We start from the raw sequence: 1,153,433 nt of genomic DNA on the forward strand, positions 1-1,153,433 counted from the left end.
GCTAGCTTACCTACACGACTTAATCTTGTTTCACCAAGACAAATAAACGTTTTTGTTCCCATAGCATGCTCGGTCGCGGAGACCTTGCGTACATAGGGAAGTCAAATGTTAACGTACCTACGCGACTTTCTCTTGGTCCTTGAAGACAAATACACCTTTTTGCTTCCGTAGCATGCTCGGTCGCGGAGGCATTGCGTGCAAAATCGAAAGTGCTAGCTTACCTACACGACTTGATCTTATTTCACCAAAACAAATAAACGTTTTTGCTCCCATACCATGCTCGGTCGCGAAGACCTTACGTACATAGGGAAGTCAAATGTTAACCTACCTACGCGACTTTTTTGGTCCATGAAGACAAATACACCTTTTTTGCTTGCATAGCATGCTCTGTCGCGGAGACATTGCGTGCAAAGGGATGTTGAGTGTTATCCCACCTACGCAAATTCCACCTGGTCCATCAAAAGAAGTCCAAGTTGAGTCTTCAGGCCACATAAGCTGTAAAGCTCTTGGATTATTTGGGCTGCCAAGTCAGCCTTACAAAAAATAAATTAGTACACTGGTTCAAGAGATGACATGTTTAGGGATTCGATGGAAAATTGCGAGAAGTAAAGTGGCCACTCAACAACATCCTAGCTCAAACTCTGACGGAATTACATCAATCTATGCTAACTTGCAAATTGCGAACTTGAAAATTCTTGCGAAGTTTCAAGAAAAAACACCCCCGTAAAAACGGGCCATCCTACATGTGTTAACAATTAAATGCAGCGCTGACGCGGAGCCCCATCTCAGACATTGCCGATACACAAAACCAACCATTTCCTGGCAACGGAAGCTTCGGACATGTGTAGGGGTTACAAATGCAGTGCTGACACGGAGTCACATGTCAAACATTGCCGAGACACAAAACCAACCATTTCCTGGCAACGGAAGCTTCGGACATGGGTAGGGGTTACAATTAGACAAAATATTAACGTCCTGTCTATGGTCAGCTCAACAACTGAAACGGCTCAGCCACAAAAGAGCTATTTGCAATGGTAGTGACAATCAAAATGAATCTGAAAGTATTTAACTAGCGTTGACCTTTCGATCTTTAAACCTAAGCGATAAGTTCAAGATAACTGTCAGCTTATAATCTCTCGGGGAGATACAACATCGTAACCGACAGGCTATTACGAGGAAATCAACCTGCGAAATGGCACTTTTTACCACAAGTGACCACAAGTTTTTCGAAAGTGGGGTCATCCGGATATAAACCCATTCGCCGACCAAGATTGGATACCTTCAGCAGACTGTAGAGGATGCAACTAGCATGGAGAATTCCTCCTCTCAACCTTCTCCCCAGAGTACTGACTCACTTCAAATGTCTAGGGAACCTACCTGGTAGAGTTCCCAGACTGAGCGAAAGCATTTGGGGTCCAAGCCCTCAGATCCCGAACGCTAGATAACGCGCACGAAATCCAAAACCTGCCTCCTCCACAGGGTAAACATTAACCCTGAAAGCTTAGAAAGGGGGGGGGCGGGAGGTTGTACAAATAATAGACTGGTCTACACAGGAGAAGATTTATTGAAAATTAGCTGGTGTCAATCCACTTTGCCAGCATACTTACCAGCGACTAGAAGATGGTGCATATGGTGCTACAGATTTAAAATTGATCCTAAGTCTGCAGATGTTGCCAAATTCTTTTTTCTTTTCCAAAAAGAAAATTTTGCCTATAAAACAATCCTTCTGCATAAAACAGCGCTGTCGACTTTCTGTGGGCAACATACATGTAGGACAGCAAACATTCTCAAGCTCTCTAATAAAAATTGCTATTCTAAAAAAGCCATCGGAATAACTAAACAAAATTCAACTACTTATTACAACTTTACTAAGTATAGTCCCATTCACATGAGATCCGAGAATAGTTCTAAATTGGTTTTCTTCAAACCCAGCCACCACCAGATCACGCCTCAAGGTAGCTTGAAGGACACCAACAACCATGTTGCTGGCTACTGGACGCAGAGTTAATGACCTTACTTTGCTCAACATTTAACAGAGAAAAACATCTTTCTGATACCAGTCTTTGGGTCTAAAATTAAAATCCATTTTCGTCAATAATCTGCATAAGTGCTTTCTAAACATGAAACTAAAGACATGCCCAGTAAGATTCGTAAGGACTTTTTTCTAACTATGTGTGTTGTCACAAAAGCGGCATACCGTACTGTAATTGGAAACTGGTCTTCGTTCAACCTTACGAGGTAGTGGCATCAACCCATATCTAAGAAGTTGTAGATCAGCAGTAGCCTCTGAGATGGATTGGTAATGAACCAATAGACGAAATACTTTCTAGAGGCAAATGCAAATCATCCAAACGTTTACAATAATTATTGCCGAATAATAGAGCTTCCTAAAGATCCTCACGATTCTTTTTTTCAAAACATTTACACCTACATGATGTATATACATCATTTATACAATTTATACATTTTCTTGTATATACAAGATAAAATGTTTATTACAAACTTATAAATATTTTTTAATTATTGAATTAACATGGAAGTTAACAACTGTGTTTTTTCGATTTAATAATTATATAAATTATGAACATTATCATTGCGCTTCATAATTTTATTATAGCTTACCTATTTCATCATAGCGTTGTGCTTAATAATTTCACCAGCAGATAACAAACACGTCTTCATAATACAATGCTGTATGTTTTCCAAAGGCACATCAATATTACGGTTTTACATAACAATAAAACCGATATTATGTGCCGAGAAGGAAAACATACAGCATTGCAGGAAGTTCTTCCTGGTGAAGACTATGAAGATCAAAGATGGCTGCGCTTCCTTTATACTTGCTGGCAGCACCTAGCGGCTAAAGATGGAACTAAATTGACTGTCTATGGTTGGACATAGACAAGGAATTTAAGCTAAGTACACACTGCTTCTTCATAATACAATGCTGTATGTTTTCCTTCTCGGCACATAATATCGGTTTTATTGTTATGTAAAACCGTAATATTATCACCGGTCCTAGATGCGTGAGCAAATTTTCATGTTAATCTGGACGTCTTTAGTCGGTAACAATGACGTTCAAAGGTTTGTGAAAGGATATTTGCTTTCAGCGGCATTTTTGTAACTTTACAGGAGAGCTATTTAAAGTTTAAAATTTTGAAAGAATATCACGACAAAAAAACTCCTTCAGTTACATGAATGGAGTTAAACTTAATTAAAGTTCAATTAAAAATATCGTTAGTCTCGCTAAAACTCGAGAACGGCTGGACCGATTTGTCTAATTTTGGTCTTAAATTATTTGTAGAAGTCCAGAGAAGGTTTAAAAGGTAAATAAATATGAAAATGCTCGGAATTAAATAAAAATGTTAATTTTGTTTTTCCTTTGATGTGTCCCCCGTCGGACGGATTCTTTTTGTTTGTTTTAAGTTTATTTTATACAAAAGTTTAAGTCTTTTATTTATTGATTGAGGCACTACGAAGCCTGCCGGGTTCTAGTGCCAAATAAAACTTTAAATTACAAAGACCAAACCTAAGATACAAAAGGTGTTAGAAATGTGTACTCACTCGAAGTTGGAAGGCAGTAGAAACAGTTTGCAGTGGTACGCGATGTACAAGGGAACATTGTACGTGTCTTGCGGCGCGATTACGCATAGCCTCATCTTGTCGTCGAATGGATTCTTCAGGGACCCAATGAGGTCCACAGCGACAGCCTCAAGATCTGTTTTCTTGTAAAACAATTCCAGAGCGTAGGCTGTTTCATTTCGAATCTAAAACAATACGATTTATTTTATCTTTATGTTCCCTTACCAGCATCTTTTAAAATGTCAATTAAAGCTTAGTACGTGTTTCTTTCGGAGAAGTCACAATGATCAGGCACCAGTGTTGTTCAATTACTAATCTTATCTTGTATTAATATGGTACGCGGTGTTATATTGTAACTCGCACGGGCAGGCACCACTGTCTAATTCTAACAGCGAAACAAACGAGCTTATAAGTTCGTAGGAGAATGTAGGGACTACATCATTATCCTGCCCTTCTCCCAGTCACCTGGGGTCGGCGCAACATGTTTTCTCCTTCCATACTCTTCTATCATATACCATTTCTTCGCTCACACCCATATCATCTTTCACGCAGTCCATACATTTCTTCTTAGGTCTACCTCTTCCTCTATATCCTTCCACGTTCATAGTTAACATTCTCTTACCAACCTCATTTTCATTTCGTCTCATGACATGTCCATACCATCCCAAACGCGCACTTCTCAGTTTCTCTGTCACAAGAGCCACTTTCAGACTTCCTCTAACATATTCATTCCGTATTATACTCTTCTATTCCGTAATATAGGGACCCATATTATCTACCAATGTATATTATATAAGGGATAATTATATTACAGCGATGCTAGTTTTGGGATTGTCGGGCTGACAACTGACCAATGTGTCTCATTAACTTTACCCGACCACGAGACTCAAAAACAATATTAGAACAAATGAAAGATAACGAAAGGGCTTATTTGAATTGAATGTTCATTCTTTGGTATAAAAGACAAGAGATGCGGACTTACCTGTAGAGGTGACCGGACCACTATCTTTCGAATGTTGTACTTCGATGACCTCTCCACGACCACGTAGTACCGGGTGCTGTTCTTGCTCGGATGGAGCACGTGCAGCTTGGTGGCCGTTCTTTGAGGGCAGAGGATCTAACAGAAACAATCACATTTATTACACAGCCTTATTAGTGGAAGAAAAATCCTACACAGTGTCCGATATACAGATAGATGATTTTTCCATTCGAATTGATCGAATTGCATCCGCAAATAAACTAATTTCACACAATCTATACTAATATATCATAAATCTACAGTGGTTTTTACGGATGTTCCGTTATAACTACTAAACCGTGCATCCGATTAACTTGAAACTTGGTATCCATATAGAAAATACATGTACTTAATGGATAGACTAATATTTAGATGAGTGTTGGACTTCCGAATAATAATGATAATAATTAATAATATTAATTTTAAATACCAAGCGAAGCGGGCGAGTGCGTTTAGTATTATCATATACTCGTCTGACAACTTGTCAATCATATACTCGTCTAAGATATTTCAATAATTTGGATGGTCATTGTTAGCTGCTCTAGAATACTACTTTTTTTTTTATTTTTTATTGCGTAGATGGGTGGACGAGCTCACAGCCCACCTGATGTTAAGTGGTTACTGGAGCCCATAGACATCTATAACGTAGACGCGCCACCCACCTTGAGATACAAGTTCTAAAATCTCAGTATAGTTACAACGGCTACCCCACCCTTCAAACCGAAACGCATTACTGCTTCACGGCAGAAATAAGCAGGGCGGTGGTACCTATCCGCGCGGACTCACAAGAGGTCCTACCACCAGTAATTACGCAAATTATAATTTTGCGGGTTTGATTTTTATTACACGATGTTATTCCTTCACCGTGGAAGTCAATCGTGAACATTTGTTGAGTACATATTTCATTAGAAAAATTGGTACCCGCCTGCGGGATTCGAACACCGGTGCATCGCTTCAACACGAATGCACCGGACGTCTTATCCTTTAGGCCACGACGACTTTTTAAACTACTTTACTATGTTTATCGGGATCTGCATTGCTTTTAACTAGGAATCGTGCATTTTAAAAGGACAACAGAAAATGCGTTTTTATTAAACAAAACCCAAATCCTGCATATTGGAATACTCACAGTCAAGTTATCGAAGTCATGCATCTTGATTGTAAGTGTGAGGTCTGTGAGTTTGGTGTGCAGTGTGTGCGGCGAAGCGGGGGGCGGCGGGGAGAGCGGGGGGGCGCCCGTCCCGCACAGCTCACCGCCCGGGAAGCCGCCTTCGAAGCTGAAGAATACAGTATACCGTGACGTCCGGTGTTTTCTATGGGCTGAAAACCCTACCACCAATTTTAAAATACGCACATAATATAATATTTTTGTTTTTACGAACGATTCCGTTATTTTTACTATAACAGTTTATTAGGCACACGGATATACGCTCCCCTTACAGTGAGCAGTTGCCATCGCCCATGGACATCCGGAACGCCATGCGCAACCAAGCCGCAGCCTACTTGCAACAACACACTTCCAATACTCAATAGAGAAAGAACATAATATCATCATATTTTTCAACGCATGCTTCCAGTGCCCCTCAGTTTGTCCTATGTTATTGGTGCCTATGGTATTACAAGTGTTTCACGTATTCCATTCAACCCGGTCCGTTACCATTATCAACTACCATTTCGAACTACCATTTCGAAAGTGTGATGCCGATGGCTAATCCACCAGTATGCTTAGTGCGAGTTTTTTAACGTTCTCGAAGATGGAACAGCGCCCCTAGTGGCAAACTTAAGCAAACGTATTTGTTAGCGAGAGTTAGAGTTAACTTTTACGCTATCGAGAACCTTAAGAACTTGGCACTAAGCACACAGAAGAGCTCCGAGCTTCGCGCTTGTTTATCTATAGATAAAGTTCGAACAGAAAGTCACCAATTCCATTCGTCGGTTATTCCGTTGTTGTCAGGCTTCGATGTTAGTGGAGCCTCGTTCAGTAGCTCAGCTGCTGACGTATCACAACCTGAACAAAAATATCACTGAAGTGACGTCTAGTACTTACAAGAGAAAGCTCCATATCTAACAGAAAATGGTAAAAACAAAAGATGGCAGGAAATAACGGTATGAATATTAATAACGCAGGCAAATTCACAGAAGAAGCTTGATGGCGAATACAGTTATGAAGTCCAATCAGATGTAAGCTCGACCTTCCGTTTCAGATTCTCTTGCTTACTAAATAATATTTTGGATTTTAATATAGGAATTTCAGTTATTATCCCAATCATACCTGGCGTGCTGGGTCGACTTGTGTCTACGTCATAATCCGCTATGGCTATAAGCCTGTCGTTGCCAGCCAGATCTGTTTCGGACCGTGTCTTCAAGTGCACTGTTGACCCTGGACCTAACAACGATTAGGTAATTTTGGAATCACTAATCAAATTTCGTTAAATTTGTCAATTTAAGTTATTCCATTTAATCTAATTTCCACAGATTAGATACAGTTAAACTGCTATATATGATAGGAAACATCCCTAGTTTCCATGAGAATTGTATCGTGAGCCTAACCCACAAATCTAATTATTTCTGCTATGAAGCAGTCAGATAATCCAGTTTGCTGGATAATGACAGCCGTTTTATTATTGAGATTTCGACCTTATACCAAAAGGTTTGTGGTGGCATTCACGTGTATGGGCTTCAGTTATCACTTAACAACAGGCTGAGTCAGTATGCACCAATTGGCGTTCCTACTCGGTCGACTCTACGCTATGATCTGAAAGTGAAGTTAATTGTACCTTCATAACAAGACGACACTCTACAAAACTTGCATACTTTCCGTCATGACATGCAAGTGTAGTGTTCACTCACGCGGCCCGTACACACATAAGCTCTCTCCAGGTCATCCAATACTATTTCTGCAGGATAGGACTTCTACTGTTGGTAGGACCTCTTGTGAGTCCACGCGGGTAGGTACCACCATCCTGCCTATTTCTGCGTGAAGCAATAAGGCGTTTCGGTTTGAGGGTGGGGCAGCCGTTGTTACTATACTTGAGAACTTATACCTCAAGGTTGGTGGTGCTTTTACGTTGTAGATGTCTATGGCACACCGACCTAAGCAAAAAAAAGCGTGGTTAAGCCCGCGAGCTCATCTACTGCGTAGCTGGAATAGCCCCTTAAGCTACCAGCGAAGAGGCAGGGAACCTAAGCACGTCTTACGAAATAGAACTAGCAAAAGTTTTTAATGAACTTCACTAAAGAATGGAAGACTCTTTCTCACCTATATCATTACACAGCACAGTCCCACTATCGGCGACGATGGCAGTGACCACAGCGGTGCGGTCGGTGCACGCGCTGCCGAGGGCCACCAAGGCTCGCGCTCCGGCTGGACTGATCGTGATGTTCAGCATGTCTTTGGCTTCAAATGTGATGTAAGTGCAGGTCTTCTCGGCGAAACTCTCAGCTTCGAGACCGGAATCCACGCTGTTCTCTCGGACCGGGTCCTGAATGAATTAGGGGAATCTAAAACGGCAGCACGCGGTTCCGTTTAAGTTCCCAGATAGTCATTATGTTTGTAAATATATTTAAGATTCGGGGTGTCTAGCTTGGTTCTTTAAATGTTGAAGATTAGTTAATTTAATTTAGAACTTTTATTCTGTTATATTAGATAGATTAGATATTTTTTGAAACGGACCTGTAGGGTAACACTTTTTCTCTCGGCCTCCTTTTTAACCTTGACCTCGCCATCAATGAAGGTCACAGGCTTGTCTTCATCATCGTGATCACTGACTTCCACTTCGCTCTGCTCGTGAGCTGAAGAATCCTCTTCATTACTGAACTCTTCAGCACTGGAATCACTGTGAGACAAAAAAGAAAATAGTTTCGATAGATTATAGCTTCGAACTAGAATGAAGACTAACATAAAATACTTTGCGATTTATTCTTGCATTATTGGAAACTTTACATTTTTTGTAGTCATTCGCCCGTGTCTATGAAAACTGTAGTGTTCGAAACTTCGGAAACATTAAAATGAAAACATAATTACAACTAGTTGACAGTTTATCTCGCGTTTCAAGCACTGAAATAATGGTTTCAAGACACTACCATAATGCTTTTAACGTTATGGACCGTAACAACAAAACTAGTGCGCATCAACGGCGGATCCAGGGGGGGGTCATGGGGGTCATGGGGGTCATTACCCCCCTTGAGCTAGTTCCAGGACTTGAACTAACTTGGACTAATTAAAGAACATCATGATTTATTTATTATCTATTGTTATCAAAATTAAATTATAAGTTCTTAACTTGCCCACGACTATGTGACCCCCTCCTGGCGCCAAAGCTGGATCCGCCCTTGGTGCGCATATTATATTTTAATACAAAAATATTATATATGTTGATTCTTAGGAATGTTTCTTCTGAGGTACCTTCTAGAAAAAAACTTTCACGCATAAAATAACGATTATTTGGTACCAATCAAAATTGTCATTTTAAAGACTAAGAGAATTTGTATTCTATATCAGCGACTCTGATATCGGTCAGTAATTATTTATTAAGTCATAATATGGTCGTATATATTTTATTTTATTTTTTTATAAATTGACCTGTTTTATATGTACACTCGTATATACTAGAGTTCGATCATATTCGCTGACACCTCAATATTTAGATTAATTCTATGTATTTTTTGAACAAACATAAATTTACAAGATTAAGGCTGTTAGTTAATCCTATCCTATCAGCCCATGGACGTCCACTGCTGGACATAGGCCTCCCCTAAGCCTCGCCACAAAGACCGGTCCTGCGCTGCCTGCATCCAGCGGATCCCCGCGAACCTCAACAGGTCGTCGGCCCACCTTGTGGGAGGCCTACCCACGCTACGTCTTCCAGTACGCGGTCGCCACTCAAGAACTTTCTGGCCCCAACGGCCATCCGTTCTGCGAGCAATGTTAATACTTATACTTAATTGTTTCGTACATTATTTACCTCTGGAAAAAGACAAAAATTTACACACGGATTCATACAAAAGTGATATTTGAAATTATTATTGATCCGAGCTTTTTCTCTTGACACCAAGATTTAAAATTAAAACAATTTAGTACCGCAGCCACTTACTCAGTAAACAAATGTCCGAACGCCGTGGTCAACTTGTCCATCAAGCCACCCTCGTTATCCGAATCCGATTCATCTCTGTCCAGAACTCCCAAGAACGACAAATTCCCGGCGTTGAAATCCACATTGTAGTGCTTACTCTCTCTCCCTTGAGGATTCCTGATGAAGGTCATCTCATTGTCCGTGTCGCATTCGTCAGCTGAGGTCTCGGATTCGAAACCTGATCTTTTCTTGGTTTTCTGGGGTTTGGTGGCGAACGGGGAGTCGCATTCTGTTTCCGTTTCCGAGGCCTCCAGCCGCGAGGACATTGGGTAAGCTTTTGACTGGAAATTGAAGGTTTTTATAACAATTATTTTTAACTACCAAGTACTTGAATTTTCTTTGTCTGTTAAATAATAACAGTCTTAATTTTGTTGCATAACGCCTACCCTCGAAACCATAAATTTGGCTTTGGTCATAAATAATAGGCGGCACTGAAGATTTATGACATTCGTAGCAAAGTATTCATTCTTTTATAAAATAGCCATGAACTATAATGTTTTTCCGACGTCCTAAACTGTAAAACGCACAAGGTACAATAAGAAAAGAAACTTTATTAACGCTTTGGTCACCTGTGACTAGTAGGAACATAATAGTTACATAAATATAAACTCTCTTTAATAAACTTTTTACTGGTGGTAGGTCTTCTTGTGAGTCCGCGCGGTTAAGTACCACGCCTATTTCTGCCGTGAAGCAGTAATGCGTTTCGGTTTGAAGGGCGGGGCAACCGTTGTAACTATACTGAGACCTTAGAACTTATATCTCAAGGTGGGTGGCGCATTACCAACCACTTAACAGCAGGTGGGCTGTGAGCTCGTCAAGCAATAAAAAATAACATTAATAATAATAATAATACCTGAAACAGAGTGGCTCTGATCTCCCAGGGTCTATAGACATTCTCGTCCACGACCACGGGTTCGATCAGCGGCTCCCAGACGTCAAGTCGCTCGTTGTAGCAGGTCGCGTGTATAGACGCCGCGGCCGTGCCGTGAAACTGATGTGACCAGTTATACAGCGACACGTCTGTTGTGAGCTGGATGGAGATAAATGTTTATGTGGTTACGGTGCTATGGACCTTACTATTCTGGTCAAAGCCATTCATTAGAATAATAAGATGGTTTTAAAAATGTCACCGAAAAAGCAAATATTAAACTGATATGTGTTACCAGTCTCACGTCGCCTCAACTTGAATGAAAGACAACATTTACAAAAAACCTTTATCCAGCGGATTCACGAGATAATGATTACGAATGAGTTCGACGAAGAAATAACATCGCGTAATAGAACCTTCCGTTAGAACCGTAATCAACCTTCAAAAATCGATAAATTTACATAATTACTGGTAATAGGGCTTATGAATAATAAGCCTGCACCGTTTAATAATATTCCGCCTACCTGTGCCACAAAGCACGTTAATTCCAATTAGAAAGATGGGACGGAATTAAAATAGGGTAGACTAACTTCAACCTTATGACTCCATGACGCACGTGTGATGTCTACGGGCTTCGGTAACTACTTATCACCAGATGAACAATCAGATGGTTCACAACATGTTCACTCTTTAACTAAAAAACTCAAAATACTTCCTCAGATTAGTGACGGAGCTAATATTATAGTATCTATAGTCTTCGGTAACATTCACACCAAAAAAAAAAGCAATGGACCGCCCACTTAGCCTTAGATATGTTTATTAACTTAGACTGTTAACGGCTTTCAATCTGCACGACTAGTTTCAATTCACAAGGACGAATGTGGCTTCAAAACCTCACCTTAACCATAATGACGGGCAGTCTCACGCTGTGTTCCATCTCAAACAAGATCCTTACGGAAGAAACAGTCATTTGGAAAGTTTCCGTGGGCTTGGTTCCGGTATATTGTGGCTGGGCGTAACTATCGTCAGATTGTAAGGTCAAGTATGGAGTCAACTTCTTTGGAGACCAGAGGTCTTCGTCTTGCTTCTCTATCTTAGAATTATAGGTCGCAAAGTTGAAGAGTTCCTTCTCGTCAGGCACGGTCAGTTCTGTTGTAACTTCTTCAATAATGTCTAAAAACGTTAAAGTAATTAATACGATCTACTTTTTAATAGCTCACATGAATTATTTATATAGAAAAAATTAAAAGGGCGAAAGATTTAAATTTGTGTAAAATGTGCCCTGTTTTAATAGATTCTGTACCATTAATAGGAGCAGAAGGTAGGACCTAGCAAGAGAAATACGTGCCAAGGTCGCAAACTGCCCAGGCATGCAGCAACAAATAATAATGAGCAGCAATATGTAACAGCGATTAATGATTTTTAGAGGTGTAATTTCGGTATCCCTTTTTGTTCTCGTGTAAGTTTTTACTGGAGCAGCCCAACTACCGTAGTACCGTAGTATACCGTAGTTCTATTACCTAGAACCAATGCGCTCATCCACAATGTTTCTAAATGCCTTGCTCTCGCGTACCATTATTATGCTCTGGATAAGCTTTAATCCAGTGTTTCCTGAATTACGACATTACGTATTTTTGTAATGTAATGAGGTGTATGTTATAGAGGGCTGCTGGCACCCTTGAATTTTATGAACGTCGTCGACAACTCATCAGGAGAATTGTATAAGTGACTATGTTCAAAAACAATAAAATAACTAATCCCGATGAGCTATAGCACTGAGAAGAAATAAACTTACCAACAACGGTATGAACTGTGGTAGCAGCCACGTGTAATTCTATCTCCGACATCTTAAGCTGAACCATGACGCCCTCTTCTGGATTCTTGAAGATCTTGGAAAACTCCACATCGCAAGGTTTCAACACCATTTGTGGGGGGAGATTCTTTAATTTGGACTGGAGTTTTGACATCATCTGATAACGACCAAGTGGATGAAAAGAAAAAAAACAACCAATATTAAAGACTTTTTAGAAAGATTTTTTTTTTAAATATTCTGGATTGAACTGAAGTATATCCATTTGAATTTTGGAAATTATGATCCACTACAAGTACATCTTTACTTACTAAAAACGTCTTCTTCCAATTTCGATACCACTTAGACAAGCTTACGTTCTATTCTTAGTAAAATGTATGTGCACGTTGTCTATATCCTTATCTATCTATATGCACTCCATATAATTTATCTATTTGTTATTTATCTATTTCTTATAACTCTATTTCTATATACGTATCTATATAAATCTATTATAAATTCTATTCAACTTATTCTATAAGGGAATCTTACTAGCCTAAAAAGCTTTTACCTGCAACCCAGCTAGCGACACGACCAGACTTTCAGAGTTCGAATGGCAAGAGTAGTCGATTAGGAGTTCGGTCCTCAACAGCAAGGCATGCCCTTCGGTCTTCGTGAGGTCTGTGAAGAACATCACTTCTGGCTGCCTCAACTGAATGGAGATAGACAAGCCTGGTGCTTCCTCTGTCACCGAATTTGCTGCAAACCGATAAGAAACAATTATGATAATAATTTCAATTACCTAAAATACCCCATGAAAACGTCCCTACAATAATATCATTAAAGAAGTCGTAAAAACAATATGTTACATTTTAACAAAAAATCCTGAGAACTTAAATTCATATCATCTAGTTTTTGTCTTGATTGTTAATGTACTGTAAAAATTGAGACATTAGAACTCATGTCTCAAGGTGGGTGGCGGCATTTACGTTGTAGATATCTATGGGCCCTGGTAAGTTACTGTGCTTAACATCAAATGGGCCGTGAGCTCGTCCACCGACCTAAGCAATAAAAAAAAATTACGGTAGCACTATACGTATATAAGTTGTTTACCTGTAGAAAAGTATCCGCTAGTGGAGTCACTGGAACTCGGGAACCTGGTCTTATTGTTATTTCCTGGCTTCGAGGGGTGAGAGTCAGCGACGTAGCCGTGGTTCACGACCCCGCCATCCATCGTTTTTTCACCTGGCAATATTAAGATTTTAGACAACATACATCTCTATTGCATTAAAAATTCAGCGATTACAGGCTTTTTATTATTTTTATTGCCCTTACAGGCAGACGAGAATGCGGCCCATCTGATGATGAGTAATTACGGTCGCCCGTGGAAGTCAGCAATGCTAGCCAAGTCGCTGCCTACTGTTAAAGAATCAGATCGCACAACTGTTCACAGAAATATCACAGGTACACAACGGTGCCAACCCTGGTTTGCACCAAGACTTAGTCAATTTATCGTTTATGGAATTAAACTAAAAAAGGGCAAAATCAAACATTTGTAAAGGGTAATTAATTATTAGCAAGAAAATTGTCCAGTACAGTATCAGCTGGTTTGCAATAGCACTAGCTATACCTTTGGACACATCCACTTGACCCTATTTTTCATCCAATTTGCGTAGGAAGCTGGACTCTCGTTACTGTATATACGTCTGCAATTGCATCTCAAGATTATCAGCTGCTTTGCCTATGGCCCCTAGGAAAGTAAGGCATACACACCTGGCAGGGCAAGAAGCAAGGCACGTGCCAACGTGAGCAGGAAGGGTGCCGCCAAGTTGAGTCTGATGCGATCGAGGCGCAGGTCGAGATGGCGAGCCCCGCCCGCCGCCCGCGCGCACACCTCCGCCAGCGCCGCGCGACGCACCACCACCCCCGCGCCGCCCTCCCCGCACCCTCCCTCACACTCGAAGATCCTGCAAACCGCTCGACTAACTTACCTCATATCCCAAGATCCCCCTATAGGTCGGGATACTTCGATTTAGTTTTGAAAAATATAGATGAGTAGCAGTGTTAGAATTTTGTTTTGTAATTACTTTTCCTTGTATACTATTTCCTCGCTCCAGAGCGATCGATTGAGGTTCCTACGTACCATCAGATCCAGCCCGCGGGTAAACCCAATCCTTTATTATATCTCTAATACTTTGCCACATTGATTTCATGAAAAATTATTAGTTAACTAAATTTAGTAGTATTTATTACATTTAACACTCCGAACCTTGAAAATAAAACAATTAACTCCTTAGAGTTTTTTATTTTATTTTTATTGCTTAGATAGGTGGAAGAGCTCACAGCCCACCTGGTGTTAAGTGGTTACTGGAGCCCAAAGACATTTACAACGTAAATGCGCCACCCACCTTGAGATATAAGTTGTAAGGTCTCAAGTATAGTTACAACGGCTGTCACCCTTCAAACCGAATACCGAAGTACTATAGATTGTTTGTTTATGGAGATAACATTCCAGCAAGAATGAATCTACCAACGACCGAAGTGAACTGGGTTGCAGACCAAGAGCTACTTACTCTAAGTTAGTTTAGCTTGGCTGGCACAGGTGAAGTAGAGGAAACTAAGCTATGTGAATAAGCTAAGAGAACTATATGAAGCCAAGTTAGTCATAGAAACCAACCCTTCATATGGCGCACCCCTTTGTCTCCTTTTATAGTCAAACTGAACGATTTGCTCAACATTTAACGTAGCTCTTAATTTGTAACTGATTATAGAACTTATACTTGTCTACGCAATTACTTCTCTGAGACGGAATATTTTGTGCTATTTCGGGGATCTCACTATTTAAATTGTAAACCTAATACATGTAAAATTTTGAGTCAAAAGCCCACCTTTTAATAAGTACTGGTTCCGGTCTAATATCCTCAAGAAGTAGGCTCTGAAGGCTGGCATTCAACTCCAGACTTCCATCAGAAGAGTACTCTAGCTGCAGAGTCGCCTCACCGGCCGTCAGCTTGGCTAGACCGTGGTTCATATCACGTACCGGAGAACTCAGCACTTCATCCATATCAGAGAAAAGTTTTAGTTCTATACCTTCAAGAATGAATCTGTAAGATGCACATAAAATTATAGTCTCGTTTTGTTATGAATTCATAAATTATAATAGTAAATAAAGTACAGTGGCTTTATGAACAAATAATTTTAGAGGCTTAGACTTGATAAAGCCCTTGAGGCAATACAGCGATGCACAATAGCTCTAATGACACCTAAACATCATAGCTACTCGACCAGATTTTTTATCGTAACATATACAAACGTAATTATTAAGTCTGAGTTATTGAAATCAACGAATTTTCCGCCATTAGTTCGAATTAAATTTAACACCTTTCGTTATGCGAGTTAAAAACGACTATCACCTGCTATGTTATGCTATGCTATGCTATACTATGAGTATGTTCATAAACGAACTTTTGCCAGGCCCATGTTGTCTCAGGTACACTATAAAGAAGTCCAACCTTGCCTCAAAAGAACTCATACGCGCTGCCTGAAAGTCCCTCAAAAACTATCCCACAGCCAGCGTGTTAACTAACAGACGACGAAACTTGTATTGGAACAGTTTTGATAAACATGAATATTATCGAAACAATTTTATACCTGACGACAGCTTCCTTCCTCACAGGTTCTCCCTGTGCGAAAAATTCTTGAAGTTTTTTGACGGATGCGTCAGTTGAAGAAGGATCCATCGGTGAACTGGGTATTAAACTTCCTGCATATGGAGAAAAGACAGTACCTTAACCTAAGTCAAAATAAGTTTTATCTATTGCTTTGATGTGTATAGTATCTGACGAGCTCCCTGGTGTTAAGTTGTTACTGGGTCTCGTAGACACCCACCTTGAGACATAAGACTAAGTCTCAGTTGGACAGTATAACGGGTCTATAATAGCTTCACGGCAGAAATAGACCGGAAGGTAGTACCTACCCGTATGGACTTTCAATGCCACATACTACGAATAAACGATTGCTGTTGTTTTTATTAAAATGGTATCACATAGCATCGTACATATCAAGACTACAGCGGAAGGACCCCTAAACAAGTTCATAATTATGAACTCGAGCAGGAGATTTGAGACATAGAAAGAAGGATACATAACGATCATGACCACTCTGTTAAAAGTGAAACGACTAAGAAGAAAAAAATGAAGTATTGTATTCCAACCTTCAAACGAAGAAGCATTTTGGTAAAAAAAACTCGGGTCTGATGCTATTACATGAATTTGTTCCGACTTGTAACGACTTCCACGGCTTCTTCATGGAAATCGTTAGTTAGTTGTTGTCGAAGAGCACGTTTTCAATATTACGAATCCGAAATACATGTCTTCGTATCTTAAAATGATGTTTATGCTCCTATTTAGTTACAAATCGGGTACAACCTTTGGGGGATCAGCTGTGGGCGTGTTTTGCTTACCAATATACCGTCCTTCGCTAAGGTTGTCGGTCCAGACAGCTAGGATTGTGGCAAGGTCATTCTGTCCTAGGTTGAGGCTGAGGGCATGCGTGGTGACGTGCGCGTTTAGAGCAAGCTGATCCCGCGGCGCGCTCGCCACGCACCGCTCGATGTCACAGCTCACGCGGACCGGCTCCAAGATCGGTTCCTGCACCCCCAAAACCATCAAGGCATCACGCAGTCGCTTGCCATTACTTACCGAATATTCAAAGCGGTAATTTTTATTTTGACAAGTAAAATAGAAGATTCTCAATTTCAAATTAAACAACGATGCAACATATTGTCATCAATCAATCATTTAACCTAAAAACAAAAAATAATTAAATGTTCACAATTCGGTATCTATTTTTATTTACGTTTAAAAAATGACGATATTTATTATTTGAATTTGTCTGTTAAAGCGTGAAATTATTTGTAGATATTTAATAGGACTACATCCTGGAAACTTGACGCATCTCAGCTTATGAAAGAAAACAATATTCTAATTTCGTACACATCATTTTAAAGTGGTAAATAGAAGAGTATGTACTCTTAGTTTGGCCATTACAACCATTCTGCTCAACGCTATGATTTCCAAAATCTGCCAATTTACTACGGTGGATGGACCAACGCTCTAATTGTTGTAAGAAAAATTACCTGAAACTATTGCTGTCGCAATCCAGATTTTTGCAAACGGATACAACTGAAGTTCCTTGATTACAAAATGTTAAATAGACGTTACTTGGATTTTGGGAGTATCTAGACGTTTTTTATATTAGCATACCTGATCGAGCTTTTTTTCATATATCATATCACATGTGGCTCATTGCACTGACCTGAACTTCCAAGGTTCCAGCCAGTGTCATGACAGCCCTGGAGATAGTGACGTTCACCAGTTTCATCAAAATATTGTCGATGACCGGCTGTTGCATGGGACTGCTCGCGTCTTGCACTGTCTTCATCTTCTTGAAGAAGTTCTCGATTTGAAGGTCACCTGCGCAAAATAAATAATTTTCTAAGTTTGCCAAATAAATTAATAAATAAGTTCAAGGCAAATACAAAACGAAATTCATCTCATCGAAGTTCGATAACAAAAACATTGCCCATGACGATCAAGTGACTAAAAAACTAGTTTGTAAAATGGAATCATCTGGAATCATAATGTTTGTCTTCTCACCTAAATTGAGTACAAGGAGGTTTGGCGATGACGGCTTTTGTGGTAGTAGCAGTACTGGCGCGTGAATCTGTGAAATGACATGTTAATTGGTGGCCGTACCAAGAGAAAATAACAAACTATTTAAACGTTTTAAATGTAGAGTAAGCATCCTGAATGAGTAACAACAAATCAGCTAATATTGTCATGGAAATTGCATACCCATCGTGAGCTATCTGGTTGAACAAATTGAACACTCATAAACGTATTTTCAACAACTAATCGTCGGGTATGTTCCTCGTGTGATATTCATGACGACATGGACCTAAGAGATACACTGCTAACGAAGAGGAAGTTAAACTTTAGCGTCACTTAAAAAGAGATATATTATTCACTATCGCACATATGTACGTTGAGGGAGCACTACCCTCACGGATTGTACGCTAAAATTACGCTTACGCAGCTCTACTTCGTCCACTCTGGATTTAATCAAGTTTGCAATAGCCCCGTAAATTGAAACAGTTCGATATACCTCAATAACCAAGTTGAGTCTTGTTGGAGCTGATCTCAGTTCCTGTACGTGTTTCTCCGCTGCTCGCTCCGCTGCATGAGCGACTTCAGAAGCCACCGAATTTGGTACTAACGGCTCCATGAATTGCTAGAATGAGTAAACAAATCCTTTGCACTTTATCGTTATCTGTTTTTATCTTCATCGCGTTACTCGATACTGCTTTATTTCAGAGGAATTGATATTGACATCAGAAATTCTAGATGCACCAACGCTACTGCACCATTAAGTGTGCTAGCAAATGCTATTATATGTCTAGGAAGCTATAATGTGGCCAAACCAAGAATATAGAAAGGTAATGATGAAGTTTTTTACCCGACCCGAATACCCCGACCCTCCCAGTTTCTGAGCATGCTACCATATAATTCAGACATCGCTTTAATAACGATGTGAAGAAAATTATCATAACATAGATCTATCTTTCCGCCCACAGACGTTCTCGGCTGGACACAGGTGTCCCCAAGCCTTGCCACAGCGACCGGTTGTGCGCTGCCTATATCTAGTGGATCCCGCGACCTTATAATAATAAATCAATTAGTCTGGTAAGAGCGAACCTGCAGCTGATATATCAAACAGCAGAACACCACAACATGGAGCCTGCCCACGTACATGCGCAGCTCTCCGTGAGCCTTGATGTCATCATGACTCCCATAGACTCGCGGGGCGCAACGTACGTACTTCACTTCCAGAACTTTATCCTCATCAGGCCACACCAACTAAAATAATTTTCATATATCAGGATAATAGAATGTAAAAAAGTATTCGGTTTCTTAGAAGTAATTAAAAGTAATTGTAACCTGCCGAACTGATGGTTAAGTTGAGAACCTTTTCTAGAATAAGTGAAATGTGACAGCATCCTTCGCCAGATGATATCTGTTAGTCTCGATGCGACACCCTGCCTATTTCAGGTGAAATTTCTAGCATACCTTGGCTACATACAAGCCTCGTTTGACAAAATAAATTATATAATGTCCGAAAATACTCAGCAGATGAATACGAGTCCTTGTTTAACTTACCTTCGGGTACAACGTGGATTCAGACAAGTCGTCAAGCTGCAGTGAGCTCAAGAAGAGCTTGAAGATCATCCGGTCGTTGGCTCGGAATACACAGTCGCTGTCGAAGCCAGTCAGTTTGATTTCCAACAACGAGCAGTCCAAGTGGCACAGCTTAATGGATACTGATGTGGCTCTGTTGGAAAAAAAAACACTAAATGATAAATCGTCCATTCTACTTTAATCCTCCTCCTCCGTGCGTCATGTTCCTCAATGCTGAAGGTTGTGACCTTTAAGGAGGACTTTTGTTAGGACTATGTTCTTCCATTGCTTCCTGTCCTCCGCGCAGTGGATAGCGACATTGATGCTGGAGTCCGAAGTTGTCTTAATCTGATCGGACCTGCGCAAAGAACTACGCCCCCTAGGCCTCTTTCCTACCACTTTACCGGTGATGACTAGTCTTTGGAGATCGTCACTTTTTCCTCGCAATATGACCGAAAAACTCGAAAATCCTACGTAGGCAAGTGGTGGAGAACATTGTGGAGACGCCTAGTTCTTCCAGGATTGATGCGTTTTTCCGATGTTCTGTCCAGAGAATCCGTAGCATTTTCCTCCAGCACCACATCTCAAACGCGTCGACCCGACTTTGATCAGGCGTACTTTAATCAGGTAATGCCATTTTAACGTGGTTCCACTTACGTTATAAAAAACAGAGTATATGGTATCAATGGGCAAAGATAATTTAATACTAAACCTGACTGAATAGCTGAACTTAGTGGCTCCAGGTGGCACGGGCGGATCCGTCTCCGAGCTCAGTAGGTACTTCCACAAGGACATTGTTTGCGGAACCATCATCTTCTTCAAGTTTATTGCATGTCTAGTTTGAATTCTGCGGAAGTATTGAGATGAATTGAATATTTTACGTATTTATGTAAAATTTTACTGCATTGGCAGGGCATTACTATATTGGCAGGGCATATTGCGAGCTCATGAGTGGGTACCGTTAACCTGTCTTCTGCTGGAAAGCAATCATACGTTCTGTGTGAAGGATGGCCCAATCGACACGATCTAAAAATTCCCAATACCTACTCGGGGAACCGAAAACTGAATAATTATACCTATATACTTTAAAATGTTTTACATATATAGTTCCTAAAAACCATACAAAGACTAAGATCTATAGGTCTGGTTACATCTGAATGAATGGATAGAATGTGAATGAGAAGCCTTGATGAAAGATATGAAACTACCCGCACTGATTTTACTATGTGTCAATAATTGTATACTCATACGTACTTGTCGTAGATGTAGAGCAGATACTTGGATAAAGTTCGTAGAGCATCAGCGTGCAACAAAAACGAGATCGGTCCAGTATCGGCGACCAGAGCCTGCTCTACTCCGTGGAACTGGGACTTGAACTCTGGACAGTCGGCTCGGACCTAAAGTGAATAAATATATTTAGGAAACTCCAGAAAGACTCCAGTAGAGCTACAAAACATTGAAATGGACAAAACGGACGGATAATAACAATTTTTAATACGCTTTTATTAGCTTCAGACGTATGTATGTTAGTATGTAACGGAATCTTTGAACATGATTTTGACCCCCTTCAAAACGTCGGATTGACTCGCAATTTTTTAGTTGGATTTTCTAAAAAAGCGTATTTTGATAGTTTTTTTAAACTGTTATTTATTTTTCATTTTTTAGTTAAATTTAAATTTTTCCAATATTTTTTTAAATATTGAATTGTCATCGGTCCTTAATAAGTATACCTTTGAATTAAAACATTTGTAAAAAAAAAAAAATGTAAAAAAAGCGTGGGGTGCATGGTATCAGTAGTTGAAGGCGATGCTCGACTCGAGATGGTGGACTCGCAGAAGGAGGCGGCGGAGCGAGAGAGGGAGAGCTCTTCCCTTTCCGCACCGATCCGTCGCCGTCGAGCCGGGGGCCGGAGGCGGGAATACGCCCGTACGTCCCGGCCCCTGTAGGTAGCGGCCTCCCCCCGGTGAAGGTCAAGGGGCGACCTGAGGGGGTGAGGCCGCGCGGCGCGCTACCAGCACTCTAACGCGCTGCCGTGGAGTGAATAGAGCGACCGGTCGACGGTGTATCGCGTCCCGACCCGGCAGGCTGGTTCTGGTCCAGCGGGGTATTCCGGGACACCAGCGGCACCGTCTGGGCGGCCCGACGGGCTGCCGTACCGAGACGGCCGACGTTTCAGAGCCTTCGATTCGCCTCGAAGGGTCCATCGGCTGGGCGTCCTTGGGGTGAGCCGCGCCGTCTGGTTGTAGTGTTGACCGCGGTAGCCCCCCTACCTCATCCGGGTTCTGACCTCGGAGGGGATCGGACGTCGGGTGTAAAAGTGCAGGGGAGTCGTTTAGTGGGTGGGTCCTAAAATCCTTGGGCCTGCGGTCTGCTCACAACACCATGCAGATCGTTGAGTCTCACATACCCCGCGCGCCCCTTTTGCGCGGGGACCTCGTAGGAGGTTCGGCCCTATACCCGAAAAAAAAAAAAAAATGGTATCAGTAGTTATAAATATGTTATGAACAGATATGAGTAGAAGAGTTATTTTGATAATATCCTGAAAAGCACCCCACACTTTTTTACAATAAGAAAATTTTTCTTACACTATTTTTAATTCTAATTTAATAAATTTAATTTTCTATTTTTAGTTGAATTTTCTATAAAAGCGTATTTTGTTAGTTTTTTTAAACTATTATATTTATTTTTGGTATTTTTGGTACTGCCCTAACTTCATCTGAGTATTCGCAAGTCATTTATCGAGTTAAGTACAGACTGTGTCATATACACGATAATGCGTAGTACACAAAACTATCGTTGGTCTTATGTAAAAGTTTCTAATGTTCAACATACGATGACGCGGGCGAATTGTTCCAACAAATATGTATGTACTTATTACGTCACACACAGCGAAAGTCTCGAAGGAGATATTTAATAAGTTTTGAAACTATTGGACAATAGTGAACGCTTCAATCTATATTGAACAACATTGATCTTTACTCGTTGGATACTGTATTTTACAATTAAAGTTTCAAATTCTGAAATATCCAACAATGATATTGGCTACAACCAGGACTCAAAGCTGTAACGACGTGGTATAGTAAGCCAACAACAATACAAGTGCAGTAAAACTACTTAGAATCTAGCCTCTAATGAAAATTTTACCTTTCTGTAAATCAAATTCAAGAGTTCCCCAGAACTGGTGATCAGCTCCAAGTATTGGCCAGTAGCACTGTGATGCTGTTTGTCGGTGAGCAGCATCTGCCCGACAGAGAGCTGGACTGCGGGGCCGTACTGCATCAGAGCCACGTCCAGGCACACCTTGCCGATACTCAGCATCACGTATGGACGCTCGGACTGATCGCTTGACCGAGACAAGTTAATAACTATTTCACCTGATCAGAGAGAAACGAACATCATAAGCCGTATTCTTAAATTCTCACCCCGATTTTTATTTTTAATGAGCTCCCGAAATTTTTGCAACATATTCTAAGGACACGGCTTATTAGATAGCAACTGGTTACTATCCGGAGTAAAGACATGAGTTGCATTGAAACAATGGCTACTATTCACCATTATTACAACAGGTATATCAGTGCCCTTAATCCGTGTGGGCAAAGACATCAATGAAGTACTTTTAAATATCTCCCCATACTTTTTTGTTATTGCCCTTGTAGGCAGACGAGCACACGGCCCACCTGATAGTGAGTGGTTACCGTCGCCCATAGACTTCAGCAATGCCAGGGGCAGAGCCAAGCCGCTGCCTACCGCTTAATACTCTCCACAAGCCTCGTTTGAAGAAGGACATGACATATCGCTCGGGAAACACCGTGGACGGGAGCTCATTCCATATCCGGATGGTACGTGGCAAAAAAGACCTCTGGAAACGCACTGTGGATGACCGCAGTGGCTCCAGGTAGTATGGATGAACTCTACTCCGGTGGCGGGCGGTGCGACGGTAAAAACAAGATGACATACCGTCATCTTGTTTTTACCGACTTACTTGTTTTTACTTACCAATAATAAATCTCATAAGAGTGTTAATGTTATTTGAAGGAGACACATTGTCGTCGAAACCAGGAAGGTCCACGTATCTCGCGAACAGCTCCATATCCTCTTCGCTCTGCTCTGTGGAGCTGAAAAGTGGCTCTGACTCCTGGAAGCCAAGTTTTGCGCTTGCCTTGTCAAAACTCGGATCTGATACCCTAGAAATAAATATTGGGCATAACTATGTGAGTTCCCTTGCTGAGGCCGAAGGCCTATTCTTCGAACCGGAATGAACATATGCTTCATCGCAGATATCGGCAAGTTGATTGGCGACATCTTGGCGTGCGAGCTCAGAATACCACCGTTAATTACAGTATCTTTATTCAATAATTCAGGTTTAACTTTTATTACATTTATTTTATTGCTTAAGTGGATGGGCGAGCTCGCGGTCCACCTGGTGTTTAGTGGTAATCGCAGTCAATAGACATCAGCAACATAAAGGCTACCAACCAACCTGAGATCTCCATCTCTTTGCAACTAAATTTCCATGTAACATACCTATTCCTTCTCAAATAAGCAGCAACAATCTTCTGCCTTAGTTTAACCAGATCACTGTACCCAGGGTCTGCCATAACACGGTCCGACTCCAATATTTCCATTAGTTCAGGATCCACCACATCCTCGGCATAGTCGCCAGAGTCCATGAATGAAACAGGGACTGTGTTAGGCACCGGTATCGGCAGATTATCACAGAAATCCAGCAGGTAGCCAATTATTCGATCGGATAAATTCAATTTGAAACTAGATAGTGATATGTTTAGTTTGTATCTGGAAAGGAAAAAGTAATTGTCCACAAGTAAAAAACTGTGTTGCATCGCTCGTTTAGTAGGTACTATCACATGAATAGAGGTTAAGAAATCAATCACTCAGACAAACAACAAAAAGTCCAAATCCCTGTGGGTCGCGTTGTACTTTCATTTAGTTTACATTTATTTATGTACAGAATACTTCCAACTACTATCTCTTTTGTTCTATTACTCTTGTCAGAGCGGTCGTGGACGTCATTCAGTATCACTGCTGTGGGCAGATGTTATGCGCCTCACGAGCGGTCGCCACTTCTCCCGGTTGAAAAATAAGATATATAATATATATACTTAATATATCTCTACTGTAAGGTCTTCTTATATTTTCTCTATAAACCACAGAGTCGCGGAGCTTATTGCGCTAGCCCCGCGCCGTCTTAGTTACTTCTTAACCCTTTGACTACAGTGTAGGTCACCGGTGCCCTACGCGACGCACTGAAGTAATGATGTCTATTTGTACTACTAAAGGCCTGGATTGCCTAGCTTTGCATTCTTTTGTTTGGTAATTGTTTTTTTAGTCTCTAAGGTCTCTTAAAAGTAGATTCATTCTCAGTATCTTCGGATTCATCGTTCGCAGTCTTAAGGTACTCCGGCGCCTTAGTAAGAAGATCGAAGAGAGAAATCGACATCATTATTTCACGTAGGACACCGTGGCAGTCAAAAGATGAAGTATGCCAACCGGCTTAAAGCGCACCTGATGCCAGGTGATTGCGGGAGCTCACAAATATTATAACGTATATTCAGTTACCCTTGAAACTTCGGGTTTGTATAGTACATATTTACGCAAATAAACTTTTAAGCTGTGAAAGTAATTCATAAGCACGTATTAGACACGTATTTCGTTACAACAATATGGATGGTTGGATCTGTTCACCCGACTGCGTTATCACGTCCTCCTAGGTGCCTTATTATCCTTTAGGCCGCGACCACTTCACGTATTTTATGTTTAGGCCCGGTTTTATGACCAGAAATTTGTCTAACATTAACCCTCTTTCGAAGTTTCAAAGCTCTCATTAGCGTACGACAAAAACTAATTGCTATCAAAACCCCTACCTCGGCAACAACCTGTAGTCCTTCTTGATGCTGTTCGAGAAAACTATTTGCATTTTGATCCTCGGAATCAGATGCAGCTCGGAGTCACCGTGTTTTCTTTGCTCCCTCCACTGATCGTCCCAATCACAAAAGAGGACCTTGATAACATCACAATTTCATATAAATACTAAAAGAATGTATCGCAGAAAAACAATACTTTTAGTGGTATCAAGAGATTTTTTTCTTAAACTTAATGTTCCCTTTCTCCACAGAAATTATCACTAACTCTTGTCATTTTTGATTCCGATAAATCGTATCGTCTGGCTTCGTGAGCAATTATATTTAGACTGCTTCTAGTCTTATAAGTTTTGGTGAAACGTTCATGAATTAAAAATATTGCATATAGGACGATATCTAAATATTTACTGGTGGTAGGACCTCTTGTGAGTCCGCACGGGCAGGTACCGCCACCCTGTCTATTTCTGCCGTGGAGCAGTAATGCGTTTCGGTTTGAAGGGCGGGGTAGCCGTTGGGTACTGTACTTGAGATCTTAGAACTTATATCTCAAGGTGGGTGGCGCATTTACGTTGTAGATTTATATGGGCTCCAGTAACCACTTAACACTAGGTGGGCTGTGAGCTCGTCCATGCATCTAAGCAATAAAAAATAATGTCTGCAATTAGCTAAACTGGCCTTGGACAACCTGCTTTCTGAGCAAATCTAAGATGTTCTCTTGCCCTGTTGAATTCACATGTCTAATAAGCTAACTGCTATGGCTCATTCTACCAACCTGGCACGTGCATTCAGCATGCAGTCTATCATACAGTCGTTCTTCGAGCTCCATGCAGGTGGCATCTTCTAACGTTAAGTTTGAAGGTTGCAAATCTGACTTTATTATTATCCTACTAACGTCCATTATCATCACTCGACCGGACCTGGCAAGAACGATCTCACTATTTGGTACGAACTGGTTAAAAGGAATAGAATAGTTATCGAGTAGAAGTCTCTTACTTATGTATGCATCCATGCTCCGGAAGCACGATACACGGTCCTTTGATGTCCATATTCAAGTGGAATACCTTTCTCCGGCTGACGGCATATGCCAGTACGGACCTGCTAATGACTCCGGCTTCGATGACCGCATGCGAAAACTCCTCCGCCAGCTCATCGGAAGTCATGGAGTGGGTTTGGAAGAAATTTATCAGCTCTGTAAAGGCATGCTGGAAAAATTGTTATATTTTGAATTTAAGAAAAACATGTAGTTCACGCTGACGTGCTCACAAACTTCCAGTTAACCTCAGGTGTGTCGTTGTGAGCTTCAAAATAGCTGCTGAATCTCGAAATATAATCTATCAAGATTCATTTTTAAAACTGTCAATATAATCAGAACTTTTTAAATTTACTATTTATACTAATATTATAAAGCTGAAGAGTTTGTTTGTTTGAACGACCTAATCTCAGGAACTACTTACTAGTCCGATTTGAAAAAATCTTTCAGTGTTAGATAGCCTATTTATTGAGAAAGGCTATAGGCTATATAACATCACGGTAAGGCCAATGCAAGTGGAGCACCAATAAATAATTTTTCAAAATAGGGGTTTAAATAGCTCCTTATATAATTCAAAAATATTTTCACTTTCTACGCAAATGAAGTATGGGTAAAATTTAGCGTTATGCCAAGGTAACTATTCCACGCGGATGGAGTCGCGGGCAAAAGCTAGTTATTATTTATAATTAATTGAACTTTCAGACTTCTGGTGAAGGGCTTTAAGTGGATACCACTAACGTCATGGCTTCTGTGGGCTTCAATAACCTCGGAACATATGGGAAGTGGGCTCTTACACCAGTGCAAAGAAAATATACATTACTAGCGTACCTCAATATACAATAACTCGACCGGTTCTAACAAACAGCACAGCGCATAATCAGCTTCCACATTACTCGGGTTCTTCTCAAAATCAACAGCCAGAAGATTTGTGCCGGTCAGCGCGGTCCCTTTCTCAGCCGTCAGCAGCGGTACTAAATCTCCATCTGATGTTACGCCTTCAATCACCAGGCTTTCAGCACGTGCGGACAGCTGGAAGGTTCATAGCCGATAATAGCAGAAAGCACATAGATATCTTCCAATCTTGTTTATTATCTATGTATAGGACTTTTTTTTAAATTTTCGACAATTTATGATAACGGGACCCTATGCAACAAAACGACTTGTACCAGTCGAGTTTCAGACTCCATTATCCATTATCCTCCATCAGCCTAGCCATGGGGCGTGAAGTCTCCATATCTGGACGTTTACCCTAAACTTCAAACCCAATAGTATATATGCATTTAAGGCCGCACCAGTTCATGCTTCGTTACTTAGTGACCTTTGCTTGTTCGTCCAAAATTTGACATTACACTAAAATGTAGACTGGTGAAACAACATACCTTATACGCTTTAGCCGAAGGTCGAGTTTCTAACGAGGCTAAGAACTGGGTAAGAGTCACAACCAGCACTTCTTTACTTCTGTTCATGAGCGTAAATGAACAATTCGCTAGTGTTAAATTTATTTTGTGTTCTGTAAAGATTGATAAGCAACATCAAGTACAAAGCTGGGATTGCTTAATTTGTTTGGTTTCCATCACGGGTGTTTCATTGACAAAACAATGCTTTCAAAGCTATCCATTATCACAAGAAACACTTAACCGTCAGAAAAGTTTCTAAATGAAGATGAGACATGAGCATTGTGAGTACCTACTAGCTCTCGTTATCTTTTTTGTATGACAGTAAATTAAGCACGCGTTAGGTTTACAATTCAGAAAACAGAAGCACGTCTTCCCTGAGTAAATGGTTGTTTGAAACACTCTCTGGTCCATTAACCACCGATCAATTTGTAAATCCGTTAGTACGTAAAATCAACCAGCGACCACATATCTTATTTAGTATAGCAGTAATACCTACGCGGCATTGCTTGTTGGGTCATATCGTTTGCTTTATCAAAGCTATAAACTATCTCTCTGGGGTTTTAGAACCAAATCCCATCAATCATTTTACGTGGTTGAGCAAGAAACATACTAATGTTCATATTTAATATATATGCCGTGTGTTATGGCTTTAATCAAAGGATATGTATGCTTAGTACGAGTTTTCTAACGTTCTCGGTAGCGTAAAAGTTAACCCAAATTTGTATGCATTTGGAACAGCGCCCCTAGCAACAAACGTAGGCAAACGTTCCAACTCCATACAAATTTAGTTAACTTTTACGCTATTGAGAAAGTTAAAAAACTCGCACTAAGCTCATCGGTCCTCGGCCAGGTTTAGCATAAAATAATTAACATATCTTTCTTCTCTTAAAATTCATATAAATCGTATACTTGCCTATATACTGTTTCGATTTATCTTTACTAGGTGTCCCTTCAACATAACCAATCAGTTCACAGACTTTCTTCTTTTCAGGGCTGGAGAGATGGCTCCAGAGAGTCTTACTCCTCTCTGTTTTGACACATAGTTCCACATGAGCTCTGGATTCTTCTGGCTCGGTATCGGTTGGAGACGAGGGCTTCCACCAATCAAATTCAGTCTCCACTACTTCTATGCGATCTGGTTCTTGTGACAGAAGCTGCGATAAATTGTAATTAAATTCTTAAATCAATAATTATACTATGCCTTGTGCTAAATTCGGTGTTAAATACATTATAAAATGGTATCGGTGACTAAGAACAATTTCGGGAACATTAACTAATATTGAAAAGACAATTGAACGATGTTGGATTAAAATGATTCTTGTTGATATGTCATGTTACAAATACAGATCAGCTAACAGATCAATTAGTGTAAGGGGATTACCTTATCGAACCCTCCTCAATACACGATTTTTTTGGGCTGGAGGGCTGATTTCATTTATGCGGTTTCCGCGCCTAGGGAACGTGCAGGGTATATGGGTCCTGATAGTCCAATGATGTTGGGAGCGGACCACGGGCCCAATGATGTTTTAGGGCTCTACCCACCAAACGACCCCTTGCACTCGCCCGACGTCCGATCTCCGCCTGGGGTTAGAACCCAGGCAGGGTAGAAGGTTTCCCGCCATCAACAAGGCAGACCAAGGACGCCCAACTGACTAGCCATCTAGGCAATCGTCGATGACCAACAACGGCGATCTAGCAGTACGGCGCCGGGAGGGAAGAAGAAGTGGAAGAAGTGCTATTCCTCGCCCGTTCCACTGCCTCTTTCTGCGTAACGGTGTACTCGCAGAAGTCGAACATCACCTGTCAGAGCTCGTCGCTGCCGAGCATGGTAGCTACGACGGTCGGCAGCGATAGGTTAGGTCCTATCTTTACAACGAGGACGCGGCGTTGCTCCGCGAAAATGACCGAGGCCATCTCCTCGAGACACAAATTATCTTAAGACTTTTAACCTGTTTTTTCATTTTTATTAGTTGCGGCACATACCTCAAATTTAGCCTGTTCTCTCGCAATCACAACAGATATAATGGGAAGACTGTCTTCACATTTCTGCAGATCCAACTTCAGTTCGGTATCGTTAGGACTTCTCAAAGTGCTCTTGTACGTTTGTTTGTATATATTATAATTATCGCGGTGTTTCTTTATCGCTCCCCAAGTGTAAGGTCTGACGCGTTGCTCTACTACCACATTGAAAGCGTAACGCCACCACTTTTTAATGTCATTTGAGAGTGGTACACCAGGGTGAAGATGACGATATTTTCTGAAAATTTTGAGTTACTTAGTAACTCATAAATTGATGAGATATCACAAAATCTACAGCTATTTCAGGCTCGATTTTCAATATAAAAGCGCTACTGTCAGAAAGTATTCTATTAACTTCTTTTGTTTAACAATTCAAAGACAGCTAAAGATCTATACAGTAACAGAAAATTATTCAAGATAAGCGTTTGTCCGTTTGCTTGAAAGCTCTGCATCTCGGTAATCTTACCTATTCAATTTGATTCTGGCGAAAGAATCAATCAAATTCTCTATAGATAGATACTGTCGCCGCGACAGTTGTAATGCACTATCCTGCAGTACAGCATCCAGCAAGAGACGTGGAACACGAGCTTCTCCCGACCGGTTAATTAAAACCTTAACTTTACAGGTCACAGGTTTGATTACTGGAACGAATATACCTTATTTATTTTATTTTGATTCCTCTTTTTCAATTAAAGTGACTAAGTAAGTTTACTTACTCCTTTAGTAAGCATTTGTCGCAAAGGCAGCGACTTACCTCACACTGCCGAAATCCACGAGTAACCCTGTTCACTTTTTATCAGATGAGGCAGCTCCTCGTTATCATTCGTAACAGTAAAATACGAGCTGATACCGACTACGTAAAAGTAGTAGCACGCATGAAATGACGACTTATTTACGAAAATGCAAGAAATACTTTATGAGCTCTAAGTAACAAATATCCAAATTTTACATATTACTATCATTTTCTGGCGATTCTGAGAATGTGGTAGTGTCTATGGATCAATTCAACTTTGAAGTCGTCGTGGCCTAAAGGATAAGAAGATGTCCGGAGCATTCATATCGAGCGATGCAACGGTGTTCGAATCTCGCCGGCGGGTACCAATTTTTCTAATGAAATACGTCGTGTACTTAACAAATGTTCAGGATTGACTTCCACGGTGAAGGATTAACATCGTGTAATAAAAACCAAACCCGCAAAACCGTATCGTCTCAGTTTATTATAATCTGAAGTCCTAGTTTGACCATTGGCTACTAAAATCATTATAACTATACTTTCAATTTTCCGTAGTCCTGTAAACGGTATCTACGGATCTGTCTGTCAATTTTGCTGAGATCTATTTAAAAGCTCCCCTAAAATCTACAAAGAACTTACAGAACTCGAAATCTTCCCGATGCATGGAGAATTTGTCAAGACCCGTTATCATGTAGTGCTTCCACGTATAGTACTGGACAGGAGTAATGTTGGCTGTCTCGTTGTCGTCCAGGGTAGTGGCTGTCGGATTCCAGTATAGCGAAAGTGACTCCACGCGCATCATTTGGTAAACTGTTGACGCATTTTGAGCTGTCACAGATGGCTTCCATTTGCTGAGAGTAAAATAATCCTTTAGTTTCTCTATTTGGGAAAACCAATCGAGACTATACTATTTAATATAAATTACGATTTTATATGCTACTAGCTGACCCGGCAGACTTCGTAGTGCCTCAATCGATAAATAAAAGACCTAAACTTTTATATAGAATAAACTTAAAACAAACAAAAGGAATCCGTCCGACGGGGGACACGTCAAAGGGAAAACAAAATTGTTATTTTTATTTAATTCCGAGAATTTTCATATTTTTATACCTTTTAAACCTTCTCTGGACTTCCACAAATAATTCAAGACCAAAATTAGCCAAATCGGTCAAGCCGTTTTCATGTTATGTCGTGACAACGGAAAACGGGTTTCATTTTTATATATATAGATAATATTTATGTAACTATCGATTCCTAAAATTACCTGAAACTAGATAAGGTGAAAAGCAAACATTAAAATGGCCTTATCAATTACGCCTTGATAATGCTTGACCTTAGTTGGAAGAGACCTTAAGACAGACCTTAGTTCTTGGTATTGGTATTGCTATCTCTTAACATAATAAACAATAGTGTAAATAAACTAAAAAAATACTCTTTTATAGAAAAAAATTGAAAAAATTGAAATTCAACTAAAAAATAGAAAATAAATTTTAATAAACTGGAATTAAAAATAGTGCACGAAAAAATGATTTTATTGTAAAAAAAAGCGTGAGGTGCTTTTTCTATTTTTTAGTTGGATTTTCTATTTAAAAAAGCGTATTTTTTTTAGTTTTTTTTTATACTATTATTTATTTTTCATTTTGTAGTTGAATTTAAATTTTTTCAATGTTTTTTAAATATTGAATTGTTATCGGTCCTAAATAAGTATGCCAAATTTCGAGTTAATCCGACGTTTTGAAGGGGGTCAAAATCATGTTCAAAGATTCCGTTACATACTAACATACACACGTCTGAAGCTAATAAAAGCGTATTAAAAAGGCTGCCTAGCTTCCAATTACTAAACACCTTAAAACTCACCTATTTGTTGTTTCTATAGACAAACTCTGGAGACACAGTCCACATGCCAGCGGTCCATCCTTCGAGCTGATCGAGTCCTCATATCTCACGTGTACATTTCTTACATAAATTTGTATGTTATTCACGATAGCAGTGAACAAATGCTCGAAGAAATTCCTGGGGCCTTTCAGAACCTCACTCTCCGCTTCTAAGTCCTGGAGTATTTTTCTTTTTGCGGCTCTTGTAAGCCTTCTTTCTCGTTCAGGGTCGAAGTAGCTGTTGGATATCGCTGGACCTACGAGCAGCAGGACGTCCTCGACGTGGACGACGACAGGCTGAGAGTAAAGCCCAGTCCACGGGATCTGCAGGCTGATGCGACCGATCGTACCAATTTTCACGTCAATCGGGAGATCGAGTTCGTACTATAAGAAGATAGATTAGTAGTCAACATGAAAACTTCTCCTAATCTATCCACACTAACTTCTTTTTTATCTACATTTTTATAACCGAAGTATACATAGCATTATAATATTATCGTTCTTCATTCAGAGTCACTTCTGAATTGGTTCAGGCGCCCACCGAAATATAGACACAAATGATCTTATTCAGAAACAAAATCTTATATATGGTATGAATCGATAGCATTAAACATTTATGAATAACACTTTTTGATTATATTTTTATAACGAGCTTATTAAACTCCGATAACTCATTATGAATACGACCACAAGTTACTGATAGTACCTATGTGTGGTGAAGCAACCATATATGGTAGGATGTAATTACATTTTAAGCTCTCCCTTTCTCATTCTCTGCTGTTACAGACAATGTAAGCTTTGAACTAATTGTTTAACATCACCTGTCAATGTCATCAATGTCATCACCCACCATGCAACATGAAGTCGAATGGTACTGGTTATTGTAAATAAATAAGTCAATTGTGTAACTGTCTCAGCTCTCACATCCGAATGCGTGATTACTTCGCGGCAGAAATAGGCAAGCTGGTGGTACCTACCCGGACGAGCATACTATACGGCCTACCACCAGTAAAAAACTAACTTGTTGTCGCTCCTTTTGGGATGATCAATTATCGTTCTCATGGGTTTTATTTCATTATCAACTCACCAATGCCTCGGGTTTGAGTTTCAGGTCAGTCAAATTTACATTCCCCGAGAAGATGCCGACGTTAAGGTTCTCCGTATCCAAGTCCTGAACGTATTTCCCGAGGAGCCGGTTCAGGAAACCGGCCACAGCGCCTTCAAACATGGTGCCTGTCTCTTATAAACCTAAATGAAATGATACAGAACTTTAGTCAGGTTTACCCTTTAATATATGTGTTTATTTAGTAAATGCGTAATATTTCGCGTCTATCTTCATGGTCAGGGATGACCAGGGATTACGAGTTAACTAATATTGAAACTTTGAAGAAAAAATGTTATCAGAATTAAAAATAAATATAATAAATTCACTTATAGTACTTTCATCGGTTACATTATTCTTTATTATTGCGATATCAATACTAATATGTAAATCTACAGTGGTTTTTACGGATGTTCCGTTATAACTACTGAACCATGCATCCGATTGACTTGAAACTTGGTATCCATGTAGAAAATACATGTACTTAATGGATAAGCTAATATTTATATGAGTGTAGTCTCCCTAATAATAATGACAATAATTAATAATGTTTATTTTAAATGCCAAGCGAAGCGGGCGAGTACGGCTAGACATCTTATAAGAATAATGGATAATTGTATTTACCAGACAGCTTGTATTAAGTCCAAAAACATTATCATATTATTCAATACAAACAAAAAAGACAACATAAATATTTTAATAATATAATCAATATCAAAAAATATTTATATAATATATGATTTAACATACCCTACCCAAGTCAAAGCATTTTAAATCATAATTTTGTGTAAAAAATTCTAATATTCGTAATAACAAGCACTGAGTTAATGTTAGCAACGTGTCAAACGTATCTAGTTCAAATAAAGTGTGTGGGTGATACGTAAACATTGTTTATTAAATTGTTATCACTGATAACGCACAGACATATATACATACCTACTGATATGATTAATATTACTTAATGTAAAGTTTTACAGCACGTAGACTCACACCAGACCAATTCGCGTTGGGCAACTTTGTTTTTTTGGCAGGCGAGGAAACGAACTTAAATTAGCTGCCAACCGTGAACATTCGTGAGCATACGTAAATCTATGAGTTTTAGAAAATGATAACCCTGCAACACAGTCTTTTGTACGGGACTTTTGCTGAGTTCTTTTGAAATGGAACTAGAAAACCCAATTCCCATTGAGTATCCGATTTCATGACTGCTGACGAAGCATGTGCGTGTATGACGTCAGGGATGTCGCTTAACGAGCTCCCAACATCATGTTGTTTGATAGCTCGAAATGAATTATGTAATGCAATGGAAACAACTTCAACCTCATATCTCAGGGCTATGCCTATGGGCTGCGGTGTCCACTTAACAGGAGGTGGCCTATGAGCTCGTTCACATTTGAAGTGGTCGCGGTATAAAGGATAAGATGACTCCAGTGCATTCGTATCGAGCGACATGAGTGTGTCGGTGTTCGAATCCCGCAGACCGGTACCAATTCTCCTAATGAAATACTTACTTAACAAATAGTCACGAATAACTTCCACCATGAACGAATAACATCACGTAATAAATCATCAATTATCAATCAAACCCGAAAAATTTTATTTTTGCGTAGCTACTCGCGATTGGGCGTCTTTTGAGCCCACACGGGTAGGTAGCATCTACCTGCCTATTTCTGCCGTGAAGCAGTAATGCGTTTCGGTTTGAAGGGTGGGGCGCAACCGTTGTAACTATACTTGAGACCTTAGAACTTATATCTCAAGGTTGGTGGCGCATTTACGTTGTAGATGGCTATGGGCTCCAGTAACCACTTAATACCAGGTGGGCTGTGAACTCGTCCACCCATCTAAACATTAAAAAAAATATATATATAGAATAATTTTTAAAATCCAAAACCTATCCAAACACAAGTAGAAACATTGAATAATGTGAATAATACCTAGAGTACTGACAGAAGCATTTCGATTCGCGATCTTCATTTTATTTTAGTCTCTTATCGATCGACCTCCATTAATTAGTAAGTAGCTGCTTACTTCTTTACCCGTCGCTTACGTCATCTTAAGTTCAGCTGTGTACAAATCTGCTAACAAAACGCTTGTAAAGGCTGCCATTTTGATTTGGAACAAACGATTGAATTTTAAAATTGGAACAGGATTATTTTGTAAAGTAGAAGTCAATAATAACGCAGAAAACTACCATTTCGCTATAGTGCTACTAGACTAACGTTCAAAATAAGACATCTGATTCAATCATAAAACGGAAATTGGAATAAAATGAGAACGAACCCTTTGAAGTACGAGATCTTTGGAAACTAACAAACTATTGTCTACGAAAATACTAAGGTTGCTAACATAGCTAAAGCTATAATCGCATTGTAAATGACAAGATATAAGGTAATAAATTATGTTCTTTTAGGCAGTGTCTTTGCCAAAATATAAATGTCAGTTATACCTAACTGCTACGTAATGCGATTCTCGATTCGATTCTCTCAACACTTTTTGAACCAGACTGCATGAATACTACAACAACACCAACTGGTCCGAAACATGTTTAATTATAATTGATTTGGGGTTTTTATTATTATTTAATTATTATTTTTAATAGTTTTTCTACCACGTTGACTTCGAAAACTTGTTAGACAATGATTTCTAGAGATTACAACACATATAATAAAATCAATACACCACTCTTACTTCTTACTATGAACTTAAACATTATGTTTTAATTAATTAATGCAAAGGATTAGGTTACTACCGTAACATTCTTAACATGAAACCAAAATATTATTTTAAATTTTCTGCATTGACATGCCCCTTATTTGGTTGACGGGGTATACCTACTATTGGGTAATAAAGAAATAGGTCGTAGCTAGCGATACGACTTGACCTTTCCCGCTAGTATATCTATCTACACTATGTGTGGATATGGACACCGAGGGAACTTGAGGAAAGTATGAACCTCATTACGGTAATTCAATTTCGATTGCTGCTCTTCATTTTTTCGTTCGGGAACCTTCATAAAATTCGTAGTAATATTAACAGTAAAAATAAGCAAACTAACCCTGCAATATAATAAATAAATATAAATATTTACTAACAATCACGCCAGGTTAACTGGTCCCGTGATAAGTTCGTAAAGAACTTGTGTTACAGGTACCAGATAACGGAAATAAATGTAAGATTTTTATTATACACATACATATATTTAATATACATAATAATATATATAATATATCTGAAGCTATATAACACAGCAGTATCTAAGTTATTTTGATTCGGCCGTACATCAAGTCCGCCGATTTAATTATTCCAACAGACAGCCGAGACGCAATAAAGTCAGCGCCATCACACAATTACTGCGTTGTACCCTCTCGGATCAATGAAGTTAACGTTAATCGCTGGCTCAATCAAGATAAATAGAAAGTCTCACTGAAACACAAATATATAACTCGATTTAATTATTTCGATACTTAAGGTTAAGACTCTAACTATCGTTATTCAATAATTATTCGGTTCGCTTCGGTGATCAACTGTTTATTATGTTCTTTGATGTCGTTTTTGCAAACGATTTCATAGTCTACACTACATGTCAAAAATGAAACCCGCAAAATTATAATTTGCGTAATTACTGGTGGTAGGACCTCTCGTGAGTCCGCGCGGGTAGGTACCACCACCCTGCCTATTTCTGCAGTGAAGCAGTAATGTGTTTCGGCTTGAAGGGTAGGGCAGCCGTTGTAACTATACTTGAGACCTTAGAACTTATATCTCAAGATGGGTGGCGCATTTACGTTGTAGATGTCTATGGGCTCCAGTAACCACTTAACACCAGGTGGGCTGTGAGCTCGTCCACCCATCAAAGCAATAAAAAAAAATTTAAAAAAATGTCTACGATTTTCCAAATATTAATAGTAGTTTTGTTATCCTGCTTGATATCTATTCCTGCTCTTTGACGACAGATAGCGTTATTCGTACCTGCATAACGTTAATATTAGAGTGTCTCATATGCATATGAATACTAATTTATTTATTTATTTTATTTACATCAGATTTTGCATCCATATTACATTAATTAACAAAGCCATTTCACATTTCTATGTTATGTATGTATAAGTTGTTGCAAAAGCAATAACTTCGGAATAATATAAAAATAATACAACAAAAAAAAAAGAATGTCAAAACTACCGTAACTTAAAAGTGGTTTTGGATCCAGAGTGCTCAACATGCGCAGGTGTCCAGTGTTGCATTATTGGGCAGTCCAGACCTTCGCTAGAAGTAATAGTGTTCTGTGGTCCAGACCCATCTGCGAGGCGAACAGCCGCAGGTAGCTGCTGCGACTGACTAATACTATTTAATGTTAATTTACAGAGACCGGAAGACCAGAGAATTATAAAAAATAATAACTCCGGGTTTAAATTTGATTAGACAAGTTAACCTTTCATCTTCGAAGCCGTTCATGAACTCGCCTTACGTAGGGTCGTTGACGATCATAAAACACATTTCAACTCGGGTAATAATAGAGTTGTGGATGTCGGCGAGTCGATGACTGGTAATTAAATAATTACAAAGAAACATTAAACTATCAACTTTAACTAGTTCGTTCCTCGTTTTAAACGGTACAACGGTTCGGTAAGTTATGTTTCCGACCGCAACATTACTGCGTATTCGGTTTTATTGTCCGGCGGCCGGACGTGCGCCCTACCTGGTCTGCGATTTCGTAACGCCGAAAAATAAATATAAAGATACTAGCTGACCCGGCAGACTTGGTAGTGCGTCAATCGATAAATAAAAGACCTAAACTTTTGTTTAAAATAAACTAAAAACAAACAAAAGGAATCCGTCCTACGGGGGACAAATCAAAGGAAAAATAAATTTGTTATTTTTATTTATCTAGGTACCTTTTTAACCTTCTCTGGACTTCTACAGATAATTCTAGACCAAAATTAGCCAAATCGGTCCGGCGCACAGTGGGTCGATACTATGATTTTAGTGACTTAGGCACCAACTTTGTTTTTTTACATTTTTCTTTATGTAGATAGATAGAGCTCGTTAATCTAAATAATAATTGTTTTAGGCAAAAATTACAAAAACTTTATAGTTTGGTCAGAAAAATGTGTTTTGTGATTTTTTTGTATGGAGCGGGTCACATTAAATTAAATTCCTGCTAAGTACCGCGAGGTCCCGCTTTGAAACTTTATTTTCCTTACACCTTGTCTAGTCTACTATCATTTGATGCTATGAACATGTGCATAAAGTTGCAACTCTGCCAAATAAAAGGATCGAAAAAAATGAATAAATACGTAGAATAAAAACCTTTATATTTTTTTTCGTAAGTGCTTTTAAGTTAAATTTGATATGGATTAGTAAGTAAAAGCACGTAATTATACCCATAATCACATAATACCTAACAACAATACATTTAGTAGGTCTCTAATTAAGCAATCTCTCTAATTATTAGGATAGTTAACATTATTTAATGAGGATAACTAGTTAAGCAGCCATTACTGGGTAGTAAAAAATATAGTAAATATTTGTTTGTCTCTGGAAGTATAAAGCGACCATGTTTATTATATACTAACTAGTGTTCGTTTATTCGTACTACTACTACTACTACTAACATCTCGTGATTGTCGTTGTGATCTTCCTTTTTCCGTTATAATGAGTAATTTTGTTAACAATTTAGAATTATTTATGATTTTAAGAGAGCAACTACAGTCGCTTTCTGATAATAAAAATCTCTTTCAATTCCTACAAAATCAAATAAACGTGACCGAAGAGAAAAGTATTGAGCTCCAAAAATTCTGGACGCACTTTTGTTCAAATATAAGTGCAATATGAAAACGAAGTAGTCGCATGTTAGCACAGTTTATAAGAAAAAAAAGTGATTGGTTAGAAGGTGCAATAAACTGGCCCGAAGGAATGATACCTGAAGCTATCAACACTGCACAGGAAAGGCTCGAGATTTCTAATACTGAAGATGTTGGAAATGTACCACCCTCAAATGTACTACAGAAGCCTCGACATCTACTTTTACACCACGAAAACCTTTTGAAGAATTGGGATCCAGGCAAAAACGAAGACGCATTGAACAAATTTACCAATCGCTTTCGTTATCCCCGGATGAAATGAAAGCTACTACAATTGCTAGTTTAAGAAACACTGGAAATGAAGATATCGGAGAAATAATGAACCACTTGTCAAATCACCCCGAAGATTTAGCAAAAAGTTAAGGAGTGTTTAAGTACAAGTAAAGTGAAAAGTAGTACATATTCTCCCGATAAGGCACTATTAGTTTCACTTAAATTAAGTAAGTGGCAGTATATAAACCTAAGAGAAGCAGCAAGTGAAAATGGGTCTGATTTATACCCTTCTTAATATAAAATTAAGCAAGAAAAGACCAAATGTTATCCAGGGAAAGACGAGGTAATTATTACTGAAGAAGGAGCTGCTATTAAAATGCAAGCATTACTAAACTTGGCGCTATATAGGCTTTTAGATGTGATTACTTCGGATTTGGACTCTGCAAGAGAGCTACTGCTTATAAGCAAATAGGCTTTGATAGAGCCCCAGGTCAAAGTAATTGTAAAGAAAAAACTGAAACAGAGTTTGATGATTCATCTATTTTCATGGTCAGTCTAGTTCCTATAAGGCTTCAGAAATTTGATGGAACAATTGTTTGGGAAAACGACCTACCCTCATCAACTTTTTATTGCCATCCAATAATGTTTAAATTTACAAAAGAAACGCAGTCAACAGTGACAATTATAAAAGCTAGCATAACAGAAGAAATAGAAAGACTTCAGCCATCAAAAATCAAACAAGTTGAAGTTAAGCATCAATTGCACATGATGATGATAGACGGACAAATAACCTCATATTTGTCAGAAACATTTTCTGCTGTCTGTGATATTTGCAAAGCAAAACCGTCAGAGCTTTTTGGAGTGACTTGCTTATCAAAGAGAAAATAATGAAGAAATATTCCAGTATGGAATGCCATCTTTACCTGCCTGGATAAGATGCATGGAGTGCTTACTTCATATCGGTAAATATAATTTTATTACTTCACAATTTTTTCATCGTATGTAGTTTCCTGTGAGATAATTTTTTAAATGACACTTTTTTTACGTCTTATCGTTTGGACTTCAAGAAATGGAGTTGCAAGGGGCGATGACAAAGAAAAAATAACAACCAGAAAAAGTGCTATACAGCAAGCGTTTAAAAAGGAATGCGGTTTACTTATAGATGCTGTCAAGCAAGGAGTAGGAACAACCAATAATGGCAATACTGCCAGAAGATTTTTCAGGGATGCAGAAGAAACAGCCCGCATAACAGGAATACGTAAAGATTTAATAGAGAGGTTTCACGTGATTCTTCACTTTGTTGCATCTGGAGAGCGCGTTTCCAATTTTTCGGAATTTTTTAGATATACTGCAGAATTGTATGTTAATTTATATCCCTGGTATTATAATATATGCTTTCCAGTATCCATAAATTGTTGGCATATGGCAGTGATATACAATAATGAAGAACTTTGGTGCCATTCGTATAGGTAAACTCTCCGAAGAGGCAGTGGAAGCTCGCAATAAAGATTTTCGGAAATATACAGAGAGTTGTTATTCAAGAATGAGAAGTAGAACGTCGACTAATGAGGATATTTTACACAATCTTCTTTCGTCTTCTGACCCAAAGATCGAAAGGTGAAACAAAATATATAATATTTAGAGAGATTGCATAATTAGAGACCTACTAAATGTATTGTTGTTAGGTATTATATAATTATGGGTATCATTACGTGCTTTTACGTACTAATCCATATCAAATTTAACTTAAAAGCACTTACGAAAAAAAATATAAAGGTTTTTATTCTATGTATTTATTAATTTTTTTCGATCCATTTATTTGGCAGAGTTGCAACTTTATGCACATGCTTATAGCATCAAATGATAGTAGACTAGACAAGGTATAAGGAAAATAAAGTTTCAAAGCGGGACCTCGCGGTACTTAGCAGGAATTTAATTTTATGTGACCCGCTCCATACAAAAAAATCACAAAACACATTTTTCTGACCAAACTATAAAGTTTTTGTAATTTTTGCCCAAAACAATTATTATTGAGATTAACGAGCTCTATCTATCTACATAAAAAAAATTATAAAAAAACAAAGTTGGTCCCTAAGTCACTAAAATCATAGAATCGACCCACTGTGCGGCGGTTCTCGAATTTTAGCGAGACTAACGAACAGTACCCAATTCATTTTTATAAATATATAATATTATATATAGAATATAGATTTTCGGAAATCAAAATGAGTTGGCTACCGTTCGTAGTACCAAAATATAAATGTCACGGGCCAGGGTGAGACATCCGATTGTGGTTATATCACGGCTGTCATGCTGCACCAGTCTTAAAGTCGAGAGCTATGGTACCGGTTCCCTTACACTTTCAGACAACTACTGCCAAAATGAAAACGTGAACACTGATTCTCGATCTGAAATGATATGTTTGTATCTTGTTCTCTCAAATACTAAGGACTATTTCGTTAAGTCCTTAAAAAACTAAATAAGTAATTACGTAGTCATTGATGAAATTGATTGAGTAGCATGAAAATAAAAGATGAAATAAAATAATTTATACATTTTTGGGTCGTGGTAAAAAAAAAAGACAAGACATACGAACTCCAAGTATTTTGTTAAACAATGACGGACAGAATTCAATGGCACATTTCTTGACGCGTTTCAATAAATCTATTAATAATAAGCAAGAAAACACGTAAATGTTTGACGTGTGACTATTATTTTTTGACATTCACACTTAACGACCTTTTGCAGTTCAGGTTATTTATTACTCGTAGAAGTATTATAAATTGTATTCGTACTGACCTTATAATTACATGTTATTCCCAATATAGATGATGGCTGTTATACTGGTGATGACGTCAAAGGGACCGCACCGCGGCCGGGACCAACAGGACTGACTTTGACAGATGTCAACGCGAGTCCCGAGCATGCGTGTTGGGAATGGAAAATTATGGGGAAAACCGAGTGAGTGGGTGGCGTTCGATAATCTGCGCGCTGAGACAACTCCCGAAAATGTCTATAATCTCATCTATAAAATCAATGTTTGTTTGTTCGTGTTTGATGCGCTGCCTTAATTAATATTTAATTGCGATCAAATTTTGTCAACCAATAGCTTGTTTTGGCGCGAAAGCATAATAATATAAACGGGCGACAGGTAGCGCGCGAGTAGCTTATACATATTTGTTTTGAATACATTTAGTGATATTCACAGGGGAACGCGAGCGGATTTCACTAGTATAGTAAAACATGTTGCTTCACTCTCGGAACCTGTTAAGCTTTTAGTTTGTAATCAGGACAAGGAGGTAACATTTGAACGATCTCTTTGCATTCGTTACTTGATTTCTTTTCCTTAAATAATCCTGAATGCTGTAAAAACAATGACATATCGCAGCTTTAGAATGATGTGGGAGGAGCTATTACAGACTGCCCTAGACCGATGTAAATGGAAGAATTTTATTCGAGCTCTACACTTCAGCAGAGGGTAATAAGAAAGAAAGAAAAAGAAGACCTTTAGAATTGAGGTGGCTTAACTAAAAATTTTAAGAAAATGCGTTTTATACTTCGAACGACTTATAAGCATTTGTATTCAATCGGTTTATAAAATTAAAGTCTCTTTTAGTCCAGAATAGGACAAACGTACTATTTCGCCTTTTTTAAACAAACACACACCTTAAAGTGTCAAAATCGAAAAACTAAAAAATTACAATTTTTCAATTACTTTTTTGGAGTTTACAAAAAAATAAGAATTTTGGATTAAGCAGCTTTAATTCTAAAGGAATGGTTTTTTATTTTTTCTTCGCTTAGACGGATGGACGAGGTCACAGCCCACCTGGTGTTAAGTGGTTACCGGAGCCCATAGACATCTACAACGTAAATGCGCCACCCACCTTGAGATATAAATTCTAAGGTCTCAAGTATAGTTACAACGGCTGCCCCACCCTTCAAACTGAAACGCATTACTGCTTCACGGCGGAAATAGGCAGGGTGGTGGTACCTACCCGTGCGGACTCATAAGAGGTCCTACCACCAGGAAATTTAGGATAGGAAGGAAAGGATATGTCCCTTAATCAGTGTCACTGCTTGATTAGTTTCCAATGTTTGTGGATTTGTTAATTTTGTGTAATTTAGGGTCTATGTTTGATATATATACCGCAGATCGTAGAACGACATGTACGACTCAGCAAGAATATTTCTATTTGTCAACGGGCACAGATCACGACACACTTATCAAAACGGTACTCACTACATAATACTCTTTACAGTTGAATACTGGTTACTGGTGGTATGACGTATTGTGAGGCAGCACGGGTAGGTAGGTACCACCACCCTGCCTATTTTTGCCGTGAATGCCAGTAATACGTTTCGATTTGAAGGGTGGGGCAGCCGTTGTACTGTTAAAACTGAGACCTTACAACTCTTTTCTATATCTCAAGGTAAGTGGTAGCATTTACGTTGTAGATGTCTATGGGCTCCGGTAATCACTTAACATCAGGTGGGCCGTGAGCTCGTCCACCTACCTAAGCAATAAAATATATAAACCTAGTTGAATAGTCATAGTTTTAATTGCTCAAGAAATCCGATATGTGAGTTATATGTTTTTATACCAAGCCTTCTCTAGTAGGGACATGTTAAGTAGGCACTCATTAAAGATGAACACATTAAGTAGGTACACAACACCTAATGGACACTGGACAGTAGCCGGATGTAAATAAAACATTATGTTTAAGTCAATATTTTATTTAAACACTGTTATCGAAATTGATTGCTGCATTTATGCATTGTTCTGAAAGGTGTTCTGACGTCTGGACATGATCACGGCGTGCGGGGCAGGGCGAGGCACGCGTTACACGAACCATTCGGTACTGATGGGGCGAAGCACCGTTCAGGGCAGACGGGACAGGCGCCCGCGTACTGCCTCGGATACACGCACTGCTCCGAAGTCGACCATTGGGACGGAGATGCGAACTAAACCAAACAGCTTATTGCATATTTGTTCTTTAAGCGACTACAAAAATTATCAATTTATACAGTAATCGTTAGAAATTTTAAAACGAAAAAAATATTATTAAACAAATTATTAATGTTAATTTAATTCATGCGAATCAAATCATTGTATTTTTAATTAATTTATTTAAAAATAAATTACGTTGTTATGTTATGTTTTAACGGTAGGCAACGGCTTGACTATTCCCCTGGCATTGCTCACGTCCATGAGCGACGGTAACCACGCACCATCAGGTGGGCCATATGCTCGTCTGCCTACGGGTGCAATAAAAAAATTGTTTGTTTCATTATAATGTGTGTGTCAATACAAAAGAACAAAAAAATACCGCAAAAACTGCGTAAGACAATGCTGATTATTAAAACCAAAACTATGAATTGAACACTTCTCCTCCCACAAACCAGATAGACTAGAATTAAGACTATGATTTGTTTAATTGAACGATTTTTACGCTAAATCGCGGTTTCCATTCACAAAATCGAATTTAACAGTTGAACTTTTTATAGAAAATCAACCAGATATTGATTTTTGCCCATTTCTCGCAGTTCCGTAATTATCCGAGCATGCCCAGTCAATTTACATACCACACTACTTACTTTGATAAAGCTGGTCAGAGCACAGTGTATAATGTCGTACGCAGGACAGTTCGTATCAACGCCCTGCGGCTGCAAACTGTCGGATAAACAAGTTGTCTTGAAGTTCTGAACCGCTGCAGACCAATCGGGATTATCCTTGGCGAACTGTTCGAAATAATCAGAAACCTTCTTCTTGTCTATAACGTTGTTCTTAGCCCAGCCGGATTCCTTGAAGATACATCTCGTTTTGTCGCACTAAATAGAAAGAAGCATATTATTATTTTTACTCTAAATCACATTTGTGCTTTGCACGTGTGGTTATTAACATCGTTCCAAATTCTGTCGTCATACAGTAAGTAATACGTGTCGGTTTGAAGGACAAATCAACTGTTGTATTAACTTTGTTGATACTTTAGTATTGGGAAGAAACCTACATTCAACATTAAGTCCTTCACAGATAATTTTGTCGGATACTTAAAGCAGTAGGTACATATCTACAGCAAATAAATATAATCAATTTTGTTCAAACTAAGCACGTGAACAGGAAAAGTGAGCCAACTTACCTCGGAAATAGGTTTGTTACATTTTTCCGATACTTCGGGTTGAATTATCTTAGGGTTGCCGAGACACGAGTATATCTGTAAATTTAGGATGTGTTTAGGATGGAGAGTGTATATTACCACAGTTCACGGTAAAGAGCAGATTCTGATCGCTGCCACAATTGCATTAAGGGATGCGAGTTGAAATATCATTAATTCTTTTTGAACCTGTTTTGGTGTGACATAATTTGGGGGTAGCCTCTACTGGTGTAATTTCTTTGACAATTAAAGTGTAATAAGCGACTTAAGTGACTGTTTCTATGATACACTGCCTTTATTAATCAGGGCAGCCAGTGTGCAACAGGGCTGAGTTTAGACCATACTTTGTGTTTTTAAAAAGCGCAGTTATAAAGTCTCTTCCCGTTGCTTTTGTGACAATAAGAATACTTAACAGACGCCTTACAACAAGAGTTTGCGTAGAAATAATGCCACCATAGCGCTAAACCATAGAATAAAACAATTCAGACTAAACATTTTTGGATGCTTTAAACAAATCTTGATACTACTTCTCGCTACTCACCGTGTTTGGCAATTCCCCACAATAAACTCTAGGCTGTTCCGGGATGTTGCCGCTTAATACCTGATAACGAATGTTCCTTTTATATATATCTAGAAATTATAATAGGTTTTTTTATTGTTTAGTTGGGTGGACGAGCTCACGGCCCTCCTGATCTTAAATGGCTACCGGAGCCCATAGACATCTACAACGTAAATGACGCAGTAATGCGTTTCGGTTTGAAGGATAGGGCGGCCGTTGTACTATAAAAACGGAGACTTAACAACTCATAACTCAAGGTAGGTGGCGGCATTTACATTGTAGATGTCTGGGCTCCGGTAATTACTGAACACCAGGTGGGCAAGCCATTAAAAAACCTGCCTATTCTGTAGTTAAAATAATGCATCCCGTTGATAAGTGCGGTATGGTTGTTATTACAATTAAAACTTTGACCTCGTGTGTCAAGGTGGGTGGCCAAATACGTATTCTATTGTAGTGTAGTACATATCAGTTACGTAATTTGTAATAATAAAGGAGTATTAAACCAACACTTGATCAAGACAGTTGTTCTCATTCGAACTAGAAACTCCCTTAATGGCGACCCTGTCTTGTTTTCATTCGAACTAGAAACTCCCTTCTATCCCTTATAATCGTAGTTATAACTTACAATCTCATAACAAGAGGCCAGCCGTCCCCTAGAAACTGCACTTAATTCTTAGAAACATTTTAACAGACCAAAACTTATTTACATACACCAACAACTTCTATTTGAACCTATTTGGAATTGAAGTAAAACGACCTTACTTATCAACAAAATTAATTGTTCCATATCTGGGCAATGTTTTGTTTACTATTTACTTTTATGCTCTTTCGCTGGTTCCTGTAGAAATTCGCTTTAGAAACCACTCGATGCGTACCTACCTAATATAGTTCAAATAGTACTCACCCCGACAACGATGGGTAATAAAAACAAAATTGTCAGCATCTTGAGCGCGCAACGGTCTCGATATAACTAAATTATCATGCGACGTGATATCACGAGTCGAGCGTCGGGGCACCGGGTCGTGAGGTCCGATTAGTAAATTGGCTGTCAACAAACTTGACGGCCTTCACACAAGCGAACAGTTTTTAGTTTTTTATTGCCTTCGAAGGCACCCACTGAGTTTCATGCCGGTTCTTCTCAGTGGGTCGCGATTCTGATGCGGCGGTAGATTCTGCGAAGCACTGCTCTTGTTAGGGCTAGTGTTAGCAAATTCTCTTAGGTTAGGCCAGTGAGCTCACATACCCGTCCGGTTACGTAGCTATAATAGCCGCTTAGGCTACCAGCGAATAATAATGATAAAGCCCTTTAATTCCGAATTACGTGATCATGATGCAATTTAACATTTTTGTGTTTATACATTTTATTTCTTATATTCTATGAATATATTAATATATCTCGCAGTTCGGCGTGCCACGTGGCATAGGCCTCCTCCAACTCTCTCCATTGAGCTCGGTCCCCTGCAACTCTGGTCCAGTATGGTCCTAGGGTTAGACGTATATCGTCACTCCATCTTGTTTTCGGACGCCCCTGTCTTCTGATGTCCCCTCTTGGATACCACAAAGTTACTTGTCCACTTTTTTTTTGCAACGTAGCATATTTCCTGTCCAACTCCATTTTAGATTATTTAAACGAGTTATTATGTCCGCTACTTTTGTTTTCCTTCTTATTCCCAAATTTCGGATTCTATCACTAAGTCTGATACTCAACATAGTTCTTTCCATTGCTCTCTCTGTTTTAGCAAATTTTTCTCTATGTTTGTCCATTAATTCCGCGAACAGGTAGGGTAAAAAAGTTCCCCCTGGTAGATTCCAGAAGCACAGTAAAGCAGTCGTCTATTGTTGGTGTCGAATACGCACGTACGACCACGTATCCGGCGGAAATTATCTTAAGTCTTCGCTATTTGATTAGTACGTCAATTACCGGTTTATCAAAACATAATTACATTTTGCATAAATGCGTATTCTGGAACTTAACTGTAACCATTTACATCTTGAACAAAATCATAAAATAAGTAAGGGTCATAAGAATATTTTTTTATCTTTGTCGGAGGCAAATAAGGAGATTGCCCGCCATATGGCAGGTGCACACCAAGGCCATAGTCATCAGGGGTCAACAAGAGCGCGGAGGCATAAGGAACTGTCGTAGTGATGACGGAACTTGGAGTTTATCAATGACGTTGCAAAGGCCGGACCAATCTTAAAACCGGAACGGGTGCGTGCAATACGCGTCGCCACCGATAATAACACAAAAACATGTTTTTGGGATAAAATTTTATTACACGATATTATATCTTAATTATTGTATTTCATCTGTCATTCATGGACACATCCTAGGTACTTAGAGATTTGAGCTCTGCATATCCACGATACGAGCACACTGGACGTCTTATAGACAACGGACGCTGAGTGACACAAGAAGCAAAACAAACACACATTACATTAATGTATCAATGTATGCACTAGTCACTAGTGACTACCTAGTGTAATCGCTACAGCTCGAATACGCTCAGTCCACACACACACACACCATAACCTTACAGAACTAACGACGCCTATCTTCAGGGTTCATATTTATAAAAATAACAAAAATAAATATTTTATTTATCACAAAACTAAAAGAAATCTCCTTCTTTGATCGCGAAGAAATCCTTCTTGAGCATCGGCACGACCTCGTCGTCCTCCGTGCACGTTGGCGTCTTGTTATCAAAATGTGGGTATTTGGGGTGCCACCAGTCGTAAACGTGCATGTTCAGAACTGTGTCCAAAACCACCGTGCACTCCGGCAGGATGTCCTTGCCGACGTTGTAGCTGCCGGTGTTGAAGTCGAGGTACAGGCGCTGGTGGATGGCCTTGTGCGAGTGGACCATGGTCACCGAGGACAGAATCATGCCCATCAATGGTGGGACTTCGTGGAAGTTGCGGCAGGTTACCTACGATACAATAAAACGAGGTCAATACAGTTTGAAACTTAGTGGAAGGGTAGCTTGACTGAACCGTGTAGCGGAGTATGCGTTCAGAAGACGCAGTGTGAAACTAAACGGCGCCATTTCGTATGAGCGTCATGAGCGATACAATAGGCGCTTTGCCAACATAAATCTATCTATTTTTTTTTTTACAAAATCTTTCTCAATTCATGGACTGCTGAAAGAGCTCGCAGATGGTGTTCAGTGGGCGTAATACTTTCAGACGTGTGGTCTATGTATCAAATGTATAGCTGCCCCACCCTTCAAACTAACACACACAACTGCGTCGCAGCAAACAGAACAACTTAGTAGTACCTTCCCGTGCGAGCTCACAAGACGTCCTACCACCAGTAATTATGCTAATTACAAATTTAGTTTGATTTTTGTTACACGATGTTGTTCCTTCACTGAAGAAGTCGTTCGTGAACATGAGTTAAGTACGTGTTTCGTACTTACCGGCTTAACGGCTATTTCATTTTTTTGTATATTTTATTCATTAAATAATTTAAAGTGACCTTAAGTCCACCATACCTGCAGAACTTGGATGTCTTGGTCAGGATTAGCGTCGATCCTGCCCAGCTCCGTGATAAAATCCTGTGTTTTAGTACGCTCTTTTATTTGGAGCTTCTTAAATTTGAAATAAACTGCCCAAGACACTGAAGATCCCTTATAAAACCATACGCTGACGCACCTCCTGCGGGCCAGTTGATACGCCCGACCTTCAGCTGTCATCGTTTGAACTTTCTTCACGAACACGTCATATGTGTGATACAAAGCCCGTATCACCCTCTGGCGCAGTCCGTACGTTTGGTAACTGTTCTCTATGCGCAATCTATCTGGTAAATTTGGGTGAATTTTACAGTACCTGTTGTATATGGATCTCCAAAACGACTCACGCTTCGTCAGAGCGTAGGTCGTTTTGTTTATACCGGCAAAGTTGCCAATATCTTCCGGCTTGATGTACTGGGATAACCAGTACCAGACGATTTCGGGATAAACATTTCCCGGTCTTTCGTTAAATTTATCTTCACATTGTGAATGGTTACGTTTCTTTCTGCTCACTACGTTCTTTGAGCCATCTTCGCCCAGTTCCTCTATGATGTCATCAACAGCGTCTAATTCGTCCCAAGTTAAATCAGCGGTCACTTTCTCCGCTTTCGTTAACTTTAACGGGTCGGTGGGCTTGGCATCTTTTGGCTTGACATTTACTGGAAAATCTGTAAAAATCAAACTGACGTTGAATTTATTAGACTGCTTCGTCCCTTGCTAAAACATTTTAGCTACACCGATTTTGTATTACAAACAGTATGTTCATGTTAGGCATGTTAGCTGTCTGAAATAGTGTACATCATCCAGCTTACGTGTTTTCTTAACGGCGGAAACTTGATTTGATTTTTCTTGTGCATATATTTAACATATTATACGGTTATTTGGTACTATTTCCCAAACAATGAATCAAAAAGGTTCGTCGAACATCACACACAGCAGTGTGAAGTTCAATTACGAATATCGTGCAGCAATATTGGCTAAGAATCGATTAGCGAACCGAGGTTATATCTCTTGAAGTTTCACCATCATGTCTTAGGATTTATGTAAAAAAATTACGTTGTCAAGTGCAATCTGCAACATAAATGCGCCGCCCACATCGAGTTAAGTTCTAAGGTCTGAAGTATAGTTACAACGGCTGCCCCACCCTTCAAACCGAAACGCATTACTGCTTCACGGCTGAAATAGGCAGAGTGGTGGTACCTACCCGTGCGGATTCACAAGAGGTCCTACCACCAGTAAAAAAAGAAATAAATAAAAAGGTCTTTGACTTTTTGATAATGGCCGTAGAACCATTTCTTATTATGATTTTCTTTCGTTCTAGGGTTGGATACATAGCATAGCCCAAATATTTTACACCATAAATACCACCACCCAATTTGAAATATGAGATCAAAGTCTCAATTATTTTATTCAATAAGAGTGACTGTCCCATTTCTCAAAAGGACAGAATAAACAGGTCTTCAGTCCCACGACTAGCGGTCCTCTTAGTTGGCGTTCTATCTAAAGCAACACCACCAACTCATATCATTAGGACACTTTTAAAAATGTAGAGCAACAACTATGTTTTGTTTAATTTAAGCTCAAATGACTTTTCTTAAACAAAATTAAGTTATTATAATTTTGTGCAAAAGTATTTTGTTATAGAGTTTTTTTGGATACGTATTTTCCATTAATATAAATTCAAATACTTAAATTTCCATAATCTGTTCCGTAAACAATAATTTTTTATTATTATTATTGTTGTTGTCCAGCCAGTATTTGCTGCAATTTTAGGATTATGGTATTTTAAATATTATCTGATTTTTTTTTGACGATATATTTGATATCACATCTCTGCTTTTTCATTAATCATATTGATTCAGAGACAATGTTTTATTGCACAAACAGTTCTTTCAAAAAGTTCAGTTTTCAAATAGGTATGTCTGGTTAATAGTTAAATCTTTTGTGGAATTTATTACAATGAAATTCTTTAATGCAAAAAACATATTATTAGAGATCTTTGTAAAGAACAGCCATGATGAAAAATGTATAACTTCAAGAGGAAACATTTTTTATATACCTAATAATTTATATATTTTTTTAAATCTATGACTAATATGATCTGGCTGACATTGACCTCCAATGCCTATAGATAAATCTTCTCAAAATCACCGAACTAATTTGAGATAGGGGTATAGATATTTTTGTGTTCTGTCGATCTATGATCAGACCTATGAACAGAGGTTGGCATATTCAGGCAACAGAGTAACTGAAAAATTTTTAAATTTTTCATGTCTAATATTAATTACATCAACTTCAATAACTACTATAGATAGTAACTGATATTTCTAACAATGAAGTAAGATGTAGTTTTATATGATAAAAACAAATATTAGTTATGTTTATACTTACATGAATAAAAATAAATGCATTAAATATATAATAATAATTTGAAAACAATAGTAGTAGGAGAATGGGACTTGAACAGATCTACCTTCAAGAACTTTCTTCTTTTGAGACTTTTTCTTCCTCATTTATTCCACTACAATTGGAGTTTTCTGTTTATAAAACTATTCGATTAAATTTTTCATTCAAATGAAACACAGTTAACGAATAGTTTCAAGACATCTGGTAAAGCGAAACAAGCAACATCAACTTTACTTAATTTGGTGAAAATAGATAAAAACATCAAACTTTTTTTTCACTTGCAATATGTAAAACGATCATTTAAAAGAATATATACCTATTTATAATCATATTGGATATATTGAATATTGATAATAATAATCTAATAATTCGATCTTAAATTTATCGACTGATTCAATGACCCATCTCAGAGTTTGATCTCAGAGCATCTCTAATATATTAAGTGTATAATCTATGTCTCAGAGTATGAAGTTACTGACCTCTAATCTATTAAACTAGTACTAATTACTGAAATATTAAATAATTCATCTTAAATCATTTAGAGTACCGACTAAAATTTACATATTGTTGTATTATTCCAACCTGGAAATTAAGTATTCGAGGCAATGTTTAAAAGAAGTTTTATGTGGATAAATTGCTATTAGCGGTTGCCATGATATTAGTTTTTTCATACCTATTTAACTTACATAACGTACTTATTTAATTTATTTAACGGTAGGAAGCGGCTTGGCTCTGCCCCTGGCATTGCTGAAGTCCATTGGTGACGGTAACCACTCACCATCAGGTGGGCAGTATGCTCGTCTGTCTACAAGGACAATACCTGCTAGTATAGAAATTGTCTTATGTAGTTTTTTTACTTGTATTTTTTAGACTAGTAAGTCTAATATATCAAGGACGCTCTGGACTAATATCATTTGGCTCGTGGACTTGCGCATCTTTCAGTGAATGCAGATGCTTATGGGGTCAGGCAGGCTATGTGGGACTTGATGGTGTGCAGACGTTGGAAGTATACCGCGGGCCCGAGGATATTTTAGGGCTCTACCCATCAAATAATTCCCCTTGTATTTTCTCACTCGATGTTCGTTCTCTGCCCAGCGTCCAGAACCCGGAAAGATTATGGGGTTCCCGCGCTAAACATTACAACCAGAATCGCAAGGCAGAAACCCAAGGAAGCTCGATCGATGGATGGTCTAGGCGATGGTCGATTAATCTACGTAGGCCATCTCGGTACATCACTCCGTCAGGCCCCCCTAGGGCCCAAGTGGTCCCAGTGGTGTCCCGGGATACCCTACTTGGTCTCCCTACCCTCCCATTTAGATTAAGTTGAACATAGATGGAAGGATTTCGTCAAGATTTTGCTACTTTTCGCGTAAAGGGCTATATGCTCGCATTTCAAATTGCACGAAACAATTCTAAGCCGCACCAAAACCTTAAATCAGTGGTTCCGCAAATGGCGCATAGAATTGAACCCTACGAAAAGCAAAGCCGTGGCATTTCAAAGAAGGAACTCGACGCATTTTGTCTTCTAATTTTGAAATTTCTCTAAAGTTTTGAAGTTTTTTAAAATAATTAAATGATTTTGATTAATTTTGGTTAATTTTGATTAATAGATTTCAGTCTTTTTAATAAATTTAAAAATAATTAAAGCTTTTTAAACTTAGTTAGACTATACTTTTGAAACCGAGACTAGCTTCGTCTTTTTACTACTAAGCTGTTGATTGTATAAGTTTTATTCCCTTTGCCGATCTAATCGGAAAAGTCAAATAAAAAACTCCCTGAATTTGACGGATTGACGTTCCATTCCAAGATGGCAGACATGCCGCTTGTTCCATGATCGAACAGAATCGTAAGAATACGATATTTAGGTGTGTCTGTTTAAATATCGAACTAGAATGTCTCCCGAACTCTTGATTAATATTTTATACGAATATTCCGAGTATGTGAAACCGCTTCCCCGCGTTACGTGCGCTAGATTTAGGTAACGTTTGTGCCGGAACATATGCACTAAAACTGATCGAAATCGTGTTTTCTGTGTGTCGTGTACCATAGGTCTTCTGGTTTAATGTTAAATTAAAATGTGGAATATGATGTGCGACGTGATGCCTACGATATCGGAGGACAGTATCAGCCAGCGGAGTTCGCAGGTCTCCGGGGAGGATGCGAACTTTGAGCAACTGATGGTGTCTATGTTAGACGAACGCGATAAGTTGGTTGAGAGTTTGCGAGAGACTCAGGAGCGGCTCGGTGACTCGGAACTGCGCCTCAAGGAAGTGGAAAAGGAGAGAGATGCCCTTCATAGACAGATCGCCGCCAACCTACCACAGGTTAGTGTCTCCTTCCTAACTTTAGAATGTCAATATGAGTTTCAGCTCTAAAATTTATATCCTGTTTTAATAAAATAGCGAAGAACCACTTATCTTAAAAAGTCTCAGTTCAAATAGCCCTTCACCTAAACATTGTCCAACTCCATTTTCCAATATTTAAAATCATCAAGAGATTATAAGTAAGTTAAGAAAGTTAGGATCTAATTATAATTTTTGAAATATATTTCAAACAGGCTTTAGTTATTTATTCTAATTAAAATTAATACTGAATAACTTATCTAAGAAAAAAAACTAAAACAGGATGGAAAATGTCAAATTTAATTTTGTTGTTTTTTTTAAAACATTTTTGTTCAATAACAATTTGAGTATCAAATCAACTTAATTACTTACTATATTTAGTGAATTAGAAATCTTAATAAATAAAAAAAAATCGGAAAGTTTTTTTTTAATTTGCTATTTCATATAAAATCAGAACAACAAATCAGTACTTTATTACTGATACTTAGAAAACATGTTTCACTGTTTTGCAAAAATGGTACTTGTATGGTATTGTAGGGAACATCTAGTACACTATAAGAGTATGAAATAGATGTAAAAAAACTAAACAAAAAAATCATTTTATTCCCCATAAACAAGACAGAGTGAATTGATAAGCCATTTTGCTCTTCAAACCATTCATAATGCAAGAAAGCTTTATGCCCAAAATAGGTGGGAAAGTGTAATTTTTTATATTCCAGGAACGGTTACTGTTATGGTTCCATTGAATTAATGTATGTGGCATGTAACTAGAAGTTGATCTTCTTCACAATGCAGTCACGGCAGGGTGTAATCAGGTTCTATTAGTTAAGATATAAAAAATTTAACATCCTTCTTTATGTACAATTAAACATAGTTTTGATAAAACTTTTCTACATTAAGCAAATCAAAGTGAAACAGAACCACTAGGTCAAGGATGAAGTTATAATCGTTGCTCATCCACTGAAACATTATGATCTGATATGTTACTCTACAAGAACATTAATGAAATCTTAGAATTAAAAGATAAATATCCATGATTTAGCTTTATATTAAATTACCTTAACACACATTGTGACCTTGAGTGGTATAGTACTTTCACACTTGTCAGAAGTCATCTTAAGATGCAATTAGGATCTTATGTTTAAAGTGAGTATTCACAGTACCTATAGTCTTGGATGAAAACTTATCTAGTGGGCTATGTGTATTTAAAGAAACCATCAAATTATACCTCTAACACTGACATTTTCCAACTTTGAAGATTATCAATCACCATATATTAATAATTGGCCTACATTAGTTTCTCCTTAAAACCCCTTTTGCTTAAAGAAAATCTGGTGGTAGATTAGCAGATGTTAGCAAAGTCACTCAAGCAGATCTGTGTGGGCTTGTACACACACTTATAAATTACACTTGTATTTTTTTTTACTTATTGTACTTGTCAAGAAAAGGGAAGACTAGTGGTATACTAGAATGAATGTATTTTCCGCATGTTTCCCCATTTCTAATTGGAACCACCTAATTGTCCTACTCCAGAAGTATCGGTCCTTATTGGCATTAGTAGTTTTTTTTTATATAACAAACATCTTAATTGTCGTGTCTTTACCAATTTGAGCTAAAACACATTTATATGTATGCCTTAATTAGATCTTCACTTGACAGATCACAGACACAGTCCTGTGATTTGCAACAAAAATTATTAAATTAAAAATCTTAGAATATTTCGTTTACCACACCCTAGTTTTCGTTAAACAAAAATGTTATGTACTGGTGTGTGTTGCTAATTTCGCGCAGCGGATGATAAAACTGTTATCAGTAAGGACGTTCTCATACGAAATTAAGCTTATCAACGGTCTTGGTTGAAACATGCAATGTGCATTAAGGACAGAATCGCTCTGGCGCCTGGCGTGTATGGGTCGAGTGCTCTGGGGAATTGTTTGAAATGATCTTGTCATCTCCATTTCACCATCGGACCACGCGTCGTCGGAAAGTTTACCTCCGGTAATTAAATCCGCTGTACATTTGAGAAGAGACACCAACGGCGAGCTGCGACTTAGGTTTTTTGTTATAAGTAATAAAATTGCGTTTGACACGGGATGAGAGCTTCAGCTCGAATTGCCCTAGCGCCTTTGAAATCTCCATTGTTTCTCTACAGAGAAAGCTCTAAACTTTAAAGCCACTCATTAAAACATTCTTCATTTTGCATTGTTAGCGGAAAATGTAATAAGGTTGTATTTACTAACCAGTTTCTAATAAATTGCTTGAAGGTGTAGTAACTGTATGTTCCCGCCACACATTAGATCGACTAGTTGGTCAGGCCATTAGTAACGCTGAATTCTTTGCCCACTGAATTCATCGCCGAATCTTCTCAGTGGATCGCGATTTCGATCCGGTGATAGATTCTGCGAAGCACTGCTCTTGCTAGGGCTAGTGTTACGAATTGTCTCAGGTTGAGCTCGTGAGCTCACCTTCCCGTCCGGCCGTAGCTGGAATAGCCTCTTAGGCTACCAGCGAATAGGTAGAAAAAAAAAGTTGATTTGTGTACTGTGAGCCCGGCGATAGCCGTTGGCAATCTATTTTTGCTAAATATACTTTGTATTTAGGTGACATTAACGGCATGGGGCCGTTTAATATGTAAGGTTCATATTAATTATTACAAAAACGAAACATTCAGTAGCACATTCGTCGAGTAGCGAATATGTTTGCATTTATAAGGCAAATCGTTATCTGCATTATGTCATAGTCGCACGTTCCACTTACCGCTGATACGTCTGACACAGTAACTAAGTCGCTTTATAAACACAATCGTAACGTTCGTGAACTTGAAAAGTATTGTTGATGACCTAAACATTAATACATTCATTATTGTTATTTGTGAATGGAATCTAATTCAATCGCTGTTCGAAAAATATTTTAAATTTTGGCGCGAAAGTTTCGTTTTATGGCTTAGTAAAATGTCATTAGATCTGTCATTTTAGAACTACATTGAGGTTGTTCAATATACAAGAAAAATGTTTTATGATGATACAAAACTTAGAAATGCGTGAATATTTGATTCAGGGATTTCATTTTATAATACATGAACCTGCGTGTGAACCCAATAGAAAGCGCGTAGTGATGGACATTGTCAAGATTGGTTCGTTGTGCAAAAACCCGTAAACATCAATAAAACTATATTCGAATTACAATTTTCGACGTGTAACATTCTAGAAGTCAGTGACCGCGGAAACTGATCAATTTTAAAACTATATTAAACTGTAAAAGTGTTTTAAATCGTATCACTGATTGAAAAGCTGTGAAAATAATTCTATTTATGTCTGCGACTCGCGAAAACCAAAGAAACTAATAAACCATAAAATTCTCCGCAAACATTTTAAAATTTAATTAAACCTATCTCCATTCTCTTGAAACGTCGGATATTGTGTAAGGTTCCTTCAGAGTAATATTTAACTCGATGATGTTTTCCGTTTTTTATTAGCCTACGCTAACGGCCGTGTCATTAACAAAGTTATTGCTAAGCTGCCAACCGTGAACTGTGGAGAATAAACGTAATTATTATTTTTAAATTCTACGTGGGTCACTGCGGCCTAAATGAGTATTTTTGTCTAGTGAGGATCTGTCACTCAAAACTATTCCGTAATTTTTCATGGTTTACGGTTAAAGACAGTTACTCCCACGGCCTTATACTAGCGGAATTCTTCTACTTTGTCTTCACTTTATACCACTAGGCAGGGTCGACACAGCGATTTTTTCTATTCCATCCTCTTCTATCAACCGTCATATCAACACTCACTCCCCTCTCTCTCATATCGTCATTCACATATTCCATCCATGTCTTCTTCGGTCCCTGCACTACTATTTCCATACATCTCCTAGTCACATAGTCATACTAGCGAGAATCATAACGCATAAATATTAATAACGCCAGGAGGTTTTAACTAGTCCCATATCGTCCGCTCTCTAGCTCGGAGGTATTGTTACGTTTGTGAAAGGTGAAATCATCCAAAAGGTCTTATATTTCCACAGGTGCACGTTTTTGAACTGTTAGCACTGCATAGTCGCATTTTCATTGGTCGTCATTAGAGCTGGACAGACTCCTGAAACGTATGATATAAAATTATTCTTACATTACCTGACTAATAAATTTTCTGTTATCGTTGCGAAATTTCCAACGATTGTACTGTATGATTAGTTGCGGATCCCGGCTACTTGTTGGATTCATTAGGGCGGCCTCGACTGCGTCAAAAATAAAATGACGATTTCTTTTCCGTGGAAAAATTTAATATTATTTCTTTGTACAAAAACTCGGGGTTGTCTCGCAGCAGTCTGTAAACTTTGTTATACATGATATAAGTACATATATTTGTTTGATTTTAGCTATTCGTTCACCTATGAGCGTGAAGAATGGTACTTTCCGAATAAATAGGCGGCGGTTCTAGAATCGGTAAGAATGTAAGCTGCAAATCGCCTGAAAAAACCAACACGCCCATCACAACATAATGCCTAATGTTATCTATTAGTTGAAGTTGACTGATGATAAGCAAATTTATACACAACGGTCTAACGTGCCCTGTAATTACCAGAACTCATGAACTCAGAAGATTTAGTACTCTCAGACAGATTTGAAACAATCTAGCTCCGAAACAGCACATAGACAAACTCCGCTCGATAGAAAAACACAACGCGACCAGTTCACTAGCGCATTTCGATCTCTCTACGTCCATACGAAAGTAGAAAACCTCACTTGTGTGCAATGTCCCGTGCAGGAATATTATGTAAATATTCACAGACGAATGTAAAAATTAACGAATGGTTCACAAACAGTCTGTCGTTCACGAGTTTAATTCGTCGTCTCTGTCTTTAGCACCAACTTAAATAAGGATGCAAAGTGCTTACCGAACTAGAAAGTTGTGATCGTACTTGCAAATTGTCATTTCTACGAAAGCCACGGAAGTCGTCGATGTCGAAAAAATTGTCAGGTTGCGCTCAAGGATTGACAAGTCTTTCAACTGATCCTTAATCTTTATTAAAGGCTACGGTGTAACCTGAAAACACTTATTGGCGGTATCATCAACTTAAAATACCACCACATAATTTCCTCGCATGTATATCACGGGGAGCCGGAAAGACGACCCGGAGATTTACCGGAGAATAAACATTGTTGTATATGAGTCGACTATTATCAAAGCCGGCAATGTGACTTTTGGACAATTATTGGTAAATCAGAAAAACTAATTATTGACTTTGTATTCCATTGGCAGTCACAAAACTCTTCTGAACGACATCTTAGATAAATAATAGGTTAAGTATTAACCTTTATTTAATTCAGGTTTTGAACCGTATTCTTTGAAGGAGACTATTATATTCAAATCAATCTGTATTGACATATCAATAACATTTTTTTGTCCAAATGCACAGATTGCCACCTTTGATAATAGACGACTCATATCAGCTTACTGTGAGAGCATTAACTCAGAGCGCATTTTGACTCTACACTGATACCCGTTTATTTGATCTCCTTATATTAATGGAATACTAAAAAGAAGCACATATTATTATTATGTAAAAAAAATTACTGGACCCAAAATTTACTACCGGTATCGTCACATCACTACACCGAGCGTCTTATTTATTTAAGACGCGTGCTCAAATTAAATTGGATTCAAGATATTTTTATTCATTCACTCAATCTTAGACTCTTAAGTACATCGTAACGCCAGGTAATGATCGTTAACTTTATTAAGGCTCCGCACTCGATGCGTTTGTTGTGCGGTCTGACTTTGATTCGAGAACTTTGATTCGGGGCAGAGCTATTTCGTATTTTTTAACTAGGTAGATTCGTATATTTTAACTCGATTTCGTATTTCATCTTATATTATTAAAATCTACAGGATTCAACATCCTGAAGAGGTCGCTTAGTATGCCCGAAAATACATTTTAATTGCAATCCAGAATAATCAGTTTTTCAAACAAAATGAAACAAAAATCCGTGTACATCGTTGCACAATTAAAACAGTTTTCCAATAAAAGAACTTTAAAATCGTCGATTCTGGACTACCCTGACCTTAACATTGAGTCACTGCATGTTTAAATAGCCCTGCATGTGCACTGACTGGTCAGATTTAAAACATCCACGGTCGCTTTTTATAGCGATTAATAAATGTACTTTATGAATTTATTTGAGTGAAGATAATTTAATTCATTAGATTATTTTCGGTCAAAATAAATTATTGGAATGGGTTTATAAATAAAAACGATAGATTCTTTAAGTATGATGAAAACCAACCAATGTTCCATAATTGTCTTCGCGATACGCAAACATAATTTAAACTTGCACACAATATTCAAATGTGAAAGATTAACACCGCAGTCGTTCCGTGACCACGAAAATAGTTAAGACGAGATTAAACCCTAAAACTATTACTCATTATGGTCCATAATTCAAGCCAAAAGTTACATCACTAAAAAAATCTCCATAGCATCCAAGGAATTATGTTTATTAAGATCTAATAAATTTTATATCCATGGCGACTGTACAGAATGACGCAAATTTACCGAAATACGATATGCTCCTTAGGAGTTGTAAGGGAACTTGTAAAGTAAAGATGCACATATTTCTAAAATCATAACCTTCCTTTGACTTCCTCGTGCTCCAAATAAGTCTTGAAAACTTGATACTTCTGTGAAATAACCAGTTTTATTATATTTTACTCACCACCCAGCGAGATAGTTGGTAGATGTTGTATAAAGCGTCGGTGAGTTACATAAATTAGCAATGCCTACAGCTATGTCACTTAATGTTTTGGTTGATTGTTTTTTTTATTGCTTTGATGGGTGCACGAGCTCACAGCCCACCTGGTGTTAAGTGGTTACCGGAGCCCATAGACATCTACAACGTAAATGCGCCACCCACCTCGAGATACAAGTTCTAAGGTCTCAAGTATAGTTACAACGGCTACCCCACCCTTCGAACCGAAACGCATTGCTGCTTCACGGCGGAAATAGGCGGGGTGGTGGTACCTACCCGTGCGGGCTCACAAGAGATCCTCATCATCATCTCAGCCTGTCCACTGCCCACTGCTGAACATAGGCCTCTCCAAGAGATCCTACCACCATTACACAAATTATAATGTTGCGGGTTTGATTTTTACACAATGTTATTCCTTCACCGTGGAAGTCAACCATGAACATTGGTTGAGTACGTATTTCATTAGAAATTTGGTACCCGCCTGCGGGATTCGAACACCGTTGCATCGCCACATACTAATGCACCGGACGTCTTCTCCTTTAGGCCACGACGACTTATTGTATCAGTATTTCTTGAATAATATGCAATATTCACAATACTGAAAGTGACCTGCGAGTCAAGGGCTACCAGTTTACGACGATTGTATCCTTTATGTCTAGGTTCTAGGTAATTGCAAATACTCGTTGTACAGACACTGATTATGCAATCGCATTAGCTCGCTGTAGTCAACCTCGACTCATTGACAGATCCGTATTTTTTAACGATGTCATTGTTTCGTTTGCTTGAATAGGTCGAAGATCATAATAACAACGTAATGTCATACGGTGCAATAATGAATATGTAAATGCAGTACAGAGAGATATTGAGAGAGGCCACACCCCAATGGTATCGTGACGTGATTAGCTTGTTTTATCCACACTATTTATCATTTTCACTTTTTTACTGGTGGTTTGGCCTAATATGAGCCCGCATGGGTAGGGTCACTATTCAGCCTATTTCTGCCGTGAACAGTTTTACGTTCCGATTTGAGGGATAGACTAACCGTTGTACGATACGATCTAGAATTTGACCTTATCACTTAAGACAGCAAACCAATTATCATGCCTATAGTCTCCGATAATCACTTAAAGACATTTGGGCCGCGGTCTCTCATTTATAAATGCCATAAAAATTAAACAAAATTGTAAAATCGCTAAAGCTTATGACTTGCTACGGGTGATAGGCCGGGCGCAATGTCTGAGACTAATCAGGGCAAGACGCCTTTACAACATACAAGTTTTGCGACATGTTCTGTTAGGTTTGGTTGGACACGTTGTGACATATTAAATCTCAGAATTAAAATATGTAGTTTAATATCTACGTCGAGAAATCTTGATTTAATAAGTAAATCGGTCGCTGTGTATATTCTTGACTCTATTTTGTTTGATACCATATATTACTTTCTTACAAGCACTTAGCGAACGTGCTTAACGTCTTTAAAGACGTTATTCATCAAAAATTATTCATCATATGAATAATTTGATAATAATGATTGTTGACGACCAGAAACTAATTCTAAATAGGACTTTACCAATTAATGTCCTGTCTATTAAATTTAAATTGGTAAAGTGGCGATTATAACATCTGCCCAGAATGATACTGAATGACCACGACCGCTCTGAAAAGAGTGGTACGACAAGGAGAGAAATTAAAAGTACTACTATCGGGTCGTCGCGTCCCCTTACGGGGGCGCGGGACGGGCCTTGGGGCTTAAAATTACTGAGCGGACAATATATATTTATCGGAGACGGTCATTACTTTAGTAACTAAACAAAACGCAGCACGATTCCCAAGAAGTGGCAGCACGATTGCGGTATCGTCGGAACTCGGCTAACTTCGTGCTACGACAGAGCCTAGCCGATGGAGGCGCGTAGACGCCATCACACTTACCAACTAGCCTTCTTGAAGAGCGGTGCCACCGTCTTACGTTTGTACCGAACTGTCACCGAACTGTCATACGTTTCGTCTGCTAAGCTCGATCACCCTATTCGTTCCTATGACGTTTGACGATGGTGTTAATAATTGTGGCTTCTCTGACATATTTTTATTATGAGGCTGCGGGATACCACTGCTTTGTCGACAATGCTATTTAAATTATTACATTTTGTTAATACGTACTAGATTTTATAGATATTTAACGTGTTCTTCGACGAACGATGGACTCCGGAATTAATTGAAATTCGGCTATATTCTGCGTAATTCATGGTAAAAAGCCGGAGGAGTCGTAGTGCGCGAAAAGTGCGTACTCCGAAGAGGAAGTTAAACTATAATACACGTTTCTCTATCTGGTAGAAGGTATTGTGAGCTTTCACAGGTAGCCCACCCAGTGTGTTTCTGACACCTAGTTTAGTTTTCGGTTTAAAGCGGGATGTGGCAGCTGTTAAAAAATCGGGAATTTGATCTCATACCCGGATTTTTTCTTGAAATTTATCGCTAAACGTCTACTTAAAAAAAAAACCCATCGGTCTAGAGTTCTTCATTCCGTTTACAGCAATCAAAATCAAATACGGTGTTAGCATTTCATAAGTGGCATGGTGGTATAATTTTTGAACTGGTGGTCGTATAGCTATGGTTAGTTTATCATTACGGCATTGGACAAACGTCACACAGCAGTCGAATGTAAAATGATCCGTCTCGAAAGGAACCCGTGCTGTGCACTGATTATTAACACTTCGTGACGCAAGGCAGAGGCGGGGGTCGGAATCATTTTTAACAATTAAAGAAATAATTAATAGCACTCACTTTGTGTGGGAGGTTAATTCTACTAGATAGGTACAAAGACGCCTACCATTTTGGGTTCACACTGCGGCCTATCAGCCACACAAATTATAGACTTTGTCGTGAGACGATATAATTGCTTCGTCGTTAAAATCATTGGCGTTAGGTAAAACATATTTATGTATAGAAACAGGGTAATAATATACAACTGTTTTTTTTTCCTCTGTTTGTCTATAGTTTTCTTTTTTTGTTTGTTTAGTAGCTCCATGAACTTGTCATTGTCACCGACTGATTTTGGAAATTCATTTACCAAAGACGAAACTAGTAAATTAATAATGAAAACCTAAAAAAAATACATCTGTAGAATGTTTGATCCCGCATAATCGTGTCAAGCGATAAGAGTAAATATGGTGTCTCGCTCATTAGGCCACGCGCTCAACAACCACAAAAATAACATTAGCGCCAATAAAATATTTAATTACGCGGATAATTTTGATTCCCATAACAATACATAATTAAATTGCATAACTCGGTCGACCATAGTATGTTATGTTTTGTTATCGTCTGTAACGTGGTAGCAAAATTTCGGTCGGTGCTCTTATCGTAAACCAAACATTGACGTGGAGGCCTTTTTGGTTTGAGAATGCTTCTAGATAAGGTCAGGATGACCTAGGTATGAACAGCATATGATAATCATGAGAAATTCGCATTTTTTTAATGAGTTAGTTTGTGTCAATGATGAATTGTGTTGGTATGTTTAATTGTAGTTTTTTTTATTTTAATTTTTTTATTCCATAGATGGGTGGACGAACTCACAGCCCACCTGGTGTTAAGTGGTTGCTGAAGCCTATAGATATCTACAACGTATATGCGCCACCCACCTTCAGATATAAGTTCTAAGATCTCAAGTATAGTTACAACGGCTGCCCCACCCTTCAAACCGGAACGCATTACTGCTTCACGGCAGAAATAGGCAGGGTGGTGGTACCTAACCGTGCGGACTCATAAGGAGTCCTACCACCAGTAAAAAAATAAAAATATTTCCGGTAGGCAGCGCCCTGACTGTCATGAGCACGGAATTGCTGATGTCCATTGGCGTCGATGACTACTTACCACCAAGTGGAGTGGAGTTAGTTACAAAGCAAAATAATACAAAATGTATGTTAACAATGCTTTTTTTATTGTTTAGATGGGTCACAACAGCCTACCTGGTGTTAAGCGGTTACTGGAGCCCATAAACATCTACAATGTAAATGCGCCACCCACCTTGAAACCACCACCAACAAATAAAAACAAACGCGTCAATTTCTATGACGACACTCAAAGACACTCACGATTTTATTCTTTTCAACATTTCCTCAGCTTTGATAATTACATGCAATGTTCGCCTCAGACATAATGATTGAACATCAAATATCGATCATCGTTCACGCATTGCTCGTTACATTGGGGCGGTGCAAGGTCGTTTGGCTATTAAAAAAAAAAGACTTGCGCGAAAACCTCATACGATTCTCGACCGTAGTGCAAAGCGATAACATTTATTTTTGATATTTCATGTAGAACATTTAATAACTAATTTGGACTCAAAAGGTGGGTAATATGCAGCTCCTTCAGATGATTTGATTTAAAGATAAACCGTGGTTTTCTGGAATTATCTATTCCTCCTCTATAATGCTAATGGTGTCTCTGCCCTCACCCTAAGATGCATTGAAAACTGTGCTCTTAAGTACTGGCAGAAAGTTCTTGTGATTCGTCCTACCACTGGTTCTCAATTCTAATGAAACCAATACATTGCGGTGTCTAACATCTTGTCATACGGTGAGATGAAAATTTATTTGCCCGTCTAAGTTCACAAAGAAAAGTACAAAAAAAAATTTTTGAAGCTTCCAAGCTGCGTTAGTAAGAGAGAGTAAGAGGCTTCGACGAAATCGCGATATTCTTAAGTTTATTTTCTTCAATCGCCCATAATCCCTAATGACGTAGATATTGAGTGTGTACTTGATTATAACTCGAGCCAACCTCGTAATAACATATCACACTGAAAGGAGTCGATGCTTGGACCTAATTGGAGGCTAATTTATGTGTTTGTAAACATGAACATCAATGTAATTTAGTACAACGCTTGATAGTACATCTGTACTCTATACTAATATTATAAAGAGGAAAGATTTGTTTGTTTGTTTGTTTCGAATAGGCTCCGAAACTACTGGACCGTTTTGAAAAATTCTTTTTCCATTAGAAGCCGACATTGTCCCTGATGAACATAGGCTACTTTTTTTAAAAAAAAAATTATTTTATTTTTTGGTTTCATGTGTGTTTTAATGTTTCCGAAGCGAAGCGAGGGCGGGTCGCTAGTAATATATAAATCTACAGTGTTTTTTATGGATGTTCCATTATAACTACTGAACCATGCATTTGATTGACTTGAAACTTGGTATCCATGTAGAAATAAATGTACTTAATGGATAGGATATATGAGTTGGACTCCCTAATAATAATGACAATAAATTATAATGTTAATTTTAAATGTCCAGCGAATCGGGCGAGTACGCCTAGTCTTGTATATGTACAAAAGACTGCTGGCCTTAGGTACGACGGATCTGCGTAACTGATTTTTACTGATGGTAGGGCGTGATGTTAGTCCGTACCACTATCACCACTCCGCCGTTCTGGTCTGTAGAGTGGGGCAGCCGTTGTACTATAGAACTGAGACGCGGAACTCATGTTTCAAGCTAAGGATTTTGTGAAATATATGGACCATGGTGGATACCGGATGGATCTGAGCTATTTAATTTATCCATTTAAACAATTAAAATAACTTAGCACGGTATTTTGCATTACTCCCATGTTGTAGGTGGCGTTAAAACAGTTTGCTTGTTTGTAATGAGTAAATAAAAAAGTTATGCCTATTAGGAAAACACGCTGTAAACATTAAACGCCTATAAGAAGTCAGTTAACATGTAGATTTAACAATGTACATCACGGTCGACGTTCTGTTGACGTCGCAAATTTTTGTTTTATTGTCGCTAAATACCTGTAGTATTTCCGTTTTGTGGTACGGTAAAAGTTAAGGCTAAACGATGCTAAATACGGCCGCGAGTTAAAGGCTGAAGCGTCTCACTTTTATCACTCTGTGTAATTCTGAGTTTTTTTTCCTACCTATTCGCTTGTAGCCTATGGGGCTCAATCTGAGAGATTGTGCTAAGATTAGCCCTAGAAAGAGCAGTGCTTCGCAGAGTACCATCGGATCGAAATCGCGACCCACTGAGAAGATCCGGCGAGAAACTCAGTGGGTTGTCTATGGGTTAGTGCACTCGTCGAACTCTTGCTCCGTCGCCTGGATCAACTTCCGAATCTGTCGCGATAACGACCGGTGACCTGTGCTACTTTTTTATTAATTTAGTGAACTTATCGAGATCAGGAGCATGAGGTATTTATTGCAGATTTGCTTTCAATTCTAACTAAATTTTGTAGAAAAAAGGTTATTTTGCTTGTGCATAGAGCTGTGAAAAAATACTAAAATCATGTCAAGGTGAACGATGGGGATGTTTCGACGCTAGATACAAAACACCATCACAATCTATCGTGACTACTCATGATGAGGGAGAGGGTTATGGGGAAGGGCAGGGTAATGGGAGAGATGTGCTCCGCACTAAACGCTTCACATTCACCCCTTTGCCTTTTCATGAGTTCTGTCTCATGCGAGGTTCGAACTTAGGCTGTTGAGCGACAGGTTTTAGTCGGTTCGACTCCGCCCTGCCCCTCCATCTTCAGTGGAGGGCGGAAGTCCGGCAATTTCCTCCTGACCAAAAAAAAACAGACTCATGTTAAGTTTTATTGTGATATGCACTACAGGTTTTAATTGATTTCAGAATAGACTAGTGTTCTGTAAATATTAAAGCGTTGTAAATTGATTTTTTTTATTCTAAATGAATATTTGTTAAATGATTATTATTATTGTGAATGTTTTGCCAGTACTGTGTACTCCGTGTACCTGCTTTTATAAGTTTCCCGATTCCATTCTATTTCTTCCAGTTCGATTAGTCTACGTTTAGACTCGATATCTCTTATGACTTGGGGCACACGATGTGGTTCCCAGAGCTGTTTACACAAACCTCAACGCTCTGTATTATTCAAAGGAACGCTCAACGCTCCCTCGTTTATATTTTCCACAGTTTCATTTTTAACTTGTGTGATGCGCATCTAAAAGCACATAATATATGTTGCCGTAATCTGTGTAGTCGTAATAAAATAAAATAAAATAAAAACCTTTTATTTCAAGACATCAGTCTCATATTGTGTTAGTATTACAAAGAACTTACGAACTATGTTAGTATTTAAATAAACAAATCAATAAATCAACTAAATCAACTCCGGCCCTGGCAACCCCATCAAGCAGCATGTAGAACATGCAACTTGATGAACCTACCCAGGGTCGGGCCATCCAATCTTCCAGCTAGTACCCTCAAGACGTTGTTGGTGCTTCCTCCTACTCTACGAATAATGGATGCCACCTTTTTGCGCATTATCGCGAAGTAGTCATCTGTGTGCGCATCGGCGAACATGCCTGATGCACTACAATAAGGTGGAAGCCTCAACAACGCCCTGAAGGCATTATTATATTGTATACGCAGTATATACGCAGTAATCCGTCGCCTGTTCAGCTACGAATTTTCAAGTTCTTTGGTCACATCTCCAGAAAGGAAGATACCATGGAGAGACTTGTCGCACAGGGCCGTGGGCCGTGGAGAAGGCAGAAGACGTCGAGTTCGATCCCCCACGCACTGGATAGACCTAATCAGCGGCACTACGAAAGCCACCGCAGTACAATGTGTTCGCAATGCTAACAGCCGCCTCCGATGGAGGAACATCGTTCGACGTGCGGCTGCCTTGAAAGCGAGTGGTGACGATGAGACGCAACTCTGTCCATCGACAACCACAACTATTCGGCCAAGAATATCCGACTAGGAAGAAGGAACAAGAAGAATCTGTCTGAATGTAGGCATGTTCTGCACATGATACTATTGGAGGTTTCCACGATTCAAGCGCAGACATTACTTAAATTTAACTTCGACAAGGCTTTTTTTGTGAACACACAGGTTGACTAGCTGCACCTATCTGATGCTATGCGAACTACCCGACCTATCAGATAACCTGTAATTACGGGATTTTCGGTAACACTAATTGCTAATGTAATAAAAGTGCACTCGCGGATCAATCATTATAATCTAGTAGTGCTTAATGTATTATAGGTAGTCGTAAAAAAAACCAGGATTACGAAATAACGTACAGTAGATTGGGGGGAATAGAGACTATAATTAATATAGTGACCAATCTGGGATTTCACAATACTTTTGTTGAGTTGTTAGATTTAACTTTGTAGAACTGAAAATGACTTTTATTTAGTGCTTAAGATTTTTTTTTAATCTCAAATTTATTGGTTTTACCCTAAAAAAAACCATTGAAAATTTGTGTTGGAGTTGGCAAGTGTCACGTTTCCCCCCAGTCTACCTTAATGTGTAAATACGTTATTGTACGGTACATCGTACCATGTAAATAGTATAACATTCGATTTATTTCGAAAAACAAATAATGGCGATGATGATCGGCGGTTAGGAGTCGCGCGGTCGGCGCCGTATATAAATAGCTCGGTCGATATGAACTTACCTGGAGCGTACATTGCGACACTGACTATATCCACGGCACAAGCTCTGACTATTGGTAACGAAGAACAGCAGAAGACAAGCTGGTGATGAGGAGTTCCATTTTACTAAAGACGATGACAGCTTTTAGCTTCCACAATCCCAACCAGACCGGAATTCATTGATATTTAAACTTATTGACAGATACAATGTCGTATCTATCACTTACCATAAAGCTCTGGAATGAACGTTTTTTACCTGAGCGCTCTGACATATTCCCCCTTCAAACCTTGACAGAGTCCACGGGAATGATCAGCGATCATATCTCACGGATTGCTGATATCTGTGAGCGATCGAAACCATTTTCCATGTTATAGGTCATAGGATAGTCTGCTATCGTTGATCGACACGCAAAAATGTTGTGAGAGTTTGTGAATGCCAAGATTTTGTATAAATCTCCAAATGTAATTTAAAAAAAAATTAAAAAGTATTGCGTGAGAGAATTACACAGTTATGGACAGATGATGGTAAAATAGTGGTAGCGAGCATATTTTTAAGTCAAATAATCTATTGTTAGCTAAACTGATTTGACAAATTGTTATTTGAAAATTATGATCCAGCATAAACTACACAGCAATATCACCAGGGTACTATAAGTCAGTCAATCCGTTTAATGATAACTGTCGTCCTGAGACACCGTCGGTTTTAACTAAAACTAATCACACAAAAAATAAAATTTAACCTAATAAAAGTAGATAAAATTAAAAACACAATTTCTTATTTTTTTGTTCAAACTATTAAAAAACTGGCAGTAAAGGTCACGTGTCACGGTGAGGTCTTAGCCGAAATATTCTGGTCACAGGCTCGATTGAATTTTCGCTGGCGTTGTTAAGTCACTCATAGAGCCAAAATGGTCGACCATGAATATTTACTAGGCAATTTTTTATTCTATCACAACTGGTATCTGTTGTGTCAATACTTGTGAATTTATTTTCTCAAAATCGATCATTTCTTTATTTTATTTGTATTAGATATCCATCGATTAATTATAGAAATTAGTTAAATAATGACGTCAACCTCATGTCTCAAGCTGAGTAGCGGAATTCACGTTGTGATGTCTATATGCACCGGCAACCACTTAACATCAGGTGGAACGTGAGCTTCTTCACTCATCTACGCAACTAAATAGACATAACATTAATATTAGATTTATTGAATGATGGCAACCGCAGTGAAGCTGTTCGCTAATAAACACCGCCAAATATGACAAAAATAAAAAAACACTAATAACTTAACAATTGTAATTTCGTTTGTCTTTAATTTATTTTATAATTTCCGGAAATTTCGATCATTTGAAAATATTCGTGGTCACGGCCGACCGACTTCGTCCACGAGATTAAACCGTGAAATCGTATTTTAAAGAAGTCCACCGCTCGCGCGATAACCTCACAACACAGCTATAGTTATGAATGAACGGGCTCTGTGGGAGTGGTGACCGGTTTCCGTGCTCACGCGCCGACCTTGACAAGGCCGACCACGCCCGGCCGCTCGAGCGAGTCAACTGTTCAATACAAAACGTAATCAGGAACGATGCGTTGCCACGACAACGAGTTCAAATCGTTTTAAATTTACGCCGGTAAAGTGTAACGTCATCTATCGCCGAATAGTCGAACGAATATCGAAGGATCTAGTAGCGCCCAGAACGCTCGAGAAGTACAACGCCATCTATTGACAGATAGCGGAAACTACTATTAGAGATGTGTAGAATATTCTCGATAATTCTAGAGATGAGGTTTCGAGTCAGTAATCGGAACTACTCGAAGCGAAACAGCGAACGGATCACCTGAAGCGAAGCGGAACAAACGAATTGAGAGTTTTAAAGTGTTTGTTGAGTGTTTTTGAAGTGTTTAAGTGTTTTAAGTGTTGAATACAGTTTTTAACTTTGGTGAAATTTTATCCCGAACCCCAGCGCGTAACAGTATTGTGTCCGGCTGTCAATGTGGACATGTGAACCAAACGACTTTCACATAGGGCTGTTAGTTCCCCAGCATTGGTGCCTAGTGTCAATATTTTCATCTGGTCACATACGGATACTATAGTACAAGGCTATACTGACATCTCGCTACAAGATAAATGTACCGTATTGCTCAGAAAACGTCCCAAGGGTGTGTATGTTCTAAAATGAGAAGGGGACATCAGATTTCTAAAAATAAACTGAAATATAGATATAATTCTAGTAACTCAGACGTGACCTCTCGTTATGCTCAACTATTGCAAACCTTCGTGAAACATTAAGATAAATCGGACTACAATGTAATGGCTCGTGGGTTCAGTGGTCAATGACCCTTATGTCCTTCGGTATCCTGGCTCGGTTCCCAGTCGGAGTCATGCTTCTTCTTTTTTTGTTAAATACCGTTGAGTGAGTATGTATGTATATTTCTGAAACGCAGCAAACAAATCACAGCGGGTAGCTGTTGAAAAACTAAATTAAGGGCATGGCGAATGTCTTATAACAGCATCCCGAAGGCATTAACAGACCGCTATGACTGTCAGTACTTGAACCATTGTAGCATGGTTCACTTGCGGACCAAATAATAATAATAATGGTTGGTTCGAAGTAAGTATCAGTTGAATGGAATATTTTGAATGTATTCAACTGTTAATTATTTTTAATAAATGTATCTTTTTTATTTGATTGGTTTTGGTCATTACAAGTATGTTTCAATGATACTATGTACACATGTGGAGTTGTTGTTGTTTTCTGAAATACAATAAGTCATTCATTCATTCATTCGTTCATAATTAAAGCATGCTAATATTATAAATACAAAAATTTCACTCGGTTACGTTTTCACGCGCAAACCACATAACCAATCTTGACGAAATTCAGTAATGAAGTAGTTTGAAGCCAGCAAAATAATATAGCCTAACTTTGATCTTACTATTCAGCAACGATATCAAGTGTAGTCGGCGCGGACAGAACTGCGACTGGAAAGATAGTTAATCAAAAAGCCGAAATACAAGTAATACAAACACAATCAAAAAACAAACCGATATACTAGACTCAATAAATATTAAAATACGTTGGCAGCCTCCATCCTATACCGCCTACGGAGTTTCTATAAACAGAGCTTCCTCCGGGAGGATTGTTGCTCTGTTCTGATAAATGTCATCGGGCGAGAGGGTACGACTCGTCCGAATGTATTTTATGTTTTATTTATGCGATGTGAACTTTAGCTTTTTTCATTCATAACGAACGAGCTTGTGTTTTTTTTTCCCTACCTATGCTTATAGCCTTGAGAGGCTATTTCAGCTTCACTTTAAGGTGTAGATGAGCTCACGGGGCTCAAACCAGGTGTGTTGCTAACACTGGCCCTAGCAAGAGCATTGTTTCGCAGAATCTACCACCGGAAGTTGTTTATTGTTAGGTACTGTTTTAGATCATCGTTGTCTGTCTAAATTTGCTTGGTGTCGATATCCTTCTTTACTGTCGGCGATGGCACACTACTATACTCACGACCTTACGGATCCATCAGGTCCAATAAACCTTTGCATTAGACGCGTTCAGCTCTAACACTAGGAGCAGGCTTAGGGATCCCGGTAACCGTACTCGTCGAACTCGACAAAGAGGTCGACATGCAACCTAACTCATGCATCAGCCCGCTGAGTTTCTCGCCGGATCTTCTCAGCGGGTCGCGATTCCGATTCGGTAGTACATTTATTCGCGAAGCAGTTGCTCTTATGTTGTTAGGTTTCCTTTGGAGGTGCTCGGGCAGATGTTAGCAAATCCCACTCCTCCTGGATGAGCCTTTGCTTGCCCACCTGTCCTGGTGAAACTGGAAAGACCACCGGGCCAACAGTAATACTTCAATCATTAAAAAAAAACTACTAAAGCAAAGGACTCTCTCAAATCTTTCATGAAAAAGAAAACATCGTATCGTTCAGGAAAAATTAAAGAATATGTATTTTTTATTGCCTTTGAAAGCAGACGAGCATACGAGCCACTTGATAGTGAGTGGTTACCGTCTCTAGTGCACGTCCGCAATGCCAGGGGCGCGGCCAGGTCGCTTCCTTATTCCGGATTGGAGTTGAGTTTTAGCCTGTAGCAAAGGCGATCCCAGTACTGAATTTGTACTGAATTACTACGTATTTCTGCCACTAACGAGAGAGAAGAGAAGATTGACATTTATTACCACAATAGCTATAATATTAGCGCAAAGTATTAAAATCAAACACTAAACAGAAATAATAATCTACAATTTTTTATTACAAACACAAAGAAAATATACTTAACATAATCCTGGAATTGTCAACAATCCTCATTTTTTTAAGTATCAAAAGAACAAAAGCACATAAAGCATTACACAAGTATATAATTATTTAACAAAAGTTGAATATAACTCTAAAACATTATATTTTTACGTTGAACCGCTCTCTGCCTTCTGACAACTCGCTTTGGTCGACTAAAACGGGGTCACACTTGAAGCGTTTAAAGGAAACGCTTCCGCTGTTGAGACTACGGGCTCACTTTTTATAATAAACCATCGGATTTATTTTGTTTACCAGACAAATTTGTCGTGACCAAAAAGATAAGGCACTCGGTTTTTTTTTCCTCAACAACCAACGTCCAAACCTCGCATGAGACAGAACTCATGAAAAGGCAAAGGGAAAAGGCGCCCGGTGTATGCGATTATTTCAGCGTTGAAATTCCCCAGTTATATTTAAGAGTTTTTGTAATTACCGGTGGAAATTGGAACTTTTGATTTGACGCCTTTGCAGTAGAAATGGGAAGGATGTTGGTACATACCAGTGGAGGTTCAATTCACTTTACCACCAGTATATACTAGTTGGTAAGTATGCTAGTATAAAATTAATAAAATACTGCAAATTCTCTAGTGAACGCCTGAGGCCGCAGGTAACTACATTCCCGATCCTACGGGCCGAATGGTAAACAGTCGACGTCGCCCAAAACACGTCATTTCGGATCCTCCCGTTCCACTAACGGTACTTTTAGGCACCACAACCGTCGAACCCGTCGCTTGCGACGAAGGGCTCGGCGACTAAACCCACAGACACAGCCCCCTGATTTTCTTGCCGGATCTTCTCAGTGGGTGGCGTTTCCGATCCGGTGGTAGATTCTGCGAAACACTTTTTTTGCTAGGGTTAGCAACGTCGTCAGGTTTGAGCCCCGTTAGCTCACCTACTTGTTAAGTTACACTGACATAGCCTCTCAAGGCTTAGATAGGAAAAAAAAGGAACGCCTGAGCCGCATTTTAATGCATTCACAGATGAGATAGTCTGATGCTATTCTAGGCCGCAAGGCATCACAGACAAATAAACAAAAACATATTTGTTGACGTATCTATATCCAGTATGTGAGATTTAAATTTTAATCCAGCCGTTAGCTAAAAGTCAGCAACAGAAATAGATTGATCATGATGCTACTTATTGAACAACACAAAACTGAAATAATTTAATCGTTTTTCTTTATTTCTTGGAAGGCAGTCGAGAGCATACGCCCACCAATACTAAGTGGGGACCGATGATGATGTACCAATACCAGCCGTAAAATCAAGCCACTAACTATCACTAGGCACTCCTAAACTTGAAGAAGAACTCAAAGTACTCAAAAACACCAAGAGGGAATTACATTCCACAGCCAGAGGATATGCAACTTTCCATATTTTATAAATTGCATTTGAATAAATAATAACATACATACATTGCTTGTTCGCTTTCAGTAAAACATAGACTTGATTCGAAAGCAGAAAGCTTAAGGCAGAAGCTGCGGTCGTCAACCTCAAAACTTTATCTTGAGTCTCCTAATTTCGAAACACACTTCGAGAGCTTGTGACAACGTTCTTATAAGCATACTAGATAAACATGTTAGTGTATATTAATAGCGAGATAGTCCTTTTCATTTACTCTTTCGTTTTTTGTTCTTGCTATTAAAAAAATAATATATTATATTTATAAAAAAAATTATGAACACGATCTCGTCAATAAACACTTAACAAAAATAAATAGGATGATGACAAACAGAAGAGAAAATGGCACTTGACTGTTCTGTGTTTGCTGGCTTATAGATTTGAATGTATTCTTTAGGAAGCAGAATTTGACGCAAATTTGTTTTGTGTCATTTTGCCAAGTCATCGTATGTGTTTTCATATACATACTAGTGGACCCAGCGAACTTTGTTCCGCCACACGATTTGTTTCAAACACATTAACCGGTCAACTTCAAAATTCTACTATAATTAACCATAGAATATAATGTTTAGCTGTCAGTTGCGTATTTTTATTCCATATCAGTTGCGTTTTGTTATGCCACGTTTTATGTCACGTCCCATGGGAACGTGATAAAAAGTATCCTATGTCCTTCTCCTGGTTCTAAGCTACCTCCTCACCAATTTTCAGCCAAATCAGTTCAGCCGTTCTTGAGTTATAAATAGTGTAACTAACACGACTTTCTTTTATATATATATAGATGTATTTACATCTTTATTAAAACAGTACCCGTGAACCGTGTGTGAATCGTGAGCTCACCTATTCGTTCAGTGAATCTAGTGTGACTCCTCGAGGTTACTAGAATAGGTAGGGAAAAAAGTGAAACAGAATGGTGGGAAATTACTGGTGGTAGGATCTCTTGTGAGTTCCCGCGGGTAGGTACCACCACTCTGTCTATTTCTGCCGTAAAGCAGTAATGCGTTTCGGTTTGAAGGGTAGGGCAGCCGTTGTAACTATACTGAGATCTTAGTACTTATATCTCAAGGTGAGTGGCGCATTTACGTTGTAAATGTCTTTGGGCTCCAGTAACCACTTAACACCAGGTGGGTTGTGAGCTCGTCCAACCATCTTAGTTAAAAAAAAAATACATCGCTACTTTCATTAGATTCACTTAAGGAGGACCGGACCATTCATTTTTACTTCATAAACACAATTACTTAAAACTATCTCAGAAACACTAAAACTTGAATATCGACATTGAAATTTTTTGATTTCGTTATAGGTACTACTAAAAAGTTACAAAACAGATAAATTTTAAAGCAGCGCCACTAGTGACAAAACTTGGAAATATTACCGATACCGCCTACACACGTGTAATGTTCGTCTACGTAGGTAACCTTTGTAGCTAGTAGTTTCAGCGCCCCGCCAGAGATGGCGTTAGTGGTCGCATTAAAAGTGGAGGCTTTAAGATAAAATATCCTAATTTTAAAAATCTCTGATTTTTTTAATCGATTCTGATGTATTATGGAGATACGTTATTTTACTGTAAGAATTCTCATTGGAAATTTTTCGCGTTGAATTAACGGGTAAAAATATTTTATTGTTATTTGCCCTACTAACGAAAACATTCTGATGAGAATATAATTATAATAATATCACTGTTTTAAATAAACTAAAGAAGTGAGGTATTAATATCATTTGTTTCTTTTTTTATTTATTAGTTGTGTAGATGTGTGGCGAGCTCACAGCCCACCTAGTGTTAAGTGGTTACCGGAGCCCATAAACATCTATAACGTAAATGCCGTCACTAATCTTGAAATATGAGTTCTATGGTCTCGGTATAGTTACAACGGCTGCTCTACCCTCCAAACCGAAACGCATTACTGCTTCACGGTAGAAATAGGCAGGGCGGTGGTACTTACCCGTGCGAACTCACAAGAGGTCCTACCACCAGTAATTACGCAAATTATAATTTTGCGGGTTTGATTTTTATTACACGATGTTATTCCTTCACCGTGGAAGTCAATCGTGAACTTTTGATAAGTACGTATTTCATTAGAAAAATTTGTACCCGCCTACAGGATTCGAACACCGGTGCATCGCTAGATACGAATGCATCGGATATCTTATCCTTTAGGCAACGACGACTTCTAAATAGATTTAATCTGAATAGCCTATCGAGGCAAATCGCTGGTCTTCGCATAGGAAATCTAAAGACTAGCGCTGTTTATTTCAAATGCCGCGAATTGTTGCTCACGTGCAGTAAATCATGAAACCTTAACTAAATTTATTATGTTTCTCATCCCTAATTGTGTTTTTATTCGAAGACAGTTACGTCCGCATGCGTCAATGTGACTATTAGAAGATCTGATATATCATTACGTCACATATACAATATAGACATGATGACAACGTTTTTTCCTTTCGTAAAAACGTTTTTCTTATGTGCGTAGTTTTTATAGTTTATCACGTTTTTTAATTAAGAAGATCTCGCCTGGTAGTTCGAAGTGTTATATGATATGTAATGTAGTCAGGAATGCTCACTAGCTTGTTGGTACAAGGCATGAGCGATAATGATCGTAGGATTCTACATGCTAAGAACAATTGTAATCTGTACGACCGATAATAGATACCAGTGTTCCTTGGCCACTTTAAGCTCGCACTAGCCACTCACTCGCAATGATATCCTAAATTTTGTTTCGAACTTAAACGGACTTTCCGATCAATAATAAATTGACAGCTTTCCTACTGTCAATTATAACAAAAAAAAATATTTTTTTAAATTTTTTTTTTCTTAGATGCTTGGACGAGCTCACTGCCCACCTGGTGTTAAGTGGTTACTGGAGCCCATAGACATCCACAACGCAAATGCGCCACTCACCTTGAGATATAAGTTCCAAAGTCTCAATTATAGTTACAGTTCTGTATATATATAAATAAAAGAACACAACTTACAAAATTAATGCTAAATTCATCAGAGCGTAGCGTACGTCCTACTTCGCTTCAAGACTGTTCATTTATAACCAACGTGAACATCTAGGTTACACTTTATCCGGGTCGCGATTCGAAACATTCTTGAGCGCTGAAACTTTGGATCTTAGAAAGGGCTGAGTAATTACACAATGTTAACGGGAGAACATTTTCATGTCCTTTAAAAAATATGAATGACTTTAGATAGGAAAATTTTAATGCCACAGACCAAATTGTGCCCCATATACGAGTACTTCAGCAATTAAAAGTAGTCTTCTTGTGTGTGGTCTGAAAGAAGAGATGTCGGCGAAGCTGGAAGTAACTTTTACCTTTTTTTTTTTTGAAAGATGACAAATGATATAATCTCTTGTCAGACTCATGAGTTTCATAACTGAGAACCGGTGTACCCTGAGTCAGGGGTAAACTCATGATAAAGCGCTCCAAACGTAATCATTACCAAAATAAAGTAGGCATTGCTGACGTCCATGGGCGACGGTAACCACTCACCATCAGGTGGGCCGTATGCCTACGTCTCCAATCATAATTCGATAATTGAATTCCTACACTTATTCCAACGAACAAAATGAAGCTCAATATTAAAAATGTAGATACACTGAACTGGTTTCATAATTAATTTCGACAAAGAATTCTTAATGAATTTCGGGATTCGTGTTTGATCACGACTAATTATAATAGGATAATGTGTCTGTCATGAAACTTTTACAAACCTATTTTATTATGATATTCTATTATACAGATACCAATATAATTGAAATATAATATGTAATTTGAAAACTAACGAAGCGTACAAATGACCCTGTGACGTCGGGCACGCACGGATACTCCGCGACAATAATAAGTGGAATGACCTACCAATAGAGGTCCGCTACAATGCGTTTCAATTCAATACTACACAACCATACGCTAATAACAATAGATTACCGATGAAGTTGCAGTTTTACAATACTCGACATTTGAAACGTAATTTAAGTATGGCTGCCAATCTATATATTAATACGTGAAGCAAAAACTTTGTATCCCTTTTTACAAAAATTGCGCGGACGGAGAAGTATGAAATTTTCCACACTTATAGAGAATATAGAGAAGAAGTGTACAATGCTAATATTTTTTTTAAATAATGCATGAAAGATACATTAAATCAATAAAGAAAACATTACACACTCTACATACCATGTATTTGACGCACACACGCATGCATACTATTTATTTATTGTCAAACTTTTGTTCTTGACGTCTGTTGTCAAATTAAGAATAGATTAAATATTGTTTGTCTTTCGGTTTGAAGGGTGGGGCAGGCGTAACTATACTGAGACCTTAGAACTTATATCTCAAGGCGGGTGGTGCATTTACGTTGTAGACGTCTATTGGCTCCAGTAACCACTTAACACCAGATGTGCTGTGAGCTCGTTCTACCCACCTAAGCAATAAAAAAAACTGAGTTTGTAACAAATATCTTTCATATAATATTGTCAACATCAACGGTTTATTAAAGTAATGAAATAAAATAAAATAAAATTTAGTTAACGTTTCGAATTTGAAATGTCTAACAAAAAGGTTAAGTCAATTGTCGAATATCTTACGAAAACATATTACCATGTACATACAAAATCTCACTAGTTTCACGCATACAGTTTTTTCAGGCACGGCGGCACGAAGTACTCTGCAATAAATTGACTTAAGTGGCCTTCTCCTCCAAATTAATGTACTGTGAAATAAATCTATAAAAACCTACCGCTGTTTTACTGAACCAACATTGCCTTATTCCAGGGTCTATAAAGTAGCCAATTTATGTACCTATGCCTTTACAAAGAAGGTCTTGAATTATTAAAAAAGTACCTATATTTTCTATAAGAATAGCAGAGAGGATTTTAAGTGCATTAGACGAGGACCAGAATGCACGAATGATTCGCAACAAAAATAGGTAGGTTGTGGTACCTAACCGGAGTAGAATACATCCATACTACCTGGAGCTACTGCGTTCATCCACAGTGCGTTTCCAGAGATCTTTTTTGCCACGTATCATCCGGCTTTGGAATGAGCTCCCCTCCACGGTGTTTCCGAGCGCTATGACATGTCCTTCTTCAAACGAGGGTTGTGGAGAGTACTTAATGGTAGGCAGCGGCTTGGCTTTGCCCCTGGCAACTCGTAACTACTTACCATCAGGTGGGCCGTGAGCTCGTCCACCTAACTAAGCAATAAAAAAATTAAAACATAGTTAACAGTAATAGTCCTAAAGGAGTAAAAAATATTTCAATTTGCTAGACCTCCATGCTTCTTGCTTCAGACCTTCTTACGTTTATTAATTAAATTTTATAATTTTCAACATGTGTTAGTTAGATAAAGGCCATGTAGTATCCTCTTTTCGTTAAATTGAAACCCCGGGGTGAAACAGTTTCAGACCTCAAGCTACTCACAGCTCTGTGGCAGTGCGTTATAATCTGACAAATTCGATTATACCGCCTTGCAAAACGTTAGTCGGATTACCGAGGGTCAGCTGTATAAGAAAAGCAGAAGTTAAAATTATAAGGAAGAATTTCTAAATCGCAGTGAAGTAAAACAAATTAGGATAGGAAAGGGTCGAGGGTCGCAGCGGCCAATCAGAACAACTGCCGCGGTGCCGATTCAATTAGAAGTAGGCTTTGGGATTTGTGGTACATGATATCAGAGAAAGCGGTTTTGTGCGAAATTCCAAACTAAACAAACCAATCTGAATGTTGGACTTCATTATGTCTGGCATTCTTTGCACTCAAAATTACAAGCTAATCATAGATCCTACACCCTAAATCACTATGGCGTTTCAATTATCACTATCTATCAGGCTGTCCACGTTTGAGAAGGAGGAAAAGCAGCAAATTGAACTTTTTTTCTGAACCTCATGTCTGCATATTATAACGTAAACTTTTTTTTATTGCCTTTGTAGGCAGACGAGCGTACGGCCCACCTGATGGTTACCTTCACTCATGGACTTCAGCAATGCCAGGGGCAGAGCCAAGCCGCTGCCTACCATTAATTACTCTCCGCAAGCCCCGTTTGTAGGAGGACATGTCATAGTGCTCGGAAAACACCGTGGAGGGGAGTTCATTCAAAGCCGGATGGTACGTGGCAAAAAAGATATCTGGAAACGCACTGTCGATGAACGCAACGGTTTCAGATAATATAGATGAACTCTGCTCCGATGACGGGAGGTGCGATGATAAAAAGGAGATGAGGGGATCAAATTTATATCCATTAACTGGATTCACTGATAACACAACTAAGAGTGCGTACAAACGTAGCACCAGGCGCTACGGTAACTATCGTACATGAAATGAAGCTACGAAAATAATCCGATATTCCTTTTAATACTGTATAAACTATTATATAATTGAGTCGTCTATTATCAAAGGCGGCAATCTGACTTTTGGACAATGATTGGTAAATCAGAAAAACGAATTATTGACTTTGTATTCCATTGGCAGTCACAAAACTCTTCGGAACGACATCTTAGATAAATAACAGGTTAACTATTAACCTTTATTTAATGCAGGTTTTGAACCGTATTCTTTGAAGGAGACGATTATATTCAAATAAATCTGTATTGACATATCAATAAAAATTTTTTGTCCAAATGTACAGATTGCCGCCTTTGATAATAGACGACTCATATGTATGTATGTGTGTGTGTGTATATGTTATGTATGTATGTATATATGATTGTGATTGTGTATATGTGTATTTACATACTATTACATACTTTTTTGTGTATGTATTCGTACCTTAATATAAATTTCATCGCACCTACCACTATTTACTCTGCACTGCCTTTGGCTGACTGATAGAGAATGCCTTAGGCATTAAGTCCGCCACTGTAAATTTTACATGAAGTGTAATAAATAAATAAATAATATATTGATATTTTTTAAACGCTACAGGATTAAATTTTAATTGATAAACAGAATCAGCGATGTTTAGGTGTACCGGGCGGACATGTTAAGAAGTGATGTTTTAAACGAAATGATTTTGTTGGTTTTTGCCGATTTTTAACTCTAGACATAATGAATATGTAAAGGAAAACCTTCATAGTCTAAAACTCTTTAGTTTTATAAAAAGGATTTTTCCTATATGTCATTCACTGAAGTTTGAAATTCAGTAAAAAGAAAGTTCAGTTTATTAAAAATAATAATTTTATTAAAATAAGGGCTTTAAATGTTGTTTTATAAGGATATTGGGTACTTCAGAATAAATAAACAATAAAAGACTTAATTGCGTTTTCTGTTATGTGTATGTGTATAATGAGACTATGAAGGTTTTCCTTTACAAATATAATTTCTAGTCAATAAATATTCTTTATGATTATTTTTTTCATATAATTCTGATTCATATTAGAGATGAGTAAAGTTGCTCATTCAAATAATAATAATAATAATTTCAGTAAAATTAATCCCACTATGTGGTGAAGCAATTTCTTTATTTGGGAAGCTCCGATCCGATGTACAAAACTGACAGACTAAACTGTTTATTTATAGCTTGTTTTTATTTTTGCGCTAAACATCCTGGTCAGAGAGCTTGTTATGCAATCAATCAAAAGTTCTGAACGTTTTTCGAAACAGATCGCTTTTAAAGTTTGTTTTACGTTCAGAAAAAAAAAATCCGTTTTAAGGTTTCGTTCCAAGATAAAAAGTAACCTCTTTTACAAAGTTTTTAAGAACTATCTGCACGCTCAGTGGGAAAAAAGGTTGAGCCTTAGTGCAATGATCTCTTCAAGTTTTAATCTGATTGTTATCGTGGATCTTCGCTGTGCTAACGGCTTTACTAAACCTTACTCTGTTAAGTACTTAAGTTGTTAAGTTTCTGTTAAGTTTACTGGTGGTAGGACTTCTTGTGAGTCCGCACGGGTAGGTACTACCACCCTGCCTTTTTCTGCCGTGAAGCAGTAATGCGTTTCGGTTTGAAGGGTGGGGCAGCAGTTGTAACTATACTTGAGACCTTAGAACATATATCTCAAAGTGGGTGGCGCATTTACGTTGTAGATGTCTATGGGCTTCAGTAACCACTTAACAGCAGGTGGGATGTGAGCCCGTCCACCCATATAAGAAAAAAAAAAACAAAAAAAAAAAGTAAGTGTTGTAAATGCTTCTTCTTCTTCTTTATTTCCTACTACCCTCTGCTGGGCTGTAAGGCTCAAATCAAATTCTTCCATTTTCATCGGTCTCGGGCTGTCTGTTCTAGCTCCTCCCACGTCATACCCAAGACGCCCAGGTCCTGCTCTACTGAGCCAAGTTGTTCTGGGACGGCTTTTCTTCCTTTTGTCAGACATTTTCCAGGTCAGTGCTCCCTTAGATAGGTGGGTATTGTTAAACACCAACTGACAAAATTTTTCGATACTTTTGGATTTGTACCCCAGCAGAGTTGCATCACTCGATGCGAGTACGTTTTACCTGTTGAACCATAGACGGGTCAGTTATCACACGGTATCTGACCATAAATGGGTCAGTTAAACACGGTATCTAACCTCAAGAAATCTAACGCAATCGATAAATACTTATTGAGTCTATTTTAAAATCACTTTTGATAACTGCACAGAAAAACTCAAAAAAGGTCTCAGATTGACTCTTAGAAAAACCTAAGGCGACAAATACTCTTACGTTTTTATCTTCTTATATGAATGTATAAAAGATATAGGCATAGTATTGGAAAGCCTTCGAAGCGGATTGATGTGTGATTGATTGCTCCTCCGGGGATCAGGACCTGACGATATCGCTGACTTGAAGGGGTCAAGAGATGTGATGGACCGTGGAGAATTCGTTTGTTCTAAGCCAATAATAATAATTGAAGTGTGATAAATTAAAAATTGAGATTTGAAGGGAACACGTGACATTTTAAGTATCCGTCCGTTTCGTTAATCCTGAACATTCTGATCGGCATAATTGGACTATTTTATCAAATTATTCTATTGTCGTCGGTCCTTGATGAGTGTGCGAAGTTTCAATTCGATTCGTCACTTTAAAATGTGTGAAGATCAAGCTAAAAAAATCCGGTGCATATCTATATACACACCAAACTAATAAAAGTGTGCTAAAAATACGAAAAGAAATAATAACAATATCATTGTGTATTTATAAATAATACATATTTATAAAACGCATTTAAGATAAATTACGTCTGGTGGGGCAGATATCATTTTTATTAAAATAATCTTTTCATCATTTTTGACTCCGGTATGAGTTTAATACTAAGCGAACTTTGATATTTATTTGCCGATTTTTGCTACAAACCTATCAAGATTTTCGTCCAAGCTCAAATCTAAACGAGCCAAATAAAGAACAGGAATCGATAAAACCAGCCGGTAATAAAGACCAACCTTTTGTTTCATGATCTGTAAACTTCGGCGTAAGGCACCACTGTAACCACTAAGCACATGTTTATAGAAAAAGGAGCAGGTAACATTAGGCACTTAGCGTCGTTTCAAGGATTACTTTTTCTATTCTCTAGAGAAAGATTTTTATCGTGTCCTTTCATTAGTGTAGATAAGCAGACGAGGAGTCCGTGAATTGGAAAATTTTCCAAATTACGTTCTTTTTTACTGGTGGCAGGACCTCTTGTGAGTCCGCGCGGGTGGGTACCACCACCCTGCCTATTTCTGCCGTGAAGCAGTAATGCGTTTCGGTTTGAAGGGTTGGGCAGCCGTTGTAACTATACGTGAGACCTTAGAACTTATATCTCAAGGTGGGTGGCGCATTTACGTTGTGGATGTCTATGAGTTCCAGTAACCACTTAACACCAGGTGGACTGTGAGCTCGTCCAGCCATCTAAGCAATAAAAAAAACTCCAACTTTGAAAACTTCCACATTCTTTTTTTATAGCTTAGATGGGTGGACGAGCTCACTGCTCACCTAGTGCTAAGTGGTAACCGGAGTCCATAGATATCTACAACGTAAATGCCGCCACCCACTTCGAGACATGATTTATAAGGTCTCAGTTTCAACAACGGCTGCCACCCTTCAAACCAAAACGCATTACTGCTTCACGGCAGAAATAAGCAGGGCGGTGGTATCTACCCGTGCGGACTCATAAGACGTCCTACCACCAGTAAAGTACCAAAGTAAAGTAACCATATATCTAATATGTAAACTTTTGGGCCACAGACAGTTTTATATTCAACAAATTCTCGTAGTAGATTGCAAGTCGACAATGCATGGCAACGTCACGTTTGTGTCAACATCGAAAGCTAACGTCGGGATCTCCCGTCACGAGTGCTGAGCTCACTCGAGTGATGAATGGGTTCCGATCTGTTGTGATTCATTACGTCACATGATCCAGTACATTTAGCGGCAATCATACACTGAGCGAATATCGCGATTCTAAGGGAAAAAAACGCTTTTTTATAATAGGAAAAGAATCGAATTAGTGCACGATCTTATAATGCTTCTTGTTAAGTAGTTAAACAAGTTAATTCATGTCTTGTTTTTCAAACAGAACCGCATGTCTGTTTTCTATGAGAAACTGAGAGAATCTATATATTAATACGTGAAGCAAAAACTTTGTATCCCTTTTTACGAAAATTGCGCGGACGGAGGAGTATGAAATTTTCCACACTTATAGAGAATATAGAGAAGAAGTGCACAATGCTAAAATATTTTTAAAATGACATAAATTAAAATTAAAATATTTATAAAATTAATATTATTAAATAAAATTAAAAATATTAAAATATTTTTTTAAAATTGCATAAAATATACATTAAATCAATAAAGAAAACATTACACACACTACATACCATGTATTTGACGCACACACGCATGCATACTATTTATTGTCAAACTTTTGTTCTTGACGTCTGTTGTCAAATTGAAATTAAATATTGTTTGTCTTTGTTAAGATTTTTTATAGTGTAGTCTTGGCGAAATTTGTGAATATAGAAGTATAAAATACAATCATAATAGTGTACAAACTTATAATTCCAATTAATTATAGTCAAATTTCGACTACTGGGGGACCTCTAGTAACCAGTAATTTTGTAGCGTCCACATAAAACTTATGAGTAAATGTTTAATGTTTAGTTCGTTCTTATTTTGGAACTGAAATACCTCCTTAGCATGGCTTGCTAATTCTCTAAGATTTATATTCAGTGATTTTTCACTAAGAGAAAAGCCTTTAGGATTTATGTATCTTTCCTCTTGTGACTCGTTCCCGAGTTAACTTGCATCGGTCTTTACGAACGATATAGATTTTTCTGAAGTATGGCTAGGAAATCTTGAAACTAATAATTTCCAGCTAGATGGATTCTAATATAATAAAATCTTCGATCTAATAAATGTCAAGATAGGTTGTGGTTTATTCGTCGTTGTAGTATGGATTCTAGTAACAGCTTAGTATCACGTGAGTTCTAAGCTCGTCTGCTCATCGTAAGGTAATAATAATAATAAATAATAACATTTTTAAATTAATTAAAAATCACATAAACTTAAACGACTCGTAAGTTTCAATACCGTCGAACTACATACGAGCAGCACTTACTATCTGAAGTGCTTCTCGGAAACCGATCACCAATTTATACTCCAACAAGGAGGTTCGGATCCTTTTATCGAAATTCTCATCTACTTAAGAAATCAAAAGAGTTCCGTATTTCAATAAAAATATATGTCATAGAAAAGGTCGCTATGAATCGACTATGGGACTCGATCACGGTCAAACTGTCAAAAGGATCCCTCGTAGGGTGTAGCCGTAGCTCGACGTAGCCGAGACTAGCAGTGGCTACAGGCTCGCCGCCCGCGTAGGCTGAGCGCTACGGTGCTACGGGAATATTGAAACAATGTGTGTTGCTTTATAATGATTCTTTTTAATTAAAAAAAAAAATACAGTAACGAAACAGTTTGGAATTTTAGTGTATTGTTAATTGTTTTTTTAAAACGTAATGTAAAATGGGAGAAGGACCCGGACCTAGCGTGTTCTTTGCCGGGAGCGGAAACGGTTACCGCCTTTCCGCTCAAGGATTGCGGACTCTCCAGGCCTTCCTTAGGGAGCACGGGGCTGACTGCGTAAGGCAGTTCATGCAGGTATGCTTAGGAAGTCCTATAGTTTTGGAAGTCCGCGGCGTGATTAGTATTGAGCTGATTAGCTCGAGCGTCTCAACTGGAATATTATGTAGGATCTATCTTTACGCGTATTATTTGCTATTCTATAACCCTGAACTCATACCGTGTACGTCATCACTCGGACGCGTTACTTAATGTATGTTGAACGTTGCACATTAAACAGCCTAAACTAGCGTGTTCTTTTGTATTATTAATATATATATAAAAAATATAAATATGTCATTTGGTCCGAATTTATCAGAAATATGTACAAATATGAACTAAAAGCGTTAATGATACCCAAACTTGGAATATTAAATATATTTAACAAACAAAGACACTGAATTCACACTGGAATCAAATCCGTACTAAGCGATATTGGGACCGAGCCCCAAAAAAATTATTGACAATTCCTGCATTATAAGAAACGGGCATGTTTCCGCCTACATCTCAAGAATACGCCGAAAGGATACGATACTCCCATAGATAATACACATTAATTAGTTAGATTATTATTAGATTATAAAGAATATATAAAAATTAGTTAAATTAACTAACTAATAACTAAATAAGCAACTCAAGCACTCAACAAAAATGTTTACGGGCGTCGGCCACTAGATGGCTTCGCTTCGATTAATTTCTCATTGTTCCTGTTGATGGCAGTAACAAATTACCTATCATATATTTCATTTTCAATGAAGGATTTATTGTTTATAACAAATAAAGACTTGTATGATTTATAGTTTTTTTTATTTTATGTGTTTAGGTACACAGTAATTAAATACCTTAACTTTAACAACATAAGTTTAGGGGCATCCGCTACAAGATGATTGTTTCCATACAAAAAAAAAATATTTGTCCTAAAGTATCACAGTTTCAGGGCCCCGGATACTCCCGGATAGTGATTGCTTGAAATCAACCGCAACGTGACATTCAATTCTGCGATAGATGGCGCTGCACGGATAATAAAGGAATCCTGCAATTATCAATTAATAGATTGTCCATTTGATGTATAAACGTTTATTTATATATTTTCTAACTGTGAGTTGTCACGTATGACGCGACACATCCATTTGGATCGACATTATAACGTGGCTACATGCAGAATTTAAATGACTATTATAAAATAGATAATGTATTGTGACTATTATTTAGTGTGCGCCGCAGCTTAATTGAAACAGGACATGAATGTTAACAATAAAATCGGGTCAGGCAAATGCGTTTATATGCCTTTTAACAGCAGTAGCAATAAAGGAATAATTTTCGCCTATCGGTTATACTAATGATTAAATAACAAATTGACAAAATGTCCCAAAATTGTCGTTAGCGCAATTCAGAATTTTAGATACATAACACGTATAAACAATACATACGTATAAACACAAATCTCACTGTCAATTATTAAGAAATCATTTGTTGACAAAACTTAATGAGTTTCCTTACGGTTGTTAATCCTTGCATCTCGCTATCGTTATGACTAAGTATAAATCATAATCATAATTTCATCATTTCTGATATCTTCCCAAAACATAATTTACGAAACCGCATAGTTTTTTGGCCTTTAACTTGTGGTCTCAGTATGTTTTGTATTAATATAGGCTTTAATTTTTAGATCGACTATTCAAAGATATATATAACTCACATAGATCATCTGTAATACATTTAGGACGAATTACGATATGTAATCGTTATTTTGAACTGTGTGTGAATCTGAATTTGTGCTTTAGTTGTCGCATGCCTAAAACTAAAAACTAGACTAGAAACCAGTCGTCGTTGCTTAAAAGATAAGACGCCCGGTTCATTCGTATCAAGCAATGCGACTATGTCAGTGTTCGAATCCCACAGGCAGGTACCAATTTTTCTAATGAAATACATACTCAATACAACACGATGAAGGAATAACATGGTGTTATAAAAATCAAACACGCAAAAAAAATTATCGGCGTAATTAATGGTAATAGAACGTCTTGTGAACCCACACGGGTAGGAACTACCATGTGTATACAATGTTTTGCCGTGAAGCAGTAAATGCCTTCCGGTCGGAATGGTGCAACAGCCGTTGTACAGTTCAATTAAAACTGCGACCTAATGTCCAAGACAATGTGGTAGTTTTCACGTTGCGATATAAAACAAACTATACAACAAATAAATGTGCAATATTCATTTCAATAACACTACCATCACTTGTGGAGATAAGGTACCTTCTATTTATATTTTTTTAAATTATCCGCGTCTTGTCTAATAATTAATTTTGTATTTGTTGCAGGTAAAAATCGCCCGGTCGTACTAAATGCTAAAGTTAAATAGAAGCAAAACGTATCGAAAAATGTAAGTAGTTATTGTAAAACTGTAAAATACATTCAATGGTTTCGACATTACTGGAAGACTTTTTATCTGAAAAATCAAATCTTCATGAAGATAGCAAATGATAATAGACACAAAAATCGGATGCGCATTATTTTTAAAAAGTAGATTAGAAAATACAATGTAGTGAATAAACAATATATGTTTATGATTCATGTTGGATCGCACCATTGCCCCACCCGGCACAGAATCTGAGTTTATCTCTACTACATACTACCTACTTCAATTCACACGTACGTTTCTAGAAAATGTATTTTGGATGTTGTTTGAGAACTACTTTCAACGGTGCTACTCTAGTTCTGTAACATGTCCTTCATCAGTAGAGGCTTGAACAAAGTTCTGTGTCTTGGCTCGATTCCCGGTATTAGTGACACTCACCATCAAGTCAACTTTAAACTCTACGGCATTCAAAGATAATAATGATTTAAAACTAACTACCCGCTTCTACATTTTAAACATTAGCAGTATGTTCTAAGCTAAAACATCAAGTTAAAAAAAATTGTAATACAAAGAACATAAAAGTTCTTAAAGTTATGTTTCAAGCTTACCTAACTATGTTTCATAAGGCCGGCGTTCCGCATACAAATTGTAAACACGTAACAATAAGAACTTTAATAATGAGGCTGTGACTACCGTCGGTGCGAAATTGAATTAAATTTAAAAAGCATGCCAGCGTCTCGTTTTCGCTTGCTTGAAGCGGTGTTACCGTTCAAATTATTTCTGCAACAAATACGTTTTAATTTGAGATATTGATAAAAGATCACCCCAATTGAGATCCTGCCTTTTTTTTTTTGCTTAGATGCGTGAACAAGCTCACATCCTTCCTGGCCGCCCCACCCTTCAAACCAAAGCGCATGACTGCTTCACGGCACAAATAGGCATGGTGGTAGAACCTACCCGTGCGCGCTCACAAGAGGTCCTACCACCAGTAAAAAATCCTCATATTTGAATACGTCTACGGGAAGTTGCTAACTTTTTAGTGGAGTAATTTACCCTTTTCTGTACCTATATTTAAGATTTCCTAATTGTTCTTCCCTCTTCAAACAGGATTTTGTTATGCCCCAGGCGGTGTTGACGCCCATCAGTGACCGTAACCACGACCCATCAGGTGGACTTTATAATCTACTGTCTACAATAAAACTAACATGCTCATCAGAACAATTGTCTCGTGTGACCTTCAACCTTTTATGGTTGGAAAGGTAGACTTTACTGCGAACATATCTCTGTATACAGTGTTGTCTTAGAAATAGGTATTTATCGAAATTTTATATACGTAGCCTCAAAAGATAAGCCGAACTGAAGAGAGTTCTCAAAAGAAAAGGACTGACTTTTTTACAATAGCAGCGGAATTGAATATCCTCCCGTCCGCGTCTTGGGAAATAACGAGTGAAAATAATAAACCAGTAATTTTCAGTTCAATTTATCTCACGCTTATAGGCTTGCGATTGAAGAATAAGGTGCTATGTTTAGTTGTTACGTACCACTTCTGCACCTTTCTTGCGAAAGATCGCCGATACAAAACTCAGAATCAAATGACGTGCAATAAAAATGAACACTTATAAAACTTTGGAAATACTATTCTTCTTCACTTTTAAAAATAATTCCGCTACCTTTCGAAAGTGGTCCAATCGCAACTGATGATAGCCGACATGTCATTGTCAGTGTAAATGCGCTGCAACCAAGATGTACTCACATCATAAAAAGTATATTAGAAAAAATAGTATATTAGTGATTGCATCGTCAAATCACCCGTGACCCTGGATTAGTGCTGCTGCTACTAGCGCTATGTCCGAATTAGATTCCTGGTTAATGTTAACCTTTGTAAAGAAGATAGCGTAGAAGCTCTATTCCAAAAAACATTCACTTCGACAACTAGAGACATCTTAAAAGTGGCTTCCTGTAACGTTCTTAGCAATAATGTATATTGATAAGTTAATAATATACAACATATATTGATATTTGTATCCTCGAATCCAGTTCCTCATAGTGCACCTCAAGGTAAATCTTTCCGAAAACTTGTAAGAGATCTAATAATTAAGTAATTTAGTCTTTCATTGGATTCGCGCTTCCAAAATTTACTTAATGGGAAATTATATTTCAGTAATCAGAGATATAAAGTGAGTCAGTTTAGAGGTTTTTGTAAATACCGCACGGTGATAGGCGAACGAATCGATTAACTTTTTTTTCAGGAAGGATGTGGTCTGTGCCGGTGATAGAGTAGTGAATCCAGATCGAATAGTATCGCCTTCCTACCTTCAGGCTTAGAGAGTAAGCGTTAGTCCAATATAATTATGACTTCAAGTTCAGGACTCGCGGAACAGCTGATTAAATGTTTTCCCTCTCAAATTTGGCGGCCATTTTGGCATCGTCCGCCATTTCCAATGCGTCCAACAGATACAATACGTTTCGAATTCACGAACATTTGTCACAATAGACATTAAATATGTTGATTTATTCGTTCCTAACACGAACGGTTGAATAGTTTTGTGTTTGGTTGCGATTAATTCTTATTGTTTCATGCAACACGAAGCAATGCTCTGATTTATGTTTGTTTCAGTGGTATATTGTATTCGTTGAAGAATAATGATTGAATTTCAATGTGTTGATTATGCATTTTATTACAATAGTGAAATGTAATAGATGACCAAAAACTCGTTTATAAACATCCGCATTATTTTTAATCTAGCTAAAATTGGCACTCTATTGAACTATTGTTTTTTGTTTCATATTTCCATTAGTTGTTCACCCTTGACAGGGTGGTCGTGTTTAATGACGATGCATATTCATTGCCAAAAGCAACCTCCGCGATTTTCATCTACTTGTTGCGGTCTTCAGTGTCTCTGGAACTTTGCACCAAAGACTTTGCTTGCTTTGATGAGGTCTTTCTGTCTGTGAACCGGATGGCCCACGTTTCGATGCGACTGTGCCGGTGTTCGAATCCCGCAGGCAGGTACCAATTTTTCTGATGAAATACTTAATGTTCACGATTTATTCCCACTTTAAAAGAACAACATCGTGTAATGAAAATTAAACCTTTAAAAATTTAGGTAATTACTGCCAGTAGAGCGACCTGTAAACCTGTACACGGGTAGATTCCGGTTACCTCTTGAGACCAACTGGGTCATGAGCTCATCTGACTGTCTACAAACTCTACAAAAAGCCGACTCACAGTCAACAAGTTTGAATGAATTCTTAAAAATATCATGAAAGTCTCGATCTTGTATCGGAACATCGTGTTCTGAGCGCCCGAAGGCTACAGATGACATAATTTTCTAAACGATCATTTTATTATTTGCGCATGAAAATACCCTAAAGGTATTGATAATAAAGTTTTATTTTATCATCATCGCCTTTGAGTTTCATCGTTTGGCGTGGTTCCACTTTTGTGACGATAACTGAAATTTTATGAATTTAAAAAACTTTGTTAAGCGACGATTTCGAACGAATCCACTTTGTTACTCTCGAACACTGCCCGTTAAATTGTTTCGTAATGTATCGAAGACCGACTTAGTCTCGAAATAAAGCTTTTCAAAATTTTAGGTCAAGCTCATAACTTTACTACATACCTACATGGTGAGTAAAAGTAGACGCCTCTGATCGTGCCCTGTTGAACCCTGTAAGTGCAGGCACGGCTTGAAAGGTGCCAAAGGGGCTTTAAGGCAAATGGGCTTTGCGCACCTCCTCCGTGAATTGTTACGAGCGCGTGCCGTGTTATGAATTAGTCTAGTTTTTTTTCTACAAAGAGACGGGCAAAAATTATTACTCTTCTAGCGTAGATGACGCTACGACAAGGGAATAAACTTGGGGAATAAACCACTCGCTTTGGAAAAGTTTATGGTACAAAAGCTCGCTTGCTTGAGTTTCTTCTGCAGTGCTTCGGGAGAGAAATGGCTTTATAATTACCAAAGAAGGCTGAAGATGAAAATGAAATGATGAATGAAAAATGTTGATGATAGTATATAATGTTATTGAACTAGTTATTAAACATCTGGACTTTACAATGTCGGAGCACAGCTGTCTATGGAAAGTCTCCCATGGATTTACAGAACCCCGACCCGGCTCTGTAGCAAAATTACAGTTAAAATTTGCCACGCCAAGCATGAACCTCTATTAACAATCGGAAACCTGATTCCTCCGGTCCACCACGCCAAATAATACTGCAAATTATAGTGGCCAGCTTTTATTAATAGATGTGATTAATTGTTATTCATTTCTCAAATTTTTGCCATCCATTACTGCTTCGAAAGTTTTTCCAAACTACAAAGAGATCCGTTCAGAAACGAGTGCGACGATTGAATTACGGTACGTTTTTAATTAATTCAAGATTCCGAGATCAGGATGAATAGGAACTACATCGTTAGCAGACGAGAGTCGTATTCAGTGTAGTTCGTTCAAATATCGATGTGAAAATCAAGTGAGTGCTAGTGCTAAGTGGAGGATATGTTCAAAGATATTTTGCATTTCTGGATCTTATATTATATTCCTATTAGTTGTGTGGTGTAGTCAAATGAGTTTGAGGCTATATGTGACCCATGAAGTTAGCTTATCACTTGCTACATGAGTAAGGTTGCAACGTATCGATCATTACGAAGTAAGAGAGTCGCACATAACTCTTGTATTTGTAACTTCTACAATATATAATGCGTCTGTATTTGTTGGCGAGTTAATGCGCTAAACTATAGTTGGCTGCTTTGGTTGTCTTTCATCAATACCAGGTAATGACTACCTCTCCTCCTTGCGTCGATAATCCTTAAGGCTGAGGGTCGTGCCATCCTCTAATAACTTTCTCCCGGATTATCCTGCGCCATTCCTGCCTATCCTCGGCTGTGTGGATAACGATGGTAATGACATCCATGTAACAGTAATTTCCAGGTAAATTGGACTAAAATATAAATTGTCCACTATTAAATAATACTTGTCATGCAACACATAAAAACAGTATCAGTAGGTATTAAACAGAATTATTACATTTAACTGGTTCTTTTCACGATTTTTTAATTTATTGAATAAGGGTAGACACATGTATACTGAAGACAGTAAGATGTTAGGAGCAGACAATCCGCCACGCTTTCTAGATCATTGATGTATCGGAAATTGACTAATATCTCTGAAATCATAGATATAGATAATAGTATTGATATTTATTCAATTTATTTGTGTTCCATGATTTATTTATCTGCATTAGTTGCAGCTTTGTACAGCTGTTGGCACTTTGCAGAAGATTCTAAATTACAAAACTTTCGGTTGTATTTAAATATTAAATGTTGGTTATAATTAAGTGTAATTGGAATTCACTATAATCTATCTATCTATATATATATATAAAAATGAATTGCTGTTCGCTAGTCTTGCTAAAACTCGAGAACGGCTGGATCGATTTGGCTAATTTTGGTCTTGAATATTTGTGGAAGTCCAGGGAAGGTTTAAAAGGGAGATAAATATGAAAATGCTCGGATATAATAAAAATAAAAATTGATTTTTCCTTTGATGTGCTCCCCGTCGGACGGATTCCTTTTGTTTGTTTGAAATTTATTTTATACAAAAATGTAGGTCTTTTATTTATCGATTGAGGCACTACGAAGTCTGCTGGGTCAGCTAGTTAATTATATATATTCAAACAGAAATGTTTAAGTTCGATATGAAGATTTCTTTTAAGAGCGTATTCTTCTGAAATTGATCATCTTCAAGTGTTAGTTGTGTCTCTTACCCAGTGGGTTTATTTCCGTTTACATGAGAGTCTGTGTTCTCCTATTCCTTTAAACCTATGCGGAGCCGGGCAATATCGGCATATTGCCCGGCTCGCCTTTGCAGAGATCGTATAGTTTTCCAAGTGCATGGTTTCTGCGAATCTCCCCTAAATTTTTAGGTGAATTACATACCTACATATGTATATACGTGTTGGTTAAAAATATTTTTATGGTGTTCACTAGAGGTAGAGCGTTTTTTGAGCCGGGATAGGCACCACCGTCTATTCCGCCATATATTGCAGATGCGAAATTGTGTTCCAATTTGAACCATAGGACTTACAATACCATTGAGAAATAAACTCATGTTTCAAGATAGGCGACGCTGGTCGTGTATATTATGGTTATCGGTAAACAAAATAAAACATCCGGAAGCTTGCTTAGAATGTCTCAGCAGATATTAATAGTCCGCCAGCTTAGAGGTATATATATACTAATACGAGTATATACATAATGGTGTGCTGATAAAACGCGCGGCAAAAGGTATGCGAGTACCGCGGAGCGTGGCCGTGACACCGATCATGCTTGTAGCGATCAGGGTTGACACTGACGATACTCAAACAGCAATATACTGTTTCTATTGTAAATACTATATTTTGGTATCTAACGATAAAATGTGCAGGTGCCTCTATATTATTTTCATCTATGTTAGTTTCGTACCAAAAATAGACTGGATGTTGGTACATTGCCCTGTGAACGTACAATATGCCCATCTTAAGATGTCTAAGCCCTTATTCTGCTAATAAGGACTTTTTCTACTGGAGATTTCTGATTAACAATCTAATTGTAACCTTGTCCGTCACATCTTTTGACTAGTAGATCACCTAGTATAATATTAATTAAAAAAATCTGTTTTTTTTTTTAATGTATCATTCATTATTTAAAAAAAAAACATGCAAACGTTCATCGCTACTTGAAATGTCCCTGGAAATATACCGTACTAGCTGTACCCGTCCGCTTCGCTATGCATTTAAAATAAAAATTATTATTTCCTACCCCCACCAAGATTCTCATCATTAACGTTCCCGCAACTGGTGTAGGGAGTCCAACACTCGTATAAATATTAGCCTATCCATTAAGTACATGTATTTCCTACATGGATACCAAGTTTCAAGTCAATCGAATGCATGGTCCAGTAGTTATAACGGAACATCGTAAAAACCACTGTAGATTTATATATTAGTATAGACTAGTGTTAAAAGAGTTTGCTGTCAGCCCTAAGCTTACTACCCGTTAGTGTGGAATGCATTGATCAGGCGACCGCTGAACTATGCAATCTACACAACCTATCTTGTAGAATACTCTGCGATATTAAACTATATTAATTAAAACATTCACGAATAATTATTGCGGTTATTAGTAGCAATTTCTCTGGACGCTATTAAAAGATATATACCCAATAGAGCGACCGCAATTTTTGCTTACCATTCTGCTGTGTATCATGTGTTACGGTTTGAAGTATGGAAAAATGGAGACCTGGATCTCATATTTCAAGGTCTGTTTCACGTTGCCAAGCAGTCACCACTTAATCAGTAAAATCAATTATATTGTTCCCACTACCTCCTACCTGATACGTCAATTCAAAAGCTTCATTCCATGTAAGTCGTGAAATTTTATGCTAAATCAAACTGAACTGAATATTACGATAAGAATATGACATTGGTATAAAATAATATCTATTTTTAGCAACGGCTTAATAATTTAAATAAATAAAAAAAAATACAAAAGTGGGTAGGAACGATCGACACAGAATATTAAATCTAAGACAAGTGAACGCTGCGCGCGCTGCTAGCAAAAGTGATCCGAGGTGGCGTGATGTCCCCGCTTGTCGGTCGGTTGCCCCTCCAGATGTCGTCACGAGTCCACGTGAGTGCTCGTCATCAATGGCTTCGCCCATCGACTTTGACTTAAGAGGAAGTCGCCTCTAATACGGCCTCTCCTGACTGGTGGACGTCCACGTTCACCTCGATGTCATGACCGTCTTCAATCTCTGACGATGCAGGACTCACTGTGTGCACAGCGTTTCTATCGGGGTGTTCTATGATATCGTCATAGAAATAGATTGTTCGCATTACAATCATGATTTTTGTACCATGAACCATTCGTAAAAGTTAGTAGTTTTTGTGAGCATTTTACATCACATTTCAGTGTGTTCATGTATAGTAGGCTCTTGTTGAGTTACGTTAGATGTACTGACGACATGGCACTGTTACCATATCAGGTGTATAAATATACTGTGAGAGTAAAGTCTGGTTGACATGGCCAAGTTAACATGTCAAGCCATACACTCGTAACGTGAACTGCGTTACCACGTCACACCTTTACGTGAACTTTGTTACCACGTCACAACATATACGTGAACTATGTTACCACGTTACAACATCTACGTGAACTATGTTACCACGTAAATCTCTGCGTGAACTATGTTACCACGGTACAACATCTACGTGAACTATGTTACCACGTAAATCTCTGCGTGAACTATGTTACCACGTAAATCTCTGCGTGAACTATGTTACCACGTAAATCTCTGCGTGAACTATGTTACCACGGTACAACATCTACGTGAACTATGTTACCACGTAAATCTCTGGAAGCATGCAGTCAACCCCAAGAATGTTTGACATTACGCGTCACTGGTGACTCAACTAGTGCCTGAACCCTACGAGGACTCGGCCTTACCTGACCTCCACCAAAAATTAAATCAAATCGTGAATCTGTAGACTAGCGTTCGCGAGTCAACCAGAGGGCCCATTATGCCCCGTATCATTATTAAAGTTCCGAGTTTGTCAGTCAGACCTCTGACCATCTTAAGACAGAGCAACGATCTCCTGGCCCACTCGACGTATGATGCAAATCAATCTGATGCTAATTGCATAGCATTATAAAGAATATTGGCATAGTCTAACTTTTGCGGACCCAACAGCTTAAAGTCTTTTACGAAGTTACCCCACGTCCGGTCACTAGACAATCACACGTGTAACCAAGTACGCTCATCACTCTTAATACAGCCCAAAACTCGTGACAAATACTCGGTGCCTTCCCAGTTAAGGATCTAGCCCGTTTTACTTCCTTACACAATGTGTCTATGTATTGCACGGCAGGGTAAAACTTAGAAATAAGGTAACCATGAGTTCGATCTGAATTTACGAATCTAATGGATTCGGTTAACATCCGTGCTGATGTGGTAGTTGCCTCTTTATTGTCACAACGCGTGGTGGAACTATTTTACATCTATTCTCAAACGCGGGTATAATCGACACGGCGATGGAACAAGACGGCGTGCCGTTTACATGATCACCGACTTGGACAGTCGGACTGTTGTCTAATTGACGTATTGATGGAGTGTGTTGCCGACTAGTAACATTTTGAACCCTTCGAATGTTATTTCCACCCATCGAAACTGAGCATTCAGTCTCGAGCATGTTCTATCGCGTCAATAAAAATAGACTGTAAGGTCGGTTGTGATAAAGTCGTTGGCCTAGTTACTTGGTGATTTATTACATTTGATAAGAGGGTATCCGACAAAAAATCTACTTCGCACCAAGAATCGATATCATTAACGCTGGGATCAAAATTAGAAATATAAAAATGTTTCGACCTTACTTTGGATAGTGCACTTAATGCTCCGATGATCCTGTCTGTAGCGTCGTACGCGCGGGACTCTGACGGCGGCGGTGATGTGATTCCCAACGCCACCACCGTCCGCGGTCGAGGGACGTGCGTCTTCTATCTGCGACCCTAGCGGGCTCGACTCACGCGCAACGTTCACATTTGAGTTTTAAGCAATTAAACACGCCAATATTATTCCTAATTGGTCTCGAACATTCGGCGAAAGCGAGCGTCCTCCTACCCTGCTTCCAGTTACACGTATATCGGTCATTACGTTGTTAATTTAATGCAAATTTTAAAAACAAACTGTACGCCAGGATAATCCAAAAGCGGATAGGGCACAAGCCCTATCCCACTTCTGATTTTAGCAACGGCTTAATAATTTAAATAAATAAAAAAAAATACAAAAGTGGGTAGGAACGATCGACACAGAATATTAAATCTAAGACAAGTGAACGCTGCGCGCGCTGCTAGCAAAAGTGATCCGAGGTGGCGTGATGTCCCCGCTTGTCGGTCGGTTGCCCCTCCAGATGTCGTCACGAGTCCACGTGAGTGCTCGTCATCAATGGCTCCGCCCATCGACTTTGACTTAAGAGGAAGTCGCCTCTAATACTATAGTAATTAAAATTTACTTTACCCTGTAAAACATTTGAAGACTTGAACATACTGAAAGTGTAATTAATACTCGTAATATGTAAGGCGTCGTGCGCCCTTCTCGTGCCAGATTACTGTCCGGATTGATAACACGACAGGTACCTGCACATGTTTTTTTTTATTTACTTAGATGGGTGAACGAACTCACAGCCCACCTGAAGTTAAGTAGTTACTGGAGCCTATAGACATCTACGAAGTAAATGCGCCACCCACCTTGAGTTGTAAATTCTAAGGTCTCAAGTATAGTTACAACGACTGCCCCACCCTTCAAAACAAAACGCTTCACGGCAGAAATGGGCAGGGTGGTGGTACCTATCCGAGCGAACTCACAAGAGGTCCTACCACCAGTAAACATATCAGCCGAGACAGACCTCAAACGAGATTGGTTTTATGAAACAAATCTATTTCCATAATATCGGATCTTGATAATCATGTGGCGGGTAGCCATCATACATCCCAAAATCATCGTAACCTTGGCTAGTAGTAATCAGACTGGTAACGACCCTGACTTAATCGAGCCATTCTTACTTCCCGATCTTTGATTCGTCATAAAGTCTTCTCACTTATCTTCCTAGTTCTTATTTGAAATACCACCTACTTAATATTAACTTAATGCTTCCTACTTTGCTCGTCTACTCGAACTAATTAAGCGTGATAGTTTTGAAAATAACATAGCTGTTGTATCGACTCTATTTTGTAGTGTACCGACGCCTCTGAACCGCAGGTGGGCTCTGATCGTTTTCTCTGGTCAGCCAGGACTGTCACTGTCCATGTTAATATTAGTTCGAGCGAACGCGCTATTTCAACCCGTCTGATCTTCCAGACGTTACTATCGACTCTTTGCGGTTTACAAAATCCGTTCAGCCTCAACCCTACGATTAAATAACACTGAAAAAACAACTGGAATCCACCTTGTAAATTACGTCACAACTAAAGCGATCCTTTCGAGACGTTAACTACGTATAAGTCCTCGAACCGGATCTAAGATAAAGGACACCGGGTCCTTATCGAGCCTGGATCGTAACATGACTACGGCCTCTAGTAGCCAACCTTAATTTGATGGAACCACTTGATTTTACACGCGATTTCCTCGAATCAATTTTTATTGGCCTAGATTGGTAGATTAGCGCGACCGTCGTCCATAAGTTTTATTACGTAAAACAGAATCAATTCTGCAATACCTACGCACTCCTGAACAATTCACGCTGCGTACTTATTATAATTGAGAAAAAGCTGATAATTGTGAGACACGTGCTCAATTTAGAATGAAGAATGAGAGGCACGCACGAGGTTTATCGCGGACAAAATACTACGAGGAAAACAAATCAATTATCTTTGACAATTGAACGAGATATTTAATCCTAAACTAATCAGAGTTTTAAATGGAAAATTCTCAAACTTTCAATTTGATTTAATTTCCAAACAAAAACGTTCCTTATTTTAAGTTGATTTTTTTCGAAATATTAGTCGGTAACGTGGTTTTCCCATGCGACGACGCAACCAACGTTCTTTCCGAACTGTATTCCGTGTTACACATCATTACTACATATATCACGCACAACGTTCTAAGTTAAGGGAGACCTCCATATGACTATCAGTATCAGGTCGACGAAAGCGTTTGAAACGTCTTACACGTATCGCGCATTTTACGCTGGTCGCCAATTAAGTAAGAACTCTGTTATTGGTTATTAATTTGTTCTATCTAAGAGTAAAACATAAAATACTTTTCATATTGGTCGAGCCATCCAGGGACCAGTGCGTCCGACGTCTAAGACACTGCGCACACGATACATGCGTTGGTTATCTTCGACGGAGCATTACGTGGCATGGCGTGGACCCAATGTAGCTCCACAAAACAAATTCCATGTCAGCGAACTTGACCCACGTCAGTATAATATGTTCGTGTTCTACCGTATCTCACAAATTTGGATGTAGAAAAAACTCAGTTATGTATTTGTATCTCTGATTTTAGATACGGCAATTTTGAGCCTGGTTCTGTGTGAATGCGGATGAGATGTCATCAATTTGCTTTGCTGTTATACATTTACGATGCTATTCTGAAAATCTTAATTGGGTGGCTCAGACTTTTCAGAGCAGAGTTAATCCAAATTATCCGGAACCGCTGCGTTCATCGACAGTGCTTTTTCAAAGATTTTTCTGCCACGTACCATCCGGCTTTGGAATGAGCTCCCCTCCACCGTGTTTCCCGAGCGCTATGACATGTGTTATAGTTTTCCGTCTTAAGTCTGGAGGTGGAAAGTGCATGGATGTCATGGAGTCTGCCAATGAACGCCATTTAAAAAAAAAACGAAAAACTGAACTGAAAAAAAACATAATCTTTATTTGAAGACACTAAATCGCTGAACCACGACACTTACTGAATTAGATTCACAAAAATTTCCATTTCCAATCGGGAATACACTTGAATTATCTTACACTAATTGAAGTTTGTGAGGCTTCGTATCAATCAGTAAGACCCGTGAGTTGCCGCGTCCAACAGCCCGAGCACAAAATCTTTTATTAAGCGAGGGCGGCTAGCGCGTCAGATGGGCGGAATTAGCGCAGTGAACGGTCGTCTTTACTGCTGCTCCAGACAAGGAAAGGAAAATAACTACGGATCTTTCAGTTGTAACAATTCGGGGTTTTTTTTAAACTGTGAATGTATGTGTGAAGTGTTACTTCTCTGTGTAAATTTTGCGTCGGTCCGAGAGACTTAACATAGTAAAAGTGAAACTTTAAACCAGATTATTGAGAGAAGTGCTTAATTTTTCATATTTCAAATTCGGGTGTGAGAGCCTTCTTTAGATATCATTGGCGATATGAATGAAAGTCTTATAATTCAAGATAAAACTGTTGTTTTTGTGTTTAGGTGATTTTTAGTGTAATATGTTTGGGTACTTAGTGGCTTCGGTTATGGGTAGCGACCATCGTCCTACATATTTTATTGGGAATAAATAATGCTTTGCGGTTTGAAGCTTTATTATCATTCAATTTATTTTAATGCTAATCACAAGTGCTCTTTTCTCCGCAATTTAGGATTCCCTGTACTATGAGAAGCGGTTACCGATATGCATCTATTATATATATATCTATGCTTAAATACGTGTATATATATACACAAAACACCCAGATTACTGGTGGTAGGACCTCTTGTGAGTCCGCGCGGGTAGGTACCACCGCTCTGCCTATTTCTGCCGTGAAGCAGTAATGCGTTTCGGTCTGAAGGGTATAGGCAGCCGTTCTAACTATACTGAGATCTTACAACTGATATCTCAAGGTGGGTAGTGCATTTTCGTTGTAGATGTCTATGGGCTCCAGTAACCACTTAACACCAGGTGGGCTGTGAGATCGTCCACCCATCTAAGCAATAAAAAAAAAAAGATAAAAGCAAACGAACGTGTTTACCTGATGCGGGAGTTGAACCCTTGATCCTCGATCCATGAGTCAAGTGCGCTAACTACTACGCCACCGAGTCAATCAGTCAATTGACACGCTTGTTGTCTGTGCGTCCCAGTGGCCTTAACACCAAAGGGTCTTGAGCTCTTTTCGACTTCGAGTTCTTAGGTGAGTGTGTGCATCTACTTTAACATGGTGTGAGCCGTGTTTTCGTGTTGACCTGGGCACGTACATATATGTCTAGCGCATCCCTAATCCGCAAACTTTTATTAGTCATGTATCGGTCTGCTATTACTGAACCTCATTCTGTTTTTTGCATTATTTTCTTCATCTTCTTGTTGATGGCCTAGGTCTAGCACGGAAACCACCTTTTATGAGAAACAACCTTCTATCCATTCGATAGAAGTTCGGAGTCTTTACAAAAAACAATATATTATTTGGTAGATTTCGTCTTAGATACGCTTGTTTTAGTGTTTTTTGGTATCATAATCATAAATTGGAGCCATTGAAATTGTTCACCGATTGGTCAATGTTGATGTCAAAACCATTGATTCGAATGAAGAAGTTAAAACCTCTCAAAAAAGAAAACTAAATAAATCTCCTCGAGGCAATCAAGCGGTATTTTACAACTAAGGATCAGATGCGTGGTATGATCGCCTCGACAAAGTAATAAATAATATCTTTTCACAATGAATTTCTCCTCGCAATACAAGGATAATGCTAAATTGTGCCTATTTACTTGAGAACAGAGCCGGAGGCGATATTATATTTGTTTTATATCAGATTTGGATACCCTCCGAGGGGTCTTGTGATTAGCGACACGGACTACTGTATGATGGAGTCCGGATTCGACTCTGATGGGTGTCAATGTATTTGTAAGCTATTTAAGCTATTTCCTGTTCGCGGACTCTTGGTGAACATGTTCTTGTAACGTATAGTGTCGTCAGTGCTAAAGGTAGATGAGTGTGAAAAGTATAAAAAATATATATGTTAAATCTGGCCACGTTTAGCTGAGACTATCGCAAAATTAATATAAAATATATGAAATATATATGAAAATTACCGTTGATGATACTATGCCAGAAATCTTTTCAGATCACTACAAAATTCCAGCTCAATTCTACATAATAATATATTATTATATGTGTTAACCATTTACTAACGATGTTAATGGCATGTGCGACAGTTGTATTTAGGCTGCTTGCTCGTTAAGGAAACGTCAAAGTTTTATTTGAAAATGGAAAAATGGGTCGAGAGCAGAAATGAATTTCGGGGGTCCTCAAGTTATCCTCGACCCCCCGTTAATATTTCTCGAGTGGGTACTGTAACAAGCAAATTATCTGAGGGGACCATCTGTGTCCCGTGCCGCCCGTGCTCCTAAACTTTTCCCCTATATAACCTTCGTACTAATCTAATTGAGATGTTCTATAAAAATGTATTATTGAGTTTTCATTGAATAATCAAACAAAATTATTTAAAAAAAAGTTAAACTACCATTACACCTCAGTCAATTTTATGTCGTTGCGGGTTTGATTATATTATAGCTTTGTGTAATATAAATAACTACAATAAATAAAATTGGCTACTATAGAAAAGACAGTGTATCCATTTCGAGAAAGCGACACAAGAATCCTCTCATTGGGCCGCCGGTAACTACATTCCCGATCCTGCAGACCGAATGGTAAATAGTCGACGTCGCCCAAAACACGTCATCTCGGATCCTCCCGATCCACTAACGATGCTTTTAAGTACCGCAAGCATCGGTCATAGTACCCGTGGAACCCGTCGCTTGCGACGAAGTGTTCTGCCAGTGAATTAACTTGCAGACACTGCCCACCGAGTTTCTCGCCGGATTTTTTCAGTGGGTCGCATTTCTGATCCGGTTGCTAGGGTTAGCAAAGACGTCAGGTTTGAGCCCCGTGAGCTCACCAATAAAAAAAAAGACAAAAAAATATGCATCCCGTAAATACACTCGTTAGGTTTAAAAAAGTCCGTTAAATGACGGTATACTTTATACTAGTTATACTTGATCTTGACTAAAGTTTCATCATTATCAAAACGTTAAGAAAAAACAACACGCCATATCGTAGTCTTATGTTAGGAGATGTTTTCAACGGGCAGACATACAGCACTACAGTTTTACGATATGATTACTTTATAGTCATAAACTGTTCGAAGTATTGATGTATGCAAATTTCATTTAGGTGCAGATGTTTCAGTCGTTATAGAGAAAATGTGGTAAAAAGAGGTAATAATTTCCAATATTCTACATAGTGCGTTGGTGTTGAAGACTTTTACGAGATTAGTTAAACGGTTTAATCGTGGCTCTGGTAGCTACTGCATTAATTCAAGCTTGGGATATGAGTTCAAACGTTTCAGTTTTTTTTTACTGTACAACGGCTGCTCCTCCCTTCAAACCGAAACGCATTATGTGAGCTCCATTCATATAGGCAGGTTAATTTAAGCTTAATTTAAGGTTAATTTAAGCTCTATTGCTATAGTACGAATGATCTACAGGCTTGCTTATTTAATACCGGTATGAAACAAATTCGCATTCAGCAATACGTCTTCCGGCATAAATTCATGTTTTATTGTATTAAACATTTGGAAGGTTGTATTACGGTGTAAGAAGGCGTCGTAAAACGGCCCGGCATCCCCGTAGCGATTTTTATTACTATCGTCCGATATTGATATTTAACAACGCTCCGGGGATTCCTTTGTTTCCACTCTTGTAGGTACTCGTGTGTCATGTTTTGTGATTGAACTATACCGTAACGATGCTTGCTTTGTCTCGTCACGATTACTGCGATGTGTGGCTCGATCGGAGTCGTTATCTTAAAGGAACAAATGTTTATTTTGTATACAGCATTAGTGGGATGAAGACTTGTGTGTCAACTTATGTGTGATCAAAACGTACTTGTTGAATGTCAAAACTCTAGCACCAGTCTTGTCTAAACTTCGCTTGCAACAGTCAGGATAAATACTCTTCTTCTTCTTCTTTCTCTCCAATTACCCTCTGCTGGGGTGTAGGGCTCGAATCAAATCCTTCTGTTTACTTCGATTTATGGCAGTCTGTTCTAGCTCCTCCCATGTCATGCCCAAGACGGCTTGTTGTAGGCTTTAAATGTTCGTTTCCTAGCTGATTATATTAATAGATATCGAAGCGACGATACTATGATCTGTAGTAAAAAAATAAGCAACGCCATTAGAACTAAGAATTGTGGAATTCGGAACACGAGAACTGACTCGTTTTTTATATGCAAATTGTACTACTATTCGTATCCTTCGTGCGTAGGGTCACCATGCCACAAATTATATACAGGACATTCTTTTCCCTTTTTTTAAATCTGGTTTAAACTTGGATATCACACTGTAAATACCACTACATATCCAGTTTGAGACATGACACGGAAGTCTCAATTTCATTATTTAATATCTACCCTATCCTTCGAACCAGATAGCAAAATAGCATCGCTGCAATATGGGCGAAATGTTTATCCTAAAACCACTATGAGGTCAGAATCTGGTCCTACTTCAACGATTTGATTTGGTTTCAAAATACTCTTTCGGTAGTATCGGTGCTTGGTGCTCTTTCCGAATGTTCTTGAATTCCGAGCTCTTCATACTTCAACCTTTAAGCATGAGCATCAATAGATCGATTCTTTATTAAGGCGTATAAAATGCGGAGCGTCAGAATACCGACTATTTTCACAGTTTGATTAAAGGTATTAGGTATAAAACTGTACGGACGTGTCTTAGCGCGTGCACGTATGTATAACGTTTTTAATAAATTAATAAAATTTATAAATAAGCTATATTTTTATTTAATTCAATTTAATTATTTTAATTAAATATAATTAGTTTTTATAAGGTACCTTTTTTTTAAAAACCTTTAACTATTTCTACAAAATAGGTGAAAATAAGCTCAGCACTATTAATATTTTTTTTATTAAGTGTAGAATTCTTTGTCCCAAGTGAATAAATACGACATGGTGTCCTTACAATTATGGGTTTAGTTGAAACGTGCTGAAAATATAAGTTCTTTTTTTTGTAAATTCAGTTACACGATGAGAGAAATGTTTTTATTTGCAAGAGTTAAAATGTTCTACAAACTTACAGCTCTTTTTTAGGCAGATACGACCCACGTGGCTTAATATGGTCAGACAGCTCCCACAGATATGAGGTCATTTCTGATATATTTTATCGACTGTCCTACTCACTGAATAAATAATTGTTTTGCGGCACGAATAATCAGATATATAAATTCTAGCACTTTTGACTAGCTTCTAGGCTTAAAATATTCCTATTTGATTTTTAATACAAAATGACATTCCATCAAAAATTCCCTACCCATTCTTTACCCTTTACTGGAGGTAGGACCTCTTGTGAGTCCGCGCGGGTAGGTACCACCACCCTGCCTATTTCTGCCGTGAAGCAGTAATGCGTTTCGGTTTGAAGGGTGGGGCAGCCGTTGTAACTATACTGAGACCTTAGAACCCATATCTCAAGGTGGGTGGCGCATTTACGTTGTAGATGTCTATGGGCTCCAGTAACCACTTAACACCAGGTGGGCTGTGAGCTCGTCCACCCATCTCAGCAATAAATAAATAAAACATTTCGCTGGTAGCCTAGGAGTATTCCTGTTCCTCCTACGCTGTGACTGGTAACACTCTTCATAGTATTCGGCCGTTAGCTCACCATGGGCACGCTAATTATCTATAGAAGTCTGTATTTATCGCCTGGATTTAAATCCCAGACCTAACTAATCGCGACTAAACCGTCGCGTCTTATTCATTAGTCCACGGATATTTTGCAGCTCCAACGGGTGTAACCTTTGAGACGTGTCACGTACTTAGTGTGTTTTTGTAAAAGTGACGTTAAGCGTGCAAGTACGTGCGCTGTCGGAGCTTGCAACCTTCCAGTTCTTCGTTATTATTATCAAACGTTTCGAGAAATGGATAACTGTTTTCTATATATGAGGCTCGTGGAGATTATGAAACGGTAGGCAGCCGCTTGACTCTGCCCCTAGCATTGTTGACGTCCATGAGCGATAACCACTCACCATCAGGTGGGCCACATGCCTAACTGCTTACAAGGGCAATAAATCTTTTGAGAGGCACATGGCTGTTTCTACCCAGGCAAGTTCACAATTAACTGGGTGGGCAGTTTCGAACCTATGACGTCACGGGGCGACACCTACACGCTGTAACCAAAGGTAGATCGAGAGATAGTCTCATCTACTGTAAAAAATAGAATCTAAAAATTCCTAGAAAGGATTTGTTAAGTAAGCCTATTTTATGTATAGCTTTATATTTATTTTAATATAAGATAGATAGGTTAATTTAACGCGCAGCGCGGGGATGTTATCTGGTACATTATTAAAGTTTGATATTGTAGTGCTATACAGTAAGCTTTAACTAACCGGACTTGTGAGATACGCGCGCCGAAGCAAGTAACCGAGCTGTTTATATTTCAAGATAATGCTAAGTAGCGCGTTGAGAGCGTGATTTGCAGTTTCTCCCTCTCTTAATCGTAATTAATTAGGGATCATAATATTGTGACTCCCCTTAAGCAGATACAGCAGCCCAACATGGAAAGTGAAGTCAAAGTATTTATTTTTATTGCACTGCATTAGTGAACAGGCTAACAGGGCGCCTGTTGTTAAATTGTTATCAGAATATATACACGGATATGTGACTACCGCCACTCACCCCCCGAAACTTGAGTTTAAAGTCTTATTTGTAATCCCACTCTTCAAAACGGAGCGTTTTTTTTTTATTGCTTAGATGGATGGACGAGCTCACAGCCCACCTGGTTAAGTGGATACTGGAGCCCATAGACATCTACAACGTAAATGCGCCACCCACCTTGAGATATAAGTTCTAAGGTCTCAGTATAATTACAACGGCTGCCCCACCCTTCAAACCGAAACGCATTACTGCTTCACGGCAGAAATAGGCAGGATGGTGGTACCTACCCCGGTCACAATACTCCCTGCCACCAAATTCGAATATTGTGGATGACAAACCCAAAGCGTCCAAAAAGAATAATTCCAAAGCTTACAGTTCAAAGCTCGCATGAAACTTTCTGTGAACGAAACCTCAGAACACTAACAAGGTAAAAGTGTAGTTACTTTTTGTTAAAATACATTTCGCGCGATGCCTTTGAGTCCGAGCTCGCGATAAATGAATGAAGACCTCCGCTGAAAGCTCTGCGATATTAGCTTTAAATTACTTTCAAATTAAATTTCATTTTGTTAAACTAGAAATTCAATTTTATTTCTGTCGCGAGAGCTGGGTGGTTGGTTGGAAATAAATTCATTTCACTACAGCAGTTCCATTGATGGGTTGTAGTAAAATAGAAATGAAAAGAAGTCTTTTTACTACGCCCGTTAACGGATTTAATTATAACTAAGTATTTGAATTTTGAAACTATTACGTGATAACTATTGAGTTTCTCTAACAACAGCCGACTGGAAATTAGATTTCTTGAAATGCTCTTTAATGTGATTTATGACTTGCTGTTATAGAGGACACGGATGTACCCAGATTACTTATAAAATCAAAATTTTAATTGTTTAATTTTCTATATATTAATACGTGAAGCAAAAACTTTGTATCCCTTTTTACGAAAATTGCGCGGACGGAGGAGTATGAAATTTTCCACACTTATAGAGAATATAGAGAAGAAGTGCACAATGCCAATTTTTTTTAAATAATGCATAAAATATACTTTAAATCAATAAAGAAAACATTAGACACACTGCATACCATGTATTTGATGCACACACGCATGCATACTACTTATTGTCAAACTTTTGTTCTTGACGTCTGTGGTCAAATTGAGAATAGATTAAATATTGTTTGTCTTTATTAATATTTTTTTATAGAGTAGCCTTGGCGAAATTTATGAGAAGTATAAAATACAAACATAATAGTGTACAAACTTACAATTCCAATTAATTATAGTCGAATTTCGACTACTGCGGGACCTCTAGTAATAATTAAATCAAACACTTCGTAATTATAAACGCCATTTTCGTGCTAAATTACTGGTGCGTGCGAGAGGACATTTTGCGAGTTACTTAAACAGCGAACAAGACTGCCGCATACAACGTAATAGTATGTCACTTGGACGCGGGTATCCCAAAAGAGATTTGGACTCTGGTCCAAAAAACAACTCCAAAAGAAAAAAGTATACATCTCAATTGCAAGTCGTACTAAAAAAACCTAGAAATCCTGCTCAGGATATTAAGCCAAAGTAATCAAAGTATCATCTTTTATTTATTATATATTAACATATTTGTATGTATGTACGTGTACACATTTTTAAATCGTCGGACATCTTGACAATTGTAGAATTTATAAATATAGAAAGATAAATAAATAATATAAATAAATAAATATCAAGCTTATAAAGGAGCCTTTTTTTTTTTTTTTTTCCACAGGAGAAAATCGCCGGATCCCCCCCCACCCGCGCGGCAGGTGGGGTATGTGGGAGTTGAACCTCACTAAAAACTCCTGCCGCTCACAACCGGCGCCCTTCCTCGGACCGGGCCGGAGCCCAGTCGGGGCTATTGAAACGGCGGGACAGGGTTGACGCAGAGCACATTGCATCCATCCCACCGTCCCACGGACGCCGGACCGGTGGCCGCCAGCGACACGACCACCGGTTCCCTCGTTCAGCGGGCCGAGAGCCCGCTTTGATGGCGCCGCGTTACACCTTCCCCCAGAGCGGTCGGGGGAACGCGGTCTACCATCACCCGGCTTCCTATTGCGGGTGAGCGTGCAGAGCACGCCACCCCACGTCTGGGTCCCTCCCCGCACAAAACGGGTAGGACCCCTAGCTCTTAGGGGGCCAGGTCACGGATACGACCCCGGTCCCGACCCCCTGCTCGGCGGCGGCGGGTTTCTGCTTAGTGAGGAGAGCTTTCCCTCACTCGCCCCGCCGCCTCCTTCTGCGAGATGGTGCACTCGCAGAAGTCGAGCATAGCCTTCCATGACTCATCGCTGCCAAGCATCGACGCCACGACGCCAGGCAGCGACAAGTCAGGTCCTATCTTTGCGACCAGGACACGGCGCTGCACCTCCCAAGCGGGGCAGACAGCGAGCGTATGCTCCGCCGTGTCCAGGTCGTGTCCACAATGGTGACACCTCGTCGTCGGCTCAGCCCCTATCCGGCGCAGGTACTTCCCGAAGCATCCGTGCCCGGTCAGCACCTGCACCAGACGAAAGGTGAGACGTCCTTCGCCACGATTCACCCAGTCATCAAAGACCGGGTAAACCGCCTCGACGGTCCGTAGCCCCCACGTGGGATTGGCCAATCGCCTCGACCACGACTCGAGCACGGACCGCCGAGAATGGGCCTTCCGCGCCCGCAGCTCACTTTCGGGGAGACGCGCCACGCCCCGATCACGAAGCTCGCTGCGCCACCGATAGTCGGCAGCGAGCGACTCCGCCTCCAGCTCCCATGGCGGCGTCCCCGCCAAAACACACGCCGCCTCGAAGGAGGCGGTGCGATATCCGCGGATGACCCTGATGGCAACGATGCGCTGCGGCCGGCGCAGGAACCGAGCCATAGTGGCCCGGTTGCGCGGCTCAGCCCACACAGGTGCACCGTACAGGGCCATCGATCGCACCACCCCCGCGTAGAGGCGGCGCATATAAAGGACCCTTAGTTTCTTTTCTACGTAAAACAGAATTTCAGTGTTTTACGTAGAAAAGAAATGGTTAACGTTGTACTGCAATTTGTTTTACGGTTTCCATGACTTTATGGCTGAACTTAGTGTAGCTACTTTTGACCATGTCACTATCAATACCAATACGAAGTTACCAAACACCAAATTATGACTAGAAAAACTGATATGGTACGTGTTCTGTCTCGACCGAAAGATGTTTATAAAATTTAATTTTTGGTAAATTTTAAACTATTTATTTCGACTGATAACATCGCAGTTACTAACTGTTAATGAAATGACGTCATGCGGGTAATTGCAGTGATTACATTTAACAGAGCGTCGATTATAGAGTCACGGCTTCCGGCTCGAGTCGCGGATCTGATGTCATGTCTGCGGGCTCCGGTAACCACTTAACGCTAGTTGGATTTGTGCCAGCTAATGTGATTTAATAATAGTTTAATTAATTGGCAGAATCGTCTCAAAAAACCATTTAACTATGCAACTCATATATTTGACCATGCATTAAGGAAAGACCCTAGTTTATGTTATATAATTGTGTACATGATCATCGCCCCGAAAGGCAACCGAAATTCCTTAGTTTTATTAAATCTGATCGTTGATCTCAATAACTTTTTAATCTATATATATCAAAATGAATTGCCGTTCGTTAGTCTCGCTAAAACTCGAGAACAGCTGGACCGATTTGGCTAATTTTGGTCTTGAATTATTTGTAGAATTCCAGAGAAGGTTTAAAAGGTAGATAAATATGAAAATGCTCGGAATTAAATAAAAATAACCGTTTTCCGGACGGATTCCTTTTGTTTGCCTTAAGTTTATTTTATACAAAACCTTAGGTCTTTTATATATTGATTGAGGCACTACGAAGTCTGCCGAGTCAGCTAGTCAATTATAAACGTTTGTGAAAGAATAAATAGAAAATGCAAAAAACGAACGACAATAATATAAATTTGAATGTTTTAGAAAAGCAATTACGGATTCGATTCTCGCTAAAGCTCGTTTTAAAGTTTTCCTGGAACGTCGCTCCAGCGAATACAAATTTAGTTCCCTCTTCGATTCGACTATAGGATTTAACTCTGTTTACTTACTATGTAAACTTTACATTGTCAATTGACTGTGTAATATTATATTTATACGTGAAGTAAAAACTTTGTACCCCTTTATACGAAAATTCCGCGGACGGAGGAGTATGAAATTTCCTACACTTATAGGGAATATAGAGAGGGAGTGCAGAATGGTAATTTTTTTTATTAAGTATGCCTAAATAATACTTTAAATCAATAAAAGAAACATGACACACACTACCATGTATTTGACACACACACGCATATATACACGCATATATACTCTCCGTTCATTGTCAAACTTAAGGTATTATTTAAAGTCTGTGGTCAAATTGAGAATAGATTAATATTGTTTATCTATAATATAGCCTTGGCGAAATCTGTGATTATAGGAAGTAAAATAATAGTCTTTATAACTTATAATTTCAATTAATTATAGTCGAAATTCGACTACCGGGGACCGCTAGTAAATATTAAAACATCTAAAGGTTTTGCGAATTAACGGCCAATGAAATAGATGCGCAGTAAACTCGTAAAAGTGAAATATGATTTTATTTTCCAATGAAAACCAGTGTTCTTCTCTGTGACTACCGCTGTTTGTGTAAAATTTATCGATTTCTTAAAATTAATTACGCGCCACCTGTAGTACCTTGATGGTACTGTAACAGTAACGTTCCCTAGAATGCTAAAAATAACTGTACCAATTTTAATTATGGATAAATAGCTTAGGAACAGATAGAGATCAAACATAAGTGCATTTTTATATTTATGTAGGATTAGTAAGAACGGAACGTATGAAAAGAGTGTGTAACGGAGTATTAAGATGTGAATGAGAGAAAACGGTAAGAAAAGGAAAAGAGAATGACAGAGAAAAGCAAGATGGCGGAAAAAGCAGTAAATTTTTTTTTGTTTTTTTTCAAAGAAGATTTTGGAAGAGAACTATAAAAGTGCAACAGTGAAATAGTTTTATTTTATATGCCACGATCCCAATTCTACATTTATGCAGATTTTATTCGTCTTAAAAAAAATGTTAACAGGGTGTTTATTTAATTGACAAAATTGATAACGAAAATTATTAAAGTGGGAATTTGTGCTTTGTCTTTTATACTCAATCTACACTAATATTATAAAACTGAAGAGATTGTTTGTTTGGTTGAACGCGCTAATCTCAGGAACTAATGGTTCGATTCGAAAAATTCTTTTAGTATTAAATAGCTTATTTATTGAGAAAGGCTATAATAGGCTATATAGACCAATAAGAGCGGAGCACTAATAACTTCTTCTTTTGAAGTCGGTTAAAAAGCCTGATATTGGTACCTTAAATCAAAACATATAACCTTATAACCGTTAAAACATATAACCTTAACATTAAAAAATATTTTCACCTTCTACGTAGATGAAGTCGCGGGCAAAATTTAGCGTTATACCAAAGTAACTATTCCACGCGGACAAAGTCGCGGGCGAATGCTAATTTTATTTATAAAGGCGTTCGTTACATTGCACATAACAACACAGAATTAACGCTTTCTTACTTTTTTCAATTCACAATGAGTTCTTGTATGTCGAATCTGGTTAGTACTGAGAATAAACATAAAGCCTCAATCGAGAATTTCCTCATTTGGCTAAATATCACAATATTTCACTTAAGTAATTGGTTGACGTCTAAATATAAATGTACATATGTCTACACAACAAACACGCTGTAAAAGCTTATCTTAATTGTCATTAAAGTTAATACTCTAATACGAATTGTTTGCAATGTAACCCGTTCGATCGATGATCGTCCCTTCGTACAAGGAAACACTACTATCACATTCCTCTGCCACGCTGTCAAATCATTTAACCTTGTTAATGACATGTTCATAATTAAGCTTACTGCCGGTAAGTTTATGTATGTGCTTGTAATTAGTTGAGCGAATGAATTTCTTATATCATTTACACGATAGCTTACTGATGATGGAGCGCACTGTGAGCCCCTACTGGTAGGTATCACCATTATGTCGGTTTTTACCATGAATAAAGTCGTACATTCTCGTCTTTGAAAATCACTTAACACTAGGCGAGCCGTGAAGTCGTCTAACCTTTAATTTTCAAATATGTCCACTGTTGTTCTAAAGGTTATTGTTACTCTGGTAACATAAAGCTTTAACGTAAGTTTTTTTTTCTCTACCCGTTCGCTGATAGCTTAAGAGGCTAGTCCAGCTACACTTGGACGGGTAGGTGAGCTCACGGATTGAACCTAAGAAAATTTGCTAATACTATCGGAAGCAAGAGTCTACCACCGGATCGGAATCGCGATCCACTGAGAAGATCCGGCGAGAAACTCAGTGAGCTAACGCAACTATACCATTATAGGTTGTTGATTATAACCGGTGAATCACATATAGAATGAAAACTAAAAACTGAAAACTAAAGTGTGACGTGTTCAACGTGGAACCGAGCCACGGACGCGATTATAATTTCCCGAGGGACCCGAAGTTTCCTTCCTCGATCGAGGTATAAACCTAGCTAGGTTGGCTGCGACCACGCCAAACAAAAAGTAACCCCAAAACATTATATTTGCAAAACGAACTTTAAACTCAAGATAAACAGTAATGTATTCAAACTTGGTTACTTTCGAAAGGCCTAGAGGGACTTATGCTTTATAGAACTACTAGATGATGATTTTTTTTGATAACGCCATCTTGTTGTGTCTTTAAAGCGGTTAGTTGCCCTCAATTAAGAAAAATAGTATTATTATTCGCCAATAGATGTCGGGAAGAGTTGATTATTGAAAACACGAATAAAACAACATTTCCTGAAAATCAATCGTAGCTAGATCGATTTATCGCACCCGAAATCCCCTGTATACTAAAATTTATGAAAATCGTTGGAGCCGTTTTCGAGATTCAGATTATATACATATATATTAATATACAAGAATTGCTCGTTTAAAGGTATAAGATAATGTGAACGAATATAGCTTTAAATGCATTTCCCGGACGCTTGTTTCCCCGTATTGCCTTGTAGTCAGTAGCTGTGAACGCAATTTTATGCTCAACGTGATGGGTAGTGCGGCTGGACGCGCCCAACTTTATGCAATCTAGTTTCGTTTTAAAATCATCCCTGTAGCTACGAGAAAAAATATAGAACTTCTTTGTTTAACGCTGCGTTGCACTTAAGTCTTCATAGAGGTGCAGTGGTTTTTTATTTTAACAGAACCATACGCTTCGATGACCAGATTTAACAAGTTTCTTTTTTAAAATGGATTACTGCTCCCTACAAATTTGGACGTTTTAGGCATTAATCTGTAATTAAAATATTAGGCTATTTTCGAAAGTAATAAAGCTGTTAACGGTTGAAAAGAATCACCACTAAAGGCAAGAGATACGTACCTGTTAGCGCAAAATCGAAAGGATCTCACGAATGTACCAGACAAACTGACATTTGACGCACTTCGGTCTTTTACAGTCAAAACGTGAGGTTTTACACATACGACTTCTTTTTTATAACCAACGACACGATCTTCACGGCTACGTTTAAATAAACATCTTTACCAGATTGCGAACCGTGAGCAAAAAGTTTAATTTTTTATTTTTATTGCATAGATGGTTGTACGAGCTCACAGCCCACCTGATATTAAGTTGGTTACGGGATCCCATAGACATCTACAACCTAAATGTCGCCCTACACCTTGGATATGGGTTCTAAGGTCTCAGTAGTGTTACAAATTAGCCAATTTTTTTTATTGCTTAGATGGGTGGACTAGCGCACAGCCCACCCGGTGTTAAGTGGTTACTGGAGCCCATAGACATCTAATACGTAAATGCGCCACCCACCTTGAGATATAAGTTCTAAGGTCTCAGTATAGTTACGACGGCTGCCCCACCCTTCAAACCGAAACGCATTACTGCTTCACGGCAGAAATAGGCAGGGTGGTTGTACCTACCCGTGCGGACTCACAAGAGGTCCTACCATCAGTTAGGCCATTACGTGCAAATGGCTTCGAATAACTGAAAGGAAAGTGACATGATCAATTTGTCCGAACCTGGAATCATCATAACGTGATCCTTTAAAAAAACCAGCGCGCAAAACTGATGTTAATGATAAATCGAGAATAAGCGATTCTAACAATGAAAACATCACTAAATAGGAATCTCGTGAAACCCCGATATAACTAACCGCTGCCCGTGTTCGGTCAGACCACGCTCGAAGTTTCCAGAAATGTGGAATATGTGAAATGTTACAAAATCAAATTCGAATGAGCGTTGTATGTTACATAATTACTGTAGCGGTAATAGATATTGCGTACTTGACTTTTGATTAACTTTTGGACTTTAGGACTGTATTCGGTTAAATTAAAAGATGTTTATTTTTTGAGATACCAGTTGGCGTGTGTATTCTGAATTAGCAATCTTACAGTTTTATAGGCTAGTGGGGATAGTCAGGGAATAATCTTCTTATCCAATAGCAACCGTACAGGTTTCTAGCGTCACACACAGCTCGATTATAATTGGTCGCGAAAATGTATACAATAACTAGCTGACCCGGCAGACTTCGTAGTGCCTCAATCGAATAAATAAAAGACCTAAGCTTTTGTCTATATCTATACTAATATTATAAAGAGGAAAGATTTGTTTGTTTGTTTGTTTCGAATAGGCTCCGAAACTACTGGACCGATTTGAAAAATTCTTTTTCCATTAGAAGCCGACATTGTCCCTGATGAACATAGGCTACTTCTAAAAAAAAAAAAAAAAATTATTTTTTTGGTTTCATGTGTGTTTTAATGTTTCCGAAGCGAAGCGAGGGCGGGTCGCTAGTATAAAATAAACTTAAAACAAACAAAAGGAATCCGTCCGACGTGGGACACATCAAAGAAAAAAAAATTGTTATTTTTATTTAATTCCCAGCATTTACATATTTATCTACCTTTTAAACCTTCTCTGGACTTCCACGAATAATTCAAGACCAAAATTAGACAAATCCGTTCAGCCGTTCTCGAGTTTTAGCGAGACTAACGAACAGCAGTTCATTTTTATATATATAGATACCAATATAATAATGCTAATAACAAAATACAGATACAATAATTTCACGGATCGACATCCTCAGCATTGCATGTGCGTGAACAATTACATACGGACATTAATCACATTCATTTGGTATATTATGGTAAATAGTTATGCGCGATATGCCAACATGCCTGTTTATTTGGTTATAATTCGACATTTAATTTCAGTTTTGTATCCTGAATATTTTATAGAGGGTAATTATTATACAAAAAGTTTTTGGTTTATGAAAATAATGATGTCTTATATTAAATAAGAAAAGTGTACCGTCCTCAAAGGTGGATGAAAATAAAAAAAATCCAAAAAATTTGGGTATATGCATTGTAATGTTCTGTAGACATCTATATATACATAAAATTATAGTTATCTTAATAATGGAAATACATAAAAATAGTTTACAATTTTATAATTATAATAATAATAATAAAATAATCATAAAATAATAAAATAAAATAAAATAAAAATAATCATCCACGTTCGTCTGTAATGAGGTTGTATATTCCTCGGAAATGTGGGGGTCGTGGTATTTTGAATGCCAAGGATCTACATAACCGAGAGATATACAACCTTAGGGAATATTTCCTTAAGATGAACGTGAATATGTATCGGGATGTCGTTGCAGTCGATAAGGGGCTAACTCCGCTATCCTTAGCTAACGGGAATTGGAAGAGGCTGAAGGTAGAGGGTATTTCAGATCGCATAACCGTATGGAGGAGCAAGGAGTTACACGGTAGGTTCTACCGGGCTCTCACAGGGCCTGATGTAGACCAATTAGCTTCCGTGACCTGGTTACGATTCAGTAACCTCTTTGGGGAAACTGAAGGTTTTATCTTTACAATTATGGACGAAGTTATCATGACGAACAACTACCGGAAATATATACTAAAGGATGGGACGGTCGACATTTGTCGGGCATGCCACCGTCCGGGAGAGTCTATTAGACATATTGTTTCTGGCTGTTCTCGGTTTGCTAACGGCGAGTACTTGCATAGATATAACCAAGTGGCTAGGATTATCCATCAACAACTTGCTCTGAAATATGGTTTTCTTGATTCTGCTGTACCTTATTACCAATATCAACCTCAACCAGTTCTTGATAATGGTCATGTTACGCTCTACTGGGACCGATCTATTATCACGGATAGGTATATTGTTGCCAATAAACCTGATATTGTGATAATAGATCGATCTGCGCGTCGAGCAGTGTTGGTTGATGTCACCATTCCTCATGACGAGAACCTCGTGAAGGCAGAAAAGGACAAATTAATAAAATATTTAGACCTGGCCCACGAGACTACCGCCATGTGGCATGTTGATTCAACCATCATTGTTCCAATAGTTGTATCGGTACACGGCTTGATAGCGAAAAGTTTCGATCAACATCTTAAGAAACTTTCGTTATCCAGCTGGGTTAAGGGCCTAATACAGAAAGCAGTTATCCTCGATACTGCACGCATTGTGAGGAGGTTTCTCACTCTGGAGTCCTAACCACTGGTGGCTTGTGTCGTAGACACCGCCATCAGCGGCAATCTATTATTATATAGTGTTTTTTAAAACTTCTATTTTTAATATCTTTTTTAAAAAATATTATGTAATTAATAAGATTTTAAATAAATATAAATAAATAATAAAATAAATATTTACTAACAATCACACCACGTTAACTGGTGCCGTGATAAGTTCGTAAAGAACTCGTGTTACAGGTACCAGATAACGGAAATAAATGTAAGATTTTTATTTTATTTAAGATACATCCATAACCCTGGAAAAGACATTTATATTTATCATACAAATACCTTCCCTTGGCGGGATTCAAACCCGCGACCCCCTTGTGTAGTGACCATGTCACTTACCACTACACCAGACGGAATTATTGATTTATATAGAACGCAGAAACTATTTAGGTAAGTGCAAATCGAATGTGCGAGAAAAATAGTGATGAAGTAAGGTATTGCCATAGACATACTAAGCACAGAACACGCCAGTCAAGGCGCGATACTCGTAGAAAATTCGCTGCATACGTATGCTGTGACGGTAGAATCCGCCAAATTTTCCGCTGCCGCTTTTTTCCTTTTTTCCTCCCAGCAGATAAGCGTACAACGATAGTAAAAAAGCTTATCTAAAATGTAGATTTTTGGAAAAATGATATCGGCTATTAGCGAACCATTAAAATATCAAAACATGCATTCTCCATTAGATGAGTATAACATACGCAAATGGGCTGACAAGATTACAGTGTGTCCGGCGATATTGTCCTATACCCGATTTTCAATAGTAAATATCGTAACATAGGGTATATAAATTAAATACCACTACTACTGTACTAAACTTACAAAAAATACAGTTAAAAAATTATGTTTTATAATATTCAAATTAAAGTATACGGCAAATTATATTGCATACAGTGCCCCAAAATTCAAGGAAAATCGGGCACCAGACAATGTGCCTGGTCGTAACTACTCGAGAAAGAATTAATTCTCATACAAATATTATAGTGTCTATTTGATGCCGCCATAAAATAACTCAATCGGTAATTATTAATTGAAGTCGTCGTGGCCTAAAGGATAAAACTTCCGGTGCATTCGTCTTGTAGCAATGCACCGGTGTTCGAATCCCACGCGAGTACCAATTTTTCTAATTGAAATATGTACTCAACACATGCTCGCGATTGACTTCCACGGTGAAGGAATAACATCGTGTAATAAAAATCAAACCCGCAAAAATATAATTTGCGTAATTACTGGTGGTAGGACCTCTTGTGAGTCCGCGAGGATAAGTACCACCACCGACCCATCTAAGCAATAAAAATAATAATAATAATACCATATTAATATCAAATGGTAAATAGTTGTACTTTTGCAGCCCACTGTACCCATTGATAATTTGGAAGTCCATAGCTTTTAGAGAGATAACATGATACTTTAGTATTAGTTCAGTTTATAATCGGCTCGCTTTGATCGTTAATCGTTATTTCACAATTGTATTAGATATTTAATATATTATTACGTCTATAATGTATCTAATGCCTATTAGTTCGAATTTACCCTTTTTATTATTATTTTAAATCATGTTTTAGATAATAATTTAATATTTTCGTTACAACGAGCAACACGTTCAACAACTAAATGACGTTCAAAGTCCGTTTTCACTGTAATTTAGGTGAATTTATATGAATTTCACAACACTTTGTATTATTTATTTAACAACATATTTTTTATTTCAGTCACCACTGCTTTATTCCACATCACTAACGAATATCACTGGTGGTAGGACCTCTTGGGAGTCCGCACGGGTAGGTGCCACCACCCCGCCTATTTCCGCCGTGAAGCAGTAATGCGTTTCGGTTCGAAGGATGGGGCAGCCGTTGTAACTATACTGAGACCTTATAACTTATATCTCAAAGTGGGTGGCGCATTTACGTTGTAGATGTCTATGGGCTCCAGTAACCGCTTAACACCAGGTGGGCTGTGAGCTCGTCCACCCATCTTCTTTTCTCAACAGTGCACGCGATGCAAATTAGTCTAAGTCCATTTTTATTACAAATATACATACGTATACAGTAAGAAGTACATTAGGCCATCACCTCGAAACACTTTGTCTTTAATACAATGCATTACTCATATCAATAAAACATCACTAAACGCTTCACGAAACGCTTCATGCCTCGCTCCTAACATGAATACAACAGTGGATGCTGTGCTACACCTGAATATAAATGATCTCGTGGTTTATTGTTCGTCCGAAGATGAAATATTACACGAGACGGGATTGTTTATAGCGATCGGTCTGCTATCGCTACCGATGTACGTTTAATTATTTATCATGCTTTGTTTTAGTTGTAACCTTCGCCTTGGTCCGTCCTTATCTTTTTTTTATTTTTTTTTATTGCTTACATGGGTGGACGACCTCACAGCTCACCTGGTGTTAAGTGTTTACTAGAGTACACCCTGAGATATAAGTTCTAAGGTCTCAGTATAGTTACAAAGGCTGCCCAACCATTCAAACCAAAACGCATTGCTTCATGGTGGCAGAAATAGGATTTTTAACGTTTCTCTCGGTGTGCGCTCGCTTAATTCAAATTCAGGACTAGATCCCATTTTTATATAAGTGTCCAGGTACATAGGTAGGTCATAAGGTCGCAGTCAGACCCGCCCGAATTTCCGTGCGAAAGAATTTCTAGTAAGTTCTCGATCGTTGGTAAATTTAGTTATTACTGTTATTAGAGAAGAGATCACTTTTGATGTCATTATGTACAATTATAATTTTAAAAGTTGAAATCGTTACTGCAACTGTTAAATACCACAATAAATTATAAATGTGCATAATTGAAACGAAAACGTTATAGATCGCGAACTGTTTATCCATTACGTGATTTTTCTCTCAAACGTAAGCTTTTAAGCAAATTCCGAGCTTTAAAGCTCTGGATTGACGCTGAACAATTATAGTAGTAATGGATCGGCACGAGTAGAGCGTTATTTAGAGAGTAGATTTAATTAAATTCAGAAGCGTCGTCTATGGCATTTGATGCGTAGCAAAAAAGGGGGTATATTAGACGAAGTTAACTTCGTCTAGACAGAATATTATTAATTATATATAGATGTTTCTCACTGAAAGCCTTCAGAGAACCTTATATGACAATTTCTGGTTTAGCTCCCTTGCGCTGCTAAAGCTGCTAATATTCCGTTCATAACCAAACGGGATTTCGAACCACCTAATGGTAAATTGTTGGTGGTTAAAATCGCTCATGGACAATATCAATGCTAATAACACAGCTAGTCAGTATCCCATCTCTGCTATGAAGATATTCTCATATACAAGAAAGCGAGAATATTTAAAATGGTCGACTGGAAGAGAATGCCCATGGCATTAAGTCCGCCTGTGTACAAGTTTTGTTTTATGCATAAAGTATAAATAAATAAATAAATAAAACGAAACTTCTTGTCTAGTGTAAAAAAACGTTGTAACAGTCACTATATTCGTACATATAACTCACAAAAAGCTTCAAGACAACGAGTTGCCCGCTTTTAAAATAAATAAAGACAGACACCAGAGGTCGATGACTCCTTTACAGCATGTAGAAGTCGTCCCAGGCTCGGTACCGGCTCGTAAACCAAGCCAATTACTATATACTGCCCCGCTGAGATGCCGCTACCTACCTACCTACCCACCCCTACCTACCGCGTCAAGTCTAAAAAACTAAGAGATACGACTGTTTTATTCCCTTGACTTCGAAGTTAAAGATGCCAATTTAGGTTACGCATTTTCCTTACTCTGGAAACCATATTAATGTCAGATTACGTAATATTAATGTAATTCTTGAATGCATTAAGTAAATTTATTTTTATGTAGAGAATTATTTATATTTTTAAATTTTTAATATCTAAGTGTGAATAGGCAAAGATAAAAAACACTTAAATAACAAATATAAATAACACCTCTTTGTCAACTGATTTTCTTATTATTATGGCGTCTATTTGAAAATATTTCCTGTTATCAATCACAGTTTTCTCATCGCCATTACAAGAAAACAGGTCTCAATACAAAATGTTATACACAGAATGAGTTATTTTTTTTTAGATAGAATTGATTTTGATCGAATTTCGAATCATTGGGCGAATACTAGTTAGTATAAAAGAGACAAACAGAGTTCACAGCCCACTAATTGTTTATACCTAAGTACATGCCGAAGACGATAGTGAAATGTCGCTTAAACAAAATAGCTTTTCACTAGTCGCATTTGGTATTAGCATCAACAATTCGATGTTTTTAATTGAACTTCAATTAAGTGTACCGCATTCAAACAGCTGAATAAGTTTTGTTTGTTATGATAAAAAAAAATTCTATTGCTTAGATTGGTGGACGAGCTCACAGCCCACCTGGTGTTAACTGGTTACTGGAGCCCATAGACATTTATAACGTAAATACGCCACCCACCTTGAGATATAAGCTCTAAGGTCTAGTGTAGTTACAACGGCTGTCCCGCCTTTCAAACCGAAACGCATTACTGCTTCACGGCAGAAATAGGCACGGTGATGGTACCTACTCGTGAGTGTGACTCCGACGCACAAGAGGTCCTACCATCAGTGATATATTTTCAAAATTTTAAACTTTAAATGCCTCTCCTGTGAAGTTACAAAAATGGCGCTTATACCAAATAACTTTTCACCCCTCGATATTGTTATGTATGTACATATCTAAGACTACATCGCAGCGCTACCCAACCGAAGCATAAGTCTGAATCCTCAATTGTATTTGTGCAAATGTTGTTCTGTGGCTGTTTATATTTGAACACATGTTTGCTTCGCAATATCACAATGGTGAAACCCACTCGTGCGGGATTATAAAATGCCGTCAGCACTTCAGACATGAACTTTGAGGGTCACGGTTTCGGAGGGTCAGGTTTCTTGGTATTCTAATGCTGATAATTGGAATTTCGATCTTAAAATACGAGTAAGCGATGAGTGACAGTTTCTACCGCTGTAAGAAGTACTATGAACAATTTTCGATAATGACTCCGGATGTGGAATCGATCAATGAATCACTAATGTAATTCTATTCTCACTGGCTGCTGCATTTGTAAAATTAGATTCGGATACCGTTGACTTATTCCAGGCTGCGAACTCGGTCAGGGATGTTGACCGTAATCCAGAACAGAAATAACTTTAAATGGACCTAGCAATGTCATTTGATGCTTTAATAGGAAACATTGGTGTTTCTTCACATCCACGTTACCAAAAATGGCTGTAAATTACTTATTAATCATCTTTTGTCGCGATTAGCAATATTTATTGGCCATATAATAAATAAACTATGTTTTAATTTAACAATCACTTACAAACTCAAATATTCATACACGACATAGTCGGCTCTCATACCCGAGATTTTATTAAATTTATAACCCGAAGGCTACTAAGCCTTGTGTGAAGAATCATGTGAAGAATGACGAAGTGTTAATACTGTGAGTAAGAAAAACAAAAGTGCGCGTGGTGGAAGAAGGTGGTGGTGTTTCGTTACCGAAGCGATGGTGTAGGGGGGTGTCGTCGCGCCGAGCGATGATCGCGCGAGATGCAACGCGGTGGCGCGTGCGCGTTGCTGGGCACGCCGTGCACGCGCAAGAACGGAGCCGTGTGCACGTGTCGAGTACACACGGCGCTTCTACAGGTATACAGAATAATAAAGAAAAGCATAATACTACACATCGAAAAAGAAGTTTCACTTCATTAATATGCACCGTTTTTTTTTTATTACCATTACGAGTGGATGGATGAGCTACAATCTACCTGAATGGTTTCCATCGCTCACAGACGTCAGCAATGCGAAGGGCAGAGTCAAGCCGAAGCCTATTGTTAAATACTATCGTCTCGCATAGCGCTCGGGTATCACCGTAATGGGGAGCTCATTCCAAAGCCAGAGGGTACGTAGCAAAAAAGATCTCTAAATGTGCATCGGGATGAGTTAATGTTCATTAGGACCGGTCTTTGTGGTGAGGGTGGGGGAGGCCTATGTCCATTAGTGGACGTCTGTGGGCTGATAAGAAGAAAAAGAAGAAGACATCATCAACAGAGTCAGGTCGCGTAGACTCCGGTGGCAGTGCGATTGTAAAAACGAGATGATCGAATCATCTCGAACAATTCATAAGAGCACTCCCAGTAGTTAATGTGCCGTTCTCGAAGTCGAACAAGCGGTGTTTTTAGCAGAACCAGAAACTCAGTACAGATTGTAGTCAGTGGCCTGGCTATTTATTGGTCATGAGCAATGGCGACCACTACCAAAAGGCGAATCGTGTGATCGTCTACCTTCAAATTCAATAAAAAAAGCAATACTTGTCATTTTAATAAGTGAAACGTAAACCGACAATCTTAAAGCGAATAATGTTATACATTACTTGCTGTACAAAATATGTCACATAGTAAGTAAGTCACAAATTTCATATATCCTGTGTCGTTTCGTTTCCCGGAACGATGGCCTTCTAGATATATGTTTTGTATTTATTATGTAACGTAACTCCTCTAGTACTACTTTATTTTCTATTTCTCCTATTTCTTTCTACAATTTCTACTTTTTGTTACTTTATTTTGTTCGATGGGGGCGTCGGTCCTCCTTGTAATAAAAAAATAAAAAAACGTGTGGCACTCGGGAACTGCCGCGGTAAAGCTATTGCATAGCATTTTTTATAAACTTATTCAATTATAACTAAACAATGATAATTTAATATTAAAAAAAGAATAAAACAAGACCATCACAAACACAACACAAGCGCAACGTGTAAATGTGTTGAACGCGAGCTACATGGTAGGCGGAGTGAGGGGTGTAAGGTTTTTTTCGTTATGGAATTTCATGATTCGGTCGCCGCGCTCAAGGCCCGCTATAAAATCTATGCAATAGCTTAAAATAAATTCTGTTTTCAAATTTACGATTGGTTATTTAATATCAGGATTCTTTAGTAGAAACGCTCTGTAGTCACGCATATACAAGGAATGCATGGAATGACATGGCGTCAGCCCCAACTTGTCTCCCGTCTAGGACAACGTAAGTATTTGGTGTAGTCATGCGACTAAGCATTTGGTCGATCCTGGGGCAGATGTGAGCTGTCTTGACACGTTCGTGGCCTAATCAGTGGAACGTCCGGTGTATTTAATCGATAAAAGCGACTATGCAATGCACGTCTTCAAATATTGAATTGAATTTTCTATGCAAATGAAGGGATAATGTTGTGTAACCGCACAAAATTTCACCGAAGGATAATAAATGTAGCAAATGTTGGCGGAACAACTACTATACAAAGTTATTTATATTACTTTTTATTTCAAAATATATTACTTTAGCACACATCATGGTTGTTCACCTTATAATCCATTTCTCCTCCATAATTTTCTTACCCAATACATTCATCCCTTTCACTCTAAAAGTTTTGTTTCCCACATTAATCTTTTATAATGACATCTTCGATGAAGATCTTGTATCTTCGTAATGGTTGTTTTCAAAGCGTATATTATCAGTTGAAGTTGTAGCTGAAGTTGCAGCAGCCCCAAGACGAACGATGACAAATAAATTTGGTTATCTGCTAGCTTCGGCAACAGTCTAACAAAGCCATTCGAGTAGTTCGATAGTACGCGAATCTGCATTCCTCAAGACTCATCTTTTTTTTTCATTGCTTAGATGGGTTGGTGGACGAGCTCGCATCCCACCTGGTGTTAAGTAGTTATTGGAGCCCATATACATCTTCAACACAAATGCGCCACCCACCTTGAGATATAAGTTCTAAGGTCTCAAGGTATAGTTACAACGGGTGCCCCACCCTTCAAACCGAAACGCATTACTGCTTCACGGCAGCCATAGGCAGGGCGGTTGTACCTACCCGCGCGGACTCACAAAAGGTCCTACAAACACCAGTAATCATTTTTGTGTCTTTAGTAATGGTACATGTACAACGCAAAATGTGTGAGTGTAAAATATAAATTGGCAAGCGTTATTCCTTTATTAACATTACCGTTGTCATTTTTGATTCCAATACACACCCTATATTGTAATTGAAGGCCTACACACAACACAGAATACGGACGTAGGATATTTTCCGGTGCGTAGCGGTCGCGACATCGAAAAACTGTCTTTTATTATTTCACTTGTTTCCCCAGTTTACGTGACTCGCTCGTAAAAACTGCGGAATCGTAGCGGTCGTGATGGAAAGGATCGAACACGGAAACGATATTTGTATTTTCTTAATAAAATTCGGTTTTTTTTTTATGTTTTCCTAAGCTTTAGACGAAACTATTGCACTTTTAGAACTTGACCTATGCATTCGTAGTTTTGTAATTTACACTATCCGACACTAACGATTTCGATTCTATCCGATTAGTAGTTTTTTTTTTCTTTTCCCACCTATGCTGATAGCCTTGAGAGGCTATTTAATTTTCAGCTTCGCCCTAACGTGTGTAGGTGAGCTCACGAGACTCAAACCGGAGTGTTGCTAACACTATCCCTAGCAAGAGCAGTGCTTCGCAGAATCTACCACCGGATCTAAAACGCAACCCACTGAGAAGATCCGACGAGAAACTCAGTAGGCTGTATCTATGGGTTAATTCGCTCGTCGAGCCCTTCGTCACAAGCGACGGGTTTGACGAGGACGGTGACCGGAGACAGATTAGTAGTGCTCACAACAGACTAAGCTTTTAGTTGTTACCGAATTCGTGCTGTAGCTGTAGAAACTGTCTGACCGAATACTAATGCAATTATTCGGGCCGCGAAAGTGTAGAATCGGATCCAGAATAATTGGATTGGAATCCGAAGCATAGCATAATAATAGTAAGCTAGTAGTTTAATTTCCAAACTAAAGTATAACAAATTAACGATATGCAGCGATTTGGCTCTGTCCCTGGCATTGCTGACGTCCATGGACGACGGTAACCACTCACTATCAGGTGGGCCGTATGCCCACCTACAAGAGTAATTAAAAAAAGACTATTTAATTTAATTGTAAAATCATATGGCTTGATATTACAAGTGAAATGAAATCTAAGTGTCGCTTATTATATACAGATATTGATTTCTTGAATCTACGCGCCAAATGTCGTACTTTGATGGTAGTATGCCAGAAAGCTTCCTTACAGTGCCTACAAGAACTGTACCAAGTTTCATCACAATCAGATGAATGGCTCAGGAAGACATAATAGAACAAACATTAGTTTCTACTTATTGTACTCTGTCAAGTGAATTTCAACAACACTAAACGACAAATTAGCGAGCATAATAATGTATTTGTGGTTTTTTTTGTACATAAAATCATGTTGTAATTTAGTGTAATCTCGTGTTTTTTATTATCTTTATATAATTTTCAACGTATCTAATATTGTACAGTTTTCGTGATCACAAACCACTAAGGTATCCTTCTTCGGTATTACAATGCTATATTAACAAACGTCTATTTTTCTTTAAAAAATATCACTTTACTTTTACTTTTGACTTTCACACCAACAAAAAACGAGATAAACCGTAAAAGTAGTTTTAATTATGCCTACGATTACCGGACAATACAAAAAAAAAACTATGATTCAATGTTTCCCATTGCATACATCTATCGCGTTAACACATTTCTCTCGCAACACTGGCAACACTGATCTCAAACACAGTGCTACCACACGAACGACCGACAGGAAATTGATTGGAATCGTGACCGCCTTCCGTGCTAATTGAAATGATCCAATACAAGCAAGCTCATTATTAATACAAGCAAACCGTGTTTACACAGCGTTGGTCTTGTAACACAGCGCCGCGATGTGTTCCCTCTTGGAAATGTAATTAATTATACGATAGTTTTACGAGAAACTCTTTAACGATGTATTGAGTTTACTGAATGAGAGTTCATTTTTAATACGCTTTTATTAGCTTCAGACGTATGTATGTTAGTATGTATGTAACGGTATCTTTGAACATGATTTTGACCCCCCTTCAAAACGTCGGATTAACTCGAAATTTGGCATACTTATTAAGGACAGGTGACAATTCAATATTTAAAAAAAAAAGATTGATAAACTGAAATTCAACTAAAAAACAGAAAATAAATTTTAATAAATTTGAATTGAAAATAGTGTAAGAAAAAATTATTTTATTGTGAAATTACTACATGAAATAAATGTTCCCTTAGATACTGCCTGATCATCAGGATCAATCTAAATTGTACGAAACTAATATTGTATGCATATGTATAATATGACTTATGTCTGCCTACAAAGGCAATAAAAAAAATAAAAAAAAAACTTATGTGACAAACTGGTGGTAGGACCTCAGGTGAGTCCGCACGGGTAGGTACCACCACCCTGCCTATTCTGCCGTGAAGCAGCAATGCGTTTCGGTTTGAAGGCTGGGGCAGCCGTTGTAACTATACTGAGACCTTAGAACTTATATCTCAAGGTGGGTGGCGCTTTTACGTTGTAGATGTCTATGGGCTCCAGTGACTACTTAACATCAGGTGGGCTGAGAGCTCGTCCACCCATTTAAGTAATAATATTTTTTTATATATCTCCTATACCTAAACGTATCGTTTCTCCTGTTAACATTTGTGCACTTTCAGTCGATGAAGATTTTTTTTGGTATTAAATAGTGCACGAATTTGTTTACCGAGGTACCCTTCAAGTTTAGCTATCCTTAATAATTTACATCTGATTGGCCTCGACTACATTAATGATATCCTTATTTTATTTTATTTTGTTGATGTTGTATTTTTTTATTATAAAATATTGTATTTTATTCAACCTCATTTAATTTTACTAGGTCAGAGCTGCTTCCCGCTAGCGAGATCAATATCATGCAGCCTTCCGCTTATGTCCTGGCAATACAGATACAATACGTATAGTATATGTTGTCACGTTTTTTTTTGTCTTAGTTTAATTGTTACTGAACCCCGTAAATAAGACATAATAATTACTATCCATCACCGGTAAAACTTAACAATATCCTATATTGATAACGATATATCCTATTAATTTTAAAGAGAACAGGTAGGCGAGTTCTGTAACCTCTAGTTGCTGTTAGTATATTACTATATTATATATAGTATACTTTATCTCATCAATAGTAACATTGATAGTCACATTAATTAACTGTGTCTTACCCTTTTCCTATGTTCACTATAGTTTCGTTCGTAGTAGAGCAAATTGATAGCTCACACCATGAAGCACTTGTGCGTTCTAATCTAAACGTCTTATTCTGGTGGGACTTACACTTCATATATCAAGGTGCGCAATCAACCTTATGTCTATGGACTTCAGCAAATTGAATTTAAAATTAATACAACTGCTCTTTTCTATATTGGAAGAAAGCTAAGACCACGCACGGTTTATATATCAACTAAACCTTGAGTCTAGATAATGGACTTTTATTGCTCTTGTAGATAGACCAGCATACAGCCCACCTGATGGTGAGTGGCGACCGTCGCCCATGGACGTCAGCAATGTCAGGGGAGGAGCCAAGCCGCTGTCTACCCGTTCTGATACAAGTGTGTCCTGAGAAATGTGTCGTATTAATTATGTTACATATGAAACGGAAGTGCGCGTTGTACCGCGGAAACGATCATACATTTTATTGCCTAACAAAGGGACGATACAACAACACAGTCGAGAGAATTGTCGATACCGCACCCCCTCTCGGCTCGGCGCCCCGCCGCGTGGCAGGGCTGGCGATAGGGTAATTAATATATCGAAAGGCTTATTAGTATTACTAGAGGTCCCGCAGTAGTCGAAATACGACTATAATTAATTGGAATTGTAAGTTTTTACACTATTATGATTGTATTTTATACTTCTATAATCACAAATTTCGCCAAGACTACATTATAAAAAATATTAACAAAGACATACAATATTTAATCTATTCTCAATTTGACAACAGACGTCAAGAATAAAAGTTTGACAATAAATAGTATGCATGCGTGTGTGCGTCAAATACATGGTATGTAGTGTGTGTAATGTTTTCTTTGTTGATTTAATGTATCTTTTATGCATTATTTAAAAAAAATATTAGCATTGTGCACTCCTTCTCTATATTCTCTATAAGTGTGGAAAATTTCATACTCCTCCGTCCGCGCAATTTTCGTAAAAAGGGATACAAAGTTTTAGCTTCACGTATTAATATATAGATGAGACGTATCGTTAACAATGTTGCAGATATATTTTAAAGCTACTACCAAGTTTTAAGTGGTCTTGACCGATGGAAGCGACTATTTCTATGTTTTATACTCGCAGGTGTGTTGTAAATAAATATGTTAAATGGCATAGGTTCATAAACTACTTGTTAGGTGAAGGAAAACTTTGATATTCTTCATAACATTAGTGTCCATTGATTTTTATGTGTGTTTGTGGATTGATTGGAGGCGCTGGCGGGACATTTCATGCAAAATCCTGTCGACATATAATGGTCACGACCCTCAGCAGTGAGGAAACGACGCGAGGAGTAGATTTACCTTAGATTTTTTTTTCTGGTTGAACCAATTTTGATGATTTTTATTTGAAAGTCAATGCTTCTGCACCACCGAATAGACCACAATGACATGTCCTATATTATCAAAATGACCAGTAGCTTTTTTAATTTGTTGAAGTCGATTTTCATTTTTGTAAAAAATTGTATTATCCAAGTAAACCCATTGTTTACCCATCCCTAGTCGTAAGGATGGGGTGCAATTTACCCGCTCGATTCAAAACCTGACCAATAAACTCAAATGGAATTAGGACAATAACAGATATCGGGTATCAGTTTACGTTGCCACCCTGTTATTTTTATTTGTAGGCGGGCGAATGAATATACGTCCTCCCGGTAATGGACGGTAGTCCGCAGACACCATAATGCTAATTCCGCTGCCCTAAATTAAAATAACGACTATCCCACCCTGTAAACATATTGCCTGTCATGTGCAGGTGGGTAGTACAATCCCAGACAGACTTGTAAGTATACACGATAATCGGTTAATCAGTACCAATTTTTCTAATGAAATACGTTTTCAACAAATGCTCACGATTGACTTCCATGGTGAAGGAATAACTTCGTGTAATTAAAATGAAATCCACAAAATTATAATTTTCGTAATTATTGGTGGTAGGACCTCTTGTGAGCCCGCGCGAGTAGGTACCACCACCCTGCCTATTTCTGCCGTGAAGCAGTAATGCGTTTCGGTTTGAAGGGTGGGGCAGCCGTTGTAACTATACTTGACTACTTGTAACTAGACCTTGGAACTTATATCTCAAGGTGGGTGGCGCATTTACGTTTTAGATGTCTATGGACTCCAGTAACCACTTAACACCAGGTGGGCTGTGAGCTCGTCCACCCATCTACGCAATAAAAATAAAATAAAATAAAAGTGAATCCGAGGTTATTAAAGCTAGAAAAATTGTTAGCGATATTGATATGAACACAATATGCAATACATAAAAGGAATATTATTAGGTTGAGAAGGCTGCTGTTGCATACCCATTGTTCTGTTTATAGCGACGTGTGTATGTAGTATGTAGCCGCCTGCTGAACAAACCATAACATTCATTATCTTCGATTTTTTTTTTTTTTTATTGCCCTTGTAGGCAGACGAGCGTATGGCCCACCTGATGGTGAGTGGTTACCGTCGCCCATGGACTTCAGCAATGCCAGGGGCAGAACCAAGCCGCTGCCTACCGCTTAATACTCTCCACAAGCCTCGTTTGAAGAAGGACATGTCATAGCGCTCGGGAAACACCGTGGAGGGGAGCTCATTCCATAGCCGGATGGTACGTGGCAAAAAAGACCTCTGGAAACGCACTGTGGATGACCGCAGTGGCTCCAGGTAGTATGGATGAACTCTACTCCGGTGGCGGGCGGTGCGATGGTAAAAACGAGATGCCGGTATCATCTCGAACAATTCCTCAGAGCACTCCCCATGGAACATACGGTACAAAATACAGAGGGAACCGAAGTCCCTCCGCAGACCCAGAGGTTCCAAACGATCCGTGAGACCGGGATTATCGACAATCCGAACGGCCCTTCTCTGTATGGAGTCAAATGGAAGAAGCTGGTATTTGGGAGCCCCGGCCCAGAGATGCGAGCAGTACTCCACGCGAGGCCGGACTTGTGCTTTATAAAGCAAAAGCCTTTGTCCAGGCGTGAAGTACCGCTTCGCTCTGTTGAGGACTCCCAGCATTTTGGACGCCAACTTGGCTTTGCCTTCCAAATGACTCCGAAACTGGATATCGCTCGAAATGTCGACCCCAAGTATCCCAATACTCTCGGAAGGTTGCAGGGATACTCCTTGGAATTGCGGCACCTGTGAGTAAGGTATACAAGAAGATCGCCAGCTGAGCGACCGTGACGAAAACCGTACTGTCGGTCACTGATCAGCTGGCGATCCTCTAGATACTTCAGGAGTTGTATATTAATTATTCGCTCCATCACCTTGGAAAGCAAGGAAGTTATCGCGATAGGCCTATAGCTCGATGGGTCCGACCGGTCACCCTTCTTGGGGATAGGGTGAACGTGGGCAGTCTTCCATGAAGACGGAACCCTGTTAGTGCAATAAGAGAGGCGATACAAACGCGATTTTCGCGATCCTTAGATATTATTATAACTAGCTATACAGTACAATCTCCCGTTTTGATTGTCATTATATTAATTGCAAACTGTTTGCATACAAAATGCTGGGAGCTTAGTGCTCACCAACATGTCGGCATGCAGTATAAGAGATTCAAGTCCAAACTGTATTGTATAATAACTGTCCTAACTTTCCAAACTTCAATCCGAACGCACATCAATATACAAACGATCTGATCGCTTAGTTCTCAGGACTTGTTTCAGCTAATAGGTACGGTATTTGTTTCTAAGTTTTAACATAACTTTAATGCTTCAATAGCATAGTCGTAGGATTTTTTTTGTTTTTTTTTTTTTATTGCTTATATGAGTGGACGAGCTCACAGACCACCTGGTGTTAAGTGGTTACTGGAGCCCATAGACATCTACAACGTAAATGCGCCACCCACCTTCAGATATAAGTTCTAAGGTCTCATGTTTTAGTTACAACGGCTACCCCACCCTTCAAACCGAAACGCATTACTGCTTCACGGCAGAAATAGGCAGGGCGGTGGTACCCCCCGCGCGGACTCACCAGAGGTCCTACCACCAGTAATTACGCAAATTATAATTTTGCGGGTTTGATTTTTATTACACGATGTTATTCCTTCACCGTGGAAGTCAATCGTGAACATTTGTTGAGTACGTATTTCATTAGAAAAATTGGTACCCGCCTGAGATTCGAACACCGGTGCATCGCTCAGCACGAATGCATCGGAGGTCTTATCCGTTAGGCCACGACGACTTCCAATGATGAACAATGAAACACATTCGTTCAAACTATATTTATCTTCTGTATTTCTTAGCAACATCTCATAAAAAAGAGCAACCTAAAGTACATTTTTGAGGTATAGGATCACTTCCTGGCACATTCGCAGAACTGTACCGGGGCTGTTATTGACTAAGTCACAAATAGATTAAAATACAAATAAAAACCTTTGCAGAATATACTTCAAAGTGACCATTTAACGTAGAACCTTAAAGCGGATACGGAAGGCTGTGAATCAGAATGCAGAACTCTGAACAGACGTCACAAAACCTAGAGAATAATCCTTTGAAAAGAGATTTTCATAATGCTTTAACCTCTTAACGCAGACGCTTTTAGAGAAACGCTTTAACAACTTTCAAAGCTTGAGGAGGATATTCATAATGCGGTTCGGATTTAAGGCTGACTTATTGATTTTTTATCTCGCTTAACGCCGTCTAGACATTGCTAATGTTGAAGTTTAAGTTAAACTTCCAATAGTGAGAGTACCTCCGCTTGATCATAAATCAAGTTACGCTCACAAAGGCTGAAATAATACATTTGCAACTTATTAATAGATACATAAATATGTATACACATTGTGCTCTTAAATGTATTTGGTTTTTTTTATTGCTTAGATGTTTGGACGAGCTCACGGCCGACCTGGTGTTAAGTGGTTGCCGGAGCCCATAGACTTCTACAACGTAAATTCACCACCCACCTTGAGATATAAAGTTATAAGGTCTCAGTATAGTTACAACGGCTGCCCCACAAACCGAAACGCATTACTGCTTTACTTACCATCATGTGGGCCATGCTCATTTGTCTACAAAGGCAATAAAAAAAGATAAAAAAAAATCTACAACATAAATGCCGCCACCCACCTTGAGATAATTATCGGGTTTCAAATCGAAATCTACATCATTACGAAGGCCTCTCAAAAAGCAATGCGTGCATTTTCAATGTTATCCGAGTCTCGTTACTGATAATTTAATAATGATTTTGTTTTGTTATGATTTTTCGGACCCGCATTTCACGCATGACAAAATGTGAGCAGATTTCGTTGTTTCATTTTGCGGCAATGCGCTGACCTCTTCCGGTGCCAACTTTGCTGACAGCTCCAGCTCTGTGCATCGAAACTGTATTTAAGCCAATAAGTTTTGTCTGCATTGTGCCGATTCCTAGATATGATTAAAACTTCTTATATGAATAAGTTGTTCGTTGACAATAATCAGTCGCCTTTGCAGTATCCGTAGGCACTGACAACAAACATGCTAGTTGCTTTGTCGCAAGTTGTAAATGAAAAGAAAAAGTGGAGATTTAACCATAAAATGCGATTTTAATCACAAAATACCTTCATGACAATGTTGTCTAAATTATTAAGATACCAATAATCTTGATATATCGGTCGAGGTAATCTTTAGACTGACAAAGTTATGGTATTAAGGTGCAATAAATAGAAAATATATATTTTGAGTTGGCAATGAACTGGCCGTAGTCCTGATATGGCTGCTTTCCATATACTATGCTAAACATTCTAACTTCTTTGTTCTGTTGTCACCAGGAGTTCGCGGCCCTCACGAAGGAGTTGAATCAAGCGCGAGAACAGCTCCTAGAGAGGGAAGAAGAGATCTCCGAGCTCAAAGCGGAGAGAAACAATACCAGGGTGAGTACGGACTAGCGAATAAATAGACTTTTTCGTGAATTTCACGTTATTCATTACAATTTTCGTAAACTTCCGAATTTTACATTCTACGTGGACAAGGTTTGTAGCGGTAGCTATCTAGAACATTGGATATTTGACAGATAACTGAATCGCGTTGTGTCATTCAAGATAAGCTTGCACAAATACAAGTTGCGAACATTCATTGTCACAATTGTCGATTAGGTACCTCCTTAATCGAGCAACAAAAGTGATCATAAACTTCGATTTGAGGGCTAGAGAATCCAATCCGAGATTGAGAGACTCCGATCAAAAGACTCAAAGGACATCATTTGCGTTGATTTATATTTAGGCAGTCTCGACTGACCACCTCATCACCATATCCAATGCTGGCGACAAATCGCGCCAAAGTTCGCTATATTGAATGCTCCGCGTCCCCTACATTTAGCGTTACTACCATTACAACATACATTAGAAACATTCTTATATATGAGGCCATCGGCGCAAAAGTGGCCTAACCCACAATTTTTTTTATATTCAAGCTTATATGTATATTGGAATTTATTTAAAATATAATAAATTTTGATGCAAAAACGGCCTATCCATAGTTTCGCCCATAGATAACAGATAGCTTTGTAAACATTATTTTTGCAAAACAATATTTTTGTATTGTTTTTTTGCCTATTCAAATTCAAATTGATGAAAATTCAAACCTAATTGCCTCTATACTAACTAGGGTAAGTTTAAGCCACTTTTGCGCTGACGGCCTCATATGTACTTACATTATGTAGATTACTATACATTAATAGCATTTCCGCGCATCTAGCCAACTACAGCGTTAAAAAAGTCCATCAAACTGATTAGTATCGTATCATTGTTATTTCCAGTTACTGCTAGAGCATCTAGAATGTCTGGTGTCGCGGCACGAGCGCTCGTTGCGCATGACGGTGGTGAAGAGGCAGGCGGCGGCACAGTCCGGGGTCTCGTCAGAGGTGGAGGTGCTCAAAGCTCTCAAGAGCTTATTCGAACATCACAAAGCTTTGGACGAAAAGGTTAGATTTCTTATCAATTCAATTTATAACTGAATCCGTATCCCATAGGTTCCATTTCGTTCGTAAGGATACCGCGTTAAAAGCCGAAACGATGAGATAATCTTAAAATGGAAAACGATATTTATTTGTTCAGCTGAACACACTAAGACTCGTGCAAGTACCAAACTGTATTGAGCACAATGTAGGAGTACATTCGCAATGATAACAGAAGTAATTCGATTAGCAGATGGAGTATATCTCCGTTTTTTGTATGCAACTTCACTTTCAGCAAATGCGTGTTTGGCTCGTACCTTATTTAAAATAATGAATGGAGGCTGGTGGCTGAATGGATGATTTATAAAAATTCCAGGTTCGAGAACGACTACGCGTCGCGTTAGAGAGGAATACAGCCTTAGAGGAAGAATTGGCTTTAACCAAAGAAGAAGTAAGATATTAAACGGTATTTATTATAGTACTTAACTATAGGCAGCGGCTTGGCTTTGCCCCTGGCGTTGCTAATGTCCATGAGCGATGGTAACCACTCACCATCAGGTGGGCCTTATGATCGTCTGCCTATACGGCAAATATATGTATACTCAACCGCCTGCTTTAGTACCGCCGGAGCGCTGTTGTTTCTGAAACTGAATCCCGTCCCCCCGACTTCCGACGCGATGTTCTAGCACTTCGAAGCAGCACATCACGCAGTGTGACATGTACTTAGGTCTCTCCAATTATGATGCTGCAACAGCGAGGAACTTACCAACTAAGTTTCTTCTTTCCTGTTATATGACGGGACAGTCGGAAAACAGAACGAACCAGTATCTCTTCTCATACTTAGAAGTTCCAAAGGAATAGCGAGGATTGAATGAAAAATGCACTCTTAAAAGAGAGCGTTTATTAAAATGCCACGATTAAAACAAAAAATAGTACAGAGTTCTGTCTTGTGTCGCGCCCTCAATAGTTGCAGCAGTACAAGTCATCGAGTGCACAGGACAGCGAGAAGCCGAAGGAGAACGGGACCGCGCCGACCGGCTCCCCCGACCAGAATGGCGAGCAGCCGCAGACTAAGGTGAGAGTGCCCGCGGGCAAAACGAGCGCCGGGGTCTACCGCGGCTCAGACGCTGACAGATCAGTTGTCACGAGGAATTCCGTTGTATAATGTAACGAAATCACGCAACAATAAGATTAGCTTGAGGAACATGAGCGGTAGGCAGCGGCTTGGCTATGCCCCTGGTATTGCTGAAGTCCATGGGCGACGATAGCCACTCACCATCAGGTGGGCCGTATGCTCGTCTCGTCTGCCTACAAGGGCAATAAAAATAAATAAACAAATTAATGATTTCGAATCAATTATACAGTAATATTGTGCTTAAATATATTGTAATGTATGTATTTTTTAAAGCAGCTTCGTTAAAGTACTAAAAAAAATTCAGTGACAATGTCGTTATCACGAATTAAACTGAGAGATTAAATGCTTTTCTATTAGTTACATTCTATTTTATTGATGTTCAGTGTAATATCCTTCTGTTGGCCGTCGAGCACAGATCGGCTGAGGGGGAAATGTGCTAAGCTATACCTACACTACGATACACTATTTGTGTGATAAATTAATCTGATAGCATCATAGAATGCGTTAGAAAACGTTTTATAAAATAATCATTCGATCTAAATTACGTATTACACTTGTTCGAAACAGTAACAGTAAACACTAACGAAAGGTAAATGTAAATAATTTGAATTGAACAACACTTGTAACGCGTCTGTTGTGTTATCACTTTGCCAAGTGCGAGTACGTTAACGTTCTCGATGACGTAAAAGTTAACTCACATTTGTATGGAGCTGGAACAGCTTCCCTTCGTTTTCCGCTAGGGACGCGAACTTTTACGCGATCGAGAAGCTAAAAAAAACTCGCACTAAGCACACTGTTCGAACTATACAAACGTAATATAATATTTGTTGTTGATTATTACCATCTTGATCCCTATCGTTTCGTGGGTCTCGTTCAAGAGGTAACAGGCTCGATACGGGGAACGTTTCACTATGTTCTCCTTTATTGTAACGCGTATCGGAACTTTTGTTAATGATAGTTACAGACTGACAGTAATGTGGACAATGTTAGTGACATGGACGACACAAACTGCTTTTAATGTGTTACAAGTGTATATGTGCGTTTTAAAATGAATGTAGTTTCTTGAAGTTTGTACTTTGACAACTTATTATCGTCGGGTTGGCTTATCAGATGCTCCTATTGAGTCCTTGACATATTTAGTTGTCACTGGTGTTTGGCCGGTCTTCGAACGAGTATATCCATAATCACCGAAGAATTTATCGAGGGGTTGAAAGGCTATTTAGTTTAAGCGACATTTTTGCAACTTTACAGGAGAGCCTTTTAAAATTTAAATTTGTGAAAAAAAAAAATTAACAAAAAAAAATCTTATTTGAATGGAGTAAACACTTAACTGTTGATGCTAATCTATCTATCTATCTATCTATATATATATATAAATGAATTGCTGTTCGTTAGTCTCGCTAAAACTCGAGAACGGCTGGACCGATTTGGCTAATTTTGGTCTTGAATTATTTGTGGAAGTCCAGAGAAGGTTTAAAAGGTAGATAAATATGAAAATGCTCGGAATTAAATGAAAATAACAATTTTGTTTTTCCTTTGAAGTGTCCCCCGTCGGACGGATTCCTTTTGTTTGTTTTAAGTTTATTTTATATTATACAAAACTAGGTCTTTTATTTATTGATTGAGGCACTATGAAGTCTGCCGGATCAGCTAGTTTTAATAAATAAAACGCACCTTTAATTACAAAAATAAATATTCCACAGTAAACGGAATGTCGCTTAATTTAAGTAATCTTGCACCCCTCGATATGATGTTCAAATGTCGTAGACATTTAAACATCACTTAATCGACTTTTTCTTATAAAAAAAATTACGGTATAACTGTTTTCTTGTAAACATTAAAGCTCGCCGAAAGATACTAAACAAAAAAAAAACGATAATCTGTTGTCAAATAAAACACCTTTTTAAATATTAAAATAGGCAGAGCTTTTTTAATCGTAATTTTAAAGCGCACATTTAGATGTATAGTGATCGGTGTTAGCTAGAGATAAAGGATGTTCCGTCATTTGAGACCGTAAAAATGTTAAGATGCTCATTTCGAGGAGGTCGGCTGAGATCGCCTTGAGATCAAATGATCACCGGGGGGGGGGGGCGCAAAGCAATGTGCTCCAAATCACAAGTATTGAATGATTAACCTTATTTGACTTAGAATATTCTTGTCTCCAAATGATGGTATGTTCTATATTATTGTGATGGATTTTACTCAATTACGCTTATTTTAATTGGCTATAGATTTAATTTAATCAAAATCTACTACAAAGACAGACACAATATGACTACAATGATATGATTGAGTAAAACCAAAAAAAAAGAATCTATATTAAACTATCTCTGAATCATTTGATGGTCGACGCAGGAACAAACAGTGAACGGCGAAACGGAAAGCTGCCGGAAAATCACTGATCTACAAAACACGGTCGCCAAACAGGTTAGACTGACACAAGCAAGCTGAGAATGTGTAACTTATACTGTATCTAACTTGCCTCGGTTACGTGTCGCGATAGCGATCTCTATGACTATGAATTAAATAAGTTATATCATCTGCCCTGGTTACAATAGAGCTTGGAGCTCGGCGACTTATGACTTAAGATTAACTTCAATATAATGAAGTTTTGCTATATGGCCATTTTAAATAGTAAAACTCAATAATGACTTTGTAGATAACATCTAATGTATAAATGATTTTAAATCTGTTGAAAAAAATGATGTTTTTTTTTTTCTGTTAGTGTTCAAATAGTTTCTTTAAAGATAAACTCTTTATCACAACACTACTTAAATTACCAATATGTTCCATAACAGTTTTTTTTTCTAGAAGTATGTTCTTTGTCCATCGAGATTACGTTCGCTATCAAGATACGTAACTAAGCCATTAACAATAATTTCGAGCTGCTAACATCCTGTCGCCGTCTTATGAAATGTTATTAAATATCGCTGCTTCGATTATGCAAACGTATATAATCCAAAATTGTGATCATCAACATTTAACCGTCAAACTTTTATTTTGACATTCTGTAATGTCATCTAGCGAACGCCATTTTATAGCGGGATATAAATCGTTAGTTGCTAACTGCTTTTAGCTAATTATTCAATGGTTTCGGATGTTTAATGAAGAATATTATATAAATAGTTCCCAAATTCTATAGTTAAACTGTTCTATTCATTAAATTTCGACGAAATCATGTGTGCTTAGTGCGAGTTTTTTAACGTTCTCGATAGCGTAAAAGTTAAGTCAATTTTTATGGAAATAATTTGTATGGAGTTGGAGCGTTTGCCTATGTTTGCCGCTAGGGGCGCTGTTCCAGTTGCATACAAATTTCAGGTAACTTTTACGCTATCGAGAACGTTAAAAAACTCGCACTAAACACACTGGTCGGTTAGTTGTAGTCGTTAATGGCTTGCGTTTCAAATTGAAGACACGCATTTTTTACTGCAATTCTGTGGGTGTTCGTATATAAAATAAAATGTTCACGTTCCCTTAGACTAGATCTAAACTTAGCGCTTTGTAAGCATAACAGTAGTAACCGCTTCACAACTCTCAACTCACATACTAACACTCACATTTAAAGTAACAAAAAAACAACCATAGACTGTCTATCCATTATCCAATTTATACAAAAAAAAACTGTATTATTCGAGTATTGCAGCAGTTATCTCGACCGCGTTCACTGTGGCTTCCAAAGAAAATCTGGTTCATTAACAACCAGGCGAGATTTTTTAAGATAATGAATGGAAATTATATGGACTAATGATTTATGTAATTAAATTAAATTCACTTCAAGATGGGATACAATCGTGAACTTGTTTTGTTTAAAAAGATTTTCTTGATAATTTTTTTACAAACTAATCACCGGGTATTTGTGCCAAATAAAATGTTAATAACATTTTCAGATCAATGGTTTTTTTTTTCGATATAAATTAATTTTTCATATTAGTTCATCTGTCAACTTCCGTAATGTTCCAGTCCGCCGAACTCAGTTCGTGGCAGCGTCGCGTCGCGGAGCTGAACAACAAAGTGTCTGAGCTCGAGGAGAGACTGTCCAAAGGGGAGAAGGAGCTCGTCAAGAAACAGGAGGAGTGCGTGAAGCTGCAGCGCGACCTGCGCGAGAACGTCGCCCAGAAAGAGGACCAGGTAACCTTGATGTGAAACCTTCTTACTGGTGGTAGGACCTCCTGTGACTCCGAGCGCGTAGGTACCACCGCCCTGCCTATTTCTGCCCTGAAGCAGTAATGCGTTTCGGTTTGAAGGGTAGGGCAGCCGTTGTAACTATACTGAGACCTTAGAAGTGGGTGGCGCATTTACGTTGTAGATGTCTATGGGCTCCTGTAACCACTTAACACCAGGTGGGCTGTGAGCTCGTCTACCTATCTAAGCAATAAAAAAAAACAAGTACTCCAGGAACTGTGTGCTTAGTGCGAGTTTTTTAACGTTCTCGATAGCGTAAAAGTTAAGTCAAATTTGTATGGAGTTGGAACAGCGCCCCTAGCGGCAAACGTCGTAATTCCGTAACAAACTTTAGTTAACTTTTACGCTATCGAGAACGTTAAAAAACACACTGTTCATACGTAGCAACTACAGAAATGTAAACAAGTGATTTTATAGTCAAAAAAAAAGGATAATTTTGATGCCTCCTTGCCTATTTAATGCTTTAACTTGTGGAACGCTCTATCCAGGAGGAGCGAATAACAACTTTAGAGAAGAGGTACCTTAACGCCCAACGCGAGTCGACCTCACTGCACGACCTCAACGAAAAGCTGGAGCAAGAGCTGCAGCACAAACAAGCGCAGCTTAAGGTACTTGGAGATGAAATCGTCTTGATGAGCTATAATGTTGTTGAGGTTAAGGAGAGTGAACTAGAGATTACTTTTATATTAGGAACTTGGATTTATTACTTGGATTTATTACTTGGATTTATTACTAGGATATATTACTTGGATATTTGAGAGTGGCATTTTTATTAGAAACTAGCTGTATCCGTCCGCTTCGCTGGCCATTTAAAATTAACATTATTATTTCTCACCTCCACAAAGATTCTCATCATTAACGCCCCCGCAACTGATGTAGGGAGTCCAACACTCATATAAATATGAGCCTATCCATTAAGTACATGTATTTTCTACATGGATACCAAGTTTCAAGTCAATCGGATGCATGGTTCAGAAGTTATAATGGAACATCCGTAAAAACCACTGTAGATTTATATATTAGTATAGATTGTACTAAACAGGTTGGCTGTCGGATAATTATAATTTGATTTTCGTCACCGCGATTGGATTTTTCGTATTTATAAAAGTCATCACTCACAATGTTTTACCCGACACTGAAAACGTCGGGAGGCAATGTGGTGAGTAACTTCCACAAGAGAAAGTCGTATCATATGTGACAAACATCTCCCGCATAACCAGTAACAGCAGACATGTAGTGCCTCACTTGAACCGCGCTCACGGGTCCCTACCGTCCACAGCTCCAGGAGGAGAAGATAGCCGCCATCGAGGAGAAACTGGAGTTGTCGACCCAGAAGCTCGCCCAGATGTCCTCGCTGCCAGAAATGGAAGAGCAGCTCAAAGCCAGAATGGAAGCCCTGAGCCAGGTTTGTCGTGACCTCTGCTGCCCTTGACCTTCGAGCCGTCCTGTGGAGGCGGTTCAAGGGTTCCGTTATAGAAATTTCTACTTATACGAAAGCTCCTTGTTTTGTCACAGAATAAATAATAGTTTAAAAAAACTAAAAAAAAAATACGCTTTTATAGAAAAGACAACTAAAAAAATAGAAAATAAATTTTACAAAAATTTCAATTAAAAATAGTGTAAGAGAATATGCTTTATTGTAAAAAAAACCGTGGGGTGCTTGCTATCAATAGTTATAAATATTTGATGAACAGAAATGAGTAGAAGGGTTATTTTGATAATATCCTGAAAAGCACCCCACGCTTTTTTACAATAAAATCATTTTTTTTACACTATTTTTAAATTAAATTTATTAAAATTTATTTTCTATTTTATAGTTGGATTTTCTATAAAAGCGTTTTTTTTGTTTTTTTAAACAATTATTTATTTTTCATTTTTATTTGTATTTCAATATTTACAAATGCTTTTTCCAATTTTTCAAAACTTATCCGAGAAATAGGTGATCGGCGCGCCTAGTAGAGAGTAGTTTCCTTTTTTGGTCTTGACGCAGACACTCCGGTTCTCAGGAAAACAAAAAATCGCTAATCCTGATTATCCTAGTAAGGATAGCGGATCAAGCTGTTTAAAATATTGAATTGTCATCAGTCCTTAATATGCCAAAATTCGAATTAATCCGACGTTTTGAAGGGGTCAAAATCATGTTCAAAGATTCTGTTACATACTAACATACGTATGAAGCTAACAAAAACGTATTAAAAACATGAGTATTCTCATTCTCAATACCGGCATTTTGTAACAACTGATGAAGTATTGAGTATATCTGAAACCTCAACAAGTGTATTGAGCATTTGAGTGAAATAAACTTGGTCTCGATGAGTGGACGGTCTCGCGACTCGTCTGCTGTTAGCAGCGGGGCCCGCAGACACAACGTGGGGTCGTGAGGTCGGGGGACCCTAATTTATTCGATAAATTATATGATCAACTGCACGTCACCATTGACAATAACGAACAGCAATTTGCTTCTTCAAATGTAATTACTAATTAATACGACACTTCATGATTGGACAAACGTCAAAATGGCCATCATAGCGTGCCGGTACAGTAGATAGTTTAGACTGACTCAATAGCGCAGTAAACAGAGACCCTGACTATTGCGCCGTGGGTGGTGGGTTCGATTCCCTCCCACATCGGACAAACATTCGTATTACGAACAGGTTTGTCTGCTCATTTCTGTCTGGATATTTATTATTTATATATTTAAACGTATCAATGTCAGTCTCTGGTACCCATAACATAAAGTAGTCCTAAATTGGGTCGGACGATCTTGCGTGATTTGTGAAATGTCCAAACTAATTGAGGAAATAATTTTATATGGGTTTTTAAATTGTAAGTAGAATTTGTTTTGTTGTAGTTCTAAATTACAGTGAAAGAACGTATTCACAGCTCTGTCACAGCGCACGACTCGCCTTATCGATTTAGTTTTGATTTGACAAAACTAAATCGATAAGGCGAGTCGTGCGCTCGTACAGCCGGGACTCGGCAAATGGTAAATTTTTTACTGGTGGTAGGACACTCTTGTGAGTCTGCACGGGTAGGTACCACCACCCTGCCTATTTCTGCCGTGAAGCAGTAATGCGTTTCGGTTTGAAGGGTAGTGCAGCCGTTGTAACTATACTGAGACCTTAGAACTTATATCTCAAGGTTGGTGGCGCATTTACGTTGTAGATGTCTATGGGCTCCAGTGACCAGTTAACACCAGGTGGGCTGTGAGCTCGTCCACCTATTTAAGCAATAAAAAAAATCAATACGTTAGTTTCTAGAAACTAGCGAAGTTGCTTCTTTCAGTAAGACTAGCTCTATAAGTTCCAAAATGTACCGCTACCTCACGTAACCAAGGGACGTCCTGATGTGCCGGGTTTGTCAAATGCCGATATTTCTTCTTGTGCCATGATGCTTTTTTTATTGCTCGTGTAGGCATACGAGCATATGGCCCACCTCATGGTGAGCGGTTACCGTCGCCCATGGACGTCAGCAGTGCCAGAGGCAGAGTCAAGCCGCTGCCTGCCTATACTTATATTGGCGCCGACAAATGGCTAAGTTTTCTCGTAGCCATGGAGAACTTTATTTGCTTTAGTTTTGCGGGTCGGCTTTCGTTGACGCTGAACGAGCAAATGAGAACCCTGCGGATCTGGACGCTGCCCGAGTCAATAAACTCTCATAGATTCGCTAACAATACAAACAAATCACGAATTCGGAATGGCAAGTACAGCTTACGAAATAATTTAAAGAAACTTCCCTCGCAGGCGCAGGAGCGCCACGGCTCGGCCGAGGACAGGATCCAGCGGCTGGAGGCCAGCGTCGAGGAGAAGAACGCGGAGCTGGTGCGGCTCAACCAGCGCCTCCGCATGAACGAGGAGCACAACACCAGGCTGTCTGCTACGGTCGACAAGCTGCTCTCCGAGTCCAACGACAGGTACCGCGCCCCGCACCCCTCACCGCACACAGCCAGGAGTACATCAAAATAAATATACTACATACGTCTTCTCGCATTAAAACTGTATACTCTCAAAAAAGCATCGGTATCGCAGGATCCAACTGATGCATGACCACGGCCACTCTGTCAATAGTGTACGAATAAGAACAAAGAAGAAGAAATCTCAAAACTTACTAATTTTACAGGATAATGTTTTAAAGTACTAAAACATGTGATATTTTCAATATTAATCATCTTTGCAACATTAATTTTTAATTTTTTACCAGTTACATTATCTGTCTTTTAAAGTAAGATAAAATTATGTATTAATTTTGTTAATAGTAGTCAAAACATGGTAAACAAAAAAAAAACAAAAAACTAAACTACGCTCTTTTGACAGTATTTATGAGAAAAATACTGGTGATACCAAATGTATCCGCATATTAACTCAATTTCAAATATTTTTAGACTGTACACTTTTATTTGAATTGTACACTTTTAATGCGAAAAGACGATATTATTGTTTTGTGACCCAAAACGTGTATATTATTTTGTTATATTGTTGTTTCTGCCGTGAAGCAGTAATGCGTTTCGGTTTGAAGGGTGGGGCAACCGTTGTAACTATACTGAGACCTTAGAATTTATATCTCAAGGTAGGTGGCGCATTTACGTTGTAGATGTCTATGGGCTCCAGTAACCATTTAACATCAGGGGGACTGTGAGCTCGTCTACCCATCTAAGCTATAAAAAAAATATGAGGGATCGCAGCGCATCAAACAATATTTCCACTGTTCAAAATCTTCTTTATTATATATTTTTTTAAATCTAACACTTTTTTATGCCTTAATTATCTTCGCCATCTTGCTACTCCGTCATTCTCTTTCCCTTTCTTACTATTTTATTTCACTCACGCTCCGTTCCACACTTTTTTCAAACGTTCCGTTCTCACCAATCCCACATTTATCTTCCAGATTACAAGTCCACTTGAAAGAACGGATGCATGCGTTGGACGAGAAGAACGCCCTCACACAGGAGCTGGAGAAGACTAGAAAGTACGCTGACGAGCTGATGGCGGAGAAGCAGGAGATCCTCAAGGAACTCGCCAAGTGGAGAATGGAGACTGAACAAGTAATGAGAACATATATTTCAGGCAATTCAAGCCGTTATTTTAGCTATGTGAGTAGATGTGGTGTAGAACATGTGACCCTGGCCCTAGGGCTGCCATCCTGCACATTTCTGCCGCGAAGCAGTCATTCATCAGTCATGCCGGCTTGAAGGGTGGGACAGCCGTTACTTGAATTTAGTTGAATTTCGACCTCACGTCCCTGGGTAGAGCCAAGTGACCCGTGATGCAATGAAAGCTTACACGGTCTTGGGCACTGTCTGCTTGTACATCTGTAGTGGGCTCCGGTATCCCTCGCCGGCCGCGAACTCCTCGACTTTTGTTGTGTTCATTTCCACACTCCTAGTTCGATTTCGAAGATAAGTTTTTTTTTATTTTTTATTGCTTAGATGTGTGGACGAGCTCACAGCCCACCTGGTGTTAAGTGGTTACTGGAGCCCATGGACATCTACAACGTAAATGCGCCACACATCTTGAGATATAGTTCTAAGGTCTCAGTATAGTCACAACGGCTGCCCCACCCTTCAAACCGAAACGCGTTACTGCTTCACGGCAGAAATAGGCGGGGCGGTGGTACCTACCCGTGCGGACTCACAAGAGGTCCTACCACCAGTAATTACGCAAATTATAATTTTGCTGGTTTGATTTTTACTGCACGATGTTATTCCTTCACCGTGGAAGTCGATCGTGAACATTTGTTAAGTACGTATTTCATTAGAAAAATTGGTACCCGCCGGCGAGATTCGAACACCGGTGCATCGCTCGATACGAATGCACCGGACGTCTTATCCTTTAGGCCACGACGACTTCAAGTAGACTTATATATGGTGTTTCAAGGTGTCAGCGTCGCTCACGGCCTTGCTTATAAGTTTGAAGCTCTCTGAGCTTGCACGTGCTCGAGTGAACTGTAGTTTGGCGACCTCATTTGATCCTCGACACGGAATGTTAATTCCAGTTGAAGCGGCAAATGCTGGAACAAGAGATAGCGTTTAACATACAGCAGACGGACGCGCTCACCCGCTCCCTGTCCCCCGGGGCTCCGCAGCCGCCCCAGGGACTCTTCGGAACCAAGGTAACGAACGATCATAGTTAATTAGGTCTATAGTAGAATTATTTTGTCGGTGCAGTTTGGGTTATAAAACATAGCCCGGTTAGGGCGCTGAGCATGTTGCACGGGCGCAACGTCATTATCAATAAAAACAAATGAGTCATCGAAGGCTAGTACACGGCGGCGGGGCGGTATACCAAGGGTGGTGAAACATTGTTATGTTATGAGTAATTTGTTGTACTTACCTGCAAATTATAGTACATATGTCGAAGAGAAATGTGTTTTTATGCATTTGCTCTCTGAATTTCTTTAGTGACACAATGGCTACTCCTTTGTTTTGTACCAAAACGGTAGAATTTGTTCAAAGTAATATTTGCACGTGTTGTTATCAACAATGTGTTAAATATTTTCACTGAAATGAAAATTGATTCCGAAAAGTTACAAAGTGTTAATTTCTGCCGTTCTCGTTAACTTGCTGCGGCGATATGTGGTGTAAGTGTTCGATTAGTGATTTTTAGTTTCATTTTTATCACTAACGCACAAAATGACAAAACTAAATGAAATATCGATAACGCTTATCGAAAATAATAATGCGCATCACTATGCCCGTCCATAAGGCTCGTGAGTGGAAGAGAGAGCGAAATATTCGCTTCACCGCTCCGATTATTTATGACCCAAACCGCACGGACAAAATAATTCTACTATAGTATAATTAGCCAGTTGAATAAGGTCGTGTTTATTAAAACTAATTCTAAAAAACTTAGGATATAAGGTAAATAAATAGATAGATGCGCGGCTTGCACTCTTTAGGATTATAGTTTTTCGTGAGTATATGGCAGAGTATATGATGAGTTATACGACTAAGGGAAGATCTTCCACCGAGCGGGTGTTATTGCTCGGTAGACCGACGGTCCGAACGTTGTTGTTCGGAACTTGTATATATCGTCGTTGTCAAATCAAAATCTGCTATGTGCACTCTTTGAGTTTTTTACTTTTTGACCTTTTCGTATAGTTCACAGCCCTATCTACTGTATAAAAAAAACTGTTATGTGTATATAGCTTTAATATTTATCTATAGCATTCATTTGAATGCTATTCTTATGCTGTTCTTAAAAATATACTTTCATATAAAATTTTATACGAAAATGTTTTTACTCGTTAATTCAAAATAGAGTCTTTGCACATGGAGATTTTAGTTTGACAGCGACGATATGCAAGCTTATCTTGAAATTGTCGTGAGCGAGATTCAGGCATCTGTCAAATATCTTATGTTCTGTGATGGCTACCCGCCAAATAACGAAAGATTATAATAACTTAGCTCTAGTATAATTGGCAGTTGAATAAAGTCTAAACTAATTCAAAAACTGAACACTTCGGATATAATGTAAATAAATACATTGGTTCGGCTTGCAGTCTTAGGGATTATAGCTTTTCTGTAGTTTTTAGAGCGTATGTTTTGTCTCGTTTCCGCCAAAGAAAGTTTTATATCGACGCTTGAAAGGCAAAAGTGACTAAACGACAATAACTGATATGTACATAAATGATAGGCAATAACCATATTCGATGCGCAAAAAATATATATTTCTAGGTCTATTAAAATCATTTCAATCCTACACCTACTAGCTAGGGATTCCTTAAAATAAATTTTGTTTTCAGGTATTTCAACTTTAAATTAGTCTACTGTAAAGTTCACGCATTGTCGCTTAGTCACGTTTGCCTTTCAAGCGTCGAATTATGTTTGTATGTCATGAATAATGACGTCATTGTTTATTATGATATCAATCAAACTGTATTATATTACTAACGATTACATTGTATCTAAGTATAATATTAATTTCTAAACACATATTTTGTTTGAATGACTCTACGAATCGCTTATTTGAAATTTTAATCAATAAACGTATTTCAATTATAATTAATTAGGAAATCAGAATTGACATCAATCATACAATCGATGAATGGTGCAAAATAGCATCAACCTCTTTGTCGGTGGTCATGAATGCGAGTAGGGTTGCCACTCGGCCGGCTCGGCTGTACGTATTGCTTGGCTTCCAGCTGGACGGCTCCTGGGAGAAGCTGCAGCAGGCGCACGTGCTGGCCAACGTACAGCAACAGTTCGACGTCTCCAGCGACGCGGAGGTAGGTCCCAGTGTCTCGTGGTAATCTGTAATTGTTCTTAAGTGTGGTGGATGACCTCATATCCCTTCTAATGTTGAGTGGTCAGCGGCTTGAGATATGCGATCGAAGTTTCACAGCTTGTAATACAAAGGCGGCTAATCACGAGTAATTACGCAAATTATAATTTTTCGGGTTTGATTTTTGTTCCTTCTTCGTAGAAGTCATTCGTAAACAATTGTTAAGTATGTAGTTACGGCGGCACCGGCCCCTAAGGACTTGAAGAATGAGTTGTGATGGTCGATAAGTACTGAAATGGCTACTGATTTACCCATAGAACATTTGGTTCATGAGTAAGGCTTCATTATCAGGCGACAGCGATGCACTATGATTCCGAAGCTCGTGAGCAAAGCAAAGTAAAGCTGTGGTCACTTCTCGGTATAATTCAATATATTCGATGATTGTCAGAACGACGAATCCGACGGTGGCGTGGAGGGCGGACACACGGACGCCGCGGCCCTGGCGCTCATGCTGCAGGAGCAGCTCGACGCCATCAACACCGAAATAAGGCTCATACAGGAAGAGAAGCAAAGCACTGAAGCGCGCGCTGAAGAGCTGGAGTCCAGGGTGAGAACTCTCTTCTGTATCTCCCACTTTAATATCGTTGTAGCGACGCAGCAGTCGGAGTCGATCTGACGCTTGTATCTTCTCATCGATAGACAGACCATCAAAATGTTAGTTAAAAGTCGGACTTCCCGCGCCCCCCGCAGGTCGGCAGCTACGAGCACATGAACGTGGTGTCGCGCCGCAGCGACTCCCCCCCGCCCGCTGCCTCCCCCTCGCGCCCCCACCTCGCGCCGCACCACAAGTTCCACACCGTGAGTACCCGGACCTCGGGCCCTCTTACACTGAACATTCAAACCAACGTTGGACGCGTTCCAGAATAAAACAGAAACTAGTAAATTAATAACTTCATTATACAATATGTTGAAGTGGCTTGACCTCGTTTGAACTTGATCTACCAAGTTCTTGTTTATTGAACAGAGAGTGGTCATCGCATCACAGTCGGCGTATATTGACCTGCAGACTTATATACACGTTTAGGTTTTGTGTTTACAAACCGGTCACCGTCCTCGTCGAACCCGTCGCTTGCGACGAAGGGCTCGACGAGTAAATTAACCCATAGGCACAGCCCACTGAGTTTCTCGCCGGATCTTCTCAGTGGGTCGCGTTTACGATCCGGTGGTAGATTCTGCGAAGCACGGCTCTTGCTGGGGCCAGTGTTAACAACAATCCCGGTTAGAGCCCCGAGCTCACCTACATGTCAAGGAGAGGTTGAAATAGCCTCTCAAGGCTATCAGAATAGGTAGAAAAAAAAAGTTTACAATTACGGACATTAAAGAACACAACAGTTGGCACATGTTGGCCAGCTCATGACTCAGTCGACAATGTAACGCACGTCACGTGTGCGAGCTGTCCATTGCGTGTCGGCCCGCGCCGCGCCCGCAATGGTGCCCGCAGCGGTAGTGCAGTCTGTCCCCCTCCCCCCGCAGGCGCCGGCGGCGATGTCCCCCGCGCACTACCGCGCGCCGCCCCCTCCCCCCGCCGCCGACAGCCTGCCCGCCAGCCAGGTGCGTCGGGACCACACCCCGCTCTACGTACTGACATTACTACTTACCGCTTACTGCTGTGTGTGTGTGTGTGTGCGTGTGTCGTAGCCAGTGCACTGTATGTCAGCTTACCCTCAGATTGACCGTACACGTACCTCTGTTTGCAATAAAGAACGCGTGCGTGTTCCGCCGCGTGAAGCACTGCACTGCCTTTTGTCGAACCCCCTGTAGCTAGCTTGTGTGCGGCCACGTACAAGTAACATAGTGTAGAAGTAGCATTGTATATTATATTGTTTCTAACCCGATGAGGTCTCTCGGTGGGAGTCGCTTAACACAATATACAGCCCCGCGCTCACTAGCCAGTCACACGGACATTTCAAATTGCATATTTAAGTACATAAACTGTCTCTGATAAGGATTGCTACAGTTCTGTGCCGACATGACATAAGTACGAGATCGATCGATGCTCACTTGTGGTACCGCGGCCGTTCCAGTTGCAGCTGTGCGAGGAGAGCGCGGTGTCGCTGGGCGGGGTGGCCGCGGGGTCTGAAGGGGCGGAGTCTCCGCTGACGGCGCGCTCCCTGCGCCTGGAGCGGGCGGCGCGGGCGCTGCACGCCGAGCGGGATCGTCTGCGTGCACATTATCAACCGCCCTATGATTCGTAAGTATCTAATACTGACGCTCGTGACCGGTCGTAAACAACTGTGAGCATTCAGTATTAATTGCGAACTTTTATCAGATATTAAGATACTGAGTGAGTGTGTTTACATTTGCACGCGGCCCAGGAGCGCGATGATGTCGACGAGCCTCGCCCGGATCCCCATGCACAGGTGTCCCCCCGCGCCCCCGCGCCGCCCCCCCGAGGCACGGCTGGGCCGGTGCGACTGTCCGGACAGCCGCATCAGCTACGTCCCGCACCCTCTGTGCCCCAAGTCCAGTCTGTACCGCGTCCTGGACAACTACCTGCTCCACCACCCGGGCCCGGGCCGTTCGGCCAGCTACATGTGACGCAGCGTACTGGCTAAAACCTGTCAGTGGTCACGGGAGACTCGTTTTGTCCAAAGAAATATTTCTGACTTGAGCTTTTTCTGCCGCAAAACGGCACCGGGATCGGAGCGGGGCCGCGCGGCACTCCATCCCCCGTGCCTCGGAGGGGTACTCTCGGTTTGCACGCCGACGTGTCCGTAACCTAAGATACACAGTTCTACTATAAATTTAGAAGTTGTTTTTTAAGCAAAGCAATACATTTTGTCAGTGTAACCCCGTTAACAAATCAATAAAATAATTTTAAAATGGAATTACTAATGTTTTGTCGTCGACTGAACCCACAGCTTTGTGTCGGTGACCGCTTGGTCGCGCTGGTACGTCTTTATTGTTCCTACGTGTGTCCCCGCCCGCACCGGCTGCTTGGTAATTCCATTTTAGACGAAGCTATTGAAGTCAAGCTGTATAAGCTAGAAGTGTTTAGTAGATCGCCCTACGTATCGACGCCAGTCGCATGTAGTTTATTAATTTCTATGATAACACAACGCAATGGTGTTATGTCAATGTTGTGACCAAATTCTCCATTCGATAGCGCTAAAAGTAATGTTTAATATTCAGCTTTACCAAACTTAATGATGTTTGTTTTTATGTAAGTACTATATAAGTGTGATATACCTCTATTATCAAACGTTAAACATGGATTATATGTTACATATTTTACATAACGACGGATAAAAAGTTATTTTGTTTAAGCGACATTTTTACAACGTTACAGAAGAGAAAATTAAAATTTGGAAAAAATATCATGACAAAAAAAACTTCATCGGCTATTTGAATGGCGTAGACTTAATTGGAGTTCAATTAAAAACATCGAACTGTTGATTTATGATATAAAATAAACCACATGCTTAATTACAAAGATGGATGTTGCATATTAGGCGAAATGTCGCCTAAATAGTATTTCACCCGTCGATATACAATGTGTTACAAAACTACCCGTAAAGTCAAAAGGAGGTTAAATGGGGCATTGTAATGAGTCCATTCACAATATTTAAGAACCGTAGTAACGCTATATTACATACCCCAAAAAAATAAAAATAAAATATTATTTTAACTGATGTGCAAATCCTATTTCAGTAAAATTAAAGAGTAAACTACGCAAAATGTACCTACATTTCTACTTTATACATGGAACGACAAAAAATTTGACAAGTACGACAAGTACTTGAGTATAATGACATCCTTGTATTGAGGTAGCAAAAATATATGAATGAAAAATAGAAAAACTATTAAAGTAGACAACTATTAGGTAAAATAGGTACTTAGGCCATTCTGTTAAATAATATTTAACATGACAGCTTGGGGTAGGGTTGACAAAATTCTTATCTTCGATAATTAATTATATTTTTTACGGGGTATTTTGTAACACGTTGTATAGATTACAGCCGCACCCCTACGTAGACCCCGCGTCATGTCGCCGCACGTACAACCCCCGCGCAGCTCCTACACGGTCCCCCACTTCGTGACGCGCCAACAATAAAACGGTCCCCTTATACACGTGTGTCGTGGTCGCAGCTCGAGCCAGGAGTCCCTGGGGGCCGCCGCGGGACCGTGGGGCGGAGCGCCGCGCGGCGTCACGTCCGCCTCCTCCGCCGTCTCCATCGCCTCCATGCACCAGCAGAAGAAACGCGGCATCAAGAGCTCACTCGGGAGGTTGTTCAGTAAAAAGGAGAAGGGGGGATTACCGGTACGCCTCTCCATCATCTCTTCTCAAGTCTCATACGTCGCGAATATTTCTTCAATGTTGGTCTATGTTAACAAAATCACACCCTATATATAGTCATAAATATATCTGCTGAGTGTTGTATGTATGTAGAACCGATTATAATTTGAAATATAATTTGAATATTGGAACAAATAACAGGGTATTTGTCGTCGAATAATCAAAGCAACTGCACTCAGTATATCTGCACTTTGACGAGATTTACAGTACAAAACAAATTATAATCAGTACATTTTAGCTAAATCGTAGAAGTAGTACCTAGATCTAATCTGGAATGCAATCTAAATGGTATATGCACTCAGCAAACCCATATTAATAATGTACATAGCTTTGGAGAACAAAATTACAAATTAGAAATAAAAATAAAAAATATTATTGTCAATTGTATTGTCCCTCCTGATCTCCCGTATCTCTTTCCCGCACGGTACCGACGAGCGAGATGGCGATACTGATGCATATATATAACAACTGTAAACAAAATAATGTTGGCCCCGGTCACCGTCCTCGTCGAACCCGTCGCTTGCGACGAAGGGCTCGACGAGCGAATTAACCCACAGACATACACAGTCCACTGAGTTTCTCGCCGGATCTTCTCAATGGGTCGCGTTTCTCATAGGTAGGGAAATAAAATAAAGTTGGATTAGCAAGGAACTGAATGGCACTACACCGGTCCAGTGTCCGCAGGGGCAGGGGTCGCGCTCGCTGTCGTCCGCGTCGTCGCTGGGGCTGTCCTCCCTGGCCGACGACGCGCCCCCCTCCGACCTCGCCCACGTGCCGCTCCAGCACCAGGAGTACACCAGGTCTAAGTCAAAGTCAGTTTTAGATCATAGTTTTTTTTTTTGTTCAAGTTTCCGTTTACAGTTTCAATGACTTTGATTCAATTTTGAATTCGTTTTTACAATTGTTTTAATAACAACATTTGTTAATGCACAGAGCAATATATAACGTAGATGACATGCTACGTATCGAAGCGTGAAAGTTTATTTGCTTTAAACGACATTATTGAAATTTTACAGGAGAGTCAGTTAAACTTTGAAAGGACAATGCCCAAAAGTGGGCCAACTTTATGTTAAAACTATTTGTACTTGAAAAACTATGCCTTATTTTTTCACGTTGTTTAGTTTATGTATCAACATATCTTTCAACCTGGCATTGTTTTCCAAAAAAAGAAATTACTTTTTTTATTATTAATTTTTTTATTATAAACTTTATTAATATTTGATAACATCCCAAAACTATCCATGCCATAGTTTTTAAATTCGCCAATAGGCAAAGGGCTTAGCCCATACAGCCAACCTATATGCTGTCAAACGAAAGAGTTGTTTGTGACTTGAACAACAAATAAAAAAATATCTAATGCTTATAATTCACAGGCTTCTTAGTTAATTTTTGTTCAATTCAATATTTATATATTGTAATAATAATAATTATTACTTAAAACCATGAATTATTTAATATTTTTAGATATTAATGATTCCATTAGTAAAAATATCAATGGCCTACCATTACTCTATTCTTATTATATATGATCAGAGAGTTTTGGCAGCAACCCAAGTGAAGCGTCACTTGAATTTTTATTTTAATGTTTTTTTAATAGTTTATTGTGTAATTTGTATTATTTGTATTTGTAATATTGTGTATAAAAGGTCTGCGTAAGCTCATGCTCAGTCAATGTGGTATTCGTCGAGTTGACGTCAAAACTCCCAAAAAGCAATAAAAAGAGATACACCGGCTTTTTATTGACATAAAAAATATATAACTTCGACAGACTAGGCTGTATAGGCTACGCTCTTTGCCTGCTTATTGGTGAATTTAAAAACAACAACAACAATATCGTTGCCGGCTTCCGGATTTTCATTTCATTTTATTATTATTATGAGGATATAATAATAATAAAATGTACGTAAGGGCTTATTTCTAGCAACATTAACCACAATTAACTTATTTAATACTGTAAATAATTATGAGAGCGATTATTGATTTCGAAGAAAACAATTAACAACTTAATTTTAGCTGCAGAAAAAAACAGATTTCTCTTAAACCTGGGTGAGAATATAAAAATCGTTTTCTGAATATGAAACGATATTTCTTTGTCTATCAAATTAAGTTAAAACCATCATGACAGGACAACTTTTTTTAGGGGCCCAAATGCCCATAGAAAATGGGCATTGTCCTTTGGAAAGAATATTATAACAAAAAAACTTCTTTAGCTTTTTGAATGAAGTAAACTTAATTGAAATTCAATTAAAAATATCGAACTGTTAATGCTATAATACCAAGTAAAATGCATTGTTAATTACCAATATAAATATCGCTTAAACCAAATAGCCAAATAATCTTTAGACAAATAATTGACCCGCCGATACAATGTGAATATGTTGTGACTGCATCACACTGAACTCTCTGGTGGCGCAGGGACCGCGACTACCGCCACGAGCTGCTGGGCGAGGCCATGCGGGCCGGCACGCCCTTCGCGCTGTGGAACGGGCCCACCGTGGTGGCGTGGCTGGAGCTGTGGGTGGGCATGCCGGCCTGGTACGTGGCCGCCTGCCGCGCCAACGTCAAGTCCGGCGCCATCATGTCCGCGCTCTCCGACCAGGAGATACAGCGGGAGATCGGTACGCCGCGCCCACCTCACTACCCTGGCCTCATTACTCTTTGTCTCCACTTTATCCCACTATCAGCTGTCATCTCAACACTCACTCCCCCCTCTCATTCACACACTCCATCCATGTCTTCTTCGGTCGACCTCTTCCCCCTCTACCTTGCATTAGTCACATGCATCTCCTCTCTACGCATCAAATATCCACACCACGCTAACCGTCCGCACTTTAATTTGTCAATCACCGGGGCTACTGTCACACTTCCTCTGATATACTGAGCCATCTGGGCTTGCAACAACATAACGCGGATATCATCCAGTACCGCGAGTGAAGGCGCTGTGTAGTGCACTAGTGACGCAGCTCGTGTGGCTCCAGGCATCAGCAACCCGCTGCACCGGCTGAAGCTGCGCTTGGCCATCCAGGAGATGGTGTCGCTGACGTCACCGTCGGCGCCCCGGGGCACGGCCTGCGCCGCGCTCGCCTTCGGGGACATGAACCACGAGTGGATCGGGAACGTGTGGCTGCCCTCGCTAGGTACTGTAGCGTAGTAACTTGTACGGAGCTGTGTGCTCCCGCGCTCGTCCCCCGGGCTGCGGGCGCTGCTACTCGTGTTCGTTCCAGGTCTACCGCAGTACAGAACGACCTTCATGGAGTGCCTGGTCGACGCCCGCATGCTGGAGCACCTCACCAAGCGCGACCTGCGGACGCAGCTCAAGATGGTCGACAGCTTCCACAGGTAAGTGTCGCGGCAGCGAGGCAGGGCAGAGGCGGTTGGGGGCGGGGGGAGCGTGTCGTGACGCTGTGTGTGCCGCAGGACGTCGCTGCACTTCGGCGTGGCGTGCCTGAAGCGCGTGGGGTACAGCGTGCGCGCGCTGGAGGAGCGGCGCCGGGCGGCCGAGGGGGGGCGGCGCGCGGGACGTGCTGGTGTGGACCAACGAGCGCCTGCAGCGGTGGCTGCACCACATCAACCTCAAGGTACGTGCGACGGACGAGCTCACTGGAGCCCATGGACATCTACAACGTTAATGCCGACACCCACCTTGAGATATGAGTTCTAAGATCTCAGTATAGTTACAACGGATGCCCCACCCTTCAAATCGAAACGCAATACTGTTTCATGGCAGAAATAGGCGGGATGGTGGTACCTACCCGTGCGGACTCACAAGACGTCCTACCACCAGTAAAGTTAATGAGGGATCAACAATGAAAATTTATAAATAACAAAACCCGAAAAAACTGTATTAAAATAAGAATGGAGAGCTTAGAAATACTTGCATTGTATATGTGTTTCGCTCCGTCCTGAGAGTGCGCACATCCCCCGTCGTGTGTAGGAAAGTTTTGTGGCGAGTGATTATAGTCACTAATAATAGCGACAGGCTTAATTTAAATCAGAATCTGTAACAACGGATATTTCCCATAACGGATACCAACTGTCTTCCTATCCTCGAGGGGGGGGGGGGGAGTGAGGGTGCCCACACCTTGCAAGGCCTCACCCGTGTGTGTCTGCAGGAGTACGCGAACAACCTGTCGGAGAGCGGGGTGCACGGCGCCCTCATCGCGCTCGACGACAGCTTCGACGCCAACAGCATGGCGCTGGCGCTGCAGATCCCCACGCAGAACACGCAGGTACGACCACCGTGCACACACCCTCAGACACAGCCCACTGAGTGTCTCACCGGATCTTCTCAGTGGGTCGCGTTTCCGATCCGGTGGTAGATTCTGCGAAGCACGGCTCTTGCTAGGGTTCGTGTTAGCAACATTGTCAGGTTTGAGCCCCGTGAGCTCACCTACTAGTTAAGGTTACGCTGAAATGGCCTCTCAAGGCTTAAGTAGGAAAAAAAACGCGCGCTCTGGTCTAGTCCACCTCCTCTGGATTACTGTTTCACGGCAGAAATAGGCAGGGCGGTGCTACCTACCCGTGCGGATTCACAAGACGTCCTGCCACCAGTAACCCGTGTAGCTAAGAGCCTAAGGGTTACTACAGCCGTGTCCGCTCCCCAGGCGCGGCAGATCCTGGAGGTGGAGTTCGCAAATCTACTGACCACCGGCACCGACCGCGCCGCCCGCGTGCACCACGACCACGCTGCCTCCTGACACAACGTCATCAACTAGGCCGCGTCGCCCGGGGACATCTGCAGACCGACTGTACATACTCGAGGACCCTGAGGGCCGTGCCGTACTGGACAACGACATCTACCGACGAATGTAGATACTACAAGACCAGAACGGCTGTACAACGCCCTCTATCGATATAGTGTGAACACTCGAGGAAACTACGGCGGGACTATTGAACAACGCCATCTACCGATCGACTTAACGTATTTCAAGACATTGACAACAGCGGCAATGTACATCTACCAGCCTAGTGCAGAAACTTTAGGAAACAATACTAGATAGGGATGGGCTATTTGTTTTAAAATACAATAATGTTTGTTATTAATGTACTTTTAATTTTTGTGATGATCTAGACCGCGGCCCGGCATAACTTTACCCTTTGGACATGACCTGAATTGTCACACCGTGGCTGGGGCGAACTGGATGGCAGCTCAGTACATTATAACTATTTTGTTTTCTCTTCATTATTTCAAGCATATTATGCGATTACTCTATACATTTCATTTACCTCTACTTTGATTACTGTCTCACCATCATCCAATCTCAATTTAAAAAACCGTTCAGATTCCAAACTAACCACGATTTTATCTTGAAATCCTCTTCCCTCTGTAAACTAGAAGTAATTGTTTTAACGAATTTCATTCTAAACGTTTACGCCCTAAATATTTTTCGATGATTTTAGTGAAATAATTTTAAAATAATTGATTTATTTATACAAACTTATCATAAAACAAGTAGCCCTTACAAATTTGATTAAGAATTATAAAAAAATCGACGCGTGTTAATTAAATTTATATTCTGTAAACAAAAGTAATGTGTTTTAAAAGCTCATTAAGAAAATGTTGATATTGTAGACAATTGATAAAAGATCTTAGTTCGCACAAACTGGCCGCCCCGACCCGCCACGCCACGCCACGCCACGCCACGCCCCGCCGCGCTCGGTCGGCTTGTGGCGTTAGCAAACGGAATCTTAACAATATAGTTAGTGGTCAACGGGCAGACTAAACTTTACACTGTAAAGTTTACAGTGTTTGTGATAGCTCAAACCTTTTCACTGTGAAGTCGCTGAAATGTAGTCTTTGTGAAAGTACCTTAATGATTTTGGAATCAGCAGCGCGCCTTTATCATTATAAATACATTTAAATATAGTATTTCTGTTAAGCAATCTGACGCCAACTATATTAATCTGAAATCAATCTTATAAAGTACAATCAACTGAAATTATTGTTGTATTTTTGTTCACAAACAATCTAATTTTAACGAACCATATGCATTTAATATTATATAAATTAACCGTTCTTGGTAGAAATCATTTCAGGCTATGGGCTTAATCTATTAAAACGACTCATTAAAGCTCATTAACAGATAACCCAGTAATTAAAATATTTGCACCATTAAAATGGCAGTATAAAATAATTAAATAAAAATAAATGTATTCCTATTTTAATTACATTTTATTTAGCAAATGTATTGGTTATCAAATAATATTTAATTCCAACTGTGTTGCCATATTCACGATCGATCTGGTAGCACTGATGGCATATGAGAAAAACAGTAATTAAGTTTTAAGTAACTTTTAAGGAATTGTCTCGCTTATATCACACATATTGCATCACTATTATGTTATGTTAAAACAACAGTACTCTTTCCTGATATTACCTGTATACTTAATCAAATCTACAATTTATATCGTTACAAAAGCATATACATATATACAAAAATAGTGTATAGAACAATGGTCATAATATGTTTTTATACAATAGGGCGCGATGAACCTATAAATTTTATATTAAATGTTCATTCAAAGGAAGGAAATGTTGTTTTCAAAGAACTCTGTAGGTCGTTGTTGCGCTCAGCTGCCAAATATTAGTCACGCAAAATACCTAAGACTATTGTACTGACGCGAGTCAGCATGACATGTGTCAGTGTGACAGATGTCAACCGCCTAATGATCGACCCAGGTGGAAGTGTGTCGGGAGAGATTATGTACTTTTGAGGTTTGTGAACTGGTGTAAAGCTATTTGAAATCATATTCCATCGTTGTAGTTTCGCCTGTTTAGTAACGTGTAAGAGTATAATATTATAGATCATTTTTAATGGTTTTTTGTACGCGGTCATTTATCGAGCTGTAAACAATACGCGCTTTTTGAAGTTGGCTTTTTGTAAGAATTAAGTCATTTATTTTTAATTTCAACTTTTATGTAAATTTCTCATAGTGATATATCAAACCTCGCCGTGTCTGGGTGGGTGTTTACAGACTCCGCGATGGATTTAACTACTCGCAACGAGTAGTTTTGAAAAAGCATGAAACACTACTTTTATTCCTACCGCTAGCGATTAAGTTGAAGCTAACTGAAAGCGCGTTTATTGTCAGTTGGAATGTATTCTGTGTACCAAGTGCCTCCCCAAGGCGTGTATATATAGCTTTACGTAGAAGTGTGCCTCCGGTTAGTCGGCTCGCGTGTCGGCTCGTGTGTCGGCTCGCGAGTCCACGCGCGTCGCGTGCGCTTGTTCCGGGCAACGTTACACAAGAGCAAACAATACTAGTCTCGTGTACAGTTTTATGACATTTAAATATATATATATATATATACGAATCGATCAGCTGATATAGTGCATAGTAATTTATATTTTTGTTAAACTTGTACACGTACGCAGCTGTCTCGTTTGACAGTGACAATTGTGACAGCTGTCATCGTAAGTGGAACGCCTAGCTTTTATTAATCGCATTCGTTTTACGACAGTTATGTTTATTGAAAAATTTTAATATATTAAATGACAAAAGCCTAGATGGTTTCAACTATTCTATAGATTATTTTTATTTACATATTATTAAATGATTTTATTTAAGTTTTGTTAATTTATGATATGTAATTATTTAAGAGGAGCCTGTCGTGTGCAACGCTTGCGACTTAATAAATAACAGTTGTATAGCTAACTTAATTGATAAACAAATAATTCGATGGAATCTATAATAATAATTAGCGTACGATATAAAATGTAAATATGTTTCTATAAAATAGCGTTTCTACTGTAATACGATGTAGCAATATGTAGCTAGAATGTGTTCAAACTGTTAGATGTTTTTTTTTTTAATATAAAATAATAACGATTTATTTATGAAACTTAGGACATATTATTTAAGTGTACATGGTCGTTGCAAGTGGAGCTGCCCGCGGGCCGAACTTGCGAACAGTATTAGTAAAATTTAGGTGAAATTGATCGTGTGGCCGCCCGGCATTCTCGTAGGATTAAAATTTATACGCGTTTTTACTTTAATAATAATAATGAAATGTTATCCGATAGTCAATGTGTGTACAGGGAGCTTCGTGCTTCGCGTCTTCGATAGTTAACTATTGTCTTGAAAACATCTATGTATTTATTATTCCTAACAATTTCACATACTTAATGTAACCAGTTAATATTTGGCAAGTACTACTTAAAAATTCCATTGAGCATTTTTCGTGAAGGAATATTGTAATGTTACGCCCGGGCGTCCTCTGCGGGCGTTGGCTTCAGCTATGTTACTTGTTTTGGTTTCGTTGATAAAAAAAAAACGAGATGTAAATCTCTCATATCATACACACGTCGTCTGTTCCGTAGAGTGAATGCAGTGCGGCGCCGCGCGGGCCCGCTCGTGACGTCACCACTGCACTGCAACTATGTACATACACGAGTTCAATTACCGAGGGACTGCAATTAGCATCCCTGCAACTTGTATTTTTAGTGTCGGGATGTCCGTATTGTAAACAAACCTCCACAAGTGCCAACGAATCGATAGCTGTGTGTGTGCCACGGCTGTAACTCTGTAACATTCCGACGTGCCGTCTCGCGGCGCTTCAGAACAATATTCATTCTGTCTCATTCCCGCGCAGGCTTAATCCAATATGTCTGTCTCTTTTTAGTGTCGTTTTTTCGTTTCGTCAAATTTAATAACACAACGGTGCTAAAGATATATATATAAAATTTGTAGATGCTTTTTTTTTGACAAATCAATGAAATGGTTTATCTTGTAGGCTCACAAGATATCGTTATGAAGATTGTTCTGGAAGACGCGGAGACGCGCGCGCGTGCACCCGGTCGTTCCCCAACAGCTCCTCGCGGCTCGCGCTACCAAAGATAGAGTTACCTTCACGTTAAATTGTAAAATAATAGTTAAGAAAAGTTTTTTTTAATGTTCAAATGTATATAATTTCGTGTTAATGTGTTGATAGATTGAGTATAAATCCTACGCGGTGACATTCCAAGCTTCCCTCGTCGATATAGCTTCGCCCTCGAGTTGCGGTGTTTAGTGATTATGTTATCACGTTCAGCGAGAGTGAGGACGGATATCTGTGTCTCGTTTTTTGAAAAATTAAATTGTTAATGTAGTCTGTGTTTATTTTGACCAATGTAATCTGTACCACTGTGTAACCTTTGTAAAAATATTTATCAAAACATGCAATGACTAAACAAGTTATGCATTGATAAGAGGTAAATACAATTTACACCAAATCTTTTTGTTTTATTTACACTTGAAACTTCTGGGAAGCAGCCACCGTGGGTGCCCTCCCCTGTGCCACCCCGCTCCAGATAGCCCTGGACGCCGTGACGTGCCCTTCCTCTAACCAGGCTTAACGTCTTCAGCAGAGGACAGTGATTTAACTGTGCCTTTGGCTTACCGAAGTCTACGGGCGATGGAGACCAGTGAACATCCAATGAGCTCTATGTTCGTAAGCCTCAACAATTAGTTCTGGTAGTCCCGAGCATCGGCAAGTGCTTCCTCAGGCGAGGTTTGCGAGAGTCGTCAGCAGCGGCACAGTGAATTACAATGACACTGTTTAGTGAGACTGCTCTTATACAATACCGTTTCTCAAGGCGGATGATGACGAGTGGGGGCTCTGCTGGAGCGCTACCTACCATGTGGGTCAATAAATAAAATACATAATCACATTTGTGCTTTCTTTTTATTGCCCATTTTACTGATCTGCCTACAAATTTTCTTCTTGAGTTCCTTCTGTCGCTTGATCTTCTTCCACTCCTCGGCTTCTTGTAGTTTCTTGTGCGCGCGGAGTCGGTCTACGGTCGCCGCTCGTTGGGTCGCTTTCTTCTTCTGATAATTGGTCTTCAGCATTTTCATGACGTTGGCCACTTGCTGCTCGTGGGGGCTCTTCACGACGGCCACCCGGCCCTTAAACTTATCTTTTGGATTATTCCCGGAAAGTGTTGTGGCTTTCTCTTTTGGTTTGAATCGGTACGGTAGACCTTTTTGGAGGGCTTTTGGTATAACTAATGGCTTGAACACTTTGGGACCTCTCTGTATTTCTGTGTACATGGAGTCTCTGGTAGCGTCACTCTTAATGTTTCTTTCTCGTTTGAGCTGTCCTTTAGTTTTCATGCCCTGCCACGCGTTCTTGTCGCCAGGCGGCAGCAGGAGGTTCACGACTGGCGCATAGAATCTGGTTACGTCCACTTTGAACCAGGTCCTGCAGAATACGATGTCGCTCATGAGTATTTTGTCTTCGAACGTCGCCCGGAACGCGCCTTCGGGTTTGCTTAACGCCTTCTTGATCTGTCCTCTGATACCGGATACCGTTTTGATCCTGGCTCCCTCGAACTTCGCAACTTCCAGTGTACTAGTGAACATGTCCTTGATGAATGCAGTTTTCTTATATATCTTCAATGGAGTACCGACTAACTTAAGTTTCTTTACAATTTGAGTTGATTTATTGATCTCGTTAACGCTTCCCGTAGCTGCTATTCTGAATCCCACTTGTTTTATCTCGTCTGTGTTATTGTTAACACTTTGTAACGCTAGGAATCCAGTGTTCTGTGGAGTGATGGGACCATAAAAATGCATGTTACATGTGACATGCTCCGGTGTGTATTTTAAATACCTAAGCTTCAAGTCGTCTTCAATTTTAGAATAGATTGGCAGAGTCTGGAATCTTCTCCAACCCAAAGATATAATAAGAGGATCATTTGTTTTTAAAATTTTCTTGAACCATCGATGTTTTTTTACTTTGCAGGACACGAAACCTATGTTTTGTTCTGCCATGTTCAGAGATCCTATTAATATTGGATAGCTTGCATCGAAATTCGTCACAAACTCTGATGGCGTGTTTTTAAATAGCATCCTGACGTACAGTCCTGGTCTAAACCCTTCCACTTCTACTCTGAGACCATGCTCCAAATTTTCAAAGACAGATTTGTTTAATTCTGACTGCTTAAGTGCTTCTGCTTTTAAATTTTCGTAGTAAGAATGATCGCCTTTAATTCTATGGTCGTCTGGGTTATCATATTCCGAGTCAAATTTGGCTTTCAATTTGAGTTTCTTTTCCAAAATTTCTGTTTTAGTTGGTTCACCTTTACGTTTTCCACTGGCTTCTTTCGTCTCTTTATCAGCTTGGTGTTTCTCTCCAGTTTCTAAATCTTCAAAATCTCCATACACTTCTTCATCTTCTTCAGCATCACTAGCATCATCTAACTTCAATAACTCTGATGCATCCTCATCAGCTGATCTTTTTCCAGTTACAAAGCTATTAATCAAGAATGTCTTATTTGAGTCTGCTGTCCAATCTTTTAAGTTTGGTTTATTTGTAGCATAGAAAAATGAACATTCATCTAGATCCAAGTGTTCTTTTTCTTTATGTTTTTTCTTCTGAGTATCTGTAACTTTCTTGAATAAGCCTCCGATCTCCTCGTCATCAGTACTGTTATCCTTTTCTTCATTCTGATCTATAGTTTTGTGACCAATCTCAAAACCTCCATACACAAGTTTCATAATATTTTTTGAAGTTTTTTGTCTCTCAAAGTATGCTTCAGTGGCTTTTTCACTTAACTTCTCTTTCCATTTAGTATCAAATTTTTCATCATTATCCACTTCTTCATCGGATTCCAAACTTTCATCGCCATCCTTGTTTTCTGCATCTATACCTTGAATGTCTTCCTCTTCAGACTGAGATTCATTATCCCAGGGCAGCTTGGTTTTTTCGTGTTTCGCACTCTGTTCTATCCCACTATCATTATCTGAATCACTTAAATCAGCTTCTGATTCAGACTCATCATTCTTCTTGTTATGCTGTAAATATTCATCGTCCTTCATCATATCAGGATAAATAACAGCCCCTCCACTGAATAGTTTAAGCCCAGATTCCTGCATCTGTTCATCCACAGTTTCCTTAGTTTCAACAACATTTTTCAGCAACTCCTTCTTCTCATTTGTCTCTTCATCTTCATGTTTATGTGAATGGGAGCCCTTCAGTTCTATATATACTGCATCCTTGTCGTATACGATGCCGCCAACTCCTGCGAATGGCGCATAGATTTGTCTTTCTCTCTCCATTAAGTGCCGTTTTTTTTCACTGCCTGGTAGAGGGCAAGGATCAGGTAAATATGACAATTCACTGATCTTCATGTCACCAACACCTGAAATGAACACATTATAATACAATTGAGTTTTTATTTCTAATAATTTAAATTAATTCGAACTAGATTGATTAAAAAAAATCACTAAATCTAGAGTTGGAAGGGTTCTCTTGACCTTTCAATAGACCTGTTGCAAGGTTAAAAGAATAGTAGTACTACTTCATTTAGTAAATTATAGCTTTTATTAAGCAATGTTAATATTATAATGTAATTTTTACAATCAAAATGTGATATTTTGTATATTACAACCTAATCACAAGATAATTTTCAGTTTTATGTTTTTTTTAAATCTTCCTAAATTGTTTTAGTGGGGTTTTTTAAATGTATTTAAAAGATAAACGATCACCTATCAACAAAATAAAAATGATGAATAAGATTAAACCATATAATAGTTTCATAGTGATTTGTCAAGATAATTTCACATCATGATCACGATCGTGAACATTGTTTTTATATCTCAAAAATCTTAACGTTTCAAAATACAGTTTAGAATTTTGAAATTTAAGAAAACATTACATGTAAAAACACATTTTTAAATTAAATTAATGACCATAGCACCTACACAACAATAGAAATAAATAGTTTTGTGTATTGATGCAAAACACTGGACCATTTTGCAGAATAAAGTCCCAATAGACATACACAAATACAACTGTAATAGTGTTGTACATAATAATAAATAAGTAAACTAATGGATATAAGTCGTAACAGAATGGTTTATTTATATTTCTTAGGCTTTTTTTAATAATTTCATATAAGATGAGTTTAATTTATACAAACTTACCAGCAATATGTACCATGCTTTCTTTCATCAAGGGAACACCCCGTACGTAGCCATACAGCACCACATCTCTATTCACTTTTGGATCTTTTCTTATTGCCTCCTGACTTGTTATATCTTCTAATCTATCAGCTAATACATATGAATGGGTCATTCTCCAGCTTAAAGGCCTGAACTTCATTACCGAGATAAATCTTGAAAGATTTTTTATTTCATTCCTCAGATATTCTCCATGGATTATACCAGAGAGGTAAAACAGCTTGGCTCCAGGATGGACTTCTGTCCAAAACCTGTGTTTTAGAGTTTTCTTTGTTGTTTTTAATGTCTTTGCGTTCTTTATCATGTCGAGATGTGTCAACACACCCATTATCTTGGGCATTCCATGCACCTGACATATGTTTAAGAACTCGAATATCTCCATCTCGAAACCAAAACTAGCATCGCATAGGAGCAGCACTAGATCAGCGCATTTGGCTATGTCTATCATTGAATTTACATCATTATTGCATTCTATCAACGTTATCCTGCGCTTTTTAGACGTGACGATAGTAATGGGACCGTCGGTGTTGGTTACATTTGTTTTTATGAAGCTTTTAATCAAGTTGTTTATGAGTGTAGTCTTACCGACGCGCGGTGGCCCTACGATAGCGACCACAACTGGAGGCGGTTCCAGCGGCGTCTTGTCTACTTGGGGGATGTGCTGTTTTTTGGAGATAACGTCTTCACGCCGACGGAATTGTCTTTCAGCTCGTACAGCATTTTGGATGGCGAAAGCTTTAGGATTTCGCTGACGAGCGCTTAGGTTAGATTGGTCTATTTTATTCTTGTTCTTCTTCTTCTCGACTTTACGCCCAGCGCGTTTTGCATGATGCGATTTTTTCTTATCGAAAACTGTTTCGTCTGCCATTTCTGTTGGTACTTTTATTTACATTTAAGAATACCGATTTTATTCCCATGCTCTTTCCAAGTGCATTTGTAGCCAAATATTAGACATGTTTTCGAAAAATGAAGTTATGGTTCACGTGTTAAAAGTCAACGTCAAACTTTTTTTTTTTGAGACATTGCTTTCAACCACTGTTTACCTACTCAACTTTATATCTCCCTAATTGTTTCTCGCACCTGTAAAAATAAACTTCAGTTAAATTGGCTGAGACTTTAATGGTTCTTGATTAAACCTGTAAAACTATGTCATTTTCAGTAATAATGAACCATTATTAGATTTTAACACTTACTTTAAAACCCAAATGGCTAAAGTGCACAAATGTGGGAAAATAAAACAAAGACGCTAGACGTAGCTTCTCCTCCTCCGAAAAGTCTCAGTAAATGGTCATTATTTTACTGGGATTATATTTCATCCCATATCATCTCATCTCATCTCATTTCACGTCAAAATCATTTTTTATATATAAAAAATATAACATAAAAGATTAGGGTGTATGATATGACATCTTTGCCTTTTAGTTCGAAAAATAAAACAACTACTCCTATACACAGCTGTCATATGTCATGCTGAAGTTTCACTTTTCAGTCTTGGTTTTCAATTTCGTGTTTTTGTGCAAAAAAGCTCAATAGGCGGATGATGAAAGCAAAAAACCTTTTAGTTAACAAACGTTCGCTTGTCGCGAGTCCGTAAGTGGAAACAGGACTGTGTCTAAACATGTCTTCCTCGGAGGTAGAAAGTCGAAATATAACAATACAAATGTTAGTACTTTTGACGTATTTTCACTAATTATAGACACAGCACGTAGTTATGCTGGTGGGCTTGTTAGATTGTCTTGTTTATTTTTCATTGCAACCTTTGTATTGTGTCGCGAACTGGTTTCTAACTCAAGTTCACTGATCTCCGGCGTCTAACCGAAACTGATGTGATCTCGAAAATTCGCCACTCTTCACATGCGTGCAGCAATATATTGAATCCATAACAATCATCATAGCTAATTAATGTGGAAAATGTTGATATGAAAGAAAAAAACTCGCAAAAAATTATATATATGTTGTTGTAATTCTAGATTTACAAATGGTTGATTTAATAGCTGAATGTCTTAACATAATCTGCGCTTTTTTATTGTAGTCGCATGTTTAATTAAAACTAGAATTGTTTTTTTTATTGTGATATGTTGCTTTAGTTAATAAATGTTAGGAAGAAAAATATTTTGGAATGAAAATAAGCTGATATTTAGATAATAGCAATTGTAAAAATTTGAAAACTTATTGTTTGAATGTTCTTTCTTCTTCCAATATTATTTTTGAAGTTATACTACAGTACATATTCAAGAATCTTTCCTTTTATTACTGAAAGTCAAGTTCTTCATTCTGATTGGTTACACTGATATCTAAGTGGAACTTTTCCCAAAAAATGTCACAATTAGAATTTTTGAGACGGTATTGACTTGGTCTGTCTTGTTAGTAATTCTTCAAGATGCATTGTATTGTTGACTTTTTTATATTTTTAAAATCTCATTTTTTGCATCTCATAGGCTCAAACTGTTTTTTACTTTGGTGGGAAAGCTAACAAGGAAAGAGACTATCTCAACTCATCTAAAATCTTTCTGGTGTCTTCAAGATGGTAACCCCAGTAACTTGAGGGCCTGAGAACCTGTAGCCCCTATGATGTTCTTCAATAGCAGATGTGATCAGATGTGTTGCCATTGCTGGCCATACATAGAGGGAAATTTATGATAGTTATTATAAAATAGTGTTCATGATGTACCTCATGACTATGATTGCACCAATAATTATTGTCATCACTCACCAATCGAAAAAGTAAAGCGAACTCATCATCAACATCACCTTGAAGAAAATTATAAATTGCTATCTATCCCAAGTTTTTGAGGACAAAAAGAAAATATTAATTAAAGGAAAGTGATGATTTATGTAGTTTCCCTTACTTATTTATTAATAAGGATAATTTTAAAATTGGATATTTTTTGAAACTACACTACGTATGCCATCATGTAAATCATGTTATGATATCTCTGAGTTTTAGTAACCAAAATAGCTTCATTAATTATTTTTGTTGTAATTCAGGCGAAAATCTGTGGAAAACCTGGTTCTATCTTCACAAGACGCAATAGGGCAGAGTATCAGTCAAGCTCTGAACTTTTCTGGAGTGATATCGCAGCACACGTCCCAACTCATACAGGACAGCAAGTGAGTTTAATAATAATTATAATTATAAATTAATAAAGTTTACTCAAGGACACAACTAAGTCTCGGCACTAATAACGGGCTTAGTGAATTTTTACTATTGGGAAGCACTTTTATCAATGGAAAAATTAATCCTTTTATCAATGATGTATACTTTGTGTATTGATTGTTTGTATTACCGTCCGACGGTAGCACCATCTGGCTTTGTTAAAACGCATCGCATAATCAACATCATTGTGGCTTAAAGGATCAGACACCCGGTGCATCATAGCCCACAATTTTTTTTCTACCGAATCTTATACCCTTGAGAGGCTCAAGATTTTAACAACAGATCATGCGTCTCACAAATAAGATTCAATTAACATTCGGCAATCTATGACGCAGTTTCCCAACGAAACATAACGATCTTCTTTTACTTAATATACTATGCCTTAACAAACTTAAAATTATATATTACATTATACACACAATTATTTAACAGGTTATTTAACAGGTTCTACGGTATTCACAATTAATTACTTTCCGATATCATGTTCATATAGATTACAGAATCGTGATGATATATTTTAGTTGAAATGAAATTCAACCTATGTATGTATATACAATTGTTTGCGAATTAGGTTCCAGCTGGACACCACCCTGTCTATTAATGTTAATGGATACAAGCGACTCTACCTCTCGCCTATCGAATAAGTAATGTTCATCTCCATAGTTTCATACCATATCACCTACATAAAGCATTTTACGTGCAATGTATTTAATTGCACACTTAATCAATTAAAACTGAGAAATGTGACAAAGGAACTCAAATAAAGAACCATGAATAGTGATGTGCAATAGCGAATCGGTTGATAACAGGTCCGATTGCATCGATATTTATGATCGGTTACTAAAATAGATAAACCTATCTAAAATAGATGACTTTTTTTTTATTGCATAGATGGTGCACGATCTCACAGCTCACCTGGTGTTAAGTGGTTATCGGAGCCATAAACATCTACAACGTAAACCCACCTTGAGATATGAGTTCAAAGGTCTCAGCATAGTTACAGCGGCTGCCCCACCCATCAAACCGAAACGCATTACTGCTTCACGGGAGAAATAGGCAGGATGGTGGTACCTATCCGTGCGGACTCACAACACGTCCTACCAAAAGTAAAGACTACAAATTGTTTTTTGCCTTTCATTATGATTGATCATTTGATTGGTCTTGATCCATTTACCGTATCGTATGTACGGTACATGTTCTATACAAGTACGTGAGAAAATAAATAACAACGTGATTTTATATTACAGTATATTTAAAAACATTAATTACGTTACAAGGTGCTTGAGATTCCTGAAAAGGTTGATGTAACATAACTTAATATTTAGGTTCTTAATTGACGAATCAGCAATGTACAGCGTACGATAGCTCATTGGCTGATTCCGAGATTCAGTTAATTCTACATGTTTCCACTTATAGTTATTTATACTAGGCCAAAATCTACGATGCTTAATATAGTAGAGCACTCCATTAGACAGATACAACACGTTGCGTACGACTGGCCTCACTCGAACGTAATAAGTATTAAACAAACGCAAGTTGATTTTCATTGTAAAAATCGTTCTTACGAAACTAGCTTTGTTACAGTTTCAAATAGCCAATTAAATTTAATAGAAGTCTGCTGTGCGATTGTAGCTATAAAGCAGATATGTGAACACTCTGTGCAGTGTGCGCTCAATTAATAATTATAATATTTCGTGATTCCTAGAATTATATCAGATCAGCTCATGGCCCCTCTGGCCTCTGATGTTAGATGACTACGGTCTGTATACGTCACAACTTCAATGCCATCTTTGTGTTTACTTTATTTCGACAAAATAAAGAAAACATAAAATCGAGCTAATTTAGGTCCGTTTTTATTTTTCGAATGATTTAGCCTTGCAAAGCAAAGCCACCTTTGTTGTTCGAAGGATTTATATATAAGGTGATATAGTACAGCAGTGCTCTAAGGAATTGTTTGAGATGATTCCATCACCTCGTTTTTACCATCGCACTGGAGTAGAATTCATCCATACTACTTGGAGCCACTGCGTTCATCCACAGTGCGTTTTCAGAGATCTCTTTTGCCACGTACCATCCAGATTTGGAATGAGCTCCCTCCACGGTGTTTCCCGAGCGCTATGACATGTCCTTCTTCAAACGAGGCTTGTGGAAAGTACTTAACGGTAGGTAGCGGCTTGGCTCTGCCCCTGGTATTGCTGCAGTCCATGGGCGACGGTAACAACTCACTATCAGGTAGACCTAGTGCTTGTCTACAAAAATCTAATCGCGAAAAATAATATTCCAAAATAAATTATGTATTTTAGATTAAAAAAGAATTAAAAATAAACCTAATAAAAAATTTGCCGACATCTCTATTATTAAAATCTTATCGAACATATTATCAATGTGGTATCAATAATTCAGTTAGTTGGCAAACGGTTTCTGTGGTCAACAGACATGACTCAAACGTGTAATTATCGGGTGCATTATTCACACGCGGAGGATACAGGAAAAGTAATTTTGAGGTAAATAAATTTACTTAAATTACCGTTTGTGGGACGCGTTATGAATTCGTTAGTGTTGGGTTGATATTGTTATTGGCATTGTGAAGCGCTTCGATTTGATTATATCCGTATTGTTGGTAATTGTTGTCTATACATAACTGTTAACAATAAGAAAGTGCTTTATTGTTCTGTCTTAAGAGTCTCTTTGTTGGGATTTGCGATGATTTGGGATATTAATGATTACTATGTAGTTTAAGAATAAGTTTTTTTTTTGCTTAGATGTGTGGACGAGCTCACAGCCCTACCTAGTGTTAAGTGGTTACTGGAGCCCATAGATATCTACAACGCAAATGCGCCACCCATCTTGGCGGATCTTGATATAAATTAGGCGGCGGCTTGGCTCTGCCCCTGGCATTTCTGAAGTCCATGGGCGACGGTAACCACCATCAGGTGGGTCGTATGCTTGTCTGCCTACAAAGGCAATAAAAAAAAAGTTCTAAGCTCTCAATATAGTTACAACGGCTGCCCCACCCTTCAAACCGAAACGCATTACTGCTTCACGGCATAAATAGGCAGGGTGGTGGTACCTACTACCTACGTGCGGACTCGCAAGAGTTCCTACCACCATATGGGTTATGTGGGTTATCTTTTCTAGAAACATGCACGTAACAATGAGTATAAAAATTAAGTAGTGTTTTTTTTTGTTCTTGTAAATTTATATTTTCATCTAATTCCACAAGCTCACCAGAGCTATTTATTGTAAACGATGGATAAATGAGCTCGAAACCCAGCTGATGTTAAGTGCTCGAACCCATAAATACCACAACGTGAATGTCGCGACCCACTTGAATACTTGAGGTCTACGGTTCAATTCTAGAGTAATCATTATTATGTACATGTGGTGGTCCGTGTAGCGGGAGATGCGGAGTTGTCCCGGGATGTTCCAGAAATATCCCAAATTAAAACACTCCACCAACAGTTTAACAGTTTGTGTTGTATAAGAAGGCACACAACAAGCACAGGAAAGCACTGAAAGAAGAAGCGGATAATTTTGAAAGTTCAAGAGGAAGAAAATATGTTACTGGCGCTAGAACAATGTTGATAGTCTTTATATCTTTACAAATCTCAGTAAATGACCACCATTTTACTAAGATTATATATATTTCATCCCATATCATCTCATCTCATTTCATTTGATTTCATCCGAGTTAATCAATCATCTTCATTTCATTTTATTTCATTTCACTCCATATCCTTGTATTATCATTTTTCATAAAAATAAGACGTGACTTAAAGGTCTTAGTTACCAGGTCATAACATACCTTAAAAAATTGTATCTTTATATAATAATATATCTTATATTTCTTGCGGGTTGATTTTAATAACACGATTGGGGAAGTCATTAGTCAAATGAAGTCAATTATGCAGTTGCCTGCAGGATTTGAACAGTGAACTGGCTCAGTAGCAACGCCCGATACGAATGTACCGGGCGTCTCATTCTTTAGGCCACGATGACTTTGTGATGTCATATTTCCTAGCCACTCACCAACAAGCCCTTAAAAAGCATTATTTTATAGCATAGTTAATAACTATCGGTAGAACGCCTTATGAGCGCGGTCATAGGGACCACCAGCCTGCCTATTTCTGCCCTAAAGCAGTAATGCGTTACGGTTTTAAAGGTAAAATAACCGTTGTACTATAGAACTGAAAATCAGAACTCATGTCGCAAGGTGATTGGCGAAATTTACTTCCTTGATGTCTAACGACTCTGTTAACATCATGTGGGCCGTGAGCTCGTCCACCCGTATAAGCAATAAAGAAAACGTGATAACAGCTGTTTTTTAAATGTAAAAACAACTGTATCAGTTACCTTGAAGTCGAAGGCCGTGTTGAAGTCTTCGTGGCCTAAGGGATAAGACGTTCGGTGCATTCGTATGTGGCGATGCACCGGTGTTCGAATCCCGCAGGCGGGTACCAATTTCTCTAATGAAATACGTACTTAACAAATGTTCACGATTGACTTCCACGGTGAAGGAATAGCATCATGTAATAAAAATCAAACCCGCAAAATTATAATTTTCGTAATTGCTGGTGGTAGGACCTCTTATGAGTCCGCACGGGTAGGTACCACTGCCCTGCCTATTTCTGCCTTGAAGCAGTAATGCGTTTCGGTTTGAAGGGTGGGGCAGCCGTTGTAACTATACTGAGACCTTAGAACTTATATCTCAAGGTGGGTGGCGCATTTACATTGCACATGTCTATGGGCTCCAGTAACCACTTAACACCAGGTGGGCTGTGAGCTCGTCCGCCCATATAAGCAATAAAAAAAAATACCTATACGGTTCATACATAATTCATCGTAGTACGTAAACATTGTTTATTGTTTGAGGTGTAAATCTCAAGGTAATAATTTTTTTTTTAAACATTGTGCCTCTCGCGTCTCTTCTAATTTCAGTTATTTTACTTATCTTTCGACGCCGACACTTACACAGTGTATTTAAAATTTGTATGTAGTTGGAACAGCTTCCCTTTCGTTTGCCGCTAGGGGCGCTGTTCCAACTCCATGCTTTGAGTTAACTTTCACGCGATCGAGAAGTTAAAAAAACTCGCACTACAACATACTGTTAACGCACTATTAGATGTTACACGTGAGAGGTAATGGTTGACCTAAGTGAAACGACATCAACTTGAATGCTTAAAACGAACGTAAACATTAATAATACGAGATATTCTCGTGCCAAGGTCACAGACTCGCATTGTGTTGAAATAATCTAACATATAAGTGCTGTTCTACTCGTGGTTACTCTGCGCTAGAAAAACGAAAGATGACGAAGACTGCAACATTTTTTAAGACGCTTTCATTAATTTGGCATGTATGTTTGTTTGTAACGGAATCATTTTTTTATGGCAGGACTTCTTGTGAGCCCACAATACAAAGATATTTGAAATTCGATACTGCATAAATATCAGTCCATGGACGTGATGGAGCTGTGTGCTTAGTGCGGGTTTTTTAATGTTCTCGATAGCGGCAAACGTTCCAACTGTTGAGGTTGGAGTTGGAACGTTTGCCGCTAGAGGCGCTGTTCCGACTGCATATAAATTTTGAGTTAACTTTTACGCTATCGAGAAAGTTAAAAACTCGTATTCAAATTAAAAAATTCGTGATTATTCTAGACGAGAGCCGCCACGTAACAGAATCGTTTATTGTGTTAATGCCACTGTCAAATGTCGTAAGTTAGTTTTTTCATCAGTGACTCAGTGGACCGTGACCACCGCGGCTTGCGTGCGCTTTGTGCTACTTTTTGTTACGTTAAACCTAAAACATTTGGCGCTGTAAGATAAAGAGTAATCTGGCAATTTCGACAGTAGTTCAGTGTTATTATATTTTTGACGTATGTTATTTAGCGTCGTAAACAGCTCGTAAACACCGGTCACCGTCCTCGTCGAACCCGTCGCTTGCGACGAAGATCTCGACAGTGAATTAACCCATAGACACAGCTCAGTGGGTCGCGTTTCCGATCCGGTGGTAGATTCTGCGAAGCACTGCTCTTGCTAGGGCCAGTGTTAGCAACTCTCCCGGTTTGAGCCCCGTAAGCTTACCTACACGTTAGGGTGAAGCTGATGAATAAAAAAAAACAGCTCGCTGTGTGTTATCGAACACTGGAGCGGAGTCCTAAGCGTCCGGCATGATCTGTCATGCGTGTCTCCAAGCGCAATATTCTCTGTAACGTACCTGTGGCGGTAGCCATCATAGAACAAGATATTTGACAGATGCCTGAATCTCGCTTACGACAATTTCAAGACAAGCTTGCATATATACAAGTTCCGAACAACAACATACGGACCGTCGGTCTACCGAGCAATATGACCCGCTCGGTGGAAGATCCTCCCTTTCCCCCGCCGTTATATATCTCCACATACCTATTTGGCGGTGGTGAACTGATCTAGCAGGAACTCGATGTGGTGACACGTTACCGAGACGATACGAAAGCGAACTTCCATTATTAATTATGTTGTTTAAGACAGGTTTTCAAATTAGGACTCTAGAACTGAACTAATTTAAAAAAAAACTAGTTTTAGTGGCGTGGTGTTGAATGGAACAAGAAATATGAAAAAATGTTTGACAATTTTTTTTTGCTTTCCTACCTTGTTTCTTGGTTCTTGGAACTCGATTAAATATTCAATAGAGATATACAACAAAATCTGATTATTTTTAACGCTGCGGTTCCTATAGTGGCTCAAATGGCCAGTTTAGTAGGTACTACGGAATAAAAGAAATTTTGTTCCGTCTTAATCACCGTTGACGTAATACCAACTGGGATTTTGGAGAGTGATTAGAATGCTAGCCTGTAACAGTTTAAAACGAAAAGAAAAGTGATTTAACGAGTCGAAAAAGATCAAACGAACAGATCGCTCTCCATTACACATCCAGCTAGACCTCTCTAAGCAATGCATAGTTTACATAATATTAATGTCATTAAACAATGCGTGTTTTGGTTTAAAGTGCGTACAATGACTATTGCATCTATTAGACATCGCTTATGTTCGAAGGTCGACGTGTGACTATTGTCTGTCAGATAGCGGCCAACACACACTATTGACCCGAGTACAGATTTGTACTGATAAATAGCACATTGCAAGCAAGCATATTGTTAAAGGAGTAGTATTGCTGGCGGCTCGAAGGTCTTTCCAGTTTCACCAGCACAGGTGAACGAGCAAAGGCTTAGTTAGGAGGGGTAGGATTTGCTAACAATTACCCGAGCGCCTCCAAAGGAGATCTAACTACTCAAGAGCAGCTGTTTCGCGAATGAACCTACTACCGGATCGGAATCACGACCCGCTGAGAAGATTCGGCAAGAAATTCAGCGGGCTGATGTATGGGTTAGGTTGCACGTCGAACTCTTTGCCCAGTTCGACGAGCTTGTCTAAACGTATGCATGGAAACTTCAAGGTACGTCTGGTATTAGACAGTTATTGAAGAACATGGCAATCGCAAATGTCTCACTGTCTCATATCTACTTCCTACTTGTGTCGTAAAGGAATGATGCGGTCCGGTTCGAAGGTCGTTACACAATACAACTCAGAATTCTACCTATTTTTTTTTTTATTGCCATTGTAGGCAGACGGGCATACGGCCCACCTGATGGTGAGTGGTTACCGTCGCCCATGGACTTCAGCAATGCCAGGGGCAGAGCCAAGCCGCTGCCTACCGCATATTTAAAGTGTCCATGTTATGATATTTATTCGTTCCGGTATGTGATTAAATCCTCATATACCTGGGGCTCATTCACCCACTTAATCCCCCTTGACGTAACCCACTAAGTTCCTCGCCGGATCTTCTCAATAGGTCGCAATTCCGATCCATTCTCTCAGGTTGAGCCCGTGAGTTCACCTACCCGTCCGCGAGAAACTAGAATAGCCCCTTAGACTACCAGCGATGAAGCAAGGAAAATACCCCTTAAGCATTGAGAAAAAATCAAACAACTAATGAAAATCGATTTTCCAACGCGTATATGAGTTTTAATCGTAAATGTAATGTAGTATGAAATAAGAAAACAAATTTGAGCTGCGATAAGAATGTCAATCGCGTGTTTCTTCTCAAGGTCTACTAAGGTTGTGAAAAATTTTTAAATTTGTGTTTCTATTGTCTTCTCTTATATTATATTTTATTTAAGGTCAGAAATAAAGGGATACTCTTTTCTTCCGTTGACACTTATTTGGGCCGCGCGCCGTTCTTTTAATCATTGTCAGCGGTAGAACATCATTGTTTTCTAACATTTTTATTTAGTAACTCAATAATTTTTGGTGAATTTGTTCGTGATTTTCTTCTCAAGGTCTACTAAGGTTGTGAAAAATTTTTAAATTTGTGTTTCTATTGTCTTCTCTTATATTATATTTTATTTAAGGTCAGAAATAAAGGGATACTCTTTTCTTCCGTTGACACTTATTTGGGCCGCGCGCCGTTCTTTTAATCATTGTCAGCGGTAGAACATCATTGTTTTCTAACATTTTTATTTAGTAACTCAATAATTTTTGGTGAATTTGTTCGTGATTAATTTATATTTAGAACGAAAAAATATTAGACCATGACTTCCATGCCCATTCTACGCAATGGTGAAACTGGACACTCCGAATCGGCGGTAAAGCTGTGACGATTTAAATCGGTTGTGAATGCCTACTCGAATTAAAAAACTTTTTGATTTTCCGTGTTTATTGAACTTTGGGAATCGCTCAACGCCAGTTGGTCCGTCGGGAACACCGAATTATTACAATAAAATTATCGTCATCGTCCTATTGGTCCAAAGTAGTTACCGCAATGCAGTATCTTATAAATTTAGCTGATAAATGCCGTTACATCAATAATATCCTTCTGCTGTCGAGACAAGGTTAAGGTTTCGTACAGTCATGTACAAAAGGAAACGTTAAGTCAATCGAAACTCAATTTTATTTTCAACTAGCGACCCGCCCTCGCTTCGCTTCGGAAACATTAAATTCTATTATTGATAGCTGAGCCGCGCGATATTAGCCGCTGTTATGTCGTACCGCGGGTGAAGCCGCGGGGCGAAGCTAGTCTAAAAAAAGTAACCTAAGTTACTCCTTATATCATCAGCTACCTATCAGTGAAAGTCCCGTCAAAATCGGTTTAGCCGTTCCAGAGATTAGCCGGAACAAACAGACAGACAGACAAAAATTGTACAAAATGTTATTTTGGTGTATGTACCATATATTCATATGCATGTAGTGAAAAGAGGCTATTTCAATATTACAAACAGACACTCCAATTTTATTTATATGTATAGATTAAATATAAGGCTATCAACGTGACGAATAACGTATCACGAAATGTGGTCTATGACAATAGCAAAGATCCCCGACCATGGAACGTAGGTACTGACTTGTAGTCTAACAAGAAATTTAATTAGAATGCGAGCTATTAAAACCTAATAAACTTGATTGTGATATTTCAGAAACGTGTCCCGCGCGCCGTCGCCCTCCCCTCGCAACTTTGAAAGCGCCACAGAAGCTCTGGACAATGACAAGGTAAACTAAAAGAACATAATGCGTTATCAGCATAACCGCCTCCCCCTCGCTGTCTGTGCCACTTTCTGCAGCGCCTCGTAATAAGCCTTACTGGCGGTAAGACCTCTTGTGAATCTGCACGAGTAGGTAACACTACCCCGCCTATTTCTGCGTGAAGCAGTAACGCGTTTCGGTTTGAAGGGTGGGGCAGCCGTTGTAACTATACTGAGACGTTAGAACTCATAACTCAAGATGGGTAGCGGGTTTACGTTGTAGATGTCTATGGGCTCCGGTAACCACTTGACACCAGTTGGGCTGTGAACTGGTCTACCCGTCTAAGCAATAAAAATAAAAAAGCCAGCTTCCGGTTTCCGCGGAATTTGCGTCTCTTGCGTCTGCTGTTCGTGTGTCAAACCATCTTCATTATTTATCAGACCAAAACATTAAAACACTGGAGGCCGATGTCCTAATGTTTGATTTCTTCGACAACGCTAAGCTCTACGAAATGTGGTCAAATTTTATTTCATGAAGAATTAAATTAGACGTAACGATAATATTTTGTATAGGTAATTCTGTTTTAAAAGTGACTTATCCAGTCGAAGTCCGCTCCAAATCCTATCGAAATAAAGCTCACATTAACTTGATTATTGGAAGCTTCAATTTTTTTGCTCTATTTCTTGTCATTAGGTTTGAGGTCACAGAAATGTCGGTTTCTTTCGATTTGTGTAATGTCCCGAAATGTAATATAGTAAATGCTATTTTATATTCGTTCACCGGCAAATAAGCACGTTGTTTGAACCCAATCGTTGTCAATGCTGTTAACAATATCATCGCTGACAGGTGACACTACTGACTCCCAAACACATTTGGTTTTGTATCAATATGAACCTCAGAATACGCCTTTTTTTGTTAAAATGCTGTGACCATCCTTTTCTATTGTGCTTAACATCAAAATAGATGAGCGTTAGGCTTCTCTGATGATCATTGGTCGCCATCGTTTATTGAAATCAACGATACTAGAACTCTCACGTAAGAGCGTACGATTATCGATGTTCTATAAGACAAAGACTTAGTGGTCTGCTAAGTCTTTATCTTAACTTCATGAGTCTTTCGTGACCACAATAACTATATTGTATTCAGAATATTCGATCATACAATTTTCTGTCTTCTGAATCTATCGAGCAAGATCGTGGGACGACTAATTAATAGTCTTTGCAGCAGGCACTTGAGAAAGTAATTATAATAAATAGTCAAATAGCTAAGTGCTAGATTTTTAAGTTTACTAACATCGATTATAAGTAAGGCTTTAGAGGAAGAAGTAGACCTAAGAAAAAATGGATGGATTGCGTGAAAGACGATATGTGTAAGAGGGGAGTGAGCGAAGAAATAGTGTATGGTTGAGGAGTATGGAAGGAGAAAACATGTTGCGCCGACCCCAGGTGACTGGGAGAAGGGCAGGAGAATGATGATGATGATAGATTATAAGTAACACTTACTAACAAAATGCATGATTTCTTTACTGAAATAAAAATACATAACATACCATAATAATGATGTTGAACTGTATAGCATATTATCTAATTACTTGTATAATAATAACAGACCAGCGACTCCTCCCTCAACTTGCCGAGCCTCACAGGTGGAGATAATATCTCTGTCTCAAGCAATGAGGCGGTCACCGTTATCAGTTCGCCCTCACTCAAAACTGACAACTCCAAGGTAATAAAAACAATTACTATGTTGCAATTAAGATTCCGATACCTCAGGTCTCCAGGTGGCGTTTGTAGGTCTGGTCTGGTCTAGTCGTGGTCCCCCAACTGACGATGATTTGATGAAATGATTCAGACATGGGTTTCGTAGATTTGACGTTAATCACCTATTCGCTTAAGTAAATCATTCATATAACTGTATGTAAGGTCATACCACACAACGCAAAAAATTATAGCAAATTTCATCATTGACTTTGCGCGTTAATTGATTTAAGCTTTAAAAAACGTTATGCTTTAAACGTCTATTCAACTTTATCTCTATCTTTCTTCCCTTCTCTTTCTTCCTTTCTCTTTCTCCCTTTTTGTTTCTTTCTCTCTGTCTAAAGTTTAAAATTTTAATGACACATTACTGTTAATAAGGAACTTTATTCCTGACGAGTACCACCTGATCACACACGTTTTTTCATCGTTCCTTCACACCCTGATTTGCTGTTGTAATACAGACATCAGGAACTGAATTATGGACAGCACCTTCCTACGTTTATCACGTACTAGTCATAATCTCGAAATTGTCCAATGAAAAGAACCGAATGCCATTGACTGGACTCGATACGTCTGCAATATTTAAGAGTTTTAAACTTGACGGACAAGATAGTCTCTTCATTGATCTGGCGACGAAGGTAACCTTGAGATATAAGTTCGATCTCCATAATTTACATCTTATACGAATGTAACAATTCAATGTTCATAGTAATGAGCATTTCCGTAGTTCGCTCGCGTTTTAATTCACAATCTAACCTTGAACCGATAGTGAGTCTTGTCGTTTGGACAATGATTATGACATCCGTTCAGTAGGATCATCGTAACTCTAGATTGGCAGCAAAATTTGATGCGTTTATTTTTCTGCACTAAGTACTGCTCGCGGCTCCAGATACGAGTTATACGAGCTATGATATTGATTTTAAAATGCTACCGAGAATCAGTAGCTTTTTGCAAAAGACCGCATCGATTCCTTGTTCCCCTGTCGCGTGGAGCAAAGGCAAATCAACAGACACGACACCTCCTCCTTTCTGAGTCGCATTCCTATGTCAGAGGGTCGTGACCGTCTCCTCCCATTATCCTTCTCTGGATGACGTTTCGCCATGTTAGACTGTGGTATCCAGAGTGAGCGGATTTGATCGGATAAGCGCATTAGATTTCGCTCACTAGATCTTTTGCCTGCAATCTAGCCAATCACCACAAATTTTTCAAGATTATTCATTTATTTATTTATTTATTTATTACACTTCATGTAAAATTTACATTGGCGGACTTAATGCCTAAGGCATTCTCTACCAGTCAACCAAAGGTAGTGCAGAGTGAATAGATTATCACCGCTCTTTCTATTTTTCTTATATTCACGACACCTATAATCTGGTAAAATGTTATCTGTAATATTTCAGACGTCGACGCCGAATCCTCGCGGCCCCGATGCCACCAGGACCAAGAAGAAGAGCTGGTACAACTCTCTGTACCCCACGTACAAGAACAAGCTGGACGACTTCAAGAGACTGTTCAAGGACTTGCCCGACGACGAGAGACTTATTGTGGGTTCGTATCCTGTGACGAGCCGTGCTGAGTTTTTTGCTAGTTCTTGGTGAAGTCATCACTGTCTCTCCTCTCCGGCAGCTCTGTATTGTTAAATGGGCAAACGAGCTAACTTCGTATGTTGTCACCGGATTCAACCCTGGAGACAGCTGGAAGTCTCAATGGCGACTGGTTTGGGGTCAAAATAGATAAGATGGTGGTATAAATTCGTTATAGCTCACAATACACCTTACTGCCAGAAATATCATTCTCCTGCCCTTCTCCCAGTCACCTGGGGTCGGCGTAACATGTTTTATCCGTCCATACTCTTCTATCATATACCATTTCTTTGCTCTCTCCACTCTTACACATATCGTCTTTCGCGCAATCCATCCATTTCTTCTTAGGTCTACCTCTTCCTCTATATCCTTCTACATTCATAGTTAACACTCTCTTACCAACCACATTTCATCACACTCCTCACTGCGCACTTCTCAACTCTCTGTCGCCGGTGCCACTTTCAGACTTCCTCTAACATATTCTTTTTTTTTTTTTTTTTTTTTTTTTTTTTTTTTTTTTTTTTTTTTTTTTTTTTTTTTTTTTTTTTTTTTTTTTTTTTTTTTTATTGCTTAGATGGATGGACGAGGTCACAGCCCACCTGGTGTTAAGTGGTTACTGGAGCCCATAGACATCTACAACGTAAATGCGCCATCCACCTCGAGATATAAGTTCTAAGATCTCAGTATAGTTACAACGGCTACCCCACCCTTCGAACCGAAACGCATTACGGCTTCACGGCGGAAATAGGCGGGGTGGTGGTACCTACCCGTGCGGACTCCCAAGAGGTCCTACCACCAGTGATAGTGATATTCATTTCGTATTCTATCCATTCTCATTACTCCACACATCCATCGCAACATTCGCATCTCTACTGCATGCAATCGCCTTTCATCCGCCATTTTACCTCCTGACCGCCAGACATACGCCGATATTAAGTACATGAGGTTGGTTACCTAGCTTGCTATCCCTGAAGTCGTGACCAGTGTGCTCCTCGCCGGCCCCCCCCATGACCAAAGCGAACTGTCCGCAGACTACTCGTGCGCGCTACAGAAGGACATCCTGGCGCAGGGGCGGCTGTACGCGTCGCAGAACTACCTGTGCTTCTACGCGTACATCCTGGGCTGGGAGACCAGCCTCACTCTGCGGTGGAAGGACGTCACCGCCATCACCAAGGAGAAGACTGCTCTCGTGCGTATTTGTGGGGGGACGATTTGCACGCGAGGCTGATGTCTCCGTTATAAAATGATTAATGCAGTTTAAAAAACTACGCGATTGAATAGTATACCGAAGTAATATAATTGAAAACATGAGTGGATGAGTACAATTTTTAAGATTTTTGAGTCTTTACATTGAATGTAGGTTATGTGCCTATAAACCATATTAGACCTTAAAAGTTAAGGCTATTTTTAGAAAGAAATTGCATGTGATGAAGGAGTTATGTCCAAAGAAAAGGACAAGTAGCAAAAGTTTGTTGTTCGTTTTCTCAAAATTAACAAATTGTATCATATCCCCTTCAACCAGTCATGTCTTCAATTGTGTTGTCATAAGCTCCTGATGCGTGGAACTTGTCAAGTCAATCGAATGTTCTGAAACTGGTTAAAATTACGTTAAAAGAGTCTAATGCATCTTCACTGGTGAAGCTGGTAGACGTGCTGTAGAAATAGACCGGATAGTGGTACAGGACCCTCTTAGCTCACGGCGGCATTCGTGGCAGTGGTGGGGCATCGGAGCCCGCACGGGAGGCACCATCATCCTGGATGTTTCTGCCGCAGAACATTAATGCGTTTCGGTTTAAACAGTGGCGCGGCCGTTGTATCACAGAACTCATGTCTCAAGGTGGGTGACGGTATTAACGTTGTTGATGTCCGTGGACTGCAAAACCACTCGGCACCAGATGTAGAAGATATAAATTAGATTAATACGTACAAAGATATGGTTAAACTGAATTGTGGCCGAATATTTTATTGCCCTTTTAGGCAGACGAGAATACGGCCCAGTTGATTGAGAGTGGTTACCGTCGCTCATGGAGGACAGCAGTGCCACTACCCTGTGTCTTTCTGCCGTCAAGCAGTAATGCGTTTCGGTTTGAAGGGTGGGGCAGCCGTTGTAACTATACTGAGACCTTAGAACTTATATCTCAGGTGGGTAGCGCATTTACGTCGTAGATGTCTATGGGCTCCAGTAACCATTTAACACCAGGTGAGCTCGTCTACCCATCTGAGCAATAAAAAAAGAAGTTTGTGTGTTGCAGGTCATACCCAACGCCATCCTGGTGTGCACGGACAAGGACAAGCACTTCCTCACGTCCATCTCCAGCAGGGACAAGGCCTACCTGATGCTGTTCCGGATCTGGCAGAACGCGCTCATGGACCAGCCGCTCACCAGCCACAAGATCTGGCAGTGGGTCAGTGACTACTAGCGTAACAATACCACCACTCTATGGGTCTAGTTAGTGGTGTAGTGTCCTAGAGGGAGACGCGGGGTCTGCGCGTGTGAGGTGTCGAAGTATAATACAATCAATGAGAGAGAACAGTGCCGGCGGAACGGAGCTCGGTAATGCTCAATGTATCCGTTAATGATATCTATGTATGCATTATTTACTAGCCTCAATAAGGCTACACTTTAATAAGAACAACCTGTAAGTAAGTACAATTAGATTAGGTCGAAGCTTCAATAGGAATTACATCGGTTGAATGTAGAAAGTTCATGTATTTATTTATTAAAATGAATACATCTTTGGCACTGTTGTAATTTGAAATGATATTAAAAAAATGAAACGAAGATGAATCTATAGGATTCTGAGTTAGAACATTGAACGACAACACCTAAGTCGCGTTGACATGACAATAACCCGACCAACCGCACACCGCGTACCGTGCCGTAACCGAAAGGGCTCAAGTGCAATCCTCTCGATACGCGATAACGAACCTTGAGTGTCCTGCACGCTCCCTCCGACATTAGACTTTCAAAATAATACGAGGCACTTTAAATTCAAATCTAAATTCATACGGCTCGAGCGGGACCGGCCCCCCTAATGGCCTTAAAGATATTCATTGTTTTTTGTGATCTTATTTCGACGTCGTAACTAGGGTTGCCACCTTTCTTTGCAGATAAATTACACTGGCTTATAAAGATGGGAAAAAAGTACACAGTATTAAAATAAAGTACATTTTATTATTTATTATTATTTATGTTTAAATACTACTACTACTACTACTTTCACGGTAGGCAGCGGCTATTTTCAGCTATTTTTTAGCTATTTTCACAATTTGAAAAACCAATGCTTATGTGATTTGGGGTTGGCGTGTGACGACATCGATTAAGCAATCGATGTATTTCGTTATAACGAAACAATACATATTATGAACAAACTTTTCAAAATACCATAGAAACCAAATCATGCCAAATAAAGTATTTTCATGTACTTTATTGTTCACGTAAAGTATAGAGTACAATTACCTGAAATAACGTACAATACTTTATTACAAAGTACGGGTGGCAACCCTAGTTGCAACTATCGTGTTGTGAACTCGCAGTATCACGACCGCAGCGGGTGCGTATTGTCAATTTCGGTCGATGTGTTAAGGTAATTTTTCTAGTTAGTTTATAATTTATTATTTTTTAACCCTTTGAGCGGGAACCGTCGATAGATCGACTCTATTAACGCGTATAAAGTGCGCAACGTCGCAATATCGACTATTGCGCAGTTTGATTATAATTGCGCAGTTATAGGTATTAGGTATCGATCTGTACGGACTTTTCCTATCACGTGTGTGTGTAACGTTTTGAATAAATTAATAACATTTATAAATACCCATTTATAATTATTTTGCTGTGAATTTAGTAGCATTGATTTTTGTATATATTTTTTGAAGCTAGTTTTTTATAAGTTTTTTTTTAGTTTTCGAAAAATTAGTAATTTATGCAAAATATGAAAATATAAGCACTAAAAGGGTTAATTATTTTGCTGTTATTAGTGGGCGTTCGTAATTGCTTACGTTGGTATTTGCAAATGTAATTGAAGTAGCATTTGTCGATTATATATGTGTTCAGTTGCAAGAGTTCCCATAAATCATTCTCATCAATAATATAGTTTATTAAATCTTACTAAATCGATTTCAATGTCAAGAAATGTAAAGTCAATACACGACGAGATTGAATCGTCCCATACCCGATCCTGTGGACCGAATGGTAAACAGTCGACGTCGCCCAGCGCCCTAAACACGTCATTCCGGATCTTCCCGAGCCATTAGCTGTGCTTTTAGGTACCACAAGCACCGGTCACCGTCCTCGCCGAGCCCGTCGCTTGCGACGAAGGGCTCGACGAGTGAATTAACCCATAGACACAGCCCATTGAGTTTCTCGCCGGATCTTCTCAGTGGGTCGCGTTTCCGATCCGGCGGTAGATTCTGCGAAGCACTGCTCCTGCTAGGACCAGTGTTAGCAACACTCCCGGTTTGAGCCCCGTGAGCTCACCTACACGTCAAGGAGAAGCTGAAATAGCCTCTCAAGGCTACCAGCATAAGTAGGCAAAAAAGAAAAAAAATTGAATTGTAAATGTCGTTTTATTTATTTATGCCGAAGTCGAAGGAATGATATAAATATGTCATTATTTATTCTTTGTTAATAAAAGCAACTAGGTTAGGACACTTGCTACATACATTCGACAAATACACCGGATCGGGTGTTGTCCTTCATAACAAGTTAGGTGTATGGAAGTATACGACGGCGGGAAGAGAAGTGGAAGATTCCCCCGAGCGGGTGATAGTGCTCTGTAGACCGACGGTCCGAATGTTGTTGTTCGGAACTTGTATATATGCAAGCTTATCTTGAAAATGTCGTAAGCGAGATTCAGGCATCTGCCACATATCTTGTGCTGTATGATGGGTACAGGTGCTACGAGCGATCCCACTCCCTCCCGGCCGCCGAGGTCAGGCGCGCCCCGCACACTGCGCATTATAATCGGACGCGCGTCGCACAACGTGCGCGTCGACTTATGCGCTGTGACCACCATAAACGCCCAATTTCCGAAAACTAAACCGAATCGAATAGATGCGCTGTGTCGTGCTGTGTCGCGCTGTGTGCTGAGCTGTGTCGTGCTGTGTGCAGGTGCACAGCTGCTACGGCGAGGAGCTGGGCTTCAACTCCGACGAGGAGTACATGAGGGAGGGCGCCGACGACGCGGCAGCACCGCCCGACCTCGCCGATAAGGTATTTGTTTATGTACGCTTTTTTATTAGCTCTAACTTTGGTTAGTAGATTTTAACAGATTGAATCCGGGCCCGCAGTTAAGTAACCTGGGTCAGACAGCTAATGAGGGGGAATCTTGAAGGTATGTTAAATGCTTAATGTCAGATGACGAGCGCGCTTTGGCATTGACATTGTCGTCGTCCAGCAACATTCGGTCCCGATTTCGCGACCTTCCGAGATACTCTGTGCAAATACCGAGCCTTATCTAATCTACAGAAAACTAATATTAGTACTCACACGTACATGTCGACTGATTATATATTATATTCATTTAGATTTTGCTAATTAAGCGTAAACTATAATTAGGCAGTTTCTGAAGAATGAAAGTCGCGAGCGGACCTCCAGTGAGGAAGGTTTGACGATACCAAGTATACCACCACGCCTCTGTCACACTCACAATGCACTGGTTCGATTATTACTTAACTCTTTGACTGTCCTACGCGACGCACCGAAGTAATTATGTCTATTTCTGTTAATAAACGCCTGGATTGCGGTCTTTCCCAGAATCTACTAAATATTCCGGCTCCAAAATAAAGCGCTATAATATTTAGTAGACTGGGAAAAACAAATCCGAAGATACTGAAAATGAATCGTATTTCTAGGGGACCTAAAAAAAATCGGTTGTTTGTAAAGTCAGTTTACTGACGATAGTTGAACGTGACAACGTCATAAGAAAATACTGATGGAATTGTATCATTTTTCAAAAGAAAATTTTAATTTTATTTGTTTGATAGATTTTTTGTATGGACAATTGACACCGCATTCACTTTTCACTGTACTTCATACTTGACGAAAACATTTAAATGTATTATTGTATAGCAGCTGTCCACGCGGATGCATCGCTCACTCAAGTAGGAGATAGACAGATGTCGAACGCTGCCGAACGCGGAGGCCGATTGTGCCTCTTTGTCGCTCGTTGCGCGATTACGCCTCAGAGCGAGGTAACGCCGCATGAGTCATGTTTTTTCGTGCAGGCGTATGCCGGCTCCATCGAATTATAAGACGTTGTCACGTCAAAAACTAAAACATTAATTAACGAACAAAGGAAGGCCAAGCTAGGCAATCCATGCGCTTATTAACAGAAATCGACATAATTACATCACTGCGTCGCGTAGGGCACCGGTTACACGTACACGGCAGTCAAAGGATTAACAAAATAAATAGTTTCACGCAACAGTTATCTTTATTGAAACTACGCAGCACAGGAGTGGAATAGCCCTTACGTGTAGATCTTCTGTTTCGCCTTTAGCCTATGCCTCATTAGCCTAAGAGATGCTAAGTAAAAAATTAAAACAAGAAATTTAAATTCTATAAACATATTGAAAATGGTCTTCAAGAAAATTATATATAGATAAAGATAAAGAAGCCTTTATTAACAACCTTAATTTATATTTAGGTACATTTTTCTTTTCATTTGACATCGGCTAAGATTGTTTTGCTTTCGCATAGGCCTCCCCCAAATCCTGCCATAAGTTCCGGTCGTGGCATTTCCTCTTCCACGTAGAGAGCCTGCAACAGCTTTTATATCGTCTACCCATCTTTGGAACGGTCGTCCTTTTAATCTTTTCCCCTCTCGAGGGTACCATTCAGTTCAGAAAATTATATATAACGATATATAAATTACAAATTATGGAATACAACAAACATTACAATGTGATCACCTCAAGTATCACCATCCTTTCCAAGAATACAAAATTTTATAATAATAAAAGAAAAACAATTATCACTACAAAAATACTCTACGTACAAAACATGCTTAAATATTCACGATTGACTTCCACGGTGAAGGAATAACATCATGTAATAAAAATAAAAACCCGCAAAATTATAATTTGCGTAATTATTAGTGGTAGGACCTCTTGTGAGTCCGCACGGGAGGTACCACCACCCTGCCGATTTCGGCCGTGAAGCAGTAATGCATTTCGGTTCGAAGGGCGGGGCAGCCGTTGTAACTATACTGAGACCTTAGAACTTATATCTCAAGGTGGGTGGTGGGTAAGCGCTTAATAACGTCTGTGAGCTCGTCCAACCCAAGATGGGTTGTTGGGAATTGGAACGTTTGCCTACGTTTGCCGCTAGAGGCGCTGTTTTAACTCCATACAAATTGGAGTTAACTTTTACGCTATCGAGAACGTTAAAAAACTCTCATCAAGCACACAGGTAATGTTTTTTAATTTACTAAAAACTAATCGTGTACTATGTAAATAGTCATTTGTGATTTGGCGCGGTCGGAACAGCGCGGATGTAGAATTGTAACAGCGCGCTGCGATTCAAGATAACGTTGTGTTTGATGAGCCAAGTCAACTGTCTCCCCACGCCGATTTATTGGCGGCCCGGCGTGCAGACACAAGAGTGATACCGGTGTGTGTCAACAATGTTCTGTGTGCTTAGTGCGAGTTTTTTAACGTTCTCGATAACGTAAAAGTTAACTCAAATTTGTATGGAGTTGGAACGTTTGCGTATGTTTGCCGCTAGGGGCACTGTTCCAGCTGCATAGTAATTTCAGGTAACTCTTACGCTATCGAGAACGTTAAAAACTCGCACTAAGCACACTGGTCCCTAGGAGCTCGGACAGTGGTCAGACAGTGCATTCTCGTCTAACAGCGATTTATCCGCGTTCTTCGCCGAAATGACGTGAGGTCCGGGGGCCTCCGACGCGGGAAAGGACGCGGGGCGGGTGGGTCGTGTGTGGCGATGAACATCTCTGTCGCCTGTAATGTCCATTTGCGCTAAGGTTCGACACCTATGACGATATTTGCTGCAAATTGTTCGGTTTTCGCGGCTAATGATCGGTAACGCTGGAAGGACAATAAAAAAAAAAAAATCCTGTCCAAATGTTATGGTCATTATCCTCAGCAGAGAGAAAACGACGCGAGGAGAGACGTAACAAACTTATCAACGCCTTTCTGTCTGCGGCGGCGCCATCATCCGTAGCGGGTCAAACTGCGCGGTCGCCCCCGACCCGATCCTCAAAGTAATACAGTTTTTTTATATAAAAAAAAAAGAATCACCTTGACTATTAAACTTCCTCTTGTCTTCCCTATAAAATCTATCTCGATTGTTAATAGAAATGAGTTATAGGCCGGCACAAATCGGTATCGTCGTTCAGCTTAATTCAGCTATTGCGCCACTAGGTGGTAGGACCTCTTGTGAGTCCGCACGGGTAGGTACCACCGCCCTGCCTATTTCTGCCGTGAAGCAGTAATGCGTTTCGGTTTGAAGGGTGGGGCAGCCGTTGTAACTATACTGAGATCTTGAAACTTATATCTCAAGATGGGTTGCGCATTTTCGTTGTAGATGTCTATGGACTCCAATAACCACTTAACAGCCGGAGGGCTGTGAGCTCGAACAACCATCTAAGCAATAAAAAAATAAAAAAAATAACCCAAAGCCATGATTGCTTTCTAGTAATACCCCGAGACCCTTAATACCAAATGTCTTTTACAAAAACATTGAATTCGAACAAGGATCAAACTCGGATCCAATGCTGCCGTGGTCAACGTGCAGTTGACCAACGAAGACGATGCCGTAGCGTCTTATGGTGAGCGGCGTTTGCGATGTTGTCTATGGGCCCTAAGCTGATAACCTAAGAGGGTTAAACCAGCTAAACCGGGCGTGTAGGTGAGCTCACGGGGCTCTAACCAGAGGACGTTGCTAACACTGGTCCTAGCAAGAGCAATGCTCCGCAGAATCTACCTCCGAATCGGAAACGCGACCCACTGCGAAGAACCAGCGAGAAACTTAGTGGGCTGTGTCTGTGGACTAATTTACTCGCCGAGCTCTTCGTCACAGCGACGGGTTCGACGAGAACGGTGCCCGGTATACTCTCAATGATCACTCAACATCATGTCAGTTCTAATATCGTCTCACCACATACACTGGCAACAAAACAATGCAAACTCCACATACGTATGTTGTTTATCAATTACCTCGTTCTATTTGTAGTTTGACTAATCTATGAACAATTGTAACCTTCGTATCGTATAAAATGTCATATTGAGTATTTGCTCAGCGCGGTGGCGTGCGCGGCGACGCACTGAGCGCAGCCGAAAACAAATTTAAATACATTTTACTTGACAACAAGAATATTGTAACGATTGTGCGATTGAATATTTGAATTACAGTCTCCCAAGATCCGCTTCATCAGACGTGTTTGCGTTTGTTCGCAGTTACATAAAAAAATATTAAAAAGAATGCAGGTTTTTGAAAACAATCAGTGGTGCGACGCGGTTCTGCTCGTGTTAATCTTTAAATTAAATTCGGTTTTAAAGTCTACGATTTAAAAACGTTTACAAGAGGGTAAATTTGAAAGGGAAAAAAGACCTATTGTTTTTCATAATGAGAGTACAATTTATATCGATCGTCCAGACTTTTATTTGTATACCTAATTATAGTAAATTACTAAAAAATGCACTTTGATCGCAATCCAAGCGGTCGTTTCTCGATCGTTTGTTGAAGTTCTCTGGTTTTCCAATTGTATTTATACAAATGAAGATTATTTACTTATACTCGCGTCGCAATACGCTGAAGACTACAAACGTATTGTTATCGAGTCCGTGTGATATGATAAGTGCGTTATCAATTTATCGGCTGCATTTCGTGTAAGTAAGCATGGTTATAATCAAACGAAAATCGAAGAAAAATGTAAGTTTACGTTGGAATTATAAACCTTTAATTGTTACAATTTAATGTATAGCCCATTGTGTATTTCGCCGGATATTCTCAGTGGGTCGCGATTTCGATCCGGTGGTAGATTCTTCGAAGCACTGCTCTTGCTAGGACTAATGTTAGCAAATTCTCTCAGGTTGAGCCCGTGAGCTCACCTACCCGACTGCGCGTGTCTGTTATAGTCCTTTAGGCTACCAGTTACTTTTATACTGATGGTAAGATGTCTTGTGGGTCCGCACGGGTAGGCACCACCACCCCGCCTATTTCTGCCGTAAAGCAGTAATGCGTTTCGGTTTGAAGGGTCGAGCAGCCGTTGTACTGTTAAAACTGAGGCTTTACAACACATGTCTCGAGGTGGGTGGCGGCATTAACGTTGTAGATGTCTATGGGCTCCGGTAACCACTTAACTAGCCACAGTACCGTGAGCTCGTCCACCCATCAAAGCGATAAATAAATAAAGTGAACTAGTGTTTCCGCAGTAGTCGAAATTCGACTAAAAATTAATTAAAATTATAAATTTGGACATTATTATGGTTCTATTGTCAAAGACTATTATAATATTTCTATAGTCACAGATTTCGCCAAGACTACACTGTAGACAAATACTCGTAATATTAAAGATAAGAATATTAACCTATTCTCAATTTGACTACAGACTATAAGCAATAACAAAAGTTTGACAATAAATAAAGAGTATATGTGTGTGTGTCAAATACATGGTAGTGTGTGTGATGTTTTCTTTATTGATTTAATGTATTTTTAATGCATAATTTAAAAAAACTATTAGCATTGTGCACTTCTTCTCTATATTTTCCATAAGTGTGGAAAATTTAATACTCCTCCGTCCACGCAATTTTCGCAAAAAGGGATACAAAGTTTTTGCTTCACGTATTAATATATAGATAGTACAAAACATATGGAATATATTAACGTTCCCGGTATAGGGACGCTCGCGTTATATTTCCATAAAATTGTTTTGTCGTAATTTTATACGTCTGTCCAACGTTGTCGTGTTTGTAAAATGCATGACGTACTTATGTAATGTAATTAATAAATGAGAAATGTGGGTCGATTCTGGGTGAATAAAATAATTGTACAGTACAAGAGTAGCTACTTCTAATATATTGAGATTAGGAAAAAATATTCACGCGGTAAAGACATGATACCCCCACTATTTTACCCAATTTACTTGAAATCTATATATGTATATAAAAATGAATTGCTGTTCGTTAGTCTCGCTAAAACTCGAGAACGGCTGGACCGATTTGGCTAATTTTTGTCTTGAAGTATTTGTGGAAGTCCAGAGAAGGTTTAAAAGGTAGATAAATATGAAAATACTCGGAATTAAGTAAAAATAACAATTTTGTTTGTCCTTTGATGTGTCCCCCATCGGACGGATTCCTTTTGTCTTTTATTTATCGATTGAGGCACTAGGGAGTCTGCCGGGTCAGCTAGTTAAATAAATAAAAATAAATGTAGTATTATTATTAAGTGTACTGTGTAATAAATCATTATATAAAAAGTGGAGGCTAATGTCTTAGTCGATTTAGGAACCGCTTCGATGCGTCAACGTAAATCGGCAATCTTCAAACAAAATGCGGGCTCCGATCTCCCAGTATCGAGAACAAACCGCCCTGTTATGAAACGGAAGCGATAATGACCAAAACGTAATCACACCGCAGCGCGTACTACAACCGCCAAACAATGTTGCTATTGATTTATCTAAATAGTATATGTATGAATGGTCGTTGTGTTCAGTCACGGTAGACGTGCGCTAATCATGTTCGGAAAAGGATTGAACATGACATCGTTCTTTAGAGTGTCGGAACTAGTTCCAGTAAACATGTTCGCGGAACTGTTTAGTTCCGCGGACATGTTAAGTCTAGTAGCTGTTTGTAACTGCTTAGTTCCGCGGACATATTAAGTCTGGTAGCTGTTTGTAGCCGTTTAGTTCCGCGGACATGTTAAGTCTAGTAGCTGTTTGTAGTGTAGCAAATCACGTATTAAATTATTATTGATTACACAATATTATTCAAAAAAGGTATTAAAAATACAATTTTTTTAAAACACTATATAAAAATAGATTGCCGCTGATGGCAATTATTATTATAATTATTATTTTGTAAGGTTTTTAGTTTTAGGTTCATTGTTACAGTTTGTTTCATAATTTATTAATGTACTATTCCACTTTGTCATAATTTCAATTACTCTACTACTTTCATTATTTTTCAATGTATTGTACGATGCACCGTAAACTATAAGCTATCAATTGTCAATTAAAATACCACGTTATTCTGATATACAACATATTGAGCTCGTTTTAGCTTTACAACCCTTTTCCCATAACCGAGATAACAATATATTTTATTTTCATTACGTAATGTAGCTAACAAAACTAGCGAAAGTGGTGAATGTTTTAAAATTCTCTAATTTTTTATTATGATTTTCTAAGAAATGATCTACAAACACTTAAGGTTAAGTGCTCGTAGGAATGATGCATGGTCAAGGTCAAAATCCTAAGCAAAACATTTTAATTCATTCAACTATCGACTGTAACACGTAGGTCGTAGAACATAACTTCAATATTCATAAAAATGTAATGTGAAAGAACTCCACACGCAGTTGCATGCACTCGCTCCATCTCACTCCCTCTTATTAGCGCCATATTTCGCCTTATCTCTTTACGTGGACTCGTGTCGGTTCGGGACTCGTTCGGGTGGACTCGCCGCGCCACGCCTCCGCGCCGCGCTATACCTATGCTCTAATCATGTCCGCATGTCCGTCATGTTCAACGCGTTCGTAGTTCCTGCATAACAGTACACTTGGAATGGAAATGGAACTGTCTGAACATGTTAATTTTGACAACTCGGATTGAATGATATAGTTCCATATGAGGACATAGTTCCAGGAACTATTTCGGTCCGGAACTACGCATGTCAGTTCAGTGGTGAATTTACACTAGGGACAGTCGAGGCAAGTGCCCAGGGCGGCAAATTTTTGAAAGTGATTTTTTTTTCTTATCAAGATTGCTCTATGTAATTAATTAATTCTAAAATTAATCATATTCTGTGTAATTGATAGTTCAAGAAATTCAATGCATCCATTATTTGTGAATTATAATTTTGGCACTTTTTGATAAAATTATTATAATAATCAAAATGATTAAATCAATTTATTTCCTTGGAGACTTAAAATAATAAACGATTTTTTTATTTACCAGAATTAGACTTGAGTCAGCCCTAGTGTCAAAAGTTATAATTGTTAAAAAAACACATATATAATTATCTATGTTTTTGGAATATATAACATATATTTAATAAAGTTTCTAGTAAAGTTGAAGAAGAAAATATATAAACTATATAGTATTGGGGCGGATTTTCTTCCGGTGCCCAGGAGCGGCAATAAGTTTAAATCCGGCCCTGGTTGTGTTTGTACACAGGAGTTGTTGGACTCGTCTTCCATGGACGCGAGCGGAGGCGGAGACGGCAGAGGAGACAACAAGAGCAGCAGGTCGGCGTCGCGCGGACGGGACTCCTCACCGCCGCTGGGTGAGTTCCCTGCGCTAGCTGCACGAGTGGGAGGACGTGTCGTGTACAGCGTCCTTATCTCGTATAGATATTGCAGAGCTAGGCCCGACGGCGGCAGCTTGCAACATGCCCTACCACCCGTAACATATTAATTTTATATATTATTCATTTATACTGGTGGTAGGACGTCTTGTGAGTCTGCACGAGTAGGTACCACCACCCCGCCTATTTCTCCCGTGAAGCAGTAATGCGTTTCGGTTTGAAGGGCAGCTGTTGTAACTATACTGAGACTAGAACTCATATCTCAAAGTGGGTGGCGCATTTATGTTGTAGATGTGTGGGCTCCGGTAACCACTTAAAACTAGGTGTGCCGTGAACTCGTCCACCTATCTATGCAGTAAAATATAAATAAATAAAAAACATACTAGTGGTCCCCCATTAGTCGAAAGTCGACTATAATTAATTAAAATTATGTATGCGTAAGTGTACAATGTAACGTGTGTGTGTTTTGTTTTAATTGATTTAATGTATTTTTTATGCATAATTAAAAAAAATTAACATTCTGCACTCCTTCTCTATATTCTCTATTGGGAAATCTCCATCCGCGCAATTTTTGTAAAAAGGGGTACAAAGTTTTTGCTTCACGTATTAATATATAGATATAAGGATACCAATGTGGAATATCAATAACTTCTCGACAAAGATCTCCCACTGAGCCGGTGTTCCAGCGTGGTCCAACACGAGCCGGGCTCGTTCACTTGCAAATTGTAGTCCAATCTTATCCGCTTCCGGCAAGCGATAAATTATACTTAATTACTCGAAACAATAAATTGTTGTCTTCGAAGGGATCTTGTGCCCAAATGCTCCTAGTTGTCGGTAGCACGGGACATGTGACGCTCGTGTCGCAACAGTTGGGCGCTCTGATGTCCCCGGGCAGCTCTGCCAGTGCGAGACATGACATTCTGAGCTTCTACCAAAAGCTCGGGAAGCGAACGAAAGATTATAATCTGTGCTGTAACAAAGTTGGGACCATTATACCAGAGAAGCATAAGTTTCATTTGCATACGTTGTCGGAGGCGCTTGTGGTCTCTGCCCTCGCAGGCCAAGTGAAGTGAAGTAGCTTCACATCACGACTTGAGAAGCACCAGGTCGGAGCGGGATTGTGCAAGAATCGCTTCTATACTTTATATATAGGACGATTCGAACGTGAAAATATCAAATCATTAGTTTACCAGTTCGTGTGCCTATTGTCGATAAATCACCGAAGAATGTAATGATTATGTGTTGGAAACTATTAGAAATGGATTTTATTTATGGGGATTTCGTCGTTGAGGGAATAGAAGAAGCCATTCCCGCTCTTTACGGTAATAGATGTGGCTCCCTGCCATCGCTATACAATGCTGATTTGACACCAGTAACGATATAATTTGTAACTCCACGTGGTCAAGTCTATGGGGCGTGAGGTTTTCTCCTCATCTGAAGCAGTAAAAAGATCTCATGGATTTAACGGGGTTTTCGAATAAAATTTACTAGTAGACGTTGTTTGTAATTTAGAAATATTGGAACACGTTGCTCACCCCGGATAAATAGGCGCTTGTGTCGCTCTATGTCCACACATAAACTACCAGATTTACAGATCCATTTAGTATGTAAGATCGTGAAGCAGTAATGCGTTTAGCATTGCAATGCCGCACAAACTACCAAGATGCCCAGTTCCTGCTCTACTGAGCGACGCCAAGTTGTTCTGAGACGGCCTCTCTTCCTTTTTCCTGCTTTTGCTTTGCCGGGTTACATATAGTATAGATTAATAAAGTGTAAGTTTTTAATACTTGGCTAAACGTGGTCGACGTCGGGAATTGTTGCAGTGACGAACGGGGACGCGGAGGAGAGGGACGAGGGGGACGCCCTCCCCACGGACATGTCGGACACCAGCGAGAGCGAGCCCGACAAACCCAACAAGTGCGTACACAGACCCGTAATGTAATCGGCCGCTTTGTGAAACTCTTCCAGTTGTCCCCTCCTTAACGAACCAGTGGGGCCACTCCGAAGAGAAACACCTAGGCTTATATAGACCGAATGAAGTCTCAATGGGAAGTGTCTATACAGCTAATCTGGCACAAGAACAATCAAAAACTTGAATATTGATGTGCCTTTGGAAAACATACAGCATTGTATTATGAAGAAGCAGTGTGTACTTAGCTTAAATTCCTTGTCTATGTCCAACCATAGACAGTCAATTTAGTTCCATCTTTAGCCGCTAGGTGCTGCCAGCAAGTATAAAGGAAGCGCAGCCATCTTTGATCTTCATAGCGTTGTGTACTTTCGTACTGTGAAGTCGCAAATCCACAAATATTTATTCGACTTCTTATTAATTGCAAAAAATATTTATTTTGTGTTTCTATGAGTGTTATTTTGCAATCATTACGAGTGTTATTTACCAATCCTATCATCGGACGCCATGAATCACGCGTCATCTGTTGGAGGTGATGTTGAGTCAAGCTCCATAATTTCCGAGAGGGAAGATGTCCAGGCGAGACGCGATGGAGACGCCTTGCGTTCGAACAGCTCGTCAAGCGAAAAAGAACAAAAGGAGTCTCTGCGTAAGAAACGACGGGATTCAAAGGTAACGGTCGATCTTCGAATCGGCTCGTTATCCCACCAGGTCAGTGACGTTGTAAATCTAATAATGCATCAATTGTGTGTAACAATTGAATGTAACGAAAATTGTTGTAAACAAATTGATCTCGTCAATACGGAAATTTTTACAAAAACACAACAGATTTAAACTAATAATCTTTGTAACATAATTACTGAAAACTTTGGCAAATCGTCTCCGTCGTACAAGTTACCCGTAAAAGCGTTTTAAATTGTATACGGAAAAAAGGGCTGTATGGATAAAAATAAGACGTCAAAGCTTAATTTCCGTGGTCTCTAACAAAGTATCCTGTTGCCAACGCACTACTCATTGAGGAATCTTTTGTTTGATAATACTAAATTGAAATCTATTCAGTCCCTCGGAGGGCTACAATCCTATTTGTCACGACCTCGTACAAAAGGCAAGCCAAACATTATAAACAATCATAGTCCGTAACATCTGGCACAATCCAGAGGGGGGCAATTGAAGACACCGACGGGAGGCACTGAGTGCCACCAAAATTGTAATAATTTGTAAACCATGTATGGTTACCAAATACCAAAAAAAATCTGCGTAAGAAAAGCGACGGATCAATGCGTCCAATTTTCGATCTTCGAGAGTTGAACAAGGGCGTAAAGATAAAACACGTAACTGTTTTCGGACACCTCGGTACCAAACTTTCTCCACCCAGGGGACTGGATGATAGAATTAAACATTTCTCAGGAATATTTTTCTAGTATCAGTCGCAAAATTTCGTCGATACTTCTTGAGGATCAGTACCAAGGTACCAGTATCAGTACCTTCAGGAAGGAATCGGTACCTTCTTATGAGTTAGTATGAAATGACATGCCTACCCTTCGGTCTGGCTTCAGAGCCACACCTTTTTTGCTTCTATAACATGCGGGTCGCAGAGACCTTGCGTGCAAAGGGAACTCGAGTGCTAGTGTCTTCCTAGACGACTTCCTTTTGGTCGACCAAGACAAATCCAAGTTGAAACTTCAGGCTGCAGAAGCTGTGAAGCTTTTGGATTAACCTTTTTTGCTTCCATAACATGCTGGGTCGCAGAGACCTTGCGTGCAAAAGGAACTCGAGTGCTAGTCTACCTAGACGACTTCCTTTTGGTCGACCAAAACAAATCCAAGTTGAAACTTCAGGCTGCAGAAGCTGAGAAGCTTTTGGATTATCTGGGCTGGCATGTCAATTTCCATTATATAGGGTGCTCGGTCGCTCGGTCGCGGAGATATTGCGTGCAAAGTCGAGTGCTAGCTTACCTACACGACTTAATCTTGTTTCACCAAGACAAATAAACGTTTTTGTTCCCATAGCATGCTCGGTCGCGGAGACCTTGCGTACATAGGGAAGTCAAATGTTAACGTACCTACGCGACTTTCTCTTGGTCCTTGAAGACAAATACACCTTTTTGCTTCCGTAGCATGCTCGGTCGCGGAGGCATTGCGTGCAAAATCGAAAGTGCTAGCTTACCTACACGACTTGATCTTGTTTCACCAAAACAAATAAACGTTTTTGCTCCCATACCATGCTCGGTCGCGAAGACCTTACGTACATAGGGAAGTCAAATGTTAACCTACCTACGCGACTTTTTTGGTCCATGAAGACAAATACACCTTTTTTGCTTGCATAGCATGCTCTGTCGCGGAGACATTGCGTGCAAAGGGATGTTGAGTGTTATCCCACCTACGCAAATTCCACCTGGCCCATCAAAAGAAGTCCAAGTTGAGTCTTCAGGCCACATAAGCTGTAAAGCTCTTGGATTATTTGAGCTGCCAAGTCAGCCTTACAAAAAATCAATTAGTACACTGGTTCAAGAGATGACATGTTTAGGGATTCGATGGAAAATTGCGAGAAATAAAGTGGCCACTCAACAACATCCTAGCTCAAACTCTGACGGAATTACATCAATCTATGCTAACTTGCAAATTGCGAACTTGAAAATTCTTGCGAAGTTTCAAGAAAAAACACCCCCGTAAAAACGGGCCATCCTACATGTGTTAACAATTAAATGCAGCGCTGACGCGGAGCCCCATCTCAGACATTGCCGATACACAAAACCAACCATTTCCTGGCAACGGAAGCTTCGGACATGTGTAGGGGTTACAAATGCAGTGCTGACACGGAGTCACATGTCAAACATTGCCGAGACACAAAACCAACCATTTCCTGGCAACGGAAGCTTCGGACATGGGTAGGGGTTACAATTAGACAAAATATTAACGTCCTGTCTATGGTCAGCTCAACAACTGAAACGGCTCAGCCACAAAAGAGCTATTTGCAATGGTAGTGACAATCAAAATGAATCTGAAAGTATTTCACTAGCGTTGACCTTTCGATCTTTAAACCTAAGCGATAAGTTCAAGATAACTGTCAGCTTATAATCTCTCGGGGAGATACAACATCGTAACCGACAGGCTATCACGAGGAAATCAACCTGCGAAATGGCACTTTTTACCACAAGTGACCACAAAAGTTTTTCTAAAGTGGGGTCATCCGGATATAAACCCATTCGCCGACCAAGATTGGATACCTTCAGCAGACCGTAGAGGATGCAACTAGCATGGAGAATTCCTCCTCTCAACCTTCTCCCCAGAGTACTGACTCACTTCAAGTGTCTAGGGAACCTACCTGGTAGAGTTCCCAGACTGAGCGAAAGCATTTGGGTTCCAAGCCCTCAGATCCCGAACGCTAGATAACGCGCACGAAATCCAAAACCTGCCTCCTCCACAGGGTAAACATTAACCCTGAAAGCTTAGAAAGGGGGGGGGGAGGTTGTACAAATAATAGACTGGTCTACACAGGAGATTTATTGAAAATTAGCTGGTGTCAATCCACTTTGCCAGCATACTTACCAGCGACTAGAAGATGGTGCATATGGTGCTACAGATTTAAAATTGATCCTAAGTCTGCAGATGTTGCCAAATTCTTTTTTCTTTTCCAAAAAGAAAATTTTGCCTATAAAACATTCCTTCTGCATAAAGCAGCGCTGTCGACTTTCTGTGGGCAACATACATGTAGGACAGCAAACATTCTCAAGCTCTCTAATAAAAATTGCTATTCTAAAAAAGCCATCGGAATAACTAAACAAAATTCAACTACTTATTACAACTTTACTAAGTATAGTCCCATTCACATGAGATCCGAGAATAGTTCTAAATTGGTATTCTTCAAACCCAGCCACCACCAGATCACGCCTCAAGGTAGCTTGAAGGACACCAACAACCATGTTGCTGGCTACTGGACGCAGAGTTAATGACCTTACTTTGCTCAACATTTAACAGAGAAAAACATCTTTCTGATACCAGTCTTTGGGTCTAAAATTAAAATCCATTTTCGTCAATAATCTGCATAAGTGCTTTCTAAACATGAAACTAAAGACATGCCCAGTAAGATTCGTAAGGACTTTTTTCTAACTATGTGTGTTGTCACAAAAGCGGCATACCGTACTGTAATTGGAAACTGGTCTTTGTTCAACCTTACGACGTAGTGGCATCAACCCATATCTAAGAAGTTGTAGATCAGCAGTAGCCTCTGAGATGGATTGGTAATGAACCAATTGACGAAATACTTTCTAGAGGCAAATGCAAATCATCCAAACGTTTACAATAATTATTGCCGAATAATAGAGCTTCCTAAAGATCCTCACGATTCTTTTTTTCAAAACATTTACACCTACATGATGTATATACATCATTTATACAATTTATACATTTTCTTGTATATACAAGATAAAATGTTTATTACAAACTTATAAATATTTTTTAATTATTGAATTAACATGGAAGTTAACTGTGTTTTTTCGATTTAATAATTATATAAATTATGAACATTATCATTGCGCTTCATAATTTTATTATAGCTTACCTATTTCATCATAGCGTTGTGCTTAATAATTTCACCAGCAGATAACAAACACGTCTTCATAATACAATGCTGTATGTTTTCCAAAGGCACATCAATATTACGGTTTTACATAACAATAAAACCGATATTATGTGCCGAGAAGGAAAACATACAGCATTGCAGGAAGTTCTTCCTGGTGAAGACTATGAAGATCAAAGATGGCTGCGCTTCCTTTATACTTGCTGGCAGCACCTAGCGGCTAAAGATGGAACTAAATTGACTGTCTATGGTTGGACATAGACAAGGAATTTAAGCTAAGTACACACTGCTTCTTCATAATACAATGCTGTATGTTTTCCTTCTCGGCACATAATATCGGTTTTATTGTTATGTAAAACCGTAATAATAAGGTTTTTCTTAAACTCGTATGGGATACTACCTCACTGTTCACCTAATTTTAAGTGGTTATTGGAGCACATGGGCAACCGAACGTGAAAGCCGCCACCCATTTTGAAATCGAAGTCTTAATTGAATTGTACAATGCGGGTGAGAACTCCAGTTAAGATTGCCACAGAGTCTCTAAGGGCTGATGGGTGGCGAGTAATTCTTTGTTGAGTTCGCTGCAATAAATTCGCACCCCTTCAATGGGAACGAAGCCCGCGCGGGGAGTCCTGCCGCCATCTACCACGATGCGGTGTAGGGGGCGGACGTTATTACAACGAAACCGAGGCTTGGGAAACGAATACAAGGGGGGGGGGGCTCGAGGGGTCAGCCCCATTTCTGCCTATACACCAAAGCTTGTAACACCATGCGATGGTACAAGTGAACATTTCCACAGCGGCGCGGAAATGGAACAGTGCACGGATCCCCATGACGGTAAGCTGATCCTGAGCGGCAAGTTCCCCTTTAACATCGACACGCTGTTCACCATGATCTTCACAAACTCCAAGTTTCAACTGGAGCTACTCGCCGAGAGAGGGACGTCGGACTACGTCGAGGTAACCACTGATTCGCTAGATATTAATGTTCGACTGTCGACCCTGTCTTTGATTCTGCGAGCATCCGTGAACATATTTAGCATTACGTATTTTTTTAATATTGAGAATACTGAAAATAGCACATGACATCGCTTCAGTGATGTTTTAGAATGCTCCGCTCTGGATCCACTTCTGGTTCTGGTGGTTCGCCTCTGGACCTACCATGCAATTATATTGTGCAGTAAGATCCGAGGCTTGGAGGAGTCTTCTGAAACGATTCTAACATTCTCACGTCCTCCCGTACCGGAACCACGTCCTCCCCCCGGTGCGGTGACTCTGATATTAACATCCCCCCACTATGATATGTCCTGCATAAAGTTTGAAGAGAGTCCTCCTCGGCAAGTGGTGGGTAGCTGGTGTCTTTGAACAATAGTAGCCGCTGACAGGATCAGAAGAGCTGAATGCTTGTCCATAATCAAAGTGAATAAGAAACAGATAATAGTATGTTCGCTTCGTTCCGCAGTCTCCGTGGCAAGTGCAGAACGGGCGCAAGTTCCGACAGACCAGCTACAAGCTGAGCCTGTCCACCGGACCCATTGGGCCCAAGGAGGTGCAGGTCACGGAGACCCAGGTAAGCATTCCGCTGTTGCGGCCCTTCGCCCTGAGGTTGCATTTATTGTGTACTTTGGTGTGGTCTTAGGGATGTTTACGTGGAGAACTCAACACTTATGCTCTCCATCACTGAAAGTTTCATAGATTAACTTAAAACATAAATAAAATAGCAAAGTTTCGTATATTTGTGCAAAGTCATATATAAAACTCACTCTCAAAACGTAAAGAAAATATTTCCAAACCTTAGAAAGAGTATAACTAAAAGTACTTTAACGGCTACATCGGCTTAACATTAGACTAATTGTTTCTTAGTTGACAATAAATTGTGATCGGAAAGAGATTTTTATTTATTTATTTATTTATTTATTTATTACACTTCATGTAAAATTTACATTGGCGGACTTAATGCCTAAGGCATTCTCTACCAGTCAACCAAAGGTAGTGCAGAGTAAATAGTGGTAGGTGCAATGAAATTTATATTAGGTAACGAATACATACAAAAAAAGTATATCTACATATATACAAAATCACATATACATATACATACATACATAAATACATCCATATATACACAAATACATACATATAATAGTTTATACAGTATTAAAAGGAATATATTAATAAATTTCCTTAACAAATAACTTCATCAAGTTCATGACGATTCCGCTAACTTTTCCAACAGCATTCGCCGAACCCTTAACTTGAACGTGCAGCGGTTAGTAATAGTCCTGATCTCGAGAGGAAGCGCATTCCATAGCAGAACAGATTGCACAACGAAAGAGTTACGAACATAACTAGAACTATGTGTGGGACAACGAATTAATAGGCTATTGAGAGAACGTAGGGCCCGCTCATGGCTGGAGTGAAGATATTGAAAATAGGAAGTTAGATAGGAAGGAGGTTCGGGAGACATAAGTAAGGAATGAAGAGTCGTCAGTGCACGTAAATTACGACGCTGGCGAATCGGTAGAAGTTTGAGCTGAGCACGATAGGAAGATATATGATCATATTTACGAAGATTAAAAATAAATCGAATGCAGTTATTAAGAAGACGATCAAGTTTATTAAGAAGGTCTGCATTCAGGTCAAAATAACACACATCACCATAATCAATTATAGGGAAGATCAAGGCTTGTACTAGCATAGTCTTGGTCGCTGATGGTAAGAAATTCTTGAAGCGATACAGAGCACGAAGAATTCCAGAGGTTCTTTGTCCAACGTAAGATACTTGAGCTTTCCAGTCGAGTGTGGAGTCTATGTAAAGGCCTAGGTTCTTAACCACGGAACTTAGGGGAATTGCTGTACAATTATAGAATATAGGTGGGAGTGACATAGTAGTTAAGCGTTGGATCATACGAGGACTGCCCACAATAATGGCTTGGCATTTCGTTGGATTCACAGTTAAGCCAAACTTAGTTGACCAACTGCATATGTAGTCCAGATCCTTATTTAGCTGGTTTATTGCCTGAGAAATAGACTCCACAGTCGTCTGTCTATAAAGCTGCAAGTCATCAGCATACAGATGATACGCACACTGAAGATTATGTGTTAAGAAATTTATAAAAATAGAAAATAATAATGGAGACAAAATACCGCCCTGGGGCACGCCAGAGTTGACACTACACCAACTTGAAGAGGTGTCATCAATACGAGTACACTGCTGGCGTCCCCGAAGATATGATGAAAACCATTCCAGTGCTGTAGGAGAGATCATAATATAGGACAAAATAGATAGGAGGATATCGTGATTGACGGCATTGAACGCATTTGAAAAATCAATTAGTACCAGTACTGTGACTTTAGTGTCTTGCATACCTGTCCTAATGTCGCCAACCACTTTAAGGAGAGCGGAAACGGTGGAGTGACCTGGTCGGAAGCCAGACTGGTAAGGGCTCAATAGGTTGTTCCGGAAAATAAACTGCGACAATTGTTTGTGTACGCAGGCCTCGATCACCTTGGATAGAAAGGGAAGAATAGATATGGGCCTGAAGTGATTTGGAAGGGAAGGGTTAGGAATTTTAGGTAAAGGAAGAACATAAGCCTTACGCCACAATGAAGGAAAAGAGCCTGATGATAGGGAAAAATTTGTGATGTGCCATATAGCTGGCAGAAGATGATCCAGGATTGTGACGATCATACGGCGACTTATATTGTCACAACCCACTGCGTTCGATTTTATGGACAGGATAATATTTTTGATCTCATCCACAGCAACCGAAGATAATTCAAAGGAGTCAACATTAAGTCGAGACAAACCATTCAGGTAGTTCAAGGTGCGACATTTCGTTTGATTATTTAGTGGTGTAGCAGAGGAGAAATGAAAGTTGATGTCATGCAAACTTATCGTCGCCTGAAAATCAGAGTGACGCTGTCTGCCAATACCCAGAGTTCCAAGGAATTTCCAAATATCGGCAGGCGAAGCGGAATTTATGTTTTCTAGAATGTGGCGTCGTTTAGCGTTACGTATCATCTGATTGCACCGGTTCCTCGACACTTTAAATTTAGTCCAGTTATCATTACACCGATTCCTCCTAAATTTTCGAAAAGCCCGATCCCGGCGCCTCATAGCCATCCGAATACCTTCAGTCATCCAAGGAGCTGGTGGGCGTTTCAGTTTAATTTTTCTGATAGGCGCATGAGTGTTGTAAAGCCCAAGGACAACCTCATTGAATATGTGAACCTTTTCATCTACCGAGGGTGAAGATATTAGTTGGTCCCAGTCCACTTTAGAAGCGTCTTTGCATAGATTTTCCTTATTCATACGACCAAAACTACGCATGGACAAAACCCTGGGCTGTGGTTTAGGAGGTTTAATCATATAGGATAAAAAGATGAGGTCGTGATGGGAAAAACCAGGAGCAGGATATTGACCGTGAGTGGGTACAGAGGTAGGAGTGGAGGTCAGCATTAGGTCTAGCCAAGTATCATCGCCATTAATGTTGTGGTGAGTAGCCTGTAGAGGCAAGACATGAAGCCCAGTAGACCTAATGATTTCCTGAAGTTTACGGGAACGAGAGGATAAAGGAGCTATGAAGTTGGTGTTGAAATCACCCATGATAATGTGATGTGAATAATCTGACCCTAAAGATTCCAGAATCGGCTCGAGACTGGAGAAGTAGTCGACGTTGGGGGGACAGTATACGACACCGAGAACAATTTTTGCTCCCTTCATAGAAATTTCAAGAAAGAGATATTCCACAGGTGTAGAAGAATCAGCAGACGAGCAAGCTATTGTTTTATAAGAAATGTTACTGCGGAGATATATAGCAACGCCGCCCCCTCGGGCATCGATACGATCATTCCGTATTAAAGTAAAGCCATCGAGAGGGTAGATAGCAGAAGGTAAATGAGGCTTAAGCCAACTCTCAGAAATCAAGACAGCATGAACGTTAGTGTTAGTGAAAGTAATGAATAAGTCATTGTAGTGACTTGGTATACTTTGAGCATTAATGTGACATACATTTAAAAGGCAGTCAGATGATTTATCAAACGTCTGCCGTATACAGTCTCCAAGGGAATCGGGAAGTGAACAATAACTATCGTTATCAGATGACAGCATAGAATCATTAGCAGAAAGAAACGAATCATCAATACATTCCATTGTATACAAATTAAATATAACAGAATAATATAACTATAACTATACTATGATAATAAAATAAATAAATAAATATATAAAATAAACTAAAATAAATATAACTATACTACCATAAAATAAAAATAAGGATTAAGTTTAAAAGTAATGCACGCGCAATGTCTCTGCACCACCCGCCAGCTGATATACACAGGATGATGAAACAAAACAAAAAAAAAAAAATTACAATACCTTATAAAACAGAAACAGAAAATAAAGAATATTAATAACGAAAAACATAATAAAGGCCATAATTTACAATAAAAAAAAACAATTAATTAGAATAATGAAGAACAAATCTCCACAACAATATTCTGATTAAAACTTCAAAAAAGTAAACTACAAGGCAAATTTTATCTGTGAACGCAGTCTATTAAAACAGTCTGTCAAGTGTCAAATTTACAGAATTAATTATTTTAACAAGACTACCCACAAAACATTAACATTATACTCCGTGATGCCACTAATCTACCCACGAAACATATCAACATCAACAATTCGTGAATAAAAGTAAGAGTGAAAAATAATAAATCCAATGATAAACATTTAAATCATCAAATCATAAATTGTGAAATGAAAATAATGATATACATACGTTGTGAAGTCATAAGACTAAATATATTAGTGAAAGTCGATTAATCTTAAGTAATTAAAGTGAAAAAAAAAAAAAAAAACACAAACACAGGCCACTAGGTCTTCCGCAATTTCGAGTTCACAGTGATAGCCGGTGCCGCCTTACAGACGCTGCCCTTAGCTGATGTTGGCTTACCATCCACAATAGGATATTTAACTGCGAGGTCGCTAAACTCATCCATAGTGGTCAATCTGTGACGATTTCCATCCGCAGCCTTGATAATAATGACCCCGTCTTGCGTCCAACATTGACGCACACCAAAATATTGACGGCTCTTGCCGAACACCGCCTGTCGAGATTTTGTAAGGAATTCCTTGATGGACACAGGAGAACCTTTAAGTTTGGACTTCGTCCTCCAAATCGACATCCGTGTATCTAAGCATTTCAATCTGACCAGGATTGGGCGGTGATGATCCTTATTAGTAGCTCCTATACGGTGACACACATTGAAGTCAGCAGCAGAGGTATTCAGAAGCATTTTTTTATGCAAAATATCCAAGATGGCAGCGGTGCAGTCTTCGTTTTGAACTTCAGGGACTCCCAGAAAGATGAGGTTTTTTCGACGATGTCTGGTCTCGATCGCATCAACCAGTCGAGTGCACTCACCAATCTGCTGTCGAAGAAGTTTCAACATAGAGAATATAAGTTCCCGGAATGTTCGGAATTCCTCCGCAACCTTGGAGACTGTATCCTTCGCAGGCCCTCCAGCATGAAGCTGTGCCTCAAGATCGGCCATTCTTTTCGTGAAGCACTCTTCCAAGTTTCTTTGAGCAACCTCAATCGCAGATAATTGCGACATAGTTATGTTTCTGTTTCAAGGGGTGCTGGCAGGTGGTATTTTTATTGGCTTAAATCATGTAAATATTGCCAAAATGCATATATATACTTAATGACACACAAAAGGATCACAAAATCTTTATAATGTAAATAAAATGAATAAATTTTAATTTTCAAACTTAAAGCACTTGTTTCACTTTTGACACCTACCCCCAAAAAAAAAAAAAGATTTTATAGCGCCCTGCTGTAGAATCGACAAAGAATTGGACCGTATGCTCTGGTACGTATTGCAGGTGATGAACAAGTGCTCGAAGCCGGGCGTGGTGTACTCCATCGAGTGCCAGAGCGAGAACTCCGGCATCCCGTACGCCGACCACGTGACGGTGATCGTGCACTACTGCCTGCGCCGCGCCGCCGACTGCGCCACGCACCTCGCGCTCTACGCCACGCTGCGCTACCGCCGCTCCATGTGGCCCCTCGTCAAGGGTACGATCCCCCCCCTCCCCTCATGCGCTGCTTGCACGTGTCCCCCTCTAATGCTGCGCCTTGCTGTCTGCAGCGGTCATGGAGAAGAGCACCATGGCGGGCCTGGACGAATTTAGTAGGCTGCTCGAGGCGCGACTCAACGCTGAGGCGGAGAACGCGGCCCCCGCCACCAGGAAGGCCAGGAGACACCGGCGGGCCACCGGGAGCTATGCAGGTAACTCCACAATATATAGTGGTAAATCTGATAATCGGGCAGGTGAAAAAATGTAGGAACATAACAGCTTAATAATTCCTTAGTTCCTAAGACTTCTTCGACGAGAGGTAACAGTATTGATAAAAGCCAAGTAGTTAATATAAAACTTAACGTGGGCGCTGCCACTGTCCCCCCTACTTCTGCAAAGCTTTAAAACTTATAAAGATATGGCAGATCTCACAACTAAACGTTCTGTGCCACGGCCCCGGCGCTGGTGGTAACCTAAAACTAATTTGGTGTGTAATGTTAATGGCCCTCTCTTGGTCCCGCAGTATCGGTTCCCCCCGCATTGTCGGTCCCCCCTCGGGCGCCGTCTCCTCCCCGCGCCCCGCCTGCCCCCCGCTGGCCGCTGGTGGCCCTGCTGCTGCTGCTGCTCCTCAATGCATTGCTGTACTGGAGACTCTACCACACCGATACTACACAAACCATCGGCGTTCATCACTTCCAAGACAGGTACAACTTATTAAGACTAATACTAAAGTAACAATAATAATAGTCGTAAAATAGTATGTCACCATACGTCTAAAACAGGATAGCATCGGGAGAGTTTAACACATAAGAAGGCTATGACCATTGACATAAGGATCTACGTTGCCGTTTCTGACATCATCTTTAGTAAAAAAGCCACTGCGCAAGACAGATGGCGATATGTGTCCATTATACGCCAGTCTAATATATACATTCTGTAATGAACACGATAAGGTAAACTTATGTCGACATACAACTTTAAGCCACGAACATGTCATGGTCGCGCCGAATAGGACCTGTCGCCAAGCTACCGTACAGCCATCGGGGCATGTGCCAGGGTCAGAACGCCGTAAGAGTGGCGTCAGGCAGGGAGGATACCTTGTTGAACTTACAGCCTGTGTCTCAAAGCTGCGTTTACCTGACAACCCATAGTAGTACTACTTGCTGGCCTGCACTTCGACTCTTCGGACCTTCTTCGATGGGTTAGGTGATCGGTACACCCGAATGAGGGGCTGCGGGTAATGTTGCAGAGCGGAGGGGGCAGCGGAGCGCCAGGCGGCGGCGCAGCGCCACCAGCTGCGGGCCTGGGCGCGCGCGCTGCACCGTGCCGCACACTCTCTCGCGCAGGTACGCCTCACCCGCATAATGTCCTCGAACGCCTCGAACGGTGCCCAACCCGCACTATGTCCTCGCACGATACCCCACTCACACTATATCTACGCACGGTACCCCACCCGCACGATATCCTCGCACGGTCCCCCGCGCGCTGCTCATAGCGCTTCATTCAATTGCTTTAATATCATAACACATTCCCGCCTAGTAACTATCGACTTAGAATATCACTGATATCATTCAAATTAATTTACACTCGAGCAATTTTATTCTAAATCTCATATTTATTTTTATTTATTACATTTTGTGTATACCTTGACGGACTTCATGCTTCAGCCATTCTTTACCAGTCAACCAATTACTTATGCAGAGAAAATAACAGTAGATTTATATTGAAACATAAATGAAATACAAACACATACAAAAACAAGCATAAAACACGTGAATGTGTGTGTGCGTGTAGTAACTGTGTTTCCTCGCCAACAGACCGAGCAAGCACTGATGAAGGTTTTGGAAACTATCAAGCCCACTCTAGAAAAGGTGCGACAGGAGTCACAAGACAAAACCGAACTTTAAAAGCGACGGGCATGAAATTAGGTAACAAATGGATTCAACAAGCGTGTCTGTCCTGCTCTGTGGAGGTGACTGGCGCTACCGCGTTCTGCCGCGAACTGCCGCCATCCGTGTGTTGGTGCTGTACCATCACTAATAGAACTGCTCTTGTCGCTTCAAGATATACTTTCCACATAACCAGTATGATATGAGTTATATATTTTTTTTTCTGTTGATTGCACAATCCACGCAATAATTAGTACTACGGCCAACTTATTAGAATCATCTACCGGACAACATAGAGTATACGACTGTATAAACACAAGCAGGATTGACATCAGGTGGTATCTCTAAACTTCGTTTTTATCGAATTTCTAAACGCTCATAAAACCATCCCTTTTACGTTTGTGAGATTTCAACAGGAGTGAAAGGGATGCAATTATGGTTATATTTTAGTTACCAAAAAGAATTTTTCATCTTGTCCATGAAGATAAACACGAATATCCCATAGAAGAAACGCAATAATAAAGTAGTTCAGGAATTAAAACTGTATCACAGAAATATTTTTAACTCACTTACGTTTTTTCATGCAAACCGAGTTTCATTATAGAACTAGTGGGGCGAATATGTACAGTGACGTCATTGTTCAATACACTGTCGTCTGACGTGAGATTTCGAAGCTAAACTTCCTTACTTGTGAACAGTTCCTGTCTTCGTTTTCATTGATCATTTAATTTGTTTTTTCTTTTATTTGTCTTTTATAAGACAAAACCAGTCGGACTGCGATGGTCCTTGGGCAGCTACATAGGTTCCGCCAACGGCATAGACCCTGAAAGTCTGTTACTCACGAGCCTATTTAGAGTCACGGAATTTTTTGAACAGTAAACAATTTGTTACCAATTCTACGTGATCTGTTCATTTATCGTGGTCATTAAAAACTAGATGTGTACCGGCTAAATGCGTGACGGTGTAGGTAGGGTAATTATCATTCCGTCACGAGTGAGGCTGCTAAGTGTAGACACTAAACAGATTAACCCAAAATCCGGTTACATCTAGTCTTTGTGACGTCTACTCGTTAGTTGGGCGGACGTCACCAGCACTAAACAGAACTCGGTGCTAACGAAACCGCGGTGACGTGTCTCTCTTGGACCCGTTAATGCGATTTTATATTCCTTTTGCCTTACATAATGTAGTTTCAAGATTCACCGATCCTCTCGGGAATTTAACTTCCTATATTAAATTAGACGGCATTTATTTTATATCAATGCTACGAGGAGAGGATGGACAACGGCAATTAAAACTTACAATTACCATTAGAATTCGTATCTATATTGATGTCTTGTATTTTATAATATATTCATAATTGCATAATTATTTAGATTTAAATCGTTATTGACGTTCAGTCGCTGTAAACAATTACATTTTCCTCTCTCGTTAATTATATAGATAGGCTCGTTATGAATCCTCGTAGGTAATTTCCCACTGTGATAAAAAAAAACTGTATTATATAAAAATAAATTTCTATAATAGTACTATGACGGACACGACGCATAGCGTTGTGGCGCAGTGGCTGTATTGTCTGACAGCTGACATTGCTCTGACAGCTCACATTTATAAGCGTTAAATCACATTTAGTTTTCTTTATATTGTGTGCGTCTTATTTGTTTTAGGTAAATCAACAGAGATCCTGTCATCAAACATTCTTAGCTACTCGCTTAATTCTTAGTGAATATCTGTGACCTTGCTCGTTCACGAAGCCCGCTATAGAAAGTAGAGTATTATATACACTTGACATTGGCGAAATCTAAAAAGAAACGCCATAAACCTAAGAGATAGATAGATAGATAGTTTTCTTTACGTTTGGCATATTGCCTAAATATCATCATTCGATCGTAGCAATTATTCTTGGTAGGTACTTAATAATACATAACCTAAGTAACTTACTCGATAGGGAATCAAAATTGTTTGCCAGCAAAATCTATAAATGTGATTTGATGTTTAAATGATGTTAGCTGTCTCTGTTTTTCGCAATGGGATGCTGTGGACCTTGTGAAATGTAGACAATACGGTAACAGCTGTTTGTCAATATATTCTGCTTTGTGAATGTGAGCTGCTGTATGATACACCCTTACCGACGATATTTGTGGCCGCTGGATGTCTATAGGGTGGGGGGTACTTAGTTAATCATTAAGTTGCAGTGCTGCCAGCTTTCTTAAAAGAACTTCTAAAATTTTGTGTGTAGTATAATGTTGCCAAGTTAAATTAAATTAAATCTTAAGTAATTTTAGTAGGTTTAGAAGATAACTTTCAGTGTTAGACTGTATCTGATAGTTGTAGTTCAGGAATCTAACATTGTTCAAAATCATTGCACTATAAGCTTCAAAATAATAGATAGATCACTACCGTTTTAGCCTAAACTTTTATTTTCAATGAAGACGATGCGCGATCGTATATGAATTCCTACCTAGTTAGTGTGTATTAATTTTAATTTCGTACATTTTACGTTAAGCTCATTGACATTGAAAGGAATTTAATAGATTTTATAATTTTATTAAAACTTGAAGTTTCCGCTGTGGATGTATTACTTGTTTGATTTTCGTGATATCGGCGCACGGCAGCTTTCTTTGGGAGTGGTAAGAGTAGCGGCGTGCGAATCGAACCACACTAAATACCTCATCGCACGTAACTCTCGTCCGGTTCCCATGGGGACACAATACGGCCCGAAATGAGAGGGATTTTTTAGAGTTCTAGGCATTCTAAACTTAACGGAAGTTTAATAAAAATATTTTATTAAAACACTAGAATGCCAAACATTGTGGGGAACAAACAAAGAACCAGTAAAAATACTGTCTAGATATCACAAAACTCGACTGTCAGGAGGTAAAGACAGTTTTATTACTTGATTTAACTTTACTAAAAGTCCAAAGTGTTGAAACGTCAAGCGAACTTCAAATGTAAAATCGTGATTCCCGCCAATATGTCAAAGAATAGGTACATAATTCCTAAGATTTTAGTATTAAATCGAAAGCTGTTTTCGAAATTTTCTTTCATATTTACAATTAATATTAAGTTCAAGTCTAAACGTACAATAAGCGTGTTAATATAACATTTGATCGGATGCATTTTTAAAACAATATTTGTAAACAAAAATGTTGGCGCCAATAGTTTGAATGTTTCCTATTAATAATATTAAATACGTCACGTATCGACATCGGCTTTAGATAAACGACTAGTTTGTCAAATCTTTGCGGTACTATTATAGTTCCGTACGGTTCTAGTTTGTTCATCAACTAATATTGAGCCCATCATTAAGCTTATAATTTATATTATTTATATGTAATTATAAACGGGAACTGAAATGCAGTAACGTCGATAGCATAATTTTATTATGGTTCAAGGTTTTTCCATGGGGGTCAAAAACTTATCTCGATATTTCGATAGTGATGAGCGGAGCCCCGTTTTAATATTCGCCCAAAAAGTAACAGGGCGTCACCTATGCTGTAAATAATGTTTTTTTTTCACAATTAGATTTTATTATTATTTTTCATTTTAATAGTTAGGTACGCTCTTCGAAATGCGTAAGTTAGTTATTATTTAATAGAATCATCTACAAAAACCCGACGAACTACGAGAAAGTTCTTTTCTAACCAAAAACATTAATCATAACGAGTTTAAAATTATAATCGTATAGTAAACCGGGATAGGGTAGACGAATCGTCGATTTCAAGAGCAAAAAAGCAGAAGGATTGCTCTTGTACCCAATACAGTGGCGGTTGTCTTCTAGAAAGAAATCATCATCAATCGGTTCTTCAGAAATGCGGGTGCGGTTATTGGCCCTCGACGTTTTGTTCACTTTACGTTACAGGCTCGGGAAACATTTACATGGCAAATGTCGTGAATATATATTTTAGTTTAATGTCGAGATATTTTGCTAATACTGCTTTGACTTCAAGATCATTCTCTTCAGCTCTGTTTAGAAAAAAAAAGCAAATATTAAATGGTAAAATAGATAGAAAGTGTTAAATGATGTTATTTGAATATAGAAACGTAGGTAAATCATGAATTAATTTTTCATGATTTTTTTATTAATTACGTTGTAGTTTTGATCTCTGTATAAAGTATAATAGTTTAATTTTTAGGTTATTTTTTTACTTCGGTGCTTTAGTGTTGTACATATATGTATATTATTATAATACTTAATTTAAAAATGTATTATTATTATTATTATTATTCGTCAATTATTATGATTTCGTATTTAATTAATTTCGTATTAAATCCGACATTTCAATTTTTTATTGTGAAGAAAATATGATGTATTAAAAATACTTTATACATACGTAAATGTTTTCTATTATGGTTTAAAATTATCTGATCATTTTTATGAATAAAGGGATAAGTACCTATCCATATTTAATTAAGTTTTCTTTTTTGAAATCTTTAACCAATTTAAATATTGATAGATGTAACTTACCCATGTAATGTAGCAAGCAACACCACTTATAAGTTTATATAGATTAGACACAAATTGAAGAAATATACAGAAATAGAAATAAAAATGTACTAGTTAAATTTTGGATAGAATAAATATTATGTACTTTGTCTTTTCATTATATATTTATACATTTGTCTGATCATGGAAAATTGATTTTGTCACAAGCTGGCACACATATTTTATAAAATTTCTTTCGATATCTATACACTATAAGTACATTCATTGTTGTATCATAGTTCAACATGCGTAACTATCAACTAAAATATATTAACAAAACTGTGGTAGACTTGAAATTATAAAATATATTTACAAAAAGTATATATACAGTAAGTACGTCATTCCAAATTATATAGTAGGTATGTTTAGAAATGAAATGGTATATTAATATATTATATAAATTTGATAAGTTCCCAGAAGAGCATAAATATAGTTGAAGTAATAATTATAATGGGTTTTATTTCATTGAATTTTAGTGTCTTCATTTGATTTTCCCCTATCTAATCGGTGGTAACCTATTCCGATTACGCGCGGACCGGTGAGCTCACGGGCTCAAACCGAGAGAATTGCTAATACTAGCTCTAGTAAGAGCAATGCTTCATTGAATCTACCGTCGATCACTGAGAAGATTCGGCTTTTTTTTCCTACCTTTGCTGATACCATTGAGAGGCTATATCAGCTTCGCCCTAACGTGTAGGTGAGCTCACGGGGCTCAAACCGGAGTGTTTCTAACACTGGCCCTAGCAAGAACAGTGCAGAATCTACCACCGGATCGGAAACGCGACCCACTGAGAAAATCCGGTGAGAAACTCAGTGGGCTGTGTTTGTGGGTTAATTCGCTCGTCGAGCCCTTCGTCGCAAGCGACGGGTTCGACGAGAGGGTGACTATCAAAGTGGCGTGACGCTTCGCCCGCGACCGGTTGTGTCTTTAATTAATAAGCTAAAAGGTTGTGGGACGAAAGAGCAGAGCAGGACGCGTCTCCAGCCGGGATCTGATGCAGGAGAAAGCCCGAAGAAATACCGAAACGAACGGTTCGAGAAGTCTCGCAAAACTTTGCCGAACGCCTTCGCGATATCGAAGGGGGCTTCCGTGGGAATTGGTCTATTTCTATTTAGTACAGTAGAAGTTCTTTAATCGCGGGGTATAAGTTCCGTGAAAATGGAGAAGCGTGTTTACATAGGATATTTGGTTGGATACCTACATATTGGAATCCTTTTTATCAATGTGTACATACCGATGCACCAATTAAATCTGCGAATAAGTAAATCTTTAGCAACGAACATAGGAATGGGGTAGCATTTCTCTAAACGACGAATGAAAGAAGTGTGAATAAGCTTTTACTATACTAGTAAGATGTGTTCCGTGTGGCGGTGCACTTGTTGGATGCAAGGGTGTTTAGTGCAGAATCCGAACTGTTCGACTACAGGTTTGTACAGGCCTTTAACTTCCGCTTCTTTCCACACCGCGGGAAAGACACCGTTTGTCATGGCGGCGTTTAAAATAGAGGCCAACATGATTATCTCTTGAACGGGTAACATTTTTAATCGGCACTTGGTTGCGGATACCTTCGGAGCCGGAGAGGTAGGTTTTCGATTGCTTCTTTGCCTTCGGTAACGGTAATGTGGCAACATTAGAATTTGAACCGGTATAAATATCTTAGTTTTTGTTGAATTATAATACAAGACTGCTTATCTACAAATTTATGTGTATTATCTATGGATTTACCACCAGCCTATCCTAACTACACATTATGGCATGGCGTTTAATTAAGATTAAGGGTCACGTCAAACTCTTCGGCGAATTCGACGAGTACCTACTGTAACCTGTGCTATAATTGCTGTCAATGTTAGAGCTGGTAGCGTACCGTGGTACTTAGTGGATCAATAGAAACCTCCAAGGCCACAGAGGTGTAGTTTGCGGCATCCACGATATGTGGTTATCATGTCGAGTCGCTGACGGAATAGTTGTCAGGGGTTTTTAAAACATTATCCGATGAGTTGGGAGACTCATAAACAAAACAAATAAAAGACAATAGTTTTGTTTGCAAATCCTTTATTCCTTCAAAAGCCTATATTTAATCAATATTGTAGGGGCACAAAATTTACTTACCAAAAACTTCATTTCTCGTCGAGCCCCACTCAGATTAATCCAACCTTTTACTATAGATTTTTTTATTGTATGAAAAATGAGACCACCTCTGGAAACTTCCTATTATTTTAATTGCTGCTGTAAATGTTACTTAAAAATTCATTCGTTTTTATTTCGATTTCGTTATTCCAACAAAGTAAACACGACTTAGAATGTTTTTTTTTATTGTTTAAAAGGGTGGACGAGCTAACAGCCCACATGGTGTTAAGTAGTTACTGAAGCCCATAGACATCTACAACGTAAATGCGCCACCCACCTTGAGATATAAGTTCTAAGGTCTCAGTATAGTTACATCGGCTGCTCCGCTCTTCAAACCGAGACTCATTACGGTTTCACGGCAGAAATAGGCAGGGTGGTGATACCTACCCGCGCGGACTCACAAGAGGTCCTACCACCAGTAAAGTTATCTATCAATTGAAAGTCATACAAGTGTACTTGCCGGTAACTGCATTTATTTTCCCCTACCTACCTATTCGCTGGTAGACTAACGGGCTACTCCAACTACCCGTCCGCACGTAGCTGAAGTAACCCGTAACCTGAGAGAATTTTTGAACACTAGCCCTAACAGAGAAACTCAGAGCGGTTAATAACTTTATGAAGGTTTGTGCTATCCATAGGGGGGGCCAAGAGAAACAATTTACCTCCACATTCTAATCGTATTTTTTTTCCTCTCGCAGCCAGATGAGTTTACAGCCAATCTAAGAGGTTACCGCTCAGGAACATAATACTAGTTTCCAAATACTGTTCAATGAACAAAATAAATAAATAAATGTAGGTGTATAAGCTAAGGTCCAGAAGAGGATAAGGGGAGGAGAGGAGCTCGCAGCACAAAGCGCAAACTCAGCTTGAGTTTATACTTAAAAATCAAAAACTTTTTCATCAGTCACCTTCCATTCATTTTACCTTTTGATCTCCGCCAGTACTGACAGCGGCGGCCATGTGCGAGAACACACTCCACAGTGTCTATGACGGTGGAAATGGAAATGAATCTGAGCAGACAGCCAAGAGTCCTCCTGAATGCAGCCTCCTATCACTGTAGAGGCTCAAACATACGATTATGTCCGCAACTACTTGTAGTTCGATTTTGTTTTCTTATTTTTTATATATATTCTATTGTTATATTATTATTTTATAAATAAAAGTCAGCCTCTGACGACTTTTAACACAATTAACCAACAACTTTGCGAGTTGTGTTTACACCCAAATGGGTGAATTCAATAGTGTGTTCATTTTTTCTGTTTAAGTTAGATGTTAATGTGGGTAGATTTTATCCAGTTGTGTGAACCTAATAAGTAAATAAATATATAAAAATTTAAAAAGTTGTGAGAGTAGAGTAGGTGCCCGTGACAAGTGAAACTTCCTTGACAGTGGGCAGACCAATTTCCATATTCATAAGAACAGAAGCTGCACAAGTTCGATGTACAATTGTTTTCTCATCAAAGAAGTTTCCCTTCAATAAATAAAACCAACGTGTGAGCTCCGACACTGTGTCAAGATTTTATTTAAAATCCATCATACACAGCAGTCGCGAGCGTTCCTTACAGGCTAGAGGGGACTTATTTATTTGTCGTCGTCTTTGAAGACCATCGTGCTGTGACACTTCCCGCAGTAGTGACGGTCCTCCATCACCGCCATGAACACTCCGGCGCCGCACTGCTCGCCTGTGCACTCGCGCCGCAGACGGTGGATCTTACCGTTCTCGTCGACCTGGAGACAGACCGGAGTGAGGAGAACTTTGCGATTGTTTGGTCTTTAAACCACATAGATTCCATGAGAGCGCTGCTGCGCGCTCCTTTGAGCCAGAAACTTAACAAAAATATTTTTAATTTTTGTATTTTGTATTTTTTTTTAAATCTAATTCTAAGGGCAGCCTCCATGTTAATAGTAGGTTGTGTAGAGTAATTGTATAATGTATATTGTGAGTAAAATTATTTCCTTACATTATAAGTTAGATTGGTTTTCGTTATCGTGTTTTTGTCGTATAGTAGTTGTAAAGAACATTGTGTACAAACTCAGCACATTTGTCTTGCTTAGTCGTGCGCACATGGCTTAAGTTGCATGCAAGCCAGATTTTATTTTTATTTGTTGTGTATATTTTAGCTTGTAATGTGTATTGTGTGCCTAATAAATAAATAAATAATTTGTGTCGATCCTAAATTGCCCATAACCATTAAACTAGATCATAAAGATTCGTTCACGAGTGGCAATCAACATTGTTCGAGTCGTGACGCGTCCGTGTGTCACGCTCTGGACATGTTCAAACTTGTACTTGTTGTCTTTAGAAATCAGTTTAGTGACACACGATGCTTCAAACATGTTAACATGTGAAACATTGTGAAATCTGAACATAAAATTGAAAAGAATAATCTTGGATGAATTTCAGTTATTAGGTTAACATAGGTAGTTTTGATATTCATTTTTTTCTAGTAAAATGTAGTTTAAATGACATCTATTGTAATTTTATTCCGAAATTATTGTTTGCCTTTTTTTTGTATTCTAGGTATGTGAAATGTTATTTTTAATAATTGTTATATTGATGTAATATCCGAATGAATATAAATAATAGACACGAGCGTGCGGCTAGACAGACTGTATTCTTATGTCTAGCATCCGTGAACTCATTTCACATTACATACGTCATACAAAGATTTAAAAAAAACGCAGTCTCAAACCTGAGACCTTTCATGTGCCTCAAAATTAATTGTTATTGAACACTCCCCTAATTATCAATGTAGTGAACAAAAACCTAAAATCGTTCAAATGATTTAGCTGCTCTGTTAATACTCTTCTGTGTTACAACATATGCTTGCTCTATAAAATTCTGTAAGAAAATCTAATTTTTCGATATTCGAAAATTCAGTGACCAACCACCGATCTCCAAGCAGTTGTTTTACTACCATTTAAAATGAACACCACAATATCTAGAAATAGCCTCTTAGTACCAATCTTGTATGAGTTTATAGTTATGTTATTGCCTGGACGCCAAAAAATGTACAGAGCTGACAATCATGACAAGTCCCAACGAACCTTGTAAAACCTGAGGACGGCTAGTTTGACCTTCTTCTTCTTGTGCTTGATCTTCTTGGGTGTGGAGTAATTCTTCTTCTTGCGTTTCTTAGCGCCACCACGAAGCCTCAACACCAGGTGGAGGGTGGATTCCTTCTGGATATTGTAGTCCGAGAGGGTACGTCCATCTTCCAGCTGCTTTCCAGCAAAGATCAACCTGTTACAACAAATGCTATTAAGTTTTCACAAGGCTAAAATAATTTCCAAAAAAAGTACTTCTAACCACCAAGCAAAACTATACAAGAAGACATTTCAAAATATGAGATTTAAAGGAACGAAAACTACTTATTTTTCAATTACGTAGATGCCTAGCGGATGCCGCTGTGCCCCTGTCATTGTAAATGTCCATGACCGGGACTACTCCGGCGGCGGCAACCGGTACGTCAAGGCGGGTATTTTTAGAAGTTTGTCTTGATTTACTAAAATTTCGTTGTTTTTTCTTACCTCTGTTGATTGGGAGGGATTCCCTCTTTGTCTTGAATTTTAGCTTTCACATTCTCGATGGTATCTGACGGCTCGACCTCAAGGGTGATGGTCTTGCCCGTGAGGGTCTTTACGAAAATTTGCATCTTCACTCTCCTGTGTAACAGTATAAAAATTCAGATATTTATCACTACTGGTTGTAGGAGAGCTCCACCCTCCTAAAATACTATCATGTATACTAATTCAGTGGTTTTTAACTTAGGTGGTAGTTAGTAAAGTCCTTGCAAGTCTTTCATAATACAAGTTTTAAGTAGTTTTTCCATTATTAGTATTAACCCCAGTGATGGTGGGTTGGGCCCAGTATCTGCCGCAAAGCATTTGTTCAGGTCTAAATGGTAAGACAGCCCGGTATGGTACCTACTGATGAGACTATCAAGTCACAAACTGAGGCAAGCATGTCCGGCACCCACTTAAAACTAGGTAGGCCACAATCTGATCAGCCCACCTAAAATTAACAAATAGGTAGTTTAAGATGATCATGTATCTATTAAAATCTAATAATGGCAGCCTTGATAAATTGAATGAATTATTTTGTTGCATCACTATGATTGGATCATAAAAATGTGAAGATGTTACAATGACGATTTTTCAATTCACTTTACTTAAAACTTAACTTTTACATTTTGTGTAATTTTAGACTACAATTATCATTACATTTTTGACTCAGTTTTGTTTTCATAATTAGACAAATTTCAAACATTAAGCATAAAGGGATAAGACAAGACATAAAATAGGGATTTAAAAGCCTTTAGCTTCTGGAAATGTAAACAAACATTTTAATAACACTTACAGAATATCATTCATTAGTAATCGTGATTGATTTTATTGTTACTGTAATTTTATTATAAAATCCAACAGTAAATACAACATTAAATAAAGGCAGCATGGAGACAAGGGTTGTCCCCAAGCTGCTGTTAATGTTTAGTCATGCTAACCCTTGTATTAAATTGTAATTTTATTGATCTCAGAAATTCACATTTCTTAACAATTGTAATGAAAAAATTTTTCATGGTAATATTTTAGGTTTGATAAAAATCAAACAAGTTCATGTACTTCATGGCAGACTTTTATTGTTATACAATTAGTAAAACAAATATTCTTCATTACATGGTACGAACAGTCCATAAAGATTGCAACCAATATAAATTGTATGTATTGCGATATACATGTTCATCATTAAAAGTATAATTATCACAATTCAAGAGATGTAATTGAAGCATCTTGATTTTCCCTTGACTCAACAATAAATTAGATCAACAGCACAGCATTAATGCAGCCATCATTCTCTGGATTATTCGTGACTTGAGCGTATTTACCCCATACAACTTTACCAGCCTGCGTGACAAGACCCAGCTCAGAAATATTAACTTCAATCACTGTACCCTTAGTTATGACACCTAAGCTTGTATACATTTGTGAACTTGGGTTCTTCTTGACTCCTATTATAGGTAAACAGAAAGTAGCTTTTAGTTCAGGATGTGTGACATGGGCCTTCTTGAACCTCAGTGCCATAGGTCTGATGAATCGTTCAAATTTAGGAGGTTTACGAGTAAAGTTCTCTCCTACAAATGTTACTTTGGTGACCATGCGTTTCCAAGCTTTTCTTTTAGATTTACCAGATTTTAGGACTTTGAATACTTCTGCGTCCGCTTGGGCTCTCACTTTAGGGATGGGGACATCCCATTTTCCAGCTTTCTCTTTACGCTTTTGTTTTATCATGTTAGATAATACTTTAGCCCGAGATTGAACATCTCTGTCCAGTAGATAAACAGGCAGGGCACCTTCGGCGACCTTCTCTGTGTTCTGTTTGACATTCTTCTCTTCGTGCGCTTTGATTTTCTTTTTCATCTGAATCTTTTCATTGCGGCGTTCCTTATTGAATATTTTAGCTTTGATACCGCGGAGTTTGCGCGCCTTTTCAGCGCGTTTATGAGGCTCACGAGCTTCACGCTTCCGTTTTCTCTCCTCATAATCTAGCCGTCTACCGTAAAGCTTTTGATGGCGCTCAATATATTCGTTCTGCGGCATGTTGGTTGCTTATTCGGCAACTACAACAAAATTATTTTTATCAAAACTGTTTTGACGTGGTTTGACACATAACCTCTCACGGACTTAGGAGGAACTGCAAGGAACACCGCAACTTATGATTTAGTCGGATGAAGTCGTATTTTAATTCACACCTTCTACACTATATGCTGAAGTACGTAGTAAAAGTTTGATATCTCAACATCCACAACTCCCCGATACATTAACCACCATGGCAGCAATCAAAACACGTGCTATGTTTCTAGACCAGTTTGTACGTTATTTTAGGCCTAAATCTTTTAATTATAATAAGTACGATTATTAATGATAAAACACGCGAACTTAATGTGCTAATTTAAAATAAAAGTGCATTTTTTTACGAAATATCATACAGAATTAATAAACTCACCTTACGCTGTCACCATACCACAAGGAAAAGGAACATAGATTATACACGAAAATTGAAAGATTATAATTACAACAGGAAACAGTTCAATTAGAAAAGGGTTGCCCGCTTATATTTTAGTTTCAAAGGTAAGGAAGTACCTAATCGACTAATTTTAAAAGAAAAGAAGCCTTCATTCAGCTGTAAAGAGATACAATCTGATGATGAACATAAAAAAGCATATTTATTTTCAATCTTGAAAGACTAATGGAATAATACTTGTTGTATTTAGTTTTTTTAAAGCATGTACAATATTTTAGTATTTCGACGTGCTAAGAAAATAAACAAGGAAAATGTTTGTATAACAATGCACTGCAATTTGGATAGTTGTAGGATTTTTATTAATGAAACTTGCATACAAATAGTACCACCGTATTTTCATTATCAACGTGAAGTAATCAAGCATTCCGTTTTGAAAGGTTGTGCAAAATATTATAATTGTCCAGTAGCTACGGAATCCCATTAGGGCAAACTTTTTTTCTTTTTAGTCAGAATCCTGGAAAAGATATCTTATAGATTTTTATGTGGTCGTCGTGAAGAATTCCGTGAAGTCGTCATGGCCTAAAAGATAAGATGCCCGATGTACACGTATCAAGCGATGCAACAGTATTCGAATCTCGCTGGCAGATATCAAATTTTCTAATGAAATACGTACTGTGAAAAATTATAACTTGCATAATTACTGGTGGTAGGACGTTGTGGTGAGTCCGCACGGGTAGGTAACACCACCCTACCTATTTCTGCTGTAAAACAGTAATGCGTTTTAGTTTGAAGGGTGGGGCAGTCGTTGTACTGTTAAGACGAGACCTTAGAGCTCTTGTCTAAAGGTGTGTGGCGGCATTTACGTTGTAGATATCTGTGGGTTCCGGTAATAGCTCAACATCAGGTGGACCGTGAGTTCGTCCACACATATGAGCAGTAAATAAAAAATGTATAAGATACATTATTATAATAAGGTTAATTTATGTGAAACAGTTTCTTTTTTTCGAGTTGTTCGAAATGTTAATTGTCTGGAAAACAGAAAAGACAACCGAATCAATCCATTATGTCTCATAAGAGGTATTTTCGGAACGCTACAACATCTCTGTTTGATTTTCTTGCAGAGGAAAATAATAATAACTTCTTTTTCTGTCGGCAGGATCTATTGATTGGTAAATTGCGATAAAAAAATCGATCATTTTGGTAAAAAATCGATTCAGTAATCAACGGATTCCACATCGACATCCCTACTACAAACAAGTTATAACTGGCAAAACTACTGCCATATTAACATAGTTTGACTCCGAGATTTGGCATCTCCTATTTGTGCCTGATTGTAATATGAACACAACATTTTGTTCAGGTATGTGGCTGAAACTCATAAAATAAGTGTTGTGTGCTATTGTATATTTTAGAAATCTTCATTTAGTTAACAGTGCCGCGCAAGTAAATTTGGTTCATTTTTAGCAAACAAAAAACTGGATTTATCATTTAACCTTTCCATGATTTAGCTAGACAGGTCATATCATACCCAGATACGGGTACTTTCATGAATGTTTTACCCTTTAGCTAAAAACAAAACAAATCTGACTTGCTAGCTTAGCGATGAATAACTTTTTGTGGTTAAAGCCTAAATAACAAAGTGTTCCATGAATGAATATAGTGCCTGACAAAGCATTCATCATTTATTGTTAGTAAAATTGTCAAAAAAATACTGCCCAGTGACGACAAATTCAAGTGTTTTATTGTTGAATGTAGACATTCAATCTGTCAAGCCACTTGCTGTGACGTTTATGTTGTACTAGTGTACAGCAATAAAATGATTTGAATCTGATATGTAGGTATAATAGCCGGCAAACTTCTTGAGCATTTGTTGACGTAGTGGGGGTAAGTTTGCGCATGGTACACTCACGTGCAAAAATATTATTTACTCTGCGTCATAATGCAATTAAATTATTAAAATCAACATATGTATTTATTTATATATTTATTAGAACATCAACAAAAAATATAGATTAATAATTGTAATAATTTAATCTTGGGGTAAAATAGATATTCCTTCTATTAAGTCAAAACTAGAGCTGTTGCCAGGTCTTCGTTCAGTTGAAGCGAAGCTGGTATTTGTAATTTTTTTTTCGTTATCATAATCTTGACCATTATCATCATCACTGTTTTCATCACCCGAGTCGCCATCATCGTGTTAAGTCGACATAGGGCTCATCGGTGTAGTTTACGACTCGGTCGGTTCGATCTTCTTTTTTGTCTATAATTAATTATTTTTTGAAGATATTCGATTCGTAGTAATGGAATGTTACTTTTTTAAATTACCAGTTTCCGATTATTTTCTGTTTTTTTTTTCCATCTGAAGCCTAGCTCTTTCATAATTCGTCGTAAACTTCATTCCGAGCCATTAAAATGTATATCTTCTTTAAAATTTTCGAAGCCTTTTTATTACAGATTGAACGAAACTATCCATTCCGGTAACTTTCTTCTTCCCTGATCTTTTCTTACCCGGAGTCCCAAGCACGATGAGCAAGCCAGAGCCTTTAGCTTCGTTAATAATGCACCTAACAGTACTCACTGATGTTTTTGTTGCTTCCGAAGTCTGTTTTACTTTTTCCATAATATCATTCTTCCCCTGTTTTATAATGAAGCAATATACGTCGTACACAATTTTTCTACCCTTTCTTTTGAATACTCCACCAGTTTGTCGCGGCATAGTGTATTTTTTATAAAAAATCAACAAACACAACAAATAGCAATGGCAACAAAGTCAACAAGCAATTATAATAAAATATAACTTAACGATTAATAACGATAGATTTTTCACTGTACGCAAGCGTACTTTACGCAAGGTTCGACTGATCTACCAATAACGCGCTCGATACGATTTCCCCTGCCGTCGCGCCTCACCCTCACCACCAAAGTGATCTAAAATTCGGTTCTGCGCAGCCAAGGTCATTTGCTCACGATGTTTGCCGGTTACTATACTTATGTAGAATAAATTAATTAGAACACATTCATATTCCTAATATTATTATAAAATTTTGATTATTATGATGATTATTATATAGGTTAACTATAATACATTCAAGTTATTGTTTACTTTTGACTTTGTAAAGCTTAGCAGCTGGCCTATTTGTTTTGAAATTTGCAATGACAGATGAGAATGCGAGATAATATTAATTAAAAAATATGTATTCAAATTTCGAAAATGGAAAGTTACGGTAAGGCATTAAAAATGATGTAAAAAAAAATTCAACGCTATTTATAATAATACTGTTGAAAATCCCCATAGAATTACCAACAGACAGGAATTGTAGATTATTAGTGGATGTGAAATGTTGTATCTTAATAAAGTAGATCTATACTAATATTATAAAGAGGAAAGATTTGTTTGTTTGTTTGTTTCGAATAGGCTCCGAAACTACTGGACCGATTTGAAAAATTCTTTTTCCATTAGAAGCCGACATTGTCCCTGATGAACATAGGCTACTTTTTTTAATTTTTTTTAATTTTTTTTTTTGGTTTCATGTGTGTTTTAATGTTTCCGAAGCGAAGCGAGGGCGGGTCGCTAGTATAGTAATAAAATAAATACAAAATAAAAAATTGTTAGTGAACCTGAACAGCATGAATCATCTCCAGTGCAAGTTCCATCTAGTCCTGTTTTGTCACTGTTTGTCATAACTTGGTAAAAACCATTTTGACCAATTGTACCTGATATATACCAGTGTGCTGTTCTGGACTGTTAAAAAATTTACAAGAGGCTGCTGGTTATCCAAAATCTCAACATTATTAGTTAAGTATGTGAAATAATACAGTGATTTTAAAAATGAGAATAATCAGAATAGTTGACTTCTCCAAGCAATATTTTATTAATAAGATATTCTATAATGTATGCACAGTATTTTGAAAATGATAAAATATGTAAGATATTGTAAACAATCTAAATTGTGTGAGCATTCATTTTGATATTTAATCACTATGTAATAATTTGATTATTTATTATCTATTAAATAATATGTTAGTTTAATAATTTATTATATTAATTAATTTATTAAAAATGGATCAATATTATTGCATATATATCGCACCTTTAGAATTCAAGTGACTTAATCTAAAATTCTTGGTTTTTGGTAAACTCCAAAAATGTAATTGAAGAATTGTAAATGTTCAGTTTTGATTTTAATAGTTTAAGCCTTCTTGTGCATATAGTTAAAAGTATGCACTTGATTTAAAAGAGATGAAAACTGTAATCTGCCCTATTTGGATTTACAATACATACATTACATACATATTTCCAGTAATAACAATAACGAAACAAAAAACGTTTCACTTTGACATGCATACAGAATTATTACGAATTTGTCTTAAATAAAATATGTTTTACAGAAACTTCAGTAAGCCGACGATGTTCGACTGAGACAATCTACAGCATACAAGGAAAAGAAACAGGTAAACGTTAAGATGTTATAAAGTATGAAATAGAAAAAAAGCCTCCGAATTCAATAATGTAAGGTAGAAGCCCCATATATCTACCTATTTAAATACTTCCTACCTTTCTGCATTATTTATCAATGTCACCATCTTGAATATTATCAAGACTTACACAATGTTAAGTTCAAAATTATCACACAAGCAAATTTAAAAATACAAAACTACAGAAAACTAGATATAAGCAATTTGCTTATGAAAAACTATAGTGTCAAGGATAATTTTTAAATTATTTAATATGTAATAATATGTAGTAATGTGATTTTATATCAAAATATATTTATTTTGTGAATGTTGCCCCTTCCATCTAGCATGACTTTTGATTTATTGTAAAACTTATTAATCTTGCACATGCGTTGAAAGTAGTTATAAGTATTATAAGCATTGTAATAAGTATTTCTATCTAAAGTTATGTTTTTCTCTAGTCTAATATATGTATCCTCAACTATGTATTGCTTATAATATGAATGTATGTGTATGTTTATTTAAATATATTTTTTATGTTTGTGTATCATATAGTGTTTGTCTCGTTGATACTAAAATTATGCTTTCTATCTTGCTGATTTGTATAATAAATTGGTATGTCCCAGTGTTAGTCCCTAAGTGTTATAGAAAGCCCTGCTCCGTTAAAAGGAAACAATACTATGCTTTTTGAATTGAATTATTTCGCTTTTTGTTTGCCTTTACCAAGAGGAGTACCGCAATCAATAAACGCAAAAAGTTGCACATGAAACTTATAGTTTAGTTAAAACGGTCATTGACAGGGTATCGAAGCGGCCGTCTGGCGTCTATACTAATATTGGCTAATATTCCAGCAGCATACAAAATCAGGCCGTTATTTTATTGTCTTACTCCCAAAATTCCTGCATGCATTGTTACCTTTACACGTGATATCAATAAATACAATATTAAGGAAATATATCAGTTTTAATGTGCTCAGGATATTGAAATTACATATAACACGAAATATCTCTGAAACGGTAGGTTACAGCTCAGGGAAACTGCTGCAAACATAACTTATTGATTGTATCTACCCTATAGATAATAATGTAGTACCTATCTACCCTCCATTTGACCAAGCTCCATACATTTGTGCCCTTCTCATTTACATAAAGATCATGGGACTCTCGCTATTAGACGTGAAAATGATAGTGGTTTAATCGACTTTTTGGAAATCAATTTGATATTTTTTACGATTGTAGAAAAAATAAATGTTTTAGTGGTAGTATTTGTTTTCGCGAAAAAGTATCTTTGGTTAGCCCTATTTGAGTAGAAGTACAATAATGCCAATAATAAAATGGAGATATAAATTTGATACACAACTTTTATTTTCATATTTGTCTTATGTGTCCGGTATGACGAAGGAATCTAACCGCCGGATCTTCTCAGTGGGTCGTGTTTCCGATCCGGTGGTAGATTCTGCGAAGCATTGCTATGGCTAGTGTTAGCAGCCTCTCCAGGTTCGAGCCCCGTGAGCTCATCAAACTTGCTCGGTTACGGCTGGTTACGGCCTTGTAAGGCTACCAGCATAGGTAGCGAAATAAAAAAAATATTTTGCTTATAAAACTTACCGCGTAGGTGAAAGATTAATTCAACATTAATGCGATCATGAAACGCCAATCAGATCCTGAAAAGAAAGAGTAATAATGATTCCCCTGATCTTTAAAATTTACTATGTACCTATCGTGTAGGGGCTTGTTAATTCCACTTCCAGTCTTGCATTATGAAGTTGAAACTTCGGTTCATTAAGTGATTATCATCGTTACAGCGACTAGTTTCTGGGCTCTAATGTATTTTACATAACATCAAGAATGATGCGCGTCGTATGTTTGTGCAACTATTCCGCGTGTCTGAGTCATATTATCTGCAATCTGCATACATTTTACTTGTCCGAACATGTCCGTGCATTCTTTGAACTGTAGCCGTTTGTATGTTCACGCTCTGTGAGTGATCACGGAGGTGGGTACGGATCTTCGAGTTTAGGGTGGTCGGAAATTTTATTTTATGACTTCGTCGAAGCATTAACGTGTCGTCACGGGTTTTTTTTTGTTTTGAAGCTTGCAATGTTATATTATTAACAATTTATTTTTTACGTAATTACGTGTTCCGAACAATTAGTTTTGGTTCAAGGTTTTCCTGCCTTTGGTTCCCTTGTAAACTAAAGTACCTACACAAAACAAACTTTATTTCTCTACTATTCCTTTCGACTCGTATGATCTTGTCTCGACTCGTATCTGTCCAAAGTTAATGAATGCGTTTTGATAACTTATCGAAATCATTATAAATACTCATTGTGATAAGTATATGTACTGAACATATGTATTGGTATTACAATAACGAAAATACAGAGAATGGTGAAATAATTGTAATAAAAAGACAAACAAGATTACTTTTTTTTGTCAGGAATATGACTTTTTGGAAATTGTGGTAGAGTGAGGGGATATTTTGATATTCAACAAAATGTCGTGATGATAATTCGTTGTCTCTCTATATGTCAAATATTGAACGTGAAAGTTGAGTTGATTTAATTTGATTTCTCTTGTAAATATGCTTATATAAGGTAGCACATGATGGGGATCGGAGCGATGGTAATCAATAACAGTCGGAGTCGTGCGCCTTTGAATAAAAAATTGCAATCCTAAGTTTCATGTTTCGACCTGCTCGTGAACGGGGTTAATGTCCAAAGCGTTCAGCCCTCTCACTTGACGATCGACGCTCTGCGTGCTTTGTGCCAGTTTTTTAACGTTCTCCTAGGGCAAAAGTTAACTCAAATTTGTATGCCTTTGGAACGGCGCCCCTAACGGCAACGTTCCAACTCAATACAAATATGAGTTAACTTTTACGCTATCGAGAACGTTAAAAACTCGCGGTAAACACACTGTATACTACAAAGTAATTCGCTGCCATACAGCAGCGACGTTTTATTAGAAACACTTTCTTTTCGTCGATATTTCTATTCACTTTACAACTTTCCACGTGCACTATTCTGGTATCACGGGAAAGGCGTATATATGTCCTGCAGTGGAGAGACTGATCGATGCTATGAACCGACGCAGATCAGGTCGCTTCCTGCCTATTTCTGAGATGAAGCAGCGACAGTTGTAAAGTGAGGCCTGTTATTATTCCAATAAAATTGGGACTTTGATCTCATATCTCAAGATACACGGCGACATTACTCGTTTGCCCATATTCAACAATAAAAAAAAAACATTCAGTTTGTAAACTCCACATATTCACATTAGCATTTGCATGCGTGTCATTGAATTAAAAGTATGAATAACATATTTTTTTCACCTGCTATTGTCAGGACAGTGATATGACAAGTGGTGGCCCTGGTCTCATCTGCCCCAAGGTCCTGAGAAGAGAAACAGCTGATCCATTAAATCTATGTGTGTGTGTGCTTTGACACGTGAAATGACATTATTGTATTTCGTTTTTTGTGTGCTTAGATTAATAATGATAGCTTTTTTGTGGTAATTTAAAGAAAAGTTGAATGATGATGCTAATTTTTTGCCTCTAATGAAGATTTGAGTGTACACTAAAAAGAATAAAAGTCTATTAATTGCTAAAAACTTTCTCTATGTGCAGGATTTAAATATCGAGCTACCGAGTTCGAAACGGAAATAAACCAAAAGCTTAAAAATTAGTCGCTCGCTTAGATGAAAAAAATAATAATTACTTTACTTAATTCAAATGCAAAATAGGCAAACTAAAATACAATTACGAATCTTTCTTTCTTTCTTAGGCGTATGTTTATCACGCGGTATTATTTATATTTTCGTTTTCTTTAATTGTAACATTGGTAACCGTTGGCAAGCTTTCATATTATCAACAAAGAAACAAGAAAGGTTTTTTCTTTCGAAGAAAAAACCTTCGAAAGAAGAAAAAACCTATTTTGAATATTTGAAAAAATATTCAATTAAAATAAAGGGAAATTTAATGTATAAAATGAATCTAAATTTTGATTTTAGTTCATGTGGTTATGGTCGAATTTCGATAGTCATACTGTTAACAAAACAAGAATAAATACTTGTTTAAAAAAAGTTATGAGCTGCGGAGCTGCAATATGAATAAATACGCACTGCATATAAAATAAAGTGAGCTCTTTATTTACGCAGACAACAGTAGTTAAATCATTTTTCATTAGAGGCAAATTTTATATTCTATTAGTTAATATTAAATATTGTTTTATAGAAGAGTTTCTAAATCTGCATATAAGTTATGTCGTTGAACTTTTCACTGATTGCTCTTAAGTTTAATAATTAAATGTTTCACTAAATATGTCCGTGTAAAGGTTAATGTGATTCAAGTTGCTTCATAGAATCGTTTATATTTAATTCAAATTACACAACTATATCGCTCATCGCTCGAGAAGATCGCTCAAATGTATTCACAATACATGAAATAAAAATTAAGAAAGCTTTCACTCCGGGTCACCGAACTGGCGGTCAGTCAAAATTATAGTAGATCAGCTTGAATCCTATTAATTACTTCACTTGTTAAATATAAATAGACCATGAGAAAACATACAAATGACAATAAAAACAATGGTAAATTATACATTAGTAAATTTATGAATTTCATTGTAATTTTAAGTTAAATTTAATATTGGTTTTATGTTAAATACTAAATATTGATAGTACTTTTATAAATTACAATCTAAGGCATTTAAAAAGAAAAGAAAAAAAGAAAAAAGTTATTCCCAGAATTTTACAAATAAAAAAAATATGAAAAAATTAAAGGAAAAAAGAACCAAAACAAAATAAAAAAATTAAAACCAAAGGAGGGTGTGTAAGCCGGTGTGTGTTGTAGATTTCGCGCGAGACACCAGCGACACAGATGCAAGTATATTCGATACAGACGCCGAGATCGAGTTCGAGCCGGCCTCTGACGATGAAGAGGACCAGGCGCCTGTGGACGAGGACACGTCGGCGTCTTTCACTGACGTAAGCATGATAAAGATTTTTTTCAAGATTGCCTGCAGATTCAGGTGTCGCAAAGCCTCGATTTTTTTTTATTGCGTAGATGTGTGGTCGAGCTCACCTGGTGTTAAGTGGTTACTGGAGCTCATAGACGTCTACAACGTAAATGCCGCCACCCACCTTGAGATATGAGTTCTAAGGTCTCAAGTATAGTTACAACGGCTGCCCCACCCTTCACACCGAAACGCATTACTGCTTCACGGCAGAAATAGGTAGGATTTTGGTACCTATCCGTGCGGACTCACAAGAGGTCCTACCACCAGTGGTATCGCCATTCCAGCCCTTCGTGCCGCAAAGCAATCGGTCGTGAGGTGCTCGTAAGCAGCTGGAAGTAGCCTCGTGTTTCATCCGGGTTCGCTGGTACCAAGCCATGTTTGTGTTCGCGACGGTGATGCCGGTGGGGCGGCTGATCGACTGAGTTGTCTCTATTCATCATTCTCCCGCCCTTTTCCCAGTCACCTGAGGTCGGCGTAACATGTTTTCACCTTCCATACTCCTCTATCATATCTTCGCTCACTCTCTTACACATATCGTCTCTCACGCAATCCATCCATTGGTTGTCAGGTCTACCTCTTCCTCTAAAGCAGGGGCTCTCAACCTTATTTTGACTACCGGACACTTTTAAGATAAATTATTTTTTAGCGCCCCCATTTTTTCACCTATTTAAAAACCACTTTAGAGAAAGTTCAATCTCTAAAGCCTTTCACATTCATAGTTAAAACTCTCTCACCGACCTCATTGTCATTTTGTCTGATCATATGTCCATACTATCCAGAGTTGCCTACATGATTATTGTTATTTCCAGGGCGAAATAATAAAGACCAAAGTGCTAGAGGTGAGCGTGGGCGACGACGGCGACCTGCAGCTCGCGGACTCTGAGCAGACTGACTCGCAGGACAGCGACAGCGAGATCGACCTGTACGACTTCTGGCACTGCATCAAGTGCAGAGCCGAGAACAACGTTCCGTTTTATAGATATTGTCAGAAGTGCTTTCAGGTAACTACAGACAGTAGCTGAAATAAATAATTTAAAATTATATAAGATTATAGGGAGTTCTGAACTATATAATAGTTTTATTATTAGCTATAATAAGTCTATTCGCCTTGAGATTATCAAGGATTGACGTGGTGTGAACGGACGAGGCTAGACTAACTAAGTGAAGGCCGGAGGGCCACAGAAGTAGAGGCAGGCCCAAACTGAAATACAAACGGCGCTGAACAGAACTCCAAGAACTTAGGAGTGATCATTTTAAGAAGGAAAGCCGAATGTATGAGAACGTAAAGTTTTATTCTCAATTTCCAGGTCCGCAAAAACTTCTTTCCTCCGCGGCCGAAACGTAAACGCAAACGCGGCACGACGGTCACCCCGGAGCTGGACGCGGTGCCCAGGACTCTGTCACAGGACTCCGGCATCCAGTCCGTGCACAGTCAAGAACTGTTTAACAGCCAGGACGCGACCCACGGTGAGGGCACTTCGCGAGACGTTGACAGTAGCGCTGAGTTCACAGGTCGAGCGAGGAAGAGACGCGCCCGGTCGGTCGACGGCGGCTCCAAGCGAACGAAGCTCGGCTCCGCCTCCGGATCCGGATCCGGATCCGACTCCGAGTCTGGAGGCAACTTGGAGTCCCTGACCAAGTCCGTCAGCGATCCGTCCGTGGCGATCGACGAGCCGCTGAAAATGACGAAAAAAGTAATATCGGATAGGATCAAACAAAAGCTAGACAAGGAGCTGTGCATCGTGTGCGACTCCGAACCCAAGACCGGCGTGTTCGTGCACGGGCACCTCGCGCACATCTGCTGCTGCTACAAGTGCGCCGTCAAGGTGTGGGCGCGCGCCCGCCGCTGCCCCGTCTGCAACCGCAGGGTCAGCAACGTGCTGCGCGCCGTCGTGCTGTAGTCCGCGGCCGCGAGCTCACGCCATTTCTCTAAAACTTTAACATACATTGCTGCTCAGCGCCAGTCGGTGGCGCCCGCGAAATGATTACCGTTATCTTTCCTCGACCACGTGACGTTCTAATGATAGGCCTACACACGCGACTCGATGTTTGAGAATTATTGAAACTTAGACGTGGTCGGGCTTCTGACATGATGAGCTCTCGATGAGCGACGGCTTGTGAGCCTTGTACCCTCCGGCTCGCACCAACGGCGGCAGGGTTGTCAGCCTCCGCTGGCGATGACTTACGTGTGTTATTGACATTGTCCTTGTACATCCTAAAGCCATCCGTTGATTTGGCAAGCACAATAATGTTTTGTATACATTGCGCGCGACTGGTTGTTAGTGACATTATCGTCCGCCGTCAAGTCAGTCGCTTGTTGCTGAGAGCGTGATGATTAAGGACTCAGCGTTGTATAGAAGTATCAGGAAGTGCAGGGTTCAAATAGTTAGATTCATCGTATTCCACATTCCGATCTATCTATATACTGTCAAGTTAGTAACATTTGTTTGGCAGTAAATTAATTTGGTCAACTTGTCTGTTGATGAAGTCCACAGACAACACGACCCACGTAGTCACCGGTGCACTCCACCATGAGCTTCTGGATTATCATTCGTTAATGGAATTGAAATTGGAAAACGCCGTTCGCTAAGTTAGGACGTTTTGTAAACGAAACACCTTCGGTGTGTCTAGTGCGAGCTATTTAACGTTGTCGATAGCGTAAAAGTTAACTCTTGTATGCAGTTGAAACAGCGCCCCTAGCGGCAAACTTAGGCAAATGTTCCAACTCCATACAAATTTAGTAAACTTTTACGCTATCGAGAACGTTAAAAAACTCGAACTAAGCACACGGGTCTGTGACGACTGCCCCGTACTGGCCGTGACTTTTGCATAAAAGCTCTATAATACAATTAATTTGAGACATCGAACTCATATTAAAGATGGCTATAACAATTTAAAAAACAATTAGACCATCTACCTATCTACGCGAAAATGAAACAACAGAACAAGGTTAATGTTGCCAATGATTATTTTGGATTCAGAGTTGCCAGGCAACCTTTAGTTTTTAAATATAGCATCGATAAGGTTTAATGTGTAGACTACGCGAAAATTGCATATATGTACGTAGGTAGAAGTGTAAATAATTATGTACATAAAAACTTTCCACCGAAGAAACAAAAAAGAGATAAGTTTAATATATTGTTTTCTTTTTAACTTCATAAATAAATACTTTAGTTAGGTAGGGCCATAATAAATAGATTTTAACGGAAACGCAACAGTCGCCAATCTTTTTTCGTGATTTGAAACGTTATTGCGTTGTACTCGTTTTTAAAAGCTTGTCTCATCACGAGCTTACCGTAAAAATATTTGAGCTTTATGGCAAGCTTTACAAGTTCGAGGTAAATTTTCGATAAATTGCGAAATTCGTTCGGGACGTTACAAGCTTAGTTAATGTTGAACCAGATATAAATTTCTTATTCATCTGGTTACGTAGATTCATTTGTTGGGAAACAAAGATAATCTGTAAAAAGTACAATGCGCGTTCCTTACTTTCCTCTTTTTAGGAGCCCGTAATGTTTAATTTATTATTCGTGTATTGTGTAATTATTTTTAATGTAGAAATTTTTTCGTGATATTTTTTACTATTTAATTTCATGAAAAAATACGACTCAAGTTGATAGTCTTTCAATACTATGTAAATAAATATGTGTTTTTTTTTAAGTACTTCCGAAAATGCACGGAAAATTCACGAACTATTATTTATTTCAAGAAAATTGAATCTAACATTAAGAGCATTAAAAACTATACTAGGATTAGCGATATGAAACGATCTCAATATTTCTGAGTCGTTCTTTGTTATCCCCGCGGTCGTAGGTACGGTTCGCATTGTGTTCCTCGCTCTGCATCTCAGTCCATCGTCTTCAATGCGGTACCCTCTCTGACGGCTTGAGGCGTGACGAGAGCACAACACCGTGGTGGTCCCCTGGGGGGCAGCGCTGGCGAGATCCAAAAGTCGTCGTCATGAGATCGCCACAGAACGCACAACTTTGTGCACTGTGTTACGTTTAACTAATATAGTTGTAAATTTCAGAAACAGTCAATAGAATATCATTTTAAATTGTAAATAACGTAAATGTCTCTTTAGGTATTTAAAATGTGTTGTATCTTCGAACGTATCTCGAGATAGCACATCACTACACGAAGAGTATATCGCGTTAAATGTAAATAATTAGTATAGAATATTTTTTTATCGAGAAACGCTTCAATCATTTTGATCTTTATTAAAAATATAACCCACCATCTCTCCTACCGCTCAGAGGATCTATCATTTGTTTTCTTGTTATGTATTAGAGATTTTATATTTAAAAAATTGTCTATAAGCGTGCAAAAATGTAGAATTTAGATCTCCAGTTAATAGGGTATTTTACTATTTTTTTTAAATGTGGCACAATTCAACTATGCAATCAATAACTATTCACTGTTTTTTTTTTCCTTCTAAAATCGAACTTAAATTTTCGCGCGAAAACCTTAGCCGCCATTTTGTTTTGTTTATATAATCACCATTTGCTTAACGCTAAAGTGAAGTCCAAAACGGGATTCGGTAAAAATTGTGAGTCGCTGAATCTGAGAATACGTTTCAAAAAAAAAAAAAAATCTAAATTAACGTGTCGGTTTCTAAGACAGTTTTGGGTTTTTTTTTGTAACCTCAGACCGGCATGTAGACTCGGGGCCGATCTGATGTGTCGTCCTAGATACCGCAACATGATTGGCATTATTTCTTTTAAAGGCAGTGTGCTTAGTGCGAGTTTTTTAACGTTCTCGATAGCGTAAAATTTAACTCAAATTTGTATGGAGTTGGAGCAGCGCCCCTAGCGGCAAACGTTCCAACTCGATACACATTTGAGATAACTTTGACGCTATCGAGAACGTTAAAAACTCGCACTAAGTACACAGATGAATCTGCGGCTCGATAACGGTGAGCGGTCACGTGATTTAAGGACGAGCCGTTAAATAGCCGTTGCATATCTTCCGTTGTAAGGTCTTAACAAAATATATGACATGCGAGTTCCATAAGCGAGTAATATTATAATTAAAAAAAATATCGATGTTTGAAACGGTCGTATAAATTATCGTCACGAAAAGATTTGGCGGCTACAGTTTATCTACAGAGTATCTACTGAACAGATAAAATATAAATTTATCTGTAAAATCAATGTATAAAATATTTTGTGTATTTTTAATAATAATTGGTGTATTTCAATAGCTCGCGGCCATATTATTATGTTAACATCCGTATTTTATATTGCCGACCGTAAAATACCCTATTGTTATCTATATCCCTTTAAGTATATTTTGTTTCGTTGTGGTTTAACTATTTTCATGTAATTGTTATATTTTATTTAAAAAAAAAGATAATATGAAAGAAAGAAAGAAAGAACAAAAGATAAAATCGAAAAAGATTATTCGATTTAAAATAAAAAAAAGATTATTAATAAAACTTTTTTCTTTTTCAGCATAAACGATTTTCATTTTGAAACCTTTTCCTTACAACTAACTTTAATAACTACAAAGTTTGTATGTGCAAGCCGCGTCGCATATACCTACGCATTGTTGACATGGCATTGACAATGCTGACACTGACATCACAAGCTTCATCGTACTGTTACATTACTATGGTGCCTATACAAAACTAGTATTCTTTGCTCATACTCTGGGCCGTTATGACTTACGCGAGTGTGGTGTCCGCTCACGCGGCCCACACCCGCAGGTAGTTTTCCAATTACAGCACAAGAGCGCATTATGCGGCATAATGCTCAACGTTGAATGTTCCAACTACAGCAACTCGAAGCACAATCGAGCACTCTCAAAAGTACTGCTCTCGCGCGATACTCGCAATCGATACCGACTCAGTGACAGAAAATTGACAAGTGTTTTTTCTTTAAGTTTGCATTGATCGAAATTTTGTTTATATTATCGTTAGTAATATTATTTAATGTTGAAAAAAAATTGTAAGGCTTTCGTTTCGTCGTAGTTTCTTAGAAATAATCAATGCTAATTAAAACTGTGCTAACTTAGCGCACTCTGCTGATGCATTTGAAAACTAATTCACGTTCCAATTAAGCTTCAGCATAATTCGGCATTGTACGTCACTGAGTCGCATTATGCTCTGTAATTGGAAAACTACCACAGACACCCTCCAATTTCTAATCCCGCATTTGCAGGTTAGCCGTCGGAGCTCCGTAGTTTTTGAGGAACGTTGACCTACACGATGACCTGGGCCTCGAATCAATATGGAAATACATGAAGTCAGTGTCGGAACGGTACTTCGATAAGCTATGCGTCAATCGCCTTATCATTGCCGCCGCTGACTACTCCCCCAAATCCTGATCACGCAGGAGCCAGTCACCATCGACGCCCTAGACATGTCCTTACGGATCCCTCAGATCCAATAACCTTTGCCTTAGACGCCTTCAGCTCTAACACTAGGAGCAGGTTTTTGTTTAGGGACCGCCGGATCTTCTAAGAGGGTCGCGATACCGATTCGGTAGTAGATTCATTCGCGAAGCAGCTGCTCTTGAGTTGTTAGGTCTCCTTCGGTGGCGCTCGGGCAGCTGTTAGCAACATCCCACCCCTCTTGGCTGAGCCTTTGCTCGCCCACCTGTCTTGGTGAAACTGGAAAGGCCTCCGGGCCACCAGTAATCGTTCAAACCTAAAAAAACAGGCAGCTGTTTCTGTCGCGAAGCAGCCCTGCTTTCCGATTTGAAAAACACTTCTAAGTCTTCTTGTTCTTCATGGCTTTGGACTGAAACTCCTAATGAACACCAGGAGAACCATGAGCTCGCTTGCCAAATAGCTCTGCCAGACGGGCGTAACGAAATTTCAATGATTCTATTTTTTGTCAGTTCCTTACTGAATTCTAAGTATCAGTCTGCTTTCATGCGTGCAAATTAAACAATCTAATAAATAATTAAGTCTTATTTTAATTAACAAAATACATATAAATGTTGGATCTGAATAAATATGAAATCGTTAAATTTTACAAGTTTATGCATTTTCATATCATCGTTACCGTAAAAGTAAGCTATAAAAGTTTGCCGCAATAACGATAAACTTGCAAAAAAAATTCACATAGAAACTCATAGCAATGATCATTGGTTAAATAAAAAACACGAAAATGACAAACGATTTGAATTTAAATGAATGCTTTCTTATCGCCAATATCATAAAACATTCGAATTACGGTTTACAGTTTCAGTTCAGGGTTGAATAAAATTTGAAAATTAAAATAAAAGAAATTAGCAAAAACTTACTTGGTGTATTTAAATTTTAATCATGTTATGTCCATAACTCTAACTCTTTGAGTGTACAAAATGTTTTTGGGAACACTGCCTGCTTAATTAGTATTCGGCTTACTACAGTTCTTTATCAACTTTCTAGACTATTCATCCCTATTAGGTAGGTATCATTAATACTATTCTGTTTAGTTTGGTCTAGTCTTGTAGCGTTTTCTAAGTTTTTCCATCTCGTCACCCTTGCAAATAGCTGAGACTGATTCAGATCTACGGTGCGTCTGTGTCCGGTAATTTTGATATCGGGGATCGTTTTTTTGTGGACAGTGTGCTTAGTGCGAGTTTCTTAAAGTTCTCGATAGCGTAAAAGTTAACCCAATTTTGTATGCAGTTGGAACAGCGTCCATAACGGCAAACGTAGGCAAACGATCCCATTCCATACAGATATGAGCTAACTTTTACGCTATCGAGAACGTAAGAAACTCGCACTAAGAAGCAAACAGGTTTCGGTCCTCGTGTTTTGCAACGTAGGCGTTCCACGGTGTGCTCAAAGAATCATTTATAATTTTTTTTAAGAGATTTTATGACCTGGTAACTAAGACCTTTAAGTCATGTCTTATTTTACTTTATTTTCTTAATTCTATGAAAAATGATAATATGGAGTGAAATGAAATGAAGATGATTAATTTGAGACATTAATCAACTGGGATGAAATTTAATGAAATGAGATGATATGGGATGAAATATAATCGCAGTAAAATGGTGGTCATTTACTGAGATTTTTTCAGTGGACTTTTTGGAGGAACCCGAGAAGTTACGTCCAGCAGCTTTATTTCATTTTCCCACATTTGTGCACTTTCACAGATATTAAACAGTTAATAAACCACCATTATTACACATTTAAACCTGAAGAAACACTAAATAGACAAAATAAAACAAATCACACAACTTCACTCCTCGCGTTCCCGCCAAAAAGTCTGAATCATTTATAATAATCGTTTTACATGAGTTACCTACATGACAAAATAAAAAAAATCTGTTTTAAAGTTGAATCTCAAAAAAATTCAAATCCTTTTAAATCAACTATAATCATCATATATGCCTCAATCATAAGTGTTTGTAAAAGTTGAAAAAATTTGCGCAGACAAAACATTCAGAAATCTCCCGAAAAAATCTCATATCAACCGTCGAATTCTGTGCCACGTGCGTACATTTATTCGCGTATATTTATTTCTTCGATCTTTTCATGTAGGTATGTAGATGCCGGAGGGATAATAATAATTTTACCTCCCCTCCGCAGTGTGACTCACAGAGTGTCGTCACACTTACCTACAGCCCGTTGGTTTTATTTTTATTAAGTACTCTGAGGACATTCCAATTTAGCAATTGAAAGATGTACCTACTTGAAACTTATATAAAGAATATGTAAGGATTTGTTTTTTTTTTTATCAGAAGAATGAGTATTTTTTTATTTTTTTTATTACTTAGATGAGTGGACGAGCTCTCCTGGTGTTAAGTGGTTACTGGAGCCCGTGGACATCTACTGCTGCTGGGTGGGCTGCCCCACCCTTCAAACCGAAATGCATTACTGCTGCACGGCAAAAATAGGCGGGATAGTGGTACCTACCCGTGCAGAATCACAACAGGTCCTACCGCCAGTAAAAAAATTCTCAGTCCCAACAATCCTGTTCATATAAAAACGCTTCATTTATTACTTACTTTAATTTGCGGAATTACTGTTGGTAGAACGTATGGATGGCCGCAAACGTGGTACCACCACCCTTCTTATTTATGCCGTAAATAAGTTATAAATTCAGGTTTGCATCGCTTGATTCGAGTTCACACCTCGAAACTTCATCAGCATTCACATTGTAGTCTTTGAGGGCTGGTATCCGCCTAAAATCAAATAGGACGTATGTCAGCCCTTTAATCTAAGAAAATCCAATCACGAGACTTCGTGGAATCTTGCTTACTCTTATCAGATAGTATCAACCTAATAAGTAATGAAATACTAACACAAGATTAAAACAATGCCACAATAATAATTATTCATAACGCACGTACAATTACTGTTGTTGTGATAAGGGCAATAACCTCTATATTGTCAGCAGAGGTATTATAAGGATAACAATAAAGCAAAATTAATAAATGTTATTAAAGTCAATGCTAAAGCTTACTTGAAGACATAGTCGAATTTCTCCATCGCATTGGAATAACCGGAATTCTTTTCAGGCAGAAGTCTCTTCTTCTCTTCCGTCCACAGCTCTCTTCCGTCCACAGCTCTCTTCCGTCCACAGCTCTCTTCCGTCCACAGCTTCCAACTCTTCTTTCAGGAAGAACTCTTTGTCGCGTTCGACGAGTACGATAACAGGGTTCCCTATGCCTGCTCATAGTACTAGAGCTACATGCATCTAATAATTATGTCAATGAATCTGGTGGAATGCGTCACTTATTGTGCGTTTATAGTGCTACTCGGAAATATATTCGAAGTGCAAAAACAACTACGCATGGAATCGGACCAACTAAAAACAAAAACTTATTTTTCTGCTTCTACTGTTTAAATAAAAAATTGTATCAGTGAAATCTTATTTCATTTGTCAATCAATTTAGGCTATGTTGAAAATAAGGTAATTAAAGGTAAATATATAATTATTCATTTAAAATTAGTAAAAGGCCACTAAATTTTTATAATGATGTCATGTATTTTTTTTCCTGTATCATACATTAAGCTTCAAAACGTTAATCCGAATGAATCATGACCAAATCAATCTTAATTTAAATAAAAAATGTTTGTCTGTACGCAAAATTAGGTGCGGGCCGACCTACACACTAGTGTTCCGTAGTTAATAGTAAATTATTATGTATAATGTTAAAAATTCAGTAAATTCTATATAATAGCAACAAGAGACCTTGATATTATTCGGTAATTGAGTGTACTAAGCGAGTCGTGCGCACAATTATAGTTATTTTTGCGGTTCAATCTCACATTTATAGTTTTTAATTTATTATTTCCGAAATTTCCAATACTTTATAGCTTTCGTGGGCATCGCTGACTAAGATTTATTCGCGTTTGAATATTGTGCTAATATCGACTGTTAATTTTCTATAAAAATATGTGGTCTAATACTGCGGCCTAAGCAGTGACTCAGTTACAGATAACTGATTCAGGATTGATCAACCCTACTGCATTTTCAGATTTTGTTACATAGTGTACCGCTGACATTCTATATAGTTCAACCGCCTGGTTACGAGGGATGCACTAAAAGTATCGGGAATGGAATATTTCCACTGTTCCCGTCATATTAAAATCTTTTTAATTGAAAACTCCTTGGTTTTAAAAATCGAATACCATTTATTTATTTTAAAAAAGATTCTCGGTCTTGTCACGAGGTTTTGTCAAACTTGTTTAGTCGTTGAGAAATGGAATTGACTCGAGAAAATTCAAGACCGATGATTTATTATGACTTTCGAAGTGGTTTAACACAAAAACAGTGTGCTGACCGGATGATTTCTGCATTTGGTGATGAAGCCCCATCCAAAACCACAATTTATCGCTGGTTTGCTGAGTTTCAACGTGGACGTGTCAAGCTCAGTGATGATCCCCGTCAAGGTCGTCCAAAAACTACAGTCACTCAAGGAAACGTTGATGCTGTGCGTAAGCTGATTGAGGAAGATATACATGTGACATACCGCGAAATTCAGGCAACTTTAGACATTGGCATGAGTCAAATACAAATAATCTTGCATGAACAATTAGGTGTAAAAAAGTTGTTTTCCCGATGGATACCGCATTCGCTCTGTGAAGAGCAAAAAGCGGCTCGCGTTACTCGGTGCGTCAGAACTCTCGAAAGATTCCACGCAGGATCCTCAAATGCTGTATACAACATTGTATCAGGTGACGAATCCTGGATATATGCGTACGAACCCGAAACAAAAAACCAGTCACGAGTTTAGGTGTTCGAAAATGAGTTAAAGCCAACAAAAATTGTTCATTCACGGAGTGTTGCAAAAAAAAATGGTGGCCTATTTGTCTCCAAAACCGGCCATGTTACGACTATTCCTCTTGAGGGACAAAGAACGGTTAATGCAGAATGGTATGCTAGCATTTGTTTGCCACAGGTCGTTTCTGAACTCCGTAAAGAGAACTGCAACCGCCGCATCATCTTCCATCACGACAATGCGAGTTCTCACACCGCGCACAGAACAAAAGAGTTTTTAGAGCAAGAAAACATAGAATTATTAGACCATCCGCCGTACAGCCCCGACCTAAGCCCTAATGATTTCTATACTTTCCCTAAAATAAAGAATAAATTGCGTGGACAGAGATTTTCATCACCTGAAGAAGCTGTGGACGCCTACAAAACGGCCATTTTGGAGACCCCAACTTCCGAATGGAATGGTTGCTTCAATGATTGGTTCCATCGTATGGAAAAATGTGTCAAATTTCGCGGAGAATACTTCGAAAAGCAATAAATACATTTTTAAATAGTAATGTTGTGTCACTTCGTTAATTCCCGAAATTTTCAGTGCCGCCTAGGTACCTCTTAACCCAAATAAAAACAATATACTCGTATTTGGTCTCATGATTCAAGAGCTGCCCAATAATGAGCGACAGCATCATTCACGTTAATTAAGAAGTTATGGTAACCGCTGAACAATCCTTCCCGACACCACTCCAAGTATCTCCTCCCATATTAGGCGCGGTAACTGCACAGCATCCACACGGCAAGTCAGTCCGCGTTCGAGCCGACTGGGTGACAAGGTGACACTCTACAAAACTTGCATGTGTTTTTGAAGGATAGCCGTTGGTGCCCTGCCGTATGTGAGGAATGTAGATCTTCACAGTGACCTCAAACTAGAATGCATAGGTAAATTCTCTGAAGACAGCGTCGGAATGCTTCTTCAAGGAAGCAGCGTGTCACGATAACCGTATTGTGTCATATCGGATCTTCTCGATTCACTGTCGGTGATCTTAGATACTACAAGCATCCGTCACTGTTCCCGTCGAACTCCTCGAATCCGATGAAGAGTTCAACGTGCAACCTAGCCCATAGAAAACCCACTGAGTTTCTTGTCGGATCTTCTCAATGGCACACAATTACGATCTGGTGTTGTGTTTAGCGAAGCATGCTCATGCAAGGACTAGTGTTAGCAAGTCCTCTCCAGGTTGTGCCGCTTACTAGGCAATCCGTGCGTATTTGGAATATTCCCTTAGGCTACCAAAGGTAGGTAGGGGAAAAAAAGAAGCTGGACAACAAAAATAGTATTCTGGGGGTATATAATATATTGCTCAAATGGCACAAAATTTGTGATATTATCGACGAAAGAAAGCGAAGAAATAGTAACTACACAGTCTTAGTCGAATAAGCCCCCTCATTTAGGACTGGTCCTTGTAACCAAAAACAAGTAAAGTCGTGTTAAAAGGATAGTGAATCAAATTATAATTCTGCCGTAGTACGCGATTACCACGTCCGCACCCCCGGCTGTGAGCTGTGCTGTGACGCCCGCCCGCACTCTCGCCCGCGCTCTCAGTATTCAGTCGCAGTCCGACAGAGTCGCTGAGTGCACGAATCTTCTATCCCCTTCCTCATCAAAAATATATTGGTAAGTCTTTAAAGTTTAAGTCCTCCCATATAGAATTAACAATGAAGCTCAGAAGCAAAGATCTTTGTCGTGAAAATTTCAAATACGACTAATTATTGTGTTCACTACTGATTTTAATGATTTATGCAAAGAATATATTGATCAGGAATGCCGGGCATAATTGATTTTTGTATTATTTTGTTTGCATTTTATGTGGTAAGTGCATCATAGGTAATTATTTATTAAGCTTCCGTTGTATAAGGTGCACGCAAGTTACGGTTTTCACTTGGTTTATTTAACATTACCGGTTATGAACAATGTTAGCAGCCGGCAAATATTATGTCGGGGCGAGGATGTTTTCGACGTTTTCGTGTTGTGTTTCAATATGACGCGTTTAAACGCGTTTACCTACCTACCCAATAACATTATTAAGACAAAGAAAATAAAAGTTGAATTATTTCTATTACAATTATTATAAAAAAAATTGAGGACTATAGTACATACCTGCCTATATCGATGATGTTTGGTTAGCTACTTACAGTGAAAATAATTGATTTCACACTAAACATGTACTTACGTATATGCAAAGAAAAGCATCATAGAAACCGTACATTAGTTCTTTATTATCCTATTTTCACGTTTTTCTGCATTTCTATAAAATTAACTCTACGACTACAACTACATAAAGTAAAAAATCATTCGAACTTCGTGGGGTGAACTAAAAAGAGAGGGGACACAAATGTCAATGTCTGAGTCAAGAGTCGAATCGTGCGCTAAATTCTTTAATACATGACACGTTACCAAAAGAGTCAAAATGAATCATTTCGAGTTACCTACGTATGCTTTGAACGGCATCTAAATCTGAAAATGGCGTTGAAAAAAATCGGTATAACGGTTAGTCCACGGTTCGGTTGTTAACATGCAACAGATTATGTTAATAAATACAATTACTCGTCTCGGCTAACGAACGGTGTCGTTCAACTTTATATTAGGATGTTTTCGCTCACAGAAATCGTACGATGTTATAACCTAGTTATATTATATTCTTATCAATAAAATGCAATTTTGGTATGAACAACCATCGTAATACCTCGAACTGGACGATACTCTGTAACATATTTTCGGTTTTCGATTCATAAGAGGGGAATCATGATATCATATATTGTATACTGTTTAAGGTGGTGGTATTTCCCATAGATATGAAATAATATTTCTTATATAATTGCAATTGGTTTAGTTTAATCAACGCAGCAATTTGAAACATAACCTAAATCATTTCTAAGGGACCGAAAACATTCACGAGTTTTTTCTAAACGCATTTGACATTGTTAATGGCATGAGTGACATTAACAGCATCCTCCGTCGTAAGCTACTTTAACAACTAATCAGTTAATGGCTTCAAAAGCAGATAAAATTCTCAGACGATGAGTGTTTGAAGGGCTCAAAAGAGTCCCTTTTGTACGCAACAGATGCTCATTGATGGTAATGAACTAATGTTCAGTATCAACAGACTATAAATAGAACATGAGCGACATATGGTCGACACGATAAATAACGCTTACTAATTAATATAGTTATTCACAACAAGTTCAATAAAGATTTTGTAGTTCAATAATGAAAGATTTTGATTAGCACAGTTGTTACCGGTGGCTTTTTTATTTCTGCCACATAATGATATTCTGTCACACTTTGAACAGTTAAGGTAGACTTCATAATCCAATCGAAACTTCATTGTGAAATGAATTACACATTTAAATAATAAAATGTGGTTACCTTTAAGAGTTTGACTTTGTAAATTGTCATTTGGGTGATTAATATTTACAAAATATACGTATTTAAGATTGGGCACGTATCACTGTGTTTTCAGATATACCATAAAACGTTCGTACGTGTCAGATGTGAAATGTATTCGTATAAACGCACGGTTGGCAGCTTGTGTTTACTAGTCAATGTCAATGACAAAGGTTAAGTTTAACACTGTCTGCACGTTTAAGAGTATAATAACAAACGCGAATCGGTCATGCCGATAACTCACACGCGGACCACAAAAGATTCTCATAAACCGGTCGTGTCTTAATTAAGGACTTTCTCCGCTTTCACGGTACAATACATTTATTATTGCAATCGTACACGAAAATCCATAATTGGATACATGATCTTCAATCTTATTTTATTGCAAATGGCCAGCTTGGACTAGAGAGGCGCTTCTGAAACTGTCATCGATGACATTTTGCCACTAGTACAAGTGTGTTTAGTGTATTTCTCCGCGGGGGTCCCCTCAGACCAATATCGACCTTAGTCTTCGGGTTTTTTTAATCTACTTTTTGCTTACGCTCTAACTGGCGAAACACCACATACTGCTATTGTTGGTTCTCGCTTTCCATTTAAATACCTTTGTATCTCAGTGGATCACAAGCATTCCTCAAGTAATAAGTAGCACAGGGCTATCCAAATCGCGGTATGGGTACGCATGTGGTCCGCGATTCAGATTTGTATGTTCGACCTGCAAAACTATTTAAAATGCGCCGTGATAAATAAAAGAAGAGCATGTAGACACTATGCTTGTATGAAATTTGATTTTCAATGAAATTGACAAAAGACCGAAAAAGTCCTGTGATTTTTTATCTTTCTTTAGACGACGGCTATATTTGCTTTACTAGTTACGTGTAGTTTATTTCGCTCGCTAATTAATACCGATTTGGCCCGGAAATATGACTAATACTAGCTTGGATAGTTCTGTCGTACTGCGTGCCTACCATTGATTAAACTATCACTCGATTGACTCACGACACTGCTGCTCTCACTTACGCAACATTACTAAGAAGTTTCGAAGATCAATCATGGACGATATTAATTTGATTTAGAATTCGGTACTGTTACTCATACAGTCAGTGTTTTGTTTGATGTCATCAAATACAATTTATACAATTTTCCGTGAAACTTGTTTTCCTGTTCCTTTGACTGTATATTATAATAATTATTGAATTGATTTGAAGTATATTATAGCAACAAACTCATTTACCCGGGAATTTGTAAAGTGGAATTTCATTAAGAAAATCCTCAATATAATATTAGTTGTTCGGACTCAGCCTGGCATCGACAAGTTTAACTTGAGCTTCGAAATGCAGTTGTACTTGTAAGTGGTCAAACAGGACGAGATTATTTGTTATCTGAGCATTGCTTGATGTCCATTACGGCAATACAGTGCCCACAGTAAATATGATAGTAACCGCTAAGTTTATGCTTTTAATTCGGGTTTTTTTGTGTTACCATAAAGTTTCTATTTCCTACACGGAAGTGTGGCTTGAATCACGAATTGACTTTACAGTGTTTGAAATTACCCATTAATTTGACAGAATTTTCATGAATCCCTTCCAGTCTTATTATACTTTGAAGCTATTTTAAGGTACACATTTAATTAGGTTGTAGTTACTGATAATATTTTATATTTTCCGTAAACATCTCTCAGAATAAGCACGTAAATAAAGCGATAATCCGACACACAACGGCACATACCCACTCAGACAGTATTTCGTTCGAGTTGAAAAGAGACGGATTTCCAGACGAATCAGTGAAACAAGGACGGGTAACTTCCTGAATATAGTATCGATTGGGGCGCATCGCACCCTTAACGTTGGGTCGTCTGCGGATGTTTAATAAAATTACTACTCCACAAGGGATGAACGTACACATTTTTTATTTATTTAATACTCGCAGCCATCATGGACACACATCATTATAACGGTGATAATTATATTTATATTAATACGTGAAGCAAAAAGTTTGTACCAATTTTTACGAAAATTGCGCGGAAGAAGGAGTATGAAATTTCCCGCACTTATAGAGAATATAGAGAAGAAGTGCAGAACGTTAATATTGTTTTTAAATTATGCTTAGAAAATATATACATTAAATCAATAAATAAAAACATTACGCACACTACCACGTATTTGACAGACACACGCATGCATACTACATATTTGTTTAATGTCAACCTTTTCTTATTCCATAAAGTCTATGGTCAAATTGAGAATAGATTAAATATTGTTTGTCTTTATTAATATTTGCCTAAAGTGTAGTGTTGGCAAATCTGTGGCTATAGAAGTATTAGTCTTTGACAATAGAATCACAATAGGTTAAAAACTCATAATTTCAAATAATTATAGTCGAATTTCGACTACTGCGGGACCACTAGTTATATTTATTTTTTGAAATGAGCAGAAAAGTACGTGCCCAGTTTCGAACCTGCGCTCATTTATATGGAGCACACAATATAAGACTGCCAAGACACCAGTAAATGACCGTAAATTGTCTTGTCGTTACTTTTGAAGTCGTCGTGGCCTAAAGGATAAGACGTCCGGTGCATTCGTATCGAGCGATGCACCGGTGTTCGAATCTCGCTGGCGGGTACCAATTTTTCTAATGAAATACGTACTCAACAAATGTTCACGATTGACTTCCACGGTGAAGGAATAGCATCGTGCAGTAAAAATCAAACCCGCAAAATTATAATTTGCGTAATTACTGGTGGTAGGACCTCTGGTGAGTCCGCACGGGTAGGTACCACCGCCCCGCTTATTTCTGCCGTGAAGCAGTAATGCGTTTCGGTTTGAAGGGTGGGGCAGCCGTTGTGACTATACTGAGACCTTAGAACTATATCTCAAGGTGTGTGGCGCATTTACGTTGTAGATGTCTATGGGCTCCAGTAACCACTTAACACCAGGTGGGCTGTGACCTCGTCCACACATCTAAGCAATAAAAAAAAAACTTTTTTTAAATTACGTGTTGATTCAATATAAAACAAATATCATATTTTCCCCGAAACGTGTAAATATAGATACGTATTTTTTTTGTTATATTACCTTTGTACCTTGTAAATTGAATTTATATGATACGGTAAAACTAACTCGATTTGTAATTATTTATCCATTGAAACATTTCCTTAGTTGAGTCATTCGATAAAATACATTTTATCGGCTTTAAACTACTTACAAAAAATGGGTTTTAGTTGCAATCGTCATATATGTAAGTATTTGAAATCATGAATTCTGTGAAAAATATTACGAAAAACGATTAAAAAAATTGCACATAAGTAAAATAACTGTTCTTTTATCCTGTCCGGCCAATATTAAGCCGAAGTATTAAAAATATTTGTATTAGCTTCAGTCATTTACATCTGAGCCAATTCTCGTGTTAATCAGACGTTGGTGAAAATTATGTTGTAAGATTCCGTTACATAGATGGACAAATACAGATCAGCCTAATAAATTGTTTAAGAGAAGGAGTCATTTTAGCAGTACTATATTAACTGAACTAATAAGGATTTCTGTGCCATGTTGCTGATATTCACGCTAATTGTGGCGAACCTCTAAGAGACATGTCTTATGGTGAACATCTGTAGGGTGATAATGAGGATGAGCAACGGACTATTGAAATCTATACTAATAAATAAATCTACAGTTGTTTTTACGGATGTTCCATTATAACTACTGAACCACGCATCCGATTGACTTGAAACTTGATATCCATGTAGAAAATACATGTACTTAATGGATAGGATAATATTTATGTGAGTGTTGGACTCCCTAATAATAATGTTAATTTTAAACGCCCAGCGAAGCGGGTGAGTAAGGCTGGCTAGTCTTATTATGAAATTACTTTCATATCTAGTCGGCTCGTTTCCAAAAATACTGTTTAAAGAAACAAATATTAAAAGTTTGCCTACACATCGGCGCGACAACCATTGGTGTATGACTTATGTATAGGATCCCTAGGCATTCTATGTAGAGTATACATGGATCGATCATGTCGGCGTGGGGTACCCACGTTCGAAACATAAGGTCACCGAGAGCGCAGTAACAAAACGTTGCTCGCCATTGATGTAGTTTCGGAACTTACAACTTAATGCTGCTGTAGCGTTTAGTTATTTCGCCAGTTCTAAAACAAAATAGTAAAAAGGTTTTATTTTTCTGCAATCATTTTTCCGATAAAATTTCTGCAGAAGTCAATTAAAAAAAAGTAACAGAACATTATGGTAAATGTAAATAATACTGTTATTAAACTGTTAAACTACTCCCCAATTAAGAACGTTTTTTTTTTCATCTAACTAGCTTATGAGAGATATGGATCGTTAAAAAAGCTAGCGTTAAGCGAAAAATGTGCATTTATCGTGCGCGAGGCTGTTTGAAAAATGCGATGCCTTTCGCTCCATAAAATTCGAGATGTATCTTTTTGAAGTAACGTTTTATCGCGTTTGCAAGGTCGTTGACACCGGCGGACGCACGAAAATAACATAATTATTCTTAAATAAAAATTTATAGGTTTGCACTTCTATTATATTAGTTGTTGTCCGAATATTTGTTCTATAATAAACATCTAATGTTTATATTAATGAATTATCATTAATCAGTTAATGAACATTAGATGTTTATTACCTAACCTGTAACCTATACATTAGTACAGGTTTCATAAGATATACCAGAAAGGAACTTCTATACATTAGTACAGGTTTCATAAGATATACCAGAAAGGAACTTCTAGAATATTATCTACCTATTAAAACATTTTGATTCATGAGAAGCTATGACTCAGGTGATTCAGTTATAGTAATTATGGATCCTAAAAATTTCAACACGAGATTGTAGAAGACACGCTGATAGTTTTGTCTTAAAAAAATCTTGTTTGTTCTATACTAATAACAGCGAAGCGGACGAGATTTAGCACATCTTTCTTGTAGATGATGTACATACAAGTCGAATTGCATTTGAGTATCACCTATTTATTTTTAAAACGGGAAAGCATGACTGCGTCAGTCTGAAATAGGCTTCAGGACTGATCCATGCGAATTAACTACATTCCTTACCAGTAAATACGCCAAAATAAAATTTTGCAATTTTTTGTTTGACGACGACCTCCTAGCGACATAAATAGGCAAGATGGTGATTGATACTTGTGCACGTTGGCTCGTAAGTCCTTAAACACCAGAATTTCCCAAATACCGATACAAAATCTGGGTTTCACTTTAATTATATATTATGTTTCGAGTAGGTTGTACATAATTATGTACCGTGACGGACATTAAGCTTGCTCCAAAACCATAGAGCAGCTCAAACTATTCATAACATAAATCAATTGGTTGGCCAAAAAGCTGCGTGGGCACTCGCGAATAATTCACATTACATTACGTTTGTACATGAGTCAGTTTTCAATGTTCCATAACCCAAATAATAAGCCTACATTTAGCGCGGCATTGTCTGCCCTTGTCAAGGTGAAGGGCTCCCCTACTGCTCACGGCCGCGTCGCCCCATGCAATGTCGAGGGTGAGAGGTTACATTACTAGTCACCATTTTCTTCTGTTGAATACATTGTGTACAGATAGACTCGCGTGGGCAACATTCTGTTGATTTAGTTCTGTGCATGTTATTTTGGGCAGCTGTGTGTTTAGTGCGAGTTTTTTAACGTTCTCGATAGCGTAAAAGTTAACTCAAATTTGTATGGAGTTGGAGCGTTTGCCTACGTTTGCTGCTAGGTGCGCTATTCCAACTGCATTTAGTTTCTTCTGTTCAGTTTCTGAACGAGAAAACGCCAGCGAGCGACGTCCGCCATGACACCAATACCTTTTCAAATCTAACCGCTATATTTCTTTGATATTAAGTCTTTAATTTGTCATATAAAGGTACAATAAATATCTCAAAACAAAAAAATACAGTCCACGCCTAATTACTTACCACAACGCAACATCACCCGACTCGAGTTTGGTAGGAAAATATGTAAAAGATGCCACTGCGAACGGGAATGTATTAGCAGCCGAAAGCTTATTAAATAGAAATGTATCATAGCCCGACCTTACATTATCCTTCTACTGAGACAGTGGGTGTGCGTAAACAACTCCGCTAGCCGACTGACTCATCACGTTCCTACAATCGATGTATTGTATTCACTGATTAGTTCCATTAGAGACGCAGCGATATAGTCACAAAAAAAATACCAAAACTTTTCAAACTTCTATAAAAACAAAAAAAATACGTCATGTTCCCGGTAACTAGAATTTTTTTTTAGTTTGATGGGTGAACTACTAACCCAACTATTGTTAAGTGAGTACAGAAAATCGCACATATCGTCATCTCGCATTAAAACTGTATAGTCTCAAAACTTACTAATTTTACAGGAGAGTGTTTTAATTAAAGGTGATATTTTTAATATTAATCATCTTTGCAACATTATTTTTTTTATTTTTTACCAGTTAAATTATCTGCATTTTAAAGTAAGAAAGCTAAAACTAAACCGCGCTCTTTTGACAGTATTTGATTATGTGATTATGTGATTTGATTAATAATGAAAAAAATACTGGTGATACCAAAAGAATCTGCATATTAACTCAATTTCTAATATTTTTGGAAATTGTACACTTTTAATGCGAAAAGACGATATCTCACTGTGAACATCGCCACTTCGCTACCCAACCTGCCTCAATTGTATACCTGTCTAACTGAAGCAGATGAGTGCTTCGCGGCAGAAATTGCCGCTGGTCCTTGTCGACAAAGAAGCGAACTTCACTTTTTGGTATGCTTATAGGCTCCGTTGACTGCTTAACATTATGGATCAAGGTAAACATGGGTCTCTGTCTACGCTATTGAAAAAAGTCAGAGAGAGAGAAAGTGTACATCGTAAATTATTTCGTACTTTCGAATCTAAATGCACTTGAACATTCTCCGTGTAAGAATGTCAGATAAAATAGGATAATCTATTTAAAGAAGTTTTGGCAAACAGTCTTACAGTCGTGATGCAAACTATAAATTCGAGAAGCATCGTTCCAGAACAATTTTCTTTCCAGTAAATTTTAAAATGGCATTGTAATAGTTGCCAAATATTGTCTCTTATTTACGGTATGCCATATGTGCGACATGAATTATTATATGATAATTAGTGCTTTTGGGTTTACCTTAAATTCGAAATACCTCCGTGTGGGTATTTTTTGTGATAGATCATAATTTAATTTATCCATTTCTTTTTTTTAATTGTTAACATGAGTTTACGAGCTCACCACCCATCTGGTGTTAAGTGGCTACCGGAGCCCATAGACATCAACAACATAAATGCCGCCACCCACCTTGAGACTAGTTCTAATGAGTTCTAACGAGAGATCTAAGAGCGATAAGTCTCCAGTTTTGCAGTACAACAACAGTTTTTTTTGTTTACGCGCCTTTGACATTTCAACATAGGCCTAAAAACTCATTACCTAATGCTTCTTAATAAAAGAATGTACGACAGCGCCATCAATCTTATTTTGAATCCAGACGAATTCATTGCCCATAAAACAAATTATGTATAATAAGACCAATGTAGCTCTGCAAATAAATTGGTATTTCTTGTTTTTCTTTGTGCTATGTTCGTAAGCATTTCTAAATATAACATGTCCATTTCTTTGTTTGATTTAGAAACTTTTATTTTGGATCTGTTTGTTTAGGATTCTTCGGGCTGGCTTAACCATTTTGGATCCCTATTGAAGATAGAAATACAGTTTATATGGGTTTTTTTCTCACACGAGCGACTGTGTTCAACAAAGTAAATCATTGAGAACACAATCGAGTCATGTAATTATCTTATTCAGAATTAATTAGTGTTTTGGAGCGAATGAATGATTCAATAAGTACTTTTTATAATGTTTTTGATTTTTGTTGCTAATTTTAATGGCCCCCTTTTTTTAAATGTATTTTACAATTAGTTCTGCCGTTGTATTCTTGATCAAAAGATATATAGTTGTGTAGTTTTTGTTTCTTGTAATTTAAACTATAAAATGATTTCCATTTTAAACAGAGGCAAGTGGCATCGACTTATGCAATCTAAGTCGTGATTATTGCACCCTAAGTACAGATAACTAGAAGAGGGCATGCATTAATTGATCATTTTCAAAATTGCTACTTTAATACATTAATTTTTAGTTATTGTAAATTATTATTCGGACTTGTACATTAAAAAAAAAGATTTATCTAATTAACGAAGACTGTAAAGCATTAATGCGTCAATAAGTTTGTTTATGTTTTCTGTTGTTGTCCACTACCAGCATTTATCGGAATTTGATAAAGTAATCAAAACACGTCATCCTACTAGAACGATGTCAATGACTTCATTATAAGTAAATGCTTTAAAGATATTTTGTTCACAAATGGATCCGCCTTGCGGCTTAACTTGTGGTGTTATTTAGATCTATCTAAGGGATACCAGAAATAATAGTCCCATTTATAGTAACGAAATAACTTATATTTACAAATTGTATGTTAGACCTCGCTCGGAGTACTGGGTGCGCTACGCAGGGTTGGGGCTCCCAAATACCAGTTCCATTTGACTTCCATTAGAGATAAGATTAGCAGTCGTGATAAACAAACGGACAGTCAGATAAATATTGAGAAATCATCGATTTTGGCTTAATAAAGTTCAATTAAAAAGCCGTTATTCCGGTATCACACACGGTAATTTTAATTTTTAGATATACGTAGATGGGTGATTAATAAAACCTACACAGTTACGTGATTTATAAACTCTTCAAATCAGCTATCGCGGGTGACATTATTTACGTAGAATTGTAACAGCAAAAAATATCAAATTTTGAACATGAATAATGTAATGTAGATAAGACTTGACGAAAACTTTATCGCTGTTCTGATAAAGTTTCATAAATACACACACCTTTTTATACCTGTCGAAAATATTTCTAAATTGCAACACCTGCGTATGATAAAAATTCAAATAAACAAAAAAAAATATAGACAAATTTATAAGACACCCTTTATTTATTGTTTATTGTACTACACGGCATTATATCACCCCGTGCAATGTACTTTCCTAACTAACAAACCATAATTTCCTCTGAGTTTACATTCCTTGGTCTTACGACCCCCAGCGAAGTGGTCTTGGATATGTTGGATGCGGACTTTGTGGGACTTATCCATCTCGCACTTTACAAGATACAAGGTACATCTAGTAAGGAAAAACTTCGTAGTCGAATTAATGAGATTTGTCCATCTTGTGGGAGAGACACCACGAGAACGCTGAACTTCGATTCTTCTAACACTAAATGTTCCAATGGCTGTTTTTTTTTGCGAATTTAATGGCCACAAAATCTTAAGAATTTGCACTTGTACAGACTTTCATGGCCATTGACTTTTTGGTGGAAATTATAGTATCGGGAGCAGCCGGTACCTATATCTTTTATTGGTCGTCCACATTCCAGGACTTACAGGCTGCTTTTTAGCTAATAATTGAAACCTACTTCCCACTAAACTATTAGTCATTCTTAAAACAAATTGGTACACATAACACAACCTACTAGTGCGTTCTTAGTGCGAGTTTTAAACGTTCTCGATAGCGTAATAGTTAACTCAAATTTGTATGCAGTTGGAACAGCGCCCCTAGCGGCAAACGTAGACAAACGTTTTAACTCCATACAAACTTGAGTTAACTTTTACGCTATCGAGAACGTTAATAACTCACACTAAGCACACTGATCTAGCCGAATACGCAAGTTAGATTAGTGTTGGTATCTGTTACAAACGTTTAAATGACAAACATGCGAGTCGTTCTAAAATAGTTTGCTTGAAGTTCAAACCGTCTGACATTATATACACGAGTATGTGTTTTGTAAATAGCTACATACATATATATACGAAACGGGGTTGTGTTTTACGACTGTGACGAGTGATACGTTCCAGACAAGTCTCTGTTTAGGAATTTTAAGGTCATTTAACGTTTGATGAGGTGTAGTGTTCGTGTTGCCGTTTCTAAACGAAGTCAGGCCGATTTGTGTCGACTAGACACAGAGTATTAGTTTGTAACATTCATACATTAATTTTTCTATACTAATATAATAAAGAGGAAACATTTCTTTGTTTGTATTGAATATGCTCCGAAACTACTGAACCGATTGGAAAAATTCTTTGACTGTTTGGAAGCTACACTTTTCCCGAGTGACATAGGATATAATCTTTTCTGAAAAAAAAATTGGGATCCTTACTAAAACTCCAATAATGTAATCCAAGGTGTAAAAAAATTACCTAAAATATTCTTTACATGGCCTGCCCTGCGAAAACTATTGATGAATAAATAATGTACTACGACTTTGTAGAACACATTATTCTTTATAAAACGAGTCGCGACAGCATATGTCTGACTATTATAGTTTTGCCGTAATAAGTGTCCTTTTATTTTAAAAAATAAAACAACGTCAAATATCGTTGAAAATTTTGTTAAAGACCCGGGCGGAGCCGGAGCGGGCCGCTAGTAATTAATAAAGAGGTTAAGAAAAAAATCATTTTGTTTGTTTGTTGTGCGAACTTTATACAGTTGGTGGTTGCACTCAGACAGTCAACCTGATACCGAGTGGATACCGTTGCTCGTGTATGTTAGGAAAGCCTCAGTCGCTCCCAATCGAAATCCTCGTTTGAAGAAGCATGAGTAGGATAAAGCGGGACATGACATTGCGAGTCCTTTTAGTTCAGTGTATTTCGTATTACCGGCCATAATATCGCGGCTTCACTTATTTAATAAAATAATACCGCTAAGATGTATATTTTTTTAAATAAAATGTACAGTGACAACATAACTGTTGTGAAATAGCCATAAAGGGCTGGTTACATTAAAAGCGAGTGCAAGTATGGTAGTTTAAGGTTGCAGCGATCCTATGATATAGGTATAAAAATGCCGACAAGGTTGAGTCCTATAATTTCATTGTCATCATTTATATGACCAATAGTTGCGTTTACATTTGTATCACGAATTCTTGGGCCGTTCTTCCAGTTTATCTTTTAAACGAAACAACAATTTTCTTGAAATAAACATATCTATAAACAAAAATAGAAAGAGTAATTTGAAACTTATTAGAACTAAAAACACGAAAATTATTTAATATTATAATCTTGTTTCATTAAGTATTGAATTTTGTAACAGCTTGAGACCTAAACAGCAAATAGGTCCTTTTTGTTAGATTAATAATAATTAGCCTCGACGTTCACTGAGTTGTCCTTTCGTCTTCCTAAACAGCAAATAGGTACTTTTTGTTAGAAACTTATATTTATACATAATATAGTAGGGATTCAGTAGCTACATAATTAGCCTCGACGTTTACTGAGTCGTCCTTTCGTCTTCCTGTTTTACATGGAAGGAAGTTCGCGGTCTTAATTATTTCCTTTGGGGCTCTACTTCCTTAGGAAGGTTCTCAAAGGATTGAAAAGTTTTTCGAAAGTAACTTAAATAAAGTAATCTAAAAGATGGCCGCTTGCGTCTAAAGAATTACATATTAAGTTTCTCGGTAATTATATCAGTAAGTTTTACCGCAGATATGGTCAGAATCTATGATACGGGGCAACCAATTCAACGTTGAATTTGAAAATTTGAAGCCGATATCCATCGCCGTAGATCAGGCTGCTTCGTGGCAGTACTGACGGTAACCAAGTGGGCCGGGTGATAGTCTGCTTACAGTGCCAATAAATAAATAAAAAAACATAAATGCAATCTCATCATAATATAACCGACCTATTATGTTCGTTACAGAGCCGTCAGTTTTATTTCTCTAAGGCAAAACTACCATTCGTCACACTCTTATTAGAACAATGGAAAAATGTTCGTTGTAAATCAAATGATTCATAACATATTTTTCAAAGCGCTATTTGTTATTTCGTTCTTTTATCAAACCACAAAGTCAGTAACTAGTGTAGGTGCCCATAGCTATATACCATTTAACAATAGATAGGCAATTGAAAACTTACAGCAGTCTTTTTTTTTAATAATACACTAGAGATAGAAACAAACACATTAGCGACCACGTGCGTAGTAGTTTTTTTTAATAACGTATGTATATAACCCAAGCTCAGTGTTGTCGTCCATGTAACACTTGTAACAAAGGTTGAAGTGCTGATTGTAGTGTGTAATTACTTTCCCGTGTGCTTAGTGCGAGTTTTTTAACGTTCTCGATAGCGTGTAAGTTAACTAAAGTTTGTATGGAGTTAAAACGTTTGCCTACGTTTGCCGCCAGGGGTGCTGTTTCAACTCCATACAAACTTGAGTTAACTTTGTAAGTTCTCTAACTGCACCGTGTCACAGCTGGGCGCCAGAAACAAGAAGAATTGTGGTGTCAAAGGTGAGGGCTTTTCACAAGTCCTACACCACGTTCGGGGTTATTTATTTCTTAAGTTGCAAAGCATTGCAAGCATGCACAACTTCATTGATGGTGCATCACTAACAGAAACGTCTGGAGACGTTTACCCATTCGAATTTCTCGTCCACGTATTTGATTTGTTGTACGAGTTGACACAATCACGAAACACATACCGCCGTTTAAGAGTTAAATTGATAAATGTTTGAACATGTGTTGCGGACTTACGGCTTAAATCAACGACCTATTGTAGGGACATAGCGGTGTGTCATGGCTGTCTTGTAGCCCCTAAAAGGAGAGTCGACATCGAGTGGAACCGGCGCCATAAAAACGTCAACACGCATGCGCACCATATGGTCGACTCCACCGAAATGTCAGACGTTTCATCCCCATTTATAAAGTTGATCTCGAACATAGACATCGATTGTACTCAAGTATTATATAATTTTATAAATTTTAATCGAGATACCTAACTTTCATTTATTTTTGTATATATGGTTGAACTGAGTGAATGCTTAGTACATTTGTCTACAGATAAAGAAGTCGACTTATTTATTTCTAAACAGGGTCACAAACGATATAGGTATTAGAAAATTTACGTCAAAACTAAAGCATAAATAGTTAATTTAGACTGACGCATAGGCGTGATTTTTCTTAAATGAAATCGACCTTAATGTTCTCGGAATTATTAACTACCTATCAGAATTCGCAGTTAACGCTAAAAGTAATGATTTAATACATAACCAGTCAGTGACACATACCTAGATCGCGTGGACATTAAAATCAACTTTACCTAGCAGCCTTACATTTATTTCTCCCTTTTTTATTACGCAATTTCTTATATAAGTACTAAAGTAAGAAATAAAATTTACTGTCCGCATTAAAGCATAGAGTTTTCGCATTTATATTGCCCGTCATATCAATTTCGTATTACACAATTCGTCTCACGATGGGGTAATAATGTTGTCGGGCGGAATTAGGCACAGATCGATACTGTCTGTGCGAAGGGGACTCGCGGACAGGACACTGAACTTGAATGACTCATACACAAACGAGTTGCCATCGCATCGCACTGTAGAAAGTTATAATAAGTACGTGTACATTAAAAATTCACCGTAAGCCTATACGTAAGCCGTGTACCGTTTGCACAAATATCAAAGTTGCTAATTTGATTTTTTCTATAGTTTTTACTATAACCTTGGTCTATATTGTTGCTAATTATTACGACAAGCTAACCAGATAAAAATATATGAGAAACTTATATCATTATCTTTTGAACTCATTTAGAAACATTAAAGGTAGTTTAACGTTTCTTTTATTTATTTATTACTTAGGTAGGTAGGACGCGCTCACGGCCTATCTAGTGTTAAGTGGTTACTGGAGCCCATAGACATCTACAACGCAAATGCCGCCACCCATCTTGAGATATGAGTTCTAAGGTCTCAGTATAGTTACAACGGCTGGTTGTTGAACCCCACCCTTCAAACCGAAACGCATTACTGCTTCACAACAGAAATAGGCAGTGATGGTATCTACTCGTGCGGACTCATAATACGTCCTACCACCAGTAAATGTTTATCTCAATCTGGTCGGCGTGGAAAATAATTATTTTTCAGTCTCGGTGTTTCTCACTCGTGTGGCGCGATCTCTCTGAAACACTACATTTCAAAGTTAAGTGTCTTAATTCCTTTATTAATTTTACAACGACTGTCTAATTGGATAGCAACGCAGACTTGTTAATGAAAAAATAGCTATGATTCTTTATTAAAAACTGAATAAATTAAGTGATTAAACTGACGCGCCTGGTTGGTCCGTAACACTGTTGTGTATTACCGTGAACAAATACATATTAGTTATGTTAGTAGAATGCTTAAGATTACACTTTTAATCTATTGATGTAAGACAAAACGATTCGGTTTTCTGTACCTATTCGCTAATAAGCTAGGGTGCTATTCGAGCTACGCCAGGACGGGTAGGTGAGCTCACATGCTCTAGCAAGAGAAGTGCTTCGCAGAATCTACGTCCACCGTGCGTCGCGTTCCTCAGTGCTAAGGATCGTGACCTTTACGGAATACATACGTAAAGGTTTTCTTGGGAAAATTGGTAGTGGTGGGTTCCCACGTCCTTCCACAGCAGAATTTCAGAGGCGATTTAGTTCCTCTGGGCTACTGAAGCCCTAGTTCGGGTTAGTTGACCGCCGCCCGTTGCTCGGCGTTATATTTTTACGGTCGGGTACGTGGCATACCGACGCTAACCATCCTCTTTTCTCATCCGGGCTTGGAACCGGCAATGGCAGAGTTAAATGAAGCAATGAGCAGAATCTACCACTGGATCGGAATCGTGTACCCACTGAGAAGATCCGGTGGTTGCACGATTCGTGTCTGTTTGTTAAAACAGTTTACTGATTTCCTGTAACTTCAACAAAGAATTCCTAAATTATTAAAATAATAATTTCTTCTTTTTGAATTATTTGTTCATTTCTATTACTTTTATTGCGAATATTGAATTGTGTCAAGGAAAGTAATTCTTATGTTTTAATTGTCAACTCAAGTATGTTCTTATCTGTACCAGTTTCTTATGTTAGAAAGTACGCGACTCACATTAAAATGTCTCAAAAATAGTTAATGGAATAGAATTTTGTGAAATCAATTTAAGCCATATTGAACAAACAATCAACTTTTTTTTATTATTTAACACACTAATCACTCATTTTTTGAAAATAAACAAATCATAAGCCTTTTTATATATTTATATACTCTATTCATAATAAATTATTTTAAGCAATTTCATTATCTATTTAAAGTCACATGATAGGTACCCAAAGATGCCAGTTTTGTAATATCAGCGCAAGTACACCTTTCAATAGTTTCGTCGGGACGCGACGTGATGATAAAACAATATTTTTCTGGTTTAATTTAGACAGATGAGCTTCCAGTTTTGTGATTGAAATAGAATAAGATACAGATCCCCTTTGCACCCTTATATCTAAGTCCTAACTATGTTATACGAATATACTTTACTGAAATAAGAGATAGTACATCTCAGGTCCAACAAGTGGGCAGGCAGTACAACCTATAATGACTAGCGCTTACCCCAACATAAGCTATCCAAAAAACATACATTTCTTGTTAGTTATATTTAAAATTGGCTCCGCAGATGACTCTGTCGATGATTGGAGCAAACACTCAATTAGTAGAACCAGAATGCGAAGAGTATTCAGCTCATACCGTCCATGTCAGAGTAACAAAAGTGCATTGAGTACATTAATGTAAATATGAATATAATTTTCATTATTTTTCTGTTCCTATTCGAATTAGTTTATTTTTGTTGTTCATAGAGGAATGTACCTTAGCATGCCTCTCGGCAAAGCTTCTACTTCCATTCCTCCAATACTAGAACTAAAAATAAACAAAAAGTTTTATGAGCGTCCAAAACATACCTGAAATGCCGTTACAAACACATAATCAGTAACTATTAGAGCAAGACAACATTAATTGGAACAAAGAAATCGGATATCAGATATAATACCGCAACGTAACATTTTAAGTGGTCCAGTAAATGTGGGTTGAGTTTGTGACAGGTAGCGAAAGAGACAGATACTTGTGTCTCTCGACATCATTATCACCATAGTTGGTTACTCTTGGCAGAGCAGTCGTGGTCATGTAGAATCCTTGTTTATTAAATCCTTGACAGTTGTTCTCCATAGTTCGCGAATTGGCGCTTGGGGCACGCACTCGTTAAGTGGGGTTTTGGTAAGGATTTTCAACTATATGTACCCTTCTTCTTTTTCTCCACCTTAGCCCACTAGGTGGGGTCGGCACGCGAATTTTTCTATTCCATTCTCTTTTATCAGACGTCATCTCAACACTCACTCCTCTATCGTCAGTCACACACTCCATCCAGGTCTTCTTCGGTCGACTTCTTCCCTATATATACCCATAAACAATAAAACACGAAAACGCAAAATTAAGATATGTTTCACTAAAAGACCTAAAGGTCATCGGATTAGCCACTTCGTGTAGCCTGAATGGGACCACTTCATGAAAATGTGGCATTTCTTGAAATACCCACCGTGCTTGTTGTCTATATTAAGAAGTGCATGGTAAATATAAATTGTTTACGGATATAGATGAACACGTGTGAAGCTTTCATGATCTGGACAAACAAAGATCATGCTGTAAAATCGTTAGGCTTCGTTAGACGTACCGACACTGTTTTGTTTGTTAAGCATCATGGCAGTTTTGTATAGATCTTGCTTCAAAAGCGAGACATGTTGTGTTAATTAAAGAAGAAATTGTAGTTAAATATAATTATGATAACGGGCATCGACATTAGTCATAACCTTCCTTGGGCATTTCACCAGCCTTTTGTTCGTTCCAATACGGACGCTGAATGTAGCGATGTATTGTGTTGACATATAGCTTGGCTCGAACAAAGGATACATGGAATTCCGATAAGAACGACGTATTCAGTAAAAAAAAAAACATTTATTCTTCGTCGACGTTATCAGCCATTAGTGCATTGGAAACTACGCCGTTAAGTGCGTTTTATTTGGTATCAGCATCAACAATTCGATGTTTTTTAATTGAACTTCAATTGAATTTACTCCATTCAAATAGCTAAAGAAGTTTTTTTTGTTACTACATTTTTTCCAAATTTTAAATTATAAAAGGCTCTCCTGTAAAGTTGCAAAAATGTAGCTTATACCAAATAAATAGCCTCTCAGGCCTGATATATAAAAAATAAATAGCAACCTAATAAATAAATAGCATCCCTCGATGTGTTTGTGTCTTAGAAAGTATTTTATTAACATTACTGGAATGGAGGCACAACAAAATATTCTCTCTACTAAAATAAAAAAATACGTGTACCTATGTATCTTGTAGCGCACGGTACGAAAACCTCAAGTTCCTAAACATTACATTCTTTCATTTAATACTGTTAGACACTGCGTCTTTCCCTTTTATTGTTGTCGCCTCATTCGCATCTACGTTCCGTTACACTCAACTTTTTATTATTTTTTATATTACGTTTCATTGTTAACATTATATACACATATATACCTGCATGCGTAACCTAAACCTCCTTAAGAATCATATTAACCGACTTCACAATAGGAGATGTAAGTACAATTTGACAATATTTTCTTTTTATGTCAGAAGTTTTTTCTAGATCACCTTGATTGTATAAAGCTGGTGTTTCTCATGGGTTCTCATTTAAATTTTTATCAAGATCTGAATCTAGTTTTTGAGTTATCTTTAATAATGCATAACTATTTAATTGACTTCGACTTTAATGAGGTTATTTTCATTTTATTTCATTGGAGTCCAATTTTTACTTAAAAATTTTGTATTATTTGAAAACAGCACTGAAATCGTTAGTAAAATTACACAGATATTCATACATTTTTACCGCAATCATTTCTCGACTGATTTCTTTCTTATATTTTAAATGACTAAAAAGTAAACATAGAATAAGTATTACGGAGATAGTCCAAGAGGAACATAAAGTAAGATTATACTGGGAACTTGAAGTCTTGAGTCTTGAAGTACCTAACTAGTCTCGGCAACTCAATGGTCTACACTTTTATGTTTTAGTCAATAACCGGAAGTGCTACCGTGTGATTTTGTGACCACTACGTTCGGAATACCTTCGAACCGGAATGCATCATTTCTTTTAGATTCATTACAAATAACTCCTATACGAAGACTGCTTTCCGACACAGGATGTAGTCTAGTTAAGTACTCTGTCTGAGTTCTCGACAACAATGACGCGTAATTTTTATATTCAACCCGCGTTTCCCGAGCGCCGTGTTGATTCATCGAGTTTGTTTATCTATGGCCGTAAAAATATATATTTTATTGTAATATTGTTACTGTATTTATTGTAATGTTCCGAATGCCCTGGGACCTGCGGTTTCGACCCATTTCAATAAGGCCGACTGCGAGTTTATCTGCTCATTGAAGCGCTAAAACTTATCCTACTTTAGTTGAGCATGAGTACTCAATGCTCACCTGTTAAGTACATCACGATGCGATAGTCGCCATGCACTTTGGGACATGAAATCAATGTCTCATTGGTATAACGTAATGGATGTCTAAGTACACTTTTCATTACGGAATTTCATTCGATTATGAGTTCGTGATGATATCATCGTGTTATCATAACAAGGAAATATAATCGGATAAGCTCACCAGGCTCAAGGCGCTGTTTACATAATAAGAAAGAGTAAAAATTACTAACAGGCCCAGTGGCTTTGGACCTCATTAGAACCTACATGGATTGTATTTGAGCTATTATTTCAAAACATGTCTGCAGCGGGTAGTTATCATAGAAAAGAAAATATTTGACACATGCCTGAATCTCATTAACGAAATCTTTACAATAATATTTGGATCTACCGAACAATTTCACTCGCTGCTCGGTGGAAGATATACCCTTTTCATTTCCTCCAAATATCCTTCAACTCGTTTACCTTCGAATGAGGTTTCATCACCATCATGTTTAAACATCACTTAGAATCATATTTAGATAAGCTATTCGTTTTGATATTCCTCATTTCATTATACCGCAGTTAGGTGATAACGCTCTTGAGGTTAGCGAATTGACAGAATAAGGACGGTCTCAATGTAGGCAGCGTCGTGAGATAAAGACGTCGAAAGATGAATCACGTAGTTCGTTCTGTTTGCTTTGTCTCACTTCACATGCCACGTATTGACAAGTAATGTTTTATTGGAATGCATATACATACTTTACTTTACGCTTTTACTGGTGGTAGGACGTCTTGTGAGTCCGCACGGGTAGGTACACAGAAATAATATCAAGATTTCTTTCTGTGGGTAGGTACTACCACCCTGCCTATTTCTGGCGTGAAGCAATAGTGCATTTCGGTTTGTAGGGCGGGGCAGCCGTTGTACTGTTAAAAGTGAGACCTTACAACTCATGTCTCAAGGTGGGTGGCGGCATTTATGTTGTAGATTTTGTGACAAACCGTGTAGGTATTTTTTAGTATATTTCACGTTTGGTGCTTGAAACTAAAATAATAACCCAAAATGTATCAACTTTATGTTTATAATGATAAATTTTGTAGCTTGAAAATCACAATCGATTATCTGGCACAAACTTTTTTGTCACTCGAATATCTGCCCAATGTGGTAATCGAACCTACGATTTTGGGCCAGCAGTGGGGACGTTGACTATTGTGCCATCGAGTCGGTCATTGTGATATTACAATGTCATTATAACTCTTTAATATGCCATTAACAATTTCATTGTTTACTGAAACCCTAAAAATAATTCAGAAACCACATGGGGGAACCATTAGACATTTTTAAAGAAACAAACAAAGTAGATGTATTTATATAATTTGTATTTTCTTTGACTATAACAATAAATCGATTTTTTTGTTGTTGTTTATAGATTCAGAATGGCCTGCTCCGTGAGTGACACTCCCTCCCTGAAAGACCTCCCCAAGGTCGCCACAGACCTGAAGAGTCAGCTCGAAGGCTTCAACACCAGCTGTCTCCGTGACGTCGACACCAATGAGAAGATTGTGCTTCCTTCTGCTGAAGGTAGGAATAAGAGTACCCTGCATATGTTTTTCACGCGGAAATCTGAACTACATATTCACAACTAAGTTCTATAGATATACTATATTAAGATTATTTTTGGTTTTTTAATTACAGTTCTCGCACGCACACTTAGAATATAGCTCCGAGTTCAAACTCAAATTAAATTAAATAAAAAAAAATATCATACGACAGTCAAATATAATAGCTAATAAAATTAAGTATACCTATAAAATATTACAGCCAATAAAACTATATTTCAGCTAAAAGGAACACCATAAACAAGAACCATCGAAAGAGATTTTTTACTTTTTCTATTATTTTTTTTTTAATTCCACCACAGACGTGGCAAAAGAGAAGCAACACAACGCTTTACTACAAGGCGTTGAACAATTCCAACCTTCTTCATTAAGGAAAACCGAGACAATAGAAAAAAACATTCTCCCTAACGCAATAGGTATTCAGTCGCTAGGTTGAAATAACAACTAACGCGAAGATGCCGTGTACTTACTTACATGAGCTTTGTTTTATTTCGTTGTCCAATAGAAAACTTTTTTAACAAATTTAATCAAGCGTAAGATTTATCTTCTGTACACTAAGAATGTTTAAAGTCATCAATAATTTTAACTATTACTGTGCACATACGAAATAACTCTGCCATTCTGACTGAACAATCCATACTTCACGCATGTGTTGTGAATAGTTTTAATGTAGATCTATGCGGATTTTAAGTTTATATTTAATTGAGTGATGTCATTATTATTAACTAGCGGCCCGTATCGGCTTCGCTCGGGTCTTTAACAAAATTTTTAACGATATGTTGTATTATGTAATTAAAAAATAAAACAAGGACAAGTTTTATTTTTTAAAATAAAAGAACACTTATTGCGGCATAACTATAATAGTTAGTTATATGCTGTCGCGACGCTTTTTGTAAATAATAATGCGTTCTACAAAGTTGTAGTATATTATTTTATTCTATCATTTTTTCAGTCAGTCAGTCAGTCAATCAGTTTTAGTAAGGATCCCAAATTTTTTTCAAATAAAATTATAGCCTATGTCACTCGGGAATAGTGTAGTTTCCAAACAGTGAAAGAATTTTTCAAATCGGTTCAGTAGTTTCGGAGCCTATTCAATACAAACAAACAAACAAATCTTTCCTCTTTATAATATTAGTATAGATATCAACATGCTTCGACGCGCGCGACCACTTGCGCGGATTCACCGCTGTCAAATCAGCCCGCGAAAAATTACTGAAAGCACGCATTTGGCGCTATATAGAAAACTTTCTAAAACCATAAACTTTCGATTTCAAACGTAAACTTCAAACTTGTTTACTTTACTCTGAACTCCAAGAACTAGCAATAAACTTTATACTGGTTTTTAAGTCAGCGTTACTATTACATAATAACAAAATTTGTTTACGCTACGTATTTTATAACAACGAGCATGTTTTGTAAATGTTGTATAATACATGTATGTGTGTTTGATAAAGAAATAATAACGATTTGAACGGGGGCAAGCAGACGGGCTCGCGGTGAACGGCGCCACCCGTCCTAAAGAGACGAACATTAAATTATAACGGAACGAAACACAATGGCTTCGAATCCGAACGCATGACTGCTTCTCAGCATATTCACGATTGACTTCCACGGTGAAGGAATAACATCGTGTAATAAAAATCAAACCCGCAAAATTATAATTTGATAAATACAATTATAGTATACTAATTACTGGTGGTAGGACCTCTTGTGAGTCCCCGCGGGTAGGTAACACCACCCTGCCTATTTCGGCCGTGAAGCAGTAATGCGTTTCGGTTTGAAGGGTGGGGCAGCCGTTGTAACTATACTTGAGACCTTAGAACTTATATCTCAAGGTGGGTGGCGTCTTAACGTTGTAGATGTCTATGGGCTCCAGTAACCACTTAACACCAGGTGGGTTGTGAGCCACCCATCTAAGCAATAAAATATATATATATATATGACTAGCTGACCCGGCAGACTTCGTAGTGCCTCAATCGATAAATAAAAGACCCTAAACTTTTATATAAAATAAACTTAAAACAAACAAAAGGAATCCATCCGACGGGGGACAAATCAAAATACATAGTTTCTTTTATTTAATTCCGAGCATTTTCATATTTATCTTTTTTTTTTATTGCCTTTGTAGGCAGACGAGCATACGGCCCACCTGATGGTGAGTGGTTACCGTCGCCCATGGACTTCAGCAATGCCAGGGGCAGAGCTAAGCCTCTGCCTACCGGAATCTACTTTTTCTGCTACTAATCGGAAATTATCTACTTTTTAAACCTTCTCTGGACTTCCACAAATAATTCAAGACCAAAATTAGTCAAATCGGTCCAGCCGCTCTCGAGTTTTAGCGAGACTAACGAACAGCAATTCATTTTTATATATATAGATATAGTTTTTAATTTTGTTCGTCGTTGATTTTTGCAGACGTTGCCACTGAGAAGACCCAGAAGTCTTTATTCGACGGTATCGAGAAGTTTGATTCGAGCCAGCTGAAGCACACCGAGACTCAGGAGAAGAACCCGCTTCCGGACAAAGACGGTACGTTTGTGTCTCCACGCTGCTCCGTATATTTGCTGAACGCGCGCATGCAGTTTGCATTTTGTTGTTTCAATCATAAACGTTGTGTATGCAGTGCTTTGAATGAAATGGGAATTGATTTAGAAATACTATGGCTGCGAGCGAACATTCGTCTTGTAATTAACGGATTCTCGTCAATAGAGAGTCCATTGGTCATCGCATTCCGTGACTTGAGCTTAAACAAATCTACAATCGACTAAATCGCAATATTAGTCGATTAATTATCGTCTGAAAGACGAATCGATTCCCTTTTTGTTTTGAAAGAATGCATACACAGAATGTACTTGAAACACTTATACATAGCATTTTACTGTTTGTCTCTTTCTAGTATTTTTAAAATAGTAATTCCGCATATTCGAGTCATCGCAATAATAACTAAGGTAATAATAGAAGCTATCTTTTAGTCACCACACGTAGTCTTCCCGCAAGGCATGTGTTTAAATAGACTGTTTGATTAGCTAGAGTAGTTTTAACTTAATAAAGGAATTATGTACGCCAACTTACTTATATATTTTTGGTCAAATAGATAAGCGTCCACGAAACACTTAATGTTAAGTGATTACCGAAATCCACAGACCTTCCATAAATGACCCCACACGCTTTGCAAGACGAGAGTTTTCTTAGGTTATTTGAAGCACCCTTTTCCAATCACGTTCTTTGTAATTCATGACTAAAGAAATGTAATACCAAATTTATAAAAGTGTTTTAAGTACGTTAATTCCTTTGTAATACTCACAGTCCTAGAAAGAGATGAACGATTAGTTTCGTAGCGTTAGAAACATACTGAAATATTATACCCTTTCGCTTCACACATTTCTTCACGCTACCAATATTGTCACAAAACATGTTTGTGTTGCACGCTGTACTTGCAGCAGAATCATCAGAATCTGACTTGTTTTGTAGGTCACCTTCTTTTTCGTCTCCAAACTTAGTTAAAGTTTATGTTGACATCATCAGACCTACAGAGCCATATCTGTTAGCCGATTTTTTCTTAACCTACCCACACTTATGGATGCGAGCTTTTACGCATGTACCTATTTATATTAAATTAAAGACGGGGGTGGCGATCTGAATTTCATCATCAAAGGAACTATTCGACAGATGACACATGGCAGTTTTATTAAACTATTTCAGAATATTTTTTGTAGTTTATTTTTTAGTCAAAACGTTGAATATTCTGATTCATGGTCCCGGTCATCGTTCTCGTCGAACCCGTTGCTTGCGACGAAGGGCTCAACGAGTAAATTAACCCTCAGACACAGCCCACTGAGTTTCTCGCCGGATCTTCTCAGTGGGTCGCGTTTCCGATCCTGTGGTAGATTCTGCGAACCACGGCTCTTGCTAGGGTTCGTGTTAGCAGCGTCAACAGGTTTGAGCCCCGTGCGCTCACCTACTAGTTAAAAAAAACTGATTCATTGTTCAATTCCCGTGATTGATTCGTAAAGTAATAGAGTGAATATTTTCAAACAAAAGAGCGGCTGTTTTGTTTCCCTCATGTGTGTCTATTATTTATTCGAAACAGCACGATCAGTTTTTAAGAATATTTCAATATTTAAAAAGAGACATAATAACATAGTCAAACGAAGGCGCTATGCTTTAAGAAGCTCTTCGAATATTTAGTTCTAGTTCATAAAAACTTATTCAGTATCTTTACTCGCCTCGTCGCCATCCCCGGATTCGATTGTTACAATATAATGCCTGCTTTATATGCCGTTTGCACGATTCTGCTTTGCACCAGTTGTCGCAGCGGAGAAAGCCCACCAGAACCTCTTGGACGGAGTAGAACACTTCGACAAGACTCAGATGAAGCACACGACGACGGAAGAAAAGAATCCACTGCCCCCGATCGAAGGTTCCTTCTTTTATGCTACGGCTTTTGAGCGTTTTAGTTTTTGCACTTTTATAGTATTTTATAGCTTTTTGTAAAATGGCATGTTGTAGCTTAACCGTTGCCTTAAGATGATAATAATGAAATCGAGATAATATTCACAGAATCTGTGTCGTACAAACTGTTCCCTTCAAAATAGGAACGTTGTAACATTTTGTTAAGAAAAGAGATTGAAAAAAGTTATTTCAATCTGTTAATTCATTTGAATTATTCAAACTAGATTACAACAGACTTTCTGCCACGAAGTAATATCGCGTTCCGCTTTGGAGGTTGAGACGACGGTTGTACAACACAATTGAGACTTGACCTCATGTCTCAAGGAGGATAGAGCATTGAAAAAAACTTAGATCCAATTAAGTACACTCCCGATTAAAAATGTTTGCATCCAATCCTATATGTCTGGATCTAGTTATATCTGCTTATATCCAGATACATCCAAATTACTGATCTTCTTGATTCTTAACATGCACGGGCTGGTACCACTCTCCTAATTACTACTTTACTCAAATAGGTTGAGTTGGTCCAGTTTGAAATGGTTTGGTTGATCGCGATCATGGACGATGAATCTGAACCGTGCGTAACGCACAGGGCAGAGGTAACAACTTGGGTATTTCGTAAAACAAAATCGTTAATAATTGCTTTCGTCGCAGCTATCGAAGCGGAGAAGGAAAAGAACAAATTCCTGAACGGCATCGAGAACTTCGATCCCACTAAGCTGAAGCACACGGAAACGTGCGAAAAGAACCCGCTCCCCACAAAGGACGTCATTGAGCAAGAGAAATCAGCTTGAACCACTACTTTATAACAGTTACTCGCAAATGTATCTCGCTAGTATCGCCGTATTTTAATATTGATGTAAGTCAGATCGATTTGCGTCGTCCATTACAAGTTTTATTTTTGTTTTTGTACAATGGCAACCCTGCCTGGGCAACGGCGGCGTACAGCAACCCCGGATTTTATTCAAATTCTAACGATAAGTCGCGCCTTACGCCAATGAACAGCGAGTGGACGCCGTAAACCGATCGAATACAGATAATTAGTGTATAGTAACCAAATTTTCTATGTCACTTTTTAAACGTGTATTTTATAAGTATTTTACGAAAATATTTTACTTTTTAATTTTGATTAATATAATTTATGTGAAGGAAAAAAGAATTGATTTTTTTCTAAAGTACTGATCTTCAAATATAAGTCTTTACTTAACCTGTACTCCTATTATGAAGTGAGGAAGAACAGACGTGATCGAAGTAACCAGACAAAATGAAGCATGAAGCACCGTGGAATGTGCTAGAACTAAAACTCGACTAAACTTGAGTATTATTAAAGATCACGTCCGTTCTATTGAACAATAAGTCCGTGGTACCGGGTGTGTAATCTGAATCTAAGCGAGCGACTGATATTTTACTCAAAATAAGATGTGGTTACCGAAATATTCATTACACTACTAAATATGCTTTTTATAAATTTTCATTAGTAATTTACATCATCATTTCTTAGAAATAACTGGAAATCATACGTTCAATACGAAAATGACTGCAAAATAAATAAAAACAGAAACGCGAAAAAAACAGTAGTTAATGAAGCACAAATATTTTGTCATAATACAAATATGGCGGTCAAATATGACAATATATAATCTACAGATGCTGGATAAAGATAGCTGTCAAGTCTTTTTGCCATCTTAACACCTTTTTCATGAGATGAGTCGTTTTCGTAACAACGTCTTGTTTAATTAGTCATCAACTGTGTGGTTAAAACAAATGCTCAACCAACGAATATCTGACTAAGATACAATAAAACGTATTGGTATGTAAGACTATACTAAATATAAATACTTTTTAAGACCTCCACAAAATAACAGTTTTCCATTTTTATAAGTACGTATTATATTAATTATACTATTATGCTGAGAATGCCAATTATAACATTTTTAACAGGTTTTTGTATGATTTACAGACTGCTTTTATATAAATGAAATATATATAAAAAAAGACTTTTATTTTGAAACTCTTTTTACATTTAGAAATTACAGCTGACGCTTTATGATACTGAATATACAATACAATATTTCAATACAATACAATACTGGTGGTCGGGCGTCTTCAAGCTCGTACTGCGAGTACCACCACTCGCCTTATTGCTTAGAGGGGTGGACGAGCTCACAGCCCACCTGGTGTTAGGTGGTTACTGGAGCCCATAGACATCTACAACGTAAATGCGACACCCATCTTGAGATATAAGTTCTAAGATCTCAGTATAGTTACAACGGCTGCCCCACCCTTCAAACCGAAACGCATTACTGCTTCACGACAGAAATAGGCAGGGCGGTAGTACTTACCCGCGTGGACTCACAAGAGGTCCTACCACCAGTAATAAACATGAAACAGTAATGGTCCTGTTTGAAGGCTTGGAATTGCTATTATTCGATATAGCTGGGATTTAGACTTCATGTGCCGAAAGTGGATGGCTGCATTCACATTGATGATATCTATGGGCTGCGATAAACATTTATCGTCAGGCGGGCCGTCAACTTCTAACAATTATAACATCTACGCAACAAGAAAAAAGAGAAGGTAAAATAGCTATGATTTTTAAATTATTGTACACGAACGTACCGTGAAGTTAGCAATTAATACAAAATAATATTAAAGTGCTGTAAAAATAATGAAACGAGGCAGCCAAATCCACGAACACTCGCCCCAAGGAGTTGCGCCTCGTACAGCGGACTGCCGAAGCGACTGCCCGGTCCGAACCCTCGACCCGGGACAGAATTAATAGAGGTGACCACCGTCGATCAGTGTAAGACCTAACTTAATCGACACGATTAGTTATGCTACACTCTTCTCTGGAATTTCCAGTGATATAACATTGTAATCCTTATAGTCTTACGATAGGCCTTCAGGACCATCTTGCTCCCAATTAGAAAACTGGTCAAATCCTTAATTTGTATAGAATTATTTGCCCTTATTCCTTTGTCGCTTTGTATTTGCGCTTAAGCTGGTGCAAAAATTTGACCAAGGTGGTCTCGACCCTCAGTAATGAGGAAGCGACGAAGAAGAAGAAGAAGAATTTGTGCTTATTCCTTGGTTATTTGTCTGTCGACACTCTGAGAGACATAAGATAAGGAGGGTAGAGGTAAGGAGTACCACCTTGTATAGGGGACAAGTTGAAAATTTGTTCACCTGTAAACAATAAATTGTTGTTGGAAGACTCATCGAAATAGCGCTAGTATAGGATGTGGAAATGATATGTGTAGAGTTTAAAAAAAATGTAGAGTGCTGGATTGAAGTGAACTGTGGTAGTTTATGGCGCTGTTTTTGAAATATTTCCACTTGCTACTAAGGCGCCACTTTAATTTGCTTCATTTCAGTGAACACTTTTTAATACATTGAGATGGCACTTCTTACTTCTATCCTCCATAACATAAGTTAACGCGCAGAAAGTTCAGAATATAAAAACTAAACAAAAAAGGCACAGATTTCTTATTTTATTCAGAGACACTCGAAGCACCACGGGCCCCTAAAATGTACTGTTGTAACTTCTGTACATAAATAACTATATTCCCCAAAGGTAATGTATAGTAACCGGCAAACATCGTGAGCAAATGACCTTGACTGCGCAGAACCGAATTTTAGATCACTTTGGTGGTGAGGGTGAGGCGCGACGGCAGGGGAAATCGTATCGAGCGCGTTATTGGTAGATCAGTCGAACCTTGCGTCCCGCACCGCGCCTTCGTTCCGCTTGCTCCCAAAAGTACGCTTGCGTACAGTGAAAAATCTATCGTTATTAATCGTTAAGTTATATTTTGTTATAATTGCTTGTTGACTTTGTTGCCATTGCTATTAGTTGAGTGTTTGTTGATTTTTTATAAAAAATACACTATGCCGCGACAAACTGGTGTAGTATTCAAAAGAAAGGATAGAAAAATTGTGTACGACGTATATTGCTTCATTATAAAACAGAGGAAGAATGATATTATGGAAAAAGTAAAACGGACTTCGGAAGCAACAAAAACATCAGTGAGTACTGTTGGGTGCATTATTAACGAAGTTAAAGGCTCTGGCTTGCTCATCGTGCTTGGGACTCCGGGTAAGAAAAGATCAGGGAAGAAGAAAGTTACCGGAATGGATAGTTTCGTTCAATCTGTAATAAAAAGATGTAATCATAATAACTACATAACAAGCAGCGAAACTCCGTACCGTAGAAAGGCTTCGAAAATTTTAAAGAAGATATACATTTTAATGGCTCGGAATGAAGTTTAAGACGAATTATGAAAGAGCTAGGCTTCAGATGGAAAAAAAAAACAGAAAATAATCGGAAGCTGGTAATTGAAAAAAGTAACATTCGATTACTACGAATCGAATATCTTCAAAAAATAATTAATTATAGACAAAAAAGAAGATCGAACCGACCGAGTCGTAATAGTTTACATTATAGGGCTCATCGGTATAGTTACCGATGAGCCCTATGTCGACTTATCACGATGATGGCGACTCGGGTGATGAAAACAGTGATGATGATAATGGTCAAGATTATGATAACGAAAAAAAAATTACAAATACCAGCTTCGCTTCAACTGAACGAAGACCTGGCAACAGCTCTAGTTTTGACTTAATAGAAGGAATATCTATTTTACCCCAAGATTAAATTATTACAATTATTAACCTATATTTTTTGTTGATGTTCTAATAAATATATAAATAAATACATATGTTGATTTTAATAATTTAATTGCATTATGACGCAGAGTAAATAATGTTTTTGCACGTGAGTGTACCATGCGCAAACTTACCCCCACTACGTCAACAAATGCTCAAGAAGTTTGCCGGCTATTATAACACACTATGGAAGTATACATTATCTATCTGTACAAATTAAATGACAAAGATAGGTCGTTAAGCGCATCGCACAAAAATTGACTAATTGTTTTCTTATTTAAGATTAACAAAAAATTGTCATGCACCTACGTCATGCAATCTTCTTGAAGTATGTGCTGGATTATTATTATATGTTATAATTCCTGTAACTACAGCCAGAGCCAGGGCCAGATTTAGAGGTGTGGAGGCCTCGGGGCAACAGAGCAGTGGAGGACGTTCCTGGACGCCATCAAACCAATAAAATGATAATCTCACGACAATAACGACACTAGAATAAGTTTGAAAAGCTTTTGTAGTACAGTGTGCCTTCCCGTTTATGCTTTTTTGGATTTTTTTAGATACTTACATGAGTTCGGTGCAAATAATATACAAACACTACGACTCGTTGCCTATCACTAGTTTTATACCTACATTCACATTCCATTAGCATGAACATCAAATTGGTTGGCTAATAGGCCCGGTGCCAAAGCCCCAATTAAAAAGAAACTTGAAACTTGAACTTAGCTTTGCAAAAATTTGCATAGCTGTCTCTTTCATAATTTTAATTTTGCTTCCCGCCCGCCGGCTTGACGGTTTGCTTTTGGCACGTGCAATTTATTAGTTTTACAAAAAAAGAAAACTTTCAATTTCCAAAACAGTTGAATACTGATGGTGGCAGTGGGATAAATTGTTCCGGTGAGTGTTTTGACGATTTTTGATACACTAATACCATAAAATAACGTTTCGCACGTGTTGTTTTGCTGATGCAGCCAAACAACCATTTGCATCCGCCAAGCGTTTTGTAGCTATGATATGGATTTATGAAAATTATGTTTACGGTTAGTTAAATAACTTTGTGGTGTTTTCCGTCAAGAAACCAGTCAAAAACTTCTTCGGTCATGTTATTGACCGTAGGGCCGCGTCATTTGTTTTTGTTTACCAGCAGATTAACCGTGCGTGATGTCGTCTCCAATTCGTTGTCGCGGTTCATGGAAAATACAAAAACGAGCGTCTGATCCAGACAGATGGCTTGACGAGATGGGCTTCTTTCGTAAACACACCGCTAGGGACTCGAGTTGCCTTTTCAGAGCGGTGTCTGAGAGCGTGTATAACAGCCAGCGATACTTTCACAAGGTTCGACTGGAATGCGTGCGTTTCATGGCTGCTAATAGACACCTCATCGAAGGGGTAGGACGCTCTTCAGTTGTTTTGTATCATACTTTCATATTCCCCAAAGAAACTTTATTAATATTTGTTATAGTCGTTGAATTGCCCATTTGAGACTTATTTGAAAGAGATGTCGAACCCGTCGGAGTCTGGAGGTCTCATTGAGATCTCGGCCATGAGCCACTTGTATAGGTAAGAACTGTTTTGTGGTTTCTTTGGCTATATATTTTAAACTACCCACTACAACAATTTTTATTGCAAATTCCAGACGCGACTTTGTAATATTTGAGGATAATAAAGGTCCACAAATAAAAATAACTAATGGCTACAATAAAACAATTTATTTGTATTACTCAACTGAAATGAAACATTTTGATGTGATTTATACCAAAGATTTCATTAACAATTCTTCATTTTGTCAATGTAAGTTTTATTTCCATAGCTATCTTGTTTAGAATTTAATTATAATACTTTTGCTTCAATAAACTTAAACAACAGAAACAAATATATTTAAAATGTACATTAATATAACAGTAAATTGAAACGACTTGATGAACTTCCAGCATTAGTATATGAAATTCTATATAGTGGTGTATACCAGCTGCAAGATCTAGCTTATGCAGTCGACAAAATGCTCCATGACAAAACCCCGATGAACCACATTGAGTATTTCATGTCGGAGAATGTAGAACGCAGACGTAAGCAAAAAGAGAGGGCTAAAATTTATATTGAAGCCGATGTCGATGAGAAAGATAATAACAACAACACTCTCTCATTAAAATGCAAGCATCATACAAAGGATGCAGAACAAGCAGGTTTATTAAAGGATTCACTAAGCATATTTGTTTTTAATCGAAGTCTCATACAGTTGGAGAATGTTTGCCTAAACTGTTTGAACATAAATAGTGCTAAAGATCTCTTTGATAATGGAATAACACCCTTTCCTTACAAAGTTGCCAAGGCATTAGATCCTGATATCTATAGGAATATTGAGTTTGATGTTTGGAGCGAGATGAGAAGAGGTACCTTAATATTTCATATAATATTGTATATATACTAATCAATCTATTTTTTTTTTAATCCAAATCGCAATTAGAGTTTTCACTATCTTGAAAATCTTTTGGATAATAATTTACAATTCATATTTTTGACAACAGTTTGAGAATAATGCTTATTACATAATTAAACATTGCCACAAAAGAAAGCTAATCTCAAATTTAAATGAATAATAATATTTAATATAAAATAAATAAATAAACACAACCTTATTTTGCTCTACCTCAAATTTTATAACATGGATTCCAGAGTTACGTTATGGTCCTAGATATTCTGATGGAACAACTCTACAAGTTGGAGTTAAGTGTTTATGTAAATTGGAATCCGAACAGCCTGTTCCCTTCCACTGTCACATCCAAGAAATGAGACCTGATGGTGGCCCGTGCCTTGTCTTCATTGAAGAATTGGGGGAAAAAAGACTAGTAAATTATGAGCAACTAGAGCCCCTGCCTTTGGAGCAAGTTAGACCATGGGCTCCTCCATACAGATATTGCCGGGCCAACTCTCAATTGATGAACATAAGCCAAATGTTGCAGCAAATAGGTCTGAATTGAAGTATTTTATAACCCAACAGTATTTTTATATAATATGGATGCATTATGAGCAGATTATATTATATTTAATGGAACTTCTACATCTTTTGTTAAATAATAATAAGCATTGTTTGAGATTAGCTGTAGGAAAAGTTTTATTTTGATTGAATCTCAAAACACCAGATTTGCCAATAATAAATATAGGAATTAAAACTACTTTTACAGTTAAATATCACGTTTTACTGTCTGCTTACCACAACCTCACTTCCAAATCCTTGTAATTACAGACTGGTCAAGATGAATGTAATAAAAACTAATTAATGAATTTAATTAGATTTAACTATAAAAGTAGACTTCATTACATTTGAGTTGCTGTTGACTTTTACAATATTAAAAACCAAAAATTAAATAACTTAAATGCAATGTGGAAAAGTGTTTTAAATTATAAATGGTTAATATAGTCCAATGACAATTCAGGCAACATGAAACGAAAAAATGGCATCGGTAAGCCAAGGAAGTCTAAAGATGATGTCAAAAGCCCTGATAAAGGTTCCAAATCTCCCAAAACCTGGACTGTGACAGAGGAAACGGACATTACTGAGTATCTGAAAACAAGCCATACTCCATATATGGATTATTACAGTTTTCAACCTATACCTGTTAGTTTTAGAGATTTTAAGGTAAAAGTTTATAAGCATTTCACTCTTAATATTGCAAAGTTATGAAAGAACAAAATATACTTCTCAACCTAATGTGTTACAGCTAGCTGTGTTGTAGTTTGTGTTATTGCCTAGCATAGGAGTGAAATTTTTCTTCATTAACTTCTTATATAAAAAAAAGAACTGATATTATATAAATAGATAATACTTTACCAAATAGAATCACAGACCTGCTGTCTGCCTTTACCTCACAGTCCTGCAAATAGAACATTGATTGATGTTTTCCACAATTCTCTTTAGAAGACACTCTTACATTAACTCTTAATTTTATTGAGTTTGCTTACAAAGATCTCTTCACAATCATGGTTGTTTGTGATTTTTTTTTTCAATTTGAATTCATAAATAGTAGAAGGCTAATATAATTTGAAACTAAGTATTCCATAGATTCTGGCCAGTTCAGATCCAATTGCTTGTCAGAGACTCTGTGGTGGTACTGGGACCCTTATATTGAGCAATAATAAAAAAGAACAAACTTTATGAGCTCTAATCTAGAACTTGGTTGGTTATTGTGGAAATTGGATACAAGAACATGTACACACTCTGAATACCAAATACTTTAACGGATACTGATTCTGAACAAATCCAGTGGTGCAGTTATCAAGGCCACTAACCATCAGACAACCCCAATGAGGCATCATCAAAATCAATATCGATTGATCAAAAGCAACATGAACGGAAAACATTATTGGTTATAATTAAATATTTATAAATAATAAACGTTCAAGAGGTTTGAAATTTCGCAAACACATTATCTAACGCGAAGGTTGTTTTTTCGGTCACCTCAGGTCGTTGACCCTGCGCTAGCTAATTCTAAATTGTGTTCATTGCGTGCAATGCGAAAAGCGTTATATTATTATCGTCCTAGAAACTGATTATTACCCTACCTCCCTTTTTGGTCCTCACTAGTGGTCGGAACCAAAGAGTTCCCACGTTTAAACACAAGTTTAAGCTAATGCAAGGTAGTATTTTATCGCTTCACTTCATACGCTAATTACGAATAATTCATATTATATTCTATACAAGTTTAAGAATAATGTTCTGATGTGTTAATGCTTGTAAACATTACTTTTTCATACAACCATATCGTAGCTATATATAAATAGAGGTATTTTTAGTATAGTTTTAGTGTTGGTTGATAATAATTAATAGCAGAGTTTTAATTATTCTTTAAGCTCTTTGTTTATCAAATTTTTGTAATAATTTCATGAAACATGATTCGTTTTGAGCAAAGTTTTTTCAACTTTACTGGAGATTTATAAAAAAAAACATGCAAAAAGGAAATCATTCATTTCCATATTTAAAGTTGCCTTTTATTTAAAGAACTCCATCAAAACTAGTATACACGTCTGCTCAGCGTGAATGACTAGAAATTTGATAAAGTTTTGCTTAAAACATCCAGCGACATTATTTCTCTATTTTATGTCAACTTATTTTGGAATACAACTTAATATGTTATAGTTAATGTCCCAAGAAACTCTGAAATTAATTTTTAGTCAAATCAGTGTTAGTATTTAATTTTAATCTAGCAATAATTTAAGTAGTAATGGTACATTGAAGCACATTACAAGTTATAAAAATATTTTGTTTGCGTGAAAACGATTTGAAAACGAGTATAGATGTATATGTTGTTAGGACTTAAATAAGGATATATTATAGCGCCGTTCATTTGATAAAATGTCACGTCGATTTCTTCTCTCGTTTCGTCTTGTCGCGTTCTGCTTCTAAAACACGTTTCAATACATCCCTAAAACTCATTTTTAACTGCCGCGACCACTGTTGTAGAAGAGCGATGATGTAGGGTTGCGCAAACAATTTTTTTTTAATTTATTGCTTAGATGGTTGGACGAGGTCACAGCCCATCTAGTGTTAAGTGGTTACTGGAGCCCATAGACATCTACAACGTAAATGCGCCACCCACTTTGAGATATAAGTTCTAAGGTCTCAGTATAGTTACAACGGCTTCCTCACCGTTCCAACTGAAACGCATTACTGCTTCACGGCAGAAATAGGAAGGACGGTACCTATCCATGACGTTCTACCACCAGAGAATTTCAAAAGAGATTTGATAATAAACTCAATATCCGATTCCAAAAAAAATCTGTACTCGAAAGAATTTATTTAAAGTAAAAATGTAATGTGCTCTAATGTTTCTTTAGTAAATATATTTATTAGTTCAACTAATGGCGGTATTTAAGGATTTTTCGTTTTATAAATAGTCTAATTAGGGAACATCGTTATCTAAAAGAGCACAATTAACTGATGGGAGTATATGAGTGAAATAGTTTCATGCGGTGCTTCCAGTATGTCTGTGTCCCTTGGACGATTGAACTTTTAACGTTTTCAATCATCGTTTATTGATTTAATTTGGTTGTCGGTGCTTGAGAGCCATGAGTGATATTTCAGTGAATTATCAAGAGTCTGTAATCATGACTGAGGTAGGTTGTTTAATTTGGTATTTTGTAACTGGCGTGAGTTTTCTTTCTAGCACCGGACTAATTTGGGCTATCGATAATTATATTGATTTTATTGTAACAAATACTAGGTCATATGTAAGGACCTAATATACGGTTTGATGTTCACTCTTAATAGTAGAAACTGTTAAAGAATGCCTACACTTAGCTATTGAAAAAAAACGCTGTAGCCTCTACGTTCTGTTGGTCTTGGGTCTAAAAAGTAATTTTATATCATTTTACTATATATTATTATGTTAATACATGTAGTGATAAGGAAGTATAAATAGTTTAAAGTAACATTTCAACAGTAATTACCCGTAAGCAGGGCGCACTGTGTTAGGGAATCGTTTTACCACAACTTGAATAGGAAACAGTGTCAATTTGCTAAGCAAAAAGAATATTTCTTGAATCCGCAATCAGAAGGTACCTCAGGTACTGCGCGTCTTACGAGGGCGTTGACCCCGCGTGTCGTCTGACTTAATTGTGATACATTGCGTGCACTACCGCGTGTTCGTTTTCCGGAACGCTTCCCTAGCACCACTCCTGAAATCAATTAACAATTATTAGTTATAATTATATTCTAACACAAGTAACTGTAGAAAAGTTTTTCAGTAGTTTGGTTTGTGCTGATTGCGTTGTTGATGAATGATTAATGTTTTTATTTTATTTTACAGGTCGAAGTACAAGCATATCCGCTAATGGTGGACTGCAGGCCGGGAGCGGGCGCTCCGCCTCACGAGCTCCCGCACCCTGCTCCGAACGGTGCTCCTCCTGACAATCACCACAACCAGGTCTGTAGCGGACTGATTGTAATGATTTATTTATTTTATTACTAGCTTAGTCCCGCGATGTAACCCGCGGGTATTGTCGTGCCGCCGGTGACGCCGCGGGGCGAAGCTAGTCTAAAAAAAGTAGCCTAAGTTATAATAACCGGCAAACTTCTTGAGCATTTGTTGACGTAGTGGGGGTAAGTTTGCGCATGGTACACTCACGTGCAAAAACATTACTTACTCTGCGTCATAATGCTATTAAATTATTAAAATCAACATATGTATTTATTTATATATTTATTAGAACATCAACAAAACATATAGGTTAATAATTGTAATAATTTAATCTTGGGGTAAAATAGATATTCCTTCTATTAAGTCAAAACTAGAGCTGTTGCCAGGTCTTGGTTCAGTTGAAGCGAAGCTGGTATTTGTAATTTTTTTTTCGTTATCATAATCTTGACCATCATCATCATCACCCGAGTCGCTATCATCGTGATGAGTCGACATAGGACTCATCGGCGTAGTTTACAACTCGGTCGATTCGGTCTTCTTTTTTGTCTATAATTAATTATTTTTTGAAGATATTCGATTCGTAGTAATCGAATGTTACTTTTTTCATTTACCAGCTTCCGATTATTTTCTGTTCTTTTTTTCCATCTGAAGCCTAGCTCTTTCATAATCCGTCGTAAGCTTCATTCCGAGCCATTAAAATTTATATCTTCTTTAAATTTTTCGAAGCCTTTCTACGGTACGGAGTTTCGCTGCTTGTTATGTAGTTATTATGATTACATCTTTTTATTACAGATTGAACGAAACTATCCATTCCGGTAACTTTCTTCTTCCCTGATCTTTTCTTACCCGGAGTCCGAAACACGGCGAGCAAGCCAGAGCCTTTAGCTTCGTTAATAATGCACCTAACAGTACTCACTGATGTTTTTGTTGCTTCCGAAGTCTGTTTTAATTTTTCCATATCATTCTTCCCCTGTTTTATAAAGAAGCAATATACGTCGTACACAAATTTTCTACCCTTTCTTTTAAGTACTACACCAGTTTGTCACGGCATAGTGTATGTTTTATAAAAAATCAACAAACACTCAACAAATAGCAATGGCAACAAAGTCCACAAGCAATTATAACAAATAACTTAACGATTAATAACGATAGACTTTTCACTGTACGCAAGCGTACTTTTGGGAGCAAGCGGAATGAGGGCGCGGTGCGGGACGCAAGGTTCGACTGATCTACCAATAACGCGCTCGATACGATTTCCCCTGCCGTCGCGCCTCACCCTCACCACCAAAGTGATCTAAAATTCGGTTCTGCGCAGTCAAGGTCATTTGCTCAAGAAGTTTGCCGATTACTATACTTCTTATATTACTTCAGCTACCTATCAGTGAAAATGCAGTTAAAATCGGTCCAGCCGTTCCAGAGATTAGCCGGAACAAATAGACAACAAACAAACACCAAATTTTAAAAATATGTTATTTTGGTATTTGTACTGTGTATAAATACTTATGCATTTAGTAAAATTGATTATTTTATTATTACAAACAGACACTCCAATTTTATTTATTTGTATAGCTTCGTAATTATTTATTAAAAAGTAATTTTGTCCAGATAGATTTTTGTTTTAAAAATGAACCATAGCTATAACAAGTCTAAATAATTTTCCTGAAAAACGCATTTTTACATTTGTTGTCCATTAATCCTAACTTAAAATTGATATTTTATTATTATAGCAACAACAGCCACCGCAGCAACCACAGCAGCAGGCAGGGGGCAGCGGGGACATGGGAACTCACAACGTCAGCTCTCCGGCCATCAGAGTGTCCACACCTGCTACCAATACTACTGCTCTTGCTACTTATGCGGGTTAGTGATTTGTTTGTTTTATGTTAATTTAAGGTTGGAACTACTTTTTGTAAAAATTAATAATATACAGATTTGTAGTTTTCATTTATATTTCACTAGCTTCGCTTCGGAAACATTAAGTTTTATTATTGATAGGCGAAGCCCGCCATGTTGCGCGGGGTATGACAATAACTGCGGGTGACGCCGCGGGGTGAAGCTAGTCTAAAAAAAGTAGCCTAAGTTACTCCTTATATCATCAGCTACCTATTAGTGAAAGTCTCATCAAAATCGGTCCAGCCGTTCCAGAGATTAGCCGGAGTAAACAGACAGACAACAATTATAAAAAATGTTATTTTAGTGTATCGTATATACCGTATATACTGTGGTGTACCGTATATATATTCATATGCATGAAGTAAAAAGCTGTTATTTCAATATTACAAACAGACACTCCAATTTTATTTATATGTATAGATTATATTCATTTATATTTCAATTGTATTGTTTAATGTCCACCTCACTTTTGAAGCTGGAATGGCTCGAACGTCAGTTGACGTGCAGTAAAGGTGTCATAACAACAATATTGTTTGAAGGGGCGACATGAGCAGTGAGTGCTATAGGGTTGTGTGTGTGCAGGCGGCATGGGCACGGGCGGGTACGGCATGTGCGCGCCCTACATGTGCGGCGTGAAGCCCGTCATGTGGTCCCCAGCGCCCCCCGCCGCCGCCGCGCCCCTTGCGCCCCCCGGACCTCTCGCCCCCCTGGCGCCTCCGCCGCCGCCCCTCAATCCGCACGTCTACAAGAGCGTGCAGCCCAACGGATCTGATTTACCTATGAACGGTTAGTCCCACATTTACAACACAACCGCGAAACAAGTCTAACATCTTTGCCATTTCCTGCAGACGCAGTACAACAATAATTGTGTAGTTTTAAATTAATTCATTTAATTACTTCCTTATACGCTTAAGAAACTTGTCAGTTACTTACTATGAAAACAACTTGATGTAACCTATTAGCTTTGTAAACTTATGTGATGTTTATAAAAACAAATGTAGGTAGAGAATAGGGTTAAAATTATGAGAAACTAGCTGTAATCGCCCGTTTCGCTGGGCATTTAAAATTAACTTTATTATTTATTGCCATTATTATTAGGGAGTCCAACACTCATATAAATATTAGCCTATCCATTAAGTACATGTATTTTCTACATAGATACAAGTTTCAAGTCAATCGGATGCATGGTTCAGTAGTTATAATGGAACATCCGTAAAAACCACTGTAGATTTATATATTAGTATAGATAAGAAATTAAGTTTTTCGGAACATGAGTACCTTGGAAGAAATAAAATGTTTTTCACTCCACCAGACATCCCGACGTTGCGTTACTACTACAACCTGGGCGTGGAGTGCATGTGGGCCGCCTACGGGCCGCCGCCCCCGCCGCCGCCGCGCCACTACTCGCCGCGGGACCTCGCCCACGTAAGTACACTGTGCGGCGCTCTTACTGACAAAACCCGCCGTGTTACATTACTGCCGAGGGTCACATGCGCAAATATAATATTCTATATTTGAATACAGGATATGCAGCAAATGTCGATGCACGACCGGGGAATGAACCACAACGCTGACCAGAACCACAAGCACAAGGGCGGCCAGGGCAACGAAAAGCCCCCCATGAACAACCAGGGCAAGGGGAACGGACAGAGACCACTGCTCGGCCCGAGGTGAGACATAAAATAAGAGTAATTAAAAATTATCTTCATTTTGATCGTATTAGTGACTCGCAAAACCTCGGAGAATATTAATTATTTTAATAACAACATTACAACAGGTATCATCTAAATTCATCTCTCACGTGCATGATAATGTAACCTATTTGAGGAAACTTCTTGTAAATTGTGTTGAAGGTAAAAATATAAGCAGATTTACCATATGTACCTGCAGAATCCGATACACAAAGACTTTAATAAATCAAGTTTAGCTAAAATAATAACGTAAATTTGACAGACTGGCTTTTCTAATGACTTTCATATAATTCTACAAAAAGTTTACGCTACAATCCATCAAAATTATGGATGGGGCGTCCTTCAGTAGCAAGCTATAAGTCACTGTGATGTATCCTGTGATTCTGTCTGTACAATTCACACACATATGTTTGATCAAGTTCTGGTAGGCCACTGACTCTTCTTGATTAGATTTTGGTGCTTCTAAGAATATTTAGGATTAATAACAGAGAGTATTTTCTGAATACTAAAAATAGGTATTAGATTACTATTATGTAATAACATGAAACTAACAAAACGCATACTGTGTGAAACATGCAATATAAGTAATATTGCTGATTATTTAAAAAAAGACTTCGCAATGCAATAGTCAGTTGACCCCCGGGACCCACGTCAAGCGCCCAGGCTGTGAATGGGTGTGATCGTATATGAAAAGTGTTATTTAATACAACAGATTCAAGCGCGGCGGTAACAATCACGATGGTAATCAGAACTCTAACCATCAGAACAAGGGCCACAACAACAATATGGGCAAGGGACCCAACAATCGGTGAGTTCATTTGTATATATTGGTGAGGCAATGAGGCACTACTAACCAGTGCTTCTACAAGAGTCAATCTGTAAAACATATTACTAAATTTTATATTAATGATGTTCACAAGTGTTAGTAAATTATCGTTGTTTACCGAGAAAATTATTGAGCATGATTAATTAATTATAATAAATTGATCTTGGACTTCCGACTACCACGTTGAAAAATAGAGAAGGATAAATTTTGGATTGTTATTTGTAAAGTCAACTGGAATCGAACTATAACAACGAAGAATAAAAGTTAATCCATCTAGTCTTAAATGATACCGTCTTATGTCACTATTTTTTAAAGATAAAAGAAAATCTTTCGCTAATTTGGATGTCATTGTTTACCTTTTTAAAACAAACTATGTATTTTTTTAACATTATACTGTATCTCTAGATATATTTAACCACATAGAAAAATAATCATACACCTATATTAGACTACGCTACGAATAATTTGACAATGTTATTCGAGGTTTTGTGGAGTCGTAGTAGTACATAGTAGTTGGAGTCTCGTTCATTGCTCATTATACAATTGAATCTCATCATTCGAGTAATAAGTAAGGTAAATTTAATAAGTTCTCGAGACTGATTGTGAGAGTATACAAACCTGTTCTTTGATAAAAACAATACTATCATAATAAAAATTTGACCAAAAATCTCGTATTACAACTGAAAGACCTTCCAAGTAGATTGAAGTGTTTGTAACTCTAAGGTCATGCCAAGTACATCAGGGTGTCGAAAATTCTAAGGTCATGCCAAGTATATTGGGGTGTCCATAATTCCAAGGTCATCCCAAGTACACTGGGGTGTCTATAATGCTATCCAATATTTCTGTAAATTAATTTTTTAGATACATATTGTTCCCGACGCAAATTTTACTTATTTATTTCTAAAGCAATTGTTTCCGTTTGTTTCAGGCGCAATTCTCAAGCCGAAGTCCGCGGTCCGACCTACAGCGAGGAGTGCGGCTCGCCCCTCCCCTACTCCGCGCTGCCCCTCCCCTACCCCGCCCCGGCTCTCTACCCGCTGCACTACTACCCCGTCGAACATGATCCCGGTAAATCAAAGTTATTATATATTAATTGTAAAACATACTGAACAAGAAGACGAGCCCACTGAGCTTCTCGCCAGACCTTCTCAGTGAATCGCGATTCCGATCCGGTAGTGTGAAACCATACCACCAATTATAATTTTATATTTAATTAAAGAGCTATCATAACGATATTATTATTAGTACATACGATAATAGCGGAGCACTCAGCATATGTCTGCTCTGAACTCAACCAAACAAAAGCACTCGCGAGTACCGTCGATTATTCTCGCCGCACCCTCGAAAGAAATGCACGGCTGTAAGAAATTGCTTTAGGAAGCGAAGTGCCCTTACTCATGTTGCGTTCGTTGCGTATTGTACTAGACAGGTTTCATAACAAGTTTATTTTAAAATTCCAGCCATGATGGGAATGATGGGAGTCGGCTACATGGGCTACGAGGAAACGGTGGAGTACTCGGGGATGCCGTACTACCAGCCGCCCTACCCGCACCCGCCGCCGCCCCCCCACATGGAGCACAAGTAGGCGCCCCCCCCTCCCTACTAGCTGCTCCACATCAACAGCTACTGTCTAGCGAAGAATAAAGTGCTGTTAGTTTTTTTAAAGAAGTTACAACATTTTCCGATTTGCTTAGTGGGAGTTATTTAACGTTCTCGATAGCGTTAAAGTTAACTCATATTTGTATGGAGCTGGAAAATTTGTCTACGTTTGTCACTAGGGGCGCTGTTTCAATTCCATAACAATTTGACTTAACTTTTACGCTATCGAGAACGTTAAAAAACTCGCACTAAGCACACTGGTAATCACGCTATTGTTATTTACGAACAAACACCCGTTTAAAATCACTCAGTAGTTTAATATTTCATAAATATAAACATTATAATTATAATAATATAGGAACCTCGCCATCCTTATAAAACATTGAACGGTTGACATCATATGAAATTACTAGTTTGGAAGTACTTTTAGTCAGTTGCCTCAACGAGTCGCGGGCCTCGCGTGCCTGGTGATGTCCAGGACCACACACTCACTGATACTGTATTTAAACATTCTCATTTTTAAATTAAAATCGAGTTCAATCTCTGTAAAATCTTTATTTGTCCGTGTCGAGAATAACATTTAGAATACGCAACATAAAAAATGAGTAATATTCATTTAGTTTGGAATTCAAAGTGTCGGCGCACATTGCGTAGCTTCAGAGGTGACGCACCTAGGCCGTGGTCCCGGGACAGCACTGTGGCACGACACTGATGAGCTGCTGCCCCGAAGCCCGCGCCTGTCTTTATCAGTGTCATTAACATAAGACCGTACAGCAAAACTGTACTCTGTCTAACGCAGACTGTGAGATAATTACCAAGAATAATATATTAGTTTTGAGAAAACGCATCACGGGGTCCCGACCTGATGGCGATAGTCAACCGATGAGTCAAACCATTCAGTTTTGCTGATTTCTTTTCTAGTTTTTGAACGCGAATGTGTTTTGTGTCGGCGCGGGTAACGCTTGCTTTTATTTTTGGTAAATTGTCAACATTGCGGAGTCACTTGTGTCATAACTTGAAGTTTTGAATTTAAAAGAAAAAAAAAAGAAAAATGTTATCAAAAACAAAACAAAAAAAACGTACTATGCAAAAAAGAATTTAATAATTTCCTAAGGTTTAAATTTAATTTTTAAGATTCCAAAAATACGTAATAGTATTATAAAAAAAAAAAAACAATAAAAAAAGATTGAAACTGTTTACAGTTATTATATAAGAGATTTAAAATGAAAAATCCGAAGTAGGTCGTCGTCGTCCCAGGAGACAGCCGGCTTCACATAATGCAGCCAATAAAATGTGTGCGACAAAGTGAATGAAATATCGGTGTAGGTTTGTCATCTTGGAAATGAGCGTCGATTTAAGACAATCTGGCTCTCAACGTAGCGATCTTCGCGTTAGAAAACCGGCGGTCCCTATTTTAAACTGTAGGGTGCGTCCAGTGGCGTGGCGGTCTTAACTCACTCCGGAGCGCAATACCTTTTTAGCGTAATATTTTCCAGAAAGCAAAATTAAAATTATCCAACATTTTTTGTTTTGTGTATCATTTGGCACCCCTTTGTGAGTACCGCCCCCCCTTTGTCCCCCCTTGACCCCCCTCGCTACGCCGCTGAATGCGTCCAACTTCGGAAATTGGGTTTTCGAGACGATTGGAGTCGATATCGAGACTAGCGGTGCACGCGGACGAGCCGCGCGTAAAAATGAAGTCATGTTTTTAAATTTAAAATAAGTCAATTAATTACCTTTAGTGATTAGGTTTTTGTAATTATTTTTTTTTTTTAATATTCGCGCGGGCGTTGAGTTCGTCAATTTTGACAATTAGGATATTTCTAAATTGTTATTAAATTACGAAAGGTTTAGAGTGTTTGACAATATTTCGATTACAGAACCTAGTCCAGTAAGGTTCAGTCGGGCCACTAGGGACAGACTGATCGAAAAACAAATTAACATTTGAATTTATGAACATGAGTATCCTTGAACAAGTCCGCGCCGGGACCGCGCCGTGCAGCATTTGATGCGTTTTTGAAAATCATTTTTCGCGCGGCTCTATCTCTCTCTCTCTCTTTCTCTCTTTCTCATATAATTATATAGTAATTTGATGTCTAAATGTAACGGTTTGTTGTAGTCGTGTTTGTAAATTTTTATACGTAATAAGTATGTACTTAGGTTTAATTGATGTGAAATATAATATCGGCCACGGAATTCGACTGACCCTTCAATTCTTCGCAGTTCAAAAGACAGAATCTCTTTTATTAACCCGTTTACGGTTTTCGGTCTGAGATTGCGACATCCGATGTAATTAACGTAAACGGTCGTCAATTAAATCGATTAATTAATGTAGTGCCAAATATTTACTACTGTAAAGCTGCTTTCAGACTACGCTATAGCGTATACTTAGCCAATAATATATAGTACAGTACAGTGTGAACGTGTCCGTCCATAACAATGTATGGTGCCCGATATCGTTGTGCTATGAGCTATATACTATATGCATAGCGTAGTCTGAAAGCGACTTTATGGACTTGCATACTCTCTCAGCGCAGATTATTTTTAAAGCCATAAAGTGGGTTGGACGTTATCGTGCCGTAACGTCACTCATACATTATTATGTCGTCAAAGCGAGATTAGCATCAACATATCCCGTGGCGTTGTCTGATGTTTGATGATCGGATGATCACGATACCTTTGAAAGGTTTTAGATTCTCTCTGAACACGACACGAGCGACCTCCGCCGGTCCCCCGGGCACCAGGCTGCCCCCACCCCTACCCCCGCTCGTATGTCAACACAGAAATGTGATTCAATAAACACCAAGGGTGTACTGGACGGTCGGATCTACGAATTTAAATTAATTATTATTCTTCGACTGTCAAAATGTCAAATGTCATGTTGTTGTCAAAATTACGAGATAAATCCCCGTTTCTTTTTGGTTGTTGTTTTTAATTTGTTTACTCTTATGGTTTTCGTGGCCGAAAAGTATGAAGCACGCGTGATTTGACGTTTGCCGGTAACGAGGAGTGGAATTCTACTAAAAGTGACTGTTAAGTTGATTTGACCTATTTATGTGTCGTTAAGTGTAGGTACGTTTTAGTCAAAAGTTCGTTGACTGAACAGTTTGAACATGATTCTTTTGCTTCTGATTGTTTATGAACAGTAAATTGACATTAATAATAACATATTTGAAACGCATTTTCGTTATTCCTCAAAGCAGAATTGCTCTAAAGCTCTAAATTTTTTAAGTATTTGTTTGGACGTCTATCTATACACGTTCAAGTTAAAACAAGTAATTTTACGCATACCTTAACTGTCACTTTCAGTATTATGTTTAAGGAGTTTGACTGATGAATTTGCTTAGCACAATATGAAGGATTCCAATAAAGTTATATTTCGAAATTTTCACACACACACGGTCCCCCGCGCACTGCGCACCTTCTGTGATCATTAAACGACTGATATTAGATCTAAAATTTTATATACTTTGTGCCCGAGGGTCGCCTGTACAGGCTTGGTAAATTGTTACCCTTCGAATGACATGTTTTTTTGTTATTGCCCTCACCAGACATCTCTCTTCAACAGCATTTTCAAACATTTATTACAATTACGACTATATCAACTGACGATTAGAAATTCTTGAATATAAATTCTCAAAATTATCCTCGGCCATCGGTATTGTCACTGTTCGTAACATCGGTAGCCGTTGACGATAAGTTGGCGTGAGCAGCGCGACCCTCGGGCGCGGGGCGTCAGATGTTGTATGTTTTCGAAAACGGTTTTTGTCCGTCGTCCCCCGGTGTTCATTGGTGCTGCAAAATTGTCGGGTTGACAGGGTCCATGATGATATTTTTGTAACGAAGCGTCGGCTTTTATACACGAGCGAACTATTTGTACTTTGTTTCTCTTAGCATTCCTTTTAATTCTAGGTACTAATGTAAATTTTTAAGATGATCAAGCAAATATTATTATGTAGGCGTTATTTTGTAGTGTCGACGTAACGACTGTTGCGGGAGTCGACTTTTAGCTTTTACACCGAAGCTACATGGAGGTAACTTAATTCTCTCAATGTGGCAATAGGCTTCTTTGGCGATGCCACAGACACGCTGCTAAGTAGTACGCAAAAGATCTCAAGCCTGGCTGTCACAATAATTGAATCTCTCGTTAAAAAATCTGCCATAGATGCATTTATAATACGAAACACTAAGCTCTATCATTATTTTAATTTTGATCTCAAAAACTTGGCTTGTTGGTGCTTCTTGATTTCGTTTTGAGATCATAACGCGCAACGTTTATACTCATGTATCTTAAGTCTGGTTGTGCAGAAAGTTTGAAAAGTAATTTTTTTTTCGTGTGGCAACTTTCTTGTGTTGCAAGAATGATATTTTCGTTTCCGGTTGTGATTTTATTGGAATTTAATATCTAATTCATTAAATTTCGTAAGTCGATAATTAATCTTGAGGTCCACTTTTCACACAAATACTGTAGTTATCACGTATATACATAAATATTATTGTAAAGTATTGAGCACTCTCGTATTCATTGTATTTGACTGTTTGTACAGGATGTTTAAAATATCAAAAAAAAAATACAAAAAAATATTGTACACTATTATTAATAAGTATGTGTGATGTCTTCGTCTGTAGAAAAAAGTGTATTTTTTTTCAGTATTAGTTTTTAAAAAATCACCTAGTAGTTCATAGATTAATTTTATTTGTTAATTATTTTTTTACGTACCATAGTCTAAAATGAATACTGTCAGCTGCAAAAATGATTGTCATTTTGTTTGTCACGGTAACAGTGTTGCCATGTCAGTTTGTAGTACAGCAGTAGTTTGTTATACATGTTAAGAAACCGCCTTTGGTTGTGTCAATTTTTTTTTTCAAAATTTTGTCAAATAAAGTTTAACTGATTTTTTTCAATTTCTGTTTTATTTAAGGATCGCATTTTCACCCACTCTCAAACTCTGCACTTTCAGTATTTCTCAATGCCCCATTAAACAAATTACACAAATACAGCTGATCATAAGACTCAAAGAGTGACCTGGAGATGTCACAATGTCCTTGTGCAATCGTATCGAAATTAGGACACCTTCCTCGATGAACAGTCGTCGCTTTTTTGAGTAGCGACATGGCAGAATCATAATTTTTCAATTTCAAGTTTTTGCCACCTGCCTACAGACCCTAAAAGCAGTCTAACCTTAACCCTCAATTGATACCACTTTTTCATCATTCAATGTAAGTAATTTAGAGCATATTTTATTTAAACCTAGTGATCAGTTCATTCACATAATTTTAATTTTATTTGTTTGATAGATATTTTGTATGGACAATTGACACCACATTCACTTTTCACTGAACTTCATATGTGATGAAAACATGTAAATGTATTATTGTATAGCAGCTGTCCACGCGGATGCCTCGCTCACTCAAGTAGGAGAGAGACGATGTCGAACGCTGCCGAACGCAGAGGCCGATTGTGCCTCTTTGTCGCTCGTCGCGCGCTCTCGCTTGCACTTCAAGCCTTAAATGGAACGACTCAGAGCGAGGTAACGCCGCATGAGTCATGTTTTTTCGTGCGTGCAGCCGGCTCCGTCGAATTATGAGACGTTGTCACGTCAAAAGTTAAATTAGTTTTTTTTCATAACATATTTGCTTAATCAAAATATCCACCATTATTATCTATAAGAAGGTCATTTATGCCTTTGCGATAGAATTCTGATAATCTAGATTCTACAAACTGTGTGAAAGCATTTTACTGCCTCTTGGGAAGAAAACTTTATATTACATAGAAAATTGTCCAAATCACGAAACCAATGGTGGTCCGTTGGAGCAAGGTCTGACGAATACGGAGGGCGACGAATGGTTTCTAATTGCAGTTCCTGTAGAGTTAAAACGGTTTCTATTTCTATATGAGGTCAACAAGGTAACACACGCTTCTTTCTGCAGATCAGTCAAATCATGAGATACCCAGTTTTCATATTTTTTTATTTTATTGATTTGACACAAAAAAAATATTGCTTAGATGGGTGGACGAGCTCACAGCCCACCTGGTGTTAAGTGGTTACTGGAGCCCATAGACATCTACAACGTAAATGCGCCACCCACCTTGAGATATAAGTTCTAAGGTCTCAAATATAGTTATAACGGCTGCCCCACCCTTCAAACCAAAACGCATTACTTCTTCACGGCAGAAATAGGCAGGGTGATGGTACCTACCCGCGCGGACTCACAAGAGGTCCTTCCACCAGTAAAAAAATGAGTCATTAATGTTGGTAAGGTACCTAACGTTTAACCATGCCGCTAATTCCTGCAGCGTTAGTTCTGCGTCGGAACTCGTATTCAAGAATCACTCGAATTTTCGAATTATCTGTCTTTCTTGTCTAAGCTGAATAAAAGAGAAAACAACTGAAAGTCGATAATCGAATGTTGCACATTTTATAAAAGAAGAACCTCATGGGTACCATTTGAAAAAAGTTTCACTCAAAAATCTCAAACCATGAAGGTTCTAATGTCAATTCGAAGTACATACAAAATAGCATAAAACCTTTGATAAAACGGCAATTTCATACTTTAACTCCTATCATAAATATTAAGTGCATTATCTATGCTTAATATTTAAGACTAGCGGCCCGCTCCGGCTCCGCTCGGGCTCAGTGAATTTAGGTTTTTTTTATTTTTTATTATGTGTTCGTCGTTTGTTCGTTAATGTTCGAAAAATTGTTTGTTCGTCTTTTATTTATTTATAATTAATTAAACAAATGATCACCCTTAAGTTGGCTTCTCTTACTAGATTTCTTTATTTTTATCGCTCAGATAAATTAATTTTGATCAATTATCGTTTGTTCGACGACTATTGGTGATTGTTCGATCATAAAAACAATTAAATTCCCAATTATTAATTATTTGCAAACCATCACCTCACGCCTACATTGCGCATGCACCGGTTTTGTCGGTCAGCTGGCAATGGCCGTATTTACTAGCGTTTTGTTAACAAGTGCGGTTATACTGTCTAATTATTAAATTAATTAATAAAGAATCTATATTACTTGAATAGCAATGTGAAAATAATAAAGGTAAGTCATACAATTATAAATTCAAATAATTTGTAGTTTATATTTAAAAAAAAAAAAGTTTAATTTTTTTTAAATTTAAAAGACAAAAAGTAATAGTGTTCTGTGGCCATAACAATGGGGCCATCCTTTTACGCACACGACACGTCTTACTTCGTCGCGCTTAAACTGACAATTGATTCAGTAACTGAATTTAGAACAGTGTAATGAGGAGCTTCTAAAGCTTCTGAATTCAGTCGACTAAATTCAGCAAAGTGTAATAAGCCTTTTAACCATATACGGTAATAATTAAAATGCACAATTCACAATATTGCGCAATATTATATTATGTCTAATCTATGATTTAATTGACCGTTTAGACTAGCTTAGAGGCCGCCTTAGCAGTTTTAATGTGTTAATTACATAGAGTTAGTATTTTAACTTTAAATAATTTAGTTGTAGGTACTTATTAACTCCATGGTTATTTATTATTAAGTCAGTTGCTCAAGTCCTCAAGTCATTAAGCTGTTTTCAGCCTTTCTGTTCTGACCTTACATTAGAAACACGAACGCTTTAATATTTAAATAATAGCTAATTCTAAACTAAATCTAAAATAATCAAACCAAATCCAAAGGTCAAATCATTAATAATTAGTTATCAAATAATTATCAGATGTCGGTGAGAATTGAAAAAATCACGGAGCCCCTAACACTGGGGGAAGGGCCCCACTGGGATGAACGTCAGCAAGCGCTATACTTTGTGAGCATCCAAGATAAAACTATACACAAATATGTACCAACTACTGAAAAACATACAAAAACCAGTTTAGGTGAGTGTTTTTTCTACTTGACACAATTTTATTGTTAGTCAAGTCAACATAGAAATAAAAATGTGTACGGGACTGACTTTTAACCATTATGTTCATAATACAGATGGGAGGGTTGGCTTCATATTACCAGTGGAAGGTACAACAGACCAATTTGTAGTGGGAGTCGAACGCAAGTTCCTTTTGATACAGTGGGATGGAGAGGATGGCAGTAAAGTTGCTGTATTAAAGGAATTAGGAGAAGTAGACAAAGACAGACCTAATAACAGGATTAATGATGGCAAAGCAGATCCTCGTGGGAGGTTGTTTGCTGGTGAGAATAATTTCTTATCTTTTTAGTAACAATTGTTCACTTATATGGACATTTGCAAGCCCAAGGATGCAACCTACAATGAAGGGCCTAAGTGTTAATAATGAAAGTACTATCTGAAACCACTGGCATTCTTTGACCTAGGGATCTCACAAGATAATGTAGTTTTCAAGAGACTATGAGACAAGCTACATTCTCCTCATTCCTCCATAGATACCTTGCAGTTAAATCTCATTATATCTTAGTACTGATGGCAGGGCATCTATCACAAGAGCTATATCTAGCACAAGAGTCAATTTAATATAGAGGAATATTACTATTCCACAAAGGGCCAATCAAGCCCTTTGTGGGTGGGATAGCACTAAGGACTTAACCCGTCGATTCTGCTTGGAAGAAGTAGAAACTATAAATCAAATATCTATGAGTGTAGTCCCATCGAGGATTAGAATGGATATCTTATGCAACACAATAACATCTTGGAATGGTTTGTCACAAGTTTATTTCACTGTTGGTAATGGTTTTATGCCGTCTTTGAATTCTGAAAAATTTGTACAGTGAAATAATTGGGTGAGCTAACTAATCATATACTTGAATTAGCTTAAATAGGCTTGTTGGAGCATACTAATTTTGTGGTTACACTAAAGCAGTCAGGATGCAACTTATGCACACGAACAATCAAATCAGAAAAACTTAGTAAAACTTGTTTCTACTTTAAGAACTTGTTTCTAATTTAAGAACTACTTTAAATTTTTGTTTTTATCAACATTAGAAAAACATTGTGTATTTATCATGATTTTCAATTTTATAATAAGTAATGTAACAACCACATTCTAGATAAATTTGTCTACTCCTAACATTGTACCTGCAGTGCAGGCTCTCTGTGATCATGGTGCTTACAATAGCATCACAATATAGAGAAATAAAACAAAAATTAATAATGTTAAGAACCCATCTAAAATTATTTGTTTAAATCAATTCTTGTTTACTTGTTTGGTGAGGAGTGCAACCCAGATTTTCTTACTACTGAAGAGTGTATGTTTATTTATTTATTTATTTTATTTTATTTATTTATTTATTAACCTTGAAAACATTTACACATAACAGTTTTTATTAGTATTTTATTTTTATTTATGAGTTTTTTATTTTAATATTAAGAGAGTATATGCTTTTATTGAACGAAGTGTTGTTTACAGGAACTATGGGTCATGAAGATCCTCCAGGTAACTTTGAGAGAAACAAAGCCTCTCTTTACAAATTGGATTCAGCTAAAGATGGGAAACTAGAGAAGATTATTGAAACTGTGTCATTATCAAACGGACTTGCTTGGGACTTGAAGGAAAAGGCATTTTATTACACAGATTCCATGCAGTTTTCGATAACGAAATTTGATTATGATGTAGATACTGGAGAAATATGTGAGTTGGGATTATTTCAGGGTTAATTGAGGTTTTTTTCTTTAGTAGATAGCGCCGCTAGACATTACCGTGCGAATTACACGTAGACATCACGTCTATAGGCTCTCGTGACCACTTAACACCATGTGAGTCGCGATCTGGTTTCCTCATTTATGCTAAGTTTTAATTAGATCAGTATTGTATCATTGTATGCAATTTAAATCTGTTGTCCTTAATAAAATTTTAATAATATTATTTCAGCCAACCCCAGAAACATATTTGACTTTAAACAGCGCGGTCTACAAGGCATTCCGGACGGTACAACCATCGACACCGACGGCAACCTTTGGGTGGCCGTGTTTGGAGGCTCATGCGTGCTCAAGATCAATCCTAAAAACGGAGAAATCCTACAAAAATTAGCAATTCCCGCCGAACAAGTAACTTCGGCGACTTTCGGGGGCCCAAATCTGGATATTTTATTTGTAACTTCTGCTTGTTGTAATGTTGGTAAGGAGCAGCTCCCACCCTCCGGAGCTACTTTTATGGTCACCGGACTGGGAGTGAAAGGGCTTCCCAATGTCAGTGTCAGATTGTGAACAACATGATTGACATTGCAAAGATAAATAACAAAGATTACATACATCATAAAGATAAAAAATAATATATTGAAGTTGTAGGTATTTATTATGAAATTTTAGTGTTTTGGAAAAAATTGTATTGAAATATTTTTGTACACTTTATTTTGATATGTTTGATATTTTAATATGCATAAGCAAATGTTATATTTTATATATTTTAAGTACAATTAAAAGAGATTAGAAAAAAAAGCGTTTATTTTTTTATTAATACGTTATTTATAGCCACTTATAAATAGTTCATCATTAAACATACATAGTTATAAAACAAATTATCATATTATAATAGCACATGACTTTTAGCCGATGCAGGTCTACCAAGCTGGTGAATAATTAAGCGTGATGAGTGGACACTATTGTCAGACCGGTACCTTCTGTTTTTTTCATTTATTACATAGTTGGGTGGATGAGCTCACAGCCAACCTGGTGTTAAGTTTACCGGAGTCCATAGACATCGACAACGTAAATAACGCTACCCAACTTGAGATATGAATTTTAAGGTCTCAGTATAGTTACACTGGATGCCCCACCCTTTAAGCCGAACCACATGACTGCTTCACGGCAGAAATAGGCAGGGTGGTGGTACCTACCCGTGCCGACTCGCAAGAGGTCCTACCACCAGTAAATGCGAGGAGCGCCCGACCACACTACTTAATATGAATATCTCGTTTAGATTTAGTCTGCTCAAAAACAGTTTTACAAAAAATGACTATCGATATTCGATTTGTAGTTTTTTTTTTTACATCACTGAAGACGCACGTTCACATTAGGATGTCCTTTGACCTCGAGTCCGTCCAGTCTAAAGGTAGAGCCGCAGGGCGGGAGTTGTTCTTCGCCGCGGTTCATAGAGGCGGAGGTCACGTACAACTGGTCCAGGTCCGGACCCCCGAATGTCACTGACGTGACTTGGAGCGCCGGTATCGGGATCTTCTGCAGAAGTTTGCCGCCACGAGGATCGATCTTTAACACCTGGGAACAATAAAGGCGATTCGTTTTAAACTAGGGTCACCAACTGTATATTTGTAAATATACATAATATGTTGTATGTATATATATATGTATTTGAATGTGCCTTTTTTATTGCCCGTGGCAGACCAGCATACGTCCCACTTGATGGTAAGTGGTTACTCGTGTTTCACCCAGTGGTTCGCTCATGGACGTCAGCGATGTCAGGGGCAGAGTCATGCCGCTGCAGTTAAAATATATAATATGTATGTGTGTGTATTTCCTAATGATTCTGCTCCACCTGATGGTTGTCTGGAAGAGATCACTCTTAGCGATAAGACCGCCAATTGTACTTTTTTGTATTTACTGTTTCCCATTTATTTATTTTGTGTACAATAAAGCTTACTTTCTCTTTCAATAACGCTACTGTTCTTTGCACTAGCATTTGACAAAACTAGGTATTTGGTAAACAAGATACAAGAAGCACGGACGAGCAGCTCGCGGGGAGGACCCGGCGTGCTCGACACATTACGACACATTCTGGTAGACTCCTATTTTTGAGATCTAAATAATGTAGATTATCATGTATTTTTCTAGAAATTTCCAGTTGGACAAGCGGCAACCAGTGGCCTTTAAGTTATACACAGGTAGGTAGCAAGACCCAACGATCTTCTCGGTGGGTCGTGTTTCCGATCCGGTGGTAAATTCTACGAAGCACTGCTCTTGCTGGTGTCAGTGTTAGCAACTTGGCCAGGTTCGAACCCCGTGAGCTCATCTAATCGTCCGGTAACGCTGATATAGCCTATCAAAGCTATCAGGTTAGGTATGAAAAAAAAAGGTATCACAGCACTGCGGACACAGGGCCGCTACTCAACCTTTAGCTCCTGACTCGGGGAAATTAATTAAAATTCCAAGCACTAATAAGTATAGTCTCACCGCCCCGCGCGTCGGCACATCATAATGCACTCACCTGTCGTCCATCAAAGTTGGCCACCCAGAGGTTACCGTCCGTGTCTATGGTCATGCCGTCTACGATACCTTCCAGTCCGTGGTCGCTGTACTTAAACACGGTCTTTGCGTTCGCTGCCAAAATGAAAGAAGAAACTGCCTTAGTCAAAATAAAACAAGGGGGGAGGGGGGTTTGAGATGATCCCAAATGGATGCGTCCCGCGTGCGACTATTAGCGAGGGGGGACCGCCGGGGACCCACCCTCGCCGGCCGAGGCGACGTGAGCTGGGTATACTCACCGATGCTCCCGGTCTCCACGTCGTAGTCGTATCTTCTGATGGTGTACTCGAAGGAGTCCGCGAAGTAAAAGGCGCTCCGCTGCAGGTCCCAGCAGAGGCCGTTGGAGATGTCGATGTTGGACTCGAGGCGGCGCACGGAGCCGTCCGGGTCGATGCGGTACAGGGACCCCTTCTTCAGGTCGAACTTTCCCGGTTCGTATTCGTGACCCATCGTTCCTGGGATGTGACACGTGATGGTTAATGCTGTTTCCACTCTTCCCTTTTCATTTAATTATTCAAGTATTATTATATTTTAGCCTACTGAGTTTCTCGCCGGATCTTCTCAATGGGTCGCGTTTCCGATCCGGTGGTAGATTCTGCGAAGCACTACTCAGGGTCAGTGCTAGCAACACTCCGGTTTGAGCCCAGTGAACTCACCTACAAACGTTAGGGCAAAGCTGAAATAGCCTCCCAAGGCTATCAGCAAAGGTAGGAAAAAAAATGTTTGCATTCAATACGTGATTCGATTGTAGATCAACAAAAGGAAAGAAGTGATTAGCAGTACGGGCAGGAGTTACTCCTCACCGGCAAACAGCCTGCCCCTGGGGTCAGCTTTAGCGTCGTTGAATCGATTGTTGGGGTTGTCCTGGTCCACCTCCGCGACGGTCCTGACGAGCCTGGCCGTCTGGTCTTCTCCTGTCCATTGTATCTCCACGACCAGCCTGTCCAGACCCACCACGAAATGGTGTTTCTTCCCTTCTATGGGTATAATGAAGGTTGGCTTCCCGTCTGCAGGAAACAAACGTTTTTATTAATAGCTTCCTTGTCTTCTTCAGTCGGGGTTCCAGAAAGACTAGGTTTCAACCAAAGTGCTGTTTGTTATTGAATATGGTCGGTAGATAAAGTCAAAAGGCCACCTGGTGTTAAATGACACAGAGAAGTAGATATCAGGCCGTATCACCATCCACCTTGAGGCATGAGGTCGTCATCTCAATTGTGTAGCATCTAGAAATAAGCAAGATAGTTAATGGATAGGTGTTCGTATGTAGTTCCTTATAAGAATCAGTACCTTGGACTACCAGCGCCGCTGCATCCCGCTCCCTGCCCGTGTCCTAGACCAGGACGTGAAGGGAATTTCCAGAAAAAGCCTCTTAAATGAACTAACCTAGTTTAGACCTCGTATGTTTCCCCGTTTCTGGCACGTACTTATGTATGGTCTCGTCGAAGATGCTGACAAAGTATAGGGCCTGCTCGTTGTGGTCCCAGTGTGGGCCCTCGCCGAGCCACACCGGCTCCGTCACAGCTTGTAACTGCGGCGCCATCTGTCTTGTGCACAGAAAAAAATCCATTGAAGCCACTTTGCAAGCTAGTTCGGCCGGTTGGTTGACATAAAAATAGAAGTGTTACATCATAAGGTCTATATCGATTTCATTCAAATCAAAATCGTTCACGCTTTTTAATTTTTATTAAAATCCCTAATTTACATTTTGAAGACGGAACACAACAATATCACTGTTTGCTTTTATAAATATCGTACACGTAATATACACAGACAATCGTATTAGATTCTCAACGATAGAAGTGGAAAGTATTTAACAGAGGATTGAGAGGATCACACGGGGCCCGTCGGGGTCAAAGCCCATTAGCAGTAATTCCATAAACTTCATTAATTCCATTAGTACCCTAAAGGTCTGGAGGCTTCAGTTGGAGCACGATACTGACAGGCCCCGCCTGTCTAACAACCCCATAGAACACTCATAGAACTGGGTTAAATCTATAAAATTAACTACATTATTGTACCTACTTGTTTTTGAGGACACATTTACAGGACATTTTTGTTTCTCCGATAGCGCACTATACACGCTAAATAAGAACAACTGTATTGAAGGAGCTATTAAGTCTCTGGTGTCAGTTTGACAGTTGCCAAATTAAAATTGAAGGTCATTTTCTGTCCGCTTTGATTGCAGTTTACTGGACTGGGATCAAAGAGGAATTACATACCAATTTTTTTTAAACTATCGTTACTTCATTTTTAATGCGTACCTACCTCAAAATCGCATATATTCGTTATACAATAAAACCACAAATAAAATTTTAAACCGAAATCTAAGATATAATATATCCCAAAGTTCATTGTTAATGTTTTATTAATAAAATTAATAAATTTCGTGACTAAAATTGCTATTATTGTTTGACTACGCAACGGTATAATTAAAAGGAAATACGTCTAAACTTCAACAGTCAATAACCAGACTGGACCTCTGTATTTCCCAACAGAATTAGTTTCCTTAAAACGGGACAATCCTTATACCGGTCACTCACATTCGCACGAATACGCAAACCCGCAAGTGTAGGACGACATTTGCAAATGATTATGCAAAGTTTTCGCTGCATTCGTGGTTTTCCAAGCTGTGTCGGTTTTTTAACAGACATCAAAGCGCGCGAACCGTGATCCTTCGCGTAGTCTCCCACACATTCGTGTGACCAGTTGCGCCCAGGATTGCGAAGGCAACGGACGTTTCGCTATTTTCATAGATCTTGACATCTACTGTGTAGCGTATCTTCATCAAAAGAAATCCCATAAAAACGGCATGGCTGTTAATGATGTCTGGGAAAGAATTCAAAACTCTTTTTCTCTTCAATGTTCTATTGACGAATTAAAAAGGAGGAGAAATTCGTGAGACATTCGTAAACAAGTGTAGGAGGAAGCGCAAACGGGTTCGCAAATTGAGTACCGAACCCATTTGCACAGCCGCTAAGTTCGCGAATGAATGTTTGACGGCCCTTCACATGCGCGCAAAAATTGTACATTGTACGAATGTTTGCGTGCATGTGAGTGGCCGGCATTAGGATACGTCCATAGTTATATTTATCAATTCTGTCACGCCGTGATGCAGCTAGTACGTTCGAGGGTTGGCACTTGCGGTCGTTACAAAAGTAGGGTTGCGAAAACAATCCGACGTTTCAAGATGTAAGACCCAAGACTCCATGTTGTATGAATACCGCGTCAATTAACACAAGGCACGGCCGTTCGTCTCATGCCGGTAACGGCAGCTAGTGTAACCACGACCCTGTCCCGTCTTGTTGTAGACAAGGCTTTATAATGTTCTGAAGAAATTCAAGTGTTCAATTTTTACTCGTGCTAGAATCTCTTGTGAGTCTGCGCAGGTAGGTACCACCACCCCACCTATTTCTGCGGCGAAGCAGTAATGTGTTTCGGTTTGAAGGGCGGGGCAGCCGTTGTAACTATACTCGAGACCTTAGAACTTATATCTCAAGGTGGGTGGCGCATTTACGTTGTAGATGTCTATGGGCTCCAGTAACCACTTAACAGCAGGTGGGCTGTGAGCTCGTCCACCCATCAAAGCAATAAATAAAAGACAATCGAATTGTTTGAAGTCAGTGAATTGAGAAGTCGTCGTGGCCTAAAGGATAAGACGTCCGGTGCATTCGTATGAAGCGATGCACTAGTGCTCGAACCCCGCAGGCGGGTACCAATTTTTCTAATGAAATACATACTCAACAAATGTTCGCGATTTACTTCCACGGTGAAGGAATAACATCGTGTAATAAAAATCAAACCCGCAAAATTATAATTTGCGTAATCACTGGTGGTAGGACCTCTTGGGAGTCCGCACGGGTAGGTACCACCACCCTACCTATTTCCGCCGTGAAGCAGTAATGCGTTTCGGTTCGAGGGATGGGGTAGCCGTTGTAACTATATTGAGACCTTAGAACTTATATCTCGAGGTGGATGGCGCATTTACGTTGTAGATGTCTATGGGCTCCAGTAACCACTTAACATCAGGTGGGCTGTGAGCTCGTCCATCCATCTAAGCAATAAAAAAAAAAACCCGGTACATTCCTATCGAGCCATGCCATTGTGGCGATGTTCGAATTCCCCCTAGCGGAATAAATTTTTAAATGAAATATGTACTTCACATAAAGTGGCGGCTTTACGTTGTTGATGTTTATCGGCTTCACTTCGCACTAGATGTGCCGTGAGCTCGCTTATTGCTTGATGCAATAAATACCAAAAAACCCAAACGTAATCTAGTCTTTACTGACCTCATATTCATTACAATCACAACTAGTCATTACCGGGTAACGTAAATGAGGTAATCTTAATTACTGTTTACTTTTGTTATTTTAACATTCAGTTAAAAAACAATTACAATTTTGTTCATTACTATAGATTCGTTACGTTCTTGTCATTTGTCGGGCGAGTAAGTTAATCCATAGACACAGCCCACTAAGTTTCTCGCCGGATCTTCTTAGTGGGTCGCGTTTCCGATCCGGTGGTAGATTCTGCGAAGCGCTGCTCTTGCTAGGGTTCGTGTTAGCAACAATGTCAGGTTTGAGCCCCGTGAGCTCACCTACTCGCCCGGTTACGCTGACATAGCCTCTCAAAGTAATTTGTAAAGATCTTAAATCATTTATAACGGTTCGGAATTGGCAAAGTAGATTGAGCACAAAAAACGTATGCGAATAAAGAACTTCCGTTAATTTTATCTAGCGTTTAAAGAATATATTTTGTAGGAATAGTATGTCGACACGCCATACTGAGTGTCATTTTCGTAGCTTTTGAACCAGCAATAGTATGTACAATGAAACCGACAAGATATACAAAATGCTACATTAGTTTGATTCAACTCACATTAGATTACGCTCGAGCGCTTCTAGAAGTAGACTGCAACGCGGGTTCGGTTTAATCTAACCACTGAGCCTAGAGATACGCGTTTATTATATTTATTATATCTGTAATCTAATCTTAAGCTTACAGTCGGTGAAACAGATAGCTGGCCTCCCGTAACGCGGTTAACGTATTTTATGTTATAGCTCCTCACGATTATATCTTGAGTCCTTATACGACATTCAGAAGCTTACTTGAAAGACGCGAATTTTAAATTTTTCCTAAAAGAATAATTTCGAGGGACGAAAAGGTATTTGGTTTGTAATAAAAGGTCCGTTTTATTTGCAGTATTAGCATCTATAGTTCGATGTTTTTAATTTTTTTTTTCCTACCTATGCTGATAGCCTGAGAGGCTATTTCAGCTTCGCCCTAACATGTAGGTGAGCTCAAACCGGAGTGGTGCTAACACGGTTGAGCAGTGCTTCGCAGAATCTACCACTGGATCGGAAGCGCGACCCACTGAGAAGATCCGGCGAGAAACTCAGTGGGCTGTATCTGTGGGTTAATTTACTCGTTGAGCCCTTCGTCGCAAGCGACACGTTCGGCGAGGACGATGACCGGTGTTTTTAATCGAACTTCAACTATGATTACACCATTCAAATAGTTGAAGAAGTTTCTTTTTATTATATTTTTTTCAAAGTTTAAACTTTAAATGACTCTCTTTTAAAGTTTCAAAATTATCGCTTAAACTCAATAACCGTTCTCCCGTCAATTATTATAATACTATATTGTTAGATGTACCCTCACTAGCTGTGTTAGACGTACCCCGACTAGCTAAACGCACTATACCGAGTACGCCTATAAAAGCACCGTATTTGGCGCGGCTACGGCACTTGAGCATTGACCGGCGGCGCTTAGTACGGACGTCTGCGGACTACTGTCGACCTATTTGCTTAACATTCTGTCGTGATTCCTAAAATCAGAAGTGGGATAAAGGACTCAAATAGCCCACAGTAGCGTAAAAACTCGGAACTTTGTTTTGTTTTACAATTACGGCTTACTTTGATGCTTTCATACTTTATTAGTTATTTTTCTTGTGTGATTGCAAATTTTGAAAACGACATGCTTTCGCGATCACAGAGATGATAGACAGAATCGCGATACGAACTGTTATATCTTCCCCTTTGTATGACTATATTGCACTAACAATTACTAAATCTTATACTAAATCAGTTTAATAGTGTTTTACAATTCAAATAGTTGGTGGCAGCGTGAAAGGGATCAAAAAACCTGGTCCTCGGTTCGTCTCCGTACCTGAAGTCATCACCGTGATTCTGGAAAACAGCCATACCTAGAAGGTAAGCTTTGAAAGAAGAAAAAGAAGAAAATAACCACTGTATCCTGGAAAGAATAGAGGAGAAAATTGTCAAGACACTGCGAATTCCACCGTCTCCGGTGAAAAAACAACTCATTAGATTCCACCGTCTCCTGTGAAAAACAACTCATCAAGTTCCACTGTCTCCTGTGAAAAAGAACTCTTCAGATTCCACCGTCTCCTGCGAAAAACAACTCATCAAATTTCACTGTCTCCTGTGAAAAACGACTCTTCAAATTCCACCGTCTCCTGTGAAAAACGACTCTTTAGATTCCACCGTCTCCTGCGAAAAACAACTCATCAAATTCCACTGTCTCCTGTAAAAAACGACTCTTCAAATCCCACCGTCTCCTGTGAAAAACGACTCTTCAAATTCCACTGTTTCCTGTGAGAAAACTACCCATCAAATTCCACTGTCTCCTGTAAAAAACGACTCTTCAAATCCCACCGTCTCCTGTGAAAAACGACTCTTCAAATTCCACTGTTTCCTGTGAGAAAACTACCCATCAAATTCCACTGTTTCCTGTGGGAAAACTACATATCAAATTCCTCTGTTTCCTGTGAGAAGAAAAGCAAGGCGCAAATTGTATCACATATTCAAACTCATCGCGTGAAGGAAGAGAATCAAGAATCAAATCATCATCATCCCGTCTCCCAGTTCTTCGTGCTCCAACTTCGAGATACTCCTCGTACTGTAAGTCCTAAGATAAGGAACTTTATAATTCACCGACTTAATTGTAACTAGTCAGGTCATAAGTATTGTCACACAGTAAAAACTTTTCTTTTAGAATGCTGGCCACAAAAAAGTTTATTGAATTCGAATTTCGAATTGTTCATGACAATAAAAATGTATACTTTTAGAATTTTACTCATTTTTAAATATGGAGTGGACGCTTAAAGAAGACAGTGTTGCAGTTATTGCGTTGCATCGTTGCGGTTACGCACCAATTCAAATTTTTAACATACTGAAAAATTTGAATATAACCAAAAGATTCGTTTATCGTACCATCAAACGATACAATGAAGACTCTAGTGTAGATGACAGGTCAAGAAGTGGTCGCCCTCGGTCTGTTAGGACTCCAGCAGTGATAAAAGCTGTGAAGGCGCGAATTCAAAGAAATCCCAAACGTAAGCAGAAACTGTTGGCCCTTCAGATGGGGTTAAGTAGAACCACGGTGAAAAGGGTGTTAAATGAAGACTTAGGGCTTCGGGCATATCGAAGAAAAACAGGACATCGTTTGAATGCTCGTCTAATGGACCTGAGACTGAAGAGATGCCGCGCTTTGTTGAAGCGGTACGCGGGAAAAAAATATCGGGAAATTCTTTTTTCGGATGAAAAAATTTTTACCGTAGAAGAGAGCTACAACAAACAAAATGATAAGGTGTACGCACACAGTAGTGAAGAAGCGAGCAACCCTATTCCACGTGGACACGTGGCACAGATTGAAGGCCTGTATTCAAAATCACGGAGGTCATTTTGAATAAACTTTAGTGTCATAAGAATCTATGTTTTGTTAAGTTCATTTTGGTATATGAATGGTTACATAATGAATAAACTTGTTTCAATTATTTTACATTAAACATGTGACAGAATTTATGACCTGACTAGGTATAATCACTAATTCGTTTTATAAATTTATTAATAATTAATTATCCTGCGATTTAAAATAAAATATCATATTACAAATATTCAAACCACGCGTCTAAAATTTCTTAGAAGCGATTAGGACCGCCCGCAAGCGAGTCATTGTGCACCTTTTAGATAATTTTAATAGCCGAAGTTTTAACCTTGTAATAATCTCACCACTATAAGTTATATATACATCGTGCTTTTTCAATTTCAAATTTTATTAAGAATATTATTATTATTTTTTCTCTTTTTTTTTCTTCCTGTTTGTTTGTTTTAATCATTTTAAGTCACATAAATATAAATAAATATTTGAATAACATATACATAAATCATATCTTGAATGACGAAACAGTGAGAGGTTAAAGAAGAAGAATCTGTTACAATGTCGGAATTTGCTCTAAACGTTCTTATCAAATTCATCGGTACTTTCGATGGTTCACGAGATAAACTAACACCGTTCTTAAATAATTGTCGCAACGCCATAAATCTAGCATCAGCTTCTCAAGCAGAAGTTCTCTTAAAATATATACTCAGCCGCCTAGAGGGCAAAGCGGAAACGGCATGTGCCGTCAAAGAATTTACTAAATGGTCACAGTTAGAAGAATTCTTATAAACTCAATTTGGAGACGTTAAACATTATGCATACTTATTATCAGACCTTCAAGAATGCAAACAAGGCCGAAACGAATCCGTAAGCCAATACTCATTCAGGGTTGAATCTTGTCTCGCTAAATTATTAACTGAGATAAATATTTCAATACCGACCAAGAAAAAGGACGAGTTAGCCGGACGGCTGGCTGCTATGCAAGACCTAGCTCTGAACGTTTTCATAATAGGATTACAACCCCCATTAGCTACAGTAGTCAGATGTAGGGATTAATTTTGCGACGGCGGAAGAAAAATTTATAGGGATGACAGTTAAAAGACAGTTTGGCCCGTCTACTAGCACACATGCGGAGCGTAGGCAAACCAATAATCAACCTTTTCCGAGTCCTCAGTTTGAAACTCAGTCCAATTTCAGAACAAACACCGCTGTCTGCAGATACTGCAAAAATGTAGGCCATACCATAGAAAACTGCCGCAAGCGACAATTCAACAACGATAGACGACTGAATCTACTAAATCTGTTAAACCTACTAAATCAACTAAATTTACTAAATCTTCTAAACCTATCAAATCCACTGAATCAAATGTTTCCATTACACCTGTTGCTTCATCAACTCAAGTCACGACTACTATTCCCGTTGTTTCTACCGTATCTCCTATACATCCTAGTTGCTCAGAGTCAAAATTTTACGAAATAAAATCCAATCAATCAAAACGTTATTTACGACACATAAAAATTGCAACTAAACTTAATAATCATGACCTTGCCTTCTTAATCGATACTGGCTCCTGTGTTAGTCTTATAAAAGCAAAATCAATTTAAACATTGCCCACGTTCCAAAATGAAATCATCTATTTTCATCGCCGGATCATCATGCCATTGTCTTTAGTGACTGTGGTCGTAATCATCATGGATTGGATCGGAAAACCCCCGAGATTCCCACCCTCCCGATCGTGGACGTACGCCGGCGAGGTTGGATCAGTAGATGTTTAATGTCTGTTTCTGATGTTAAATATAAGGGAAGCCAAGGGAGCGAGCTCCGGGCAGTCCTGCAGTGTCGGTTCCCGAAGCCCGATTATGGTCCTCAACTCCTTGAAAGAAGCCAGGCTCCATACTCCCCTCCAATATATCGTGCACGAAGTGGCTCGCACGCACTCAGCTTTCGGAAGTCCTAGTCTACCTGCGACCAACTCAACCACCTCTCCGTGATTCCCGTATTTATTACGTTTCTCACGGTGGAGCTCATCAAGCGATCGCTGGCCCGAGACCACCTTTTTTTTTATTGCTTAGATGTGTGGACGAGCTCACAGCCCACCTGGTGTTAAGTGGTTACTGGAGCCCATAGACATCTACAACGTAAATGCGCCACACACCTTGAGATAAGGTCTCAGTATAGTCACAACGGCTGCTCCACCCTTCAAACCGAAACGCATCACTACTTCACGGCAGAAATAGGCGGGGTGGTGGTACCTTTTTTTTTTTTTTTCGGGTAGAGGGCCGAACCTCCTACGAGGTCCCCGCGCAAAAGTGGTGGTACCTACCCGTGCGGACTCACAAGAGGTCCTATCACCAGTGATTACGCAAATTATAATTTTGCGGGTTTGATTTTTATTGCACGATGTCTCGGAATTAGATGAGCTCTCAAGATCTCCAACCTCTGTTGGGGTTTGAGAGGTGCCCTTGATATGTTATTCAGAGCACTACTGATACTATGCTCTAACGTCACACATCCAGAGGCCTCAAAATCGACACCAAGATATCGCCACCGCTCAACACAACTCACCTACCTGAGCGGCTTACCTCCAATATTGAAGGTTCGCTTAGTCAGGTAGTGATGCTTCTTGCGGTGGCCATCTGGTATCATAGACAAGACAGCGCTTTTTCTGCAGTTCAGGCGAAGGCCCATCTGCCTACCGACACAGTCCACAGCAGAGATGGACTCCTGCATCCCTACCTTCGACCCCGCAAGCAGGACTAGGTCGTCAGCATAAGCCAGAGCGGACACAAGTTCCATCCACAGCTAGGATGAGGTCCATCACCACGTTGAAGAATATCACCACGTTAAAGTATAGAAGAAAAACCAAGTTAACTATGGAAGTACTAAATATGAGTTAAGTTGGTCCCAAAAATTCATCAAATTAAATTGAAAATAGTGGTTGAAAAGTGCGTTTTAAAACAGCTTAAAGAACTTTTAAAAAAGTAATATTATCGTTGTTAAACGGTTTTTTTTTTCAATAAAATCACAGTTTATATAAGATTTTAATACACCTGGAAATACCAAAACTATGTAAGTATTCTGGGGAAATTCTAGTCACATAAATGGAGTGTTCATTGCACAAAAGCAATGTGTTCGTGCCATGTGCAATATTCATCCTCTGACTTCTTGTAAACCATTCTTCCAAAAACATAATATTTTAACTGTACCATCCATATATATACAATAATGTTGTTTGTTTGTTAAAAAGCACCCACAATTATATAAATCGTGTGGCGAGTACTGTCAATTTAATACAAGATACCCTACTAAACTAATGTTACCAAGTATAAATACTCGTTACTACCATACAAACTGTTATCCTATGACTATCAGAATATTTAATAAAATACCAAACAGCATAAGAGATCTTCCACTAACTCAATTTAAAAGAAAATTATATTTATGGCTAATAGACAAGGCTTATTATAGTGTGCAAGAATTTTTAAATGATAAGTGTTGTACATAATAAAATATTAGAATAAGAAGTGATAGAATGTAAAAATTAGATAGATTTAGTAAATTTTGTGTTATAATTAATATAAAAATAAATTAAATTTTCGCATGCCTAAACAGGCGACATATATGAAGCTATGTCCTATATCTTGTAAACTATATTTCTGGCGAATAAAGATTTTCTTTCTTTCTTTCTTTCTATTATAGGTAAAAGAAAAGTATATATATAATTACTTTTTTTTCGCGACATTTACCTTGTAATATCTGCCCGGTCGTATGTCCTTTACAGCAATAAAAAAAAATTAAAAAGAACTCAAACGAATCAAAACTTTTGTTATTTCAGAATCTATTCACGCGTCGAATCATGATTTTTTTAATATTCACAACGCACACACAAATAAAAACAGGCCTCAGATTTTAAATGTAACATTAATTAAAAATCTGAGATATCTAGGTACCAATTATGAGTGAGTAAATTAATTGAGTTTGGTTATTTAGCTTAGAAAGAATTTCTTTTATGTTTGTTATTATTGGCAGTAATCAGATAAAGCTGCTTTTTTATCTTATTCACCTGATATCTTACTCTCTTGCTCAAAGATTATTTTGAAAATGTTGATTAAATAAAATTGTATTATTGCATTTCCAGTCCCTTTGTTTTCTATTTTTTATTCTATTTTATGATTTTGTTTCAGAGTTGTGATTTTTAAGGAAATTAAATAATAATTTTCTAAAATATAACATGCACATACTTTTTTGATCATTGTATTGTTGATTATCATTCACGTCACATCGCTTCGGAATAGAAACCAGCTTAATTTACACTATGTTGTGTATAATTTGTGCTTAAATTATGGATTGTATTCATAATTTCGGTCCATATAAATAATTGTATGGCACCTACCTACCTATATATCGCAGTACTGCGAGCTGACAACCCTTACAAATATCCCAATTTAACCCTTACCCGTGTCAATTTACACCGGACGCGGGGTAAATTGGGACGGCCATTATTTTACCGATTATTTCTTTAAAATTAATAATTAAAATAATATAACGGTTTTTATCACCTAGGTACGTTCAAGACTCAACTTATTTCTTTGGTTGAGCAGTGACTATTTAATTGGAACTGTTTTAAAATTCAACCTGAAGGTCGATTTTGTCCCTATTTACCCCATTTTACGGTACTATGCTTTATGACACAGACCTAATTCTAAATATTCTTAAATATAATAAGCAGGTATAATAATATCCAGGTAGGCAGGCAGGCAGGTAAAATAATATAAGAGTAAAATAAATAATAATATAATAATATAAACATTAAACAAGCGTAGTTTTGTTTTTGCTTATGATCAATTTAATGACCTACCGATTTAAAATTATAATAATAGATTTTTGTTTAGATATAATATTTTATATGAATTTTAAAATCCATTAATTAAATATGTTAATATATTTTGCTAAAACTACCTCCTGAAAATAAATATATGCTAATATCTTTTTTTTAGATTTATAATAAAATGCAAACAGAAACTTAGGTTTTTTTAAGATTGACGCGTAATAAAGTGAAATATTGAGATATGCACATGGGAATTTTTGCTGAGTATAGGTATTCAAAATAACTTTCATAATATAAGAAAACATCATTTTGGCCCAAAATGTCAGATAGGAGATTTTAAATTTGCAACGATAAACTGCATATTCAAACGCAAGTCATGCTTGTTATCTCATACAACACGACCCGCGGATATGCACCGACAGATTATTATCTTATCTGCTGACAGGCGCTGGAGCAGGCGAGGTCGTGCGACTGTGAGTTTCTTTTTCTTTATATGATTGAGGATTTACTCGTGGCCTTTCCAGTTTCACAAGGACAGGTGGGCGAGCAAGGGATCAGCCAGAAGGGGCGGGATTTGCTAACGGCTACCCGAGCGCCTCCAAGGGCTCAAGAGTAGCTGCTTCGCGAATGAACCTACTACAGGATCGGAAGCGGCTGCAAGCTGCGATTCTTGGCTCGCACCGTGACCTTAATATACTTTGGCTTCCTACACTTGAGTACAGGAGAGTCGAGACAAGTTTTAGCGGCGGGTGTACCGGCAACTTATACGTTACGTCACAATGAATGTAGTTCAGTTTGCGTTTTAATAATTTACTGTAAAATAATGATGGAGATACGGACGACCCTGCTGGTCTCTGGGGGAGGCCCATGGATGTCACCACTTCATGGCATGGAATTGATATGTATGTAGAATAGGGATCGCAGCGTATAAAGGAAAAGTTACACAATTCAAAAATCTTCTGTTAAAATAATAATTTAAAAATTGCCGCCTTGCATTTTTTTGCCGTCTTCGCCATCTTCCTTTTCTCTCTCATTCTGTCTGTCATTCTCTTTTCCCTTTCTTTCGGTTCTCTCTCATTCACATCTTAACGCTTCATTCCACACTCTTTTCATAAGTTCCGTTCTTACCAATCCTACATGTATGTATGTCCCACCCTTTAAACCTAAACGATAGCTGATTTGCAACGGTTATGGATCAAATTGCAGTACCATCCTGGATAGGCTCATAATGCAACATACCGCTGGGTATATTTTCAGATTTTTTGTTTCTAAAAGTAGTTTTATTTTTAATTTCGGACGCAATTAGCCTGATCTCAGTTCACAGAAAGATCGTGACACTCAGTTTTATCAGACCACGTCATTTATTAATTTATCAATGTTTTATCTGACTTGTGTATTCAATCTTATTTTTATAAGCACTATATATAATAATATTTTTATTTAAATCTGAATTATTTATTAAATTTACAATTATAGTTGGATGTGATGATGGGTTTTTCTCTTCTTACATAAAGGACAATTATGTGGACAAAAATACTACTATTAACGCCAGGCTACTTTGGGAGCATTAGTTGTATTGATGAGCTTAATAATTACTTTAAAACTAACACGTATTTATTAAGCATTGCAGTGGTTGGGATGACACTGCACTTGTCATCTCAGACGAGAAGGCTAACTCTGCCTATTATACGACCATGTTTTATTTTTATTTTTTTATTGCATAGATGGGTGAACAAGCTCTCCGCTCACCTGGTATTAAGTGGTTACTGGAGCCCATAGACATCTACAACGTAAATGCGCCACCCACCTTGAGATATAAGTTCTAAGGTCTCAAGTATAGTTACAACGGTTGCCCCACCCTTCAAACCGAAAAGCATTACTGCTTCACGGCAGAAATAGGCAGGGTAGTGGTACCTACCCGTGCGGGCTCAAAAGACGCCCAATCGCGATTAGTCATATATAATTTATAATTTTGCGCGTTTGATTTTTATTACACGATATTATTCCTTCACCGTGGCTGTCAATCGTGAACAATTTTGTTAAGTACGTATTTCATTAGAATAATTGGTACCCGACTGCGGGATTCGAACATAGCTAGATACAAATGCACCGGGCGCCTTATCCTTTAGGCCACGACGACTTTGATTTCCTACTTCAACATATATATCGCAGGTATATTAATGAACAAGTCCCCGTCTTGCTTTCTACAGTTTTCATTATCGTTTTCATGTCAATAGACCGAATTTGAGGTCGGAATGAAATCGCGGGTTATGGTTAGGTCATGTTACCCCCCACCGCGTCTCCAAAACAAACCGATAGGTACAACACGTTTAACGATCGTTTCGCGTTGATAACGGTAAAATTTCCCAAATGTTGTTCCGGTGACAGAGTGACAGCTGTCAAAACTTAGATTACGCGCGCGTCCACTCGACAGTAAGAACGATAACAAAATATACATTTTACCAAGAAAAAAAAATGATAATATTTCGTCCAATATTTATAACCCGGTGGAATTTATATTTAAAAAAATATCTATACATATATATAGGTGCCGCGTGGCGCGCTACCTACAGTGTAGAACGCTGCATGAAAGTAGTTCCACGCAACTATGTAAGAGCAACCGGTTGACGGTGTAACGCGTTATGACGTGGCAGGCGAGCCAGCTGACGAGCTGTCTTACCGAGACGGCTGACGTGGAATTGTCGTCGACCAGTCGGTCAGGCGCCCTAGGGGTTGCGCAGCGAGTCCGGTTGTAGTGTTGACTGAGGAAAACCTCTACTTAGACCGGATTCTGACTCGGAGATCAGGCAAAGTCGTGTGTGGGTAGGGCCTTAAAACATCCTAGGGTCCGCGGTCTGCTCCTAACATTATGCAGGCCGTCAAGTCTTACATACTCCGCCCGCCATACCTTGTATGAGGTTCATCCACGTACACGTAAAAATATGGCTTCCAATACATTGAAAAAATTTAGATCGAAAAACTGTATAACATTTTACTAGTTTGATTCTGACCAGCCTTACTCGTGATTTCATCCACATGTCCAAATTATGTAGTGGCTTGGAAATGCATATTTGTTAAACACAATATCGCACCTCCCGTCATCGGAGCAGAGTTCATCCACATTCTTTGGAACCGCTGCGTTCATCGACATAGGGTGTCCGACCCGCTAGACAACACACGGTTCCTAGTCCGGCGGTGCTCAACGTGTTAAGAACAAAAGATGGAGCATGCCTGGTATGTTGGCTGACATGACAAGGTCGACACGGTCCTGCACTCGGGGCGAGCGACCGGGACACATGTTGCAACGAAATACGTATACCTGGTCCAATCTTAGTAGATTAATGTAGTAAACAACAATGGCCGACGAGTAACCAAAGACAATGTAGTGTTGGGAAATCATAGAATGGCCAAATAAATAGTTCCCATTATGAAATATATCTCTCTTTAGCTCAGTAAGTAAATTATTATCTTAACCAAAAACGACAATGCCATAAATCTGTTGATAAAAGTAAAAATGTTCGCTAAGTAATAAAATTATTATAAATTGCGTCATTACTGGTGGTAGGGCATTTTGGGATCCCACACGGATAGGAACTACCACCCTGCCCGTTTCTATCGCGAATTAGCTACGCATTCCGGTTTGAAGGCTGATATAGTCGTTATACAATTGAAGTTTCAACCTAACTTTTGTTCCTAGTTTACACATTTTTAATAAGGTTATTTTACCCTAACCTCATTTAGGATTATAACTAATTTGAGTCGGACATAACGAACTGACCCATGTGTTTTTTATTAGACTTAGCCCTCATTACTCAAATTGGGACATTCACATTGTCATATCTATTGTCAATGGTAATCGTTTAACGTTAGGTGAGGCGAGATTTCATTGAACAATTCAGAGCAACCCTAAAATTGGGGCATTACATTTCTGAATGTATCTCCAGAGTGTACAGCCTTCGTCTGATAATAATTGGTTTAACTTACCATTATAAGCACTAGTTGTTCATTCCCAGACAACTGGAGTGTTAAGGACTCTCATAACATTAAGTGTTTGTACGATGCAGCTGAAGTACTTCCATTCCTTTGCCGAAGACACACAGCTTTATGTGATCACTGAAAAAGAATATGTATACTCTGATATTATAACTTGCATCATATGTGAACGTCTTAACAATGATCTATATATTAAAACGTGAAGCAAAAGCTTTGTACCCTTATTTACAAATATTGCGCAGATGGAGGAGTATGAAATTTCCCACACTTATAAGGAATATAGAGCAGGAGTGCAGAATGTTTTTTTTTTTAATTGTGCAAAAAAATATCTTTAAATCAATTAAAAAATATATTACATACACCATGTATTTGACACACACATGCATATATATTCTTTTGTTTATTGTCAAACTTTTGTTATTGTTTAAAGTCTATGGTCAAATTGTGAATAGATCAATATTGTTTGTCTTTAAATTTTTTTTGTCTATTATAGTGTAGTCTTGGCTAAATCACTGTTTTTTTTTTTTTTAATTGCCTTTGTAGGCAGACGGGCGTACGGCCCACCTGATGGTGAGTGGTTACCGTCGCCCATGGACTTCAGCAATGCAAGGGGCAGAGCCAAGTCGCTACCTACCGCTTAATACTCTCCACAAGCCTCGTTTGAAGAAGGACATGTCATAGCGCTCGGGAAACACCGTGGAGGGGAGCTCATTCCATAGCCGGATGGTACGTGGCAAAAAAGATCTGTGGAAACGCACTGTGGATGACCGCAGCGGCTCCAGGTAGTATGGATGAACTCTACTCCGGTGGCGGGCGGTGCGATGGTAAAAACGAGATGCTGGTATCATCTCGAACAATTCCTCAGAGCACTCCCCATGGAACATACGGTATAAAATACAGAGGGAACCGAAGTCCCTCCGCGGACCCAGAGGCTCCAAACGATCCGAGAGAATGGGATTATCGACAATCCGAACGGCCCTCCTCTGTATGGAGTCAAATGGAAGAAGCTGGTATTTGGGAGCTCCGGCCCAGAGATGGGAGCAGTACTCCATGCGAGGCCGGACTTGTGCTTTATAAAGCAAAAGTCTTTGTCCAGGCGTGAAGTACCGCTTCGCTCTGTTGAGGACTCCCAGCATTTTGGACGCCAACTTGGCTTTGCCTTCCAAATGACTCCGAAACTGGACATCGCTCGAAATGTCGACCCCAAGTATCCCGATACTCTCGGAAGGTTGCAGGGATACTCCTTGGAATTGCGGCGCCATGACAAAGGGGTCCTTCTTCGCAGTGAACGCGCAAACTTGTGTCTTTATCGGGTTGAATTGAACCAAGTTCAATTCACCCCATTCGGAGACTCGCCCCAGAGAGTATAGAAATATAATAATCTTTGACAATAGAACTATCATAATGTTCAGACTTATAATTTCAATTATTTATAGTCGAATTTCGACTACTGGGGGACCATTAGTAGTAAGAAAAAACCTACACAGGGTGAGACGTGATATCGATATCTGGAACGCCAGAGTAGCAACACGAATCTCCAAGTCAAAATGTACAATAGTAGTTCGTAGTGAATCCATTCAACACTAAGCCCAACAAGTATTTCATTGATTGGTTTTGGTCACTTACCTCGTACATTCCAGCACTTCCATTCCTTGTATGTCAGCCACGTCGCTAACACCTTGCCGTAGACAGCAGCAGTGTAAACCGTCATCAACAGTCCAACTGTACATAGTTACCCTCTGGTCGATCGATGTACTGAGTAGCAAGCCATTGCCCAACCATAAACCAGTTATCTGGGAGCTGTGAAACTGATCAGAGCTCCAAGAATATTTAACGACCGCCGAGGGCAACTTATCTTGGATGTTTATCTCTATTGATGTCATATAGATGGTATTATCATCACCTGCCGTGGCTAGTAAAACTTCGTTTGTTGATATATTATAACAACTTATACTATTTATCCCGGATTTGTTCGTTTTTATTGAGAAAAACGGCGCAGGGTTCTCTTTCAGCAGGTCAGAAGCTAGCCATATCGAGAACAGACCTCTTGTTGTGGCTGTCACCAAGAAGTCTCTGTCCAACAGCCGGAAACAAAGGGTTTTTAAAATACATGTTTCATGGTGACTAATTGTATTGATTAATGTTATTTTATTGATTAGTAATTCATATTTCAAAACTCGCAGACAAGCGTCGGAACATCCGGTAAAAATGAAGTATTCAGTATTCTTTAAAACTGCAATATCCATGATCCTTGTCTCTGGATCGCAATCTATTGTGCAATTCCGCCACGTCTGATTACCTTTCCTCTCCTTATCTGTACCCTTTATCATGTACTCAATTAAATCTTGGGTCTTAATTTCATTTTCTTTTATAGTACATTTTTTTATACATATTTGTGCACGGCCTCCAGCTGTAAAAATCAAACTATTGTTGTAATCTACGGGTTGCAATTTAAGAGTTCTGACGTTTGACAGCTGTTTAAATGTTAAGACATCTTTAAAATTGAGTTGATTGTCTGTGGTCGATATTCTTACAGTTGTGTCTTCTCCCCCTGATACGTAAATTGTTTTCGATCTATCACTAACTAAGACTTTTAAGCAGTTTATGTTGTTAGAATGTGATCCATTCACTAAATTCTTTGCCACAATTTTACTCAGTTGAAACTTCAATAGATGTATTTCAGAATTTTTCAAATAAATGAAATTAACAAATTGTTCGTAGTCATCATTGACTTTCTCTATGAAACGCACTGCGTCCCACGACCTGTGACCTCCTCCACATGTCACTTCAAGTACTTTGGAGTTGTCTGTCAGGTCATAAATCACAAAAAGTCTTTCTTGAAAACCACATATTAATGTTTCATCGGTATTCAAGAATTCCTCAACCCACGGAAACTCTAAGACCCTACTCCTCATAAATATAATTTCGTTGTGAATATCAATTTTGAAATATTTGATTGTCCCATCTCTTCCGGTTGACACAAGTTCATTGCTGTTAAATTTAATTGATGTTGGACCATATCTTCCGTGTACTTTCTTAAAGCTTTTGATTGGATTACATTTTCCTTTAACATAAATATGGATACTACCACACCTGTCTCCTAAAGCAAATACATCATTTTTATTGTTTAAAGCTGTGGCCGTAAGCCATCTTTCTTTGCAAGAAGGCAAAATGAAATTGGCATAAACTTCTGTATTTTCCCCATTTGCAGCTAACACTGTTATTGCACCATTTTCAGAACAAATAATTACATGTCTGTTGCCAGCCCATTGCATTGATAATATCTTTCCTAATTGCAATTTTGTGTCAATTATTTTTGTTAAGTGTCCATTCTTACAGTTTTCAACAAAGACATCAAGTTTTCCTTTCATATCGGCAACGGCAATAATTTGCTTGCATGATGATAAACTCAGCATTTTGTATGTGGACTCGTGACTTAATTCATAAACCTTAGATGATTTCTCGTTTGTGTTATAGTGCAACAAATTTTTATCATCCAACATTATTAAATTTCTTTTCGCAGTGAACATAACTTTTCTCTGAGTTCCAAAGTTTAAAATGTTGTGAACAATGCCATTATTCGTTGTTAGTGGATGCAGTATAACTGCACAATCACCTCCACCAGTCACCAGGTGATTCTTATCGGCATCTATTGACCATATACCAGAATACTGATGTGAATTATTCTTTTTTATTAGTTCTCCATTCAAATTCCAAAAGCATATCGCAGAATCTTCTCCTACTGATATAACTATATTATCTGCGATGCAGTTTCTCATGACTCGTGCCGAATGCCCGTACAGTTCATATTTGCATGTTATTTCATGGTCCTTCCAATATTGTAGCATATGCGCATTTGCTGTTATGATATTTGTGCTCCAAATCCTGACTGATCTGTCATCTGAAGTTGTTACTATTAAACCTTTATCTGTATCACACGATATGGAGAATATGACACCCTGTAATAAAATAAAACAATTTTATTTGAGATATGTTTTTCTCAAGATGGCATTTTTTTAATAGCGTCTGTGCATTTTTTGCATGACTTTGATATCCGATGTACTAGTGTAGAATAATGCAACTATGTTATGGTAGGTGCCAAACTTTCGAGATACCTAGTTGTCAAATAGTTTATTATACAAAATGGTCCATTTTATAAAGCAATAAAAATGTAAATGAATACAGTGAGCTACCATTATTCTGTACATTTTGTCACAAAGCAAATTATTATTATAATTGAAGATTAATTGCATAATAGATGAAATCTCCATTTTCATGTCTAAAAGCAGGTTATGTCTATTCAGTTTATAAAAACAAACTCAAAAACATAAGAGGAATAAGCTTTTTTTTGAAATAACTTTGGAGCAGAAATATTGGACATATTTAATTGGTTTATTGTATCAGCAACTGGTTGATAGTAAAAAAACTTGAGAGATACAAATCTCTGTTGAACTAGATTTGTTACCTATAAACCTTATATATTTTATAAACAAGCAGGTATGCATTTTAATGGAAGCACTGTGAATGTGTTAATGAAGAGTGGTATCAAACCTTGTGTCCTCTCAAATAATGTAGAGGTTCCTTAACAGTATTACTATGCACAATGACATCTGAGAACACAGTCCCAGCTAGGACCATAATTGCATCTTGCAGCATTACAAGAAGTCCGCTGTATAATATTGAGTTTTCTTTGCCTGTTTCTTGAGATATGAGGGACTGTGTTGATAAGTTCCATTTCTGAAATGAAAATGGAATAGAATTTCATAGAAAAAAAAACAAACAAGTGAGTAGTTTGATCTTATGTTAATTAAATTATGAATTATAGTATGAAACAGAAGAATCAACATGTATGCTGGTTTGGGTGAACAACTGTTATTAATTTCATTGAGATTTTGATCTCATGTTTAATAGTTGGATAGCAGCATTCAAAGTATACTGTCTATGAGCCTGTTCACAATTTGCTGTGACCCCTCTACCAAAGTCAAACAGGACTCCTTTACAGACCTCCTTTAACCTAGTTGGAATCAAGATTAATGAGTTTATTTGGAGTGCCTGGTGGCACAAAACAAAGGTTGATCACAGGGATCCCACTGTGAATCTGAAGCAGTCCAGATAGTGGGGTTTAAATTGTATTAAACTCTCACAGATATCTACATTACATTTAACTACTATTCAATCTAACAGGCTCTTCTTCTTCATCATCATTCCCTCACTGCTGAGGATCATGACCATGTGTGATTTTCCTCCACAGTGTTTGATCATGGGTGGCTTGGACCGCCAAAGGTTAGATGTATAGTAATAATAAAATATAGATGAATAACACCTTAATCATCTTTTTTCCCTTGTGGGCAGGTGAACATACAGCCCACCTGATGGTGAGTGGTTACTGTCACTCATGGACGCCAGTAATGACAGGCACAGAGTAATTGCAACATCATCAATATTGGGACCAATTCTGCCTAGGTGGTAGGTTAGGTTAGTTAGATAAAAAAAGATAACAGGATTAGGTATCACAAAAAGATTTTATCATTTCAAACAACTTAAGTTGTTGCAATCGACAGTCAGACTGTAGCTTAATGTTAACTAAAACACACTTCAATGAAAATGTCATTGAGCATGGCAATAACATTAGTGACCGTTTACTATTGAGCTGAAGCAATAGCTCATCATAGATTGAAGCATGAGAAATACATTTGGTTTACCTGAGTAACATTATGAGCAGTTAATAAAATAACAATATCTTCTTTCAGCCAAACACCGGAATGAAGCCAATCATCGCATATTATAGGTTCGAAGTTTTTCTTAAATGTCTCTTCATAATGCGAGTGCGTAAAAGATAAAACTGTGAACTGTTTTCCGCCAAACACGAGTAAATTATTACCACAATTTGATACTACAAAACCATATATTTTTTGGCTTTTTAAACATTGAAACTTCGTAATTAATCTCGCCGAAGCTTTATCGAATACATTTATAGTGCTTCCAATACCTGAAATGATAAATTTTCGTCCTCTTTGTGAGTAGTGTAATTTGAAATATAATTCGAAATGTTATATAAATTTTTTACCGGCAAGAACGTAGTTTTTGAAAATTTTAACAGCCGTAGCATCTGTACGTATTAATAAAGACATGATTAATGATTTGTTTATTTAAGTTTGACAACTGAATTAAGAATTATTTTCAGAGTAGCTATTTCTTTTTGTTATTGAATTTGAAAAAACGTGTTCACGTCTTCACGAATCACAATTTTTATTGTCAAAATCGTCAATGTCAAAATTGACAAATGTTGGAGACAATCAAGATTATTACCTACCAACCACATGATCTGGATAAGGGCAAATGCTACAAAACATTAATTTGGTTGTGTACATACTGTATGACGTGGATCAAAGTATACAACCTACGTAATGTTTTGTCTGCAGAAACCAGAAAAATAAATAAGCCAATTAAAAAATACCATATGATTGGACATTGTAGATGTTCTAATTTTTAATTTGGTAGGACCTCTTGTGAGTCTGCCCGGGTAGATACCACCGTCCTGCTTATTTCTGTCGTGGAGCAGTAATGCGTTTTGGTTTGATGGGTGGGGCAGCCATTGCCGCGTTGAGCGTGATACTTGAGACCTTAGAACTTATATCTCAAGGTGGGTGGTGCATTTAAGTTGTAGATGTCTATGGGCTCCAGTAACCACTTAACACTTGTGAGTTGTGAGCTCGTCCACCCATCCGAGCAATAAAAAAAAAAACATGTGGATTGCACTAATTCGTGGTGTGTTTGGTTTTCAAGTGATTTTCATGTTTTTTTATTGGAAGTAATGAACGAATGTGAACACTAATCTAGTGCAGAGTGGTTATTGGAACCCATAGATGCAAAGGAACGCTGCCGTTTATCTTGAAAATTGTAACGGTGGTATTAGTGCGTATTTTGTCCCCGTACAGGTAGTATCACCAATCTACTTATTTCCATTGTATAGCAATCAAGGGTTCGGTTCGATGGATTGGAGAGCCGAAAACAAGTAAAGTAATCGCGAATTCGACATCATGTCTCAATGAAGGAGTCAATTCCGCATATTTAGAAATTTATATTTATGGGCTCCGGAAGTCACTCAATAACAGGGTAGTCCAGAGTAACCAACACGATACGACGAAACCGTACGAAAAGAGAAATAAAAGAATTTTCAAAAGCCCTAATTTTTGTCTTGTATTCGTTTTAATTAGTTTTTTTTTTCTAAAACCAACACAACTCAAGAATTATAATATGCGATCCGATAACATGAAGGAAGGGATGTACAATTAAAATGTCGATAAAATCAACAATAACAATTTATTCCAAAAACCAAAACAGATCATTAAGAATAAGTAGTGTTTATTTATTTCTTAAATTACTTTTGCGGTTTATCTCGAGTTGAAACTGAAGAATATTCAAACAGTAAATAGAATAAAAAGACCGAAAAGATAGTAAACCATAAAAATAATTTTAACAATGTAAATATTGGCAGTAGTTATTCAATCGCTCTCGTGTTGATTGAGCGGGTAATGCTCTGGATACTTCTTTAGATGTTCCTCCATTTGCTTCATTTGTTTTCTGCAAAAGAAGTGGATACTGTTTTATATTTATGAGCTGGCTGTTACTCGTATGTTCTCGTTTGAGATAAAAGAGTAAGACTTTGAACTTATTAAGTATTATGATGTAGGTATGTGAACTTATGAAGTATGATTTAGGTAACAGGTTACTAAATTTGTCGAATCAGTATATGTAGTTCGTTTGTCAACGCCAGAGGCCATCAAGAAGTTTTGTTTTAAACAAAAAAATATATTATAGAAACAATTAAAAAAGTCGTTAGAGAAACTGCCTATTTATAGACACTACAAATGTTTTTTTTAAATAGATTTGCGCTGTCTTTGCTGAAAAGCTGTAATGTGAGCCCGCACGGATATGCACAAATAGCCTGTCTATTTGTTCCGATTTGTAGAACGAAACAGGGTATCCCAGGGTTGCCTTGTTGGTGTTGTTGTGTCCATGGGCTCCGGTTATCTCTTAACATAAGATGAGGAGCTACTTCGCTCGTCTAGACAGATGGAACATTTTGTTTACTCATACATAACATCAATGGCGTAATTATTGTATTGATACTGACTGAAGCCTGGGTGGCATTTCATAGTAGACATCTTCTAGCATCTCTTTCCAGTTTGGTTTCTTTTTCTTTTCCGCTTCCTGCATGGTTCTAACCACCGTATCCCTTGCTTCCTTACTCCAGGCCTTCTCAGTCTCCGCGTCCCAGTAACCTGGACACCAAATAAACATGCTGTTTTCTTCGAAAAAGCGACGCGATATGATAACCCTTTTTTCCTGGCTGCCTCGAGTTATATCTCCGATTAAGGCAACGCTAAGCTGCCATTGCCCTAAGCATGTCCTATTAGTCCCCCATGCCCAGAAATTTCACAAAGTGAGTACTAACAACAAGCAAAGGCTATACTGATGACGATTTGAATATTAAAACACTAAATTTCAGTAGGTAGCTGAATAGTTTTGTGCAATCGGTATACAACTAAGTTATAATGGTGATTCCTTTCACAATGACGAAACAAGCTATAGGCAACAAATAATCTAATGTTATCACTATTACCAATCATGTAATATATAAAAACACACAAAATTAGTACATTAAAAGAAAAATATAATTTAATGCAATTTGAATTATTGAATTAACTTTCTCAAGACTGGCTTCTTTGAAATTTTAATTTGAAATAAACAAATTTTTATTTCGATTTACCTTTATGTTCGAGATAAAGCTTGAACTTCTGCAAAGGACTTTCATCTTTGGTCCACTTTTGTATCTCCTCCACCGACCTGTACGCGCTGCTATCGTCAGACGTTGAATGATGCCCGACACTAAAATGTGACAAATAAATTTCATGTGTTGCAATTTTGACGGGATATACTGTAATTGGATTAACTGTAGTCTATAGTCTATACGTCACAAAATCAAAATTAACCTAGTTCAAATTATCTGGTTTGATTATTGGTGACAATGAGCAAAAGTGTTTTACCGATAGGCCATAGCTTCAATGAGTACTGGCTTGTTGTTGGCTACGGTAAAGTCTCTAGCTCTCTTCACAGCATTGTGTACCGCAAGAGTGTCGGTCCCGTCGACTCTGAGCGTGTGAAGCCCCAGGGCTGGTCCCCGAGAAGCGATGCCGTCTCCGCGGTATTGTTCGCTTGTGGGTGTTGATATCGCGTAGCCGTTGTTTCTGCTGCAAGCGGAAACTATAGTTGAGATTTGAATTTCACATATTTTATTGGTTTGGTTTTATGCACGGCTTGAAGTGATTAAGAGAGCCCACTGATATAGCCACGTGAATACCGTCACTTCGGACTCATATGTTGGGACATCAGCCGATGACTTAATTGCGTTAAAATAATTTTGTGAAGATTTTTTTTATTGCCGGTGTGGGCGGACGAGCATACGACCTGATGGTGAGTGGTTACCGTCGCTCCTGGACGTCAGCAATACCAAGGGCAGAGCCAAGCCGCTGCCTAAAGCTTAAAGTAAGACTGGCAGTAGCATCATGGTTGACCTGTTATTCGTACGGACTCACAAGAGGTCCTACCACCAGTAAAAATAATAAAATAGTACAGTAAAAAGAAAAGAATGATGGCTAAAGAAATTTCAACAATTTTACGTATTTTACGACAAGCTGTAGTTTGGTAATAAGTTGTGGTATCGCTGTACCGCCAAGTTCCGTGCGTGTGGCCGTGCGAAAGGCCACGAGTAGGATGTCCATGAGTGATTTCTTCTTTTGGATCACGACTACTTCTTGAAAAAATTCGGTGACAAGTCATTGAAATTGTAACGATACGTAGACGTTTTCACACAAGTTTCAGAACATAGCGTAGGTACAGTCTCGAATGACTCGTATGATGAAATAATGACGTTTTCTAAAGACACCTATGATTAAATTTCGCAATACTGACCACAGCATAATAACAGGACAATCTAACGTAGCGGCAAAGTTGAAAGCCGCATGAGCATCGCCCTCCGAGGCAGCGCCGTCACCGAAGTAGCAGATCACGCAGCGGTCGTTATTCGGAACTCTTTTGTAGGCATAAGCGGCTCCAACAGCCTGGGGCATTTGTGTTCCTGATAAAAAACATTTCATGTACATACTGAGAAGAACTTCTTAGCAATCCATGGACGTACTAATTGCTAAACTAATATCTTATCTAATACGTGAATAGTTAAGTTGTACCTAAAAGTGCACCTATCTTTACAAATCTGCTGTCAAATGATGCCGTTAGATTTTAAAGGCAAAATGAACTTCCCCTACGTACTCACAATACAATATACAGTGGACTATAATTATCGCTCAACGCTAAGTCAAGTACGTCTGTCGAACGAAACCACTTAGAACTAACCACTATTTAGAATTTATTACCTAATGGACTAGATATTGTGACCATGTTGTAGTGCTTGCTTCCGTAATGGACTGGCATCTGTCTCCCTTTCCCGGGATCCTCGCAGTTTCCGTAGCACTGGTTCACAAGTTCCGTCACAGTCATCCCTCGGTATAAAAACACTCCTACTTCTCTGTATTGACTGAAGACCAAATCTTTCGGTGAGAGTGCCGAGGCGCTGCCTATGTGGATGCCCTCCTCGCCGTAGTTGGTCATATAAAATGAAATGCGGCCTTGTCTGTGAAATAATCAATACAAATCATCATGTCAGCTATAAGATCCACCGCTGAAGATCTTTTCTATAAAATATCCATAGCAATGTGACGGGTTGAAGCGGCCTGCGTTCACCGCGGTTCTGAGGCCTTTGTTAATTGAGTGCAAAGTAATAATTTTTTTATTGCCGTTATGGGCAAAAGAGCATACGACCCACTTGATGGTAAATTATCACCGGTACCCGTGGACTTCAATAATTCCGGAATGAACCAGATTCAATCGAGCAATCAAAATAACTATACTATACAGCTGGGTTTTGGCCAGTATCTAAAAATGTGTTTTATAAAACTAAAAGCGAATGAAATTACCTTTGTGATTCATATAGAATTTTATCCATATGGCTCAGTTGTACCATGGTTTTGTACATGTTAATCAGCGTAGCCTTATCCAAGTTCGGTTCTTGATTTTTGTCGATGATCTGTCCGTTGTTATCCATAACTCGATAAATCGGAATTGGCTCGTAACTAGTTTCGTTGAAGAATTTCATTTCACTCACGTACGGTGCTCTTGCGCCAGGAAATTCTGCTATCTTACCACCGCCATTCTGTGCCGTTTCGGGCCTCGTACGCGTCGACAAAAGCTAAAATGGAATTGAGTCTTAAAAACACATGGTGGAATTCATGCAAATACAAATTTGTTGCGCCCTAATAATGAACTCACCCATTTCACGATATTTGTTATCGATCTTTTTCTCACATCACTACTTTTGACATCGATAGCCTGTTTTCAAAAATCCAATACAAAAGTTTACGATTGCACTGATTCTCGAAAATATTGTTGTTCATACAAATTCAACTTTATGTTCATCTGGGTAGGGAGCATTTTAACTTGTAAATAAACTTTGTGATGAAATGTAAAACAACATGGTTATCAGGCAAAAAATACAGATTAAATCAAAATCATCAACATTTCTTATCGTTTTGTTGTCAAGGGCATGTTTTTATACTTAAAATACTGTTGTAATTCATTTTGTTAATAATTTTAAAATAACTCACCCTAGCAGCCCGTCGAAAAGCATTTAATTTGACAAAACTTGCTCCGGTCTTCAACGCCATCTTGAGACTGACTTAAACTTAAAAGTAATAATGAAGCACAATCGCTGTTTTATTTAACATAACATTACCAATTATCAAGATAAGAAACTTATGTACGTGTTTTTTTTTTCAATTAATAACGTCATTGGATGTTTCGTACCCTTTTACCTACGTACGATATGTAGCAATTAAAATTACAAAATGTCAAAAATATTAAAGTTTATTTTATTTCTACATGTTGATGATGGAGAACCATTATGGATATGTTTTGCTGATCATGCATCATTTATGACTGCATAACACCATTTGCGAGTCGTAAAAAAATCAATAAATATTCTTGTTTTTTATCAACCATTAATTAAGTAGATACCTATTTTTTATTTTTATAAATCCACAAGATATACCTTTTTTCTTGTAAATCCGTATGGGTAGGTACCACCACTCTGCCTATTTCAGCCGTGAAGCAGTAATGCGTTTCGGTTTGAAGAGTGGGACAGCCGTTGTAACTATGCTGAGACCTTAGAACTCATATCCGAAGGTGGATGGCGGCATTTACGTTATAGATGTCTATGGGCTCTGGTAACCACTTCACACCAGGTGGGCCATGAGGTCATCCACCCATTTTTTTGCGTCGGTCTCCTCATTACTGAGGGTCATGGTCATGAACTTGAAACAGTTTGTTTTTTATAGTGCACCGCCATCTGTTCCTATCTGCAGCTGAGTGCAGTCCACTCATCTAAGCAATAAAAAAAAAATTAACATCAAATCGGAAAATATAGAAACGTGCGTAATTACTGGTGGTATTTTATTTATTTCTTTATATATCGTGTACCAACATGATGTACACCAGCACAAAACATTACAAGAGTACGTGAACACAAAAAGAAACGCTTCAGAGTTCTAAAAAAAAAAACATTAAAACTTTATTACACATTACTACATTTACCACCAAATACATTATTACGCATCAGAAATAAGCTCATTGTGTAAGATTAAGGTTGCAGACGTCTCGTATAAAACTTTCGACAGTGCCAATAAGCTCCGACTACCGAGTTGTCGTCATGCAACCCCGTCGTCCTTACACCAGTCACGAGGCTCACGGTGGATTGGCAGAAACTGAGCACCAGCCTAGCAGAAGCCTCCCAACCAATCCTCTCTTATAGCCTGGATTTCACCCCGTCCCCTCAGGACATCGTCGAATTTATAGACATCCTGACAAACCATCTGTCCACCACGATGGGCAATGCATCCCATCAAGTCAATGAGGAATACTTCTTCCATCGCATCAGATTGTCCCCCAGGACATCCCAGGAATCTCCTAAAAGTTAGAAACGCATCAATCGGGGCTTATGATCGTCATCCCACCGAATCAAACCGGATTCGGATGTATCGTCTACAGTGGGACGTCAAATCTCGCGTAGACGAAGCCCGAAATACAAGGTAGGAAAGTTATTTAGAAAGACTCGCGCCCTCTTCCCAAAGGTACTGGCGACTAGCTAGGACACTCAAATCGGAAACTATAGTCATAGGAACAAGAACAGGATATAGTCACAGGAAACATATATATCGCCAGTTTGCCCCTCAGGACATCCCCCGGCTTTCGATGATAATGAAAAGGTAGAGTCATTAACCGATGCACTGCTAGAGCAGTGTACCACCAATGCTTGAACTGCGGACCCCGAACTCACCGTGACGGGGAAGTCGAACGCAGAGCTTTCTTGCCACCCTCCGACGCGTTACGACCCATTACCTATACCGAAGTCAAAGAAGCAATCAAAAGCCTACAACTACGGAAAGCCGCCGGCTTTGACGGCATCTACAAGCATGTATTAAAAATTTTACTCGCCCAATCAATCATAATATTAGCCTCTATATTTTATGCCGCTATCACGAACTGCATCTTTTCTGCCATGTGGTGGAAAGAAGCGGACGTTATCAGCATACACAAACCTGGAAAACCTAAAAACGAACCCACAAAATACCGCCCGATTAACTTTCTCCCAGCGATAGGCAATCTTATGATGTATGAACCACTGATTCGTAAACGCCTCTGGGACTTCATCACCTCGAAAGGCATCCTGATCGACGAACAGTTTGGATTCCGAGCGAAACACTTGTGAATTCAGCAAGTGCACTGCCTCAGGGAGCGCTTAGTAGGACTAAATAGACACAGACCCGTCCCCACGGGAGCCCTCTTCTTCGATACTACGAAGGTGTTCGACAAAGTCTGGCACAACGGTTTAATTTACAAACTGTACAACATGGAAGTTCCGAGCAGACTCGTGCTCATCATACGAGACTTCTTGTCGAACTGTTCGTTTCGGTATCGAGTAGAGGGAACACGCTCTCTCTCGCGTCAGATCTCGGCCGGATTTCCGCAAGGCACCGCTCTCTCTCCAGCTCCATTGACGAAATATCCCGGTCGCTGGCGACCCAGCCTCTTTGCCGATAATATGGCTATCTAATGCTCGAGTAGGAAGATGTCGGTCATCCAGAGTAAACTCCAGATCGTAGCCACCAATTTAGGACAGTTATTCCGAAAGTGACATATCGATATCAACCCTACGAAAAGCACAGCCATGCTATTCAAAAGGGGTCGCCCTCCCGACATCATTGTAAGTATCTCGCCACGAATTCGGCGTGGTAACTCTATTCCCGCCATTAAAATCCTTGGCCAGTCCATACCGTGGGCTTCAAAGACTAAGTACCTAGGCGTCACCCTCAACAGCGGGATGACATTCAAGCCCCACATTAAGTCAGTACCGATCGACCGAGCCGCGTTCCTACTCGGTCAACCCTACAGCATGATCTGCAAACGAAGTAAATTGTCTCTTCATAACAAGGTAAAACTACAAAATTTGCATACGTTCCGTCATGACCTATGCAAGTGTAGTAGCCGCTGACGCGACCCGTACGCACATTAACTCGCTCCAGGTCATCCAATCCCGTATCTACAGGATAGCCGTCTGAGCTCCGTGATACGCGAGGAATGATCTACACGACGACCTAAATCTAGAACTGATACGTACATAAGTATCTAGAGAAACGTCAGAACGCTACTTTGAAAAAGCAGTTGTGTTGAATTTTAGTTTTTTCTTCTGCAGAAATGAATAACAATTGGCCGGATTGAGGTCCGTACTGTTGCTTAAGCACCATGAAAGCAGACGATCAATATTAGAATAAAATTTTGGTCAAGGTCAGATTAAATGATGGCTACACTACTTTGATGGTATGCATCTAGGGGCCTCCCAATATCCAATACCACCAGAAAAAGTAAAGTTATTAAATAGTAAGAGAGGGTGATAGGGTAGTAATATTAGAAGCTAGTGTTTCAGCTTTAGACACCCAGGTACGTAAAACAGCCGCTGAGGCTAAAAAGTTCTCTAGTGGCGACCGTGTACCGGAAGACATAGCGTAGGTAGATCTCCCACAAGAATAGACGACCTGATGAATCTTGCAGTAATCCGCTGAATGCAGGCAGTGTAGGACTGGTTGCTGTGGCGAGGTTAGGGGAAGGCCTATGTTCAAGAGTGGATGTCTGTAGTCTGCTACGTACATATTTTGATCTGGAAATACTGATAGCAAGCAAATATCTAAAATAGACTAGATTAAAAGCTTTTGCATTGCAAATTCATTTTTGAAGTCTTGTGGATTTTTAAATGTCCCCAAGCCGTAGGTATTAATACGATCAACCGTCAAATTGTTATTTAAAAAAAGGTGTCATTAATTTGTGGTGTCATTTACGAATGGCAATGGCAACAGATTGCAGAGGCTACATTCCTGAGCCCTGAGTCCTGAGTGTTTAAAATACTTTATATTGTCTATGGAGCTTACTTATCTAGTGACGATATCAGACAATATCAGTGTTATTTTAAATAAAACGAGTGCTTCCAAAATGCCTTATTGGTATTATGACAAAAAGGATTTGTTGAATACGCCTTCCTTCCGTGATGGGATAAACAACGATGCTGAGAATCGTTACAGAAAGGAAGGAGCGAGATTCATAATCGACACAGGATCTAAAATGGACTTAGGTTATAATACTGTTGCCACAGGGGTTGTTTATTTTCATCGTTTTTACATGTTTCATTCGTTCAGGACGTTTCCGAGGTACATAACCGCTTGCTGCTGTTTGTTTCTGGCGGGTAAAGTCGAAGAGACACCAAAGAAATGCAAAGATATAATTAAAGTTGCCAAGTCTTTGTTGACGGAACTAAAGTTTGCTAGTTTCGGTGAAAATCCTAAAGAGGAAGTAATGACACTCGAAAGAATTTTGCTGCAGACAATCAAGTTTGACTTTCAGGTCGAACATCCCTATGGGTATCTGCTTAAGTATGCTAAATGTTTGAAGGGCGACAAGACAAAACTGCAGAAGATGGTGCAAATGGCTTGGACATTTGTAAATGATAGGTAAGTGTATAACTACTATAGTTTAGAGCCATTTGACTATTATTAGAAGAAATATGATACCTCTAAATTGAATCAATCCCTTGAATTCACTTTTTCATGGTTTTTTTACCACCTGACCTGCTCCTGCAGTGATAAATATAAAATGAATTAAATTAAATAAGAAGTTCAGTAATCGTACCTATAACACAGCGGATTGATTTTGTGTTCTAGCAGTATTCTCATATAAAGCACCCAAATAACCACATATAATACATTAAATACAAATGATTCACATTTAATTATCTTACCATTTGTACACCTTTTAGTACACATATGGTAGCCCTCAAAAACATTTGATAAATTAATAATTTGATTAATTAGAAGAAAATATGAACAGTTTTTTTTATATTGGTGTAAATTAAACTTTCCACGAAATAGTGATTAAGTAACCCTTGTTCACAATGTAATAGAGTGTAATTTGTTTTTAAAAGTATTTTATATTAAGATTTCTGTTGCATTTTATAATAGCCTCACACTACACCAGCATTGCTTGACTAACATTTGTATTCAATCTATCGAAGTTTTATGACACCCATTTTCAGTGCTTCATAAAAAGCATCTTTGTCAGAATAATATGTTCTTGTTCAACTAGAGTTAACTCCTCTCATAGATGTCCCGTAGAATTCAAATCTGGAGTTTGACTTGGCAACTCTAAAATGTTGTAGTTTTGTATTTAAAAAAAATATTGATTTCCTTAGAGTTGTGTTTGGGGTTATTATCTTGCTGAAATTGTCAAATAGTTGGTGTGTGGTGTTTAGTGTATGTAAAATCCTTGGACCAAAAAAACCTGTATATTTTGAAAATCTCAAAAAATATTATTTTGCTCTTGCAGTTTATGTACAACACTCTGTCTGCAATGGGAGCCTGAAGTGATAGCTGTAGCTCTCATGTTTCTAGCTGGGAAACTCAGTAAATTCGAGGTGGCAGACTGGAATGGACGGCAACCTAAACACAAAGTGTGGTGGGACATGTTTGTTGAGGATATCACTACAGAGCTATTGGAGGATATATGTCATCAGGTATGTTAAGCTAAGGATTCAGTAAAATCTGAAAGTCAATTATGAACAGACATGTATTCAGTTTGAAAGCTAAAATATGTATTTGAGACCATGTGTGTTCATAAGTGTTCACAGTTGGTAGATAGCAGTATGTTTATAATGTCAGTGGAACTGAAATAATTAAGCCGCCAGTGTACATTTATTTAAAAAACACAACACATGTTGGTTTAAAAGACACACTAGTTAATCCAGTATGTTTTAATATATATTTTTTATTGCTTTGATGGCTGGAAAAGCTCACAGCCTACCTATTTTTAGGAGGTTACCAGACCCCATAGATATGTATAACATAAATGACACCACCCACCTTGAGGTATGAGTTCTAAAGTCTCAGTATAGTTACAATGGTTGCCCCACTCTTCAAACCGAAATGCATTACTGCTTCATGGCAGAAATAGACAGAGTTGTAGTACCCGTGCAGGCTCGCAAGACGTCCTACCACCAGTAATTACGCAAATTATTATTTTGCGGGCTTGATTTCTATTACAAGATATTATTCTTTCACTGTGGAAATCAATCGTAAATATTATTTCCAGGTATTAGATTTATATTCACCACAGACACAAGCGTCGGGGAACGACTCCCCTCCTTCTGTTCCTCAGCCTCCAAAAAACGAGAAGAAGCCACCCTCCGTTACACCGCCAGCTTCCGTATCACCTGTCGCCGTTACCACAGCCACTAAGCCGGTGGTCACGCCCATTAAGAACGGAGGGGAGGTTAAAATTGAACCCCCCAAAGTTGGTATCACCGAGCCTATTCGGTACACGTATCCGTTTACACCATTACCGCATTATCCTCCAGTATATACGGCTCCGCCTCCTACAATCCCTCCTCCTCCCAGGCTCCCTTTGGTGCCGCCTCCCATGGTATACCCGGATCCACCCCCGGCACCGAACAGGTTCCCTCCCGTCAACGTCCCACCCCCGAACTATTTCACCCCCCTGCCAAACCGAGGACCTCCTCCAGGGCCACCCCCTCGGCCCTACTATCCGCCACCCTAGCACCTAAGTTATAGATACTATAATTTTTTACTAAAATATAATAATATAGACAGTATTTGTTTTTTTTTTTGTGGGACGAAGATGTGCATTTCATTCGTGCTTTAAAATTGAAATATAAAACCTCTTAGAGGAATGCAAAGAATGGTTCAGTTTTTTTGTGATCATCGTAAATACTGACTACAAACATAAGTAAATCCTATTTTAAAAAAAGGTGACCTCACAGACTCAACCTGAGAGAATTTGCTAACGCTGGCCGTTGCAAGAGCAGTGCTTTGCTGAATCTACTACCGGATCGTAATTGCGACCCACTGAGAAGATCCGGCGAAAATTCAGTGGGTTAGGTTGCACGTCGAACTCTTAACAAATTGCGTAATATTCTTTCATATTCCGAACCATTTTACCGATTTTATAAATCTTGGGCCATTTATCTTTTGGGCTTTGAGGCTTTGACTGCCTTATTCATCATGTAAAGTATAGAGATTATTACTGCAAATAAATTGAGAACACAGGATTTAAACACCACTGAAGTTGATAATGCTGCTACTTTGATTGAAACTGGGCATATCTAACGCCGAGTTGTGAAGGGATATATCAGATGGTATGGCAGACCGGGTGTATACGATAGATATAATCAGAAATATAGGGTAAATTCCGGTTGTTTCGCAGAATAAATTCCATATTTAAGATATGTATTTCCAATACTTTTTTAAAGTATAATCATCATTTAATATATAAACCTATGAAGTTGCCGTTTTACAGTACTGGCGATTTTAAACTTAATTTAGGTGCTAATAGTTTCTAAATTAAAATCATTTTTATTTAAAAAATATGAAATTCTATTTTCTTTTCATTACATTTGTATACTTTTCACAATATGGACACGATAAAAATATCAAATCAGGTCATGTCGGTTAGAGCCTGGTTTAGCATCCAGGCAAATCACTAAATGAAGCAATACCCCTAAAATCATGTTTACTGTTTGCTGGTCTAGTGCCAAACAATTCAGCTTTACAGCTTCTTACCAAATTGCACCAGCATTACTTCGGATGCTTACTGTGAGGAACTGGACTCAATGATGGAGAAGCTCCCAAAACTCCAGCTGGCCTTGGTTAGTCGACGACCCTCGACCTCATACGCCTAACAGACGAACTCTAAGCTACTAGGGCTGGAAGTTTTGGATACGCGAAAGAGTTTAAAATGCCCCCAAGTTTGTTGGCTCCCGTACATCAGACGTCTTTATGAAGAATTTGCCACCACTGCGCTGACAGAAATACAAACTTTCTGTGTACTAAACGACAATTTCGTAAATAAACTCTTATTATGTAGATTGAAAGTACATAATATTATGTAGTAGTTGTTTATATAATATAAACAAGTCTATTTATTTTGCTGTATTTTACACTTATTAGTGGAATGCACTTATTTATAATTTTTGAACAAGTCATTTACAACCATCTGTCCTCTGGTCAGAGCCACCTGACTCTCACCTTAGCTCACCTACTCGCCCGGTTACGCCAGCTTTTTATTTATTTATTGTTTAGATGGATAGACGAGCTCACAAACCACCTGGTGTTAAGTGGTTACTGGAGCCCAAAGACATCTACAAAGAAAATGCGCCACCCACTTTGAAATATAAGTTCTAAGGTCTCAGTATGGTTACAACGGCTGCCCCGCCCTTCAAACCGAAACGCATTACTGTTTCACGGCAGAAATAGGCAGGGTGGTGGTACTTACCCATGCGGACTCACAAGAGGTCCTACCACCAGTAAAAAAAAAACCTCTGCAGGTAACCAAGAACCAGTCCCCAGAAACATTAGTTAAACTCTAAACAACTTTCGCATAACTTTAATTCCGAACACATTTCATAAACACAACACGGGTAAAAAAAAAATACATATTTTATACACATTCCATTAAAAAAAAATACTAAGAAATACTGATATAAATTAATAATAATTAAAAATAACGTTTTAGTACGAAGCTAATCTCATACATCATAATATATAATCTGACTATAAACACTTGTGCGTAAATCGATTTACAATTAAGAGCTGCCGTTTTTTCGACTAGACAGTCACCGAAATTCATTTTAATAATTATATGTAATTCACGATACTTTATAAATAAACATTAATTAATATACGTAGTTAATGTTTGTATAGAATTTCATTAAAGTTTATCAAAGACGATTGACGATAGGTACGCAATCGGTTATGCAAGATCTAATAAAATTTATATTGAATCAATATTAATGTTTGAACAAAATTCAGCCGTGGGTAAATGAAACTTTTCGAGCTCAGCCCGCCTGGTGTTAAATGGTTACCGGAGCCCATAGACATCTACAACGTAAATGCCGCCACCCGCCTTGAGATATGAGTTCTAAGGTCTCAGTATAGTTACAACGACTGCCCCACCCTTTGAACCGAAAAGCATTACTGCTTCACGGCAGAAATAGGCGGGGTGGTGATACCTAGCCGTGCGGACTCACAAAAGGTCCTACTACCAGTGAACTGTAACAAGTGGCATCTTGTTTGCGTCCTGCACTTGTTGCTGTGGTCCAGTTACACTAAATAATTGATCAAAGGCAACAATCGTAACAGAACATTTACAAATAGAATGAACTTTTCATTGACAAACCGTCAGTCAACATACAAAAATTACCACGAGTATATACAGATCAATGATCTCAAAATGTATCATCTCTCTTGAGCTTTTAGAAAAATCGCTTAGTGTGTGGAGTAACCGAATGCGTACAGTCGGTCGGTATGGGCGGGGGCGGTGAGCACCCGTGAGTACTCGTGAGCACGTCACGCATTTTAGGAGCAGAGGGTCCGGTCCACGCCTGGGACCGTCAAATTACGCGCGAAATAAACATTCAAATAACCTTATAGAAAAATGTTTTACAAATATTTAAGTAGTAAAAGTTTGTATAAAAATGCATTTCAGTTTGATAAAAATTCAAACGAATACTTCTGACGTTCAGCTCTGACTCGCTTCACTTCAAATATTCATGTTGATTGAATTCATTAGTGACGACAGAATCGTAATAGCGATCTTAGTCGACTTAAAACGATTTTCACATTCATGCACTCACTACACACTGTTTATGTGAAACAATTATTTTTAATCACTAAATAAAATATAGAAGCTAAATAAGAAATACGACGCATGACGTCACACGTGGCTAGTCGTTACGTAATGGAACATGATCTATTTATTACTATTACTTGGTTTTGGCTCCGTGAGCCATCGTGATCCTGCCTGTCGTACACGAAGAATTGTTATGCCTATACAATGAATTCAATCAACCATTTATAAACATCAAAACTCATTAAAATAACATACAAATATTGTAGTAGCCTAAACATTATAAATGTGTACTTAAATTGTATATTTCGTATAAAAAATCTTATAAAAGGCACTCGATTCATCAGATCCCGAACGAATTTCAATAAGGCACATGATCTCACTTATGTTTTAACAAAATAACTAAAACGATAAATAAACACGTGAATTATAATATATTATCTCAACGAAGTGAAACTTCGACCATGAAACTGCCCACTGTTTATAAATAATATAAGCGTATTGCTACTAAGGGAACTAAGAGTGTGATATGTTTATAATAAAAATAAAATGGCCTGACAAAAAATTACAGTAAAAACAGTAAAGTCGATTAATATATGAAATACCACAGCGACGACACAGAAGTTTCACTTCGGTTAATTATTAGGTTGTTGACATTCGAAATGAATATAGAAACATTTTCAAAGATTTACAGTACTTTATAGAATGTTTGTAACAATATAGTAACACAATCTAATATATTGGTATCACGCATGTCGTTCCTTTACATCTGCTAGGATACTAATCATTCAACGAGATAAATACAAAATAATTTATTTTGAGGTGACGAATATCAATGAAGTTAGCAAAAATAAATTGCTACGAGACTACATTTATACAGATACGAATCGTTACACAGCGCGCCGAGGCCCTTCAGTCGCACTATCGTTCACCGTGCTTAGTGCGAGTTATTTAACGTTCTCGATAGCGTAAAAGTTAACACAAATTTGTATGGAGCGTTTGCCTACGTTTGCCGCTAGGGGCGCTGCTCCAACTGCATACAAATTAGTTAACTTTAACGCTATCGAAAGCGCTATGATGTGGCACAAGTGTTCGCCACGCAAATGTTAATTGAACAAAGGAATCTCATCATGAATCAGATAACCTAAGGGTTTTTAAGTTCTTGCAGTATCCGCATCCCTTATTTTCCTGATCCGTCACTACTAGTATATTGTATTTACGATTTGAATTATAAAATGCGCCTTAGGTAGACTTCAAAATTGAGTTAGGGACTTATTGTAAATTATTAGCGACTACTATATACATACATCACTAGACGAATGGTGGTATTTCTTGACAAAAGAAAATAATAATGAATTTTTCAATTGAGCACTTAACGATGGCAGTTGTTTGAACAAACATCAGACACATTTTAGTTTGATATTCAACAGTTACCATTTTCTTTGCATTATATTGATACAGACTGTGTCATTAATGTTGTTTGAAAAGAATATATTCCATTAAACTCGGATGCTATCAACAATACCAAAAGACTTAGAAAGATTGACTGTACTAGTGAACACACTTCAGGGCACATATTTACAAAACATTATCTTACTAATCGGACAAGGTTCCGAGTGAGCACCGGTGAGCATGCGTATAAACGAACTTCCATTTAACGTTCGTCGCGTTAATCCAAAATCTAAATGAGTCTAGAATGTTTTAGATATTGTAGCAGAACTTGGTGGAGGAACTTGTATTGGTGAACGTTCTGTATGAGATTCGCTCTCTGCTGGTGCAGCATGCTTATTGTGCGGGGGATGTCCAGCTCCTACGGACAGGGAGGGGACTCATTCAGTACAATTATTAAACAGCAATTTATTTTCCGAAGTCAAACTTCTTCATTAAAAGAGTGAGCAAGAATTTTAAATGAAGATATTCGATTGTAAAATAAATCGGAAATAGCTCTCTCTCTCTCTCTTTCTCTAAAGTCAAAGAAGTTTTACTTCTACAACACAACGATACGCTACAACATACCGCCTTTTCGTTCGACCAAAATGATAATTACAATTTTATTTTTATCCAAGTACGTGTATCTGATTTTACATTTTATGTATTTTTTTTAAATTTACATTACCCTATTGTTGTCATAACACACTCGTAACCGGAGATGCTCTGTGGCCTCTACAGTTCTCCGTACTGGTATTTTGTTTTTGGCGATATTTTCTAGTTCATCTTTCATACTAAATCCTGTTCCGTTTCGAAACACGGTCTAGGTGAAGGGTTCGACTGCGCGACGGCGGTTACCTGGTTGTGGTCCAGTATGTCGGTGAGCAGGTCGGCAGCCAGCGCCGTGCCGCTGCGGCCGGCTCCCTCCCCGCAACAGTACCACGCGGGGCAGGCGCCGCCCACCAGCGGACTGCCCTCCGCTTCCCCCGCCAGACGGAGGGCTTTGATCTCTGACAGGAAATCTAAGAAGTCGTGCAGGTGCTCGGGCACGTGCTGCGCGGTCCAGGCCCGGTAGTGCACGTGCCACAGGTGCCGGGGGGGCCGCCCGCCCGTGGCGCCCACCCGCACGCGAGCCGAGCCCCCCCACGCCGTGCGGGACCAGCGGCCGCACCACACCTCCAGCTGGGGGGAATAAGTAGGGCGTCATGTTAGGTGCCATTACACAGCGAGGGGTTTTTGTTTAAATGATCTGGATGAGATAAGTTAGTGACAGTTGCGGTTACCTTTCCGTACTCCCTGGAGGAGTTCTCGGGCGGCAGACAGGCGTCGGGGTGGTCAAGCACGACCAGCAGTCGCGCCCCCACGCGCCACACCGCCTCCCACAGCGCCGGACCGCAGCCTGGGCTCAGGGCTCCCACCACGTAGAAACGTTGGCTGCTGCCCACTGTCATCTGCCAGATGTCATTCAAGTATTATCAAGAAATCAATGTAACTTTGAAATTACCTAAATGGGTGAATTGGCTCATGGCCCACCTGGCTTTAAATGGGAGTCTGTAGACGTTACAATGAGACACGTGAGGTCCGAGTCTCAACAGTGTCACACGGCAGCCACACTGTTTCCACTGGGAACAAGGAGGCTACAGTACGCCCTGCCTATTGTCGGTCGCTCTGTGCTGATTAATACTCAGTAAACGTTCTGTAGTCGGGTGGAGACACCGCGGGGCCCAAGGACCGCACCGACGCACTGACCGTCACGTGCGACGCGTTGACGTAGCCCAGTGGGTTGCCGGGAGAAGGCTGCAGCTTGACCCTGTTGTCCTCGTAAGGCAGGGTCTCGGCTCGCGAGTTGAGACTGTAGTTGTTCGCCAGGAGGGCCGTGTCGCACTCCGCGCCGGCCTCCCGCCCCTTCGGGATCTGTTCGTATGCGAACGCGAGCTGCTCATCAGACATTTTCCGTTCTAAGATTTGGCACTGCGAAGTCAAAATGGGTCATCGTCAATTGGTTATTTGCAGTTAAGCTTCAGTCGAATGTAAATATTCCCGCGTGACGTATCTAACCGTCATCGAGGAGTCATAGTTACGAGCAATAGAGAGCAATTGTCTAGTTGGCACGGACCAACTGACGTCGACCCTTCATTTAATGTTAGAATGAATCTTTAGGTTTTTTTTTCAAAGTACTTATGTATTTGATAGTATTCAAGGTGAAAGACGAAGCATTGGTTCTATAATAGTTATTTTAAAAGTCAATAAGGCGAAGCTGTTAGTTTGTTAAATTAAGTCACTGGGGAGGTTTGACAGTTCAAGGCACTGACCATAGTTTCTTTGGTGATGCTGGGCGGCAAGGGCTGACACTTGGGCAGCCCCGTGGACCAGCGGTGCTTGTTGGCGGGGTGCGGCCCCTTGGCGCGGTCGCGGCCCAACGTCGCGCTCTTCACGTCCGCGGCCTTGCTCGCCCGGCCCATGAATACTCCCCATCTCCTCCTCTTCTTCTCTTTGCTGCTGACGCTGCTGTTCTTCTCAGTATCCACAGTGCTGTAGGTCGAGTTCATGATGGAACTGGAGCCAGCACTGGCGTGCGAGAGTGCGGTGTCGTCTGGCCGCACGTCGGGCACGGATATCGAGGTGACGTTGTCGTTCGGTTTGCTGCTCGTGTTGTTGTTGGACAGCTTGTGCGTGGACAGACTTTGGTAGGGCGTCTCGTCGTAGGGCTGGTCGTGCTGGAGCGACAGCCGGTCCACCGACCCTGTGACGTTCTCCAATTCGTCGGCTTTTGTCAACGTGTCGATTTCTTTGGAGCCGCTCGTTTCTTTGACCCGACTTATGATCTGAGCGTTGACGTAGTGGCCGTCCGGGTTGTCCACGTTCACGGGTACGTATTTGGGCACGTTGGGGGCGTTCTTGGACAAGTTCCCGTGGTTCAGCGTCGGACGTCTGCTGTTGCGTTCGTTGAGACGCGCTATCTCGTCCGTAGTGGTCAGACTCTGGGCCCTGTCCCGGACGACTTGGCCATCGCTCTGCCAGGGCAGGGGGACGTTTTCGTAGATCGGTTCCTGGGCGTTGCTGCTGACTTGCTGCTGAGGTAAAACTAAATGTCTCTGGTAGGGCAGTCTGTGCATCGGCATGGAGTACATGATGTTCCCTCTTTCGTCATAAACTTTTTGGATATTATCTGAAATGTGGTGCGGGTCCATGATGATGTGGGGTTTGGGGTCTAGCACCGACGTCAAGTTGTTGTAAGTGCCGTGGGCCCCGGGCAGCACCCTGCCGTAGTTCACGTGGGTGTTGTTCAGATACCCTAAATACTGCCTGTTTAACGCCGTTCTGGTGGACACCAGATCAGGACTAGAACCAGAAACGTGGGAGTTGATGTACCCCCGGTGGTAATTTAAGGCTTGACTTGCGGCCGCCAGGTCCGGAGTGGAATTGGAAGCCAAGCCGTTGGAAGGGTAAGGAGGGGGCGGTTTGTAAACGTTGACGAAATGTAATTGATTTAAATCCGTCTGCACGTTAGGATTGACTGCGAAGGGGTAGTTCGGGCCGACGAATTTCAAGCCGTAGGCATAGTCGTCAGTGGCAGCCACCCCCTGCGTGAGGGTGTGCCTGGTGACGTCAGGGTAGTGTACCCGGTGTATGTCGGGGTGCGATCCGTATATGAGCGGTTTGGCGGTGGCGGTGACTAGCTGCGTGTGCGCGTGGTGGTTTTGGTATCGGAGCTGTGCTTCGGCCCTTTGCTGGGCGTATTTTTGTTGAATGGCCGTCTCGTAGTCTGGAGCCGGCCGGTACGACGGTAAGAGCGCTCTGGAAATTGTAATATAACTGCCTTTCAGCATCTCTTTTGGATCAAACAAATAAGCATTTTTTTAAAGTGAAACTTTTATTACATCGTCTCAAGCTTTTTCATCTGTGTGTTGCATGTCGCGTGACGGTCGGCCGCGGAGTAGGGATAAAGTGAAAGGCCCTCGTCAGAGCAGCCAAGGCCAATATGGCAGCGCCTATAGTTCGCAGCAGCTGACCGTGTAGTGTATAGATTATTACTCATTTGTGCCAGTGCTCCACTCTATTTTATTTTTGTTTTTGTCAGTGTTTAATGCAAATGTTATTTGTCAGAGTTAAATATCTATAATGTGAAAAAAAGTTTCACTTTTACCGTGGTTTCATAAAACCACACAATCCTTTTTTAGATTTATTAAAATATTTGAAACAAATCGATCGTCGTGTAAATTTGTACTGCAGTCAGAGCTTACAGCCACGCTAAAGGTATTCATGTCCCATACATCCCCCAATTCTTACCTGTTCCTCTGCAGGGGGTGGGGCTGAGGGTGGTTTTCTGCCAGCTCGAGGCAGGAGGTGGAGTGCGCTCGGTGTGCGTTCGTCAGCGGCTCCAGGCGGGACACGCTGCCCGCTTCTCGAACGTCCAACTCCTCGCGGCTCTCTGACAGACCGTGCTCCTTTATGAAGATGACGGAAATTTAGTTTAACTAGTGGTCGAAATTCGACTATAATTAATTGAAATTATAAGTTTGTACACTATTATGATTCTATTGACTTTTTTTTTATTGCTTAGACGGGTGGATGAGTTCACAGCCCACCTCGTGTTAAGTGGTTACTGGAGCCCATAGACATCTACAACGTAAATGCGCCACCCACCTTGAGATATAAGTTCTAAGGTCTCAGTATAGTTACAACGGCTGCCCCGCTGTTCAAACCGAAACGCATTACTGCTTCACGGCTGAAATAGTCAGGGTGGTGGTACCTACCCGTGCGGCCTCACAAGAGGTCCTACCACCAGTAAAAAAAAAAGTAAGAAAAATACTTAAATAGGAACTTAGATGTGGTTACTAACAATCGTGGCGGAGAAAGATGAGGACTAATAAAGTTGTAATTAACAAACCAGTCACCGGTGGGTCATCATAATATTGTACTGTGATTCGGCTCACAAGAGGAGCAGTAAATTTAAAATCTTCCAGAGCATTATCTATATATACGTGAAGCAAAAACTTTGTACTCCTTTTTACGAAAATTTCGCGGTCGGGGAAGTATGAAGTTTCCCACACTTATAGAGAAAATAGAGAAGGGGTGCAAAATGTTGATACTTTTCTTTTCTTTTTTTCCTACCTTGAGAGGCTATATAAGCGTCGCCTTAACCAGTAGGTGAGCTCACGGGGCTCAAACCTGATGACGTTGCTAGTACGACTATTCTGAGACCTAAGAACTTATATCTCAAGGTGGGTAGCGGCATTTACGTTGTAGATGTCTATGGGCTTCGGTTACCACACCAGGTGGGCCGTGAGCTCGTCCACCGAAATAAGCAATAAATAAAATAGTACTAGTAAAAAGAATTTCCAATAAATTGGATGTGTGAAGCAACGAAATAGTTTTTCCTACGATATGTTTCGCTGACTCACCACGTCACAGCAAGATTCCGCCGAGGAAAATGCTTTCACCGCACGAACGTCGTGTTCACACCAGAACGCGGTAACGACTGAATCGCATTTATTGATGTAAAGACGCAATCGTTAATCGAGAAAGGATTTTTATAAATTCGGAAAGCGTTATTATTTTGTATCTATTCAAATCAAATCAAATAAAAAAAAATGTATTCAACATAAATGAAAGTATATACTTGTTGAACGTCAAAAGAACTACCGCCATTATGTTATAGAAATCGTCTCGATATCGACTAGAGTACTAGAGGGAACTGGCTTTCGCCCCCCCCCCCCCCCCCATCTGACGGCCGGAGTTCCACAAGGCTCCGCGCTCTCCCCGTTATTATTTAGTTAGTTTTAAAATACCAATTCGAGCAGCCCACTCCCTAATAGGCGCGTTAAGACCTCCGCCACGGTCCGCCGGACCGAATGGTAAACAGTCGACGTCGCCCTAAGCACGTCATTGCGGATCCTCTCGATCCATTAACGGTACTTTTAGGTATCTCAAGCACCGGTCATCGTTCTCGCCGAACCAGTCGCTTGTGACGAAGGGCTCGGTGAGTAAATTGACCCATAGACACAGCCCACTGAGTTTCTCGCCGGATCTTTTCAGTGGGTCGCGTTTCCGATCCTGTGGTAGATTCTGCGAAGCACTGTTCTTGCTAGGGCCAGTGTTAACAACACCTCCGGTTTGAGCTCACCTATATGCTAGGGTAACGCTGATATAGCCTCTCAAGGCTATCAGTATATGTTGATGCACGGACATCGACGATCGCGCGGCGCAGGCGCAGGGAGGAGGACAGCGGCGCGGGGTCGCGGTTTTACACCTTCTTCGACACTGGTTTTACTCTTTTTATAAATTTACCAATCAACATTACATCTATCGTATTATTACAGTCCACTCTTTTATTTCATATCACCGGTCTACCCCAGAGCAGTCGAAAACAGTATAGGTATGAAAAAAAATGTGTGTGTGTGCAAGTCACACACGGTAGAAGAGAAACTTATAAAATATAAAAATAATCGCAAGGGTCAACCACTCCGCAGTGCAATGGAACCGCCTGCATGATCACGGTATCCCGGTATCCCGACGCCAGGTAGATATGATTTAGCAAGAGAAATACGAGAACGTCTATCAACTGTGTAACATCTCGTCACCGCGATTCAGGAATTGTCGAATTTACATGCAGCGACAGCTGTTGATAACAAACTAAATAGAAATAAAATGAACATGGCGCGTAACGGAAGAAATTAAGATGGCGCGTAACCGAAAAACGTTATAGTAAGCGGCACGTAAGTTGGCAAGGTTTTGGTGTAGTGGGGGTAATGTCGCGCATAGTGCACATTGCAACAAAAAAATGGTCACTTTTATTGCCCGCATATAATTTAATTTAATTTTATTGTTTATTTGCCATAACTTATTTTTAAGCCTGTGTGTTTTGAAGAAAGTTAAAGAAAAGAGAGGAATTCGTGAAGTGTATTAGGTGTCATAAATAAAATACAATTAAAAGTTAAGAAGTTTATTTAAAAAAATATACTTAACATTAAAAATTATGTTTCGCCATCGTCACTATCATTTTCTAATAGTGCTACTCCTTGGATTAAATTTATGGTAGCACCTGAGCTGGTGGAAGGAGTTGGCTCCTCATCGTCGACATAACGAAGAGTCGCTGTCGTCACTGGCGTAAATAATAAAACGCTCAGTGACTGAATCTACTACTATATGGTCATTGGTATTTGCTCCTGGCATTGCAAACAAATTTAAAACAATAACACTCGTAACAAAAACTTAATATAAACAAAGGGTTCCTACAACTTAGTAGGCGCATGTGTAGCTGGGAGCGAACGGAACGTGGACACGGTGCGGGAGGGGAGGGTCGACTGACTCACCAATCGCGCGCTCGGAACGGTGCTACGTCTTTCCCCGCGTCCCGCTTGACAACCAAAGAGACCTAAAAAACTACTTCTGCGCATCTAACGACTCTTGCCAAGTTACGTGCCGGGGACTATACATACGTATTTTCCTCGCTACGTCGATAAAGAAGTTTCACTTCAAAAAAAAGAGTAATAGAAACGTTTCGACGCTTGAAAGGCAAACGTGACTAAGCGACAATAACTGCTTTGTACATAAATGATAGGCAATAACCATATTCGATGCGGAAAAAAAATATATTTCTAGGTCTATTAAAATCATTTTAATCCTACAGCTAGATTCGTTAAAATAGAATTATTTTCAAGTATTTCAACTTTAAATTAGTCTACTGTAAAGTTCACGCATTGTCGCTTAGTCACGTTTGCCTTTCAAGCGTCGGTTTGAATATTAAACCGATTTACCTGGAAATGAATGCGGTGGTCGGGTCGCGGCGGCTTGTGGTCGCTGAGCGCGGCGCGGTGCTGCATGTAGAAGGTGTGCTGCAGCACGCACATGCGCCACACGTACTTCCCGTCCTCGGGGCTGGCGAGGGTGAAGGTCGCGCTCTCCGTCTGCCGCTGGCACTCGATGCTGAACGTCCGCTTGTGGTTGATCACGTTCGTTATGTCCATCCACCTGGAGAATACGACTGTATGTGGAGAATCTCCGCTTCTACTCCAACTCCGAGAACAAAAACCCGTTTTATCATTATATCTTCTTCTTCTTCTTATCAGCCCACAGACGTCCACTACTGGACATAGGCCTCCCCCGAGCCTCGCCAAAAAGACCGGTCTTGCACTGCCCTCATCCAGCGGATCCCCGCAAACCTCAATAGATCGTCGGTCCATCTTGGGGGAGGCCCAACCACGCTACGTCTTCCGGTACACGATCGCCACTCAAGAACTTTCATTCATTTTATCTATCAAAGATTAAAAGAAGTATGCAGAAAAGAAAACTGTCCTTTTTTCCTTTCGTTTTATCGTCTAAGTTCTAGATTAAATACCTTAATCATTTGAAAGTAGTCTTTAGACATTTGTAGAGTAACAAGGGGGAAAAATAAATAAATAATGATTGAAGAGAAATATCCCAAGTACTAATAATATTATGATTTCAAAAGTTTTTGTTTAAATATGTGAAAATTACAATTGTTTATTTTACTAGATATAGACAGCCCTATTTATGAAGTAGAGTATAAATTATTGAGAACAGGGGGAGTAGGGAAAAGCCTCCCGCCTATTTTTTTTAATGTTGTTGTAGGGTTGTTCTATACATTTTAAATTTTTAAGTAACTTAAGAAGATATTACCTGTAAAAATGAGGTGTATCAGAATTATCGACCAGCACAGTGATACCGGTCAAAGATATGGCAACGGTGACCTCCTTCTGTCCAAGTGGATCCTTCGCTGTGTACAACTCTTGGCCGTAGCCCCGTAGCTGTTGGCACGTCGTGATGAACCCCTCTTCGGCTTGAGCCTGGAGTAGATGTAACTTATATGGGTTTGTGAAAACAAAAAACCATAGGATCTATGTGGTCTTAGTTATGTTTCTATTTCTCCACACTTCTCTCAGCCCGTCCATCGCCGAGCTCGTGACAGCTAGGCGCCTTTAAATTTCATTCATGCATCCTCACAGTATTTGAGATTAAAGAAAACCCTATCTTTGTCTAGATTTGTAATGGCCCAAGTTCTATCATATTTACGTACAGGAAATTAGTGATTTATACGGCTTTTAAGATATCTGGTAGCCTTCAATAGCGTTTTTTTTTTGGTCAGGAGGAAATCGCCGGACTTCCGCCCTCCACTGGGGATAGAGGGCGGGGCATGTCGGAGTCGAACTGACTAAAACCTCCTGTCGCTCAACAACCAACGTCCAAACCTCGCATGAGACAGAACTCATGAAAAGGCAAAGGGGGGAAAGTGAAGCGTTTAGTGAAGCGTTTAGTGCAGAGCACATCTCTCCCATCACCCTCCCCCTCGGGACGCCGGACCGGCAGTCGTCGACGCTACGACCACCAGTCCTCTCGGTTGGCAGGCTATCCGAAGCCCGCCTAGATGGCGCCGGTTAGAGTGAGTAGCCTTCTATAGCGTAAGGTATTCTGAATATTTTTTTTACCTCTAAGGTGTTAGACAGGCAATTGTGGCGTTCCATAAAACATGCATCATACATAGTTTTTTGTTCATTTAAAATAATAACAACAAATAATAAAAATAATAACAATTATATATTATAATAATACATAACAATAACAAATACATAATTTTTTACCGGTGGTAGGACCTCTTGTGAGTCCGCACGGGTAGGTATCACCACCCTGCCTATTTCAGTCGTGAAGCAGTAATGCATTTCGATTTGAAGGGCGGGGCAGCCGTTAACTATACTGAGACCTTAGAACTCATATCTCAAGGTGGATGGCGGCATTTACGTTAAGATGTCTATGAGCTCCGGTAACCACTTAACACCAGGTGGGATATAAGCTCGTCCACACATCTACGCAATAAAAAAAATTAAGTATTACTAACAATTGCAACATGGGACCTTCATAATATATTCTGATTCTAAACAATCACGATTTTCTTCATTATCAACTAGTCTTATGACCCGACCCTTATGATGCCTGTCTACCCGAAAAAAATATTCAGAATTATAAAACATATACAGTTTGAATTTTATGAACAAAAAATCTGAAATTGTATAGGTATCTTCACTAAAACCAGGTGGGCCCTGCTTATCTATGCAGTATTACAGCCATTAAAAACTGTGTCACATCTTGATTGGCCTAACTCATAATGTGTTATCAGTACGTTAAAATAACACCACTGATAGCAGTCTGTTTGTTCTAATTTAACCAAATTTAAAATTTCGTACGAATTAGGAGTGCAAGAGTGGGTTTTATTTTGATGACGCCATAAATGGCTTGAAATACTTTTTAGAAAATTTTTATTGTATGCAGTAACGATAGGTATCATCCCCTATGATTAGGTATCATGATCCTGTTTATTTCTCCAGTTGCGGTCCGCTTCAAAGGATGGTACATCCTTTATATAGAAAACAATCGAGACTAAGAGTTCAGGTGTCTAGGCTGATGGTGATACCTCCATTCTGATACTTATGGTTTCCGCTAAACACATAACATAAGGTGGTCTGTGAGCTCATTCAACTTCATGCGGCTCGTTGGGCTCTGATCGTCACATAATATGTCATGTCTATACATATAATACGTCACATACAACATGGCACAGTCCTACCTATCTTAGTGAATTATTTGTCCGGCCTGTTAAGTGCAGTGATTCTAAAAATATACAAAAATTAAAAATGAATGCCAATCCAACTTACAGAATTCAAGACAGCTATATAAGATTGTTAAATTTGAATAAATAACGGTACACATACTGTGGAATGTCTAAAGTTAAAATACTTGTGAAGACAAAAAATGGTATATCATTATGTATTCTGCCTGTGTGTTCAAATAATACTGTGCCTGCTTATTTAGCTTATCATGAGCAAATAATGTTCTGGGGTTGGAGGTAGACTGTGGTTGTAATTTTTTTTATTTATTTACTTACATAGTTCATTTTATATTTTTTAATAGTTCATTTTATACTTTATGTTATGTATCTCTCAATTGAATTGAACACTTGAATTCATATTGTGGTGTTTATAAACTCCTATAGGCCTTTGACATCAAGAGCCTGAGAGTTTATCAGATTTCCAGCCTGTCCCAAATAAAAGAAGGACTTTTAAGGTTGTTTAATATTTAATGGTTGTGTAATTTTACTATTCAATTTTTAGTGGCTTGGCTCTGCCCTTATCATTGCCAACGTTCATGACCGACGGTAACTTCTCACCAAAAGGTGGGCCCTGTGCCTACAAGGGCAGTAAAAAAAACTTCAGACACAGAGAAGTTGCATTATTATAAATTATCCTAACAGATAATGGTGGTGTGAAAATGCTCAGACAGCAGGCTCACTATTCATCTATATTTATTTTTAAAGTACGAAATAATGTACGAATTATCACAGGTGATCATGTGTTAAACACATGCATTAATTGCACAATGATAAAAAGTTTTTGATAAGATTTTTTGGTAATACTGCCATTTGAATTTCGGAATAAAACACTTTATTTTTTGTTTTATTACTATTTGCCTCTTTACCAATTATAGTTTGTAATCAAACTTTCCAGTCCTTGCCTAATTTGAGACATGAGGTCAGAGTCACTTTTGAATATACGGGCAAACATTTTTTTTTAAATAAAAATTCCAACAATCTAATCTAAGACTAATCATTTTAGTCTTTCTTAATTATTTCTGGCAACAGCATGGTTGTGCAGGATCCATAATTTTTCAAAATGACAACAACTACACTTGTGCAATGAATTTTGTACGATTGTTGAATGTACAGGCATATTTTTCATTATTATTTTCTATAATTTGAATGAAATATTAATTTCAAGAGATAATAATGATAATTTTCACTGTGCACCCATTAAAGTTGATTAATGACTGAATCAGAATTATTTAATATAGCAGTAGTAGTAAGTTTTCTATTCTACTTATTATATAAAATACAGATAACATGACTACATAATACATATTGTAGTTTATTTCTAAACTAGATTCTAAACGTGTCTGTGATCACAAATGGTGTGAGTCACAACATAAAAAATATTAAAATAGAAAAGTAACAGTCAATCTTTTTGTGCTGTGATATGTCAAATTATAATTGTATATATTTATATTATAAATTCTTGATTATCTTAAGTTTACATCATAAGCTTTCACTTTCACTTGCACAATTAAATTTCAGGGTAACTTATTTCATGAAGTTGAGGAAAAATAATTATGTACTACTCTATAAGAGAGCTCTGTAAATTTTACTAACTCTAAAAATAAATTGAACTGTTTGGATTTAAAAATGATCTGATATTAGTTAAAATACTGTTGAAATGTTTTTCAGTTTTAAATGATAGCACTTGTAACTATTATCATCATAGCACTTACTTGGGACATATTATGTAGGGCTATATGTTGTTGAATTACAGCTTCTGTTAGCCACTCTAACCTTCCCGTCTCAGCTAGAGTGCTGCCGTCAATAATCTGCCCTCCATCGACAATTTGCTTTGGAAATGTTAACAGATTCTTTAAATACTCCACTGTATGCCTCTCTCTATCATGATTGCCATACTCAGCTTGTCTACTATACGATGCTAATATAACGGCTTGCTGACAGTCGCAGATCAAACGTCCTTCAATCAGATCATTTTTCAACTGTAAAAAATAGTGGTACCGAGTAACTTCATCTGTGATTAAATTGGTCCCATTGATCACATAGTACATGACGCGTAGGTATAGTTGGTGGGAGGACGCATGTTTCTCTAGCTGACGTTTGAGGGGCCTGTCTAGCTGTACCCATCGAGCCTGCTGATTCCTGTTGACATACCGAAGACCAAAAAATTCAGGCTGGTTTATCGCCTGTCGCTGACACACGTTATCCAAGCACTCCTGTCCAGAGCTGTCCACGGACAGCGTACAGTCCGCCACACCTCCATCTAGAAGTTCGACGCTGATCACGAATAAACTCTTCGAAGCGACGTTATATTGCCGAGTTTTCTTCAACTTCAACTTAAAAGGCATCTTCCTCGCTTATCCAGCGCCGATTTGCAATAACATCACATAGGGAATAAACGTTAGATTACATTTATGGTGAAAGAATGTAGAAAACGTATATATGCATCCGTTACGCGCGCCACATATTTTAATATATCGCCAATTACATTTGTATATGTTTTCCGATTTTTATTTTATAAAAAGAGTTGCAAGGAGGGTAACGTGTTAGTTTAAAGTATTTACAATAATTTTTGTCGGGAAAACAAATAAAAACGTAAACGAAAATAAAATCCACATTCACAACATTGCGGCCATAGATTATACACTTAATATAGACATAGATTATACACTTAATATATTTGAGAATAGATTGCGGCCATCGCATTTTAATGACACAATCTGTGTTGCCCGTAATCTCGCACGAATGGCTACTAATTAACAATATTAATTTGCAGTATTTGGAAGTCGCCGTGGTTTAAAGGATGAGATGTCCGGTGCATTCGAGTGATGTGATTGCACCAGTGTTTGCGAATGCGAATTTCGTAGGCAGGTACTATTGTTTAAAAGATACGAACAATGTATTAACAAATGTCCATCCTGTGATCTCGCTCTGGTAGATACCAAAACCCTGCCTATTTCTTTCGTAAATTAGTAATGCTATTCTAAAGATATGTCTCAAAGTGGGTGGCGTTTACGTTGTTGATTTCTATGAGCTCTGGTAACCACTTAACACCAGCAAGTCAAATCATTTTTTTTATATATAAGTATATTTTAAATTTTATTATTATTTGCACCCTTGGTATCGATAGATCTTTACCAGCGCAGTAGTAATTTTTCAATGCTCTTTTTGCAGAAGTCAGGGGGCGGGAACCAACAAACTCTTCAAGACTTTTGTACTAGCTCTCAGATATTCAATTTTTTCCCTGCCTTGAAGTTGCTCAAGCTTTGGAAAAGTAGAAGAAAGTAAGGTCTGGTGAGTAGGGTGGATGACGCAAAACTTCCAAACCTAGCTATAAGTATGTTGTGTCGTATGAAATCCAACGCTGTCGTTAATGCGGCATTACTGCAGCGACGGAACTCTTATTTTTATCCATATTGATGTCCATTGATATCCATGTTGTCCATATTGATGAATAATATACAAATGTAGAGAAAAAAAAACTAATCCATACAAATAGGTTTTGAAAATAGAATTCATATTTTTAAAATAAAATTTCATACATTACGTTTCAAGTACCAAAACCTCAACTTCATAGGTAAAAATCGATTATTTTTATTGTCCATGTAGATAGAAAACTTGATAATAAGTAGTCACTCGTCACTCATGAACATCACCAATGCCAGAAGTACAGCTAATCTGCTGCCTATCGCTAAATGTTTTGTTATACTGATTGCTATAACAAGAGTCACAAAACTTCGTAAGTTATATCAAAATGAAAGGATTACAATAAATAAGACATGTCTCCCCAAAGAACCAAGTTTATTTACAGCCAGTAAAAAAAATATTTGATTTTGACATGATTCCAAGTTTCTAATTTTATCCCGTAACCAACTAGCAAATATTTAACTATCCATCTAAATAAACATTCTTAATTAACGGTTGTTTTTGTAAAGCTATGAAAAGTTTACGACAAGTTTTATGAACCGATACAGTCCTCCAAAATAGTATACTTTTATATTTCGTGAGCATTACAAATCCTTCAAGGGCCTCTGTGTTGCCACATTAAAAATGCCGACTTGGTCGGAAGTGTAATTTAAGCAGTATTGTATATTCCAAATATGTCTTACATCTTCTTTGTTAGTCTTCAAAATCGATACTGATATTTACAATAATACTATTTGCTCTATGCATTAGACCGCTTTTTATCATCTATTTGAAGCCAATCTTTAGGTTCTTTTAGGATTTTCAACAGTTTTTCTTCTTCAGAGTTCGGTTGGACTTGGTGCATATATTCCCATTTCTAAAAATATAAAACAGATTATTTTTACATTTTACTTAATAACTTCAAATGAGTAATTGCCTATTTGTTTATCTAAATAAATACATTTTGTGCTTCTCGGCATGCCACTTTCAAACGTTATGCGACAGCATTACAACTTTACCTATAATAATACTTTTATGTTTAATATTACGTTTTTTGAGAGATGTCTTAAACATCATAATGATAATTTGAAATTAAAATGTTAGTGAAGTTCGGCCGTATATGTACATTTATTAAATGTTCTAATTTACGACATTCATAAACATACGTCCTCGCGATAGGGGCTCAGAGATTGTCGGAGATTGTTGTAGGTCAAGAGGAAGACGCCTACACGTTGGGGGTGGTAGGGAGGGTATGTCAGAGATAGACAAATTAAACCCCCAGTCGCACAACCCACATTCGAGCCATAGATGAGACAGAGCCATACTGAGTCGAGAAGTGCGGTCATTCATCAATCGGTTGCTCTTTCGTAAGATACGTGTGGAGCAGTTTACACGGAGTCTTTCGACGGAGAGGACCCGAAACACTTTGGGTGCTAGGATTTGGTAATCCTTAGTTTCATTATAATCTTTAATTACCTTTTCAGCAAAGTTGCTAAAATGTACTGAACTGTTTGGAAGAGGTCGAGAAGCAATATCTAACGATTTTTCAACACTCATGCCCTTACAGACATTGAACTATTTATGATTCATCATTAATATATGTTCAACCCCTAAGAACTAAATTTGAAAAATAAAAATATTCATTTGTAAGTATGTCATTCTACCAATATAAACGTTCTGAATCACGGGTGTTATCAGCACACGGAAAAACGACCAGTTTAGCAGTTCAGACTTCTGTTGCACAAATATTACTATTCGAAATACTCACAGCGTTAAGCGGAAGCGACATCAGTATTGATTCGTATCTAGCTTCAGGAGTGTGCAGCCCAAACTTTGTTCCTCTGTCGTATATGAGATTGAACTCCACATATCTCCCTCGTCTGAGCAACTGCCATTGACGCTCGTGGTAGCCGTAGGCGTCGTCTTTGTGCTTCTTAACTGGTATGAAGAATAGTATATTATATTTTCTATTTTCACATAATAATATATTTTATTCATAAAGTTTGATATTTGATAATTCAACAGGATATTTCAAAAAGATCAATGAAATCTTGCACCTGACTTTAAAAAAAAACTCAAGATTAGTTTTTGGGGTTCAACTCAAGTCGGCGATTAGTTTTTCTATATAATACTGACCAGGCTACTCCGCATCTATACCAGCAAGTTCGTCTAGTTTCAGAAGTGTGGCGGGTAGCCATCATACAAACAAGATAATTGACAGATGCCTGAATCTCGCTTACAACATTTTCAACATAAGCGTACATATATACAAGTTCCGAACAACAACATACGGACCGTCGGTCTACCGAGCAATATCACCCACTCGGTGGAAGGTCTTCCCTTTGTCTTATACCTACAAGAAGTGTTTTTTTTTAAATATACTGTGATTGATGGTTGATGACAACTTCTTAAGTAGTATAGTTAAGATCGAAGTCTTCATTTATAAAATAAATACACATTCCATAGTCGGTGTCTGATCTACATTTTCTAGTTAGGTTACATGCCCTAGATGAGTCTGGATGTATATATCGATCGAGACTATATTAAGTAGAATTAGACTCTGATTAAAATGGCTTCAAGTAAGCCGGAACATATTTGGCTGAAATATGAATACAGCGTGCTTAGGTCTTCCAAGCGAACTCTAAGCTCTCACCTAGAGGCACGTAGCTGGGTATGACTGCTTCAGCGCAGGAGGTGACGAAGGCGAAGGCAGCTTGCTGGTTGGGAGTGTCCAGGTCATCAAAGAATATCCCTCCGACCCCTCGCCTTTCGCCGCGGTGGGGAATGTAGAAGTAATCATCGCACCATTTCTTGAATCTGAAGATTATTTAAATATGTTACAGGAGTTAATAAAATATAAATAAAGATTTACATTAAAGTAACACTTACTTCATCCAGACTTTACTTGCTTTTATAAAAAAAAAAATATTTTTTTAAAATTATGACTAGTATACTAGGTAACTGCAAATCCGCACCAGATTTGACAAATAATTAAATATCCTGAACTAATTAAAGCAAAAATTTGTGGAAGTTAAATAATGGTGTTTATAAAAATTAAACTAAAGGAATACCAAACAATTTTTTTTTTAGCATCATCGAGTGGGAATTGGAGCCACCGTTGAGTGAAGAAATGGTTGATCTTACTACCTAGCATAATACGATGAATCGTGATCGTCACACGCGTGCTTCAAGGTTAGATGGAAGTGAAGAGCGTCGTCCTCGTTCAGATAATACGGGGTCAGATCGGTGCCGCCTCCGAACCACCACTGGACCCCTGATCGTGAAATAGAATTTTGTTAAAAGAGTGCCCTTATTTTAGCCAGTATTCCGCGTACGAGTTTTTTTAAATTTTTATTGCTGGTTGGACGAGCTCACAGCCCACCTGGTGTTAAGTGGAAGTAAATCGCGAACATTTGTTGAGTATGTATTTCATTAGAAAAATTGGTACCCGCCTACGGGGTTCGAACACTGGTGCATCGCTTCATACGAATGCACCGGACGTCTTATCCTTTAGGCCACGACGACTTCTCAATTCACTGACTTCAAACATCGATTGTCTTTTATTTACTGCTTTGATGGGTGGACGAGCTCACAGCCCACCTGCTGTTAAGTGGTTACTGGAGCCCATAGACATCTACAACGTAAATGTGCCACCCACCTTGAGATATAAGTTCTAAGGTCTCAAGTATAGTTACAACGGCTGCCCCACCCTTCAAACCGAAACGCATTTATGCTTCACGGCAGAAATAGGCAGGTTGGTGGTACCCACCCGCGCGGACTCGCAAGAGGTCCTACCACCAGTAAAGTTTTGCGTTTTCTGAGGATTTTACTTACACAAATGGATTGAGTAAGAGTACGAATTGGAAATTAAACGTGAAATTTTAATTTCAACTTTAAGCCACAACCAGTTCAGAGGCACTCTGACTTTGCAACTCAGAAAATAAAGAGTGTGCAATATTTTTTTTTATTTTTTTATTGCTTAGATTTCTAGTTGATTTTATTATTTTCGGTGTCATCAAGTTTTGGATAGAACTGTGAACGCTATTTGGTAGCTGGGTAGAACGCTCGTTGTGTGTGATTTAAACTATGATCGCTTACCATCCTTATCCTGGACCTCAAAGTATCTGTAGTTGAAGTGGATGGTGGGGACCATGGGGTTCCTTGGGTGGATGACGGCACTCACACCGGCTGCAAAAAACGGGAGCTCCGCGTTTTGTAAATTCTTGCCTCTGGTAAAAAGTGAATTTATTTAAATAATTTTCTATATTAGGTTATGCTGATAGACCGGCTATTCTATCATTAACTATTTGTATATATTATTAAGAAGCTGATAGTTGTGAGCAATTGTCAACACAATTCCTGTTATAAATCGTATTAGACAGATTAATGTACACGATGAATAATGATGTTATGAATCATTCAATGACTTTTTATGATGATTTTAAATTATAGTATGATCCTGATATTTTTGCTGATACTGTTGCAAGCATCATGATCATAGTTAGTGTAACTGTGAAAATCATTAAATAATAGTAATTACAATGAATGTTATAAAGATTTAGCTGAAATATTTCCTACCTAAAAGGCAGGATCAACAGTTCTTATTGTTCTAATCTTGTAGCAAACATTTTAAAAACTATAAGTATATACCTGCTCCGCATCTGCTGAATGGCAGCTGGAGGAAGTTTCCCGGAGACAACTGATATATTCACTCCTGCTTTCTCAAAGACTCTGCCGTCTTGTAGAACACAAGTGATTCCACCACCTCCTTCTTTACGGGTCCATCTGTCTACTGTAAACTTTGCTTCCTGTAAGATACATTGACAAACGGATTTATAACTTTCACTATTAGTTATTAATAGTTATTTCAAATCAGAGGATGACATTGAGGGGTGGAATACAATGTGTGTTTATAATGAGTGACTGCATACTGAAACATTTGCAACAACATTTATTACTTGACTACTAGCTAATATGTTTAATTTGTTTCAGATAATAACTGTCTTATGATATATATATATTCTTCTTTCTTTCCTATTACCCTCTGCTGGGGTCTAATAGTTTATATTATACCCAGGTACATAATTAATGTCAAAGGGATCACCAGATTATTACTAGACTCATTAATGAAAGGCGAGTCACAGTATTGCAGCAATATTGAGGAAAGCAGTGTGAGGCCAGTATAGCTAGGGTCATCTGGGAGGAAAGAGGAGTTCACTAATAAACAACAATTAAAACTACTCCATACCGGCCATGTCATGTAAACATCATTGTCAAAATCATAATCTTCCACAGATTTTTCATCTTCCCATGCCTACAAAAAATAATATGTCAAACACTTTTTTGTGAATTTTAGAGCTCTGCCACACATTGGCATGCACACAATATTATAAATGATGAAGCATTTTGAAATATTTTTTTTGGATGGCAAACTCTGGCGTTGAAGAAATCCAGTGCTGAGTGGTTACCAGACATTATGGATACCACAAAAGTTGAGACATGAGGTAAGGGTAACTTACCCTTTAATTCTGACAACATGATTCCCCAAAAGATCCAGCAACATACATTTATTTTTATTTTTATATTTAAAATTAATAATGAAGTTTACCTTGTCTTCCTCTTTCTCCAAAGCCCTGCAGAATTCTGCTTGAATCCTCATGATGAGTAATTCCATTTGTGTCTTCATATCATCTTTGTTTTGCTCTAATTGTTCAACTGGTGTGATTGGGTTTGCCATATAGTTCTTAAGTTGCATTATTTCTTTCATTTCTGCTTTACTTTGGTATTGATTGTAAGCTACAATACCTGTGCCAAGGACAGCAGCACAGTATAATCTGTGGGAATTACAGAACATAATCACAAACTTTTGCTGTTCCTTCAGATATAGACATAAAATAATGCTACATTATATACTATTGTATAGTGCTGGCTTTAAGCTAGTCAGCCATTTAGAATGTGGATAATTTTTTTGGAAATAGAGCTAAATAATGCTTATCTGCTTCTTTCAAAAGCACATTAAAGTTTCTTTAAATTCCCAGCACTTAACTGATGATTATTTTTGAAATTCATTAAACAACTAAGTGCAGCTAAAGAGTCAAGTGATAAAAGCAAAACAATCAAAATAACATTTTTAGACCAAAAACAAAGACTTTCATTTAAACAACACATTTTGTTCATTGGCTCCCTTGATTCTGTTAATATCAATCGTATGTGCACATAATGCTTTATGTTAAACTAATGTAAAATATCTAAGAATCTTTAATAAATCTTTTTTCAACTACAAATGTGTTATAATGATATTGAACACATTACTTTTTTGTGAATTACAGATAATATCGCTTGTATTGGGTGTCAATTGGGTGGTATTATATTATGGTAATTTGGCAATTTTGGTATGTTGTCAAGCAATTATATTTGATTTGTAATTTTTTTTGCGATATATTCTTACAGCGTATTACATTACAGTAAGTATATGTTATTTTTATTAGCCTATTTAAGGTTTATGTGCTTATTGCGGAACCAAGTGTATTGAAGTGTATTGCCGGTGATGTTTACATTTATCTGATGGTCTTTTATGGCAGCTAATATAGAAAACTTACCTTAATGGTCGATTTTTAATCTTCTTATAAGTTCCTACATAACTTAGCGTTTGAAAACTTCGAAAAAGTATATTGAATGTCATTTTCTCAAGGAATTAAAAGTAAAAAAATATTCCGGAATCATTAACAATCATAAAACGTAGGTTACCTATTTTTGATCTTTTGTTTTGACAGGTCAAGAACCTGGTGACAGCTGAAAGGTGGCTCACGTCAGGCGTGTTGACATAGTGAGCGCCTCCTGGTGGGCGCACGTGTTGCACTCGGTTATCAGCTGTGTATTTAAGTTCCGCAAGTTCACGTATACAAAGTATACTCGCAATATTTGTTCATCTCTTTTCGCATCGAGGCCGGGCGCATCGATTACGAGCCGCTAGCTCTTTCCGGCCAGTCGAGACCGGTCTTTGAACGACGACGTATCGTGAGTGCGCGTGTGCATCGTTGGCTCCGGTATCGATCCCTCGGCGGAGCCGCATTGCCGTACATTCCGGAGGCGGTGCCTCGCCTAGTTTTCGTCGATCGTCGGCGTGGCGGGCGCGTGTCGGCGTCGGCGACGGCCCGGGCGGCCTGCGCAGTGGAGACGACGCGTGCCATCACTCGACTATCCTTTCTTCCGCCAAAACCGGCTCGCTGTCCGCGGCGGACGGCTGTGATGTAGCCGCGGCCGGCGCGAGCGGCTCTCGGACAAAGGATCCGCGACTCGAAACTTCACGATGAAGAAGTTCACGTTTAAGGGGGTTCTGGACGGGTTCCGCAGCTCCATGCAGGCGGCTCCGCGGGGCACCGAGCAAGAGATCCAGGAGACGCTGCGTCCCGAACACTTCCAAGTTAAAAAGGTGAGTGGTATCGTTTCGGCCGGCGGTTCCGCGGATAATGCGAGATACGGCCGCGGTTTACGACTAGCGCTCGGGAGAGGGGCACCACGCTCCGCCTGTCCCTTATTTATAAAATCAACTCTCAACGCCGCCGCTTGCGTGCAGCCTCTGTTGTGTAAACTACAGTGACACATCGCACGCCTGCCGACTAGAGACCAAACAATGTCTTTCCGCCTTATCGGAATGCAATAATATTTACATTTTTATCAGGGAAAAGGCAACGTTTGTGGCGCAGTGAACATAGTTAGATGGACATTAGCCGATGGTACTGCGACGGATCGTGGTCGCCGTGGCTTACGTCAGCGTGTGACCCTGACCATCTAATCTGTTGCCGTTATGCCACAACAAATGTAATCTGGTTATTATGCTGCCTACACGTTGCGGCGACCTTCTGTCGTTTTGCCTTGTGATTGCTGTTTCAAGACTGATTGTTTCAGAATTTTTAATATTATTTTTTCAAATTAATACAACCCGTGGGCGGCAGAATACTGATCATAATATTGAACTGATAACAGATTAGATAACAGCTGCACTCAATAATGCTTTTGCCACAAAACTTGTTTGTGGAAAATTGCAGGGTAATTGTTTCGTTTTCGTTATCCTCTTATGCCGCATCGGAAAGCCTTATTTTGTTTATTCTGTAATACTCAATACCTGATTTGCTATATGTATAATTATTAAACGTTAATAAAATTCGTATTGTCGCTGTATGAAGCAAAGGGTACTATGTTTCTTCATATTACGGTCGATTGCCCTATTTAACGCGATTCAAATATATTTTTCAACATGAAATGCGAGGCAAAACTGTAATGTAATTATAAAGTAGTTTTGTTTTAATGGCGTAATCCATAGTTCCAATTTGAATTTAGCCCATTGTTTTGGTCGGAAGTTGATGGTGGCATTGCGGGCAGCTATCTGCCCATATAAACTGACCACCTCAAGAATATATTGAAATATCAACTTAAATTGGAAAATTGAACACAATTTTTGGTAAACTAAAACAAAACACATCTACATTTTTTTTGAATAAAATACGATAGGTAAGTAGTTTGTTTTCTAGTATTGTGTGTTTATTGAGAGCACTACTTTCCCACGTCCTTACGAATCCATCAGATCCAATCCAATCCAAACTCTTGCATTAGATACCTTCAGCTCTAACACTAGGAGCAGGCTGAGGAACCCCGCAAGCGTACTCGTCGAACTCGACAAAGAGGTCGACGTGCAACCTAACCCATGCATCAGCTCGTTTAGTTTTTCGCCGGATATTTTCAGCGGGTCGCGATTCCGATCCGGTAGTAGATTAATTCGCAAAACAGTTGCTCTTGAGTTGTTAGGTCTCCTTCGGAGGCGCTCGGGCAGCTGTTAGCAAATTCCACCCCTTCTGGCTGAGCCTTTGCTCGCCCTCCTATCCTGGTGAAACTGGAAAGGCCTCCGGGCCACCAGTAAATATTCATCATAATAAAAAGAAGCATTACTTTAACATACGCAAGACACGCACACACCACTTATAAATACCTAAAATTATAATCACCGAAAGTAGTAGTCGGCTAAAAGAGTGATTATCGAAAAAGGAACATATTTAGCATTGAATGGAGACACCGTGCCGGCGGTCCATATTATTGCAGAGGGGTATACAAAGCAGTATCCGTATTAAGGATCCACTCCCACTTAGTTTCACTCATTTCACTGTCCGCTATATTGTAAGCAAATTTGATTAGCTTCTCCTAATACTGTGGTATCTATACTTACATATAAATCTACAGTGGTTTTTACGGATGTTCCGTTATAACTACTGAATCATGCATCCAATTGACTTGAAACTTGGTATCCATATAGAAAATACATGTACTTAATGGATAGGCTAATATTTATATGAGTGTTAGATTCCCTACACTAGTTGCGGGAGCGTTAATGATGAAAATCTTTGTGGGGGTGAGAAATAATAATGATAATTTTAAATGCCCATCGAAACGGACGGGATAGCTAGTCTCGTTATAAAACAGAATTAAGTATAAGGCGAAAATGAAGTAGTAATATAAAAATTTATTTTGTTTATATCGTAATTTAACGTGTATAGTAAATACAGTACGTGCTATTATTCAAGGTTAGATGAACGTGTCAGCAATTTGTTACGCGCAAACAACAACTCACCTTGCATTTTCTATAATCCGCTTTAATTATTTGTGCTTTATATGTGATATCTTTGGCTCTTCTGATAGGAAGATTAGATCCTATTGCAGAGTCTCTCACCGAAACATTTACGAATGCTTACCTCTACAGAGTTATTGCTCTGTTATTGCATTAAAAGTGTAGATGATGGTGAGACCTTAGAACTTATGTCTCAAGGTGGGTGGCGCATTGACGTTGTAGATGTCTATGGGCTCCAGTAACCACTTAACACCAGGTGGGCTGTGAGCTCGTCGACTCATATAAGCAAAAAAAAATTTTTTTTTTATTGTCCTTGTAGGCAGACGAACATACGGCCCACCTGATGGTGAGTGGTTAACGTCGCCCATGGTCTCCAGCAATGCCAGGGGCAGAGCCAAGCCGCTGCCTACTGAAAATGAAGCAACGAAACTATGAACTAATGAATAATGAAATATTTCCACAATCTATGATTACAATTACATATAACAATTAAATCAGTATATGTAGTATCATCATCATCATCATCATCATAATCGGTTGCTCTTGGCAGAGCAGTCGTGGTCATGTGGAATTTTTGCTTATTAAAGCCTTGACAGATGTTTTCCACAGTTTGCGAATCGAGGCCCGGCGCACACACTCGTTAAGTGGGGTTTCAGTAAGGTCTTTCACCTGATCAGTCCAACGCATGGGGATTCGTCCACGAGATCTCTTATCATTGACCCTACCCTGAACAACAAGTTTCTCGATAGACTCTGCTGGCCGTCGCGATACGTGTCCAAAATATCGAAGAATCCTGGATTGCACTGTTGACGATAACCTGTGAGAGATATTTAGTTCTTTTAGGATTGAGGCGTTGGTGCGATGCTCAGTCCAAGATATACGGAGCATCCTTCTCCAGCACCACATTTCTAATGCATCGATCCTTCTTTTTTCTCTTTATTGTAGTATACATGATATTAGTTCCCATGTCTATATTCTATGTTTTTTACCTTGATATCCTACTAACGGAATTCAGGTTCAGGAAAATATGGTCGGAGTCATATAAATGTCAGAATCCAGTCTTAATGACACATACTTATGTATGTATCTAAGCATTAAATAAAATGTATGTTCTAATAATGTAGGTATTCACGCGACTGTCCCGCCTACCCCCGGCTATCAGTAACGTGTGATAACGTAGGAATTTTAAACGCTGCATAGAGACCTGAACATACCAGTCATTCTATTATATCTGAATTGGTATTTTTGTTGTAGAAAGCTTATGATTATTTTAATCAATAAATGTTTAGATTTTAAAGCAAATCCTTTGGTTTTGATACTGGCACTGTAATGCATCTATTACTGCCGCAAAGAAGCCATTTTTTTCCAGTTGACGAAACGGACAACCTTTGTAAAAAAAAATTAGATTTCTGCCCCATGTCTCAATGTTCTGATGGTTAATATTTAAAACCAGGTGGTTAGTTAGGTTTTCTGCTTTTCGAGAACAAATAAAACAACAAAGAGTACGGCGCACGTCGTCTATTTGCACGTACATACATCTTGGCCAAGAATTTTGGAGTAGCACTGTATTTCAATACTGATTAACCTTTATTTCATTTTCAATAACATGGCTGATGGTTGCGTGTCGACCGACAGCGTATTCCTCGTAGGCTTCTACAACAAAATGTGTACGAAATAAATAGTCCCTCTTAAAATAAGGACATTTATAGAAACTTCCAGTATAACAGTGGAAAGCTCTCGCAACTTTATCGTTTCAATCTTAATTTTCTAAATTAGGTGAGGAAACTAATTTACGGCGGGTCTTACTTTCTTCTGCAAAAACGTCCGCTCAAATGTAACGAGTCTTATTTGAAAACATTTTAATCCCCTCATTTCCATTTAAAACTTTATTTATATTGTTCGTAACTTGTTTTTGAGTTTGGTGTCGGGACCCAAATGTAACAAAAGAAGTTCTTATTTTATTGGAAGACAGACATAGATGCCCATTGGTGTTAATACCGCCGCCTTAGCAGGCTGAAGCCTTGATTGCATTGTAATTGTAGTTTTATCTTTCAAACCAGAACCCGGCGGTAATGGGACAGTTATACGGGCTTGCAACACGCTCTAAAATTTGCTAGCGAAACTTCTATGTCGTTTAGCATAAAGCTGTGGCGTAATTTTACGAATTCGACTACCGTAAATACTATCTACGTATTGCGTTATTTTTAGGAAAAAACTGATAATGCGAGAGATATGAGGCTGATAAATGTTTCGACCAGTCGACTGCCGGTTATAGATGAAGTTTATAGCAAGGTTAATTCTCGTAATGGAGTAGTTTTTTTTTGGTAAGTGGTAATGGTTAAAGTTTTCAGTAAGGCGTTTGAGTACAAACATGGTGGCAGACGTGAGGTGTAACTACATTCCGCGTTACACGTACATTATTATGTCTTACAGAACCACAGAAAATATGGTCCATGTACATACATACATACATACATACATACATACATACATATGTTCCAAGTCAGGAATTTTTTAATTTTATCGCTGTAGTTGCATTGCTGATGATCTCAAGGGTTTTGATCCCTTAGATATTACAACCTGAGTCACATCACCTTGAGGTACGATGACGCAAACTTTAATGTTTGGGTACCAAGTTAAATTTAGTGGCTGTCAGCTCGTCTAAGTATTAAGCGCAAACCCATTAAATTAAATATATTGAATATGCAATATTTATTTAAAATACACATTGTTTGAGATAATTCCTTTTCTTCTACCATCGCACTGCCGCTCCCAGAGTGGAGTTCATCCATACTGTCTGGAACCGCTGCGTTCATCCACAGTGCGGTTCCAAATATCTTTTCAGCCACGGACTGTGCGGATTTGGAACGAAATCCAAGCTACAAGCTGTGTCTCGATGCCTATGACATGTCCTTCTTCAGACAAGGTTTGAGAAAAGTCCTTAGCGCCGGGCAGTGGCTTGGTTGTGTCATCGGTATCGCTTATGTCCATGAGCGATGGTGACTACTCATCATCGTTTTGACCATTTGGCAAATGTAATAAAAACAAATTATGTGTGCGTGTGTGTTAATTATTTTTTACTTTTATCGGTATTTTGGTAGGTGAAGCCAGTTTGTGTTAGCCAATCGACGGGTAGTCGAGCCTAGGCACTCCACTATAGTTTGTTAGATCAATAATAGGTAACACATAGTATTTTGATGTTCAGCAAGGGCCGTAAAAGCGAAGTAATGTCGTTAGAGTCATAACGTTTGTGTTAATGCGTTCTGATGTAACCGGTGACATCATCGATCGTTAACACTGCTTAACATGTGAATTGATGAATTTATGATTTACGAAGTCATGAGAGTACATTAATGGTTTTCCATTAATTTTAGGGTGTTCGATCGCAGAAGTATGTCGGCTATTATTGATGGGTTAGTTTGTCTGCGATGATGTTGACTGGTGTTCAGCTGGGTATGTCGTGCGGCTGACAATTCATAAGCACTGTAAACCTTTTTGACTCATACTCTACTTGTGACATAAGGCTTGCGGTTCGCTCATGATTTTTTATTTGTTGATGATTGATTGTTCCTGAGTGAAATTTGAATAAAAATGGAAAATCATTCACCAAAATCTTGTAGTTCCACTAGAGGCTAGCTGTCGCAATCTTAATTTAAGTTGCAATGGAACTTTAGATTTCTACGAGTAGTAGTACATATATATGTTGGCACACGTCAGGGATGGCTGAGCGGTAGTTTCGTCATCACTCGTATTCGATTGAACTCAGTTTAGTCAATAAAACTTTTCAATAATAATTATTGAAACTCAACACACACAACTTTCACAATGACAGGATAAACCGACAGTTTCGTTCCACATACCGACAGACCGACTAACTGACTGACTGACTGTCAGAGACTCACTGCTGAGACGGGCGGAATCCCTGTCTGACACGAATGCCACGACTCTATCCACGTACCGCCATTTTATACTGTAGCGTTACGGAGTCTACCCTTCATTTTGTGATATTTATCAAAACAACATTTCATCATTTAAAAATAATAATCAAAACCACCGTCTTAATATCACTAAAAGTCGTTATCCACGACAACTAAAAGTCGTTATCCACGACATATATATGACGTTGGTGGCACTTGACACCTTTCTACAAAACGAAGTGTTTCAATTCTACATTTAAGAATAGTCACAGCCAATCATTTGAATGTTCCTAGTGATGACATCATGTCTGAGAGATATATCACCCAATTATTATATTGTCATCTACTGTATTATCACGTCTGTGATTTTTAGACTTATTGGACTTCGCGTTTCGTAGTGAGTGGAATGTAATCTGTCAGTCACCGACAAAAACACGTTGTTCAGGATTTCAGAAACTTGTTTTATAAAAATAATGATTCCGTATAGAGCATTAACTAACGTATACGGTATGTCCTTTCCGTGCATGATAGGTGTGTGCCAATTCCTGATGTGGAAATGGAATGTTCCTTATGGGACGATGCGGAGGGGTACCCTAACCGGGAAAAAACGTCCGTAACATAAGATTTTATGTTTGTTACCTCATAACTTTTGACTAGGTGAATCGATTTTGATGATTCTTTTTTTATTAGAAAGCTGACGCTTTCCGTATGGTCTCATTTCAATTTAATCCAGTTCTGATAATGGTATCCATGAGAAAACCATATAAGCCTTAAATTTGCATTAAGTACGTGCGCGACAAATAGATAAATAACTCAATATCACGTCAACCGATTCCGATGATTATTGTTTGTAGTGATACCCGAATAATTATTTTCTTTATACCTCGAATAGAACTTAAAACTAATATTTTTATAATTAGGAACTTCGTTCCTATCCGGTTTCTCACGACACCACACATCTTTTTTTTTAGGTCAGCTGATAAAACATCTATTTGGCACTCTCGTCTTATTAGTAAAACGATGTCATCATTTAACATATTTAGTTATAATTCAATCAATTATGTTAAAAGCATCGATGTGCCGCTTGATTCAATAGGCCGACAATGCATATACTCAAATTACGTCGATCAATGCAGGACGAAACGTCAATAGAATTTGCCGTTTGTGTTTTTGTATAATGAAATTGCAACATGGAGTATTTGTAGACCTATCACAAAAATTATTTACACTTAGTTAATGAAGTATTAGGAATGGTAAAACCTTGGTGTCTTATTCAATCATGTTCGAAAGTAGCTGCTAATGGGAACTACAAGATACTTTGTAACTATTAGTAGGCGACAATTAGTATAGTTTAGATATTTCTTACTCTTCATACTCTTTAGTTTTTTAATGATCAGTAGCGAATCAATCATGTTATTTTATTTCAAGAATGTCAATGTAATATAACGTTATCTTTATGTTGATATTTTTAATGTTTAGCATAGTCGAACACGCGATAAAGTTTATTTTATTCTTTTTTTCTACATATGTATATGGCTAGCTAGCTATAACACCGCACATAAGCCTGTGTATTCTTATAAAACATTTCAATAAATATAAAAGTCTTATAAAAAGTCGCAACAACTACATAACATAGAATGAATTTCCCGAAATGTTGCGTAGTTCATGGAAAAAAGTTGAAAAGAGTTTTTGTGGCAAACGCTTGTACGACGATCAAGTGACAACACGTTGTTAAGAAACACGAGCTTTATTGGCACGATAAGCCGTGCAATTCTGCAAACATTCCAATTGGCTGTCGAAGCACTCGGCTATTACGATACGATATTATCTACGCACAGAGTAAGTAAGTACTGGGCAGAGGCTTTTCAGTCGTATGTAGGTAAAACATAGGTATTTGAAATTATATGTAGGTATAACTTGGCATCGGGAATTAGCGCTACAATTACCCGACTGCGGCAGTATCAAAGAAGGCGATTTAAGCATGTAGTATAGGTTATTTATAGTATTAGCACCCACTGCCATCCATTTTCAGACAAAATTGAAGTCACAATTTTGGTACAAAGGCTGCCCTACCGCTCAAACATGAATCTTTAATTGGTTAGCGGCTGAAAGATAGTCAGTTAAGTGGACTTGTAACTTGCCTAACCACTAACAATTAAGTGAGAGACTAGGGTTCATCATTCCTACTCCCTAGAGTTTGGTAGGAAAACATTTCAGTACATTGCTATAAAGGACGGATGATAAAGGAGTAGTGAGTAGCTAGAGGACGCTAGGGCTCCGGGGACTACACCTAATGAGATGTAAATAATTATCATAAATCATTGTCAGTTTTATAATAATAATAATAATAATAAACATTTATTTCAAACATAAATTTACAAAAATTAAAAGAAAAATAACTAGGCTTAACTTAGGCTTGGAAAGGGTTACAGGCTCAGCAATGCCTCACAGTATCGAGACAATCCGTACTGGGGCGTTGATTTACCGTCGGCACCTGTGGAGAAACGTGCACACCAGCATCAGACCGACCAATCAATATCTGAGCTTAGAATAACAACAATAAACTGCAACAACAACAATAAAAACAATGAAATACATATATCTATTAATAATAAAAAAATACACAAGCACGGAATAGTTTTTTGATAGCAGCGTGTTCGCAACGCGTCTCAAATTAACGAATTCTCAAACAAATTCACGCGCTACGTACGAGTATCAATGAAAGTCATTATCTCGGGCTCGCTCGGCCAGAGATAAGTAATTACAGAGAGAATTGGATTTGTCTATTGTTATCTCGTCTGCTTTGTGCGGTGACTCATTTAATTAAGTAAACACGCTGTCTCTCCGCACGGTTTTCGTATTTGCACTTCAAAATTTGTATTTCTAGTCCAAGGCCTGAAGAACCTTCATTCATGGATGTTCTAATTTCATTAATGAATTGTTTGATGTTTTTACGGGTTTGTCATGTTATGAGAAAATGCGGGCTAGCATCGTGAGCACTGACAGTCCTGTCCAGTTATAATAACTGCTTCTAGCCCACAAACCGCATTCCAAAACTGCTTCTCTGCAGACACGGGATGGCGGAACTCGTTCACGCTCACGATATGCCCTACGTCCAGGTCTGGGTGTGGTTCGCGAAGCCAAATTCCGTTTTATCTACTGCAGCCGTGTGATGTGCTCTATTTGGTGGGGTTTGGTAAGTAGCAACGTAATTAAGACACATGCTTTTGTGATATAAGTGGACACATGACGCTCGCGATCTCGTGTCTCCAATATCGACTGATTTGCAAAGTTCAATATAAATTCAAAGAAAAAATTTAACCTCTAAATTGAAAGCTGTAAAATGTTAACCGTAAGATAAACAAATGAAACATTAAAATTGTCGTTATAAATAAATTAATGTAAAATTTTATTTCGTTCAATAAAATTTACAAGTAGGTATTTATTTTATCTACCATAATATTCAGTACGAATAATGCTATGAGCTAAACGTCGATAAGACGACTTAGTAAACTAGAATAGTACATATATTATGTATATCGTATAATGAAATTCACTTATTTGTCCGATGCTAACATAATTATTCAATTTGAGGCATCGATAAAGTAGGTCAATTTGTTCGACAAATTAATCTCTGTCAGTGGACGGGCTGTAGGGGGGTGGTTGTCGTCGGTCCGCAAAGAGATTTGGCAGGACTTAACTAGAATATTCTAGCGTTTGTAACTTCAAAGGAATTAATCTATTCTTTATTAGGAGATTAACTGACTTTGAATCGACGTATTAGGTACGACGCTCGGTCTAAGCTTGTAATTATGAACATCGATTTAGGGCAGTAGTGTCTTCTATGCATATTTATCTATTTAGGAAAAGAAAAGAGAAGAAAGCATTATGCGCTTAAGACTCAATTGTACAATAGCCGTGATTACAATGAAACTGCGATTTCAAGAACATGGCTTGTCGAGATATACCGATAAAAAAATGTAGGTAGTGTAACTTTTATCTTTTCTTTGATATATTTCGTCTTTCTTTGGCATCCTTACAGTCCTTGGCTTCCACAGTTGATTATCCCGAAATCATATTTTCTCGTTTTCTTAAAGAAGCCGACAGAGGTTAGTATTTTCCTCTTACAACAAACGGGAATAAGGAATTACTTTCTTTGCCAGAACGTCGATTGTAATCGAAATGATATCACGAATTCTATAAAGAAATTTGGTTTGTTTTGTTAACTCGTATTTTTCGTAAATAGAATATTGAACAAGCTGAATTTTATATAAATATTTGTTTGCGGTTGCTAGACGAGCTCTTGGCCCATTTGGAGTTAAGTGGTTAGCGCAACCTGGGACGTCACAACGTGACTGAAACTAGCTACTTTGAGTGGCGCAAATCGCAATTGTAATGTATAACGATTCTCTTTGAATCGAAATGCAGGACTGTGCCGCATAAGAAACCGACAGGATTGTGGTAGCTATTCGTGTGTGATTCACAAATAATTGAGATGAAAGAATCCGTCACTTATCTTTACAATTATCAATATTGTAAAGGCAAATGTGGGTTTTATCTGTGAACGATATTGTTCAGAATTATTGGGTCAGCGGCGTCATAGTCTTGCATTAAATATCGATTAGGTAGGTATGTAAAGTAGGTGATTTACTAACAGCAACTTATTGTTTCTTTAGGACAATCACGTCTGATCGCGCAACCTAGTGACAAACTTCAGATAAATTATTATCGATTAAATCGCAAGCGTGTCTCAATCGTTTGCCTCTCAATACAAATACGATACGATACGACAAGTGATTTTTAAATTCAATTATTGGTAACACTGTTAGTACATTAGAAAGAATGAACTTTTTTTTTACGTGATAGAAATAGACAGTGACGGCGGTACCAACTCGTGAAGGTTTCCATCAAACTTCAACGGAATTGATTACGCAAATTATTTGGTCATTTAAACGAAACGCATTCTTTTGAGCCTTAATGCGATAATAAAAATTACAGTTACAATGTAAATTACAGTTAGAAACCGGTATTCGTGCGTATAATGTGTTATCTAATTAGCAGATACTGATGAAAGATTTCGGGCGAAGATAAATAGCGTAACTGAATTTTTATAAAACTTATTTTTAATCACATTCTAGATTACGAATAAGTCAGAAATATACAATAGAAAAAATATGATTAAGGAACAACAGGGGAAAACAAAAAGCAGATAATTGTATCAGATGAGATGCATAGATTATGTTAATTCAGTCGTATTTTCCCGCGCGATGACATCATACTGTCTTTGCCGCGTCCGCGCGCGCCATGCATCGCATGTAGCTTCCGATTGATATTAATTAACGTTGCCCGATAAGTGTTAATGAAATAACTGCTAATTTGATTTAACGGCCAATGATCTACGCTTCTGAGTCGTTCATTACTATCTAGTTGTACTCCGGTCGGTGCTACCTGGGTATATAACGTTACTAAGAAATCGCGTGGTGTGGTGTCCTTACAGTTTATATTGTCGATGTGAGTGCACCAGCGTCGGGTAGACTGTCAATAAAACTGCTTCGAACTTACTAAATTAGCATATCTAATAGCATTATTAAAACGTTTTTATAGAGTACAAAATTATTTTTTGTTTTATGTTGTCAAAAGCAAAGGTTTCCTACAAATTTAAACGGCTAAATTCTATTATTTTACAAACTAGATTAATGATAATAAACATAACCTACAAACGAAATTACATTCAGAAAACAATAAAATGAAATATCCGTCGCTTATATTCATAATTAATAGGAAGTGCGTGCCTGGAATACAATTATCTATGTTGATTCTCTCATCTCACTTGTGTCTGTAAACGGGTCATATATTGCGTATTGTCTCTGCCGCTCCGGACAATGCAGCCAACGTACGATTTATGAATACTAATTTGTAAACGGAATCGCTATAAACTAAACGTTAGTTTAATAAAATATATTGAAGGCTCTTTATATTCAATACAAGATTGATCGCTCCCGTAACTTGATTATCCGACTATGGCAAAGGAAACTTTTGCAGGATATTTGATGGGTAGATATAGTTTAAGTAAATATGTAAACTTAAAATATAAAATAGGACCTTTTTCCTCAAATCTGTTTGTAGTGTTAATGTATCTAACTATGCCAAACATTTTTCTATTGATAATTATTTTTCTGTTTTCCACGTAGGTATGTGTTGGTTCCGGTAATAATAATAATAATAATAATAAAAGAAATATAAAATAAAATCGTTTCTTGGAATCATATTATTTGCCAACGTAATATTTAAGAATCGATGATACCTTTACTCAAGCGACACGTGGGCGGATAGGTCTTGGCATTTCGTAAGAAGGGAGCTCAAGCTATCTGTGATATATCGTGAGAGGGTGTGGCCCACTGGCATGACCTTTCTACTTTTAGTGACATATGGGCAAACGGCTGACGAGCTCAGGGCGTATCTAGTATTAAAAGATTTCCTTCCATATACATGACATATGTATATATCCGTCCAATAAGGTCGGCATCGCCTAATAATCTTGCTAGATTTCATTTCACAAAAAGTCGTTGCTAAGCACGCAACACGAAGGAATTTCACAAATTAATTTTTTGTAGGATAACTAGTTTTTGTTATTGTAAATTTTGCAATTCCTCCTCCTCGCGTCGTGACTCCCCCGCTGCATCAGTTTCTTCCGTACGATTTCCCTCCATCTGCTGCGATCCTTAGCTTCATGAAGGGCATTGTGGAAGTTCATGCTTAGAGAAGATCGTATTTTGTCCGACCATCTCGTGGGACTGCGTCGTCTGGGACGTTTGCTATCTACCTTTCCTGTCACCATCAGCTGTTCTAGATTGTGACCCTCTTTACGAGCAATATGTCCGAAGAATTCCAGCACCCTTCGAAGGCATATAGTGGAAAGTCTAGTTTTGATATGAAGCTCTCTCAGAATTGACACGTTGGTGCGAAAGGCCGTCCATGGAATCTCTAGCATTTTTCTCCAGAATCACGTTTCAAAGGCGAAATTCAAATTTTACAATTAAATGTAGTTAATTCTATACAGATATTATTACAGAGTAATCGCAAATTTGAAGTGAGATTTCAAGCGCCGCCCTAAACAGCAAATGAGCGGACGTTTCTCGAAGATCATTAATCCAGAGAGTTCCTCTTCACTTAGGTACTGTAGGTACTTTGAATTTCGATAATAATATAATCACTTGAGGCACCTTCGGATTGAAAGGCAATCTTTCAGTGTTGAATATCGTATATCCATATTTTTTTGTATTATTTCGATAAAGTATTACGCATATAAATACCTAATGTTACAGATTGTGCGTCTGGCTATCTATCCCATGGAATATTGTAGAATTTGGAAATATTCTACTTTGATAGCACAGAATATATAATACAATAGTTAAATAGATGACCTAATTATTAATGCGATTCTGTATTTTTGTATGTGTGTCGTATATGTGAATATAATTATTGTAGACATATTTAAAGCAATTGTTACGGCTTAATCTCTCTTTTATTATTTCCATCGTCTCAATTACTTTCCAGTTTTGAAGTTCACAGTTCACAGACGGGCCAAGTGCTATTAATTTCTAAGACTAAGACCATAGATTATACACTTAATATATTACTTGTTGTTATTGTCGACAATCGAACATTATGAAATGACATTTATTGACATTAGGTTTCTTGCAATGTATGATATTGGATCGCTGTATGATATGGATGAAGCATATTATATATATGTAACCTCTATACAATTAATCCTTAAAGAGGTTAATATGTTATTTATATCATTCTTGTATAGATGACATAAAATAGTATTTCGATTATTGAAACATTAGAACATTAGACATATAAAGAGCATTTTTGCAATATTAAAATATAAAAATAATGGTGAAGCAATAGCTTTAAATGTTGTTTCTCTTTATAAGAACAACTCAATTGCTATAGTTTTACAAAGCTAAACTGTATTTTGACTTAAATAAATAAATACATTATAAAACAACATTTCTACAACTAGTTACCAAGAAAAATGGATAAATTGAAATTCGAGTTCATGGTTAAAGCCAGTGAAGATGTAAAAACAAATACTATTTGTATAACGACAATCACGGATTTCGATGGCCGCACCTTTACGATTCCAGATAAGTTACAACCTGTAAAATTACATGATAAAATAGTACAGACCGAAATCTTTCAGAAAGTAAAGGCTACATTACAAAAACGGCATGAGAAACGAAAGGTTAAACCAAACGTTAGTTAATAAAATTCGTTGCAAGGTTAATGAAAGAAGGGACAAAATTGCTTGGACAACTATTGCTCACGAATGCACGGAAAGATATAACGAAACTGAACATAGTGTAACAGGGTTCTCTCCAAAATATTTACTGCAGGGAAAAAACGTTGATATTCTACCAGATGAACTGAAACAGAATATAACAGATAGTTATATATTGCGAGACAGAAAAATTGCTTTAGAAAATAGTATAAAATCTCATAATTATAATAAACAAAGGTTTGATAAAAATAGAAAACCTTGTGAACTAAAAGTTGGTGATTTGGTATTTGTTGAAAACGGAAACCGATTAAACCGAAAAAAACTAGATGAATTGAAAATAGGACCTTATCAAATTGTAGACAAACTATCCAACACAATTTATAAAGTAAACACAGGTCATAGAAAGTCTGAGTCAAATCTCTTTCATATTACCAAACTTATTCCAGTAATGGAGTAGTATATTAAATAAGACTTTACAATTTTAAGGGGGGGAGATGTAACCTCTATACAATTAATCCTTAAAGAGGTTAATATGTTATTTATATCATTCTTCTATAGATGACATAAAATAGAATTACGATTATTGAAACATTAGAACATTAGACATATAAAGAGCATTTTTGCAATATTAAAATATAAAAAGATATAAAAATAATGGTGAAGCAATAGCTTTAAATGTTGTTTCTCTTTATAAGAGCAACTCAATTGCTATAGTTTTACAAAGCTAAACTGTATTTTGATTTAAATAAATAAATACATTATATATATTATATTATTTTTTATCTTCCTCCTTTCCTGTAAATTTCAAAAATACAATCGTTTTGGGAAAGGGTTCATCTTTATGTACTTGTGTCTCAGTAATGTTATCTATATCTGTATATACTAATACGTGAAGCTAAAAATTTGTACTCTTTTTACCAAAATTGCGGAGGAGTAGTAGGAGTGCTGATTGTCAATATTTTTTAAATTATACATAAAAAATACATGAAGTCAATAAAAAAAAATACACACTACTATATATTTTTACACAACACACACACACACATATATTTTATATACTTTTTCTAACTATTGTTATTGCTTCTTCTGAGAGACCACTAGTACTCTTTAAAGTACTCATCATAATCATTATCCTGCCCTTCTCCCAGCTACCTGGGGTCGGCGCAACTTGTTTTCTCCTTCCATACTCTTCTATCATAAACCATTTCTTCGCTCACTCCCCTCTTACCCATATCGTCTTTCACTCAATCCATCCATTTTTTCTTAGGTCTACCTCTTCCTCTATATTCATAGTTAACATTTTCTTACCAACCTCATTTTCATTTCGTCTCATCACATACCATCCCAAACGCGCACTTCTCAGCTTCTCTGTCACAGGTGCCACTTTCAGACTTCCTCTAACATATTCATTCCGTATTCTATCCATTCTCGTTACTCCACGCATCCATCGCAACATTCGCATCTCTGCTGCATGCAATCGCCTTCCATCTCTTTAAAGTACTATTTTCCGCAAATCTGTTGGAGTTTTAATAAATATTTTAAAAAACAAATAAAAATATTCTACAAATCTGAGCAACGTAACGTGCGTGTTGTACCGCATTAACCTATATTCAGCTCAGCACGGTAACACATTCGGCTAAGTTAAAGATAACGCGTCACTTCTAACTAACTAACTAGGAAATTTTGAAATAGCTTTGAGCAAGATTATAAGTATTGCCCAATGAATCCGTGCCTTGAAGGTCGAGATCGTACTAATGTGTAATCAGATGTTGTGGGGCGTCGTCAAAAATAAAATGTGTTTTTAATACACCCAAACCTCGCGGTACCATATGCGAATTAAGCCTCACCATTTAAAAACATTATTTGAAAGATCCTTCCTTAGCCCTAAGCATCCGTGAACACTGTAAATTACTCAAAATATTCCTGGTATATTACTGGTGGTAGAATGTCTTGAGTCCGCACGTGTAAGTACCACTGGTTGAAATCGCGCTTTTCACTTTATCCACTTTTGTAAGTCGAGGCTATAATTAAATTGAAATCTCCAGCACCCTCTCGAATGGAAGAGCAGAATTATTTGATATAATAGAATAGAATTACTTAAAAGAGTAGAGTTACTTAATACTCTTTTACTGGTGGTAGGACCTCTTGTGAGTCCGCACGGGTAGGTACCACCACACTGCTTACTTCTGCCGTGAAGCAGTAATGCGTTTCAGTTTGAAGGGTAGAGCAGCCGTTGTATTGTTAAAACGGAGAGAAAGTTACTTTACTAACTTCTACTAGTACTAGTTAGGTTTAGAAGTAGGTGAGGGTATTTACGTCGTAGATGTCTATGGGCTCTGGTGACCACTTAACACTAGGTAGCCCATGAGCTCGTCCACTCATCTGAGCAATAAATAAAAAATAAATTAACAAAAAGCTGCCCAACGCTTGCAGATGATTACTTCGTAGGCCTACTTTCGGCCCACCATGACCACTGCTGGACTACAAGCGCTGACGTCATCATCTGCAAGCAACTTATCGCAGTATTAATGATCAGTAGTAATGTCTTCATTTAGTCGTTTGGGTCACGGCCGGGTCGCTGGCACCGGTCCACGCACGCCTGCCAACTAGAGCACTCTACTTTATCTACGACCTTCCGTTTAAAGAGCTATCCGTTATTAATCATGGCGACATTCTGTTGTTTTTAATATGGCAACATTAGAGAACCTGAATTTCTATTTCGGCCTATGGAATTTTATTCGGATTAATTTATTTAAAACTAAACATGTTGTACTGTGGTTTTTTTAATTGGCAAGTGCCCGGCGTGTAGTTTAATCAGAACACTACAATCTTGTGAAGCGAGTCGAAATATTTTATCGATTTGGTAAAAGCACCATGCTTAATGAGCAGCGGCGTATTTTAGGATTCAGTGCCTTGGGCCTACAAGGTTTGCAACCCTGTAAATTTATGGAAAAAAATTCAACTTTTCATTACTAAATGAAGTCCTGCAGTGTCCTGTTGTAGGCTGGAAATTAGAGTGATAAATGAATAAACTAAAGTTAATTTGATCTTACAAGCAAACGAGTTTTAGTTGAATAGGTAGATTTTTATTTATTTGAACTTCAGGCTCGTAAAGTCAAAACAAAACTGAACTCGAGGTGGTACGGTCTGCTCCGCCTCTCGGGGCCAGCTAATGAGTCGTTACGAATCAAAATCCCTGCCTATCTTATTGGTGATCAGGGCATATCAGCGGAGATAGATCCAGGAGCTACCTAGGTAAACCTCATTCTTGTTTGCTAAAAATAATTTGAACTAAACCTTGTAAATAATAATACCCAGTAGTTAAATATGTCTAGGTTCAGTTAATTACTAAAATAAGGGAAATGACTCTATGAAAGAAGATGTTCAAAAGTCTGAGGACGTGTTTGAGCCTGAGTACAAGGTCTGCAGATGTCTGTTCCGCGCAGCTGTGGCCCGAGGCCTTCTGTAGGACGATGGCACCTCAAGAAGATGAAATTATTTAACTAAATCCAAACCACACACGAGTTTTTTTTTTTATTGCTTAGATGGGTGGACGAGCTCGCAGCCTACCTGGTGTTAAGTGGTTACTGGAGCCCATAGACATCAACAACGTAAATGCCGCCACCCACCTTGAGATATTATAAGTTCTAAGGTCTCAGTATAGTTACAACGTCTGCCCCACCCTTCAAGCCGAAACGCATTACTGCTTCACGGCAGAAATAGGCAGGATGGTGGTACCTACACGTGCAGACTCAAGACATTAAGTAATATACCAGTAATATTTTGAGTAATATACAGTGCTCACGGATGCTTAGGGCTAAGGATCTTTCAAATGTTTTTAAACGGTAGGGCTTAATTTGCATATTGTACCGCGAGGCGTGGGAGTATTAAAACACATTTTATTTTACCTACCTACCTACTACCTAAGTGATACCTACCCGTACGGACTCACAAGAGGTCCTACCACTGGTAATTACGTAAACTATAATTTTGCGGGTTTGATTTTTATTACACTATGTTATTCCTTCACCGTGGAAGTCAATCGTGAACATTTGTTAAGTACGTATTTCATTGGAAAAATTGGTACCCGGCTGCGATATTCGAACACCGGTTGCATCGCCAAATACGAATGCACCGGACGTCTTATCCTTTAGGGCACGACGACTTCAAACTCTTTCTACTTCCCTACTACCCTGTCTATTTCTACCGCGGGATAATTATGCGGCCTGGTTCGAACAGACTATAATAATAATAAAGCCTTTTATTCAGACAGCAGATATACAATTATGTTCCTGGACTTATACTGATACAATATATGCATTTTACAAAATTAAAATAGTTCACGTATTTGGTATTTCCAGTTGGTAAAGGCCTCCTCTAATGTACTCCATTCCGATCTCTCTCTTAGATATCTTACTCCATGTTATGCCTGCAACCTGCCTGATATAACCGTTCCATCTTTTTTGTTATCTGCGTCTTTTCCTCTTGCCCTCCCTTGGGTACCGACGTGTAGTTATTTTGCTCCATTTTTCCTTTACTCTGACCATGTGTATCACCCATTTCCATTTTAGCCTTTTTTTTAGGGCTACGTCTTGTATCTTAGTTTTTTCCTAATGTTAATGTTTCTTATTCTATCCTCCTTTTGTACTATCATGCTTCTATCTATTGTTCGTTGGCAAATAGCACTTTATTCATTATGTTTTTTGAAATGAATGGAATTGAATTTTACTAGTAATGTTTTTTGGTTCGAACAGACTGCAGCTCTAAAAAAAAAAGAAACAAAAAATACCCAATCTTTTTGTGGAAAACTAACTAACCTTCCCGGTCCAATTTTCCCACAAAGCGACTGCTAAGTTGACCGTGTTATCGGTTTTGACATTGTGGGCTCCAATTAGATGTTTCCTTTGATCCGACGTTCCCCTGACTCCGGCTGACATGTATTCAGTTTCGTTATAACTTTATCTCGTTCTGCGGCACCATTCAATGTATACAGTAGAATATGTTCTTTCTTTTAAATTCTATCCATTTATCTTGTTATTAAATAAGATACCACTTGAATAATAATTATGGGACAAATACCACAGGTTTTTTTTCCTTTTTTCTTTCTCTTTTTGTTAGTGTTAAGTGGTCATTGGAGCCTATAGACATCTACAACGTAAATGCGCCACCCACCTTGAGATATAAGTTCTAAGGTCTCAAGTATAGTTACAACGGCTGCCCCACCCTTCAAACCGAAACGCATTACTGCTTCACGGCAGAAATAGGCAGGGTTGTGGTACCTACTCGCGCGGACTCACAAGAGGTCCTACCAGTAAATATTAACATAAAGTAATTTGTAACATAAAGTAGATAAGTTTTTTATCATCTGTTTTTGAACAACGTACAATTCAATTCAATGCTAGTGCGGCGAAAGACGGTCACACAATTTTCGTTAATACTGTGTTCTGGCTTTGCTTTATTTCAAATTGAAATCACGTAAATTGGAATGTGTTTTCACTAACGAGATTCTCCCTATATTGTCATTCTCATTGATATCAATTATGGCGGCCTCAAAAGACCCCCTCCCTGTATGTCAAGGTAAGTTAGTAAATATTGGCAATACAAAGAAGGTCCCATTAGTTAAGTGCACACTTTCCACTTATTTGCACGCGATTCTTAAACTATGCAATGATTCATATTCAATGCTGTTGCGTCACACACGACAATAATATACAGATACCTAACTGATTACTATTGTAAGTAGACAATTCGGCTGATGATACACAGGGCCCATAGAAGACGAAAAGCTCATGTCTATTTTGAGACGTCGCAGGGCTCGTGATGTATCTTTAATTTTTTCAAGACACGAAATAAATAAAAGGAAAAGTAACATCTCTGCACCTGGTCGTTTGGTGTTGTGTCGCGGCCATTTTATAAAATGGCGTCGCGTTTTAACAGCTGTTTGTATTTTTTGAAGGATCCGTACTAGAATACTAACTAAAGCATTTATTTGTTAGTCACAAGCGGGAAAAAGTTGGAATGCTCAAGATTATCTCTTGATTAACCCTTTAACCATCATCTAGTTGATTGTTTTCAATAGGTTATTTTATTGTTCCTAATGTTTCCAAGCTTGCAAGCAAGCAAGCAATGCCTTGTGATTGAATTTCATGAAATTTACAATTTTCGAGGCTTACAACGCTTGACTTTACAATGAAATAATCATAGATTTATTTAAATAATATTGCAATTCGATAAATTCTTGTCTCGATAAATTATTTTTTAATTTATTTCCAAACTTTCCTTCCTTGCACATTAACAAATTGCTGCTCTAAAATCACAGTTTAATATCGTTTTAATACATAATGTAATCCATTTATATTTAACGCTTAAAAGCGCACTCGCGTGTTAATTCAGACCTTGAAGTTGAATGTTGTCAGAGCACACTGTGACTGTGTGAGCTCGTGAGGATTTATACCACGAGGCTATCGTATGGCTATCGTCTCATAGTGCAATTAATGATTTATATGCGCTGATATAGGCTGGCCTATGGCTTAACGAAAACGAATATGTAGGATACACAAATAGGGATTAAGATCTGGAGCACATAATGAGTTGGATGGATGTATTCGTGTCGTCTCGTGCATGAGCTCCCGTAAACTACTCAGCCGATAAGTAAAAATTCCTAATTACTATGAACAGAACTGAAAAAAACTTACTCAACCGTCGGACTGTAACATTCGTGACATAATAACCCCATCGATTCAAGGCCTTAAACCGTCCTTGACACAAAAGACAAATTTGGCGTAACTCCAGTGACAATTCGTGAAGCATCGCCAAGACATTCCTTTCTTCGATATTGAGATTTTTTGAGGCGAATGACCTCATATCGGAAGTATTTCGGCCGTGACCTCGGCTGATAGATGTTTACGTTTGTTTTGTTCTTTGTGTGATCTTTAAATTTACTCTTGTTTACTTTTGCGTATTATTGTACGTATTTCATAGAATTTTGTTAACGTGTTGTGAGGCCGAACGGGTTGAAACCTCAGCACAAAATATTCCTTTGGGACAAAAATATTCAGTCTTTACTGGTGGTAGGAGGTGTTGGGAGTCCGCACGGGTAGGTACCACCACCCTGCCTGTTTCTGCCGTGAAATAGTAATCCGTTTCGGTTTGAAGATGGAGCAGCCGTTGTACTGTAAAGAAATTACTTAAAAGTGATGTCAGGGGATGGGTGGCGGCATTTACATTGTACATGTATATGGACTCCGGTAACCACTTAAGACGGGGTAGGCCGTGAGCTCATCCACGTATTAAAGCAAAAAAAAAATTAAGAGTACAAGAAACATAGTAGTTTACCACCCAGGTTATGATATGAGCTCGTCATAGTAGGTGAAAGTAAACAACCGTATTGCTGCTGTCCACGGGCAACAGTAATATTTATCTAATCGGTCCTATTACCGTCCGTCTCTAATGTGTATATAAAAAGTATGAATGAACTATTTATATTAATAATCCGAGTACGATAAATGTTAACATTGTTTTAATTAAGTCTAATTAATTTAATAGAACCGTTAACTTTTATCTTCATAACAATAGCGATAGTGTTTTTGTATTATTTAAATTAAATACATTTAACGAAATGGAATTCGACAAACAAGCCCATCACTGTTAAATCACTTTAGCCACGGACATTCACCGTTTAACTTGAGTGTGGACTATTTTATAACAAAATCACACACATACACACAAATTCTGATATGGCCGCACTAGTGATAGGTCTCTGGTGCGGTTGGCGGCTGATACTCCGGGTGTGGAAGGAAATAAGTGATTACGGCCAACCAGAAAAAAATGTTGGCAAGAGCCATATACATCTTCATAACACCTAGAACATCGAAAACCACATAGAAACCACATAGAAAAATTGTGGAGATTTTTCTTTCATCGTACCACCGTACTGTCGAGCCAGCGACGCCAGGTGGGGGAGGAAAGTCCTCGAATGGAGGCCACGGATGGGGACAAGGAGCGTGGGGCGTCCTCCAACCAGGTGGACTGACTTAGTGCGCACGGCGGGAAGTCGTTGGATGCGGAAGGCGGAGGACCGCATTATGTGGAAGGCATTGGGGAAGGCCTATGTCCAGCAGTGGGCAGATAAAGGCTGATGATGATGATGATGATGATGATGTACCACCGATTCTTGTCTTTGGATTTTAGTGACATTTAAATTTACCCAATGTGAATGGAAGAGTGTTCACAAATCGTTCATTAAAAGCGATGTTATGCTGGTATGGAACTTTGATTTTGTAGGTGTAGATGCATTATGTAAATATTAATATGCGCGCATATTTGTAGGGTACTGTACTGACTACACACATCGGGAGAAGTGTTGGAAGAGTGTTTTGCTTAACGATCAAAATGTAGGAAACTTATGAGATGAATGACCAATAGTCTTCATAAGTCAAAGATCCTTAAACAAATCAGACACGATAAAATCTGAAGGGCTAATCGCTCTCAATTAGTTTTGGGCATTAGTTAAATTTTGGCCTTTCAAAATGGAAACAGTTTAATAGCGACGCTGTTAGCTAAACCGCCGACCATTTGTATCAGTCATCTGACAGATGTTAGATAAAATAGTAATTTGGACATTAAAATTCAAGTCCATTTCAAAATGATCTTAAATAATTCTTAAAGAAAAATGAATAATATCAGTTGGGTCTTTTCTTCTTGACTGTACCTTACAATTCTTCTTTTTCATCGTTTCCTCACTGCTGAGGATCGCGACCACATGTGACTTTCCTCCATAGTATTCGATCATGGGTGGCACGGACCACACGGACTAAGTACCATCAACCGCTCCTTTAACCATATGGGTATCATAATTATAAAAGTTTATTTTGTCTGAGATCTTCGAGAGAACGATAATTCTTGAATTTCCAAATAATGATATGAAGTATATGTGTAATATGAGTCGTCTGCTTCGAGTAAAGGACGAGGGAGGTGGTACCAGCAACACTAAGAGCTACACGTATTTTCTGATCAATAGATCGGGCAAACTATCATCGTGTAAGAACGTCTGGCCTGACATACGTTATCGAATTAACCCCACTCAAACTCAGAGCGGTTGCAGACTAATTGAACAAGCTCTAGACCGTTAATTTAATAAATCAAACTATTATCGCGCGGTGTAATAAAGTAACTACATTTTTATGTGGGTAGATAGCGGGAATGACATTGACATGCTTCACTATAGAGTAAACTTGTAATGTGTAGGTAGGGTGTGAGAATGAATGAATGATCATCAGGACGGGTACCGGCAAAGGCGAACTTCCGGCGCGCACTGCGGTACCGTAGGTCTGGTGTAGCCGGTGTGGTGGAGCTCGATGGGGTTTAGTCGGTAGTTGGTATTGCGGGCGAGCGCCTCGCGCGCCTTTTTCAAGGCGTAGTTTCCTGCGAGGAATTCGGGGAGGTGGAGGACCTTGGCCCTCCTCGTCCCCCTCTTCCTCTCAGGAGGCGCTGGAGTCCGACATAACCCGGTTCGTTACCCCCCCGGACTGGGTATCCGTAAAGGGATTCCCCAGAGGGTGTGTGAATGACATTAAAAATATAATTCAGGTACTCCTCCTCCGTGCGTCGTATTCCTCAGTGCTGAGGGTCGTGACCTTTACGGAGCACTTTTTTTAGGACTGTGTTCCTCCATTTAGTCCTGTCCTCCGCGCAGGGGATAACGACATTGATGCTGGATTCTAAAGTCGTCTTAATCTGATCGGACCAGCGCATGGGACTACGCCCCCTTGGGCTTCTTTCCTTCCACTTTGCCGGTGATGAGAAGTCTTTCGAGATTTTCACCCTTTTTCGTTACCGAAAAACTAAAATCCTACGTAGGCAAATGGTGGAGAGTCTTGAGGAGACGCCTAGTTCTTCCAAGATTGACGCGTTTTTCCGATACGCCGTCCAGGGAATCCGCAGAATTTTCCTCCAGCACCTCATCTCAAACGCGTCGACCCGACTTCGATCAGCCTTCTTCAGGTACTGTATCAGGTATAATTCAAGACGCAGAACTAAGTTTTTTGAGCGGCTTAGATACATGTTGACAAACAAAAAAATTATATCACCATTAACTAAACGTTCTAATCCCTGTTATCATCGCGCGACCTTCCCACTTATCGGCTGGCTCTGACACTGTTGCAATGAGTGGGTACAACTATTGAATTCATTTTTTAAATAATTTTTGCTCATTATCGCAGACAACATTGCTTTGCAGCAGAACTAAGTATAACCATGATCCTGAACAGGCCTCTTTGTTGTGTCTGTGCTCGGCCACCTGTTCTGGGGAAGTTGGGAAGGCTTTTAGGCCATCAAATACTCTTCTATGCTAAAATAAATCAATGTGGGTGTTCAATACACCTTTCTACCAGTTCTTTTTCATAGTTCCACTGACGTAATATTTTTGGGGAGTAGTCAATATATTAGATGTACTGACTCTTATCGGAGCACATGACTGCTTAAACGTGCTCTACCAGTAATTACTGGGAAAACTAAAATGTGTGTGGGTTGTACAAAGGATCCTCTGAGGAATTGGGACTAAATTTCGGTCGCCAGACAGTAAGTAAATCGAGTTTTGTCAAATTGACGTGGGTGGGTAGACCGTGGTGAACTAGGTTCGATAAGCAAACTCCAAATTAATAAACTGAATTGTCCCAAAGTCCATATTATCATTTGTTTTATATACACCTTTTTATACCTCTAAATAGTATTATACTTAGTATACATATAAATTTAGTATTTTTTGTCGGCAAAGACAATAATCTATAATAATGAATCTAATATAATGTCTATAGATATTTTGCTTGCATAGTATTTGCTTTTTGCACTTTAGAAGGTTTCATCACTACGATTAATTCGGTCTTAGAAACAAAAATGGCTTAATGATTGACCGACAATTAACTTATAGTGGAATCATTTTTCTTTTCCCCTTCTTATTCGCTAGTAGCCTAGGAGTCTATTCCAGCTACGCGCGGACGAGTAGGTGAGCTCACGGGCTCAACCTGAGAGAATTTGCTAACACCAGCCCCAGTAAGAGCAGTGCTACGCAGAATTTACCACCGGATCGGAACCGCGACCCACTGAGAATATCCGGCGAGAAACTCAGTGGGCTGATTATTTATCGGTTACCGAGATGACAATAACGTGTTCGAAACTTTGGATAATGTAAAGTGGGTTTCCCTCATATTACGTATGTACATTTGTAACCAGGACACATTCAATACCTTCTACCCGCCTTAGACATAAAATGTAAGTGTTTTGAATAAAATGATCCCCGACTACATTCGTTCTAGAGAATCTCTTTGCATTACTCTTCAAACGTCGAACCATGAATCTTAATAGAATTCCTTTCTATTTCATGACTGAAGTTCGATATTCGCTTCCAATTTTGTTTCATTTATTATTATATTTATCAAGTTATCCGTTACTGGAATGACTAGTTAATTTTATGTTTCCTTGAGATTGATGTTCGCTGTAGCGACATCTGCCGACTAATGGAAGAAACACGAGTGCACCATTGGGCAATAAGTTTAAGGTTTTTCTAAAATGCTTTTTAAAGCATAGCATTCCGGCCGAGTGGTATACTGAGGAAACATTTTTTTTATTTATTTATTTATTATATTATTATTTGTATTGGCTGAAGATCTTGCTCTTGCAAATAAACGACGAAATTAATATTAATTTCGTCGTTTATTATCGTCGTAAATCCACCAGTATATACTGGTAGCCTGCCATTAAACCATTGGATTCCTGCAGTACCAGTGGGCTCTCAACATCGACACCCACGATGTCCTCACACCTACCCCTTAACGCAGTCACCGCCATACGAAGTGGCCCGATCTCCGGTCTCAGAAGGTCGCGCAGGGGGCGGGCCTAATTGGATTGAAACAAATATTATCACACTCGTTCGTGCCGGAACGTAAATGGCAAAAATACGTCGGCAGTGTTTCAAGACATATTGACTGTTTCCTGCTAAGAAATCGTTTACCGAACTTCCATGACACCTAAATATACTCCCGGATTGAGTGTTTAATCACAAAAAAAACTTTAATAGACAACACGCGTTATATAGGCTACCCAGACACCATTAACAAAACAGCCCAAAAAGTATTTATATTTATCAATCTGAGAAATTAGTAAAGGATTTATGAAATAACTAGAGCGGGCCCGTCAGATGTTGTCCTGTATACCTACAAGTCTTAAATCCGATCATTTCAAATTTTTATTATAAAATATTAATTATTTTTTATTCTTTTAGTGGGCCGAATTGTGAACCTAAGCCATCCAGGGCGCCACCCAAACGCATACAAAAAAAAAACCATTCAAATCGGTCCAGCCGCTTAGGAGTTCAGTGACATACACACGTACAGTAGAATTATATATATAAAGATTAAAACCATCACTCAATCACTATTTTAGGGAAATAATAATGATTAATGTCCTGAATCACTACATGAAATCTAAAAATGTTTACATTTTATCCGCTTTTGACGTCAAGCGAAACAGCAATTAGAAGTTATGATGTCATGTGGGTAATTTCTATATGTCAGTGTATAATCTATGGTTAGGCCGTTCGTTTTGGCTCCAAATGACGTCACACGTAATGAAGTAGTAGCGTTCACAATTTTTTTGCGCGGCAATAAAAATCCGGACTGGCTGCAAACCTACATAGCTAGGCAAGATGGATATCTTACCGAACCCTCAACGCCATTCGGTCTAAGCGTCATTCCGCTTAACCCTTTAACTGCCAGGCACTGGTGTCCTACACGGCGCGCACTGAAGTAATTATGTCGATAAGACTCGATCCTATTGCGCGTTTCGATTGTGCCGAAATATTACATATACTTAAATATTATGTTGTGATATAATGTTTAATAATACGTGAAGCAAAAGCTTTGTACCCCTTTTTACGAAAATTGCGCGGACGGAGGAGTATGAAATTTTCCACGCTTATAGAGAATATAGAGAAGAAGTGCACAATGCTAATATTTTTTAAAAATAATGCATAAAAGATACATTAAATCAATAAAGAAAACATTACACACACTACATACCATGTATTTGACGCACACACGCACTATTTATTGTCAAACTTTTGTTCTTGACGTCTGTTGTCAAATTGAGAATAGATTAAATATTGTTTGTCTTTGTTAATATTTTTTATAGTGTAGTCATGGCGAAATTTGTGATTATAGAAGTATAGAATACAATCATAATAGTGTACAAACTTACAATTCCAATTAATTATAGACGAATTTCGACTACTGCGGGACCTCTAGTAATGTTTAATTGCACTCACAGGTTGCCTGGCTGGATTGCTTTGCTATTTTATCGCTTGGTAAGCATTCGAGTGATTAATGAATTTTGACGGTGACGTCTCGGAGGCGGCCCTCTAATTTATTCAACATTAGCAGCCTCCAACTTCGGTGTTTTTAAACATTATTCTTGGACAAACTGAAATCATTGCCATCGGTTCGCAATCGATTCTATTGTGTATTTTGAAAATTAAATTTAAGGATTTGTGTACTTATACTATATAATTAGAAATCACGACTCAAAATATTAAAAAAATATAATTAGAACGATACAAAATACAATTTTCAACAATTATTGATTTTAAATACTAATGACAAAATGTGGGTAACTAAGTTGACACGCGAATGTATAACGTCCGTCTATCCCTGGTGCTGAGATCAGAAAGAGGCCGTGAACGAGGCAATATGTTAGTGGTGTCCTCAACTCTCCTCTTCAACTCCGACCAGTCTGAAGTCGCTGCTGTATTACGTCAGCAGGCCACGCCCACTTCCTAGGTATTCTTTCCTTAGAATATACATTTTATTAATGCAAACCTCTTATAGGAACTTACTAACTTATCGCATTGTCGGAGAAATGCCCCTATATCGTTGAGCCCACAAAAAACGTTTATTTGAAAATAGTGGCCTGCTGGTTGGATCTTTTCTGCATAATACCATCGAATGGTTGTTTATGGATTACCCTTATTGGGTCACTGGAACAGTACGGGTTTACGAGGTACGTCACGGAATCTCATCTTATCCAAACGGCTATGGTTTGTGTTACATTACGTTAAAGGAAAAATTTGTAGGGATTATTTGAGGTGTTAATGGTCACTCTTGATTTAATATGAGAATATGAGTTTCCAGGTAAAATAAGTGTTTAAGCATAGATCTATGAGATAGGCACGAAACTCGAATTCATTTTAAACAAATCTATGGACTCTATTAAAAATGATTTTGAAGCTGAACGGTCGATTCGTTCGTCTGTCGTCTATTTTATGTACATACTAGCGACCCGACCTCGCTTCGCTTCGGAAACATTAAATTTTATTATTGAAATAGCTGAGTCCCGCGATGTTACCCGCGGTTATTGTCTTATCGCGAGTGGCGCCGCGGGGCGAAGCTAGTTTAAAAAAAGTAGCATAAGTTACTCCTTATATCATCAGCTACCTATCAGTGAAAGTCCCGTTAAAATCGGTCCAGCCGTTCCAGAGATTAGCCGGAACAAACAGACAGACAGACAGACAGACAAAAATTGACAAATACTTTATTTTGGTGTATGTAACGTATATATACATATTCATATGCATGTAGTAAAAAAAGGCTATTTCAATATTACAAACAGACACTCCAATTTTATTTATATAGATGAGAACGGTCATTTCGTTCCTTGTGTACGTCTTTTAGGAAGGCATTTTTTTTAATGCCCTTGTAGGCAGACGAGCATACGGCCCACCTGATGGTGAGTGGCTACCGTCGTCCATGAACTTCAGCAATGCCAGGGGCAGACTCAAGACGCTGACTGCTGCGGCTTGGCTCTGCCCTAAAAATACTGCCAGCCTTCAGTCACGTCCATCTTCTTCCATTTCTTTTCTTTTGTTTCTTTTCGAATCACCTGTCAAGTCTCTGTCTTAGTCTATGTCCAGTCCTGTTAAAGAGGTTACACGCCACAATAGAAGCCGAAAAAAGAATAATTACAATTTTAACACAGACGAAGAATAATAATGAATTTATTTATTTAATTATTTTGCGAAGCATAACATTTTATAGTTTTAGGACTTTTAAGAGAACCGGCTGCTTTATACCCTCACGTTACAGTTAACCAGGGGCGGCACTGAACCGCTTAGTAAATTGATTGGAAGTTAGAATTGCTTAAACAAATTCTATTGAACAGAAACAGTTTGCGAGTCCGATGAATTAACTCCGCGGGACGTACACGCCGGCTCGGCTCGGCGCGAGTTTTGTAATATTCTCTGAAATAACTTTTGCTGACAATAAAATTCCCTTTGCAATTTCAGGTAGAGCTGATTTAAAATGAAAATACTCTCTTATTAGCATTTCGTAATCACAATTTTGTTTCTTTGTACAAAATTTCATTAAAAATCGTTTGTATTCTTTTCGACATGTCAAGTAAAGGTGTCGAATCTACATCACTACATAGTATAAAACAAAGTCGCTTTCTCTGTCCCTATATCCCTATGTATGCTTAAATCTTTAAAACTGCACAACGGATTTTGATGCAGTTTTTTTTAATAGATAGAGTGATTGAAGAGGAAGGTTTGTATGTATAATAACATCCCTTAAATAGTGGAGAAATCAATAAAAAATTACAGTTTCCGAAGGGAAGCGAGGGCGGTCGCTAGTATTATTATAAACTGAGCGAAAAGTGGTCAGTCAAGTGAACACAGTCGGTGTCACGGCGAGATGTGTTCAGGAATGCTCTTTAGTTTTATAGTAATGGGTTTATATAACAGGATGAATAAGCCGCCGTCAAAAGTAATTCAGAACACACTCTTTTAATGAAATTTAGATCTAAGAACTTAAGACTTATCAAATATGTTGTATTTAGATATCTATATACTTATTAGAAGAAACTGAAACGTTCCCTAAACCATAATAATACTATGCAGGACCCTGCCGTTCCTAATTACAACCAGTTAATCTGTATCTATGAATTATTTTTGAGAATAGTGCTATGTGCTAAACCCAGGAAGAACACAATGTGTCTACCCCTTAAGTCAATGCAGATATTAACACGATAGTGTAGTTTACATATGGCAATTTAAATTATGATAAAATTAACCGGGTTATATTAATATGTAGTAGCTAAATTTTAATATGCAACAGCATGCGAAACCTTTTCGGCCGACTAGACATTCGTATCTCAAGCGGAGTCATCAAGAGGTCGTTTAGTAAGATTTGTCCCCTGATTGCGGATTAGCTTTGTGTTAAAAGGAAACCTTTCAACATCCGGGGGTGTGTTCGGAACGCCCGTAAAAAGTTTAATTGCCAAGCAACAATTGGCATATACATTTTTATAAGTTTTTTTGTTTTGGATCGAAAGTTCCTTATGGGACGATGCGGAGGGGTAAACGGGAAAGTAACCGGGAGAAAACGTCCGTAACGTAAGATTTTATTAGTAATGCACACAGTGTACGACTTAACTTTGTAATATAACGCACAAAAAATAACATATTTTTTTATTATTCATTGACCACGATCTCAGAGCGTTCGTTTGCGCAATACGCTTTTTTTTTTTTTTGGTCAGGAGGAAATCGCCGGACTTCCGCCCTCCACTGGGGACGGCGGGCGGAGCATGTCGGAGTCGAACCGACTAAAACCTCCTGTCGCTCAACAACCAACGTCCAAACCTCACATGAGACAGAACTCATGAAAAGGCAAAGGGGGGAAAGTGAAGTGTTTAGTGCGGAGCACATCTCTCCCATCACCCTCCCCCTCGGGACGCCGGACTGGCGGTCGTCGGCGCCACGACCACCAGCCCTCTCGGTCGGCAGGCTATCCGGAGCCCGCCTAGATGGCGCCGGTTAGAGTGAGCTATCCTACGGAATACCCCGCTGGGTCAGAACCAGCGTGGGTCGAGGATAGCCGGCCTTCCATCACCCGGATGCTCTTGCGTAAAACGCGTGCAGAGCAGCTTGCACGACGTCTTCTTAGGTCCCCCTCGCCGGTCCCCAGACCGACATATGAGGGGGACCCGAAACACTTAGAGGGCCAGGGCTTGGGCGAGATCCGCCTCCCTGGCCCCCGCTCGACGGCGGCGGGCTTGCGCGTCTCTAACGCGCCCCGCCGCCTCCTTCTGCGAGATGGTGCACTCGCAGAAGTCGAGCATCGCCTTCCACGACTCGTCGTCGCCGAGCATCGATGCCACAACACTCAGCAACGACAAGTCGTTTCCTATGCGCAATACGCTAACTCCTATGCAAACAACCGTGAATGAAATGTACCACAATAAGTTCGCACGTTACCGAATGGCCGTGGGTTGTTGAGAAACCTCTAGTTTTATTTTCTTTATACCTCGAATAGAATTTTAAATACATATTTTTATAATAAGAACTTCGTTCCTATTCGGTATCCCACGTAACCATACATCTTTTTATCTATGGTTGTCAATAATAAACTGTCAGCTACGAGATGTGCATCTTATTTTTTTATTGTAAAATCTACCTCATCAAAACCCGAAATATAAACAAGAAACCGTCTCCTACTAATATAAAAATCGTTATAACGTGGTGTCCTTCACGGGTCCGTGACGGATGAAGCTCTTCAATGTCTAATGACATAGGGGATCCCGATATATCGATCACGCCAAATGGTCCGCCTTAGATCGCGGCGAGCGGCGCTGAGAAATGAATGTTTCGTTGGCCAAATTACATTTCGTTATATGACGTTATATTTTTACGGGTTTTTTTGAATCATTGTGGTCATCGTCACGATAAAAGGTTTTTCGGTATAATCTCAAATTTCTATTATTAACATCGAAGTCGTCGTGGCCTAAAGGATAAGACGTCCGGTGCATTCGTGTTGAGCGATGCACCGGTGTTCGATTTTCAGGCGGGGGGTACCAATTTTGTAATGAATTATGTACTCAACAAATGTTCACGATTTACTTCCACGGCGAAAGAATAATATCGTGTAATAAAAATCAAACGTTAGTGATTAGCCCAACGTTTTGTTCTTATGGTGACGGAATACTTTTGTAACTCATTCATGTAAATATCGATGGTAAGTATTTGATGCTTCTATAATATATTCTCACATTATTAATTTTACTACCATCGATAAGATGCAATGCAGGGAACATATAATTGAAAAAAAACGGTAATTCTGCCATGATTTGGCGGCCACCTCAGCAATGACGAACAGTTTTCTCGAATGGTAAACCGAATGGTTACTTTTAAACTATAATGCTTTAAAGTATTCGAAACATCGGGAATAACAGAAAGACAAGAACAAACACGAGATTAAAAATTAAATGTAAAAGTACTTTTGATTGAGTAACAAGTCTATCATTGCTATAGTGCTGGTCTCCTGCCCGCACCGGTGGAGGAACTTGGTCCCTAGCGCCGCGCCGATCAAACAATTACTGTACAAGTAACTGTGTCGAGTAATCCTTAGCTGGGTATTAATTTAATCAACGTTGTGTGCGTTACAAATGGCTTTCTCGATGAATTTAACGGCCGTCTGGTGTAGTGGTAAGTGACATGGTCACTACACAAGGGGGTCGCGGGTTCGAATCCCGCCAAGGGAAGATATTTGTATGATAAATATAAAATGTCTTTTCCACGGCTATGGATGTATATTAAATATATGTATGTGTATAATAAAAATCTTACATTTATTTTCGTTATCTGGTAACCGTAACACAAGTTCTTTACGAGCTTAGCACGGGACCAGTTAACGTGACGTGAAGGTTAGTAAAAAAAAAACAACAACTTCACGACCTCATGTCTGAAATGAATAACATTTCGACGGGTTAAATGATATTTGGTTTAAAAAAACTTCTTTAGCTATTTGAATGTGGTGAACATAATTGAAGTTCCATTAAAAACATCCAATTGTTGATGCTAATACCAAATAAAAAGGACTTTTAATTACAAAGATAAAGGTCGCGCATTAACCAAAATGTCGCCAATTTTTTATTTATTGTTTAGGTTTTTTTTTTTTTTTTTATTGCGCTTGTAGGCAGACGAGCATACGGCCCATCTGATGGTGAGTGGTTACCGTCGCCCATGGACTTCAGTAATGCCAGGGGCAGAGCCAAGCCGCTGCCTACCGCTTAATACTCTCCACAAGCCTCGTTTGAAGAAGGACATGTCATAGCGCTCAGGAAACACCGTGGAGGGGAGCTCATTCCATAGCCGGATGGTACGTGGCAAAAAAGATCTCTGGAAACGCACTGTGGATGACCGCAGTGGCAGGTGTGTGGACGAGCTCACAGCCCACCTAGTTTTAAGTAGTTACTGCAGCCCATAGACATCTACGTCATAAATGCGCCACCCACCTTGAGATATAAGTTCTAAGGTCTCAAGTATAGTTACAACGGCTGCCCCACCCTTCAAACTTAAACGCATTACTGCTTCACGGCAGAAATAGCCTTTCACCAGCGATTTGATCCGGCGGGTTAGCTTAGCGAGGTAGCCCAATAAGTATATCAATAACAATGATTTTGTAAAAACATTCATTGAACACGAAATGTTAATTATTAAACGAACAATTAACATTAATATGTTGATTTTTAGGGATTCAATATTAAATTGTACCCACTCCTAACGTGGGTTGAAGAGCTCAACCCTTAGCTAAGGGTTGTGCTAATAGACGGGTCCAATTCTCAGGCATTTCGACGGGCTTTTTACGATACTCCAAGTCATTTGTTTAATTTGCCACAATTTGCCGAAACCTTTGCTCGGAACGCCGATGTACTTACTTTGTGTCTTGACTTTCGAAGTTTGACCGAAGTCTTGTAATGAAATAAAAGTTTGTACATTTTCACTAGGGATGATAATTAAAAGGATTTCAACTTCAAACGGTAAGTTAATTGAACCGCTTAGATAAGTCAGTTGAACATAATGGAGGAGAATCTGATTTTAATGTTGTATAAAAGCGACGAATTCGCGTTACCTCGACGTACCCGTCGCTGGCGACGAAGGGCTCGACGAGCGAACTAACCCATAGACACAGGCCACTGAATTTCTCGCCGGATCTTCTCAGTGGGTCGCGTTTCCGCTGGTAGATTCTGCGAAGCACTGCTCTTACTAGGGGCAGTTTTAGCAACACTCCGGTTTAAGCCCCGTGAGCTCATCTACATGCTAGGGCGAAGCTGAAATAGCCCCTCAAGGCTATGAGCATAGGTAGGAAAAAAAAAAACTCGCGGACCCTTCCAGTATGGGCCGCTCGTCCACTCGTTCAGGCTAAGCGGTGAGGCATCTAAACCAATCGTAATCCAACAAAAACCCAAGAATTACCTGCAGTGACTGACTTTTATCGGCGACAAACTTAGACTTAATTACTCTTTGTATCTGTTAGTCTCATTACCGTGTTAGTTGAATCGTTTATGTACTCTATGTTCGCGCGTCTTTTATCTGGTCGAGACGTAGCTCACATAGTAAGTATTGTTATCGGTTGCTTCATTGTTATGTTAGGCGATGGAATGTTGCAAACTCTTGTCACCTAGGCAAATGTTTCCAATACATATTTCAAAGGAATTTATGTTTTACCATAGATATTGCACCGTAATGTGTAGCGTGGGTAGATCTACCACGAGGTGGATCGACAACCTTTTGAAGGCCACGGGAATCCACTGGGAGCAGGCAGCGTAGGATCGATCATTATGGCGAGGCTTATGTACAGCAGTGGACGTCTGTAGACTGAAATATAGGTAATCTACCTACATTAGGTAGATACATTAGGTTAAGACGACGCATGGATTTTTAGTAATTGTATTTCACGTAAAAGTACTTGAGCTTTGACTCGTCTGCTAAAAATGGAAGTTAAAAACAGTCTGTTCGAAATTTCTTATCTCGTAGTGTAGCCATACGAAACACTTTGTGAAATAAAGTTTCAAACCAACTCTGACTCTTGATATCGCATTTAGTATCGCAGGCTCACTTACAAATTCTCCTCGTCGAGTCTTGGTTCTATATACAATGTGCTCCCCAAGAGTGTTGTCGGCAGTTTAACTATTTCAGATCACAGACGACCCCGAAGTGAGCTGTTACAGCTACAGATCTGAATAAACCTTTGATTTAACACTTGAATAGCCTCAGCTGTCACGAGTGGAATTCGAATCATCAAGTTTTGCTCGTTTCACTGGAAAATAAGCTTCAGTTCGTCAGTTTCCTGATCCGATGTATTGTACAGGTCACATGGCCGGTTCCTACAAGACGGTTTGATCTTATCGCGTAGCAATTCACACGAGTGTGCTTCTGCAACGCTAGCGATAGAGGCAGATAGCGAGGGAAGCGCCCGGGTGCGAGAAGGACCTTCTTAGAGCATAACTCCCCTTACACGAGTGTCCGGCTTGGCAACAGAATTAATTTATGAGTATTGTAATGCGATATGGAACTATTTCATTGAATTAAATTAGGAAATTAATGTCGACGATATAAAATAAGTAATCACTACATAGTATAAAACAAAGTCGCTTTCTCTGTCCCTATATCCCTATGTATGCTTAAATCTTTAAAACTACGCAACGGATTTTGATGCGATTTTTTTAATAGATAAAGTGATTGAAGAGGAAGGTTTATATGTACCTAGTCAGGTCATAAATTCTGTCACATGTTTAATGTAAAATAATTGAAACAAGTTTATTCATTACTAGCGACCCGCTCTCGCTTCGCTTCGGAAACATTAAAACACACATGAAACCAAAAAAAAAAATTAATTTTTTTTTAAAAAAGTAGCCTATGTTCATCAGGGACAATGTCGGCTTCTAATGGAAAAAGAATTTTTCAAATCGGTCCAGTAGTTTCGGATCCTATTCGAAACAAACAAACAAACAAATCTTTCCTCTTTATAATATTATTTATTCATTATGTAACCATTCATATACCAAAATGAACTTAACAAAACATAGATTCTTATGACACTAAAGTTTATTCAAAATGACCTCCGTGATTTTGAATACAGGCCTTCAATCTGCGCGGCCAGTCGTCTATCGCAGCACGAACGAGGTCCATGTCAATATCGGCGGCTGCCTTAATCAAGGATGTCTTGAGTGACTCCAAATTGGGATGAGGCTTTGAGCACGTCTTTTCCTCCAAGTATTGCCATATCTTGTAATCTAACGGATTCAAATCTGGACTGGAAGAGGGCCAGTCTTCGTGCCGGATGAAGTCGATTTCACGCGCCGCCAGCCAGTCTTGTGTGCTCTTCACTCTATGAGCTGGCGCCGAATCTTGTTGGAATACCCAGTGCCTGTTATTGAACATGGTATGAGAAACAGGTTCCACAAGGTTCGTCAGGACTGTATTTTGATACACAACTGCATTCGTTTTTACACCTTTCTCACAAAAATGTACCTCTGTTAAGCCCCAATAAGAAACTCCCAACCATACCATGAGCGAGGATGGAAAATGACCTCGTTGGACACGCGGAATACGGTTGCTCGCTTCTTCACTACTGTGTGCGTACACCTTATCATTTTGTTTGTTGTAGCTCTCTTCTACGGTAAAAATTTTTTCATCCGAAAATAGAATTTCCCGATATTTTTTTCCCGCGTACCGCTTCAACAAAGCGCGGCATCTCTTCAGTCTCAGGTCCATTAGACGAGCATTCAAACGATGTCCTGTTTTTCTTCGATATGCCCGAAGTCCTAAGTCTTCATTTAACACCCTTTTCACCGTGGTTCTGCTTAACCCCATCTGAAGGGCCAACAGTTTCTGCTTACGTTTGGGATTTCTTTGAATTCGCGCCTTCACAGCTTTTATCACTACTGGAGTCCTAACAGACCGAGGGCGACCACTTCTTGACCTGTCATCTACACTAGAGTCTTCATTGTGTCGTTTGATGGTACGATAAACGAATTTATTGGTTATATTAAAATTTTTCAGTATGTTAAAAATTTGAATTGGCGCGTAACCGCAACGATGCAACGCAATAACTGCAACACGGTCTTCTTTAAGCATCCACTCCATATTTAAATTTGAGTAAAACTCTAAAAGTATACATTTTTATTTTCATGAACAATTCGAAATTCGAATTCAATAAACTTTTTTGTGGCCAGCATTCTAAAAGAAAAGTTTTTACTGTGTGACAATACTTATGACCTGACTAGTTATAATAACATCCATTAAATAGTGGAGAAATCAATAATAAATTACAGTTTCCGAAGCGAAGCGAGGGCCGGGCGGGACGCTAGTTGACAATACTTTGTCTCTGGGTTACATTCGCAGCCGCAGTAAGTATGTAACTTTTGTGAAATGTTTGGTATGCGGGGTCTATGTGTGCTTGTTCTTGTCACGTAGATGTGCTTTAATGACAAAGCTCAATTTAATGGCTCGACGAGCGTAGAGCCCATCTGATGTTAAGCGGCTACCGGGTTTCATATATACATACCCTAATTACCAATGCAAGCCTAGATTAGACTCCTCGTATTAAACTCCTTATTTGTGTCATGCTATTTTTATTATATTCTTAAAAATTCATCTGTTATTATAACTTATTCTTTTTCTTCTGAATATAAAAATAAGTTGAACGACAAAGTATTATCATGCTTTTCATAAGTCTTTTCTCTCCTAAGAGCTTTTGAAAGCACCCGTTAAAGTAACCGTAAAAAGGCAAAAATGTTGGTCGTTTTATGTTTGTTTTATTAAAGCTGGGCCCTCGCATATTTCTAACAATCTAAACGGGGGATCGTGCAGCGTATACATCTCTCGAGATGTTTTCTTATTGGAAAAGTCTAGATTTTATTTTAGATAGGCTCGGTTTTTAGGACTTTTTAATAATTGACGCTGACAAGCAAATTTTATCAAAAATTTACATATTATATTGTGATAACTATGACAGTGAATAATTATTACGTGTTTGATACAGATCTATATCGATTCATTTTAAACACGAGGAAATTGTATCTAGTCGTTGTTTGAGGATAGAAATAATTATCGTCTATTTTTAAATTAATATTTTTTTTTTATTGCCCTTGTAGGCAGACGAGCATACGGCCCACCTGATGGTGAGTGGTTACCGTCGCCCATGGACTTCAGCAATGCCAGGGGCAGAGCCAAGCCGCTGCCTACCGAGCCAAGCCGCTGCGGCAAATTATAATTTATTTATTGATGTTTAAATATTAGCACGACATGGCTTATATATATGTATATCGCATACCGGCAGTTGCAGTATATGAGTTAGAACATAGATATAATACACTTATGAGTTAGAAATCACAAGTTATCTTAAGTAACAGCCGTGTCAGCATTCAATTCAGAACGCGAGGCTATTCCGCGATAGAAACGATCCAAAATAAGTGTGCTTAGTGTGAGTTTTTTAACGTTCTCGATAGCGTAAAAGTTAACTCAAATTGTATGCAATTGGAAAAGCGCCCCTAGTGGCAAACGTAGGCAAACGGTCCAACTCCATACAAATTATGGGGTCTCCTGCGTGAGTCTTGGTTCAGGCAATATGGGGTTTAGATCCGTTACCGGAATGATTATGTCCAATGTCACACACACAGCAATTTATTACATAAAAACGATTAGAAGGAGAAAAGCGACAAGCACAAGCACAGTTGAATAGTTCACAGCAAACAGTAAGAAAAAGTCCAGGCAAAGAAGGAGACATAAACTATACACACTAAACATTCAATATAAACTTAGTCAATCGAGACAGGCGTATGCGAGTAAATGTGACGTGAGCTTCGCGGTCAGAGGTCTGCTGACGACTGGCGCAGGAAGCTGCGACGGCGCACCTCGCGCCGTTCACACAAAGACTTGTGAACTACGCAATCATGTGTAAGTCACCACAAAATTTAACTTAACTTTTACGCTATCGAGAACGTTAAAAAACTCGCACTAAGCACAAAGCTCTCACAATACGCTCTGCTACTAAAATGCTTACTGTAACGCTGTGTAACAAATATACCAATCGTTTGAGCTTTCATTTCGTTTTATTATGCTACGCAGTAGTAATTAGTTTTATGTTATTACAAACGGCAGGCCATGGCTTTACGAGTATCGCTCCGGTTCAGTATTGCAATGTTTAGAAGAAATCTACCAGTATAGTAGAAAACTATAAAATTTCATTACTGTGTTTCATTAGTTTTATGTCTATTTGTTAATTATTTTTCGTAACTTAATGAATTTCTATATAATTACACAATCAATACAGTATTAGATATGATTTCAAAATTTTCAAAATTTAGTATTTTAGTATTTTTGATACTTTTTTTTGTCTTGTTGCTTAGATGGGTGGACGAGATCATAGACGTCTTTAACGTAAATACCGCCGCCACCCACCTTGAGGCAATGCAAAAAGTAATGCAGCTACACCTTTCAAACTGAAAAACATTACTGCTTCACGGCAGAAATAGGCAGGGTGGTAGTACCCGTCGTGTGGACTCACAACACGCCCTGTGAAACTAAAAATCGGTGTAAATTTACCAACATTAATTAGGAGTGGAGATTGCATAACACGATACTTGTGAGAAAATATTTATAAAGAAAAGAAAGTTCGTTCTATCCTGAACGCTTCAGATATCTTTTGATCATCAGATTTGAATAACAAACTTGTACATCCACAGAACAAAGGGAAGTAACAATAAAAACAAACAACTTTTGGTATATTTTTATTTATGGCAACACCGACAGCGGGGGAAACTTCTGTTTTGTTGAAATGTTCGTAGTTTTAATGTACGTATTTTACCACAAATACTTTTGCAGTACTTTTAGTAATCCATAAATAAAAATGAGTGTGTCATTGTGATGCAATTTGTTTACAGTTTTTGGTAATTCAGGAAAGATGCTTGTTTATCAACGTACAAAGTGCTTGTGTAATCTCAAATGGATGTGCTTCATACATTTAGCTATAATATATTCACATTACCGGGGTAATTCGCCTTCATTTGTTTTTATGGCGAGGAATTGATGCCTCGCCGAAACGTATGAGTTTAGCAGTGGATTTTACTTAAAACCGTTTGCAATATGGCAATACTGCAATTACAACATAATTCCATTGGCCTATCGTTTTCGTAATAGTTTTCGTACTTTGGAAATTCATTATTTGCAATGGTGATTAATACAGAGTCTCTCTGAGTTCCATGTAGGCTGTCATCGTAGGCTTCCTTTGCACACACACATAAATAAATAATAGTTTAAAATAAATAATAGTTTAAAAAAACTAACAAAATACGCTTTTATGGAAAATCAAACTAGAAAATAAATTTTAATAAATATGAATTAAAAATAGTGTAAGAAAAATGCTTTTCAGGATATTATCAAAATAACCCCTCTACTCATATCTGTTCATAAAATATTTATAACTACTGATTCCATGGACCCCACGCTTTTTTTTACAATAAAATCATTTTTTCTTACACTATTTTTAATTGAAATTTATTAAGAATTATTTTCTATTTTTTAGTTGGATTTTCTATAAAAGCGTATTTTGTTAGTTTTTTAAACTATTATTTATTTTTAATTTTTAGTTGAAATTCAATATTTTAAAAAAAAAAAATTTAATATTGAATTGTCCTTATATCCTTAATAAGTAAGTAATAATAATAATAATCCTTAATAAGTATACCGTACAAAATTTCGAGTTAATCCAACGTTTTGAAGGGGGGTCAAAATCATGTTCAAAGATACCGTTACATACTTAACATACATACGTCTGAAGCTAATAAAAGCGTATTAAAAACGAATTCAAATATAACCCGCCAGTATTGTCGCTCTGTAAGCGCCCAATGAGATTCAGTCAGAGCGGAAACTAGAGGCAATTACAGAGCCCAATGTATCTTATAGTACTCGCCTTTGTTCGTCTCGTTCATCGTTTGTAATTACATTGTCTGTTTTAGTTAATGCTTTGTTTTACAGTCGAAATGAAAATTACGTTGAGTAAAGTTTTATTTTATGAGGTTTTAGCGACAAGTTTAAACTCGCGTTCATTTTAATAACTTTACAACTTTCATACTTCGCCATTATTTGAGCACAAGTGAACTCAATTCGTTATCATCATTCATTTGTACTGGTGGTTGGACCTCTTGTGAGTCCGCACGGGTAGGTACCACCGCCCCGCCTATTTCGGCCGAGAAGCAGTAATGCGTTTCGGTTGAAGGGCGGAGCAGCCGTTGTAACTATACCTTAGAACTTATATCTCAAGATGGGTGGCGCATTTACGTTGTAGATTTCTATGGGTTTCAATAACCACTTAACACCAGGCGGGCTGTGAGTTCGTCCATCCGTCTAAGCAATAAAAAAAAAACAATGTTTCTCTCGTTTATCATAGCAGACTGGCAGAAACGGGTTCACGGTCCATCTGATATTAAGCCGTTACTGGAGCCTCTAGACACGTTTATGTAAATACCACTGTTCGGTCATTTTCAATATTGTGGCCAAAAAAGTCACGATTTCTTGAATTTACACTTTCTCTAATTTTCCATTTTGTGGTATTTAAGCATGTTCAGAATAGAAAATGCTTCATCACAATCAAGTCAATCACTCATTTATTAATAATATTATATCACACTAGCTGTACCCGTCCGCTTCGCTGGGCATTTAAAATTAACATAATTATTTCTCACCCCCACAAAGATTCTCATTATTAACGCCCTCGCAACTGGTGTAGGCAGTCCAACGCTCATATAAATATTAACCCATTCATTAAGTACATGTATTTTCTACATGAATACCAAGTTTCAAGTCAATCGGATGCATGGTTCAGTAGTTATAACGGAACATCCGTAAAAACCACTGTAGATTTATATATTAGTATATAAATGTATTCATTTATATTTTTCATTTTACGCATTTGATAACGCCAACACGGATGACAATTTCAATAGGAACTTTTTTAAAAGCTTAGAAATCGTACTTCTTTTGTTTTTAATAATGTTCTAATATCCAGTTAGTTTCCCTTTATTATTGTATTATATACTGATTAAACAAAATTGCCAAATTTCAACACGCGTTGTTGAAAAAATAGCAAACAAGTTATAATTCGAACCAGTGATACGATTGAAATTTGGGGTAGTTTTTAATGTATAATTCCTAATTTAACAGTGTTAACAGTACGAATATGTAGTAAAAGGACCACGTGCCTGTTGTCATGACAACAGATTTACTGTACTTATAATTTTAAGGTAACATTAAGGTTATGAGAATTAAATCAAATAACTCGCTTTTGGCTCCAATAACGACCCCGTTGCCTTTGAGAACTGAACAATTGCGGAGGCTACATATCGGTACATACATATCTCATCCTACAATAAATATAAATAAATATATTTTACTAACAATCACGCCACGTTAACTGGTCCCGTGATAAGTTCGTAAAGAACTTGTGTAACAGGTATCAGATAACGGAAATAAATGTAAGCTTTTTATTATACACATACATATATTTAATATACATCCATAACCCTGGAAAAGACATTTATATTTATCATACAAATATCTTCCCTTGGCGGGATTCGAACCCGCGACCCCCTTGTGTAGTGACCATGTCACTTACCACTACACCAGACGGCCGTTTAATGTCAAATCAACACTTATTTGAAATGTAAACACGTTTATTTGATACGGGAAGGTATTACTGCGCTACTTGAAATGTCACTGTCTTGTGCGAAAATCGATTTAATCCATAATTATCCGTGAAGGTCGCCCGTTGGAGTGCTTATCTCGCGCGTCTAGTGGCTTAGCGGAGCGGTCGCGGTCATGACCTTAAAGGTACGAAGTCATATAAAGAATAATCCTTTACGATCGTTACAGCTTCTGCGACGTTTACGTATAAGCGGTGATTAAAGGAGACGGAAAATCGTGGGCCAAAAATGTAATAACTTGGAATGTAGTCTAAAAAATTTGGCATATTTTTTTATATAAGAATATAAAAAATCATCTCAATCCTTTTCCTGTGACCGCAGAAAAATGAGAAAGTTAGTTTTTGTCGGTTTAGCGGTGTGATCGATTTAATTAATCGATTACAGGATTATAAAAAGAAAAACATTGCACTAGGCAATGAATGCAAAGTAATTAAATGAGAGATTTATACTTGTTGTATACAAGTGCGGTATACGGCGAATTTAATTGCGATTATATACATAAATAAAGAAAAAGTCTATTATTACTTAACAAAGTAATATGATTATCGATTTCAAATCGATTAAAGTCAATTGTAATGACAGCTTTGACAATAAGCTGACATGACGCTTGTTCATAGATTATACACTTAATATTTGGCGCTTGTTGGTTTTTTCTGCTCTACTCGTTTTGTATTTTCGACGCGTTTTGAGTGTGTATCTATCTGGCTGTTTTTATTTATTTTCAACGATCACTGCTTTATTATTACGGATTCTGTTGAAATTATGGATCACTGTGTGAATTGTGGGATAGCAATTAATCATAGCAATTCCATAGGCCGTCGACCCTTGGACAGTGTTACAGTATTATATGGTTGGATCTTTGGACAGTATTATATGGTACCTTAGCTGGGTACATACCAAGATAATATTGTTCCCCTTGCACTCTTCCTGAATGACATTTTAATAATAATTGAAGGTGAATACACTAGGTATACAATACGTTGTGTTTTATTTTTTTCGACGCCTTTTAGGTAAATCCATACATGATATATATCATTGATATTCATTCATAATATGACATTTAAAAGATTATCCAATGGATATAATAAACATTTACATATGCTTAAATAAGTTATTATTCAGCTCTTTTATAGAGATTGTAACATAACCTAACTTTTACTAAATCTTTAATATCTCTGCTCTGAGATATAGAAAACTTTTAAAATTTTCAGCAAGGTACTGATAAATCTGAATCTATTAATTCATACTAGTTTCATCACGTTACATTCGGGCCCAAAAATGTATGTAATCGTTTCAGTCTCCGTTATATATAACAGAAGCTCTATTTTTGTCTCTATTTTTGTAGAGGCAGAAATGAAGTCACGGGGCGAACAGTGAACATGCGTCGGGAGCGCTGGCTCTTGGTAGTTTAATAATCTTAGAGGCCATAATCAACAGTAAAGATAAAACGACATTACAAAAACAGGTTGAAAGACCTTCTGAGGAAGAGGAGATCTAAGGACCCCAGAACTTCCAATTACAAGTGATTATCAAAGTCTATGATAGACATAGAGATGTGATTGACCCCGCCCAGCTTATGACTCGACCTTATCTTAGTCTGTATGGTATAAAGATCTTCAGAGCTGCAGAAGTAGGCACGGGACCGGCCACTAACCGCGCTGGTTCACAATACGCCCCACCACAGACAAAATTATCAGCAACGACTCAATATCATTGGCTTTATAATACTATTTTACTGTTTATGAGCACGAAAAGCATAAAAGCATTTTTACGGGGAGCTCTATATAATGTATCGACTCCTTCTAGACTTTATGTTCCGATTCATTCCTGTTAAATTGAAAATAACATGATATATTGTGATGAAATTTATAACTAATTTTCGCTTTTGTGTTTCAGGTAATTTTGTTGAAAGAAACGTAACTGATGTTATATAGATCAAATACAGGTGAGCTTTAAAGACATATACTTATATGTACATTTCCGATCGTCCGTGTGTGATTTCTTAGTGCGTTGATTTAACTGATTGTTTTTTTTGTGTGTTATTATACATGCAGCTACATTTCTCATTATATTAAATCCACTAGTAATTTTATATCCGAGGACATTGGAGTCTGGAGTTGTCACTTGCGACGCTATCAAAAGCCTATTGTTAAACGCAATCATAACCTCAGGCCTGTACTACCTTACATACTACATTAAATTGAGCTCCTGGTAGCTCCATCTCATACTCGCGTGCTATTATTATGTACCCTCAAAAAGATAAAATATTCTGAGTAACAATCCTCTTCGTCATTCCGGACAGATTTGTTTGGGAAACAAAAAAAATGTACATCACGCGAACATGTCTTTTTCAGTAATACAGACACGAAATTTCACCTGACAGATAAGTTTCCCCCGGGGCGAATTGTCGACGATCCGTGCCCGGGACAGAAAGGCCGGGATGAAAGCGGTGCGCTCGACGTTTTTTTGCTCTCATAATCCGGGAGCGATTTGTCGAAACGAAAGCACCGAGATGCTCGATAAGGTTTTACCCAAGTAGTTTAATACCAGGATATTTGTATAGAACTTTAATTTTATTTTCAAACGATTACTTGCCATACGCCAGGGTGAAATCTCAGATGTATTGGAACAGCGGCTGTTTTACTGTCAATGCAAGACTTCTTTGTTGCAGTGGTAGGTAAGAACTAGGTATTGCCCTAGGATTTGTACTGCTATTGGATCTCTACTGCTACCTCGGTCCGCCCTGCTGCCCATAGTTGTGCCATATGAATGTATGTCAGCTACGATACGATACGATCAGGAGTCAGCAGTTTAATAACTGCTGAAAACCAAGCTGGCTTGAGATCTCACTTGCGTCTCTAAACAAAACAAATATTTCCCAAACCGTACAAAAAAAGATGTATCTCAATAATGACGTGAAAAGCACATAAAATCGAAGAAGGAACTCTTTCATTCGTAAAAGCACACCGTCATCACATATTTATGGAGAGGGTTCGATTCTGAAACCGAAAGGCCATCGTAATGAATATATAACTGATGACATGCTTGATCCCCGATCGTAGAATCGCTGTCTGCAAAATCGTAAATGTATTGATTATGCTTCATTTATTTCTTATGAATTAATATAAGAAGTTAAAAATCGGGCATTGTGTAGCCAACAGCAAAATGGCCATATTCATTTCCTTTGCAAATTCGTTCCCTCAAATAAGGTACCTATAAACCCCTCACTGTTCATAAAAGTCCTAAGATAACATTTGCATTCGATAATTGTTCGCTATAAGGAAACATTTGCCATTTCCAGTTTGGGAAGACATATTGAGTCGTAACGTCGTTATGAATGCGCCGATACGTATCTGCTGTTATTGTGGATGATTTGAAGATTTTTTTCCCTAAGGTTTTTGGCTCGTGTTTTTTGCGCCCAAAGTATGATAGGTTGTATGTACAGATAAGTTTAAACTGAGATGAAAGCCGATAGAGAGGAAAAAAGCAGTTGACTCCTCACAGTGGGAGCAGCAATGAAATAAGTGTTAAATTTTTTTCCCTACCTATTTGCTAATAGCCTAAGAGGCTATTCCAGCTACACCCACCCGGACGGGCTCAACCTGAGAGAATTTGCTAACACCAGCCTTAACAAGAGCATTGCTTCGCATAATCTACCACCGGATCGGAATCGCGACCCACTGAGAAGATCTGGCGAGAAACTCAGTAAGCTGCGTCTATGGGAAATAAATGTTAAGTTAAGTAAGAATCTAAGGTTAGATGAAATCGAAGAATTGGTGAATTGTTTTGAAAACGGTTGTGTTATTAGGAATTAGTTATTAGGTTATTAGGAATAGTACGACTGTTGGATGTTTACTAGAATAAGAACATAAAAAGAAGTTGCTTTTGTATAGTTTAAATCACCGAGACAGCGTACAAGATGTTGAGTTTGCCGCTGTGAAGGATAGGGTAGCCCAGGTAGGGTAGCCTAGTTCTACCGAGGCCTCGACGGTCTGTCTGTACATAAAGATTGTTTTGTAATAAGTTGATAGGTGCAAGGAAGCATTTGAACCTCGCTTAGATCGGGGCGACATTGACTGGTTACAAAGGTTAAATAGAAAAAAAACCTGATTACGAAACTATAATGCGTTACGGTTTGTCGGGTGGGGCAGTCGTTCTATATAATACCAATGAGACTGCGATGTCATGTTCCAAGGTGACCTTTACCTTGTAAGGTATATGAGATTTTTTATGGGCCTGGACTGAATCTACCGAGAACCCTGCGCCAAGGACGCGCGTGGTGGGACTGCCAGAGCGATACACTAAATGATTCCTCTGCATTCAAGACAGAACCGATAGGAGCAACCGCAATCTAGTTAGGCGCGGGAGTAGTTGTTGGCCAAAATGACTCTTCGTTGTTCATCATGATCGGCTCGTGTTCCGGGGTTCCGGTTCATATCCTACGGGGCCAAAACCAGACGGTGAGGTCGGAACAACGCCAGCTCTGCGGCGCGTTTTTATTACAGTCAATAAAGCCGTGAAGCCGTATCTCATTACGACACGCGATTTAAATCAGGCAAGAGGTTTTACAAGCCGACCTTCGTTCATTGGCAGCCAGTTGTGGATCGTCGACTGGCAACGCCATTTGTCAGGGCCGGGCGGTCCCCAGGGGGCGCCGCGGTAACGTGTCGTGTGATTCGTATTTTGTCGATTTTATTGGAAAAACTGTTTTTCCGTGTTACGCTCATGCTATTAATCGACGTGAGCTTTGTGGATGTTTGAAATATAGCTTTTGGAATTCTCGTTTTGAACTCGATTTTTGTTTTATATATACCTAGTCAGGTCATAAATTCTGTCACATGTTTAATGTAAAATAATTGAAACAAGTTTATTCATTATGTAACCATTCATATACCAAAATGAACTTAACAAAACATAGATTCTTATGACACTAAAGTTTATTCAAAATGACCTCCGTGATTTTGAATACAGGCCTTCAATCTGCGCGGCCAGTCGTCTATCGCAGCACGAACGAGGTCCATGTCAATATCGGCGGCTGCCTTAATCAAGGATGTCTTGAGTGACTCCAAATTGGGATGAGCACGCCTTTTCCTCCAAGTGTTGCCATATCTTGTAATCTAACGGATTCAAATCTGGACTGGAGGAGGGCCAGTCTTCGTGCCGGATGAAGTCGATTTCACGCGCCGCCAGCCAGTCTCGTGTGCTCTTCACTCTATGAGCTGGCGCCGAATCTTGTTGGAATACCCAGTGCCTGTTATTGAACATGGTATGAGAAACAGGTTCCACAAGGTTCGTCAGGACTATATTTTGATACACAACTGCATTCGTTTTTACATCTTTCTCACAAAAATGTACCTCTGTTAAGCCCCAATAAGAAACTCCCAACCATACCATGAGCGAGGATGAAAAATGACCTCGTTGGACACGCGGAATACGGTTGCTCGCTTCTTCACTACTGTGTGCGTACACCTTATCATTTTGTTTGTTGTAGCTCTCTTCTACGGTAAAAATTTTTTCACCCGAAATAAGAATTTCCCGATATTTTTTTCCCGCGTACTGCTTCAACAAAGCGCGGCATCTCTTCAGTCTCAGGTCCATTAGACGAGCATTCAAACGATGTCCTGTTTTTCTTTGATATGCCCGAAGCCCTAAGTCTTCATTTAACACCCTTTTCACCGTGGTTCTGCTTAACCCCATCTGAAAGGCCAACAGTTTCTGCTTACGTTTGGGATTTCTTTGAATTCGCGCCTTCACAGCTTTTATCACTGCTGGAGTCCTAACAGACCGAGGGCGACCACTTCTTGACCTGTCATCTACACTAGAGTCTTCATTGTATCGTTTGATGGTACGATAAACGAATTTTTATATTCAAATTTTTCAGTATGTTAAAAATTTGAATTGGCGCGTAACCGCAACGATGCAACGCAATAACTGCAACACGGTCTTCTTTAAGCGTCCACTCCATATTTAAAAATGAGTAAAATTCTAAAAGTATACATTTTTATTTTCATGAACAATTCGAAATTCGAATTCAATAAACTTTTTTGTGGCCAGCATTCTAAAAGAAAAGTTTTTACTGTGTGACAATACTTATGACCTGACTAGTTATAACTATAGTTACTACTATACTTATGACTAGTTATAACTATAGTTATAACTAGTCAGGTCATAAGTATTGTCAGTCATTTTGAATAAACTTTAGTGTCATAAGAATCTATGTTTTGTTAAGTTCATTTTGGTATATGAATGGTTACATAATGAATAAACTTGTTTCAATTATTTTACATTAAACATGTGACAAAATTTATGACCTGACTAGGTAGATATACAGAATTAAAATAATTCATACGCCTAATTCCAACATCTAATTCCAACATCTACTAAAATTGCACTTGCACAGTCTCTGTTACTCCCCATTATTGATTATGCAGACGCCAGCTATCTTGATCTAACCGAGGCCCAGCTAAATAAACTTGAGCGGCTTCAAAATTTTATCATAAGGTTTATATTTGCGTATCGAGTTAAGCTCAAGTGGCTTCCTATTCGTTATCGCCGGAATGTTCATATATTGTCTCTTCTTTACAGTGTCCTGTTTAATTCCTCGTCCCCGCGCTACCTTCAGGAACGTTTTGTTTTCCTACATACTGCAAGCTCTCATTCACTCAGGTCATCGGAGAATTTAATGCTGAAGTTTCCGGCTCACGGGACGTCATTTTATGACCATTCCTTTGCGGTTGAAGCTGTCCGTTTATGGAATGCGTTACCCTTAAGCGTTAAACAATCGTCCTCGCCGGAAATTTTCAAGTCCAGATTGAAATCGCACTACTTTGCTTCTATGATATAACTGTATAAGTTCCTACTTCTTTTGTATTTTATCTTGTATATTTTTAGTATTTATTTGTATTTAATCGTATGTAAGTTTATCTTATATGGTATTTATTTTTCACATGTGTATTTAAGTATATATTTTTATGTAAGTTTATTAAGATATAGCACCGTCCAGTTAACTTATTCCTCTCCCTGCAAGGTTGCCTGGAAGAGATCGCTTTCAGCGATAAGGCCGCCGATTTATATACCGACTTTTGTTTTATTACTTTACTGTGTACATATTAAGGTGTTATAGAAATAAAGAGTTATTATTATTATTATTATAATTCCTTACATGAGACTGTAAAGAAAAGCTTTTGTTTTTAATACATACATACGTGAAAACGTTTGTCTATTTGTTCGTGTTCTATGTGTACCCGGGCTATTCGTGCGTTCCAAATAACGTCACAGTGATGATGCTAATGATAAAATTTATTACCGTCTTTTAATGACATGAAAAAGTCTTGTAAAAAGTGAACACAGAACACAACAGTGTCGTATATCAAAAGCTTAATTACAGGACTCGCCCGAGCTTTTTGTAGCTTTCGCAGTAAAGAGGCGCTCCGAGGGCTTTTCACGATGAGATTAGCTCTACCATCTCGATTAATGAACGTATTTTTCTTGGGAAATTATCGTTAGGCGGTTATTGAAACTTATGAGGGACAAACACGAAAGCCGTCGTTACACTTGAGACGCGAAGTCACAATTTTATTTGAGTATCGATTATCTTATCACCTCGTACAGAAATGAACAAGTTTGTACGAACATCGACACGTGCGAACTCACAATTTTATTGCTTAGATGGGCAAACGAGCTCACAGTTCACCTGGTGTTAAGTGGTCACTGGAGACCATAGACATCTACAACGTAAATGCGCCACCCACCTTCAGATATAAGTTCTGTCTCAGTATAGTTAAACGGTTACCCAACCCTTCAAGCCGAAACGCATTACTGCTTCACGGCAGAAATAGGCAGGGTGGTGATACCTACCTGCGCAAACTCACAAGAGGTCCTACCACCAGTAATTACGCAAATTATAGTTTTGCGAGCTTGATTTTTATTACACGATGTGATTCCTTCACCGTGGAAGTTAATCGTGAACATTTGTTAAGTATGTATTTCATTAGAAAAATTGGTACCCGACTGCGGGATTCGAACATCGATGCATCGCTCGATACGAATGCACCGGACGTGTTATCCTTTAGGCCACGATGACTTCAATTTGCTCAATTCAATTGATAAATGACGCGATCTAAGTTTCTTCTCACGATTTTGATATAAAAATAGCCTAGAACCTCTTGTGAGTCCGCACGGGTGGGTACCACCATCCTGCCTATTTTTGCTGTGAAGTAGTAATGCGTTTCGCTTTGAAGGGTGGGACAGCCGTTGTAACTACACTTGAGACCTTAGAACTTATATCTCAAGGTGGGTGGCGCATTTACGTTGCAGATGTCTATGGGCTCTAGTAAGCACTTAACACCAGGTGGGCTGTGAGCTCGTCCACCCATCTAAGCAATAAAAAAAAGTGTTTACGTGAAAATTCAACATAAAAGTACTTTTTTCTACAGTTTATTTCGAGGATCCTGTTTGGGGACATTTCGCCAAAGGACTACATTGTGCCACGTAAAGGAGCCGAATTCACGGCGTCGTTGATGCGCTAGTAAAGCGAACGAGATTATACCATAGAGACTCACGCCGGAGTGTAATCCAGGGTTGCTATTGTACAGGACGAAATTTAATAACAATAAATAAGCATTTTATTGTTCTAGCAAAAAGGTGTAGAATCTATAGAAAATCTTGCTATAGTAAGTAGGGTTGAAGCTTTTAAGATTATAAAATAGAAAAAAAACCGTCCAAAATTGAAATGGATCGAAAGTGGACATTGATTTCAACAATTTCTCCCCTATTTTACATTCTAATGGTAGGTTTAATTGCTTAACCAAATGAACGCGATTTGGGTTTAGTTACACGTTGATTTGTAATAATTATTATTCAAGCTTGCGGCCTGCCTGAGGAAGTGTGGCCAACGGCGTTAAAATTAATTGAAAATCCAAATGAAATGGAATCCAGATCATTATTGCTGATTAAAACTGCTGATTGGTTTAACTAAACGCAGAATCATGGGTTGGAGTCAACCCTACACGCCTTAGATATTATCTTTGTACACAGATTTACTCTCCGCATCGCGAAACGTGGACTAATAACGCTTTAAGATTTCATGTTAATAACGCTTATTTCGGTTTATTATTATTCATAGACTTTGGGAAGGTTCGAGCTGAATTATTTCGTACAATACCTGAGCTGAAACTCTTTGGTGGTCGTGAACTTGGCTTTGTCCCTGACATTGCAGACTTTTATGAACGATGGTAAATACTTACCATCAAGTGGGTCGTATGTTCTTCTGCCTACAAAGGCAGTAAAGAAACTCAGACATGAGAGCTGTGAGCACCCATGAGGATATTTCACGGTTAGGTTATGTAAAGAAGTAGTGACTCTTTTGGCGACTAATACAATTATTAGGAAGTTATTAAATACTAATAATAAAACAGCCTGAGATTTTACTTAAACCGTATTATCCCAGCTTTCGTGAGCTTCTAAGCCCTATTTGTTTTTTTAAACAAAATCCCCATTGTAGTTGTAACCTTAACTCGCTTCATTCCATCCTAATTTGCTTCCGTCTGAAAGACTTCTATGTTCTATGTTTCGTTAGCCCTTGATTATTGTTTAAGATGATCCCGCCATCAACTCCCGCCACCGACCACTCTAGCTGAGTGTATTATTATAGCAAATTATAATTTGCGTAATTATTGGTGGTAGGACGTCTTGTGAGTCCGCACGGGTAGGTAGCACCACCCTGCCTATTTCGAATTTCGAAGTAGTAATGCGTTTCGATTTGAAGAGCGGGGCAGCCAACTATACTGTAACTATACTGAGACCTTAGAACTCACGTCTCGAGGTGGGTCTATGGGCTCCGGTAACCACTTAACACCAGGTGGGCCGTGAGCTCGTCCACCCACCAAAGCAAAAAAAGGCAATAAAAAAGAGAACCACTATTTGGTTTGAAGACGATAAATATTTTTCCATAAATTGCAAGTATCTTCAATCACTTCTAATAACAAGTTAACCGAATTCAGAAGGAATGCCCTAATCCGGCGCCAAAGTAACTAAAAGCTTTAATACTTTCGAATCCTTTATACGTTCTTTTCGTTTGCCGGAATTTTCTATCCGGGCGGAACCGCGCAGATGTTGGATAAAAGTTTAATTCGTCTGTTTTTATCTTAAGTTATCCAAAGTTTCGGAGCGTGGTTTCGTCTGGGTGTCTAGCCGAATACTTTGTTGGATAAGTTGGCTTGACAGTTTTTTAACATGTCTCACAGTTGCTGCTTCTTCTAGTCCAGGAATATCAACTATATTTTGTGAAACATTTGATGAAGAATAATAACATTAGGTGGGTCATTAAGTACCAGGACTGACAAGTAAAAAAATTGGGGCGGGGTTATCATTCCCCTACAACAGGTTTTCAATTCAGACGTTCAGATACGTTTATTAACGCATCGTTGAGTAAACAAGATCAAAAGAAAACCAGAACGAGACAGCGAGCTTATTTGTACATTTACGTTGATAAAAACATAAAATGGAATGTTTACACTTCAAGTCAAATGTTTTATACCGAAATAAGAGACACAACCAAGGAGATATTCAAGTTAAATCATACGCTGTTTTAATTTTGCGGTGCCACTTTAGTACCTTTTTTTTATTGCTTAGATGGGTGGACGAGCTCACAGCCCACCTGGTGTTAAATGGTTACTGGAGCCCATAGACATCTACAACGTAAATGCGCCACCCATATTGAGATATGGGTTCTGAGGTCTCAGTATAGTTACAACGGCTGCCCCATCCTTCAAACCGAAACGCATTACTGCTTCACGGCAGAAATAGGCGGGGTGGTGGTACCTACCCGTGCCGACTCACAAGACGTCCTACCACCAGTAAAAACCAGTAAGTACCTGATGTATTTGAGAACAGAACGTACATACGAAAGTACAAAGTAAACAACAGAACGAAGGAACGTTAAACGTAGAATTTGTGAAATTTTCCGCATTTTAGATTGTCGTTAACCCTCTCATGGCCACCCGACGCCGAGAAAGAGTCATTAACTATACTTAAGTGGGTCGAAAATGTCCAAGTGAGGTTTTAGTGACCAAGCGTCTTGCTGTCGGTGGAACGAGGAGGAAAATGTGCTGCATCTACTGAACGAAGGCGCTTCTGGAATTAATTTCCGCTGGATGTGGGCTATATTAAGTTTATCTTTCTAGTGTTAAGGTTGTTTCGGTTAAATATGCTTATAAGAGAATATTTCACAGGGTTATTTTTCTCGGGAGTGAGATGTTGATTTCACGAGTAATTTTAGTTTGTATTATGATCGTGACCATTAGTGACTTTTTATATTTCAAGACTACGGTGATTCTGAAGTTGTAGTCTATAATTTTTTGGATTGGAATTCTCAAATCTTTCAAGGCTGATTCAGAGGAGAGACATCACAATGTGAACACCGTGACCCACCTGAGGGCATGAGGTCGGAGTGTCAATTTATTTTTAAAGCACCCGTGTACACCCTTCGAACCGAAGCGCATGACTGTTTCAGCAAGACGTGGGATGGTAAAAGCAATTCGTGCGGGCCTAAAATAAGAATATACGCCAAAATAGCTTATTAGCAAATAAGGAATCAGGCATAAATATATGGTAAGTAATTCGGATAATTGTTTTACGGCAGTAATACTCATAGGAGATAACACAAAAATCATGATCTAAATTGTGAGAAAGTTTCAGTGGCTTTTTTCTTTCACTTTTAGTAAATACTAGTGGCCCGCTCCGGCTCTGCTCGGGTCTTTAACAAATATTTCAACGATATTTGACGTTGTTTTATTTTTTTAAATAAAAGAACACTTATCGCGGCATAACTATAATAGACATATGCTGTCGCGACACTTTATGTCAATAATAATGTGTTATTGGGTTACATTATTGGAGTTTTAGTAAGGATCCCTAATTTTCTTCAAAAAAGATTATAGCCCATGTGACTCGGGCATAGTGTAGCTTCCAAACAGTTAAATAATTTATCAAATCGGTTCAGTAGTTTTGGAGCCTATTCAATACAAACAAACAAATCTTTCCTCTTTATAATATCAGTATAGATTAGTATATATTAACGTCGTATAGCCAGCAATTACATGAAGGCTTACATGAAGGACGAGTTGGTTCTGTGACGAAAGCGAGTTACTGCAGGATGCAAGACCTCTTCAAATTTGATTTGCCTTCATTCCGGTTTTCAACAAACTTCTTCTATTTGCTCTCAGTGACCCTTCCGTTTTTTAAACGACACGTATCTGTGCTCAGCGTAGCAAAAGAATAATGAAGAATAATAAAGCGTAATACAGATGCTTTAAGCTTCGACAATAGTTGATTCCGGGATCCGCATATTTATGCAGACCTGCTATTGGCGGGAACCGACGCGACAACCCCTGCCTCTTGCGCCACTCTGATAACGGGCTGTGAGTGTTATTTACGACCGTTTATTGTCGAAACCGATATTTATGTATCGAATACGAAATTGTTCGCTTTATTCATTCTTCAGCAAAAGGAAAGTAACTATGAGTTCTATTTATTATTATTTTGAGTAGCGGAAATCAGGCAGGATGTCAAGTGATGGATGTAAAATGAAGACACTAGGTAATAAGTAGGTTTAGTTTTTTTCGCTGTCGCCATAGCAGAAACCTAATAGGCGTCTTTATTATTATTATTGCATAGATGGATGGAAGAGCTCACATCCCACCTGGTGTTAAGTGATTACCGGTGCCCATAGATATCTGCTACAAAGTAAATGACGCTATTCACTTTGAGATATGAGTTTTAAGGTCTCAGTGTAGTTACGAGTACAACGGCTGTCCCACCCTTCAAACCGAAACGCATTATTGCTTCACGACTGAAATGGGCAGGGTGGTGGGTAGGTACCACCACAATAGGCAGGGTGGTGGGTAGGTAAAACCACCCTGCCTACTCAAAACATATCCTTCTATTATTTGACTTGTTCTCGTTCGTAGCACTCTGCATTGAGCTCTGCTGCTGGGGTATTATGGAGAGGTGTAACGGCGGACGCTCTATCTGCGTCGATACTAACTCTAGAGTACCTCCGTTTTCAAATCGTATATAAACCTATATGGATTTAGTTATCTATCTGTGTTTCACTACCATTCTATTTTCTTTCATTCAACTTTGATGTTTCAAATTCACATCGAAATATTTAAAAGTATATCTTTGTAGTGGCGTCCACTGAACGAAGCCTGTTACGACGAACCCGTGAAGAAAAGGAACACCCTTTAAGCCAATTTAGATTTTGATCTGTGTCTCATAGTGGAGAAAGATAGCAAAGCAAAACTGCCGATGTTTTGTCGGATCCCCGAACCCACTTTGGTGCTTTTAGAGTCTTCAAGCATCGCTCACCGTCCTCGTCAAACTCGTCGACTCCAACGAAGAGTTTGTGGCGGGTGGGTAGCCATCATACAACGCAAGATATTTGACAGATGACTGAATCTCGCTTACGACATTCTCAAGACAAGCTTGCATATATACAAGTTCCGAACAACAACATTCGGACCGTCGGTCTACCGAACAAATATCATCCGCTCGGTGGAAGATCTTCCCTTTGTCGTTTAAGTCTCTCCACAAGTTCGACGTGTGAACTAGCCCTAGACCCAGCCCACTCATTGTCTCGCCGGATCCTTTCAACGGGTCGCGATTCCGATCCGGTAGTAGATTCAATAAAGCACTGATCCTGTTAAGGCAATTCTCTCAAGTTGAGCCCGTAAGCTCACCTACCGGTCCGCGTGAAGGTGGAATAGCCCCTTAGGCTACCAACGATTAGGTAGGAAAAAAAAAACGAAGATACTCACGTTGCATGAACTCCTTCTACCGCTATATACCAAGTGAACCGTAAGCTCTCCTGTAGTAAAAAATAATTTATTTCTTGTAAATAATTAACCAGGCAGATTAAGTACGATAGCGTCGCATGAATAATTGAGAAAACCCACTTCTTCGAATTTTATATGTATATTGTAAGAACGAACAGTAACAACAGTTTGGGGAAGAACTAGCTAAGGACTAGATGATTTTAATGATACTAGAGGAATTAAAAATTTATACCGCTCTTCTGTATCGAGGTGTTATTGCTTCACTGCCGAATTCGTAATTTTTTTATTATCTGAATTGACTGGCGAGGCTATAAACATTACTGCGTAAATATAACTGCCCAATTCTAGATATGAAGTTGGAGACTCAATTGCATTGTGTAAATGCTGTGAAAACACGCAGTAAATTAGTTTCTATACGCGCAGGTTTTCAAAACGACTTATTACCAGTATATACTAGAAATAGTTCTTAAACCCACACAGTCACAGCCACTAAAGAGCCTAATATACCTTTTAATTCCATCTCAGCTCCACGATCTCCGCGAATGACACTCAACGGAAAGTCATTAGGGTTTTATTCGTTTCTCGTGTGAAGATGAATGCGACCACGTCCACGATTTAGTGGGAGGATAAAAAAATCTGAAATTACCTATCAGCTTTTATATGGGTTCAGACGCGAATATTGGGTTTAACGCTCTATTAGAGGAAGCAAATGTGGTTTAGTTTCTATATAATCTATACTAATATTAGCATCTATACCATCATCATATCTATACTAATAAAACAGAATAGTGTGTTTCTTTGAACGCGCTAATCTCAGGAACTACTGCTCCGATTTGAAAAATTATTTCAGTGTTAGATATGCCATTTATTGAGGAAGGCTATAGGCTATATAACATCACGGTAAGACCACTACAAGTGGAGCAGCAATAAATAATGTTTCAAAATAGGGGTTTAAATAGCTCCTCAACATTCTATAAATCAAAGATGTGTTCACTTTCTACGTAAGTGAAGTGGGAGGTAAAATTTAGCGTTATACCAAAGTAAATATTCCACGCGGACGGAGTCGCGGGCAAAAGATAATACACTTATATTGTTTCTATCGATAACTGATACGGTTTGAAGATTTAGGTAGTTAATGGTATCAGATAGGTAGTCAGCGGCTTTCGGTAGGCAGCGGCTTGGCTCTGCCCCTGGCATTGCTGAAGTCCATGGGCGACGGTAACCACTCACCATCAGGTGGGCCGTATGCTCGTCTGCCTACAAGGGCAATAAAAATAAAAAAAGATATTTATAATTGAAGTCCCCGCAGCCTAATAGGTTACAAGATGCACGGGTGTGCTCGCATTGTGCGATGCGGTTATGCACCATGCATGATTCACCGACAGCTTGTTCACGTGGAAGTTTCTTCCGAGGTGGATGAGGTGACTAGGAACGTGTAATATAACAGAGACTGGAAAAAAAAGTAGAATTATTGATAGTGGAGCGTATTTATAGTCCGCAGAAGTGCTGTTACCTTTGGATGGTTCGGACTTTGTGCAATGCAATTGAGATTTGGACCTCATGTCTCAAGGTTGATAGTGACGTTATGATGTCTATGGGCATACAGTGAGTTGAGTTCGTCTGCACGTATTTTAAGGTAAAAATGAATAATTGCGTAATTACTTTTAACATATTATGTATTATAGTTTTACACGTATCGAAAGATTTACTATTATTCAGTTAATAATAATGATTCGTACTCAAGGTGTATTATTAATCAATCCTTTCCCTGAAGCATTTGAAACTGTTGAAATTTTCATAAACAAGCATTAGACTTCAAAAGTAATTATTACTTTATCGGCCTAATCTTGGAACGTTAAATATTTTCACTTCATTTCTCGTTCATTTCTCGAAATTATCTTAAGTTGTTTCGTTTGATGTAAAATCTTTCATACTGTTTATTGATTGTTCAGTAACGTAGGTACTTTAATAGATGGCTCATGGTGTAATTCGTATTTAGCCATTAACTATAAATTTTATGACGGAAATGCTATAGTCTCAGCTGCATGTCACAATGGGGGTACAACATTATGACCTAATCCACAGGGCCTTAAATTGCAATACTTTAAGACAAATATTTCGTTTATACGGAAACTAGCGACATCTTGTAGCGGATGCCCTAAACTGATATGTTGTTAAAGTTAAGACCTTTAATTATTGTATAACTAAACACAGAAAATGAAAAATTAATAAATCATACAAGCCTTTATTTGTTATAGACAAATTGATTACATTTTCAGATCAATTTGTAGTTTCTGATAATTTACAAAATCCTTCATTAAAAATAAAATATAGGATAGGTAATATGTTACTGCCATCTATAGGAGCAATGAGAAATTAATCGGAGCGAAGCCATCTAGTGGCCGACGCCCGTGAACATTTTTGTTGAGTGCTTGAGTTGCTTATCTATAACTAATTTATGTGTATTATCTATACTAGTCCGCGCGCGATTACAGTAGGTCGTGTCGACAACCAATGTTGCTGCTTACTGCCCTATTCGTAAGCGGTGGTTGATGACCCTGACTGTCTTGACATCGTCGCATCTTGATGTTGCTAATGACCGTCATCAAACTTGATATTAATGGATCAGGAAGATCATCCTACAATATTAATACGACTCTCATTAGCAGCCCACTACGTGATTTATGGTAGCACGGACCGCAGACGAAACCTTACGGCGATAATTAATGCAGATCCACAAATCGGGAGCCGCCGGACCCTTCGCCGTTAATTCATCACGACGTTAGCCGGTTACTTGATTTCCATATCGTTGAATGTATTCGCTACCGGAGAGATGAGGGATTATTTTCACTAGTTGCGAGATTGCATAGGCATAGGAATCGTGTTAATGATATCTTTAGGGCTATGGAAGTTTTTAAAAACAACATTCGTCGCTTCTCCGGTGTTCTCGAGTTCTAGAAATGATTAAAGCCACTTTTACGATTAATCCCCTTGTCTTTTATTGTCATTATATTATTTCTGACGTTTCGCATACTAAGTTCATTCGGAGAGCATTCGAAAGGTTACATCGGTCCACCGAGCAGTATAGCCTACTGAGTGGAACATCCTTCTTTTTACATTTCCAATCAATGTACATAACTTACATATATTGCTTGACGGCTGTCAATTTCTTTGGCATGGTAAGTCTTAGAATGTCTATTCAAGAGAAGGATAGGATGACTATGTGGCGGTAGCCATTATAGAAACACAAGATATTTGACAGATGCCTGAATTTCGCTAACCACATTTTAAAGATAAGCCTGCACATATACGAGCAAGTTGCGAACAACAACATTCGGACCGTCGGTCTGTCGAGCAAACATACCTCTCGGTGAAAGATCTTCCCTTTGTAGTTACTCCCAAAAAAATTTAATATTAAGTGAGTCTGCCATTACCACTGATAATGTATGAGTAATGAGACATTAAGGGGACTAGGGTCATATCCATGTCGTCTGAATTAATAGACAAACCCTCATCACGTATATAATCCTTTGAGAAATGTATTCACGTGTGTGTGTTTAACATACAAACACGAATATAAGTATAAAAGCTTTCAAGTAATTATTCTATATAATTACTGGTAATTAATTTTGGTGAAATGTGTTTCGTAATAATTTAACAAAAGCACAGCGTCAGGTGGAACGTAAAGCGTACAAATGATCCGTATCTCTGGAGAGCGGCGGTGACGAAGGGCTCTCGTAAACGCTTGCAGATAAAACCGGCATGAAAATAATAACCAGAGAATATCCGTACGCGTGGAGAGTGTGTTCGAACCAAATTATATAGGCAACGGACATGCGGTAGCCACGGCTTCGACGGGACATATGTAGGTATACTAAACTTAAATAAAAGGTGCAGCTTTTAAAAAGTACTTATGTCAAATTTGTTCATGTATATCGACAGTAAAATCGTATCAAATGTTGCTGATGGTTGAAGATTAGGGTTAGGTTAGCCTTTTCGTACCGCGGAGGCCGGCGTGATTGGTCGTCGACGATCGCCTCGACAACCCCTCTATCGTGCTTCCCAGGGGTGGCGCTGCGAGGCTTGTTGTAGTGTTGAGCGCGGGAACCTCCCTACTCTGACCGGCTTCTGACTCTGGGCGGAGATCGGACATCGGGTGTGAGAGTGAGGGGAGTCGTTTGTCTGCAGATGCTCCCAAAATCTGCAGATCGTCAAGTGCCACATACCCCGCGCGCCCTCTAGTCGCGGGGACTTCATAGGAGGTTTGGACCCCGCCCTAAATAAAGCCATTATTGCACGTAAATCCGTACAGACCTGGATCTCAAGTAGGATGGTGTTCGCGGGATCTAGTTACCGTTTGACTCTAGGTGTACAAAAAGTCTTGAACTTTAAATTCGATAAAAATAAAACACGTAATAACAAAAAAACAAGACGTCGTCCTAAGCTCCATTGTATCGTAATTACAACTTTTTACATAAAACATTATAAGCAAGCCTCTGTTTGTTGGAGTAAAAGTCTTTGTTTACCAATTCAGCCGTTTTTAATCACTCCTTTGTATGCCGAGAGCGGTTCTCGCACGCTAACAGGAAAAACATAATGGTTTCCCATTATTAAAAATCAGCCCGTGAATAGATGTTTTCCTTTCGGTTTTTTGTCAATTCTGCACAAAAGCTTATTCAAATTTAAGCAGTTAAATCCGTTAATTTATCACGCAAAAATAGCTTAACGGGTTCCGTTAAAACTTTACAAAAAGAATCTTTATACTGTGAATTAACACACAGGATATCATGGATAATGACACGACTTTAGCAACGCCGAGCCTAACTGATATAGTAAATACGACATGTGTTTGTTGATTTGTTATTTTACGTACTGTCTGAACTAAAATTCGAGTATTAGCTCATGAGCCAGATTGACATAAAGCAACTGGTTACCCGGGAAAATGAAACTTGTGTAGACTGCAGTCAGAACACGTCTAGTGCATTATAATTCAATAACAACGTGCCGAAAAAGGGATCGTCCCCGAAATCAGAGACAAGCCATATTACTGGCCAATTTTGTAATGAAAACTTAATAAAATCAGAGGAAAAATTTATACATACGTTTTCTTTTTTCCTACACACAATGTGTCAAGATAGAAGCATCTTCGGCTTGGGGAGTTTACGACGAAAGGAAAGATCTTCCACCGAGCGGATGATATTGCTCGGTAGACCGACGGTCCGAATGTTGTTGTTCGGAACTTGTATATATGCGCTTTATCTTGAAAATGTCGTAAGCGAGATTCAGGCATCTGTCAATTATCTTGCGTTGTATGATGGCTACCCGCCACATCACTCCCCTCCGAGACTGGAGGTCGTGTCATTTTTAATTAGCGTTGTCCGTGCTGAGATTAGCTTGCAAGGGCCAGTGCTGCTCGAAGCCTGCGGTGAGTCGAGGCTGAGCTTGAATGCTGCGTGCGTGTCGCCAGTGCTGCTCGAAGTCTGCGGTGAGTCGAGACTGAGCTTGAATGCTGCGTGCGTGTCGCCAGTAGTCCATGTGTGCAGAGCTGCCACGCCGGAGATGTGTGACCCCAAGCGTTGATGATCCGGTCGTGGGCTGCGATGAACTGTAGCGGCGTGGTGAAGCAGTGAAGTTGCGTGCCGTAGGACCAGGAAGCGCGGTGAGTTGGATGCGATGGTACTGTTGAGGCTGCGATGCTGGTTTGCTGTGGGACGACTGTCAATGACGTGCTTTTATCTGCGAGAATGCGGGGATTGTGGTAGCCGGAGTTCTTGATGCGCTGAAGATGAATCAGAAGGTTGCGTGTTCACATCTCGTCGCAGGTCACCAGTTTGGGGGGCTTGACGACAAAGGGAAGATCTTCCACCGAGCGGGTGATATTGCTCGGTAGACCGACGGTCCGAATGTTGTTGTTTTGAACTTGTATATATGCGCTTTATCTTGAAAATGTCGTAAGCGAGATTCAGGCATCTGTCAATTATCTTGCGTTGTATGATGGCTACCCGCCACAGAATGCTTACCTGTTATATCAACTTTGCTAAAACATCAATTATTTAAAGTTGGTTAAGTAAAGGAAAAAAAAATTGTTTGGTTAATAAATTAATATTTTATATTGGATGGTACTGTAACATTGCATCCTGTGGTAGTGTGTATTGTAAGTGTCCGCACGGGAAAGTCCCAACACCCTGCCGTGAAACCCACCTACTTAATAAAAAAGTAAGTAAAGCTGTTAAAAAACTTCCATACAAAATGAATCTATGTCACATATTAAACACGATACTACACTATTAAATATTATTGGTATGACAAAAGTTGTTTGCGTTCTAATTATTTTCTGAAGTTGCGCTTTATTGATATGAATATCTGATTGAATTACAGCGCGTCGTAGTTACAACTGAACTTCGCTGGTTCTTCCGGTCACCGTTCGAACCCGTCGCTTGCGACGAAGGGCTTGACGAGTAAATTAACTCCCAGACACAGCCCACTGAGTTTCTCGCCGGATCTTCTCAGTGGGTCGCGTTTCCGGTCCGATGGTAGATTCTGCGAAGCACGGCTCTTGCTAGGGTTCGTGTTAGCAACATCGTCAGGTTTGAGCCCCGTGAGCTCACCTACTAGTTAAGGTTCCGCTGATATAGCCACTCAAGGCTATCAGCTTAGGTAGGAAAAAAAAAAGCTGGTTCTTGTCTAATCGACTGTACAGTGACCCACCCACCGCACATCCATCCGCATGTAACCTGTACATCCCTTCCATAACTGCAGTGTTATATTCGATTAGATGGTACAGTTTGGTGATCGCTTCGTACTTCAAACCAGGCTTGTAGAGAGTACTTAACGGTAGGCAGAGCGTGGCTCTTCCCCTGGCATTGCTAACGTCCAAGGGTGACGGTGACCACTCACGATCAGGTAGACCGTATGCTAGTCTGCCTACAAGGACATTAAAAATATTATTCCAATTCAGGTTGTATTGCACTTTGAAGTTGTCTGTGTTTTGGAGAAGGCTTCGCTGCTGTCCACACTACGATAATAGCACTGAAAGCTCAGGAGGTATCTCATCGGAAGGAGCCAAATTACTGCCTAAAACTAAGGACACTTTTCAAAATTTATGTGCTCTCTATCCACCCAAAATAACGCAGGACTTTGAATAAATATCTCGTTAATCGACTTCCACCCTTGCCCCGGGGTTAAAGGGGTGGTTTCTGTAACAATCTCATTATTTATTTATCCCAAACGAGCGAAGGCGTAACAGGTGAATTATATATTAAATGTTACAATACTCGTGTGTAGACATAGATCCGTAATGATGTTCGTGGAAATACTAAATTGTTTGTTGTTTATTTTGTTCGTCTCACCGTACATCTACTTCGCAACACAACATAGTTGATGCAAAACATAAAAAAACGTAAAATGAAGTCGTCGTGGCCTAAAGGATAAGACGTCCGGTGCATTTGTATCTAGTGATGCACCGGTGTTCGAATCTCGCAGGCGGGTACCAATATTTCTAATGAAATACGTACTTAACAAATGTTCACGATTGACTTCCACGGTGAAGGACTAACATCGTGTAATATAAATCAAACCCGCAAAATTATAATTTGCGTAATTACATGTGGTAGGACCTCTTGTGAGTCCACACGGGTAGGTACCACCACCCCGCCTATTTCTGCCGTGAAGCAGTTATGCATTTCGGTTTGAAGGGTGGGGCAGCCGTTGTAACTATACTGAGAGCTCGTCCACACATATAAGCAATAAAAAAAATATTTATTGCATAGACGGGTGAACGTGCTCATGGCTCACCTGGTGTTAAGTTGTTACCGCAGTTTATATTGTAGTATGATGTCAATATCCTATTGCTCACAACGTAATGTGTTGCTGCTTCACGGCAGAAATAGTCACGGCGATGGCGGCACCTACCCGCGCAACTATATAAACCAATTTCATTCCTTCATCGTGGAAATTTTGGACGACCATGAAAAGTGAGAGCACTTAGCACTCGCATATCAACCTTTTTTGAGTCTGCAAAGGGTCTGTACCACGTTCTGTGTCTGTTGTGTATGATACATTTTTGACCAAAAAGAGGTAGTTAGTAGGAGTTTTAACTCTGCCAATGCCGGTCCCAAGCCCAGATGAGAAAAGAGGAGGATTGAGTTGCAGTTTGACCTTTCTATCGTAAAACAGTCAACGTCGAAACTCTGGCGGCGGTTAATTAGTCGAACCCAAATAAGTTTTGAGCGACCTCGAAGAACCTACAAACCTGGAACCCAAGAACCTCTAAAAGCACTGTCGTGGGAGGACGCGGGACCCCACCATGTGTATTTTTTCAAGAAAGCCTCATGAAGCCACGACCCTCAGCATTGAGGATTATAAACGTAAAGAGCGCGTAAGAGTAGAGGTAGTTTTCTCATCGAGGTGTTTATTTTCATTAGAGTGAGTTCAGGCAACTTCCAGTGTAATAATGCGCAGTTCACTATCACTCAAGGTATTTTCGACGTCGACTCAAGAGGGGAAAAATGAGCAGAACGATAGAAGCGCGTGCGAGCTCAACCCTGCCGCCAATATGAATTTTACATTTCTAAACGCAAAAAAGCAAATACGCTTTCTTAGCATCGTTCATAATCTTTTTTCTCTCTCCCGCATGAAACTTATATTGCTAGCTATCTCGCTCTCTTGAATTATTCAAAATGTGTGTGGAACATTAATCTTGTGCAGAAACTCGATTTAATAACGGAAGTCAACGTTGGCAACTTCTGGTGGGTTGTTGTGACATTATTGAAAGAACGTTTTGTGAGTGCTGCCAAAGTTTTATAAATTTCTTTTGTCATTTAATAGTATTCAAAACACAGCTGCAATTCCGTGCATGCGTTGAATCTGTTTAAAATTAAAGTATACATAATCCTGTTTGTGTAATTTATTTAATGGAATTGTGTCTTCGAGTCGTTGTCCCGGGGCACGCCCCCGTGGGATCCGTTATTTCTTCATCCACTGCAATAAAAAAAGTAAACGCGCACAAAACTATTTTTAACTCGTAAAATATTAAAGAGTATAGTTTTTTCTTTCGTGTCGGTGGTTTTTAATTTATATTTCTTTTGAAAGTAAACGAGAATAGAGCCCACCCGATGGTGAGTGGTCACCGCCGCTCAAGAATAGACTAGACAGAGTAAAAAACTTGTTTCCGAAAAACTTACTGGTGGTAGGGCCTCTTGGGAGTCCGCGCGGGTAGGTATCACCACTCTGCCTATTTCTGCCGTGAAGCAGTAATGCGTTTCGGTTTGAAGGGTGGGGCAGCCGTCGTAACTATACTGAGACCTTAGAACTTATATCTCAAGGTGGGTGGTGCATTTACGTTTGTAGATGTCTATGGGCTCCAGTAACCACTTAACACCAGGTGGGCTGTGAGCTCGTCCACCCATCTAAAAAAAAAAGAACTTTCCCTTAAAGATGTCATGTAAACGAGTTTTACTACACCATTAATGTATAATGTAGACCCGTCTCTTTGTTTTATTCAAAGCTCTGACAACTTTTTCTGTTTATTAAGATGATTGATGAGTTGCTCAAGTATAATAATATTGTATTTTCGTTTTTCTTTTGTTTGTGTTGTGTGTCTTTTTGTTTTTATCTATGCGGTGGATGGCGGGTTTGTTTTGCGAAAGATCTGTTAAGGTTTGAAACTGGACTTTTACTGGTACTTTCTGAATATTTTACTTGTCTCCTAAACTAAACTGAAGTTTGTTTGTCTGTTGGTGATGTATAGAAAAATAGTTTCTGCATTGTGTAATATTGAGGGCACACACTCGGGCAATTTTTGCGAATCGATATAGACGTTTTTTTCCAAACAAATCAACAAAATTAATTTAAAAATGAAAACTCCATCAGTAACGCTTCAAATGCGAAGCTCTGTCGTTGACTGCTTAATAAAAGCTCGAAGCTCGACGGGGAACAAATTGAAACAGGAAATTAACTCGGAGTTTCGAACATTTCAATTTTTTACTAAAATCGAACTGCAGATGGCGCTTGAAATCATACCTTATTTGTTAAGTTACAATTTTTTTTTTCTTTTTTTTATTGCCCTTGTAGGCAGATGAGCATACGGCCCACCTGATGGTGAGTGGTTACCGTCGCCCATAGACTTCAGCAATGCCAGGGGCAGAGCCAAGCCGCTGCCTACCGCTTAATACTCTCCACAAGCCTCGTTTGAATAAGTTAGTGAGAGATACCTGCCGATGATTGCGGTAGTAGTAAATAAGTATTAGTTCATTTCTGGGGATTAACGTTGCCACCCACCACACTGAAATGAAATTCTCTTCAATTTGTTTCCTGAGACCTCACGTGACTCCGCACGGGTAGGTACCATCACCCTGCCTATTTCTGCCGTGAAGCAGTAATGCGTTTTGGGTTGAAGGGCGTGACAGCCGTTGTAACTATACTGAGACCTTAAAACTTATATCTCAAGGTGGAGGGCGCATTTACGTTGTAAATGTCTATGGGCTCCAGTAACCACTTAACACCAGGTGGGCTGTGAGCTCGTCTACCCATTTAAGCAATAAAAAAATAAACAAAAGGTTTGAACAGAGTCCTCAGCGTTAGAAATAACTTCACTATGCTCCCATTGTATGCTCTATATTCTGTTAATGTCCATGAGCGGCTATCAATCACTAGTCCATGAGCTTCATATTGGCACAAAAAGTATAAACCACGGTCGTAGGTCCGTGACTAATGATTGATAGATAACGTATTAAACAAACGATCAGTAGCGAGAGGGCCACCCACATCTCCCACTCGCTACTTTTTTTTTTTTTTTTTTTTTTTTTTTATCCATACCTCTAGCAAACAACAAAGCCAGAGATTCATGTTTACATTTTTTGTTTTGTTTTAATTTTAATTATAGTTTATACTCCTGCCCATAAGGGGCTTAAAAACCAGTTCTCGCATTTATTCCTCTCGTACTTTCATTCATTCCATTCATACTTTGCATTCCTAGCTGCGGTTACTAAAAGGAGGGGAGGGGAGTAGGGCTGTTGGGACTCTTTATTTCTATAATTATTTACATTTCCTTATTCTACCTTCAACCTAGTACATGTACACTTAATCCTATTTACTTAAACTAGGTTATTTACAACAGTAATAATATGTTAAATATTATATGTTATAAAAATTTCTTATGTTCTATTTCTTTTATTAACCTCCTTTATAATTTTTATAGCATATTTTAGGAACAAGTTCCTCGCACAGGTTTTATTCATTAAATTGGGGAGTTCTCGCGCATGGAGTCTTTGGCCCAGTTCGACCTCCAAGTCGAATCGTGCTGAGCCAAAGACTGGACACTCCAGAAGCACGTGGGCCACTGACTCGTCGACGTAAGGGTCACAGATGCATGCTGGGCTCTCCTTGCACTTGAACCTGGCCAAGTACTCGGAGAACCCACCATGCCCTGTGAAGGCCTGTGCTACCTCCTTGGTCATTTCGATCTTTCTGATTATCCTGTATGCCTCGGACGCGATTGGGAAGTACAGCTTGGTGACTGAGGCCGTTTGTTCGGCGCTGTACCTCCGATCCCATTCGGCGAGCGTGTCCATGCGGATTACACGCTTCGCGAATGAGACCGGACACCGGTCATAGTTGGGTTTCTTCTTCAACCTCAGGGCGGCCGCTTTAGCCAGGGCATCGGCCCTCTCATTCCCCTCAAGTCCCGCGTGAGCCTTAATCCAAAACAAGGAGACGCTCTTGCCCTGCGTTTTGCAGTGACTAAGAGCGCCCCTCATCCGGACCGCAAGGATGTGAAGGGAATCCGGGTCAGCCACTGTCTGAAGGGCCGCCATGGAGTCGCTGAAGATGGCGAAAACGTTCTCTTTTCGCCGGCTGATCTCATTTGCAGCTTCACAAAGGGCCAAGAGCTCTGCCTGGTAGACGGTACAGTGGGGCGAGAGAGCAAGTTTGAGGGTTTTGGCTTCGGCCTCGCCAGTCCAGATGGATAGCGCGGCCCCGACCTTGCCCTCAATCTTGCTCCCGTCCGTAAATATACGCACCTCATATCCTCGATGTTCGAGGTATTGCTCCTCGTCTACCAGGCTTCGTAGCTCCATCCCAACTTGTTCCGCTGGATGAGGCCTCTCCAGTGCCGATGCCACCCGCTCGATATCCCTGTCTCCCAGCACCGGCAGATGCGCCCCCCTCTTGGCCACGTATAGCGAGGCCATCTCGCGTACGCGTAGGTCAAGGGGGAGCACCCCTGCCAGCACCAGTGCTGAGTTCAGGGATACCGTTCGGTAGGCTCGACAGAGCTTCTGTGCGAAGCTACGCTGGACCGCGTTGAGGCGCTTCCGCACTCCCAGTTTGTTTGCGGCCGGCGCCCACGCGCTCGAGGCATACAGGATCACGGGTTCAACCACTGCGATGTATATGGTCTTGATAACTTCGGGGTGCAGACCCCAGCCAACTTTGGCTGCCCTGGTTAGCCTTTTGTATAGGTTTGCGGCTTTAGCGCAAACATTGGCAACATGGGTGTTAAATGTAAGTTTATGGTCGATGGTGAGCCCTAACAACAGTACCTCCTTAGACATGCCAATGTCTACCCCGCCCATGCTCAGGCGCGGGGTGTCATGCTTCAGCTTCCGCGTGATTACCATCGCACAGGTTTTGTGCGGAGCGAATTTCAGCTTGTTCATGACACCCCACGCCCGAACATACTCGAGGGCGGCATTGGCACGTCTCTGAACGTCCATCGCTGTATCCCCGTCGAAGAGGAGGACAACGTCGTCAGCAAACGCCTGGACGTAGTCCCCTCTGGTACTGAGTCCCTTAAGCAGAGGATCGAGCAAGAGGTTCCACAGGATAGGGCCTCCTATGGAGCCCTGGACGCATCCTTTTCCCGTGGCTCTCAGATGCTCGGCGCCCATGTAGCGGACTCCAACCGTCCTGTCGCTCATATAACTATTCATTACTCCCCGTATACCAACCGGGCACGACTCCTCGACGAGCCTCACCTTTATGGCCGGCCACCAGGCGCTGTCGAAGGCCCCCTCTATATCCAGCGAGACCATTAGGATCAGTTTCTTGTCAAGAAGCTTTTCTCTAATGCGTTCCAACAGGGTATATAGGGCGTCTTCGGTGCTCCTCTGTGGCATAAAGCCATATTGGTGAGCGCTCATGCTCGGCAAAATATGGTACTTTAGACGTGCCACTATCATCTTCTCATATACCTTCCCCAGCACAGGCAAAAGGCCAATCGGTCTGTGCGCTTTGGGGGTGGCGTAGTTGTTCCCACTCGCTACTTTACTATCATATAATAATCTATGGTATATTCTATGTCATAGATTGTGTGATCTGTGACACAGATTATATGCTACTGTCGATGGCTTAGTGCCATTATGGGACGGAGCGTCGAGTTGACCATAGATAATACACATAAATTAGTTTGAGTTCACTGATCGGTCGTCTACGCACTGTGGTTGGTTACACATATAAAGACGTTCATTCTATTGATCACTCTTCTCTAAAGTGTGTACACCAGATACAAGAAATTAATTTTTAAACAACGGAACGAATATAATTATGCGGTTTCACAGGCTACCTACTCGAATAGTATTAATCGTAATCATTCATTTCTACAGAGGTGATTTATTATCATAGTAATTGGCTGTCGTTAAACATAAGTTCAGACAACGTCAACTTCAAGCCTTTAACGTTAATGAGCTTCTAATTCGAATGATTCAAAAATTCGAATTGGTGAAAGAGAACCGTCTCAGAAAACGAATACTAACTATACTGAGACTTTAGAACTTATATCTCAAGGTGAGTGGCGCAGTAACCACTTAACACCAAGTGGGCTGTGAGCTCGTTAAATCATCTAAGAAAAAAAAACACGTGTGGCACTCGGGGACTGCCGCAGTAAAGCTATTGCATAGCATTTTTTATCAACTTATGCAATTATAATTAGACAAGTATAATTTAATATTAAAATAATAATAAAATAAGACCGAGCTATATTTATGAACATTAACAAAAGCAAAATATTAACTGTCCCCTTCACACTTATAAGCTAGACCGCGCGAGAGAAAGATGGGCAAACTTTTCATGATGTGCATGCAGTGCGACGTCACGCCGCGCGCTTATTCACAAACACTACACAAGCGCAACGTGTGTGTTGAACGGAGCTACATGGTAGGCGGAGTGGGGGTGTTAGGTTTTATTTCCGTTACGGAATTTCTTGATTCGGTCGCCGCTCTCAAGGCCCGGGGTAAAAGCTATGCAATAGCTTAAAAAAGACAGTGATGATGATTTCTGGTACCATGGCATAGAACGGCTCGAACTATACTCCATTTGCTACCATAGCCGTAGATCGGTCCTTGAAATATGAATTAGTTCAATGCTATTAAATTCAGTGACTTGTATTTCGTGTTGGAACAGAATTTGCAATGCTAACTTGATTCTGAACGTGTTGTAGACTCACAGCACGCGCGAAACAGATCTGCAGCTGTCAGCTTTGTAACTATGTCGCCAAGTTGAATTGCAACCGCTGCGGGGCTGTTAATTCAATTTAAAATTAGCCGCTGATAAGATTTACAGTACGCAGTGAAACGAAGGATCTAGTCATAGAATATACCCTTCAAAATATCAGGGATTATAACTTCGCAGCAGAAATATACTACGAAGTATTAAAGCCAGCGCCGGTTGGAAATAATAAAGTGTCTCGTTTGATTTATTACATGACGTTATTCCTTTATCGTGGCATCCAAATGTGAACATGTGTTAGGAGCGTGTCGTCGACTGTACAGACTTATATGAACACAGACCGATATCAAGTTCCTGCGATTGGATGCCTCTTTATCAAGGTTTTGCATTTACTGTCTTTCGCAGGTGAAATAACCAATACAATTTAATATTTAATGTTTCAGATCCAGGAACCTTTATTTCTTTTCGTCGTACACATAATAATACGGGATTTCCACTTCAGATGCAGTCTGTACATGCAAATCTCATTAACCTTGTTCATGGAGTTTGTGTCCTCAAATTTTAAAGAATAAAGTTTAAATTGGATCGACTCTTGTTTAGTCACAAGCGAGATTAGTAAAGTTTTTATTTAATTTTTGCCTATAGAACTTAGTATGTGAGTGTTTACTTTTCTCCTGGAGAACCTCTGAAGTTCGTAACCTGTCGCATACGGGGTGCTTAGTTCGCAGTTCGCGTTTTTTAACGTTCTCGATAGCGTAAAAGTTAACTCAAAAGTTGGAACGTTCGCCTACGTTTGCCGCTAGGGGCGCTGTTTTTAGATGATTTTTACTCTATCGAGAATGTTCTATACAACTTGAAGAATGATTTCAACAAAAAAAATCTGATCACATTCTGTATGGCTTATTAATCATAATATAAGTGCAACTGACGCAGGCATCCTCAAGTGAGTAGCTACGTACTTTTGGAAATATGCAACAAAAGATCCGTATTGGTCGAAGATTGTAATGGGGATTAATTAAGAATACTATTCAGTTTTTTTTATAATATTATACATCTGTCTTCTTCTTGATCTTATCCCATTAGGTGGGGTCGGTGGAGCATGTACTCTATTTCTATTAAGGCCTAACACGTTATAACTCTTTTCTCCCATATCTGTCACACAGTTCTTTTTAGCCTATTCCTGAACACCAGCGGTACTGCCAGAGAGAGGTGGCGCCGCGAGTCTGGTTGTAGTGTTGACCGCGGGAAGGCCCCTACTCTGCCTGGGTTCTTACTCCAGGCGGAGATTGGACGTCGGGTGAGAGAATGCAAGAGGAGTCCTTTGGTGGCTAGGGCCCTAAAACATCCACGGGCATGCGGTCTGATCTCATCTGCAGACCTTCAAGCCCCACATACTCCATGCGCCCCCTAGGTGCATAAGCCTCATATGAGGTTCAGCCTCCTGCCCGAAAAAAAGGTTATTTTTGGACCTCATGATCACATAACATAACATGCTCATGTCACGGTAACTTTCATTCTTTATTTCCTCTGTCACCCGGGCCGCTTCAGGACAACTTGAAGCACACAAAGCGTTTTGTTAGCGTTCATAGTTGTCGATTTGCATGAAGTCTCGGCGCCTCGTGTTGGTCCGTTCCAGTTTGTAGTTCTCCGTAGTTCCAGTTCTCAGTTCGCGCTCGGCACTAGATCAACTAGTTGAAATATCACCTACTTGAAACATTGTGGAATAATTGGGTTTTGTCTTGATCTAGTGAATATGATTGTGGATGTTTGTACATAATTAATTACTGTGAACACTTGTCGTTTTTTTTTTTATTGCTTAGATGGTTGAACGATCTCACAGCCCGCCTGGTGTTAAGTGGTTACTGGAGTCCATAGACATCTACAACATAACTGCGCCACTCACCTTGAGATATAAGTTCTAAGGTCTCAGTATAGTTACAACGGCTGCCGTCTCCTGGACGTATGACCGCTTTTCGCCAGAAATATTCAGACTTGTGATAGTGAATCAGTGAATCTAGTGGTTCTCTTGACGGGTACTAAATAAGCGTCAGTGTTACAGACGAGTGCATTAGTTCAGTGGGACGCGCACGCCACGAAGCATCTCGTGCAATATATCTACCAAGTCAGTTGGATCAAGATGGATCTATTCGCAGTACTTTCGTGCAATTTAATGCACATTTTCCGTTGCTCTTTCAGTTATATTTTATCTGTTATCGGTGGTCGTGCGGTGGCCTGAAATAGTTACACCCTATCTCTTCACGTGGGTGTCGTAAAAAGCGACACAAGGATTTATCGGAGAATGGGCAGCAGCATTCTCTGGCCAATCGACAACCGGCATTTTGTTGGTGATAGTGTGTACTGTTAGCTGGCACTGGTATTTTAGCGAACGCTCATCGCTACGGTCTGAATGGGAGTAGATGGGCTAGGTGCCCGGCTTCATGGACCTAGCACGGCACTTGTATTTACGGTGCGGGTTGAAATCGGGATATTCACATTTATCCACTTTGATAAGTCGAGACTATAATTAAATTGAAATCTTCAGCACCCCCTCTAATGGAAGGCAGAATTACTTAACATAATAGAATATAATTACTTAATAGAATATAGCTTATTAATACTCTTTTACAGGTGGTAGGACCTGTTGTGAGTTCGCAGGGGTAGGTACCACCACCCTGCTTATTTCTGCAGTGAAGCAGTAATGCGTTTCGGTTTGAAGGATGGGGCAGCCGTTGTAACTATACTGAGACCTTAGAACTTATAACTCAAGATGGGTGGCGCATTTACGTTGTAGATGTCTATGGCCTCGAGTTACCACTTAAGACCAGGTGGGCTGCGAGCTCGTTCAACCATCTAAGCAATAAAAAAAACGTGAACCAGGACCATGGTGCGGCTCTGTAACGATTCACAATACTTCGTGCAAGGACAAGATCCATCTAACTATTAAAAAAAACTCCACAATTGAATTTGTCTGTTTCAACGTAACAAATAACTACATTAATAAAGCCATCGGAAATTTTCTACCATGAATTTCCTGGTTTACGGTAGTGCTCCGTGGCCCCGCAATCGCTTTCTGCAATACACCGTGAACAATACGTGCGCTCAGGTGAGCCAAAACAATACTCCCGGCGGAGTGCCGCCCCGGGCGTAACCTGTGCCCCAAAGTGCGAGCGGTGCGACTGGGAAATATTTTAAACGAAAAAAAAAACTTTATTTTACCTTAGAATACAGCTCTACCGCGAGGTAAGAAAATTAGTTGATGAAAAAAATTTTACTCCGACAGGAACTAGCCGCGCGAGTCCGTGCGGGGAGAACCCCACGCCGTACATTTAGCGTTGAGGTTCCCCGCCAGTATCACCGTGCGAGACTCGAAGCGATGAACAATTTTTTTTCCTACCTAATCTTAATAGCTATTCCAACTACGCGCGGACCGGTATGTGAGCTCGCGGGCTCAACTTAGGAGAGTTGCTAATACTAGCCTTAGCAAGAACGGTGCTTCCCGATTTTTGAGTCGTGAGAAAATTGCACTCCTGGTGTAACTAAATAATAATAAATAGATGCATAGATTGCACTCCTGATGTAACTAAAAAATTAGATGGCGATATAACTATAAAAAAGTATAGTAAAACACATTTAGCGGCACGAATTCAGTTTTATCTTCGATTTATGATTGTCGACTGTGTTTGTGGGCGCACACTTTATCGTACATAACTCGCGTTTGTATCAGTAAAATTAATATATGCAGTAAATTAATAGAATAATTCAAATATCACGAATCATCAGCGTACAATTTTTTCGATCAAATTTAATGTGTAAGAGCATGGACCTTACTAAAACAATCATACTTAGTAAATTTGGACTCGGCTCGCTTTTGAACCTTATTGCATCCACGTCCGGCAGCATTCGGCTGGAAGCGGCCTACTTCTAACTCGGCTTCCTCCGTTATCAAGTCGTCAGTCCCCGTTCCTGTTCATCACACATTATACTCAGTCCCTGCTCATATATCGTCTTCTCGCATTAAAACTCTATAATCTCAAAACTTACTAATTTTACAGGAGAGTGTTTTAAAGGTTTAACACGTGACATCTTTAATATTAATTGTCTTTGCAACATTAATTTTTTATTTTTACCAGTTAAATTATCTGTCTTTTAAATAAAATAAAATTATGTATTAATTTTGTTAATTAATAGTAGTCAAAACATAGGAAAACTAAAACTAAACTACGCTCTTTTGACAGTATTTATCAGAAAAATACTGGTGATACCAAATGTTTCCGCATATTAACTCAATTTCGAATATTTTTGGGAATTGTACTAGAGCAGCGCTTCGCAGAATCTACCACCGGATCGGAAACGCGACCCACTGAGAAGATCCGGCGAGAAACTAAGTGGACTGTGTCGGACCTCGAAAACATATTTCAATTATTCTTTAAGGAATTTTTCGGTTTTTTTTTGGTATTGTTTATACTTTTTATGGGTATTCCGATCCACATGCTGCTAAGTGTTTACCGCAGTCCATGGACATCATAACGTGAATGCCGCCCCCACTGAAATCAACTCCCAAGTATACTGTAAAAAGCTTTGCAAATACATATTAACGCCTACTAAAAAATTTAAATGATATTGCAGTTCAATTGCTCTAAAATTTTTAGTAGGACTTTTGATTGAAAACAGCAACTTTCACACAAACTCGTACTTCAACTAGGTGAGCTCACAATTCACCTGGTGTAAGCCACTTTAGCCTACGATTTAATATGTATCGAGTTGAAGCACAAAGTTATTAAGTTCTCGGCGGATATCTTTACATCTTTAAGGCGAAAAGGCGATATCTGTCGTGTCATATATCTGTATAGTCGCTTTTAACTTGTACCATACTAACAGTGCCACATTATTTCGTTCAAACTTTTCAGTTTTTGTTCATGCAATACTTATCCGGTTCCAACCGGTTCCCGAAACCGGGTTAAGCGCGTAAGCTTTTAGGTTTTATTGGCCTTTCCTTAGTTGGTCCATAGGTTCAATTTATGTCTTTCCTTAACTTCTAGTCTTTTTGTGCCTTCTTCTACCGTTTCATTTTTACAAACGTGAGATTTAGCTAATATGTTTTTTTAAAACTAATAATGATTGTCGGGTGTTTATACACTTCCATGTAGAACACTATGCTAGCAATTTATTAACAGACTAAAGATAACTTAGAACCATTAAGTACCCAGTCTACTTAAGCCGTTTTGTTATTAGCGAATAAACTCCATAATTTTTCATGAATATTAAACTGAAAAGCATTTTCAATCATTTCCGGTAATTGCTCATGAAACTTTTAAGAATAAGCTTAAATTCTATCCGAGCAGAGAGTTAATTGGAAGACGCAAAGTTTGATTACAACTTTTGTGTAATGCGAAAAGGCAAAGGGATCTCCGAAACTTACATCGGATAAGGAACGAGAAGTTCAATGTTTTTCAAGGAAGGCTTTGTACATCTTGACATTAACGACATTAAGGTTACGAAAGAATTATTTCACGTGTGTTACTTGAGAGGTATTTTTCTTTTCTTTTTGAATTTGAATATAAAATATGCTTTTAAGAGAACATGAGTTTCTCGCCGGATTTTCTCAGTGGGTCGCGTTTCCGATCCGGTGGTAGATTTTACGAAGCACTGCTCTTGCTAGGGTCAGTGTTAGCAACACTCCGGTTTGAGCCCCGTGAGCTCACCTACAGACGTTAGGGCGAAGCTGAAATAGCCTCTCGAGGCTATCAGCACAGGTAGGAAAAAAAAGAGAACATTTTTACAGTTAAAATAATAGTTGCAGTTTGTGAGAACATTTTTAAAGTAAATACAATAGTTGCAGCAATGTATTAAAGTGTCAGCTTGAAGCAAATTAAATCCTTCTACCTTATTATTTATTCGTAGCCTTCTACAGCTATATCTGAGCTTGTCGACTTTCAAAATTAGCGACACGTCGCCGGCGTGATTAGAAACTTGGCAACTTGTCCCGTGCAGTGTTGCCGCAACTTAAAATTTAGTTTAGAGCTCACCGGAGAGTGAAGTGTGAGAAAGGAATTGCGGGTAAAATGATTATGTACAAATATGGAATAAAATAGAAAAATATAAAACTGTTTATTTGAATGCTTGTTGAGACCATAGTTGGGAAATGATTCTTCTATTATCATTCGATGGAACATCATATGGGTCTTGGGCCTTTTTGAAGCAAAACAGCCTTCTTTGCTGCAGCTCACATCTTCACACTTCGCATCTTTTTTTGCTCTTTGTGAATTGATGAGCTCACCATCTGGCCCATCTGGCCTTAAGTAATTACTGGAGACCACAGGCATCAGAACGTGATTACCAATTTAATGTTAATTTTTCCACGCACTAAAGAGAAGAAGTGAAAGAGTCAGAATTTTGACCTGATGACTGTAGCTGGAGTTAACGTTAAATCTAGTCTACTACGAGACAGGACCTACAAAATTCTATAACACGTTTAATTGCATTTGAATATAACACGTTTACGGGTTTAATATATTACTAGCGACCCGCCCTCGCTTCGCTTCGGAAACATTAAAACACACATGAAACCAAAAAAATAAAATATTTTTTTTTTTTTTAAAAAGTAGCCTATTTTCATCAGGGACAATGTCGGCTTCTAATGGAAAAAGAATTTTTCAAATCGGTCCAGTAGTTTCGGAGCCTATTCGAAACAAACAAACAAACAAATCTTTCCTCTTTATAATATTAGTATAGATTTCTGCCGTGAAGCAGTAATGCGTTTCGGTTTGAAGGGTGGGGCAGCCGCTGTAACTATACTGAGGCCTTACAACTTATATCTCAAGGTGGGTGGCGCATTTGCGTTGTAAATGTCTATGGGCTCCGCTAACCACTTAACACCAGGTGGGCTGTGAGCTCGTCCACCCATCTAAGCAATAAAAAAAAAAACTTATTGTTAAAGAATAGTATTGTAACAACGCAAATTATAATATGCTCTTCATTTAAAGAAATTAACTTTGCAGATTTGGTAATTTAATTTGTAGATATTTATAGGTCTATTATACCATCCAAATTTCTTCATACAAAATGGCTGGTACATATGGAAGAGATACTAATTTGTTAAAATAGCGGAACTAATCAGTACAATTTATTTCATTTAAAAAACTAATTGTATATCCACCGTAAAAAAAAAAACAGAACGAACATAATGTGATTATTGCAACACCGCACCCAATTATATAATATCGTAACATTGGCAGCACGTTAATTAGTTCGTGACGCGAAATGTACAATTAATATAAATTGATTTTATGGAATTCAATTAAAATTTACTTCACGGTGACAGAACATGTTAATTATTCATTATTAAATATCAAACTGATTGCGATTGGAAAAGTTTTAATCGATTCTACCGGAACTGATGTTGTTATTACTATTATTATTGAAGTCGTTCATTGTTTTTTTTTTTTGCTTAGATGGTTGGACGAGCTCACAGCCTATCTGGTGTTAAGTGGTTACTGGAGCCCATAGACATCTGGCCGATCCTCCTATGAGGTCCCCGCAATTAGGGGGCTCGCGGTGCAAGTGGACGGTCGCATATGTTGGGAACGAACCGCTGGTCCTAGAGACGGCATTTAGGGCTCTACCCATTAAACGTCTCCCCTGCACTCTCGCCCAAGCGTCCGATTCCTTCAAGATCAGAACCCGGGGGGGTCAAGGGGTTACTGCTGTCAACAGGGTAACTAGACGGTCCATAGCCACTGACATTAAGCCTTTTGATTGCATCGCCATTCCTGGGTTACTGATGTCTGTGAACAACTCTGATGAGTTACCGTCAGGCCCTCCATGTACGTGTCTGTCTATAAATGCAATAAAAAAAGGAGAAATTTCGCTTGCATATTTAAAATCACTGTCTTTTGGTTGTCATTTCGAGAACAAAAATAAAACCGGTGTGAACTTGTTATGTAAAGTCAACGATACTCAGCACTGAATATTCATGAGATGAAACCCAGAGCGTTTGTTCATAGCTCAGTTAATATTTGCACAATACGAGAATGTGCACATTTCGCTCGGTTATCGTTTGATTAGCGCTAACTACTTGCTATTCGTACCGAATTATGTGCCGTGCAAATTTTGATACCATACGATCTAAATATATCCATTTTAGTATGTTATTCATATTATTGCAAAATAAATTGCACTGTTGGTAGGACCTCTTGAGAGTCCGCACGGGTAGGTACCACCACCCCGCCTATTTCCGCCGTGAAGCAGTAATGCGTTTCGGTTCGAAGGGTGGGGTAGCCGTTGTAACTATACTGAGATCTTAGAACTTATATCTCGAGGTGGGTGGCGCATTTGCATTGCAGATGTCTATGGGCTCCAGTAACTACTTAACACCGGTGGGCTGTGAGCTCGTCCATCCATCTAAGCAAAAAAGACACGTGTATTAAAATAGTAGTCAGGTGTTTCCGTGCTATGAAAAAATGTAATATCCATGGAAAGCGAGTAACTTTAGAAGAGTATCATTTTCAGTCTGTCTGTTTGTTTGTGCAATTCTCTGAAGCTACTGTATTTTTTTGTGTAGTTTGATTTTTGTATAATACTTGTGTAGTTTTTCAGACATTGTGATAGTAGCAAGATTTGCATTATGTAAATGTTTTTAGAATTTACCTTTATACTGTTAGATTTTAGTAGCTACACAGTTAATTATATTATTAAAAAGAAAGTACATCTTGTCTGTCTATTACGTTTTCAGGCCTAAGCCACTGAATCAATTTGACGTAATTCAGTTTAGAAATAGTTTAAACCCCGGGATTGTCATATATATAGGCTACGATTATAGTTTAGTAAACAGAGGTGAACCTGCGCACGGAGAGGTACTGCAAAATCAGTACCATCTATAATTTGACTTCGATGTTCTCCTCATTCATCTAATAGACGCATTTTCTAAGTCAAACAAAAATGTAGCAAAACACACAGGCACAGCTAACAAAGCTTGTCTTGGGTTAATTAAAAAAAACTGAGATTTAATTGTTTAGGGATTTAATTGTAGAGAGAACTAGGTGGTATCGAAGGACCGTTTTGACTTTTACACGACACTCTGTGTACCCGACAATGTTTTCAAAACTTCATAATTATCGGCTGATTAAAATCGCGACATTGAAACAAGCAAACAGACAAACACACTTTAACATTTATAATATGAAAAGTATCAATTTTCAGTCCAGCTTTTTGGGCCTTTGCGGAGATCCAAGCATTTTTTTCTATAATTTTATTCCATGTCATTTTTTGTACATCGTTGTCATTAGGATGACTATCGTTGTGAGCCACCATGGACGCGACCCGCTTATCTGTTCTACGAAGTGACCAAGCCTCCTTACTTATAGGAAATAATACTAGTTCACCAACATTATAAAAAACCTTAAGTGCACATTATGAACTCACCTACAGTAAATATAGTAATTATATAAAACACGTGCGCAATTCACACGCGCTTGAAGTGAAACCTTCGAAGTTATTCTAGCTCGTTCTCTCTCGGGCTAAATTATATGTCTGTTTCTTTTTAGTGTTCCTTTCTCGTTTTATCGAGTTTCAAATCACATCGGTTGTTGAAAAGTTTGCATTTCAATCATTTTTGATAATTGAGCTTTGCAACGTCACTCTCAATGCTTGTACTGAAATTATGCGATCCTACGTAGTAAGATGAACCGTACCTACCAACTCTTCAAATTGAAATATTTTGCACAATATTGCTACTATACTAATAAATAATTTTGTAATATTAATTCTCAAAAGGCGAAAGTTACTGAAACTATTACAAGTTTCGACTGAAAGCGCCTGCTTTTGATGTTTCATTAGAACTTTTGCATACCAGCCTTGCTTCACAGAGGCTTTGGGTTTCAAGTTAAGCTTTATTAGTTTTGTCACAGCAAGCTTGAACCGTTTTATTGACATACACATCGACCACAAAGTGCGAGTGCGATTGAGAGTATGCACGACCATATCACCATCCCGTCCGAGCGTAGATGTAATAGCCTCCTAAACAAGCGAACGAGATAAAAGTAAAAATTGTCTCCGTCAATTTCTGTTCTGTTATAAATGTTTTTGAATTGAACAATGTAACACTAACAAAAATACATATTATTATAATGTCAGTACAGAACGTAGGAGCCCTCCGCAGACTGTTTTGTTCTTACTAGATTCACAAAAAAGTATACACATACATAATAATATGTTATAAGGACATACATATGTATACATATATATTTTAAGAATAACAACGTTACGAAGACCTGTGTCGTAGATACGAGGCTGCACTAAAAGTATCGGGAATGGAACATTTCCACTGTTCCTGTCATATTAAAAACTTTTTAATTGAAAACTCCTTGGTTTTAAAAATCGAATACCAATTATTTATTTAAAAAAAGATTCTCGGTCTTGTCACGAGGTTTTGTCAAACTTGGTTAGTCGTTGAGAAAATGGAATTGACTCGAGAAAATTCAAGAGCGATGATTTATTATGACTTTCGAAGTGGTTTAACACAAAAACAGTGTGTTGACCGGATGATTTCTGCATTTGGTGATGAAGCCCCATCCAAAACCACAATTTATCGCTGGTTTGCTGAGTTTCAACGTGGACGTGTCAAGCTCAGTGATGATCCCCGTCAAGGTCGTCCAAAAACTGCAGTCACCCAAGAAAACGTTGATGCTGTGCGTAAGCTGATTGAGGAAGATCGACATGTGACATACCGCGAAATTCAGGCAACTTTAGACATTGGCATGAGTTAAATACAAATAATCTTGCATGAACAATTAGGTGTAAAAAAGTTTTTTTCCCGATGGATACCGCATTCGCTCTGTGAAGAACAAAAAGCGGCTCGCGTTACTCGGTGCGTCAGAACTCTCGAAAGATTCCACGCAGGATCCTCAAATTCTGTATACAACATTGTATCAGGTGACGAATCCTGGATATACGCGTACGAACCCGAAACAAAAAACCAGTCACGAGTTTGGGTGTTAAAAAATGAGTTAAAGCCAACAAAAATTGTTCGTTCACGGAGTGTTGCAAAAAAAATGGTGGCCACGTTTGTCTCCAAAACCGGCCATGTTACGACTATTCCTCTTGAGGGACAAAGAACGGTTAATGCAGAATGGTATGCTAGCATTTGTTTGCCACAGGTCGTTTCTGAATTCCGTAAAGAGAACTGCAACCGCCGCATCATCCTCCATCACGACAATGCGAGTTCTCACACCGCGCACAGAACAAAAGAGTTTTTAGAGCAAGAAAACATAGAATTATTAGACCATCCGCCGTACAGCCCCGACCTAAGCCCTAATGATTTCTATACTTTCCCTAAAATAAAGAATAAATTTCGTGGACAGATATTTTCATCACCTGAAGAAGCTGTGGACGCCTACAAAACGGCCATTTCGGAGACCCCAACTTCCGAATGGAATGGTTGCTTCAATGATTGGTTCCATCGTATGGAAAAATGTGTCAAATTTCGCGGAGAATACTTCGAAAAGCAATAAATACATTTTTAAATAGTAATATTGTGTCACTTCGTTAATTCCCGAAATTTTCAGTGCCGCCCTCGTAGCAATTGGCAATTCAAACCGACACAATGAATTAAATACCCGGACCTCATTTTTATTCGTTCATAGCCGGTTTAACGTATGTATATTGGGATCAGGTTAACCGGGTCGCTCGGCCAAGCGTGAGATGTAATTAACGAACGCCATTGTAATGGACGTCGGTATTGAGTTCACGAAACAATAGATGTTAATAGCATTTCCATTTTGAGTCTCTAACAAGGGATATTGAATTTGATATGTTATAATGTATGGTTAACGTTAGTTGTTTGTTAGTTATTAACAAATTTATCACGTTTTGCCTGCTGATGAATCTTGGATTTTGTTCTTACATGTGATAAATATTATTTTGTTTCTATTGTGAAACCATTGTCTACAAACAGACAAACATTATAAACCGGAAAAGGACTTAGTATCAGTCTGTAGTTCGTCTACAATAAAGTGATCAAGAATTAGGGCGGAGTTGGGTAGGATTTTAAAAAAAGTAAAAACCCATTGATACATCATCTAAAAAGAGGCATATTATTATTATTATTATGATATCCCAAAAAAATATCGATTATGAATTTACACAAACAAAGATTGGTTAAAAGGAATGTGTTATGTAGAATAACATTGGATATATGGATAGTTGATTTATTTATTTAAATGCTAACATAGTTCGTAAGTTCTTTGTAATACTAACACAATATGAGACTGATGTCTTGAAATAAAAGGTTTTTATTTTTTTATTATTATAGTTCGTGTTATATTTGAGTGTGCACGTGAATGTTGAAGTGCATGAAACAGCACGAATTACTTACAAATCTTGTACAAAAAAGCGAACACTAAATATTTAATATTAAAGCAGGTAGGTGTACACAAAATCGCATCGCAAATCCATAAATCAATCATGGATAAATCTACATGAATGTTTCATTGAGCCGGGAAATAAATCAAAAAGATTCGTGGCAGGATTAGGCAGAACGGCTGTAATTATCCGTGCAAGCTAACAATGCGCCATCTGTATTCCAAAAACATACGTAATACTTTACTGGTGGTAGGACCTCTTGTTAGTCCGCGCGGGTAGGTATCACCACCCTGCCCATTTCTGCCGTGAAACAGTAATGCGTTTCGGTTTGAAGGATGGGGCAGCTGTTGTAACTATACTGAGACCTTAGAACTTATATCTCAAGGTGGGTGGCGCATTTACGTCGTAGATGTCTATGGGCTCCAGTAACCACTTCACACCAGGTGGGCTGTGAGCTCATCCACCCATCTAAGCAATAAAAAAAAACTTATTTGTATTTAAAGCTTTGGTGGACACGTCTTAAGTTCGTGCCCATTTAGATTGGTACCCGCCAGGCGATTTAAACCCCGTGCTATAGGTGCTCCAGGTTACCCTCGACTAATGAGACCGACTCTCGTCTTGTCTTTTACTAATGAATCGATCGCTTAACCAAATTGTTGTAATTCAGTTGATCTCAATTTGGAGAATGTTTACTGCGGGCCCTCCCTTGAGACCTATCAATGCTTTAACTCGCCCTGCCGACCTTTATATAACTCCTTGCCTCTAATTTAATTGGCATGTTTAGTGACGCGAAATGTTTTTTTTTTTGTTTTGTTGGAATATATCGATGGTTTTGTTAAGCTGTTCTTTAGCTTTCTCGTGGTTTACATATTATTATAAGCAATATACACATATGTATGTAGTTTAAGAATGAAATAAAAAATGTTTAATAGTAAATCAAATTAAGAATGCATGTTTTCTGTTTAGTGTACTTTTCACTGATACGACATTGAGCAAAGTTATAATATAAAATTTATTGTATTGTCATCACTGTATTGTTCTTGATTCGTGTGCTAAAATTTTTTAAATTAATCGGACGTCTTAAAGTCAGTGAAAATGACACTCTAATCTTCTTAAGACCAAATTTTGGTTATCAGTATTCAATTCCGGTTCGGATTTTTTTTTTCGCTTAGATGGCTGGACGAGCTCACAGCCCACCTGGTGTTAAGTGGTTACTAGAGACCATAGACCTCTACGACGTAAATGCGCCACCCACCTTGAGGTATAAGTTCGAAGGTCTCAAGTATAGTTACAACGACTACCCCACCCTTCAGACCGAAACGCATTACTGCTTCACGGCAGAAATAGGCAGGGTGGTGGTACCTACCTGCGCGGACTCACATGAGGGAGAGAGACTACAAATTTTTATATGGACAATCAGGGAACGAATACTGAATCAAGGAAGAACAACTGAAACTCCCGAAGCGGTTACATTGATATATTTTACAGACATAATTCACTATACAAGTCGGTTTTCAATTATTTTCAAATAAATTGCGTCGAATGTTTCGTGTCAAACGCTCTGTAGAATTGCTCGAGATGTTGAGAACAGAGCAATGTATCTGTATCTTCTCTGATTTTCACGAGTCGTGCACATAATTAAAACGTCACATTGCGTCTTCAGTGTTTGTTTTACGAACTAGATCAATGACTCGAGGTCGATTCTACTCACCGACGTAAACTGTTTACAAATACCCGACAATCTTGCATACTAACGTTAAATTTTCTTGATAGTCGCAGTGAAGGTGAGTATAGATACTTTTAGTAAGTTACATGAAGGGGGCTGAACGACGAAAGGAAAGATCTTCCACCGAGCGGGTGATATTGCTCGGTAGACCGACGGTCCGAATATTGTTGTTCGGAACTTGTATATATGCGCTTTATCTTGAAAATTTCGTAAGCGAGATTCAGGCATCTGTCAAATATCTTGTGTTCTTTGATGGCTACCGCCACATACACATTAATGTATTGAGTATGGTATCCAAGAGATGCAATTCTCCTGGGTCGCCTCAGATAAAAATGTCGTATTTGTAAATCTCTCTAATACACTTGACAGGGGCTTCTGACGCACTATTGCATCGCGACTCGGTGATTGAGAACCGCTGCGCTATTTTTACTGTCTGTCTGTCTGTCCGTCTGTGAGTCTGCACGGGTCGATACCACCACTTCTGCCGTGAAGCAGTAATGCGTTTCGGTTTGAAGGGTGGGGTAGCCGTTGTAATTATACTGAGACCTTAGAACTCATATCTCAAGGTGAGTGGCGGCATTTACGTAGTAGATGTCTATGGGCTCCAGTAACCACTTAACACCACTTAACACCATTAGGTGGGCACCTAAGCAATAAAAAATAGACATGAATACCTTTAGACACGAGCTTAAAGTCGAAATAGTATTGTGAAACCCAGCATACCGGAGTGCATTACAGCTTCTTGTCGAATCACGCTGGATAGTGATGCTCACGGGATTACGAGCGGTCATCATTCTCGTTGAATCCGTCGCTTGCAACGAAGGGCTCGGCGAGTAAACTAACCCATAGACACAGCTCACTGAGTTTCTCGCCGGATTTTCTCAGTGGGTCGCGTTTCCGATCCGGTGGTAGATTCTGCGAAGCACGGCTCTTGCTAGGGTTCGTGTTAGCAACATCGTGAGGTTTGAACTCCATGAGCTCACCTACTAGTTAAGGTTACGTTGATACGGTCTCTCTAGACCATCAGCTTAGGTAGGAAAAAAATACGGATTACGATACGTCCCATCATCAGGCTTTTGGAATAACACCAATTCAGGTAGGGTGGTCAGTGATCTGATAGGGCCTCTTGTGAACCTCATAGGTACCACCCTACCGCCTATTTGTACCTTGAGGCAGTAATGGGTTTCAGTTTGACCATTCAGCTGAGTTCATCCATTGTACTGAGAAATCTGAGACTTACACCCGTATCTTTAGTCGTTCACACGAGCTTAACTCGACTCGACTCAACCTCCAACGCGCGTTTTGGTATGATTAGTCGTAAAAATAAACTCCACTCAAACGTCCTTGGAAAATTTTCCTAACCGGAGTGAAGTGAGCGAACTGTCAAGTCAAGGTACGTCGCGACGTACCTTGAACTTTCCTCAAGGCTGGTTTTCTATCAATGTCCAAATCGTATGTGGACCGCAAATGGAAATATATGATATTGCTGTGCAATGGAATGGATCTGTGCATGATTCCCGCATATTTTGATCATTTAAGTTTGATAATATTTATTAATAAAGTAAATAGTTCGAGGTTAGACATTTGAAACTCTTTATTTTATATACCTACATAAGAGACATATTTTGCTTACTACCTGATAAATAAAGTCAATGCGATTATAAGTTTTATTTATATAATAATAAACTGGTGGTTGTGGAAAAGCACTTCAACAACACGATGCAACCAAAATCACACAAAAGCGGCGAATAAAAATACAAAGCCGGATCCGAAATCTAAAATAATAATAGGTTAGAAAATAAATAATACACTTTCAGATTTACCGCACGCACACATATTTACGAATAACTCAGCAACCAAAACATCAAACAAGTTCATCTAGTGTCAAACAGACAGCGGCAGCTTGACTTTGACATTAAACAATGACCATAGACTGCAGAACTCTATGGGTTTGATGCTAGCTTGATCAAATTTTCATCATTATTACCTCACTCGAGGACAGTTGAGGAATATTGTAATGGTCGACTAAAAATACCAAACTCGAGTAAGTTTGGAGGGAATTCTCGAGCATCATCGGATGAGATAAGAGTGGAGGACTATTTTACGAAACGTCTAAAGATACGGGCATTAGAATTCATGTCTCCCCTGCCCCTTGTGCATTTCCCTTCAATCCTGTTTCACTCCTCTCTATCAGAGGTTATCGCAGTACTCACGCTTGCAGTAATAAAATCACAAATCGCGTTCATTATTATTCCGATTTTGGTACAACACATTTTAATTGCCCTCATAAACATAAATAACAATAAATTATTGATATTGTTATCAAATTTTAATGAGTTGAATATGATTAGTTTTGATCATAAATACCTATAAAGAAAGTTGTGATATATCATTTTGTGTTTGAACACAGTCAAGAGTGGTCATTTGTCGAGGAAGTATTGTATAAATCTATAGAAGTATTGCTATACTTCTAAATTACTATACTTCTATAGAGGACTTCAAACGTGCAGAGGACGCCGTCCAGATTGAGAGCTATGTAGCCTGTTCAGATACTTTGCGAGTGTGCTGCTCAGATATTATATGATGCTGTCCTCTATTAGTTTTGAGAAGAGATAGAGAACAAACAGGCGCGCAGCTGCGAACATCATTCGAACGGTGCTCTTGCAATGTAAGTTATTTCATGTTTTAAACCCAATAAATTTATAGTTTGCATTTATTGATGAGCAAGCGGTTTTGATGTATACGACAGCTTTGTTTTCTTATTGTGTAGACGTTTTAACGCGTCCATAGAGAGCACATTGTGAATGCCGTCTTCATGCCGGAACTTGTGACGGACTCAGACGACTACCTTAATATCAGTAATCTATACTAATATTATAAAGTTGAAGAGTTTGTTTGTTTGAACGCGCTAATCTCAGGAACTACTTTTCCGATTTGAAAAATTATTTCAGTGTTAGATAGCCTATTTATCGAGGAAGGCTATAGGCTATATAACATCACACTAAGACCAATACAAGCGGAGCACCAATAAAGAATGTTTCAAAATCGTTTTTTTACCTTTTGAGAGCTTCCGCTGCGTGCGCTGCAGAAACGGTTAAAGTTTCGCTAAAATAATGTATGACAGAATTGTTTTCCTTTAAAAGATCTTAAAAAAAGTCCGTGACTGCGTATGTATATGTAGGCTTGAGGGTAGATATTATCTTGTTGAACACCAAGTAAAACGATGTCACTATTTGATTCCTGATTTAATCAACAATATGTTATCTTAACAATTCACTTTAACACTTGTCCAACTTTAACCAGTACGTACAACAGTCACTGAATCACACAACGTAACGAGGATATAGTAAGTACACCAGGCAAGCGCAGTCCAACGAATGTTCATTTCAAGGCACGTTTCGCCTTTTTATACTAGCCGGCGCAGCTGGCTTATGAGTCACTTCTGTTGCAGCTGTTGTTTACGAGTGGAACGACACGGCCGGCGCACCTGGCTTGTGTGAGTCACTCCTATTGCACGGGCTATATAACATAAATATCGTTAACGCCGTCACGGCCATACTGACGTGCGCTCGTCCTCGTGCGCGCATTCTTATGGTATGTCTGTGAACAACAAACGTGTTCGTTCATCCTGACATTAGCGGATGCAACTTAAAACGTGGTCTATGATATTAACAATCTAGTACGGTTCGGCTCGCATAATTCTTCAGAAAATCCTATACTGGCTATAAATAACCTTCAGACTGCTTACATACCTGGGCCAGTTCAAAAACTCTTCAGGTATGTAAGTATGTCCCTTTTAACTTAGACCGGAATTGTTATCCCTTCAGTTTTTCGAACTGGACCGGATAATGCTAGACCGAATCGCAATCCCTGTAGCTAATTGTTGTGGCTAATCTGGATGAAAATCCCTATAGCCAAGCCATTGGACCGGACAGACCCTTCAATGACTTCACACTTTTTTTTTTTTTTTTTTCTCTTTTTTTTTTTTTTTTGCTAGTCCGGATTAACATCTCTCTAGCCACATACAATTCTCTTTTTTTTTTTTTTTAATCTGCGTGTACGGTAGCGTTTGTTAAAATATTTCTTAAACCAGAACATTTATACGGAATTTCTTCAGAAATAGTGCGAGACCGACCATCGTTTTCTACATTTGCAACACCTGCACCTGAGGTGCCTGAGCTTACAGACATTGTATCACTACCCACAGACTATGTTTGCTGTATCGCTATTTGCGGACAAAAATGTAGCTTCTATTGTCAGTGATAGAGTCGTCATCATTAAGATCAGTTTCATGAACAAGATTAATTAACCCATCTGTGTACGCCGTCACGTCATCGTCACTATAATTTTCAGAAATTTCTAGTAGGCCTGACGGGCCTCGAGGTATTTCACGTAAGTTTTCATGGGGAAATTTGTACACTCTATTAGAACTATTTACATGTCTCAATTTATACCTATCGTTTTCCAAAACTGCAGTAATGTTGAAGGGACCTTTACATTTTCGGTCAACTTACGAAAACAAAATCCCTAGCGGAAAAGAGTTTGACTTTAGCTTTGCCTCGACTAAACCAAGCTTCTGTTTGTGCCCTTTTTTATGATTTCGCCGGTCTTCGACCGTGCTAAATCAAGATCTAATCTAGAGGGATTATCACTCTGTTGAAACTTTAAGATATTTCAAGTGAACTACCCTGAACGGCAAACGTCTATTCTATTGGAGTAAACCCTGTTACTCGACAACGTGCACTATTAAGGGCGAGTTGAATATCCCCTAAGTGCTCCTGCCATCATGATTGGTCTAAGTTACTTTCAGATCAAAGAGTGACTTGTTCATGAAACCGCTTACCATTGAATAAATTACTATGACTTTGTTTTATAAGACTACATTCTGACCCTGAATGGAACATAAAGGGGAAGCCAAAACCACTTATCTGTAACACACTGAAGCTCTGGAACACACGTTGACGTCTCTGGTTGGACCTGCCACAGCACCTGGAGCAGTGTCGTTTTTCTTCTTGTAGCGCATGGAACACCCAGAAGCTACATGGCTCGCATCACCGCACACGTAACAGCCGACTTGCAGGCGAGAGCCGGGCGCCCACGGATGAGGAGGTTGTTCAGGTTTTGCAGGCTGTATTTTTTGTGAGGCAAGTAGTAGCTCGAGCCTTAAGCGAATGTGTGAGAGTCAAAATTAAATCGACACCATCTAATACTTCAACTACTTTAAACGGCCCTTTAAACTTCGTATCTAATTTCGTTTGATTATGCTCTTCGTATTAATGTGTGGACGAGCTCACAGCCCACCTTGTGCTAAGTGGTTACTGGAACCCATAGACATCCACAGCGCAAACGCACCACACACCTTGAGATAGAAGTTCTAAGGTCTCAGCATAGTTACAACCGCTGCCCCACCCTTCAAACCGAAATACACCACCGCTTCACGGCAGAAATAGGCAGGGTGATGGTACCCGTGCGGTCGATGGCACTATACGGAGCACCCGTCTGGTGCCACGTCCTTACCCACGAGAACGTCGCCGCGCTGCGACGCCGGCAGCGCGCTATCGCAGTTATTCAATGATACCTCACAGTCTCCTACGAGGCGGCGCGCCCTAGCGCAAGTGCAGCCGGAGCGTGGGGGCTCCAATATCGGCAGTCCGTGCTGGAGGCGTGGTCTCGTCGTTTGGCGGACCCGTCAGCCGGCCTCCGTACCGTCGAGGCGATCTGCCCGGTTCTCGCGGACTGGGTGGGCCGCGACCGCGGAAGTCTCACCTCCGGCTACCTGTGCAGACTCACAAGACATTTTACCACCATGCAAACTTCTTACCGCAACAAATCTTACCAGCCACCACGCAAACTACAATTTTACGGGTTCCACCTCTCTTACACGATGTTACTCCCACACTGAGGAAGCCAACCGCGAACACTTGTCAAGCACGCACAAGCACGCACTTCACCGGAAAAACCTGCATCCGCCAGCGGAACCCGAACACTGCCGCATCGCCAGACACGAACGCACCGGACGTCTTATCTTACAGGTCACGACGACTTCAGATGTGTCAATTTTTCTTCCCCACGGAAACTTGCTTGCTTTCTTGTTTGCTTGCTTGCTGGAGCCCGAAGTCATCGAACGTGTAGTGTTATTGGTATTGAATCGAGTAGATTCTAAAATTTCAGCGACAATTCACAGTCTCATGTCCTGGTTTACTGTACTAGTGCCATGTAACTCTAGCAGTAGTCATTGGCTTAAAAACGATTCGTGTCGGAACTACCCACTCGTCATGACAGATCCATTATTGCGATCGAAGTTTCACTTGAGATTTGCACTTGCCTTAATTTCTTGCAATAGCTTGTTACGTGTTGTATTTCCGCTAGTAAATGCCATGTGATAAGTCGAGAGTCAACTGGGCAACATGAGCCAGAACGTAAGATGTGACGATTTCTTCGTGGCTCAGATCTTCCATCGAGGTAACAGAGACGTTATTACACGACTTACGTATGCTGCATTCACGCTCTTGTGGCGTACCACTACTAGTATTCTGATCTGCATCATGTTTTTTTTGCTGTACTTCGAACATGTTCAAACACGTCACGCCAGTGAGAGTAGAGTCCTGATCTCACTTCTGATGTAGGCTTGAGGGTAGATATTATCTTGTTGAACACCAAGTAAAACGATGTCACTATTTGATTCCTGATTTAATCAACAATATGTTATCTTAACAATTCACTTTAACACTTGTCCAACTTTAACCAGTACGTACAACAGTCACTGAATCACACAACGTAACGAGGATATAGTAAGTGCACCAGGCAAGCGCAGTCCAACGAATGTTCATTTCATTTTTTTTTTTTTTTTTTTTTTCCTACCTAAGCTGAGAGCCTTGAGAGGCTATATCAGCGTAACCCTAACTTTAGTAGGTGAGCTCACGGGGCTCAAACCTGACGATGTTGCTAACACGAACCCTAGCAAGAGTCGTGCTTCGCAGAATCTACCACCGGATCGGAAACGCGACCCACTGAGAAGATCCGGCGAGAAACTCAGTGGGCTGTGTCTGAGAGTTAATTTACTCGTCGAGCCCTTCGTCGCAAGCGACGGGTTCGACGAGAACGGTGACCGGTGCTTGAATTACCTAAAAGCACCGTTAGTGGATCGGGTGGATCCGAGATGACGTGTTTTGGGCGACGTCGACTGCTTTCCATTCTGTCCGCAGGATCGGGAATGTAGTTACCGGCGGCCACGATGAGAGGGTTCTCGTGTCGTGCCGCTTTATCGAAGTGGCGCATGGACGCCGACTGCAGATACTTACTGATGGACTCTAAGTCCAGGTCGTCATGGAGGTCGACGTTCCTGACGAACCACGGGGCTCCGACGGCTATCCTGCAAAAACGGGATTGAATAATTTGGAATGATTTCAAGTGTATGCGGGCCGCGTGAGCGAACACTACACTTGCATAGGTCATGACGGGGGTTCATTTCAAGGCACGTTTCGCCTTTTTATACTAGCCGGCGCAGCTGGCTTATGAGTCACTTCTGTTGCAGCTGTTGTTTACGAGTGGAACGACACGGCCGGCGCACCTGGCTTGTGTGAGTCACTCCTATTGCACGGGCTATATAACATAAATATCGTTAACGCCGTCATATATATATTAAGGTTGGCTTACTATAACGTTTTATGTTAAACAAATTTGTTCTAAAAAAAAGCATTTTTTTGTAAACTATTCCACGCGGACGAAGTCGCGGGCAAAAGCTAGTGATCTCTATAAAATCTCAAGGCAGACGCGGATAGCAATCATTGTTTCATACGACCTTTTTCTTTATTGAGAGCGATTAAGACTAGTTGGATTAAGCGCACGATTTCATATAAAAAACAGAATGTCTTCGGGAGTCACAAGTTAAATCGATAAATGCACATCACTAGTGCTGTTTTATCGAAGTTTGTATATATATAACCCGTGTTTTCGGTCTCGAGTGCACGATACATTACCAGGAAGCTGATTAATTTATCTGAATGCTTTATTAATCTATTTATTTCTCTGCTGCTCTTTAGCTGAACAAACGGACGCTTTCTTGTTATAAACTCGATCTGTATATCCAACGGAATATTTCAATCGAATTTTCATCAGCTTTTAGGCATTCAATTAACATGCAATATGTCCTTGGTCCATTGTCAATAATACCTGTGCACACGCATCAACGATCGGTGACAACAGATTACATTTATATCTTACGACTTTATGATCAGGATCATCAAAAGAAAATTAGTTTAAATATTAGTTTGGATTGTTTTTTTTTTTAAAATTAAAATTACATAATAAAAGGCTTCATTAGGACTACTACGCACGTTTTATTATCCAAATGGCTTGTGGAGACTACTCAACGGTAGGCAGCGGCTTGGCTTTGCCCCTGGCATTGCTAAAGTCTATGGGCGACGGTAACCACTCACCATCAGGTGGGCCGTATGCTCGTCTGCCTACAAAGGAAATGAAAATAAAGGTCAATGTGCACGCGATGCAGGCGTTTTCTCTCAGCTGATGCGCTGATCAATAAACAGCATTACATTTTATTTATCTAGGTATGGACAGACCACATCACACTTCATCGAGTGTTAGTTAGTAGTAACAGGAGTTTATAGATAGCACAACGTGAATGTTTCCATTGATTTTGCGTAAAATTAATCTCAATTTTATTGTACAATACCTGTCTCATGATCCATCTCCACTCGTGAGTGTATTGCTGCAGGAGTAGACAGGGTGGCTCCTACCCGTGGTAGCTCACAACACTACACAAACAAATCATGTTGAGATTTTTTAGATATGTAGACAAACGAGCGTCGGACGGTAAGGGGTTACCGTCGCTTTTCGACATCAGCAATGCCAGTGGAAGAACCAATACGCTGCCTACCGTTAAATCATTTAAAAAGTTTATCTAGCCTGGTGCTACAGTTAGCCAATAAATTCAGTACAATTTGTAAGCTTTCATGTAAATAAAAATACGCCTTCAACGTAATGAACGAGCTTAAAAGCTCGGCGTTTTTGTGTACTTATTTACATGTAATTTGAATGATTGCGAGTCGTAAAATAGCCGCGTTTTTACAGACTTAAAAGAGGCTGGTGGATCTAATCAGAGCTATTTATACCTGACTATACCGGACCACCTACGATGTGTCATTGATATGCCGGGATATGACGTCACAATAAAATTATACAACGGATTCGGATAAAATCGTTATTAGCTGTCGAAAAACCAATTTACTTGGATGGGCTTGAATGCATGGTCTTGTTATGGACATTTGTGATCTTCTTCTCGTGCAGATGAAAAGCCAAGTCGGACAATCTCATGATACTGTTAGTTTTTTTTTTAATTAAACGGTAGTTTGCAAAATATTCAAATATTAACGAATAGTACTTTAGTTCGTTCATAACTAATACTGTAAAGTATTTGAAACGTTATACCTAGTCAGGTCATAAATTCTGTCACATGTTTAATGTAAAATAATTGAAACAAGTTTATTCATTATGTAACCATTCATATACCAAAATGAACTTAACAAAACCTAGATTCTTATGACACTAAAGTTTATTCAAAATGACCTCCGTGATTTTGAATACAGGCCTTCAATCTGCGTGGCCAGTCGTCTATCGCAGCACGAACGAGGTCCATGTCAATATCGGCGGCTGCCTTAATCAAGGATGTCTTGAGTGACTCCAAATTGGGATGAGGCTTTGAGCACGCCTTTTCCTCCAAGTGTTGCCATATCTTGTAATCTAACGGATTCGAATCTGGACTGGAGGAGGGCCAGTCTTCGTGCCGGATGAAGTCGATTCCACGCGCCGCCAGCCAGTCTTGTGTGCTCTTCACTCTATGAGCTGGCGCCGAATCTTGTTGGAATACCCAGTGCCTGTTATTGAACATGGTATGAGAAACAGGTTCCACAAGGTTCGTCAGGACTGTATTTTGATACACAACTGCATTCGTTTTTACATCTTTCTCACAAAAATGTACCTCTGTTAAGCCCCAATAAGAAACTCCCAACCATACCATGTGCGAGGATTGAAAATGACCTCGTTGGACACGCGGAATACGGTTGCTCGCTTCTTCACTACTGTGTGCGTACACCTTATCATTTTGTTTGTTGTAGCTCTCTTCTACGGTAAAAAATTTTTCATCCGAAAAAAGAATTTCCCGATATTTTTTTCCCGCGTACCGCTTCAACAAAGCGCGGCATCTCTTCAGTCTCAGGTCCATTAGACGAGCATTCAAACGATGTCCTGTTTTTCTTCGATATGCCCGAAGCCCTAAGTATTCATTTAACACCCTTTTCACCGTGGTTCTGCTTAACCCCATCTGAAGGGCCAACAGTTTCTGCTTACGTTTGGGATTTCTTTGAATTCGCGCCTTCACAGCTTTTATCACTGCTGGAGTCCTAACAGACCGAGGCCGACCACTTCTTGACCTGTCATCTACACTAGAGTCTTCATTGTATCGTTTGATGGTACGATAAACGAATCTTTTGGTTATATTAAAATTTTTCAGTATGTTAAAAATTTGAATTGGCGCGTAACCGCAACGATGCAACGCAATAACTGCAACACGGTCTTCTTTAAGCGTCCACTCCATATTTAAAAAATGAGTAATATTCTAAAAGTATACATTTTTATTTTCATGAACAATTCGAAATTCGAATTCAATAAACTTTTTTGTGGCCAGCATTCTAAAAGAAAAGTTTTTACTGTGTGACAATACTTATGACCTGACTAGTTATATAATCTATATATTAATACGTGAAGCAAAAACTTTGTATCCCTTTTTACGAAAATTACGTGAACGGAGGAGTATGAAATTTTCCACATTTATACAGAATATAGAGAAGAAGTGCACAATGCTAATATTTTTTTAAAGTAATGCATAAAAGATACATTAAATCAATAAAGAAAACATTACACACACTACATACCATGTATTTGACGCACACACGCATGCATACTATTTATTGTCAAACTTTGGTTCTTGACGTCTGTTGTCAAATTGAGAATAGATTAAATATTGTTTGTCTTTGTTAATATTTTTTATAGTGTAGTCTTGGAGAAATTTGTGATTATAAATGTATAAAATACAATCATAATAATGTTGAAACTTACAATTCCAATTAATTATAGTCGAATTTCGACTACTGCGGGACCTCTAGTAGAATGAAAACTATGAGTGCATAATTTTTTTTTTCTTTTTTTTTCTTTTTTTTATTGCTTAGATGGGTGGACGAGCTCACAGCCCACCTGGTGTTAAGTGGTTACTGGAGCCCATAGACATCGACAACGTAAATGCGCCACCCACCTTGAGATAGAAGTTCTAAGGTCTCGAGTATAGTTACAACGGCTGCCCCGCCCTTCAAACCGAAATTAAACTGTAAACGCGATTTTAAATATATCCAAAGCTGGATTATTTTGCTCTAAATATATATCGTCGTATCGGAATATCTACACGTATTAGATCGCCCCTGCCCAGATACTATTTCATTTATCACGGCCATCCATCACGACTGTCGGCTCCTGGCTCCGACGACCTCTTTTTTCTTGAAGGATTATGTTATTATAGGCTGGATAATTTTAGATATGTCACACGAAGCGAGCCTTTATTAGTTTCCCGTCTCGCGCTTACTATTATTTGTTAAGCCTATTTTAAATCATGTTTTTGTCTGGTTCTCAAGAAAATCAGGACTTAGTAACGGTAGGTAGCCTTAGCATCGTCTCATAGTAGTAGTAATAGTAGGGCTCCTTAACGTTCATACCACTATAGACTACTGATGCCAGTGCTAAGTACAGTTGATGAGACTGGTGATAGGACCGTTTGTGAGTCCGCACGGGTAGGTACCACCACCCCGTCTAATTCTGCCGTGAAGCAGTAACGCGTTTCGGGTTGAAGGCTGGGGCAGCTGTTGTAACTATACTGAGACCTTAGAACTTATATCTCAAGGTGGGCGGCGCATTTTATGTTGTAGATGTCTATAGGCTCCATTAACCACTTAACCTTATATGGGTGGGATGTGAACTCGCCCACACATATAAGGAATAAAAAATTATCATACATATGATTAAGCAGTTACTGGAACCGCAGAGCATTCACGTGTTGACATATAGAGGGGTGAAAGGCTATTTGGTTTAAGCGACATTACAGTAGAGCCATTTAAAGTTTGAAATTTGGAAAAAATATCATACCATAAAACTTCTTTAGCTATTTGAATGGAGTAAACTTAATTGAAGTTCAATTAAAAACAAACGACTTTTTTATGCTAATACCAAATAAAACGTACCATTAAGCACTGATTAGTGCCACCGTCTCAGGCTGCATGACACCTAGAACTCGTGTCTCAAGGCGGATGGCAACATTTATGTTGTTGTTTTTTATGGACATCAGTAAACACTTAACACCCGGTAGGCTATGAGTTTGTCCACCAGTCTGAGCAAAATAAAATATACAATAGAAATATTTACGTCAAATATGTAACTCATTTTTTACACAAAGCTCCATGAAGTAGACTCTAGTCCTCGGCCCAGTGAGCACTTCCCCGGCGGAGCGCATCCATCACCCTGACGGCTATCCGTAACACTATACAACTCTGTGCCAAGTTTCACACATGTGAATGGCAATTCGGATATAATAAAAATGTTCTGTATATTTTACTTGTACTACAGTTTGATATGCCCTAGAAAAAAAAATTGCTGCTTTTAGTTAGCATACAGTGAAAGCTCTTTATTCGCGGGTTGTATTTATGTGCCGTAAATATGTCGCGTATACAGAAACCACAAAAGAGATTCGGTTGGATTCCTACATATTAGAGTCCTTTTTATTAATGTGTACCAATTAAACTCGTGAACAAATAAATCTTTAGCCGCAAACTTAGGGACTAGGTCGCATTTTTTAATCCGCGAATAGTGAAAACGCGAATGAAAGAAGTGCGACAAATGAGCTTTTACTATATAAATGTAAATGACAGGAAGATGGACAAACACAAAGAGTTATTGCTGCTCGTGCCGGGCGTGTGAGAGAGATAGCCAAATGCGTTCACAGTTCACTGCGTGCGATCTCTTCATTTAGATTTATAGACGAAATATTGGTTTCTACATGATTTAACAACTTTTTTTTTTTTTATTGCCCTTGTAGGCAGACGAGCATACCGCCCACCTGATGGTAAGTGGTTACCGTCGCCCATGGACTTCAGCAATGCCAGGGGCAGAGCCAAGCCGCTGCCTAACGAAAGTTTTGCCGACAGTTTTCAAGGAATCAATAGTTTTGTGTTGTATAAAAAAAAAATATAAACAATTGTATACATTTTACTAATTTTTATGGCTTGTGGATGGTGAGGCTCTTCCTGAAACTGTATTCCCGGCAGTGGCCAAAGACGAACGAAGCCTGAAGTAGTATTTTTAAGGAAATCATGACGATCGATCTTGGCTGCAAATAACTAGCAACTGGTAAGGTTTGTAATTGTCACGTTGATGGATGCGGGGGACCGTGATCCGGTGATCTAGGGACCAACTGCCCTGATGGCTGATACATTACCCTACACAGAATTTGTTTTTATTTTGCTGCGGGTGAAAATAATATTAAAAATTTACTGGTGGTACGACCTCTTGTGAGTCGGCACGGGTAGGTACCACCACCCTGCCTATTTCTGCCGTGAAGCAGTAATGCGTTTCGGTTTGAAGGGTGGGGCAACCGTTGTAACTTTACCTGAGACCTTAGAACTCATATCTCAAGATGGGAGATGGCATTTACGTTGTAGATGTCTATGGGCTCAAGTAACTACTCAACACCAGGTGGGCCGTTAGCTCGTCTACCCAGATAAGGATTTTTTTTTTTTAATCTTTCATATTATTAAGCAGTTACTAGAACCGCAGAGCATTCACGTGTTGACATATAGAGGGGTGAAAGTCTATTTGGTTTAAGCGACATTTTTGCAACATTACATTAGAACCATTTAAAGTTTGAAATTTAGAAAAAATATCATACCATGAAACTTCTTTAACTATTTGAATGGAGTAAACTTAATTGAAGTTCAATTAAAAATCACGATATATTGATGCTAATACCAAAGAAAACGTATCTTTAATTAGAAAGATAAGAAAGAATAGAAAGAGAAGAAGAAAGATAAGATGTCACTTAAACCATATAGTCGTTGACCTCTCGATCCGATGATCCGAAAAAGTGTGTGTGTCCGCTCCGACGCACGACTGGAGTTTACTGGATATAAAAAATTAAACGAAACAATACGAGAAATAGTTCTATATTACGACAACACGATACACTACAGATTATTAACAAATTAACGAGACACAAAACAAACGACTAACAAATATATGAAAATACAATAATGAGAGAAACGCGCGATCAGTACGAGGCTTTGTGGCGGACTGCCGGCGCAGCAGCCCGGCGTCACCTGCGATAACGCGGCCGCGCGTTGGCTCCTGATTGGCGCGCGCACGCATCACGCAATCAGGAGCCAATCAGGCGCATAACGCATTTCGTGTGACATGCTAGTACGATTTTGATTGGCGCGCGCACGCATCACGCAATCAGGAGCCAATCAGGCGCATAACGCATTTCGTGTGACATGCTAGTACGATTTTGATTGGCGCGCGCACGCATCACGCAATCAGGAGCCAATCAGGCGCATAACGCATTTCGTGTGACATGCTAGTACGATTTTGGTCCCCATAATTTTCATACCCCGGGCCTATATATGTAAATCGATTCTAAAGGAGTAAACTCCAAAAAGTGTGTGTGTCCGCTCCGACGCACGACTGGAGTTTACTGGATATAAAAAATTAAACGAAACAATACGAGAAATAGTTCTATATTACGACAACACGATACACTACAGATTATTAACAAATTAACGAGACACAAAACAAACGACTAACAAATATATGAAAATACAATAATGAGAGAAACGCGCGATCAGTACGAGGCTTTGTGGCGGACTGCCGGCGCAGCAGCCCGGCGTCACCTGCGATAACGCGGCCGCGCGTTGGCTCCTGATTGGCGCGCGCACGCATCACGCAATCAGGAGCCAATCAGGCGCATAACGCATTTCGTGTGACATGCTAGTACGATTTTGATTGGCGCGCGCACGCATCACGCAATCAGGAGCCAATCAGGCGCATAACGCATTTCGTGTGACATGCTAGTACGATTTTGGTCCCCATAATTTTCATACCCCGGGCCTATATATGTAAATCGATTCTAAAGGAGTAAACTCCAATAATAATAAAATGTAAAAAACGTACCCCAACTATTTATTGAATAATTAACATTAAAAATTTACATTTGTCGAATGTATAGCTAAGTTGATTTAATATCATGAAAAGCGTGCGTAAGAAATTAATCAGAGATCGCCACGCGAATACAACAAATAGAAGGTTACAAGATTCAAAACAGAGAGCGAAAACTGCTTCAAACCACGACCTCAAATACGCGGTGCGTTGCGAAGCCACGACACACAACAAGTACCAACACATAACATCCATATGTCTTTTAGTAATTCATGTCGTTTGTGCGGACGGTACACGGCGGCCGGTTCCGGGACGGACCCACTACGGAAACGTCCCGACCGCATCCGACCTACTTGCTTTGTACATGGACGGTCTTGTTCTACAGTTGCGATGTTGCGGCTTCATATACTGTCCCATGTGCTTCGGAAAGTTTGTGAGTTGTTGTGCTTAAGTTATATGTTCACGCTGGTAAACAAACAAACAAACGGTCAAACATGATGATGGTTTTTGGGGAAAACGATTAGGATGATGAGAGAGATGCGAGTGTGTGCTTGTTGTGAGTACAGTAGATCGCCCGTCCGAATGTCGTTGTTGTTCTTTTGCGAACTTATCTTTAGAAAGACGTTATTATTATTATTATTTATTGCCCTTATAGGCAGACGAGCATACGGCCCACCTGATGGTGAGTAGTTACCGTCGCCCATGGACTTCAGCAATTCCAGGGGCAGAGTCAAGTCGCTGCCTGCCGCTTAATACTCTCCACAAGCCTCGTTTGAAGAAGGACATGTTATAGCGCTCGCGAAACACCTACGACAGCACGACTCCTGTTTTTTTTAAATACTTTCTGTTGTATGATCGTTGCCGATATACTATTAACCTTGCTTGTTGTTCAAGAGGTATGATACACCATATGCGTTGCTCTATGCGAGTAAGCTCGCTTATTCTGATCTATACATTTTTCGCACATGTAAACATGTTTAGCATGTGAAGCATGGTTGTCGATCTACTGGCTGTACCATCGATATCGACAAGAACGATGTTTCTCGACCTTCGTAAATAAACCTAAATACTTGAAATGAATACTGAAACAGCACGTTCAGGGTTGAACTTTTTAAAAGCATTCATTTCGCTTGCAATATTTAATCGTTGTTTAAATATTCAGCGTTTGCGGATGGAGTGTGGAGTCGCGCCCGGCGGAGCGGCCTTCGCCAGGGTTTACGGCGGCTCTTTAAAGATGTACTGTTTTTCTCGGTTTAAACCGCTCGTTATGATTTTAACGTTTTTTTTTTGGTTCAAGAGGAAATTGTCGGAAATTGCTGGCCAGTATTCTAGGCCTGTGACGTAAATTTGTAGAATCGTATTGTTTAAAACAACGGTGTCCCGCTCTTCAAGTACGGTGGTGAGAGCTACTTTGTTGCTGAAGGTCGTGTCCCTGTAAGCCCTTCGTGGCTCTTTGTACCATCAGCTTGTATTTCCTTCGGTTTTCGGCTTCTCTCAGGGCCGTCGGAACAGAGAGTCCAGTGAGCGCAGTTATCTGATCTGACCAACGGCTTGGTGGCCGGTTGGCGGGTCTTTTCCCTTCTACCTTGCCCACCACAGTCAATCTTTCAAGGTTGTCTGGTGGCCGCCGAGCAATGTGACCGAAGTAACCAAGAACCTTCTGGTAGCAAATCGTCGACAGTCTTGTTTCTATGCGAAGTTGCTCGAGGACATATTTGTTTGTTCTCTTGGCGGTCCACGGTATGCGGAGTATTCTTGGCCAACACCACATCTCAAACGCTTCTATTTTTTTCCGCTCTGTTTTTGGAATCGTCCACGACTCTGCACCATAGAAAAAAATCGAGAAAACCAACGTCCGGACTAGTCTCATGTTGATAGCATAGTAGAGCCGCCTCTGCTGGCAGACAATTCTTTTTTTTTTATTGCTTATGTGTGTGGATGAGCTCACAGCCCACCTGGTGTTAAGTGGTTACTGGAGCCCATAGATATCTACAATGTAAATGCGCCACCCACCTTGAGGTATAACCCGCCTGAGATTCGAACACCGGTGCATCTCTCAACACGAATGCACCAGACGTCTTTCCTTTAGGCCACGACGACGACAATTCGCCGTATCTCAGTTATTAATTTACAACTTAAGTAGCTTCACGTTCGTGAGATATTAAAATGCTAATAATATTTATGACGCCTTTTAACAAGCTCCGTTAAGATTCTCATCCGATGTTCGGTCGTTTATTATCAGTGTCAGTTTCCGGGAGGAAGCGGTTTCTGTTCCGTGCCAAATAGTTGGTGGATTTGTCTCGTAATTCGTGACTGGCGCCCTGCCAGGGGTTGAACGTGTGCAGCGCAGCTATTCACTACAGTTTACAGTTTTTGCGCTTAGTATTGAAACTGTAACCGTAATATTCATTCGCGTCGGAGTCTCAACTCTATACGAATACCAGTTATTAGTGAGATTAGTGCTTGATTGTCTCGCGGTAGAAACAGTGGTTCCGTGTGTTGCACTTGTGCGCTTTCGTAAGCCCTATGTTCCGATACATTCCCTAAACGCCATTGTGACTTGATCGATGTCCGGTGAGAATGCAAGTTAATAAGTAACCTAATGTATCTATATATATATATATATATATATATAAATGAATTGTTGTTCGTTATTCTCGCTAAAACTCGAGAACGGCTGGACCGATTTGGCTAATTTTAGTCTCGAATTATTTGTAGAAGTTCAGAGAAGGCTTAAACGGTAGATAAATATGAAAATGCTCGGAATATAAATAAAAATAACAATTTTTTGATGTGTCCCCCTCGGACGGATTCCTTTTGTTGGTTTTAAGTTTATTTTACATAAAAGTTTAGGTCTTTTATTTATCGATTGAGGCACTACGAAGTCTGCCGGGTCAGCTAGTAAGTTAATCTTTTTTTTTGGAAAATATGTTTTTACGTTAACACCTTCTGCTTGCTTGTTTGTAATGCAGTGACAAAATTCTAGCGCAATGACGTCATCCTACTTACTTGAACAACGATATAAATAAATTTAATTGAAAGCATTCGTCTCCTATTTTTAATTATACTAAAAGCTACTTCGATATCCATATTCACGTATTTTATAATATTACGAATTAATTGAATTTTAAAAACCCTGTGAGATTCCGGGAACACCTCCACCACCCGAGAGCCATTAGCGATCTGTATTAAATAGAATAATCCTTCCGGCTTTATTTATTTAAGGCTCCGTCCGTCGGCTGCTTCAGAACGTAATTAAATTTATACAGATTAAACATGCGCAGAACAAACAGTCGGACGAGTGTTGAGGTCCTTAATTAAGGAACTCGGACCGTGTTTCATGTGTACACGGGTCTGTCGTTTCTGGAAGGCACAGTGAAAAATATTTTCGGTGACGTTTCTGTTATATGCTTTATCTTTGGTTTATGGGCTACTTCTGTTGTTTAACGACCTTTAAATCCTAACAGACCTCGTGGTGTATTTTAATTTATTTAGGTTGAATATCGGGTTGAATAATATTGAATATTGACGAATTTCCTAGATGGTTGGTCTTCACTTTTTTATATTTTTTTATTGCTTAGAGGGGTAGACGAGCTCACAGCCCTAATGTTAAGTGGTTACTGGAGCCCATAGACATCTACGACGTAAATGCGCCACCCATCTTGAGATATAAGTTCTAAGGTCTCAAGTATAGTCACAACGGCTGCCCCACCCTTCAAACCGAAACGCATTACTGCTTCACGGCAGAACTAGACAAGGTGGTGGTACCTACCCGTGCGGACTCACAAAAGGTTCGGACGCGGTTTAGATGCAATTGTATCGGTGACGCGAGTCCGTTCCGGGGTTCACATTCTCCGGCATGTACAAGTACTAAGTAAATCTATGCTTAGTACTTACGAATGAAGACAAAACACCGAGCAAGCCCAACTAACAAAAATAAAAAAAAATATTTGGTTCTGTCAAATGGTTTTGCACAATCTTGCTTTTCGCCTCAATGGCTATGCCAGCTGATACATAATACATTTAATACTTCGATCTCATGTCCGTTAAAACACATTGCCTAATTTATTGTTGTGATTTAAATGAGCCCTGGACAACCATTTAATTCAAGGCTTAATTCGAGCCGTAACTCTAGAGCGTGAAAAATATATCTTTCTTTTGCAAAATGTAATACAACATTGTAGTCCGTGCCGGGATTTGTTCTAAGCGTATTATCGGTGTTTAATGAACTGTATTCTAGATTACAATTGACAATGGCGACCGTAAATGACCGATCATTGTGAAAATTGACGCGGTTGCTACAAATTGCTCTGAATTACATCGGGATGATTGTCAATTTAAGTTTTGGCATAAATTTGAATAAATGTCAGCCAATTTCGAACAATATGATCAAAATACTCGTCTATATTCAAATTTTAAATTTCTTTGTAAAATTAAAGTGGGAAAGATTGCATCTTGCATCACGTTGTGTAAAGCAGGTAACATTTCTGAAGGTTATGCTTACAATTCCTTCGCGTGCCATGCTTGTTTCACGTGTACGCTGCAATGTAAATGTTAGCTCAAGACTGGTCTCATGCATGTCATAGCGTGTGTTTTCCGATTTATTCGCAGATCTGAACATACGTAATCGATATTATATGTAAACTTATCTAAGTCGCCGAATAGTGCGCGCCGAAACAATATTACAACCTCTAAACGAAAAAATTGAAAAGTCTACCGTTGTAAAAAATCTAGCAACCTTAATAAATAAATTAGATTTGGCAACCCGATCGTTGAATCGCATTTATCTGAAGGGATTAATTACCGTTTACCATTTTTACGTCACCCGTTGCGACGCTTAAAGCGAAGCGACGGCCCGGTCACCGCCAATCACGAGCTTAATACCGAATTTTTCTGGTCCGATGAATTGGGTGTTTCAATTTGTATAGCGATTAGTTTGAGGGCTTACCGTTGGATTGAATGAAATCTTATCTCATTTAGTTTCCAAAAGCACAGGTGAGCTTACCGCTTAATTGGGGGCTATGTTGTTAGATGACTTAGTAAATGGGTGAAACCTTAGATTCCTCAGTCAAGTTACACATCGGTCTAACTTTATATATCCCCGAATATTACTTGTTCTATCCTCTGTCTACGGTATCTTAACTACAGTACGATCTCTGTTTCCTGGTGGTAAGGCGTCATGTGAGCTGCCTTCAGCTGTTAGAACTCATGTCTCAAGATGGGTGGTGTCATTGACGTTGTGGATGTCTATGGGCTTCGATAACCACTAAACACCACGTGGGCCGAGAGCTCGTCCACCCAAATAAGGATTAAAAAACAGAAGACAGAAAACTATAAGCAGATATTCACACAACAATAGAAGCCAATGAAAATAAAACTGTCAGAGAAACAAATTCAAGCACGCCAGGGACTCAGGCAGTTTTGTTAAAAGTTAGTCCGCAGCGCACACGGCTCCTCCGAACCTCATGCGCTCGACGAGTACAACTTGCACAGAGATGCTTAACATAAAATGCTTCTCATTGCGCCGGATGTTGCGCCCCTATGCGGAGTTTGTTGGAATGGAATGAGAACGAGTTGGATTGGATTTTTTTTAAACTTTGCGATTAAGGTTATTAAATTCCTTTGTATTTTTTTTTATCTCTGGTCTCAGGAAAACATTTTGTAGAAGAGTTTAACTCGTCTCTGATGTCTCCCACGGGAGACAAAGTTGGCGAATTACCATTCGTTGTCTAACAGGAGATTTAGATAGCTCAATTGCGAGAATCTTTTTTTTTTTAGGAAATCGTACTTCTAACCTTGAATCTCTTATCTAAGCACCGCCCATCATCCCAAGTTGTGCCATCGTGAATCGATTCGACTATTTATTTAACGATCTTGGATTTCGGACGTGACTTGAACATCAAGGGATTGTAATGGGGCCCTCAGATCGCATAAATATCTCTTCTGTTTCAAGATTTCCTATATCTCACTGAATATTTGCGGTGTATAGATGACTTATAACATTTCTAAATTCTACATTTATAGATTCTGATTCAAGTGATAAAGTACCTATAATTTACCGATAAAAAATCTACATTACGGCTGCGAAGTAGTCACTTCTTTTGACTCAGGCAGGGCTGCCGATATTTATGATACACCAATGCTTTATCTACCGATACTATCAGTAAGGTAATTGTTAGTCTATGAGCTATGATATACGTAAATGAAAGCTTACGTATATGGCAAGAACTGGTAAAATTAAACCCACTCTTTTGTTATAGTAATGTTTGGTAAAAAATACGGATAAATTCGTCCGGATACTCCTAAAGACAGTCACGTGATGTAACTCCGAAACTCTCGTGTGCCTCCGCCCTTAGATCCAAAGTCACGAATTATTTCCGTTCATCCAATCAGCGTTCAGTGAATCTATTCCTTCCTGGACTAGAGAGGGCGGACGTGACCGGAATACTTCTGTAGACCTGGAGATTAGCAGCGATTCATATTCCACGGGCTGCTTGCGTCTCCTGAATGAAGTTTCGAGAAATTTTTAAGGAAATAACTGAATTATTCGTCTGAAGCTATCGTAAGGTTCAGCTCACATTGATCTCCTTTTAATTATTAAAAAAGTGTTTGATCTTGCAATCGATAGCCAGATCGTTCGAGCAGTAGTCATAGGCAGTTATTGGTGGTAGGACCTCAAGCAAGAAGGGTCGTCGTACCCCCTTTCGGGGGCACGGAACGGGCCTCGGGGCAAACCCCACTACCCGGGACGGAGCTCCCTGCCACATAGGGCAGGGGTGAAGTAGATGCGGGGAGGACATGGGGAAGGTACGCTGTTCGCTGCGTGTTCGGCGGCAATTTACATCTATATATACTTATATATAATACGATGGGCAGTCTGGTCGCGGCTCGATGCCCGCGGCGGTGACACCCCGGCGCCGGCTGCTGTCCTCTGCTTCCTTACAGCTAAATTTTTTTTTTTTTTTTTTTTTTTTTTTTTTTTTTTTTTTTTTTTTTTTTTTTTTTTTTTTTTTTTTTTTTTTTCCTTACTATCTAACTACAACTAACTACAACTAAACTAAAGCTAACTAAACTACTATATACATACAGGGACAACAGTCAGCAGCTACGAGGGGCCCGCCACCGGCCCCATGCCGCGGCCCCGCCTCTACAAATCAGAGGGGGAGCCGCGACACTAGTTTGGCGCTCACCCGCTAAGGGCTCCCCAGAAGGGGAAGACCGTCGCGGGGAGGGACCGATATAATCACTCCCCTATGGTAGGACCTCTTGTGAGTCCGCACGGGTAGGTACCACCACCCTGCCTATTTCTGCCGTAAAGTAGTAATGCGTTTCGGTTTGAAGGGTGGGGCAGCCGTTGTAACTATACTGAGATCTTAGGACTAATATCTCAAGGTGGGTGGCGGAATTTACGTTGTAGATGTTTATGGGCTTCGGTAACCACTTAACACCAGCTGGGCTGGGAACTCGACTTCCTATCTATGCAATAAAAAATAAAAGGCAATGGTGAGGGCTTAACGGGCGGTAGAGCATACGCCTTTAAATGACAAGCGTTGTTCAGTTCAATTAAAACTTTCACTTAGTGTCTTTAGGTGGGTGATGGCCTGGGTAGATACTTAGTAACAAACAAACCGGACTTGAGAGAAAAACTACATATTGTATGCACTTCTTACAATCATCCCTCCTATATACTCAAACGTTTGCGCTGTGTTAACACTGCAGGCTCACGAATTCATAATCTCAAAACAATTAATTATCTGTAACTAACCTGATGTGAACCTCAAATCGCATTTCCTTCGAAAATTTAAAAAGAAAGTTAGACATTATATTTCTAATTTCAGCAGGGATTTTATATCTCTCCATAACATAAAACAAATATTAAATTTTGAGCTTTGATTAAACTTTCATTGTCAAAAGTTGGGAGAGCTTTTAGTGACACGTACGGTATGAATGAATTTGTACAAAGTGGTGAGCTTTCAAGTAACTTTATCAAGAAGTGATTTTGTAATTCTTGGTGATCGCGCTATTGAACGACCTTCTAAAGCTAAAAGAATGGAAGCATTTGTTCGATAAAGGAAACTAAGTTATCAATTTCTTTCTGTTTTTTCTAATCATCTTTTATGCAAATGTAATGTTTCATCTTTTGAAGAGTAGCTTTTTAATAATTTTATTCGAAGCGACCCACAAATATTTCAGTCTCTTTCTTTGTATCTCCATTAACTATGTGTAAAAGAGACAAATTGTATTTTGGATTGGAAATATATAAACGTAAAAAATACGAACTTTACATCTTCGTTCAGAAATGAACGGTATTAAAAATTATTTAAAAATAAGTTTTGTTTTTTATTGTATTAATAGAATGTAGTTGCTTAATTTCGCAATATTAGTGATCTATACAATTTGAGAAGGTTCCTGATTCTCATAATAATTAATTTTTAAAAAATAGTGGTCGGTGTAAAATTTGCTAGGTACAGTAAAAATGTTTCACATCAACACAGTCCGAAGCCAGCGCCTCCTTATCCAAAACAAATTTGAGACTATAACCGGTACATTCAAACTCCGAATACCAAATGCCACTTACACCGACATAGTTCGATCTCGAAACGATTTTCAATAGAATAAGAAATTCAATTCTATAGAATTTATTAACTTCTCCATGTTCAGAATTCTATGCCCTTCGAATTCTTTGTAAGCAGCCAAGCTTCATATTCCAGGGAGCATTCCAGAAGCAAAGCGGATGCCGCATTGTGTCGGTTTGCTAACGGAAATAGCGCGCCGAAGTGACATGTGACATGTACCGCCTTCATACATCTGGGGAGTACGCGAGCGCTCTTGTACAGATATGAGCATTATATCGAGGAGTGAAACGTTAAATGGTTTTAACTTTACCGGAGAGCCATTTAAAGTTTAAAATTGGGAAAAAAATATCATAAGAAAGAAGCTTCTTCTGCTATTTAAATGGAGTTAACTTAATTGAATTTAAAATTAAAAACATCGAACTATTGACGCTAATAGCAAATAAAACGCACTTTTATTTACAAAGATAAATGTCGTGTATTAAGCCAAATGTCCATTTATTTTTATTGCTTTGATGGGTGGACGAGCTCACAGCCCATCTGGTGTTAAGTGGTTATACATCTACCCCCATACATCGACAACGTAAATGCGCCACCCACCTTGAGATATAAGTTCTAAGATCTCAGGTAAAGTTACAACGGCTGCCCCACTCTTCAACCGAAACGCATTACTACTTCACGGCAAAAATAGGCAGAGTGGTGGTACCTATCCGTACGGACTCACAAGAGGTCCTACCGCCAGTAAACCAAACAGTAAATAATAACCTTTCACCCCGCGATATCTTTTTATATATATATTTTAAATGTTTTTATGCAGCGCTATAACCTAAATTCAAACAATATTTCAAAGTAGTTGCTTCATTATTGACATAAAATATCCATGAGCAACGATAACCCTATATCAGCAGCATTGTCTTTGAGAGTGATTAAGAAACATATGTGAAAATTGTGTGAGCATTGTGAAAATAAAAATATACGGCAATATTTGGTGCCTTCATGCTGAACATCAAATAAATCTTATCTCGGTGAAATTGGAAAATCTGGTCCGGAGTCCTTTCCAATTCTTCATCTCAAAGCAATCTGTTCGTCCAAAATAAAACATATCAAATAGGCTGCCTATTTCGGCCAGTCTCCCTATTTCGATCAACAATAGATCAATAAACCCAAATCTATTCCAACGTAATGCAAGTTTTCAAATCTTATCAAATACGCAGTTAAGTAGAGAATATTACCACAAACACAAGGGTGTTTTTGCATGGAAAAATTCACAAATAACTCAAGATAAACTTACTCGATTGAAACTTCGGAAAACGATCTCGAGAAACTCGAAAAAAAAAAACGTATTGTATTCCAGTTTCTGTGTAAGCGAAAATAAACTTTATTTTAGAAGAATAGGTTACTTTCTTTTACCGTGTACATCTCACATGTTACGATCTTATTTGGAAATGTTTTGTTCCCGTGGAAATGGAATTATGGAAATCGGATCAAAATCACCTGATCCACGATCCACGAGGAGTGTAGAGTGATCTTCGGCAACAGTCCTCGTACAAACAAACGTTTTTTGCAGCCCCCCGCCGGCAGTTAACTTGATATCTGATCTTTTCGAAGCTTCTCTCTAAGGCTCTTGGCGATAAACTTGTGAAAAAAAGGTATAAAAGTTCAAAATACCGGTTATAATTGTGTTAAATTAGAAGGAAAAATCTCATTAGTGAATACCATTGTCATTTTTACCTGACCTGATTGACCTGATTAATAACCTCGCTGTTTAAGGCAGAGCTTGCAGTCGACCCAATGTTAAGGAGTTACAGCCATCCACAGATGCTAAGACGAAGCTACGCCTCTAAGAGCGACATGAGGACACGTGGTAGCGGCGAGAGAGCATCGACACTTAAAGTTCTGCATATTATATATGCATTCTGTATATTATCGCAGTAAAAGCCTGGTATTTTCTAACATCGTAACAAATTTATTTATTTATTTCTTAGATGGGACGAGCTCACGGCCCATCTGATGTTAAGTAGTTACCGGAGCCCATAGACATCTACTACGTAAATTCCGCCATCCGCCTTGAGATTTGAATTCTAAGGTCTCAGTATAGTTACAACGGCTACCCCACCCTTCAAACCGCAACGCACTGCTGCTTCATGGCAGAAATACGCAGGGTGATGGTACTTGCCCGTGCGGACTCACAAGAGGTCCTACCACCAGTAATTACGCAAATAATATTTTTATTGGTTTATTAGAGTTTATATCTATATCTTTATATATATGTATGTTTGATTAGCGAAACGTTTTTAACATTTATTTTGTATGACTATGATTTACTTGTTTGATCGCGTTTTCGACTTCTGGATATCTTGTAAATAAATTCTCCTCGATACTTAACTAAGTTACATCTGTTTTGTTCGCAGGTACGTGCAGAATCGTCGTGACACGTAAACTGATTACGCGGTTATTACATTTGTGATGATGCAGATATCGTGTTTGTAATCAAAGATCAGTGGAGTTATGTTGGAAGCCAGGTAATGTTAATCTCAGGATTTGTTTTAAGATAAATGTTTATTGACGAACATAAAGTCGTAGCTACTGATAGCGCGGATCAATTAAAACAAGATTAAAATCTGTTCTGAATATGGAGGATACTAGCGTTTTGGTTTTACTGTATTGAACAGTGACGTCACTTTGCATGAAGGCACAATACTGTTGAAAATATTATAATATTATATATATAAATATTATAACTTGAAAAGTGATTGTTATCACTTCCTAAGGCAAAATAAAGACTTCGATAGAACAAGTGTCGAAGAACGAAACGTTATCATTCATATTCTTCATTAAGTCATCAATCACTTCATATGGTTGAGTTTTACGATCAACTATTAATTATTTACTTTATTTAATAACTTTACTTTCTACTTTATATATAGTTCATCGATATTTCCTAATAAATACACTTCGTAACAACCATTATTGTGAACTATTTAATCTTAAAAGCCTCTTTAATTTTATTTGATGTGATTATTTTATTACAATCTCATTCTTCCACGTGTTGATTTTTTAAACACCCAAAAGCAATTCTTAAACGCTACTATTATGTATTTTTTGTGAAAAGATAAATTATCTTTGAATTATTACTCTCTGAACACAATTACGGTTTTTTAATGGTGTTAGGACCTCTTGTGAGTACGCACGGGTAGGTACCACGACCCCGCCTATTTCTGCCGTGAAGCCATTGTAACTATACTTGAGACCTTCAAACTTATATCTCAAGGTGGGTGGCGCATTTACAGCAATAAAAAAAAAATATTTTTATTAAATAATGTAGAAATCAGTTTTCATAATTGCCTCGTTCCTAACAAGTTTTTTTACTTATTAGTGCTGTGTTATTTCTGTTAAGTAAATTACACGTGTTTTAAATAGTGAGTCCACACATTTCCGTAATAGCACGTCACGCGAACGAAAAACGTGGAACTAAAACATTTTTTTCTAATTTAATTGACGCTCTACTACGCTGCTACGAATGTCGGCGGCACGTAGCCATTATGTAGACGTTTGCTACGAAACTTTTTTTTTTTTTATTGCCTTTGCGGGCAGACGGGCATACGGCCCACCTGATGGTGAGTGGTTACCGTCGCCCATGGACTTCAGCAATGCAAGGGGCAGAGCCAAGCCGCTGCCTACCGCTTAATACTCTCCACAAGCCTCGTTTGAAGAAGGACATGTCATAGCGCTCGGGAAACACCGTGGAGGGGAGCTCATTCCATAGCCGGATGGTACGTGGCAAAAAAGATCTCTGGAAACGCACTGTGGATGACCGCAGCGGCTCCAGGTAGTATGGATGAACTCTACTCCGGTGGCGGGCGGTGCGATGGTAAAAACGAGATGCTGGTATCATCTCGAACAATTCCTCAGAGCACTCCCCATGGAACATACGGTATAAAATACAGAGGGAACCGAAGTCCCTCCGCAGACCCAGAGGCTCCAAACGATCCGAGAGAACTCTAGGAATGTAGGTACATATTTGGTAGTTTTCATTAATATAGTTTTTTAGCTATCGTAATCACCAATTATGGAGCTAGGAGTAGGATTGAATTACTCTAATAAACTACGGGGTCAGGATTCAGTTCTTGGTCGTAGTCATTTATCAAAGACGGTCTATATTAATTTATGCTAATATTATAAAGCTGAAGAGTTTGTTTTTTTTTTTTTTTTTTTTATTGCTAGATGAGTGGACGAGCTCACAGCCCACCTGGTGTTAAGTGGTTACTGGAGCCCATAGACATTTACGACGTAAATGCGCCACCCACCTTGAGATATAAGTTCTAAGGTCTCAAGTATAGTTACAACGGCTGCCCCACCCTTCAAACCGAAACGCATTACTGCTTCACGGCAGAAATAGGCAGAGTGGTGGTACCCACCCGCGCGGACTCACAAGAGGTCCTACCACTAGTAAGTAAGTTGTTTGTTTTTGAACGCGCTAATCTCAGGAACTACTAGTCCGATTTGAAAAATTCTTTCAGTATTAGGTAGCCTATTTATATAACATCACGATAAGACCAATACAAGTGGAGCACTAATAAAGAATATTTAAAAATATTTTCACTTTCTACGTAAATGAAGTTGGGGGTAAAATTTTGCGTTATGCCATAGTAACTATTCCACGCGGACGGAGTCGCGGGCAAAAGCTAGTAATAACATAATTATGTTCCTTCGTCATTACTTCCCAGGCTTCAGTGAGTGCTACCAATCATTTGTCTATTTCTACCTACTTTCTATTAAAGCAATCATATCCTCCGGTTCGGAGTAGGGCAGTTGTGTCAATAATACAAATGTGACTTTAACGTTATACCTCGTGGTGGATCGCGGGTTTCATGTCGTATGTTCTTGAGCTCTTTATGTATCGCGCTTCCCTAAAAAAAGGCCTGTGAATTTTATCTTTGCAAATCCCTAAATTTTTTATCGATATTTCCAAAAAGTAACATTAATTTTTTTCAAACTTTTCCAATATTTCCTCGATCACCGTCCCCACCCCGGGCAGTTTGTCAAACGCTCGCGAACTCTACGATTTATCGGCGTCCGAGCTGACACTCAGCCTAGAGTCCCATTCAATTACGTCCCCGGGGACAGCGGGGGTGGCTTTCGTGAATATCTGACGTGTCACTTCCCATTAGAGAAGAACAGCTTTAACATTTTAACGAACCCTGATCTTGTGTATTCATTTATACAAATGAGAATTTTTGAGTTTGTTTGATTGTTCGCGTATTGCAACCTCGTAGATTGGTACCGTTGCTGTTCTTGCTGTAGTACCATAGTCGTAACATATAAGTGACGTCATAGGCAAGAGTGTTCGACTCTCCTATAATGCAATTCAAATCGGTGAGACATGGCGTTGATTGGCTACGGTTGTTCCGCAAAACTTCGCCCAGGCTTTGTGTTGGGTCGCTCACAGCGGCTCCGAAATGCCGAACGTCATCTGTTGGAACAGAGGTCGCTCTTAAATCACTAGTGCCGGATTATTTCGATACAACTCCAATATTTATGGCCAAATATAAAAAGGCCTATATATTACGAAGGGGATATTGCATTTGTACGCTTCTGTGAGTTTTCAGTTTGTTGCGAATTGTATTTTTATTGACATACAAGTATAGGGTTCGTCTGATGATGAGCCATCTCCGTGCATTCCCCATGTCAAGGACGCAGCTAAGTCTTTGCCTATCGTTAAGGAAGCCTTCCAAATATCGTTTGAAGACTCATTTGTCATTGCCCTTAGGAAATATCGTGAAGAGCAGTGCAGTTTTATAACAATTATACGTAACTGATGTTATTTATAAGAATTAAATGGATGTTTTTATGTTCATTCCTTATGTGTTCCTTAACCATTCATCTGGTCGTGATGGAGTGTCCTGTTATAGTCTGTGTTCCGGGGTAGGTTTCTATCGTAGTACCTCTACCCATACTCCAGGTAGCGCGCAAGGAATATTAAGGCATCGATATTGTTTATACAAGTAACCATGGTCGCAGTGAAGCCGGGGGTCAGAGTTTCACTTATCCTAAATGTGAATCGAAAAAATGCAGACTCTTTTTGCCAAATGGGCAGAGGATATCGACAATCTGATCCGAAATGTTATTGGTGCTCAATCGTTCAGTGCCAGTCTCAGTTAATTAAAAATCAACAGGTATTTTAGCTCAAGAAGAGATGTTTAATTACTTTCTAAATGATTCGTAAACCCGCAGCTTCGCTTGCGTGCGGCACAAAAAGCATTGGAAAAGCCAGCCTTCTATTTATTCAGGGGTTTGGGCGTGAAAACGTAGCAGATAGGCAGAGTTACTTTCTTATTACTTATCTCATCATTTGCTGTGTGTCTAACATGTAACACTATAAAACTAATCTCCAAATCATCTTGAAATGACAATAACTTTATTTAGCAACTTCCCATTTTAAGTAAACAAAACCCATACACTGCTCCAAGTTAATCTCTGTCTATCTGTAACTGCATCAAAAGCTATAAAGTGAGTTCAGTGATGTGCGTGGACAAACAAAACAAGCAAACAGACCGGCAGAGATAAATTCTGTTTAATAACCTCTTTAATTACTGGTGGTAGGACCTCTTGTGAGTCCGCACGGGTAGGTACCACTACCTCACCTATTTCTGCCGTGAAGCAGTAATGCGTTTCGGTTTGAAGGGTGGGGCAGCCGTTGTAACTATACTTGAGACCTTAGAACTTATGTCTCAAGGTGGGTGACAATTTACGATGTAGAGGTATATTGGCTCCAGTAACCACCTAACACCAGGTGGGCTGTGAACTCGTTCACCCATAGAAGCAATAAATAAATAAAAGTTACCTCCTCTTATTTTTCTTGCTTTTATTCAATATACCGACATCGGATTCTACTGTATTTTTAAATGTAGTGATAATTTACGGTTTCTTTGCGTTTAATTTAACCAATCATCTAGAATAAATATTAGTAAAGTTAAAAGGAAGGCAGACCTGTGTGAAGAGTTCAGGAAGCACCGATAAAGGTTGTTTGAGGACGCGCTCGCTGTTGGTTCTCGATCGATTTTTCAAAACGAGAAAACTTGCCTTTGAGAGATGAAACTTTACGTTCCTTTTGTATCTTATTTACGGCTTGTTTGTGATTCGAAAAGGAATTTGAAAATCGTTCGTTTTTTATCTGCATTTGCAGGCTACGGCTTACCACGAGTTTCGCCTGATACGAGACTAGGCGAGTAATCACCTTCGTTTGGCGGAAGACGCCACAAATTGCGAAAATAACCAGAATACAAAAAAATACGTGTGGCACTCGGGGACTGCCGCGGTAAAGCTATTGCATAGCATTTTTTATCAACTTATACAATTATAATTAGACAATAATAATTTAATATTAAAACAATAATAAAATAAGACTACGCTTTATTTATAAACATTAACAAAAGCAAAACATTAACTGTCCTTTTCACACTCATAAGCTAGACCGCGTGAGAGAGAGATGCAAAACATTAACTGTCCTTTTCACACTCATAAGCTAGACCGCGTGAGAGAGACTTTTCATGATGCTCATGCAGTGCGACGTCACGCCGCGCGCTTATTCACAAACACTACACAAGCGCAACCTGTGAATGTGTTGAACGCGAGCTACATGGTAGGCGGAGTGGGGGGTGTTAGGCTTTATTTTCGTTACGAAATTTCTTAATTCGGTCGGCGCGCTCAAAACCCGTCAAAAACAAAAGCTATGCAATAGTTTAAAATTTAGCGTATTATGAGCCGTAGCGCATCCCGAGTACTACCTTCCCGATATTTTTTTCCTGTGCGTTCGTGTCCACCGATTCAAAGGAGCGTCGCTGTACAATACCATTGAGGCTTTAACCTTATCCCTCAAGGTCAGTGGCGGCGCTGTGTCTTCTATGTATTATAACACATCAAAATAGAACGTAATCTCGAACAACGTATAAAACCACCACACAACCATAGTACGCACATACATATGTCTCACAGGATCATATTTGCCGATTCCTGAAACGCCAGCACATTCTGAACACCGTTAATCCCTCGCTAAAGACCCCGCCGGCTCGGGGCCCGGGATTTATCGCTCGTGTTACACTGATGCTGACGTGAGGCTGTATTGCTGACGGGATGTCATGTAGACGTTAAATCATACCGAACAGAGCTTTGGGTATGTTAGACGTGTGTTGTTATATGATGATGTATGTTGTTATGATATATGATAGTTTTATGATGTATGGATGACGCCGGATTCGAAGGCATAGCGACAATTTCGACCTGAACATTATCGGTACTTCACACTACTCTAAAAGTTTAATGACGGACTTCTTTTCGTTGCATATTATTTTAACATATCTATAAACATTATGAATATTGCGCAGGGACGATATTTTTAATTAGGCAGTAGTTACCACAATATTCAAATGTCGACGAATACCATGTCGTCCGTGATCACGAAACTTGTAATGTATCTTGTATTGTGTATAAGTTAGTAGTAAGACAGTCTGACATATAGCGTTGTGCAACTAAGACGTGCATTTTATTCAATCCCGCGAATCCCGCACTCGGCAATCTGAAGCGTCGGAAATAGTAAAATAAGATATAATAAACGCGAGATTCGATTTAAAGCGTTGTCCTGACTGCTTAAGACGTCTAATACAAATTTCAATCACTCAAGCAGTCGTTTTTTACATAAATATTTGCTGAAAGCTGCCAGAGTGTCCGAGCTTCGTAAGTTCTAGAGTTATTTCCCGCGGGACTAAGCTCGCTGCCTGCAGTTTTGTGTTGAGACTTTATACATTTTGTTATTAGAATTGAATAAATTGTGAGGTATTTTATAAAGGATCCAATATCTACTTAAAACTAAGCGACTATGAACGTATTAGTAAAAATTCGTAAAGTTTCAAAATATTTTAATATACTTTAGATAATTTTTTATTTTATTTTATTGCTTAGATGGGTGGACGAGCTCACAGCCCACCTGGTGTTTAGTGATTACTGGAGCCCATAGACATCTGCAACATAAATGGGCCACCACAATTTATTATTATTTATTATTTATTTATTTATTATTACCTAAAGATATAAGTTCTAAGGTCTCAGTATAGTTACTACGGCTGCCCCGCCTTTCAAACCGAAACGCATTGCAGCTTCACGGGAGAAATAGGCGGGGTGGTGGTACCTACCGGTGTGGACTCGCAAGAGGTCCTACCACCAGTATATATACACCACAGGTATATAATGACGTGAAGTGTATTGGAAAAAAATAGGACTAAATTAGTGATACTTCCATTGTATACCTAAATGATTATGTGCCGCTCACCCCCAGCCGAGCGTAAACTAATTCATAGCTCTCCCTCGATTTCAGAATAAATAAAGCTGGTCGTTAACAGAACATGAATAATTCAATACATGTTTCATTACTCGCGCATTTAATTCTTAGGTCGAGCTGACGTCGAACAACTTAGACTTTAATTCATGATTTACTTTTGTGTGTAGTCACTCACTACTCACACTACACTACACTACTACATCAGTGTGCTTAGTGCGAGTTCTTTAACGTTCTCGATATCGTAAAAGTTAACTCAAATTTGTATGGATTTGGAAGGTTTGCCTACGTTTGCCGCTAGGGGCGCTGTTCCAACTGCACACAAATTTGAGGTTAACTTTTACGCTATGGACAACGTTAAAAAATTCGCAGTAAGCACACGGGTGTGCAGGTTTAACGGTGACGTCATGAAATGTGAAATTTACACTAGCTAGGATAGCTATCCGTGCCACTCGTGCTGCAAATACTTACGAGAGAACAAGGATAAGACTTCGAATACAGAATGACTTTCAAAAAACGAAAGTGCCTCCGTATGATTGTACGTACGTGATTGTATGAATCTTTCTCTGATTTAATATTGTACTAAAAATTTATATATTGAAGACAGTTTTGAGCATTTTAATAACTAGATGATGATCGAGCTTTGCTGGGTTTTTTTTATAACGCCATCTTGTTGTGTCTTTAAAGCGGTTAGTTGCCCTTAATTAAGAAAAAATGTAATATTATTCGCCAATAGATGTCGGGAAGAGTTGATTACTGAAAACACGAATAAAACAACATTTTCTGAAAATAAATCGTAGCTAGATCGATTTATCGCCCCCGAAATCCCCTGTATACTAAATTTTATGAAAATCGTTGTAGCCGTTTCCGAGATTCAGATTATATATATATCTACAAGAATTGCTCGTTTAAAGGTATAAGATTATAATTATATGAAGAATATACGCTTTTTTTAACATTTCATATTTATACAAACAGATAAGACTGCATTGAAAAAATGAATCAAAAACGCTGAAACAAAAAGACGAATATCGATTCGTGCGCTTCTCAAAGTGGAGGAATAGATAGAGCCTTGCGTGTGCTCTTATTGGTAGTGTGACTGATAATCTATCATAAGACACACGCGGCTCTGTCTGACTCCAGCGCCGCGGCAGCAACGAGAGATCAAGAGGAGAAGAATAGAAGACTGAAGATGCGGACAGCACTCACATTCTTTGCAGTACTGTTGGTCCAAGAAGATGGTCATAGATGTAAATGAGGAGAAAACAAGCAAATTATAATCTCCGAGCGATCAGCAGCAACCGACAACTAATTGATTTTGTTTTTACGTTATTTATTAATAAAATGTAATAAGAGAAATTTAATATAACTAGAGGTCCCGCAGTAGTCGAAATTCGACTATAATTGGAATTGTAAGTTTGTACACTATTATGATTGTATTTTAAACTTGTATAAAAAATATTAACAAAGACAAACAGTATTTAATCTATTCTCAATTTGACTACAGACGTCAAGAATCGTCAAGACGTCAAATACATGGTATGTAGTGTGTGTAATGTTTTCTTTATTGATTTAATGTATCTTTTATGCATTATTTAAAAAAAATATTAGCATTGTGCACTTCTTCTCTGTATTCTCTATAAGTATGGAAAATTTCATACTCCTCCATCCGCGCAATTTTCGTAAAAAGGGGTACAAAGTTTTTGCTTTATTAATATATAGATTTACATAATGTGTTTTAAGAATTTATCTACCACAAATTTCAAAGCTACATATAACATACGTTTGCTTAAACTCGAACCATGACGTACATAGCGTCACGTTCTTCCTAGTCGGATACTCATGGCAGAGTAGTCGTGGCTGTTGATGGACAGGGTTGCGTCTCATCGTCGCCGCTCGCGTCCAAGGCAGCCGCACGTCGAACGATGTTCCTCCATTGGAGGCGGCTATTGTACTGCGGTCAGCGGTGGCTTTCGTAGTGCTTGCTGGTGATTAGGTCAATCCAGCGCGTGGGGGATCGATCTCGAGGTCTTCTGCCTTCTACACAGCCCTGTACACATGAGTACCAGTAATTATGGAAATTTATAAATAATGGTGATATCTATTACAAAGGACTATCTCAAGAGGCCGCGTATAGGCAGTATCTCGTCTACACATAAAACGTAACATTAAACTTCACACGAGGTATTGCAATCACGACTTTAATATAAATTTAGGTATAACGAGTCCCGCATTTTGTTTATTTCAATTTTTTAAAATTTATGTTCGTAAGCCCGATTTAGCGTCAACCTTTCAACGTGCCAATACAGTTAACAAGGATTCCCTCCATTTGTTACACTTAAAAAAATTTATTTTTTTAGAAAATCCCAAACAATGGACGATATATAACTTAGACGATCAAGTTTGTTGTTGAAAATGTTTATACAGGGTTTCCTACAATAGATATATCAAGCCGAAATGTGGTTATAGTATCAACAATGTAAACAACATTAAAATGTTTAAAAAAATGAAATCGTAATTAATATTATACTTACTGGTGGTAGGACCTCTTGTGAGTCCGCGCGGGTAGGTACCACCACCTCAGCTATTTCTGCCATGAAGCAGTAATGCATTTCGGTTTGCAATGCCCGTAACCTCGCGAACGGCATTCAAATTAAGGTTCAAACACCCGACGACCATAGGGCCCTCTCTTCTTACCTCCGTAAGGAACGTATAAGTTTCCATACTTATACGCTCCAGGAGGAGCGCGAACTCCGCGTTGTAATACGCGGAATCCCTAAAGAGTTAGATGTAGAGCTCGTCAAGGCCGATCTGTTAGAACAGGGCTTTCCAGTGAATTCTGTGCACCGTATGCACACCGGTCGCGGTAGGGAGCCATATAATATGGTTCTAGTCACCCTCCAGCCTACCCCCGAGGGTAAGAAAATCTTCAACACACAGACCGTCTGTAGGCTCTCCGGTATCGCCATCGAAGCCCCCCATAAAAAAGGCACTCCTAGCCAGTGCCATAACTGTCAATTGTACGGGCACTCTTCCCGTAACTGTCACGCGCGCCCCCGATGTGTTAAGTGTTTGGGCGATCACGCCACGGCCCTCTGCGCTCGCGACCAAATAACCGCGACGGAACCGCCTAGCTGCGTCCTGTGTCGAACACAGGGTCACCCCGCGAATTACCGTGGTTGCCCCCGAGCCCCTAAAATAAATCGCCGCGTCGCCCGCCAAAACCGCCTCCGAGCTTCCGGCCCAGACATCAAAGCCTCGGCACCCTCTGCGTCGCAGGCTAAGCCAGCGTTCGTTCCGGCGGCGGTGCCCAGTGTCTCGGCCTGGGCAAAACCGCTGCCGTACACGAACACGGCTACAACTCCCTCCTCCGCGATTCGTCCCGCCCCCGCGACTCGTCCCTCTCCCGCGACTTGCCCTCCGACCGCGTCCGACAATCTCGCTTTAGCGATCGACTTCTTTCAGTCGATCAACTTTGAGCGCGTTAACGCTTTGGGCGACGCCATTCGCGCTGCCTCCACTGCACAACACTTTATCGCCGTTGTGCAGGAATACGCCGACGTATACGCGTCACTAAATACGTACGTCCTCCCCTCACTCCGCCGGTAATCAATGGCGTATATAAGTAGAATAAAGCCCCTATCCGTAACGATAGGATTTTTTAACGCTTACGGTCTCGCAAATCAACGTGATCAGGTTTCTGACTTTTTGCGTGACCATCAAATTGATATCTTTTTAGTGCAGGAGACCCTACTTAAGCCCGCGCGCCGTGACCCTAAAATCGCGAACTATAACATGGTCAGGAACGACAGGCTCTCTGCCCGTGGTGGTGGTACCGTCATTTACTATAGAAGAGCCCTGCATTGCGTCCCGCTCGATCCTCCCGCGCTCGCTAATATCGAAGCATCAGTGTGCCGAATCTCACTGACGGGACACGCGCCGATCGTTATCGCGTCCGTTTATCTTCCACCGGATAAGATCGTTCTAAGCAGTGATATCGAGGCGCTGCTCGGTATGGGGAGCTCTGTCATTCTGGCGGGCGACCTAAATTGTAAACACATCAGGTGGAACTCACACACCACAACCCCGAATGGCAGGCGGCTTGACGCGTTAGTCGATGATCTCGCCTTCGATATCGTCGCTCCGCTAACCCCGACTCACTACCCGCTAAATATCGCGCATCGCCCGGATATACTCGACATAGCGTTATTAAAAAACGTAACTCTGCGCTTACACTCGATCGAAGTAGTTTCAGAGTTAGATTCAGACCACCGTCCCGTCGTTATGAAGCTCGGTCGCGCTCCCGATTCCGTTCCCGTCACGAGGACTGTGGTGGATTGGCACACGCTGGGCATCAGCCTGGCTGAATCTGATCCACCATCGCTCCCGTTTAACCCGGACTCTATCCCGTCTCCTCAGGATACCGCTGAAGCCATAGACATCTTAACGTCACACATCACCTCGACATTAGATAGGTCATCGAAACAAGTTGTAGCGGAGGACTTCCTTCACCGCTTCAAATTGTCCGACGATATTAGGGAACTCCTTAGAGCTAAGAACGCCTCGATACGCGCCTACGACAGGTATCCTACCGCAGAAAATCGTATTCGAATGCGTGCCCTACAACGCGACGTAAAGTCTCGCATCGCCGAAGTCCGAGATGCCAGATGGTCTGATTTCTTAGAAGGACTCGCGCCCTCCCAAAGGTCTTACTACCGCTTAGCTCGTACTCTCAAATCGGATACGGTAGTAACTATGCCCCCCCTCGTAGGCCCCTCAGGCCGACTCGCGGCGTTCGATGATGACGAAAAAGCAGAGCTGCTGGCCGATACATTGCAAACCCAGTGCACGCCCAGCACTCAATCCGTGGACCCTGTTCATGTAGAATTAGTAGACAGTGAGGTAGAACGCAGAGCCTCCTTGCCACCATCGGATGCGTTACCACCCGTCACCTCGATAGAAGTTAAAGACTTGATCAAAGACTTACGTCCTCGCAAGGCTCCCGGTTCCGACGGTATATCTAACCGCGTTATCAAACTTCTACCCGTCCAACTCATCGTGATGTTGGCATCTATTTTCAATGCCGCTATGGCGAACTGTATCTTTCCCGCGGTGTGGAAAGAAGCGGACGTTATCGGCATACATAAACCCGGTAAACCAAAAAATCATCCGACGAGCTACCGCCCGATTAGCCTCCTCATGTCTCTAGGCAAACTGTATGAGCGTCTGCTCTACAAACGCCTCAGAGACTTCGTCTCATCCAAGGGTATTCTCATCGATGAACAATTCGGATTCCGTACAAATCACTCATGCGTTCAACAGGTGCACCGCCTCACGGAGCACATTCTTGTGGGGCTTAATCGACCAAAACCGTTATACACGGGAGCTCTCTTCTTCGACGTCGCAAAAGCGTTCGACAAAGTCTGGCACAATGGTTTGATTTTCAAACTATTCAACATGGGCGTGCCGGATAGTCTCGTGCTCATCATACGGGACTTCTTGTCAGACCGCTCTTTTCGATATCGAGTCGAGGGAACCCGCTCCTCCCCACGACCTCTCACAGCTGGAGTCCCGCAAGGCTCTGTCCTCTCACCCCTCCTATTTAGCTTATTCGTCAACGATATTCCCCGGTCGCCGCCGACCCATTTAGCTTTATTCGCCGACGACACGACTGTTTACTATTCTAGTAGAAATAAGTCCCTAATCGCGAAGAAGCTTCAGAGCGCAGCCCTAGCCCTAGGACAGTGGTTCCGAAAATGGCGCATAGACATCAACCCAGCGAAAAGTACTGCGGTGCTATTTCAGAGGGGAAGCTCCACACGGATTTCCTCCCGGATTAGGAGGAGGAATCTCACACCCCCGATTACTCTCTTTAGACAACCCATACCCTGGGCCAGGAAGGTCAAGTACCTGGGCGTTACCCTGGATGCATCGATGACATTCCGCCCGCATATAAAATCAGTCCGTGACCGTGCCGCGTTTATTCTCGGTAGACTCTACCCCATGATCTGTAAGCGGAGTAAAATGTCCCTTCGGAATAAGGTGACACTTTACAAAACTTGCATAAGGCCCGTCATGACTTACGCGAGTGTGGTGTTCGCTCACGCGGCCCGCACACACATAGACACCCTCCAATCCCTACAATCCCGCTTTTGCAGGTTAGCTGTCGGGGCTCCGTGGTTCGTGAGGAACGTTGACCTACACGACGACCTGGGCCTCGAATCAATTCGGAAATACATGAAGTCAGCGTCGGAACGATACTTCGATAAGGCTATGCGTCATGATAATCGCCTTATCGTTGCCGCCTCTGACTACTCCCCGAATCCTGATCATGCAGGAGCCAGTCACCGTCGACGCCCTAGACACGTCCTTACGGATCCATCAGATCCAATAACCTTTGCATTAGATGCCTTCAGCTCTAATTCTAGGGGCAGGCTTAGGGACCCCGGTAACCGTACTCGTCGAACTCGACAAAGAGGTCGACGTGCAACCTAACCCATGCATCAGCCCGCTGAGTTTCTCGCCGGATCTTCTCAGCGGGTCGCGATTCCGATCCGGTAGTAGATTCATTCGCGAAACAATTGCTCTTGAGTTGTTAGGTCTCCTTCGGAGGCGCTCGGGCAGTTGTTAGCAAATCCCACCCCTCTTGGCTGAGCCTTTGCTCGCCCACCTGTCCTGGTGAAACTGGAAAGGCCTTCGGGCCACCAGTAAACTTTCAATCATAAAAAAAAAAAAAAAAAAATTTCGGTTTGAAGGGTGGGGCAGCCGTTGTAACTATACTGAGACCTTAGAACTTATATCTCAAGGTGGGTGGCGTATTTACGTTGTAGATGTCTATGGGCTCCAGTAACCACTTAAACCAGGTGGGCTGTGAGCTCGTCCATCCAACTAAGCAATAAATAAGTAAAAACATACGAAAACCAATTTCTTAATTGTTTCAATTGTTCGGTGACAGCCCTGAATGAATAGGACAAAAGTGCCGTTAGTCTGTTCATTTAGTTTGACCGCGGTAATCCTCTTACTTTGCTCGGTTTCTGACTTTTTTTTTTTTTTTTATTGCTTAGATGGGTGGACGAGCTCACAGCCCACCTGGTGTTAAGTGGTTACTGCAGCCCATAGACATTTACAACGTAAATGCGCCACCCACCTTGAGATATAAGTTCTAAGATCTCAGTATAGTTACAACGGCTGCCCTACCCTTCAAACCGAAACGCATTACTGCTTCACGGCAGAAATAGGCAGAGCGGTGGTACCTACCCGTGCGGACTCACAAGTGGTCCTACCGCCAGTAAAAACTTCGGGGGATCGGATGTTTGGTCAAGAGTGCAGGGGAGTCGTTTAGTGGACGGAGTCCTAAATACCATGCTTGTGCCTGCGGTTTGCCTATATCTGCGAACCGTCCAGGTCCACATACACCGTGTGTCCCCTAGGCACCCTCATAAGAGGTTTGGCCCCGGACCAAAAAAAGGTCGTTCATTCCGTTAAGCGCATCAGAAAGAGATAGACAATCCACATCGGCAAATTTCAAACTAATTACAGGAAATGTTACTCAATTTCAAATTTATTGGAAAAAGAAGCTGTTTGATATACCGACACAGTCAGGGCGAATCAGCGGCGCCGGCGGAGTGTTTTTGTTTATGTGTATTTCAATCAGCTGACATTACGTTACCATTTACAGCTCAGAGAACTCGGCTCGAATAAGCCGGCCGAATTGGGATTTTTAGAATAATTTTTACTTTTTAGTGTGCCGAACTTGATTTACGGACATAAAATTTTATTAAATAACTAGCGACCCGCCCTCGCTTCGCTTCGGATACATTAAAACACACATGAAACAAAAAAAAAACAAAAAAATTAAAAAAGTAGCCTATGTTCATCAGGGACAATGTCGGCTTCTAATGGAAAAAGAATTTTTCAAATCGGTCCAGTAGTTTCGGAGCCTATTCGAAACAAACAAACAAACAAATCTTTCCTCTTTATAATATTAGTATTAAATAGTATTAAATAAAATTGATTCAAGTTATTATTAACGTAATCTCAACCTTGAAGATACTGATTGTTCATCACAGAGGGCTCGATGAAAGTCACAAGGACACCCGGTATAAAAGTGTGATGTCGTAAGTATATTTTTAGTAGCACAAAGAGGCAGAGTCGAACGGCTTACCTGCTGTTAAGTGATTACGCGCTCCAATAGACGCCATTATAGGAAACGACAAAGGGAACGTCTTCGACCGAGCGGGTGGGTGTTCATACTCGTTAGAGCGACGATTCGCGTGTTGTTATTCTGAACTTGTAAAGAATTATGTGAGCATATCTTGAAAATGTTGTTAGCGCTATTCAGGTATTTTTCTGCATATTTTCTATTGTATAGTATCTTTTTTTTTCCTACCTAAGCTTTGCTTAAGCTTCATTCGTATATACCAGTGGTTCCCAAACCTATTTTGTCTGCTGCCCACTTTGAAAATAAATTATTTTTTAGCGCCCCCATTTTTTCACCTACTTAAAAACCAGCTCTCACTATAGCTTAGTCGGTGTCTAAGAGTCCTTCTAAATGAAATTACAAATCTCCTCCTAAGCCTCCACACAACCCCCCATTTTTCCCTGGGTCTCTTACCGCCCCCCCTTGAGGCTTTGCCTAAGCCTTGAGAGGCTATTTCAGCGCAACCTTAACTAGTAGGTGAGCTCACGGGGTTCGAACCTGACGACGTTGCTAGCACGAACCCTAGCAAGAGTCGTGCTTCGCAGAATCTACCGCCGGATCGGAAACGCGACCCACTGAGAAGATCCGGCGAGAAACTCAATGGGCTGTGTCGACGATAATATAGTAGCTACTGTTGCACCATGACTTAGCAGCTTCCAACCTTCTAAGCTTGGCGGCAGGATACTGTACTGCCCTAGCGAATCTCAATACGAGTACGTGCAGTCCATTGCGCCATCCAGTGTGTTCAGTGCTCAAGAAAATTACTAAATCCTGAGTTGAATAGTTATAATATTTATAGATAAATAGACAGATATGAAGTTCCCATCCGAACCTACAGCACTTTATCAAATAGTACCTTCCTTTATAATCGGCTTAATGTTCGACGAACAAGAGGATCGTTTTACCTTCGTGTTCCGAAAATGTAAATGTAATAATTAAAACCGTATATTCATGGAAAATATTATCAGAACTCAAAGATGGTAACTAATAATATGACATAATCGTACCTTTATTTGTGTGTAAATAAAGTTCACTTTTGCATAAACGAAAATTTTGTGTAACCTTGGGTGTGAAATTTTATGGTATCAAAAGTATCGGAATATGAGTTACAGAGATATATCCTTTAGAGTAAAGAGCTTATAGTATATATTTGCATAGAACACAAGTTGATTTATACCTCTATGACTGTACTTATATTATGATTTTAGTTTTGATTGAATGTTTCAATTGTGTGATTTGTTTCGATTTGAAATTTATTCTTAAACCTTATACTGGATCTTATTGGACGCGTTCATGAAACGAGGAGCTGGAGTGTCAGAGCTGGTGATTCCTCACACAATGGCCCACTTGACGGTAGGTGATCACCATCGCTTATGGATGCCAGCAATGCCCAAGGACACAGCCAAGAATTGTGCGACCACACTACTGACGAAATCATGAATGAATTGGACAACATTTATATAATGCAACGGGGTCTGCGACTTCATGTCTCATTATGCATGGCAGCGTTCACGCTGTTATGTCTATGGGTTGTCTTTCTGTTGTAAAGCAAGCTCAGTGGCAAAAGTGGTCCAGGACACGCGAAGAGCCCACACATTCATATTCGCTAAGTAACAAAATAGAGAGAAAGAGAGAATATACTTTATTGCACACATAAACACAATTAACATTAGAAAACACTCAGAAAGCGTTCTCTTCCAGACAACAGTTTAATTTACAGAAATTCTGGAAAAGATAAAGATGTAGCTGCAGGTATGTTGCGGTGTACTATTACTAAACTGAAACTTTACAGAAAATACTGAACCTTTATTCGATTCTTTTTTTTCGCTTTTGTTGTTTATCCAATACTTTAATGCTTTTTCAGCTAGTTTCGCAGGCGGCCCGTAAACCCTGTGTACTTTATTTCTTTCTTTCAGTTTCACACTTCGGGAATTCGCTTGACAATAAACATGGCGCCGCGTTCCGGGTCACAAATTGAACAATTTAAATTATTTCAAGACAAAACAGCGAGTTTCCGGTGTCGAGGCTGTTTCCTATTTAATACAATATTGGATTCGTCGAAATTTCGATTTAATTAAAAGTACAGAGAGATAAGTTTCCCTTGTTCGTGTGACCTCGTGACCCTCGTGTGATGGGTGGTTCGGTATCTACCGATTTTGATTTTCAGTCGCGTTGTGTTTGAGGACAAGTTCAAAGTCGATTCCAGTCGAGCGCAACAAGACACCGATAAGTGATATTCGAAAAAAATATATGTTTGTATGTTGTTAAGGTCGCTTTTTAAGTACAATTTCAGTTTCTTTTGGTTAAAAATCACGATAGCCCTAAGGATTTACTGAACAAATAATATTTGGAATGTTAGATTTGAAAACATGAAGATCAAGCCTACGGATGACCGATGTGCCTAATGCCGCGAAATATAAATACATATGTACAAATATTAAATAGACTACATCTATCTAGAGGTCAATGAACTTTTTTTTTGTTTCCGGAAGCGTCTAGTGTAAAAATACATATCTGATATATGTCATGAAACAGTGTTGTTTATGAACGAAACCTATAATGCATTTATTATAATTATAACTATAATTATAAAATTCATACTTCTTACACATGTTTCACTGATACATTTCCAGTTGTTAGACTGGCTAATTAAGAAAAAGCGACCACTCAAGTTTAATCTTGTAATTTAGAAAAATTAAAATCAAGATTACGTTTGAGATCTAAAAGATATAAAACTATTTAACAAGCCCCGCTGAAACAGTATTACTAGAGAGTTTTAAAACTCAAGCGCCTAGTTTAATAAAGTGAATCATTATCAGAGATTATTGCCATTTACATGATCAGGTACTGCGTGTTATGTATTCAAGTTATTTAAATGTGATTATGAATTGAATCAAATGAAATGAAATGCGTTTATTTCAGGCAACTTAAGCCCATAACGTTTCACATACAATTACGTCAATTACATAATATTTAAATTAAAATACAATAAAATTAAAATTACAATTTATCAGAATGATTAAAAATAAAATTAATGAAAAATGAAATCAAATCAAATGAAACCGAATCAAAATTATTAAAATTAAAATTGTTATCTACTAATATAAAAACAAAATTAAATAAAGGAACTAATACAATAAATAATGAAGTAATGTTAACTGACGGTTACCGTCGCCATACCAGCTCACTGTGTTAGATAACGAGAGATAGATGCTTATTTCAACAGTGTCATAAATAGGGGCAGTCCAATCTGTCAGCAATAGCCAGGACCGTGTTGGAGTTGGCCCGTACTCTGAGTACCAAGAATGCGTCGTTATGGTTTCCTCTCAGTCGTTGGCACTCTTGGCAGAGTGATCGTGGTCATCAGTTCGGGAGATGGTGCGCTTCACAAGACGTCGCCATTCCTCGTGACTATGGTATTATCCATATTAAACATTAAGTTATGCCAGATGAAAGGCTAAAGGAAATAGCTAAAAGATTATCGTATTTCGAGGGACACTAATTGCGGCAAGGCCGAGAAAAACTAGTTGGACCTGGGGTCTGCTAACACGAGCCACTATATTACATTTGCTGAATCTTCATAGCTGCGTCTCGATGTTACAGCCTAAATTAACTTGTTGTATCTACATGTTTGAGTGTCTTTGTGCGAATTAATAAACGTTCTACGCATTCAACATATGGGATCGCACACATCAGTAGCACACACATATAACAAGGACAAGTATTAACTTCGATTGGGAATCAATAGCCACTCGACTAAAGATGCGATATTTTTTTATATTAACCCACACCTGCCTCTCAGTATAACTTCTGCCCCAAATAATGCCACGCTTTTTCTTACAATAAAATCATTTTTCTTACACTATTTTTATTTCAAATTTATTAAAATTTATTTTCTATTATTTAGTTGGATTTTCTATAAAAGCGTATTTTGTTAGTTTTTTAAACTATTATTTATTTTTCATTTTTTAGCTGAATTTCAATTTTTTTATTTCTATTTCTTTATTTTTTTTAAATATTGAATTGTCATCGGTCCTTAATAAGTATACCAAATTTCGAGTTAATCCGACGTTATGAAGGGGGTCCAAGTCATGTTCAAAGATTCAATCACAAACATACATACGTCTGAAGCTAATTAAAACTTATAAAAAAATGCAGTACTTGAATTTATGTTGTTTCAAGCCAATACCTGTTCCGGCGTCTAACCCCACAGGCATGCAAGCACCGCTCGCTGCTAGTGCCGCTACGTACTAAACCGTTATATACTGCAAAATCAAACGACAAACGATAAAGCCTTAACCGCAGTCCGTCACATGTCGCATTCTGTGGCATCGCCGTATACTCGTGTAGCCATTGTACGAGGGCTTAATGGAAGAGGCTTACACGATCTGCGGGGCTGGTGTACAGCTATTGGGGTTCTGGTTTCATTTGTAAAGGGTATTGTTCTATTTCAATTCAATTTGCGTACGAGTTTGTTTATTGTTCGTGTTTTGCGGTGTTGAGTGATTACTGGAACCTTTATATAACGTAACTTGAACGCCTCCCGCTCATGATAAGACGTGGCGTCGAAGTCTTTTGTGCAATAAGATCCGTGATTCCTTTGCTTCTAAAACAAGACCGTGGCACAGACCTGCGCCGATGCATATAATTATCTACTACTAGAATAAAAACGGTTAATTTTAAGAGAGTGACAAGTATATAACGTTCTTGAAAGCAATTAAAGTTGAATCACGTATGTATATAAAACGCTCAGATTCACAGAGAGAGCAACACTGGCGCCACTAATTGGACCACACGACACCCGGCCGACAGACGCCCCGCTCCACTGGACCGCGTCATTCGTTTTATGACAATTCCGCGAAGATTTTACCTTTGCTAACGAAATTTCATTTTAATTGGCACGCTTCTGCTGGAAATCGAGACAATTGGATATTTTCGTTTGCGAATCTGAGTTTTGATATTAATTTTCACTTCTTCCTTGGAAATTTGAAAATGGACCCGTAATGGACTCGTAAACTTTGATTCTTTCCATGAACTGGAGCGTAATTTAATCTACAAAGTACCAGTAATATGATTTTGCTACGCCATAATTATGTAAATAACTCGGAATCGTTAATCATAATTTGTATATACTCGTATATTGTCAACGCGACTGAATGAACAATAACATTGGACCGGGGCTATGCAATATCTTCCAACATATATGACACGTTACACACGTCCGTGTCAGATCCGAACACCAATCAAAGATCATTGAACCGATAGTCACTGCAGCCGCCGGATGAACATATTGTCGATAAGGTGTATCATATGTATGGACTGATGGTAATGAATCGGGTGAATTGAGCTGATTCAATGAAAATCAGAATGTTAGGCATGTTAGGAATTTAGTGCATTCCATTATTTTCGCACAGAACAACTCGCGTCACGTAATAATTGTTGAGAATATAGAAGAGCGAGGTTCTCTAATGCATTATAACGACTGCATCACACGCCACCGAAGCAGAATCATATTTATTTTGTGATTTTCAACACTTTTTTGTTTTTCATATCCAAAATATATGAAGCACGAGAATTCGTAAAATAACAATGTAGTTTCAGGTAATTTCAGAGTATTGTTCAATAAAATTAAAATTGTTTACGCATGTATGATTGTTAATTAATTTTTCCAATTAGCGTTTGAAATAGTTTAGCGCTGCGCAATATTTCTTACTTTAGCTTTCTATCGACCTTAAAAAATAGGTCGTACAAGAATTGATTTGCGATATCGGTACTGATTCCTTATTTTGCTATTATTAACCACAAGTATAAATTTTGAGTCTCAATTGTAAATATTTTTATCAGGAAATGAGATCTTAGAAACTGCCTCCCTTTGCCCAAATGACATAGACACAAACGTTCAAACGTCAAATAACAAACGTCTCGGTTTCCCGCCCAAACGCATATGTGTGTCGTGCAGGCCACAGACTACTCTATTTGAACTTTATACCAATAATAGGACCGTGGGCCCGTGATTTCCCCTGAGGCCGACCGACTACTAACTTCCGAAAAATAAGGATACAATGTTCGTTGATTTACGAGAAATTCCGAGATATTAATTTTGGTCCGAGCACTCTGTCGGGAGATTAAAATCATTTGAATTATGAATCTAAGCTGTAATTAATCGTTTGAATGGTCCGTGATAACAATTTTGTACAATTAACATGATTTATTGTATTTGCGGTTGTTTTTGCGTACGTAATTCATTTTTATTACTATGTGGGATGAATACATAGGAGATGAATACAATTTATGTTTAATTATCGAAATTCAATGAATTTTATCAGATCAACATATCTCACAGATTATTTGGAGAGATTTCGTTGCTCTGATTATTTTGTACCGTATGTTGCATGATCGTTTACCGCTTGCTATCAGGTGGGCCGTCCTCACGTCCGTCTGTTATAACAAAAAAAAACAGAACAGTTGGGTGGTTTGAGTCTGAAACACGTGCACAAACTTTTATCCAACACAAGATTTGCAGTTGAATTTTTTTTGAGTAAGCTCATGCACCTAAACGCCATGATATCTTAACTTTTGTACTCACACAGGGTATCGCTGTGGTCATTAAAACTGTACAGTAACAATTTGGTTGTATTTTCTAATAGCAAGGCATCATTTAAGAAATAATATAACAAAGTGAAAAGTCAATAGCTGTGCTAGAAAAAACACAAAGCTATCGTTCCATTAAGATGAACCTTAAAAAATAATTGAATTGTCTTTGCCGCCATTTTTACAAACTCCCTAAATTATATTAATTTAAAGGTAACTTCAAGAAATTCGTTTTGGTTAGGAAAACAAAAGGGCATTACGCAAAAAGGGGACTCCATTAGCGGAGATAAAGTTCTTGGAACGAATAAAGGTTTATTTAACAAAACATTTCAATTTGTCTGGGTCTTCAATAATAAGTCTCGTTTCTAACTTCTGCACTGAATACTTTCATAAGGACTGGGCTGAATAATATTTACTGTATACTGAATATTATTTAAATCTTAGAATTTCTTAGTCGATGTCGTAATAAAAGATTAATAAAAGAAAGAAAGACTAATAAAGGACTAGATTATTCGTTTTATCAGCCAAAATATAAACAATATAAGCACACAGGTTATCGTTTAGTGCCGGAACGTGGTAATCCATTGCTCTGTCTGATATTACCATAATAATGTTCGTCTGCAGTACGTATTAACGATTATAGTCGCAACGTGACCGTTCTAACTTATCGTTAGCGGCTGGATCACGCAATAACTCGAGAGGCTCTTGTCTATGTACTATGTATTGTTTTATTGCCCGCGATCCGATAAGTATTGGAGCCCATTGCCATAATTAAACTTAAGAATAAATTAAAACAATTTTTCCAGATCATATTTCATTATTTCCAAAATTAGTTGCCGTGGTCACGAGTGTTTGAATTTTTATTGGTGACGAAATGTACATAAACACCTTTGGATACTATCTAATCTATACTAATATTATAAAGCTAAAGAGTTTGTTTGTTTGAACGCGCTAATCTCTGGAACTACTGGTTCGATTTGAAAAATTCTTTCAGTGTTAGATAGCCCATTTATTGAGGAAGGCTATAGGCTATATAACATCACGCTAAGATAACAGCACCAATAAATGATGTTTCAAAATCGGGGCTTAAACAGCTCCTTAGCATTCCTTTCTACGTAAATGAAGTGGGGGGTAAAATTTAGCGTTATACCAAAGTAACTATTCCACGCGGACGGAGTCGCAGGCAAAAGCTAGTATTTTATACAAAAAAGTTGACTATTAACTGCTGTGCTGCCCTATCGGAACGCATAACTACTGCGCGGTAAAAATGCGTAGAACAATGGCGCATATCCGTGCGGCGACACAACGAGTCCTTTTTTTTAATGATTGATGGATTACTGGTGGCCCGGAGGCCTTTCCAGTTTCACCAGAACAGGCGGGCGAGCAACGACTCATCCAGGACGGGACGGGATTAGCTAACAGCTGCCCGAGCGCCTTCAAAGGAAATCTAACAACTCAAGGGCAGCTGCTTCGCGAATGAATCTACAACCGGCTGAGAAGATCCGGCGAGAAACTCAGCGGGCTGATGCTTAGGTTAAATTGCACGTCGAACTTCTTGCCGAGTTCGAGGAGTAAGGTTACCGGGGTCCCCAAGTCTGCTCCTAGTGTTAGAGCTGAAGGCGTCTAATGCAAGGGTTATTGGATCTGATGGATCCGGAAGGAGTAGTACACAGTACAGTGTTTTAGCAAATTTCGCACTAGTCTCGCCGTTTCTATCTACCTCCGGTTGGAACGTACGATGACAAAACATCCAGACTTCAATCGACTTCAAAGACACGTCCGTCAATCGAGTACACGTTTTGCTGGCCTCCAATAAAATAAAATAATATATAAAAAAAGAAGTCTTATTTTCCCCCTCCCAATATTGACATTTAAAAGATTTCACGTAAGTTCAGTGACACATCGATGTCAAATTATGATAAATTGTGCGCGCCGTCACACGTCGTGCGAGATGACAAGTCGAGACAATGTCACGTGTCGCATGTGTGACGTCATCAATTGAGATGAATTGACGTTATGTTTCTTCAACAGATATACAGCTGTTCCATAAACTCATTTGTAACACGTTTGGTTCTCGGTCTGAAGAGGTTTTATTTGAAATAACCCATAGGCCAGTAAAACAGTAGACAGTGTTTCAAAAACTTTTTTTTTTTTCAAAATTTCTGATGTTCTTAAATTTCAGTTTAACAATAACTTACAACTTTCAAATAAGAATATAAATAAAACTGTGATCGACAGTGTTGCACACCTGATTTTATGGATCAAAAGATGCCACGAATCCACTATTGGTGCTTTAAGCATTCCAAGCACCGTCTCGTCGAACCCGTCGAAAGCGATGAAAGGTTTGGCAAGTAAATTAACTTAGAGACACAGCCCATTGAGTTTCTCGCCAGATCGTCTCAGTGGGTGCGACTCCGATCCGGTGGTAGATATAGCAAAACATTTCCCTTGCTAGGGCTAGTGTTAGTAAATACGCTGAATTTTTTGTGAAGCTGATACAATCCCTCGAGGTTACCAGAATAGATAGAAAAAAGTGACTTGCGTGATAGCAGTTACTTAATAATAATGTTTCAAAATATTTTTAAAATAATTTCACCTACATGCTACAGATGTGAATGACATAGGTAATGGTTGCGTAAAGTAATACCACGTAAGAAACAATTTTATTGTATCATGCTGTTGTATACGCTTCTATATAGGGTTCCCTGCCAAGAAAACAAAGAACGTTAAAATATTGTTTTCTTCTAAAACTAGAACATCTGTTCTGACACAATACTTATCACTGGACAGTTTCCGCGACGCTGCCGGAACTGAGCCGCCATGTTTATTTCATTGTAGCATTAGACGTCGCACGAAGCGGATGTCACTATGTAGGAGAATGGCGCTATTCCTGTCGTGACATGCGCCAGTTTGAAAGGCGATCCGGCCCATTTAAACTCTCTTTACGTCTGTGGGCCTCAGTAATCACTTTATGCCAATTGGGGCGTGAGCTTATCTGCCTGTTTAAAAAAAAATGAGGCATTTTGCTTTATTTAGACTATGTAGTAGGTACCAATGTTTAGTAGAGCTTTTTTCCCCTACCTATTTTCTGGTAGCTTAAGGGGCTATTCCAGCTACGCCCGGACCGGTAGGTGAGCTCACGGGCTCAACCTGAGAGACTGCTAACCATAGCCTTAGCAAGATCAGGACTTTCTAAGTTCAATTTGAGATTCGTTGATAAATTAGCTGTATGTTCGAAAATTATGTATTCTTATTGAATTATTACAGTTCTAAGCTACAGTGTTTTTATTTTATTTTATTGCTTAGATGGGCGGAAGAGCTCAAAGCCCACCTGGTGTTAAGTGGTTACTGGAGCCCATAGACATCTCAACGTAAATGCGCCACCCACCTTGAGATATAAGTTCTAAGGTCTCAGTATAGTTACAACGACTGCCCCACCCTTCAAACCGAGACGCATTACTGCTTCACGGCAGAAATAGGCAGGGCGGTTATACCTACCCGTGCGGTCTCACAAGAGGTCCCACCACCAGTGTTGACGACCTATTCTCCAAAACACAAGATATAAGATTTAAATACGTAAACACACATAAATACACACACGCACATATACTTTATTAAGTTATTTAAATTTCAATTTGTCGATTAAAAATGAACGTGTGGGCCACGGATTTGCGTAATGAATAAATTATGTGATTTTTCTAGTAGCACCAACGGAAAAAGCTCTTACCAAATTAATAAATCAGATTAAAAAGTTACGAAAAACAAATATTTGAATAGAATATGATTTAATACCGAACTTAGAGTAGGTATTCACATGCTAATGCTTTAAATGTTAATTCAATGTCGGAACAACAACATTACTCATAATTAATATTCGTACATTCGTGAATACATTATTCAACATGTCTCTTCAAATTTACACGCAACATTATACAAAGATCAAGTTACAGTATTTAATATTAAGCGTGTTATAATATACGTCAGGTACGGGAATTTAGTCTATTAGTGTACAGCACTTAAGTTTATTTTACGTCACTCGAGTAATTGAGATACGTGGTTATAATGAGTTTTATTTAGATGGTGTGTTAGGGTGTTTTTTACTGAAAATTACACACACTTGTCTTCTGAATATGTCTAGCTCAGGGGTTCACAAACTTATTTTATCTACTGCCCCACTTTGAGAGTAAATTATTTTTTAGCGCCCTCATTTTTTCACCTACTTAAGGACCACTATAGCGAGAGCTTAGCCGGTGTCTAAGAGTCCTCTTAGATGAAATTACACATCGCCTCCCAAGCCTCCAGACAACACCTCCATTTGTTTTCTGGGTCTCTTACCGCCTTTTCTGAACCTTTAGGCCTGCGGCGCCCACAAGGGGGCGTTATCGCCCACTTTGGGAAAGGCTGGTCTAATTACTGCTTGCTGCCTCTTCTATACAGCAGTCGACACCGGTCCGTTGTGGTAGGAACTATCTTTAGCTCTCGTCGTATACTTCTAGTCGTTAATACTAGATGGACGGTGACCCACCTGGGCCGACCCTCTTAATAAAAGAAAAATAATTGGAAATGGAAGATTATCAGAAATGTGTTGATATTATATGTATGTCAAGAAAAACCTTTATTATTTAAAACTCTTTAGTTCTTAAACAGGATTTTTCTTCAGTGTCATTCAGTGTCATGGAGTGAAGTCTTTCATTCAGTAAAAGAGGGCTCAGTTTTGTATAGTTTATTAATGCTGATTACTGTTTAATTTTAAAACTGATTAAGGGGCTTAGATATTGTTTTCTTATTATATCACAGAAAACACAATTAAGTCTTTTATTGATTATTCTTTCTGAAATAGAGAGAGGGTATTCTTTATTGTACACAAAAAAAAAAAAACAATGCGAAACATTAAATACAAAATAAAAAGTACAATTGGCGGTCAAACGGAAATATTCCTTATCATTATATCTATACCAGTGGGAGGCGGCCATGCTCCGCTGCTACTATCGCTAAATGATGAATGGGAATACACCCAGTTGTAAAACTAGTCGCGGGCTATCGGTACGTTGATGGCGCTATAGCAATATATTTCCTTGAATATTTCCTTGAAACAGCACAAAGTTTCAAATGAATGGGTTTATAAAATGTCAGTGTTTGCGCTAATGCTAACAAACAAAAACATAAATGTTACATATACATTATATTTAACGGGGAGGTTGGTTCCATGGCGTTTTTAAAATGTTGCTAACGCTATCCTCTTCACCATTACCATTGCTTTGAATGCCACAGTGACGGTAATTAATACTCACCTTTCCAATGAATTTTGTTTATTACATTTACAACGATAACAACAGAGAGCTCCGCCTTGGTCGGCTGCTCGAGTCGGAATGTTTTGTGCGTTTTTTTTCCCCTACCTATGCTGATAGCCTTGAGAGGCTATTTCAGCTTCACCCTAACGTGTGCAGGTGGGCTCACGGGGCTCAAACCGGAGAGTTGCTAACACTGACCTTTTTTTTTTTTTTTAACGCTGGGGAATCCATTTACGGATACCCGGTCGAGGGGGGTAACGGACCGGGTTATGTCGGACTCCGGCGCCTCCTGAGAGGAAGAAGGGGAGACAAGAAGGGCCGAAGTCCTTCACCTCCCCCAATTTCTCACAGGAGACTACGCCTTGAAAAAGGCGCGCGAAGCACTTGCCCCGCAGAACGACTACCGACTAAACCCCATCGAGCTCCACCACACCGACTACAAGAAACTTACGGTACCGCGAAGCGCGCCGAAAGTCTAGCCTTAGGCGGTACCCGTACTAATGTTAAGACGGGATTTCATCCCCGGGAAAATCCCGTAGAACCTCGTCTCGGGAGACACACCGTGAGCGGCGCACAGGAGCCACCTTGCACCACTTCACCACCGGACCAACAGTCGAGTGCCGAGCGCCCCCGCACCCGGCACTCGATAGTCCCTACGAGGGCTGAGCGGCGGCCTCTCGCACGCGCCGTCCACCCCGCCTTCTGCGCTGAGGAGCCGAAGAGGGATCCCGTTCCCTTTCGCGCTCCTCAGCCTCACGAAGCGCCATGACCAAGTCACAGAACCCAGCCATGGCCTCCCACGAACTCCGGTCCTCTACCATACGGGCGACTATAACCCGCAAAGAGAGGTCCTGCCCCAACACCGCGACGAGGTTTCGCCGCGGGTGCTCCCACCGTGGGCACGCTTCTAGCGCGTGCTGAGCGTCATCGTTCGGGTGCCCGCACTGGTGGCAGCCCGGCTAACACTGACCCTAGCAAGAGCAGTGCTTCGCAGAATCTACCACCGGATCGGAAACGTGACCCACTGAGAAGATCCGGCGAGCAACTCAGTGGGCTGTGTCTAGGGGTTAATTCGCTCGTCGAGCCCTTCGTCGCAAGCGACGGGTTCGACGAGGACGGTGACCGGTGCTTGTGGTGCCTAAAAGCCCCGTTAATGGATCGGGGGTGTTTTGTGCGACAATAGTCACTTGTTTTTATAGTAAAAGAAAGTAGGGGTATCTTAGTCATGAATTCTCATGAATACCGTCTTAAACACTTGTTGATATGCGTAACATTAAGGAAAACGTTAACTTTAACTTCTTTTAGTTAACTAAATAATGACGTTGCCCCGACATACTGTATAGTTTAGAGAACAAGAAATAAATTACGACAAAAAATCCGCCGTAATCTCAGCACAGAGACTGTATTCCGCTTTGTAGTACGGGCTTAGTCTCAAGGTAATGTCGTGAAATGGCAAAAGCATTCCAGCGGCGATATATCCCACATTAATAATGCATGTTCCGTAATGAAATGTCGTCTCCCGAAACACAAGCGCGCCTCAACTCGAGGTATTTGTGTATTGTGATTGAATAGGCGGGGGTACGTGACTTGTGTTAATGGGAATTGTTCTGAGTTAATTAGACATTACGAGAGTGGCGCTACCGGCCGAGCGCAACGCAGTTCTCGCACATGAGGTCCCTGGACCAGAGAAATTCAATTGAGTTCGAACTGTATCAGTAAAGTATCGGTTGCGCAAAAGAGGTGCTGGCGTTGAATGATCCACTTGAAAAATAGTAAAGCAGAAAGTTTGTAATAAGCTGATTCTCCACACATCTTGCAATATGAAGTAGAAATTTCAATTACATTGAGTGCAGGCTGTCCCACCCCTGGATTGTTCCGATGGATGTGTGGAGTAACGAGAATGGATAGAATACGGAATGAATATGTTAGAGGAAGTCTAAAAGTGGCATCTGTGACAGAGAAGCTGAGAAGTGCGCGTTTGGGATGGTATGGACATGTGATGAGACGAAATGAAAATGAGGTTGGTAAGAGAATGTTAACTATGAACGTGGAAGGATATAGAGGAAGAGGTAGACCTAAGAAGAAATGGTTGGATTGCGTGAAAGACGATATGGGTAAGAAGGGAGTGAGCGAAGAAATGGTATATAATAGAAGAGTATGGAAGGAGAAAACATGTTGCGCCTACCCCAGGTGACTGGGAGAAGGGCAGGATAATGATGAGTGTCAGCAAACGGACGCGCAATGTACAGCAGCGTTCTCGACCAACGTTACTGACTACTGCTAAATATTAACTCAGTTAAAACCTCAAATATTTAGGCTTGAAAAATTCATACCGTATTGCTTTCATCTTAAGATACATTATACGGCTTATCTTCCACATTGGTTACGCTTAAGTCACACTAAATATTAGGGGTTAAAGTATGAAATTGCCGTTTTTTACTGAAAAATAGAAATTCGTTTTTTTTATTTAACATATTTATATAATCAAAATCTTCAAATTTTTCTCGATTATTTAATCTACCATTATTATCTGTACATTGCTGCCATCTAATAGGAAGGTCATTTATGCCTTTGCGATAGAACTCTGGTGATTTAGATTCTACAAACTGAGTGAAAGCATTTTGTACTGCCTCCTGGGAAGAAAACTTTTTATCACGTAGAAAATTGTCCAAATCACGAAAAAAATGGTAGTCCGTTGGAGCAAAATGTCTGGCGAATAAGGAGGGTGACGAAGGGTGTCTAATTGCAGTTCCTGTAGAACTAAAACGGCTTCTCGTGCTGTATGAGGTCTCGCGTTATCATGGAGCAATAATGGTGAAGATCGACTCATGAGTCGGGGCTGTTTCACTGCAAGTTTTGCTATCATTGTTCAGAGTTCGGCACAGTAGACATCTGCCGCTATTGCTTGACCAGATCGGAGAAAGCTATAGTGAACAACACCATGCTGAGACCACCAAACAGTTACCATTACCTTTTGTATTGATAAGCTTTGCTTTAGGACACTGTTGCGGCGTTTGACCTGGGGTCAGCCATTGCATTTTTCACTTGCGGTTATCGAAAAGAATCCACTTTTCATCATATGTCACAATTCGATCCAATATTTCTTCATTTCTGGATTAATTCAACAAGGCAACACAAGTTGTTTCAACACGCGTTTCTTTCTGCAGATCAGTCAAATCATGAGGCACCCTTTTTTCATATATTTTTATTTTATTGATTTGTCGCGAATGAGTCATTAATGTTGGTAAGGTACCTAACGTTAAACCATGCCGCTAATTCCCGGTTAGTTTGGCTTGGTTTAAACCATAATCGCACGGTGCGTTCATTAGCAGTCCCCTCTCCAAACGCAACATTGATATTGCGAGGTGCTTCTGCAGCGTCAGTTCCGCGTCAGAACTCGTATTCAAAAATCCCTCGAATTTTCGAAGTATCCATCTTTCTTGTCTAAGCTGAACAAAAAAAACAACTAAAGCCGATAATCGAATATTGCACATTTTTTAAAAGAAGAACCTGATAGGTACCATTTGAAAAAGTTTCACTCAAAAATCTCAAAACATAAAGGTTCTATGTCAATTAGAAGTACCTATTACAATATAACGGTAATTTCATACTTTAATTCCTAGTACTACATAGCTTCCAGATAAACTGTTTGTATAATTTTTCGATCGAAAAGCTCTCACGATACCTCCGTTCGGAGGGAGTGATAAACATTATTTATGTTTTAAAATGAGAATATTTTTGTTTAATAATTTTCAAAGTTAGCTTGTAAATTCCCGCAGGTCTCGAGCGCTTGTATCGCATTCGTATTTTCAAATGAGATATAGCATATTAATATTGTACAATCCCGGGTCTGACCTTTGCGCTGCGGTGAGGGCGAAGGTTATAATAATATCACCTCAACCTCGCCACACTCGACTCACGTCCTCGTCTCATTAATAACCGTTAAATGGATCAATAACGCGTCACTATTATCTAGTTTGGTCAGCCCTAGTTATGACCTTCCTGTTGTGATGTCTGTTTCTACCGCGCTTTTTTATTGTTGTGCATGGGCAGATGTACTCACAGTCATCCTTGTGGTTGCCCCTTTATAACAAAGAGTTGGTAGACATCAGAACGTAAATACCAACCGTAAGGCATCTCGAAGTTTGGAATTAATTTCGACCAGTGTGCTTTAACTTCCCTCCGTTTGGCGCTAGGGGCGCTGTTCCAACTCCATAGAAATTTGAGTTAACTTTTACGCGATCGAGAACGTTAAAATACTCGCTCTAAGCACACTGGTATCGGTGCAACTCATTCCGCCCGCGCTGTCACACGACTACAGCTGACACTTTCTCAAACCGAAACCGCTCAGTCTGATGAACCGCCTGGAATGTCTCAGTTGGTTGGCCGACGTTCTCTTTAGCTTGAAATATTCTAAATCGTTCAATTTTCACAAAAATTCAAGGAGCGTATTTTTGTGAAATTGAAATGATTTAGAACCACCAATTAAATAAATGATTTAGAACGAGATCCATCTCAATTGTAAATTCTAGATTTCGATCAACCTAAAGTCAAAGGTCGCAACATCATATAAAATGCAAGCCTCTCACGCTAAGGGTTGAAAGCTCAGCATACGCTCAGCTTACGGAGCTTCTAATATAAGCTCGTGGTTAGTGTACAAAATTAAGCTTCAAATTTCGGGCTTATGAATGTTTTATGAGAAGGAAATTAGTGTTTATAGTGATTTAATATGTTTAAACAATTTGAAATTGAAGAAAAATTTTGAAGCATACTTTTACATAATGGAAAAAAGAATTACGTTTGATATGCTTAGAGCAGATAAGACAATGTAGACTCGTGTAAGGTTAAAGTGGTTTAGGTAAGTTTTGTTGAGCAAACAAATCCAAGGCCCATACGTTAATAAGCCGTGACGATGGCTTTTAGGCACGACGCATCCTCATCCGCGCCCTCACGCTTTTGTTCTTAAAGTCAGATCGGCCAATGAAATCTTCCTAGACGTGGATAGAGAATGGGCTCTGATCTGTGCAGCCTCTAAACGATCGTGAGCCTGCGGTAACCAATATAATTAACTGTAGTAATGCAATTAAGACTACATCTAGTATCACGAGCCGGGCCGCAACATTGCGTGGCGTCTGTCGACTCTGGTAACCGCTTGATATCAAGCAGGTCACGAGATATTTTAGTAATCTTAAAAAAAGGAATGTACTTCCCAAATTAAATGTTCTGTTTCGTGGGCGAACTTATTTTGACTATCCAATCTGTTTCGTTCATTTTTTTTTTATTGCTTAGATGGGTGGACAAGCTCACAGCCCACCTGGTGTTAAGTGGTTACTGGAGCCCATAGACATCTACAACGTAGACGCGCCACCCACCTTGAGATATAAGTTCTAAAGTCTCAGTATAGTTACAACGGCTGCCCCACCCTTCAAACCGAAACGTATTACTGCTTTACGGCAGAAATAGGCGGGGCGGTGGTACCTATCCGCGCGGACTCACAAGTGGTCCTACCACCAGTAAAACAATTGAAAGCAAGTGAACAAAATTGTTTCAAACAATTGAAAGCAAGTGTCCTAAAATTTACCTCGTTATCTACTTTATGAATTTTAATGTTCCTCTCCCAGTCCCTCGCCCTCTCCCTCTCTTTGTCTCCGTCCGTTGAGTCACGTCGACTCATCCGCTCTGTTCGTTTCCTGAACATCGTAATTCGCGTTTTGTGGCGAGAAGTCTTAGTTGGGCGCTCTATCATTTTGTAGTGAAATTAACGGCCTGTATTAATTTAGACCGTAATTAATTGGACAGAAAAGACCACAAATGCCTCTCATTTATAATCACAGCTCCAATCTAATATATTCTTAAAGTTTAGTTAGTGGAATGTTCGTAAAATTTACCTTAATTAATTGTGAACAAAATAACATAAGGTTACTACGATGGTCTCATAAATATTATAATAATGATTCCTTGAAGGTCATAGGGTCACAGAGAGGAAGCTACGATTTATTTTTATGAGGATTGAACGCAATTAGCATTTCTTCTTAAGTCATTAAAAGATGACAAGGTGCTCAATGATTGTTCGACCGCTAGCAATTCTTCAAACCGGCTGAAGCATATCCCTGCATTTATTACAATCGGCGTATGTAATACGCGAGGTGGAATGGGAGAAAAGTCGTATTTTTGTACCTGTATTATCTGTAGTAAACGCGTTAGGCAGAGTCTCAGCTGGTTACCTGGTATCGCTGATGTCCACGAACCCACAGGAGGGCAGCTTACGTGTTAGTACTATAACTTAGAAGGCAGTAAATAAAACTCGTCTTACTTCCCTGCTAAACGATCTCTTGTGATTGCTTGAAGTGGCAGATTGTAATGACGATAATTCTTTTCTTTATTTTTCTTCGATACGACTTAAAAACACGTTATGAATTATTAAATAGATAACTTTAAACGTAACCTTAAAAAACATCCACCACAAAATATAATAAACTGAAAAAATGTAGTCATATTAGAAAACGTCGGAAAGAAGATAAAAAATGTTTAATGAAAAACGACCTTCCGCGGATACTCGTCCGCGCTGTCACTAGAGACAAAGGCAGGCGTCTACCTACCCGCAGTTTGATAAATCCCATCCCGCAAACGCGCTTTTGTTCTGGGCTTTAGTTAACCGAGTGAAAAATCGCACTTAGCTTTCGTCCGTCGCTAAGAAATGGTCTCGGGATCATTTTTGAGACTGGACGAGCCTACAGAGCTGCCGTCGCCTCAGTGAGTGGCCGCAGTAAGTGGGGTCGGGTCGAGCCTCCGACTTTTCCTTTTGTAACGCGTTCTGTGATATGCCATTTACATGAAGATGAATTGTTTTCGAACAAATGTGCTCGGCGTCTCGCTCGGTTTTGGTATATCTTTGTAATTTGTGGACTGCTACGAATATATACGCGTACAAACAAACGTTTTCCCCGTTGAATTTTATTTAGAAGAAACTCGAGATAACTAACTCATTAATGAACCGGAGATTACTTAAAAAAAATTTGACCATTTTTATTATTGCTAAGATAGATGGACGAACTCACGGCCCACCTTGTTTTAAGTGGTCACCGGGGTCCATAAACAGTAACCACGTTAGTGCCGTCCCCTACCATGAGACATGAGTTCTAAGTCTCAGTTTTTACAGTACAACGGCTGTTCCAATATTCAAACTGAAACGCATTGCTGCTTCACGGCAGAATATTAATTATTACTGGTGGTAGGATCTCTTGTGAGTCCTCGCGGGTGGGTACCACCGCCCTGCCTATTCCTGCTGTGAAGCAGTAATGCGTTTCGGTTTGAAGAGTGGAAGAGCCGTTGTAACTATACTGAGACCTTAGAACTTATGCCTCAAGGTGGGTGGCGCATTTACATTGTGGATGTCTATGGGCTCCAGTAACCACTTAAGACACAGCCAACCCGGGCTGTGAGCTCGTCCACCCATCTAAGCAATAAATAAAAAAAATAAAAAATTATAGGCAGGAAGTTGGTAGCTATCCGTGCGGGCGCATAAGATGCCCTACCATCAGATGCTCCTCATCTAAACGTGAATTCTACCATCCTAAAGTCTGTTTTACGTATGCTCACCACGTCAGTAATTAAACGTTTTCAGGATTCCTTTTTTTTCAACAGTTATATGACACTTCATAACTAGACGTTACGAACGTACGAACTAAATGTAAATATAATATGTACATTTATAAGTATTCTCGCGAACGTGAGCAAGGTTAATTGCAATTGTACGGTTTAATATAGCCTTCACTCCGCACATTACACGCGTATTTAATAAAATAAATGCGAGATTAAACCTTAGCCCATTGAGTTTCTCGCTGGATCTTCTTAGTGAGTCGCGTTTCCGATTCCGTGGTAGATTCTGCGAAGCACTGCTCTTGCTAGGGTCAGTGTTAGCATTACTCGGGTTTGAGTCCCGTGAGCTCACCTACTAGTTAAGGTTACGTTGAAATAGCCTCTCAAGGCTATCAGCTTAGGTAGGAAAAAAAATTAAACCTTAACAAACATTTCAGTCTCTCGTCCCAGAAATATGTATCGGTAGAGGTTCAAGCAATCTTTGGGTCACGGGAGCCGTCGCGGATAAGCCGACGCCTGAATCAAATGAGGACAACACGGACCAGTCAAAAAGGACCCAGCAGTAATTTGTCAAAGGGCGGATTAGATCTAAACCGACGCGGCTCGAGCGCTCAGCCCAACCGGGATTAGACGCTTGTACACGGAGCACCTGAGGCGTACTTTGCAATTCTTTGTAATGGCCTTTAACGTTATGAGCCAAGAAATTATTAACGAACACTAACTTGTGTTCAGTTCTGAGGCTCAGGTAGGTGCGGTGAGAAACACGAGCAATACAGCGATGAGGATCCATTTTGTATTTATTACATACACTACTACTACTAAAAAACAACGAGCAATTTCATACAAAGATTTTTAATATTTAAATATGTATTAAATTAAGCTCCACATAACGTGCCTATACCGCGCTTTCTTTAAACTATACAACAAATTCGTCACTGCCATTCATTTTTTTGAACTGTAGTAGCTAATTTAAAAACGTGATCAAGTCCAATAAAAGTCTTAATATGAAAATGTACAATCTGGAAAATTTAAGCGAGCCTCCAAGAGCGGTTTTGTGTAATTCAAACATAAACTCTAGGCAGGTGTTTTAAGAGTGTTTTTCAATTGTAACAATATAATTCAATGGAGCATTTAAAGCAGGGGCTTTGTAATGGCGCCTTCAGTTTTCCGTTTAGCTCGAACAATATAACTTTTCATTTTGTAAGTCACTGTAATTTTAATGACAGTTATAGCCTCAGTCAGTTATTCCGGCATTCCGTTTGTGCGCACTTTGACATCGATCTGCCTTGTTACCGTTTTTTTTTAAATGCCTTTTTTATTTCTTAGATGGGTGGACGAGCTCAGAGCCCACCTGGTGTTAAGCGGTTACTGGAGCCCATAGACATCTACAACGTAAATGCACCACCCACCTTGAGATATAAGTCCTAAGGTCTCAAGTATAGTTACAACGGCTGCCCTACCCTTCAAACCGAAACACGTTACTGCTTCACGTCAGAAATAGGTACTGCCTTTGTAGGCAGTCGGACATACGGCTCACCTGATGGTGAGTGGGTACCATCGCCCATAGACGTCAGCAATGACAGGGACAGAACCAAACCGCTGCCTACCGTAAATACACATACATTTTTTTTACTTTTTCACAATGATTGTAGATTTTAAATGAAACTTCCAAATACTGATATGCCAGGACTGGTGATTGTCATCGACAAGATGATACAACCAAATCACCACCAGTATTCGAATGGATTACTAATACTAATACTGATTACGTGCAGCCGCTGATGAACTGTGTTATGTAATTTATCAAACGCGGCTTGAAGAGACTCCTGGTGTTAGAACGTGGCTTGAAGAGACTCCTAGTGTTAGAACGCGGCTTGAAGAAACTCCTGGTGTTAGTGTGTTAGAACGCGGTTACATTCTCTCGACGCTCCTCATTTCTTTATTCGGTTACTGGAAATACAAAAATAAGACCAATATATTCAGTGAAATGAAAACTGATTGTGAATTGAGCCGTGGCGGCTGCGGACAATGAAAGACCGGGCGTATGACGTTCTTCCCTCCAATCCACTCCATTTTGATCCGGGCTCCATGATTTCCGACAGAACGGGATAAGGCGCAAGTTAATGGTCTTTACTGGTGGTAGGACCTGTTATGAATCCGCACGGGTAGGTACCACCACCCTGCCTATTTCTGCCGTGAAGCAGTAATGCGTTTCGATTTGAAGGGTGGGGCAGCCGTTGTAACTATACTGAGACCTTAGAACTTATCTCAAGGTGGGTGGCGCATTTACGATGTAGATGTCTATGGGCTCCAGAAACCACTTAACACCAGGTGGGTTGTGTGAGCCCATCCACCGATCTAAGCAATAAAAAAAAAAGAGTCATGGACTTAGTGACAATACGCGTTAAACAATAATGTGAAATTTCAAGCAGTAAGTATCGCGTTTTGCCACGCCCAAAAAGTACCGACTTGTTACTTGGTTAGTCTAAACAGGAGGCTATCTGTGTAAGCCCACGCAGGCAGCTTCTCGCGCGAGCGTGGAGGTGAGAAATAATAATATACTAGAGATCCCGCAGTAGTCGAAATTCGACTATAATTAATTGGAATTGTAAGTTTGTACACTATTATGATTGTATTGTATACTTCTATAATCACAAATTTCGCCAAGACTACACTATAAAAAATATTAACAAAGACAAACAATATTTAATCTATTCTCAATTTGACAACAGACGTCAAGAACGAAAGTTTGACAATAAATAGTATGCATGCGTGTGTGCGTCAAATACATGGTCTGTAGTGTGTGTAATGTTTTCTTTATTGATATAATGTATCTTTTTGATGCATTATTTAAAAAAAATATTAGCATTCTGCACTTCTTCTCTATATTCTCTATAAGTGTGGAAAATTTCATACTCCTCCGTTCCCGCAATTTTCGTAAAAAGGGATACAAAGTTTTTGCTTTACGTATTAATTTAATATATAATTTCATAAAGCTCGAGTAGCGTTGTCGCCCTCGCTGCTGTCCCGCGCCCTCTAGACTGGCGCCAACCTATCCAGGCCACCGGGGTGGGTATTCATTATTTAATTTGCGGCAGCTTTTGTGTCGTTCGATCTCGGCGCGCACTCTATCTGACGGAGCCGAGAATACCATTTGCTTTTTGATTGCCACAGGTTACTGAGACATTAATTTTTTTACCATTATCGATAGAATTTTTTTTACTGTATTGTTTTGTTTTATATGAAAAAACGCATTGTGCGCTACTAAATTGATTACTAAAGTAAGCAAATTTAAAGAAACTAGTGGACTATTATGATGCTATTATCAAAGATTACGAGTATTATACTTCTCTTATCACAGATTTTGCCAAGACTTCAGACAAATATTATTAAAGACAAACAATATTTAATCTATTCTCAATTTGACCACAGTCTATAAGCAATAAAAAAAGTTTAATAATAAACAAATAGTATGCGTATGTGTGTTGTTCTTTTTATTAATTTAATGTATTTTTATGCATATTTGAAAAAATATTAACATTCTGCACTTCGTCTCTATATTCTCTATAAGTGAGGGAAATTTCATTTCAAAGTTTTTACTTCACGTATAAATATATAGATAAGAGCATTAAAGGACATATATTTACTTCAAATCTCGATTTTCATATGGCGTTTTAAAGTTCACATTTAAACAACTGCAATCAAATTCATAAAGCTTTATTAACTAAGGTAGTTGATACACTACGCGTGTATACAGTCCGCGCTATCAATCACACAACCAAACACGTTAATCTTATTTCCTTCGTGCGGTTGGAGCCTGCGATTCATCATACGGGCAACGCAGGAAATTCGCTAACCGTAATGATAATTACATCATAACGCAGATTTATCCTTTTAGTAAATGAGTTCTGTTTTTTTTTATTTATTGCTTAGATGGGTGGACGAGCTCACAGTCCACCTGGTGTTAAGTGATTACTGGAACCCATAGACATCTACAACGTAAATGCGCCACCCACCTTGAGATATAAGTTCTAAGGTCTCAGTATAGTTACAGCGGCTCCCCCACCCTTCAAACTGAAACGCATTACTGCTTCAGGGCAGAAATAGGCAGGGCGGTGGTACCTACCCGTGCGGACTCACAAGAGGTCCTACCACCAGTGTGTTAAAGATTTAGTCATTGGTTGGACTATACTTAAGTATTGAAAAGCTAAGCTAGCTTTGTTTAGCTTCGAGTATCTCAGCATATATTTTTGTATGGTCTTAAATAGAACAAGGCAGCATATACAGGCGCTCGCTCACTAGTGTAATTACCACGGTACTAACGTAACGTAAATATTTCCAAGATCTACGGAGATTTTTTGGTTGCCTTTGTGTTTTCAAAATGTACTATCCGCTACTGGTGCTGATTTCATCCCTTACATCCCTCACGGCTGTAGAATCAACTAACCTTTCTGATGTTTCTTGAACTCTACGACGTGCCGGTTGTCAAACTTTCTGAAAGAGTCTTGCAGACAATTCGCCATCGGGTGGTGCCATAGTAGAGGCGCGCGGGCGGCGCTGTCAGCCACGAGAGCTCATCATTACGCACTGTATACAATGTGAACTGAAAATATTTCGTTTCAATGCTGCGCGTTCACGAGTGCCTGCGACTATGTTGCTAATTAAAAAGTAGATCAAACAATAGTCATCCTAAAGCCCGATGTGTTAGCAAAACAAAGAGTTATACAGTCGAGTGAATTCTAAATGCCCCCCGCCCCCCACCCCGCCACTCCTTCCCCCAACTGTTGCTCTGCTCTGTTCAGTACACTCGGATGAGCACCGTGTTATTTGCTGGTCGGCCTTTGAGTATTCGTTATATTTGGCGTTTTGTAAAACTTTACATAAGTAAGTATGCGCTCAAAAGCTTTTTAATAATTAGCGGCCCACTCCGGCTCCGCTCGGGTCTTTAACACTTTTTGTAAATAATAATGTGTTCTACAAAGTCGTATTAGATTATTTTCTTCTATCATCAATAGTTTTCGCAGGGCACGCCAGTATTGGATTTTAGTAAGGATCCCTAATGTTTTTCAAAAAGATTATAGCCTATGTCACTCGGGAATAGTGTAGCTTCCAAACAGTGAAATAATTTTTCAAATCGGTTTAGTAGGTTCGGAGCCAATTCAATACAAACAAACAAATCTTTCCTCTTTATAATATTAGTATAGACAGTATTATAATGTAGCGCCCCTGTTCTGACTGCGCCTATCAGCACCCATCAAATGCCGTAAATAATATGCTTTATTTCCTTAACATTACGAAGACAATTTAACAGAACGCGTTGTATTGACATATCGATATCCGAACTAACATCGAAGCGTACAAATATCGGTATTAGACCACTAAAAACTCTTGATGTTTATCTGTCGTGACCAAATTAAATGGACCCACCCTCGTATCTCACTACTTTCGTTGGGCTTGTCGTTTATCTGGAAATGTCTAGGACCGTGACAGCAGGAAATTGATGTGTGTCTATGGGGTGACTTGATCCTGGAGTGAGTTAAGCGTAATATAGGAACGATGCTTGTTTACAGTTGGCTTGCGATTTTATCGGTTGTACACTATTGACATCTGAAATGCCTTCAGAACACATGTCAACTTTAGAGCATCCCTACTTAAAGTTTTCTATTTATGTAGAAACATAGATTTGACGTATGGCTGGGAATGCATTCTAAATAAAAAAGACATTTATTTAAAAAAAAAAACAGTTGTCTGTAAAGTCGGTTTACTGACGATAGTTGAACGTGACAACGTCATGATCGAATGGTTTCATTTCTCTAAAGAAAATTTTTATTTTATTTGTTCGATAGATATTTTGTATGAACCATTGACACCACATTCACTTTTCACTGAACTTTATACTTGACGAAAACATCTAAATGTATTATTGTATAGCAACTGTCTACGCGGATGCATCGCTCACTCTAGTAGGAGAGAGACAGATGTCGAACGCTGCCGAACGCGGAGGCCGATTGTGCCTCTTTGTCGCTCGTTGCGCGCTCTCGCTTGCACTTCAAGCCTTAAATGGAACGCCTCAATGAGTCATGTTTTTTCGTGCGTGCAGTCGGCTCCATCGAATTATAAGACGTTGTCACGTCAAAATGGACGGGAATAATGGAAATACGAGTAATTATGGAATACGAGTTCAGTCGCAGTATCTAGCAATGTCGCATAAACGGCCCACAACATTAATGATGTGTGCGGAGTGAACACTACAAACGAACGCACGACTCGTTATTGGTATTGGTATTTTTTTATTGCTTAGGATGGATGGACGAGCTCACAGCCTGGTGTTAAGCGGTTACCGAAGCCCGTGGATATATACAACGTAAAAGCGCCACCCACCTTTAGATATAAGTTCTAAGGTCTCAAGTATAGTTACAACGGCTGCCCCACCCTTCAAACCGAAACACATTACTGCTTCACGGCAGAATAAAAAAAATATATATATCATCAGGGACGCGACCCTGGCTACCTCAAGGGTATGTACCCTCTGAATAATATTTATGTTACTGCCTCCAATTTCAATTTTTATTTCTGCCTCCTTCTTGCCCCCGACCTCACCTCCAGCCTTTACTGATGCGAACGATCCAAGTGTTTTGGTTCAAGGAGTAGTAATACCGTAGTAGTTAGCTAATAAAAAGAACAAAAAGTAAAAATATCTTAAACCGCGTTGAACACTTTTTCGTCGGGGAAAATCTTATGGGTTCGCGTTACCGACATGTTAATTGTATATTTAAGACAAGATAACAAATATATATATAATAAATATTAGTTTGAGGGTACATACCCTTGAGGTAGCCAAGGGTCGCGTCCCTGATGAACCAATCGACAGTAACGGTGCAGAATGCTCTGGGCTCAAGGTTAAACTAGCTAAGAGTATTGTCCTTAATTCATCACAACACAATAGTCCCTCTCATTCACGGCAGCTTCGAATTTCGACAAGCGCAGTGAATAATGTTAGCGTTATAATAACCGTTACGAAGGGCTCTATGCTATTGTGAGGTGCGTAATAATATCGTTACAGCACTTAGACCTTCGGGGCTCTCGCATTTCTATGGTGTGTTCTCGTGCTGAGTTATCATAAGGTTTTGCGTTCACTAGACTATTTAGTTCCACACTACAAGTACTATAGTTGGTAGGACGCCTGAAAAACGTTCTAGTTTGAAAGTTCCGATGTCCATGATTACAATCATTTTGTGGTTCGACCGTCAATCTCAATGTGTGTTGTTTTTAATAGGGGATAGGGCGTCAATTGGTTTGCATAATTTAGTAGTATGGAGGTTCGTATGTAAGCACTAAAACATTTAAAAACATAACGTCTTTCTTGATTGGAAGAGTAAAAATAATTGCTTCCTCTGAGTCTGCAGACGGACGGACGAGTTCACAGCCCATCTTTTATTAAGTGAAAGTCACGGACACAAAATGAACATGAAAATCCACCATGAGTGATGAGATTTTGACCGTTGTTGAAGACGCGTTGCCTTGAAAAGTTGTTAAAACCTATGATGAAAATTAAATGAGAAATCATTGCCAAGTGCTTATGGATTAATAGGTAAGGCGGTAAGATATAGCTACACGGCTTGAGAGAGATGTACTTGTTACTATAAGCTATAATGAATCCAGCATAAAAAACATTAGTTTTACACACATCTAAACAAAGGTCCGATATACCGAAAAACATCCGATAATTTTGAATATTTCGCTATTAGTGATAGTCCAAACAATCAAGCAAGTTTTTCGATCTACAAGAGTATTGACTAAAAGCCTCATAAACTATGGATCTAGGGAAATGTTCTGCTAGAACCAAGTGGACGTCGCTGTTTACTTGAAGAGCTCCTCTAACAATGTGCTGATGTTTGAGTACGTTCGTTTATGTAATAATCGTAACAGTAACTAGGTTTGAAGTAATTGAACACATTTCCGCGATAGCTGTGTGCGCCACACCACACACGGAACACACTCGGAGAACATTCGATCCTGTATAATAACAGTTACCAATTCAGAGAGTATATATTGTTTGCGATGGCGAAGGAACTTTAGCGCGTTACGATAAAACTGGGCAAGGCTTTAAGGGCGGAAAGGCTGCTATTAGGGCTGCTTTTCTGTTGGTGAAGACGTTCCTTTCCGGTAACGCAACCGAACCCTCGACTGGCGTTATAGTTCGCTCATCATACCTTGTTGTCCCAATTCATGGGGTTAGTTCGCTAAAAATAATATGAATTCAATATCAGTGGTACCAACAGAGAATCAACCCCGTTTTATCAGTATCCGGAATTGTGTTTAAGAATTATCGTATCATCATACGCCAAGTTGTACGGCACCTCGACCTAATCAGAAATATTTTTCAATTTAATCGTGTACATCTATCATCATCATCATCATCATCAGCCTTTATCTGCCCACTGCTGGACATAGGCATACATCTATCAATAATTATTAATTTTATCTTGGAGCGTGACTTGTCTGCATTCAGGAGCTCATTAGCTCCCGCGAACAAATAGATTGCACGGGCCGTGAGCCCACAAATTTACAACAAAAAGAAAACGTACTCTTCCCGTTTCACCTAGCCCACTTTGTAAAGAACATGCTAGAATTTTAGCCCATTTTAGAGAATGTATTTAAGCTTCAGCTATCCCTTACACGAGCAAGAAAGAGAAAATAGAAGCAGAGAAATAGAATTACGAAATCCATGCAAATTGATCGTTTGTTCCGAAGAGAATTTAATATGAATATAATTGCATTCCAGCGGTCTGTGCGTGGCGCCGAGACGGAGACGTAGCTTCATTAATATCAAGGGCTATCCTACGTTATGGGCTAATCGATGTTAAGAACGACGTGACGGTTACAGTGATGCTTACATGTATGTGGATGTATGTGGATTTCGGTCGCCTATAACTAAAGCGTTAGTTAAACTACAATAAATATGGTAAAATAACATATGTGCTTTTTGACTGTTTTTGTTTTTGAATGTAAATTGTGTTGGTGTGCAATAAAGTGTATTCTCTCTCTCTCTCTCTAAAATAAAGTTTTATAAAGAAACCGGCTTTGGAATGAGCTCCCCTCTACGGTGTTTGTCGAGCGTTATGAGCGCTATCCTTCTTCAAACGTGGCTTGTGAGAGTATTGAAGGGTAGACAGCGGCTTGGCTCGGCCCCTGACAATTTGATGACGTCCATGAGCGACAGTAACCACTCACCATCAGGTGGGCCATATGTTCGTCGGCCTACACGGGCAATATTTTTTTTAACCAGTAATGGATGTTTAATATAACCATTATTTGCAAGTCTCCAAGTACAAATACCTTTGTTTGAGTCACGCAAGGAAGATACGAGTGGCTTTGATTAAAAAGCGCAATATCATTGCTCTCAGAGTAGCTAGTGTTGCTGTGGGGGCTAGGGTGGACTTCTAACAATAATAAACGTAGGGCGATGACTAATTCCAATAAATCACAAATACTTTACTTATTTAGTAGATTTAGTACTACTTATGGTTCCCTCTGATGTCTTATCTCCGTTAACTTTTTAATGAAAATTCTGAAATAAAATCGATTGAACCAAAAACAGTTGAATAATTTTTGCGGTATGTACAGCCACACTTCACTTTAAAACATAAAAAGCCAAAACCAACGATCCTGTACTTAAAGTGATTAGTAACCGATACCACGATATTATTCTGAACGTAAATGATCAAATACTTGAAGTATGATTTGTTTTCGAAACTAACTCAAAGCTGTTTCAATACAAACAAGTCCTTAATTACGGAACTTCGATACAAACGGAGAGCCGATAGTCGAGCTTAGAGTCGCCAATTTAGAGAAGTCTACGAGTAAGTTTAGTCACTAGTAGTGAAGAAGTGTAAGATGCTGACACGAAGTTCATCTTTGTAGGGTTATTTGAAAACAAATGGAAGTCAATTAAATATTTGGTATTGCATAGGTGTGTGAATACGCTCACTCTTCACCTGGTGTCGGGTCGTTATCCACAACTACGATGACTAAATATTTCAACTGAAAAAGAGATCTACGCTTTTTAGTTCAAGTATTATACTTTATTCCTGTGTAATTTGAATAAATTTATAATACTATAATATATCCCTTAAATATCACAAGTGTGTACATATTTAAAAGTGTAATTACAATATATGTTTTTTTTAATTACACTTTGATACGTTGAATGTTTTTTTTTATATAAAAAAGTATATATTAATAGAAATTTATAAATTTTCATTTAAACCAAGTAAAAGACTATTAAGTGGGGTATTGGTAGCGTACGAAGGGTGTTATGAATAATTAGTGCAAGTGAATTGTTTTTAGTTGAAATACTGACTTGTACTAAGTAGTTCCATTCAGTAAATCACGCATCGTTGCATCGTTGAGTCGTCAGGAAAGTGTGGTCACGATATTACTACACTTAAATGCACTTTTATGAAACTCTGTAGTTTTGACAGTCAAGAGGCATCAATTAAAAAACGGGACTAGCAAATGAAAGTTTTATTCAATAATTTTCTGGGTTTAGGTTAGGTACAATGTCGTGTGATCAGTTCATCATGCTGCTCATCATCATGACGTCTTTGTAAGTCCTCTTGACCAGCATGTCCGAGTCCAGGTAGGTGAGATCGTCCTTCATCATGACCATCTCCGAGGTGTCCACGGTCTTGCTGGTGTTCGACATGCCGAGGTCTTTTCTGTAGATCATTACGTCAGCGAACTTCATGTTGCTAGTGAAGAAGCTCGCCATGTCAATCGGTCTGTCAAATGGATATCCGAGAGGCATGGTGGAGATACATGAGCTCCAGCGACAAGCACAACGGTCCTTCATCATGGTCATATCCAATGTAGGCAAGAGCATACCGGTGCGGACCGGCGACACGATGACGTACATCTGCATCTTCAAACCTCCAATCGTACCGAGGGGCAGCATAAGTCTCTGAGGGAATCCGTTGCGAGACTTGCACCACCAGTCTTTGACCATTGTCTGGCCATCTCCGGAAGGCATCATTTCACTTTCCATTACACGACGAGTCGAAGGGTACTCTGGGATAAATCCTTGCATATCCATGGAGCTACGGACGATGGTGTTCTTTCCGTTGACCAGTTTGTACATAAAGCTGTCCAGCTCGAACATGTCGAGGCGTTTGTCATTGACGCTCATGAGTCTGCCCATGCAGTCGTACTTGGGACCCAGGAAGATGCGGACCACAGCATCGACAGTTTTGTCGGACATGACATCAATCGACACCTGGAACGGATGGTGGTTGAGGCGGCGCATGCGGGCCATAAAGGTCATATCGGATTTCTTGTTCTGCATCTCAGTTGCATCCAGGTACATAGCGTTGCTAATGTCCATGTCATACTCATCAACGAATGTGACCAGCTCATCGGTGGTAATTTGCTCCACTTTGACTCCGGGGAAGCTTAACTGTTCGCGAGTATATTTCGGGAGCATGTTCTTGAAAACGGTGAAGATGTTGCAAACTCGTTTCATGATCATCCAGAAGACAGGATCGCGGAGACAGGTCGTGTACATGTCCAAGGAAGTCGGCACGTAGGTGTACCTACAATATATAATTGTTAGTGTTATTTTGTTTTATTAAGTTATAAATATATATATATATAGTTATTAAGCTGGGTACAGCTAGTCCGCTTCGCTGGGCATTTAAAATTAACATAATTATTTCTCACCCCCACAAAGATTCTCATTATTAACGCCCCCGCAACTGGTGTAGGGAGTCCTACACTTATATAAATCCTATGCATTATGTACATGTATTTTCTACATGGATACCAAGTTTCAAGTCAATCGGATGCATGATTCCATAGTTATAACGGAACATCCAAAGACCACTGTAGATTTATATATTAGTATAGATAAACGGTACATGCTACTAAAACCATACAAAAACTTCAAGATACTGACTTGTCCATGTTGTATTGGCCATAGCTCAGCATTTTCTTCATCAAGTTGGTCAAGTGGATCACTTTAGCATCGTCGCCAACAATTTCTAGGCCACCGAGGACCAGACGGGCGAGGTTTTCAATGTCCTCAGACTTCTTCAGGCTTATAACAGTGCCGTCACGCTGTCGAAAACACAGAATTTTTTACTAAAAACATCATTATTTAACGAGTTCTTACAACCGTTTTCCTCTTTAATGTGTTCCGGACATTTCAGTACTGATCCAAGCGATATGATCATGGGTGGAGGGCGCAAGAAAGGCACCGTCTAAACGCCTTGTAGTTCATTTTAGGTGTTACCAATGAAGTCGAAGGCCCGCATCGGCAATGTACACTTAGGTAGCGACAGTTTTTACATCGTATTTGTAATTATAATGATAGTTACAAGAGTTGAATACAAAGTGGACTTGGCGCAAACAAAAATATAGTTACATATTGATCGAGTTAAACCCTGATCCCAGTCATGAGTGAGTTGAGTGCACTGATGATCGAGGTTTGATTGGTCAAATCAAGTTTTACTTTAGAACCAATTATACAGTTCGCAAAGATTTCAGATTGACATCTTACAAAATACAATACTTACACGCTCGATCTTTCCAGTAAGGATACCCTCTCGGATCATCATTTCAACATCATCCATCATCTGCTTCATCTTGAGGTTATCTTTCGTGGCAACGACCATGTTGTTCTGGCGGACGGGCATTTCATCACCGCTGGGAAGACGGATTTTAGGCCAGTAACCGGTCTCTAGGGGCTCGTTCCACATCATAGGCTTAACGTCACACATCTTGTGGCTCAGACGTTCCAGTCTCATTCTAGCTAGGAGTTGCTGGTTGGCGTACATCATGATCTCGCCACGACGCTCCTTGTTTATGCCGTATGCGTCGTCGGTCATCCAGAACGGATAGTTCATGTGGAGGTAGTACATGTAGGTGTTAAGGTCGACGTCCTCCATGAAATAGGACATAACATCGTTTTGGGATAAAGAGCGGCGGACTCCCTTACGCCAGTCGATCACGACCAAATTGTCGTCAGTAACCGTGATGCCGTATTATTTCCAGAGGACTGGGTCCTTGGCGGCTTTAGTCATCTTCATCATAAAGGCTTTACTGATGACATGGCTGTCAACGAAGAAGTAGGGATAGATCTCGTAAGGAGCGGGCAGGTAGAGACCCTTGCAGTCGGTTCTGTGGAAGCACGCGGCAGTAAAAGCGTAGACGAACATGCCTCCGTTGATCCTTTCTCTCATCCAGCACGCAGTCCTCATGAAAACATCGAAGTCCTTAGCGTAGTAGAGGACTCGGAAGACTTTGACCGCTTCTTCCATTTGGAGCTCGCTGGTGTGGACGAAGGTCTCTCCACGCGGGAGCATGCCCATCTTGTACATCTCCATGAACTGCTTAACGACATCGACATTCTAAACGAAAAAAAAAAACTGTTATACAGCCAATCATAAAATTAACCATTCAATCAGAAAAAAATTCATTACAATTGCACTAGTGCCGTGTAAGATATCGATATATTTAGGAGACAATGCCCAGAACTGCACTGATTATAGTCAAATTACTAATATAAAAATGATTATATACCATTACATTATTCAAATGTTGGTTTATCTTAAGACACGAGTTTTCGAAACTCACAAGACAAACTACTACGCCTTTATATGTTATCCTTGAAACGGACAACTACTTAGCCACGAAATACTAATAATAATAATTAAATATTAAGTAAGTTGACGGCACTAACGTAGGCTCTGTGCTGTGTCATTTTGTATTGAACATACCGGTAGCGACAGTTGTCGACGAGTAGTAGAAATCTGACAAAAACATGAATCGCGGTAACGGTGATTTCAAAGGTAATCTGCGTATACCAAGATTCGAACCACGACCTTGGAACCGACGGTCTGTCAAGGGACACTTGTTGACAGATTTGCTTACAAAATTCGTTTCCCATAAACAAAAAATACCATCTTTTGTTGTCTGAACTTGTAGATATTGTACTGCGTATGAAGTTAAGACATGTTTCCTATGATTACTAACCATGTACTTGTCGTAACTTTTCTCGATGTTATACTCCTTGGCGATCTCCTTGATGTCCTCAAACATGGTCGGCTGGAGGATATGGTCAAGCAGCTTCATGATGCAAAGCTCCTTCATCTTCATGTCAAGGTTTACTGCATAACCAAGATAATGTTTTAAAGTAATCGAAAAATCAGAGAAAGAGTTAGCGAGAATCAGTCAGTTTGATGATATAGATTGGCATAGATAGGTGATTATCGGAGCTCTTTGATAACATCATTATCATTACAAATATATCATTACAAAATGAATATGGTTCCTGTAAGTAATATAACGCTTATCATACTCTTTTTTTTAACGCTGGGGAATCCATTTACGGATTCCCGGTCGAGGGGGGTAACGGACTGGGTTATGTTGGATTCCGGCGCCTCCTGAGAGGAAGAGGGGGAGAAGAGAAGGACCGAGGTCCTCCACCTCTCCCAATTTCTCACAGGATACTACGCCTTGAAAAAAGGCGCGCGAGGCACTTGCCCCGCACAACCGACTACCGACTAAACCCCATCGAGCTCCACCACACCGGCTACACGAAACTTCCGGTATCGCAGTGCGCGCTTATCATACCCCTAAAACACACACGCACGGTTTTCTGGAAATAGGTAGGACAGGGCAGTGTCTACGCGGATCATCACCGTGTCACCGTGGAAGTCTTTCGTATAACATGCATTAGGTACAAAAATATATAAAAGACCTTACTACACCTGTCCCAGATTTGAATCATATGCTTCTAAAAGGCCCCCAAGGGAAGCGAAACCTACTGCTTCCAATTACGAAACCGAAACAACATAACGCCGAATTGGTAATTTGTACTTAATGTATTTAATGACTTTTAATGTGTAATGTGATCAATATTTCGGCATTGTATGTGGGAGAATGATTGCTTGTTTCGTCTTTGGTAGAAACAAATTACTAATATCCATAGGCGACGGTGATAATTTCAAATTATATGGATCGCAGGTTGGTCTGCCATCGATGGAAAAAATCAGGCAATTCACAAAATCCATTAATATTTAAATTAATTCAAGGCATAACATTCAGAAGTCTTAACTCCTCAGCACCATCAAGCTACCGCCTCAAAATTACTAGTTTTTTCTGTTGAAAAATAAAATGAAGCTACCCTATCCGTCAAAATATCCCAGAGACGCCAAATTAATGTGAAGATTATATAATATTATACTTGAACTCACCCATTGGTTCCTTGGTGAAGACCATCGTCCCGTAGCCACCACTAATCGCTGAGGCTGACGCCGCGGCCAAGCAGGCCAGTAGTACTAGAACCCTCATGTTTGAAGAACTCCTGACTGCACACTGAACACAAACCATTCCGTCTGCCTATATATACCTGCCTGAGTTGTTTTCACGTTACTATCCAACCATTATCACCTCTCGTTACAGCAGATAACCCCAGGGATCAACTCTCTTCTTTATGACAACGTTACAACGTCATAAGAAAATACCGATGGAATGGTTACATTTTTCTAAGAAATATATATATAATGTTCGATAGATATTTTGTTATGGACAATTGACACCACATTCACTTTTCACTGAACTTCATACTTGACGAAAACATGTAAATGTATTATTGTATAGCAGCTGTCTACGCGGATGCATCGCTCACTCTAGTAGGAGAGAGACAGATGTCGAACGCTGCCGAACGCGGAGGCCGATTGTGCCTCTTTGTCGCTCGTTGCGCGCTCTCGCTTGCACTTCAAGCCTTAAATGGAACGCCTCAATGAGTCATGTCTTTTCGCGCGTGCTTTTCTGCTTAACCCCATCTGAAGGGCCAACAGTTTCTGCTTACGTTTGGGATTTCTTTGAATTCGCGCCTTCACAGCTTTTATCACTGCTGGAGTCCTAACAGACCGAGGGCGACCACTTCTTAACCTGTCATCTACACTAGAGTCTTCATTGTATCGTTTGATGGTACGATAAACGAATCTTTTGGTTATATTCAAAATTTTCAGTATGTTAAAAATTTGAATTGGCGCGTAACTGCAACGATGCAACGCAATAACTGCAACACGGTTTTCTTTAAGCGTCCACTCCATACTTAAAAATGAGTAAAATTCTAAAAGTATACATTTTTATTTTCATGAACAATTCGAAATTCGAATTCAATAAACTTTTTTGTGACCAGCATTCTAAAAGAAAAGTTTTTACTGTGTGACAATACTTATGACCTGACTAGTTATATCATCAGGGACGCGACCCTGGCTACCTCAAGGGTATGTACCCTCAGACTAATATTTATGTTACTGCCTCCAATTTAAATTTTTATTTCTGCCTCCTTCTTGCCCCCGACGTCACCTCCAGCCTTTACTGATGCGAACGATCCGAGTGTTTTGGTTCAAGGAGTAGTAATACGGTAGTAATTAGCTAATAAAGAGAACAAAAAGCAAAAACATCTAGCCGCGTTGAACACTTTTTGGTCGGGAAAAATCTTATGGGTTCGCGTTACCGACATGTTAATTGTATATTTAAGACAAGATAACAAATATATATATAATAAATATTAGTTTGAGGGTACATACCCTTGAGGTAGACAAGGGTCGCGTCCCTGATAAACCAATCGACAGTAACGGTGCGGAATGCTCTGGGCTCAAGGTTAAGCTAGCTAAGAGTATTGTCCTTAATTCATCACAACACAATAGTCCCTCTCATTCACGGCAGCCTCGAATTTCGACAAGCGCAGTGAATAATGTTAGCGTTATAATAACCGTTACGAAGGGCTCTATGCTATTGTGAGGTGCGTAATAATATCGTTACAGCACTTAGACCTTCGGGGCTCTCGCATTTCTATGGTGTGTTCTCGTGCTAAGTTATCATAAGGTTTTGCGTTCATTAGACTATTTAGTTCCACACTACACACACTATTAGGCAGAACGCCTGAAAAACGTTCTAGTTTGAAAGTTTCGATGTCCATGATTACAATCATCTTGTCGTTTCGACCGTCAATCTCAATGTGTGTTGTCTTTAATAGCGGATAGGGCGTTAATTGGTTTGCATAATTTAGTAGTATGGAGGTTTGTATGTAAGCACTAAAACATTTAAAATTACAGCGTCTTTCCTGATTAGAAGAGTAAAAATAATTGTTTACTCTGAGTCTCCAGACGGACGACCGAGTTCACAGCCCATCTTTTATGAAGTGAAAGTCACGGACACAAAATGAATGTGAAAATCCACCATGAGTGATGAGATTTTGACCGTTGTTGAAGACGCGTTGCCTTGAAAAGTTGTTAAAACCTATTATGAAAATTAAATGAGAAATCATTGCCAAGTGTTTATGGATTAATCGGTAAGGCGGTAAGATACAGCTACGGCTTGAGAGAGATGTACTTGTTATTATAAGGTATAATGAATCCAGCATAAAAAGCATTAGTTTTACACACGTCCAAACATGTGTCCGATATACCGAAAAACATCCGATAATTAGTAATATTTCCCTATTAGTGATAGTCCAACAATCAAGCAAGCTTTTCGATCTACAAGAGTATTGACTAAAAGCCTCATAAACTATGGATATAGGGAAATGTTCTGCTAGAGCCAAGTGGACGTCGCTGTTTACTTGAAGAGCTCCTCTAACAATGTGCTGATGTTTGAGTACGTTCGTTTATGTAATAATCGTAACAGTAACTAGGTTTGAAGTAATTGAACACATTTCGGCTATAGCTGTGTGCGCCACACCACACACGGAACACACTCGGAGAACATTCGATCCTGTATACCTAATAACAGTTACCAATTCAGAGAGTATATATTGTTTGCGATGACGAAGGAGCTTTGGCGCGCTACGATAAAACTGGGCAAAGCTTTGAGTGCGGAAAGGCTGCTATTCTGTCGGTGAAGACGTTCCTGTCTGGTAACGCAACCGAACCCTCAACTGGCGTATAGTCCGCTCATTATATCTTGTTGTCCCACTTCATGGGGTTAGTTCGCTAAAAATAATTTGAATTCAATATCAATGGTACCAATGGGCCTGTAACTAAATCGTTAGTTAAACTACAATAAATATGGTAAAATAAAGTTTCATAAAGAAACCGGCTTTGGGATGAGCTCCTCTCCACGGTGTTTCTCGAGCGTTATGCGCGCTATCCTTCTTCAAACGTGGCTTCTGAGAGTATTAAAGAGTAGACAGCCGCTTGGCTCTGGCCCTCGAAATTTGATGACGTCCATGAGCGACAGTAACCACTCACCATCAGGTGGGCTGTATGTTCGTCTGCCTACACGGGAAATATAAACATTTACTAGTAATGGATGTTAAATAAAACCATTATTTGCAAGTCTCCAAGTACAAATACCTTTGTTTGAGTCTCGCAAGGAAGATTCGAGTGGCTTTGATTAAAAAGCGCAATATCATTGCTCTCAGAGCAGCTAGTGTTGCTGTGGGGGCTAGGGAGAACTTCTAACAATAATAAACACTGGGCGATGACTAATTCCACTAAATCACAAATACTTTACTTATTTAGTGGATTTAGTACTACTTTTGGTTCCCTCTGATGTCTTATCCTCGTAATATTCTGTTAACTTTTTAATGAAAACTCTCAAATAAAATCGATTGAACCAAAAACAGTCGCAATTTTTTTTAGGTATGTACGGCCGCAATCCACTTTAAAACATGATTTTTATTAAAAGCCAAAACCAACGATCCTGTACTTAAAGTGCTTAGGAACCGATACCACGATATTGTTTTGAACGTAAATGATCAAATAATTGAAGTATGATTTGTTTTCGAATCTAACTCAAAGCTGTTTCAATACAAACCGGTCCTTAATTACGGAACTTCGATATAAACGGAGAGCCGATAGTCGAGCTTAGAGTCGCCAAGTAAGAGTAAGTTTAGTCATTAGCAGTGAAGAAGTGTAAGACAGTGATGTTGACGCGAAGTTCATCTTTGTTATTTGAAAACAAGTGGAACTCAATTAAATATTTTTGTACTGCACAGGTGTGTGAATACGCTCATTCTTCACCTGGTGTCGGGTCGTTATCCATGACGACTTCTTTATAATTATTACTAAATATTTCAACTGAAAAAGTGATCTACGCTTTTTAGTTCAAGTATTATACTTTATTCCTGTGTACTTCGAATAATTTATAATACTACTTTAATATATCCCTTAAATATCACAAGTGTGTACATATTTAAAAGTGTTATTACAATATATGTTTTTTTAATTACACTTTGATACGTTGAATGTTTTTTTTATAAAAAAGTATATATTAATAGAAATTTATAATTTTTCATTTTACACCAAGTGAAAGACTATTAAGTGGGGTATTGGTAGCGTACGAAGGGTGTTATGAATAATTAGTGCAAGTGAATTGTTTTTAGTCGAAATACTGACTTGTACTAGGTAGTTCCATTCAGTAAGTCACGCATCGTTGAGTCGTCGGGAAAGTGCGGTCACGATATTACTATATATACTAAATGCACTTTTATAGAACTCAGCGATTTTGACAGACTAGAGAGATCAATTAAAAAGCGGAACTAGCAAATGAATGTTTTATTCAATAATTTTCTGATTTAGATACAATGTCGTGTGATCAGTTCATCGTGCTGCTCATCATCATGACGTCTTTGTAAGTCCTCTTGACCAGCATGTCCGAGTCCAGGTAGGTGAGATCGTCCTTCATCATGACCATCTCCGAGGTGTCCACGGTCTTGCTGGTGTTCGACATGCCGAGGTCTTTTCTGTAGATCATTACGTCAGCGAACTTCATGTTGCTAGTGAAGAAGCTCGCCATGTCAATCGGTCTGTCAAATGGATATCCGAGAGGCATGGTGGAGGTACATGAGCTCCAGCGACAAGCACAACGGTCCTTCATCATGGTCATATCCAATGTGGGCAAGAGCATACCGGTGCGGACCGGCGACACGATGACGTACATCTGCATCTTCAAACCTCCAATCGTACCGAGGGGCAGCATAAGTCTCTGAGGGAATCCGTTGCGAGACTTGCACCACCAGTCTTTAACCATTGTCTGGCCATCTCCGGAAGGCATCATTTCACTTTCCATTACACGACGAGTCGAAGGGTACTCTGGGATAAATCCTTGCATATCCATGGAGCTACGGACGATGGTGTTCTTTCCGTTGACCAGTTTGTACATAAAGCTGTCCAGCTCGAACATGTCGAGGCGTTTGTCATTGACGCTCATGAGCCTGCCCATGCAGTCGTACTTGGGACCCAGGAAGATGCGGACCACAGCATCGACAGTTTTGTCGGACATGACATCAATCGACACCTGGAACGGATGGTGGTTGAGGCGGCGCATGCGGGCCATAAAGGTCATATCGGATTTCTTGTTCTGCATCTCAGTTGCGTCCAGGTACATAGCGTTGCTAATGTCCATGTCATACTCATCAACGAATGTGACCAGCTCATCGGTGGTAATTTGCTCCACTTTGACTCCGGGGAAGCTTAACTGTTCGCGAGTATATTTCGGGAGCATGTTCTTGAAAACGGTGAAGATGTTGCAAACTCGTTTCATGATCATCCAGAAGACAGGATCGCGGAGACAGGTCGTGTACATGTCCAAGGAAGTCGGCACGTAGGTGTACCTACAATATATAATTGTTAGTGTTATTTTGTTTTATTAAGTTATAAATATATATATAGTTATTAAGCTGGGAACAGCTAGTCCGCTTCGCTGGGCATTTAAAATTAACATAATTATTTCTCACCCCCACAAAGATTCTCATTATTAACGCCCCCGCAACTGGTGTAGGGAGTCCTACACTTATATAAATCCTATGCATTATGTACATGTATTTTCTACATGGATACCAAGTTTCAAGTCAATCGGATGCATGATTCAATAGTTATAACGGAACATCCAAAGACCACTGTAGATTTATATATTAGTATAGATAAACGGTACATGCTACTAAAACCATACAAAAAATTCAAGATACTGACTTGTCCATGTTGTATTGGCCGTAGCTCAGCATTTTCTTCATCAAGTTGGTCAAGTGGATAACTTTAGCATCGTCGCCAACAATTTCTAGGCCACCGAGGACCAGACGGGCGAGGTTTTCAATGTCCTCAGACTTCTTCAGGCTTATAACAGTGCCGTCACGCTGTCGAAAACACAGAAGTTTTTACTAAAAACATCATTATTTTACGAGTTCTTACAACGTTTTTCCTCTTTAATGTTTTCCGGACATTTCAGTAGTGATCCAAGCGATATGATCATGGATGAAGGGCATAAGAAAGGTACTATCTACACGCCTTGTAGTTCATTTTAGGTGTTACCAATGAAGTCGAAGGCCCGCATCGGCAATGTACACTTACGGTAGCGACAGTTTTTACATCGTATTTGTAATTATAATGATAGTATACGAGAGTTGAATACAAAGTGGACTTGGCCCAAACAAAAATATAGTTACATATTAATCGAGTTAAGCCCTGATCCCAGTCATGAGTGAGTTGAGTGCACTGATGATCGAGGTTTGATTGGTCAAATCAAGTTTTACTTTAGAACCAATTATACAGTTCGCAAAGATTTCAGATTGACATCTTACAAAATACAATACTTACACGCTCGATCTTTCCAGTAAGGATACCCTCTCGGATCATCATCTCAACATCATCCATCATCTGCTTCATCTTGAGGTTATCTTTCGTGGCAACGACCATGTTGTTCTGGCGGACGGGCATTTCATCACCGGTGGGAAGACGGATTTTAGGCCAGTAACCGGTCTCTAGGGGCTCGTTCCACATCATAGGCTTAACGTCACACATCTTGTGGCTCAGACGTTCCAGTCTCATTCTAGCGAGGAGTTGCTGGTTGGCGTACATCATGATCTCGCCACGACGCTCTTTGTTTATGCCGTATGCGTCGTCGGTCATCCAGAACGGATAGTTCATGTGGAGGTAGTACATGTAAGTGTTAAGGTCGACGTCCTCCATGAAATAGGACATAACATCGTTTTGGGATAAAGAGCGGCGGACTCCCTTACGCCAGTCAATCACGACCAAATTGTCATCAGTAACCGTGATGCCGTAGTATTTCCAGAGGACCGGGTCCTTGGCGGCTTTAGTCATTTTCATCATAAAGGCTTTACTGATGACATGGCTGTCAACGAAGAAGTAGGGATAGATCTCGTAAGGAGCGGGCAGGTAGAGACCCTTGCAGTCAGTTCTGTGGAAGCACGCGGCAGTAAAAGCGTAGACAAACATGCCTCCGTTGATCCTTTCTCTCATCCAGCACGCAGTCCTCATGAAAACATCGAAGTCCTTAGCGTAGTAGAGGACTCGGAAGACTTTGACGGCTTCTTCCATTTGGAGCTCGTTGGTGTGGACGAAGGTCTCTCCACGCGGCAGCATGCCCATTTTATACATCTCCATGAACTGCTTAACGACATCGACATTCTAAACGAAGAAAAAAAACTGTTATACAGCCAATCATGAAAGTACACATTAAATCAGAAAAAAATTCATTGCAGTTGCACTAGTGCCGTGTAAGATATCGATATATTTAGGAGACAATGCCCAGAACTGCACTGATTGTAGTCAAATTACTAATATAAAGATTATTATATACCATTACATTATTCAAATGTTGTTTTGTCATAAGACACGAGTTTTCGAAACTCACAAGATAAACTACTACGCCTTTATATCTTATCCTTGAAACGGACAACTACTTAGCCACAGAAATACTTAAGTTAGTAAGCAGTAAGTTGACGGCACTAACGTAGGCTCTGTGCTGTGTCATTTTGTATTTAAGGTACCGGTAATAATAATTAAAGTTATCGACGAGTAGGAGACAAAATATCTGACAAAAGCATGAATCGCGCTAACGGTGATTTCAAAGATAATCTGCGTATAGGTAGGTATACCAAGATTCCAACCATGACCCTGGAACCGACGTCAAGGAACACTTGTTGACAGATTTTCTTAGAACAGTCGTTTCCCGTAAACAAAAAATACCATCTTTTGTTGTCTGAACTTGTAGATATTGTACTGCGTATGAAGTTAAGACATGTTTCCTATGATTACTAACCATGTACTTGTCGTAACTATTCTCTATGTTATACTCCTTGGCGATCTCCTTGATGTCCTCAAACATGGTCGGCTGGAGGATATGGTCAAGCAGCTTCATGATGCAAAGCTCCTTCATCTTCATGTCAAGGTTTACTGCATAACCAAGATAATGTTTTAAAGTCGAGAATTAGTCAGTTTGATGATTTAGATTGGCATAGATAGGTAGAGATGAGCTCATTGTCCACGTGGCTTTAACGATTATCGGAGCTCTTTCATAACATCATTACAAAATGAATATGGTTCCTGTAAGTAATATAACGCTTATCATACTCCTTTTTTTTAACGCTGGGGAATCCATTCACGGATACCCGGTCGAGGAGGGTAACGGACTGGGTTATGACGGATTCCGGCGCCTCCTGAGAGGAAGAGGGGGAGAAGAGAAGGACCGAGGTCCTCCACTTCTCCCAATTTCTCACAGGAGACTACGCCTTGAAATAGGCACGCGAGGCACTTGCCCCGCACAACCGACTACCGACTAAACCCCATCGAGCTCCACCACACCGGCTACACGAAACTTCCGGTATCGCAGTGCGCGCTTATCATACCCCTAAAACACACACGCACGGTTTTCTGGAAATAGGTAGGACAGGGCAGTGTCTACACGTATCATCACCGTGTCACCGTGGAAGTCTTTCGTATAACATGCATTAGGTACAAAAATATATAAAAGACCTTACTACACCTGTCCCAGATTTGAATCATATGCTTCTAAAAGGCCCCCAAGGGAAGCGAAACCTACTGCTTCCAATAACGAAACCGAAACAACGTAACGCCGAATTGGTTATTTGTACTTAATGTATTTAAATGCTTTTAATGTGTAATGTGATAAATATTTCGGCAGTGTATGTGGGAGAATGATTGCTTGTTTCGTCTTTGGTAGAAAGAAATTACTGATATCCATATGCCACGGTGAATATTTTAAATTATATGGATAGCAGGTTGGTCTGCCTTCGATGGAAAAAAATCAGCTAATTCACAAAATAGATTAATATTTAAATTAATTCAAGGTATAACATTCAAAAGGCCTAACTCCCCAGCACCACCAAGCTACCGCCTCACAATTACTAATTTTTTCTAAAAATAAAATGAAGCTCCTGTCCTACCCGTCAAAATATCCCAGAGACGCCAAATTAATGTGAAGATTATATAATATTATACTTGAACTCACCCATTGGTTCCTTGGTGAAGACCATCGTCCCGTAGCCACCACTGATCGCTGAGGCTGACGCCGCGGCCAAGCAGGCCAATAGTACTAGAACCCTCATGTTTGAAGAGCTCCTGAGTGCACACTGAACACAAACCATTCCGTCTGCCTATATATACCTGCCTGAGTTGTTTTCACGTTACTATCCAACCATTATCAGCTCTCGTTACAGCAGATAACCCCAGGGATCAACTCTCTTCTTTATGATTTTAATGCACGGAGATGAGATGATTTCGTAATTTTTATGGGTTTTTGGATTTTGCTAGCACTTATAGCATTATAGGCCATATTTCCGGCGCGGTAACGTGTAGGCCGGCCTAGATCGATCGGTTACTTTTTTTCTTTTTAAAATTGGATTTTTGAATCAATAAATACTGACAAATAAGTTCAAAATCACAACAGTTAGGTATCCATTTCTTCTCGATTTGTCAATTGATTTTTAAAGCATCTATTGTGATGAGCTCTACCATTAACAATGTTTTTTAGAAATATTCACATTTTTTTACACGATTTATATTAGCTTCACTTGTATGTATGTTTGTGTGTTTGTATCTGACTCCTTTAGACGCGATTTTGACCCACTTTAAACGGCCAGATTTCATTCAAACTTTGTAGATTTATCAAGGACCGATGACAACTAAATATTGAAAAAAAATTAAAAAATTTTTTTATTAAAAAATTGAAATTCAACTAAAAAATGAAACATAAATAATTGTTTAAAAAAAACTAAAAAACACAGTTATATAAAATTCAACTAAAAAATAGAAAAAAAATATTAATAAATTTAAATTGAAAATAGTGTAAAAAAAATTATATTTTATTGTAAAAATAAGCGTGCACGGTGTTATTAGTTATAAATATTTTTCTGACAGATATAAGTAGAAGAATTATTATTTCAATAATATCTTAAAAAGCACCCCACACTTTTTTTAACTTGAATTTTATATAAAGCGTGTTTTTAAGTTTTTTTTAAATTATTATTATATTTTTATAATTTCAGTAACAAAACGAAGAAATTTAATACATAAAATTAATGTTAATCTTGAAGTGTCAGCTGTTATGGTTAATATCTAGTATTTGTAAATTTTATTATTATAATTTCCGGGGACTTGGGAACTTTCGGGCCGAAATTTTTGGAGATTGGACGTGTCGAGCAAGTACTATGATCAATGCATCATGTCGGTCATGCGTCAGTCATAACTATATCTCAAAGGTACGACAATCATTACAATACGATTTAAGAAACCTATCGAGGAACGCTTGTGCACTAAAGAATATTATAAATTCAATGGTTGATTTACAGGCAGCATGCTGTAATGTTGAGGTTCGCTCCAAGATTAGTTCGCTGGGTTTAATTCACCATTTTTCTAGACTGAGGTTTGTTTAGGAACCCCTCGTAGAGTTTTTATTATGGATTTTGAGTTGACATAAATCATTTAAATTTCTATCGTGGCCCTCACGACGTCGTCTAATTGTCGATCGCGATAAAAAAAAACTCGAAGTGAGGCGTGCTGTGATTCTGTTTGTGACGTGTTCGGCTGTCTTGCATGTTCCTGCCGCAAAATAATCTTGCCATTGCCATGTCCATCGGCGCAACATTTGTGATATAATAATAAACATTGATATACAAGACAAATGTATCAAAAACTTATGTGATTCAAACTCATATTCTCATTAGTATTTTTTACTTCCGAAATCATTCTAAATCTAAATCTCGCGTAAACTTCGCGAGGAGTAACGATGTAAAAAAATCAATGAAAGACTTTCGTATATATATTGCGTTGACTATTGAACTGCTCGAGGCTCACCTGGTCTTAAGTGGTTGCCGGAGCCTATAGACACTACAACCTGAATGCCTCCACCCGTTAGAGATTTGAAGTATGTCCCAATTGAACAGTAAATTATAATTATTGCAGGTTTGACTTTTATTACACGACTAGCGACCCGCCCTCGCTTCGCTTCGGAAACATTAAAACACACATGAAACCAAAAAAAAAAAAAATAAAAAAAAAAAAAAATAGCCTATGTTCATCAGGGACAATGTCGGCTTCTAATGGAAAAAGAATTTTTCAAATCGGTCCAATAGTTTCGGAGCCTATTCGAAACAAACAAACAAACAAATCTTTCCTCTTTATAATATTAGTATAGATATTATTTTGTATTGTTTCGAATACCTTCGAAGAACACAAGATATTTGACAGATGCCTGAATTGCGCTAACGACAATTTCACAATACGTTGCATTAAATAAGTTCCTAACAATTAAATTCGGACTATCGGTTCACCGAGCAGTTCCACCGCCTCGGTGGAAGATCTCTACAAAATTTTGTACCCACCTGCGAAATTTTAACTCCGGCACAGTCGCATCGTCGTTCTACCCTACCGACCATGACGCGTGACTGTCTTACGGCTAAAATAGGCAGTGTGGTGCTACCTGTACGTTGCCACCAGTAGCTTCAGCTGCCCCGTACCACGCAAACAAGCGAATTAATTAGGATTCTTACACTGTTTTTAACTATATTGTAGGTTAAGAGAAGAAAACGTTGCAGAAGGCAACGGGAAACCACTGCACTAATTTCCCACGAGAGTCATGAGCAGGTTGTATCCGACTGATGCATGATCACGACCACTCTGTCAAGAGTGTACGAATAGGAAGAAGGTTAAGAGAGGTTAAATCTTTCTGCCTTATTGCGTATATCTTATACTTTTATTATTTAAATCGCAACGTTTTCATTTCGCTCTTGTCTATCGCTTAAGACTCTTTTTGATTCTCCTTTGTTTAAGCCCGTATCATGACGTTCACTGAACATCGACAAGAGCAGTTGTGTCATAACATCAATCGACAAAATGTCAACAAAAAATTCTGCTGTGAATTCTTGCAGGGAAAATGCTAGATTGGTTTACAATCTGACAAGGGTGTCGATTCTCGAATCTGCCATCAAAAATTTTTTTTTTATTGTTTATATGAATGGACGAGCTCACAGCCCACTTGGTGTTAAGTGGTTACTGGAGCCCATAGACATCCACAACGTAAATGCGCTACCCACCTTGAGATATAAGTTCTAAGGTCTCAAGTATAGTTACAACGGCTGCCCCACCCTTCAAACCGAAACGCATTTCTGCTTCACGGCAGAAATAGGCGGGGTGGTGGTACCCACCCGCGCGGACTCACAAGAGGTCCTACCACCAGTAATTACGCAAATTAAAATTTTGCGGGTTTAATTTTTATTACACGATGTTGTTCCTTCACGTGCGTCACACGTACGTAGATGCGGTTGCAATGACATGTGATCTTCTGTTGTGGTATGGATTAAATCGCTCGATATATTCCATGCGCAGGTAAGCACCATCGTTGTGCCTATTCCTGCCACGAAGCAAGTATCCGCTTCGACTGAGGGGCTCGCTACCGTTATATAATACAATTGAGACATTGGCCTGTCAAGCCCTATGGGTCTCAAAATGGGTGGCGCAATTCATAACCCATCTGATGTGAATTGGCTTCAACTACCAGTTGACATCACATGGGTTATGGGTTAGTCTGCCTACGTAGAGCGATAAAAAATCTCGGAATAAAACATACAATACATTAGCTTGACACCAGCTTACAAAAACAAACAAGATAAGAATAAATAATTAATACGATTAATATTGTTTACATAACAACGACCATTGAACCGTGTAACTCGATTGCAAACGACAAAGTACTTGTTTAGTCGCGTGGAATTGATACGCGATTTTCATATTTATGTGCTTGACATTAAACGTCAAATTACGTGCACTTTTTTTTTGTAAAGAAATAACAACCAGGTTTATATCACCCAGCACGATAATGACAATGTCATAATCTTGAAAGGTTAAATATACAAAGTAAAATTGACTGCTAAAATTTGTTTACGACTTTTATTTCGTCAACTAAAGAATTGCGGCCCACCTCGAGTTAAGTGAGCATCAAAGTCAACAGGCACTACAACGGGAGTCAGGACTCAAGGATTGTACGCTCAGTAGCGTTAAAAGAATCGTTTTAGCACTCACCAAATAACAGCTACTAATTGTCTATTGTAAAGAACGGGAAGTTCCACATGTAAGTTTCAATGTAACCTCTAAAACTGCCAGCAATAAGGTGTTATTTTGTTTGTCCGCAGACGTTCCGGCACGGGTTCCCGTTTTCCCCGACGGCTCTCGCCTGGGATCCGATACAGAAGCTGCTCGCCATCGGGGACAAAACTGGAAACTTGAGAATGTATCCTTTACATACGAAAAAATGCGTGTTGGGATTTGACAACAGTTTTTCGCGTTATTTATTGGAATAAACTTGTAAATCTGTTACCTCGAGCCCGCCTGCTGCTACTTCTCTGTTATTCATCATCATGAGACCCTACCTCATTCCTTAAATTTTTTAATCCCCTAAGTCCGTGTATGGTCGTACTTTACAATATATAGATTAACCGTATCACTAATTTCCGGTCATAAATGTGTTTATTCTCTGATTCGACTGGATGTTTCAAAAACATAATATATAGCTTGCTGATAATGTCCATGTTATTGTTCAGTGTCGTCCGTTTGTAACTAAAGATAACTTAATATTTATTTAATGCATTAAACGCCCGTCAATGCCGCAACTATCTTTGTAATATTTTATGTAAATATGCATATAGTAGTATAGTTTATAAAAGCCCTTGTAAAATTTATAAATTTGCTTAATTACCAGTGGAAGGCGCATGGTTAGCTCACCCGGGTCGGTACCTCTGTCTGTCTGTACCGTAAGGTAGTTATGCGTTCCAATTTGAAGGGTGGGGCAGACGATATACCATACAACTGAGACTTAAACCCCATGTCTCCGGTTGCGTAGCGACATTCTTGTTGTGATTTCTTTGGACTCCGGTAACCTCTCAATATCAGATGGGGTGTGAGCTCGTTTGTGTTCAAATAAAATAAAAAATGCATAGGAGTAAGAGGAAACATAACTAATTACTAAGTTTAATGTTTTATTCGACTTTAATTCAAAAAGATTCTACAGAGTTGACAAGTAGACCGACGACCTGTTGAAATCGTAGGAATCCGCTATATGCAGGACCGGTCATGTGGCGAGGCTTGAGGGGGGTATGTGTTCAGTAACTCGGTCGGCGGTGTATCGCGTTCCGACCCGGCAGGCTGGTTCAGGCCCAGCGGGGTAACCCGGAATACCAGCGGCATCGCCCGGGCAGCCTGGTAGGGCCGCCGTACCGCGCAGACCGACGTCGTTGGTCGTCGACTATCGCCTCGACGACCCGTCGGTCGGGTGTCCTCGGGGTGGCGCCGCGTGTCTGGTTGTAGTGTTGATCGTGGGAACCTCCCTACTCTGACTGGGTTTTGACCACAGACGGAGATCGGACGTCGGGTGTAAGAGTGCAGGGAAGTCATTTAGTGCGGTAGGACCCTAAAATTCTTTGGGCCCGTGGTCTGCTCCCAACACCTTGCAGATCGTCAAGTCCCACATACCTCGTAGGAGGTTGGCCCCCGGCCCGAGAAAAAAGATGGTCTGTGTTTAGCAGTGGAGGCTTAATTATTATTTTTAGATGAATACACGATCTTAGGCCCATCTGGTATTATGTGGTTATCAGTATCATCAACTTAGTTAATGCCGACAGCCACCTTGAGACCTAAGTTCTAAGTCTCAGTCTTTACAGTACAACGGTTGCCCACCCTTCAAGCCGCAACGAATTATTGCTTCACGGCAGAAATAGGTGCGGTGGTGTGGCATACCCGTGTGGACTCACAAGATGTTGTACCACCAGTAATTACCCACATTATATTTTTCCTGTACTGTCGAACTCATTCGTGAACATTCGTGTAGTACGTCTCTCATTTGAAATATTGGTACCTGCCTGTGGCATTCGAACACGGATAGAGTCGCATCGCTAGAAACGAATTGGGCGTATTATTATTTAAGCCACGATGACGACAATTTGCAAACCCTCTAGGTACCGGTAGATGGATCGCCACTGCCCGATTTATTTTTTATTGTTTAGACGGGTGGACGAACTCGCAGCCCACCTGGTGTTAAGTGGTCAATGGAGCCCATAGACATCTACAACGTAAATGCGCCACCCACCTTGAGGTATAAGTTTTAAGATCTCAGTATAGTTACAGCGGCTGCCCTACCCTTCGAACCGAAACGCATTACTGCTTCACGGAAGAAATAGGCGGGGTGGTGGTACCTACCCGTGCGGACTCACAAGAGGTCCTACCACCAGTAATTACGCAAATTATAATTTGAGTGACGCACTGATGGAACAGCACGTATTGGTTGTTTTGCTCGTTATTAAAAGGCAATCTGTTTAAATGATATGCGCAACAATGTAGCAACTCTCTCCTAGATAACGTTGTTACCGAGTCACGTACTGACCTCACACTATCTTTATATTAATACTGGTTTTAATTGGGAGATTTAAATGTAACTGAATTTTAACGGATTTAAAAAAACCTTTCTTTACATAAGAAACAACTGGGTTCATGGTGCCGACACTCATGGTTGAGATCACTAAGACAACTCTAATACCAGCAAAAAACAATGTAATCTCAAGAACTCAACCCTAATCGCTTTACAACTTTAAGCTTCTTGCCATAGTATGTAATAAACCGGAAATAAAAGTTTGCTAACTAGTTAAAACTGCATTAAAACAACCGGATATAACCCGACGGCGCCAGTCCCGGCTGCACTTTAAGTAAACGTTTCAAATAGGATCGTAATAAATTAACCGATTAACTGAGTTATAAAGTTTTCTTCCGGATCAACCGGTACAAAGTTAATACTAGCGATTTTCGATAAAGCATTCTTTACGTAACTGCAAGATTAAATTAAATCTTGCAAAAAAGAAAAAGTACTCATGATTCAGAGGTATTAAATATATATAACTGGGAACAAATCACGCACGGTCATCCAGCTCCAATATAGGATTCCCTGTGTTATGGGTACCAGACAGGCAGGGACTGATTAACATACTTATATAATATATGTTTAAGTACTTAGTCTGGCCATAAATACTGTTACAATTAAAAATTTAAAAAAATCTATTGCCAATAACATTTATTACTTTTACAGTGTGTTAGTTTAATACATAAATATAAAACAATTTAAAGTATAAAAAGCTTATTCGAAGTGGTCTCCATTGGCTGCAATACAGTCCTTTAAACGTTGAGGCCAGTCATCAATAGAAGCACGCACTCTTTCCATGGGAAACTTTTTCACTGCCAATCGTACGGATTGTTTTAGGGACTCCAAATTATCATGGCGTTTAAAGCAAGCCGTACTCTCTAAAACTGACCATAAATCATAATCCAGCGGATTAAGATCGGGACTAGACGACGGTCAGTCTTCAGCTCTGATGAAGTCCGAAACGTTCATTTCCAACCAAGGCTGCGTAAACCGAGCTTTATGACCTGGCGCCGAGTCTTGCTGGAAGGACCATTCTTGATTATTGAACATGGTGTTGTTAAGGGGCTTCACTACCTTCTCAAGAATGGTATCTTGATACACTTGTGCCGATGTTTTGATACCTTTTTCGAAAAAGTGTGGCTCAGTCACTTCTTCATAGCTAATACCCCACCAAACTAACACTGAAGTCGGGTAGTGCCCACGTTGCACTCTGTCGACTAATTGGGAAGCTTCCTTAGAGCTTTGAGCGTAAATACCGTCATTCTGTTTGTTAAAATATTGCTCAATTGTAAAAAAATTCTCATCCGTAAACAAAAATTTTCTATGACCTCCCTTTGCGTACCGCTTCAGTAGTTGTTTCGATTTTACCACCCTATTCTCTTTTAAATTATCAGTTAAAAAATGACCAGTACGTCTCTTATAGACTGCAAGTCCTAAGTCATTTTTTAAAATACGCGACATGGTTCTAGGTGCTATCTTCATTTCCCGAGATAAAATCTTTTGCTTTCGGACAGGATTACTTCGAATTCTTCGATCAACAGTTACTATTGTTGATCGAAGTTCGAATTCTTTCCCTTACTGCTTTGACCACCTTTTTCGTTCGAACACTACGTGGACGGCCAGATCTTTTCTGTCACAAACAGAGGAGGTCTCATTGCACCTATTAATAGCCCGGTACACAAACATTTTACTAATACCAAGCGTATGCATTTGGCTCCATACCTACTTTGTGTAAAGCAATCACAGCGATTCGGTTCTCTTTGTCACCCCACTCCATTTTAATATCGCAAAATATTGTACAATGTATTGGCACCAAAATGAGAAAAATCAATGAGCAATCATATAAAAATGACAGATTCCAAATTCAAATGTAATGTTTTGTTTATTTTTAATTGTAACAGTATTTATGGCCAGACTAAGTAGATAATGAACACCCAGACAAAGAGCAAACAAACCTGTTCTATGATGTGGGAATCGAACGCACGACCCTGGGCGCAGCAGTCAGAGGCGCTAACCACCGCACCACCCGGTCAGTCATACATACCAATGGCTTGTAATTGAAAAATTACAAGAAATTCTTCGTAAATACTGACTGAAAAACATAACTCGAGCAGTCGCTTTGGCGATACGTCACAGTCGCCGCATTAATGAATACCCGCTTATAATATAATTAATGTTTGTTTGAGTACTCTGACAGCAATACAGCGACGATTCCAAGTTACGAAGTACGTGGCGACGGCAGCGGCGGCTACGTTGTTATCCGTCAACTCCGATAGTTATATAATCTTGAGGAGTCGTAATCCGATTTACTCAGCTAAAGAAAAAAGATGTGTGGGGTCGTGGGACACCGGATAAGAACGAAGTTCCTTATTATAAAAATATCAATTTTAAGTTCTATTCGAGGTATAAATAAAATAAAACTGGAGGCTTCGCAACAACCCACGGTCATTCGGTAACGTGCGAACTTATTGTGGTACACTTCATTCACGGCTGTTTGCATGAGAGTTAGTGTATTGCGCAAACGAACGCTCTGAGATCGTGGTCAATGAATGATAAAAAAACACTGAGTGCATTACTAATTTGTACGTTATTATAAAGTTAAGTCGTACACTGTGCATTACAAATAAAAATCTTACGTTACGGACGTTTTTTCCCGGTTAGGGTACCAATAGGAACTTCGTCCCAAAAATAGCCAACAAAGTATCGATACGTGTGGGCTCTTACGATAATCATCGGTGGTTTTTAAAGAAAAATAGAAAATGTTTGTGATGTATGTGCTCATCATCATTGAAACCAGGGTTCGGTGTGTGGACGAGTTAATGTTAATAATGTCATTCTGCAAACGTATCATTATCTATTTAATATTTTACATTTATAATATAAATAATTTACTTTCTTGCGTCACGGTTAATTAAATTTCATAAACTTGTATTCATAAACAACAATTTGGATTACGTTAGTTTCTTAGGGCTGTCGATGAAAAATATTGTTTAACTATTTGTTACATATATATTCGTATCGATTTTTTTACCATAATGTATTTCTGTGAGGATTCATAACAGTAAAAAGATATTCAAAATTAAAAATATCAATTAATTTATTTTTTTTATGGCTTAGATGGGTTGACGAGCTCACAGCCCACCTGGTGTTAAGTAGTTACTGGAGCCCATGGACATCTACAACATAAATGCGCCACCCACCTTGAGATATAAGTTCTAAGATCTCAGTATAGTTACAACGGCTGCCCCACCCTTCAAACCGAAACGCATTACTGCTTCACGGCAGAAATAGGCAGGGAGGTGGTACCTACCCGTGCGGACTCACAAGAGGTCCTACCACCAGTAAAATATGCAGACACAAAAATATCCAAAACATAAAAAACAAACGATCAAATCCAATTTTCTTTTACTTCGGGTAAGGTAAATTTTATTTCGCTTCTGTATAGAATATACCAAAATTGGCGGATTACAAAACGCGAATAATTCAGAAGGTATTACATGTAACGACGCAGCCCTCGGCCGCCGGGTCCCCCGAGGGATATCCTAATTGCGTAAACATATTAAACCCCGATCGATTCTTTTAGGTTTAACTTACTAAGCTTTAGGAAAGGAATCTTGTTTGGAAGCTATCCTTTTATATAACATAATCTATCCATAATATAGCTATCCTTTTATAAACATATAATGTATATGCATAAAGTATGTAAGTACATGTCTGTCATCCATGCGCTCGTGGCTTATAAACCACTTGAACAGTCGTAGTACTGTTAATAATGTTACTTAGTTCGACCAGTGTATTCGTATAGAGTGATGCAAACGTGTCCATGAACTTCATTGCCCCACCCCACCTTCGCCGCACCCACCACCTATACGCAGAGATAGAAAAGGCGCTTAGACGACCCGAGCTGCCTATCAACAGGGACCTAGCCAACTTCAAACCGACGAGATTGAAGTCACGAAACCCACCGGCATTACAGGCGCACCAACCACACTCCAATTGGAACACAAACGAGGCCTGGGTTAAAGAATGGTCAGCCAGATGTGGGATACAGAACTGTTCGAGCTGAATCCACACATTCCTGCCCACCTGGTTTCAAAGAAAAACGCCCAATCTGGTGCATACTTAACCACCTGAGAACGGGAGTTGGTCACTGTAACCAACTGTGGAAGAGATGGGGTTGGACGGAAAACGAAAGCTGTGAATGCGGATGCCCAGAGCAAACTATACGCCACATTGTCATGGAATGCCCACTAACGAGATTCGCAGGCCAAGTGGAAGATCTCAAAAATGTAGCAGAAGAAGCTATCGATTATTTCACAAACTGTAAATTTAAATTATAACCACGCAGTGTAAACGAATGCCATACGATAAATAAAAATAAAAATGTAGTAAGAAACAAGCCTAGTAGCCAAGCAAACAAGCTAAGTAGTTAGTGATGGTAGCCAATGAGCCCATTCGGATAACCATAGATAGGTACATTTACAAAGAGAAACAGCCATTATGACGTAAAATGCGTCCTCGTGTCTAAAAGTAAGGCGCTGCTGTTAATAATGCTGACTTCTTGTAGGCAGACGAGCATACGGCCCACCTGATGGTGAGTGGTTACCGACGCCCATGGACTTCAGCTATGCCAGGGGCAGAGCCAAGCCGCTGCCTACCGCTCGGTGCTTTTAGGACCCTCAAGCACCGGTCACCATCCTCGTCGAACTCGTCGACTAGGACAAAGAGCTCGACGAGCGAACTACCCCATAGACACAGCCCACTGAGTTTCTCGCCGGATCTTCTCAGTGGGTCGCGATTCCGATCCGGTGGTAGATTCTGCGAAGCAATGCTCTTACTAGGGCTAGTGTTAGTAAATTCTCTCAGGTTGAACTCATGAGCTCACCTTCCCGTCCGGACGTAACTAAAATAGCCCCTTAGACTACGAGCGAATAGGCAAGGGAAAAAAAATGACTCTTCTTAGTCTGTTCGTGGAAATAAATAACCTTGCACAGATTAAACCACTAACGGCTCAAGTAAACTTAATATTGTATTTAGAGTTTTTTTATTTTTTATTGCTTTGATGGATGGACGAGCTCACAGCCCACCTGGTGTTAAGTGGTTACTGGAGCCCATAGACATCTACGACGTAAATGCGCCATCCACCTCGAGATATAAGTTCTAAGGTCTCAGTATAGTTACAACGGCTACCCCACCCTTCGAACCGAAACGCATTACTGCTTCACGGCGGAAAGAGGCGGGGTGGTGGTATCTACCCGTGCGGACTCCCAAGAGGTTCTACCACCAGTGATTACGCAAATTAAAATTTTGCGGGTTTGGTTTTTATTACGCGATGTTATTCCTTCACCGTGGAAGTCAATCGTGAACATTTGTTAAGTACGTATTTCATTAGAAAAATAAATTGGTACCCGCCTGCGGGATTCGAACACAGGTGCATCGCTACATACTAATGCACCGGACGTCTTATCCTTTAGGCCACGACGACTTCCACGGTAAATAAAACGTAAATAAAATTTTATTTATTTTTTATCCCTTTCCACTCGATTTACCACACAGATCTACTCCCGAGGGTTGTAACATGATTTTCCCGTCAACACGTAAAGTATCCTATCACACTTCAAGTCATCCCCTTGTATTAAATATGCGGACGCGCCATTGCTACCCTTTAAGAGTGTTATCCCTCGGTAGAGCTCCGGACGTACACAACCGGTTTTTCGGTTTTTAGGGCTGTCGAGGAACCGGGTATCTGCAAATATGCGAAATGTATGTTTGTGACTTCTTTGGTTTGTTTGTTCGTAGTTTATATTAAGTTTCGGTTATGGCTGCTACTACAAGGTTGATTTATCGTATCATTAATATATTTATTGGTGGTAGGACGTTTTGTGGGTCCGCAGGGGTAGGTACCACCGCCCTGCCTATTTCTGGCGTGAAGCAACAATGCGTTTTGGTTTGAAGACCAGGACATTTGTTTTAGTGTTAAAAGTCAGATCTTAGAACTCATGCCTCAAGGTGGGTGGCGGCATTTAAAAATGTCTAGGAGCTCTGGTAATCACCGAACTCCAGGTGAGCCTAGCTCCTCCACCCGACCAAGCATTAAAAAAAAAAGACGATATATCCAGTGCTAGTAGTTTGAACCAATATATATTTTTAGTAGTAGGTAGCGGACAAAGGCGACAAAACAATTGTATTTCTCCTATTATTTCAAGATAGTCAACTCGAAAAGTGGCCCGAATTTGAGAGCTTACGTCGCCTTTAGGCATTCTGAAAATTTATAAATATTTTAGGTACATATAGTTTACTTTCGTATTTTTTATTTTGCTTTTAAATTCCAACACACAAAGTTAAAAAATAAACAATCCTAGAGCAGTGCCTGTCAGCCACAATCGAATCCCCTGAATTACCTTAACGCTGATTGAAATCAACCTCACCACATCAACAAATTGTTAACAAAAAGTTCGGACTGAAAACCATGAAGTAAGAACTTTCTCTGGGTCGAAGATCTGTCCACTGTAGAAGGTTACAAGAACGCCAACTTTCCCTAGAGCCCCTGCAGCCAGTATCCGCCACAACCATCACATTGCCTCTACTAAAAACATCCGTCTTTGATTCACCCGCTTGCATTAGGGCGGTTTTGGCGCACACCGTCCAAAAGGATAACTAACTCCCCATGGGAGACACATGTGGGGACTTGAAACCGAAAGTTTTTGCATTAAGCTTTAGTATAAGCTTTGAAGTATACCTAGTCTAATAAGTAAGTTTTAGATCGAGTCATGCAGCCGTATCATGAATCAGGACAGACATTTCTTTTCCAACATCATATGATTTAACTATGACACTGAATGGTGGTAGGACCTCTTGTGAGTCCGCGCGGGTAGGTACCACCGCCCTGCCTATTTCTGCCGTGAAGCAGTAATGCGTTTCGGTCTGAAGGGTTGAAGGGTGGGGCAGCCGTTATAACTATACTAAGATCTTAGGACTTATGTCTCAAGGTGGGTGGCGCATTTACGTTGTAGATGTCCATGAGCTCCAGTAACCACTTAATACCAGGTGGGCTGTGAGCTCGTCCACCTATCTAAGAAATAAAAAAATAAAAAAATGATACCCCCCGACTGTAGTTGCTCTACATTCGGACAAACGGTCAAAACGAGGTTTGAAAACAAATGTAGCTGAGACTTGAACCTCATGTCTCAAAGTAGAAGGTGGCAACATTGCAGTGCTTGTAACATTAACTATATTAGAGAACGTTTAGCATCAGATTCGATTATCAAAGTATACATACATAAGTAATTTACGGCTTATGTTTCCAAAATATATCGTCATAAAGGATATTATATATTTTTCTCGAAGTAATTAATTTTAACGATCGTAGCGTGAACGTTGGAGGCCTTTCAATGAAGTCTGAGAAAGGTTCTTTGTATTATTATATAGTTTTAATTACAAAAGTTTGTAATATTTAAGGGTTATAAAGAGACCTTCCACCGACCCTGCTCCGTGCTCCTACGCCGAGTAAAGTGTGCAATACACAGCGCAATTACCACCTGAGTGACTGGATGCTTTTGCCATACATTTTCCCTCAAAAAGAAATAAAAGGAAAAGAGACAAATAATGCTCTTTGTCTCTCTCACTCTCGACCTGTAACATTAACTGTAACTTTACTTATCTTCTATCTTAAGTAATTGAGAACAATTAGACCCTCGCTCGAAGCTAGTTGTTACATCGAAACTCGCGTTTTCGACATTAGCAAAAGTTTCGCAATTAAATTCTATTTGACGTTACAGTTCCTTAGTCGAATAATTACTGGCTTTGATGAGAACATCTTAATTTAGTTGATGTTTTTGCTGCCACCAGCTGATTTTTCGATTTTGTTATTATAGCAGCTTACAGAGACAGTGTTTTCAGATTAACTAGGGTTGAGTAGTTTGAATCGAGAACTTGTGATACTAAAAGTTAATTATAATTCTGTCTTGCTGCGCGGAGTCGAGAACTCATAATATCTAAAACAAACGCCTTAATTCAAACTTAGAACATCAGCAGTCAATTTGTGATCCGGCCACAACAAACAAAGTTACAGATTAAATTAAGCTTCGAAGACAAAAGCGCGACTAACAAGTTTAGCTTTAGAGATATTGGAAACTAGGATTAAAGTCAATTTGTATTCAATGCAGAGATCTTTGAAACCGAGTTCTTGTTACATTTTTTTTTATTGCTTCTATCGGTGGACGAGCTCCCAGCCCACCTGGTGTTAAGTGCTAACTGGAACCCATAGACATCCCCAACGTAAATGCGCCACCCACCTTGAGATATTATTGATATAATAATTCTTCTACTCATATCTGTCAGAAAAATATTTATAACTAATAACACCATGCTCCACCTCACGCTTTTTTTACAAAAATTTTTTTTTTTACACTATTTTCAATTTAAATTTATTAAAATTTATTTTCTATTTTTTAGTTGAATTTTATATAAAGCGTGTTTTTTAGTTTCTTTAAACTATTATTTATTTTTCATTTTTTAGTAAATTTTTTTGCAAATTGAATAATGGAATAATCTTATCAAATTAGTGTATTGTCATCGGTCCTCGATAAATCTACAAAGTTTGAATTAAATCTGGCCGTTTAAAGTGGGTCAAAATCGCGTCTAAAGGAGTCAGTTACAAACATACATACAAGTGAAGCTGATATAAAGCGTGTAAAAATAAAACAAAACTCGTGGTGCCCGTAGGAACCACAAGATTGTTGCTCTTCCACCACTGTTGCTCTTCAGATCGAGCACGGAAACGATTAACATTTAAATTAGCAGGAACCGATTCTGGTCACGAACTGTTGGAGTTTGTATATAAATGTAATGGCAGGCAACACTTGACACGATTTCGAATATTAGAATTATTTTAAATGTTTAAAAAACAGATCATTGTAGTCTCGTAAAAAAATGTCAGTACTTCTCATCTAGACACGACAAGAAAAACATGTAATAGTTTTATAAAAAATATAAAGATAATAATTGTATAATGGTGTAAAAGTGTTCAAGCTATCTGCAATATAATTATAATGAAGCAGTGTGTTTTTAAATAGCCCCTCATCACCTACGGAACCCAATCCCCTCAAATTTAACCGTCCAACACGAACGGACCCGATATCAAAATTACAAGCAGTCACAAAACGGCTAATTCGCATTAACTCGCGACGCTACTTTGCATCACTTTAAATCAAATTTAAAATTAACAATATTTATATTCTTTTGTAATTGTGTGCGATGATTATTATCCATCCGCATATTCCTTTTGTAAAATAAAACTCAATCTTGTTTCATAGTTTATTATTTATGTTTAGGCAAATGTTTTATGTGGACCAGATTAAATTTCCTTTCTCGAAAGGAAAAAGAAGCGTAAATTTGTATAGAAAAATACTTATCGCCAAAACTTCAAAAGATATGTTGGCGCCGTTGCGATGACATGTTGGGTGCAAGGCTTATTCAAATAAAAGTGGACTGTATTTATAGCTGGTTTATTAATCGGATCAAAGCTAGTACAATTTTACGGGACCGACAATGATTGTGTGTTTTTCGTTGATGCACGTCGTTCTATTTTGCAAGTCCACGCCTCTCCCCTGCTTCCGCCGTGGTGAGGAAAATGGGGTTGCTATATTTTGAACAAGATACTTGATTTGTTTATACACAGTCTTGTAAACGTAATATGCTAACAATGAGGGCTCGGGGATAGGCTCTTAGTAATATTTCTGTCGGCTGCGGCTGTGCATTATGTTAATTACAGCCGCAGAGCGCATTAATGCGGCGATGCATTCGCTTCGACGACGACGCCAAGAGCACTACTTGGAGAGTGAGCGAGTCTCTGTGCAAGGGTAGTTTGTTCGGAGATTTCAGTTACGTCTAGATATCAGCCCGTTATTTGTACGACAAGAGTTAATTGAGATAGAGATGGAATGTAGAAAGAGTTTATGGGCTATTAACTTTTTTTACTGCCGAGGCGATTGCATGCAGCAGAGATGCGAATGTTGCGATGGATGTGTGGAGTAACGAGAATGGATAGAATACGGAATGAATATGTTAGAGGAAGTCTGAAAGTGGCACCTGTGACAGAGAAGCTGAGAAGAGCGCGTTTGGGATGGTATGGACATGTGATGAGACCAAATGAAAATGACGTTGGTAAGAGAATGTTAATTATGAATGTGGAAGGATATAAAGGAAGAGGTAGAGGTAAACCTAAGAAGAAATGGATGGATTGCGTGAAAGACGATATGGGTAGGAGGGGAGTGAGCGAAGAAATGGTATATGATAGAAGAGTATGGAAGGAGAAAACATGTTGCGCCGAACCCAGGTGATTGAGAGAAGGGCAGGATAATGAATAATGATGACTGTCATCGGCAGCAGGCGAATATACGCTTCACCTGATGGTTAGTGGAGGACGTAGTTTAGGGAGGGTGGTCATGACCAGCGGCTACATATCGAGGGGCATTCTCTTTAAGTCTCGTTTCTTGAATACGCAAAAAAACCATAAAGGCAGAGCCCTTTCCAGAGCTTGATGGCGCGTAACACGCACCTAGTCTCGTTAAAAGCACTATCGACGAACACAGTGGTCCAGTCAAGCTCCGCCGGTGTTTTGTTTTTTGCTTAGATGGGTGGACGAGCTCACAGCCCACCTGGTGTTAAGTGATTACCGGAGCCCATAGACATCTACAACGTAAATGCGCCACCCACCTTGAGATATAAGTTCTTAGGTCTCAGTATAGTTACAACGATTGCCCCACCCATCAAACCGAAACGCATTATTGCCTCACGACAGGAATAGGCAGGGCGGTGATATCTACCCGTGCAAACTCACAAGAGGTCCTACCACCAGTAATTGCGCAAATTAAAAATTTTCGGGTTTAATTTTTATTACACCATGTATTATTAATAATATTCATAAGCGATGATAAAAACAGAGGCGTTCTCAAAATATCATGTGGTAACCGACACACGACACTACCGCGACTGCAATGTATAACGTTTCACCAACACATTCATCTCATCGGTACGTACACATCTGTAAAACTATATTTGTCCAAGATGTGCCAAGCATTTCCTGAACCACGTGAAACAGACTAGGCGGGCCGGGCGTCGACGCGCACGTGCGCCACGACGTCGGCGAGGCGGTGCTCCACGCCAAGTTCCTGATCAACGAGGGGGCCCTCGTCACGGTCACGGCCGACGACCAGCTGCACCTCTGGACCTTCAGGCAGAAGTCGCCCCAGCGCCTGCAGTCCCTCAAATTTCAGAGAGAAAGGTAATTGTTTCGATTTGTAATTTCAACGCATGCTGTGCTATATTCATTTCACTTTACCAAACATTTCTATTTACAAATACACGTGATTATTGATTTACACAAATTAAATAATGTTGTGCTTAATAACACAGTAATAGTTACACGTGTGGTCATGCGGGAACGAGACAAGCCAACAACAAACAGTACTCATGCAACATACATAACACAATTAGGATAATAATAGGCTGTTTGACTAGCCGATGCCTACGCGCGCATTGCTGTTAGTTAGCGTGGACCTGTTTATGTTACTTATGACGACGCTTGCAGCTGAAAGTAAGTATTGTACTTTTTGACGAAGCATGTTGCGGATAATAACATGTACTTTGAGGTTAGGAATATTGTGTTCTTTTTTTTTATAATAAATAAAGTACATATTCGGGATTTTTGTAGAAGAATTAGGATAATACATATAAAACACTTACGAGTCAAAGCGAGTAAAGTCCGTGTTACTTTAACAATCGTTCATGGCTTATGATTGCTGTCTGATCGGCGCGATCGGTTGACAAACAGAGAATTTATCACAATTTTACCTTTTGAACGTAGCGCGAACACAGATCCAGCACGGGTCCACGGTCTGCGCACGGACGTTGTAATCACGATTACGGGGGGATAAATTTTCTCACGGCCCACCTGATGTGAAGCGGCTGCCGGACCTCGTAGGCATTATCACAACGTCAATGGCGACATAAATGAAGCTCATACTCTTAACTCTCTCATACTCTTTCTTCAAATGACATTTAAAAAGTTCTCAGCGGTAGGTGCCGGATTGTCCATGTCTATAACATTGTTTATAAGCGACGATCATCATATACTAGTAGGCAGATCATATGTTTTTGTGCCATTGACGACAATGAAAAACCATTAAACATATCACATTCGAAACCCAGTATTGATAAGACCACATCCATTAAAAGCCTCGCATTCATTCATAAAAAGCCCCTGAACAAAAGCTCAGTTGTTTTGTTAAGCCTTCACGGTACAAATGAAAACCAATGACAAAGGCAAGGGGATAATTGTAAAATGTAATCACATGCCCGAGGACCGCACTGTAAAGCTCGGCTTCACCAGATTTATCGGTAACGGGACAAAGGACGAGGGTTGAGCGGTGCGGGAGGGGGAGGACGGGACGCGTAGTCAGTGATATCAAATCAAGCAGATCATATTCAAGCTCATACACACACGCATCTGTTACAGTTGTGCGGGTGACGGGGACTTAGTGATGGTAAAGATCACCACATACAAACACGCACGTAACCGATCTATGAAAGGCCGGTCGGATTGTTCTGTCATTTTTATTCTGGTGGTAGGACCTCTTGTGACGTCCGCACGGGTAGGTACCACCACCCTGCCTATTTCTGCCGTGAAGCAGTAATGCGTTTCGGTTTGAAGGGTGGTGCAGCCCTTGTAACTATACTGAGACCTTAGAACTTATAACTCAAGGTAGGCGGCGCATTTAAGTTGTAGATGTCTATGGGCTCCAGTAACCACTTAACACCAGGGCTATGAGCTTGTCCACCCATCTAAGCAATAAAAATTAAAATAAAAAAGCCGCATTCACATTGTAATGTCCATCGACTCCGATAACCAGTTAACAATAGGTGGGCCGTAAACTATTTCAGCCATCGCGCAATGAAAAATAAAGTGTGCTGTAACCTTATTTGATGAGGTACAAAAAAAAAACGTTTGTCCCATTTTTACGCAAACCCCCTCCTCCGATGTACTGAAGTATTGAGTTTACGAACTAACTAACGACAAGGTGTATAACTCGAAACGTGTAATCAAAGGCCGTAATTGCTCTCCGGAGACAATCTTGTATAAAAGCAAGGCCCCCTAATGAATCAGTAATGTAGCGAGCCTTTCATTATATCACTTGGGCGTGAACTTTTACGTTCGTTAAGACAAAATACAGCGACATTCGTGAGCGCTATTTGTGATTTTTGCGATAATGAGAATAGACGAACTGTATACATAGATTTTTAAAGCCTTGATTGAATTTCGCCAGCCAGAGATATGAGTCGAAATCACTATCACGGGCTGGGACCTGGCGGGGCTGTACATTCCGGATACATACGTGCAGTACACCTTAAAGCCATAATCGAATTGCTTCCTTTTTTTGGTGTTTCTTACCTGAGCTGATGGCCTTAAGAGACCACTTCAGCTTAACCCTAACAAGTAGGTGAGCTCGCGGGTGTCAAACCTGACGACGTTGCTAACACTAACCCTAGCAAGAGCAGTGCTTGACAGAATCTACCACCGGATCAGAAACGTGACCCACTGAGAAGATCCGGCAATAAACACAGTGGGCTGTGTCTTTGGGTTAATTTTCTCGCCGAGTCTTTCGTCGCAAGCGACGGGTTCGACGAGAACGACGACTGGTGCTTGGGATACCTAAAGCACTGTTAGTGGATCGGAAGGATCCGAAATGACGTGTTTTGGACGACGTCGACTGTTTACCATTAGGTCCGCAGGATCGAGTATGTAGTTACCGAGGGCCACGATGAGATAATTCTCGTGTCATGTCGCTTTTTCAAAATGTAGCCTGATGCCGACTATAGATACTTACTGATGGACTCTAGGTCCATGTCATCGTGGAGGTCTACAATTCTGACATACCATGGGGCTCTGACGGCTATCCTGCAAAAACGGGATTGTATTATTTGGAGAGGTTTAAAGTTAGTGCCGACCGCGTGAGCGAACACTACACTTGCATTACCGGACATATACAAGTTTTGTAGCGTGTCCCCTTATTTCTAAGGGACAATTTACTTCACTTGCAAATCATCGGATAGAGATTCGCTTCCAATTAATCACTCTGGACGCATTATGTCGTCCTAATCCTAAATTTCCTACGTCCTAAATCTGATACAAGCTACAAATAGCATGAAGGTTTGTTTGTTTCGATCCGCTCAGTGGGTGAGGTACATTACGCGCGAGGGGAGGCTGGCGTAGGGCCTAATTACGACGGGACCCGCGTTGCCATGGCAATCGTCTCTTTGTAATCACGCCTTGTTAAGTAAACATCGATTTTTATGTTGATTACTTTGTAAAATTTGCCTCTTAAGAGCCTAACATAATCGCTTGAAACACGCTAACGAGGATTGAAAGATTTGTCGAAAGCAGAAAGTGGCACGACCGATCCCTTAGTATTGCTGCTGCCCGTAGGCGACATCGTTTTGACTAAGTCCTTTTTTTATTTCCCTTATTAACAGACAAGTATATGGCCTACCTGATGTTGAGTGGTTACCGCTCGTAATCAATGCGGGGGCACGGCCAAGCTGCTACCTACAACTGGGGACTGTCTGCAGCCTCGTCTGAAGAAAGACATGTCATAGCGCTTAGAAAACACAGGAGAAATATTCATTCTAAAGCCGGATGATGCGTGGCAAAAAAGATGTATGGAAACCCACTGGGGGTGTTCATCACATCATCATTCACGCTGTGATTCTAGGTAATATGGATGGAGTCTGGTCCCATGGTGTGCCGTGCAATGGTAAAATATTAGGTCCTTACATACGAAATTGGCGTTTTGTACGGGAGGAATATAAAGTTTTTTTTTTTTTGTAAAATATGTTTCATTAATCATAGCATGCACCGATGTTATTTAAGCATTTTTGCCATCTCATAGGTAGTTCATTCATTGATCCCATGATTTACAAAAAAACCATGAGGGAGAGAATCAATAAACTCTTTGAAGGCGGTTTGGACTGCCGCATCGAAGTTGATTTTTTTTCCTTATAAGAAACTGTCCAAATTCCGGAAAAAATGGTAAGCTGTTGAGCGAGGTCGGGGGAGTACGGTGGATGTCGCAAACATTCCAATTGTAGCTCATTTAACTTAGTGATTGTTTGTTGTGCAGTCTTGCGTTGTCGTGAAGCAGCAGTGGCCTAGAGCGATTGACTAATCTCGGTTGTTTAGCAGCTAGTTCTTTCAAGTCCACCAAACACTGACAAGTAACTTTTTCTGAGTAAATTTTCGTGTAGTGCAGGATTTGGCTGGGTCCCCAGGATTCAGCCATTACGACGAGCGCTTCCGATTATCGTACAGTTTCCACTTTTCATCACAAGTAATGATTCGATTTAAAATTCCTTCATTATTGTGTCGGTTGAGCAAAGTAACACAGCAGTCGACGCGCGTTTGCAAGATCTATTCACTCAATTCATGAGGTACCCGTCGTTCAAGTTTTTCAATTTCCCGAGTTGCTTTAAGTGGATTAATACAGTTTTATCACTTACCCCGAAGCCTGCATCTATCTTTGAAGTGCTTTGTGATGGATCTGCTTCCACAATAGCCTTAAACTCTTAATTTTCATTTACTATCAAGTACATGCAAACAGGATAGAAAGAATCCAAAAACGGTTCCTTTATCATCTCGCTTCTATCACATAATATCATTCTCAAATCATATAAAGAACGACTTTCATTCTATCGGATGCAGTCATTAAGCACACGTAGCTTTTTTTTATTGCTTAGATGGGTGGACGAGTTTCACAGCCCACCTGGTGTTAAGTAGTTACTGGAGCCCATAGACATCTACAACGTAAATGCACCACTCACCTTGAGATATAAGTTCTAAGGTCTCAGTATAGTTACAACGGCTGCCTCACCCTTAATCCAAATAAAATCCGTGATCCACACCGAGCTGTAGACCAATAACATTTGATTTTTTTTAACATTAATTTCCCTCTTTTTTGATAGTTGTTTGTTTTTTGTAAGTTTTTATTTGCAGTTTTTTTTTTCTTAGTTTTAATATTAGCTGTCGATATTTTTATCTTATGCACAACCGCTCTTAAGCAAGACGTGCTCACACCCAAAAGGGTGAAATATGTAATTATTATTTTTTTCTAAATAAGTTCAATGTTTATGTGTGCAGATTTTATCCAATTGTATGAACCTAATAAATAAAAAATCCACTTTGGTCTCCGGCCGTCCACGGGGTTGGTTCTGAAGATCGAAATTTCCAGAACGAAAACGTTCAAACCAAAAACGTACCGTGCTTTCTTTTTGTACACATCATTAATCCTTCGAGCTGTTTCTGCAGCATTGGTGCTACGGTAGAACTCTTACTCGTGAATATACCGATATTATCATTCCAAAGAAGCCTCAAAGGATATAAGGCTTCTTTAAAGAAATAAATAATAACCACGTCACTTGGCTGTAATGTATACTAACTTTGGAGCTGAATCTGATTAACGACAAAGGGAAGAACTTCCACCGAGCGGGTAATATTGCTCGGCAGACGGACGCTCCGAATGTTGTTGTTCGGAACTTGTATATATGGAAGCTTATCTTGAAAATGTCGTAAGCGAGATTCAGGCATCTGTCAAATATCTTGCGTTGTATGATGGCTACCCGACCCCAAGCGTTGATGATCCGGTCGTGGGCTGCGATGAACTGTAGCGGCGTGATGAGGCAGTGAAGTTGCGTGCCGTAGGACCAGGAAGCGCGGTGAGTCGGCTGCGATGGTCCTGTTGAGGCTGCGATGGTCCTGTTGAGGCTGCGATGCTGGCTTGCTGTGGGACGACTGTCAATGACGTGCTTTTATCTGCGAGAATGCGGGGATTGTGGTAACCGAAGTTCTTGATGCGCTGATGATGAATCAGAAGGTTGCGTGCTCACATCTCGTCGCAGTTCACCAGTTTGGGGCGATATCCGACAAAGGGAAGATCTTCCACCGAGCGGGTGATATTGCTCTGTAGACCGACGGTCCGAATGTTGTTGTTCGGAACTTGTATATATGCAAGCTTATCTTGAAAATGTCGTAAGCGAGATTCAGGCATCTGTCAAATATCTTGCGTTGTATGATGGCTACCCGCCACCAACAACACTAACATACAATGTAGTATATATAGGCAGGCGGTATATATAGGCGGTAGGCAGCGGCTTGGCTCGGTAGGCAGCGGCTTGGCTCGGTAGGCAGCGGCTTGGCTCGGTAGGCAGCGGCTTGGCGCGGTAGGCAGCGGCTTGGCGCGGTAGGCAGCGGCTTGGCTCTGCCCCTGGCATTGCTGAAGTCCATGGGCGACGGTAACCACTCACCATCAGTTGGGCCGTCTGCTCGTCTGCCTACAGAGGCAATAAAAAAAAAAAAAAAATAACATTTATGAATCTAAATTGAAGAGATTATATAGAGTATTATATAGTACTTTTTTCTTTTCTTTATTGCTACTAGTACTTATAGCTTATTGCTTAGATCGTGCTGATGGCCCGCCTGGTGTTGAATAGCTAGCAGAGCCCATTGATATCTACAACGTAAATGCCGCCACCCATCTAGAGAAATGAGTTCTAAGTCTCAGTTCAATGGCTGCCCCACCCTTCAAACCGGAACGCTAATATTGTTTCGCGGCAGGACTAGGCAGGCTGGTGGTGGTACATAACCGTGCGGGATCACAAGATACTCTCTCATTAAGAAGTATTTGTCTAAGTGTAAATATTTAAATACGCAGTGCGTGCTTATTAATTAACAAATGTACGGGGAATATAACATAAATATGTAAAATAAACATATCGTTCTTATTTACATTTCGACATATGTAAACACGTATAAACATCAAGCACCTATATATATTGTGGAAATAAACCTGTTCGTAAAGCAAAAGTAAAAACTCATTAAATCTCTGTTCACGGGACCGTTGCATAGCGTCCGACATTTTAAGAACACATTTAATATTATGGTTTATTCTCGCTTCCAGTTTTATTCAACTCACACGTACGACCTGGGCGGGGGAACCTGCCTACCTTTAACCAAAAAAAACTGTTAAAACTGTAAAACCGTTCTAAATTTTGAAAATGAATCGTCTGAACATTTTTAATTCAATAAATAACCACCAAATGAAATACAAATAAAACAATTAATTCCCCAACTTGCTCACGTAAAGTTTTTAAATTTTAATCGCCACAAACCCCAGATTGCGGTCTAAATTTTTTTCTTAACATGACGGGATAACATAGATAGCGATCATCGGCAGACGATCTCTCGAACCGCCAAATGTTAGATACTTATCAGAGTCCAGAAGCATCAGAAATCAAATGTAGCCGCCGCAACTCAACATTGTTTCGCGTTAACAACGAGGTTTGGACCAGCTCGGATTGACGTCCTACTGTTGTCTATTTATTCACTCGGGACGAACTAGACACCTACCTAATATCGTTAAACTTTATTTATAGCTATCGACTGAAAACTAACTCGATTTGCATAATGATGAGAATCGACCGTGCGACGGATTCGTCTACAGTAGAGGAGGGCAACTAATGACCCAAATCGTAAAATCTAATGAAGGTAACCCGATTTCGGCCCCACGCTCGCTGACTTTCATATTAACAAGGATACCGGGTTACAGAGTTGAATTGATTACATTCACGATTCAGCAGTATCAAGTATTGTAATCACGAGGACAGACATCTGTGTGTTTAGTGCGAGTTTTTTAACGTTCTCGATAACGTAAAAGTTAACCCAATTTTGTATGTACTTGGAACAGCGCCCCCCTAGCGGCAAACGTACGCAAACTATCCTATTCCATACAAATATGAGTTAACTTTTACGCTGTCGAGAACGTTAAAAAACTCGCACTAAGCGCTCTGATATCCCACACAATATTCAACTGTTCTGATCGAATTACTTATTTACCCTACGTCAGATCATTAGCATTCTCGTATAGCACGCGTATACGATGACCGAATAAATGTAATAATTGAATAATCAACTTGAATTTTCCGGACTGTAAACTCTGTCATCGTAACACAAACAGCAATATGCTCGAACTTTATGTAATTTTATTTTTATTTTATTTTATTTGTTAGGTACCAACATCTTATACATCAGCACAGAACAGAACAGGTATCATATACATTGATTTCACACTAAATGCTAACACAATTACAGGTGCCGACTGCATCCATAAAAAAAAAGCGGCTCATTATATAAAAAAAAAACAAAAAAAAACTATATATAACATTACATGACGACCTTACATTATTACACATTTACTACCAAATACGCTATTTATCTTAAAATGTTGGCAGTAATGCGATAAACACGTGCACGTATTATTGATCCTTAATTATACACTTATACGTCTTCCGTGACCACGAAAATCAACAATTCAACAAACCCAAGATGAAACCACACAAGTGCTCTTAAATATTCACATGTTTCTAGAACGCATTAACACAAAATACTTACATTTATAATTTGTTGGGATTGTCTATGTTCCCGGCACTGCTTAGTCCGGCTAGTCGTGTCCGGGTCCCGTTTGTCCATGGGCCGCACCGCAGAGTGACTCTCGGCATTACCTATGTTGCAGATTTCCCGTCAAACTAACACACACTACAAACGAATTAAAGGGGTGAGTCCCTCAATGTCGTAACCGCATAGCACGCCGCACGTCGCTCGCTTCATGCACGTTAATGCTTCGTCCACAGACCAGGATCTACATACAAGATTTAAAAAAAAAGATGTGTGGTGTCGCGGGACACCGGACAAGAACGAAGTTCCTTATTATAAAAATATTAATTTTAAGTTATATTCGAGATGTAAAGAAAATAATTATTCAGGTATACATTCTTTATTAGGATTTTTTTTTTCATAAAAAAATTATACTACTTTACTAAGTTATCAACTTTATTTTATTCACATAATATTATAAATCATTATAAAAAATATATAATAAAGATATGTTCTTTTTTGTACGCTATTACAAAGTTAAGTCGTACACTGTGTGCATTACTGATAAAAATCTTACGTTACGGACGTTTTTTCCTGGTTAGGGTACCCCTCCGCATCGTCCCATAAGGAACTTCGTTCCAATAATTTGAAGACAAAATTACGCTGATTAAAAAAGATTTTGACACGTCCTCCGTGACCGTGAAAATTGAAACACTCCATATGTTCATGATTAATCCCAATTTACATACATGTATGTAGTATGGTATATGGTGTTTGTTCCTTCATCCTGATCGCGATGCCGATTTCGTATTTGTTTTAATTCCTTCGAAACTGAACATTATTAGACAAAACTAGTAATTTTCTTATCATTTTTTATATATATGTATTGAATGACATTTATTTTATAACTTTACTTACTTCATTATCAAATTATTTAAACAAGTTGTCAATGAAAAAATCAAACGACAAAAAAAAACAAACATAAATATCTTGAATTGTCCGGATTCGCTGTAATCCGCATCAATGTAACCTATGATCAATTACGTTAATGAATATTATTATAATAATATTGATAAAATATCTGTAAATATATCGACGCTTGAAAGGCAAACGTGACGTGACGAAAAATATTTTTCATTTAAAATAATTTTTGATTACTACATAACTTTGATTGAAAATTCTTTAGTGCACAAAAATATTGTACAAAGCGAACTTAACGTTATACAGGCATTCTCTTCCAGTTAACCCTCGTTGGTGAACTGAAAGATTCAAGAAGTGCCTAGCTTTGATGAAGTTAATACATGCCGATAATTTAAAGAACTATCGTAGACATGAGAGAAAATAAACTTATAATTACATTACCAAAATAAATACATAGATATATACGTGTACATACATAAAAATACATAGATAAGAAATACATATCAAATAAAATAAATTATATAAACCACAACATAGTACAAAACAATCAAGCAATCTGGGCTTTGAAAAAGAGATCATGTACTTTCGCTTTCAAAATAATATAACTTTTAAACAAAACTTGATATAAAAAACAAACACACCCAAAAAATAATGAACTCGTTAATTACATTAGTAACGCTGACGTCGACTGTACGGACTATCGGCGTTATCTCAATTAGAGTGATCATTCAAAAATAAGATATAATAGAACTCAAAGGCACTAAAGTAGGTACTGAGATTGGACCGATGAAGAAAATGCTAAAACAAAGTGTTATATTTTATTTTGAGCTTGTAATGTGTACGTTAATTTGTTTGGCTGAGCCTATGTGCATGGCAACTCTGTGTCTGTAGATAGAAAATTAATGTGTATAAAATACTGAGAAAATTGTATTGACTGCCATTTTGTCCGATATAGAATAACCGATGCGTGGTCACTGATCGTTGGGATCCCATCGGTTATGATTAAAAACTGTAGTGAAAGTAGTATTTGTTTTAGATATTTTGTTGTTAAGCAAAACCACATAACTAACCAATGTCCATGACAATAACTGCCTAATGCCACTCTACCGATTCGTGAGTTAATATTTGCGTGCTCGTGTGCGCCCGAGATACTGCCGCCGCGAGGAAATATTTTTTTTTTATTTATTGCTTAGATGGATGGACGAGCTCACAGCCTACCTGGTGTTAAGTGGTTACTGGAGCCCATGGAAATCTACAATGTAAATGCGCCGCCCACCTTGAGATATAAGTTCTAAGATCTCATTATAGTTACAACGGCTGCCCTAACCTTCAGACCGAAACGCATTACTGCTTCACGGCAGAAATAGACAGGGCAGTGGTACCTACCCGCGCCGACTCACAAGAGGTCCTACCACCACCTACCAATCATGCGTTCGTCCATCAAACGTCGAATCGGCGGCATAGAATTATGCGCGACACCACTCGGCTGAAAGTGTCGCGTGCGACTTCGACAGTACCGCAGTTCACCGAACATCGTGGTAGCAGCTTCAAGACACGGTTACAAATTATCCAAAACACAAATATCATACAAATTTATTTCTTTTTATTTGGTAATAGCGGCCGGCTCTGGCTCCGCTCAGGTCTTTAACAAAAATTTCAACGATATTTGACGTTGTTTTATTTTTTTAAATAAAAGAACATTTATTGCGGCATAACTATAACAGTTAGACATATGCTGTCGCGACACTTTTTGTAAATAAGAATGTGTTCTACAAAGTCGTGGTACATTATTTTATTCTATAATCAATAGTTTTCGCAGGGCATGCGATGTAACGAATATTTTAGGTATTTTTTTACACCTTGGGTTAATTATTGGAGTTTTAGTAACGCTCCCTAATTTAAAAAAAAAAAGATTATTATAGCCTATGTCACTCGGGAATAGTGTAGCTTCCAAACAGTGAAAGAATTTTTCAAATCGGTTCAGTAGTTTCGGAGCCTATTCAATAGAAACAAACAAACAAATCTTTCCGCTTTATAATATCAGTATTTTATTAGTTTGGTAATAAATGTAAAAATAAATATTAAGTCTCATAAGGCCAATTATTAGTAAGGAACAAACCTTCACAAATAATAAGATCGCATGTATCACGGGCAACGAATTAATTAGGTACTGTTTACTTACAAATATTTTTATATTAAATCGTGTTAAATAGAAATTAACTTAGTCATTAAATTTACCATATTAAACCAAATTAACCTTTGAAGTCAATTTAACCGTGCATCGACACGTCAGCTGACTATGTCAAAAGCTTTACAGATATAGAACTCTAAGAAACTTCCTGCTTTAAGAGTTTACGTAAGTTTTAGTAAAGGTGGTTAGGGTAGATAGGCATTGATTCGGTTGCCACGAACGTAGGGCGCGAGTTCGAAGGTGTGTGCTTACCGCCAGGCAGGCCGGCAGTCGGCTGCCGTAGTCGGCAACAACAAAAATGACATCGTCCTTAGGCAAAAATCACTCTCAGTGTGCTTAGTGCGAGTTTTTTAACTTCTCGATCACGTAAATGTTAACTTAAATTTGTATGGAGTTGAACAGCGCCCCTAGCGGCAAACGAAGGGAAAGTGCTTCAACTCCATACAAATTTGAGTTAACTTTTACGTGATCGAAAACATTAAAAAACTTGCACTAAGCACACAATCTCTAAGACTGCCTCGATGGAGACAAATTCAAGTTCGAATTATTTATTTCAAATTGAACGTATTCAAAATATGCTTGTTTAATCTCAAATCATGCTATGTCTTTTTGGTCAGGAGGAAATCGCCGGACTCCCGCCCTACATTAGGGACGGCGGGCGGGGCAAAATCATGTTACGTCAAGGAGTTACGTTCAATAATCTAGAATGTCGTTTCGCTTTGTCACCAGAGTGACCTGCCTGCATCTGCCGCTGCAGTCGAAGTGGGTCCACGTCGGCACGGAGCGCGGCAACGTCCACGTCGTTAACGTGGAAACCTTCGCGCTCTCCGGATACGTCATCAATTGGAACAAAGCCATTGAAGTGTAAGTCGATTTTGACTCTTATTTGTAAACGGTTAAACTCATTTTCATAAATCAGCCCTCGACAATACGACGAATGAGTTTTTAGAGTTTTTGGAGAAGTATAAGTAATTCTAAAATAAGCTGGAACGTTCGTATTGGTGGTTGATGTATATGACTTCATTATTTATCAAGACCTATCTGATGTTTTGGCTTTTGCCGAAAAATCCAAACACTCTTTAGTTATACCTACTTCCTTTTGTTACTACAATTTCACATAATCTTCGCGTTACTTAAAATACGTAAATGGCCTTATCCGGTACACTTTCAGAGATCGTCCTGGTTCTGCCTTCAAATTATAATTGTTTGTAACTCCGCTCAATCCATAATGGCCGTCATTGTGTGCGGTCGCACCGCGTTTTTTTTTTTTACAGAGCGGAATTTCGTTTTGAAGTCAACCAATCACGAATAATGTCTATTTCTATCCTTGTTTGTGATTGTTTTTTTTTCATACGTCGTTTTGGTTTCAAGTGGGGGCACTTTTTTTGTGAAATTTGTTCCGAGTTAGACTTCCTGACTTGTTATTTATTCGTAGAGCGGAAACGAACAGAAGTTACTGATAGTTACGAAACTAGTATTTAAATCATGAATTATTCTACAAGCTAATATTCTGAATACTTTACTAATAATATTTACATAAATGATGGGCACGAAGATTGGCTATAAATAAATATGTTTTATTGATACTTCAATAGAGTTTGTTATTAATTTTACGTCTGTTTGTAGTACTGAAATTTCAATAAAATGTTCCTAAAAGTTTCATGACTATAGTGTAGAAATGGAACCAGCAATTTATTTACAATAGTGTTTAGCTCGTATATTTTAATTACGTTAGTAAATATAACGTTCCTAACAGATGTTACAGAAAGATTCAAGTCTCAGCCGCATCTCGAAAATTAAATTGAATGCAATGAATATAATCCGATTGCTAGAACGGTATGAAATGTAAAAACGAGAATCTGTAGTCACGTTCCAAGCCGGTTAAAACGCGTTAACGCCCATTACGAGATAACATTACTATTACATTACCGAAATAAGATGAGTATTACCGCCGACGCCGGTCTAGATCTAAAAATCTTCCATCAAATTATATTATATATTCCATAAAAAATATATTTTAACAGCCGCGCATCTCGTCCGTCGTTAAATTCATCTCGTAAGCTCGCGAGCATCTGGCGCCCGCGATGTGACGACACCGACATTTCAACCTCGCGATTACAGCCTCAAAACTTGCGCTATGTATAATACATCAATTATGTATTTTCTTATTAATTTCCACGAAAAGGGCTGCGGTGTGCTAGCGTCGAATAAAATAGGTATGTGGTTGGATTTTGACGTGAAGCTACGGAAATTAGATAATTTCGGCTGATAATTATCGGGTAGGTACCACCACCCTGCCTATTTCTGCCGTGAAGCAGTAATGCGTTTCGGTTTGAAGGGTGGGGCAGCCGTTGTAACTATACTTGAGACCTTAGAACTTATATCTCAAGGTGGGTGGCGCATTTACGTTGTGGATGTCTATGGGCTCCACTAACCACGTAGCACCAGGTGGGCTGTGAGCTCGTCCGCGCATCTAAACAATAAAAAATAAAATAAAAAATGTGTATAGTTTAAACATTAAAATTACTTTTGAAACTGTTGAGATTCAACTGTCGTCTACGCCTACACTAGCTCGCCCGTGAGCATACGTGATACATACATACATACATGGCTTTCAGAAAACACATTGATGATACCTGCCTAATCTTAAAATTTATAAAAAAAATTAATAAAATATAAAGTAGACTAAAATGTCGTGTGATGTAAAAAGCAACGCCTCAATTTCTGCTATTTTTAGATATAAAAATGCCTTCCATAAAATTTACCCGAAATTCCTGTAATACATATTAAAGTGAGAGCTATAAAATTTGAGAAAGAAACATAATCATGAATCGGAACTTTACGATCGGACATAAAAAGGTTATCGAAAGTACCGCGGCGACGGGAGCACGTGTCTCGCACTCCGGCACTCTCGCACACACAACACGTGTATTTACAAAGAAACTACAATGTTATTCAGAGAGGTAAAGTTGTTTGAACATATTATGAACATGTCTACTCCCACACAGACCGGGACGAGACGTGAATTCAGCACTTTATTAGTCAAGAGGTAGTTTAATTATGAGATCAAAGCGACAGGTAAAATTATTTTATAAATTATAATTATTTTATATAAAATATTTATAATTATAATTAAAATTATTATTTTGTGAGGTTTTCGCGAATCGTAAATGTAATCAAAACTACTCTTGAACTAGTGATTTTACTTGAGGTAGGACGTCTTGTGAGTCCACTCGGGTAGGTACCTCCACCCCGCCTATTCCTGCCGTTATATTGTACAACTCAACAACAGTCTCAAACAAACAAAAAACTTATTTATTCATTCACATGTGCAATAAAGACAAAGGCAAAATGCACAGATATTAATTATTTAATTACAGACTACAATCTGGGCGTATATCTTCCATGATGTAATATACTCTGTTAGGGGTCAACTTTAAGGCTCTGTTATAACTGAGATAGAGCCGGCAGTAAAGACGCTTTATGTGAAACTATGAGTCTTATCTCCTCGGCCCAGCGCCACACTTACTATGTATTGATATGTGCTGCACACACTTCTACAACGTGGGACCTTGTCTGAAGCCCGATCGGAATGGTATTATCTGGTATGGACATTATGCGGCTCAGTGTATGTACTATAGTACGTCAGCTTTGCAAGAAAGAGACCAGATATCACGTTACATTATCCATACAGCTTGAGAACAACCAGACACGTATTAACTACGTAGCAAAATTAATCTCATTTAGATGTAAAAATTCAATTTTACTATATGTCGCATATTTACCATTTATTTATTTAGTTTTCGAGGTTTTGCCTTGTAACATTCGATTTGTTAAAAGATTTCGATATAATGTTGGTCAAAAGCCACTAACCAAAAAAAGAAGCGTTTGACAAAAATTGGAATACAGAAAATGTTATATTGGTACGTAGAAGTCAATCGAAATATAGTTTTAGACTCCACGCCACATCTACTGTGTAGTGATCCTGCATTACTCGTAGTCTTCATACGGAGCTAAGGATTAAAATGGTGATAACTTTTGTTTCTTAGACGTATATTAGATCTCACGGACCGTCTGGTGTTAACTGGTTACCGGAGTCCATGGACATCACTACGTGAATAACGCTATCCATTTTGAGCCGTGCGGTTAGCTTAAAAAGTGGATTTGCCACTGTCCTGAGACGGCAACTACCATGTCTCTGTTTTCGGCTACAGTAACAAAGTGAGGAAGACAACGTGGCGTCAACCCTGACATCCCGGAGTATCACCACCACTCTTGATATGTAGTTACGTGATATCAATGATGCCACCGCTTGGAAAACATCTGTTCCATTAAAGCTTCTCCGTCTGCTTCCATTAAAGAGCTTGTCCTAGATGTTTCCCGTTTGAGACTAAAATATACTAAAAGCTGCCGAAATATCACTTTAACAAAATCCTGCTAAAGCTTAAAGTACCGCCAGTGCGTCGAGCTTTTAAGCTCACCTGAATTTTATCTCTTCATTTTCATCTTACAGTTTTCGCTTCACACTCGAAACTAAGTTTTGTGAAAGCTCGCAGCTTAACAGGCCATTAGAGCTGCTCGAGCTTTTTAAGTTTTCAAAGCAAATTTAAACGGAAATCCCACTAATTGGCGTCAGTGGCTTCACCAGCTCAGTTTGCATTCGGGAACGAATGTAAAGCTGTGTTGTGCTTAGTTAAAGTTCGGATGAGTGATCACGACGATCAAAAAGCTATCTCTGTCGCGAAACATGGTCGTAAAGCCCTTCACTCCAGTGCAACTGATATTTTCGATTCATTATACCATCAAATTTTCTTAATATAAGATCTACATAAACGCCCACTTACGACATTATCAAAAAATCTTGCACAAACAAGATCCCCACCACTCTAAAACTATACTTGAGACTTTAGAACTTATATCTCAAGGTGGGTGGCGCATTTACGTTGTGGATGTATATGGGCTCCAGTAACCACTTAGCATCAGGTGGGCTGTGAGCTCGTCCACACATCTAAACAATAAAAATAAAAATGGAGTACTCTTAAATGAAGTTCAATTAAAAATATTGAGCTGTTGATGGTAATACCAAATAAAACACTCCTATAATTACATAATATAAAGGTCGCGTATTAAGCCTTCGTCAAACAGAACGCGTAATTAGCGCGCGTCAGAGCGCTAAACTGACGCCGCGCTATGACGCCGAAATGTGTTGTACTACTATGTTAACATACCGTCAAACAGAGCCCCAGCGCTATAAGTACGCAGCGCTCTGTCGCGGCATTAGGACGCTTTGACGTCAGGCGTTTTTTACAAATTTTATTTTAGCGTCCGAGTGAATGTGTATTAAAATACTGGATAATGCCCGAAAAATTGATAGAAATAGTTAGAAAATACCCATGCTTATACAATGCCACATCTGAATCACTCGATTTCTTAATATTTTTTAATTTTCACACTGCTATCGAAAGGCACTATGATTTGGCGAATGCGTTGCGTCAAGGAGCGTTAGACTCATCTAGTCAATTTGAAGAGCGCGACGTTAAGTACGCGGCGCTAAGTACGCGATCTGTTTGACGAAGGCTTTAAGTGAAATGTCGCTTAAACCAAATAGCCTATCACTCCTCTAATAATAAGAACGTTAAATTATACTATACGCTTATAACTCTCCAACGTAGCTTTATCACTCTACGAACTATGGCGTAGTAGGCATCGTAGCAATCGGCTACGGCCGTAGGCGGCTTGTGGCTTTAAGCAGACAAACTTCTCACAAACATTTAGTTTTCATTAAACGACTAAAGTTCATTAGATTATTATGTTACAAAATGTGGTTAACTTTTGAGCTTTGTTCGGAAGCTCATTGTGGTTGTTCCGCGGCCGGTAAAAGCTTTGAATGTAACTTATGAAAACATTTCTGAAATACTTTGAGCGGAATGGAATAGTTTTAAAGACAATAATTTAGAATCCAGCTGAGCATTGTATGAGATTGAGAATTTTTTTACTGGTGGTAGGACCTCTTGTGAGTCCGCACGTGCCGTGAAGCAGTAACGCGTTTCGGTCTGCAGGGAAGGGCAGCCGTTGTAACTATACTGAGATCTTAGAACTTATATCTCAAGGTGGCGCATTTACGTTGTAGATGTCTATGGGCTCCAGTAACCACTTAACACCTGGTGGGCTGTGAGCTCGTCCACCTCACTAAGCAATAAAAAAAAATCTTAGTAGTATAATCTCTGATCACTAACAGCTTCCAGGATGAAGGACTAACACCGCCAAATAAAATGTATACTTAGGTAATAGTTGCTAGTATCGTAAACTGAGATTACGCTGAGATAGGCCTGAACAATACGTTGCCGTTACGGCCGCCAGACAGGCATGCGTCCCTAATGTACAGGGTCTGATAATATTCGTGTTGAGGACGTCTGATATGAAAAAGGAACCAAAATCTTAGTCGTATTTTTAAAACAGCTCTTCAAACGGTAGCTGTGGTACAGCTTACAATTAGATGAGCTTGATCTGGTGAACTGGCGTCTCCGTTATTAAAACACTAGCGAGTATGGCACGCTTGGCTTGGTACTATCCACATGCTTATGTATTTCGGCTGCGGAATAATTAAATACAATTACCAATTATAAATATACCAATTTTTCTAATGAAATACGTACTCAACAAATGTTCACGATTGACTTTCACTGTGAAGGAATAACACCGTGTAATAAAAATGAAACCCGCAAAATTATAATTTGTGTAATTATTGGTAATGGTAGGACTGTTACGGGGTGGGTCCAGGAGCTCTTTTTAAAAAAGGACACGGTGACTGGCACGGAGTTTATTTTATTAAAGAAGTAGTACAAATGATGTGTGTTTCCGCTACTCAAGCCAAATCTGTTCTGCCGCGCTTTAGCAATATATCGTCTTTATATAGAAACAATGCATTCAAGAATGCCTTAGTCGGCATTATTATTTATATTACGTTATTATTGAGGGGCATATGTAACATCCCCCTCCTTAAGATTCATCGTCACCGATGAATGGTCACGGACGTTGACGTTGAGATAAACTAGAGCGATAAGTATAGAATTTGGCTTTTGTTTTGGATAACAAAATAGGAAAACTAAAACATACGATACAGGATAAAACAAGTAAGTACTTAAAATAAAATAGTAACTATATCTTAAAGAAATAAACGTTAAATACAATATCAAAAACACTTAAGTAACTATTAAGTAAAATACGAAAACAGGATATAGTAAGTAAATCTATTATTAAAGGTCTTAATTATAATTATTAATTAAACTTATACAATTTATTTAAAAGAATATAATTTATTATAACATTACTCAACGACGACATTATTAGACGAATTTGACAACATAAGATTTCTCCTAAAAGGCCTAGGACATGAATAATCTTTTTCACTATTTATTTGCACAGTTTGTGTAACATTATTATGATCGTTTTCACGATCTTTGTTGCATTGGTTAAAGATTTGTATACAACAATGAGAATTATGTTTACTTGAACAAAACCATCTACGAAATCTAAATATAAGGTACAAGAAAAACAGAACAGTAAGAGAATAACTTATAGACATATAATGAACAGCATATTTTTGAAAGTGCGAAGGACTTTCCAAATGATTTAATTCTTTTTCTAGAGTATCTAGATGAATACTGGCGTGTAACAATGAGTCTAAATTATTAAGGTTATTTAATTTTAACAAGGGAAGTCTAGCTAAAGTTTTATTTAGTTTTGTACGTTCGCAACAATCATCTTCCAAAATGTTGAAGTTAGCTACTTGAGTTGTTACATTAGAAATAAATGTTTCACTAGACGAAAATTGTAAAGTTTTGAAGAAAGCTTTACAGTCTTTAAACAGGGACATTATTCCTGTTCCTAACAAAACATAATCATAGTTGAGACTATTACTAGAACAAGTTACATGTAATTTTCCAGGCTCAGATTGAACAAATATCCATCTATTTTTATTAAGTTTAAAGAAGGAATCTACGTGACCCCTTAAGAGTTTTACCGAACATGAACTTGGAACTTTATTGACAACTTCGGTTAAGATAACTGTCTCACACGTTGGGTTCGCAAGCGTCGAATACACATTACCCAATTCACAAATATAACACTTTTCACTCACGAATTTGCACTTGTCTAAGTCTTCTAACAGTGAGTAAAGCATACGATCTGTTGTTAATGCCATGTATGGCTTGTTTGGTGCTATAAGTGCATAAGTGTCTGGTTTTGTTAAGTCATAAGGAACTGGCATAGGAACAATATGGTAAAGATTATAGACTTGAGGTAACACGAGGGGTATCTTGATTATAGTGATAATACGATTATTATGATAGTAACATACTAGTTTAGAAATATCGATAACTTCGTGAATGTTCTGTAAAGATATTGATATAGGAAGTTCGCAATGCTTAGGTAAGTCATTTATATGTTTCTCCAACTCGACATATAATTGATACGGGCTGAGTACAGTCGGGTGCAAAATATTCATTTTACTAAATAAAATAGCGTTGTTTATGTCTTCGATATCGAAAGACAATGCAATGATTATACTTTCTAAGGACTGGAATAAAGAATTAAATTTTGTTTTTATTTGTAATTTATCGTTAGAATTTATAATATATTCGAATGCCGAATTTATGATTTCTAGATTTTTATTTAGACGTTTCTCGTTTTCACTGAATTTTAACATTGAATTATTAAATGTGGAAATTGTAGATTTTATTACATGTATATTATCACGCATAAGGTGCGCTAAAGCTTTTTCGTCTGACTGTACTTGGTCGATAGCATCAGAGAACTTGACACCGTCGTTGGAATCTAGAGTGCCAAAGAATGTTTTAAGAACAGAGCCACCAAAGTCGAGTAGCCCACGTTTTGATCTACTTTGTCGACTACTAGTAAGATAGGATACAGATGCAAACTTTTTGATGTTATTATCGTGTTGACTTTGTAATGACGAAATGGCGTTCATGCAATCGAACTGGATTTTGGAGGACTCGAAGTCCTTACAGAAAGAGTTTACCTTTTCAAATAATTGATCTACTTTATCAAGATGAGACTGTATGTTATTAGTGTTTAAATAAGTTACAACATTCCAGTTATCATTAGTAAATTTGACGTCAGATAGTCTATCGTAGTATAGACCGGGACTATCTGTTATCTGGGTTATGATTTGATGACTTGTACATAGCACTAAGATGGGCCTGAAAGGGAACAGAAATAGTAATAAGTAAGCATTCGTTTATTATCACCACTAAATCAAATATTGTAAAATAGTAAACATATAAAATAGTAAAAGTTTCAAATAGTTATTCAGTGTAAGATTATTATTATAATTATAATATATATATTTTTCTTTTTGAGTAAAAGAATTAAGTATGTTCGAAAATAAAGGGATTATTTAAACGAGTTAGCTTTAATAAGACTATAGTGCGTCGTCATTTGCTAATTTTATTTCATCATAATGGTGACGCACGTGTTTACGGTTCATTAATAAGGTGACCGTGTGATTGCCGTTTATTTTTATGATTTTGTATGGACCTTTCCATACAGGAGATAAGGCTTTGTTTTGCTTATGATGACAACGGACGTAGACCATGTCACCAATATTATAGGTAATCGGTTTCGAGTGAGAGTCGTAGTATTTTTTTGATCTTTCTTTTGACGACTCTATATTTTGTAAAGCTTTTTGACGGCTGTAATATAACCGGTGATTAAGTGCTCTTATATAATCGCTGTATGTATTAAGGTCGAGAGAGTCTATACTTTTAGGGATGTAGGGTTTAAACCCGAATAACAGTTCTAATGGTGAAAAGCCTGTGGTAGAGTGGATATTGGAATTGTACGCTAGCATTGCTGTTCTAAGATATAAGTCCCATGTATGTTGGTTTTCAACTATATACGACCTAAGATATTCTTTCAGGGTCGAATGACTTCTTTCTAGGGCGCCACAAGTCTGCGGGTGATATGGACAAGCAAAAATGTGTTTTATTCCGAATAAACGCTCTAACTGCTTCATAACTTCGGAAGAGAAGTTAGCACCTTGATCTGTAATAATGATCTTAGGGATACCGATATGGGAGATATACTTTACTAATGAACGAGCTGTTTCTTCGGCGGAGCATGTGACCATGGGATATGCTTGAGAATATTTAGTGAGATCGTCTTGTAACGTAAGAATGAATTTGAATTTGTTATGGTGTGTTTCGGGTAATGGCCCCACTAAATCTAGGAATAACTTTTCATTAGCTCTAGTGGCGGTAGACGTGATTATCATTGGGGAGCGATTAACTTGGCGCAGCGGTTTGTTTATTTGGCACGATTTGCAATTTTTGACATAGTTTTCTATGTCTTGTCGCATATTTTTCCACCAATATAGTTCTTTTATTCGTCCTAGCATACGAGCGACTCCAGGGTGACCTGCAGTCGTGGAATCATGGTGATCTCTTAATATTTTTTTGATTTCGGAAGGCGTAGGATATTGGATATTGTTATGGTAAATATTTACTTTGATTTGAGTGTCATGAAATAGAAACGCAACGATATTGTAAATTTTCGTAAATGACAATTTCGTGTAAGGGTCTGAGAAATCTGATATAGCACATTCTTTTTCCTCGCTATACCATGTAGTTATCATGTCACGGTAACAACGTAAAACATTAAAAATATCTTTATACGTAAACTCATCGTAAAAATGAACACGGACAAACAAATGTGTAAATAAATGACTGGCGTTACCGGTAGAATAAAATGAGTACAGTTCTCTCTCCACTTCACGTATGTCAGGCATAGTTGTGGACATTTCTATGATTTCTGAACAATATGGTACAGACTCATCAAGGTCAATTGAGGTAGGGTAGGCTATCAGCTTACATTTAGCTTTAAGTAGAGAGTCGTTAAATTCCTGAATATTTGTGTTAAACGGATCTTTCGATTGTCGGGACACTTTTAGATATTGTTCATAGGTTTCAGGAGTCGACGGTGACGGTTGCGAGGGCAGTGATGGAGAAGGGACTTTTGTAGGAGGTTGAGTAGGGTGGCTAGGCATTTCTTGTCCAAGAAGGGTTTCCGAAGGGACGGAACCTGGGGCGCTGAAGTCTATGGGGGGTGGTAACGGAGACAAGTCATCGAACGTAAGCGGCTCATCTACTCGAGACTTTTCATCAAGGTATGGGGGTGGTTGTAAAACGGTTGGTTCATCGAGAGTATGAACGAGGTTGCGAGATAAGGAATCTGCGTTACAATTTAACTTCCCCTTTTTGTATTCAATCTCGTAGTCGAATTCTTCTAATTTTAACCTCCATCTAACTAACTTAGAACCCGGGTCTTTGCAGTTAAATAGCCACTGCAAAGGTTTATGATCGGTCACGATTTTAAACTTGTGTCCATACAGATAAGGTCTGAAAACTTTTGTGCCGAAAATGATAGCTAAACATTCTTTTTCGGTTGTAGAATAATTTCCTTCTGATTTGTTCAGGGTTCGAGATGCGAAGGCTATTGGGAGATCTTGACCTACTTCGCCTTGAGAAAGAATAGCAGAAACAGCGTAATTGGATGCGTCTGTTGTTAGTACGAAGGGTTTAGTAAAATCAGGGTACTGAAGGATAGGAGCCGAGGTTATTTTGTTTTTCAGTTCGTCGAAGGCTTTTTGTTGTTCACAACCCCATTGAAACGTAGCGTCCTTTTTTAGAAGGCTAGTTAAAGCTTTAGTAATATGGGAGAAATTTTCAATGAAGCGACGATAATAACCAACTAAACCTAGAAATGATTTTATATCACGTGGAGACTTCGGGACTGGGAAGTTAGTGACACAGAGAACCTTCTTGGGGTCAGGCATTACTCCTTTATCTGAAATAATATGTCCAAGATACTGTGCTTCTCGACGAAAGAACTCACATTTGTCCGGTTGTAATTTTAGGTTGTGTTCACGGAGCTTATGAAATATGTTTCTGAGGTTTTGACAATGAGACAAGAGATCGTGGTTGAAAGCGACTATATCATCTAAATATGTATAGCAATGAGTGCCTTGAAGGCCGCTTAGTACTATATTCATGAGTCTTTGAAATGTGGAAGGAGCATTTCGAAGACCAAAAGGCATACGCGTGAACTCGTAATGCCCCGAGGGCACACTAAATGCTGTTTTTTCGGTATCTTTGACCTTGACTTGATGAAACGAAGACGCGAGGTCAAGAGTGGTAAAGTATTTACTGTGGCCTAGCTGGTCCAGGATATCCGTGATGTTCGGAATAGGATAGGCATCACCAATTGTTACTTGATTTAACTTCCTATAGTCGATAACAATACGCCACTTAGGTTTACCGGAGGAGTCTTGTTTTTTTGGTACTACCCATATAGGTGCTGACCATGGTGAGATAGAGGGTTGAATGATTTTTTGACGTAGCATATCATTTATTTGTCTATGTACTTCCTCTTTATGACACTCAGGGAAACGGTAACTTTTAACAGCGATGGGTGTGTCAGATGTAGTGCGTATTTCGTGTTCAAGAGTTTTTGTACACGTGAGGCTGTCGCCTTCAAGAAAAAACACGTCTGAGAATTCGGAACAGATACTGCGTAAACATGTTTCTTCCTCCTTATTTAAGTGTTCGCACCGAATGGCATCTTGAACTCGTTTTTCCCGGACTGAGTTAAAACTAATTTGGTAACAGCATGACTCGTGAGTACTGTCGGAAGTATTAGACGGAGGGTCATTTTCTAGAATCAGAGACACGGGTTCGAGGGTGAAAGATAGGTCATGTAACCTTACTTCCGACTCAGAGGTATTCAGGACAGACAAATTAATTTTGTTATTTGGTTTAACACTAACTAGACATTTAGAAAAATACACACTAGGATAGTCTACATGCGTGTTTGTTAAAATTAAACCTTCCTTTAACTCCGGGTTAGTAACAGCGCACTCAATAAACATTTCGCTTCTTGGCGGAACGATATAGTAGGGTTGTGACATATGTAACTTGAAACGCTGCGTAGAGGGGCTAAGTATGCCCAGGTATTTCTCTGAATAATTAATAAATGCACTATTTTTGTCTAAAAAATCTGATCCTATAATACCATCGTAATCCAGGTTAACATCTTTAACTACGTGAAAATAAAAAGGTGATAGATTCGATTGGTTAGTTTTTATTGACAAAAGGAATTTGCCCAGTGATTCACAGTGTGAATTTACGTCATTGATGCCTTTGAATTTTATTTTGTGATTTTCAAGAACTGGTAAACAAGGAATACTGGTACTTTTTATAAGAGATATTGAACTTCCCGTATCAACTAATAACGAAATAGGATTCGTGGTATGGGATGTATGAACAAGTATGTAAGGTAACGGTGTGTTTTTATGCTGAGAAATATCGTACACTGTCGGCAAATATTCTTGAGATATCGCCGATGGCATCGTTTGAGGGGTAAGTTGACTGATTGATTTACGAGTAGTATCTGGCTTAGCGGATACCGGGGTTGACTTATCATGTGACTTTGTAAACGATTTAGTAGAAGGCTTGATAACCGGATTAGTAGACGAATTAGTAGACGAATTAGGAGACGAATTAGTAGACGAATTAGTAAACGAATTAGTAAACGAATTTGTTGACGATTTAGTGAACGAATTAGGAGACGAATTAGTAGACGAATTAGTAAAAGAATTAGTAACCGAATTAGAAGACGAATTAATTGGCGAATTAGTGAACGAACTAGAAGTAGTTTTGCACGCTTGTGCACACGACCTAATAATTTCTTTACATTGTTGCGATTTAGTAGAGTTACGTAACTTTGTGCCTGTTTGGTTTGCAGGCAATCGCCGGCACATTTGCGATACCTGACACGTTAGTTTAAATTACTGTCGGTTTTCTCGATTTCGCAACATTTAAAAGGCGAAGATTCCGAGTCAGGTGGAATATGATTAAGCGGGCGATATTTATTATAAGAATTATTACGTAAGTTGTTATTGTATTCGCGTTTCTTACATTTCGCAATGTGATGACCTGGGTTTTTACAGTAACTGCAAACGATTTGAGGTGGAATTTTTTGTTTTGGCTCTATTTTTGTTGAATTAAATGAACTAGCTTGTGATGATAATTTTGGCTGTTGATGATGAGTTGAATGAGACTTAGCAACGAAGTTCTGGATTTTTTCCTCTTCAATGGCGATATTAATTGCTTCGTTAAGATTTTTGGGGTTACGACATCGCACCATGTTACCAATACGAGGAGTCAGTCCGAACATAAAAGAGTGTATTGCCAGGTCTTCTGTCATGGCAATACGACCTGATAGGTCTTTTTTTGATGTATTAGAATTATGGATTTCGGTCTGCATCTCGGTTAGGCACGTATCGATTCGTAAAGAAAATTCAGACACAGATTCGCCAGCACGTTGTTTACATGATTGCAAATCGAAAAATAGATGACTGTAGTGTTTAGTTTCTCCAAAATTTTGACGAAGAAATTCTCTCAACGATTCGAAGTTATCGAATATTTTATTTGAGCATGCTATTCTGGCTTTTCCTTCTAGCTTTGAAATTATAAATTTCAGTAATAGTCTTTTTTGACTGTCTGATGCAAGATCTAACGCATCCTGGCAGTTAGTCAAGAAGGCCGTAAGGGTCTCCCGACTTCCATTATATGGGTTGATAAAATTACATAGTACTTGAATAGGATATTGTTCGCTCAAGACTATTTCACTTTTAGTAGACATTATTACGAGTATTCGCTTTTGACAGTAACAAAACAGACACTAGCAGAAAGAAGATCAACTAAAAAATGTAGTACTTATACGAGACGAATGATTCACTCACCGCAAGAATATGAGAGTTGTTAACTTCATCGGAGAACGCACGGATGATGGGATGGCAGCAAGGCGTTTGGCAGGCTTATACTGGAAGTCTTAATGTCGCAAACGGCAGGAACCGGCTTAGCAGGAACGAGTCAGCAGGAACGTTGCAAACTGCTTAGCAGGAACGAGTCAGCAGGAACGTTGCAAACGGCTTAGCAGGAACGAGTCAGCAGGAACTGGTGCAGTAGGGACGAATCAGCGGCTTGAATTTTCACGGGTACTGGAGCTTCGGGCGAATCTTCGGGCTTGTTTCACAGGAACCAGTAGGACGTTGATATCAGGCTTATTGGTTTTTGCGTGTTTTTGTCAGGTTGACACCAGCCGATCAATACTGACCGGCACGAGCGGGTATGATGTGGCAGATTTTTGTAAGTTTTCTTTCTCACGACGTTGAAGATGATGTTGAAGATATTTTGAAGATGTTGAAGACGATATTGTAGATTTTGCAGGTTTTCTTCCTTTACGATATTGATGCTGAGAGCAGCGGCAATGAGCGCAACGTGGAATCAAGAGCTCAAGACAATCCGGATAGCCAGTGTAACGTACTGACTATCCCACTTCTGACACCACTGTTACGGGGTGGGTCCAGGAGCTCTTTTTAAAAAAGGACACGGTGACTGGCACGGAGTTTATTTTATTAAAGAAGTAGTACAAATGATGTGTGTTTCCGCTACTCAAGCCAAATCTGTTCTGCCGCGCTTTAGCAATATATCGTCTTTATATAGAAACAATGCATTCAAGAATGCCTTAGTCGGCATTATTATTTATATTACGTTATTATTGAGGGGCATATGTAACAACTCTTGTGAGTCCGCACGGGTAGGTACCACCACCCTGCCTATTTCTGCCGTGAAGCAGTAATGCGTTTCGGTTTGAAGGTTAGGGCAGCCGTTGTAACTATACTTGAGACTTAGAACTTATATCTCAAGGTGGGTGGTGCATTTACATTGTGGATGTCTATGGACTCTAGTAACCACTTAACACCAGGTGGGCTGTGAGCTCGACTACCCATCTAAGTAATAAATAAAAAAAAAAAAAAAAAATAACAAATTTTCGTTTCAAGATAGGCGAGATTGGTCATTGGATGCTCTGGGCTCCAATAACCGCTTAATACCAATGTGTTCATTAGCTAATTTTACTTAATATAAAATAGATAAATCAAAATTCACCGTAAATTTCAGCCCATTCCAAAGACCAGTGGCACGTGACCCACACACACACACACACACTCGCACTCTACGTGTTATATGAACATAATTCCTTTGGCATAGACTGCGATAAAAGCACTTGCAATATTTTAGCAAAATTGAACCTATACACAACGGAATTAAGTCAAAATTGTTAATAAGAATTACAGTAGATTTCTCGCTTCGAAAACGTCGTAAATGCTAACTGTTTTCACAACATTATCTCCACAGAATACAGGCGAAAATTCTACAATAATTTTCACCCAAGTTCCCCTTTACAGACAATATGTGTGTAGTCTTTATATCGCTTGTGTAAAGTTCAGAATAACGTGACAATGCCTTTGCAAAATAATCATATTATAGTCCTTATCATGAGGGTATAGAGTCTCTCAGAGTTTTGAACAATAAAATGTGTTAGTTTATTGGCGCGGTCGCATTTACGTGCGGCACCGCGGCACGTGGTCTGTGAACACTGACGGGTACTTTTAAGAACACTTTTGGTTGTCAGAGGTGTTTTAAAAAAAAAAATTGACTGAGATATTTGCATCCTAAAAACAATTCACCTGAGTTTTATTTGTAGAGCACTCGAAAATATTCTGAAGGACTTTCCCAATATACAAAATATTGTACAATGTATTGGCGCCAAAATGAGAAAACTCTATGAGCAATCATATAAAAATGACATGATGACATGAATAATTCCAAATTCAAATATAATATTTTGTTTATTTTTAATTGTAACAGTATTTATGGCCAGACTAAGTATATTGCCCAGAAACCGCTAATTCGTTTTTCTCATTAACAGTTTTTACTTCAGACTGATTACATTTCGTTAAGAGAATACAAACTATATTATACTTTATTCCATTGCTATAATGTTCACATTGAGTGCAGGGTGAGAACGCTTGTTTTCTATCAATTCAGTTATACTGAATAGCTTAAATTTTTAAGTGACATTGAATGAATGCGTATTTTTGATAAAATGGACAAAGATTCCATCGTGAATCTTTTACCTTTACCACCACAACCAAGCGGTGCATAACTTCATCTACTATTGCAAAAAAATGTTAAGTTAAAAGCTAAAAATGTCCACACTGGCAAACAAGAAGCAAAGAATAGAATTTAAAAGACGCAGATTCGTAATAACGAAAGGGAAGTATTGAGATGATTCACGACTTTAATAAGAGGGTCCCAAGGATGCTTAATGCAAAATATTTCCTTTCTAAGGACGGCTCGGGACGCTGCCTACAAATTTTCGCTTTGTGTAAAATTCTGTACGCATATAGAATGTTCTTTGTGCTGTAACTTTAATTAATGATGTTGTTTCATTTATTTATTTATTTATTAAGTTGCACCAACAAAGTGATCATCAATACTTGAACAATTGACAAAAGTTCATGGCAGATGTCACATCAATTATAGGTGCAATCGACAGTGCATTAACATCAAAAATAAAAAAATATATATAACTATGATTTGATTACATTTCATTCATTGCTTAAGATTAATTTATATTTAATTTGGAGATGATCCGCGACAGATTTTTCCTGTAAGTTGTGAGACAATTAGAAAAAAACATCTTTTTCCCTTAAAATTAGTTCAGCGCAATCGGACAACTCCGAAGGAACATGGTTCAGCAAAAAAGTTTTATGAGACGATTTCTGACCGTCGCTTAAGCCAACCTTAAATGCGACCTTAAGCCGTCACAATAAGCACATTAATCTGCTAAGCGTGAGCCCACGGCACCACACATATTCTTTCAAAACGGTCACCAAGGAAAACGTTCTCAAATACAGAAATAAAATAATTTGAACCGGGACGCATACAGCATTAACTATATTATCTGTGGAGCTGTAGGTAAGACTTCCGTGATACTTGAATTAAGCTGTGCGACTGTCCTTTCATGGTACTCCTCCTTGCGTCGTATTCCTCATTGCTGAATGTCGTGACCACCCTTTTGTATCACCTTCGCACGCACGATCTTTCTCCATCTATTATTGTCTCTGGCGGTGTGGAAGGCGTTGTGAAACGTGGAATCAAGAGCGGTGCGGATCTGGTCGGACCAACGTATTGGGCTGCGCCTCATAGTACAAACGTGCACAATTACTAATGATATAGGAGATTATAGGTCCTCCGGGGTAGAATCCATCATCCTGCGTGTATCTGCTGAGAGACTGCTAATGTTCACAGCAGTTGGATAGCATAGCTATGGGACAATCGTTACTGTCAACAATAATTGTAAAACAAAATTAAACGAACACAGACAATTACAGCAGGCAATTAGCATTTTTTTAATTATCTCGCGGCTTACAACAATGAAATAGGACGTTGCTTATTTATCTCGTATTTTTGGGGACTAAAAGAACAATTTTGCGATGCTTTAAATTCTAAATGTGGTGTATGTACTACAAAAAGGTGAAGGAAAAACTAAATTTGTATTTAATTTAAAATGAGTATTTTTATTTTTGCTTGTGTATCCATTTTATATTTTTTATAACATACCTAACGTACCATTACACGATCGATTAAGAATTTTGTACAGTTGTCTTTGGCATTTCGAGAAAGATTTCTTCTCCTATATCGAAAATGTATGTTTTTGTTGTAGTCTCAAATGTACATACTTCATGAATATCTCGACACTATTACTTTTAAATTGAATATTAAATTTTTTATAAGTTTTTATGTACTTATCTATGCAAAATTGTTGAGAATAGTATTCCCTTTTTTTATTGCTTTGATGGATGGATGAGCTCACAGCCCACTTGGTGTTAAGTGGTTACTAGAACCCATAGATATCCACAACGTAAATGCGCCACCCACCTTGAGATATAAGTTCTAAGGTCTCAAGTATAGTTACAACGGCTGCCCAACTCTTCAAACCGAAACGCATTACTGCTTCACTGCAGAAATAGGTACGGTGGTGGTACCTACCCGTGCGGACTCACAAGAGGTCCTACCACCAGTAAAATAATATGATCCCTTAAATAATATGAATAATAAGGATAAGGTAGATGAACAGTAGATACAGGTAGATCTTGAGATATAGCCGGTACTGAGGCGCGTGGCTGCCATCACTAACTCGAAATAAGCAATAATATAAAACAAGAACAGACGGCGCATCTAATACAGCCGTTAGTATTCACATTGAGCGACCGTTTTGTTTCAAATCTCAGTGTACGAACGTGTTGTGAATATATTTTAACGTCATACTACACCTGGCGCTCTATCTTAAACCTTACAGAGCTCCTGGCCCCAAATGTTGTCGCCCTTGTAATTCTCTACAAGATGCATCAAACTGATGATATTCCTCCAAGATGCTCCAGCTTGAGTGAGGACTGTTAGAAAATTTTTGATGTTAATACTTGCACTTACCCCAAAAGGATAACAAGTTTTTGTTGTTTTTTTTTTGCGTAGATGATAGTATAGTAGATTGATAGTATAGACATCTATACAATTAAATAAAATTGGAGTGTCTGTTTGTAATAATAAAATAACCACTTTTTACTAAATGCGTAAGTATGTATACCACAGTACATATACCAAAATATTTTATTCTTTATTTTTGTCTGTCAGTCTGTCTGTTCCGGCTAAGCTCTGGAACGGCTGGACCGATTTGACGAGACTTTCACTGATAGGTAGCTGATGATATAAGGAGTAACTTAGGCTACTTTTTTAGACTAGCTTTGCACCGCGGCATCACCCGCGGTTCGACAATAATTGCGGGTAACATCGCCGGATTCAGCTATCGATAATAAAATTTAATGTTTCCGAAGCGAAGAGAGGGTGGGTCGCTAGGCTACAATATAAATGCCACCATCCACCTTGAAATATGAGTTCTAAGGTTCAATTCATGTTCAATGGTAGGTATGTACCAAAAATATCCTTGGAAATATACTGCGGAACAACCAAAAATGTTCCAGATAATAAGGACTCTGCTTCTCTGGGAGCTAGAGTGTTGTTCAAAGGAGGCTCTCAAAGGAGAAACTCAGTTCAAGCAACTTCTCAGGAGCTGTCCAGATCTCTAAATATCATTTCCGTACCGTCGATGTGTCGATGTTTTAAAAGGCTTACCCGATAAACATACAACTATAACTATAAACTATATCTTTAAACAAACCGGATCAATTCAGTCAGCAATACTTTATAATCAAGTTTGAATGAGTAAAACAAACAGCTCAACTTGTTTGTCATTGTCATCGGTCGGTGTCACCCCTGTTTGCAATTATGAACTCGGCCGCGACTGCTCGCTCTAAGCCTAAAATCGTAAAGTTATTCCCAAACAATACGGTTCGTTAAAATGTGCCCTCGGGTTCAAGCACGGGGCCCTTTCATTGGCCCTTCATAACGAACTTCCGTCGATAGTTACAATTAAAGCCGCTAGGTGTCGCCCTTTCATTGTCCTAGAGCTCTAGCGCCCTAACGATGTCCGGCGCCGCAGCCGCAGCCGCGGTGCAACGTTGAGTTTAAATTGAATGATAAAAGAATCGTCTGAAGTGTATGAATAGGGCTCGTTTGTGAGACGCTTCTTTAAATTATATGAACTACGCAGGGGCGGGAGGGCTTGTGCTCTGGCAGCGGTGAGCGCCAGAATCTCTAAATATAAAAATTAATTGCTGTTCGTTAGTCTCGCTACAACTCGAGAACGGCTGGACCAATTTGGCTAATTTTGGTCTTGAATTATTTGTGAAAGTCTAGAAAAGGTTTAAAAGGTAGATAAATATATTTTCCCTTTTGATGTGTTCCCCGTCGGACGGATTCCTTTTGTTTGTTTTAAGTTTATTTTATACAGAATTTTAAGTGTTTTTATTTATCGATTGAGGCACTACGAAGTCTGCCGGGTCAGATAGTTTATAATAAAATTTTCTTGTGACGCCATTCAGACCAGAAAATTGCGTGAGCATGTTTAATTTGACATCTTGTGATGTCCTATTCTTTATAATTTTCGTAGAGATTTTTCTATGGTGATTCTTAAATTCACCATAATATCATACGTACTATACAAACGTGGACGACTCTATCGCATGTAAGGAAGGTTGTACGTGTAGCTGTGTACGTACGTATGTATGTTTGTTTGTTCGCAATTCTTTCATATAGCGATCGAAGAAATGGTTGTGCTACTTCGTTTAATAGGTTTGTAGAGTCTAGTATATTCCTCGGGCCTCGCTGAAGGTCATAAGCAACAGTGATTACTTGGTAATAAGTAGGCTATACATACGCGATTAAAAAAAAATTAAAGCAATTAAAAAAAAGAATATACTTGGACCTAATTGACATTATTAGCGGCACGTGCGACGGTTACACTTATTAAAATTCGTCATCTACCAATGTACTAAAAGATCATTTTTTTATTATACACAAAAAAACTGTGATGCATTACGTTCATTATATAAAAACCATCATCAATCTTGATTTTCGACTCCGTTCTAATTACAAACTTAATAAACAGATTTCCCTATGTAATTAATTTTGTCATTTGAGATTTCATCATTAGTTTACTTTCATTGGTAGGCGCGGCAATCTGGCTCCTTTTGGAGCGCTTATAATAGGATAAACGGTGAAAAAAATTATATCAGATTATTTAGCTAAATCTTGTCAAAAATGTTACAAAAGTAATGTTAAAATGTTAAAAGTGTTGTTTGCAAAATAAAAGTTTATTTAAAATAAAATCTACATTTTGAAATACTACACGCACGACTGTTGCGTCCAATAATATAATTATTGAGATAACCGAGCAAAACGGAGACAAAAGCGGTTTCCGGCGAGCAACATCCGGCCGCCATTCCGTGGCACGCCGCCATCTTGTCGAGTCGCTGCGGTTATCGCCGACGCTGTCCGTTTGTTGTCGATGACAAGCGATGCCTTTTGTTCGTAATAGACGAGGGAGACGCTTTGCTCTTTGTGTTATACCCATTCAATATTCAGAAACAAGAAATGCTAAATACTGACTTGTATAAAAAGTACTGAAGGTGTAAATTAACACAGTTTCCGTGGAGATTTTTGTATTCATTTACTTATTCATTGTATCGATGGGTGAACAAGCCATAGCTCATCAGCGGTTACTATCAACCACCAGTAATTAGTTATGCAAATGCATTTTGTTAATTTTGATTCTCATTACGCAATCTTGTTACTTCGTCATGGAAGTCATTCGTATCAATTTTATTTAGTATAAAAATTGGTACCAGCCTATGTGAGATTTGAATCTCGGCCCAGTAGCGTCGCTTGATACGAGTACACCAGGCGACTTATCGTCAAGGCCCCGACGGCTTCAAAGGCGACATCACACATAGGTGACAGAGCGCCCGTCGTCGCTACACCGGTTAGATTGAGGCTAATTTGCTCTTTGACCATTTTTTAAGTACCCACAATCACGCATATCAATTTTACGAGTTCATTTTTATCTAAAGCTTCGAAGGAAAAAATCAGTACAAATTTTCTTATTACTTAAATTAAATTTAGATTTGAAAATTTCTTAGTATATTATATGTACTTTTCCTACATAATTTATTAGATTATGTTTAATTGTTAACACAGTCTTACTTACATTCATTTGGACAGCTTTTTTTCGGGCAGGGGCCGAATGCATGCATGAGGTTTCCGCGCCTAGAGGGTAGGCGGGGTGTGAGTGACGGTCCGCAGATGAATATTCGTATAAGCCTGCCCTAAATTTGTGGTAAATTTAAGTGACTTAAATAAAGGTCTTTTTACATAAAATCTTTAAAAAAAAAACAATGTATGCTTTGTCTGATTTGAAAAATATTACAAATAAACTAAATGCCCAACAAAAGTTCTTAAAAGCTTAACTGTAACTAATAGAAACTTTAACAGACTACACCTAACTAATCTTGACATTTCCAGCTTAATTAAGAGCTAAACGTTATAACTCCTGAATACAGTAACAAGATGAGTTTAGTAGCCGGCAGATTTCGTCCTCGGGTCGGTTAAGGAGTAGGGGGCGGGGTTGTGGAGTACGGGGAGGGGGAGTCGCAACAAGTGGCGCCGCGACGCCGACTCACAACCTATTTAACAGAACCTACACAGTTCATTTAAAAACAGTCACATCACTTGCAAATGTAACTGGGTATCGTCAGGCAAAGAACCTCAGTTGTCCCAAAAACAAATATTTAATGATTTTTATCGTGAAATCATCAACAGATCTATTTTTAAACTGTACTATTGGTTCTACTAATGCGTTGAGATTAATAGATTACATCTTGCAGTTAAGCGATTTCGGTCACGTCGGTTTAGTTGTTAGTGGAGATGGATTCGTCGAGCCAACATCTTACCGCGTTCGGGATACGATCTGGATGTCAAAGTACCACATAGGACGCAAGATTATTTTTCTAATTAAACTTCAGAATTAAGTAGAGTATCTTTGGAACCTTGCCTAAAGGGCCTCCTTTTATTATAATATATTTTAGTTATTAAATAATTATTATTTTTATTACTTTTTTAAGGTTTTTACTTTTATGTTCATTATTAGTAATAATAGGTGTACATACTTACAGTTGCTTAAGTTCTAACATACGAATAGATTAATATTATTTGTAGTCTTGGCGAAATCTGTGATTAAAGAACCATGATTATTGAGTAGAGTAGTATCCGCTGATCGCCACTTGGTAGACGGCGTCAGTAGTGTCGCAAGCAATCATCTTTCATTCAAATTATCTCCTTGCGCAATTTTACTGGTGGTAGGACCTCTTGTGAGTCCGCGCGGGTAGGTACCACTGCCCTGCCTATTTCTGCCGTGAAGCAGTAACGTGTTTCGGTCTGAAAGGTAGGGCAGTCGTAACTATACTGAGATCTTAGAACTTATATCTCAAGGTGGGTGGCGCATTTACGTTGTAGATGTTTTTGGGCTCCAGTAACCACTTAACACCAGGTGGGCTGTGAACTCGTCCATCCATCTAAGCAATAAAAAAAATATCATAATAATAAAGTGTGTCAGCCGACTGTACGAGCCGCGACGCTCCTGATACTTATCGACGGCTCCCAAAGTGACATCTTGACAGCACTCGACAAAGAGAAGTTGACTGCCTCGGTTTCCTCATAAAGAACGTTACTTGAAGCGTACCGACTTTATAATTATTTAACTCGCATTGTATATATACAGTAGTAATATAAGTTTAGAATATTAATAAATAGAAAGTTAATGTTGTTAGTTTTGCGTTTTGACAAAAATGTGTTCAATACACATTTAGGCGCTTATTAATTATCTTTGAAAATAAATCGATTGATATTCACAGATTTCATCCATTTCTCGTTTGTAAAATGACACGTAGGTACAGACAATGTTATTACAATTTATATAGTTGTTAGTAAATTAAGCAGGAGAAAGCTCATGACTCCAAATTTATTGTACTCGTTTGCTTTCGTTTCTTTATATATACTTAAGTATTATTAATAGTCAAAACATAATTTAACACTTTATTTCAGTTTTTTTTTTTAAAACCATAACATTTTGTTAGTAATAATTACTTATAATCTATGTTAGTAACTTAAAAAAAAATCTAACACATAACTATCATTATATACATTTTATACCATTTTTTTTTTCTCTCCTTCCAAGTGCCTACCGCAAAGGCTATTGATCAGCAGTCCCTCGATCTTGCTCGATACGATTCTCAAAAGACTGTTTATAATTTTAATATAATATTTTTTTCACTGATAACGAGAACCGGAGGCAACTGAAGACCATTATTCAAGTGATTAGTCTCATCATTATCCTGCCCTTCTCCCAGTCACCTGGGGTCGGCGCAACATGTTTTTTCCTTCCATATTCTTCTATCATATACCATTTCTTCGCTCACTCCCCTCTTACCCATATCGTCTTTCACACAATCCATCAACTTCTTCTCAGGTCTACCTCTTCCTCTATATCCTTCCACATTCATAGTTAACACTCTCTTACCGACCTCATTTTCATTTCGTCTCATCACATGTCCATACCATCCCAAACGCGCACTCCACAGCTTCTCTGTCACAGGTGCCACTTTCAGACTTCCTCTAACATATTCAAATGATGAGTCTCCCGCTAAATATTTGACGACAATGTTTGGTCTGTTCCAGTACGAGATCGAATCACCCCGGGGCCGTTGTCGACATCAGCGAGAATCCACTTGACGCTAGTAAAGTAAGATATCATCTAGAATTATCATTTCAACATCGTGTTTATTTGCGAAAATATAACAAAGAAATCGATATTATTGACGAAATTTAATCTGCGCAATTATTAAACCTAGCTCCAAACAATATTAGCAATGGAAGGAGCTGACCATGAGCCCCTAAGGATACTTCGCGTTACGTACGCGAATATACGACTTAATAAATTTGACTGCATAGACTGAGTGCTACTTTATTTATTTATTTATTTATTCCATTAAATTCAAAGCCAGGCTTACAGCTTGCACCAAAACGCTTGACTCGTTAACACAAAAAACATTATTAAAATTATGAAGTACTATTAATATGCAAAAAATAACATTATTTTGGAAATAAGTATTCCCCAACTATCGGCAAATACGTCAGCATCCTGAATTTCGGACAGAAAATCGTTAAACAGCGCAGCGCTACAGTCTAACGATCTAAATCTCGTATTTCAGTTACTGATAGCTTTTGAATCGGGTCTGCTGGTGGTATGGGACCTCCGCGCTCGCACCGCCGAGTGGCGGGGAGCCCTGGGGACCGGGGGGCCCGCCGACGGGGTCAGGGCTGCCGCCTGGCAACATGATGGTAAACTAATGACTGCTCACATCGACGGTGCCCTGGCGACATGGACTACGAGGGGACCGAGACCTTCTTCCGTTTCTTATCCTCATGGTAAGTACAATGAACTAAATTGAATCCTGTCTATGAATAGCTTTACGTAGCTACTGGACTTTTCAATTTTTTTAAACACTGTCGGTAGGTGGTTTTTTACTGGTGGTAGGACCGGTTGTGAGTCGGCACGGGTAGGTACCACCACCCCACCTATTTCTGCCGTGAAGCAGTAATGCGTTTCGGTTTGAAGAATGGGGCAGTCGTTGTAACTATACTGAGACCTTAGAACTTATGGCGCATTTACCTTGTAGATGTCTATGGGCTCCAGTAACCACTTAACACCAGGTGGGCTGTGAGCTCGTCCACCCAACTAAGTAATAAAAAAAATCACATACTACGTAACAACCCAGTGCTATTGATATTTTTCTCTTCATTTCCTACCCCCTTTTGTTCTCTCTAGTTCCTACCTTGGTACTGATAATGTAAAAATGCGGTTGAGACTTAATTTTACCTCAATATGAGTATGGTGTGGAAATGTGGAAAAGACATGATTCCTTTTTAACACACAATTTCGTTGAGATGAGTATGAACTCATTTCGGAGAAATGCTTAGAGCACTCCTGTATAAGTACAAAATGGATTGAAGCACAATATAATTCATTCTAGTCTAGCCGTAATTTAAGGCATAGAAGTAAAAAAGCTCACAAGAGAATAGCATTGTTGGTTAAAATAAGAGATATTGTGAAACTAAAAAAATCTGTTAATATAAGAAAGTATTGGGAAAAGATCAATAATACACAAAATGTTAGTTATTCATCCATCTTCATTTACTTTATCACCTTCAAAGTATGCTCCTTCAGAAATTACACTCCTCAACGAATAATCCAATCATCCAAATATTTTTTAAACGCTTTTTCCGGAATTGCATTCCAACCAAACACAGTTCTCCATTATGTCTCTACCGAATGAAAACAGGTACCATGAAGGGGTAATTTGAGTATACAAAAAAGACAGTTGTTGAGTTTTTAGTGACGCATTAACGTGGTATTAAATCCACTTGACTTTTCTTTCCACAAATTTGATCTGTTGCGTCAAGATTCTCTCTTAAACGCCTCACAGTCCTTAAATAATATTCATTATTTACCGTTTAACCTTTCGGCAAGAATTCCGAGTACACAACACCGCGATAATCAAAGGAAACAGTAAATAAGACTTTTAATGGACTTAATGGACTTAAAAACATGTCAAATGTTTTTAATAAAACCATATCAAAGTTCACCGAAACCGATAAAAACTTTTTATCGGTTCCGGTTCAGTTGGTAGGCGCCACTCCGAAGCTTGTTGACTAGTTTGCATCTCAAGCTCGTAAACCCACGTCTCGTCACCAGTTTCAATGTGTTTCATGAGTTCGGAATTCGGTCGCAATTCATTCGTTCTAGCGTGTCCTCTGTGACTTTAATGCGATTGAGTTTAAGGAGAATATTCAGGTTTTTGGAACCAGCCGAGCGGCAATATATTACCCAACTAATCTATAAATAAAATTAGAGTGTCTGTTTTTAATATTGAAATAACCGCTTTTTATTACATGCATATGATATACGGTACATACACCAAAATAATTTTTTTTACAATTTTTGTCTGTATGTCTGTTTGTTCCGGCTAATCTCTGGAACGGCTGAACCGATTTTGATGAGACTTTCACTAATAGATAGCTGATGATATAAAGAGTAACTTAGGCTACTTTTTTAGACGAGCTTCGCCCCGCGGCGTCACCCGCAGTTATTGTCGTACCGCGCGCAACATGACGGGACTCGCCTATCAATAATAAAATTTAATGTTTCCGAAGCGAAGGTTATTTAAATAAAATGGTACGGATCGACCCGTAAAACACAAAGTTCCGCAACTATCTCTTAAACTTGAATTAGTATTTCAGTCATTATTTCCTTTTGCGATGTAAACATCAGTTGCAGACGTTGATGACTTAACGAGAGTGAAACACGTCTTCCATCACAGCTCGACTGCTTTTGAACGCTTTTATACCACTCATAAAGTTTTTTTATAAAGTCCATTCACCGTGAGACTTCTGTAACACTTACAGATACTCCGAACACGAAATTCCATTGTCAACGCAAAATTTAAAACAAACTCTTTGTTTGATGTTTTTGTCCATTTTGAGATTCGCAATTCTCACTAGATATGATATAATTATTATAAAAAAAACATTATATTTAATGTAAATAACAGATGCAACTCAAAATCCGCGCCAAAATTGTAAATAGTTGTGCCCATCTAACAACAAAAAAAAAGAGTTTTGAACCATAAAAAATTTACAGAAAGTATATTATGATATATTTAGTAAAATTTTTCGTATTTGTTTTTTCAGCGAAAGCAACCAAAGACGGTAAATTGGAGACCTGCAAACCTATACACCGACTTGAATGGAAAACTTCGAAAACAGGGTGAGTCATCGCCAAAATGTTCATAAATAAATGTTTTTGTGCAACCGATGTAAATCATCCGAGTAATATTAAAATGAAAAGGAGGATTAAAATCAAAATGGTTTCATTCAATTAAGCCTTTTAAAGCGCCCAGAAACGGTCGCATCTACCATCACCTAAGAACTCAGTTTCAACAATGACAGGATTCAACAAGAAACTTAGGACTTGCTTTTTTGCAACGATACATGTGTAAATGCTATACAAGTTCTATTGGGTATTTTCATACCCACATTACGCTAAGATTCCGTTTAGTGGTGGATATATTTAATACTAATCTTCTGTCACTGGTGTCTGGTTTGTGGTATCCAGCAAGAAGCCGATCCTGCAGAACTGGACGCCCATTTAAATCTGAACGAGACCATACCAAATCAAACTAGTTGTGTCCACCTTGTTCTCAAGGTGACATGATGAGTGTTGCGCTCCAGAATTCCGATACTGTTCTTTCACCAATCGACCTTTTAGTGCCACGAAGTAGTTATGCGTTATTATTTGAAGGGTGGACAGCTGTGATGTAAGACAATTGAAATTTCAAAATGGCTGGCACCGTTCGCCACTGTCCAATTAGGAAGGGCCTTTGAGTCCTCGATATATGTAGTCTAGTCGTTAGGATTTTTTTTTTTTTTTTCTTTGAATAAAATCTTGTACCCTCGCCTCGTTAGCGAGAGATCATGGCTAATGTGCCGGAAGATGACGCTACATTGAACAAGCGATCCGGCTCGTTTATTGCATTCGAACTAAGCTTTCTCGTTTATCAAACTGTTTTGCATAACGGGGATTTAACGCTATTTCTTTGCTTTAAGGTCAAAATAAATTGGCATTAGCCAAATATATTTGAAATGCTTCTATTGATTTTTTAATTAGTCCCAAATTAGAAGCGTACGTAATTTCCAAGGCCAATAGCAGGTACTAATTTCTTAAAAATGACGTATAAAATGATAGATAAAACCCGTAGATGTAGCTACAGGTGTCTGCGTCAGTATCCGCGCAACTTGTACGGGCTAGTTTAAATCACAAGTCGGCACGGCTTATCGTTCATAAGAAGAGCTGATATTTTCTCTTTGCCATACTGGGTTATTACGAAAGCTTTAAGAATGCATGCCTAGAAACATTATAATATGATCTTGACATTTAAGGGACATCTTAATTACTTAATTTTGCTTACATGGCGTAAAATTGCTTAAATTTTTGATTAAATAGCGCTACAAGAATAGGGTTAAAATAAAAATAACACAGTTAAAAGAAGTGACTCTAAACTGCTATTTTTAACACAATGTCGAATACACGGTCAATAATTACTATTCATATAAAAATGTCGGTAAGACGTTGGTCCATAACATTATTTAGTAAAATAGTAATGTCGACTAGACATTTTACAAAATGATGTATGAATGCAATAAAATCTGATATTTTACAATAGTTCTGTGCGTTAGTTTGATTTTTTAAGACGCTTTCTGAAGCATCATTATTATTTTTCATTAGGACACGACAAAAGGCAATGCTAGATTTTATAACCCATTAAATTGTCACATCGGGCGCTTTAAGCGAAAGCGCTTTAAAGGCTTAAATCTCAAAAACGAACTCAAAAGCTTATAAGCCATACACGTTCGTGAGCGAACAATCTAAAATAAAAAATTTTAAAGCCCCCGAAAATTTATTGTGCCTTGTAAATAAAATAAAAAGTTGTTTTACAATTTTCAGTGAAAGCTTGGTGATATTCAGCGGTGGGTTGCCGACAGATAAGGCCGGGAAAACGCACAGCATCACAGTCCTCAACGGAAAGAGCACTACCGTGCTAGAGATGGAGCATAGCGTCGTTGACTTCGTAACCTTATGCGAGACTCCCCACACTGCCGGTAGGAAGACCTTGCTTAGCAAGACTTTAGTTCTATACCGAAGATCTTCTATGAGTTTGTCAATTTTTTTTTTATTGCTTAGATGGGTGGACGAGCTCACAGCCCACCTGGTATTAAGTGGTTACTGGAGCCCATAGACATCTACAACGTAAATGCGCCACCCATCTTGAGATATAAGTTCTAAGGTCTCAGTATAGTTACAACGGCTGCCCCACCCTTCAAACCGAAACGCATTACTGCTTCACGGCAGAAATAGGCGGGGTGGTGGTACCTACCCGTGCGGAATAGCAAGAGGTCCTACCACCAGTAAAACAAGAGGTCCTACCACCACCAGTAAAATAGTCCAGTCTTACAAATCAGTTGGCACGGCTGTGTGACCATTCTCGAACTAATGCCACTATTTCCACAGCAGCGGTCTCGGTCATTCATTTCGGACATTAAAATTGATACATTCACTTGGCATCCCAATGGGTTGGTGGCGTTTATATATGCTGTGATTTCCATAGGTCCATGATGTCCTGTAACCTCTTAACAGATACAAAAACACAAATATCGGAAATGACATCTAAATTGGTAACTAAGTATATTTGTTTTTGCAAACAAAAGTTTGTACTTCGTATTGGTGGAAAATGAAGACATCCCTTTTGAAATAGAATAGGTACCCATGACATTGTCTATGTTAATACACTTCTAACCACCTCGCTATTAGTCGTGACTAGCCACTACTGCTCTATTCGAAGTCCATATCTGATTCCGACTGAAGTCTGTGTCTTTGTTAAGCATGATTTATTTCATTTATGTTTCTGGGTCCAGGAGAAATTCCAGCTTTAAATTTTGCATTTAGATTAACTGGCCTTTTTAACTAATCATAGTTTAAATTCCTGCCCAATATATAACTTTGGAGCGCTGTCTGCGGGATAGATGCAAGAAGCAGAGACCGTCCGTCGCTATCCTATACACCGATCAGCATTAACAGAGGTCTTCCTACTCTCAGACTACCAAGAACCGTACGCGATAGTGGTGCTGCTCCAGAACGACCTGGTGGTTATAGACCTGCTGTCTCCAGGATACCCCTGCTTCGAGAACCCCTACCCTATGGACATTCATGAGTCTCCCGTCACATGCTGTTCTTACTTCGCTGATTGTCCCTCAGATTTGGTGAGTGAATACTAAATTGAAACAGTTTGAGAGAAACACTTGGTTGTATCTTACTGATATGCGGTCATTGTTGGCGTCAATGAATATCTATAATAATACATAAATCTACAGTGGTTTTACGGATGTTCCGTTATAACTACTGAACCATGCATCCGATTGACTTGAAACTTGGTATACACGTAGAAAATACACGCACTTAATGGATAGGCTAATATTTATATGAGTGTTGGACTCCCTACACCAGTTGCGGGAGCTTTAATGATGAGAATCTTTGTGGGGGTGAGAAATAATAATGTTAATTTTAAATGCCCAGCTAAGCGGACGGGTACAGCTAGTATAATATATGATTGTAGCAAGCCAGGCAATTTAAAAACAATTTCAGATCCCCGCGTTCTACTCAGTGGGCAGGCAGGGTAACAAGAAGGTAGCAGGGTTTAGTGAAAAGCTGTGGCCCATCAACGGTGGAGAGTGGGCACCCGCCTCTTGCTCATACAGCGAAATTATACTCACCGGGTGAGTAACAACAAGATCTTTTGATGTCTCTACGAGTTTAATGGAGCGAACGCCATCTATATAAACAAATGTTATTTATATTTTTGTCTGTGGTTTTGACACAAAATCTATTTTCAAGCTTAAACAAAGCTAATCCCAAAGAAAACAGTATTGATTCTTTATTGCATAGCTTTTATCGCGGGATTTAAGCGCGGCGATCGAACCAAGAAATTCCGTAACGAAAATAAAACCTAATACCCCCACTCCGCCTACCATGTAGCTTGCGTTCAACACATTCACGCGTTGCGCTTGTGTAGTGTTTGTGAATAAGCGCGCGGCGTGACGTCGCACTGCATGGGCACCATGAAGAGTCTGCCCATCTCTCTCTCGCGCGATCTTGCTTATGAGTGTGAAGGGGACAGTTAATGTTTTGCTTTTGTTAATGTTTATAAATATAACGTGGTCTTATTTTTATTGTTTTAATATTAAATTATTATTGTCTAATTATAATTACATAAGTTGATAAAAATGATATGCAATAGCTTTACCGCGGCAATCCCCGAGTGCCACACGTGTTTTCTTTTCTCACTTTGGAATCTTCAAAATGTTTGATCAGATTGCTTATATTGATTTAAACATTCATAACATTCCATAGTCTATATATGTTACTATTGATTTTCCTGAAAAATAAATACATAACTCTTTTCTTCGATCTTCAAAGCTCTGATTTTAGCACAATTTATGTGACATCAATGTTTATCGACGTGTTTCTTAGAATCATGCTTGAGGCAATTTTAAGGTAGGCACCGGCACGTTTTTGTTGTATGCACGTACCCTTTGGATGGCAATAAAAAAATTACTTTGGAATGAGTATCTCAACTCAACAAAAGTAGCGCTGTACTTGTTTACCAACATGGTTTGCTTCGAGACAGATGCCTTCTTGGATCTTTGTTCTAAAATATAATTAATTATGGAGGGTGACAAATCAATCCAATTTTATTACTGGTGGTAGGACCTCTTGTGAGTCCGCACGGGTAGGTACCACCACCCTGCCTATTTCTGCCTTGAAGCAGTAATGCGCTTCGGGTTGAAGGGTGGGGCAGCCGTTGTGACTATACTGAGAGCTTAGAACTCATATCTCAAGATGGGTGGCAGACAGCATTTACGTTAACACCAGGTGGGCTGTAAGCTCGTTCATCCATACACGCAATAAAAAAAAATTGGGACTCCTCACGTGAGCCGAATGAGGTCACGTAAACAGAAAAGTATCCGATAACAATACTAGGAAACAATAATATTAACTGTTGTATGTTTATGTGAAGTAACACGACCGTTCTTTTCCCAGGCACGCGGACGGTAGCGTCAAGTTCTGGGACGCGAGTGCGGGTACTTTACAGATCTTGTACAAACTGAAATGTTCTAAAGGTTTGTGCCTCATATTGAACTATGGTCATTTTAAAAACTATTAAATATACAACCGCGATTATGTGGTCGTTGATCATAAAATCCATAGACACAATCCGTTCAGTTTCTCGCCGGATCTTCTCTGTGGCTCGCTATTCCGACCCGGTGGTAGATTCTACGAAGCACTGCTCTTGCATAGCTTTTTAGGCTGCCAATGAATAGATACGGGAAAAAGATCATAAAAACAATTTTAATAAAGTAAGTACTAAAAATAACTTTATCACGAGTAAGACAAAACAAATCGAATCTCGAAATCTGTTTGTCTTCTGAACAAATGTTCCATAAAGTGTAGTTTACAGAGATCAGTAAAATCAAGCGTTAATATATCTAAAGGGCACGCACGGAATAACATAGTCTAATAAAAATCAAACCCGCAAAATTATAATTTGCGTAATTACTGGTGGTAGGACCTCTTGTGAGTCCGCGCGGGTGGCTACCACCACCCTGCCTATTTTTGCCGTAAAGCAGTAATGTCTTTCGGGTTGAAGAGTCGGGCAGCTGTTATAACTGTACTTGAGACCTTAGAACTTACATCTCAAGGTGGGTGGCGCATTTACGTTGTGGATGTCTATGGGCTCCAGTAACCACTTAACGCCAGGTGGGCTGTGAGCTCGTCCACCCATCTCTGGTAGCTGGCGGGCGCACAGCTGGCAATAGTACCAGTCAGTAGGTAGACCAGCCGTCCGTGTGCGCAGTGTTCGAGCGCGGGGGGGTGGCGGGCGGTGGGGCAGCGGGCGAGGAGAGCCCGGTGGCGGCGCAGCAGCTGGCGCTCTGTGCGGAGTCGCGGCGCCTCGCGGTGGCGCTCCCGCACGGACACGTGCTGCTCTTCAAGTTCCGCAAGACGGAGACGCACGGGGAGACACATGTACGTAGCAACTAACATTCTCTGCACCGCGATACTGAACCCGGGGCTGCTACTCTTTACTAGCATGTTTTTACCGGTGTTAGGACCTCTTGTGAGTCCGCACGGGTAGGTACCACTGCCCCGCCTATTTCTGCCATGAAGCAGTAATGCGTTTCGGTTTGAAGGGTGGGGTAGTCGTTGTAACTATACTGAGACCTTAGAACTTATATCTCAAAGTGTGTGACGCATTTACGTTGTAGATTTCTCTCCAGTAACCACTTAACACCAGGTGGGCTGTGAGCTCGTCCAACCGCCTAAGCAATAAATTAAAAAAAACAAGTAGCGGGGCTTACTGAGCGAACTGCAAACTAATCGAACGCCATTATTACCGCGTGAATATCCCCGCCGACCTCCTGAGTTATAGTCGAAATCTCAATTAGGTTGGACTAATAGCTGTCCAAGCTCTTCAAACTGAAACGCGCAGCTGTAAACAAGCAGACGACGTCGGCTCACGACACGCCACTACATGACTGGTGTCAGAGTACATACACATCGTAATCATTTGAATACAATTCAGCATCCGGTATGATCATCTTGCTGCTGGATCAGAATTAAATTTTAAATTAACGCAATTTTCATGCGACATTCAGTAGGCGTATTCAAGTGTGACATAATAAGTGTTTCGAACATTGTGTCCAGTCTTAAAAATAACTGACAAAAGAACTGTTCTGATTTCTTCCGTTCACTTTAGGTTATAGAAGTCCCTATGATCACGGACACGCTGGAGGAGGAAACGTCTCCGGAAGCCGAGGGCGGGAGGTCTATGTCGTTCAGCCGAGGAGCGGACTCTGTAGAAGGAGAAAATAGAAGGGTGCGGTTTCGTATAGAATTTTGTATTAAAATTGTGTTTTACTTTTATGTAGTTTAGTGTTAACTGGACTTGTGAAACGTGTATATATGGTTGTGATATTGGTGCAGTCTGGCGTGTGGGGCGGCTGGTCGTCTCTGCGCGTGCGCGGCGCCAGCGGCACGGGGGGCGCGCGGCGTGCTGCGGGGTTCCAGCCCGCACTCGTCGCGCTGCAGCCCGGCCCGCCCCACGCCGTCACCGCACTCACGCTCAACTCTTCCTACGGACTGTCAGTACACTCACTACCCTCCTCACGCTACACATCTAAACCTTTCACGTAGAACATAAATTACTCAATGTAAATGCTACTAAATGAATGGTAGCTAGCTAGCGACCATCTACAGTAGGTACATAAAAGGCAGTAGGTAGACAAAAAATTACCATGGAAGACATAATCCAGAATGGGACGCTGCCCTCCTGCCACTGTCCAGTCCAAAGCTCGTGTGAAGAAAACCATCACAACGCTTAGCAACCTTTGTAAGAGGCAATGACTATGACACAATCTGAGACGGGAGGTCGGAATGGACTCTACGCGACTTGCGACGCTGGGCGGTTTGATGGAAAAATTATATTAGAATACATGTTTGCCTTCATAACGCAAATCTAATTTTATTGTAAGGTGATTATAAGTATTAGACATAGTACAGTCAATTAGAAGCGGCCGAGACTGCACAAGTACTAATGAAGGCCTCTGCGAGCCCGTGGTCCCTTCTCGCCGCGCACGACGTCGCTCTGCTCACCCACACTGAATCTCGTTCCCTCGCGCCGTCCTTTTCTCTCCGTCTCTATATACAACGATAGTAAGTACAGGGATTGTGAACTTTGCAGTATGGCGTGGGGCGGGGATCGCGGGGTGGTGGTGGTGGACATGTCCCGGCGGTGCGTGGTGTCGGCGCTGTGCACGGCCGCGCTGTACCACGCGCCGCGACACACAGAGAGACAGCGGTCGCCCAGCCTCGACCAGGTAAACCTGACACCTGCACACACACACACGCACACAAAGAAAGTTTTACTAATAAATAATTTTTTGTGGGATTTTCACAAAACATAGACGGGATTTAAAAAAAACAAATATACGGTTCAATCGTGGGTTTATTTACGTGTGATGTGTACTACTCATCACCACACACACACACACGCATCATCCTTATATACTACAAGTATACTTACGACATGCACTCAGTGCAAGACACTTGCAAGACACAAAATGAAACATAATGTCACCCTATCACGACTCATACACTACACACATATTTAGTTCATACTGAATACGACCCGAAAATGTATGAACGCATTGTCTAATGTTAAGAAATGGGTAACCTTGACGCATAAGCTCGAGGTGTCGAATGCACCAAGCAAGCGACAACTACTCTCGTGCGATCTCCTCATTCCCACCACCGATCTAAACGCAACAAGACAGTTCTGACTCCACACCTACGCACACGAAACTAGACGTAAAACATTGAACATAGATCCAAGCTTAGTTCTTATAGGATTGCACTAGGAATATTAGGAGATTGCGGCCTGATAGACTATACAACTAGCGCCACTCGAGTGAGGTGTGCTTATAGAACACACGTCCCAACACGTTAGATGCGTAATCACGTAATCTAGATGAACAGAAACTTCTGTTATTTATTGTTATTAAAACTGTTGTCGAAGTTTGTACAAGATCTCGGGAGCCTGGACGCCACTCGTGACGATTCGGTCGACGCAACCCCGGTCTAAAGTTGTCAGAAAAAGTGCAACAGAAATGTCCGTGTCGAAAATGTTAATAATATCTACTCAATTGCCGATGTCAAGCTTTGCTTAACTATGAACTCAGTATAATTCAAAATAAAATGGAAGTGATTTAGTCACATGCCAGTAGTTTTCCTAACCAAATTATTAACCGAAAAAAAAATCGGGTTAGGTATTTTAATTGGATAAAACAGCAATAATAATAAAGTTCTTGTTAAGAGCTCAACGTTCGACATCCGTATGTTCGCATATAAACAACGCGCCCCCGGAACTTTAGCGTTAACGATGTTTCGCGCCATTTATTTGTCATTATAAATTGGTGACTAACGTTTCACGCGCTGTCTTATATGTCAAGTATCTAGGATAAAACATTTAAAATTATCTCATTAAATTTTAATAGCAACAAAATAACAGGACGTATCTCTACAAGTAGTGTGACATAGTGGAGACAATGAATTGTACACCGGACTCCTTATGTAGTATTCACAAAGAAACACGGCGAAAAGGTATTCTAATTACACTACAATGATTTATATTTATTAACGTATAGTGAATATTTCATTTTATAAGATCACCTTCAAGAATTTTATGTAAAACTATGACGTTACGACATATTACTCGTACACACAGTAACTCTACTCGTGGCAGATATGCGACCTCTACTACAGACTATTCAATTAACAAAACAGGAAGCTTTCAAACAGTTGGAAACATTTTGTATGTTTAAGAGATTGTTAATTATGTAATTACTTCACGTTATGTTTGATTTGCATTTTGATTTCACTTTCAATAATTTGCGACGTCCGTCCGAGTAACTGCGGCGGTTGTACCCTCAGTATTTTTATTTAATTATTTTACTAATTTCACGATTATTTTATAGTAATTTTAGCCGTAGCGTTTACCCCGCTCGTCCCCGTAGACAACCGGCATGGCATCGTTAGTCATTGTTTATCCTCAGCCTGTCTTTCGCTCTCTACACACTTTTGTAAGGTTCGCAGAATCATGATGAGCGTTTCGAAATACCACGATATCTGTCCGCGAGACCTCAGTAGTTCTCAGGCGATGCGACGCTCGACACCGGCGCCACCTCGTTAGGTTGACCGTGATGTTTGTTTTCCTCCGGGGAGGCGGAGGAGACGCCGCGGCCCTCGCCCGCGCTCAGCCCCGAGGCGCCTGAGGAGGCCGCACCGCCCCCGTTGCCGCTCGAGGAGAAACCTAAGCTCGATCCGCGCCGGAAGTCCACCTCCTGGAAAAACTTCAACCTCAAGCGACAGCTCTCTAAGGTCGACCTCAAGTTCAAGGCCGCCTTTGCAGTTCCCACCGAGAACAACTTGGAAGAGACGGTCGCAGAAAAGAGCACTTCTCAATTTTATTGCGAAGCGACCGATAAAACCGACGCCGCGGTCGAACCTAACGCGGAGTCACCTGAACTCGACGATAACAAAACTGTAGTGAATGAAGAGGATAAGAGTCAACTCTCTTCACCGCTGCGGGTATGCTCCGATGTATTCGAGAGAATGCATAAGGAACTACAGGAGAAGAGGTCCTCTGATGTTTATGATAGGATGCACAAAGAGCTACAAGAACGGTGGAAGGACAAGGAAGCCAACGAACCTGCTGTCTCCCCCGACGTCTCTCCCGTTGTCGAAGAAGAGAAGGCAACGCGACCCGACAACCTACCTTTATTCGAAGAAGACGGAAGGCCGACCAGACCGCCTCGCCAAAAGGGAAAGATCAAAAAAGAGGATGTCGAAAAGAAGGATCAGCGAGACCAAAGGCTGCTGTCGGTGCCAAATATTAAGTACAGTAAGCAGGAGGGTGCGAAGGAGACGCGACGCAAGCAGCCCTCCAGCCAGCAGGCCTCGTTCGCCGGCAACCTGATGCGGCGCTTTAGTAAGTACCTGCCGACAGCGGCGCCTCTCATGTCACATCCATCATCACTAACGCCGGGCCCCACACTCTCCGCTCCGTAGCACTTAGACGGATACTCGCTGGCCTAACGTAGTACTTCTGTCTTGTTCGATAACTATTGAATGGTGAATGGTAACGATTTGGCGATTATGATCTTCACTAAAAATGTAGATATTTTTTCTTAATCCAGTGTAATATAGATTTAGCTCGTTAGAATATGGTATGGTATGCTAGTTAGAATTTTTGATACTAATTCTATTAACCAGCGCGGTGGTTGATTGACAAGTGAGCTGTCTGTTGGTGGAGACTTAGAGAGTGCGACCTCTTGGTGAAGACGTCCCATTCAGAACGCTTGAAGCTTCTTGTGATATTTCGCTTTTTATTTATTTGTTTACTTGTACTGTAAAAACTATTAATAAAATTGAAAAATCATTATATATTACAATATTATCATGAATATATTATGAATATAAATAAATAATATGTAATCAATATATTATATAAGTAATCAGTAATCACTGTGTACAGATCGCACGGAGTGTTGGTGATGTAATTATTGTAGTGTAAACATTGTAGGTATACTGATGTGTGTATTTTTTATCCTAAAGGACAAGGGCTCGTCCGACGAAGACTCTAACTGCCTTAAATATCTATTCGCTGACTTTCTCGGTAATTGAACAAGTCACGTAACAACGTACGTAGGTGATCTCTGTGTTGTCGGTGTCCTTTTGAGATGATATCACAACGCTAGCCGTAGACAGTAGGCGGTCCCTAGCTGCACTCTGCGCTTGATAGCTTCATATCAGACTATTCATTAGTTCGGGAGCGGGCAGGAGAGGCGCGATCCCCCGAGCCGAGCCGAGCCGAGTTAGTTTGCTGACCGACCGCCTTTCCCCAGGACAGTTAGTAGCGGCCCTGTGCCCGCACAGAGAAGCCGAGGGCACGTCCGCCGAGCAGGTCGTCGAGCTGCCCCGCGCGCTGGGTATGCGTCCCTCCACGTCCCTCCACGTACCCGCTGACACTAACGGCTCGGGCTCGCATAGTGACTAACACAGAGATCGGAGGGTGTGGTGCGGTGGCGGACGGTGTGTGTGTGTGTTGGTTGTAGATGGAGGGTCCGGGGCCGGGGCCTGGCGCGGGCGGCGGGGCGGCGGCTGCGGGTGGCGGAGGCCGGGCGGTGAGGCGCTCGCGCTCGCAAGGTACCCGCAAACTGCACAAGTGCCTCTCCACCGCGTCCGACGTGTACGCAGCGCCCTCCGCCCCGCAGCACTCGCTGCTCACCACGCGCCAGTATTGCAGTTTTGGTAGTACAGTCACCTTGTATCGAGTCTCTCTCTCTCTCTCTTTCTCGGCCTCCCCTCCTTCTCGTCTGAGGCAATCGCGGATTTTTCACTTTCTTTTGTTTTAGTTTGTTTCCGTTTCTGTTCTTCGACTTTCTGATTGTTTGACAAAGTGGCTTACGCTGCGCCGGTAATGTGCCTCTCTCTCTCTCTCTCTATCTATCACATCATGTCTGCATCGTGCGCAGCATTTTTGAGATAAAGCTTGTGGAGCACACGGCTCGTACGTTGCCCGTTCGCGTCATCGAATGGCTCAATAACGACTCGTAACGAGGTTGCCGGCGTCTTGATGCTTCTAGCGGAACATTCCGTCCGACCGCGCCAGTTTGTTGCCACAACTGACCGATCCACCTGAACATCTAAGGTTTGGTCAAACGATCGCTATTTTTAGTTTACATATTTTTTGTTCTTCCGCTGTCACTCCCATTTACTTCACTGTTTTCTTCTGCCTATATATAAAATATTAATTAAACTAACTTGATAATTTCATTAAGTATTTCTGTTTCAAATCTAATAATGGCTTACACTCCATTTCAAATTCATAAACAGTGATTGATAATGGAGCTTTTAAAAAACATAAAGATCATACAAAATCATCTTTATACAAATATATTATTATGTACATATTCATTTAAAGTCATGAAATAATAGTTCAATAAACTATGCTATTTACCAATTCCATATATTTTATTTTATTCAATTAACAGTTGACATTTAAATTTACATATCTGAATTTTCAATTACAGATCGGAATCATTTGTTAGGTAATCATTGCTACTATCAAAATCGATCAGCGTTCGTTACTACATCTTTCTGTTTCATAGTTATTCCAAACCGTATAGTTAATGTCATTGGCAACTCAAACCTGGAATGAAGCATAATGTGTTGATGTGTCATCAATGTCTGTATGAACGTCTGATGTGGACTGCACTGTTGTGAGGAATTGCCTGCGGGAAAGCACCATCTAGGGCAGAGGTCACGGGACGAGCGTGTCGCTCGGTGCGCACGTCTAACGTACTCAGCCGTCACAAAGCCACCACCCTAGTTTGGAAGGCAGAGTATCTTCTGCTCAGCACTTACTGACCTCACATCCCCCCACCCGTGTCTCCACTAACCTCATAGAGGATGTCCAAAAGTGAATGTCTTCCAACGCGGGCACTAGACGTTGCTTTCCCTCCGATCTGTTCATGCTTGTGATAGATTGTGTTTTATTTGTCGGTACAGAACCAAGTTTACCGCAGACTATGGCGTCTATGGAGTACTTACAAATAGCACAACCGAACGGTATTCTAAACAAGTCATTTGCATCGTTATTTTTTTTTAATTAAATTATTTTTCGGATCGTTTAGTTCCGTATGTTTATTTGTTTGTGGCTTGGTGTGGTGCCGCGTCGCCCTCACACAGTAGTCGTTGATAGAAACATTGGCTGTTTGTTGTTCCCTCCACCGGCGCACCGATACGTTGATTGCACTCGAATGTTCTGTGAGCTCGGCATGACTTCTTAGTTAAACGAAAAGGTGACTTACTACTCAAAACTATCCGTTTTATAAATCTATCGCTATTGTTATTGAAGTGGGAACGCGTATGTTATATGTGCATAATATTAACGAAGCTTTATCATGATGTATTTATGTAACCAACCGACACACGTATATTTACCATTCCTTTTCTATTACTTGTTATATCATCTGAGATGGTCTACATTTTGTGAATCACGCGCGTTCACTTTATATATTTATTTGCATTTGACGTAACATTTTTTCAGTAATCGAGTGACCAGAACTGGGTTCGGTTGATCACTGAACGCCTTCAAGTTTAATCACTTTATTTATATTATAAATATATTGTTATCTTTTTGTTTCTAGACCGACAGCAAAGCAAAAAGTTTATATGGCTCGTTATTGGCTGCCTGTACATGCCGGTGTCCTTATATCTATGTACGCTTACGGTGTTTCACTTATTAGGAGCGCACTAGCTGCATGAGTCTTTTTGTTTCTTAGACTTTATAGATTTGCAGAAGATGTCTGCCCGTCCACAACTGCTTCGTATTAGCGACGTTGTTGAGGCAGTATTCACGAGTGAGGCTTCAACTAGTCATAGTCATAAAGTGCACTTGTTCCGTAACTAGATTCTAGACAATAAAGCTTGGTTTCTGCTGAAGACGGGACTCTCTCGGCTTGGTAACCTGGTCAAATCCTATTCATGACTCATTTACATTTGATTTAATTGCTGTTCAGTTGACAGTTCTCTTGGCATTAGTTAAAGCTTCTCATCTGCTGGGGTCACAGAGGGCTGGACATCTGCTTGTATTAAACTATGAGATTTCATTAATTTGTAAAAAGTGTTTTGACTAAGTTTCACTAAACTTGAGACGTTAATCTCGCGATAACATAATGCAGTCCTTAATCGGAACACTAATCATTGTTGACTTGAGATAACTAACACAAATGATAATAATGAATAATTTCTAATGAAACGTTGTGCAAATGAGCTGAGATTGGACGGACACACAACACGGTATAATACATTATTAAACGCATGATTACTCTTATATCCTTCTAAAGCACAAGAAGTTTCTGGCACAATAATAGTTAATTTCAGCTGATTTCACAACCGCACCGACCACGCTCCCTCCTAGAGATACAGCTAGCTTTAGTCTGCAACTATCAACAATGTAGACTGGCTAATGTTATTGGCGATTTAGAAACCAATCAAAACTAATTCCTTGAAACGTCTTGGCATTTCGCCTTTTCACATTAAAAGTGTACAATTTCCAAAAATATTCGAAATTGAGTTAGTTAATATGCGTAAACATTTGGTATCACAAGTATTTTTCTCTTAAATACTGTCAAAAGAGCGTAGCTTAGTTTTTTTTTTTATAATAATTTACCTATTTATTGACTACTATTAACAATATTAATACTTAATTTTATCTTAATTTAAAAGACAGATAATGTAACTGGTAAAAAATCAAAAATAAATGTTGCAAATATGATTAATATTAACAATATTACATGTTAAACCTTTAAAACACTCTACTGTAAAATTAGTAAGTTCTGAGATTGTACAGTTTTAATGCGAGAAGACGATTTAATGATTTATCAAAAAATTCAATTGAAACCCGCTCGAGCTCTTGGATAGCTCGTTGGCAAATTAATTAGGCACCTCTAGATCGCCAACTTTAAGTTGAAGTCCCTCCATTACGCTGGAGAGGTTTCAGCGGTTTCTTCTTTAAGCTGCGGATGCAATAACTATGATATTCTGTTACCAACCGGTCGTATAGACAAACTGGATAGTTCGTTCTCCCGGTCTCGTTCGAGCAGCATGTCAAGTCTGGAGAACATATCGCAGGAAGGCATACAGTGCCTCGCCTTTGCCGACAGCTACACGAAGAAGTCTGGTAAGGATCGGTTCTTAAAACTCCTTTAGTTACGCGAACTGTCGACTTTATAATATATTGTAACTCTCTATGGTATTGGATCCCCGATCCTGAAAATATTCCTTTAGAGTTCGAGAAAGGAAGTAAGAGCTGGTGAACATTGCAAACGTTTAATGGTAGGCAGCGGTTTGGCTCTGCCCCTGGCATTGCTGATGTCCATGAGCGACGGAATGGCCGTATGCTCGTCTGCCTACAAAGGCAATAAAAAAATAAAAACCTTAATAAGACAAAGTTAAAATCCTGCGGTTATCATTTCTACAAAACTAAATTGGAAGTTAAAATAGCATACATGGTGGCCATCACTAAGTCAACATAAAATATCGAAAATACACGACACCTTTGTCATACGACGATGTGTCTTCGGAAGAGAGTTCTCCCTACTTCCAATGCTTCGTGACCTACGGACTCTCCAGCGTGGGTCAACTCTGGCTATCGACTTGTTCTCGTCGACTCATGGAGTTCAACTTGGTCATCAGATCCGACTACGCTACTGCCAACATTATGGATCGGCACAACATTAGGGTCCGTGCTCACCATGATGATCAGCCTGCCGGAGGCCGACCTGAGGCACACGCAGCCGGTAGTCGTCTCCACAAGTGGTAAGACTTCTCGAAAATACCCAACTTCTTTCTTTCGCTGTGAAACTCGTCTTGTGATTTGATGATGATCATATTTGGTCAAGGTTGGAATACAGCGGGCAGATGGATTCTTTATAAGATGATCATGATACAGTGAAACCATCATCCACTACTAAGCCATGAGACTCTGGTTCAAATAATTGTCCCAAATCTTCCAAAGAAGATCCAACCAACACTCTCAAGCATTCTCACAGACAAAATCTTAAAAGTAATTGATTTTCTTTCTCTCAAAAGCCTATTAACTGTCTATAGTGTATTTCTTCCTTTTTTGGAAACAGTCAACAGTATTTGGATTCCAGTAAGTAACATTATGCGACTAATAAGCACTAATTGCTTGTTTCAGGAGGTCCGATATTTAGATTAAGAGGTTCAATACTGACGATGTCATTCCTCGACTGCAATGGTGCTTTAATTCCTTATTCATATGAAAGTTGGAAAGACGACAGTAAAGATGTAAGTGTACTATATTGCACTAATCGAGCCTTGCGGTTCCACCCATATTCGATTTATAAAACGGAAAGAAAGAAACATTTTTCATTTTCCCGGGGTAAAAAGTTGTTTAACTCACTCTCTGATCCATATACTACCGGTGGATTTATAGCCATACATTAATATACATACATACTAACAAATACTAACACATATTTATACAAAATATTTTTGTGCGAAATTTAATTAGCATTAGTGGAATACCACCCTCACCAAATTTTACACTTATATGTAATATTAGTAAGATTGTTTGTGTACTTGACTCCGGTAGCTTCGTTAGCTTCGTTAACTCGTGTCTGATCATTTTTTACCATTGCTTTGCTTATTTCTTCCTATGAAAGTTACTTAGGATTATTTATTAGTTAGCCTATAGTTGGCGCAGTACCAGATTGCCAATAAACTCGCCAATCAATGAAAATATTTTTAGGTTCGTGAGCGTCGAGAACGAACACCCACTAAGCAGAGTTCTTCAAGTAGTGGCAGTAGAATGAGCCCCACTCCCGGCCCCACGGAGTGCTCCTCCACAGTGGGCGACAGGCAGTTCGTAGTGATCGCCTCCGAGAAGCAGGCCAGGGTGGTGGCCTTGCCCAGTCAAAACTGTGTTTATAGACAACAAATTGTTGAAACTGATTTTATCGTTAAAGCTGAAATCGTTAGCTTGAAAGGTAATATTATTGAACAATACTATGTATGTAATTAGATTAAATTACGTGGACTAAAGTCTGTGGGTAGATTAATTATCATTAGGTCACAGGAAGACGCTGAATTCGGGTCGCACAGGATCGGTCATTGTTGATGAACTTTGGGGAGGCCTAAGCCCCGCGGTGGACGTGTATGGGCTTTTGATAATGATAATGACACATCATCATTATTATTATGTTACACTGATATCGCATTTTAATTTGGAACCGAAATCTCATCTGAATATTAATTGTAAATTTTCAATCGCGCCAATCCTTGTTATAGTAAAGTGAAGTGAGGTGATAAAGCGAACCAAAATCCTGTGATTCTGTATTTAGGCACTTTGTTCATGCTGCGATAAGTTCCCTTTTGTTTGGTGTATATGGTTGACAATCGTTTATTTTGTTCTTCGAATTCCAGATAGCGTTTGCTTGGTCAATTACTTGTCAACCGGGCACCTGGCGGCGTACAGTCTGCCCTCGCTGCGGCCTCTCATCGACGTCGACTTCCTCCCTCTCACCGAACTCAGGTAACTTTTCTCACTTGTACGTTTTTGTCACGACTCACTGAAAATTTTGCTCAATCTTGATGTGAACACGTCAGCTTTTACGATCAATCTTTTTGGATTCATGTACAGAGCCTGTCATTTTTTTATCTCGATGACATTACGTTGCAATTAGGGTATTGATCATGTCTAGGAGCCAAATAAATTTAGGTCACCTATAATGTCCACAAGCAACTGTCAAATGCACATAAATATGGCATATCGAGCTATGAAAGAAATGAAGTGTTTACATTAAGAATGAATGTTGGGAAGAGGTGAGGATGGCCCTCCCGGCGCCTGCCTGCCCCTCACTCTAGACTGTCCGGTGACACACAGACCACTATTAGATAATTTCTGTGCACAAAACTAAGGCACTAAATGATAAACGGCTTTTAGCCAAATATAGCCATAAATAACCGCGCTGTTTTGTCAGAAAGCAGAGTGTATAAAAGGTCGCTGTTTTTGAAACTCTACATCGGTAACATGAGAATCATCCAGCGGTTTTAGATTTTGATCATTCTGTTATTTTATCATTTGGGAGCCTAACGACAAACTTCCTGTACAGTGTCGATGTTAGAAATACTTGTTTGATGTGGGACTCCGCTCTGAACGACACGGCGCTCTCTCGGTGTAACTCTGGGTATTTTTCGTTAAAATTTCTTAGGATCGGAGTTTCGTACCAAACAAGCAACGGTGTAACTTCCTACTCGGAATTGTCGGCAGCACTCAGCCACTAGAAGCTAATTCGTGCTATTTCTGATCACAAAGTAGACAAAATTTTTGCAATTCTATCGAGCACCACCTGTGCTTCCAATATTTGGCACTCTTTCTATTTTTTTCAGTATTATTAAAAACCGATTGGCAATCGCCTTGACACACACTATTGATTCCAATATGACAGTTGACACCGTTCCCATGTTTCTAACTATACATTAAAGGCGCTGCATTACTGTAAATACACCAAGCCTCTCACCACACTTGATAACCCGACGAACAAGATAGAATGCTTGAAACTGAATTTCCCGTTCTGTGCTAATGCCGTCTTCAGTGACCGATAGTCTGTATCCTGCATTAAACTCTTACTGACTGATCACATAGAACATTACTTATTTGTTTGACGACTTTTACTTTGTCTTCTGCAGGGTAGTTTTCACTGTTTCTTTGATTTCTTTATAAATCTTAACACGATAATACTTTGTCAAATACGAATGGAAAGATACCCTGTAGCTAAAGACATCGCATTGGTCGTGAGCGGCTCGCAACGAGCTGACCGGTATGTATGTTCCGGTAGCTTCCAGACACAGTCCAAACAAAGGGGTATCGTAGACCCAATGCTGAGTATTTGGGGCCAACAGCTCATTGTAAACGAGGACACCGATCAGTAAGTCTGCGAGGCGGATGCCCACGCTAGGTGCTGCCATGCTCTGTGGAGTCGCTCGCTCCTCTGTTGCATACGTTTATAGACCATATTTATTCGTTGTCCGATTTATTGAATGCTTTGGTTAGACCCCCATATCTGTTCTGTTCCGAGTGATGAAACGGACGTGGGCAAATCGAAGAATCCTATTCTAAACTCAATATTGTACAAATAAATTAGGAATGAAAAATAATACCGACAGTACATACCCATTGTTGTTAAAAAAAAAATTAAAAAAATTTTGTTAAACTATTGTATAAACTCAATGCAAAAATACTAACCTCAAAATTTTAAACCTAAAAAGGAAACTCCTAAAATTTTGCTCGTGCAATGTTTAATTGCAACTACAAAGACTAAAACAAATTGTCAAGATAAATATTGAGTGCATTCGTGATTTGCCCCGGCCTCTCCCCCGCTTGCAACCCCGCTTCTATAGTCCACTGTCTACACCCGACTGTTGTATCCACACGAACACACACGTCCACAACACCCGACACCTCGTCACATATTACAACTACTGTATCTTTTAAACTCTTGCTGTTCTGCTGTTATCCGCGATACTTTCTACGCTCAAGCATGGCCGCTTTGGAATTTTGAACTGAATTTCTCTTTCGTTTCACATTTTTCAGCTCATAATAATAATAAATGTTAGTCATGCTTTTTGTTAGACGATTTACCTTTTAGACATCAAATGAGGATGCCGGATCTTTGAGGTGAGATATTTGCCAGTATTAATCTCTGTACTTGCCTTCACTTCTGTCACTTCTGAAGACTTCCGAATTTTCGTTCTTCAATGAAAATTTCCGTTCTATTCTTCTATCTGAAACAGGTCAAAATAAAAATATTCTTTTCATAATTCTAAATTGATATGTACTGGCGTTAATGAGTGATCTGGTGGAATTTCAGGATAGCGAAGACATTCTGCTTCAGTAACCGCGGGCACGGCCTGTACCTCGCTTCGCCTTCCGAAATACAGAAGTTCACGATCGACGCTGAGTTCTGGTGAGTTTTATTATAACACTAGCGGCGCGCTCCGGATCCGCTCGGGTCTTTAACAAAAATTTCAACGATGTTGTTTTATTTTTTAAAATAAAAGAACACTTATTACGGTATAGTGTAGCTTCCAAACAGTGAAAGAATTATTCAAATCGGTTCAGTAGTTTCGGAGCCTAATCAATACAAACAAACAAACAAATCTTTCCTCTTTATAATATTAGTATATAAGTAGATTGGCAACGAGTTCTCCACAAAGATAGAAAAAATATATTGGAAAGAATGTTTTAGCTCTCAATCACACATTGCAACTATTTTTCAGAATTAAGGTATCTAATGTATTTAAAATTCTTTTCTTCCTTGTTTCTCGCAATCTTTTAAAGATTTTATTTTCTACTTACCTTCTTACAGCACAAATAATTTAGAAATCTTGAAATTGACTCTTGGATATATATACATATTATTTGAATGTATTTTTTATTTGCAGCCAACAATTGAACGAAATGCTGGGAGAAGTATTCTTGGCGCGCGACATGCCGGAGCCGCCGAAGGAGAGCTTCTTCAGGGGACTTTTCGGTGGAGGAGCGAGACCTCTTGATCGAGAGGAGCTTTGTAAGGATTTCACTTATCCACCTCAACAAAATATTATATATGACGGCTGGTTTCATGGTGATTTGAAAATGATGATGTCAGCGTCGCTGACGCCATTTTCTTCATCAATATTATTACCTTTCATAGTGACAGAAATTAAGACTCAATGACTTTCATTTGTTACATTTCAAGTGTACAACGATAACAACAGAGTGCTCCGCTCCGTTCGACTGTTCGAGCTGGAATGCTTTGTGCGACAATTATTAGTAGAAAGTGGGGGTAGCTTAGTCATTAATTCTCTTGAATACCGTTTTAAACGGTTGTGGACTTGCGTAATATTAAGGAAACAGTTAACTTTAACTATTTTTATTTTAGTTAACTAAACAGTGACGTTGCGCCCTCATATATTATATATAGTTAGAGTTAGATAATAGTTGTTGAAAATAGTTTTATATGCACAACCTTACGAGCTATGGACCAGCACATCAGCCTGAACCCTACCGAACTACGGCTCCCCCAGACTTCCTAAAGTGCAGTGCGTGTCCAGACAGCGCAGAGTTGACGAGCGTCTCTTGCGTACGATATTATAATCAAACTATACTAATTTTTATCCAATGACAGAAACGGATAAAAGTTGTCATATTTTAATGTGATCACAGTTGGCAACACCTTCAGAGAAATGAGATTTTAAGGCCAACCTAATATTAAAATTAAAGCAAGACAAAATTTCAGTCGGGGAAAGCAGTGGAAAGGCCAGTCGCACCGTCGCCAAGCACATCCCGGGGCCAGCCTCAGGCTTGGACCAGCTCGGAGTCCGGGCCTCCACCGCTGCCAGCGAGGTCTCGCGCGCTCACCAGATGGTCGTGGAGCGCGGAGACAAGCTGTCACAGCTCGAGGACCGCACCGAGCGGATGCACTCGCAGGCCGCCGAGTTCTCCTCCTCCGCGCACCAGCTCATGCTCAAGTACAAGGACAAGAAATGGTACCAGCTGTGAAGCGTCCCACGGACCCCCGTCGCGGTTTTGTACATGTCTGTATGTATAGTATAGATAAAGTAGTAAAACGAGTAGCAGTTTAGTGACGTAACTTTTCTATCGATGCTGCACTGTCGGCTCTAGGTGCTGACCTCATGAATTTCCTCGGAGGCCGATGTCCGGTCGCGTCCTTTAGAGCTTAGCTGTTGAAGTAGTCGTCGTATGGAGTGTTCGTGTAGACGCGACGAACGAACGCACAAATCGGTATCAGCAGCGAGCGTAGTGACCCGCTTCTCCGCGATCAGTCCTTCAATTATTTCTGTGCCTAGGCAAGTCTAGATTTCTTCATCAAACACGATTCCTTTGTTGTTTCGACAGCTTTACCGTCGCAGTCGACGCAGTTACCATTTTTATATAAAAATATCGATAGTTGTATCTGTACTTTCGACGATGTTTTCAAAAGTTTTTTTTTATTTTGATTACATTGGGAAAAATTAAAAATTTCTTAAATTTATTATTCGTTTAACTATTATTCTATGAAATAATAATTGGGAATTGTTTTTACAATCTCTCCCCTGTATACTTTCAATATACACAAAACATTTCCAGTCTAATTAAATCTGCGACAACTAGGAAATGTCGACAATGTTTTTGACATCGGGTCGTTCACTGCAAATGTCAATGTCACAATGACAGCTACATTCGTTCCGTGGATGACGTGATACTAATGTATTTGTTGATGTAGTGAAAATTCGTTCGCTAATTTTCTTACTACGTTAATTAAAACTACTTTGATGGTGTAGACTTAAGATTATAACAAGGTCATTTTCATTTTATATTATCAAACGTTTGGAATCATTTACAGATTTCATAGTCACGGATGACCAAGATGTTATTTGTCGATAATATGTAATGTTTATTGACAAGTTTGTTCAACTTGGTCGCTCATGTACACGATATAGAAACCCAGGCGTTTGAGAAGCGCCAACTATGTTCTTAATCAAAATTAGGGTCTTTTCGTGTCGACGACCTACGTGGATTTGATTTAATTTCGTTTTGCAAGTATTTGCATTTTAGTAAGTTTTATAAAATGGTTGACTCCACTGTCGAGATCTTGTAGACAAACTGCAGGTTTGTGTACTCGATTCTTCTTGACATACACACTATTCTAAACCGGTCCTTTTCTTTAACTGAAATTGTAAGCCGTACAAGTACTTTTGATTGTCTACGATTACAAAGTAAGAGAATTCCTAATGCCTTAATATTCCTTAACGTTACTTACTAATATGTGATACGTGCATCGTTAAAATAACTGAATACCTCTAGAAACTCTCTCGCATTCCGTCGTGTTTGAGGTTTCATTAATTCGTAATTTTTTCTTTTTCTTTTTTAATAGATATTGTGACCATACCAGTATAAAAAAGGAGTCGATCACAAATAAATAGTAATGAGCACCCAAAGTCACTCTCGGTCCGTCCGTGTTGCACCCGCGCGTCATGATACTCACGCGAGTTCGCATCCCACTCCCAGCCGCGGCCGACCGACTGGGAATTGAAAACTGTCTAAACAATAAATAAATAAATAAAAGTTTGAGTTTGTTACCAACATCAACAGCAAACTAGATGACCTCCTAAACAGTTGGAACATAATTTCTAAGCGTGCGGGATGCGAGGGAGATTCACTTCTTCTGCTTTAGATGAAAGTATTTTGACATGTGGCCAGGCCAATACTAATTTTATTATCTTTATCCAACGTAGGTTGCATTTAATTTATATTCCAATAAATGGATAATGTGAATTTTAGTACCTTTTTGCGTAAAATTGAGATTATTTAAATGTTGCTACTTATTAATAATTTGTAGATTTAAATGAGATAGATGCAAAATACTAAACAATTATTATATGAGTCAACTACGACATGCTATGGTGATCTGTATAAAGTATTAAATTAATTATATAAAATAGATAAATGTAATATTATATTATATTATATAGTTGAAATTTTAAGCATTGGATGACAATAATTTTGTTAAAGTTATTTCTCAGTTGTGTGTTAGTGTCGTGCCGTTTCGGTACATTTGATTTTCTTTTCGTGCGGAAGTTTTATTTTTATTGCATTTTTATTAATATATTTTATGTACGTAATTAAACTTTTCATTCTTAATTAGAAATGATTTAATATACTTATTCTCAATTTAAAAGCAACATTTTGAATCGCCTTATTATAAAAGCAATATTGAATTCGGGTTGCAAGCCTAAACAAGACCAATCGTTGTTGTGTCGGTGTTGCTAGCGCTAAATGTATAAATGACGCGTTAAATATTGTAAACTACTAAACGCTATTTGTATATCGCTGTGTATTTTAAGGTAATAGCAGAGATACTCGTTAAAATATTTTTATGACCTTCAGTCGGCTCAGTCTGAGCAACTTTATTATTTCAACAAATATTGGCAGTTCGATTTATTTCCAAAGCCAATGGGTTCAATGTTCCGAGGGATCCACCCTTAGCTCGTAGGCAGAGCTAATGAAGCTGTGACTTGGGAATTAAATATTTCTACTTTAGGCATATTTTCTTATTTTGGTTAGTTTTTTGCTTCCACCATGACGAGCTTGCGGCACGGTAATGAAGACTTTGATTCGAGAACGATTTTAATGAGTTTCATCTGCTTCTAATAATGATGTCCTGTAGAGTACAGAGTGTGCAGGGCGATCTCTCTGCTTCTTTACAGCCACTTCCTTACGTTACATTTATTGTTTGCTCTATCTTTACGTCCAATGTTAATTATTCGCTAAACCTAATAATTCGATAAGTTTTTAGCTTGATTTACATACCGTAGACTTGCTAGTTTTGTATATTCGCAAATATTTGAAACATTTTGAAAATAGCTTTTAACATATTTATTTTTGATAAATAATTCCAAAGGCTAGTTCTAAAAGTTGATATGCAGTAAAATGACTAATGGATCATAATATATATTTTGTTGTTAATCAATAGGTGAGGGTCACTGAAGAAACTGTGTGGTGACGTTGAAATGTAAAGAGAAATAATTTACACAATCGCACCTCTAGAACTTATCCGACACAATTGAAAATGTTGCTATTTGTGAACGGATACTTCGAGAATGTGCGTTTACAATATAACACAACAGAAACATTACTAATTTGTGGTGGTAATGGTACAGACATTCCGACTACTAGGTACCAGTACTCTGCCCAATCCTAGAACCAACCATGCGTACCGCATGAAAGGTACCGCACTGGCTCTCTCGATGCTAATAAAATATAATATCTATGAAAATTGAAAGATTACGAAAATATAATAGATAGCAATTTTAAAATTTGTTGATGTTATGTAAACTGTAGAATGTTCATTTGTCACTTCGATCCAAATATAGTTGCGACGAATTGTCTATACCTAAATGATTGCCAGCGAATAAATACCGCGGATTACTAGGTAACTGACACAAATAAGGCAGTCATTAACGACACGTTTTAATTAATTTAGTTATCTATACAAATGCAATCCTTAGATTAAAAAAAAAATGTGTTTCAATAAATGTTAAAATAATGTCTAAATACGTATATATATATATATTATTGTTACTGTTTTGTATGTAGGGGCGATAGATAGTTATGTTTAGGCAGACTTTTTTATAAATTATCGGGAGACACAGAAATTTTGTTACGATGTCCACCTGTTGTTTTAATCGATGTTATATTTTCGTAGCTATTTACAATTTTAGCTGTTGAAAAACCTGTTTGAGGCATGTCTCGGATTTTTATAGATTTTAAAAAGTGTATAAAATATTAAGTCTATTATGATAGAATACAGTGCTAATTGTGTTTATCGAACAAGAAGTCTCAAACACAGTACTTCAAAATAAATTGTAACATATGTAGTAAAATGTTCAATTTATGAAATCACAAGATGCACCTACGTAACAAAACTAAAATTCGCCAATGAATTTTTACTTTTTCTAATTTATGTGTATATATATTATAATGTGCTTTTATTGAAATAGTTGTTTTAAGAAATTGTGACTATCATAACAATATCATAACAATAAAATTAACACCTTTTAATTCAATTCTCTTTTCCGAACTTGTCTCAAACTAGGAAGAATTTTAACAAAAAAATTTAAATATTTCTTTAAACATTTTGCTGTACATGATGGGGCCGTATCTCGGTGGCATATCAATGGATATATCATAATGTATCATAACGTACCAACTACACGAGGATAAATATATACGTATACTTTTGAGAAACGGCTTACCACGGTCTCTATGGTCCCTTACGATAAACTAGTGAATAAATAATGCATTCCATTTTCACATTGTCACATTATTGACTCATTCTCTTTTCTGTAAGGATTTAACATTAACCAAATGTCTGCCCCGTCTCCTTCTCTCGCAAGTTCATTCAATACTTCACTCTGGTGCATAGTTACGAATATATTTTATTATATATTTTATAAACAGATTTCTACGATATCGTTAAAGTGCAATAAGCGTTGTTTATCAATCGTCTAGTCTGTCCTTCCAGTCCCAACTCACCTCATAGTATACAAATATTATTACTAATATTAAAAAGCATCAAGTTAAGTTTTGTTTGATTCTATCGTTGTTATTGTTGAAGTCACGTTGCTATGTAAGTTATAAACATTTACGTTTCCATAAATGCAATTAATAATAATAGATTAATGGGGATGTGCTAATAATTATAATCTTAATTACATCATTTCATTGACTGGCACGTTCCCGACGGAATCTAAAGCAAATGCTAAATTAATTTTGAAATTATGGGACTAACGTAATAATAATAAGATATGTAAATAAAGTTATAAAGAGAAAAAAACTTGTGGCAAATTAATGATTGTTATCTAAAGTAGAATCATTTCAGCGCCATTTTGTATCGACTTCAGAACGTTTCCTAGCGTCGCCACAGCGGCCACTATACAGACTGTACATAATATGGAAGCTGTTGGACTATATTATTTAGTTTGGTAGATGAATATTATAGTCATTACAATATATAAATAAATTATAAAAATATTAAAAATAAACTTATATCAAAATGTACTCTTGTTTTATTTAATTTAAATGATCAAAATTTTTTTTATCCCAATACTAAAAGTACGTCACGACTAGCAATATCAGGGGCAGCGCTGCCTACCGTTAAATACTCTCTACAAGCCTCGTTTGAAGAAGGATATGTCATAGCGCTCGGGAAACACCGTGGAGGGGAGCTCATTCCAAAGCCGGATGATACGTGTCAGAAAAAAATTCTGGAAGCGCACTGTGGATGAACGCAGTGGCTCCAGCTAGTATAGATGAACTCTACTCTGGTGGAGAGTGGTTCGACTCCTCAAAACATAGGGTGAATAGAGTGTTTAAAATAAAACAACATGTTGAGCCACTTTTTTTAATAAACCTATTGTATGATATAATACAATAACGAATATTGAATATTTCGCGTGCGTTGGGGCGCTAGAATCACTGCGTCTTTTAATAATCTCAGATATAATCTAAGGAGTTTGTTTGTACATCTACAACAACAACTAACAAAGTTCTAACTGGTAAACGAGCGTTATCTACTTAGAGCGCTTCGCATCCTCATAAACGGACAAACACAGACTCAACATTATTTGCGAAAATCAGATAATCATTATGCCACATATATACCTACATTACTTTCTCATTCAAACCAAAGTGTGGTCATTCTTACACTATTTCTTGTCTAAGCGCCTAAGGCCCAAAAGGCACATTACTCGTTAAAGGCGACAAGGCATTATGCGCCTTAATGCGACCATATTTACTAATAAAATTACAAGTATGATATACGTACATACATACACTCAATGTTTATAACGCGATCATCTATCACGATCAAATATTTAAAACCAACATATTTAATCAGGCTATATCTCAAGTTCAAAAGCGAGTCATTCATTTCCTCTTTCCAACAATCGGAGTCGCCCTTCATCCAATTAGGTGATTTATAATTTGAACTACAAACCCCATCCTAAGCGGTAGGCAGCGGCTTGGGTCTGCCCCTGGCATTGCTGAAGTCCATGGGCGACGGTAACCACTCACCATCAGGTGGGCCGTATGCTCGTCTGCCTACAAGGATAATAAAAAAAACTACAGTTTAATACAAGATTAATATTGAAAACACGAGTGAATAATTAGTGCTTCATTCAGCTCATTGATATGAGCACTTCAATTAGTAATTATGTTGATAGAATTACTACTTATTACTACTACTAAGAGGATTGTTTCTATGCGAAGAGAAAGTTTGTACTTAGCAGACTGTTGCAACCCATACGGGAATCTCAAACAACGCAGCCATTAGTATCAGTATCATATCAGTATCAGTTATGTGAGTGGAGCGAAGTCTTGTGCTCGAAGTGACTAACAGTAATAAAATCGTAAATTGTACATTTATATTTTATAATTAAATACTTTCATTTTGTTTTTGTTAATAGTCAACATTACTTCCAGTGAACTGACAGTCCTTCCACGCCGAACAGATAGAGAATGTAGTTACTGTATAAGCAGACCCTTAACTAATAATGAAGAGTCTAAATTTGTTTGTTTGTGCACCATGTGGTACTTACCGGTAATGTCAGAAGAATAGTAACACTAAATGAATCACAAAAGAAAATATCTTATACATTTAGTTATAGTTTACAATAACTTTACGAGTAACCGGTGAATGTATCACACACCATGTAATAATCAAAACTCTCCCTCTTCTGGCGAAACTTGAAAGGCTTTAAGACCACCACTTATACTTCCTTTCTAAAAAATAAAATAAAACACGTCTTATGAACGAGTTCATAGACCTTTGGTTTAGGTTCAGATTTTCCTAAATATTATTTTGCTAGATATCGATAAGTTCAACTTAGTAATTGAATAACTTTCCAATTTTTTTGAGGTAGAATTTCTGCTGAACTTCAGGATTAAATACGCATTGGCTAGGTTGAGTAGGTGTTATCTTTTAAACCAATAGACCATAATAAAATTACTTCATCGTGGCAACACGAATTTTGGTATTTTTTTAGGACACATAAAGGGGATTGCCCACTCTCCATAGTGTGCTAGGCCCAAGATGGACATCAAATATTACTATAAAAATGTACTGATTCAAATTCTTAAATGTATTGGATATCTAAAAAATATATTGAAATTGACGCCACTATTATAAAAAATATAATAAAAATAAAAACTCGTTTTGAGGTTAATTTTCTATATAAATAAGTGTCGGATTGTGAGATACTTCAAGAACTTTTCTTTTCTTAATGTTTAAGATGTTCCTAATGTATTTTTATCCAATAGGGTATAAAAACACACTTAATTCTTTAAATATCTATATTTTCTTCATCTTCATACACAATTAGTATCATCTAAAAATAGCAAAGGAGAGCATATACACGGTTTTAAATCTCGGTCAGGGTAAAACCACAATTCACACAATGTTTTTTAGTCGTAGTATGAAACGTTATTGATAAAAGTAAAATAAATCGAAGAAAAATCAAAACACATCCATTTTGTACGCAAGCACAACACCACCATTTTGTACGCAAGCACAACACCACAAGCTCTAAGTGTATAATCTATGCCACAAGCAGCAAGCGAAGTGTCAGTCAGTCAGATTAAATTCAGTGTTGTCAGTATAAAGAAAAATAATTACATGAAATTCATATATCGATTATTTTTTTAAATAACCGATAATTGATTTATATCTTAATCTTGTTTTTACGAGTACACATTATTTTTTATGTTTTTGTTTTAGTTGTACATATTTAAATAACAATACTAGTAACGTTTTTTTTATTGCTTAGATGGGTGGGCGAGCTCACAGCCACCCTGGTGTTGCTAAGTGGTTACTCGAGCCCACATACATCTACAACGTAAATGCGCCACCCACCTCGAGATATAAGTTCTAAGGTCTCAAGTATAGTTACAAATTAAAGTCCAATGGGTTTGTCTTCGATGTTATTTTATGTGCATAAAATCCATTAAAATCGTTTGATTAATGATAATACTTAAAATGATTTATTTATATGTTTTATTTATATACTCAAAATATTTACTTCATACGTAAAAGGTTTTGAAGCTGGCAATATATTTCCCGCAAAAATAAAAATCCTTGTTTTTTTCAATAGAGTTACTTTTTTTAAAGTACTTATTGTAAACTATAGTGGCGCTTATTTGCAAGAAAGTAAATGCATATTTATTTATGACAAAATTAATGCACTAAGTATTTTTTCTATAATCTATTGTCCGCTTTGGGCCGAAAATGGGCCATCCCCTTTAAATTATCAATTTGAAAGCGTTTTGTTCGAAGCGAATCCAACACCAGGATATTCTAAAAATAAGGTAATTCAATCTCTAGTATTCGTCTTGAATCCAAATTGAACAGGACTAAAGCAACAAATGTCTTGTAGATGAACTGGTTGTGTCGAGTCTGAGAGCGCGACAAGCGGAACTCCACTGGCACAGTTGTTGACTTCCTGAAGATAACGGTCCAAAACTACAAATATTTTAATATGTATTTTCAGACGTATATATTAAGATTGACCATTTCAATATTATTAACTAAAAAAAACGCACAAAAGACGGTAGCTATATAGGTTTATTATAATACAAAAACTTATCACAAATTCGCTGTTCAATCTTACAATACACAGCGCGAACGAACAACACGCGCTTTGTACAAACATTCATATATTTCACTACAAAGAAACAATAATGGATGAAGCCACAGCAGCTCTACCGAGAGTGACCGGGAGTGTGCGGAGGAGGGCGGGGCCTAAACAATCTGAGAATTCGGACTGCGGGGCAACAGCTGCAGTATTGATGTTCATCAGCGACAATGAACACTCAATGTCAAGCGGGCCGTGGTCTCGTGTTCGAAGCCATTAAAATGGTTAGGAAATCTAATTTGAAAACGTATGAATCCAATGCTGACGGAAACTTCTGAACAAAATGAATATGCAATTTCGAAAAGGGCACATCTCTGAAAATGTAAAATGTTCAGGAAATGGAAAAAACTAATTATTTTCTAAATGAGTGTAAAATTTAAGATATTAACTTTTGAGGTTTATTTTAGTGTTAATTAGCAATTGAAAATTACTGGAATTATTATAAAATGGGTGTAGGTAAGCCTCAAAACTACATGTATATGAAAAAACGTATTTGACAAAATATGCGACATGTGCCCTTTTCGAAATTGCATTTTCAAATGTATTATAACTCATATCCGTTTCTAAGCAGCGCCCGCGCACGTCCGCCACTCCCCGAGCGACGGCGACAAGCTCGTCGCGGTTCGTTCTCGACAATCTGACGTTCACCGGACCGAAGCCGGACCGAAACCGGACCGGAGCGGAGCCGTGGATGCGGTTTCAATTATAGATTTAGAAGAGAAATTCAATTTTGTAACAGCTTTATAATTTATATTTAATTGAATTTATAGTGTTTTTTTTTACATCTAAAAGAAATTAGAGACTAGCCTTGAAATGATTACTGAATGAATAATGAAATATTTGGCTAATGTTTAATTGTTCACTTAACAAATTGTAGACGGTCTAGCAATATGCAGCAATGTGCAGAGCGCGGCGACACAGACACGATGTAATTGTTCATAGTTGAGTCCGTCGTTTGTGACGATAGAGTCGCGGAACATCTGGGCGCAGGTCTCAGTGAATATAGCTCGTTAGCTCGCACTTGCACTCGCACTCGCACTCGCACTGGTTACGTCATGCGCTACATACTTAGTGCAACTAGATCCAAAGTGTAAAAACGTAAGCTACGATATGGCTTCACAATATGTCTGAGGGCGCACTATATGTGTGCACAATGTGTGTCCATTTCATACGAATGCCCAATTCAATTCATACTGATTACATGTGCGCACATTTCCTTAGTTATCAATTAATAAATTGTTTTAAAACTTCACATTCGCCTAGACGATCCGTTACCGGCATTTGATCCAAATAAACAAAATAATATTTGCTATAAGTCGAAGTGAAGAAGTCGCTACCGACACGGACATGTGTAATAAGTACAACTGAATTATGCGTAACGAAACCTTACGAATTGATAAAACATTCGCGACCTGTGAATAAATACATCAGGGACGTGCCCCGCGGTCCTCCGCCGGCGTGACGTCACGGGGGGCCGGGGGCGGGGCGCGGGGACCGGGGGGACCGGCTCGCTATTCAGCTGATCACTTTTAACGACTACCCTCGATGATATTTAAACTTATTCATAAAATAATTTTAATTACATTTAAAAAAGTTTTCAATCCAAGGAACACTCGCCTCGTTCTGAATACGTCCGTGTCGGGCTCGTATCGGCTTCTATAAAAATACGTCCCTAGACTCGATAACTCGATTTGAACACTTTTATACTAAGCATATTTAAGGCAACGTAGTCACGAGACGAAAACTTTTCAAATAATCACATTATCAATTTCAAAACGACCTCGATCTCCCTCTCTCTCTCTCTTTCTCGCCAGTCGTCGTCTTCTGAGATAGAGAGAGACAAGCTGATTGAGGTGGAATGGTGGCGAGCGGCCGCGGTCGTGTAGCTCTAAATCAATCACGATTATTTCTATGCAATGCAATTATGTTTCTAAAACATTTTGAAACAAGACGTCGCCTTTTAAATAATGGGAACGGATATTATCAATAATAGATATGTCATCCTGAACAAATAGACGTATCATTAACAATAAGTATGTTTCGAAAAGAAAACGAACCTAAAGAACAATTGTCACGTTTCTTGATTACCTACTTTTTTTTAAATGGCTCACACGGATCTGGATTTATAACAAATTTGAGATTTTTTAAAATTATAACAATAACTAAAAGTACTCTTTCTATTACGATCACAGTGAGTATTTCAATTTAATTTATCTACGGGCTCATAGCACTATTCTCAATAGCGGCCGCCGCTGTGGTCCCGGGGCCCGCATGGGGGCGCGGTGACCGGCTGCGAGCGCCCGGGGGGCTTCGTAACTCATTATCGCAATTCAAGAGCTCCCTTTCACCTTCATTAAAGTTAGACATCAGAGCTATTAAGTCGAATCTAGGAGATTTAGAATTTATTATATCTGAGGACGAATCACACTGAAATATGTCTGTATACGTTGTACAGTCTGTTACAGGGACGGGCGGAGGACAGGTTGGGGGACAGGTAGGGAACAGATGGGGGACATGAGGGGGACGGGCGTGGGACAGGTGAGGGACAGTTCGGGACAGATAAATCCGACCCTATAGCTCTGATGTCTGTTTAAAAATATCCTCAACCTAACGTTGCTAGTTCGTTAACAAAATATACAAACATGAATAGTTTAACTAAGAACAGTGCGGGAGACGGTCGCTCGGCCCGCGGGCGCGACCCGGTGTCGTCCGGCCGCTGTGAGGCTCTGTCGGGGACCGCTCGTCATATTCGATTTGGAACCTGCGGCCTCTGGACTCGCGAGACCCCTAGACCTCAGTCCGAAGCCCCCGTCCGTTCCTTCCTCGAGACGTTACTGAGTCGGGGCACGAGGCAACAACGATGTTTTGTGATTTCTAATGAATTAGAATTAAATATGTACAACGGGGAGGGGGCGGAGGGAAGTGGAGGGGTGAGATCAGCTGGTGGGGGGGTCGGGCATGTTGAACGCGGGGTCCAGGTTGGCGTTGACGATGTTGGCGATGGCGTCCGGGGTCATGCCGCTCATGGCCGTCAGCAGGTTGTTCGCCAGTTCGGCCGTCGACGCTTCGTCCAGACTCTTGTCCGCCTCGAGCTTCAGATCCCGAATGCCAGTCTCTAGTTTTGTTGCGGGTTCCTCTGTGGAGAACAAATAAACTACATAAAGACAGGATCGCGGACAGCTCTGCTCTGTCGAGTTGCGCACGTAGGGCCGACCGAGCAAGCAACTCACCGGCGGGCGCGGCGGCGGGAGCGGTGGCGGGCGCGGGAGCGGGCGCGGCGGCGTCGCCGTACGCCCAGAACGCGGAGAGGTCGCTTGAGGCGGAGGGCGCGTCGAACTGAGCCCAGCCCTCCCCGGCGCCTCCGACCGTCCCCGCGGCGCCCCCGCCCGTACCCCCTGTCGACTCCCACGCTGTGACGAACCAACAACAAATGTATTGCTTAACATATGTATGCAATACTATACAAGAACAAATATGCAAATTCGATAAATATTTTAACATTAAACAGCACAGTAAATAGTGAGTAAGGTAAAATCAAGTTTTCGTTAACAGACAATCGATTTCAAGTAAATTATTTAAGAAGCAAATATATGTATTCAGAATAAATAAATATAAGTGAAAGCTTATAGAAGTGAAAGAGAAATCTTTTTCCATTCTCCCTAAAAAGATCATTTGAAATTATTGATAATTATAATAAAGGGGACACTAAAATTGACTAAAGTGATCGTGAGGCAGACTTACGCGAGCAGTCCCGGAGTACGTCGATGGCGCGGCCCGGGGGCGCCTCCAGCTCGGCGTCTCCGTCGGGGGCGTCGTCCCACATGCTGGGAACGGAAATAGCTCAATTCGTACAGCTCGCACGCGCGTTGTCGCGGCTTATCAACTAAGCTCTGGCACGTGTGCGCCGTGTCTGTACATTTTTATATCTATTCACTGCGTAAATCCGCGCACCCATCTTTATATTCTGTTTCGTCACCTCTCCTACAGCTTCCTTCAAAAAGGTTGAGTCGCAGTACCCGGGGGGGAGCGGGGCGTCCCCTGTGGAGTGGCCGCCACAAACGGAGCGATCATCAGTCTCCAGAATTATAAGGCTTGTTTTTAACAAGTTCGAGAAGAATTTTGGGAAAGTTTCGACAGGTACCAGAGGTCCAAGCGCCCTGGGGGAAGGGCGCGCGCGGGGGCCGCGGGTACTCACTCGTCGTCGAAGCGCCGCCCGGCTAGCTGCAGGAAGCTGCTCCTGGCCGCTGACATCTGCTCGCGGGGAAACGATCATTATTAATTGATTCCAACTCTAAATTTAAACTAAATTTTTTAAATTTAATAAGTCTTGTGATGTATTAGGACGCCACATTTTGTAGCGGATTCGGCGCTGCGGAGGAGTGGTCCCCCCGTCACGACAGCTCTGACGGCCTTCGTATCAACAGTCAGCCCAGAATTGAACGATATTCATTTTGCAAACAAACACAAGCTACAGAAATAGAATGCGGACAGTAGCGCGAGCGTCCCCGGCCTGCGCAGGCGCAAGAGGAGCGTCTATTACCTCGTCCCCGGATTCGTCCCCCCGGTCCTCGGCGAGGGTCCCGGAGGCGGCGGCGTGCGCGCTCGCCGTGCTGATCTGTCGGTAAACAATTGTTCATTAATTACACACGCTCACGTCACTGGCAACTCGTACGAACAAAATTAAATAATAAATATAAAGATGTTTTCTAAGCAATGATTTTTCAGTTCAAAATATATTATCAATCTAAGTGATATCGTGATCAATGTGTTTTATCGCCTTGAAACATGAGGCCGGCGCCCGGAGCGCGGACAGACCACCGACATCCCAGGATGATACAAAAAGGCTCTGCACCATCCCGCTGCTGCTGTCCGGGGGCAAGGTCTCACCTCGAGCGCGTCGTCGGCCCGGTCGTCCATGGCAGCTGAGGTGGCCATGTCAGCGTACTGTCAACAAATTTATATTCATTTATTCTATTCCAATATTGATTGTCTAAATAATTTAACTTTATACAAAAAAGATAAAAATTTATAAACACAGCAAGCAGCTCAGCTTCTCCCCTCGGTCCCCTCATGGGTTCGGGGAGGACGCGCGCTGCGTCGCCGGGCGGGGGCCGGGCGGGGGCCGGGCGGGGGTCGGGCGGGGGCCGGGCGGGGCCCAGGCGGGGGCGGGGGCAGGGCGGGGCGGCTCCCGCCTGTCTGCTGTCGGAGTCGAGAGTCAATCGATATACGGTCCATGTGTGAGTTCGATCTCGTCCCTCAGGGCGGGCGGCGAGTTTGACATTGTGGTGTCTGTGGATTCCTGCGATGATTGGACGCCAGGACGTTTATGCAAAAATTAAAAAATAATGCGCCGAGAGGTCTTCGAAGTACACGTGCCGCGGAGAAGGGGGCTCGACCAACTTCGGGAGGCGACCGCAGCCGGCGCCTCCCGACGGTACTCACGTCGTAGTTGTCCGCCGGGTCCACCATGTTCTCGACCTGCGAACAGACCACACCGCGCTGTACTATTGCTCTCGTGTGAAGCTCTGCGGGTCCGGGTGTGCGCAGGGACTACTTATTTTAACGACACAATTTGCTTTTTCTGACGAATCGTGTTGCGGGTAATAACATGTACTTTTAGGTGATTAAAATAATATTTTGTGTATTAATAAAAGTTTAAAGTATCATAATTTGCTTTTAAATGAACCGTTACAGTTACGTCTACTTTTGTGTAAAATGAATAGTTACCTCAAAGGAGTGCTCCGACGGGTAGTAGCCGCCCTGCAAACACAAGCACAACGTATTTAACACTGTGATATTACACCGCCGCGCGCTCGAGCTCAGCGTCTCGTTGTTATTGAGAGATATGTTTTTGTAGCGAGCAGTAGTGGCCGGCGCTAGCAAGGCGCCGCCGCGGGGATATAGGGGGACATGCAGTCTTGTGTATTTAGATTATCATGCAGTATCTGTTGACGGCAGGAATAGACAGGGCGGTGACAAGAAGACCCTTCGTTTTGCCTCGAGGGCTCTGTCGGGTGTTTCGACCTTGGGGTGAACCCGCAGGATAATCCGGACACAACAATACTACTAAAATGTTAGTTATGTGTTGAGTGTGCATAGTGGAGTGTGGCGGGGCACGTACGAGCGGCGTCTCGTGCACGTCGAGCAGCGGCTGCAGCTTGTCGCGGTGGAAGCGCGCCCAGCGCTCCGCCCAGCGGGGGCCCCCCGCCGTCCCCGCCGCGCCCCCCGCACCCCGCGCCGCCTGCAGCGTCTCCGGAGCCACCCGCGCCACTCGCGACAAGCACAGCACCACGTGGCCCATGTACCCGCGCCGGGGGACCCTGCGGCAAACAGCTGCGGGTTACTGCGTGCTCTGTTAACTAAACTGAACCATCGTAGTATGTGTAGCAGTTCATACGTCTGCCTGCTGGACTCAAATGCCATTTCCGACAAATGTGACGAACAGGACTCAACGTCCTTCTGTCATGTCTAAGATCTATCTATCTAACGGTAGGCAGCGGCTTGGTTCTACCCTGGCATTGCTGAAGTCCATGGGCGACGGTAACCACTCACCATCCGTGAGGTATGGCCCACCACCAGGTGGGCCGTACGCTTGTCTGCCTACACGGGCAAGAAAAAAATAATGATAATAATAATTTGTTTTTTTTTATTTCTTTAATATATTTTGTACACACAGCTGTTAGAAAAGACAATAAGGATACAGAGTACAAGGGCACTACTTATTTCATGTTGAAATCTCTTACAGTAGGCCCGCAAAAGGAAAGAAGAATTAGGAACACAAACCTAGTGCATACAGTAAACATTACATATAATAATATATACATATTACAAGATACAAAACAATATATATACATACAAATACACACACACACACACACACACATATATAAATATAAATATATATATATACACACATATACTTACTTTATATTATAATACATTGTACAAATATATATACTTTATTTAAGATGGTAAGGATAAATAGTGTTCTTTAACAGATTTTTTGAATGCTGCTATGGTTTTGCACGCTCGTATGCTTGGAGTGAGGGAATTCCAAAGTATAACTGCTTGTACAGAAAACGATTTTGCGTAAGCATGTGTTTTATGAACAGGGCATTTGAGGAGAGTTTTAATGTGTGTTCTACAAGGAGCAAGGGAGGGACGGGCATAGGTAAAGCGATCACGTAAATATTGTGGGTAGTTAGGATTATGTAGGATATTAAATAGGAAGCACAATATTCTAGTATTTCTGCGGAAACGGACTGGGAGCCACTTGAGCTTTTTGCGAAATTCAGAAATATGATCATATTTTTTGAGACCAAAAATAAAACGGATGCACAAATTTTGCAAACGCTCAAGCTTATTGAGAAGCTCCTCAGTGGCATCCAAGTAGCAAGCATCGGCGTAGTCCAAAATGGGTAAAATGAGACTTTGGGCAAGAGAAATTTTAGTTTCGAAAGGCAAAAAATATTGGAGACATTTGAGTGAATGGAATGCAAAGTTAACTTTGCTACTAACATTGTTAACCTGCTCATTCCAGCTTAAGAAAAAGTACGCCGAGTACGCCTACGCCAAGGTTTTTAACAGTTTCACTAAAGACAATTGGTTGGCCATTCGATATGAGAGATCCAATTGCAGAATGATTTAATGCACGAATAGCATATCTACTACCAATTATGATGGCCGGTGTTTTGTTGGCATTGAGTAAGAGTCCATGAGACGTTGCCCATAATATCTATCTATAATATATATTGAAACGTATATCCGCGTGTGTATCAGTCTCTGGGTCCACTTGGGGGCCAAATGTCCGGGCGCGACTTGTCCCCGGCTACTAGTTAGTGTCCGGCCGGTCACTGTTCCAATATCCACTTACTCTCTATTTTCGTTCTCCTCAAAGGCATCCATCAGTCTCGTCACCAGGTTACATTCTTCGAATAACTGAAATTAGTAAAAAATATTTTTAAATGGAATTGTAATTAATTGTCCAATGTTTTTGGGTTGAAGATACAAAGCATATTTGTGTACATTATTGGCAGTAGGTGGCATCGTGGCCACGCGCGGGGACCAGCATGTCCCATACAACTATCAATGATTTTACAAAAGTTTTTCAGTTTTTATTCATTATGCGGGAACAATATTTTGAGTTGAACACTTGGGTTTAGCAGTAAACTCTGATATAACCCAATAATGATATACTATTGAAGTAGCTATAATATCGGGTACAGAACCAATCTTTGACACTTTACAGATGAATTTGACTGAGCAACTGATGGTGTATATCAATAAAGACACTTTTCAATAAACAATCACTCAATGTACCAACAAAAATCATTTGTGACTGGACGCAGCCCACCCGTGAACAATGATGATTTCAATACAAATGTGATCAACCAGATGTATTAGGATTTACAAAGATGGACCGGAGAAACTTTAAATTTACACATTTTTTAATTATAATAATAAAGTACAGACTTAAAAAATATTAGTTACTTTCTAACTTTAATATTCACGAGGGTTTTTATACTTTCTGCAGAGAAAATGCTATTATAAATTTTTAAGGGTTTAATGACAAAGGGAAGATCTTCCACCATGGGGTGATGTTGTTGTTCGGAACTTGTATATATGCATGTTTATCTTGAAAATGTCGTGGCCACTGTCAAATATCTTAAGTTTGTATGGTGGCAACGGCCACAATCTCATGACCATAAAAAAAAAATAACATCGTCATATTGAGTGTGGCAGCCCTAGCACTATTCACTACTAGCATAATGTTTTCAATACCAGGTTTTTTTAGCGCATATTTCATTGAATCCGCAATAATCATATAATTTATAAATATTCTTGTATGAATCCTCACAAAGTATTATTTTTTATGAATGGTGACTCCGCAGACCCTCTTTGTCTTATGGAGATGATTGGCTATCCAGTATAGTCACGGGAAGCTCGTTTATAAGCGGCTGAAGTTGTAGTTTGTATATATGTTTTAGGCATCTGTCAGATACCTTGTGTTCTATGATGGTTACCGCAACATTCTATTGGTTGATTGAATGAGTTCACGAGCAAACCCTACTCCACAGCAAGGGGTATGTCGTGGGTACGTACGTGTCGCGCGTACTGCGGTCGGTGCGCCTGGTTGCTCAGCGCGTTCTTGATCATCGTGTACACCTCCGCGTGCAGGAAGTTGTTGTCCGGGAACTCGAAGAACATGTCCAGCATCACTCCGGGAGTACCTGCAGACGTATACTACTAGTCTGAATAACCGATGTAGATGTAACAGCACATTGTGTACAAGCCTGTAGTCGGACCCCGCGAGCTCTACTTACCTAGCGTGAGTAGAGTGGTCGCCACGTCGTCTACTTCGGAGAGGGCCAGGTGTGCCAGCAGCGCGGCCACCTGCACTCGCGCGTGGCCCACGCGGCCCGCCCCCCGAGCCCCCTGCTGGCCCCCCGCCTGTCCCCAGTCGCGACCCTTCAGGCGCACATCGTCCTAATAAAACAACACGTACTTCACAATTGTGAGAATTTTTTTTATTGCTTATATTGGTGTACGAGTTCAGCCCACCTGGTGTTAAGTGGTTACTGGAGCCCATAGACATCGAGAACGTAAATGCGCCACCCACCTTGAGATATAAGTTCTAAGGTCTCAAGTATAGTTACAACGGCTGCCCCACCTTTCAAACCGAAACGTATTACTGCTTCACGGCAAAAATAGGCAGGGCGGTGGTACCCACCCGCGCGGACTCACAAGAGGTCTTACCACCAGTAATTACGCAAATTATAATTTTGTGGGTTTCATTTTTATTACACGATGCTATTCCTTCACCGTGGAAGTCAATCGTGAACATTTTTCACAAATAGTTATTCGCAAACCGCCTTGATCGTAAACGCCCCTCTTCTCCCAAAGGAAGTTGAAGTCAAAACTAGGGTCGGAGCAGATATGCAGATACAAAAGAGCCATTGTTATTTGTTAGTGTGCTGTACTGTGCTGCACTGGGGCACTCACGGGCGGCGGCTGCAGCAGCGCCTGGTGCAGCAAGGGCAGGTGCGGCGCGATCGCCAGCTCCACGCTGGTGCGCTCCGACTCCGCGTCTGGACTGCAATATATAAAGAAAATTCGTAATCGGTTTATCAAAACGAATAAGGATATATGTTCAGCAAGTTAACCGTTTAGTTCCTAATAGGCTATATTTAAAAATGTGGTGGTAAAGGAATGATTGAAGAGTTAATCGGATGTGAATTATAGGAAAGAACTTCAGTTCCAGTATTTAAAAAAAATGGGTATTATTGAGAGTAGTAGAGTAGTCAGAAGGTTGCGTGTTCAAATCACGTCGGGGTCACCAGTGTGGAAGGTTTAAACGACAAAGGGAAGATCTTCCTCCGAGCGGGTGATATTGTTCAGTAGACCAACGGTCCAAATGTTGTTGTTCGGAACTTGTATATATGCAAGCTTATCTTGAAAATGCCGTCAGCGAGATTCAGGCATCTGTCAAATATCTTGCGTTGTATAATGGCTACCGCCACAAATCGTATTAAAGATTGAGGGTAATTTAAAAAAAATTTGAGCTAACACGAAAAAAGTAATGTTATAATTTCGTGACTGAAATGTAATGTAATATTTCTTGTAAGCAATGTAACATAATCCTTGGGTCGCGGTGGGCACTCACAGGATGGGGTCCCGGTGCAGCAGGGCCCGCAGCAACAGCGCGGCGTGCACCAGCGCGGAGTCGCGGCGCGGCGCGGGGCTGGTGAAGGCGGCTTGCAGCACGCCGCGCACGCCCGCCGCGCCCCCCACGCGCCCGCACAGCCACAGCGCCGTGCTGGACCTGCACCCGCACGCTGCTATTCACAATCAACTCTCCCACCGCAATTACGCATTTTTATTCACTATATTCAATCTGCCTCTTTGTACAGGATAGGAATTTTTACTTAAAATCAATAAGAAAAACATAAAAAGAAATAATAAAAGAATCGTAGGCAGCGGCTTGGCTATGCCCCTGGCATTGCTGAAGTCCATAGGCGACGGTAACCACTCACCATCAGGTGGGCCGTATGCTCGTCTGCCTACAAGGGCAATAAAAAAAAGTTCATAAAATGATCTATTAAAAAACTATTTCTACTTTTTCAATTACAAAACTTCGCTGCGAGTCTGAACCTTCAAGATTAGATCATAGGCACAGTCGCCGCTATCGGTGGAGGTCACCAAGTGTTACGTGTACCCCGGATCAGCTCGACCACTCACCACGATGAGCATCCCTCCACAGCGCATCCATTGAGTATGAGGTCGCAAAGTAGTGCGGCAGCATTGGCCGACGCGACTCCCGCCCTGTCCCCCGCACCACCTATTCTGCCGCCGGACCTCCTGCGGGGTCCCCTGCCAGCGCCCTTGGATGAACCCCCGCCTATATTGCCGCCCTCGCCGGACCCTTCTCCATTCTCGTCCGTATCTGATTCTAAAATTTTTTTGGTTCTATTGGTGTACATGAACAAACAATGTTTAATATATAGCCAAATCTTATTTTAAGTAGTTAATAAAATCATTTGTCAATCAATTTGTGTCACTAAAATCTCGATGCCACTAACATTACCTTCATTATCAGAATCTTTATTTCCCTCGTGATGCTCCTCATTGTGATTCGGTTCAGTAACGTTGTTCTCCTGATCGATATGAGGATCTGGCTGCTGAGGTTCGTTCTCTATGGGCTCTGGAGACAACTCCTCGGGGACGTATGTACCGCATATTATCTGGATCAAGGATTCTAGGAGCTGATGTTCTTCGAACCACTAGGGAAATCAAATATCCATGATCACATCAATCTTTTAAAAATATGTACCATTTTGGAAAACTCTTGTGGCAATTGTAGTATCACTCTCAATTATTTCGATTTAGTCAATGGCACAATATTACGAATAAAAGTGGCATTAGCAATGTTGCAATGCAAAAACTAAAGGCTTTGTTAGTAAATAAATAAAAATTCTTAAATACCTATCTAATTTTGGTACAAATTGAATATGTCCCCACAATTTTTTATTTGGGAATTCATTGCATCCATCTAAAATTAATCTAAATTAATGTTTGAAGAACTTTTGATTCGGAAGTAGTTTTAAATTGCAATGAAAGATTTTACCTCCATCACAATCTTGTGGAACAGGTCATCGAGACGTATGAAATATTTAAAGATATCTGCAATGGCTGATGTCGCAATGTGCCGCAGCAGGTTTGGAAGAAAGTCGCGACGTGATTTGAAGAAGTCCAGCACTCGCAGGCACACTATGTGGTACAGGTAACAATCCTAATAAAAATAACATTGAAACTGTTAAGGATGACCTTCATATACTATTTCTTGTTTCCTTAAGAGACCTTTCCACCTTCACCAAGTTAGATTGGAGAGCACAGATTCAGCCAGAGGAGATTTGTTGCCTGCTACCTAAGCATTTCCATATTTTTTTAGACAGTTTTTTAGACAATTACATAGAGCAATAGCACAAGATAGCAGATAAACACTCCTCATGTGCCCACCAGTCCAATACGACTGTGGCATTTTATTAACCAGCTTGTTTAACTGAACAACGGGCATAACAGTATCTTTTTGTATAAATTTACATTTGCCATTAAGTGGTCGAAAAAAATAATTTGTTCTTGTGTAACTACTAGTTATGACTCAGTTTCTTTTGCATTTTTCATGTGATCTACATGTTGATACTGTATATATGTTTGGCGTTGATGTACCTTTTGTAGAACACTCTGTATATTCACATATAACTGAGATTCAAGTAATTACATTTTGTAAAAAAACCAAACCTACAAAAAATATAATTTGCATAATTGGTGTAAGTGTATCATAATCCTGTATGGGTAAATACAACTATTCTGCCTGTCTGCCACAAAGCAGTTTTGATGTCTTTGGGCTCTACTAAGCACTTAACACAAAGCTATTTTTTTATTCACATATATTTAAAAAAAATTGCAAAATTCTGCAATCAAATAATTTAATCAAAAATGTCAGTATAATACACTAGTGATGTGTTCTAGCATTTAGAGGAACTTCAAAATATGGCATAGGGAATGAATCTATTAATCTAATTCAAGACATTAGATCATTTAAGCCTACTAGTAAAACTAACCCTAGTTTTATATTATATTTGTAGACAAACCTGTTTTGTACTACGCTCTAACAGCATTTCCACTGTTTTGCTGAAATATGAAGCCAGTAGTGGATTTAAAGGTGGATCTCTGTTTATGAAGTCACATAGCCTATTCATCTGCACAGTGTCCAGTGAGAGGCGGTCGTTGAGCATCGGAAGCTGGCTAGTGAGGACCTCACAAGCAATGCTTGCATGGCGATACTGCTGGGCAAGCTCCACATTCTTCGGAGGTTCTTCAGTTATTAATGTTATCAGTTCTGCCAGTATTTCTGGTTTTGTAAGACTGAAACAAACAGACAACTCAATAACAAAAACATGTATCTATTCTACAAAATCATTGTTATAATGTTTCTGTTTTTTTATTGAATTCATAAGTGCAATCAGTTTTGGGCCCACCTGATATTATTACTGACACCCAAAGACCCTACTAGAGAGTCCAATTAATGTCACAGTTTTATCTATTTTAATTGTGTAAATAGAAAACACTAAGACACTTCTTTATTCATAATTTTTGTTTACTTAATTTCATTTGTGACCATTGTTAATAGCATTCAGTTACCCAAAATTGTAATATTTGTTGAAAAAAGACGGTCGCATTGCGAATACAAAAACAAACACTAAGTATATACTGGATTACTTGCATATTATCACATGATAAATTGATATTTTAAATCATTAAATTTGAAACCATTGTGAAATACTCACAATTGTATGAGCGCTTTATTATCAGCCTTACATTCTTGTATAATATCATCAGCTTCTAAAACTTGGGCAAGGGTAAAATTCTGAAACAATTTTTTTCTTTTAAACTTTCTGCATCACACCTCAAAATGTATTTATTGCGAAGTCGTTGCACACATAGACTTAAATTCGAGATGAGCACTCTCTTAAAATATAAATAACAAAAAGCAAGCATGAATTTAAACAGTGAAAAGTGGAATCATAACCACGAAATTGGTGTTCCAAAAGCATACCTGCTCCTTCAGTAGAACATTTAAAGTTCTAACTGTAATATAGTTACCGCTCCAAAACATTATTACAATTAATAAGTACAAAACAGGTAATTTTAATCTAAATCCATAGAAAAACGTATTAATGTAGTTTTTTGTGCTCCGCGATAAGCACAAACGAACGATTCATTTTTGACAGTTTTTTTTTCTTTTGTATTAAGTAATCTGGGCTCCAACCCTTTGGCCAGATACTTTTGAATGATTTGCCAATTGAACAGTGAAGAAGAATAAAATGAAATTGATTTATCTATAATTTAATGAAATGAAATAATGAAATTTGCTATAACTTCAATGGACTTTTTTAAAGAACATCGTCATAGTAATAGTGCAAGAGCCCGCGGCGGCTAGAACTTCGTTATTCTATAAAGGCTGAAACTTCCTCTGTTCTTGACCCCAATATAGGTAAGAACGATCAGCGACTTGGGCAGGTATCAAGTAGTAAAGTTGTCTGAAATAGTAGGTACCTCAAATATATTAAAGTAGCTTAGAAGAGCTGTAAAGAAGCTCAGTTTTTCTATTATGTAAGTATTTAGGTAAATGTAAAATCGTTTGAAAGAGGACACTACAAGACGCCTACAGGCATTCGAGATGTGGTGCTACCGTCGCATGTTACGCATTAGTTGGACGCAGAGGGTCAGGAATGAAACCGTGTTTCAACGCGTTCATATGTCCCGGAAAATGTTGCCTTCTATCAAAAAGCGCAAGATAGAATATCTCGGCCACGTGCTCAGGAACGATAGATACATGCTGCTGCAGTTGATAATTATGGGCAAAGTGGACGGAAAGAGACGTGCTGGGCGAAGAAGGAAGTCATGGCTCCGGAATATCCGGGAGTGGACCGGTATTGCCTCCGTCGAACAGCTGCTCCGACTGGCTGCTGATAAAAATGAATATAGAAAGCTAACGGCCAACCTTCAGGATTGAAGCACTGGAAGAAGAAGAAGAAGAATCCTCATTTATGATTATATCTTTATTAGTACAATATTATGACGGTTAACATTGAAATACCATAACTAATTATATTTTAACAATAACTCAAAGCGTTTTCTTGCTCTTCAACAAATGCATAGCAAGTGCTTCAACTTCTGATACAGATAATGAAGCTGATATGTCTTGAATCTTTTTAACCTTACGAGGTGCTATGCTTTCCTGAGGGATACCTTTGCTTTCTACCAGTTTCCTTTTTTGAGGCCTGAAAATAAAAATATTTAAGCAATATAAATAGCACAATTCATTCTTCGTTCTCTAAATGTGTATATAAGCCCACAATCAACCAAGACAAACCAAACCATTTTTAATATATAGCAACTATAATCTAAAACTTTTTGTGAAATCATAAACAATGAAATCAGTTGAATCCTCCAAACCTAATGAATATAACAATAAAAATTAAAATTGGAATATTTAAAAATGGAATTCAATGAGGGAATGGGTCTATGTGATTATTATTACAACCTATTGACTCCCACTTTTAGTTTTTTGGAATTAAAAATACAGTAAAATACCTGTGATACTTCTCTTCTTCACTGTAAGATCCCTGATCCAAATCAGTGTCATCTTCATTTCTACTGCTGCCAACATCACTACTCTTATCATTATTGCCATCCTCATTACTATAAATCTTATCAGGATCAGGAAGCCATGATAGATCTGGTCCGTCAGACTCTGACTGTGATCCAAAATCATCCTTTTCCCCTTCTTCATCTTTCCTTTTATTCTTTAGTTTTCTTTTTTCTTCTTTATGTTTTGCTTTTATCCTCTGTCGAAATCTTATTTTATCAAATTTATCCTCTTCTTGTAGAACTTCTTTAGCTTTTTCAATGTCAATTCCTCCAATGTCCTCATTTGCAAATTGTTTAGCTATATCAGATCTGACATTTCTTTTTTCATCCTCTATAATTTGTCCTTCCTCATTAAATGTCACTTTGGTGTTCACTTTCAACTTCTTTTTCAGTATTTTCTTGGCAACAGCTGCCTTTGTTAATGGTTTAGATTTCTTCCTAGAAGTTGTTTCCTCAGCAGTTGAAACCTCTTCACCTACTTGAATATTTTTAGTTTTAACTTGAAGAAAGTCATCTTCATCACTATCTATATTGTTATGAAAGTCAAATTTAGGTAATGCTTTCTTTTTAATTATCTCTTTCTTTTGCTGTTTTTTTCCTTCTGGGTTTTCTTCAATACTCTGATCCGTTTCAGCCCCATCATCATCCCGAGCTTTAAGTTTGTCAATAATATTGCTGCCCTGGGATTCTTGATCTATTTTATATTGATTTTGCCTATGATACTTCTCTAAGAATCTTATCCTTGGTGGCACAATTAAGCCCAGTGATCTGGCATAAGCATCAGTATCTAAAAGCTGAACTTTAAATATATCTTTATTTTTCATCAAGAATATAGACTTCAAGTAGCAAACAAATGCTCTTTGTGCGGTTTGCTTCAGTTCAGTGTTGTCAGATAATAGAGCTTCTATTTTAAGTTGTGGAGCAACTACTTTTGATGGATCAATGGCTATTTTGTTAATTGGAATCTTACTATTTTTTAAACTCTCAACAAATTTCTCTTCATGGGGTAATAGCATGAGGAGGCCTTCTCCTTTACCAAGCACTCCTCTAGCTGTCCTGCCAGCTCTGTGGATGTATGTCTCTACATCTTCTGGGCAATCCATTTGTATAACCCAATTTACCCTTGGAAAGTCTAAGCCCCTTGATGCCAAATCTGTAGCAAACAATACAACATTTGATTTCCTACAAAATTCGTTATAAATCTTTTCTCTTTTCTCCTGATGCAGAGTTCCATAGAGAGCCAGTAAACTGACCCCTGGCCTCAGCTTACAGAACAAATCATAAGTGTATTTAACTTGCTTACAGGTTGCCATAAACACTAGCACTTTTTGTTTCAAATGGTTTCTAATGAAAGACCAAAGTATTCCAATTTTCTCATCAATCTCACATGTGATGTAACTCTGTTGTAGTGCCTCTGGAGTTACTGTGGCAGCTTGCTCATGAGGAGCTACATATGTGGGGAATGACAAGCTCAGTCTGGCTAAATCTTTAACAGATTTAGTCTGTGTCGCCGAGAAAAGCAATGTTTGTCTTTGAGGCGGCAAGTTCTCTATTATAGCATTCATCGTGGTTTCAAAGCCCATATCTAAGCACCTATCAGCCTCATCTAGGACAACAATTTGGAGGTGGCTACAGTCAAACAGAGGGTTCTCATCCATGTGCTGTAGCAACCTACCTGGAGTACATATTAATATATTGATTTGATCCATTCTTTTTCGTTCAAATTTTAAATTCTGTCCACCAATAATCAGTCCAGCAGAGAAATCATGAAAATGTCCAATTTTCCTGAGAGTTTCATATATTTGGTAAGCTAGCTCTCTTGTTGGTGATATCACTAATGCTCCAACTCCATCTAATCTGGTCCATTTCTTACAAAACAAGTTTTCTAATATGGGTATTAAGAATGCTAAGGTTTTGCCAGAACCTGTTTTAGCTGCGCCAAGGATATCTTTTCCTTGCAGTCCATATCCGATAGCTTGTTTCTGTATTTCAGTGGGAGTCACGTAATTATTCGCTTTGAGTCCATTTAGAGTTTTCTGGGAGAGGGGAAAATCTTTAAAAGTTCTTATGTCATCCGGATTTATCTGTAACCAAATGATCACCGTATTATTAGGTTATTAATTTAAAAAAAAGATTGTCTGATTACATTTCAGGGAATTGTAACCAAACGTAATATTTTTACCTTTTCATATTGCCCCTGTAAATATTTGATTGCGGCATCTTCCTCAAAGCTTTTTTTCTTACGTGGTTTATACAACAAAACTTTCTTACGCCCTCGTTGAGCTTTTGGGCCTTTTTCTTCTTGTTTCATTGTAAAATTACGTTTCTCTAACATAAAATCTATTATCGCACATGGACTTGTTGTGACATTTATTGTGATTATCTATGGTGACAATCAACAACAAGTTTGTTTTCTTCTTTTAAAGTCAAAGGAATCTAGTCCATACAAAGAAAGTTTTAATAATGTTCAACCACTAATTATACGGTATAGCTTCATTAAATAAACAGCAGAAATAATAGATATGACAGCTAAGGACAAAGTGTAATATCCTGAGTGAAGATCCAATATTACTAGGTGCTACTTTGCTTAATAACAGATACCTATGTGGTAGGTACTAATGGGTACATTTATCAGTGTTTTATCTATAGCATGTGGTGTAGACCTCTACCCACCAATCATTACTCTTATCCATTTCAACCTAGGTCTCACGTGATTGTAAGACACTGATCCTCATAGACATCGTCAATTCCAAAGGCACAGCCAAACAACTATCAACTTTACCTCCCCATTTAAGTAGAAACAAGGAAATGCCTGCCCTGTCAAGTCGAGTCTGTTAGACTTTTTGGCGGAAACGCAAAATATCTGAATTTTTTTGTTTAGTAAATTGTTTTTTTTTTACATGTTATAGACCTTTCACGTACAATCTCTTTAATGAAACACGGTCTCTATATATATTTTTATGTTGATGTCTCCGTTTAAAAAGTCTTACATGTTTTTCTACTTAATTTTTGTAAATTTGTTCTGTCATTCTTTTGCTATTGAGATTTCCTCTGAATAGGTTAAAATCTATCTACCTAAATGTGGTAGTGGCCTTTTTAATCGCCATAGTGTAATAATAGGGCTGATGCTTTCTTCAACATCTGTGAAAGTGTAAAAGTGCGACAAAATAAATAAAAGTCGCTTTTTTTTGGTTATTCCAAAAAGTAAATTGAACGTTTTCCCTTTTTATTGAAAGTATTTCATTTAACTTCATAGAATATCTGTCATATTATCTTACTTCAGTTCATTTGCATTAGTTCCAAAATTAATTTAATTTCATTTTGTTCCTTAACATCATTTCTATCAGATATGACAAGTCTTTAATACGTGAGAATTATTTTTATGGTCTATATTCCCTTTGCTAAGCCAATAGATAAAGTAAACTAGAAAGTCAAAGTTAATTGTTGTCAAAATGAGAATGGCAATAAAATTGAGAACTGGATTCAGGTTTATGGTCAGTTCTTGCAATTCTCGCAAAGTGCTAGCAATCACGATCCGGTCTTAGAGTTGAAAGCTTGCGATAATTGTTGAATTTCATTCTTGCATCAAAAATAAGTGTAACTTAATCCACATTCATAACAAAGGTAAAAAAGCTTAAACATTGTTTAATATTTAAAAAAACAACTACTATAACGTCACTTAATTTGGAGGTCTTTGCAAAAAAAACATCTTTATTATGATTACGATTTCATTCTTCGAGTCTTTGTGTTGACTCATGTAGAAGTTATAAAGATTTACGTTCTTTGAAGTTCCATTAAACCTATACATATAAATATGTGCAGAGACTAGGAAAGTATCATTCTATGAGTTTAATTAAATATTTAGAATTTAGAAATTTATCTATATTAATAATTTTTTTATTGATAAATTCTACCAGGAAAACTATACATATATACGAACGCACACATTTATATATATATTTATATAACATAACAATACTGTAATGAAAATTGCTATTAGCTTTAAGAGTTTTGTTACTTTTTACTAATTAGACCATAAGTGGGAAAAAAATATTTTATTTCTGAGACAATTGATGCTGATAATCTGTGATTTAAATTTTGGGATTGTGGAGTACTAACAACTACACAATAATTTACAAAAAAAAGAAAAAATAGATTTTGCACTCTATATGCATAACATGTATCTAAGAGATGAGATATAATCAGATTATACCAAGGGTGTATACCATTATCTACTTTTAAAGTAAGAAAAAAATAGTTAGGCCTAAATTTTAAAGTTGTAAAAAGATTCCTATCCCTTCTGACTTGACCATATAAAAGATAATATAATTTTGAGTAGCTTTGTAGGATATTTTGGATGACACACTGTTGTGTTATGGAAGAAATAAGAACAATTAGTATTATTAACTTAAAAATGTAACCACAAATGTTCTCACTGTTGTTAATCCTCCTGCCCTTGTGGTTGCTCGACAAGGGTTGGTAAAGAACCTAGAGAAAATTAGGAAGCATTGGAAAGGCACAGTGGGGGTTGGCATTATCACTTACATGTACTAGAAGATGGGTCAGTAACTTTAAAATATTATTTTCTCCTAGATAACCATTCAAGATGAAGTGTTTAGTATTGCTGCTATGCGCAGTGGCTGCTGTGAGTGCTGTTCAGTTCTTTGACCTGGTCAAGGAAGAGTGGAGTGCCTTCAAGGTAATTTCTCATTACTTTTAACATGTTATCTTCCTCACTCACACTCTCGCTCACACATCGACATTACTGTTGATTGCACCAGTATTGCTATAGTCTTTGGTGTCATCATTTGATCTCTAATGAGTGTTTGCATTCGCCAATTATTGACATTATTGATATAGTGCGTGACAGTTCTGTGTAAACAGCTTGCCAGTAGTCTCTAGTGTAAAATATTCAAATTAACTTAAAACTGTACAGAACACTAGAATGACGTGACCTCTGTCAAATGAGGATTGTAAAAGCCCTCAGTAGTAGGCAGCAACTTCCTTGTGTGGCGCTGCCTGAAGTCAATGAGTGACGGTAACCATTTACGTCCGTCAACCGACACTCGTTTAGACAGGTCAGGCGAGGACGACCTGCCTACCTTTGAAGCAACACAAAATTAAGCGGCAGTTGAAAAGAAAAAGAAAATGCGCTACAGGTGCTTTTTATAACAAATAAAATGATCACAATAATGAGTTTATTAACACTGTGTGCTTAGTGAACTCATATTTGTATGGAATGGGATCGTTTGCGTACGTTTGCCGTTAGGGGCGCCGTTCCAACTGCATACAAAATTGGGTTAACTTTTACGCTATCGAGATCGTTAAGAAACTCGCACTAAGCACTCTGACAAAGATTTCTCACCCTTTCACACTTCCGGCGTGCAGCCGTGCATCACCACATCAACTCGAGCGCGCCACCCGAAGCCGTATTAATATTATAATGTCCTTAGAAGTACAATTGCGCAGTTTTATGTTGACACAACAATTACGAGTGGGTAATATTGAAGCTTAAGGATCTATAACTTTAAAAATGAACAATATCACAAAGTGGAACTATTAAAAAGTAGCTAGTGCTTGATGAAACATATTATACATATGTCAAAAGATATTTTTGAGATTAATCGTCACATCAACGACAATCTGAACATTTTTACCGGTGATAGAACGTCTTGTGAGTCCGCACGGGTAGGTACCACCACCTTGCCTGTTTCTGCCGTAAAGCAGTAATGCGTTTCGGTTTGAAGGGTGGGGCAGTCGTTATATTGTAAAAACTGGGACCTTAGAAATCATAGCTCAAGGTAGGTGGCGGCATTTACGTTGAAGATGTCTATGGTCTCCGGTAAACACTTAACATCAGCTCGTCCACCCAATTAAATAATAAAAAAAACATCAACAACATCCACTGCTTACATCAGACGCAGGATCTCAATCGTATTGTAAAACTGCTAACCCACCCTTCAAATCAGAAAGCATCAGAGCGCTGGCACCCACACGTATATGAGCTTACGATGCGTCCTACCACTACGTAAAACATATGCTTACTATAAATAAATAAAGTGCACTGTATTAAACGAATTTGAAATGGCAACAATCGTACGAGTCAAGGCCGCGAAGCCGGAAACAACCAGGTAACTTAACCCGCCACCGCCGCGTCATTCACTCCTAGAGTAACTGTTTTGTTTGTTGCAAGAATTTTGCGGAATTTTTGTATCCTCAAAATTTCGATATCGTAATAGCGCTTTGAAGCCGCAGCGTGCAGGGCGAATGACCATACCACAGTCACAACATTATATTGCATTTCGATTCAACTTTTTTCTATTTATTCCTTTCAATACAAAGTCTGCTTACAGTTTGCACCAAAACGCCTGACTCGTTAACACAAAAAACATTATTAAAATTATTACGTACTATTATTATGTTAAAATTAACATTATTTTGGAAAAAAGTATTCCCCAACTATCGGCAAACACGTCACCATCTTGACAAGATAGAATTACCTAGAACAGTGGATGGAGTGGAAGGGCAGTGGCATCGTCCTGTATATTACGTTCCGGTTCGAAGGATACTTGGGACTTCGATTGCTCATCTCATCTGCCCCTCGCAGAGTAGTGTCTAGTGATTGATCTCAAAATTCCCTCGTAACAGCTGCAGCACAGTCTCAACTACGAAAGCGAGGTCGAGGACAATTTCCGCATGAAGATATACGCTGAGCACAAGCACATCATCGCCAAACACAACCAGAAGTACGAAATGGGCCTCGTTTCTTACAAGCTGGGCATGAACAAGTACGGAGACATGCTCCACCACGAGTTCGTGAAGACTATGAACGGTTTCAACAAAACTGCCAAGTGAGTACTTGTCTGATTATTGAACTTCACAACTCTTTGTCTTAGACATACTCGTATATTGCGCGTGTCTCGCAACGTGACACGCGAACCGTGCGTAGAGCTAATTTTATTCTAGAATTTTCATGAAATAGCGTCGGAATTCGCACTTTGAAATGCCTTTTTAGATTTACTTTATTTTAATTCCATACAGAGATTTTAACTGTATTTTTTTATCAATATTGTGATTTCAATACTGTCGATAATATTATGAATGTAAAATTGCGCATGTAACAGACACAGTACAAACTGAGTGAACTCACAGCTCGCAGATTAGTCTTCGTAACTTGAAATAGAACCAAAGATCCTAGTTATTATTGTAAATGGAGTCACGGGTCTAGCTGGTGGTAGGTACCTATATATTGTTACGTCGTAACAAAATTCTAAAATATATAATTAATACAAAACATAATTACACACAAACAAACAAAATAACTGGTTGTTACAATGAATGAAAACCGTGCGCTTTAACTATAGCTTCGTAATGACTATATAAGGTAATCGTTGGTACCGGAAATCAAATTATTTCTGGAACATCCGATAAGAAACGCCCACAACGTAGGTGCCTAGAAGTTACGAAAACAAAATACAATACTGATATTTGTATGGAATGGGGTCGTTTGCGTACGTTTGCCGTTAGGGGCGCTGTTCCAACTGCATGCAAAATTGGGTTAACTTTTACGCTAGCGAGAACGTTAAGGAACTCGCACTAAGCACACTGGTTGTTGATCGAGCGCTGGGTGACCCAGCTGACGCAGGGTGATCGAGAAACAATGAAACAACGTGTTTAATTTTTTTTCTGAATTATAAATTTAAAGTGAAATTAAGAGCTCCGCGGAGCATTTAAGATAAAAACTGAATGAAAAATCCTTTAAAAATGGTATAGTCAGATTTTTTTACCTACCAAATGGCTGGTACCCTAAGGGGATATTCCAGCTACTCTCGGACTTGTATGTGAGCTCACGGGCTCAAGCCAAGAGAATTACTATAGAATATGCAGTCGGCAGTAGTTAGTAATTAGCGGCGGCCAGGTTGAGGGGCTATCGTGCCGCGTTGCCTTTCCAAAGAAGCGTTTTAACACTGTCATTACGCAATCCCACAACATAGAGCTGATAGTGAGGACCTGCGTTTCGGTTGTCTCTCTCTCGACTGTCAACTAATAAGTTGGGGAAAAAGTTTCATCGCATTTTTTAAGAAAATTCACAACATTTTTTTAATATAGTTTATTTACATTTAACTAAAGTATGCAGGTACCATTTTGTTCGATAATTTTTTGCGATCTTGTAGGTAGGGACATGATCCCGTTGCTATAGAAATTTTGGGGCTTAAAATCAGTCATCGACTTGACTTAAATTCAGTCAGACTTGAATTCGACAATTCACGCCTACCATTATCATAAAGACCTACTGAGCCTGTCAACTTTGACACGGCACATGTGTTATGCGCAGATACAACGATAAAAGAGCGGGTGTATCTATGAACCAGCGATAACGTTGTTGATTGAATAACATCAATGTGGCCATAACATGTATAACCGGACCGCGATTAAGATAATAATATGCACACGACACATTTTCAAATTACAATCATGCTCGTATTTCGGTTTGAACCAGCCTTTCTAAAATACGTAGCGTAGTAAGGACTCACGTTGTGGTATCAGGCGGAAAACTTTTGTTGGGGAAGGGAGGTGTCGAATCGGGCGAATTGTTTTATTCTGTTAACATTGCGTTTCTTTAGGTCCACAGGGGTACTAATGGTGCCTTACTAATCTTTTCGGCGTTTCCTGATCGCTTCTTCAGACGGTGTTTGAAGAGAATCCTCAGTAGTCGGGAGTCGCTTGGCTGTGCCATGGGCATTGCTGATGATCATGAGCGACGGTGAATATGTTCCGTTAAGTAGGCCGTATGTTCGCCTGCGTGCAATGCCAATAACAAAGGATAAAGGATCCCGCAGATCTCTCCAGCGCCCTAATGCTTAGTTGCCACAAATAATCATGTATATTTCTACTGGAGCTACACTGAGTCCAGGGTCGTACGTTGACACGTGCGAGCTACACACCTACCTACACGTTCGTCGGGTTGTTGAGGAAAACGCGTATCGGGAATGTGAATAAGATTTCGAACGACCATTTTGATGACCTTTGTTGAATTTATTTAAAAGAAATGTTCTTTATGTCTTTATCGGTCATTTATCAGATTGGCGTTAATAACATATGCGATAGTATTGTTATGTGATAGCACTTTATTAGCAAGTTAGTGTTTGAACTTTATATAAATCGATGCTTATCTGTGTATCCTGTAGAAGTTAATGAAGTTATATGGTCTGGTCGATTGTGCTCCATGAAAAAATAGGCGGGACGAGGGAGTAATTGTCTAGTGATGAGACTGATTTCGGCTCGTCGTCCATAGCCGCCGATCTCATCCCGGCGGTGAATGTAGAAAACTTGTCCCTATTTGTGGCAGAGGAGTGACAGGCTGCGCAAGCGATTCGAAGTGCCCTTTCAAAGTTTTTTTTTTGGCGAACTTACCACTTAACATCTGGTAGACCTGCTCGTCAACTCGTTGAACGCATTTTTTTTATTGCATAAGTAGGTGGACGAGCTCACAGCCCACCTGGTGTTAAGTGGTTACTGAAGCCCATAGACATCTACAATGTAAATGCGCCACCCACCTTGAGATATAAGTTCTAAGGTCTCAGTAGAGTTACAAGGGCTACCCGTTGTTACTACGTGCTCGAATCGTGGTCCAGGCGGTTGGCCAACCCCACGTGGAATCAACGGACCGTCGAGGCGGTTTACCCAGTCTTTGATGACTGGGTGAATCGTGGCCGAGGACGCCTCACCTTGCGTCTGGTGCAGGTGCTGACTGGGCACGGATGCTTCGGGAAGTATCTGCACCAAATAGGAGCTGAGCCGACGACGAGGTGCCACCATTGTGGACACGACCTGGACACGGCGGAGCATACGCTCGCTGTCTGCCCCGCTTGGGAGGTGCAGCGCCGTGTCCTGGTCGCAAAGATAGGACCGGACTTGTCGCTGCCTGGTGTCGTGGCGTCGATGCTTGGCGGTGACGAGTCCTGGAAGGCTATGCTCGACTTCTGCGAGTGCACCATCTCGCAGAAGGAGGCGGCGGGGCGAGTGAGGCAAAGCTCTCCTCACTACGCAGAAATCCGCCGCCGCCGAGCAGGGGGTCGGGACCGGAGTCTCGTCCGTAATCCGGCCCCTTAAGAGCTTCGGGCTCCACCCATTTTGTGCGGGAAGGAGCCTATGCGTGGGGCGGCGTGGTAAGCCGCGTTCCCTCGACCGCTCCGGGGGAAGGTGTAGCGCGGCGCCATCAATGCGGACTCTTGGCCCGTGGACCGAGGAAACCGGTGGTTGTGTCGCTGGCGGCCGCTGGTCCGGCGTCTGGGGGACGGCGGGATGGATGTAATATGCTCTGCGTAAACCCTGTCCCGCCGTCTCAATAGCTCCGACTGGGTTCCCACCCGGTCCGGGGTAGGGCGCCGGCTGTGAGCGGCAGGAGTTTTTACTGAGGTTCAACTCCCACATACCGGGGGGGATCCGGCGATTTTATCCTGTGGAAAAAAAAACCCCACCCTTCAGACCGAAACGCATTACTGCTTCACGGCAGAAAGAGGCGGAGTGGTGGTACCTACCCGTGCGGAGTCACAATAGGTCCTACCACCAGTGACTACGCAAATTATAATTTTGCGGGTTTGATATTTATTACACGATATTATTCCTTCACCGTGGAAGTCAATCGTGAAAATTTGTTAAGTACGTATTTCATAAAAAAAATTGGTACCCGCCTGCGGGATTTGAACACCGGTGCATACGAATGCACTGAATGTCTTATCCTTTAGGCCACGACGACTTTTTTCAGCATCAAACCTATACCGATGTTCTTATGTAACGCAGACACAACAAGAATCTGTACATGAAGGGTGGGAGCGTCCGCGGGGCTAAGTTCATATCGCCGGCCAACGTGAAGCTGCCGGAGCAGGTGGACTGGAGGAAGCACGGCGCCGTCACCGACATCAAGGACCAAGGGAAGTGTGGCTCATGCTGGTCCTTCAGCACGGTGAGTTTTTTTTTATTGCCCTTGTAGGCAGACGAGAATACGGCCCGCCTGATAGTGAGTGGTTACCGTCGCCCATGGACAACAGCAATGTCAGGAGCAGAGCTAAACCGCTGCCTACTAAGTGACACGCCGTCCTACACCTCACAGTACCCTCCTCGGCTCGTTATTGTCCTTCAGCACGGTGAGTTTATTTTTTTATTGTCCTTGTAGGCAGACGAGCATACGGCCCGCCTGATAGTGAGTGGTTACCGTCGCCCATGGACATCAGCAATGTCAGGACTAGAGCTAAACCGCTGCCTACTAAGTGACACGCCGTCCTACACCTCACAGTACCCTCCTCGGCTCGTTATTGTCCTTCAGCACGGTGAGTTTATTTTTTTATTGTCCTTGTAGGCAGACGAGCATACGGCCCGCCTGATAGTGAGTGGTTACCGTCGCCCATGGACATCAGCAATGTCAGGACTAGAGCTAAACCGGTGCCTACTAAGTGACACGCCGTTCTACAACTCACAGTATTCCTCCTCATATGTAAACCTGAAATTATAATAATTCACCTAATATTTATGAAATCTCTCCTTTATTTTAACTAGTATAAAAATGTTGAAGTAGTTTCCCTCCATCCCTGACTGAGTTTGTTTACCGGGAACCGTTATCTGTACGCAGCTGTGTAATTATTGTTTTTTTCTGTTTGCGGACATTGTTATTATCTCTACGTAATTATTTCCTACAATAAGTCACCACCAATTGTATTGATTGTGTTTACTGGTTTGTTTGTTATTTTTCGGAAACTACATTTTAGCGACAACTGCTAAATTATAAACGAGGGGCTGAGATAAGAATTTCCTTGTGTAAATAGTATGGAATTTTCGTATTTATATAATTAACTAGCGACCCGCCCTCGCTTCGCTTCAGAAACGTTAAATTTTATTATTGATAGCTGAGTCCCGCGATGTTACCTACCCGCGTTTATTGTATTACCAGGGGCCAGGCTAGTCTAAAAAAAGTAGCCTAAGTTACTCGTTATATCATCAGCTACCTATCGGTGAAAGTCCCGTCAAAATTGGTCCAGCCGTTTCAGAGATTAGCCGGAACAAACAAACAGACAGACAGACACAAAAATTGTAAAAAAATGTTATTTTGCTGTATGTACCGTATATAGATTCATATCCATGTAGTAAAAAGCGGTTATTTCAATATGACAAACAGACACTCTAATTTTATTTATATGTATAGATTAAAATAAATAGAGCATGTTTTTTTTTTGTGGTTCTGAAGAATACTGCCGATGCAAACATATCATAAAGTAGAAAAACCTTTGCCCCCGTATCTCGAGGATCTCTCAGGAGCCCGGAACTACCGTCCCCGTGTGTTCCAGGCTCTAGTCCCCGTGCGACTAACGTAATGTTGTATGTGTGTTGTACCAGACGGGAGCTTTGGAAGGTCAGCACTTCCGTCAGTCCGGTTACCTGGTGTCGCTCTCGGAGCAAAACCTCATCGACTGCTCGGAGCAGTACGGGAACAACGGCTGCAACGGGGGGCTCATGGACAACGCCTTCAAGTACATCAAGGACAACGGGGGCATCGACACCGAGCAGACCTACCCCTACGAGGGAGTTGACGACAAGTGCAGGTCGGTCTGCACGCACGCGCACGCATACACGCACGCACGCACGCATACACGCACGCACGCATACACGCACGCACCCACACACGCACATATGCACACACGCATATACGCACGCACCCACACACGCACATATGCACACACGTAAACACGCACGCGACCGCGGGCCCGCCGGTCAGTTACGCTTTGTCTATCTCAACTAAACGCTATCAGCACTAACAATGACGTAAATAAATAAAAACAATAGGATGGTACATTTGGCACTCTGACCCGGCGCAGGTACAATCCCAAGAACACCGGTGCTGAGGACGTGGGCTTCGTGGACATCCCCGAGGGCGACGAACAGAAGTTGATGGAAGCCGTGGCCACCGTGGGGCCCGTCTCCGTGGCCATCGACGCCTCGCACACCAGCTTCCAGCTCTACTCCAGCGGAGTCTACAACGAGGAGGAGTGCTCCTCCACTGACCTGGACCACGGGGTCAGTCTCGCTTGCATCCTCTCTCTAATATATATTATAACCCCGGGCGCTAAAAACAACAAGTTTTGACAGTCGATACCATTGATATTGAGATCATACACTAGTAAAGGGTTTTTGAAAATGTTACCCTCAAAAGGCACACAGGGTTGCATTGTAGGACATCCGGCCTGCTCAAAGTAAGAAACAGGATTTTTATACAGTGCGGGCTCCCTCACACGGAATGGTAACAAGTTTTAATGGTGGTAGGACCTCGTGTAAGTCCGCACGGGTAGGTACCACCACCCCGCCTATTTCTGCCGTGAAGCAGTAATGCGTTTCGGTTTGAAGGGTGGAGCAGCCGTTGTAACTATACTGAGACCTTAAAAGTTATATCTCAAGGTGGGTGGCGCATTTACGTTGTAGATGTCTATGGGCTCCAGTAACCACTTAACACCAGGTGGGCTGTGAGCTCGTCCTACCATCTAAGCAATAAAAATAAAATAAAATAAAGTATCTTTTTAATAATATTGGACGTGTACCTCGAGCACATTTCCCGGGGCCCCCAGCGCCCTCCCTCCGACAGACCACGCAAAGTATCAGTTGTATCAGTATTATTATGTCGATACGAACCTGTTGATTCATTGAAATATAGTTGGTAAGACGTAACAGTAATTGTTGTTGACTTGTTTTAACTTGTACTGGTGTGGCGGGTGGGCAGGTTCTGGTGGTGGGCTACGGCACCGACGAGCAGGGCGTGGACTACTGGCTCGTGAAGAACTCGTGGGGTCGCTCGTGGGGTGAGCTGGGCTACATCAAGATGATCCGGAACAAGAACAACCGCTGCGGCATCGCCTCCTCCGCCTCCTACCCCCTCGTGTAAACCCCCCCCCCTCCCGCGGGGCTGCAACATTCACATCTCTTATGTACACTTATGGTTAAGTTATCTCTGTAATATGTATAATTCTCATAATGTATGATTAGGTTAAGGAATTTTATGAAAATATAAGACTACTTTCGTTACATTTTATAAGTTTAAAAATCAAGTTGGAAGTCTCATAAACCTGAGGACGGCAATACCACAACTGGCCCCCGACCGCGGTCCGGGACTGGGCTAAACACGTTGGCTTCAGTTCGTCAGTAGGTCAACGGCGACGACTTACCGACATTGTCAATAACAGTACGTGACAGCGAAGAAGAGCGCCGCCATCGAATGTTTATGTCCAAACTCAGATTAATAAATAATTTTATAAAAACTTGTTACAAATGTTTTTCATTTATTCACGTTGTCAAATGTAGTTACGACTTACGGACTTGAAGGTACATTATTGTTGAAGTTCTCATATTTAAGTATCGGCCGGAGAGCGCTCACTGCGCGGGCACGCCACAACAGAGATCTGCTCCACTCTCTCGCGGCTGAGTCCTGGAGGGTTTATCTCTGTGTCGATTTTAGACTGTTGCATCTAATTATAAACCACACCGGTGCTTCTCGATCTCTGATCTAAACATAATCTAACAAAGAGCAATCACAAGACTTCAGAATTAGTTCAGAATTAGTTCAGTAGTATACAGTAGTTCAGGTCACAATCGGAAGGCCCGGACCTGGATAAATAAGTCAACACTATTCCTGTGATGGCTTAGCACTCGGTTGGATTTGCGAGTGGGACGAGGTCATCACTGGACATGTTTTTGTTTTGCATGAAACGCGTGACGTCACACTGTTTTAACAAAAACAAGTCAACACTCGCTAACCTTGAAGTGTTTTATTTTGATGTAGCGTCGATATAGTAGGTATGTAATCAATGGGTCGCCGATATGTTTTTGCGCTCTCAAATTGAGCGCGTGAATGATCAAAATGAAATTTAATTAATAAACTAGACAGTAGAAAATGTCTATTTCTAAGGAACTCTAAATGGATCCATCTAAATTTTTTCAATTTCCTTCTTTTATTTCATTAATGGTGGGGTGCAATGTAAGCCCGCCTATTTCTGCCGCGAGCCGGTCCGGCATCTCGGTCGGAGAAATGAGGGACAGCCGCTATACAGCATGATTCAGACTGAATTCGCTTAAAATTGGTGACGGCTTTCACGTTGTGACAGCTGTGAGCTCACCAAAAGAGACGAAAACTTAATCAACCGTCTCAACAATAAAACAATATAATTCAGTTACTGACTTTTCGCTTAACCGAGGAAGGCCTTTTGTGGTCGTCGTGGCCTAACGGATAAGACGTCCGATGCATTCGTGTTGAAGCGATGCACCGGTGTTCGAATCCCGCAGGAGGGTACCAATTTTTCTAATGAAATACGTACTCAACAAATGTTCACGATTGACTTCCACGGTGAAGGAATAACATCGTGTAATAAAAATGAAACCCGCAAAATTATAATTTGCGTAATTACTGGTGGTAGGACTTGTGAGTCCGCACGGGTAGGTACCACCGCCCCGCCTATTTCTGCCGTGAAGCAGTAATGCGTTTCGGTTTGAAGGGTGGGGCAGCCGTTGTGACTATACTGAGACCTTAGAACTATATCTCAAGGTGTGTGGCGTATTTACGTTGTAGATGTCTATGGGCTCCAGTAACCACTTAGCATCGGGTGGGCTGTGAGCTCGTCCACACAGCTAAGCAATAAAAAAAAAAAAAAAAAAAAAAAAAAGGCTATTCGGATTGTTGATAATCCGGACCTTACGGGTCGCTTGGAAACTCTGGCTCTACTGGGAAATAGGTTCCATTGATGTTTTCTTCCAAATGTGCTATTGGAGCTCTCTAAGGAGTGGTTTGAGAAGATAACGTCTCCTTCATAGCACGGCCCGCCATCGGAGCAGAGGTCATCTCTTCAAACATGGTTCAAGAAGAGGTCTCAGCGGCTGTAACTCTAACGTCTCCCTGGGATTGCCAGCGACAATGAATTTGTGACGTACCTACTCAAACTCTAAATTACAAGTTTGTATATTGAAGAAACATTCTGGTTATAGATGAAATTCATTATTTATTTTGCACTCGAAAGTGTTCGTTACAATTTTATACAATTCATATACAAAAATATGAGAGGGTTTATCCTCAATGGTGTAATCGAGAGCCCTCAAACAAAGCATAACAGTTACACAGTAGAGGCTGGGCAGCTAGCTACTGTGCTAGCGTCGACAAGATACAATTTAAACAGGCCCATAGATAATAAATACACTTCATATTTAAGAAGCAGGCCTGGCTGATACACTCGTATCTATCTATCTGACTAATTTATTTTTAAATATTTGTTTAGGACGACTTGTTTCTATACCTATATATTAATTGATACCCAGGTAAGTTCTGGGGTCGTGACCGTCGTCTGTATTTGTTATCGAAGGTAATCAAGTCTCCCGATGTTGTTGATCCTCTTTTATTATTTTGATTAATATGTACATAAGAACGTGTGCATTGTGACGATAATGGATAACACAATTAGCTGAGTCACTCGCCGGATCTCCTCTGTGAGTCGCGATTCCTAGTTGGCGGTAGATTCAGCGAAGCACTGTTCTTACTAGGGCAGAGGTTAGCGAAGTCTCTCCAGCTGAACCCGGGCGTTCGCTCTCCAACCACGGCGAAGCCAGAATAGCCTCTCGAGACTACTGGCAGGCAAAAAAAGTTTAACACCTTCATCGGCTTTCGCAGTTTGATCAGGGAATACACGATAAATCTTACTGTCACTATTATACCGTCTTGACAAATATCTATCTTGAAGCCGGACCAACAAGAGTATGCTGCGTTTCTTTTTAGACCAACTAGGTAGGTACGCAACAAAAACACAGCTTTTGCTGTTTCTTGTAATATGAATGAATCTATTAATCTATTACTGCGTTATCTAAATTATATTCAATCGCACTCGTGACGGTCAAAGAAAGTGACCCGGCGAGGCGGTATGCTGTTTATTGCCCTATACATAGACGGGCTCCAGGCCCGCCTGGTTTTAAATGTTTGTCGGGGCTCATAGACATCTCAGCGAGACTGCGACCCCCAACCTTGAGACAAATATAAATCGTATTGTATAAATACTGTCCCACCCTTGAAACCAGAACATGATTGCTTCGCGGACATACTTACATGATACCGTGTACCGATACATTTTATTCATATTACGTTTTATAAAGTGGTACTGTAAGTAAGTACCTAATATTAAACGTAAAGGACAACAAAAAATTAAGTATATTTATCAAAAACAAATATGTATGAAATTGTCATTCTTCGTGTTCGTTATATTAACTTCTACTAGGGTCTTAACAGAACAACTTGTCGTTGCCGAGTGTTGTGGCATCGATGCTCGGTGACGACGAGCCGTGGAAGGCGATGCTCGACTTCTGCAAGTGCACCATCTCGCAGAAGGAGGCAGCGGGTCGCGTGAGAGACGCACAGGCTCGCCGCCGTCGAGCGTATTCCGTAGGATAGACCATTCTAACCAGCGCCATCTAGGCGGGCTTCGGATAGCCTGCCGACCGAGAAGGCTGGTGGTCGTGGCGCCGACGACCGCCGGTCCGACGTCTCGAGGGGGAGGGTGATGGGAGAGGTGTGCTCCGCACTAAACGCTTCACTTTCCCCCTTTTGCCTTTTCATGAGTTCTGTCTCATGCGAGGCTTGGATGCTGGTTGTTGAGCGACAGGAGGTTTTAGTCGGCTCAACTTCGACATGCCCCGCACTCCATCCCTAGTGGAGGGCGGGGCAGGAAGTCCGGTGATTTCCTTCTGACAAAAAAAAAACAGTCTTAACGGGTTCAGTGAAAACTTTGGTGTTGATTTACGCGGGAATTTAATATGTACATATTTTGAAAACATAAACATCGAGTACCTACTATAAACCTAAATTAATTGTAGATAAAATGATATCAGTAATAACGTCTACGAACTGTCGAATAAATAATTGAATGTGACATAGATTTAGAGGGCACGACGCAGTTGTTCGGCGCCTATAGACAGCAGGCGAGGGCGCTGACCTCACGGCCCGTCACGTGCTTTGATAATTACATATGGGGCAGACAAAGATTCGCAAACTAATTAGTAATTAATAAGACAATAATTTATGTATCTGTAAAGTAAAATATTTAATGCTATACTCCTTTATGTTTTAAAGAATGAAATGAAATAAAAAACTCGACCTCATTAAAAATACTAAACAAAAAAGTGATATTTTATTTTATTGTAATCGGGTTTTTCGTTTCATTTCGTTTCGTTCAATAATTTATTCCACTTCCTCGAGCTGCTCGCAGCAATTACTTTAACTATTTATTGCCTTCTTTCTAGAATGTAAAAATAAATAATAAAATAAATAAATAAATAAATATTTACTAACAATCACGCCACGTTAACTGGTCCCGTGATAAGTTCGTAAAGAACTTGTGTTACAGGTACCAGATAACGGATATAAATGTAAGATTTTTATTATACACATACATATATTTAATAGACATCCATAACCCTGGAAAAGACATTTAAATTTATCATACAAATATCTTCCCTTGTCGGGATTCGAACCCGCGACCCCCTTGTGTAGTGACCATGTCACTTACCACTACACCAGACGGCCGTTTATATAGTGTCATGCATGATGCAATAATACATGCCATTGATCTGGCACCTTCCGAATAGGAAGGAACCTAGTAAAATATATATTTTTGCGTTTAAATATTTACATAAAATAGAGTCATTAAATTTCAAATTTATTATTCATAATAGTTTACAAATTTTGTTTAGTACAGAACAAACATTAATGATGCAATGCCTATGATTCATTGTCTCTACAAGTCTTTGTTTCTAAATACCAGCTGCGTAATATATTTTAACAATAATAATTAGTGTTACACTTCCTATTGAAATGAATGGTAAACTTTTATTCTGTATGATTAATATTAAAGACATTCAAAACGACCTTTTTAAATACTAACTTCAGCTGGTGTTGATTCATTCTGGCCCAAATAATAAACCACAGAGACATAGGTAATTATTTTATATATTGCGTAAATCAACGGTAAGGCGTTTCGGGTAATGCACGTTACAGGGTCTCCCAGCCCAGAGGAAGGTTCGCAGTTAAATTCAATAAAAGATGCGGAGAAAACTCACGACCCATCGCTGGTACGTTCATTTCAAACATATTGTCAAGTATGATAATCCAGCATAACCCAAATCGATGTGTGTCTGAAATAATGTTATTGTTGTAATTTCGTACTAATAGTGATACATAAAATTCAGATCTTAAGGATCGTGATCCTAGTCATAGACTAAAAACCACTTAGTATCAGGTGAGCTACGTCTGCTCGTCTAAAATAATAAAAGAACATTAATGAGACAATTAATATAAACAACTGAACAATTATTCATTACACCGAACTAAGAATGAAGTTATCATAATCCTGTGAAGTCATTTCGGTTAGTACAAAATTCGACGGAAGTACGAATAAAGTCATTATTGTGTTTTGCCTTTTCAATTGAAAGAAACATTCCAGTTTAAATAAATGATGTTGATTCATCAAATAATTTGACTTGCTGATAATATTAGTGACCTCTTTACCAAGTAATTTAATATGTGTAGGTATGTAAGTTCAGAAAAAAATAACGTGAAACCCACAAATAACAGTGGATGTATAGATAAGTATCGACTTGATCTAGTTTGTTTCTCTTATGGCGCCGCTTCAAGGAAACAAACTGGCCATGCACAGGCTCGGAGCTGGGGAACTGCCGGTTCCATACACGATCACAATAAAAAACGTTATATATTTATTTAAGATTTCTGTCGACTGCTGCCAATAGTGGAACTCCGAAATGGGAATTCACTGTAATGTCAAGAGACCTAGCCGCAGCGCCTGTAATGTCGAGCGATAAAAAAAATCTCGAGAGTTTGACGAGCAACCTAACCAATAGACCCAATCCACTGAGTTTCTCACCGGTTCGCGATTCCGACCCAGTGGTATATTTAGTGAATCATTTGCAATTATCTCAGGTTGAGCCCGCACGGGTTGGTACCACCCCGCCTCTCTTTACCGTGAAGCAGTTATACATTTCATCTCAAAGGGTGGGGCAGTCGTACTGTAAAAACGGAAACTTTGAAGTCATGTTTCAAAGCGGGTGGCTGTATTATTATTATTATTTTTCTATTGCTTAGTTGGGTGTGACGAGCTCACAGCCCACCTGGTGTTAAGTGGTTACTGAAGCCCATAGACATCTACGACGTAAATGCTCCACCCACCTTGAGATATAAGTTCTAAGGTCTCGAGTATAGTTACAACGCTGCCCCACCCTTCAAACCGAACCGCATTACTGCTTCACGGCAGAAATAGGCAGGGTGGTTGTACCTACCCGAGCGGACTCACAAGCGGTCCTACTACCAGTTACGTTGTACATGTCTATGGGCTCCGGTAACCATTTAATATCAGGTGGACCGTAAGCACGTTCACCCATAATTTGTGCATTCTGAAGCTATTCATCCGATCGGACCGAAACTTGGTACTTGGTACTCTACGAATAATACTATAGATTATACATTTAATATTTGAAGTAATACCATCACCTTAGGTCAGACGCCGCGTGAGTAGTCATAGCGGAGCGTGACCGGACACCACCGTGGATTTACAAAAGTAGGGAGATTATTAGACGCGTCGCCACAGCTTGTTGTTCAGGGTAGGGGCAATGGTAAGAGATCTCGTGGACGAATCCCTGTGCGCTGGACTGATCAGGTGAAAGACCTTACTGAAACCCCACTTAACGAGTGTGTGCGCCAGGCCTCGGTTCGTAAACTATGGAAAACATCTGTCAATGCTTTAATAAGCAAGAATTCCACATGACCACGCCTGCTCTGCCAAGAGCAATCGATTATGATGATGATGACCACAGCTACTGGATCCTAACTTAATATTGTATCGCTTATAATCATCATTTCGGAAATACTATGCTGTTTGTATAATGTTAAGCTAAAGGTTATATCTGAATTGTGGCGCCATCTATCATCGACCGACCGAACAAAGACGCTCCATCGATCGGCTGTGGAGAGTCGCGCCGCGTCGCTCTGTTTGGCGTCTCTCCGCGTAGTCGCGCCCTTCGCTAGAAGTAATAGTGTTCTGTGGTCGCGCCATACAAAATGATTCAAGGTTCTAACTCGCACGCGGAAGGGATTCATATCACGAATCTTAACACAGCGCTGAACAAAACAGGAAGATCTTGTGAACTTATTTCCTCTGTCACTAAAAGAATACTAGTTACGATTAACATAATAATCTCGATTTCATGTTCAAGCCGCACAAATATGCAAAAACAGAAAATTGTTATTGGAGCCAATTGCGGGGAAACCGTTCCAGTCCGGCCTGCGAGGAGTGCGAAGGGTCGTAGATGAAGAGGTACGGCTCCAGAGGTCCGCGCTATCGCGGTGACTACTTCCCTGCCGCCCGCACGAGGTCAATCCTCACTTCGTTGTCCGGCTGTTAAGTACTTTGGGAATTTATTTTAATGAAATTTTTGTTACATCTGTATTTCGTTTCATTAATACCTACTTAAAAATAACGATATGGCGACATAAAGATATTTATAAAAAAATCATTTCACTTGAACACCATATATTTTTCAGTGCACGGATTTTCTGTTGTGTTCTAATATCTTCCGATCAGACAGCCTGACGTTGACATGAACACATGACCAGTAGACAGTACAGTAGGTACAACGACAACCTTCAGTAAGCCATGTCGTTAGCATGATGCGGTCAGTTTGTGACGTAAGCATTTGACCGCGCGGCTGCCGTTTCCACGGCCGCGTCGGTCAGGTCGTTGTGATGTTATAAGCTGTGTTCAATTTTTTTTCTCGTCCTTAGTCATGACAAAAACGTTTTGACCTTTGTCCGGAATTACCAACATCACCTACGGAGTGTCGTGCTGTCTGGTTTGAAGGGCAGGGCCGTTATTGCGTTACGTACGACAGGCGGAGGCATCAGCCGCAGGTCGCGCCGCGCACAGCCGCTTGGAGACGGCGGCAGCGGACGTCAACGCGTTCCTATCATGAGTTGACATCATGACTTGTGAAGTCGTCGTGGCCTAAAGGATAAGACGTCCGGTGCATTCGTATCGAGCGATGCACTGGTGTTCGAATCTCGCTGGCGGGTACCAATTTTTCTAATGAAATACGTACTCAACAAATGTTCACGATTGACTTCCACGGTGAAGGAATAACATCGTGCAGTAAAAATGAAACCCGCATAATTATAATTTGCGTAATTACTGGTGGTAGGACCTCTTGTGAGTCCGCACGGGTAGGTACCACCGCCCCGCCTATTTCTGCCGTGAAGCAGTAATGCGTTTCGGTTTGAAGGGTGGGGCAGCCGTTGTGACTATACTGAGACCTTAGAACTATATCTCAAGGTGAGTGGCGCATTTACGTTGTAGATGTATATGGGCTCCAGTAACTACTTAACACCAGGTGGGCTGTGAGCTCGTCCACACACCTAAGCAATAAATAAAAAAAAAAAAAGAGTTGCGTTTTAACGAGTGTCGTTGTTGATAGTACCCGCGCCGGCACTGTCCCGTTCCGCCGGCACTGTCCCACCCCGCCGGCACTGTCCCATTCCGCCGCCACTGCCCCGTTCCACCGGCACTGTCCCACTCCGCCGGCACTGTCCCATTCCGCCGGCACTGTTCCACTGGTCAAAACATTTTAGGCAAAAGTCTAAGTAGGCCATGTTGTGGTGTAAAATAAAAATACTGAATTAAACACTAAGAATATTTTATTAAGAAAAATTCATACATATTTTACACAAACGTATTTACACTAATATTGGCACTAAACAAATTTGCCTCGAGTGAGCTGACTAACATACAACATACACGGTACATTCCCTATATCAACTTTATAAAAACACTATATTTACAGTCATACATTTACACGCGTTCAATTTACAACTCAAATTAAATACATAATAGAAGTGTGATCAAGAAAAAACGAAGTTTAGGGAATGTCTTCCCAAAACATGAAATACCGCGCCCCGCGACTTCACCCGTCTCAAATGTGTTATCCAGGAATAGGAGGATCGACAGTCGCTCGTCACCCTCCGGCCTACTACTACTACTACTTGTACTACTACTGTTGCTACTGCTGCCACCGGTCCGTTCAGCGGTTCCACTAGACCAAACTATGTTTGTGCGTTCCACCAAAGTCACGTTTGTCATATTAGTTTAGTTCTGAGCTTTCGGTAACAAGTGCAACGGCTGCCTCCAGTACCGCTCGGGGGGTTGGGATGCGGGGGCGCGGCCGGCGCTGTCCGCGGGTGCTCGTTCAAAATACATAATTATGAACATAAGAAAACTTATGTTTTTTTTTATTGCTTAGATGGGTAGAGTAGCTCACAGTCCACCAGGTGTTAAGTGGTTACTGGAGCCCATTGACATTTACAACGTAAATGCGCCACCCACCTTGAGATATAAGTTCTAAGGTCTCAGTATAGTTACAACGGCTGCCCCACTGCTTCAAGCCGAAACGCATTACTGCTTCACGGCAGAAATAGGTAGGGTGGTAGTACCTACCCGCGCGGACTCACAAGAGGTGTAAAAACCAGTAAAAATTATGTTCGTATGGAACGCGGCGCAGCGAGGTCCCTCCTGTCGCCGCAGTGTCCCCGCGGCGCCGCGGGATCCCCCGGGTCCCCGCAGTGTTCCCGCGGCGGTCCGCAGTGTGCTCGGGAACTATTTCTTCTTGGGTTTCTTGGGATTCCTGGAGCGACTCTTGGCCTTGCAGAGCGGACAGATCGGCGCGTTCCGGTGTATCTGCTGATGGCACGACAGACACGACTTCATCGGCGGCGGCTGCTGTCTGCAAGTCAACAATACCCTCCCGGTCCTTAGTCACCGGCACTGCTACGCAACAGCTATACACTATATTTCTTGTAACGTACTAGAATTTATTATAAAATTGAGAAAGGTTTAGGCACTTCATTAGTATTGTAATAATGAATAAGTGTAATATGGCTTGAGTAAACTTCTAACACTGATTTTGTTTCATCTCACACTACAGTGACCCACAGCTTTGTTGGACTGTGTTCACGCGCTCTGGTTGCGGCGTGGCGGCGCGGTTGCATCAGTAAGCCGGTCGACACAACCAGATCCTTTATAAAAGTTTGGGTCGCGTGGCTGAGTTGTTACTTTTTTTTCTAAATGTAATGAAGTGAGAGGTTGTGTTGCCGCCGCGTCGGGGAGGACACAATGTCCATATATGTGACGCTCTGATGTAACAACTCCGGGCCCGCGGCGGCCGCTCTCGTGCGAATGACGTCCGCGAACGATCCATAACAATTACTTGTTAATTAATTTATTTTTTAATATTAGCTACACTTGTGCTTGGTGTGTGTGTGTGTGTGTGTGCGGGTGTGCGTCAAAAAATATAAGCAAAAATCAAAGAAATTATATGTAACATTGATAAAGAAAATTAATAGTAAATTATAGTAGAATGTGGGATCAGGTAGATAGGAGACGGGGTCAGTCGGGATATATTTAATGATTGTAATGGGGTACAATGCATGCTGCCTGGACGATGCGAACTTCATCCTTGTTTGAAGTAGATAAAAGATGACAACAGAGTCGCGAGCTCGGACCAGCCGCGCTCAGGGAGCTGCGGTCATCGGGTATAGGGTGTTGACAACTACTTCTTACAGCTTCGTGCGCAGTAGGTAATGTACGTAGTCGACATTTAATTAAGTATTCGTTAAATTAGAACACACGAGGCCACTCCGCCCATCCTCGGCCGTGCTGACCGGGGACCCGGGGGAGGATTGCGGAGACCAGGCAGATCATTATACTTTTTTAAATGAAATTGAATGGAAATTTTGCGTGTCCAAGTGGGAAGGAAGCAGGAGAAGGTACATCTGTGAATAAAAATGCAAACAAAAAGAACTGAACAGAATCGAACCTCAGCGAGACGGTAATGAAATCTTGTTCTAGAGCAGACCTGAAGGCGGCGGGGGGCGGGGGCGGCTTGCGGCTCGCCAGCGGGGGGAAGCAGCCGCGCGGCGGGGGCGGCGGCACGGCGCGCGGGAACCGGCTGCGGACAGGGGGATCGTTAGTGGCGTCTCGCGGCCGGCGGTGCGGCGGGTTGGGGGGGGCGGCACTCACTCCGGCGTGATGGGGCTGCCGTCCTCCTCATGCAGGTCGGGGAGTCGCTCCAGGCCCAGGTACTGTCTCCGCAGCAGGTCCACCTCAGCCTTCAACGGTCGATACTCCTCGTGTAGACGGGACGCGCTCGACAACTTGCGGGTCATGCTCTCTTCTGTCTGCTTTATTACTGTTTCCATCTGGAAAATATACATAAATATAGGATAATTACGAAATACCTAGATAGCTCAAAATCATTTGCTTCTGATAGTGATACATTAATTGAGCTATTTGTACAGCCTGGGCGCGCACGGGGGCGCACAAATATTGACATTGAAATTTGAAAGTCGTCGTGGCCTAAAGGATAAGACGTCCGGTGCATTCGTATCGAGCGATGCACTGGTGTTCGAATCTCGCTGGCGGGTACAAATTTTTTTTCTAATGAAATACGTACTCAACAAATGTTCACGATTGACTTCCACGGTGAAGGAATAACATCGTGCAATAAAAATCAAACCCGCAAAATTATAATTTGCGTAATTACTGGTGGTAGGACCTCTTGTGAGTCTGCACGGGTAGGTACCACCGCCCCGCCTATTTCTGCCGTGAAGCAGTAATGCGTTTCGGTTTGAAGGGTGGGGCAGCCGTTGTGGCTATACTGAGACCTTAGAACTATATCTCAAGGTGTGTGGCGCATTTACGTTATAGATGTCTATGGGCTCCAGTAACCACTTAACACCAGGTGGGCTGTGAGCTCGTCCACACATCTCAGCAATAAAAAAAATAAAAAAAAAAGCTTCATTAACTGGCTGATAAAACAAATCGGTCGTTCATCGTTTACTAATTCGAATCAGAAACGAGATCTGTTCGGGAATAACAAAGTTATAGGTGATTTAGTAGCGGATGGCACGCGGAGGCGCACTGAGTTGGATGAAGGCGACTTTGTACACATTCGCTGTACATCTTCTATAACACACAGCTTCTGATTGACCTCTTCGCCTCCACCGAATACTTTAAACGATTATATTTGAGAAACATATTTACAGATTTAACATATATTACGTATTTAGTCAACTACAACGCTGGACCGAGAGGGATAGTGACTCAAAATAATGTGGTGGAGGCTGCGGTGCGGTACGAGAAGAAATACTTCATAGAGGGAGAGAGGGAGAGAGAGAGGTAGAGAGGTAGAGAGAGAGAGGTAGAGAGGTAGAGAGGGAGAGGGAGAGGGAGAGGGAGAGGGAGAGAGAGGGATATTGCTCGGACGCCGGCGGCCCTTATGTTGTCGTTCGGAACTCGTATGTAATATAAAATTTTATCGAATTACCCTTATTCCATGCTGTTTGTTGTTTTAATGTTAAATATTTACCGTCACAAGAATACAAGTGGTGTATGATGTCTTTCTTGTACACCGTTTGTGTTATTTCTAAAGAAGCCTCGATCAAACGCGAATTTCCAACTGAAGAACATTAATTTTATTTATTACATCATTATGTGAAAATAGATGATACTCTAAAAATAAAACCCATTAATTTTGTACGAGCGTTCGCCCAGTGGTCTAAATACGACCATAATTAATTTCAATTATAAGCTTAAACATTATTATGGTTTTATTGTCAAAGACTATAAAACTTCTGTAATCACAGATTTCGCCATGGCTACACTATTAACAAATAATATTAACGACAAAAAAATTCAATCTATTCTCAAATAGACCACAGACTAAACAACAACAAAAGTTTGACAATAAACAAAGAGTATATATGCGTGTGTGTTTCAAATATGCTTTAGCAGAACCAATCTAGGCAAGCACTCACCTACTCCTCGTCTAGCTAACCTTTATAATAATCTAGTTAGAAAAGTTGAAAACCTTGACATATTTGGCGATTCCCTTCCAATATTTAAGAACAAAATTATAAAAAGTTGTTGTTGAACCTCAGCCTCGGCCTTGGTCTGAGTACTCGGGTATTACTGTCCTTGTTGTCTTTCTGTTTTTAATTTATTATTATTATTTATAGTATTGTTAAATCTCTATTAATATGTTAATGTAATGCATGCTGTGATTGCCTATAATTAGAGTTGCAGTTATCAATTGCTCTATACATGTCAATGTTATTTTATGTCTTACTGTAAACCCTGTCGGTAATCCTTAAATAAATAAATAAATATATGGGAGTGTGTGTAATGTTTTTCAAGCTGATTTAATGTATTTTTATACATAATTTAAAAAATATATTAGCGTTCTGCGCTCCTTCTCTATTTTCCTCTATAAGTTTGGGAATTTTCATAATCCTTCGTCCGCGCAATTTTCGTAAAAAGGTGTACAAAGTTTTTGCTTCACGTGAGATTTGAAATGATCGAATTCAGACCATACTGCTTTCTACTTTCAATAAATGCGTCATTAACTGATTCATTCTAACGTTGGGCCAATAGAACAGAATCCGAACAAAAAACAATAATTTCTATTTAAAACGACAATGAGCTAGCTAGTCGTGTGCGCGGCCTGCAACAACGGGCGCGTTCAAATAAACACAATCGACATGATACGAATGTTCTCTGCCAGTAAAGTTTAACTGTAGACAATGTAAACAAACAACAGCTCTTATATAGGGCCGTCGGTTTAAAAATAAAACCAAAACGCTCTTTGAAACCTATTTATTTGAAGTGAACCCTGCGGGAAGCTTGGCCGTGCTCTTTTAAAGTGAGGATACTATGCGAGTCCCTGCCACATCGGCCCCCGGTCATCCTCTCGTGCCAATCAACTACCCTGTTCTAGGAAGGCCATTCATATCTCGAAGTCATTCTGAATACATCCATGACCTTCCGCCCTCATGTCAAGCCGGTCTGCGATCACGCCGCGTAGTTATACGACAAAGGGAAGATCTTCCTCCGAGCGGGTGATATTGTTTGGTTGACCGACGCTCCGAATATTGTTGTTCGGAACTTGTATATATGCAAGTTTATCTTGAAAATGTCGTAAGCGAGATTCAGGCCACAGTCAAATATCTTAAGTTTTTTATGGTGGCAACAGCCACAATCTCATGACGATCAAAAAAATATAAATAACATCACCATTATGGAGGGTGGCAGCCCTAGCACTGTTCACTACTAGCATAATGTTTTCAATACCCGGTTTTTTAACGCAAATTCATTGAATCCGCAAAATCATATAATATTCTTGTATGAATCCTAACAAAGTATTATTTTTTAGGAATGATGACTCCGCAAATCCTCTTTTTCTTATGGAGATTATCGACTATCCCAGTATAGTCGCGGGGAGCTAGTTGGCTTAAGTTGTAGTTTGTAGTTTGGCAAGGTTAACACATTCCGAATTAAATCTAAGGTGGGGGTGTTCCCGCAGTAGTCGAAATTCGACTATAATTAATTAATATTATAAGTTTGGACTATTATATTTCTATAGTCACAGATTTCGCCAAGACTACACTACAGACAAATACTTGTAATATTAAAAATAAAGAATATTAACCTATTCTCAATTTGACTACAGACTTTAAGCAATAACAAAAGTTTGACAATAAACAAAGAGTATATGTGTGTGTGTCAAATACATGATAGTGGGTGTAACGTTTTCTTTATTGATTAAAGTATTTTTAATACATAATATAAAAAAAAAATAGCATTGTGCACTCCTTCTCTATATTCTCTATAAGTGTGGGAAATTTCATACTCCTCCGTCCGCGCAATTTTCGTAAGAAGGGGTACAAAGTTTTTGCTTCACGTATTAATATATAGATAGCTTACTGCATTAATATCGGCATGTATCTGTCGAAGTTCCTCCACATGGCTCATCTTCTCCTGCTGCAGCAGCTCCATCTCGCGTTTGTACTGAGCTAGACAACGCCCCTCTTGATCACCGCTGCGCACCTCCGTCATGATGCTGCGCTTTAGTCTCTCCAGGGTTATAGTTTTGTTCCTGAAATTTAAGGACACAGTTTCGAGATATTAAAATCAGCACTTTGTTATGTTACTTCGACAATAAAAATCAATGAAGTAAAGTATTTTGGTAAGTAGCTAAGAATTGATATTTTTGTTATCTTCTTTCGGGGGATAAATGGTAGCCCGGATACGCTCCGGCTTTATCTTCTCAGGGCGGGTACGCGGGTGCGATCAGTGCTGCCCGGGCGCCTCCGTGGCCAAACAATTTAAGGGGAACTACTTCGCTAATACATCTACGAGTGTCCGGCCGAGCCTGGGCTGGGGGGAAAACGAGTTCCCTCGATCTGATACCGAAACAAATTATTCGACAAGTAATTTTATAAGATGAGCACGAGACGATCCGGTGCGCCAGTGAGGTACTTTTTGTAAATCGAACCCTTGTACCAAATTTTTTCCCAACGCCCTTGTAGTGTCGAAGCAGAATACTCTGTGAGGCAATAAGCCTGCTGGAAGCACGAGTGTTTGGAGCGAAATTCAAATTTCTCTTCAATGGGAATACCCTCAAAAGAGACGAAGTCCCGATGGCACCCGAAGAGTAGACACTCACTTTTGTCTAAACACGAGGAGGGTAATAGAGAGCTAATTGGTGATCTTTCGTTGTTCTGTTTCCGGACTTGCGTGTTATGAATGAATAAACAAATAAATAACCAGGGTGTGACGACACATGGTTACTAGCCGTACTGTTGGCACAGAGACAAGCGGTTCATCGCACAAATGACGGTAAGCTCGCTTATTTTCACGCCGAGAATAATAAGTCTTTCGACAGCGGCGGTCAAGACTAGTCTAGCGAGAACAGTGATTTGGCGGGTAGGGATCTCATATTATGTATCAAATACGATAAGGCATAGCGTTACAGCCGAATGTTTTTCTAACTGTTATTAGCTCATTGCATGGAGGGGTTAACGAGCTTACCACCTATCACATGTTAAATGCTTACTGGGAGTCTCAGGCAGGAAAAGATGAATGTCGCCACCTATATATATGAGTTCTCAGTTGTTTAATACTACGGCTATCCCTCTTCGCGGTGGAAATAGAGCGGTGACGATACTTAGCAGTGCAGGCTCACAAGACGCCAAACAACCAGTAATAGTCGTAGTTCTCATTTTTTAACTTATCGGCGAGAGGCGAGCTCTGCGCCGGACCTCTCCATCACCCATCGCAATCCGCGAATTGAGTACTTGTGTAAACTGAGCTTGCAGTGTATGTATGTCTAGAAAAATAACCCTCTTTGCATCTGTAACGTCAACAATGAGGGGCTTTACGTCATGCTGTAAAACCCCTCATAATAACTCGAATTAACATCATAGGGTATGAATTGTCCACCAGGACCAATGCTTTTTTGGCTCTTAGGAGCTTCTCATCAGGTAGTTTAAAGCTATATTAGACATCCTCTGCTATAATTTGCTTCATTGATCTATTTATGATGTACAATTATTATAATATCTATGGTTTGAACGTTGGGAGCCTGTACCGGAAGGTGGAGTGCTCCTTTGTGAAATGGCTCAGCATATGCGAACCTACCATTCTCCGCATGATTGGTGTGGTAGTAGGACAGGGACCAGGGTATATAATTTAAGCTTTGGGATGTGGCGATATCAAACGTGAGGTTGTCTAATAACAGGTTGTGGTGCCTATATCTAGAGGTTGTGATTAAGCAATCCTATCTTGAAGCTTGCAATTGAAGTCACTCATACTCCTCAGGAAGAGCTTATCAGGTATAAAGTATACAGATGGACTGACGACCGGCAGGTGACCCATCAATGAAATATGGCACTTTGAGTGTAGGGGCTTGAATAGGGAAACAGTCCTGGCCCATATATAGTAAATGTCTATCCCACCCCCATAGATGATGAATCTATTGTTTCTAACTAAAAGGTAGTTAATTATCCTGTAATCACAATGTAAGGGCTAAGGAGGGTCTCTCACAGTAGGAATAAATTAATTTGGTAATCTAGTAAGAAATATAAATATCAGTTGGTTTTCCTTGCTTGATTCACAAAACCATAAGCAAAAAACACTGTTCTGGGAGAGTACAGTTGCACTCTCTGTTTATGACATTGGCTGTAAAGTTATAGCTCATACATTCAATGGTTATATTTAATTACATAAATATTGTACAGAAACTAGCCTTCTATAAGACGATGAGAACTGGTATAAACCTTACTATGTATAAAAGTGAGGTGAATTTAATGAAAAAAAGTGATGTCCAGCTATTTTTTTATTGCTTAGAGGGATGGACGAGCCACAGTCGACCTGGTGTTGTGATTACTGGAGCCCATAGACATCTACGACATAAATGCGCCACCCATCTTGAGATGTAAGCTCTAAGGTCTCAGTATAGTTACAATGGCTGCCCCACCCTTCAAGCCATTACTGCTTCACGTTCAAAAATAGGCAGGTTGGTGATACCTACCCGTGCAGACTCACAACCGGTCCTACCACCAGTTTATCTCATGGATATGTATAAACTCTGTAGTGTTTCCTCAATACTACATTATTATACACCTTCAAATAAAATTTAAGCTAAGCACTTCAAGGAAGGCAACGGCTAAACAATTATTGCTGCAGTCCATCAGTGAATGTAATAGCTTTTAGCTACCTATTACTTAGGCTACATACATATGTTCTAGACCGTAAAAATAATTAAAGCACTTGATCCTCATCAGCACATTACTAGAGAAGATTCATTTGCAACATAAGAGAAATAGAACATTTTACGCATAAATAAATAAAAACGCAATACACCTGCTACAAAGCAAAACAGACAAGTTTTATAGTGTGAATTTCTGCTAATGGAAATTCAAAATATCCCTTACTCTTTTATAAATTTCAATTGTTTGAATACTTTGAAATTATAAAGCAGTGATTTATTTAAAATAGAGCATAGAACTAATGCAATTGTGTACTCAAGCGATATTTGTCTCAATTTATAAAATTGTTGCTATACAATGCTCGAGTGTTTATTGATCCAAGTCCCACAGGTGCGACGGCATTTTGAACAAATTTAGGTTTGGTTACGGCTCCTACCTTATTTCCTTCATCGCCTCCAGCTTGTGATATATCTCTCTTTCGTTTTCAGCGGTCATTTTATTTACTATTGGATCAAAAACTTATGTTCCGGTTTTTAAGTTTGAAATAAAGTCAAGCTACAGAAGCGACGTCTCCATGATGTCTCCTCTGTTGGAGGGAGACAAACATCTAAGCCAGAGACTTATTTTTACTTAAAAATTTTCTACAGCTACACGCAAAAGCGACATAGCTCTTGGGGCCAAATTTTAAAATTAATCTTTCCCAATATTGTACTCGTTGTAACACTACAAGTTATTCTTTTTAATATTTATAAAGTAACTATTAATAATTCATACGAGATTATACTTGAGTCGACTATTATCAAAGCCGGCAATGTGACTTTTGGACAATTATTGGTAAATCAGAAAAACGAATTATTGACTTTGTATTCCATTGGCAGTCACAAAACTCTTCTGAACGACATCTTAGATAAATAACAGGTTAAGTATTAACCTTTATTTAATGCAGGTTTTGAACCGTATTCTTTGAAGGAGACGATTATATTCAAATCAATCTGTATTGACATATCAATAACATTTTTTTGTCCAAATGCACAGATTGCCACCTTTGATAATAGACGACTCACTTATGCTAAGCCCCTACTCGTGCATAATCAGTACAAACCATTCAAGATATTGGGATATGCAATATTCTGTACTACGCCAGTATTGTAGTATGTTTGAAATCAAGTACAAGTCAACTGATTATTGAGAGTCCGGCTCAAAGGTGAAAAGAATATTGTTAATTAATGAAGTCTGACTTGGAGCTTGGAGGATAATTAATTTAATTTTCTTCCTTGCTTTCATCAATATTTACGAAAGCCGGTAGCTACATTCTCTTATGGACACAACAACATCATCTTATGGAAGCAACAGTAACAATAAAAGATTTCAAGATTGAAATATGAGAAGTACTTCAATATTGAGAAGATCCGGTGAGAAACTTAGCGGGATGCTATGGGATAAGGGCGGTAAGGCTTACGTCGAGCTTTTCAGTGGGGTATGACTGGGTGCTGAGGGGTGCCCTCCTCCTGGGCCTAAGCGTAATCTGTTACGCAGACGACACGCTGGTCGTGGCCCGGGGAGGGAGCTTTGCTGAGTCTGCTCGTCTTGCCACCGCTGGGGTAGCGCATGTCGTCGGCAAAATCAGGAGATTGGGCCTCCACGTGGCGCTCAGTAAATCCGAGGCCATGTGGTTCCACAGGCCCTGGAGAGTGCCACCTATCGATGCCCATATCGTGGTTGGAGGCGTCCGGATCGGGGTCGGGGTGTAGTTGAAGTACCTCGGCCTCATTCTGGACAGTCGTTGGATCTTCCGTGTTCACTTTCAGAACCTGGTCCCTCGTTTATTGGGGGTGGCCGGCGCGTTAAGCCGGCTTCTTCCCAACATCGGGTGGCCTGACCAGGTGACGCGCCGTCTCTATACGGGGGTGGTGCGGTCAATGGCCTTATACGGGGCACCCGTGTGGAACCAGTCCCTGGCCGTGGAGGTAGCGAAGCTGCTGCAACGGCCGCAACGCACCATCGCGGTCAGGGTCATCCGTGGTTATCGCACCATCTCTTTTGAGGCGGCGTGTGTACTGGCTGGGACGCCGCCTTGGGTCCTGGAGGCGGAGGCGCTCGCCGCTGACTATCAGTGGCGGGCTAACTTTCGTGCCCGGGGCGTGGCGCGTCCCAGTCCCAGTGTGGTCAAAGCGCGGAGGGCCCAATCTTGGCGGTCCATGCTGGAGTCATGGTCCAGGCGGCTGGCCGATCCTTCGGCTAGTCGTAGAACCGTCGAGGCGATTCGCCCGATTCTTGTGGATTGGGTGATTCGTGACAGAGGACGCCTCACTTTCTGGCTCACGCAGGTGCTCACTAGGCATGGTTGCTTCGGTGAGTTCCTGCACCGGATCGGAGCCGAGCCGACGGCAGAGTGTTACCATTATGGTTGCGACTTGGACACGACGGAGCACACGCTCGTTGCCTGCCCCGCATGGGAGGGGTGGCGCCGTGTCCTCGTCGCAAAAATAGGATACGACTTGTCGTTGCCGAGTGTTGTGGCATCGATGCTCGGCGACGACGAGTCGTGGAAGGCGATGCTCGACTTCTGCGAGTGCACCATCTCGCAGAAGGAGGTGGCGGGGCGCGTGAGAGACGCACAAGCCCGCCGCCGTCGAGCGGGGGCCAGGGAGGTGGATCTCGCCCAAGCCCTGGCCCTCTAAGTGTTTCGGGTCTCCCTCATATGTCGGTCTGGGGCTCGGCGAAGGGGGTCTAAGAAGACGATGTGCAAGCTGCTCTGCACGCGTTTTACGCAAGAGCATCCGGGTGATGGAAGGCTGGCTATCCTCGACCCACGCTGGTTCTGACCCAGCGGGGTATTTCGTAGGATAACCCATTCAAACCGGCGCCATCTAGGCGGGCTTCGGACAGCCTGCCGACCGAGAGGGCTGGTGGTCGTGGCGCTGACGATCGCTGGCCCGGCGTCCCGAGGGGGAGGGTGATGGGAGAGATGTGCTCCGCGCTAAACGCTTCACTTTCCCCCCTTTGCCTCTTCATGAGTTCTGTCTCATGCGAGGTTTGGACGTGGGTTGTTGAGCGACAGGAGGTTTTAGTCGGTTCGACTCTGACATGCCCCGCCCTCCATCCCCAGTGGAGGGTGGGAGTCCGGCGATTTCCTCCTGACCAAAAAAAAAAAGATCTTTTCAGTGAGATGTACGAGTTACATGAACTGTTAAATTAGGTTTTTTTGAAATAGGATTTTATGACCTGGTAACTAAGATCTTTGTCATGTCTCATTTTAATTTACATTCTTAATTTTATGAAAAATTATAAAAAAATGGAGTGAAATAAAATGAAATGAAATGAGATGAGATGATATGAGATAAAAATTCGTAAGGACATGACTACAGCGTTGACGGTGCCTGGTTCTTGCATGAGCTGGATTAGGAGTATATCTTGTGGTGGCCACGATAAGACGGTTATCGAGTCGTTTTTATTTTATTCATATCATAATTTTATGACAGGATTCGAGATCCAGATCGTCTCGAAGATTAATATTTTTTTTAGGCAGAAATACGCTGGGTGTTGATACCTACCCGCGCGGACTCACATGAGGACCTACCACCAGTATTCATTGTCCGAAGTATGTGATCTTGTGAGAGCCTTGTACACCTGATGCGAGAGAAGTTTTGGTTCGAGCTCTTTCTTTGAAAGAATACGGATATACCTTTATTTGGATTTGCTTCTATGCACCACTTTCAAAACGGTTGCCCGTTAACTTTTTCGTAACGAGGAACTGTTTCTACTGGATTAGCAAATGGTCGTAAGAAAAATATGAAACTGTCTAGCACGCCCATGTTGTACACTTTCTAAGCTTGCCAAACTTTGTCGGCCGTCTTCGTAAGACCCAAGAAAACAGTTCCTTTGTAAATTGCTTTAGGCCTGTACACTTCTACCATTGTTGTGAGAATTACTTTAATTACTGTCGTTTTAGTTTAGTTTAGTTTTAGTTCAGTGCAAAATTATTATTTTTATGCATAGAGTTTTATGACATAAGTCGTTTTTGCCTATCAAAGTGAACTGCAAAATAAAAAAGTCTCTGGACTCTCTGGAAACATGGCTGAACGACCATCGATAGCGGCTTGCTGTCAAAATAAAATAAGTTTTATGAACGTGAATGTCTTGTAATCTTTTGAATAATAGCATTATGCAAGGCTTAGACCATTATATCGAATGAGTTTTGATAAGTCGAACAAACGGAGCTAGGGATTAATAGCGCAAAGGTCGTTTACACCTTTGCCAGTGGCTTCGTGTCGCGTTCGCTGAACTCAAAGAAGGCGTCCGGCCAGACAGGATGAGTGACGACAGCGAGGACTCGCCTCCGCGACCTAAACGTAAAATTAAAAGAGTGACGATTCTGTCATCCTCCGAGTCCGAGAGCGACGACAGCGTCACTGCAGTCGGGACACGTCGAAACCGAATGAGGGTGATGCATCCAATAATACTTATTACAATGGCAAACAAGTCGCACAACCTGCAGAAGCTTGTGAGAGACAAGAAAAGTGATGATGTGTTTACGTGTTACAGGTAGTGAGCGACGATGAGAGTGACAGCAGCGGTAGCGAGGTGGTGCGCACTCGTCGAGGACGAGCTCTGCCCAAATTACGGGATTCGGACAGCGAGGGTGCTGCATGTCTCGCCGACGCTGTACCGAGGCCGACCTCAGGGTTCGCTTCCGACAGCTCAGAAGGCAACTCCGAAAAATGTTCCATTTGCCTTATGCGGTTTACTGATCAAGAAGTAGGAACCCCTCAAAGTTGTGAACATATATTTTGTCTGGATTGTATTACTGAGTGGTCCAAAAATGTGAATACCTGTCCTGTGGATCGGCTGACATTTGACTCTATTGTAGTGAGAGCTTGTGCCGGTGGACGTGTACTGCGCACTGAACAAGTGAAAGTTATTGAAAGGAGACCTTCTGTAGACGTACTGGTGGTTGAAGACCCAACAGTGTGTGAGGTGAGCTATGTTTATAAAATTTAAGTGTGCTTGTAATATCCAATTAAAGTATATATGGTACTTGTAACATAAAACTCATTTTAGCTGTTAGTTTATTCTGTCTAATCTCTGAAACGCTGAACTTATCACTATAAAAGTAGCCAAGACTAATTTTATTTTAGAAAAATTATTAGTGTTCAGTAGAAACAAATAAAACCCACAAAGGTTGAAAAATAGTGATTTAAATATACTACTATTAATATCATACAAAGCCACTATAGTGTGCCTGGGTTTAGATAGTTGAAAATAAGGCTATTTAACTTATCATCAACGGAACAATGTAACTAAGTATCTTTGTAAAGGTGTTTGTCTTTATGGAAAGGTACTGTAAACAAGCATATTTCTACACTGAAATATTCACACATTTGCTCAATTTGATTTAAGAATAAAGAGTTTGTGTGAAGTGTGGTCTAAGGCAGCTAACCCCTGAACATCAGCTGACCTTAAAGCTAGTCTTACTATTTACTCCTTTAAAATAATCATAGTTCAATTTAATTTTGTACTTTATTCCTTATATTCTTTACTTGTTTTTAATTGAATAAATTAGTGAAAATGAGCTTACGGACCACTTAGTGTTATGTGGTGATAATATAAATCAGAATGTGAATGCCACTACCACCTTGTGGCATAAGGTTTAAATCTATTGTATAGTGTGGCTGATGGATCAGACATTTCCAACCATGACTGCTCTACAGCAGGAAATAGGCAAGGTGGTGATACTTGTCTAATCTTCCAATACTCCACACTTATAGTAATCTTCTATACTAATATTATAAAGAGGAAAGATTTGTTTGTTTGTTTGTTTCGAATAGGCTCCGAAACTACTGGACCGATTTGAAAAATTCTTTTTCCATTAGAAGCCGACATTGTCCCTGATGAACATAGGCTACTTTTTTAAATATTTTTTTTATTTTATTTTTTTTGTTTCATGTGTGTTTTAATGTTTCCGAAGCGAAGCGAGGGCGGGTCGCTAGTTCCACATAATTTATAAAATTTTCAAAATTTAAATAATTTTTTTAAAGTTATTTATTTGAGAAACCAACAGTACAAAACATCCTTATAATATACTAGCTGACCTAGCAGACTTCGTAGTGCCTTAATCGATAAATAAAAGACCTAAACTTTTGTATAATATAAACTTAAAACAAACAAAAGGAAAAACAAAATTGTTATTTTTATTTAATTCCGAGCATTTTCATATTTATCTACCTTTTAAAACTTCTCTGGACTTCCACAAATAATTCAAGACCAAAATTAGCCAAATCGGTACAGCCGTTCTCGAGTCTTAGCGAGACTAACGAACAGCAATTCATTTTTATACATATAGAGATTAAAAATAGGTAAACAAAATCAAGCAAGTTTCCACTATTAACATTACACATGAGTAGAAAGTAAATAGAAAAAACAGACATTGATAGATTCAAGTGTACAATGAAGCAATGGCAATGGCAATGAAATACAAAAATAAATAGATACACATCTACCTTTAATTTAATTGTATGTATTTTAATACTTAAGACTACATGACGTGGTAGTATTGCACTTTATTATATTAGGACCGTGAATAAGTTCTCGCTATTTATTTTCAAAAGAAAAGCTTTGTTTCAATATAAGCAACAAAAATATTTCATTCAAAGTATTGTCAAAGGCTAGCAACTACTTTCTCCCATCTCTCTGGCAGTATATGCATTCCGCATTATAAAAACAAGTTGTCTTTTGAGGCTATCCAAGAATAGATCCTTTTTTTAGCTTCTTCATACGAATGAAAGTGCTGGTCAGTTAAGACATGTGCCATCGGATGGAATAGGTGAAAATCAGAAGGGGCTATGTCAGGTGAATACGGCGGGTGGGCTAGAACTTACCATTGAAGCGTTTCTGGGTAGGCTTTCACTGGTTTTGCAACATGAGGCAGAGCATTGTCATCTAGCAAAATCACTTTGTCCTGTCTCTGCTTGTGTAGTGGCCGTTTTTTTAAGGCTCGTAAACACATTAATTGAAGTCGATAGCGATGCTCGTGATATTTTTATTCAGATTGAGCAGCTCATAATAAATTACACCCTGATGACACCACCAAATACAGAGAAGAAACTTCAAACCCTGGATATTTGGTTTTGCAGAGAATTTTCATGCATGGCTGGGCTTACCCCATGCCTTTCTACGCTTTGGATTATCGTAGTGTATCCACTTTTCATCGCCTGTGGTGCAAAAAATCTTTTCTTTTCTACCATTGAATCAGTAGTTCACACATTGAGCACGGTCCTCCGCTTCTCTCATCCAGCTCCTGCCTGCCACCCTGCACAGATCATAAGACTACCTTACATATGTGTTACCATTCTAAATTTCACAAATAGGGTACTGCAACTGCCATCTTACAAGAAACAGTGAGAACTTATTCAAGGTCCTAATAGTAGTACACTTTATTACATAAATGATCACTTTGATAGAGTATATCTTGACATTCAATACACATGTTACATTAAATCCCAGCAGTATAAAAATATATTTATAAAATATGATTTTGAATTTGTAGGTATGTGGAAGGTCAGGAGATGAAGAGTCAATGTTATTGTGTGATGGGTGTGACCTCGGATACCACATGCAGTGCCTTTCCCCCCCTTTAACTGAGGTATTATTCTGAGAAAAGCTTTTTATGCGGAATTTTTTAAATTTTAGCCATAAACCTTACCATTTAAATTTTTAACAGGTCCCTATAGATCAGTGGTACTGTCCCAGCTGTAATGACTTGATTGATGTAGTACACACTTCTGAGGTGGACGACCTCCTGTCAGATGTGTTCGTAGATATGTATATGCCGATTGGACCTCGTCCTTCACCACTTAGACAGCCTCGTAATGTGAGGAGATCATCTAGACAGAGATCAACAATAGAAGGTCCATCAACATCTTCAGATACACAAGGCAATGTGTTAAACTCAAATGTCATTCCCTCCACATCACGAGGTTCACTATCTATTCAAAGCAGTAGTTCTCGAGGGTCAAGGACACGCAGAGTGACAACTTCTCGTCCAACAAGGCGTCGAAAATATAGAAGACAAAAAACAGTCATAATAGAATATGAAGAAGCTGAAAATGGAAAAGTAGCAATCAAAACAGTACAAAAGAAAGTCGCAAGAAGAAAGGTCAGTTATCGCAAATTGATTCATTTTTAGTTTTTTAATCTCACATTATTTTTTACAATACTTATGTTAAAATTACGACCAGTTTCTTAGTAAATCAGGGGAAATTTCTGTCCCATTGCGCTCTACTATCTATACTGTATATACATCGAGCGTGTTACTTCAAAACTATCTATATACAGAAATTTAATACGAATTTCGTGTAAAAATTAAACGATGTCCCTAGAAGCTGATTGTTTTTGAAATGAAAATTATAAAAACTTTGAAATATTGTGTCCAAAAAATTTTCATTTGAATTAATGATGGTACAGAAATTAGAGCTTCTGACTGTGCACTCAGGGTGCAACAGTTGTTGGCCTAAGTTGGAAGAAAACACATATTAAAAAAAAAAGTTAAAGTCGGTTCAGTAGTTTAGGTGTCCATCGCGGACAAACAACGTGACACGTAATGTATATATATTAAGATAAACGTTGAACTTACTGTAACAGTATTTACTGTGACAGATTTGTTGTGTGTCAAGTCTCAGGAAAACCGAACGATACAATAAAACCAGTCGACCAGTTTGGACTGCGTTATTTAGAATAGTAGTATTAATATTATCAAACTACAAGTGCAATAAAGATTTTGTATATTTTCAAATGAATTGTACCATCAGATAAGGAAGCGAAAAACTCGCACGGCGGCCCGGCGCGCCCTGGTTCGGGAGAGTGTGCGCGTCCGGCTCGCCGCCCTCCGTCCCCCCAGCCTGCCCCTCGCCCCAACCCGCCTCGCCCGCACCCTGCCCCGCCCCGCCCTGCGGCTGTTCGGGGACCCGCTGGAGCTAGACTACTTTTCGGACGAGGCGCCTGGCGACTCGGAGTCTGCCAGCACGGCCGTGGCTGCGAGATCCACTTCCGCACTGTTGAGCGCTCACAGGCAGGTCTGTTTTGGTGGTTTTTTTAACGACACGGTGCATTTTGTTTCTATGGGCACATTTTTGCTGAATTTATATTTTGTTTTCAGGCAAGACGAAAGGCCGTTGGCATTCCATCCCCGCCTGTGGCTGCTTCCGCGCCGGATCTCTTGTCGAGTATAATGGAGAGTCAAACACTGCTGCACGCCAAGAACTCAATAATGTCAGTCACCGGCGACGGCAAGCTCGAGATAAAACTACGATCACCGATCGCCAGGCCTCGAGAGCAGCGCTCGGACCCGACGACGAATGGGAGAGTCGACTTGACGAAGGGCGAGGATTCTGCCAAGAAAGCACCCTCCTATCCGGGTCAGCATCGCAGTGGCGGCTGGGGAGGAGGTTACCGCGGTAACTATCACCGGGAGCAGGGCCATACGGGGTTCGGGCGTGCAAGTTACGGGGGTGCGGGGTACGCGGGCGGCGGTCAACAGGCTCAAAATCAGAATTCCAACTTTGACGACCGACAGGGAAGCGCGTACCGTCCGATGGACGCGTGGCGCGACGAGCCCCCCCTCCATGGAGACTACGGCAGGTGGCCCCCGCGACATCCGCTCGCACACGACGTCCCCTCCGATCGAAACCGCCGCAACTCGGACCGCGGTCCCCCACCACGCGCTCCGCCCCCCTGGCGACCCTACGTGCCGCCGCATCCCTCGCGCCACTCCTTCGGGGGCTTTGACAACCCTCTAGACATGCGCACGGCACCGCACCATTACGACCGCCCCACCGTGGCGGCGCGTCCTCTGCCAGAACCGCCCATCTTTAAATTCGACGAACACAACGAGGTCGAGCGGTCGGAAGACGAACGCAGCGACCCCGACCTGGTGATCGACACGGACAAGTACGACCCGACCGAGCCCACTAACGACGACAGCGCCGAGGAGCCCGAGCTCCCGCCGGAGGGACCGCACGTTGACGTCAAAAGTGCAAATTCTAACTTTCAGTCGATCGATGAATCCGTCGCCGAGTCCGAGACCGAGACGGAGGCGGAGGGAGAGACGCACGGGGTGGGGGCGGGGGCCGCGGGGATGGAGGCCGCCGCCGTGCCCGCCGCCCTGCTGGACGACGCCGTGCGACAGGTGCTGGCCGAGCACCGCGGGCTGCTGGCCGCGCCGCCACCCCTCAGCGACGAGGAAGACGACGGCGACTGCCCCAACTTCTCAATTTACTCGGCCACCAGCGTGCACATCGCCAACGACGCGGCCGCGGGCGTGCTGCCGGCCGAGAGCCCCGCCCCGCGCCCCTCCGACGACCTGCGTGACCTCGTGCAGGAGGACGACGACCTGTCGCCGCCGCCCCCCCTCGATGCTGTCCCCAAAAAGAAATCTGATGAAATTTACAACGAAAAAGTATCGAAAAGGTGTCCCATCACCACCGACACTCGAAGCCCCATAAAAATAAAAATCAACGCTCCCTCGTTGATAAAGAAGCGTGTGTCTCTCTACGACGAAGAGGAAGATTCAATGCCGGCAGAATCGGGAGCTCCTCCAGAAGACGAGAGTTCATCTTCCAAAAGCGTAGAACCTAACGTGGAAACGGATAAAAAATCAGTGGAAACTGTAACACAAAAGAATTCTTCGGAAGATAATAAAGATAATGCAGTTTCACAGATGGCCTCATCCGACTTGCACAATAGTGACCTAAATTCGCACGAGCTCGATAGCGCCAAGCAAGTGACGGAAGCAGATGCCTTCCCCGAAGCCTCGTGCGAGCCTGCAGCCGACGGAGGTGAAAACGTAAAAGATAACCGAACTATACCGAGCAGTGATGTGTTGGAGACTGCGCATAAATCTGATCACACGGAGCAGTCCGACTCGGAGACGTCCGAGCCCGGCGACCGCGAGCGACCCGCCTCTGTGTCTCCGCGGGGAGAGGAGCCACTGGAGAAGATGACCGAGTCAATCAGCGAGACGGAGGACGAGCGCAGCTACACGCCCTGTCTCGACGAAAATAAATCCAAAGATACATCTCTCGAGACAGAAAAAGACAAAGGACTCGAAGGACTCGACACAGAAATGATATCAGAAGACGAAGGAAACGAGATGTTCTCGGAGGAGGACAAACCGAAGTCCGTCGGCGCGCCCTGCCCGTCCCCCGAGCGACCGCCCGAACGGCTGCGCTCGCCGCCCCTCGACAGCAAGAAGGACGCAAAGGACTCCGAAGGCAAAGGAAGGAAGAAAAAGAAAGACACAAAAAAAGATGCAAAAGAACGAGTAAAGACCAAAAAGAAAACTGATGTTGAATTTAAGAAACTTAGCAAAAACGGTAAGGAACGAAATTATAGGGAAAGAGACAAAAACGGAACGCGAGACCGTCGCGAGTCCACTGACTCTGCGGAAAGAGAAAAACGTAAGCGGAAAAGGAAAGAAAAGAGGAAAGATCTCGAGCGATATGACGTCAGAAATATTGTTAGTGAAAAGCGAAAAAAACGAAAAGATCAATTTGGGCGTGACGTTTCACCTCGAGTTCGATCACCCTCCCTCTCCCCTCCGCCTCGGCGCTCCCCCTCTCGCGCTCGCCGCTCGCCGTCCCGTCTCCGCCGCACCCCCTCACCGGGGCGAGCGTCGCCGCCGCGGAGGCTCACGTCTCTCTCTCCCGTCGTCCGCCGCAAGAGGTCAAACTCGAGACGGCGTCGATCGCCTACTCCGAGAATTCGACGCTCACCGTCTCCGGTTCGTCCTAGCCTTTCACCGGTCCGCATCCGCCGGTCCCTTTCCCCACACCGCCCCGCCACCCCTCGCGCACTTTCTCCGAGCCCCCGACGGCGGCGGCGAACGTCCACATCTCGCGGCAAACGAAATGAGCCGCGTCGACGTCGTTCAACCGAACGTGCCCGGAAACGGCGACGATCAGTATCCGGTTCGAGAAGTCCACGCCCCAAATCCACCAAGAGAAAAAAACGCGCAAGATCTGAAAGGCCAGCTTCGAAACGACGATCGCCTCGAAAGAAATCGCCTAAGCGACGCAGAATTCGAAATCGAAGCGCGAGCAGGGTTCCGGCGCCGTCTCCGACACGCGGCTCGCCCTCCCCCGCGCCCCCAGCCGTCTCCGGTGCCCCTGTCGCTCCTGCGCAATGGACTTCTCCCACCCGCCTCGCGTCTCCACGCACACCCCCCGCCGCGCCCCGCCGGCGCCGCGACCCCGCTCGCCACCGTCGCCACGCGCGCGATCCCGGCGGAGCGTCCAAGGAGGTGTTCACGTCCGGCGACAACATCCTGGTCAGCGTTAGCTTTAAAGATCAAGACAGAGTCGTCGATGACGACAAACGGGAGAGACGTCGGGAGCGACGACGTCGCAAACGAAAGACCGCAGCACCTGAGCCCGAAGTCGGCGTGCGACCCGTCGCCATCATTGATCTGGAGCGGTCTCCATTCCGCGAACTGACGCCGTCCCCGCGCGACGTCATCGTGCTCAGCGACAGCGACCCCGGGGAGAGGGAACCCGCGCCGGCCCCCGAGGTGGCCGTGCCTGAACCGGTCGGACCGAAGACTCCGCCCGAGCCGACGACCGCCGAGCCAGCGCCGGCCGCGGACCCGGAAGACGGCCGCGGCCCCAACACGCCGCCCGAGCCCCCGGACTCGCCGGACGCGTACGACCCGTACGAGCCCACGAGGTCCGCCTCCGCCTCTCCTTCCCCTGCACCTTCCCCCGCGCCCGCCCTCAGTCCGCCGCGCCCCACCATCACACTCGAGGCCGCGCAAAAAACAAACATGTCCGCCGACGAGGTACTCGACAGAAGACCGCTGTCACCCATGGAAAAGGTAATTTTTTTTAATTGCATTATATGATCATTCTTAACTTCAGACATAAGGTTCCATTCCACAAAATCAGCTTAGTACTGTTATGATCCTGCTGCAGGAGCACTGTGTATCTCCGAAACAATACTAGGAGTATATTTCTTGCTTTGTTCGTGAAGTTCCGACGAACCTTGCACGTGCCCCCCTCCCCTCCATTACGCGGCACGTGTCTGTGGCTTCCGATACTCGCAAAAAAAATCTTTCCTCGATGATGTTTATTACTATACTTAGATTAAAATGAGACGCGTCACTGGTGGGCACAGGTGATGGCGTTGCTGCAGTCTACTCGGGACGTGTCTCCGGAGCCGCCGCCCTGCGACCCACTTCCGACCGCCGAGGTGACCCCCGGGCCCCCGCCGGCCGTCGTCCCGCAAGTCCCGGCCGCCGCCCCTCCCCGCATCGTGTTGCCGGAGGCGACGCGGACACAGCCGCCGAAGCTGTTCCTGGCGAAGCCTTCTCCGATCAAGTCGGATCCTATCAAGCCGATGCCGGCGGCGAAGATAGCACGCGTCCCTCTGGGCAGCGGTGGGGGGGGTGCGCCGGCGGTGTCCCTGCCGGGGGAGGACTCCCCGTACTCCCCGGGCTCCAGCGACTTCGGGGAGCTGTTCGAGCCGCCTCGCCGCGACATGTTTGAGGCGCTGCTGGACCGGCCCCGACACAAGTCCCGCTCCAACGCAGCTAAAGTGCCCGTCAAACTCGACCGTCACAAAGGTTAGAACTCTTTTGTTTTCCACTGCGCATTCAATAAAGTTTAGCAGGCTGGCCAACCTGCCACGTTAACAAACATGGGTGATCCACTTTCAATCAAGGATTCTCGCATTTCCTGAGCAGTAGACTTTTGTTTTTTTCTTATCGATCGGTGATCCATAAATCTAGAATTGTTTTTAGTATTTTCATCGTAATCGCGAATCGTAAACACTATCAAAATTATTTTGACCGGTGATCACGCGTTTATTATTTTTTTGATTTAGTTCATCTAAATCTCAAATAGGAAAAACATACGTCTATGATCATATTCCTTAGAAATAAATTAATATGACATGTAGTAATTAATTTGAATACCTCAGTTATTTGTCCTTGTCGTGTTCACATGACACGCACCACGCAGTAGCGGAAACTGTTCGTCGCGCCGTCTATTGTGTCTAATTATACCTTTCTTCCAGACGCTCGGACAGAATCAATAAGGATTTTTTTGTTATTATATTACTGAGAGCTTATAAATAATGTTTTTAGTGTGTCTATATAAACAAACTTCACGGTTTGCTATTGTGAAAGCGTCTAATATATTATATGTAATAGTTAGGTTTCAAATATTAAGAAAACGAGGTGTGGGTTGTGCATGGTAATCCAAAATATATCAATAAAAATTAGAAATCGATTGCAATGCCACCTATTATAAGTAAAAATTATTCAGAATCCCATTTAAACTCAAAAAAAAATGATCTAAAATTTTGGTAGATGTACCCAACGGAAAACACTGTATACATATATACTGTATATGTATATATACATCAAAACTATTATTTACCTATTGGGTATTATATTTATAGAGATCCGATAAATAACAATAGTTACATATCCATTGCAGGGAAGACTCAAGTAGGTGTGAAAATAGATGAAGATAGTTTGAAGATACTGGACGAACTCCCCAGCTCTGCGGTCGAGATGCAGGTCAAGAGTAAAGTTAGTATCGAGATATTTGTTTTGATCAATTTTAGTATTAGGTGTATTCACTGTATTCGCTACCATGATACAGCTGCCGACCTAGAGCTGAGCTATGGCGTAGCTAAGTCAAGTAAGCTAGAGATTGGTTGTGTGCACGTCAACAACTATGCAAAGACCAAATCGACGTTGTGCCAGCAGTTCCGTTCGATACATCACCAGGGGGCTGGGGGAGACTTAACTTAGTGCCTGGTTTGCCACTCTCTCAATAGTAATTAACAATACACAAGAAAACATATTTTATTGGCAATTTCAGTAACGAGCTGCTGGACACAAGATGTGAATGTCAAGAAATAATAGTAAATTAAGAAATGATGTTTGCGTGTCTAAGTGTGTCAGTGTGCAATGGGGAAACAACTAATTTTTTTACTAAATATAATAATAATGATTTTAACATTGTAACCCGTTTACTGGTGGTAGGACCTCTTGTGAGTCTGCGCGGGTAGGTACCACCATCGTCCTATCTATTTCTGCCGTGAAGCAGTAATGCGTTTCGGTTTGAAGGGTGGGGCAGCCGTTGTGACTATACTTGAGACTTTAGAACTTATATCTCAAGGTGGGTGGCGCATTTACGTTGTAGATGTCTATGGGCTCCAGTAACCACTTAACACCAGGTGGGCTGGGAGCTTGTCCACCCATCTAAGCAATAAAATATGTATGTATAAATTCATACGGTGAATGTACTTCTGTAACACAGTTCTTGAAGAAGCTCAACAGACAGGAGCGAGTGGTTGAAGAAGTGAAGTTGGTCTTGAAGCCGCACTACAACAGAAAGCGCATCACTAAAGAAGAATACAAGGATGTGCTCCGACGAGCTGTCCCCAAGGTACCCATTGTTTTTTTTTAATGATTTAGGCATTACTGGTGACCCGGTGGCCTTTCCAGTTTCACCAGGACAGGTGGGCGGGTAAGGGCTCAGCCAGGAGGGGTGGGATTTGCTAACAACTACTCGAGCGCCTCCAAAGAAGACCTAATAAGTCAAGAGCAGCTCCGTGAATGAATCTATTATCGGATCGTAATCGCGACCCGCTGAGAAGATCCGTCGAGTAACTCAGCCTCCTGATGTTTAGGTTTGGTAGTACCCACTACTATTCTATCTCACACGGCGTACCCAAGCGAGCTTAGCCCCAGGAAGCTGAGAAGAGGCCACGACTGGCTCCAGGAAGACAATTATTGTTTTAATGACACATGATAGAGACGCGTTATATTTCCAGATCTGCCACAACAGAACAGGAGAGATCAATCCCACGAAGATCCAGGCTCTGATCGAGGCTTACGTGAGGAAGATCCGGAAGAAACACAAGCTCGGCCTCGCGTAGCACCCGCGCGTCCGTCTGCCCACGTGTGACGTCACCGTGTCAATGCTGCTTATATCTACGGACTACGGACAATGTATTTTACTTAAAAGAATTTTATTTAAATAAAATTAGATTTTAATTATGTTTGTCGATTTATTATAATTACAAATAATTTTATAATATTTATTGGTGTTTTTATACGATGACCGTGATGAACTGATGCTTAATTCTCTTAACATTTCCCGTTCGTCCATGTGGCACACCGCAAGTAGAGTACATCCCAAGGCTCTGTGGTAATTGAATTTGGATCGCAACCTTTATGAAGCGTTGATGATGTATGCTAATAAAAAAACCAAACAATGTCTTGGAACTAGGGATGGTCTGTAACAGGTGAAATTAGAGACCTGTTCCAGTGAAAGAACAGCTCCTGTAGCCTGTTCCAAAATAACAGCCTGTTGTGTTGCAACAGGTTTAATAATGTTTTAAGTAGAATATGTTCCACATAAAGGAAAAAGTCATACATATGAAATGGTTTTAATATATTTTTTGAAATGAAAACATCATTCATGCTTTCTCAGGCTTAGGGCTGACAACTCGATTTATTAATTTAATGATATGTGAAACTAGTATTGCTAAAATGTGCATGCATGTTAATGTTATTGCTCTTTTTCTATTACAATAAGTGAAATGAGAAAAGAGCATGTTACAAACTGTTTGGGGAACAGGATGTATATGCTAAAAAAAAAGGATGTATATGCTATCTTTTTCTATTTCTGTACGTGAAAAGCAAAAAGAGCTTGCTCCAAACTGTTTCGTTTCTGTCTGTTTGCTGTGGAACGGAACAACGAAACATATGGAATATAATGGAACAGTTGTTTCGGTCTGTAGACAACAGTTCCAAGTTTTTTCATAGACGAACCTGTTTCGTTTGACTGTTCCGATAAATACGCCTCACCCCTGCTTGGGACGAGTTCGTTTCCGCCAGATGGATGCGGCGTGGAGCACGTTGCCTCGTTGCCTCAGTGAAGGACGTGACCCTCGGCCAGGACGCCGTACGGTCGGGTCGGTATGGCCTTCAGTGCCCGGCTCGGGGAGCTTATTCAGGCGTGCCTCGAGCCTGGACGGTTCCCGTCGCAACGAAAGACTGGCAGGCTGGTCCTGTTGAGGAAGGACGGGCGTCCCACAGGTGAGTCCGCGGGACGGCCATTGCGTTGCTAGACGAGTCTGACAAAATGCTCGAGCGCATCCTAGCGGCCCGCTTTTTCAGCTATTCCAGCTACACTCGGACGAGTAGGTGAGCTCACGGACTCAATATGAATGGATTTGCTAATACTAGCCCTTGCAAGAGCAGGGCTTCGCAGTATCTAGCACCGGATAGAATTTGCAATCACAAATCTACAATACAAATACAGAATCTATAATCGCTACCCACTGAAAAGATCCCGCGAGAAACTCAGTGGTCTAGCGGCCCGCCGCGGCCAGCACCCGACTGAGGCGGGGCCCGATCTCTCGTCGTCGCCAACGCCTTTACACCCTGCCCTGGTCGGTGAGAATGGGGCACTGGAATACCACGGTGTACCAGCATACCTTCGCCGATTGCTCAATCCCTATCTTGGACACGATGCTGAATCAAGGTCTAACCAATATGATGAACGCTTACGATTAACAAAAAAAATATTTTTCATTGGAAGTTACTATGCGGCTTAAAATCCTTTCGTTTCTGTATCTGTTAACGTAACGTAAAGCATGCGTATAATTTAGCGCGTCCGTCACGCTGACCATCATTCAAATCGAGCACTCGCTTGTCAAGTTTTTTTACCTCGCAAATGGACCATTATTGTCTTGATGCTAACTTTGAAAACTGCTGCTAACTCAGCGGTAGATTGTATCGTCAGCTTCCACTATAGCCTTTGATTCGTCGTTGTTGATTTTAATTTTCGGGCGACTACATAAAGGGTCCCTTTTTTAAACCAAAATCCATCTTAAAAGACGACAAATCAATAACAAGTCTGACGCCCGCGCGCCCGTTTGAAGCGTTTACATTGTACACGTCATCAATGTTGTTAACCGTTTGTGCCGTTTGTGCAGCATTGCTACCATACCATTAGCTACGATACCATTGGAAATCGTATTCCATAATTACTCTTATTTTTATCAGCCTTATATACATTACCTACGTTTTAAATGGCTATTATTGTAAAGCGACAACTTTGTAAGTAAAGGCTCACTAATATTTAATTTTTTAATTTTAAATTCCTCCTTTTGGAATGAAAGAAAGTTAATTTAACTGAAATTTTAATAAAATAAAATAAAATGGGATGAAACGAGGCTACATGAAATAAAGTTACAGTAAAATTGTGAGAATTAACTGTCTTCGGTGGACTTCTTCGAAAATCCTTAAAAGCCACATTCAGCAACTTTTAATAGTTTCCTACATTTATTCAGTTTCACAAATGTTTAAGACTTATTAACCAGTGTTATACGTTTAAAACTTTTTTTTTGTTAACGCTGGGGAATCCATTTACGGATACCCTGTCGAAGGGGGTAACGGACCGGGCTATGTCGGACTCCGGCGTCTTCAGAGAGGCAAGGGAGACGAGGATGGCCAAGGTCCTCTACCTCTCCCAATTCCTCGCAGAGACTGCCCTGCGCGCCTCACAAAACCGACTACCAACTAAGTTCCATCGAGCTCCACCACACCGACTACGTTTAAATAATACGTTTAAACCAGAAGAAAATCTAAATAAAGAAATAAAACAATTCATACAGTTTCGTACCTCGCGTTTCCGTAAAAAAATCTGTTTCCATTATCATGCAAACCAGCTTGCAACTCAACTCATCTAATGCAGTCTGTAGCTCAAATGAAAAAGTCAATGTCACTTAGCAGTTGTCAATTGTTGTGATTTTCAAATTTTTCAATGATGTCCGGCGATTTGTGACATATTTTAATCTGTTTTTACTACTTACTGCGTTGTTTTTCGATTGACGAGACGTTACGATCACAGTGTTCCATTTTAATAAATCAATAAATAACAATAGTCAATTTCTCATAGCAGTACGTTGAAATAGAAATCCGTTCTTGCCTAAATCCTGAATGTTTTTTTTTATTAAAAACTTGTCGCAATAAATATTTAATTCATTTCGTGTGTTGCAGAGTCGCCTAGTTGCGGCTTCTAAAGACAACAATGGGAAAGATATCTTTATTTTTTTTGGCGCTGATCGCCAGCTCCGTAATGGCACTATATAGGTAAGATTTGATGCATCAACATATAATTTTCATCAAAAAATGCATAAAAATTATAATAGTATGCTTTTAAATGCTTACTGCTTTTATTATTGTGCTTTTATGCTGTGTTGATACTTTCACTAACAAGCATAAACTTCTTTTGGAATGCTTCATAATTACTAGAATAGTGTTTTTAAAAACTTCCATGAAATAATTGATTGTGTTTGTGCAGGGTGCCATTACATCGTATGAAAACTGCGAGAACCCACTTTCATGAGGTTGGCACTGAACTGGAGCTGTTGAGATTAAAATACGATGTGACTGGCCCATCACCCGAACCATTGTCAAATTATCTTGATGTAAGAGAATTCTATTTTCATACACAATCTTTAACTAAATATAAATTATAGACTGATAGGCTTAAAGGATCTTGCTTATGAGCTTTTTGGCCACTGATAACTGGCTCTTTGAGTGAATATCCACAACTGCATTTTGAGTTTCCCAAGTGTCAATCTGTAAAACAATAGAGAAAGTATAGTATTTTCTAATTCAACAGGAGAGTTTCTCGTTGTTGCAGTGTATAGATAACAAGTGCTGTGTATGAACACAGCTTTAATTTTTGATGTTTGCAGCCACTTGATGACATCATAGTAATAGGTTTATGCAGGAAAAAACTGTTTATACATTGCTTTTAATAAAATATGATCTTTGGTTAGATTTGTGACCCCATTAAACAGCTATAACTCAACTGAATAATTATCTATATTTAATAGTAATAATGAGGTTTACGAGCGTAAGTTTAATAGAAAATGAAAAAAAAAACTTTTTCCATAAGATAACCTGGATTCATAATTAATTATGCAGTTTATTTATTTATGCATTGCATTGCATTGTACCCCTATGTGAAATTTTCAACTAGTGCAACTTCTAGTCCACTTATTTTAAATTGTTAGTCAAGGAACTGTTCTTCCTTTTTTATGGAAATGGTTGATGCTTAGAAACAGACAGATATATACTTTATTTTCTATTAAAGTTCAGCCTTCACTCTGTTCCTGGTTAGTGCTTTTTAGTTTTAACTAGATATGCAACTATTTAAGTTGGTAGTTTTGTTGTTGAGGCTAAGAAGTACTCTAACAATAAAATACTACAATGTCCCGTACATTGCACCTCTATTCAATAAGAAATTGGATCAATACTGTTGAAGTCATTAATATTTAACGTATTCAAAAACGAAGTGAGTATAAATATTAACTTTTGTGGATACTGACTGAAATGTCTGCACGAACTTAATGTCCGTAGGGTGTGCCGCTATAAAGATTCGTTTTTGCAAACGTTCTGCATATTTCTATGACGAAGGATGCAAGCTCTCCAACTTGGCAGGTGTAATAGAAGACGTCGGCTTTGTTCTTCATCGCGGTCAGCAACATCCACGTTGTGATGTTGTATAAGTGTTTTATAGTTGTTTTCTACGAATTTCGAAATGTTTTGATTACTGTACAAAACAACATTAAGTCATTCAACCACTTTTAGTGGCTTCAGTCCATTTAGAGGTGAACTGTATTCAAAACATGTGATTGTGAGTCAGTGGTCGCCGGGCGATAACCTACTCACCTCGAACCGTCTCTTAATTTGTTCGAAATTAAATCATCTTTAATGATCTCTATAGAGTGAGCGCGATACGTCAGCCGTTTCGTTCTTAGAATTCTTTGTAAATAATGAAACCAAAAAGGTTCGATTTGCTTTTTTTTTTCTTTTTAAATGTCGGTTCATCAGATCATAATATTGGCGCATCTAACAAATATTGTAACGTCGTAGTGTTATTCTGCCACGCCGCTGACGTGTGACGTACCATTATTGTGTTGGTAGGGCGCCAGAACAGCTGAATGTCGGTCTATTAATAAATTTGCACGAACCTATTATGAGATATTAAATAAATTATGACCATTTTTAGCCTGTAATGGGCTATTGTAGACGTCGTCGTGGCCTAAAGGATAAGACGTTCGGTGCATTCGTATCTAGCGATGCACCGGTGTTTGAATCCCGCAGGCGGGTACCAATTTTTCTAATGAAATATGTACTTAACAAATGTTCACGATCGGCTTCCACGGTGAAGGAATGACATTGTGTAATAAAAATCAAACCCGCAAAATTATAATTTGCGTAATTACTGGTGGTAGGACCACATGTGAGTCCGCACGGTTAGGTACCACCACCCCGCCTATTTCTGCCGTAAAGCAGTAATGCGTTTCGGCTTGAAGCAGTGGGGCAGCCGTTGTAACTATACTGAGACCTTAGAACTTATATCTCAAGGTGGGTGGCGTATTTGCGTTGTAAATGTCTATGGGCTCCAGTAACCACTTAACTTAGCCATAAAAAAAAAATTGCATCTCGTACCGTAAAACATCAGCCGAGACTGTCGTGGCTGGAAGATGTGACGGTCGCGTGGACTTGTGTTACAGGCTCAGTACTACGGAGTGATCAGTATCGGCACGCCGCCGCAGTCGTTCAAGGTGGTATTCGACACCGGATCCTCCAACCTCTGGGTACCTTCCAAAAAGTGCCACTACACCAACATCGCTTGTTGTCAGTAACTCTGCTCATATATTTGTTCTATTACAATTTATTCTGCTTAACATCAGCTGGACCAAAAGTCCGTCAGTCTGTATCGCTACCGATTCACCAACTGTGAGAACTCGTGATTGCACTTCATTTTATATAAATTTAACTTGGCTTAACTTTAAGAGGAGTTTAATACGGAGTACATGCGTGAGTAGGCGAGTCCGGGACTCGGCTGGTGTTGGTTGGGACCGGAGTTCATAGACGGGCGTGAGTAGTTGTTCGAGACCGGTAGCAACAGGCAGACCGGTGCGTATGAAGACGTATGGTGGTACTGGTCACCGGTAATACGCAGACCCAAGGCCCGACGTGGCCGTCGAGAGCATGCGACGTGAGGGTCACGTAGAACTCGGTAAAGGCCGAAATGTCCTCGGCCGATGTAAGCAGACTTAGGTTGTGTCCTGACCGTGTCCAGTGCTGCACAACAAGTACGACAGCCGCAAGTCCAAGTCGTACGTCGCGAATGGCACCCAGTTCGCGATACAGTACGGCTCCGGCAGCCTCTCCGGCTTCCTCTCCACTGATGATGTCACCGTGAGTATCCTTGTCTTCTTCTAATTACTTGTGATGTCACACCGCTCACGGAGCGCCTACAAGGTCCTTCAAGGCTACTTGTCTCGGGGGAATGTCACAACACGAGGAACTCTATAAATTTTTCAATTCATTATAAATAAAATATATTTATTTTTATTATTTACAAGATAAGCCCAAGCATATGACGAGCGCCAATCTGAAGGCCAATCTGAAGATCTCTTGAAAATTTCTTCGAAACCGGTTCACCGATTGGACGAGGTCTACAGGAAACACACACATCGACTTTATATGTATATATTAGATTCGTATATCGCGATTATTCAGCAAGCTTATTCTCTTACTTTACTTGCTTTATGAATTGAAATCAGAAAAGTGAATAAGTTGGGTCGTGCCGCGCAGGTGGGCGGGCTCAAGGTGCGGCGCCAGACGTTCGCCGAGGCCGTGTCGGAGCCCGGGCTTGCCTTCGTGGCCGCCAAGTTCGACGGGATCCTCGGGATGGCCTTCAGCACGTATGTCGCACCGGTCCATACACACACGTACACAGGGGTGCCACGGGGCAGCGGAACTCTACACAAACGCACAACTCAATATCTGCATAGTTCTGTGGCCCACACGGGTATAATCGTCACTATTACACATGGAGATATGTTCAGTTAGGGGTGTAGTACCGTGGCACGTGCGCCCCTCGCTCTTCCCCCTTTCGCGAGCTGCCGACCGAACGAGATCCAGTGAAATATATACAAGGAGGATGGCCGTCATGCAATAGTACAATTTTCTGTGTTCGTCAAGATATCAATTATATTTTATAAAATAAAAAGTTTATCACGAATACAAGGTTATGCCGATAACATTTATAAATTATATTTAAGCTATTGCATAGCTTTTATCGCAGGCTTTGAGCGCGGCGACCGAATCAAGAAATTCCGTAACGAAAATGAAATCTAACACCCCCCGCTCCGCCTACCATGTAGCTCGTGTTCAACACATTTGTTGCGCTCGTGTAGTGTTTGTGAATAAGCGCGCGGCGTGACGTCGCACTGCATGCGCATCATGAAAAGTCTGCCCATCTCTCTCTCGCGCGGTCTAGCTTCTGAGTGTGAAGGGGACAGTTAATGTTTTGTTTTTGTTAATGTTTATAAATATAGCGTGGTCTTATTTTATTATTGTTTTAATATTAAATTATTATTGTCTAATTATAATTGCATAAGTTGATAAAAAATGCTATGCATTAGCTTAACCGCGGCAATCCCCGAGTGCCACATGTGTGTTTTTATCAGTTCACAAGTATTGAGCATAAAAATGTAAAATTTTTAAGAACTCATCCTATAGTCAAAACAGTCGTGCGCACGCTATATGTACGAGTAGGTCTGCTACTCACCGAGTGCACAGCCCGCCTGGGGCTAAACGGTCACCGAAGCTCTGACACGAGGAGGTAGGAGTCAGGTACGGCGTCTTGTAACGATGTGTCTGTGCTCCAGTATCGCAGTGGACCGCGTGACCCCGGTGTTCGACAACATGGTGGCTCAGGGACTCGTGCAGCCCGTCTTCTCGTTCTATCTCAACAGGTGGGTACCTCACTCACGTCACTCGTCTACCTGACCTGACATGGACAGTCAACATCCAGTCGGTGGAAACATCAAATCTTGAGTCCTTAAATGATTTCTAATAGTTTGATAACTCAGAGTTTTTCAAATGTAATACCGAGACCAATGCCAAGCCGCTAGTACCCCCCTCCCGTTGTGAACGAGGCAACTTCGAACTCATGTCTCGACTTCATGTCTCAAATTTAATGGCGGCCGTCGAAACCTTTAAGCAATATAAAAAAGTGTGGCCCAACAACCGGCTCGGCCGTGCTCTCCTGCGGCGGCCGACGCTGCTATGGCATACAAACGGTATATCGGAGCACGCCCTGTAGAACAAAGTTGGAGACCCAGCCATTGTTATTGGTCTTCATTGAACGTCGTACCCGTGTTGTGGTCCAGGGACCCCGGGGCGACAACGGGCGGCGAGTTGCTGCTGGGCGGCTCCGACCCCGCCCACTACCGAGGCGACCTCGTACGGGTGCCTCTACTCCGGGACACGTACTGGGAGTTCCACATGGACTCTGTCAATGTCAACGCTAGCCGCTTCTGTGCCCAGGTTCGCTCTATTCGACCATGTTTACCTATAAGAATAATCGTGACACCATTACATTTATAAACAAAAATAGACAATAATTTAAAAATAAAAATAATAATATAGTAAATAAAACACCTTGAAATTATAAAATATTTAATCTTGAAGTTGTTTCACAACACAACCCAACCAACAACTTGTGCTACAGGCGCGGCCTGGTCCCCACCTCAGTGTTGGTTGTTGAGTAGAAGCACAAGCTGATAGGACACAAGATACTTACAGATGACGTCACTTCAAGTTCGTAGGAAACACTACCGACTAATCTCCCGCCTCCCAGGGCTGCTCGGCCATCGCCGACACGGGCACGTCGCTGATCGCCGGGCCCTCCAAGGAGGTGGAAGCCCTCAACGCGGCGGTGGGCGCCACGGCCATCGCCTTCGGGCAGTACGTCGTGGACTGCAGCCTCATACCGCACCTGCCGCGAGTCACCTTTACCATCGCCGGGAATGACTTCACGCTCGAGGGCAACGACTACGTGCTCCGGGTGAGTTGCACACGCCCCGACCAGACAGACGAGTTGCGGGGACATTTCACAGCTTTCGTAGTTTCTATTGTATCAGACGGGAATCATTTATAATGCGCTGACGTCATACGTAAGTAAAGGACAGGGTGACTGTTTGTACATGTGGCAGGTGGCGCAATTCGGGCACACGGTGTGCCTGTCCGGCTTCATGGCGCTGGACGTGCCGAAGCCCATGGGCCCGCTGTGGATCCTGGGGGACGTGTTCATCGGCAAGTACTACACGGAGTTCGACGCGGGGAACCGCCAGCTCGGGTTCGCGCCCGCCGTGTGAGCCGCGCGACCGCTTGCATTAATTAAACATTTTCATTAATTAAACTGGTTTTATTTTAGAACTGGCGGCCGGTCAATCAATATGTTGTACTAAAATTACATTACAGTAACTATTTAATGTGATGTATAATTTATATTATTCCTTGAACTAAGATTAATATACGAAATTTTAATATTGAATTTGATGGTTTGATTAGGGGCTGGTGTTTCCCACTTCCGTAGGTTTAACCCACCATACCCTACAAGTGACCCCTGCGTGGTGCTAAACGGGAGCCGAAAACACAATCGGTGTTAGGACCTTGTCCGACTGGCTGGCGACCACCCTCCAACTAGAGTCCGCCGCCAAATAGCCTAGTTGTGTTCCGGCGTGTGAGTTGGAGAGCCAGTTCTAGTCCTTCCCTTTTCCCTTCCTTGTTGGAGGTTAATTTTGATGATACCTGGAACATGCGGACCAGACGCCCGTGCGAGTTCGCGGGACGTGGTTGTTTGACCAAATCTTGTGCGGTCGTCGTGCCGGAGTCGGAGACCGGAGTGGTTCCCGGCGATCGCACGCAGGGTGGACTGGGGGCCCTTACATGCCCTGCGTTAGTCTCTTACGTAACCCGTGGTCGAAAACACACTGTGTTCCGCGCTTTTTTTAGGTGTTGTCATGATTTCACCTTGAACCACACCCAATCCACTCTCCAAAATAAAATAATATAATAAGACAGTTCGAAAAAAGGAAAAGACTTTGTCGGCGATTTCCCATTCCACGTTTAATGTGGATTTCAGCAATGTTAGGGGCCTACACAGCAACCTTGACGCCGTACACCACCATCTTGAGACATCGCAGCCAGCCCTATTTTTTCTGACGGAGACGCAGATATCTGCTCCAGGTGATACTTCGTACCTTGAAAGCCCCGGCTACGTATTGTAGCTCAACTTCCTGCGTAAAGCGGGGGTGTGCGTATTCGTCCAGGCGGATCTTTGTTGTCGCCTTCTAAGAGCCTTCGCCTTCTGTCGCGTTTGAAGAAGGACATGTCATAGGCATGGGATGCTGCCAGGAGACGTCAGGATCCAAACGTCTTAGGAGAAAGGCGGAAATATAACGCCGCTTACAGGTCCTACAAGAAGGTTATTGCCAAGGCGAAGTCGGAGCACGTTGCTAGAGTTGGCGAGTGACTAAAGAGCTATCTCTTCGGGAGCTGTGCTTTTTGATCGCTTCCCAAAGCTGCAGAAGGAAACTTTTGCAGGTCTAGTTTCCCACCACTGCCCAAGTCCGATGATAGTCTGGCCCAGAAGACTGACCTTCTGGTCAAACTCTTCGCCTCGAATTCGACTGTGGACGACGGGGGTGCCATACCACCGAACATCCCCCAGTGTGATAACTCTAGGCCGGAGCTCTGCTTCAGACAGTGCGCAGTTAGGCGAGAGCTCCGACTCCTGGATGCCCATAAGTCGAATGGGCCAGATTGCATCTCCGCATTGGTTCTCAAAACGTGCTCCCTGAGTTGACACCTGCACTAAAGCGTTTTTATCGCCTCTCTTATTGCACTAACAGGGTTCCATCTTCATGGAAGACCGCCTACATTCACCCTATCCCTAAGAAGGATGACCGGTCGGACCCCTCGAGCTATAGGCCTCTCGCGATAACTTCCTTGCTTTCCAAGGTGAGTGAATAATAAATACGCAACTCCTGATGTATCTTGAGGATCGCCAGCTGATCAGTGACCGACGGTATAGTTTCCGTCATAGTCGCTCAGCTGACGATCTTCTTGTACCTATACCTTACTCACAGATGGGCTGAAGCCTTGGAGAGCAAGGGCGAGGCTTTCGCTGTAAGCCTGGATATCACGAAGGCTTTCGAAAGGGTTTGGCATAGGGTACTTCTGTCGAAGCTACCATCTTACGGAATCCCCGAGGTACTCTGCAAGTGGATCGCTAGCTTTTTGGATGGGCGGAGCATCACGGTCGTTCTAGACGGTGTTTGCTCAGATACCATGATCATTAACGCCTTCGTTTTTACCATCAGGCCCGGTAGGCCCGGGCCTAGAGCGGCTAGATTTAGGGACGGCCCCAATCGTGTCAAAAAACTTATTATAAAGTATGGCGGGCGGACTGCACTGTATGGTGTAATCTATATCGCATCCTTAAATACTGTATTATCATCTCAGCTATTATTATTATTATTTATTATACTAAACTTATGGTTACTTTTATCCACACTTCCCACCCGCACTTGCGATAACAAGTAGCTCTGTACAAATTAATTGTGTTTAATTAGATATTCAAATCTTTATCTCGAAATTAAGTGTTGAATGTTTATAACACTCGTGTAAAACTTATCATGACCAAGTATGCCAAGTAGGCAGAGTATGTTAGAGCAAATAACTAGTTGTAACAACTTATGTTCTAGCGAAATAAAATTAAATATTTTTTTAAATTTCTAAGTCTATTTAGATAAAAATTGGCAATAAAGTAATTTCATTATGTAGTCTATATTGGTGGATGCTGAGAAAGGGGCGGCTGATGGCTTGGGGCCTAGGGCGGCCGACACTGAAAATCCGCCACTGCCCCCACGCTTTTCATCCTGTATATCAATGACATGCTGTCTATTGATGGATTGTTTTTTTTGTTGGTGTACAATAAAGAATACTCTCTATATCTGTCTCTTGGTTCAATTCAACCCGTTGAAGACACAAGTTTGCACATTCACTGAGAAGAAGGACCCCTTTGGCACGGTGCCGCAATTCCAAGGAGTATCCCTGCAACGTTCCATAAGTATTGGGACTACTAATTGGATACTTGGGGTCGACATTTCGAGCGATGTCCAGTTTCAGAGTCAATTGGAATGTTTGTTTTATAACACATTTCATTACTTTGGTATGTGCTATGTCTCTACCTACGAAATCACCATTTGATCAACGGGAAATTACTTTTTTATTTTGTTTCTAACAATCAAAATGTGCCCCCATGGTATGGAGGCATCTCTGTCAACGCAGTAGTCATATTTCAACGCCCTTCTTGAAGAAGTCAGGTGTACGGGAGCCAACAAAATCTTCAAAGGTATTTCCTACTACCAATCCAGTATAGAATATATTCATTCTAAATACTAATGTATTTATGAAGTTAACAACGGTCAGTTAATACGTCAGCTATTAGATATGTACCAAATAGTCCAATAAATTTGTCAAAGTTTGTAGAAACAGGATGTGCCTCGGGGAAGCGAGGCACTCCAAGAGGTCTGTTTGAGGAGAAGCTCTCCTCGTGCTGTAATAAATATAATAATAAAATATTAAGACTCCAAGGATGTGTCATTTTTATTGAAATAACATGATAATAATTCGTCACATATTAAACTCTCTACACAGAGATATATTAACAGTAATTAGGATTATAAGTATCCTAATGCCGGAGCAGGAACCGAGAACCATCTTTGCTCTTTTAGAAAACGTATAGCATTCGATAAATCCTTTAGTGACAATATTTATCCACTAGGAAAATACAACCAACTCGTTCATCGCGAACAAACAATGAGTGCACAATCTATATTTATAGGTACTTGTGAACAACAATCACTGGAAGATTAAGTTACTAAAATAGAAATATCAAGTTGACACTGCTAAAATAGACACGAGATGGATCTAACAATAGTATTTGATGTTTCTAATTTTATTTTTAAGATAAAAAATCCCTTTTCGGGAATACTTTGTTTTACTGTTGTATATGGCCATGCCAGTTTGAAAAGTAAAATAGCAGCTGTCCTTTGTTTAATCGCTGTTAAATAAAATAAACGTTTTTTTTTATTGCAAAGATGGATGGACGAGCTCACAGCCCACCTGGTGTTAAGTGGTTACTGGAGCCCATAGACATCCACAACGTAAATGCGCCACCCACCTTGAGACATAAGTTCTAAGGTCTCAAGTAAGTTACAACGGCTACCCCACCCTTCAAACCGAAACGCATTACTGCTTCACGGCAGAAATGGGCAGGTTGGTGGTACCCACCCGCGCGGACTCACAAGAGGTCCTACCACCAGTAATTATAATCAAACGTAGCATCCTCTCGCCGTGAGGACGAAATCCGATCAAATAAACGGCAAGATTTCAAGTTACTGTCAGTTTCTTCTATATAAAGACAATAATGTTTTTTCAGTACAGTTCAGTTCAGACAGTAGGAACAGCGCCCCTAGCGGCAAACATTCCAACTCCATACATATTATTGTTAACTTTTAAGTTAATTCAAATTTGTATGGAGTTGGAACGTTTGCCGCTAATAGGAGTTAACTTTTACGTTATCGAGAACGTTAAAAAACTCGCACTAAGCACACAACACTAATCGTCCGGGTACTACAGCCGAACCTAATGCTAGAAGCACACTCCCGTGAGGTCGCCGACACGCCCGGGAGCAGGGAGCCCCTCGACACTGCTGGTAATAGATAAGGAGAAAATAAACGATCACTACTTTTAGAGGTATACGACGAAGGGAAGATCTTTCACCGAGCGGGTGTGGTCACTCGGAAGACCGACGGTCCGGATGCTGTTGTTTGGAACTTGTATTTAAGCAAGCCCATCTTGTTAATGTCGTAAGCGAAATTCAGACATCTGTCAAATATCTTGTTGTATGATGGCTACCGCCGCACTATTGTACTGCAGTCTGTCCCTCGGAAGGCGGCCGCCCCGCTCAATCAACGGTGTCTGTGGACTTGACTTAATACAGCACGTGTGGCGCGTGACGTCACCGACGGCGCGCCACACTACACGGCTCTATATACTACAAATGAAACTTTGGGATCAAATAATTAAAAATTCTGCCGTCAGTTTAGTATAATTTATTTTTAAAACACTTTAATGTTTCTCCTCTTTGATGTTTTATGCTTATTAATGTATCTTTTCATGAACTCTTAATTGTTACAAAAGTTAAATTCCAAAAAAAAATTTTATTTTTAAAGTTCACCTGCATAAACATCTGCCTCTGGCGGCTCAACACAGCAAAATGAAGTTAAGATTATTTTACATAACATTACATTACAATTTCTAAACGACAGTAATTCTGTGCGAGCCTCTTCAATGAGCAAAATTAAGTTCAATTTCGATAAAATTAACAGAAACTATTTTATAACATAGTTAAATGTTTTCAAATGTGAAGTGCACGGCCATGTGGCTGCGCGGATCTAGTGCGTGGTTCCAGTGCGCGGATGTAGTGCGTGGATCCAGTGGGTGGAGCTAGTATGCGGATCTAGTGCGCGGATCTAGTGCGTGGTTCCAGTGCGCGGATTTAGTGCGTGGATCCAGTGGGCGGATCTAGTATGCGGATCTAGTACGTGGATCTAGTGCGTGGTTCCAGTGCGCGGATTTAGTGCATGTATCCACTGGGCGGATCTAGTATGTGGATCCAGTGCGTGGATCCAATGGGCGGATCTAGTGCATGGATCCAGTACGCGGATTTAGTGGTTGGATCTAGTGCGCGGATCTAGTGCGTGGAGCCAGTGTGTGGATCTAGTGCGTGGATCCAGTACGCGGATCCAGTGGGCGGATCTAGTGCATGGATCCAGTACGCGGATTTAGTGGGTGGATCTAGTGCGCGGATCCAGTGCGTGGATCTAGTGCGTGGAGCCAGTGTGCGGATCTAGTGCGTGGATCCAGTGCGCGCATCTAGTACGTGGATCAGCTAGTGCGTGGATCCAGTGCGTGGATCCAGTGCGTGGACCCAGTGCGCGGATCTAATGCGTGGATCCAGTGTGTTGATCTAGTGCGCGGATCTAGTGCGCCCTACTTTGAAATAAAATAAGGCACCAAGAATGGATCGTATTAAAAACTAGTTTACAAAAATAGTTACCATGATTTTGAATACAAAAATAAAATCTGACTAATTTTTTTGACTAATAAAAATATTTGTCCATGATTGAGAACTTTTTGTTGTTGAAGTTGTTTAAGTGATTTGGAAAAAGTTTAAAGAATATTTAACGTGAAGGGAATCTGGTCAGGGTCCCGGGGTCGCAGCGCGATCGGTCATTAACGGCTTCATAGTTATGCGGTGTTGGGTCAGATTATATCTGTTTAGTCAATCGTCTACTTCAAAATTATAAAGCATTTTTTTTAATTTTTTATGCCTTTGATGGGTGGTCGAGCTCACAGCCCACCTGGTGTTAAGTAGTTTACGGAGCCCATAGACATCGTAAATGCCGCCACCCACCTTAAGATATGATTCCAAGGTCTCAGTTTTAACAGTACAACGCCTGCCCCGCCTTTCAAACCGAAACGCATTACTGCTTCACGGCAGAATAGTGGTGGTGCCTGCCCGTGCGGACTCACAAGAGGTCCTACCACCAGTAAAAACGAATGTTATGCGCGCTGCACATCGTGCGGCTCCAATTAGTACCCAAAATATACAGATTCAAGGTGCAGGAAGGCATTTCTTCCATTTCACCATTACAGGTCTAATAGGTTTCCGGGTGGAGATATTGCATTCATTTTCCATCCCCTGTAGGGCCGCGCTCGGACATGTGGCCGTGTGCACCTAACTAACTGCAAGTACATACAGTTCCCAGTTGTGCCCTGCACGAGTCATCGTATCACATTTATAACTATTTACATTTCATTTATACACATATTTACAAGATTTAATTTTTACAATTGATATTATGTACATATATGGATTATTGATTTAAATAAAACAGTACAATCTATATAAAAACAAAAACAAAATACGTCCGATTATAGTATATAGGAATATAAATTTCTGGATTCGTTAATTTTTTATTTACAAAATTCTACCGTTTTTTGAAATTATAGGATAATTGATATGAGCCTCTCTGTCACTCGACGTTAATTGAAGTTGTTCAAAACAACCATCGATCAATTATTTTAACAGTATTTGTAAGTAATTGAAATCTAAACGCATTACAATAATATTTAAAAACAGATTATCGCAGAGCACGAACGTAGCGTGTAGTAGTGTTATAAGTTATAATCAATTAATTCCTCAGTTTATTTTTGTTATGAACTGTATCAGCTCAGCGGGATTGGGAGTGCTTAAAACGGTAATTATCTAGAATATTTTATTTAATAAGCTCTAGTTTCTTGTGAACTCTTAGGTGGTTCACTAAGATGCTTCCCACGGCTCCGTAACAGTAGTCTCTACCGCCGGTGTGTTATTCGAGTTCACCGAGATATTTTGTCGAGATCAAGTTGTGTAGCGGCCGTGTAGAGCGTGTGGTCCGTGGACAGCAGCCGAACTGAGAACGAGTTCACGCTCAGCGGGGGACCTTGAATTATTTCCACGTTGCCTGCGTTGGCCTGTAATGAGAAAAACTACTTTAATTTTTTACGATCTCAAATGATCAAAACTGGCCTACAAAATCAGCAGTAATATTTTTGTTTAGAGCATCCCAAGTGCTATAAAATCTAATGTAATAGTTCTGCACCCTCCGCGGGTCGCACAGCCGGCGCCGGCGCTACTGTCCGCGGGCCGCACTCACGCAGAACAATGCTAAGATGCTGTCTATGGTAAAATCACTTTACTTCACGCTGTACCATCAGTTAATAAACTAGAAATATAACATATTAATACTTTGTTTGCGTTTGATTTTATTACGCGGTATTATTCTGCAGAGGGGCGATTGCGACGCACCGCGGCCTACATTCTGAGTTTTGTTTCTTGGATGCTGCCTGATGTGTTGAGTTGATTTGTGAAGTAACATGCATCTAGCTTTATATTATGTATACGTGTGATCTGCTAATCAATATTTAATATATTTAAAAACAAAAAAAGACATTAAGTTGAAAAGCCTCGGCGGCGTCACGGCCATGCGAGCGACCGCCGGGAGCTCCCGAATTCAAGGATTTGTTAACATTCAGTGATCTGATCAGGTTTTGTCAACGTTTTTTTGGAATATTCTTGCAATTTCCAAACTTAATGTAGTAAGACTTTTCAATTACAACGAATTCATCGTTCGTTGGTTCGCCAGACGCAGTGGGTACCCACCAGGAACAGCGTGGCGAGCAGCACGGTGGAGACGTCCCGCGGGCGCGGTGCCGCTCGGCCCAGCAGTGCGTCTGCGGGCAGCGCGCGGGGCCCGCACGCCGCCAGCACGCGCGCCGCCACGCCGCGCACGTCCAGCGCGCCGCGCCACCCGCCCTCCTGCACGCGACACACTCTATTGAGACTCCAAACATTTCTGTGTAAGCTTGTGAATTACTAAGCGCAGTTGAATGAATGTAATTGAAAGCAATTGAATGTAAATTTTGTTGGTGTGCAATAAAGTGTATTCTCTCTCTCTCTAAGCGCAGCATCCGCAGCACCGACATGCAAGTCTGTGTCCGTGTGAAGGCACGCTTCATGCTTAATGTAAAAAGTTTATATTTAACTAGCCATACTCGCCCGCTTCGCTGGGCATTTAAAATTAACATTATTATTTATTGCCATTATTATTAGGGAGTCCAACATTCATATAAATATTAGCCTATCCATTAAGTACATGTATTTTCTACACGGATACCAAGGTAGTTTTCCAATTACAGAGCATAATGCGACTCAGTGACGCACAATGCCGAATTATGCTGAAGCTTAATTGGAACGTGAATTAGTTTTCAAATGCATCAGCAGAGTGCACTAAGTTCGCAGTTTTAATTAACATTGATTATTTCTAAGAAACTACGACGAAACGAAAGCCTTGCAATATTTTTCAACATTAAATAATAGTACTAACGATAATATAAACAAATTTTCGATCAATGCCAACTTAAAGAAAAAACACTTGTCAATTTTCTGTCACTGAGTCGGTATCGATTGCGAGTATCACGCGCGAGAGCAGTACTTTTGAGAGTGCTCGATTGTGCTTCGAGTTGCTGTAGTTGGAACATTCAACGTTGAGCATTATGCCGCATAATGCGCTCTTGTGCTGTAATTGGAAAACTACCCAAGTTTCAAGTCAATCGAATGCATGGATCAGTAGTTATAACGGAACATCCGTAAAAACCACTGTAGATTTATATATCAGTATAGAGTATAGATGATGGTTATTTATTTTCAAAACTTGTATTGTTAGTCTTATGTGTGTATGTGAACTGTTTGTGAGTTATCAATTTCGTCATATATTATAAATGTTAACATATATTATTATATGATATTATAAAATTGCTTTTAGTTTAGGTAGTGATCGACAGCAGTAGTTCAGCCAGTAAGCATGCTGGGGGCCATCGGTTACCGCGTGCCGCTGCTCCTCGTCCAGCCGCGAGGAGTCGGAGTCGCCCAGGGAGCTCTGCTCGAAGAACCCGTCGTCGTCACTGTCCTCAGCGGTGCGGGGGGGCGGGAGGGCCGGGGTGGCCGGGAGCGCCGCGGCGGGGGGGCGGCTCCAGCCCGGGAACCCTGCAACCGACACCACAATCTTTACTTCTTTTAATATTAAGGATTTGACGGCGACGTTCTGTTTTGCGTTTAATAAGCACCTATATCATTTTCAATAAGATTGTGTTTCTTTGTTCGATCTTTAAAGAGTTTAATGGAATATATGTTTTTTTGTTTGTAGTGACTTTTGAAATACGTTTTTTAAAACATTCGAAGACAAGTAGCCGACTCTAAGTGAAGGGACGGGGTGTTCCCGCCACCCGGACGCTACACTCACCTCCGACGTCCTCCTCCGCCATGTCAAAACCGCGAAACACTGCAAATTAAGATTTACTTTTAATTCTTCTCTTATTGAACTGGATAAGGTCTTATAGCAGCAGACAGCGGCCGGACCGTGACCACTCATCATCGGGTAGACCGAATGTGCGTTTGCTTACAAAGGCAATCCAAAAAATAACATGATGCTTTAATTTTATTGAATCGACCGTACAGTGAGGACCCGGGACCCGCCGCTCCGGCACAGTTTTTCTACTGCGTCATGTGGGCCAGTTTTTTTTCCTACCCATCCTGATAGCCTTGAGAGGATATTTCAGCGTCGCCTTGACGTGTAGGTGAGCTCACGGGGCTCTAACCGAAGTGTTGCTTACACTGGCCCTAGCAAGAGCCGTGCTTCGCAGAATATACCACCGAATCGGAAAAGCGACCCACTGAGAAGATCCGGAGAGGAACTCAGTGGACTGTGTCTGAGGGTTAATTTATTCGTCGAGCCCTTCGTCGCAAGCAACGGGTTCGGTAAGGACGGTGACCGGCCGATGGGCCAGGGCTTGTTCGCATTGCATGACAATTGCATTTATATGACGACTGTCCCACCGTTCTATATAGAAGGGAGATAGTCCCCCCGCTCGCGGGTTCAATATTGCACGCATCAGTAGTGCGTTCCGGTTTGCCGCGCTCAGTGCCGGGGGAGCGAGCTCGTCTATCCACCTACGCAATAATATATGTATGTTCAGTGCGACGTCCCGACCTGTGAAGTCTTCCTCCTCCTTCCGTGACTTGTGTCTCTGGTGCAGCAGCCGCAGCTTCCGGCGCCGGATGACGCGCGAGACCCAGCCGCCGCGGACGCTGAACTCCTCCACCTCGGCCAGGCGCGCGCCCAGCTCTGCACAGTGCACGCGGCGGAATCAGTACTGACGTCACGGCGGGGGCCGCCTACTTATTCAGATAAGGTTATTCCATTTCAGCACTTTTAAACATATTTACTATTGACAAAATGAACTGACCATTGCTGATGACGAGTCTCAAGGAACCCTCGGCGATGTCTTCTATATGGACTTCATTCCTCCGCTTCCTCTCATTCTTGGCAACGACTGGAGTGATGGGTGGCGGCTCGAGGGACGGCGCCTCCAGCATCAGGGGTGTGGACGTGCGCACCGGAGAGGGAAGGCCGTGCGCTAAGATGGCAGCTTGCAGCTCTGCCAGAGAGATGGGCCGCAGGGGCTCCGTTCGAGGACCCGACGGGGACACCAGCTCGTCCACTAGTAATCCGTTCTAGTCCAAATAAATTAAAAATGCATATGACAGATCCGTCCGCTCGACAGTCGCGAGTTGAACCGTATTGCAATTGGAAAACGATCGAGCACCTGTAGCCTCCAAGTGACGTAGAAGTCGGCCGGCAGCCCGATGGGCTCCCCCCGGTAGTCCACGAGCGGGCGCTCCCAGAGAGCCGTGGGGCGGGGCTCCAGCTCGACGTAGTGGCGCGCCAGGGTGGGCGGCACGCGGGCGTCGGGCTCGCGACTGGCGCCGGGGCAGGGCTCCAGGTCGATGAGCACGAAGTCGCCGGACGCCGCGGAGGCTCTGCGGCGGCGCTTGGCGACGTGCGAGTCGTCGTGCGACAGCTGGTCGGGCGGCGCGTCGTCCTGCGTGCTGTGCTGCAGCGAGTCGCTGACGCTGAGCACGTGCTGGTACAGGAAGTCGACCTTCCGTCCGTACACGCAGGCAGAGTGCTGCAGCACCAGCGCCAGTTCCGCGAAGTTGGGGACGCCATTGGCGGGAAGTCCCTCCTCCTCAATATCCTCGCGCTCGCCGGCCTCTAGCGCGTGGAGCCCCGCCTCCGTCAAGTACTCCTCTAAGAGCTGTCAATTAAGTAGACCTCGTTTATAAGAAAAATGCATTTAAACTACTTATAAGAGTAAAATAGAAAGTAGTTTATGTGATTGATAACTTATTTTGGTATCAAATTCCATTGATTTTCATTGAAATAAATTTACTTTAAATGAGGTGGTCACGGACGACTAAGGTGTTATTCGTCCGCATTTGAATACACTCATAATGTCAACTACCGTCTATGTTTTTTTTTAAAACAGAAAATAAAATAATGACCGCAATATTAAGCCGTATTAATGCAAACCGTTAGACCTGGAACTTGTACCTGCCTTATCTATAGAAGCTTTTAATTAAATTAGGTTGCATCGTAGACCTACACCGGCTTCAAGAAGTTTCAACATCCGCTATTTGTCTTATTTCTCTAATTGCGTAAGCCACTGAACAAAGCCTCTCCATGAGTTCATGTAAATGGGACGCCTCATTGGATGTGAATTTAGTAATCCGAATGAGGAATTATAATAGATAAAATGGATCTGAAATTTGAGGTGCCAGCAATTACAACGAATCTTACTGTATATGTAAAAAGGAGGCATTTATAGTTTTATTTGTTGCGGTTCAATGTTTTTTTTTTTTATGATTGAAGGATTACTTGTGGCCCGGAGGCCTTTCCAGTTTCACCAGGACAGGTGGGCGAGCAAAGGCTCAGCCAGGAGGGGTGGGATTTGCTAACAGCTACCCGAGCGCCTCCGAAGGAGACCTAACAGCTCAAGAGTAGCTGCTTCGCGAATGAATCTACTACCGGATCGGAATTGCGACCCGCTGAGAAGATCCGGCGAGAAACTCAGCGAGCTGATTCATGGGTTAGGTTGCACGGCGAACTCTTTGTCGAGTTCGACGAGTACGGTTACCGAGGTCCCTAAGCCTGCTCCTAGTGTTAGAGCTGAAGGCGTCAAGGTTCAATGTGTTCACGCGTTGTTGCGTCCTCAATCGAGAACATAAAAAAATACTCTGTACATACTGAAGAATTGATAATTTTGAACTTATATAGTATATAGCTAACGTACAGGGAGTGACGCACGAGTTTTACAACAAACGAATATATCTCTAATACATTTAGAAATGTTCAGAGTAAAGCGTGGCCGGCCTTTAAAAAGTTTGGTTTTTGTGTTATGTTACAGGCCCGGCAAGTTTCTAGGTATAATAGATTTTTTTTTATTGCTTAGATGGGAGCACGAGCTCACAGCCCACCTGGTGTTAAGTGGTTACTGGAGCCCATAGACATCTACAACGTAAATGCGCCACCCACCTTGAGATATAAGTTCTAAGGTCTCAGTATAGTTACAACGGCTACCCCACCCTTCGAACCGAAACGCATTACTGCTTCACGGCGGAAATAGGCGGGGTGGTGGTACCTATCCGTGCGGACTCCCAAGAGGTCCTACCACCAGTTATTACGCAAATTATACTTTTGCGAGTTTTATTTTTATTACACGACTAGCGACCCGCCCTCGCTTCGCTTCGGAAACATTAAAACACACATGAAACCAAAAAATAAAATAAATAAAAATTAAAAAAAAGTAGCCTATGTTCATCAGGGACAATGTCGGCTTCTAATGGAAAAAGAATTTTTCAAATCGGTCCAGTAATTTCGGAGCCTATTCGAAACAAACAAACAAACAAATCTTTCCTCTTTATAATATTAGTATAGATGTTATTCCTTCACCGTGGAAGTCAATCGTGAACATTTGTTGAGTACGTATTTCATTAGGAAAATTGGTACCCGCCCGCGGGATTCGAACACCGGTGCATCGCTACACACGAATGCATCGGGCGTCTTATCCTTTAGGCCACGACAACTTCGACTTCGATTACCAGAATAACGTAGAAGATCCTAACTTGGGAGTAATTTATTTTACTTGCTTTTTATTCTTTTTGCTTAATTTTACTCCCTTCTCGATCACTCTCTACTGTTAACCAGGTAGGTCAAGTGTCTAATTCGTCATCCGACCTCACATGTTGGCTTACTCCGTCCGCTCCCACGTGATCTACACGATAAGCGTCTTATTGTGTCCACCGTTAACTACATGCCTGGCCAAGGTCACGCAACAACAAGCCACCGTAGACACTTTTACACGTCCTGATGAATCCATATCATGAGCCCATAAGAGTTTATCGCCAGAATTTATCACTCGTTCTGCAATGGCTTCTGAAGCGTCAGAAAATCCTCCTCTCATATTCCAAAAAAAGAAATTTCACCTAAGTACTCGATTTACATTGAAATCAAAGAAAACTAATGATGCTTTCGTGCAACTCAGATACAAGTAACGATACTTCAAGGCTGATCTGAAAGTATCTATACTCTACTTTATTTGTTTTTGTTAAACCCAAACACGAGACATAGCCCTGAATTAATTTTATTCATTTAAAAACAATGCACTTATTTGTGCAGTTGTGTCTCAGTGAATATAAATTTGACAATAATTGAAACAGCTGGATGCAATTTAACACTAATTGATGTTAATTTTTCTTCAGTTTTACGTGATTAAAAGATTCTCACGTTATAGTTGACTTAATTTTATTTTGGTATAAGGTGACTCTTTAAGGTGGGGCGTGATAAGAAGTAGACTAAAAATAATTAATCTTACTTTGATTCAAAGATAGTAATGTTAGGTAGCTCTTTTAATTTTACATCACGTTTATGAGTGATAACACTTTCTTATTGCATATATGAAGTCGGAGTTTTAATTGCATAATATTTTGGGTGTCCCATCCCACCCTTCATGACTACTTCGCGGCAGAAATGGGCGGAACGGTGACAGGTACCACCAGTGCGAGCGTAAGCCCACGCTCCACTAACAATAAAAGTTTACACCCGCCAAGGTTACGCCATGTTAAAGCTATGCAATGTTTGCACAGCTTGGACATTGCAGCAATATTTAGCAGTTAGCAGTATTCCTAAACGCTAAGTGTCTCCCAACATTCGTTGTGAAACAAAAGATGTGATCATTTGAACAATAAGTTAAAAACAAATATTTTGTGAAATGTAACATTTTAACAATGTATAGCAGATTAGGTCAACGAACCTTGCTCTATCTGTAAAGCAAATAAATTTAAAAGTACGACCGTGTTAAACCTGTAATTAAATTATGTATAGAACATGAAGCACTTCATATAAAATATCTGTTACTGATCACATGAATTCCCAGAATCATCCATTTTAGGAGTCTATGAATACTTGGGTAGACAATCATACAGGTAGACAATCATACAGGCAGACAAACAAAGCAAAACCAGATTGGCTTTAGTAAAGTACAAATATTCATTAAGGCTTGAAAGGTTTCTTTGGAATCACAGATTCATTATATATTTTTATTTTTTTAGATTCTATAATTCAATATCAATACGCAACCATTCGGACATGGGCATGTTAAACATGCACATTGTTAGGAATCCTTATTACGGTCTGGGGTGAGGGTTCATACTGGTGCCGTTGAACCACCAACCTACTCATACAGCACACGTTTTTCAATCGTTCGACATTTGCGAAGATTGAACTCAGAACAAGCAAGGGAAGGGTGTTGAGGACCATGAATACTCTCAGTCGTGAGCTGCCTGAATACCATGTAGCTAGATGATACAATATGTATTCCCCCAATACCCTGCTCTATGGATGGTCAATAATCCGGGTCTCAGCCTGTTTGGAACTTCCGAGTCTATCGATGTATTTAATGTAAAACTTATTGTCTTAAATGTAAAACAATAAGTTACCCATCTTAAATGTAAAACGTATTGTGTGCACGAATTTAAAAATATGTTAAAGAAAGCAATGGTTCCAAGAAGAGACACAGTCCTGAAAAGAGTCAGTGAATAAACTCAGTGGGCATGCCTTCTTTATGTTAAGATTACACAATCGTTTTCTCTCTGAGTTAATCCACAATAAGTTCATTTTTAGACTGTTGAGGCAAATGTGACCAAAATAAATTTTATTCTATATTTGTACATGTCTTCAAGCAAAATCAATCTAAAAGAGGATTTCTCTCTTAAAGTGTGTTCTAAAAGTATTAATTCTCATCATGACTATGACTTTTTTAACCAGCGCTGTAAGTATATTCTGATTGTAATAAAGTACAGCAAGTAAGGTTAGTGACAGCATATAAAGTCAGTTCAGTCTCCTACCACTGTCTTGCCGAAGCTTATCATGGAACTGTGATAAGACACGCAACGCAATTTAAGCTTCGAGATCTGGTCTGAACGTAGACCCACTGTGCATTTATGTTGTAGCAGTTATGGATCCTGGTATCAACTTAAACCAGTTAGACCATGTACTTCTATTCCATTTTTAATGTAAAAAAAAACAATAACTATTGTAATGGTAAACACATTTTCCAGATTACAGACTTGTTGAGGCTAGTGGATTGATATGCGCATACATTTACTTGTTAACAGTTGCTTACATTTAAATGAAAGTTGTACAATTTGATTGTTGTAATCGTCTCCAAGGAATATTCTTTTTGTAAATTTATAGAATAAATATATTTGATTGAATGGAAATATTTTAACCATTTCATGAAGAGTTACAAGAGACTTTTCTTAATTTGAAACTATCTTTCCTGGTAAATATTTTTATGTTGCTGTAAAATTACTGTGATGGTTTTATTTATTACACTAAATCGCATTAGGTAGTGTATTAATAGATTGTGCATTCATGACTTTTAACAACTACATATTTATAAAAATAAGTAAAATATTTAATGAATTTAAATTTAAATAATTTATGTACCACTATTGTGTTTGTGAAATGAGCACTCTTGCATATTAACTTTTATTTTAAATTATATAGATTTAATCTGCATGTCCTTGTCTGGATATATAGACTAATCTACTGTAAATAGACAGACGAGTTTGCAGTTCCCCAAGTTTTAAATCTTTACTGAAACTATGATTCCAATAACAAAGTCCCACTGCTAATATCAAAGTTAACATTAATTTGAGTTTTATTATGGATATTTTAAAAATGCATTTTATAATAGTTTTTTTGTTTTTGTAGACATTACTAAAAATATTTGTACTACTATATTGATAATTAGGTAGGTACACAGCAACATGACTCTGCCTCGATCTTGCTGATGTTCACGAGTCACAGTCTGCACTCACTATTAGATGGGCTGTTTGATGGTCACAATGTCAATTAATAAATAAAAATACTACAAAAAGTAAACACTACAAGAGTTAATTTGTTAAAATTTCTTTTTCAATACAACACTATTTAGTTTCAAAATATTAACTTAACTCGTATGATAATTTTTTTATTTAATTTACTTTCAATAGTATCTTTAATTTTAAGTAAATATCCAGACTAACTCAAAACCATCAACCCAATTAAGTGCTTCTGAGGAGCCCATGAACATCACAGAGAAGAAAAGGTAGGTAACTTAATACAGGATACAGCTCGAGGTGACTCAGAGGAAAGTACTAGAGACTAGAGTTTACAAAATATAGTTTTTTTTTCTAAGCTTGTTAACTTATTGGTGTGATGACATTGTGCTATATCTAATCGGTAATGAGCAAACAGTCTGTGCAAAAATTACCTTTTCAAGTCAAATATTTGAACAAAAGACACGGAAGTATAATATTGCCTTGAAGACATTTTTATTTTGAATGCCCAAGGTAATTATTACAGAGAGTTGTTTTTAACATCTATTTCTTTTTGTATTTATTTCAGCTCTTTATTCTTATTAAGAAATCTTTAGATTATTAGTTACTAATATAATCAAATGTAGTAGCATTTTGATTCTCAGACGAAACCTCAAAGTTAATAATTTTATTAATAGAAAATGTTGAATCTGATTTATAGTATGTATACTTGAAACTTAATCTGGTCAATTAGTTGTATAGACTGTACCTGGACCAGTTATTCCCACTAAGCTTGGTACATCTAGTACTTTGTCTTGGGAGTCAAATTTTAGATTATTTTGTACTGAACAAAATATTGGGATGAATGTATTGTGTTATATAAATTGAACAAAAAGGTATTTTGTGTATATATGATACCATTCATGTCTTTAATTAAGAATAATTCGTTTCCATATGTCCTTCAGTATTTCTTATTTTGTATCTTTCACTTTAAATTATTTATGATATCGCAGAGCAAACTTGTTTTCCGAAATGATTAGGTCTATTTAAAAATAATTTGGCGTGAGAATATAGAGGCGCAAGTTCACCGGGCATTGCGTGTTCCCGCCAAAGTTCATTGTATGTATTTAATTAATGGAGCTGTAATGTCAGTGGTGATAGGCGAGTGCGGAGACAAAAACAAGCAGGCAACAATTGAAATGGGCGCGTGTTCACGACACTCACCGCGCTCAGGTCTGTGTCGAAGCTTCGGCGGATGTCGCTGATGGGTTTCATCAGCTCCGCGACGATTTGCTCTAGCCGTTGTGAGTTCATACTCCACCGGTCTCTTCGGGACGTGTATCGTTCCCTGAAAATAGTGTCCTTTTATTGATAACATTACTGAAAGGAGACGCGGACACAACACCACCGCCTATTGCAATTCCATTGGCGCGAAACTTTCTGTCAACAACTCCTATTTGATTTGCAAAACACTGTTGTGAAAATTATATTTACTTTCGAGGGGCTTTTATTTCTTACAGCTTGAAAAAATTACCTCCGCCTCTCCGTAGAGTCGGCGTCCATTTTACAAACATAAAATCGTGCAAATAGGAAAAACGTAATAACAACGGTGGCCATTTATTTATGTTTTCAAAGGGGACATTCTGTTCGCTGTCAAAACATGCGAACGTTCGGCGTTCGTCGCTCGTCATTCGTCGTAGTGAAACTAGCTTGACGACTTTGTCTATTCCTAACTAAATTTAAATTCCTCCGAGAAAATAAAATTACTCTTGTTTTTCGATTGGGAATATTTTTTAACATTTTGAAAAGCAAATAAGAGTTTAATATAACTTAACTCTATTTAAAAATAAAAAAATAAACTTGTGCAAAAGACCCAGAGCATGATCTACCTATTATCAATTTCTAAAATGGCAATAATGACTTTAAAAATGTCAATAAGTCATTGATCTTCGTTCTCATCTTGAATTCTGCTTGGCTTCAAAGTCGTTATCATAGATTATACACTTAATATATTTGAGATAGATGCGCAACTCTCATTTTTATTTTTGCTTTAGTTAGAGCCCGGGACAGCAGGCGTCGCTGCTGTCGATTATTAGTCTCCCTACCCCCCACCAGGTGGCTTTTTTAGTAATTTTAATATTTTTTATAATTAACTCTCTTTATGAAAAAATCTTATCGTTTAGAATCGCTGAAATTCCCGGTAGTACTTATGAAATATTAAAGAACGTTTGATTGTGTTCAGCATTCTAATCGATAAGACCTTTTCATACAGAGAGAAAACAGTTTTTTTAAATAAAAAGCTGTAATTCTCTGTAAGCTATTTAATTTCCCTATATTACAAACAATTTACTGTTAAAAGATAGTATGAACGTACAATTGTATAAAATTTCGAATAACAATAACTCCTCTAGATTAATCCTACTAGAGTACTTAATAACATTAAATCGAAAGTTATCTAAAAGTTAATTAAGTCTAGATAATCAAATCATTCAATGTCACTTAAGTCATTTGTGCGAAATATAAACATGTCAGCTTTCCATTACAAACATAGTAGACAATTTGAATTAAATTTAATAAATTTGTTTCTTAACTATAGCAGTTCTTGCTTAAAGTTGATCGTGACAGATCATGACCTTGTATGAAAATATTACATCTATAAACACTACCTATGCTTCGTCATACAATAATTGTCATTTATACTAGCATTGTAGAGATAATACACACACTAAAGTGAATACTAAATTATTCTTAGCATTCTTATAAACATTTAGAAATTTAAGAAACGATTAACCCACAATCATGTTCATAACATGTGACATTTTGTTCTGCACAAACGTTTTATTACATGATTTGAAAAACAAAAAATGTTTAAAAAATGTAATGATGATTTAAAGTACTCTTAAATATTGATAGTTTGTACTTAATGACGCTTATAGTAATCTTAGACATGATTACATTAGTTATACTTTTATTCCCTATCTAAATTATTTCTATTCTGACGTTTCTGATGCTTTAGCTTTGGTAATACTAGATGAAACAAACAGCAGATTGAAAGAAAATCATCTTAAAGTTAATTACATTCATTACAAACCATTAGTTTACATTTTGTTACAAAAGAAACTGGTGTTCGTTACATGCAAATGAATTATAAACATACACATGCAAACATAAAATGTAAATTTATCTTTTAATCCAAATTAAATGTACACTAATATTACATCTAAATAATAGAAAGGGTTTCGAAAATTTTTATTGCACTCAACAACAGACGAGCACGCAACCCGGCCCATGATAAGTGGTCACCAGTGCTTATAAACTTCAGCAGTGCCATAGGGGTTGCTGTCTATCACTTAAGTTTTAATAAATTATTAATATACTCAGTCACAAGCATATTGATTTCACATAATGAAAATGTAAGAAACATAATCATGTTTGGGCATTTTCATTTATATCTGCTCATACAGAAAACAAAACTTAGCAAATATATTCCATAGTAAATCTAAATAATTGCAAATAATGCTTTTAAAGACCGTTGACTTTTGATCATTAATTAAAATCATCTTCTCGTAGAATTTACAAAAGGTTATTTACAAAAATTTATATCAGTATTTTCATATATTACTAACTTACTAATTACAACTATTCAAACGTAATACTATAACTATAAGAACTAAACAACCTATTTTAAAACAAAATTGGCATCAATTTAGTTCTTATGAACTATTTCAATTATTAATTTATCAATTATAAATATATTTAAAAAAAATTAAGATCCCTTGAGAGTTCACGTTCCTTGCTGAATCAGTTTCTCTTCTGAAACGGAGAAACAAAGTATCTTAAGTATGTAACAAATATTGAAAAAATACGACCATGAAAAATTTAGTGTTAATGTAATCTTACTTACAAATTAATATATTACATAACACGTTCTGGTTCAAATATAGTGCATCAATATTTTCATGTTTCAGACATTTTAGTGCTCCTTATAATTTTTCCATAAAATTTTGTCATTATCAAACCTTTGTCTACAAAAATAAAAACATTATTTTATATTGGGTAGAAGGATGAACGTGGTCACAGGCCACTTGGTGTAACTTAGTTATCAAACACCAGGAAACAAAACGTGAATGCCATCATCTAACTTTGGATGTGAGATCAATTGTGCTGTATTTTATTTAAACAGGAAAGCATGACTGATTGATCATTCCAAAAAACTAGTTCGGGCCCACTTGACAATAAGCATATAATACGCTGAGTTGCAAAACATAAATACTTCCACCCACTCGAGACAATTTTATTATCTGAGGTGTGTGTGTGATAGTACGAGACTTAATACCGACTGTTTTGATCAAAACTTAACATATATGATAGCTAGGCAGCAGAAATAGGAAGGACCATTAGTTGGTGCTAATTCATTTAATTATATTATGAATAATAATTATGTTAGCAAATAATATACCGGGAAAATAGTGTAAACTCACCGTTATCAAGGCATCCGAAATAGCATTTCATTTTCGATCTTCGAGGCATGCTGATTTTTAATAATAAACATCCTGTAAGAAATGAAAATAGTTACACAGGCTTACGAAACGCTAACGAAGAAAAAAGTATTGGAGCCAAGTTATGTCTAAAGAGAATTCAAAACAGAGTTTCTCAATGTCTAATCGTCTAATATTCTCATAAAGCTAAAAGTTGCTCTAAATTAATACTACAACGTAAAATAACTCACACCAAGACAAAAAAAAAAGATTTAAAAAATTAAATCGTTACGACATTTTGAAAACTTTTTTTTTTTTTTGAGATTGTTTTACGGCCCTGGAATTTTGAAAACTTCAAAGCAGTGTTTCCACTTACGTTTTTTTTAACACATTTTACCCTAGTTTCTTTTGAATTTACCCTAAAATTTCCTAGACAACTTTCATAAATCCTTTATATAGAAAGCGTAAATAAAATACAGAAAATAAACCACAGCATATTATTTAATGTAGGTATATATAATATAAACGCCCCCAGAAGATCATAGATCTATAGGATTAGAATTTTCAAGGAAGTCGACGCATTGCTTTTATATTCTTTTGCTGCACAACCTAACACTGTTCGGTTCTAAAATTGAGCAATTGTTTGCTGGCAAAGTTGGGAACTTTCTATGAAGCAAGCCGTTCAGGGTTTCATTAGAAAGCCTGTTTCTTTTGTCAGTTTTTAAATTTGAGAACACTGAATAATCTTTCCACCTCAGTCTTTGAAGAAGGAACTGCTAGCAAAAGTGAAATGACAATTACAAGGTTTTCGTAAATGAAATTACCATGATAATCTTTCATGGTACATGAAGTACCTGTATATTACAATACAAGTAAGTTCTGGTGACATCAACGAAAATAGGTAAATAAAAATTTGGCGGATTATACTTATTGGGATTCTGGGGAATCCCTAAGAAAAAGCAGTGGCTTAATCTATGATTTACTTTACTAGAGGGTTACTGTTGAATCAAACCTTTATAGTTTTTATACACAACTCTGTTTTATTCTTTTACTTGTCAACTCGACTTAATGTCATTCTCTCTCCATAAAATAAAATGTTCATTGTTTTACTTTAATTATCGTTTATTTTAAAATTCACAACAGTTACTAGTATAGGCTTTGCTTTTTACCCCGAAATATCCTAAATCCTGGTATTTTTTAAATTGTCTTTATCATCCAAAATATCAGCTATTTTTCCCTAAAAAAGGGAGAATTCCCTAAAAGTGGAAGCACTGCTTCAAAGTACGCTACATTTTTTATTGAGTCAGAACTCATATCTGCCATCTAGTGAGTTTATTAGATCATTAATGCCTAAAAGTTACAAAAATGACGTCGCCACAGGAGTAAGATGACGCTAGTTGTATGTTATTTTCCTTTGTATGGGAGTTGCACCCCCCTGGTCGTTATTATAAATAAACAAATAAAGTCGAAAGTGGATAGCTTTTTAAATTCACGAATATTTTCATTTATTCAAAGTAAAGACGTGTATAGTGCATTTATTCTCGTTAGGATCAATAATGGGTATGTCACGGTGTTACTCCCTCATGAAGTATCTTTTAATAGTGTTCAACATAATATTTATGGTAAGTTTCACGGATTCCAATTGATTTATAAGTATAGAATGCGAACTGCGGCCGCAACTAGTTCAGAATCTCTATTATTGAATTTATCATTTATGTAAACGTACAAACTGCCGAAATTTGGTAGCCAACTAACCATCGATCGATTTTAATAACCTAGTTTCGTGTTTGAACACAATCTTGCTAAAGTTGAATTAACCAGGCATAGTTTACATAGTTACTATTAGTAGTAATAGGTGGTTTTCTGCCCGTGCTCTATAGGCGCGCAAGCCCGCGCATAAACATAAACAAACAAGTATGGATTTGGTACAATCCAGGCAAGGATGCGTCCTGCGCTCTCCCGATGCTCATACGAGTCTATTTTATTAAATAGCACTAAAACAGATCGTCATCGTCCAATGCCGTAAATAATTTACAAGTAATACATAACAAACAAGTAATAAAAATAAATTAAAATATCTATCACTGAGTAGGTCTGTTATATCTATGGTATCAGAGACCTATGCAGCCCAAGGCATTCAGTGTATTGTGCCGAGGTTTGAATGCCACTGGCCAATATCAATCTCTCTAAGGAAGTATTTATGTAGCACATACAAACGAAATATATACATAGTGAAGGCATAACAAAAATTAAAGCTAATTGTATGTAGCTAAATGTATTTTACAAATAAAACCCTAAAATTAGAATAAGTGTATATTTGAATTCTTATTTTGTGATCTTAATACTCTGAAGTTTTCGTGACCTAAAGGATAAGAGTTCCGGTCCATTTGTATTTAGTGATGCAACAATGTTCGAATCCCGCAGGCGCGTACCAATTTTTCTAATGAAATACGTACTTAACCAATGTTCACGATTGACTTCCACGGTGAAGGAATAACATTGTGAAGTATAAATCAAACCTGCAAAATGATAATTAGTGTAATTACTGTCGGTAAGACCTCTTGTTAGTCTGCATGGGTAGGTACACCACCACCCTGCCTATTTCTGCCGTAAAGCAGTAATGGGTTTCGGCTTAAAGGGCGGGGCAGCCGTTGTAACTATACTGAGACCTTAGAACTCATATCTCAAGGTGGATGGCTTTGTAGATAACTATGGGCTCCGGTAACCGCTTAACACCAGGTGGGCTGTGAGCTTGACCAACCACATAAGCAATAACAAAAAAAAAATCACGTTTTTCTTCTGAATATCTTATCACACTTATGTATATATTTGAAATATTTCAGTATTTCAGTTCTTGTCATTGCGAATTTTTTTTCAGTTTGTGGGCTTGGGTTGTGTAACTTTTGCTTCTTGGGCTCTGTGGGAAGGAAGTGCTGCAGAGACGGCTTCAGGACGTGCTGCATTGGGCGCCGTATTAGCGTGGGGCCTTGCTCTACTAGTTGGAGCTGCTTTGGCTTTGGGTGGAGCGGTGAGAGGTTCTTGCGCGTTATTGGGTGCGGCTTGTGCATTGCTAGCGCTGGCCGCTGCAGCTGAGGCCGCAGCCGCGTGTTGGGGCGCCGCTCACTTGCCACGCCTGCACCGTGCTCTGCGTGACACACTGTCCCTTACAGTACGACAACATTATGGACTCCTACCCTCTCGCACTCAGATTATTGATGCCATACAAGAGGGGGTGAGTATTATTAGAATAATACAACTTTTTAGATTCACTGAGAAGTTAATATCATGTTGATGTTTGCCTGGGAAAATAACGATATTGTAATTAACCAGTTGGAGTGTTGCGGAGCAGACAGTGCACGTGACTGGCAGGAGTCATGGTGGTCGCAGCGGCAAGTGCCGTCCTCGCCTGTTTTAGATCTTTCCGTGTCCGCGCCGGCACTACACTACTCTGTGCCGGCCTCCTGCTGCAAGGTAACACAAACAAAATCAGTATTGCCCAAAGGTACCGATTTGTGTTACATTCATAAATAGACTAGATTGAATGTTGGGGGGTATACAACAAAAGGAAGATCTTCCAACGAGCGGGTGTAAATGCTGGGTAGACCGGTGGTCCAAATTTTGTTGATCGGGACTTGTATATATATATATATATATTTATTGCCTTTGTAGGTAGACGAGCATACGGCCCACCTGATGGTAAGTGGTCACCGTCGCTCATGGACGTCAGCAATGCCAGGGGCAGAGCCAAGCCGCTGCCTACCATATATACCTACTTTATATATGCGAACTTATCTTGAAGATTGGCTCGTAAGCGAGATTCAGACATCTGTCAAATTTCTTGTGTTTTATGATGGCTACCGTCACAAGTATTGTCGGTCTTCCATCCGTTTGAACAATCCGTGAAGTAGAAGGAGTGGCGCGTACAGTATACAGCCGAGGTGGTGGGTACAGAGTCGCGAGGTGGCGGCGTGCGAGGCGGCGCGCGTGCTGGCGGGCGCGAGCGGGGCGGGGCGCGGGGTGCACGGCGCGGGATGCGCGGGGCGCGTGCTTTGGGCGCTGCAGCACGCCGCGCGGCTGCCGCTCTCGCTGGGCGCGCTGATGCTGGCGCTCCACGCCCTCACGCTACTGCTGACACTGGCGCTCGCCCTCCGGCCCGCTCCTCCCAACGCGTACAAAGCGTGATCGCGTCACATCGATACATTAAAAACAGTACTCATCTCTGTAAATAACCACTATATTATTGGTCGATGCATTGAACGCTAAGTCCCGACGTTCTCAACTCTATGAACCAAGACTGTTTTATTTATTATCCTTTGTATTTCCAGTGCAAAGTAATATTTACTGACTACTGACCGTTATACAAATGCTTTTCAAAATTATCTAAATTGAATTTCTAGAAATGAAACGGCAAAAACACGCAATAGTAATTATTAAACTGAATTGAAATTATTTTGGATAATTAACGAATATGTATTTATATTTCTCTGTTAAAGGACAATTCAAATAACATTTTCTTATATTTGGGCTCTCTACATTTTGACCGAGCAGGTCTCGCCATGACTTCTTTATCTATCCCCTGCGTGATGAAATTCCAAAGATTCATTGATTTTATGTTGAAACAATTAACCAGACTAAATCTGTAAGTGGCTTCAAAACGGCCTCAAAACTGCATAAACCCATGAGAGTTTATATCAAACCAATAGGATTACTTGTAACGAGCGAGTGCGCCACTCAAGCAACCATTGCTGCGTTATTTCTTAGTAAAAAAAGTCAAAATTCAATTAAAAGCCAAAAAATTTTCTGTTACTTACTTTTATCTTTAGTCATCAACACTTTTATGAACAAATTGTTTGTTTGCATTCGACTAAAAGGAAAATGGCCGACTGTATTCTCGCCACACAACGACATTACGGAGCGAACTACTGTATAGGCCATTCATAATGCATATTACATATCTTATATCATATGCTTCCTTATTAGTTCATTGAGATTAAAAGAGAAGTTTCGGCAAGCGACACACTGACTCCACGCCTGCTCCGAGCCCTCCCACTGTAGCACCGACCTCTTACAGAATGGGCACCCTACATACAGTGTTGGAATAGGGTGACGTCACAGAGCTGTCCCCGTGAGACACTACAGCCGCTCGATCGAAGTCTTGTTTAAACAGAACGTTAAAAGACTGCCCGAAATATTTGAGTATTGAGAATTATTTTAATATAATTGTTTTGTATGTACGGGATTACTTTATAAGTGAAGTTTTACTCAGTTGTACTCATAGCGCCCTACACGGACGAACAAATAATTCAGATGGTTAGTTATTTTGTGTGTTCATGAGCAGATAATTATGAAATAAAGCAACTAGAACTGGCCAAAACAGCGGACATTCTCGTTGCACGGCGCCCTCAAGGGAATGTGCATTCAATGTGCCATACTCGTATACATTATACATATGTATCACTCGCGATTTAAGATAAAGCCATATTTTTTATTAATAATAATTTATTACGAATATATTATAAAAATATTTATAATTAAGAATAACTGACAGTACAAATTGTTTCACTTTTATACTACAATATAACAAGTACAGTGCATTGTGTAGAAACAAAGAATTGTGTATATGCCTTTAATACTAATCAACATTAGTATGCAATGCAGTATTTGAAATTTGAAAATCATAATATAAAATGGAAAATCATGTTAAAAATAATCCGCTAGCGCAAGGACTTTTTGTGAAGTGAGAGCGCCACACCACGTCCAGTGGTAGGGCGACCTCTCGTGAAACTCTTACGTCTAAAACACTCAAATATTTTTCTGAAAGTTTTCTGAAGATGTTTATCGCAAAAATTCGGTTTATGATAAAGTCCCGAGCACTTGTGTACCCGACTGTACTGTATGTAGTTGTATCTTAATAACAACTACACTCCACTACTCATAGTGTTTCTTATTTTACATTCAATTGGATTCTGTACAATTAGGATATGGAATATTTGTAATAATTACAGAGAACAAATGTGCTCTCACCGGGTCGGTCATAGAATCATGCATCTGCAGATCTGCAGATGGGACCGACTAACAAGTCAACAAATTCGATACCAAATTCATTTTATATTTTATAATATTATAATAAGTTATTATCATTAAGGTTCATTTATGTTCTTTGTAGATGTAAAATCTGAAAATTTTGTTAGTCTGTAAGATATTTTAGTATTAACATCAGTTACGTTAGGTATGTAACAGTTTTTTTTTTTTTATGTCATTTTTATTTCGATGTAAAAGCGAAATGTATGTTTACTTACCTGAAGCAACTATTGTAGAACAGACTAATGGGAACCATTACATCATCATGCTCCAGCGACTCCTGCATATGTCTGGTATGATCTGCATTCGTTTTTATTTTACACCAGATCGTCGCTGAAGTTATACAACCGACTAATATGGGTCGGTCCTGTTATTACGTCATGTTCAATGAGAGCTCTCTGCTGAGTTTCCTGATCTCCTGAACCCTGTACCTGAGAACTTGCTGCATTTATTCCCCCTTCTCCTTTTAAAGACTGATTTTATAAATTACATTAACTAACTACCTTCGTATCAAGTACAAATAGAAAGTTATTTATGTAGTTGTTTTGTTCTGAGCGTGCATCTCCCTCGATAATGTTATCCGCGTGTGTCCACCCAAAGACCGAGTCGAGCCACTAATGTGCTGATTCTCGACAGGTTGTCAACAGGTTGACGATCTATTTTTATTGTTACCAATATACATATCGACGCTTGAAAGGCAAACCTGACTAAGCGACAATAACTGCTTTGTACATAAATGATAGGCAATAACCATATTCGATGTGCAAAAAAAATTAATTTCTAGGTCTATTAAAATCATTTCAATCCTACGGCTAGATTCGTTAAAATAGATTTTTTTCAGGTATTTCAACTAAATTAGTCTACTGTAAAGTTCACGCATTGTCGCTTAGTCACGTTTGCCTTTCAAGCGTCAATATGTATATGGATGAGTATATTATTCTTTATTAAACCACCACTTTTCTTCTTTTCCAATTCAGCGATAAATATAAGAAGGCAATCTAATTCATAAAATGAGATAATCCTGAAGTGTTATTGCGCGGCCACTGTTTATATTGACCGAGCAACATTAAGCGCGCGCGCTTATGTGTGTATTCAATTTAGAATTACTTAAATATTGTTTAAATTTTGTTTATTGTGCTAGGTACAACTAACTTAATATAATATTGATTACATCAGACATGAACAGAGACGCGAATCCGGAATAAAATACAGTAACTTTGATAGTCAACCTATAACAAGCGTCAGAGCGAGATGCACAGATGAAACGACTATATAATGTTATTTAATAGTTTATATTTATTCAATTATTATAATACGAGGTAGAACTAAGTGTAAGTTAGTGCTGGCTGAAACATTAATATTACCAGTGAAACTGCCATTACAAATATATAATGTGATTCAGCGCAAGCAGCCACGATGCGTAGTTTAAATAGGTCGCAAGTCGTCGTCGAGCTGCGACTTGAGTCTGACGACAATACAACAACTGCAAACGTCTCTGTGACTGTACAAGTGTACAACATTACGCAGTTTATGTAAATTGTCGTTAAATGATATCGATTCCTGTATAAAACAAACAAGTAACAGTATTCTAACACCACGTGCGGCTGCAACGTGGCGGCGACGTGCGGCGGTGCCATGTACTAGTTAGTAGTATGTAATGTACGACACATTAGTATTGTTTTCGTGAACACTAATAAAATGTATTAATACTAAGTGCATTGTTTTATTTTTCACTAGTGAAACTCGGCTGGGATCGCTCTGATCACAACTGTATGAAAAACACTGTTTTCTTACTTCAAGTCATTCAATCCCGTTTTTGCAGGATAGCCGTCGGAAGACCGTGGTTCATGAGGAACGTGGATCACCACGACGATCTGGAGCTTGACTCCATCAGTAAGTAGTTATAGTACATAGGCTTCATTGCGCCACTTTGAGAAGGCAGCACGACACGAAAACCCTCTTGTCATGGCCGCCGGTAATTACCCGATCCTGCGGACCGAATGGTAAACAGTCGACGTTGCCCTAAACACGTCGGATCCTCCCGATTCACTAACGGTGCTTTTAGGTAGGTACCTGATGCGAGTAAACTTCGGCGAGTAGATTAACCCATAGACACAGTCCCACTGAGTTTCTCGTCGGATCTTCTCAGTGGGTCGCGTTTCCGATCCGGTGGTAGATTCTGCGAAGCACCGCTCTTGCAATGGCAGGTGTTAGCAACGTCCAAGGTTAGAGCCCCGAGAGCTCACTTACTTGTTAGGGTTAGGTAAGCTTAGTTAGGGAAAAAATAGTTTTCTTGAAACTACTCGCCCGTTCTATCGCTTGTTGAAAGTACTAAGATATAAATCTCTGGAGTAGCTACAGCAACTTTAGTTTCTTCAATATTTTTTTTGCTTATATGAATGGAGTAGCTTACGGTCCACCTGGTGTTAAGTGGTTACCGAAGACCAACGACATCAGCGACGTCAATGCCGTCACCCAACCTAAGGTATTGAGACTTGAGTCAGTTCAATTTATAGCACTCTAGCTGCCCCACTCTTCAAATCGAAATGCATTACTGCTTCAGGCCGAAATAGGCAGGGTGTGGTACCTACCAGTGCGGGCTCATAACACGTCCTACCACCATTACGCAAATTATAATTTTGTGGGTTTGATTTATATTAGACGATTTTATTACTTCTCTATAGAAGTTCGTGAGCATTTGTTAGATACGTAATTCATTAGAAAAATTGGTACCTGTCTAGATTGCCTGCCTATTGGATTGGAACACCGGTACAGTCTCAACGTTCTATACGAATGCACCGGGCGTCTGGTCCTTCAGTCTACGACGACGGCCAGTTTCAGAAGGGCTTATCACAATCGCATGAATGGTTTAGGGACAAATAAAAAAAGGCGTTTGGTGTAGTTGTGAAGGAGCGCTTTTCTTCCTACCTATTCGCTGGTAGCCTAGGAGTCTATTCCAGCTACTTCCGGATGGGTAGATAAGCCACTTAGCCTGGGAGACTACTAACACTAGCCCTAGCAAGAGCAGTGCTTCGCAGAATCTGCTACCGGATCGGAATGGCGACCCTCTGTGAAGACCCGGCGAGAAACTCAGTGGGATTATCTTGTGTGTGTTTTTTCAATATTTTATTTTTAGACAGGAAGTATTACTGGTGGCCCGGATGCTTATCCGCTTTCACCAGGATAGATGGACGAGTACGGGCTCAGCCGGGAGGGGTAGGATTTGCTAACAGCTTCCCGAGGGCCTTCGAAGGAAACCTAATTGCTCAAGGGCAGCTGCTTTACGAATGTATCCACTACCAGATCGGAATCGCAATCCGCTGAGGAAATCAGGCGAGAATCAGCGGGCGAGACGGGCTATGTTGCATGTCAAATTTTTTACCGAGTTCAACAAGAACGTTTATCAGAGTCCCTAAGTCTGCTCATAATACTAATATAAGCTCAAAATGCTGAAGGCCACTAATGATAGAGTTAGTGGATCTGATGGATCCGTAAGGACGTCTGATTCCTGCGTGAGCAGGACCCGGAGAGTAGTCAGTTGCGGCGACGGCAAGTCGATTATCATGGCGCATGGCCTTGTAGAAGTATCGTTCCGACGCTGGTTTCAGGTGTTTCCTGATCGTTGGTCCAAGTTGTTTAATTCTTAGCTGAAGGTGGGTTAATAGTTGTGCCTGATAAATTTTATTGCATTTGCGATCAACTAGTCTTGTATAGCTGCTGCGCGATGATCTGATGAATCTTGTTGGAGCACCCAGTTTCAGGTTTAAAACGTCAATGTGAGAGAGGTTCCACAACGTTTGTCGCTAATGTCAGTATTCTGATATCAACACTGACACCACTATCTTTTACATTTAAAAAATATATATTTCAATTAAATTCAATATCGTCGTGTCCACGTCCACCACGTGAAGCAGCAGACGCTCGGTGACAAGCATCGAATGACGCGACAATAACCAACTTTTCTAAGAAATTAGTGCGGACTCAACATCTGCTCACGAACGTCTTAACGACAACGAAAATAAAGATTTATATGCAATTTAAGGTAGGTATCTCCTTACCTATTTCTGCCGAAAACAGTCACTTCTTCCGATTTTGAGAGTGAGACACCCGCTATATGATACAACTAGCCGTTACTTTGGCATAACGCTTTACCCACGACTTCATTTACGTAAAAAGTGAAAATATTTTTGAATAATAGATTGTTAAGAAGTAAAGAATTAACGTACCAAAATCACGTTTTTTAATCGACTTCAAAAGAGGAGGAGGTTATCAATTCGACCACCATTTTTTTATCTATGTATGTTCACCAATTTGTCGAGAACGCTTGAACCGATACTGATAATTATTTTTTCTTTTTTTTTGTTCGATAGAGTAAACTTCCCGAATCGTCCTGTAATCATCAAGATGATGATGGAATCCTCGAGATATCCAAAAAATCTATAATTTTCAAAGCCTATCTTGAAGTGATTTGGGTGTTTCTTCTCATTCTGTGCCGCCGCGCACCGGCCGGGCCGGCCGGCGCCTTGTATTTTACGCGCTTGATCATTATTTTGCTGCGATGTTATTTTAAAACTGCAATACAGAATAAATACTCATAGCGAGATACTCACTAAAATCAAGGAAGGGAAATTTCTTTAAAATGAAATACTTGTAATGAATAACGTATTTACTTGGATAAGGATTAATATCATCTTTATAAAAAATCCTTCACAAATAATGCTTTATTTTAGAACAAATTTGATTAGCATAAAAAACGTTAAAGTGATCTAAACTTAAAATATCGACATAATATGCTGTCGCAAACTTTTTTAGAACTTTTAAAGGGAAACAATTTTGTCATGCATTATTTTCGCGAAACTTTAACCGTTTCCACAGCGCATGCAGCGAGCGGAAGCTCTCATAAGGGAAAAAACCCCGATTTTGAAACATTATTTGTTGGTGGTCCGCTTGCTTTTTCTTTCCTACCTAAGCTGATAGCCTTGAGAGGCTATTTCAGCTTCACCCTAATGTGTGTAGGTGAGCTCACGGGGCTCAAACCAGAATGTTGCTAACACTGACCATAGCAAGAACAGTGCTTTGCAGAACCACTGGAAACGCGACCTACTGAGAAGAACCGACGAGAAACTCAGTGGGCTGTGTCTATGGGTTTTACTCGCTTTAGGTACCTACCTAAAAGCAACGTTAGTGGATTGGGAGGATCCGAAATGACGTGCTTTGGGCCGCTTGCATTGATATTAGAGTGATATTATATAACCCATAGCCTTCCCCAAAAAATGAGCTATCTAACACTGAAAGAATTTTCCAAATCGGACCAGTAGTTCCTGAGATTAGCGCGTTCAAACAAACAAACTCTTCAGCTTTATAATATTAATATAAGTATAGAAGTATAGATTGATACTTGTATGCCCTAAGGAGGGTGGGTGGTGGTATTCACTATGCGGTGTCTCTAAGATCCGTAAAAAAAATCTGGACGCTTGTTTTTCAGCCAGACCATGAATGATGAAGGATGATAATATGTTGCACTGGACCATCGGCGCACGCTTGCTCACTTTTGAACTGTTTCGGAAATAGAATTTTGTTTGTTGTAATGCGCTTCATAAGTCGTCGTGGCCTAAAGGATAAGACGTCCGGTGCATTCGTATCTAGCGATGCAACGGTGTTCGAATCCCGCCGGCGGGTACCAATTTTTCCAATGAAATACGTACTTATCAAATGTTCACGATTGACTTCCACGGTAAAGCAATAACATCGTGTAATAAAAATTAAACCCGCAAAAGTATAGTTTGCATAATTACTGGTGGTAGGACATCTTGTGAGACCGCACGGGTATGTGCCACCGCCCTGCCCATTTCTGCCGTGAAGCAGTAATGCGTTTCGGTTTGAAAGTTGAGGCAGCAATAAGCTATAAGCAATAAATAAAAAATTGTATTGCTGCAAATAGGATTTCATGTTATTTTATTCTCATGAGCTAACTACTTAAACAAAAGAGTGTTTTTTTGTGGGAATTCGAGAGTACCAGATCGGCCACTCTTTAAAATTGAATCTTCACTAAGTCGTGTGACAATAAATACGATAAATAATGTAACTCTGAGTTATTTTAATATTTTACGATAAATGAAAGCTAGCAACTATAGACGACCGGATAGTGTAGTGAATGAAGGTTCACCCTTTCCCATCCTTAGGGGTCGCCGCAATATGTCTTACTCTTCCATTAGTCATGGTCACCGGTCACTCCGACTGCATCCATACCAGATTCGTAGGTATCAATTTGCGTTTGCGTAATATGAATGATTTGTGTTGTACATATTTTATTATTAACTAGCTGACCCGGCAGACTTCGTAGTGCCTCAATCGATAAATAAAAGACCTAAAGTTTTGTATAAAATAAATTTAAAACAAACAAAAGAAATCCGTCCGACGGGGGACACATCAAAAGAAAAACAAAATTGTTATTTTAATTTTATTCCGAGCATTTTCATATTAGTATATATATATATATATATATATTTTTATCGCCTTTGTAGGCAGACGAGCATACGGCCCACCTGATGGTAAGTGGTCACCGTCGCTCATGGACGTCAGCAATGCCAGGGGCAGAGCCAAGCTGCTGCCTACCATAAAGTACTCTCCGCAAGCCTCGTTTGAAGAAGGACATGTCATAGCGCTCGGAAAACACCGTGGAGGGGAGTTCATTCCAAAGCCGGATGGTACGTGGCAAAAAAGATCTTTGGAAACGCACTGTCGATGAACGCAGCGGTTCCAGATAATATGGATGAACTCTGCTCCGATGGCGGGAGGTGCGATGATAAAAAGGAGATGAGGGAATCATCTCGAATAATTCCTCAGAGCCTTCTCTGGACTTCCACAAATCATTCAAGACCAAAATTAGCCAAATCGGTCCAGCCGTTCTCGAGTTTTAGCGAGACTAACGAACAGCAATTAATTTTTATATAATATATAGATTAAATGTTCTTTTTTAATAATATTAATATTCGTATTTGCACGAATTTAAGTATAGTCGGATTTTTTATTAGACGAAGTAAACTGACGTTTACTGTGTTGTCAGTTTTTGATGAAATAAAAATAGTGTTGTGACAAAGTGAACGATTGAAAAAACTCCTGAATTAATGAAATTGCCTCGATTGTCTAGTGAATAGTTAGTGTGCCGAACTGCCGATATCGGGCACGGGGTTCGAATTTTAGCCGTGCTTTGTACATACCAACGAGTTTTCGACGAAACATTATGTTCCTATGGTATCTACCTGTACTGAATACCGAGTGTTTTAAACATTAAGAAAAACATTGCGAGGAAGCTTGTAAGACTGTCCTATTTCCAATGCATCATATAGTTGAAACTATAGATGTATAAAATATAACAATTATAGGTACATAGGTAATGAAAATAAAAAAAACTGATTGTAGTTACATACTACTAGTAACATATTATTATATTGGATCACTTTAATACAATTTTATTGTAAAATATAAATAATATTCTTTTATAGTTTGAAATTAATGAGTAACTCTTCACACTCATTGTTCATTTATGTGATTGAACGAGAACTGAACGCATCACTATTACTTTAAATATAGCAACATTATTTCACAAAGTGACATTAGCTACTGTCAGCTGGCTTCGTCTAATTAAAAATCCGACTATAGTCGTAGCAGAATATATTATGTAGATATGTACCTATTAGGTTCGCTCGTAACGTTAGTCTAATATCGTTTCAAGTAATAATTACATGGTACATGGTACCTACATATATTTATCGAAGTACAAAAAGATCGAGGAAGTAGCCGTTTGACCGCACACCCACTCACTTCTTATTCTCCTTGATTGCTTTCTTCAAGACTCTTCAACGCAGCAAACGTTTATAGATCCTGAATCTGTCTGGATGTCCTTCAATCGATGGTTCATCGCTCATTTGTCAGTTTCAATTGGATGTAATGATATTGATCAATAGTCTGATGTTTTGTAATTGATGAATACGTTCGTAAGTACGTGTTGCAGGATAATTTGACTCGTAAATTGTATACTCATATTTTAGACGAAATCTTAGGGAACAGTAACCGATGGTAAGCCGAGGGGCAGATAGCCTTGCCTCCGCACGCTTTCTGTTATTTTTTTATATTGTTTTTTGGGTGGACGCGCTCACAGCCCACCTGGTGTTAAGTGGTCACTGGAGCCCATAGACATCTACAACGTAAATGCGCCACCCACCTTGAGATATAAGTTCTAAGGTCTCAAGTATAGTTATAACGGCTGCCCCACCCTTCAAACCGAAACGCATTACTGCTTCATGGCAGAAATAGGTGGGGTGGTGGTACCTATCCGCGCGGACTCACAAGTGGTCCTACCACCAGTATACAAGAAGTCCTACCACCAGTATACAAGTGGTCCTACCACCAGTATACAAGTTACCTACTAAAAGTATCAATAGGTAGTGGCTTGGATCTGGTCCTGGCCTTGCTCGTATCCATATGGTTACGGTGGCTATTTACCGTCGGGAGGGCCGTATGCTAGTTTGCCTACAATGGTAACAACTAATTAAATAGTAGGAACAGCAGCTGTACCTGCACAGACATCAATAGCTCCGACCCCGACACGTTTATAGGCTATAAGTAATGTAGTTCTTCACAATTTTAATATCCGGCGAAGGTCACTAGCTCGAACGAAGGGTTGAATGACCTAGATTCGATTGCTTGAAACCTTGGCACGCCATCTGTAAGGTACAAGCGGTGCACTGAACATTGAAATGACAGATGAAAAGTACAGGATCTGAAAAGCCACATAGATATTCGTAATATTAAACCTTTGCCACAAATTTTTCTTTTTGTTAACTATTTTCACTAAGATATCTTTGTTTAATATACTAGACTACCTACCTGTCGTTTTTGACTAATTTTTAGGTTTTTTTGAATCCTTATCTTTATCAATGTGCCTATAGAAACATAAGAATTTTTATGGGGTTTTAAATATCAACAAAAAGGATAGATTAAGTTCCCGGGTCCCCGAGCTTACGCGCGTTGAGACGAGCGAGGGGCAGGCGAGGGTGGTGGCGGGAGGAGCGACCCGCGCCATTCCAGCACTCAGCACACTGTGTCAGTCGCCGGCCAGTGCCTTGCGATGCGCGGCCGAGGTCTTATGTCTGTGTTGTGTTAGAGTTTAGTACATCCATGAGACGGCCGTGTCGAAGTGCATGTGGATTCGCAGCCATCGCGCTCCGGTGAAGGCTGCCAAGATGGGTTGCACCAGAGAAATTTGCACTGCTGAGAAGATCTTCATATTCATCAATATAGCGTTCGCGGTTAGTCACTCACTACCTACCCCTATTTTCAAAACATTAGGAACAATCGTTACCACGGGCTGTTTACGTACCTAACCGACCAGTGCTCGGGGACGCGACCTGCCTATTTAACACGCGATCGAATCATTATAAAATAGCTTTTAACAAAAAGCTTTTATACTAACAACTCTATAAGCAGGTAACTAGTGTATTTAACGTGCACTTTATGTCCCGATTAAATAAATGCTTATTGACGTAGTCGGCTGCTTATATGGCAATATAACAATCGTACGGAAATGTTTCAATTTCAATCGAAACCCATGTTATAAAAATATCATCAAACAATTCTAAACGAATATTTATTGCGAACACATAATATTTTACCAGGTAAAGACCGTTAAATTATAAATACAAACCGATAAAATTTAAAAAAAAACCGCTGCGATTTGATAGATAACCTTCACCATATTAGAGATCCGTGGCCAACTATCTATGTGATAATATAACGTGTCTTAGTAAACTTGATTTCTTGAACAATGTTAACTTACTTTTTAATAATGTTATTCTAGCTACTGAACTATAAGATCAAAAGAGATCTTATTTTTAATGATTGCTAAGATGGGTGGGCGAGCTCACGGCCCAACTGATGTTAAGTGGTTACCGAACCCCATAGACATCAACTACATAAATACCGCCAGCTACACTGAGACAAGTGTTTTTGAGTCTCAGTTATATAGTACATGTGAGTGAGCATCTAATAGGTATATGTACATGTTTATGTCTATGTCTATGAGTTCCGATGACTTCTTAACACCAGGTGGGCCGTGAGCTCGTTCACATTTGGTATGTGACACTAATTGCATATTTCAAACAAAGATTCTTCAAACTTTACTTAACAAATCTTACATAGACCTTGGAATAAATTTATAGCTAGCATCATGAAAAAGTATTTCATGTAAAAGAGTTCGTCTAAAGTGGTACGTCTAAGGTGGTACGTTTTTTCATTGTTGAATCCGGAACCACGAATCTCGAATGCCACTCCGAATGTCGAGAGTCCACTCCGAGCATCGCTTTTTAATAACCCGTTTTACCTGCTCCGTCCGAAGGGTTCCATCAGATACCGTATCGGAAATGAGATTAGATAATCGCAAGAGAGAAGTTGTAGTAGTAGAAATGAATCGTCGACAGAACACGCCATTAGACGGAAACTAAAAAGAAAACAAATGTCATTTTTGGTGTCTTTGGTGTTGATCTGTATTCATTGCGTGAAATCAACTCTGAATTAAGTTGAGTCACGCCTTTTTTTCACATGCATAAACACAATCACAAAAAAAAGCGTTAAATATGTAACATAATGATTGAATATTATAAGATAGGTGCATCAGAAGATTTGTTTGTAGCGGAGGTGTCGGAGGATAGTCGCGTGACGCGGCCGCCCGCTCGGAGTTGACCAGAGTGTCCTCTATTTGTCACGTCAGATTCCTTCTCTTTGTTATTTTTTTTATGATTGAAAGATTACTGGTGGCCCTGAGGCCTTTCCAGCTTCACTAGGACAGGTGGGCGAGCAAAGGCTCAGCCAGGAGGGGTGGGATTTGCCAACAACTGCCCGAGCGCCTCCGAAGGAGACCTAACAAGTCAAGATTCCTTCTCCTAGGCCCTCGGCAGTAGGCGTCGGTCGCTAGTTCGCTGAACGTGATATGAACGATTAATATAAATTTGTAACATTTATACGCAATGTACTCCATTAAACAAATCCACTAAACAACTATTAATTAATTACTAAGTTGTTTGTCAATAATAAAACCAATTAAAACTTGAACTATTTCACGTCCTACTGAGTACTTCGACACTTTTTTTATTGCCCTTGTATGCAGACGAGCATACGGCCCACCTGATGGTAAGTGGTTACCGTCGCCCATGGACTTTAGCAATGCCAAGGGCAGAGCCAAGCCGCTGCCTAAGGCTTAATACTCTCCACAAGCCTTGTTTGAAGACGGACATGTCATAGCGCTCGGGAAACACCGTGGAGGGGAGTTCATTCCAAAGTCGGATGGTACGTGGTAAAAATGATCTCTGGACACGCACTGTGGATAACCGCAATGGCCCCAGGTAGTATGGATGAACTCTACTCCAGTGGCGGGCGGTGCGATGGTTAAAACGAGATGATGGTATCATCTCAAACAATTCCTCAGAGCACTCCCCATGGAACATACGGTATAAAATACAGAGGGAACTAAAAGTTCTCCCAAAGGTTCTAAGCGATCCGTGAGAATGGGATTAACGACAATCCGAACGGCTCTCTGATGTAAGGAATCAAATGGAAGTAGCTGGTATTTGGGAGCCCCGTCCCAGAAATGGGAGCAGTATCCACGCGAGGCCGGACCTGTGCTTTGTATAGCAAAAGACTTTGTCTAGGCGTGAAGTACCGCTTCACTCTGTTGAGGGCTGAGCATTTTTGATGCCAACTTGGCTTTGTCCTTCAAATAACTCCGAAATTGGACATCGTTCGAAATATCGACCCGAAGTATCCCAATACTCTTGAAAGGTTGCAGGGATATTCCTTGGAATTGCGGCACTATGACAAAGGGGTCCTTCTTCGCAGTGAACGCGCAAACTTGTGCCTTTAACGGATTGACTTCCACTCGGAGACTCGCCCCTGAGAGTTCTCCACTTCAGACACAACTTTTGATCGTCTCTCTCTCTCTCGTCTCGAGACTTTAATGGCCGATATATCGCGCATCCTCCGTGTTGTCATCTGTATAGCAATGCATGCCGTCAATAGACAACATGTCATTAATAAACAGGATGAAAAGCGTGGAAGAGAGCACCGAACCTTGTGGAATTGCCAGCGGTAATGGTATTGGAGCATTCATCGGCCAAATCGACCGTGATGTTCCACCCATTCAAAAAGCTATCGATCCACTTGCAGAGTCCCTTGGGGATTTCGTAAGATGGTAGCTTCGACAGAAGTGCCCTATGCCAGACCCTATCGAACGCCTTCGCGATATCCAGGCGAGAGCCTCGCCCTTGCTCTCCAAGGCTTCAGCCCACCTGTGAGCTGAGCGACCGTAACGGAAACCGCGCTGTCGGTCACTGATCAGCTAGCGATCGTCCAGATACTTCATCATCAAAACAATAATTAGTATTTCCTTCGGTTTTTGCAACTTCGAAACACATTTTAAAATTAGTTTTACGGTTATTATGAGAGCTAAAATGATTGGCATGCACATGCAAAAATCTCACCCATGCGACTCTGTAGACTCGCCCGGAGAGGCAGTGAGCGCACACTCGGCCGCTCGACCCGCCTCTCTCACTACACCATGCATCACTGGAATTTTGATAACATTTTAATTCCAACAACATCGTTGTCGTCTCTAAAAGAAACACCAGTCTTGTGTGTATGACGTACGCATGTTGGAGCTAAACGTAACAAGTAATGCCGTACACCTGCCGTGAATTTATTGTATTTGTAGTTCTCACACACGGTTGACTAACGGGCACTTGACAATAAATAATTCACAAAACATCGTAAGACCGGAGATTGTGGAACTTGTGCTTTTGAACTGGGCGTGTCTGATTAGGACTAAATGAAGCTTATCAGATTTTAGGGCTATTATTACTGTCATAGCTACTCCAAAACATGACTTAATGAATGGGTATTCTAATGAAGAAACTAAACTAAAACTAAAAAAGAAACATACATTTTTACTGGTGGTAGGAGCTCTTATGAGTCCGCGCGGGTAGGTAACCACCACCTTACCTATTTCTGCCGTTAAGCAGTAATGCGTTTCGGTTTGAAGGGTGGGGCAGCCGTTGTAACTATACTTGAGATCTTAGAACTTATATCTCAAGGTGGGTGGCGTATTTACGTGGTAGATGTCTATGGGCTCCAGTAACCACTTAACACCAGGTGGGCTGTGAGCTCGTCCACCCATCTAAGCAATTAAAAAAAAAACTTAAATCGTTCTTGAAATTAACGCACCTGCACTTAAAGATCTAAACGCTTTGAATAACAAATAATACAGATCACATTAATAATAATGAGCTCATATTAAAAACCAGTAAGAAGTGAGTGCGCGATCGTCCGTCCGTCGGAGCAATGACCGACGAGCAATGATTCGCAAACTGTACACAAGCATTGGCGATGCCTTCGTCGTTGGCTGAATTTTGTTCTGTAAAGGGTTTCTTTCGATTCATGATGGGTATCGATTGGCTCAAAATATATTCGGACATTTTAAGGTACCCACGTATCACGTCCCCACTCCTATATCGTTCTACTTGCACGTATATGAAGTTTGACTTAGTATTTTTAGCATCAAGTACGACGCTATTAACTCAGTTTTAAGTGCGACATTTTATAATAGACATTTAAAATATCACAAATGTGCAAGTTGAATATACGATTAATTGAAAATTCGAACGTGAAGATCTGAGATCAAAGTCTCAATTGCATTGTCTATCAGCTGACTCGTCTCACCCTGTGCATCGAAACGATTCACTGCCTCACACCAAACAGAGAACGACAGGGAGGCAGTGGTGCCAACGCACTAAAGTCACAATACCTCCCATCATCAGAATTATGCAACTTTGTACATTTTGAGGGTACGAAATTATTGTTTTATCGTGGATAACTGTAGACTAATCATTATCTCTCGATACTTTGAACATGTTGAACAAAGTTATCTTCGTTATGAGAACTATTCGTAACCGCACTTAAAGTTCCAATATGTGAATGATTTGCGATACGACATCTAATGCCGGCCACTCAAATGCACATGCGCGCAAATATTCGTACATTGTACGAATGTTTGCGCGCATGTGAAGGGCCGTCAAACATTCATTCGCAAACTTAGCGGCTGTGCAAATGGGCTCGGTACTCAATTTGCGAACCCGTTTGCGCTTCCTCCTACACTTGTTTACGAATGTCTCAAGAATTTCTCCTCTTTTTTAATTCGTCAATAGAACATTGAAGAGAAAAAGAGTTTTGAATTATTTCCCAGACATCATTAACAGCCATGCTGTTTTTATGGGATTTCTTTTGATGAAGATACGCTACACAGTAGACGTCACGATCTATGAAAATAGCGAAACGCCCGTTGCCTTCGCAATCTTGGGCGCAACTGGTCACACGAATGTGTGGGAGACCACGCGAAGGATCGCGGTTCGCGCGCTTTGATGTCTGTTAAAAAACCGACACAGCTTGGAAAACCACGAATGCAGCGAAAACTTTGCATAATCATTTGCAAATGTCGTCCTAAGCTCGATGATCAGCCGTAGCGCGGTCGCGCGGGCGTGGCGGCGGACGTACCTAGCGCAACCGACTAAACGACTTCCAATAAAGTTCGGCATCTTTGACAATTGAACGAGTAATTGCTTCAATTTAGTCTCGTACTTGCTGAAGTCTGATGATGTAACCTCCGCGGATCTACTGCCAGTTCTTGAGGTCTCACAAGAATTCATTTCAGAATAGAAACTTAAATTAACTTTTCTGCTCTGAAGTTATATTGAAGTAGGTAAATTAGATGTGCCATTATTGTCTCCCAAGTGTGGCGTCGTGCAGGGGACTCTGAAGGACTACTAACACCGAGTCAGTTAATTTTCCAATACAATGCAGACTTTGACCTGATTTCTCGAGGAGGTGGGCAGCGCTATTCACGCTGTGATGTGAGCTCGATGTTGTCAAAATACAGACTGTTACAGTGGCCAATCTATAGATATAATCTAGTTTACAATACCTACTATATCCTTGGTCGCTCTCAAATAATTAATATCCATATTACCTTGGTAGTTGATTCAATCAATTAAAGCCTCTGTGATTTCGAAGTAAAGGCTTACATTGACTGTCATTGACTCACTTAGCTATTTAGACGTGTAGTCACTCCGAGTGCGGCGGTTTGAAACGCTTTGTTTACATATTTTGCGCCCGCGACTTCGTTCGTACTCGCGACTCGGTACAGTATATTGAGCGTCGTAGTCGGGTAAAGTGAAAATGACACGTTGGTCAGTTCAGTCACTAAAGTGTATTCGGATTATAATTATTATAATTAAAATGCAACATGCTATCGACAGCCCGACAATCCCGAGTTTGACTGTAGCATCGCTGTAATATAATTATCGCTTACACAATATACATTGGATAGGTAATGGTAATTTATTTATTTATTTAATTCACTTCAGATTGTGCGTCCATATTACATTCATTAATATTTCATATAGTATACCAGAATTACTTAAATAAAAATAATAACCACAATCTCGGAATAAAACAAAACCAATGATAATAATAATAATAATAAACAAAAAATCAAATAATAATAAAACAAAAACTCAAAATTAACATCTAAACTACCTTAACCTAAAGGCTGGTTTGGATCCAGAGTGCTCATCATGTAATGAGTACATATTATTATGTAGTTCATATAAGTGTATGATGAGAATTCATATTATAAATACCTTAACCATAGAGGACTTGTGAAATATCAATATTAAAATATTTGTGCGGCGCATACTGCGAGCTACTAGTCGGCATCGCTGGCGGGGAAGCCCGGCACATTATTGGCCATGCGAGGAGCAGCGGCCAGGGTAGCTCGGTCACAAAGAAAAGAGTTCTTCCGACTCACTAACCTTTGCTCTACGTTGCCGTAAACTGATGAAGAAGTTCTGCTGGGGATGACACTATTTGACGCAAATGATAAGGTAGGCTCGCTCTTGGGTTGGGCATGTAATACCACACCAACTTGAAGTGATCAATCGGAGAGCAGCTGAGTCTAGCCCAGAGAGCGAACCCTTGATACCGGGCTTTCTGTCATCAGCTCTGTTGCCTGATGGTACTACTGGCAGCGTTTCTCGAAAGTGTTCGTTGGAAATTGCAGTGTCGCCTTCGGTCGTCCGTTTATCGCATATCGTCTAACCTCTTATAACGTGCTAAGTAATGTTCCCACTGGTTTGTAGCGCGTCGTCTATATCGTGTATGCGGAAAATATGAAATGTACAGACGCGACTTCGGCGTAATTCTATTGTATATATTTATATATGAAACAGAGACACCGAGTGAGAGTATTCCGGAATATTAAATACTGGCTTAATTCACATTTCTACTGCAGTTGGAAGAAGCGACGATCAGTAGTACACCGTAACTGGAGAGTATAACTTGCCCTCATTGATTGAATTATCTATGTAATTGCGTCATATGATTCACAACTAAAATTAGTCATAGCACACACAAGAAACATACTAAACCACTGAAATATATGTGGGGGAACAACCAATAAGGAATAAACAATTTTAACATAGTAATGAACAATCTAATAAATAAATTAATAAGTCATGAAAAAAGTGGGTTTATCGATTCAAGTTCAATAATAAATACACAGAGTCCTTTTTAACGTCTGCAGAGGATCTGGCAATATTTATAATTATGTAACCCAAACCAAATCAGGAACTATTAAATGATTGCGGCAAGCTCGACTTGGCTCTGCTCCTGGCATTGCTGAAGTCCATGGGCGACGGTAACCACTCACCATCAGGTGGGCCGTATGCTCGTCTGCCTAAAGGAGCAATAAAAAAAGGGGGATGGACTGATGAAATGAGTCAAAACATGTTTTTTAAACATAATGTAGACGGGACACCAAATATAGTTACACCTTAAGATCCGGGGCTTATGATTTGAGTTCAATGCGTTACCAGTCGCTGAAGCAGTACCGTTTATTGGTAGCTGACTGTACCAAGGGAAAGAAACATTTATAATAATTTATAAACGAGTTAACCTCAAATGGGTACGTGGCTTACATGCTGTCGAACTGGGAGCTGTAGGATCGAAGTGGGCCCTTAAACCTACACCAAGGTTGCAACTTCACTGCCATTCTTTTATAAATTCTTCTCTCTGCAACACGACGGACCCGGCATCCGCTCAGTGAATCCATGGATGACTAAGAAGTTCGTCTCCCGTCAAGTTTTCATTAGTCCAGGCATCATACAAAGAACATTTATATTTTCATTTCTCGTTTGTTTTTTCATCTTATAATTTCCCATATTGAGTCATTACGTTCGAGCTTTTTTTTTATCCGTACCTATGCTGATAGCCTTGAGAGGCTATTTCAGCGAAACCTTAACTAGTAGGTGAGCTCACGGGGCTCAAACCTGACGACGTTGATAACATGAACTCTAGCAAGAGTCGTGGTTCGCAGAATCTACCAACGGATCGGAAACGCGACCAACTGAGAAGATCCGACAAGAAACTCAGTGGGCTGTGGCTCCGGGTTAATTTACTCATCGAGCCCTTCGTCGTTAGCGACGGGTTCGACGAGAACGATGACCGGTGCTTGAGGTACCTAAAAGCACCGTTAGTGGATCGGGAGGATCCGAAATGACGTGTTTTGGGCGACGTTGACTGCTTTCCATTCTGTCCGCAGGATCGGGAATGTAGTTACCGGTGGCCGTGATGAGAGGGTTTTCGTGTCGTGCCGCTTTGTCGAAGTGGCGTTAAACCTGAAACACTCCGGTGCACGACTGCCGAGCTCGGTGCGTGCGTTATGTGTGACAGGACAAGGCGCGGATCGAAGCCATTATTAGTTCTTACGTAATCGAACCTTTATACCATTTTGTCAATACTTGTACAATACCAGATTTTTTAGTATTCGTATCGAAATTATCAATTTTTTACTTCACTTTTTGCGAGTGGTCAATTGCAGTGTGATATAAAGCCTAATTCTATTCCGCCACGAAACATCCTCAATATAATATCTGCAGAACTTCTCAAATGACGTAGATATGTATCCTCATTCAGTTTTAAATCGAAACAAGACAAAAGTGAAGTATGAATTTCATGAAGCGAATAGTAATGTGATTGTCCCGACCGTTCTGACACACTTCCAGCGAAGGTTCCAACCCCGAATACTGCGACGCCGACCCTGACATCATTTACAGCGGGGTATTTTCCTCGGCAGCTTATTATAAACCGTATAGGTAACATAGTATCGGACACACACTGCTGCGGAACACCCATTTATAATTTCTCCCACAACAGACTAATGCCAGGGCGTGTTGAAAGCCAGAGAGAGAGAGCTGCTGCCTGCGCCCGACTCATAGCTCCTTCTGTGCCAAGAAAACTTCTGTTTCAGTTTCGAGTTTATTTCAGCGCAGTTGAGATGCATTCACTTTGTTTTCTTTCATTTATTTATGTTTGACGTATATCAGTGAAAGGGCTCTCGGCTCGCCTGCTCTTGAATGGTTATCGAAACTCATAAATATGACGATGTAAATGATGCTACCCCTTGTACCTCGAGACTTGAGGCCGAAATTTCAATTAAATTGTATAACGTGACAGAAACACCAATCCTCAGACACAGCCCACTGAGTTTCTCGCCGGATCTTCTCAGTGAGTCGCGTTTCCGATCCGGTGGTAGATTCTGCGAAGCACAACTCTTGCTAGGGTTCGTGTTAGCAACGTCGTCAAGTTTGAGCCCCGTGAGCTCACCTACTAGTAAAGGTTACGCTGAAATAGTCTCTCAAAGCTCTCAGCTTAGGTAGGAAAAAAAAAGACAGAAACAGTAACCGTGCGATCCCGTCTGGTCGTGCGCTGTGTAGCATGTGGCAACTGACAGCCCTAGCACGCCACGTGTTAGCTGCACCTTGCTAATTGTATGTCTCGGTGTCTGTGACATTGTGCCATATCAAGCAAGGTTTAACACGACATTTGTAGTTTTCTTAAAACACTTTACTGATTCTTTTTTATTATTATTAAAGTTTATACAAATACAAGTGTCACTTAGGTTTTGTTCTTATCCTAAACGTTGGTAACCTAAAGGGCTATTTTAACTACGTAAAGGTCCGCTTACGTGACCGACCTCAACCCGAGAGAATTGCTAACCCTGGCCCTAGTAAGAGCAGTGCTTCGCTGAATCTACCACGGGAACGGAATCTCGCCCTATCCTGCTCCCAAAACGGACTGCGCTAGTCATCTCAATATTCAAACAAATTTTATAAAATATGACGTCAAAGTTAATATAAAACCAGGCTTCATACTGTTCTGTGTTAAAAATTTAGTTTTCGTAAAAGTCTGCAATGGAATAAATTACCTTATAGGCGCATTTTAAATTAATAAGTAATAACAGTAATATTATTTTTCACATCATATTACTGCAATTTATACACTTTGTATTGTATCTGACTATCTATCCGCGTACTTTCTTGGGTGAGTTAACAACCAGCCACGCCTTTAACGATTACAAATTCCTTTGATGTGAGCCTGAAATCACTTCGAACCAGTGACGCGGGAATGATGTGCAAAACGTTTATGGTGGCGGAGACTAGTACAATATCTTCTACATTATTATTAGTGATAAGAGGACTCTAATTAAATTGTGACGAATTACTCAGGAAGAGGACTACAATGCTAAGGACAACAACGTCATCAATAAAACACTTTCAATCGACGAGTGTAAGGACCGTAAACGCGAGAACAAACCCGTTCCTAACACTAGCTAGCTCAGACAATGTTGCAAACAATCTAACCGATGCCTGCAGATCTGCGAAATATGTAAAAGGATTTTAGTATTTGACCCTCGACTGAGCTGCGCGCGAACATCCGTCGATGTGTGTCTCGTCTGTTACTTACATCACTGTGTTTTTGTCTGATTCTCGGTATTTTATGATTTTACAATATAAGTTACCTACGTGTAATTATGTAGTCACATATTTTCCGGTAACGTTATAACTTAAACATTAAAATGAAAGTATCGAGTGTCTATTAAAGGTATTTATACTAATGCATGGTGCGCGGCCCTCCTGGTGTAGAGTGGCTACATGAGGTCGAAATCTCAATTGTAGAAGTATGTACAGACTTTTATAGTCGATACGACATCCCGAGAATTATCGAGAACATTCCTCACAAGTAGAGTATTTTCGATGTGTGTTCCGCTATCTAACAATAGTTGGCGTTGTACTTCTCGAGCGTTCTAGGTGTTACTAGATCCTTTGATATTCGTTTCGGCTATTCGGCGATAAATGGCGTTACTCATACCGACGTAACAATATGTACTACGATAAACTCTACGGCACTTTACTAATGAATCTTGGATGCCGGAACGGTCCATGAAACTAGGGTGATCGATTTGGTTTCTAAAAGCCCACAAGAGGTATACAGTATACAGAGCATATGAGGAACATAAGACACTGTACTGAACATAAGACATACGATAGGCTTTCTAAAACGACTCTACACATAAGACAATTAGACTTAGCTTAGGATACTGAAAGGCCGCAGAGCATCGTGCAAAATGTATTTGGCTGATGACCTTACAAGAATGGATATGTTTGGTGCCTGTCTTAGGATGTTTATGAGATTATATTCCAACAATTGTCACGAGATTAATGCGAGAAGGTCTTGGAGAAAGGCATTAGTTTTTTAGGAGCGTAATACAAAATAACACGGGATTACGTCTCTTCTGTCCACCTGGGAAAGTCGCACAGAGTGCCCACTCACACAGTGTTCTAACAGAAGTGTGCCTGTTCATAAGAACATATTCACGTTATGGCGTTTAGTGGATACCCTAAGCTACGGCTGCTATCGGTGCCAAGTTCCTTAACACGGCTTGCGATACAGATGACGATAGGGTTGGGTCTCTAGGTGATAACGATGGCCGGCTCTTTGAATTTACTGTCCAGACACCGGAAGAAGAACTCGGTCGTAAGCAGCCTCTATGCTCGGGACCCGCTAGTCATCCGCAGGGCTGTCGCGATCACCGCCGTCTTCGGAGCCGTATGCGCTTTGGCCGGAACGAGGCCTTGAGTTTCTGGGGCGGAGGCGCTCGTTGCTCTTTGTTTGTAGGTTTGTTTGTTAGAGCACCATCAACAACCAGCGTATTAAAAATTTGTTTTGATGAAACTATTACAAATCAAATTGGAAATTTTGGTAGTTATTAAACCGCGGAATCTGGACCTGGAACACGATTTGTTCTCGTTTTAACTTTAACATCTTCGTATCAAGACGGGTGACGCCGTGACGCACCTCTAGTCACTGATGTAGTTCAATTATTCTTGGTAGTGATCAGCCAACTGACTGACCTACATATTCTACCCTTTTGTTTTTAATTATATCGCAGTATAAATTCTAATAATAAACTAAAATGCTCACAAGATAATCGCATAAGGTACATCGTCTTTATGATTTGTGGACTTTATTAAAATATTTTCTACCGAAACTGCAAACGCGGTACGTTTGTTCGCGCACCGGGAAGACATTATTTCGAGTACGAATTAGGGCACATTGTAAGAATTGACAACATCTCTGAAGCCAGTGAGGTCAAATTAATTTCGGAGCGGCCGGCGCTCGGAGCATCTCTGACATTTATTAAAATTATTTTGGGGATGTCTGCATTCTCAAAACAGAACCTTGAATATTTAATGAAACAGATTGTATCGTATGCTAGCTTGCTGCCTGCAGTTTCGTCCGCGTGGACCACACTATAGCGCCTGGGCCGGAGTCCCGTGCTCGGGTGCGGAATGAAAACCAGCCTTTTTTTTTTATTTTATTGCTTTGATGTTTGGATGATCTCACAGCCCACCCGGAGTTAAGTGGTTACTGGAGCCCATAGACATCCACAACGCAAATGCGCCACCCACCTCGAGATATAAGTTCTAAGGTCTCAGTATAATTACAACGGCTACCCCACCATTGTTGTTGATGTTATTCCTTCACCGTGGAAGTCAATCGTGAACATTCGTTGAGTACGTATTTCATTAGAAAAATTGGTACCCGCCTGCGGGATTCGAACACCGGTGCATCGCTACATACGAATGCACCGGACGTCTTATCCTTTAGGCCACGACGACTTCATGGTGATGATGATTGGTGCAGGTCAGCAATACCGGTGGCACAACCAAGCCGCTGCCTACGTCTGGGTACTTTCCGAAAGCCTCGTTTGAAGAAAGACATCTCGAAGCGTTTAGAAAACGGCATTGTCTCAATAAACCGGGTACGATGTGAAGAGTTTGTCTCCCTATAAGAAAAGTTACCGTATAAGAAATTCCGCGTCTCTTTACCTGAATACACTTAAAATGTACCACATAGTGCTCGTGCTTATATTTTAGGACGGACTTAAGCAGACTATATAAACTTTTAACTATGCTAGAGTTTATTAAAAATATTGTTCCCAAAAGAAACCAGACCAGTCAGGACACAAGAGAAGGACGATTCATCATAGAGGCTGAGACAACTGGTTCACAGTGGCCGTCCTTCACAATACTTCAATTGTTTGGTCAACCGGCCACACCAACTATAACGATACGCGTTCGTATTCATGAGGCCGTCGGTTTAAGACTAGGTAATGGTAATAGTGTTCACGAGTGTTCACATTTGGCAACAAGTTATTAATTTAGGTACCGGAATTTGATAATAACACGAGTGTCGTTTTTATAATCTAACAACAAAATTACGCATTTGGATTATCACAATGGTTCTACCACCGCCCCGTGCACAGGCGACACAGATAAACTTATCTGTTTGTGACCTACATACATTGCACTGTTTGTTGTGAGACGACATTTGTTTGGTGGAGACTCCTTCGTGTGCGGATGCATGATGCGGACACGCCCTGAGTAACCGTGTACGAGCACTGTGGGAGTGATTCGACCAATGAGTTTTACAAAACGTGGTTTACGTGTGAAGGGATTGCACTGGTAAGAGGCCTTCACAAATATCTTTGGAAGACTGGTGACGTGTACGCGACCTAACTTGGCGCTCGTATCATACGAACACGGGATCCGCCATACGGTTCCCACTTATCAAGTAATGCATAGTTTTTACAAATCTTTTTTGAATAATCTGCAATTTGATCCATGTCCAAGACCAAACGGATGTCTGTGCTGATTTTTACGAAATAACAAAAAAAAACTTTGGTTCTTTATTGTATAACTAACGTAGAGCAGAGTATATTTTTTTGTAGACTATAACGTAAAGCTCATTTTAATTAAGTTGACTGTTGTAGTGAGATCAGTCGAGCTGTTTGTGCGATAGTGTTTGTCGTTTAACATGTCCTAACAATTATTTTTGTGTAATTAGAGTTACAAAAACAAGGAGTGGTCACTCCTTTTGTCTGCGGGTTGACGTTGACGTTCATTTCTAAGAAAGTGAACTAGAGACGTGCTGTTGAGTAATCTGAACCCGCACGATCACAGTCTGGATATATTATTTATCAGTTATCAGTAGCGGTCGACGGAGTCATCGGGTCGCGCCCGGTGACGTCACTGCACAAACGTCTCGTCCACGGTGCTCGGTGCTCTGCGCTTTGATCAAGGAAATCCGAAGAATTTTAGAATTCTCACATAATTTTTTCCCTTATATGGTGCAAAACCATATTCTGTTACACTGAATACCATGTCTCATCATCAATATTAACTAAAACGTTTGTAGACGTCAACCTTTGTTTATCGGCTCCGGTAACAGCTTAACATCGGGTGCGTTTACAGTTAATTTGTTCGTCCTAGTGCTATAATAGATTCACCGATTCACAGATTCACCGTTCAACTGATCACGCACACTGTATTGTATGGTACTGGTAATGTAGAATGCAACGAGTCTGAGAAGCCAGAACCGCAGCAGGGTACCACACATAACGAAGTGGCCGCCTTTTTTTTTCCTACCTAAGCTGATAGCCTTGAGAGGCTATTTAAGCGTAACCTTAACTAGTACCATAACACACGGGGCTCAAACCTGACGACGTTGCTAACACGAACCCTAGCAAGAGCCGTGCTTCGCAGAATCTACCACCGGATCGGAAACGCGACCCACTGAGAAGGTCCGGCAAGAAACTCAGTGGGCTGTGTATGTGGGAGTGGCCGCCGCTAGGCTCGCAGCGTACCACCGCACCTGACCGGCATCGCTTATTCGTAATGAATCAAAAGACGGTGACACCTGATACTCGTTCGGACATAGAACTGTGCGGTTTACCTCGTCCCCGTGACTGTACCTACTGTTCCTTGGAATTGGAAACTGTAAACAAGTTGTGCTCGAGAAAATATGTAATACTCAATGAAAAATAAGAGTGTTCGTTGTAGGTGCGCCGTACCGGAGATCAATCGAACGAGTTGTCGTGGAGTGACTCGGGTGGATGAAATCCGCCAGGCTGACGCTTCCGAGACCTTATTACGTGAATCACTATTTTATGTTCCAGATGGAATATGCATATCATAAACAGCTTGAGGTGAGCGAGATACGGTTGCAATGAACACTTCGGACTCGGAAGGTTCGATTTTCTATCAGGAGGCGAGTGAGGTCTGTTGTAAGCCTATAAAGTTGGTACCGTCGTCTTGCGTATTCGTACCAGAAATAAATCTTTCCTATAATTCAAAACGAACATTGCCGTCTAGTCGATGCGGCAACCTCAAAATGCGCCTCTTGTTTCCTTAAAAATGCAGCATTAGTTCCAATAGTTCCACATGCATAGCTCGTGCCGCACACTATATCAACACCGCACCGTGCCGAACTGGAGTGAGTAGTAACGTGGAGCTCCTCGCCGAGAGCGCTGTGTAGGCTGTATAGTGTACGCTGCACGGTGTATACTAGCGTCGAGGTGATCGGCCTTCTGTCTCTAGCAGCACTCTCGCAGCGGTCTGACTCTCTGTCATGACAAGACATGACGAGAGCCACCGCGACACCGGCAACATACTGTATTCATGTAGTCATTACTACATACATTTAAGAGTCATTTCCTACACACAGAATGATCTGTGCAGTCTGTGATCGGGCCTCGACCATGACCCGGTTCCAACACGGGTAAAACTTGTATAATGACACGTACATAATGCGTTTTATCGGTGAGAAAATATTCAAGTTCACTTCTAATTTTAGCATCAAAATAAACAAGGAAGTATTGATAGATTGAAAAAACGTATGAATAGTGACGTCACCCGCGCTAACCGCACGACCGCTCTAGGTCAGCGCTTCTCAACCTGCGCGGCTGACCACGCGTACCTCCAGGGGACGCGTGGTACCGCAGCCGGTGGGGGTACGTGAAAATTTATTGTATACTTTTTTTGTTCTATTTTTAATTTATTTCATTTTCTTAAATTCAGTAAGGATAATAACAATTAATAATATAAGGATAACAATATGAGAGATAGAGAGAGAGATAGTATTCTTTATTGTACACCAAAAAAACAAATAAACAGTGCGATACATTAAAAACAAAAAAGTACAATTGTCGGTCTTATCGCTAAGAGCGATCTCTTCCAGACAACCATCAGGTGGACAAGAATCATTTGGAAACGAACTACGCGCGGTGTACCATTCCAGTGAAATACATATGTTTTTGAGATTGGTATTATATTGTAGTTACAGGGTTTTACGTGAATTTTGACAAAAAATATCTGATATTTGATTAATTATATTTAAAATAATATTATGTTTAAGCTTTAAAGTTCTAAAGTTAATAATTAACAACTGGTTTTTAGTGTATCAGATCAAAATCAAATATTTTTTATGGAAAACCCTACAGCACTAACTGTTGTAGGAATATCCTTAAAAATAATAAATAAACAGATGATAGATAGATATAGACATTGACAAAAATATGTATAATAACATTTCGTTATTGGACATAAAAGACAACTCTACAAAAATACAAAAACAACGAGAATCTAGAGTCAAGACGTATATTTCAAAGCTAAGATCGACAATAGATTAAGAGAAAAGAAATATTTTTAGAAGATATTAGACGTTAAAGTTATTAGACGACGATACTCATAAATGAAAAGTTTTATTAAGGATACGGGACCAAAAAAGGTTGAGAGCCACTGTTCTCGGCTACAGCTGAAGGACAAGCAAGACGTAGCGACGAACTCCATAACAAAACTGATTCGAATTGTGAGACGCATTTAACTTAGTTGCACTAAAGTTTCGTCACTAAGTGCTGCTATTGTCGGCGACCTCATATTTATAATTCAGTTTATGTTCAGGTTTATATTTAGGTAGAGACTAATCGAGATACGAATGGGGCTGAAACTTTAGACAAGTATTCTGGTCACGAAACAAGTTCACAGGTGGCGGCAGGGCGGGCTCGCTCGACAGGCGCCGCGGCGTCTCATGTTATGAACTGCTAGTTTGTGAACTCTTCGACTATTGTATGTTACCAAATCTTTAGTTTGTACAGCTTTGGATAAATTGAATATTTCCTAAATGTTAATAGAAACTTACTGACTAGTTTAGTATTTCTTCACTTTAGTATTTGTACTTCTGCGTTTTGTGAGAGAGGCGGGTCCTCGACAGCATACCTAAATAAAAAAACTTGCATTTCTCGAACAGTTACTATACTGTTACTATACTTGAGACCTTAGAAATTGTATCTCAAGGTGGGTGGCGCATTTACGTTGTGGATGTCTATGGGCTCCAGTAACCACTTAACACCAGGTGGGCTGTGAGCTCGTTCACCCATCTAATTTAATTGACACAACACAACATTACGATAATGAGGTAAGTCACACTTCGGAATAAAATATATGTCTTTTCTAAACTACATGGAACTGCCGCTCAGGCATCCCTGGCGTCGTCATATAAGTGAACTATTACTTACAACATGTTTTTCTCTTTAAAAAGTTATCTCATTAAACTGCCTACCCTGATCGTCTGATAGCGTGGAGCTTGTAAGGCCAGAGACTGACCCGCGAGTGTAGATACTATATAAGCCCCTTATTATCGTCGTCGATAAACTGGAGTCGAGAGGATATGACCGTGTTGTGCGTTGTGTTTTGCGATATCGATATAACGATATTGATTGTGTGCTGATGTGGATGATGACATCGTTATCTCGTTGCGCGCGTGGGGTATTCACGGACTCACAATGCGTGCGCTGTGCCCGCGTCGACTCGAAGAGACCGCTCAATGCCGCTGTTGTGGTTGATGGCGCCAGCGGGCAAGTCACCTCGCGGAGCGTGGAGTCCGACACGTCACAACGAGAACGCTGTCCTCCTGCCGAAAGACCTCCCGTGATCTCATTCTGTACCCACCAGACACATTCTATACGTTTTTTTTTATAAGAAGTTTGTTATATAATATGAGCAAGGGTTCAAAATCAACGTCTTTATCGTATTCACCCCGGTGAGGTGGTGGAATATCACTGGAAGCCTCCTATGTGGTCATATATTTCTTTAAAATATTGCCGAAGAAATATTACTCTAATATCTTATATATATAGGTTATAGGTTAAGGAAATATATATTTAAAGGCATATTTAGATAGAGCACACTATCGTTAACAACTGTAGAACGCAACGTACCTGCTGTATCTATTCCAGAATTTCTGTAGATAAAACTATGGTCTTAAAGATGCTTTTAGCGATAAGACCACCTATTGTACAACTTTTATTTTTATAAATTTAATTACGCCACGTTACCTGGTCCCGTGCTAAGCTCGTAAAAAATATTTTTTTACAGGTAGATACCAGATAACGGAAATAAATGTAAGATTTTTATTATACACATACATATATTTAATGTATGCGAATCCATAACCCTGGAAAAGACATTTTATATTTATCATACAAATATTTTCTCTTGGCGGGATTCGAACCCACGACCCCCTTGTGTAGTGACCATGTCACTTACCACTACACCACACGGTCGTTAAATATACAATTATACCTGTCTGTTGACTGTCTTCAATGTTAATCGGAATTTAGTGTGCAATAGTGTGTATTCTCTCTCTTTCTCTCTTTAAAGGCGAGGAAACTGCCGATACTCAATCAACCCCCGAATTAGTAACAGCTTTCAGCGTTACATTGTCACATTGTCACTTGCGAGGAAAAATTCATTCTTTTTAATAACGTAAGCGGTCAGCATGTTGGTTAGACCCTGTTTGAGCACCAGATAATATCCCAAACGAAAACTTACCCGTAAAAGGTCATGGTCACTGTTTGGTGGTCTAGTGCCTATATAATTCATCACAGTTTCTTGCCAAATGACACCAGCATTACTGCCGATGTATGCTGTGAGGAACTGGACATAATAACAGAGAAGCTCGCGAATTTTCGGTCAGTCTTGGTTAGTCGCTCGTCCACGCTGTTCCTACACGACAACGCTCGACCTCGTGCGAGACAACAGACGGTCGCTAAGCTGCAAGAGCTAGGGTTGGGAGCTACGTATCATCCACTGTACTCACTAGATCTTGCGCCGACAGGCTAGTGTTCAGTGGTTACCGCACCAAGTGGACATCATAACGTGCAGGTCGCCACTCACTCTCTCATGAGGTCTAAGGCTCAATTGTACTGTATGTCGACCAAATCGTAACCTATGACTGGTTCGCGGTAGAAATTAGAAAAATAGGAGGTGTCTACTGCTGCGGCTCTTGGCGCTCTGTGCCGAGAGAACACGAGCTGTGGCACCGGCCGTGACGTTCCGTGCTGTGTTGCAGATGTATGCGGGCGCGTTGCTGGCCACGGCGGCGCGGCTGGCGTGGGACCCCAGCACTTACACGTGGTTCCGCTTCCTGTGCGCCGCGCAGTACCGCGTGTCGGCCGCCTACGTGCTGGCGGCGGGCCTGTGGCTGGCCGCGCTCGTCTACCTGGCAGCGGCCGCCGCGCACCGCTCCGCCTCGCACTCGCACTGCCTGCATCTCGTAAGTGCCGCACCCGCTCCGCGACCCCCTGCCAGCCCCTAACTCCCGCTGTCACAATACGATCTGCAACGAGTCCAAGCCGCCTAGCGCCTGTACAAACATTTACTCATTTAATCAGCTCTTTAAAACTAATCCGAGAACTAGTACATACTTAAATAATATTTGTACTTTTCATAAGACAACTATACATACACAGTACATACCATACTATTTACAATGTGAAGTTTCTTTGTTTCTGTAACATACATTTATTTTGTAGGTAAAGAATATAATAGGGGTTAAAGTATGAAATTGCCGTTTTATTGTAATAGGTCCTTCTAATTGACATAGAACCTCATGGTTTGAGATTATTGAGTGAAACCTTTTTCAAATGGTACCTATTAGGTTCTTCTTTTCAAAAATGTGCAACGTTCGATTATCGACTTTCAGTTGTTTTTTTATTCAGCTTAGACAAAAAAGATGGATAGTTCGAAAATTCGAGTGATTTTTGAATACGAGTTGCGGAACTGACGCTGCAGCAACAGCTCGCAATATCAATGTTGCGTTTAGAGAGGGGACTGCTAATGAACGCATCGTGCGATTCTGGTTTATACGCTTTCGTGATGGAAATTTTGATTTGAAGACCGAACCACGTGGAAGATCTCTCACACATGTGAATAACAATGAATTCAAAGATATGGTGGAAGCCGATCCGAGCCAATTACCCAGGAATTAGAGGCATCATTTAACTATACTTTACCAACAATATTGACTTATTTGCGTCAAATCAATAAAATAAAAAAATATGAAAAATGGGTGCATTATGATTTGATTGATTTGCAGAAAGAAACGCGTGTTGAAACTTGTGTTGCCTTGTTGAATCGATACAGAAATGAAGGAATATTGGATCGAGTTGTGACATGTGATGAAAAGTGGAATCTTTACGATAACCATAAGCGAAAAATGCAATGGCTGACCTCAGGTCAAACGCCGCAACAGTTTTAACAAAGCTTACCAATAAAAAGGTAATGGTAACTGTTTGGTGGTCTCAGCATGGTGTTATTCACTATAGCTTTCTCCGATCTGGTCAAGCAATAACGGCATAATAATATGTCTACTGTGCCGAACTACCAATTCGTGATTTGGACAATTTTCTACGTGATAAAAAGTTTTCTTCCCAGGAGGCAGTACAAAATGCTTTCACACAGTTTGTACCTAGTCAGGTCATAAATTCTGTCACATGTTTAATGTAAAATAATTGAAACAAGTTTATTCATTATGTAACCATTCATATACCAAAATGAACTTAACAAAACATAGATTCTTATGACACTAAAGTTTATTCAAAATGAGCTCCGTGATTTTGAATACAGGCCTTCAATCTGCGCGGCCAGTCGTCTATCGCAACACGAACGAGGTCCATGTCAATATCGGCGGCTGCCTTAATCAAGGATGTCTTGAGTGACTCCAAATTGGGATGAGGCTTTGAGCACGCCTTTTCCTCCAAGTGTTGCCATATCTTGTAATCTAACGGATTCAAATCTGGACTGGAGGAGGGCCAGTCTTCGTGCCGGATGAAGTCGATTTCACGCGCCACCAGCCAGTCTTGTGTGCTCTTCGCTCTATGAGCTGACGCCGGATCTTGTTGGAATACCCAGTGCCTGTTATTGAACATGGTATGAGAAACAGGTTCCATAAGGTTCGTCAGGACTGTATTTTGATACACAACTGCATTCGTTTTTACACCTTTCTCACAAAAATGTACCTCTGTTAAGCCCCAATAAGAAACTCCCAACCATACCATGAGCGAGGATGGAAAATGACCTCGTTGGACACGCGGAATACGGTTGCTCGCTTCTTCACTACTGTGTGCGTACACCTTTTCATTTTGTTTGTTGTAGCTCTCTTCTACGGTAAAAATTTTTTCATCCGAAAAAAGAATTTCCCGATATTTTTTTCCCGCGTACCGCTTCAACAAAGCGCGGCATCTCTTCAGTCTCAGGTCCATTAGACGAGCATTCAAACGATGTCCTGTTTTTCTTCGATATGCCCAAAGCCCTAAGTCTTCATTTAACACCCTTTTCACCGTGGTTCTGCTTAACCCCATCTGAAGGGCCAACAGTTTCTGCTTACGTTTGGGATTTCTTTGAATTCGCGCCTTCACAGCTTTTATCACTTCTGGAGTCCTAACAGACCGAGGGCGCCCACTTCTTAACCTGTCATCTACACTAAAGTCTTCATTGTATCGTTTGATGGTACGATAAACAAATATTTTGGTTATATTCAAATTTTTCAGTATGTTAAAAATTTAAATTGGCGCGTAACCGCAACGATGCAACGCAATAACTGCAACACGGTCTTCTTTAAGCGTCCACTCCATATTTAAAAATGAGTAAAATTCTAAAAGTATACATTTTTATTTTCATGAACAATTCGAAATTCGAATTCAATAAACTTTTTTGTGGCCAGCATTCTAAGAGAAAAGTTTTTACTGTGTGACAATACTTATGACCTGACTAGTTAGAATCTAGATCACCAGAGCTCTATCGCAAAGGCATAAATTACCTTCCTATTAGATGGCAGCAATGTATACTTATATAATAATTAAATAAATAGGTATGTTAAATGAAAACAAAAACGGCGATTTCATACTTTAACCCCTAATATTTATGTTACACCACTACTATGCCGTTTTAACCATTAACGTACATATATTCACAATTATTAGTTGAGAAGAAAATTGGTTTGAATGCAGACTTTCTTTTGCAAAATGTAATCTTGACAGCATAACTATTGGGCTAGTAGTAGTAGTAGTAGTAGTAGTAGTACGAGTAGCTTAGAATTCTACCCAGTTCAAAATGAAAAATATCTATTGTTTTCTAAAGATGCTGTGCATCAAAGCGACCGTGCAGTCTGTAACAATATCGCAGGCTTGTGCGGGACTGTAGCGCAACGTGGACGCCTTGTTGTCCGGGGGGACTTAGTACTGTTCTCAGAATACACGTGTGTTCTGGCATTTCTAAGGAACCGCGCTACCATGCAAATATGTAATATTGTATAGTGAACAAATACAGCGCAATGTCGATGTAACAAATCGGAAGGGGACAAGTAGATATTCGTTATATTAAGTAGTTCGGTAAACTGAGATTTGTTATATTAAGGTTAGGCTGGTCTACCATTTGTTATAAACAAGGTACTTACCTAAAAAATAGTTTTATTCACCTCAACATTACGTACCTACTAATCTTGTTATAGGGAACAACTTCTACTAATAAATGATGAACACATTTTTATCAAATTACTGTATGTATTTTCTATTTAAAAACAAATAGGCAGGTAACATTTTTTTACCTTAGATTAATCTATAAAATAATAATAATTAATCTAAATTAAATGCTTACTTCATCAGTCCGTAAAACTAGGTATCAAGGTGGGTTCATACATTGTGTAAGTATGTTAATGTTAATTGTAAAAATTCGCACAACAAAACTTACGAATTAAAGGTAAAAACTTAAAAAATCAACAACGAGTAAGTAGCCTGTTTACATTACGTCCCACTGGCCCCATCAAACAAACCGGTCGAGACCCATTCCACATGCTATGGGATTAAGCATCATATTGGTGGGAACGTTATTTAAAGGTTTTGGGCTGACAAATTTTTTTTTTTTTTTATTGCGTAGATGGTTGGACGAGCTCACAGCCCACCTGATGTTAAGTGGTTACTGGAGCCCATAGACATCTACAACGTAGACGCGCCACCCACCTTGAGATACAAGTTCTAAAATCTCTGTATAGTTACAACGGCTACCCCACCCTTCAAACCGAAACGCATTACTGCTTCACGGCAGAAATAAGCAGGGCGGTGGTACCTATCCGCGCGGACTCACAAGAGGTCCTACCACCAGTAATTACGCAAATTATAATTTTGCGGGTTTGATTTTTGTTACACGATGTTATTCCTTCACCGTGGAAGTCAATCGTGAACATTTGTTGAGTACGTATTTCATTAGAAAAATTGGTACCCGCCTGCGGGATTCGAACACCGGTGCATCGCTCAGCACGAATGCACCAGACGTCTTATCCGTTAGGCCACGACGACTTCAAAAAAAATTCGTTAATTATACGTATTTACAATTTTATTCATAATTGAAAATTCGTTATAAAGAGGCTGCTCGCAAGAAGTCTTCGCAATTTAAAGTTATTATTTTACATCTACTCTTATGGGCAATTCAAGGGAATTACGAAGAATTTGCTAAATCGAGGACGTCGTTATATTGAGGTTCGTTATATTAAGGTTGCACTGTACTTTCAAATGTTGTGCGCTGGTTCCGGACGCCCACAGAGAGCACAACAGGGGAACTCCGCCACCTACCTTACGACATGAGGTCGGAGACTGATCTCATGTCGTAAGGTAGGTCGACCTGACCCTCAAACTGTACAGGCGAGTAGGCGATGGCAGTAGTGCTGTAGTTATTAGTGTAGTTACTATGACATTCCAGTACGCGGCGGGCGTGGCGTGCCTCGGGGTGAGCGAGGTGGGGTACGGCGCGTGGATGGGCGTGTCGCTGGCGGCCTGGTGGCGGAGCGCCCCGCAGGCCGAGCTGGCGCGGCGCGGCATGGACCTCATGCACGACATCAAGCCGGCGCTGCTCGCCTTCACGCGGTACAAGGACCTCGTGCGGCCCCTCTACGACATCATCGAGGTGCACCTGTCTCACTATACCTACGCGTGTACGACAATCGACATATCGTCTTCTCGCATTAAAACTGTATAATCTCAAAGCTTACTAAGTTTATAGGAGAGTGTTTTAAAGGATTAACATTGGACCCCTTAAGTACCATTTGAAAAAAGTTTCACTCAAAAATCTCAAACTATGACGGTTCTATGTCAATTAGAAGTACCTACCTATTACAATAAAATGGAAATTTCATACTTTAACCCCTATTATTATATGTATTTAAATACATAGATTTCGGACCTTCGCCAATAAGAAATATTAATGAGTCCATCGTGTCAGCAGGAGATGGAACGGGAGGCGCCCAACAACGCCTTCGTGATCATCGTGTTCGGGATCGTGGGAGCGGCGCTGCAGGTAGGGGCTCGCGGACAACACCGGAGTGTTCGAATAGTGAGCAATGATTGAGGAGCACAGATAACATTCCGGGTAACATTCCAGGTGGCAGCGTTCGTGATGGCGCGCATTCTAGCGCGACGGGCGGGCGAGGCGGCCCGCGCCCCCCGGCCCCCCGCCGCGCCCGACGCCGCTGACGACAGCGACGCAGCGGACGAGCCGCCTCCCCCGCACTGGAGGAAGGACGCCAATCTCCGCATGTACACCATACTCGACAAGATTTTCTAGCAGGTGACGTACCACATGTAATTAAATACTTCCTTCACGACTACTTACTGCTGGTAGGACCTCTTGTGAATCCGCACGGGTGGGTCACCACCCCACCTATTTCTGCCGTGAAGCAGTAATGCGTTTCGGTTTGAAGGGTGCAGTAGCCGTTGTAACTGTACTGAAATCTTAGAATTTATATTTCAAGGTGAATGGCGCATTTACGTTGTAGATGTCTATGGGCTCCAGTAACCACTTACCACTAGGTGGGCTATGAGTTCGTCGACCCATCTAAGCAACAAAAAAAAAATCAATATCAGAGCTACATGGAGGCTACCTTTCTTCCTCAATCACCCGCAAACATAGACGAGACTTAACCCTCCGAGGTGTAAAAATCACAGAAGTGGTCCGTCCGCCTTCCACACTCAGTGGCCCTGTGACCGAGTCTCTGCCAACATTCTTATCTGTACGTATTTCTCTAGTACAGCCGAACCTTTGAAAACATTATATTTTTTGTATTGGACAAGTGGACTAAAGGAGTTCATGGCCCATCCAATGTAAAGGGGTCACCGGAGCCCATGGACACCATCAACCTCAATTTTAGTGTTTGACGGCTGTATCACTCACTCTTTAAACCGTAACGCACGGCTGCTTCGCCGCAGAGATACGTACATGTTGGCGTTAAGCCAGGGTTTTCACACTTGGAACACCAGCGGCATCGCCCGGGCGGCCTGGTAGGGCCGCCGTCCCGCGGAGACCGACGTCGTTGGTCGTCGACTATCGCCTCGACGACCCGTCGGTGGCGCCGCGTGTCTGGTTGTAGTGTTGACCGCGGGAACCCTCCTACTCTGACCGGGTTCTGACCCCGGACGGAGATCGGACGTCGGGTGTTAGAGTGCAGGGGAGTCGTTTAGTGGGTGGGCCTTAAAATCCTTGGGCCCGCGATCTGCTCTCAACACCTGCAGATCGTTGAGTCTCATATACCCCGCGCGCCCTCTAGGCGCGGGGACCTCGTAGGAGGTTCGGCCCCCGGCCCGAAAAAAAGGGTTTTCACACTTAAGTTCTTTTACAATGAAAATACAATACAATTCTATAAAACCTTAACATTACTTCCTTATTACAAAAAGCCACGTGTTAGTTCCTACACAATTAGGCATTTTTGTGATAGTTATAGCAACTACAACTTCTTTATACAAACAAATGTAATTACTACGAAACAATTCACAAAGTATAGCTTAATATTTACAATACATATTTTAGTGATTTTTACATGACTGACATTAATTTGTTTTTCATGAATTACTTTTAACTGATATAAACTAACATTGTTATTATCCAGGCTAATAATAGATTGCGCCAACATCATTTGCATAACAATTACGAAACTTCATTAATTACTGTTAATTATAATATAAATTATTATTAATGTTTATGCTTTATTCATATTTAATTATTTATACAGTCATTTGTGTTTTTAAACAATAATATAAACAATAATAAATATTCTGAACATTTTCACATCAAAACAGTGTCTGCTAAATATTAAATATGGTAGAATAACAGTTTCATCTTGCTAATAATAAATGAATATTAACATAGAATAAACTAAACTATTTATTATTATGTTATTTATGGCCAATAGTGGCGTTTGCGCCCGTATACACTTACACAGGTAGGACAGGTGAGAAGTGCAAGACGCTGTCCACTTTGAATTCAAATATCACTACATAGTATAAAACAAAGTCGCTTTCTCTGTCCCTATATATCTGTCTGTCCCTATGTATGCTTGAATCTCTAAAACTACGCAACGGATTTTGATGCGTTTTTTTTTAATAGATAGAGTGATTGAAGAGGAAGGTTTATATGTATAATAACATCCATTAAATAGTGGAGAAATCAATAATAAATTACAGTTTCCGAAGCGAACCGAGGGCGGGTCGCTAGTAGATTAACCTTTAAAATATAGCTGCACGTTGTATGGCCCAGCTAAAAGTGGTATAACGAAGATTGTGTAATTTCAGGAGGATGAAGGAGACGTGCGTCGCCTCCCCCCGCCGTCCCCGTCCGCACCCCCGCCCCCTGCCCCGCCTCCCGCCCCGCCCAGAGCGCCTACGCACGTCGCGGGCCGGGTCCTGGTCCCGGTCCCGATCCCTGAGCGAGCGGGGTAGGGCGGGTCTGTAGTGTCGCCCCGACCAGATATCTGATGCGATAATGCTCTAGCGAGATGCAATCGAATGCACGATGCAGGTTTAGTTGGAAAAATAACAATGCATCTTAGTATCTTTTTCGGTTTTCTGGAGCGGTGGACATAATTTAAAATTATTGTTACTGTGTAATCTCGCGTTCGTTGTGCTTATACATTAATATTTCGGGCGTTTCCTGCATGAAATGTGTGAAATAGTTATGAAATAGTCATGTTACAAATCGTACATAATAATGCAAAGTTATTGTTGCAGATTTAATACAAGATGTTATGCATAAGCGTATGTAATCCTAATAATTATTTAGTTGTAAGTTTGACTTTAACACGAATTAAATGAGCATTTCAATATTTTCTATCGTAACTGTTGTAGCAGGGAGCCTCACACGGGATGCAGCGAATCCTACACACACACGTGCACACACACACACACACACACACACACACACACACACACACACACACACACACACACACACACACACACACACACACACACACGTGTACACACACACACACGTACACACACACACGTGTACACACACACACGTGTACACACACACACGTGTACACACACACACGTGTACACACACACACGTGTACACACACACACTCACACTCACTCACACACACACACACACACACACACACACACACACACACACACACACACACACACACACACACACACACACACACACACACACACACACACACACACCACACACACACACACACACACACACACACACACACACACACACACACACACACACACACACACACACACACACACACACACACACGTACGTGCACACTCGTATATACACGTAAAAGCGAAATTTCACACAAAGCGGTTTCAATTCTCATTCTTTTTCCATTCAGAGTGCTCCTACACCTTCACATGGATCAATAGAAAAGTTTAAATTGTTGGCACACCAGAATATTGTTGAAAGAGAACAGTTCCAATGTTTAAAAATATAAACTGAATCATAGGATAGGATACAGCATAACTTGTTCTTTATTTATGTAGCTTGTTTACTGTAAAATCAGAATAAATAACGAGCAATCGGACACAAGCGACAACCCGCATCAGTGTGCTTAGTGCGAGTTTTTTAACGTTCTCGATAGCGTAAATGTTAACTCAATTTTGTATGAAGTTGGAACAGCATCCATAACGGAAAACGTAGGCAAACGATCCCATTCCATACAAATATGAGCTAACTTTTACGCTATCGAGAACGTTAAAAAACTCGCACTAAGCACACTGTTCCCAATTTACTTGTCACGATAAAGCACTCGACTCCACTACAAGATCATAACGCCGACTAAAATGGTAATTTGAACTGTGGTAGGACAATGATATGTCGAGATGACGCTGAGCGAGCAACCGTCTGAGGCTCCGCGCTGGCTCGTGTCCCCCCGACGTGTCCCCCTGACTGTCCCCCTGGGCACACAGTCGAGCAACACATGGGACATTGTGTGACTGCCAAGTAGTTAGTTCATAAGTACGGCGTAAGCCACGTAGTTGTAAGTACGATCGATGTAAGCCATATTATTGTACGTGTAAGCCGGCGGTATACACTGCGGCTACGGTTCTGCAACTGTAGCCGACCCCGGCTGCGTCGAGCCGCCAGTGCCGATGTCCGCAAACATTCCTACGCGCGAGACGTTGCCATATGTTATAGTGTTGTACGTTGTAAGTTGTTAAGGAGGGAGAGTGGTTGTTCGATATCAGGTGCCAACAGAGAGGAGGGTGCGCCCGCCGCCGGGCCGCACGGACGCGACCCGGGTCGGGCCTGTGGTGCGCACTCAGACCAATAAACATTTTATTTTTTTATAAACTTGTTTTATTTCGTAGAGATCTCGTCACGTAAAGGAAAAAATTGAATCATTAGATATATGTACGTAGGTAGGGCCACCTCGACCTTCTCAGAGACGGATAGACATGTCAACTTAAAATTAATACGAAGTAAAGTGTTCTACTGTGGAAGAAACGCAGTCAAAAGAACAGCCATATTATATCACTCATAAAATCACAAGGCTCCTCCCGTTACCTAGAATCATGAAATTTGACAAGAGGCAAGATCTTTAAGCACAAGTAAAGGAAACATCTAAAAATAGTTATACCCTTAGCACATAAAAAAAGCAACCCCGATCATCCTACACGGGTAACCACCACCCTGCCTATTTCTGCCATGAAGCAGTAATGCGTTTCGGCTTGAAGGGCGGGGCAGCCGTTGTAACTATACTGAGACCTTAGAACTTATATCTCAAGGTGGGTGGCGCATTTACGTAATTTAACATTTACGTAACGTAACAGTGCTTTTAGGCACCACAAGCACCGGTCACCGTCCTCGTCGAACCCGTCGCTTGCGATGAAGGGCTCGACGGGCGAATTGACCCATAGACACAGCCCACGGAGTTTCTCGCCGGATCTTCTCAATGGATCGCATTTCAGTGAGTGTGTTCAGTGTGGTCAGTGTTAGCATCACTCCGGTTTGAGCCCCGTGAGCTCACCTACTAGTTAAGGTTAGGCTGAAATAGCCTCTCAAGGATATCAGCTTAGGTAGGAAAAAAAATATATAAATATTTTTATATAAGTTGATTCTTCTTCTTTTCTTCCATACGGGAGTTGGCTTTTTACGATGCCATTGTTTCCAGTGTTGAGTTTAAAAAAATCTTCAAGTAATATGTATAGGTGTGTACATAGATGTCGGCGGACGCTGTGAACCGCCGAGCGCACGTGCAACGTTTTGTACTCGTAGTTGCAACGACACAGACAACAGACAACAGACAACCCGTGACTCATCCCCACTATCACCGGCTGGATGATAAAGCGGCGTGCTGTGTCTCCCTCAGCTCTGTCGTCAGCCCCGTGAGCTCACCAACTAATTAGGTGAATCTATTATAACCCTTCGAAGTTACTAGAATAGGTAGAAGCGAGCCAGTCGCCGTACTAGACCGTCTGCTTATCATGTCGCTACCAGAAAATGAAAATAATCTAACATACATATATTAAGTAATATGGACAACGGACAACTGAAATAAAGTTGAAATAAATTAGATTATTTGATTTAGGTTTTTTGTCTTCTATACGTATATCTATGCGTATATTAGTAGTAGGATAAACGAAGTATTTAAAGCAGTGATTACATTCTTCTCAGAATATATTATTACATCATTAATTGAACAGATCTAATACTATATTAATAATTTAATAGAAAAACATATATTATTATTTCATACTTAGATAATATTAAGTCACAAGATTTTAATAAAAAAAATTGTAAGTTCTAAAATTGTCTGCCATACTTTGACTCCTGACGTCACTGAACGCTAATAATAAACTATCCATATTTTGGACACATTACAATTTGGATTGTTTGTATCCTCCAGCGCTACTTAGCACAGGTACCAATCGCACACAATCATTCACGATACGGTACGGATATTTTCGATAATTTGATAAGAATTGATAAGATACTTGCATTTCGTGAAAACCATTCTCGCTCACACTCGCGTCCAACACTCCAGCAACGAATATTTACAAAACACATGTCGTGAGGTCTTCTGTCTGTGGTGTCAGTGCTCAGTGCTCAGTGCTCAGTGCTGCTCAGTGCTGAGGTCTACATGCGCGCGGTACAGTGCGGAGAGGAGAGCGCGACATTTCCGCCATGAACTGCTGCCAGCGTCTTGCCTCCGTGCTTCTCTCCCACATCAACCTCATGCTCGCCGTGAGTCTTGCAGTGTCCGCATTGCCCACAACACGATGCCAGCACAAATAATCACTACATAGTATAAAACAAAGTCGCTTTCTCTGTCCCTATATCTGTCTGTCCCTATGTATGCTTAAATCTTTAAAACTACGCAACGGATTTTGATGCGTTTTTTTTTAATATATAGAGTGATTGAAGAGGAAGGTTTATATGTATAATAACATCCATTAAATAGTGGAGAAATCAATAATAAATCATTGTTTCCGAAGCGAAGCGAGGGCGGGTCGCTAATAAGTTTATATTTCATTATATTAAAGTACTCGTTAGGGTCGTCCTTAGATTTCTTCTACGTAACCCGTTTTCTTTGATAACTACTTTCAGGTACATAGGCACTAAGGAATTATTAAACGAATATCGTATTCTGTAATCAAGAAATAACGATTAGGTGAAAGTAAATAGGCAATTGAAAAACGACCAAAACCTGTAGGTATTTACCGAAATGAATTGCAATAAATTCTAAATCCAAATGAATTTTATTTTGAAAGTGTGGAATTCAATCATTTGCTTATTGAACAGTGTTTTGTTTTTTTTTTCGAGAGAGAGAGAGAGAGAGATATTAGTATCTAGCAATGTCGCACAAACGACTCACAACATTAATGATGTGTGGGGAGTGAACACATTTTTTTTCTACGTATTCTAGTAACCTCGAGGGGTTATTCTAGATTCACCGAACTAGTAGGTGAGCTCGCGGGACTCAAACGGGGAGTGTTGCTAAAACTGGCCCTAGCAAGAGCAGTGCTTCGTAGAATCTATCACCGGATCGGAAACGCGACCCACTGAGAAAATCCGCCGAGAGACTCAGTGGGCTGTGTCTATGGGTTAATTTACTCGTCGCGCCCTTCGTCACAAGCGACGCGTTCAGCGAGGACGGTGACTGGTGCTTGAGGTACCCCGTACCTAAAAGAACCGTTAGTGGATCGGGAGGATTTGTAATGACGGTTTTAGGGTGACGTAAATGGTTTACCATTCGGTCCACAGGATCGGGTATGTAATTATCGGCGGCCACGACAATAGGGTTTTCGTGTCGTGCCGACTTCTCAAAGTGGCGTAATGATGCCGACTGTAGATACTTACTGACTGAGTCAAGCTCCGGGTCATCATGGAGATCCACGTTCCTTATTACCAAGGGACAATTTACTTCGCTTGGGGTGAACATTACAAACGAACGAACGACTCGTCATTGGATTGAAAGCTTCCGACATGGAAATTTTGATCTATAAATGAGCCCCGTGGTCGCCCGAAAACTAATTGTCAACAACGTTAAAGGCAATAGTGTAAGCTACAAATACAATCAACGGTTTGAGTTAGTGACAGCTTTCAACGTTAGCATCAAACCAATATTGGTCCATTTTCGTAAAATCGGTAAAGTAAAATAACTAGATAAGTGTGTGCCGCGCGAACTTAGTTCGAGTTCTTTAACTTTCTCGATAGCGTAAAAGTTGGCTCATGTATGGAATGGGATCGTTTGCCTACGTTTGCCGCTAGGGGCGCTGTTCCAACTGCATACAAAATTGGGCTTAGACTTACGCTATCGAGAACGTTACAACACTAGCACTAAGCATACTGAACGATTTTCAGCGCGACGGACGCGTTAAGGTATGTCTTGCGTCACTTAACAGAGACAGAAACGAAGGGAGTTCGAACACATTGTCACTTGGAAAAATTTATCCTTTTCATTAATCGTAAGCGGTCAAGCATGCTGGTTAGAACCTGTTTGAACACCAGGTAAGATCCCAAATGAAAACTTACCCGTGAAAAACTGGGTGTCGCTGTGTTATGAGCACTGCCATTTGTTCTAGGTACGTGAATACGTCTCGTAACGGGTAATACTAATAGTTTCCTATTTAAAATATGATTACCTAGTCAGGTCATAAGTATTGTCACACAGTAAAAACTTTTCTTTTAGAATGCTGGCCACAAAAAAGTTTATTGAATTCGAATTTCGAATTGTTCATGAAAATAAAAATGTATACTTTTAGAATTTTTACTCATTTTTAAATATGGAGTGGACGCTTAAAGAAGACCGTGTTGCAGTTATTGCGTTGCATCGTTATGGTTACGCGCCAATTCTAATTTTTAACATACTGAAAAATTTGAATATAACCAAAAGATTCGTTTATCGTACCATCAAACGATACAATGAAGACTCTAGTGTAGATGACAGGTTAAGAAGTGGTCGCCCTCGATCTGTTAGGACTCCAGCAGTGATAAAAGCTGTGAAGGCGCGAATTCAAAGAAATCCCAAACGTAAGCAGAAACTGTTGGCCCTTCAGATGGGGTTAAGCAGAACCACGGTGAAAAGGGTGTTAAATGAAGACTTAGGGCTTTGGGCATATCGAAGAAAAACAGGACATCGTTTGAATGCTCGTCTAATGGACCTGAGACTGAAGAGATGCCGCGCTTTGTTGAAGCGGTACGCGGAAAAAAAAATATCGGGAAATTCTTTTTTGGGATGAAAAAATTTTTACCGTAGAAGAGAGCTACAACAAACAAAATGATAAGGTGTACGCACAACGTCCAACGAGGTCCAACGAGGTCATTTTCCATCCTCGCTCATGGTATGGTTGGGAGTTTCTTATTGGGGCTTAACAGAGGTACATTTTTGTGAGAAAGGTGTAAAAACGAATGCAGTTGTGTATCAAATACAGTCCTGACGAACCTTGTGGAACCTGTTTCTCATACCATGTTCAATAACAGGCACTGGGTATTCCAACAAGATTTGGCGCCAGCTCATAGAGCGAAGAGCACACAAGACTGGCTGGCGGCGCGTGAAATCGACTTCATCCGGCATGAAGACTGGCCCTCCTCCAGTCCAGATTTGAATCCGTTAGATTACAAGATATGGCAACACTTGGAGGAAAAGGCGTGCTCAAAGCCTCATCCCAATTTGGAGTCACTCAAGACATCCTTGATTAACACGTTAACAGTCCGGTGTTACGTATGTGGTACACGGTGAGCAGTTCCGCCGAGTTCGTGTACCCTATGAGGTACACGAGCCGATGTGTTTCTCTACGGGGCCTAGATCCACGGACTTGTCAAATTAGTTAGTGTTTTCTTTGTGGACTTGTGGCCAAGGATCTAATAAATGGAAAAAGTCGAAAACATGTCATATTTTTTTAAAATTCTTAGTATAGCAACACGACATCAAAAAACTTAAAAAAATATATACAAATTTTAATTGGTGAACTAAAAGTTTAGAAAAACAAACAACGCAATATGCTTTTTTGCAAATTTTACATTGCGTTGATACCCTTTTGGCTTTGGCCTGTGCATATGGAGCAATTCGACTTTCATCAAGAAGGTTTTGGCAGCATCCCACGCATCGTCTTCGGATGAATCGAGATTCTTTCTTGCCCAAAAACTCCAAAAAATGTGTCTTTCTCAGCGGCGTAACTTGAACTTGAACGTTTCATGTGCTGCTAGAATGCTTTTCTCTCTTTCGGTAAACCTTTTCTCTTTTTATTGACTGTGCCACAGAGGTCTGTATTGCGAGAAAGCATAAATTCTGTCAAAGGGTCGCTCGTGTAGTAGTTGTCAGTTATCATGCAGCGACCTTCATCAAGTAAACCTTCTGCCAATGTTACTACTATACTTCCGGAGGTATCCAAACCAAAAACTTGCACATTTTGACCATTGTAAATTTGGTATCCCCAAGTGCTCTGCAGACCATAGTTTATAGATCTTCATGTTATATTTATGTGTTTGAGGGTATGTATTGGCGGAAAAGTAGTCTGCCGCGGAAGTGTACCATCGATATAATAATAAACTAACCATACATACGTCTACTGGAACACTCATGAGCCTGTGGTACACGTTAAAAGTACCCGGTAATTTAATTCATAAGTCCGTGTACCGCCCGCTGTACACGGGTATATCCGGGTCAACGACCATATTTTGTTACTTTTAATGCATCAGCCGATAGGTGGACATCTAATAATGGACAAAAAATATATAATCACACTTGGACATATGGCGTGTTTCGGAACGCTTGTATAGGGACTGTTAACGTGTTAAGGCAGCCGCCGATATTGACATGGACCTCGTTCGTGCTGCGATAGACGACTGGCCGCGCAGATTGAAGGCCTGTATTCAAAATCACGGAGGTCATTTTGAATAAACTTTAGTGTCATAAGAATCTATGTTTTGTTAAGTTCATTTTGGTATATGAATGGTTACATAATGAATAAACTTGTTTCAATTATTTTACATTAAACATGTGACAGAATTTATGACCTGACTAGGTATTTATGCATGTCATAATCATAAGAAATCCTGTCGTCCGCATTCATTATTTTACGTTGCCGGCACTGCTTCACTCGATCATGTGGTGTTTTATAGGTACCATTCGATTGCTGTTGAGATGCCCTCTCCAACCGTATACGATTTCTGTATTTTGAATTGGCTTTCCGACGCGTATAGGCCGACATTATATTTTTTTTATATTTTATTTTTATTTTAACACATTATATTCACACTCACAATTTGTACAAATCTGAGTTAACTTTGACGCTATCGGAAACGTTAAAAAACTTGTACTAAGCACACCGGTTTGTATAGAGTATTCAAGCCCGCACGGGTAGGTACCACCATCCGGTCTATGTCTGCGCGATGCAGTCATGCGTCACTGTTTGGAGGCGGGACGTGGGACAGTTGCAGTGACCACTGACCATGCAGTCGAGACTACGATCTCGTTCGTCGACCCGTGCGGTCGTCGTCGATTGAGTACAATGGGAACACGATGTTCAGGACTCACTCGTACAGTAACTTTACGCAACGGTGGTAATTCAACAAAATATGTATTAACTAGCGACTCGCCCTCGCTTCGCTTCGGAAACTATAATTTATTATTGATTTCTCCACTATTTAATGGATGTTATTATACATATAAACCTTCTTCTCAATCACTCTATCTATTAAAAAAAACCGCCTCAAAATTCGTTGCGTAGTTTAAAAGATTTAAGCATACATAGGGACAGACAGATATAGGGACAGAGAAAGCGACTTTTTTTTTTTTCTTTTTTTTATTTTTATAAAGAGGGTTTTCTCGATTTCGAGACGTCACCCTCAAAGTTTATACAAAAAATTTAAACGCGACGCTTTATACTTACGTCTACCAACTTATATAGCATTCTGGCTGCCCTCGACAAGGGGGAGGCCAAGATGCTGTTATAGACGCCTACATCCATTGCACATAAATCACATTCTAACATAAAGCCACTGCGCTCCGCTTCACTCCGTACACACTCCTTCATTATGTGGGTTGCATCCTCGACTACTCCACACTCGTCACAGTTTGGTGAATCGCATATTTTCATCAAAAATTCAAAACTATTTAGAGGAATGTGTCCAGACCGAAGTCTGAAGGCAGTCACAATATGGTTTCGATGCATATCTACTCCTGTGAACCAAGGGAGACGAGAAAGGCTGGGCTGTATGGTTCTATACCATATACCTTTAGTTCGTGATCTCTCGTCAAAATATTCTTTCCAAATATCTATGCATTGTCTTCTAACTAAATAAATAATATCACTAAAATAAGGTAAACAATCAAGAAACAATCCGTCAGTGACGGCTTCTTTCGCTAGACGATCAGCTACTTCATTTCCGTACAATCCAATGTGAGCCGGCACCCATTGCAACACTATATTCTTTTTCTGCATTTTACTAACGGTCTCCAAGATCCTGTAGGAGAAAGCGACTTTGTTTTAGACTATGTAGTGATACACTTGCTTGAACACGTCACTAATTAGATATTCTTAAATCCGTCAAAAAGAACTAGAATATTGAGTTACTGTCAAGCTGTTTGTGTACCGTGCGGGCATGATCTGTATGGGGGTACGTGGGTCGGGGGGGAGCGCGAGGACTCGGCCCAGTGATCCAAGGTGCCTGTTGCAGCTGTACGCGGGCGCGGCGCTGGTGATGGCGGCGCGACTCAAGTGGGACCCCACGGCGTATGTGGTGCTGCGCCAGCTGTTGCCCGCCGTATACCGGGCCCTAGCCGCAGGTCTGCTCGCCGGCGCCATGCTGCTGATACTGCTGGGACACCTGACCGCCACCGCGCTCGTCGTCCGGCACGCAACCTCGCGTCGCGTTCTGCTCATCCTGGTGAGTGTCGACCTGATTTCCCACCCAGTCTGTTTGCTCTCTGCGTGACCCGACGTTACGTGTGTGTAGTACGCGGTGGTGATGATGGCGCTGGTGCTGGCGGAGGTGGGCTGGGCTTTATGGACGACTTTGCGAGTGGAAGAGTGGCTGCGTGGTCCTGAAGGTCAAGATCTGCTCACCGCGCTGGAAGTGCACGAGCATCTGGTCCCATTGTTCTCCGTGCTTGGTCGACTGCATCCTTTGCCGCAGAAGCTCCACGATCTCGTACAGGTATCCTGCAATCCTTCGCGTTATGACGTTTTGTGCTGCGGGATCACGGGTCAGTCCCTTGTCTCGTGCCTCTAGCCGAAGCGCGTATTGTGTTGAATTGAAAAGGAACTGGTAGCCGAGTGTTGTCACGTGGTGCGTGGATGTACAGGAGGTGGAGAAGGACTTGCCGTGTAACGCGTACGCGGCGGCGGCGGGCGCGGCGCTGCTCGTGGCGCTGCAGGGGCTGGCGGTGGTGCTAGCGCTGCTGTTGGCGCACTACTCGCGCTCTCGGACTCGCCGGAGAGACTCGCACAGGTACCGCCTCAGAGACTGAATTCCTTTCAACCGTACTGGGAAATGATGCAATCAAAACTTATCCGTGTCGAGCTCTTCAAAACTTTCATAAGGTTTGCGTTACTTTATTAGTAAGTGAGCGAGCGAGCTGACGAGAAACCTGTTGTTAAGTGTCCACGCGATTCCGTCGTCCATCTTGAGACATGAGGCCAGTCTCACATCTTAACCCACAGACATGGCCCACTGAGTTTCTTGCCGGATCTCGCTAGCATAACCCCTCGAGGTTACTAGCAATAAGTAGGCAAAATAATAATAATATATTGATGATATGTGTGCGTAGGTAACCGAGTAACACGCAGTATTCGTTCATTTATGTATATTGCACTCAGCCGACCAGTGTGGCACATGCTGTCTCATTAATTGTGTCTGTCTGTACATAGAATTAAAAATAGAATAAATTAAACATTTAAAAATAGAAAAGATTCAACGTCTGTGCACAACCTGTCTACAAAGAATATTGCGGTATTTTGGTCATGTTGCACGCAGGGTTATCAGCAATTTGGAACGCCTTGTCGTGACCGGTAAAATAGAGATAAAAGGGGCTAGGGGTAGAGGTCCCAAACGATGGTCGGACCAAATAGCGGTGGAACTGATGGTACCTGTCAGCGACGCACTCCAACAACATACAAAACGGGATCGATGGAGACAGGAATCGTACGGAGTCACGATCCTCAGCAGCGAGAGACCGATCGAAGAGAGAGAGAGAGTACATAGAATGTACACACATACTCACTTTGCTATCTTGTTCATTGTTCAATAATTTTATTGAATTCCATTGATATTTCATATTTGCATATTTGCAAGGGCTATGTAAACTTTCCATTTCCAACACTATTCCAAAGTAACAGTGTACACATGTACATAGCGGGATATAAGCGCGAGACGAGTGTCGCTCGCGGACATGAACACAAAGGCGAGATTGAAACGTAAACTGTTTGCTTAATGATGAACCTGAACGTGGTTCCAGCTTCGCAACCACAACGACGACGGCTTCGACCAGCAGCGAGAGAGCCCCGCTCCGCACAGCCTACCGGAACGGACGCATCGTGGTGCTGTGACCCCCCGTGACTCCCTGTGACCCACACCCTCGCGGCGCCGCGGGTACCAGAGATACTGTCGAGCAACACTATTGGTTGCACCCGACACCGGTCTTCCTGTACGTACATGTAGGAGTATGTGTTCCACGCATGGACATACTATGTATACTCATGATAAACATTAATAATAGTATATAGAGATAATTATTATTTAATTTTTTAAGATAATGTTAATTTTATTTAATACTACTACTAATTTACTCAACTGTAATAATAAAGATTTTTAATATAACAAAAGGTTGTTTTGAAAATTTATTGTTCTTAAGAAAGTTCGTTGTTTGAATCTACAAACACTGTTATTGACCTCTATATTCTTATTGAACGAGCCCCAGGTACTAACGCCACGACCAGGGATACACTGCGGGTAGGATTCTACGAACAAACAAATGTATCGACCTTCTGAGACTCGTCCCGACAATACACACTTACCGTAATCGAGTTTTTTTCGAGAACTTTGATGAACGCATCGCTTTTACTAAGCCTAACTTGACTGACTGTATTTGATTTATTTTTAATCTTCGCAAGTATGACCACGTGCCTACTTACTGCTCCGAAATAGATTATCTTCCTCTACGCGAGCGCGGCAATCTTCATGCTCTTACTAAACTTCACTCTATACTGACATGTCCAATTCCTCCCTCATATCTGACTCAGTACTTTAAATATTGACATTCTTAGCACAATAAGGACTTGCGTTCCTCTAATAATTTACTCCTTCACTTTCCCACGCATAACCCTAGTTTGGTCCGTTAGTCTTTCTTAGTTCAATCTGTTCAACTTCACTGATCGCCTAACTTTCAAAATAAAGGTTCGGCAATTTGTTCTGGGTGGATTGGCAGAAACCTAAAAATTTGACTCGCAATGTGGTGTGTTCTGTGCAATATACTATTTTCTTATACAGTATAGGTACTATGTTCTTCTATTTCTCTGATAAATTTGTTATATTTTTATGTTGTGTATAAGTGTGTATATCTTAATATATTGTATATAAATTACGTGTCACGTTGCTTGCTGTGATGGACGCCTAAACTACTGAACCAATTTTAACTTCTTTTTTTTAATGTGTTTTGTTCCAGCTTAGCCCATAGGATGGTTTTTATTTCGATTAATGATCGCAATATTTATTAATTAACAATGAAATGATTTCCTATGTTGATTATTGTTATTAATTCTAGGTTTCATGTTTAAAACAGATGACGCCTTAAATCAGTTTTTACACACAATTATAATACTGTCTGACATTAATATCTCATAGATGGCGCTGTGTTAAAAATAGCAATGTTTCACATAAGCTACAATTTAGTGGCATAAACACCACGTGTTGCTGAGGCTAAAGTATAAAAGTGAAATTTATTTCGTAGTAAACGCAATAAAGTGAAATACAATTGTTCTTACTTTGTTAATGTTTGGGGTATTAGAATGGCCGGCCACGTGTTAGTTAGAAACAAAAACCTTAGCCACAGCAACGTGTGGCCGAGTCTGCTAGTGATTATATATATATGTGAAAATATGAGTATATGATCGTGATTATATATAGATATATGTGTAAATTTTATATTATTATCATGATGTAATATTGTGTGCATTGTTGTATGTGATGATATATGTATATATGTTTGTATATGTATGCAATATTATTATCAATTTTATTATTTTCGCAATAAGTAATGCACCTCTACCATAGGCCACCATAGACTCTCTACACCACCCTTGGTTGACTGGTAGAGAATGTCTCAGGCATTAAGTCCGCCATTGTACCTTTGTGCATGAATTTGAATAGACAAAATTTTTTTAATTATTTTTAATGTCATATATGACGGAGTAGGAGTTTAAGCGGAGATGGAGGATGTAGCGGAGGTGGAGGATCGGCGGTGTTTTTAAAACGTGTGACATCAGCAGTGCAGATGTTCTCGTAAAGGTCTCGGAGGCTCGGAGAGTCTCGGAGGGTTTAGTAGATTCTCGGAGGTTCTAGGAGGGTCTCGGAGGTTTGACGGAGTGACTGGTAACGTCAGCGACTGGCACGACGTAGTTTTTGCCTTCCTTAGTGACTTTTTTACTGGTGGTAGGACCTCTTGTGAGTCCGCGCGGGTGGGTACCACCGCCCCGCGTATTTCTGCCGTGTAGCAGTAATGCGTTTTGGTTTGAAGGGTGGGGCAGCCGTTGTAACTATACTGAGACCTTAGAACTTATATTTCAAAGTGTGTGGTGCATTTACGTAGTAGATGTCTATGGGCTCCAGTAGCCACTTAGCACCAGGTGGGCTGTGAGCTCGTCCACATATCTAAGCATTAAAAAAAATAGTGACAGTAATTAAGAGTTACTTTGCAAACAATTCAAGTGTACAACAATAACAACAGAGTTCCGCCCCGTTCGAGCCGGAACGCTTTGTGCGACAATATTCAATTGTATTTTTAGTAGAAAACTGGTTGCTTAGTCATTAACTCTCTTAAATACAGACTTAAACAGTTGTTTACATGCGTAATATTAAAGAAATAGTTAGCTTTAACTAGGTACTATTAGTTAACTAAATATTAGGTATGAAATTATCGTTTTGTCATACTGACCACTTTGATCTGAAATATCTCCTCTTTGGTTAAGCATTCCAAATTCAAATTTATAAATTCATTCGGCTGGTACATTTGAGTTTTGAAAACAGTCATTTATTTGTTTTTTCCTCATTATTTTTTTCTTTGGCGTCGCTTATTACCGCACAATGGAAAACATGAAATATCGGTATATGGTGAGTACGAGTTCTACCGTGGCACCAGTGCTGCAGAAACAGCTCGAAGGATTAGTGATGTGTACGGCGCTGGTGTCGCAAAAGAAAGCACGTTACGTTTTTGGTTTGAACGTTTTCGTTCTGGAAATTTCGACCTTCAGAACCAACCCTGTGGGCGGTCGGAGATCAAAGTGGAAAATGAAGAATTAAAGGCTATTGTGGAAGCGGATCCATCACAAAGCACTTCAAAGATAGCCGCAGGTTTCGGGGTAATTGATAAAACTGTATTAATCCACTTAAAGCAAATTGGGAAAGTAAAAAAACACGAACAATGGGTACCTCATGAATTGAGTGAATCGAACTTGCAAACGCGCGTCAACTGCTGTGTTACTTTGCTCAACCGACACAATAATGAAGGGATTTTAAATCGAATCATTACTTGTGATGAAAAGTGGATACTGTACGATAATCGGAAGCGCTTGTCGCAATGGCTGAACAATGGAGACCCAGCCAAATCCTGCCCTAAACGAAAATTGACTCAGAAACATATACTTGTCAGTGTTTGGTGTCGTTCACCACAGTTTTCTAAAATCTGGCCAAACGATTACGGCAGATATCTATTGTCAGCAACTGCAAACCCAGGAGGGGAGGAATTTGCTAACAGCTGCCCCAGCGCTTCCGAAAGAGACCTAACAGCTCATGGGCAGTGGCTTCGTGAATGCATCTACTACCGGATTGAAATCGCTACCGGCTGAGAAGTCCCGGCGAGAAATTCAGCGGGCTGATGCATGGGTTAGGTTGCACGTCGAACTCTTTGCCGAGTTCACCGAGTACGGTTACCAGAGTCCCTAAACCTGTTCCTAGTGTTAAAACTGAAGGCGTCTAATGCAGTTATTGACTCTGATGGATGCGTAAGGACGTGTCTAGGGCGTCGACGGTGACTGGCTCCTGCGTGAACAGGATTGGAGGAGTAGTCAACGGCGGCAACCATAAGGCCATTATCATGACGCATAGCCGTATGGAAGTAACTTTCCGACGCTGACTTCAGCCTTCAGTTATATCCGGATCGATTCGAGGCCCAGATCGTCGTTTAGGTTGACGTTCCTCACCAACCACGGAGCTCCGATGGCTAACCTGCAAATGCGGGATTGTTGGGTTTGGAGGGTGTGTATGTGTGTGCGAGCCGCGTGAGCGAACACCACACTCGCGTAAGTCAGGACGAGCCTTATGCAAGTTTTGTAAAGTGTCACCATATTCCACGTCCCCTGCCCTACGTTCACTTCAAACTAAAGCTTTCAAGTCAATTGCATAAGTTTGTTCCGTGCAGTTCGCTGTTGCTGCTGGCGACGGCGGGAGAGGTTACTTAACATTCACCATGAGTTTTCATTGACGACAAGTAGAATTTGAAAACGGGATTGACCATCCAATGATTGTAACATTTAATCAATAATAATACACATTTATATTATGTACATTTGAAGTAGAGAGTAGTTAGATAGGGCTCCCCTCGACAAGGGAAGGGGGCGCCGCTGTGCCGCTACACAAGTGCAAAAATATATAATATAGTGCCGGTCTTCTTACGACGAACATGTATACATACATACAATTATATATATGGCTATCATACAATATGGTTGTTACACTCCTCATTCTCTCAGCATGAGTTCTCGAGCTGCGTCTCACGTCTTACAACCCTAATGTTTGCAAAGACGTTTTTGTGATGTCAATTGCCAAACAAACGCTATGAATACTGTACAGTGTACTGCATCAAACAACACAACTACAGCAGACCTCCTGCAGGCCACCGCAGTACGCGCTGGAAGCGGGGGGACGCGGGCAGCTCACTGCTCCACTGCTCAATGCTCACAGCTCCTTGCTCAATGCTCAATGCTCACTGCTCACTACTCACTGCCAGCGGTCGGCTCCGGCGAGCGCTCAGGACACATATCGATACACAACAACAACAATTTTAATATTACCTTACTTAGTTCTATATATAGACATTCATTACAAACTACGTTCACATTATAATATTGACTATTTGAAAGAATGACATCGAAACGCATTCATCACAACAATTAGCACGGCTATGCAGGTACCACTACAATGTGTACAACATGAATCTCGTAATAAACATCTCAAGTTCAACAACACAATAAAAATCAACAAACAACAGATGAGGAGACGAGCGCTTGGCCGAGGCGGCAGGCCACGGAGCCGGTGGCGACTACTGCAGTTGCTGGTGCGGCTCCGCGAGGAAGGGGTTCGCGGGTCGCGGCACCGACAGGCTGTCAGCGCCGGCGTGCGAGTTGGTGGCGCCGTAAGAGTCGTGGTGCGCCAGGTCCGCCAGCCGCGTCGATGAAAGCGCGCGGGGTAGCGGATTGGAGGGCACCCCGTGCGGCGCCAGTACTCCCACCTCCGCCACGGCGCGGACCTCTTCCTCTCCTGCGCCGCCCGTGTCCGGCTCCTCGCCCCCGCGGAAGTTGATGAAGGCGAAGACGGCAAGCACCACCGCGCACAGTATTCCGTAGCCGGCGAACGTGCTCGTTGTGCCCCACTTGGCGACCGCGATCCCGCCCAGCACCGCCCCGCACCCGCGCCCCAGTCCGTGATGGAGTCCTGTCGAAGACGTCGTCGTTGGGTGATCGTGTAATCGATGGTTCGGACGTTACGTGAATACATATGTATTCATGACTGATGAGAATATACCTTGGAGTACGCCTTGTGCGGACGAGCGCAGACCGGGCGGGGCTCTCTGTGCGATGTAGGAGCAGCAGGCCGCCCACACGGCCGCGTGCGTCACTCCCTGGACGAACTCGAAGGGCAGCACCCACCATGGGTCCGAAAGCCATGAGATGTACAGGAACCGCAGCACGTTTCCCGCCAGACCCAAGCACAGCACCTGCCGACCATCGACAACACTCGCGTCTTACTTCCTCTTCCGCCACGCTGGTGACGCAATGCGAACAAAACTAACCTTTACGTGTCCCATTTGTGTGATGAGCTTGAAGCTGAAGAAGTACGCGAATATTTCCGAGATGTGGTTAATCACAGATGCAACCCCGTAGAGAGTGGGAGAGCCATTGATGTCCTGTAAACATACATCAACAAATAGGTCGGAATCACTTTAATAATAGGTCCTTTACCTATGACGTTGCCTTCTATCACCATTATTCTGCCGTTTCACGTTTCGTGATCACGGTGATTTGAAACGTAATTAATGCAATTAAATTCAAATAAATAAATAAAAAAAAAAAGTAATTCTATTTTTACGCCGACAGACTTCTATTGCTTTCAGAGTTGTCCGAACTTCTTCGCAGGGAAAAAGCCAATTCCCGAGAGGTAGTACAAAATGCCTTTGAAAAGGACATGGGCCACTCTCCATACATTGCACGGCCCACTAAACGAAGGACAGTAATGAAATTAAGCTTAAACAACAGACTATATATCCCTTTTATTATAAACAAATTAAAATCAATATTGTTCATGGGGATACAGAGATATTTAAAAAATAAGATAAGATTTTTAGGTTACCTAGATCATATGATTTGCAGTCAATACACTTACACTTTAACATCATCATCAGCTTAAATATTATTTATATTACTATACTTTCCGGAGCCCTAGGCTGCTACGAGGGCGCTGGATTCGGATCGAAACATCATGGTTAGCTTCGTGGTATTATAAACATGTCAATGTAACCTGAAGATGCCAGAAGAGGAAGGTGAAGATCAAGCCGATACCGAAGCCCATGAACCAAGCCACGAACAGGAACGAAGCCGCCTTCACGTTCTGGAACTGACGCAGCACCGTCACCCACTCCGGCATCTCGCGTGTTGTCTGTGCGAAGACCTGTAATAAGATACGCTCGTGAGGATCGGGCTGCTCAATGTTCAGTTGCGGAGAGAGCGGCATTAAGGGCAGACGGCGCGGCTCTCCTCACCTTGGCGTGTTCGAGGTCGGGTTGTCGCGGAGGCGGCGCGCTAGTGTCCAGGCCGGGCAGCTGTAGTTGTTGCGCGAGTTGTTGCTGCATCTTCTCCTCGTGTGTTGGCTCCGAAGGGGGCGGAGGAGGGGCAAGCTCCTCACTAACGAACTCATACTTGAATCTTATCTGTAATCACATATACATTTGTTTATTATTTACATCTTGCTTATCATTACGTATGATATTTCGCAGCAATAAGCTTGAATTACCTGCGTGGCAGTAATGAGGGCGGCCCCCATGAGCACGGAGAAGGTCGCGAAACAGATCGTGTAATTCTTTTCGTAACGTTGTGGACCTCCGCAAGGATGAGAACTGAATGACGTGCTGTGGTCCAGCGCTATTCCGACGAAGAACATCGCCAGCCCCCAGCCCAGCGAGCCAAACATACGCTGGTGTCCGTACCTTAATCAAATATTATTGTTGTCAGACCAATCTAACAAACATAGCGTCAGGCTTTAGATTCATTTAGAGCCCTACCTGTCAGCGTCCTCTCCGAGCAGGGTGATAACGGCGGAGTCAGCGAGTGTGATGGCGGGTGCACTGAAGAACTCGCCGATCACGACCAGCAATAACAGCAAAAAGAATGTCTTTTGAATGTCCGGGGTTCGATATACAATGAAGGAATGCAGCGGTGTCACCCAGTCTCCGTTCGCCTTGGAGTCATAGTTGAGAGCGTCGCTGACCGGCAGTGGCGACCCCTTGTCGGCGGAGACGCGGAATGAGCGCGGCGGGGTGGTCCAGTCCTCGTCGTACCTGGGGTCGGTCAGGTTGTAGGCGGTCGAGTTGATGGGGAGCACGCACGACACCGGCGCCGGTTGCACCCAGCTCAAAGGCAGCGTGAAGATGATCCAAGCACTTAGAGAGGCCAGTAGCAGCGTACGTCCTTTACGCCAGCGGTCTGCGAGACTGCCCCAGAATGGAGCCGACAGAAACTCCACAAAAGGGCGAGTTCCAATGAGCAGGCCGCACTGGCCCGCGTTCATGCCCATCTGCTTGAAGTAGATGCCCATCAATGGGAACAAGGAGCCGAACGCCGAGTAGAAGAAGAAGTAGAAAGTCTTGACGGTGAGGAGCTCAGGGTCGACCGCGCCGGCGCCGCACATGAGCTCCAGCAGGTCGCTGCGACCGCGGACCTTGTGGGTTGCATCCTTTGGAGCCGGGTATCTGTCGATAGAAACGTGTCCCCATTAGACTAAGCCCTCTCTCTCTCTATCACTGGGAGAGGCTTATCTAACTAAAGCAAATAACAAAACGGACAAGTCTCAGTCTTCCGGAGTGAACCGAACAGCGCAGATTCTTAGCGTCGTCGTCCGGGGAAGCGGAGAGTTGCAGGAGTAACAGGAGCTAGCGTTATTCTTATTGCGTGTTGGAAAATAGTATCGAGAGGTGAAAGGCTATTTGGTTTAAGCGACGTTTTTGCAACTTTACAGGAGAGATATTTAATGTTTTAAATTTGGAAAAAATACCATAACAAAAAACATCTTCAGCTATTTGAATGGGTTAAACTTAATTGAAGTTTAATTAAAAACATCAAATTATTCATACTAGTCCATCTATATATATATAAAAATGAATTGCTGCTCGTTAGTCTCGCTAAAACTCGAGAACGGCTGAACCGATTTGGCTAATTTTGGTCTTGAATTATTTGTAGAAAGAAGTCCAGAGAAGGTTTAAAAGGTGGATAAATATGAAATTGCTCGGAATTAAATAAAAATAACAATTTTGTTTTCCCTTTTTTTGTTTTAAGTTTATTTTATAGAAAAGTTTAGGTCTTTTATTTATCGATTGAGGAACTACGAAGTCTGCCGGGTGAACTAGTACCAAATAAAATGGACCTGTAATTATAAAGATAAATGTCGCTTTAACCAAATAATCTTTTACCTCTCGATATGCTCCTTTTAATATTGCTTAGAGCATCACTTCAACTCAACATTAATCATTGAGTCGGTCACTCCTCACTCGGTCGACAAGCGCAGTTGTAAACACACCGGGAGACTGCCCCGGCGAGATGTCGGGCACGCTCCGCGCATGCGCACTACTTGCTGTCTGAACCGATCGACTCACTTTACATATAATTTTTTTAAATTACATTTAGTTCATTTTATTGAAGGCTAGAACTTTAGAAGGCTACAAACAATTCATAGAATGTGTTTATTGCCACGTAAACTTATTTATAGTCCAAGGCTGAGCTTGGAGTGGGAAGGAACGCAATAGTTCTTATAACGCGAATGAAGCAGCAGTTTTTTTTTCCTGTCTGATAACCTTGAGAGGCTATTTCAGCGTAACCTTAACAAGTAGGTGAGCTCACGGGGCTCAAACCGGAGTGATGCTAACACTGACCCTAGCAAGAGCAGTGCTTTGCAGAATCTACCACCGGATCGGAAACGCGACCCACTGAGAAGATCCGGCGAGTAACTCAGTGGGCTGTAGCAGCAGTTACATATCGCGTTGTTCTTAAGGTCGTGTTCCGGCCGTCGGCTCGGCTGATGTCTTGTAAGTATTGCGATGTGAGTGAGTGATGGGTGCGTCGAGCGCTGTGGAGTGGCGGGTGTGGTGCGAGTGCGGGGTGTCCGCTCGGTACCTGGAGGTATCGACTTCGCCGTGCTCGTCAGGGTTGACGAGCGGGCGGCTGGCGGGCGGCTCCATGCTGGACGGCGACCGGACTCGAACTGTGGGTCCGCGAGCCCGACCGCCGCTCGATACCAGCGCACCGTGCTGCGCGCGCACGCTATCGACCCGAGCCCCGCCTCCCCACCCGGCACGCGCTGCGACCTACCACGTGCGCGACTGATTACCGCCACTGATTAGATGGTCACAATGTGCCAGCACTGGCGCTCCGACACTCGCCCGGCACGCCGCCGCCGCACGATCAACAAGCTCAGTTGTTCACCAACAAAATAGCGGCGCATGTTGTACGAGACGCATGAGACGCACGGTAGCTCGAGCAGTGTCGGCTCGCCTGCTCGTGACTCAGCAACGGAGGCTTTTTTTTTATTGCTTAGATGGGTGGAAGAGCTCACAGCCCACCTGGTGTTAAGTGGTTACTGGAGCCCATAGACATCTACGACGTAAATGCGCCACCCTCCTTGAGATATCACTGGTGGTAGGACCTCTTGTGAGTCCGCGCGTGTAGGTACCACCGCCTTGCCTATTTCTGCCGTGAAGCAGTAATGCGTTTCGGCTTGAAGGGTGGGGCACTCGTTGTAACTATACTGAGATCTTAGAACTTATATCTCAAGATGGGTGGCGCATGTACGTTGTAGATGTCTATGGGCTCCAGTAACCACTTAACACCAGGTGGGCTGTGAGCTTGTCCACCCATCTAAGCAATAAAAAAAAATATATATATATAAGTTCTAAGGTCTCAAGTATAGTTACAACGGCTGCCCCACCCTTCAAACTGAAACGCATTACTGCTTCACGGCAGAAATAGGCAGGGTGGTGGTACCTACCCGCGCGGACTCAGAAGAGGTCCTGCCTCCGGTAATTACGCAAATTATAATTTTACGGGTTTTTGATTTTTTATTACACGATGTTATTCCTTCGCCGTGGAAGTCAATCGTGAACACTAATTGTTGAGTACGTATTTCACTAGAAAAATTGGTACCCGCCTGGGATTCGAACACTGGTGCATCGCTCAACACGAATGCACCGGATGTCTTATCCCTTAGGCCACGACGACTTGGAACTAACAATATCTGGGGGAGACTAATACGTCTTATATGCATGTCCCTAAAACAAATGTACCAAATGTCGGGCCGGCGTGGCTACACTCGTGGTGGGTCAACATTGAGCACTGAGCTCTGACCAGAAATTAAACTGTTAGTTCTCAGTACTCAAATATATCAAGTTTATTTAATAATTCTAAATTGAACTTGTAAATAATTTGATTACGATTAGTTAAATCGTTCAACTGCTAAACTAATTGTTTTTTGCTCGTATTCGCTCCGCGAGCGATGCGTCGGAGCTGTCGGTGGACGGCGCGGCTCAACTTTGTTACATACGTGTATCATTATTAGCTTTAAATTTTTTTTACGGGATTTTATGACCTGGTAACTAAGATCTTTGGGTCAAGTCTTATTTTAATTTTAATGATACGTAACTTTTTTTATATGAAAATGATATTATGAAATGAAATGATGTTGATTATTATGAAACATGGCATGAAATGAAATGAAAACGAAATGAAATGAAATGAGATGATATGGGATGAAGTATAATCTCAGTAAAATGGTGGTCATTTACTGAGACTTTTTAGATGGTCCCGAGAAGTTACGTTCAGCGGCTTTGTTTCATTTTCCCACATTTGTGCACTTTCACAGTTTTTTTTCCTACCTATGCTGATATCCTTGAGAGGCTATTTCAGCTTCGCCAAGATGAGTGAATCTAATGAAGAAATTCGATAGATTTTAAAATTTTACTACAAAAAAGGTAAAAATACAACGCAAGCCGCGAAAAAGATTTGCGATGTTTATGGACCTAGTGCAGTGTCTATGAAAGTAGCACAAATTTGGTTTAAGCGTTTTTAATCCGGAAATTGTGATGTCAACGATGCACGTCACTCTGGTGATTACAGATATTTTTGAAAAAGTGGAGCAAGATCGGCATATCAGTAGTTAAGACGTACCTGAAGAGCCGGGAATTGACCACAAAACAGTTTTGGCGCATTTGAAAAAAATGGGTACACAAAAAAGCTCGATATTTGGGTACCTCACGAGCTAACTGAAAGAAACCTAATGAACCGTGTACTTATTTGTGATTCTTTATTACGACGTAATGAAACCGAACCATTTTTGAAGAAGCTGATAGCTGGTGATGAAAAGTGGATCACGTACGACAAGAACGTGCGAAAAAGGTCGTGGTCAAAGGCCGGTCAGGCTTCACAGACTGTTGCAAAACCCGGGTTAACTCGCAAGGTGATACTGTGTGTGTGGTGGGATTGGAAGGGCATTATTCATTATGAGCTGTTTGCACCAGGCAGGACCATCGATTCTGAACTTTACTGCGAACAACTGATGAGATTAAAGCAATAAGTTGAGAGAAAGCGGCCGGAATTAATCAACAGAAGGGGTGTGGTTTTTCATCATGATAACCTCACACATATTTAGCCACTCAGCAAAAATTAAGAGAGCTTGGCTGGGAGGCGTTAATGCATCCGCCGTATAGTCCTGACCTTGCACCTTCAGATTTCCACCTGTTTCAGTCTCTTCAGAATTCTTTAGGCAGTGTCACGAGAGGACTGCCAAAACCAATTTTCGCGGTATTTTGATCAGAAGCCCCAAAATGTTCTATAGCAATGGGATCATGTCCCTACTTACAAATGGCAAAAAGTTATCGAACAAAATGGTACCTACATACTTTAGTTAAATGTAAATAAACTATATTAAAAAATGTTGTGAATTTTCTTAAAAAATGCGAAGAAACTTTTTCCCCAGCTTATGTATTTACTGTGTCTACAGTACTAGGCTGCACTAAAAGTATCGGGAATGGAATATTTCCACTGTTCCTGTCATATTAAAATCTTTTTAATTGAAAACTCCTTGGTTTTAAAAATCGAATACCATTTATTTATTTAAAAAATGATTGTCGGTCTTGTCACGAGGTTTTGTCAAACTTGTTGTTTGTCAAACGTTGAGAAAATGGAATTGACTCGAGAAAATTCAAGAGCGATGATTTATTATGACTTTCGAAGTGGTTTAACACAAAAACAGTGTGTTGACCGGATGATTTCTGCATTTGGTGATGAAGCCCCATCCAAAACCACAATTTATCGCTGTTTTGCTGAGTTTCAACGTGGACGTGTCAAGCTCAGTGATGATCCCCGTCAAGGTCGTCCAAAAACTGCAGTCACCCAAGAAAACGTTGATGCTGTGCGTAAGCTGATTGAGGAAGATCGACATGTGACATACCGCGAAATTCAGGCAACTTTAGACATTGGCACGAGTCAAATACAAATAATCTTGCATGAACAATTAGGTGTAAAAAAGTTGTTTTCCCCATGGATACCGCATTCGTTCTGTGAAGAGCAAAAAGCGGCTCGCGTTGGTGCGTCAGAACTCTCGAAAGATTCCACGCAGGATCCTCAAATGCTGTATACAACATTGTATCAGGTGACGAATCCTGGATATACGCGTACGAACCCGAAACAAAAAACCAGTTACGAGTTTGGGTGTTCGAAAATGAGTTAAAGCCAACAAAAATTGTTCGTTCACGGAGTGTTGCAAAAAAAATGGTGACCACGTTTGTCTCCAAAACCGGCCATGTTACGACTATTCCTCTTGAGGGACAAAGAACGGTTAATGCAGAATGGTATGCTAGCATTTGCTTGCCACAGGTCGTTTCTGAACTCCGTAAAGAGAACTGCAACCGCCGCATCATCCTCCATCACGACAATGCGAGTTCTCACACCGCGCACAGAACAAAAGAGTTTTTAGAGCAAGAAAACATAGAATTATTAGACCATCCGCCGTACAGCCCCGACCTAAGCCCTAATGATTTCTATACTTTCCCTAAAATAAAGAATAAATTGCGTGGACAGAGATTTTCATCACCTGAAGAAGCTGTGGACGCCTACAAAACGGCCATTTTGGAGACCCCAACTTCCGAATGGAATGGTTGCTTCAATGATTGGTTCCATCGTATGGAAAAATGTGTCAAATTTCGCGGAGAATACTTCGAAAAGCAATAAATACATTTTTAAATAGTAATGTTGTGTCACTTCGTTAATTCCCGAAATTTTCACTCGTACACATTGCCGAAATTCGTAAAACTAATCAAAGTAAGAAAATTAAACGCACTTGTGTCAAACTCATTTTTATTTGTTAAAAACCAACAAACACGGATTTAAGGTAGTTACTGCTAACTCAGACTACGACAACAGTTTGTGGAATTATCAAAGAAATATATTTAAATTCACTACAACAGTTAGTTTTCGAAGTGCGTGCTTCTAGACATGTTTTACGTAATCGTCCTCATGGTCTCGGACCGAACGAAGTGGGCTCGAGAGAACATCGCTACGCTGACTACCATAAGTTAACTTTAAATTATGACAATACCTTTCCTATCAGAGGCCTCATCTATATACTTTCCCATTTTTTTAATTAGTTAGTGATGATAATAAAGACTCTATTCTAAATAATCATTAGTAAATACTTATTAACTTTAACAATTAATAATTTCGAAGTACAACGGCGCACACAAACTGAAGGTAACGCTTTCATTGACAAGCCATTCTGCACAATGTGTCTAAACGAATTCCTTCAAAAGATTAGCGAGTGTAGATTAAGTTTAGTGTTAGTAGTGAGTGTGGCGGTGACGGCGCGGTCGATGCTAGTGCGGCGTGGTGGAGTCCCGTGTAGTGTGCCGCGCGATGCGAAGTGACGCCGCGTGCATGGAGGACCGCCGCCGCGCCGCCGAGCTCGTCCGCGGCGCAGCGCGCGCCCTCTCGGAGCCCGTCTCCTCGCGCTCCGTCCTGCACTCCTCCGCCCCCTCCGACTGTTGGGAAACCGGCGAGTCTGGGATCAGCGGACCCTGCAAAACGCGACTCGTAAGCGACTGTGGAGGCGGAACAGTGTACTACGTGACGTCGTGCCGAGGGAGACGTACTTGCAGGGGCTTCACGGACTGCTCGAAGCGAAAGACGAAGCGCAGTTCGGTCCAGAAGCGCTGCCAGAAGGACTCGCTGGGGCCGCGCTGCCGCCGCGCCGCCCACGCCAGGTCGCAGCACGACACCAGCACGCCCAGCACGCAGCCCACCACTAGCACCACGAATAGACCTAAGAAGTTCTTTATGCGCAGCTCTTGGTTCTCTCGGGTTTCGTCCTCCTGCACAAACAACACTTTCAGTGGTACAAGAACTCATGCTGAAGCCTGGGTCAGTTAGTAGCTCAGTCACCTTGCATGCTCCTCCGCCATTCTTCTCCATCCACCAAGTATGCATCATCTCACGAAGGACGCCAGCTTCCTGCAGGTTCAACAAGGCTAGGTTGAGCTCCTGTCGGTAAGGTGAGTCTGCGGGACGAAATGATTATTATTTCCTTATCATTTATAATATCTGAAGATCATTTACATTGAAATTTGTGTTAACAATTAGTAGAAAAACACTAAGCCTTGAAGCCGTTGAGTCGTCATATTCTAGGCAACTAGAAGTCTGTATGTTTGCAACAAGAGACGCGACGCGACTGTATCGAGGCCCCGCGTGGCGCGAGCCCCGCAGGAGGCAACACAGAGAGAGGCAGGCGCGCTTAGAGATCCGTTGACAAGACGAGTTAACATTATCGTATTGGCATCGGAGGCACCAAGCCTTGAGGATTGCATATTTATTTACCTTTCTTCATGGCGATTCCGTAGCCCTTCCTGTCTAGTAGACCGCCCACCTGCAACACAGTCACACGCTGTAGCGACGAGCGCAACGACTCGACCGATGGCCGTTGCTCAATTAAGTGTTCTAACCTTCTGGACCTTACAGTTCCGCTCAGTCTCGTACTCTATGGACGTGGACTCCATTAGGAACGCGTACTTCTCATTCTCCACCCTGCGACGCGAACAATACCATCCTATTACATCAGCACTAGTTAGTGTACCTGTGCGGGCAGGTAACGTTTGTTTTTTCGGGCTGGAGCCGAACCTCCTTCGAGGTCCTGTGGGCCTGGTCCGCGACTACGAACCACAGACCCAAGGATGTTTTCAAAACTCCTCCCACTAAACGATTCCCCTTTCACCCTTCGCCCAAACGTCCGATCCCCTCCGAGGTCATAACCCGGATAAAGTAAAGGGGTTACCGCGCTCAACACTACAACCAGACGGTGCAGCTCATACCAAGAACGCCCGGCCGACGGAGCCTTCGAGGTGAATCGAAGGTTCTGAAACGTCGGCCGTCTCGGTACGGCAGCCCGTAGGGCCGCCGAGACGGTGCCGCTGGTGTCCCGGAATACCCCGCTGGACCAGAACCAGCCTGCCGGGTCGGGATGCGATACACCGCCAACCGTCGTCGTGGCCTAAAGGATAAGACGTCCGATGCATTCGTATTCAGTGATGCAACGGTGTTCGAATCCCGCAGGCGGGTACCAATTTTTCTAATAAAATACGTACTTAACAAATGTTCACGATTGACTTCCACGGTGAAGGAAAAATCGTTTAGTAAAAATCAAACCCGCAAAGTTATAATTTGCGTAATTACTGGTGGTAGGACCTCTTGTGAGTCCGCACGGGTAGGTACCATCACCTTGCCTATTTCTGCCGTGAAGCAGTAACGCGTTTCGGCTTGAAAGGTGGGGCAGCCGTTGTAACCATATCTCAAGGTAGGTGGCGGCATTTAACTCTGGAACTTTGTTTACAAACTGTGACCACTTTCTAGTATTTGGCCTTCAAGTCCTAATTTGTGTTTTTATTTTTTTTATTTTAGTATTTAAAAATAAAATCTTTTTTGTAATATTGCAATGGTCTGCAACAATCGTCTCACCCTCCAGCCTCCAGTAATACAATGGCCTATAGAACACAAACTCCATAGGCTGGCTATTCTTGGAGACAATTGTGATATTGCAACAGGCAACACAAGAAGGAGGACTTTTTACTGGTGGTAGGACCTCATTTGAGTCCGCATGGGTAGGTACCACCACCCCGTCTATTTCTGCCGTGAAGTAGTAATGTGGTTCGGTTTGAAGGGTGGGGCAACCGTTGTAACTATACTGAGACCGTAGAACTTATATCTCAAGGTGGGTGGTGCATTTACGTTGTAGATGTCTATGGGCTTCAGTAACCACTCAATATCAGGTGGGCTGTGAGCTCGTCCACTCATCTAAGAAATAAAAAAATAAAAAAGGACACAGCCTCGCGCTGGGCTCGTTAGCTGTTCAACTGTAAGCGACATACTTCTTTATTCCGATCTCGTTGGAGAGGGGCATCGGCTCCTTACTCATCTGCTCGTACATCTTGTGATAAGTGGGGTTCTGTGAGTTCTGGAAACATAAACAGAACGGAAATGTAATTATTTGAACTAGTGGTCCCATGATCGTCGAAATTCAACTATAATTAATTTAAATTATAAGTTTCAACATTATTATGGTTCTATTGTCGAATATTTATACTTCTTTATTCAAAAATTTCGCTAAGACTACACTATAGACAAATAATATTAAAGACAAACAATATTAAACTATGTTCATTTTGACCACAGACCTTAAATGACAACAAAAGTTTTACAATAAAAGAGTACACATGTATAATGCGTGTTGTGTCAAATAGATGGTAGTGTGTGTAATGTTTTTTTTATTGATTTAATGTGTTTTATGCATAGTTTAAAAGAAATATTATCATTCTGCACTCCTTTTCTATATTCTCTATAAGTGTGGGAAATTTCATGCTCCTCCGTCCGCGCAATTTTCGTAAAAAGGGGTACAAAGTTTTTGCTTCACGTATCATCACTACATAGTATAAAACAAAGTCGCTTTCTCTGTCCCTATATATATGTGTGCCTATGTATGCTTCAATATTTAAAACTACGCAACGGATTTTGATGCGTTTTTTTTTAATAGATAGAGTGATTGAAGAGGAAGGTTTATGTGTATAATAACATCCATTAAATAGTGGAGAAATCAATAATAAATTGCAGTTTCCGAAGCGAAGTGATGGCGGGTCGCTAGTTAATATATAGATCATATTACGTTGCAGACAGACGCGCTGTCTCCTTATTGACTGACGACCCCGGCGGGGCAGGAGCCGGAGCCGGGACAGTGGTCCCGAGGTACGCAGGCTGTACTGCGAGTTACGAGGACGTCGCGCAACTTAGCGATTCAGTTAGTTACCCTACATAATGTCAAAAAACTGTCATGAATGCGAGTTTCTTGCTTTGCTTGTTTGATCGCGTTCTCTCCGTTCGCATATTGCACACGGGCTTGACTTGAAACTTTTACAGTTGCTACGTTTACTTAGCGTACTTAGTGCTCAGTGCTTAGTTTACTAGCGTAAAATTTAACTCAAGTTGGTATGCAGTTGGAACAGCGCCCCTAGCGGCAAACGTAGGCAAACGTTCCAACTCCATACAAAATTGAGTTAACTTTTACGCTATCGAGAACGTTAAAAAACTTAGCACACTGGTCGGTCTTTTTTTTACTCTTGTGAGGTTAAAGTGTCTCGGAAGACATCACAAACTGAGTCTTAACATTCGATCTATTAAAATCACTCACATGAAAAAAATCCAGTATATACTTCACCATAATCCTATAGACGTTAATATAAGATATTTACAACAGGGATTTCAAGAGATCGATACGTCCATTATTATTTTGAAACTTAAATGTACTCTAATAAATTGGGTGTGCATGGGAAACATTGGAATGGTTTACGAATTTGTTTTTTCTTTACATTTTCCAAGTTAAACTGAACTTGTTTGTGTCTTGTGTACAATTACACACAATTTACCAATTTATTGTAAACGTCGTCACAGTAAGACAATAATCGAATTACGTCGGCCCGGCGTGGTGTCTTACTTACTGGGCAATGGACGCTTTACAGCTACGATAAAGACTGCAATATACAGGGTGTGAAAAAGTGGGATAAAGTAGTTTTGACCTTAAAAAAGTTATAGGTGGAGCCGCACTTCTTAGCGCCGTACTTGATGCCGAGGTTGTTATTGGCAAGCTCCTCCACATTGTGAATGAGGTCGGTAGAACTTTTCGAGGCGAGCAGCGTAGCCAAGTTCGCGGTGTACGAGCTCGTGATCACCAGTGCGAACAGCCACCACGCGCTGGCCACCGCGCGGGTCCCGTACGCCCTGCCACACACACCATGCACTGTACCGAATCACCAGGTGTTCAGTGGCTACCGGAGGCCATATTGTAGCTACATATAAAAGAGTAATCTACAGTCACCGTCTGCGTCTCCTAACGCAGTGCAATTTAATAAACGTGAAGAGACTCACACCGGTGCGATCTCAGAGCCCTGCAGCAGCACAGCGCCGAGGTTAAACCAGAGCGCGTTGGCAAGAGTAAACTGGTTCTCCAGAGCGGGAGGATCTTCGATGCATGGATACGGGTTCTGCCACTCCTCATGACATAAACGCCCCACCACGTATAGCACCAACGATGTGCCCAAATATGCGAACCCCAGGCAGATCCAAACCTGTACACGAATTCATTCTTACGTCGTTTACTTGGCATAGCGACCAATAGACACACTGCGCGTCGGCTGTTGTCTAGTCTCACCGCGTTGGAGAAGGGCAGCATGAAGGCGAAAAGCTTGGGCGGCGCGGGCTCCGGCGTGCCGAAGAGGATCGAGATGCCCAGGTTCATGAAGGGCGTCGTGAAGTCCACGGCCTTCTCGCGCTCCGACGTGATGGTTAGGTCCGTTATGGCAAAGTCAATGTCCTGCAACAAACATGCCCGTCGCAAGCACCTAAACTTGAGTGTGTTCATTCGGGCCGACTAGAAACATGTTTCTAGAGGTGGAACTGAGCTACACCTTGTCCTCGATGAGGCGCCCGAGCATGCCGGTCCACTTGCCGAGGGTGTTGTTGTAGATCCCATACACTCCGTCTTCTTGCTCCACGAACGTGTAGTTGAATTTCAACATCGCGGCCAGTTTCTCAATCAGCTCGATGCAGAACCCTGCAAGGCACATGGCACAGCGCAATGTAGATAGACCGTTCGTCGGAATAAGTATTTGCGAGAAAATTAATACGGGGCGCAGTGCGGGCCTCTTTTTCTACACTTGCCTTCATACTGCGCGTTACCAGCCAGACGAAGCGTCGACTCTTGTCGCATTATATACGGCTTGATCTGTAGCAGTCACAATTACGTAAGCAAGAGAGAGAGAGAGATAGAGAGAGTATGCTTTATTATATACCAACATAAATGACAAAAAGAACATATTAGGTATATCAATAACATATTATAGTACAATGTTAAGCTTATCATAGAAGTAATACTGACTCGTGCGATAAGGAAGGTGAAAGTGCGATTGGTCATGGAGTAGTACGGCATGGAGTTTCCCGGCTCGTCGGGTCGCTGCCATGTGACACCTACACGAGGCGCCCACAGCCCCGCCGGCTCCAGCCACCCGCCCCGCGCCAGCTCCGCCACTTGCAGCTGCACCTCGTGCCGCCCTCCGTCCACTTCCCACGACAATTCGCCGCCCATGCCACTTCCGCTCGTCCATTCCTCCTGACACAAGCATGACCTTTCTTAATATATCCTAGCGGAGACGTGATGCGCGGTCTACTTCCAACGCGCACTATGATGCTGAATGCCGACATGATCGCTTTTCGCAAATATATGATACAATCCGAATCTTTATGGAACCTCAAATGGACCAGTTTTTTTGTATATCGGAGAGAGAGAGAGAGAGAGAGAGAATGAGATGTTACTATCAACTATCTATACTTGTCTTCTTGGCATATCGATTTGGTTAAAGTAGTAACCTAATGTATGTATCAGAATGGGTATAATAAACCAATTCAGAGATAAACAATGCATTTTCAAGCAATTAGTCTAGAGAGCTGTTACTTTAACGTTACCAAAGTAGCTTTTAATCGAATCAGGAATTAATGTAAAAATATTAGTACGATTATCGTATAACGTGACGCGTGCTTGTCAGTACGAACTCACCGACCGCAGATAGTTGAGGAGCGTGTCAGCGTGAAAGGCACCGAGTCCGACCTGGCACGAGGCAGGCGCTCCAGGGGGCAGGTTCAGGGCTCGCAGCGCCTTCGCCACCAGCGACGAGGCCTGGTACGCCAGCGGCAGCGCCGTCGGCACTGAGCGCTCCGGTCCCGCGAGCGAGGCCTCGTCGCCGAGCCGCGCTTCATACTGCCTCTCCCACAACGTCATCATGTGCTGAACGTCCTTGGACTGCGGCTCGAACAGCCGCAGCGCTGGGACAACCTTCTATTCTAATGGTGGCCATTGGCTAAGAATAGTAGCGACATGCAAGCTGAGCAAAGAGTAGTCACCGGTGATGTTTGCTCCGCCGTGACTGTAGTCGGCTAGGGGCTGCGTATGCAAGTCCAGCGACAGCATGATGTAGGAGTGTCGGTCGGAGAGCAGGCCAACTCGCTGCGCCACGTCCAGTATGCGCAGACTACATTCTGCGTCACACCACACTATGAAGTTGGTGACGCTCAATTTCTTGAGTACGAGCATTAAATTTCTGAGTAGCGCAGTGTCGTCCGGTGGGGGCAGGTGGCGCACCACCAAGGCCAGGGGCTCTGCATCAGGCGCGATCAGCGCTGCGACCTCAGCTTCTCCCGCGTGCAAAAATACCGCTCGTTTCCAGCCCTTCTCCTTGCACAGATCCGCACAAGCCTGTACCCCATGACAATATTCATTATTATTTTGTATACTTAGTGCACGCGGTAAATTCGTAGGCGTGTGCGTACCTGTGCCAGTACTCTGTTATCCGGGTAAAGGGCTAGCACTTCCCAGGTGTGGTTCTTGGGAGCAGAATCGGCCAGCAGCAGCGGCACGCCGGCCCTTGCGGCCGCCGCCGCCAACAGCCTGGCAGAGCGCGCCGTTCCACCCGTCAGCACGGCCGCCACGCCCTCCTCCGCCAGCGCGCACAAGTGAGCTGCTAATGCTAATGGCTCCTCGGGCTCCACGGGCGCCACCTTCACTCTGGGTTCGTCCCGCAGCTCCAACAGCGCTGTCTCCGCGCTCACCGCAAGCTGCTGCGCCAGCATGGGCTGCTGCTCCACTACACCTACATCGACAATGAACAAGCGCTTTAATTCGGTCTTTTGTCCGTCACTGTTACATGTCGGCATTAATAGTTGAAATAACGAGTGTCGCAAAACTAATGCAAATCGCAAACAAGACTGTAACCACTTTATTAAATTTAGATTATTTTGGTGCAAATTACATTTTACATCAGAATTATCGGAAGGTTTGTATTGTATATTGTTCGATTGTATATATTATCGCAGTCAGCAGGTACCTATCTGCACTTGCAGCGCAGCGACGGCTCCGAGCCAGCACGCGACCGCCGCGGCGAGCATGGCGCCGCTACTGGCCCGCCACCGTCAGACGCGCAACACAGCACCTATATATAATTATGGGACGTCCCGACACACATCACGCCCGAAATAGATCCCTTACGACAGCGATCACAACTGAGTGCGACCGGAATATCACTACTAAGAAACACACACACAACTATACACCTATTGAATTTGTCTTTAGTCAGTACAGCGTCCCGGTTCTTAGAGAATACGATCGGCGAGAGGAGAGTCGTGCGCGTAGTGTGCCAACGAGAGGGGCGCCACGTGTCGGTGAGGGTACAGCACGATGAGCACGTGTGCAGACTCCGGACCTTCCCAGCGTGTGACACGCGCACACCGCCCCGCTGCCCCGCACTCTCCGCACTCCCCGCACTCCGTCGTCTGACTGGACGCCTCCCGACTCTCGCCTGAATATAATAATGATTACTTCAGGACCTGGCACCGAAGTATCACAAATACAAACACTTATATACAGGTGCGCAAATAGACAGTGGTTTTAAATGGATGCTCAGGTTGTATTGTAGGAGTTCGAGATTTGTTGTTAACTTTAGCAGATTCACAGGTGCTGTGAAGAGCCGCGATTAATTCTGCTGCTGCGGTAATTGTTGGCAAATCTACACAACCACATGCATGCACCTACCCCCAACATTATTTATTTGTAGGGTCAGAACAAATTGTAATCCTCAGACGAAGAGCGCTGTGGCCCAGCTGTACAGTGTCCAGGCATCGAGCTGAGCTCAGTCGTAGCTGTTAAAAGAAATAAGCGATATTAATACAAAAAGAAAAAGTGTAGACTTACCGACGGTCGCCGACGGGCGGGCGGCTCTCCCAGAGCGGTACTTGCCGAGGTGACAACGGATCGAAGTGGCGGTCAGAAAGTGAGCGCGTGTGTTGCGTTCGGGACGGCATAAGCACACCCAGACCCTCGGGCCCAGGGACAACAGAACGCACGCCCCTGCCGACAGCGACACGCACGCACACAGGCACGCCGTGCGCGCCTCCGTCACTGCGTACAGCGGGAAAAACGCCAGCCACGTCACGCAGGTCGCGTACGCAGCCGCCCCCACGAACTTAGTCTCGTTTAAGTTATGCGGCAGGCGGCGCGTGCGCACTGCCAGCAACACGCACGCACCGAGCAACACTAGGGCCGGTGCCAAAGGGACCAGCTGGGCCGTCGCGGTCTCTCCTGCGCAAGCCAGCACGGAGCGCGCCCGGCCCGGGTGCAACAGCCGCGCCACGGGAGGCCAACTGGTGGCGCTCCACGCCGCCATCGCCCAGCCCGGCGTGCTTAGGGCCAACCACGTCCACACCTGAGCGCGGGACGAGAGCAATCGGGGTCGAGCTGCAGGGCGTTTTTCGACCGCTGCTACCAGACGTGCGACGCGCATGGTGCGAGCCACCACCGCAGCATATACGCCGCCCAGCGCCGGAGCTGCCAGTCGAACAGCCGCACATGACAGCCCTGCTGGGCGGATGGCACCGGCCAGCGCCGCGCCGTGACAAGAGGCCGCAGAGCAGAGCAGGAGCGCGCACAGCTCTCGTGAAGCAGATTTCACAACGGGAGTTTTACGGTAGTGCCATAACACGACAGAGAAGAAGCAGACCGTGATCAAACCGATGGCACCGGTCAAAGTGGCTATAGCTCGAGGTCGTCCGCCGCCGCTCCACTCCACGGGCGAAGGTATGCAGCGAGTCCGCGTCAGGTCAGGTCGGTGTCCGGGAAGGCACGGCTTGCAGCCCGGTGCGGGGGGCGGCACGGTAATGGCGAGCGGCGGACAGGGCACGCACGTCCAACAGCACCGCGCCCTGCCCTCTCCCACCCGGGCCCACTCTCCCACACCGCACGGCTCTGAGCAGACTCCGCGCACTCCTTGCCCTCGTCTAAATCCATATAAGACCATTTACTTTGGCAAAACATGATAAAATAAATATATTAAGGTTTAACAAAAGGACCTATAGGCGGCTCGTGTTCCGCCGCGGAGATGCAGAGCGCCGCGACGCCAGCGTCCCACCCGCACGTAGCGCCACTCGCCGCGCTGGTCGCTCTCGAACCTCATCACGTCGTACTCACTCAACCTGAGGACTCAGATGCTCCTTCGTATATGGCACTCACGTCAACAAATGACAAATATACTTATATATGTATATATATCTATTAACTATATTATATTTAAATTATTAGTAAGTGAATACAGAGATAAAGAGTAAAGAAAGCATCGTACTCGGGTAGCGGGTCGCCGTGGTCATCGAATGCGACGAGCGCTCCGTCGGGAGCCCGGAACCGCACCCGCTGCAGGTGTCGTTGGTACTGCGACACGTTGAACGGCAGCAGAGCAGCGCAGAGGCCGCGCCGAGCCCCGCACGTCGCCTGGCGCATGTCGTGCAGAGCGTGTGCCAAAGCGTACACTCCGCGTACCACCAGAGCCAGCTTTGGCTCCTGCGTGTAGTTCTGCATCAGTGACTCGGAACCAGAACAAAGCCGTACACCTTGCCCGCTGCTTTCTTTGAAGGAGCACTTGAATTTTTGTTCCCAAAACTCCTTAAAAATACACATAAAATTATAATCGAGTGTTGTTAAAGTCTTACGATGTAGAGTTGGGAAGCGAGCGCACCCGGAACCAAGGATTCCTCGTGTTGGTATGAGGTGAGAGCGTTCGGTAATAGTCGTCGAAGTCGTGTAAGTACGGGGACCGGATCCGGAGCGTGAGGGCGCCTCGAGCATGGGGCTCCAGGCCGTCCACCACGTCGCGTCGATCCGCCCAACCGTCGCTGGCGATCAGATTCAATCGCAGATAAGGTTCTCGCGCCATGCTGTCCAACAGAGCGCGCGCCGTGCGGCCCTCACACCAGCAGACGGCGACGCGAGGACCACCGTTGAGCCGACGCAGCGCCGCCTCCACCTCCCGCGGACCCGGGGCGGCTCGCAGGGCCTCCTCCCGCGCCACGCACACGCCGCCCCGCGCCGCTTCCTCTCGGAACGCCGCCATGCCGCTCTGTCCGTAGCTCTCTGCAACACGTGTACGCGCTCTTTCATTATTTTGCTTAGTCATCTGCATTACACGGCGGAATACGATCTCCAATACGAAATACTCGTCGGCGTCCAGCTTGTTAGCATCCGCTGGGTTTCCGGCACTCACCATCACTCTATCATTGTGTGATCAACAATTGTCGCCAAATTGACAACTTTACACACTCAATCAATCAATCTGAATCTGATTGAATTGAGTCTAGTATGAGTCTGAACCCTGCTCTCATTGAGCCCATAGCCTGCGGCAACCCTGATAGTTTGGAAAGGCTAATCTTTGCCGACAAAATAGAAATCAAAAGGCGTAGAGGCCGAAGCTCAAAGCGGTGGTCTGACCAGGTACTTAATCAGAGTACTTAACGGTAGGCAGCGGCTTGGCTCTGCTCCTGGCATTGCTGAAGTCCATGGGCGACGGTTACCACTTACCATCAAGTGGGCCGTATGCTCGTCTGCCTACAAGGGCAATAAACAGGTGGCTTAACAGCTGGAAATGTCGGTAAGCACTAGGCAAAGAATAGGAATAAGTGTAGAGAAACAGTAAGAAGTCTACAGAAGGGTCGCGATCCTCAACAACGAGGGAACGATTGAGAAGGATTAGATTGATGAAAAGCATTTAAAATTAATAAAGTAAATATGCAATGCAAGCGTTTTAGCAAGCATTTTATTTATTTATTAAAGATTCTTTCAGAACCTCTTCATAGATGACTAAATTGGAAACCGTTAATTTGTAAGTATTTTCATACAATTAAGACGTTCCTCTGCAAATAACCTATTGTTATATTACACTAGATTACATGTGCTTTCTTCTTGTCCGTACACCCCTACGTGTTCCTCACTCACACAGTTCTCCGCATATCCTCTATGTCACAAGGTCCGTCCTCGCTCGTAATTTACTTTCATTCGACTTGATTATATACATTAGTATATAATTCATTGAAGTAATATATATAAGTTGACTAGCTTTTGCTCGCAACTTCGTCCGCGTGAAATAGTTACTTTAGGATAACGGTAAATTTTACCCGCGACTTCATTTACGTAGAAGGTGAAAATATTTTTGAATAATACAATATTAAGGAGCTAATCAGTGTACCAAAATCACGCTTTTTAACCGGCTTCAAAAGAGAAGGTTATCAATTCGACCACAAATTTTATCTATGTATGTTCACCGATTTCACAAGAATGCTTGAGCCGATTCTGATAATTATTTTTTTTTTGTTCGAGAGTAGACTTTCCGAATGGTCCTGTAATCATTAGGATCAGGATCTGATGAAGGGATCCTACAGAAATCGAGAAAAATGTACAATTTTCAAAGCCTATCTTGAAGTGATTAGGGTGTTTCGTGTTATTCTTTTTATTCTGTGCCGCCGCGCATCGGCCGGCCGGCGCCTTGTACATCAATATTACGCGCTTAATCATTATTTTGAGATGATCATGTACTGAGAAATAATTTTCCTTCAGGAAAACTCGGATCTTTATCGGAATACGATGACACCCGAACTGTCAATGAATGATCGTATTAAATCACTGAAATCATTATTAAATGAGCGATATTTTCATATCCATCAATATGGAACTTTACTGTTTAGTGTCAAATGAAACATTCTTAGCTACTCACTTAATTCTTAGTGAATATTTGTGACCTTGCTCGTTCACGAATCCCGCTATAGAAAGCAGAGTATTAAATACACTTGACATTGGCGAAATCTAAAAGGAAACGCCATAAACCTTTTTTTTTTTTTTTTTCGGGTTGAGGGCCGAACCTCCTACGAGGTCCCCGCGCAAAAGGGGCGCGCGGGGTATGTGAGACTCAACGATCTGCATGGTGTTGTGAGCAGACCGCGGGCCCAAGGATTTTAGGACCCACCCACTAAACGACTCCCCTGCACTCTTACACCCGACGTCCGATCCCCTCCGAGGTCAGAACCCGGATGAGGTAGGGGGGCTACCGCGGTCAACACTACAACCAGACGGCGCGGCTCACCCCAAAGACGCCCAGCCGACGGAGCCTTCGAGGCGAATCGAAGGCTCTGAAACGTCAGCCGTCTCGGTACGGCAGCCCGTCGGGCCGCCCAGACGGTGCCGCTGGTGTCCCGGAATACCCCGCTGGACCAGAACCAGCCTGCCGGGTCGGGACGCGATACACCGTCGACCGGTCGCTCTATTCACTCCACGGCTAGAGTGCTGGTAGCGCGCCGCGCGGCCTCACCCCCTCAGGGTATAAACGCCATAAACCTAAGAGATAGATAGATAGATAGTGTCAAATGTCAAAATGAATAATGTCATTATATAATATAGAGATGTACAACAAAATCACATGCTTTGAAATTCATCGTTTCTATTAATTTAGAATTTAGTGCTTTATTGTAATATTTTCTCACTGTATCTATACTATAGTTACTTTGTATGTTATTTCATAAATACACAAAACTTATTGGCTTGTGACGCGCGAGCGTGGAAGGTTAAAGAAATGTGTGCCCTCTTGACACCAATTCTTCCATAAAGCTTGATTCTACCTATCTGTATAGTAGTATGTAATCAGTGAGTCATTTTATTATAATCATTGTTACCACCAAAACGGACATCTGGAGCCGACAAATGGGACAGACTATTCGCAGCCGTCTGCTAGTCATCAGCGGCAGATAAATTGGGGACACATACCTTTTTTATGTTTGAAGTATTAGTGGTGGCCCGGAGGCCTTTCCAGTTTCACCAGGACAGGTGGGCGAGCGAGGCTCAGCCAGGAGGGGTGGGGTTTGCTAACAGCTACCCGAGCGCCTCCGAAGAAGATCTAACAACTCAAGAGTAGCTGCTTCGCGAATGAATCTACTACCGAATCGGAATCGCGACCCGCCGAGAAGATCCGGCGAGAAACTCAGCGGGCCGATGCATGGGTTAGGAGACACGTACCGTCCGTGTGCAGCGCGTGCACGTAGGTCCAGTTGTGGGCGCGGAGCAGCGCCACGAGCAGCCGGGCCTGGTGCCGGTCGGAGGGTACCACGCGGAAGAACGTACCGAAGCGGGCGCGGTCCGACAGCTCGCGGGAGGTCGCCGAGTACGACACCTGCAACCAGCCAGTCAATACGCCGTCTCCTTGTCCGTGTCTATGCACGTGTATACATACATTAGAAGTCGTCGTGGCCTAAAGGATAAGACGTCCGGTGCATTCGTGTTGAGCAATGCACCAGTGTTCGAATCTCAGGCGAGTACCAATTTTTCTAATGAAATATGTACTCAACAAATGTTCTCGATTGAGTTTCGCGGTGAAGGAATAACGTCGTGTAATAAAAATCAAACCCACAAAATTATAATTTGCGTAATTACTGGTGGTAGGACCTCTTGTGAGTCCGCGCGGGTACCACCATCCTGCCTATTTTCTGCCGTGAAGCAGTAATGCGTTTCGGTTTGAAGGGCGGGGCAGCCGTTGTAACTATACTGAGATCTTGGACCTTATATCTCAAGGTGGGTGGCGGATTTACGTTAAAGATGCCTATGGGCTCCAGTAACCACTTAACACCAGGTGCCCACCATCGGTACAATCGTACAATCGGTATCCTACCGAGGAAAATCGTGTTTGAATGTGTGCCCTACAACGCGACGTAAAGTCTTGCATCGCCCAAGTCCGAGATGCCAGATGGTCTGATTTCTTAGAAGGACTCGCGCCCTCCCAACGGTCTTACTACCACTTAGCTCGTACCCTCAAATCGGATACGGTAATAACTATGCCCCCCCCCCCTGCCTCTCAGACTGACTCGCCGCGTTTGATTATATTTATGATCTTTTTTTTTAATTACAACGGCTGCCCACCCTTCAAACCGAAAAACCGTGGGTGGGACAGCCGCTCTACAAAAGGATTGAGGCTTCGATCCCACGTTGTGATGTTAGCTCGTTCCGGTAGCCACTCAACACTAGGTAAGCCCTGAGCTCGTCCACCAACATATAGTTGGTGAAAGAGCTGCTTCAGCACTGCAGTCCACGCTCCGTGTCGTCAGTAGCCGTCACTTCACGTCACCAACCTGCGGAATAGAGAAGAGCTGCAGCAGGTTCTGGACTTGCACGGCAGCCGAGCTGGCCCCCGGCCCCAGCACGCCCAGCAGTGGGCTCGCGGGCGCATCTTCCTGCTGTTCACGTATAATACCTACTAGTTAATTTATTAGGATGAGGGACTCCCAGGGAACGTTCCAGTTCATTGGAACTCACGTATGACTGGTTCCTTTAATTTAAATTAAAATACAATGTAACATAATATTACCGCGCACGCCTAATAACGATTATACAAAACACCTCTACAGTAAAATAATTTTCTTTTCAGTTTTTGTCCAGGTAATATATTCGTAAAGGTTGAAGTTTCTCTTATCATTAGTAATTTTTTTCCGGTTTTTTTTAAAATATCTATGCATTGCCAATTGCAATTGCAAAAATTGCCAAGACTTAATTCAAGCTCTCTTGAAAATTTACTTTTATTGGTTTGGCTTGGCTTATGAGTACCTCGTCAATTCTACGCATTAGTTCTTCAGAAGTATTTCAGAAAGAGAAATGAAACTAAATTTATTCTAATATAAAAAGACAAATTACAATTTCATTTGGTGGCTTCGGTGTGGTTAGATGGCCGCAAGAGCGCGACTTATTTCATTAAAGTTCAAATCAGTTTGTGTTTGTGGCATATATTCATCGGAGCAATTTTCCCGGGAGGTTACAGTCCAGGTCTCGCCTATTTAAGGGCATTGATGTCCCTGTTATAGGATTTGAAACGTGGCTTAGACATGTCGCAACACTCGTGTAGAGCCCGGAGGTCGGCGTATACAATAGCGCGGACGTGTGCATGTAAACTCTATACTTGGCGCTACCTGCGCCCTCAGCATACACAACACACCTGGCATCGCCTCAGAGCCACACATCGGGCGCGGCGCGGGTCGGCGTGCGCCCGAGTGAGTACTAAGATATATCCCCGACAGTAGTGTGCTTAGTGCGAGTTTTTTAACGTTCTCGATAGCGTCAAAGTAAGCTCATATTTGTATGGAATGGGATCGTTTGCGTACGTTTGCCGCTAGGGGCGCTGTTCCAATTGCAAACAAAATTGGCTTAACTTTTACACTATCGAGAACATTATGAAACTCGCACTAAGCGCACTGATCTCTGATCGGTTTCAACATGGGAGCGATGCGACGTCGCTGTTCCTCCCGTACCGAGGTCACGCCGGTGACAAATAACGAAAAGCTTTAACGACGTCACCGGCGTGACCTCGTTAAAGCTTTTCGTTATTTGTCATTACCCTCACAGATACACAGATACATTCCATTCATATTAAAAACTAAGTTGAGACCCCGGACACTCCGCGTCAGGCGTCACTCACTGTCACTCCTCGGAAACGCGCGCCGACCTCGTTGAGAGCCCTCGGGCGAGTCCCGCGACGGGCGCGGACGTGACAGACGCGAAACTACACTAATTACATGACCTATATGTATATTTTCGTCAAATATAATTCATATATTTATATCAAACTTTATTTGCGATTTAAAAAAAATATATATATATATGTACATATAGGTACATAATCTTAGGGCTATGAAACGGCTGCGATTGACTCTAGCGGCGTGATGAGGCAGCGAAGGAGCGCGATGGCTTATTGCTTAGATGTGTCCACCTGGTGTTAAGTGGTTACAGGAACCCATAGACATCTACAACGTAAATGCGCCACGTCAAAAGAACACTTATTGCGGCATAACTATAATAGTTAGACATATGCTGTCGCGACACTTTTTGGAAATAATAATGTTTTCTACAAACTCATTGTACATTATTTTATTGTATCATGAATAGTTTTCGCAGGGCACGCGATGTAAAGAATATATTAGGTAATTTATTATACCTTTGGTTACATTATTAGAGTTTTAATAAGGATCCCTATTTTTTTCAAAAAAGATTATAGCCTATGTCACTCAGGAATAGTGTAGCTTCCAAACAGTGAAATAATTTTTCAAATCAGTTCTCTAGTTTCGGAGCCTATTCAATACAAACAAATATTTCCTCTTTGTAATATTAGTATAGATTAGTATAGATATATTTTTTAATTTTAGTAGGTATTTCAAAAGATAAATATACGTATAAGACGTTACGTTAACTGTTAACAATAAAAATACTTTGTTGATGTAGATACAGTCATCTTTACATGAAGTTTTGTACGGTTTTATAAACTAAGCGCCATTCCATGCGGAAGCAGACTTGTCAAACTTAATGTAATTTACGCGGAGTACTTATGTACGGGACAGTGATCAGTAGAAACTATTATCTATATACAGTCAAACCTGGGTAAGTGAGAACTGGATAAATGAGAAAACTCTATAAGTAATAGCCAGGACCCGTCATTTTAAGCTCCCAAAACCTCTATTAGCGAGAAACAGAAACCTCTGTAAGAGAGAGTCGTTTTTTCCTCATGGACCTCCGTAAGTGACACTGCTACTTATCTATACCTCTATAAGCGACAGTCGAGCTTTATTTATTTGTATTATTTAGGAGCAACAAATTACAAAACAAATTACAAATTTAACATCTGCTTTTTTATGACTCATTCTTAACTTTCGTGGAACTTCCTACCATTGTTTTTGTATTATTTTCTCGTCAATATTGAGCCTATTCTATTTCGTGGAACTAAATAACGTTGTAATTTTATCGCATTCTTTTCGAATGGACACGTGTGCCTGTGTACCGTCCTGTTTATCGTTAATCAATTGCGAAGGAAACTTCTGTTATGCATCGTGTCAAATCGGAAAATTAAAGTACTGTCATTAAGTGATAAACTTAAAATAGTGAATGCGTTTGAATCCGGAAAATCGTGAAATGAAATTCAGAGTGTGCATTAGCGAGAAACTCGGGTTAGTGACAAAACCTCTATAAGCGAGAATGAGATTGTGCTCCCTTGAACTCTCGCTTATCCAGGTTTGACTGTATATAAAAATGAATCGTTGTTCGTTAGTCTCGCTAGAACTCGAGCACGGCTGGACCGATTTGGCTAATTTTGGTCTTGAATTATTTGTAGAAGTCCAGAGAAGATTTAAAAGGTAGATAAATATGAAAATGCTTGGAATTAAATAATAATAACAATTTTGTTTTTCCTTTGATGTGTCCCCCGTCGTTTCCTTCTCGGATTTCTTCTGTTTGTTTTAAGTTTATTTTATACAAAAGTTTAGGTCTTTTATTTATCGATTGAGGCACTACCAAGTCTGCCAGCTAGTTTACTTTAAATTACTTAATAAGACCAAAGTTATGTTGTAATAAAACTGTGATTTTAATTATGGAAAATTAATGTAAGACATTAGATTAGAATATGAATATTTTTTATATCTTGATTTCTATAGATTTTATTCCTTTCACATTTATTTTGTTTCTTCTTTTTGACATTTCCCACGTAAAGACAGACATATATAAGACTAAAACTTTTATGATCCTATTTCATAGTTGTGGCAGACAGTCATATAACTATTTTCCCGGGAAAATCGAGGAAATTATAAATAATTATTATTCCATTAGAACCGGCCTAAATTGAATACTTTATATCTCAAGGTGGGTGGCGCATTTACGTTGTAGATGTCTATGGGCTCCAGTAACCACTTAACACCAGGTGGGCTGTGAGCTCGTCCACCCACCTAAGCAATAAAAAAAAAAAAAAAAGACATAAGTTACTTTTATGATTTAATTGTAGATCAGATTGAAACTTTAAAACGCTCCCTGTAAACCACCATTTTTGACGTGACGTTTTGTACGTAGGGGCCGTCGAATGATTGAATGGTTGAATCAAATGGAATGAAGATTGAAGATTGTGTTGGAAACGATCAAACAGGATTAATAATAGGGAACGTGCTATATATTGACGTGAACGTGATAAATATATCATCGATAAAAACTGTGATAAAAACCGATAAGAGCATAAAGCATATCGTATACCGAAGTGCAGTTAGCGGCGGAGGCTGCTGGCGAGTGCTGACGCGACCGTGCTGGGGCGATGGCGTCTCGCACCAGCTCGATGGTCTCTCGGAGCGCGGTGGAGGGCGCCCAGCACGAGTCGCGGAGCTCGGCGCCCAGCTGCAGCCCCGGCAGGAGGGAGCCGTCCGCGTTGATTGCATCTAACGCCCGCAGCGTTGCCTCCACGCGCTGGATTCCGTAGTGCTCCCGCACGGGCCCGCAGCGAGCGCCGGCCTCCGCGGGCGCTCCGTGCACCGCGAACAGGGCTCCCAGTCGCACTGCGCCCCGCACCACGGCCCGCTCCGCGTCCGCGGGGACCAGTAGCGCCGTTACCAGCACCGCTAACACCTCCAACATCGCGCACTTCACTGCCGCCTGCCGCCGCACTCTACACACAGCGAACTAAGTAGTGCAGTGCAAATAAAACTTGTCCACAGACAATATTGTTTTTATTTATTTTTCTGTGGATCTCTTTTTTTTGCTTAGTTGCGTGGACGAGCTCACCGTTTAGGTTTAGGTTTAGGTTTTGGTATCATTAAAAGTTAACATTTTGGATTAAATTTTGAATGTGGGTTTTTTGTAGGGAGAGTCCAGGGTATAGCTTTATCAGCCGCACTGTTAATAGCTACGGGGAGCTTATCGTAGCAGTCCTGCAAATCGTTATTCAACGCTAAATCCACACAGCTTGCTCCCACTTCTTGTTCATATAAATGCCAGTCTGCATTTTTTGAAGGGAAACTTCTTTAGAATCGTTGTGATTTTAAATTCGATGAAACGAAAGAATAAGTTCATAGAGACACAAACACATAAATGTATATTAGGATTCAGCCGGCGAGAGAATGAAATAGAACACATTAAGCGTTTTCAGAGTAGTGTTTTTTTAATACAGCGCCATCTATGAGATATTTTAATACTAACGTGTGTATGAAACCTCTTGTAGTGAATTTTAATTTAGGATTATACAGAGGGCGCTACCTGATACTATAAAAGATGACTTACAATTATTTACTAATGACAAAATTTTACATATACCTACTTAGACATTTAGGATAATTGTATTTAATTTTTTAAGGTTTCACTTCTACCACGTGTGAATTGCACACATGTTTTTTTTTTATATTGCGTTTACTGCTTGGTGGCACATAACTAAATAAATCGTGTAGTTTTAGTAGAGTTTTAAACGGTGATCACTACCAAAACATTCGTTTGTTACAGCCCAGTCAAAATCTAGGGCTATATCTGAGCTTGCAAAGGTGATGTCCGGCGCAGATAAGACAGCTTCACAGTTATGCATTGCAAATCGTGTATGTTCGCCGTCATTTAAGTACACGAAATTATGATCCATACTTGCCTCCGCGATGAGACGACCCCTAGTATCAGTTTTATAGGACCACGCCGCGTGATGCCCATTAAAATCTCCCGCTATCACAGTTGTTATTACGATCAAAGAAGCTAAATAAATTATCATATTTCGATCTACTGGCATTGACATTTTGTGGTGAATAAATAGCTATAATGTTCTTAATTTTACTAAAACTAATAATTTGTATACAAATGAGTTTCATCCGACAGTCCGAAATATTTGTAGTACTTTGCTTTAATCGAATTATGTACAAAAATGGCAACCCCTCCGCGCTCATCCTCTCAATCTTTCCTAAAACAATAAAAACCGGGCACACTTACCCTTTTCTCAGATGACAACCATGTCTCCGTACATATACAAATATGGATTTTCTCCTAACTAAGTATCATTCTAATTCACATAATTTAGGACTAATACTACTGCTATTCCACTGTACAATTTTTTATTTATATATAAGTTGACTTTACGCTTATTACACTTATTATTATACCTATACTTATTGTCTATTTTTAATAGATTTAAGTTTAGATACAATACGTGTATCTCAATTTTTAACAGAACCACTTACAATAATGGCAATTGAGTCTTTAAAAAGCTTAATTAAATCATCGATGCTCTCAGTGTAATTAGCAGTGATTTCTTCGATGTCTTTGATACCATAGGTATGTTTCAGATAATTTTTTACTTGAACTGCTGTTAGTGGGTAGGGTTTGACAGAGCTTGATAAGAAGTGTTCGATATCTTTCCAGTTTTGTAAATCTAAGTTGATCTGGGGTGACTTCCTAAGTTTTTTAACACTGTTCCTCTTCATGACTCCTTCTGAACTTGATGTGAAAGAGTGTTGCTGTCGTAGTCGGTGATAGTCTCTTCCGGGGTCTCTGTTTCAAGTACCTGGGGCTCATCGGCTGTAGAAGATTCCGTAGGTGGATGTGGCCGTTTAAAGTTAGAAGGTTCATTTTGTGACACGCTGTTTTCTATAATTTCAATTGAAGAAGTTATACCTAACTCGCTTTTAGGACATTTCAAAGCAATATGGCCCTCACTCTTACAAAAGAAACAGGTCATGGTATCCAACGATAGATAGATCCGGTAGGGAGTGTCTTCGAATTCTATGGAGATCTTTTCTGGGAGACGGTAAAAATCCTCGGGAGTTACAAACAGTTGACGGCGAAAGCTCAATATGTGGTTATAGCCAGGATCGTTGATACCGACCCTCAAAAAAGATATAGGCGACATTGGATTGATTCTAACTTCCTTCAGTTTTCTTTCTATCTCAGAGTGAGGGATAATTGGGCATACGTTTGAGAGAATAATGCGTTTGTTTCCATTCATCAGTGGTCGAATTGGTAGCTTGTGGTTCTGTACGGTTATATATTTTTTATTTTCAACGATATCATCAGCTACAGATTTTGAAGACAAATATATGCATATGCGGTTATTAGACATTCTAGATAAAAACCTTATTTGAGCTGGATCTATAGCCTTCCCTAAAGTTTATGCGCAGTCTTTAATTTGCACGTTTTGTATACCGTCAATTACAATAGCTTGAAGTTTTTTTTTTGAGAATATCGTATTTTGTGTAACTTTCGCGCAACTGGGGCAGTTAGCTAACGTTTGGGTACTCATTTTGTTCCTGTAGTTAGAAACAATTTAAACAACACACTAAAACTCTTATTATCACTGTATATAGATTGAATACTTTAGTATCATTTTATCGATCACAAAATTATTATCACGGGAGGGTAGTTATAACACGTGGAAAATTACGAGTCCACGAGAGGCAACGACCGACGGGCGGCGCGTGCTTTCTTCGAGACACTGCGTGACACTGCGATGACGACTGGCTAACAATTATAATAATAATAAGCCTTTGTTGCTGTTTTACTTACTAATTACTAACTTAATAAATTACTTAATAATACATTAAATTTAAATTCAACTTATAATCAAGTATTGCGTTCGGCATTCGGTGTGGTTTTCCAAACAGCTTGTCTCTCGACAAAGGCCTCCTCTAAAGATTGCCAATACTCTCTATTTTTGGCTATTCGACTCCAATGCGGGCCTTTTTCTTTTATCTTTTATAGACATCTCTTTGTCCTTCATAACCTCACTAAGGGACCAATATTGGCAATTCTTCTATCAATTTCCTTTTGCAAGTTGTCAGTGGTTGAAATCAACTGCCCTAAGTAGACATACTCGTCAACATGAATATGTGTTTAGAGTTTAATTTTACATTGTCTGCCTTTGAAGAGTTTGTCAGAAGCTTCGTTTTTGTGGGATTTATTGAGAGCCCGGCTTTAGCACTTTGATCTGACAGTTGTTGTAGCATTTCCTCCAATCTTTTCGGGCACTTGGAAAATAGAGTTAGGTCATCAGCAAAGCGAAGGTGGTTTAAATTTTCCCCATTTATATTATTTGCATTCCATTCGAGATCCCTGAATATTAGAATGTCCAGTACTGCTGAAAATAGCTTAGGTGATATGAGATATTCTTGCCTAATGCCTCGTTTAATTGGGAATTGCTCACCTATTCTTTCGAATCTAATTTGTGCGGTACTCCGGGAGTATACCTTTTTGAGAATACTTATATATTTTTCTTCTATTCCCTGACTGTGTAATGCTCTCTATATATATATTCATGTTCTAAGGAATCGAAAGCTTGATTGAAATCTATGAATCCTAGATAATAGATTTTATTGTATTCCTGATATTTTTGTACAATTTGTCTTAGAACATGAATGTGGTCTATTGTCGAGAATTTGCTTCTGAATCCAGCTTGCTCCTTTGACTGATTTTTATCTAGTTTTACCGTTACACGAGCTAATATTATTTTTGAAAAGATTTTATATATATTCGACATTAAGCTAATTGGTCGATAGTTCTCGATTTCACTTTTATCCCCTTTTTTGTGCAGTAGTATTATCGTCGATCTTATCCAGTCATCTGGGGTGTCTTCGGTCTCCAAAATTTCACTAAATGTATTTGTTAATATAGGCGCGATAGTCGGTAAAATAGATTTGAGAAGTGCAATAATTATTTGACCCGAACTGGGTGTTTTATCAGCCCTTTGCGTCTTAATTGCTCTTGCTGTTTCTTCTGTCAATATTTTCAGTACGGGCTTGATTGCACTTAGGTTGCTAGGATTAAGACCTCGATAAGAATTTATATGTTTGTATAGGTTGCGATAATAGTCTGAAGCTGTTTTTAGGATTTCAGACACTTTGAACAGCGCTGTCAACTGGTTATTGGAAACATCAAAAAACTTGACTAAAGAGTCTTCTGAATTAAATATTAGAATTAAAATAATGGAAGTTGTTTATATGTTAGAAAATAGTATAATCACTTTATCATTTAAACTAGAAGACATTGCTAACGGTTTAATGTTCAGTAAGAATAACGTGCTTTACCCTGCTATATGTTCTCCTCAACAACTATATAACGATTTAGTGGATAATTATAGATTCCTTCCCAGTTCTAGAGAACTTCCAATACATTTAAACCCAAGTAATATTCATATATTAATGGATGTATCTAGGTTAAGTACATTTTATGAGAATAACAAGATCATATTTGTTGTCAAAATACCTTTAGTTAACCCCTTAGAATTAAGTATGTATCGCGTATTACCTTACCCATTGTCATTTAAAAATGAATCTTACATTAATATTATCCCTACTACTAATTATATTGGGTTTTCAAGAGACAGAAGTCAATATTGTCATTTTAATGATTTAAGTAAATGTAAATCAATATCTCAAAATTATATTTGTAAAAATGTTAACATCCTGTCTAGCATAACCTACCCTATATGTGAAAGCGAAATTGTCACAAAGACACCAATATCCATGCCTGATAGTTGTTCGATTAAAACAATCAAAAGAGATATTGAAGTATGGCAGGAACTAAACGGAAACAAATGGATATTTGTAATGTCAAAGGCTGCAAAGCTGTCAGTCGATTGTCCTGATAAAAATATTTACGAAACTAATATTTGTGGCACCGGAATTGCTGAGATCCCGCACGGCTGTATAGGATATTGCAATGGTATCCAAATACCATCTAGAAAGAACGTTAAAATAAAAATAAGCCACATTACCAGCGACTTCGACATTATCAGATACCATTCAAACCTTCTAAATAATTCTAATTCAGCCGTGCCCTTACCTAGAACTCATCTCAAACATACTAGCCTCGATTCATTAATTACATATAAAGACAACTTTGAAACCCTTAACACTAAGCTTAACAAGATCATTGAAAAACCTCAAGTACTTATAAGTGACGATAATCATTATAATTCATTATCTCTAATTGTATACACTATTGTAATAGTTTTAAGTCTAGCTTTAGTTTATAAACTTTATAAGATCAGCAACCGTTGCATCCCTTCTAGATTCAACCCTTCCCATAACTCGAACGCCTCTCCAGATCCAGAATCACCTCCTATCTCTAGTAATCCTAGAATCCGCATCCATACATAAACTTCACCATTAAGGGTGTAAGTTTAGTCCTGGTCGGGGGGCTGTTATGATGCCCTCTGGTTCCTAGCTTTCCTTTCATCATCACCTTTCCCGAACAGCATCAGCAGTTATGATCCTTTATTAGAGAACAATCCCCTCCCTATCCAGTCAGTCCTATTCCTAATTCCACACGGCACGGTTGCCGTCATTAATCGTCGTGAAATCTTTATATATTAATTTTCGTCAATAAAATCTTTTTTAAAAAAGATAATTTGTTAATTCCGTATAAGTAACAGTTCGTTTTCGTAAGCAACCTAATGCGCGATTTCTCGTGACAGGTTCAATTTTTTTTTCAAGCAACCTGTTGCTGCTACAGGTTTCGTAAAAAATTACTCATCTTTAGTAGGAAACAGCCTCAAAAATATAGTTTATTATTAAAATATCTCGAACAATAAACATAACCTAAAAAGTAAACATTGTCTGATTTTACCAATTTGGCCATTGCTGGGAGACCTGAAAATTGGGCTCATGAAACCTTCTAAGGTATTGTAATTTATGCCCAAATTCTAGCACTGTAACGCCAGGCCCCAGTTTGTATGGATTTCGGGTTTCTCCTTTAAAAAATATATTTCTATCCCGGTTCTAATAACATAAAAATGGATCGTTAATAATATTTGAAAAAAAAAAATTTTTTTTTTCGTTGATTAATTTAAGTTTTTCATTTTGCAACAATTATTAATAAAAACTTAACAATAAACATTTTTTAATTTTTCCCAAAGGTTCTATTCTAAAGTTTTTCAAGAATTGTTCCAAGAGAGGAAAACAATTTTAAATTTATAGTTTAACAATTATCACACTTGCAATGTTCATGTTCAAGCAGAAAAAAATATTGATTAACTAAATGAATTGGTATAAAAGAAAAATTCAAGCGGATTATTGTTCATTTATCTATTCAGTTAGTGCCTGAATTTTTTAATTTTTTTTTTTCGTATTTTGTATGTTTAAAAATTATTTATTGTTAAAGTGTCCAAACTGGGCGTGGCTTGTCAAGCCAGAGTACCCGTTTTCGGCAGTATTTTCATACCTTTGGGAAAATTATAAATATTAATCTTACAGTTTCGGGAATCAAAGTTTTTGTTAGAAAATTTCCTCTTCTTTATGAACCTTTTTTCAAATTTGAGAAATCTTTATTACTTTTTGAGATATTTGCAAAAAACTAAACCCCTTTTTTTTTTAGTTAATTGTTAATAACTTTTACAATTTTTGCAAGCGGTACTAATTTTTTTTTTTCAAAAATCTAGACGCCATTCCGAATTGAATGACACCTCATTTGTAATTTTCGGAGACTGCTGAAAAAAGTTGGTCCAAATTGTATTTGTTGACTAGTCTATTAGCCGTCGGAGCTCCGTGGTTTGTGAGGATCCTCGACTTACACAACGAACTGGACCTCGAATCCGAAAACACTGAAGTCAGCGTCGGATCGTTCTTCACCTTCTTTGAAGGCGCTCGGGCAGCTGTTATCAAATCCCACCCCTCTGGCTGAGCCTCTGCTCGCCCACCTGTCCTGGTGAAAATTGAAAGGCCTCTGGGCCACCAGTCTCATTCATAAAAAACAAACAACCTCACGGTGGCGTGATCGCTTGTCGCTTGTGTACACACAAACCGAGCTTCGTCTATTTCTGTTTCATTTTATTGTCTGTTTTAATGTGCATATTTATACTTGAACCTATAGAGTAACATCCCAAGGCCACCAGACGTCACGTATACCAGTCAATTTAACTATTAATATTACCTAAAACTGGTCAGATCGCTTGTGTGTGCATCAAATAGAAATATACTGATATTGACTGGTAGTCTAGTGAAATGTCGTCATTGTAGAATATAGCAGACATAAGTATACATACTTAGTCTGGCCATAAATCCAATTAAAAATAAACAAAATATTACATTTGAATTTGGAATCTGTCATTTTTATATGATTGCTCATTGAGTTTTCTCATTTTGGCGCCAATACATTGTACAATATTTTGCGATATTAAAATGGAGTGGGGTGATAAAGAGAACCGAATCGCTGTGATTGCATTACACAAAGTAGGTATGGAGCCAAATGCAATTTTTAAAACTTTCCATACGCTTGGTATTAGTAAAATGTTTGTGTACCGGGCTATTACTAGGTGCAATGAGACCTCCTCTGCTTGTGACAGAAAAAGATCTGGCCGTCCACGTAGTGTTCGAAAAAGGTGGTCAAAGCAAGGGAAAGAATTCGAAGAAATCCTGTCTGAAAGCAAAAGATTTTATCTCGGGAGATGAAGATAGCACCTAGAACCATGTCGCGTATTTTAAAAGATGACTTAGGACTTGCAGCCTATAGAGACGTACTGGTCATTTCTTAACTGATAATTTAAAAGAGAATAGGGTGGTAAAATCGAAACAACTACTGAAGCGGTACGCAAAGGGAGGTCATAGTTTTACTCTTAACATGCCTTAAAGGGTCTGGCATAGCGCTCTTCTGTCGAAGCTACCTTCTTACGGAATCCCCGAGGGTCTCTGCAAGTTGATCGCTAGCTTTTTGGATGGGTGGAGCATCACGGTCGTTGTAGACGGTGACTGCTCTGATACCATGACAATTAACGCTGGCGTTCCACAGGGTTCGGTGCTCTCCCCCACGCTTTTCATCCTGTATATCAATGACATGCTGTCTATTGATGGCATGCATTGCTATGCGGATGACAGCACGGGGGATGGGTGATATATCGGCCATCAGAGTCTCTCTCGGAGCGTGGTGCAAGAGAGACGGTCAAAACTTGTGTCTGAAGTGGAGAACTCTCTGGGGCGAGCCTCCAAATGGGGTGACATTAAAGACACAAGTTTGCGCGTTCACTGTGAAGAAGGACCCCTTTGTCATGGCGACGCAATTCCAAGGAGTATCCCTGCAACCTTTCGAGAGTATCGGGATACTTGGGGTCGACATTTCGAGCGACGTCCAGTTTCGGAGTCATTTGGAAGGCAAAGCCAAGTTGGCGTCCAAAATGCTGGGAGTCCTCAACAGAGCGAAGCGGTCCTTCACGCCTGGACAAAGGCTTTTGCTTTATAAAGCACAAGTCCGGCCTCGTGTGGAGTACTGCTCCCATCTCTGGGCCGGGGCTCCCAAATACCAGCTTCTTCCATTTGACTCCCTACAGAGGAGGGCCGTTCGGATTGTCGATAATCCCATTCTCACGGATCGTTTGGAACCTCTGGGTCTGCGGAGGGACTTCGGTTCCCTCTGTAATTTGTACCGTATGTTCCATGGGGAGTGCTCTGAGGAATTATTCGAGATGATACCGGCATCTCGTTTTTATCATGGCACCGCCCGCCAACGGAGTAGAGTTCATCCATACTACCTGGAGCCACTGCGGTCATCTACAGTGCGTTTCCAGAGATCTTTTTTGCCACGTACCATCCGGCTATGGAATGAGCTCCCCTCCACGGTGTTTCCCGAGCGCTATGACATGTCCTTCTTCAAACGAGGCTTGTGGAGAGTATTAAACGGTAGGCAGCGGCTTGGCTCTGCCCCTGGCATTGCTGAAGTCCATGGGCGACGGTAACCACTCACCATCAGGTGGGCCGTATGATCGTCTGCCTACAAGGGCAATAAAATAAAAATCATAACATTAACATTTCATTATTAACTTAATATTTTAACAATAAATAAACATTTGTAAGCAACATAATCTTTAAATAACAAATTCACACCGCACCCCACAATGCCACTCCCATCTATATTGTTAATTAAGTTCCCCTAAGTTCCGTGGTTAAGAACCTAGGCCTTTACATAGACTCCACACTCGACTGGAAAGCTCAAGTATCTTACGTTGGACAAAGAACCTGTGGAATTCTTCGTGCTCTGTATCGCCTAAAGAATTTCTTACTAAATGCGACTAAGGCTATGCTAGTACAAGCCTTGATCTTCCCTATAATTGGGTTTTTGAAACAAAAATTTTTGTGGTAAATGGTAAGATCATAATATATTAGGTTTACAACAAAACAATTTGTTTTTTTTTCGCAATAATTCAAAAGTTATTTCAAAATAAAAATTAATTTTTGAATCCAGTACCGAAGACACGCCGACAGCTCCCGATCAAACCCGAGCGCGTGTGACGTCATAATGTTAGTTTTCCCTCATTGCAGTTCATATAGAAATAATAAGTACAGTGTTTTGATCCATTTAATTTTCTTGTCATTGTTAAATATTCAAATATTTATATTGAAAATGTCGAACCTCAAAAGTTACCGTTCTTGTTTTGTACCATTATGCATGAATGCTACAAAAACAACTCCTGAAAAAATGTTTTTAAATGTTTCCCAAGATGACAAACGTCGAATTAAATAGCTTCAAGCTGCGCACCGTGATAATCCCAAAACTTCAGACTTTGTCTTAATAAATCCTTTATCACACATAGCTAATCGTAACCAACTAACAACTCGTTTTTTAGTAATAAATTTTTAATATTATTGTCTAGTCACGTGTATTAGCCGTTTTTTTTTCCGACCTAAGCTGATAGCCTTGAGAGGCTATTCCAGCGTAACCCTAACTAGTAAGTGAGCTCACGGGGCTCAAACATGATGACGTTGCTAACACGAACCCTAGCAAGAGCCGTGCTTCGCAGAATCGGATAATCACAATCGTTAACCACCGGAGTGGAAACGCGACCCACTGAGAAGATCCGGCGAGAAACTCAGTGGGCTGTGTTTGAGGGTTAATTTACTCGTCGAGCCCTTCGTCGCAAGCGACGGGTTCGACGAAAACGATGAACGGTGCTTGAGGTACCTAAGAGCACCGTTAGTGGATCGGGAGGATCCGAAATGACGTGCTTGGGGCGACGTCGACTGCTCTCCATTCTGTTCGCAGGATCGGGAATGTAGTTACCGGCGGCCACGATGAGAGGGTTCACGTGTCGTGCCGCTTTATCGAAGTGGCACATCGACGCCGACTGCAGATACTTACTGATGGACTCTAAGTCCAGGTCGTCATGGAGGTCGACGTTGGAATGATTTTAAGTTAGTGCGGGCCGCGTGAGCGAACACTACACTTGCATCCGCGTGAGCGAACACTACACTTGCATAGGTCATGACAGGGCGTATGCAAGTTTTGTAGACTGTCACCTTATTTCTAAGAGACATTTTACTTCGCCTGCATATCATCGGGTAGAGAACTTAGCCGTTAACGCTGTACTGTTATTAAATAGCTATAACATTATGACGTCACAGCTATGGTGACCAATCATGGCGCGTTTATAAGTAACGTGATTTTTTTTTAATTCTATCAATATTTAATTCTTGAGAATTAATTGAAAAAATATTTTTTATTTTTTTTCAATTAATTATCAAATTGAAAAAGTTTTTTGCATTATATATCCATATTATTAATAATAAAGTTTTAAAATACAAAAAAAAATCGATTTTTTTTTTTTCAAAATCCCAATTAATTACTGTGATGTGTGTTATTTTGATCTGAAATCAGACCTTTTTAATAACCTTGATCGTTTTCTTAACAATTATTTTCTGCATTCGATTTATTTTTAATCTTCGTAAATATGATCATATATCTTCCTATCGTGCTGAGCTCAAGCTTCTACCGATTCGCCAGCGTCGCGATTTACGTGCACTGACGACTCTTCATTCCTTACTTATGTCTCCCGAACCTCCTTCCTATCTAACTCCCTATTTTCAATATCTTCACTCCAGCCATGAGCGGGTCCTACGTTCTCTCAATAGCCTATTAATTCCTTGTCCCACACAGTTCTAGTTATATTCGTAACTCTTTCGTCATGCAGTCTGCTATGGAATGCACTTCCTCTCGAGATCAGGACTATTACTGACTGGTGCGCGTTCAAGTTAAGGCCTCGGCGAATGCTGTTGGAAAAGTTCGCGGAATCGTCATGACCTTATCAAGATGAAGTTATTTGTTAAGTGAATTTATTAATATATTCTTTGGAATACTTTATAAACTATTATATGTATGTATGTATATGTGCTTGTGTACATCTATATATTTGTGTATGTATTTGTAATTTAATATAAATTTCATTGCACCTACCAATATTTACTCTGCACTACCTTTGGTTGCCTGGTAGATAACGTCTTAGGCATTAAGTCCACCAATGTAAATTTTACATGAAGTGTAATAAATAAATAAATAAATAAAGAAGTTTCACTTCAAAAAAGTATGTCATTATCAACATTGCTTATAAAAACTATTTTTGATATACCATTGTATTACCATTGTCCAAGCGCCCCGAAGCGTCTCACCCAGTCCACTGCTCGGTGTAGTGCAGACTGCTGCCCGGATCGGAGCCCCCGGACCTGACGTATTAGTTATTTCGTACAGAATCCGCGGTCTGGAACAAAAGACATCAACGAGCGACCCCTGCCGCACACCGCGGACTGAGCACGCAGCGGCGCGCGGCGCGTCTCAGCACACCCTTAGATACTAAACACCTGACTCAAAAGTCTTTTCTCGCTTGAGGTCGGCGGCGGTACGAGCGACTCGCTCTAACCCTAAGGATTGGCTATAACTAAGCTTATACACATACCTATGTTTATTACAAAAACACATGTGAGATCGGCAATAATCTATATATATAAAAATGAATTGCTGTTCGTTAGTCTCGCTAAAACTCGAAAACGGCTGAACCGATTTGGCTAATTTTTTGTCTTGAATTATTTGTGGAAGTCCAGAGAAGGTTTAAAAGGTAGATAAATATGAAAATGCTCGGAATTAAATAAAAATAACAATTTTGTTTTCCCTTTGATGTGTCCTCCGTCGGACGGATTCCTTTTGTTTGTTTTAAGTTTATTTTATACAAAAGCTTAGGACTTTTATTTAACCATTGAGGCACTACGAAGTCTACCGGGTCAGCTAGTGTTTTTAAAAATACAAGTAGTAGGTATCACGTAACGTGTATACATACGTCTCCTCGGCGCGAAGGAGGCGGCTGGAGCGGCGAGTGCGAGTTCGAGACTCATGAAAGTGTAACCTCTTACTCCCCAGTGTGCCGACGCCGCACGTGGCACTGCGCGACACTACTCAACAGCGCAAGTGCGCCCGGACCAGTGCAGGCGACCCGGACAATGAAAAGACTTCCACCGAGCGGGTAATATTGCTCGGTAGACCGACGGTCCGAATGTTGTTGTTCTGAACTTGTATATACCTATGCAAGCTTACTTAGAGAGATTTATTTCCTGCCCTGCCTATTTCTGCCGTGAAGCAGTAATGCGTTTCGATCTTGAGGGGAGGGCAGCCGTTGTAACTATACTGAGATCTTAGAACTTATATCTCAAGATGGGTGGCGCATTTACGTTGTAGATTTCTATGGACTCCAGTAACCACTTAACACCAGGTGGGCTGTGAGCTCGTCCATCCATCTAAGCAATAAAAAAAAAGCGCCTGACAAAAGCTTGTGTCCACAGGTCGTGTCCCATGACCACCGGTCCAGGACTGCCCACCGCCTGGTGACGCGGGCGGTGCCAGACGTGTCGTCACGCGACCTTCACCTTACGCTCTCCACGAACTTCCAATAAGCTCGTAATTTTCCTCTCGATGTTCTAGGAGCGGTCCGAGGCTGCAGGCCGCCCGCTGCAGCGGCCGCAGCTCGCCGCTCAGTCGGGCTCCGCCGCCCGAGACGAGACCACGCGCGCGCATCGTGACAGTGCCAGTGACAGTGTCAGTGACGGTGACGGTGACGGTGACGAACCGGCGGACGAGCACAGCGAAAGTAGGTCGTGTTTACTTAGCTTTTATTGAATGCGCTTACTTCGCATCAAATTAATTTATTTTCTTGAAAATGTAATTAATAATCATAATTAAATTAAATACTAAGTACTCAAAATATAATTCTCAAATCCAAAATTTTTAGCCCAGGCTACGTGGCCCGGACACTGATATTGACATTGCGGGTCAATAAAATATGTATATAATAGTGTTATTTTTTATGATGTAAAAAAGAAAAAAAATCACAAATTATTAGTGTTTTCAACAGTGGCCCGGCCACAGCGCCAGTGCAGCAGTATGTGGTAGTTAGTAACAGTGTCAGTGTCGCAGGCAGTGACAGTGGCAACACAAGGACCGTTCCGTAATTATAATTTTTTTTTACAAATTAAAACCTACAAAATGACATTCCAAATCAATTAATAATCGATAATTTGCTGAATGATATTACGAAATGAATATGTAATGAATGACGAAAGTTGTCGAGCGACGCGAGCCGCTGACTGGTGCACCCTCCAGTGCGCCCTCCAGTGCGCCCTGGGTTCCAGATTGCGAGGTCAAGGTCAGTGGGGCAGTGGTGCGTCCACTGACCGGGCGCGTGGGGGGGAGGGGGGGCAGTGGGAGATCAGGTCCGTCTCTCTCCTGTACAACGTGCACTCAAGTGATGTAAGCGCTACTTGTCCACTGAACCCGACCACGGTCGATTCGATTCGTCTTTACCACTAGTACGCTCACCACGGCGAGGTGCGGTGTGAGGCAGCGGAGCGTTACGTGGAGGCAAGCAGAAGCCGGCACCGGCTCTAGCCTCCAGCGCGTTGTGCAACTAGGCCAAGAGCGAGCCAGCACTCGGAGAATTTCACTCGCTGTTATATAAGCTACCGTCGGAGATCAGCGCGCGCTCGCAATCTCGCAGAGCGCGTCGGCCGAGTCTGTGCGACTGCCGGCGTGTCGACTGCTTAACGCACAGACGGACGAACAAACGCAGCTTCCGTGTCGTCTGTGCGTCGGTGGGCGGCGCGATGGGCTCGCTCTAGGAGGAGCTCCGCGCAATTCAGGTCGACAGTACGGCAGGTGGCACGCGACTACAATTCACAAATGCGTGTTTTTCAACAAATTTAGTTGTCGTAACCGAGAGACCAGCCCCCTACCCACATGGTAGTGCACGTGCTCTGGTCAGCACGTGCACGTGTGTATGACTGAGGGCTCGGCGCTGGCGCCGCACGACACAGCATGCGACAGCTCGTTCTATTCTGCGACTCCGAACTCCGAAAAATGGTTTTAAGTGTGTACTGAAACCCATAGAATCTTGCCGCCCACTTTGATATATAAGGTCTCGGTTTTTACAGTACAACGGCTGACCCAACCTTTAAACTGAAACGGCAGAAACAGGCAGGGTGGTGGTACCTACCAGCGCGGACTCACAAGACGTCCTACCACCAGTGATTACGTAAATTATAATTTTGCGGGTTTGATTTTTATTACACGACTAGCTGACCCGGCAGATTTCGTAGTGCCTCAATCGTTAAATAAAAGACCTAACTTTTGTATAAAATAAACTTAAAACAAACAAAAGGAATCCGTCCAACGGGGGACACATAAAAGGGAAAACAAAATTGTTATTTTTATTTAATTCCAAGAATTTTCATATTTAAATCTTCTCTGTACTTCCACAAATAATTCAAGACCAAAATAAGCCAAATCGGTTGACCCGTTCTCGAGTTTTAGCGAGACTAACGAACAGCAATTCATTTATATATATATAGATTCTATTGATTCTACTATCTATCTATTCACGATGCTACTCCTTCACCGCGGAAGTCAATCGCGATCAGTCTGCTTAGTGCGAGTTTTCTAACGTTACCTTCATATTAGGAAAACAACTGCTCTTTTTCATCAGTGGTAGCATAAATGATGGAAAAAAATATGATTACATACATATTCTCGTATTGTAGAGTCATCAATAAGAAGGATGACCGGGGGCCGCCCACGGGGGACGCACCGGGAGCCGCGGTGGGGCCTCCGGATATCGATGAGAACATCACTACGCGACTACATCGCTAGTACGAAGCGCTACTCCACTAGCACATTCCGTGCCTCAGCTGGAGCATGGCTCTGATCCCTGGGCCGGGGATACCAAATACAGCTACTTCCACTAGACACACAGAAGTATACAACGCGTTGTAGGCGAAATAATCTAGATCTCGCGGAAAGGTTAGAACGTCTGCTTGCGACAACAACAATTGCTAGGGATGATCCGATCACCTTCTCTCGTCCCGCGCCACCCGCCACCTGCCACCCACCACCCGCCACCGGCCAGCAGACAGCAGACAGGCTCTTCGTCCCTACCACCTGACACCACCAGGCTATTTTTTTTCTTTCTTTTATTGCTTAGGGGAGTGGACGAGCTCACAGCCCACCTGGTGTTAAGTGGTTACTGAAGCCCATAGACATCCACAACGTAAATGCGCCACCCATCCTGAGATATAAGTTCTAAGGTCTCAAGTATAGTTACAACGGCTGCCCCACCCTTCAAACCGAAACGCATTACAGCTTCACGGCAGAAATAGGCAGGGCGGTGGTACCCATCCGCGGGGACTCACAAGAGGTCCTACCACCAGTGACATTTCTGGTGTCCACGAGCAACCACTGCCCTTGTGCCTTCAAGGGCGATACATTCTCAGAGCTCTCCTCCTAAAGGTGCACTGGTCACACACGGGATGTAAGTGTCCTGGAGTGCGGGTCGTGATGTGTGTTGCAGAAGAGTATGTGATCCACTTGGGACAATGTGACGATCATTAGGTGATCTTGACCTTGACTTGAAGTCGAAACACAGAAAAACTTAAAAACCAAACATTTTACGAAATGTCCATTTTTCATACAAACTCACTATTATTGTTCGGAAGTCAGTATTAGGTAATTCAGAAATGTGCGTTAACGGTTACTTTGGTGTAACATAATTTTGAACACAACAAATATAATCTTCAATCATATCTTGAACAGAATATTTAATATACATATATTTATAAAAAAATACTTTTAATATGTATTTTTTTTTTATAACTTAGTAACGCGGTACAAAGCCTGAACTTTGCTATTAGCATGAGCGTGTGACATGTGATGTCACATACACACACACACACACATACATATGGGTTACATGTCATTAACCACATTCTACTGTTGAAGCCGAAACGAAAACTCTATATCCGCAAATGCAAAGCATTATACTACCTACAGCACTACGGGTGGGCACCACCGCCTCACCTATATTTGAGGTAAAGAAGTAATGCGTTTCGGTTCGAAGGGTGGGGCAGTTGTCGTACTGTTAAAACTGGGACCTTACAACTCATGTCTCGTATACATAGATAAACGAATGAGCCCATGATGGTTCACGGGTATTCACGCTGTTACTGACGCAGCGTTCGCGATCATTATTTAAACATTGATAATTAAACGTTTTCGCATAGGCCGCAAAACCAGCTTAGCCGATGTCAAATGAAAAGAAAAAAAATGAATAGTATATACCTAAATGTGAATTAAGGTTATTAATAAAGGCTCTTTATCTTTATCTAATTAAATGTTAGCACCGAAATTCTGGTAATTACTCTAAAAGTCAAATTTTTAAATACGGTCCGCAACACAAACGTTGTATGAATAAAAGATGTGTTTTTTTTGCAGCCCGTAATTTGTTTGTAATTGAATTCACGTCGTGACGCAGCCGCTGTCACCGACAAGTGACATGTCACTAATCACGTATGATCACGTGCACCGACGAACTCGGGGTGGTCAAAGACACACCAATGTGCTTAGTGCGAGCTTTTTAACGTTCTCGATAGCGTAAAAGTTAACTAAAATTTGTATGCAGTTGGAACAGTGCTCCTAGTAGCAAACGTAGGCAAACGTTCCAACTTCATACGACTTCGAGTTCACTTTTACGCTATATAAAAAAGTCGCACTAAGCACACAGTTCGCAGTGCTCCGTGTGAACAATTGATGCCTTCGTGGTTCCGTACAGTAAAGCAAGTCCCTACAGCGCCGCTCACGGTACACGCGACCGTCTCAGCGGGCGAGTCCGGGTGCGCCCGCACGTACATTACATATGAGTCGTCTATTATCAAAGGTGGCAATCTGTGCATTTGGACAAAAAAAGTTATTGATATGTCAATACAGATTGATTTGAATATAATCGTCTCCTTCAAAGAATACGGTTCAAAACCTGCATTAAATAAAGGTTAATACATAACCTGCTATTTATTTAAGATGTCGTTCAGAAGAGTTTTGTGACTGCCAATGGAATACAAAGTCAATAATTCGTTTTTCTGATTTACCAATAATTGTCCAATAGTCACATTGCCGGCTTTGATAATAGTCGACTCATATGTACATTATTGCGAAAACATAATAATGTTCTAACGCGAAGGACGCCGCGCCGCCCGGTTGCCACGGTACAACAATAAATCAGCACAGCGCCTAGGTACGCACCCCACGTCTCGCGCGGACACATTCCGAAATAACATCTAATTCATTTGTTTAAATTGTCATTTACATTAAAAAACACATTTTTTTTATTTAAATTTATTTAGTGTATGCTGTGTAACATGTATGTATAATAGATATCTATATCAATACATATAAATAAAATTGGAGTGTCTGTTTGTAATGTTGAAATAACCGCTTTTTACTACATGCATATGAATATATATACAGTACATACACCAAAATAACATTTTTTACAATTTTTGTCTGTCTGTCTGTTTGTTCCGGTTAATCTCTGGAACGGCTGGACCGATTTTGACGAGACTTTCACTGATAGGTAGCTGATGATATAAGGAGTAATTTAGGCTACTTTTTTTAGATTAGCTTCGCCCCGCGGCGTCACTCGCGGTACGACAATAAACGCGGGTAACGTCGTGAGACTCAGCTACCTATTAATAATAAAATTTAATGTTTCCGAAGCGAAGCGAGGGCGGGTCGCTAGTATATTATATAATATTATCATAAATTGTATTAGTACAAGACCGAGTTGGAGTTCGAACGCGGGTTCGAGTCCAGCGAGAGACAATTCAGTGCCACACTGAACAACCCGCGAGCCGGGATGTGTCCGCATGGGGGCGCACTACGACCCCGTGCACCGCTGCCACAAAGCAGTCTTGTCCAATGAACATCTCGGATGGAGGAATTGCTTTGTTGCCGTGCTCGTTTCAAACCTCAAAGCCCTTGTCGAGAACAGACGTCAGCCGGTTTTTCCCTTCGACTGACGTCAGTCACACGTTTCCTACAAACTCGAGTAATTACTGTAACAAGGCGTATCTGTTATTGTGCGCGCCGCTAATATTGTTTACGCAATTAAAATGTCATTACTGTACGTGCCAATATATACTCATATACATATGTATGTACGTATGTATATGTATGTAGCGGACAAACGAACAAATGACACCACATCAGTACCTCTCCTATTCATATGAACCTCCGAGGAGGGTGCGGGCGCGGCGGCGGCAGGGAGATACTGCTGCACTAAGTTGTATATCCCTCATCATCACCATCACCGGCCCGCACATGTCCACTGGTAAACGACGTCCCGGTCCTGCGAGAGACGACAGGGCACGAGGTCTTATATTTGAAGACGTGTCTTGTATATTGATCAGCAGTAGGCGGCAGTCTCATTGCGCTTGTCCATGAGGGACAGGGACCGCTCACCATCAGGAGGGCCGTGTGCTCGTCGACCGTCCGTAATAAAGAGCTGGAGATCTAACAATAGTATTGTGTGTTGACATTAACTAAGAGCAACCAAAATTAAGCTGGACTATTATGTCACGTCATTGGGCCTTCGTATCCCCTTACTGGGGCGCGGATCGGACCTGGGGGTAATACCCTCTGCCCGGACTTGGACTACCAGCCTAACGAGGCAGGAGTGATGATAATGCTTGCATGGCTATTACTGGATGGCGATGAAGTAGATGTTGATGATGATGGGTGATAGTGGTTCGATTTGTGAATTGGATGGGGGTGCTCTTACTGGTTATATGATGGTGGATCCATCCCCAACAAACGACACGGGACAGCGGACAAAGGGAGACGGACTGAGGAGGGGGGAGAAGGGGAGAGTAGGGGATGGTGTACAACGATGTAGCACAGTAACTTTGAGATAACACTCCTACAAGAGGAGAGCCGACAGCGCAGCAATGCGTCCACCTGGAGAGGCGCCTCGCCTAGGACCCGTAGAAGCTACTAATGTAACTGAAACTCGAAGCTCAAAGCCCGAGGCGGGGCTTTGTGACTTTCGATCTCAATTATTGAATGCTAGACGTGAAAGTTCACTTTTCATAACTACATCCGTATGAATGTATAGACAATACATAGCGGTGTGCACTTATGTATATAGTCCGGTGCGGGGCGGGGTGGGGAGGTACGCTGTACGTGTGATAAGCGAGAGTTTGCTGTCATTGACCTCATTCGGACTGGTCCAACGCGTCGGAAGCGTACACTCATTCATACTTGTTTGGATGTGGCATCTTAAATAATAAATAATACCGACCTTAATGTTTTTGTTTATTTTTATTGAAACAACTTGAGGGACCACTCGTCGACACGGCTCCCTCCTTCTTGGTACAAGGAGATGAACATCTTATCTACATTTCAAAAATTTTGCAAAGTAAAGACAACAAGAAACGCTAGTTACGTTAGGGGCTCGCGGACCAACTACTGAAATATGTATAACGATGAAAGTCTAATTGAAATATTATTGTATACAAAACAATTGACATTGTCTATTAATTGTATGTATGTGTCTATGTATGTGTACATATATGTATATATATGTATATGTATGTGTATTTCACTGGATTGGTACAACGCGCGTAGTTCGTTTCCAAATGATTCTTGTCCACCTGATGGTTGTCTGGAAGAGATCGCTCTTAATCGATAAGATCGCCAATTTTATTTTTTTGTATTTAATGTATCGCACTGTTTATTTGCTTTTTGGTGTACAATAAAGAAGACTTTCTCTCTCTCTCTCTCTCTCTCTCTCTCTCTCTCTCTCTCTGTCTCTCTCTCTCTTTCTCTCTCTCTCTCTCTCTCTCTCTCTTTCTTTCTTTCTCTCTCTCTCTCTCTCTCTCTCTCTCTCTCTCTCTCATCGAGAGAAGAGTGTTTATAGTTCGGGCACGCTTGTCAAATATGGGCAGGATCGGGAGTCCGGGCCTGCCCTGCCCACTGCCGCAGCGTCCGGGGCCGCGCGTGCGTCGCTCCGTGTGCGGTTACCTAATAATTATGTCGTTTTTTATTTATGATATTTAAAACGTTTCGATACGAGGTCACGCCGCGCTCTTAATCCATGCAGACTAATGAACTATTGACACACAGCTTGAGACACACTTCCTTCCCGCGCTTTATGCAAACTTCAAACTGCGAGTGTGTCGTTTCGTAAGACAGTGGCAGCTGGAGGTGCGGACCGCGGGCCTCGCGTCGCTGCTTTGAAACACTCGATCTCCACATGAGATGATTGTGTCCCATGTGGACTACACAATTCTTTTAGAGGTTAAAGTATGAAATTGCCGATTTGTATTGAAAAATTTAAAATAGTTTTTTTTTTTTCATTAATATTTATTTAATCAAAATATCTTCAATTATTATCTATACATTGCTGCCATCTAATAGGAAGGTCATTTATGTCTTTGCGATAGAACTCTGGTGATTTAGATTCTACAAACTGTTTGAAAGCATTTTGTACTGCCTCCTGGGAATAAAACTTTTTAGTACGTAGAAAATAGTCCAAATCACGAAAAAAATTGTAGTCCGTTGGAGAAAGGTCTGGCGAATACGGAGGCTTATGAATGGTTTCTAATTGAAGTTCCTGTAGAGTTAAAACCGTTTCTCGCGCTGTATGAGGTCTCGCGTTATCATGGAGCAATAATGGTGAAGATCGATTCATGAGTCGGGGCTGTTTCACTGCAAGTTTTGATATCATTGTTCGGAGTTCGGCACAGTAAGCATCTGGCGTTATTGCTTGATCAGATTGGAGAAAGCTATAGTGAATAACACCATGCTGAGACCACCAACAGTTACCATTACCTTTTTATTGGTAAACTTTGTTTTAGGACACTGTTGCCGCGTTTGACCTGGGGTCAGCCATTGCATTTTTCGCATACGGTTGTCGTAAAGCATCCACTTTTCATCACATGTCACAATTCGATCCAATATTCCTTCATTTCTGTATCGATTCAACAAGGCAACATAAGTTTCAACACGAGTTTCTTTCTGCAGATCAGTAAAATCATGAGGCACCCATTTTTCATATTTTTTTATTTTATTGATTTGACGCAAATAACTCTATATCGTTGGTAAGGTAACGTTAAATCATGCCGCTAATTCCTGGGGTGGTTTGGCTCGGATCGGCTTCCACCATATCTTTCAATTCATTGTTATTCACATGTGTGAACGATCTTCCACGTGGTTCGTTCTTCAAATCAAAATTTCCATCACGAAAGCGTTTAAACCAAAATCGCACGGTGCATTCATTAGCAGTCCCCTCTCCAAACGCAACATTGATATTGCGAGCTGCTTCTGCAGTGTTAGTTCCGCGGCGTAACTCGTATTCAAAAATCACTCGAATTTTCGAAGTATCCATCTTTCTTGACTAAGCTGAATAAAAAAAAGCAACTGAAAATCGATAACCGAATGTTGCACATTTTTTAAAAGAAGAACTTCATAGGTACCATTTGAAAAGAGTTTCACTCATAAATCTCAAGCCAAGAAAGTTCAATAGAATTACAATAGAACGGCAATTTTATACTGTAACCCCTATGATATATTATGGCCCATCTTAAGACATGAGGCACGTTATATAAAACGACTGTCAAATCGTGGAGATTCGCGTCCAGTGTTTCCTGGGTCGATGTAGGAATATACTAAAGGCGGAAATAAAATTATGAATGTTACCATTGTAAGGAATGCGACGGTTAATGTGGCGCTCAGTTGTATGGAGGAGGATATAGGATAATATCAGATAACGCAGAGGAGACGCGCCCACGGTTGGCTGACTCCTGCACCCGCGGTGCGATGTACAAACACTAAAACCTCAATTCTATATTTGGATAGTAATTACTTAAGCTCGCCATTGAGAGAACTAGCTGCACTCGCATAGTGTCCTCGTTTTAAGTGCAGTCTTCGGCTCTCCCACTTTGCGGGCGCGCTGTGGTCATAATTCACGTAAATGTAGAGTCCCTTGTGGAGATTTCATATTGAGGTCAAGATCTTAAGCTGCTTTTTATAACTTGAACCTTAAGTTAACGGCCTCTGCGTGCTCTGCTGGGGGCAGCCCAGTCGCCCTGCCAGTGCGACATTGCTGTATCTAGGCCAGCCATCGATCGAATCCACGTGGTTCTAATTATTATTGAGTACCTAGAGTGTGTGCTCAGTGCGAGTTTTTTAACGTTCTCGATATCGTAAAAGTTACGATATCACGAGCATCCAGACAGCATCGAACCTCCGAAACGCTTATATCAACCCTGGGGGTGAGGTGAGGAGTGGGGCCGGTGTGCTGTTAGCGCGCGCCGCGCTGCATTCACTGCCAGTCTGATGATTAAAAATAATGGTTTAAAAAAAACTAAAAAACACGCTTTAAATAAAATTCAACTAAAAACTAGAAAATAAATTTTAATAAATTTAAATTGAAAATTGTGTAAAATAAAATATATTTTATTTAAAAAAAAGCGTGGGATGCTTTTTAAGATATTATTGAAATAATAATTCTTCTACTTATATCTGTCAGAAAAATATTTATAACTAATAACACCATGCACCCCATGCTTTTTTTACAATAAAAAATATATATTTTTTACACTATTTTCAATTTAAATTTATTAAAAATTATTTTCTATTTTTAGTTGAATTTTATGTAGAGCGTGTTTTTTAGTTTTTTTTTAACTATTATTTATTTTTAATTTTTTAGTAAATTTTCTATAAAAGCGTATTTTTAAAACTATTAAGTACTTTAACATCAATTCCTGCCTTATCGACTATAGATAAAAATTATATAAATTAACAAAAATCTTATTTTGCAAATTGAATAATGTAATAATCTTATCAAATTATAGTGTATTGTCTATAAATCTACAAAGTTTGAATGAAATCTGGCCGTTTAAAGTGGGTCAAAATCGCGTCTAGTGGAGTCAGTTAGAAACATACAAACATACATACAAGTGAAGCTAATATAAAGCGTGTAAATATGGGCTGCGTTCACCGCCAGTATGGTGATTAAAAATCTGATCTGGTGTCGTCTCAGGCCTGTTTAGGAGTCGCCTTTTCCCGCTACGAACTAGCGTACGGGGGACGAAAGGACAGCGACGCCAGCGACACCTGCCGGCGCGGCTCCTTACAGAATCACAAACAAATGATTGAAACAATATAATAATTGAACTAAACTGTTACTGGAGTCAACGACCCGTCGTCACAAGATGTCGGAACCGCTTTTTCGTACAAAAAATGTACATTCACTTTTAGAGATCCTTGAGTTTGAATTATTTTACAATAATTAATTGACTTAGTTAATTTATTCATACTTTAATTAATAATTAACTACAAATTCCACTTACAATCGAGTAAGTTTCAATAAGAACTAAAGAAATAATGCAAACAATTTTTTTATTAATATATAATATTAATCAAAAGGCTCTTTTGAGAGATCGATTTGAGAGCACAGCTTGACTCGTACAAACCTCAAACTAAATTTTCTACTACACCTCTTGTTAAAATATTTTTAATTTCCGCTACGTTTCATGCGACATTGTGTACATGTAGACAATAGGATTGCTTGTATTGAGAGACCTTGAAAACTTTCGAGATCCTCATAGTCGTTGATAGACTGATGTCCAACCACTACGAACTCCGTTTCGGATCCCTCGAGTCCAAGTCCGAGGTGTCACAAAGTACGCTAATTACTAACTTTGACATCTTCATTCCCTCTGCACCTGCGTGGGGCTCGTGGGTGTCGCGGAGTAGCTCTAGAGAACAATGGCGGTGATAGATGCTCACGACGAGATAAGATGTTTCGAATTGCTGTTCGATGAGACTATTGTCGTTTGTGTGCGGAACTCTAGCGAAGTGACGCGGCCGTCAAATTGTATTTATGAACCGTGAAGTAATTTGCAGCGCGTCCCTCACACGTGCCCCTGCCCCGCGGCAACACTCTCTCTAGCTGTCCCTCTCTGCTCATCTGTCTCGCTCTGGTCAATCGTTCACTAGCTCGAAGGACGTCGCCGGCGCCGCGACATCCCTTCAGGTGCTGGGAGCTTGTTGTGCCATACGCTGACTAAATGAAGACGGTAACTTCAAATAATAACATTTTAACATCGGCCCTCCAGTTACTCTTTAAGCCGAAGTCATCATTAGCTCGCAGTGCAGATGGGTGGTACCGACCCATGTGGGCACACGACAGCCACTACACACCGCTTGAACTATTCTCTATATATATTGAAATTATATTAATATTTTAATATATATATTAAAATCTTAATTATATAAGTTGCAAAATGGATTGCCGCTGGTGGCAGCGTCTACGATACAAGTCATCAGTTGTCAGAGCTTCAAAGTTACAATCCTCCTCAAAACACGCGCCGTATCAAGGGTAGCTTTCTGCACCGGGCCCTTAGCCCGGCCGGATAACAAAAGTTTCCTAAGGAGCTGGTCGTAGCGCGGCGCCATCAATGCGGGCTCTTGGCCCGTCGACCGAGGGAACCGGCGGTCGTGTCGCTGGCGGCCGCCGGTCCGGCGTCTGGGGGACGGCGGGATGGATGTAATATGCTCTGCGTAAACCCTGTCCCGCCGTCTCAATAGCTCCGACTGGGTTCCCACCCGGTCCGGGGTAGGGCGCCGGCTGTGAGCGGCAGGAGTTTTTAGTGAGGTTCGACTCCCACATACCCCACCTGCCGTGCGGGTGGGGATCCGGTGATTTTCTCATGTGGAAAAAAAAAAAAAAAAGGAGCTGGTCGAAGCTTTTCGCTATCAAACCGTGCACAAAATTATCGTAACAATTATGGTTTTTTTTCTCTATACTTATTCCCTGGTAGCCTCAAAAGCTATGCCGCATTTTTTTTTAATTCGGGCCGGGGCCTAACCTCCTACGAGGTCTACACCTAGGGGGCGCGCGGCGTATGTGGGACTCAACGGTCTGCAAGGTGTTGGAAGCAGACCACCGGACCAAGGAATTTTAGGACCCACTCACTAAACGACTCCCCTGCACTCTTACGCCCGACGTCCGATCCCCTCCGAGGCCAGAACCCGGATGAGGTAGGGGGGTTACCGCGGTCAACACTGCAACCAGACAGCGCAGCTCACCCCAAGGACGCCCGGACGACGGAGCCTTCGAGGCGAATCGAAGGCTCTGAAACTTCGGCCGTCTCGGTACGACAGCCCGTCAGGCCGCCCAGACGGTGCCGCTGGTGTTCCGGAATACCCCGCTGGACCTGAACCAGCCTGCCGGGTCGGGACGCGATACACCGCCAACCGGTTTCTCTATTATAGATACTCCTTGGCAGCGCGCAATATAAAAAAAGGGGCTATGCCAGCTTCGGGCAGACGGATGGGTGAGCTCATGGGCTCAACCTCAGAAAATTTGCTAACACTAGCCCTAGCAGGAGCAGTGCTTCACAGAATCTATCACCGGATCGGAATCGCCACCCACTGAGAAGATCCGACGAGAGACTCAGTGGGTTGTGTCTATGGGATGGTTGAATCAACATGCCACATAGCAGTAGCTGTAGGATCGTGGGCCAGGTCTAAATTATATTATTCGCTATTCGTTTGGTGGTCACTCAGTTGACCACATTTGACATTTGTTGACAGCTGTTGATCATTTATTATCAGCGAAAGTAAACAGTTAATGTTTTTGTTTCTCTATGCATTGGTACTATACAATATATTCTGAAAACCGTCTTCATACACACGACTCCCAATCGTAGACTCCTTCGAGCTTTTAGACAGTTCAACAAGTGAAGTCACCGAGTCCACCCGCAGACGCCGATGTGGGTAGAGATACTGAAACAGGTTCCGCAATTACCATCTAAATGGACGAAAATATATTAAACTTCAATTATTATTAAGAACGTAGCCGATTACAATCAAATTAATTGGTAACTGGTCGAGCTAACGGTAGTCGGTGGGTTCGTTGATAAGTGACCACCGTATAATGAGAACCGTCATTTAGATAAAGCCTCTCTAATGTCGGCTCGTGGTGGAGTGGTGCTGCGTCGGCCATAACAAGTGGCGCGCTCAGAACGTCAGAGAACAGAACATGATCCTGAAACGGCGACCGATTACTATTTCTTTGAATCGGCGGCGCATTGTCCACCGCAGCCACAGGACGGGGGGGACAGGGGGACGAGGGACGGGGGGACAGGGGGCGAGTGGACGTGGGGACAGAGGGACGGGGGACGGGGGGACACAGTAGTATGTGATATCCCTAACGAGGAACCCTGACTTTTCGATATTCAATATATTTTACTTAGTACAGATTACGTTAATTGTCTACGGAACCACTTTTATTTTTCATAGAATTTAATGCTATAATCTAATAATTTAAATTTATGTTGCAAAAACTATTATGAGGATTACATAACACTTTGGTCAACATAGAGTTAACTAGGTCTCAAACTCGACCGAATATTGACATCGCGATACATTACGAGCTCTGTACGGGGGGACGGTCTGCCCACCCTCGCGGCTCCCTTGAGTTTCCCTCCTCTAGGACCTTCTGACGGAAAGACCAGACAGATGATCAGATACAACAGATACCGCCGCACCGCCACGAGATGATCAGCTGACGGGAGGTTGTTATAATGAGCACGCCGTAATGGAGCTTAACGTCAACTGTCAAAAAACGATCACCCTGTCAGGATCAGTTTCTTCTGTTTTGTACCGCGTTTTCGGGAACACGTAAAAAATGTTCCAACGTTACGTTATGTTGTAAGTTTTTTTTTACTGCCCTTGTAGGCAGACGAGCATACGGCCCACCTGATGGTAAGTGGTTACCGTCGCCCATGGACTTCAGCAATGCCAGGGGCAGAGCCAAGCCGCTGCCTACCGCTTAATACTCTCCACAAGCCTCGTTTGAAGAAGGACATGTCATAGCGCTCGGGAAACACCGTGGAGGGGAGCTCATTCCATAGCCGGATGGTACGTGGCAAAAAAGATCTCTGGAAACGCACTGTGGATGACCGCAGTGGCTCCAGGTAGTATGGATGAACTCTACTCCGGTGGCAGGCGGTGCGATGGTAAAAACGAGATGCCGGTATCATCTCGAACAATTCCTCAGAGCACACTTGTGTGGTGTTAAAATAAAGGATTGACAAGTTACGGTGTGTGCTTACTGTACTTCTACAGAGGTACACCTTGTTTGCTCCCAGCTCTACGATCTCAGATTCAACATTTGTTAGGGATATTTTTTAAGATGTTGTATTTAATTTTCAATTATTCTTTACAAATCAATTGTCCTTATATCGTATAAGCTATAGCCTCGACAGTCCGCTCCTGTCGCTCGATGTATTAAAGCGATGCGCGTGGTCTCCCAGCGAGGGTGCCACCTGCCGGTCGCGGTAGACACTACACCGCCTGGTGTCCGAGCACGGGATGCCAACACCAAAAACTGCACAGAGCTGCAGGTCAGTTGGTTGAAGGGCGCACGGTTCGATACGTGCGTACGAAGGGACGGGTGTGTGTTTTGCTGTGACGTCACTCGCAGAGTCGAGGGTCACCAGGCGAGAGTGCAGCACCACGGCACCGAGCAGGGCTGGTGCTGTGGTCCACCGACTGCTCACCATTCCCCCAGTACATGCACCATCAAATGTGACCATATATGAGTGTACGTGTAATGACGGATATTATTCTCAAAATAGTCCACATCCCCAACAAGATGAGCATCGTAACGTCAAGTCAATATATCTACACGATATGCCCCTAATTATATGTGCCTGGACTCGAACAGGCGACTCTCTGAGTCAGAGGTCTGCATACGCCGCCGCGCCCCCGCGCTCTTGTGGTCAGTTTTTGTTAAATCTTCATTAGGTCAAGTTGATCTCTCGAGTCAGTTCAAACTTTCAAATAGAACTTTTGTAGTTGTTTGTTTGCACAAAGCTCTAATGAACTTTCTGTGGTGTCGTTTCTCTAGCGACCTCTATAGACACAGCATAACGGTTCACTTGACGTTAAGTGGTAACTGTAGCTACTTGACATAGGAGGTCGTACTTTCGAACACATTGTGAATATGTTTACTATTGCATTGGATGAGTGGACGTACCCTCGGGTCATTCGGTATTCAATGTGTACCGGCGTGCCAGTGCTGCCACACACCTACCTTCAAACACGAGACCATCCCCGCGTCCGGACGCTACGATTGCATAGCGACAGAATCAGCGCTGAAGGAACCATCAGCGAGGATGACATGGACAGTGACAATAACTAGACGTACTAGCAGTATGATGGGGAATTTTAAAAGTCCGCCTGATAGATACGCCTAAATCTGCCCTGAATCAGTAATGCTTTTCGGCTTAAAGGGTCGGGCAGCCGTTGTACTGTTGAAACTGAGACCTTAGAACTCGTATCTCAAGAAGGCTTTTACTGCTTCAAAACACAGGAACTAGCCTGGGACCTGTTAGATAATAGATACAAAGCAAGATGCCCCTGGGCAGCACCGCAGCAAGCTAGATAAGGTTTTTAGATAATGTTCAAATGAGGTGTTTTTGTGCTCGCGGATGCCGAAGGTCGTCATGATTAAATGCCTCTGAAGTACATCACACGGTACATCTACTGAAACATCCCAAAGCATTCAGACAGTTCTGGTAGGACAGGCCCCTTCAGGATGGACGGAGCCTTGCGACAAATCACATCTTCTTCGACTTGTTGTTTTGTATGGATAGCTACATACGGACGTTCAGACATACATACAGACAGACTTGGCTGAGCTGGTCGGCCGGGGGTAGCGGGGTGTGCCGCCGCTACTATGCAGATAAGATAAGAAGGGGACATCGTGCTCCCTTGCGGGGGCACGGAACGGGCCTCAGGGTACCTCTCTGCCCTGGCAGAAGCTCCCTGCCATACTATGCAGATATCGCATCGGAAGGGTAGAGATGTGTGACTGCGTAGACACCGAGTGTCGCATTGTGCGTGCGTAGAGTGCACACGAGTGTCGCGTCCGAGTCAGCGGAACGGTTACCGTCTCTCTAACAGTAACCGTCGCCGCGCCGAGCTCACTCGACCTACATACAGATGTAATTGTAAAATATTTATTAGTACTTTTTTTAGTTATCACAATGAGTATTGTGTAAATACATAATGCGTGAACTTGAGCGAACACCTCGTAGGTAGCGTCGCTCCCGAACACACGTACGATGTGTCGTGAGACAGGCAGACCGCCTCACGTCTCACGCCTCACGTTACACCAAGTCCCAATAGCGCTGTGCAGCGGCCAACCCGACCTAGGGAGCGCATACACTAACAATATTTTGACAAACTCATTGATTAAGAAGTGGCTCGACATTGTTTACTGCCTCGTGGCAGCTATTCGTCCGACCTGCGCATTAGGACTGTTGGTGACATTCTGTAGAACTAGAGTCCCGAAACTGTCCCGCCACTAGAAACATACACACCGAGTCGTACCCATTAGGCTACGGACGCTGTACTGCAACGTAGATTGAATGATATAATGAGATCAAAGCTAACATCACCAATTATTATTCGGAGCTAATTTGAACAGCTTTAATTCAAAATAATTAAATTTTACAAAACAAATTTTCATTTCGTGTTTATTTTATTGTTACAGGTAAACAAACACCAGATACTGATTAAAGTATTGTAAGTAAGGCACTTAGAGTATCCGTGAGATATTCACTTGCTCATTCAGCGCGACACTGCTTCGCATTTATAATAAAAGACAATCTACATAATTTATAAACTTGCGTAATTATCCTATTATTATTATTATTTACATCTCACGACCCGCGGGTAGATCATAATCTCCTACTGGGGACCTGTATATATACAGAGACCAGTCTGGGTATAACTGATCAACACATTAAAATTATGAAATAAAAGTGTCCCAAGTTCGCAGTATCAGTGTGGGTCGAGTGAAAACTTTCAAACCTCTTGATGACTTGTCGGAATAAAAACTGTGAGAATGATGGTCGGATCCAGGTCAGACAGAGCGGAGCACTGCGCTCATTGAGGCTACATTATTGGAGTGTGTCGTGGCGCGGTAGTGTGGTGGTTGGGTAATGTGGTGATGTGGTGGTGGGGCGGCCGCGTGTAGCCTTTTTTTATTGCTTAGATGTGTGGACGAGCCCAGCTGGTATTAAGTAGTTACTGAAGCCCATAGACATCTACAACGTATATGCGCCATCCACTTTGAGATATAAGATCTAAGGTCTCAATGAAGGTACAACGGCTGCCCCACCATTCGAATCGAAACGCATTACTGCTTCAAGGCGGAAATAGGCATGGTGGTGGTACCTACCCGCGCGGACTCACAAGAGGTCCTACCACCAGTAAAATATTTAGAGCAGAGTCGTGGTTCGGTCCTGGGACAGCACAACAACATTCATAATACGACCTTTACAACTTATAACGTGTTACAAAATCAAACTGTTTGTGAGATATGAAGTTAATACAAACAAAATGGGCAATATTGAACAAATAATGATAAATGAACCCTGATTTGTATGAATTCTCATAATACGGAGAAGTCAAGGTACGTGGACTATAAAATTGTCTATTTACGCGAATCATTTGATGTTGTTGTCCGCCTGCACACGGAACTGTACAGCCTCGTGAATATTCAATTACATGCACTTCACTACATCTCATGTGTGTGCGTGTGTGTCCGTCCGTATTTTTTATTTATTGCTTAGATGGTTGGACGAGCTCACAGCCCACCTGATGTTAACTGGTTACTGGAGCCCATAGACATCCACAACGTAAACCTCTTGTAAGTCCGCGCGGGCAGGTACCACCACCCTGTCTATTTCTGTCGTGAAGCAGTAATACGTTTCGGTTTGAAGAGTGGGGCAGCCGTTATAACTATACTTGAGACTTTAGAACTTATATCTCAAGGTGGGTGGTGCGTTTACGCTGTAGATGTCTATGGGCTCCAGTAACCACTCAACACCAGGTGGGCTCGTCCACCCATCTAAGCAATATAAAAAAAAACTACACCGAGCTTATCCGCGCGCTGCATCCTGTCGCGAAGCAGCCACCCCTTGCGGCTTCAGTGGTGGAACAATGAACATACAATACAGTTCGACCTCACGTCTCAAGGAGAGCAGTATTATAATAATAATAATTACATTTATTTACTCCACAAAACAAATAACTTTTTAATTAATACGACATAAAAATTCTAATTCTAAGCAATATTACAATATATTAATTATACTGACACAGTGGAGATAAAAAGGCCGCGGCTCAGCTTTGTGATATCTCAAACTATCGCTGTTATTCTGCCGCTGCCTGTAATCTTAATCTATAAACTAATCTGATCTATAAAAACTAAAACTAAAATAATATAAACTAATCTATAAAAATAACTCATAATACCTAAATTTAAATATGTGGCATAATCTACAGAATCTCTGCCTCCGCACTTTGCTGCTTAAGTAGAAATTCCTTATATATATTTTTTTTTTTTTTTGCTTACATGGATGGACGAGCTCACAGCCAACCTGGTGTTAAGTGGTTACTGGAGCCCATAGACATGTACAACGTAAATGCGCCACCCACCTCGAGATATAAGTTCTAAGATCTCAGTATAGTTACAACGGCTACCCCCCCTTCGAACCGAAACGCATTACTGCTTCACGGCGGAAATAGGCGGGGTGGTGGTACCTACCTGTGTGGACTCCCAAGAGGTCCTACCACCAGTGATTACGCAAAAGCTATTTTTTTTTTAAATATTGTATGTTTTGTATTGTACTGTTTGTTTCCCAAATAAATAAATAAATAAATAAATTATAATTTTTCGGGTTTGATTTTTATTACACGATGTTATTCCTTCACCGTGGAAGTCAATCGTGAACATTTGTCGAGTACGTATTTCATTAGAAAAATTGGTACCCGCCTGCGGGATTCGAACACCGGTGCATCGCTACATATGAATGCACCGGACGTCTTATCCTTTAGGCCACAACGACTTCAATAAAAGTAATCGTGTTATAAAAACGCAATTCCAGGTAAAGATAAAGTGTAGATAAAATCAACAATTTCCAAGCAAAGTCGCAGTCACGAAACTAATATTTCCAGTAATATTGAAGTAATGTAGTTATTAAATTGTTTATGATATAAGTAAACGGATTGGTCATTCAAGGAAATGCAAAATGATCAACTCGTTACGCGGTAACATGTAGTGTCGCATGTCGATGCGGGAGTGGATCGTACGCAGCTCGATGCGCGCATCGCGGGTTCGAGACGGGACCCGTCGCCTCCGTGTCCCGGACTCGTCGCGGGCGGCTGGGTGTCATCAGTCGGCGCCGTGCAGAATGCCAATTTTAGAAAGATCTTTACGGACATACATAACGAAATTGAATCATAAAAGTAGTGCGCTCAGGTCGGGTGATCCGTCCCCGGGTAACCCAACCGCTCCCCTGATAGCGGGACATATATAAATACCAGAAAGAAAAAAAATATCGCCTCTTACAAATTCAAATTTTGATATAGAAACATTAAAACAGGAAGAGAATGTAATTTCAGTGAATTCTTGAGTAGATTCCTTATTCGGTATCCGATCGTACCTGGACAACATCAATAAACAATTAATCTTGAATCACCGTAAAACGGAAACGATGCATTAAAGATGACGCGTCTCGAACCTTGACCCGTATGTTCACTGCGCCACTCGGAGCTACTATACTGGAACGAGACAGCGATACAAACACGGTCTAAGGTTTGTCTGTGCGTTGGAATTTATAGCTAAACAAATGAATTATGATGAAACCTAGCCAAGTAAGTCTGAGGAACATCCAATCCTTTAATATCTATATATTAATACGTGAAGCAAAAACTTTGTATCCCTTTTTACGAAAATTGCGCGGACGGAGGAGTATGAAATTTCCCACACTTATAGAGAATATAGAGAAGAATATAAAGAACAATGCTAATATTTTTTTTAAATTATGCATAAAAGATACATTAAATCAATAAAGAAAACATTACACACACTACCATGTATTTGACACACACACAATATACTCTTTGTTTATTGCACTGAAGTATTGTCAAACTTTTGTTATTGCTTAAAGTCTGTAGTCAAATTGAAAATAGGTTAGTATTATTTATCTTTAATATTACGAATATTTGCCTATTGTGTAGTCTTAGATCGGTCACGTGTACCGGACACGGTGGGATCGTGAACAGGTTCCCGGTCGTGCGCGGTGTTCCACAGGGGTCGGTGCTCGGCCCCCTTTTGTGGAATATCGGGTATGACTGGGTACTGAGGGGTGCCCTCCTCCCGGGCCTAAGCGTAATCTGTTACGCAGACGACACGCTGGTCGTGGCCCGGGGAGGGAGTTTTGCTGAGTCTGCTCGTCTTGCCACCGCTAGGGTGGCGCATGTCGTCGGCAAAATCAGGAGATTGGGCCTCGACGTGGCGCTCAGTAAATCCGAGGCCATGTGGTTAAACAGGCCCCGGAGAGTGCCACCTGTCGATGCCCATATCGTGGTTGGAGGCGTCCGTATCGGGGTCGGGGTGCAGTTGAAGTACCTCGGCCTCATTCTGGACAGTCGTTGGACCTTCCGTGTTCACTTTCAGAACCTGGTCCCTCGTTTGTTGGGAGTGGCCGGCGCGTTAAGCCGGCTTCTTCCCAACATCGGGGGGCCTGACCAGGTGACGCGCCGTCTCTATACGGGGGTGGTGCGGTCAATGGCCTTATACGGGGCGCCCGTGTGGGGCCAGTCCCTGGCCGTGGGGGTAGCGAAGTTGCTGCAACGGCCGCAACGCACCATCGCGGTCAGGGTCATCCGTGGTTATCGCACCATCTCTTTCGAGGCGGCGTGTGTACTGGCTGGGACGCCGCCTTGGGTCCTGGAGGCGGAGGCGCTCGCCGCTCACAATCAGTGGCGGGCTAACCTTCGTGCCCGGGGCGTGGCGCGTCCCAGCCCCAGTGTGGTCAGAGCGCGGAGGGCCCAATCTCGGCGGTCCGTGCTGGAGTCATGGTCCAGGCGGCTGGCCGATCCTTCGGCTGGTCGTAGGACCGTCGAGGCGATTCGCCCGGTTCTTGTGAATTGGGTGAATCGTGACAGAGGACACCTCACTTTCCGGCTCACGCAGGTACTCACTGGGCATGGTTGCTTCGGTGAGTTCCTGCACCGGATCGGAGCCGAGCCGACGGCAGAGTGCCACCATTGTGGTTGCGACTTGGACACGACAGAGCATACGCTCGTTGCCTGCCCCGCATGGGAGGGGTGGCGCCGTCTCCTCGTCGCAAAAATAGGAAACGACTTGTCGTTGCCGAGTGTTGTGGCATCGATGCTCGGTGACGACGAGTCGTGGAAGGCGATGCTCGACTTCTACGAGTGCACCATCTCGCAGAAGGAGGCGGCGGGGCGCGTGAGAGACGCACAGGCCCGCCGCCATTGAGCGGGGGCCAGGGAGGCGGATCTCGCCCAAGCCCTGGCCCTCTAAGTGTTTCGGGTCTCTCTCACATGTCGGCCTGGGGACCGGCGAAGGGGGCCTAAGAAGACGACGTGCAAGCTGCTCTGCACGCGGTTTATGCATGAGCATCCGGGTGATGGAAGGCAGGCTATCCTCAACCCACGCTGGGTCTGACCCAGCGGGGTATTCCGTAGGATAGGATAGGAAAAAAAAAAAAAAAAGTGTAGTCTTGGCGAAATTTGTAACAATAGGATCATAATAATGTTGAAACTTATAATTTCAATTAATTATAGTCGAATTTCGAATACTGCGGGGCCACTAGTTATTATTATTATGTGCCCGGCGCCCTCCTGGAGATCTAAAGTCGTCCTGAATGGAGGATGTGGACAGTGTCGCACGGTCCTAGCGACCCGCGCGGTCGGGTCCATGGGCCACACCCGTACGGACAGGCAGTGCGCCTGGTCGCCACCGCTTATAGCGGTGTGGCCGGGTTTGATATCAGAACATTATTGATTAGAATAAGTAAAAAACTAGCACACAGTGCAGCGATCGCGCACGAGGCAGCGCGTTCCGGCCGAGTGCTCACGAGCGCTCACACTCTCACATGCTGTACTTAATTACGTTTAACATCGAAAGTATGTTATATAAATTAACTGTACATACTCGTATGAGCACTCGCGCCGCGAAGAATGCACCGCCCCCCCCCCCACAGCCGTGCGGGAGCACTAAGACTCTTGAGAATTACCTATCGAAGTCATTTGGAAAGTGAGAGATGTCTTCATCCTAGCGAAGTGGTTTGCCTGGACAAATACCTGGGCTCTAAGGAGCACAGGCGCGCCCTGGCCCGAACTACTGCTCCTTTCTCCGACCGAGACTCAAACTAATGTGGACCTAGGGACATACTTTAATATCTAATTGGTTGCGACGGTTTCGGTATCATCGAGCCACGGGATAGAGTTCCAGCTATATACATTGGTAGTACATATTGGTATATTGCTAGATATAGGTCGGCTCTGTGTCTATGTGTGCACGAGGAGAGCTCGGGATCAGTACAGAGCTGCAGAGGACTGTGTCTGTAGTAGTGTAGTGTAGGACTAGAGGCCAGATGTAGGTCGACTCTGTGTCTATGTGTGCACGAGGAGAGCTCGGGATCAGTACAGAGCTGCAGAGGACTGTGTCTGTAGTAGTGTAGTGTAGAACTAGAGGCTAGATGTAGGTCGGCTCTGTGTCTGTGTGTGCACGAGGAGAGCTCGGGATCAGTACAGAGCTGCAGAGGACTGTGTATGTAGTAGTGTAGTGTAGGACTAGAGGCTAGATGTAGGTCGGCTCTGTGTCTATGTGTGCACGAGGAGAGCTCGGGATCAGTACAGAGCTGCAGAGGACTGTGTCTGTAGTAGTGTAGTGTAGGACTAGAGGCCAGATGTAGGTCGACTCTGTGTCTATGTGTGCACGAGGAGAGCTCGGGATCAGTACAGAGCTACATTTTGCATGTAAATTGGTCTAATCTATAACTAGAGGGTCTGGCGTCTTTGTAATTAACATCAATTAGCACACGAACAACGATTAGCTACAATTAACGACCTTGTCGCGGCGCGCTGACCACATTCCATTGTCACTAAGGTCGAGGTTGTCTCGAAAACTGCTATAAGGAAAACAACCCATCTGATGATAAGAAGTCATCTTTCTTCTCACCTATGATTAGGTCAGCGTTGGTTCTTGAGACAAGGAAGAGCTAAGTTATTCGTCGCGACCCAATCGATAGGACGGTCCGTGACCTCGTCCCGCGCGGTGCCACAAGCGGGTACCAGCTGGCTATAAGGAAAACAGCCCATCTGATGATAAGAAGTCATTTTTCTTCACAGCTATGATTAGGTCAGCGTTGGTTCTTGAGACAAGGAGGAGCTAAGTTATTCGTCGAGACCCAAACGATAGGACGGTCCGTGAGCTCGCCCCGCGCGGTGCCACAGGCGGGTACCAGCTGTTCCAATATAATACACACTTGACTAATGTGCAGAATGACTCCCACCATGAATGAATAATTTTGTGTGATAAACGCCAAAGTCGCAAAAAATATAATTTGCCTATTTAATAAACAACTTACTTTACTGGTGGTAGGACCTCTTGTGAGTCTGGCACACCACCCTGCCTGTTTCTGCCGTGAAGCACTGATGCGTTTCGGTTTGAAGGGTGGGGCAGCCGTTGTAACTATACTTGAGACCTTAGTACTTATATCTCAACATGGGTGGCGCATTTACGCTGTGAATATCTAAGGGCTCCAGTAACCACTTAACATCAGGTGGGCTGTGAGCTCGTCCACCCATCTAAGCAATAAATAAAAAAAGACAAGTGAAACATAGACTTCTACTCAAGGCGAATGGAGACATTCACGCTGTGACGTCCACGGGCCCCGGGATCCACTTGACGTCGCGGCAGACATGGGCCGTTTCATGCAACCCATCCGTGCCGTTCTGCAATGTACACAAATATTACTTTACTATTTGCCTTTCTAGTTCCTATCTATTTTTACGTTTTCAAGACTTGAACTCTGGCGGTGATCAGATTACCTAATATCATTTGGACTGTGAGCACGTTCATTCATAGAAAAAGAAAGAAATATATTATTATATGCGCATGATGTACATATATGTATATGATACGTAAATGTTATTATCAATTTGATTTTTATGATTATTAATTATGATTTGACGGCCGTCTGGTGTATTGGTAAGTGACATGGTCACTACACAAGGGGGTCGCGGGTTCGAATCCCGCCAAGTGAAGATATTTGTATGAAAAATAAAAAGTGTCTTTTCCAGGGCTATGGATGTATATTAAATTTATCTGGTACCTGTAACACAAGTTCTTTACGAACTTACTACGGGACCAGTTAACGTGGCGTGATTGTTAGTGTATATTTAATATTTAATTATTATTATTTATTTATTTTGCCCTTGTAGGCAGACGAGCATACGGCCCACCTGATGGTGAGTGGTTACCGTCGCCCATGGACTTCAGCAATGCCAGGGGCAGAGCCAAGCCGCTCGCTGCCTACCGTTATTAATCCATACAGGCAGACAAATTGAGCAACCTTGCTCACATCAAACCCGGAGCTCGTACCCATAAACTTTATAAATGACTAGCGGCCCGCTCCGGCTCCGCTCGGGTCTTTAACAAAAATTTCAACGATATTTGACGTTGTTTTATTTTTTAAAATAAAAGAACACTTATTGCGGCATAGCTGCAATGGTTAAACATAATAATGCTGTCGCGACATTTTTTCTAATTAATAATATGTTCTTCTACAAAGTCGTAGTGCATTATTATATTCATCATCAATAGTTTTCGCAGGGCACGCGATGTAAAGAATATTTTAGGTAACTTTTTTACACCTTGGGTTACATTATTAGAGTTTTAGTAAAGACCCCTATTTTTAAAAAAAAAAAAATTATTGCCTATGTCACTCTGGAATAGTGTAGCTTACAAACAGTGAAAGAATTTCTCAAATCGGTTCAGTAGTTTCGGAGCCTATTCCAAACAAACAAACAAATCTTTACTCTTTATTATAGCACTAGCGACCCGCCCTCGCTTCGCTTCGGAAACATTAAAAAACACATGAAACCAAAAAATTTATATATAAAAAAAAATTAAAAAAAGTAGCCTATGTTCATCAGGGACAATGTCGGCTTCTAATGGAAAAAGATTTTTTCAAATCGGTCCAGTAGTTTCGGAGCCTATTCGAAACAAACAAACAAACAAATCTTTCCTCTTTATAATATTAGTATAGATTAGTACAGAAAATCCTCGTGTCTCCAGCAGCCAGGCCGCGTGCGGGTCGGCACTCGGCACTCAGAACTTTAGACTCATCTCATTGTTTGAACAACACATCACATATTCTAGTCAAACGCAAAAAATACATTGTACTTTATACGACAAATAACATTGGTTTGCTTCGGACAAAATCAAAATGAATGAATTCAGTTATTGTCTGTTGCTTATTGAATATGTAATGTCTACCGTCGCATCCCCCGGGCAGGGAGATGGTGCTTTTTTACTGGTGGTAGGACCTCTTGTGAGTCCGCGCGAGTAGGTACCACCCTGCCTATCTGTCGTAAAGCAGTAATGCGTTTCGGTTTGAAGCGCGGGGCAGCCGTTGTAACTAAACTGAGACCTTAGAACTTATATCTCAAGGTGGGTGGCGCATTTACGTCGTAGATGTCTATGGGCTCCAGTAACCACTTAACACCAGGTGGGCTGTAAGCTCGTCCCCATACTGCGCGCAATGGAAAGCATTTGACAATCGGCAAACTTGAGAGGTCGATGACCTCCGCCAGCTACCATCGCTTTACATTGCGTAGTCACGAAAAATCATGTGTTTGGGAAATGAATATTATTTGGGTTTAAAGAAAAGTTCGCATTCATTTAAAGGAAGTTCACTTTGGTTAATAATTACGAAAAAAATATGTTTTATAAATAGCGCATTGTTGCTAGCGAGATCTTCCCACGGGGACTCCGCTGCTGATGACAAAATAACAAATGACATAGTTTGGTCATCAGTAATTTTTCGAGAATAAGAGCGGACCCAGGCAGGTCTAATACAAATTCAAATGAAGCGACGAAGGCGGAAATAAACAAACAACACACAAAGCATCACATATTCATTATTTCTTCTGTGATTATATTTTTTACTGACGATGAGTTGGTACGTCACGGCGCCCGGTCTCCGTCCAAGATTGTGTTCGTTGTAGTAGTTGTTGTATTTGGTTCGCGAGTGATCGACAAGTGCCCGAGCTGCGCATTCGTGAGCCCTCAGAGAGGCAGTGGCTCGCCTCATTGACACGAGGTCACGGGATCGTGGGATGGAGCGGTGGGGGGAGCTTAATATCTGGTAGATATTAGATAACGTTCACCCAATGAAAGAAACCCTACTAAAATCACACAACAAGATTTACATTTATTATGTCTCATATTACATGTACTTTTTCCTCATGATTTACAAAAATTCTGTTCACGAATCTATACTAATATTATAGAGAGGAAAGATTTGAACAATTATTTCACTGTTTGGAAGCTACACTATTCCCGAGTGACATAGTCTAGAATATTTTGTGAAAAAAATTGGGCACCCTTACTAAAACTCCAATAATGTAACCCCAAGTGTAAAAAAATTACCTAAAATATTGTTTTCATCGCGTGCCCTGCGAAAACTATTGATGATAGAATAAAATAATGTACTACGACTTTGTAAAACACGTTATTACGAGTATTTACAAAAAGTGTTGCGAGAAAATATGTATGTCTAACTATTATAGTTGTGCCGCAAAAAGTGTTCTTTTATTTAAAAAAATAAAACAACGTCAAATATCGTTGAAATTTTTGTTAAAGACCCGAGGGGAACCAGATCGGGCCGCTAGTAGACGATAAATTCACAAAGAACTGTTTTGTGTGCATCGATGTGTAGACCTTGGTGTGGTGGACCGCTCCACGCGCAGCTCCCTCCCCTGCATTGAATACGCGGCTCTGCTGCTCTGCTGCCCTTTGATATTGACTTCTCCTCAACCTTCATGTGCCTCTATGGTTTTTTTTTTTTTGAAAGATTACTGGTGGCCCGGAGGCCTTTCCAGTTTCACCAGGACAGGTGGGCGAGCAAAGGCTCAGCCAGGAAGGGGGTATCTATGGTCCTCCATGGTCAACCAAGAATGTCAGAGAAATGAGCTGCCTTCAAATTACTTACTGGACTATTATTCCTCCGTAGGCAGCGTCTCCAATGTGAACTTAACATCAGGCGAATTGTCGGACTATTTTCCTTCTGCTATAAACAGTAAGATCATTACCACTCAAATACAAATTGAGACATCGACCTCGTGTTTCACAATGTTCACAAGACCACACTTCTCTGACTCACAACGGCCACTGATTAGCACCTTTATTTCCAGATATAATCCGGATGTGGTGAACCTTCACGATGGGTCACAACGCTTTTAGGAGCGTGAGTCAAACTGCCAGGAGTAGGCTGTTTGGACTCACTCCGAGGATCTCGGGAGACAGGCAGGTGCCTCTCAGTATGCTGATCTCACAGCAGGGGAAGATTAACCATGGTAAGTCGACTGAATTGCAGTATCCATTTTTTTATATAACTCACCAGCAAGCGAAAGAGCAGTCAATTAAAATGTCCAGTAACATCAGTGGTATGCTCAGGAATGCTCACCTTAGGAAATTTACAAAATATTGCTACGCAAAAAAGTGTTCTCACAAATGCTTCAGGGTGATTTCATCTAGACAGTTTTGTGAATCATAATATGCATTTAATAAGTTCATGAGTGCTCACGGCCGTGACAACGACGCGTATTAGCTGTTTACAACAAACATTGGTTATTGCACTGACAATGCCATGTATCTAAATATGTACACGCGGTAATGCTCATTGCTGGCACGCAGGTACAACACGCCCGGGACTCTACAGTTCATAACTCTGTCTGCCCCGCGCAGACTCCGCGTGATATCGCCCCGCGTGAAAGTCGGACATCGCTCGTACGATATTCTGCAATTTTTTAAGCTCATTGCGAAATTATTATTTTCGTAATCGACCGCACAAGGCACAGGCTCGAGCGGTTTTAGTTGTGATGGAGAGGCGCCACTGCTCCCTTCGTTAGCGTTTAATGTAAAGTAAATTAATGAATCGTTATATACTACAGTAAACTTAGCCCACCCCCGGATTCGTTTCCTCGGCCTTTTATGAATATAAAGAATTCCGAAGTGAAATTAGTTACATAACATTTTATTTAACTCGTCTGTCACAGCTTGTAGTGACGTTTATGCGGCTCTATCACTGTCACCTGATATCTATACTTCTATACTAATATTATAAAGAGCAAAGATTTGTTTGTTTGTGTTGAATAGGCTCCTAACTACTGAACCGATTTGATAAATTGTTTCACTGTTTGGAAGCTACACTATTCCCCAATGACATGGGCTATAATCTTTTTTGAAAAGATTAAGGACCCTTACTAAAACTCCAATAATGTAACCCAAGGTGTAAAAAAATTACCTAAAATATTCTTTACATCGCGTGCCCTGCGAAAACTATTGATGATAGAATAAAATAATTACACATTATTATTTACTAAAAGTGTCGCAACAGCATATGTCTAACTATTATAGTTATGCCGCAATAAATGTTCTTTTATTTAAAAAAAATAAAACAACGTCAAATATCGTTGAATTTTTTCTTAAAGACCCGAGCGGAGCCGGAGCCGGCCGCTATACCTAATAATTTTAAAGATCATACATCGTTTCTGAACGAAATAAAATACTTCAAAACCTTTCTTCTAGTAATGTTCACGTGTTACGCGGTGAGCGGGGCATAACATAACACACGTGTGGCTCGAGTGAACGCACGAACAAACAGCATCCGTGGGTCGTATATATATACATGTAGCTCGGCACCACCACATGACACAGCATGTCTGTTGTCGACCAGCCAACCCGCGCTCAGCTTATGTCTTCGACGCGGCTTTACAAAATAACTTGAATAAACACATTATGGTCACGTTTGGTGGATATGTGAACTCTGCCTACTTACGAGTAGGGAGAGAAAGTTATATTACCAACACTTTTATATCAATCCACGCTCTAACCTACTTCTAATGCGCTCGTGGCACAGTGACCGTCGCGTCTTGCGAACCCTATAGCAACGTGCTCTCTTGCTTCGTCTCTGCGTCACACCAGAGCAACGCTGCGATCTTTTTCCACTAGGTTTTTTTTTTATTGCTCAAATGAGTGGACGAGCTCACAGCCCACCTGGTGTTAAGTGGTTACTGGAGCCCATAGACATCTACAACGTAAATGCGCCACCCATCTTGAGATATAAGTTCTAAGACCTCGGTATAGTTACAACGGCTGCCCCGCCCTTCAAACCGAAACGCATTACTGCTTCACGGCTGAAATAGGCGGGGTTGTGGTACCTACCCGTGCGGACCCACAAGAGGTCCTACCACCAGTAAATTATTTTTGGGGTGGCGCTCTGATTTGTCAATTTGTTTGTCCGGTTGCAGTAACAAAGGTCCGGACACCTCGTGAATGCAACTCAATCACGTTGCTACAAGCTTCTCTTTCAAAAGTCAAAGACATGATAATTACCGCAGACCCGAGCCGCAGCGTGACCCCCGCGACGTCACTCGCCTCATTAAATAACATAAAAACAAAACAAAAGACATTTCAGCTACACACAACAGATCCGACGAATGATAATTAACGTTATTTCTGTCTGTTCATTATGACCGAGCCCGTAAGAGGAAAACATTCATAATTTTTTTTGCTGAAACTTACGTCACGAATACGTGATAGGAGTGGAAAGTCACGAGGAGTCACGGAACCTCTGATGTGAGCTCACACAGCTGGACGTGGGACCAAACTAAAGTATGTTAGCTTAGCGTCACGCTGGACGACGTTAAGATATGATATCCCGCCCCGCACACAATAACTCCTTTTTGTTTTTTTGTTTTTGTTATGCTTAGATGGATGGACAAGCTCACAGCCCACCTGGTGTTAAGTACTGGAGCCCATAGACATCTACGACGTAAATGTGCCACCCACCTTGAGATATAAGTTCTAAGGTCTCAGTATAGTTATAACAGCTGCCCCACCCTTCAAGCCGAAACGCATTACTGCTTCACGGCAGAAATAGGCGAACTCAAAACTATAAACATTAACATTACCTGCTATACAGAATATTACAAGCAAAACATGTAAATGGACAATTTGAGTCACGAACTCAGACCGTTACAAGTCTGGTCACGTTAGGACAATATAACCTGAGACTAGATCAAATCACAATTATTTCAGACGCAATCACGTCAGCGCACATTTAGGTACAAATCTGTGCCTTATTCTTTGTGTAGCTTTCAAGAGAGAGACAAGGCCGTGCCCACCTGACGGTCAACGGTTACCGTCGCGCTGTCCACCCGCCCCCCGAGTCACCTTCGCTCCAACGAATCGTTCATCCGATCGCGGGACTGGCGAAGCGTCGGTGGTCCTTGACCGGCAGGCGCGCGTGCCTTCAGAGAAACCCATGTTTGTAATACGCTGTTTCCGGTTCGGAGTTTTGTTAAGAAATATTTATTCACTAACGCAATAACGCGATAACCCCGCGGCTTGTTGACGTACAACAGACGGACGAACGAGCTCACGGCTCTCCTGACATTAAGCAAACCAATAGCGGCGGGGGGCCGGAGTCTCAATCGTGCTCAATGTTGAATAGAACTTGCGGGTATGGCTTGGCTATGCCCATCGACAACTTACATTCGGGTAGGCTGTAGCTCCTTATCCGGTATCCCAGTAGAAGACCTTCAAAGGTCAGTTCAAGTGTATTCTTACGTATTTATCCTCGCACTCCCGGGGTCGAAACCCAGGGCGTCGCGCGCGGCTGATGTGTCAGCGTGCTGTCTCAAGTCTTGCGTAATCCACAGTTTGTTTAGCATTGAAAACATTCTCGGAACATCTACTCGCCAAATAAATCTGTTATATCACTTAGTCACGTTTTTACTAGAACATTTCTGGGCTAATCTCTGACCGCAGAACGTTTCTGGTTTCTTAAGGTTTTCGTGAACAGGATAGTAGTACAATTATATTAACTTCGTACCAAGAAACGATTTTCATAAGAAACAGTTACAGCTTTAAAATAATAAATACACGCTTCGTCGATAGCAGTTCGAGAAGCTGCTCAATGTTGGCATGGTCCGTCAGCCAGGCTCACCAATGGACCAGTGAGACAGCACCACATTACAATAATACCATGACCTGATTCTATAACCGATGCGGGCAGAAAAGGGTCCTGGCGCTCCTCCTGTGCGACTCTCCTGCACGAGGGTCGCGCGGGGTCCAAAGGTCGCAGCGTCGCAACACAGGCAGGTCCCTGCGGGGGCACGTGTCATCCTGTGTCGATAGCTTGCCAATGAACTTGTGCCGCTATCAAACTTCCGCTCGATATTACTCGCTACATTCAAATGCAATTGTATTATTCATAATAAATCAGGTCCGCACCTAAATAATGTTTCAAGTGCTGCATCACGAACTGAATATCGGACACGGTGAGCCGGGAGGGGGGGAGGGTCAGCCGCGGCCTGGATATTGGGCAGTGCCTTCAGAAAGCACATACTGGTGGTAGGGCACATACACCGGCCCATATATGCGAACCGTCGTCCAGCTCGTCTCTGCCGAGAAGCAAACGTCCGTACCGGTATAAATGAGGAGACGGCCTCTGTGCTGTTAGGATGCTGCTGATACATAATACGTTTTAGAACGGGCAGCGCATTTTGTCGCATCACTAACTAATAAAGCTAATATTATTTGCGAACCGCTTCGACTTGGAATGGCGGAACAGCACTCGACCCCACTATTTACTTAGCAATGTCTAAACGCGAATAGACAATATCTAAAACTTGAATCGTTAGAATAGACAATATCTGATGGAAACTTGAATTGTGTTAGAGATCAGTTTTGTGAGATAACGACATAGGGAGCACGTTCCGAGCTGACAACATTGCTCAGTAGACCGACAGCCTAAATATTGTTGCTCTGAACCTGTACATATGCAAGCTTAACTGGAAAATGTCGCAAACGAGATTCAGACATGCTTATGATGGCTGCAAGTTCAACAATATTGTACACGTGTATTGCACACGTTATTGTGCATGTGTATTGCACACGCTACAACAACAACAACGCTCGGTCCCGAGCAGAGCTCCTCCGTCTGTAGGTAGACTCCGAGCCGGCGTGACGTCACCGGGTGGAGACGGGGGCGGGGGGCGAGGCGGGGGGTCGGTTCAGCAGAATTGCACGCAGCTCTAACCGGACCGGCGTTACGCAATAACGAACCAAACTAGGTCAATTAATTACATTTTTTGTAGAGAAAATTATATTTCTGCGTTTATAATATGACTTCACGTTAATCGCGCATATCGCTCGTTGCACCAGCATTCCGAAGGTCCAAATGAAAGTCATTCTGCATCACGTAACCAATACTCGCGCGCACCTGATGATAAACGATCACAGATGTCCGTGGACACATACAAAGTAAATGCTATCGCATAATGAAGTCTAAAACCCTTACAAAACGTTTGTCGTCTGTCGTCGGAAAGCCTATTATGCACTAATAACAGGCACACAGATAATATGCACAGCTTATGGCCAAGCTCGTGTTATATAGTTTCCAAGAGTCGCAGTCCTAGCTACAAGCCCGCCCGGACCTCCACCACGATCCCGCTCGTCTCTGCTGCGGACCCATCGCGCGCTCCGGTGAGACGGACAACGCCGGCGCCGTGCGGGTGCAATTGAGACTTCATCTTGTTTATTCGGCGCGACCTTGCGGGCTCATCGGGACAAAAAACAGTATAAAAACAATTCTTTCAATACCTATGAATATTAAACAACTAATAATTACTACAAAAACTAATTCATTATTTGAGTATTTTTGGTTGGAGTATTTCGTTAAGCGTAATAATTATTCCCCTGCGTTACGTTACATTCTCCTACGTTACGTTACGTCGATACGTTATGAAGCATGAACAAGGAGTATAGAGTTCTGGAAGCGTCTTATTTGAATATCTAAGACTCGCAAGTTTGGTGCGGCCGGTCGCCGTGCGTACAATGCAATTAAAAAATTGCTAGTTGTGTAGTTCGTTGTGTGTGAGGCAACGCGGCCGCGTCCGACCGCCCTACTTTCAACTCAACTAGAGTCGCTCGTAAGAACTGGTTTGACTTCGTACAATAAGCGGACTGCACAGGGCTGCCGGGCTCCAGGACTGCCTGACGCGACCACTCCAACTGCTGGCAGAGCTTCAACTTAACTCTGACCAGTTCACAATCTTATGCCTCCTGTGTACAGTTTACTGGGAACTTACACGCGCGAGGGGAACACGAATACACAATCAGCCACCGGACCCGGCTCGGACTCGGGGCCACAGTCGTATGCTACGTATCAGGTTTTGGCAAAAAACGTTGTACGATAGCTCAGTTTTATTGAATTTTTTAGATTTAAAGAATTACGGACTTACCGCCAACTGCTCAAAGATTTCACGACTCCTTTTTCAAAATGTTGCACAAACTGCAGCAACACGTAGCGCTAGTGTCGCGCTCAGTAAATTGCGCGGGTACCGGGCAAGTTGGCGGGAGATTCGAAAATGTAAACCCCAAAATCGAACAAAAGTTATTAATCTGTTGAGCTAATTTTAGTGCACTACGGGTTGAGAATTCAGTTTCTATGAGCATCTATGACCTCGATATTCGAAAAATTAATAAAACTAAAAATTGTTTTGTCGGTTTATCTGCGACCTTCGAAAACCTAGATTTCCTTTTGCCTACCTTGAATTCTAGTGCAATATGCACTCCGTTTAAAATTCAAAACATTGAAGTTTTTTAATCAAATCTGTTTATTGTAATGAGTGGTCATTGCCGCCCTTGGCGACGCACATTGGTTCCTGTCTCCATCCACTGAACGCGAAGACACATCGCGAACTTCATTGTTCTCAATAAGGCCGTCCAAGACACCTTGCTCTGCGACTGATCTGTCGGTAGCGGTGGAGGATCATATCTAGTATCTTGTCACTAGTGTGAACACTCCAAGCTTAGAGGGTCATGGGCATTGAGCGGCCGACCTTGTGTGACATAGAATGGCCAAGATGTGCTTTAAAGCACCGACTTGATCGCTAGACACAAAATATCAGAAACACAAAGACATGTTTAGGAATTGTCCAATACGCATAACCATGCGACCACCCTGCCTATTTCTGCCGTGAAGCTGTAATGCATTTCGGTTTGAAGGGTGGGGCAGCCGTTGTAACTATACTGAGACCTTAGAACTTATATCTCAAGGTGAGTGGCGCATTTACGTTGTAGATGTCTATGGGCTCCAGTAACCACTTAACACCAGGTGGGCTGTGAGCTCGTCCAAGCATACAAGCAATAAAAAAAATAAAAAGAAATATAAAAAAGCATCGCAGTAGGGAGCGGCACCAGGTATTGCAGTTGTCCATGGGCGAGGCTGCCCCTTTCCAGTGGCTGCACGCCTCCCTACGGCGTTACACGTGGCACAGACGAAACCTTCGGATGTATTCTATTATATATACCCTATCGTCCCTTCTTTCCAAATCACATGGATGTATGCGATGGTCTCTTCTTCATGTCGCTTCTTCGTTTCATCGAATTTCATATCACAACAGTGCTAAAGAAGTTTCCCCTTCAAAAGTATTTAATAATAAACAATTAATTTCTAATAAAAAAAATATTATAAACACATTGCTCGCGTCACGTGCGCGCTCAGCGAAATTAGTCTGGCAAGGACGTCTTCAGGCGGCAATCAAAAGTGTTATTTATCTTGTAGAGCTTATGGTGAATAATAAAACTGTATGTATGTGTACGAGCTGGACACCGTGGCTAGGGCGGCGAGCCATTGAACAAGAGCAGACAGTTGCCCCGCAGTGGGACTGGACCGGGCAGTGACGCCCACACGTGTGGTACTGTGGATCTGACACCGTCCGGGAAATGAAACGTTCGGATTGTCAATAATCCCATTCTCACGAATCGTTTGGTACCTCTGGGTCTGCGGAGGGACTTCGGTTCCATCAGTATTTTGTATCGTATGTTCCAAGGGGAGTGCTCTGAGGAATTGTTTGAGATGATCCCATCATCTCCTTTTCACCATCGCACCTCCCGCCATCGGAGCAGAGTTCATCCATATTATCCGCTGCGTTCATCGACAGTGCGTTTCTAGAGGTCTTTTTTGCTTTTTGCCATGTACCATCCAGCTATGGAATGAGCGCCCCTCCATAGTGTTTTCCGAGTGCTATGGCATGTCCTTCTTTAAACGAGGCTTGTGGAGGGTATTAAGCAGTAGGCAGCGGCTTGGCTCGGCCCCTAGCATTGCTGAAGTCCATGGGCGACGGTAACCACTCACGATCAGGTGAGCCGTGTGCTCGTCTGCCTACAAGGGCAATAAAAAAAACCCTGGACTGCGCGGTTGTGCCCAAACAGAGCTCTACTGCAGAACGACACCTACACCTGCCGCATATGTCTTGCATATAAACAATTAGAGTCGACTCGGGGATTCTGGGCCGTTACAAAACATCAGTAGCTGCTTGAAGGCGCGCGGGATAGTGTCGCGCGAGCAGGTGGTATCAAGCTTGAATCTCCTTGGGTGGTGCCGTCATCCCCTTATAGCATCGAGCAAGCACCCTGCAGCCGGGACGCGCGGTAGACACGGCCTGGGCGGCGATACCTTCTCGTTACTACAAAAAGTGCAGTATTAAGCTAATTTATGAGCAATTAATGACGGCGGCGCCGGTCGGTGGACACACCTGGCGCAATCCGTTGTATTTGCACAACACTAACGACACACGGCTTGTCTGCGGCGATGAGGAAAGCAGCCATGACCGTGCCGGCCGGGGCGTAACGTCCGATGTCCGAGAATGATTTCCAAAGTATTATCAGTTCCTGTAGAACTTGATTAAATCCTACATGACACTTACGTACTCCCGGGTCCGGCGTACCGATAGACGCCGCCGTGCAATCGCGTCGTCCTGGTATAAGAGTACATCATATCTCAATTAAAAACAAAATATCAGGCGTGCCAATTAACTAGAACAGAATACCGGACATCCTTAACACAGACACTGTGTCTGGGAACGACTGCCTGAGTAGCACAGTGATGCCATATCTGGGTCGGGGCTTCCGAACACAGTCCACTGCTGTTCGACTCCAGACAGGGGACCGTTCGGGCTGTTGATGATCCTGATCTCAGGGTTCGTTTAGAAACTTCAAACGAGCTTTGAAAGAGAGTCGTAAACGGTAAGCAACAGCTTGGCTGTGCTCTGCTCTTGATGATGCTCATGAGCATTAGTGAACACTCTCCATTATATGGAACGTAAGCTCTGCTGCCTCTTAAAGCAATAAATAATGGTTTAAAAAAAACTAACAAAATACGCTTTTATAGAAAATCCAACTAAAAAATAGAAAGTAAATTTTAATAAATTTGAATTAAAAATAGTGTAAGAAAAAATGATTTTATTGTAAAAAAAGCGTGGGATTTGATTACATTGATGCATACGTCTGAAGCTAATAAAAGCGTATTAACAAAAAAGAGTGCAATTCGCATGTTCTTGCGGTCATAAAGGTGAAACACCGGCTAGGCAGATGATGTTATCACGTTATCGGGCTAGATAAATGAGTGAGGATTCTGGTAACCACTTAATGCTAGAAAAAACACGAGCTCGCCTGCTCATCGAATAGCATTCATTATGTTTATAGATTATGACCGAGCTTCGTTCGGCTTTTTTTTTATAACGCCATCTTGTTGTGTCTTTAAAGCAGCTAGTTGCCCTAAATTAAGAAAAAATGTATTATTATTCGCCAATAGATGTCGGGAAGAGTTGATTATTGAAAACACGAACAAAACAACATTTTCTGAAAATAAATCGTAGCTAGATCGATTTATCGCCCCCGAAATCCCCTGTATACTAAATTTTATGAAAATCGTTGGAGCCGTTTAAGAGATTCAGATTATATATATATTTTTTAATATTGCAAAAATGCTCTTTATATGTCTAATGTTCTAATGTTTCAATAATCGAAATTCTATTTATGTCATTTATAGAAGAATGATATAAATAACATATTAACCTCTTTAAGGATTAATCGTATAGAGGTTACATATATACAAGAATTGCTCGTTTAAAGGTATAAAGATAAGATTACTTGTCTGCTTTATGAATTTTTCATTATATGTATTTATAATAAAGCAATAAATACAGGTAAAGAAAACCTTAATGCAACAGGATAAATAAACAGCATTATGTAAATTCGTATGTTAAGTTATTAATGGTGTCTTCCGGAACGACCTTATATAACCAGGGTCACGACCAGGGCTCTGAGTCGAGCGGACGAGTTCACGCGTGGTGGTGAACGCTTGCCGGAGCTCACATACATCAGTCTCAACACCACTTTTTCTTTAAACCAGGATATAGGAATGTTCGCCACCCACCACCGAGATCGCGCTATGTAGGGGCTTATAAGCACCCCCCTCACTCTCCGTTTTTTTTTCCTACCTAAGCTGAGAGCATTGTGATGCTATTTCAGCGTAACTTTAACTAGTAGACGAGCTCACGGGGCTCAAACCTGACGACGTTGCTAGCACGAACCCTAGCAAGAGCAGTACTTCGCAGAATCTACCGCCGGATCGGAAACGCGACCCACTGAGAAGATCCGGCGAGAAACTCAGTGGGCTGTCTGTGGGTTAATTTACTCGTCAAGCCCTTCGCCGCAAGCGACGGGTTCGACGAGGACGGTGACCGGTGCTTGAGGTACCTAAAAGCACCGTTAGTGGATCGGGAGGATCCGAAATGACGTGCTTTGGGCGACGTCGACTGCTTTACATTCTGTCCGCAGGATCGGGAATGTCCCTCTCCCGGAACCCTTACGTAATTAAATAATGGCCTGATAGAGCATCTCTTACGACTGCTCTGTGACTATATCGCGCGCGTGCCAGCCCTGCGCATCGGCAACTATGTATCAGAGTAATTTACATAAACTATTAATTAATACATACATGTTCACTCCAGTTTCTTATAGACATGCCAATACCGGTGGCAGAATTCAACTAAGCAATCATAACAACAATTCCAAGTGCAGCTTGGAAAAATTCTTAGTAACGGTCAAGGGAATCGCCTTGTAATCCCAAACGATCTTGCATCTCGCTCACTCTTAACGACACAAAACTGAGTGAGAATGAGATGAACAAGCTTAGGTTTCAAGCAAGTCTTTCATCGGATTACCCCCCCCCCCCCACACACATCTGCAATAGCGGATGCCGGCGCTGCCCCGCTGAATACAATAAAATAATTCATCTGTAAAATAGATTTGAATCTTGGCCTACGTGACCTCAGTTTAAGTACGCAGCCACAAGGTCACCGGTCATCACAGATTTCATTCAACCTTTAGTTAAATCATACTCGTGATTTTATAACTAATTTAAGTTAAGGTTGTCTGAAAAGATTGCAAGCCGCGATAAGTGCGTTTAGTGCACCGACACGACGCGCCGAGCACCGGTGCATAGTAGTAGGTAGTCAGTAGTAGATAGTAGTGTTGCTTCAATTCCGAAGACAGTGTATTTTCATAAGAACCATGATCTGACTCAAGAACCGGGACTCTCTGGAACAGAGAAGTACAGGTCATCAGTACAGACAGTACGATAAGTTATTGTTTGGAACCTCTGGGTCTACGGAGGGACTCCGGTTCTCTCTGTGCCTCGTACAAGAAGTATATATTGCATTGGAAGTGGCCTCAGGAGTTGTTTGAGTAGATCCGTCACTCTCCTTTTAACCATCGTAACTTCTACGACTGGAGCAGAGTTCGTTCACTCTACCTAGAGCCACTGCGTCCATCTATGGTGTGTTTCCGGAGATCTTTTTTGCCACGTACCATCCGAAATTAATTCCTCTCCAAGGTGCTTCCTGAGCGCTAAGACGTGTCCTTCTTCGAACGAAGCTTACGAAATCAGCGGCAGACAGCGACTTAGTTGTGTCTCTAGCATTGCTAATGTCTATGGGCGACGGTGGCCATGACCACTAGATGGATCGTGCGCTCGTCTGTATCTACAAAGGCCAGACAAAAAGTTCATTCTAAGCTTCACTCAGCCACCAGACCTTTGTATGCGTCGACTAGTCTCATGATCTGTTTTCCCCAAACCCCCCGAGCAGGAGGAAAGTAGGAAGTATCACAAAAGTAAATATTACTCGTATACATCGAAGAGATCATCGAAGACAAAGCTTCGCAGCGGCGCGTCCTCTCGCCGGCAAAACACTGGCAGCGGCGCCTTCTGACCATTGAGTGATGATGAGTCATTATTGACCACAACATAACGTTTGAAATTATTAAATTAAAAACAATTTTTGTACAGTGACCAGGAAGCGTCGGGAACAATAAGACAATAGATGACTAACCCGCCGCGAGTCATACCACAGTACTTACTATACACTTGCTCTGCATATGATTTGTTCAGATGAATAGCGGATAGTCAAGTGCTTATGTATTGTTTGCTGGTGATGGTACCGACTGATGGTAGACGACACCGGTTCAGGAGCAGTACGCGTGCTTCTCACGTGAGGCTCTAGACCTAGAGACCCACCGAGACTAGAGTCGCTCAGAAATCTCGTAGGTAGCTATTAATTTTTTTTTAGGAAATTCGCTTAACTCGCTATTCCTGCATCACGGAAGTCGATCTTAAGACTTCCGCGATGGCGGAATGACATCATCTACACTCACCTGCAAGTTTCATAGAGAGCGATAGAGATGTCAGGGCGGGCAGCTTATAAACTGATTTCTATTAATATCTTTGTTTATACACGACTTGAGGTCATACCAAGGACTTACTTTGTAACTCAAAAGTTAAAATTAAATGTGTTCCCTCCCTCCCTTCCCGGGCCCCCCGACACGATCACCAAGACTGATCAGTTCCTGACCCCAGACTCGATTGTAAATTTTCCCACATTTTTTACGTCTAATGCTATTCAAAATTTAGTTGTAACGAAGTTTTAGCAGCAATAAAATAATAATAAAAATATTAAGCACGTTCTAAAAATACAAGTTAGATAAATAACAATTATACACCATGATCTAAGTCACATTAGCTGTTTGTTCGTAAACGAATGTATACAAACTTCCTAACGATCGTTCTAGTCTACGCCGCGCAGCTTGTGCTCGACGAATGAGTAAATGTCTGGATAAAGCTTAAGAAATCTCCAAAGGCTTTAAAGAGGCTACACGTGATGCTAAAGCTAGCTGGTACTTTGCACAGAGAGTGAGTCTGGCTGTCCAAACGAGGTAACGTAGCCAGTATCTTGGGAACTGTGCCTCCCTCAAGCGCAATGGAAGATTTGTTCTACTGTGTGAATTGATTTATGTTAAATTATTTTGATTAAAAAAAATGTTTAATTTTATTCAAAGCTTCAAGCATAATTCTTTGCTTGAGCCACCAGCAGGCCATCCCGCGTATGTGTACCGCGAAACAACAACAACATACAACTCCGGAGAGAAGGGTTGGGGCTGCCGCCTCTCCGTACGCTTGAGACCTTGGCCTCATGTCTCAAGATATGTGACGGCACTCACGTTATGATGTCTGTGGAGTCCGTTGGTCCCTGAGCAGCAGGTGGTTGGGGCGTGCCTCCTGCTGCACACTCAGAGCTCCAACAGTGCCTCCGACACCGAGCTGCCAATCAAATTATATCAAATCAAATCAAACATTATTAGCTAAAACACTGTTTACAAAGTTGTTGATAGTTATTTTATAGAGCAGCGTGTTTATAATAAAAGTCAGTCAATAAATATATCAATTAATTAAAATATGAAACAAAATAAATTAATTTAATAAAAATTAGTTATTTATGTAAAAAAAAAAATTTCCTACCTATTCTGATAGCCTTGAGAAGCTATTTCAGCTTCGCTCTAACGTGTGGATGAGCTCACGGGGCTTAAACCGGAGTGTTGCTAACACTGGCCCTAACAAGGGTGGTGCTTCGCAGAATCTACTATTGATTACCTGAAAATCTACCATTAACAAACAATATTTTAAGATTGATTTAGAGTTTCGTTGTGAATCAATAAAGACACAAAATGAGTGTGAGAGAAACCGGGGGCGGGTGGCGGCGTGTGAGCGCCACAAACATATCTTTAAGTAAATTTGATTGACACATGATTCGACCTCGGGCATTAAGCTTTGAATATTTTTTACGAATCTATAAACGTATTGAACAGCAGTTTATTTTTAAAAAGGTTTTTCCTAGACGTATTCATTGTGCTATTGTGCTCCAAACAAAGGTTCTGAAGCATCATCATTGATAATTAATTAATGAATGTTGTTTATTAAAGTTTGTGACGTTGTGTCGATGTCGGTTAAGTCGACAAAGGAAGGATATGGCGGATGGATCGCTCCTGGTCTCCGTCGCACCCTCCATTAACTGACAGTCCACCTGATGCTGAGTGGCTCTCGAAGGTTGCAGACAACACAAACACTCCGCTCCATGCGTAACACGCACTTATTGTGTTAAATGAATGAGGGTATCTGTACTCTTCGGACCCTCGGAGCCGGAGCCGGTGTCCCATCTCGAGTGACACCTCGGCGCTTGCCGAGACACTTAGTGCAGTCCTTGACACTTGTGTTGAAGTCGGCGTGGCTTAAAGGATAAGACGTCCGGTGCATTCGTGTTGAGCGATGCACCGGTGTTCGAATCCTAGGCGGGTACCAGTTTTTCAATAATGCGTTTCGGTTTGAAGGGTGGGGCAGCCATTGTAACTATACATGAGACCTTAGAACTTATATCTCAAGGCGTATTTACGTTGTAGATGTCTATGGGCTCCAGTAACCATTTAATACCAGGTAAGCTGTGAGCTCGTCCACCCATCTAAGCAATAAAAACAACAACAAAAAAACACGCATCAGTGATCTCACAGAAAAAACCAATCGCGTCGTTCGCTGCCGGTACTACAATAGGTAATTAATCTGATAAATCTCATAAATTACGAGCCAGAAATGTATCGTCCGGCGAGACTATAATGGAACTAAATAAATAAATATGGACAAAATTCACATCACGGAACTTAGCCAAAAACGAAAATTATTAAGAATCTTTAGTAACTATATACAAATAAATATGGACAAAATTCACATCACGGAACTCAAGCAAAGACGAAAAATCTTTAGTTCCGAAAAAAACAAAACAATTTTTGGGGATAATAAGTGACTACAAATTCGAATTGAAAACTGTATTTTGAAAAACTATGTAGAAGATTATTAGCTTTGCTTTTGGTCTGTTAACTGTTTAAACTAACAGGATGGTACTTAGAGTTTATCAAACTTATGTAGTCAGGATCTATTGAGAGCTGGCTGTTTGAGGTGAAACTTACACCCGAGGGATGGTCGTCGCCCAGTGTCCCAATTTTGAATCGACTCTCGACCCCGTCTCTTCACTTGTATGAGGCAGTAGCTTTGTCAAAACAAATTGAAATTTATTAACTAAAGAAATCCGGTAGACTCTCAACACCCGTGAGCACTCGTGAGCTTTTATGAGTGTCACTAATGAGTATCCGTGACTACGTTAATTTACTGCATGTTTCCTTAAAACATAATCTGATGACAAACATGATGACATCTTGTCTTCAAATCGTTGCAGATATAAACCACGATTTATTGTTATTTAAAATGCTGATTATTTTTCAAAGTTTTCCTTGTGTACGACAATTAACATAATTGTATCTCCACGTCGCGTCGCTTGACTCTCACCTCTGACACATAATTCTGTTGTTTAGATTTAATTACACAGAAAATAACATAATCATAAAATACCAACATATTCTAGTAATAACATTATAAAGTAATGCGGCATACAGAAGAACTCTAGTTTATTATTTCCTGTATAATGAAGACACGTGCGTTCTCTACGTGTGCTGGTAGGGAATCTCCCCGCACACTAAGCGAACACCTTAACATTAACTAACAACATTAACCTCGTGCGCCGGCTAGCGTGTCGTTTCCAAGTTTGTGTTACATCGCGTGCTTTACTACGAAACCTTCCTGAAATATACCTAGTCTAAGAGCCCAGGTGAACTCTTGATGAGCTCACGGCCCGTGTAGCGGCTACTGCAGCCCGTGGACAACACAAAGGTCATCCCTCGTGAGACAGCTGTATTCCTAATCGATTGTCCCTGTCAGGGGTAGAGAGGTCGACTATATCTTTCACAAGTTTGGGCGTCGGAGCATAGGAGGTTGTACGCAGCTCAACCCCGAGAGACAACCGATACGATGACAATAATTTCCCTCATGAGCCGCTGCACTCACAAGATATAATTTCGCGTTTTTAGTCTGTGTCGGTAATGCGTTGTCTATATGCGTATCCGCAGTGCTCATTGTAATCTTTATGTGTACAAATGTAGTCTCACGTTGTGTGTCCGGGATGGTATTCTCAACTGATGTAGCGATTTTAATGAAACTCCGTCCACTGGGTGCAGGGTGGTCCAACTTGAGAGATGAGATAGTTTGTATCTCAATTAATAATCGCAATATATATTTTTTTATTTGTTTTATATACGACAACTGAAACTATATTCACACTAAAAAACCCCGACTACCTTCATTTAAATGCTTAGTTCTATGAGTGCTTTCTGGGGTCAATTTTCTCCACTCATCGGCCTTTTCATTGCCTCGAACAACAAAATGGCCAATTGCCTTCAAAGTCCTAATGTGCTCCAGCATAAATCCAGATTTGAGCGTTTGTCATCAGTGCCTTGTCGGAAATTTGGCTTTCGATCTGAATGTAGATGGTGTCTACCAGTGAGTTTAACATCCTCAAAAGTAATCTTCCATTTGCTTTGTAATAAAATCTGCATTACTGATGGTAGGACTTGTTGTGGGTCCGCACGGGTAGGTACCACCACCCTGCCTATTTCTGCCGTGAAGCAGTAATGCGTTTCGGTTTGAAGGGTGGGGCAGTCGTTGTAACTATACTTGAGACCTTTAGAACTTATATTTCAAGGTGGGTGGTGCATTTAAGTGTGTGGATGTCTATGGGCTCCAGTAACCACTTAACTACAGGTGGGCTGTGAGCTCGTCCACCCATCTAAGAAATAAAAAAAATTAAAATTTTCATTCAGACGTATCTGCGCACGATTGATTCCCGCAGCGCTATTAGTTCTAAAGTAGTTTCAACTTGTGGACGCTTTAGTGCTATGAACGTTAAGTAGTGTGTGTTAGCTACAAGTGCTTGTTACTTACATAAATGCGGCAAATTAAACTAAACGATTGGTCGCATGACCTTTACCCTCGTCGCGCACCATCATACCGCATTATATCGTAATGTCTAGTTGCGATGTTTAATTGAATGCAGTTACACGTTCCGAGTGGCGGTACCTCACGTTTTCCTCTTAAATAGGACGGAGTATTTCCTGTTTCTTATTTATTTAGTAAAACAGTTATGCCAGGGTCTGGGCGGATTCTACTTACTTCTCTATGTGAACTAACACAATGCATCATTGATTCGCTTGAATCGGAGAACACTTTCTATATTTTGTGAAGCAACAATGTATATGGAGAACTGTACGGACGCTGCTCTTAAGAAACTTCACTATCCCACATTTCTTGAATTAGTTGTTGGCACGATTCAGGCTTTTAGTCGTATTTTATAATATCTATTTCTCGAAATTGTCGCTACTCAATGACGCGACGGTCGTATAATTGGTTTTACCAAGTACAATTAGTAGCTAGGTAGCTCAGTGGGCGAGCATGGGCAGCCACACAACTCTCATCTAACATTCATCTCCCTCTGACAAATATTTTGTTTATCAGTTTGTCTGACACCTGACTGTCACGCGACAAGCACACGATCGAGTTAAGGGATTTTCATCGCGTTTAAAAGCTCATAATTCGACGTGGATGCTGTCAGACATTACATCACACCCTGACTTTACGTCACACACCTCCATCAGCTCGCAAGCTGGCCCCACTCGCACTCATACTGGCACTCACACTCACACTCACACTCGCACTCGCACTCCCACTCGTCCTCGCACTCGCACTCGCACTCAGACACACTCACACTCGCACTCACACTCACACTCACACTCACACTCGCACTCACTCACACTCAGACTCCCACTCAGACTCACACTCCCACTCCCACTCGCACTCGCACTCACACTCACACGCCCACTCCCACTCGCACTCGCACTCACACTCACACGCCCACTCCCACTCGCACTCACTCGCACTCATACTCCCACTTGCACTCACACTCACACTCGCACTCGCACTCGCACTCGCACTCGCACTCGCACTCGCACTCACACTCACACTCGCACTCACACTCACACTCGCACTCGCACTTGCACTCACACTCACACTCACACTCACACTCACACTCACACTCACACTCACTCGCACTCACACTCACACGTAGTGCTCGCCTCCCGCGCCTCCCCAACATCCCGAACATACAACAATACAACAAGTGTACGTTTATTTGTTGCAGGTCGCCTAGCGGTTATAATGTTCAGTATATGCACAGTGGTGCTCGGAGTTATCTTATCGTTCGTTCCATGGCTGGACTATATTATATTTAGGGTGAGTAGATTTGATTGTATAGTGTACCAAAATCTAAACTGTTCCGCGGGTGTTGCAAGAGCGAACTAAGGGATTCATTAGAGAATGGGCAGCAGTGTTCTCTGAGTATTAAACCAGCGTACCTTTGCGAAACAGACATGGGTACCATGCGTATGGATTTCAATCTTAGGTCTCAAGGAGCTCAGCGTATCCACGACACCAGGTGAACGTGATCAACCCCCCTATACATTTCAGGAACTAAAACTGTGGAACGGTTCGATCAGCTACAGCTACTGGCAGAAACCAGGAGTGATGAGGCTGACCAAGGTGTACATCTTCAACGTGACGAACTCGCAGGCGTTCCTCGAGACGGGCGAGAAACCGAAGCTCGTGGAAGTTGGACCGTTCGTGTATCGGTGAGCAGTTTCCGTGAATAATTGATATCTTTGAGCCTAGACTCAGGGGATTTGTGAAATATGTGAAGGATATCCTATTTAACAGTGGCTAGTTATCGATATTTGTAATTTCAATTGTGTTTTCAATAGCCAAAGCCAAGCCAAAGCCGTAGGAGTGGGTAATATCGGTTTTGCCGCGTATCGAATCGTATCTATATATCGAGGATCAATATCGGATATTGAATCTATATATTTTCTGAATCTATATATTGATGGATGCTAGTAGATTTTCTCGATTCATGATATTTGAGATTTGAAACGATACGCTGATATAATATCGTAGTAGATATAGATTTAAGTCAACGTTATACGGTTGGTTTTCTGATATCAATTTATAATATGATCTTAAAGTAATAAAAAGAACATGAAAATAAAAATATCAAAAAAACTTTCCTTCATGCTTTTACCAGGCTTAGGACTGGCTACATTATTTTCAGTTTTTAGTATTTTGTGTCTTAATTTAAAATTACAAAATATACCAAAAGAGTGTAGATTTCAAAAGTTTAATACAAACACAAGAAATAAACTCAATTATTTGGATTCAACTAAAAATAGAAAAATGTGTACTTTAAAAATCAAACACAAAAAACTTTAAGTATTTATAAACACTTGTCCAAAAATTCTAGTTCAAGGTCAAAGCGCGTGAAATTAAATTCAACGATGCAAATAGGCTATACTGCATTCAAGTTAGGGTCGAAAGTTGAAACTTCTTTCCTTAATTGTATCCTGCTGATACGCTAAGAATAATCTACAGACATATGGACTTAAATATAAGGTTTACAATTGTATGGATAATGCCTGTTTCTGTTTCATTCATCACATGATATCCCTATCGTGCGCTCACTCACTCTGGCCGATTCGATACGAACCAAACGAATATTGCTGATATTAACGAATCGGTACGATATGCCGATGCGCATCACATCGAGCAATATCGTGTATCGGCTGATATCGAAATATGGATTTCGATTCACGAATCGGTACGATATGGCGATGCATCACATCGAGCAATATCGTGTATCGGCTGATATCGATATATAGATTTCGTGCGGGGCGATATCGGATTCAACGATATTGCTACGATATATAGATATTGAATCTATATACGATTTATATCACCCACTCCTACAAAGCCGTGACATGTCCTTCTTCAAACGAGGCTTGTGGAGAGTATTAAACGGTAGGCAGCGGCTTGGCTCTGCCCCTGGCATTGCTGACGTCCATGAGCGTCGGTAACCACTCACCATCAGATGGGCCGTATGCTCGTCTGCCTATACGGTAATTAAAAAAAAGCTATGTACATTAATATGGTTTTGATGAGTGCACATACTATTTAGAATGCAATCCACATTCGATTTAGGTACTACTTGTACGATTTAGCTAATATGTACTGTAATGATTGTAATTTGTTTTGTGCATCAATAATTAAATTTAAAAAAAAGAATAATGAAGGGTAGGGCCCGATTGCGCCCGAGTGCTGGTCCTCATGTGATGCGAGTACACAGCACGACTCCGCTGATAATCAGCAAGGAAATGTATCACGATTATACGAGGGGTTTGGGGGGTTGGCAGGTTTGAATAATTCGAACTCGCGAAAAAACACAAATATTTATATTTAGTTTCATAACTTTCCCCGTGTTGAGGGTTCACACGGGGATGTACCCCTATTTCTGTCACATAGCCCTCATGGTACTGAAACAGACTTATAGCACTACTGACACTTAGGTCACAAGCTTGACGGTAGTCACTCTATGTTTTGATATATATTTATGTGATCTCTAATTGTAACTATCGCGTACAGAGAGGACATGGAGAAGGTGAACATAAAATTCCACGACAACGACACGCTCACCTACCAGCACAACAAAATATTGAGATTCGTCCCGGAGATGAGCGTCGACAAGAAGCTGAAACTGGTGGTGCCTAATATACCGCTGCTGGTGAGTCCACGGGACCCTTCATCAACCCTTTGAGTCCAACGACCAGAATGGAGTCAAACGAAGACCGGTCAGCGTATGCAGGGTTCGATTAAATCGTCTGCAGCAACTGATTTTTGGTGTTTACTCTTTTCACGGATTGATTTAATTAAAGGATTCCCAAAAAAAGTACTTCATTCATTTCATTCGAAAATAGATCTTATCACAAAACACTTAAGCATAATTTGACTGTATTAAATTATCATACTCCATCTATTGTCTTGTTCAGTTATAGGTCTACTTGTTATTACTATTGTACTACCTAGTACTAAAATAAAATAAAAATGATAAAATAAAAATGATTTTAAATTGACGTAATGTCGGGTATTTAATACATCACCTAAATAATTAACACAGATTAAAAGGGTTAGTTCAAAACGTATAAAAGTTAAATTTAATACTGAACATATTAACAAGTATACCAATGTTTCTGCAGAATTTCTCAAGAATAAATAACCTCTCACAACATGTAACGGACAATAAATATGTATGAAGAGGCTTATATAAGTACATGCTTGCAGTATTATTAAAATAATTGGACTTACATATTTATAATGTTTGCCTTTATCTGCCCTATATTCAATAACACTTCAAGAGTCGATTACATGTGCGTCGGTGCCGACACGCTTAGTACTTCTTCAGTAAATACTTCCTATGCAAAAAGGTACCATATTGGTAGGTAGGTACCACCATTGTATACATTTCTGCGGTGAAATCTTAAACCCTCCCGGTCAGCTGGATGGGACGGCCTTTGTGATTTCAACCTCATATCTCTCTCATAGGCCACTCATCATCACTCACTCAGTCATCACTCACTCAATCCATATACGTCGCAAGCTAATCGGCCTATTAGCGGCGTTAGAAGGCAAACATGCACCTCTTCCTCAGACAGTCACATCGTTCTCTCACAACATGGCTCCGTGGCTGTTCAATTTGTTCGTGTCCGGCCTGGCCCTGACCTACAAGGACAGAGCGAAGCCCTTCGTGGACGTCACAGCCGAGGAACTGGTCTTCGGGTGAGCCCTGTTCTAACTCTATCCTAAACTACAATAAAAGTAATAAATGTGTCTGTCTGTATGCACAGCGGTCCTCCTGTTAAGAGGCTAACAGCCAATACATGCATACCGCCTCGAGCCGTGAGGTAAAGCACTCTCTTGTATAAATGCCCCATTTTTTGCACAAGAACACTTGATTATTGCATGACAGAAATAGTTTGGATGGTGGTAACCACCCGTGCGGACACAGAGCACAGTGCGGACTCCCAACGTGGCCCTCAGGGGGGCGTGCAGCGGGCCCCCAAAGGTGTATCACACCCGTCGCTGAGCAGTGATGCGTTCTTTTATCGAGTAGTAAGCAAACCGTGGATACAAAGCACTTACAAGTTCCCCCTCAAGGTCCTGGCTGTAATGAAATGTTCACAAGTTCCATTGTAATATATTGTAGTCGCTGTGCCTCATGTGTTACGCCTTCGTTTTCAGCTACAACGACCCGCTCGTCAAATTAGCTCATTACTTCTATCCGAAGGGAAAGAGACCGAACACCCAAATGGGTTTGCTGTTGGCTGTGAGTATAAACTATCCCGCAGTCAAAGATCACAACGAGTTTTAATATGTTAAGAGAAAATTTGATTGGCCCAATCTTCTCCCTGTAATTCGTTTAAAAGTACTAGAACTAATTTTATTTTGAATATTAATAAGAACACTAGCTTTTTCCCGCGACTTCGTCCGCGTGGAATGATTCACAAATAATGTTGTATTTTAGAACAAATTTGGTTAGCATAAAAAACGTTAGAGTGAGCCAACCTTAACGTATAGACATATGCTATTGCGGACTTTTTTTTAGTACTTTTAAAGGGGAACAATTCTGTCATACATTATTTTAGCGAAACTTTAACCGTTACTGCAGCGCACGCAGCGAAAGCTCTCAAAAGGTAAAAATAACCCCAATTTTGAAACATTCTTTATTGGTGCTCCTATCTATCATTCTATCTATCAGGCTATCTAACATTGAAATATTTTTTAAAGTCGGACCAGTAGTTCCTAAGATTAGCGCGTTCAAACAAACAAACTCTTCAGCTTTATAATATTAGTATAGATTGTCTGGGCAGTAGGAGCGGGGATGCTACCCCGGCCCTCCCTAGCGACTGCTTGGTCCATGGGCCGCTGCCCTCCGCGCTCCTACCTCCAGTACTGCTGTTAGACAACCACCATCTCGTATTGTATTTGTGAACTAATTCAAACAGAGGAACGGTACCTTGGAGGAGGTGTCGACAATATACACAGGACACCAGAGCATGGAAAGGTTTGGATATTTGGACAAAGTAAACGGCCTCGACCACATCCCCCACTGGAAGGACAAGCCGTGCAACAACCTTCGGTAAGTGCTACCCTCGGTCGCTTTAATATTCAGTACAAGCGCTCACGGTCAGCGCCAGTGCCCAGCGCCCTGTGGGACTGAGGTATGGGCCAATGTTTGTTGGACATGTTTGTTGGCCAATGTTTGATGGGTCCAATGTTCATTGGACGCATCGAAAATTGTAAAATGATATAAATTCTTTAATTGAATTCACCTGAGATAAACAAATAAAACCGAGACTTTGTTTAAAAATATCTCAACCTTTACATGACATTATACAATTAGATGTATTACGTCGGAGACAACATTTAAAGAAATTAAGATGCATAAAATAAAAATACCGTTTCTTTATTTTTAAATTCTGAGCTATTCTTATAATTTTATATTACCTAATTTAGGAGTAAATAATTAAAAACTAAAAATGTCGTGGTGACGTCATGTTTACGAATTGTATGAAAATATTCCTTTCCCTTTTCGACATTGCTGATTTTTTATACCTACCGTAAAATGGGGTGATTAGAGAAAGATTGAGAGGTGAATGGGGAAAAAACCAGGAAAATCTTTCGCCGCTCAATATTAGTTTTGTATTCGTTGCAAAATCTTCCATTTTTTGTTATTTAATATTGGAATGTTGAAAGTTCCCAAAACAACTCTGAATATGCATGATAATAGCTGCTAACTTTTAAAAAATAGCTTTCAAATTAACTTCTTATGGTGGATTTTTTTTTAATGCTAGAAACTTTGCTCTCTTTTATTTTTTTGATAATAATAGAAGACGACTGTGATTTATAAACGTTATTTAGTGTTTAAGCCATCATAATAGGTTGGGTAAAAAGTTTCTTCGCATTTTTTAAGACAATTCACAACATTTTTTAATATAGTTTATTTACATTTAACTAAAGTATGCAGGTACCACTTTGATCGATAATAACTTTTTGCCATCTTGTAGGTAGGGACATGATCCCATAGCTATAGATGGGGCTTCTGATCAAAATACCGCAACAATTGGTTTTGGCAGTCCTCTCGTGATATTAACCTGACACTGCCTAAAGAATTCTGAGGAGACCAAAACAGGTGGAAAACTGAAGGTGCAAGGTCAGGACTATACGGCGGATGCATTACCACCTCCCAGCCAAACTCTCTTCATTTTAGCTGAGTGGCTAAAGATGTGCGAAGTCTAGAGTTATCATGATGAAAAATCACACCCCTTCTGTTGATTAATTCTGGCCGCTTTCTCTGAATTTCTTACTTTAATCTGATCAGTTATTCGCTGTAGAGTTTAGAATCGATGATCCTGCCTGGGGGTAACAGCTCATAATGAATAATGCCCTTCCAATTTTTGCAAGTTAACCCGGGTTTCACCACAGTCTGTGAAGCCTGACTGGTCTTTGAACACGACCTTTTTCGCACGTTCTTGTCGTGCGTGATCCACTTTTCATCACCAGTTATCAGCTTCTTCAAAAATGGTTCGACTTAATACGTCGTAATAAAGAATCACAAATGAGTACACGATTCATTAGGTTTCTTTCAGTGAGCTCGTGAGGTACCCAAATATCGAGCTTTTTTGTGTACCCAGTTTTTTCAAATGCACCAAAACTGATTTGTGGTCAATTCCCAGTTCTTCAGCTACATCGTAACTACTGATATGCCGATCTTGCTCCACTTTTTCAAAAATGGCAACCATTTTATCCGTAATAGGGCGACCAGAGCGACGTGCATATTTGAGATAAAAATTTCTGGATTGAAAACGCTTAAACCAAATTTGTGCTACTGTCACAGACACTGCACTAGGTCCTTAAGCATCGTAAATTTTTTTCGCGGCTTGCGTTGCATTTTTACCTTTTTTGTAGTAAATTTTTTAATTGTATCGAATTTCTTCATTAGATTTACTAATCTTGACAGTACGAAAAATAAAAAAAATTACACATTTTCCTAATTTGAATTTGGAATTATCTTCTTTAAAATTTAAATTTAAACTTTTAATGATACTAAAACCAGCCAGATACAAATAGTATAGCCAAAGAAATTTTATTACATACTATAATGCGAAAATACCCCACCCCAACCCATACATATGCTTAGTCTGGCCATAAATACTGTTACAATTAATGCAATCACAGCGATTCGGTTCTCTTTATCACCCCACTCATTTTAATATCGCAAAATATTGTACAACTAGCGACCCGCCCTCGCTTCGCTTCGGAAACATTAAAACACACATGAAACCAAAAAAAAAAAATAAAAAAAAGTAGCCTATGTTCATCAGGGACAATGTCGGCTTCTAATGGAAAAAGAATTTTTCAAATCGGTCCAGTAGTTTTGGAGCCTATTCGAAACAAACAAACAAACAAATCTTTCCTCTTTATAATATTAGTATAGATATAGATGTATTGGCGCCAAAATGAGAAAACTCAATGAGCAATCATATAAAAATGACAGATTCCAAATTCAAATGTAATATTTTGTTTATTTTTAATTGTAACAGTATTTATGGCCAGACCAAGTATATAGATAGAAGATAGATATTACGAGTATTTGTCTATAGTGTAGTCTTGGCGAAATCTGCAACAATAGGACCATAATAATGTTGAAGCTTATAATTTCAATGAATTATAGTCGAATTTCGACTACTGCGGGACCACTAGTTACTGACAAAAATGTAACGGAATATTATTTACTAATTATTCTCTTTGTAAAAATACAATCTCATAAATTACATTTTGAAATATATCTAAAAAATAAACATATATAGCGTGGGATCACTTGACCACACCTGCACAACCTGTGGCCTAGCCCTAAATTCTCCAATAGCGTGGTGAGAGGTTTTAGTGTTAGACAGAACCACAATGGGCTCAGACTATCGCCCTGGAATATGCCGCGCTTAATCGTGATCGGTTCGTCGCAGCTGTGTGTGTCGTCATCCAGGATAGCAAGGAACCGTTCTCCTCTCCATTGTCCTTTACAAGACCTCATGAAGGCCCATACAATTGTATTTACTTTATACAACTCCAGGACCCTCAGAAGCCATGTATATGATATGGAGTCGAACGCTTTCTATTATCTATATATTAACACGTGAAGCAAAAACTTGTACCCCTTTTTACGAAAATTGCCAATGAAAGCCTTTTTTTTTTTAAATTGTGCATAAAAACACATATTAAATCATTAAAAAAAGCATTACACACACTACCATGTATTTGACACAACACATACATACTCTATTTACTCTTTTTTCACTGCCAATTGGGAAACTTGTTATTGTTTAAAGTCTGTGGTCGAATTGAAAATAGATTAATATAAAGATAAAGACAAACAACTTTAATATTATTGATCTATGTTGCAATTTTGGCGAATACTGTGATTATATTATCGAATTATAATAGTGTTTGACAATAGAACCATACTAATGTTTAAACTTATAATTTCAATTAATTATAGTCGAATTTCGACTACTGCAGGGCCACTAGTTACTAATTACCTATTATTAGTATTTTTTATTGGGTGTCGGGACGTCATATATATATATATGACGGAGGAGAAACATGACGGAGGAGAAACCTCCGTAATGTTTTTAAAAAGTGTAACGTCAGCACTGTCATTACTTTCTTGACGATGACTCATGTTTGGGCTTTCGAAACAAAACTTCACGAGAGCTTTGTGAGCTGCGTATATTTCACGAGAAGTGTAACAACGTTCCAAAGAGATCCGTACTGTACTACGGCTCGGGCACGAATGACCAAGCGCTTTTCTTACCTAAGCTGATAGCCTTGAGAGGCTATTTCAGCGGAAAATATAGTAGAATTATTTTGTCCGTGCAGTTTGGGTCATAAAAAATCGGAGCGATGAAGCGAGTATTTCGCTCTCTCTTCCACTCACGAGCCTTATGGACGGGCATAGTGATGCGCATTATTGTTGTCGATAAGGGTTATCGATAGTGTATTTAGTTTTGTCATTTTATGGGTTAGTGATAAAAATGAAAGAAAAAATCACTAATCGTACACTACACCACATATCGCAGCAAGTTAACGAGAACGGCAGAAATTAACACTTTGTAACTTTTCGGGATGTATTCTTATTTCAGTGAAAATTTTTAACACATTGTTGATAACAACACGTGCAAATATGATTTTGAATAAATTCTGCCGTTTTGATACAAAACAAAGGAGTAGCCATTGTGTCACTAAAGAAATTCAGAGAACGAATGCATAAAAACACATTTCTCTTCGCCATAATGTACTATAATTTGCAGGTAAGTACAAATGACTCAAAACATAACAATGTCTCACCACCCTTCGTATACCACCCTGCCGCCGTGTACTTGCCTTCGATGATTCATTTGTTATTATCGATAATGGCTTTGCGCCCGAGCAACATGCTCACCGCCCTAGGCGGGCTATGTTTTATGACCCAAACTGCACGGACAAAATAATTCTACTATAGTAGGTGAGCTCACGGGGCTCAAACCTGACGACGCCCCAAGCGCTAGACAGTACGGCCGTACCTGATTATTTAATTTTTAACTGATTTTCTTTTAATATGAATAATTAATTGGTATGAGTCAACTGTAAAAGAGATATAGAGAGACAGAGAAGTCAATATATCCTAATACATGTCTCACTCAGTCTCATGCGCGTGGATAATGCCCTCGCGCTCTGACCCACAGAGGTATTAAATTGAATTTAGGGGATGATTGGCCCTTTAAAGCGTCTGCAAAGCAATTCGGCCGACGAAAAGTGTCTGGGAGTATTGGCGACTAATTTTTAAAGATATTGCCTAAAATATACGTAAAAATCAGCTTTCAGAAAATACGTGAAGTAGGTAGGTTATGATTTTATGTACCTTGAGTACCTGATACCTGAAAATTGGCCGTCTAAGCAAGGTAGCAGCTAGGCATGCGTTCTTAGTACATACTAACACTACGCAATCGGCCATATTTCGTTCGACAGAAAATACGTGACGTCTGGGGGCCCTGGGATCTTACTTTATTATGAAAAATATCGAATTTCAAAAAAATAAATTAGATGAGTCTGTTTATTTTGAATCAAGTAGTAGTTTAGTATCAATTAAGATAATAATATGATTATGTTAAAAAAATGAAATTTTGTCAAAATTATAAACACCACCGTCAGACATCATAGGGACGAATAGGGTGATCGAGCTAAGAGAAATATTGAGTACGTCTGTTGTCTTAGAACTATTTAGAAATCTTCTCTTGACGTTAGCAAACAAAAACGAATGACAGTTCTTAGGGGGCACCGCTCTTCAAGAAGGCTGGTTGGTAAGTGTGATGGTGTCTACGCGCCTCCATCAGCTAGGCTCTGTCGTAGCACGAAGTTAACCGAGTTCCGACGATACAGCAATCGTGCTGCCATCTCTCGGGAATCGTGCTGCGTTTCGTTTAGTTACCAAACTAATGACCGTCTCTGACATTTACGTAACTTCTGTGTTTACAAATAATTAAATAACCAAATGATTAACTTACACAATAGGTTTATAAATGACTAGCCGTACTCGCCCACTTCGCTGGGCGTTTAAAATTAACATTATTATTTATTGTCATTACTATTAGGGAGTCCAACACTCATATAAATATAGCCTATCCATTAAGTACATGCATTTTCTACATGGATACCAAGTTTCAAGTCAATCGGATGCAGGGTTCAGTAGTTATAACCACTATAGATTTATATATTAGTACAGATTTGCAAGTTTGTGGGTATGTTCTCCTGATCCCTTTTTTTTTTTTTTTTTTTTTCGGGTAGAGGGCCGAACCTCCTACGAGGTCCCCGCGCAAAAGGGGCGCGCGGGGTATGTGAGACTCTACGATCTGCATGGTGTTATGAGCAGACCGCGGGACCAAGGATTTTAGGGCCCACCCACTAAACGACTCCCCTGCACTCTTACACCCGACGTCCGATCCCCTCCGAGGTCAGAACCCGGATGAGGTAGGGGGGTTACCGCGGTCAACACTACAACCAGACGGCGCGGCTCACCCCAAGGACGCCCAGCCGACGGAGCCTTCGAGGCGAATCGAAGGCTCTGAAACGTCGGCCGTCTCGGTACGGCAGCCCGTCAGGCCGCCCAGACGGTGCCGCTGGTGTCCCGGAATACCCCGCTGGACCAGAACCAGCCTGCCGGGTCGGGACGCGATACACCGTCGACCGGTCGCTCTATTTACTCCATGGCAGCGCGCTAGAGTGCTGGTAGCGCGCCGCGCGGCCTCACCCCCTCAGGTCGCCCCTTGACCTTCACCGGGGGGAGTTCGCCTCTTACAGGGGCCGAAGTCGGACAAAAGCCCTTCTGCGGCCCCCGGCTCGGCGGCGACGGATAAGTGCGGAGAGGGATGAGCTCTCCCTCTCTCGTTCCGCCGCCTCCTTCTGCGAGATGGTGCACTCGCAGAAGTCGAGCATCGCCTTCCAGGACTCATCGCTGCCGAGCATCGTAGCCACGACAGTCGGCAGCGACAAGTCCGGTCCTATTTGCGAGACAAGGACACGGCGTTGCTCCACCCATGCGGGGCAATGTGCGAGCGTATGCTCGACCGTGTCCTCGTCGCAGTCACAGTGGTGACACTCCATCGTCGGTTCCCTCCGGGCAACGCGATGCAGGTACCGGCCGAAACACCCATGGCCGGTAAGCATTTGCGTCAACCGGAAGGTGAGACGCCCTTGGTCACGGTTCGCCCATTTCGCGAGGACCGGGCGCACCGCCTCGACGGTCCGGAGACCGGCCGACGGGTCCGCCAAGCGGCGAGACCACGCCTCCAACACAGACCGCCGAGATTGGAGCCTCCGCGCTCTAATTGCTCCTTCTCCGGGACGTGGTTCCCCCCTGTCGCGAAGGTCACAACGCCACGCATAATCGGCAGCGAGCGCCTCCGCCTCCAGGTCCCAGGGAGCCTCCAGGTCCCAGGGAGTGTTCTCCTGATCCCTAGGGCTCATTTACTCTAAGGTTGCATCGAGCACGGAATTTAAAATTTTGCATAAGATTAATGTACCCGTAATTTATCTTTAAAAAAAAATGTTTGTATATATACAAATTCTGCTTCACAAAAAATGCTGGCTCGAAATTCTAAAACCCAATAATAATTTCCCTTTCATCATAAAGCCCTTTATGTGTTTTGCAAAGAGCTTTTTGTTTGCGAAGGAGATTATTTGTACTTGCGCTTCGTAATGACTTGGTAATATCCTTAGTCTTTCCTTATACACTTAAATACTAATTAATGTATTAATGTATTTACAAAGTACTAATAAATATTTTAATTATGAAAACTAAAGGCATTGCGTTGTTTGTAACTGATAAACAAGAACATTTAGCATAATTTGAATTGAATAACCGATATGGAAACTTCATTCCAAGAAAAGTATTTCCTCACCACCACTTCTTCATACCGTGTCATGACCCCAATTCATTATTGGATTATTTCTAGTGCATCGGAGGGTTCCTTCTTTCCTCCTCGCTACGTCACTAAGGAGGACCTAGTCAACGTTTACGACAAGGATCTCTGCAGGATAATGCCCTTGAAATACAGAAAGGATGTATACAAAGATGGTTAGTATAAACTTCCACTATCTACCGTAGTCACGTAAGGACTGTACTATACATATATACGAACCAACCACATGTGCTCACTACGTGGTCCACAATCAGCACTAAAGATATGGATTGGGTAGTAAAGAGTTCATAAAAAAAGTTCACTGAAGAGTACATTGACTCGCCTGGGTTGTCGCTAAGATTTGCAGTCCAACGAGGTCCTAAGGGTCAGTGGCAGCTGACAGGACGACGCTCGCAATGCTGTCATCATCAGACTAATAGGTAATAACCCTGAGTCCTTTAACACGGGAGATAATCAATAGCTTTGTTAAAGATATTTATTATTCCCAGCCGAGGTACTGTCCTCGTCTTATAGGAGACAAAGGTCTACTTTGGGACCGGTGGTAGGACCTCTTGTGAGTCCACGCGGGTAAGTACCACCGCCCTGCCTATTTCTGCCGTGAAGCAGTAATGCGTTTCGGTTTGAAGGGTGGGGCAGCCGTTGTAACTATACTAAGATCTTAGAACTTATATCTCAAGGTGGGTGGCGCTTTACTTTGTAGATGTCAATGGACTCCAGTAACCACTTAACACCAGGTGGGCTGTGAACTCGTCCACCCATCTAAGCAATAAAAAAAATGTGACTTTAATGGTTCATTATTAATTATGCGAGCAGGCATCCAGACGGGGCTGTACACGCCGCCCAGCTCGACGTTCGAGTGTGCCGCTGTGAACCCGGACAACAAGTGCTACTGCGACGGCGGGGACTGTCCACCGCGAGGCCTACAGAACATCAGTCCGTGTCAGTACAGTGAGTATCCCTCGACCCTGTCTCTTGTTACCTTTTTCTTCCCTACCTCTTCGCTGGTAGACTAAGGGGCTATACCAGCTTCGTGCGGACGGATAAGTGAGCTCACTTCTTGAGAAAATTTTCTAAAAATAGCCCTAGCAAGAGCAGTGCTTTGCTGAATCTACTACCGGATCGGAATCGCGATCCACTGAAAAGATCTGGCGAAAAACTCGATGCGCTGGGTCTATGGGTTAGTCTCAAGAGACTTAGAGCTCTCTTTACCATTTGAAGTTTATCTTTCAATGATCGCTAGCACTACTTACGAGAACGTAGGCGTACGTGGACCACTTACCACATTCGTCGATGTGTGGAGACTTATTTTGAGCGGTGATAGCCCGTTACATTAATAAGCTTCCAGACATATTTATCCGTTACCAGGCAAGTCAATAACGTCGCCTCAGAAGCCTTTTACGACATTAAGGTAAATGGAGGGTTAAACTTGTATTTGGAGGCTTTGCCCGACGCTTCAATGAAACCCAATATCGATGACCCCTATACATCTCATGGACCTCGAACTTCGCAAACATACCCTGGGATTTTAGACAACACGTAGCCTTTAATTTCGTTTGAAGACCATATCACGATCGTATAACGATAGAACACTTTCCTAAATTTTACGTAGTCGTCACCCTGTGGTTGTTGGGGTGAGTTCTGCTATTTTTAATTGTAACTAACAAGCAGACAGGCTCGGCGAACACACAAACATGCGCGCCGGCGACCGCCGCACACACGACGCTGCTGATGTGAAGTTTGTAAGTCGCGACCTCGCGGTCTGAAGGTCACACCAGCTATTTAGTTAATCATTTAACAAGTACCTGTTAAATGGCTCAAATTGAGTCCGAGGCAGATACACGACATTCCTGCACATGTTCTAGCGGTTTTTTTATTTATTTATTACATAGACAGATAAAGAGCTAATGAACGAGCTAATGAAGTCGTCGTGGCCTAAAGGATAAGACGTCCGGTGCATTCGTATCTAGCGATGCAACGGTGTTTAATGAAATACGTACTTAACAAATGTTCACGATTGACTTCCACGGTGAAGGAATAATATCTTGTAATAAAAATCAAACCCGCATAATTATTATTTGCGTAAATACTAGTGGTAGGACCTCTTGTGAGTTCGCGCTGGTAGGTACCACCACCCTGCCTATTTCTGCCGTCAAGCACTAATGCGTTTAGGTTTGAAGGGTGGGGCAGCCGTTGTAACTATATTGAGACCTTAGGACACATGTTGTCGTTGACTCCGGATCCGGTAACAATTTAATAGCAGGTGGAATGCGAGATCGATGCAATAAATATAAGAAAAACCATACAAGCTCACAAACTGTGTTTGTGGATTTGATTCTTATTACGCGACCTTATTCCTTCATTGTGGATGATTAGTCGTGAACATATTGTGTTAAGTATTAGGTATATTTCAATCGGAAAAATCAGTAGCTGCGGGATTCGAACCCCGGTACAGTCACATCGCTCGATACGGGCAAACCGGGAATCTTATGCTTCAGGCCGCGCCAACTTCAAATCCATTATCGCATACTTCATATTATATTTGTAAACCACCAAAGCAATGGCAACAATGCTTTTTGAGAAAGACGAACTCGAACAAATCTCGATAAGAAGGCCCCCGTCTCACCTGCATCATCCAATCGGTACCTAGTCAAGATCGGTCCGGTATATGGGTGACACCCTTTATAGCTCCAAGACCTTCTGAAATCCATGCTGCATGATTAGGTAAGCGGCATCCTTATAAACAGGGTTTAAGAAGGATGATCGTTCTGTGTTACAAAATGTGGCTGTTCAAATTAGGGTCACGTTTTATTGCGACACATTTTTTTCCATCAGATGCTCCAGTCTACCTGTCGTATCCTCATTTCTACGATGCCGACCCTTCACTCCTGGAGCCGTTCGAAGGTCTAAAACCTGATAAGCAGAAACACGAAACATATTTCATGATCCAACCGGTAAGGGACTTTAATTACCTACATATACGATATCTCACTGGCAATCCAGGGTCATTGGTAAGCATGTCATCAAACTTTATAATGAGCATGTTTTGACCACGGAATTTTCGCTGACAGGTTAGGACAAGCGCTGGATATTGATATATTTATTCAATGTCATGAAATATTCAACCACTTTAATTATACAATTATACAATTGTAAACCTAATTATACAATTAGGTTTACAATTTTTAGGAAAATCGCCGGTCATCGTTCTCGTCGAACCCGGGCTCGGAAAGGGCTCGACGAGTAAATTAACCCACAGACACAGCCCACTAAGTTTCTCGCCGGACCTCCTCAGTGGGTCGCGTTTCCGATCCGGTGGTAGATTTTGCGAAGCACGGCTGTTGGTAGGGTTCGTGTTAGCAACGTCATCAGGTTTGAGCCCCGTGAGCTCACCTACTAGTTAAGGTTACGCTGAAATAGCCTCTCAAGGCTATCAGCTTAGGTAGGAAAAAAAAGGAAAATCGATGACAGCGTCCTGTTAATCTAAATGTCTTAAGTCAATTTCTCTCTCATTTCAGAGAATCGGTGTGCCCCTGGAGGGTTTCGTGCGGGTCCAGTTGAACATGAAGGTAGACCGCGCTCCGGGGATCACTGTCAACAACATTGACAAGTTCCCTGACATGATCTTCCCCGTCATGTGGCTCGAGGAAGTGAGTACACTGAACATTTAGTTGAAGGTGTCTACTTCTGGATTATTCCACTGTCCTGACTATTTTTCCTGCAAACGTAATCCGTGTGTTCCGATGTATCTTTACGGTCGTGACACCCTCCTAACGTCACAGAATCCTTCCACGAAACTAATAACACCTAAAGGGCGGGACACTCTCCTTGAAAGTTGCATGAGCTCCAAAACTTCCACCACGTGTCTCCGAGCGGGTAGCGACGCTATCGCTGTAATAGTGACGACCATCCTCACACACTGGTTTAGAGCATGGCGAAGCTAATTACTAATTATCTATTTTGGGAGGTTTAACGACAAAAGGAAGTTCTTCCACCGAGCGAGTGATATTGCTCAGTAGACCGACGATCGGAACTTGTATATATGCAGGCTAATCTTGAAAATGACGTAAGCATCAGGCAACTGTCAAATATCGTGTGCTGTATGACAGCTACCCGCCACATCCTTAAACCTCGTTCCGTTTCCAGGGTATACCGGAGGTGACGACGCCAATATGGCGTTGGATATATCTGGCCACGACGGTCGGACCGGTAGCCGGACCGGCACTGACATACTCCATGATCGCGGGAGGCCTCTTGACGTTAGCTGTGATCTTCATACGCGCGTACAAGCGCTTCGTGTTGGGACAAAACTCGTTAGAAATCATAGACGTGAGCCGCGACACCTTCCGGAGGGGCTCCACGATCATCCTGAGTAGTTCGATATTGTTGCCGACGTCGTATCGACCTTTGAACAAAACGACCAGCTGTAACGAGCTCGTGTATGTCGGCACCCAGGTCAGCAGAAGCTTCGAGAACTTGAGAAAGAAACGAAGTGATTTCGTGAAAGCAACATTCAGTGAAATCGAGAGAGAAAGTTTGTTGAACTCCAACAACACGTTTATAATGTCTGAAAATAGTAAAATTAATAGTTAGATATTTCTAATGGTACTGTGTGTGATGTTGGCAGTATTTTCAGTTACCGGTTTTTTTTTTTATTATTTGTGTGAGAGTGAATGTTGGTGTGCTATAGATAATCTGCAGACGTATGTTTGGATCGCACCGGAAAACCACAGCGACTGGCAAAAACCTCTTTGGGCATAAATTTTATACTGTTCTGAGAATCGTGTCACAGATACAACACTCACGAATTGAATTTCACAATTTCTATCGTATTTTCAATATAAAGGACTTCCACCTTTACTCTGAACTTGATATCGACGCTTTAAAGTCAATGGTGTAATAGTTACCGCTCAGTTATGTTATAAATAGTTGCCAATGATTACACAAAAACATTATAAATACACCAACATTCCTCTACAATGAGATCGGTATAATCGTCCTACGCGTGTCTATATAAAAGCCTTAATATATTATGTACATACGAGCAATATGCGAGAGAGATGTTACATATAATTAGGGAAGGAAAGAATCTATGAGATTACCTTGTCGGGATGTGAAATAGTATAACTGTTTTACATAAAAATGGCTATGAAAATGTCATCGGATATTAACGGCTGTCAAATTTTACACGAAGCCTATCGCCCAGGGTACTTATTATTAATATTATTTCAATTCACGCATCAGGTTACAATTGGCAACCTAAATATACTTAAAACTTTTTGTTGATGTCATGAAATGGTTGCTCACAGACTATATGGTCAAAATCAAATGTTAAATGCGTGTTATATTAAGCCGACTACAATTTCCTTCGCGGTTATTCAGGGATAATTATTTAGAAGTAATAAAATGGAAGGATCTAATCTGTAAGTAAAATGTTTTTAATGAAATACGCAGATATCATTCTACAGCACAGCATACTGTTCGACAGTCTTACTGAATAATTTGTAGTATCACTGTCATTGGGCAACGCCAGCCATTATTTTGAGTATCTTGCCACGCCCGTGTACTGCGACCCCTTGACTTTATATAAATATTGTTATTGTGATATTTTAATTTTAATATTATAAGAATTGAAACGAGGTCTCGTTGAAGCAATGTTAATATTAAAAATATGATTACACTTTTCTTGTAGATTATGAAATGTATTAGCAGTAATATCCATTTGTAAAGAAGAGGGTGGAACTGAGTTAAAAAACACCAATCCGCAACAAACTACCCCCGCACCGCAATAAGCACCCGTACTGTAAAAGTAATTATTGTAGAAGCTCGCAGATATAATGCAGATTACGAATGTGTGGGTAGCTAGAATTTCACGGTGATAAAATTATGGTAGAACAAGGTATTTTGTCTAAAGAATTGCGCATAATATTGTTCTCCCGAATTTGTTGGGTGAATACGTAAAGTGGCCACACTCCCAAAACTTGTCTAACATACCCCATGTGTATGTATAACGCTTTTTATAAGAAACAACACGAGATAATTCCGTGACATACAGACGAACACTTCGCTTCAACGGGGCCGATGCTCAAGTAATATAACGGGCGACGAGTCGACTCGGAGGGAACACAAAGAAATGTATTACAGAAGTATTTGGTCGTATGTTTGATTATAAAATTTTGTTAAGTAGTATAACTTGACCTCTAAGGAACGTGTCATGGCCCAGGAAGCTGTCATTTTGAATGTCGTGACCACTATTTATAACTTGTTCTAGTGCGATTATTCACTTATATAACGTAACGTAACATTTCTGAAGAAATATTAGCTCGTGGAACGGAAGACACAGAGGGCTCTGTGGATTTTATTAGGAAGAAAACTGCGTTTATAGTTTTATATCAGGTGTTATTTTTGCCAAGTACCATCAAACCTGGAACCATTTTACTGGTGGTAGGACCTCTTGTGAGTCCGCGCGGGTAGGTACCACCGCCTTACCTATTTCTGCCGTGAAGCAGTAATGCGTTTCTGTCTGAAGGGTAGGGCAGCCGTTGTAACTTTACTGAGACCTTAGAACTTATATCTCAAGGTGGGTGGCGCATTTACTTTGCAGATGTCTACGGGCTCCAGTAACCACTTAACACCAGGTGGGCTGTGAGCTCGTCCACTCATCTAAACAAAAAAAAACCACGGAATGAACATCTCATTTCAGTGTTTTCACATCGATTGACGTCCTACTTCGGGCGAAGTTCGTAAGAAGTGGTTAGCGGTAAACAGCAGTCTCGATGTCCCCTGTCATTACCAATGTCCACGAGGGTCCCTATATTATTAATACTTTATCTTCTTGAAAACAGAAGGAATGAAAGTTCGACGGGTCTAAAGTGGTTGGTAATATAGTCAACTGACAGTGAAACGTTTATTTTTGCTTGACACGACTCGTACATACGACCTTTTGACTTCGCAGATGCATTGAATATAGCGTGTGTTATAAGAATTTAGTTAATGTCACATTTCAATGAGTGCTATGAATATTTTGCTATGATATATAACGTAAGTGGAACGCGAAATATAAGTACACGGAGAGCTCCTTGTGCTGTGGTGACACAGCCAACAGTGAAACGGATTGTGATTAATAAGCAAAATGCTAAATTGAATGGCGAAATATAACGTAACACTTATTGGAATGTAAGCAAGATGTTTTATTTAGATTCAAAATGGAAACTCAAGTAATTCGTCACCGGCTCTGAACTTTAGGTACAGATTCCGAATGAGCTCTAGATACACTTCTGTGTGAAGATAAATGTCTTCAAGGTAGTAAACCTATCCAGAATAATTCCTAAGCTTTGAATCTAAATATGATGTCATTAAATAAATAATTAGCTCATATAAAGCTTTAAATTGAAGACTAGAAAGTTAATATAACGCGAAAATTAAATGCCATCAGAAAGACGCATGTCTTTTTTTCAATCAAGTGAATATGAAATCTGTACATTTAATTGAAAAAAAAAATTTACTCTGGTATTTTTTTCGCGTTTTATTAAATATATTTTACGGATAAAAACTCTTATGTAGTTAATATATACATTCCACTAGTGTTAGAGGCAGGGTGACCATAAACTGTAGCTATAGGGAACTAATGTTTAGAGGAACGATTTTTGTAAATAGTACTTTTAAGAAGACACTTATATTTTGTAATAAATGTTACAATGCATACTTAAACAAATAAATACTGATATTACGATATCTGTTGTTTGATTTGGTGCTAGAAAGACAATAAGTCGAGCGCGACCCACTGAGATCTTTTCAGTGGGTCGCGTTTCCGATCCGGTGGTAGATTCTGCGAAGCACAGCTCTTGCCAGGGTTCGTGTTAGCAACAACGTCAGGTCTAAGACCCGTGAGCTCCTAGTTAAGGTTACACTGATATGATCTCTCTAGAGTCTAGACCATCAGCTTAGATAGGAAAAAGAAAAAATGGCCGGAGCGTCCGGCGCTGCGCTGGCGTCCCCGGACGAGCGGGATCCGAATAAATCAAACAACTTCCGGAGCCTAAAAATTATTTTTATTTTGACTAGCAAAAATTATGCCGTTTCATTTATGTATAATCTTGAAATTCCTTACGAACTAAACAAGCACGGTTTTAATATTATAGTATACTATGAAATGGACATTTTTTTTATTGACTATACTTATTATTCTTAGAAATGACGGATTTTTTAAAGAAAAACAAATAATCTTACATGGCTTTACACTGTGTCTTTATCTCGGTAGGAAACAAACTGTAACAATTGTTAGATTTGAGCAAGGGGTTGCGTGTCGGAAGCCGAACAATTAATAACAAACAACAAGGGATGAGCTGACCCCACTAAAGCACAAAACTGACAGACACGGTCATCCCCGAGCGCGACAACCGTCACATTAACCCTTAGAGCGCGAGCCGTCGATACATCGACGAGCAATGCGTATAAAGTGCCTAGCGTCGGAATACCGACTATTGCGCAGTTTTTTTACAAGTATTACGTATCGACGTGTACAGACGTGTTTTAACGCACGCACGTATAATGTTCTTATTATGTTAATAACATTTATAAATAACCAAAATTGTTTTGCTGTGAATTTAGCATTGATATTTGTTTTTTTTTTTAACAAAAAGTTTTGTAACTACTTTTTTTTCAAAAATCCTTTTGCTATTTCTGCAATATATGTGTAAATAAGCTCAGCGCTAAAGGGTTAAGTAGTAATAAGTAATAGTAAAAAATCCGTCTTCCAACAACAGCTCGTAAATGAGAAGTGAAACCGAAGCACAACATAAGTGTACAACTACGCGAAGGTTGGCAATCCATTGTTCTCTGAATCGTTCGGGTCGGCGCCGTTTTGTGTGTTGACTAGTGCAGTGGGAGTCGCCCCGGGGCAGCAGCGAACTACAACGCAGCTGCAAGATCGTGTTTAATTACATCGCAATGACAACTTTGTATGTGGTCAATACGAAGTTTCACTAAAAGTGAAGTATTTTTTCACAAAATAAATATAGATCAGCCTTTCCCAAAGTGGGCGATAACGCCCCCTTGTGGGCGCTGCAGGCCTAGCGGGGTGCGGTAATAGACCCAGAAAAAAATGGGGGCGTTGTGTAAAGGCTTGGGAGGCGATTTGTAATTTCATCTAGGAGGACTCTTAGACACCGACTGAGCTTTTTTAAGTAGGTAGAAAAAATTGGGGCGCTAAAAATAATTTATGCTCAAAGTGGGCAGTAGACAAAATAAGTTTTGGAACCACTGATATAGATGGAGGCTAATAATGACAGTGCCACTCGGCAGAGTACTAGTTAATTGTTCCTGACGTTACCTCTCATAACTTCTCGAAGCTCTCGGGATGTGGTCGCAGCTCCGAACGATTCAGTTTTGAATAAGTTATTTAAAATACTACTAAATTTTAAATTACAAAGTATATTTATATATGTTTTTAATACTTATTTATAATATATATAAAAAAGTGTTTATTTTCTCACCACATTTCATTTTACGTATATCGTTTTATTTTAAATCGTATATTTAATTCACAGATCAATTCATACAATAGTTTGAGGACTTTTTTTTAAATGAAAAATCTCAGTTTTGAAATTAATCTCAAAATCGTTTTGTGGACATGTCAGTGTCAGTGTCAGCTGCCTCTCGCTCGCGGTACAAGTCTCAATCAAAGTTTTACTTACGTTGTGTGTTTCTTTAGGTACCACTAAACTGCTAATATCACATATCTTATAAATACAGTACGTATTCATTATATATCCGTCGTCGGCGGGTAGTTTCATGCCGCACGCGTGAGGCTTATGAGGCCGTCTGCTTGAAATAAAGTTTACGTCACCGCGTTACAACAATTAGCTTACTCGTAAAGCACCCAGAGCTTTCTTTCAAATTGACAGTAATTTCAACACTGAGATCGTAAGTTTGAGTGAGCGACATGAAATGATTAGTTTCGAACTTGAAGTAGTTTGTGACAATGGACAACAACAAAGCCCAGGGCATCGGAGTTCTGTCCGAACGGACGTAAGTGTTCATTGTCACAATTAGAGTAACACGAGACTGCAGCTGTCGTGGCGGCGCGTGGCTCGAAGGTTCGCGAGTCGGGGCCGGTTAGCGCCCACGGCCACCGGCGGCGGATGACTCCACCTGTGGTGTGGTCACTGGACAACAGCCCGCTTCACTCAATATGTATTTCAGCTCAAACCTTTGTCCTCCGAAGTTAACACGATAAAAAATATTGTACTACTTTTATTTTCAAAAGAAAATACGTATATATATAAAATATTCCATTATTTTATGATCGACGCGGCAGATAAGATCACTTTGTTTCAATTTCAATCTTACCATCGCCGACGATGTCACTTGAATCGAAAATCACAACTACTCACTCGTCTATTGCCGTTGCAATAGTTCAATAACCAACCGCTCTGCAGCCAAAATTGAAAAAAAATTCTGACAGTGACATCTGTCAAAACTGTCACGTTGACAGTTGGCATTACATCAGGTCTGTGCACTTGTTGCGTGCCGGACGCCTCAGAACACACGACGCAGTCACTTATATTGATTAAGCAATTTCCTACCAAATTTTGACTCGATTTTAATGATTAATTTTCATTTATACTCGATGATTTTCAATTCAAGTCACACCGCTACAATAAAAATGTCAATTGTAGATTAACGAAACGTATACATTCTGATAATACTATTAATTTCCGTATACAAACATTTGAACCGAGTTGTCTGTGTGTGCGACGCGGGGTGCGGGGCCCGCGGCGTGTCCCCTGCCGGGGGGGCGGGGGTCCCTCTAAACTCTGGTAGGTAACTTCGGACAACTCAACAGAACGAGTACATATGTTGTAATTAGGTGTTATTCATAATATCGCCTTATAGTACTAACAACATTAGCCAATGAACAATCAAAGCTGACAATGATTCAATAAAGTTGTATGGTTGAGTGGGAACGCACAGACACGCCGTGAGCCCGGCTGCACCACATGAAATATTATTACAAAACAAGTTTACTTAATTAATGTTAATGATGAACAGATATTATAGCTTATGACAGTCAAGCAAGACAACCCTAATATTGACAGTGTCAATAAATAGTCACCGTCCTATTCGCGTGCGCCGGCAAACTATGATCACTCTTCATTATTAACATTCAATTAAATCATTCGTATAACAAAACTAATAACTAATATGGCTGCTAGAAAAAAATATACACAATTTGAGTATATTAAAAACCTACACTGTACACGTTAAATAAATACTTGAATCTTGTCTATGGACGGTATTGTTTTATCTGTGGTAGTTAAAAAAAATATTTGCGACATCTATGGGGAACCGTTTCGTGTTTGATTCCACCATAGACATTCCTGTTGGAGCGGAGGCAACATTAACAGACGCACGCGGACCACACTCGCGACAAACTGTCCCGGGTTCAAGAGCTGACACCCGGGGTGGCCGCGCTGTGGTAGTGTTGGCAGTCTGGCAGTCCCCTTGGTGGCCCCCTGGCACACCATGACAACCTGTTGCATCGGGAGCGCCGCGCCCGCATCAGAATGTTAATGTTGCTTTAGTACTTTCGTAAACCTATTTCGTTGCGTTGGGCCGCCGGTCCGGTGGACGTGTGCCGAACCAGTTCTGCACAAGCGTTGTGTTTTTATTTTATGTGAAACGGTATCAGGTCGGCGGAAGGACCTCACGGCGCGGAGCACGGCGGATGTCACTGGACAGACAGGATACATCGGATAAGCGACTAGCGGATGACGCAGGCCTCGCGGCCGGTTCAAACGCGACTGTCATGACACCGATGAGGTCAATAAAATGAAGTATGCCTGAATGACTATCTGTAAGGATGCAGTGGAAGCGCGGCGGCCTGCACCGACAGAGCGCCCACTCATTCTTGTATTTTATTATTTTTATGCGAGCGCGCAGTGTAGATCTTCGATAGTTCCGCCGGCGCGCCCTACATTGCTACTTCGGTTCGTCGGACAGTCGCGCCCTGGGCCGGTCGCACGCGGCGCCTATGGCCCGCGGACATCATGGACACACGCGCGGCGCGAGCCCGCGGCCACGGGAACACAACTGACTATTGTAATCACAACCAGAGCGCAAATTGACAAAACGAAGATGGTCCGGCGCCGCACGGTGTGGCCCAGTGGCCGCAGCGGGCGGCGCCGGGAGAGAGTCGTATACAGAAAACTTTACATACATTTATACATTTCATTTTGTTACAGAAAGAAGCGAGTCTCCCTTTGAATAATTTACTTTTAGTTTTAAAATATTACATCATACATCGAGGTATCGTTTACGTATACGCGGTGGCCGCACGGAGCCGCGGCCGGCACTGCCACTGTCACTGCCAGTGTCGGCGCGACTCCGCACTCACTAACACTAGAACTAACTACGGTATACTGATCAGTTATTTAATGTCTTTTATTTTATTAATTAATAAGAACATTGTGACAATTGTCCGGCGAGCCCGCACGCACGCACGCACGCCCGCATGCATGCACGCATTTCGCACGCACGCACGTACCTTACATCGCTGGAATCGTGGAACTATCGCTGAACTCTAAGCTGCATAGCGCACGAGCTCCTGGCCGACTTGTCTTGTAAAATTACAAATATAATTATAAACAGCAACGAGTTATCACAAATTAGAAATGTTTTCTTCCCACGGCTGGAAGCGCCAGTCGCCCGGGGGCAGCGCCACATCAGGCAGACTTCAACGATATTTCCACACGAGTACAAAACTGCAGGTTATAATTTAATACTGAGGTTAAAATCTGCAGTCGGTACCGACGGCGCTGGTCCCCGGTCCCCCCCCGGTCCTCGCGCCCCCTCAGTGCATACTGTGCACGGAGTACGCGTCGCCGTCCTCCGGCCGCTCGTCCCCGGACTGGTCCGCGTCCTGGTCCTCATCCTCGGAGGAGGACAGGAGCCCTGCGGCAGTAGAATCCACAATTCAAATCAACTAAACACATTTTTTTTAAAAATTCGTAACTTTCCGAGAAATACCGAAAAGAATTTCGAGACGGTGACCGTCGATAAGTAAGCAACTTCGCCAGGAACAAAGTTACAATATATCAGTTACAATATATCAGTATGGGTGGTGCCGGATGTTCTTACATTAACTAGTCCTAAGTTTTACTAATCATCTAAGTCTGCCCTGCCTATTTCTGCCGTGAAGCAGTAATGCGTTTCGGTTTGAAGGGTGGGGCAGCCGTTGTAACTATACTTGAGACCTTAGAACTTATATCTCAAGATGGGTGGCACATTTACGTTGTGGATGTCTATGGGCTCCAGTAACCACTTAAAACCAGGTGGGCTGTGAGCTCGTCCACACATCTAAGCAACAAAAAAAAACAAAAAACAATTTTTTTGTTGTCAGGGAGTGTGTTATATAGAGAAGGGAGACCGACCGGCCGCGAGCTGCGGGCTGGACAGCGCGTCGCTCCAGTGCCGCCTGCTCGCGCCGGAGCCACTCCTGCTCTTCTTTCCACCTTCAACAATGACAAATCAAACATAAGCACGCACTAGGTACGCTCGCTCGAGGTACAATCTGCACAAGCGGACGGGTCCCGGGTGTGCAGGAGCCCACAACACTTACCAGGCTTGTCGGAGCAGTCCAGCATGGGCTGCAGGATGCGGCGTCTGGCGTTGATGAACCAGTTGTTGACCTGCAGGAGCGTGAGGCGGGTCTGCGCCGCGAGGGACCGCTTCTCCTCCTCCGTGGGGTAGGGGTGCTGCAGAACAAGCATGGATACAGAAGACTGGTCGTTGAATACTAATGAGGTTCTGCTGGGTGGGGGCGCGGGGGGGCGGTGCTCACCACGAGGTGCTGGAAGAGCCAGGCCCGCATAGCCTGCGTGGCGTGGCGGGGCAGCACTCCGCGCTTGGAGCCCTCCTCTGCGTCGTCGTCGGGGGGCGGCGACCCCGACACCGACGAGCACGAGTTGTTAGAGTTGCCTCCTACAACGAGACACCCACACATTAGTGAATATACTTCAGACGCTGTTAATGACAGGGACGGCGATATGTCCGCCCGGCAGCCGGGGACGCGAGGTCCCTGCACCCTCCCAAGTTGTTAGGGTGAGCTACTTGCACCCATAGGCGGGGAGACCGCGACGCGACGGCAGGTTCACAGGCGGCCCTCGGACGGACGTAGGGGGAGGCCACTAGATGATAGTTGATATAATATTCAGATGGTGGTACCTGTGTAGGAGTCCGCGGGCAGCAGCGCGGCACCGATCTGCCCGAGCGGCGTCGTCCCCTGCACGATCAGGGACTGGGCTGGAATGAGGAGGTGCACTAGTGATTAAACAAACATATTTTGATTTATAATTTAATGGAAAATGTCATTGTACCTCGTTTAAGTGATATCTGACATTAGAACTGTATTAAAGTATTCGAATTAAAGCATTGAACAATATATTTCTCTGTCTCTGTCTCAAAGGGGGCACAGAACGTCCCACAGTGCGCGGGTGGGGGCGCGGCGGGGGTGTGCGCGGCAGGTGCGGGGGGCGCGGCGGGGGGTACTCACGCGGGTCACGGGGTGCGTAGGGCAGGTCGGCGAGGGCCGCGGGGGGCGCAAGCGGCGCGGGGGGCACGTACGGCGCCGCGCCCGGGGACTGCGCCACAACAACATAGCTATTCAATAATCCATTACGCATACACAACTAAGCAGAATGAGCGTCTTCATTCGACACTTAGTTTTAAGTGGTCATCAAAATTTAAAAGCGTCACAAAACTATGTCCTTGGAGCATGAGGTCGAAGTCATAAAATGAAGACATCTGCTGTTCATTTGCTGATGTTCATGATGGGCTCAAGGGCCGCCTTGCCTCAGTCAACCAAATAATATCACAACATAGAACGTTTTGAAAAATCCGTTGATGTGGCCCCCAGAGGCCGGTCCACGGACAACAGCGCGGTCAGGTTTCGGGCGTTATTACGAGTCACCTCGGCCTCATCGCTCGAGGCTATCGGTGCCTTTTGTAATTCACTCAGACGCCGCTTAATTTGAATGCTAAAGTTTCTCTTAATAATGTCTATGGCTGCTCAAGCCGGGAAGCGTGAGCACAAAACAGGAACATACATTTCATACCTGGTACTGGGGAGAGTTGGACGTGCTGGAGTGCTCCTCCAGAGACCCCGACAGGTTGTTGTTGCTCTCCATGCCACCTGGAAAGTGTAGTGAACACTGTCACCTTCTGGTCTACAGCCACTGGTGGCCACAATTGAAAACGAAATTTTAAAATTGTTAAGCTATTGCATAGCTTTTATCGCGGGCTTTGAGCGCCGCGACCGAATCAAGAAATTCTGTAACGAAAATAAAACCTAACACGTCCCACTCCGCCTACCATGTAGCTCGTGTTCAACACATTGTTAATAAGGTAATAAGTGGTTATGGAGTTATGGAGCACATTAAAACGTGCTTGCCGCCGTTTACCTTGAGACATTAGATCAATTCCTTTATATAACGGCTGACCCAATCTTCAACCGTGTGGCTGCTTTCCGGCAGAAATGGGTAGTCGGCGGTAATGACTCGCCGTGAGCCGGTACTAGAATCGGGGAGCTGTTCTCCGGCGATTCCCTGAGTCGCCCCGGGACACGTGCACACGTACCTGAGCCGTAGTCGGTCCTGAGCAGGTTCTCGCTCTGCATCTTCGTTTTGAGACACGCGATGTACCGTCCGCAGAAGTCGCGACACAGCTCTTGTACCTTCTCCAGCTCCAGCAGGTGGATGCGCAGAACCTGGAAGTAGATCGAAGCTCTTCAAGTTGGGGCTTTGAACATCGCAGGCTCTATACTTTTGTTTGGCTCCAACGTACATTGGGCACCTACAGACTAGCGCCTATAGATGGCCGCCGATATCACATTAGAATATAGTTCTCGCTTTTTAATACGCTTTTATTAGCTTCAGACGTATATTAGTATGTACTAGCGACCCGCCCTCGCTTCGCTTCGGAAACAGTAATTTATTATTGATTTTTCCACTATTTAATGGGTGTTATTATACATATAAACCGTCCTCTTCAATCACTCTGTATATTAAAAAAAAACGCATCAAAATCCGTGGCGTAGTTTTAAAGATTTAAACATACATAGGGACAGACAGATAGATATAGGGACAGAGAAAGCGACTTTGTTTTATACTATGTAGTGATGTTTGTAACGGAATCTTTGAACATGATTTTGACCCCCTTCAAAACGTTGGATTAACTCGAAATTTGGTATACTTATTATGAACCGATGATAATTCAATATTAAAAAAAAAAGAATAAAAAAATTTAAATTCAACAAAAAAATTAAAAATAGTTTAAAAAAACTAACAAAATACGCATTTATAGAAAATCCGACTAAAAAATATAAAATAAATTTGAATTAAGAAATCGTGTAAGAAAAAATTATTGTATTGTGAAAAAAAGCGTGGGGTGCATGGTATCACTAGTTATAATTTTTTTATGAACAGATATGAGTAGAAGGGTTATTTTGATAATATCCTGAAAAGCACCCCACGCTTTTTTACAATATAATCACTTTTTCTTACACTATTTTTAATTCAAATTTATTAAAATTTATTTAATAATATCTTTTATATTTTTTTCTAATTCTTAGAACGTAAATGATGCACCTGTATGCTCTTAATCATAAGGCCGTCAATCTCCGGGTCGTCGACGAGGAAGGGCCTCCTGTCCCTGCGCTGGTGCTGCACGAAGGCCTGCAGGTCCGCCCCGAAGGCGTCGGCGGCCGGGGGCTCGACCCCCGCCGTCGCCTGCTCACATCGCTCCAACAGCAACGCGAGTAGGGGAAACAGGGGATGCCTGAAAAATTATACACCACCGTGTTTCAACTGTGTAGCAGACGTGACATTGTCAACATATTATTATGTAAATATGAGTAATAGCCCATTCAAGCTCAATAAAAATCATGTGTTCCTGTACATAAGACTACTACACCGTGAAGGGGTATGGAGTGTGAAAAGCAAAACAACTGTCTACGATCTCTAAAATAAAGGTTTTTATTGCTTAGATAGGTGGAACACACATCCGATGTTAAGTCACAGGAGCCCACAGATATCGACAACGTAAACACCAAACACAAACTTTGAGATATGAGCTCTGAATCTCAGTTTTTACGACTGTAAACCTACAACGGTCTTAGTAATAACCCAAACTTAATTAGTTAGAATAAACATCTAGAACTTCATTGGCTGATAGAGGCTCTCACAGCTCTAACTATATACTAGACCCGCTGAAAAGTCTTCACCTACGAAATTGCTATTTAGTATGTACTTTTTTAATATTGGTTTATTTATTTATATCTGACGAAATATAAATCCGTGGTATCGATGGTTTTTTTTATTATTATTATTGCGTAGATGGATGGATTAGCTCACAGCCCACCTTGAGATATGAGTTCTAAGTCTCAGTATAGTTACAACGGCTGCCCCACCCTTCAAACCGAAACGCATTACTGCTTCACGGTAGAAATAGACAGAGTGGTGGTACCTACCCGTGCGGACTCACAAGAGGTCTTACCACAAGTAAAACCTCTGCCAGCACACTGGTACTTTCTCAACGCCCTTCTTGAAGAAGTCAAGTGTACGGGAGTCAACAAACTCTTTAAAGGCATTTTGTACTGCCTCTCGGGTATTTTTTTTTTCCCGTCAGAAGTTTTCGAAACATTAGAAAAAGTAGAAATCTGTCTGTCTGTCACACAAGGTCTGTGAGTGGGATGGTGGACGCAAAATCTCCAACCCCAGCTGTTGTAGCTTAGAGACGGTCTCTTGTGTCGTAGGAGTTCGCGCGTTACCCAAGGCAGGCCGGGGATCGGCGAGCTACTCTATCATTGTGTCCAGATTCTATCAGTACATCCTACACATCACACATTATGACGTTCACATAATGTACGTCAAAAATATATCAGTTTCATTAAAAAATCTTCAAAAAATTTCACCACTTAGGCATATGAAAAGATGAAAAGTTAAAAAGTCGTATTCCTATATTTTTTTATGGCCCTCGTTGGCAGACGAGCATACGGCCCACCTGATGGTGGCGACATCGAGACGAGTGTAGCCCCCTGGCCACGGCCAAGAGCGGTGCGGATTGCGGCGCGGCGTCAGTGAGCGGCGTGTTTTGCACGCCACGTACCCTCAATAGCGGTTAGTTGCAGCGACCACGATGGACGCATTTAGGTAGTCAAAACGTGTTCAAAATCATGGCGTTATCAAAAGTATCTCTTCTCTGGTTAGAAAGCAGTACATTTTTAAAACAAGATATTCTTAACATGAGAGAAGGAGTGCACGAACTAAATAAAGATCGGTATTTAATTGGCGAATTTTTAACACGTTGTTTACTTTCTTCCCGCAACCTTTTTATAAGGTTATTATATTAATGATGTTTTGTCATCCATATCGCTAGTCTACGCAGTATTTCACTAATGAATTGTTCCATATCCATTATTTATTGGCTCAACGCGCAATAAAAACAAAATGATTTGTTTTGGTCGCGCGATGCCGCAATGAGTCCACCGGCACCGCCGCGCACGCCTCTCTGGGTTGTGGCCAGGGGGTAAGAGCTTCCGGTTTTACATACGAGACGCTGCTACAGATGATAGCGCCGGAGAAGTAAGGAACTGTATTTACTTGTAGACGGCGCGTTTGTCCGCTTCGAACTGTGCCTGGTCGGCGTCTGGGGCGGGCGCTCCACCGCCCTGCATCCCGCTAGCACGCCCTCACGCACCGCATCTACAAACACACATCAAGTTACTCTTAACAAACTTCAAAGGATAAGTTAAGGCAGGCTGTACGCCACTGATCCCTTTGTCTAAATAAACTTTTACTGGCGTTTTGGAGGGAGCGGCGAGGGGCTCCGGAACCAAGCCGCTGTCTGACAGACTTTGGGATAGTTACTTTAGAAACTAAAATCTACACTATACTTTTTCTTTTTGCTTAAATGGGTAGATGAGCGCACAGTCCTCCTGGTGTTAGGTGGTTACTAGAACCCATAGACATCTACGACGTAAATGCGCCGCCACCCATCTTGAGATATAAGTTCTAAGGTCTCAGTATAGTTACCCTCAAACAGAAACGCTGAAACGGACTCGCAACACAACACTGGTGGTAGGACCTCTTATAAGTCCGCACGGGTAGGTACCACCGCCCCAACTATTTCTACCATGAAGCAGTAATGCGTTTCGGGTTGAAGGGTGGGGTAGCCGTTGTAACTATACTAAGACCTTAGAACTATATCTCAGGGTGGGTGACGCATTTACGTTGTAGATGTATATGGGCTCCAATAACCACTTAACACCAGGTGGGCTGTGAGCTCGTCCACCCATCCAAGCCATAAAAAAAAACAAAAGACAAAACATTGTCTATTCTAGTGACATCGACACGTGCGTCTAGTCTAGTAGGTAGAGGTAAGCCGAACTATCTTATACGGGCGAAAGTTATTGCATCCAGCTATGAGTAGCAAACTACAAGTCAAAGACCCAGGAAGACAACGCCGACGCAGCAAGCGGTGTGATGTGAATGTAGCCCTTGTACTAACTAGTCGTTATGTCTGTAATGACACCACTTGCTACCGTGGCGCCACTGTACTTGGTGGTTCACCGTCGGACTCCTAACGCGCAAGAAACTTGCTCCTTACTTCTACCCTCCGCAGTCCCGGAGCTGCTCTATCTGTGTCCAAAGGAACGTAAATGTCAATAAAGATTTTTTTATTAATTTGACGGTAGTCATTTATAGCTAATTTCGCATTACTCACGTCTATGAGCAAGAGTAACCTCTAACCATCAGTTGACCCCTATGCTCATCTGCCTGCTAATAATATCGAAAATTAATACCTTAGTTATCTGTGAATACAAATACTGTAAAATATTCAAAACGCGGGTAGTGATAATATGAAAATAATAAACTCACGATTAAAGTGTTACGGTAGTGTGGTATAATGTGGATCTGGTGTTCGAATCGTATAAAGTATAGAAAAGACAGAAGGGACTTTAAAAAGCAATATTAAATAAATTAAAGTACACTGCACAGAGTAAATAAGCGAGCCGGGGATATTTTATATCAATTTACTGGCAACACTTGTGACGAATGCGTTCTGCGGGCGCTCCGGCTTTTAATATCCGTTTTTATTGCCAACTCCTAGCGGCCGGGCCTTGGGGAGAGATCATGATAAGAGTATTTAATAATTTTGTTTATTTTCACATTAGGTGCGCGAGTGGAAGACCTCTGGGCCGGTCCTAATGTCAGAGTCGACTCTCAAGAGTTGTTCTGCAAGGGTCGTCACTGCAAAGCGTGGCGAAGCCCGATGGAGCCCCGCCGCAGACAGGGCTGCGCCAGTGTCGTTCTGCTGCTTTTTTTTTCTACCTACCTATGCTGATAGCCTTGAGAGGCTATTTCAGCTTCGCCCTAATATAACATGTAGGTAAGCTCACGGGGTTCAAACCGGAGTGTTGCTAACACTAGCTAATACTGGCAAGAGCAGTGCTTCGCAGAATCTACCACCGGATCGGAAACGCAACCCACTGAGAAGATCCGGCGAGAAACTTAGTGGGCTTCGTCCTGCTGCGGAGGGTGTGGTGGCCTTTATACAATACAATTCGACGACGTCTATTTATATTCAAACCGCATTTTTTTAGTGACATTGATGTAAGGAGTACTATGCATCATCATCATCATCATCATAATCGGTTGCTCTTGGCAGAGCAGTCGTGGTCATGTGTATGTATATCACAGGTTAAATTGTTTTGAGACAATTACTCCTCTTTACTTACTGGTGGTAGGAAGTCTTGCGAGTCGGCATAGTTACCACTGCCCTGCCTATTTCTACCTTGAAGCAATAATGCGTTTCGGTTTGAAAGGTGGGGCTCCGGTGACCACTTAACACCGGTTGGGCCGTGCGTTCGTCCACTCGTCTAAGTCATTGAAAAGAAAAACTTTCTTTAAGCCACTAACGATTTTCATTTCATTATCAAAAATATCTAAGCACTCTGAATATTAAAAATAAATAAATTAGGTTCGTATAGTGGTTTAAAAAAAAACTGCCAACTTCATCGTCCGTACGGTGGAGGCACACAGCGCCATCTATTCAGCTGGCCAAGCTTTGTTCTCTTGAACTACCTACTTAACATAATCTATAATTTAGATGTGAAACTATCAAATAAGTAATACAATTATCAGTTAGGTAATCCTAATCCACGTAATCGTGCTTGGTAATTATTAAGATACCCCAATACAGCTCGACCGGAGTGTGTAGTGTCCGGCTGGTAGAGAGGCGGGAAACGCGAAGGAATTCTGCTTAGCAAACGTTTTTCCTTATATTCCGGGTAAATCGTTCGGGAATAATTATGTTCGCGCCTCGATTCTATTATTTTGGGGAAAACATTTTTTTCGCAATCATTGTGTACGGACGGAATGTTGTGTCCGACATTTTATTGCTAATCTTCATTGCGTTTTAGGGAATTCGAGACAAACGAATCCCTCAGACAGAGATTGTTCGAAATTTTGAAAAAACATCCTGCGTGGTTGAAGTGAAACTCTTAATTGCTATTACGGTTTAACCTTGTTTGGTACCGATCGATAAAGTTACCGGTGATAAAGTTCACCAAAGGTTAATTAAAGTTATCGAGTCAAGAGGAAATTGAGGGCTTCCGCCTACGCAGTGGACGGTTGCCGGGGGATGTCGGACTTGAACTCTTGTAGCTCAATAACCCGCTTCCGAACCTCGGGTCCGAGAGACCACGCACAAGGCAAGCTGACGTGCAGCGTGGTGTGCGTAGTGCTCAGAGTGCAAGTCTCACACTCATCTGATCCCCACAGGACGAAGAAACAGGCGCTCGCCGGCGCCACATTCACTGGCCCTGTAGGTCAGACGGTTCCACCAACTCGTACCAAGGGATACAGAATGAGGTGGCGCAGAACCAACCTGGATCGAGGAGTGCGATCATCCATCACTTCCAGACGAAACAGTCCGCTGAGACCGTCTCGCGCTAACTCTCCAATCAATAGTTTCGAGCTCACATCAACATAAATTGTGTTGCAGTTCCAATACCAATTGAAACAGCAACACAATACACATCCTCGCCGTGCCACCAGTACTTATACAGCAGCTGCAGCTTCCATGATGTCATTTCTTCACTGCCAAAGTAGTTCGCGAGCACAATTTAGATTATTAATGACCTTGTCACACAAATTAGTCTTCCTCGGGATACTCATACTGTCCTCGAAGGATCATAATTGTTTGGGCATCACTAGTTCCTAGCTTTATAGACTTTCACCACACATCTGCCAAAGAATTAGCCGGGCCTCGCTTGTATTTGCCAAAACCGACAACAAATATATTCTATAACCAACAAATACCCAATTCATATTGGTAGAAATCTTTTCATCTCGTGTACAGCATCTGTACTGTAAATATTCAGATCCCGGGCTCGGAGCGTGTTTGGCGGTACGCGCCTCACATCCTAATGGGCGCGTTAGGTTTCTAGTGATGCGGAATTTTAATCTATAAATCGTATTTCTTGTCTCGACTTATCTATATCTTAAAATCTTACCGGTACATACAACAGTAATGTTTTATTTATTTATTATCATTTTTGAAGTCGGGGCCTAAAGGATAAAGACGTCCGGTGCATTCGTATTGAGCGATGCACCGGTGTTCGAATCCCAGGCGGGTTACCAATGCTTCTAATGAAATACGTACTCAACAAATGTTCACGGTTGACTTCCACGGTGAAGGAATAACATCGTGTAATAATAATCAAACCCGCAAAATTATAATTTGCGTAATTACTGGTGGTAGGACCTCTTGTGAGTCCGTGCAAGTAGGTACCACCACCCTACCTATTTCTGCCGTGACGCAGTAATGCGTTTCGGTTTGAAGGGTGGGGGCAGCCATTGTAACTATACTTAGAACTTATATTTCAACGTGGGTGGCGCATTTACGTCGAAGATGTCTATGGGCTCCAGTAACCACTTAACACCAGGTGGGCTGTGAGCTCGTCCACCCATCTAAGTAACCAATAAAAAAAAATATTAACTTGCACATGGGGTGCGTTTAAAGCTTTATCGAAAACAAAAGCAGCTGTAGTGTCCTATATTATCTACGGTGTTTCCCGAGCGCAATGACATATCTTTCTTTAAACGAGGCTTGTGGAGAGTACTTAACAGTAGGCAGCGGCTTGGCTCCACCTGCTGACGTCCATGGGCGACGGTAACCACTCACCATCAGGTGGATCGTATGCTATATGCAACTGACTAAAATGACAGCTGCGTATCCGTAGCGGATGTTAGCATCGTGTCGAACGTAACTACTATGCGCCTGCCTGGCGGGTTAGCTGAGATTAACCCGCCGGGCGTGGTGGGCCACCTCACCAGCGCTGGTGGGCCACTCAATTATATTTGAATGTGTATGTGGTAGTCCACATACACATTCAAATATAATTGAGATGGCTCCGAGGCTAAATTCGTGTGGTGCGTTTGTTCGAATCACGATTTTTAAAAGCTGATTCTTAATCCTTTTGCCTCCCAAAATGAAAAAATAACTGAAACACGTACAAACAACTGCGGAGACAAAACCAAATTTGGGACTATCACAAAATATATCGATAAAATTATCATCTACACGTCTGACATCACTACGCGGGCTCTATCCACCGTCTTGAGTACAGACAATCGTTGGAAAGTTTTCTGAATGCACCGCGGAGTTACGTTTTGGATCATCCTCCGCGGCTCACGATTACTTTTTAATTCATTTTCGAAATCAATGTGTACCGGCAATAGATATGCCGTACCTACTTTTTTTTATTGCTTAGATGGATGGACGAGCTCACAGCCCACCTGGTGTTAAGTGGTTACTGGAGCCCATAGACATCTACAACGTAAATGCGCCACCCATCTTGAGATATAAGTTCTAAGGTCTCAGTATAGTTACAACGGCTGCTCCACCCTTCAAACCGAAGCGCATTACTGCTTCACGGCAGAAATAAGCTGGGTGGTAGTACCTACCCGTGCGGACTCACAAGAGGTCCTACCACCAGCAACTACTTGAATTGTTATTTTCTTTTGGACTTAAGGACTGTTTTTTGGTGAAATTAAAAGACTTATATTTTATGAGATACCAATTGGCGTGTGTATTCTGAATTAGCAATCGTATAGTTTTATAGGATAGTGGAGTCGGGGAACAATATTCTTAGCCAATAGCAACCGCACACGTTTCTAGCGTCACACACAGCTCGATTCTAATTGGTCGCGAAAATGTACATAATAATACCAATATAATAATACCAATAACAAAATACAGATACAATAATTTCAAGGAACGACATCATCACCTCACCGGCGTCCCGAGGGGGAGGGTAATGGGAGAGATGTGCTCCGCACTAAACGCTTCACTTTCCCCCCTCTGCCTCTTCATGAGTTCTGTCTCATGCGAGGTTTGGACGTTGGTTGTTGAGCGACAGGAGGTTTTAGTCAGTTCGACTCTGACATGCCCCGCCCTCCATTCCCAGTGGAGGGCGGAAGTCCGGCGATTTTTCCTCCTGACCAAAATTGCAAATGCGTGAACACAGCGTGATGCAGTCATTAAACTAAATAGTCATACATCTCATTTATTAATTGACAACAACATTGTTATAGCAGATTGTTTTTTTTTTATTGCTTAGATGTATGGACGAGCTCACAGCCCATAGAAAAGTTAAAAAGTTTAGAACATGATAATACCTAGTCAGGTCATAAATTCTGTCACAAGTTTAATGTAAAATAATTGAAACAAGTTTATTCATTATGTAACCATTCATATACCAAAATGAACTTAACAAAACATAGATTCTTATGACACTAAAGTTTATTCAAAATGACCTCCGTGATTTTGAATACAGGCCTTCAATCTGCGCGGCCAGTCGTCTATCGCAGCACGAACGAGGTCCATATCAATATCGGCGGCTGCCTTAATCAAGCATGTCTTGAGTGACTCAAAATTGGGATGAGGCTTTGAGCACGCCTTTTCCTCCAAGTGTTGCCATATCTTGTAATCTAACGGATTCAAATCTGGACTGGAGGAGGGCCAGTCTTCGTGCCGGATGAAGTCGATTTCACGCGCCGCCAGCCAGTCTTGTGTGCTCTTCGCTCTATGAGCTGGCGCCGAATCTTGTTGGAATACCCGGTGCCTGTTATTCAACATGGTATGAGAAACAGGTTCCACAAGGTTCGTCAGGACTGTATTACAGCTGATACACAACTGCATTCGTTTTTACACCTTTCTCACAAAAATGTACCTCTGTTAAGCCCCAATAAGAAACTCCCAACCATACCATGAGCGAGGATGGAAAATGACCTCGTTGGACACGCGGAATACGGTTGCTCGCTTCTTCACTACTGTGTGCGTACACCTTATCATTTTGTTTGTTGTAGCTCTCTTCTACAGTAAAAATTTTTTCTTCCGAAAAAAGAATTTCCCGATATTTTTTCCCGCGTACCGCTTCAACAAAGCGCGGCATCTCTTCAGTCTCAGGTCCATTAGACGAGCATTCAAACGATGTCCTGTTTTTCTTCGATAGGCCCGAAGCCCTAAGTCTTCATTTAACACCCTTTTCACCGTGGTTCTGCTTAACCCCATCTGAAGGGCCAACAGTTTCTGCTTACGTTTGGGATTTCTTTGAATTCGCGCCTTCACAGCTTTTATCACTGCTGGAGTCCTAGCAGACCGAGGGCGACCACTTCTTGACCTGTCATCTACACTAGAGTCTTCATTGTATCGTTTGATGGTACGATAAACGAATCTTTTGGTTATATTCAACTTTTTCAGTATGTTAAACTTGAATTGCCGCGTAACCGCAACGATGCAACGCAATAACTGCAACACGGTCTTCTCCATATTTAAAAATGAGTAAAATTCTAAAAGTATACATTTTTATTTTCATGAACAATTCGAAATTCGAATTCAATAAACTTTGTTGTGGCCAGCATTCTAAAAGTAAAGTTTTTACTGTGTGACAATACTTATGACCTGACTAGTTATAAACATCTATACATATAAATAAAATTGGAGTGTCTGTTTGTAATATTGAAATAGCCTCTTTTCACTACATGCATATGAATATATATAGGTACGGTACATTACACCAAAATAACATTTTTTACAATTTTTGTGTCTGTCTGTCTGTCTGTCTGTTTGTTCCGGCTAACCTCTGGTACGGCTGGATCGATTTTGACGAGACTTTCACTGATAGGTAGCTGATGATATAAGGAGTAGCATGGCTACTTTTTTAGACTAGCTTCGCCCCGCGGCGTCACCCGCAGTTTTTTTTTATTCCTAGATGGGTGGATGATCTTACAACCCACCTGGTGTTAAGAGGCTACTGGTGCCCATAGACATTTACGACGTAAATGCGCCACCCACCTTGAGATATAAGTTCTAAGGTCTCAAGTATAGTTACAACGGCTGCCCCACCCTTCAAACCGAAACGCATTACTGCTTCACGGCAGAAATAAACAGGGTGGTGGTACCTGCCCGCGCGGACTCACGAGATGGTCCTACCACTAGTAATTACGCAAAATTATAATTTTGCGGGTTTCATTTTTATTGTACGATGTTATTCCTTCACCGTGGAAGTCAATCGTGAGCATTTGTCGAGTACGTATTTCATTAGAAAAATTGGTACCCGCCTGAAATTCGAACACCGGTGCATCGGTCAACACGAATGCATCGGACGTCTTATCCGTTAGGCCACGACTTCAGGCCGAGTTATTGTCGTACCGCGCGCAACACGGCGGGACCCGCCTATCAATAATAAAATTTAAGGTATCCGAAGCGAAGCGAGGGCGGGTCACTACTCGATAAATAAAATACCTAAACTGTTGTATAAAATAAACTTAAAACAAACAAAAGGAATCCGTCCGACGGGGACGGATCAAAGGAAAAACTAAATTGTTATTTTTATTTAATTCCGAGCACTTTCATATTTATCTACCTTTTAAGCCTTCTCTGGACTTCAACAAATAATTCAAGACCAAAATTAGCCAAGTCGGTCCAGCCGTTCTCGAGTTTTAGCGAGACTAACGAACAGCAATTCATTTTTATATACATAGATAGAAGATAGATTGTTTTGAAATCAAGTTAAATGAAATCTGCGAATGCCTTATTAGCTTCCTTATGAAAGGCTAGATAATTGAGTTTGCTCGTGTATCGATTTGAGCAATGAGGTGATTTATTGGATGCATTGGTGGACTTTGAACACGTCCGACTATTTATTGAAATGAAAACGCACTGTCGATGAACGCAGTAATCGATAATTTATATTCCAAGGATAACAAATTATAAACTCATCATTATTTAAAATTATATAACTACAACCTTGATTATCAGAAACGCAGAGAACGCTAAACATGTGCTACAATTATTTTGTTCAAAAAGCCCCTCGAAAATTTCTTCAAAAACCACTCAAATTAGTCAAAACGTCTACAAAGTATCGGGGGGCGCAGCTCTCAGGAATTGAACTAATTGAGTTTGGCGGGAAACGTGCTGTGAAAGAAACATGGCGTCGCGATTCGACAATTAAAATTTTTCAAGTACCTTTTTTAATTGTCAACTGACTAATTGATTCAAAGGTAGACTAGCGAAAACGCTCCTCATTCACGCCGTCTTAATGGAAATAATCAATAACATTAATTATTAAAATTATATTAACCAGTATCTCTCTACATACTAGGTATACTCTAGCATCGGATAGAGGTTAATCTATGGTACTATTACCGTTGACCTTACTTAAAAGGTCATTAAACTGTGACCCATCCTCAAACCGACGCAGCCAACCGTTGCTTAACCTCTTAAATAAAATAGAAGCCAATCTTAAAACAAGGAGCATAGATATTCTTCGAACGTACAAGGGAGTCAATATTTGAACATATGCGCCTTGCGAGCAGCCAGCGAAAATGTTATTTTTATGCGACCCACATGGAAATGACTCTACACCCCCTCTTGTTGTACGAAGTAGAGCTGAGCCACTCTCGTATCGATCAGAGAGCGCGAGGGTAGTATTCGATCAACCAAGTTTAGATTTAATCCAGAGTGCTCACAACATACCGTAGTTCCTTTACCATCACGCAACATACCATGTCAACGTCAATGGTGACGTCAGCACTGACCTAGTCTCGCTGTTTTGTTACAGAGCCCCTCAGGCACCATCGTCTTGCCGTCTTAATGTTCAAGACATTATTTAAAAATCGCAAATGTAGGCACGTGAGGTAAAAATAGGTGGAAGTTTATGTGAAGGTATGGATATTAAGGAAGGCCCTTAGTATGAAAGCTGATGATGATTTGTAATCAAAATAGAATAGTGTCGATATAAAAGAGATGCGCCATCTTTAAATCATGCATCGTAATTACAAATTCTAAATTCTTATTCTTAGTATTATTTTCCTACCTAATCGTTGGTAGCTTATGGGACTATCCCAATTGAGAGTGGACTGGTAGGTGAACCCACGGAGCTCAGCCTGAAAGTACTCGCTAACACCAGCCCTAGCAGGAGCAATGCTCCGCTGAATCTGCCACCGGATGGGAATCACGACCGACTGACCAGATCTGGCGAGAAACGCAGTGGGTGGTGCGTATGGGTTACTTCGAACGTATTCTACGAGAAGTGACCGGTGCTCGGGACACCTAAACCCACCGAGAGTGCATTGGGGGGATCCGAAAGGACATTTTTAGGGGACGTTACTATTGCGTTGGCCCGTCACATTAATTGTTCAAAATTTTATATTGTCGTAAAGATGTACAAAATTAACACTTTTAGTCTAATCCAGAATTCTACAAAAAATAATCAAATCGAAGGGTCTGTCTGTGATTTCGAAATAAAAGCTTGTTTTAGGGTCACGTGGTTATCAGTGATTTATCTTCTTCTTCTTTGTCTCCACCTTATCCCACTAGGTGGGTCGGCACAGCGATTTTTTCTCTTCCATTCTCTTCTCTCAGCCGTCATCTCAACACTCACTCCTCTCTCTCTCTCATATCGTCATTCACACACTCCATCCATGTCTTCTTCGGTCGACCTCTCCCCCTCTACCTTGGACTACCATTTCCAAACATCTCCTAGTCACATGCATCTCCTGTCCACGCATCACATGTCCATACCACGCTAATCATTCGCTCTTTGGTGTCAATCACCGGTCAATACTTTCACACTTCCTCTGATCAGGGCTTTATCAAATCCTAAAAACGCCTTTATTCTTTTATCTGTCTCTCTATTTATCTTCTCCGTGAATGCTGGAGGAATGAGGATGTATATAAAGGGTTAATATGAGATGAAAATTGACAAGAACCACAGCACACGTTATTCTCGCCGCCTCCTGTTAATTCTCAATTTTTTTCCTAACACGATACTATGCAAGTTAGGCACGAATACAATAACATTGTTAAACATTTTAATCTTAAATAACAACCTATTCAAAAATATATTCCCATCGACACCGTCTCAGCTCTAGCAAGTAAATTTACCCTTTTCTACACGGCACAAGAGCGCCTTTCCCAACGCGAGAATTTTGTTTCTTAATACAAACCTAATATATTATTTACAGAATTTATAACATAACACAAAATAAGAAAAACGCCGAATTCAATGTTTTTTGGTTGCGATGCCACTAACAACAATACAGATTAGAGGAACTCCATGATGATCTGCCAATTCGATTGTTAATCAGATGCGGGTGGTCTCAGCTCCAACAGCCCATCATCTTGCTCGAGGAATTAATTCTCATCTTATCTCTCTCTAGCGTAAGATCGTGGAGGTTTATTTATCTTTTTTTTCCTACCTAAACTGATAGCTTTGAGAGGCTATGTCAGCTTAAGATTGCACAAAGTGGGAATGAGTTGCTCGCTCCGGGAATTTCAATATTGTAAAATTGTTATGTTATACATAATTACTTATTGTAAAAATGAATATTTAAAAAATCTAATATCAAAAAAAAACTAATATTTAAAAAAAAAAAAAGACATGCCCGCTGAGTTTCTTGCCAATTCTTCTCAGGACGGAGGCTAATTCTTGTGAATTGGCGGTAGTTCTTTTGACGTTCAACAAGTATGTACTTTCATTTATGTTGAATAAAACTTTTTTGATTTGATTTGATTTGATTTAACCGGGCGAGTAGGTGAGCTCATGGGGCTCAAACTGGGAGTGTTGCTAACACTGGCCCTAGGAAGAACAGTGCTTCGCAGAATCTACCACCGGATCGGAAACGCAACCCACTGAAAAGATCCGGTGAGAAACTTAGTGGGCTGTGTCTATGGGTTAATTTACTCGTGGAGCCCTTCGTCACAAACGACGGGTTCAGCGAGGACGGTGACCATTACTTGAGGTACCTAAAAGCACCGTTAATAGATCGGGAGGATCCGTAATAACGTTTTAAGGGCGACGTCGACTGTTTACCATTCGGTCACAGGATTGGGTATTTATCTTGTAAAGTACGAGAGGCATGTCAGTTTATAAAATCGTACTGTCGCCCTGCCAGTATCAGCGAGCCAATCTATCGTTAAGCAACGGGTATTGAATACCTCAGATACCCTCCGAGCATGAGGTGGTCTTGCTTCCTCCGCTGTAATTTTTTAATGGAACTTTCCACCAACATTGACCAACATACAGAAAAATGTGATAATGACAGTACTAACTTGTAACTAGTTCTCTGTAGTCGTGTATTCACTTTAATTAATGGGTAGCACTCGAATTTTAGCGTTCAGTCCAAGAGCTGAGCGTGGAGCGACGTTTTCAAATTAAAAAGTACCACTTCATTTTGAAATCACTTTTTTATTTTTAGTACGGTGTACGAGCTCACGGCCCATGCGGTGTTAAGTGGTCATAAATATAAATTTCTACGTTAATACTGCACTTCAAAACCATCCTTATCAACAATGAATGTTGCGCAGCAGAAACATTATTAAACGGTAGGCAGCGGCTTGGCTCTGCCCTGGCATTGCTGAAGTCCATGAGCGACGATAACCACTCACCCACAGGTGAGCCTTATGCCCGTCTGCCTACAAGGGCAATAAAAAAAACGGGCAAGGCAGTTGTAACTATCGTTACTAAGCGCTTAAAAGACGACATAGAAATTACGCTTTGACTGTTGAAGAATTTGATTTCATAAATTTCGATGCATGCTGCAACAGCATACGTTTGTAGAATGCCCCTTCAGCTCAAGGGGAAAATTTACATAACGATCATTAGACATGTCGTGCTGTATGGATCTGATTGTTGGGCGATGAAAGTAGAGCATGAAAGAAGGGTGCAAGTGGCAGAGATGCGAATGTTGAGGTGAATGTGTGGAGTGACAAGAATGGACAAGATAAGGAACAAATTAAAGAGCGGACGGTAAGTGTGGTATGAACATGTGATGCGTAGAGAGAAAATGCATGTGACTAGGAGATGTATGGAAATAGTAGTACATGGTAGAGGGGGAAGAGGTCGACGGAAGAAGACATGGATGGAGTGTGTGAATGACGATATGAGAGAGAAAGGAGTGAGTGTTGAGATGACGGCTGATAAAAGAGAATGGAATGAAAAATTCGCTGTGCCGACCCCACCTAGTGGGATAAGGTGGAGAAAAAGAAGAATAGATTTAGATGCAATTTAAACTCTAACCTCATTTACCCAAGGTAGAGAGCGGGTTTCACATTTATTACCCAAGATCACCAGCCATCACATGACACCGATACCTAATGGTTCATGGACATAATAACGAAACTATTCACTAAATTTTTTTTCTTTTTATTATTGTTTAGATGGGTGGACGAAGTCACAGCCCACCTGGTGTTAAGTGGTTACTGGAGCCCATAAACATTCACGACGTGAGTGCGCCATCCACCTTGAGATATAAGTTCTAAGGTCTCAAGTATAGTTACAACGGCTGCCCCACCCTTCAAACCGAAACGCATTACTGCTTCACGGCAGAAATAGGCAGGGTGGTGGTACCTACCCGTGCGGACTCACAAGAGGTTCTACCACCAGTAATATGATACAGTACAGTAATACATATACCGTGGCGTAGACAAACAGACTTATAATCATCGCGCACTCTTACGAATTGTACCACGCGACTTCCGCCATCCTCTGGCCACAGTTATTTACCGTTTAGCGCGCGTACTCATGAGGCTTTTAGTGTGAAAACGTGTTAATTCACAAACAATACCCATTTTTTATTGTTATCATTAGATACTGTTTAACTCGTTCGCGGCGCTCCCATTTAACGCGGCGCGGACACTAATTGTTTAGTTAAACCGGACATTTTATTTGACTTTCTCTTCTTGTGCTTAAAGCTTTATCTCGTACATTATAATTTCGGGCCGTCGAGAAACCAGTAATGTACTCGCGGACGAGTTTATCATGACCGGGGACGCGAGGAGGTGACGCGGTCGCTCGCCGGGACGATCACTTCTGTAATTGTGAGCTCCGTAACGTTAGGAAACTGGCGTAGACACACATAGGAACAACGAGAAGGGGAGATCAGTCCAGAGCTCGGTGATATATGGCCACAAGATCGCCCTACGCACCACAACGCATGAGCTATCATGGATCATTTTAAGAGCAGTAGCTGCCGACACTTCACAATTAATTTCACACTTCCAGATACGGAACCATGAGAAAATTTTCCGTACTTGTCTTCGATACCGTCCGATCGGTGGCTGCAAGAAAAAAAAAACCCTTCCGAATCCTTTTAGTTTAAAAGTTTCCCCGGAAACCCTTTATTAGACTCGTGTTTCATTCTGTCCTCTCAGCGCTCTTTAGGACTTGGCTTGTGCGACGGGAAAAAGGTTTACTCGGAAATACAAACCCAGGTATGCAATTTTTTTTGGAAACATTGTATTATGTATTGTATACCACAGGCAAAGATCATTGGGCGTTTTTTACCCGCTTTTTTAAAGTCGCGAACATAAACCAAAACACTTTCAAATCATAGTGCTTCCAATCATATTTAATATTATGTGGTTATTTTAATTCATAACAATGGGAAAATGGAAATAAAAGTAAAATGAAATTCATATTTTAAGTTGACTATTTGTCCTAATTACTAAATATGACCGCTCAGTAAGTTAAAATATCACTCCGTGGTATTTTCGTAAAGTCAACCTGACTGATAACGCTCATGCCGCAGAGTTTATAAATATAATAAATGAGAATATAAATAGAGAAAATGAATTGGCTGATTACGTGATTCGAAACAACTTAAACAGGCAAAGAGTTGCATTCACGCCGATAGAGGCAAACAATCCCGAATTAAGAGATTTTCCACAATTAACTTACGACGAGCTATTTTTATTTACCTTGGGAATATACCATTTGAAATTGGCCAAATCTTATTGCCATGAACACATGCGGCCAAACGGAGTGTATATAATGGAATTATACCATCGCAGAGAGTTGGTAGAAAATAAAATATTAATACGAGGCAGAATACAGTCTCGTCACATAAGAGCAAAACGCTATTATACATATATACTAATAAATCCGGCATTGCAAGGAAGACAAAGCCTCGAAGGGTATTACTGTTCCTGTATACACGGCCGCCGCACTGTAGGGAGTTGCGCGCACATCGCCAGTGTGGTATACTTTTTATCTTGGGCTATATATCAAGAAGAATTTCACGCACCTGCGGCGTTTTTAGACGAAACTCTTGTAGATTTGGATGCGGCAGAATAAAAGTAAAGAGAAAAACATGTTTTTTTTATTCCTTTTTTCCTCTTGAATTATTGCACAAAAAAGTAAAAAAAAATATATTTTTTTAATGTCCAGTTTCTCCTTATTCCCACGGCTCACAGATATGGGACCTATACCATTGTAAACTAGATTCAATTGCCTATCCACCAGACCTAATTTCATTTTTGTTCGCTGTAGGTAATTGTCTCATACAAAGGTGCCCGATGTCCTTTGCATTTTGCATTGCACAGATGGATAAATGAATTCATTGACATCCTAGTATCGAATGGTTTTACCGCCTCCCACCACCCGCCACAAACAACTCGCAACATCATTCAGACAAATCATTCGTTTTGTTGTTTAACCGGGCAAACGAGCTCACCGAGAATATGGTGTTAGGTTGTTACCGGAACCCACAGACTTCGAAACGTTTATTCCGCCACCCACCTTGAGACATGAGGTCATTCCAAATGTATAGCGGCTAACATTGTCGTAGGGCTCCGAAAGAGGTGGATAAAGGTCCTTAAACAAGACTGGAAAAGAGTGTTCTCTTTTCCAATCTTACCACATCCACAACGAATCTTATATCTTGAGACGCACCTGCAGAGTAGGCTCACTTGCAAAAATTGAAAACCATAAAAAACCCAAATTCCACATCTAAATTATCCACAGACAACAATCCACCGCGTGTATACAGAATAATTGCAAAACAATTGTAGAAACACGATTTGAAATTGTGGGGAAATGTTTGTATTTTGAAGATCTAGGGACTGCAGAATTGTACACGGCAATATGAGGAGGGGGCGTTCTAAAAGACTTGAATGGGCTGCGTGAAAGAAGATTATGCGAGAAAAGGTTCTCAATGGAAGACCCTGCTTCACATCATTTCGACCTTCACATAAGGGAATAAGGACCAAAAGTAGAAGAAGAGTGCAGAATTGTATAATAGGAACGCTATACAATGCGTCGTGGTCCACGACAAACAAAAAATACACGAAGGTATGTATGTATATCTATACAGACAAGCCACGATCAAATACTATCTGCTGTTCACTTTACAGTAAGAAACATCTCGGAAACCCAAAACAGGTTGCTTTGACCCTGTCAAAAATAACATATACCTAGTCAGGACATAAATTCTGTCACATGTTTAATGTAAAATAATTGAAACAAGTTTATTCATTATGTAACCATTCATATACCAAAATGAACTTAACAAAACATAGATTCTTATGACACTAAAGTTTATTCAAAATGACCTCCGTGATTTTAAATACAGGCCTTCAATCTGCGCGGCCAGTAGTCTATCGCAGCACGAACGAGGTCCATGTCAATATCGGCGGCTGCCTTAATCAAGGATGTCTTGAGTGACTCCAAATTGGGATGAGGCTTTGAGCACGCCTTTTCCTCCAAGTGTTGCCATATCTTGTAATCTAACGGATTCAAATCTGGACTCGAGGAGGGCCAGTCTTCGTGCCGGATGAAGTCGATTTCACGCGCCGCCAGCCAGTCTTGTGTGCTCTTCGCTCTATGAGCTGGCACCGAATCTTATTGGAATACCCAGTGCCTGTTCTTGAACATGGTATGAGAAACAGGCTCCACAAGGTTCGTCAGGACTGTATTTTGATACACAACTGCATTCGTTTTTACACCTTTCTCACAAAAATTTAGCTCTGTTAAGCCACAATAAGAAACTCCCAACCATACCATGAGCGAGGATGGGAAATGACCTCGTTGGACACGCGGAATACGGTTGCTCGCTTCTTCACTACTGTGTGCGTACACCTTATCATTTTGTTTGTTGTAGCTCTCTTCTACGGTAAAAATTTTTTCATCCGAAAAAAGAATTTCCCGATATTTTTTCCCGCGTACCGCTTCAACAAAGCGCGGCATCTCTTCAGTCTCAGGTCCATTAGACGAGCATTCAAACGATGTCCTGTTTTTCTTCGATATGCCCGAAGCCCTAAGTCTTCATTTAACACTCTTTTCACCGTGGTTCTGCTTAACCCCATCTGAAGGGCCAACAGTTTCTGCTTACGTTTGGGATTTCTTTGAATTCGCGCCTTCACAGCTTTTATCACTGCTGGAGTCCTAACAGACCGAGGGCAACCACTTCTTGACCTGTCATCTACACTAGAGTCTTCATTGTATCGTTTGATGGTACGATAAACGAATCTTTTGGTTATATTAAAATTTTTCAGTATGTTAAAAATTTGAATTGGCGCGTAACCGTAACGATGAAACGCAATAACTGCAACACGGTCTTCTTTAAGCGTCCACTCCATATTTAAAAATGAGTAAAATTCTAAAAGTATACATTTTTATTTTCATGAACAATTCGAAATTCGGATTCAATAAAGTTTTTTGTGGCCAGCATTCTAAAAGAAAAGTTTTTACTGTGTGACAATACTTATGACCTGACTAGGTATAGCTTAAACGCCACGACATCCAGGTTTAGACGAACACTGACGACATACAAATGAGTGCTGCTCCTCTACCAAGTTCTTTTCCAAATCACTAATCAGACCTTCAAACAAACCGGTTCATAGTTGTGCTCGGCTGATAGCAGGTGGAGTAGCCGCTGTAACTATACTGAGACCTTAGAACTTATATCTCAAGGTGGGTGGCGCATTTACGTTGTAAATGTGGTGGGCTGTGAGCTCGTCCACCCATCTAAGCAATAAAAAAAAGATGCTAAGTAAATGAAAAAAGTATACATCATAATTGGCGCGATGGTAAAATTAATTTTAGGAAAGATTAATTAAGCCGCGAGTGTTTTCAGTGATTCGCATAAACTGAAGAAAAGAAAGAGAAAAAAATAAGATTAAATTCTCGAACAGAAAACCGGGGTGGGAAAAATGCCGACTTTCGTTTCCCGCGTAAAAACCTTTGTGACAGCAAAAATGGCGGGACCGTGCGCCCATTACGGACAAGTGACGCCTTGACCGGCCGTGTAATTGCACAAAATATATATTTTAATAACGAAAGTTACGACAGAGAAGAGACAATTTTGACTTATTTATCGGTGTAGCCGCAGGAAAGCATTATTAAAATATGCGCCTCAAATTCGTAAGCATCCATCTTTGAAGACGGTGAAAAAATCATTTGAGTAAATTTAAGCTTCAATACATCGTATTTAAAACAGATTTCCGTCTGTGCGTCTGTATCAAAATTAATCTTCACAATCGCTGAATCATTTTTGTTTTTTTTATTGCCCTTGTAGGCAGACGAGCATACGGCCCACCTAAAGGACGCCAGCAATGCCAGGGCCAGAGCCAAGCCGCTGCCTACCGTTCCAAACAAACAAAGTTTTTTTTGTTAAAGAAAACGTCCATTCTAAATTCATACCCTTTTTAACTAGGCATCTTTCTATGTACCTAACTCTATCTAACAGTATATTTTAAGGTAATTACCACAAACCCTAAAATAATGTGAAGACCGCACCCATATTAGGATAAGAAGTCAAAGTTCCTTTTAGGGGGTGGAGGGATTGCTTGTGGCCCACAGACTTTCATAGCTTCACCAAGACATGTGGACGAACATGGGCTCAGCCGGGTAAGGCAAAATCTGCTAAGAGCGGCCATGTCGTCCTAAACACGTCATTACGGATCCTCCCGAACCATTAACGATACTTTTAAGCACCGGCCACCGTCCTTAGGATCCGTCCGAGTAAATTAACCGATAGACACAGCCCACTGAGTTTCTCGCTGAATCTTCTCAGTGGATCGCGTTTCTGATCCGGTGGTAGATTCTGCGAAGCACTACTCTTGTTAGGGCCAGTGTTAGCAACACTCCGGTTTGAGCCCCGTGAGATCACCTACACGTCAAGAAGCTGACAGCCTCTCAAGGCTATCAGAATAGGTAGGGAGAAAACAATAAACAGCGGCCCAAGTGCCTTCGACGGAGAGAAATCTAGGACAGCTGCTTCGTAAATGGATCGAGTACCGGATCGGAATCGCGACCCACGAAAAGACCCGTAATAATATCTCAGGATGGTTGTAGGGCGCGGGCTGATGTTATAGGCTAGGTTTGTCGTCGAGCTTGTCGCAGAGAACGGTGATCTGTGGTTTGGGGGCTGTCAGTAGTGGCTTCCAAGAGAACTGCTAGTGGATCAAAGGGATACGTTAGAACACCTTTTAATTGTATCACAGCTATTTAATTTTCACCCCACAAGCCGAAACTTATGGCGGATACTCTACAAAAATACCTTTTTGAGCCCTGCAAGTGGTAGTAGGAGCTCTTGTGAGTCCGCACGGGTAGGTACCACCGCCCTGCCTATTTCTGCCGTTAAGCAGTAATGCGTTTCGGCTTGAAGGGTGGGGCGGTCGTTGTGACTTGTAACTACTTAGTCTGGCCATAAATACTGTTACAATTAAAAATAAACAAAATATTACATTTGAATTTGGAATGTCATTTTTATATGATTGCTCATTGAGTTTTCTCATTTTGGCGCCCATACATTGTACAATATTTTGCGATATTAAAATGGAGTGGGGTGATAAAGAGAACCGAATCGTTGTGATTGCATTACACATAGTAGATATGGAGCCAAATGCAATTTTTAATATACAAAATAAAATTTTACTGGTGATAGGCCTCTTGTGCGTCCGCACGGGTACGGAGCACGATTCTAGTTAGATACCTATCTTCCACACTGGGACGAAGTAATACGTAGGAGGACTGTGATTAATTCAACATGTTTTTCGTTATTTTTAATTAAAAAATAGTCAAATGTGGATTAAAAGATGGTATACGTTTCGAAAAAAAAAAAAAACAGAAAAATACCTAAGGGGAAACTTAAAAAAAAAACCAATATCGACATTAAAAATAATATGTAAAAACCATTAATTTTTGTTTTAATTGTATTTGAGAGCAAGATGGGAATTAGTTCCCATCCTGCCTATTTCTGCTGCAAAGTAGTCATAGAGTCCAGTTAGTAGGGTAAGGCAGGAGTTATTCACTAAATTGAGAGAAGACCTCGTGCCCCAAGATTAGTCTTCGTATTCGTTTTACTGGTGGTAGGACCTCTTGTGAGTCCGCAAGGGTAGGCGCCACCGCCTTGCTTATTTCTGCCGTGAAGCAGTAATGCGTTTCGGTTTGAAGGGTGAGGCAGCCGTTGTAACTATACTGAGACCTTAGAACATATATCTCAAGGTGGGTGGCGCATTTACGTTGTAGACGTTTATGGGCTCCAGTAACCACTTAGCACCATGTGGTCTGTGAGTTCGTCCACCCAAATAAGAATTAAAAAAAAACTAACTGCTTATCTGCCATATTTAAATAAAACTGAGTTTTCGATCTGTTTCGAGACAGGCAGTGGCATTCACGTCTATATGACTAACTTCTAGCAGTCTAAAGAAAATCGCCGTATCACTATCTCCATCACTCTACAACTGTAATGTTGGAAAGTTCAAGAGTACTAAAACCCTATCTCCTGCTCGACAAGCTGATGCGAAGCGATTCCGCATTGACTTAGTAGAAGTCTCAACGCTATTGTATACATGTTCCCTGTCCGCTTAGATTCCCACCACTTCCGATCCCGGTTAAAAGAAAACTGGGGAAATAGGGGGCAAAAAAGAGATAGGTGCAGACTATTAAGTTACAAGAACATTTATTTTGTGGGATTATAGTTACATCCCTATAATTGTTTTTATTCCGATCCGAACTGTCGCAGGCGTTCACAGCACTAGATCCAACCTCGCTCTAGCTAGGTCATTACAAAAACGAATTTAATTAATAATTCAGCATTTTACTTTGTAATTGGTTCATATTAAAATAATCATCTGAAATTAATATTGAAAGACTTTTTTATTTTTAACATGTTTTTATGAGTTCGGTATGCGTGTACGTAACGGAATTTTTGAACGTCATTCGCATCGTATTCCAGAAGTCTGATCAACTTGACAATTGGCACACGCGTCAAGGGCTGATGTCATTCCCGATCCTGCGGAAAGAATGGAAAGCAGTCAACGTCGCCCCAAACACGTCATTTCGGATCCTCCCGATCCACTAACAGTGCTTTTAGGTACCTCAAGCACCGTACATGGTTCTCTTCGAAACCGTCGCTAGCGACGTAACCCTCAGACACAGCCCACAGAGTTCCTCGCCGGGTCTTCTCAGTGGGTAGCGTTTCCGATCCGGTGGTAGATTCTGCGAAGCACGGCTCTTGCTAGGGTTCGTATTAGCAACGTCGTCAGGTTTGAGCCCCGTGAGCTCTCATACTAGTTAAGGTTACGCTGATATAGCCTCTCAAGACTATCAGCTTAGGTAGGATAAAAAAAGGCTGATGACAATACAATAATTTCATTACTTTGCTTCTTTTTTTAGGATTGAGGGATTCCTAGTGACCCAGAGGCCTTTCCAGTTTCACCAGGATAGCTGGACGAGCAAGGACTCAGCCAGGAGGGGTGGGGTTTACTAACAGCCACCCGAGCGTCTCCAAAGGAGACCTAACAACTCAAGAATAGCTGCTTCGCGAATGAATCTGGATCGGAATAGCGACCCGCTGAGGTGATCCGGCGAGAAAATCAACGGGCTGATGTTTAGGTTACGCATTGCACGTCGAACTCTGTCGAGTTCGACGAGTACGGTTACCGGGGTCTCTACTCCTAGTGTTAGAGCTAAAGGTGTCTAATGCAAGGGTTACTGGATCTGATAGATTCGTAAAGACGGGATAACTTTGTTCAGATGTCCTGACCAGTATTAACAAGATATAACAGAAGATGAAATTACTTCGATAAGGCTATGCGTCATGATAATCGCCTTATCGTTGCCGCTGCTGACTACTCCCCTAATCCTGATCACGCAGGAGCCAGTCACCGTCGACGCCCTAGACACGTCCTTACGGATCCATCAGATCCAATAACCTTTGCATTAGACGCCTTCAGCTCTAACACTAGGAGCAGGCTTAGGGACCTCGGTAACCCTACTCGTCGAACTCGACAAAGAGTTCGCCGTGCAACCTAACCCATGAATCAGCTCGCTGAGTTTCTCGCCGGATCTTCTCAGCGGGTCGCGATTTCGATCCGGTAGTAGATTCATTTGCGAAGCAGCTGCTCTTGAGTTTTTAGGTCTCCTTCGGAGGCGCTCGAGTAGCTGTTAGCAAATCCCACCCCTTCTGGCTGAGCCTTTGCTCGCCCACCTGTCCTGGTGAAACTGGAAAGGCCTCCGGGCCACCAGTAATCCTTCAATCATAAAAAAAAGAAGATGAAATTGTTAATGAAGTTTGCCAATTAAGAACGTTTTTTACTTTATAAACAAATTTTTTGACTTTATTTAGCCAAGAAAGGTTTATTCCGGGGCACACAGAGGTCGCGATATATATTTTTTTGCTTAGATGGGGGAACGAACTCAAAGCCCACCTGGTGTTAAGTGGTTACTGGAGCCCATAGACATCTACAACGTAAATGCGCCACCCACCCTAAGATATAAGTTCTAAGGCCTCAGTATACTTAGTTACAACGGCTGCCCCGCCCTTCAAATCGAAACGCATACTGCTTCACGGCAATAATATGCCGAGTGGTGGCGCCTACCCGTGCGGACTCACAAGAGGTCCTACCACCAGTAAAACGAATACGAAGACTAATCTTGGGGCACGAGGTCTTCTCTCAATTTAGTGAATAACTCCTGCCTTACCCTACTAACTGGACTCTATGACTACTTTGCAGCAGAAATAGGCAGGATGGGAACTAATTCCCATCTTGCTCTCAATTACAATTAAAACAAAAATTAATGGTTTTTACATATTATTTTTAATGTCGATATTGGTTTTTTTTTAAGTTTTCCCCTTAGGTATTTTTCAGTTTTTTTTTTTTTTTTTCGAAACGTATACCATCTTTTAATCCACATTTGACTATTTTTGAATTAAAAATAACGAAAAACATGTTGAATTAATCACAGTCCTCCTACGTATTACTTCGTCCCAGTGTGGAAGATAGGTACCTAACTAGAATCGCATCACGAAACTCACCTATATAGTATTATTTTTAAAGTTAGACCTGTGCCATTAGAATAAACGCGTAAAAAATGAATCCATTCGTCAAAAACAGTAGTCCGTTAAACAAAAAAAATAAAATGATCCATACACACAAAAGCAAATAAATAAATATTTTGAAAGTTCTAAACAAAAGCGAGACCTAAACACAAAGGTTTGAACTTCGAAACCACGTGGAGCGCCAAGGTCGAATTTATGTTTTCAACTTGTCAAGCGGCGGCGTGTGATAAATTAATTCTACGGGCCGTTATCGTGGCCCGTCCCACCCGACTATGAACGTTAAGCCATCAACATACGGTCGTGTTTCGCTTGCGCACCGTTTCCACGCATAGTCGCCAACCCAGGCAATATATCTTAGGCCGTGTACTGCCCCTGACAGTTCGTAAACAAACTGGAGCTACCGCAACAAAGGATGTCTGTCGTTTTGCACATCAAAAACCGAAACCCGTGCCAAATTTGTTCGCTAAGAAAGCTGTATTCTACAAATAGCTATTATGACACAGATTAATATTGATATTTTATTCAAATGCGATAAAGTTTACTCACCAGAATACACCACCTAGGTATATTAGAATACAAAGTCATCTGTAGAACGTCTTGCACATATCGATCAGTCTTGCAGTTCTCAAAAACACCACTTACGACGAAAAAAAACGTAGTAGAGGTTAGCACCAAAAAGTTCGACAGTGTTTACAATGCACGTCACTCAGATAGTAAACGATGTTTTTTAATTACATACACGGAACGGTTTAAATAACGTAATCAGGTCGTTAAATGAATCACTATCAAAATAAAAATAGTGTAGACGCCGCGTCGTCGGGCGCGCCGCTGCCTGTCTGCCGTGCTGTCAATATTCGTCAAAATGAAAATGGCGACACCCTCAGCTCCTGCCTGTCCAGCGACTCCGTCTCGCTCTACTTCATATAGTTAACAAGGACGGAAAACATCCGCGCTTCTTCGGCTCGACCCGGCTGATTTGACATGTCACGCCCAACATCATACATTTTGCGTAATAACACGCTCGAGAACGCGTGCTAACCCGTTTTAATAACATTCATTTACGACGGTTACGATTCTGACGTCGTGTACTGAAAGTATTGTAAATTCATTGTTGAACTGCAGAGTAAAGTCAGTATTATTTATTTAATCTTCATTGCGCATGGTAAGATCGTCCCACCATTCAATATCTGTCGTTTCAGCGCCTCCTACTTCTTATTTTATTCAGACAGTCGTTTTTTTTTTCTCTGATCCCGACTGCATTAACTCGATACTCGAGTCGCAATGCAGTTCGACTCATAATGAAGTTATCTTCCTATACTCTTTGGAATGATCCGTCTTTCGACTTACGAGCTAATTAATTAATTCCGCTACCTAATAACTTTATCCTCCTCTTTCTTGTTGAGGTTTAAATTCAACAATATCAAATATTCAAAAGTGATATGTATTGATGGAAACTGAGCATTTACAAGTGCTTAAACTATGATTAATGTTAGGAAAAAGATATTAAACATTTTTCTTAATACTTGACCCGATTTTTTTATAATTATGTATGTGTAAATATCAATCACCCCGAAGCAACAAAGTTTTACAAGCCTTGGTACAGAGTTACATTATTTAAAACAGACACATGTAGTAATTATTGTAATAGATAACATTAATGATCCATAATTATATTTAAAACCTTGATAATAATTATAAGGTAGTGGTAATAAATCAATCAAAATCAGTCACGCCTTCTATGCCAAAATAGACCTAATCTTAAAGTTGATTGGAACAACGTACGATCCGTGCATATTTATCTTTTGTGTGAAAGTATAAATTTATAAAAATTTTTAGGTTGTAGGTTTAAATTATTAACGTGTAATATAGTGGGTCGTTCCTGGCTTATACCACAGCAAGACATCAAACTAGTTCAAACCAGTGAATATTTTAGAGCGAACAGCTGTTCAGTGTAGGGATGATCGATATTTATCGATGTTGAATAAACATCGATGTTTTGGTTTCGATAACATCGACACATCGATGTTTTGGTTTCGATAATATCGATGTTATGAGAATAAAATATCGAACTATCGAAACGACCATATTATTATATCTTTTAAGGCCACTAACTGTGGAGAGCTAGTACCGTAGTCTCTATGCCTCACATACTCCCAAACCCTTTGCCCACCCAGAGAATGATCACCGAGCCCCCTTAGTCCGCCACTATACGGAAGACATACCCGACGTCAGTATAGAAGAAATAAGGGGTGCTTTGGAACAGTTTAAAGTTTAAAAATAACAGAGCTACAGGAGATGACGGAATCAGTACAGAATTGTTGAAGGCAAGTGGTACACCAGTTCTCAACCAATTATGCACAACGTTCAACACCGTCATCCAAAAAACGACTAGACCGGAAACCTGGAGCAAGGGTACTGTCATTCTGTTCTTTAAGAAGGGAGACCGTGCTCTGCTCAAGAACTACAGAGCTATTTCACTTCTTAGCCGTATTTCTAAGCTGTTCTCGAAAGTCCTTACAAATCGCTTGGCCTCTAGACTTAACGAGTTCCAACCTCCGGAGCAGGCTGGGTTTCGCAAAGGCTACCGTACGCTAGACCATATCCACGTGCTGAGACAGGTTATTCAGAAGACTGAAGAATACAATCGTCCTCTGTGTCTCGCGTTTGTGGACTACGAAAAAGCCTTCGACTCCGTCGAAACTTGGGCTATTCTGGAATTCATACAGCGATGCTTAGTCGATTATCGATACGTTGAGGTGTTGAAGAGTTTATATAAAGCTGTCAAAGTGACAGTCCAGATTCAAAACCAGCAGACAATCCCGATTGAGCTTCACAGAGGGGGGCGACAGGGTGACGTTATATCGCCGAAACTGTTCACTGCTGCTCCCGAGGATGTCTTCAAGACTCTGGACTGGAGTAAGCTGGGCATTTATGTCAATGGCTAGCATCTCTCACACCTCCGATTTGCAGACAATATCGTTATAATGGCAGAGTCGCTGAAAGATCTCAGGTGTATGCTGGGTGAGCTCAATGCCGCGTCACGACGTGTTGGTCTGGGAATGAATCTGGACAAAACTAAGGTCATGTTCAACGACCATATTATTCCTGGACCGGTAATAGTCGAATTCGCGGTACTCGAAGTTGTCAGAATACACCTATCTAAGCCAAATTGTTCAGCTAGGCAGGGCCAACTTTGAGAAGGAAGCTGATAGGTGCATACAGTTGGTCTGGGCTGCGTATGGAAAGCTCCGTCATATCTTAAAGTCAGCAATCCCGCAATGCCTAAAGACAAAAGTATTCGACGCTTGCGTGCTGCATGTCATGACATATGGCGCTGAAACGTGGACATTGACCGTAGGCCTGGTCCGTAAGTTCAAAGTCGTTCAGCGTGCTATGGAAAGGTGTATGCTCGGAGTTTCTTTGATGGATCGAGTCAGAAATGAAGAAATCCATCAAAGAACCAAAGTAACCGACATAGCCCTAAAGATTAGCAAGCTGAAATGGCAATGGGCCGGACATACATATCGCAGAAGCGATGGCCGTTGGAGCAGAAGTGTTCTGGACTGGAGACCACGTACCGGTAAGCGCAGCGTTGGGCGTCCCCTTGCCCGTTGGACCGGTAGCTTGCGGCGATATGCTGGGAGAGATTGGATGCGGAAGGTGGAGGATCGTTCATTGCGGCGGACTATGGGAGAGGCCTACATCCAGCGTGGAGAGATACAGGTTGATGATGAACTGTGGATGTACTTTCTAGCTAGTGAGTCCCTAGATAGTACAACTTGTTTAAACTAGATGACCCTGATTAACGTAATCGAAGTAAGCCGTACTACATAAATGTGTGTAATTAAGGAAACGTATACTGTGAAGTGTGATGTCGGAGTCAAGTCCAATAATTAAACCCCCGCTTATAATCCGTAAAACGTTGTTTTAATAAAAACGATTAATAAATAAAATAGCTTTATTTCCTCCCAAAAACATCGATGTTTTTAGAAGTCGATTTTTTGCTATCGATTTGTATCGTACATCGATACTTTTAAATCGATGTCAACATCGATGTTTTTCTAATACCGATCATCCCTAGTTGAGTGTTGCTGTATTTAGTTTTATTTTTTATTTATTTTTATTGCATAGAAGCATCTGTAAATACTTCAACCTTACAGCAGAAACCTCCACCGAAGCGCCAACCACGACTGTACCAAGCTTCAACTAACAATAGTATAAACGGGTCAGGAATTCGTTAAGGATACATTGATATTTATAGAAATATTTGTAGTATTTGTAACGAATAGTATTACTAATGGAAGGTTAAGACATTCATTACAGATTCATCCAATAATTACCCAATCCAAGCACGATAGCATCATGTAGATTAACAACCTTACACCGCCGCCTTTTAGAAACTCATAAAGACCCCCACAGATAATATAAGTCTTTGTCATATTTTAGACAAGTCATTTACAAAAATAAGTCTGAGAATTGATATAAAAATAATAAACGCACTACTAAACCATAAAAGTACTTATAATTATTTATTAATTACTATGCAATATTTAAATTCTTTTCTCCGTTGCGTTGGCGAAAAGACTACTTAATCTTTACTCTTTAAGCCGTAAAGCATGCCTGCATGACTGGATGGCATGCAGGCACTGCTCATGATTGCAACATGTCTCACCAACAGTATTTTAGGAAATTAAATAACATGTGAAGACACTATAAGAAAGTGTTGTAGTATCGAAAACGTATCAGTCGCATATTCGCCAATTAATTCGAATCTTTTGATAAATAGCCGAACGTACTATTCTTAAAAAGTTTTTCTGACCTTATCCACTTACAAATAACAAGCTCAATTCACAAAAAAACTCAATTTGCAATAACAGTCTAGTTTTTTTTTTTTTTTTTTTTTCCTACCTAAGCTGAGAGCCTTGAGAGGCTATGTCAGCGTAACCCTAACTTTTGTAGGTGAGCTCACGGGGCTCAAACCTGGTGACGTTGCTAACACGAACCCTAGCAAGAGTCGTGCTTCGCAGAATCTACCACCGGATCGGAAACGCGACCCACTGAGAAGATCCGGCGAGAAACTCAGTGGGCTGTGTCTGAGAGTTAATTTACTCGTCGAGCCCTTCGTCGCAAGCGACGGGTTCGACGAGAACGGTGACCGGTGCTTGAATTACCTAAAAGCACCGTTAGTGGATCGGGTGGATCCGAGATGACGTGTTTTGGGCGACGTCGACTGCTTTCCATTCTGTCCGCAGGATCGGGAATGTAGTTACCGGCGGCCACGATGAGAGGGTTCTCGTGTCGTGCCGCTTTATCGAAGTGGCGCATGGACGCCGACTGCAGATACTTACTGATGGACTCTAAGTCCAGGTCGTCATGGAGGTCGACGTTCCTGACGAACCACGGGGCTCCGACGGCTATCCTGCAAAAACGGGATTGAATGATTTGAAAGGATTTTAAGTGTATGCGGGCCGCGTGAGCGAACACTACACTTGCATAGGTCATGACGGGGCGTATGCAAGTTTTGTAGAGTGTCACCTTATTTCTAAGGGACATTTTACTTCGCCTACATATCATCGGGTAGAGACGTCCTAGAATGAAGGCGGCACGGTCGCGTACCGTCTTAATGTGGGGGCGGAATGTCATCCTACTGTCGAGGGTGACGCCTAAGTACTTGACCTTCGGGGCCCACGGTATGGGCTGGTCGAACATCGTGATTGGGCGAACGGCGGGGGCGGGGGTGTTGACGCGCCTAGTCGGGAGAGGGATGCTCAGCGTGGTGTTCGGAGGGCGACCCCTTTTGAAGAGCACCGCTGTGCTTTTCGTGGGGTTGATGTCGATGCGCCACTTCCGGAACCACTGTTCCATGGTGGTAGCTGCGGTCTGAAGTCGTCGATGAAGCAACGCCTTCTTCCTACACGAGTAGTAGATGGCGGTGTCATCGGCGAAGAGCGCCAGATGGGTCTCCGGAGACCGGGGTATATCGTTGATATACAAACTGAATAGTAACGGGGAGAGGGCGGAGCCTTGCGGGACTCCGGCTGTGACGTGACGGGGCCGGGAACGCGTTCCCTCGACTCGATATCGGAACGAACGGTTCGACAAGTAGTCTCGTATGATGAGCATGAGTCTGTCTGGCACTCCCATGTTATACAGTTTGAATATCAAACAACAGTCTAGGAATACTGGATTAATTTCATGATTGGTTTATATCTAATGATTAGTTTATTAATTAGACCATTCAGTAAAACTCCGATCAGCAGCCTATATAATTTTACACATTATAGAAAGAAAGTGAGAAATAGTAAATGAATTTCATATTTGATAAGAATTAAATTCAAATTTTTATTTGAATAATTTGCGACATAGGGTTTCATCACACAACATCACATCACGCAACCTAACCTTTATAGAGAAAGGAGAAAAGGAAGACATTAGGTAGTAGCTTCAGATCATAGATAATAACTTCCAATTAACATGACTTCAGAGCCACCAAGATTTTGCAATATCCCTGCTTTAATGAACATTATAATATGTAACATTCTTTTAATTTCTGTGTTAAGTCGGGACAGCTGTCAGGGTGCCATAGAACCAGGTAGCATGGAGAGTCGGTTGTGTAATCATATAAAATACAGTTTGTTGGACACGACAAGGAGTAAGAATGACTTTGTTTAGAAATTTTAGTGGCCGAGCTCATCACGAAGATGAGAGGACATATAGAAGAATGAAATTTGATGAAAACAAAAAAAAAACCTTATATAGTCGTTAGACTCTAAAAATGAACGATGCACCTTTAAAAAAAAAAAAAAAAAAACCGTTTCAAAATCATATTGGCAAAATATAAAAAAAGAAATGAAACTATCATTTGAAAAAAAAGGAAAAAATAACTTCGTCCTATGAAAAACTCAGAAACCAGAAATAGTTTTCTTGAAAAATAGTTACATTACATTCGTGATTATAAGCGGCACTTTAAAAAGCTAGGTGTCAAAGATTTTCTGCGAGAATATCCCTGCCAAAGAGTTTTGTTACGCCAGAACTTAAACACGTTTAAGTATTAAGTATTAATAAGTACTAAGTATGAAGTAATAAGTATAAATTTCATTAAAAATCATATTCATGACGAAAAAAGGTAGATTTATCTTAAAAAATGAAAAATTTCTATAATATATTTTTATATGCTAGTAACATTTAAAATTTTCAAATTTCAAATTCGGTTGCAAAGGGTCGATCGCCATTCACATTAATTTTTAAGTTCTTGTTAGTTATTGTAATCATTTTCGTTTTAACTTTATTCTGTATATACATCGGTTATAATAATTTATACTATCACAATGGCTGAACGAACCTCGAGATTGTCATCGTACAAAAACGCCGGTCAGGGTACCACAGTAAGTTATTTTAAATTCTAAACTTGAAATCTTACTTCAAAGGTACATACCACTTAATATTTTAAACTCAGAATAGCTTAAGATTTAAATTTTAAAATGCATGATATCAGTATATATAATTTATTTATTATTTATTTTGAAATGTTGGAAGGTAGATTAAAATAATTATTTCACTTTTCCATGCATTCTCATACAATGCTTACCTTAACACTCAAATGCGGTTTTACCTCAAATGTCATCTACATTAAAATAATTAAATAAGTCTTTACGTACATACACAAAATAATATATTTTTTCCAAATACAACAATCAATAAGTCCTAAACTAGTGAGGTTTTTTTTTTTGTCAAGGTTACAGAATAATACTGACTATTAATGAATATTACTAAAGGTCCAATATGTTTATCAAAACACTAAGTGTCGAATATCAAATATCGCATTAAATTACGGCTTCCACGATCTCCATTTCATTCTGTCATGTTTGTTTGATATTAACAGTCTTAATTAAATTTTCACTATCTCTCTGTAGTGTGCATAATTAGACAAAAAAAAACAGATAATGTAGCAATCATAATAAAAAGTTGTTACGATTGTGAGCCAAGATTCTGGAAAAGATCATCAGGGCTCATGTTACATATTTGCAGACCTCATAGGTAGCTTTGAATTTAAAAAATCAACAGGAATTGCGTCGCAAACGTGCAGAGCTCAGTGTGGCGCTACGAAAACAGGCTCGAGATGAACAACTCCTTAAGAGGCGTGCAATGTCCCCGGAGACTGAAACTCCTGTGGAAACAGAGAAAGTCCTGACGCCTGAAGAAATTCTGGAGGGTATTTTTTCTTATTATATTTTTGCTGTTATGTCTCTAGATTGGCATGACAAACACAAGTTTTTTTTTTTTTTATTGCCCTTGTAGGCAGACAAGCATACGGCCCACCTGATGGTGATTGGTTACTGTCGCCCATGGACTTCAGCAATGCCAGGGGCAGAGCCAAGCCGCTGCCTACCGCAAGTGCCTGGTGTTGTGAAGCAACTACTAATATCTATAAATATTCATTACGCTGCAGTGTCCAACAACTTCAAGTTGTGTGTAATAAAATTGAATCAGCCTTTTTATTTGTCTTATACAGAATAAACCCTTGTATCATTGAGTTGTTGTTAGCGTCCTACATCTTTTGTCTTTTGGATGTGCAATCATTAGTACTGTTCAAATCTCAGGTGTCATGCTAAGCAGCTCTTCTCTAAGACTCGTTGTACATTACTCAAAACACATTCTGTTGTACATTGAAAGCACCTTTTCAAAATCATTAAAATCAGTCAATTTATTTCAATTCATACAGAACTCAAATCACAAGACCTAACCAGAAAGACAAATGCAGCACGAGCAGCTCGCAGAATGCTGTCTCGTGAACAGAAACCACCCATCTCTATTATGGTTAATGCAGGAGTCATTAAGCCTTTGGTTGAAGCTTTGGATCATGATGAATGGTAAAACCTTTTAATCGCTCTATCTAACGTGTCTATTATTATGAAAGAAATTTGCCTACAAAAGTGGAGCTCTAAGGAACTGGCTGGATTTTTTGTAGTATCAAAATACCAAAGCACAGCATTTATACACTTTTCAGATGTTGAGATATCAGACTAAAATGTAAATTGCTTCAGAATAATGGCCATCCTGTCTATTCACTCCATTACTAAACTGGACATAGTTAAGCCACACAATTCAAGCTCAATTCCTTGAAAACATGCACAGATCAAGTTAAGCATCAGGATATTTTTTTTAATTATAATATAAGAAAATCTATTTTATTAATTAAAAATAATGAAATAAATGGTCAACTGGTCAACTTATGATACGCATGACACGCCTTAATAAAAAGGTTTCCATAAAATCAGTCTATATGAATCTCAATTACACAGATTGTTTTCTCAAACCTATTTTTCTTTATGGTTAGCATTTACAATTGGTAAAATAAGTAAATGGTCATTTATTACAGTAGCGATCTACAGTTTGAAGCAGCATGGGCTCTCACCAATATTGCTTCAGGCACCCGACAACATACCATGGCTGTTGTTGATGTAAGTATCGCACTATCCAACACTCTAGTTTGGTAATTATCATAACTGGAAAGTTTTAATGTCAGCACACATAGTTCTTCAGAGCTGATGATTGGACTGCTCATGTTAATAAACCCATATGTCAGATAACTTTAACATTAACAGAAAATAATTATGCGAAATTAAACATTAGTACTTGTCATTTTGAAGCAGCAATAAGTGCCATGTTACAACACAAAATCAACATTTAAAAGTTCAGATGTTGTTACACTGAGCGTTTGGCCCACCTGTGAGTGGTTACTGTCGCCCATGGACTTCAGCAATGCCTAGGGCAGACTCAAGTCGCTGTCTATCATTAAATATATACTGACAGTGCAACAACTAATTATGGTTTCATTATGTCAAAGTCTAAATGGACAATGAAAGTTTTGTGGTAGGCAGTGGGCAAGTGTACTTCTGGTATAGCTTCTGAGCAATTGTAACCACTTACCATGATATGCTAAAATTTACAAGACAATCAAACTAACCAAATTATTATTTACTAATATTTTAGGGTGGAGCTGTACCCAAACTAATAAGCCTTTTAGGTCAAGGCGGTGTGGTCGGAGAACAGTGCGCATGGGCACTGGGGAACATAGCTGGAGACGGCCCGGAGACTAGAGATATGATCCTAAATGCAGGAATAATGCAGGCCTTGGTGCCACTTCTAAATGCACAAACTCCAACCAGTCAACTGAGAATAGCTGTTTGGACTTACAGTAACCTTTGCAGGTATTTCGTTCTATCTAGCAAATAATATCAAGGCTTAGGTTTGTTAATTTTTATTTTGATTGCTCTTTTATGGGTTAGTAACATCATTTTGTATAATTTTCATGTTATTCTTGCTTGTTCTCATGCTTTATAGTTCGGTAGTTCAGTTGTGGAAAAAATGGAGGACTTTTAGTAGACACTTATACAGACTCTCAACACGCTTCACCTCCAGTGTTAGCTTACTTGTACCAAACAATTTCCTAAATAGCTGTACCTTTCAATGAGGCTGTCAAATTTGAATTCGTCACCAAATGTTTCTCAGATTTGTTAAAAAAAATAAACAATATGTTATATTTTTCTTGTTCATTTCTAGAAACAAAAACCCTCTAGTGCAATTCGATCTTGTAGCCCCGGCTCTACCTTACATTTCTGATTTATTGGAAATATCAGATCAAGATGTGCTTGGTAAGTAATGTTTACTGTAAAAGTAATTTCTTCATTATACACACTACTCAAGATAAACATAACATGCTTACTATTTCAGCGGACTCATGCTGGGCATTGTCATATCTAACAGACGGCCCCAATGAGCGCATAGAAGGGGTGCAGACTACCAGACATCTGCTGCCGCGTCTCGTTTCTCTACTAGAACACCCAGCACCTGCAGTCGCCACACCAGCACTGCGAGCTTTAGGAAATATGCTCACCGGCTCAGATATACAGGTACTGAAGCAAAATTAACTTCTTGTGCAATGAGGCAATTTTCAACTTCAGGCTTTAGTTTATATACTTATAGTTTATTACTTTATATACAGTTTTTACTGGTGGTAGGACCTCTTGTGAGTCCGTGTGGGTGGGTTCCACCACTCTGCCTATTTCTGCCGTGAATCAGTAATGCATTTTGGTTTAGAAGTGTGGGATAGTCGTTGTAACTATACTTGAGACCTTAGAACGTATATCTCAAGGTGGGTGGCGCATTTACGTTGTGGATGTCTATGGGCTCCAGTAACCACTTAACACTGTGGGCTGTGAGCTCGTCCACCCAACTAAGCAATAAAAAAATATATATTCATGTCTCTATGACATTACAACTGATTACATCCTTGATACATGAGAGTGAAATACCCCTGATTCAGTTCTTGTTCAAACTAAAAATATTGTCAGCTAGTGGCAGAAATACATAGGAAAGGGGAGCAATTCTTCTTTCTCTAGTTCTCTACCAATGATAAGCTACACTGAAAAAATAAAACTTCTAATCTAATAGCATCATAATTTTTTCAAACTGTCTGACCATCTTAATTCCCCTATCTTATAGTAATTAAATGATTAGATTAATCATAACTGAACATCTTTTGTAATTAATTTCTGACATTTTTGTAACAAGCTTAGGGTCTTATTATATATCTGTTCCTAATTTTATTCATTTCTATTTTATTGTGTTGTGAGTAATAGATATAATGTTAATAATTTATTTATACATTGATAATTTGATAATGTGATGCTGTGCTACCAAATACCTGTTTAGATCACTTTGTTCTTTGTGTGATGATTTAGTTTAACTTTTAATTAGATAATTTTACTTATTTTGATTTTGTTAAGTTTTTATTTTGTCAGATAGAATTTTTTGTTTGACAGCTTATTTAGGTGTGATATTTGAGCGATTTCATTTTTTTTCACATTTAAGAAATATTTTCAAACCACAAGAATGCCTCCACTCACATTGAAATAGGATCGGATATTTTATCTAGACTGATTTTTTCTGGACAACTTAACATAATACTACCTTTAATAACCTTAACTGGATGTTACAGACAGACCGTTGCCTGGATGCCGACTGCCTTAAACCCATAAGTCGTCTCCTGTCTGCATCTCCTGCTCTGAGTAAGGAAGCTGCGTGGGCTTGCAGCAACGTGTTCGCGGGAACAGCCCCGCAGATACAGAGAGCTATCGACAGCGGGGTGCTGGAGCCAATCGCTAGGGTCCTGGTGCATCATGACATCAAGTGTGTACCTCTGAGGAAATTGTATTTGATTATTACATACATATTAATACCACACAAATTTTAAATAAGGCTAAATAAACCTCTTAAATCAATTTTTTTTTATGTAGGTATCTTAATAGAATAATTTAGTTACATAAAGAGTTAAATATACACGAAAATAACATAGAAGTAAAATTAATCAAAGTTAAATCAATTCATACAGTCAGAATCTATTTGTGAAATTACTTGCTAAATAACAAACAAAATGATGCACTTTATGACAACACTTCCTTTATCTTTTGAGCATATGAGAGATATGTTCACCATTTATTCATGTCTTTTTATTCTTAAAGTTTGAAAAGTATCAATTGTTACGTACGCTGTTCTGGTCCCAAAAAAGTTTTATTTTAATGATATTTGATGTTTTATACAAAATGGTTTAAGGATTGAAACTGTTCATATTGCTCATCAGTCTTAGTAGTTGAGTGCATCATTTGAAGGTCGCATCATTGTTAAGGACCAACACTAAAACCCTAGAAATAGTAAGAAACCTGATTACATTGAGGGGGCGCCCAGTCCATATTCAAATTATTTGTTTCAGCCAATGACTAGATTACAGTCACGAGATGTAGAATATTTATTATTTCTGTACAACTTCTTTTTTGCTTTTAAATTTGAATTTTTTTTATTGAATCTTATTCAACTAACTAACACAGGTGCCAGAAGGAAGCAGCCTGGGCCATTACAAACCTGTGTCTTGGAGGCACCCCTGAACAACTGGACGCCATGCTGTCCTGTGATATTCTGTCGCCGTACTGCGCCCTGCTCCAGGCCAGGGATCACCGAGCCATCATCGTAGTGCTGGATGGACTCACTCATCTATTGCAGGTATGGTGAAAATTTAAGAAAATTCAAAACCAAAAGTTACATAATTAATCCAACTCCTGCAATAGTTATACACTACAACTAACGATTCCCTACACCTGGAGGTAGTATTCACCATTCTTTCTTACTGAGTTGCTCAGTATTGCAACACCAAAAGTCGGTTGCTGCTCACTATTTTCCGACCGTTTTTCAATAAGAACATGACCGTGGCTTAAATTTTATTACTGGTGGTAGGACCTCTTGTGAGTCCGCGCGGGTAGCTTCCACCACCCTGCCTATTTCTGCCGTGAAGCAGTAATGCGCTTAGGTTTGAAGGATGGGGCAGTCGCTGTAACTATACTTGAGACCTTAGAACTTATATCAAGGTGGGTGGCGCATTTACGTTGTAGACGTCTATGGGCTCCAGTAACCACTTAACACCAATCAGGTCGGCTGTGATCTTGTCCACCCATCTAAGCAATAAAAAATAAATAAAACGTAAAACATTAAACTACAAGTAAATGTGATTGTGATGGGACCGAGTGGAGAAGATTGACATACAGTCACGATCCTCAGCATTGAGGGAACGCCCAGAAAGAAATGTGATTATTCATTTGAGTAACTGCACTCTGTCCGTCACAACTGCACACTGCGTCTTGTTCATAGGCTGCGGCAAAATACGATCAAGTTAGAGGAATGTGCATAAAGCTGGAAGAGATTGGTGCTCTGGACCAAATTGAGAACCTACAACAACATGAAAATGAACAGGTGTGTATCACTTCCTGTGTATAGATAACGGATCATGCTTTTAGAAACGTTTTTTGGCCCACCGAGTAAAATGTAGATGAAGTAGTACAAAGTTTTCTCGTTGTTAATACTATTGTTACTAAGAAATACATACTCAACATAACGATTACGAAACACTTCACAAAGAAGAAATGACGGTTATTGTGGGTGTTTGTGTTAAAAAATGCTCCACTATTCTGCTTACCTCTGTCGCTAAGCAGTCATATGTTAAGTCATTATCCATAAGTATTGAGAACTGGACTTAGTATCTCCGGACACATTCATTTTGTTAATGAGGTCTTGTGTATATGGACTTCTATAAACACTTAAAACCGTGTCACCCGTGAGCACTTTTACCCCTGACAAGCAATAAAAATATTGAAATATTCTTAACCAATTCTAGTTTATATAAGTCTTCAAATCTGCTAGTCTGTATGATTTAGCAGAGTCTGCTCATAAGGGGTGAGGCCGGTGAGGCTATATAATATATTATATAAATAGGATTTTCTTAATCTTAATGATTCGAAACACGATTCGCAACTATAGAATTAATTACCATAATAAATTCAGAATAATACTTTTAAGACAGCAGTTGAGTATATTCCAGTTGATGAGAATTATGAACCAACAGATTTACAAGAAGAGCATCCACATCCTGGACACCTACTTTATGGAGGAGGAGGACACCAGCACGCAGCCCGCTCACGACCACGAGCAGTATCAGTTCAGGACAAATGATGCAGCCATACACTTCTAGATAACTGCAAGTTTTGTTTCAGTAGGGTGCAGTAAGCAAGGTGACAAAATAATCTAATTAATTGAATGAAGGGTTTGTCACTAACTTACACAATACTCAGTACCTAAATCTGAGCACAATCGAAAACTACTTTTCCTTAAATATTGCTAACAATAACCAATTTAACATGAATGTAAATTATTCATACAGTCCCAAGTCAAAGTAATTAGACAATAACTTCCATTTCAACTAATCAATTAAATGTTGTTTATCCAAAGACATTATTTCTTGTATTTTTTTATTTTATTTTTATATTAATTCCTAAATTATGTGAACCATTTTATTGTATAAGCTTGCTTGCACCAGTCACAGTCTTGTCTAGTTTCCGTAGAACAATTGTATGTTCCCGTTTGAAGACTGTTATACCAAAGCTAACATTTGTGCAAAATAATGTAGTGTTCATTTTCTCTATTTTAATGTCAAGATCTTGTGGCCTTGATATACATGTTTATATCTACAGTAATCAAAAATACATTGTTCATAAATTTCACTAAACAGCAATATTGTATATTAGATAGATTGGAAGCCACAATGGGAGTAAAGAGTCGATTTGGTTCCCAATATTTCAAAAGCACAACATGACTAATCGTAGTTGAGTAAAAGAATTTGTTTAGAAATCATAGTATTATTGTGATGAAAAGTTGTTAAGAATCTTTTTTATATTTTTGTCTTTTAAACTATTTTTATAATAAAGTTCCTGAAAAATTAAATAGCATTTATTATTATAGTTTTGGTCGGTGAGTCATGCAACATTGATGGCACTCCTCTGATAGCAGAGAGGCACATTAAGATGATAATTAATTCAGGCTGCTATCATGATTTTATTGAGTTTATATGAGAATGTCTGATTTGTATGTTGTGTCGGTTGAAACCATGCTGCTACAGTGAGGGTAGTAGATCTTTCATTCATCAACTGCATGCACGCACACACATGCAAGTCTTCCCTCGAACACAGTAGCAAGTGATAGGGCCAGAGCCATCAATTTTAATATTTATTTTATTTACCTGAGGTGAGGAGGGAGTGTCTTAAAGAGAATTGGATTAACTGTGTGAATGAAGAGTATGAGTTCAGAGATAACATATGATAAGCTTTTACTAAAAAAATAAGTGTGGGAAAGTGACTGTTGTACTATAGAACTGGGACTCATCTCAAAGTGGACACTGGAGACGAATACAGAGCACTCCATCTATGAACTTTTATTCATTGTGGTTTATTCAGAGAGAGGCAGTATTGAACAATTCATTACAAAATATGTTAGATGCTGTACAAGATAAACTGTGATCTTCTATCAATAAAACATGTATCCAGGTAACTAATGTTTCAAAGGATGTTCTAAAAATAAAACTGTTTTGAAAAAATCACATTTATTATTATTTAATTACAACTAAGCTAAAATTAAGATTTCTGATCCTTCAGTTTTTCCAGTTGTTGCCTGAAATGAAATAAAATTATGTTTCAGATATAATTTACATTTGGTAACTGCTCTCCAGCAGTCATACTCATCATATGTAATGACTATAATGTTAGAAACATAAGTACCAACAACTAATTATCTTAAAAGATTATATAGTACATGAGAGTCATTGCAAACCAGCGCAGATCATCCCATTATGCCTTCCTGCAGCAATGTACTAAAGGAGGCTGATTTCTATGGAAAGCATGTATCTAACTCAAACTAGACTTCAGTATTATATTTCAGAGTGGCCAATTGAGTTCCCATTATGGTCTCTATGTGCTTTAGTTACTGATACTAAATGCATACTCTTATATAACCAGAAATATCAATATTTATAAAAAATATTCAATCTATCTTTTTACACAAGATTTATAAATTTGAAACAAGTTTCAATGCTAATTGTATGTACTAGATGACATTTCAACTAAAGATTGATTGCTGTAACATCAACAAAGGTATTTAATAATATTTAGAGCAAACAAGAGGCAAGTTCCTGCTGTAAAATAAAATAAAAAGTAGTCGCGTTCGAGGCACGAGACAAATTAAAAATATAAATTTATAAAATTTAGTATTAAGCTTTGGTTTTTAAATAGTTCTAGAACTTAAAATATAGCTTACTGCACTATAATATTAAATGAAGTCAAATCAGTAGTGTTCGCTTAGAATTTACTGGTGATAGGAGCTCTTGTGAGTCTGTACGGGTAGGCATCACCACCCTTCTGCCATAAAGCATTTCAGTTTGAAGGGTAGGGCAGCCGTTGTAACAATACTGAGACATTACATGGGCGGCATTAACTTTGTAGATGTCTATGGGCTCCAGTAATCACTTAACGCCAGGTGGGCTGTGAGCTTGATCACCCATGTAAGCAATAAAAAACATGGACATTTATTCAGATAGCATAAATATATAATGGAGAACAGAAGCTTGGTCCTTATTATTCTAAATTTAATCAGAAACGATAAGATTTGCTACCAAAAGGTTCTTGGTTACTTCGGTCATATTGCACGGCGGCCACCAGACAACCTTGAAAAATTGTCTGTAGTGGGCAAGGTAGAAGGGAAAACACACTCGGCCGGCCGCCGAACTGTTAGTCGGATCAGGTAACCGCGCTGATCGAAGTCTCTGTTACGACCGCCCTGAGAGAAGCCGAAAACCGAATGAAATGGAAGCTGGTGGTACAAAGAGCCACGAAGGCCTTTCAGGGACATGACCTTCAGCAATGGAGTATGCGAAGAAGAATCAAATACGACAGCAGTTAGTCCCTTATGAAGGCAACAGAAATCTTTAAGATCTAACCTCAACTGCTGATTAAAATCATCTTGGATGACGTCGTCTTCCCAGTTGTCTTCCCAAACCGATACATCTTCATCATCAGCGTCTTCTGTACCCCAATCTACGAGAAAATTTGAATTAAAATAGAATGAATGAAAACATTTTTTGTTAATTTCTTAATATTCTTCATATGAAGGTTTACGTACTTTCCGCGGGAAATTCTTCGAACTCATCATCCTCTTCTAGCAAACCAAGGTCTACTTTCTGTTTGTCAGCCATTATACTGTGATGATTATTGAAATAAGGAAATATCACTGTAGGAGAATAAATAAGATGCAAGTCACAATACAACTATGAACTGTCACGTAAAAATGTAAATTCATATTTCACAACAACATCAATGTCAGAACATCGTGGTGCTGCCTGTATTGTGATTATTTTTTTTCCGAATTTAGAAATATTTAAGCAACTAGGTATTTGTTTTGTTCACTTAATATATTTCATCTCTTTTCCACCATGGTATCCCATGTCACCGAAGTAGAATTCATTAATAGTACCTAGAATCACTGCGTTCGTCTAAATATCTTTTTTGCCATACACCATCCGGCTTTGGAAATAACCTTTCTGTAGGATGCTTCCTGAGCGCAATGTCTTATTCTTCTTTAAACGAGTGTTGATAACACTACTACAAGGACAATGAAAAAGGAAATATTCCGTTTGTATTTAAATTTGATTCGAACAAAAAAGTGAACAATCTCTGCTTTTAAAAAAAACGAGTACATCTTAATAGTTTTCATTACCTAATTCAGAAAAAATATCACACCAAAAAAGATCTGGAATCCCTTCATTGTTGAACTCTTTTTTTTAACAAAAAATTTCCTAATCGTACTCAAGGTTAGAACCTTGAGTGTTAGTCGTGGAGCCGGTTAAATTAATATAATTGAAGTGTGAATAAGTAACCTAATTTTGCCGCAAGAAAAACAATTACAAAATCTGTGTACTTAAAAGTATTGCAAGAAGTATTTCTACTTGCGTGTCCTAACTAACATCATCGACGATTCATTTGGTATCCGAATCATGAAAGTATAACTTTTGTGTTCAAAGTTGAGCTTTCTATCTTTTTATTTTATAGTACTCGTATTAATGATTAATATTGTAGTCCCCTTCTTGTTCACAAACACGAACATAACTTACTCTTTTTATCATTGTAGGTAATGAAACAACTTAATCACCTTACACTCGTTTATTTTTAAAATATTGTCGGAGGATAAACAAAGTACTTAACTTATTAATAGCATCGCTTTTTATTATTTAAGATATTACAATATAAATATAAAATCACAAAATATCACATAGAAATGTGTTTTCAGACTACAGGTAAATAACATGGTAAATATTTTATACATATACTTAGTATTTACTCAAATTTCCAGTTCCAATTGAAATAATACATTATATAGTAAGGTAATAATAGAAAAAGGCAACAATTTAGATTTGGTTGTATAAAATTTAATTTAAGATGAAAATTATTTTTCGGAATAAATTAAAATCATGCCCCAATTTTTTTATTTCTATACAAAAATTAATCCATGCATTTTGCATACCAAATCTGAGTAATGAACAGGACTATAAAAATGTATAGGATTCCAATAATTTCTTTACAAAAATTGTCTCCTGTCGTGTTTTACTACTAAAAACTTAATATAAAATATATGTTTAGTATATAGTAAAATGTAGATGCTTATAATACGTCTCAAAATGAAACATGTTTCGATCTAACATAATATGTAAAAAAATGTAAATATTGTCGAGATCGAAATAAAAAAACTAACAAAATAATGTTTCGTCCACGATCTGAAATTAAACGTCACTATTTTACAAATCTTTAATTTCCCATAAAAGAATGGGAACTCCTACAGTACAAGGAAAGTAATATAAATGTGGCAGCACCAACAACCTTCTTAATTTTAATTTGACAAAGGCACCTATCGCGCTCGGCCACCTAAAAGGACCACATCCCTGATTATTTTGTCCAAAAATTAATGATAATTTACGATTTAACGACATTCAAAAAGCAGGTAGTGGTGAAGAGTTTTAGGTATTTCCATAGTTTTGACCGCGTGGGGGAAGGAGGGACCGAACTGTTTCCGGAGGAATATCCTGACTTGTGCCAATAGAGATATTGGATTTTTGGCGCGTTCAATTAGTTTTTGCTTTTGTTCTGCGTTTAATATACTGTTCCTCTTGATCATGCAGAGGTCGAAGGCTTCTGCGGCTTCCAGAAGTAAGTAGAAGATGTGCTCGTATTCCTCTGAAGTAACGTTTTGTAAGTGGTTGAGAATGCCATCCGGATCACGAAACTGGGTTTTCATTATGACCTGGAAGAAGTCCAACCATAAACTCTTTATTACGGAGTAGACGGCCCTTCTTAAATACAAAAATGTTGAATTTAAAATTAATGTAGACATCAAAACCAACAGGTAAATGCGGAGTTAGTGTTTCTTCTTGATGGTGCCATTCTTAGGTTCGGCAACGCAAGGCGAGACTCTACCGGTAGTCTGCGTATTGTGCGGGCGGTGGTCCCTGTGGAAGCTTGTTGCTTAATCTACCTTCCTGATTTACCGGGAATCCTAAAATTTGGTATCAAACAAAATTCAGTATCAGCTGATACTTTAAGTGGTTGGCGAGTGTGGTACCGACCCTGGCTCCGTGCGCGAGGAGCATGGCTACCAGGTCGCGGTGGGGCCGCACGTTGCTGGCGAGGTACTCGGCGAGCGCGGGCCGCAGCTGAGCCGCGTCCTCCGGGCTGTACACCTTCAGGTTCGGGTCGGCGCCGCTTTCCAGCAGGATCTGTGTCGAGGAACATATTTAGCTTCAAACAGTATCGTGACGTGACGGCAGACAATATCAAATCGCGCGGTAAATTTGAAATAAGACGACAAAATAGCGGTACAGACGCACGATCTGTGTACTTAGTCCGAGCTTTTTAACGTTCTCGATAGCGTAAAAGTTAACTTAAATAGCGCCCCTAGCGGCAAATGTAGACAAACGTTCCAACTCCATACAAATTTGAGTTAGCTTTTACGTTATCGAAAACGTTAAAAAACTCGCACTTAGCGCACTTGACGCGGCTCGACATTACTACAGATCATTAGGATCAAGAGATTGAATACTTGTAAAGGTTTCACTTCTACTGGGCTCCACGCTCTTATTATCATTTTAATGTTCATTGATGTACTCATTCGGCATTGAGTGCGGCTGCACTGTAATGTGCAAGTAATGTATTGTTAACAGCAGCAGAATATCGCTTCCACGTATGTTGTCACGAGGGGCCCGTCCTCAACACCATACCACAAAATTAACCTTCAATTTGAAGCGCATGCGTTTTAATTGAACTTACTTTAACGATTTCCTTTCTGTTGTCTATGTTGTCGGAGCAGGCGACGTGAAGCGGGGACCCGATCACGGAACTAGACGCGTTCACTTGAGCGCCTGCAGACAAAGAATATCCTTCATGAGTTTTTAATGCCATTCCGGTCAGGCGAGTGGTCCCCGCGGCATGCCAGGGTACAGCCGCTGCTGGGAACTCCTTTTGAAACTACCTGTGAAGAGCGTGTCATAGCGCCCAGCGTGGGGGAGATCTCATTATAAAAGGCACTCAACAGAATTCTTAGCCTCGCGTTTTAAGGTGAGTGGGTACTGATCAAAGAACCAGTTCTTAAGCTGATAAGACCCTCACCAGCTGATAGGAGCAGCTGTACCATGGTCACGTCTCCCTTCAGGATGGCGAGGTCCAGCGGGCTGGGCTTGCTGAGTTCAGGACAGTCGTAGTTCACGCGAGCTCCTTGTTTGATCATGAGGTTCACTACGTCTGGGTTACCTGAAAATTATAAAGTAGTCAGGGTCAGGGTGCGCTAGAGTCGGCCCTCGGGGAGCTCTGGTAGCTCTCGACGGAGTACGTTTAACTATGTTTCTTTAACACACGCAATGTATCACATGTTCAACTGGCCTGACGCGCGGGGTCAACAACCTCGTACGTCGCGGGGAGGGACCTCGACCGGCTCACTCCGCGATTAATGTTCATGACATTTAAACCTAAAAAAGTATGAATATTCAATGCATCATGAATGTTATGGTGATGGGGCTTTATAATTCCGTTCGGAGATCGTCCACTTGTGCTTGTTAGGGACATGCGGTGCCTGAGGTCCTCACCACTAAGCACGGCGTAGTGCAGGACGGTCCTGTAGTCGTTCCTGGCGTCGGCCATCGCGTTGATATCAGCTCCGAAGCTGATGAGGAGCAGAACTGCTTCTATACCCTGGACAGAGAGATATCATCTAAGATGTGAACGGCCTTAATGAGTAGGTTACAAGCTGAGCAATTCGATCCTTGATCAATTTTCAACTTGCCTAATCATTGTGTAAGAAAATAATATTACAACTAGAAATGTAACATGCGATTGATATCTGAAGGTTGACGAAGCGATCCTATGGACTGCAGTGGTGGGTACTTCGAGAAAGTGAGCAATGCTTCGCATAGAAAATGAGTAGTACTCACTTTCTTTTGTCTAGCAGCTTTCATGAGAGGAGTAAGCCCCGCTCGGTCCCTGGAGTCAGGGTTGGCTCCGAAAGTCAACAGCAACTCCAAGTACTCGGGGTCGGAGACCAGATTGATTTCGGAGCCGAAGAAGTACCGTTTGTTTGGATCAGCGCCGTGCTCCAGCAGCAGCTTAGCAACATCCTGAAAATGGAGGTTTGATCGTGAGCATTTTAATCGCTTCTGAGTTTCTGGTTATTAAATTGTAAGGGACTTATCTAGTAAAAGTGTTCAGAACTGTAGAAAGAACAGGAACTTGACCCCCGCCCTGGTTACTTGCTTAGTTTAGGGAAATTAAATACAGTACTGTGTTTGAACATATTGTTTACAGACTTTCCAAGTGATTATCAAGAGTTACAGCCAGTCACAACCAGGTATTATAACAACATTTGAATGGCATTCTTCCTACAACTGAATGGTATTATTACTTTTCAACAGAAACATGCAGCTGGTGCAGCGTGTACCAACTTTTACTGGTGGTAGGGCCTCATGTGAGTCCGCACGGGTAGGTACCACCACCCCGCCTATTTCTGCCGTGAAGCAGTAATGCGTTTCGGCTTGAAGGGTGGGGCAGCCGTCGTAACTACATATACTGAGACCTTAGAACTTATAACTCAAGGAGGGTGGCGCATTTGCGTTGTCAATATCTATGGGCTCCAGTAACTACTTAGCACCAGGTGGGCTGTGAGCTCGTCGACCCATCTAAGCAATAAAAAAAAAACTTGTTCGCTACGACCACCACCTTTTCGAGCATAAGCTTAGTGGTCGTCGTGGCCTAACGGTTAAGACGTCCGGTGCATTCGTGTTGAAGCGATGCACCGGTGTTCGAATCCCGCAGGCGGGTACCAATTTTTCTAATGAAATACGTACTCAACTAATGTTCACGATTGACTTCCACGGTGAAGGAATAACATCGTGTAATAAAAATCAAACCCGCAAAATTATAATTTGCGTAATTACTGGTGGTAGGACCTCTTGTGAGTACGCGCGGGTGGGTACCACCACCCTGCCTATTTTCTGCCGTGAAGCAGTAATGCGTTTCGGTTTGAAGGGTGGGGCAGTCGTCGTTACTATAAATGAGACTTTAGAACTTGTATCTCAAGGTGGGTGGCGCATTTACGTTGTGGATGTCTATGGGCTCCAGTTACCACTTAACACCAGGTGGGCTGTGAGCTCGTCCACCCATCCAAGCAATAAAAAAAAAAGGCATCTTGATTCTTGACCAAACCTCTCGAAATGCAACGCGTTCCTACTGGGCAGCAAAAATACTATAGCTTTGCGGGCTTACATTACTGCCAGTGAACACACTTGATGCTTGAGGTCTTATAATTTGAAGACAAACGCATTCAGTAGCCATCTCCTTCATTGGTTGGAAAGGACTGGAGGTTGGACGTCATCGGGTATGCTCACATAATGCTTGTTCCTGATGGCCAGTCGCAGCGGCTCGTCACAGAGCGTCGTTCTCGGGAACTCTTCGCCGGTGTCGGGCCTGTAGTCCACGGCTGCACCGCTCTCCAGTAGCAGCTTCACCAGCTCCGTGTACCTGGGGCCGACAGAGTTATATATGATTTCCGATTGCGAATAATGTTTAATGTATTTATAATGCAGAGAATTTATAATAAATGCATTCCGAGGATAGAAGGCGAACTGTGGTGTTGTCTGAAGCTACTCCTGCATACCAGCATTCAATGCTGGGAGGGTATGCTATGCACGTGCACGAGTATCGACACATTGTATAGCTCAGTAGCAATGTGGGTTTAAGAATAAGAAAGATGTTGTATATTACACATGCATCTGGTCCTGATGTCTCATGGTGACGCCATGGTGATGAGTGTTGTAGAGATGCCACTTAATACTGTCTGTCCTCTTTTTCTTCTTTTTCTTCACCTTATCCCACTAGGTCGGCACAGCTGATTTTTCTCTTCCATTCTCTTCTATCAGCCGTCATCTCAACACTCACTCCTCTCTCTCTCATATCGTCATTCACACACTCCATCCATGTCTTCTTTGGTCGACCTCTTCCCCCTCTACCTTGCACTACCATTTCCATACATCTCCTAGTCACATGCATCTTCTCTCTACGCATCACATGTCCATACCATGCTAATCGTCCGCTCTTTAATTTGTTGATTACTGGGGCTACTTTCACACTTCCTCTGATATACCTACTCATTCTTTATCTTGTCCATTCTTGTCACTCCACACATCCATCTCAACATTCGCATCTCAGCCGCATGCACTCTAATACTGTCTGTCCATCAGAATTGAAAAAAAACCAGCAATATCCGTCCGCTATGCCTTTCCGAAGAGACTGGGTAATGATCACCAAGTAATGTCACATGTAGGTTTGTGACTCTTCAAGTTTAACCACATTCCGTGACTCCAAGTGACGTGTTCACCCACCCATGCTCAGCAGAGAGGTGCAGGGCGCTGTATCCGCAGTCGTCGGTCGCGTTGACGTCGCAGCCCCTGACGAGGAGGAGCCTTGTGGCTTCCACGTGTCGCTGCCAGATCGCGTAATGCAGCGGACGGAGACCTTGGGTGACGGGCTCATTCACCTGGAATACCAGAAAGTAAAGCTAAAATACCACTGTTATCAGCTTGCAACTTGAAGGCGTCGTGGCCTAAAGGATATGACGTCTGGTGCATTCGTATCTAGCGTTGCAAAGGTGCTCGAATCCCGCAGGCGGGTACCAATTTTTCTAATGAAATACGTACGCAACAAATGTTCACTATTGACTTCCACGGTGAAGGAATAACGCTGTCTATTTCTGCCGTGAAGCAGCAATGTGTTTCGGTTTGAAAGGTGGGGTAGCCGTTGTAACTGTACTGACACCTTAGAACTTGTATCTCAATGTGGGTAACGCATTTACGTTGCAGATGCCTATGGGTTCCAATAACCACTTAACACCGGTGGGCTCGTCCACCCATCTAAGCAGTAAAAAAAAAGTACACGATACTAAAAGCCCCTCCCTGATCGAGAACATCATTTAAATTTCGACTATTAAATTATTGCTAACATAGTGTTTAGTTAGGAATTTGACTAGATATGATTCAGGTATCGTAGAATGAATTCAGTTCCGAGATAAAATATAAACTAAGTCTGTCAGTCCAGTTTTCAAGACGCAGTTTCTGTTATCGAATGTTCAACAAACATGTCTGTTTGGCGCAGCAATGATGTTTGTATTTTTGAGGCTAAAAAACAGCCAACAGGTTTGTGTTGTAACAACAGATGCCGTATCCTTGACACGTTCAGCACGTGACGGTTGTGTCAAGCGAGCCGTGTTAACCTACCCTATCACTCAGCTCACCTTGGCTCCACAAGCCAGGAGGATCCTTATCTCATCCAAAGGCACCATCCTGATAATGGAGTCCGCCAGCTCCCTCTGCAAGCTCTTATCCGATATCACTTCTGAAGGCATTTTGACTGAAAGGAAAAGTACAGAATTTAATTAAAATCGTGTATACTATTTGGAAGCCTTAGACACTACCGATTGATTTTAAATATTGAACTGCCTTTTCACAGAGATACAAAGACTATGACGGGTAGACAACTTTACGGCGGATCTTGAATTGAGTGGATATCAGAGGTTCTCACATTATCAGTGCCACCACCCACCGTAAGACTTGTGGTTGAAGTCTTATTTGTAGAGCATTCTTCCAACTGGTACGCGTCAGACACAGCCGTGCTGTGGCTCTCATCCGTCCGGCTAATATCTCTAATTACGGAAATTTACGACCTTGGGTTTCAATTTACTCTCCCCTCGTTTTAGTTCTTCCCGAAGACGTCTTACGTACACATGTCTGCTTAAAGGATTTGTGTGTATTGTTTGCAGGGTTTAAATCTCGGCCTTATCCGATCAGTCTTTACGAAAATAGGCAGGGACTTTCTGTTAAACCATGGATATATTTCCGTCAAACTTACGGGTTACCAGATACCAAGGAGCTTTTACTTGAAAATATATTTATGATTTCGTTACATCGACAAAATCGCTGTCTAATGACCTCTCTGACGAACTAACGCGTGCCAACTGTGAACCTGTGTTCTTAGAATCATCGATCACAGCCAGAAATACTATGTGACGACAAACAGGTGATTTTTGGCTGCGGAATGTGCTTTTAAGAAATATATTCTACAAGCTTAAACAACTTCGTTCTTGCACCGGACAGGAAGAGGAAATGAGCGGGATGGTCGTACCTACTTTTTTTTATTTATTGCTTAGATGGGTGGACGAGCTCACAGCCCACCTGATATTAAGTGGTTACTGGAGCCCATAGACATCTACGACGTAAATGCGCCACCCACCTTGAGATATAAGTTCTAAGGTCTCAGTATAGTTACAACGGCTGCCCCACCCTTCAAACCGAAACGCATTACTGCTTCACGGCGGAAATAGGCGGGGCGGTGGTACCTACCCGTGCGGACTCACAAGAGGTCCTACCACCAGTAAATATACCTGCCTACCTACCCCTGCGGGATGACATGACGCTCTAACATCAGTAAATACGCAAAATTAGTAAGTAAATAAGTACATGATGTTATTCGTTCAGCCTGGACGCCGATTAAATCGAGTGCACCGGGCGTCTTATCATTTAGAGGAGTTTACCTTTTTACGTCCACACAAGAATAAAAAGGATTTTGCATTCGCTTACTCGGCTTCTTGTAAGGTAATTTCGGTAATCATTATGGTGCTACGTGGTATTATTAATTAACTGTTTTAGATCTTAAAAATACACATTACTACTCAATGTTACTATTATTTGTCGTTGTAGCTTTTAAAATGCGTGGTAGCCACCTGAATTTGCTTGTAGTTAGACTCGCTGCTATGTCTATGTCCTACCCGACGCCACATTCTCTGTTCTTGAAGATATTAAAGAGAAATTCGGATCATGGCCCGATCTATGAATATCCGATATATGTATAACACGTTCTATTAAATGTGTAACGCGTTGTGGCTTCATTAAGTGTGTTCAAGATGCTATTACGCCTTAATTCGCTGTAGTTTGAAGATCTTCCCATGATCGCGCCGGATTGTAATACTACTACACAATTACGCACCACGGTCTGTGTTTTGTAAACATATTGTGTGCATTCATTTTGGCTCCTCGTTCTAGTTTAATACGCACCGTATTGTAATTAGTTTGATATTTGAACGACAGCCAAAGGTGTATGGTGTGATATGGCGCTGTTTCGCTCGACTACGAAATTTGATTTCGATAATTAGGTAGTTCGGCCCAGTGACGTAAACGAAGAGAGTGTTGTAACTGCTCAAATCATGCAAAATATACATCTAATGTATGGAACATACGGAAGTATTTCATCAGTTAGTTACTGTATTATGTGCTTGAAGTCAAAAATAACAAATTAAAATACTTCAATGTTAAAGCCTTCGCCAAACAGATAAGATATACTTGAGGGGAAGCTGTACAGTATTCGGCACGTTCACTGTTGGTAGGACATGTTGTGAGTCCGCACGGGAAGGTACCACCACCCTGCGTATTTCTGCCGTGAAGAGTCTTGTATATTGCGAGTAATGTAACACAAATAAAAAAGACAAGAATGCACGCGGGGTCAGCGATTTCGTTTCAAGCGCACGCCTGCGACATAAGCGGCATTACGCTAATGTATAGTTGCCAAAAAAGATTTAATTTTTTTTTATGTATCATGGCTTCGTCAAACAGAACGCGTACTTAGCGCCGCGTTTTAACGTCGCGCTCTTTTCATGTCACACCAATTGACTAGATGAGTCTAACGCTCCTTGATGCATGATAAGCATGGGTATTTTCTAACTAATTCTATCAATTTTTCGGGCATTATCCAGTATTTAATACACATTCACTCGGACGCTAAAATAATATTTGTAAAAAATTACAACACCTGACGTCAAAGCGTCCTAACGCCGCGACAGAGTGTTGCGTACTTATAGTGCTGAGGCTCTGTTTGACGGTATGTTACCATAGTAGTATAACACAACTCGGCGTCAGTTTAGCGCTCTGACGCGCGCTTTTTTTTTTTTTTTTCCTACCTAAGCTGAGAGCCTTGAGAGGCTATATCAGCGTAACCCTAACTTTAGTAGGTGAGCTCACGGGGCTCAAACCTGACGATGTTGCTAACACGAACCCTAGCAAGAGTCGTGCTTCGCAGAATCTACCACCGGATCGGAAACGCGACCCACTGAGAAGATCCGGCGAGAAACTCAGTGGGCTGTGTCTGAGAGTTAATTTACTCGTCGAGCCCTTCGTCGCAAGCGACGGGTTCGACGAGAACGGTGACCGGTGCTTGAAGTACCTAAAAGCACCGTTAGTGGATCGGGAGGATCCGAGATAACGTGTTTTGGGCGACGTCGACTGCTTTCCATTCTGTCCGCAGGATCGGGAATGGACGCGCGCTAATTACGCGTTCTGTTTGACGAAGGCTTGAATCACTCGATTTCTTAATACTTTTAAATTTTTACACTGCTATTGAAAGGCACTATGATTTGGCGAATGCGTTGCGTCAAGGAGCGTTAGACTCGTCTAGTCAATTAGAAGAGCGCGACGTTAAAACGCGGCGCTAAGTACGCGTTCTGTTTGACGAAGCCATGATACATAAAAAAAATTTAAATCTTTTTTGGCAACTATACATTAGCGTAATGCCGCTTATGTCGCAGGCGTGCGCTTGAAACGAAATCGCTGACCCCGCGTGCATTCTTGTCTTTTTTATTTGTGTTACATTACTCGCAATATACAAGACTCTTCACGGCAGAAATACGCAGGGTGGTGGTACCTTCCCGTGCGGACTCACAACATGTCCTACCAACAGTGAACGTGCCGAATACTGTACAGCTTCCCCTCAAGTATATCTATGAGTTTCCGCGGAGGACGGCTTAAGGTGGTAGGATATCTTGTGAGTCAGCGCGGGTAGGTACCACCACCCTGCCTATTTCTGCCGTGAAGCAGTAATGCGTTTCGGTTTGAAGGGTGGGGCAGCCGTTGTAACTATACTGAGACCTTAGAACTTTATCTCAAGGTGGGTGGCGCATTTACGTTGTAGATGTCTATGGGCTCCAGTAGCCACTTAACATCAGGTGGGCTGTGAGCTCGTTCACCCATCTAAGCAACAAAAAAACAAAGGCGCGTACATATAATTTGCATTTTTTTTTAATGTTAACTTGTTAAAAAAATGAAACGCTTATTAATTAATCTTTTCTATTAATCTTTACATGCATGCTCCGATTTCAGTGTAAAATAATTGCTGGACAAAAATTTTTTTTCTCACAATAGCCGGTTTGGGTTAAAATTTTCTTCTTTTTTTATTCACTTTCTGTTTTTATGACTTCTCTTCAATGCACAATTATCAAATCCCGCCCCTCCTGGCTGAGCCTTTGCTCGCCCACCTGTCCTGGTGAAATTGGAAAGGCCTCTGGGACGCCAGTCTGGTAATCCTTCACTCAAAATAATCAAAATTAGGCTTTCAGCACAAGTAAATTGGAACCTATTTCCAATGCCGTGACAGGAGCAGTGTGCCACCGCAGGCGCCCACGTTGACCCCGTTCAAATAATTTAAAATATATTGCGTGATATATTTATTTATACATTTGTATTTAGATATGGCGCAGATTAAAAATAATGCTTACGTAAATATTTCGCGCACCAAATATTTTTCAGTGTTGTTTATAAAGTCTGGTTAGTTTATTTTGGGTTTATGTAGCAGTTGGAGAAAATATCAATTGATATAATGAAACTTAAGTATCCGGTGCGTCTCAGAATACGTCTTACCATCAGTAATTACGCAAATTATAATTTTGCGGGTTCGATTTTTATTACACGATGCTATTCCTTCACCGTGGAAGTCAATCGTAAGCATTTGTTATGTAAGTATTTCATTAGAAAAATTGGTAGCCGCCTGCGGGATTCGAACACCGTTGTTGCATCGCTAGATACAAATGCACTGGATGTCTTATCTTTTAGGCCACAGCGACTTCAAAACTTTATTTAGACAAAAAACATTCACACTAAAATTTAGATAAAAATATCTCATTTTATTCATTTCTCTGTATTTTCATAATAACACATCTATGTATTTTGGCGCGGGAAGAAAGTTTCCTGGGAAACTCCCTGACGTAGGTCGCGACATGAGATTGGAGCGGAGCCATCTTTGTTCCAATATACTTCATTATATGGTCCGGCATTGATGTAACCGATGTAAGGAAGACAAGGGGATAGAGTTTTCAATATAGTATCTGAGTATCAGCATACGTAGTAATAATATACATCTGGACATAAAGTTCAAATTGAAAGATTGACCTGAGTTTTCGTGAGCCTGAAATGTATGAGCTAAAAACTCAAAGGTCAACGACCGCAGTCACTCTCGAATAAACGCAAGCGTAGATTCTTTTCACAGGAAAAATATTTCACAACCTTTTTCAAAACGCAAAAGCATTTTAAAAACATGTTTGCTTCCATTGAAATTTATTTGCGCAGCTATAATACGTTTCCATACAAAACAGACAATATATTTTGATTTCACCTTAAAGCGCCCTATTTTTGAGAAAGATTAATCTTTAAAACACATCTCGAGATATTTGCAACGTCTTGGAAATAGTCCAAGTACCAGTATAGTTAGGTCTTCGATTAACGACTTGTCGTTGCCGAGTGTTGTGGCATCGATGCTCGGCGACGACGAGTCGTGGAAGGCGATGCTCGACTTCTGCGAGTGCACCATCTCGCAGTAGGAGGCGGCGGGGCGCGTGAGAGACACGCAAGCCCGCCGCCGTCGAGCGGGGGCCAGGGAGGCGGATCTCGCCCAAGCCCTGGCCCTCTAAGTGTTTCGGGTCCCCTTCATATGTCGGTCTGGGGACAGGCGAAGGGGGCCTAAGAAGACGACGTGCAAGCTGCTCTGCACGCGTTTTATGCAAGAGCATCCGGGTGATGGAAGGCCGGCTATCCTCGACCCACGCTGGTTCTGACCCAGCGGGGTATTCCGTAGGATAGACCATTCTAACCGGCGCCATCTAGGCGGGCTCCGGATAGCCTGCCGACCGAGAGGGCTGGTGTTCGTGGGCGCCGACGACCGCCGGTCCGGCGTCCCGAGGGGGAGGGTGATGGGAGAGATGTGCTCCGCACTAAACGCTTCACTTTCCCCCCTTTGCCTTTTCATGGGTTCTGTCTGATGCGAGGTTCGGACGCGGGTTGTTGAGCGACAGGAGGTTTTAGTCAGTTCGACTCCGACATGCCCCGCCTTCCATCCCCAGGGGAGGGCGGAAGTCCGGCGATTTCCTCCTGACCAAAAAAAAAAAAAAAAGGTCTTCGATTGACTGAACGCTACGTTGTGCTACACAGCTAATAGAGGTTTCGTTTAAAATGGGTTTATCAGGTGTTTTCAGTTTAGTTCCGTTGACGCGGACGAGAGATGGCGCCACGTGGTTGCATGTTTACTAACAAAAAGAGTTTTAAAATAAATGGGCCAATACATGGCGCCAATATTAAGTGTGTATCTAAGCTTCACTACATACATTAGCATGAGTCCAATTAGAATAGTGATATAGCCAAACCTTGTCATTATTTCTTTTTCGTTATCAAGCACCTGATGTTTTTTGAACAAAATCGGTTGAGACCTTCTGGTTACTTTAGAAGATTGCACAAAGTGGGAATGAGTTGCTCGCTCCGGGGCTTTTCAATATCGTAGTAATTGTTACGTTATAATACTCATTGTAAAAAAATCATATTTAAAAAAATAATAATCTAATATTAAAAAATAAATAAATAATAATTCCATATTTAAAAAAAAAAAAAAAAAAGACATGCCCGCTGAGTTTCTTGCCAATTCTTCTCAGGACGGAGGCTAGTTCTTGTGAATTGGCGGTAGTTCTTTTGACGTTCAACAAGTATGTACTTTCATTTATGTTGAATAAAATTTTTTTGATTTGATTTGATTTGACTATTAAGTATTACAATTCTGCTAACTAATAGTTACTTTTCATTACAAAACTCACTTTAATTGTATAAAATTAACTCTGCATGAGAGTTCGTGTTTCCATTTGTATGTTCAGTGGGTCATAATGCCGCCCTGCATTGGCATGGTAAAATCAAATAGATACAACATGAGCTCCACATACAAATTTCTACAGTTTTGTTTAGATTAACGTGACAACAGACGATACATACAGGCACATAAATGAATAAATACGTAACATCATATCGACATGCAGTCTACCGCCAAAACTCCCTGACATTTACTCAGCAATGACAATTCTGACAGCTAGCCTTGTCAAAGCAGCCATTTTTGTTTCCCAATTAATCGTCGATTGACAGCTGTCATTTTAATAGTGTTTTGAATTATCACTTAATTTTCCTACTTGTTTTGAATTAATAAACTACTTGATATTTCGATAAAATGGAGTCGTCGTAAGCTGAAGGATGTGATTCCTTGTGCACGTGTACCAAATGACGCGACTCTGTCAGTGTTCAAATACCGCAGGCATTTTTCTACAACACACACTTCACACGTATTCACGAATGACATCCACGATAAAGGAATAACTACTTAAAGTAAAAATCTAACACTAAAATAGAAATTTCTATATAGTTAGTAAAATATGCCACCTGATCATCAGTTCATTTATTTATTTATTCATCATCATTTCGAAGCTAGATATGTACTAATACTATGTCTATCTTCATGTCTTCACCTGTGCTAGTGTTCGGAGATATTTATTAACATTGACATTGCTACTGAGATGATTGACAATAAAAATGTCTCTTGCGCGTCTCTCTTCGATAACTCGTATGACGTGTCTCATCCAATTTCAAACTATCGTCCCGTAAATTAGAGCAAATCATTATCACGTTGAACCTGGAGTCCATAGACATCAACAACGTAAACGCGTCACCCACCTTGAGATATAAGTTCTAAGGTTTCAGTATAGTTATAACAGTCTTCTTTTTTTCCCCCCTAACCCACTAGTAGGGATCGGCACAACTAATTCCACAGGTTCCATTCTCTTCCGTCATCTCAACACTCACTCTTCTCTCTCTCATATCGTCATTCACACACTCCATCCATGTCTTCTTCGGTCGACCTCTTCTAGCTCTACCTTGCACTGTCATTTCCATACATCTCCTAGTCACATTCATCTTCTCTCTACGCATCACATGTCCATACCACGCTAACCGAAATGAAACTTTAATGGTAATTTAATTATGTATGTCCGTGAAACAGAAGAAAGCACTACATTAAAGATTTATTCGCTGCACGCAATGCAATGCAATTAGGAATCAGGTAATCAGCTGAAGCACAAGGTCACATAAAGAAAGGAGCATTACATTGCTGGCTTAAGGAATGTGAACTATTCCATAATTATCTTTATTGTCGTATATGTTTTTATCCATACTGCGGTAAATATCCTGTACTTCGTGCTTTGTGAAGCTTTGTTGACCGTGTTATTGACAGAAGCTAATGAACTTGAACACCTCGAACAAAAGATGTTATTCGAACGACCCTGACTGCAGTGACCTACATTGTAAACATTCTATTTTCGTGCAACCAGAAACGTCATTATAACGGCCATCTTGGAATTGTGAATAAAATTTCGTGCGTATGTTTTTAATGAATTCGATGTCGCTAGTAAATTAATGTCGTCACCTGTTAGTGTTTAATGGACATGATATATTTCTTAAATCATTAATAATAACTAAATATAGTTTGTAAGTTTAGAGAATAACGCTATATTGATATAAAAACTAACATTGTTGAACTTTGCTATTGAATTTATTTATAAAATAACTGGTTTATATGTGAGCAAACCACTTTTGCCACTTTTGAGACATATGAGAAGTATTCATGATTTTGCCAGTGTTTTCTTAAAAACAATTTTTAAAAACAAATTCGTAACCTAAAGTATATGTTTTTTTTTCCAAGCACGAAAGGTTACTGGTGGCTTGAAGGGAAGGAAGTTTTATTCATTATCTATATTATTAATATTGTCACACTAGTAAGCATAATTATATTGAACAATTCACATACCTTACTACGTTAAAAGGCCCAACTTCAAAACAGGAAGCACTATGATAAAAGTCCTTTGTCTGATTCCAAAAAAAAACTGACTTTTTAAACTTTTCCCGCGCTGTCAAAACGACAGAAATTCCAAGGTTTTTTCTATTTCTTTTCTCTTCCTTTATTTATTTATTAACAATGGACAGAGTACTGCGTTATATACGTGCGCTCGGGTTTTTATTTTCAAATAGACTGTTTTTGGTAGAGTTTCGTTCTGGTAACAAAGAGAATTGGATTTGGTCCAAGATGGCGCTGTGCCAAGTACGGAGTTGCAATGGACGTGTAGGGTAAAACGTAATATTTTCATAAAGTTTAATGAGTTTAGGAAACGCTTTGCTGCCGTGAAGGAGTAGACGAGTGTCTAGACATTACATACAATACAAGTGCTGCCTCCTCAAAATAGAAGAAATGAGGTTAAATCTCAATGCAATTATTGCAATACATATTCTTTAAGCCTTTGACCAATTAGTCTCTTCGATCTTCTTACTGTTACGCGCTGGAGTTCGGGATAAATAAAACTTCTACTGAAGTACAAATTAAAACTCTATTTGTCACTTAGAACGCTCACAGAACACTTTTCAATGCGTAATTCACTTCTTCCGCTTCGCTTCAGGTGATGCGTTCGCTGTTTCGCTTCGAGTCGTTCCGATTACTAACTGCCTCCGTGTCATCTTTGCACCGCTTTTATAATCGACATCCCTAGAATTATCGAAAACATTCCTGACAAGTCGAGTAGTTTCGATATGTGTTTCCGCTATTTTACAATAGATGTCGTTGTACTTCTCGAGCGTCCTCAATTTTACTTGTTCTTTTGATATTCGTTTCTGCTATTCGACGATAGATGGCGTTGCTCTTACCGACGTAACATTACTAAGATGTCTGGATATCTAGTAGAATCTGAGACAGACGAATCTGTTGATACTGAGAATGAATCTATTTCTAAGAGACCTAAAAGACTAAAAATACATTGAAAACCAAAGATGGCAAAGTTAGGTAATCCAAGCGCTCTAGTAATAGAAATCGGCATAATTACTTCACTGCGCTGCGTAGGGCACCGGTGACCTACATGACAATCGATGTGTTAATCGTCATTTGATTATATTATTTAGTTACTAGCTGCGCTGCAGAAACTGTAATTTATTATTGATTTCTCCACTATTTAATGGATGTTATTATACATATAAAACTTCCTCTTCAATCACTCTATCTATTAAAAAAACCGCATCAAAATCCGTGGCGTAGTTTTAAAGATTTAAGCATACATAGGGATATAGGGACAGAGAAAGCGACTTTGTTTTATACTATGTAGTGATAATCGACACCAGATTTCTATCCGATAAAATTTTGGGTTAGATTCGTTCTGGAGTGGAGACCATGGACTGAAGGACATAGTGTAGGACGCCCAGTAATAAGCCGGAGTGACGATATGCTCAGGGTGGCGAACAGTGGATGGAGACGAGAGACCCAGGATCGGGTCGCGTGGCGTCCCTTGAGAGAGGCCTATTCGACATTGGACCGAAATAGGCTACTCGTACTTATGATGATTTCTAAGATTAAGTAAAACAAGACAACCATTATTCTAATTTCTAATGCATTTTTGTCATGAGCCATTTTTTTTCCAAATTTAATGCGTACTTCTCTCCAGAGAGGTCAGCAACACAAACAGAGCGAACTCATATTTATCAAACATAGAAATAAACAAAGCACTAGCTGTTAAATTAAAATATTGTACAATGTAGTACGTCTCACCCTACTCACATTCGCACACCTTTGAGAAAACAACGTCTTGAAACGGACAAAGATTTAAAACAATCAATGAACCGTCCGAAGTGTCGGGAAAGTATATTGTTAATGTTATTTTTTGGCATCAATCGCCGACAAATTAGTTTTCAGTCTGTAAATTTTTATATATTCGTTTCGGAAGTATCATGATATATATTCAGAGACGTGTTTAAAAGCAATCTTTAGTTTCAACTCGTAATAAAAAATGCACTCTTATGATGTCTCAAGTTAATGAACCCACCAGTCTGGTGTGCTTGAGATAGCATTATTCCGAAGTATGATACACCTCTTTTTTCGGATCGAAGGCCGAACCTCCTGCGTGGTCCCCGTGCCTAGGTGGTGCGCGGTGTACGTGGGACTTGACAACCTGCAGATATTGGGAGCAGACCTTGGGCCCAAGGATCTTTTAAGGCCCTACCGCATTAAGCGATTCCCATGCACTCTTACGCCCGACGCCCGATCGCCAACCGGGGTTAGAACCCGATCAGAGTGGGGGTTCCGACTGTCAACAAGTACCTAATACTACCACGTCAAGTACTGAATTCGTATAAATTAGATTCTTAATGTTGATAATGTTAGATATTGCAAATTCCATAAATAGCACGCCGAACCAAATTATCCATTCTGAAGGAGCAAAGTATTTCAAGGCTGTCTGCTATCTGCTTCAAACGAACTTAGAGAAGCTGATGCTAGTCGGTCAGGTCAATGGGAGAAGATCACGCGGACGCTCACCCACCCCGGTGGTCTGGTCTGGTAATGACACTCACAGCCTGCCAATAAATGAGGCTATAAAGACTTCCGAGGTCAGGAAGGCGTGGGGAAGTATAGTGCATCGAGTGGTCAACATTTTAAACTAGACACGACCTTCAGAGGTGAAGATTGTCAGAGGAGAGGAGAAGATTGTTAATAATATTATGGACCACAACTCAGCGTAATGAACAACAAAGAGAAAATCTAGTTATTTCCGTAACAAGTTTTTTTTTTGTTTGATTAATTTATTGTATTGAAAATATGTCTAAAAACTAATTAACATGTTAGTGCTAAAATAATACCTTATTAGACATTTGTAGATATCCACTAAACTGTAAGCGTTACACGTTAAATTTCCTCTAAAGTAAGACTTTATTGTGTTCCTTCTACCGACTTTAGTCGCTGCTGCTCTCTCCTCTTGTCTGATCTAAGGAATATGATGAAGAGATTGTAGCTATACTTGAGACCTTAGAACTTATATCTCAAGGTGGATGGCGGCATTTACGTTGTAGATGTCTATGGGTAACCACTTAACACCAGGTGGGCTGTGAGCTTGTCCACCCATTTAAACAATAAAAAAAATAATCCTAAGCGATGTTTTTGCATTGTGCGAGCATGGTACGGCCTGCCTCGTCCAACTAGAATACATCGGCGATATATAGTACGAACATGCAATGACTGATGCGCTCAACGCCTGTGTGCTAAGTGCCAGTTTTTTAACGTTCTCGATAACGTAAAAGTTAACCCAAATCTGTATGGTGTCGTAGCGTGCAACCTCTTTGACAGGACATAAGACCTACAACGACTAGACACAGACTAAGACAGACACTTGACAAGAATTCAAAAATAAAGAGAAATGGAAAGAAATGGAAGGAGAGAAAGAGAAATGGAAAGAGGGCGTACGTGACTAGCGACAGGCGGTACTTTTTTTGACTTCCTTATAGATGGACACGAACCAGACGACAAGGAACGAATTGACCGTTCTCATCTATACTGATATTTAAAAATCTACAGTGGTTTTTACGGATGTTCCGTTATAACTACTGAACCGTGCTTCCGATTGACTTGAAACTTGGTATCCATGTAGAAAATACATGTACTTAATGCATAGGCTAACGGCTAATATTTATGTGAGTGTTGAACTCCCTACATCAGTTACGGGGGCTGCAATGATGAGAATCTTTGTGGGGGTGAGAAATATTAATGTTAATTTTAAATGCCTGGCGAAGCATACGGGTACAGTTAGTATGTATGTAAATAGACGACAAAAGATCTAATAGACCGTTCATATGGAGTTGGAAGGTTTGCCTACGTTTTCCGCTAGGGGCGCTGTTTGAGTTAGCTTTGACGTTAAAGAGAACGTTAAAAAACTCGCACTAACCACACTGAAGCCAAATCTTTAACTCTGTTCGCGAACCGAACCTGAAACGGGTCGAATAGCGACTGGGAGCGCTAAACGATGCAATGGAATGTCTAGAAAACAATTCAAGGTACGTGTTCGTCCGTTATTGATCTAAAGTTATAGCGCGCAGATTAATTTCTCGATTCAATAAAAGTCCTCGCAGATTCCTCGGATGCCGGCCCAGGGCGTTCAGCGTTTAATGAAATTCAACCGCAGGCGATTACCTCATAACGAAATTAGGCTGGAGTCACACCAGGAGAACCAGCGCACGGTCGTCGATGGGCGCGAAGACTAAAACAGCTTAGTATTTTTTTCTCCTCTTTTCTGTCAGCCGATTTTCTCTTTTTAAATAAAACTAAATAGTAGTTTCCTTTTTTTTTAAGGAATTTTATGACCTGGCAACTGAGACCTTCAAGTCATGTCCTATTTTAATTTTAATTCATATTTTTATGAAAAATGATATTAAGGAGTGAAATGAAATGAAGATAATTAATTTGAAACATTAATCAATTGGGATGAAATTGAATGAAATGAAATGGGATGAAATATAATCTCAATAAAATGGTGGTCATTTACTAAGATTTTTTCAGTGGACTTTTTGGAGGATCCCGAGAAGTTACGTCCAGTGGCTTTGTTTCATTTTCGCACATTTGTGTACTTTTACAGATATTAAACAGTTAATAAACCACCATTATTATACATTTAAACCCGAAGAAACACTAAATAGACAAAATAAAACAAATCACACAACTTCACTCCTCGCGTTCCCGCCAAAAAGTCCATTTAGTAGTTTCCGAAAATTTTTAGTGTTGCCAAATAAAAAAAAACCTAACTCTAAGTAAAAAAGGTTAATAACAAAGGACACAATGTATGTAAAATGAATCTTAAGGTGTCAAATATTAGGGAAGAATGTCGACCTTTAGGTGGGAACTAGTTTTTATTAATCTAATATACAAAATAAAATGCTAATGCTCCGTTGTAACCGCACCTCATTGAGCCTTCGTCCCGGACCACCCCACGGGAATCACTCAGCACTTAGCAGCCGAGACAAACGGACAAACACTACTAACGGTAAGCCTTTTAGTATACATAGCGATATCGATTCAAAGAGTTCTATTATTTGCTAAAGCCAACTTTATGATTTTAAAATCTTAGATTGGAATTTGAATACCTCGAGCTTGTTATATTTTGATTTTATTGTCGTAGATTGGCAAATCGGTTCACAGCCTTTTGTTGTCGATAGGCATCAAGTCGGTATCGCCGTCGTCAATTTTAGCCCGCTTACAAAGCTATGTCATACCATTGTGGTTAATTAGTTCAATAGTGCTTCAAATTCATTTCCGTTATTGGATCTAAGAAGTATAATTTAAAGATTCCTTGATAAGATTATACTGTGCTCTGGACGCGCGAGGCTTAAAGGAATAGCATGAATATGTTTCTATTGCAACTGAACTACACGTTCCGATGGAAAGTCCTCATTATTATGTATAATAATTAATACTTCTTAAATCCTAAAATCTTCCTAGAAAAGTATACTTTGAAATGAGGTTATCTGACGTAGACGTTTATTAACGCAATGGCCTGACGTCACGTCACTCACCAAGCGATGGTCATATGGAAGCCTATATTTGTTATTGAGGCACAGTTGCAAGTACGAACTCATAGTCAACTTAGTTATATGGTCACTGAACTAGACTCACGGTACGCCTCTACATCGTGGTTTAAAGGAAATAGTGAGTTCAAAGTTTATCCTACTTCGAATGGAACGCATGATTAATTTGTAACAGATACAGGCTCAGGGGCGGATTTTTTGTGATCTAAAGAACAAGACAGGTTGGGACCGACTATACACGACAATCGAGTCCTCGACCTCATGCCTTAATGTCGGTAACGGCATTCGGCAACCGTTACGAAGTCGTTAATCTGTAGTAATAGCTTAATTCCATATGGGTCATCAGCTCATTCACCTATCTATGAAGGTATTTAAAAGACACGAACCCTGTCATTAACAATGTAATCGTTTCTTCGTGAAACGTTCGGCAGATGGTTTTCTTGCGACCAACGAACGTGGCCTACCCAGCCATCTGGCGCAGGTTCACCGTCAGACGCGACGGGGTTACCACACTCCTCCGCATCCAAGACCTAACGGAGGACTTGCGTGGCGCTTCCTTGGCGCTAATGGAGAAATACTTCATGAGTGATGAGCCCCCCTGCAAATTTATAGGTTTGTCTGAAGCTGTGCTGACGTCACTCACACTTTATCCCGTAAAGTAGCTTTTTATTCATTAGCTAGGTGAACGAGCTCACGGCCCACCTGGTGTTTAGTGGGTACTGGAATCCATACACATCAAAGAGCGAGTGTTGGAGTGTTTCTGGCTACCGCATCCTTCAGATACTCATTAATTTATTTGCGGTAGCGATATGGAATACGTGATATGGATACGAAATTTTGGTGACTGTATATTATTTGTGAACTCTGAACTCGCTCTACCATCGGTCACACCATTGTAGATTAGGCCTCTACTCTTCCTTGAGCACAATTCCGCAGGCAGATACCAATTCTTCTAATGAAATACGTACTTAACAAATGTTCACGATTGACTTCCACGGTGAAGGAATAACATCGTATAATAAAAATCAAACCGGTTAACATTTTAATTTGGTGGTAGGACGTTATGTGGGTTCGCACAGTTAGGTACCACCACCCTGCCTATTTCTGCCGTGAAGCAGTAATACATTTCGATTTGAAGGGGGGGCAGCCGTTGTACTGTCAAAAAATTAGACCTTAGAACACATTTCGCAAGGGGGCTGGTGACATTTACGTTATTGATATCTATGAGCAACGGTTACCACTTAACACCAGGTGACCACAGAGCTCGTCCACCCATCAGATCAATAACATAAATATATCATTGCCGGTATCGTGTTACGAATATACCAGCATCGTTGTGAAAATGTTCAATAAGATCTTTACGATTCTTCGAACAGGTATTCACAACCACCCTCGAGCTGTGGCGGAACTGAAGAGTCTCTGGAACAAGTCGGTTAAGGACAATCTGTCTCTAGTCTGCGTGAAGGACAATGATGACAGCGACCCGACCGTGGTGGGAGTGAATGTCCTGACCGTGGTCTCTAAAGCAGACAAGGAGGAAGTTTTTCAGGTCTCTATGAGGATTTTTTTTTCGCTACCTACTCGCTGCTAACGAGAGCTACTTACGGCAATACTAGTACACGGCGCATGGATACTCCGGCCGAAGTCTCAGTGGCATTTGACTAGCGGTCATCGCGCTTTCCCTCCAGACCGGCACGCAAGATTGCTACAAGTTGCTGTTCCGATTCGATGAGGTTCGGAGTACTTATCACTATTTATTTTTTATTGCTTAGATGGATGGACGAGCTCACAGCCCACCTGGTATTAAGTGGTTACTCCAGTAACATCCATAGACATCTACAACGTAAATGCGCCACCTTGAGACATAAGTTCTAAGGTCTCAGTATAGTTACAACGGCTGCCCCGCCCTTCAAACTGAAACGCATCACTGCTTCACCGCAGAAATAGGCAGGGTGGTGGACCCGCGCGGACTCACAAGAGGCCCTACCACCAGTAAAAAAACAGGAAGTATGAGAGTGTATTTCACCACGGTTCTTATTCATAACTAGCAACCCGCCCTCGCTTCGCTTCGGAAACATTAAATTCTATTATTGATAGGCGAAGCCCGCCATGTTGCGCGCGGTACGACAATAACTGCGGGTGACGCCGTGGGGTGAAGCTAGTCTAAAAAAATCCTAAGTTACTCCTTATATCATCAGCTACCTATTAGTGAAAGTCTCATCAAAATCGGTCCAGCCGTTCCAGAGATTAGCCGGAACAAACAGACAGACAGACAGACAAAAATTGTAAAAAATGTTATTTTGGTGTATGTACCGTATATATATATTCATATGCATGTAGTAAAAAGCAGTTATTTCAATACTACAAATAGACACTAATTTTATTTATATGTATAGAGTATAGATAAGCGGAGCTTTATAAGCCCGTTTTTAAAAAACTTATCGTAAGGTGTTATAAAAAAATTTACAACACTTTTAGGGTCTATAACAAGAGTGTAAAGGTCAGATAGCTCTTTATAAATAAGCCCATAAATGATTCCATTCTGGATTCATTGGAAAAACGGTTGTCATCCCATTCGCCTTGAAACGTAGACTTGCTATTTCATTACAGTTTTGTTTCAGGGCAATTGCTACTCGATCTTTCACTATAACTTCGTCGTTATAGTGATCCTTTCAAAATTATACAACTTAGAGACTTCATTTAACTTTTTGAGGATGCGTCTTCGCGTCAATATGACACCGGCTGACCAACAGTAATTATAGCGCGTTCTAATCCGTTAACAACTATAAATGGGGAAAATAAAATAATTCACACGGCAACACTCTCTATAGTGCCGCCAAATATGTTATTTATTTATATAGCTACTATATAGGTTTTTTAATTAGTTGATAGCACAAGATAGATCTCGTGTATTTGGTTCACGGAAGTTTTACCATCACTCACGGAGTATTTACTATCTTTGTAGTAAATGAATAAATATTCTTGTCTATGAATAAATATTAATTGAATTTTCTCAGTCGGACGACAAGGTCTGGTCCATGCTGTTTGGAGCCGTGGATTTAGTGGCCAGGAGCGTGAATATCTTCGAGAAGTACGACGTGGACAAATACTTGACTGCGTACGGACTGGTCGTGGATCCTGAATGGAGGGGCCTGAATATCGGAAAAGAATTGTTGGAGACGAGGTGCCTTTAACGAAGGCTTCAGTTTCTTTTTTTTGCAATGTTTATCTGATTTTTTTGCAAGTTATCTGATAAAACTCTAATATAATATACAGACATATTAAGTTGACAACGCTTTAGAAAATTAAGCCTTTTTCGTTTAGTCCCGCTTATGCTGGTTAATGAGGTGGTTAATTAAAAGTTTGGCTGCCAGATAAAACAATGTCATGTTGACATTTAGTGCTGTAAAATCAAATTGTTTGTAATAAAACATTTAGACCATACACACGTTGTTACAACGTTTTTTAATTAATTTATATAAAGCAAATTCGGAGAGTAAAATGATACCGAAAACAAAAAAGAAAAAATGCATTTGTGACACTAAAAATATTTTAAAGAAAATAACTGGTACCCCTGCGCCTTTGGATAAAAGAGAAATTAATGAAATAAGATTGAATTTGTTTACGGAGCGAAACTCTGACGGCACGGGCAGCTTGGTATTGAGAGGGAATGACATTTTTCAAAGATACAACAGAAGGATCACAGACTTTGATATAGGCGCCATCTGCCGCTACGTTCACGAACTAAAACTTAGAGTGACCAAAATCGACTTGTGCTATAACAAAATTACAGATGTCGGCTTTTTTAAGCTGTTAAAAAAAGTACTCGTGAAAGGAAGATCTAGTGTTTTGGATCTTAATATTATGAACAACGAATTGACTGACAAATCTGTATTACACTTATCAAAATACGCACAGTTTATCAAGCTTAAATATTTGAGATTGAACGGAAATGATATTGGGACGAAAGGCGGTGAATATTTCGCGGATTTCCTTGAAAACAATACAAGCTTAGAACGATGCGATATCGGCCAGTCGGGACAAACGTTGACTAGCGTTGCTTACATAGTGACTGCATTGAGAATCGATCACGGCGCCAATCGATATTTGAAAGTTCTCGACTTGAGTAGAGTAGTGCCGCTGTTCAATCGATACCAGTACGAGACGAAGTGGCTAGCGTACCATATCGAATACTTACTAGAAAGAAACGACACGATTATAGAATTGCATCTTCAGAACAATGAATTTATTGGTCACGATATTGAATACATTTTGAGAGGGTTGAGAAAAAATAAAACTTTACTGTACTTGGATTTGGGTTACAATAAAATTAGGGATTACGGAATAGAATTAATCGCTGAATACTTTAAAGAAAAACCTGAGTTAGTGCTGTTGAATGTCGCAGGGAATAACATTGGAGACGCCGGTGCACGAGCACTGAGCTTCGGGCTGCCGTTCTCAAAAATACGCGCTTTAGACGTTTCGAAAAACAAATTAAACGCTAAAGGAGTTTTGTATTTATTGAATACAATAAAAAAACCAGTGTATTTGAGGTTTCTTAATTTATTTGGAAATAATTTTGATCAAACAACGTGTGATGTTATCAGTAGAATGTTGTTGAGCGGGGTGCTCTTTCAGCACACGATTGATGTTAGAATTTATGAATCAGGCGGGAGATTACACGCAGCTTATTACCCTAACCCAGCAGATAGGAATAAGCATTTATATTACTGTGAATTAGACTATGGTTGCTACCAACCTATTTGTAAAATAGTTAGGAAAAAAATTGAAGAGAAGAAAAGAGTAAAAGTCGATTGTCAACAACGACATAAGCTTAATAAAACAAATGCATTTGATTTCTAATTATTATTATTTTTCTGAGCACATATTGTATTATTGTAATATTAAGTTTGTTTATCGTTTATGCATGTATGTTTGTTTTGTATGACTTTTGTTGAGAAAATAAATTATTTTTATGCTTTCATTATTTTTTTGTTTTATTTTGTTAAAGTTAATGATATTTTTTCGGCTTTCGAGTTGTTAAAATAGTTCATTCATTCGTTCACATTCTTTTAAATTAATTTACGTTTTTTCCAGGATCCCTCTATGCAGAGCCATAGGTGTGAAAGTGACAGCCACCGTATTCACTGCTGGAGCTTCTCAAGCCGTAGCTAAGAAAGCTGGTTTCGAAGTCTTATTCGAAATAACATACGAAGAACTAGCCCAGAAAGGCTTCGTATTTCCGGGGATTGAAAAAGACACGAAATCTTCCAAGCTGATGGCTCTCATGATTGATTAATTGAAATTAACGCCATCAACCTAGCACATCCTTATATATACGGCTCTGTTTGTCTCACTCTACTGTCACCAATTCTTTTATCGATTCTAAAGGTTATCGATTCAATTTCGAACAGTTTAAAATACTAAAAACGTTGAACTACTGTTTCTGTGTTAAAACTGATCTCATTTACATTGACCTATCATGGTAATAAACAGGTTTTACCTTCTTGTCTGTTTTTCACTTATTTTGAGCTATTACTAGCGCCATCTAGTATTAAGGGTGATTAGTATGGCTATGAGGCAGAATTGGACTAAGCTATACCTACTAATCAATATTATTAAAAATGTATTCATGCATATTAAACAATATGATTAAACATTATAATTACATATCTTGTGTGTTAAAAAATAAAATACAATTAACAAATTAGGTTTTTTTTGGAGCCACCTTCGACACGCCCCTCCCAAATTACAATAAACAACAAAAATCTGGACGTACTGCAAAACTTATTTGTAAATTATAATCTTGTAATAAAATCCATAATGCTATTTATCATAGTAGGTACGTAAAAAAAATGCACGGAAAGTAAAGGCAGACATTAATAAACTCCACCCATTACTCTAAGGTTCCACCAATACTTTGTTAAACTATTCTAATACACTTTAGGCACAAAAATCTATATTTTATAGACATTCTTTGTAGAAATAATCATAACCTCAAATAACTTTAATTGGGTACGTTAATTACCATATTATAATAATTACGTGAAAAGTATATTATGTATGTTTAGGACGCTTAAATAATAGTAATATGTTTATTTTATGTAAAAATAAATGTACAATGTTTTTGTTTTTTGTTGCCATGACGGGGATCATGGCCTCCTAGATGGTCGCGCATGCGCCTGACGGAACCAAATGTTTCGCCACAATGTAAGTACGGTATATTACCATACCATGTGAAGCGGCACGGATTGCTACCACTATCCTGGCTGTTGCATGTCATTGTATTGAACGGCAGCTAACCCTCGCTTCCTGCGGGTACCTCGCCGCCCTGCGCGTGTAGAGTGACAATATGCCATACTACATAATAAAGCATTTTTATTTCTTCTTTGCTTGTTTGTAATGCTAGGTGTTGGATGATATTACTTTTGAGGACAGGAAGCAATGGAGGAACATAGTCCAAATAAAAGTGCTCCGTGAAGGTCACGACCCTCAACACCGATGAACACGACGCAAGGGGGAGGATATTCCCTGATTGTGGAAGTTGTTCGTGTACACGTTGCAAGTAAATATTTCCTTATACAAATTGGGACCCGCGTACGAAATTTTAACATTGTCACACTCGTATCGCTTGGTATATCAGGCGTCTTATCCACCAGACCAAGACGAATTGTGAAGTGCGGTGGGAGATCTTCCTTTTCACGGTTTTAATGTCTCAATAACACTTTTACTGCTTGATTGTAAACCACTAACGACGTTGATAATAACGTTCTGGAACTTGTTAAATACTATAAGGTACGTTTGAGGTACTAATTTATGGTTCCATTAGAATATAACATAAAATTTATTTACAGTTAGAGATTACTTTTAAATTTTGTGATTTGTGGAATCGCATATTGTTATAAATACTATTTCAAGTACATCATCTTATTTGCCAATTTATTGATATTTAATTTTAGAAAGAAAACAAAATTAATAAGTAGTTATTTTAATTAACAATTACGAACGATACGATCTTAAACATACATACATAACACACAATAAAAAAAAAAGGAACAGAATTTCAAAGAAAATAAAAAAGGATAGCTTAAAAAGTAACGTTTATTGAGGTTGACAACAAAGCCAATCAAATGTCAAATCAAAGTCGAAGAGGAAACTATTGTCAAAGCTGTCAAACGGTTGTTGACTTTCGCGTGTGTGGGTGTGTCGAAAATAAATTGAATAAAAAAATTACAAAAAACTTGTGCGATAGCGATCAGTGATGTCACAGGTCATATGTGTATTGTGTACAACAAAAACATTTTAAAACGTTAATTCATAAATAAATACATCTTAAACGTAATTGAACGTAAAAGTAGTGACAACTTCTGTATTGATACGTGCTTAGTTTAAATTCGATTAATGAATGTATGTTTTTGATTGTGTTGTAAATTTTACATTACCTAGTTCTAATTATTATTTTCTTAACATTTTTGGTGTGGTGCAGTGACTTATCCAATGGAATTTTTAGGCTCTGTCTACCCCCTACAGTGACGGTATGTTAAATCAATTTATTAAATCGTTGTAGGAAAAACAAGTTTATTATACATGTTGAAAAAGACTTCAAGTATTATTGACCTTTATTTGAAGACTTACGCTATTAACATAAAGCGCTGTTAACGGAGTATTCTTTGAAAAAAATTGCAGTATTATCATAAGTAGGCTATATCTGAAATATAAAATTCAATCTATACTGAGATCTTAGAACTTATATCTCAAGGTGGATGGCGCATTTACGTTGTAGATGTCTATGGGCTCCAGTAACCACTTAACACCAGGTGGGCTGTGAGCGCGTCCACCCATCTAAGCGAGCAAAAAAAAATCTATTGGAAATAAATAAAAATACACTGTAGAATTGTATCAGTGCATAACAAACAAAAGATAATGGTCAATATGGTGTACACGACCCCAAATGATTAATATTTCTTTGCTTTTAGTGTCATGCTTTAAACTGCTAGACTCGTGAAGACCTAATTTGAATACATGTACAATAATTAAGTTTGAATTGTGGGTCAATTTGTATTTTTTATGATGATATAAAAATACTGGGAATGTTATCCCAGTTTGTATGTTCAGTATGAAAATTGATCATCTGCTGACGATCAATTCCCATAATATATATCTAACAACAGACTATTCATTTCATCATTTTGGCAACATCACATTGGTTACAAATACTACTGGCCTGTGGTGGTATAGTATAGGTACCTGCTTGTTTCAGCTGCAAAACTAACAAAAGTTTGGTGGCTTGTTACATCTAAATTAAAATAAATGTTAAAATTGAAAGATATTAGTTTTTTTTTTTTAAACAGTTTTGTCAATGCAATCATTAATTAAGCTGGAATTATCAGGCACAAATCACTCTTAGTGGCTGATGTCATTAAAACTATATTAAACTAACATGTATCTTACTAATAGAAAAGAATGTTATGATGGAAATTTTAAGTTAAAATAATTTATTATTCTTTGAAATTGTATTGAATTAATATACTGGTGTTTTCTTTCTCATCACACGAATTGCTAACAGAACCGACTTCATCCTCATAAAGGAGAACCACTGCTGATCCACATTGCATTTTCAGTGGACATTTTTGCTAAATACCACCTAACTCTGGTATTAAGTCCCCTTCATTGTTTCCTGAACACTATGATGTCTCCTTCTTTGAACCAGGATTAGAATATACTGCATCAGATTCCCTTGTGATCTGTTACTAACATTCACACCCACAGAAACCACTCACTGTTAGGTGATGGTATCTTCCTATGCCTTGGAAGGCAATAAAAGGAGCTCTAAACCGCACTGGATATTCTAATAGTGTGAAGTTTAGCAGGAAAACAAGCTGAAGCCATGGTGCATTGTGAGCTGGAGTGGTTATATTTCACTCATATTATTATGCTCTAACGATAATTATATTCAAAATTATCTGTTTCGTTTTCTACAAGTTACATAGTATTATAATGTGTGTCCTGAATTCGATGTAAATATTAATTAAAACATGCTTAGAAAGTATTGTATGAACAAGTGTTTAAAAACTAGGTTTATTGGCCGGTTTCAAAAAAGATCTTAAACATATACCTACTTGATTTCGTTTTCAATTATTATGAATAAAATTGTTATTGTTCTTCCTGCCAAGTTCGGTAGCGCAGATATGACAAGGTCTGATTTATGGATTGAGACAGCCGATATTTATATCTATGTTGTGATGCCCATGAGCTCCCAGCAGTCTATGAGTTAACATCTTGACTTGGCGCTTGTGTGTATGTTGGGGTCGTTTGCATCATTGGAGAGTTGTCGTCCCAAAAATCATCCAGTTTTTAATGGGCTTACCTCCTTCACCCCTCCACAATTGTATCGGAAATGTCTGATCGCTTCCACAGTAGTAACAGGCAGGGTGGTGTGACCTAGCCTTGCGGGATTACAATACGTCCTACAGCAGTCAATCTTGTTTGGCAATCACAGTACACTGCTGCCCATGCTCCCGTGAATCCCCTAGTCTCCTTACATTGTCCACCATGAGATGGGGGGATGTTATTCTAATACAGCACCAAACAATCAAATTCTGTTTTATTTTGTTGTACAGAACTTAAGGATGTTCCTATTTATTTATTTATTAATGAATAAAAATAACACTGTGACATACCAGCGCTATAGATACATAAATGAAACGGTTATGTTGTATGTTGTTGGCAGACAAACCCAGGTGTTTAATAGTCACCGTCGCTCCTAGACAATGGTAATGACAGGGGCGCAGTCAAACCTTTGCCTACTGCTGTAGACTATTTACTTACGCTTATCTTTTGTATTGCTTTAAATGTAGCTCACTTTTCATCTAAATAATGAATGAGTAAAGTGGAATTCGGATCCAGAAGCCACGCCGATACGTATTAACTAGTCATAAGTAATTGAGGACAATTAGTGCGGTATACTTCGAGATTAACGAACGGTTAAGTGGCTTGCGTCATTACGAAAATAAAACCAAGAACATGAGAGTTGCATAATATAATATCATTAGATTAAAGAGATGATACCAACTGAAAACAGCCATGTTTGTTTCAATTTTGTAGCGCATAATATCCATACATCCCAAATCTATATAATATAATAGGTTGGGGAAAAAGTTTCTTCGCATTTAATAAGAAAATTCTCAATTTTTTTTTACTATATTTACATTTCGTATCGATAAATTCACTCATCTTGACAGTACCTAGGTACGGAAAATAAATAAAAATGACACATTTTCTTAATTTGAATTTGGAATTAACTTCTTTAAAATTTAAAATTTTTATGATACCAAAACCATCATCATCATCATCAACAGCCCACAGTCGTCCATTGCTGGACATAGGCCTCTCCCAATCCACACCACTGAGCCCGGTCTGCGGCTCTCCTCATTCACTTCTTGCCGGCCACCGTTCGAAGGTCACCGAGGTCGCACCACCTAACCAGGGGGCGTCCCACGTTACGTCTTCCGCTGCGCGGTCTCCACTCGAGAACCCGTCTGCTCCAGCGATCGTTAGTCCTACGGCATATATGGCCAGCCCACTGCCACTTAAGCTTGCTGACTCTTTGAGCTATGTCGATGACTAGTTCTCTGTCGAATAATCTCATTCCGGATTTTATCCTTCAGAGAAACTTCGAGCATGTCTCATGGCTCGCTGAGCGACTTTGAGCTGACGGACCAACCGTACTGTGAGTGTCCACGTTTCGGCTCCGTAAGTCATTACCGGTAGGACGCAGCCAAAACCAGCCAGATACAACTAGTATATAGCCAATGAAATTTTATTACAAATTCATACATACTATATGTACATATAATGCGAAAAGACTTTTCCCCAACCTATATAATATAATAAATGTGAAAGTCTGTCTGTTTGTTTATTCTTTTGTCGTCAAAATGAAGCAAAGGATTGACATGATTTTTTTTTTAAAAGTTTTATGTCAAGACAGTGATATATAGGCTACTTTTAATCTTGAAAAAATATTTAATTCTCACGGTAGCCTACATTGAAACTTTTTCATGAACACGCAGGCGAAGTCACGGGTAACAGCAGTTATATCCTTCGTCCATTTGCGATCACACTTCGTCATGTTATTAATACAATCAGTGTAAGTGAATTCACTATTGAGATTCAGCTTGCGGTTGAAATGTCGCCTTCCTCGTCACGTTTGTCAAAAACTTTCCACTTTCATTCGTACTGGGCAAGTGCGATGCTAGTATAGGTATCGAATCAACGATATGGAAGTTTCGAAATTTTAAATGGTTTATTAATTAGGAGCATTATTGTTGATGCACGTTATTTTCCATGAAATACTACTAACATTAGCGTTTCCGTGGAAACTGCATTGGTTGTAGAGTGAAGTAGTAATAAACATTTTAAAGAAGGGCAATTCGTTATGGTAGATACCCGGTAAACCTGCCTTAGATTCCCATTACCTGGTCCTTTGCAATCACTTTGTTGCAATGATCCGAGTTTTCCGTTAATCCTACTACAACAATAAGTTCCTAACCTCATAGATTGGAGCTTCTCATCGATGAACAATTCGGATTCCGGACAAATCACTCATGCGTTCAACAGGTGCACCGCCTCACGGAGCACATTCTTGTGGGGCTTAATCGACCAAAACCGTTATACACGGGAGCTCTCTTCTTCGACGTCGCAAAAGCGTTCGACAAAGTCTGGCACAACGGTTTGATTTTCAAACTATTCAACATGGGTGTGCCGGATAGTTTCGTGCTCATCATACGGGACTTCTTGTCGAACCGCTCTTTTCGATATCGAGTCGAGGGAACCCGCTCCTCCCCACGACCTCTCACAGCTGGAGTCCCGCAAGGCTCTGTCCTCTCACCCCTCCTATTTAGCTTATTCGTTAACGATATTCCCCGGTCGCCGCCGACCCATTTAGCTTTATTCGCCGACGACACGATTGTTTACTTTTCCAGTAGAAACAAGTCCCTAATCGCGAAGAAGCTTCAGAGCGCAGCCCTAGCCCTAGGACAGTGGTTCCGAAAATGGCGCATAGACATCAACCCAGCGAAAAGTACTGCGGTGCTATTTCAGAGGGGAAGCTCCACACGGATTTCCTCCCGTATTAGGAGGAGGAATCTCACACCCCCGATTACTCTCTTTAGTCAATCCATACCCTGGGCCAGGAAGGTCAAGTACCTGGGCGTTACCCTGGATGCATCGATGACATTCCGCCCGCATATAAAATCAGTCCGTGACCGTGCCGCATTTATTCTCGGTAGACTCTACCCCATGATATGTAAGCGGAGTAAAATGTCCCTTCGGAACAAGGTGACACTTTACAAAACTTGCATAAGGCCCGTCATGACTTACGCGAGTGTGGTGTTCGCTCACGCGGCCCGCACACACATAGACACCCTTCAATCTCTACAATCCCGCTTTTGCAGGTTAGCCGTCGGAGCTCCGTGGTTCGTGAGGAACGTTGACCTACACGACGACCTGGGCTATCTATACAGAAATACATGAAGTCAGCGTCGGAACGGTACTTCGATAAGGCTATGCGTCATGATAATCGCCTTATCGTAGCCGCCGCTGACTACTCCCCGAATCCTGATCATGCAGGAGCCAGTCACCGTCGACGCCCTAGACACGTCCTTACGGATCCATCAGATCCAATAACCTTTGCACTAGACGCCTTCAGCTCTAGGAGCAGGCTTAGGGACCTCGGTAACCGTACTCGTCGAACTCGACAAAGAGTTCGCCGTGAAACCTAACCCATGAATCAGCTCGCTGAGTTTCTCGCCGGATCTTCTCAGCGAGTCGCGATTCCGATCCGGTAGTAGATTCATTCGCGAAGCAACTACTCTTGAGTTGTTAGGTCTCCTTCGGAGGCGCTCGGGTAGCTGTTAGCAAATCCCACCCCTCCTGGCTGAGCCTTTGCTCGCCCACCTGTCCTGGTGAAACTGGAAAGGCCTCCGGGCCACCAGTAATCCTTCAATCATAAAAAAAAAAAAAAGATTGGAGCGTCGGTCTACCGGGCAGAAGTCACGCCCTTTGTTGAAGGTCTTCCCTTTGTCGTTCCCAACAGGTTCCAGGAAGAATCTCACTGTTTTTCGCAAGAAATAATGGTTGTTTGCGGCGAACTTTTTTCTCTCTCATCAGATCTAAAACACCTTCTAACTATGTGATTTCTGAAAGGATTTATTTATTATCGTAGACATCGGAAAATTTGACGTCCCGTGTGTGCCCAAGGAATGTATGTGGGGGCGCGTGGGCTCTACATACAAAGGGCTACACCGATAGCCATCTTGGACTCGCCTGTAGCGTCGCTGATCTCTATGGGTGATGATTGTCATTATCACATGGGCGATTGCTCTTTTAAATAGATACTAAAATTGATGCAATGTGTTATGAAAGATATTCAAACGAACTAGACAAAGAAGAGTTGTTCGGATTGAGGTTTTCTTGCTCTACAGACCTCCGCCTGGAGGTGGTAGGCGGGGCATGTTATACCCTCTGTCTGAACCTCGGATGGAACGATACTCGTTCGAAGCCGTCAAATATATTCAACGTACGGACATTCCTGTTTTACAATACAATAGTAGAGACGTGAACCCTCATACACGGTCACCTAGTTGCGCGGTAACCACACTCGGCGGTCTGCGGTCACACGCCGTATCAAACAATTATTTATTATTTCTCAGACGAATGTGTATTTGCATATTCACGGATAATGGTTGTATTTGGGGCGGGCAGAGAGCGTCCGCGGACCGGTGCCGGTCGTGTTGCTATTTGTCGCTTTCCGTTGCTACCAGAACTCGTAGACTTGGCTATCGTTATCTATATGTTAATACGTGAAGCAAAAACTTTTTACGAAAATCGCACGGACGGAAGAGTATGAAATTTCCCACACTTATAGAGAATCTGGAGAAGGAGTGCAGAATGTTAATATTTTTTTAAATTATGTATAAAAAATACATTAAATCGATTAAAAAAAACATTACACACACTACCATGTATTTGACACAGACACCCGCATGCATACTATTTATTTATTGTCAAAATTTTCATATTGCTTATAGTCTGTGGTCTGACGGTTCTGCGGTTGAGAATAAATTAAATATTGTTTGTCTTTAATAATATTTGTCTAAAGTAGAGTTTTAGCGAAATGTGTGATTATAGAAGTGTAATAAGTCTTTAACAATAAAATCATAATAGTGCACAAACTTATAGTGTCAATTAATATAGTCGAGTTTCGACTACCGGAGATCACTAGTAAACTTTAAAACATGAGATGTAAGCTTAGATTGTACCGTTGGGAGATTTCTACCCTTCAATCCAGAACGAATGATTGCTACTTCTCAATTTACTGGTGGTAGGACGTCTTGTGAGTCCGCACGGGTAGGTTCCACAATCCTTCTTATTTCTGCCGTGAAGCAGTAATGCGTTTCGGTTTGAAGGGCGGGGCAGCCGTTGTAACTATACTTGAGACCTTAGAACTCTTATCTCAGGGTGGGTGACGACATTTGCGTTGTAGATGTCTATGGGCTCCGGTTACCACTTAACACCAGGTGATCTGTGATCTCGTCCACCCATCTAAGCAATAAAAAAATATATTGTAATAACGCAATTTTTTTTGTCTTGTTTATTACGCCTTTCTATTCCTTCACCGTGGAAGTCATTCGTGACATGAGCTAAGTGTGTATTTCATTCGAAAGACTGGTACCCGCCTGCGGGATTCGAACCCTGCACAGTCGTGTATCTCGATACGTGTGCACCGGCCGTCTTATCCCTTAGGCCACGACCACCTCAATGAGTAAATGAGTTTGTCTCTTTCCTTTAAGTCTTTGAAAACACGATTACTTACTTTTTTTTTCGTAATTTTAGAAAATTTCTTATTTGTAATAGTTTTATGAAGAAAAATTTAAAATATAATTACAATATACACGATTACCAACGGTCGGAACGTGAGCTCATCCGTCTGCACAAATAAAAATGAAAGTTTCTAGTTGATTAAAATAGGTTCGGTCTCATTGTTTTGGGTGGGTCACGGATGACTCACTTTTCGTTAATTACTCATGGTCTAGTCCGACCTTGCGTGGAATATCAGCGTCGAAACATGAGCTGGATTATTTTTTACATCCCTATTTCTCTGATCATTACATTCACTTTTAAGACGAAGAAGCGTTTGTTTATTGATACACGCCCGTTTCACTCAAATTACTGTGTGGAGTCTCGGAGGATCTGGCTGGGGAGTACACATTATTTCCAGAAAACCTTGCACGTAAATGCTGAGGTAGTGATATAGAGGATTTTCGGAGAAACGAAGAAAACGATCTCAGTATTGATTTTTTTTTTATTGCTTATATGGGTGGACGAGCTCACAGCCCACCTGGTGCTAAGTGGTTACTGGAGCTCATAGACATCTACAACGTAGACGCGCCACCCACCTTGAGATACAAGTTCTAAAGTCTCAGTATAGTTACAACGGCTGCCCCACCCTTCAAACCGAAACGCATTACTGCTTCACGGCAGAAATAGGCAGGGCGGTGGTACCCACCCGCGCGGACTCTCAAGTGGTCCTACCACCAGTAATTACGCAAATTATAATTTTGCGGGTTTGATTTTTATTACACGATGTTATTCCTTCACCGTGGAAGTCAATCGTGAACATTTGTTAAATACGTATTTCATTAGAAAAATTGGTACCCGCTTGCGGGATTCGAACACCGTTGCATCGCTTCAACACAAATGCACCGGACGTCTTATCCTTAAGGCCACGACGACTTCAGGTTCATTTAGAATCATTTGAACATGACATGACATGTTTGGTAGCCACCGGCTTGGCTCTGCCCCTGGCATTGCTGAAGTCCATGGGCGACGGTAATCTCTCACCATCAGGTGGGCCGTATGCTCGGATGCCTACAAGGGCCATAAAAAAAACAAGTGTGCATTAAGACCCCCCACCAAATATCAATAAAGAATATGTCGCTAACGATTAGAGCTATAAGGCGATCAAATATTCACAAGATACAAACCCGATTGTATTAATAATAACTACATCGAACTCGGTCCCCGGGCCACGGGACTGCAGCCAGACACGCAGACGCCTCTCTCGCTCGTCAGCAGGTTCATGGAAAACAAATACAAAGGAAAGTCCCCGCTCTCGTAAATGCCGTTGTTTGGAATTCGTCGCTGTAGCTGTTGGACATCAACAATACCAGGACCACAACGCAGACTTCAATACACATTTCTTTCTCTCAATCGTTTTGCGGTAGGCAGCGGCTTAGCTTTTCCCCCTGGCATTGCTGAAGTCCATGGGCGACGGTAATCACGCACCATCAGGTGGGCCGTATGCTCGTATGCGTACAAGGGCAATAAAAAAATAGCTACAAGGAAACTATCATTATCCCTCTAAATTTATACAATGCGGAACAGTGATATTCCAGAACGGCCAATGAATTTCGGGATGATGTCACCCGCGTCTAGGCGGGCGTCGCGACGTCCGGGCGTCGCCGTCGCGTCGGGACGAACCTCGCACTAAACACAGTATTACATTCTGACAAGACAGTTTTTTCCCCCCTACCTAATCGTTAGTAGCCTAGGGTTATGCCAACTTCGCGCAGACCGGTAGGTTTGTTCACGGGCTCGACCTGAGAGAATTGCTAACACTGGTCCTAGCAAGAGTAGTGCTTCGCTGAATTTACTACCGGATCGGAATCGCGACCCACTGAGAAGGACCGGCGAGAAACTCAGTGGGTTGTGTCTATGGGTAAGATAACTTCATTATAATAGAGAACTATACAGCAATTATCGTTTCTTGAAATGACTCGTATATTTTACGAAGCTTTTTTTTTCTATTGCGTAAGCTCGGCTGACGTCATCTGTGGCCAAAACACACTTCGAGCCACATGTGCCGTCGTGCGTGGCGGATAATGTTTACTTTTCGCGAAGTAACAATTGTCTGATTTTGTCTACGTACCTAGCACCTAGTTAAGTATGAATGTGTTCTAAAAATAGTCATTTTATGATCGTTTTAATGTGACTAGTGTTCGTCCCGTGATCACCATTCGACCGTCAATTCTGACATCTTTTTCGATATAACATTTTTATCAAATACATTTACGCTTATGTTATGTTATTGACGTTTGGCACAAAAGGGTCCGTCTCCAAAGTTTGATAACATTAAAGCCATTCGACATGTTAATCAGCACTAAACATTTTATTGTCTTTATAGAAGGACATAGAGACCAAATTACCCACGGACCACCTGCTGTTTGGTCACCGTCAACATCAAAAATGGCAGGGACCCAGTCAAGCCGCCATCCGGTCTGAAGAAGCAGATTGAAGTCACAGTTGTGCCCTACAAACCGAAAACTCTTGACTGCAATAAGCAGCACGGAGACACCTACTCTTGTGGGCTTATAGTGCATCCTCCCATCAGTCACAATTAGATGCTGGTACAGTTTTACCATAGTTACAATGTCATAGAATATTGCTATTGTTTACTGGTGGTGGAACCAGCGCCCTGCCTATTTCTGCCGTGAAGCAGTAATGGATTTCGGTTTGAAGGGCGGGGCAGCCTTTGTACTGTTACAGCTGAGATCGTAGAACTCATGTCTCGAGGTGAGTGGTGGCATTTACGTTGTCTATGGGCTCCCGTTACCACTTAACACCAGTGTGGCGCTCATCCACCCGTCTTAAGCAAAAGAAAGGCACTTGAGTGCTGAACTGGTTTTTTCCCCTACTTAATCGTTGGTAGCCTAAGGGGCTATACCAACTTCTCGCGGACTGGTAGGTGAGCTTACGCGCTCAACCTGAGAGAATTGCTAGTTTTAGCAGAATTGGTAATGTTACTAAGTATTCAGGGTGAAGATCACCGCAGGCAGATCCCAACCAAACCGCCAACGAATGTCGTTCTAATCGGTTATCAGCTCTGTTCTGTCAGTACGGGATCTGGCCATGAGTTCATTAACATTAACGCAATGACACAAGCGAGAGACGTTTAATTACCAATAACCTCAATTAAATTTATATAATCGTTAATTTGTGCTCAATCGTAGCTGATAAGAGTTCGTGGCGATAACAACCTTGGCCGCACGTTGTCAAGAGCACGCCCTACAAATTGTAAAGCATCCTTATGCTCCTGTGTGATCTAAACAGTGAGACGCACATTATAGTTGCAACATCTTGATCTGAGGTAAAGATACTGTAACGACTTAACCCCAGGTCAACTGTGAGCCTGACAGACATATTTGAAAGTACTTTTTTAGTGATTTTAATTTTTTATAGGTACATATCTGACAGTTCGCTGTTAATTAATTAAACTATTTATTTTTTGTTTCAGACATGGATTGCATTGTGACGAAATTGTAAACGGCGTATATAGAAGTGGTAAGTTGTTATCTTCTGTATTATTATATATGTATTGAGAGAAAGAGTCTGTTATACGCGAGTACTCAAAAATCACTGCAAGGGTCTGTGCACACCACGTTTTTTAAGCGCGCTGTCTACGCGCATTTGTCGCGATACAGTCGCGATACGCACGCAAGTCAGACGCAGCCTGTAGACCTTTGCACACTGGTATACATTCAAATACGCGTTTGAATAGATACAAACGCGCGTTAGCATCGCGTTCCTATCGATACTAACGGCAACAAACCCCTCTGTAGGATAAAAGCGCGCCGTCGCGTCGACGCTCGTTTTAGAAACGCGTGCACACCGCGCTTAAAAAACGAGGTGTACACAGTCCCTAAGGTTTTCAAGTTTGTGTGATTTTTATTTCACCGTAACTCGTATTTGTCTGAACAGATTTGGATTTATATATAATTCTTAAGTCATCCCGAGTTATGTTGACTTTTTTGGCAGAACTATTGTATTTTTTAATTGTTATTTTATTTATTTATTCCATTGATGTCTCCTCTCTCCACGAGCGGGGCACGAAACAGGAAAGTGCCGTTGAAATAAATACGTAAAATCAGAATCGACTTGAAAAAATCGGTATTTTTCGATTTACCATTTCGATACCGGAATGGTTTTCACATATATTTCGAAAATAATTAAAGGAGGCTTTGACCCTGCGGAAGTGGTTAGGATGGTCCCGGTCGCGCGGGCCAATCGAAACTCTTTCCGAACCGGTTCCAGCCAACGGTAATCTGTCGAAAAGTCTATTATCGTTATTCTGTATACTCGTAAATAACTGTTACTCATAGAAATAAATGCCGTTTTGAGGTCGCGTCGTTCTTGACTTTGACGCGGAGCTCGGTGCTGACCCCGGGCCGGGGTCGTGTACAGACTGGCTGTGGGCGTGAAGTCTCTGCGGTTTATAAGGAAATTGTTTAAATGTTTTTATGGTTCCGCACGGGATGGAACAACTACCGCTTTAAGGATAAGTTGATTGTTCTTAGTACTTTTAAATATAGGAGCCATTTTTTTTTCTTACGTAAGCTGATTGTCTTGAGAGACACCATTTCAGCGTAGCCTTAACTAGTAGGTAGCGCTCCGGACATTTTTTCTTTTTCCTATCCAAGCTGATGGTCTAGACTCTAGAGAGATCATATCAGTGTAACCTTAACTAGTAGGTGAGCTCACGGGGCTCAAACTTGAAATCGTTGCTAACACTAACCTTAGCAAGAGCAGTGCTTCGCAGAATCTACCACCGGATCGGAAACGCGACTCCCTGAGAAGATCCGGCGCGGAGCGGAAGTGGGTTGTGTGTGGGTTAATTTACTCGCCGAGCCCTTCGTCGCAAGCGACGGGTTCGACGAGAACGATGACCGATGCTTGGGGTACCTAGAAGCACTGTTATTAGTGGACCGCGAGGATCCGAAATTACGTGTAGAGCTAATGGTTCGCGCGTAATGTACTTAACAAAACGATGTAATTTTATTACCTAAGACGAATCTACGTCCGGTATTTGTGGTCTCCGCCGAATGGGGATTCACAAAATTTTAATTTAATTAAAGTGACAAGTATAATTGTTAACTTAGTAACTTAGTAATTTAAAGTTTTTTATAGTTTACATGACTTGGCGAGTTCACATGAGAGGTTAGGCTTGTGTTATAACAATAGTTAAATTACAAAGTGGATATTATAGTTTGTTTCCGGCGGCAAAGGCCGTAAACATAAAGCTTAAAGTTTTTCTTGTTCCATCCTAAACCAAAGGCCCCGCTCTTGACCACTGAGCTCTCTATAGATACATTACACACGTCAATGTAAACTTAATAACAATCACCCGAATTCGGAGAAAAAGCACGTTTAATGTCTGGTAACACCCAGCTTCTGTTTCGACATAGACTTCAAACGAAATTTCATCATAATCCTTTCTCAATAAGACATGTAATTCTGTGATACACACACCCATACATCGCGTGCTTGCTTGTAAAACCGAGACAAAAGAAATTCAACGTAATTGTAGTTACATTAAAGAACTTTATTGTAAGTAAGCGACGTATACACGTTGTGAACGTTTATTTGATGTGTTTGTTTGTGTTTACAACACTACTATGGTTAAAGTGCACGGCTTAGGTTTAGGCGTTCTCGGTCTAAAAGTCAAGACTGCGTAATCCGGTAAATACTTTTATGATTTGTTACGGCCATCGGTAACTCGACCTTTTGACATCTTTGTTGTTTTGTAAATTTATTTTTTGAATATCACATCACTCTTCAGTTTCCCGCCGAAAATGGCTCACTAAGCGTCTTAGGTCAGGGGCTGCCAATCTACATGTAACGTAGTGCGACTGCCTGTACATGTGACGACATTCAGGTATTCGACCTTTTACGACATTCAGATATTCAGTTTGTTTTGGATTTACTGATTTTTTTATTGCTTTGATGGGTGGACGAGCTTATGGCCCACCTGGTGTTAAGTGGTTACTGGAGCCCATAGACATCTACAACGTAAATGCACCACCCACCTTGAGATATGAGTTCTAAGGTCTCAGCATACTTACAACAGTTGCCCCACCCTTCGAACCGAAACGCATTACTGCTTCACGGCAGAAATAGGCAGGGTGGTGGTACCTACCCACGCGGACCCACAAGAGGTCCTACGACCAGTAATTAATCAAATCATAATTTTGCGGGTTTGATTTTTAATACACGATGTTATTCCTTCACCGTGGAAGTCAATCGTGAACATTTGTCAAGTACGTATTTCATTAGAAAAATTGGTATTCATCTGCGGGATTTGGACACCGTTGCATCGCTCGATACGAATGCACCGGACGTCTTATCCTTTAGGCCACGACGACTTCAAAGTATAGTCCAATCAAAACAACTTTTACCATAGTATCACGCGTTTATTGTTTTCATTATTAGTTCATTCTTCTTCGTTATTCATTCATTGATTTATTCATTCATTAGTTCTTCTTTTTCCTAGCGTTTTCCCTGTATAGTGCCAGGGTCCACTTTCCTACTTAAATTTCATGATTAGTTCATTATTCAAAATTAAAAATTCTACAATTTTACTACAAGAACAAAAATTTGACGGTAGTCAGCGCAATAGTTAAATAAAGTCGGCCGTGAGCACGGTAACTACAATATAAAATATTCGAATTATTTATCAAATAAAGGCGATATTGATCACATTGTTATGTCCAGGGGCCCAGGATTGGCAGTAGTTGTCGTTCTCGGAGGAACTACGAGAGCTTCGAAATAGCTTCAAAATTTTATTGAATGAAATACACTTAATAAATTTACAGACGGCATTAAATTTTACAGTTAACAAGAGCGAAGACTTGGTCGCTTGATAGAAAAAAGGCAAAATATCCAACACGGATTTATTAATTTTGGATTTGATGATCTAAAATTTATCTAAAAATATTAATAAATTATTAATATATAATAAAATCATAAAGAACCACATCGAAAAATGACATTATTGTGTAATTATTAATGAATGTGTCAGAGATGTGAACAAACGTTGTGCTTATGCTAATTCTAGCTTTTCTGGTCAGTGGAGCACGAGAGTGGACCAGTGGTGTGCTTTATGCAACATTTATCTGTTTTTTATCTTGCCATCTCAGTGTTTATCTCGGCTACAAACAGTATTTACTGGTGGTAGGACCTCTTGTGAGTCCGTGCGGGTAGGTACCACCGCCATGCCTATTTCTGCCGTGAAGCCGTAATGCGTTTCGGTTTGAAGGGTGGGGTAGCCGTTGTAACTATACTGAGACCTTAGAACTTATATCTCAAGGTGGGTGGCGCATTTACGTTATAGATTTCCATGGGCTCCAGTAACCGCTTAACACCAGGTGGGCTGTGAGCTAGTCCACCCAACTAAGCAATAAAAAAAAAATGTCATCTCAGTAAAAAATCAAAATTTTTTGTGAGGCTTCAGTGGACTGCCTGTAAGAATCAGAGAACCCACATGCAGCGTCTTCGTTCCATTGTGCATTCACACGTTTACGTCACTATCACGAAAAAACAACACTATATAGATTAATACAATAAAACATTTCATACAAAATTGCTGGCTCTTCACTTTCCCGCCAAAAGTTTGACGTATCGAAATGTACTGTGTGACATAATAAGTGTTGCCACGTAACAACAGTCGACACAACATAAACACGTTGACTTACAGATTTACTATCGGCCGTATGTTTGACATCACTGTCGCCATTGAGAATTCTACTATTCATAACGATTGTTGGATAAACAAATCATGAGAGATAATTAATATTAAAAGATCCCCCCAAAGTCGAGATTTTTTGTTTAATGGTGGCATTAAGTAACCACGCTCAGATTGATTGCCAACTATCTGGTATATGATATATATGAATGGCATATGTACAAGAATCAGAGAAGGAGAGAATTATTGAGATGCTACTTTGAAAACATACTGAGAATATTACACTCTCTTGTTTAACGAGTCGTACCGGTCTCACGGGTCTTACCAAAATTTTCACGTTTCATGCTTTCCTGACATTTCGTTGTGTTGCAAGCGCCGTGATCAAGACTGCAGATAGGATGTTAGGAGAACCGCTGCTACCACTGGGAATCAATCATTTGGCCCTTTAATATGGTGTACCTACTACTAACACTTATGGTTAGGTCAGTTAATAACAACTGGGAGCAAATCACGCACGGGCATCCCCGGCCCCAAATTAAGATTATCTGTGTTATTGGTACCAGGAGTGACATAAATACATATACGAGTATACTTTTAAGTATAATATTTTTTTTTATTTTTTTTTTTATTGCTTAGATGGTTGGACGAGCTCACAGCCCACCTGAACTTAAGTGGTTACTGGAACCCATAGACATCTACAACGTAAAGGCGCCACCCACCTCGAGATATAAGTTCTAAGATCTCAGTATAGTTACAACGGCTACCCCACCCTTCGAACCGAAACGCATTACTGCTTCACGGCGGAAATAGGCGGGGCGGTGGTACCTACCCGTGTGGACTCCCAAGAGGTCCTACCACCAGTAATTACGCAAATTATAATTTTGCGGGTTTCATTTTTATTACACGATGTTATTCCTTCACCGTGGAAGTCAATCGTTAACATTTGTTGAGTAGCGTTTTGTTTTTTTTGTTTGTTTTGAGTAACGTGCGTTTTCATTAGAAAAATTGGTACCCGCCTGCGGGATTCGAACACCGGTGCATCGCTTCATACGAATGCACCGGACGTCTTATCCTTTAGGCCACGACGACTTCAAACCCAGACAAAAAGCAAACAAATCACGAATGTTTGCCTGGGATTCGAATCCACAACCCTCGACGCTCCTGTCAGGGGCGTAACTACTGCATCATCAAGTCACTGAAACACTGACTCCTTGAAAGAAGAATACTTGAAGAATACTCCTTCTAAGGTTATGCGGTAGGCAGCGCCTTGGCTCTGCCCTTGGCATTGCTGAAGTCCATGGGCGACGGTAACCACTCACCATCAGGTGGGCCGTATGCTCGTCGGCCTACAAAGGCAATAAAAAAAAAAAAAAAGGTTTTATGAAGTTGTAAACAGCATTTTTGACTCGGGAAGCTACCCACCCGTCTTTTCCAGATTACCACATAATCGCTATTTCAGGAGAATTTAAATAACATTAATTTGGTGCAGAACACCTTTCTGTAAAGCCTTCTGTAAAACGTGACACTGCAATGTGCTAGTGCATGCGAAAGGAAATTCCGATTATAAACGTGCAATGTGTTTCCGTGCGTCGACTGTAAATATTATGTCTTCTTGGCCGACTTCATGAATTCGTTGATGCTTTGTTTGCAGACCAAGAAACATCCTGTCATTTGCGAAACGGGAATGATGAATTATCGTATTGATCATCGAAATCTCGCTTGTATACATCTAGCAAATTTAACAATCTATTAATATAGATCACAATTCCTCACCTATCTGCTACTATGCAGCACGTAAATCTATTCTTAATCGATTGCATATGCGTTTAAAAAACGATATTAAAAACGCGCTTTGATAGCAAATCAAATAATATATTTTTTTCTTGGTGCTCCTGGTCAAAGTGGTCGTAATTAAAAATATTATACTGTCCTCGATACGAGTGCACCGAATTAATTGGTCATCTTGAAGTATGTGAAAAATACTTCTAAATATTTATTTTTGCTTATTGCCGAATTCTTGAAGAATGGAGATATTGGTGCGAAGTTCGGTCCATGAAATACCAAGCATTCGTCTCCAGCCACCACATTTCCGGAGCATCGGCGTTCTTTTTCTAGACCTGCCGCAATCCACGTCTCAGCAGCTATTAATATTCCGTTACATAAATGAATAGGTCAATACAGATAAATCTAATAAACTCCTTGCTTTTTAAATACTGGTCGTAGGTACTGTTGACGGCCCAGACGGACGGGTACCCTGAACCCCCGCTCTTACTTGCCGTGAAACAGTCATGTACTCCGGCTTGAACAGTAGAATCCATGATGTGTCTTTTCTATGACCGTTCGTGAGCTGGTCTGCCCAACTTAGTCAAAAAAAAACATACTGCTCTAAATATGCTCTACCATTAGCGAATGTTGGCTGGTCATCCCAGTACTCTGGTAAAATACTCGAAGAACCCTAATACTCAAATTCGGCGAATACTGTAGTGGTCTTTTACGCTGCTGCAGACCTACCATCGGTAACTGACATTATTAAATCTTCTATATTGACATTGCTAAAATCATGGATGACGCTAGCTAGTGCTATGCTTTTTCTTCATAAGCATCTTAATTACGACAGAGAAACCTATTGACCCAGTCTTGGAAACTAGTTTTTCGGCTCTTTTAGCACCCAGTAGCACACTCTCGTTAATTACGAAATAACTCTGAGTTGAATTTACATGACTAGATGTTATCGTGGTGTGACGATAATGAATCTACCTGCATGCTGATTTAAAACTTCGATGGAAGTACATATCTCTCTACGTTGAAGACGTGTGCTGTACCGGATCATTGCCATGTGGCCGTTACCGTGGCCATTTGTGATGTCCGGTTTCAAGTACGTATAGGTTCTGCACCAACATCCTACCCATTACCGGCGCGAAGTAAAGCCTGAAGATTGAAACAGCTCTCATAAATTGTTCTGTCCATCTAGAGAAATCAATGAAAATCTAGAGCGTCTGTTGTGGTTCCACCCGTCTTCTATTTGTCAATACTCAATAGTAAATATGTAATTCTGACCCCTTTTAAACCGTCTCCAACAAACACCTTCGTACTTTTTATGTTCAGTATAGATTGTGTCTTCTATTAACCTTTTAAATTCAAGTCTGCTACGTGCTGTTTGATTACGGACCTTTTTGTCATTACCCGACTGACGAACGAGGTTAATGTCTTGGTATTGACTATTTTGTATTTGAATTTATCGTAAGATGCTTTGTGTGTCCCAAAAATGTACTTATAAGCTCCGGACACACCCAGCGTCGATCTAGTAAATTCGAGAATAGACAACGCATATCTGTGCTCGCGGAAACCGGAAAATACCAATCAAACGTTTTCAAAAGTCGGTCATTTTGACGTGACTTTTTCTTTTCGAAGTCGTCGCTTGAGCGTCTTCGCTGATCCTCCGCTTAGTTCGTTCGTGGTTGCGGTCAATGCAACACGTAACGCGTATCCTTGAAATGTCCAGTAATTACTGTTACTTGTAATAGTTGCGTGCTTGTGGACGCCGGCCGGTCTTCTGCCGTCAATCACTAGTGCGCTTCGATTTCCTTTTGCACCAGATCTGAAGCTCCTAGCACCCACGACACTTATATTAAAATAGAATGTCGAAGTATCCATTGCGTTATGACGCATTTTGTCATACTCTCGGTTAGTGTTCAGGTGTGGAGGTGTCTCGAAGGACCTCGATAATCCTGTCGTTTGGGCGGCATAGGAAGATTAAAGGTATCAAGGTCGCGTTAGTGCTCTATGGTCCCGCAATGGCCGATGGGGTGTTATCGACTTTGAATAACAATGATTTTTGGTGCTTGGATACAATGCTGGGCGATTGTGAAGTGTATTGTTGGCCGGGCGAGGCAATCGACCGGCACCTCGCCATGATAGTAGCTGTGAGTATTATATATTATTGAACATTTAGTTATTATATTTGAGATAGAGATGATTTCTTTAACAAACACAGGACAGCCGGTCACTGGAGAGCATCAGTTCAATTAAGTAATTTCGCGACGTGCCACACGCCTCTAGGACAGTGGCCGGCAATTGAAAGCTATTCAAAGAGCCATTTTTTCACATATAATGTTATACCCTTGTGTTTTAAAATAAATGTTTATTCGTCTATTACAAGGCAAGATAATAAGAAATATTGCGGAAGAGTCAAAGAGCCGTGGGTTGAGAACCACTGCTTCTTACTTCCCCGGAGTTTCCTGAGCGCTAGAAATGTCCTTCTTCAAACTTTTTCAAAATATCTTAGGTCTTCTTCAAAATACCTTGAAACGACCAGTGATCCTGGTCTTAATAACATATATGACGGTGCCCACTCATCGTCAGATGGGCTGTATATTTGTCTGCCTTAGAAGGAAACCCCGAAGCACGGCAGACAAATTTGCGTGACCCCAACGAGCTTCCTCGTATTGTCGCGTGCGAATAGCTCACTATATAGTTTTTCGCACCGGCAACATAACTGTTGCAACTGGATTTGGCTTTATAGCGTGAACGTGCAGAGCTATCATCTTGTTAATTGTTTTATTACGAAAATAATATTGTAATATTGGTGGCTTATCAACCATTTATGTGTGAAAACGTAAATATGGCTACTCGGATTCATCCAAAAAGTGAATTGTGATTTTAGTATATTCCGGCCATTTTATAGAGACCATTGCTGTAGATTAATTTAAGATGGCTAAAGGGTCAATCTACCTTGGGAATAGTGAAATTAATAAAACAAACTTTTTACAACGCTCGTACAAGTAAGGAGAGAAGAAAACATGAACATCAGCGAGACGCGCACGTTAAATCTCTTCAGGAAATAGACTATATAGTGTGATTGTCGGTCTACCTGATCTTACGTATGATTTTTATATTTTTTACTGGTGGTAGGACCTCTTGTGAGTCCGTACGGGTAGGTACCACCACCCCGCCTATTTTAGCCGTGAAAAAATAATGCGTTTCGGCTTGAAGGGTGGGGCAGCCGTTGTAACTATACTTGAGACCTTAGAACTTATATTTCAAGGTGGATGGCGCATTTACTTTGTAGATGTCTATGGGCTCCAGTAACCACTTAATACCAGGTGGGCTGTGAGCTCGTCCACCCATGTAAGCAATAAAAAAAACAAGGGCAGAACAACAACATTCGGACCGTCGGTCTACTGAGTAACTTCACCCACTCGGTAGAAGATCTTCCCTCTGTCGTTACCTCCCAAATTAGTTTTATTTAACCGCTACCGTTTCATTTCGATCGAAGACATTCGCGAAGCAGTTGCTCTTGAGCTGTAAGGTCTCCTTTAGAGGCGGTCCGGCAGCTGTTAGCAAATATTACCCCTCCTGGTCGAGCCTTTGCTCGTCCACCTGTTCTGGTGAAACTGAAAAGACTATCGGGCCACCAGTAATCCTTCTGTGATCAAAAAATAAATAAAAGGTTAAGTTCAATAGAAGGTGACTAAAGAACTACTGAAGATAGTATTTGTATTGTTCGCAGTCACGCAACGCGCTGTTTCGCTCCGTCAGTTAGACGTATTGAATCATAGAGTAACTTTATGATGCCAATGATAATCGCTGGGCTGTAAAAACACGGATGAATTGTTTGATTCTGCCTTGAAGCGAAGGAAAGAAAAGGTCGATTTTATTTCAAAAATTAATTTGAGGTAGTTATTTAAAAAAAAAACCCTATGTTTTTTTTTTAATTTAATTAATTACAGACGTACAGGCAACTGTCTTATAATACGATACTTCTACAACACGGTACCGGGATTTTCGTTTAAAATTATTAAAAAAATTATGTTACTATGAGCACACAAAATAACCGAAACTGTTCTGCTTATTCTTATCTTATCTTATCTTACCTTTAAACGAGCAATTCTTGTATATTAATATACATATATGTATATAATCTGAATCTCGGAAACGGCTCCAACGATTTTCATAAAATTTAGTATACAGGGGATTTCGGGGGCGATAAATCGATCTACCTACGATTAATTTTCAGAAAATGTTGTTTTATTCGTGTTTTCAATAATCAACTCTTCCCGACATCTATTGGCGAATAATAATACTATTTTTCTTAATTGAGGGCAACTAACCGCTTTAAAGACACAACAAGATGGCGTTATCAAAAAAAAGCCGAGCAAAGCTCGGTCATCTACTGTAAATATGATTTAAGAAAAAGTAAGAAAAATTACTCTTCCTTTTGTTGTGGCTTCTAGTCTTATAAAACACGGTTTCATACAATGCGGGTCCGGGACCGGAAGCCGAGATTTTTGAATATCACAAATTAAATAAACTGTTGCTTTAGTATTGGAAAAATAAAAAAAAACTTGCTCGTTTCATGTCGTTTAATTATAGTTTTACGTTTCAAAATATGCATTTCCAAAAATAAAGTATTTTGCTTAAAAAAAAAAACAAAAATAGCGCAGTTAAAATATATTGCAAGTGCTGCTATATTTATATGCGCGCTCTCCCGAAAAATTCAGGCAAATTTTACTCTTACTCGAAGTTTGTTGCACTCTTAATGACGATTATTTGTGCCAATTTATTTTTCGTAAAGCTTGATATCCAATTTCTAAAAGCCGCCCGTAAAATTGAAGTCATCTTTAAATATTTACCGTTTCTTTTTTCTTGGAGCAACTAGCACAGATTTTTAAAAAATGTAGGATTTATCTGTGATTTGATGATGATAACCGATTTGTAAAATTTACGGAAACCGGTTGGTATTCGTAGGAAACATTATGGCTTACTTACGTTGAATTTTGTTCCACTTTTAAAATACTTTAATTAATTTTGAACGGTACTTTTGAAATGCATGGATTGCGGTTCTACAAACGTTACTAACCTAGTAAAGGTGGGAGATGCATAAGTTTGAAATCATCACGGACTATAGGATAAGGCACCTGGTGTACGTACGTATGAGCGATGCGACCATGTTGGTGTTGAAATCCCACAGACACGTACCTATTTTTACGATGAAATACGCACAAATTAATTGTGATTAGCGTAATCACTATATACCACTTAACACTAGGTGGGCCGTGAACTCGTTCCCCCGTCTAAACAATAAAAAAAGGTGGTATGCATTATACCGAAATAATTCTCTCCCATAAATTCCCTGCGACAGAAGTAAGGGATCCTAAGAGGAGATTGGTAAGTAACATAAATATAAGACTACTTGTGTCATGGGAAAGCAATGTGAAAACTCGGGGAATCCGAGGTCACAACGGCTCCTCAATGATAGCTGACACTCAATTTATGTTGTGAGATCCTCAAATCTGATATTTCTTTAAAGCACATACTGGTAGGACGTCTTATGAGTCCGCACGGGTAGGTACCACCATCTTGCCTATTTCTGCCGTGAAGCAGTTATGTGTTTCGGTTTGAGGGATGGAGCAGCCGTTGTGCTGTTAACACTGAGACTTTAGAACTCATGTCTCAAGGTGGGTGGTGGCGGCATTTACGTTTTAGATGTCTGGACCAAGGTAACCACTTAACACCAAGTAGACCATGAGCTCGTACACCCATCTGAGTAAATAAAATAATAAAAAAACACTTACTTTTTACTTGCAACTTGCCCGATACAAGAAGTTTCGACAGTCGATTTTGTTAAAACAACCCAGCCCGGCCTAGTTCAGTGCCGAAGGGAACGTAAATTCATTACATTCATTATTGCATTACATAAAAACACATCCTCGCGACTGTGTCACGTTGGTCGACATCTGGTGAAGGAGGACATTCTGCCGACATGTGTGTGCGTCATGCGATCAGCGATCTTCAATCGTGTGGAATACTGGGGATCGTGTTACGATTTTTGGAAACTTTATAGGCTATAAAGGCATCAAGGCTTTGCATGAATGTTGTATATACTGGTATCAGTAGAGAAACAAGAGCTCAATGAAAGTTTGGGATGAGATGAGATCAGATCAATGGTACTATTATCACCCCTGGATCTGTTAGTTCTCTTTCGCAGGCGCTCGGGCATCTGTCAGCAAATCCCAACCCTCCTGGCTAAGCCTTTGCTCACTCACCTGTCCTGGTGAAACTGGAAAAGCCTCTGGGCCACCAGTAATCGTTCCTTTATAAGAAAAAAGTTACTATTATGTTGTCAACGGAAATGTACACATTCGTCAAGTTCCATTATTGTTGTACATTAGAGATGGAGGACGCTGACAATTAGGTGGGCTACAGCCGGCCTTAGCCGTAAATTTTAAAGGGGGTACAGTCTACATAGGGTTGCTTGGTACCTGGAGACCAAAGATGCCAACATGAAGTCCTAGAGCGCGAACTATACTCGTGGTCCAGTGGGATCATGTATGCATAGCTAGTTTCACTCTTAACTAACTACCTATATGGTTTAGTATTAACTGTTGTGCGTTCGTTGCGTGTAGAGTGACTACGATTTTTAGTGATTTGTAGATTAGGTAGTCGGTTTTATATTGGTAATATAACGGAGGTCTAATTAAAATGAATAAATAAAACTAAGCGCAGGAAGTCGAAACCTGTTAAGCGCCACACCTCAGAATCTAAGACAGGAAATGTGAAAAAAAAAACCTAGAAATGTCTTAATATTTGTAATTATAATTTTAATGTTTGTGGCCCAGAATCAAGCATGCCCCCCAATCTTCGAATCACCGGTCTGACGGGTACTCCGACATCGACCGAATATTTGCTGGTCATAGAACGCGTATAGATATGTTAGACATACACACTACAAGTGTCCAGTGCGAACAGCATCGAGATTGGATCAAGTGGATCCATCAACAGACTCGAGCATGCCCTACAATCAGAAATAAATAATTGCGTTTTTTTGTTATCTATCTTCATATAGATAGCTAAAAAGTTTTTCAATTCTGGCCACACCCATAACGCCACCAGTGTGCTTAGTGCGAGTTTTTTAACGTTCTCCATAGCGTAAAAGTTAACTCAAATTTGTATCCAGTAGCAATGTTTGCCTACGTTTGCCGCTAGGGGCGCAGTTTTAGTTAACTTTTACGCTATCGAGAACGTTAAAAAAGTCGCACTAAACAAACACAGTATGTGTAAAATAGTTTATCGTACGATACGTTAATAGTTTATTCATTCGACAATGCGTAGTAGTTCTCTGAATGAATAAATTAATAGATTAACATAACTAGTTGTGTACTAGAACCACTAATCATTGAAGCGAGATCTTTATATTGTTTCGTAACTATCATGCATATTATTCAAACGAGTTTCTAGTTGTAGAAGTATATTATTCTATTATTTATTTATATTTTACACGTATCGGTCGATGAGCAATTTTGGAATACAAAATGTTGTATTAAATAAATGCTGTACCTAGAATTGACGTAGTTATATTTGAATTTGATCAAATTGAAATTAATCTAATGATTATTTCGTCGTGGCCTAAAGAATAAGACGGCCGGTGTACTGATATCGTGCGATGCAACTGTGCCGGTGTTCCAATCCCGCCGGCGGGTACCAATTTTTGTAATGAAATACGTACTTAACAAATGTTCACGATTGACTTCCACGGTGAAGGAATAACATTATAATTTGCGTAATTACTGGTAGGTACCACCTCCGCCCTGCCTATTTCCGGCGCCAAGCAGTAATCCTTTTCGGTTTGAAGGGCGGGGCGGCATTAACGTTGTTGATTTCTATGGACTTCAGTAACCATATAATACGAGGTGCGCCGTGAGCTCTTCCACACGTTTAGCAATAAAAACAAAAACATACGTGGGATATTGACTCGTTCGCGGAATGGACTTTAAAAAAAAGGAAAAAATGAGTGTGAAATAGAACCAACTGTTCTGTGCACGACAGTCGACACGCGCCCAATATCGAACTCATAACCTGTCGTACTTAACAAGCTATAGTAAGTATTGTCAAAAAAAGTGTGACCATTAAAAAAAACTGTACTCCCACAATTGGTTAACTCCGGTTACTAGCAACCGGATATGATGTCACTAGCTCCTTCCATTGCATGTGGTCGAGTTAATTCTCTTTTTGTAAGTTCATAATTAATCCCTATGCGTAGTTTTATTTGCTAAGTAGCAATAAGAAACGTTCCGTGGTGTTCCAACAGCAACCACAAAGTTTCAATTGTGTTGGATAAAAGACGGGGAAATAAATACATGCAACTTAAATAATCAAGATGGAAGTATTTCAACTTATTTATTCTTCAATTAATTCTACTAGTTTACTGTTTTAACCCTATAACAGATAATATAGACAGTAGAACTTCATACCTATATCTTCTGTTTTATAATTTTGTAAGATTTTCGTCATCGAAATTCGTAGATCAGAGAAATTATTGGTGGTAGGACCTTTTGTGAGCCTGCGTGGGTAGGTACCATCACCCTGCCTATTTCTGCCGTGAAGCAGTAATGCGTTTCGGTTTGAAGGGTGGGGCAGCCGTTGTAATTATACTTGAGACCTTAGAACTTATATCTCAAGGTGTGAATTGTCCTTACAAAATATCTGTCAAAGAAATAAAATTAAAATTTTCTTTTGAAAAATGAAACCATTCCATCAGTATTTTCTTATGACGTTGTCACGTTCAACTATCGTCAGTAAACCGACTTTTTTTTTTATGGCTTAGATGGTTGGACGAGCTCACAGCCCATCTGGTGTTAAGTGGTTACTGGAGCCCATAGACATCCACAACGTAAATGCGCCACCCACCTTGAGATATAAGTTCTAAGGTCTCAAGTATAGTTACAACGGCTGCCCCACCCTTCAAGCCGAAACGCATTACTGCTTCACGGCCGAAATAGGCAGGGTGGTGGTACCCACCCGCGCGGACTCACAAGAGGTCCTACCGCCAGTAATTACGCAAATTATAATTTTGCTGGTTTGATTTTACAGACCTTACAGAGAACCGATATTTTTTTTATACTATAATTTCCTGCTGGGTTGATGTTTATTTCATAACAATTCCTTTACTGTGAAGGGCGTTCGTAAATATCTGCTAAGTAGGACCTACCTGCCTGTTGGATGTGAACCCTGGCATAGCATCATCGCTTAATACGAACACACCGGGATCTTTAACCTTAATGCCGCGAAAACTTCCAAAGCTCTACTACGTGTTACATATACTTCGGATCCATTTTTATATTAGGATTAATGTTTGTCCTCTCGGTTTTTATTGAGCACCGGTTGTGACTCAGTCAGTTTGTGTTGAGGAATGCGCTGTGTATTATAAATGTCTCATGATTAATAAATCTAAACGGAAAAAAACTATTTGTTACTCTTTATTTATAGATCAAATGATTATTTAATTTTTTTTTTGTTTTTTTTTATTGCAACGCCAAAGGGAATTGTTTCTAAGCATCTTTACTCAGGATTTAATCATAATGTTGTGGTTTTTTTTTCGTTCTCCTCAAAAGCCGTTGTTGAAGTATTGATTGAATTAAAATAATGAGTACCCTGTCGTTTAAACAGGATGACAGCTCAATCGGTAGCAACAACAAACTCTGCCAGTAATACCCCGACCCGATTTAAAGTCGTCGTGGCCTAAGGGATAAGAGGTCCGGTACATTCGTATCTACCGGTGTACCGGTGTTCGAATCCCAGGCGGGTACCAATTTTTGTAATGGAATACGTGCTCAACAAATGTTCACGATTGACTTCCACGGTGAAGGAATAACATCGTGTAGTAAAACCCAAACCCGCAAAATGATAATTTGCGTAATTACTGGTGGCAAGACCTCTTGTGAGTCCGCGCAGGTAGGTACCACTATTCTGCCTATTTCTGCCGTGAGCTGTTGTGACTATACTGAGAACTTAGGACTCATATCTCAAGGTGGGTGGCGAATTTACGTCGTAGATGTCTATGGGCTCCAGTAACCACTTAACACCAGGTGAGCTCGTCCACCGAACTAATAAATAAAAAAAAGTTCGCCACTTCAGAGATTGCGACGGACGGTTACTTTGTCATAATAAAAAACTCATATCATGCTTCTAGTCATCTAGTAGTAAAAAAATTCAGCATAAAAAGCACAGTCAAATGAAACAGTACAATAGCAGTAATATAAAGCGGGTTCTAGGTAAAAGTCACGGTTGGAGGTCGCGTGGCGTCACTAAACCGGTATCGCTACGTACGTAGGTACGCGAATGTCGCCGACGTAGTGTGGGGGTTCGGTTGGGATCCTACAACACACACCGTTCCCGACTCGCTTATATTTGTAGCGGAAAATTTGTATCTTCCTGTTTCAAGGGTATTACTTTATCGAGGTCTGTGACTCTTTTCATGCAGCTCATTGAGTGCTCCTTGACTGTAGCTGACAGCTCTGCTGTGAGATATCTCTATAGTTGTTCCGATATCTTCACTTGGACTCATGTTTTCCTCTGGGCTGTAAGTTAGGATAACCCCTATTCGACAACATTATGCTTATGTTCCTACATGTACAGGGTGTTAAGTTACTGATATCGAAACTCACAATAGAGTAATAGACTTTTTGAAATTAAACGATAAGCCGCGCTTAGCTCTTATTTAAACTAATTTGAATTGCAAAACTCGGAATCTAAGGTATAAGCGCGAAAGGCATCCATCAACTGTTTTCGCTTCGGAATTACGAAACATGAACTTCCTCAGATGGCCAATAGTTATGCTTTATGATTAATATAATTATACCTTAATGCCTCTGTAAACGGGTAACTTATATAACAGAAGATATCGTAGGAACAAGACTGCGTGCAAAAGCATGCTCTCAATTCAAATGCACGTAACTTAAAGTTTACACGAGATCCTGTGGTCCTCTTAACCAAAGTATTGTAATTGTCCACAGTAAGAATTGTTTAAGACATTGATTGCTAGTAGTGAAAACACCGTAAATCGACAAAACTCAAATGAACTTCTAATGCATCAGATTTTAATTGTCAAAGTGTTCCTTACAGTAAACAACATCAGTAATTGCTGCAGTATATAGTAATTATAACTTTAAAAGTACTTATTGAAATAAACTACGTTGCAATATTAAATGGCTTGCTGAGGAAGCTGGTAGAATTTGATTAAAATGATATATTTTAGGATATTGACGCGGTTATGAACCGAGTCGACATTTTCATATTTACCTGCATCTACTTGATTAATTATAATGAACTTCCTTTTTAACTAATTTTATTTCTGTAGATACACACATATGCCTATAGACATCACCAATCTCGATTACATTGGTAAAACATTAGCTTACTCTGCGTATTGACTGTCAGTTATTCAGTTCCTACTGCCATAATCTAGATTATGTAAGTCACGTTTGTAGATAAGACTAGCTCTTCTAACATATGCCTGCCCGTAATAAGTTAATACACGAAAATGTATATTTCTCTATTGCTGACTACACCATAAGCAACTTTCACCGTCGCTTGAAACCCCCTGTAACGAGTTAATAGAAACTACAGACTTCCACCATAGCAATATGATGTTACGTCACTCGTGAAAATTAGAATCGACGCCGTTCGACCAGACGAGCCAGGGAAACGGAAATTGCGTCGGTTTCGCTATAGTCTATGTTCAGATTACGTTGAGATTGATTAGTAATTAGTTTATGAGGGTTTTCCGATTAAATTGCAGATTTGGCTTGTTGACTGTTGGTATATTTGCTGGTGATTTATGAGCTATGGTCCTTATTTCGTAAATTACGTTTTTTAGTTTTTGTTTGAATATATATCATTTTTACTAATTTAATTTAAATAAACATGCACATACAAGGAAATGAGATCGATACTTGAGGTAAGCGCGGCCAGCGTGGCATTGGAGCCCAGAGATTTTAGGCGTACCCTGATGTATCAGCCCTGAGTATCTGTTTAAAACGGATCTTACAATTTAACTGGAAAATACGATTACTTTGATACAGGTCATTATGTGGTCGGAGAAGATATATAACGTAAATACAGCCACATGTACGGAGGCATAGGAGTCATTTCGATCACAGCAACGTAATATGAAGATTCAAAACTATTACGACTAACATAATTATAACTACTGTCATAAAATGACGGTGAAAGTGGTAATAGATCGAGGAGACTGATGTCATTCAAGTTATTGCTCCAGTACCAGTACCGGACGGACGATTTTAATGCTGGCCAGTAAACTATAACACGAACAAAGCGATGTTATAGCTGATTGCTAGGTCGATACGATTATACCGGGCGTCAGTATTCCTTTAGGCCGCGTAGTCAATCCTCAATACGATAATAATATGTTAAGTACATACGGCTTCGGAAGAATGAAATCGCCAAAAGAAATACAACTAAATAGATTAATCATAATGTAAAGTTCAGAGTTCGCCGGAGACGTTTGCCGTGGATATGTGAAGGGTAAGTTGTGTAGAAAACAGTCTGTATTAGATCGTACATTGCATGCGCCTGTTCGACAAGGCCCCAACGAGCGCCCGAAGGAAGCCCGCACGCACATTGTGTTGAAAACAGACGCGGTTGCGGCCCGCAGTAGTAAGTGGTCGCCATCATGCATGGTCACCAACAAAGCTAGAAACATAAAACACGAGTTTTGACTTCTTTCATTTGACTCTAAAAGTAGTCGTGGCCTAATAGATAAGACGTCTGGTGCTTACGTGTTGAGGCGATGCACCGATGTTCGAATCTCAGGCGGGTACCAATTTTTCTAATGAAATATGTACCCAACAATTGTTAACGATTGACTTCCACGGTGAAGGAATAACATCGTGTAATAAAAATCAAACCCGCAAAATTTTAATTTGCGTAAATACTGGTGGTAGGGCCTCTTGTGAGTCCGCACGGGTAGGTACCACCACCCCGCCTATTTCTGCCGTGAAGCAATAATGCGTTTCGGTTTGAAGGGCAGGGCAGCCCTTGTAACTATACTGAGACCTTAGAACTTATATCTCAAGGTGAGTGGCGCATTTACGTTGTAGATATCTATGGGCTCCAGTAACCACTTAACATCAGGTGGGGTGTGAGCTCGTCCACTCATCTAAGCAACAAAAAAAAAACATACAGAATAGGGCCGTTTGGGTTGTCTATAATCCCATTCTCTGGGATCGTTTGGAACCTCTGAGTTGTGGAGGGATTTCAGTTCTGTCTGTATTTTGTACGGTATGTTCCACGGGGAGTGCTCTGAGAAATTGTCTGAGATGATCCCATCATCTCGATTTTACCATTGCACTGCCCGCCACCGGAGTTGATTTTATCCATAATACCTGGAGCCCTGGAGCCACTGCGTTCATCCACAGTGCGTTTCCACAAATCTTTTCTGCCACGTACCATTCGGCTTTGGAATGAGCTCCTCTCCACGGTGCTTCCCGAGCATTATAACATGTCCTACTTCAAACGAGGCTTGTGGAGCGTACTTAACGGTAGGCAGCGCCTTGGCTCGGCCCCTGATATTGCTGAAGTCCATGGGCGACGGTAACCACTCATCATCAGGTGGACCGTATGCCCGTCTGCTTGCAGGGGCAATAAAAAAAACTTGGTTGGACATAGGACCCTGTGTGCTTAGTGCGAGTTTTTTAACGTTCTCGATTGGGTAAAAGCTTTCTATAAGTTTAGTTAATCGTCAGTCATATACGGACAAACAGAAAGAATTGAATAATTTAAAAATCTTTTTCGGCATTTCATTACCATATAAATATTACTTTAAAAAATCACAATAGCATTATTCTTATTTCTGTCACATTAGCGTTTTGGACAAAATTCTTAATCATAATAAAACACAATGAAGCACGAACAAAAGAAAACGCCCACGTTAATATACAATGAAATTGACATTTACGACACAAAAAAATGTCTTAGGTTCCCGCGACATTCAGGTGAATTGTGTTGTGAACTCTGGCAACATCGCATCGACCGCAGTCGGGCCGGCTCTGCGGGGGGAAGTGCTCTTGATCTAAGATTGCTGTTGGATATTTTGCCATAATTTAATTAAGAAATACCTCTTGTTGAATTAAAACATTTTTAAAATATGTGTAGCGAAAAAAGCAGTTTTATATGATTATTTATTCAGTAATCTCAAAGTGGGTTCGCGACTTATGTTACATTGAAAAAATATTTCTATTTTTGTTTTGCATGTAGCTACTTATTTTGTTTTTCGTTTCGTAAATGAACTGGAGTTCTTAACCTTTTTGTTTATTTTTTTAAGTGCAATTCAGTGTAGCGTGAAGATTTTTCGTTGTCAAAAGATTGAGAAATATTGTTAACTTTCTAAACGTCTAAAACTGTGCCAGTGCAATAGTTTGTGGATCTGTTTCGTTTCCGAGTGGTGTGGTATCGTTGTGCCAAAAACAATTTACACACAATTGTTTATATTCCGTAGTAGTGAACGACATTTACAAGAAAAAGAACTAGAAATCAAGTGCACACTGCAGACCTGCATATCATTTTTGAAAAAAGAGTTTTTTATCTTTTTTTATTAAATGATAAATTGGCTAAGGTATCTCATGTACACACAACACAAGACATCAGATGTTAGTGCTTCGCAACTTAAAAAAGCATCAACATCATGAGAAGAGTCTTCGGGGTCTGCTCAGATGGGTGGCTGCTCTGTGGACAGAATGTGAGGAGCTAGTGTTACGAGGCTGTCTCTAGATGTTGTCTGTATGTTGTTTGTTTTTCTTTACCTACCTATTTTATTTTATTAATTTTTCCCTACCTTGTTTTTTCACTAATTATGACAAAGCATTTTGACAATGAGAAGTAAAATATTCAAAAAATCTGAACACATTGCCTTATTAAAATAAAGACTGTTATTATAAAATTATAAGGATCAAAAAGATCAATGTACCTTTTAAACTATTAGTATAAAAATATCAAACAACGAAATCCTCAGTTTTAGGTTTGTGCACTGAACCCAATAATAAAAAATGGTTGGTTTGAATAAGTATTAGAGAATATAATAAAATGCATAAGTTTAATGCTGTAATCATAATGTATGTCAAAAGATATTAGAAACTGCATGCAACTGTGAACTGAAAAAAAATTTACCATTTTAATTTTGCATGTTTTTGTGTGCATGTTTCATATGTTGTAGATTAAAAAGATTGTGTGTTTGATATCCATGATACTGAAGGAAATACATAATTTGAAACGTTTGCAGCTTTTTGTAGTCACACAAAACTGAAATGTTCATAATTTGTATACCTATATGAATAACATAAAAATGAAGATCTTCCACCAGATCTATGTTCTGTAGACTGTTTTTTCCTGTTTAAGGTTTTAGCCAGATATCTTTGATCCACAGAAAGGCACAGGTTAACAGTAAAGAAAACAGTACTTATTGTAAGCAGTTTTTTTATCTAACTGTAAATATTGGCATGTAAGTGAGAGAATCTCGTCATTTCTAATTTGTAGAGTAAACGTAAACTGACCGAGTAACACTAGAATGTTATGTGAGATTTTCTTTCTCATAACATAGTGTCAGTAGATGTCTCGCTGGTGGGAGCAAAGCCTTTACCAAAGCTTATAGATATCTATCTATCTATATATTAATACGTGAAAACTTTTTACGAAAATTGCACAGACTGAGGAGTATGAAATTTCCCACACTTATAGAGAATATAGAAAAGGAGTGCAAAACGTAATTATTTTTTTAGGAAAAAATAAATCATTAAAAAAAACATTACACACACTACCATATATTTAACATCTTTAATATTACTTATTTAAAGTGTAGTCTTGGCGAAATCTGTCATTAAAGAAGTATTTGACAATAGAACCATAATAATGTTTAAACTTATAATATCAATTAATTATAGTCGAATTTTGTCTACTGGCGGACCACTACTCATTGAAGACATCTTGTCTGCTTGTATAATTGGATATCACCATACAATATTGTGGAGCAATTGTTGCATTTAAGTTTGTATGGTAGTACAGTCATTATGCAATAGAGTGGAGACTGAGATTGACTATTACGTAAGATCCTGACCATTTTCATATTGGTATACACGGTGGAACCAGCTGTGCGTGCCGTCCAAACGATGCGGCCGGCTCCACGACTAGCATCTATTAATAAAATTACAATAAAACATTCATCATCCATTTTAAATCGGCCTCCTTCGAATCCAAATTCGAAATCGCGATCCCGTGATTGAAAAACTCTATTGATGCCGCAAAGCCGTACCGTCCGTTGTAATTAAGAATAGTGTCGCCATCACACTATCAATTATTGACTCGTAATTATTAACAACCAAAATTTGATTGTTCATAAACGTCTATCGCGGATGTGGCGCTACTGATAGCGGGTAGCGGTCGCTTGTGGCTTAATGTAAATAGCGACGAATATATTATTGAGTGAGCGGTGTTCTTATGAATCATTAACTAACCAAAGTGAAACATTTACCTGTTTAATTAAGAATGTCAATTATGTTTTTAGATTAAAATGAAAACAACGCTTTTAGCTGATGGTAGGACCTCTTGTGAGTCCGCGCGGGTAGGTACCGCCACCTTTTTCTGCCGTGAAGCAGTAATGCGTTTCGATTTGAAGGGTGGAGCAGCCGCTGTAACTATACTTGAGACCTTAGAGCTTATATCTCAAGGTGGGTGGCACATTTACGTTGTAGATATCTATGGGCTCCAGTAACCGCTTAACACCAAGTGGGCTGTGAGCTCGTCCACCCATCTAAGCAATAAAAAAAAGCCGTGTTCTTATTTCGATATAATTGTTATCTCGATCTCACACCTCAACATTAACATCATTTATCGTGAACTCATCTCTCATACCTACAAGCTAATAAAAAACTCCAAATTTTCTGTTTTGACCCCATGGTATCTATCACAATAGTTGTATTTCAGACGTGTTTTTGATGTGCAACCTAACTAGAGGTCCATCTAGTTCTATGCTACTATCGGACATAGAGGTCGCCCATGGACATCACATGATGACCGTCCGCCAATTTGGCGCGAGAAGACCACTTTCTGCCCATAAAAAGCAACAAGCGTCTCAACTGTCTGGACATATGTATTGTTTCATTCGGCGAAATTTCCAATACTTACTTGAACCTAACTTCATAAAAATATGTTGTATTTTTTATTATTAACCGCTACCCGCTACACGCTCGCCTTATAACCGAGCATTTAGTTCGTGAATCGTAGAAAGAACGCAATTAACCTATATATTTTTTTTCTCAACATGTAGATTTATTAGTACATAAAATGTTATGCAGCTTATACAGAGATGTTTGTAATGAAAATAACGGTTTTCTAAGAAATACAGAGTGGAATAATCAAGTACCTCGATATAAGTAGAAGTGCAATAAATACTTACTAGTTGTTTTATTAAGTTTATTACTGGTGGTAGGACCTCTTGTGAGTCCGCACGGGTAGGTACCACCACCCCGCTTATTTCTGCCGTGAAGCAGTAATGCGTTTCGGTTTGAAGGGTGGGGCTGCCGTTGTGACTATACTGAGACCTTAGAACTTATATCTCAAGGTGTGTGGCGCATTTACGTTGTAGATGTCTATGGGCTTCAGTAACCACTTAACACCAGGTGGATTGTGAGCTCGCCCACGCGTCTAAGCAATAAAAAAAAAATTAAGTAAAAAACATATTTAAAGCCAATGTTCACACATTACACTGGAGCATTGACATTTTGTGTTAAATTGCGTGCGATTCAAGGGTTTTTTTTTATTGCCCATGTAGGCAGACGAGCATACGGCCCACCTGATGGTGAGTGGTTACCGTCGCCCATGGACTTCAGCAATGCCAGGGGCAGCGCCAAGCCGCTGCCTACCGCTTAATACTCTCCACAAGCCTCGTTTGAAGAAGGACATGTTATAGCGGTCGGGAAACACCGAAGGTCTTAAGAGATTTCTTGCATAGTGTATCACCACTACCAGTAGTACTTTTAATTTGAGTTACCGATGCCTTATTTCTTGTATATTATTTTGTGTGTACTGCATACTTTCGAATGGATAGGAATTTGGGTTTCAGTGTACTTAGTTTGCTTACGTTTGCCGCTAGAGGCGCTGTCCCAACTGCATTCAAATTTGAGTTAACTTTTACGCGATCGAGAACGTTAAAAAACTCGCACTAAGCACACAGGGCATGAGCTCGCGGACTTGAGACGGTGTGCGTGTTACGTGCGCAGCGTAATATTGGGAGCAGATTAATTAATGTTTGGTTGTGTTACGCAGTTTGTTATTTATGTAAGAACACGAAAGGCGATTTTACTTAATCTTCTACCTCTGCGACCCGAAGTGATGCTCCTAAATGAGATTTGTTGACTCCCCTTAGCGTCGCCTCATATGAGAGGCTTGAAGTTTTCAGAAAAGCCTGTCTTTTAATTAACATGAATTTGCCGTGTACTTATTCTGAGGCAGGTAATATTTAAACGCAGGATCAACATATTGAGCTAGGCCAGTGAAAGCCAAAAGCAGATAATTTCCTGTTTGAGTATAGGGTTCCGAGAACTAGAAATTCGCTATTTTAAGTTTAAAAAAAAAGAAAGCATTGAGAACCTTTCATTTCAACAACGCTGTATTTACGGTCCGTGCCCTCAATTATATGTACTCGTGCGTGATGTTTTTGCTAATGATGACAGACTTTCCTTCGGGAATTCTTCTCAAGTCCGTTTTGAAGTGAAGCACGTTAAGACTAGATGTATTTCGTCAGTTTAATTAATAAAACATACATTCTAATGTATACGGGGTTTGTTGTTCGATATTGGACAGCGGAATCCAAAAAAAGAAATGTGTGACAAGAACTGATATGTAATCCTTCGAAGCCGACTGCTATCCGACTTGTTATGAACAATAAACAAACTAAACACGTAATTATGACGTCAGAATATGATATAACGTAATGCAATTGTTGTACACATTTATTTGTTGAAGAGACCTTCGTTATTTAATATATTGGCTACCTGGTAAGGGATATCTTACTGGTGTTAGGGCGTCCTGAGAGCCCGCTCGGGTACAGTCATCCTGCACGTTGAATTTACGGGTTAATTTGTAAAGGAGACTTGAATCTCATGTCTGAAGGCGCTTATTCTTGACAATAGTAGCTACTGATAGTATTCATTGTAACCGTACGCGTCGAACTCGGCAAAGAGTTCGAAGTGCAACCTAATCCATACATCAGCCCGCTGAGTTTCTCGCTATCAAGTCTCCATCGGAGGCACTTGGAAACTGTTAGTAAATCCCACCCCTCCTGGCTGAGCCTTTGCTCGCCCACCTGTCTTGGTGAACCTGGAAACGCGTTCGGGCAACCATATAATAAAAAAAGCTACTGATCAAACTGAAAGTTGTCAGTTGATTTCCAAACCGGCGAGAGAATTGTACAGATATGTATTTTGACATTGCCTATTTACTTACGTATAGATTTTTAACCTTATCAAAAAAAACACTGATTTATGTTTTAGACACGTTCATCTTTCCTAGTACATCAACTGCCAGGTGTATAATGTTTGTAAATTTAAGTATATAATAATTAATTTTGATCATTTTACGTTTCAGGGCTCGCCCCACGGTTCGGTGATGTCCTGTCAGTCCCTTGCAACCAGGGCCTTCGTGGATTCCGAAAAGGACGCCATGACGCAGTGCGCGACCTTCCATAGGTATGCTCTCCGAGTCAGCGACTGGATGTTGCCGACTGACAGCACACAAGTTACGTCACGTGCGGTTTCGTGAAGGCCTGTATCTGCGACCTTACGAATGATAAATTCTTCCATTCGCGAGGGATATGCTGGTGGTCAAATCTTGAAATACACACCTAACACGTCTGTAATTAAGATGAAAACCACATAGATGTGTAATCGATTGGCGTTCTTACTGTGGGCAGGGGTAGGTGCCACTGCAATGCCAGAGCGGTGGGACAGATGTCTTATGCATTGAGACTCCGTAACTCTTGAGAAGTCCATAGAATTTAGTAACTCTTTTATCCTATGAGACCTTACAAATCGTGATTGGTGGGTAGGATATATAAAAATGGATTTCAAATGTGACCGGCCAAAGAATTAAATGCAATATTATTAAACAATGTTATGCTTAAGTTTAATGGGTAGCCGACGCAACTAGCAACGGGGTATTTCGGAACAGGACACAGCTGACGTAGTGTCGCCAATTACGAAAACCTGGGCGTTCCCAGGGCGACCGCGGGAACCCCCCTACTCTGACCGGATTCTGACCCCGGGCGAACTTAGATGTCGGGTGAGAGATTGCAAGGGGAGACATTTCGATGAGCAGGGCCCTAAGACATCATCAGGCCCACGGTCTGCTCCCAACATCTGCAGACTGTCAAGTCCTACCTCGTGTGAGGCGCGGCTCTTTTCCCGCAAATAAAAGGCGTTGCAAGCGGTCCGCATGTGTCCCGGACATTTCTGATTTATATGAGCTACGTGGAGCTCTGGCACAAGCTCGCCCGGGCCTCATCCCACGTAGAAGGGAAGTACACGTGATCGACATCATCTGTTCCAGGTCGGTGCGATTCAGTTCAGATTCCCGAAGCTCGACGCGGCACACGGCAGACCTAGAATGCAAGAGAGAAAACTCTGGTAATCAATAATTTCTTTTATCTTTTCTCATGTAAGTAGGCATCATCTTGAATTTATTTTTCTGCCGTTATTCGACAAGCCACAGACGGCACCACCCGGACACCGTCCTAGAATCAGGATCCTGGCTTGACAGGGAGGCCGTCGTATCAACTCGCGCGTTGATCGGCGAGGATTAGTATTAATTCTTTGAAAACCGTGAGAACCTTGGAAACCGAACCGTAATAGTTTTGATAATGAAATATTTTTGCTGTATTAATTTCTGACTGATTGTCCCCGGGTCTGTTGTACGTCACTAAGCCCTTTTTCGCCACTCTCGCTAGGTTCCACGTCGCTGACGGCGCTGGCCCCGACGCCCGTCTCGCAGGGCAGCATGAGCCAGTCCGCGCCGGCCGCTGCCAACACCTTCGACCTCGAGTCGGTAAGTCTGCGGCGCCGCGGGAGTCGCCTCTCTCTCGCGCCGCGGTACCGACCCTCAGATGTGTGTGCGTTCCAGCCGACGGGCGGGGGCGGCGCCTGCCGGTTCCCGAAGCTGGAGGAGTGCGCGCATTTCCACTACGAGCGGGTCGCGCTGGGCGGCCTGGCGCTGCTGGCGCTGCCGGGCGACGAGCGGGCCGCGGACTCCGGCGACGAAGGTCAGCCCCCACCGCACCGGCTGCAGCGGCAGCGTCAGATCCGGCAGAACGGAACTCATCTGTGTGTCTTGTTGCCAGGATGGATCTGCATACAAGTCCGCTCGCACGTCAGCTCCCCTCAGGAGTCTGAGGGTCGACAGTGGACCCTCATGAGGAACAGGGACAACTTGCTACAGTTGGACGACTTACTGCACAGGTAAGTTGCAGCCGACCGGCGCGAGGCTTACAGCGTGCAGGAGGCGGGAGGGGAATACCTCAGTTGTCATTAAGGAGACAGCTGAGTTGGTGCTGGTTAAAAATCACCCTTCGAAACAGGGTTCTACTGACGCGCCAGGTCAAAGTCTCTTGCGTGGCGTATGAGCTGTACATATTGTCGCTTTACTAAATATAAAAGTATTATGCCGCCCGCGCCCCCTCACCGCCCCCCCTGTCGCCAGGTGCATCTACGACCGCAAAGTGTCCGGGCTGCCCAACCTGACGGAAAAGCTGTCGGGCCCGCTGCCCTCGGAGGAGGAATACCATCGGCTGATAGCTGACTACCTGCACCACCTGTCCATCATAGCCGACGACTCCATCAACTGCGGGCCCGTGCTTTACTGGATGCAGATGGACAATAAGGGTGTGTTAGAAAAACCTTAGGTTTAACAAAAATAGCATAACATACGATTACTCGCGTTCTTCACCACGAGTCTGAGCCCGGCATAGCGCAGAGGTCCTGCCGGACCAGGGGGCCGCCACACCGACCCACAACCTACGACATGAATTAAGAAAAAATTAGGAACAAAATTAATATCTGTTATTAGATTAACAAGAAGCGTTGCTCTTGCTGGTGAATAGTGTTTCATGATGCGCTTGTGACATTAGTATCGCTTGTCCCCCAGGTCAGCGGCTGCTGGTCGCCAACGAGGACTCCAGCTCCATCAACACCCCGGCTGTGGCCGCCGCCTACTCCGTCAGGAAGTACGTTTCGCAGGTACGCCCCCCTCACACGCGGTCCCCCGCGCCCCTCCCCTCGCGGCGGGCTCGTCCGCCCTGCTTAATTAGTAAAACAAACAAGATAGAACATGTACGAGGTGCAGGGATGAAGTGAGTGTGTAGACACCAACGCAGATTTTACTTGTTCCAGGCTCGAGATGAAATCAGCTTTGAAGTTGGCGACATGATATCCATCATCGACATGCCAGGTGATCATCCCACTCTTACTCTTAGTGCTACGGTAGGACTCGTGCTCTAGTTACTCCTGCTGCGGAGTGGTTACCGGGAAGACCAGATTGCGAGGGTGGTGACTGTCGGAGCAGTGGCTCCTTTACACTCGCATCATAGTGTGTGACGGCAAAATCAAGATTGTGCTAAATAGTATTCTCATTTTTTTCCTGTCAACTAAAAATGAAAAAATTATGAAATTACCTGTAATATCTGTAGTTATGCATAGTCGGTGCGTCGCTGTCCCAGGTCCGCAGGAATCGGTGTGGTGGCGCGGGAAGCGCGGGTTCCGGGTCGGCTTCTTCCCGCGCGCCTGCGTCGCTGTCATCGGGGACAAGGTGCCGCGCCACATGACGCAGCCGCCCCCCATCGTCGGGTACGTAGCGCCGCGGGAGGGGCGGAGGGGGGACCGCCCCCGCTCTCCCGCCACAATGTAACGTGTCCGTCCCCAGCTCGGTTGCTATGGCGCCCATCAAGCCGGTACTCCGAAAGCACGGGAAGCTCATATCGCTGTTCCGGAGCTTCATACTGTCCCGACCCTCGCGCCGCAGCCTCAAGCAGCAGGGCATCCTGAAGGAGCGGGTGTTCGGCTGCGACCTCGGGGAGCACCTGCTGAACTGCGGACACGACGGTGAGTGAGCCGCGCCGCAGCCGCCGCCGCGGTGAGCGCTCGGCCGCCACCACAGCGTGCCTCGTGTTGCAGTGCCCGTGGTGCTGGTGGAGTGCGCCGAGGCCATCGAGAGCGCAGGTGCTGTGGACGGCGTGTACCGGCTGTCGGGCGGCGCCGGCCTCACGCAGCGCCTGCGGGACGCCTTCGACGCGGGCCGGCCCCCCGACCTGCGCCCCGCCGCCGCCACCGACCCGCACGCCGTGCCCAGCCTGCTCAAGATGTACTTCAGGTACGCCCCACTAGTGACAACACACTGCTGCACTATCGATACTTTGAATAACAAGAGTCGCCGTGGTCCCCGGTTCCACAGTGACCGCCACCTAACGAACTGGCAGCTCACACTGCCGGGCGCGCACAGGGGCCTGCGGGCATCACGACGTGAGGTCCACTACCCACACTCACACGCGAGGTCAAAGTCTCCTGCGCCATTATCAAACTGGAACGCATTACTGCTCCACGACAGAAATAAGCAGGATGTCGAAGTCTATTCGTGCGAGCGCACCGTACACCTCGTTACCTGTACATTACGGTGGTCAGTTCACACTAGTCTCTGAAGTAATATCCCCTCTGCAGACCCCCCTGACCCGCGGCTTGTCCCACAGGGAGCTGCCCAACCCGCTGTGCACGTACCAGCTGTACGAGAGCTTCGTGCGCGCCGTGCAGCAGCCGGACGAGGCGAGCAGGCTGGCCGCCGTGCGCGACACCGTGGTCAAGCTGCCGCCGCCGCACTTCCGGTGAGCGCCCGCCTCCCCTCGCTGCGCTGTGAGGAGTGGGGGCGGGTCGTGACGTCGCGGCGCCCTGTTGCAGGACCATGGCGTACCTCATGCGGCACCTGCGGCGCGTGTCGCTGCAGAGCGCCAGCACCGGCATGACGGCGCGCAACGTGGCCATCGTGTGGGCGCCCAACCTGCTCCGAGCGCCGCGCCCGCAGCACGCGCTGCACGGGGTCGCCGTGCAGGTATGCGCCTCAACTCTTTCCCTCTCTCCTCTCTCTTTCCTCTCTCTTTCTCTCTCTCCTCTCTCTTTCTCTCTCTCCTCTCTCTTTCTCTCTCTCCTCTCTCTTTCTCTCTCTCCTCTCTCTTTCTCTCTCTCCTCTCTCTTTCTCTCTCTCCTCTCTCTCTTTCTCTCTCTCCTCTCTTTCTCTCTCTTTCTCTCTCTCTCTTTCTCTCTCTCTTTCTCTCTCCTCTCTCTCCTCTCTCTCCTCTCTCTTTCTTTCTCTCTCTCTCTCTCTCCCTCTCTCGCACACGCACGAAGCAGCTCAGTGTGCCTAGTGTGAGTTTTTTACGCTATTGAGAACGTTAAAAAACTCGTTCTAAGCACACAGACCTCCAAACCGGATCCTTGACTCTCTTGCCTCACATTACCGGACCGGCCGGTCCCCGGACACACGTGTGGGTCACAGTCGCCGTAACACATAACGTAACGCCCCCCGCAGGCCGTGGTCACGGAGTTCCTGATCTGCTACGCGGAGGAGCTGTTCGCGCGGGAGCAGGGAGCCGCCCCCCCCAGCCCGGAGCAGGTACGGATCTGAAATATTGACTTTTGTTTTCTCTAAATATCAAAAAGTTTATCTTATTTAACTAGTCTGAGTACGGATCAGTGCATTTCAAATAAGACTACAAATAAATGCCGTTTTTTGATTCTAATTATTTTAAACAATTGACATGTCCATATCTATGTTTAATGTAATGTAAAGATGTTCCTAGAGATTACAAAGTTTTTACAAAAAAATTCATTTCACAAAAAAACTAAGAATTAAAAGTACTAATATGATTAATGTAAATACTAAGCGATTCATTAAATTGTTGTTGATGACGTCACGTGTGATTAATCGTTGTTCGGTGTGACCTGTAGTCTGCGCTGGATGACGTCACGCTGTCTCTCGGTCGGCAAAAAATTCAATAAGCTTACTTAATGGATTCAGTGCTCGCAGTCCAGACAGCCGCCTAGTTGACTCTGTTAGTTAAAAAGTAACTGTATAAACTGTTGATTGATGTCAGTTTCCCTCGCGCAGACGCCAGAGCCGGAGCCAGCGATCGAGTTCAGGGGGATGGAGCCGGTCCGAAGGCCCAAGAGTCTGCCTGTCACGCAGCACACCAAACTGCTGAGGTTCGTGTCGGGGTTGGACCCTCATGCCACCGTGTGCGCCGCACGTGTGTGACTATGAATTTGAACTGATAAACTTACTGTCCGCAGCTTGGAGGAAGCCCGTCGCCGCGGCCGTCCCCCCGCGCCGCACTCCGCGCCCCCCGTGCCCCCCGCCGACCCCACTCCCGTGCTGCGGCCGCAAGGGGACGTTAAGCCCAAGTATATCGAGGTCAGTACTAGGGTCGCGCCCCCGGTATTAAATGTGTGACGTCACGCCGTGCTCCAAGAGTGCAGTTGTTTTAAAATGGTTTTATTGCATTAGGTCGGCTCCGGACCCAACAACCTGCCGCAGTACCACACCGTGCTGGAGCTGCCCGCCACGGGTGAGTGCTCCCTACACGTCGACTTTGAGACTTGAGGTCGCGTTGTATCTCCCGACGCGATGGTGACCGCGGTGTTGGCTTGCAGGCAGGAAGCGCGGCGTGAAGCGGTCTCCGTCCGGCTGGCGCGGCATCTTCACCCGGAACAAGCAGCGGCCGGCGGACACCCCCACCCTCGCCATGGAGGTGCACAGCCCTATTAGTTCATTATCGTCACTCGCATTACTTTTTAATAATAATTCAAATGAGACGATTGATTTTTTATTCCCTTAAATAAGATAAGTCGTGTTGTTGTTTTGGACCTCAAATTCGTCACAAAGTGAATGTCGCCGCCCACCGTGAGACATGAGGTCGAAGTCTCAATAGTATTGTGTACCGGCCGGCCTACCTTTGGAACCGGCAACATCCATCCTCCCGAGCGACCCCCTCATGTAACTGTCAACTTCTGCTCTTGAAATGTACTAAAGCAGTGTGTGGTTGTGTCCCAGGAGAGCAGTGCCATCAAGTCCTGCGAGTCGCTCTCGGACGGCGAGCCGGCGGCGCCCGGGGACCGCCCCGCGACCCCCGCCCCCCGGCAGCACGCGCGGTAGGCACGCGAGCCGGACACGTATGTATGTGTGGTCCTCACGCCCCCCCGCTCACCGTGTGCGTGTGCTCGCAGCTCGTCGTCGTGCGACTCGTACTTCGAGCCGTGGCAGGCTGAGCTGGCGGGCATGCGGCTCCGCCTGTGCGCCCAGGAGCGGGACCAGCACATCTTCAGCGAGGAGGACGACACCGCGGTCAGGCAGCAGGTGCGCGCGCCTTGCTCTAGTCTAGGGAGGAGGGGGGGTCTGTTACGGTCACTGTGACGAGCAATACGGTCACCCAATAGTGAGTGATCGCCGGTGCTCGTGGACATCAGCAACGCCCGGGGTGCGCCGCCGTCCGGTATCTGCGTATTAGTTTTATATAACACAAACAGTATCCCAGTAAACCGGTGAGTTATGTTGGTCGGCGCGCGGGGTGTGTGGCGATTTCATATAAAGAAAATAATCTTTATTACAAACTCAACGAACGTTTTAATGATTTCACGCCAACATGCCGTATCTGTATTGTTTGTTGATGTCCGCCAGCACGTCTCCCCGGTGGTCCCCAGCCGACGTTACTGAACACTCGAGTGTGCGTTCTAGGAGGAGTCCGCGAGCTCGAGCCCGCTGGAGTCCGGCCTGTCCAGCGTCGAGCCCAGCCCGAGGCGGAGTCTGCGAGTGGACATCAAGGCTGCCAACGAGTACGCCAACAAGTATGTGCGGGGAACACGCGGTACCGCTCGGCTGACGCTGTGGACGGCGGATCTACGGGAGCTCCAAGTGCCGGACTGGCCAGGTGTTGCGCAGCGCCCGGATGAATGGTGGGGCTTATTATCGGAAGTCAAGACCCACTTCTATGCTCTGGGGGCTATAGTGCTAATGCAGCAATATAGCAGTAATATACTTACTAGACAATTCCACATTACACGCAATGTAGTGTACAATCAGCTGTCGTACGGGGTCAACGCCCTCGCGGCCCGCGTGCTGCATACATTGCGCGGTCACAGTTACCTTACTTAGCTACTGAAGTATTTCGGGGTTCGTGCTTGTCTACAAGTAAGGGATGAGCCACGCCGCCCGCGGGGCCGGGCGAAACCACAAAATTCAATTCTTAATTATATTAAAAGAAACACGTGGTCCCCACTGCAGCCATGGCGCGCCTTACAGGTCCGACTCCGCGGAGCACCTGCAGTACATAGACGCGGAGTCGCCCAGACGAGCCCCCCCGGAGAAGCGCCTGCACCAGAACACGCACGACCAAGTCAAGAGGTGAGCCCCTGCAGCCCCCCTGCAGCCCCCCTGCACTAATGTGCACTATATATGGTCCGTCCGTTCCTCATTTATCATACGAGATGATGACCGAGCTTCGCTCGGTTTTTTTTTTTTATAACGCCATCTTGTGTCTTTAAAGCAGTAAAAATAGTATTATTATTCGCCAATAGATGTCGGGAAGTCATAAAGTTGATTATCGATAAAGTTGATTATTGAAAACACAAATAAAACAACATTTTTCTGAAAATAAATCGTAGCTAGATCGATTTATCGCCCCCGAAATCCCCGGTATACTAAATTTTATGAAAATCGTTGGAGCCGTTTCCGAGATTCAGATATACATACAAGAATTGCTCGTTTAAAGGTATAAGATATAGTTCGAGTGGTGCGACAGGGGGCGCGCGAGTACTGTGACACCTTAGTAGACTTAGTATCCTATTATAAAAACAAAACAAAAGTGCTTTCGTATATTGACGATATTCACTAAAACATATTGAGTACTGTGAACTCTATATACATGACACGCGCCCGTCCGCAGAGTGTGCAGGGACCGCGCCGACCCACGCGACCCCCGCAGCGAGCTGCCGGAAGATCCCCCGCGCGACCCCCCTCCCTGCACCCCAGACGAACCCCCGCGCGTGCCCTGCGCCGCGCCGCCATCCGCCGCGCCGCCCGCCTCCGCGGTGAAGCTGAGGTAAGTGTGCTAGCCGCGTGCACGTAGTGGCATCGTTGGGCATTGCCGTGTTTCTTTTAAGACTTTTCTAGCAAAACTAACAAATCTATTAATAATTTTGTGCGAGATAAAAGTGTCGACCCCCTATCGCCCTCCCCCGTGCAGTGCGCACGCCGCCCCCGGAGCGCTCGGACGCCATAATGCTACCTGTTTACTTACGTGTTAGCGAGTGTCCGGGGGATATTCAATGTCGTGTCGGCGGATATTAACAGGGTGCCGCAGCCTGTGTTGTGAATACGGTTTCGGGCCCCGGGCGGGGGGAGACGGGTTGGGGGGGTCTGTACTATAATATTTGTATTGTTCGTTGTTTTCGTTTCGTTCGCATTTTAATCGTATTTTATTTTGAAATTTTGGACCGGTTCAAATTTTTGGTTATGTTTAAAAATTTACAATTTCAATCGATGATGAGTTTATATAAGATAATTCTTTTGTATTCGTATTGTATTTTATTTGTATTCAAAAACTTTTGTATTTATTTTACATTTTATAATAAAATACTATAAAATGTTAGCGACTATACATATATACATATTGTGACCACTGAGTTAGTCTAGTAGTTAATGTAGGAGTAGAACGTGCCCGGGGGGGCGAACCTCTCGGACGAGGCGCCCCTCCTGTCCCCGGCCTGTGGGGAGTCGCTGTCCGGGGACGAAATACACAACCGCTTTCTAATAAAAAAACTACTGAAGCGTTCCGTTTTAGTATGAACGGAGAAAATATTATTTTGTACGTCATTGTACGAGTGCGACTGTGGTAAATTCTTGTTTTTCAAAGTTAAATTGCTCATAGCTTCCTTGTGTACATTTTTAATGCATGCGTTTTAAGACATAATGAAATCTGATCAGATCACGGATAGCTGTTAGTTCTGATGTGACGCCGGAGTACCAGAGGATACTCCTAACCTAAACGTTATCCGCTCAGTACAGAGTCATTGTCCGACACTTACAAACAGACAGTGACGTCATCACAGTGACGTCTCAAACTGACCGTCCTTAAAAGTTTTAGTGTTCCTTGAACCGGTACAGACTGACAAGTTTGTACGTGAGTGACGTCACTGTCTGGCCGCACGCTCAGCACTAACTCTAACCTTTGCAGAGAGCGGAGCTCGCCCCGGAGGATGAGGAATGGCAGGTACAGCGGGGTGCACCACTGCTCCGACGACAGGAACGTCACCATCAACCGCCTCAGCTGGCACGGGAAGGACGGACATTCGACCCTCATTAAAATCGACTGGCCCATCGAGAATATATCTGTTGGCAACCTCACGACCAGCACCCTTAACTCCAGCCCTCTCACCCCGACCACCCCCCTGTACGGCCCGCTGGAGAGCGACTCCGAGCACTCGGACTCCAACAAACGCACCATCAGGGTCAGTGACGGCGCCTGCGAGGGGTGCGTCGACGAGAAGTGCCTCAAGTGTGAGCTGCGCGGCGCCGAGCGCGGGCGGACCCACGCCAAGGTCATGACCTCCTCGCACGAGAGCTCCTCCAGCTACTCCAACAGCCTCCAACAGGATGAGCTGTACGAGTGCTGCACGCGGCCCGACTACATAAACCTACAGTCTTCCAGCACCAGTAAGAGCTCGCCGGGCTCTCCCCTGAAGAGTCCTTTAAAATCAACAATCAGCATCACGTTCAGATCCCCCACCAGAGACAGCGACGGAGCTGAAGGCGCCTCAAGCGATAGCAGAGACTCGGTGTACGAAGACATCGATCTCGAGAAGAACCTGTCCATAGTGGAGGACGCGCCCGTGCCGCAGAAGGACGCCAGCCTGCCCACGCAGCAGGCCTGCCAGCCCCAGGACTTCGTTCAGGACTTGATCATCTTAGAGACGCCGCTAGAGACACACTTCGACGTCGATCTGTACAGCCAGGTTAAGTTCTTCAAACAGAGCATCGAGGAGGTGAACGCGCTGGTGTCGGACGCGCCCGCCGCGGACCGGCACTACGAGAACGTGCGCTTCCAACCCGCCACCAACGACTACGAGAACATCAACGTGCGCGATGCCGTCGACAGCAGGCTGGGAACCACCGAGGGGGACGCGGACCTCGCCCCCCATACTGAGAACGGAAACGTCGATGAATCCAAAAACTTAAACGTCAGAGAGTTGGCCGTCAGGTTCGAGAGTCCGACAGAGCAGAGGCAGGCCTTCACCTTCCAGAAGTTCAAAGCTGAAATCAAATATCCCAGCCTAGAGCGAGACGAGCCCCCGGGGACGCACCGGCCCCCCGGGTCGGGCCGCCTGTCCCGGGGGGCCGGCAACGCTCGCTCGCTGGACGAAAGCGCTTTCACGAAAGAGTTCGGCGACAGAACGTACGTCGACCGAAGGAAAAGCTTAGAAATGAACTTGAAGAAGAAACTGCCCGATCTGAACTTGAACATCCAAGAGGTCGAAGCGAAGGGCGACACCACGCCCGCCACCGAGAACAAAATATCCTTAGTGCAGCGCTTCCATGAGAAGAGGAAAACGGACATCAAAACCCTGATCGGAGTGGACACGGAGAGGAAGCTCAGCAGGGAGCGGATAGAGAAGTACAAGGAGGAGCGGCGGATGTTCCTCCGCGAGAAGTACAGCTCGCAGTCGTTCCGCAGCAGCCCCGAGCAGCTCACGAGGATCAAAATCAAAAAAGACGACTGCAGGATAGACGACCTCCCGAAGTTCGAGAGGAGAAACACCGTGGACTTGGGTCAGAGGATGAGGTACAGCCTCGCCAGGGGCTCGCCCGACCCGGCGCTACCCGCGGCGCCGCCATCCCCGTGAGTGCACTGACTTACAGCCGCGCTCTGGGATTGTAACGAACACGCCACCTGTTAATGTTCATGTTAATGTCACACCTACACGCAGCACGACGCAGCCGCGACGCGTCGTTTAGCACAACTTATGTTCCAATGAAATTACTCAATTGGATTAACTGGCTCTCGAGATTCTTAATTGGATTCTCAATCCTCCAATTAATCTGCTGTTCTGTTACAAACTCAGGTGCTTTTTTTGTTTTTTCTTTAATTTTTAACGTTTTTTTATGTTCCGTAAACGATTGGCGTAACAATTGACTGTTTGTTTCATTACAAACTAACAATAATCGTTTTTTTTTTTGTCAAAATTTGAACTAAACACCCTGTAGTTTATCAGTAATAGTTCTCTTTTGGTTGACGACGCCGACAGCGGCCACACGAGCCGCTCCACCGTGAGGGGGGGACCGACGCACGCGGACCCCGCACGAGGTCCTCTGCACCTTGTGTGACAGAGGAGACGAGGTCACTTGGTGTCTCACTTCTTACAATTGTGTCATTGGACCCCCGGTGGGGGGGCTCGCTGCGAGGCAAGGATGTCAGGACCGTCCTAGAACCCCCGCCCGGCCCCCCGGTGCGGTATGGGTGCTCGGTAACCAGTACTTAAGTTAACACAAAATGTAACGGGTAAGTTTAATATGTATTATTTGTTTTGATTGCTTCTAGAGAAGACAAACTGTCTCCGCACTCCATCCGAGACATGGCGGCCCTGTTCGAACACAAGTCGCAGCGCACGGGCTGACCCTAGCGATATTATTTGTTTATTATTTAAACGTTCTTGTGGTGAAATCTTAAAAAAAAAAAATTTACATATAAAAATTCGAAAAAAATGTAGATTAAAAAAGTTACAAATTAAAATGCCAACGCACAACGACCGAGCGCCAGTCGTGGTGATGACCGTGGACCGCTGTGGGGCAGTCGCTCTACCATCAAGTGACGCGGTTGAATGCAAGAAGTCTCATCTCGCTTAATAACTTGTTATAAAACAAAACCCGCAATGTATTGTAAAATTATTATTTTTAAGATTTTATCATAAAATTCTAAAATACTCTTGTTATGTCATACAATAAAATATGTAATTATTATGTACATAATATATGTGTTAATTAATAAATATATTTTGAGAAACCATTTTAAATCTCAACTGAGAATCTCATAGTAAGTTCACTAACCTGCTCCCCGCTGAGCACACAGGGTCCTGCAACCAACGGACCGCGGGTTCGACACTGGGGACTCAATAAATCGCGTGTAATGTGTTCACTTGTCATTAATATTCTCATAACCATTTATTTCAGAAAACTAGAAACATAAAATTTTCAAAATATATTTATATCAATATAAAGAAATGGTCTCACGCTGTCAAATGTTTGAAGTCTTTTTTAAACCTTTTTGTTGCATTTCCTCAGCCTCTATATTCAAATAAATATTAATCATTAGATAAAGCTCACAAATTCTATGAGTAAAATAATTTAATTATTTCTTTGTATTTATAGTCATTTATAGTCATTTTGTAGTCATCGTGGCCTAACGGATAAGACGTCCGGTGCATTCGTGTTGAGCGATGCACCGGTGTTCGAATCCCGCAGGCGGTTACCAATTTTTCAAATGAAATACGTACTCAACAAATGTTCACGATTGACTTCCACGGTGAAGGAATAACATCGTGTAATAAAAATGAAACCCGCAAAATTATAATTTGCGTAATTACTGGTGGTAGGACCTCTTGTGAGTCCGCGCGGGTGGGTACCACCGCCCTGCCTATTTCTGCCGTGAAGCAGTAATGCGTTTCGGTTTGAAGGGTGGGGCAGCCGTCGTTACTATACTTGAGACCTTAGAACTTGTATCTCAAGGTGGATGGCGCATTTACGTTGTGGATGTCTATGGGCTCCAGTAACCACTTAACATCAGGTGGGCTGTGAGCTCGTCCACCCATCTAAGCAATAAAAAAAATAATATATATTACAACAAGGTAACAGTTTGCTTGTAACTAATTTATGTCTTGTTGTTGAAAAATAAAGTCTAATAATCTAATATCTATTTGAGTTAATAATGTTAAGGACGCGCGGGGACCATTACATTATTTATTATATACATATAATTATTTTATAATTAAGATGAAGCTTTTGTTACGTTATTTAATTTATTATTAAATGAAGAAAGTTTAAATGTTAATTTAGTAGAATACCAAATAATTGTAATGTAATTATAAATCTGTTTAGTTGCCCGTACTTAGGCTACCTCGGCTGCGGACCTAGTTATGGACTCGGGAACTTATTGACGGTGTTATTGGAAACTGGGACGCCGACCCGACTCGAAGGCCTTTCTACAAATATTAATTCAAATGAAGTATGGGGGTCGTATTTAGTGGGGGGTCATTAATGTTTGCGAAATGAGTTCCGAAATAACAATTTTCACTTTTTAATGATTAAATATAACACGTGCAGAGATGTACTAAAGGAATATTAAAATAAATTAATTCGATTTTTGCTCCCAATTTAGAGAAATCATTTGAAACGGTGTCGGTTTGTGGGAGTCCTCTGTAGTCTGGTTGTCGTACTGTGGCGAGGGGAGTGCTGTCTCTGCAGACCTGGACAACTGGAACGAGAACACAGACTTTCAAATGGAAAAAAGAAGTTCTGATGCAACACACATAAACTCAATACAGTCGAATTGATAATCTCTCTTTTTTTAGGGCGGTTAGAAATGAGAATCGCGTTGAATATTTTTATGCGTAAACCGTCGCAGCTTCTGGAGGTGAGGATATACGAATCGAAACCTAATTGGACTGCCTGTGTGTTGCTGCGCCTCCGTGCGCACTACTTGTTAACATCTCAGCACTGTGGTGTATTTATGTACATTTTAAAAGCGTTAACGTGTATTGTGGTATGATATTATGTACATATAATTAATTATTTTACATCACAATTTCTATTTTATAATCGCGAATTTGTTAAAAAAAATGTTGCCATAATAAATATGAGGAATCTGGACAGTTGCATTTATATAAAATTAATAAAGGAAATACAACGGAGGCTTTATTTGTTTATGCCGTGGGGGGGCTGGTTTCTGCTGCTCCAGTTGATATAATGAAGGTTGTGGCGATTGTGAACAAACATAATGAGACACGTTGAGTCATTGGGATGTTTTGTATAAGCATAGTTGTCTTGTATTAGCGGTTCTTTGTTGCGACGTCACGTGTCCCTGCCTTCGTACTGTGAGCCCACGTGAGCATTGAGCACTAGCGGCCACTGGCAGTACACTCCGCGTCGTGTGCGCCGCCGTCTCCAGACAACTACCTTCAGCTAACACGAAATTTGCTGATGGACAAAGGATAGAGCTAAAATGAGCTGTGACCCCAGAATATGTATTTTTAAGTAAAATTTGTACTATTTTTTTGGTTGCCAGAAATAAAGGCGCTATCCCCTAGTCGAGACAGTAATGTGGCTAATGTTATCGCCCCCGGTGGCCTCACCTCATGTATTTGATACGTTGTTTATTTTTGGTAATCAAAGTTATAGTCGCGAAAAAAATATTAGATATATCTCAAACGATTTAATAAAAATAATTATATGAGAAAAAAGTCATTTTCAAACTTATATTATTGTTGAAGTGGGTGAATTGATTTTTTAATGTAAGTATAAATATCTTGTTTGGAATCTGATTTGGGGTTAATATCCTATGTGCCCTGACGGGTTTGTGACGCATTGTCGCACCAGACACCAGAAAGTCGCTCTCAGTTGCTTCTAAAACTATGATCCTTAGACTCGGATTTGTAATATAAATATTGGACTGTATGCCGCGCCGCCCCTACATCAGTGACCCCGCTCTCGCCCAGGCGGGTCACGAAGCAAGCGTCTTCTCTGGTTAGAATACAGGATGGACGACATTCTGATGCAAAACAACGCGTCTACGGTTTTGTATATAAAGTCCTGTCAGACCGCGGCGGACCCAGGGAAGGCTTACGTCCGGGTCGATGAAGTTGTCACTCTTAGAATTTGTCTCCTCAGTTATATGCTGTTGTCGAATCTATGTAATTCTATGATTATCCACGTGCGTCTCCATGAACATGGAAAGCGCTTGTTTGAGCATTAAGACATCGACATTTTTCCCGAATCGATTCGAAACAAGATTTTGTTAAGGAAATAAAGCTTTAAGCAACTTTAATGTACGAGCTACGCGCGGACCGAAGTCGGCTACGAAGTGACCCCTCATTTACTGAAAAATGACCCAATTTGGAGATCATGTCTTGGAAATTGTCGAAAAGTTTCCCTTTCCTTCAATATGAGGACTCATAAATGAGATACTCAAATTACTCGGATAACAACAATCAAACGAGTCAGAGAGTGAAAAAGAATGCTCCTAATTATATTTGTTGGAGAATACGAATCACTGCGAACGTGATATAAATGGCAGTTTTTAATCAATTTGTGCGTATAATACTGGTTTTCAATTCGTTATTATCGGGTTATGTGACATAAATAATGAAGCTATATTCATAATTGGTGCATTGGTATCATGAAAGCTATTCAACAAATTTATAATTTACAATAATTTCTTAATGAATGCTTAGGACACAAGTGGGTAATTTCCGTGGGGGTCAAAACGCGTCTGATTTCGGTCCTGTATAAAAAAATCTCTTGTGTAAAATATACAAACTATGTTTACCTATAATAAAAGGCTTATGTAGAATGTAGTGATAACAAAAATGGAATATACACGAATAAAAAAAGTATTAAATTGAATTTGTTATTTTTATTGGGAGCCCGGATAGAGAACCGCCACCCACCATCTGGCCGTGAAAACAACTGGTTCTACACAAATTGCCAACCCATGTTCAATGAGTGTCGGCCAATAAAATTAAATATTGTACATTCCGTTTTTTTAAGAAATAGGTGAACAAATATCACCCGACGATAAGTGATTACAATCTGAGTTGCATAAAATAACCTCAAAACCGGAGCGCGGCAGAAATAAGCAGTTTTTTTATTTGCTGCCCGTATCGGCAGATGATCATGCGGCCCACCTAATGGTGAGTTGTTACCGTCGTCCATGGGTTTCGGCAATGCCAGGGACAGAGCCAAGCCGCTGCCTGCCGTCTAATACTCTCCGGAAGTCTCGTTTGAAGAAGGACGTGTCACTTTACAGTCTCAGGTAAAAGGTTTACAATCCCTGAGGCCGGCGGTTATTGCATCTGTGCGAGCGAGACTCATTATATTTGCGCGGGAGTGAGAGACAGGTAATACAGGTTAACGATTGAAATTCTTCCTGCTTCGCGCCCGGTGTGTATCAATACAAGTTACCCGCGGTACTGACGTGTCAGTATTTGTTTGAATATCAAATATCGAGCACCCGCAAAATTATAATTTGCGTAATTACTGGTAGTAGAACCTCTTGTGAGTCCGTGCGAGTAGGTACTACCACCCTGCCGATTCTACCATTCTGCCGTGAAGCAGTAATGCGTTTCGGTTTGAAGGGTGGGTCAGCCGTTGTAACAATACTGAGATCTTACAACTGATATCTCAAGGTGGGTGGCGCATTTACGTTGTAGATGTTTATGAGCTCCAGTAAACACTTAATACCAGGTGTGCTGTGAGCTCGTCCACCCATCTAAGCAATAAAAAAAACTCCACACGCGTTTCCTAGATTCAGTGGAAAATAAAACCATTCTACGTATAAAACTTTTTATTACTTTTTAAGATCACAAGCGAGTCTTTCATAATACGAAATATATATAATAAGAACTTTCATCAAAATTACAACACGATTGTTTCGTACCGTACAATTAATAATTTAAAGGCAGTAGAAAAAAAAGGAGAAAAGTAAACGCCATTCGTACTTCAACAACAACAAGAGGCATCGCCCGGGGACCACACCAGCTTCGCGTGAGACACGCGAGGTCGGGCGTCCACGGACTGGCGCTCTCTAATTGTAACTGTCTATGGTAGGATCAAACATCAACAGTACCAAAGTATTTTATTTATCAAGCAGTTACGATCTTGCCACATTGAGGCATGGCCCAGAGTTCCAACTTTCATATAATTTAAGCACGATTACGAAATATACACTTTTAAACTTTTGTAAAATAGTTTACGAAATAAGAAAGCACCATAATGACGTCACACACACGGCTTTACTCGCGCCCCCTCCCCCGGCGTCCAGGTCCCTCATAGTAGAACACGTATACATATCATTTTAAATTAATCTCAATTAAGTATATGATTACAATAATTTCCATAAGCTTTGGTTTATACTCTTGAGCATTACTGCGCATCCACAAATCTACAAATCGCTCAACTCTTCTTATTTCTATAAATAAAAATATACAATAAATCACAAATATAAAAAAATATTAGATCCTAATAATTTACAAAATTAATCATTAGTAATTACCTATACTTAATTTAAATTCGTTTAAATAAAAACATAAGGCCATCGATTAAATTACGATTTATAATTCTTTAAAGAATTATCATTTATTATAAACAATTGAGAGAGCGTGCAATTAGTGACTGGACGGCCGGGGGGGGCGCGTGGGTGTCGGTGGGGGCCCGCGTGGGAGGTGGGGGCCCGCGTGGGAGGCGGCGGCTCAGAACACGGGAACGCGCGCGCGGTCGGCTCCGGCCAGCCCATCGTCCAGCGTGAGGTACATGTTGAAGGAGAGGAACATGGCGACGGCGGACATCGCGTGCCAAGCGTCGTGCGCGTCGAACAGTCGCAGCACGCCGCACGCCGCGTTGCGCTCCCGGGACTGCGCCGGGCTGAGCTGGGGGGCCGGAGGGGCGGACTCTCAGTACTAATTGCGCGAACTATACCTTTTGTAGTTTTAATTTTATTACACGAACGTTCACCGTGGAAGTCAATCGTGAACATTCGTTAAGTACGTATTCCATTAGAACAAAATATCTATACCTGCCGGCGGGATTCGGCCCTGGCATAGTCGCGTCACTCGAGTGCGCCGGACACCTCAGAGACTCCCAAACTATTCAGAACAAGAGACTCCTTTTCCAAAATTCATTGACACTTCTGACCCACTCTAAGCAAATTTGGTCGGTCAAGTGATCAACTCTACATGAGTTTCTCATTAAAATTTAACAAAACAAATAATCGTCCACCGCCCCGCCATGCTCCAGCAGCTGTAGACCTCGCAACAAGCAAGTGCAGTGTACTGAATGTTTCATACAAGAACTTGTGGAAATTAGCAGGGGTCGGTGCCTGGGGCAGTGGGGGGGGGCCCGAGGAACGCGGCGCACACTCACCGCCCAATTGGTGTTCTGGTCCAGGTAGAAGTAGCTAGACCCGCCCCAGCTCGAGTACGTCAGGACTATGAACACCCACCTGCGGAGGTGAGTCAGCGTGAGGTCAGCGCCCAGAGTCGTACGGATTGTCCGGGACACGATTATATCGAAAACATTCAAGTATATTGTGAGCTGCAGTGCGGGCGGCGCGGGGTCCACGACCCACGAAACACACAAACTTTTACTTTGCTTTACATTGCGCCTTTACAAAATACGAAGATAACTGATGGTGGGGTGTCTTGTGAGTCTTTTTTTTAATTGCTTATATGGGTGGACGAGCTCACAGCCCACCTGGTGTCAAGTGGTTACTGGAGCCCATAGACATCTATAACGTAAAATGCGCCACACACCTTGAGATATAAGTTCTAAGGTCTCAAGTATAGTTACATAGTATATAGGGTGTCTTGTGAGTCTGCACGGATGAGTACCACCACCCCTACCATTTCTGCCGCTAACAAACCCATGAGAGTTGAGATTTCGACCTCATGTCTCAAGTCAGCCCGCCCGCACTCGCTCTCGGTACTGAGGGTCAGGTAGTCACGTGTAGCAGGTGATGGTCTCCCGGTGCAGCAGCTTCATCACGATGTAGAACAGCGTGTACAGGAACAGGTTGGTCATCAGCACGAGCAGGAGGTGGGAGGCGAAGTCCCGCGAGTGCTGCGCTACCCTGCGGCACACAGACACACACCTCACGTACAGCAATACATTTGTGTATCTATACTAATACTTAGTCTGGCTATAAATACTGTTACAATTAAAAATAAACAAAATATTACATTTGAATTTGGAATTTGTCATTCTTATATGATTGCTCATTGAGTTTTCACATTTTGGCGCCAATACATTGTACAGTATTTTGCGATATTAAAATGGAGTGGGGTAATAGAGAGAACCGAAGCGCTGTGATTGCATTACACAAAGTAGGTATGGAGCCAAGTGCAATTTTTAAAACTTTCCATACGCTTGGTAGTAAAATGTTTGTGTACCGGGCTGTTAATAGGTGCAATGAGACCACCTCTGTTTGTGACAGAAACAGATATGGCCGTCCACGCAGTGTTCGTACGAAAAAGGTGGTCAAAGCAGTAAGGGAAAGAATTCGAAGAAATCCTGTCCGAAAGCAAAAGATTTTATCTCGGGAGATGAAGATAGCACCTAGAACTATGTCGCGTATTTTAAAAGATGACTTAGGACTTGCAGCCTATTGGAGACGTACTGGTCATTTCTTAACTGATAATTTAAAAGAGAATAGGGTGGTAAAATCGAAACAACTACTGAAGCGGTACGCAAAGGGAGGTCATAGAAAAAATTTGTTTACGGATGAAAATTTTTACAATTGAGCAACATTTTAACAAACAAAATGACCGTATTTATGCTCAAAGCTCTAAGGAAGCTTCCCAATTAGTCGACAGAGTGCTACGTGGGCACTATCCGACTTCAGTGATGGTTTGGTGGGGTATTAGCTATGAAGGAGTGACTGAGCCATACTTTTGTGAAAAAGGTATCAAAACATCGGCACAAGTGTATCAAGATACCATTCTTGAGAAGGTAGTGAAGCCCCTTAACAACACCTTGTTCAATAATCAAGAATGGTCCTTACAGCAAGACTCGGCGCCAGATCATAAAGCTCGGTCTACGCAGTCTTGGTTGGAAACGAACGTTTCGGACTTCATCAGAGCTAAAGACTGGCCGTCGTCTAGTCCCGATCTTAATCCGCTGGATTATGATTTATGGTCAGTTTTAGAGAGTACGGCTTGCTGTAAACGCCATAATAATTTGGAGTCCCTAAAACAATCCGTACGATTGGCAGTGAAAAAATTTCCGAGGGAAAGAGTGCGAGCTTCTATTGATAACTGGCCTCAACGTTTAAAGGACTGTATTGCAGCCAATGGAGACCACTTCGAATAAGCTTTTTATACTTTAAATTGTTTTATATTTATGTATTAAACTAACACACTGTAAAAGTAATAACTGTTATTTACAATAGAACTTTTTTTATTTTTTATTGTAACAGTATTTATGGCCAGACTAAGTATATAAATCTGTGATAATAAAATATATGAAGTATGTATATGCATGTGTACATGTATGTATATCGACGCTTGAAAAGCAAACGTGACTAAGCGACAATGCGTGAACTTTACAGTAGACTAATTTAAAGTTGAAATACCTGAAAATAATTCTATTTTAACGAATGTAGCTGTAGGATTGAAATGATTTTAATAGAGCTAGAAATAGTATTTTTTTGCGCATCGAATATGGTTATTGCCTATCATTTATGTACAAAGAAGTTACTGTCGCTTAGTCACGTTTGCCTTTCAACCGTCGATATATAATATGTATATTATGTATTTCACTGGATTGGCACACTGCGCGTAGTTCGTTTCCAATCTATTCCATTTCCATCCAATTCCAATTCCATGATTCTTGTCCACGTCATGGTTGTCTAGAAAAGAACGCTCTTAGCGATAAGACCCCCAATCTCTCTCTCTCTCTCTCTCTCTCTCCCTCTCTCTCTCTCTCCCTCTCTCTCTCTCTGCAGTGGTTTTTACGGATGCTCCGTTATAACTTGATTGGGGACTTTTTGACGGGAAAGCGAGCAGTGAAGCTGTGTGATTTGTTTTATTTTGTCTATTTAGTGTTTCCTCAGGTTTAAATGTGTTATAACGGTGGTTTATTAACTATTTAGCATCTGTGAAAGTGCACAATTGTGGGAAAATAAAACAAAGCCGCTGGACGTAACTTCTCGGGATCCTACAAAAAGTCCACTGTAAAAATCTCACTGAGATTATATTGAGATTATATTTCATCCAATATCATCTCATCTCATTTATCTCATTTAATTTAATTTCATCCCAGTTGGTTAATGTCTCAAATTTATCATCTTCATTTCATTTCACTCCGTATCATTTTTAATAAAAATAAGAATATAAATTAAAAAAGGACATGACTTAAAGGTCTTAGTTATCAGGTCATAAAATTCCTTAAAAAAAAGCAAACACTTTGTAGCTACCCCTTTTTACGAAAATTGCGCGGACGAAGGAGTAAGAAATTTTCCACACTTATAGAGAATATAGAAAAGGAGTGCAGAGTGTTAATATTTTTTATCATTATGCATAAAAAGTACATTAAATCAATAAATAAAAACATTACACACACTACCATGTATTTGACGCACACATGCATGCATACTATTTGTTTGTTGTCAAACTTTTCTTATTGCTTAAAGTCTGTGGTCAAATTGAGAATAGATTCAATATTGTTTGTCTCTATTAATATTTGTCTAAAGTGAAGACCTGGCGAAATCTGTGATTATAGAAGTATAATAAATAGTCTTTAACAATAGAATCATAATAGTGTACAAACTTATAATTTCAATTAACTATAGTCGAATTTCGACTACCGTGGGAGCACTAGTTATATTAAAAAGGCCACTTATAGATTTTCTAAATACACAAATTCACTTGCAGTGGGCCGAGCTGTGTTCATAGCCACAGCGGGATAGTTACAGTTCGCAGCCGCTGTGCAATACACTTGTGACTCCGACCTTATGTCTTAGGAAGCCCGCCGCCCCTCGCGCCCCCCTCATATCTGGGCCGAAACTCACTTACCCATTTACCAAAAAAATTCTATCTCATGCTAATCAAGACCCCGGCATACTTTAGAGTCCATTTGTCCGCATCAAAAATTTAGACCTCCCTATAGTCCCCCATATGGCCACCACATACCGGACAGTGACGTCACAATGGTCCACAAAATGTTAGTCCCAAACCTCATTTATACACAAACTAGCGACTCGCCCTCGCTTCGCTTCGGAAACATTAAAACACACATGAAACCAAAAAAATAAAATAATTTTTTTTTTTAAAAAAGTAGCCTATGTTCATGAGGGACAATGTCGGCTTCTAATGGAAAAAGAATTTTTCAAATCGGTCCAGTAGTTTCGGAGCCTATTCGAAACAAACAAACAAACAAATCTTTCCTCTTTATAATATTATAGTATAGTATAGACGACTTTCATGCCAACGTGAACTAGTTCAGTGCCCGTCGCCACCCCCGACTGTAAAATTAATGAGTTTTCTGACGAGGCACGAGTCCCCCGCGTATTATAGACATGCACAGTTGGCCGCTGCGGTTCGTGGGCCACAGTGGCCGGGCGGTGCGAAGTGGCTGTTTGTATACCCGTATCCCGCGAGCCCCCAGTTGATCAGGTTGGCGAGCAGCAGCATGAGACCGCGCGAGGGGCGGAGGGCGGCCCCCCGGCTCGCGGCCCTCACCCACCCCATGTCTGCAGGGACACAACGACGCTATAGGAACCACTCAGAAGCGGCGACAAATATAACATGAGTGAGATGTAGAGGGTCGTGACGTTATCAATGCAATGAAAATAAATAATTCGATTCACCATTTTATTACTGGTGGTAGGACCTCATGTGAGTCCACACGGGTAGGTATTACCGCCCTGCCTCTTTCTGCCGTGAAGCAGTAATGCGTTTCGGTTTGAAGGGTGGGGTAGCCGTTGTAACTATACTGAGACCTTAGAACATATATGTCAAGGTGGGTGGCGCATTTACGTTGTAGATGTCTATGGGCTCCAGGCTGTGAGCTAATCCACCCATCTAAGCAATAAAAATAAAATAAAATAAAATAAAAACACCAATCAATGTTTTTGTAAGTTTTCTGTCCGATTACTCGACACCTCGGACTAAGGAACATTTGACCACAAATGACGTCACGTCCGAACAGTTTAGTTTCTGCGTTGCGGAAAGTTCAGGAACTTACCCAGTTTAAACCTGCCCAGGTAGTATATTTGGAAGGTAATGAAGAAGCAGGTGAGGAGGTGTAGCGCGGTGAAGGCCACCCAGAAGTAAACGTTCGCGTTGAGCACACCCACCAGACCTCGGGGGAGACACAAGGGTCAGCACCCAGCGCCCCGCGCACCACCAGGGCGTGCGGGGGCGCCGATATATATATAAATATATATAAATAAATGAATAAGCCTTTACCGTAAGCCCTCTGGGCACTCTCACAAAATGCAACAAAAAATAAACAGTCTATTTGTTGTTAAAAAATGATACCATCGTCTTTACTTTGACCATCGCACCGCCCGCCACCGGAGCAGAGTCCATCCATACTACCTGGAACCACTGCGTTCATCCACATCCAGAGGTCTTTCTTGCCCCGTACCATCCGGCTATGGAATGAGCTCCCCTCCACGGTGTTTCCCGAGCGCTATGACATGTCCTTCTTCAAACGAGGCTTGTGGAGAGTGCTTAACGGGAAGCAGCGGCTTGGCTCTGCCCCTGGCATTGTCGAAGTCCATGGACGACGGTAACGACTCACCATCAGGTGGACCGTATGCCGTTGCCCAGTCGAACCGCAAGGACCGATTAGGTTCCCGCGAACGTCGCACGCACTTGTGGGTAGTTTTAACAAGTTTTGAATCCTACTTATTTTGATTTATCAGAACATACACTAAAAAGTTCATATCTAAAATCAATACAATGAGTGTTCTTGAGGCACTGCGGAGTCATCGACCTCGTGTGAGGGTTCGCGTTCCATTGCGTGTTGCGAAGGCGCCACGCTCGCACCCACTCACCTATAAATATGATGAGCGCCAGGACCCGAAGGTGGCGTGTGCTCTTGCGTTGATGTCGGGGTGCCGGGACTGGTAGATCTTCACCATGCAGAGCGCTGACGTCACGTACATGAACGACGTGTCTGTGTGTTTTAATGCATAGGCGTTTCAGTGATTTTTACTTGTGGTAGAAACTCTTGTGAGTACACACGGGTAGATACCACCGCCCTGCCTATTTCTGCCGTGAAGCAGTAATGCGTTTCGGTTTGAAGGGCGGTGCAGCCGTTGTAACTATACTTGAGACCTTAGAAGTTATATCTCAAGGTAGGTGGCGCATTTACGTGTGAGCTCGTCCACCGAACTAAGCAAAAACTTTTAATGGTAGTGGCTCATGGACATCAGAATCCCACGAGCCGGCGAGCAGCCGTACATCGCTGACTGGAGCGGACGGAGCCTCGTCGGCAGAAGGTTAGTGGACTATTAGAACAGGGTCTTACCGAACTGGAAGTTCATGCTGTTGGGGCAGACGTGGTAGGCAGCCGACAGAAAGCCCTCGCTAATCAGGGCGACGCCCATCGCGTACAGCAGCCCGAAGTGCTGAGGGATGCCTTTCTGTTTCTAGAAGAACGTATCGTGAGCTCAACAAAGGGCGGGACCGCACGCCGCGAGGGGGCAGGGGGACATACTGCCCCTATAATTTTTGAGTCAAAACCGAATAACATCTCCATTATTTCTGCCGCGGTGCAGTCATCTGTTCCAATTTGAGGAGTGGGGCAGATGTCAAATTTATATTGAAATAGACTACAATGTCCACACCGCATCCACTAACACAATGTGCTAGTCCTGCCGAAATCCAACATACTGTTACGCCGATAAGAGTAAAGCCATCTATCGCCGAATAGTCGAACGAATATCGAAGGATCTAGTAACACTTAGAACGCTCGAGAAGTACAACGCCATCTATTGTCAGATAGCGGAAACACCATACTGGAGATGTGTGGAATATTCTCGATAATTCTAGGGATGAGGTATCGGCTATAAAAGCGTTTCAGAGATGGCAAGCAGTCAGTCAGTAATCGGAACTAGTCGAAGCGAAACAGCGAACGGATCACCTGAAGCGAAGCGGAGCAAGCGAATTGAGAGTTTTTAAATGTTTGTTGAGTGTTTTAAAGTATTTGTGAAGTGTTTTAAGTGTTGAATACAGTTTTTAGTTGTACTCCGGTAGAAGTTTTATTTATCCCGAACCCCAGCGCGTCACAATACCTTTTCCTCTGGTTCGTTTCTCATGATCCTCTGCCTCCTCCAGACCTGCAGCAGGAACAGAGCCCCAAGCACCACGTAGCCCAGATTCGAGAACACGTGGTTAAAGTCGGACAGCATCATCAGCGGATGTGCGCAGAAGAAGTTGAAGTAGCACAGGTCCTGGTTCCCGGACTGGTTTAGGAGCTGAAAGAGATTTGTAACTGCACTCGTTGTACTGCGTCATGGCTACGCGAACGAAGTGGCATGTGCTTTCCGCCCTTGACCTAAAGCTGAATATTGCGTGACAAGTTTATCGGCGTCGCTACTGGTGAACGTAATGTGGTGATAGCAGCTGACCCCCCTCCCCCATCGCGCCGTCCTTCCACGCGCCTTGCCGTTAGCAAACGTAGGGCAGAGATAGGGGGCACCTCACAGCCAGATGTCTCACGATGAGTCATGAGTATTGAGGTTGTGATGACGAGAGCTTATTATCAGGCGGCCCATCGTGTTGTCACCTATATTCCTTGTTTATGGTGTCACGTGGGAGCCGGACGGACCCCGCGGGGTCTGGACCTGGAACAGTTACAGGTAGACTTACCCGTTGGTAGGTGACCACCAGCTGCAGCACGGGCAGCGTGTAGAACACGGAGACGGTGAGCACGGTCCACAGGTACCGGTTGGAGCGCGTGGCGAGCACCCGGGCGCGGCACCTGCGGGGGGAGGGGGGTCACCGGCGCTATGATGAACGTCAGAGCGACGACAAAAGCTTACATTAATTTTTAATGTAAAAGACACATCAAAACAGTATGAAAAAATATGCTCACGGACGCTCATGGCCCCTTATCAGCTAATGGCTGCATATTAGCAGTCAGTGCCGAGATTGGAGTTTTGAAGCTTATTTATATACATGTCGGGAAGAATGCTCATGAGAGCTCATGAATGCTCACACGTAAGTATCGTCCCGTTAGGTCTCAGGTTTGCACAACGCACCTAGACAGGTCGGCCAGGCACAGCTTCGTGCCGTATCGGTACAGCTCCTTGTCCGTGGTCACATCGTCCAGCGTCGAGTACTCCGACTCCGTGTCTGACTGAGAATCGACTGGAAGTGAACATAGATAATAACAATGACACAATGAGCAAACGGTAAATAGACGCTAAATTTATCAAGAGGTTTGAGAAAACTGTGGGCAGTTGGTTCTCAAAGTTGTGAAATATTTGTAGGCCCTCACCGGAGCTTCCGTCCGTGGGCCGCGGGAGGGACGGTCCCTCTCCGGAGCTCTGCCCCTCACTGTCGTGTGAAGACCTCACTATAGTCTCTGCGGAAAACAACAATTTACAAGTGATATAAGACGAAAGCGCCCCGCGTACAAACCGACACTAGAACAAACATCCATATACTGACTATGACGTTCGTCGCTGTTGCTACTTAATATAGTTTTTACAAAATCATTAATGTAGGAATAAAAAACCGTCTAAATTTGTTCAAAATCCTAACGCACGGACATGACAAGCTGACACTTTTTATTGAGTCATACAAAACGAGTCAATAAATAAAATATAGCCCTCCGACCAACCCCCCAGTCACCTCGTCCCGAACCCAGATGCCGTACATACATTTATTTATACATAAGTTTTTTTTATTTTATTGCTTAGGTGAGTTGACGAGCTGACAGTCCACCTGGTCTTAAGTGGTTACTGGAGCCCATAGACATCTACAACGTAAATGCGCCAGCCACCTTGAAATATGGGTTCTAAGGTATAGTTACAACGGCTGCCCGCCCTTCAAACCGAAACGCATTACTGCTTCACTGCAGAAATAGGCAGGGAGGTGGTACCTACCCGTGCGGACTCACAAGAGGTCCTACCACCAGTAAAATACTAGATATATTAGACATCCAGGCAGAGCTTAAACAAAATGCAGATCACGTCCGTAAGCATTCATTACCGGACGTGAGCACCGAACCCACCGACCCCCGGTCCAGTAGCCAGGACCGCTGACCACCGTGCCATCGAGAAACTTTATCGGTATCTCTGAGGGCAGTTCAAATCTCTTACCCTGGTCCTGGTGCTCCACTCCCGTGGACTTTCTGCTCTGGTAGAGCACGAAGACGAAGAAGGCCAGATAGAAGGAGGCGTAGAATAGCACAGTGGCCCCGGCGGCTATCAAGTACTCTCTGTACGATATCGTCTCCACGATCTTGAACCTTGCAACAGTTTTGATTCTTAGCGCTACGGGTTTGACGAGCTCGCAGCCTCCTGGATGGTAAGTCCGCAGCGTGAATTACACCACGCAACTTGAGACTTGAGGTCTACGACTCAACTGTTTGGTAATTACGCAATAATTATATACTATAATAATAATTACGCAATAATTTTGGGAGCAGGATTTTTATTACACTACTAGCCGTACTCGCCCGCTTCGCTGGGCATTTAAAATTAACATTATTATTTATTGTCATTATTATTAGGGAGTTCAACACTCATATAAATATTAGCCTATCCATTAAGCACATGCATTTTCTACATGGATACCAAGTTTCAAGTCAATCGGATGCATGGTTCAGTAGTTATTACGGAACATCCATAAAAACCACTGTAGATTTATATATTAGTATAGATGTTACTCCTTTTTTTATTTATTACTTAGACGGGTGGACGAGCTCAAAGCCCACCTGGTGTTAAGGGGGTTACTGGAGCCCATAGACATCTACAACGTAAATGCGCAACGTAAACCTTGAGATATAAGTTCTAAGATCCTAAGTATAATTACAACGGCTGCCCCACCCTTCAAATCGAAACGCATTACTGCTGAAATAGGCAGGATGGTGATACCCTACCCGTGCGGACTCATAAGAGGTCCTACCACCAGCAGTTACGCAAATTATAATTTTGCGGGTTTGATTTTTATTACACGATGTTATTCCTTCAGCGTGAAAGTCAATCATAAACATTTCTTAAGTACGTATTTCATTAGAAAAATTGGCACTTGCTGGCGGGGTTCGAACACCGTTGCATCGCTTGATACGAATGCACCGGGCGTCTTATCCTTTATCCGTAGAAGTAGGCACATTTACATATTTTATATACACAAATGTACAATACCGTGAGATGAATCTGCCCTCGTTATAAGAAAAAAAATGTTCACTAGAGCCGCGTCCGACTAAACTTACCTAAAATTCTTGACCCGACCCTCCGTGCTACTGACTTGGATGTCGTCCCCCAGCCCAGAAGACGCGCCACGGCGGGCACGGACCCATTGGTCCCCGGCTCCTTGCAATCCTCGTCCGATGTTTTGACTATGAACACTATGTAGAAGCCGATCGGAAACGTGTCTTGCTGGAAGAAGATGGAGAGTCCCAATGCTTTGTCGGTAATTAAAGGTCATCGCCGCCGTCACCTGACCACGAGGTCGTGGCTTAGAGGGTAGGTTGCAATCAAACGTTATGTACAGACCTAAAGGTCCTTGACCGCGAGCCCGTCTCTCATTTTTTTATTGCTTAAGTTGGTGGACGAGCTCACAGCCCGCCTGGTGTTCATTGATTACCGGAGCCCATAGACATCTACAACGTAAATGCCGCCACCTACCTTGAGACATGAGTTCTAAGGTCCCAGTATAGTTACAACGGCTGCCCCACCCTTCAAACTGAAACGCATTACTGCTTCACGGCAGAAATAGGCAGCGTGGTGTTACCTACCCGCGCGGACTCACAAGAGGTCCTACCACCACTAATTACGCAAATTATAAATTTGCGGATTTGATTTTTATTACACAATGTTATTCCTCCACCGTGAAAGTCAATCGTGAACATTTGTTGAGTACGTATTTCATTAGAAAAATTGGTACCCGCCTGCGAGATTCGAACACCGGTGCATTGCTCAACACAGATGCACTAGACGTCTTATCCTTTAGGCCACGATGACTTCATTAGGTAGTCGTAGTTTAAGTAGTCGACCCCCTTCCCTGCTGTCCACGGACCTCAGTCGGCGACTGGTGGCACTGGAGCGCGGTGCAGCGGTACTTACAGTGAGCGTGATCCCTCCTCGTCTCGTCATAGTTAAATAGTACCCGTCGTACAGTATGTCGCGTTCGTTGTCGAACACGGGACACTGGAACCAGAAACAAACGATTACATCCGGCTATCGACTTATCACCAGTCAACAGAAATTAGATACCTATGAGTATGTGTGATAGAGAAGCCACTACATTGAATTATGACGTCAAAAGTAAGTGGGCGACTCTAATCACATACGAGCCACCCTCTGTCCCCTGCGATAACTTCAAACCCTTATATCTCACAATTTTATGAAACAATTGAAAATATTTCTTCAAAACGTGCACTAGATTTCATTGTACCAAGCCATTTATTTATAATTAGTAAATACTTAATACCTGGACTATTCTAGTAGACCGCTCACCTACGGCTCTCGGTAGCTATTTAAGTGTTTGTGTCCATATATTAAGTCAATGGGGGTGGGGCAAAAAAAGTTTGAGAGCCACCGACCTAGGCACTCACCGAGAAGTTCTGTATGGAGACGACGGCGCAAAGCTCGTCGTCAGATTCGATCATGACTATGACGTTCTCGGGTCGGGAGAGCCACCCGTACCCAACCTCGTTCCTCTGCACCTCACCATGTCCCCTCCCACCACTCGCGCCACAGATGTACTCCTTACGCATTTTCTGCTCGTCAAAATCCACCGTTTTCCCTGAACCCTTTTTGAATGGATAGAAGTAGTATTTGGGCTGGCTTGGCGAGACCGTTATGTTGATGGTCTGATTGATTTTAATGTAGAAGTCTTGGACTTTTTCCACTAAAATGGTGACTTTCAACTGTTCTGACGAGGACGACGTCAGATGGACTATAGGCGTGTTCAGGGAGGGTGCATCTGTAATGAAGACGTACCGGTAATGTGGAGTGGGCGAATTATTTTCGATCATATTTCTAAGCTCTTTAGGTCGCTTTTTACGTGGACGCACAAGCTCAGGGGCATATTGAAAGCACGTAGATAGCAGCGTCAAGTTTTCCAAGCGGTCGTGTCTTCCAGCTCGAGGAGTGAGGCAGCCGATATACCTCATCAGATGGAGCACTGTGAGCTGTTCATCCAGGGCCATTAAAAGGGGCTGGATGGAAGTCTGTCTGAAGAGTCATATATCTATTTGTAATAGCAGCTGCAGTATAAGCAAGTCAGAGCCTCCGGGCTGCACGGCGTGCGGGATGACGGGTCGTTCAGACCGCTAGCTTACCGTGTGAACTACATACGTGAGCTTTTAGAAATCACACCAGTGCTTTTAATTAAAATCGTGAACTTCTATAAAAAAATAATTATGAAATTATAACAAAATATTTACTTCTGAAGGAATCACAGTACAATATCATCTCCTTTTCGTTAACTATGGAAAGCGTGAAAATTTTAATTGTAATTAGTAAAATAGTACACGACGGGAGACGAGAGGCTATGTATATATATCTTTTTATTTTCAAATTTTGCCAATGATTCTCAAAGTTAAATTAATTATGAAAAAACTTGTATAATACAATAAAAGCGGTTTTGTTTCGATATAGAAAGAGTGCCCTTTTCAGAAATCAACGCACAATTTAAGCAAGGCGGTGGTCGCTGATCACAACACAACTGCCACATTCTGAACTTTAGAACTGAAAGCCTTTATAGAGACCGAAGGGTACAGCTGTCCTGAATGCCACAAAACCATTCGAGTGTCCTTATATGAAACAGGACGGATGTTTAAGCTATAGGCGCGCAGGGGGCGAAAGGGGCCGAGGGGGGGCGGGAAAGAGGCGAGGAATTTAAAGTGTCTCCTGCATATACATTGCCTTGGCCCTTTAAGCAGGACGGGTTGGCGAGTCCGGTATACTGACACTCACCACAGGCCTCGGCGTCTTCATCGAACATGTTATTGTGAGGGCAGAGGGTTCTGGATATGCTAGTGAACTGTTCCGTGGTTACCGGGGTCTGGACCAGCATTGGCAGTTGCCACGAGAACACCCCTGCAACGTGTAAGCAGCTGACCGTGAAATTTTGATCATTCTTAATTATTATTATTATTGCTTAGTTGGGTGGACGAGCTCACAGCCCACCTGGTGGTAAGTGGTTACCGGAGCCCATAGAAATCTACAACGTAAATGCCGCCACCCACCTTGAGATATGGTTTCTAAGGTTTCAGTATAGTTACAACGGCTACCCTACTCTTCAAACCGAAATGCATTAGTGCTACACGGCAGAAATAGGCAGGGTGGTGGTACCTACCCGTGCGGACTCACAAGTTGTCCTTCCACCAGTAATTACGCAAATTATAATTTTTCGGGTTTGGTTTTTATTACACGATGTTATTATTCTTTCACCGTGGAAGTCAATCGTGAACATTTGTTAAGTACGTATTTCATTAGAAAAATTTGTACTCGCCTGCGGGATTCGAACACCAGTGCATCGCTAGATACAAATGCACCGGACGTCTTATCCTTTAGGCCACGACGACTTCGTTCGACGGTTCGTTCATACATACCTTTCTGCTGTCGAGCTGTGACGAACAACGGGTAAGTTCTATTCGCGCTGTCGCAGGCAACCGTCACCCTAGCGGGGACGCTGTGAAACTCTTCGAAGTCCTAAACAAGGATTCAAACTTTTAAATCACAGGTTATTTATGAACAGAACTAAAAAACATGTAGTTTGCATGAATTTTCATTCAGTTTTAATAGATGTGTCATGGTAAAAAATCGGGAATTGGGTATACCTTGAATGTAACAGTAGTATGGGACCAAGTTGGTGTGAGGTAGAAGATTCATAGACCTTCACATTGTTACTTGTACAATTTGGGCCCAAAGGGCTTGTTTTCAAGAATATTAAGATTATTTGCAAAGCATGTTTAAACTTCAACTAGATGTTTATTAGAAGAAAAATATTTTATTCCTAATATATCCTACTTGCTTCGGCAGTACATATACTAATATTGGAACGATACAGAGAAGATTAGCATGGCCCCTGCGCAAGGATGACACGCAAAATCGTGAAGCGTTCCACATTTTGTGACAAATGTTGCCCACTCTCGGAAATAAATGAAAATTTTCCAACATTAAAAGTATATATATATAGTTACGATTTATCAGTGGTCTCTGCACTAAGCATAGCTTGGATTGCAAAAAAAAAAACTATAACTATCCCTGATTAGGTAATTAATTATACATTTAAGTTTCAAATAGGATCAATTTATAATGAAATCAAATTTAAGTTGATCTTTGAAATGTTTGCAACAATTTTACATATTAAGAGTAAGTCTTTGTGGTTTCTGGCTCTTCTGGAAATAACAAAATAAAGATGGTGTTTCGCTCACCCCTCCAAACTCCATAATATATTCGGTGCTCTTGTTTACATATAATGTGTATGTAACATCATATTTGTATCTGAAAATGACAATTTCATAATTTTTTTCAGTGAACTAGAGAATGGTTTATTAAAATGAGACACATGAGCACACTGTTATTCATCAGTTAGTCTAAAAGGGCTCTCGATAACGTTCACTTATACTTAATTTACTCATACTTTTGTGCACTGTTTTACAAAAACTAGTTTAACAGTAGTTTCAGAATTTTTGTTCATAGATTGAACCTGCTTAGTATTCTTGAATCAGCTATTATTATTATTATTATTATTATTATTATGATCAGCTATTATAATCAGTTATTACTATTATACAGAACTTGATTCAGCTATTCCAATTTCTCTGTAATGGTATTGTGTCTTTTCTTTTATCCATTAAGTAAAACTATCTGTAAATTACAGGGATATTTATGCAAGACTCCAGGTTAGGGGAATGAACTGAGTACTAGTGGCAGATGGTGAATGCATCTGATTGGCATGATTTGCACTAGTGATTTTCAAATTATGTTGTTTCCAATCAGACAGTTTCAAACAGACACTTCATATTAGTTGTGCCATCGGCTTTGCCAATATCTATGGGTATTACACAGTCAGGTCAGCTGTACACTACCCTGCAGTGGCATAGAAATCACATTTACTAGTAAGGGTAATTAAACTACTAAGTATATGAGATAAAAATGAAAGCATCCCGGTAGCATTGCATTGATAAGCCACAAGACTCGCTATCAGACAACAGTAATTCTGTTTATTTTGTTGTTATAAATAATTAACATTGTGTTTAAAAATAAGATAAGAATGTTGACATTATGAACTTATGACTACGGACTTCATTTTATGGTAAGAAAGTCCAATTCTTGATATTGTTTCTTCCTTGACATTAGCTTGAAGAGACCTAAGGGCTCAAAGATGATATGCTGCAAAAAAAATACGCATCCCCGAGGAAGCTACTAAGTTTCAAAGTTAAATAAATAATGCTAAAGCGACCTTCGTTCTTTTCAGACTCCTTCATCTGTGTAACAAAGGTCCCAGCATCCACTCTCAAAGAATCGGGTACGGAAATTTATTACTTACGTGTTATTGTAGTAGAAAATAATGTCTTCCTTGTAAAAGCTCTGCTGTAGTGAGAGAAAAGGAAAACCTAATGTTATTACTAACAATAGCAACGTATCCATTTTGCGTTCTCTGAGACTTTTATTCTGAATTTTAGTGCATCAATGGTAAATGCAATTAAACTTAAATGAATACATTGTTTCATTTACAATATGTGACTATTTAAATTTGAATTTGTTTTGAAATTACAACAATGAACTTTTGTTAACGTCATACTCGTGTTTTGACAATTTAGCTTATTGTTTATTCGCTATGCAAAGACATTATTGTTCATACTACCAAAATAGAAACAAAGGTTTCTTTCGAGTTTCTACTTTATGTACGAGTAGTGAAATGAAACAATTTGTTGAAACTGAATAAAATTTTATGAGGTGAGATAAAACCTGTTTTTAATAAGGTGAAGTCATTTTTAAGTAATATGATGTAAACTACTTACCCATCTTGACTCGTCTTTCCACCAAAAGATCTGTTGACATTTTCTACAAGTCTATCTCTAGTATTATAGCAATTTTTTTGTGATTACGATTATGTTTTTAGTATAAAAGACTATTTGGTTAAATTTAAGTATCTTAAGAAATTTTATTCATAAGATTTTATGGCCTGGCCAAGAGATTACATTCATAGCCACCACCAAATTGTTAAAACAATGGTTATTTTTAAGTCGTCGTGGTTTAAATGATAGGACTCCCGTAGTCCTCGTATCGAGCGATGCGACTTTGCCTAGTGCTTTTGTTTGGCGGACTTTAGGAGTATTTTTATTTAAAAAATGGTTACCTTTACAAAATTTCCTTAAGAAATTGAATGTGACCTTGAGGTGTCAAAGACGAACGTCGAATTTCGATTATTGGACGTAGAGTAGTTGATATAAATACACCTTTCTTTTGGATCTTTTACTGAATGTTCGGTATTTATATAAACTTAATCGCGACCTCTATTACCGACCTTCTAGAAACAATATACCGACACATAAGCCACCGATGCAGTGGCAAGTTTATGTATCACAAACGTAAGGTGTTACCAGGAGCAACGTTATCACCTAATAATAATGCTTAAATAAATAAAACACCTACAATAAATAAATGGACATTTTTATTTAATTAATAAAAAACGAAGCTTGCTTACATATTAGATTAATTACATGTATACACGTGTTATTATATCTATATTCTAGGAAGGTGGATCGAGAGAATCATTTGTATCCGCCATCAATGTTGCCAACCCCAGTTTTAAATGGGTATTTGACTGTTACACAGGTAAACGGAATACTTTACAAATTGTTTACATATTCTTAAATTTCAGTATTTACAATGAAAATCTATATTTTTTTAATAAATGGTTAAATAAATACGTAAAAAAACTACCAAAACGCATCCGTTTAGGAACCAGAGGTCAGGATGCTACAGGAGGATGCTGCGATTTCCCAGGACACAAAGTACGTTCACAAAACAAATCTGGAGCGTTTTTGGTCACGTGACGCAATCAGAGCTTGCTCAAGAATGGTAAATGTTCCGAAAGATAATTACAAAACATATTACGGACCTAAAATACAGTTACAATCACCGAAGGTAGCTTCAAAACAAAACACATTTCAACAGTAGAGTGCTCGGTTTGGAGTCATTCTTACCAACTCTGACTCGTCCTATTTGGGAACTTTTTTTTAGCAGAGAATATTAGTGTTGTCTGTAAATAACATTCATTAATTAACAAACAAAAAAAAACAATTAAATATAACGTTTCATGTAAATTTTCTAGTTTTTAATTCATTTAAAAACTGATTACAATAGACATCAGACAACTTTTCAGAGAGTTTACCGTAATCATTAAATTATAGGTCATGTTTTTTTTAAATGAATAAAGATTGGACTGCCCAAATTTAAAGAGGTCTTATGAAGTGACCGTGTGACTTCAGGCGTGGGTTCATAAACGACAAGCTAAATACTCACGAATGACTTCACACTGACAGATCCAAAATGCTAATAACAAATGCATCCTATAAAACAAAATTAATTAATGAATTTTATACAAAAGTATTGAGAATTTGAATACATTCGTTTTTAAATATATGTATATTTTAAAAAAAGTTGAGAGTTTTCATTCTTTCACACTTGTTATGGCTATAACTAGGGAAGTTAGATAAACAAATCGAACAATAAAAGTCTAATTGAAACATTTAGTTTTCTAGCAACTTTAGTGCGCGGATAAGGGCTGGCTACACCGTGCCTCGGGCGATAGTTCAGAGCTGCAACACGTCAGAGAGGCAAGTGTCGATTCGCGGCTTCTGCGTCCTCTTGGCGGCGGAGCGCGTCCGGAACTTGCTGGACTCGAGGCTGGGGGTCAACGACTTGATGCATCTGCGGACAACAATTCAATCTTCAATTGTAATAAGAATTGAAAACAGTCGCATGTATAAAATAAACTCTACGGGTATGTAGGGAGATGCTACTAGTGGAGACTTTCAATAGACACTATCTGTTCGAAACCAATCTGTAATATAACTAATCTGTGGGAACGGGTTGCGAATTGGCACGGCGTTCGCGACTTGATATCTATCACTTCAGCTTGCTCGAACGGGACGGTACCCTCATGTGTGACAGTCTTGCTACGGTACCCTACGGTTTTGCATTATCACTAATCCTTATCCATTCCTGCCCTAAAGCCTTCTCCCTAAGTGAACGGCGTGAGTCGACGAGGTCATCGGTTCCGGTGAGTGATTAGACGATATTTTGTTAAAATAGTACATACGGTGCTGTGGGTTGCGGCACATGTTCGACGGGCACCTCGTGCTGGTTTCCGGAGCCCTAGGCTGCCACGAGGGCGCTGGGTTCGGATCGCACACTATCAATGGTAATTTGGTTTAGAAATACAGAAATCGTTGATGTAAAATTACATCTTTACCCCTACTATACAGGGCGGTGTAAGCAACTCAGCTGATGTTCAATATACATCCGACATCTTTCTGATGTCAAGTGTATCAAGATTACTGGTTGTGTACGTACTTGGCAGCATCGTGTAGCTTCCTGGCGAGCAACTCGTTCTTCATGTTGGCGGCGGCGAGCTCGCGCCGTAGCTGCGCCCGCGACTTGATCGGTGCCGCCACGCCGCGCCACGCCCCGCCACGCCACGCCATGCGACGCAGGCGACGCGCTGACGGACGCGCGCTCGGAGACGGGTCCACCATGCTCTGAGGAAACAACGCGATCGGTCAGATACTACAAACCAATACTTATTATTTTAGATCAGACCATACATACCTTGAGGAGATCATTGAACTCTCTGGACAAGTTTGGCAAATCTGGTAATTTTCCGTCCCTGTAATCGTGCCATTTTTGTCCGTTTTTAGGTAATGGTCCCCCTCCAGCTGCCTCGAATAACGTCAAACCTGGAACCAACGGATCTTAACAACAACTGGACGATGAACTTGTTTACTAAAATACAGTACGTATGAGCAGGGTATATTTTGTTTAAGCTTTTCCGCAATAGTGGTTGCAGGAAATTACTCACCAAAAGCAAATATGTCAGCTTTAGGTAACTGCGAAAAGTCTTCGTGTAAGACTTCCTTGGGTAGGTACCTGCAGTCGCCTTCCTCTACAGCGGGCGAAGATACACATGTCACATGACCTAGGTCACCTGTAATCACAAATGAAAACAATTCTAAAATTATTTCATCAGACATTACTTTGTGGAGTGATGTCCCATTGGGTCAGTACTGAGCGTCACAAATACCCACACTGAAGCCTGGCGGATGAAATACAAAAAAAAATTAAGTTAAATAAAAGTATCATTTGTCTAACCTTAACAAACCACTAACAAAGAAATCATTCAACTGCCATAACACTAATAATTTTGTTATTTAACATTACAGAGGTCATTTGTAAATTAAGATATTCTTTAATATATATTACTTTCATGAACATTTAACACATTTAATTCTTTCTTCTATCAAGCGAGAAAGCATTGGGAGGGATTAGAATGATTGTGAAATACATACCGATTTATATTTATGATTAGGAGCTGGTTCCTCGTCGTCGTAGCCGTCGTCTGACTCCCTGCAGGCGTCCACGTCACCGCTGCATATGAATATGTTACCGGGCTTCACGTCCATGTGTACTAATTGCTGGGAGTGTATATAGCTGTGGAGAACAATTACATATTACTATAATACACATATAATTACAAGAAAATTACAATTAGACAAAGTAACATATAATTTCTCACGAACTAATAGTTTTTATCAAATCATTTGTGCCTGAAAAGTCATACATATTTAGTTCTCGTGATAGGCCAGGCCTGGTACAGGGTCAATCTGAACCAGGCTGCTTAACATTTTACTGATAACATGTTGTTCTTTGAATTTCAAATGAAAAATGTTGTTTTTATTTTCATTTTTGTGTTTTAATATGATATCAAATTAGTTGAAGATAAAGATTTTAAGGTAACGAATTAGGTCATACATAGTCACAACAGAACAAGTGCAGTAAGACTCCGACTTCTAAAGGCAGTATGCCCGTGGTTCAGTTCTCATGCCAACTAATCAATCCAGCGAGGCGACTGCGCCGTGTGCACTTACGCGAGTCCTGCAGCTATGTGTGAGAGTAGTATGAGGAGTTCGCTCTCCGGCAGCGGACCGTCCTCCATCTTCAGCTGTAAGGAGCCTCCGTCGCAATATTCGTTCTGGATTATCATGTGATCGTCCTCCGCCCAGGCCGAGTAGTATCTGCATGTAATGCAATATTATATTTTATCTATGAGTATTGCGTGCGTGCCTGTGTGCGTGCGTGCGTGAGTGCATGCGGGCGTGCATGCGTGAGTGCGTACCTGACCACGTGCGGATGTTTTCCCAGGGCGGCGTGCGCGTACACCTCGGTGAGGGCGGCGCGCTCGGCGGCGGAGCCTGCGACGGGGCGTAGGGAGCGCTTGAGGGCGTAGACGCAGCCGTCCAGCTTGTTGACGCACCGGGTAACGCGCCCGAACTGCCCGCGCCCGATGACGCCCAGCTCTATGAACTCCACGTTGTAACGGGATATATTCGATTCCTGTTTCAAGGAAAAACATTTCCTATAAATTTCGACGATTCCTAGATATAACTGTCAATCGATATAGTAACGAAGCAGCCATCATTTTGGTACAATAGACTTGTTGAGCAATTCTTCATGACTTACCTCAATAGTCTGATTAACAGAAATGTACTAGTTAAGTTATGAGATAGTGGTATGTGGTATGTGAGTGCGACTCACCCTTAGTCTTTTGGCCGGCTGCTCGGGCGTGCCGTCCCAGGTCGGAGTCTTGGATAACGCACGTTTCTTTTTGTTTAACGCTTGACCTGAACAAAACATACATAGCGCTTCTTATAGTACACGATATTAAACCATATATAATTATTATTTTATACAATCACTAATCAGTGTGGTTAAGAGATGTATGGAAATGGTAGCGGAGCGACCTCAGCGTAGGGATCGAAGAAGACACGGATGGAGTGTGTGAATGACGATATGAGAGAGAGAGGAGTGAGTGTTGAGATGACGGCTTATAGAAGAGAATGGAAGAAAAAAAATAGTTGTGCAGACCCCACCTAGTGGGATAAGGTGAAGAAAAAGAAGAAGAAAAAAATCATTAATATTCCTGCTTTAAGTTGCTCATGTCTCCGGTCAATTACTTAAGAGTTGATTCATCACAAACCAGCATACTCACTGTGGTATGTATATGCATGGCAGATAAACCATTTATATAAAAAACCTATGTATTACGTACGTATTAATACACGTTATAAACGATGGTTGTGCTAAGCCTAGTACAAACATATAAACTTCAATATACAGGTAGCCCTCCTTTAACACAGTAAGGATGTTCCTTATAAAGACCTGTGTGTTCCAAAACCATGTTATATCAGACTAGAAGCCAGTACAAAAAGAACTAAAGAACTAAACAAAGACTATGTATTTCTTTACCTATTATACATAAAATATAAGCAGTAAAATTTCACAATATATTGTGTGCTCATAGTGGGAATAACCGAAATGTTATTTATATAAATATAAATTACCGAAATAACCGAAAACCGCATTTAATGTAATTTTCTAAATAATTTTAAAGAAAAATCTCACTATCGTGTCGTAAAATATATTTATAGGAGGGTTACCTGCACATTAAATTAGTGTACAAGATATAATTAAATATTTGCATGGTTTGATGGAGATCATATAAAGAATTTAAAAACTACTGTGATATGGTTGATGTTTATTTTGGCAAATATGTATTTTCAGTGAAAACAACTCACCATCGGGCGTGAAAGGATTAATGTTGGCAATAGGACGCCTTACGGTCAGCCGGGACTCGTCCAGTTCGTCCGGGGGTAGACTGCCGAGCGCGCTGTCGTCGTCACCAGACGGCGGATGGAGGTGGTGGCTCGAGCCTGATGGCATTCCTGGAAAAAGGCACATTTAACATTTTCATATTTCCTTTTTTGAGAGCACTAAAGACTAAGAGTATCTTAGAGCATCGTAACATACTTTGAGTCTGCAGTTAGATGCCACCTACCACCTGCCTACTTCTGTCATGAATAAATCAATATTGGCAGTGAGGAAGGTTGTCAGTTCTCCAATGCAAATATTCTTCGGACATTCACATCATAATTCGTGGCTCACTTGGTAAGGCTTGGCCCATTTAGTGACACTGATACCAAAGCCCGAAGACAACACAACGTAAATCTCATCACAAACTTAATAGTGTGCTTGTAGTGCGAATTTCTTTGAATTAAATCTTCGAATTATAGTATCCTTTGCGTATGTATCACGTAACACTACTTTATAGAGGTAGAGAGAGCGAGTATTAATATATCTAAGTTCTCAGCATGAACTTCTGTTATTGCTCCGTATGGTAAGGTTGAGGAGTACATAGCTTACTATTTGTACCGTGGTTACCGTGGGAATTATACAATTGTATAATGGTCTTTGCACCCTTGTTGACGCACAAATGTTTCGCGGCTAAAATAGGCAGAAGAGCGGGACCTGCACGTGTGGGTTCCAATTCAATAAATATTTCAAATCGATGAAATCTGGTCGCGCTTCGGTTTCGTTATAGCTATGGTGTTGTATACAACTACTTCTGCGCCATCTTTCGTGCATTGACAGAAACTGTAGCAAAACCGGACACTGGGGTTCTTCAGAGTGTCAACAACAATATTTAATTAAATTAATTACTAAGCTATGTCCGGCAGTTGACGTCTGTTGGCTATACACAGGAGATACACATACCTGTTTGCACGTTGATCTTGGGCGGGAACAGTCTCGTCCTGGGCGGATGATGAGTCGGTGTCGAACACTTCTCTAAGAGCGTCTTTGGAGTGTGAGGACTGTCGAACAACCTGGAACAATGACGTCATATATGCTCAACGCCTGCGACTTTCATTACTACTAATAGCCGAGCGGTAATTGTACAAATATTTATATTATTTAGTTGGGACAGGATATATCTTGCGTGGCAATCGTTTTAGACATACGTCCTGGTAACCAGCAGGAACAAGGTCTACGTTAGATCACGTCAGCTTGGCTCTCTAGAGTCCGGCAGAGCGGCACATGGCCTCTGTATCGAAGTCTTTATTAAATAAACCCATAATTAACTATCCATTCTTACTATAAATTTATTATACAAAATATTACGGTTGGCGGGACCTTTCATAACGAATAATACTGCTTCGTGGTAGAAATGGGAGAACGATGGTGCACACGGGTTCACGGTGACATGGAGAACTAAATGCGTGACTATTCACAAAACCTACGACCTTATAGCTCTTATTTTTTAAACATAAAAACCGTTTCGGATCAGCTGACATCATCTTCGCATCGAGAAAAACACAGGTAGAAAAATTAACAACGCGCATTTAACTTTCAATCGTACTCTTCTCATTTAAAGTATACTTTGCCTTAAAATCTACAAAACATTTCAATTTTAAGCTACCTCTTAAATTCAGACAATATTAAGCTTTAAGATTTTTAGATAAGATCTTATTTTCATTATTGCTTTCATACGTGTGGGAGTGTTTTTTTACAAGGCAGATGTCAGCTGTTACATCCACATGTTCTTTGTATTGTAAATAACTGTAATTATCAACGTTTATTTTTAAAAAGATTCGCGCAAAATTATTTTTTTACAAAAGTTCCAAGTTATTTCGATTATAGTTATGTATTAGCCAATTTAAAAAGGGGATATTGTCTTTATTACCTTCTATGAATTGCACAGTTCACTTTTAAGTGGTTACAGCGTGAAAATCACGAAAGAAATTGTAACGCCGACTTTGAGACACGAGGATGACGCCTCATTGAATTTTTTGTCTATAAAAACGTGTCTCAAGCCTCAAACTGAAACGAATGATAATTTCGGGGCAGAAACAGGCGGTTTAGAGGTTCAAAGCGTACAATATGCCCTACCATTCCTGTTTTACCACTAATGATACAGTCTATACAGGGTTCCATATTGGGTCCCTTCTTATTTCTTGTATATATCAATGATTTACCTAATTTTATTGAAACCCGTCACGAGGTCGTATTATTCGCTGATGATACATCATTATTGTTTAAAATTAAACGACATTTGGAAGATTATGACGATGTGAATGATGCTATCTCGCGCGTGGTACATTGGTTTAGTGTTAATAATCTGTTATTAAATAACAAAAAAACAAAATGTATAAAATTTACCACACCTAATGTTAGACAAGTAGACACTAATATTACTGTAAGTGGAGAGACACTGGAGCTTGTGGATTCGACAGTTTTTCTTGGTATAACAGTTGATTCCAAGCTGCAGTGGGGTCCTCACATATGCAAGTTAGCGAGTAGGCTTAGTTCTGCAGCGTTTGCGGTAAAAAAAATACGAATGTATACTAATGAAGATACGGCACGCCTGGTTTATTTTAGTTATTTTCATAGTGTTATGTCCTATGGCATTTTGCTATGGGGCAATGCTGCCGATGTCGAAACGATTTTCATCCTGCAGAAGAGGGCTATTCGTGCTATTTATAATATGCACCCGAGGGAATCCTTGAGGGACAAGTTTAAGGAAATCAAAATTCTAACTTTAGCGTCCCAATACATTTTTGAAAATTTATTGTACGTGCGTAAAAACATTGCAGAATTCCCCAGAGTCTGCGATTTGCACAATGTGAACACTAGGAACAAACATAGGCTTGCGTTGCCGGCGCCTCGAATTAAGAAAATAAGCAACTCTTTTAGGGGGCTGGGTGTACAGCTTTTCAACAAGATCCCACTAAACGTTCAACTACTACCTGTTCATAGATTTAAGAAAACTGTTAAGGAACGTTTGTGCAACAAGGCATATTATAAAGTTAAGGATTATTTACTAGATGGCACTACGTGGGAATGAGGCGCTAGCTCCTGGCCTTTTCATTTTTCATTATTATTAATTTTTTTTAATTGTATTTTTTTGACTTGTTTTTTCTTTTATTGTGAATATTTCTATTTATTTAAAAAAAAGAAAATATTTGAGAAAAAACAAAAAAAAAAAAAGCCCGCTGAGTTTGTTTCGCCGGTTCTTCTCAGGACTGTGGCTTTTTTTGGAACCGGTGGTAAAGTTAACATTGTTATTTGTATTTTGACATTCAACAAGTGTGTCATACTGACGTCTAAGTTGAAATAAAAGATTTTGAATTTGAATTTGAATCTATAAGTTTCACCTTCATCTTGGATATCACCAGTCAACAAGTGTTACTTAAGTTTAAAACGCTTATTAAAATACTTTTTTGGGTTGAACCAAGTTAGCTCTTTATGAATCCGAATTCATTTGATCTCAATTATTTTGATTAAGGCAAAGAACGTAATTGATATACAAGAGATTGTCCCTACTCTCACTCTTTGATAATATCTATAGGATTTTCTGCTAAAATCAATGACAGCGGCATTGGCACCAGTGCCTATGAGCTTCAATAACCACTCAACAACAGGTGTTTGTGATCACAAAATCAAATGACCAAGTATTGAAGAAATCGCCTAAAGCAATTAAAAGTGTATAACAACAAACCAAACCAAAAAATTATTTGTCCCTATTGTTCCTGAGCAGTATATTAAGCAAAAGTAATCAAATATTGCCATTGATCCTTAATAGTGTACACATTTTCCAGATAATCATATTTCTTGAAGTTGGGGAAAATAACATTCAAAGACTATGTTACATGGATATAATATTATAATAAAGTACAAGCTTAGAAAAGTGCGTGAAAAACAAAAAAAAAATCTTTAGTACAAATCAAGCAATAGAGGTTTCACTATCAACACTTGAAGATTGTCAGAACATTACGTTACCTCTACAGCAAGTGGCTATGTGGAGAAAGAAATAAAAATTGTTTATAATTTCAATATATTATTATGATCTATTTTAGTGCCACCCTTACATGGCCTTATTTGTTTTGATACCTTAGATAAAATCATAACTAATGCTGTTTTGAAAAGTACTGAAATTTTAGCTTCCAAAACAGAAAATTATAAAAATTGGGTGGTCGTTGAGAAAACCTATCATTTACTCTCATGTCTATTTTATATCTATTACTAAATTTATTTAAGTTAAATGATAAAGTCATTGCGTTCGTTAATCAAATTATATTTATTTAATCATTGCTCATAGTTATTTTATTCAACTACAGTACTACAAAATACAAGTTCAATTCTTGGTTAAAAATTACAATTCAGGCTTTCAGAAAATAAATAAAAAAAAAGCCCATAAAATGCGTGATTCAACATCAAAATGTGATTGACATTATCATTTTGTCTGTGCTCGTGAATATAATATGACTAGTCCCAAAAATGAAGTTGGAACCAACTATTGATATTAACACTTAATCGACCACCAGCCTTTTAAGCAGGCTTTGTCAACGTTTTATTCACTAATAGCCTATAAATTGGCTTTTCATAAATTTTAGCTACCATCAGTTTTTATCCTCTCTATATTCTTATGAACATATCGGACCTTAATTATTTTCTAAAGTATGATTCTTGTCCTTTTGGTATATTCATTATTTATGAACTGCCAAAATACAGCATAGTGGCAATAGGCAGACAAACCCTAAAGCCTAGATTACACTTGGCAGTTGATTTTAGTCTACTTTAAGAGAGATATCAAAAATTGTTATTTTTAGTTCCAATACCTATACTCTGCTGTTTTATTTCTTATCAGTTGCCAGACACTTCTACTGTGTTTAAGATAAATAAACTATTAATTTCAAATTAAATCTATTGTTATTAATTTATCATAATCATATCATATTTTTACATACTATTTGTCCCTTATTTCAAAGAATATGTATACATATGAGTTTGTCTCAAAATAATTTGGTCACTCTACACACAACAGATATTTAGCGTAGCATGTCAGAACATGTTTCATCAGGTTAGGAAATAACATGAATTATATACATATGCATATGCATACCATGTTCTAAAAATGATCAGGTTTATAGAATGGCTAATATAGATTCACTTAGATGATAAAGTAAATATTGATTTCATTGAGATCCTGCATTCACTGCACCAGATGTAAGGGAACTGTTCTCAAAAAGTGGCAAATATTGTGGCCAGTACTGTGACATTTCTTCTCCTCTTTTACGAAAATAATATTTATAACCTATACTAATATTTAAATCTACAGGAGTTTTTACGGATGTTCCGTTATAACTACTGAACCATGCATCCGATTGACTTGAAACTTGGTATCCATGTAGAAAATACATGTACTTAATGGATAGGCTACAGGTGACACATAGTCAATTATAAAAATTTAATTTTACTAAATTAAACTGTTCAATCAGGGTATATTCAATCTAATCTTATGTAATTTTAGGAATTTAAAAATCAAGCTATTATATCACCTATTATGTCACCCAAAGATGGCAGATTGAACCCCAGATTAATACAATTTTTACTGTTATTTGGACCAAAATTATAAATTAAACTGTTTATCTTTCTTTAACTATAGTAACATTTATTATAATAGTTACTTACAAGGTTAATGAACAGTGAATACTCGAGTCAAGGGGAATATTAGTAATTTACAAAACACAAACATGAAAAATAATATTTGTTTGGTGTATAGCTTAAAACATTTTTTTTTTAACTCATAATCAAAATTTAATGAGAATTCTACAGAACATGTTGCCTTTCATTTATTACTTAGTTTAACATAATATTGACAAATTTTCAAGTATGGGAAACTAAAAAACAATGATAAAAGTTCTCAAAATACTTTGAAGTTATTTGAATTTTTTGTTTTTAATAACAAAACACGACACAAATAATTATTCACAACATTGCTGGGCGTCTTTCTGTCATATTTATTATTAAAAAAACTAAACGTCATTTGAGACAGTTTTTGTGCTCGTTAAATAACTCAATTAGGTTCTAGAATGTTTCTATGGCTTTGAATTGAAATATCGTGGGGTTTTTTATGTGTTTGTCAAACACAATTGCATTTCTAACTTACCTCAAGGCTCTGACTCTCTTATAAGGTGGGCTGTGAGATACAGGCGCCTGGGATTCATCTCTGATGCCGTCATCATCGTCCAGATTACTAAAATCTAGCTTCCTAGGCACAATGGACGCTGGTATCGGGCTCAAATTATCAGAAAATATGTTAAAAGGATCCGACATGTCACAAGATGTCTCGACAGACAATTCAGACGAATTGTGCTTGTTGTTTAGTCCTGTTTTCATTCTGTACCACTCAGTCATGTCCGTTTCCACATATAAAAAACAATATTAAAGATGAAACACTAAACAAATCACTGTTTTCTTAATAATACTTTCAAAACGATTTCACTTATCCCAATCAACGTTATGGCGGATGACGCATAGCACCTGTTCGAGCGTTCGACCAATAACAGCGTAGCAGATGACCGGTGAGAGAAACATTCAAATTTTATTGGCTGTGTTGTTTTTTTTTTAAATAACGATGTTCCACATCCCCTGTTCATTGGTTAGTTGATAAATACGTTCAGGAAACGAATGCGATCAGGTTGTAATTTCGAATGATTACTTTCTTTTTCCAAAAATAAATCGTTAAATTGTCCCTTGGCAATAATGTGACACTGTTTAAAACTTGCATAAGTTCCATCATGATTTATGTAAGTGTAGTGTTTGCTCAACAACCCGCACTCAGACCTTATAATTCATTCAAGCCTGTCAGGATAGCCGTCGGAGCACCTTGGTATGTGAGGAATGAATGGATCTCAAAATAGCATCGGAAAGCTTTTACGAAAAAGCGGCGCGACACTGTCTGTCGGTATTCCGATCTGGTGGTTTGGTCTTGTCAGCGAAGAATTGCTCCAGGGCAAATCTTAACAAACTGAGCTCCGTATGTCCACACATTTGGTAAAGCTGGTTTAACCCCTTGAGGTTACTAGCAGTAGATAGGTAAAAATCATGGAAACCTGGCCTTTTGATGAAACTTTAGGCCTCTTAATCAATTTTCGACGACGATAGAGCCACATCATCAAACTTCTCCTGGTGTGGTCTGATATCCACATTACACTGAGTGCGATCAGGCGGTAATTCCGGCTTCTCGACGTGGTGTACTTCTGCCAATGTTGCCGGCTTAAGCATTCTCTCAGGGACTCAGCATGTGGATCGCCAGATTTTTGGATGAACGGAGAATTAATGACGTCATTGACGACGGTGTTCTAATGCCGTTACTCTGGTATTTTACAAGCCTCCACGATTGGAAGCCTTGGGCTCAATGTTTCGAGCGTTACTAAGTATCGGAGTCATTCGGAAGGTAAAGACAAGTTGACTTCAAAAACGTTGGAAGTACGAGCCGGTGCTTCAGGCCTGGACAAAGACTTATACCGTCCAGAACATCTAAACAAAAGTTCGGCCGCGCTTGGAGCACTGCCTCTTCACTGGACCGGGTTCCCAGCTACTTCCATTTTATTCTATACAGAAGAGGGTCGTTGGGATTGTTGATAGTCCCGTTCTCGAAGGGACTTGGGTTCTTTCTGTGTTTTGTACCATTTCCATGGGGAGTGCTTTGAGAAGTTGTTGTGGACGGTCCCATCATATCGTTTTTTCCATCGCACCGCCCACCACAGGAGCAGACTTCATCCATACTACCTGAAACCACTGCGTTAATCCACAGTGTATAATCCCAGATAAATTTTTTGCTATGTACCATTCGGATCTGGAATGAGTTCCCCTGCATGGTGTTTCCGGAGCATAGCAGTCATAGACATATCCTTCTTCCTGGCATTGCTGACGTCTATTATGGACAGTGTCTACATGCCTGCATACATACATGCATTCACCATGGGCTGTGATATGTGAGATGGGAAAGATCCAAGGCTATTAATTGGTTTGGTTTAAGAGGGAGATAATTACTCTCATAGATAATACACATAAATCAATTATAGATAAGCAACTCAAGCACTCAACAAAAATGTTTACGGGCGTCGGCCACTAGATGGCTTCGCTTCGGTTAGTTTTTCATTGCTCCTGTTGATGGTAGTAACAAATTACCCATCCTATATTTTATTTTAATGAAGGATTTTCAGAAACCACAAATTGATAAAATTTGACAGTGATATGAGTAGCAGAATTATTATTTCAATAATATCTTAAAAAGCACCCCACACTTTTTTTACAATAAAAAAGATATATTTTTTACACTATTTGCAATTTAAATTTATTAAAATTTATTTTCTATTTTTTAGTTGAATTTTATATAGAGCGGGTTTTTTAGTTTTTTTTAAACTATTATTTATTATTTAATAGATGTCACTACTATTCGTTTGCAAACTAAATTCTACACCAAAAATAAAGAATACAAGAAGTACTTATAGTTACTACTAGATGTCGCTAATTTAAAACTGTAACAATGCTTAGTTTATTTAGCAACAGATGTCACTACTATTTTCCTCTGGCTTATGCCTAGTTTGAAAAATATATTTGATCACAATCATATAGTTTTTAAAGAATACACACTGAAAAACGCCCTGAAGTTGTCGTGGCCTAAAGGATAAGCCCGGTGCAATCGTACCAAGCGATATATCGGTGTTCGAATCCTGCTCACGGATACTAGTTTTCCAATGAAAAACGTACCTACTTAAGAATTATTATTGTTCACGATTGACTTCCACAATGAAGAAATAATATCGTGTAATAAAAATCAAACCCGCACAATTATAATTTGCGTAATTACCGGCGGTAGGACCTCTTGTGAGTCCGCGCGGGTAGGTACCACCACTCTGTCTATTTCTACCGTGAAGCAGTAATGCGTTTCGGTTTGAAGGGCGGGGCAGCCGTTGTACTGTTAATACTGAGAGCTTAGAACTTATGTCTTGTTTTTTTTTTTTATTGCTTAGATGGGTGGACGAGCTCACAGCCCACCTGGTGTTAAGTGGTTACTGGAGCCCATAGACATCCACAACGTAAATGCGCCACCCACCTTGAGATACAAGTTCTAAGGTCTCAAGTATAGTTACAACGGCTGCCCCACCTTTCAAACCGAAACGCATTACTGCTTCACGGTAGAAATAGGCAGGGTGGTGGTACCCACCCGCGCGGACTCACAAGAGGTCCTACCACCAGTGTCTCGAGGTAGGTGGTGGCATTTACGTCGTAGATGTCTATGGGCTCCAGTAACCACTTAACACCAGATGGGCCTTAAGCTCGCCCAACCACCTAAGCAATAATAATAAAAAATAATAAAAAATCAGGTCAGCATAAGGTAAAAGTAGCAAAATAATTGTATTATCACTTAATGTTGACATGTCTGCAAGTTTTCAAGTTAAGATGATCACGGCTGTTAGGTATGTGTTGAACAAATTGCACTACAGACCGTTCACCGTAAGGTGTCCCCTGCCGTGATGTTGGCACTATTTTTTTTTTCATATTTTTATTAGGTACTTATATATGTTTAAGCTATTGCATAGCTTTTATCGCGGGCTTTGAGCGCGGCGACCGAATCAAGAAATTCCATAACGAAAATAAAACCTAACACCCCCACTCCGCCTACCACGTAGGTCGCGTTCAACACATTCACACGTTGCGCTTGTGTAGTGTTTGTGAATAAGCGCGCGGCGTGACGTCGCTCTGCATGTGCATCATGAAAAGTCTGCCCATCTCTCTCTTACTGTCTCTCACTTAGTGATCTTTTTAACAGTCAACAGGTTATGTGTAGGTATTATCTACGCTCACAAGAGAACTAGCCCACTGAGGCTCTCGCCGGATCTTTGCGGTGAGTCGTGTTTCCGATCCGGTGGTAGATTCTGCCAAGCACTGCTCATGCTAGGGCCAGTGTTAGCAACACTCCCGGTTTGAGCCCCGTGAGCTCACCTACATGTCAAGGAGAAGCTGAAATAGCCTCTCAAGGCTATCAGCATAGGAAAAAAAAGAAGAAAAGAGAATGAGTACAAAGGTTGTTTATTTATGCAAACTTTTCTCAAAGTTAAATGGTGTATTGGCTTTATTCTCTCTCTCTCTCTTTCTCTTTCTCTCTCTCTCTGTCTCTCTTTCATACTAATGCTTCACTAGACATTTTGTCTTTTGTGAGGCCGCATGAATTTTTTATAGCTATCCGATTAATAAAACTGTTATAAGCGTAACACATTTGAATAGATTAAAAATAAAACTGCACCGTGAAATTTGTCATAAATTAATAAAAAAAGAAACGGTTTGTCAATGAATATTATCTGTTATTTGTCGAATCGCCATGCTTAAGTCTGTGATAGTGTGACCAATTATGTGACAGTGACAGGACGTGCACGCGTCTCCGTATCCAAAAATAGTAGAGTATTATTTAATGCTAACGATATTTTGTTTAGAATTAAAATTTAAAGAATTTCAGAACATATTTTCTTCTTTTTAATGTCCTACGGGGAAGGTATTGTATTTTAAGATCCTGAATGGAAGAACAGTGAATCTGCTGTATATACTGGTAGTAGCAAGAAGTGGTATATATAAATATTGGTATTATAAACGTGAAAGTGTGTCTGTTTGTTCTTCTTTCACGTCGAAACGGAGCAACGAATTGCCATGATTATTTTAAATTTATATTTTTAGGTTTTAATCTAGAAAAATCACCTCATTTTCATGAGTTTTTTTTATTTTAAATTAACAATTTTCTTTCACGCCACGGGAGAAGCCGCGGGTAAAAGCCAAACTATATAGTTAGAGCATTTTTTTCTATGACTTATAAGTTAAATATTATGTGTATTTATTATCTACTAGCGACCCGCCCTCGCTTCGCTTCGGAAACATTAAAACACACATGAAACAAAAAAAAAAAAAATATAAAAAAAATAAAAAAAAGTAGCCTATGTTCATCAGGGACAATGTCGGCTTCTAATGGAAAAAGATTTTTTCAAATCGGTCCAGTAGTTTCGGAGCCTATTCGAAACAAACAAACAAACAAATCTTTCCTCTTTATAATATTAGTATAGATGCTTAATGCTTATCAGTAGTTAAATAAAAACAGATTGGAGCAGACATTTTCATTTTTCGCTACATATATTTATGAAAATGGTTTTTGATATTTTTCTTCCAAATACGAAGCTTTGTTCAATGGAGCGAATGCTTAGTTTCATGTAAATCTTCAATAATTAATCATTATAATACTTGTAAGCACATATTCTGCTAAATCTTAGTTTTTATGAGACATTGTTTGTTGTATCAATTTGGAGTCTCAAATTCCCACTCAAGATCTGTTTATTAAATCAACGTGCTATTGTTTAAACTAGCTTAGCAATAAGCTTAAATTATTATAAATAAAACAGCCTTTGTCGTTGACGCTAAGAATGTATTATAAACAAATGAAATTTGAGACCCGTTTAAATGACATTTGAAGCGGGTCGTTTTTTTAGTCAAAAGCTTAAAAACACGTGCAGTATAAAAAAATTGTATTGGAACATATTGTTATGTTATGCCCCTCACACTAGTACCTAAGTCATATATCAATTCTCATAAACACATAATGTACTCTAACTCTTAGTTCTTAAGTTCTAAATCATTGTTACTATATAACATTTACGTTGTAGATGTCTATGGGCTCCAGTAACCACTTAACATCAGATGGGCTGTGAGCTCGTCCACACAGCTAAGCAATAAAAAAAAAAAAAAAAAAAAAAAAAACATACTTATTTCCTCATGTTACTAAATCATATGTATATTGTTTACTTTACATCAGATCTTCATTTGTAATTGGAACATTAGTTAATATTGTGTTCCTTTCACATTGGTAAAATTCCGTCATTTACTAATTGTGTCTTTATGGATTCTAAATATGTTTACCAATAGGGTTCATAGTCTGAATGACTCATTTACTAATTGTTTAGTAAATATTATTCATGTATAAATTCTCTTTCTCCTTGAAACTTAAGAGTTCGTCATCAACCTTCAAGCTTATAACATCGTTATTCTGTCCGTGTAACATCAGATTTTTGTAAAGGATAAATAAATTCAGTGTGTATTAAAACAAAGTTTTTTTTAAAACTACAAAACCGCTCACCGCGTAACAATATGCCATTTGGTATTATTTTTATAATGTACGTAAGATAGTATAAAAATATATAAAATTACTAATTACCTACCTATTTATCCAGCAAGTTGTTTATATTTTAATAATCGAAAAATAAAAGTTAAGTTTTAGGTAAGTCACATTATTTCTCATAGAACAGAATTATGGTGTGAGAAATTATTCATTGAAATATATTTTATTGATAAATCTAATTGAAGTTTTACAATAATCCAATTTGATTTAGAGCAAATGGTTTTTTTAAATTTAGATTTTAAAAATTTGTGCTCTCAAGCCCATATCTTTTTTATTATTTTCTTATTGCTTAGGTGGGTGGACGAGCTCACGGTCCACCTGATGTTAAGTTGTCACCGGAACCGATAGACATCTACGACGTAAATGCCGCCACCTACCTTGAGATATTAGTTCTAAGGTCTCAGTTTTAACTGTAGGTACAACGGCTGCCCCACCCTTCAAACTGAAACGCATTACTACCTCACGGCAGAAATAGGCAGGGCGGTGGTACCCGTGCGGACTCACAAGACGTCCTACCACCAGTAATTATGCAAATTATAATTTTGCGGGTTGATTTTTATTACATGATGTTATTCCTTCACCGTGGAAGTCAATCGTGAACATTTGTTAAGGACTTTCCCCAGATGTGGGACACACACACACACGACCTGGAATTGTCATTTTTACAGTCAACACATGAATGATTAGTAGCATTATAAATCAGACGAAAGGATTTTTTTTAAATTACATTGTACATGCCTTATTATTTATTTAACTATGGCTTAAGGCAAATGTCCTTTATATTGGAAATAAATTATTTCTGATAATTGACGTATTCCCTACACTACTTAGTAAAATATCATATTAACATTTAACATAATTGTATAAAAGTAGATAATTCGCTACGGACTATACTTACTCTGTATACGATTGAAACAAATAATACTAATGCCCATTGTACCTAATGTTTATAATGCCATCTAGGTACATATCTACCAAAACAATCCTTTCTTTTTATCATTTTGAGCAGAGGGAAATCATGTTTTTATTAGTTTCGCTTACCCGGCCAGAGGGCGGGATCGGTGTTCTAAAATCATTGAATTGATAGACTGTAAAGTCTTAAATAACTCTGTCGTTCTTAAATAAGCGAAGACTGCATTGAAAAATAATTATTAACATGTAAATAATATTAAGCTTAACTGATATATGAATTTGTCATCTTTCGTTATCTGTGGCCATCGATACAACTGAACTGTATTTGGCGCCAAAAAAATACCGCAGACACCTAAATTTATTTATTCCTGGTTTTTATTGTTTGGTTGATTCGTCCATTAGCCAGGCAATTGCAGTATAGCTCACAAGATAAGTGCTTTGTTAAAAAAAGTCGGAGCGCATTGAAATAAGACGACATCGTAGGTGAAATAAAGTTAAATAAATGGTGGTAATTTTCGGAGTTCAATGAACTTTTCGAAAGAACCCAATAAGCGACGTCCGATGATTATACCTATCCATTTAGTTACAATTGTGCACTTTTCAAGATCCTAAACGGTTAATAGCTACGTTTTTAACACGTTTCAATCCGAATAAAAATTTGAATAACAAAAGAAAACAATTCGTTTTGCTTCTGCAATGGAATTCCCGCCAAAAAGTAAAAAAAAAACAGCTGATTTATTGACATCGTTGTTCACTAAATAGTTTTCGTTACTGTACGACGTACACTAGAGCGATTCATTTCGTATTAAATATTAGCTAAATTTATTTGTGGAAAGCGCATTGGTTACAGTTCTGCTCACCCCGTTCGTTTAGACCGTGACGATGCGCCGTCATTATTCAAATTACGTATAATATTTACGCAAACGAATTGATCCGACGCGGCCAGTTGCAAAAAGGGGCGCCCGTCAAAACAGATATTTAAAAATAATTTATAATTAGTGACGAAGGGATTTTTTTTACGAATAAACTTAGATGTGTATTATTATTGTTACTATTTTCAGTTATTGCTCAGGTGACCTGATGAAGACATGTCGCCATTCACCTGGAGGATAGATGTAAATAGGACCGTATTTTCATACTGCAATTCGCAACATTTGACCACTTCTAGTAGTAAGCAAGACTCAGAAATCATAGTGATGATGTAAATGATTATTACAAGTAACACAAATTGTGATTATTTATACTATGGGAACCAGTGATTGAAACAAATATTAATATAATGATATTCGAAATAATTCTAGTCGTACCTAACATTTGAAACTTTAAAATCATAGTTAATTGACTTTTTACTTTTCTAGTGCCTAAAATTATTATACGCGTTTTGTTACAGACACACTGTGTACTGTACGAGTAAATATCTTCCTTAAACACATATTTGTAGGGTATAAATTGACATGTTTGAAATAGAGTTGTTAAGTTGTTACAGTTCTGCGACAAACAACCAATAATGGCGCGAGGGTGTGGCTACATTTCAAATTTCGAACGTTTGTTTCTAGTTTTTTTTGTTTGTTTTTTTAATCGACCAAGTGTCCTTTTCACAAACAGCCGGAATTAATAACTCGCAGTGAAGATTTTTCTGCATATTGTATTCTCTGCTGGTGTACCTGAATTAGTCGTGAATGGTAGAGGTCGCGCAGAGATGCGAAGGGCAAAGTAATCAAAATCATGCCACAATGTTGTTTGTTAGAAAAGAGCCATGAAAACATTCTTAAAGGCCGATTGTGGAAAAACTTTTTTTGTTTATGTAAGATGAGTGTAAGGCCCACCTGATGATGAGTGTTTGCAGGTATACTCCTATCAACTGAGGCGCCATGACAAAGTTCTCAAAATGTTCAAATAAACGAAATTCAATTCACAGCATTTAGAGAGTACTCCACTTCAGACTCAAGTTTGGGTCGTCTCTCTTGCAACATGCTTCGAGAAATATTCTGATAGGCAGTAGGTACCTACATCACGCATCCCCCGTACTGTCATCCGCATTGCAACGCATGCCATCATAGATAGCGTGTCATTGATATACAGGATGAAAAGCGTGGGGCAGAGCACCTTGGAAGACTCAAAAAGTAAGCTAGCGATGCATTTTCAGAGTCCCTCGGAGATCCCGTAAGCTGGTAACTTCGACAGAATTGCTTCTTGCGGATAAGGTGGACGTGGACGGTCTTCCACGAAGACGGATCCCTGTTGGTGCTATAAGAGAGGCGATAAAATAATGCGAGGGTAGGTGTCAACTCCGGGGGCATGTTTTCATAGACGCTGCCGGAATCAATCTTGTCTGTAGTGTGTTTGGTTATGTCGCCCACACATAGATCCTGTTCAGAAAGTTAAATCTTACTTATGCATTATAGCCGTCTGAGCGCTATGGTCCATGAGGAACATGGATCCTCACGACGATCTGGGTGTCGAGACCATAATGTGACATCCTCGCGAGTACAGAATCTCTGCAGCTGTCAACAAATCTTCTTCTCCCGACTGAGCTTATTGACTAAGCGACAAGGTCCCTCAAGGATCGATACCCCAATCCAGTGGTGCAGGACGAAACACTAACCAACACAAAAGGTCCATTGATGAGCGCCAGCTGCGGTGTCGTCCGCACAGGTGAGATAAAAGCTCTTCAATTTCAACATTAACCTTTTTTTCTACCTAGGTATTCTAATAACCTCGAGGGGCTATTCTAGATTCACTGAGATAGTAGGTGAGCTTGCGGGGCTCAAACCGGAGCGTTGGTAACACTGGCCCTAGCAGGAGCAGTGCCTCGCTGAATTTACAACCGGATCGAACATTAACCAGAGACGATATAGTGAATGAAGGCGCATTTGTCTTAAGTGCGACAAGAGATCCCACATGCAGTTCAAGCTCACTTTTATACTTGAAATAAGAGATCGAAGTGTTTTACCAGCTTCGGCAGAAACTCTATACTTGAACTAAGAGGTCTTCTTCCAGCTTCGGCAGAAACTGTTCAAGTTTCGATGGAGATAACAAGGGCAGCTGCTTTGAGGATCTATTACCGGATCAGTACTGGGACCTGCACATTGAATCCGTAATGGAAACTTAACAGATTGCATATCTAACGAGCACCATGTTAATTCTCTTCTCACTTAATGACAGACTTGTCGTAATTTGTTTTATTTTTATTTTTATTGCTTGGATGGTTCGACGAGCTCTCAGCCCACCTGGTGTTAAGTGGTTACTGGAGTCCATAGACATCTACAACGTAAATGCCACCACCCACCTTGGGATATAAGTTGTATGGTCTCAGTATAGTTACAACGGCTGCCCCACCCTTCAAACCGAAACGCATTACTGCTTCACGGCAGAAATAGGCAGGGTGGTGGTACCTACCCGCGCGGACTCACAAGAAGTTCTACCACCAGTAAAAAAGTCGTTCGAGTCGTTAAGTCGTTCGACCAAATCGTGTACAAATAATACCAAAAAAAGGTATTAAGCTGTAACAATACACTTCACGTTCGCTACAAGATTGTAAAACTAAGAAAAGGCAACTCAATATTAAACATATAAAAGAATGTTTTCCGACCAATGAATATAGAGACATTAGGGTCTAACCTACACGCTTCACTTGCTAATAGCCCGCAAACAAATAAATTTAACGACACAAGCTAAAATATATCATATAGCTCAGGGAATAGGTGCGGTAATAAGTGCGCTAAAAACCTGGTTATTAAGTATAGCGACCAGTACGTGCGGACCTTCAGCCTCTGTGGCAGTCGAACTGGTTAAACGTTAAGTTGACCCTCATCGCGGTTCATTGTACGTTGGGTGATAAAAGCAGCTAAAAAGCCACCCCGAACGTTCTGTTCCCGCCCCTTTGAAGACCACTCCCTTTTTATTCAGTCGATGATTGAACTCGAAGCGGGGAACACGCATGATAAACTGTTAAAAAAAATAACACGCGTAATATTAAAAATAGCATTAGGCTTATTCGTAACAAAAAAAAAACGTTGCGTAAAATGTTTTATAACGGACGCTAATAAATTTAGTATGTACCCGGTTGATAATTACAAAAATGGACTGAAATTTGTTAAGAATTTAGATCACAACATTATGTTGAAGACTATACAGAACTTGTGCTACAATAAGACTTCCAATTTCAACATGACGTCACCGTTCTTGGTCGACAACATACTGCATCAGCAGAAAAGCGACTTCCAGAGCCAGTATTTGAATCAGCAGCTGGAGAATTACGTGCTGCAGCGTCAGAGCTACTCCCGGGAGGATTCGCCGGACGCGGACGAGCCTAAATGCGACGCGGACGATGAAAACCGGGAGGATTGCGTAGAAGAGAACAAAATCGAACTGGACGAGGACTCGAAAAGCAACGACGAATGTTATACAAACGTTAAAAATGAGTTTTACAATAACGATTACTACAACCAGGAGCCCAGGGCCGAGAAGGAGGTTCTATCAGTCCCGAGTCTGGCCAGACGCTGCCACGTCTGTGGCTCAGATTGCCCGCCATTTGCGTGCAGGAAATCCGGTATAAGACGCTTGGAGGAACTAGAAAAGCGGTTCAATTTGAACAGTTACAACGAGAATTCTGGCGACGAAGCTGACAAAGACAAGAGTTACAACACCGAGGAGATGGTCCGCGGCTGCGAGGAGTACAGCAGCGAACAGAAGAAGCCTCTGTTGAAATTCAGTGTTAGTGCTATTCTGGGTGATCGCGGGGAAGGCATCGGTAAAAATAGCAGCATCGGCGGTGAGTGATTAAGCTTCAATTAAATCTATCTATCTATCTATCTATATATATAAAAATGAATTGCTGTTCATTTGTCTCGCTAAAACTCGATAACCGCTGGACCGATTTGGCTAATTTTGGTCTTGAATTATTCGTGGAAGTCCAAAGAATGCTTAAAAGGTGAATAAATATGAAAATGCTCGGAACTATATAAAAATAACAATTTTGTTTTTCCTTTGATGTGTCCCCTGTCGGACGGATTCCTTTTGTTTGTTTTAAGTTTATTTTATACTAGCGACCCGCCCTCGCTTCGCTTCGGAAACATTAAAACACACATGAAACCAAAAAAAAAATTAAAAAAAGTAGCCTATGTTCATCAGGGACAATGTCGGCTTCTAATGGAAAAATAATTTTTCAAATCGGTCCAGTAGTTTCGGAGCCTATTCGAAACAAACAAACAAACAAATCTTTCCTCTTTATAATATTAGTACAGACAAAAGTTTAGGTCTTTTATTTATCGATTGAGGCACCACAAAGTCTGCCGGGTCAGCTAGTAGCAAATAAAATAGCATTTATGATTAGAGCTTTCTCGTTAACGTTAAGTTTGTAAAGCATCTCTATTGTTAGGAAATAATAGTTGATATTCGAGATTTTAGTATCATATTGCAATAATTACGTCACTTCTTCTCCATCGATAATATCGTTACAATCTGTTAAGTATTGGCACATGTTTAACTTCACTCATCGGTAATGGTTGTAGATGTTAAGAAAGCTAACTCGTGAGCGCGACAATTAATTGAACTGATTAGGGTAATTCAGCTAGAAGCAACACTTTGGTGCAGAGATATAGCTAGGTGCATTAATTAATAAAAACCAGTTCCCGGTAGTCGAAATTCGACAATAATTATTTTAAATGATAAATTTGTACACTACGAGTATTACGATTGTTACGCGGTGAGCGGTTTTGTAGTTTTAAAAAAAACTTTATTTTAATATACACTGAATTTATTTATCCTTTACAAAAATCTGATGTTACACGGACAGAGTTACGATGTTATGAGCTTGAAGATTGATGACGAACTGCTAAGTTTCAAGGAGAAAGAGAATTTATACATGAATAGTATTTACTAAACAATTAGTAAATGAGTCATTTAGACTATGAACCTTATTGGTAAACATATTTAGAATCCGTAAGGACACAATTAGTAAATGACGGAATTTTACTGATGTGAAAGGAATACAATATTAAATAATGTTCTAATTCCAAATGAAGATCTGAAGTAAGGTAAACAATATACATATGATTTAGTAACATGAGGAAATAAGTATGTTATATAGTAACATGATTTAGAACTTAAGAACTAAGAGTTAGGGTACATTATGTGTTTATGAGAATTGATATATGACTTAGGTACTAGTGTGAGGGGCATAACATAACACCTCCCCCCTTAAAACAAAGGTTGAGCGTTGGTGCTCGAACTTTGAGAATTAGGATTTTCTGGATTTTCGATGTCATCTTCGTCTTCGGAGATGCACGATGTAGGATGACCGATGTTGGTCATTGGAATTGAAATTTGTGTATTTCTTCTTCTTGAAGAATTATCAAAGCAATTGTTGAAAATCTGGATACATCCGCTATTTGACCTTCTTCGGGTCGCAAATGAACATGGAAAATTCTTGAAGACTTTGTATAAGATGTATGTAAGCATTGTGATTCCGATCGAGAAATAGATCCATGAAAAACTTGATTCATGTTTCTTCATGAAATTTTGTGTTTTGATTTTCTTAATTTCCTCTGAATATTTGTCAATATGGTGCTTGATTTGTTGTAATGAGTCCAACGGGATCTCATTGATTGGAATTGGAATTAGATGTGGTATTTCAACATTTTTTAATTCTTGGAAACAATCGTCAGTTGTTATATCCGGTGTGACGATTGGATATGTGATGTTTTCATTTGATGATTTAAATGCTGTGAGCGTGCTGTAGCCAGTATGGAGCTTGCAAGATGCTGGCAGCGTTATGATTCCTGATCCATAGAGTTTGTGGTTCGACACTTCACCATTACATTGAAGTACACATTGAGTTTCCGTGCTTAATACGTAGAGCCATTTATCACTTTCTAACTGCTGAAACGTTGCTATTTCCGCAGGAAATGATGTGACAGTGCATGATTTAGGAATTGATTTTGATTTTGTTAGCAGAACTTCAAGTTCACATATTGGTCTTGAGGTAGACTCATAGACGACCATATTTTTGCATAACCGTTGTCTCGATGCGAAATTGTTGCAGTTTTCCAACGAACTTGTAGAAACATACTTTTCTTGATTTTGATTAGTGGCTATGAATATATGCTCTGGTAGGATGGTGGAGTGATATGAGGAATTATGATGTTGTACAGGGATTGAATAAATATGATATAATTTAAAATTATCGTTTGTAACTAAGGGAAATTCTAAGATGTATACGAGGCGATTTGAGTAAACATAAGCTGATAAGGTAGAAGAATCTAATAAGGTATGAATATTATCTAATGTTACGGATGTGACTAAGCGTTTATTTGTTCTAACATGATTTGACAATAGAAGCTCTTCGTAGAGACGCTTGAGAGAAATTATCGATGGGTGAACAGTATTTGATTTAGCAAAAAGAATACTAGTTAGACAATCGTTTATATCGTTTTCTAAGTTAGTTACTAATTCTAGAATTTGCAGGGAAATTGTGGAAATTTCTTCACTTACTTTAATATCGAATACAGTATTCTTTGTAGTGTTAATATATTCGTTTAGACGATTGATATTTTCATTGATAATTTGTTCGTCGTATGTGATTTTGAATATAGATTCATTAAAGTTTTTAATTGTAGAAGATGTAATTTGTAATTGTTTTTGCATTAGATTCATTACATCTGATTCTCGTTTTTCTAAAGAATTGATGCATTCATTATAATGTTCAGCATCCTGTGCATCAGGTGTACCGATTAACCATTTCAGAACAGAGCTAAGGCCATCAAACAATTCTCGTTTGATTCGTGAATTTTTGCCTAAGTAAAGGTTTAATTCCGAAAGTCGGTTTTCGATTATAACGATTTTGTATAGAATGTTGAATAAATTTGTAAATTTTGTAAATGTGTAGGTATATAAACATTTTAGAAATCGAACAAATAATAAAACTAATATAAGGATTTGGTAGGGATTGTATAAAATAATTTGTATTTTGGATGGCTGTAAATTGGCCTATCCTGTAAAGAAATATTTCTAACTTAAAAATAGAATATGAAATACAGATTATATTATAATTTTAATTATAAATTATGAATTTTGAAATATTTGAATTTAGGATGAATTATTGTTATTAGAATAAGGTCTAAGACGATTTGAGTGAACTAATTGGGTTTTTCCACCCTTTTTAATTAGGAAATTTTCATTGAAGCCAACACGAACTATTTCGTATGGGCCTTCCCATTTAGGATCTAGATTGTTAGGATTAGGAACTTTTAGCATAACTTTATGACCTATTTTATATTCTACAGAATTCTTAATTTGATTGTCATAGCGTTCTTTCGCTTTTTCTTTCATCTTTTCTAGATTTTGTAAAGCAGTTTCTCTAGAGACCTTTAAACGTTCGTTTAAGTCTTTTAAATAATCGCAAGCTGTGTAATCAGAGATTGGTTTTAGCGAGTAGAACGGACGAGGCTTAAAACCAAATAAAAGTTCATGAGGAGTGTAACCCGTGGAAGAGTTAACTGAGGTATTATGACATAAAATAGCGAGAGGGATGATTTGATCCCAATCTTTATGACGACGATTACAATACATGCGTATATGATCTCGAAGAGTCGCATGGAATCGTTCGAGAGCGCCATTTGTTTGAGGATGATATGCTGTGTTGAATGTATGATTACATCCGAGAAATTTTGTTAATTGCTTAAGAATGTTATTGGTAAATTCGGTACCTTGATCCGAATGAAAACGCTTTGGAACACCGAAGTGTTGGCAAAAATGTAAGATTTGTTTAGCAATAGTGACTGCTTCTTTGTCAGGAATAGGATATGCTTGAACAAATCTTGTTAGATCGTCTTGCAACGTTATGACATATTTGTTATTATTATCACTAATTTCTGAATATGAGACTAAATCCATTGAAATACGTTCAAATGGTTCAGTAGATTGAGAGGTTATGACCATAGGTGCTTTAAAGGATTTTCGTTGAATTTTATTTCGTTGGCAAACGACACATGATTCTATGTATTCTTTAATGTCGTTTGTCATTCCTCTCCAGAAATATTCATCACGAATTTTTCTAGTTGTTTCTAGGATTCCACGATGTCCTGATAGAGGTTCATCGTGATAGGTTTTGAGAATATTAGGAATTTCTTCGGGCTTAGGATAAGATATTTTATTTTCACAAATTATAATTTTACAATTGTATGATTCAGCGATGTATGAAGATATATAAAGTTGTTCATTGATGTCTAGTTTACATGTATTATCATTTTTAAGATCTGGAACGTACAATGTATCAATTTCATGTTTTTGGAGACATGAGAGAAGAGATTTAAAATAACTTTCAGAATCCCATGGATCGAAGTGTCTGGGTCTAGTGCATGTAAAGAATAAATTTTGATTATGATTTGAATTTAACAAATATACTTCGTATAGAGATTTTTGATTTTCTAAAAATGATTCAGTTTGTGAACATAAACTGATAGCTTCATGAAATAGATTATTTTGTGAAGGAGGTTCACATGACATAGGAATAAATATATTTTTGTGCTTAACATCTAACAATTGATCTGGAGACATTTTAGTAAAAGAAGTATTTATATTGGTACGATCTAAGGATTTGTAATGTTCAAAATTTATTTGTAGATAATCGTCTTGATCATCTTGACTTAAATCTATTACGTTAGAGTTCATAATAGCTGGACGAGACAGAGCGTCCGCATTAGTATTCATTTTTCCTGCTTTATAAACTATCTCGTACTCGTATTCTTCGAGCTTGAGACGCCATCTTACGAGACGACTGCCTGGATCTTTGATTGAAAATAACCACGTCAGAGGTTTGTGGTCAGTAACGATTTTGAATCTTCTTCCGAAGAGATAAGGTCTGAAATGCTTAACTGCCCACACTATGGCAAGCAACTCTCTTTCGATAGTTGAATAATTAGACTCGGCTTTATTTAAAGTACGTGAGGCATACGCGATTGGCAAATCTTTGCCAATATCTCCCTGTGAGAGGATAGCACCAATAGCATGTAACGATGCATCGGTAGTTAATACGAAATCTTTGTTGAAATCGGGATATTGAAGAATTGGAGTCATGGTTAAAATTTCTTTACATTTATCGAATGCTGACTGCTGATCTTTACTCCATATAAATGGAACATCTTTCTTGAGTAAGCTCGTTAAAGGTTTAGTGATTTTGCTAAAGTTAGGTATAAATCTACGATAGTATCCTGCGAGACCTAAGAATGATTTTATATCTTTACACGATTTAGGAATAGGAAAGTTTTTAACTGCTGAAACCTTTTCTGGATTTGGTTTCACGCCTTGATTTGTGATGATATGGCCTAGATAGGCAACTTCCTTGCGCATAAATTCACACTTGTCGGGTTGAATTTTGAGACCATATTTACGGAGTCGTTCTAAGACTTCAGTGAGTTTTTGTTCATGTTCCTGAAGACTAGAAGCAAAAACGACTATATCATCTAAGTACACAAAACAACGCTCTCCCTGCAATCCGTACAGAACGCTATCCATAGCGCGTTGGAAAGTAGCTGGAGCATTTTTAAGTCCAAAGGGCATTCTTAAAAATTCATAGTGACCATAAGGAGTACTGAATGCTGTCTTAGGAATATCCTTTTCATCAAGTTCAATTTGGTGAAAACCTGATGCTAAATCTAGGGTTGTAAAATAAATAGAATGACCTAACTTGTCTAGGATGTCGGTGATGTTTGGCAAAGGGTAACTATCTCCAATAGTGATTTCGTTTAATTTCCTGTAGTCTATAACTACACGCCATTTCTGTTTTCCAGAAGCGTCAGACTTTTTAGGGACAACCCAAATGGGGCTGCTCCAAGGAGATGAACTAGGTTGAATAATTTTTTGGTCTAGCATTTTTTCAACTTGAGATTTTACCTCTTTTTGATGAACAAAAGGAAACCTATACGTTTTGGTATTAATCGGAATGTCAGAAGTAGTAGGAATTGAATGTTTTGTATTGTTACTAAAAGACAGAGGTTCGTCTTCTAAATAAAAGATATCTGAAAATTTTGAAATAATTTTGTCTAGAGAATTTAGTTCTTCGTTATTTAAATGGTCAGTTCTCACGAGTTGACGAACTTTATCTCGTTTATCGTGGACGCCATTATTTAATGAGTTTGTGAAGTTTATTTGTGAATTAGCATTATTTGAGTTATTAATTAATGATAACGATTTAGTTTCTACTAATGGTAATGATGTGATCGTCTTATCACGGTCGCTTGAGTTGACACAAGTTATGAGGAATCTTCCATTGGAAACTGAGATAAGTGCATTCGGTATGGTCAACTCTTTGTCTAGGGATTGTTTTTCGACGAACGCGTTACCATTACATATGTCTTTTGTAAGACAAGCGATCACCGTTTCAGATCGCTTTCCTAGAACTTGTTTACAATCCGACGGTGACTCATCTTTATCACCGAGAGTTGTTAACTTGTAATTTTTGTCTTTAAGACGCATGGTCTTAGATTGAACATAAATGGTAGCATTGAATTTGTTCATAAAATCGTTACCTAAAATACCATCTACACTGATATTTAAGTTAGCAACGTGAAATTTGAATTTTGATAGATTATCGAGGGACAGTTGTGCTGTACCAAAACTACGAATGGTAGAGTTAGTTCCAGATATTCCCACAATAGACACGATGTTCGATTCATCTAGAGGGGCTGTACCTATTTTGTTTCTATTAATAACAGAAATAGCAGCGCCTGTGTCGATAAGAAGGGTTACTGGTTGTCCTTCGATGTGAAACTTACAATAAAGTAGATTTTCTGGTGGTACATTGAATGATGATATTTTGTAAGTTTCTATATTAGATTGTTTTTCAGAGCTAGAAGTCGATTTTGACTGTGAATTCAAATTAATGATTTCGTTAGATTTAGGATTCGATTTAGAATTAGATTTAGTTTTTGATTTAGAGTTAGATTTAGTTTTTGATTTAGAATTAGAATTTGATTTTCGTTTAGAACTCGATTTAGAATTTGATTTTGTGATTTTGTCAAGAGGTTCTGATGATTTTTGAGTTGAAAAAGCTTTAGGGCTTACAAAGATCTCGAAGTCACTGTCTTCGGTTTGAGTCGCAACGTCACTAAGTTGTCTCCGATAGACTGCTGAACTATGTGAGTTACTGTTCTCGAACTGAGGGGTGAAAATAGCTGTTTGTTCCCGATGAACTGAATTAACAACATTATTTTCTGTGACCTGAATTAGATTTTTATAGTTTAAAGCTTTTTGCTTATTGTGTTTGTTAAATTGATTTAGAACGTCGTTCGATTTAGTATTGGGCTTTAAATATTCGCGGTTTCCGAAGCATTGCCCGTGAGTTCGGCCGCCTGCGAGTTTAAATTATTAATTTTGATTGAGTTGGGGTGTTGTTTGTTTCGTTCGTTGTATTGTCTCTTACGACATTCTTGAATTAAATGACCAGGCTTCTTGCAATAGTTACATGATTTTAAGGGAGTTGAAACATTATAGTTGCTAGAGTTTGATTGTGGAGTTCGAATATGTCTGGATTGACCATGATTTTGATATGGAACTGTGCTAGGGTTCATATTAAAAAGTTTTTGTCTAGCACTGTTCATATTTCGAATTTTCTCTTCCTGTATAGCAAAATTTCCGGCGTCAGTTAGATTGTTGAAATCTTTGGTTCTAAGCATTACGCCTATGTCAGAGTTTAAGCCGTTAATAAAAACATTGAGAGCTGTTTCCTCAGCAGTAATTTTACGTCCTTCTAGGGTGTCATCGTTATATTCGATACAGAGTTTTTCGATTATTTTACTTCGACAAAGATTCACGCGAAGAAAATATTCAGTAACAGTTTCTTTTGATTGTTGGAACATAGATTGTAGTTCTAACATAAGATGTCCTAACGTTTTAGTTTGAGAAAACTTTTGTATTAGGAAGCATTTTAAGTCAGACCACGTTGAAAACTGTTTGGCATGAACGTCTGATGAACTTGGCCCAGTGATTTTATTCAACGTGTATATTAAAAGAACCATCTGCTGCTGAACACAAGCTAAACTAAATGCGGAGTCGCACGATCTGATAAATCGATACACTTGGCTAGGAGATGATGTATTGAATTCTGGTATTAATTGTAAGAGTGTAGCAATCGTAATTTCTAAAGCCATATTTTTGTTTTCTGCGCTAAACATTTTGAATGGCTTGATTTAAGAAAATGTATAATTTAAGAAATAATGAAAAAATTCTACCAAAAGTCGCGAATTTGATTTGATTTATGATGATTTAAGATGATTAAAGATTTAAGATTTGATTTAAGATTTTGTTCAATATATATGATTTAGGAAAGAGATTTAGGAATGTGTAACAGATTAAGGATTAAGGATGAATTCAGCGCATATAAAAACCACTTACCACAGTACAATAAAAATTAGATTCTGCATGTGGGCTCTCGTCTGTTCGGCGAAGTTATTTCAAAAGCCTTCAGCTACCGTGCTTGATTCACGTCGTCTTGCGGTTGCTGGCTGCTGCTGGGCGATGTGTGTCCCGTAGTTGCTGCTGCTGCTGTTGCTTGGCGATGTGAGTTCCGTCGCGATGCGGTGATGCACGTTAAAACTTCGTCTTGGCGATATTTCTATGCGGAATCCTACCGACTGCGCCAAATTTGTTACGCGGTGAGCGGTTTTGTAGTTTTAAAAAAAACTTTATTTTAATATACACTGAATTTATTTATCCTTTACAAAAATCTGATGTTACACGGACAGAGTTACGATGTTATGAGCTTGAAGATTGATGACGAACTGCTAAGTTTCAAGGAGAAAGAGAATTTATACATGAATAGTATTTACTAAACAATTAGTAAATGAGTCATTTAGACTATGAACCTTATTGGTAAACATATTTAGAATCCGTAAGGACACAATTAGTAAATGACGGAATTTTACTGATGTGAAAGGAATACAATATTAAATAATGTTCTAATTCCAAATGAAGATCTGAAGTAAGGTAAACAATATACATATGATTTAGTAACATGAGGAAATAAGTATGTTATATAGTAACATGATTTAGAACTTAAGAACTAAGAGTTAGGGTACATTATGTGTTTATGAGAATTGATATATGACTTAGGTACTAGTGTGAGGGGCATAACATAACACGATTCTATTGTCAAAGATTTATTATACTTCTATAATCACAGATTTCGCCAAGACTAGACTATAGACAAATTATATTAGGTCCTTGCATATGAAATTGGCGTTTTGTACGGGAGGAATATATTAACCCTTTTTTTTTGTAAGATATATTTAATTAATTAAAGTATGCACTGTTGTTATCTATGCACTAACTCATAGGTAGTTCATTGATTCCTTTTGCTAAAAAAACTATGGCGGCGAGAATCAATAGCTCTCTGAAGGCGGTTTGGACTGCTGTTTCGGATTTGAATTTTTTCCTTATAAGAAGTTGTCCAAATTCCGGAAAAAATTGTAATCTGTTGGAGCAAGGACCACGAAACATGGTGGATGTCGCAGACATTACAAATGTAGCTCATCTAACTTAGTGGTTGTTTGTTGTGCAGTATGTGATCTTGCGTTGTCGTGAAGCAGCAGTGGCCTATAGCGATTGACCAATCTCGGTTGTTTTGTAGCTAGTTCTTCCTTAATGGTTTGCAGTTGCTGACAATAGATATCTGCCGTAATCGTTTGGCCAGATTTTAGAAAGCTGTAGTAAACGAAACCGGCGGTAGTCCACCAAACACTGACAAGTAACTTTTTCTGAGTAAATTTTCGTTTAGGGCAGGATTTAGCTGGGTCTCCAGGGTCCGGCCATTACAAAAAGCGCTTCGGATTATCGTACATTATCCACTTTTCATCACAAGCACCTAATGATTCGATTTAAAATCCCTTAATTATTGTGTCGGTTGAGCAAAGTAACACAGCAGTCGACGCGTGTTTTTTTTATTGCTTAGATGGGTGGACGAGCTCACAGCCCTCTTGGTGCTAAGTGGTTACTTGAGCCCATAGACATCTACAACGTAAATGCACCATCCACCTTGAGATATAAGGTCTCAAGTATAGTTACAACGGCTGACCCACCCTTTAAACCGAAACGCATTATTGTTTCCCGGCAGAAATAGGCAGGGTGGTGGTATCTACCCGTGCCGACTCACAAGAGGTCCTACCACCAGTAAAAATATTATAATAAACATATATAAATTATAATAAATATATAAATTAAAATTTAGTTTCTCGAAAGAAGAAGAAGTTTTTTTGCTTTTTGTGGGCAATGGTGGTCATGGATGTTAGTAATGGCAGGGGCACAGCCAAGCCGCTGCCTAACGTTGAACACTCTCTGCAAACCTTTTTTGAAGTAAGACACGTAGCGCTCAGAAAACACCGCGCAGCTCGTTCCAGAGCCGTGCCAAATAAGATCTCTGGAAACGCACTGTGGATGAACGTAGTGGCTCCAGGTAGTATGGATGATGATAGAAAATAGATGATCATCTCAAACAATTCTTCAGAGCACTCCCCGTGGAATATACGGTAAAAAATACAGAGCGAATCGAAGTCCATCCGCAGACCCAGAGGTTTCAAGCCATCCGTGAGAATGGTATTATCGACGAACGGTGCTATCTATAGTGCAGTCGTGGCGCAGGAAGAATTTCATACAATGACCTCTTTACCTTTTTTTAATTGCTTAGAATGGGTCGACGAGCTCACAGCCCACCTGGTGTTAAGTGGTTACTGGAGTCCATAGACATCTACAAGGTAAATGCGCCACCCACGTTGAGATATAAGTTCTAAGGTCTCAGTACAGTTACAACGGCTGCCCCACCTTTCAAACCGAAATGCATTACTGCTTCACGGTAGAAATAGGCAGGGTGGTGGTACCTACCCGCGCGGACTCACAAGAGGACTTACCTACTAACAGTGGTCACAGACATTTCTGTATTAAGTGCGATTTACATAAAAAGCGGTTCTAGGAAGTATGAATGAAGTCTGCTTCGTTGGTGAGCGTTGCCCTGGGACACGAGATGACAAAATTATTTCAAATAATTCCTCAGGACCATGGAACTGTTATGATACCCTCTGGCTCCTAGCTTTCCTTTCATCATCACCTTTCCCGAATAGCATCAGCAGTTATGATCTTTTATTAGAGAACAATCCCCTGCCTATCCAGTCAGTCCTATTCCTAATTCCACACGGCACGGTTGCCGTCATTAATCGTCGTGAAATCTTTTATATATTCATTTCGTCAATAAAATCTTTTTTTAAAAGATATTTTTTCAATTCCGTATAACAGAACGCGCTTCGATACGAGTGCACCAGCCGTCTAATCCTTTAGTCCAGAACATCACCAGTTCTTGATCTCTCTGATGCAGATATTTTTTTCTGGAACGTAATTTCCTCTCGATACTGATATAGACAAGCAGCGTTGACTGACGTTTCCGATCCGGTGGTAGATTCTGCGAAGCACTGCTCTGGCTAGGGCTAGTGTTAGCCGTTGCGAAGGTTAGAGCTCCTCAGGTTAGAGCCCCGTGAGCTCACCTACTCGCTCGGTAAATCTAGCATGACCCCTCGAGGTCAATAGAAAGGATTGAAAAAAATTGTCTATCATATCCTTACACATTAATAAATATGTATATTTTAGATAGGTACAAACGGCTCAATAGGTACCGTACAAGTTTCCACTCTTAGCGAGACATAGAGCAGACAGTGAAGATAAGATTAAATAACAGACATTAATCCCTTAATTTTACAAATAAACATTACTAAAAAAAAAGCAATAAAGTGATTGTCAGACTTAACTGTACCTACCTAAATAACGCCTAAATTATCTATAGCAACTAATAAAATGGTTACACATTGTAACTAATACTAAATTCGCCGATTCACGATCTAATCACGGGATAAACTTCAAAAAGTTAACTACAAATCAATCTGTAACTAACAACAGAGATACCTACTAAGATGTCCGCCAAATGTATTGGCGCGAACCGTAATTGCTTAATAGCTGACGAACACATAAAAATATATTAATATAAAAGCCTTGGAACACTAGCATCAATAATAAAAGAATAAAGGGATTGTGTCTAACGAAAATATTAAGAAAAGGATATATTAATTTCGCTGGTCGGGGGTCTCCGTGTTTTTATCTCTGTCTGGCTCATTTATTACATGTAAGTGCGTCCTTTTCGCCCGCCCGCGCTTAAGTGCTCCGCCAGATGGCGCCAGTTTTATTGAAAAACTCCGCAATATGGCGGCGACTCTGTGTTAGTGAATTAAGATGTGCCATCCAATAGACCGTTATAACCAATAACGTTTTTATAACTCTCTAATTGAAATATGCTATTTTTACGATTTATTATTTTTCTAGGATTCAGATGTTTTTTTAAATATATTATTTGATAAATGAGATTGAAACAGCTATGATTCTTAGTGGAAATTTAAAGAATTCGAATTATGTATGTACCAAAAAGGAAATTAATTCAGATGTCACAGTTTAGAAAACATTCAGAAATGATAATTGTGACGGGAAAGGCGGAGGAGATCAGCCCAGATCGACTTTTTTTTTTATTGCTTAGATAGTGGGTGGACGAGCTCGTGCCCACCTAATAAGTTCTCATAGACATCAACAACGTAAAAACCACATTGAGATATGAGTTCTAAGATCTTAGTTGAAGGTCAGATCTTAGGTTAAGAAAATAATTTGAGATAAATGTTTTATTAAGCTACAGACAACAGCATTCACAATGATGATGTCTCGAAATATTTTCTCACTCCTCTTCAAGTAGTGCTTCTCGAGTCTGAGGGTCATGACCATCCATGACTTTCATTCTGAGTCTTAGGCTACTCGGAGCATTTATAGATGGTGGAATCAAGCAACTATTTCAATATGGGAACTTAATTTAATTTTTTATCAAAACGCTCTAAATTCATCACGTAAATTGAACAAACCTTCCACATGAAGTCGCCGATTCGCATTTCCTATTATAATAAAACCTTAAAATGTTGTTACGGAAAAATAAAATGCGTAATATGCATAAAATTAAAATTCATTATCATAATAATAATTGTAATTGAAAGGGAATATATTGTGTCTTTCGCACCAGTGTTGTTTGCGAAATAAAACTGTACCTATTGTACTTTTGAATGTTGTCGACATTGGAAACTATAGCGCGTATTCTGCTAAGCCGCTAAGCATTAAATTAAAACACTTATAGCTTTCTCAAGCTAGAGATAGGCCTTTCCAAGCCTCGCCACAACGACTGGTCCCGTTGTCGGTATCTAGCAGATTCCCACGACCTCAAACAGCTCGTCGCTCCACCTTTTTTTTCCTACCGAAGCTGATAGCCTTGAGAGGCTATTTCAGCTTCGCCCTAACGTGTAGGTGAGCTCACGGGGCTCAAACCGGGACTGTTGCTAACACTGGCCCTAGCAAGAGCAGTGCTTCGCAGAATCTACCACCGGATCGGAAACTCGACCCACTGAGAAGATCCGGCGAGAAACTCAGTGGGCTGTGTCTATAGGCTAATTTACTCGACGAGCCGTTCTTCGCAAGCGACGAGTTCGACGAGGACGGTGACCGGTGCTTGTGATACCTAAAAGCACCGTTAATGGATCGGGAGGATCCGTAATGACGTGTTTTGGGCGACGCGACGTCGACTGTTTACCATTCAGTCTACAGGATCGGGTATGTAAGTCTCCTCCTTATGGGAGGCCTATGTCCATTAGAACACGTCTAAAGGCGTGATTTTAACTTCGTTTTCGTTAATAGACTGTTAACTGTTAGTTTTTCTTATATACCTACCTATATAACGTTATATTTATAACAGTTTTAGTCCCACGCATACACATGATAAAATTGTAGTCAAAATTTCCTCCACGTACAATCCGAGTGTGTTACGTGAAAAAAGCGCGTTTCGTTTATCGACAAGATATAAAATTATGCATATCGCACCCCGGTCCCGATATTAACATGTCATCGGGCGCCATCTTGCGATAATATTTGAATCTCAAACGACTCGCCGATATTATTGCGAACAGATCTGTGCCAGGGTTGTCGCTAGCATTGTGTTGTGACGAAGTGGAGTTCACAGTATTTAATAGGTTGAGGACCGAGATTTTTGAACGATTTTTGCCAAAAGTAATTAAATGCATATGGATAATATTAGTCAAACAAGCTATTCCTACTTTTAGTTTTTTGATTATGCAACTATATTGTTGAATAGTTCCCCTTCACTATTTTGTAGCTACTGGCCTAGATGAGCCATGGGGGTCCGCGTTTCTTACATATTCAATAGAAAACTTGCAGTCAGGGGTATTCTAGGCAGGTGAGTTGCGGCAGTCCCAAGGGACCGCTAGTTTGGTTTTGGCAAAGTAATAGTATCCACCCACAGATACCGCTCCGGTCCTTAACCTATTAAGAATGTGATTATGGTATTTTTGTCTGTAATGGAGTAAGTTTTTAATTGGGTAGCAATTTTTCCATGGTTCCCGAAGACGAACTGATAGTTTTCCTTATAAATAATTTTAGATTTTGTCGGCCGTGATTGAGCGTACTATTTCACACCTGGCCCGTCAAGTAGCTTAAGATATAGCTATTATAGCTGATCTAATTATTCTGGCCACAGCACACATCTGCTCCCTTCGTGGATGGATGTTATACTCTTTATATTAAAAAGCTATTATATTCATTGAGGTTTGGATCACGCCAAAATCGAGATAGCTTTCTAGGTAATGTAGTTACAAATTGATATTCAACTTAAACTTTAAAAATGTCTTAGTCGTTAATAGTGATAGAATATGACATTGCTCACTATCGTACAAATCGGAGTAAAAAAAAACATTTGACAGCCCTAACGAGCTGACCCTAAGGATTATGGCGCCTTCAAAGCGCATTTTAGACCTTAAGTGATCCGTACTTTCGGATTTGGGGTCGAATATACTGTTTGAGTTTGTATTGAAATTTTATTTTGAGGATCGCGCAGTTACGAGGTCATATCAATCGAGCGACGTTCCACAGAAGGTATTTTAGTAGCGCAAACAGAATCCTGCAGTTAGGCGGTTTTCCCCGCTGTCGGGTTGTGTTTTCCTCTTCAAAATTTGCGACACCCGTTAAATAATACGTAGATACTTAAAAAATGTTTATGATTGACTTCCACGGTGAAGGAATAACAGCGCAAATAAAAATCAAACCGGCAAAATTATAATTTGGGTAATTACTGGTAGTAGGACCTCTTGTGAGTCCGCACGGGTGGGTATCACCATTCTGCCTGTTTCTGCCGTGAAACAGTAATACGTTTCGGTTTGAAGGGCGGAGCAGCCGTTGTACTGTGAAAACTGAGACCTTAGAACTCATATCTTAAAGTAGGTGGCGGCATTTACGTTATAGATTTGTATTGGCTTTGGTAACAAGTTAGCATCGTGTGAGCCATGAGCTCGTCCACCCAGGCAAGCGATAAAAAAAAGGAACTTACGGTATTCTATCTGGAGTTTTCTCAGCGATAGAGCATGGTGAGGCCGTGCTCTGTGTATCATGGAATCCATGAGCCACCAAAACTGGCACAGGATGCCTTACAGCAATAACAAATAGTTCAATTGCACACGGAACAACCCAACCCCCTCCAGCACCCTGACAACTAATAACACAAATCATAAAACACTCTAGCGATTTATATCCCATGATCTTGAATGGAAATAAAAACTGAATGTATAGTCGATTTAGTCGCGAACGAGCTCTGTGGGCAGGTGCTCTGAATGGTTGTTCCACCCGTGACCGGGGTCCTCGCGTTACCGACAGCCGCGCGAATTCACTTAGGTATCCCATACCGACTCGTTAGGTATTGATAGACAGTTCTAGGGTCATTTTAGTAAGCTTTTATTAGCTTCAGACGTATGTATGTATCGGAATCTTTGAAGATGATTTTGACCCCCTTCAAAACTTCGGATTAACTCGAAATTTGGCATACTTATTAAGGACCGATGACAATTCAATTTAAAAAAAAAACACTGAAAAAATTTATATTCAACTAAAAAATTTTAAAAAGTAACAAAATACGCTTTTATAGAAAATCAATTAAAAATAGAAAATAAATTTTAATAATTTTTAATTCATAATAGTGTAAGAAATAATGATTTTATTGTAAAACTAGCTGACCCGGCAGACTTCGTAGTGCCTCAATTGATAAATAAAAGACCTAAGTTTTTGTATAAAATAAACTTAAAACAAAAGGAATCCGTCCGACGGGGGACACATCAAAGGAAAAACAAAATTGTTATTTTTATTTCATTCCGAGCATTTTCATATTTATCGACCACCAATAATTCAAGACAAAAATTAGCCAAATCAGTCCAGCCGTTCTCGAGTTTTAGCGAGACTAACGAACAGCAATTCATTTTTATTATATAGATTACGTGGGGTGCATGGTATCAGTAGTTATAAACCTTTTATGAGTAGAAGGGTTTTTTTGATAATATCCTGAAAAGCACCCCACGCTTTCTTACAATAAAATCATTTTTACTTACACTATTTTTAATTCCAATTTATTAAAATTTATTTTCTATTTTTTAGCTGGATTTTCTATAAAAGCGTATTTTGTTAGTTTTTTTAAACTATTATTTATTTAACTGTCCACTTAAACGTTAAAGAAATTAACGAAAGGCGTTGATATTTTTAAACGCTAGAGCGTGCGCAAATTCAATTTCTAGGTCCTTAGCGTGGAAAGAGTGTTGCAGGTATGGAGGTGAAATTTAGGACATTATTATTGTCGGCACTTGTCAACATGGCGACCGAATAAACATCAAATGCTTAAATAATAACAATTTTAAGCCAAATAAGGCGATATTCACTTTTTTTTTCCTACCTAAGCTGGTAGCCTAGAGAGGCTATTCCAGCGGAACCTTAACTAGTAGGTGAGCTCACGGGGCTGAAACCTGACGACGATGCTAACACTGTCCCTAGTAAGAGTCGTGCTTCGCAGAATCTCCCACCGGATCGGAAACGCGACCCACTGAGAAGATCCGGCGAGAAACTCAGTGGGCTGTGTCTGAGAGTTAATTTACTCGTCGAGCCCTTCGTCGCAAGCGACGGGTTCGACGAGAACGGTGACCGGTGCTTGAAGTACCTAGAAGCACCGTTAGTGGATCGGGAGGATCCGAAATGACGTGTTTTGGGCGACTTCGACTGCTTTCCATTCTGTCCGCAGGATCGGGAATGTAGTTACCGGCGGCCACGATGAGAGGGTTCTCGTGTCGTGCCGCTTTATCGAAGTGGCGCATCGACGCCGACTGTAAATACTTACTGACGGACTCTAAGTCCAGGTTGTCATGGAGGTCGACGTTCCTGACGAACCACGGGGCCCCGACAGCTATCCTGCAAAAACGGGATTGAATAATTTGGAAGGATTTTAAGTGACTGCGGGCCGCGTGAGCGAACACTACACTTGCATAGGTCATGACTGGGCGTATGCAGGTTTTGTAGAGTGTCACCTTATTTCTAAGGGACATTTTACTTCGCCTACATATCATCGGGTAGAATATTCACTGTGCTTAATAAAACATATAGATAAGATTGTTATATCACAATTTCCGTGTTATACGGTGAAGGAATAGCATCGTGTAATAAAAATCAAACCCGTCAAATTATAATTTGCGTAATTACTGATGGTAGGACCTCCTGTGAGTCCGCGCGGGTGGGTGCCACCGCCCTGCCTATTTCTGCCGTGAAGCAGTAATGCGTTTCGGTGTTAAGGGCGGGGTAGCCGTTGTAACTATTCTGAGACCTTAGAACTTATATCTTGAGGTGGGTGGCGCATTTACGTTGTGGGCTCCAGTAACCACTTAACACCAGGTGGGGTGTGAGCTCGTCCACCTATCTAAGCAATAAAAAAATTATTAATAATATTTGTGTTGGATAAACATAGTCACAGAAGGTTCTAGTAAATGAAAGGGCGTCGCGCGTGCCACGCATATAAACGTTATAATTGACCGTTATAACGAATTAACGCTTAAATAGCCGATTAAACGATGATGAAGTAAGTTCATTAATTAATTATTTTAGTTAAGACATGCGTGTTGTTTCTGTAAAGTCGAATGTAAGAGGGACGAAGCTATACTTAAGCGATTCCGGTGATATATTATAGTTTTCTTTGAATTTTATACTTTGGTAAGTCTAAAAAGACAAAATAAACGATTAGTCTTCATTGTGTGAGAACGATGATTGCTCCATAGATAATACCATAAATGGGTTGCTCTGTAAAATGTACCCTGGCACTAATACTAAGTGAGGATCTAGGGAGCTATTAAATAGAGAATGGAGTCGCAATAGTGAGTATCTATTTTTTTTTATGTTACGTAGCGAAACCCGGGTTCGGCATAATACTAGGATTACAATATAGCTGAATAAGCCTAATAAGTAATTTTAATTTAACGTAAACTACTATTTTAATTAATGTCTCTAAGAATAAAGTCAATTGACCGTATTTAGTGTCTATTAAGGCTAAACATTTTGTTCGTGTGTTCTTTAATTTAAAAGTAGTTCATAGTAGGCAGGGGTTTGGGTCTACCCCTGGCATTGCTGACGACCATGGGCGACGGTAGCCACTCGCCATCAGGTGGGCCGTATGCTCGTCTGCCTACAAGGGCCATAAAAAAAGTGTTCCAAAATAATTCAAAGCTCTTAATTTAGCTTTAGCTCATTTAAATCAAGTTACGTTCAAAAGCTTTCTTTGATTATTGGATGAGGATTGATGTTGCCCGTTATTATCACGTCTCACTTGGCGTTAAGTCACCTCAGTCCATAGAGGTTGGATGAAAGTCACAATCCGCAAGGAGACTAGAGGCATTTGAAGCCAGAACGTCTGAATTGCTTTTAGCTAAAATAGAGAGGAGAATTGGCACTTTAAATGTTGACTATAACTAAATTGATATTCCAAATGAAGGAAATTATAAAAAAAATTTAGAAAATATATTACATTATAGCCAAAAACGTTGAATGCAAACAAAGCAATTTCGTACCGCTACCCTAAAGAACCAAGTTTCACATCCCCTAATGTAAATTACAGAAGTCTGTCTGCGATTTAGTACGTTATACCGCAAGAGACCTGAGAATGATGTACCAAATACAAAACAAGAAAATTATTTGTTATTTCTAGCTTTGTTTACGTATTCGACGTCAACTCGTAATTAACGCGAAAACTATAACTTTATTAATCATTTAAACTTTAACATGCAAAACAGGATTAAGGATTCTACTGAATGAATATTTTAAAACTTCTATTCGTAAAGATGTATTGACATTACCACACTAAACTGAAATGCCTTAACATATCAAGTGGTATGAATTGGTTTTTGTTGTAAAGTGAAAACTTCTAATTTAATAGATTATGTTTGGCTCAACTAAGGATCTAAGCGAAAGATTGAGACTGGCGAAGCGTTCTAACAGCAAAATATTTAGTTTCACAATGAAGGCGAACAACCACAATACATAAATTGATTTGGGTAATATTTACCACCGCTTGATGGTGTCGCGGGTAGCCATTATACAACACAAGATGTTTGACAGATGCCCGAATCTAGCTTACGACATTTTCAAGATAAGCTTGCTTATAATACAAGTTCCGAATAACAACATCGGGACCGTCGGTATACCGAGAAAAATCACCAGCTCGATGGAAGATCTTCCCTCCGTCCTATACGTCCCACAATGGCATTAAAACATTTTTGTAACATAAGGCCTTTTTCGTGTTTTTTTCCAGATGAATGAGCTAATAGTGTTAAGCGGCTACCGGAGTCCAGAGTCGGACGTAAATGCCGCAGTTCACATTGGTACACAAGGTCCAAATCTTAATTGTATGGTAGATCGGATATGACACACTTCAAACCACGCTAATGCTTGACGAAGGGCATAGCCGTATTACGGTATTATACACACCAGAGCGATTTCATAGACGTTCATAAGACGACGACCACCTTTAATAAAAATCTTTCAGATTTTTTCAAGTCGAATAAATTATTTAATTCCGCCATTTTGTTCACCAGTCACTATTACCGCCACAGCAAGTCGGGTATGTGTCAAATCTAAATAGAGTTCACAGTAAGCGTATAAGCGTTGCGTTGTCGTTATTGCAACGCAACGTTGTTAATTTAATAGCGTCACGTCGAGCGCGCCGGAAACGTAATGATGTTCGTATTTCAGCAGCAGGCAACCGCAGAGCAGACAATTCGGTTAAACATTAACGCGTATTAATGTCAACGTGTTAATAGCTGCCGTTGTTTTATCGCGACACGTGTACGCCAATGTATACACGTCGTTTGATCGACTCAGTCGTATGTAGGACTAGTTGCAAATGAGGACGTTGTGTCGAGGAAGATGGATAGTGAATTAAGCATTAGATTAGCAGAATAATAGCACGCTATTTATTTACAATAACGTTAGACGTTAGATTTGAAATCATTTTAACAGACAGTGGTTAGATAAATAAATTCTTTTTTTATTTTATTTGAAAGCCAGTGCTTCTTGTATGGTTCCATTTAAATTATATCAAAGATATGACGAGCAGTTTTTGAGTTAACTTGGTTAAAAAATTGTTTTATATTTTCAGTAATCCATTCTTTTTTTCATTTTTTTTCATTTCTCATGGATATACTGTAGGTATGTACTGACTTCAAAATTATAATATTAGCATGTGTTAAAAAAGCTTTCTTTAAGCCACTGCGACATTTTACCGTTACAAATATTCAGTTAAAATTTAAATATAGATGTAGAAGAATCGCAATGCCGTACTTCATGCCAATTCTTCTGACGGATACAGTTTTGAATCGATAGTTGTGTCGCGACCGTTAAATAGTGCCCGTATCGAGTTGAATTACAATCTCATCTTCACGGCTTGACTGGGCAAAACGTTTGAGTGCCGACATCAGCATCTACATGCTATCCATTGTTATCCTGTTGCTTGCGGTTAGCCGGGTACCTGTGTCCCAACGAATAAGGAGACTACGTTCAATTTCCATTTCCATGATGCAGTTTCCATGGCGCGAGCACTAAGACCGCAACCTCTCTATATATCTATACTAATTAGTGGTCCTCCAGCAGTCGATATTCGAAAATAATTAATTGAAATTATAAGCTTGAACATCATTATGGTTCTATTGCCAAAGACTATTATACTTCTATAATCACAGATTTCGCCAAGACTACGTTATGGACGAATAATATTAAAGACAAACAATATTAATCTATTCTCAATTTGAGCACAGACTTTAAACAATAACTAACTTTTGACAATAAACAAAGGAGCGTTTAATAAATACATGGTAGTGTGTGTGTAATGTTTTTATTTATTGATTTAATGTATTTTTTTATGCATAATTATACAAAATATTTATATTCTGCACTCCTTCTCTATATTCTCTATAAGTGTACTCCTTCAGCTGCGTAATTTTCGTAAAAAGGGCTACAAAGTTTTTGATTCGCGTATTAATTTATAGATAAAATGCTTAAATCATTTTTACGGAAGCAATATTGTTTTTGATTGCGAGTCAGTGGTCCCGCGGCGGCGCCTCCCCGCGTGCGACACCGCAAAAATTCATTTTCAATAAACACAGTGTCCCTCGTTCGTATCAATTATTTTCGCACTCCGGGCGCGAGCGCGGCGCCCGGTCAATAGCCGTTATAATTAACAACGCTATTTTTGTGTAGCGTCAATATTACGGCCCTATTTTAAAGTGACGTGCGTACACAGACGGAGAAGTTTTGTGTTTTAAAAGCATAATACGTAGGTAATCTAGCGCTTTTTTATTTGCCATTATATTATTTCTGAGGTTTCGAATACTTTTGTTTTAATTTGCATTTTTTGCATTGCATTTTTAATTTTGTTTTAAGTTGCATTATAATTGCATTAGGGTGGGCCAATAAACCTTTTTTTTTTCTTTAGATAGGTACTACGAAAATATCGTCCAAGATAACGAAAAAAAAAATTCTGGTAAAGTATGAGCTCTTAATATTAATATTTAGAGGTGCCGCATCGTGATTTTTTATTTTTGATAACAATTTTTCTAATGAAATACGTACTCAATAAATTAATGTTCACGATTGACTTCCACGGTGAAGGAACAACACCGTGTAATAAAAATCAAACCTGCAAAATTATAATTGGCCTAATTACTGGTGGCAGGACCTCTTGTGAATCCGCACGGGTAGGTACCACCACCCTGCCTATTTCAGCCGTGAAACAGTAATGCGTTCAGTTTGAAGGGCAGCGTAGCCATTGTAACTATACCTACTTGAGACCTTAGAACTTATATCTCAAGGTGGGTGGCCCATTTACGTTGTAGATGTCTATGGGCTCCAGTAACCCTTTAAAATCAGGTGGGCTGTGAGCTCGTCCACCCATGTAATCTTTAAAAAAAAAAGAATACCTATCTACTCGATTGCCATTTACAAATGTCGTAATGGTAATAATAAAAGCTATCCACCAACATTCACGCTATGATTAATAACATTTAAAACTTATACGTTTGAGCCCAGATTCACGCCTTGTGTTGACGAGGCGCGTTTAACTACTGAACACCACATTAATAATGTATTTGTTAGCAATAAACACTAACGAGAACAATACGATAGAAATAACAAAAAATAGTTTTATGATTGCAAAAAAAACATTCCCGCCAAAAGCCGCAACATCACAGATTATAAAAAAGGCAAAGGGATCCACGATCATTGTATTCGAGAATCAAAATTACCTCGTATTATTGCTATGGATTATGGTTTTTTGTTGTTCATTTTTATCGCACAATAAAAACTAAGGTTTAATTCTGTTTTCTCAAGTGTTGCATTCCTATTGTTGTTTAAATGAGCGTGTTATAGTTATTGTCCATTATTTGGCAATTAAAAAAATATGGGTGCGGTTTTTTTCTTACGATATTGTATTTGCTTTTTGGTCATGTTAAAAGTTTTTATATTTTAGGAATCTAATGCTTTTTTATTGAATGGCCTCAACATTTAACGTTCGCGAGAATGTTGTGGTAAAGGAAGCGAATTGAAATTCTAATATTGAATTTTTATGTTCTTTAAATTCATTCATATTTTAATACGACTGTTATTAAGCTGTTGATAGATGACGAGTTTTCGATGATGATATCCTAAATTATTGCAAGGTTAAAGTGACAATGCACAGGGTATATTGCTTGTAGAACTTGCCGCTGGGGCAGAAAAGTTCTCAAGTGGCGACCACATACTTGATGGGTAGGACTTCTCACAAGGTGGACGGAGGACTTGTTTAAGGTCCCGAGAATTCACCGGATGCCGATAGGGCAGGACGGGTAGTTGTGACGGAATTGGGTGAAGCCTCTGTCCAGTAGTAGATGTTTGTGGGCGGACAGATAAAAAAATTATTACAATTAACTTGAGCCCACTCGTCCTGAGTCGTGGTTTTGGGTTGAACCTCAATACTACGAGTCCCCATGTCATTAGCTATGTAAATGTAATAAGAAAGCGTGTAGGTTATTGGTATGCTTAGTGATAGTTTTTTAATGTTCTCGATAGTGTAAAAGTTAGATTTATGTGGAGTTGGAGCAACACCCCTAGCGGTCGATGACGAATGTGATTTCAACTGGGCCATAATGTTTATTGGATTATTGCTTATATCTGTGTTCGTCAATCTCAATTATTCACTGACAAAAACGTCAATTATAGCCTCAAGATCAGTGCGTCTTCGAAAAAAACCCAATTGTAATTCTAATCCCTAATCGTAAAATCAAATCGAAACCCCCGTATTAATATAATGAAATAATTAAAATCACACCGGGAAACGTTTAAAATCGCTAAGGGCGTTTTAAGTCGGAAGTTTTCCGACGCAACGCCTCTTCCCTCCTCCGAGGGATGCTTACCCTCGGATTACCTTAAACGCTTTTAATAATCTCGGGCTAGTTAAATAAATACAAGCTAAAGGTTTTTTATTAAGGTTATTTTTTTATTTATTTCAATTTAGGCTGTATGGTTGTTAGATTCGTTTGTTTTTTTATGACATTGACAATTGCCCCGATTTTTCGTGACTTTTATTTTTGTTGTCAAATACACGTGACTCACTTGCATTTCTAACTTTGGCCACATCTAATGGTGTAGATAGCCGCTTGGCCCATTTGATGTTATTTTTTTCCCCTACCTATTCGTTGGTAGCCTAAGAGGCTATTCCAGCTACAGCCGGATCGGTAGGTGAGCTCACGGGCTCAACCTGAGAGAGTTTGCTAACACTAGCCCTAGCAAGTGCTTTGCAGAATCTACCACGGGATTGGAATAGTGATCCAGTGAGAAGATCCGGCGAGTAACTCAGTGGGCTTGGTGTTAAGCGAGTACCAAAAACAGGATACTAGCAATTTTATAAGAATAAAGACAATCCTAATGGTTATGGCACTAGTGGGAATGCGTGACTATTTCGTGGTAGATATGAACGGAGCCCTAACAGCCTGGCCACGGGACATTCGCCCGCACAAGAAGTACGAGAAATACTTTGGGTGGCTAGACTTCCAAATAGCTGGTCTATTTCAGCTATAATTTTTTTTATTGCTCAGATTGGTGGACGAGCTCACAGCCCACCTTGTGTTAAGTGGTTTCTGGAGCCCATAGACATCTACAACGTAAATGCCGCCACCCACCTTGAGATATAAGTTCTAAGGTCTCAAGTATAGTTACAACGGCTGCCCCATCCTTCAAACCGAAACGCATTACTACTTCACGGCAGAAATAGGCAGGGTGGTGGTACCCACCCGCGCGGACTCACAAGAGGTCCTACCACCAGTAATATGTTCCATGGGAAGTGCTTTGAGGAGCTGTTCGAGATGATACCATCATCTCGTTTCTACCATCGCACCGCCTGCCACCGGAGTAGAGTTCATCCATACTAACTGGAGCCACTGCGTTCATCTACAGTGCGATTCCAGAGATCTTTCTTGCCTCGTACCATCCAGCTTGGTATGAGCTCCCCTACGATTCTTTCTGAGCGCTTTGACGTGTTCTTCTTGATGTGTGTAAGTGTGTTAAGGAGATGTGTGTACCTACAATAAATAGCGTTTCGACAGTGCCGCTGGCATTGTCAACATCCACGGTCATCACACATCATAAAAGACTACAAATTCAGTTTAAAAATTTGGACTGTATACTGTATGCGTACCCATAAATCTTGTGTCATCACAGGACAGAATTTTACTGTGTTTACTACTAACTATAGATAATACACTTAATATTGAAGAGACTACTTGATTTTTATCAATTTAAAAACAAAATTGTGAACATTTATATCTACAGTGCGCAAAATTAGATTTTTTTTTTATTGCTTAGATGGGTGGACGAGCTCACAGCCCACCTGGTGTTAAGTGGTTACTGGAGCCCATAGACATCCACAACGTAAATGCGCCACCCACCTTGAGATATAAGTTCTAAGGTCTCAAGTTAAGTCCATCAAAATTCCAACAAAAATATTAAGATACTCACCCGCTTCGCTGGGCATTAAAAATTAACATTATTATTTATTGTCATTATTATTAGGGAGTCCAACACTCATATAATATTAGCCTATCCATTAAGTACATGTATTTTCTACATGGATACCAAGTTTCAAGTCAATCGGATGCATGGTTCAGTAGTTATAACGGAATATCCGTAAAAACCACTGTAGTTTTATATATTAGTATAGATTTGACATAACCTTAAATTTGAATTGTCTAATATCACTTTTTAACTTGTATATTTGTGTTATGAATAAACATTTGTAATTAATTAAAACCGCCTTCCGTATTCTTTTTATCGTGAAGATGAAACGTCAAACAAACCACTCGACCTCAAGATACTGTAATTGCTGCGTGCTACATAAAAGTTTTTTCATATATAAAAAATTTACAGTTTTTAATTGAATAGAAAACAAATTTTGGGCTGAAAAAAGAACTAATGAAGCGCTAACTAAGAATGATTTTGAGATACGGTAGCTTGCCCTTTCAACTTCACGCTATAAATATTGTGACAATGACTAGTACGATGAGTGATTAACACATAACACGATATTCAAATGTCAATGAACCTTAGTTGATGCGACCACGGAACGGAAACTGAAATATTAAAATTGTAATGTCGTATTAATGTAAAAATAAAATTAATAATAAAAAACGCAAGGTTCAACTGTAAAGGTACTTATCGTTCTCATTGTGACGACAAAAAAAAACGATAAAAATACGAACAGCAGTATCATTACATATTATATAGTTTAATAGATTTTGAATTAATTTTATTGTTTTTAACCGACTTCAAAAAAGCACGAGGTTTTCAATTCGACTGTGTGTTTTTTTTTATTTTATGTTTGCTACCTCATAACTGTTGACTGGGTGAATCGATTTTGATGATTCTTTTTTTTTTTTAAAGCTGACGCTTCCCGTGTGGTCCCGCATTTCAATTTAGTCCAGTTCTGATAATGACATCCATAAGAAAACCCTACCAAAATTTTTAAATTTGCATTAAGTACGTGCGCGACAAATAGATGAATAACTCAATATCACGCCAACCGATTTCGATGATTATTGCTTTTAGTGTATATTAATTTGTTTTGGAATATCTTTTTTTCTATTTGATGTCGGTTTTTGTTAAATCATTTCTATTTACAATTATTATATGAAGCGCGCTGCATTCCCTAGGCGATGTTATCCACATTAGATATATTACGGTGTCTGCGTTAATATAATAATTAAATGTAAATAAATAGTGAATATAATTACCGTATCGACATGTCTGGGCGGGCGCCCTACGGCTTCTTACGCCCCCGCTGTCAGAAGCAGCCCGGCCCTAATATATCGCGCGCCCTTTGTTCCGCGATTAATCATATACCTTAAACGTATTGTTTTTGACTCGCTGCTGTTAATTTAAACGCGTCGCCGTTGTAATTTGTTTATTATAAAACGTTATAACGGATTGATGTTCAGTGGTGGTGGTGGGACGTCTTGTGAGTCCGCACGGGTAGGTACCACCAACCCACTTATTTCAGCCGTCAAGCAGTAATGCGTTTCGGTTTGAAAGGTGAGGCAGCTGTTGTAACTATACTTGAGACCTTAGATCTCATATCTCAAGGTGAGTGGCGAATTCACATTGTAGATGTCTATGGGCTCCAGTAACCACTTAACATCAGGTGGGCCGTGAGCTCATAAAAATAAGATAAGGCGTAACAAATAATAAAAAAACCTGATGGTTAGTGGCCACATATGCTCATATACGTCAGCAATACCAGAGGCAGAGTCAAAACATCGCCTAACGTTAAAAAATTAAAAGATTACCTAAATCTCTTCTTCTTTTTCTCCACCTTATCCCACTAGTTGGGGTCGGCACAGCTAATTTTTCTCTTCCATTCTCTTCTATCAGCCGTCATCTCAACACTCACTCCTCTGTCTCTCATATCGTCATTCACACACTCCATCCATGTCTTCTTCGGTCAACCTCTACCTTGCACTACCATTTCCATACATCTCCTAGTCACATGCATCTTCACTCTACGCATCACATGTCCATACCACGCTAACCGTCCGCTCCTTAATTTGTTGCTTACCGGGGCCATTTTCACACTTCCTCTGATATACTAATTCTTTATCTTGTCCATTCTTGTCACTCCACACATCCATCTCAACATTCGCATTTCTGCCGCATGCACTCCTCTTTCATGCTTTACTTTAAAAAGATTAAATCTCTGAAATGATATATATGGTTTGATAGATTACCGCCAGCCGATGATGGGGAACCCCTGGCCTATCGCGAAGCCCATCGCCAGCCGACCGGTTCCAGTACAACACCAGCATCTGCAGCACCTCCTAGCGCACTGCCACCACCCCTACTTGGCCGGTGAGTACGGTACCCGCCTATATGAGTAACATTCACCTATAATAACTACAACTAATATAAAAAATAAACTTCTTCCTTGATGTCCAAGAAAACCATAGTTGGGTCATTTTCAATGTTGCGGCCAAAAAAGTAACGATTTCATGAATTTAAACTTTCTCTGATTTTCCATTTCTTTGTGTTTAGGCGTGTTCTGAATAAAAAATGCTTCATCAAAATCAAGTCAATCACTAATTTATTGATAATGTTATATAATATTCATTTATATTTTTCATTTTACGCATTTGATAACGCCAGCACGGATGACAATTTAAATAGGAACTTTTTTTGAAAGCTTAGAAATCGTACTTCTTTTGTTTCTGATAATGTTCTAATATCCAGTTAGTTTTCCTTTATTGTTGTATTAGATACTCATGAAATAAAATTGCCGAATTTCAACACGCATTAGTACTGGAAAAATAGCAAACAAGTTCGAATTAGAATTTCAAACCAATAATAGAAATGAGGTTTGGGCTAGTTTTTAATGTATAACTCCTAATTTAACAGTGCTTACGAATATATAGTTAGTTAAAGGACCACGTGCCTGTTGTCATGACAACACATTTACTGTACTTACAATTACGGTAACATTAAGGTTATGAGAATGAAATCAAATAACTCGCTTTTGGCCCCGAAAACGACCCAGGTACCTACTCGTAATTCGAATCGTCCGAAACAGTTTAACGAGAATAAAAATTAAACCTTAAAAGTGGTTTTAATTGTGTCTACATTTCGCGAAAGCCTAAGTACCATACAGGTAATTCCCCTGTGACGCAGTGGATAGTTCCTACAAAGTCTCGTGTTGTGCGAACGCTTGTTATATGAGACTAAAAGCCAGTACAAAAAGAAGAGTCATTTTTATATAAACATCTCAATTATGCCCGTATGTATTTCTTAGCTATTATACATAAATAAATAAGCAGTAAGATTTCGGTTATTCCCATATATAGTGTATTCATAGAGCATAATGTAATTTTTCATATTATTTTCAAACAAATATCTCGTTATCGTCTTGTAGAAGTATTAATTACTAGCGACCCGCCCTCGCTTCGCTTCGGAAATATTAAAACACATATGAAACAAAAGAAAAATTTTTTTTTTAAAAAAAGTAGCCTATGTTCATCAGGGACTATGTCGGCTTCTAATGGAAAAAGAATTTTTCAAATCGGTCCAGTAGTTTCGGAGCCTATTCGAAACAAACAAACAAACAAATCTTTCCTCTTTATAATATTAGTATAGATAAGTAAAGGGTTTTGGGGGATTGGACTTTTCGTGTTACAGTGTCACCGTGTTGTAAAATACCGCGTTATAGGACCAGGTTACATGTACTGAGCTGGGAGTTTGTTTCAGTGAGACCGGCGCAGGCCCACACCCAGGTGTTCCCTCTGCCGGGGGGCTTCCCGTGGGCTCACAGTTCTAGAGGTACGTTCAAGGACGCGCTGGCCTACAATAATCAGGCCAGAGTAATAACATTATCTACGTGTAAATCATCAGCCCCATGACAGCCAACTTCCTAACAGTGTCCGAATTAGGAAAAGAGAACATAATGATGTTCTCCTTTCGTCAGTGTGAGATGCGTGGGCTAATTTTTAAGATTAGATCGGACGTTTGCCGTTTGACATGGAAACATTCCGTAACGTGGACATATATTTTTTTTATTTATTCCTTATATGGGTGGACGAGCTCACAGCCCACCTGGTGTTAAGTGGTTACTGGTTGGGTGGTACCTGGTTACTGGAGGCCAGAGACATCTACAGCGTAAATGCGCCACCCACCTTGAGATATAAGTTCTAAGATCTCAGTATAGTTACAACGGCTGCCCCACCCTTCAAACCGAAACGCATTACTGCTTCACGGCAGAAATCGGCAGGGTGGTGGTACCTACCCGCGCGGACTCACAAGAAGTCCTACCACCAGTAAAAGAAGGCGAGTTTAATGCTTTGACTGCCATGTGACATGTTGGTCACCGGTGCCCTACGTTGCGTAGTAGCCATGCCGCCCAAAGACCTTACCAGTGCCAGGGATACAGACATGCCCTTTTGTACAGCTAAGACCTCTCCTTAAGCCTGGTTTGAAGAAGGACATGTCATAACGCTCGGGGGATACCGTGGAGGGAGGGGATTAAAGGTCTCTGAGTGAGCGCATTGACTCCAGATAGTATGACAGAAATCCGTACCACACCAAAAATGCACTGATTATTTTTGGGTCATAATGTATTTGGTCATTTCGCCAAGAGCTAGTCCCGGGTCTCTGGTCGATCCTTCCCAGTGATGTGCCTTCCAATTCGGTAGTAAGCTCTTAAGAGTTTGGTGGAATCACAAGTGCAAATCCTCTCAGGTTGAGCCCGTGAGCTCACCTACTCATCCGCGCGCAGCTGGAATAGCTCCCTAGGCTATGAAGGATTGAGTAGAAAAAAATGGAAGTGCTTGTAAAGACCTATTTGTTTATTGGATGTTTAAGTGGCCGGAGTATGTCATAATAATTTGGAATCACATGGTGAAAATACGTATATGAAGTTTAAAGTCCGTTTTTCCCGACAGGCAAGCCTCGTCGCGGCATGATGAGGCGGGCAGTGTTCTCGGACCTCCAGCGCAAGGGTCTAGAGAAACGCTTCCAAGTGCAGAAGTACATCTCGAAGCCGGACAGGAAGAAGTTGGCCGAAAAACTAGGTCTCAAAGACAGCCAGGTGAGCTCGGACAAAATGTAAAGTTCTACAGTACCCGGCGATAAATATTGCACATCGACCGTGGGAAAGAGACGGTAAATTTTTGCTTCGTAGAGCGTTATATCTGTCGCACATTACCTAATTGCCATTTGGTCTCCCTACATTCCCGATCCTGCGGACAGAATGCAAAGCAGTCGACGTCGCCCAAAACACGTCATCTCGGATCCTCCCGATCCACTAACGGTGCTTCTAAGTACTTCAAGCACCGGTCACCGTTCTCGTCGAACCCGTCGCTTGCGACGAAGGGCTCGACGAGTAAATTAACCCTCAGACACAGCCCACTGAGTTTCTCGCCGGATCTTCTCAGTGGGTCGCGATTCGGATCCGGTGGTAGATTCTGCGAAGCACGACTATTGCTAGGGTTCTTGTTAGCATCGTCGTCAGGTTTGAGCCCCGTGTGCTCACCTACTAGTTACGGTTACGCTGGAATAGCCTCTCAAGGCTACCAGCTTAGGTAGGAAAAAAAAAAGGTCTTCATAGATACCGAATCGTTAGTGTTTCGTCGCACACAGGTAACAAAGATGTTCAAACAAAAACAAAATTATACGGCTGTCTCTTTCTAATTAACGATGTGCAATATTTATTGCCTGGTACTGTAGATTGTTTTATTGCTAAACTAAACAATAGACTTATAGAGTCGTATATCGCTTTTGTATACGATTTTGTTACCTGGGTACGTTTGTAAGTAACTGAATCTTTGAACGTCATTTCCGCGACTTCGAGACTTCAGATCAACTTGTCAATTCGCACACTACCTATGACCATACAATTACCTTACAATGTCGCTCTAACATCCTGTCCAGGATCAACAGGCTAACCCCACTGAGTTTCTTCTCAGTGGGTCGCGATTCCGATCCGGCGGTAGATTCTGCAAAGCACTGCTCTTGCTAGGGCTAGTGTTAGCAAATTCTCTCAGGTCGAGCCCGGTAGCTCACCTACCCATCCGAGCGTAACTGGTATAGTCCCTCAGGCTACCAGTGAATAGGTAGGAGAAAAAACAGGATAAAAAGCTATTTAATTAGTCAATAAATTTGCATTTAATTACATCGGAACTGTTAGTTCGGTTTGCTGTTTAAGCCTGTCCTTTTTGCGTGTGAACTACATATATACCTAATATACCTAGTCAGGTCATAAATTCTGTCACATGTTTAATGTAAAATAATTGAAACAAGTTTATTCATTATGTAACCATTCATATACCAAATTAAACTTAACAAAACATAGATTCTTATGACACTAAAGTTTATTCAAAATGACTTCCGTGATTTTGAATACAGGCCTTCAATCTGCGCGGCCAGTCATCTATCGTAGCACGAACGAGGTCCATGTCAATATCGGCGGCTGCCTTAATCAAGGATGTCTTGAGTGACTCCAAATTGGGATGAGGCTTTGAGCACGCCTTTTCCCCCAAGTGTTGCCATATCTTGTAATCTAACGGATTCAAATCTGGACTGGAGGAGGGCCAGTCTTCGTGCCGGATGAAGTCGATTTCACGCGCCGCCAGCCAGTCTTGTGTGCTCTTCGCTCTATGAGCTGGCGTCGAATCTTGTTGGAATACCCAGTGCCTGTTATTGAACATGGTATGAGAAACAGGTACCACAAGGTTCGTCAGGACTGTATTTTGATACACAACTGCATTCGTTTTTACACCTTTCTCACAAAAATGTACCTCTGTTAAGCCCCAATAAGAAACTCCCAACCATACCATGAGCGAGGATGGAAAATGACCTCGTTGGACACGCGGAATACGGTTGCTCGCTTCTTCACTACTGTGTGCGTACACCTTATCATTTTGTTTGTTGTAGCTCTCTTGTACGGTAAAAATTTTTTCATCCGAATAAAGAATTTCCCGATATTTTTTTCCCGCGTACCGCTTCAACAAAGCGCGGCATCTCTTCAGTCTTAGGTCCATTAGACGAGCATTCAAACGATGTCCTGTTTTTCTTCGATATGCCCGAAGCCCTAAGTCTTCATTTAACACCCTTTTCACCGTGGTTCTGCTTAACCCCATCTGAAGGGCCAACAGTTTCTGCTTACGTTTGGGATTTCTTTGAATTCGCGCCTTCACAGCTTTTATCACTGCTGGAGTCCTAACAGACCGAGGGCGACCACTTCTTGACGTGTCATCTACACTAGAGTCTTCATTGTATCGTTTGATGGTACGATAAACGAATATTTTGGTTATATTCAAATTTTTCAGTATGTTAAAAATTTGAATTGGCGCGTAACCGCAACGATGCAACGCAATAACTGCAACACGGTCTTCTTTAAGCGTCCACCCCATATTTAAAAACGAGTAAAATTCTAAAAGTATACATTTTTATTTTCATGAACAATTCGAAATTCGAATTCAATAATTTTTTTTGTGGCCAGCATTCTAAAAGAAAAGTTTTTACTGTGTGACAATACTTATGACCTGATTAGTTATATTTAATTTTGTTTATTCTACATTTCTCCTTTAGACGAATACGTCATACCTATATATATAATATTAAATGGTTACAATTTTATCGCTTCGTTGGATGAACAACTAAATATCCTGCCTTCAGAACTAGGTTGGATTTTTTTTATTGCTTAGATGGGTGCACGAGCTCACGGCTCACCTGGCGCTAAGTGGTTACCAGAGCTCATACACATCTACAACGTAGATGCCGCCACCCACCTTGAGATATGAGTTCTAAGGTCTCAGTATAGTTACAACGGCTGCCCCACCCTTCAAAACAAAACGCATTATTGCTTCACGGCAGAAATAGGCAGGGTGGTGGTACCTACCCATGAGTGCGTTTACGTGATCTCGTCCACCTACTTAAAGGAATAAACAACAAAAAGATACATAAACGAAGCCATGGTAAACTTCTCCTCAAAGACACAGTCTTGTTGAGGCTAACATTAGCCATAGAGCTGGTCTCCATGTTCGTCGAAAAGTCACACGAGAACCTTATTCCATGGCATTAGCCTGCCGAAATTCTGAGAGAATGGACCCTTGAGCGATCAGGCATCCTTGGAAGAAGTTCATGGAGTTCTTAGCACCCTCCTAGATTGACTAAGTACCTACTAGCTGTACCCGTCCGCTTCGCTGGGCATTTAAAATTAACATTATTATTTCTCACGCCCACAAAGATTCTCATCATTAACGCCCCCGCAACTGGTGTAGGGAATCCAACACTCATATAAATATTAGCCTATCCATTAAGTACATGTATTTTCTACATGTATACCAAGTTTCAAGTCAATCGGATGCATGGTTCAGTAGTTATAACGGAACACCCGTAAAAACCACTGTAGATTTATATATTAGTTTAGACAAGCCTATCCATCCTAGTGTAGCTAGAAAACCCACCACCCACCAGGCCAGTAGTACCTCTGCTACGATTAATAGATTATTATTTTAAACCAGATAGCCAAACATAAGAACTTGACAAGTTCAATAAAAGCTTTATTACAAAAAGGAAAAACAGCGTAATAGCTACGTTATTAAGTAGAAAAGCACCAATTTTAAATACAATAAGTTCTAACAAATATTTCGTTATCAGAAAGTCAGTTTTGGGCTTCTAAGCTCAGTTGCGAGGCAGGGTTGTCGCGCATTCTTCGTAAAATTCGATTCATATTTCCCATGAAATTTAACCGGGTAACAGTTTTTGGTTATGATTTAATAAGAAATATGAGCTAGTCAATTATTACTATATTACATTGTGTATTTGTATGTATATGTACCTATGGTATTTGTGTATGTACCTATGAATGTGTGTGTATATTCGTATAGGTAGATATTTATATTGCAATTGATTGGTACATGTAATTCATTTCCAAATGATTCTTGTCCACCTGATGGTAGTCTGCTCGCTCTTAGCGATAAGACCGCCATTTGTATTATACCTTTTTGGTATACAATAAAGAATATTTTCTCTCTTTCTCTCTAGTCAAATATTTAGTAAAAACACAATATTTTGTTTTCAAATCGTTAGGCAGCCCTACGAGAAGGGGGGGTGTAACAAAAAAATAGCTACCCTCCGGATAATGGGGCGCTGTCAGATACAGGGCGAGGGTGCAAACCCCGCCCGAATCACTTTAAACAATTACTCTATACGATATTTGAAGTTTGAGAGGAATTTTTGAGGTTATTTTTTGGATTAGATTGTTTTCGATTTTTTTTTTAAAGGGTTCGCACAGATTACCGCGTCTTTTTAAAGACCTCGTACAGATTACGTATGAATATTTGCGTTGTCTAATGTCTGGCATGGACAGGTGCTTGTTGTGTTAGCATTTTTTAGTGTTTTAAATTGTTTTTCGTTAAGTTTTAATTGTAATCAATTAGGTTCGTTAACACGTCATTATAACCGTGGAATTGTCCGTGTGACGGAAACTTTTAAAGCAATTTTCATCAACTTAAAGACGTTCGATTCATTTGAAGCTTTTGGCACGTGTCGAGGACTTGGACAACACCATAGCTTATTACTTTGATCGAATTTGACCGCCAGTGTCATATAGCTAGTTCGTGTGGCCAACAACGCATTATACGTTCCTTTCTTTTTTTTTTTCCTACCTATGCTGATAGTCTTGAGAGGCTATTTCAGCTTCACCCTAACGTGTGTAGGTGAGCTCACGGGGCTCAAACCGGAGTGTTGCTAACACTGACCCTAGCAAGAGTAGTGCTTCGCAGAATCTACCACCGGATCGGAAACGCGACCCACTGAGAAGATCCGGCGAGAAACTCAGTGGGCTGTGTCTATGGGTTAATTCGTTCGTCGAGCCCTTTGTCGCAAGCGACGGGTTCGACGAGGACGGTGACCGGTGCTTGTGGTGCCTAAAAGCACCGTTAATGGATCGGGAGGATCCGTAATGACGTGCTTTGGGCGACGTCGACTGTTTACCATTCGGTCTACAGGATCGGGTATGTAGTTTCCAGCGGCCACGACAAGAGGGTTCTTATGTCGTGCCGCCTTCTCGAAATAGCGCAATGATGCCGATACTTACTGACAGATTCGAGCTCCAGGTCATCGTGGAGATCCACGTTCCTCAGGAACCATGGTGCTCCGACGGCTATCCTGCAGAATCGGGATTGAATAACCTGAAGGGGCTTCAAGTTGGTGCGGGATACTTCCTAGTAATTAAAGTTTTAATCAGAAATTTTCACTTCGTGATATATTGACTACCACCGGCTTCGGTAACCACTTAACACCAGGTGGGCTGTGAGCTCACCCACCCACATTGCGTATGTACGTAGGTATATAAAAAATTAAAAAGAAATGGCGGGTCCACTATTTTCGCGCTCTTAGCCGCACGGGCGTTTTCCAGGATAACTGTGAAACAATCTTTATTTAATGGAGTCATGGTTCTCCCTCGTCGTAACCGGTACGTACCGGATAAAACCGGAAGTAATCGGCTTTTTTCCTCCTCGCCCCATCTCTACTTTTATTTAATCAAACACTTGAACGGCCCGTGTAGAGATGTTTTTTTAAAGCGTCACCTTATTAGCCTGGTAATGGCCTCCGCTAATTTCTTTACATTAGACGAGTCATCACGTTACAATATTCAATTAATAGAAACAATGAAAGCAATGCTAAACTAAAAAACCATTGAAAACCCACAACAACAAATAACCTAATAAATATAACATAACAAGACTATAACGTTATAACCTGCGAAAAATAGCGTCGTTAAATTCAGATATCATAAAAATGCCCGCCAAGGCACATCACGGAGTCAACGAAGGAAAAAAAAACGTATTTTAACCAATAGGCGTCGTTCTAACAGTCGCACGAAACATATAGGCCAATGGAAAATCGTTTTAAGACGCATTCGTACGAATACGACCGTCTCTTTCTTGCTCGCATTCGAACTCGAACTTAATGGTTTCCATCTCGGTCGTTCCGAGACGTTCTTATTTCAAATATTTATAGACGTTATTCTCCGTTTATGGGCGGGAAACGATACGTCGCGTGTTCTTGGCGTTCAATTTATTTTTATTTGTTTTTTTTTTCGTCGTTCTCTTAATGCACAAGGATTTACGTTTTTAACATTTCGGATTGTAGTGTCTTCTACAGTTATAGTTGTCGTGTCATTGAGACGTCATATTATATCGGCCCGATGCTTATAGTTGTATTATAGCTGATAACAAAAACAATGCCACACCCGTAATTGAATAATTAGTTGGTGCATTAGCCCATCTTAAAGTGGTTACAGCGCGTAGACACGTTGAGGCGTGAGGTCTGATAGGACACAACGCCCCACTACCAGCTCTTGCGCGATAAAGGTGCTCCAATAAATTTCGTTGTCTCATTGAGTGCCACGGCGAGCCAATGGCGCCCGTATGCCCCGATCGCACGAGAATTAATTAATTGTCTTCTTCTAACAATAGAACGTTATCTGATTCGGAGGCTTTTGATCTCCCCTCTGAAGGATCTCTCGTATAAATATTTCATACTTCCTTATTGTATACATACGAGGGCGGCACTGAAAATTTCGGGAATTAACGAAGTGACACAACATTACTATTTAAAAATGTATTTATTGCTTTTCGAAGTATTCTCCGCGAAATTTGACACATTTTTCCATACGATGGAAACAATCATTGAAGCAACCATTCCATTCGGAAGTTGGGGTCTCCAAAATGGCCGTTTTGTAGGCGTCCACAGCTTCTTCAGGTGATGAAAATCTCTGTCCACGCAATTTATTCTTTATTTTAGGGAAAGTATAGAAATCATTAGGGCTTAGATCGGGGCTGTACGGCAGATGGTCTAATAATTCTATGTTTTCTTGCTCTAAAAACTGTTTTGTTCTGTGCGCATTGTCGTGATGGAGGATGATGCGGCGGTTGCAGTTCTCTTTACGGAGTTCAGAAACGACCTGTGGCAAACAAATGCTAGCATACCATTCTGCATTAACCGTTCTTTGTCCCTCAAGAGGAATAGTCGTAACATGGCCGGTTTTGGAGACAAACGTGGCCACAATTTTTTTTGCAACACTCCGTGAACGAACAATTTTTGTTGGCTTTAACTCATTTTCGAACACCCAAACTCGTGACTGGTTTTTTGTTTCGGGTTCGTACGCGTATATCCAGGATTCGTCACCTGATACAATGTTGTATAAGGCATTTGAGGATCCTGCGTGGAATCTTTCGAGAGTTCTGACGCACCAAGTAACGCGAGCCGCTTTTTGCTCTTCACAGAGCGAATGCGGTATCCATCGGGAAAACAACTTTTTTACATCTAATTGTTCATGCAAGATTATTTGTATTTGACTCATGACAATGTCTAAAGTTGCTTGAATTTCGCGGTATGTCACATGTCGATCTTCCTCAATCAGCTTACGCACAGCATCAACGTTTTTTTGGGTGACTGCAGTTTTTGGACGACCTTGACGGGGATTATCACTGAGCTTGACACGTCCACGTTGAAACTCAGCAAACCAGCGATAAATTGTGGTTTTGGATGGGGCTTCATCACCAAATGCAGAAATCATTCGGCCAACACACTGTTTTTGTGTGAAACCACTTCGAAAGTCATAATAAATCGTCGCTCTTGAATTTTCTCGAGTCAATTCCATTTGCTCAACGACTAAACAAGTTTGACAAAACCTCGTGACAAGACCGAGAATCTTTTTTTAAATAAATAAATGGTATTCGATTTTTAAAACCAAGGAGTTTTCAATTAAAATGATTTTAATATGACAGGAACATTGGAAATATTCCATTCCCGATACTTTTAGTGCAGCCTAGTATGTTTGAAGCTAACTCAACTGCGGCCTGCGTGCCGAAACATTTCGTCTTAGGAGTGGAAATGACAATATCGACTTTAGCCAGTCCTTGTAAATTAAAAAGTATGTTTCCATAAAAAGTAGGTCTGGGGTCATTAAATCGAAAATACTATTGTCTATTTATATATTAATACGTGAAACAAAAACTTTGTAGGTACCCCTTTTTACGAAAATTGCGCGGACGGAAGAGTATGAAATTCCCCACACTTATAGAAAATATAGAGAAGGAGTGCAGAATGTTAATTTTTTTTTAAATTATGCATAAAAATACAATATATCAATAAAAATACATACAAATATGTATACTCTTTTGTTGTTAATGTTTATGGTCAAATTGAGAATAGATTAATATTGTTTGTCTTTAATATTATTTATCTATAGTATAGTCTTTACTCGTATATTCAGCACCGTTATTACTAGTTTTAAGATACTCCTGTAAAAAAACTCTCCACGAGACAGGCAGTGCCTAGTGTGGACAGTTTTTAGCAAACTGTTATGTGTAAATGTTTTCAAGGTTAATAAATAAATTATTATTTATACTCTTGGCGAAATCTGTGATTATAAAAGTCTTTGACAATAGAACCATAATGATGTTCAAACTTATAATTTCCAGTAATTATAGTCAAATTTCGACTACTGCGGGATCACTATATAAGAATTGCGTTCGGCCGTAACGAGTGAACGATGTAAGGCGATACAATCGTCCGCGGCATACGTGTAAGCAGACCTGAAATGATTACGTCACTAATGCTTTTCTAAACCAAGACACGTGTTTTTTACGGCCCTGCCAACCTACAGAATGGCTGTATGATTTTGATGGGAGCTCCAACAGCAACCAGTGGATTTATCATTGAATAACATGGGCTAGTTATTCATGCTAAGCTTAGGAAGGGGAAAAGCCTAGAGCAGAACTCTAGGAGCGTTTTACCGATTGCAATATTGTAGTTATGTAATAAAAACCAATTCCTGTAGATTTATAATTATAATACATTTATACTAATATGGGGCAGCCCTCAGTACAATCTAAGCTTTGCTTTAAGGTGGTCAGTGATGTTACGGGCGGTCCCATGTACACAAATGAAAACAAAAAAAATGCACAGTGAGAAAAATATGTTTCCCGTGACTGTAGCCGCGGCATATTTAAAAAAAAACTCTTCATTCTAGATCCATAATCTACGTATATTAATACGTGAAGTATAAACCCTTTTTATGAAAACTGCTAGGACGGAGGAGTATGAACTTTCCCATATTTATAGAGAATATAGAGGAGGAGTTCAGAATGATACCTATTTTTTTAAATTATCTATAAAAATGCTTTGAACCAAGGAAAAAAATCGTTTTTTTATTGTTAAAGTCTGTGGTCAAATTGAGAATAGATTAACATTATTTGTCTAGTGTAGCCTTGGCGAAATCTGTGATTATGTAGTCTTCGACATTAGAGCCATAATAACTGTTCAAACTTATAATTTAAATTAATAACTAAACTGAGACCTTAGAACTTATATCTCAACGTGGGTGGCGCATTTACGTTGTAGATGTCTATGGGCTCGAGTAACCATTTAACACCAGGTGGGCTGTAAGCTCGTCCACACATCTAAGCAACAAAAAATAATAATTAATAATTATGGTCGAAGTTCGACTACTGAGTGACCACTAATAATTAATAATCTGTGAATCCAACAACAATTTAATTCCTAGGAGTTGGCATTAATGTATTTACACAATACAATAATACCAACATTATAATAATATTGAAACGTCAATAATTCCGGAACAACGTCGTCGCGTCTTGGCGCGTCGCTTGCGCGTGACGTTAAATAATCGTCGGGCGCCGGTCGCTACACAGACTTCAAAATATACGCGTAAACAGAAGCGGCAATAATTAAGATTATTTTTTGTTTATTTGTGCCAATGAAAATTAACATAATTCATAGACACAACCCACTGAGTTTCTTGCCTGCCTTGCTACTAGCTAGGGACAATGTCAGAAACTTCTCTCAGACTAAGCCCCGTGAGCTCTCTTGTGAAACCGTCGAAGCTACCAGCGATATATACTGGAATATATACTATTGGTAGGATGTCTTGTGAATCTGGGTAGGTACTACCGCCCTGTGTGTTTCTGCCGTGAGGCAGTAATGTGTTTCGGTTTGAAGGACGGGGCAGCCATTGTACTGTAAAAACGAAGACCTTAGAACTCAGGTTTCGAGGTGGATGGCAGCATTTACGTTGATCAACTATGGGCTCCGGTAACCACTAAACACCAGGTGGGCCGTGTGCTCCAAAGACAACCGACTTGCGTTTAGTCTTGGTAACGTAACCTAGGCAAATTCAGTTATATCGCAAAACATTTTTTATATGTTCACAGCTTCGACAACGCTCTCTCCCCCTCTTCTTCTTCGTCGCTTTCTTCATTACTGAAAGCCCTGTCCTTGAAACTTGACCGTGCCCTGTCTCGTGAGTTGTTTCCACCTCGTCCGGGCCTCAGCTTCTCGTAGGGCGGTTACGACTGGCAGCCCAGTTAGGGTGGTTATTTGGTCACACCAGCAACTAGGTGATTGGCCGCGAGGTCTCTTTCTTTCCAGCTTGCTCCCCTCTTATCTACGGGTCTAAGCGAAGGCCACGACGAGTAAGGTAAGCCACAAGATACTGCAAAAGTGTTTTGGTCAACAATAGGTCTTCGTGTCTTCGAAATTGAATCTCGGGCACGATATAATAATATTTGCACTTCTCATTGACGGTAACTTAGATACTTTTCCGAAATATCAGACACTCGTACTGAGTCTTCAGTTGATGTCTGAATACACAGTAGGAAGCGACTTCCATGAACTAAATGCTATGGTCACGCATTAAGACATAGTACAAAACCTATGATATCTATACCTAGTCAGGTCATAAATTCTGTCATATGTTTAATGTAAAATAATTGAAACAAGTTTATTCATTATGTAACCATTCATATACCAAAATGAACTTAACAAAACATAGATTCTTATGACACTAAAGTTTATTCAAAATGACCTCCGTGATTTTGAATACAGGCCTTCAATCTGAGCGGCCAGTCGTCTATCGCAGCACGATCGAGGTCCATGTCAATATCGGCGGCTGCCTTAATCAAGGATGTCTTGAGTGACTCCAAATTGGGATGAGGCTTTGAGCACGCCTTTTCCTCCAAGTGTTGCCATATCTTGTAATCTAACGGATTCAAATCTGGACTGGAGGAGGGCCAGTCTTCGTGCCGGATGAAGTCGATTTCACGCGCCGCCAGCCAGTCTTGTGTGCTCTTCGCTCTATGAGCTGGCGCCGAATCTTCTTGGAATACCCAGTGCCTGTTATTGAACATGGTATAAGAAACAGGTTCCACAAGGTTCGTCAGGACTGTATTTTGATACACAACTGCATTCGTTTTTACACCTTTCTCACAAAAATGTACCTCTGTTAAGCTCCAATAAGAAACTCCCAACCATACCATGAGCGAGGATGGAAAATGACCTCGTTGGACACGCGGAATACGGTTGCTCGCTTCTTCACTACCGTGTGCGTACACCTTATCATTTTGTTTGCTGTAGCTCTCTTCTATGGTAAAAAATTTTTCATCCGAAAAAAGAATTTCCCGAATTTTTTTTCCCGCGTACCGCTTGAACAAAGCGCGGCATCTCTTCAGTCTCAGGTCCATTAGACGAGCATTCAAACGATGTCCTGTTTTTCTTCGATATGCCCGAAGCCCTAAGTCTTCATTTAACACCCTTTTCACCGTGGTTCTGCTTAACCCCATCTGCAGGGCCAACAGTTTCTGCTTACATTTGGGATTTCTTTGAATTCGCGCCTACACAGCTTTTATCACTGCTGGAGTCCTGACAGACCGAGGGCGACCACTTCTTGACCTGTCATCTACACTAGAGTCTTCATTGTATCGTTTGATGGTAAGATAAACGAATCTTTTGGTTATATTAAAATTTTTCAGTATGTTAAAAATTTGAATTGGCGCGTAACCGCAACGATGCAACGCAATAACTGCAACACGGTCTTCTTTAAGCGTCCACTCCATATTTAAAAATGATTAAATTCTAAAAGTATACATTTTTATTTTCATGAACAATTCGAAATTCGAATTCAATAAACTTTTTTATGGCCAGCATTCTAAAAGAAAAGTTTTTACTGTGTGACAATACTTATGACCTGACTAGGTATATTAATACGTGAAGCAAAAAGAGTACAAAACCTATGATATCTATATATTAATACGTGAAGCAAAAAGTTTGTACCAATTTTTACGAAAATTACGCGGTTGAAGGTGTTTGAAATTTACCACACTTATAGAGAATACAGAGAAGGAGTGCAGAACGTTAATATTTTTTTAAATTATGCATAAAAAATTCAATATCTCATTAAAAAAACTTTGCGCACATTACCATGTATTTACATTATTTTAATACACTCTATGTTTATTGTCAAACTTTTGTTATTGTTTAAGGTCTGTGGTCAAATTGAGAATAGATTAATATTGTTTGTCTTTAATATTATTTGTCTATAGTGTAGCTTTGGCGAAATTTGTGATTAAAGAAGTATATCAGTCTTGGACAATAGAACCATAATTATCTTCAAACTTATAATTTCAATTAATTGTAGTCGGATTTCGACTACTGCGGGACCACTAGTACATATAAATAGGTCTAAACGATTCATAGGTCTGTGGTGAAGGGCGCGGGAGTTAAATTATTTAATGATAGCTTCTGTTAGCGGCGAGGGAGGTTCACGCTTGTTCGAAACCAAAGGATTGCGGAAGATTTTTTTGTGATGTTAGTAATAGATGCGTCTTCAAAAGTGTCATGGATGGTGGCGTCGGGTCGATAACCGCTCAAACAATTTTCAGAATTGACTTATAATAAAATTTTCAAAGAATAAATGTAGGATTGGTAAGAAAGGAACGTATGGAAATAGTGTGGAAAGGAAAGAGAGAAAACGGCAAGAAAGTGAAAGAGAATGACAGAAAAAAGCAAGATGGCGAAGACGATTGAATAAACAAAGCGTAAAAAATGTCAAATAATTTTTATTTTTTATAATAGAGAAGATTTGAGTAGATAACAATAGTCTTATTTTATACGCCACGATCCCATTTCTGCATAAAGTGTTGATAATTTGTATTATCAATATTTATTTTTTTATCGAAAAGCAAAGGGTTTTGTTTTCGTTGCGTTTTCGCTCCAAAAGCTTACAGCAGAAATATTTTTGCGCGAAACTTGAACATGACACATTTTAATGTTGACTATTATCATTTCTACTATGACGCGGATAAGGGCTCCCGCTATAGTAGAGCCCTCTAATGGATACCGGCATTTACGTTAGTCCAGAGTATGGAGGGTAGAAGTAAGGAGAACCGTCTCATATGGGAGAAGCTTGAAAAAGTGTCCCACATTCAGCACTAATTAACAGTTCAAAAATCCTCCAGAATGGCGCTAGCATAGGCACAGGGTATGATATGAATTGAGCGGTTGTTAACTGATTGAAGTATGCTGAGTTAGGAAATTTAATATAGTTTAATGAGTAGAGTAGTTAGTGACAGTGTAATAAACAAGACCTCACGTGTTTACGTAGTCCAAACTAATTTCGTCAATATAACCTAAAATTATTGCTGTGGTAAAACGTGGAGACATTGATTGCATTTTCTTATCAGCTTTAAATAACGTACTTTTTGTGATTTTGTAGTGCTTACAGTTCTTTCGTCCTTTTTTATTTCTCTATCTTCTAATTACTTTTAGCGCCTTTTTTCAAAATTTACCCGGTTGCTACTGTAGCGCCACCCTTATTTAGCAGATTTTAACAGACACTTTTTCACACTCAGAGACGGTTCTCCTTACCTCTACCCTCCATAGTACAGAGGAATATAATTTGTACCGTAGGCACATGTCTCTGTAATGTTCTTAACCTATATCCATATCTGTTGTCTCCTCTACACTTTAATACTCATTGTGTAATTGCAATGTTATGTAATGTTAAATTAATGTAATTCTGTAGTAATTCGATAGAGTATCTGTGGATGCCTTAACAAACCCTTCATATATTGAATCTGAGTCATTCATTATATCACCTTGGACGGTATATATTAATAAAAACTAGTGGTGCCCCAGTAGTCGAAATTCGAGTACTATAATTACTAATTTAAACTATAAGTTTGAACATTATTACGGTTCTATTGTCAAAGATTATTATACTTCTATAATCACAGATTTCCCCAAGACTACTTACACTATAGACAGATAATATTAAAGGCAAACAATATGAATCTATTCTCAGTTTGACCACAGAAATGAAACAATAAACAAAACATTTTATATGCAGGTGTGTGTCAAATACATGGTAGTGTGTGTAATATTTTTTTTTGAATTAAAGTAATTTTAAAGGAAAATAAAAAAAAATTAGCATTCTGCACTCCTTCTCTATGTTCTCTATAAATGTGTGAAATTTCATTTGTCCTCCGTCCGCGCGATTTTCGTAAAAAGGGGACAAAGTTTTTGCTTCACGTATTAATATATAGATAGACAATAGTATTTTCGATTTAAAGACCACAGACCTTCTTTTTATGTTTTTAAGACATTAATTAATGTCTTAAAAACATCAAACAATAAGTATAGTATGCTTCGATTAAATGGAGTGCTCTGAGGAATTGCTTGAGATGATCGCATCATCTCGTTTTTGCCACCACACCGCCCGCCACCGGAGTAGAGTTCATCCATACTACCTGGAGTCACTGCGTTCATCCACAGTGCGTTTCCAGAGGTCTTTTTTGCCACGTACCATCCGACTATGGGATGAGCTCCCCTCCACGGTGTTTCCCGAGCGCTACGGCATGTCCTTCTTCAAACGAGGCTTGTGGTGAGTATTAAGCGGTAGGCAGCGGCTTGGCTCTGCCCCTGGCATTGCTGAACTCCACGGGCGACAGTAAACACTCACCATCAGATGGGTCGTATCTACCATGGGACCAACTACAGGGGCAATAAAAAAAAAATAGAAAAATTATGGGCCTTAATATTAATTTAATACATCCAAAATTTTTTATAATGCCACAGTTCCGTGTGCGCGGGGGCGGCATCTGACAGATCGAATGTCATCGACGTGACGTTACAATAGAAATGGCGGGAACGTGCAATAATTTATCGTTTTTATTTGTATAATAATCGATTGAATAACAACAGATATTTGGCGGTGATGTGTTGCATTATGGACAACGAGTCTGTAATGATGACCGGCTAAATACGACGGCGCCGCGGCGTAATGCTAAAACAATATCGTTTATAATGGTCACGAAACGTAATTTTTTTAAGGGATTTTATGACCTGGTAACTAAGACCTTTAAGTCAAGTCTTAATTTATATTCTTATTCTTATGGAAAATTATAATATGTAGTGATATGAAATGAAACAAAATGAAGATGATTAATTTGAGACATTAATCAACTGAGATGAAATTAAATGAAATAAGATCAGATGCTAAGGGATGAAGCAAATCCTGAAACATAATATTATGTACGTCAGTGTTACTATACAAGTATTATTTATATATTTTTAAGTCAATGCTAAATTCGCAGCATAATAATTTTAAACATATAGTAATTTGTAAACGTTATTGACTTACCTATTAAAAACGTTATTCATGCCCGCGATAAGACACGTCCGTACAAGCTGATACTTATTACCTGTACCTAAGCTGCGCAAATCTATGTTTTTTATTTATTTATTACATAGATGGTTCGACGAGCTCTCGGCCCACCTGATGTTTAGTGGTTACCCTAGCCCATAGACATCTACAATATAAATGCGGCCACCCACTTTGAGATATAAGTTATAAGGTCTCAGTATAGCTCCAACGCCTGCCCCGTCCTTCAAACTGAAACGCATTACTGCTTCACGGCAGAAATAGACAGGGCGATGGTACCTACTCGCGTGGACTCACAAGAGACTACCAGTAAGCCGACGTTCCGCACTTTATACGCATCAATAGAGAGTCGATCTATCGACGATTCGCGCTCAAAGATTTAAATAAGGAACAATTAACACGTCGCATCTGTACGCGTTGTTCTTTATTTGAATTCAAAAAGTAACGTTTTTCGTTTCTAGAACGTGCAAACGGTCGCCTTTTTTTAAAATCATCTGTGTTATAATTGAGATGACAAATAGCTCACGCCGATTGGCCGCGACCAATCAGTATTGATCGATGGAACGTCGCTTCGATACAGAACTCGAACGAGACGATCATTTGTCAAAAGTTTTTAAATTTTTTTTTTGTCATTCATTAATTTAGTCCGTGAAGTAATCTTTTGTAGAACGTTTACAACGGCCGCAATACGTTTCATTAAATAGATTGTATTAACGATTGAGTGAGACATTCGAATTTGCAGCTGCCCGAGAATTTACGGTTAAGCATCAGACGTGAGGAATTCTCTGTCGCGACACCGCTTTTTAATGATATGTGATCGATGGTGTCCTAAACTTAGGCTGGACATAAATTTTTTGAAGTTAAACTTCTTCTCAAGCTAGCAAAAGATGCAATTTAGGATGAGGGAGAGTGAGAAAATAGACAAAGCGTGTCGCGAACCATTCGTGAAGAGAGGGAGAAAACAAAGCGAGCTAGGTCGTTTCTCTTATACATAGCATTCCCTATTACAAGATAAATTTAATTTAAGAATGAAAAATGAAGAGAACTACGTTACTACACACTGCAAGAGAACTTTCACTTCTTTCACGCGCACCAAGTTGTACGTGCGCCTTTTTTTTAATTAAACAGACGCATTTCGTCTGAAGTAAATCTGTGTGGAGCTTCAGAGTGATTAGGCACGTGTGCTTAAAATAATCTAAGATAATGTGCGTATCACAGCAACTATTGGAATGACTTTAATATTTTATGGCTCGAAAATGTCCTGAGGTGTAATAGTCGAAGGAGCAGCAAGGAGGCCGGTCATCGCGCGAGGAGGGAGGGCCCTCCGCGACAATACGTCGCCTCCAGCTGACGCAGGCGAGGGACTGTATTTGTAGTGACGTGAAAAATAATTATCGATAAATTAATGTAACGAAAAAAATCTTTGCGATGCTATGTCGTATCATGTGCGTCCAGCTCAAACTTGGGTCGAGCTTCGTGACGCTTTCAGTATCGGAGCTTAAGACAAAGTTAAATACAGAGAACTGTTAGAGCTTATTGAATGAGAAGTTCCGAGATGAGGCTTGTATAGAAATAGTAAATTCATGGGTGCTCACGTTCGAGAACTTGATAGCAATAAAGATAGTACTTTTGTTATCACAGCCCAAAGCTCTCAAAACTTGTGACGTGATTTGGGGGTATCCAATAAACGACATTACCATCTATAGATTATACACTAATAAGGAACATATGACATGATATGAACATAATGTATTATATTATTTGATTTAAAATCGTGAATGCTTAAACTACTGATGTTTCAGGCTGCCTTTAGTTTGTTTTGTGTTGAAGTTCGCTTCTTGAACTAGGAGCGTTGTTTGTGCAATTGATTTAGGCTTAAGCTGTTTGTTAATTGAGATGAGAAATATGCAGTGGACGTCGTCGCGGCCTAAAGGATAAGACGTCCGGTGCGTTCGTATGTAGCGATGCACCGGTGTTCGAATACCGCAGGCGGGTACCAATTTTTCTAATGAAATACGCACTTCACAAATGTTCACGATTGACTTCCACGGTGAAGGAATAACATAGTGTACCTAATACAAAACAAACCCGCAAAATAAAAGTTTACGTAATTACTGGTGGTAGGTTGTCTTGTGAGTTCGTACGGGTAGATACCACAACCCTGTTTATTTCTGCCGTGAAGCAGTAATGCGTTTCGGTTTAAAGGGTGAGGCAGCCGTTGTAACTATACTGAGACCTTAGAACTTATATCTCAAGATGGGTAGCGCATTTACGTTGTAGATGTCTATGGGCTCCGGTAACCACTTAACACCATGTGGACTGTGAGCTCGTCCACCCAACTAAGCAAAAAAAAAGAAAGTATCAAGCAAGTAGGAAAAAATCTGCCATTTGCGAACTGTTCTGACGTGCGCACAAAAATGGTAGAAGTTACACGTATATAATGTATAATGGAAATGTCTATTTTCTATTGAAAAAAAATTTTTGTAGGGCTATTGCCCTACAAAAAAGATTGTGACAGCATATATCAATCTTTTATGTGTAAGCAATTATCACCAAAATAGTCAACTGGGAATATAATAATAGGAAAGATTAGATTTTTTTGTTTGTTACGTTCTTTTTTTAGTATGTTTGTTACTGTTAGAACTATATTTGTATAAAAGAAAATTCAACAAGATGAATAATAAATAACAGTTTCCGAAGCGAAGCGAGTGCCGGTGGCTAGTCTATACTTCTATACTAATATTATAAAGAGGAAAGATTTGTTTGTTTGTATTAAATAGGCTTCGAAACTACGGAACCGATTTGAAAAATTCTTTCACTGTTTGGAAGCTACACTATTCCCGAGTGACATAGGCTATAATCTTTTTTGAAAAAATTAGGGATCCCTACTAAAACTCCAACAATGTAACCCAAGGTGTACAAAATTACCTAAAATATTCTTTAGATCGCGTGCCCTGCGAAAACTATTGATGAAAGAATAAAATAATGTAATACGACTTTGTAGAACACATTATTGATTACAAAAAGCGTCGCGAAAGCATATGTCTAACTATTATAGTTATGCCACAATAAGTGTTCTTTTAGTTAAGAAAATAAAACAACGTCAAATATCGTTGAAATTTTTGTTAGACTTGAGCGGAACCGGAGCGGGCCGCTAGTTAAAGATATATCTGAATTCGCAGCGAAACTAAAGCAATTATCTGTTGAGAATGATTAATAAAGAAATTATAAGATTAGAACGAATGAAGTGGGTAAGTCGTCATTTGGATGGAGGCGGCCGCGTCCGTCGCGAGCAGATGTCGCCCGCGTGATGCGCGCTAGTGACGCGCTCGGGACGCACTAGTGACGTACCAATATCGTGATGTCGATAAACGAGCATTGTAACTGTGGGCTTATTATGTGTGGTAGCGTGTATTGTCCTCCGGGAACCTTGTCGGAGCGGTCAATAAAAGAATAAGTATATTTACACGTTTGTTCGTGAGACCGCACTTTAACCACTGGTCAACATTTTTATTCTATTACTTAGATGGGTGGACCAGCTCACAGCCCACCTGGTGTTAAGTGGTTACTGGAGCCCATAGATATCTACAACGTAAATACGCCACCCACCTTGAGGTATTAGTTCTAAGGTCTCAGTATAGTTACAACAGCTACCGCACCCTTCAAACAGTAACGCATTATTGCTTCACGGCAGAAATAGGCAGGGTGGTAGTACCTACCCGCGCGGACTCACAAGAGGTCCTACCACCAGTAATTACGCAAATTATAATTTTGCGGGTTTGATTTTTGCGGGCGGTATTTTGATGAAACTTTACAATAATATAGCTTACATATTAGAATAACAAATAGGCTATGATTTATAAAGATATAGTTTGTATATATATATCACCAAAAATATGACGGTAAGTGTCAAGTAAGGTGGAAAAAAATTACCATCTTATTTTCATAATCATGTGTGTCCTACAATTGTAAGAGACATTGTGTACTTAGCACATTTGTCCTGATTAGTTGTGCGCGCATGGGTTATGTTACAAACCATTTTTTTTACTTTATGTTATTTATTATGTATCTTTTCTTTTTTAGATTCTAATGTGTATTGTGTGCCTTTATAATACATAAACCTCTTACAAACTTTCACGTTTTTAATATTAGTAGGATAAAATTCGACGTCCAAACTATCGACTTAGTGGTACATCACTTCAAGAGATGGCTCCCCTCAGAATTAATTACTTTTTGACATATTCAGTTTTATTACAATTTATAAACGGGATAAAGAGACACAGCGCGGACCGATTACACGCAGGGGTGAGTTAGGGGCGGGGGTGCAAGCCTTACTATAGAACAAGTCTAGACGTAAAATAGTTTTTTATTTACTGAAATCTACGAATTGACGCTTCGCTCTCCCGCAATGTCCAAACATAACCAAAACGTGTGATTAAATTTTTTTACTACATATATGTATATAATATCGAGGGGTCAAAGGATATTTGGGTTAAACGACATTTTTGCGATATTACAGGAGAATCATTTAAAGTTTAAGCATTTGGAAAAAATATCATAACAAAAAAAAAGAATCTTTAGCTGTTTGAATGGAGCAAATTTAATTGAAGTAGGTAATAAACAAAAATCCGCATTGGGATTGGTATTGGGATTATGTCGTACCAACAGTACCGCAGTCTTCATAGGTCAAGATACTATTTATTGCCAATTCACTAAATTTGAATGCATAGACAACCTAAAAATCCATAGACACAGCCCACTGAGTATTTCGCCTACTCTTGTGGTCGCGATTCCGATCCGGTGGTAGATTCAGCGAAGCACTGCTCTACTTAGGCCTAGTGTTTTTTTTATTGCTTAGATAGGTGAACGAGCTCACAGCCCGCCTGGTGTTAAGTGGTTACTGGAGCCCATAGACATCTATCAACGTAAATGCGCCACCCACCTTGAGTTGTAAGGTCTCAGTATAGTTACAACGGCTACCCCGCCCTTCAAACAGAAACGCATTACTGCTTCACGGCAAAATAGGCAGGACGGTGGTACCTACCCGTGCGGACTCACAAGAAGTCCTACCAACAGTAAAACAGTTGTACTGTTAGCAAATTTTCTCAGCTTGAGCCCATAGGCTCACCTATCTGTCCGGGCGTAACTGGAATAGCTCCTTAGTCTACCGGTGAATAGGTAAGGAAAAAAAACAACCTAAATAAATAAATAAAAATGTTCGTGTGACGGTCTCGTAATTTAAATACTGTAATAAATAATGCCTTTATGTGAAAAATAACTCTGACTTTGTATAAGCGCTGTGCTAAATAAAACAAATTCAATTTTTGTCTTGTAAACGTGTGATTTTTATTTTAGATTCAAAGTAGACTGACGCGTTTGAAGATAAATAGTATACGGTCTTACAACAATGATATTACAACCGCGTACTTTGCAAATACATTTCGGAAGGGTTTATGTTGCTTTATTGTTAGCGACGTTGTTTGCACAACACGAATATGTTAATAAAAGAACATTTCTATTTGCTTTCATTGCACTATGCAGATATTATGGCGGTCCCGCCAAAAACTGTCACCGGTGACAGTGACGTACCGAGATTCGATATTCAAAAAATGCAAATAAAAACCACGAAAGAGTTCAGAATTCGTAAATAAATAAAAAAGTACAAAAAAAAATAATGAATGCAAATATTTGAAATTGGAACGGCGCGAATGTAAACATGGCGGACGTTTGAATATTCATTCGTTGTATGAATATTTCGGGAATTCGATATCGGACGCAGCGAGTTCAGATTCATTGGAATTTATTTATTCTACAAACTGAATGTTCAATTGCGTATATAATGTTGAATTATAGGGTGAAATCTAATGGATTTTTACTTTTTAATTCTTAATTTCAAAGAACCACTCCGTAAAATCGTAATCTTAATCGATGACTGTCATTGACATTGATTTTCTTTTAAAACAAATCTAGTGTGCCTTCAAACTAAAAAAAATACCGATCTTACCACTTACATATTTGGTTTAAGCGACCATATTTGGTTAAATTAATATAATTTCGACTAAAGTAGTTAATTAGAGTAGTAGAGAGGAGATGGATGTGAGACTAGGAGATGTATGGAAATGGTAGTGCAAGGTAGAGGGGGAAGAGGTCGACCGAAGAAGACATGGATGAAGTGTGTGAATGACGATATGAGAGAGAGAGGAGTGAGTGTTGAGATGATGGCTGATAGAAGAGAGTGGAAGAGAAAAATTCCCTGTGCCGGCCCCACCTAGTGGGATAAGGACAAAGATAAAGAAGAGACTAAAGTAGTTAATTATTGATAATTTCAAAAACTTACTTTGTACAAAATAATGCAGTAAATATAACCTTAAAGAATTATTACAAGAAAACGTGTACCTAGAGTGATTTTAGTTCGCAAACTGTGAAGGGTAGGATTATTGATTTATTAACATTTAATTTTATGAAAAAGTATCTGTAAAACCTACTCTATTTTAAAACTTACCCTGTTGCTATAAATATTTATATAGTTTAACTATATATTTATATTATAGTTATTTTACAACCGGCCTTACACTTCAGACCGATGCGGCATTAGCCTTATTACTGGCGCATTCCGTCAATACATTAAAAACATTGACATTAGCAGAGTTTGTTAATACCAATAGTTGTAATGTGAGATCGTAAAAGGAAAAAAAAGCGCGCCAAAACCCAAACGTCACGGGTATTGTTTTCTAAATAACGCTAAAGAGACTAAGGAGTCCGGAGCGCGTACAGCCACGCCTCGCGCCATCAATAATCGCACGTCAAACGCACAATGCGACGCGCGAAAAAAATATATTATCGTGTTCGAATTAGTCTGTTAATGCCTTTTTATGTTCTGTTTTTTAACGATTTTCACTTATTTCTCGGGTGCGGGACGAAATCTATTGTTGTTCACGATCATGGATTTATTTTATACGTATGTGATTATTTTTTATATTTGATCAGGATCAGAGGAACTACGCTAAACAGTTTTAGACGATGCATTGAGAGATCTGTGAATCAATATTTGTTAATATTAATGAGTTTCAGTTTGTCAGTTTTTTATGGGTCCCGTGTAAATAATCGTGAGGTTAAAGCGCAGGAAATAAGTCATTGTTATAGTTTTAAAACATATCCTTTGTCTAGACCAGCGGCTCTCAACCACCGTGACGCGAAATTTACAAACACGATATTGTTACCTATCTTAGGTTTTTTTGATTTTTTTTATTGCATATATGGATGAACGAGCTCGCACCCCACCTGGTGTTAAGTGGTTACTGAAGCCCGTAAACAAATACAACGTAGTTGCTGTTGTAGTTGCAGTGCTTGAGATATAAGTTCTAAGGTCTCAGTATAGTTACAACGGCTGCCCCACCCTTCAAATCAAAACGCATTACTGCTTCACGGCAGAAATACACAGGTTAGTGGTACCTACCCGTGCGGACTAACAAGATGGCCTACCACCAGCTAAAACCCGTGACCCGCGTGACCGGTGCATCTCTGAGGATACTGGGTAAAACTAGAACTGTCTACTATAGTCGGATTTTTAATTAGACGAAGCCAGCTGACAGTAGCTAATGTCACTTTGTGAAATAATGTTGCTATATTTAAAGTAATAGTGATGCGTTCAGTTCTCGTTCAATCACATAAATGAACAATGAGTGTGAAGAGTTAATCATTAATTTCAAACTATAAAAGAATATTATTTATATTTTACAATAAAATTGTATTAAAGTGATCCAATATAATAATATGTTACTAGTAGTATGTAACTACAATCAGTTTTTTTTATTTTCATTACCTATGTACCTATAATTGTTATATTTTATACATCTATAGTTTCAACTATATGATGCATTGGAAATAGGACAGTCTTACAAACTTCCTCGCAATGTTTTTCTTAATGTTTAAAACACTCGGTATTTAGTACAGGTAGATACCATAGGAACATAATGTTTCGTCGAAAACTCGTTGGTATGTACAAAACACGGCTAAAATTCGAACCCCGTGCCCGATATCGGCAGTTCGGCACACTAACTATTCACTAGACAATCGAGGCAATTTCATTAATTCAGGAGTTTTTTCAATCGTTCACTTTGTCACAACACTATTTTTATTTCATCAAAAACTGACAACACAGTAAACGTCAGTTTACTTCGTCTAATAAAAAATCCGACTATAGATGTTAATTATACAATTGCGCTTAATGAATTTTGCATATAAGTAATTAAATCTGTCGTGAATTTAAAAGAAAAATAGTTACATATAAAATAATTAATTAGAATAATTTCGTGGCTGAAAAGTTGAGAGCCACTGGTCTAGGAGGATGGTCCCCAAATTCGTTAACATGCTCATCCCAAAAAATAGTGTGCTCCAACAAGACTTGTTCGATCTTAATAAAAGCTACAATTTTGTTGCAGGTCAAAATCTGGTTCCAAAACCGACGCATGAAATGGCGGAACTCGAAAGAGCGGGAACTGCTCGCGTCCGGCGGCTCCCGGGAACAAACTTTGCCCAACAAGAACAATCCCCACCCCGACCTGTCGGACGCGGAGGCTGACAAACAGAAGCTGTCTCCTCTATCGCCTATAAACGACGAGCAAAACGAAGAGAAGTCGAAAGTATACCCGACCACATCCGAGTTTCAGGGATACGAAGCCAAGATGAGCGCCGGAGCGCTGTTCGCGCGGGAGTTTCACAATATCGAGGACGCGGAGGAGTTCGACAGCGACGCCAGCGCCTCCGACGAGGAAATCAACGTGACCTGACTTGTTTCGGTACATATATAAACACTTATCGGGATTTTTCGTTTCGTAATGTTGGCTAAGCACAACCATTTTGGCTCGTCGAGACAAAGCCGCTGCTAGCACTAGCCGACAAGGAATAGTTTTTATGATCTCCGAATGCACGGGATTTTTCGTTTCGTAATGTTGGCTAAGCACAACCATTTTGGCTCGTCGCGACAAAGCCGCTGCTAGCACCAGCCGACAAGGAATAGTTTTTATGATCTCCGAATGCACGGGATTTTTCGTTTCGTAATGTTGGCTAAGCACAACCATTTTGGCTCGTCGCGATAACTGCACAATGCCGCTACTAGCACCAGCCGGCGGGTACACGTAAGGAATAGTTTTCATGATCTCCGAATGCTAAATGCTTCCGTTAGATAGCGAAGCTTAATGTAAATTTTGTTTTCGTTAACTGACTCCAAAGTGGTATCCACTGAATGTATGAATCCACAATAATTACAACAAAATCGTTCACAATAAAAACAATAAAGTTAAATTTAGTAACGTGTCTATTAGTAAACCGATGGATGACAGGTTGACTAAATCACAAATACTTAAAAATCAAAGGTTAATGTTACAATCTGTCAATTTCTGCATTCTGTCAAGTGTCAAGTTAGTGCGCTCTCGTGTGATGGTACGCCGATGATGCATGCCAAAAATAGCGAATACATGGAACCTTCTATTGGATTATTAAATATTGAGGAAATTTTGATTCAGTCCTTACAGTGGGCTCTCTGTAAGGCATTTACTATAGCACCGCCCGCCACCGGAGTAGAGTTCATCCATAATACCTGGATCCACTGCGTTCATCCACAGTGCGTTTCCAGAGATATTTTTTTGTACCACGTACCATCCGGCTTTGGAATGAGCTCCCCGCCACGGTGTTTCCCGAGCGCTATGACACGTCCTTCTTCAAACGAAGCTTGTGAAGAGTATTAAGCGGTAGGCAGCGGCTTGGCTCTGCTCCTGCCATTGCTGATATGCATGCTCATTTGCCTACAAGGTCAATAAAACAAAAAAATTGCATGAAATTTTACTGATTCATTTCACTGCCGTTCTCTCGCGAGGTACTTTGTCGTATCTGACTGTTCCCTTCTTTGAGCCCTGACATATTTATTTTATTTATTTATTGCTTAGATAGGTGGACGAGTTCACAATCCACCTGATGTTAAGCGATTACTGGAGCCCATAGACATTTACAACGTAAATGTGCCACCCACCTTGAGATACGAGTTCTAAGGCCTCGGTATAGTTACAACGGCTGTCCCGCCCTTCGAACCGAAGCGCATTACTGCTTCACGGCAGAAATAGGCAGGGTGGTGGTACCTACCCGTCCGGACTCACAAGAGGTCCTACCACCAGTAAACCTAGAAAGGCTACAACTGGGAATAGAAGTGGTTGGTGGACCGGGAGACTGCAACTAGAAACGCCAATGAGCCAATATCTCCATAGGACCAATATAGGTGGGGAAGGCTTAAAGGACGAAGGGAAGATCTTCCACCGGGCGGGTGATATAGCTCGGTAGACCGACGATCCCAATGTTGTCATTCGGAACTTGTATATATGTACGCTAATCTTGAAAACATCGTAAGCGAGATTCAGGCATCTGTCAAACATCTTGCGTTGTTTGATGGCTACCCACCACATAGGTATAGGTGGAGAGAAATAGTGAGCGAACTACAGTGAAATCAGTATGAAGTAAAATGTTGCATAATCTCTCGTGCCAATGATAATTGAACAAAACCCTCACACACGCATACATTAATATTATATATCACATAGGATTTCAAGAAAAATATAAATGATATTTATTATTCGGGCGCGCCATTAGTGGGTCGTGGTGTAAATACAAATTTTAGGAGAACACATTATCTGTATATATATGTTCCGATGTAATCTAGGGTCTAAGCGCATAGGCAAAGCTATCACGGTCTCGACACCAGAGCCATAAAGACGGATGTATGTATTGGATATATGTTTATTCTCACGGATTCGTGTAATATTTATTCGGTTTGTTCTTAGGGTCTGACCTTTTAAGGTACATTTTTAGATGAATTGTAGAACTCGTTATACAGTGCAAAGTATAAATTAGTTACTATCAAAATAGATAGATTCTTTAAGATTAAAATCTGAAATGTTTAATTTGAGAATTACAAAATCACACCCGACTTTATGGTTCCGCTATCGAAAACTGTTTTTGATAAAACGTATTTAATTGTATTATTTTATGTGTAATTGAAATTATATTTGTAATGTGTAAATAATCGGTTATCTTATAATTCAACTAGTCTAGGTTAATTTGGTGTAAGCGACATTTTTGCAACTTTACAGGCGAGTCGTTTAGAGGTTAAAATTTGGAAAAAATATCTAAAGAAGTAAACTTAATTGAAGTTCAATTAAAAACATCGAACGGTCGAATGTTTATACCAAATAAAACACATCCTTTAATTACAAAGATAAATGTCGCGTGTTAAGCGAATAATAAACCAAATCGCATTTCACCTCTCCATATGTACTTTAGAATAATATTGACTCTGTTGAAGACAAGGTCCCAGTCAAAGTTCGCCGTCGTCGTGGCCTAAAGGATATGAGGGCCGGTGCTTTCGTATGTATTTTTTTTAAGCCTACCTAAGCTGATGGGTGAGCTCACGGGGCTCAAACCTGACATTGTTGCTAACACGGACCTTAGCCTTGCTTCTACCACCGGATCGGAAACGCGACCCGCTGAGAAGGTCTGGCGAGAAACGCAGTGGGGTGTGTCTGTGGGCTAATTCGCTCGCCGAGCCCTACGTCGCAAGCGACGGTTTCGACGAGGACGATGACCAGTGCTTGGGGTCTTTCGTATCGATCAATGCGACTGTGTCGGTCTTCGAATTCCGGAAGCAAGAACCAATTTCTATGATCACATTTTCATGAAACTGAATTTTTAAGGTTTAAGGAGATTCCTCAACAAAGGGCAGTGCTAATCTCTGTTTAATAAGAATAAAAAATAATTAAATAATAATTGTAAATACAAAATTTTGGTAAATTTATAGATTTGTTTTGCACTAAATTGTTAATTGTAAGTTTAATTGAAGATAAGTTGTGACGGAAAGTCATCAAAAGACTTGAGTCTAATGGTAAGGGATGATTTGGAGGTTCTACTGTCCTGACAGAGTATGTAAAGCTCTCCTGCTTCAGGAGAATAGAATAACCCTTATTTCATCACAGATGGGACCTCACCGTCATGTCTCAAGGTGGGGAGCTTCTTGTGGTATCAGGAACTCACCTATGCCAATAAAATGTAAATGCTAATAAAAAAATTATGTATTTTATGCTCAGTCTAATTGTGTCAAAATGTAAATTATGTATGTGAAAATAAATTATTAAATCCAATGCGCTGTTTCAGTACCTACTTCGTGTCTTCTCGTGCACACACAGACACAGAGCCAACTTACATCTAGCCTCTAGTCCTACACTACACAAACTACAGACACAGTCCTTTGCAGCTCTGTACTGATCCCCAGCTCTCCTCGTGCACACACAGATACAGCGCCGACCTACATCTAGCCTCTAGTCCTACACTACACTACTACAGACACAGTCCTCTGTAGCTCTGTACTGATCCCGAGCTCTCCTCGTGCACACACAGACACAGAGCCGACCTACATTTAGCCTCTAGTCCTACACTACACTACACTACTACAGACACAGTCCTCTGCAGCTCTGTACTGATCCCGAGCTCTCCTCGTGCACACACAGATACAGCGCCGACCTACATCTAGCCTCTAGTCCTACACTACACTACTACAGACACAGTCCTCTGTAGCTCTGTACTGATCCCGAGCTCTCCTCGTGCACACACAGACACAGAGCCGACCTACATCTAGCCTCTAGTCCTACACTACACTACACTACACTACTACAGACACAGTCCTCTAGCTCTGTACTGATCCCGAGCTCTCCTCGTGCACACACAGACACAGAGCCGACCTACATCTAGCCTCTAGTCCTACACTACACTACTACAGACACAGTCCTTTGCAGCTCTGTACTGATCCCGAGCTCTCCTTGTGCACACACAGACACAGCGCCGACCTACATCTAGCCTCTAGTCCTACACTACACTACACTACTACAGACACAGTCCTCTGCAGCTCTGTACTGATCCCGAGCTCTCCTCGTGCACACACAGACACAGAGCCGACCTACATCTAGCCTCTAGTCCTACACTACACTACACTACACTACTACAGACACAGTCCTCTAGCTCTGTACTGATCCCGAGCTCTCCTCGTGCACACACAGACACAGAGCCGACCTACATCTAGCCTCTAGTCCTACACTACACTACTACAGACACAGTCCTCTGTAGCTCTGTACTGATCCCGAGCTCTCCTCGTGCACACACAGACACAGAGCCGACCTACATCTAGCCTCTAGTCCTACACTACACTACACTACACTACTACAGACACAGTCCTCTAGCTCTGTACTGATCCCGAGCTCTCCTCGTGCACACACAGACACAGAGCCGACCTACATCTAGCCTCTAGTCCTACACTACACTACTACAGACACAGTCCTTTGCAGCTCTGTACTGATCCCGAGCTCTCCTCGTGCACACACAGACACAGCGCCGACCTACATCTAGCCTCTAGTCCTACACTACACTACACTACACTACTACAGACACAGTCCTTTGCAGCTCTGTACTGATCCTGAGCTCTCCTCGTGCACACACAGACACAGCGCCGACCTACATCTAGCCTCTAGTCCTACACTACACTACACTACACTACTACAGACACAGTCCTCTGCAGCTCTGTACTGATCCCGAGCTCTCCTCGTGCACACACACAGACACAGAGCCGACCTACATCTAGACTCTAGTCCTACACTACACTACACTACTACAGACACAGTCCTCTGCAGCTCTGTACTGATCCCGAGCTCTCCTCGTGCACACACAGACACAGAGCCGACCTACATCTAGCCTCTAGTCCTACACTACACTACTACAGACACAGTCCTCTGCAACTCTGTACTGATCCCGAGCTCTCCTCGTGCACACACAGACACAGAGCCGACCTACATCTAGCCTCTAGTCCTACACTACACTACACTACTACAGACACAGTCCTCTGCAGCTCTGTACTGATCCCGAGCTCTCCTCGTGCACACACAGACACAGCGCCGACCTACATCTAGCCTCTAGTCCTACACTACACTACACTACACTACACTACTACAGACACAGTCCTCTGCAGCTCTGTACTGATCCCGAGCTCTCCTCGTGCACACACAGACACAGAGCCGACCTACATCTAGCCTCTAGTGCTACACTACACTACTACAGACACAGTCCTCTGCAGCTCTGTACTGATCCCGAGCTCTCCTCGTGCACACACAGACACAGAGCCGACCTACATCTAGCCTCTAGTCCTACACTACACTACACTACACTACTACAGACACAGTCCTCTGCAGCTCTGTACTGATCCCGAGCTCTCCTCGTGCACACACAGATACAGCGCCGACCTACATCTAGCCTCTAGTCCTACACTACACTACTACAGACACAGTCCTCTGTAGCTCTGTACTGATCCCGAGCTCTCCTCGTGCACACACAGACACAGAGCCGACCTACATCTAGCCTCTAGTCCTACACTACACTACACTACTACAGACACAGTCCTCTGCAGCTCTGTACTGATCCCGAGCTCTCCTCGTGCACACACAGACACAGAGCCGACCTACATCTAGCCTCTAGTCCTACACTACACTACTACAGACACAGTCCTTTGCAGCTCTGTACTGATCCCGAGCTCTCCTCGTGCACACACAGACACAGCGCCGACCTACATCTAGCCTCTAGTCCTACACTACACTACACTACTACAGACACAGTCCTCTGCAGCTCTGTACTGATCCCGAGCTCTCCTCGTGCACACACAGACACAGAGCCGACCTACATCTAGCCTCTAGTCCTACACTACACTACACTACACTACTACAGACACAGTCCTCTGCAGCTCTGTACTGATCCCGAGCTCTCCTCGTGCACACACAGACACAGAGCCGACCTACATCTAGTCTCTAGTCCTACACTACACTACACTACTACAGACACAGTCCTCTGCAGCTCTGTACTGATCCCGAGCTCTCCTCGTGCACACACAGACACAGAGCCGACCTACATCTAGCCTCTAGTCCTACACTACACTACACTACTACAGACACAGTCCTCTGCAGCTCTGTACTGATCCCGAGCTCTCCTCGTGCACACACAGACACAGAGCCGACCTACATCTAGCCTCTAGTCCTACACTACACTACACTACTACAGACACAGTCCTCTGCAGCTCTGTACTGATCCCGAGCTCTCCTCGTGCACACACAGACACAGAGCCGACCTACATCTAGCCTCTAGTCCTACACTACACTACACTACTACAGACACAGTCCTCTGCAGCTCTGTACTGATCCCGAGCTCTCCTCGTGCACACACAGACACAGAGCCGACCTACATCTAGCCTCTAGTCCTACACTACACTACACTACTACAGACACAGTCCTCTGCAGCTCTGTACTGATCCCGAGCTCTCCTCGTGCACACACAGACACAGAGCCGACCTACATCTAGCCTCTAGTCCTACACTACACTACACTACTACAGACACAGTCCTCTGCAGCTCTGTACTGATCCCGAGCTCTCCTCGTGCACACACAGACACAGAGCCGACCTACATCTAGCCTCTAGTCCTACACTACACTACACTACTACAGACACAGTCCTCTGCAGCTCTGTACTGATCTCGAGCTCTCCTCGTGCACACACAGACACAGAGCCGACCTACATCTAGCCTCTAGTCCTACACTACACTACACTACTACAGACACAGTCCTCTGCAGCTCTGTACTGATCCCGAGCTCTCCTCGTGCACACACAGACACAGAGCCGACCTACATCTAGCCTCTAGTCCTACACTACACTACACTACACTACTACAGACACAGTCCTCTGCAGCTCTGTACTGATCCCGAGCTCTCCTCGTGCACACACAGACACAGATCCGACTTACATCTAGCAAAGAGTTCTATACTAAACTAGTATATATTAGTGATGTACTCCACACGCGATCAGAGAGCAACAGATGTCACTCCACTATTGCGCACCGAAAGATGCAATTAACAGTAATGCGCGAGTGCTGGTGACGGCAGCACGTGCTGGCCGGGCGGGGCACGTGCCGTCTGCGTGCCATCGATCCGCCCTGTGCCGGCAGTGTTTACATGTGCATGCTTGGCTTACCGCACAGATCAACCGAGATAATACAATTAGGGATCGCTAATCTGCTTAAAGCAATGCTGTTGATTTTCTTGGCTTAAACCAGGCATGTCATGAATAATGTTTTGAGGTAATAGTTTGCCGGTAACAAGTGCTTTTAGGTACCTCAAGTAGAGCCCCTTTGTCTCACCTATTCGTTCTGTGAATCTTGTCATCTCCCTTCGAAGTTACTAGAATAGGTGGGAAAAAAACCGATCAGTACTTTATGGAGCATAGAGCGAAACAAGCAACTCTATATTGTAAATTATCCGGGGTAAATGCAACTACACAGATATTTTCTGTTATCGCGACCGAAGTCAGAGGCACGTTTAATTAATTTAAATTATTGTACATAAATTAATGTATAAGATTCTAAATAAATTGATTGATTAATGTAGATTAATTATATGAATTACTAGGAGATCCGATAAACGTTGTTTTGCCATTTACATTATTTCTAGGATTTTTTCTTTGGTGGACCCTTAGCCTTTCGGGGTGTGAAAAATAGATGTTGACCGATTTTCAGACATACCCGATGTGCACACAAAATTTCATGAGAATCGGTTCAGTAATTGCGGAGGAGTTTTGCAACAAACACCGCGACACAAGAATTTTATATATTAGAGAAGATTAGTAACAGTTAAAGTAATTAGTAAGTAATAGTGTACTAAGCCAGTACAAACGTCCAGCCTACAACTGCGTACATCCTAAACCTACGACAATTTATAATCAGATATATTTTTACTGGTGGTAGGACCTCTTGTGAGTCCGCGCGGGTGGATACCACCACCCTGCCTGTTTCTGCCGTAACGCAGTAATGCGTTTCGGTTTGAAGGGTGGGGCAGCCGTTGTAACTATGCTAGAGACCTTAGAACTTATATCTCAAGGTGGGTGGCGCATTTACGTTGTAGATGTCTACAGGCTGCAGTAACCACTTAACACCAGGTGGGCTGTGAGCTTGTCCACCTATCTAAGCAATAAAAAAAAACAGCCGCTTCATATGTTTTTAATAATACATCTAAAAAAATTGATCAAGACGATGTAATAACTCGAGAATTACACACATCGTACTTCGGACGCGATTACGTAAGCTCAAAGTTCGAGTATTAAAGCTCTAACCCCAACTTAAAGCTCAGATAAAAAGGGTGATTCGGATCCGTTCATTGTTTGCCTGTCAGAGACATGAACTTATCGTTAGCTTTGATGTCGCCTACGCTTTAAATTCTTAATAAGAACTGTAAGAAACCATGAGTTTGGTCTCCGAGTTATTATAGTAATTACTGGTGGTAGGACCTCATGTGAGTCCGCACGGGTAGGTACCACCGCCCTGCCTATTTCTGGCGTTAAGCAGTAATGCGTTTCGGTTTGAAGGGTGGGGCAGCCGTTGTAACTATACTGAGACCTTAGAACTGTCAAGGTGGGTTGGCGCATTTTCGTTGTAGATGTCTATGGGCTCCGGTAACCACTTAGCATCAGGTGGGCTGTGAGCTCGTCCACCCATTTAAGCAATAAAAAAAATTGTTTAATAGTTTTAGTTTATGCTTTCGATATGCGTTTTTATTATGAATTTTACAACAAATATTCTGTTTGTAATTTTAAAATTCGAATTAGGATTGCAGTAGATTTCGCGTCTGTTATTACGATGATAAATAATTAATCTTTTCACGGCAAATAAATATCGTAAAGTTGAGTGCGGTGCGTGCGCCCTTAGAGCGTTGTGAATCGGAGAGTGACGTCACGTGACGTCACATGTGGAACGAATCATATGTCTGGACTCATACGCCGATATGGAACCAATCTTCGACGGCAACTCTGTGATTTACTTACTTTGTACTTATTGTTAAGCTAGCAAACATCCTGTCTACTTCGGTCGATTTAAATTCGTTTGCCGATTTAAATTTGTTGATTTTGAAAATTTCAACAGTTCTGGGTTTTTTTGTTGTTTACATAATTGATGTATCCATCGACCAAGTGAAGGGAACGGTTACGGTGATCACACAGTCAAAATTATTATAACGAAGATTGAAGCAATCTTTTGACATAATAATATAACGTTCGCGCCAAAATGTTCTGCATTCTGTTTTAAATGACATTTGGGTTTTTTGGCGGCAACGCGATGAGTGAAGTTGTGTGATTTGTTTTATTTTGTCTATTTTATGTTTGTTCAGGCTTAAATGTGTAATTACGGTGGTTTATTAAACTGTTAAAATGTCTGTGAAAGTGCACAAATGTGGGAAAATGAAACAAAGCCGCTGGACGTAACTTCTTGGGATCCTCCAAACAGTCCACTGAAAGAATCTCAGTAAATGACCACCATTTTACTAAAATTATATTTCATACCATATCATCTCATCTCATTTCATTTAATTTCACCCCTTGTCATTTTTCATAAAAATATAAATATAAATTAAAATAAGACATGACCTAAAGGTCTTAGATACCAAGTCATAAAATCCCTTAAAAAAAGCTATCTAATAGCGGTAAATTAGAAACTTTTGGCGGGAACGCAGGAAATTGAGTGAGTATTATGCACATTGATTGTTTGTTAATCGTTCAACATCTGTGAAAGTCCCCAAGTGTGTGAAAATGAAACAAAGACGCTGGACGTGCCTTCTCGGGTTCCTCCAAACAGTTTAACTACTAGATTCTTATCAGTAAATTACCATCAATATACCGAGATTCAACTTCATCGCATCTCATCGCATTTTATTTAATTTCATCCTAATTAATTACAGTCTCAATTAAATCAATGTCATTCTATTTTATTAATTTTATACACCAAAATTTATAACAACTATTATTTTACTAAACTTTTCTGTTGTATCTTTGTGTTATATCTATATTATTCATCTCTTAGTTAGTAAAATACACTTTTACATTTTTTAATATATAATATACGAACATTATTTTAGTGAACAAATAAAATTAATTTTATCCAAGAAGAAAATAAGCAATATGCTCGACCTTTTGATAATAACAGAACTATTCTATTGAAACTTAATATCTCAAGGTGCATTTGTCTTTCTACAATTCAGACAACAAGACGTTTGTAAAATACTCTCCGGCATTTTCCGTACGCGGCTTGTAAATTTTGAATGCACACTTTCGAATCAATCAATTATCTCCTGGATGTGCCCGGTCTTCGCTTTCCCTGGACTTCGGTCAATCGTATCCTAAACACGACAATGTATCGACCGCTTCCATTAGTAAGTCGATACTGTTCTTGAGTGCCGCAAATATTTGCAGTCTCGTTCGCAATTTAGCGACGTGTGTGCTTGACGCATTAATAGATAAATAACAAATCTTTTTTTTTAGTCATCAATGTTTCTTTTAAGTTCAAACAGGTAACCGGGGCCCTGAAACTGCGATACTCTAAGACAAATATTTTTTTGTATGGGAACTAGCGACATCTTGTAGCGGATGCCCCTAAACTTATACGTTGTTGAAGTTAAGGCATTTAATTTTTGTATAACTAAACAAAGAAAATAAAAAATTGATAAATCATACAAGTCTTTATTTCTTATAGACAAATTGATTCAATTTTCATGAAAAAATGATTTTATTGTAAAAAAAAAGCGTGGGGTGCATGGTATCAGTAGTTATAAAAGAGTTATTTTGATAATATCCTGAAAAGCACCCCACGCTTTTTTTACAATAAAATCGTTTTTTACACTATTTTTAATTCAAATTTATTAAAATTAATTTTCTATTTTTTTAGTTGTTTTTTCTATAAAAGCGTATTTTTTTTTTGTTTTTTTAAGCTATTCTTTATTTTTAAGTGACAATCTCGTTTATTGCAATAACATTCTTTAGAGGCGAATCCGAAATGTATTTGCCGATAACATTCGCGCCCCGCCGCCCCACTGAGAGCTCGAACACACAGCACTGAACATAACGTGGCCAACATGCAGTACAGATATCATGTTTTCACAAATTGTCAGTGTAACACGACACGGAACGTACCGAACGGACGGACTCAGGACACCACGTGGGTCCCAAAGCTACTTCACGAAGGCAGCACATTTTTAAACGGGTTTTATGACGTGACTAGCTTTAGCCCGCGATTCGCTAAATTTTAACCCCACTTCATTTACGTAGAAAGTGAAAATATTTTTGAATTATAGAATGTTATGGAGCTTTTTAAGCCCCTATTTTGAAACATTCTTTATTGGTGCTCCACTTGAATTGGCCTTACCGTGATTTTATATAGCCTATAGTCTTCCTCAACAAAGGAACTATCTAACACTGAAAGAATTTTTCAAATCGGATCCGTAGTTCCTGAGATTAGCGCGTTCAAACAAACAAACTCTTCAGCTTTATAATATTAGCATAGATAACGTCTAAAAAATTGAAGACCACCGGCTGCACACGCGAAAAAGTGTCACGTTCCGTCTGAGCCTGGGCGTGCAAGCGAGAGCGCAGAACAAGCGATAGATATCGGCCCAAGCGTTGGCTTGTGACACGTTTATCTCTCATCTCGCGCGACGTCAGTAGCAGTTCGAATAGTTCTGCTACTGACGTTATCACGTAAACCTATAATCCGTAACTTTACAGACAACCATTTTTTTGCTATTGTTAACGCAGTCAAATGAGCATACGGCTTGTAGCGGCGTTAGCAATGCCAGAGGCATAGCCAAGTCGCTACCTAATCATGAGCACTCTCCGCAAACCTCGTTTGAAGTAGCATCTGAACAATATTCATCTATTCTCAATTTTACCACAAACTTTATTAATAAACAAAAGAGTATGTATGTGTGAGTGTCAAATACATGGTAGTGTATGTCATGTTTTTTTATTGATTATTTATACTTTTAATGCATAATTAAAAAAAAAAATAGCATTTTGAACTTCTTCTCTATATTCATTATAAGTGTGACAAAGGGGAATGCCCATTTTAGGCCCAAAGCGGACAATAGATTATAGAAAAAATACTTAGTGCATTAATTTTGTCATAAATAAATATGCATTTACTTCCTTCCAAATGAGCGCCACTACAGTTTACAATAAGTAGTTTAAAAAAAGTAACTCTATTGAAAAAACAAGGATTTTTATTTATGCGGGAAAAATATTGCCAGCTTCAAAACCTTTTACGTATGAAGTAAATATTTTGAGTATATAAATAAAACATATAAATAAATCATTTTAAGTATTATCATTAATCAATCGATTTTAATGGATTTTAAGCACATAAAATAACATCGAAGACATATCCATTGGACTTTAACTTGTAATTATACTTGTGACCTTAGAACTTATATCTCAAGGTGGGTGGCGCATTTACGTTGTAGATGTATGTGGGCTCGAGTAACCACTTAGCAACACCAGGGTGGCTGTGAGCTCGTCCACCCATCTAAGCAATAAAAAAACTTTACTAGTATTGTTATTTAAATATGTACAACTAAAACAAACACATAAAAAATGATGTGTACTCGTAAAAAAAAGATTAAGATATAAATCAATTATCGGTTATAAAAAATAATAATCGATATATGAATTTTATATAATTATTTTTCTTTATACTGACAACACTGAATTTAATCTGACTGACTGACACTTCGCTTGCTGCTTGTGTTGTTGTGATTGCGTACAAAATGGATGTGTTTTGATTTTTCTTCGATTTATTTTACTTTTATCAATAATGTTTCATACTACGACTAAAAAACATTGTGTGAATTGTGGTTTTACCCTGACCGAGATTTAAAACCTGTATATATGCTCTCCTTTGCTATTTTTAGATGATTTACTAATTGTGTATGAAGATGAAGAAAATATAGATATTTAAAGAAGTATGTGTGTTTTTTATACCCTAATAACCACAATTGGATAAAAATACATTAGGAACATCTTAAACATTAAAAAAAGAAAAGTTCTTGAACTATTTATATAGAAAATTAACCTCAAAACGAGTTTTTATTTTTATTATATTTTTTATAATAGTGGCGTCAATTTAAATATATTTTTTAGATATCTAATACATTTAAGAATTTGAATCAGTCCATTTTTATAGTAATATTTGATGTCCATCTTGGGCCTAGCACACTATGGAGAGTGGGCGTTCCCCTTTCAAACTCCTGGTTCCGAGCAATTTTCATAAAAAGAGGGGTACGTAAGTAGTTTTGCTTCACTTCAGACATTGAAACAAATTCGTCACGCGTTCAATCTGTTAGCATTTACGAAATGCACCAAGAAACAGATACACGTGCACGTTCTAAAAGGCATAAAGCCTCCTATTCGCGCGTCTCCTCATCGTGTTTTTTTTTCCTACCTACGCTGATAGCCTTGAGAGGCTTCAGCTTCTCCTTGTCGTGTAGGTGAGCTCACGGGGCCCAAACCAGAGTGTTGTTAGCACTGGCCCTAGCAAGAGCAGTGCTTCGCAGAATCTACCACCGATCGGAAGCGACCCAATGAGAATCCGGCGAGAAACTCAGTGGGCTGTGTCTATGCTTTAATTTAATCGTCGATCCCTTCATCGCAAGCGACGGCTTCGACGAGGACGGTGACCGGTGCTTGAGGTACCTAAAAACATCGTTAATGGATCGGAAGGATCCGTAATGACGTGCTTAGGACGTCGTCGATCGTGATGATGTAAAGACATATAGATACTATTCGTTATGTCCCCCGATCGTGGCTCCCCAGTACGTCCCTGCGCGCGTGTCGAGTAGTGTTTACAAGCTGTCGGCACCGCTCCACGTGTGATCGATGGCTGCACTACAGCTGACTACGGATTTAATAGACGTCGTGTATCAACAGTAGGTACACTAAATACGACCCTCGGGTATGGGCCCGTTGTTTGAGACTTAATAGATAATTATTGTTCAGCTTTATGCCAAATGTTGGGAGTAGCCTATGTTTTTTTTTATTGCTTAGAAAGGTGGACGAGCCCGCAGACCACCTGGTGCTAAGACATCTATAACATAAATGCGCTACCCACCTTGAGATATAAGTTCTAAGGTCTCAAGTATAGTTACAACGGCCGCCCCGCCCTTCAAACCGAAACACATTACTGCTTCACGGCAGAAATAGGCAGGGTGGTGGTAGTTACCCGCGCGGACTCATAAAAGGTCCTACCAGCAATGGCCTATGTCCAGCAGTGGACCTCTGTGGGCTGACGATGTTGATGATTAATTGTTCTTGATTATTCAGCTTTTCATAGATCAGTTTATGCATCGTATAGTAAGTATTGATGCAGCGATATCTGGAGTTCAAACTGCGTTAACTGGTTTTTTGTTTGAGATGGAGGGACTCAGACACGCTGCCGTATAAATAGGTCGGCGAGCCTCCGCCTGGCTTAAACTACTTAAACGTTGAAGGAACTCATGTTGAACACCAAAAGTCAAACTCGCAAAATTTCGATATTTTAAATGACTACTTAATCTAAATAAAAAAGAAATATAATCAACGGTCAAAAATTTTCGGTCGCACACCACCGCGTCTAAAATGGATTATTTAGTTTTATCTAACATTTAATTAAAATTATAACTAAAATGCACTATAAAAATAAATGGGACAGGTGGTAGCATCTCTTGTGAGTCCGCACGGGCAGGTACCATCGCCCTGTCTATTTCTGCCGTGAAGCAGTAATGCGTTTCGGTTTGAAGGGTGGGGCAACCGTTGTAACTATACTGAGACTTTAAAACTCATATCACAAGGTGGGAGGCGGCATTAATTTGTAGATGTCTATGGTCTCCGGTAACCGCTTAACACCAGGTGGGCTGTGAGCTCGTCCACCCATCTAAGCAATTAAATAAAATAAAAAACCGCGTATAAAATACGTTCCCACGCAAACATGGCATCACTGAGAGCGGCAATGTAAAAAAAATGGCAACATTCTAACGTAGATTAAGACGGGAAAGAAAGAAATAAAAAAAGCGATTCAATCCGCTATGTCAATTTTGGGACCACACGCGAACCTTGGGAATGTTCGTATGTTGTATTTTTAACCGACGTTGCACAAAATGAGTTTATGTGTTTTCTTAGCAGCACGCGGCTTTGGAGACTATTGTTGAAAGAGAGAGAGTGAGAAAGAACATACGTTATTGCACACGAAAACCAGAATCTACAATGCCATGCACACCGCCGAGAACCGAGGAAGATGGCGAAACATCATCCAGAGAAGGATAATGGGAGGAGATAGTCACGACCCTCAGACATGAAGAATGCAGCTCAGGCAAGCATGTGGTATTTTTAAAATGTCTCCGTGGTAATCGAAAAGCAGAGTCCATGGACATCAAAACGCGATGTCTGGCTGTACAACGACAGTGGTGGTAGCCACTCATGCGAGCTCACAGCTTAACTAAACACCAGCAACGTTTTTTTTTTGTAATATGTTCAAAAGTCAGCCCACCGTGAAGCCATTATAATAATCCTTTCTTAAACATCTCTGTCTCACCCCTTATTGAACCCCTTTTGAAAACGCGAGAAGGGTTCCTGATAATATTAATTTATCTACAGCTCACTTATAGCCCGTATATCACCATCATTGGAATAGCAGTCATGGTCATGTAGAATCCTTGTTTATGAAAGCCTTGGCAAATGTTCTCCATAGCTCGCGAACTGAGGCTTAGTGCACGCACTCACAAGTGAGGTTTAGGTATGGCATTTCACTTGATCAGTCCAGTGCATGGAGCTTCATCCACGAGATCTTTTATCATTGACCCTGCCCTAAACAACAAGCTTCTCGATAGACTCTACCCGTAGATATATAGTGAATATCACTACCGGCTTAGAGAGATGAGATCGAAGTCCCAGTTGTGGATCATAACGGCTATCCCACCCTAGATATAGACTGGGCAATGATACCTACTCATGCGTACTTATAGCATGCCGTACCTTCTGCAAAGCTAGCTAGCTAGCTCTTGCTAGGCTAGTATCAGCAAAAATACTTTCAAGTTAAGCCCGTGAGCTGACCTACCCGTCCGGGTGTAGCTTGGTTAGCCTAAGAGCTACCAGTGAATAGGTAGGGAAAAAGAAGGAAAAAAATTACCCTACTACCAGTAAATAGTACATCATCCCACCATAAGTAAAGAATAAGTGACAGGATTATCTCAATTAATTCCTCGAATCGGAACTTATAGTAGGACATCTTCCGGGATCAGCTGATGTGATGGATAGACTCCCAGGATTGGAAATCTAATGCAAGGAGGTATAGGTATGTAAGGCAGTATGAAGGTGTTAAGACTGGCTACGTACTTTCTGAAGTTGGATTATAAGACGGTAATGACTGGGCAGGACAAATGATAGGGATAAGCAAGGAAATATTTGGTCACAGAAATTTTGGTTAAATCCAGTGAATCGATTCCATGTTTTTTAAAATTATTATTGGATATTAATTAGCGCAAAGCTCGAAATTCTATAAATAGGCAAGTATTTAAACTTCAATATTAAACGCAACTACTTTTAGTTTTGTGTCATATTTTAATAAGGATTTTATTTTAAAATACCGCGTCATGCTCCGCGGTGCCCTAACATAAGGAACGCTCCGAAATACGAAAATACCATTTTGACATTCGTACAAATGGCCGCCCTAATTTGACACAAAAAAAGCATTCGAACAATTGTAAAATAATTTATCGATATCGCGATGAAAAGACAAATTATTAATGATGTAAACATTAAAAAAAATATTACGTACACAAAACACATTGTTAACGCTACGAATGATTCTAAATTTTATTGTACGGCTCGCCATTTTGAAATTTTAATTACCAATTTTACAGAACATTAAGTTCGTATTTGTTAGTTTTTTTTTTTGGTTCGCGTTACGATATGAGAACTTAATTATTATAAGCAACTTTTATCAATGGATTGTTGAGTTGAATTAAAAACTTCGGGTGCTTTGACTTTAACAATATTTTGATACAACTATGGAAGTTAAAGGCAAGGAGGACTATCTTGTTTATGGAACAAGTTGAAAAAGTGTCCGCCTGTCAACATTACAGCAAGTTGTTGTTGGAATACTCACCGAAATAGCGCTAATGTAAGAAGAGGAAATGATGTCAATAAAGCAGTTTTAAACAGAATGAAGTGTGTTGGATTGAAAAAAATAATATTTTTCGTGACCTGTATAGTTAAAAAATGTACAGTATTTAAAATCTCAACCGTTTATTTTTATTACTATTCACATAGAAACTGTTTTATATCCTTCTTAATTTAGTATCTTACTGTAATAGTTCATGGCACTGTTTTTTAAATCTTTCCCATTGCTGCTGTGGCGCTACCTTAATTGGTCCCCTTTCAGCGGACACTACATTGAGCTGGTCTTTCATACTTCTACTCTCCATAGACACAACAGTCGCAGTCGTCGTGGCCTAAAGGATCAGACGTCCGGTGCATTCGTATCTAGCGATGCAACGGTGTTCGTCTCCTGCAGGCGGATACCAATTTTTCTAATGAAATACGTACTTAACAAATGTTCACGATTGACTTCCACGGTGAAGGAATAACATTGTGTAACAAAAATAAAACCCGCAAAATTATAATTTGCGTAATTACTGGTGGTAGGACCTCTTGTGAGTCCGCACGGGTAGGTACCACCATTCTACCTATTTCTGCCGTGAAGCAGTAATGCGTTTCGGTTTGAAAGGCGGGGCAGCCGTTATAACTATACTGAGACCTTAGAACTTATATGTCAAGGTGGGTGGCGCATTTACGTCGTAGATGTGTACGGGCTCCAGTAACCACTTAACACCAGGTGGGCTGTGAGCTCGTTCAACCATCTAAGCAATAAAAAAAAACGCACGCTAGTCGTCATAGATTATAATTTTATTGTTCTTGGTGTCGGTACTAAGGCAAAGATATACTAATCGAATGGCCACGGGGAGTCATTGGCTCGACAGCCCGTAACATTATGTAGAACAATTAAATCACATTTTACACCGTACTATATCCACATCACCATGATATTCCTACGACAAAGCATGCTCTTGAAAAAAAACGATAAAAAATTCAGACATATTCCATCTCGCTCTCTCATAGTTTAAATATAATACAGATGTTTCTGTTTGTCTTTTAGTGTCAATTTTTTATTTTATTTCAAATCATGACTGTATTCAAGAAGACTTTACTACAGCATAAGTGAAGGGACAAATAGTAGCAGTGGGCTATTGTGAATCTATAGGCTCGTGAAATCAGCTCCAAAGTAATTATATCAAGACGAATACTGAACGTTGAAAAATTCCTGAGCGCGTCGAAAAGGCATTTTTTTAAACTCTCTTGTTTGAAAACCTAACAAATTAATACTCTATAGGGATGTGATGTGGCGATTTTGAAAATATATATTTTTTTAAATAATAGGGGTTAAAGTATGAAATTACCGATTTATTGTAATAAGTACTTCGAATTGCCATAGAACCTTCATGGTTTGAGATTTTTGAGTGAAACTCTTTTCAAATGGTACCTATGGGATTCTTCTTTTGAAGAATGTGCAACATTCGATTATCGACTTTCAGTTGCTTTTTTATTCAGCTTAGACAAGAAAGATGGATACTTCGAAAATTCGAGTGATTTTTGAATACGAGTCCCCACGCGGAACTAACGCTGCAGAAACAGCTCGCAATATCAGTGTTGCGTTTGGAGAGGGGATTGCTAATGAATTCAAAGAGTTTATTTTTAAGTAGCTTTCGATCGCTCGCGAGAACATCCCACCGGAGTGAATCAACGTCGCTCAAGATAATAAGCAACCTGGTTTTAGCCAACGATGAACTTTGGATAAACGCTACTACGCCTTACAAAAATAAAGCACCGAAGTATCGACGTTGAGCCAAAAGTTACAAACTCAAAAAGAGCTTATCTTAGTGACGAATTAAGAAAAAAAAACCTGATCCACTCTCGTAAGTGGCAACCCTGCGTTGTATCTACAGCCTTTAGCCGCGTCAGTGGGGCGTGCTGCGGGCGGCCGTCACCCGTCACCTGTCAAACGTCAAAACAGAATTCTCTGCGATTTTTTTCGCGCCGTTTCAAGCGAACGAAGCAAAAATTGCTTATTTGTATTGTTTAATTGTCTTGATTAATACTAAGCTAAGGGTTTATGGCTCCTAACACCATAAATCCAAAACCAAATACTATCTAAAAATTCGTTACCAACTTGCATGTGCATTGCGTGCATTTACCGTTGTAGAAGTTAAAACTAATATAAAAATAAATTAAAGTCATTGAATTTGTCATTGGCACTGGTTCATTCAACCCGCGCATCAGCTGATCCTCAATTCACGTGGGTACACTCAAAATATCTTCAAACTAAAATGTGTAAATATGAATATTTGTGACTTTGATTGTTTTGTTTTGAATGCGTCGGCGTGTTGCAAGTTTGTCCATGTATTGTGCATTTCAACTTTATTTAAGCCTACCTTGCTGGTAGCCCAGGGATTATGATTATTAACCTAACGTCTAGGTGAGCTCACGGGGCTCAACCTGACGAATTTGCTAACACTAGCCCTAGCAAGAGCAGTGCTTCGCTGAATCTACCACCGGATCAGAAACGCGGCCCACAAAGAAGATCCGGCGAAAAACTTAGTGTGCTGTGTTTGAGGACACATTTCAGAGAAGACTTTTCAAGCAATTGCGTGACTCTTATAACTGGTATAGGGCGTATCCTGAGCCCACACCATTGTCAAAATCCCATTGGACAATGGACATTTGGGTAGTGAATAAAATACAATACTTAAACCTCATGTCTCAAGCAGTATTTCATTAAGATGCTTGTGACCGAGCTAGTCTTGTCAATAAATATGTCAATTTTATGTAACATGCTGACACTGACAATCAGAGTCGGTCGCCTCTTACAAATCAAAATGCAATTAATAGACGATATATAATAATAAAAAACCTTGTAAAATAAACATTGTTATAAATACGGTAGCATCTCCACCCCTGGTATTGTTATTAACAATATGATCAATGTTAAATCCCGTTCGTGATTTATCGATGATAACATTTAATAACAATACATTTCGTTTTGGCAACATTACTGTTTTTTTGTATGGCAACATTTAGTTTACGATCTGTTAATGCGCAGTAATGTGGAGTCGTATTTTTTAATTTACAATAACACAACGACGTTATAGATCACAGATCATAGAAACACAATTATAGATCAATGATTTATTTATCGGTATTTTCTAGTTTCTTTAAAAGTTTTTCAATATTAAACTTTCTACAGTTTATTTATTAAAAAAAAAGATGATTTATGAACTTATCTGGATGTGCATTAATTACGTCTGTTCTTGATTTTTTAAAGGATTTTATAAACTGGTAACTAAGACCTTTAGGTCATGTCTTATTTTAATTTATATTTTTATTTTTATGAAAAATGTTCATATGGAGTGAAATGAAATGAAGATGATTAATTTGAGACATTAATCAACTGGGATGAAATTAAATGAAATGAATTGAGATGATATGGGATGAAATATAATCTCAGTAAAATGGTGGTTATTTGCTGAGATTTTTTCAGTGGACTTTTTGGAGGATCCCGAGAAGTTACGTCCAGCAGCTTTGTTTCATTTTCCCACATTTGTGCACTTTCGCAGATATTAAACAGTTAATAAACCACCGTTATTACACATTTAAACCTAAAGAAACACTAAATAGACAAAATAAAACAAATCGCACAACTTCACTCCTTGCGTTCCCGCCAAAAAGTCCTCTTTTCTTGATTTTTTTAAGAGATTTTATGACCTGGTAACTGAGACCTTTAAGTCATGTCTTATTTTAATTTATATTATTCATATTTTTATGAAAAATGATATTATGGAGTGAAATGAAATGAAGATGATTAATTTGAGACACTAATCAACTAGGATGAAATTAAATGAAATGAATTGAGATGATATGGGATGAAATATAATCTTAGTAAAATGGTGGTCATTTACTAAGATTTTTCAGTGGACTTTTTGGAGAATCCCGAGAAATTACGTCCAGCGGCTTTGTTTCATTTTCCCCTTTTTGTGCACTTTCACAGATATGAAACAGTTAATAAACCACCATTATTACACATTTAAACCCGAAGAAGCACTAAATAGACAAAATAACACAAATCACACAACTTCACTACTCGCGTTCCCGCCAAAAAGTCTCTTTTCTTGATCTGTAATTAGGTCATAGATTATACAATAGATCAAAATAAAAACAATTTTGACGCGATGTAAAATTAAAATGCCTATGTAATAAACACGTCTAAATATATTTTTTTTAAGTCTGATAATAAACAGTTTACTGTTCGTTGCTTATGGCGGACAGTCACTCTTGTTTGTGGAAATCAGCAGTGCTCGAATAAGCCATTGCTACTGTTTAGATTAAATTTCATTCAACTACCTCACAGCTCATAATGCATAATGTCCTTCCAATCCCACCAAACACACAGCATCACCTTGTTTGCGAGTTAACCCGGGTTTCGCCACAGTCTGTGAAGTCTGACCGGCCTTTGACCACGACCACGGAATAGATAAATAAGGTTGGAATGGTAATGTAGGCGGGGCAAGCGTGCCACAGTTATGATTCTATAAACATAACTCGACCGATTCTTTCATTCACCGCGTTTAGTGCGCTTCGGACTATTTGGGCGAACAGATCTCCGCTTTTATAATGCCGTGTTGTGCAATTATAACTTGTAAAACAAAAAGTCAGACCTCAAGTATAGAGCGAGGAGGTATATCTTTCGATCGGTAAGTGGAAATTACCATTTAATTACAATATTATTTGTCTAAAACATAAAAATATACTGAGCATTATGAAATTCCAAACATTAACAATATTATTGCAACAAGTTATAAATAGCATACATTGCGCGATGTGTACTCGCCCAATGCACGCAATGACCAAGTCCGCTTCCAATGTACTACATGCATTGCGTTCTCTACAATTCAATCTTTGAAATTTCGGCCTTTGCCCTGATTGGACGGCGCTAGTTTGTCGATAGTGAGGTGACCATGTGGTGAAATAAAATCATCGACAGAATTCTCGACTATATTTACATTTGACATGGATAATTTTTGTATTATTTTATATTTAATTAATGATACCTAGTATATTCTTAGTGAGACGAATTTTGAGTAAAATAAATATGTATTATTATTATTGAATTATTATCATTGAATTAATGTCAAGGTATAACATGTAGACCTCTCATTTACGGGTATTTACTATATTGTCTAAGATTTATTAGAATATAAGTAAAATGCTATTTAACTTATGCATTTAATTAAAAATTTTAGGTTTCCTAAAGAACCTAACGCCAGGGAACAATGGATTGACGTGACAGGTAGAGGAAACTGGAGACAAAGACGAGTACTATTTGCTCTAAACATTTTACTGAAAATGATTTTACCATAAAACACTTTGTTTTGAAAAATTCATTCGCAATTAATAGCAAGCGCCAACTGCTTAACAAATACGTTTTATTCCAGGGACAGTGACTATTTGTAATTAATAAAAGTAAAATAGTTTTCTTTTTCAATATTTATTTCATGTTTCATTTTCTCCATTCATTCATCAGATAATTTATCGATAAAGAATATCGATTTTATCAAGCACTAGCGTGTATGAACATTTTTATTGCCTTTTGCGTGTGTGAGTGTGTATGCCTACGGGTGTTTTGTGCTAGTTTGCGAACGAATATCTGTCCTGAGTGGTGGTCACGGAATAGATAAATAAGGTTGGAAAGGCCTTTGCTCTAATTTTGTATCAGAACCAGTGTCGCCGCTTCATCCCCACTATTTTAATTTCTACACATACACATACTGTGATTACAAGTATTTCGCACACAACAAAAACACCCACACATAAATCTCAGGACAGATATTCGTTCGCAAACTAGCACAAAACACCCGTAGGCATACACACTCACACAAGCAAAAAGGCAATAAAAATGTTCATACACGCTAGTGCTTGATAAAATCGATATTCTTTATCGATAAATTATCTGATGAATGAATGGAGAAAATGAAACATGAAATAAATATTGAAAAAGAAAACTATTTTACTTTTATTAATTACAAATAGTCACTGTCCCTGGAATAAAACGTATTTGTTAAGCAGTTGGCGCTTGCTATTAATTGCGAATGAATTTTTCAAAACAAAGTGTTTTATGGTAAAATCATTTTCAGTAAAATGTTTAGAGCAAATAGTACTCGTCTTTGTCTCCAGCTTCCTCTACCTGTCACGTCAATCCATTGTTCCCTGGCGTTAGGTTCTTTAGGAAACCTAAAATTTTTAATTAAATGCATAAGTCAAATAGCATTTTACTTATATTCTAATAAATCTTAGACAATATAGTAAATACCCGTAAATGAGAGGTCTACATGTTATACCTTGACATTAATTCAATGATAATAATTCAATAATAATAATACATATTTATTTTACTCAAAATTCGTCTCACTAAGAATATACTAGGTATCATTAATTAAATATAAAATAATACAAAAATTATCCATGTCAAATGTAAATATAGTCGAGAATTCTGTCGATGATTTTATTTCACCACATGGTCACCTCACTATCGACAAACTAGCGCCGTCCAATCAGGGCAAAGGCCGAAATTTCAAAGATTGAATTGTAGAGAACGCAATGCATGTAGTACATTGGAAGCGGACTTGGTCATTGCGTGCATTGGGCGAGTACACATCGCGCAATGTATGCTATTTATAACTTGTTGCAATAATATTGTTAATGTTTGGAATTTCATAATGCTCAGTATATTTTTATGTTTTAGACAAATAATATTGTAATTAAATGGTAATTTCCACTTACCGATCGAAAGATATACCTCCTCGCTCTATACTTGAGGTCTGACTTTTTGTTTTACAAGTTATAATTGCACAACACGGCATTATAAAAGCGGAGATCTGTTCGCCCAAATAGTCCGAAGCGCACTAAACGCGGTGAATGAAAGAATCGGTCGAGTTATGTTTGTAGAATCATAACTGTGGCACGCTTGCCCCGCCTACATTACCATTCCAACCTTATTTATCTATTCCGTGGTGACCACGACCTTTTTCGCACGTTCTTGTCGTACGTGATCCACTTTTCATCGCTAGTTATCAGCTTTTTCAAAAATGGTTCGGTTTCATTACGTCGTAATAAAGAATCACAAATGAGTACACGGTTCATTAGGTTTCTTTCAGTGAGCTCGTGAGGTACCCAAATATCGAGCTTTTTTGTGTACCCAGTTTTTTTCAAATGCGCCAAAACTGTTTTGTGGTCAATTCCCCGTTCTTCAGCTACGTCATAAGTACTGATATGCCGATCTTGCTCCACTTTTTCAAAAATGGCATACATTTTTCCGTAATAGGGCGATCAGAGCAATGTGCATCTTTGACATCAAAATTTCCGGATTGAAAACACTTAAACAAAATTTGTGCTACTCTCACAGACACTGCACTAGGTCCATAAACATCGCAAATTTCTTTCGCGGCTTGCGTTGCATTTTTACCTTTTTTGTAGTAAAATTTTTAAATGTATCAAATTTCATCGTTACATTCACTCACAGATCATAGAAACACAGTGATCTGTGCATTCACTCATCTTGACAGTACGAAAAATAAATAAAAATCACACATTTTCATAATTTGAAATTTGAATTATCTTCTTTTTAATGATACTAAAACCAGCCAGATACAAATAGTATAGCCAAAGAGATTTTATTACAAGTTCATACATACTTTAATGCGAAAAGACTTTTCCCCCAATCTATTACCTCAACATGCCATTGTTTAAACTAGCAATGGCGATGAGCTTAATTATTGTAAATAAACCAGCCTTTGTCGCAGACGCTAAGAATATATTGTAAGCAAATGAAATATGAGACCCACTTAAATGACATTTGAAGCGGGTCTTTTTTGGTCCAAAGTATAAAAAAAACAAGTTTTTTTTTTTTTTTTTTTTATTGCCCTTGTAGGCAGACGAGCATACGGCCCACCTGATGGTGAGTGGTTACCGTTGCCCATGGACTTCAGCAATGCCAGGGGCAGAACCAAGCCGCTGCCTACCGCTTAATACTCTCCACAAGCCTCGTTTGAAGAAGGACATGTGATAAACAACATACATTACACAAGTGCAGTACCTATACAAAAAAAAGGTTTGGTATTTAAACTATTTGGATTTTATTTTATCAAATACATATTATTGTACAAGAAATCTATAATTTTTCATCCAACAAGGTATTTATTTTGCTTGTTTCTGAAATAAATCATTTTCATTTATTTTATTTCATTCTTCTTTTTCTCCACCTTATCCCACTATGTGGTTTTATTTCATTAATTTTTATTAATTGGAAAATAAAAGATGAGTTTTAGGTGACCCATTTTAATTCTCATAGAACAATTGCGAAGCTATTCAATGTGGGTATAACGACGAAACGAAGATCTTCCACCCAGCGGATGATATTGCTCGATAGACCGACGGTTAGAATGTTGTTGTTCGGAACTTGTATACAAGAAAGCTTATCTTGAAAATGTCGTAAGCAAAATTCAGGCATCTGTCAAATGTCTTGTGTTGTATGATGGCTACAGCTACATTCAAAGTAGTGTGAGAAATGACATAAATAAATCTAATTGGAATATAAATCTTTAATTTTGTATAATTCCAATTAGATTTAGAGATAACCTGGGTGGTCTAAACCTAAATGAGTAATTCCCTAAAAATACGTTGTCTGCGTAGACTCCACAGATATTATTGACATTTGACATCAGAGCCCTGAAACTGCGATACTTGACAAATATTTTTTTTGTATGGAAACTAGCGGCGTCATGTAACGAATGCCCTTAACCTTATATGTTAAACACAGAAAATAAAAAAATTATAAATCATACAAGTCTTTGATTGTTATAGATAAATTGGTAAAATTTTATCAATTTGTGGTTTCTGAAAATTTACAAAATTCTTCGCTAAGAATAAAATATAGAATAGTTAATATGTACTACCATCTACAGGAGCAATGAGAAACTAATCGAAGTGAAGCCATCTAGTGGCCGACGCCCCTAAACATTTTTTTGAGTGCTTGAGTGTATTATCTATGTTTGACATGGCATTGGCAACGAGAGGTTATAGCGGTAATAACTGAAAGTTTTTCGGTTTTTCTTATTCTAAAGCCTCCACAAACGAGTTATAAATTTCACGCGAACCACAAAATCATTGAAGCAACAATACAATTGAACGAAATTAATTTGTAAGTTTATACATTTGTTCTTGTTTGTGAATGATTGACGTGGCCGCGGGCGCGCCTGTTATAACAGGAGCAGGTAATTGACCGCCGGTCGGTAGCGAACAGTGATTGGCGCGAACGTATTTTGTATTTTTTGTATTTTTGCTGTTTCCTGTTCCGTCAGAACGATTAATTGAATGTTTCGAAAATTTGCAAATTGAATTTCACGCGTTTTTTTTTTGTTCCCTGTCCGAGTTTTGAGTTTGAAAAACGTTGAGTAGGTACCATTTTTCTTTTTGTAATATGACTTCGTTTATATATGTGACGGTAAATGTACACTCTTGGGAAATGTACACTTTTACCGGTAAATGTGCACATTTGCCAAAAGTTATATACTTATAAATACAAAAGGCTTTAATAACGAAAATTATTTTAATTAAAAAATACACTGTATTGTTGCGTATGGCTGTGGTGTCTACGTGTGACGGTGACTACGGTGGCACCGATCGTGTGTTTCATGAGGCGATAGGACGGCAAGGTTATTTGAGCGTAAGTGGTCATCGGAGCCAAACACTTTTTTACTGGTAGTAGGATCTCTTGTGAGTCCGCACGGGTAGGTACCACCACCCTGCCTAATTCTGCCGTGAAGCAGTAATGCGTTTCGGTTTGAAGGGTGGGGCAGCCGTTGTAACTATACTGAGAACTTAGAACACATCTCTCAAGGTGGGTGGCGGCGTTTACGTAAAGCTGTAAATGTCTATGGGCTCCGGTAACCAATTAATAACAGGTGGCCTGTAAGCTCGTCCACACCTTTAAGCAATATAAAAAAAACATCGCAAGGTTTGCCGCCAATGTGTCAAAAGTCCTAGTGAAGTTAGAAAGGCCTCCACCAGCCTTCCCTCCTTCCCAAAAATAAGCCATCTTGAAACTAGAGGTCTAAGTCGCATCTGTACAATAGAACGGACCTGTCCTGGTGAAACTGGAAAGGCATCCGGGCTACCAGTAATTCTTCAATCATAAAAAAAACAGAACAGCTATGAAACTAGAACACATGACTGATCCGTGCTTATACTACGTATTCTTTTTATTTATTGCTCTTGTAGACAGACGAGCACACGGCCCACCTGATGGTCAGGGACGTCTTAAACTAGGCTGGGGCCCTTGGGCACACAAGAATTTGAGGCCCTTTTGGAAAGTAAAAAAAGGGAATTATAATAACATTTTTTTACTGAGTATGACCATTTATTATAGGTAATCAAATACAGTATGATATAATAATATTATTTATATTAGAATGCTGCTTGCTTCTTGGTTACGATTACGATAATGGTTTCTTTCGGGATTTCTGTTGAGCAAAATATTCCATTATATCTTTAAAGTCAATTTTTTGAAGGATATCACTTTCTATGCCCATAATTGACAAATTACTCAGCCGTTCTTGTAACTTTATTGTTCGCAATTCATTTTTTATTCTCTTAAGCTGCGAAAATGACCGCTCTCGACTACAATTGGTAACCAAATTCTCTTCGGGGCCCCCTGAGAATGGGGGCCCTGGGCACAGGCCCCGTGTGCCCTTATGGTAAAGACGGTATTCCTGGTGGTGAGTGGTTACCGTTGCCCATGGACTTCAGCAATGCCAGGGGACAAGCCAAGCCGCTGCCTACCGTTAAGTAGGTACTCTAGATAAACCTCGTTTGAAGAAGGATATGTGATAGCGCTTAAAGCATCTGTAAAAAAGATATTTACAAAGATCATTTAATTTTGTAGCCTTTTTTGTCCCCTACCTATTCGCTGGTAGCTTGAGAGGCTATTCCAGCTACGCTTGAACGGGGTTTGTAGCCCCGACTCATTAAACTGTTGAATAAAATTACCCCTAGCTCTGTGAATAGACATATTTGATGTTCTGCGACTAGCAACTGTTATCACTTCGCATCGTGCGGTCCGCATTCATTGCTAGTAGTTAAAATGCGTTGTTTTTAGTGGCCATACTCAAGGTAATTTATGTGTAATAACTATGCTCTTGGTGGGACACGAAGCCTCCGACAAACCAGCGGCCTCTAGTGTCGAATAGTACGGAATTCTCTAACTTTCCTTTCATTCCGATAAAAGTCGTATATTTCGCGTAGTTGCGTCCAAAGCTACTAGATGGCGCCAAATTCAATTTTTATTTAAAGTCGGAATACTAGCGTCATCTTTTGATGCGTATATGCAGTCTATTAAAGGTCAACAGTATATTTGAAGAACACTACTAGATGGCACTAAATTCAACACAATGAATGACCTTTTTAAAATGTTTTAAAATATATTTGTATTTTTTAACAAGGTTGCATTGGTCTTTTCTCTATGGACATTTATATAAACTATTCATTAATTTCAATATTACAACGGTTTACAATCACCTGTATTATCTGGGATATTTAAAAAAAACCTCTTACCCTGTTATACTTAACCTCATTATGGTAATGATCGGTGATCCCGTACAAAATCAATATTTCTAGGATATGCTACTTTATAAACTACTCCGCTATGCGTCTTAGGATACAGCGGCTATTATATTCAGTCTTCTTCAAAACAACTTTACATATTAACGATAAAAAGAATAAAAGAGAAATACACTTTGGTAAGCATTTAATCGACAGTAAAAAATAAAAAGATTTAGAAAAATCATCAGGCTAAAAAAATCCCAAATTAAATACATACACTTGAAAAATTGTGATGAATTTATTAGATTACACGAAGTACACAATTGTTGGTAACGCACAAAACAGTCACAGCCCTTAATTCTATTTCAAATTCATAAAAATATAACATGGCCGCTTGTACAATGTTTAGTGTTTAGACGATTTCACTTTAACGTTTTTGGCGGGAAAGTGAACAGTTTTTTCATGTGAATTTTATTAGTAAATTTGGTATTTCTTTAAGATTCAATGCGTAATTTAAAGGGATAAGTAACTGATGTTTTATTTAAAATATGTTTTATTTTTATTGATTGTAACATTGGATGATTCAAATTGTTCATTATTTCATATATGCCGCTCTCGATTTCACGTAGAGGTTAAGCAAAGCTTCTCCGGTGAAGAAAGAGACATTTTAAGTTTAAAAATGCAAAAGTGAGTCCGGTTGCTATATTAATATTTAATGCTGGTGCACATAATTATAAATTTTAATTTGCTTATGTTGAATTTCATCGTATATTTATTTAAATTATACGCAAAAATAGTATTTCAAGTTTTATTAATGCATCGGACACTGTATTCTGGCTTGTCATTCGGTTTTAAACATGACGCGAAAAAAAGACTTTTTTTTTGTCAGTGTACAATTATTGTTGCAAATATTTTATGGAATTGTTCTATTTTTATCTTATAACTTTGTATTTGAGATGTAAAATTTTAAAAGTAGCGACGAAGTTCGGAGTTCACTTTACGAAACTTTTGAATGCCTACGAGTATTCTGTTTTTTTTTAGTTGTACAAGCGCCATATTGCTAAAATATTTTTTTCGTTTTTTTAGAGGAACAAATGAGAGCTTATTTTATTTATTTACTTACAATTAACTTAATTATAAGTATCACAACATTCACCGGTGACATGTTAAAATAATAATGTTGACGCCTTAGTTTTTGTTTTGCAAAAAATCTCAAAATTGTGACATTTGGAAATTGTTTTTTTTTTTCATAGTAAGGCGGGAAAGTGTTGATATTTATTAGACATTTATTTAGTTTTTCATTATTATTTTAACGAGCAAAATTCGAATCTCATTAGAAAAAAATAAAATACATAAAGTAAAATTAATCACGGAATCGTTTCAAAATTACATTTTACAAATAATATCGACTTGAGCCGTGATTATTGAATATCATTTTTGAAATTAATATACATACTTAGCTAGAGGTTAAAGGTTATTTGGTTTAAGCGACATTTATCTTTGTAATTAAAGGTGCGTTTTTATTTATTTATTGCTTAGATTGGTGGACGACCTCACAGCCGACCTGGTGTTAAGTGATTACAGGAGCCCATCGACATCTACAACGTAAATACGTCACCCACCTTGAGATATAAGTTCCAAGGTCTCAGTATAGTTACAACGGCTGTCCCGCCCTTCAAACCGAAACGCATTACTGCTTCACGGCAGAAATAAGCGGGGTGGTGGTACCTATCAGCATCAACAGTTAGATTTTAATTGAACTTAAAGTTTACCTCATTCAAATTATCTGAAGAAGTTTTTTTTTCTTATGATGTTGTTACCAAATTTTAAACTTTAGGTGGCCCTCTTGTAAAGTTGCGAAATGTCGCTTGAACCAAATAATCTTTGACCCCTCGATATGATCTTTTCGCGACGAAAGAAACGCGCCTTCACACCGCAGTTTGCAAAGTAAACTTTCACAGGAACTTTCAAAATTTTGAAATTTTCGTTTTTCACGCAAACCGCTTCACTATTTTAAAAGTATTACAGATTCATTATTAATGGGGTTCGAAGCAAGAGTAAATCAGCTAGTTACACAAGAAAAAACCATAAAATCTTTATTATTGCAGATATATTTATCAACTTTTTTCGTTTAAACTCTCCTCCTGCAAACCTACGAATTTTGAGTTAGAGTAGTATTCATTGGAGGCATCGATTTGTAGTTTCAAATTAATTCAGTCCCCAGCTTAGATTTGCCCGTGTTGCTACCATCGGAACACACATACGACTTAAGAACGAGTACACGCAGACATACATGAGTCGACTAGTATCAAAGCCGGCAATGTGACTTTTGGACAATTATTGGTAAATCAGAAAAACGAATTATTGACTTTGTATTCCATTGGCAGTCACAAAACTCTTCTGAACGACATCTTAGATAAATAACAGGTTAAGTATTAACCATTATTTAATGCAGGTTTTGAACCGTATTCTTTGAAGGAGACGATTATATTCAAATCAATCTGTATTGACATATCAATAACATTTTTTTGTCCAAATGCACAGATTGCCACCTTTGATAATAGACGACTCACATAAAGCATCGTTTGTGTCCGAATTTAGTTGTATAAAAATATGAGCATTGTACTTAGTGCGAGTTTTTAATACGATTTTATTATTTTCAGACGTATGTATGTTTGTAACGGAATCTTTGAACATGATTTTGACCCCCTTCAAAACGTCGGATTAACTCGAAATTTGATATATTTGTTAAGGATCGATAACAATTCAATATTTAAAAAAAATATTGAAATTCAACAAAAAATTGAAAAATAAATATGTTTAAAAAACTAACAAAATACGCTTTTATAGTCAATCCAATTAAAAAAATAAAAAATAAAATTAAAAAATTATATAACGATAGCGTAAAAGATAACTCAAATTGTATAGAGTTGGAACGTTTTCCCAGTTTTGCCGCTAGGGGCGCTGTTATAACAATGCATATAAAAATGAGTTAACTTTTACGCTATCGAGAACGTTAAAAAACCCACACTAAGCACACAGCTCTCCGTGAACGTATTAGAGACAAAACCTTTGACCGCGAATAAATTTTTTACATTCGTATTTTTTTTTTTCTAGATTGTTATGTTCATACAAAATAAATCACATTTGATTACTTCGCTCTTACTTTAAGTGTCGATTATTCAAAATCGCCTCACGGCCTCACCTTCGCTCGCGTCGACGTAACGTCTCCTTAACTGCGTCGACGTCGTTCCACCACGCCGAACTATGGTCGAGGGCAGACCGTCTCCAAGATGCAACTGACCCTTGAGGAAGCCGCTAGGCATGCGATACGAGACATCAAGTCACCGCGACGAAAATGACAAACCAAACTTTAGGAAACTGTAGACATTTTGCTTTACGAACGCTAACCGAAAAAACTAACAGACAGAGACGGTTGATTCGTTAATATTCTTTATTTCGCCACATTTTTTTTAATCACTAGAGAAAAATAAATCTTATAGTTTAATTGTTCGTTCGGGGGGCGCTATGAGGGCACCGCGGGGACCGGCAACGCCTCCATGCTCTTGTCGGCGTAGTAATCATCCTTCTTCACGCTCAGGTTCTGTATGGCGTCATTCGATCCGCCCTCCTGCTCGAAGCTCGCGCCGTGCTCGAACTTCATGTGCTTCTCCATACTCGACTTCTGCACGCATCGGTACGCGCACATGTGGCACTTGACGCTCTTCTGCCGCGGCCGGTACGGCTTCACGTTCCTGACGTCCAGCTTCTCGCCGCTCTTCTCGTTCAGATGCCGCAGCTTGTGCTTCGTCAGGTTCGTTTTCTGGACGCACCGGTAGTTGCACTGGTCGCAGCTGAATGGCTTCTGGTTCGTGTGCAGGTACATGTGCTTGACCAGGTTCGGCTTCTGGACGGTCCGGTAGGCGCAGTACGAGCAGGCGAACGGTTTGAAGCCGGTGTGCGTGCGCTCGTGGACAACCAGGTTGTTCTTCTGGGCGCACCTGTAGTTGCAGTACTGGCACCGGAAAGGCTTCTCCTTCATGTGAACAAGGATGTGCTTGGCGACGTTGTTCTTCTGGCCGGACTTGTAATCGCAAAACGTGCACGAGAACGGCTTCTCCCCGGAGTGGACGCGCTCGTGGATCTTCAGGATCGCCGGCGACTGGCAGCGGTAGGAGCACTGGGTGCACCCGAACTTACCAGCCCGGTCCTTTTCTCCTTCGTCTAGACAACTCTTCGAGTGTTGTTTCAGGCCTCGCTTCGATGGAAATATGTCGTTGCACTTATAACAGACGTACTCTCCTTTGATGTTTAAAGTTAAATCTTCATTCAGTTTAACGCTCTCAGTTTTATAATCGATCTGATAGTCGTAGTACATTTTGTTTTCGTCGGTCGGCTTCATGTTCTCTTTCGGCTGTTGTTTCGCGGTATTTTCGGCGCCATCTTGCCGTCTCTTGGGGCCGCCATCTTGCCGATCCGCATACGATATCGCCTCGAACTGTCGGACGACCAAGTTCTGCGGGTTGTCTTTGAAAAACGACATGTAATTCTGGGGCCTCGTATATAAGTCGATCGAATTCAAAGCTACGTGATTATAAGTCTGATAAATTTGTAAGTCAGCCTGTGAACTAGTTTGTGTCGGTTGTTGTGTGCTTTCTTGTGATATCTGACCTGTAATTATAAGATTATTTTGTAATGCGGGTGAGCACCAGCCCGTCTCCTCTCGTGGCAGTCACTAGAGGCGACTAAGGAAACGGTGCGTGACTGACAGTGGTTTTTGAGCTATGTACTGCGCTCGTTCAGATTGCAGTACGTATTGGAGCCCGCACGGACGTGTAACAGCATCTCGCCTGTTACGGCCGAGAATCAAAGGGTGTACCAGTTTGCGGAGCATCATAGCCATCTTAAAATACACGTATAACTTTGGCCGGTGTCTCAATGTTGGCGGCTAACCCATAGACACAGCCCACTGAGTTTCTCGCCGGATCTTCTCAGTGGATCGCGTCTCCGTGGTAGATTCTACAAAGCACCGCTCTTTCTAGGGCCAGTGTTGGCAACACCTCCGGTTTGAGCCCTGAGAGCTCACCTACACGTTAGGGTAAAGCTGAAATAGCCTCTCAAGGATATTAGGATAGGTAGGGAAAAAAGTTAGCGGCATCGCGTTGAGACGTCTATAGATTCTCCAGTAAGGAAAGAAAAAGCAAATTATACCCAAATACCCATGCTTGTTCTTCCTGTGCATACTCCTAAGCTACCCGTGTTAGCTATGCCGAACATTTTCTAGGGATTGTGTTTGTTACGGGCGCCTTTAACGTAGAATTCCTGACACGGAAGCCTAATCGCGGCCTGCCTTAGTATCCTTCAAATAGCTTACAACGGTTGTACAGTACCGTCAATATGAGTAAAATTCCATATAGTTTCAACTAGTTCTATTGATTCTAAGATTTTTTTGGTTTAAAATACCAATCGACAAATTTATTTTAAATATATACTGAGATCATTTTTAAGATCACGTAGAGCATGTATTAGTGGAGGTGGAATACAATTTGAGTATTTACTTCAAGAAATATTTGATTGTAAATAAAAGGTTTTACTCTAAATTGGTTTTCTTTAATTCCTGCTTCCTTTTTAGGTAAATAATGACTCAGTAGATTCAATATCTAAATGTCTCTCTTTCTAATTAAAAAACAAAAAACATTTTGAACAATTTAGAAAATAATCGTCTATCGGAAAAAATAAATTTAAAAAATATTTTATTGCTATAGATGCACATGTGATAGCAATTTAGAATATCGACGAAGTCTACCGTCTTTTGATAGAGCTAGACTGCTTGGCTTAGTATATAGTTGTGTTTATTACAAGTAATCAAAGTTAAAAGATAGTACATTTAGAGTACATTTATCGTAAATAACCGCCTTTTTTTTATCTCATCTAATCGTTTCATTTAATTTCGTCCCCATTTGATTAGTCTAAAATAAATCAACTTCATCTCATTTCGCTCCATTACGTTTTTTAATTATCAGTTTTTTTTTATTGCTTAGTTGGGTGGACGAGCTCACAGCCCACCTGGTGTTAAGTGGTTACTGAAGCCCATAGACATCTACAACGTAAATGCGCCACCCCCCTTGAGATATAAGTTCGAAGATCTCAGTATAGTTACGGCTGCCCTACCCTTCAGACCAAAACGCATTACTGCTTCATGGCAGAAATAGGCATGGCGGTGGTACCTACCTGCGCGGACTGTAAGTAAAAGATGTATTTCGTTTTTTTTAACTCGAACGAAAACATGGGGCGCGTTTAGTGTTTAAAAAAAATTGGCATATAATATTAATAGTATCTAGAAAGCCGTGTATACAAGTGAACTTAGAAACGAGTTATCCACTGACCTTCCGACGTATCTCTCTTCGAAAAGGTCAGACAGCTTTTATAAGTCAACACCGAGATAAAATTAAATCTAAAACATTTTATATCCAATCTTGTCTCGCACTAAATATGATGGACCAGACATGGAGATGGTGCGGACAAATGTCCGACAGATTAGTTGCGGGGAATCATAAAAATTCAGTGGTCCCCTGCCGACACCCAAGTCTCGCCGCGTCTTACAATGGACGCCTAACAAAAAGCAAACTTATCTGTTGTTGATTGAGCGTTATAATATATTCCCTGTGCAAATATTAACCCTTTGCACTAGAAAGGTAAATATCACTCACGACATGATTTAATTACAAACGACATAAGCGAACGATAAGAACAGATATCAAAAACATAAACAATATATCAATCATCAAAGAAAGAGCGCATCGAATTTCCGCACTAAACAAAGTCGTGTGCGAGAATCATCTCTCGAGTTGAGGCATTAAATAATATGATCAGCGAGACTCGAGAAAGTTAAAACCTAATTGTCGCCAGTCGGCTTTATCCGTTTATGTCACAGGGCGTCAGTTCGTGACATTGGCGAAAGGGTTCGCGTTATCTCGGGGCCCTGGTGACAATATGGACACCATCAGGTCGTCCACACATCGTTTCCAGCAAATATTAATCAAAAGTTGGTTAATAGGACTTTTGAAGTAGGAGTGGGCGATATAAATCGTATCTAGATTCAATATCTATATATCGCAGCAATATCGTTGAATCCGATATCACCCCGCACGAAATCTGGATCGAATCGATATCGGCCGATACACGATATTGCTCGATGTGATGCGCATTGGCATATCGTACCGATTCGTGAATCGAAATCTATATAACGATATCAGCCGATACACGATATTACTCGATGTGATGCGCATCGGCATATCGTACCGATTCATGAATCGAAATCTATATAACGATATCAGCCGATACACGATATTACTCGATGTGATGCGCATCGGCATATCGTACCGATTCATGAATCGAAATCTATATAACGATATCAGCCGATACACGATATTACTCGATGTGATGCGCATCGGCATATCGTACCGATTCGTGAATATCAGCAATATTCGTTTGGTTCGTATCGAATCGGCCAGAGTGAGTGAGCGCACGATAGGGATATCATGTGATGAATGAAACAGAAACAGGCATTATCCATACAATTGTCAATCTTATATTTAAGTCCATATGTCTGTAGATTATTCTTAGCGTATCAGCAGGATACAATTTAGGAAAGAAGTTTAAATTTTCGACCCTAACTTGAATGCAGTATAGCCTATTTGCATCGTTGAATTTAATTTCACGCGCTTTGACCTTGAACTACAATTTTTGGACAAGTGTTTATAAATACTTAAAAGTTTTTTGTGTTTGATTTTTAAAGTACACATTTTTCTATTTTTAGTTGAATCCAAATAATTGAGTTTATTTCTTGTGTTTGTATTAAACTTTTGAAATCTACACTCTTTTGGTATATTTTGTAATTTTAAATTAAGACAAAATACTAAAAACTGAAAATAATGTAGCCAGTCCTAAGCCTGATAAAAGCATGAAGGAAAGTTTTTTTGATATTTTTATTTTCATGTTCTTTTTATTACTTTAAAATCATATTATAAATTGATATCAGAAAACCAACCGTATAACGTTGACTTAAATCTATATCTACTACGATATTATATCAGCGTATCGTTTCAAATCTCAAATATCATGAATCGAGAAAATCTACTAGCATCCATCAATATATAGATTCAGAAAATATATAGATTCAATATCCGATATTGATACTCGATATATAGATACGATTCGATACGCGGCAAAACCGATATTACCCACTCCTATTTTGAAGTAAACGCGCCCCAAGGGAGGAGCGTTTGGCAATGAAAAGCCTTACTAAGGATCGATTCCGCAGGTACCTCTGATGGTAACCTTTTGTATTGTTCTCTAAAAATCCTCTCAACGAAAAGGCAATTTCAACTTATTCTTGTTCTTGTGTTATAAGGGGATCGGAGTAGTATGTCCTTTTATCATGTTACATGGGGTTTTGGCGTGTTTTTGGTGCTTTAAGGCATTCCTAGCACTGATCACCATACCCGATCCGGTGGACCGAATGGTAAACAGTCGACGTCGCCCTAAAGACGTCATGACGGATCCTCCCGGTCCATTAACGGTGCTTTTAGGTACCTCAAGCACCGGTCACCGCTCTTGTCAAACACATCGAATGCGACGAAGGGTTCGGTGAGCAAATTAACCCACAGACACATCCCACTGAGTTTCTCGCCGGATCTTCTCAGTGGGTCGCGTTTCCGATTTGGTGGTAGATTCAGCGAAGCACTGCTCTTGCTAGGACTAGTGTTAGCAAATTCACCAGGCTGAGCCCTGTGAGCTCGCCTACACGTTCGCTGAATCTAGCATAATCACCCCAAGTTTAAAAAAAATGCAATTTCAACTAGATACTACTAGAAACTACTCTTTATGTGGCTGGCTACAACTGCTCGGGGCTGTGGAAGGGGTTCGGATAAAAGTGGCCGAAAAAATCTTATTCGCGAGATTCCGTCCGTACTCGTGAATATATATACAAACAAGCCAAGAGACACAAAAGTGAGACAGACAGAAAAGTGTTAAAAAAAGCATTCAACTTAATTATTTATTCATTTTTTTTAGTCTTGTCTGCGATTTCGATCTAAAAGTATATTTTCAGGGTCATGTCAGAGCATGAATAATGTTTAAATTTGCTTTTTGTCTGTCTGTCAATCTTTTTTCTTTTTTTTCCTCACCTATCCGCTGGTGGCGTAAGAGGCTATTCCAGCTACGCCCTGAGCGGGTAGGTGAGTGCACGAGCTCAACCTGAGAGAATTTGCTAACACCAACCCTAGCAATGGCAGTGCTTCGCGGAATCTATCACCGGATCGAAATCGCGACTCACTGAGAAGATCCAGCGAGAAGCTCAGTGGGCTGTGTCTATGGACTAGTTCGCTCGTCGGACTCTTCGATTACGACGTACTCCTCAAATCATGTCGCAACCTCTTGGTGCGTTTTTGCCCTAGTGAATCCGACAAGACATGTTTCAGACGACGGCAGCTGTGCGTTGCCCCATTGCAATTGGATAAGTAATTAGCGACGGCCACGATAAAAGTTTTCGTGTCGCGCCGCTATGTCGGAGTAGTGTTCTGACGCTAATTATATAAAGGCTTTTATGTCAAATATAAGTGATGCGAGAGTGAAGAGAGTTTCCGGTTCTATATTCATTCAGTGGTCAGAGAAGACTTAAATTAATTTTGCAATCACCTCATCTTTGTTATCAAAAACATAATATGTTAACCTAAAAATAGCGAGAAATTTATAATTTTGATGCTAAACGAAATGAATACTAATGAGTCTTCGCCGATATACGCGCGTTGGATGCTCCTGTCGCGCGTTCACTATTCCCTCTACCGAATGTCACCAAGTTAGTATATATTGGACCTGATGATAGGCAAATATTGAAGGTCTTAAAATATAATAATAACATATAGACTCCACAATGTGAACGCTACCCTCTTTGAAGCATGAGGTCAGCTTGGCACATATACACAACTACATACAACATTTACTAATACTGGAAACTCATTAATATTTCATTATTGGAATCACTTACCGCTTAATCCGTTAACACTATCCAAAGATTGACTTGGATTTTCATAAAAGTAACTGTCATCTTCTTGTTCGGATTTAATGTGGAACTGCATCGGTATTATGTGTTCATTTTCCAACCTTTGTTGACCAGCATCCTGACCCACCAGTCTTTGATCTACGGTCTGCCCCAGCCTCTGTAGAACACTCTGGTCAATCCTATCCAAATTTTGTCCCAATCTATGTACTATGTTTTGGTCTAATCTCTCAATACTTTGCCCTAAGCGTTGGGCCAAATTCAAATCAATTGTTTGGCCTAATCGCTGAGCTATACTCTGGTCCAGCCTTTCCATATTCTGAGTCAATCTTTGAGTAAGATTGTGATCTATTATTTGATTGTCCTGGACCGGAATGCGTCTGGATTCCGCCTGCATTAACTCCTGATCCAACTGTCTGCCACCCTGACTAACATTACTTTCATGATGCAATGGAATGTCTGTTCTCAAATTTTGTAGTTGCACTTCATTTATTCGACTCAAGTCTAAGTTACGTAGATCCTGCTCGCTCAAATTCTGTACTAGAGCTTGAGACAGGTTATTCTGAAGCTCTAACTCATTTCTAAATAATGTAACATCTAGATTCCTTAAGGCCTCCTCGTGACGTAAGTTTTGATGTAAATCTATTTCGTCCCTTTGAGGGTGTGTTGTCTCATTAAAGTTCAAACTTCTACTTAAATGGTTTGTTTTTAGCATGAGAGTGGACATCTGCCTTGGGGAGAGTGGCAATTGGAAGTTGTGGACTATACCGGAGTTGTTCAGAGAGGACTGCATAGCTTGATGCAACTGCTCCATGGAAATTTGGGTGTGGTATTCACTTTCCAGCTGATGTTTCTGAAGCTGAAAAATGATGTACAGGATTTTTCTTTTCATCTTAAATTGTTTTTAAATAAATTATCTAATCCCAAAAATTTTTTTATTACTAAGATGGGTGGACAAGCTCATAACACTTAATAGTGCTAC

General features: G+C 40.1%; 47 protein-coding genes, 1 long non-coding RNA gene, 1 other non-coding gene and 1 pseudogene across 101 annotated transcripts in view; 23 read left to right on the plus strand and 27 right to left on the minus strand.

Annotated features, from left to right (window-relative positions):
- The window catches only part of LOC114251946 (intermembrane lipid transfer protein VPS13A), a 66,815-nt gene extending 24,146 nt beyond the window's left edge, over positions 1–42,669 (minus strand). For both annotated transcript variants that reach the window (XM_089737564.1, XM_089737563.1), the window contains exons 1-39: positions 42,529–42,669; positions 33,644–33,804; positions 32,540–32,940; positions 31,322–31,533; positions 30,416–30,590; positions 29,914–30,187; positions 28,844–29,084; positions 27,913–28,043; positions 27,362–27,562; positions 26,497–26,705; positions 26,276–26,420; positions 25,507–25,643; positions 24,149–24,418; positions 23,621–23,808; positions 22,769–22,998; positions 20,879–21,021; positions 20,337–20,471; positions 19,607–19,778; positions 19,145–19,306; positions 18,555–18,680; positions 18,047–18,113; positions 17,706–17,863; positions 16,852–17,038; positions 16,041–16,152; positions 15,278–15,493; positions 14,163–14,356; positions 13,503–13,634; positions 12,961–13,148; positions 12,396–12,570; positions 11,499–11,773; positions 10,586–10,762; positions 9,694–10,013; positions 8,274–8,436; positions 7,860–8,082; positions 6,873–6,986; positions 6,521–6,608; positions 5,730–5,877; positions 4,565–4,699; positions 3,565–3,767 (exon numbers count right to left, since the gene is read on the minus strand). In XM_089737564.1, coding sequence (XP_089593690.1) covers positions 3,565–3,767; positions 4,565–4,699; positions 5,730–5,877; positions 6,521–6,608; positions 6,873–6,986; positions 7,860–8,082; positions 8,274–8,436; positions 9,694–10,013; positions 10,586–10,762; positions 11,499–11,773; positions 12,396–12,570; positions 12,961–13,148; positions 13,503–13,634; positions 14,163–14,356; positions 15,278–15,493; positions 16,041–16,152; positions 16,852–17,038; positions 17,706–17,863; positions 18,047–18,113; positions 18,555–18,680; positions 19,145–19,306; positions 19,607–19,778; positions 20,337–20,471; positions 20,879–21,021; positions 22,769–22,998; positions 23,621–23,808; positions 24,149–24,418; positions 25,507–25,643; positions 26,276–26,420; positions 26,497–26,705; positions 27,362–27,562; positions 27,913–28,043; positions 28,844–29,084; positions 29,914–30,187; positions 30,416–30,590; positions 31,322–31,533; positions 32,540–32,940; positions 33,644–33,784 — 6,968 coding nt within the window. In that variant the 5' untranslated portion in view covers positions 33,785–33,804; positions 42,529–42,669. The remainder of the gene's footprint in view (positions 1–3,564; positions 3,768–4,564; positions 4,700–5,729; positions 5,878–6,520; positions 6,609–6,872; positions 6,987–7,859; positions 8,083–8,273; positions 8,437–9,693; positions 10,014–10,585; positions 10,763–11,498; positions 11,774–12,395; positions 12,571–12,960; positions 13,149–13,502; positions 13,635–14,162; positions 14,357–15,277; positions 15,494–16,040; positions 16,153–16,851; positions 17,039–17,705; positions 17,864–18,046; positions 18,114–18,554; positions 18,681–19,144; positions 19,307–19,606; positions 19,779–20,336; positions 20,472–20,878; positions 21,022–22,768; positions 22,999–23,620; positions 23,809–24,148; positions 24,419–25,506; positions 25,644–26,275; positions 26,421–26,496; positions 26,706–27,361; positions 27,563–27,912; positions 28,044–28,843; positions 29,085–29,913; positions 30,188–30,415; positions 30,591–31,321; positions 31,534–32,539; positions 32,941–33,643; positions 33,805–42,528) is intronic.
- A 1,773-nt stretch (positions 42,670–44,442) lies between these two features.
- Positions 44,443–47,484, minus strand: LOC114251947 (uncharacterized). Its single transcript, XM_028186395.2, has 5 exons — positions 47,345–47,484; positions 46,423–46,482; positions 45,867–45,941; positions 45,325–45,558; positions 44,443–44,691 (listed from the first exon to the last, which is right to left on the minus strand). The coding sequence occupies exons 1-5, from the start codon at positions 47,381–47,383 to the stop codon at positions 44,539–44,541; spliced, it is 561 nt and encodes a 186-aa protein (XP_028042196.2). The 5' UTR covers positions 47,384–47,484; the 3' UTR covers positions 44,443–44,538.
- A 1,212-nt stretch (positions 47,485–48,696) lies between these two features.
- fsd (transmembrane protein fates-shifted) lies at positions 48,697–52,790 on the minus strand. The gene is made up of 3 exons (XM_028186391.2): positions 52,426–52,790; positions 49,935–50,620; positions 48,697–49,370 (listed from the first exon to the last, which is right to left on the minus strand). The coding sequence occupies exons 1-3, from the start codon at positions 52,463–52,465 to the stop codon at positions 49,053–49,055; spliced, it is 1,044 nt and encodes a 347-aa protein (XP_028042192.2). The 5' UTR covers positions 52,466–52,790; the 3' UTR covers positions 48,697–49,052.
- Positions 52,791–54,147: 1,357 nt separating this feature from the next.
- On the plus strand, positions 54,148–160,425 carry Liprin-alpha (PTPRF interacting protein alpha). The gene is given in 27 exon segments (XM_089737566.1): positions 54,148–54,682; positions 136,578–136,679; positions 137,564–137,728; positions 138,078–138,152; positions 138,669–138,776; positions 141,192–141,263; positions 142,797–142,964; positions 143,507–143,626; positions 144,298–144,423; positions 146,762–146,931; positions 147,903–148,059; positions 149,010–149,126; positions 151,158–151,241; positions 151,686–151,844; positions 151,988–152,095; positions 152,771–152,848; positions 153,322–153,488; positions 153,613–153,657; positions 155,387–155,558; positions 156,270–156,406; positions 158,010–158,212; positions 158,573–158,731; positions 158,819–158,933; positions 159,012–159,096; positions 159,098–159,172; positions 159,707–159,823; positions 160,199–160,425. Coding segments are annotated over 27 exon segments (3,426 nt in total). The 5' UTR covers positions 54,148–54,433; the 3' UTR covers positions 160,292–160,425.
- A 4,252-nt stretch (positions 160,426–164,677) lies between these two features.
- Positions 164,678–169,598, minus strand: LOC114251520 (ribosome biogenesis protein BMS1 homolog). Its single transcript, XM_089737567.1, has 2 exons — positions 168,504–169,598; positions 164,678–167,719 (listed from the first exon to the last, which is right to left on the minus strand). The coding sequence occupies exons 1-2, from the start codon at positions 169,405–169,407 to the stop codon at positions 165,240–165,242; spliced, it is 3,384 nt and encodes a 1,127-aa protein (XP_089593693.1). The 5' UTR covers positions 169,408–169,598; the 3' UTR covers positions 164,678–165,239.
- A 411-nt stretch (positions 169,599–170,009) lies between these two features.
- On the plus strand, positions 170,010–216,462 carry LOC114251535 (protein Aster-B). 2 transcript variants are annotated; one of them, XM_028185823.2, is made up of 17 exons: positions 170,010–170,201; positions 171,528–171,650; positions 181,148–181,220; positions 182,802–182,918; positions 184,351–184,498; positions 185,565–185,722; positions 186,786–186,938; positions 189,644–189,745; positions 197,892–198,000; positions 199,845–199,938; positions 205,308–205,467; positions 205,970–206,077; positions 211,397–211,589; positions 211,663–211,803; positions 212,115–212,295; positions 212,841–212,937; positions 213,409–216,462. In XM_028185823.2, the coding sequence occupies exons 1-17, from the start codon at positions 170,158–170,160 to the stop codon at positions 213,496–213,498; spliced, it is 2,091 nt and encodes a 696-aa protein (XP_028041624.2). In that variant the 5' UTR covers positions 170,010–170,157; the 3' UTR covers positions 213,499–216,462. The 2 variants fall into 2 exon arrangements, with proteins under 2 accessions (XP_028041624.2, XP_089593694.1); XM_089737568.1 differs by lacking the exons at positions 170,010–170,201; positions 171,528–171,650 and adding an exon at positions 174,094–174,200.
- A 5,123-nt stretch (positions 216,463–221,585) lies between these two features.
- RpS27A (ribosomal protein S27A) lies at positions 221,586–226,212 on the minus strand. The gene is made up of 4 exons (XM_028185811.2): positions 226,096–226,212; positions 223,623–223,757; positions 223,140–223,335; positions 221,586–221,819 (listed from the first exon to the last, which is right to left on the minus strand). Exons 2-4 carry the CDS (start codon positions 223,745–223,747, stop codon positions 221,673–221,675), a joined length of 468 nt encoding a protein of 155 aa, XP_028041612.1. The 5' UTR covers positions 223,748–223,757; positions 226,096–226,212; the 3' UTR covers positions 221,586–221,672.
- Positions 224,710–226,231, minus strand: Ip259 (NSA2 ribosome biogenesis factor-like IP259). The gene is made up of 2 exons (XM_028185807.2): positions 226,096–226,231; positions 224,710–225,709 (listed from the first exon to the last, which is right to left on the minus strand). The coding sequence occupies exon 2, from the start codon at positions 225,687–225,689 to the stop codon at positions 224,910–224,912; it is 780 nt and encodes a 259-aa protein (XP_028041608.2). The 5' UTR covers positions 225,690–225,709; positions 226,096–226,231; the 3' UTR covers positions 224,710–224,909.
- A 1,107-nt stretch (positions 226,232–227,338) lies between these two features.
- LOC114251521 (E3 ubiquitin-protein ligase Mdm2) lies at positions 227,339–241,041 on the plus strand. Of its 2 annotated transcripts, XM_089737623.1 has the most exons (6): positions 227,374–227,473; positions 230,503–230,565; positions 233,912–233,993; positions 235,417–235,550; positions 236,392–236,583; positions 236,890–241,041. In XM_089737623.1, the coding sequence occupies exons 3-6, from the start codon at positions 233,921–233,923 to the stop codon at positions 237,481–237,483; spliced, it is 993 nt and encodes a 330-aa protein (XP_089593749.1). In that variant the 5' UTR covers positions 227,374–227,473; positions 230,503–230,565; positions 233,912–233,920; the 3' UTR covers positions 237,484–241,041. The 2 variants fall into 2 exon arrangements, with proteins under 2 accessions (XP_028041607.2, XP_089593749.1); XM_028185806.2 differs by lacking the exon at positions 233,912–233,993 and having other exon boundaries at positions 227,339–227,473.
- A 7,307-nt stretch (positions 241,042–248,348) lies between these two features.
- On the plus strand, positions 248,349–276,173 carry cib (thymosin beta cib). Of its 4 annotated transcripts, XM_028185808.2 has the most exons (6): positions 248,349–248,415; positions 269,960–270,111; positions 270,452–270,565; positions 272,565–272,678; positions 274,456–274,569; positions 275,256–276,173. In XM_028185808.2, exons 2-6 carry the CDS (start codon positions 269,967–269,969, stop codon positions 275,393–275,395), a joined length of 627 nt encoding a protein of 208 aa, XP_028041609.2. In that variant the 5' UTR covers positions 248,349–248,415; positions 269,960–269,966; the 3' UTR covers positions 275,396–276,173. The 4 variants fall into 4 exon arrangements, with proteins under 4 accessions (XP_028041609.2, XP_028041611.2, XP_028041610.1 ...); XM_028185810.2 differs by lacking the exon at positions 274,456–274,569; XM_028185809.2 differs by lacking the exon at positions 270,452–270,565.
- A 3,786-nt stretch (positions 276,174–279,959) lies between these two features.
- otu (ovarian tumor protein) lies at positions 279,960–297,088 on the plus strand. Its single transcript, XM_089737581.1, has 15 exons — positions 279,960–280,157; positions 280,408–280,649; positions 280,723–280,820; positions 280,897–281,051; positions 281,192–281,650; positions 281,934–282,227; positions 282,695–282,897; positions 286,064–286,180; positions 287,902–288,034; positions 288,650–288,853; positions 289,380–289,492; positions 289,592–289,737; positions 290,471–290,566; positions 291,513–291,652; positions 292,045–297,088. Exons 2-15 carry the CDS (start codon positions 280,422–280,424, stop codon positions 292,167–292,169), a joined length of 2,511 nt encoding a protein of 836 aa, XP_089593707.1. The 5' UTR covers positions 279,960–280,157; positions 280,408–280,421; the 3' UTR covers positions 292,170–297,088.
- Positions 297,089–299,097: 2,009 nt separating this feature from the next.
- On the plus strand, positions 299,098–302,574 carry LOC114251528 (regucalcin). Of its 6 annotated transcripts, none has more exons than XM_089737577.1 (5): positions 299,098–299,241; positions 299,890–300,046; positions 300,150–300,356; positions 301,547–301,768; positions 302,009–302,574. In XM_089737577.1, the coding sequence occupies exons 2-5, from the start codon at positions 299,890–299,892 to the stop codon at positions 302,341–302,343; spliced, it is 921 nt and encodes a 306-aa protein (XP_089593703.1). In that variant the 5' UTR covers positions 299,098–299,241; the 3' UTR covers positions 302,344–302,574. The 6 variants fall into 6 exon arrangements, with proteins under 6 accessions (XP_089593703.1, XP_089593700.1, XP_089593704.1 ...); XM_089737574.1 differs by lacking the exon at positions 299,098–299,241 and adding an exon at positions 299,352–299,519; XM_089737578.1 differs by lacking the exon at positions 299,098–299,241 and adding an exon at positions 299,353–299,494.
- On the minus strand, positions 302,009–327,269 carry LOC114253127 (regucalcin). 8 transcript variants are annotated; one of them, XM_089737572.1, is made up of 6 exons: positions 320,829–320,959; positions 305,719–305,879; positions 305,139–305,342; positions 304,575–304,790; positions 304,298–304,410; positions 302,009–303,351 (listed from the first exon to the last, which is right to left on the minus strand). In XM_089737572.1, exons 2-6 carry the CDS (start codon positions 305,873–305,875, stop codon positions 303,127–303,129), a joined length of 915 nt encoding a protein of 304 aa, XP_089593698.1. In that variant the 5' UTR covers positions 305,876–305,879; positions 320,829–320,959; the 3' UTR covers positions 302,009–303,126. The 8 variants fall into 8 exon arrangements, 6 of the variants coding, with proteins under 6 accessions (XP_089593698.1, XP_089593696.1, XP_089593699.1 ...); XM_089737570.1 differs by having other exon boundaries at positions 305,719–305,875; positions 320,829–320,957; XM_089737573.1 differs by lacking the exon at positions 320,829–320,959 and adding an exon at positions 309,211–309,384.
- Positions 311,127–313,495, plus strand: LOC149500211 (uncharacterized; annotated as a pseudogene). Its single transcript, XR_016325237.1, has 2 exons — positions 311,127–311,298; positions 312,171–313,495. The product of XR_016325237.1 is annotated as an uncharacterized LOC149500211 (transcript).
- An 874-nt stretch (positions 327,270–328,143) lies between the features above and the next one.
- Positions 328,144–333,155, minus strand: BckdhA (Branched chain keto acid dehydrogenase E1 subunit alpha). 2 transcript variants are annotated; one of them, XM_089737696.1, is made up of 9 exons: positions 332,561–332,713; positions 332,226–332,285; positions 331,874–332,145; positions 331,274–331,530; positions 330,813–330,978; positions 329,888–330,091; positions 329,611–329,729; positions 328,975–329,122; positions 328,144–328,421 (listed from the first exon to the last, which is right to left on the minus strand). In XM_089737696.1, exons 1-9 carry the CDS (start codon positions 332,618–332,620, stop codon positions 328,343–328,345), a joined length of 1,365 nt encoding a protein of 454 aa, XP_089593822.1. In that variant the 5' UTR covers positions 332,621–332,713; the 3' UTR covers positions 328,144–328,342. The 2 variants fall into 2 exon arrangements, with proteins under 2 accessions (XP_089593822.1, XP_028043493.2); XM_028187692.2 differs by lacking the exon at positions 332,226–332,285 and having other exon boundaries at positions 332,561–333,155.
- A 3,250-nt stretch (positions 333,156–336,405) lies between these two features.
- LOC114252977 (cyclin-K) lies at positions 336,406–339,162 on the plus strand. The gene is made up of 3 exons (XM_089737778.1): positions 336,406–337,009; positions 337,881–338,067; positions 338,643–339,162. The coding sequence occupies exons 1-3, from the start codon at positions 336,423–336,425 to the stop codon at positions 339,105–339,107; spliced, it is 1,239 nt and encodes a 412-aa protein (XP_089593904.1). The 5' UTR covers positions 336,406–336,422; the 3' UTR covers positions 339,108–339,162.
- A 1,775-nt stretch (positions 339,163–340,937) lies between these two features.
- On the minus strand, positions 340,938–356,872 carry Pez (protein tyrosine phosphatase non-receptor pez). Of its 2 annotated transcripts, none has more exons than XR_016325229.1 (9): positions 355,959–356,872; positions 352,266–352,432; positions 351,383–351,596; positions 347,913–348,070; positions 345,935–347,420; positions 345,156–345,593; positions 344,906–345,073; positions 344,481–344,804; positions 340,938–344,004 (listed from the first exon to the last, which is right to left on the minus strand). XR_016325229.1 is itself a non-coding variant. In XM_028187687.2 (9 exons), exons 1-9 carry the CDS (start codon positions 356,589–356,591, stop codon positions 343,876–343,878), a joined length of 3,501 nt encoding a protein of 1,166 aa, XP_028043488.2. In that variant the 5' UTR covers positions 356,592–356,872; the 3' UTR covers positions 340,938–343,875. The 2 variants fall into 2 exon arrangements, 1 of the variants encoding a protein (XP_028043488.2); XM_028187687.2 differs by having other exon boundaries at positions 345,372–345,593.
- A 1,155-nt stretch (positions 356,873–358,027) lies between these two features.
- Coprox (oxygen-dependent coproporphyrinogen-III oxidase) lies at positions 358,028–364,536 on the minus strand. 3 transcript variants are annotated; one of them, XM_089737599.1, is made up of 9 exons: positions 364,396–364,536; positions 363,257–363,482; positions 362,897–362,962; positions 362,299–362,456; positions 361,747–361,877; positions 360,796–360,922; positions 360,302–360,465; positions 359,417–359,586; positions 358,028–358,525 (listed from the first exon to the last, which is right to left on the minus strand). In XM_089737599.1, the coding sequence occupies exons 2-9, from the start codon at positions 363,413–363,415 to the stop codon at positions 358,409–358,411; spliced, it is 1,092 nt and encodes a 363-aa protein (XP_089593725.1). In that variant the 5' UTR covers positions 363,416–363,482; positions 364,396–364,536; the 3' UTR covers positions 358,028–358,408. The 3 variants fall into 3 exon arrangements, with proteins under 3 accessions (XP_089593725.1, XP_028043454.2, XP_028043456.2); XM_028187653.2 differs by having other exon boundaries at positions 364,248–364,494; XM_028187655.2 differs by lacking the exon at positions 362,897–362,962 and having other exon boundaries at positions 364,248–364,494.
- A 408-nt stretch (positions 364,537–364,944) lies between these two features.
- Tomosyn (syntaxin-binding protein tomosyn) lies at positions 364,945–619,456 on the plus strand. Of its 14 annotated transcripts, XM_089737588.1 has the most exons (28): positions 364,945–365,080; positions 539,733–539,830; positions 553,107–553,289; positions 561,625–561,666; positions 565,327–565,461; positions 589,713–589,776; positions 590,246–590,462; positions 592,785–592,860; positions 594,598–594,752; positions 595,747–595,910; positions 596,293–596,423; positions 597,748–597,827; positions 598,562–598,731; positions 599,462–599,581; positions 599,689–599,846; positions 600,446–600,581; positions 604,377–604,572; positions 605,355–605,372; positions 605,833–605,892; positions 607,892–608,008; positions 608,524–608,646; positions 609,029–609,138; positions 609,602–609,839; positions 610,276–610,384; positions 611,691–611,780; positions 612,723–612,818; positions 613,297–613,421; positions 614,133–619,456. In XM_089737588.1, the coding sequence occupies exons 1-28, from the start codon at positions 364,958–364,960 to the stop codon at positions 614,393–614,395; spliced, it is 3,597 nt and encodes a 1,198-aa protein (XP_089593714.1). In that variant the 5' UTR covers positions 364,945–364,957; the 3' UTR covers positions 614,396–619,456. The 14 variants fall into 14 exon arrangements, with proteins under 14 accessions (XP_089593714.1, XP_089593708.1, XP_089593716.1 ...); XM_089737582.1 differs by lacking the exons at positions 604,377–604,572; positions 605,355–605,372; positions 605,833–605,892 and adding exons at positions 602,485–603,250; positions 604,167–604,250; XM_089737590.1 differs by lacking the exon at positions 605,833–605,892.
- Positions 530,827–535,707, minus strand: LOC114252957 (sex-specific storage-protein 1). Its single transcript, XM_028187659.2, has 5 exons — positions 535,556–535,707; positions 534,347–534,480; positions 532,879–533,712; positions 532,258–532,418; positions 530,827–531,899 (listed from the first exon to the last, which is right to left on the minus strand). The coding sequence occupies exons 1-5, from the start codon at positions 535,689–535,691 to the stop codon at positions 530,882–530,884; spliced, it is 2,283 nt and encodes a 760-aa protein (XP_028043460.2). The 5' UTR covers positions 535,692–535,707; the 3' UTR covers positions 530,827–530,881.
- LOC149500212 (uncharacterized) lies at positions 571,856–577,018 on the minus strand. The gene is made up of 2 exons (XM_089737635.1): positions 575,353–577,018; positions 571,856–573,858 (listed from the first exon to the last, which is right to left on the minus strand). Exons 1-2 carry the CDS (start codon positions 577,016–577,018, stop codon positions 571,925–571,927), a joined length of 3,600 nt encoding a protein of 1,199 aa, XP_089593761.1. The 3' UTR covers positions 571,856–571,924.
- Positions 619,457–622,997: 3,541 nt separating the features above from the next.
- fmt (phosphatase 6 regulatory subunit 1-like protein fmt) lies at positions 622,998–637,389 on the minus strand. Its single transcript, XM_089737597.1, has 20 exons — positions 637,202–637,389; positions 636,933–637,012; positions 636,237–636,510; positions 635,210–635,374; positions 634,670–634,865; positions 634,324–634,534; positions 633,749–633,907; positions 633,088–633,178; positions 632,409–632,571; positions 632,188–632,315; positions 630,959–631,023; positions 629,207–629,405; positions 628,813–628,845; positions 628,528–628,563; positions 627,973–628,029; positions 627,626–627,700; positions 627,281–627,336; positions 626,827–626,909; positions 626,316–626,495; positions 622,998–626,221 (listed from the first exon to the last, which is right to left on the minus strand). Exons 1-20 carry the CDS (start codon positions 637,259–637,261, stop codon positions 626,022–626,024), a joined length of 2,511 nt encoding a protein of 836 aa, XP_089593723.1. The 5' UTR covers positions 637,262–637,389; the 3' UTR covers positions 622,998–626,021.
- Positions 637,390–638,192: 803 nt separating this feature from the next.
- On the minus strand, positions 638,193–641,303 carry LOC114252864 (putative ATP-dependent RNA helicase DDX10). The gene is made up of 3 exons (XM_028187538.2): positions 640,982–641,303; positions 638,743–640,883; positions 638,193–638,429 (listed from the first exon to the last, which is right to left on the minus strand). The coding sequence occupies exons 1-3, from the start codon at positions 641,132–641,134 to the stop codon at positions 638,273–638,275; spliced, it is 2,451 nt and encodes an 816-aa protein (XP_028043339.2). The 5' UTR covers positions 641,135–641,303; the 3' UTR covers positions 638,193–638,272.
- Positions 641,304–641,724: 421 nt separating this feature from the next.
- Positions 641,725–653,110, plus strand: Bcp (fibroinase). The gene is made up of 7 exons (XM_028187412.2): positions 641,725–642,423; positions 643,393–643,498; positions 645,448–645,650; positions 649,603–649,765; positions 651,190–651,395; positions 651,669–651,867; positions 652,565–653,110. The coding sequence occupies exons 2-7, from the start codon at positions 643,406–643,408 to the stop codon at positions 652,724–652,726; spliced, it is 1,026 nt and encodes a 341-aa protein (XP_028043213.2). The 5' UTR covers positions 641,725–642,423; positions 643,393–643,405; the 3' UTR covers positions 652,727–653,110.
- Positions 653,111–661,549: 8,439 nt separating this feature from the next.
- Positions 661,550–671,429, minus strand: LOC114252826 (zinc finger C4H2 domain-containing protein). Of its 2 annotated transcripts, none has more exons than XM_028187484.2 (5): positions 670,908–671,429; positions 667,686–667,857; positions 663,945–664,123; positions 663,742–663,873; positions 661,550–662,649 (listed from the first exon to the last, which is right to left on the minus strand). In XM_028187484.2, the coding sequence occupies exons 1-5, from the start codon at positions 670,964–670,966 to the stop codon at positions 662,523–662,525; spliced, it is 669 nt and encodes a 222-aa protein (XP_028043285.1). In that variant the 5' UTR covers positions 670,967–671,429; the 3' UTR covers positions 661,550–662,522. The 2 variants fall into 2 exon arrangements, with proteins under 2 accessions (XP_028043285.1, XP_028043286.1); XM_028187485.2 differs by having other exon boundaries at positions 663,781–663,873; positions 670,908–671,294.
- A 3,098-nt stretch (positions 671,430–674,527) lies between these two features.
- LOC114252924 (uncharacterized) lies at positions 674,528–686,576 on the plus strand. The gene is made up of 10 exons (XM_089737662.1): positions 674,528–674,915; positions 675,017–675,448; positions 678,018–678,113; positions 678,192–678,626; positions 679,279–679,542; positions 679,626–683,336; positions 683,636–684,083; positions 684,961–685,055; positions 685,792–685,920; positions 686,309–686,576. Exons 1-10 carry the CDS (start codon positions 674,784–674,786, stop codon positions 686,411–686,413), a joined length of 5,847 nt encoding a protein of 1,948 aa, XP_089593788.1. The 5' UTR covers positions 674,528–674,783; the 3' UTR covers positions 686,414–686,576.
- A 2,691-nt stretch (positions 686,577–689,267) lies between these two features.
- Positions 689,268–695,916, plus strand: CatD (cathepsin D). The gene is made up of 10 exons (XM_028187470.2): positions 689,268–689,447; positions 689,547–689,639; positions 689,851–689,977; positions 692,078–692,201; positions 692,650–692,768; positions 693,168–693,277; positions 694,247–694,333; positions 694,751–694,907; positions 695,221–695,427; positions 695,576–695,916. Exons 2-10 carry the CDS (start codon positions 689,578–689,580, stop codon positions 695,735–695,737), a joined length of 1,155 nt encoding a protein of 384 aa, XP_028043271.2. The 5' UTR covers positions 689,268–689,447; positions 689,547–689,577; the 3' UTR covers positions 695,738–695,916.
- A 4,615-nt stretch (positions 695,917–700,531) lies between these two features.
- On the minus strand, positions 700,532–714,006 carry LOC114252897 (uncharacterized). Of its 2 annotated transcripts, none has more exons than XM_028187579.2 (9): positions 713,834–714,006; positions 713,524–713,647; positions 706,704–707,195; positions 706,344–706,611; positions 706,088–706,222; positions 705,341–705,379; positions 704,924–705,084; positions 703,702–703,857; positions 700,532–703,013 (listed from the first exon to the last, which is right to left on the minus strand). In XM_028187579.2, the coding sequence occupies exons 1-9, from the start codon at positions 713,914–713,916 to the stop codon at positions 702,879–702,881; spliced, it is 1,593 nt and encodes a 530-aa protein (XP_028043380.2). In that variant the 5' UTR covers positions 713,917–714,006; the 3' UTR covers positions 700,532–702,878. The 2 variants fall into 2 exon arrangements, with proteins under 2 accessions (XP_028043380.2, XP_028043381.2); XM_028187580.2 differs by having other exon boundaries at positions 706,088–706,272; positions 713,834–713,998.
- Positions 714,007–714,216: 210 nt separating this feature from the next.
- LOC114252898 (CD151 antigen) lies at positions 714,217–724,571 on the plus strand. Its single transcript, XM_028187582.2, has 5 exons — positions 714,217–714,281; positions 718,216–718,399; positions 719,656–720,009; positions 720,108–720,248; positions 720,729–724,571. Exons 2-5 carry the CDS (start codon positions 718,334–718,336, stop codon positions 720,957–720,959), a joined length of 792 nt encoding a protein of 263 aa, XP_028043383.2. The 5' UTR covers positions 714,217–714,281; positions 718,216–718,333; the 3' UTR covers positions 720,960–724,571.
- LOC149500213 (uncharacterized) lies at positions 714,606–718,211 on the minus strand. The gene is made up of 4 exons (XR_016325230.1): positions 717,029–718,211; positions 716,781–716,852; positions 716,204–716,324; positions 714,606–716,112 (listed from the first exon to the last, which is right to left on the minus strand). It is a non-coding gene; the product is annotated as an uncharacterized LOC149500213 (long non-coding RNA).
- A 7,383-nt stretch (positions 724,572–731,954) lies between the features above and the next one.
- LOC114251185 (uncharacterized) lies at positions 731,955–761,116 on the plus strand. The gene is made up of 6 exons (XM_089737692.1): positions 731,955–732,169; positions 751,551–751,754; positions 756,233–756,436; positions 756,755–756,826; positions 756,911–757,096; positions 759,094–761,116. The coding sequence occupies exons 1-5, from the start codon at positions 732,062–732,064 to the stop codon at positions 757,091–757,093; spliced, it is 771 nt and encodes a 256-aa protein (XP_089593818.1). The 5' UTR covers positions 731,955–732,061; the 3' UTR covers positions 757,094–757,096; positions 759,094–761,116.
- Positions 761,117–762,757: 1,641 nt separating this feature from the next.
- LOC114251183 (uncharacterized) lies at positions 762,758–771,019 on the plus strand. The gene is made up of 5 exons (XM_089737693.1): positions 762,758–763,009; positions 768,947–769,156; positions 769,226–769,426; positions 769,575–769,720; positions 770,727–771,019. Exons 1-5 carry the CDS (start codon positions 762,950–762,952, stop codon positions 770,815–770,817), a joined length of 708 nt encoding a protein of 235 aa, XP_089593819.1. The 5' UTR covers positions 762,758–762,949; the 3' UTR covers positions 770,818–771,019.
- Positions 771,020–774,990: 3,971 nt separating this feature from the next.
- Positions 774,991–780,289, minus strand: jef (major facilitator superfamily domain-containing protein 6 jef). The gene is made up of 8 exons (XM_089737319.1): positions 780,142–780,289; positions 778,038–778,724; positions 777,770–777,962; positions 777,519–777,686; positions 777,278–777,427; positions 776,553–776,666; positions 776,285–776,477; positions 774,991–776,194 (listed from the first exon to the last, which is right to left on the minus strand). The coding sequence occupies exons 1-8, from the start codon at positions 780,204–780,206 to the stop codon at positions 775,803–775,805; spliced, it is 1,962 nt and encodes a 653-aa protein (XP_089593445.1). The 5' UTR covers positions 780,207–780,289; the 3' UTR covers positions 774,991–775,802.
- A 4,068-nt stretch (positions 780,290–784,357) lies between these two features.
- Positions 784,358–792,705, minus strand: LOC114251194 (glutamate receptor ionotropic, kainate 2). Of its 2 annotated transcripts, XM_089737820.1 has the most exons (16): positions 792,486–792,705; positions 791,932–792,251; positions 791,506–791,857; positions 791,162–791,427; positions 790,487–790,717; positions 790,270–790,333; positions 790,017–790,162; positions 789,761–789,922; positions 789,478–789,677; positions 789,129–789,330; positions 787,431–787,516; positions 786,012–786,093; positions 785,887–785,935; positions 785,455–785,570; positions 785,166–785,384; positions 784,358–785,090 (listed from the first exon to the last, which is right to left on the minus strand). In XM_089737820.1, the coding sequence occupies exons 1-16, from the start codon at positions 792,544–792,546 to the stop codon at positions 784,890–784,892; spliced, it is 2,757 nt and encodes a 918-aa protein (XP_089593946.1). In that variant the 5' UTR covers positions 792,547–792,705; the 3' UTR covers positions 784,358–784,889. The 2 variants fall into 2 exon arrangements, 1 of the variants encoding a protein (XP_089593946.1); XR_016325265.1 differs by lacking the exons at positions 784,358–785,090; positions 785,166–785,384 and adding an exon at positions 786,378–786,556 and having other exon boundaries at positions 785,480–785,570.
- A 29-nt stretch (positions 792,706–792,734) lies between these two features.
- Positions 792,735–804,463, minus strand: LOC114251193 (metabotropic glutamate receptor 5-like). The gene is made up of 8 exons (XM_089737821.1): positions 803,513–804,463; positions 799,588–799,692; positions 798,482–798,635; positions 795,162–795,556; positions 794,772–795,088; positions 794,503–794,625; positions 793,349–794,430; positions 792,735–792,956 (listed from the first exon to the last, which is right to left on the minus strand). Exons 1-8 carry the CDS (start codon positions 803,885–803,887, stop codon positions 792,751–792,753), a joined length of 2,757 nt encoding a protein of 918 aa, XP_089593947.1. The 5' UTR covers positions 803,888–804,463; the 3' UTR covers positions 792,735–792,750.
- Positions 804,464–816,952: 12,489 nt separating this feature from the next.
- On the plus strand, positions 816,953–882,776 carry dsb (scavenger receptor class B member debris buster). 4 transcript variants are annotated; one of them, XM_089737601.1, is made up of 14 exons: positions 816,988–817,109; positions 833,913–833,944; positions 844,664–844,825; positions 862,793–862,884; positions 863,119–863,279; positions 865,120–865,258; positions 866,183–866,310; positions 866,773–866,857; positions 867,537–867,670; positions 875,079–875,200; positions 875,859–875,993; positions 877,878–877,996; positions 878,561–878,692; positions 879,189–882,776. In XM_089737601.1, the coding sequence occupies exons 3-14, from the start codon at positions 844,693–844,695 to the stop codon at positions 879,633–879,635; spliced, it is 1,827 nt and encodes a 608-aa protein (XP_089593727.1). In that variant the 5' UTR covers positions 816,988–817,109; positions 833,913–833,944; positions 844,664–844,692; the 3' UTR covers positions 879,636–882,776. The 4 variants fall into 4 exon arrangements, with proteins under 4 accessions (XP_089593726.1, XP_089593728.1, XP_089593727.1 ...); XM_089737600.1 differs by lacking the exon at positions 833,913–833,944 and having other exon boundaries at positions 816,953–817,109; XM_089737602.1 differs by lacking the exon at positions 833,913–833,944 and having other exon boundaries at positions 816,984–817,113.
- Positions 882,777–883,076: 300 nt separating this feature from the next.
- Positions 883,077–917,594, minus strand: LOC114246591 (homeobox protein PKNOX2). Of its 4 annotated transcripts, none has more exons than XM_089737607.1 (11): positions 917,282–917,594; positions 893,702–893,803; positions 891,689–891,878; positions 890,679–890,808; positions 890,159–890,235; positions 889,597–889,684; positions 889,269–889,346; positions 888,886–889,025; positions 888,664–888,799; positions 888,476–888,556; positions 883,077–887,996 (listed from the first exon to the last, which is right to left on the minus strand). In XM_089737607.1, the coding sequence occupies exons 2-11, from the start codon at positions 893,773–893,775 to the stop codon at positions 887,896–887,898; spliced, it is 1,095 nt and encodes a 364-aa protein (XP_089593733.1). In that variant the 5' UTR covers positions 893,776–893,803; positions 917,282–917,594; the 3' UTR covers positions 883,077–887,895. The 4 variants fall into 4 exon arrangements, with proteins under 4 accessions (XP_089593733.1, XP_089593732.1, XP_089593731.1 ...); XM_089737606.1 differs by having other exon boundaries at positions 888,476–888,559; XM_089737605.1 differs by having other exon boundaries at positions 889,269–889,364.
- Positions 896,745–908,760, plus strand: LOC149500214 (uncharacterized). Its single transcript, XM_089737663.1, has 2 exons — positions 896,745–896,931; positions 908,171–908,760. Exons 1-2 carry the CDS (start codon positions 896,745–896,747, stop codon positions 908,743–908,745), a joined length of 762 nt encoding a protein of 253 aa, XP_089593789.1. The 3' UTR covers positions 908,746–908,760.
- Positions 917,595–917,754: 160 nt separating the features above from the next.
- On the plus strand, positions 917,755–932,360 carry LOC114246587 (importin subunit alpha-5). 3 transcript variants are annotated; one of them, XM_028179185.2, is made up of 12 exons: positions 923,911–924,120; positions 924,800–924,947; positions 925,458–925,605; positions 926,115–926,196; positions 926,729–926,946; positions 927,299–927,390; positions 927,470–927,648; positions 928,737–928,927; positions 929,623–929,794; positions 930,437–930,538; positions 931,188–931,353; positions 932,081–932,360. In XM_028179185.2, exons 1-11 carry the CDS (start codon positions 924,064–924,066, stop codon positions 931,311–931,313), a joined length of 1,515 nt encoding a protein of 504 aa, XP_028034986.2. In that variant the 5' UTR covers positions 923,911–924,063; the 3' UTR covers positions 931,314–931,353; positions 932,081–932,360. The 3 variants fall into 3 exon arrangements, with proteins under 3 accessions (XP_028034987.2, XP_028034985.2, XP_028034986.2); XM_028179186.2 differs by lacking the exons at positions 923,911–924,120; positions 932,081–932,360 and adding an exon at positions 917,755–917,897 and having other exon boundaries at positions 931,188–932,062; XM_028179184.2 differs by lacking the exon at positions 932,081–932,360 and having other exon boundaries at positions 923,762–924,120; positions 931,188–932,062.
- Positions 932,361–932,700: 340 nt separating this feature from the next.
- On the minus strand, positions 932,701–934,456 carry Sem1 (Suppressor of exocyst mutations 1). Its single transcript, XM_028179189.2, has 3 exons — positions 934,289–934,456; positions 934,107–934,203; positions 932,701–932,785 (listed from the first exon to the last, which is right to left on the minus strand). Exons 1-3 carry the CDS (start codon positions 934,359–934,361, stop codon positions 932,749–932,751), a joined length of 207 nt encoding a protein of 68 aa, XP_028034990.1. The 5' UTR covers positions 934,362–934,456; the 3' UTR covers positions 932,701–932,748.
- Positions 934,457–935,310: 854 nt separating this feature from the next.
- LOC114246588 (uncharacterized) lies at positions 935,311–950,906 on the minus strand. The gene is made up of 10 exons (XM_028179187.2): positions 950,683–950,906; positions 941,990–942,105; positions 941,082–941,236; positions 940,089–940,221; positions 938,640–938,822; positions 938,295–938,400; positions 937,822–937,962; positions 937,483–937,574; positions 936,783–936,932; positions 935,311–936,460 (listed from the first exon to the last, which is right to left on the minus strand). The coding sequence occupies exons 2-10, from the start codon at positions 942,098–942,100 to the stop codon at positions 936,140–936,142; spliced, it is 1,392 nt and encodes a 463-aa protein (XP_028034988.1). The 5' UTR covers positions 942,101–942,105; positions 950,683–950,906; the 3' UTR covers positions 935,311–936,139.
- Positions 950,907–955,511: 4,605 nt separating this feature from the next.
- LOC114246579 (uncharacterized) lies at positions 955,512–961,749 on the plus strand. Its single transcript, XM_028179164.2, has 5 exons — positions 955,512–955,717; positions 956,690–956,870; positions 957,635–957,807; positions 959,276–959,442; positions 961,356–961,749. Exons 2-5 carry the CDS (start codon positions 956,690–956,692, stop codon positions 961,555–961,557), a joined length of 723 nt encoding a protein of 240 aa, XP_028034965.2. The 5' UTR covers positions 955,512–955,717; the 3' UTR covers positions 961,558–961,749.
- On the plus strand, positions 959,452–961,239 carry LOC114246578 (uncharacterized). The gene has a single exon (XM_028179163.2). The coding sequence runs from the start codon at positions 959,760–959,762 to the stop codon at positions 961,119–961,121; it is 1,362 nt and encodes a 453-aa protein (XP_028034964.2). The 5' UTR covers positions 959,452–959,759; the 3' UTR covers positions 961,122–961,239.
- Positions 961,750–963,425: 1,676 nt separating the features above from the next.
- On the plus strand, positions 963,426–1,013,130 carry LOC114246582 (GTPase-activating protein CdGAPr). 6 transcript variants are annotated; one of them, XM_028179174.2, is made up of 27 exons: positions 963,426–963,793; positions 974,611–974,657; positions 1,000,267–1,000,367; positions 1,001,227–1,001,303; positions 1,001,624–1,001,721; positions 1,001,797–1,001,935; positions 1,002,014–1,002,131; positions 1,002,373–1,002,554; positions 1,002,817–1,002,908; positions 1,003,062–1,003,119; positions 1,003,388–1,003,514; positions 1,003,591–1,003,769; positions 1,003,842–1,004,037; positions 1,004,411–1,004,542; positions 1,004,616–1,004,766; positions 1,005,244–1,005,327; positions 1,005,823–1,005,917; positions 1,006,005–1,006,125; positions 1,006,219–1,006,279; positions 1,006,365–1,006,462; positions 1,006,765–1,006,862; positions 1,006,938–1,007,067; positions 1,007,446–1,007,663; positions 1,008,010–1,008,111; positions 1,008,653–1,008,808; positions 1,009,943–1,011,604; positions 1,012,304–1,013,130. In XM_028179174.2, the coding sequence occupies exons 3-27, from the start codon at positions 1,000,288–1,000,290 to the stop codon at positions 1,012,377–1,012,379; spliced, it is 4,530 nt and encodes a 1,509-aa protein (XP_028034975.2). In that variant the 5' UTR covers positions 963,426–963,793; positions 974,611–974,657; positions 1,000,267–1,000,287; the 3' UTR covers positions 1,012,380–1,013,130. The 6 variants fall into 6 exon arrangements, with proteins under 6 accessions (XP_028034975.2, XP_089593735.1, XP_028034971.2 ...); XM_089737609.1 differs by having other exon boundaries at positions 1,007,446–1,007,555; XM_028179170.2 differs by lacking the exons at positions 963,426–963,793; positions 974,611–974,657 and adding an exon at positions 982,737–982,757.
- A 4,180-nt stretch (positions 1,013,131–1,017,310) lies between these two features.
- Positions 1,017,311–1,047,093, minus strand: Wee1 (Wee1 kinase). Its single transcript, XM_089737664.1, is given in 32 exon segments — positions 1,017,311–1,018,400; positions 1,018,894–1,018,972; positions 1,019,474–1,019,599; positions 1,023,112–1,023,217; positions 1,023,712–1,023,828; positions 1,024,529–1,024,552; positions 1,024,555–1,024,650; positions 1,025,005–1,025,125; positions 1,025,771–1,025,953; positions 1,026,348–1,026,459; positions 1,026,740–1,026,848; positions 1,026,979–1,027,065; positions 1,027,805–1,027,953; positions 1,028,920–1,028,968; positions 1,028,971–1,029,085; positions 1,029,773–1,029,856; positions 1,030,264–1,030,634; positions 1,031,630–1,031,752; positions 1,032,268–1,032,367; positions 1,033,093–1,033,162; positions 1,034,211–1,034,351; positions 1,036,490–1,036,600; positions 1,037,246–1,037,430; positions 1,037,501–1,037,628; positions 1,037,751–1,037,876; positions 1,038,234–1,038,379; positions 1,038,817–1,038,963; positions 1,039,065–1,039,282; positions 1,039,484–1,039,569; positions 1,040,524–1,040,670; positions 1,041,500–1,041,609; positions 1,046,733–1,047,093. Coding segments are annotated over 32 exon segments (4,191 nt in total). The 5' UTR covers positions 1,046,981–1,047,093; the 3' UTR covers positions 1,017,311–1,018,223.
- LOC149500215 (U6 spliceosomal RNA) lies at positions 1,032,682–1,032,788 on the plus strand. Its single transcript, XR_016325275.1, has one exon. It is a non-coding gene; the product is annotated as a U6 spliceosomal RNA (small nuclear RNA).
- Positions 1,047,094–1,049,961: 2,868 nt separating the features above from the next.
- On the plus strand, positions 1,049,962–1,116,899 carry Dbx (homeobox protein Dbx). The gene is made up of 5 exons (XM_089737610.1): positions 1,049,962–1,058,475; positions 1,086,426–1,086,551; positions 1,087,938–1,088,009; positions 1,089,128–1,089,273; positions 1,113,159–1,116,899. The coding sequence occupies exons 1-5, from the start codon at positions 1,057,614–1,057,616 to the stop codon at positions 1,113,504–1,113,506; spliced, it is 1,554 nt and encodes a 517-aa protein (XP_089593736.1). The 5' UTR covers positions 1,049,962–1,057,613; the 3' UTR covers positions 1,113,507–1,116,899.
- On the minus strand, positions 1,059,438–1,061,539 carry LOC149500216 (uncharacterized). Its single transcript, XM_089737611.1, has one exon. It carries the CDS (start codon positions 1,061,355–1,061,357, stop codon positions 1,059,903–1,059,905), a length of 1,455 nt encoding a protein of 484 aa, XP_089593737.1. The 5' UTR covers positions 1,061,358–1,061,539; the 3' UTR covers positions 1,059,438–1,059,902.
- On the minus strand, positions 1,065,650–1,066,873 carry LOC149500217 (uncharacterized). The gene has a single exon (XM_089737612.1). The coding sequence runs from the start codon at positions 1,066,871–1,066,873 to the stop codon at positions 1,066,007–1,066,009; it is 867 nt and encodes a 288-aa protein (XP_089593738.1). The 3' UTR covers positions 1,065,650–1,066,006.
- Positions 1,116,900–1,145,827: 28,928 nt separating the features above from the next.
- Positions 1,145,828–1,153,433, minus strand: part of LOC114246559 (uncharacterized) — a 9,006-nt gene continuing 1,400 nt past the window's right edge. The window contains exons 2-3 of the mRNA XM_028179135.2: positions 1,152,440–1,153,310; positions 1,145,828–1,147,062 (exon numbers count right to left, since the gene is read on the minus strand). Of these exons, the coding sequence (XP_028034936.2) occupies positions 1,145,918–1,147,062; positions 1,152,440–1,153,310 (2,016 nt within the window). The 3' untranslated portion in view covers positions 1,145,828–1,145,917. The remainder of the gene's footprint in view (positions 1,147,063–1,152,439; positions 1,153,311–1,153,433) is intronic.

The sequence above is a fragment of the Bombyx mandarina genome, chromosome 23 (genome assembly GCF_030267445.1).
Source record: "Bombyx mandarina strain Sakado chromosome 23, ASM3026744v2".
NCBI classification, from domain to species: Eukaryota; Metazoa; Arthropoda; class Insecta; order Lepidoptera; family Bombycidae; genus Bombyx; species Bombyx mandarina.

Bases quoted from the DNA above. Each gene is read 5' to 3' on its own strand.
- LOC114251947 (XM_028186395.2), bottom strand. From the start codon at position 47,383: ATGCTGACAATTTTGTTTTTATTACCCATCGTTGTCGGG. The intron at 46,483-47,344 runs GTGAGTACTATT...ATTCGTTATCAG, and splicing joins TATTACCCATCGTTGTCGGG to GTATTAAGCGGCAACATCCC. The intron at 44,692-45,324 runs GTAAGTAGTGTG...TGTTTGGTTTAG, and splicing joins CTCTGACCAGCTTTATCAAA to TTCGCATCTCCGTCCCAATG.
- fsd (XM_028186391.2), bottom strand. From the start codon at position 52,465: ATGAGGAAGAAAAAGTCTCAAAAGAAGAAAGTTCTTGAAG. The intron at 50,621-52,425 runs GTAGATCTGTTC...TGATTTTTACAG, and splicing joins AAAGAAGAAAGTTCTTGAAG to ATTTTCCAGTAAATGTCAAG. The intron at 49,371-49,934 runs GTATGGTGGACT...ATTGTATCGTAG, and splicing joins AAGACATCCAAGTTCTGCAG to GTAACCTGCCGCAACTTCCA.
- LOC114251520 (XM_089737567.1), bottom strand. From the start codon at position 169,407: ATGGCAGACGAAACAGTTTTCGATAAGAAAAAATCGCATCATGCAAAA. The intron at 167,720-168,503 runs GTAAGTTTGTAT...TGTTCATTTCAG, and splicing joins AAGCATGGTACATATTGCTG to GTGTTGGTGACATGAAGATC.
- LOC114251535 (XM_028185823.2), top strand. From the start codon at position 170,158: ATGTCTTCCTCGGAGGTAGAAAGTCGAAATATAACAATACAAAT. The intron at 184,499-185,564 runs GTTCGTATCCTG...AACTGTCCGCAG, and splicing joins CGACGAGAGACTTATTGTGG to ACTACTCGTGCGCGCTACAG. The intron at 211,804-212,114 runs GTAACTCCACAA...TTGGTCCCGCAG, and splicing joins GGCCACCGGGAGCTATGCAG to TATCGGTTCCCCCCGCATTG.
- RpS27A (XM_028185811.2), bottom strand. From the start codon at position 223,747: ATGCAAATTTTCGTAAAGACCCTCACGGGCAAGACCATCACCCTTGAG. The intron at 223,336-223,622 runs GTAAGAAAAAAC...TTGTTGTAACAG, and splicing joins ATCCCTCCCAATCAACAGAG to GTTGATCTTTGCTGGAAAGC. The intron at 221,820-223,139 runs GTTCGTTGGGAC...GTCTGTCTCCAG, and splicing joins CCGTCCTCAGGTTTTACAAG to GTCGACGAGAACGGTAAGAT.
- Ip259 (XM_028185807.2), bottom strand. From the start codon at position 225,689: ATGCCGCAGAACGAATATATTGAGCGCCATCAAAAGCTTTACGGTAGA.
- LOC114251521 (XM_028185806.2), top strand. From the start codon at position 227,452: ATGAACACAACATTTTGTTCAG. The intron at 235,551-236,391 runs GTAAGCATGATA...TGTTATTTCCAG, and splicing joins CGTCGGCGTCTTTCACTGAC to GGCGAAATAATAAAGACCAA. The intron at 236,584-236,889 runs GTAACTACAGAC...CTCAATTTCCAG, and splicing joins ATTGTCAGAAGTGCTTTCAG to GTCCGCAAAAACTTCTTTCC.
- cib (XM_028185808.2), top strand. From the start codon at position 269,967: ATGGCCTGCTCCGTGAGTGACACTCCCTCCCTGAAAGACCTCCCCAAG. The intron at 272,679-274,455 runs GTACGTTTGTGT...GCTTTGCACCAG, and splicing joins CCCGCTTCCGGACAAAGACG to TTGTCGCAGCGGAGAAAGCC. The intron at 274,570-275,255 runs GTTCCTTCTTTT...CTTTCGTCGCAG, and splicing joins TCCACTGCCCCCGATCGAAG to CTATCGAAGCGGAGAAGGAA.
- otu (XM_089737581.1), top strand. From the start codon at position 280,422: ATGTCGTCTCCAATTCGTTGTCGCGGTTCATGGAAAATACAAAAACGA. The intron at 282,898-286,063 runs GTAAAAGTTTAT...TTTATTTTACAG, and splicing joins TTAGTTTTAGAGATTTTAAG to GTCGAAGTACAAGCATATCC. The intron at 291,653-292,044 runs GTAAATCAAAGT...TTAAAATTCCAG, and splicing joins CCCCGTCGAACATGATCCCG to CCATGATGGGAATGATGGGA.
- LOC114251528 (XM_089737577.1), top strand. From the start codon at position 299,890: ATGTCGGTGAGAATTGAAAAAATCACGGAGCCCCTAACACTGGGGGAA. The intron at 300,047-300,149 runs GTGAGTGTTTTT...TTCATAATACAG, and splicing joins ACATACAAAAACCAGTTTAG to ATGGGAGGGTTGGCTTCATA. The intron at 300,357-301,546 runs GTGAGAATAATT...TGTTGTTTACAG, and splicing joins TCGTGGGAGGTTGTTTGCTG to GAACTATGGGTCATGAAGAT.
- LOC114253127 (XM_028185819.2), bottom strand. From the start codon at position 306,687: ATGAACTTTGGGATATATTATATCTTAGATTTCGGTTTAAAATTTTAT. The intron at 304,791-305,138 runs GTGAGGAGTAAC...GTCACATCCCAG, and splicing joins CAGGGGCAGGCTGTTTGCCG to GAACGATGGGTCACGAATAC. The intron at 304,411-304,574 runs GTGAGTATACCC...TCATTTTGGCAG, and splicing joins CGTGGAGACCGGGAGCATCG to CGAACGCAAAGACCGTGTTT.
- BckdhA (XM_089737696.1), bottom strand. From the start codon at position 332,620: ATGGCGTTGAAGACCGGAGCAAGTTTTGTCAAATTAAATGCTTTTCGA. The intron at 329,123-329,610 runs GTAAATCGAAAT...TTTGGTGTCCAG, and splicing joins GCTTTATCTCGAACATAAAG to GTTACTGGGACGCGGAGACT. The intron at 328,422-328,974 runs GTCAGTATCAAT...CTTCTTTTGCAG, and splicing joins GAAATGCCACCCAGGCTTCA to AAAACAAATGAAGCAAATGG.
- LOC114252977 (XM_089737778.1), top strand. From the start codon at position 336,423: ATGGAGCTTACTTATCTAGTGACGATATCAGACAATATCAGTGTTATT. The intron at 337,010-337,880 runs GTAAGTGTATAA...TTGCTCTTGCAG, and splicing joins TGGACATTTGTAAATGATAG to TTTATGTACAACACTCTGTC. The intron at 338,068-338,642 runs GTATGTTAAGCT...TATTATTTCCAG, and splicing joins TGGAGGATATATGTCATCAG to GTATTAGATTTATATTCACC.
- Pez (XM_028187687.2), bottom strand. From the start codon at position 356,591: ATGCCTTTTAAGTTGAAGTTGAAGAAAACTCGGCAATATAACGTCGCT. The intron at 348,071-351,382 runs GTAAATCGGTTT...ATCTTCATAAAG, and splicing joins ACCACCGCATTCATTTCCAG to GAGCACGGTCTGTCAGAGAG. The intron at 345,594-345,934 runs GTCAGTGCCTTG...TTGACTTCGCAG, and splicing joins GCATCACCAAAGAAACTATG to TGCCAAATCTTAGAACGGAA.
- Coprox (XM_028187653.2), bottom strand. From the start codon at position 364,330: ATGACATTCAATATACTTTTTCGAAGTTTTCAAACGCTAAGTTATGTA. The intron at 362,457-362,896 runs GTATGGAGTAGT...TGTATCTTACAG, and splicing joins ATGTTTACATGACATGGCCG to GAAGCAAAGTTTACAGTAGA. The intron at 360,466-360,795 runs GTAGTAAGATCA...AATAATCTTCAG, and splicing joins GATTCATCGTATTATGCTAG to ATTCAAGAAATGGTGCGATG.
- Tomosyn (XM_089737582.1), top strand. From the start codon at position 364,958: ATGAAGAAGTTCACGTTTAAGGGGGTTCTGGACGGGTTCCGCAGCTCC. The intron at 608,009-608,523 runs GTAAGGATCGGT...CTTGGTCATCAG, and splicing joins CAGCTACACGAAGAAGTCTG to ATCCGACTACGCTACTGCCA. The intron at 611,781-612,722 runs GTAAGTCTGCGA...GTGGAATTTCAG, and splicing joins GTAAACGAGGACACCGATCA to GATAGCGAAGACATTCTGCT.
- LOC114252957 (XM_028187659.2), bottom strand. From the start codon at position 535,691: ATGGTTTGTGTTCAGTGTGCACTCAGGAGCTCTTCAAACATGAGGGTT. The intron at 532,419-532,878 runs GTAAGTATTGTA...TGTTTTCGACAG, and splicing joins TTACTGGAAAGATCGAGCGT to CGTGACGGCACTGTTATAAG. The intron at 531,900-532,257 runs GTCAGTATCTTG...TATATATTGTAG, and splicing joins GGCCAATACAACATGGACAA to GTACACCTACGTGCCGACTT.
- LOC149500212 (XM_089737635.1), bottom strand. From the start codon at position 577,018: ATGCTACGTCAAAAAATCATTCAACCCTCTATCTCACCATGGTCAGCA. The intron at 573,859-575,352 runs GTAACGCCAGTC...AGTGGTGATAAT, and splicing joins GTACTCATTTTATTCTACCG to AAACGAATGCTTACTTATTA.
- fmt (XM_089737597.1), bottom strand. From the start codon at position 637,261: ATGTTTTGGAGCGGTAACTATATTACAGTTAGAACTTTAAATGTTCTA. The intron at 635,375-636,236 runs GTTTGTCTACAA...TATTTTTATTAG, and splicing joins TAGAGCGTAGTACAAAACAG to GATTGTTACCTGTACCACAT. The intron at 626,910-627,280 runs GTGAGTACCCGC...TTCCGTTCCCAG, and splicing joins GGGCGGCGCTTCGACGACGA to CATGTGGGACGACGCCCCCG.
- LOC114252864 (XM_028187538.2), bottom strand. From the start codon at position 641,134: ATGTTAGAGAAACGTAATTTTACAATGAAACAAGAAGAAAAAGGCCCA. The intron at 640,884-640,981 runs GTAAAAATATTA...ATTTGGTTACAG, and splicing joins TACAGGGGCAATATGAAAAG to ATAAATCCGGATGACATAAG. The intron at 638,430-638,742 runs GTATTTTACTGT...TTTTATTTTCAG, and splicing joins GAAGAAGAGAAGTATCACAG to GCCTCAAAAAAGGAAACTGG.
- Bcp (XM_028187412.2), top strand. From the start codon at position 643,406: ATGAAGTGTTTAGTATTGCTGCTATGCGCAGTGGCTGCTGTGAGTGCT. The intron at 645,651-649,602 runs GTGAGTACTTGT...TATGTAACGCAG, and splicing joins GGTTTCAACAAAACTGCCAA to ACACAACAAGAATCTGTACA. The intron at 649,766-651,189 runs GTGAGTTTTTTT...GTGTTGTACCAG, and splicing joins CATGCTGGTCCTTCAGCACG to ACGGGAGCTTTGGAAGGTCA.
- LOC114252826 (XM_028187484.2), bottom strand. From the start codon at position 670,966: ATGACCGCTGAAAACGAAAGAGAGATATATCACAAGCTGGAGGCGATG. The intron at 663,874-663,944 runs GTGAGTGCCGCC...CCCTGTCCGCAG, and splicing joins GGCAGCCCCATCACGCCGGA to CCGGTTCCCGCGCGCCGTGC. The intron at 662,650-663,741 runs GTTCGATTCTGT...GTTGACTTGCAG, and splicing joins TTCATTACCGTCTCGCTGAG to ACAGCAGCCGCCGCCGATGA.
- LOC114252924 (XM_089737662.1), top strand. From the start codon at position 674,784: ATGAGTGACGACAGCGAGGACTCGCCTCCGCGACCTAAACGTAAAATT. The intron at 674,916-675,016 runs GTGATGCATCCA...TACGTGTTACAG, and splicing joins CACGTCGAAACCGAATGAGG to GTAGTGAGCGACGATGAGAG. The intron at 678,114-678,191 runs GTATTATTCTGA...AATTTTTAACAG, and splicing joins TTTCCCCCCCTTTAACTGAG to GTCCCTATAGATCAGTGGTA.
- CatD (XM_028187470.2), top strand. From the start codon at position 689,578: ATGGGAAAGATATCTTTATTTTTTTTGGCGCTGATCGCCAGCTCCGTA. The intron at 689,640-689,850 runs GTAAGATTTGAT...GTGTTTGTGCAG, and splicing joins TCCGTAATGGCACTATATAG to GGTGCCATTACATCGTATGA. The intron at 692,202-692,649 runs GTCAGTAACTCT...GACCGTGTCCAG, and splicing joins CTACACCAACATCGCTTGTT to TGCTGCACAACAAGTACGAC.
- LOC114252897 (XM_028187579.2), bottom strand. From the start codon at position 713,916: ATGGCCACCGTTGTTATTACGTTTTTCCTATTTGCACGATTTTATGTT. The intron at 713,648-713,833 runs GTAATTTTTTCA...CACTATTTTCAG, and splicing joins GACTCTACGGAGAGGCGGAG to GGAACGATACACGTCCCGAA. The intron at 706,223-706,343 runs GTCAGTTCATTT...TGCACTGTGCAG, and splicing joins GAGACTCGTCATCAGCAATG to AGCTGGGCGCGCGCCTGGCC.
- LOC114252898 (XM_028187582.2), top strand. From the start codon at position 718,334: ATGGGTATGTCACGGTGTTACTCCCTCATGAAGTATCTTTTAATAGTG. The intron at 718,400-719,655 runs GTAAGTTTCACG...ATTTTTTTTCAG, and splicing joins TGTTCAACATAATATTTATG to TTTGTGGGCTTGGGTTGTGT. The intron at 720,249-720,728 runs GTAACACAAACA...TGGTGGGTACAG, and splicing joins TGCCGGCCTCCTGCTGCAAG to AGTCGCGAGGTGGCGGCGTG.
- LOC114251185 (XM_089737692.1), top strand. From the start codon at position 732,062: ATGTGGATTCGCAGCCATCGCGCTCCGGTGAAGGCTGCCAAGATGGGT. The intron at 756,437-756,754 runs GTGCACCTGTCT...TCGTGTCAGCAG, and splicing joins CCCTCTACGACATCATCGAG to GAGATGGAACGGGAGGCGCC. The intron at 756,827-756,910 runs GTAGGGGCTCGC...GTAACATTCCAG, and splicing joins TCGTGGGAGCGGCGCTGCAG to GTGGCAGCGTTCGTGATGGC.
- LOC114251183 (XM_089737693.1), top strand. From the start codon at position 762,950: ATGAACTGCTGCCAGCGTCTTGCCTCCGTGCTTCTCTCCCACATCAAC. The intron at 769,157-769,225 runs GTGAGTGTCGAC...ACGTGTGTGTAG, and splicing joins GTCGCGTTCTGCTCATCCTG to TACGCGGTGGTGATGATGGC. The intron at 769,427-769,574 runs GTATCCTGCAAT...GTGGATGTACAG, and splicing joins AGCTCCACGATCTCGTACAG to GAGGTGGAGAAGGACTTGCC.
- jef (XM_089737319.1), bottom strand. From the start codon at position 780,206: ATGGAGCCGCCCGCCAGCCGCCCGCTCGTCAACCCTGACGAGCACGGC. The intron at 776,478-776,552 runs GTTAGTTTTGTT...GATGGTCGGCAG, and splicing joins CACAAATGGGACACGTAAAG to GTGCTGTGCTTGGGTCTGGC. The intron at 776,195-776,284 runs GTATATTCTCAT...CGTCTTCGACAG, and splicing joins CGCACAAGGCGTACTCCAAG to GACTCCATCACGGACTGGGG.
- LOC114251194 (XM_089737820.1), bottom strand. From the start codon at position 792,546: ATGCTCGCCGCGGCGGTCGCGTGCTGGCTCGGAGCCGTCGCTGCGCTG. The intron at 785,936-786,011 runs GTTAGAACACTT...ACTGTGTTGCAG, and splicing joins GGAACTGTAAGGTCCAGAAG to GTGGGCGGTCTACTAGACAG. The intron at 785,091-785,165 runs GTACGTCTCCCT...CGCGTTTTGCAG, and splicing joins AGTCCGTGAAGCCCCTGCAA to GGTCCGCTGATCCCAGACTC.
- LOC114251193 (XM_089737821.1), bottom strand. From the start codon at position 803,887: ATGTTGGAGGTGTTAGCGGTGCTGGTAACGGCGCTACTGGTCCCCGCG. The intron at 799,693-803,512 runs GTATACGATATG...ATACGTGAACAG, and splicing joins CCGCCGCTAACTGCACTTCG to CAGGAAGATGCGCCCGCGAG. The intron at 794,431-794,502 runs GTCCTTTTGTTA...ATATGGATTTAG, and splicing joins GGAACACGAGCCGCCTATAG to ACGAGGGCAAGGAGTGCGCG.
- dsb (XM_089737600.1), top strand. From the start codon at position 844,693: ATGGGTCACAACGCTTTTAGGAGCGTGAGTCAAACTGCCAGGAGTAGG. The intron at 863,280-865,119 runs GTGAGCAGTTTC...TATCGCGTACAG, and splicing joins GTTGGACCGTTCGTGTATCG to AGAGGACATGGAGAAGGTGA. The intron at 867,671-875,078 runs GTAAGTGCTACC...GATTATTTCTAG, and splicing joins AAGCCGTGCAACAACCTTCG to TGCATCGGAGGGTTCCTTCT.
- LOC114246591 (XM_089737604.1), bottom strand. From the start codon at position 893,775: ATGCAGGGCGGTGGAGCGCCCGCCCCAGACGCCGACCAGGCACAGTTC. The intron at 890,236-890,678 runs GTACGTGTGCAC...TACACTTTCCAG, and splicing joins CAGGACCGACTACGGCTCAG to GTGGCATGGAGAGCAACAAC. The intron at 889,026-889,268 runs GTACCACCATCT...GTCTCGTTGTAG, and splicing joins GCCCGCGGACTCCTACACAG to GAGGCAACTCTAACAACTCG.
- LOC149500214 (XM_089737663.1), top strand. From the start codon at position 896,745: ATGTCGGACTTGAACTCTTGTAGCTCAATAACCCGCTTCCGAACCTCG. The intron at 896,932-908,170 runs GTCAGACGGTTC...ATTTTCGTAAAG, and splicing joins CACATTCACTGGCCCTGTAG to TCAACCTGACTGATAACGCT.
- LOC114246587 (XM_028179184.2), top strand. From the start codon at position 924,064: ATGGCTGAACGAACCTCGAGATTGTCATCGTACAAAAACGCCGGTCAG. The intron at 926,197-926,728 runs GTAAGTATCGCA...CTAATATTTTAG, and splicing joins ATACCATGGCTGTTGTTGAT to GGTGGAGCTGTACCCAAACT. The intron at 926,947-927,298 runs GTATTTCGTTCT...GTTCATTTCTAG, and splicing joins ACTTACAGTAACCTTTGCAG to AAACAAAAACCCTCTAGTGC.
- Sem1 (XM_028179189.2), bottom strand. From the start codon at position 934,361: ATGGCTGACAAACAGAAAGTAGACCTTGGTTTGCTAGAAGAGGATGAT. The intron at 934,204-934,288 runs GTACGTAAACCT...ATTTTCTCGTAG, and splicing joins CGAAGAATTTCCCGCGGAAA to ATTGGGGTACAGAAGACGCT. The intron at 932,786-934,106 runs GTTAGATCTTAA...ATTTCATTTCAG, and splicing joins GATTTTAATCAGCAGTTGAG to GCAACAACTGGAAAAACTGA.
- LOC114246588 (XM_028179187.2), bottom strand. From the start codon at position 942,100: ATGCCTTCAGAAGTGATATCGGATAAGAGCTTGCAGAGGGAGCTGGCG. The intron at 938,401-938,639 runs GTGAGTACTACT...CTCTCTGTCCAG, and splicing joins AAGCTGCTAGACAAAAGAAA to GGTATAGAAGCAGTTCTGCT. The intron at 937,575-937,821 runs GTGAGGGTCTTA...CTTTGTCTGCAG, and splicing joins ACAGCTGCTCCTATCAGCTG to GCGCTCAAGTGAACGCGTCT.
- LOC114246579 (XM_028179164.2), top strand. From the start codon at position 956,690: ATGGTTTTCTTGCGACCAACGAACGTGGCCTACCCAGCCATCTGGCGC. The intron at 956,871-957,634 runs GTTTGTCTGAAG...TTCTTCGAACAG, and splicing joins GCCCCCCTGCAAATTTATAG to GTATTCACAACCACCCTCGA. The intron at 959,443-961,355 runs GTGCCTTTAACG...CGTTTTTTCCAG, and splicing joins AAAGAATTGTTGGAGACGAG to GATCCCTCTATGCAGAGCCA.
- LOC114246578 (XM_028179163.2), top strand. From the start codon at position 959,760: ATGATACCGAAAACAAAAAAGAAAAAATGCATTTGTGACACTAAAAAT.
- LOC114246582 (XM_028179171.2), top strand. From the start codon at position 995,315: ATGAGAAGAGTCTTCGGGGTCTGCTCAGATGGGTGGCTGCTCTGTGGA. The intron at 1,005,918-1,006,004 runs GTTCGTGTCGGG...TACTGTCCGCAG, and splicing joins CAGCACACCAAACTGCTGAG to CTTGGAGGAAGCCCGTCGCC. The intron at 1,006,463-1,006,764 runs GTGCACAGCCCT...GTTGTGTCCCAG, and splicing joins CCCCCACCCTCGCCATGGAG to GAGAGCAGTGCCATCAAGTC.
- Dbx (XM_089737610.1), top strand. From the start codon at position 1,057,614: ATGATTGAACTCGAAGCGGGGAACACGCATGATAAACTGTTAAAAAAA. The intron at 1,086,552-1,087,937 runs GTGAGTACGGTA...AGTTTGTTTCAG, and splicing joins CCACCACCCCTACTTGGCCG to TGAGACCGGCGCAGGCCCAC. The intron at 1,089,274-1,113,158 runs GTGAGCTCGGAC...ATTTTGTTGCAG, and splicing joins TAGGTCTCAAAGACAGCCAG to GTCAAAATCTGGTTCCAAAA.
- LOC149500216 (XM_089737611.1), bottom strand. From the start codon at position 1,061,357: ATGAATCTAATGCAAAAACAATTACAAATTACATCTTCTACAATTAAA.
- LOC149500217 (XM_089737612.1), bottom strand. From the start codon at position 1,066,873: ATGTTTAGCGCAGAAAACAAAAATATGGCTTTAGAAATTACGATTGCT.